The sequence below is a fragment of the Ostrinia nubilalis genome, chromosome 22 (genome assembly GCF_963855985.1).
Source record: "Ostrinia nubilalis chromosome 22, ilOstNubi1.1, whole genome shotgun sequence".
NCBI lineage: Eukaryota > Metazoa > Arthropoda > Insecta > Lepidoptera > Crambidae > Ostrinia > Ostrinia nubilalis.
Window position 1 is genome coordinate 2,939,056 of NC_087109.1, and position 1,101,458 is coordinate 4,040,513.

The window sequence follows — 1,101,458 nt, forward strand, 5'->3', positions numbered from 1 at the left end:
CCTAAGGCATAAAATTCAACAATTAAAACAAACTTACGAGAAATATCAGTGGCCATCATAGATGCAGCAAAGTCATTTGTATAGTCGATGGTCTTGTAAAACTCATCGCAGGAATAGCAAAGTATTGTCAAACTGATCAGATTCTTCAATAACATGATGGTCAGCAATAGACCTAACCACTGCAATAGATAAAGTAATTAAATGATACTAAAAGTTCAAAGTACAGGTTAAGAAAATCCTTAGGAAAAAAGGATACTATAAAGTATAAAGAAAACGACTATTTAAATGACAAGAGTGCGTGGATTTTACCTGCCTAGCTCGCACTTATTGCGTGTCATGTAAGCAATTTATAATTACTGTATTTTATTTAAAAAGAGGCTGTCAAAGGTGACTGAGTTTCTTCCGCCACTTCTTCTCAGCACCAGCCCATATGTTGTCCCGAAGTGGTGGTAGGGCAAGCTATACATATTTGGGACGTGTATAAGTTCCCTACAAAGGGCCTATGTACTGAATAAACTATTTGAATTTGAATAATGTTTAGCCTATGCGCAGACCTTTTAGGATCAAATAACGTTTTACGAAATAATAATATTCAGCTTTTCAATTAATTAGTGCCGCTGTTTTGATCGGCTTGGCGAGGGCACTGCCAAGCCACCAGATATAATAATACGTACTTGAGACATTAGCGCAGCGTACAGCCTAAAATATTGGCTTTAGAACATTTAAATTTCTATGAAACTTCCCTTTAAATCTTTACGAATTCTCTAAATTTCAACGGGATGCAAAGCTTTTACGAATATGGTGTAAGTATCTTGACAGTGACAGACCGCAAACCACGAACGTGTAAATCTAATTTTATTGTGAATAAACACAGTTCACGAGGAAAATTAATTAAATGCCTGCAGTAACATGACTCTCTCCAATTTACCGGAGCCAAATGGAGGATTACGTATTCAGAATAATTCTTACTTACTTACCGAAACTGTATATTCTACAGGTAATTTACTAAATTCTATGAAAACCTCGACGTAAATCAACGCGTGCGCGAACACTTCCAGTACTTGATAGAGAATCTGAAAATTATAATTTACGTTTACAATGTATTCATATACAAGATAATTATCACAAATGTCCCAAAAATGGCACTCCACACTAACTTCAAAAATATTTTAGCTTTAGAAACTGTTCTGTAGCTAAACTATCTCCAGTGCCAGTCTGACATGCAATTTTGGGAATTATTTTGGCTTTTTCTTACCTGTATCTGATAAACTCTTATGTAAATATCAAACGCTTCTAATACATTCGTATATATTTCTAACAATTCTTTCCATTTCGTGCTTTCCACTTCTGCCAATTCACACGTCGTATTAGTTTCATAAATCCACGTTCGTATTTGAATCTTCAAGAACTTCATCATTCGTATAGCATTTACTAAGTCAATGTCAAAATACATCATCGAGAGAAGCAGAAAGAAGTGGGATGTATCCCATAACACCAAAAATGTATAATGACCCAGGAAAATCATAGAGTTCACAAGAATGATAATAATAAAATGCAACCAATTGTGAAAGGCGGTGACAGTGAAATTGATTCTTTCATAGCTGAACAATCTTATCGTCTCTTGGAATTTTGATACGAGATCAATGAAATAATCTCTTTGAAAGATATTAATAAGAAAATGGGCTGTGAAGCGAATGGTTACTAAAACGAAATTGAGAATAAGAACTATATGTATGGCACTGAATGTATGGATTGCCTTTCGCAAAGGAGAATTTGTGACGTAGAAAAATTGAGCGACCACTAAAAAAGCGGTTACAAAACATGATAAATTTGATAAATGAGCTTTGGTTTAATTAAATTCCCGCTAATTGAAAATTTGGTCAAGCAAAACAATTTTTGGGAGAAAATTATCGGAAGAATGATCTTCAAAAGGTCATTTCCTACATAAACGTGTTTCGTACTCATGGTTGTTCGTTGTAACTGTGAAACTTTAATTAAAATTCCTAGAATCGACGGTGTCAATTTATTTGAAAGCACAGGAAAAATTTATTGAATGAATAAAATTATACCTACACCTACTGCCGTCCGTAAACATTTGTAGCAATGGAAGTAATAAAGTAAACTAATTACGTTTTTTAATCCATTTTATGCATACAAATTAAAAAGAGCTTATAATTTAACTTGAAAGTCAATTACTTTCAAATTACCTACTTTCGTGATGAACATTATTTGTAGGTTATTATTCTACATATTGAAACAATAAAACTTGTAATGGCTCGCTGATGTAATTCGAGAAAATCGAGAGAATCGAGTGACATTTGAGATGAAAAACATTGACATAAGAAAAACGAAAAAATAAAAATATTCTTGCTGGCCAGTGCGCGTAGCCAAGGAGGCGGCCGTTGCGGCCGCAACATGCCCCCCGCGTTGAAGGGAAGGCTAAGTCGTTGCCGAGTCTTCAAATGGAATTCAGGAAAGATGATGCCTCTTGTGATGTTATTCGTCGTTTGGTAGAGGACATTATTATCTTGCAAGCAGCTCGTCGAACGATTCCTTCGGCAGTTCTGACGTCGGCCACTCGACTGATCCCATCGGGTCCTGGGTAGAGTTTCGTGACGCGACCCAGTTTCCATTTGAGTGGCGGGAGATTTTCTTCCTTCAGAAGAACGAGTTTATTTAGGTCCAACGTTGTTTTGTTCGTGGTCCATTTGTGGCGTTGTTGTAGATCTCGCAGGTATTCGTGGTGCCAACGCCTCCAGAAGTGTTGACGGAGGGCCTCAATACGTGCGTAACGGGTCAGTCGGTCCAAATTGTCCTGATGATACGTGTGAGATGGAATCGTTGTGAATGATCGAATGATATTGGTCTCGAGTTTAATAATGCTTCGATTTGCGATAACAAAGTACTTAGCTCTTCGAATGTCAGATGGGAACGGAACACAATTCGATTCAAGTGATGTTTCGCGGATTTGACAACGGCTTCGTACAGACCGAAATGGAACGCGATACCCTCAGATGCCATAGCGTCAGAGACACTGTCAGTGGTATGTTGCTGCTTAAGAAATCGTTTCAGATCGTTACATGCTCCTACAAAGTTAAGCCCATTATCCGAGTAGATGTTAACAGGTTAACCCCGGCGTGACATAAAACGTCTTAAGGCCATGAGGAATGACTCCGTGGTATGATCGGTGACTGCTTCTAAGTGGATTGATATATTCGATTGATCGTGCTAAGTTTCAGCCACAGATTGGTTAATTAAAACGTACGTATTGAAGCTAATAAATGTTGTGGTCGTGAGATAATATTCGTGTTGAAATAGAAGTTTTGTGAACGAGTGAGTGGACTGTATAATAATTATCGGATGTTTTTAGCTATATTCGAGATACGAGTTTTCGAGTCTACCGTCGACAAGTAAAATTCGGTTGTCATCGAGAAACGGTAATAATTTTACGTGAGCTTTTTGATGAAAGCTTTTAAATTATTCTATAACATAGTAATATCGAGTATACGAGAGACGATTAAACTTGACTTAGTCGAACTAATGAATGTAAAGATTGTTCAAGTTTGATTACTGGCAAAGGCCCTGTGAGTTTTGATACGAGTGTTTTTACGATTTTAATATGAAACGGGATTGTTCGATTCAGTTTCGTGTATTCGATTCGAGTCGTCGTTCGAGTTGTTGCAAATTATTTAGAGCCGTGTCGTTCGAGTTCTTGCGAAGCTTAAGAATTTTAACAACACCCCTGCCTAGATTATCACGTGATGATTGAGTCACATGATTGAGTTCTGTAAATGATGGTGTGGTAGTTAGAAAAGTGCACGTAAAGTTGTTCGTTTTAACATTCAAGATAGATCCGGATACCAGCCAGCCTAATTTTGTCTCAATTAATTGGAGATTAGAACCGGGGGCGACTGGGATTCGGTTAGATTGAATTAAGGTCCAGAAGAGATCCGCACCTATGAGTATATCTATCTCTGACGGCTGTGTAAAGCTTGGATCTGCTAGAACTACTCCTGAAGGCAAGTTCATATTGAAACGGATGGGTTGACTTGGTATTGAACCCACGATACGGGGAATGACGAGACACGATAATGTGGAACTAAATTCTGTTACCTGTGATTGAACTGTGACTGTACATTGTCGATTAATAACTTGCGCGTTACCGCTGATGCCTTGTATCGTGTTTGAGATTTGACGTGGTTGAATACCTAACTTCTCGCACAAGCTTTCCGTGATAAGCGAGCACTGACTTCCTGAGTCTAAGAGCGCCTTAACGAGTACGCTTTTATTGTTATGCATTATACGCACTGATGCTGTTGACAATAAAACTTGATCAAGGGTCGTGTTTTCAATTTTCATTACAGCCTGAGAATTGGTCGTAGTTTCTGGTTCCACGTGAAGATGCGAATTATGTTTTTCGTTACAATATTTGCAGCCTCGTGAGCGACACGTAGAAACAGTATGTCCTGGTCTGAGGCAATTTTTGCAAAGACTCAAATTTTCTACAAACTTGACGCGTTCATGAACAGATGAATCTAAAAACGTTTTGCAAAAATATATCGGGTGTGCATCTTGACAGACAGGGCATTTGAAGTGAGGACGATTGAAAGTATTATATTTGGTTGTCGTTACCGAAAGCACTTGCTTAGGCTGAAAATTGCGAATAGGTTTTAACGATTGCGATTGTTTAGAGGACATAGTTTCGAGTAAGTCAGCTCTATCACGCAAGAAATTGGTAAATTGTTCGAGAGAAGGAACTGTGTTACTAGACCGATGCTCTTCCCACTGACGCGATGTGGTAGAGTCAAGTTTCGATGACACTAGATAAATTATCACTGTATCCCAACTATCAACTGGTTCGCCTAACGATTTTAACGCTGCGAGATTTTTCGTCATACAATCGAGTAATTGTCTGATACTACAATACGATTCATTTGCAATATTATCAATTGAGAAAAGGGACTTCACGTGATTATGTATTAGTAATCTTTTATTATGGTATCGATCGTTCAAGAGCTGCCAAGCTACAGCATAGTTTTGAGCCGAAAACTCAAGACTTTGCAGCAAAATGGCAGCGCTACCTTGCAATGAGTTTCGCAAATAATGGTACTTCGTTATCAATGGTAAATTGTGGTTGTCATGCACCAACGAGGCAAAAGTATCTCGGTATTCTATCCACTTATCGTAGCTACCATCAAAACACGGCAGCGATATTGTTGGCAGCTTAAGACCCTGTATGTGAACACCATTATGACCGTTACTAGACTGTGCCTCCTCGAACGCGCTATCAGCAAACAAACGCTTACCAATTGACAGTGCCTCTGCGTACGTACCCTCGAAGGCGTCGCGCTCGTCCAAATGTTTCTCCAACTGATCTACGTCTGTGAATTCGATTTGACATTGAATTTCATTGAAAGATTCGTAAAGGTCTTTTAGAGAATCAAATTGAAATTGAATTGTTTTCACATCTGACTCGACGATGCAAGATTCGTCCTTTATTTTGTTATAGAATCGTGTGAGTTTGGCTTTAATTACGCCGCGCTTACTCACGAGTTCGCTTAATTTCGCGGGCATGATAATATTATAAAAAATATGAGAAAAATAATACGATTATGATAATGAAAAATGAATGATAGGCGGTACGTTACGTGTACGAGGCCCGTCCGTCGCGTTTCGTTGCTGCGAAGGCCGGGTTTCTGAAGACACGACGAGAAGTCTTCAGAAATTACGTGTATCGAGGTCGCTGGGTATCGCTTCTTCTCCAGTTCGAAAGTATTGGCATCCGTGTCCAATTATGTGTTCCCGAACAGGCGAAGTGTATCCGGCTCGTGTAGGCCAAAAAACATGTAGGTTATTATTCTACATATTGAAACAATAAAACTTGTAATGGCTCGCTGATGTAATTCGAGAAATTCGAGAGAATCGAGTGACATTTGAGATGAAAAACATTGACATAAGAAAAACGAAAAAATAAAAATATTCTTGCTGGCCAGTGCGCGTAGCCAAGGAGGCGGCCGTTGCGGCCGCAACATTATTAATTACTAGCGGCCGCCTGCGACTTTGTACCTACCTACGCGTGGATCCCGTTTTACCCCCTTCATCTATCTTACGCGGTTTAGATTTTTTTAATATTCTGTTGTAACTAAGCTTTAAGTTTACTAAGGTACCTGCATGCCAAATTTCAACCGTCTTACTTAAGCGGTTTAGATTTTTCATACAAAAGGATTTTCCCACTAATTCCCGTTCCCGTGGGAATTTCGGGAATTCCTTGTTTTAACTAAGCTTTAAGTTTACTAAGGTATCTGCATGCCAAATTTCAACCGTCTTACTTAAGCGGTTTAGATTTTTCATACAAAAGGATTTTTCCGCTAATTCCTGTTCCCGTGGGAATTCCTAAGTATACTATAACCTGCCCAGGAGTATGTAGAATAATTGTACCAAGTTTCGTTAAAATCCGTCGAGTAGTTTTTGTTTCTATAAGGAACATACAGACAGACAAAAATTTTACTGATTGCATTTTTGGCATCAGTATCGATCACTAATCACCCCCTGATATTTATTTTGAAAATATATTTCATGTACAGAATTCACCTCTCTACAGATTTATTATAAGTATAGATTATTTTGTTGTAAGTATGTTACATATTTATTTGTGCATCCGTAAAATAAATTGATAGTCTATTTTCGAACTGTTTTATGTATTATTTTAAAGATCTACATAGGTAGATACGAATACACCATAATACTGATACTCTTGCTTTTAAATTTTCATCAATCATTATTAAAATGTTTATCTTCAAAATTCATAGTTAAATTAAATTACTCAAGTTGATTACACTTTGTGGGTACTACAAACAAAACTAGCAATAACACATCAAGCACATTTAATTGACATTGAGAATATTTTAGTAAGCTTGATAAAATCGAAAACTGATTATTCGTAACTATTATATGTATTATCAAATGAGTTTTGTCGAGTTATCGAATAGTAACATAAAGAATCATGATAGACGAAGACTTCTACGAAATGTACAAACCGATGTACATATTTCAAATACTAACATGTGCTCAAAAATATATTATTGATAAGAATTCTGTCAAACTTATACATTATAAACATATAGTTATAAGTCTACTTGCAACTATAGTACTTCTTTTTATCTTAGAGGAAACTCTCCGTATTTTCAAGTCTTTTTTAAGCTTGGTTTTGTTGGTCATCTACTGTGTTAACTATAGTTCTTATGCTTTAAATTTTATCGTCACCTGTGTCTTAAACTACATCTACAGAAATGTTAATAGCAACCTCATTTCCTACATGTCTTATTTGAATTCCAATTTGTACGATGCGAAGCAGTCGAAACATTTAAAAATTCTATCATGGACGCTATGTTCCACAACAGTGTTTATGTATGTTTTACTTATATTTGTGAAATGTTTTGTTGATCCTCACTGGTTTCTTCTGAGGGGCTTGTATTTGTTGACAACTATAAGTTTTGAAATGGATATGGTTTATGCAATATTCATTACTTGTTTCTTGGCTTCTAAGCTCAATTTATGGGTCAAAGAAGTGAATTTCAAAAGCGGTCTTCTGGAAATGGACGAAGATGTAGTTATAGATGAATGTGACCGTTTGCGTCGCCTGTTTCTAAGTCATCTGGAGTGCATGGTGTTGATGGAAAAAACTTCACGATTCGTTGTAATTACAATCATATTTTTTTGTTTATTTCTGGCTTTTGCTCACAATTCCATCTGATTGTTTGAACTTTTTTTAATCTTGATCATTTTTTCTCAGACAACATTTTTAATTTTGTTGATGCGTCATAATTCTGTTTCACAATACGATATTAACAGTATTTTTGCAAGTTAGATTTACTCACTCCTAAATTTTATCTCTTTTCAGATCCTCATACATTTTGTGTCAACATTTTTCCAAACTATAAATTACGTTATGATTCTTCTAATACGGAATGAAGTAAGTATAATGTATGAAATTGTACCGCAACTCTACAAAAGAATGTCTAGGTAAATAATATTTTCATTAATAATGATGATGAACGGCCTAGACTGTAGGTTTTTAATATTTTATCGCAAGGTAAAAAGCGCTCATCTTTGAATGTTTTTTCATTGAATATTCTATTAGATGTTTGATATTATTCAGATCTTTGAATTATTATAAAAAAAGTTTTGGTTTGAAATTTCAAATAACAGATATTATATTATGGCGTATAACACCCGTATTCACAAACAGACAATCGAACGCACAGCGTTGAATAGAGCTCTGAGATTCTTTCGTGTGTGCCCGTGCATCCACGCGCACTGTGAGATCTCATAGTAATGTTTGTGAATACGGGCGTAAATCTAGTTCCATTTCAGCCCTATTCTCAAACAGTGAGCCACAGTTTCGGACTAGCAACATGGATCCTGAGGTTATTCTCGATACAAACAGTTCTATGTGTGACTTGTGAATTGCTATACCTGCGTATTAAATTGGCCAGGACGACTGCTTTGCGGTTGCTCAACCTGAATAGATCTCGTAAGTGATCACTTTATTTGGACAGATCCTTCCAATTCTTTCCAGCATTTTTCGAGCGTCAGCATGCTGGTAGATCTGGTCTTAAATAAGTCGTTTTAATCAAAAGACATCCACTGCTGAACTAAGCCTTCACAACATCATCATCATCATCATCATTTCAGCCATAGGACGTCCACTGCTGAACATAGGCCTCCCCCAATGCTTTCCATGTTACCCGGTTGGTAGCGGCCTGCGTCCAGCGCTTTCCTGCTACCTTTATGATGTCGTCGGTCCACCTTGTGGGTGGACACAACATACACAACATACACTTCCTGTATCTATTTCTAGCAACCTTCATGAGATCGTCAATCTACCTAGAAAGAAGCTTGCGTACCACCTAGACGTAGTGTAATACCTCTTCTGGTCCGTGTTTGCCACTCAAGAACTTTTCGCCTTCAACGACCATCAGTTCTTTGAGCTATTTATTTATAAACATGATGAAAACATTATTTATTGATTGACTTCATCAAACTCAGAGTAAAATAAATCCTCGTGCTCATAATTATTCTCACTTCTTTCTTTAGTTTTATTGCAATCTACAACAGTAGGTAATCCAGTAATTCCCTGATAATTCTATTACTTTGATACCTCTCAAAACTGAGTTTTCTCTTGATTTACATTTATTTGCATCATTATTTCTGCCAAAATTGATATAACGTTAACTCTTTTTTACATTTCAGCCATCTGGCGGAGATTTGCGAAAAACATACTGAGGTCCAGTGAAATCAAGAAAATCAATGCATGCGGCTTGTTTTCTTTAGATGCAGCCTTGCCTCTGCGAATGGGCAGCTTGCTTGGAACCTACGTCATTGTTTTATTACAATTCAAATATTTGTAGTTTAAGCATACTTATTATTATTCTGTGGTTTAAGTTTTATTTTTATGGCATGGACTGTTATGTTATTTGAGTAGTAATCTCTATCAAATAAATTGTGAACTTCGAACATTATTATCACATTTTTCAAACCTGCGTTTAAGCAAAAAAACAGTAATTATACACCAAGTACCTACATACAATCTTAAGTGGGCATTCAACAAGAACTATGCATGAAAATGTAGCATAAAAAGAAAAATTGTAAAAGGACATCATCCATTTTGGTCCAAATTCAAAAGTGCCGGCCAAAAAATAAAAATGCTGTATTCTGATAGAACACGTCCCACGGTGGGCTGATATTAGAGCTTCATAGACTTAGCGTCGCTCAAAAATCAAGTGCCTAATTTTGAAAAAATAAATATGCCAATGTGTTCCTTTACCAAAAAGGAATATTTTATGTTATGTAACGTTTCTTGATAAAGTTATTATTTAATAAGTTATTGACAATTTCCTTTTTTTTGTATGGAGCTCAACATTTATTTTTATTTTATTCGTTATTCTTAAGCTTTCTTAAGAAATTGACTTTTGTATTATGTAATGCAACATATAAGCTATGTTATCACCAAGTGTCGCATTTCGGAAATCTTCGGAACATTGTCATTTTGGACTTTAAAATAAAAAAAATAAAAAATTGAAATAACTGCCAAATTTTGTAAAAATAACTACGCCAATGTGTTCCTTTGCCAAAAAGAAATATTTTTTGTTATGTAACTTTTCTTGATAAAGTTATTATTTAATAAGTTATTGACAATAATTACTTTTTTTTGTATGGAGCTCAACATTTTTATTTATTTTATTCGTTATTCTTAAGCTTTCTTAAGAAATTGCTTTTTTTATTATGTAATGCATCATATAAGCTATATTATCACCAAGGGACGAATCCCGGAAACCCTCGGAACACTGTCATTTTCGACTTTAAAATAAAAAAAAAACAAAAAAGAAAACTGCAATGTTATGTACTTTCTTCCGTACTACCCTAACGAGGTGAAGAACTAAGCGCGTTTTTTATAGTGGTGTTCCCAGGAGGCCTAATCCACATGATTACTAAGGTTACAAAAATATAATATTTGTTTTATGGAAATTAAGCCAGTTTGAAGTTAAGTTTATTGGTTAGACTCAAGAGACACTTTCAAAATCTACACAAGGAAAGCTTTCTTTCTCGGTATCAGCCTAGACATCAAATTGATCATTTATAGTGGACTTTTTGGTGGTTTTGAAAACCTTTCTTGATGGCAATTACGTCTAAATTATTCGTTTCTTTTGATATGGCTTTACAAATATCACATCGCTGCTTGTGCAGAGCTGCCATTTATCAACGATATTATTTTTCTATCTATCAAGTGAGAATCAGTAATTACGAGATTGTTTTGCTTCCAGAATTACGATCTATTAAATTTTCAATTTCCGCGTCCGTTATGTTTTTTTCATTGATAATATTAAAATAGGTCGACAATAATTAAATTCAGCTTATTTTGAATAAAAATAATTGGGTTTTCTTCATAAATTTGAAAAAGAAATGAGTCGATAGTAAAAAGTGGAGCTAGAAACTTTATTTTCCCTTATCCATTTTATCTGGAGACATCAAACCGAACGTTCATTTGGGCACTTACAAGTTGCCCTAAAACGCTAGAATCATCACGTAGTATAGAAAATCAGTACGTAGTATAGAAAACACAAAGTTTTATCAACAGCAGCAAAAAGTTAATTAATAAATGATCAATTTGATGATGAGGATGATACTGATACTGAAAGAAAGCTTTACTTTTGTAGATATTAGCCTATTTCACGGTTCAGAAACTGACTCTGAATAACCAATAAACTTAACTTCACACTGACTTAATTTTCATAAAACATATTTTAATAATCTTACAAGTGGATTAGGCCTCCTGGGAACACCACTATAAAAAACGTGCTTAGTTCTTCACCTCGTTAGGGTAGTACGGAAGAAAGTACATAACATAGCAGTTATTTTTTTTTCTTTTTATTTTTACTTTAAATTCGAAAATGACAATGTTCCGAGGGTTTCCGGGATTCGTCCCTTGGTGATAATATAGCTTATATGATGCATTACATAATAAAAAAAGCAATTTCTTAAGAAAGCTTAAGAATAACGAATAAAATAAAAAAAAATGTTGAGCTCCATACAAAAAAAAAGTAATTATTGTCAATAACTTATTAAATAATAACTTTATCAAGAAAAGTTACATAACAAAAAATATTTCTTTTTGGCAAAGGAACACATTGGCGTAGTTATTTTTACAAAATTTGGCAGTTATTTCAATTTTTTATTTTTTTTATTTTAAATTCCAAAATGACAATGTTCCGAAGATTTCCGAAGTGCGACACTTGGTGATAACATAGCTTATATGTTGCATTACATAATACAAAAGTCAATTTCTTAAGAAAGCTTAAGAATAACGAATAAAATAAAAATAAATGTTGAGCTCCATACAAAAAAAAAGGAAATTGTCAATAACTTATTAAATAATAACTTTATCAAGAAACGTTACATAACATAAAATATTCCTTTTTGGTACAGGAACACATTGGCATATTTATTTTTTCAAAATTAGGCACTTGATTTTTGAGCGACGCTAAGTCTATGAAGCTCTAATATCAGCCCACCGTGCGTCCGCCTTAGCATTTGTTACTATGGCACCAAAGCTGTAGCACCACTGTGCATCGTAGTATTTGAGTTTTAAAAGTCTGTCTTTTTAACATTTACGATTAAACTATTTACTAAAACAAATGAAGTATCTTGCCGAAAAATGGCGTGTTTAATATGTTTTGGTTAACACGATGTACTTATTGTCGTTCACATACACTGCATACCCAAAAAAATGCACCATGAGTACCTACAAAAAAAAAGGAATGTTAAAACTAGACGCGGCTTATCACTTCTAGGAATTAAACCAAGTGCCAAAGCGTGCTAGTCGGTGACCTGCCGTCAGTTTCGAGCCTGTGGCAGACCTTTTTGGAGTCAAATTCTATTGCTCATATCTTAGACGAACTGTCCACTCGCTAATTACAGCTATCCTACGAACATTTCTGAGCTCTTGCTGGACGTCGATATCAGTCAAATAACGATTTCATAGAGAGTTTGACATGAAAAAACGGTCATCCCTCTGCGATGTGCACCGGCGCTGTTCAGAACTTGGTCTCGGGATAAAGCCACCAGTCTCCCGAAAGCGTCTTAAAACTTTAGAAACCCAGGACTGGCTTATGTGGAGCTGACGTGCGACAGCCCGCTGGCTGAGCCCTTCTTGCAATAGTGCAACGATTTGTGCTGCTTCTGAAGGTGTAGAATCCCAGGAAAAGTTTCAAAAGAAGCGGAGATGTGTAAGGATCAACGTGTGAAAGCAAAAATCCGAAAACACGTGCTTTTATAGGGGGTAAATAGGCCGCGACTCGCGACGTATCAAACAGTTGATACATGTCTTTTTCCTTACTTCTTTACATCAGCCGGGATATCTTTTTAAATACTGGTGTAATTTAATTGAATTTGGTATCAATTTAAAGTTAAAAGTTTAATCTTTAAAATGGTGCCACTTTTTTTGTTACTAACAAGTTCGTTAGTTCAGAAGATCGCGTGGAAACAACTTCATGTAAGTGATTCCATACTTTTGCTCGCAAGTGTATAATAAACACTTTTATTATTTACATAATTATTCTATTCATAAATTGCTTACAAACTGATTTACAGTGATTTTAAATTGGCTTACCAGAGTAGGCCGCGCGTGTATTCGTGTAATAAAGGGGCGCGTGTACTGCAGTGTTAACCCATTGAGACCGATTATTATTTTTGTAAGTAAAGATTGATTTTTCAGCAATAACTTACAAAGGGAAGCATAAAAATGGAGAAAAAAATATTTTAAAAAATAATCCATAAAAAGGGGGCCGTGGGGAGCCCGTACCATATATTAGGGTACAGTAGGTCTATATGCATGCAAAACATACTAGTTGTTCAAAGAAGGTTTTTGTTTATTTTGTACGATACGATACGATAGTGCCGACCCAGCCAGGACGAGGCCTGTCCCGGTCAAACCGGTATACCAGGGGGCACGATTTTAAGGAAAGACACGCTCTGGGATGGGAGAGGACGGCCGACTAGCCGCTGCGACTTTTAAACCGCAACCGGTCGACCACAACCAAGTAGATATGCATCCTGATCCTGGTCTAGGAAAAAAGGTAAAGATGGGTTAACGTTGATAGGACTGAGCGTTGATGCGATGAGATGGGCGGTCTGGCCTTTGATGAGATGGCTTTGGTTGTTCTTGGTTCATATACTGCTGCTATACTAGCCTCGTTGTTCTCTTGATGTCTGCGGTACTACGTTTTTGTCGTCTCTGTATCTTCCAGATTAATTATTTCGTCTTCTTCTTTTCTTAGTGTCGTTGGAAGGACTAAACGCATGGTGCGATGAGATGGGCGGTCTAGCCTTTGGTGTGGGAGGTGGCTTGTTTATTCTTTGTTCTCGTACTACTGCTGGACTAGCTTCATTGTTCTCCCGATTGTATCGTCTTATTTTCTGCCTATATATTCCTCCAGGTAAAATATTTCTTGTATTTCTTTTCTTTAGCTTAATCTGGCTTTTAGTGAGGCGGCTTGGTTATTCTTAGTTCTTGTACTGCTACAAGACTAGCTTCATTGTTCTTCCGATTTTATGCTTCTTTTCTTGATATCGGTGATCGGACTGAGCGTTGATGCAATGCGATGGGCGGTCTGGCTTTTGGTAAGGCGGCTTGGTTTTTCTTAGTTCTACTGCTACAAGAAGCTCTTATTCTTAGTTCTCCTGAAGCTATCAAACAAATTGTCATCTTTCTTATATGCCCTGGGTCGACTAAAACGGATTACCAACTTGGAAACTGCTCTCTCCGCCTATCATGCATATGCCCATTCGCGACTCTCTTACGGCATCATATTGTGTGGAAATAGCAGTGCAATTAGGGATTGCAATCCGGTATCATTTTCCATCCGGCCGGATTTTACCGGATTGACGCTAATCCGGCCGGATCCGGACGGATCCGGCCGGATTGCAAAGTTACTTGATCTAGTATTTAGTGATTTTTAGTTTTGATAATAGCACATAAAAAGAAAAATAAAATACGTATTTATGGAAAATAAAGTCACTTTTATTTATATTTTTCGGTATTAATTGTATTTTTTGGTAAGTAATTAACTACTATTTGTTTGTACTAATAAAATTATGAAAATTCTAAATAATAAAGTTAGTAATCAGTCTGACTCTCACTTATTGCTGTATGTAAGTATCAGAAAGTACTTAAGTAATAATACTATTAAACTCTTATTAAATAATCTACACAGACTTAAATCAACAAAAGTCTTTTAAATTTGTACGTATAAATTCAACTTCAGTTATTTTTAAGAAACAATCTGACTCCTAAGAAACAATAAAACAAGAAGCATTTATTTTTTGCAAAGGAAAATGCAATGTTGTGTCGCGGCACGTCTAGCGATCTAGCAAATGCGCGCGCGCTCACGTTCGCGTATTTTTTGCTTTACCGGATCCGCCACCGGATCCGGTAGGTCCAAAAACACACCGGATCCGCCGGATTACCGGATCCGCCGGACCGGATTGCAATCCCTAAGTGCAATCCAATAAATTTTTATACTTAAAAAAAAATGTATCAGAATTTTATCTAATATAGAACAAACTGACACCTGCAAGCCCCATTTTATAAAATTTAATATACTCACTTTACCTAGCCTATACATTTTTGAAGCTTGTAAGTTCGTAAGAAGACACCCTGAATTTTACTCCCTTGTTAAATTAATCAGACGCAATAATCGTTATCAAAACAAACTGAAGGTACCAACTACTAAACTCGAATTATACTCTTCCGCGCCACACTCAATGTTAATAAAAATATATAACCACATCCCAAATAAATAAATAAATAAATAAATAATAAATAAATAAATCTTTGGACAATTTCACACAGCGCCAGCTAGCCCCAAAGTAAGCAACTTAATGCTTGTGTTATGGGTGCTAGCTTAACGGATATACTACTTATATACTTTTTTTTTTTAAATACATAAATATTATACATAGTCACACCCAAATGAAATTAAAAATAAAGATAAAATATCATCATATGAAAAACAATTAAAGAAGTTTCTCACTCTCAAAAGCTATTATTCCATCTCTGAATTTTTTAATGAAAATATTATGTAATGGTCTGTTTTTGTTTATACAATAATAATAATAATGTAATTGTATAATTTTATAGTTTTAATGTTTATTTAATTTTATAATTTTAATGTTTATTTAATTTTATTTTAGTTTGACAAATAATTCTCTATTTTAATGTTATTTTTAAGTTTTTGCAACGCCTTCACTGGGCGTCACATGTACAATATTATGTTCTTGTCAACCCTTACCCATGTGACATGCAATAAATAATTTGAATTTGAATTTGAATTTGACTTGCTTTATTGTTTTTCCAATTGTATGCTACTTTTCTTCATATCGTTGGTAGGACTAAGCGTTTCTGTGATGAGACGGGCGGTCTGGCCTTTGGTGAGATGTCTTGGTTCTTGTACTGCTGCTAGGCTATCTTCATTTTTCTCCTGAGGTCTGTGTTAGGTAGGTACCTACTGAGTTTTTGACGTCTTCTTTATTTACATGTTCCGGGTCAGATATTTCTTATGCTTAATTTATTTGTGTCATAATTGAGTTCACTCTTTTCTATTTCTTGGATAGTAGATGTTTAAATTTTAGTTCCATTTATCCACAACCTCTGAAAAACTTGACTCTTTTGGTTTTTTTTTTAATAATTACTACGGCTATAACTGTGGTTTTGGGTTTTTGTCGTCTTCTTTGTTGTCTGTTTTCCCTGAGTCGAATATTTCTTATTATTTTTTTTTGTCTTGGGCTAAATAAATCTTCTCTCTTCGATTATTTGATTTGTTTGCACTTTTGACTATTCCGTCGATATATGCGGTTCGGGGTTTTTGTCGTCTTTTTCGCTGTCTTTTGACATAATTTTTCCATAATCTAGTGTTTCTTGTGCTGCTTTTCTTATTTATTTTTATGGTGGGTTAATTCTACCCATATGTATTTATAGGTCTTCTCTCTTTCGTTTCTTGGATTGTGCTTGATGCGGTAAGCGGACGGCGGGTCACTAAAAACGGCATTTTTAGGAGCGCGTTCATATTTTCCTAACATTAAACGGTTCGCCTTGGTGTAATCTAATATGATTTCTTTTTAGTTCAATGATCTTTATGCAGGGTGATTGTTACATTGGGTTTCTTCCATCGTTTCCATTAGGTTTTTTTTTCTTCACTGTTTCGTGGATTTTTTTCGGTGGATATTTTTAATTTCTTTTAGTACTTAAATTATTTTTCGATGTCTTCAAGATATCCATGATATTGTCCTCTCGAGGCAAAAGACAATGCTAACTGCCTCGTTGGATTAGGTTTTTATGCTCTTGGTGAAAGTATGTATTCTCATTGAAAAAAATCAAATTAGATTCAAATTTTCTGGTTGAAATCCGTTTTCCGACAAGGTTGCAGCAGAGCTTGTGGAGCTGTGTGTACACTGTAGGTTAAATTGCTTGCGATCTGAAGTTTCTTATTGAAATACGTAGTTTCTGCAATCGATTTGAATATTTTGTGGTTCCTATAGGATTTCGTTATTAATTGGTCAATGGCATGGTTTTGGTTCCAGTTTTTGAGTTTTCTTGCTATTAAATGAGTTTTTAGGCGGAGTATCTCTCTTCTGTTTATGATGAAGACCCTTTGCAATATTCCTAGACTTCTCAGTGCATTTAAGTCTCTTAAAACTGTAGTATGTTCGATTACTCTTTCAATTTTCCGATTCCGGTAAGCTTATGTTCTATCTGATAGTATTTATCTACGCATGTGTAAATATGCCAGTAAATCCTGATTCTTTAAGGCTCAAGATTTCTTAGATGATTTTCCAGGTACCTGGTCTGCTCTTTGATTGGTGATTCACTTGTTTCATCCACTAGGTATATTTCTCTCGTTAAAATGTACAAGATCTTGTCTGGCCGCTTTTTGATCAAGTCTGGGATACCCAAGTAGCATTTTACTCTATTTAAGAGTACACATTTAGTTTCAATGTGTACTTAAAGCATTAGTATAGTTCACTCGTGATGTATAAGCTGTATTATTGCAATTAATTACACCTATACCTGTCTAAGGGACTTATAGGAGTGTAGAGTTATACTTTTATACGATTGTTGGTGTTATAATACTCTAACAACTATCCTTTAGTCAGCCGTCTGACTAAGAGCATTATAGGAGGGTAGAGATACGGCAACCGCTGTTTAACGGCCTACTTGTACGATGTTATAGAGCTAGCATTTTAATAGAACACACGTGGTCATTTATAAAGCCAAAGGCTGTTATGTTTACTTGTTTTAGTCTGTTATACAGCTAGTAGCTGTAGTAGGACTTGTTTGTGATAATTAAAATAACCTTTTTTTACTATCTGTACAAAAGTGTTTCAATGGTTCGCATGTGCACTGTAGGCTGTTAAAAGGACTATATGTGTTGTCCATTAACATCAATAGCAGTTTATTTGTCCACAAGTACTACTCTTATTTGCTTTAAGCTGAACATGAATGTGAATGTGATATTCTATTACACTTTTCCCCAAGCCTGTTTTTAGTTGTTCATGGTGGTTCTGTACATGATGCAGAGGAAAATATTATGCCTGAACCTGAAAGTTCCCTTCAAAATATACAGATATCAGAGTGTGATGATTGCAGTTCTAGTGATAGTGAATACAATTTTGATTTGGACAATTATTTAACCTTTCGCAAAAAAATAAGAACATGGGCTATTGAAAATCGTATTCCAAATTTCGGCTTTGAATAAATTGTCAGGCATAATAAACGAATTTAAACCGGGAACACTACCGTCTGATGCTTTAGGTATTCATACTTGACTATTAGTTTGGGACTAGAAGCGCAGTGTAAAATGTCCAAGGATATTTATTTATTTATTTATTTATTTATTTATTTATTAGTACCTGGGCTAGGCGATTTAACGGACATTAATAATTTTTATTGCGGATCTCTAAAATTGACCTGAACTAGGTACATCTTAAAGCTGTACATAAGTTCACATTAGAATAAATTTATAGACATTAGCGCTGTAGTGGTACAAATGTGGAACTTCATATAGATAACAGCATTCTAACAGAACACATGTGAAACTAATATACGCTTACCGCATTAAATTGGAGTTATAACAGTTCACATAGCCGTATTTCATTTCCACCATTTTGTTCTACATAACCTAAAATATTTACCAAATAAATCTCCAAAATTAATGCAGATTTATCACAAAATTCGCAGATAGAGCGATTGAGTTTTGGTTTCATGTTATAATTAATTACCGTAGTATAATTATAATGCCAATACAGTATCAAAAACTGAAAATTGTAGATTTCCTCTCAGCCAGTTTTAAATATTTTAAAATGAATATCGCGTTTTTACAGAGGCGCGTAAATATTTTAGCTGTAAATATGTATACATTTCACGATAAAGTTGCATTCCCAATGGCATTAACATTATTAAGTATTTAAAACCCGTGTTATTATTTGCATAAATGATTATCCGCCCGAGTTGTTTCCCTCTTGGCACTCACGTACAAATACCAAACATTAAAATGTGGAAATAATTTAGGACACACGTGAACTTTAGGTAGCATTGGAGTACTTTTGTCGGACTTTATAACTTTCAAAGCTGTGCATTTAGCCACTTGTTACTCTTTATTACACTCACGTACGTTGTATGGTTCACAGTGCGTCCCATATAGTGCCGTAAGTCAGCCTTAAGTCCGATGTTACTACTTAAACTGCTGTTATAATGCTATTATACTGCTAATGTACAGCCATAGTGAACTTAAGGCTGTCTAATTTGTACCCAAACTGGTTCTATAAAAGCATTACACACAGCTTGTGGAGTACATGTGAACGACTAGACATACTATATAGAACCCCGAATGCTACTTGGGTAGGTTCATTGATTTGGTAAGTCCCGAACATGTTTTCAAAAACCATTTTACCAACTGACAGAACCCATGGAATTTTTTCACTTTTATAATTTTCACCGAATGAACTGTAGACCAATGCACGTTTGACTAACGCATCGTTTGAGTTTTCAGCAGTTCACCGAATGAACATTCGACCGCAAAACCATTGACATTATGTACAATTTCTTACTCCGCTCATGACCGCAGAAATCATTGATCTTGGAATATAACAAAAAGGCAAGTCTACTACACAAATAATTATGTATATCTATCTATACCTACTTATAATAAATCTGTAGAGAGGTCAATTCTGTACATGAAATATATTTTCAAAATAACTATCAGGGGGTGATTAGTGATCGATACTGATGCCAAAAATGCAATCAGTAAAATTTTTGTCTGTCTGTCTGTCTGTATGTTCCTTATAGAAACAAAAACTACTCGACGTATTTTAACGAAACCTGGTACAATTATTCTTCATACTCCTGGGCAGGTTATAGTATACTTAGGAATTCCCACGGGAACAGGAATAAGCGGAAAAATCCTTTTGTATAAAAAATCTAAACCGCTTAAGTTAGACGGTTGAAATTTGGCATGTAGGTACCTTAGTAAACTTAAAGCTTAGTGACAACAAGTAATTCCCGAAATTCCCACGGGAACGGGAATTCACGGGAAAATCCTTTTGTATAAAAAACCTAAACCGCTTAAGTTAGACGCTTAAAATTTGGCGTGCAGGTACCTTGGTAAACTTAAAGCTTAGTTACAACAAGGAATTCCCGAAATTTCCACGGGAACGGGAGTTAGCGGGAAAAAACATGTAAAAATCTAAACCGCGTAAGATAGATGAACTGGGGTAAAACGGAAACGGAAGTCGCTGGCGGCCGCTAGTTTTTTTAATATTTATGTTGATTTTTAATGAAAATAAGTAGTTTTAACTTAAAAAATAGCAAATACTTTATTTAGTTTCTTTACAATCGTGTCTGCTAGTAATGTTCACAGAGTAGAGTGAAAAACAAAAAAAATAAACTTGACATATGAGACAGCTCCTGTTATTTTTTTTTGAATATTACAACACTCCTCCTAAATTTAAGCCTTAAAAAACTTTAGTCTTATTACATAGGCAAAACGAAATATGTGACTGAAACAATAGCTAACTAACCGCTAATAATTACATTGTTAGATTTAATTCCAATTTTGTCTCTTAACTATCAAAACTTTACTTTGCACAGAGGTTTAGTAAAAATATCAGCATATTGTTCATCACTACATACATAATTTAACCCTATAATTTTATCATAGTACTTTTCTTTAATGAAATGGAACCTAATGTCTATATGTTTGCATCTTTTGTGAAAATTATTGTTTTTGATTACACTGATAGCACTTTGAGTGTCTAAATTGAAGCACACAGACTTTTGGTTAAATTCACCAATATCACATAACAACTGTTTAATCCACAAGACCTCTTTGGTTGCAGCACAGGCTGCCATAAATTCTGCCTCAGTGGTTGATAGAGCCACTGTCTGTTGTCTCTGGCAAGCCCATGTTAATGCTCCTCCATTTTTAATGAAAACATATCCAGTTACTGAACGTCTTGTGATAGGGTCATTAGCGTAATCTGCATCACTATACCCTATTACAGCATTAGGCTCAGAGGATGGTGTATAGTACAGACCATACTCTTTAGTTTCCTTTAGATACTTGAAAATTTTCTTCACTGCATTCCAATGAGTTTCATCATAAGAATTCAAAAATCGACTCACCAAGCTTACAGCGAAAGAAATGTCAGGTCGGCTTACTGTGGCAAGGTGCATCAATGATCCAACAGCTTCCCGATATGGAATGTTCTTTTCTGTTTCACCTTCTCCTTTTTCCAATATTGTGTGTGGATCAACTGGAATACTGTTAGGTTTAGAATTATTCAAACTGAATTTATTCAATAGTTTTTCAATATAGCTTGATTGATGTATGAAGATATAATTGTCAAATTTCATTATTTCCATACCAACAAAATTCCTGAGTGGAAATGTTTTTATTTCAAATATTGACTGTAAATCATTAATTAACTCATTTAAGGTTGACTTGTCTTTAGAGAATATCAGCCCGTCATCGACATATAAACACAGATAACATTTTGCTCCATTAATGGTGCCCACATAAACACACTGATCAGCTTTACTATTAACTAGCCCAAATTTCTTTAACACTGAATCGAATTTAGAATTCCAGCATCTGGGAGATTGTTTTAGGCCATATAATGATTTATTGAGCTTACATACCTTGTTAGTCTTGCAGGTTAAGCCTTCAGGTACAGTCACTCTTCGAGCTCACCGTACAGAAAAGCCGTTTTGACGTCTAATTGTATTATTTGAAGGTTATGTTGGGCAGCTTCTGAGAGTAAAAGGCGGATTGAATCGGGTCCATATTCGGTTGCATAAAAAATATTATCATAATTTAACAGTGCATAAAGTTTTTTGGCATACTCATCATTTCGCATAACGTTCATACAGAATAAATGATAAGGCATATTTTTTTTTGCCATAACCACTTTTATGATAATAATATTTTAGTATATATTTTTTCTGTATTCTCGTTTTTTTAATAACGATTTCTAGGCATAACATTTATTGGCATCTAAACCAATGCCATAAATATTACCATTCATAATATACAAGACAAGACAAGCATGCATGCAAACAAGCATGCAAGCAAGCAGCAAGCATGCATGCAAACAAGCATGCAAGCAAGCAGCAAGCATGCAAGCAAGCAGCAAGCATGCAATCAAGCAGCAAGCATGCAAGCAAGGATGCAAGCAAGCAAGCATGCAAGCAAGCAGCAAGGAAGCATGCATGCAAGCAAGGATGCAAGCAAGCAAGCAAGTTACAGCGAGCGAGGACCGCACTCCCTACGCGCCTCCGGCTTTTAAATTACACTCTAGTATAGGGCAGACTAGTACCACGTGGAAGAGACTACGGCCAGTCGGGATCTACATAATTCCAGATCAAGCAAGCTTATTGTTGTAAAAGAAATGTGGACTGTATAATATGTGCGTTATAATAGATAAGAGGGATTTGAGATCAAACAGAATGTATTTTCACGAGCTTAAGTTTTCTAAGAGACAGGTCAAAAATTAAGAACAACAAGACAATGACACAGTGAATTTAGTTTTTACAAATCTACAGGCCGAAAGAGTATAAAGGTGGAAGGAGGATCGTTCGCAACATCACAAATACATAATAATTTACTCTTCAATGTTGGTTGCTCTTATAGACAATATTTATGACTTTAAATTTTATAAATAATTCCATTATGTTTATCGTATTTTATTAAAAACAAACTTTAGGAATATAAAAATTATGTTCTTTACATTTATGATTATTTAAATTATGGTATTGAAAATTAGTATATTGGGTAAATTAGTATATAGTAATTGGGCGGGGCACATAGCTCGAAGAGCTGATGGCCGCTGGGGCAGGAAAGTTCTTGAGTGGCGACCACGAGCTGGAAGACGTAGCGTGGGCAGGCCTCCCACTAGGTGGACCGACGATCTGGTAAAGGTCGCGGGAAGTACCTGGATGCAAGCGGCGCAGGACCGGTCTTTGTGGAAATCCTTGGGGGAGGCCTTTGTCCAGCAGTGGACGTCTTTCGGCTGAAACGAACGAACGAACGATTGAAAATTAGAGAAAGTTATTATTATGCCTAAGAAATGATTATGCATTTAGAAAACTATGCATATCAAAGAATATGCGAAAAAACTTTATGCAAATACTGTTATGCCAAACTAAATTATGATGAAAAATGTTATGCGTCTGAGAGGGCACCCGATTGAATCATACCTGACAGTGGGTGCAAATGTTTCTTGATAGTCGATACCTTTGGTTTGCGAGTACCCCTTCGCACAAAGCCGGGACTTGTAGCGTGGTCCAGAAGATTCTTCTTTAATTCTAAATACCCATCTACATCCGATTACTCGCATATCAGGAGTTTTGTCAACCAATGTCCATGTTCCATTTTGTCGATGAGCTTCGAGTTCTTCTTTTATTGATTTTATCCATTTTGTAGCATCAACAGACTTCATTGCTTTTTCATAGTTATCGGGAACTTCATGATCTAATAATTGTTCATCAAAACACAGGTAAGAACTTTCTTCTTGTTTCTGTGAATTTAAATACTGTCTTCGTGTTCTGACTGTAACATTTCTTTCTGGTGAAGATTCTATGCTTTCATCGGGGATGTACTCACTGTCTGACTGTGACTTACTTTCTGTAACAGTATCAAATGAGTCATCACTTGAAATTTCTTCACCTTTGTTCTGGATACTGCATTCATTTGAAGTTAACTCAATGGGCACAAAATCTCTTTTAACAGTTGACTCTAGAAATACTGCATCTCTACTTTTTATTGCTTTTCTTGAGTTAGGTAACAAAAATCGATACCCTTTTGTGTTTTCACAGTATCCAATAAAAATCATTTTTTGTGATTTTGAATCCAATTTCTTTCTTTTCTCTTTCGGTAAATGAACCATCGCCTCACATCCAAATGTTCTCATATGGCTGACATTGGGTTTTCGTCCAGTCCACATCTCTTCTGGTGTTTTGTTGCACAGAGATTTAGTTGGAGAGCGGTTTATAATATAAGCAGCTGTGTGAATTGCTTCAGCCCAGTAGGCTTTAGGTAGATTGGCATTCAACATCATACATTTTGCTTTTTCTATCAAAGTTCTATTCATTCGTTCTGCTGTGCCATTTTGTTCTGGTGTGTAAGGTGTGGTTGTCTGATGTATTATTCCAGCATTTTTGAGAAAGTTTGAAAAATTTCTGTTTACATATTCTAGTCCATTGTCGGATCTGAGAATTTTAACTGTGCGGTTTAACTGATTCTCAACCAACTTTTTAAATTCAATAAATTTTTCTAGGACTTCTGATTTGTTATGCATTACATATACAAATATCTTCTTCGAGTAATCATCGAGAAAAGTCACGAAGTATCTAGCCTTTCCGAATGACTGAGTGTCCATTGGACCGCAGATGTCTGAGTGTATTAATTCAAGCAGGTCTTTACTCTGAGATCCTTGACTTTTGAATGGCAGACGTGTTTGTTTTCCTTCCTGACACGTTATACACTTCACATTTCCTGCTTGTACACGAAGCTTTAAGTCAGCAGTGTTTTCAGACAATTTGCTCAAGCTTTGAAAATTCAGATGAGCCATTCTTTGGTGCCACAGAAAATAATCTTGCTCGATAACATCTGATATGCAAGCTTGGACTGTGGGCATGTTCAAGCGGTACATATTATTTATCAAGCTTGCTGTTGCTACTATAACACTGTTTTTGTTTAGTGTTGCGGCCCTACTCGCGCCTCGTCATATTCTAATAGCAAAATCTACTTCTAATGTAAATGCCACATAACTTTTGTCAGTCAATACTTTATATTGAGAACCATTGTATAAAATCACTTCTCTTTTGGATTCCGATCGAACAACATCAAAATTGTAACGTCTCAAGAATACAACGAAATAAGCAGTTTCCGAGTTTTATTTATAAAATTCCATCGCGTCTGCAAGGCGCGAACATTGGCGACCGTGACAGGACTGCAATTTCGGACAATCTGGAAGATTAAGCCAAGGACACCTGGAGTCAGCCGAGCAGTGACGCAGCAAAAGCTTCACCTCGCAGCCTGGATTTCAGATAAGTGCCCTGATTATTCCTTCCTTACATCATCCCAACACCATTAAACCACACCTAAACCTTTTTTATTCCCGAAATCCTATCCAATTTAGTAAAAACTTTCACTTGTGCAAATTGTGTCTACCCCATAATTTTTATTCATTGTTCAAAATATCATCAAATCATTGCAATTTCTCTTATTTTCAAGTAATTAAAGCCAAATCCTAATTGTAATAACGTATCGCGCCAGTAGTTTCCCGGTTTTTAGTATTTTTGCCGAATATTTCAGTTGTGCCAGCGGCCGACCTCAACGAGCCGGCTAACGGGACATCAGCTGATTCAACGCGTCAACACCGGCTTCCTAGCTGCCGTCGGGGCTGAGGGCGTGAGATACGTATTCTTTTTATTATAAATTTGTGTCTTTCTGAGGCGCGGCTTTGTAATTTCGATTTGAACTACCTCGCATTTTTTTTATCGTATAAATTCATTAAACTTTCATAATTTATTAATTAAACGCATTCCAATAGTACAATTTACATTTTAAAACAATATTTTATTAGTAATTTGACATTTTAATAAGAAATAATGACTGATCCAGCCACTTTATCACCGCATTTGGTATCGAGGCATTCGATGTCGAAAGATTTATTAGTGAAACGTAGTTCAATCAAAGGGCAAATTACTAGATTTAAAAACTACTTAAATAAAATTACAAAGCAGCCCTCGCTGACGACCATTGAGATTGCTGAGTTGTCACTTAAACTCAGCAAGTTCGAGGGTCAGTTAGCCAAATACGACGAGCTGCAAACTCAGATCGAATTAATAAATTCTGAGAATTTGGATTTTGAGATGGACGAGCGTGAACGCATTGAGCAAGACTTCATTTTGTGCATAGCTATGGCAAAGAGTTTCTTAGATGAACAAAATGAATCGAAGTTAATAAGTCAAGACAAAAAACGCCGCGAATCTTTATTTTTAGAGGCTCAATCTTTTGACGCAGATTCTAGTGTTCGCCTACCTCAAATCCAAATAGCCAAATTTGACGGATCATATTTCCGCTGGTTAGAGTTCCGCGACACTTTCACTAATTTAATTAACAACAATGAACGCTTGTCATCTATTCAAAAGTTTCACTATTTGATTTCCTATTTAGAGGGAGATGCAGCTCGTGTTATTTCAAATATTGAGGTGTCTTCTGCCAATTATAATGATGCTTGGCAATTAATTTACCAGCGTTATAATGACAAAAGACTACTCATTAATCATCATCTTAAATCATTGTATAATTTGCAACAGTCGACACGCGAAACTGAAAGTTCCCTACGATTTGTAGTAGATCATGTCACCAAAAACTTGCGTGCCCTAGCCAACCTAGGTCAGCCCACAGAGCACTGGGACACATTAATTATATTTTTCATTTGCTCTAAACTTCATAACCATACTCTCATAAAGTGGGAAGAACAACGTAGCAATTTAGGAGATGTTCCCACCTTAGAACAATTTAAGCAGTTTTTAATTGACCGGGCACACATATTAGAATCTACTAGTCGTAATCAATATAATAATAATTCTAACAACACTAATAATTACGTAAAATCAAATCAATATTCAAATTTTAATAGCAATAAATCATCATTTCAAACAAATTCACATAGTGCAACTTTAAATTCCAACAATAATAATTCACACGTCTGTATTATTTGCAACAAAAACCATAAAATATTCGACTGTTCAATTTTTAAATCAAAATCAATACAGGATAGGTTAGTAGACGTTTCTAAATATAAATTATGTTCCAACTGTTTACGTCAAGGACACCCGGCCCGCGAGTGTCGTATGGGTCCATGTAGGCAGTGTAACGAGCGACATAATACACTACTGCATTCAGTTGATGCCACTAAAGCCAACAATGCTCAAATACAACCATCGGAATCCATTGTCAACTTCTCTAAAGAAGAAAATACACATGTCATTCTGACTACTGCCCTAATAGAAGTCGTGAATCCAGTAACTAAAAAGGCAACTTTATTTCGAGCCTTATTGGATTCAGGCAGTCAGTCATCTTTCATTACAAAATCATTGCAACAAAAACTATCATTAAATTCTAATCCAACTTCCATCAATGTCATTGGAATTGGAAACAACTCAAGCTCAGTCAATGAAAGCTGTGTTGTTCAACTAAAATCCACTCGTCACAATTACCAAACAAATCTAAATTGTTTTGTTCTTGACAAGCTCACAGGAGTTCTTCCAAAGTCTCCAATTTATTTAAATCAATTAAAATTACTCAAAAATATTAAATTAGCAGACCCTGATTTTAATCAGCCAGGCCCTATAGATCTTTTAATAGGCGCAGATCTATTTTGGGATGTTCTAATATGTCAACAAAAATCATTAGGAAAAAATAAACCGAAACTTCAAAACTCTAAGTTTGGCTGGTTAATTGGCGGTTCTATTAATTTAAGTATAAGTAATCAACTGCATTGCAATCAATCTTTAATCTATAAAAATAACTCTATTATTAATTTATCATGTTGCTTATCAAAATTCAATTAAATTTATTAACTTAATTAATTAATCACATTATTTATCTAATTTTACATTTGAGAGCATTCGTGATATTATGCATGCTAGCTCGCACATTCTCCTAGTGGCAGTGAGATAACGATCTGGCCAACAAAAGGCAGACTTGTCTCCCGGAGCCCTGTGCGCCAGTGCGTTCGGTGCCGACGCGTGCAAGGTACAACATTCATATCTAAAGTGAGTGTTGCAAATCGTAGGGGACGCGGTGCTCGCTTGTCGAAATGTTACTTTTGTTTATTCATATTTATTTTAGATACAAGTGTATTCATTTGGCAGCTATAATTGATTTAACTTACATAGATTTTATTCCCCACTGACAGTATTTTTCTATGCCGCTGAGGTCAGCCAGCGGAAATATTTCTACTTAAATTACAAAAACTACTTATTATCTACATTTTATTATTATTTAATTTAAATTATTTTTTGTCTCTGATTTTGCTGCTCAGGAAAGCACCAAATTTTTATTTACCTACATACATCTCACGCCCCTCACTTTGGTGGCATCTGGGAAGCTGGTGTCAAATCGGCCAAATATCATTTAAGACGTGTAATAGACACGTCTCATTTAACTTTTTAGAAAATTTCAATCAACACTTTGCACAAGTGGAAGCTATACTAAATGGCCTTCCCTTGTGTCCTTTAACTTCATCCCTTGACAATTCCCTTTTCCTTTCCCCAGGGCACTTCTTAACCAGAAAGACCACTGAATGCGCTGCCGTCACCATCTCTGGAGGCTGATGATGAAAAACGACTCCAGCGCTACGCTCTGTTGGAGAAACTACAACATTTTTGGAGAAGAAGTTAGAAATTTTAACCAAATTGCAAGTCAGAACAAAATGGAGACAAAGCAAGAGCAAGATAAAGATAGGAGACTCTACACGAGATTCTACTTCACGAGGAATCTCTCCCAACTCTCTGTTGACGTGCTGGGCGAGTAACAAAATTGTATCCTGGCCCTGATGATATTGTCCGTGTTGCTGACGTGAAGACCACCTCCGGCAGCTACCGACGACCCTTAATGCGGCTCTGCCCGCTGCTCAGCGATGAAGACTTCGAGAGTTGAAGAGCTGGAGCCTTCAACCGGGGGGAGTATGTTGCGGCCCTACTCGCGCCTCGTCATATTCTAATAGCAAAATCTACTTCTAATGTAAATGCCACATAACTTTTGTCAGTCAATACTTTATATTGAGAACCATTGTATAAAATCACTTCTCTTTTGGATTCCGATCGAACAACATCAAAATTGTAATGTTAGGGTCCTAACGAATATTAGTGTAAATAAATGAAATAGCGGACTGTATAAAAATAGGTGCTGTATTCTCGCCAGCCTAATTTACAATTGATTATCTAGGATACGCGGTAATCGTGCGTCGACGGTGGTGTCCAAAGGCGAGTGTGTGAGCCGAGCGCAGCCGATGATGACGCTGTCGGCCCGAGGTGACGTTAGTCATTGTACGCCGCCCGCACGTCTCCTCCCGCGCGTTGTTGGGTTCCCAACAGTAACGTCTCAAGAATACAACGAAATAAGCAGTTTCCGAGTTTTATTTATAAAATTCCATCGCGTCTGCAAGGCGCGAACATTTAGTATAATACAGCCATTCTTATTAAACTTCACTTGACCACCATTCTTTATTATTTGACTTACTGAGAGCAGGTTTGTAGCTAGTTCAGGCACATACAGCACATTTGTAAACAATATCTCATTTTGTTGGCCTCTTTCATTATGAACACTTAAGCTTATTTTTCCAGAGCTTTGAACAGGTAATGATTTGTTATTTGCAACTTTAATAGTCTTTATTTCTGGGATTGTTTCTTCTGTAAACAAATTCCTGTTTTTGGTCATATGTGCTGAGGCACCGGAATCAACATACCAGTCATCGGAGTATTCAGAAGAAGCAATAAATACAGCTGCATAAGATGATTGATTCTGTTTATTTTCCTTATTCTTCTGATACTTATTAGGTTTTGATTTACACTCTGGACTTTTATGATCATATTTGTTGCATGAATAACAGCGGGGGCCTTTTGAAAAGCTTTTGTTTTTATTATGAAACTTCTGGCTTGAAGCGAAAGCAGTAGAATCACTGTCAGTTTGTTTAACATCTTGTAGAATTTTAGATTTAACTGAATCAGAGCTAATCTTCATTCCTGAGCTTTCAATCGCTATAATCATTGGCTTGTAACTCTCTGGAAGGCCGGACAATAGAAGTGTACCGAGCCATTCATCGTCTACGTGAAAGCCAATGTTTCTCAATTTATGTGCTGTTGTCATGATCTTACTAACATATTCCTCCACATTTGAACATCCTGCTAGCGTAGTATTGCATAGGGTCTCGCAGTAGACCAACCCGGCGTGTTAGTCCTGAGTCATCAAAAGCACGGGATAAGTTATCCCAAACCTCTTTAGAAGTCCTTGATTCTTGAATATGAATGTAATTCACAGGATCCACTAGAAGAATTATCTTCGATCTGGCCTTGGTGTCACGTCTCTTGTCAATATCCGTGCTTGGATTAGTGGGTTCAATGCAGTCCCATAGTTCTTCGTGCTCCAAGTAGGTTTTGACTGCGAATCGCCAAGTTGCGTAATTTTCACGGCCTGTTAGTTTTTCTATTAATGCCAGTGAGTTATTTGACGATGACATGTTAGTTGTTTATCGGAAAACTTGAAATTTTCTTCATAAGGCTGAGCACGTTTCGGTTGAGGTTATGTGTTTTTGAATACTTGTAGAACACTGAGTTTAATAACTTTTGTTCACTGATTTTAACTAATCGGACACTCTGGGCCCATAACCTGTTGATTTTTAATGAAAATAAGTAGTTTTAACTTGAAAAATAGCAAATACTTTATTTATAGCCTGACCAGGAACATAAAAACCCTCGCCATGTTGCGGAAAACTAATGGTACTAATTTCTTTTAATGGCAACAGTAACTGAAAACTTCATTGACATGTCACCTTGCATGTCAGTCTATTGCTGTCAAAGTGTAAACAAACTTTATTTTAAATGTGTGCAATTGATTTTGTGAATTAAATTGCTAAAATATTTTTATAGTCGTGAAAGAAAAGTGGTTCACAATGTGTTAATGTATTTGTCGAAGAGAAATACTAAGGGTTCGGACAATATTTTCATTGAATAATGTTTCCGACAAAGGTTGTCAAATTGACTGACATGTTTATCGTATAGTACAGTCCACTATGAAAATTAGCTGTAGTTTGTTTCAACTACCTATTTTAAAGTTTTTTGTCACTTTCTAAGTTTTGAATTTTATGGAATTGGGAAAGAAGTACCGAGTTTGAAGCGTTCATGAGCAGACATTGCAGTTGAATATTCACGTTCTGAATTTGATTATTGATGAATAATAAAATAAATACTACTATCTCGATAGATGGTTTCATTTAATTTATTTAAACCAGGTTACCTTTAATAATATTTTTTCGTTAATTTATGAAAATATCAAATTAGCCCGTAATCCTGAATCCTGGTACATAAATTTAGCCTATTAATTTAACACAGGTACGACTGTACTCAGTGTTGCACTATCAAAATGCAATTGAGGCGCCTCTATGCCAGGGTTTTTATGTTCCTGGTGGGGCTATAGTTTCTTTACAATCGTGTCTGCTAGTAATGTTCACAGAGTAGAGTGAAAAACAAAAAAATAAACTTGACATATGAGACAGCTCCTGTCATTTTAGCAGAAGGCGCGAAATTTGAATATTACAACAATTTATAAAGTAACAACATACATTAACAAGACTTTTTTAATGTATTTTTAAATCATAATTATAATAATATTTCATAATATTATGATGATATCTAATTTTTTTTACAAAAAAAAGTCAATACTCTTCGGCTGAACCATTTAAGAACCTAGTAAGAGCAGCGGAGTAAATTTTACAGGAGCGCGAAAAAACACATTTTCGTTTACCATACTGGTATAGGTACTCAAACTTTTGAAAACTTTATTGATATTTATTTTAAAGCTTAATAATTTAACTATATATTTTACAATAAATTAATAAATAGCAAGTTTTATGGCCCTTACTAACACTCAAATGGTTTTCTTTTTTTTTACTTCGTAAAAACCAGAATCCAAACCTAGTATGAGCGCACTTCCTAGGTTTTAAAATGGTTATTGGGATCAGGGTCCATTTCAATCTTACCATAGGTCGGTCAGAACAGGAAGTGATCACCGAATGGTAAGAGGCACATTTTATTTATTTATTTATAATCTGCTTGAAGGCTTACAGAAAGTCCAACGCGCCAACAAGTTATACAATACAGATAATTTATAATATCAATTTCAATATGTAAAATTGTCAAATAATTAAAACGATAAATTAAATAATAGTCAAATAACATTAAAATTAAATACATAAAATAATTAAGTCCAAAATAGAATGTCATACCTAAGACTACTAATAAGAATAAGAGATAAATACATTTATGTCCAGAGATCAATGTCAAAGTTATTCAAAGTTATTACTTACACAAAAATCTATGAATTAATACCATTATTGTACCTAAGCGGTCGGCAAATATGTCGATATCGTGCTGAGCAACTAAGTCCCCGATTAAACGTAATGCGCGGGTAGAAGGCGCGCTCGCTGCGCGAGTGGTGCGCGTGACCGGCCGGTGTAGCAGCCTAGGGCGGCGACGCGGTTCAACCATCCCGGTAACATCCCGTGGTATGCGCGTGGGCACTGATAAGCCTACTTTCGCTAATATTTGTGGACTATCAATTTTGCCATGTATGTATAATCGACAAATAGTATATTATACTTGACATTATCCTCCTAAACTTAAGGGTTTCCAAATCAACCATGCCGGAGACAAACAAGGACGGGTACAAATAGGGGTAATATCCGTATCTCTTTTTATACAGCCAGCGAGTAAACTTGCGTTGAATTTTTTCTATCATTAAGGCATATTTATCCTCGTAGGGATCCCAAATGACAGCACCATACTCAAGCTTGCTACGGACGTATGCGCTATACAATATCTTAGCTACCCTAATATCGTCAAATTGAGCAGACGTCCTTATAACAAACCCTAATAACTTACTAGCCAATTTACAAATTTTTGTCACATGTTTGTGAAAGTCCAACTTAGAATCTAGCATTAAACCTAGGTCTCGTATGTCAGCAACTCTTTCCAGTGGAGTGTCATATAAATAATAATTAATATTCAATGGAGAACGTTTACGTGTAAAAGTAATTACTTTACACTTGTCAGTATTAAATGCTAGGCGATTGACGAAACTCCATTCTAATACCGCATCAATGTCGCTTTGCAATGCTATAGCGTCTGGAACACTGGAGACACCCAAACAAAGTTTGAGATCATCCGCAAACAGTAGGCATTCAGAAAATTTAACACATGTAGGTAGGTAGTTTAGTAATAAACTCGAGTTCAAAGCGATCGGTGTGTTTCATTTATATCATTGGCGAACGAGGATTTTTTTTACCCAACCAAAAACAAAATGGCTTTCATCGGAAATCTGTCGACATTTGACCACAAAACCAGTGAATGGACGATATTTTACGGCAAGTTAACGCAATATCTGAAGATAAATGTGGTGAAAGAAGAAAATAAAAGTGGAATTCTTATAACACACATAAGTGACGAGACTTACCGCTTATTGCGTAATTTGGCGTACCCTACCGAGTTGGAATCGCTGAGCTTTGATAACTTGATACAGTTACTCAATAGCCATTTCAAGCCGAAAAAGTGCTCATTTGTGGACAAGGCGAATTTTTACGGAGCGAGTAGAAGTCCAGGGGAATCGTTAAGCGATTGGGCGGCGCGATTGAGAGGTCTTGCAAGTTATTGCGAATTCGGCAGTGCCTTGGAGACGAACTTGGTCGATCGCTTCGTCTTGGGCCTGGGCTCCGGCCCCGAACGCGACAAGCTCTTCGAGCAAAACCCGTCCAAGCTAACGTTGACACGGGCGATTGAACTGGCGGAGCAGGCAGCGTGTGCTAAGGAGGCAAAAATCATGTGCACTAGCGAAGCCAGCATCATTAAAGAAGAACCAGTGTATCGCGCGAGATTCCAGAATCAATCAGGACGCGGGTACGGCGCCGCCGGCAGCGGCGGGGCCGGCTCCTCGCGGCGTGGTGCGGCACAGCGGGACGACGCCCGCTGCTCGGTATGCGGCTTGAAGAATCATACTAGTGAAATGTGCCGGTACAAAAATTATAAGTGCCAAAAGTGTGGTGTTAAAGGCCATTTGAAGAAAGTGTGCGGTTCTAGTGGTAAAGGTTCGTGTGTGTATCACGTTGACGCGGGCTCGGAATGTGACGAGAATAAGGTCAAGGACACGGCATGTCAGGAATGTCAGAACTTTAATATAAGGTACGTGGCTGATAAGCCAATTCAAATCGATTTACACTTAGGAGATCAATATCTCACTATGGAATTAGATTCGGGATCAGGTAGTTGTGTTATTTCCGATAAATTATACAAAGAAAAGTTTTATAACCATAAACTTCAAAAATGTAACATCAAAATGTGTATGTACAACGGTCACAAAATCTCTCCCTCTGGTTATTTTACAATTGAGGCTTATTTCAATAATAAAATTAAAAAAAATAATATTTATGTAATAGAAAATGGTGGGCCACCACTTCTAGGCAGAGATTTTATGAACGCTTTTAATTTAATTATTACTACAAAAATAAATTCTATAAGTTCATCTTATGATTCAAACATACAAACATTGTTAAAAAGGTTTCCTGATCTATGGAGTGACGATTTGGGTACATTTAATAAATTTAAAGTACATTTACGAGTAAAAGAAAATTCGATTCCTAAATATTACAAGCCCCGACCGGTACCCTTTGCCCTTAAAAATAAAATTGAGGAAGAACTAGACCGTTTAGTAAGTTTAGGTATTTTAGTTCCTATCGACCACTCGGAATACGCCACCCCCATAGTGCCCGTCTTGAAAGATAACGGTCAAGTAAAAATTGCAGGCGATTTTTCAGTTACTTTAAATAAAGACCTTATATTTGAAAAATATCCTATGCCTAGAATAGAAGATGTATTTGCTCAAATTGGTGGGGGTGAACATTATAGTAAAATTGATTTAAAAAATGCATATAATCAATTTATCTTAGAAGAATCGTGTCAAAAACTTACAGCGATTAATACACATAGGGGACTGTTCAAATATACTAGGTTAGTGTACGGCTTAGCTAATGCACCGGCAATATTCCAAAAATCAATGGAAACACTTCTATCTGGCATAGAGGGCATAAGTATATGGCTCGACGATATATGTATCACTGGCCCTGATAGGATTAGCCACATGGCCAGATTAGCCGAAGTTTTGAGCAGGTTAAATAACGCCGGCCTACGGCTACATAAAGAAAAGTGTGTTTTCTTTCAAGAGAGCGTTACTTATCTAGGGTACGTTATAAGTAAAGAGGGACTAAAAACTTGCCCTAGCAAGGTTCAGGCAATACTGAACGCACCGGAGCCAACAAATGTTACACAGTTAAAAAGATTTTTAGGGGTCGTAAATTACTACAGGAATTTTATTCCTAACGCTTCATCAATATTAGGCCCGGTCCACGAACTATTACGTAAGGGCGCTGCATGGGAGTGGGGCGAACGGCAGAAACGCAGCGTGGCCTCGGTGCGGCGCTCGCTGGCGTCGGAGCGCGTGCTGGCGCACTTCGAGCCCGCGGCGCCGCTGGTGCTGGCGGTGGACGCGGGGCCCGCCGGCCTGGGCGCGGTGCTCGCGCAGCGCGGCGCCGACGGCCAGGAGCGCCCGCTGGCGTTCGCGTCGCGCTCGCTTTCCGTGAGCGAACGTAACTACAGCCAAATACAAAAGGAAGCCACGGCTATTATCTTCGGTGTTACCTGGTGTTACTCATTTCCACCAATATTTGTACGGCCGTAGTGAACCTTTTGTATTAAAGACCGATCATAGGCCCTTAGTATCGATTTTCAATAAAAATACAGGCATTCCAGTTACGGCGCCAGTGAGTGAGGGCGCCACCGCGCAGTGTAAAGTTCGTCTCGCGTAAATAAATTCTTAAAAATAGTTTAAGTGAACTCTTTAACCATTTTATAAAGTAAAACTGTTCTATAATGTGATATGACCCTGGACAAGTGTTATCTTTAAAATATACAGTAAATCTATGAAGAAAAAGTGCAAAATAACAAAGTGTTAATACTCAAGTGATTTCAATATAAACAGCAATTAAAACTATGTACTCTATGTTTAAACAATTGAAATAAAGTGTGAACGTTGTAAACCCTATGTGCTTTTGAGGTATTTATAAATTACTGCTAAACATAAAAAAATAAAAATCGAGAATATTCTGGAAATATTTTTTAATATGATACAAAATACAACGACATCTGTTGTCCAGTAGCGAAACTAACTAGGACCAACATAAGCACTAGATAAAGAAACAATCATCCGTAAGCAAATCATACCTCTACTCTCCAAAAGATGGCGCTATGTGAAGGTTGTAGACAAAATATCCCAGATAGACGATTCCTCAAATGTTCTTATTGCGATAAATTCTACGAGTTGGAATGTGCAAATGTCTCCGAGGCGCGATTTTACAATACTATGTCACCTAATAGAAAAAAGAATTGGAAATGCCAAACGTGTATTTGTAATGCTCCTAAAAAAGACAACTCAAACACTCCTATTAGACCAAAATCTCCTGATTCATTTATTACAATGAGAAAGAAAAAAGACCAAATCGAAATAGCTTCCATCGCATGCTTAAATCAGACAATAGATATAGACCAGTCTGTTACTGAAATATGTGACGACACACAGATGAGTACCTCTGACATAAACGAACCACAGACTGTTACTATAGATATGATAAGCAAACTACTGGATGTGAAACTGGAACAGATCAGGACGAGTCTATTGCAAGATATTAAGAATACTATCCAGGCAGAATTTAATGCTGCATTACTAAACCTTCAGCAAGACGTCGAACACAAAACAAATGAGCTAAAAAACGAACAATCCACCATTAAGGAAGAAATAAGAGTAATAGACAAGAAGATTCAAAACATAGAAGAGCGACTACATTCACTGACTAACTCGAAGAAAATAGTTCTGTTTGGATTAAGGGAACAAAATAATGAAACAGATTATGATCTATATGAAAGCACTTCAAGAGTGTTTCATGATATTTTGGACATAAATATTAACCCATTCATCGAGGAAATAAAACGCATTGGGAATAGAGGAAATAACCGACCATTACTGATTGAGGTGACGAATAAAAGAATGGCAAAATATATAATTCAAAATGCTAAATGCTTTAAAAACACTGGATTGGCGGTTGATATATTTATGGAAGGAAAGGAACTAAAAGACCGAAACTTGCTACGACAAAATTTAAAATCAGCGCGAAAAAATGGACACCACGCTATCATAAGAAATAACAAATTAATTATTAATGGCATAGAAACATCTGCAATGGAAACACCCATCACGAAAACACAAGAGAAGAACAATGAAACAAAGAAAGCGAATGTCCAGCCGTCCCAGGTCCAGTCGTCCCGGGTCCAGCCGTCCCAGGCCCAGTCGTCCCAGGCCCAGGCGTCCCAGGCCCAGTCATCCCAGACCCAGCCGTCCCAGGTCCTGTCGTCCCAGGTTCAGCCGTCCCAGGCCCAGTCGTCCCGGGCCCAGCCGTCCCGGGCCCAGCCGTCCCAGGCCCAGTCGTCCCGGGCCCAGCCGTCCCAGGCCCAGTCGTCCCGGGCCCAGCCGTCCCAGGCCCAGTCGTCCCGGGCCCAGTCGTCCCAGCCACCGCAGTCCCACCCCACCCCGGCGCCCCAGCAGCGCCATGCCCACAACAGTAAGAAGACAACAACAACTACGCACAACCAGACATTTCGATAGTGGATTACTTATAACATTCCAAAACATCCAAAGTATAGGAAATAAATTACATTTAATTGAGCACTTATTGACAGATTCTAATATTGATATTATGTTACTATCAGAAATATGGAAAAACACAAATTATTGTAACTCTATTAATTTACCAGGCTACAAACTGGGATCATTGTACTGCAGAGAAAATTATGAGGGAGGAGGTGTCTGTTTAATGATAAAAGATAGCATAGATTTCATTGAGAGAACTGATATAGTTAACTATTCTGTAGAATTTATTATAGAATTTTGTGCCATAGAAATACCTAAACTAAATACTATTGTAATAGGACTTTACAGAGCAGACCGCCATACTGATACTTTCTACGAACAAATCAATAAACTGCTAAAAAAACTAAACACGAAAGACAAAAACAAATACATAGTGATAGGTGGAGATTTTAATATAAATATGCATGTAAACAATAAACAATCCCAAGAGCTTATAAATACAATGAACTCATTTAATTTAAAACAACTTATCCGCGAACCAACGAGGGTAACTAAAACAACTTCATCCTGTATTGACTTAGTATTCACAAATTACACTAGCCTAGTAAAAAAATCTTACGTTGAGGACTATAGCCTATCTGACCACAAAGCTGTTCATATTAAACTAAATTCTGATTGGCATTACGAAAACAACAATACTATTTACAAACAAAAAAGAATATTTACAAAAAACAACATAAATATGTTTAAAGATTCGCTAAAAGAGCAGAATTGGAATAATATCATAGATCAAAATAAAAGTGTAGACTATAACTATAATTCATTCATAACAGTAATAAAGAATAATCTAAATAAACATATTCCGATGAATAATATAAAAATTAAGAATACTACAAAAAAAACATGGTTAACAACAGGAATAAAAAAATCATGCATTCATAAAAGAGCGTTAGGTAAACTTGCAAAGGAAACAAATAGTGAAATCATTAAACATTATTACAAATCATATACGAAAACATTAAAACGTTGTGTCAAAACTTCAAAGAAGTTAATGTATATTAAACAAATGAAAAACTCCGATAACAAAATAAAAACTATGTGGAATATAATAAATAGCAAAACGGGAAAAAATAAACAGAAAAAATATAAAAACATGCAACTAGTAATCAATAATAAAATCATAGACTGTCCAAAAGAGATAACAGAAACCTTCAACAACTACTTTGTTACTGTCGGCCAAAACAATAACAAAAATATCAATATAGGACAACCTGTAATTGACCCCCCAGTAAATTCACTATACCTAAACCCCGTTACAAACAAAGAAATAATGAAAATTATAAATAATTTAAAAACCAAACATAGCTATGGTGTAGATGGTATTCCACCAAAACTACTAAAGCATTGTGCAGAAGAACTATCTCAACCTCTCACCTCTATAATTAATCAGAGTTTCCGCGATGGTGAATTTCCAAACCTACTAAAGATGTCGCTAGTTAAACCAGTTCATAAAAAGGCGATAAGAGCAATCCCAAACATTATAGACCAATAGCAATCTTACCATCATTTTCTAAAGTAATTGAAAAAGCCATGTGCAATAGGTTATACACGTTTTTAGAAAAATTTAATATCTTAGATGATTGTCAGAATGGGTTCCGGAAATCTAGGTCAACCACCTTGGCAGTGTATAAATACATCCAAGCCGCTCTTCAACACATAAATGATAAAAAATATGCCTTAAGCATATTAATAGATATGACAAAGGCATATGATAAAGTGTCACATAGCATCCTTTTGTCCAAATTATATGGCTCAGGTATACGAGGTACTGCATACAACTGGTTCAAATCATACCTAACAAACAGAAAACAAATAGTCCAAATAGAATACCACAACACTTCAACGAACAAAATAGAAATAATCACATCAGAAGAAAGAGACATGACCTGTTCCATCCCCCAGGGAAGTGTACTAGGTTGTGTACTCTTTTTAATTTATATTAACGATCTTCCGAAAATCTTAAATAGAGAAATATCATTTCCCATACTTTTTGCAGACGACGTGTCTATTTTAATCAAGTGCGAAAAAAACTCAAATCCTAACACCCTTATCAATGATACATTATCAAATATTACACATTGGCTTAAACTACACAACCTAGAAATAAATCTTAATAAAACAAAAATAATGCAATTCCGACCATATACAATAGCTCCCCTAAACATGAATATAATACTGGACAAAACACAATTAGAAACAGTAGATACTTTTAAATTGCTAGGACTACATATAGATACAAACATCAATTGGAAAACACATATCGATCAAATAAAAACTAAATTATCAAAGTTCACATACGCCCTTTTCGAAATCAAACACAGCACCAACACAGAAACAGCATTAACGACATACTACGCGTACGCATATTCCTGGCTGAAATATGGCATAATGCTATGGGGCAACAGCGTAAATGCCAATGACTTGTTTCTACTACAGAAAAAATGTGTAAGAATTATAGCCCAAATAGATAATACACAAAGCTGTAAACCATATTTCAAAAAATACAAATTAATGACTCTAACATCAATATACATACACGATTTATGTTCATTTGTTTATAAAAACATAAATTCATTCCAAAAAATGCAAGACACCCATAACGTAAACACTCGTCATAAAGAAAAATTATGCCTACCATACTCGAGAATTAAAATGCTGAATAGCAGCCCATACTATATGGCCATCAAGCTATACAATAAATTACCACTGGAAATAAAAAACGAACAAAAGTACACAATTTTTAACAACAAGCTAAAACAATTCTTAATAAATAACTGCTACTACAAACTAGACGAATATTTAAATAACAAACCCTATAAAACAACATATAAATAATACAACAAACTAACTTTTTATACTTTTTAATTTTTTATTAAAATACCTCATTATGGCGCTCTGAGTATTTAGCAAATATATTATATATAACATAATATATTATATTCAATAGAATATTTGATTTAATATTAATGTAACACTCATACTTACTTACTTATTTATAAAAATAAATAATGTAGCCCTCCCATCAAACCTTTGCAATGCCTTAACTAGGTAACTAAGTAATAAGCACTCATGTATTAATGATAAGACCTTTAATGTACACTTAGTAGGCAAATAAACAATTTGAATTTGAATTTGACAGCGTTAAGATTGCAAAGGTACGCCATAATATTGTCGGCGTATAATTATATAGTTCAATATGTGTCGAGCGATCAAAACCTAGTTGCAGATTATTTTTCACGCGCACCTGTTACGAGTGATAATAATAGTGATAACAAATCGAGTTGTTACCAACATGTAGACACTCATTATGCACTTAAATTTTTAGATGAAGTTTCTCCGGCTATTACAAATCATGATATTGCGCTGGCAACGGAACAAGATAGGGAATTAACTATAGTAAAAAAATACATGCAATTTGGTTGGCCGCGAAAAATAAGCTGTAAATCTATTTTGCCATATTTTTTATGTAGGTCTGACCTACAATACGAAACGGGGTGTCTATTTCGGGGCCACAAGGTCATACCTACGATTTTAAAGCGCGCTCTACACTCGCGGCGCGAAAGGCCGCGAAAGCCGCGAAACGCGTGTGTAGATGGTTTCGCGGACTTTCGCGCGTTCACGTTCACGCTTCGCGCCGTTCCCCGTTCGTTGTCGGTTTTTTGTCCCGCGACAAAGGTTCACGCTTGGTTCACGGCGCGCGATCGCGAACGCAACTACACTCGCAGTTTTTCGCAGTAGCTGAGAAGACGCCGTCGCAAGTGGTTGTGCATTATTGCGTACTTACTAACGTTCTTTTTTTTAAAATGAGTACTACATGGAATAATGAACTTGAGTTGAAATTTATCGAGCGTTTCCAATCCGAACCAATACTTTGGCAGTCCAAACACAAGGACCATATGATAAAAATAAAAATAAGACCCACGATGCCTGGATGGACCCGCGATGGATTTGAGTCATCCACCATCGTCTTTTTATCCATCTCTTTTTTATTTGTGTCTTATTTTTAATACATAGGTAATTGTAATACGATATAGCACAAGCGTCACCGCAGCAGCGATAATCACGTCGTCATCCATTGAGGCCGCGAACGAGACTGCGAGGCTTCGCGAGTGTGGAGAGACACATATAAACGCGAAGGGCACAGCGCGAATCGCGGCGTGAATTCACAGCAAGAATCGCGAGCGAGTGTAGAGCGCGCTTTAGAGAGAAAATATTACACGAATTACATGATTCTCACTTAGGTATTTCAAAAACTAAAAGTAACGCACGTAGCAGAATGTGGTGGCCGGGCATCGATCGCGACATCGAGCGCTGGATCGGGTCCTGCGCCGCCCCGCCCCGCGACCCGCCCGCGCCCTGGCCCGCCGCCACCGCGCCGTGGCAGCGCGTGCACATAGACTACATGACTGTCGGGCAAAGGGTATACCTGGTGGTGGTTGATTCGTTCAGTAAATGGTTGGAGTGCCTGCACATGAGTAGCGGAACTTCGACGAGGGCTCTGATATCTAAATTAAAGTATATTTTTTCTATTTTCGGTATACCGCTCGTAATTGTATCTGATAATGATGTAAAAATTAATTCAAATGAATTTAAAACCTTCTGTGCGAGTAATGGAATTAAATATATGACTTCACCCATATATCATCCTCCTAGTAACGGCCAAGCAGAAAATTCAGTAAGAACATGTAAAAAAATGTTAAAATGTATTATTCAAGATAATTTGCCATCCAATAAAATTGATGAGGTATTATTAGGTTATTTGTTTAATTATAGAAACACCGTGCATTGTACTACCGAGGAGACACCCGCCAAACTTATGTTTGGAAGATGTTTACGTTCCCGTCTAGATCTGATATTACCAACAAAATTAACAGACACGTTAGAACCAGTCCCAGTTAAAAGACATTTTGAATTAGGTGATATTGTTTGGACTCGTTGGTATAATGCACGTAAAGAGACTTGGCAACTAGGTTTAATTAAGGAAAAGGTAGGAAACAAAATGTATAAAATTTATTTGAGTCATTTTGATGTTTATTGTATTAGACACGTGGATCAGATAATTAAATACACTGGTAACAGCTGGTCTGAGACAAACATACGTAATAATAATAATTCGTCGCAATCGCAAACAAATTTACCGCCACCTTTGAGTCTTGCGGTCCGTAACACAGTAGCGTCACCCACTTGTACCCCAGAACAGCCCGTGCCATTAATTACAGAGCATCAATGTTCTGCTGGGCCCTCTGAACAAGTGCAATCTAGCATAACTCATAACTCAGACCGGGTGGTGCTCAGCGATGATGAGTATGGCGATTGTGAGGATGACGAATGCGCAAGGGAGAGTAGTACAGTAGCAGGTGACGAGCCGCCCGAGCCGGCCAGCACGGCGGCCCCCGCCGCCGGGACGCCCCCGCGGGAGCCCGACCCGGGTGAAGCGCCGTCTTTGCCCTCGCAAGCACCCACACACCCATACTTATTACGTCCTAGGAAACACGTAGATTATAAGAAATATCTTTAACTTGCTTATGTTTAGTTTACTCTAAGTTTAACTAGTTTATATAATCGTAGTTAATTAACATTGGCTATGTTTTGTCACCAGGTTCCAAAAATTAAGTGTGGAGGAATGATGTGTATGCGCGTCTACGCGCATAATATATAGAACCTACCTACATTGTACTCGTAGTAACAAAAGTTGATGTCTGTGTCGCTGTCATCGTTTAGTAATAAACTCGAGTTCAAAGCGATCGGTGTGTTTCATTTATATCAAGTTTACGCTCCACCCAGCGCCCATCCAACTCCAAAACCCCGAAACCTTTCAGCTCGAGTTGCAAAATCGTTTCGAATGCCTAGGAGACTGAAAATGTGGACGAATACAATGACAGGTTCGTGGAAATTGTCCAAACGACTGGGTCTAATTTCTTTAAAACCGTCGTTCAAAAGGAACCAAAAAGATCTCTGACCTCACCAATAAACTTATGCAAGAGAGACGGAACTTGGTTCTGCAGTCCTCTGAAGATGCTGCTCAGTATCGGCATCTTAACAGACAGATCTCCAAGTCTTTGACTCACGACCTACGCCAATTTAATACAGATCGTATTAAAGAGGCGATTGAGCGTACCAAAGGCTCTAGTGTTCGCAAGGGATCTGTCTGTTGGCCAAAGCCAACTGACCAAGCTGAAGACCGAGGATGACAGAGACATCTCGTTGGGGCCTGAGTTATTGGAAGAGATTGAGAAGTTCTACGGACAACTATAAACGAGTGCATGTACACCTGTCACAAATCTAGCCGGAGAGCCAAGAGCTAGATTGACCCGACACTACACCGAAGATATCCCGGACGTCAGTCTGTACGAGATTAGAATGGCTCTCAAACAGCTGAAAAACAACAAGGCACCGGGTGATGATGGAATCACTGCTGAGCTTCTAAAAGCAGGCGGAACGCCGGTAAAAGGATCTTCAGGGGCTGTTCGATTCCGTCATACTCGAGGGAAAAACGCCTACGGCATGGCACAGAAGTGTGGTGATACTCTTCTTCAAAAAAGACGACAAAATCTTGTTAAAAACTATAGACCCATCTCACTTCTGAGCCATGTCTACGTCCGAAACTATTCACCATCTCCCTGGAAGCTCAAGCTTCTGGACTGGAGCGGATTCGGCATAAATATCAACGGCGAGTATATCACCCACCTTCGTTTCGCGGACGATATCGTAGTCATGGCTGAGACCGTGGAGGATATAAGCACAATGCTCGATGGCCTCAGTAGAGCCTCTCAACAAGTGGGTCAAAAATCATGTCAAATACCCATGTTGTACCCACTCCTCTGAAGGTTGGAGACACTACACTCGAAGTTGTTGACAATTATGTATAGGTACCTAGCACAAACAGTGCAGTTAGGTAGGTCCAACTTCGAGAAAGAGGTCAATCGTCGAATCCAACTCGGCTGGGTAGCGTTCGGGAAGCTTCGCAATATTTTCACGTCCGAAATACCGCAGTGTCTCAAGACAAAAGTCTTTGATCAGTGTGTGTTGCCAGTGATGCTCGGTTTTTTATGGTCGGGAGGTGGGTGGACACGAATTTTCATTTCCCAGTAAGGCACATTGACCATTATAAAACCTAGTATGTTCATGCACTTACTAGGTTTCGAAATGGTTTATGTTACTTACTGGTTTTTTAAAATGGTCAAATTGGGTTTGTGGTGTAGTTACTAGGTTTGGAGTCCCTTGCCTTTTAGGCTTCTAGTTGTTTGATCGCAATTTCTGTCTTTGTATTCTTCTGCGGTCAAAAGCGGAGTAAGAAATTGTACATAATATCAATGGTTTCACGGTCGAATATTCATTCGGTTCGGTGAACTGCTAAAAACTCAAACGATGTGTTGGTCAAACGTGCATTGGTCTACATTTCATTCGGTGAAAATTATAAAAGTGAAAAAATTCCATGGGATCTGTCAGTTGATAAAATGATTTTCGAAAACATGTTCGGGACTCCTTTCTCCAAGTCGATATTTTCTATCGCCAGGTAGTTAAAAAGTGTATGCCTTCATTTTTTAGCTGTAAAAAGGGGCTTATAACTAGAGGGTTAGTGAATTATGACTACGGTGTTAATTGTATTTTGTATTTTCAAAGCGTCAAGTCTTTTGTTTTTGACCTGCTTTCAACAAAATGTTAAAACACGAAAAAAGTGCATTTGGAAATAATTTTAATATACTTCAGATGAACATTACAAAATTTTAAATTTTGAAAATAGGTATCTATGTCATAAATCACTCAGAAGTATGGGAGCTCCCTTTTGAAGCGATTTCAAGATATTGTTCTTCCTGGCTTGCAAAATGGATGGTTTTCTACTTTGGAGGTGGAAGAACATGCAATTTGGTTTGGTAGTTTGTATTTTATGCGCATTTTTTGCAATTTTTATAATATTTTAAATAGTTTTTTAGCGATAACTTCAGAAATTTTAGAGATATCTTGATGAAACTTGTATCAAGCTGTAGAGGATAAAATTACGCATCTGTGTAATTTATTAAAATATTGTAAAACTAATTGCCACTTTGAAAAAAATTGTAAACATCGCGATTTACCTGAAGAAAGAGATGACTGGGAAAAGGGCAGAGAAGTAGCCTGGCCCTATAATAAATATGAAACGAGTTTCTCAAGTCGGCAAGTTTAGTTCAGTTCCGAGTTTAGTTCAGATTATAGGTAGACACTAAAGTAAAAAATAATATAAACTACTTTTAAAAAATTTTTGGATTAAAAAATAAATTGACTCCTAAAAAGTACACTAAAAAGTAGAAAAATTGTTACAATATTTATAAAATTTTTGGTCAGTAGTACTAAGTAAAAACATTGTTCTGATTATTGATAAATTCAAATTTAAATAATTATCGTCCTTATTGTACATCAAGGAGCGTTTACTTTTGTGCTACAAACTGTGCGAGTGCAGCGGTATCTCACATTTTGCGAATTAATTTCGCCTAATTTTACTAAGCGCAAGAGCCGTAAGTAAATATACGGCCATTGTGATTAAAAATAATGAGATACCTCTCAGCCTCTTAGTAATATCGTATAAATTTGAGATATGCAAAATTTTCTTAGTAGTTTTAAGGTAGTTTCTGGGTAAGATAGAGTCACAAAATATAACAGAAGACAAACTTCATACTAAACGCGCTCGAGCCACGCACACATAGACACCGCTCTAGCAAGACTGTCTTGGACGAATGCGAGCGCGACGTGGCGCGACAGACGTTCGCCACACGTTCGCTGTGGTTCGCTTGAGTCACGCGCCGGTCAACCGCCTGTGATATTATTTTGTTTTGCGAAATTCACGAAAATGAGTGAACAGAAAAAGTCGTATTATAATTGTTCTGTATTTGGTTGCTTTAATCTCATCATTAAATACCGAATTTTCATTTTTTAAATTACCAGTTGATTCGGGGAGGTAAGTAAGTTATTTATTAGAATTTCAATTGAAATTGAAAGCCAACTCAATTATTAGGCATATCGAATTGTTTTAGAGAGGTTTTAGGAATTATTGGATAACTAGCTTTTGCCCGCGGCTTCACCCGCGTGAAATTTAGTTTGTCACAGATCGTCATAAATTATAGCCTATATGTTATTCAGGGTTATAAACAATAATACTGTAAAGTTACATCAAAATCCGTTCAGTAGTTTTTGCGTGAAAGAGCAACAAACATCCAGACATCCAAACTTTCGCATTTATAATACCTATTAGTTGGATAATAGTGTCAACCACTCAACTAAATACTACTTCCTTCTCGTGTATTTGTTTGCAAACTATTACTATAATAACGTACTAAATATAAATAAGTATACGTGGATATCTGTTATTGTCTTTCTTGCATAGTATTAAGAGTAACATTTTTCTATCATAACGAAATAAACGCAACACATGACAAGACAACCCTAGCGCGACGGCCGAGCGTGCGAGCGAGAGAGGTATGCAAAGCGAGGTACATACATGAGTTTACCTTCTGTTATATTTTGTGATAGAGTTATGTAGCTTCATAATAACCTGTAGGCAATTTGATAAGCTATCAGATGCAGCAAAAATCAGAAAATTGACTTTTTTTGAGATACCGCTTTTTGGCTTATGAGGGCAAATATACCTACTGTCGTCCATAAACATTTGTAGCAATGGAAGTAATAAAGTAAACTAATTACGTTTTTTAATCCATTTTATGCATACAAATTAAAAAGAGCTTATAATTTACCCTGACAGTCAATTACTTTCAAATTACCTACTTTCGTGATGAACATTATTAATACTAGCGGCCGCCCGCGACTTCGTACGCGTGGATCCCGTTTTACCCCCTTCATCTATCTTACGTGGTTTAGATTTTTTCATACAAATGTTTTTTCCCGCTAACTCCCGTTCCCGTGGGAATTTTGCAATATCTTGTGGTAACTAAGCTTTAAGTTTACTAAGGTACCTGCATGCAAAATTTCAAGCGTATAACTTAAGCGGTTTAGATTTTTCATACAAAAGGTTTTTCCCACTAATTCCCGTTGCCGTTGGAATTTCGGGAATTCCTTGTTGTAACTAAGCTTTAAGTTTACTAACCCTTTCGGACCCGCGCTTAAACTAGAAAGACATATTTTGTAATTTTGGACATGAATTTTAGGTAATTTGGGGCCGCAGATTACGAATCTGCAATAATTTTCCAGATTTTCCGCCGCCATCTTGGAAAATTCAATTGTGTCAGTAAAGTTCGCTAAGCTGTTACGCCAAAGCCTTTGCTTACAAGTAGTCACTGTTATCACAAAAAGATGATATTATTTTTAACTATTTGTCTAATCACTTACTTGTATATTACTACAACTAGCGGCCGCCCGCGACTTCGAACGCGTGGATCCCGTTTTACCCCCTTCATCTATCTTACGAGGTTTAGATTTTTTCATACAATTTTTTTTCCCGTTAACTCCCGTTCCCGTGGGAATTTTGCAATATCCTATTGTAACTAAGCTTAAAGTTTACTAAGGTACCTGCATGCCAAATTTCAAGCGTCTAACTTTTAAGTGGTTTAGATTTTTCATACAAAAGGATTTTCCCGCTAATTCCCGTTCCCGTGGGAATTTCGGGAATTCCTTGTTGTAACTAAGCTTTAAGTTTACTAAGGTACCTCATCAACAGCCGTTTACAGTCCACTGCTGGACTATGAGCCTCCTCCACTAGTGGAGGGTTTTGCCATAATCTCCACGCTTGGCACTAAGGTACCTACATGCCAAATTTCAAGCGTCTAACTTAAGCGGTTTAGATTTTTCATACAAAAGCATTTTCCCGCTAATTCAAGTGGGAATTCCTAAGTATACTATAACCTGCCCAGGAGTATGAAGAATAATTGTACCAAGTTTCGTTAAAATCCGTCAAGTAGTTTTTGTTTCTATAAGGAACATACAGACAGACAGACAGACAAAAATTTTACTGATTGCATTTTTGGCATCAGTATCGATCACTAATTACCCCCTGATAGTTAGTTTGAAAATATATTTCATGTACAGAATTGACCTCTCTACAGATTTATTATAAGTATAGATTATTTGTTGTAAGTATGTTACATATTTGTGCATCCGTAAAATAAATTGATAGTCTATTTTCGAACTATTTTATGTATTATTTTAAAGATCTACATACTAACGAATACACCACAGTACTGGTTCTCTTGCTTTTAAATTTTCATCAATCATTATTAAAATATTTATCGTCAAATTTTATCGTAGAACATGTTTTTCTTTTTCGTTAAATTACTCAAGCTGATTACATTTTGTGGGTTACTACAAATAAAACTAGCAATAACACATCAAGCACATTTAATTGACATTGAGAATATTTTAGTAAGCTTGATAAGATCGAAAACTATTTATTCGTAACTATTATCAAATGAGTTTTGTCGAGTTATCGAATAGTAACATAAAGAATCATGATAGACGAAGACTTCTACGAAATGTACAAACCGATGTACATATTTCAAATACTAACATGTGCTCAAAAATATATTATTGATAAGAATTCTGTCAAACTTATAGATTATAAACATATAGTTATAAGCCTACTTGCAACTATAGTACTTCTTTTCATCTTAGAGGAAACTCTCCGTATTTTCAAGTCTTTTTTAAGCTTGGTTCTGTTGGTCATCTACTGTGTTAACTATAGTGCTTATGCTTTAAATTTTATCGTCACCTGTGTCTTAAACTACATCTACAGAAATGTTAATAGAAAACTGATTTCCTACATGTCTTATTTGAATTCCAATTTGTACGATGCGAAGCAGTCGAAACTTTTGAAAATTCTATCATGGACGCTATGTTCCATAACAGTGTTTATGTATGTTTTACTTATATTTGTAAAATGTTTTGTTGATCCTCAATGGTTTCTTCTGAGGGGCTTGTATTTGTTGACAACTATAAGTTTTGAAATGGATATGGTTTATGCAATATTCATTACTTGTTTCTTGGCTTCTAAGCTCAATTTATGGGTCAAAGAAGTGAATTTCAAAAGCGGTCTTCTAGAAATGGACGAAGATGTATTAATAGATGAATGTGACCGTTTGCGTCGCCTGTTTCTAAGTCATCTGGAGTGCATGGTGTTGATGGAAAAAACTTCACGATTCGTAGTAATTATAATCATATTTTTTTGTTTATTTCTGGCTTTTGCTCACAATTCCATCTGATTGTTTGAACTTTTTTTAATCTTGATCATTTTTTCTCAGACAACATTTAATTTTGTTGATGTGTCATCTGTTTCACAATGCGATGTTAACAGTATTTTTGCAAGTTACATTTACTCACTCATAAATTGTATCTCTTTTCAGATCCTCATACATTTTGTGTCAACATTTTTCCAAACTATAAGTTACGTTATGATTCTTCTAATATGGAATGAAGTAAGTATAAGTATGAAATTGTACCGCAACTCTACAAAAGAATGTGTAGGTAAATAATATTTTCATTATTAATGATGATGAACGGCCTAGACTGGAGGTTTTTAATATTTTATCGCAAGGTAAAAAGCACTCATCTTTGAATGTTTTTTCATTGAATATTCTATTAGATGTTTGATATTCAGATCTTTGAATGATTACAAAAAAAGTTTTGGTTTGAATTTTCAAATAACAGATATTATATTATGGTAGAATAAAGCTTTGAGATTGTTTCGTGTGTGCCTGTGCGTCCACGCGCACTGTGAGATCTCATAGTAATGTTTGTGAATACGGGCGTAAATTTAGTTCCATTTCAGCCCCATTCTCAAACAGTGAGCCACAGTTTCGGAGTAGCAACATGGATCCTGAGGTTATTCTCGATACAAACAGTTCTATGTGTGACTTGTGAATTGCTATACGTGCGTATCAAATTGGCCAGGACGACTGCTTTGCGGATGCTCAACCTGAATAGATCTCGTAAGTGATCACTTTATTTGGACAGATTCATCCAATTCTTTCCAGCATTTTTCGAGCGTCAGCATGCTGGTAGATCTGGTCTTAAATAAGTCGTTTTAATCAAAAGACATCCACTGCTGAACTAAGCCTTCACAACATCATCATCATCATCATCATTTCAGCCATAGGACGTCCACTGCTGAACATAGGCCTCCCCCAATGCTTTCCATGTTACCCGGTTGGTAGCGGCCTGCGTCCAGCGCTTTCCTGCTACCTTTATGATGTCGTCGGTCCACCTTGTGGGTGGACACAACATACACTTCCTGTATCTATTTCTAGCAACCTTCATGAGATCGTCGGTCCACCTAGAAAGAAACTTGCGTACCACCTAGACGTAGTGTACTACGTCTTCTGGTCCGTGCTTGCCACTCAAGAACTTTTCGCCTTCAACGACCATCAGTTCTTTGAGCTATTTATTTATAAACATGATGAAAACATTATTTATTGATTGACTTCATCAAACTCAGAGTAAAATAAATCCTCGTGCTCATATTCTCACGTCTTTTTTTAGTTTCAATCCAGTAATTCCCTGATAATTCTATTACTTTGATACCTCTCAAAACTCCCATGAGTTTTCTCTTGATTTACATTTATTTGCATCATTAATTCTGCCAAAATTGATATAACGTTAACCCTTTTTTACATTTCAGCCATCTGGCGGAGATTTGCGAAAACCATACTGAGGTCCAGTGAAATCAACAAAATCAGTGCATGCGGCTTATTTTTTTTAGATGCAGCCTTGCCTCTGCGAATGGGCAGCTTGCTTGGAACCTACGTCATTGTTTTATTACAATTCAAATATTTGTAGTTTAAGTTTTATTTTTATGGCATGGAATGTTATGTTAATCACATTTTTCAAACCGGCAATTCAGTAAAAAAAACAGTAATTATACACCAAGTACCTACATACAATCCTAAGTAGGCATTCAACAAGTACTATGCATGAAAATGTAGCAAGAAAAGAATAAATTGTAAAATTTTATTACTTTCATTGGTTATTTCTATTTCGATTACCTTTAATTCTTTATTAACTGTACTATGTCGAAATTGATGTGAGTTCTTTTAAAAAAATATATTATCTTTCAAAAATCCAATCGAATTCTCTCTTTTGTAAAATTCCAAAGTAATGTTAGTACCTAATGCATGTCCAAACAGAAATATTTCCAGTAAATACTTTATATTAATTGTTCTGTTTACTTATTTCGAATGAAACTGAATTACTTGATAGAGCCATAAAAATTTAATGAAATTTTAATGAGGCAGTCGCTGAATATTATTATTGTAGCCTTGAATCATAATCTTCAACAAAATTAGGCAATATTGAATTCACAATCACAATAGACGCAGAAAATCTCAGACGATTGCTTCAAAGATTTAATAAAACCATTAATGTTTCTTCCAGAATAAGTATATTGATGTTATCTTGTTATCTATCTATCTATATAAATAAAAATGAATTGATGTTCGTTAGTCTGATTAAAACTCGAAAACGGCTGGGCCGATTGAGCTGATTTTGGTTTTAAAATGATTGTCGTAGTCCAGGGTAGGTCTAAACGGTGAGCAAATACGCGCGCGATATTGTTTTTCTGTGACAGACAAAATTCCACGCGGGCGAAGCCGCGGGCGGAAAGCTAGTCTTATCATAATTATGAATATGAATATTGAAGTAAGAGTTCTATTTAAGCTCTGGTCCTGAGCTAAGTAATAATTACTTTGTGTATCCGAAGCTAAAGAAATTTGTTGTCTTCGTAGTCTATTTGAACTGTTATCATACAAACAAGTGGTAGGTACACCGTCCACAATATGCTTTAAATGTTCATCAATCACCGTCAAAATTATCATCGTAGAACATTTTAACTTTTACTTTTTCATTAAGCTGCTTAATTAATCATTTGTAGGTTACTTCAAACAAAACTAACAATAGCATTTTGAACAAATTAATTTGACATTAACAGTATTGAAGTAAACATGATTAGATCGAAAACTACTTCCGGTGTATTATCAAATGAGTTTAGTTAAGTGTATCGAACAGTAACGTAAAGAATCATGATAGACGAAGACTTCTACGAAATTTGTAAACCAATTCACATATTTCAAATACTTATATGTGCTCAAAAATATGTTTTCGATAAGAATTCTGTCAAACTTATATATTATAAACATATAGTCATAAGCCTACTTGCAACTATATTACTTCTTTTTATCTTAGAGCAAACTATCAGTACTTTTAAGTCTTTATTCGACTTACCTTTGTTGGTCATCTACATTGTTAACTACTGTGCTTACGGCTTAAATTTTATCGTCACCTGTGTCTTAAACTACATCTACAGGAGTGTTAATTGCCATCTCATTTCCAACATGTCCTATTTGAATTCCAATTTGTACAATGCAAAGCAATCGAAGTTTTTGAATATACTGTCGTGGACGTTGTGTTTCACGATTGTGTTTATGTATGTTTTACATGTATTTATGAAGTGTTATAGTGATCCCTTCTGGTTTCCTCTGAGGGGCTTGTATTTATTGTGCACTATAAATTTTGAAGAGGAAATGATTTATTTCACATTCATAACATGTTTCTTGGCTTGCAAGCTTGATATATGGGTCAAAGAAGTGAATTTTAAAAGTAGCCTTCTAGTTGATGAGGATGTGGCAATAGACGAAAGTGACCGTTTGCGTCAGCTATTTTTAAGTCATCTGCAGTGCATAGTGTTGATGGAAAAAACTTCTCGATTCATTGTAAATATAAATCAATTATCTGTTTTTAAACTTTGTCTTTTTAAATCCAAATTTTGTTTCTCAAGCTATATTTGTTGAAGCATTAACATCTTATTTTTTCCAATCCAATATTAAAAGTATTATTGCATTTTATATAGGTACTTATCTCTTTTCAGATCCTCATACATTTTGTGTCATCATTTTTCCAAACTTTGAGTTATGTTACAGCTATTATTTTATGGAATCAAGTGAGTTTAATGTATTAACCTTTTACAAGGCTCTAGGAAATATTAATGAGCTCCTTTCTTTAGAGAGAAATTGTTATGGTATAAATTAATATGAAGTTCCATTTCAGGCAGATTCTCTATTCGCGGGCCATAGACTTGGTATAGTAATGTGGATCCTGAGATTGTTCTTCATACAAACAATTCTATGTATGACTTGTGAATTGCTATACTTGCGTATTAAATTGGCCAGGACGACTGCTTTGCGGATGCTCAACCTGAACAGATCTCGTAAGTGATCACTTTATTTGGCTTGGTGTTAATAAGAGTCCTTTCAAAAATCTTAAACAAATTCCATCCACCACTCTTGAATAAAGGGTCTTTTCAAAGGATTTTCAAAACGAACGGTCTTGCACTGCCCGCATGTGTTTTCCGCGATCTTCATCACTGAGAAAGAAACCTATTACAATACGTGACACGTCTTTCGGTTTGTGGTCGTCACTCAAGAACTTATTGGCCCCAACGGCCATCAGTTCAACGAGCTATCTCACCACCACGTTATTTTAAAACTTTATTTACTGCCTTGTAGGTATTTGGGTTTACAAAAATTTCAAATTGGAGGGACTTTGAGTAAAATCCGTATTAGCAGAACTCTAATTAATTATCCTCCTCGTGCTCACGTTCTTACGTCTGCCCACAGCGACATTGCCATCTGCAACAGCTATGCTAATCTTTACTTTTGTACCTCACCGTAATTCCTTGATTTGCTATTTAAATGCCAAAAAACATTATTTACACCCTTTTTCACGTTTCAGCAATATGGCGGAGATTTGCGAAAAACATACTGAGGTCCAGTGAAATCAACAAAATCAATGCATGCGGCTTGTTTTCTTTAGATGCAGCCTTGCCTCTGCGAATGGGCAGTTTACTTGGAACCTACGTCATTGTTTTATTACAATTCAAATATTTGTAGTTTAAGTTTTATTTTTATGGCATTGAATGTTATGTTATTTGAGTAGCAATCTCTTTAAAATAAATGTTGAACTTCGAACATTATTACCACATTTTTCAAACCTGCCTTTAAGTAAAAAAAACAGTATACACGAAGTACCTGCATACAATCTTAAGTAGGCATTCAACAAGTAGGTACTATGCATGAAAATGTAGCAAAAAAAGAAAAAATTGTAAAATTTTATTACTCTCATTGGTTATTTCTATTTCGATTACCTTTAATTCATTAATAACTGTACTATGTCGAAATTGATATTATGAGTTCTTTTAAAAAAATATATTGTCTTTCAAAAATCCAATCGAATTCTCTCTTTCATTTACAATTCCAAAGTAATGTTAGTACCTAATGTATGTCCAAACAGAACTATTTCCAGTAAATACTTTATATTAATCGTTTTGTTTACTTATTTCGAATGAAACTGAATTACTTGATAGAGCCATAAAAATTTCAATGAAATGAGGCAGTCGCTGAATATTATTATTGTAGCCTTGAATCGTATTATTATCTTCAACAAAATTAGGCAATCTTGTTTTCTTATCATATTGAAGTAAGAGTTCTATTTAAGCTCAGAGTCCTGAGCTAAGTAACAAATTTTTATGTATCATTTGTTATAATGTTACATCATATTTGTGTATCCGAAGCTAAAGTAATTGGTTATCTTCGTAGTCCATTTTAACTGTTATAAATATTATTTTTAACTTCCACATACAAACAAGTGGTAGTAACACCGTCCACAATATGCTTAAATGTTCATCAATCACCGTCAAAATAATCATCGTAGAACATACTTTTATTTTTTCATGAATTACACAAGCTGCTCATTATAATTTGTAGGTTACTTCGAACAAAACTAATAACAAATTTGACATTAACAATAATTGAAGTGATTAGATCAAAAACTACTTCCCGAGTTTAGTTAGGTTTATCGAACAGTAACGTAAAGAATCATGATAGACGAAGACTTCTACGAAATTTGTAAACTAATTCACATATTTCAAATAATTATATGTGCTCAAAAATATGTTTTCGATAAGAATTCTGTCAAACTTATATATTATAAACATATAGTCATAAGCCTACTTGCAACTATATTACTTCTTTTTGTCTTGGAGCAAACAATTAGTATTTTTAAGTCTTTATACGACTTACCTTTTTTTGTCATCTACACTGTTAACTTCTGTGGTTATGGCTTTAATTTTATCGTCATCAGTATCTTAAACTACATCTACAGGAGTGTTAATTGCCATCTAATTTCCAACCTGTCCTATTTGAATTCCAATTTGTACAATGCAAAGCAATCGAAATTTTTGAAAATTCTGTCGTGGACGTTGTGTTTCACAATAGTGTTTATGTATATTTCACATGTATTTATGAAGTGTTATAGTGATCCCTTCTGGTTTCCTCTGAGAAGCTTGTATTTATTGTGCACTTTAAATTTTGAAGAGGAAATGATTTATTTCACATTCTTAACATGTTTCTAGGCTTGCAAGCTTGATATATGGGTCAAAGAAGTGAATTTTAAAAGTAGTATTCTAGTCGATGAGGATGTGGCAATAGACGAAAGTTACCGTTTGCGTCAGCTATTTTTAAGTCATCTGCAGTGCATGGTGTTGATGGAAAAATCTTCTCGATTTATTGTAAATATAAATTTTAATCAACTAGCGACCGCCCGCGACTTCGTACGCGTGGATCCCGTTTTACCCCCTTAGGGGTAGAGTTTCGTAAAACCCTTTTTTAGCGGATGCCTACGTCATAACATCTACCTGCATGCCAAATTTCAGCCATATTTGTTGAAGCATTAACATCTTATTTTTCCCAATCCAATATTAAAAGTATTATTGCATTTATATAGGTACTTACCTATCTCTTTTCAGATCCTTATGCATTTTGTGTCATCATTTTTCCAAACTTTGAGTTATGTTACAGTTATTCTTTTATGATATCCAGTTAGTTTAATGTATTAACCTTTTACAAGCCTCTAGAACAGTGTTTTTCAACCTGTGGGTCGTGACCCCCTGGGGGGTCGCGAGAGGTCTAAAAATTACCTCAGTAAAAAAACAGTAAAGTTTTAAGATAGATTTGTCCGAAATCTAATTATGCAAATGCGTAAATGTTGTACGGATTCGGTCCCTACAACATCTTTGTAACATTATAAAATGCATGAAAAAAAGCGAAAGGTCAGAGTTGTTGTCGGGGGGTCGCCAAATATTTTTTCATACTACGGTCGTGTCATGAAAAAGGTTGAAAAACACTGCTGTGTAAATATGAAGTTCCATTTCAGCCAGATTCTCTATCCACGAGCCACAAACTTAGTATGGTAATGTGGATCGTGAGATTGTTCTTCATACAAACAATTCTAATGTATGACTTGTGAATTGCTATACGTGCGTATTAAATTGGCCAGGACGACTGCTTTGCGGATGCTCAACCTGAACAGATCTTGTAAGTGATCACTTTATTTGGCTTGTTGTTAATAAGAGTCATTCTAAAAAATTTTGAAATAGTTTCAATCAGAAGACGTCCACCACTCTTGAACAAAGGTCTTCTCAAATGATTTCCAACAAGAATGGTCTTGCATATTTTTCCACGGACCTTCATCAGATCGTAGGTATATCGAGAAGCCTGCCAACACTACGTACACTACTTCAGTTCTGTTTTTTTTTGCAAACTGTAACAGCTAACGCGAGCCCAAAAAAAATAAAATTAAAAAAAATGTATGAACCCTTAGTTTCGTTTAATATTTTAGATAATTAATAATATTTAATCTACACTTAAAAAAACTTATTCACATTTCAGCCATCTGGAGGAGATTTGCGAAAAACATACTGAGGTCCAGTGAAATCAACAAAATCAATGCATACGGCTTGTTTACTTTAGATGCACGCTTGCCTCTGCGAATGGGCAGTTTACTTGGAACTTACACCATTGTTTTATTACAATTCAAATATTTGTAGAACTTTAAGTAGGTAATAATGACTGCCATATACTCATCCGTAGGAATTTTACAATTTTGTGTGCATGAAATTTAACAAACGAATAAGTGTTGTAATTATTGACTTCATACCTCTTCATACTCATACGTACTGCATTTCTATTCCACGTTATTTCTATTTTGATTGAACTTGACCACCTTGAAATTATTGAAACGTAGGTTTTAGTATTAGATATTTCGTCTATGAGGAATATAAGTAATAGGTATTTATTTACCTGGTAATCATTTTTATTCTTTTAACCATTTTCGTGTGAACTGTGTGCCTACCATGAGTTTACGTTAGGTGAGCTCGCTAGCGAATACGTCAAAAAATTATATGAAGATTTTATTTCTTGAAAGTAGCCGCTAGGGGCGCTGCACAATATGTCATACATTTAAATGTCATTTTTTTACGCAGTCGCTAGCGAACACACCTAACGTAAACTCATGGTAGGCACACAGTAGTGTAGTAATAAAATGTTGATAAAACGGTTGTTTTTTGTTCTCCATATCTTTATCTGTTAGCTACTCTACATTTGGGAGGCATCTTTTGTTTATTTCATAGTAGAACTACAACATTTATTATAAGGAATGTGGCGTAGTTTCAAAATAAATAATAGCAAAACTTTAGCAAACATGTAGTTTTCTTCTCTTGATGTAGTCACCTTGGATCCACTTAAATAGTCTCTATATTAATCTAATCTAAATATTTAGAAAGCCTCAATTGGCTCAAAAAATTAATTCTATCGCAAAATCACGTCTTTATATTTTACTTTAACCAAAGTAAGAAAAATTATATGTTATTAGATTTTTTGTAAACAGAGTTTATCATTAGCACTAGATTAATTTGACATCCGAACAAAATTATGCAAACTGCTAAGTAAAATGGACAGTGCACGTGTAAAATTTATATGTATTCTACTAATCACTTAGTTCCATCAGCGAATTGCTTTTAAGTTTGATCACTTTTATGCACTTTAGGATACTCGTGTGGTGTACGAAACGGTCTTGCAGAATATTCAAAGATGAAGTAGCTAATATTAATTAACAAACAAAAACTTTCCGTCTATCTAATTGACGAAGTTCAGCTACACAAGCCTCGACAGTCTACATCACTCAAAAGGCAAGGAAAACAAAATTCAATAACGAAACTTTAACTGGGGCTTGCTCATCTTTTCTTCTTGACTCAACTCAGTAAACAATTAAACTCAAATTAAAAATGACTGACATTTAGTCAAAACCCTTTGGTAATTATCGCCGTTATTGCTCTATCATGCGCCCTGCCAAGCTTTCAAAGTTTTGCTTGAAGAACACTCGTGTAGAAGTTCTGTTAAGAAACTATTTGGAAAAGGATTTCAGTCTGTTTTGTGGCCTCTAAATCTGATGCAGCACTTCTGTTTATCCTCCAGATGTATCATAAAAGATTATTTCATCACGCCCAAGGACACGAAGTCTAATTTCCTTAGCTTGTGTGTCACAATCATCATTTCCATCATCTTCATCTTAAAACTGGAGCCTTTCAGCTTTAGCAGTGACTTCGAATTCAATTTGTTTTTAATGTACATATCCTATTTTGACATCTTCTTCTTCATAACTGGCCTCGTTGTCAATCTTTTTGCTACCATAAATTACAGCCAGCACTTCGTGGCCATGATTTTGAAAATTCGAGATGTGCACGACATTTTGAATGATAAAAAGGATTTTAGACATCTTAAAATTAAGAACTGGGTGATGTTCAGTAGTTTGGCTTACATGTATCTTTCAAATCTTGTGTTTTTCTGCTATAACGATGGATTTAATATCGTCTACACCCTCTGTCTTATGGTGTCTTGGTGTTTTGATGCAAATGTAATGTATGCCAAAGGAGCGATCTCACTGCTTAAAAACAAACTTGAATTATGGACGAAAGAAATAAAGAAATATGCTGAAGATGACATAGTAATGAATGAAGTAGATGAAGCAGAAAGAAGATTGAAAGTTTTTAATTCTTATTTTGATATGTTGGAAGCTTTTAGTTTTTTAAAAAAGGTTTTTCAATTAACAGTAAGTAGCTAGCTAGTAAGGCCCGATTTGACCAAACATGTATCCGAGAATAACTTCTGGTATCTGGCACATTGACAGTTTCAGTATGGGAAATATGTCAAAACTGACGATTTATTCTGAGAATATTTACTCTTCTTTGGTCGAATCCACCCTAAATTGTTTAATTTGTTTGTTATCTTTGGAATAGTTACATTATTACTTTGTTTATTTGCAGATTCTTTTTCATACGGTGGAGTCATTTCTACACAATCTTATTAATATGGAAATTACCATACAAGTATCTAAGCGTTACATAACGGATGCAGCATTTGTAAGTGATGTTAATTTAGTAGTGTGTAGTGATGAATGATGATGTTCATCATCATCATCATTTCAGCCATAGGACGTCCACTTTACCTCCCCCAATGATTTCCATATTGCCCGGTTGGTAGCAGCCTGCGTCCTATGCCTTCCTGCTATCTTTTTGAGGTCGACGGCCCACCTTGTGGGTGGGTGTCCCACGCTGCTCTTCCAGTTGATAATGATAATGATGTTGATTTGTGGTGCATGTCTTTTCATAAAGGTTACTAAACCTTTGTTTGTCACTTGTCATCCGCTTTGCAACGGAGGGAAGTCGAACCTTAACTTCGAACTCCTCCTATGTTCTTCTAATTAATTTCGTTGCGAGTCCAATGACAGTTTAACTTTCGCCCGGGACAGACTTGACCTTCATTGGTTGGGTTTTTATTGACGGTCAAGCTGTAGATCCTGGCTACACAGGAGTTGCAGCGGTGGGTAAGAGAGGTGGGAATAGTCCCGATAATGATGATGATGTTGTTGGGTTCTAATATAAGTTTTTAATTTCAGGTGTACGACAACTCATCATCATTGAAACCTCTTACGGGCTGGATGATTAAGAATTTTATTTTATTAGCTGTTTTCTGCGTGCAATGTGACAAATACTACTATGCTGTCAACAACGCGCAGACTGCTTGTGTTTTGTTGATAAAGTCTGGAAGATTGTCAGGTACGATTTTCTTATCATTTGTATTGCTCTAGCCTAATTTGTTAGTAGTTAAATGTGATTCTTTACTATCACACTTGGTGAAGAGCCGAGTGTAATTTTGCTCTCTCATTTCCTTTTCGTGTGAGCTAAAATCTTGTCATTTTATTTTGGTTTTATTACATTAATCTTCAATTTATCTCATTACAGCACAGGAAAGGAAGATCTGCAAAAACATCGTTCGGGCACACGCTGCAGAGTATTACCCTCTTTACGCCTGCTCACTGTACCTCGTGGACGCTCGCTTACCTCTTAAAATGTTTGGCCTCATGGCCACTTACACCGTTGTCTTGCTACAATTTGCTTTCATATCCTAGTAATAAGGAATTAATTGCTATAAAAGATAAAATTTAATTGAGAACTTTTTCTTTTTAATTATTTTTTTCCTTTAAAACAAGTAGATCCTCAGAGAGAATCTGTACCTTATAGATGCTCGCTTACCTCTCAATCTGTTTGGCCTTAAAGGTAAGGATAGTAAGGTATTATGAATATTCATACAAAGCATATTTATTATTGCTGCATAATTTTAAAATGATAACTATCATATATAAAGCAAATCTTTTGCATCAACTCACAAGAAATAGGATTGTAATATCACAAATAGATACTGAAAGTACAATGAAATCAACTGCAAGGGCGTTGTTGCATCTATATCGAACCAGCCGCACGCGCTGAACTTTCTGAACTCTCGTTTGTTAATATGTTGCACTTTTTTGTTTACAATCTTCTCATTTTCTGCCAAAGAAACAATAATAAAGCTGAGTTGACTAAATGACGTGACGAAGTTTATGATTATGAATTTAAGACTTGAAATACGTACTTGAAAGTCCCTTAACTGTTTTCATTGCAGAAACCACTTGGATATTTTCTATTGCAATGTACAATTTCTCACATTCCACACTAAATAATATTATTAACATTGTGTTTTTTAATGTCCATAATGATGATAAAACAATAAACGAAACTGTGGCGGCACCTGGTGGTAGCTGTAAAGATTATTTATTGTACTTAGTTTAAAATTAAATTACATAATTAAATAATACTTATTTAACGACTAATATGAAATTTTGAAGATGGTTGGATGGATGGAAGTTTGTAACATATAATTAACACAAAACTTTATACGGATTTGTTGAAACTTTGCAGTATTATCGTTTATAATCAGAATCACAATTATAGGAACTAAATAATTTGTAATATTGAGGCTGAGTTGCACCACCTAACTTGGACCGTAACTATAACGATAACCGGCGGTTTTGTATCTCCGTACAAACTCCTTTGACATATTTTTAACGTTTCACAAAGTTAAAGTAAGATGGTGTAACCCAGCCTAAGTGTCAAGCAAGTTGATCTCTGTGTGAATAGTTTAAAAGCTTGAACCGAAAGCTTTCTATAAGCTTGCGGTACATTTGTTTACACAGCATAAATAAAGGGCATAGAAAAACTCAAAGATGTAATTGGTGATTAATGAATGTTTTAGTAAATCAAGATAGCTCACATAGTCCGATGTAGATATTTTCATTTTGTAAATGACAACTCCCAGATTCATGAGGACCAATGATTGTAGTAAATCCGATACAAAATACAACAGGATCTAAAAAGAAACGAGTAGTTAAACACTGTTACACAATTTATTAGGGCTTGTTCCCTCAGAGAGATCCCGTTGGTAGCGTTCACACCAACATCCCATTCGTAGTGTTCCGCAAAAATTCGATCCGGTCGAATTTGTAAAGCTCATAGCAGACATCAACTCGGAAAGGGATTAACACCGTATCGTCTTTCGCGAGCTGTCATCGTCTTTCGCGAGTTGTCATCGTCTTTCGCGAGCTGTCATCGTCTATCGCGAGCTGTCATCGTCTTTCCCGAGCTGTCATCGTCTTTCGCGAGCTGTCATCGTCTTTCGTGAACTGTCATCGTCTTTCGCGAGTTGTCATCGTCTTTCGCGAGCTGTCAATCGCGAGGTGAGGCGTTTACGGTACGGTGTGTGTGCGTTGCAGTATGGAGTTTCACACAAAGAATACTAACCGCCTCAAGTTGATACGGTTACGATCCCTTTCCTGGTTGATAAATGTGCGACGTTTTTATTCCAAACACACATTATGTGATGTGTGCCACATGACAGTTCAGTTTTGCTTCTCTTCTGGGTTACCGTGATCACCGTCATTATTGTCATCACCATCATCAGCAACAACATTATCAACAACAGTATTAAAATGTATCGTTCGTTCGTCGAGTTCGTTTCAGTCACATGACTCTAGTCACTGCTAGACAAAGACCTCCCCCAAGGATTTCCTCAACGACGGTTCTGTGCTGCCCACTGCCTAGGAACTTCTTGCGATTTTTACCACATCGTCGGTCCACCTAGTGAGAGGCCTGCCCACACTACATCTTCTTGGTCGTAGTTGCCGCTCTATTAAAACTAGTATCTTGGCATTACTCGTAATGTTTAAAAACTTACCTGTTTTTTGAATCTTTCTTGTACCAATTCAAAGGCTTTCATCATTTCCAAGTACCTTTGAAGCCTATTCGTCCAGTAAACTCGCGGTCCATATATCGATACTGATTTAGACGATGACCATGACTCCAAATTGTGCCTTATTGTCTCTATAATAACAGTCGGATACAGTATATTTAAATCCAACGAGTTCATGATGACTACGCTAATCGTCCCGAGTACATCATCAAAATTAATTTGGACATGGATAATAATTATCACTTGAAGTAATGCCACGAAAGACGTATAAATCCAGCTGAAAATTTGTGCTTTTTTCAAACGACAATTATCTGAAATTCTGCAAATTTGAACCATCAATTGCACATTTTTAGATGAGTTCAAGATATTTTCTTTGAAACCGATGATTATACCAGTTACGGTTAATGTGCAATCTAGTATCTGTCCCAATAATGTTATACCAGCATTTTGGATAGAAAACTCTCTTACAACTTCATATAGGTACACTAAAGTGATTATAAAATCATACAAAGAGTTATAATAATTTTCGCAAATCTACTATTGGGAGTCACAAAATTGTCACTGATTCTGAATTTTAGTGACAAATATAAGTTTTGCAATAAGTGAAGAGGTTTAAATATTTTTAAAACTTCTTCGTCGATATAGTTTACAGGTTTTTTTTTCATATATGACCTCATCGTTGAAATACACGTTTTTATTACAAAGCAGACAGTGAACGATTGCCTATATAAAACATAAGTATCGATCGATTTTACAAGCTTTTACTAAAATTAATTTATAGTATAGTTTTAGTGATTTCGTATAAATAAGGAACTTAATTATTATTTACTGTTTCAGTAGCACTTAATGTCATCTTTTTATTATTATTATATTTATTGTCAATAGTGAAGGTAATTCAACACTATAACGTCACTATATTGCTTACATTAAAGTGTATGGAATATGGATATTATTGTGTGTATTATTTTAGAATAAATTTGAGTATAATAAACAATGACAAAGGCTTTCAATTTTTGGCTTAGCAAACATAGTTATTGCTAAATAATTTTAAAATTGTTACTATTATAGATAAAGCAAATGATATAGGCATATATTTTTAAATTATTTATTGCTCACAAGAAACGAAACTGAAATATCACTAACAGATAATGAAAGTACAGTGAAATCAACTGCAAGGGCGTTGTTGCATCTATATCGAACCAGCCACACGCGCTGAACTTCTTGAACTCTCGTTTGTTGAAATGCTGTACTTGTTTGTTCACGATCTTCTCATAGGCTGTCGCAGAAATAAAAAGAAGATACATCACTACATCTTATAAAACTAAAGGACGTAGCACATTTATCAACCCGGAAAGGGAACGTAACCGTATCAACTCGAGGCGGTCAGTATCCTTTGTATGAAACTCCATACTGTAACGCATACTTATCGCCTCGCGGGTGACAGCGCGCGAAAGGCGATGACAGCTCGCAAAAGGCGATACGGTGTTGATCCCTTTCCAAGTTGATAAGTCTGCTATGTTCTTAGCGTTTTCACCCGCGCCCGCGGCGGTTGTGGAATTGCGGTTTTATTTCAAAACTCACGGGACCTGTTATTTGCGCGGTTACGTAGCCGCCGATCATCGTCCGCAAACGTGGTGGGCGATAATCGCAAGACGGGCGGTTGCAAGACGGGCAGTTAAGTCACTGGTACAAAATGGTCGCCCGCCAATCGATCGCAGAGCGTGCGGGCGCAAACCGCAGAGGCTGCGGTTTCCCACGCGATTCTACTAGTTGCCCGCCAGTGCAGCGGGACCCGCATACAACCGCGCACACTGCGGGCGCAAACCGCGTCGTTAGTTGTGCATTAATAAGTATCTGCATTCAACTGAAGCTGCGGGCCCGCAAACGCCGCGGGCGCGGGTGAAAGTCACGCCGTGAGTTCTGAATGATTTTTTATGCGGTTGTTACCAATAGATAGAGTGATTCATGAGGAATGTTTAAGCAGTAGGTATTTATGTATTTTGTCAGGGAGAAGAACACAATGATAGGTTTTATCCTCCTTTTTGGCCTAATTATACATTAGGTAGGTACAACTATAAATTAAGGCCATAGGACGTCCACCACTGCTGAACATAGGCCTCCCCCAATGATTTCCTGCATCCAGCGTCTTCCTGCTCACTTTATGAGGTCGTTGGTGCACCTTGTGGGTGGACGTACTACATTGATTTGCGCCTTTCGGTCGGGCCGTCAGTTCTGCGTACATTGCGCCCTGCCCATTGCCACTTCAGCTTGCTAATCCTTCGTGCTATTTCAGCAAGATAATAAAAAAAATAAGTATATTTTATGTTCAAGTGTTCTGGAAAATTTTAGAGGGTCGTCTTCCTGCAGTGGTAACTAAATGACCCGATGATGATGATGATGATTATGAAGTTAATTAATACGTACTTGAAACTCCTGAAACCGTTTTCATTGCTGAAACCACATGGAGTTTTTCTATTGCTATATACAGATTCTCGCATTCTATACAAAACACTGTTATTATTGTTATATTTTTTAGTATCCATATTGATGATAAAAAAAATAACAAAACTGTGTCGAGATCTGACGGTAGCTGTAAAGATTAAAAGTAAATAAAGATGTTTTGTAGATAGTAATAAAAGTAATAATAAAAATAATTAATAGATTTATAGACCAATCTGGATAGAGCTTAAATGCACATTAATGTTAACACAGAGATAATTTGCAAAGGTTTTGACAAACAAGGATGGCGATTGCGATCAATGCGTTTATGTCTAATCGCCATCGCCATCGCCATCGCCATCGCCATCGCCATCGTGCACGCCGACTGCACGCGTTGGTTTGGTCTAACTTTTCTAGATAAACGGGACTCTCGTTCCCACCACTGCAACTCCTGTGTAGCCAGGATCTACAGCATGATCGCCAATGAAACCCAACCGGTGGAAGCCAAGTTTGTCCAATGTCGTGGAATTCAACTGTCATTGACCCATACCGAAATTAATCAGAAGAACATAGGAGGAGTTTGAAGTTAAGATTCAACTTCACTCCAGTGCAAAGCGGATGGCAGATGACAAACGAAGGTATGAATAACCTTTGAGAAAAGTGTTTACATCACGGACAGTAACGGGGATCTAAACTAAAGTAATGATAATTATTTTTTCAACTTAATTAAGATTACGACTTACGTCGTCCTTATTAGCCATTCTCATTTTATAAAGGGCAGCTCCCAAGTTGGCGTAGTATAATGATTGCAAAAAAGCCGAAACAACATACACCAGGACCTAAAAAAAAAGATACAAAATGAATGATAGTGCTTCATCATCATTTTCACTTTCATCATCATCATCATCGTTATAATCGTCATCATCAATATAACGGCCAATACAACCACCAACGCTCAACGATTCGCGATGTAGGTAATGGTAACCCATCGCCGCAGGACAGTTTGTGATGAACCCACCACAAGGAGTAGGTATTTAAATAAGTAGTTTCACCTGCTTCTTGAATCCTTCTTTAATCATTTCGAAGGTTTCCATAATATCCATGTATCTTTTAAGCCTATATTTTGCCCAGTAAGGTCGCAGTCCAGTTACTGACATTGTTTTGAAATACGACTCCAAATTGTGTGCAATTGTATTTAAAATTATAGTTGGATACAGTACATTTAAATCAAATGAATTCATTATAAATAAGCCAAATATTCCGATCTTGTCAGCGAAAACAATTTCTGCATGGATTATTATAATCACATGAAGTAACGCCACGATAGATGTATAAATCCAGCTAAACATTTTTACTTTTTTCAAACCGCCACAATAATGTGATTGCCAATTAGCGGAAATTCTGTAAGTTTTGACCATCAACTGAACATTTTTAGATGAGTTTAAGACATTTTCTTTGAAACTGACGAATAAACCAATAATGGTTAATATTGCATCTAGTATTTGTCCGAAACTTGTTATAATATCCGACTTGAAGTTAGAAATATTTTTTCGAACTGAAGATAAGTACAATGAAATGGTTATGATCGAACAAGCAGCGAACAGTACTTTAGCAGTTTTACTATTTGGAGTCACAAAATTGTCATTGATTCTAAATTTTGGTAACAAATATAAGTTTTGCAACGCATGAAGAGGCTGAAATATTTTTAAAACGTCCTCGTCAATATAGTTTAGAGGTATTCTTTTTATGTATGGCCTCATCGTTAGAATACACGTCTTTACTATACAGTAAGAAGTTAATGATTGATTGCATTGAACCATTTTGTAAGCTTTTACGAAAATTATGGTACTTCCATAACTCACATTCCATAACTCATATCTACCATAATAATTATTATGAATTCACATAATAATTATTATGGTCCATAGTTATTATTTAAACTACTCAAAACAAAATAATGCCTACCATTACTTTGTCTCTTATTTTATTTATAAGTTACTTGTAAAGTAATTATTGGTAAAATGGAGTACTGCTACTTATTGTAGACTAGCGGCCGCCCGCGACTTCGTACGCGTGGATCCCGTTTTACCCCCTTCATCTATCTTACGCGGTTAAGATTTTTTCATACCAATGTTTTTTCCCGCTTACTCCCGTTCCCGTAGGAATTTTGCAATATTCTGTTGTAACTAAGCTTTAAGTTTACTAAGGTACCTGCTTGCCAAATTTCAAGCGTCTAACTTAAGCGGTTTAGATTTTTCATACAAAAGGATTTTCCCGCTTATTCCCGTTCCCGTGGGAATTTCGCAATATCCTGTTGTATTATAATAAATCTGTAGAGAGGTCAATTCTGTACATGAAATATATTTTCAAAATAAGTATCAGGGGGTGAATTAAATAGTGATCGATACTGATGCCAAAAATGCAATCAGTAAAATTTTAACGAAACTTGGTATTATTATTCTTCATACTCCTGGGCAGGTTATAGGATACTTAGGAATTCCCACGGAAACTGGATTTAGCGGGAAAATTCTTTTATATGAAAAATCTAAACAGCTTAAGTTAGACGCTTGAAATTTGGCATGCAGGTACCTTAGTAAACTTAAAGCTTAGCTACAACAGGATTAACAAAATTCCCACGGGAACGGGAGTTAGCGGGAAAAAACATTTGTATGAAAAAATCTTAACCGCGTAAGATAGATGAAGGGGGTAAAACGGGATCCACGCGTACGAAGTCGCGGGCGGCCGCTAGTTTTAAATAAAATATCGTCACCATCGTGGCAGAATTAAATAACTGACAAAACCAAAGTTGCGAGATATTCACGTTTTTGTGTTTTTTTTCGTTAAAAATGGCGATAACTTTTAAGGGTTAAAATATTTTATTGTCGGTCTTTTGATATTTTATACAGCAAATTTACCTTTATTAATTCAATAGTATTCGATGATGTTACTTTGTATTATTTTAAATAAAAAAATAAAAATGTAATTATTTAGTTTTGCCACAACCGTATTTTACAACTAAGTTGCAGTTATTTAGTTTTTGTATGTCACTTATTTAGTTTTGCCTCAACCAAGGTATTACAAAAACGAATATTTCCATTGAATAAGTACACTTGTTTAATTTTGCCACACTTTTATTGACCTAAATGTTGATTTATTCATTTTATTTTATTTGTTTTGTCAATGCAATTTTAGTCAAAATCTGTAAAATTGTTAAATAATACTAGAATATACCTACTTATTTAATACTTATAAATTTTTAACAAATTGGTATGGTAACCATCAACATCAGATTCCTATAACATTGAAATACAATTGAAAGAACCAACATCGAAATGAATATCAAAATTAAAATAATCCAAAAACAATAAATCTGTAATAGGGATCTCTCCCTAGGGATCCATAGGGATTCCTTACCCTCAACGTCATAGCAAAACGACTTTCAATGTCTCTGCAGATCTCCGTTGACGCTAAGGCACATCGGCAGCTCAATAGACAGATATGGAAGTCCTTGCAACATGATGTTTGCAACTTTAATAAAAATCGTATTAAAGAGGCGATAAAGCGGAACCAAGGCTCGAAAGTGTTCGCAAGAGACTGCTCTATTGGGCGAAGCTAGCTTACGAAGCTGAAGAATGCGGAAGGTAGTGTAACGTCAACAAAAGCCGAGGTTCTGGGTGAGATTGAAAAGTTTTATGGACAGCTGTATACCTCGACGAAGATGTTGTGGATATCAGCATTATCAGCTCTCAAACACCTAAAGAACAACAAGGTACCGGGTGATGACGGAATAACCTCGGAGCTTCTGAACGCGGGTGGAACATCGATATTAAAGTCAAGTCCTTCAGAGACTATTTAACTTCGTCTTACTCCAGGGAACAACGCCAGAGGCATGGAACAGAAGCGTGGTGGTACTTTTCTTCAAGAAAGGGGATAAAACCTTGCTGAAGAATTACTGACTAATCTCACTTCTGAGTCATGTCTACAAGCTGTTTTCTAAAGTTATCACGAATGATCTCGCACGTAGGTTCGATGACTACCAGCCTCCCGAACAAGCCGGTTTCTGAAAAGTATCGGTACATATCGAGGTGCTGAAGTGCTTATACACGCCACCATGTTGGTCCGAGTACAGGAGTGGAGTACGAGGGCGATTCCTCTGCAGCGAGGCAAGAGGGAGATGTTATATCTCCGGATCTCCGAAACTAATCACCGCTGCATTGGAAGACGCTTTCAAACTCCTCGAATAGAAAGGATTCGGCATAAACATCAACGACGAGTACATCACTCACCTTCGGTTTGCCGACGATATTGTGTGGTCAGTGCAAAATCACTGGAAGACCTCGGCACAATGCTCGAAGACCTTAATCTCCCAAAAGGTAGGCCTTCGGGTGAACAACATGGAAAAACGAAGCTTTTGTCAGTTTTGTCGAATGTCTATGTTGCGCCCTCCTACCCAGTTTCGGTTAGGAGCTCGAATCTCGAGATTGTTGACAAGTATGTCTACCTCGGACAAACGTTAACTAGGTAGAGAAAGAGGTCGAATCCAACTCGGCTGGGTAGCGTTCGGGAAACTACACAACATCCTTTCATCCAAAATATTTCAGTACCTAAAGACGAAAATCTACGATCTGTATGTGTTACCACTGATGATGTATGGCTCGGGAACGCGGCCTCTTACTATAGGCCTTATAAATAAGCTCAAAGTTGCACAGCGTGCTTTGAAGAGGGCTATGCTCGGTTTTTCTGTACAAGAGACAAGGCACATAGTACGCAAAACTGACAGACGATGGGGCAGGAAGGTTCTGGAGTAGGGATGTTCCGATACCACCTAAGTATCGATACCTACTCATTTCGATAATACTCAAATCTTTTTTCGATACTACTTAAATAAGTACTCCTAAAGTATCGATAGTTACTGATATCGATACTTTTTGGAACTTTTATTTTGTTTTATTGTTTTGAGGGTGCTATCAGTGAACGTTGAAGGACAATAATTTAAACAAAATTGAGAAGAAAACAACTATTTATGTATTATAAATTACTTGTAAACAATCACTTAACACTTTCACAATGGCTGAATGGCGAGATGATTTGCGGGCGGGTGCGGGTGTCTCCTTCTCTCGCTTTCGGCTCGGGCTCGGCTGAAGTCGGACGAATTCGGCTGGCCCAGCGCGAGACAACGCGTCACTCACGCCGCCACGCGACGAATACCGGTAACTCGGTAACCGATTAAAGCTGATTAGCTGACTGTTTTTGCTCTCTCAATTCTGTATGATGCGTTCTCGGTTTTTTTTATTGTTTTTGGTTGTTTTGCTGATTCGATTCGATACCAAGTATTTTTGTTTCGATGCCGATTATGTATCGCAAAATTGATTCGATACAATAAATACTTGGTATCGAATCAAAAGTATCGAGTACCTACTCGTATTTATTAGTATCGGAATATCCCTATTCTGGAGTGGAGGGCACGTACCGGAAAGCACAACGTGGACTTCATAAAGGTAGCAAGAAAGCACTGGATGCAGACCGCTACCAGCCGGTCATATTGAAAATCATTGGGGGAGACCTATGTTCGGCAGTAGACGTCTTATATGGCTGAAATGATGATAATGATGAAGGTAACTATCCAGATTCAACATCTGAGTAATGAACATTGAAATTAAAAGTATCATTTAAAGTAATGTTACAAAAATGAAATAAATCAAAAACACAATTGTACGAGTATTTTGAAGCAATGTTTCGGATTGAGTTGTGGCAGAATTAAATAAAGTTACTTGTTGACTTTCTTAGTACAAGTATTTTGAAGCAACGTTCGCAGTGAGTTGTGGCAGAATTAAATAAAGTCACTTATTCAGTTTTGCCACGTAAATTCTACAACAAACAGAGTTGTAATTTATGGTCAATAGTTTCACTAAACTGAAGATATCTTTGGAAATATCATAGATATTGCCACGAGAGTAAGATCAAAATATAGGTAACACTTTCTACTATACAAAAAGTGGAAAAAGTGGTTTTTGCCAAAAGTGTCAGTTATTTAATTCTGCCACGACGGTGACGATATGTGGAAACGGTTCTAGATTGCGCGCCTGGGCAGGCCTGGCTCACTCCGCGCGGTACATCCGATAATTACCTACAGCGAAGCGCCCCGCCGGCGGGTATTATATCAGTCGAGTGTCACGCGCGCGCCCGTCAGGACGCTGGCGTGCGTTGTAGTAACTAATTCTATGATCGAAGTATTATTTAAAAATGGACATAAAGAGAAAGAAATATTATTGTGCGGCGTTCGGGTGTTTAAATTCGAAAAGAAATCTACCGGATTTATCTTTTTTTTCGCTTCCCAAAGATGCTGAAAGGTATGTTGACCATGTAGGTAATCAATAATTCTTAGGATAGTATAGGAACCTAACCTACCATGACTACTGCTCAGAATGCGTTCGATCGTTTCAGCCAAAATAAATGACGTCCACTGCTGGGCAAAGGCCTCTCCCAAGGTTTTCCATAATGAATGCGTACTTACCTACATACATACCTCATAACAAATAAGTAGATTAATTATTTTTTTACTAGACACTACTAGACAGCAACCCTAACAGCGTAAGAAGAGTTCAGAGGCACGCGATAGAAAGAGACAAAACTTGTAGGTGAATAAAATTATAGGTACGTAGTGCTGTGCGAGCTGAATTCCACTGTATCGCGTCGTAGCAAGACTCGCATTTATTTAAATCGTCTTGCGGAGTAATCCTTCTGTACCTGTACTATTACTTATTCTGTGGCCTGGGCCACAGAGCGACCGCCCGGACCATACAAACCGTCTAAGGCCCGGTTTTTTGATTCGTAGTTAAAATAACCAATGGTCAAATTTGACAGATGACAAGTGGTTAAATATCAGAAAAAAATGTTTTTCGAACAATGGTTAACTTGACTTTTAGTACATTTTTTAACTATTTGTTTACATTTTGTTAATATTTAACCATAGCTGGGCATTAACTCGTTAATCCGTTAATCGTTAATTAACGAAGTTAACATTAAATTATCCTAAGTCCGTTAATCGTTAATCCAGTACCTACTATTTGCCAAAAAGATACAGCAGGCACGCTGAAAAACACTAGAAAAACGCGTTCTGACAAGTACGTTCGGGCTTCCAGAACTTCCAAAACCCAAAACAACAGTTTTTGTAACAGAAAGAAACGATATAAAAAATGCTATTATTTTTTTATTTACAAGCTTATATCACAGAACAACAATAAGTACTACCAGGCCTGTTCATCTCCGCGAGTTTACATCGAAAACAAAACAAGCACGATGGCACCCTACAGGATTACTATTCGACAAGGCCTCACATACGAGCGAGCATTGACTCACGCACGCGTATTCTTGTGTAGGTATGATGGAAAAAAAATAAAGAAAATGGTGTACTAAATACTGTGCAGTATTTATCTGCCTAAATAATAATAAAAACATGTACTTTTTTAAGTTGCCTGAAGACACTGAGAGGTAAATAAGTGGTTAATATTATTCATGATAATCGTGTATTTACTCCGCCATTTTTTGCAGTTTGGCACCTCACGTCACACATCATTTTACCGAAGTCAGCCCTATAGCTTCGGCGCAGTACCGACTAACATAAGTATACTTATGTAAGTACGACATTGATAAAATGCAATGTTGTGGTACCATTGAGCTGGTCTAATGATGGAATTGGAGTCAGGAGGCGGCCATAGGAACTCCTAAATAAAACGGCGGAATCACGTCGAATTTGGGTTCGTTGGATTTGTCTTTTCGAGCACTTTAGTACTAGATGATGTCCATATATACTATAGACCAAGAGCTGGTGAACGCCAGACCGGCGTCATTTTATAAAAGCTGAAAGTTTGTCAGCGTATGCTCTCAATATAGGTTAGAATGTTGGTGGATTATGAAGTTTGGGTCATCGTGGCTTTGGCAGCTATCCTAAAAAACTATCTGGCAAGGAGTTGGAACTGTCAAAACTGTCTGGCTAAAAAGAGGAATAAATTCCATGCGCGATACAAGCTTTCGAAATTATTTGAACCTTGCATACAATTATTTTTTTTTTCTTTATATTATAATGTGTTAACGGATTAACGTTAACTTGCGTTAAATCTTGCTAAATGTAACGTTTTAACGTTTAACGAAGTTAATTTTTTTATTAACGGTTTAACGATTAACGAAGTTAACTATTTGATTAACGGTGCCCAGCTATGTATTTAACCATTAGTAGCAAAATTTAACTATTAGTTATTTTAACTACGAATCAAAAAACCGGGCCTAAGACAATCCACTAGCGTGTGCATCAATGTGTGCTGGTGATCAAACCTTTTGGAATCGATTCCATGGAGATGAGAAAAATTTCTAAATGCGTCACCAGTTATTTATGGGAACAAAGTAAAATTATGAACAAGTATTTAAATAAATTTCTTTACTTTATGGGATGCCTATAACAATTGCTGTTATTTAAAAATGTGAGATCTTAAAGTAGGTTAGATTTGACTGCGAGCTATGTGCCCCGCCCACTGCCACTTGATTTCAGCGACTCTGATGGCCGGTGGGGCAGAACTATAGACTTAACGAATCTAAATATGTATGTAACTCAAAGGTGGGTGACTGACTGACTGACTGACTGACATAGTGATCTATCAACGCACAGCCCAAACCACTGGACGGATCGGGCTGAAATTTGGCATGCAGGTAGATGTTATGACGTAGGCATCCGCTAAGAAAGGATTTTACGAAACTCCACCCCTAAGGGGGTAAAACGGGATCCACCCACGCGTAAGAAGTCGCGGGCGGTATTAATAATGTAAATATTTTTTTTCTTTTCCAGATAAAAATCTATTTAAGATTGTCCAGCGCCAAAACAGATCTGTGACTAAATTCAGCTCAAATGTGTTATTATGACTTACATCTTAGTAATATTGCAGTTCATTATTTTAAAATAAACTTTTTATATGATTACAAATTATTTACTTATTACTGATTCTCATAACTGGTAGCTACCCTTCATAAACTTCACATAAGTACATTCAATCATTTAATCAATATTAAATGAGTCTGTGACTGTAAAAACTAATGACACTTAAGCAATATTGTTGATTAGGTACAACTACAATTTCAGGAAGTATCCAGAAATTGCTGCCTACAAACTTTACCTCTTTATCTGGGGGCACGGCAGTGCCCCCACCAAGTCGAGCAAAAAAGCGGCACGGCCGTACCATCCTTTTCTCGAAGCAATTCAGGCCATTTTCGACCGCCTGTAACTTCGTTGTGGATAAAACTAGAAGTCTGAATTTTCATTAGCTATGCAGGCATTGTAAAGACACGGTATATTTCAAATTTCATTCAATTTGAACCAGTAGTTTAAGAATTATAACGGGTCAAAGTTACTTAATTTTGTCACTCACTGACTCACTGACTCACCGATCATCAAAATTCTAAGGCACTTCTAGCAGACCTAGAAGCTTCAAATTTGGAATATAAGTAGTGTTTGGTGTATGAATCAAGGAAAAACTAAAATATTTGGGGGCACGGTAGTGCAACCGCCAAGTCAAGTAAAATTTTTCAATTTCGGTCCAGTTTTCTAGATACATAACTGCTGTCTACAAAATACAAAAAGAAATGAGATCGCATCAAAAACAATACTTGTCAAAAAAACCAAGTCTCGCAACTCAGTTGTTCTACGGTAAAAAGTTGTGAGATCCATGTAATACCAAGTCCAGGCCAGGAAATCTTTAACGTTTTACATAAATATATTGACTTGGCCATCGCATGAAAACACGTGTAAATTAAATTATTTAGTGCGATGGCCAAGTCAATAATTTATGTAAAACGTTAAACGTTAACGGGATTATTATTACGGGACTATTCCCAACTCTCGCTCCCACCGCTGCAACTCCTGTGTGGCCAGGATCTGCAGCTTGACCGCCGATAAAAACCCAACTAGTGAAGGTCAAGTTTGTCCCGAAGAAAATTAAACTGTCATTGGACCCGCATGGAAATTAATCAGAAGAACAGAGTTCCAAGTTAAGGTTCTACTTCCCCTCCAGTGCTAGGCGAATGATAGTGACAAAACAAGGGCTTACTCGTAAGTAACCAATAATGTGAGCTAGTTCCGTGGAGGGTAGTTGAACGGGAAGCATGGTCGATCTGTTTTAATGGTTTTAATTTATTATTTGATGGACTTTAGTGTACAAATTTGGTGTTATTTTGTGTTCTAAAGTGCAGTGAAGTGATAAATTATAAAAAACATTGAAATACTTCGAATTTGAGCGCGCATCGAGTGTCGAGTGGGTTGTCGTAATGAACAACCCGCTTTGGACCCGGTGGCGTCTCGAAACCTGCTTACGGGCATACTTAACTCCACGGAATCCATGAAAAATCAATAGAACTGAAACACCCACGTTCTATTGATAACTATGTCATTTTTTTTCACTCGACATTGGCAGAAATAAACCTCCCAGAGAGGTTTGGTTGCCACTAAAAAAAAAAAAAAATATGAGCTACTAGGTACTACTACCTTCCAATAATATTTTTACCCGACTGCGCCAGAAGGAGGGTTATGTTTTTCGAGTGTATGTATGTAAGTATGTGGGTATGTGGCTATGTATGTATTATTTCTTTGGCACGGCCTACAGCCTAAACGGCTTGATCGATTTTAGCGTGAGAGGTGTCGTTAGATTCGTCTTAATCATGAGTGACACTGGCTACATTAAAATTGGAAAAAATCAAAATGGCGGATTTAAGGCGCCATAATGTATTAAAATTTTTTTTTCCCCAAAACCTATCGACTGGGGTGTCAAAGTATAAAGCTTTTTAAGTAATTTACAAAAAATGTACGTTCGTTCGTTCGTTTCAGCCGAAAGACGTCCACTGCTGGACAAAGGATTTCCACGAAGTACGTTATTTAAATAAAAAAACCGGCCAAGTGCGAGTCGGGCTCGCACACCGAGGGTTCCGCCGTACAAACGTAGCGGTTTACAATTTATGACGTATTAAATCAAATTACTTACTTGATTCCGTTGCGAGTAGTGGCGAATTTCAAAATATGCGGTATGATTATTTTTTATTTATTTATTTTTCCTATATTTGCATTATAGGTAGGTACCTACCTCAGCGTTTTGAATTAAAATATGTGCTCGCGATTCGTTGAAGGAATCAATTTGAAAACTGACGAACCTTTTCATTCCGTAACTGTACCTTGTAGGTTTTGATTCCCTAGCGTATGACGGAAATTCGTCTAAGGTGTCGGTATAAACTGCTGTATCTTTTGATCGCGTTAACTTAGAAGTTTGATTTTTTTACTTCTTAAAGGGACAATAGATCTAGGTATTTGGTATAAATTTCAATTTGATACCTTTATTCGTTCGTGAGAAATAAGGTAGTAAGTTTCATTTTATTAAAATATTTTTATTATATTATATAACTAAAAAAATGCAATTTTCGCAATTTTTCCTATATTTGCATTATATGACAATGCTTTATGCCAAATTTCAAGATTCTGAGTTTACGGGAAGTATCCTGTAGGTTTTGATTCCTTTGCGAGTGTCGAAAATTTGTTGAAAATATCGACATAATCGGCTGTATCTTTTGATTGGCTTGGCTTAGAAGTTTGATATTTTCACAGCTTAAAGGGACAATAGACCTGAGTATTTCATGTGAATTTCAGCTTGATACGTTCACGCGTTCTTGAGATAAAGGGTCTTGACAGACGGACGGACGGACAACAAAGTGATCCTTTAAGGGTTCCGTTTTTTCCTTTTGAGGTACGGAACCCTAAAAACATTAAAATAAAATTTATTGAATAAACAATAAACTCAACTGCGTAAAAATGAACTAAAAACATAATTACAAGACTTCTTAGCGTCCACAAATGCAGTCGGAGGCATCAATAACTAATTCTAGTTATTGATGCCTCCGACTGCATTAGTTGTCTTTTTATTATCTTATTAGTTCATTTTTACGCAGTTGTTTTTTTTTCATATCTAACTAGCTTTTCTTTGTAAGTGCGAAAGCTCACAATTTTCTAGAATATTTATCGTACGTTCTACCATCCTATCTTATTCACTTAGGTATATTTTATTTTCAATTTTCAAGCTTTTTGACGGACACCCAATTTATTTTTCTCATTATACAAAGGTTTTTCAGGTACACAAATACAGCCTGCTTTGTTTCCCACACCATCATTGAAAGCTATCCATCCATAGAGTTACTGAGAAAATTGTCTGTCGCTAAAATGGATTTTTATCTGAAATGGATACCGCTATTCAAAATGTAGGAATCCCTAAAACTAGTATTGTGGCAAACCGAACCTCTTTGTTTTTGATATTTTTCATTTTTCTTTATAGTCTAGTCAATGAATGCTTTAACGACGGTGTAGAGAGAAATCCGTGAAACACAATTTTTGACCTCGGGACTTTATTAAGACTAGTTAGGAGGTGAACATAGCAAAAGTTTGCCATTGTATATGCGAAGAGACTTAAACGACATCGCATTCCTACTAAAAATATTTCAAAATCATGTGGACTCCTCAGAGCTTTTAAGTCGTTTTGAAATTAATACCCCCAAAAAAGTTACACGACACTTTAAAATACTGCAGGCACCCTTGACTCGAACCAACTATCGCAAAAATTCGTTTGTAATTAGAGTTCCTGATCGATTTAATTCTGTTTGTGATGACATGGAACTAGACTTGTTCAATACCCCTATCAACCAGTTTAAAACAAAATTTAATAATCTTTTCTTTGTTAAATAGTAGTTTGAACTTCATAAATTAACATCGTTTTCTGTCCGCAATAAAATTAATTAATTGTATAACCATAGGTGGGAACTTTTAATTGGCCTTACTTTAATTATAAACATTACTTAATGTAAGTAACACTTAGCTGTAAGTTTTCCAAAAAATTGTAAAATAAAATATAATAAAGTCCCCGCCCTTAGCCCTTGAGCCGGCGGGGAGAGGGGGGTTTAAAGGTACTACTTTTCGGTTTTTCGCTTAATCCTCGGAAACTATGCGTCCTAGTGACATAACTTCTATTTGCTATGTTCACCTCCTAACTAGTCTAAATAAAGTCCCGAAGTCAGAAATTGTGTTCCACGGATTTCCATCCAAAATGCTTTATTGACTGGACTATTAAGAATTCTGTTTTTGACTGCTGCTGTCTTGTTGGTAGTGTCTTAGCAACGGTACGAAATAAACGCGAAGTAAAATTTGGATATTTTTCACTCTTTTGCACGGCCAAACCTCTGATCCCTCACTGTCCTCAACAAGTATTGTTCTGTAAAACTCTCAATTTTCTGTACCTAAGCCTTCAAACCTAAGTAACAGACAAAATAAATTGTATTTTGCAAGATATTTTCACTTGACTTCATAGGCAAAGTAATCTTGTCACAAAGTTGAATCTGACGATTCAACTTTGTGATAAGGATAGTGCCAGGGTCTGGACCAAGTGTTGCCCAGAATCAACCCATAGTGCATTTTGTTCCTCAGGCCTATACTAATGTGTAAACCGAAGCGCACTGAAATCTATCCCTGGAGTTAACAGAAAAAAAGAGTTTTGTTTTGAATTATTTACATACAAAATATCATCGATGTATACGTGCGTACTACGCATAAGATTTCACGATTGTGGCATTAAAAAATAAGACTCGCTATGTTGAACTTAACCATACTGCATCCGTATACTGTCACCGCAAAGTAATCTTGTCTGATTTAACTTTGTGATTTTGCTACGTTTCTGCGATCACCACAATTTAAATATCACGAGTTTTACTCTGTCTGCCTGTGTATAAGTATGTATACCTTGATTTTTAAGAATCCAGCAGAGATGTAAACAAACACTTTCATCCACAATTACACCATAATCACTTACGTGTTCATAATATCATACACATTATTTAACAAGCCCATGAAACCAACTTTATTTTCACGTTTAAACAAGTTTGAAATCAATCTTTGAAACAAATTATTTTAGCAAAATACGTGGACGATGAAAATTTGTGAGACTTGTCAAATTGACTTGACGTTTAAAATCATGTGTTATCTCCATATTGTCTATGACTTGTCTCTGACACATTAGTGCTGTAACCTGTGAGTCATAGACAATAATCTGTAAATTTAATCGATATTATTTTAAGTATTCACTTATTCCGATTACTGATTAATTTTAAATAAAAAATATAGGTACGATACGTTTAGTTTTCCAGCGATAACTTCGACAATATTGGAGATAACGTAAAATTATTTTTCTACTTTTAGTGTATACTTTTTCGGAGTCAGTTTAATTTTTAGTCGGTTTTATTTAAACGAAATTATTTTCCTTTTTTATGCAATTATGCTTACGTATTGTGCTTACTGCTTATTTTCCTATACATATAAGTAAATAAAATAAAATAAAATAAACATCTTCTTTCAATTGATAGCATCTTAAATTACCTCCATAGCGGAATAGAGCAACAAAGAACTGAGCGAGCGAGATGTCACTAGTAGCAACATGACAGTGTTGCATAACAGAAGTTTTTGCAACTATTTGAAGTTTTATAACTTTACGGATATCATTGATTGTTTTACTGTCCAGTGTGTTTTTTATTACATCTGTGCATACAGTTTGTTTCCTATTCTCGAAAATTTCATAATCAGTTCACATTCAATGTTGCGACTTTGCGTTTTATTTTTATTTATTCAGAAAATGTGTTGCATATTTTTAGTATTTTGACGATCACCCGGCGATGATACGCAAGTACTACAATAATTTCACTTCGCGATTAACGAGAGGTTTTGTCGCATCTCTAGTTCACAGACTAAAAATATTTTTATGTCAGTTGGCCATTTTTGATGACATTTCTGCTGATTTCTAAAAAATTAGACTGTATAATGGTTACTACTATTAGGTATACTTAATTATGTACAGTCACGGAATGAAAAGGTTCGTCAGTTTTCAAATTGATTCCTTCAACGAATCGCGAGCACATATTACCTTTTGAAACTATGTTACAGAATAATCTCGAGTTAGAGAAAATAATCTTTAACTGTTCGTCAGTAAAGTTCAAAATTATTCAGATCAAAATTGTTTGACGATTTATCTTGTCAAGAAGATTATGATTGATAAACTAAAACCTTCTTGTTGGTTCAACCTGCCATTATTATTTCTATTAAATAAAAAAAACTATTGTCAATTGGTCAATGTCATCATTGCATTGCACTGATGGGATAGAAAAATAAACAAGCAAAACCTTATTTGTTAGCAAACGTCATATTTATTTAAATGTTAGCAGCACTGTTTCTTGCACTGTTATGTTGGCAGGTTTGACTCTTACAGTACCTAGTGCAAGCGAAAACCGACACTAAGGTGACGAACCTTTTCATTCTGCGACTGTACCTATAGTAAGTACTTATTACTATTTTGTGCCGATACTTTGTATTAGGTATTATTGTCATTATTAGAGTGGTATTGGTACTTGCAAGGGCGCAAGAGTCAGCGAACTATTAAGCGATCAAGACCAAATAAAATATTAATAAGTCGTTTACCTTTATTGTCATCATTAGTCAAAAACATCTAGAACTTTGAACGAAATTTTATGAGTATTTAATGTTATTAATTTATTATTTTAACAGTCACTCATCATAAATTAGTTGAATAAGACACGTGTGTACTAGAAAGTCAACCAGTATCATGTTTTCGGAAAATATTTATACTTCAAACAATTATGTTACTATAGAAATAGTAGAAATTTTTAGACCCTTAAATATAATTCAAAATATTTACTTTGCGTCCAAATTTCGGATTAAACACAATCACATATTTCCTAATGGTGTTTTTAGTAAATTAATAGGCACCATTTATACGATGATTTTTATTATATTATCTGGTTTCAGTGTGTTTGTTCGTTTGAGGAATTCCGGAGGTTTTATACTCGGTGCCTTTTACAGTGTCATGTGTGATTTTTTGCTAAACTTCTGTTTATCTATCACAAACTTTAAAGTGAATATTTTGGACTCGGCTACTAATATTGATTTAATGATCACTCTAAAAAGAACTATCATCAATTTCAAGCCAAGAGACATTCATTACATCACCATATTTAATTGGTTTATCTCTCTCACTTTAATTTGTTATCAATTAGGTATAATTTTGTATGTGTCTTACGGTGCAAGACATATCCCCCTTAGTATTTTGACGTTTTGTCTCCAATCATCTGATGTAAATATTATTTATGTTTCTTGCACAATGAGATGTTTAAGAATCAACTTAGAATCATGGATTGCCAATATTATGAAGTTATCAGCGTCGCCCAGAACAAATTTTAATGATAGTTATATATTACGAAATTGCTTTCAAATAATAAATGCCTTTGAATTAATTAAGAAATGTTTTGAAAGACTGGTAAGTATCTGATTAAAGGTTATAGCAGACTTATCAACTCGGAAAAGCATCAACACTGTATCGTCTTTCGCGCGCTAGTGTTTACGTTACGGTTTACGGTGCAGATAAGTGTGCGTTGCAGTTGGAGTTTCATACAAAGAATACTGACCGCCTCGAGTTAATACGGTTACGATCTCCTTCCAGGGTGAAAAGTGTGCTAAGTCCTTTACTCCTTTGATTTGTCTAGGCATGTCTCTCTATACCTACATACATTTATAAACCCATTTCCACTTTTAAATCATATAATGGTAACGACATGACTTACTTGACTTAAAAAGATCCCAGTAACCATTAACCATTATCATCGTCATCTTCATAATTGAAAAAATATTATAATTTTAGGTTCTACTATACATCTTAGAATCATTCATACATGCTATACATTATTTGAATTTGAGCATTGGACTGGCAAAGCAGATGATGTACAACAAAGAGGTTAGTTTATTAGTTTTTGAAAATTGGTTGTAGTGCCAACCTTAAATGGCATAATCCTGACGATGTTGGGGCAGGCGTAAGCAGGCTTCCCATTCGGTGAACCGATGATTTTGTGAAGATCATAGGAAGCTCCTGGATACGGACAGATCAGAACCGGTCATTGGGGAGATCTTTGGGAAGGCATTGGCATAGCAATATTTTAAAGATTATTAGTAATTGTTTTAGCACTAAGTACTAAATTTAATAGTCCGCTTAGCCCCGCCTCGTACTACGTTATACTTGCATGTATCACGAGTGGTCTCACCACAATAGTCGAGCGGCGGCGGGGGCAAACCCGCGTTCCTCAGATGGCGAGACGGCCAGTCCGACCGCTTCACCGTTCGGCTATCGGGGCTTAGGTAAGTTAAGTTGCCAATGGACGTATTTTGGTTGACATGGCAAAGTATTCTTCATCATTCTCCTAGGAGAATACGACAATAGACTAGTCTGTAGTCTAACTAGGTCTAACTAGTCTATTGTCGCCTCTAGCTTGATCTGAGGTGAAATAGTGTAAAGCAATCGTTATCATTTGACAGTTCATAACGTACGATTATTCTGTCAAACGCTTTGTCTGACTTTATCGTACGTTAGGAACTGTCAAATGATTACGATTGCTTATTACGATTGTTTTACACAATTTCACCTCAGATGCTTTATAATTATTGTCAAATTCACAGATACCTACACGCAACGCTACCTCGGGGGCTATATTAACGGGAGTATGGTCGTCTAAGAATTTACTTATAATAACTTTCTTCTGCATTGAATGTGAGAAAATGTATGCAGCGTTAAATGAAATCCAAGTCGTATGTAATATGAAGCTTTTTTCTTCATGCTCAAGTCAAAGTAAGTACAGAAAATTAAATAAATTGTCCTATCTATCATAACTGTAAGCCTTATAATGAAGCTCAAAGTTGCACAGCGTGCTATGGAGAGGGCTATATGCTCAGTGTTTCTTTACGAGATCGAATCAGAAATGAGGAGATCCTTAAGCGAACTAAAGTCGCTGACATAGCCCGAAGGATTAGCAAGCTGAAGTGGCAATGGGCAAGACACATAGTACGCAGAACTGACGGCCGATGGAGCAGCAAGGTTCTGGAGAGGAGGCCACGTACCGGAATGCCCATTACTATAATCTGGTGGAAATATTTTTAAAACAAACTTTTGTTTTCTTGCAGATAAGAAAATCTTTAAGAACATACAGCGTCGAAATAGGATAGTCACCAAATTCAGCGCATGCGGCTGGTTCGACATTGATGTGTTTTTCCCCTTTGCTTTGTTTGAGTGCATGTCGACTTTCATCTTCGTGATATTACAAGTCCATTTTTTAAATTGATTTGTGTATTTTTACGCTACTTTGATGTAGACCTTAAATAGTTGTAAAAGGTAATTTAATGCAATGAAAAAGGTAAACAGCGTTGTACTCTTGATTTTTGCACTTTGACTTAATAAACATGAAAGCTTTAAGGTCAAAGCAGACTTATCAACTCGGAAAGGGATTAACTTCAACACCGTATTGCCGTTCGCCGCGCTGTCAACCGCGAGGCGAGGCATTTACTTATATTTTGTGCATTTACGTTACGGCGCGCATTAACGAACTATAACGCACACTGCGTTATAGTTCGCACTCATACAATAATGACCGCCTCGAGTTGATACGGTTACGATCTGTTTCCGGGTTGATAAGTGTGCTTCGTCCTTTTAATCTTCCTCGAAGTTAAATTCACAAAGTTATTTTGAAAATATTGGGAAAAAGCTCATAGCTCACAATATCCGTGACGTTTCTGATTTCCATACAAATCAACAGCAACAGCAGTAATTACCTACTTAAGGTCAGCGTCAAATTCTTGTTATACCTACTAGGCCCTCAGTGCTGCAGTGGTGCTAAACTTTAAGCACAACTTTGGGTCCCACGAACTATATGCTTAAACGCAATACACACTGAGACCGGCCGGGCCGCCGACGTGTTGGCGGCTTGGGTACGCCTGCGGCTGCGCTCAGTTGCCCGGTGACGCTCGACCTGTAGTGACGTGCTTGTATGCTGACTGCCAAATAGAGCGGACTCAATGTGTATTGCGCTTTACGTTGACTGGTTACATTTATTTGAAAATAGCGGCCGCCCGCGACTTCGTACGCGTGGATCCCGTTTAACCCCCTTCATCTATCTTACGCGGTTTAGATTTTTTCATACAAATGTTTTTCCAGCTAACTCCCGTTCCCGTGGGAATTTTGCAATATCCTGTTGTAACTAAGCTTTAAGTTTACTAAGGTACTTACATACCAAATTTCAAGCGTCTAACTTAAGCGGTTTAGATTTTTCATACAAAAGGATTTTCCCGCTAATTCATGTTCCCGTGGGAATTCCTAAGTATACTATAACCTGCCCAGGAGTATGAATAATAATTGTACCAAGTTTCGTTAAAATCCGTCGAGTAGTTTTTGTTTCTATAAGGAACATACAGACAGACAGACAAAAATTTTACTGATTGCATTTTTGGCATCAGTATCGATCACTAATCACCCCCTGATAGTTATTTTGAAAATATATTTCATGTACAGAATTGACCTCTCTACAGATTTATTATAAGTATACAGGGTGTTAGGTAAATGGGTATATGAGCCGACACTAGCCCATGTTAACATGGTCATATAAATGGTATGGTGAAGTCAGAAAATTGATATCTTAATTTTAATTATTTTAATTTTCATACAAATCGGATTTTATAAAAAATATTTTGTATGAAAATGATAATATGAAATTTTTGACTTCACCATACCATTTATATGCCCATGTTAACATGGGCTAGTGTCGGCTCATATACCCATTTACCTAACACCCTGTAGATATTGAATATCAGATAATTTTGTTTATCTTAGACGCTTCGATCAATCTGACGCTGACTGTAAATGTTGCGAACTTTTTTGCTATTTTGGGTGTCACGAACCATTTGACGCTGACAAAAAATGTAGGTACTTACGTTAGAGTCACATTACAATAAGAGTAGGCGCACACCGTTGATTTTTCGTCGGCCGATAGTTTAGTCAGGCAGTTGATCAGTATGGGCATGTACGGGAGTGCGCACACTACCCCGATTCGATTTGGCCGATTCTTCATAAATTAAAATCGGGCACAACTATCGGCCAACTAAAAATCAACGGTGTGCGCCTACTCTAAAACAAACCAGCTGTGTGCCGAAAACCCAATATTGTCAACTAACTTCACAAAATCTTGTAATTCCTAACTTGTATGTTACTAAAAATTATAGATTTTAATATTGTCTGTTTGTCAAAAGGTTTTTATTTCATTAAATGGTTTTTCAAGTATGCAACCTGTATGCTTTTTTCAGGGTTCCGTACCTCAAAAGAAAAAAAACGGAATCCTTATAGGATCACTTTGTTGTTCATCTGTCTGTCTGTCACTTTATCTCAGGATCGCATGGAGGAATTAATATTACTAGGAACATAAAATATCAGAATTAAAAGAAAAGCATTAAAATGCAAGTGAGCTTACAGATGGATCCAAAGCACTCACATAATAATTTATATACCTACTTACAATGCAATATACTTAAGTTATTTTATCGATGTAACCTTCACTATCAGCAGTGAACTATCGTTAGGCAATATTATTAAGTCCTACTCTAATAAATAAAATAACTATGGACCTTAATAATTAAGTATAATTCACATGAAATAAAACGTAAGTTAAGTAAGTACCATTATTTTCGTAACAGCTTTCAAAATAGATCAATGCAATCAATCATTGACTTCTTACTGTATAATAAAGACGTGTATTTTAACGATGAGGCCATACATAAAAAGAACCTCTAAACTATATTGAGGAAGAAGTTTTAAAAATATTTCAACCTCTTCATGCGTTGCAAAACTTATATTTGTTACCAAAATTTAGAATCAATGACAATTTTGCGACTCCAAATAGTAAAATTGCAAAAGTACTGTTAGCTGCTTGTTCGATCATAACAATTTCTTTGTACATATCTGCAGTTGTACAAAAAGTTTCTATCTACAATTTCCATGTAACAACTTTTGGACATATACTAGATTTAATATAAACCGTTATTGGTTTATCCATCAGTTTCAAAGAAAATGTCTTGAACTCATCAAAAAATGTACAGTTGATGGTCAACACTTACAGAATTTCAGCTAATTGGCAATCACATTATTATGGTGGTTTGAAAAAAGTCAAAATATTCAGCAGGATTTATACATCTATCGTAGCGTTACTTCACGTAATTATAATAATCCATGTACAAATTTGTTACCATGACAAAATCGGGACATTCGGCATATTATTTATAATGAATTCATTGGATTTAAACATAATGTATCCAACTATAATTTTAAATACAATAAGACACAATTTGGAGTTGTATTTTAAAACAATGTCAGTAACTGGACTGCGACCTTACTGGGCAAAATATAGCCTTAAGAGATACATGGATATTATGGAAACCTTCGAAATGATTAAAGAAGGATTCAAGAAGCAGGTGAAACTACTTACTAATTTAAATACTTCTTCCTTATGGTGGGTTCATTACAAAGTGTCCTGCGGCGATGGGTTACCATTACCTACATCGTTGAGCGTTGATGGTTGTATTGGCCGTTATATTGATGATGACGATTATAACGATGATGATGATGATAGTGAAAACATGATGAAGCAATATCATTCAATTTGTAACTTTATTTTTTAGGTCCTGGTGTATGTTGTTTCGGCCTTATTGCAATCATTGTACTACGTCAACTTGGGAGCTGCCTTTTATAAAATGAGAATGGCTAATAAGGACGACGTAAGTCGTAATCTTAATTAAGTTGGAAAAAATCATTATCATTACTTTAATTTAGGTCCCCATCATAAAGTCCCCATAGTTAATGCTTACTGTGCGTGATGTAACACTTTTCTCAAAGGTTATTCATACCTTCGTTTGTCATCTGCCATCAGAGGTGGAATTGTGTAATAAAGCAATCGTTATCATTTGACAGTTCATAACGTACGATTATTCAAACGCTTTGTTTAACTGACTTTATCGTACGTTATGAACTGTCAAATAATAACGATTGCTTTACACAATTCCACCTCTGCTTTGCACTGGAGGGAAGTTGAATCTTAACTTTAAACTTTTCTTATGTTCTTCCGATTAATTTCGGCACGGGTCAATGACAGTTGACCTTTCACGGGACAAACTTGGCTTTCACTGGTTGGGTTTCATTAGCGATCAAGCTGTAGATCCTGGCTACACATGAGTTGCAGTGGTGGGAACGAGAGGTGGGAATAGTCCCGTTTATCTATAAAGGTTCGAGCCAACCAACGCGTGCAGCCGGCGTGCACGATAGCGATGGCGATTAGACATAAACCTAAAATCCTTTATGTTTATCAAATTCAAAACCTTTGCAAATAACAAACAAAGAACAAAAATACCTGTTTGTATTATTATTATAAACAGCTGTGGTTTTCTGAATAAAGAAAAATAAAATTAAATAAAAATTATCTCTGTGTTAACATTAAGTGCATTTAAGCTCTATTCAGATCGATCTATCAAGCTATTAATTATTTTTATTATTACTTTTATTATTATCTACTAAACATCTTTATTAACTTTAAATCTTTACAGCTACCGTCAGATGTCGATACAGTTTTGTTGTTTTCTTTATCATCACTAAGGATACTAAAAAATACAACAATAATAACTGTGTTTTGTATAGAATGCGAGAATCTGTACATAGCAATAGAAAAAGTCCAGGTGGTTTCAGCAATAAAAACGATTTCAGGAGTTTCAAGTACGTATTTAACTTCATAATCATCATCAGGTCATTTAGTTTCCACTGCAGAAGGTATGTCGCTGACATATGCCGACGGATTAGCAAGCTGAAGTGGCAATGGGCAGGGGCCCAGGGCACAATGTACGCAGAACTGACGGCCTGACCGAAAAGCGCAGTGTAGTACGTCCACCCACAAGGTGCACCAACGACCTCATAAAGGTAGCAGAAAGACGCTGGATGCAGGAAATCATTGGGGAGGCCTATGTTCAGCAGTGGACGTCCTATGGCCTTAATTTATAGTTGTAATGTATAAGTGGGATGAAACCTATCATTATGTTCTTCTCCCTGACATAATACATAAACACCTACTACTTAAACATTCCTCATGAATCACTTTTGCCCGTTTTCACGATCAATCCCCAATTTTTAAGAGGTCCACATAACAGGAATTTTGTTTTCATAGGGGTCACTTAAAAATATTAGGGATTGATGATTAAAACGGGCAACTATCTATTGGTAAAAACTGCATAAAAATTCGTTGAACTTTTTGAGTTTATCACAGCACAGACTGACTGACACGACGGAAGACTTAGGCTGAGTTGCACCACCTAACTTTAACGGTAACTATGACGATAATCGGTGCATTTTATATGGAGTTTGACAGATTTTTGACGTTTGTCCAAGTCAAAGTAAGATGGTGCAACCCAGCCTTAGGATCATAGCAGGCTTATCAACTCGGAAAGGGATCAACACCGTATCGCCTTTCGCGAGCTGTCAATCGCGAAACGAGCCGTTTATGTTACGGTGCGGATAAGTTTGCGTTGCAGTATGGAGTTTCATACAAAGGTACTGACCGCCTCGAGTTGATACGGTTACGTTCCCTTTCCAAGTTGATAAATGTGCTACGTCCTTTAGTTTTATAAGATGTAGTGATGTATCTTCTTTTTATTTCTTCGACAGCCTATTATGAGAAGATCGTGAACAAACAAGTACAGCATTTCAACAAACGAGGGTTCAAGAAGTTCAGCGCGTGCGGCTGGTTCGATATAGATGCAACAACGCCCTTGCAGTTGATTTCACTGTACTTTCATTATCTGTTAGTGATATTTCAGTTTCATTTCTTGTGAGCAATAAATAATTGAAAAAAACTATGCCTATATTTACTTTAATTAATTGAAAACCTTTGTCATTGCTTATTAATTTCAAAATTCTGAATTAATGCATTATTATTTTGCGAAGGTGATTTAATAATAGCGCACACATAATATCAATACACTCTAGTCTAGAGCATTGGTTCCCAAACTTATTTGAGACGCGTCCCCTTTCGACCATACAACAATTTTTTTATTGGTCGTATCAAGCAGTCTGTTCCGTATTCCTGGCAAGGAATCCTTATAGTTTCGATATGTCTGTCTGTCTGTCTGTCTTTCCGAGGTTTTGCTTGGAATTTATTGGCACAGGAGAGCCGTAATTTTGTGGAGGTATGTATATTAATCGCGCCGACAAAACGGTAAAATAAAATTTTAAAAAAAATTTTTTTTGGGTAGCTCCCCTACATGTAAAGTGGGGATGAATTTTTTTTATCTTCTACCCCATCGTGAGGGGTATCATTGGATAGGTCTTTTAAAATGGCTTAGGGGTTTTAAGACTATTTTTCCATTTAGGGATCGGTTTGCAAATTATTAAAGTTTAAAGTGCCAATTTTCAAAACTAAACCGATGGTGGAAGTATCAATTAATGTAAGGGACATTTTGGCCAAAATGAGTTATATATGTCACCGGAAAATAACAAGACTCGTAAGTTGATCAATTTTCTAGGTAGTTGATCAACTCTCGGAAAATAATAAACGGCATTTGAAATGTACTATAATTTAACGTATGTATTTTAGTAAGTTGATTAATTTACGGCGTCTTGCCGTTAAATCATCCGACAAAGGCAAGGTGCACGTTGATTGGTTAAAATACTCCCGTGCTTTTATACCGCTCCCCGCCACCCGGCCGCCGCCATTACCGGTTTAAACGTAAACAAATCTATCTATTTTCTTTATTTACAGTAGTAAAATTAGCAATTGTTGTTTTGTGTGGTAATAATTCTCATTATAACGCGTCATTTTATTTATGATGAGTGAAATGGAGTCAGTAATGGTAGAAATAAACAAACTTACTTATTATTAATATAACTTATAATAATAAAACTTTGAGCTCCAATATATTTTTTTAGACATTTTTCATTTATTTAACTATAAAGCATAGACGAACTTTAATATCCCTATCTCTAAAATGTAAATATTAAAACAACATAATCTAAGTGTCTGTCGACCAATCAGAGAAAAGTGTATTAAGTGACGGATAATAGTGTACCGTCAAATAGTACACTGGGCAACGATTGGCCCATTTGTAGATGATTTTACTTGTAGAAATATAGTTAATTATTAAATTACGGCTAGGTACCGTAAGTTGACCAATTAGCTAAAATTCGATGCGTTAAATAGTACATTTCAACTGCCGTTTGTTATTTTCCGAGAGTTGATCAACTTCCTAGAAAATTGATCAACTTACGAGTCTTGTTATTTTCCGGTGACATATATACCAACGGATTCAGAATTTTCGGCTCTATCGATTGGTATACTTGAAATGTTGATATCTTTAAAAAAATGTCCCTTACCTTAAACATTTTTAGTCGTCTGAATACGACTTTTGGGGAAATAAATGATTTCAAGGACGTAAATTCCTTTTAATAATACAATTCAGCCCTTACCCTAAACTGTTGGTTTTAACTTTTGAACTCATTGAACCTTACTTCATTTTAAACTTTTTGATTTATCATAATTAGGCCCTTACGTTAATATGCTTATAGGATATCAATTACTTTTTTTGGTGGTGATATGCATTTAATGCCTCCCACTCCTACTACACTTATGAACACTAAGTTGTCTTGTCTCTATCTTTTTTCTGTTCATTTTTACGCAGTTGGGTTTTTGACCGAGGGGCTGAAGGCTCTTCAGAAGCTGTTCAATTCCGTCTTCCTCGAAGGAAAAACGCCTACGGTATGGCACAGAAGTGTGGTGATACTCTTCTTCAAAAAGGCGACAAAACCTTGTTGAAGAATTATAGACCCATCTCACTTCTGAGCCATGTCTACAAGCTGTTTTCGAGAGTCATTACGAATCGTCTCGCTCGTAAGCTCGATGACTTCCAGCCTCTCAAACAAGCCGGTTTCCGAAAAGGCTTTAGTACACCACATACATACGCCACGGCAGATTATACAGAAGACCGAGGAGTATAGTCAGTCACTTTGCCTAGCGTTTGTGGACTATGAGAAAGCTTCGATCGAGACCTGGGCAGTACCTACTACAGTTTCTCCAACGGTGTCAAATTGACTATATCGATACATCGAAGTGTTGAAAGGCTGGTACGAAAACGCCACAATGTCGTTCCGTCTTCAGGATCAAGACTCGAAACCAGTTGCAGCAGCAGACAGGGGGAACTGAAAACTCCGAAACTGTTCACCACCTGGAGAACTGCTTCTGGACTGGAACGGATTCGGCATAAATATCAACGGTGAGTAAATAACCCACCTTCGATTCGCACTCTAAAGGTTGGATACTCTACACTCGGCAGTTGTTGACAATTATATATACCTAGTACAAACAGTCCAGTTAGGCTGGTTATAGTGTCACGCGGACCGTCCAGTGCGAATCCGCTCCACACAGCCGATCTGTAAACTTCGAGGAAGCGTTTTAGAGTAATGCGGTCCGCAGGAATCGCTCGCTCCCTAGCAGTTCGTACAGATTGGCTGTGCGGAGCGATCCGCACTGACGATCCGCGTGACACTAAAACCAGCCTTAGGTAGGTCCAACTTCGAGGAAGAGGTCAATCGTCGAATCCAACTCGGCTGGCAACGTTCAGGAAGCTTCGCGATATTCTAACGTCTGAAATATCGCACTGTCTCAAGACAAAAGTCTTTGATAACTTATGGATCTGAGACGTGGTCGCTTACTGTGGGCCTCATAAGAAGACTCAAGGTCAAAGGCGATGGAGCGTGCTATGCTCGTAGTGATTGAACCAGAAATGACGTGATCCGCAGGAGAACCAAAGTGACTGACATAGTCCGCAGAATCGCTAAAATCAAGTGGCAGTGAGTGGAGCTCGTAGCTTGCAAAGCTGATGGCCGCTAGGGCAGAAAAATTCTTGAGTGGCGACCACGAGCTGGAAGACGTAATGTGCTGCAGACCTCCACTAGGTCGACCGACGATCTGGTGAAGGTTGTAGGAGGTGCCTGGATGCGGGCGGCGCAGGACCGGTTGTTGTGGAAATCCTTGGGGGAAGACCTTTGTCCAGCAGTGGACGTCATTCCGCTAAAACGAACGAACGATGATTGAAAAAAAAAACCTAATTGCGTAAAAATGAACAGAAAAAGATAGAAACAAGACAACTTGTTCACAAAATATGCAGACGTACGCATCATCAGTGACTAAATGTTTTGTTGGTGATGTGTATTTGATGCCTCCAACTGCATTTGTGAACACTAAGTTGTCTTGTTTCTATCTCTTCTCTTCGTTTTGCTAATGAAAACTCGAATGCAACCTCTACTTACATCAGGTTTCAATGTTAAAATTGTCAAGTTACAATAATATTACTGTCGTATTTATTCTTAAATGTACCTTACAACATACATGACATTCCATACTGTGAAATTTCAACATTGTAAGGTACAGTCAAGCTCGTTTCTTTAATGTAAGGGACATGCTATCTTTTAAACTACCCGTTTTTCGAAAATTTGGCGTTTATATTATGAAAGAACAGAAAATTCTAAGAAACTTTGCCATAGAAACTATTTAAATCGTAACATCACATAAAAAGATATTGAGGTATAAAGAAAAAAAAAATCGTTTTTTGGCTCTCCTGAAAAGTCGTGTTTTGTCCCTTACAGTAATTGATATTTCCACCATCGAAACTGTTGACTTGAAAAATCTGTAAAAATTCGTAATAATACTGCTTTTCATGAACTTTCAAGGAAAACTATAACGGTTAAGATACATCAGTTAGTTTAAGAGTAATAGTCATATGACTCATGTAGGTATTATAAAATTTCTTAATCAGTAAAAATTCCTTGGAAGAAAATATAAAAAGTTACTTTAGATAAAGTAATTGCTTGCTTCTGAAATATATTGTGGTAACGACGGACAACTACGGAACCCTACACTGCGCGTGGCACGACACGCACTTGGACAATTTTTATACTTAAGTAGGTACTCAGATGGCCCGCACCCCCCTTTAAAGGTCTTTGCGCCTCCCCTGGGGGTCGCGCCCACCACTTTGGGAACCAATGCTCTAGAGCAAGCAATATTGAGGTTATGTTGTTGAATTACCTTCACTTTTGACAATACTCGTAAATGTAATAAAAAGATGAGTACTAAGATACCCAAATAATTAATCAGTAAGCACCATAATGTAAAGAATTCACTAAAACTGTACCATAATTTTAGTAAAAGCTTTCAAAATCGATCGTTTAAAAGACAATCGTTCACTGTCTGCTTTGTAATAAAAATGTGTAGAGTCATTCGGGGTAACAGCACGCGGTGGGTAAAAGTACGCGGTGGTCCGATCTCCGACAGGGGTGGGGGAGCCGAGGTCTGTGTTTGTAAAACAGAGTGGCGCTACTGTCGCCGTTTAGGAGCCACGCGCCGCGCCGACGCAATCTAAGTACTGGTCGCGACACGTCGCCGAATACTTGTAGCACGCTTATTTCGTTTAATTTTTATGCCACGGAAAAGTGTGCTATAGTTAAATGGATAGCTCTGTGCCAGTAAGTATACTATATTTCTATTGTTCATTTAATGTAGTTTTGATCTAAGTTTATCATATTCGTAAAAAGTATTTAACGTGTGTGTTGTGACTGATTATTTGGTATAATTGCCGATTGGGGTAAGAGTACGAGATTAATAGTACGCACGCGTACGTTTACCCCCGTTGCGTACTTATACCACAAATGAAATAAAAATATCAAAAATTGTTCAATCTTTCAGAATACCTACACCAAAATGCCGAGAAATTACATAAGGAAGGCCCCTCAGCGAAACCTCATCTCATCTCAGATGACCAAATAATGAAGGCCAATTATTTTGATCTCAAAGTGTGACTATTGCCAATATAAATAATTTAAGACAAGATTCACATTATAATAGATACAGGGTGGAATTTTGTAATGCCACCTGGAGGGAAAGTACTCTTAGTAATGTAGAGGAATCGAACCAACTAAAATTTGTTAAAAATTACACCCTGTATTTTTATTGCATCGATCGTTAGGGTTAAGTTTATGGATGAAATCTCTCTAACAAACTTGTTTAAATTAAATGAAAGGAAAACCATGAAATCTTAAATTATTTTAATTATTTACAAAAAATTGTATGGTATGATAGTGAGTTTTCGTAAAATTTTCAAAAATCTTTAAATGGAGTTCTCTTTGTTTTCAAAAATTAAGGAAAGTTTTATTTGAGTAAAATTTTCTATCTACAATATTAAGAGTACTTTCCCTCCAGGTGGCATTACAAAATTCCATCCTGTATAATACAAAGAGTTCTTATTTTTTTTAATGTTAAAGTTCTTAAAATGTTATTTACAAGATTAAATAAATATTGATTATTGCCAATCTTAATTGTATTCTCTTAGAAATCTGAATGCGTACGTTTACCCCGCGTGCGTAACTTTACCCTAAGACTTGCGTAATTTTACCCACACATCGGGTCAAGAGTACGCATCGGAAAAGTTTTCAGTTAAGCCTATGTAGGGCTAACACTAATTAATCTTGATGGAAATTTTTCTTAAATAGTGAAAATTTATTAAATATTCAACAGATTTAATATCATAACATGCCAATTATACAATTCTTTATAGGTCTGGGAGGCCATCAAAAAAAAAGTGCGTGCTCTTGACCCGAATGACTCTACTTATTTTAACGATGAGGTCATACATGAATTCATTATATGAATTTATATAACATTTTAGTACCTAAGTTCCATAATTTTCGTAACAGCTTTCAAAATAGATCAATACAGTCAATCATTGACTTCTTACTGTATAATAAAGACGTGTATTTTAACGATGAGGCCATACATAAAAAGAATACCTCTTAATTATATCGACGAAGAAGTTTTAAAAATATTTAAACCTCTTCATTTGTTGCAAAACTTATATTTGTCACCGAAATTCAGAATCAGTGACAATTTTGTGACTCCCAATAGCAGATTTGCGAAAATTATTATAACTATTTGTACGGTTATAATCACTTTAGAGTACCTATATGAAGTTGTAAGAGAGTTTTCTATCCAAAATTCTGCTATAACATTATTGGGACAGATATTAGATTGCACATTAACCGTAACTGCTATAATCATCGGTTTCAACGAAAATATCTTGAAATCATCTAAAAATGTGCAATTGATGGTCAAAATTTGCAGAATTTCCGCAAATTTTCAAGAATGTGGTAGTTCGAAAAAAGCACAAATTTTCAGTTGGATTTATACGTCTGTCGTGGCATTACTTCATGTAATAATTATAATCCATGTCCAAATTAGTTTTTGTGATGTACTCGGGACAATTAGCATAGTCATCATGAACTCGTTGGATTTAAATATAGTGTATCCAACTGTTATTATAAAGACAATAAGGCACAATTTGGATTCGTGGTCTTGTTCCAAATCAGTATCGGTAAATCGACTGCGAGTGTACTGGGCGAATAGGCTTAAAAGGTACTTGAAAATGATGGAAGCCTTTAAAATGGTACAAGAAAGGTTCAAAAAACAGGTAAGCTTTGTAAACTACGAGTGATTCCAGGATATAAGTTTTAATAGAGCGGCAACCACGACCAAGAAGATGTAGTGTGCAGGCCTCCCACTAGGTGGACCGACGATGTGGTAAAAGTGGCAGGAAGTACCTGGGCAGCACAGAACCGTCTTTATGTAAACCGAGGTCTTTGTCTAACAGATAATGTTATTTGACTGAAACGAACGAACGATACATTTTAATACTGTTGTTGTTATTGTAACTATAACTGTCGGTAATCCAGAACAGAAGCAAAACTGAACTGTCGTGTGGACACACTGACTAAGAGCTAGTGAACGCCAGACCTACGTCATTTTATAAAAGCTGAAAGTTTGTCAGCGTGTGCTCCCAATATAGGATATTGTTGGTGAATTATGAAGTTTGGATCATGGTGGCTTTGGGAGTTACCCTGAAAAAACTGTGTGGCAAGGAGTTAGGAGTATTGGGAGCATACGCTGACAAACTTTCAGCTTTTATAAAATGACGTAGGTCTGGCGTTCACTAGCTCTTAGTCTATAATGTGTGTTTGAAAAATTACAAATTCGACCGGATCGGTTTTTTGCGGAACACTGCGAACGGGATGTTCGTGTGAACGCGAACGCTACCAACGCTACGTTAATATTAAAACAAGTCTTAACGAGATCCTAAAAAAACAGTTCCTGAAAGAAACGGGATGTATCCGAGGGAACAAGCCTTACTTGACACTATGTACAACATCATCATCATCATCATCATTTCAGCCACAGGACGTCCACTGCTGAACATAGGCCTCCCCCAATGACTTCCACATTGCACGGTTGGTACCGGAAAACGCAGCGTGGGACGTCCACCCACAAGGTGGACCGACGACCTGATAAAGGTAGCAAGAAGGCGCTGGATGCAGGCCGCTACCAATCGTGCGATGTATGCACATTAACTTGTTTCTTTTTAGATCCTATTGTATGTTGTATCGGCTTTACTACAATCATTGGCCCTCATGAACCTGGGAGTTGTCATTTACAAAATGAGAATAACTACGTCGGACTATGTGAGCAATCTTGATTTACTTTGAAAGATTCATTAATCACCAATATCTTTAAGTTTTTCTATGGCCTTCATTTTTCTGTGTAATCAAAACCGAAAGCTTGTAGAAAACTTTCGGTTCAAGCTTTTAAGCTGTTCATACAGAGATCAACTTGTTTCAACTTATTGTTCTTAAAAGTTCAATTCACTTGATGGGTACAGGGGCAAAACAAGAAATGTCACAAAAACAAAAAGTTATGCAATGAACATTTAAATTTTTTACAGTTTAAAATATTCTTATGTGTCACTTAAAATTATAAACTACTAATAGGAATACATATGTCTATTACTTGTTTTTAAGCTTTTTGTATAATTTCAAATAAAAATTCGCGGAAAATCGAAAATATTGCCATCAAAAATATACTTTTGAATTTTAGGGACATTCCTTGTTTTGCCCCTGTACCCTTCACTTTAACTTTAACAAACGTCAAAGATCTGTCATACTCCATACAAAACCGCCGGTAATCGTTACGGTCCAAGTTAGGTGGTGAAACTCAGCCTCAATATTACAAATTAATGTGTTACAAACTTCCATCCATACAACCATCCTTAAAATTTCACATTAGTCAAATAATAACAGTAGGATAAGATTACTTAATTTAATTTAAACTAAATACAATCTTTACAGCTACCACCAGCTGTCGCCTCAGTTTCGTTTATTGTTTTATCATCATTATGGACACTAAAAAACACATTATTAATAATAGTATTTAGTGTGGAATGTGAGAATTTGTACATTGCAATAGAAAATATCCAAGTGGTTTCTGCAATGAAAACAGTTAAGGGACTTTCAAGTACGTATTTCAAGTCTTAACTTCATAATCATAATCATCATCATTTTAGTCTTTTCTGCAGGAATATGCCTCCCACTCCCAACTCCCACTAGGTCATTGGTTCCCAAACTTATTTGAGACGCGCCCCCTTTCGACCATACAAATATTCCGCGCCCCCCCTCCTCCAGTCAATATTATTTTTGGTCGTATCGAGCAGTCTAGAATGCATTCTCTCAGCGGTCGCAGGTTTTTTATACATTTAAGCACACAGATGGCCCGCGCCCCCCTTTAAAGGTCTTTGGGCCTCCCCTGGGGGGCGCGCCCCCACTTTGGAAACCAATGCACTAGGTGGACCGACGATCTGGTAAAGGTCGTGGGAAGAGCCTGAATGCGGGCAGCGCAGGACCGTTCATTGCGGAAAACCTTGGGGGAGGCCTTTGTCCAGCAGTGGACGTCATTTGGCTGAAACGAATGACCGAACGATAATAAGATATGCCATAACATAAATTAATAAGTTTATGGGCCCTTTCCTACGGAAAACCCAGTTTTAGTTTTCGAATTGAAAGTGTACAGCGCCTCTAGCGAAGTCACGAACTAAAATCGGCATTTTTGCGTTGACAGCTAGGTCTTTAGGTAAAAACACAAATCTAGCTAAGTTGAAACATTGCTTTTAATACTTATTTCTATTTCTTTGACAGCAAATGAGAAGATTGTAAACAAACAAGTGCAACATATCAACAAACGAGAGTTCAAGAAGTTCAGCGCGTGCGGCTGGTTCGATATAGATGCAACAACGCCCTTACAGTTGATTTCGTTGTACCTTCACTATCTTTTTGTGATATTACAGTTTTATTTCTTGTGAGCAATAAATCATTAAAAAAAACTATGTCTATATCAATTACTTTATCTACTGTGTGTCTGGGAATTTTTATCAATAAAAATACTTTAAAGGCACTTGACTCATTTCTCACAAAATTACAAGATTTTAAGTTTTTAATTTTTTGTATTCACCTCTTTCTTCAAAAACAAGTGATAGCGTGGGCTCCTTAACACTAATAAGCAAATATTTTATATCATGCGATATAGCTAATAAAAATATCTATTGGTATAGTCTGGTCCGTGAGTACGTAGAATTTTGTCCAATGACCCCAAGCTACCCATCCTTATTGCTCGCGCGTAATTATGTTGCTATCGCGCTCGCACACTCACTGCGGGTGCCAGTCGCACAGTCGCGACAGCAATATAATTACGCGCGAGCGATAAGGATGGGTAGCTAGGGGTCATTGGACAAAATTCTACGTGCTCACGGACCAGGCTTTAGAAGTAAAAAACAGACACAAGTAAGAATGGATTTAAGTAGAAAAAAACATGTTTTTTTTACTTCTTGTGCAGTTATTTTTCAACACAAGTCAAGCCAGGTCGATAAAGTATGCTTTGTTTGCATTGTAAGTATTATAGTATTTATACTATTGTACAAAACGAATGTAAATTTATTAGTCTAAGTACGTCTATTAGTTCCGACGTTTTTGTTGAACAAAGATGGAAGGAATACCTAGGATGTGGGATTCTTTCAGGCAGTGCATTTTCGCATCTTCTTTCTCGTTCTTAGTGCAAAGGCTTACAGAATATTTAGGTTGAGTTGCACCATCTTACTTTAACTTAAACAAACGCCAAAAATCTGTCAAACTCCATACAAAATACACGGGTTATTGTTATAAATACGGTTAAAGGAAGTTGGTGCAACTCAGCCTTAGAGTTTTACATAGAGTTACAAGAAACTCGAGTCTTTTAGTCTTGATTTCGAGACTTGAGTCTATTTTCAAGACTAGGACTATTTAGACACGTGAATCCGCATCTTTAGAGTCTTCTGAGTCTTATTTGAGCTAGACTGAGTCACGAACTTGAGTTGGTGTACTATAATAGGTAATACTGGGTGATTTTATATCGTCATCCATAATGTTATGTAGGTATTTACTGATTGAAAATGTAATAATTTTATATACTTCAAACTAAAGCTATGGATTTAGAGGACTCAAACATTAGTTTTATTAAAAAGACTCAGACTTTGAGTTCTTTTTGACAAGACAAGACTTGAGCTCTAAGTTTTATTTATAAGACTCGAGTTTCTTACAACATTTTTACACAACAAGACTAGTTTTTGGGATTGAAATTTGATTAAGGTATCCATCCAATTTTAGATCAAAATCTATTCTAGTGACAGACAACTTTCTCAGAAACTCAAATTGATGGTGTACAAGTGTTTACAAGAACAAAGTTCGTAAAACTACCAATAGATGGCGCTGTGCTTACTTAGCTCTCGCAAGCGAAGTATTCGGAGGGCCCTTTATATAGTAAAATCTGTTTGTATGAAATCAACTATCTTTGGAACAATATACCGTTGTTTGCGAAGTTGGCTTTTATTTAGCCTAGCATTCCCTCGACTGGACCTGGGGTGTGTACATGGTCCTTCGAGCTCCGGTAAGGTGTGCCAGACCTCATCCGGATGGGAAAGCCGTTCTGACGGTGACGCGAATTTTGGAGCATTAAGGCGGTGTGTGGTGCACTGGAGGTGCCTATCTGGTAGTGCCTGTCTGGAGGAGCAGCACCCTGAGGAGTTGGAGCTGCTGCAGCAGGGGTCCGAGCTTGGTGGCGAATCCGGCTTTGGACTTCGGGACGGTGCTGATGCTGGTGAGGAAGTGCCGTCAGGAGCCAGTTCAGGTGCCAGAAAAGGACAACTGACCAGTGACGTCACGCGCGAGTGAGTGACAAGGACAAAAACTGTGAGTGTTGAATTATTTTCTTGTTGGTCGAGTCAAGCAAAATTGAACTCTATAGCTTCGCGGTAAATAACTTTAAAACTTGGAAGTGATATTAAAATACGATACGTAGTGAAGTGAATCGGAAACGCGAATTTGAACCTTATTTGTTTGGAAGAATAAACTTTGAAGATTTAGTTATAATTTGAAGATCATTGGGACTTTGAAAATTTGTGTGCATGTTTAGTATTAACTTAGTCTAATTTTAAGAAAAATTTGTTCCGACGGGGAACCTATGCCCGATTTTGGTTAGATTTTTATTGAAAAAACACTTAGAAATATTTTAGTAATTTTTAACATAGTAAAGTTTTAATGTGTTTTAGACTTAGAAAATTGTACACTTGTCTTTGATAGAAGTTATAGTTTGATTGTGTAAGTTTAAGTTTCTGGAGTTCCAAACCCCGTTATTTTAAAGGTTTATTAATTGCATTTGTTTATAATATTAATTATTAAATATGGATTCGGAAATTAATTTGCAAGTGGATACTTATGATAAAATTTATAAAGCTAAAAATAATTATAATAAATCTCCTAAAGAGCGAATAACAGAGGCTTATTGTAAAACAAGACTGGAGTCATTAGAGGAATTATAGGCTGAGTTTGCGAAAAATCATAGGTCACTTATTAGAAAATATGGTGCCGCATTAAAATCTCATGAATATTCACAGAAAGATGTTTATGATTTAGCAGAGGAGATATACACTGATTATAAAACCGAACTTAGGTCTACTATAGAGTCATTTTCGAAATCAAAATCTGCTAGAGCTGAAGTTAGTGAGAAACATCATGATTCTAAAGCTGAATCATTTAAGTTACCTAAAATAGTTATTCCTAATTTTTCTGGGCAATACACGGAATGGATCACATTCCGAGATTTGTTTATCTCGTTCATTCATAATAACTCGAAATTAGATAACGTACAAAAGATGCACTATTTGAAAAGTTCACTCACTGGCGAAGCTGAGCAGTTACTCAGGCAGATTCCGATATCTGAAGCTAATTACGATCGTTGTTGGGCTCAGTTGAAATCGAGGTACGATAATAAGCGCTATCTATATCATTAGCTATCACATCAATTAATTGATACCACCAACGATTGCTTGAGCGGGTTAGCTAATTTGGGTATAGACATTAGGAATTGGGACATAATTATTATACATATTTTATGTTTGAAACTGGATGCAGAATCTAGAAAACAGTGGGAGTTTAATATTACACAAAGTACTCCATCTGAGGAATTACCTAAGTACGAACAATTTACTGAGTTTTTTGACGAACAGATACAGAGCACTAGAGTTTTTAGACAACAAAGTAGTTTCAAATAGATATCAGTCACATAACAATTTCAATGCAAATAATAATATTGTAAAATTTAAAGCTATGCATACTTCTACTGGAATTCAATGTGTATTTTGTTCAGAGGCTCACAAGTTGAGTGCTTGTAGAAGATTTTCGAATGAAACTGTGGACCATCGTCGTAATTTCATTCAATCAAACAGTTTGTGTTACAATTGTTTAGGTTCAAATCATGGTGCGAAGACTTGTCTCGTTAGTCAAAAGTGTAAAATATGCCATCGTAAACATCACACACTACTACATCCAAAGAATGCAGGGAACGCGCAGTCTAATGTTGTTAAGGTTGAGTCAGAGGGAAAAGATAGTCCACCAAAGGGGCCTTATGAGGCAGGTAAATCAAATAAAACATCAACTGTGGTTTCATGTAACGTCTCGACAGGTAATGTAAAACAAGTATTGTTAGCGACGGCGCTAATCAATACTGAGTCGAGAAATGGGAACAACTACATGTTGAGAGCCTTATTAGATCAAGGCTCTCAAGGAAACTTCGTTACAGAATCGGCTGTAAATGATTTGAAATTGAGAAAAACACCAATTCATGGTAAGATTTTGGGAGTGGGTGGAGATAAAGGATTAGTCTCAAAAGCGAAAGTGACCATAAAGATTAAATCTAGGTTAGACCCTAATTGGAGTGTCACAGTGAATGCGTACGTTCTGAAATCTATTACTTCTTTCCTCCCTAGTAGGAAAATAGATCAATTAGATTACTCAGAATTCCAAGGCATAGAACTCGCTGACCCCGAATACAACCGACCCAATAAAATAGACATATTATTGGGTGCGGAAGTATTTAGTCAGATAATCCAAGAAGGTATACGAAAGGGATCAAACGGAACGCTCCTTGCTCAATCCACGAGCTTGGGTTGGATTTTATCGGGAACAGTGAAACTACCAAATTATCAAAACGCAGAAACATTATCGTTGCATTGCCAGTTACAAGAAAGCGATGAACTGTTGAAAAAGTTTTGGGAGTTGGAAAACGGCATGAGTCTCACAAAGGAACAAAAGTACACAGAAGAAGAAAGAAAATGTGAAGAATTTTATGTTAAAACAACTACTAGAGATAAAGAAGGAAGGTACATCGTGAAATTGCCTTTTAAGACAGAAAACCCAGAGTGCAAAAGAGGAGAGACGAGAAGTATAGCTGTGCAAAGATTAAAAGGGCTGGAAAAAAGATTCGAAAAAGATAACAAATTCAAAGAAAGTTATAAGGCTGTAATAAATGAGTATTTGGAAATGGGACACATGATCGAAGTACTGGAACCAGACTTGGAAAGAGAAGAATCAGTATATTTACCACACCACGCAGTTGTTCGAGAGGACAAGGATACTACTAAGCTCAGAGTAGTATTTAATGCCTCTCAGGTAGGAAAAAATGGGGTATCACTGAATGAAAACCTCATGGTGGGACCAACCATACAGCCAGACTTGAGACATTTAGTGATGAAGTGGAGACTGTCGTACATTTGTCTTACAGCAGATATTGTTAAAATGTATCGACAAATAAAGGTACACGAAGATGACACTAACTTTCAAAGATTGGTATGGAGAAATAACCCTAATGAGGCAATAAGAGATTTCAAACTTGTTAGAGTGACTTTCGGTACTGCTTCAGCTCCATTTTTAGCAGTTCGAACGCTTCAACAAGTGGCAAAGGATGAAGGTCTTAATTATCCTTTAGCTGTGGATAAAGTTAAAGAAAACTTCTACATGGATGACATGATGAGCGGTTGTGAATCTGTAACAGAAGGAATAGAATTATATACACAAATGAAAAGTTTACTAAATAAAGCGGGATTCAGATTACAGAAGTGGGCGAGTAATGACGAAGAATTGTTAAAAATGATTAAGAGCAGGGAAAATGAACAGGAAAACGGGAAGGAAAAAGAGGAATGTAAGGATGGGATAACAATAAAAATGGATGAAGTAATAAAAATTTTGGGACTTACCTGGGAACGACACAGTGATCATTTCCGATATAAAGTTGATCTTCCAGAACTGCTACCACCTATTACTAAAAGAAAAATAATAGCAGATATATCACGCCTATTCGATCCCTTAGGCTGGGTTACACCATGTATAATCATAGCAAAGGTGTTGATACAAAAGCTGTGGATAGCGGGGATTGATTGGGATGATGAAGCACCTAGTAAAATACTGCAGGAATGGTGTACTTACCGGGAAGACCTGAAAAGCATAAGCGAAGTGAAGATTCCTAGATGGCTTGGAACGAGATTAAATGACGTCAAGAGGGAACTCCATGGGTTCTGCGACGCCTCGAAGGTAGCATACGCCGCTGTGGTATACCTCCGAACTATTGATGCGGAAGGGAATATCCATGTGTCGTTGGTAACAGCAAAATCTAAAGTGGCACCTATCAAACAAGTGTCTATACCAAGGCTGGAATTATGCGGAGCTGTAGAGCTTACACGATTAATGCTGGAGACGTCTAAGGTTCTAAATATTGAACATACAAACCTGCATGCATGGACAGATTCCACAATAGTTTTAGCCTGGTTAAACAGCTTGCCCAGCCGATGGAAGGTATTTGTAGCCAATCGCGTCTCTGAAATACTTACAAACTTAAATCCTAATCAGTGGTCACACGTAAGTACTCAGGAAAATCCAGCAGACTACGCATCCAGGGGAGTTACACCTTCAGAGCTGAAAAATAAATCACTGTGGTTAAATGGTCCGGAGTTTTTGATGACTAAAAATATAAATTACAAAAACCTACAGAATTAACAACCGAAATAGAAGCCATCAAAGTTCACAACATAACAACTGAAGAAGATTTCTTCGAAAGATTTTCGAAACTGAGAAGATTAATAAGAGTAACAGCATACTGTCGAAGATTTTTACAAATGAAGAAGCCGAAATCTGAAAGAAAAGACAATGAGTATTTAACTACAAAGGAAATGGAAAAGGCGTTAGAAGTTTGCATAATAAGAGATCAAAAAATTAAAGGACAATGGGCAAAATGGTACCCGGCTCCAATAGATATGTGTCTAGTATCATTTGAAAGGTCTTACCAAGATGAACAACTTTTACTATGACCACCAGCCTCAGATCTGGTTGTGTACGAAGATATACATACTTTTAGCAGAATGGTACCCGGCTCCAATAGTTATGTTTGTAGTGTCATTTGAAAGGTCTTACCAAGACGAACAACATTTACTATGGCCATCAGCCTCAGATCTGGTTGCGTTCGAAGATAAAGATACTTTTTGTGTAACCTAAGTACCATACAATATGGAAGGCAGACGCGCTCGGGGCAGGGCACCGATGAGATGGTCGGACGCGGTGAGGCAAACGGTGGGCGGGAGTTTGTATCGTGCGGTCCATACAGCTTATGACCGCAGTCTGTGGAGGAACACTATCTGTGGTCGCGATCCTCATCAGTGAGGGACCGAGGAAGAAGAAGAAGAAGTATCATACGTGTCCATCGTATGGTACTTAGGTTATGCCAGGCAGGAAGGGTTTACTGATCCAGCATGCTTCCTTAACTCTATAATTATTGATGGGGATAATAATTGTGAAATAAATATTTTTATTTAAAGTAGTACTACCCCCTTATTAATAAAAAGTTACACCTAGGAAGAACCTTGGATTAAAATGACATTTCCATACCAAATGACAATTTAAGCCAGAGTTCAACTAGAGTGTAACTTTTATTAATAAAGGGGTTAAAGTTTTATTACTTGTTAAGGGTTTTATTATGGGTTGCTAAAGCGAATAAACCCACAAGACCCAATAAGTCCACCCACAAGATGGACCGACGACCTCATAAAGGTAGCGGGAAGGCGCTAGATGCAGGCCGCCACCAACCGGCCATTGTGGAAATCATTGGGGGAGGCCTATGTTCAACTGGACGTCCTATGGCTAAAATGATCATGATGATGATGATGAAAGCGAATAAAGGGCTAATAGCTTGGGTAGTTCATCGTAGGTATAATCCTTTCCTTTTCAATGCTTCTTTTAGTTATATTAATAGATTGTAGTCATAATACATACTCGTATACATGGATGATTGTGTTATACTTTCATTATAATACTTAGTGGAATTACTGCTTTCAAAACGTGAATTAGAACTGGCCCCATAGCAGACATTTTCCTACATCTAAAGGCCTTTTAAAATATATATTGGTTATGGCTATTGGAGCGGGTACCACTTTCCATACATTTGTGCCCATCATCCTTTGAAGAAGAAATTGAAGCTATAAAAAAGAATATTCCAATTAAAAACAATTCATTAAAATCTCTAAATCCATTTATAGATGAAACAAATTTACTAAGAGTCGGTGGGAGATTAGAAAAATCTCATATGGCATCAAGTCGTAAGCATCCAATTGTCATGGCAAAGAGCTCTAAACTCACGGCCTTGCTGATTGCAGACGCTCATCATCAGACGTTACATGGCGGACCGCAGTTAACATTGAATTACTTACAGAACAAGTACTACATTATTGGAGCTAAACAATTAGTTAAAACCCATGTGAGAAAATGTGTTGATTGCGTGAAGAATAAAGGTAAGTCTGACCAACAATTGATGGGACAGCTACCTGCAGTGAGGGTCACACCAGCTCGTCCTTTTTTACGAAGTGGAGTGGACTTTGCAGGTCCGATCCAAATCCGCACTACAAGGGGTCGGGGTTATAAGTCCTATAAAGGATACATATGTTTGTTCGTATGTATGGCGACCAAAGCCGTACATGTGGAGGCGGTCAGCGAACTTACATCACATGGCTTTCTTCAAGCTTTTAAAAGATTCGTCGCCCGTAGAGGTCCTTGCTCAGATATTTGGAGTGACAATGGCACGAACTTTGTGGGAGCAGCAACAGAAATACAAAAGCTCTTCTCCAATGAGAAAGACAGTATCCTTCCAGAAATAGCTGAACAATTGGCCAATAACAACACAACCTGGCATTTTATCCCACCTCACGCGCCCAACTTCGGTGGACTATGGGAGGCTGGAATTAAATCCGTTAAGTTCCACCTCAAACGAGTCATTGGCAATTCCACCTTGACATACGAAGAAATGTCGACAGTGTTAGTACAGGTCGAAGCTTGCCTAAATTCGAGGCCTTTATCTAAGCTGGACGGAGATCAGGAAAATGAAGTGTTAACTCCAGGACATTTTCTTGTGGGTGAACCTCTAGTCACAGCACCAGATCGAAATTACGAGAACTCAAATATAGGCTCACTTAGACGATGGCAGTACACTCAACGTATGACTCAAGAATTCTGGCGTAAGTGGTCTAAGGAATATTTGAACCAATTCTTCCACAGATATAAATGGGCCACACAAGCCCCACAACCTAAAGTAGGAGACATAGTGTTGATTAAAGAGGATGGTCTTCCGCCATGCAGATGGTTTTATGGTAAAATTGTGGATGAACATCCAGGTCAAGATGGAATTACGAGGGTGGTCACAGTAAAGAGCAAAAACTCTTTGATAAAACGCCCTACAAATAAAATATGTGTTTTACCTGTAAGTGATTGAACTTACATTTATTATTTAAGTTTTCTGTTTATATTTTAAACTTGTTTTTTAGTTTTTCGGTTTATATTACTTTGTAATTGTTTAATTTTGTAAGCCCAGCAAAGATAAATTCTATTTTAGCGCGACATTTTGACAACGTATTTTTTTAATTTCTTTTATAAGGACAATTATATCAATTTGTCCTTGGCGGGCAGTTAATGTACAAGTGTTTACAAGAACAAAGTTCGTAAAACTACCAATAGATGGCGCTGTGCTTACTTAGCTCTCGCAAGCGAAGTATTCGGAGGGCCCTTTATATAGTAAAATCTGTTTGTATGAAATCAACTATCTTTGGAACAATATACCGTTGTTTGCGAAGTTGGCTTTTATTTAGCCTAGCATTCCCTCGACTGGACCTGGGGTGTGTACAGATGGATAGCCAGGCCTGTTCATCTGAGTTTACATCGAAAACAAAACAAGCACGATGGCACCCTATAGGATTACTATTCGACAAGGCCTCACATACGAGCGAACATTGACTCACGCACGCGTATACTTGTGTATGATGGAAAAGAATAAAGAAAATGGTGTACTAAATACTGTGCAGTATTTAACTGCCTAAATAATAATAAAAACACAGAATGTATTTTTTGTTATGCATAAAAAAAAAAAAAAAAAAAAAAAAGTTGCCTGAAGACACTAAGAGGTAAATAAGGGGTTAATATTATTTATGATAATTTCGTCGCCATTATTAATCGTATTTCCTCCGCCATTTTCTGCAGTTTGGCACATCATGTCACACATCATTTTACCGAAGTCAACCCTATGGCTTCGGCGCAGTACCGCCCCCCTAGACAAAACGCACTTTTTGATCGAATCGAAAATCGAATACGTCAAAACTCCATACAAAAAAGGGGCTTTTCGACCACTTTGCGACTGGTTTGCGATTATAATTTGCACTTTGTCTAGACCCACTGATCACTGACGTTTGTCAACAAAATGGTGCTTGACTCTTAAGACAAGCTAAATTGCACCATATTGTTAATGACATTGAGCACACATTTTCAACCGACTTCAAAAAAGGAGGAGGTTCTCAATTCGACCCGTATGTTTTTTTTTTTTTCTATGTTTGTTACGCGATAACTCCGCCAATTATGAACCGATTTGAACAAATCTTTTTTCGGCGTATAGGTAATACCTCAAGGGTGGTCCCATTTAAATTTAATAATAGAAAAAACAACCCCCAAGGGTGGAAAATTGGGGATGAACTTTTTTATACGCAATATCTCCGCCGATTATAAATCAATTTGACTGATTATTTTTTTGTTGAATAGGTATTATCAAAAGGGTGGTTTCATGCGAATTTGAAGAAAATATTTCACCCCCAAGGGTGGAAAATTGGGGATGAACTTTTTTATACGCAATATTTTTAATTTTTAGTTTTTTTTTGTGTTCACGCATTTGAAGTCGGTTTTATTTTTTTTAAAAGTTAATTATCATAAATACCTTCGCGAAGTAAACCTTCTGTACGTAGTACTTATTATTATTCTGTGGTATAGCTTTCAATGATGTAGTGTGGTAAACAAAACAGGCCGATTTGTGTACCTGAAAAACCTTTGTACTTAATGAGAAAAATAAATTGGGTGTCCGTCAAAAATCTGGAAAATTGAAAGAAAAATGTAAAATAAAAGGAATGAATAAGATGAAAAGAAAAACGTACTAAAATATTCTAGAAAATTGTGAGCTTTCGCACTTACAAACAAAAACTAGTTAGATATTCGTAATCATACTTTTAATAAATATTGTGAAAAATATTATTGGCAGGTAGGTAATAGACTAGGTCACATGATAGATCTCCATTACTCCATACCTACTTAAACCCTTGTTTTGTCACTATCATTCGCCTAGCACTGGAGGGGAAGTCGAATCTTAAGTCTTAACTTCGAACTCAGTTCTTCTGCTAAATTTCCTTGCGGGTCTAATGACTGTTTAATTTTCCCTCGGGACAAACTTCACCTTCACTGGTTGGGTTTTTATTGGCGGTCAAGCTGTAGATCCTGGCCACACAGGAGTTGTAGCGGTGGGAACGAGAGGTGGGAATAGTCCCGTAATATTAATAAAGAGGTAAAGTTTTTAGGTAGCAATTTCTGGAAGTAGGTAGTTACAACAATATTCCTGAGTGTTATTAGCTAAAACAATAGTACTTAAGTACCTAATATTTTACAGTCACATACTCATTTTATATTGATTAGATGATTGAATGTATGTGAAGTTTATGAAGGGTAGCGATCAGAATATAAGAGAATGAGTAATAAATTTTGTAATCATATAACAAGTTTATTTTAAAATAATAAACTGCAATATCACAAGGATGTAAGTCATAATACATTTAAGAAAATTCAATGGGAAAGCCGCATCAATATCGAACCAGCCGCATGCGCTGAATTTGGTCACAGATCTGTTTTGGCGCTGGACAATCTTAAATAGATTTTTACCTGGGAAAGAAAAAAAAAATAAACGTACACGGCAACAGTGTTAACTATCCATTGCCCGTCATGTCGTCTCGTTCTATCGCAAAGAATCACCATTTGATGAGAGCGAGAGCAAAAACGGAAATGGATAGTTAACACTGTGGCCGATAGTACATCAAATAATTTCGTTAAGTCTATTGTCACAACGTAGAAAATCTTCTTCTATTAAATGATTTGTAACAACCAAGCTTGGTGTCAGAATTTAAGAAAACAATCAAACTCTTCAGCTTTATTACTCTATCAAGGTGATTAGCTTTCAACTTACTTGAACATGTTTGAGCTGCCCTCATGGCACAAAATACTTGTATCTCTTCTAAAGCTATATAAATTTTTTACATTCCAGACTGAGGCCCAGTAAAATGGCCATGTTTTTTATCGACCACGCGAAAGTTGTGATTTCCCCGCGGATAGCTTCATATGTGTCTTTCTGTGAAATTGAGAACATTTTTAACGAGTGAATAACAATATAATTATTTGATACAATTTCAGTGATATATTATGTATAGGAATTTTGTTTTCTTTACTTGTATTGTGTGGTGCATAATAAAGTGTTATCTATCTTTAAGTAGTTATTATTCTAGTTTGAAAAATATAAATAACTTGAAAAAAACCATAATTATTACGTTAAACAATGTTTTTTTTCGAAAAAAAAACTACCCTTCTCACTTTTTGACTTCTCCGAGTTTCGAGTTTAAAATTTTGAAGATTTACCTAAGCATTTTAAAGTGTTGACTATTAGTCATTTTTTATAGAATTTTGTTTCGAAATATATTATTCTATAACAATTAAGTATTGTGTTTACAATGTAAAACAATTTCAAATACTTCAATCAATGTTTTTACTGAATGTAGACTCTACAACTAGAGAAAATTGTAATTGAATATAATAAAAAAAATACATATTCTTACCTCAGCCTCCAACATCAGTGTATTAGCCATTCCAATGTACAAATTCAAGTAATACAACGTATGCAAAAACGTATCCAAGATATAAATAAGTACCTACAAAACATAGTACATTACAAAGCTAACCACTTATTAGTGGACATCGTTAGTGAAATAGTAGAATTTAGACCCAAAAACGGATTTATAATTTGGGATTTTAATTAGACTGGTTTGAAACAAACAATTTTACCCCGGCTTAAACTGATAACTTCTCTTCACGACTGGTCAGAGTGGTCAGTACGAAACTTTTTGTTCAACCAATATCGATTGATGCCATTAAAAGTTTCTTTCTATGGCTACATACGAGTTGAAGAGGCAAAGTAGACAAAAGCTCGAAAATAAACAATTGTTCGCGAAAGAACTGAAGAGCAAACAAATACTTGAAATAAACGAGGTTGTGGTAACATTAGCGTCTTATCTTTCCCGATAAACTCTTACATAACAATCGACAATGTTTAAGCAAAAACCTTACATGAAAAAGTAGTATTTGCACAAGTGTTTCGTTTGATACCGTAAAAGTGCGCTCAAGATGAAAAGGGAAAAAGATTGAACAAACATCCAAAAGGAAACCTTAAAAAATCAGTTGCGCTGTTATTAAAGATTTTATATCAAGTTATCTTCACCAAAATAAGCTCTACCAAGAGACACTAACTTATGAAAACGAATATCTTACCAATCCTTTGAAACACTTCTTTGTCAATTCAAAAGCGTATATTATTTGCAAATACATTGCTATCATATAATTAGGTCGTATTTCAGATGGTCTGGATAATTTTAATATTGAGAACCATGATTCTAAATTAATTCTTACAAACCTCATAGTAGCGTAAGCATTAGTGCCGTTAATATCGTTTGATTGTTGAATGTATATAAAAAGTGTTACAGGAACACGTCTCACTATTAACGACATACAAATCAAAACATTTGCGTGAAAAATCGTCAAGGCAAGACTGATCACCCAGTTGAATAAAGTGATGTATTGGATATCTCTACGCTTGAAATTGCTTAAAATATTTTCCAGGGTGATCATTAAATCAATACCTATTATTAGAAGTGTCGAGCACATTCACTTTGACATTCATACAAGCTATGCTGAGGTTTAAAAGCAAGTCGCTAATGATAGTATATAGGTCACCGTAAACAAAATTTTCGACACTAACGAAACGCACGTAAACGTTTATTAAAGACAGTATCATAAAAAATACAGCATTGGAGCAACCGAGTATTTTGCTAGTAACACTGTTGCAAAATATGAGGTTATTTTTAATTCGAAATTTCGGAACGAGGAAAATATTTTGAAGAATATTTAGGGGTCTAAAAATAGACACTAAATCTTCGTTAATGGAATTTGATGCAAAATTATCTCTCAAAATCATTATGCTGTGTTTACTGCGGAGTTGACAAAACGTAGCTAACTACATTTAGAAATACATTAGTTACTTTGTTGATTGTGATAGTTTGTAATACGATTGAGTGCTGATAAAAACAAAATAGACCATAACTTGAACACTAATATTTTGTTGCCTACCTTTGAAATATACAGCAGGCTCCTGAATAATGATTGGATGTATTCATTTCATTCATTCAATTTAATAAAATATTTTTTACCTACGACGTTTTGGTTACAGTAATTTAAATGTACAGTAGAATCCCGATTATCCGGATCAATTATAACCAGGGGCAGGGGTGTTCCGGATAATCGAAAATCCGGATAATCGATTTCAAAGTAATATCAAACAATAATTACGATAGAAAGAGTTTTCAATACATCATTTAGAGTCTAGAAATCTAAATTTTAGACCATTTGATGAATCCATTTCTTTTAACAATGAACTAAGACGAAGTCCATACCGTGTTACGGTGGCGGCGCCTTCCGTTTTTATGTGTCCAGACCCTAAATCGGTAATTAGGAACTGTGAAGAATGAGTTCGGATAATCGGATATCCGGATAATTGAAGTCCGGATAATCGAGATTCTACTGTAATTTTTAGTAAGTATTGTTAGTTTTCGCGATTTTGCACGTTCAGAATTTAAGTTCGTCAAAATGTAGGTTAGATCAATTATGTATTTCCTAAAAGGTCTAAAGGCTCAGTTCGTTTGTTTCAGCCAATCCACGTCCACTGCTGGACAAAGACCTCCCCCAAGAATTTCCGCAAGGACCGGTTAAGGTAGATGGACGGACGATCTGGTGAAAGGCTCGGTACTTAAAGCTTTATAATTTACACCAGTAATAGTGATGATGATGATAATAATGATCCCACTGATGAAAATGATGCAGATAGTCTTCCAGACATATTAATAAAAAGGAACTTTCTTATTTAAACAAGTTCTAACAATAACGCAAGTACTAGTCTGGCTCTTTTTAGGGTTCCGTAGTCCTGACAAGGAACCCTTATAGTTTCGTCATGTGTGTCTGTCCGTCCGAGGTTTTGCTTGGAAACTATTGGCAATAGAGTCCGTCCCCCCCCCCCCCCCCCTCTTAAAACTAAACTGTTAGCTTGAAAAATCTGAAAAAAATCACAATAATAGTACTTTTTATGAACTTTCCAGGAAAACTATAACAGTTACGATAGAACAGTTACTTTGAGTTCGTTCGTTTCAGCCAAATGACGTCCACTGCTGGACAAAGGTTAATTTTCCACACTTTGAGTAATAGTAGTTAAATTACGTATTATAAAATTTCATACCTAATAAAAATTCCTTAGAAGAAAATATTAAAAGTGACTTTAGATGAAGTAATTGCTTGCTTCTGAAATATATTGTGTTAACACGGACTACTACGGAACCCTGCACTGCGCGTGGCCCGAAACGCACTTGGCCAATTTTTTGTCTTGTCTTCGGCAATCTTCAATCATAATATAAATAAATAAGATTATTATATTGACAAAGAACTAATAACTAATAATAAAAAAGGCTCTCATAATTTCAGCAATATTGTGTCTGATATCAAAGGACCCAATGTTGATATAATTGAAATAATTCAATATTTGTGTTAATAGGATTTCTATGAAATGGTAAACTTAAGAAGTACCTAAATGTCTAGACAATATTTAGAATTATACTTCGTCGCTGCATCCTCGAGATTTTCATATTTACCAGGTAGTCCACTTCTCATTGTACTAGGCATCGAACATTTTAGAGCATACAATACAAAAAAGTACTTGTTATGACTCGATATCCGGCGGTAGTGGGGCACGCTTACGTCACACCCCTCCAACCGTCGAGTCGTCATTCGCTTCGATAGTGCGGGCATCGTAACATCGAAATTTCTCGTTCGTGCCGCAAAAATTAAATTAAATTAAATTGGAAAAAGTGTGTGCTTCGTGTGTGTTTAAATGTGAAATGACCATAAAAGTAAACATTTCGATAAAATACACAGTTATTACGTCGTCTAGAGCGACGCGACATTTGGAGGATAATAATGGCTACCTGTTGGGGAATCAGGAGACCGGATCAAGGCCGCAAGTAAGTGCTCCGCCAACGAAAGTGCCTGCCAAGCTGCAGTCTGCGAGGAATCGCGCCGTATTGCAAAAAACATCACTCATCGTGAATCACAATGATGACTACGACCACTCTGGCAAGAGTGTACCGACCGAGAGGCAGATGAGTTTGGGGAATATTTAAAACAATTATTTTGTTTTTACCCAACTGTAAAAGGAATGGCAAAATGTTTTCGACTATGTTCAATCTGTGCTCGTACATAGGTACGTAATATATTGGATCCTAATTTAACACTGAGTTGTGCTGTGATGTGAGTTGTGCTGTGATGAAGTTCATACCGTGTTCATGGAATCTTACCTTAATGCTATTAAGGTAATCTATGTATTTCCTAAGAGTAGTGATGCGATTACTACCGAAATACCAAAATCGTAATAAAGAACCTCGATGCGATTGAGGTCAAATACGAATCTCTTAGAGTAGTGATGCGATTACTACCGAAATACCAAAATCTTAATAAAGAACCTCGATGCGATTGAGGTCAAATACGAGTTTCTTAGAGTAGTGATGCGATTACTACCGACATACAGTTCACAAGAACAAAAACTCGCTGCGTGCCTCCGCACGGCGCGCCTGCCGTGACCACTGGCCCCGCCACCCCGTCGTCTTCCCGTGCGCCCAGGTGGGACCCCGCCGTGGTTCAGCTGCTCTGCAACTGCCCTTCGCGACCTATGTCGCCCCGTCCGAAAAACGGTGTCGTAAGGTGAGTGCGTCCATTGCTATCATAATTGCTATTGAACGTAACTAAATTTACTTGGCTGGTGTATTTACATACAGGACCTACCTATCAGATTTTTTGTTAAAACTATTTAAATAAAATAAGAAACTATATTCAATTGTACTAAAACAATGATTTCGAATAATCAACCTGTAAACCATCAGCGAGACCTTATATACACTACTACTTTTTTATCACCGGAAAATTTTTAACAGGTTATGTAGAAATGTGTGAAAATTATAAAGTAAAAAAAAAATTAAATTTTTATAAAGTTAATTTTTTTATTAAATTTTCTTTAGTCCCTATTTTACGCGTCACAGCTGGGCCACTCCGCTGCTCGTTCATTCAGTAGAGTAGTCGTACGCGCTCGCACATTGATCTGTCTGTCTCGCTCACGCCTTGACCACGCTTCCAGTGTTATTATTACTCATTTAGACCATTACAATGCAACATTTCAACTAATTTCAAGTAATTTTGAGTTGTAATAAGTGTTTCATTACACTTACGTACTTCTTTACGTGGTATTCTGACTGTTAACACTAATTGTAAGTTAATAATACAATGAAATACCTACCTACTGTGAATACGTTACGAATACACACCAATGTGTCGTTACGAGGCTACTACGACTTTAAAAGAAATAAGATCTGCCAAAACAGCGGCTTTCAGTGTTATCATCACAGAATAATAATAATGTATTACTTAACTACCTATCTTAGGCTATTTTTATTGCAACATTTCAAGTAGGTAATTAGAATTGTAATTGAACGCAGGGCAAAGGACGAAAACAGTAATTTAGTAATTACGTAATACGTCACGTTGTATTTCTGTGAGTTTTTAACACTAGTTAATAATAATACCTACTGTGTAACTCCAATTGAGATCGCGCGTCGTTCGTAGTTCGTGAATTTAAGATCCGCCATAATAACAGCTGAGTGGTGCGAACAGTTTTAGATGGTGGTTTTAGTAGGCGCTTAGGTAAAATAATAAAAATAATTCAACTTTCCCTTCATACTTACCCGGGCTTAGGATCGGCCTTAGGACCGGCAAAATTCAATGCTTTGATAAGCACCCTGCATCGTGCTGAAGTGTGGCTGTCCCGGTACAGTCGCAAAACTGCACTACACAATTTCTCCGGATAAGAATAATAATGCACGTATCATTAACACGTATTCACGTGAGGTGAATTGGTAAGACAACGTAATAATTGCACGACACTATTGACTTGATCGATACAATGTTAACAAGACACTTCACCACGACCACAGAATAAGTAATAGTACAGGTACAGAAGGATTACTCCGCAAGACGATTTTAATAAATGCGAGTCTTGCTACGACGCGATACAGTGGAATTCAGCTCGCACAGCACTACGTACCTACAATTTTATTCACCTACAAGTTTTGTCTCTTTCTATCGCGTGCGTCTGAACTCTTCTTACGCTGTTAGGGTTGCTGTCTAGTGAAAAAATAATTAATCTACTTATATGTAATGAGGTACGTATGTAGGTAAGTACGCATTCATTATGGAAAACCTTGGGAAAGGCCTTTGTCCAGTAGTGGACGTCATTTGGCTGAAACGAACGAACGCATTCTGAGCAGTAGTCATGGTAGGTTAGGTTCATATACTATCCTAAGAATTATTGATTACCTACATGGCAAACATACCTTTCAGCATCTTTGGGAAGCGAAAAAAAAAGATAAATCCGGTAGATTTCTTTTCGAATTTAAACACCCGAACGCCGCACAATATTTCTTTCTCTTTATGTCCATTTTTAAATAATACTTCGATCATAGAATTAGGTACCTACTACAACGCACGCCAGCGTCCTGACGAGCGCGCGCGTGACACTCGACTGATATAATACCCGCCGGCGGGGCGCTTCGCTGTAGGTAATTATCGGATGTACCGCGCGGAGTGAGCCAGGCCTGCCACGACCGATAAAGAGCTCGCGCGCGCGCAACTGACCGACCGCGGCCGGCGGCCGGAAGAGCGAGAGGGTGGCGCGGGCCGCGGCCCCGCGCCGCCCTCTCGCTCGTGGCTCGCGGGTGATAATGGCCGCACAAAAAACGTACACCGCCGCCTTTAGGAAGCGTCGGGCCGGGGTAAATCCGCGAAACAGTAAAAAACTTATGTTCCGATCGATAAAAAAAAAACTGTTGTAGTTCTGGTAAATTAAACTTCTGAATAACGATTCATACAAGTTTCCACATAAGGCGCCATGATCCATATTGATTAAATACTTCAAGTTATTTCGATAATCAAGAAAACACGCACTAAACGTCATTACCATCACAGTAAAAATACTGACCTTTGCCGTTGTCTTTTAATTTTTTTTACTTTACCTATACACAGACCAGATTTTGATTATAAATTTAAAATGTACATATTTACCGTGACAAAATAACAAAATTATATTGAAATCGTATTAGCCAATAAAATGGAATCATGAATTGAAATATTGTCACGAGAAATCGTCATAGCCATCGCGGCAGCATCAAAGGTTCTTTAATGTGGCCGCGACGCGACTTATCCCCGCTTGTGTCCGCGCGTCCCACTCTTCAATTCGTTGCTCGTAACAGAACAGAATGCACGTAAAATTTACGCAGCTCCGAGACTTTTTAAACTCCGAAAACGAGAGACACTCGCAGTTTGTCATCGGCTCGCGTCATTCCCATTTTGTGCGATTTGGTAAGTTTTATATATCGATATTTTTCTAATAATTAGCACTTTGTAGCATGTGATTACAATAAAAAAATGGCGATATTGAGGTGTCCCAATAGTGGTGACAATTATTTTTATATAATTTTAAAATCGTTTTCGTCATTACCATTAACATCATTACCATATCATTTAGGCTTATGGTGATGACACTTTGTATATGGTAATGATGACTATGAATGGTTTCCTAAAAGAACAATGGGACAAAACGTCCCCAGAACTGTAGCACTTTAATACCTACCTTATAATATGATAGTACATGATAATACTATAATTTTATTATAATATGACAGCTCAAGTGTGACATGCATGTCTCAGAAAAAAGTTATATCTAAAATAAGAATCCATAAGCAACCCTGAAAAAATACATACAAAATCACTTTTGACCGACTTCAATGGGTATCACGACAGCTTGACCCCGGGACAATTCGACTCCTGTGACAACTCGACCCCTGCGACAACTCAAACCCTGCGACAACTTGATTTTTTTCAACACTCAACACTTTTGACTTACTTCAAATGGTTTCACGACTGCTGGACCATACGACAGCTGAACCCTACGACCACTCGAACCCTCCGACAACTTGACCCCTGCGACAACTCGATTAAATTACTTTTGACCTACTTCAAACGGTATCACGACTGCTTGAGCGTTAAGAAAACTCGACCTGGACACCTCGATCCTTGCGACAAGTCGATCTCTATTACAACTCGACCCCTGTGACAAGTCGAACACTGCGACACGTCAACCCCTGCGACTACTCTGAGCATTTATTCTAGATTCTGTTCAGGCATTGATTGATGGAGCTAAATGGTTTACAATAAGTATCATAGTTGTCATCGGGGTCGAACTGTCGTAGGTTCCCTACGACAGTTCGACAACTGGACCCCTGTGACAACTCGACCCCTGCGATAACAAGATTAAATTAAACGAAGCTCGACCCTACAAAAACTTGACCCGGACAACTCGACCCCTACGACAAGTCCAAAATATTCAACTATGATACTTATTGTAAACCATTTAGCTCCATCAATCAATGCCTGAACTGTATCTACAATAAATGCTCAGAGTAGTCGCAGGGGTTGACGTGTCACAGTGTTCGACTTGTCACAGGGTCACAAATACAAGTTGTCGGAGGCGAACCCTCCGACAACTTGTACTAGTGGTCGTAGGGTTAAGCAGTCGTAGGGTCCAGCCACTAGCGGCGTAAGGGGGGGGCGGTCCGCCCCGGGTGCCACTCATCAGGGGGTGACAAAAGTCACGCAGATTAGTACTCACTGGCGCTAGTATAACGAGGATATGCCATGATTGGGGGGGGGGGGGGGGTGTTGCGATTAGTATCATATAGCTCATTCGAACTAACACCTTTCATTCATTCAATCGGTAACCCAAAAGAGGGGGTGCACCAGACCATTTTGGGGTGTCTTACCTCCCCACTATATGTATACCCAACTTACTTACATTAAGGACTTATGACGGGGGATGCTGTGCTGTGCTATGCCCCGGGTGCCAACCCATGCTACGCCGCCACTGTCCAGCAGTCGTGAAACCATTATTTTGAAGTAAGTTAAAAGTGTTGAGTGTTCAAAAAAATCAAGTTGTCGCAGGGTTTGAGTTGTAGCAGGGGTCGAGTTGTCACAGGGGTCGAATTGTCCCGGGGTCAAGCTGTCGTGCCCTTTGAAGTTGGTCAAAAGTGATTTTGTATGTATTTTTTCAGGGTTGCTTATGAATTTTTATTTTTGATATAACTTTTCTGAGACATGTCACACTTGAGCTGTCATATAATAAAATTATAGTATTCAATTCAATTTATTCATTTAAAGATAACAATGATCCACATGGTTAGTAAATGGGTGCCTTATACAACTATGTTAGTAATTTACTTATTATAACATACCACTAATTATCCAACCCGTTCGGTAAGAAGTAGCCGAAGGAAATGTCGGATAATAGGAGAGTCGTACCTCTCCGCCACGGTCTTCAGGATACTGTTGGGGCTCGCCCGTATCCTACTGAGCAACGAGGCAGTCTTCTTGCATAGGACAGCAAAGAAGCCGTCAGTATGCGACTGAGCAAACATTTCCGAAGCACTGCAGAAGCGAGGCAAGCCCAACAGCACCCTGAAACCGTTGTTATATTGGACCCGAAGGACGCCAAGCGATTTCTGCGAGTACGTGGTCCATAGGTTTCCCGTGATAGACTCTGACAGTATGCTTTAAACAGAGTGATCTTGACATGGTCATTACATCGGGCAAACCTGCGAGCCAACATATTACACCTTACTGCCAGCGCCCTTCGTTCCCTCTCGATATCAACATGATCTTTAAGGTCATCAGTAACGTAGTGTCCGAGATATTTAAATTTAGTGACTCTGTTTAACTTTACCCCATTCAGCAAGAGGTCGGGTACCACGTTTGGACATTTACTGGCGGCCTTAAATACCATGTATTCGCTCTTCTTCACATTATACAAATAAGCCATGGCATTTAGCATACGCTTCACACACACCCACCATCTTTCTGAGAGCCCTCATTGTTGGCGCCAGCAGTACCATATCATCAGCGTAGCTTATGTTGTTGATACAAACACCATCTACCCAGCATCCGATACGCATACTGCTAAGGGCAACAATGAGGTCATTTACGTATAGGTTGAAAAGCCTGGGAGACGTCAGCCCACCCTGTCTCACCCCGCACTGCAACCCATACTCCTCAGAAAAAACGTTAGCCCATCTTACGCTGTTAATCTGGTTAGCATACTAATAATGGAATATTTGTGATACTTCTGACGGGACGCCCTGCCTCCTCATCTTATCCCAAAGGATGTCATAAGACACAAGATCGAACGCCTTGGAGAGGTCGAGGAAGCATGCGTAAATGGAAGTCCCCTGATCCGTGTAGTACCTGACAGTGTGCTTAAGACTAAGGATGGCGCTCTCGGTCGACAGTCCAGGCTTAAACCCGAATTGAGCATTATGTGATTTTAAATATTTATCTAGTAGAGAGTCAAGCACACTGTCAAGGACCTTTGCCGTGATTGTAGCTAGAGAGATCGGTCGGGTATTAGCATGGTCTATCATACAAGGTAGGTAATTAGGTATTAAAGTGCTACAGTTCTGGGGACGTTTTGTCCCATTGTTCTTTAAGCTTTGTTTTTAAATGAGAAGGTTTTTTATTAGTTTACGAAAAGACGTTTTTTTTATTCATTTCTTGTATGTTGACTATTGTGTAAGTCTAAGTAAGAGTACCTAGGCATATTTTTCAATCAAAATCCTCATTGGTGTAAATATATATTTTTTCTGATTCTGAATAATATTAGGAACGTAAAAAAAATTTAACTAATGTCCGTATTGTTCCAAATTCAATAAATTCATTAAAATATTGAATACATTTATTTTTATTTCCAACCCATTCTTTAATAGGTACGTGCTTAGCTAGGAAAATAACATAGATAAAATTGGTGTTTAGCTAAACAATTATATTTAAATTTTAGTTTTTGAGTAATTTTAATTTAATGTATTACTATAAAATATATTTCGTCATCACCATTAACATAAGATCATTACCATTTTAATAAAATCATTACCATTAGGAAAACGTCATTACCATTTTGTGAAAAAATATTTGGACGCTTGTTACTTCTAAAATCACGATTGAATCTAAGGGCCTCACACTGATCTAAAAAGCTTATTGCTTAACCTTTCAGTTTAAGCTAGTTTGCACGCATCCCTGTTAAGTTTTTCAAAAAACGTAAAATAAATCCCGCGGAATAAAATCGGCGGATCTACCCGCCGGCAACGTCGCATCTCTCTCCATAGTAACGGGCGGCATTGCGTTGAGCGTAAATAGTGCTAGCGACGCGTGTGTCCAAATATTACCAATTTTGGGATGAAATTTTGAGTAGCTTTATTTAACTTTTTTTTTTGCATAAATAGGATCAGTATCAATAACTCATTACCCAGATTTTTTTTTTCCGGTGATAAAAATGTAGTGGTGTATATTATGTATTTCCTTGAGTAGTAATGCGATTACTACCGAAATACCATAATCGTTATGAAGAACCTCGATGCGATTGAGGTCATATATGACCTCAATCGCATCGAGGTAATAGTGATAGTTATAACTATTACCTAGAGTAGTGATTCGAAATATCAAAAGAATCGGATGATTCAACACAGGAGGAAATATCAGTCTGTTAAACCAGCAAAACCGGATATAGAGGTTACATAGGTAAATAGTTTTAACTTCAGACACGGAAAAGTTATCCCGTTAGCCAATAATATTTTGGAAGGCTTAGGTCAGCCTAAAAAGTAAAACTGAGGTGTACGCACTCCAATTTGGAGATGAGATAATATTCTGAACGCTTGGGCGAATCTTGGCTAATTGACTGAGGGACGAGTCAATCCAGAAGTTGACTAAAAATACTTGCACATGTTGTCACGTGTCTCTTACGCAAATAAATCAAAACGGGGGGCTTATCCCTCAAGGTAACTGCTCGAGGAAGCGCAGAAATAGTAATAAAAAAGAAAAATACACAAAATGATAAAATGTATTTATTTAAAACTTTTATACAAGTCCATAAATTAAATTAAAATTACAATAGGAATAAGGACTTTAATCTAAATCAAGAAGACGTTATTTAAATGTTCAATTATTATTTTCGAATATTTGCCTCTGTGTGGGGTAACCGGTTCACGCATTTCTTTTCCTCAACACCATTCGGTTACTGTATGTGTGTGCGCGTGCGCAAACATCACCAACACCCTACAGTAGTAGTGCAACTATCGCAATTTTTTGAGCAGCAGCTTTATTGAACGGTGGCATGATAAACACCAAAATTATTAAGATTATATATCAGATATTTAATAGCAGTAATCCTACCTTTAGGTTTTGAGTGCCAAAACACATCAGCAGTTTCAGTTTCGGTCATCCTTATGAACAGCAGCGACGACCAGCGATTGCTACAGCAATTTCGTCCAAAACAAACAATAGCGAATTATTTCCGCTTTCTACGCTTTATTCTGGTCTCGTGATAAGGTTTAATTTAAACCAGTATACCAGCTTCATTCCATAGTTACAAAACAGAAGCTTATGCCAACAACTTATAAACATTTTCACTTTGGTCTACCTAAGAACTGCAATGTTTTTTCAATACATAGTTATACATATTATACATAAATATTTGATTTGTATATCAAATCCAGTTTAACTGAGAAGAGTAATTCTACGATAATCGTAAACCATTTACGTTCATATCTTTTACTCGAGTAAAGAATTTAGTTCAGTCGCCTAAATTAATGACTTTATGTAAAGAGTCTTATCCCACAAGCAAGATACCTACTTAAGATACCCATTACTTAATATACCTATCATCATCATCTTTTTACTTTTAGCAAAGTTAACAAAAAACTGGTAAATTGCCATAAATATTATCGACATAACAACGAATCCAAACGTTAACAATACCTAATAAACTATCATTCTATAGGAATGACGAATCGAATATTTATTCCTAAATATGTAGTGTGGGAAATGGCCCCAACTTCACGTTAGTACATTATCTCGTGACTTGGTGTGTCGGCTCTCGGTTGTGGTTTCTTTCTATCGCAAAAAATGATAAGCAATAAAAACAGTTAATCGGCTACAGACAGCTGTGCGATGTATGAATATTTCTGCTACCGTAAGGTTACCTTTGTAACATCTTCAAGCTTACTGAAATAAAAGATTTGAGTGTTATTTTTTGGTGGGTCTCACACAACACAATTGGTTTGACAAACAATAAGACAAAACAAGGAAATATATTATTTTTTGAAGTACTATTTACTTACTTAGTAAAAGTAAGGTAATAAATAAATTAATTTATTTATTCTATTGGTTTACCAAGAACATACGTTCTTGTGTAAGTGTAAGTAAGTAAGAGCATAAGCTCTATTAAAACACTAAGTATAACATCTATAACGTACACAGTCAATTAGAGGTAAACTCTGCATGCAATGAAGTGTTAATTTCAGAAAAATGACATCAAAGTACAATTTTAGATAACGCTCTCTGCTCTAAGCGTATACTTATATACGATACATGAAATCGGTCTTGACATGATGTATTAATATTGCTTATTTTAACTATTTTTTTATTAAGACCGCGTTTAAAAGTAAATAAATAATTCAATTTGTGCTACTGACAGATAAACTCAGTAAATATACAAAGGAAAAGTGGTAATATATCAAAGTCTATATATTTTATTTTTCATGTTTATTGCACCGCCTTAGTCTCTCTACTAGACCTGTGGTTGACTGGCAGAGAATGCCACTTGGCATTAAGTCCGCCACTGTACAGTTTTATGTGCAAAAATATAAATAAATAAATGTTATCCTATCTTATATACACACACACTTATCTGCAAAAACGTTTAATAAAACGTTTCATTACCTGAACGTAGTTAGAATAAGCCACCTCTTTTGTGTGCCGACGTTCTGTCGGACTGAGCACGCTGACTGGCGATACTCACGGATTGCGCGCAAATTTTTGCGAAGTACCCACTTATTTAGTTAATCTTTAATTTTATATTCTGTTCATATAAAGTTATCGTTCTCAGTTTGGTTATTATGTTTCCAATCCAAAGCTAGTGTTACTAAAAATTATGCTTCTCTCACGTTAGTGAATTGTTTTAATTCTTGGGGAAATAAAAATCTTAAACTAGATATAAATTCAATTATCATAGCTCAATATACAAAATCTGACCCCAGAAAACAGTTATTGTGTAAACTTAAAAGCGAAGGCAAAATTTCAAACAACAGCTACATTTTATTTGAAGCAGAAAATTACCATCAGAATACTATTAAGTATTTATTACATAAAAAAGAAGTAGTAAAAATATTAATTCGCAGAAGAATGGGACACCTGGCCTATTATATTTACCGGTGATTTTACTAATACTTTAGCACCCGGGCGATCTCAGTTGCACTTTAAAGTATTGTTTTCAATATCAGAGTTATTATTCCAGCAAATACAATTATTTCTTACAAGTTTACAGAAATAACAAGTTATATTCGTACCCTTACTAATACTAAAAAACTAATCTCAAACTACGAAGAAATTTTACCACAATGCAAGAACCTCTAGGATAGATTAAACATATTTGAATATTTTTTCATTACGTGAGAGTTATATTGATATATACCTAAAATTATATTCCGCATAAAGTGTCCGTCATGCAACAACTAATCGTTGAAAAGTTATCATAGAATCGATTAAAAGAAAAGCAGCAGGCTAATCTAGAAAATTACCTTGAATTATATTCTTAAATTTTGAAGCAAGACCTTCTGCTTCGCATTTTGATAATACTTTACTTAACGATAATACCTATTATGTATAAATATTCTTTATAAAGGTCTAATTTATTTAAATAACGTATTTATCATAGTTTTGATTTCACTAAAGCTCTCTAAACATCTACCTGGTAAATATGAAAATCTCGAGGATGCAGCGACGAAGTATAATTTATGGTTAAACAAACTTACCTTAAGTGAAGTTTGACCGTAATTATACGAGTCGCTGCATCCGAAGAGATTTTCATTCCCGCCCTACCCCTAAGTTTACACTTAACTCACCCTTACTTAACTTTAGCGAAATCATACTCTGAAATGAATGACGACTCGACGGTTGGAGGGGTGTGACGTAAGCGTGCCCCACTACCGCCGGATATCGAGTCATAACAAGTACTTTTTTGTATTGTATGCTCTAAAATGTTCGATGCCTAGTACAATGAGAAGTGGACTACCTGGTAAATATGAAAATCTCTTCGGATGCAGCGACTCGTATAATTACGGTCAAACTTCACTTAAGGTAAGTTTGTTTAACCATAAATAATATTAGTAAATTATCCAATATGCCACATCTGAAGCTTTTAATGGAACTTTCGAGTTGGTACCCACTTACATGTATTTAAATACTAGCGACCGCCCGCGACTTCGTACGCGTGGATCCCGTTTTACCCCCTTCATCTATCTTACGCGGTTTAGATTTTTTCATACAAATGTTTTTTCCCGCTAACTCCCGTTCCCGTGGGAATTTTGCAATATCCTGTTGTAACTATGCTTTAAGTTTACTAAGGTACCTGCATGCCAAATTTCAAGCGTCTAACTTAAGCGGTTTAGATGTTTCATACAAAGGGATTTTCCCGCTAATTCCCGTTCCCGTGGGAATTCCTAAGTATCCTATAACCTGCCTAAAAGTATGAAGAATAATTGTACCAAGTTTCGTTAAAATCTGTCGAGTAGTTTTTGTTTCTATAAGGAACATACAGACGGACAGACAGACAGACAGACAGACAAAAATTTTACTGATTGCATTTTTGGCATCAGTATCGATCACTAATCACCCCCTGATAGTTATTTTGAAAATATATTTCATGTACAGAATTGACCTCTCTACAGATTTATTATAAGTATAGAATAGATTATCCAATATGCCACATCTGAAGCTTTAAATGGAACTTTCGAGTTGGTACCTATTTATATTTAAATATTATCTAAGCACTACCTTCAACAACTACAATCTGTCCCATTTCATAGTCGCAAAAGCAAATAAGTCTTTCTGCATGGAACTGGCCTTACACCAATTATGGGGTGATTCAGATTCCGCCACGCAAGCACATTAAAGAGGTTGAGAGTGGGTATCCTTCTTTTGAAGAAAAAGAAGGATACCCAAGAATTTGTATCGAACATAACCTATAACAAAGTTCAACTAACGGCTAAAAATAAAAGGACATAACGTAAAGATAAATATAATTTATTATTTAACTAAAGCAAACTGCAACAATACTATGGTATACGTAGCGATTAGTGACAAAAGTTTCCGAGGGGTAGTAGCATCAAAAGTGAACAAGTTACAAGGCGCCATCTTCAAAGTAATTTTGGATAAACGGATGATATTTTTGTGCATTCGCTTTTCTTGTACTGAAAATAAAGAAGAATTTATATTATTGACATTATGTTCGTTCGTTTCAGCCAAATTACCTCTACTGCTGGACAAAGGCCTCCCCCAAGGCTTGATTGATTGTCATTGTGACTCAAGGATTTTGTGTGCTGCAGTGTGTTATAGTCATCATGATCAGCTGGTCATTACATCTCCATATCAGGAACATGACTCTCTAATTTACCAGAAACAAATGGCCAAGATTGGGGAGGTCTGATGTTCGTAATTTCTGCCTTATGCTTCAACCACACCAACGCATGCAGGTCGCCATCGCCGCGCGATCATAGAAAAATGACAGGTAGCGCGGACTGTCATGAGTCGCGCGACCTGTCATTGGCCTTTGATCGCGCCGGCGATGGCAATCTGCACGCGTTGGTGTGGTTGAAGCTTTATTTCTTTTAGCTTAATGTGCTATTGTCCGTATATTGTCTCACCTGAACACTGCTTGCGTGCCACCTGCATCAAACTATTGACCATCACTTCGTTCAGAACATCATAAAGTCTTTGTAACTGAATGCACAATATTGTGTCCATTATAAAATTCTTCATTATCCATACAATGGTAGATAAGGAACTGAATATAACTAATTCCTGGGGGAATAAAAAAGATAATGTAAAACGTCATTATTTGGAAAAAAAAATCGCAAAATAGACTACGTATACTTTCTAAATGCTAAACTTTTAAACAAGAAGAACCGTAGCATATCAGGTTAAAAATATTTATTCAATTTAGACCACAAGTGGCCCTTATGAACGTCAAAATATAGTAAGTAAATAAATAATTTTGATCTAGATATACACAAAAAATACTTACGGGGCTCACGACAGTTCGTTTCATAATGGAGATAAGGGCTTGATTGTAATAAATACCGCTCATAAAGGTTCCAACGCAGTGATATAAAACCTAAAATTCAAATAAAATAAATTACATGGTTCGGTAATTTTACAGATATTTCAATATTATTAAATTTTATCAATTTTTACCATCAACTGAAACACTTTTTTTGAAATATTATAAGCCTCTAAGACATGAGCGTAAAGTGCCAGTTTATTATTCCAATGGTAACATTTTTCTTGGTAATTTAACGATGTCGTATTAGCCCTAAAGTGTTTCACGTCACTCAGCCACTGTTTCCATGCAATTCTTAAAGCCACGATGATTTGGGTAGTATAAATGACATTGTTATCAAATGTAATTAAACTCAACATAAATATAATCATTGGTATCTGTCCTCCGAAGAGATATAGGTACGCAAAAGCATTGGTCAAGTAGATGGAAATACAGACGATGACGTAGGCCCAACTGCACTTGATGACAATGTTGCTTTCCACCAACATTTTATACTTATACATGTCTCTAAATTTCAAGACAAGGTTAATATTGTCATCTCTATTAGCGATACATACGTATAGGTTTATTGTAACCCCAATACTGTAGAAAAACAAGTCAAACATTTTGATTATATTTGCCAATGATGCGACTATTCCATGTTCGTTTATTTCTAAGCGATTGAATAATAAAACAACAAACACGAGCATACTTGTAATGCATATTATTAAAGATGATAAGCTTTTGTGAGTTATAAAGTTATCGCGAATGGTGTACTTTGTAAAGAGGAAAACAGACTGCAGAAAATTCAAAGGTCTGAAGAATTTCTTAGTTTCTTCATCAACAGTATTGAAAAGTAAATATTCACTTTTACCAATATCTAACTTGCGAGACATTGTGTTTTGGTTATTATTGTAACTTTTCTGGCTTCAAAGATAACTAAAACTAGTCCATATAATTAATTAATTGTACTTCTAAAAATTGGTCCTGAAATTAATCAAATTATTTATTGTCTTAAGGCCAAGCTATTCAAATTAACGAAATGTAAAAATAGATTGTGCTTTTTATATCAAGAACAAATTACAACAAGAAAAATGACCATTTTAAAAAGGAAATTAGAGTTGCCATTTCGTAGCTCTGGACCAGGGTTGGACTCTACGGGAGAGACGGAAAATGTGATCTGATTGTAGAAAAAAAAAACAATTTAGACCCCTGTAGGAATCAATAGCTTGGGCTGTTAATTAATTCTTAAGCCCTCATAACTTTATTCTCGCTCTACATCCTAGAGAATTGGGCATGGCTGAAAACCAGTGTTGCAAGGATCTCTCCTTACAACGTAGACTGAGCCAAGTCCAATTGCCTTCGGTGTACTTCATATTATTATACCTAGTTGTAAGTCTAACTACCTGTACCTGTCTAATGGTTCGAAGGCAATAAATACATTTTTTATTTTATTTATTTATTTAATCAATAGGAACAGATATGGAAGACCACCAGATCCTTATTGGTGGAACATTACACCAGTTAGGAATCGGCTCATTTCTTCTACAAATTGGAAGACTATCGGTCGACTAAACGTCTGTAGTTTGCGGGGAGTCTAACGTTAATAAAATCTGACGACGATATGAAAATCGCTTCTTTTAAAAAAATTGTTAGACAAACTTATGGTACGTGCTGGTCATGTGGTATGTGCATAGTTGTCCTTTAGTAAAAAAAAATATTTGTTATTCCTTAATTTACTTCTTAACTGTGTTAGAAATTTTCTATTTAGCTTGCCCTTAAGAAATTAATAAAGCGTTGTAATACATTGTGATTAATGGTTCACAATTAGGTTTCCTAATATTGTTAATAGTAGTGCCACCAACGTAATTTAATTTCGTTTCTCAAATTAACTTAATTTTTTCCACTCAGCCTTTGTGAACTTTTGGTTAGAGAATTCGACTTTTTTAGGGTTCTGTTAGTCCTGACAAGTATATTAAGTCCTTTTTTAAAAGTAACTAATAATTATGCGTCACATTTCAAAACTCATCAAACTTTTCTATGGAAATGAATTAATATAATTGGTCAATACAATTGACATAATATTAAACTTGTCTAAACTCAGCTACCTCCAGTGCTAATTTTGGGACACCCTGTATAGATTATAATGAATGAATAGAAGTGTTTTAAAAAAGGTCTACTGTAAAATTATGAAATATATAATGACGATGATGGTGCTACTAACGAAAATTATGCTGATGGTCTTTAAGACATTATTGAATTAAAAGGGAAAGAATGGAAATTTCTTAAACTGTCAACTATACCTATAATATTAGGTGCACTAGACTTTAGCAATCTTCAATACATATTAGTAAACTAGCGGCCGCCCGCGACTTCGTACGCGTGGATCCCGTTTTACCCCCTTCATCTATCTTACGCGGTTTAGATTTTTTCATACAAATGTTTTTTCCCGCTATCTCCCGTTTCCGTGGGAATTTTGCAATATCCTGTTGTAACTAAGCTTTAAGTTTACAAAGGTACATACATACCAAATTTCAAGCGTCTATCTTAAGCGATTTAGATTTTTCATACAAAAGGATTATCCCGCTAATTCCTGTTCCCGTGGGAATTCCTAAGTATACTTTAACCTGCCCAGGAGTATGAAGAATAATTGTACCAAGTTTCGTTAAAATCCGTTGAGTAGTTTTTGTTTCTATAAGGAACATAAGCCTTGATCACACGTACTGAGTAATCGGGCGAGACAATGCTCTCGGCCGAGTACTCGGTGCGTATGAACATAGCGCCGAGTGATCGGCCGAGTGCTCGGCCGAGAAAAGCGACGAGACAGTAGCTCGACTCCCGTTCAACTTACTAGGCCGAGTATCCACCCTCCCGCTGCCCCGCACCAGGCCTGGCTCACTCCGCGCGGTACATCCGATAATTACCTACAGCGAAGCGCCCCGCCGGCGGGTATTATATCAGTCGAGTGTCACGCGCGCGCCCGTCAGGACGCTGGCGTGCGTTGTAGTATGATTATAATTCTATGATCGAAGTATTATTTAAAAATGGACATAAAAAGAAAGATATATTGTGCGGCGTTCGGGTGTTTAAATTCGAAAAGAAATCTACCGGTTTTATCTTTTTTTTTCGCTTCCCAAAGATGCTGAAAGGTATGTTGGCCATGTAGGTAATCAATAATTCTTAGGATAGTATAGGAACCTAACCTACCATGACGACTACTGCTCAGAATTCGTTCGTTCGTTTCAGCCAAATGACGTCCACTGCTGGAAAAAGGCCTCTCCCAAGGTTTTCCATAATGAATGCATACTTACCTACATACGTACCTCATTACAAATAAGTAGATTAATTATTTTTTCACTAGACAGCAACCCTAACAGCGTAAGAAGAGTTCAGAGGCACGCGATAGAAAGAGACAAAACTTGTAGGTGAATAAAATTGTAGGTACGTAGTGCTGTGCGAGCTGAATTCCACTGTATCGCGTCGTAACAAGACTCGCATTTATTTAAATCGTTTTGCGGAGTAATCCTTCTGTACCTGTACTATTACTTATTCTGTGCCCGCACTGTCTCGCTCGGCAGGTCTGAACGTGCACTGTCTCGCCACTCGCCACTCGGCCAAATGATTGACGTCACGTCCACAGATTAGAGATAAAGAAAAGTCTCAATAGAACTGAACTGACTGTGCTAATTTCAGAACACGTGTGAACAGCTACTCGTTTACATCATTGTCTCGACCAAGTAAACATTTTACTGTCTCGCCCGTTTACTCGGTACGTGTGATCAAGGCTATACAGACGGACAGACAGACAGACAAAAATTTTACTGATTGCATTTTTGGCATCAGTATCGATCACTAATCACCCCCTGATAGTTATTTTGAAAATAAATTTCATGTATGACCTCTCTTATTATCTCTTATTATAAGTATATAGCTCTAGCTCTAGACTTTAGCAATATTCAATCTTAGTAAATAATAAGGCAGACTAATATTGACAAAGGATAAAGCCTTCCGTAATTTCAGCGATCCTATCTTTGATCGGAAATCGATGTTGATATAAAGTCTAAGTCAACGTATTTATTTGCTACTAGCTTTTGCCCGCGGCTTCACCCGCGTGAAATTTCGTTTGTCACAGGTCGTCATAAATTATAGCCTATAAGTTATTCTGGGTTATAAAGAATAATACTGTAAAGTTTCATCAAAATCAGGTCAGTAGTTTTTGCGTGAAAGAGTAACAAGCATCATATTTATTTATTTTATCCAGACATCCAAACTTTCGCATTTATAATATTTGTAGGATCACCGAGACAATATTGTCTTTATTGTAGTGGATTTCCATCAAATGGGAAAAATAAACAAAAGTATTTATTACTTTTGCCTAGTCAAGACTATTAAGTAAATATACTTTCTTATCTAACTGTAATATCAAATATTATTATGCCGAACCTAACGACTTATTCCCAAGGAAACATTCCGTTTTTTGCAGGATCCCATTTAGTTACACGTGTTTAAAATAAACATTCATAAGAACATCCCAAGCATAGCCCTCTCCATAGCACGCTGTGCAACTTTGAGCTTCTGTATAAGGCCTATAGTGAGAGGCCACGTTTCCGAGCCATAAGTTATCACTGGTAACACACATTGACTTTCGTCTTCGGGCACAGTACGCAGAACTGACGGCCAATGGGCAGCAAGGTTCTGGAATGGAGGCCGCGCATCGGAAAACGCAGCACTGCAAGGTGGAGCGACGACATCGTAAAGGTAGCAGGGAAGCGCTGGACGCAGGCCGCTACCAATCGATCAACGTGGAAAGCATTGGGGGAGCCCTATGTTCAGCAGTGGACGTCCTATGGCTGAAATGATGATGATGAAGAACATCCCGTTTACAGCAAAAACCGATCCGTTGGAATTTGTTCTTCAAATTTCGCACACACTCATAATAATGTGTGTTTACATGACAGTCCCAAAAGTGGATCGCCATGAGGCGTCTTTCCGTTCTATACATGGCCAGAACGCACCCATAGGAAACTGCTCGTGTATATTTTGGAGTGTCTCTTTGTAAGTCGGTCACTACAAACTATACACGAATTTTGCGTACTGATCGTGTATAGTTTGTATCGTGGATGGATTCCGTCTTCGCTCCAAACTATACTACACCACTTACAGTTGACTAGAGTGTGTTTAGTTTATTAATTTTGATTTAATAAAATATGGAATTATATTTAAAATTATTACATTTATTAGATATTATGCTCGTGCTTTGTCCTCGAGATTAGAAATAAGAACTACCTATGTAGATCACGTACGGTGATGCCATTTTTAAATTCATTAATTTTTACATAAAATATTATTATTTTACTGAATCTACATATTATTATAATAAATCGAGATTTATAACACTAATGTAAGTGGTTTTTGAAATGAAATTGATTAGGTAGATTTCAAATTAAATAACAATTATTTATTAGTGAGAGTGAATGAAGAAAGTTAAACGTGCATTATTAACTAAAATTGTCGACCGTTCGGTGTAGTGGTTCGAAACGGATAACTGTTCCGGAGGTAGCGGGTTCGATTCCCGCACAGTACAAACATTAATTTGTGTGCATGAACATATTTTGATATTTGTTTGTATTGGACTGGGTGTCTTCTATGTATAATAAGTATGTATTTACAAAAAAAGTATTTAAGTATGTTTATATCCGTTATCTAGTACCCATAGTACAATGGGACTAGAAGCGCAGTGTAAAATGTCCAGGGATATTCATTTTTATTTATAAGCTTTTATCTCAAGAACAAAAATCATTTTCACATACATAATTCTTAATTTCAGAGTTATTCAGCCCCAAAACAAATATCTTTTCTATGGCAGAATATGAAACACTAAAAAGCTCTTTATCAAAACAATGGCACGTGTCGAAATTGATTCAATGTTTAAAGTAGACACGCAGTTATGAATTAATATGTAATAGAAAGAGAGGTAAATAAGTCAAAATGACGAGCATGTAACTAAGTACTCGCGTATACATTGTAATCGCGAACTTATTACAATACATACATGATTAGTCCGTATGCGTACTGACGATGTATATAAGATTGGAGTAAGATAATTGACCTAAGTCACTACAAAGTATACGCGAGCAGTACGCAGCGTATGCGTACTGGTCGTGTATAGTTTGGAGGAGCTTAGTAAAAAAAGTCACATCCAAACTATACTCGATTAGTTTCACACCCTTGCGTTCTGGCTATGTATAGAATGGAAAGACGCCGCCATGAGGGCCTATTGAACTATTCCTTACCTTTGAATACCTTGGAGTTGGTACCAATGTTTAATGTTTAAATATTAGCTATAGTCTGGTCTGTGAGCACGTAGAATTTTGTCCAATGACCGGAAGCTACCCATCCTTATCGCTCGCGCGTAATTATGATGCTGTCGCGCTCGCACACTTAGTGCGGGCACCCGTCGCACAGTCGCGACAGCAATATAATTACGCGCGAGCGATAAGGATGGGTAGCTTGGGGTCATTGGACAAAATTCTACGCGCTCACAGACCGGGCTTGAAACACTATGAGAAGCCCCATTTGAGGCCTGCAGAAGCAAAGTAACGCCCGTATTCACAAACGATGCTTACGTGAAGCAGCAAATCAAACGTACAGCGTTGAATAGAGCTCTGTGATTGGTTCATGTGTCACCCTGTGCGTCCCACGCGCACTGTGAGACCTCACAGTAATGTTTGTGAATACGGGCGTAAGTCTCTTTGCATGGCACCTGACCTGGCCTCCATCATCCAAACCCAGTAGAGAAGCGAAGAGTTTGTCGCCTTTTTTGGTGATGTGATTATACATGACCCATAAGACCAAGCAACAGCCGAAAATAAAAGAACATTCTGAATATATAAACATTTATTTAAGCAGAGCAAACTGCAACAAAACTATGGTATACGTAGCGATCAGCGACAAAAGTCTCCGAGGCGTGGTAGCATCAATAGCGAACAAGTTGCAAGGCGCCATTTTTAATGTAGTTTTAGATAAACGAATTATATTTTTGTGCATTCGCTTTTCTTGCTCTGGAATTAAAAAAGAAATTAAACTATTGAAATTATGACTCTAGGATTTCTCATAGTGCTGTGTTATGTCATCATCATCGTCGGTCATTAAAACTCCACAGCAGGAACATGACTCTACAATTACCAGAGGAAAATGTAGGATTTGGCCTGCACCCTCCACACTGGAAATGATCTAGTGTAGTCTAGTATCCGCCTATCTTTTTTCTTAAACGTGCTATCGGCCAGTCAAGTTATCAGCCTAGAGTTGTCTTTTGCTTGCGATAAATCGATGAACAGTGCCATCATTGAACATTTCTATCAGTCAATTTGGAGTTCTGGGAACGAGCTAGACCGCTGGGTATTTTGTCATACCTGAACACTGCGTGTGTGCCATCTTCATCAAACTATTCATCGTCACTTCGTTCAAAACATTATAAAGTCTTTGCAACTGAACGCACAATATTGTGTCCATGAGAAAATTCTTCGAGATCCATACAATAGTAGTTATGAAACCGTATAAAGCATATACCTGGGGAAATAAAAAAGAAAATATGACGTAATCCTCAGATTTATCAAAAGAAATATTAAACCTTTTCAAATGCTATTCTACATTATTTACTAAAGAAGAAGAAGACCTGTCGATAATTACTACAGTAAACGGGTTCTCTAATGGAGACCACGTCTTGCCAGATGAAGAGAAAGATGAACCTGCTCGATGGATCGACGACATTCACAACATAAAGAAGAACTAATGATCTGCCATAGACGAAACAAAAAAAGACTTACGGGGTTCCGTCCGGAAGTCATAATCTCAATAAGCCCTTGAATGTAATATAAACCGCTTGTAAAGGTCTCAACGAAGTGATATAAAACCTTAAATTCAAATAAAATTAATTAGTATAACACGGATCGGTAACTTTACCATAATTTAAAAAAATAATGAGCAAATTTTACCATCAACTGAAACACTTTTTTCGAAATATCGTAAGCCTCCAAAACATGAACATAATGTGCCAGTTTATTATTCCAAAGGTAACATTTTTCTTGGTCATCTAACAAAACTATGTTAGTCCTGAAGTATTTGACGTCACTAAGCCACTGTTTAAACGCAATTCTTAAAGCCCAAATAATTTGGATAGTGTAAATGACATTGTTATCAAATGTCATTAAACACAAGCTATAAATGATCATTCTTATCGATACTTCGAATAGGTAGAAATGCACAATAGCATTGCTTACGTAGAAGGAAATACAGAAGATGACGAAAGACCAACTGCACTTGAGGATAACATTACTATTGATAAGCATTTTATACTTATACATGTCTCTAAATTTCAAAACAAGGTTAATATTGTCATGTCGGTAAGCAATACAAGCGTATAAGTTTATTAATAACCCAGTACTGTAAATAATAGATTCAGATATATTGACTACACTCACTGATAAGGCTATACCAGGGTCGTTTACTTTTATGCGATAGATTAACATTATAACAAAAGCAAAAATACTTGCAATACATAATGTTATGAAGGTTAAACTTTTGTGAGTTATAAAGTTGTCACGAATGGTGTACTTTGAAAAGAAGAAGATAGTCTGGAGCAAATCCAAAGGTCTGAAGAATTTCTTTGCTTCTTCATCAACAGTATTGAATAGTAAATATTCACTTTTACCAATATCTAACTTGTGAGACATCGTCTTTTGGTTATTAGAAGAACTTTTCTGGCTTTTCTTTTCTTTAAGTTAAGTGTAAAGGCACTCCTAAAAATTGGTCCTGAATTAATTCATCAAATTATTTAGTGTCTTAAGGGCAAGCTATTCAAATACCTTTCTGCTTGAATGCAATTTCTTCAATTACTTCATTACAATACTATCAGCCATAGGACGTCGACTTCAATTACTTACCTTTTAAAAATAGAAATCGGGGTTGAATATTGTGATAAAGGCCAGGATGACCATCATAACTTTCATCACAATCACAATAACCCTAAATACAGAAATTATGAGAGAGTTGGAACAAAATACAGCAAAATACACACATTAATATTAAATACATTATTATAAATATACATATTATTGTAAACACACAACAAAAGTAAATAAAACGAGATCCACGCGTACGAAGTCGCGGGCGGCCGCTAGTATCAATTATTTTTCAAATTAATATTGTGTTTGGCTTGGCCTTAAGAAAATAATGTAATACCATAAGAATCGTAATACATTTTCATGATTAATAGTTCACAGCTATGTTTCTTGTATTGTCAATAGTGGTTTGTTTAATAGTACAAAAACTTAATTATAGGCAATATAATTTCGTTTCTCAAACTTTTTTTTCCACTGACTCCTATTTTTTGGTAATTTACCCATAAGTACGTAACCATAATGGTCAAGTAACAGTCGAAAATAAAGGAAAATTCTAAAGACATAAACATTTATTATAAAAGAGCAAACTGCAACAAAACTATGGAATACGTTGCGATCAGTGACAAAAGTCTTCGAGGAGTAGTAGCATCAAAAATAAGCATGTTGCAAGGCTCCATCTTTAGAGTAATTTTGGATAAATGGATGATATTTTTGTGCGTTCGCTTTTCTTGCTCTGAAATCAAAGAAAATAATTAATTATTACAATATTAACATTTCAGATAGTAATGCACTCTGTTAAGTCATCATCATCCATAGCAGGAACATGACTCTCCAATATGTCTCCGTGGGAACAAACCCTTAATAGTTAAATACTTGAACGTTCTTCATATTTGGTAATTAATAAGTGAAATAGCCGACTTTTGTGCATATTTTTTTTTCTCATCTTTACGAGTGTTATAATAATGAAGTGGATAACTCTCTAATATCGTTCGTTCGTTCGTTCGTTTCAACCGAAAACAAACTGGACAAAGGCCTCCCCCAAGGATTTCCACAAAGACCGGTCCTGCGCTGCACGCATACAGGCACCCCCCGCGACCCTCACCAGATCGTCGGTCCACCTAGTGGGAGGCCTGCCCACGCTACTTCTTACGGCTCGTGGTCACCACTCAAGAACTTTCCTGCCCCAGCGGCCATCAGCTCTACGAGCTATGTGCCCCGCCTACTGCCACTTGATTTTAGCGATTCTGTGGGCTATGTCAGTCACTCTGGTTCTCCTACGGATCTCCTCATTTCTGATTCGATCACGCATGGAAAATGCCCGTGTTGTACCCACTCTTCTGAAGGTTGGAGACACTACACTCGAAGTTGTTGACAATTTTATGTATACCTGGGACAAACAGTCCAGTTAGGTAGGTTCAACTTCGAGAAAGAGGTCAATCGTCGAATCCAACTCGGCCGGGCAGCGTTCGGGAAGCTTCGGGATATTCTCTCGTCCGAAATACTGCAGTGTCTCAAGACAAAAGTCTTTGACCAGTGTGGATCTGAGACGTGGTCGCTTACTACGGGCCTCATAAGAAGGCTCAAAGTCACCCAAAGGGCGATGTAGCGTGCTATGCTCGGAGTTTCACTGCGTTATCGAATCTCTCTAATATACCAGAGACAAATGGAGGATTTGACCTACACTTTTATTACTATCACTGACGGGACTGATGTTGATTATGTTGGTGACCATGACAAGTTTAAAACAATACACTTTTTTTCACGATAGATAGAACATGTTAAATCAAAACTATCCAAATTTACTTACGCTCTTTATGAAATAGCTCACAGTACACACATAGAAGCAGCATTAGCAGCCTAATACGCCTACGCCTATTCTCAATTAAAATATGGAATTATACTCTGGGGAAACAGTACAGATTTCATTGATCTCTTTATCATGCAAAAAAAATGCATCAGAATAATAGCTCAAATAGACAATACGCAATCATGTAAACCCTACTTCATTAAATACAACCTACTTACCTTACCATCGATATATGTATATTTATGATACATGTATATTTACTTATAAGAATATTAATAATTTTACAAAAATCAAGGACACGCATAATAGAAATACCAGGCATAAGGATAAACTTTACTTACCTCAATCAACAATAAAAATGTTAAATACCAGCCCCTACTACATGTCAGTGAAACTATACAACAAACTTCCTGAACACATAAAAACCGAACCTAACATTAAACGCTTTTCTAAAGCTCTTTTAATACCTAAATGTTTCTACTCAATTAACGAATATCTAACAACTGACCACCGAAAATGTCTCTAGATACTTTAATTTGTAATCTGCTTGTTTTGTTATTTTTTAGCATCGAAGTATGCAATTATGTTACATCTCATTTATGTATAATGTATATAGCCACCTACTCTGTTGCAATACCTCCTAGGTCACTCAGTCTTAAGCCCATGTGTATGTAATTTCCACCATTACAATAATTGTCACTTAGTACGCAATAAAGATTTGAATTTGAATTTGAATTTGAATTATTCATAATAATGTTCTTAATGGTACTTTGTCTTACCTGAACACTGATTGCATGCTACCTGCATCAAACTATCCACCGTCACTTCATTCAGAACATTATAGAGTCTTTGCAACTGAATGCACAGTATAGTGTCCAAAAAAAAATTCTTCATTATCCATATAATTGTAGCTAGAAAACTGAATATAGCCCATTCCTGGGGAAATGAAATAGAACATTTTTATAAAACTTTTTTTAGGATTATTAGTAATTTGTTGTAACACAAATTACTAATAGTCCCGTTAGCCCCTCGTACTAAGCTAAAAAATATGCTTGTATCACGAGTGAGCTCACCACAATAGTCGAGCGGTGGCGAGGACCGAACCGGCGTTCCCTACATTACGAGTCGGCCGGTCCGACCCCTTCACCGTTCGGCTATCGTGGCTTTTTATTATACAGTGTGAGTCACGTTAAAGTGTACATATGAAAATAGATGAAACTAGACCTATTTTTATCGACAAAAAAGAGGTCAAAATTTATTTGAGATTTTTTTTTTAATTTTATAGAATTTTTTTTCTTCCAATTACTTATTGTAAACAAAACGTAATAACTTTTAAACTAAGCGGCATATCCTGATAAAATAAAAACAGTAATAATGCTAAATAACAGGCGATACTAAAAAAATACATAAAATACACAAAAAATGCCAACAAATAATAAAAAATGATACTTTTTGAAAAAAATCTGCTTTTAAATTCGTGTTTTTTTGGTTATTTGGTAAATTTCTCCAAAAAATGCCCTTATAACAGGTGGTTTTTATTACTTTGTATTATTCGGCTGAACCATTTAAGAACCTAGTAAGGGACACTTTTTCAGATTTTCGTTTTTTGTCATAAATCACCTTAGAATTAAGGTCTCCACAGGATGTGAAGACAGAAATCGCTCTATTACACTTAACACCGGAGAAACGCGTTGCTAAAAACCTAGTAAGTGCAATTCAAATCTGCAAAAACCATTATCAAAACCTAGCAAGTTACAATGACCATTTAAAACCTAGTAAGTGCATGGACTTACTAGGTTTCAAAATGGTCAATGTGATTTACTATAGGTAAAATGCTACTGCAATTGAAATATTATTTCGAGTTCTGTTGGCTGACACTCGATAACCATATCAAAATCTGGGGACTACATGAGTACTGATTCATATTCGATTTTTATTTTGATTTTTACGAGGCACTTTTGTCAAAAAAATAATTTTTAGTGTTAGTAAAGAGCATAAAACTTGCAATTTTTAACTAAATATATTATTTTATTCCATAAAGTATACTTTAGTAACTAATCTTTAATATAAACATCGGAAGTTATCCAAATCTTTAAGCATCTTAGCAGGGCAAATGAAAATGCGTTTTTTCGCTCTCCTGTAAAATTTGCTCCGCTGCACTTACTAGGTTCTTAAATGGTTCAGCCGTATTCTCTATCGTACTATCTTTGTAAAACCAAAAATCGCATGTCTCTATCCCTATCACAACGTTTGCTATGAGAAGAGAGTCTCTTTTTTGTCGACAAAAATAGGTCTAGTTTCATCTATTTTCATATGTACACTTTAAAGTGACTCACACTGTATAAGGATAAAGCAAAATTGATATTTATCTCACAGAATAACAACAAGATTATTGTACATGACAGTCATAGTTTATCATCATCATTCAACCTACAGCGAACGCCTCTCAAGGAACGTTACTTGATCTTCCCTTTTGTATTGAGCTGCTGCCCTCTTGACATTGTGGATCCATCGAGTAGGGGTTTTTAGAATTACAACAACTTTTCTTATGCTATTTTAAGTATTGAAGAACAAACTTGTCCTTTACTTTGAAAATAATTATCTTATTATCCTAGTGACTATCGAAGAGCCGTCGGTAATATGAAATATAGGGATTATCAAATGAAGGCCACGTCTCGGCAAACAAAGCGTAGATATGGGCCTGCTCGATAGACAGATGACTGACATAATGATAAGTTAATGACCTGCTACAAAAACAACAAAGACTTACGGGGCTCAAGACGATTCGATTCACAATCTCGATAAGACCTTGAACGTAATACATACTGCTTAAAAAAGTCCCAATGCAGTGATAGAAAGGGTCCGTGGCCGAGTCCCCCAGTTTTCGACGCACCCGTGGTCGACGCCCCCGGTCACTTAAATTCGATTTGAAGTAATTTTAAATCAAATGTACAGTCAGGCACAAAAATGTTTATAAACGAATAAATATTTATTAGGCCAGTAGAATTAAACACAAAAATGAATCTAATGAAATGAAAATAATTCCTACAAAAGTTTTTTGTTTCTTACTACTGCTGGTTTTGGGTTAAAATTTTGCTCCCAGATTGCATAAATAGCGTTAAACATGCATAGTTTAGTATAATAATTAGCTTGTGAAACTTTTTTCGTTGACTGTACTTAGTGCAAAAGCCGAAAAAAATATGATATTAAATTTATTTAAATCGGGGGCGTCCACCACGGGTGCGTCAAATACTGGGGGACTCGGCCACGGACCCGATAGAAAACCTAAAATTCAAATAAAATCAGTAGGTACTCGTATAACATGGTTCGGTAACTTCGCCATTTAAAAAAAAAATATGAAGCTATTTTTACCGGCAACTGAAACACTTTTTTCAAAATATCGTAAGCCTCAAAAACATGAGCATAATGTGTCAGTTTATTATCATACAGGTAAAATTCTTGATCATCTAACAAAGCTGTATTAGCTCTTAAGTGTTTGACGTCACTTAGCCATTGTTTCAACGCAATCCTCAAAGCCCCGATGATTTGGGTAGTGTAAATGACATTGGTATCAAATAATATTACACACAACATAAATACAACCGTTTTTGTCGGTCCAAAGAAGTACAGGAACGCATAAGTATTGGTTAAGAAGACGAAAATACAGAAGATGATATAATACCAACTGCACTTGACGATAATTTTACTATTGATCAACATTTTATACTTAAACATGTCTCTAAATTTCATGACAAGGTTAATATTGTCGTGCTTATAAGCGATAAATGCGTATAGGTTTATTAATAACCCGATACTGTAGTATAAAAAGTCAAATATTTGGATTACATTTGCAACTGATACGACTAAACCATGGTCGCTTACTTCTATGCGACTGAAAAATATTAGAGTAAATACGAAAACACATATAAAACATGTTGTTAAAGAGGTTAAACTTTTGTGAGTAATAAAGTTATCGCGAATGGTGTACTTTGAAAAGAAGAAAAGAGACTGGAGTAAATTTAAAGGTCTGAAGAATTTCTTAGTTTCTTCGTCAACAGTATTGAAAAGTAAATATTCACTTTTACCAATATCTAACTTGCGAGACATTGTATTGTGGTTACGATAAGAACTTTTCTGGCTAAAAATATTAGTAAAATAAATAATATTAAATAAATATTGATTTGATTGATTTATTGATGATATTGATTCTAATAAATTCAACAAATTGATTCTCGTCTTAAGGTCAAGCTATCCAAAATAGGCAACGACGACCATTGTGACTTTCATCACAATGACAATAATCTTAAATATAGAAATGATGAGAGAGCTGGACTCTTGGAAACCCGAAAATGTAACCTGGTTGTCCAAAAATTAATTTAGTGTAGAGCCCTGTCATAAAGAATGATATCAGGCTTATGTGTTAGTTAAGATTTTTTTTTTATTGATAAATACATGGAAAAATGTGTCATCATACATTAGTCTCATGACACAGCTAGGTACGAGTAGGTACGATTATAGTTTCACTTATTTCAAAAATACTTGTTGTTATTAATTTGACTACTTAACGCTGCAGAAATTCTGCTCAGCTTGCCCTTAAGAAAAAAATTAATACAACGAACCATTGTAAATTGTAATACATTTTCATGATTAATGTTAATAGTATAGTAGTATTACTTATTTAAGTGATACTACTATCTATACAGTGTGTCCGGGCATGTAGTGATCAAACTTTAAAGGCGTAATCTATGAACAATTTTATCGATGAAAATACTTCAAATTTGGGGCTTGACCCATTTCTCGAAAAATTACATCGATTTAAGTTTTTAATTTTTAGTTTACACCTCTTCTTTAAAAAACAAGTGAAAGCGTGGGTAGCTTAACATTAATAGGCAAATGTTTTATATCATGCGATAGCCAATAAAATTATCTATTAGTAAAAGAAGAAAAGAGACACAAATTTCATACATTTTATGGGAGTAAGAATGGATTGAATTAGAAAAATACATTACTTTTTTCACTTCTTTTTCAGTTATTTTCCAACACAAGAAAAACCGGGTCGTCAAGGTATGTTTTATTTGCATTGTATTATTAGTATTTGAGCTATTCTACAAAACGAATGTAAATTTATTAGTCTACGTCTATTAGTTTCGACGTAATTGTTGAACAAAGATACCCCTTCCCAGCGGTTTCCATAGCGCACGCGACATGCGAAAATGCACTGCCTTAAAGAAGCACACAACCTATTCCGATTACTATGGAAACCGCTGGGAAGGGGTATCTTTGTTCAACAATTACGTCGAAACTAATAGACGCAGACTAATAAATTTACATTCGTTTTGTAGAATAGCTCAAATACTAAAAATACAATGCAAATAAAACATACCTTAACGACCTGGTTTTCCTTGTGTTGGAAAATAACTGAAAAAGAAGTGAAAAAAGTAATGTATTTTTCTAATTCAATCCATTCTTACTCCTATAAAATGTATGAAACTTGTGTCTGCTTTCTTCTTCAACTAATAGATAATTTTATTGGCTATCGCATGATATAAAATATTTGCCTATTAATGTTAAGCTACCCACGCTTTCACTAGTTTTTTAAAGAAGAGGTGTAAACTAAAAATTAAAAACTTAAATCGATGTAATTTTTCGAGAAATGGGTCAGGCCCCAAATTTGAAGTATTTTTATCGATAAAATTGTCCCTAGATTTTGCCCTTAAAGTTTGATCACTACAAGCCCGGACACACTGTATACTCATAATAAATCTGTAGAGAGGTCAATTCTGTACATGAAATATATTTTCAAAATAACTATCAGGGGGTGATTAGTGATCGATACTGATGCCAAAAATGCAATCAGTAAAATTTTTGTCTGTCTGTCTGTCTGTCTGTCTGTCTGTATGTTCCTTATAGAAACAAAAACTACTCGACGGATTTTAACGAAACTTGGTACAATTATTCTTCATACTCCTGGGCAGGTTATAGGATACTTAGGAATTCCCACAGGAACAGGAATTACCGGGAAAATCCTTTTGTATGAAAAATCTAAACCGCTTAAGTTAGACGCTTGAAATTTGGCAAGCAGGTACCTTAGCAAACTTAAAGCTTAGTTACAACAGGATATTGCGAAATTCCAACGGGAACGGGAGTTAGCGGGAAAAAACATTTGTATGAAAAAATCTAAACCGCGTAAGATAGATGAAGGTGGTAAAACGGGATCCACGCGTACGAAGTCGCGGGCGGCCGCTAGTTTTTAATATTAATTTCGAATCTAAAGTAATCTCATTTTTTTCCACTGAGCCTTCGTAATCCATTGGTTGGAGAATTGAACTCTCAGATCATAGAAGGGAATAGATGTGAAACGGGGGCGTGGCGCGTGTCTCCGCGATATGCCCAGAAACGAACATCGGCCGCGTAGCTAGGTTAGTCGCGAATGGTCGCGATTCAGTCGTACTAAGGAAATGTTCTCCGATATTTTGGATAATGCGTCGTTACGTGCAATAAAACAAGTGAAACGAAGAACTACAGGAACAATGGAGTCATTTACTACATGTAAGTAGTTATTGCAAATCCATTGGTATTTTGCTTATAAATAAAAAAAACTAAACATTTTTACGAACGAATTCAGTGCCGTAACAGTTACTGCGATATCGAAGTCAGTGGTGATAAAAATTCTAACACACTTGTACATTGACGATTTAGTTAGCAACCACTTTATGTCATGCTCAACTACTGCGCAATTTAAATTATAAATAAATGACTAAATAATTTAATTTACACGTGTTTTCATGCGATGGCCGAATATTGATATGCGTCACTATAAGATGCTGTTAATTATTACGTAACAACTTAATGCTTCGAGTACGGAGATTCCAGACACAATTGATTTTCAATTGTTGTGGACCACGATCGTGGTCTTAGGGACTGGACGTATTAAGACAGAAAGTCGCTTAAGTAGAGACTGAATAAATTAATAACCGACTTGGTATTACATGGATCTCACAACTTTTTACCGTAGAACAACTGAGTTGCGAGACTTGGTTTTTTTGACAAGTATTGTTTTTGATGGGACTAATGTTACGTAAGCAACCCGTCCGTCAAGTTGCAAATCCTATCCTACTAAATATTATATGCGAAAGTTTGTGTGGATGTCTGGATATTTGTTACTCTTTCACGCAAAAACTACTGGTGAAGCCGCGGGCAAAAGCTAGTGATTTTATATTTTGAGCTAAATTTTATACTGATGGTTGAATTTACCCAGATTAACTGTATACTAATATGAAGATGTTACTATAATACACATAAAAGGATAATAAAATAAAAAAAATAAAGATCATAAGTACATATTTTAATTAATCAAATTAGCGATAGCAAACTGTAGTAACACGACAGCATACGTAGTGATGAGTGAAAGAAAAGTCAGAGGCATTCTGGCATCCAAAGAGAACATATTAAATATTTTCATTTTTGAAGTAATTCTGATTAGATTGATGACATTGTTGTGAAATTCCTTCTCTTTTGCTGAAAAGAAAATAAAATCGTTGAACAGTCAGTTGGTCATAATTGATTTTTTATTATAACTTGTAAATGGACTTAACTTAATAAATTACTAAACTAAACTAGCCCATCTTTCATTGTCTACCTTACCTTAACACCGATCTAAAACACTGAAGATTTTTTTAATTTAAAAACTACGGGGATATTGTTCTATGAGTAAGTTGACCTACTGATCTTTATTGATTTTGTTATAGGTACTGTTACTAACCTGAACATTGACCACGTATCATCCCTATCAAACTGTTAACCTTCGCCTCATTCAGAACAATATAAAATCTTTGTAACTGTACACACAATATTGTTATTATGAGAAAATTCCTGAATATCCATAAAGCGGTGAATAAAGTGCTGAAGGGAGTCACCCGCTGGAAAAAAAATGCTTGTATTAGAATGAGATTGGAGAGTCCAAACCAGGGATGTTATGGATATCCGTAACCATAACCAAAACTTTCGGATATCCGAAATAAAAAAAATATATCCGAAACCATAACCGATTCAAAAGTTTCGGATAGTTTCGGATGTAGACAATTTAATTAGATTTCTGTATAGCATTATATTTAAGGGCATAACAGCCTGATTTACCTTTTTTTTTGAAGGGACGCGCGCTGGTAGCTTGAGAAGCTTTTCTAGCTTCACCGGGCAGAGTGGCGAGTACAGATACCTTTAGGTATAAATGCCATTTATAGCCCGGTCTGTGAGCACGTAGAATTTTGTCCAATGACTACCAATGACCCCAAACTACCCATCCTTATCGCTCGCGCGTAATTATATTGCTGTCGCGATTGTGCGACGGGCACCCGCAGTGAGTGTGCGAGCGCGACAGCAACATTATTACGTTTAATTTTTTATTTTTTTATTACTTTTTATTCTATGTAAAGTGTGCGGCCATGAATGAACCATGTTGGACAACTATTGGAACTTGCATTCTAAAGCACAGATTTCCGTAACCGTAACTAAACTACATATCCATAACATCCCTAGTCCAAACACCACAATAAATAAACAATTAAATTAGTAACTTACTACTGTGGAGAATTTCAGAATATCTATAGCACCTTGTATATAAAAGAGAGAGTGAATAAAACTCTCTATGTAGTAGACAAAAATCTGGAAAATGCATAAAAATACAATTTTACAGATATAATTATGTTGGCAGTTGCCTTTATTCTAAATCTAAAAGAAAAGGAAAAGTACCACCAATCTATAGTATCATTACCGAATGAAGGAATGATAGAATAGAAAGAATAAAATAGAATAGAAAAATATTTATTTGACTCAATAATATTGATATCATTATAGTACCTACTGATAGTGTCCGCTTATGTTTGATGAAAAATGTTGTAATGAATTCTATATTATAAACTTATCTATACAAATTCTTACCATCAACTGAAATACTCTTTTTGAAGTATCATACACTTCTAAAATTTGACTAAGAGATGCCAATTTATGCTTCGAAAAAAGATCTCTATCTTGATCATTTGCAGTACTTTTGAAATCTAAAATCCATTGGTCTAATGCAATTTTGAGAAGTGAGATTATTTGAGTGATATAAATGATATTGGTATCAAATACGATAAGAATTACCATAGTACATACTGTTGTTGTCAAACTTTTTCCATATAAAATAATGTATATGACAACATTAAATAAGTACATAGAGGCAATGAGAAATATGTATATCCAACTATACCTTAAGACAACTTTGCCGTGAATCAAAATTTGGGAATTGTAAAATTTTTGGAACGTCAAGACGAGTCTAATATTGTCTTGCCTAAACTTCATGCAAGCGTAAAAGTTTAGAATTAAGCCAGAAGTGTAGAATACAAAATTGAAAACGTCAATGATGTAGAAGAACGAGATTATTTTTGAGTAATTGTCCAATAAGATGTGAAGGTAAATAACAATGCTGGTTGCAGTGATACACAAGACACATAATATTGTGGAATATAAACTTTTGGGGGTGATAAAGTTGTCGCGAATGGTGTACTTTGAAAAGAAATGAATGGACTGCAGCAAATCCAAAGGCCTGAAGAACGCCTTTGTATCTTCGTTGACAATATTGTAAATTAAATATTCACTTTGTCCAATGTCTATCCTGCGAGACATGTTCGAGTCAAGTGTCAAAATAATTGATCAAAGGACATTTTTAATTTGTTAATGTCGCTGACTGAAAATAAAAGCTAGTGGTGAGCCTCGGTGGTTCCTTGTAATCGTAGATTTTCTATCGATAGTAAAAGCTAAATCAATAAAAAGCCCCTGACTATTGTAGGAATAAAGGTATCAGTTTGTAGCCGACTAGGCCGCAGCAGCAGACGACATGTCGCCGCGACACGTCACTTTCTATGTATTTCTGTGAAATATTTTTAGGCGACGTGTCTATAATAAAAACACAGAATGTACTTTTTTAAGTTGCCTGAAGACACTGAGAGGTAAATAAGTGGTTAATATTATTCATGCTTAATCATGTATTTTCTCCGCCATTTTCTGCAGTTTGGCACCTCACGTCACACATCATTTTACCGAAGTCAGCCATAAAATATGGCTTCGGCGCAGTACCGATCACTGACGTTTGTTAACAAAATGGTGCTTGACTCTTAAGACAAGCTAAATTACACCATATTGTTAATGACATTGAGCATACATTTTTTTAAATACCTTCGAAGTAAACCTTCTGCACGTAGTACTTATTATTATTCTGTGATAATACTAAAAGCTACTCATTTCGATGAAATGTTTTCGTATTGTGAATCAAGAAAGCCATCACGGTAAAAAATGCTAGTGCCTCATTATTTAGAAGTGCGCAATTAAATAAATGAAGGTTTTATTTATTGTGAACATTAATGTAATGAATGGAATTCTGCACTTATCGGCTCGATCGGTGTTATTTTCTTTGAGTGTGTCACAACGTATGTTGTTTGAAACTTTTTTGTTCACATTATTTAACTCAAAAAATAAAACAACAAAAGTTTAAAGGGGCTTTTGAAACAACTATTTTCTAAAAGACTGTGCACCAGGACGTTAAGGATAGAAACAAGATTTAATTTTGGACTAAAGATATAAAGGATCTACGTAAATCCTGATGAATACTTGCAAAGTGATATTTCTGAAATCTCGTGCAAAACATTCCAATAACTACCTGGATAAAGATGTGCAACAATTCTTACTGCCTTTGCGCATACCATTCATTATCACGTTCCAATCAAAATATTGGATTCACGACAACTTCATCACACGTCATAGTTACATTTACAATATCATTGCCTTTTTCCTCGAAGTAGCGTTTTTAATTTTAAAGTATTACATCCCGCCGTCTGATCAACTTTACGGTGTTGATGCTTTTGATTTAATTCTTATATTCGATATGATTGATTTTATTACTTTAATTTTCACTTCGATGTTATCTTTCGTTGATAACTTATTAAAATTCTCCTTCAATATACAACTTGTGGTTAAAATACAGGCTGTAAGGCGGTCTTTTATATACTGCAATCATAGTATTAGAAAACTTACAATACTCAATTGGCTTATTCTTAGTTTCCATACATTATTTTTCGCTGTCAGTGAGTTATGTTTCGTGGGTAAAGAATATGACGTAAAATATTTAATTCTGGATACTGTATCTATATTTTACGACTAGCGGCCGCCCGCGACTTCGTACGCGTGGACCTCGTTTTACTCCATTAGGGGTGGAGTTTCGTAAAATCCGCTCTTAGCATCTATAGCGCATACATTTTAAATTTCAACTCTCTTACTTTAAACACATAGGACTTTCATAATATAAACTTCCAACCCTCCTTTTATCTCCTTAGCCCCCGTAGTTGATTTATAATGATACATTTTCAGTATATGTACCACCACCACCACCACCATTTCAGCCATAGGACGTCCACTGCTGAACATAGGCCTCCCCCAATGCTTTCCATGTTGATCGATTGGAAGCGGCCTGCGTCCAGCGCTTCCCTGCTACCTTTACGATGTCGTCGGTCCACCTTGTAGGTGGAAGTCCCACGCTACGTTTTCCGGTACGCGGCCTCCATTCCAGAACCATTCTGCCCCATCGGCCATCAGTTCTGCGTACTATGTGCCCTGCCCATTGCCACTTCAGCTTGCTAATCCGTCGGGCTATGTCAGCGACTTTGGTTCGTTTACGGATCTCCTCATTTCTGATTCGATCTCGCAAAGAAACACCAAGCATAGCCCTCTCCATAGCACGCTGTGCAACTGAGCTTCTGTATAAGGATAAGGCCTATAGTGAGAGGCCACGTTTCCGAGCCATAAGTTATCACTGGTAACACACATTGGTTATACACTCTAGTCTTCAGGCATTGAGGTATTTTGGACGAAAAGATGTTGCATAGTTTCCCGAACGCTGCCCAGCCGAGTTGGATTCGACGATTGACCTCCTTCTCGAAATTGGACCTACCTAGCTGGATCGTTTGTCCAAGGTAGACATACCTACTTGTCGACAATCTCGAGAATTGAGCTCCCAACTGAAACTGGGTAGGGCGCAACATGGACATTCGACATAAGCTTCATTTAGTCCATGTTCATCCTCAGGCCTACCTGTTGGGAAAATCGATTAAGGTCTTCGAGCATTGTGCCAAGATCTTCCAACGATTCTGCCATGACCACAATATCGTCGGCAAACCGATGTGTACACAATACCACAGTGTACCGAACAGTATATGTACACCTCCACAATATCTAGAGATCATAGTGAGCATACATTATAACTTTCAAGTCTCTTACTTTAAAAACCGAGGACTGCAATACAAACTTCTAACCCCCTTTTTAACTCCCATAAGGGTTGAATTTTGCAAAATTTCGTCTTAGTGACTACCTACGTTCTAAAAGGAGGTGTATACTTACAGCGACAATTTAGTGTCCTTTGAATTAATTCTGTGCCTTTGATCACCCACGGATACGATGTCCTGGGTGAGCCAAGTGGACTCTAGTTAAATTATTATTTTAATGTCCTTTGATCATCTACAAACAAAATATCACACCTCCTCTGAATAGTCACATGTCCAATTGTTGTACTACATATTTTGTTTTGTAACATTTTTGATATTTTCTAAAAACCGCAATAAACAAATTGGACATGTATGTGACAATTCAGAGGTATGATTTATTTATAGGTGATCAAAGAACACTAAAAAATAATTTAACTGGAGTCCACTTTGATCATCTTGGTGATCAAAGCCAGGTGGAATAGACCATTAACCCCTGAGAACTCTTTTGAGACTTGTAGTTTCTGAGACTTCGTGATGAGTGAGTGAGTCACTTACTCATTCAATGACCTTTCTTTCTACTAAAATTATACGTACCTATAGTAATTATCATTAAAATCAAATAAGTAAGTACCTACCAACCTAAGTAATTAAAATAAAGACCCTACCAAAAAAATAACAAATTACATACAGAAAATAAAAACGAAGTAATTCTTATCCTATTTAACTACAATCGCCCACGCGCCCATCCCATTTGTCCGCCACTGAACCGTACCCTAATATTCATCTCGGTAGATGGCGGCACATAGTAAGAATTTGCAAGGAAGTTTGTAAAAAGTCACTAATTAACACTTTGATTTGCTCGTTTAAACACAGTGAATGATTCAAATAGGTACATACAGTGAATGGTTCAATTACATAAAATATCTTTATTTATTAAATTTACAATATTATTTACGAACAGCGTTATTCATGTAATATTTAGTTACTAATTTACTAATGATGTCGATAGATGGCGTTTGACAGCTTTGCCTTCATGAATATTTACGTACCTCAAAAATTTTTGTCAGGCGCAAGAAGATTTTAACCAATTACGATAGATGGCGCTTTTCCACGTCTTATGAAAATCCCAAATATTTTACGGGACCCTATTTTTTTCCAAAATAAAATTTAGCCTATGTTACTCGTGAGTTATGTAGCTTTCGAATGGTGAAAGAATTTTTAAAATCGGTCCAGTAGTTTTTGAGCCTATCCATTACAACTAAACAAACAAACAAACAAACAAACAAACAAACAAACAAACAAAGTTTTCCTCTTTATAATATTAGTGTAGATTTTACAATTATCTATGAGTTCAGAATATTGGCGTTATTAAGAAACACTTTAAATCTGTGGGTAGAGGAGTCAAAAGCGTGCAAATTACTGGAAACCATTGATGAAGGTGACGTCATTGTGTATTCAAGTGACTGGGATGAAATGTATAAAGCTTATTGTTGCTTGGCTGATGCAATATTTGCTTACAAAAAAGTAATGTCTATTCCGGTGAGTTTATTCTCAGACAGAGCACAAGGAAGAAATAAAATCGCTGACATAGCCCAACGAATTAGCAAGCTGAAGTGGCAATGGACAGGGCACATAGTACGCAGAACTGACGGCCGATGGGGCGACTAGGTTCAGGAATGGAAGCACGTAATGGCAAGCGCAGTGTGGGACGTCCACCCACAAAGTGGTTCTTATAAAATTGCAGGAAGGCGCAGGATGCAGGCCTAGAGGCCTGTTGGTAGACCAACTGGACAGGAAAATACTGGGGGAGGTCTTTCAGCAATGGACGTTTTAATTGGCTGAAAGAATGGTGGTGATGATTGTCGTAATTTAACTACTTCCGGCATCAAATACTAATGTGTAATGTACATAAGTATGTCTATAAATCACTAATTAAATGTATTTTTAGTTTATTCATGATCATTATAATTAATATTGTATTTAGTTCATTCAAAGTAACGTTGTGTCATAATTTTACTACTTCCGCTATCAAATACAAATATTTAATGTGTATAAATAGTACCATAAATCATTAATTAAATTTATATCAGTCTATCCATAATTATTATAATTAATATTATTATAGTATAGTATTTAGTTAATATTAAGTAGTGTTGCTGACTTCCCATTGGCCAAGGCGGGAACATCTTGGTCAATGCGACGTCCGCCGCATTGCGGTAGGGGAAGTTTCGTTATGGGTAACGGTGTCGAGGAGCGCAGTCTTGCTGCAGAATCGAAACCGTTAACATTATCCTAACCACTGTGTCGGATATCTTGTTACCTACTTATTATTGCAATAATTACTGTGCCTAAGTTATAAGAAGAAGTTACAATAAAACAAGAGTGAAGTATTTTCGTGTTCGTATTTCAACAACCCGCTGTCCTTCTGAATTTATGATAGCTATATCATATCTCAGAAGTGGGATCTGAAAAAAACGCCTGCAAAACGAAGTGTAAGTACCAACATTTTTTTTTTGTCTTTTCTATCCTGATTATTTCATATTTTACAAAAAGGAGTTTTGATGAACTGTTGTAAGACCGTGATAATGCAAGTTACTTGATGTACTGGTAGATTTTTTTTTTATATTCGTGCATACCACCACAATTGGTATTGAAAATTAACACGAAGAAAATTTTGTTTTCTTCTTTCCTTTCTATTATTTTTATACAAGTGTTATACACAAATAATGTATATGTACCTACCCAATGAGTATAATAACCAAAATATCACTGGGTTACAATGGTTTCAAGGCTTCCAATATTTTACATTCCTAATGAGTCTAGACATTTAATTAAGCTATCTGATTTAATTAAGCTATCGCATAATTACATGCTGCATGTCTAGTGATAGTAACTATAAGTATTCGGAGTGAAATATTACGTAGGTACGCAGAGTTAATATTAAAACAATTTGTTTTAGTGTTTACTAGAATATGATAATTTCGATTATTTCTAATGTACCCTAGTGTTTTAAGTCGTTACACATAAACATAACATAACGTTTTCTGCCCATAATATTGAGTGGTCCAATCGACTTTGCATTTTCAATACGAAGCATAGCTACGTACGTAGTAAGGATGAATACGGTATTAATATAATATTTCTGTTCCGAGGTGAACCATGGGCAAGGATAAAGCCCACCGACGTCGTCGGTCCAAGTCTCGGAAGACGAGGGAACCCTGCCACCATGCAGCGGTTTCTGATGAAGACCGGAGCCGCAGCCAGTCCAGAGGTCGCTCTCCAACCCGGTCCCCGTTCATCCGGCGTTCAAGACGGAGGAGGTCGCGCTCGAGGTGCTCACGGCGCTCAAGATCTACTTCAAGGCGGCCAGATTCACGTGAGCATATCAGATTTAATAATTCCAAGGATAGAAGGTTATCACCTAAATCAAGATCAAGGTCGAGGTCTAGACTAAACGTGCCGCAATCGCCTGTATCTAATGTAGCTAATACGAATAATAGCAATGATGTCCAGAATATGTTTTTTCAGAAATTTCTTGATGTAATGAGTAATTTAAAAACTAGTAGCGACAGTGACAAGTTCCCGGTCTTAAATGTTGTACCCGAATTTGACCCTTTAAATAAGGAACAGACTGTAGATGCATGGATTCATAAGGTAGATGAATGCGCTCAAATATACGGATGGAGTGATAGGCAGATAGTTCATTACGCGATGTCTAAGCTTCAGGGTATAGCAAAAACGTGGTATCAGGGGTTACCTTCTCTACTTCATTCGTGGTCCGAATGGAAAATAAAGCTGCGTGAATCTTTCCCAACGAGGGAAAATTACGCAGAATTATTATCGGAAATGCTAGCCAAACGTGTTCGTTACGGAGAATCTTTGGATCTATATTACTATTCAAAAATGAACCTCTTGAATCGTTGCGAAATCACAGGTAGACGCGCAGTAGACTGCTTGTTAGCTGGTATTGATGATCGGAATGTACGGGTAGGCGGACAAAGTGCCGAGTTTAATGAACCTGAACAAGTTCTCAAGTTTTTGAAATCCATTAAGGTAGGACATGATAGAACCAATAACGACGTCGCGAGGAATAGGGACAGGGAAAAACGGAATAATAACCCAACTCATTCTAATGATAGAACTGCTAATATCTATCTAAAGTCCAATAATAATAATTTACTATGCTATAACTGCAATGAGAAGGGTCATCCATTTTTCCGCTGCCCAAAGCCCAGGCTACAATGCACAAATTGCAAACTATTAGGTCACTTAGTCGCGGACTGCCCTAAATCGAAAAATAGTATTGCCACAGACGATAAGAGTAAAAGCGTGTTAAATGTTGATTACGGGGTCAATACTAGCCTTAAATATAAGATGCCTGCCAAAATCAATAATCAGTTGTTGCATTGTTTAGTTGATTTAGGTAGCGAAGGTACTTTGATACGAGTTAGCGAAGCCAAACGGCTACAATTGAAATGGCAGGAAGTAAGTGGCCCATTGCTAAAAGGTATTGCTGATGCTGCATGCCTCCCTATTGGTTCGTTATATGCAACTGTTGAGATACAGGGGATTACCGAACATAATGTAAACATTCTTGTAGTCGATGACCATATCATACCATGTCCCCTCTTATTAGGTCACACGTTTACAGAACGCCCTACCATTAAAATCATAAAAACGGGCACAGATGTGATATTCCAAAAATCTGACCTTTATAGAACCGTAAAATGCACACTTGTTAGCTCTAGTGATGTTTTTTTGGGGTCTCACGAAATTAAATCAGTACCAGTAAAAAGTCCAAATGGATATACCGGTACTATTTACGTTCATGGTAGTCTAAGGTACGTTCCAAATAGAGAACATTACCTATTACCTGGTGAATACCGGTTAAAAGATGGCGTAGGAAGCGTCCTGATTCAAAACTTGGGTAATAGTGAATTTAGGTTCAAGTCTGGCGAATTAGTTACAAGAAGTTATTCTATAAACGCCATTAATATTAATTACTTAGATTCTTGCCAGGATGATTTTGATACTAGTATTAAAAGTGGCGATACATTGACTCAAGGTCAAGAAGCTAAGCTAAAAAAGTTGCTCAACGACTACAAGAACTGTTTTTCGTCTGGGTTAAAGGATTTGGGATTTACTACAGCCACTGAAATGACTATAGAGTTAACGGACACGGAACCAGTAGTATATCGTCCGTATCGACTACCGTATAACGAACGTCAGCAGGTTAAGGATATGGTTCAAGATATGTTAGACTGCGACATCATTAGAGAGTCTAGTTCTCCTTATGCTAGCCCAATAGTATTAGTTAACAAGAAATCGGGAGAAAAGAGGCTATGCGTAGACTACCGTGCACTAAATCGAAAAACAAAACGTGAACATTACCCCCTGCCAAGAATTGAGGATCAACTCGATAGACTCTCTGGTAGTAAGCTATACATTACACTCGATTTAGCGTCAGGGTACTATCAGATACCTATTGCGGAACAGTCTCGTGAAAAAACTGCGTTCGTGACCCCGGACGGTCAGTATGAATACAAAAGGATGCCTTTTGGGCTTGTTAACGCACCTTCTGTATTTCAACGTACAATGAATAAAATAGTCCAAAACTCACCTGTTCGTGCGTACACAATTGTATATATGGATGATATCCTTATCCCGGCTAGCTCGTTCGAGGAAGGTTTGTTTCGTCTAGAGGAAGTTTTAAAACTACTTATGCAAAATGGATTAACGCTCAAACTGGCGAAATGCAACTTCTTCTTTGACGAGATCGATTATTTGGGTTATGAAGTAAGTGCAAATGGAGTAAGACCTGGTACAACAAAAACTAAAGCGATATCTGACTTCGCTCCACCAACAAACGTTCATGAGGTAAGACGATTTTTAGGGCTCGCCAGCTTCTTTAGAAGGTTTGTCAGAGGATTCGCGGCTATCGCACAACCATTGACGTCCCTTCTAAAGAAAGATGCTTCGTGGCGCTGGGGCAGTGACGAGTTGGACGCCTTCAATAAATTAAAACAGGTACTTGTAGATAGACCAGTGCTAGCGATCTATAATCCAGAATCTGAAACTCAACTTCACACGGATGCGAGCAAGATCGGCGTTGCAGGAATTCTAATGCAGAAAGACTCTACAGGTATGATACGCCCAGTTGCATATTATAGTAGACAAACTACCCCTGATGAGCAAAAATTACATTCGTACGAGCTAGAAACCCTGGCCGTCATATCATCCCTAAGCAAGTTTAGAGTCTACCTATTAGGTATTAGGTTTAAGATCATTACAGACTGCAACGCACTTCGTACAACGCTCACTAAACGCGACCTCATACCAAGGATAGCTCGTTGGTGGTTACAGTTTCTTGAATATGATTGCGATATAGAGTATAGATCAGGTGAAAGGATGGCACATGTAGATGCGTTGAGTAGGTGTCCGGTAGATGAACAGGATTCTATGCATTTGTTAGATATACTCGCGATTGATACTGATGATTGGTTAACCACTTATCAGCAATCCGATGATGACATAAAGCGCATTGCTGATATACTTAACGACCCAAAGACTAGGGAAACTACTGAAATTTTCAAAAATTACAAATTGGTTAATGGTCGTGTTTATCGCATTCTTGATGATTCGAGTATACGCTGGTTAGTTCCTCGGGGAGCAAGGTGGCAACTGTTAAAAGTTAACCACGATGATATAGGTCACTTTGGCTATGATAAGACGTTAGGGCGTATAAAGGCAAATTACTGGTTTCCCAAAATGAGACGATTCATTAAGAAGTATGTGGCTGCATGTGTGGAATGCGCCCATCACAAATTACCAAGTGGAAAGAAAGCTGGTGAACTGCATCCTATCCCAAAAGTAGATATTCCTTTTGACACAATTCATGCGGACCACTTGGGGCCATTCATTAAAACCAAAAGGGGAAACTCTTATATATTAGTAATTGTTGATGCATTCACAAAATTTATAAATTTATCAGCTGTTCGAAACACAAAATCTGCTACAAGTATTAAGGTATTTCGTGAGCATTTTAGTTATTTTGGCACGCCAAATCGTCTTATCACTGACCAGGGGACCAGCTTTACTAGTGGTGCTTTCAAGAGTTTTGTTAAATCTACGGGGATAAAGCACGTGCTCAATGCCGTTGCAACGCCAAGAGCAAATGGTCAGGTAGAGCGGTACAACCGTACTATTTTGGCTGCTCTTGGTGCTATGAATCATGATAAACCAAATGGTATATGGGATGAGCATTTGCCCGATATTCAGTTGGGCATAAATACGACTATTCATTCAACAACAAAAAAGACTCCAACCGAGCTATTATTCGGGAGAACGGTTACGAACCCAACTCAGGGAAAATTCAATGAAATTATTTCTGAAACTGCTCCCACTACTCAATCGTCACTGTCAGAAATAAGAGCGGAAGCTTGCGACTTAATAGAAAAACAGCAGGGCAAAGATAAGGAATCGTTCGATGCACATAGAAAAAAAAGGCGTAGAGTTTAAAGTAGGTGACCTAGTTAGGATCATACGTGCGACAACTGGAATCGAGGGACAGTCTAAGAAACTTGAACCTAAATGTAGAGGTCCATACCGTATCAAGAAAATACTTCCGAATGACCGATACGTAGTAGAAGACACCCCGATCACACGAAAGGGTAAACGATACGAGGCTATCATCGCGGTAGATAAAATATTTCCCTGGCTTTCCATCACACAGTCTGTTTCTTCTGATGAGATGTCATCTGATAATGAGAGTCGTAATGAGTCTGATACTTCTTGAATACCTATATTTTTAGGCTTGTTACTGTCACTACTAATTAGGCATCCACAACAATTAAGGGTCAAAATTAAGTTTGTTGTGCTGGTTAAGGTCATGAACCGGCACAGCAGTCATTATTGCCGGTAACGGTCAACGTCATGGACCGGGCAACTAACTTAAACACTCTAGTTAAGGTCATGAACTAGATGATCGATAAGCACCCTAGTTAAGGTCATGAACTAGATGGTCATTATGTAAGGTTATGATTATGAATGAATGTATATATTATGTCTAAGGATGTGAGGATGAAATATCTGCACTCTAGTTAAGGTTATGAACTAAATATTCGTTAAGTAAGGTCATGATTATGAATGTATATAATTGTCTAAGGATGTATAATAACTTGTATAATATGAAATGTAAGTTTGTATGGACATCATTCGGTAACTAAATCTATGGCTTAATGTACTGGCGTAGGTATTTAGGGAGTATAGAGTATGTATTTAGGAGGGAAAATGAGCATTATTCTAAAATCATTATAGAATACATTATGTAATAAACCTAGTATACATCTAAATGTAATCCAATTTCATGTTTTAAATTAACGAGAGGACTCGTTTAAAGATGGATGGCCGAGTTGTCGTAATTTAACTACTTCCGGCATCAAATACTAATGTGTAATGTACATAAGTATGTCTATAAATCACTAATTAAATGTATTTTTAGTTTATTCATGATCATTATAATTAATATTGTATTTAGTTCATTCAAAGTAACGTTGTGTCATAATTTTACTACTTCCGCTATCAAATACAAATATTTAATGTGTATAAATAGTACCATAAATCATTAATTAAATTTATATCAGTCTATCCATAATTATTATAATTAATATTATTATAGTATAGTATTTAGTTAATATTAAGTAGTGTTGCTGACTTCCCATTGGCCAAGGCGGGAACATCTTGGTCAATGCGACGTCCGCCGCATTGCGGTAGGGGAAGTTTCGTTATGGGTAACGGTGTCGAGGAGCGCAGTCTTGCTGCAGAATCGAAACCGTTAACATTATCCTAACCACTGTGTCGGATATCTTGTTACCTACTTATTATTGCAATAATTACTGTGCCTAAGTTATAAGAAGAAGTTACAATAAAACAAGAGTGAAGTATTTTCGTGTTCGTATTTCAACAACCCGCTGTCCTTCTGAGTTTATGATAGCTATATCATATGATGATGATGAAGATGTTATACTGCTGTTTACTAATAATATTGTTTTCTTTTCAGATCGTGATTTATATATTTTTTTCCTTCATGCAGACATTACAACTCTTTAAAGTCGCACTTATTTTTGCTGATAATAGAGAAACATATCTAGTAAGTAATGCCCGTATTCACAAACATTACCATGAGGTCTCACAGTGCGCGTGGACATACTGGGTGTCACATGTACCACTCACAGAGCTCTATTAAACGCTGTGCGTTCTATTTGCTGATTCACTTAAGCAAGCATCGTTTGTGAATACGGGCGTAGGTGACAACAATATTATTGAGATGGTTGGTTTCTGATTGAATAGATTTCTTAACAAATTATTTGTCTTTTTTCAGGTGGAATCAATTTCCTTTGTTTTATGGTCTTTTAAATATCTGATTTGTATAGGATTTTTGGGACTCGAGAGTGAGAAATTCAACATACTAATCACTGAGATTAAGGAGATGTGTTTGGGTGTTATTAGTAATAGCACTTGTTCAGGTTTGATTAATTTATTATTTTAAGTTTATTTAATTACTTACATTTTGTTTTGAGTATGTCTGATTGTTCAATCACAAGGAACAGAGAACATGGTTTAGTCATTATTCGAGTCAATTTGGAGCCAGTAATTATCCGGTACCTAACCATTTACGCAGCCAACGCAGCGTGGGACGTCCACCCACAAGGTGGACCGACGACATCGTAAAGGTAGCAGGAAGGTGCTGGACGCAGGCCGCTACCAAACGATCAACATGGAAATCATTGGGGGAGGCCTATGTTCAGCAGTGGACGTCCTATGGCTGAAATGATTAAAGTCTGGATGCAAGTGGCCAGGGACAGAAGTCGGTGGAATGTTGAAGAGGAGGCCTATGTTCGAAGGCGAACCCTAAAGGCTGATATAGATTGATAGATAAATTGATTCAGTGCCCTGGAAAGGACTTACTAATTAAGAATTTGAATTTTACAGAACACCAAAGGAAGCTGTGCAAGAACATCGTCAGGAAGATGAGGACCTCCTTCACGAAGTTCTCAGCATACACCATGTTTGATGTGGGACCTGGCCTATTCCTTACCTATTGCTACCTTCTGGCCACTTACATGATTGTGGTGTTGCAATTCCATGTTCTATAGTATTATGTTCTGTAATACATCTACCTTTTCAAATTATTAGTGTTTGTTTCATTCCAAAGCATTTTAGGACTTTTTATGAAATAACCTTAATAATGTCATCAAATAGTGTGTCCATCAATTTTTTTTATAAAAAGCGAAAGGTCTGACTGACTCACTCACCCATCACGAAATCTCAGAAACTACAAGTGCTAGGAGTCTCAAATTTTGCATGGGGGTTCCTTTTAGAACGTAGGTGATCACTAAGAAGGGATTTTACGAAACTCCACCCCTAAGGGGGTAAAACGGGACCCACGCGTACAAAGTGTGATAACGTTCTTACGAATGGTACAACAATACAGGTAAATTGTGCGACGTTTGGTTCGTGAAAAGGTGAACACTAGAATATTATCATAGAGCGGCTCGTTGTTCTGTTACAAGTTTTTTTTTTATCCACAACGAGGAATCTCTTGGCCTGTATCTCACCTGATGGTAAGTGATGATCAGGCCGAAGATAGAAGCGAGCTTCACCCGGAAATTGGCTATTTGCATGCCAGTTGTGGTGATTTGTTATTTTACAACGTAGGTGCTCACTAAGACGGGATTTTCCAAAATTCAACCACTAAGGGGTTAAAACGGCGTCCACGCGTACGAAGTTACGGGCGGCCGCTAGTATCATAATAATAATATAATCTATTTGAGTGCCTAATGAATGAAAAATCTACGATAATAAATTATTTGTGCTGCTAAAAAAATACACATCATCATAACTGCGCAAACTTTCTTAGTTATATTGTTGTATTTACTCTGATTATACTTACGCTATCAAAGACTGTTGCATGTCAGAAGAAAAAAGTAGAGAAACAGCTAAGGAACGGTGATTTTGTTCTAATCTACTTACTAATTTCTGTTTTTATTGATTTTTGACTCATTTCAGTTTTTATTGATTACTAGCTTTTGCCCGCGACTTCACCCGCGTGAAATTTAGTTTGTTCTGGGTTACACGTGTTTTCATGCGATGGCCGAGTCTCAATATATTTATATAAAACGTTGTGTAAAAATAAGATGCTGTTAATTATTACGTAACAACTTAATGCTTCGAGTACGGAGATTTCCAGATACAATTGATTTTCAATTGTTATGGACCACGATCGTGTTCTTAGGGACTGGACGTATTAAGACAGAAAGTCGCTTAAGTAGAGACTGAATAAATTAATAACCGACTTGGTATTACATGGATCTCACAACTTTTTACCGTAGAACAACTGAGTTGCGACTTGCGAGACTTGGTTTTTTTGACAAGTATTGTTTTTGATGGGACTAATGTTACGTAAGCAACCCGTCCGTCAAGTTGCAAATCCTATCCTACTAAATATTATATGCGAAAGTTTGTGTGGATGTCTGGATATTTGTTACTCTTTCACGCAAAAACTACTGGTGAAGCCGCGGGCAAAAGCTAGTGATTTTATATTTTGAGCTAAATTTTATACTGATGGTTGAATTTACCCAGATTAACTGTATACTATATGAAGATGTTACTATAATACACATAAAAGGAAAATAAAATAAAAAAATAAAGATCATAAGTACATATTTTAATTAATCAAATTAGCGATAGCAAACTGTAGTAAAACGACAGCATACGTAGTGATGAGTGAAAGAAAAGTCAGAGGCATTCTGGCATCCAAAGAGAACATATTAAATATTTTCATTTTTGAAGTAATTCTGATTAGATTGATGACATTGTTGTGAAATTCCTTCTCTTTTGCTGAAAAGAAAATAAAATCGTTGAACAGTCAGTTGGTCATAATTGATTTTTTATTATAACTAGTAAATGGACTTAACTTAATAAATTACTAAACTAAACTAGCCCATCTTTCATTGTCTACCTACCTTAACACCGATCTAAAACACTGAAGATTTTTTTAATTTAAAAACTACGGGGATATTGTTCTATGAGTAAGTTGACCTACTGATCTTTATTGATTTTGTTATAGGTACTGTTACTAACCTGAACACTGACCACGTGTCATCCCCATCAAACTATTAACCTTCGCCTCATTCAGAACAATATAAAATCTTTGTAACTGTACACACAATATTGCTAGTATGAGAAAATTCCTGAATATCCATAAAGCGGTGAATAAAAAGCTGAAGGGAGTCACCCGCTGGAAAAAAAATGCTTGTATTAGAATGAGATTGGAGAGTCCAAACCAGGGATGTTATGGATATCCGTAACCATAACCGAAACTTTCTGATATCCGAAATAAAAAAAAAATATCCGAAACCGTAACCGATTCACAATTTTCGGATAGTTTCGGATGTAGACAATTTAATTAGATTTCTCTATAGCATTATATAATTTAAGGGCATAACAGCCTGAATTACCTTTATAAATGCCATTTATAGCCCGGTCTGTGAGCACGTAGAATTTTGTCCAATGACCCCAAACTACCCATCCTTATCGCTCGCGCGTAATTATATTGCTATCGCGACTGTGCGACGGGCGCCCGCAGTGAGTGTGCGAGCGCGACAGCAACATAATTACGTATAAATTTTAATTTTTTTATTACTTTTGATTCGATGTAAAGTGTGCGGCCATGAATGAACCATGTTGGACAACTATTGCAACTTGCATTCTAAAGCACAGATTTTCGTAACAGTAACTAAACTACATAAAATATTTATAACATCCCTAGTCCAAACACCACAATAAATAAACAATTAAATTAGTAACTTACTACTGTGGAGAATTTCAGAATATCTATAGCACCTTGTATATAAAAGAGAGAGTGAATAAAACTCTCTATGTAGTAGACAAAAATCTGGAAAATACATAAAAATACAATTTTACAGATATAATTATGTTGGCAGTTGCCTTTATTCTAAATCTAGAAGAAAAGGAAAAGTACCACCAATCTACAGTATCATTACCGAATGAAGGAATGATAGAATAGAAAGAATAAAACAGAATAGAAAAATATTTATTTGACTCAATAATATTGATATCATTATAGTACCTACTGATAGTGTCCGCTTATGTTTGATGAAAAATGTTGTAATGAATTCTATATTATAAACTTATCTATACAAATTCTTACCATCAACTGAAATACTTTTTTTGAAGTATCATACACTTCTAAAATTTGACTAAGAGATGCCAATTTATGCTTCGAAAAAAGATCTCTATCTTGATCATTTGCAGTACTTTTGAAATCTAAAATCCATTGGTCTAATGCAATTTTGAGAAGTGAGATTATTTGAGTGATATAAATGATATTGGTATCAAATACGATAAGAATTACCATAGTATATACTGTTGTTGTCAAATTTTTTCCATATAAAATAATGTATATGACAACATTAAATAAGTACATAGAGGCAATGAGAAATATGTATATCCAACTATATCTTATGACAACTTTACCGTGAATCAAAATTTGGGAATTGTAAAATTTTTGGAACGTCAAGACGAGTCTAATATTGTCTTGCCTAAACTTCATGCAAGCGTAAAAGTTTAGAATTAAGCCAGAAGTGTAGAATACAAAATTGAAAACGTCAATGATGTAGAAGAACGAGATTATTTTTGAGTAGTTGTCCAATAAGATGTGAAGGTAAATAACAATGCTGGTTGCAGTGATACACAAGACACATAATATTGTGGAATATAAACTTTTGGGGGTGATAAAGTTGTCGCGAATGGTGTACTTTGAAAAGAAATGAATGGACTGCAGCAAATCCAAAGGCCTGAAGAACGCCTTTGTATCTTCGTTGACAATATTGTAAATTAAATATTCACTTTGTCCAATGTCTATCCTGCGAGACATGTTCGAGTCAAGTGTCAAAATAATTGATCAAATGACATTTTTAATTTGTTAATGTCGCTGACTGAAAATAAAAGCTAGTGGTGAGCCTCGGTGGTTCCTTATAATCGTAGATTTTCTATCGATAGTAAAGGCTAAATCAATAAAAAGCCCCTGCCTATTGTAGGAATAAAGGTATCAGTTTGTAGCCGACTAGGCCGCAGCAGCAGACGACATGTCGCCGGGACACGTCACTTTCTATGTATTTCTGTGAAATATTTTCAGGCGACGTGTCTATAATAAAAACACAGAATGTACTTTTTTAAGTTGCCTGAAGACACTGAGAGGTAAATAAGTGGTTAATGTTATTCATGCTTAATCATGTATTTACTCCGCCATTTTCTGCAGTTTGGCACCTCACGTCACACATCATTTTACCGAAGTCAGCCCTATGGCTTCGGCGCAGTACCGATCACTGACGTTTGTCAACAAAATGGTGCTTGACCCTTGAGACAAGCTAAATTACACCATATTGTGAATGACATTGAGCATACATTTTTTTAAATACCTTCGAAGTAAACCTTCTGCACGTAGTACTTATTATTATTCTGTGATAATACTAAAAGCTACTCATTTCGATGAAATGTTTTCGTATTGTGAATCAAGAAAGCCATCACGTGCCATCACTATAAAAAATGCTAGTGCCTCATTATTTAGAAGTACGCATTTAAATAAATGAAGGTTTTATTTATTGTGAACATTAATGTAATTAATGGAATTTTGTATACTTATGGGATCGATCGGTGTTATTTTCTTTGAGTGTGTCACAACGTATGTTGTTTGAAACTTTTTTGGTCACATTATTTAACTCAAAAAATAAAACAACAAAAGTTTAAAGGGGCTTTTAAAACAACTATTTTCTAAAAGACTGTGCACCAGTACGTTAAGGATAGAAACAAGATTTAATTTTGGACTAAAGATTTAAAGAATCTACGTAAATCCTGATGAATACTTGCAAAGTGATATTTCTGAATTCTCGTGCAAAATATTCCAATAACTACCTGGATAAAGATGTGCAACAATTCTTACTGCCTCTGCGCATACCATTCATTATCACGTTCCAATCAAAATATTGGATTCACGACAACTTCATCACACGTCATAGGTAGTTACATTTACATTATCATTGCCTTTTTCCTCGAAGTAGGGTTTTTAATTTTAAAGTGTTACATCCCGCCGTCTGATCAACTTTACGGTGTTGATGCTTTTGATTTAATTCTTATATTCGATATGATTGATTTTATTACTTTAATTTTCACTTCGATGTTATCTTTCGTTGATAACTTATTAAACTTCTCCTTCAATATACAACTTGTGGTTAAAATACAGGCTGTAAGGCGGTCTTTTATATACTGCAATCATAGTATTAGAAAACTTACAATACTCAATTGGCTTATTCTTAGTTTCTATACATTATTATTCGCTGTCTGTGAGTTATGTTTCGTGGATAAAGAATTTGACGTACGATATTTATTTCTGGATACTGTATCTATATTTTACGATTTTACAATTATCTATGAGTTCAGAATATTGGCGTTATTAAGAAACACTTTAAATCTGTGGGTAGAGGAGTCAAAATCGTGCAAATTACTGGAAACCATTGATGAAGGTGACGTCATTGGGTATTCAAGTGACTGGGATGAAATGTATAAAGCTTATTGTTGCTTGGCTGATGCAATATTTGCTTACAAAAAAGTAATATCTATTCCGGTAAGTTTATTGTCAGAGCACAAGGAAGAAATAAAATCGCTGACATAGCCCAACGAATTAGCAAGCTGAAGTGGCAATGGACAGGGCACATAGTACGCAGAACTGACGGCCGATGGGGCGACTAGGTTCAGGAATGGCAAGCGCAGTGTGGGACGTCCACCCACAAAGTGGTCCTTATAAAATTGCCGGAAGGCGCAGGATGCAGGCCTCTACCAACTGGACAGGAAAATACTGGGGGAGGTCTTTCAGCAATGGATGTTTTAATTGGCTGAAAGAATGGTGGTGATGATGATGATGATGATGATGATGAAGAAGATCTTATACTGCTGTTTACTAATAATATTGTTTTCTTTTCAGATCCTGATTTATATATTTTATTCCTAAGTGCAGACATTAGAACTCTTTAAAGTCGCACTTATTTTTGCTGATAATCAAGAAACATATCTAGTAAGTAATGCACGTATTCATTCACAAACATTACCATGAGGTCTCACAGAGCTCTATTAAACGCTGTGCATTCTATTTGCTGATTCACTTAAGCAAGCATCATTTGTGAATACGGGCGTAGGTGACAACAATATTGAGATGGTTGGTTTCTGATTGAATAGATTTCTTAACAAATTATTTTTCTTTTTTCAGGTGGAATCAATTTCCTTTGTTTTATGGTCGTTTAAATATCTGATTTGTATAGGATTTTTGGGATACGAGTGTGAGAAATTCAACATACTAATCACTGAGATTAAGGAGATGTGTTTGGGTGTTATCAGTAATAGCACTTGTTCAGGTTTGATTAATTTATTATTTTAGGTTTATTTAATTACTTTCAATTTGTTTTGAGTATGTCTGATTGTTCAATCACAAGGAACAGAGAACATGGTTTAGTCATTATTCGAGTCCATTTGGAGCCAGTAATTATCCGGTACCTAACCATTATTTACGCAGCCAACGCAGCGTGGGACGTCCACCCACAAGGTGGACCGACGACATCGTAAAGGTAGCAGGAAGGTGCTGGACGCAGGCCGCTACCAAACGATCAACATGGAAATCATTGGGGGAGGCCTATGTTCAGCAGTGGATCCTATGGCTGAAATTATTAAAGTCTGGATGCAAGTGGCCAGGGACAAAAGTCGGTGGAGTGTTGAAGAGGAGGCCTATGTTCGAAGGCGAACCCCCTAAAGGCTGATATTAGATAGATAGATTGATTCAGTGCCCTGGAAAGGACTTACTATTAAGAATTTGAATTTTACAGAACACCAAAGGAAGCTGTGCAAGAACATCGTCAGGAAGATGAGGACCTCCTTCACGAAGTTCTCAGCATACACCATGTTTGATGTGGGACCTGGCCTATTTCTTACCTATTGCTACCTTCTGGCCACTTACATGATTGTGGTGTTGCAATTCCATGTTCTATAGTATTATGTTCTGGGAGCACAAGTAAACCATAGTTAATAAATCTACCTTTTCAAATCATTAGTGTTTGTTTAATTCCGAAGTATTTTAGGACTTTTTATGAAATAAAATTAATAATATCATCAAATAGTGTGTCCATCAATTTTTTTTATAGCAAGCGAAAGGTCTAACTGACTCACTCACTCATCACGAAATCTCAGAAACTACAAGTGCTAGGAGTCTCAAATTTTGCATGGAGGTTATGTTATTATGATGATGATGATGGCGATGATGATAATGATGATGTCAATGATGTTGTAATAGGTGCCCAAAAATCCCGAGGTCCCGGGTTCGATTCCACCAGGGGCAACATTTTCCACTCGAATTGGTTGGGCTTTTTCTAAATCCACCCGGCCAGCTGCCACTATCTATCTAAATCTGCTTATCTTATTCTTATTCTCATCTTATTTTAAAAATCCCCTACAGACTTTTAGTCGGCTGATAGTAGCACAGAATAATAATAAGTACTACGTACAGAAGTTTTACTTCGCGAAGGTATTTAAAAAAAATGTATGCTCAATGTCATTAACAATATGGTGTAATTTAGCCTGTCTCAAGAGTCAAGCACCATTTTGTTGACAAACGTCAGTGATCGGCACTGCGCCGAAGCTATAGGGCTGACTTCGGTAAAATGATGTGACGTGAGGTGCCAAACTGCGGAAAATGGCGGAGGAAATACATGATTTAGCATGAATTATCATGAATAATATTAACTACTTATTTACCTCTCAGTGTCTTGAGGCAACTTAAAAAAGTACATTCTGTGTTTTAATTATTATTTAGGCAGTTAAATACTGCACAGTATTTAGTACACAATTTTCTTTATTTTCTTCCATCATACACAAGAATACGCGTGCTTGAGTCAATGTTCGCTCGTATGTGAGGCCTTGTCGAATAGTATCATGTAGGTGGGCCATCGTGCATGTTTTGTTTTCGATGTAAACTCGCGGAGATGAACTCAGGCCTGATAGTAGCCAGTTTTCAATTTTTATAAGGAATCGGCTGATACCAATTAGAGGTGGGCGCCGATATAAAATTGGTCGGCGGCGGCGCGCCGACTTTTTGACCTCGGCGGCGGCGGCGTCGGCGGCGTGACCTTGTTTGACCTTTGTTCATTAGGTTTTTTTTTTTAAATTTGCATTTTTAGTATCTGACGTCAAGACTAATCAGGTGATTTGCAGTTGGTTGGGGTTTGAGCCACTAGAGCAGTGGTTTACCTTAGTAAATTAGCTCTCTTGATCATAGATACTTTGATATTTGGATAGCGGGTTTGGCTGAGATCAGGTTCTCGTGTATTTCCTAAAACATGTATTTTTGAGCTCTTTGGAGGCACATAGTTAATGTTGGATTAGCTGACTGTCGGTGGAATATTATATTCAGTTTTGTTTTATTTATATTGATGGTCTTTCCATATCATCCTACGGTCCAGGATTTTAATGCAGGTTGATTGCAGCAATGTGTCGAGGTCTAGATTGGCCGGAGGATAAGTTTCACGTCTTAAATGATAATATGGTGAGACTTCGGGGCTTAATTACATGCGCCACTTGGTCAACCAAGCAGCTGACTTTGCAACAGTGTAGTCACTTTAAGATCACAGTTACATTTGAGGAAGGCCGCAGCTTTCTGGTGTCTGGGCTACTTTACTAGTAGAAGTTATAGAGTATCGGACCAAGTTCAGACTCCTGGGGTACTCTAGCTCTGCAGCTAAAAAGAGTAGATTTTGTCACCGAGTTTGATTTAAAACTGTCTGTCACTGAGATAAGAATCCATCTGCAGATAGTAGAAGTGTGCTAGAAGGTACTTTTTAATTTCATAGAGTAGTCCTTTAAGATAAACCCAGCTGAAGCCGCAGCGAAAGCAGACGTACAGGATTCTTTCTTTTCCAAACATTGTACTGATTATGGTTGGTATGGTTTCTGCCAAAATTTATGTTCGGGTATACTATATTACATTGGTCATACTTAGGCAAGGGAATAAACGAGCAAGAATGATCCTTTTCCATAATTTTAACAATACAAATGTCAGATTAATTGAGCGATAAGAGGATTCGTTAGGCGACTTGCCAGCCTTATGGATCATTTCCAAAGTTAAGAGACTTGCTAGATTCTCACTCAGTGTGGTCATCGTCAAGACCATGGACTTCATGGTGATCAGATCAAATGCAAGTGCTTTACGAGGGTCCATTTTGGCTATTTCTTTAGCTTAGCCATCTCTCTTAGCGTTAGTTCTTTCGTTTCAGCCGAAAGACGTCCTGCGCCGCTCGCATCCAGGCACTTCCTGCGACCTTCCCCAAATCGTCGGTCCACCTAGTGGGAGGCCTGCCCACGCTACGTCTTCCGGCTCGTGGTCGCCACTCAAGAACTTTACTACCGCAGCGGCCATCAGCTCTACGAGATATGTGCCCCGCCCACTGCCACTTGATTTTAGCGATTCTGTGGGCTATGTCAGTCACTTTGTCCTCCTGCGTCTTTCGTCCTCAATTAGCGTAGTAGGGATCAATCTTCTACTTTGAACTTGAGGAGGGTAAGCGGAAACATGGCGGTCAACTCCTCAGATAGTCAAGTACAAAGATGTCCAGAAGCAGCATATGAAAAGATACTAAATGAGCCCTCTCAAATCACAATGGGAAGGTTTGGCAGCACAGCACCTAGAATGGTGGGAGATTGTGTTGTGTAGAGGCGAGTCCGCGAATTCAACGAGCAGCGCACAACTGAATTCGACGCAAAACGCGATGATGTAAATCCCGTCCATCTGCCGCCATTCACTATAATTATGTTGGCGGCGGGTAATTACTCTCAATGTGCGAGGAGTTTGCCGCGAAGATCGGCTATGTAAGCCATCTTCGGGCGCACCAGCGCCGCTAAGACAGCTAAATCGAAGTGGTCACCATGACCGAAATCGGTCGGATGAATCATCATCATCAGTAGGAATCAAAGGCAGGCATTGTTGCAAGTCTCAGATCAAGTCCAATGCTTGATCTTCTTTTTTTGATTGAATTATTGAATGTGCGGAAGCTAACCTGCGAAAAAATTATGCCAACCACATAATTTACATTAACTCAGACAGTAAGGCCGCGCTGATGGCCTTAAACTCCAACTTAATCACCTCAAAGTTGGTAGAAAACTGCATGAGTCGACTGAATACCCTAGGAAAACGTAACAGAGTAACGCTGAGATGGGTTCCAGTTCACGCGGGAATTGTGGACAATGAAAATGGCAACGAACTGGCCAGAGCGGGAGCGGAGGGAACACAATATGGTCCAGAACCCTTTTGTGGCATTCCCAAAAGTCTCACTCGAATGACCTTGGAGAACATTTATTTCAACAAATCCTTTAAGGCATGGTCAGACACGCCAGGATTAACTTATTCCAAAGCTCTCATAAAAGCCTATGACCGAAAATGCTCTAAGCAGATCATAGGACTGAGTAGGATCTTTGTTGCGCAAGCGGAGCTGACACCTGGGCAAACACATCCTAAGCCCACAAGATGTAAAACATATCGCCCCCCAAAAGATACTGCAATTCCTAATGGACGCAGGACTCGGAGGCGAACTGTAAGGAAAATAGCGGCGATCACAATAGATCGGTCCGGTCGCAGTGATACTAGGACTTTATTGAACTAGAATACCCGCTCAACTCAATAAAAAAATAGTTCTTCTGCGTTCGAAACACAAATTAGTACAGTAAGGAGAGAAAAAAAATTCAAATAGTTTGTACAGTATCAGTATCGGCGCGCCGACAGCTGGTCGTCGGCGGCGGCGGCGTGAAAAAATTCGCGGCGGCGGCGGCGCGCCGGCGTGGCGCCCACCTCTAATACCAATATACAGGGTGTTAGGTAAATGGGTATATGAGCCGATACTAGCCCATGTTAACAATAAATGCATATAAATGGTATGGTAAAGTCAGTTTGATATAATAATTTGATTTTTTTAAATGTTCATACAAAATAAAATTTATAACTTCAGATTTGCATGAAAATTAAAATAATTAAAATGATGATAAATATCAATTTTCTGACTTCACCATAATATGTATATGCATATTATATTAACATAGGCTAGTGTCGGCTCATATACCAATTTACCTAACAGCCTGTAGAGAGATGCCAACTAATGCGCTGAGTTCGAAACTCAGTGTCGCAAGAAATTCACACACACAAAGTAATCAGAATATGTGCTCATTATCAGTACTCAACGTTCGAATAATCTTTAGTACTACTCAAGCAATGTAACATGTTTATAATATGACGTCGCTGCTGTCATCATTGCTGTCACGAGGAATGTCTTCTGTTTTTGGGCGTATCGCTGCGACACCACTCACACATTTTACTACAGGGTGTTAGGTAAATGGGTATATGAGCCGACACTAGCCCATGTTAACATGGTCATATAAATGGTATGGTGAAGTCAGAAAATTGATATCTTCATTTTAATTATTTTATTTTTCATACAAATCGGATTTAATCAAATTTATTTTGTATGAAAATTAAAAAAAATAAAATGATGATATCAAATTTCTGACTTCACCATACCATTTATATGCCCATGTTAACATGGGCTAGTGTCGGCTCATATACCCATTTACCTAACACCCTGTATAGTTTCTGTGATCTGTGGCTGTACCAAATCAGTGTAATGACGGCACTTACTTACATGATCATTTTAATCTACCGGGTGACTAAATTCCCATAAAATTAAGTATGTATTTACAAAATTGAATGACTTGACTCAACATTTTCTGATACCATAGAAAAGAAAAAACCAGAAGAAAAGGTAAAAACTATAAATGTAATTTAATATAATTAGTTTTCCTGCTTTACTATTTATCGCGAAATTAATGTCATGAAAAGGAAACTATTCAATTAACTAGCGGCCGCCCGCGACTTCACCCGCGTGCAATTTATTTTATCACAGATCGTCATAAATTATAGCCTATAAGTTATTCTGGGTTATAAACAATAATACTGTAAAGTTTCATCAAAATCCATTCAGTAGTTTTTGCGTGAAAGAGTAACAAATATCCATCCAGACATCCAAACTTTCGCATTTATAATATTAGAAGTAAGAAGTCGTAGAAATAAGCTTTTCTCAGGACCGTTTATTACAGCCACTTCCATTAAACGAAGCACGTCATTAGAAGGTTCTGTTGTATTTCGTCAAAATACATCTAAGAAGCTCTTACTCGCTAAGTACTTCATAAGCATTCATTAAATTTGGATTTACTAAAAACGGAAAATTGGAAGCTGGCTCTCTCCTTGCACAAAGGTTTAGTATTGCTATCCTAGCCTTGTTGAAGCGTCGTTCCAGGAACTTGACCACCGCCGTAGCTTCTCTAACGGTTTTCTACAGGCTACACGTCGGAGAAAGTGCGAAGGAATTATACGACCTAATACCACCAGCGGGGAACCAGACGCAGGTTAGCGTACCATCCCTACATTGTCGACATTCCACCAGCTTGCATTAAGCGTTTCGATGACTGGAACTTTTCAAGGCGAGAGTGAATAGGCACTCACAGGGCAATATGTACCATCTTAGACTTCATCTCTACTCACATAACACCAGGGGGGATTGCAAATCCTGCCTTGTCAAAAAAAAAATACAGCCAGCGTCCTCGCCTCTTAGCCTCGTGGACATGCTTTTATTTCTGAGTTAATAAGTTTTAATTTTCTTTTTTTCTTTTTGAGTTAAGTTTGCGTTTGTTGAAAAATGTCTGTTTACTTTAAAGTAAACAAAATGTAAAAGTCTTACTGATTTGATTTTGATTATTGACTTTTGTCCCTTTAAATATGTGAAATCGGGTATCCCTAATCTATATGTAGTGGGTGCAGCCCAAATTATCCATTTACCTCTGGTAAATTAGAGAGGGTTGTACTCCTGCAGTGGAGTCAAAATAACTTGATGATGATGATGATGATGATTGACAATTTCTTTTTGCTGGACATAGGCACGACCGGTCAGTTAATAACATAAAGGCCTATTCAAACCTGAGCGATATTCGCTGCCGCTGTGGGTAGAGGTACATACCGCGCGGGTTTCGCTCAGGTATACGATGATAAATAAAATTAATATTGTGATATTGTACCTATCACTATATTGCTTTCAAGTAGTAAGTTGGTGAAAATAAATAAATAAACAATTATTGTAATACATACATTTAAAGTGCTTTTACTGACACCATAACGAGTACTAGAAATTCCATGGAAATTAAAATAACTTAGTGATTGTAAAACTTATTTCGTCATCAAAGATCGGTGTTTTCTAGAACAAAAAAACCGGCCAAGTGCGAGTCGGACTCGCACACCAAGGGTTCCGCCGTACAAACGTAGTGGTTTACAATTTATGACGTATTAAATCAAATTACTTACTAGATATCGTAGTAGTCTTTAAGTTTTGATTCCGTTGCGAGTAGTGGCGAATTTAAAAATATGCGGTATGATTATAGGTACATAGGTACCTACCTCAGCGTTTTGAATTTTTGAGTTGATTTAGAATTTTTCACAGTTTAGAGGAAATCAGATTTAAGAAGTGTTTGATATTAATTTCAACTTTAATATCTTTACGCGTTCATGTGAAAAAGGGTAGGTAGTAAGTTTATAATTATTAAAAAAATATTTTATGTCATGTAAGCAAAAACAATATTTTAATATATTATGTAACTTCAAATTTATCATTTTGTCAATTTTTCCTTTATCTGTACCTACTATTATAACGTTGCTTCGTGCCGAATTTCAAGATTCTGAGTTGACGGGAATTACCTTGTAGGTTTTAATTCCCTAGCGTGTGACGGAAATTCGTCTAAGGTGTATTGTATTCGCATAAACTGCTGTATCTTTTGATCGCATTAACTTAGAAGTTTGATTTTTTCACTGCTTAAAGGGACAATAGACCTACTAGGTATTTGGTATAAATTTCAATTTGATACCTTTGTTCGTTCGTGAGAAATAAGGTAGTAAGTTTCATTTTATTAAAATATTTTTATTATATTATACAGGGCGTCCCGTAATGTAATGTCAAGCCGGAACTGGGTGTTGAGGCAAGTTATGCTGGTTATCAGAAAAATATAAAAAAAATCTATGTGGCATTTTGTCAAAATAATAGGCATTTAAAAAAAACAAAAAATTCTACTCCCGGTGACGGTCTTTTTACTCGTGTTGCCACAAATCTTCACATCTTTACATTTTTTTTTGTTATGTAACTAACCCTCAATAATGCTTCTCTAAATTGTTATCAAAATTACAAAACCAGCTGCTCCGGCTTGAATGAAAAAAATACATAATTCCCAAAAAAAATTTCAAAATAAAATTTTTGCCTAGTTTAAACTGACTGTACTGAAAAAAAATTGTACTACGCGAGTGTGGCAAGTGACGTCATAATTTGGCGCATTTAGTAAGGATTCCAAAGTGGTATAACACTTGGTAAATTCTTCTCTTGGTAATTCTCTAGTGTCGAAAATTTGTTGAAAATATCGACATAATCGGCTGCATCTTTTGATTGGCTTGGCTTAGAAGTTTGATAATTTCACAGCTTAAAGGGACAATAGACCTGAGTATTTCATGTGAATTTCAGCTTGATACGTTCACGCGTTCTTGAGATAAAGGGTCTTGACAGACAGACAGACGGACAACAAAGTGATCCTATAAGGGTTCCGTTTTTTCCTTTTGAGGTACGGAACCCTAAAAAGCAAATAGGTACTACCATCACATTTATGACGATTATTATGAATAATATATATGTGATAAGCAATTACTCTTAGGTCATTAGACAATAACTAAGTGGCTTTTTAGTAACTATTTTATTGTAATTCTATTTTTTTTATTTATTTTTATCTTCTTGTTCTTGGTACAAAGCCACATCGATAAGATCTCAGAGAGAGATACATAAAAGTTGTTTCAAGAACCTGTTCTGTGTGACATTTCTTCTTTACTAATTTGGACTCTTATATTTTAAAAAGAATTCTGAGTATTTTTTCATCATTTTTCTTTAGTGATACCAGCTTAACTTTAACCTTAAAAGTAGGTTTTACGTCTTTGAATTCAATGATCTCACCGAAAGTGTTATTTCAAAACTTTCCACGCCCAAAATACTCCAGTAACTACCTGGACAAAGATGTCCAAGCGTTTCTACTGCCCTTTCGCATCCCTTTCATCTTCACTTTCCAATCTAAGTATTGGATCAGTAACAACTTCATCAATCCCCACAGGATCTTCTACAAATTCACCTCTCTTTCGTACTGTTTACTTATCTTTATTAGCAAATTTTTCTATCAATATGATTATGAACACCATTTCTCGATTACCTTCAATTATTTGGATACCCTATTATTGGCATCAAGTCTGATTTTCTTATTTATTGGTAACGTCTTACACTCTAGATTAGAAATTAAATATATTACCAACATCCAAGCTGTACGGCGTTATTTGTACTGCAAAAGAAAATTGACTTATTTTGTGTTTATCAATTGGATTTATTTGCTAGCTGAGTTAATTTATATCTTCTATCTTGAGTATTCTTTATTGCCCAGTGACTTCGAATACATCACGTTAATATACGACGTCATATCGATATATTTCGATATTGCAATCGTGTATGAGTTTAGAAAAATTACGTTATTACGCGAGCATCTTAATTTATGGGTGGAAGAGTCGAAATTGTACAAGCTGCTGGAAAAAGTTGAATTGGAAGATGTGAATGCAGTGTCAGCTGATTGGGAGGAAATGTACAAAGCATACTGTTTGTTGGCCGAAGCAGTGTGTGCTTACAAAAAAGTGTTGCCTATTCCCGTAAGTTTCAATTTCTATTTGTATTGCTCTATCTATTTCTAGGTTCCTTATTATTCTGGATTATGATCATCTAATCAATAACCTTCTGCCAAGCCCTTTTAAAGCAATCTATACACCAAACCCGTCGACTTGTCGACATGAATCATGGTGATAGTCATGTTGTCAAAGTCCTAGAAAGTACAAGTCGATGACATGATTATAAAATAATATGTAGATCTTGTCATCCACGAAGACGCGCCCCACCAATTTTTGGACCCGAGCAATCCGAGCGTCATTATTGTACTCATGGATTAGCGGATTCAAACATTAGCGGAAGAATAGTGGAGCGCGTCTTCGTGGATAAAACGATCTTATATCTATAGTATAGTCGCTAGGGGTCATTGGACAAAATTCTACGTGCTCATCGACCAGACTTTACACAAATATTATAAAGAGGAAATATTTGATTGATTGTTTCTATTCTCTCAGGCTCCAAAAGAACTGGACTGATTTGAAAAAAATCGACATTATTTCTGTCTGATGAACATAGGAGTACAAAGTTTTCCGGAACAGCTAGTTTTGAAATAAAGCCGCCGACACCAAGACGCCGGGCTGTCGAATGTGTACTTCAAAAGGATAACTTTGTTGTCTGTCTGTCAAGTTCTGATGAAGGAATAAAGTTGTTATGATTTTTAACTACTTGAAGTAACTAGTAATCTCTTAAGGCTATTGGGTCGAAGTTAATCGAATATTAAGTACCTAGTAACAATTTATCTAAAAAAATATTATTGAAGATTTTAAACAAGTCAGTCAATTCCATTTCAGATTTTGGTGTACTCAGTTTTCGGTTTCTTCGACATATTATTGCAGTTCAAGACTGCCATTTTGCTTGCAGAAAATAATTTGTCTTCACACTACGTAAGTATCAAATTATTACACCACTATTAATAATTGCCAAATAATTCTCTGAAAGTGTGAGTACATCAATAACGTCGTCACTAGCGAGTGCGTTATAAAAATATAATGAACATTTTAATTCTTGAAAGTTTCCGCTAGGGGCTGTAGTGTACAATCAGCTGAGAAGTGCCCAAATACCTATATCTTGCTCTACCATCACTTCGGAACAACATATGAAAGAAAGAAAGAAAGAAAGAAATAAATATTCATTACAATGTAAGTGATGTTACTTAGATAACAAAGAAAGTATACGGAAAAAAGACGGAAATAGCACATAAATATTACAAGGAAATAAAAAGTGAACTGAGCAGTGCCACCATGTTGCAACAGCGATGCCCATCGCAATGGGACTCCATTCAGCATATGCCGTGACCCACGGTGGGGAAGGCCACGACGCTGGTTTTCAGTCGGCCCCATGCCATGACATATCGACTGGAGCTGAGAAGAAGTGCTGGAAGAGAAGAAACTCAGTCAGATTTTAGTCATTAAATCGTCAATTGACTGAAAATAGGCCTCCCCAATGATTTCCAGCTGCTTCCTACAACCTTCATAGGACAAAAATCATCATCATCATCACTTCAGCCACAGGACGTCCACTGCTGAACATAGACCTCCCCCAATAATTCCACGTCACCCGGTTGGTAACTGCCTGCATCCAGCGCCTTCCTGCTACCTTTATGAGGTCGTCGGGCTACCTTTTGGGTGAACGTTTCAGTCCCGTAATTCACACATATGAAGCTCTCTTTTATTTCCTGCTACTGTACCTAGCTCGCACTTATTACGTGAAATGTAAGTTATAAATTACTGTAATGGAGAGAAATATTATTGTCTTGTAACTATCTGTTCATATAATTGTTACTTTTGGGCACTCGTTGTCTTTTTTCTTAGTTACTATTTTTGTTTAGAAGTGAATTTGTAATGACTGTTTTTGTGCCAATTATATAGAAAAAAAAAGAGGCTGACAAAGGTGACTGGGTTTCTTCCGCCACTTCTTGTCAGCACCAGCCCACATGTTGTCCCGAAGTGGTGGTAGGGTCAGCTATATTTGGGACGTGTATAAGAGTCCTGGAAAGGGGCTATGTACAGAATAAACTATGTCTATTTCATATATTTCAGCCGGACGTTTGTTTTATCGTCACATGGATAGCAAAGTATGTGATGCTAATTTCTATATTGGGACTAGAATGTGAAAGATTTAATATTGCAATCAGTGAAGTCAATGATGAATGCCTGATGGTGCTAAAAAGACCACTTGCAGGTTTGTTTTTATGTTATAAAAGATAATTCTAAAATGCACGGGCATCTATCATTTTGCTTTTCTTCTTTTACCATGTTAATTTCACATTTAATTTTGATACATTTGTGTATCTATTTGTTGTATCATGCCGTAGTAATGTTACATCAAAATCCTACCTAATGTTAGCTGTTTCATCCGTAATTTTCTCGTAATTCATCAAAAACAACACTGTCTTTTTTATTATTCAGTACTTTTATATTTCAAAGTGCTATTTTCTTTCTGATTTTTTTATTATTCAGTAGGTACTCTATTATACGAGATCAAATTACTTTACTTTTTGAAGATGAGTTATTTTTCAAATTAAGCGATTCAAAATCATTTAATATTCCAAATGTGCACTCTTTGGTTCTCAAATAAAAAGTTCAGTAATTGAATAAAGTGACGAATTCGTTATAACTATTTTCGGTCATAAAAATGTTGAACGGTTTGTTATTTCCAAAATTTTGCTTGAATCAAGAAGTAAGTAAACTCAAGACGTTATAAGACTGAATAACAAATGAGAAAATTTCACATTTTGTGCCACATCAAACTAAGCACTATAGCAGTTATAATAAGTGCTATATTGCCACAAAAAACGCGTAGTCTGTTGGACATACGAGTAATAGGATTTTTTTTTCTTTTCAATTAATTTACGAACAAAGGGACTTTTAGTGTCAGCTCGTCCTTCATATTGAAGGAAATCCATTATTTTAATGTTTTATTTAATGTGGCATTTAAGTAATTCAGTTCCAATGATCATCATTATCATTATCATCATTATCATTATCATCATTATCATCATTATCATTATCATCATTATCATTATCATCATTATCATTATCAAGTCACACAGCTCGACCCTCTCTAATTTGCCAGAGGTAAAAGGGATTTGGTCTTCATTCCACACGCTGGCCAGATGGGTTGGGGAGGCCTGATGTTTGCATAATATACCTGATATTTGCACCTTTTACTACATCCATCCAACAGTGGGCTGTTTAACTTTCCCCGGGACAAACTTGGCCTTCACTGGTTGGGTTTTATTGGCGGTCAAGCTGTAGATCCTACACAGGAGTTGCAGCGGTGGGAACTAGAGGTGGGAATAATCCCGTACTAAATCCACTGCAATAATAGCTACAAATATTGAATAGTCTAGTAGGTTGAAGATTTTAAATGGACTTTTTTCTTTCAGAGCGACAAAAGCAACTATGCACGAACATCTTAAGGACAAACCACACCCTGCTCACAGGATTCTCAGCATATTCTATGTTCAACATCGACGCTACCTTTATTCTGGCGTACGGGAATCTCCTCGCTACATACTTGATCATTATATTGCAATTTCATTTCATAAGCTAGGCCCAATAAAGTTTGGTTAAATCCGGTCGCCGAGCAGATAAGGATGAGTAGCTTGGGGTCATTGGACGAAATTCTATCTGCTCGGTGACCGGAATTTATTACATTTTATATAGGTATAGACAGCGTCAAATAGTTCATGATACCCAAAGTGGCCAAAGATTTGACAACACAACCTTATTCCAGGTGCTTTGGGTGTCACAAACTATTTAACGCTGTACTTGCATAATAAATCTGATGCACCCCGTTCTGTTGCCTCAATTTCTCTATTCAATAATTATTATTTTGAGAAGAGTTTGGTCATATCTAAATATTATTGGGAAATGTAATGAAAAGCGATTTGTTTATTACTGAATGTTCCGCTTATAATATTTTTTGAATAAATTACTTTTTATTTCCACCATATTCTATTTCTTAGAAAAGACTGGTAAAAATAAAAATTAACCACCCAATTTTTCTAAGAATTCATCTTCTCTGGAAGATTTTCTATTTATCTTTCTGATTGTTATCAGAAACAATTTGCTATGTTGAAATTGTCAGTGACATTTGACATTTCCCTTATAATTTTCAATCCATGAAACAAACTCATTAATATTATGGAGCACTTAGCAGCCAAGTTTGTGGAATTCCACTGTAATCTTCACGAAAGTATTTTTTATTATAATTCTGTATCGAGCCACAGTCAAAAAAAGTAGTAAAACATCTTTATTGACTTACGCCCGTTTCCTTTGTTAAATCCTTATAGAAATCCGTCCGTCAACTATCAATTTCGTCAAGCTGTCAATTTAAACATTTAGAAAGTGTCAAAGTATTGAAAATTGTGGATATTTAATCGAAAACAGAAATTTGACAGTTAAAAGACAGATATGGATTAGGCTTGATTATAGGGAACCGGCATTCGTAGAATTGAGAATGTTACTAGGTATGCAAAATCACTTGAAACCTAATATGTTACAGTTAAGCTTTTACATTTACAAATACATTTGTTTTTATTTCATTCAAAAATACCCAGTAGTTATGATTTTATAGGCATTCAAAGTTCGCTTAAATATTGAGTCCCGCCGACGGTCACGTGACCCCGCGTGACGTACATTCACAGCGTCCGCTCACTAGAAAACGGATATAAACATACTTAAATATATTTTTTTTTGTAAATACAAACTTATTAGGTATACATATTAACATCCAGACCCATCACAGAAATTAAAATTGAACCAAACCCAAACTTGATGCGATTGTGTCGTTTTATTGCGAATTACCTTCCAGCTCCATCATTAGACCCCGATTACTGTATAGAATTAAAATACTCATCAATACAAAACGAACGAGCCCAAACTCGATGCATTTAAGTCGTTTTATTATAGAGTTCCTATGGTCACCTTCCAGCTCCATCATCAGATCAGCTCCATGTCATCATAATATTGAATGGTCATCCAAATCACATGTAAACACACGAAATTTCCGATCTATCTCATAAGATCCATTCACTAGATCCATTATGGATCTACTGAGATTTTATTTTCCAACTAGATCCACCGTGGATCTAATGTGAAGTTATTTATCATTTGATACACCATTACTCCTAGTCGCTACAAATGGATCTGATGAGAATATTTTTCTCATTAGATACAACTTTATGTAATGGATCTAGTGAGAAGAAATTTAAACTACATAAAAAATAGTTGCTCAACTTCATACGAATATTTGTAAAAAAAAATGTTATCTAACTTTTTCAATAACGTCACTCATTGAGGGTTCGGGGTTTAAATGTTATAATTATTATTCAAAAGATAGCATGATTTTAATTATATTTATTGCAATTCATATAAAAACAAAACAAAAAATACAGGCTAACCAACGACTTTTTCTTTTTCAAGGCAGTTCTAAAAACAATGGATATTTTTGTAATTTATTATCGATAGGATTCATTATGGCTGTGATTTCGATGTGAGAAAACGGAATTATTTTTTCTTTTTTTCTTCCCGAAAATTAAGGATGTATGGATAATTTTTGTATTATTATTTCCATAAACTTTGATTTTTTTCTAATTACTACATGTGATATATCATTGGAAAGAAGAGAAGCTAGAGATGTTTTTAAGAACATTGGCTATTCATTATTATAACCATTTTTTTTTTAAATCGAATTCTAAGTTGATTTTTTTATCGTTGTTTTTATTTTTGTTTAACTTTGGCGGCTCGTAACTAGGTATCGAATCATTATCTGGATCTGATATTAATTTTATTTTACCAAAAATATATTCGATATCAATTCCAAATAAAAAAAAATTGGTTGAAAATACGCGAGAAAAAAAAATTAAGCAGTTTTTAGATCAAATTTCGGAAAAAAATAGTACAAGAACACCAATTAAAAAAAAGCTCACTTAGCTTAGGGTCAAATGGGCGAACTTGTATTCTAAAAATGTTACCTATACAACACTCACCTTCCACCAAACACCCTGTAATGCCCTGTATACACATACACTCGAAAAACATAACCCTCCTTTTGGCGCAGTCGGGTAAAAAGTACCGAATGACGGACATTTAATTACTACTTATCCTACTAATACTATAAGAGTAGGCGCACACCGTTGATTTTTCGTCGGCCGATAGTTTAGTCGGGCTGTTGATCAGTTTGGGCATGTATGGGAGTGCGCACACTACGCCGATTCGATTTGGCCGATTCTTCATACAATTTGAAATCGGGCAACTATCGGCCAACTAAAAATCAACGGTGCGCGCCTATTCTAAATGCGAAAGTTTGTATGGATGTCAACATGTTTGTTACTCTTACACGCAAAAACGACTCCTTTTGACGTTCGTAATTCGTATTGAAAACAAATATATTTTATGTATTTGAATCACAGTGTACCATTAATTAGTAAAACGGGGTACATGCGTACAAAGTCGTGGGCGGCCGCTAGTGTGTAATAAAATTGACATTGATGTTGTAGTCTATCCAATAAAGTTTATCTAGCAGAAAAACTGGATCTAGTAGTGCTAAAATCTCTGTAGATCCATGGATCTGAGTTAATGTATCCAGTGGGATAAAAAGTGTCACTAAATCCATCGTTATGGAAATCAATGGATCCAGTGAGAAAAAATCTACATAGATCCATGCTCGAGCATATCAATAGATCTAATGAGAAAAATATTCTCCTCAGATCCATTTGTAGCGACTAGGAGTAATGGTGTATCAAATGATAAATAACTTCTCATTAGATCCACGGTGGATCTAGTTGGAAAATAAAATCTCAGTAGATCCATAATGGATCTAGTGAATGGATCTTATGAGATATATCCGAAATTTCAGCTTAATCGGTTGCCTGGAAGTGGGTCTTAATTCAGCTTGCAAGATTCCACCCATACAAATATGAGCCAGTCATTGTAATATGACGTCACGCGCATAAAATGGCGGGCAGGCCGCCGCCCGCACTTTTAAAATTCAATATCTTGGAAACTAATTGACGTATCGAAATAATTCTTTCAAGTGTATTTTTTATTTTTAACAGAGAATACAGAAAGCTAAAAATGAAAATTAGTGAACATTCTTCATTACTATAGCTGAGTTGCACCACCTATCTTTAACCGTAACTATAAGATTTTTGGTTGGCCGATAGTTGTGCCCGATTTTAAAATTGTATGAAGAATCGGCCAAATTGAATCGGCGTAGTGTGCGCACTCACATACATGCCCATACTGATCAACTGCCCGACTAAACTAACGGCTGACGAAAAATCAACGGTGTGCGCCTACTCTAACGATAACTGGTGTTTTTTGTATGGAGTTCCAATCCAATTTACTGTGGTGTAAGCTCCCACCTCGTTCGAGAGCTTAATGAGTCCGACCGAGCAGTTTTGAGACTCGTCAACAATCCCTCCATCGGCGTTTGATCGTACTTTTAATATAAGATGTAATAACGGTATTTTTTTTAATTGAGTTTCGTGAAGAAAATAAAATCAAGATTGTTTATTTTTTACATGCATGCATGCATGCATTTTTACATTGCTTGGAAACGTGCTTGCGCTTTTATATGCAAAGGTCTCAGAAAGATACGCCCGTATTCACAAACATTACTATGAGGTCTCACAGTGCGTATGGATGCACAGGGTGACATATAAACCAATCACAGAACTCTATTCAACGCTGTGCGTTTGATGTGCTGCTTCACTTAAGCAAGCATCGTATGTGAATACAGGTGATAGTCTTTTTGTTAATCTAGTAGAACCAATTTTGATAAAATTTGGTATCAAGATGAATTTGAAACCTAAGGAAATAAATTAATTTAAATATCTGGGTTTTTGAACAGGAGACGGGCGAGATATTTCCTGTGACAGACAATAAAATAGAGTTTATACTACTGCTAAAGTAGCTCGTCTATATCTTTCTATTCAAATACGAAAGGTCACTGACTGACTGACTCAATCACTAATCACGAAATCTCAGAAACTACAAGTGCTAGGAGTCTCTAATCTAGCATGGGGGTTCCTTTTAGAACGTACTCGTAGGTGAGCACCTACGAGTACGAGTACGATTAATGAGCATTAAAGGCCGATTCACACAACATATCAGTGAAGTCACAGTTCAGGCTCAGTACCGGCACAGTGCGAAATATTATTTCATACAGTTATGAACTCATCCCCACTTGTCAGTGTCAGTGACGACACAGTGCTCTCAGTGTCAGTGCCGACACCGGCAATCACGGAGGTATTCGTTGACGACGATATTTTTTGTCGGATCACGGACGCCGCTGCGGCATCAAAAACAAAATAACTTAATTGAAACAGCTCTCTGACATTTCCCCTACGAGGTTAAAATGGGATCCACGCGTACGAAGTCGCGGGCGGCTGCTATAAAAAAGTCACAGGAAAAACCCAGCTTATTATAAGCTTTATTGCTAACATTATAATGGATTAATTGTTACTACCACCAACTCTAAGTAAATGGGTTTGCTCCACTTTGCTCTATGTAAATATCTAACTTACCTAATGTATTCTAGTTAATATTAGGGCTGGAAAGTTAGTAGTAAGCAGTATTAAATGTATATTAATTAAATTATACTTTGAAAGTAATAATAATAATAAATAAATGTTTATTTTCTCTTCACAAAGGTAACAAATAATTATTTATGGATACTACAATATTGTGAATGTTACAATAACAGAACCTTTGCGAGAGACTGGTGTCTAAACTAGGGTAATCCCTGTGTGATAGATCACCAGGCCCTCAACTTGCTCCTTGAACTAAACAATCTGACCAGATAAACACGCGCAAAGTGCGAAGAGAGATCACAAGTACTAGCACATCCCCTTTTTTTCGTCGGGAAATGCTTTGCGCATACCCACTGGTCTATGGGGACGGCCAGTGGGTTATGTGGGACTCTCCCCGCCTACCCACTAAAGGCGGGGCCTACCCACTAAAACCCGAAGGTTTCCACCAGAGCCCTCAGAAACGGAGTCGCGAGTTATTGTCCTGGTTGGACATTCGTCCGCAGCTCCGCCTCAGGCTAGAGGCTCGCTCACGAGCGTCTTCCTCTTTGGCAAAGATTCAAAGATTCAAAGATTCAAAGATTCAAAGATTCAAAGATTCAAAGATTCAAAGATTCAAAGATTCAAAGATTCAAAGATTCAAAGATTCAAAGATTCAAAGATTCAAAGATTCAAAGATTCAAAGATTCAAAGATTCAAAGATTCAAAGATTCAAAGATTCAAAGATTCAAAGATTCAAAGATTCAAAGATTCAAAGATTCAAAGATTCAAAGATTCAAAGATTCAAAGATTCAAAGATTCAAAGATTCAAAGATTCAAAGATTCAAAGATTCAAAGATTCAAAGATTCAAAGATTCAAAGATTCAAAGATTCAAAGATTCAAAGATTCAAAGATTCAAAGATTCAAAGATTCAAAGATTCAAAGATTCAAAGATTCAAAGATTCAAAGATTCAAAGATTCAAAGATTCAAAGATTCAAAGATTCAAAGATTCAAAGATTCAAAGATTCAAAGATTCAAAGATTCAAAGATTCAAAGATTCAAAGATTCAAAGATTCAAAGATTCAAAGATTCAAAGATTCAAAGATTCAAAGATTCAAAGATTCAAAGATTCAAAGATTCAAAGATTCAAAGATTCAAAGATTCAAAGATTCAAAGATTCAAAGATTCAAAGATTCAAAGATTCAAAGATTCAAAGATTCAAAGATTCAAAGATTCAAAGATTCAAAGATTCAAAGATTCAAAGATTCAAAGATTCAAAGATTCAAAGATTCAAAGATTCAAAGATTCAAAGATTCAAAGATTCAAAGATTCAAAGATTCAAAGATTCAAAGATTCAAAGATTCAAAGATTCAAAGATTCAAAGATTCAAAGATTCAAAGATTCAAAGATTCAAAGATTCAAAGATTCAAAGATTCAAAGATTCAAAGATTCAAAGATTCAAAGATTCAAAGATTCAAAGATTCAAAGATTCAAAGATTCAAAGATTCAAAGATTCAAAGATTCAAAGATTCAAAGATTCAAAGATTCAAAGATTCAAAGATTCAAAGATTCAAAGATTCAAAGATTCAAAGATTCAAAGATTCAAAGATTCAAAGATTCAAAGATTTTTTATTCACCGAGATAATGTGGTACAATAAAATATGTGGTCTTAAATTAAAAAGAGGTGCAGCTTATCTCACCAGCGTAGCTGGCATGTGAATTTGTGCATAAAAAAATCATTATTATAAATTACAATTACAATTATAATTATTATATAGCTATGTCAATAAATTCAATTAGTTATTCAATAATATTAATTATAATAATCTTACTTCAATAAATTAAAGTAGATGTCAAATTGTTTATTGTAATTTACTTGTCAAATCCTTAACTGAATAAAAACATTTTTCACATAACAAATTATACAGTTTCTTATTAAACAGATTTCCATTAAGGTCTTTTATTGGCTTCGAGGGAACCCCAATCCCCTCCTCCAATTGTTTTTTATAGAGGTATCTTCTCGCGGCCCTGGTACAACATAATTCAACGCTGTACGTTGGATTTGCTGCTTCACATATAAGCAAGCATCGATTACGGGCGTTATCAACTCGGAAAGGGATCAACACCGTATCGCCTTTCGCGAGCTGTCATCGCCTTTCGCGAGCTGTCATCGCCTTACGCGCACTGTCAACCGCGATAAGTGTGCGTTGCAGTATGGAGTTTCATACAAAGAATACTGACCGCCTCGAGTTGATACGGTTACGATCCCTTTCCGGGTTGATAAGTGTGCTACGTCCTTTACTCGTAAATGTCAACTTTAAGCCCCAAGGTTTTAATTAAATTTAGGTGTAATTGCGCAAGTACACTATTAGGGAAATTGATAGAGACGTAATGCCTTGATCACACGTACCGAGCAAATGGGCGAGACAGTGCTCTCGGCCGAGTACTCGGTGTGTATGAATGAACATTACGCCGAGTGCTCGGCCGAGCGCTCGAGTATGTGACTCGCTCACCCAACTGTGTCAACCGAGTAAACATTTTACTGTCTCGCCCGTTTACTCGGTACGTGTGATCAATGCTTAATAGTGTAAACACTATCTCGGTTACTTTCACCCATACTTCCGTGTGCGGACTCGCGCTTCGTCTCGGTCAATATCCCGCGTGTACTTGCGCCATAAGGTTCAATTAAAGGTAGATTTGTCTCGGTTTACACGCTGTTGCCAACGTGTTAGTAATTAAAAGGTTCAGACCGAGAGCTTAAATGCTAGATTAGAAATGCCTATTCAGTAATGAGAATTAGTGAGAGACAAAGACTATTGTTACAGTAGACGACCTGATAAATTTAATTGAATGAATAATTTCAAAATAAATTATTAAAATAATTATCATCATCATCATCATCATCATGTCAGCCATAGGACGTCCACTGCTGAACATAGGCCTCCCCTAATGCTTTCCACGTTGATCGATTGGTAGCGGCCTGCGTCCAGCGTTTCCCTGCTACCTTTACGATGTCGTCGGTCCACCTTGTAGGTGGACGTCCCACGTTGCTAAAATAATTATAATGGATTAAAATAGAAAGACACGGGTCTTAACGCGACGTTTATTAATGAGTTACATTACATAATGTAAATTAAATTAAATTTAAGATTTTAAACTTTCGCGTTCCATTTGAACTAAAATAGAAAGTAACTCACGGCTTGACGTGAGTACATACTCACGGCTTGACGTTTCGGCTGCGATGCTGCAGCCGTGGTCACAAGCAGACTACATAATGTAACTCATTAATAAACGTCGCGTTAAGACCCGTGTCTTTCTATTTTAGTTCAAATGGAACGCGAAAGTTTAAAATCTTAAATTTTAATGGATGCAGGTCGCTACCAACCTTTTAATCTGAAAATCATTAGGGGAGGCCTATGTTCAGCAGTGGACGTCCTGTTGCTGAAATGATGAAATTAATATTATGAATTTGAATAACTTCTAATAAACAACAAAAATAATTAACTTTAAAAAAAAATAAAACCGACTTCAAATGCGTGAACACAAAAAAAAACTAAAAATTAAAAATATTGCGTATAAAAAAGTTCATCCCCAATTTTCCACCCTTGGGGGTGAAATATTTTCTTCAAATTCGCATGAAACCACCCTTTTGATAATACCTATTCAACAAAAAAATAATCAGTCAAATTGATTTATAATCGGCGGAGATATCGCGTATAAAAAAGTTCATCCCCAATTTTCCACCCTTGGGGGTTGTTTTTTCTATTATTAAATTTAAATGGGACCACCCTTGAGGTATTACCTATACGCCGAAAAAAGATTTGTTCAAATCGGTTCATAATTGGCGGAGTTATCGCGTAACAAACATAGAAAAAAAAAAAAAAAAAACATACGGGTCGAATTGAGAACCTCCTCCTTTTTTGAAGTCGGTTGAAAAATAACGAATATTAAAACCATTTTTTCGTCACCTCCTTTTAGTATCTCTACCGTACTTATTTTTAAACAAACGTAAGATAATTTTGTTTCTTTTTCAGTCTCTTTTCACGGAAAACAATTTCACATTTTTATATTTAATGGATACTTAATGCTGGCATCTTTTTGGAAAAAAAAAAGACAAAAAAAGTTTATTCAGTGAAAAAATTATACATTTTCTTTTCCTTCTATTAAGGGAGATTCTATTTTCATTTTTAGGGTTCCGTAGACCTGACATGGAACCCTTATAGTTTCGATATGTCTGTCCGAGGTTTTGCTTGGAAATTATTGGCACTAGAGATCTGTAATTTTGTGGAGGTATGCATATTAACCACGCCGACAAAATTTTGAAAACAAAATTTTTTTAGGGTAGCTCCCCTACATGTAAAGTGGGGATGATTTTTTTTTTCATCTTCTACCCCATCGGGTTGGGTATCGTTGGATAGGTCTATTTAAGTCATGTATTATAAAATTTCATACCTAATAAAAAATCCTTAGAAGAAAATATTAAAAGTGACTTTAGATTAAGAAATATATTGTGTTAACACGGACTACTACGGAACCCTCTACTGCGCGTGTCACGACACGCACTTGGCCAATTTTTATTTTTATTGTTACAAAAATGTTTTCTTAAAAATTATCTGAAAAAGATCACGTTCACGGTTAAATAAATAATTCCAACCGTATTACGTAAGGGACAAAGCGATAAAATGTATTGTATACTTAATGAAAATTTTTCCGGGACGCTTCGGATTTTTCCCATGTCAACTTTAATTATGTGGAGCTTTACATACATGTTTTTTTGTCCCAGATAATCAAGTTATTCAGCTAAAATATGTGGCAGGAAAATTCTTTACCGAAATAGAAACGGGATCTGTATCAGTGATTAAATTAACGAGAATTTCGTTCCCTGCTTATTTAATTTTATGAACGCGTGAAAATCCTTTTGATAATTTTCCCTTTTTCGCAACATTTTTCATTGATGCTGTTAATATTTTAGTTCATAGTTGGCTAGAATATAGTCTCGGTCTGTCCATGATGCCTTTCTATGAAAATTGACATACTTACAGGTTGTGAAACACCTTTAAAACTAAGCTTTTTAAGTACTACTTCCCTTCTAAGATTTAATCTATAACTATAAGAGCGAAAGGTCGCTGACTGATTGACTGACTGACTCACTCACTCATCATGAAATCTCAGAAACTGCAAGTGCTAGGAGTCTCAAATTTGGGGGTTTCTTTTAGAACGTAGGTGCACACTAAGACGGGATTTTGCAAAATTCAACCCCTAAGGGGGTAAAACGGGATCCACGCGTACGAAGTTGCGGGCGGCCGCTAGTCCCTAATAACCATAAAACTGCTTGCCAAAGTTAATGGATAACCTGAAGAATACGGTGAATAATGGAGACATAACTCGACTCCAAACCCTTAATATGGCACGTACTTTTTTACACACCATTATTGCTTGATGGTCCTTTTATTCAGTGCAAAGCGGAGCACATCATTTTACGTGTGTGGCGTCTAGTGTGCGCCATAAAATCTTTATTTCCTTGTTACCTGAGCCGTTGATATCGCACCATAAAAGTAATGCGTGAACTCAAAGAATAAAGTAAGACAGTTTGCTTTGTGAGTTTTGTGACCATAGATAAAGCCTAGCTAGATAGACAGTAAGCACGCGAAAAGTGAGGCAACTATTACTACAGAATAATAATAAGTACTACGTAAAGAAGTTTTACTTCGCGAAGGTATTTAAAAAAATGTATGCGCAATGTCATTAACAATATGGTGTAATTTAGCTTGTCTCAAGAGTCAAGCAGCATTTTGTTGACAAACGTCAGTGATCGGTACTGCGCCGAAGCTATAGAGCTGACCTCGGTAAAATGATGTGACGTGAGGTGCCAAACTGCGGAAAATGGCGGAGGAAATACATGATTTGGCATGAATTATCATGAATAATATTAACTACTTATTTACCTCTCAGTGTCTTGAGGCAACTTAAAAAAGTACATTCTGTGTTTTTATTATTATTTAGGCAGTTAAATACTGCACAGTATTTAGTACACCATTTTCTTTATTTTTTTCCATCATACACAAGAATACGCGTGCGTGAGTCAATGTTCGCTCGTATGTGAGGCCTTGTCGAATAGTATCCTGTAGGGGGCCATTCGTGCGTGTTTTGTTTTCGATGTAAACTCGCGGAGATAAACAGGCCTGCTATTACTTAGTAAGTAGACCATAATGGTCCAGTTTTTTTTTAGCTTTTACGTAAAGGCACAGTTACAGCTTCGTTTCAACTAGCTGTCAAAACAACCCCGCGATACGGATTTATCAAAACAGCTGATTTTCGTTCGTCGTCCAGTCGGTTGCAGTTGAAAATCTTTAGCGCAATCGGGGCCCTGAGTGTGACGATTCAGGTCGCGTCAGTTATTTGAACTTAGGTACAGTTTTCGACGTGCGTTCGACCGATTCTTCATACAAATTCGAATCGGGCCCAACTATTGACCAACTGAAAATCGGCGGTCTGCGCCTAGGCTAAAGGAACGATCTCCTCTCTCAGTTTCTTTTTACTCTGTCGCGACGTGAACTGCTACCTTTACGCATCAATACACTGTACTTCTAAGGTCAATGAGCGTTGTCACTCATGTGGTAACTACTTCAAAGGTCAATGAGTCTATCACTAATTACAGAAGGGAATTGGCTCGAGACGAAGGTTTAATGAACGGGCCTGTATTTGGAATGTTATTTTAATTTGGGCCGCTCATCGAAATAATCAGAGTTCCATTTCAATTTGTAAATAATTTAAATACTTCAGTTCATAATTAGAGAAGGTGACCAAAATTACTGATGTTAATGAACGCAATATGGCTAAGATAAAACTTAATAGGATTTTATTCATCATTAAAGTCAGAATTAGTTTAATTTTGTTAAAAATCATGCGAAAATTTTATTTTCTTCAGGCAGAAAAATTAAGATTGTTAACTTTATTTTGTTTATATATATATTTTTATTTTTTCAAATTAATATTAAAAAACTGCCAGAAATAGAATTTAAGCAGAATCGTTTAACAACACTTGACAAGGGTATCCTGTTTCATTTTTCAAACGAGTTAATTGTTTATTTAAAACTTTCTACAAAAAATAAGGTACAATGAAGGTAATATATTACATTGACACAGTTAATCTAGAGCAGGGTGTCCGAACCAATGAGGGCTATCGTTTTTATACTTAACAGTTGGCACCCCTGGCGATTGACAGGACCTTACTCTACAGTGACACCATCTTGATGAGAGCAAATGCGATAGTCTTCCTACCACTTTCGCGCTCACCAGTCGGCGCCACTGTCTTCGCTACTAGCAAGTGACAGGACCTTACTCTACAGTTCGTTTGGCGTTGCGCACCAGTTGGCGTCACGCCAACTGGTGAGCGTCAAAACGATAGCCCTCATTGCTCAAACAGAGCGAGCCACAGTCTGGGGCGGAGCCACAAAAGAATGTCTGTCTAAGCCGTCTAGCTCTAGTCTAGAAATGTGTTTCTTATTTTTGTTGAAACTTAACTAAGCGGGGCATGAAAAAAACATTTTTTTGGTTCGTGGAGGCTCTGCGATATAAAGGTTGGGAAACCCTGACCTAGAGATGACCGAGCCAAAGCTAGAGTTCAAGTTAGGGTCAATTTTAGGAATACTACGAACTATTTATTATTTATTTATTTAGTCTAGTAAAACAGCATAGCCAACGATAAATTCCAGAAAATTTTTTGGTGAAAGGAAAGGTCATGAAGGCAAACAATTTGCTATTTTAGTGTTTTCATTGTAGCTGTTATTTATTTTATGCTTTCAGGTTTATAATTAATGTTATAATTACCACTTCTGTTAAAGGCTTTAATTTTAATTAACTTTTGTGGAGATATATTTTGAAACATAATAAAAAACTTTCCACGATTTTCGGCAACTTTAATGTTAATTTGTTGAATGTTCTCCGCTCGTTCTACCATGACTTAGCAAAACGTAACTTGTTTTTACAAAAAGCTTATGAAAGCACAAAAATATCCGCTGCTCCGTAACAATGTTACTAAAAATGGTTTATTATTCGTAAGTCTTGAGCAAAGTTGGTTAACAGGTAAACAGTTTTAGGAAACGTTAGTAAATGTAAACCATCCAATATTTTTTAACGATTATTGCCAACTAACTTTTCCAAAAGATTCTTCCGAAAAAGTTTCAATCAATTAGTTCAAAAATCAAATGAGTTTTCAAATAGAGACCACGTCTCTACTAACGTAGCAGACGCATTATTTCTTGATGGACTGACGACCATGCGATAGTTCGTATTTTGTGGCGGTAGAGACTACTTTCGACTGAAATTATGTAGATACTTAGATATTAACATTTTTAAATTTCAGGAATATGAGAGAAAAATACCTTTAACTCGGTGAACTGACGATCTAGTGAAGGTTGCGGGAAACACCTCGATGCGGGCAGCGCAGTCCAAAAATGGCCGCCCTTTGGCTGAAACGAATTTCAATAATGATCATCACCATTTCAGCCATAGGACGTCCACTGTTGAACATAGGCCTCCCCCAATGATTTCCACAATGGCCGGTTGGTGGCGGCCTGCATCCAGAGCCTTTCTGCTTGTTACCTTTATGAGGTCGTCGGCTCACCTTATGGGTGGACGTCCTACGGTGCGCTTTCCGGTACGAGGCCTCCACTCCAGAACCTTGCTGCCCCATCGGCCGTCAGTTCTGCGTACTATGTGCCCTGCCAATTGCCACTTAAGTTTGCTAATCCGTCGGGCTATGTCAGCGACTTTAGTTCGTTTACGGATCTCCTCGTTTCTGATTCGATCTCATAAAAAAACACCGAGCATAACCCAATTTCAATATAACAGCAATATTTTTCATTAATAAGGTTGTAAATGTTTGATCTAATTGAAAACATGCTTTTTCGCTGGTTCCACAAGTGGGTCGTTAGGGAAACAACTCAACGTGGCTGGTGGTAGCTGGCGTGACGTCATTTGATTAATCATGTTATTGAGCCAGAAAATTGGATGAGCGGTCCACTTGGAGCTGTTTATTTTTAAACGGTTTTGTCGATTTTTGTGACTTGAATGAAACTCAAGCAAAAAGGCAGTACAGGCTTCACCCATGGCGATTTCAGTCTGGCTGAGGAATCTATATGTATAAATAAAAATGAATTGATGTTCGTTAGTCTGATTAAAACTCGAGATCGGCTGGGCCGATTGAGCTGATTTTGGTTTTAAAATGTTTGTCGTGGTCCAGGGTAGGTCTAAACGGTGAGCAAATACGCGCGCGATATTGTTTTTCTGTGACAGACAAAATTCCACGCGGGCGAAGCCGCGGGCGGAAAGCTAGTAAGTAATAATAATTTAAGATTTTACAAAAATAAAACATCGTCAATTATTATTCTGATACACCGGCTTTGAAATTAAAACTCACGACACGGCGTTTATTGGAGCAGGGCCTTGATTTTAATTAAAAATGAAAGACTAGCGGCCGCCCGCGACTTCGTACGCGTGGATCTCGTTCGACCCCCTTAGGGATGGAGTTTCGTAAAATCCTTTCTTAGCGGATGCCTACGTCATAACATTTACCTCCATGCCAAATTTCAGCCCGATCCGTCCAGTAGTTTGGGCTGTGCGTTCATAGATCACTATGTCAGTCAGTCACCTTTTAGTTATGTATATTAGAGATTTTACATTCCCTATTCCCTGGTCGCTTCTTAATCTTCTCTCGAATTTATTTAGTTAAAATGTTGCCAGTTACGGGCTAGCAGAGGAGCAGTCAGCAAATTAACTAACACCAACAGGATAGCAAGAGGGCGACCTCCCTCTTGCTATCCTATTTAAAAAACTTTCACTTACTTTTAACGTTTGATAGGGCTATTGGACTGGTCAAAGGCTACTGATGTATTTTTTATACGAGTTTAATGCCCGTTTTCACTATCAATCCCTAATTTTTAAGGGACCCCTATGAAAACAAAATTCCTGTTTTATGTTACCATAGGGGTCACTTAAAAATTAGGGATTGATGGTAAAAACGGGCATAAGAGTCTTTAGTTAGGGCATAAGAGTCCTTAGCGATTTTATCTTTGCAGCGGTAGATACCTGGGACGACCAACCCTTAAAATATTTGACACAAACTTATAAAGCTACATAATGTATCTGCCTAACTTCTAATGGAATACAAGCCTAACCCTAATTGATACCAATTCAGAATTCGTTTACATCGATTACGCGATTATAGCACTTAATACAGCGTAGGAGGTTGTATCGATTACGAACTTTGGAGGAAAGTTCGCGTTCTATTGGGACGATCGGTTTACAAAACTTTAAGCCGCAAATGTCAAGCTTTCACGCGAATTGAATAATTATTTATTTAGAGGCTTTTCTAGGAAAAACAACAGTGTTTTTCTAAACATAGCTAAAACATGTCCAAAATCATGGCAAATAATAGATTTTCCTTCCTTAATAAATAGAGTAACTGTGTTGTTGGAAAAACAAGCTAAAAATAAACAAAGTCAAACATAAGCCGTCGTTAGATTGAATAACACTCTAAGGCTAAGAACTCACGGCGCGATTTTCACCCGCGTCCGGTTGTGGAGTTGCGGTTTTATTTCAAAACTCACGGGAGCGGTATTTGTGCGGTTATTCTAAGAACTCACGGCGCGATTTTAAATCCGCCGAGCGGGACCCGATTACAACCGCGCCCCCTGCGGGCGGAAACCGCGTCGTAAGTTGTGCATTAGTTTTTACATAAGTTTTTGCATTCTACAGAAGCTGCGGGCTCGCAACCGCCGTGGGCGCGTGAAAATCGCGCCATGAGTTCTTAGCTTTAAGGCTAAGACTATGCCTACTTTCCATCCCTTATAATCATGATTGTTGAATAAATATTTCGTTCGTTTCAGCCAAATGACGTCAACTGCTGGACAACGGCCTCCCCTAAGGATTTCCACAGCGACCGGTCCTGTGCCCGCATCCAGGTCTTTCCGCGACCTTCACCAGATCGTGAGTCCTCCTAGGCTTGCACACTATCAACCGTGGTCACCGGTTGAATAAATGCTTAATTAACTTTAAACAAAAAAAAGGATGAAAGGTACAAAAATAATAATGATGTAATAGCAAAGGCCGCCCCTAGGGATTTTTGTATATTTATTAGAACAAAAAATATCATGATTGCCGATTGGTCCGATTTCAGAGTCAGTGTTGGAAAATTGTATAATAATGTTCGTTGATGAAGGCCAAGTGTGTCCCAGGGGAAAGTTGAACTGTCGATTGAAATAAATGGACTGACTTCCTTATAGTGCACAGCTATACACGAGTGATTCAGTCTTTCAAACAGAAATAACGAAGGATTCTAATGATGAAAAAAGTTTTCAAATTCATCCAGGGTTTTGGAGCCTATTCAGTCTTGCCTTTACAAGATACTAGCTGTTTTCCGCGGTTTCGCCCGCGTGTAATTTTGTCTGTCACAAAACTTTATCGCGCCCGTCCCTGTTTCAAAAACTATTATAATAATAATGTCCTTTCACGGAACACAAACTATCTACCCATCAAAATCAGTTCAGTGGTAAAGGCGTGAAACAGACAAGAGTTACTTTCGCATTTATCATATGAGCAGGGATTAGTGTATGACGTATCTTAAAATAAATGAACTTTTGACTATGTTAAACTTAAGACTCACGTTTAGGTACCCGCGTAAATTTCTTTGTCACAAATTTTGGTCACTACTTTTTGTGTTTTTCCAAGACATAAGTTGATATGACATATTACATACATTGTACTTAATGCAATTCCTTTATATCGAGGCATGCAATAGTCTGGATTGGAATCCCCAAGGAAAACGCAAACGTGGTCGCCCTAAGCAAACTTGGCGGCGCGCGGCGCACTGTGGCAGAAGAAAATCGGCAAGACTTGGAGCGAGATCAAACGCGAAGCTCAAGGCCGAACGGGATGGAGGACTGTTGTGGACGCCCTCTGCCCCATCTAGGGGACATAGGACCTTAAGTTAAGTCAATTAGGTCAATAGTTTGTCACTGACAGGTCAATCACTGACCGTCGTCAGTGAGACCATCAGTAGGTACACTTGATTCTATCTCCGGGGACAACAAAAAAATTGGTCACGTGACTTGAATTTGAAAATACATCCCTTGAAAAGGACACATAAGGAAAAAGAAATTATTTAAACAACCTTAATGGAATGCTGCAATTTATTACACAATCTTGTCGCGACAAGGAAACATTTCGGTGCTTTTAAGCGATTTTGTGAAAAATATTAAAATTAAGATCCTCTCAAGAACTCATTTACCCCGGCGATTATTGGTTCTAAACAATTTTAATCTGGGTTATAAACAATAATATTGTAAAGTTTCAACAAAATCCGTTCAGTAGATTTTGCGTGAAAGAGTAACAAACATCCAGACATCCTTTCATCCAACTTTCGCCTTTATAATTAGTAGGATACTAGGATTCATGAGCAATAAATTTGAGAGGTCGGCAACAAAGCTAGAAATCGCTGAATTGTCGCCCGTTCATCCTAAGACATTAAATGAAATTTTGTCCCAAAGGTAGGTTGTCAACATAAAATAATCACCTACCATTGAATAAAGGTCTATGAACCGTTGATGATAACAAAGACAATAAAACCAAAAGTATCCCGACGTGGGATGACTAATGACCTCATTAAGCCTTTATCTGGGAAATATTTTCCCACCATAATTTGAACCTTATTCACTCATCATACGGTCAATAATGATTTTTAACTAAAGGGTTAAATTATAGATAAGATAGCGGCATTTCTAAACCGTATATTTATCTAATAAACGGAAAATTGTTAGCGTTTCTAATCTCCGATAAAAATATCATAGATATTAGGAAAGCTTATCATGAATGGGAAAACTATACCGCTTATTTTGCTGATGGAGTTTTTTTTATTAGGTTTATGGAAAAGTTAAATAAAATTTATAGAGTGTGGAAAAAAAGAGATTAAGACCATTGGCTAAAATGACGATGATGAATGAATGTTCTTTTTGCAATTTTTTTAATAATATTGTTTTAGAGACAAGATTCCCAAAACCTTCCTCCCAAAATTAATACTTTAAAATATAAACCTATTAAAATAAACCGCGGGCCACGGCATAAAATATGCTGAGTGGGGTCCCGTTGCAGTGGGCATCTTGTTGGTGAATGGGTGGCACTGCTCAGTTTACTCTTGTTTTTATTTTTTCTTCCATTATTATTATTATGTGCCACTGTCATCTGCATGGCCTGTATTTGTGTGATGTCCATTGTCATATGTATCTTTCTTTCTAATTATGTGCACCGCACGCCCAAAGTGTAGTCACACGTTCATACTTACCCAAATCAGTCGCCATGTTTACCGCAGCGAACAAACAGTCAAACATACATGTGGTTTTAGCGGGAAGTGGTTTGAGACAACATTTGCTTTGATCTGAAGTCAATCAAGATTATATTGTGGCAACGGCGTGTTCACGCTGTGCGCTTCTTCAAAAATTTATTTTGGTAAGTTTTTATCTCACGCTACGTCTTCCAGCCCGTAGAGACGATGGCCGTTGGGGCAGAAAGGTTCTCGACTGGCGACCACGGGCTGGAAGACGTAGCGTGAGATAAAAACTTAGCCCGCACATCTCCCCGTTCGCTCCGTTCGTACCAGAGCGTCGATGTGACGTCACGACCGCCAGGTGCGCAGTTAACCGACCGGGTTGTACACAATGTCTGCCGGTCAGTTCATTTCTGCCCCAATAACCGTCAGTTCTGCCACTTAAGTTTGGTAACTCGAGGGGTATGTTGGTTACTTAGGTTCTCCTACGGATCTCCTAATTTCTGATTCGATCACATAGGGAAACGCCATCGTCTTTAAAAGCGAGATTTTTCATTATAAAGCGAAAAATATTTATGTTTAGAATCCCCAATCAGGAAAAGTTGAAATTTATTAATATTATTCACTAGCGGCCGCCCGCGACTTCGTACGCGTGGTTCTCATTTTACCCCCGTTAGATATCATGTTAGATAGATGGCGTTTCACGGCATGAATATTTACGAACGTCAAAAACAGTAGTTTGTCCAGCGCCATAGATTTTAACCAATGACGATAGATGGCGCTTTTTAGACACGTCTTATTGATTTATTGAAATTTATTTGTCACATATCGTCCTAAATTATAGCCTATTATGTTAATATGGGTTATAAAAAATATTACTGTAAAATTTCAACAAAATCCGTCCAGTAAGTAGTTTTTGCGTGAAAGAGTAGGTACCTAAAAAACATCCAGACATCCAAACTTTCGCCTTTATGATATTAAGTAGCTGGATGTTTTAGGATGGAGGCTTGAAACTTTATAATTTATGAGTGCTTTAATGTCGTTTCATAGGTAGGTAAACATTTAATATGCCTAATTTGGTAGGTGGTTTTATAAATAACGGAACACGTGTTCGCAGCTTTAGCTCCCGTATTCGCAAGCGATGCTTGCTTAAGTGAAGCAGCACATCGAACGCACAGCGTTGAATAGAGCTCTGTGATTGGTTCGCTTGTCACCCTGTGCGTCCACGCGCACTGTGAGACCTCATAGTAATGTTTGTGAATACGGGCGTAAGATATACCTTATACCTTTTTTTTGTATGTAAGTAAGTGCTATTTGAATGCACTTGCAATTGGAGCTAGTGGAGTAGATACTCCAATTGCAAGGCAGTGATTGAGATTATGGCTGGATAGGTATACCTTAGACTAGAGCAATTACTTGTAACAGAAAAAGGAGCCGTTTTATGATATACTAGCGGCCGCCCGCGACTTCGTACGCGTGAATCCCGTTTTACCCCCTTAGGTGTGGAATTTCGTAAAATCCTTTCTTAGCAGATGCCTACGTCATAACACCTACCTGCATGCCAAATTTCAGCCCGACCCGTCCAATGGTTTGGGCTGTGCGTTGATAGATCACTATATCAGTCAGTCAGTCACCTTTGAGTTATATTCATATTTATATTCTAGTGTTCACCTTTTCACGAACCAAACGTCGTATATTTTACCTATATTGTACTATTCGTAAGAACGTTATAAGTTATATTACATTAGCGGCCGCCCGCGAGTTCGTACGCGTGGGTCCCGTCTTACCCTTAGGGGTAAAATCCCTTCTTAGTGATCACCTACGTTCTAAAAGGAACCCCCATGCAAAATTTGAGACTTCTAGACTTGTAGTTTCCAAGATTTCGTGATGAGTGAGTGAGTCAGTGAACTTTCACTTTTATTTAAAGATAGAGAATCTCTAGTGTATATTCACCTTTAGGCCTAAACCACAATCAATATGAGACGACATACCTACGTAAGGTGCTTAGATTTACGGTAATTTGATTACTCATGTTAGAACAGAACAAAACAAACCAATTTACTCTACATTTGAGTTAAGTAAAGAACAATTTGTTTTGACGTGACTAATCCCATTTAATATTACATTTTCTTAGCTATTAAAGTCGCTTCTTAAACAAATATGAATAAACAACTTGAAAAAATCGTCTTACACCTGAAAATTTCGACGGGTTCATTCAGTAGGTACTCAACGTTCGAATAATCTTTAGTACTACGCAAGCAATGTAATCTGCGGGTCTAGTCAAAACGCACTTTAAAATCGCAAACCCATCGCAAACCAGTCGCAAACAAATAAACAAATCGCAAAAGAGGTCGATAACAAAAAAGGCTTAGTCAAACGGCAAAAAATCGAATCGCAAAGCCCTACCTATCGATAATCGAAAGACTGGATTGAAATTTCCTATACAAAGGCTTAGCCAACATGCATTTAAGACTCAATCAAAATCGAATCGAATCGCAACACCCGCCATTTTCATTGCGATTACTAAAACCCCGGTGATAAGCTTCGATTCGATCGAAAACCAATAGGGTGAGTTGCACCACCTAACTTTGACCGTAACTATGACGTTAACCGGAGTTTTTTGTATGGAGTTTGACAGATTTTAGACGTTTGTCAATGTTAAACTAAGATGGTGCAACCCACCCTAAGACTGTGTTGACAAATCCGTATCGCCATGTCGTTTTGACAGTTAGTTTGACGGCGAAGCATAGACGTAAACAGAGAGCAGAAAGAAGGAAGAAACAAATTAAAAAAAAAAGCTAAAAAAAGTAAAAACAATCGCAAAGTCATAGACATTTTTTAACTTTTATTCGATTTTGAATGAACGTTTATATCGCCGCGTCGTTGGTGGTTCAATGTGCATTTTGGCTGCCATTTTCCGATCGAATCGAATTACTGGTGACGCGGCGACTGACATTAGTGAAATCTTCCTATTGGTTTGCGATGGCATTTTGACTAGACCCACTGTTTACATTATGACGTCGCTGCTGTCATCATTGCTTTCACGAGCAATGTGTTCTGTTTTTGGGCATATTGCTGCGACACCGGCCCCGCCCCCTTGTAGAATAGAATAGAATATTATTTATTTGGCACAATACACAATACATGATACAGGCACAATACAAGATTAAAACATAGAAAAAACAAAAAAGAAAAATAAAATAGATTTTAAGTGCCCTGTGCCAAAAAGGTCCCTGACTCAGCATTAGTCGTGACAAAGATGCCACGACACTGATTTTCAGCAAGGACCTTTGGGGCACTTGTCACATCTACCTTTAGTTTCTGTGATCTGTGAATGCGCAGAATCGATCGCTGATCTACGTGCCATTTTCTAGAAGGAGAAGCTATATTTAGAATGTGGCACCTTTTCTACGCGACAACACATTAGTGCGGGCGAAACGTATGGCGCGTCATACATTTTAGATGAACTTCTAACGTTGTCGCGAGTAACCACATAGCTCAGCAACTGTCACTGTTGACATGACATCTTGACGTGACTCCGTTTGCTCATTCGTAGACTTGTTGGTAGACTTATTAGCATAGATTGTAGTTTGTTTATGGCACGATATCACAATATGGATAAGGTCTTTATCACCATAAACTATTTGGGCCTTAACAAAAAGTTAAACGCTCGTATTCACAAACGATGCTTGCTTAAGTGAAGCAGCAAATCTTTTCTCAGAAAATGTGGCGCCTCTACATAATGACTTAATGAAAGTATCAAATGTTGTTCCACGAAGAAAACAATAATATTTATAATTTTATAGCTAAGTGAGATGTTCCGGAAAAGTCTTGGTGTTATTTTTTGGGAAATTAATTTCTACTCCAAACAACCGCTTGCCTTAGGCCTCAGCCTCGAATTTAGCGGGCAGCGGCGCGGGAGCGGGGCGGGCAACGCAGACCCGTTCTCGAAACAAGCGGGCAGCTCGCGCTGCGCTTTAGTGGCGAAGTGTTGTGTTCGGGGTTGTGTTGTCGAGATATTTGTTTTTATTCGCAAACGAAATGTCTGAACAACGGCGACAATTTTATTTCGATTCAAATTTATTCCTAACGCTCGATTTATTGTGGGCAAAAGAAGGAGTGCGCTGCCCGCTCGTTGCCCGCTCCCGCGCCGCTGCCCGCTCGTTGCCCGCTCCCTTTTTCGTTTTCGAGAACCGGTCTATTTGATTTTACGCATAAGATCCTGCCGCTCCCGCGCCGTGACCGCCGCCGCCCCGCTGCCCGCTAAATTCGAGGCTGAGGCCTTAGGCGGGATTCGAACTCACGATGAAGCTTGTGAACTGCTCGATAAACAGGTCAGCCCGGTAACCAATTATTACAAGTTGATTACAAAATGAATGATTGGTTTAAATTTAACCTGAGGCAGTAATTTTTTGATTTGAAGTTGTTTTATTAAAATAATATTAATTTACAAACTCTTGCCTTCGTGCTACCTTTATGAGGTCGTCAGTCCACCTTGTGGGTAGACCGACGACCTAATAAAGGTAGCAGGAAGATGCTGGAGGCAGGCCGCTACCAACCGGCCTTTCTGGAAATCATTGGGGGAGGTACAGCAGTGGCAGGACGTACTATGGCTGAAATGATGATGACAAACCCTTGCTTCTTCTCGTGAAGGAGGGGGGCGTGGGCCAAACCCTCCATTTTAAATTGGAGAGCAGCAGGACTAGATAATAATAAATGACCTAAAGATAACAATAGTCTTATCATACATCTATTTCCGCAATTTTTTCGACCGTTTAGTGGTTCGAAACGGACTATTATTATTCTGGAGGTAGCGGGTTCGATTCCCGCACAGTACAAACATTTGTGTGCATGAACATATTTGTTTGTATTGGACTGGGTGTTTTCTATGTATAATAAGTATGTATTTACAAAAAAAAAGTATTTAAGTATGTTTATATCCGTCGTCTAGTACAAGTTTTGCTTAATTTGGGACTAGAAGCGCAGTGTAAATGTCCAAGGATATTTATTTGTTTATTTAATTTATCTATTACACCGATCTTGTCGCGACGAGGAAAAATTACCTTGCTTTTAAGCGATTTTGTGAAAAATATTTTTAGCTGGTAGCTAATACTTATCTCACAAGATAGATCCTCTTATTTGATGTTTACTGTCCGTGGTGTTTACTTTTCTTAAAGGTTATTAAACCTTTGTTTTGTCACCTGTCATCCGCTTTGCACTAGAGGGAATTCGAACCTTAACTTCGAACTCCTACTTATGTTCTGATTAATTTCGTTGGGGATCCAATGACTTTAACTTTCCCCCGGGACAAACTTGACCTTCACTGGTTGGGTTATTGGCGGTCAAGCTGTAGATCCTGGCTACACAGGAGTTGCAGCGGTGGGAACGAGAGGTGGGAATAGTTACGTTCTAAATAGGCTTATCCACGTGTGATTTCGTTTAGATTATGAATGATTAATGACAATATTATTCTAATTTTCATACAAATCTTAGAATAGTATGCAAATCCTTTATATAATTTTTTCGCATTTGTGTGCGAATTGTATTCGTAATGTCCTAAAAATTGGCCTTCATGGTCAAGTTTTAATCCACGAGAGGAATGCCCTTTAAAATATCGAAGAATAAAATAGTTAATGTATAGCTAGCATAGATAATTGTCAAACTATAACGTGATATTTCTTCTTTTATTTTATTTAAAATCTTTATTGCACGCTAAAAATGCGCTAAAAAGGCGAAATTAATGCCGTGCTAAAACTTTTTCCTATCCACACTAATTTAACTCTCTTAGTTTTTATATTTGATAATACAGGTATAAATATTATGTACTACGTGTAGTACCTACACTGAAACCAATTTATTAAAAAAGTGTTAACTGACATTATAATGAAATTAAGTATGCCTAATGTTTACCGTGTGCATTAAACTAAAAGGGCATAATATTATAATCGCGAAAATAAATCTTAAAGTATAAGACCAAACTTTCTCAAGTAAAATATGCGATCAGAAAATACATAAAGCTTATGGCAAGAAATAAAGTAGGAAAATATTTTTTCCGCGCGAATGAAAGCTGTGATCAAATGTTAGAATTAATACTTTCTTTACCTTTATAAAGTCGAAATCTTTCACGAAGCTTACAAAGATTTAAAGTCCCTATCTACGATCGCGTTAAGAATAAACACATCCCAATATTGCTCAGTTCGCGGGACCAAATACAGCTTTTGCGGTTCTCCCACTCAGTTGATGTTGAACAGTCGTCCCGGACGCACCGAGGCGAAGGAAAAGCAGTCAGTCTGCCTTTAAGCGCGCGGAAGTTAGTGATTTAATCTGTGCAAACTGGAAAACTTTTTTATTGTGAATCAAGGAACTTTTCGGTAAGTTTTTGATGGTGTTTTCATCCTCTTTTATTCAGTTACTTTTGAACACAAGGAGTTTCTTATAAGATTTTTAACTTTTGCGTTCCATTTCAATTCAAATAGGAGTTTCTTGTAAGTTTAATCGAGCGAATTTTCTGTTTAAAGTCAATTTATTCCCAATTTTCACTAAAATACGTATAAATAGAGGCGAAATATTCGTATTTGATTAATTGGATCTTATTATTCATAATTTTTTATGGACTAGTTAAATATTGTAAGTTGTATGGACTAGTTAAGGTAGGTAGTGGAAATTCAGTAACTTCTAAAAAGTTTTACTCGCCGCGCACTACGCGAATAACTGCGAAAGTTTAGAACATTGTTAACTTTATCCCAAAATCATTAACTTACGTTTTTTGAACAATAAAAAAGACAAACTAAATAATAACAAATAAATTGACGTAGAAATCTTAATGGATGATGGATAAAAAAATACATACAAATTATACATGGGCAAAAGACTAGGTCATTGGTTCCCAAACTTATTTGAGACGCGCCCCCTTTCGACCATACAAAAAATCCTCCTCCAGTCAAGATTATTTATTGGTCGTATCGAGCCGTCTGGAATGCATTCTCTCAGCGGTGGTAGGTTTTTTATACCTAATTAAGTACACAGATGGCCCTCGCCCCCCTTTTAAGGTATTTGCGCTTCCCCTGGGGGGCGCACCCCCCACTTTGGGAACCAATGGTCTAGGTTATTTTTTACAAAATACTTACGTTATGTTGGAAAACAATTACACAAAATTCAATTTCAAAATTATTATCGTAGTCCTCTACACTGTTAAATTATTTTCCAATAAGCCCTCAATCTGTTTTTGATTAAAGGTCATGTAAAAGAGCTTTGTAAAAGAGCTTTTTAAAAGCGTACATATTTGGACAAAATAAATAACTGTTAAACAACCTTTTTTAAGATTGTAGAAAATATTATAATAAAATGTTCTTGGAAAATACAGCGCTGTCCAGTCCCAAACTAAACAAAGCTTGTATTATGGGTATAAACATACTTAAATTGTATTTTTCTTTTGTAAATATAAACCCTATAGAAAACACCCAGACCACAAACAGACGTAGGTAGGTACATTATTAGTTAATAGAAAAACACTTGGTCTGTTTTTGAATACCTATATTTGCTCGTGTAAAAGCTTTTTAAAAGGCTACATATTTGTTTTTTTAGTTTATTAAAAACAGTTGGAGTATCAGTCGAACTTTTAAGGGCTTGTTCCAACCGAGACATTCCGTTTTTTATAGGATCCTGTTTAGTAGTAGTAGGGATAGTTGTTGCAATTCACGAAGGCGAGTGAGCATTAAAGTATCGATTTTTTGTCGGCCGATAGTTTAGTCGGGCAGTTTATCAGTATGGGCATGTATGGAAGTGCGTTCGATTTGGCCGATTCTTCATACAATTTAAATTAGGCACAACTATCGGCCAACTAAAAATCGATGGTCTGCGCCTAGTCTTACATGTGTGGTGGCTCGCTACTGTTCGTTTTTTTTCAAAAGTTTTGACAGACATTACACTATCGTTATGATCGTTATGTCCATGTACTTGTACACGTACACACACAAGTAAAGCTCACTCCCCTTCGTGAATTGCAAGAACTATAATTATGTGTTTTAATATTAACGTTCACACGAACATCCCGTTTGCAGTGTCCCGCATAAAACCGGTACGTTTGTAATTAGAATTCGAACTATGTAGCGGACAGCCGCTCGGGCGCGTGCGGAAATAAGAAAAACCTTCGGTTCAAAATAAAGGTGTATTTCTGCAATATATGCCCACAACGGCTATCAAAAACAATAGTTCCAAACTACAAAACAAAAGGTATCATAAATAATAAAAAATGTACCTATAAAAACATAGACAATAACAAAAGGAGATTGGTCCACCTACCGGTTCCCAACATCCTACACACATAAGTGTGTTCACGTAAGAGTCCAGTTTTGCAGGATCCTACATTACTGGGAACAAGCCCTAAGATCAAACTAACAGCCTTATGGCTGATTTACACGTATTAGGTACATAAGTATAGGTAACTAAATTTTAACTTAATTTTTCGGGTAAAGGTCATACCTAGCAGACATCATCATCATCATCATCATTTCAGCCATAGGACGTCCACTGCTGAACATAGGCCTCCCCCAATGACTTCCACATCGCACGGTTGGTAGCGGCCTGCATCCAGCGCCTCCCTGCTACCTTTATCAGGTCGTCGGTCATAGCAGACATATCAACTCGGAAAGGGATCCACACCGTATCGCAAGCTGTCATCGCCTTTCGTGCGCTGTCAATCGCGAAGCGAGGCGTTTACGTTACGGTGCGGATAAGTGTGCGTTGAAGTATGGAGTTTCATACAAAGAATACGAACCGCCTCGACTTGATAGGTACTATTACGATCCCTTTTCTGGTTGATAAAGTGCTACGGCCTTAAATTGTTTGGTGGGGCTTGTCACTTGACACGTTATGACAAGCGGTTTAATATGTATTAAGGCTGATTTACACGTAAGTAGATAAGTAGGTAGGTAACTAAATTTTAACTTGATTTTTCTGTCAAGTTGGTGGGCGGGGCTTGTCACTTGACACGTTTTGACAAGCAGTTACATAGTACGGGACTATTCCCACCTCTCGTTCCCACCACTGTAACTCCTGTGTAGCCAGGATCTACAGCTTGACCGCCACAAAAACCCAACCAATGAAGGTCAATTTTGTCCCGGGGAAAAGGTAAACTGTCATTGGACCCGCAACGAAATTAATCAGAAGAACATAGGAGGAAATCGAATCGGGGGACGCCCTACTCGAACGAAAATTGTCACTTTAAACTTTAATAATTTGCAAACAGATCCCTAAATGGAAAAATAGCCTAAGAAACCCCTAAGCCATTTTAAAAGACCTATCCAACGATACCCCACTCGATGGGGTAGAAGATGAAATAAAATTCATCCCCACTTTAAATGTAGGGGAGCTACCCTAAAAAAAATTTTTATTTTTATTTTATTTTACCGTTATTTCGGCGTGATTAATATACATACCTCCACAAAATTACAGCTCTCTAGTGCCAATAGATTCCAAGCAAAACCTCGGACAGATAGACAGACATATCGAAACTATAAGGGTTCCTTGTCAGGACTACGGAACCCAGAAGATGAGCTTTTTATGTGAAAAAGTGTGGTAATAAAGCTTACATAAAGTGAGTGTCCGCCGAACTACAGGTCAAATTGATTCGCCACTTCACCGCTGTTCCATTACCCGCAGACGAGGGTAAAAGAAATTACACTTATGAACCATTGTGGTTCGACATTTTTGGCCGATTTTATTATTTCATCTTCATCCCTTTTCAATCCATTTTCAAAAACATTAATGAAGATGTACGAGTCATGTTAAATGTACGTAAGATAAACATTATAACCAAGTAACTTCAATAACAATCTGCCAATCATAGCCATGATAGCCGAACGGTGAAGGGGTCGGAGTGGCCGACTCGAATCCCACCGCCGCTCGACTATTGTGGTGAGCCCACTCGTAACACAAGCTTATTTAGCTTACCACGAGGGGCTAACGGGACTATTAGTAATTTGTGCAATACAAATTGCTAATAATCTTTAAAAAATTACATAGGTACTATATGTCTAGCCTTTAACTCAGTCAATGTCTGAGGTATGGGAGCGGCACGGGAGGGTGATTTTCAGACGTCAAACGTCAGCGAGACTTCAGATTATGCTTCAGATTTGTATGTTCTGTCAGGCCCCCCAAAGGCCAAAAGGGAATTTCCCCAAAGGGAATCGAACCCGGAACCTCTAGGCACAAAATATACCAATTGATTCCGGGAGGTAAGTAAGGTATTTATTTGTATTTCAATAGTTCGTTTAACGTTGACAAATTTAAAGCCAACTCAATTATTAGGAATATCGAAGTGTTTTAAAGAGGTTTTAGGAATTATTGGATAATAGTCATAATTACTACGTCATACTACTTCCTTCTCGTGTATTTGTTTGCAAACTATTACTATAATAATAACGTACTAAACATAACTACATAATTATACGTGGATAATGTTTATATCTGTTATTGTCTTTCTTCCATAGTATTAAAAGTTTTATTTTTCTATCATAACGAAATAAACGCAACACGTGACAAGACAACCATAGCGCGACGGCCGAGCGCAGGTATGCGAAGCGAAGTACATACATGAGTTTACCTTCTGTTATATTTTGTGCTCTAGGAATGAGTCAGGTGGTCATACCACTAGATCACAGAGGCGGTTATAATACAGTGTGAGTCACGTTAAAGTGTACATATGAAAATAGATGAAACTAGACCATTTTTATCGACAAAAAAGAGGACAAAAAAATTTTGAGATTTTTTTTTAATTTATTTTTAATAGAATTTTTTTTCTTCCAATTACTTATTGTAAAGAAAAATACACAAAAAATGCCAATAAATAATAAAAAATTATACTTTTTGAAAAAAATCTGCTTTTAAATTCGTGTTTTTTTGGTTATTTCATAAATTTCTCCAAAAAATGCCCCTATAACAGGTGGTTTTTATTACTTTGTATTATTCTCTATCGTATTATCTTTGTAAAACCAAAAATCGCATGTCTCTATCCCTATCACAACATTTGCTATGATCGTTTGAACAAAGGCCTGCCACAACATTATTCTCCGCTACAGGTAGAGACATTTTTAATTTTAACTAAAATGCTTATTTTACTTCGAAATCTTTTGTTTTTATTTGAAATCTAACTTGTCTTTATCAAAATTACAAATCTAAAGCCATTTTTAGTTTCGTTGTTAACATAGCTTTGAATGGCGCGCCCGGAAAGGCTTAGTTCAAACGATCATTGCAAACGTTGTGATAGGGATAGAGATATGCGATTTTTGGTTTTACGAAGGTAATAATAGAGAGTAATACAAAGTAATAAAAACCACCGGTTATAGGGGCATTTTTTGGAGAAATTTATCAAATAACCAAAAAAACACGAATTTAAACGCACATTTTTTTCAAAAAGTATCAATTTTTATTATTTGTTGGCCTTTTTGTATATTTTATGTATTTTTTTAGTATCGCCTGTTATTTAGCATTATTACTGTTTTTATTTTATCAGGATATACCGCTTAGTTTAAAAGTTATTACGTTTTCTTTACAATAAGTAATTGGAAGAAAAAAAAATCTATAAAAAATTTAAAAAAAATCTCAAAAAAAATTTAACCTCTTTTTTGTCGATAAAAATAGGTCTAGTTTCATCTATTTTCATAATATGTACACTTTAACGTGACTCACACTGTATACTAGCTATTGAAAGAAAGAAAGAAAGAAAGAAAAACATTTATTTGGTTCCAACTTAAAAAATGTAACACACAGAATCAGCTAACCAAAAACAAGTATAAGTTAGAACCAAAATTGGCCACCGCTCAGCATGTGTCATGCTCTGGAGTGGTAAATAAAACCAGAACACGACGCTGTTATTCTGCGGTGACCATTTTTGGAGAGAGCTGGAAACAAACATGAGATGAGACAATACACAAAAAACAAACAAAAGAGAAAAAACAAAATAAAAAAAAAACAATATTAAAAGAAAAAAAAAAGTAAATAGAGGGCGCCACCATGACATACGGGTTTTAGCAAAATTGGCGAAAATGCACAAGTTCACCGCCATCAATAAAGAAGAAGTTGTTTTGTTTATGACATTTGCAAGAGGCTTTTGCCCGCGGCTTCACCCGCGTGATATTTGGTTTGTCACATATCGTCATAAGTTGTATCCTTTATGTTATTTTGGGTTATAAACAATAATACTGCAAAGTTTCATCAAAATCCGTTCAGTAGTTTTTGCGTGAAAGAGTAACAAACATCCAGACATCCATACAAACTTTCGCATTTTTAATATTAGTAGGACTAACAAGCATACCCTAAGGCTGGATTGCACTTTGTGTTTAACAAACGTCAAAAAATCTGTTAAAGTTCATACAAAAACACAGATTATCTTAATAGTTACGGTCAAAGTTTAGTGGTACAACTCAGCCTAAATGTCTAAGATCTAAGTAATCATCATCATCTCAGAAATAGGACGTCCACTGCTGAACATAGGCCTCCCCCAATGCTTTCCATGTTGCCCGGTTGGTAGCTGCCTGCGTCCAGCGCCTTCCTGCTACCTTTATGATGTCGTCGGCCCACCTTGTGGGTGGACGTCTCACGCTGCGTTTTCCGGTACGCGGCCTCCACTACAGAACCTTGCTACCCCATCGGCCGTCAGTTCTGCGTACTATGTGCCCTGCTCGCTCATTGCCACTTCAGTTTGCTTATCCATCGGGCTATGTCAGCGACTTTAGTTCGTTTACGGATCTCCTCATTTCTGATTCGATCTCGTAAAGAAACACCCCAAGCATAGCCCTCTCCATAGTACGCTGTAACTCACAGATTGTTATTGAAGTTACTTGGTTATAATGTTTATCTTACGTACTCGTACATCTTCATTAAGTAACTTGATTGTAGTTTTTTCCTACCACTGCTTTTGTGAACTGGCAATAGGTACTGAGTTTTTCAAATAACAAAAAATAATAATGAACCTTTTAAAAATCAAGGTGAAGTATTAAAATAATACGGAGAAAGATCTAAAAGTGATCACGATAATTGAAAAACGGAATCTGGGACACAATCTGGGGAAAAAGGGGTAAGAAAATTAATGAAGGGCTTAAATCACTGAGGAATTTAGGTATTCAAAGGAATTTTTATTTCAGGCGGCGTCTGAGAGTTAGTAATAACAATATGATATTTAATTATAAGAAGCTAAAGATACCTAATAATAAACAGTTACGTTGTGAAGGTTATTGTTAACTTGGATACTTAATGATTAAACGAACTTAAAAAGTGAAGTTCTATCATAATTATGCGAGGGCTTTGTCCGAAGAGATTAGAAATAAGAACTATGTAGTATCACGTACGGTGATGCCAGTTTACGCACTGTTAGTTGAGGATATATATATATATATATTTTTTTTGTGGGTATCTCACTTTACATCTTATTTGACATTGGTATCCGTCGTCAGTTAGTTTGGAGTAGTAATTTGTATTTTTTATCATTTCACTAATATGGGGGTTTGTGTTATATGATTGTTAAAGACGGGTGGGAGGGTTTCTAATCTCTTCGGACAAAGCCCTCGCATAATTAGGTATGATAGAACTTCACTTTTTAAGTTCGTTTAATCATTAATTATGCTCGTGCTTTGTCCTCGAGATTAGAAATAAGAACTATGTAGATTTTGAGAGAACTGATGTGAAATGATAATAAAAACAAAGCTGTTTATTACTTTGCAAAAATAATAAATCATTAGTAAGAATACAATGCTTGTTTTATAATTACTATTAAGTGTGACATAACTGTCGTAGTTACCCGAGTGAATACTTTCGTATAATTGATAATAATTATTAAGGGTAAGTAATTAAAGGCAAGTATAATTAGCTGTTATATTAGCCATAATGTAAGTGGGAAAGTTAATTATTGTTTCCCAAATCAATTGTCAGTATTAGGTTCTTCTGGCAATTAAATGTTGATTGTTATTTCTGGACGCAATAGGCATTCTATTAAAGAATTTGCCCAAAGTAGCTATTTGAAATAACGCTCCAACCGGGGGTAATTCTGATAATCAAGATTAATTCCTAATGTATGTGCTCTAGACGAGGCAGCATGCCTCGTGCTGTGAGTGGTGAATATCAAGGTGTCAATATCACAAGCCTGCAATGTTAATTGAACTAAACTTGTGACTAAACTAAGTGCTCGGTGTTAGAGCGGTAAACAATTTCGTAAGCAACACTTTGCACAAAATGCTTGTACATGACATAAATTGTCAAAACAATACCAAGATTGATTGTTGTGAACTTGGGCGCGATGTCGTGATTAAATTGAATATTTGTATGCATAATATTTGAATGCTTATAAGGAAGGTTTGAACAATGTGTGTAATAATTACACTAACAAATGACAGTAAAATGGCTAATTTCTCAATATTTTAAATTTTTTGGAAACCATAATATCTGATTATGTTTCCAATATGACAGCCAAATTAAAAGACAAGCTTATTACAGCTATCGAAATTCACAATTTTTTATTAAAATAGTGGAATCTAATACCTCAATGAATGATAGTTATGGTAAAAGTAAAACAATTTCCTTGAACAATTATTGTACTGCTTGATCATCAGACAATGATGAAGATATAATATCCATAGATAGATGAAGATGTAATCTTCGTTTTATATGAGACATTTAGACACATGTAGCGTTTTTATTTTTATCCAATTAAAGAAACAAAGCTAGACTACATTATAAGGGTAGATACTGCTAGTATACCCGTCGCTTGATCACATGTGATTTTTGCAATGTATGTGTAATACAAAAAAGGAAGGAAACCGCAGAAATAAGCTTGACCTTGTTGTCTTAAAATTTTAATTGCGTATGCATCAGGGTACCTATCTAATTTAGGGTATATAACGATAACGAATTTAGCAAAATAACGATGCCACGTTCTCCAAATGCAAAAATAATAAAATGGTGAATTTGGTAATGTCGAGTCCATACTAATATTGAATGGACTCTTCAAGATTCGGTATCTACCATGCTATTATCTAGATAAGATAGATCATTAGATAGGACACATCATTGTGTATTGATGATTATAATGATTTTTCTAGTTTCGCATCATTGCCACAATTATTTTTATTTGTGTTAAGTGGGGGGAAACTGCACGCCACCTATGCGGTGTACAAAACTGAATTTCATTCTGAGAAACTGAAAATTTCGAAGATCCTTAGTAAATACTTTTAGGCCAAGAAAGGTCAATGTTTGGAATCTTTGCAGATTAATTCTTATATTATGTTTTTAATATTAGATAATATTACTAAAATAAAATAGATGTTGGACCATGGGTCCCCAGAAGTTTCCCCGTAACACGCCGCCCCCCATCCCGTAGTTGAGACATCGGAGTACTATATTTCATGACACTTAATATAAGTTTATGAATAGCCTGATATAATTGCAATTTTTCTATGTCCGAATATAATCATGTATTATGTGATTTATACTGACATTTATTATTGGTTGTGAGATTGAAATCACATAACTCTATCCTAGTACAACAGAGTTACTTATTACTAGTGACCACTGATGGTAAAAATTTAAAAGCCAACCGACATATTTTACGAGATTCAACTGTTGCGGTTCTGAGCTGGATGCGGCTGGTGCGCTCACGAGCATGACACGTGATGACTGTTTTGAAAGTCAGGAGGTCAAGTCCTCTGTTTTCATCGGTTGTCTGCCTTTCGGGGAAGTCCCTTCAAGGTTAAATTCGTATAGGAAAGGACTTTTTGGTGGCTGCTGATTTGATTTTGGGATTCAATTCCAGATCAGCCCCAAACTTTTTCCAACGTTTTTCGTGTTTTGGAAAGTTTTTATCAAAAGACATGGCGTCAATCTTCGGTGTTTGTAATAAATAAATAAATAGATGAGTCTTTTAACAATTTCACACAGCGCCAGCTGGCCCTAAAGTAGGTAATAATTGATCTTATCTTTAATGAGTCTAAGTAGAATTACGTTTTTTCTGATAAGGAATTCTTAGTAGACAGTCGAGAAAATGCGATTGGCATCGATAAGAAATTCATATTAAGGTAATTGTGTTGAGGCTTGTCCTACACAGGATCATCACCAATATTACAATCTCATCATGAAGGGGCGCAGCTGTTTCAGACCAACAGCGTTGCAGGTGTCGAATCTAATTGATTTCTAGTTTCAGCAGCAGCGGAAGCGGCGCAGATGGCAACGAGAGCAGCAGCGTCGGCGGCGGCAGGGTTCGAGGCTAAGGGTTCTGAGTCCAATGTTTCGATAGCCACTAATGGTTTTTCACCTGCTAACGATTTGGCGTGTATCATATCACCACCCGGTAGTGTGGATATAAACCCATCAAATTATGTCTTATTAAGACAACTCCCAATTTTTAAACAAGTAGGTATGCATTATTGCATTTTTTTTTTAATGTGATATGTACTTTTACCAGTATGGAACAGCCCTTTTGACTGCCTGCTAAAATATGTAGCGGGTAGGTAACAACTTAACACGAATTATCTGCATGCCTAGTAATATTAACGTTCATATCAATTTAAAATTAAATATCGCCAAATTGTTATCACCGAAAAACTTAGACTTGAACTTACTTGACTTGAAGAATTAAGTAGGTAAGACAGTAAAATTACAACCCGTTGTAGTTGCCCGCAATACCGTAAGTATCGTAATATTTTTAGGATTCTGCGTCTGATTTAGAGGGTAGGTATTGTTGATAATACCGCAAACCATCATATTATAAAAATCACACAGCTCCGCAGTATGGTAGTATGGGTAATTATTATTTAAAAAAATAATTAACTTCGAACATCTGATTTAGAAGTAGGTTATTAATGCAAAGTTTTTAGTGCCGCAAACCCTTAGATATAGATAAATCATTACATTACGAACGTCTGATTTGGAGGCAAGTATATATTAATATCGCAAACTGTCAGACAAAAATAACCACACAAATTAAGGCCGGGTAGCAGAGAAAATGGCGAAAATGAGGTTTTCATTTTTCATTTTTGAGGTACTAAACAGTAAAATTAAAGGCTAAGATTTTTATTGGGCATAGTTGAGGATATTTTCTAGGGCTATTAACGGATGGAAACACGATTTGATGAAGTTGACTCGATATAATATATTCCCAAAGTTACCTCTATTCGTTTTCTATTTATGGTTTTATTTTTAAAATAAGCGATTTGAGATTCTAAATCTTTTACTAAACTAAAGTTCAGAAATAACTTGAGGGCTTTTAACGGATGAAATTTTTATATTGCGTCTTATTTAGTTACTATGTTAAAAAATGTGGAAAAAATCGTCCATAACGGCTTGGACAATCTCAATCAGTCGCGCGGTGGCGCTTACGGAGGACGGACGCGTGTCAGTTTTTTGGCCGTGACAGTTCGCGATTTGTCAATATTTTTGACAATGATGACTTTGATGAGTCACAGTATAATAATATCAGTGTTACTGGAGAAAGCTTAAATTTTTGATAATTAAGAATTATCAATTTTGTCTACCTATTGAAATTTAAATCGTTCGCATCCTTTTAAACGAAGACTCTACTCATGATACATAGTACATTCCTCAAATATGAGACAAAACCAATGAGTTAAAATTACATTTTAATAGTACCTACATACAATCGTCTTACACTCTTTAGAAGAGCACACTGACACAAATAAATAAAAAATACTGTCTAAGGTCTGTAGCTAAAGGTCTAAGCTGCAAGATGGAAGAATCTTCTACCCAAAAAGATGGCAGATGCAGCAGATGTCAACGGATTTAAAACTGGAGTTCATATGACTCCTTGTAGACTTGAGTGTCTAGAGCGTCCCTTCCTCCACCATGCGTAAGAATTTTCAAAAAAATACTGTCTAAGGTCTGTAGCTAAAGGTCTACGCTGCAAGATGGAAGAATCTTCTACCCAAAAAGATGGCAGATGCAGCAGATGTCAACGGATTTAAAACTGGAGTTGATGTGACTCCTTGTAGACTTGAGTGTCTAGAGCGTCCCTTCCTCCACCATGCGTAAGAATTTTCGCAAAAATACTGTCTAAGGTCTGTAGCTAAAGGTCTAAGCCGTAAGATAGAAGAATCTTATAGCCAAAAACATGGCAGATGCAGCAGATATCAACGGATTTAAAACTGGAGTTCATGTGTATCCTTGTAGTTTTGAGTCTCTAGAGCAGTGGTTCTTAACCTTTAAGTCATGAGGGACCATTTTACCAAATTTCTGTCTTGTCAGGGACCACCTCATAATCGGTCAAAACCAGTTTGACTGCAAAAATCAGTTAAAAGTGATTTTGACCAAGGTGTGCAAGTGCACATCGTGGACCACTTGGAATGCCTCCAGGGACCACCAGTGGTCCGCGGACCACCGGTTAAGAACCACTGCTCTAGAGCGTCCCTTCCTCCACCATGCGTAAGAATGTTTCAAAAATACTGTCTAAGGTCTGTAGCTAAAGATCTAAGCTGCAAGATAAAAGAATCTTCTAGCCAATAACTTTAAAACTATAATTTGAACGAATTTTGCTATTAGTGGACAAATTTCTGCTCACGATGGACTAATTATCTGCTATACTCTCGACTCTCTAAAGCACAACATTTATAAAAATTTTGCTGCGGTAATGCACTCCAGGTAACAGTGTGTGATGCTCATTGCTCATAGTGATTTTCGATACAGAGCCCCGTACATACGTTATACATAAATTATGGAAAGAAAACACCCAGACCAATACAAACAAATATGTATGCAATTTTAGTATGATATTTTTATTTATTAATAAACAAAAAGACTAAAAAAAATGATGCGTGTACTGATTAATGTAATTAACCACATGCAAAGCTTTGTGAATTGCAACAACTATAATTGATTAACCAAGCTCTAAATAATCGCTACTACGAGTCACTGATCATAAAATGTTTTTCCAATCGCTCAAGCTCCCGAGGATCTACCGATAGGTCGGGTGACGTAATCTTGAAATTCTTTAAGCCGGCGCGGAACTTCCGGAAGGTCGGGTGACGCCACGCCTCTTTGAACCGTGTTTACTTTGGCAGTTATATTCTATATTTATTCGATTCTAAAATATATTCCCAAAAATTTTGAAAGTTGTTTTAATTTGTATCACTGGGATATGATTTGTATTAGAAAGTGCTGTGAGTGTGACGCTTCAACGGAAGGAAGTCAACCTAACCTAACCAACTGCGTATTTCTAAACTGCGTATTTCTATACTGTGTAGCCACGAGAGCTCTTTGGCGCGCTGTCTTCGGCGAAGTATTGCGCGCGCAGATTTTGACAGCGCGAAATACCTACTTTAGCAGAAATACCAAGCCTTAAATAACGTGACAACCCGTGTACGGTTGCCCGCAATATGGTAGTATGTGTAATGATAATATTGTATTAAGTAAATATAATTTACTGTATTCGTCTGAATTAGAGGTAGGTAATAACTCAAACGTTAAAACGCAAATCGTCAGACAAAAACCACAACTAGCATAACGTGACAACCTGATATGGTTGCCCGCAATATGGTAGTATGTGTAATGATAATATTGTATTAAGTAAATAGAATTTACTGTATTCGTCTGAATTAGAGGTAGGTAATAACTCAAACGTTAAAACGCAAATCGTCAGACAAAAAACCACAACTAGCATAACGTGACAACCTGGTATGGTTGCCCGCAATATGGTAGTATGTGTAATGATAATATTATAATAAAAATAATTTACCGTATTCGTCTGAATTAGAGGTAGGAGTAGAACTCAAACGTTAAACCGCAAACCCTCAGACAAAAAACACAACTAGCATAAGAAGACAACCCGGTATGGTTGCCCGCACCATGGTAGTATGTGTAATAATGGATAGAACTTACTGCATCTGTCTTCTTCTTCGTTTGGTTGAAGGCGATGAACTTGCGTTTTTTCTAATTGTCTGAATTAGAGGTAGGAGTAGAACTCAAACGTTAAACCGCAACCCCTCAGACAAAAAACACAACTGGCATAAGGAGACAACCCGGGATGGTTGCCCGCACTATGGTAGTATGTGTAATGATGATGTTCTTCTTCTTCTTCTTTTGGTTGAAGGCGATGAACTTGCGATTTTTCCAATTGTCTGAATTAGGGGTAGGAGTAGAACTCAAACGTTAAACCGCAAACCCTCAGACAAAAAACACAACTGGCATAAAGAGACAACCCGGGATGGTTGTTCGCATTATGGTAATGTGTAATGATGATGTTCTTCTTCTTCTTCTTTTGGTTGAAGGCGATGAACTTGCGATTTTTCCCAATTGTCTGAATTAGGGGTAGGAGTAGAACTCAAACGTTAAACCGCAAACCCTCAGACAAAAAACACAACTGGCATAAAGAGACAACCCGGGATGGTTGTTCGCATTATGGTAATGTGTAATGATGATGTTCTTCTTCTTCTTCTTTTGGTTGAAGGCGATGAACTTGCGATTTTTCCAATTGTCTGAATTAGGGGTAGGAGTAGAACTCAAACGTTAAACCGCAAACCCTCAGACAAAAAACACAACTGGCATAAAGAGACAACCCGGGATGGTTGTTCGCATTATGGTAATGTGTAACGATGATCTTCTGTTGAACCGCTTGAACGACGTTCAGCACCCCATATCTTCTGCTCCAATTTATTTATTTTCTTCAGCAAATGTTCCTTATCCTCATTTGACGTTTTTCGTTCGGCATTTTGACGACACAAAAACACTATTTTTAACACTGGGTACGTATTTAAGTAGAAGAAGTGCGAACTGGCAGAGCACTGAATCGTGACTGACGACGGATACCAATGTCAAATAAGATGTAAAGTGAGATACCCACAAAAAAAAAATATATATATATATATATATCCTCAACTAACAGTGCGTAAACTGGCATCACCGTACGTGATACTACATAGTTCTTATTTCTAATCTCGAGGACAAAGCACGAGCATAATTTTCTTTAATACCTATCAAAGTTAACAAAATTTATGTTAATTATTTAGGGCCAGTTTAGTGACTTGCTAATAAAACACCTGATAGCTTATCAGAAACTTATCTGTCAGATAATTTACTATCTATTAAATAATGTGTTTATAGACATTATTGTCTGACAGAAAAGTCACCGGTAATCAGCAACCTTTATGTGTTAGATTGTGTTATTTTAAAACTTTATCAGGCACTATAGTACGTTTGCTATATAAACTGTTAGGCCTGTAGCCTTTGCAAATATAGCACGTTTATTTTCAGAAAAAAATCTATTGTTACTCTATTGTTCTGTAAAGGTTCAGAGGTGGACAATAGTTTTTGTTTCAGCTAACAAACGTTCAGTCAACAAACCGTTTCTGAATGCTTGTACAGCGCTGAAATCTAAAAAAACACTCTTCATACAATATTCTCGTTCTTCCAACCTGTTCTATCGTGTTGGTATATAGATTCAATGTAGGACACATTGATCCACCGTGACATTAGGGGGCGCCACCGTCAATACCGGATCGCTGGTTCCGATTTTTGCCACGTTGGAAAACACTGAAATGTCATTTGCAGGAGGGCGCTGCCATCAATTCCGGGTTTCTATTTCCCATCGCGTTTCAAAATCGTTCAACTATACGAGTTAGCATTGAACTAGGTAGTTAGCGTAGCTTGCGAGTGCGTCAAAAAACCCTATAAAGATTTTAGTTCTTAAAAGTATTCGCCAGGGACGCTGTATAATGTGTCATATATTTAAATGTAATTTTTTTACGCAGTCGCTAGCGATGACGTTTGGTCGAGTAGCACCAAGCCCTCAGTCTAGCTACTGAACCTCAAAAGAAGTCATCACATCCATATAAAATATGTCCTTCTATTCTTTTATTCGTTCATTGAACCATTTACCGATATTTACACACACCTATGGAATACTTACCATAAAATGGTTTATTCACGTGTCACGTCCAATGCTAGCACGCTTTTCTGCTCTCTCTTCCTATTTTTCCTCTAATATTTATGTCAGTTAGGCTTAGGGGTCAATATCCCTTGTACAAAATATTTTTCTATTTTTCCCAACATATTTGTTGCCTGCTATTGCCGTTTTTTAAGGAGAATTTGAGAAAATAAAAATAGTGGGAATGAAAATAATTTTCCGTATAATCCTGTAGGTAATTCTATTGGAATGTGTGTGGTTCAATCAACTTCGACTACCCCTAAATAATGGTCACACTCATTGAGTCAAGCATTATCATATTCATCATCATCATCATCATTTCAGCCACAGGACGTCCACTGCTGAACATAGGCCTCCCCCAGTGATTTGACAGGGCCGGTTGATAGCGGCCTGCATCCAGCGCCATTCTGCTATATTTATGAGGTCGTCGGTCCACCTTATGGACATCCCACGCTGCGTTTTCCATTAACATGTTACCACGTGATGAATATAATTTTCTCGTTTCCATACAAAAAGCACGCATTTCTATATTCTCATTCAGTCTCATTGCGAAAGAATCCAGCAACATTGGATTTAGTACACAAAATAAACAAACCACTGGAAGATTTACTCCTATTTTGATAACAACGTTGTTTGAAAGTTTAAGTGTAATGGAGATTCATTACGTTGAATCACTAATGACTGTATCTGTTCACGAATTGATAAATAAAATAAATCTATACAATATTATAAATGCGAAAGTAACTCTGTCTGTCTGTCTGAATGTCTTGCTTTCACGCCTAAACTACTAAACCGATTTTGTTAAAATTTGGCATAGAGATAGTTTGAGTCCCGGGAAAGGACAAATAATAGTCTTTGAAACAGGGACGCGCGCGATATAGTTTTTCTGTGTCAGACAAAATTCCACGCGGGCGAAGCCGCGGGCGGAGAGCTAGTCAATAATAAATTCCTTTATACCACCAAAAAACATTAAATTATACTAGGCGCCGCCCGCGACTTCGTAGGTGTGGATCCCGTTTTACCCCCATAGGGGTTGAATTTTGCAAAATCCCGTCTTAGTGAGCACCTATGCTCTAAATAGAACCCTCATTCAAAATTTGAGACTCCTAGCACGTGTAGTTTCAGAGATTTCGTGATGAGTGAGAGAGTCAGTGACCTTTCGCTTATTCGATTTCGAAAGAAATTAATACCTCCACGTCCGTGCCTCCATGCTATTCTTTATAATAAGTACAATAAAGAAGTTATTCAAACAGTTAATCGTTTTTAAAAGGTTGTTTATTTTATTCTATATTAAGTTGGTTTGTTTTACCGACGTATTAATAACACCTGAGTACACTTAATTTTATGTTTAATTGTGTTATGGACCACTTTATGCAAGACTACTTCTATGAAAAAAATGCAAAAAAAAAGTAATGCCATTCACCATCACATAAATCGATTAATGGTGAAGTCTGTAGTCTTCGGGAAATTTTACTTGAATGAACTCTTTGGCCGCACAACACTGGCCACCAAGAAAACTATTTTTTCCCCGATGAGTAATATCGTTACTCTTTTGTTTTTTATTTCCCTTCGAAGCTTGGTTGCACCATCTTACTTTGACTTTAACAAACATCAAAAATCTGTCACACTCCATACAAAAACACCGGTTAACGTTATAGTTACGGTCATCGTTAGGTGGTGCAACTCAGTCTTATGCCCGTTTTCACCATCAATCCCTAATTTTTAAGTGACCCCTATGGTGACACATAACAGGCATTTTGTTGTCATAGGGGTCACTTAAAAATTAGGGATAGATGGTGAAAACGGGCATTAGAGTCCTGACAATTTTTTATACTTTTTTATACTCTGCCTTAGTTTTTCCTATTACATTTTTACAGCATAAATAACCTATTACCAGGCCTGTTCATCTCCGCGAGTTTGCATCGAAAACAAAACACGCGCGACTACCCCTCCTGCGGTACCTATTAGACAGGACAATCACGAGCGAGTATTGACGCATGCACGTGTATTCTTCACCCATTTGCATTGTAAAGATAATAATAAACTATATGTAAAAACGATGGTGTAATTAATACTGTGCAGTATTTTTTAACTGCCTGAATAATAATAGAAACACAAAATATAATTCATGCTTATTCATTTCCTCCGCCATTTTCCGCAGTTTGGCACCTCACGTCACACATAATTTTACCGAAGTCAGCCCTATAGCTTCGGCGCAGTCCGATCACTGACGTTTGTCAACAAAATGGTGCTCGACTCTTGAGACAAGCTAAATTACACCATATTGTTAATGACATTGAGCATACATTTTATTAAATACCTTCGCGAAGAAAATCTTCTGTACGTAGTACTTATTATTATTCTGTGCTATTACTTCAATTTAACGAAACTACAAAGCACTCAAAATACCAATAAAATATATCACTGTAGGTCTAGCACTAAACTCAGTGCCTGAGGTATGGGAGCGGTACAGGAGGGTGTTTTGTAACGTCCAGTGAGACTTCAGATCTTCTTCAGATTTATATGCGTCATAATATTATGTCAATGTCACCACAGAATAATAATAAGTACCTACTACGTACAGAAGTTTTACTTAGCGAAGGTATTTAAAAAAATTTATGCATGTCATTAACAATATGGTGTAATTTAGCCTGTCTCAAGAGTCAAGCACCATTTTGTTGACAAACGTCAGTGATCGGCACTGCGCCGAAGCTATAGGGCTGACTTCGGTAAAATGATGTGACGTGAGGTGCCAAACTGCAGAAAATGGCGGAGGAAATACATGATTTAGCATGAATTATCATGAATAATATTAACTACTTATTTACCTCTCAGTGTCTTGAGGCAACTTAAAAAAGTACATTCTGTGTTTTTATTATTATTTAGGCAGTTAAATACTGCACAGTATTTAGTACACCATTTTCTTTATTTTCTTCCATCATACACAAGAATACGCGTGCGTGAGTCAATGTTCGCTCGTATGTGAGGCCTTGTCGAATAGTATCCTGTAGGTGGGCCATCGTGCGTGTTTTGTTTTCGATGTAAACTCGCGGAGATGAACAGGCCTGATGTCACCCTCTTACACTCCAGGCACTGACATAGGAAAGCGACCTATGAATAAATATAAAAATGTGTCATAAAATATTCACTCACAGCAATTAATTTTATGCTGTTACATAAATACGTCCATTTATATTTCAGTAAGTATAAAAGCATAGTTATTTTAGACATCGTATTAATTCTTTAAAAGGCTCTCCGCAGTCAACATGAATTTTTTATTTGGTAAGTAAGTATTCTTTGTTTTTCCCTGTAGGACTTTGTACCTTTATATCTTTGTACAGATAAGCACTTCATGATTTAAACTGTAGCTTCTTATAACTGTATTTTAAATGTTATTTTGTAGCATTATACATTTTATTTACATGTCGAGCTACAATGCTAACTAATCAATTTTACTAAGCGCCCTGGTACTAAGTCATATCACTCATATTTCAAAACTCATCAAATTTTTCTATGGACATTAATAACTAAAATAGGTCATTATTAGGCTTGTTTAATGCGTCTTAGGTCCAACTACCTCCAGGTCAGTGGGACGTGCTTACTTTGGGATACCCAGTATATAGACGACTCGTTTATAATGCGAACAGCTAGGGACTGGAATTCGCTGTCTGCTGCTGTATTTCCTGAACACTATTTCGTTGTGGGCTTTTTCTAGGCGAGAGTGAATAGGCACTTACAGGGCAGATATGTACCATCCTAGACTGCATCTCACTTAACACCAGGTGCGATTGCGGTCAAATACCTGCCTTGTCTAGCATAAAAAAAATCTATTTTGCAAATTCGATTGACTATTACTGATCTTCATGAAATAACTTTTTTTTCTTTGCAATTGTTTGCTATTTGTATCAAATTGCTATGTTTATTGACTCTCCTTTTTAACCGACTTCAACAAAAAGAAGGAGGTTCTCAATTCGGTTGGTACCTATACAATTTTTTAAAATTTATTTAACCTAAATTTATTTACCTCTAACTTTCAGGCCTACTATGTGTCCTAGCTCTACTCTCTTTGAGCATTGCATCAACATTTGGCCAGTTGTGTCCGAGTGGGAACTGCATTTGCTCTGACCTTCACGCACCTGTATGCTCCACCTCAAACTGCACTTATGACAACCTTTGTAGGTGAGGAACTATCCAATACTATAGGATAGGTCTAGTGTTTAATTCTTTTCAAGGCGTGAGTGAAAAGGGCAGATATGTACCATCCTAGACTGCATCCCACTTAACATCAGGTGCGATTGTGGTCAAATACCGGCCTTGTTATGCATAAAAAAAAAGTCAGTGCCTGAGGTATGAGAGCGGCATGGGAGGGTATTTTAGTGATGTGAAACGTCAGCGAGACTGCAGTTAAGGTTCAGATTTGTATGCTCTGTCACGTCATAATAATAATAATAAATACACTTTATTGCACACCAAAGATAAGAACAGAAAGAAAAGGTACACACAAGGTACAACTAGGCGGTCTTATCGCTATGAAGCGATCTCTTCCAGACAACCTATTTTGAGGACAGTTAACTACTTAAAAGAAAAATATTAAGGGGAAGGCGGTGTCGACACTAAAGAAATAAATGAAAACAAAAGGCATAAAATTTAAACCAAAATAATACCTACATGCAAATAATACACAAAATATATTAATATATACATAATTATATAAAATATAATATATCATATATAGTCATAATAATATGTCAATACCCCTCCCGTGCCGCTCCCATGCCTCGGGCACTGAGTTAAGCACCGAAGCTATGACTTTTGTTTGCCTACAACGTCATCCCAGTAAATTTAGCTCTGCCATATTTTACTCGTATAGGTACAGATATTAGCGCGCTTGTCCTTCTTCAAAAAACCGGGATAAAACTATCTTATAATTTATCCTTGAATCTCCAACTATATCTAAATCAATTTAGCAATTTAATCATGAGAAGGCAACAGACAGAGTTGTATTTATAATACAATTCTGTCCTTCGATCTTTTCAGCCAAGTGACATCCACTGTTAGACAAACGCCTCCCTCAAGGGTTTCCATAAATATTGTTTACTAGCTTTTGCCCGCGGCTTCACCCGCGTGAAATTTAGTTTACTGTAAAGTTTCAACAAAATCCGTTCAGTAGTTTTTGCGTGAAAGAGTAAGGCTGAGTTGCACCACTTAACTTTGACCGTAACTATAACGATAACCGGTGCTTTTTGTATGGAGTTTGACAGATTTTTGACGTTTGTCAAAGTTAATGTAAGATGGTGCAACCTAGCCTAACAAACATCCAGACATTCAGACATCCAAACTTTCGCATTTATAATATTAGCAGGACAAACAAACAATCAATAAATAAATTAATTACTTTTTCTTCTCTTTATAATTATTACTAGCGGCCGCCCGCGACTTCGTACGCGTGGACCTCGTTTTACTCCATTAGGGGTGGAGTTTCATAAAATCCGCTCTTAGCATCTATAGCATTTTAAATTTCAACTAAGAGAGTTTAAACACATAGGACTTTCATAATATAAACTTCCAACCTTCCTTTTATCTCCTTAGCCCCCGTAGTTGATTTCTTATGATACATTTTCAGTATATGTACCACCACCACCACCACCACCATTTCAGCCATAGGACGTCCACTGCTGAACATAGGCCTCCCCCAATGCTTTCCATGTTGATCAATTGGAAGCGGCCTGCGTCCAGCTCTTCCCTGCTACCTTTACGATGTCGTCGGTCCACCTTGTAGGTGGAGGTCCCACGCTACGTTTTCCGGTACGCGGCCTCCATTCCAGAACCATTCTGCCCCATCGGCCATCATAACATATAAAAAAAAAAAAAAAACAGTTCTGCGTACTATGTGCCCTGCCCATTGCCACTTCAGCTTGCTAATTAATCCGTAATCCGTCGGGCTATGTCAGCGACTTTGGTTCGTTTACGGATCTCCTCATTTCTGATTCGATCTCGTAAAGAAACACCAAGCATAGCCCTCTTCATAGCACGCTGTGCAACTGAGCTTCTGTATAAGGCCTATAGTGAGAGGCCACGTTTCCGAGCCATAAGTTATCCCTGGTAACACACATTGGTTATACACTCTAGTCTTCAGGCATTGAGGTATTTTGGACGAAAAGATGTTGCGTAGTTTCCCGAACGCTGCCCAGCCGAGTTGGATTCGACGATTGACCTCCTTCTCGAAATTGGACCTACCTAGCTGGATCGTTTGTCCGAGGTAGACATACCTACTTGTCGACAATCTCGAGAATTGAGCTCCCAACTGAAACTGGACATTCGACATAAGCTTCGTTTTGTCCATGTTCATCCTCAGGTCTACCTGTTGGGAAAATCGATTAAGGTCTTCGAGCATTGTGCCAAGATCTTCCAACGATTCTCCCATGACCACAATATCGTCGGCAAACCGATGTGTACACAGTACCACAGTGTACCGAACAGTATATGTACACCTCGACAATATCTAGAGATCATAGTGAGCATACATTTTAACTTTCAAGTCTCTTACTTTAAAAACCGAGGACTGCAATACAAACTTCCAACCCCCTTTTTAACTCCCATTAAGGGTTGAATTTTGCAAAATTTCGTCATAGTGACTACCTACTCTCTAAAAGGAGGTGTATTCCACCTTCTGGCTGATCAAAGCCAGGTGATCAAAGTGGACTTACAGCGACAATTTAGTGTCCTTTGAATTTATTCTGTGCCTTTGATCACCCACGGATACGATGTCCTGGGTGAGCCAAGTGGACTCTAGTTAAATTATTATTTTAGTGTCCTTTGATCATCTTCAAACAAATCACACCTCCTCTGAATAGTCACGTCATGTCCAATTGTTGTACTACATAATAATATTTTGTTTTGTAACATTTTTGATATTTTCTAAAAACCGCAATAAACAAATTGGACATGTATGTGACAATTCAGAGGTATGATTTATTTATAGGTGATCAAAGAACACTAAAAAAAAAAAATTAACTGGAGTCCACTTTGATCATCTTGGTGATCAAAGCCAGGTGGAATAGACCATTAACCCCTATGAGAACTCTTTTGAGACTTGTAGTTTCTGAGACTTCGTGATGAGTGAGTGAGTCACTTAGTCATTCAATGACCTTTCTTTCTACTAAAATTATACGTACCTATAGTAATTATCATTAAAATCAAATAAGTAAGTACCTACCAACCTAAGTAATTAAAATAAAGACCCTACCAAAAAATTAACAAATTACATACAGAAAACAAAAACGAAGTAATTCTTATCCTATTTAACTACAATCGCCCACGCGCCCATCCCATTTGTCCGCCGCTGAACCGTACCCTAATATTCATCTCGGTAGATGGCGGCACTTAATAAGAATTTGCAAGGAAGTTTGTAAAAAGTCACTAATTAAATTAACACTATGATTTGCTCGTTTAAACACAGTGAATGATTCAAATAGGTACATACAGTGAATAGTTCAATTACATAAAATATCTTTATTTATTTTTTCAATATTATTTACGAACAGCGTTATTCATAGTACATGTAATATTTAGTTACTAATTTACTAATGATGTCGATAGATGGCGTTTGACAGCTTTGCCTTCATGAATATTTACGTACCTCAAAAATTTTTGTCAGGCGCAAGAAGATTTTAACCAATGACGATAGATGGCGCTTTTCCACGTCTTATGAAAATCCCAAATATTTTACGGGACCCTATTTTTTTCCAAAATAAAATTTAGCCTATGTTACTCGTGAGTTATGTAGCTTTCGAATGGTGAAAGAATTTTTAAAATCGGTCCAGTAGTTTTTGAGCCTATCCATTACAACTAAACAAACAAACAAACAAACAAAGTTTTCCTCTTTATAATATTAGTGTAGATTTCCATTTACATTTTAATTGCCTGGATGCGAGCGGCGCAGGACCGGTCTTTGTGGAAATCCTTGGGGGAGGCCTTTGTCCAGCAGTGGACGTCTTTCAGCTGAAATGAACGAACATTATAATTAAATGATAACTAACTTGCTTGGATGGATGGGATGGATTTGAGTCTATCATTCTTTTCACAATTGAGTTTTTGAGACTTTTTACTGTAGCCTTACTTATCACACGTAGTTTGGTCTCTACTAAAAGAGCATGACCCTCTATCTAAATAATATAAAAGGAGAAACTGACTGATTTAGTGACAGATCAACGCACAGGAACGGGAGTGAGCGGGAAAACACATTTTGCATGAAAAAATCTAAACCACGTAAGATAGACGCTTGAAATTTGGCATGCAGGTACCTTAGTAAACTTAAAGCTTAGTCACAACAGGATATTGCAAAATTCTCACGGGGACGGGAGTAAGCGGGAAAAAACATTTGTATGAAAAAATCTAAACCACGTAAGATAGACGCTTGAAATTTGGCATGCAGGTACCTTAGTAAACTTAAAGCTTAGTTACAACAGGATATTGCAAAATTCCCACGGGAACGGGAGTTAGCGGGAAAACACATTTGTATGAAAAAATCTAAACCACGTAAGATAGACGCTTGAAATTTGGCATGCAGGTACCTTAGTAAACTCTAAGCTTAGTTACAACAGGATATTGCAAAATTCCCCCGGGAACCGGAGTTGGCGGGAAAAAACATTTGTATTTAAAAATCTAAACCGCGTAAGATAGATGAAGGGGGTAAAACGGGATCCACGCGTACGAAGTCGCGGGCGGCCGCTAGTCTAGTCTATTTACAAGAGGCAAATGGTGGGTTTGGCCTACACTCCAACCAAACCGTACAACCAAACTGTGGAATGGACTGTCGTCTGCGGTGTTTCCGGACGGATACGACCTGCAAGCTTTCAAGAGGAGAGCGTATCTTTATCTTAAAGGCCGGCAACGCACCTGTAACGCCCCTGGGTCTGCGGGTGTCTATGGGCGACGGTAATCACTTACCATCAGGTGATCCGTCTGCTCGTTTTCCTATCACATAAAAAAAAAAAAAAAAAAACACTCCCTACGCTGGCCAGATGGGCTGTCCTGATGTTCAGATGTTTGTCACTTAGTTGCCTTTTACGACACTTACGTAAAAAGTGGTCCTATTCTATGTATGTATATTACTACTAGCGGCCGCCCGCGACTTCGTACGCGTGGATCCCGTTTTACCCCCTTGGGTGGAGTTTCGAAAAATTCTTTCTTAGCGGATGCCTACGTTATAACATCTACCTGCATGCCAAATTTCAGCCCGATCCGTCTAGTAGTTTAGGCTGTGCGTTGATAGATCACTATGTCAGTCAGTCAGTCATTCAGTCACCTTTGAGTTATTTAGATACCGGAACTAAACGGCACCTTATAACCCTCATATCAAGAATGTTCTTCCTACATATTTCGTAGAATCCCATTTTATGATGTCGAGATTGTAGGAAGAAACATTTTTCTGAGGAAAATCGTACCTATTATACGCAATTTTCTACGAAATGCAATTTGATATGATAAATGACAAAATACAATTTTATTGGAGCCGTTTAACGTTGCCCGTTACTGAAGATTTTACCACATAAAAGGATATAGATAAAGTGTATCAATTTATGTAATATATTCGTCCTTGTCAGGTTATGGCAAGTAAGGTGTTCTCGGAAACACGTAAGCTGGGCCACAAAATATAACAGAAGGTAAACTCATGTATGTACTTCGCTTTGCATACCTACGCTCGGCCGTCGCGCTAGGGTTGTCTTGTTATGTGTTGCTTTTATTTCTTTATGATAGAACAATATTAATATTATGGAAGAAAGACAATTACAGATATCTACGTATAATTATGTACTTATGTTTAGTACGTTATTATAGTAATAGTTTACAAACAAATACACGAGAAGTAGTATGTAGTTGGGTGGTTGACACAATTATCCAATAATTCCTAAAACCTCTTTAAAACACTTCGATATACCTAATAATTGAGTTGGCTTCAATTTGTCAACGTTAAACGAACTATTGAAATACAAATAAATACCTTACTTACCTCCCGAAATCAGCTGTTAGTTTAAAAAAACGTAAATTCAGTATTTAATGTTGAGTGTAAGCAACCGTCTACTTAACAAATGTTATCATGCCCCTTTTTGTTGTTCACTCACTTTCGCACAAACAAAATAATTTCACAAAGGCGTGAGCAGCGTCACTCAAGCATTCGTATTCGCCCAAGACAGCCTTGATAACGCGTACGTAAGCGGTGTCTATGTGTGCGTGGCTCGAGCGCGCTTAGTATGGACTTTACCTTCTGTTATATTTTGTGATCACCACATCTGACTGTACATTTTCGTTGCAAAATAGCTTCTATTACAACGACATAAGCGTTTAGTTTTATAGACCGTCGTCTGTAGTAATATTTGCCCAATCCTATCACCTAATCCATATCAACGTATCATCATTTATATCGTATAAAATTCCTTGTCTAGTTACGGACACATTTAGGGCTATATTTCACAGGGACACCAAGGCGGCGCAACCAGTCGCCGCTACCAACAAAATGTATACAGATCTATAAAGAGTTACTCACCTGGTGTCCGTTTGGTTGCGCAAAGCTAGCCCTTACTCCATTGATCGCTTATCAAACTGCCAACTGAATCGACATGGGTCGGCGTTAGTTGTACTAAGTATTTGAGCGTACCTGAAAATGCCTGAAAGTACCTGAAAATACCTTGAAAGTGTCTGAAAGTGCCTAAAATGGCATTGAAGTGCCAGAAAGTACTTGAAAGTTGTAATTTAGTTGCGTTTCATTAATTGCACTTGAAAAATGGTGCACTTCGACGAATAAATACCTCGTAGTGGAAATCCTTGGAGGATGCCTTTGTCCAGCAGTGGACATCCTTTGGTTGAAATGACTTATCGTAGTGGTCAATTGATCAATTCTATAAAGTAGCAGCAAAACTGTAAAATGTCAATTTTTTTCCAGACTAGAATGCGCTGGTCAAACCTATGCCTATGATGGAGAATGTGGGTCAGGTAACAATATATGAAGTTAGTGACTCAATGAAGAATTACCTATATACCTATTAGCCACCTTTTATATCAACTGTTCTTTAAACAGGCTATGATCATACATATTTAAGGCTATTAAAGAATATAAAATACATTTTCTCTTGTTTATTTTATTTATTTTAACTCTACGACCCCCATGACGTCACGACCTTATTTCCGGGACACGTTAACATAATTTAGTTTTGACAATTGTAGTAAAACACACTTTTACCATAACACCATTTATTGGTCTCCAACAGAGTTACACCTTTTCTTGAAATATGCACCAATTTGACTGCCCGACACTCTAGGTAGACAATGTTCACAGTTCGGCCGCTCGATCAAGACTGACTCTACCCGACTCCGGCTCGATCGACCGCCCGGCCCTCCCCACTATTCTCTGCCTAAATGTTGCCAGTAAATCGTTTACAATTTGTACACTTAAAATAAAATATTGCCATATTAAAAATATAATAATATTCCTGATAATTTATACTGTATATTGATCTATAAATAGTTATTTTAAAATAATAATATCTGTAATAATTTACATTAATCCTTACATTCGCCCATCCTGACATATTGCTTTGACGCTCGCTAATCCATGAATATCAGAGACACTCTCCGCTACAATTTTGACTGGGATTTTCATCGCTTATATCGGTGCCTGCAAATGGCATCTCACTACCAACGTTCAAGAAAGTAAGGTTTTCGGCATTTTTGTACACAGCCACATGTGATTGTTCTGTGAACGATTGGCCTATGAGCATAGGTAATTCTAAATACTGGTCATCTACTACTTGGCACACGACATTAGCGGCTACCCCATCTACAGACAGATCTACAGTAACGCTACCAAGGGTTCGAACGATTTCGTTCCCGAAACCCTTTAATGCAGTCGGCTCATCGCTGCACGATAACCCTAAACTGGACGCCTGTGATTTCTTTATAAGTGATACCTCGCTCCCAAAATCTACAAACCCTTTTACTGGGACATTATCTACAAAAACCTCTTTGAAAAACTTTGAACTCGGGTTTTCACACGATATACGCATAGTTTTCTGGACATTATCACCCTTATTAATGCTATCTTTATTATTTAAATAACAGTTTTCTATTTTATGTCCCATTCTATTGCATTTGCCACATTTGGTAATGGGCTTTGGGCATTTTAAAAACGGATGCCCCTTTTCGTGACAATTATAGCAGAATATGTTATTATTATTCTGAGCTGGATTGACTTTATTGCCTACTCTATTCCCATTATTGACGTTATTTGAATTTGCATCGTTTCCTAATCTATATTTATTTTGGGATCTGTCAAAAGGTTGTGAAGATTCCTTGCTACTCATTAGAAATTGTAACAGTTGTTCTGGACGCTCACATCTCAATGTATTAGCACTAGACTTCATTGTCCTATCTGTTAGACCGTGTATAATGCATTCGACAGCGCGTTTCCCTTCAATGTTGCATTGGTTCAATAAAGCCAGTTTTTCATAAAAATACACTTCAATCGGTTCATTATAACGACACCTACGTTTAAGCATATCCTCCAGAGTTTGGCCATAATTTTGCTCACATGGAAATGCGGTCATTAACTTATTTTGCCATTCGGCCCAAGAAAATAAAATTGAAGGCAGGCTTTCATACCAAATTTTGGCCAAACCCTGGAGCTTTTGCAATGCAAAATGAACAGTTGTCTTGTCGTCCCAACCATAGACTGTAGCGCACTCATTCACTTACTTTAACCAGGTGTCCATTCGTTGGTTTTTTGAAGATGGATCAAAGTCAGGTAGAATATTTTTATGATTGTTGGAAGAATTACTAGGAAGTGCAGCTGACGTCGACCGTTGAGACGGCAAATTTTTAAGAGAATTAAGAATGTTGACAACATCTTTTGTGGAAAAGGTAGGACTAGCGGGGCTCTTTGATCGCCTATCATGTTGCTCAACACGTCTTCTCTGTCTCTCAGGGCCATCATCAAAATCTGTTAGACTCCGCTCTCGTCGTCGAGAGGGTATTTCATGAGATTGAGGGTTCGAATAATTAATTTCTCGATGTTTACTCACAGTTCGTTGAATTCTGCTGCGCTCCCTGTACAGGTCGTCTTGCAGATCACGCAGACGTTCCCGCTCTCGTTCCACCTTGCGTTCCATTTCTTGTAGTCTGTCGTAGTCGCGTGGACTGCGACGCCGGCTTTGGCGATGCACGTTGTCATCGTCACGACGGATGCGGCTCCGGCTCTGGCGATGCACGGTGTCATCGTCACGACGGGTGCAGCTCCTGCTCCGGCGATGCACGGTGTCGTCGTCACGACGGCTGCGGCCACGGCTCCGGCGATGCACGGTGTCGTCGTCACGACGGCTGCGGCCACGGCTCCGGCGATGCACGGTGTCGTCGTCACGACGGCTGCGGCCACGGCTCCGGCGATGCACGGTGTCGTCGTCACGACGGCTGCGGCCACGGCTCTGGCGATGCACGGTGTCATCGTTGCGGCTCCGGCTCCGCCTCGTCCTGCCGCTCGTCTGACGTACTCGCGACTCCGCGCGATCAGGTGTCTTCAAGCGGCGAGACTGGGACCTTTCCATTTTCCCTGAAACTCGGAAACAAAAACAACTATGTAAACGCTCAAAAAAAATAAAAATACTATAAATAAAGAAATTAATAATAGCAATATAAAAGGAACATAAAAATTTAAAATAAATTGATGATAGGTAAGCTTATATTGTATCAATATCGATAAACCAGTACTTAGATTGTTTTAAATAACATTTGCATTGTGATTTCATAGTTTAATTTAAATTTTACTTTAAATGACATGCAATCACCCATTTTGAAACCCTAAAAAAAAACTTACGTACACATTTTCTACATCAAAAATTCCCGAAGTACCTTTGCTTATCATTTATTACCCATAATATAATCCCAAAATTATATTTAATTATTACGCTTGCTAAACCTTGTACGTAGCCACGTAATAAAGTGATTTTATAGCAATAAATTAATTGCCATTAAAGTATTTTTAAAAAAAAATTAATTTAGGCAACTCCAAGTAAGACTATTTTGACTAAATATGAAAACAAAATACGTGCAATACATTTAAAACACGATTAATAACTATTCGTATAATTGAAAAGAAAGGAAAATAAAAATGGGACTTACCACTTCTGACTTGTAGTAAAACACACTTTTACCATAACACCATTTATTGGTCTCCAACAGAGTTACACCTTTTCTTGAAATATGCACCAATTTGACTGCCCGATACTCTAGGTAGACAATGTTCACAGTTCGGCCGCTCGATCAAGACTGACTCTACCCGACTCCGGCTCGATCGAGCGCCCGGCCCTCCCCACTATTCTCTGCCTGAATGTTGCCAGTAAATCGTTTACAATTTGTACACTTAAAATAAAATATTGCCATATTAAAAATATAATAATATTCCTGATAATTTATACTGTATATTGATCTATAAATAGTTATTTTAAAATAATAATATCTGTAATAATTTACATTAATCCTTACACAAGATGCAAACATGTTTTTATCCGATTGCGACAAAAGGAGGGTTATTTTAGGAAATAATAACCTAAAGGGAATACAATGAGTTCAAAATATTGTTTATTTCTAGATTATAATCCAATGTAAGGTGTTTTTTTTAAACTACAACGAGGAAGCTCTTGCTATTTATTACTGGCTGACCCAGCGAACTTGGTACCGCCTATTTTCATCAAAAATAATGTAGGGTTCTAATGATTAAAGAATTTTTCAAATTGGTCCAGTAGTTTCGGAGCATATTCAATACTAGCTTTTGCCCGCGGCTTCACCCGCGTGAAATTTAGTTTACTGTAAAGTTTCAACAAAATCCGTTCAGTAGTTTTTGCGTGAAAGAGTAAGGCTGAGTTGCACCACTTAACTTTGACCGTAACTATAACGATAACCGGTGCTTTTTGTATGGAGTTTGACAGATTTTTGACGTTTGTCAAAGTTAATGTAAGATGGTGCAACCTAGCCTAACAAACATCCAGACATTCAGACATCCAAACTTTCGCATTTATAATATTAGCAGGACAAACAAACAATCAATAAATAAATTAATTACTTTTTCTTCTCTTTATAATTATTACTAGCGGCCGCCCGCGACTTCGTACGCGTGGACCTCGTTTTACTCCATTAGGGGTGGAGTTTCATAAAATCCGCTCTTAGCATCTATAGCATTTTAAATTTCAACTAAGAGAGTTTAAACACATAGGACTTTCATAATATAAACTTCCAACCTTCCTTTTATCTCCTTAGCCCCCGTAGTTGATTTCTTATGATACATTTTCAGTATATGTACCACCACCACCACCACCACCATTTCAGCCATAGGACGTCCACTGCTGAACATAGGCCTCCCCCAATGCTTTCCATGTTGATCAATTGGAAGCGGCCTGCGTCCAGCTCTTCCCTGCTACCTTTACGATGTCGTCGGTCCACCTTGTAGGTGGAGGTCCCACGCTACGTTTTCCGGTACGCGGCCTCCATTCCAGAACCATTCTGCCCCATCGGCCATCATAACATATAAAAAAAAAAAAAAACAGTTCTGCGTACTATGTGCCCTGCCCATTGCCACTTCAGCTTGCTAATTAATCCGTAATCCGTCGGGCTATGTCAGCGACTTTGGTTCGTTTACGGATCTCCTCATTTCTGATTCGATCTCGTAAAGAAACACCAAGCATAGCCCTCTTCATAGCACGCTGTGCAACTGAGCTTCTGTATAAGGCCTATAGTGAGAGGCCACGTTTCCGAGCCATAAGTTATCCCTGGTAACACACATTGGTTATACACTCTAGTCTTCAGGCATTGAGGTATTTTGGACGAAAAGATGTTGCGTAGTTTCCCGAACGCTGCCCAGCCGAGTTGGATTCGACGATTGACCTCCTTCTCGAAATTGGACCTACCTAGCTGGATCGTTTGTCCGAGGTAGACATACCTACTTGTCGACAATCTCGAGAATTGAGCTCCCAACTGAAACTGGACATTCGACATAAGCTTCGTTTTGTCCATGTTCATCCTCAGGTCTACCTGTTGGGAAAATCGATTAAGGTCTTCGAGCATTGTGCCAAGATCTTCCAACGATTCTCCCATGACCACAATATCGTCGGCAAACCGATGTGTACACAGTACCACAGTGTACCGAACAGTATATGTACACCTCGACAATATCTAGAGATCATAGTGAGCATACATTTTAACTTTCAAGTCTCTTACTTTAAAAACCGAGGACTGCAATACAAACTTCCAACCCCCTTTTTAACTCCCATTAAGGGTTGAATTTTGCAAAATTTCGTCATAGTGACTACCTACTCTCTAAAAGGAGGTGTATTCCACCTTCTGGCTGATCAAAGCCAGGTGATCAAAGTGGACTTACAGCGACAATTTAGTGTCCTTTGAATTTATTCTGTGCCTTTGATCACCCACGGATACGATGTCCTGGGTGAGCCAAGTGGACTCTAGTTAAATTATTATTTTAGTGTCCTTTGATCATCTTCAAACAAATCACACCTCCTCTGAATAGTCACGTCATGTCCAATTGTTGTACTACATAATAATATTTTGTTTTGTAACATTTTTGATATTTTCTAAAAACCGCAATAAACAAATTGGACATGTATGTGACAATTCAGAGGTATGATTTATTTATAGGTGATCAAAGAACACTAAAAAAAAAAATTTAACTGGAGTCCACTTTGATCATCTTGGTGATCAAAGCCAGGTGGAATAGACCATTAACCCCTATGAGAACTCTTTTGAGACTTGTAGTTTCTGAGACTTCGTGATGAGTGAGTGAGTCACTTAGTCATTCAATGACCTTTCTTTCTACTAAAATTATACGTACCTATAGTAATTATCATTAAAATCAAATAAGTAAGTACCTACCAACCTAAGTAATTAAAATAAAGACCCTACCAAAAAATTAACAAATTACATACAGAAAACAAAAACGAAGTAATTCTTATCCTATTTAACTACAATCGCCCACGCGCCCATCCCATTTGTCCGCCGCTGAACCGTACCCTAATATTCATCTCGGTAGATGGCGGCACTTAATAAGAATTTGCAAGGAAGTTTGTAAAAAGTCACTAATTAAATTAACACTTTGATTTGCTCGTTTAAACACAGTGAATGATTCAAATAGGTACATACAGTGAATAGTTCAATTACATAAAATATCTTTATTTATTTTTTCAATATTATTTACGAACAGCGTTATTCATAGTACATGTAATATTTAGTTACTAATTTACTAATGATGTCGATAGATGGCGTTTGACAGCTTTGCCTTCATGAATATTTACGTACCTCAAAAATTTTTGTCAGGCGCAAGAAGATTTTAACCAATGACGATAGATGGCGCTTTTCCACGTCTTATGAAAATCCCAAATATTTTACGGGACCCTATTTTTTTTCCAAAATAAAATTTAGCCTATGTTACTCGTGAGTTATGTAGCTTTCGAATGGTGAAAGAATTTTTAAAATCGGTCCAGTAGTTTTTGAGCCTATCCATTACAACTAAACAAACAAACAAACAAACAAAGTTTTCCTCTTTATAATATTAGTGTAGATTAGTATAGAACTATAGACAAATTGTTCTATGTGGGATTTTTTTTATCCACAACGAGGAAGCTCTTGGACCTGTATCTCACCTGATGGTAAGTGACGATCAGGCCGCGAAGGTGAAAAAACATCCATCGATCTAACCATGAATCAATACTCACTTAGTTCAAGTTCCAGGCATATATCCACCCATTCATCCTTCCTATCCATTCATCGGTCCATCCATCCTTCAATTCATCAATATTTATCAACTTTTACATTTATAATATTAGTGGGAAGGTGGCTTCTAGACATAAGCCAGTTCATAAATTGTATGATTTGATACATTTTTAAAATGTGTGACTTATAAATTTTTGAAGATTAAACGTACATACTTTCATTGTAATTGGTAAAAAACTTCGTTGTTTGTGTACAGATAACAGAAAAATAACCATATCTATAGAAATTTCTAAACACATAGTACACCAGAGAGACAAAAGACCATACAAAAAAACTTTGTGCAAAATGTGCACTATAATTTGTAAGATATTTATTTTTTCTTTAAAAATAATAATGACTAGTTAAAGTAGTAATTTCATTATTTTAATACAGTATAACACCACGTAATATGTGACTATTTTTAAATGAAACCAAAAATATCTGACTTTTGATAATTTAAAATTAAAATTGAATACATTTATATTTTTAAAGAAATAAGTACATATTGATTTAGCTACATAGATAAACCTTTTTTTAAGGATACTACAAATAGTTTTAACCATAATATTCATGCCTGAAACGAAAAAATGTTACAAAATACATGCTGGGACAAAATTGACCCAGCGGCGCTTTGAGGGAGGTCGTAATCTTCGGCACTTCTAGTGTTAACTGGAGTTCACTTTGATCAACCAGGGCATAGATACGTGGGTGATCAAAGGACACTAAATTGTCGCTGGAAGTGGACTTTGATCACCTGGGTCATCAAAGCCAGGTGATCAAAGTGGAATAGACCTAGATTCGCGGAGCTTGAAGGATTAAAGGTTTTGTTCAGTGTGTGACACCTAGCTTGTTTTCAGTCTAATTTATTGTCTTGTGATGTTATTGAAGCAGACTACAATCATACTTCTACATAAAACTAAAAATGTATTGTGAAGTTCCACTAAAATGTCAACAATGGACTGTTAATGCCAACATAATTTTCAATTCAAATTACTTCACAGAATAGGCTGTTTGCCAACATTAAAGGTTCAGCCAAACCAACGCGATCACACGCGATCAGCCGGCGTGCAGCAATGGCGACCAGACTTAAGTGCATTGTGCACGCGAGGACCAAATGCTGCGTGATTGGTGGATTTTGACAAATCTGTCAATGTCATGTCAAAAATAACCAATCATGCAGCATTTGGACCTCGCGTCTACGTATTGCCATCTGGCGGATTTTTCAATCGCGATAACCCTCATTAGGACCTGGCAACCCTAATTGTAAGTAAATATCTGTAAGCCCTCGTGAGTCATAATGAGTCATCATGACGTTATTCTCGCACCATGAGAGAATTTGGCATGGCTGAATATGTATTTGTGTCGTAGGGATTCCTCTTCATAACAATGGTTGAGTCACTTGCAATTGCCTTCTAAAAATAGTTGGTAATTACGTCACATTTTATTTAGTGACGATAAATTGTTACAAGAATAATACGTATAGGTATTCGGTGATCTTTGCTTGGCGGTCCGAATATTCTCTTACGCCCGTATTCACAAACATTACTATGAGGTCTCACAGTGCGTGTGGATGCACAAGGTGACACACGAACCAATCACAGAGCTCTATTCAACGCTGTGCGTTCGATTTGCTGCTTCACTTAAGCAAGCATCCTTTTTGAATACGGGCCTTATACAATACACGGAACCGTTCGAACAGCTATGGGTGGTTGGCAGCAATAGCAGCACAGTGAAATTTAATCGTATTCACAAACGATACACGGAACCGTTTGAACAGCTATGGGTGGTTGGCAGCAATGGCAGCACAGTGAAATTTCATCGTATTCACAAACGATGCTTGCTTAATTATATTGGTTGTCCCATATATGGGACTGAATGCAGTGTAGGGTTAAGTGAAGCAGCAAATTGAACGCACAGCGTTGAATGGAGCTCTGTGACTGGTTCGTGTGTCACCCTGTGCGTCCACGCGCACTGTGAGACCTCATAGTAATGTTTGTGAATACGGGCGTATGAATGCTAAAGCGGTCCGGGCCTAAGGGACTTTTTTCAAACTTCAAAAAGAAATCACAATAATTTAATTTGCATCCAAGCGCCTCAAACAAAATCAATGACCTAAGTATAGCCTGACCAGCCCCCCTAGACAAAACGTACTTTTTGATCGAATCGAAAATCGAATCCGTCAAAACTCCATACAAAAAAGGGGCTTTTCGACCACTTTTCGACTGGTTTGCGATTATAATTTGCACTTTGTCTAGACCCACAGGAACATAAAAACCCTCGCCATGTTGCGGAAAACTAATGGTACTAATTTCTTTTAATGGCAACAGTAACTGAAAACTTCATTGACATGTCACCTTGCATGTCAGTCTATTGCTGTCAAAGTGTAAACAAACTTTATTTTAAATGTGCGCAATTGATTTTATGAATTAAATTGCTAAAATATTTTTATAGTCGTGAAAGAAAAGTGGTTCACAATGTGTTAAAGTATTTGTCGAAGAGAAATACTAAGGGTTCGGACAATATTTTCATTGAATAATGTTTCCGACAAAGGTTGTCAAATTGACTGACATGTTTATCGTATAGTACAGTCCACTATGAAAATTAGCTGTGGTTTGTTTCAACTACCTATTTTAAAGTTTTTTGTCACTTTCTAAGTGTTGAATTTTATGGAATTGGGAAAGAAGTACCGAGTTTGAAGCGTTCATGAGCAGACATTGCAGTTGAATATTCAAGTTCTGAATTTGATTATTGACGAATAATAAAATAAATCCTACTAACTCGATTGATGGTTTCATTTAATTTATTTAAACCAGGTTACCTATAATAATATTTTTTCGTTAATTTATGAAAATATCAAATTAGCCCGTAATCCAGAATCCTGATACATAAAGTTAGCCTATTAATTTAACACAGGTACGACTGTACTCAGTGTTGCACTATCAAATGCAATTGACGCGCCACTATGCCAGGGTTTTTATGTTCCTGGTCAGGCTATACATAACATAATATTGAAAACCATACGGATTTCCTAAAGCTATTATGACATCACTCATGTCAGTAGCATTGCCAACACCCGCCAACTCACGAAATTGGCGTGTGACGTCAATATTGACATAATTGAACTTCGAAATACAAAATATTGATGTTGCTGCCGTGCTCTGAAAGTTTGTAAATTCGGTTTACTTGGGTTAGAATGTACGAAATTAGGAATAACTTTATTTAGAATGTTTGTTGTTGTGATTTTCAAGACTCAAACATTGACTGACGAAAGAAAATCTATATATATAAAAATGAAACCCGTTTTCCGTTGTCACGACATAACATGAAAACGGCTTGACCGATTTGGCTGACTTTTTTTTTGTAGTTTTCTAATACTCTGTACAAGGTTTTTACGGAAAAAAATATAAAGAAAATCTCTACGCTAAGGCGGTACGAAGTTCGCCGGGTCAGCTAGTAGGTTTATAAAAATAGAAACGTCTGAAATGTTATAACTTTAGTCCAAAATAGGTACTTCTAGCTAACACGTATTCACAAACGATAGTTGCATAAGTGAAACAGCAAATCGAACGCACAGCGTTGAATAGAGCTCTGTGATTGGTTCATGTGTCACCCTGTGCGTCCACACTCACTGTGAGACCTCTTAGTACCTAATGTTTGTGAATACGGGCGTTAATCAGTCAAATGGTTTAGCTCACGTATCTATTTCTCTACATAAATGTAGGGACGGGGCTTCGCAAGGAAATGCACTTTCTTCAATGATACGTATATTTTCGTGAATTTAATACAGAGCTACAACTTTGTCCGTAACCGTCGTGCCGCCATGTCCCTTTCTTCCTTCCCTCTCACTCACTCCTACCGCTCTCTCATTCACTCAGTGTTGCAATCCTACATAAATTATTTTATTTATTAGGACAACAAACAAGACAAACACGCATACATGGAATTACTATAACTAAAAGTGCTTAGAACTAAGTGTTGTCTGAATTAATAAAGGCTGCCACGGCATGCAATGTGGACGGTTGCAAACTTGCAAATATAAAAATGGTCACTGTAATAAACAGTTTCTAGGGCGGGTCAGCGCGGAAAACAAAGCTTTGGTCAAATCAAGGAGCTTTATTTGGCCCAAAAACAGTTATAAAAACATATTAATAACATAAACTAAATAAAAGGTATAAAAACATAGACAAATATAATAAAAGAAGGATGGTCTACGTAGCGGTCACCAACTGTCATATTGGGACAACACATCCTACCTGTAGGTATTTTTCAAGTCCTGAAAGATCAGTATTTCAAGAGGTCTTTACACATAATTATTTATGTATTTACTTATTAATTATACTTACTCATAAACTATACACGTTTTCATTTCATTGTCTTTAGGCGTGACCTATAAACCGAACGATTCACTCATAAAAATATAACCTTGACTATTTTCCATGTGGCATCAGTTTTGTTCCAAAATAACACTTATTTTCAACTCCATAAGATGTACTTTGAAGTGACTGGATGGGCCCCATTAAAAAAAAAATTCATGAACGGACGACAGAACATCAAGTCTTATTTCGTTGTTCGTTCGTTTCGTTTCATCCAAATGACGTCCACAGCTGGACAAATGCCTCCCCCAAGGATTTCCACAACGATCGGTTTTGCGCTGCCCTCATCACATATTCACCAGATCGTCAGTCCACATAGTGGGAGGCCTGCCCACGCTACGTCTTCCGGCTTGCAGTCGCCATTCGAGAACTTTTCTGCCCCAACGGCCATCAGCTCTACGAGCTATGTGCCCAGCTACATATTTTGCACCAAAAATGTATGGCTTGATAAACTGTTGTCTGTAAAAATTCAAATAATATTCATAATCATGTACGGAATAGCAGCAAATTCATATTTTATTTAGGGCATTAACGCCCTTCTGGGAATAACATAAGTGGGACCAAATGAAATTCAATAAAACGTCCAACTTTGCATATTAGTGGAGTCACTCCGGGACTTCCCCTCCGGTGTGTTTTATAATAAGGAAAACGTACAAAAATAACGACAAAAAAGCAATACTAGACTAAGAGCTAGTGAACGCCAGACCTACGTTATTTTATAAAGGCTGAAAGTTTGTCAGCGCATGCTCCCAACATAGCTAAGAACCATGGCCAAACATGAAGTTTGGGTCATGGTGGCTTTGGCAGACAGACGGTACTAAAGGTGTGTAAAATACCAACTTAATTACGTCAAAGTATAAAGGCTGATTTTTTTATATTTCCTTCAAAATGTTATTAGAAATGACGTCATTAATTGACAGACACCTACCAAGGTGGCAGCCCTTAGCCAGACACCTTAAAGTTCATGAAAATGTAGTCCTACTTACGTCATACTATAAAAGCTGATATTTACATAAAATATTTGAACTATCATTTGATGAAGTTTCCTCATCAGCCAGACACTTCTGATGGTTCCTTCGCCTTGCCAGACAGCTTTTAGGGTGGCTGAAAGTGCGAACGCGAGGCACTATAATTATTGTTTTTTGTACTTTTTCTTATGTTACTCAAGTATTTGAGTCTGTAAATCATCATCTCATGTTGATGAGCTGATGATGGAAGGTAAGTACAACTCCGTAAGGCTTAGGTAATCCCTAATTTTAAAGTGATTACCTCTGAAAGTTGCCTAGATTAAAGTTCTTAGCAACGTTATCATTACCTATGTTAATGCTAATGTTGCTAAGAACTTTACTCTAGGCGTTTAGCAACTATTTTGAAGATAAAATTTGTGGCACCACATTTTCCGCGTGTATAAATTCTAGTGAGGATTTGGGGGTCCTAATTCAATATAGAATTGTTATAGTATTATTTGATACTATAAATTTGATTATACTATGCATAGTAATAGATATATCGTGATGGTTTCGCTGGAAGGATACTCTGCAACGCAACCACTTTCAATAACAAAATACGGCGAAACCTGTGACATATTTTTTTTTTAAATAGGACTAGAATTTTATAGACATTTCAAAGATTTATTTTAGAAACACACTAGACTAGTTAAATCAAAAGTAGTTCCGCCGGGGAGCATGACGTGAATTATCCTACAACTCCTAAGCGTTAAGGAATTGTACCTTCCATCAACATGGGATGATGACTAGCTGATGCAAACACCCAAATAACTTTAGAAACTATACTTATATATACTGGTTAAGGAATTGTCCTCCAACTCCTAAGCCTTAAGGAGTTGTACTTACCTTCCATCATCAGCTCATCAACATGAGATGATGATTTACAGACTCAAATACTTGAGTAACTTAAGAAAAAGTACAAAAAACAATATTTATAGTGCCTCGCGTTCGCACTTTCAGCCACCCTAAAAGCTGTCTGGCAAGGCGAAGGAACCATCAGAAGTGTCTGGCTGATGAGGAAACTTCATCAAAATATGATAGTTCAAATATTTTATGTAAATATCAGCTTTTATAGTATGACGTAAGTAGGAATACATTTTCATGAACTTTAAGGTGTCTGGCTAAGGACTGCCACCATGGTAGGTGTCTGTCAATTAATGACGTCATTTCTAATAACATTTTGAAGGAAATATAAAAAAATCAGCCTTTATACTTTGACGTAATTAAGTTGGTATTTTACACACCTTTAGTACCGTCTGTCTTCCAAAGCCACCATGACCCAAACTTCATGTTTGGCCATGGTTCTTAGCTATGTTGGGAGCATGCGCTGACAAACTTTCAGCCTTTATAAAATAACGTAGGTCTGGCGTTCAGTAGCTCTTAGTCTATTGGACATGTAAATGAAAATAAAAAGAAATGTCATCCACACTAGACTTGTAAAGAGGAAAGATTTTGTATTTTTGGATGTTTGGATTGAATTAACTCCTAAACTTAGATTAATAAAACCTAGATGGATAGTCTTCATACAAACGCTTCGTCAAGAGTGAGGCAAAAATCTTATGTCATTAGTGTCAATTTTGTTGGGGAGTGTAGACAGTGAAGGCGATTTTCCCGAAAGTAGGGAAATTTTTAATACGTTTTTAATTATTTTATAACTAACAAAAACAAAACGCATCATGTACTTACTTATTTATTGAATTCAAAGTACCTACCTAATTACAATAAGATAAATCGACTTAAAAGTCTCGATTTCATAAAAAAGGAAGTGTATTTGTACGGCGAACAATTGGGAAATAAATTTTCTTGTTACTGGTATCATTCCCGTATTTAATTTTTGAAAGCCAAATTCAAGCAAAATACGCGTCGAATCGTAGTACTTACTTATGAAATGTAACACTGGTCACTTTCTTTAGTTTTTCTGATGTATTTAGACACCCTTTCACAGCACAAACCGTCTTAATTAATTAAAAGTCGTCGGACGTGTTTACCAATTTTTCACTTTGACAGTTCATGTGACGTTTACGAGTAAGCCATTCTGGCTCACTAAAATCTGCCTCACCTTTCGTGCACTGACTATCTATCTAGGTTTTATTAATCTAAGCTCCTAAACTACTGGACCGATTTTTTTGACAAAAACTCATAAAAACTCATAAAACTCATTTATTTTTGCAAATAGGCTTTTAAAAAGCACTTTTACACGTTCCAATATTAACCCTACCACTGCTTCGGGACAATAAATGGGCCAATTACAAATTTCAATATCTAATTACTAAATGTGATCATTGGAAAGAAGAAAAGTTAGAGATGTTTTGAAAATCATTGGCAATCCATTATCGCCATTCATTTTTTTTAAATCGAATTCTAAGTTGAATTTTTTGTCGTGGTTTTTACTTTTGTTAAACTTTGGCGGCTCGTAACTAGTTATCCAGTCATTATCTGGATGTAAAATGTATTTTATTTGACTAAACACATTATTCGATATTAATACCAAATAAAAAAATTGGTTGAAAACATGCGAGAAAAATATTTTAAGCATTTTAGGTTAAATTTTGGAAAAAAAATTATAAAAACAAAAATATCAATTAAAAAAAAAGTAGCTCACTTAGGGTCAAATGGGCGAACTTGTATTCTTAAAATGACCTTACTTGATCTCCCCCTAAATGTTCCGCACCCAATGTATTTATTTGCCGATGATTCTACCATAGTTATTAAAAGTAATGATCATGACACATACGAGCAGTCCATAAACGATGCTCTTGCAAATGTAATTAACTGGATGAATGTAAATAATTTAGTAGTTAATCTTGATAAAACACAATATATGCAATTCTATTTAAATAAAAAACGCAAAAAAAACATTACGGTGAGTTATGATAATCATTTAATTGAAGAAGCTAATGAAATATGTTTTCTGGGTGTAAAAATTGATAGTAACGCGAGTTGGAAACCACATACTTTACAATTAACGAATAAAATTAGTAAATTTGTTTTTCCTTTTAAAAAAATTGCAAGATCTGTGTCTAAGAAAGCTGCTCTTATTGCCTACTATGGATATGTGGCTTCTAACTTACGCTACGGAATAATCCATTGGGGAAATACGGCAAATGTTAATTTATTACCCATATTTCGTGCTCAAAAAAAATGCATCAGAGCCATCTTCGGCGTCAGTCAAATGGTTAGTTGCAGGCAACTATTTCCTAAACTGCAGTTACTCAATCTTCCCTCATTGTATATTCTTGAAGTTTGTCTATTTGTAAAAAATATGATTATTATTTTAAATCTAGGATAACCAGACTACATCGCAAAACTCGCAATAAAATAGATATATTACCCCATCATACATCGCGCACTAGTTATTTTTCAAATAGTTTCTTTGTTGTAGCACCTAAAATTTTTAACCATTTACCTGACAGCCTAAAAGAGTTAAATTATAAAAACTTCAAGACAGCACTGTGTGATATTTTAGTCAAAAAATGTTATTACTCTTTAAATGAATATTTACAAGATAAAATTAGTTATTGATGTTATTTATTTAATTAGTCTAACTAGCCTACCTTAAGCTACAAGATTTTAAAATGTAAGATTGTTACTAATTGTTCTAAAGTTTGTTATGTGTTTATTGTTTTGTTATGTAGTTATAATATGTTGCAACTACGTAGTCTGTATTCATACGAATAAAATATTGTACGCCCAATCGGCAGGTTATAGCGGACTTATGTATACATTTAAGATCTGTGTTATTGTAATACCTATAACTAAGACAATAAATGATTTATTGATTGATTGATTAAACACCCACGAAGTTTGTCTAACCTTCCGCCAAACACCCTGTATTATTATAGTAATAAACCCATGAAAAGGAGGCTGACAATTTTAGTGACTGAGTTTCTTGCGCTGCTGCTTCTCAGCACTGGCCCATTTATTGTCCCAAAGCAGTGGTAGGGTTAATATTGGGACGTGTAAAAGTGCTTTTTAAAAGCCTATTTGCAAAATGAAATGAGTTTTACGTTAACATTTTTAATTAATATTAATTAACACACTCATTTGATAAATGGGCAGGTTTATTTAGGTCTCAGTATGTAGAGGGGCTTTCGGACTTCAGTGTTGACTTTAATACCGCTTTTGAGTGTTTAAAGCTTAATTATAAGCTTTGAAAATAAGCTCTGTGATGTATTACTTTGTTTTTAATTTTATTTTTTTAAGCTTTAGATATTTTGTTACAGAGTAATTAAGTCAAGTTAACAATATTTTATATATATATAAGGGTCACGGAATCATTTTTTTTTGTTTTTTTTTTTATTTGTATGTGTCATTAAGTAGTTACAGTTTCACTGGTCACAACCAGGGAGCGTAGTGTGAGTTTACGTCAAACGCATCGACAGTGAAAAGTGACATTAAATGTATGACGGATTGTACAGCGCCCCTAGCGGAAACTTCAAGAACTAAAATCTTCATATATTTTTTTAACGCACTCGCTAGTGACGAAGTTTGATGTAAACTCACACTAAACCCTCAGAATGGTGGTTCTTACTGACTTACTTACTTACAATGACTGGTGTTAATTTCTTATTTAAAAAACGTAATCCTCCTTCTGGTGTAGTTGGGTAAAAATATACAACCTAACTTTTAAAAATCCCAAATCTGAAACTAATACAAAAAGGCGCTACTGAATCCCTACCCAAATGCCCTGAAAAAACTAATCCAAATATACAAAGATGATTTGGCTCAACAATATATTCGCCAAGGGCCATAAACAAAATTGCTTCAGACAGTAAATAACTCTACATTCTAATATACAGGGTGTTTCTTGTAAGGTGTCAAGCCGAAGGCAGGTGATAGGTGAGGACCAGACCTATCGATTTCACCCCCATGTATGTTCTACGATTTTTCGTAGTTTAGAAGTTATCGTTAATTTTGTGATTTTTTCAAAGAAGAACGGTCACGCCCCATACAAAAAAAACCCAGACCCGACAGAAACGAGACATACCTCAATTTTTTTGTCATGTCTTAATTAGCTAAATTATATATTTTTTATATTCGTAATCTATGTATAACACCAAAATAATACCCTTTGTTTTTGTTCAGGCGTTATACAAAAATTAATACAAAATGCCTATTTATCACCAAAATTGGTAAATGTATGTACCTAAATGTTTATTACAGCTGCTATGGAATGTATCTAGGTGACCTGGAGATACAGCTGGATTATACAGGGTGGAAACGAGAAGTTACAAAATCCAAAAATTCAATGTTACCAACTTCCATAATCTGTAACCTATTATTGGTACCATTTGAAAGAGCTCGTGAAGCACTTTCAGAATCAGTAACTAGTTTTTCGATATCTTGTATAGTTTAGAAATAATCGAGTTATATTACTTATCGTTTCCACCCTGTATAATCCGGCTGTATCTCCAGGTCACCTAGATACATTCCATAGCAGCTGTAATAGACATTTAGGTACATACATTTACCAATTTTGGTGATAAATAGGCATTTTGTATTAATTTTTGTATAACGCCTGAACAAAAACAAAGGGTAATATTTTGGTGTTATACATTGATTTCGAATATAAAAAATATATAATTTACCTAATTAAGACATGACAAAAAAACTGAGGTATGTCTCGTTTCTGTCGGGCCTGGGTCACAGATGACCGTTCTTCTTTCATGACCTAGTGGCTTAATTTTTTTTTAATCTTTTTTTTGGGTCGATTTTTCTCAGATTTCTTTTTTTTTACAGATTTCCTATTAGTTGCAGATATTTGAAAAAAATAATCACCTTCCTATCTTTGATGCAAGATACAAAATTTTTGCTAGAAACATAAAAAATATGCTTTTAGCAGAACATTCTAAAATTTTCAACTGAAATGTATGAGAAAAAAAAAAGAATTTCCATAGGTCCAAAATAATTTTAAAAACTGCGCAGTTTTCTAAACTTTCATAATAACACAAAAAAACATGTACTTAATAGGCCATTATTTTCTGTAATCGCTCTACTAAAGTAGTAAGTCGGAGATTCCGTTACATGTTTTTGACTTTCTTAGGACTAACTGTTTGCAATCCACTAAGTGTACGTTACGTAGAACACGTTTAGAGACAATAACTGAACAGAACATTTTTTATCCACAACGAGGAAGCTCTTGCCCTTCATCTGACCTGATGGAAAGTTGGAAACTGCTGGATGATCAGCGAGCTTCACCCGGAATCCTAAACCACAGAGGAATTGGCTGTCCTAAATAGGTAGTCTTACCACTAGACCACAGTGGTGATTGTTACTTTACGATTAAATTTGATATACGGTAGGTATAGTGTTAGAGTGTGAAAGGAAAGAGAAAGTGTGTGTGTGTGTGTGTGTGTGTGTGTGTGTGTGTGTGTGTGTGTGTGTGTGTGTGCGCGCGCGCGCGCGTGTGTTTGCGTGTGTGTGTGTGTGTGTCTGTGTGAGAGAGAGAGAGAGAGAGCAAAAAAGGGTGTAATGATTTAATTTAAAGTAAATGTTCAAAATGTCCGTCGCTGACCTGAATGCACATTCGACAACGACGCAAAACAATTATTCGTAAATTTACAAAAGCTTCTTGCATTCTAATGTGGTTTATCATCAAAATTTTCATATTCCCTTTTGTATACCACATGAAGAGCAAGAGCTTCCACGTTGTGGATAAAAAAAATCTTTTCAGTTACTGTCTCTAAATGTGTTCTACATAACGTAAACTTAAGGGATTGCAAATATTACTTAGTCCTAAGAAAGTCAAAAACATGTAACGGAATCTCCGACTTACCACTTTAGTGGAGCGATTACAGAAAATAATGGCCTATTAAGTACATGTTTTTTTGTGTTATTATGAAAGTTTAGAAAACTGCGCAGTTTTTAAAATTATTTTGGACCTATGGAAATTCGTTTTTTTTCTCATACATTTCAATTGAAAATTTTAGAATGTTCTGCTAAAAGCATATTTTTTATGTTTCTAGCAAAAATTTTGTATCTTGCATCAAAGATAGGAAGGTGATTATTTTTTTCAAATATCTGCACTTAATAGGGAATCTGTCAAAAAAAAGAAATCTGAGAAAAGTCAACCCAAAAAAAAGATAAAAAAAAAATTAAGCCACTAGGTCCTGAAATTTGAAAAAATCACAAAATTAACGATAACTTCTAAACTACGAAAAATCGTAGAACATATATGGGGGTAAAATCGATAGGTCTAGTCCTCACCTATAACCTGCCTTCGGCTTGACACCTTACAAGAAACACCCTGTATAAAAATATTAATAGATCCGTACCACGATTTATTAAAAACAAATTAAGGCACTGTTTACGCTAGTTCGCTTAACGTCGACTACGTTATTAATGTTACCTATAAGGCTGGGTGTACAGTGGAGGAGGTTTGCGAAAAATATAATCCTACTAATAATAAAAATGCGAAAGATTGGATGTCTGGATGTTTGTTACTCTTTCACGTAAAAACTATTGAACGGATTTTGTTGAAACTTTACAGTATTATTGTTTATAATCCAGAATAACATATAGGCTATAAAGGATATAATTTATGATGATATGTGACAAACTAAATTTCACGCGGGTGAAGCCGCGGGCAAAAGCTAGTTATAGATAAAAGATGTAATTCCAATCGGTCAATCTGGAATTCAGGTAAAGACTGTTATTGTCAATATTGACATAATAATAACATAAATATTTACTTTTCTTTATTCAGTACTGGCCCATTTATTGTCCCGAAGCAGTGGTAGGATCAACACTGGGACGTGTAAAAGTACTTTTTAAAAGCCCACTTGCAAAATAAAATGAGTTTTATTAAATGTAAATGTAAACTGTGCTGAAATGAGTATATTTTCCATTTTCATTTTTAATTATGGGAGGCCTATGTTCAACAGTGAACGTCTAGTTGCTGAAATGATGTAGATGATGATGATTTTATCAGAAAATTTTAGTATTAAGTGGACATTAATTTTAGCAGGTACCCTATTAATAACGACTCAGGATTTCTTGGATGAATTAATATATTTTTTTGTTTATGTTCACATTTGATCGGGAAACGGAAGTAAAATTAAATGAAAACATTCTTGTAATAATAACAAAGAGAAATAAGTCCACCTGAAATGTAAGATGTTCTGAATTAAACAAAAACATTATTTTTTTGATTCCATGTTTTTTTCCTTAGCGACGTGTAAAGGCGGATTTATATTTTTTCTGTCGCGCGTTTCGCTCGTTAGTCGCATTTGCAACGCACTACAGAAGCGATGCCATCGCGCTACAGCTGCGCGACTGTATCGATGCAAGCGCACGACCGCGTCACGAACGGAGGGAGGGTTACTGAATCGTGTGTGCTTCGCGACAGAAGCGCGACAGTATTGCGTTTGCATCGCGACAGAAGCGAGTTTATATGGGCGAGGGCACACAGCTAGCGACCGCATTGCGACAGAATTGCTACTGCATCGCTACAAAAAGTCACTGTGGACGAGAGGCCTAAAACGACGCAGCGACACCGCTCCGGCATCGCACCACCGCCGCAACGCATCGTGTGCTTTGGCTCTAAGGCTACATGTAGAGACGCGGGTTAGCATGTGTACTCCGATAACAAAATAAATATAGTTGTAAACACGCGTTAGGAAAACGCGCGTTGGGCGCTCATCGTCTGAACGTCGCCTTATGGACAGCACTCCTAATTTCCAGGGCTATTTCTGATTCCCCGGCCGACTCAGACGCACTAAATCATCTTTGTTTGACATTGTTTATGTTACCATTTGTTTGTTTAGCTAATGAATGGCACCGTTTTTTCTTGTTTTGTTTATCGGTGTTCTTTGTTCTTGACCAAGTAGGTAAGAATACCTACAGTTCGGTTACCTGTAGAGGTTAACAAGTGTTGGTTATACTTAATTATTGTAATTTCACAGCAATTTGAATGTCTTTTCGAACAAGATTAAGGCCCAGAACACACGGTGAAACGCAATTGCAACGAAACTGCAACTTCTAGTTACTTTTGAATTGCATCTAAGTTTCTGTCATAGATTACGTTGAGAGACCAAACATGACGTGACCATTTCAAACCGGTTTCAAACTGGTCGCGTCAACTCAAAAGTAACTAGAAGTTGCAGTTTCGTTGCAATTGCGTTTCACCGTGTGTTCTGGGCCTTAGTGTGATGAGTTCGAGTATTTACCCATATCCAATGTCATAATGACTCATGCATGCAATTTACGCCCGTATTCACAAACGATGCTTGAAGCTTGCTTGCAGCGTTGAATAGAGCTTTGTGACGTATGCCACCCTGTGCGTCCAAGCGTACTGTGAGACCTGTGCGTTTGTGAATACGGGCGTTAGATACCTATAAAATATATAAATTCGCGTTTAACCCGGCGTCAATGACGCTGGGTCATATTGACCCGAGGCATTTTCAAACGTTCATATTTTTTTTTTGCGTCCATTTTGTGGTTCGAGCGTTCGTATAGCTGAAGATAGAACCTCCCTAAATCCATTCCGTTAGTTAACGTATTGTGACTCCGCTTGCGTAGCGAGATACACAGGCTTCAAATTAAAACGGGTCATTATGACCCGGCGTCATCGGTGGCGCGGTGATTTTGTGACTTACTTTTATTCGCTTATTTTGTGTTTAGTGCTAGCTTATGTTGTTCTTTTTTAAGTTTTAGTCAAAATGTCTTTGTTAAATGACCCAGCAAGAATGTAGCGTTGCTGGAAGAGTCGGATTCCGAGATTGAAGAATTTCAGGCTGTAATAGCCAGAACTTAGAAATGGCAACGAATGTGAAAAAGACGCAAATAATGGGGACTCAGTGTTCGGATAATCTCGAACTTGCATTAGTACGACGCCGGCAAGTGCGTCATGCCACATTTACATGCCCAGACCATTTGATTACATACTGCACCAGTTGCAGCAGTTCCATGGCTCTGAATGATGAAGTAGAAGACTGATCTCATTGTATCTGCATATAAAAAGTTCATTTTATCTCTTTTTCACTATATAACATTGTTGATTCCTATTAATACTAAAAATCTTTACCGAAAACAAAAAATGTAGACTCAAATGTGTTTCTATACATGATTTTTTCATGTATTGTTTAAAAATTCATAAAAAAATATTTATTTCATGCATTCGTTTTATTTTTGTTTTATTAGCTCAGTAAAGAACCCTATATACAGAGACAGTAATTAAAATTAAGCTTACTTGTACAATTTCCTGAAAAATGATCGATGAAATGTGGGTCAATATGACCCGGGGTCATCGTCTTTGCAATTATTTTCACGTCATTGGCGCCGGGTTAATATTAGATCAGAAAGTAGCCCTGTATGTTTGTCACGTCTTCACTGGGAAACTACGGAAATGGTTATTAAATATTGGTAAAGAGAGGTGGGTATGGGACCAAGGAAAAGGCCATAAAGTATCATTACTGGCAAAAATAAATCATAAAGAGCGAGACAGAAGATGTTTGGGATCCATTTTATATCTCAAGGGATTCGGATATTCATGTAGGGGAAAGTATGGTATATTGGTCCGGCAGCTACATTGGGCCAACCTCATATTTCGTATAATATTCTATAAAGGTTCGGCCAAACCAACGCGATCAACCGGCGTGCAGCGATGGCGATCAATGCATTTAGGTCTGGTCGCCATCGCTGCACGCCGGCTGATCGCGCTGTGATCGCGTTGGTTTGTCCGAACCCTTAGGTCTGGTCGCCATCGCTGCACGCCGGCTGATCGCGGTGTGATCGCGTTGGTTTGTCCGAACCCTAACGAAATTGTAATCCGATGATGGTCCGTTGGACCCGAATTGGACTATGAATTTTAATGAGGGTCCAATATACCATACCATATTATGTCCAATATACCATACTCTTTCTCTATGTCTTTAGTAATTCAATGAGTCAAGTTTTCGACCGTGTTTTTAATGTTACCTACATTTTTAAAATTACTTTAACAAATCAAACTGCCTTAGGTGGGGATCGAACCCACGAAGCTTCTCCCCTGCTCTTCTAGATGGAATGAACTTGAATGAATTAACTACTTAGACACTGAATGAACTGGATGAATTTTCAAGCAGCGTTGTTAACACAGCTGTTTCGGCCAGCGTTTGTTTCATCAATCTTGAGTAGTTAACTCTTAAACAAGTTCTTTTCAAGATTTTCGAGAGGCGACTCTTAACGCCAGAAAATTTTAATAATGTTACCTACAGCACCCTACAGTCTGTAACAAGTGGGCGAAGCCACGGGCAAAAACCTATATTTTGTCATATTTTTGCGGTGAAGGGCGTTATTTTGCCTACAATACAAAACCAGGAAGGAAATAATGAAACTAACATAAGATAAGATAAAGATAAATTTATTGAATAAAAACTTAGCCTAAATACAAGAAACTTAAATGGCTATGAAATTATTTGGTTAGTAACAATATTTTAATTAAGGTAGTATACCTAAACTAAGCAAAAATGTTTGCCTGTGTTTTAGGTATCCAACATGTGAATGGGACATGCCGTGACATATTTCTTTACAAAGAAACGACTACGAGAGCACAATAACGTTGTGTGATTTTTCTCGGGAAATATTATATTAAGCACGCTTCGTGCCTACAATATCCTTTGTTATTATTGTTCCCATAAGGCACAACAATTTTGTGGAACAGTCAGCGTCAAATAGCACGTGAAGTATAAAAACCGGCCAAAAGCGTGTCGGACTCACGTACAAAGGGTTCCGTACCATTGATTTATGATTTTTTTTTTATTTAAGTTACTTGTATGAAAGATTACGCGGTAATAAGCGGTTTACGATTTACGAGGTATTAAAAAAAAACGATCTCGTTCAAAACAATTGTCGTTGGTAGTTTTTTATAGTAATGTAGGTACATCATATTTTTTTAGATTTTTCATTTTCTTATTTTAGAAGTTTGAGGGGGAGACCAACTTTTCCACTTTGGAAGCGTCTGTCACGCAAATTATTCAGTTTAGAAAAAATATATTTTAGAAACCTCGATATCATTTTTAAAGACCTATCCATAAATACCCCAAACGTATGTGTTTGATGAAAAAAAAAATTGAGTTTCAATTCTAAGTATGAGGAGCCCCCAATATTTATTATTATTATTTTATTTTTGCATCAAAATCTTAATGCGGTTCACAGAATACATCTACCTACCAAGTTCCAACAGTATAGCTCTTATAGTTTCTGAAAAAATGGCTGTGACAATCGGACGGACAGATGGACAGACAGACATGACGAATCTATAAAGGTTCCGTTTTTTGCCATTTGGCTACGGAACCCTAAAAAAGTGACCAAAAACTTTATAACACAAACTCACAATTTTTAACAAAGACGTGTTGCGAACTTTTTGGCTACATTTGGTGTCACGAACTGTTTGGGCAATAGGCATATTGTCAACACGGGTTGAAGGACATAAAAAAGAAAGGTAATTAATAACGCTGAAAGTTAATATACGTAGATTGATTAATCAAAGCTTAATGTAACATTAATTGTGATTAATTCACGATCCGTTCCACGAAATCTAGCAGCGAGTCAAAATCAACAAGTCATTAAGTTAGATTTTCATTACGTGAAACGAAACGGTCGATGGTTTTCAGAATTCGTAGAAATTAATTTTGCATTTATGATTTGTTTTACGAATTTAATATTTTCATTCATTATCCTAACCAAAGTGGAAAGAAACCTACTTGTATTTTAATTAATTATAATAAATTAAAGCTGAGTTTATTATAGATTCTACGAGTCTAGGAAGAGACTAGGGGTTCTATGAGTCTAGTCTCGTAATGCCCTAACTACCCTTCATTTAGTATTCGAAATGAAATGAAATACATAGTTTATTCTATACATAGGCCCTTTCTAGGGCACTAATACACGTCCCTTTAGCTTACTACTACCAAAGCCACGATAGCCGAACGGTGAATGAGTCGAACTGGCCGAATCGTCATCCAAGCAGGCGGGTTTGAATCACGCTAACCCGTCTATAATTGTGGTGAGCCCACTCGTGACACAAGCATTATTAACTTAGTACGAGGGGCTAACGGGACTACTCGTATTAGTAATTTCCGCAGGTAAATTATAGGGCGCGCAACGAAAGTTGAGGCCATCAACACAAGCAAAGATTTGTATCTGTATCTATCTGCGCTACGTCTTGCGTAGTCGGACTGAGAAGTGCTTTCTGTATCGCTTGCAGACATTTTAACAAGAGCGAGGTAGCTAGTGTATTTGATCCGCTTTGCACTGAAAGAAGGTCGAACTCCTCCTATGTTCTTCTGAGGGCCTAGTACATACTACATCAAAGGCGCTCACTAGTGAGCGCGTCAAAAAATGACATTAAATGTATGACGGATTGTACAGCGCCCCTAGCGGGAAACGTTCAAAACCAAAAATATTCATTGAGCGCGTTTGACGTAAACTCACACTCAGCCCACTGATTAATTTCGTTGCGGGTACATTGACAGTTTAACTTTCCCTTAAAAACCTTGACCTTCACTGGTTGGGTTTTTATTGGCAGTCACACTGTAGACCCTGGCTACACAGGAGTAGCAGCGGTGGGAACGAGAGGTGGGAATAGTCCCGTATAATAATGTTGTTTAAGAGCCATTTTACATTTTCGTGCGAAATTCTAAGATTTTGGAAGCATGAATTACTATCTTAAGCAACACCCAGAGATTATTTAATAACTGCGAAAGATAGGTCAATCCTTGGTGTTGACCATTAATGAAACGGATTTACTAAAATTCTTTTGCTTAATTCACAGTGCCCCATCTCCCACAACCATTTTACGGAAAAATTGCCGCAGACTCATTTTCAAAGTCCTGTATCTATTATTTATGCTCATATAATAAGCTTAAAAATATATAGTAATCATCGGACATATATTCTTGTAGTCCATTAATGAAATAGATTCTTGAATTTCATTACCATTATTGAGTAAAATCTAAAAATAATTTGGCAAATTTGAAGATTAACGTCACATTTTGATCGTGGTTTTTGGTTTAAAAACACAGCAATAACTGCAATAAAAGTATCCCAAAATAAAGAATATTCATTGTAGAATTGATTTCTACAGTTATTGTTTAAATATTAGTAACCACTTTGTCAAAATATTGATGTGAATATCAGTATAAATTACAATGCGCAAGCCGACATCGATTAGTATGGCGCGAGCGCCCGTCAAGGCAGGACCTGTGTCATTTTTCCCGCCGTGACGTTTACGTGCGTTCGTGTCGTAAAGCGGTGATTTGTACGGCGACTAAATACATTTGATACTATGCCGAGAGACTGTTTCGAGTCGGCCGGCCGAGCAGAAATTGAAATGATGAATTTTAATTTCTTTGACGGATCTGGGTATAACTATGTATAATATGTAGGTACCATGTATTTAATTTAATAAATAAATTATAAAAAAGTATATCCATTATGCTAGCACCCTTAACACAAGCATATTGGTTGCCTACTTTTGGGACTAGATGGCGGTGTGAAATTGTTCAAAGATTTGTTTATTTATTTATCCGCTTTGAGTTTTGTTTCGTGAAGAAAAAAAAGAAGCGTTTTGTTTCGAGAGGGAAGCTTTGTTGTTAAATGTATAGTAATAAAAGAGGAAAGATTAGATTGTTTGTTTGTTTGGAGGCAATAGCTCCGAAAAAAAATTCTTTCACGATTTAGAATCCTAATTCTTTTTCTATGTAGGCTATAAAATATTTTCAAAAACTTTAGTACAAAATCTTTGATAAAATTCGACGTTTAATAAATAAATTAGATAACATATTAATACTTTTTTTTCAATACGATTTTAGTACTTGTTTTTCAGAAATTCTACGATTTAACTAAACTTCTAGTGTTCATATTTTATGCATAATTTATTAACTTCTAAAATATACATATATCCTACTGATAGATGACGTGCTTCGTATTTTATTAAAATTATTACCTGACTATGTTAAAAAGGTGTGGAATGTTATTTTGGAGATAACTTGGTTCCATAGAAATATAGAGAGATGCTAAGTAATGCGCTGAGTTCGAAACTCAGTGTCGTATTAGAAATTCACACACACAAAGAAATCAAATTATGTGCTCATTATCCACTGCGGTATCAGTATTCAACGTTCGAATAATCTTTAGTACTATGCAAGCAATATAAACTGTTTACATAATGACGTCGCTACTGTCATCATTGCTTTCACAAGCAATATGTTCCAATTTGTCCCTTGTCACATTTCCCTTTAGTTTCTGTGATCTGTGCTTGTTTCTAAGTTGATATCAATGAAATATTCCTTAGTACTTTTGATTTAATTTTTTTTTGACACGTGTTTGAAAAATCAAGGTCAGATTACAATAAAATAACAAGTTAAAACGTAACATTGCATTGCAACTCGCAATTTCGCAATATTGATGAGGAGATTCCATTGGAAAGTCTGTATTCATTCCTAGGATTCCCCTAACACCATCAAATTCAAGAGAATTCAAGAGAGTGCAGTTTCCCATCTCATGCTTAGGGACCACGGTTTAAAATAGTGTGGTTGCATAGAGCCTGCAACGGGCAACCGCGTGCGCAGCTGCTCATACTAATTTCACGATAAAAAGCAAGTGTTGGCGCCCTCACGAGTTTTAGCGGAGTTCCATATGGTAGCGGGAGTAGACTTAATGGAAATCTATGCTTCTCCGACGACCAGTTGTATGTGGCATACTCCAGAGTATGCGCACACAATAGCCTGTTGATTTTAGCACCTGAAGGAAAAACAAAAAAACATTGTTTACAAAGAAATCTGCGGCAGGTGTAGTGTTTTAATTTTGTTTTAGAAAGATCTCATAATTTTGTAAGTATTCAAATATTTAAACATAATAATTTGTAGATTTTATATCAAAAAATATAATCATTTATTTTAACAAAATTAATTTTCTTAGAATATTTTAATTCTATTAGAACCATTTTCCACTTCATCGTAGAAGAAGTCGCGGGCAAAAAGCTAGTATGAAATATGTAGTATTGCCCGCGGCTTCACCCGCTTGAAATTTAGTTTGTCACAGATCGTCATAAATTATAGCCTAACATTGTTATTCTGGTCGACGCCAGGGATGGATGAGCGTCGCTGTCGCTGGCGACAGGGTCTTCTGGTTCAGGGTTCATGGCGTAGGTCTCAGGCAAAATGAAATCCACTCGTAGAAATTAATAAATTCAGTGTATTCACGAAAATAATTACACACAGCACTAGAGTCGTATCGGAACTGAGTGAACCAAAGGTCTTGCGATAGGAACTTCCGACCCGAGTGATAGTTGAACACAGACTGCCTAGTACTGCTGTACTGTACTGTAAAGTTTCATCAAAATCTGTTCAGTAGTTTTTGCGTGAAAGTGTAACAAACATCCAGACATCCACACAAACTTTCGTATTTATAATATTAGTAAGACTAGTAAGAAGTAAGATAGTAAGATGAATTATTTTAGTTATTTGTTTACTTATAATAATATTTATTTATTTATTTCTTAGCTCTGTCTGATAATGGTTCTGGAGGAGATGCAATGGCCACCTCCGTAACAAAACAATAGAACCCTATGGAGTTTGGGCTTGTGTGATTCGCCTTGACGAATATTTCGTATCCAGGGCCCGATGATGGAGCTGTAAAGGGGCAGATTTTTTTTTCACTATTTCACTGTCTTTATTTTGTACTTAATATATATTTTACATCTTATACCTATTCGTGTTTCATTATGAATCGAAATATAAAAGACTTATTAAACTCTATTAATTTATCAAGTTTGAATACCTCATTCTACCTTAAAATTAATAACTTAAATCAAGTCTTAATACGGTCACGGCTCAAGATTTTTTTGTCCATTTCAGCGTTCTTTTTACTCTTTTGACGTTGCGTTGACAGCTTTTACCTAAATTCGCGCGGAATATTTTTGTGAAATGGCTCTTAAGTATTCAAATATTAATTACATCAGTGTTTGCGTCAAGTTTCGTTGAGCGAGCTATACTTAAATAATGTTAGAGTTCTGCTTATCAGTAAGTATGCATTTTGGGTGGACAGCACTGATAAGTATACTGTTATGGTATTATGTTACGTAAGGCTCGAGTGCTGATAGTAGTGACAGTGACACTATCAGGGAAGGCTTTATTAATTAGCAGAGTTGTGTAAGCACTAATTAGGTGAGCTACATAATTTCAAATGAAAACAAAATTCCTGTAAACACACCATAGGGATCACTTAAAAATTAGGGTTTGATGGTGAAAACGGGCATTAGTCTCAGATAATTTAGTATGTAGTTATTTCAACAGTTACTTATAAAGAAGAGCTTAATGAATTCTTAATTACCTACCTTTAAGTTACAATAGGATATTTGTTACATTTACTTATAAGGAAGGAAGGAAGTAAGGACGTCCACTGCTGAAAATAGGCCTCCTCCACTGCTTTCCATCTTGCCCGGTTGGTAGCTGCCTGCGTCCAGCGCCTTCCTGCTACCTTTTAATATCAATTCAATGTAACTGAAGAACCTAAACAAATAAATTGACGATAAAACTTTTTCTAAATGTTAAGTGACTGGAATGCTCTTTTCCTTCCTAAATACCTATTATGTACGTAAAACGAGTGTGTGATAGAGCCTATACAACAATATAACAATATGGCAAAAGCAACAGAATATTGTATTGTATTGTATTTATTTAGCAAAATACCGCTTCCGATCCTTCAGTATTCCAGAGGAAATCATGACAACGTTTCAAGCATGGCTGAGCGATAAGCATTGCCTAATAGTGTTGTAAGGAACTCGAGACTTGGAGTCTTATTTAATAGGCTTGAGCTATTTTTTAAGACTCGAGTCTTATAAATAAAACTTCTAAGTTCTGATGGACTTGAGCTAGAGCTTTTTAGCTTGAATTTTTAGTCTATTGTAAAAATACTTGAGTCCTGCCAAAAAGAACTCAAAGACGGCGTCTTTTTAAAAGAACTCATGACTGAATCCTCTAATAAATAGCTGTAGTTTGAAGTTTAACATATGGATGACGATATAAAATCACCCAGTTACCTATTATGATACACCAACTCGAGTTCATGGCTCAGTCTAGCTCAAAGAACTTAAAAGAGTCTAAAGGACTCAGAGTGGCTAGTGTGAGTTTACATCAAACGCGCTCACTAGTGAGCGCGTAAAAAATGACATAAATGTATGACGGATTGTACAGCGCCCCTAACAGAAACGTTTGAGAACTAAAATTTTCATACATTTTTAACGTGTTTACTAGTGAGGACGTTTAATGTAAACTCACACTGAGCCTACAGAAGACAAAGGACTCGAACTCATATGACTACCAAGTCAAAGTCTTGAAAATAGACTCAAGTCTCGAATGAAGATTAAAGACTCGAGTTTCTCACAACACTACCTGTACCGCCATTTTGTCTGACAAGATTTTGGTTCCACGTCTTATTACAGTTACCGTTTCGTAGAGATTCGCCTTTTATTTTGATAGACCGGTTTTTGTTTTTCTTATAAAGCCTGGTCCGTGAGCACGTAGAATCCCGTCCAATGACCCCAAGCTACCCATCCTTATCGCTCGCGCGTAATTATATTGCTGTCGCGCGCGACTGTGCGACGCGCGCCCGCAGTGAGTGTGCGAGCGCGACAGCAACATAATTACGTGCGAGTGACAAGGATGGGCAGCTTGAGGTCATTGGACGGGATTCTACGTGCTCACGGACCAGGCTTTAGCATAATAATATTTCCGTTGTTCCTTTTTTCGGCTTTTTGTTTCGCTACCTTCTTTAATCAAATAAATTCTCCACTTTAGGAACACGATCGTCTCTAACGCCCGTATTCACTAAGGCTGGGTTGCACCATCTTACTATAACTTTGACAAACGTCAAAAATCTGTCAAACTCCATATAAAAAGCACCGGTTATCGTCATAGTTACCGTCAAAGTTAGGTAGTGCAACGCAGCCTAACAATGCTTGCTTAAGTGAAGCAGCAAATCGAACGCGCAGCGTTGAATAGAGTTCTGTAATTGATTCGCATGTCACCCTGTGTGTCCACGCGCACTATGAGACCTCATAGTAATCTTTGTGAATACGAGCGTAATTTACCTATAGGTTCTGCGACCAGATAGGTTCTGCTAAAACAGCTAGAATCGCTAGTGGGTGTACAATTTGGTAATTGAAACTATAAAAAGCCGCTGATAATTAAATAGTCAATGAGTTTTTCGGGCTGCTTCTTCTCAGCACTGCCCTTCGTTATTGTCACAATGAGGGCTCACCAGTTAGCGCCACTGTAGAGTAAGGTCCTGTCACTTGCTAGTAGCGAAGACAGTGGCGCCAACTTGTGAGCGCTAAAGTGGTAGGAGGACTATCGCATTTGCACTCATCAAGATGGCGCCACTGTAGAGTAAGGTCCTGTCAATCGCCAGGGGTGCCAACTGTTAAGTATAAAAACGATAGCCCTCATTCTATGGTAGGTGCAGGACTTAAAACGCTTTTACAAAGTCATGACTTTCAATGGATAGAGTCGTTAAACTCCTTCAACTCCGAGGTTTTGATTTCGACTCTCATAGGAATCGAGATAGTCTCTCTTTTTCTCTCACTATAAACCAAGAAAATGGTTATACTAGGTAACTATATTATTGATTGAATGTAATTTCATCATCACGGATAGTGCCGATCCGATTTCTGTCCCTTTCACCCTATAAATAGTTCTATTAAGATTTCAACTACACTCGTACTCGTATGTAGGTGTACTCTCAATAGAGGGCAATTCCATATTGAAATATCAAAACAATCATTCTATTTTAGGTATCGGTAGTAGTGACGTACATCGCGATTTTTATCGATAGCAACGATTGTGGTCGAGTGCAATATTATATTTTCATTCTTGAGTCTATTTTGGACTAGTACGGTCTGCACCAAATGTTTTACTTCATATTTGTAGAGTTTTGTAATATTATGAAGTAAATACATTTTTTTTTTTATTTGATTTGATTATGTTGAATTGAACTATACTACTATTCTTTTAAAATGTATTGGAACACTAACTTAAGGGTCTCGTTCACATTCTCCGAGTAAAATGTCAAGTAGGCTATTCGTTGACGCCCGTATTCACAAACATTACTATGAGGTCTCACAGTGCACGTGGACGCACATGGTGACACACGAGCCAATCACAGAGCTATTTCGATTTGATGCTTCACTTAAGCAAGCATCGTTTATGAATACGGGCGTAAAAGTCACGAGTAGCAATTTAACGAATTTCGCCATCTCTGAATAACGCTAAAACACTTCTTATTTTACTTGGCTTGACAGAGATTCTTAATCTAAGAATGTTCTATACAGGGTTGTCCCGTAATGTAACGTCAAGCCGGAACTGGGTGTTGAGGCAAGTTGTGCTGGTTATCAGAAAAATATAAAAAAAAATCTATGTGGCATATTTTAAAAATAATAGGCATTTAAAAAAAATCAAAAAATTCTACTCCAGGTGACGGTCCTTTTACTCGTGTTGCCACAAATCTTGACTTTTTCCAAATTTTTTTTTTGTTATGTAACCCTGGATAATGCTTCTCTAAATTGTTATCAAAATTACAAAACCAGCTGCTCCAACTTGGATGAAAAAAATACATTATTCCCAAAAAAAATATCAAAATAAAAATTTTGCCTAGTTTAAACTGACTGTACTGAAAAAAAATTGTACTACGCGAGTATGGCAAGTGACGTCATAATTTGGCGCATTTAGTAAGGATTCCAAAATGGTATAACACTTTGTAAAATCTTGCTGTAATTGTCGACAATTTTTGTTTATTGGAAATAATCCCGTTTTTAACTTTATCTACCTTGGTTAAAAATATTATTCTAATGTGCCCAAAATTTAAGTTTCTGGCTTAAGTGAGGTGGAGAAGCCATTTTAAAAGGTATGAGCGGGACGGAGAGGGCCATCTTACCAAGCAGGGATGTTATGGATATCCGTAACCGTAACCGAAACTATCGGATATCCGAAATAAAAAAATGTCCATAACCGTAACAGAAACTGATTCAAAAGTTACGGATAGTTTCGGATAAAGGCCAAACTGCAAAACTCTATGTTTGCAGTATACACGCCGCAGCTGCAATGCCGCGCTGCCGATTTCATAGTTTTGCAGTTTGCGGTTGCAAATTGCGGTCTGCGGCCCGTCTTGGAATTGTACCTTAAATCTTAATATTTGTTACCAACTTGTCTGGCATTCGCTGGCACCATCTAATATGCCAGCCTGTTTTACCTTTATCATACATAGGTGTCGTCTTAGTTGGTACATAAAGTAGCTATGTGGGTCACGCTCACGCAGCATCTTGCTATTTGTATTATACCTACATTTTTGAAATTCTAATAATTCCGTAACCGAAATTATCCGAGACTTTCGGATAATCTGAAATGATTTCATATCCGTGACCGTAACCGAAACCGGTATAATATTATTCTAATATCCATAACCGAAACTTCATATCCTTATTATCCCTGTTACCAAGTACAAGTGCAGGCAGAGCAGGTAGTAAAGGCGCGCGCGCACGTGTGACTTTTGTTACAGTATGTCAACTACTAATTACTGTCATGGTGACAAAAGTTTCTGTGACTGACTGTACGGTAGTCAGTCACAGAAACTTGAATTTTGGGCACATTAGAATAATAATTTTTAACCAAGGTAAATAAAGTTAAAAACGGGACTATTTCCAAAAAACCAAAAATTGTCGACAATTACAGCAAAAATTTACCAAGTGTTATACCATTTTGGAATCCTTACTAAATGCGCCAAATTATGACGTCACATGCCACAATCGCGTAGTACATTTTTTTTTTTCAGTACAGTCAGTTTAAACTAGGCAAAATTTTTATTTTGATTTTTTTTTTGAGAATAATGTATTTTTTTCATCCAAGCTGGAGCAGCTGGTTTTGTAATTTTGATAACAATTTAGAGAAGCATTATTCAGGGTTACATAACAAAAAAAATTTTTGGAAAAAGTGAAAATTTGTGGCAACACGAGCAAAAGGACCGTCACCTGGAGTAGAATTTTTTGATTTTTTTTAAATGCCTATTATTTTTAAAATATGCCACATAGATTTTTTTTTATATTTTTCTGATAACCAGCACAACTTGCCTCAACACCCAGTTCCGGCTTGACGTTACATTACGGGACACCCTGTATATAGATTTAATTAGACATTTTCGTTCACTCCCTAAACAATTTGCTAATAACAAAAATGTCTAAGAGTAATAAGAAAATAATACCTAGTTTTCATCATATTCGTAAATGCTCTTTCTCGTAAAATTTCTAAAATAGATACTCTATTGTTAGAAAATTCCGAATAGAGTACTACTATTGTTTTTTTTTATATATATTAAGATAGTTTATTTATTTATTTATTTAGGTACAGTAACAGAATACAAATTAGTTCTTAGAAATAATATAGAGTTATTGAACAAGTAATAGCAGGAATGCTAATAATTTTGAGATATTAATAATAGTCATTAATACTGGTATAAGCTATATTATGTAATTGTTTGTTGTTCTGAATAAAATAAAATAAAAATAAAATAAAATAATAGTAAATATTGTCTATGAAAATCATATTTTATCGTCACTTACCATCAGGTGAGATACAGGCCAAGAGCTTCCTCGTTGTGGATAAAAAAAATCTGTGATATAAAGAGAATAATAAATAAACTCACAGTTTTCGAGTATAGCAACATAATATTGAAGAGAGTTTTTGGTGAACAAAAATATTGAAAAGACAATTTTATTGTATTAGCAAAAAATGTAGAAAGAATGAAAATTTATTCTGCCACACGAAATTCATTATGAAATCCAAACAAATTATGAAACATACAGATTTATTTATTTTACTCTTGGAAAACAACTTGAATAATATGTGTATACCCATGTATGACATTAAAAATACATTTATTTCTATTTGTAAAAAGCCTTATAAAGGATTGGGCCACTTTTGACCCGTGAGCTCCGAAGCTTACAAATATTGGAATGGGTATTTTTATATTACCGACTTCAAAAAAGGAGGTTTTCAATATGTTGTTTTTTATGTATGTAATGTAAACCGATTACGCCGCGGTTTCTGATCCGATTTCCGAGATTTTTTTTTGAAGACAAATAAATTATAGGAAGTCTTATTTTCTATACAAGCTCAATTTCATTATACCCTTGTTTGAATGCAGTAATTTAATGAGTGTCACTCAGAATAAGTACCTACTCAATATGGAGTCGGTGCCGGTAAATTAAGTTACATTTCTTGAGCTTGGCATTTAGCAGACTGGCACCGAATCAGAAAATATAATTATGGTCATTATATTAATTGTCCATATAAATAAATACGTAATTATTTTTCTACTTTTTAGTGTTCTTTTTGGAGTAGATTTAGTTTTAAAAGTAGTTTTTTTAACGGAGTTTTTTTGCTGGCTGTACAAACAGCGGCATGCGAAAACATTAGATTTTTCAATAATTACTCACTGAAAGTATTTTGGGGTATTTGCTATTTTTCTCTCGTTCCACATAATTTTGCAATCTTCAGTATTTCGATGGTTTAAGCTTATGTAGAGTTTTACCTATAACTGTTTTGTTAATAAGTGCTCGTTTCTACGGCAATCCAGTTTTACGGGGTCCAGTTATGCAGCATCCCGCAAAACTGGACTGTTATGTAACACACATAATGTGTTTGAAATTTGAATTACAAACTCGAACGGATCGGTTTTTTGCAGGACACTGCAAATTAACGGAATGTTCGTGTGGACGTTGTTAGTAAAACACTTATGCCCGTTTTCAGCATCAATCCCTAATTTTTAAGTGAAACGGGCATTAGACTACTAAACGGGATTCAGCAAAAACAGTTCCTGCAAAAAACGTGGTGAGAACAAGGCCTAAGAATTTTCAGCACTGGAATTTTAGAAAAAATTCTACGTGTATACAAAGATTTTGTTCTCCTAGTTAACAAAAAAAGTCTTTCCTATGTGAAAAAACCTTTCTAGGCCCAATAATTTAGGCTATACGTTGAGGCATAGCATGGCAAGTATACAAAATTTGTGAATAATATTATGTAAGTACCTATACAAAACTCGTGAAACACACAAGTATGTTTTCTGCGGGAAACATAGCAACGTCTTTCTTTTTTCCCCGATCTAGCTCTATGGTTTCAGCTACTGGAGGTCAAACCAAGGTGAAATACGCACATAAAAGTAGTAAAGGTAACGCTATAAACAGTAATGGTCGTCATTAAAGACATTGTAATAATATTACTCTAAAAGCTTCCCTACCTAAATCCGTAAATGTGAACGGACCGACGAAATAAAAACACTTCTTTTATAAAGAGGGTCTTATTGTCACTATAAAACGATAATAATTGTTTCGAAAAAGCCAATTCTTTTTCTCACGTCGAAGGGACGATATATTCGAAAAAAGTTTATTTTTTCGCATGAAAAAAGGCCTTTTGCCTTTACCTTGCAAAAATACGGTAAAACCTAAATATTACCTGTTTCTAGTTCTTCTCAGACTCTGTCCTGAACTAAGCGAACTTAGAACACTAAAAGATTCGAAAAAAGCTTCTATTATTTCACCCGAAAAATGGCCCTTTGCCTTGCAAAAATACGGTAAAGCCTAAAAACCAACTATTTCTGGTTTTTCTCAGAATTTTGTCTTGAATTGAGCGAACTAGAACTCTAAAAGTTTAACAAAAGGGTGTTTAAATTTGGAAATTTCTTTGCGATTACTAATGTAAGTCAACGCGAACTTTATTACTGCGAGGTAATAGTGTACAACGCCATCTAGTGATGGGGTGGTAAACTATTTGCGTACCTATACCTCATCATCATCATCTCAGCCATAGGACGTCCACTGCTGAACATAGGCCTCCCCCAATGCTTTCCATTTTGATCGATTGGTAGCGGCCTGCGTCCAGCGCTTCCCTGCTACCTTTATGATGTCTTCGGTCCACCTTGTGGGTGGACGTCCCACGCTGCGTACCTATATACCTATTCCTTTTGACTTTAGTTTAAAGTTAAGTTAAATTCCAAATACTCGTAGATGTTCGAGACTCAAAATAGATTAAAGCCCTTGTATTAATTTGATTAAATACTGAACATTTTGAGACTAAACTATTTTAGTTTATTGAATGGAATTTCAAGTGTCCTTACAGAATCCAAGTGGTTCTGTAATTAAACCTTAAAAGGCTAGATAATAATTATATTACACTAGCTTTTGCCCGCGGCTTCACCCGCGTAAAATTTAATTTCTCTCATATCGTCATAAATTATAGCCTATATGTTATTCTGGGTTATAAACAATAATACTGTTAAGTTTTATTAAAATCAGTTCAGTAGTTTTTGCGTGAAAGAGTAACAAACATCCAGACATCCAAACTTTCGCATTTATAATATTAGTAGGAGTAGGATCATCATCAAGTCATTTAGTCACCACTATAGGACCCTCTGAGTCACTAATTAATTAAAATAACTAAAAGGAACCAGACTTATTTTATTCCAATTAATTGAGAAGTAAATCAAAGCAGTCAGTGCCATTTAGATTTATTTGCCCATCAAACTGTTTTACAGCCCATAAACTGGACAGATGAATCCGCTTCCACTCGAAACTGTTTTAATGGGAAATACAAAGTTAACAACCCATTTTATGGTGGTTAATGGAATATCAAATGTCTGGCGTTGAAGGTCTTTTGGGGTCAATACACTATTGTTATACATTTATGAGTTAAAGACCGAGGAGAGTTGTAACCAAGACCAAGTTGTAACAAGCAGGATTTTTGCTGAATCTGTGACAATTTATCGAAATTTAGTGAATTCGTTGCTCTTTCGACATTCCACAATTTGCATAAAATTGTCAGGACTCTAATCGAAAACTCTAATCTAGTCATCGCAGCCGGAAACTCTACGTCGAAGATTTTTTATATATGACCACAATAGAGTAATCTCTATTTTAACAACAATAAATAAAGTAATATTTTACGACACGAAAGTTTCATGACTCAGAAATTCGAGCGAATCGCCTACGTGCTAAAAACATAATGTTTTACAGCTGTGTCTTGTCGTTAATTTCCGAATGTCTGTCTATAACTAGACACACTAGATATTAGTATAATGTCCGTTTTCACCATCAATTTCTTATTTTTAAGTGACCCCTATGGACATAACAGGAATTTTGTTTTCAAAGAGGTCACTTAAAAATTTGGGATTCGAATTTTAGCACGCGTGCGGATCATCAGTGGGGTAGTATGAGTTTACATCAAACGTCATCACTGTGAGCTCGTTTTTTTGGGAGTTTTGGGCTGACACTGTGTAGGTTTGTTGTCAACACGAAAAGAAGAAGAAGTGAGCTCGTAAAAAAAATACATAAAATGTATGACGGATTGTACAGCGCCCCTAGCGGAAACTTTATCGTGGTGCACCTATATCTTTTTCATAAAGGTTACTAAACCTTTGTTTATTGTCACCTGTCCGCTTTGCAACGGAGGGAAGTCGAACCTTATCTTCGAACTCTTCCTATGTTCTTCTGATTAATTTCGTTGTGGGTCCTATGACAGTTTTAACTTTCCCCCGGGACAAACTTGACCTTCACTGGTTGGGTTTTTATATGCGGTCAAGCTGTAGATCCTGGCTACACAGGAGTTGCAGTGGTGGGAAAGAGAGGTGGGAATAGTCCCGTAGCGGAAACTTTGAAGAACTAAAATTTTCATTTATTTTTTTAACGCGCTCACCAGTGAGGACGTTTGATGTAAACTTACACTAAGCCCTCTGGAACCCCACGAGAGCGGCTACATGCACACAACCAGCAGCGTCCCGCGACTTCGTACGCGTGGATCCCGTTTTTTTATCCCCTTAGGCCTCAGCCTCGAGTTTAGCGGGCAGCGGCGCGGGAGCGGCGGCGGCGCGGGAGCGGGGCGGGCAACGCAGACCCGTTCTCGAAACAAGCGGGCAGCTCGCGCGGCGCTTTAGCGGCGAAGTGTTGTGTTCGGGGTTGTGTTGTCGAGATATTTGTTTTTATTCGCAAACGAAATGTCTGAACAACGGCGACAATTTTATTTCGATTCAAATTTATTCCTAACGCTCGATTTATTGTGGGCAAAAGAAGGAGTGCGCTGCCCGCTCGTTGCCCGCTCCCGCGCCGCTGTTTTCGAGAACCGGTCTATTTGATTTTACGCTCCCGCCCCGCTGCCCGCTAAACTCGAGGCTGAGGCCTTAGGGGTGGAGTTTCGTAAAATCATTTCTTAGCGGATGCCTACGTCATAATATCTACCTGCATACCAAACAGCCCGATCCGTCCAGTGGTTTGGGCTGTGCGTTGATTGATCACTATGTCGGTCAGTCAGTCACCTTTGAGTCCAGTGGTTTGGGCTGTGCGTTGAGAGATCACTATGTCAGTCAGTCAGTCACCTTTGAGTTATATTTATATACGCACGCCACAGATTAGAGAGACTATAATATCCAACGCGTGCTGAAATCCGCATCACAGGAAAAAGGAACTTACTGAAAAAAACAATTGAAAACAACTTAAAGGCGGAAGCCTTTGTTTTTCTCGACAAGAAAACCCACTCATGGCATATTTATTATTCAGTGTGCTTACCATGAGTTTACGTTAGTAGGTGTGCTAGCGAGTACATAAAAAAAATCTATCAAGATTTTATTTCTTGAAAGTAGCCGCTAGGGGCGCTGCACAATATGCACACATAACGTAAACTCATGGTAAGCACAAGTTTAGAGTTTCACTTTAGAATTTCCGTCAGATAAGGGATTCGGGCCTACAGATAAGTCAATTTACAGTATAGTTTCAAGGGGATGTGGGCTTATAGAAAGTGTCTGATTAACAAGATAGGATAATAATGGGTTTTCCAAGTTGCCAGGACACCGCAGCCAGGGTTTATACGGATACTAAACTAATTTAGGAGTTAAATCCTCTAAAAGTGATAGGCCAATGGTTTCGGTATTGGACTGCCGATTTCTGAAGACCTTTCGTCACTAGTTTGATCCTCTTTGACCGCTGGCCTTATTTTGGTGAACTTTAGCTTTGTTAGATGAGTTAACTGGAAATATGTATTAGCAATTTGTTCACTACACCAATTTTTGGTGCCCCCCACCCCGAAAATGGATTTTGGGCTATCAGACACCAAATCATAGCATGTCATAGTGAATAGGCACTTTGGTACAGATATTTACCATCCTAGACTGCATCCCACTTAACATCAGGTGCGATTGTGGTCAAATACCTGCCTTGTTATCCATAAAAAAAATGTCAGGGCCTTCCTGAAACATGACCCCAGATATTAAGTCAAGTAACATTATACGAGGAAAACCTCACTTCCTCATACAATGTTCCTAAAGATAAAAAGGACCTTCAAAGTTTCAGAACATCTCACAACATTTTTATAGCAACTTAGCAATGAATAAAGCATATCCCTTAAAAGTAAAATCGAGTCGCCTATTAAACTTATTAATAAACTTTGTGAACTCGTGCAAAGTCGTTAGAAGTAAAAAATCCAATTGGATATGACATTTATATTTTTGACGAATTTTTCCCTTGTGAATTAGTCAAAAAATTTAGCGAGCCAAATGGCTTACATTAATATTATAAATGTGAAACTGTCTGTTACCTTGAAAGATTACTGTTTTCTTTGTAAAATTTGGGAAATAGAGATTAGAGGACCTTGAAAAAGGACTAGGGACTAATAGGTACATTAATCAATTGTGGTAAGGGCTAAGGGATCAAACCGCCATTGAGTTATAATGTACTATCGCCAACAGTGAAAGTCATGTCATCTCGTTCTATCGCAAAAAATCGCCATTTGATTAGAGCGAGAGCAAAAACGGAAATGGATAGTTAACAGTGTGGGCGTGTGTACTACGTAGTAATATTACTTCAATGCAAACCGCAAAACTCGAGATTCGCAATTAATTAGACAATATTACGGAGAAAACACACACGACAAAATGTCACAATTCAAATTCAAATAATTTATTTTGTAAGACGTATGCCCGTTCTCACCATCACTCCCTAACTTTTAAGTGACACCTATAGTTTATACACCACCTTTATTTAACAGGAAATTTGTTTTCAAAGGGGTCCTGTTGATGGTGAAAACGGGCAGTAGACTCTCAAACAGCACTTTTACACTTCTCAACCCTACCACTGCTTCGGGACAATATGGGCCAGTGCTGAGAAGAAGCAGCGCAAGAAACTCAGTCATAGTTACTGAATACTGAGTATAGTTCTTGCAACTCACGAAAGCATGTGAGCTTTACTTGTGTGTGTACGTGTACAATGTACATGCACATAACGATAGTGTAAAACTTTCGAAAACTGAACAGTAGCAAGCCACCACACATGTAAAGCTCACTCGCCTTAATTATGTTAGTGACTGAGTTTCTTGCGCTGCTTATTCTCATCACTGGCCCATTTATGTCCCGGAGCAGTGGTAGGGTTAATATTGGAATGTCAAGTGTAAAAGTGCTTCTTAAAAGCCTGCTTGCAAAAATAAAAATTTTTTTATGAGTTTTTTATTAACGCCTCTTTTCAAAGATTTTACCAAATTAAAAGAGCAAAACAAGTCACTTTGATGTTGCCAGAATATTTTCCTTAATTATTTACCAGTGCCAAATGTCGCGGAAATAATTTTACAAAAATCAATAATTAATTGAGAAGAGGCGCGCGTGATTTACAAATTCCGAGAAAGACACAAAATTCACTAATGGCGGAAATGCGAAATATAAATGAGTACCTACTTAATAAAACACTCAACCGAAGTAAACTGAATTTAACTGTCGAAAGTCGGTTTCTTGAAAGCCTTCCTCAACATCAAACTTTTAACGAACCTTTAAGGTCTAAATTATTACTAACTAGCGGCCGCCCGCGACTTCGTACGCGTGTACCTCGTTTTACTCCCTAAGGCTGGGTTGCACCATCTTACTTTAACTTTGACAAACGTCAAAAATCTGTCAACTCCCATACAAAAATCACCGGTTATCGTCATAGTTACTGTCAAAAATAGGTGGTGCAACTCAGCCTTAGTTCATAAAATCTGTTGTTAGATATCATGTTGATAGATGGCGTTTCACGGCTTCCCCCGCATGAATTTACAAACGTCAAAAACAGGAGTTTGTCCAGCGCTGTAGATTTTAACCAATGAAGATAGATGGCGATTTTAGACACGTCTTATTTATTTATTGAAATTTATTTGTCACATATCGTCATAAATTATGGCCTATAATATGTTAATCTGGGTTATAAACAACAATACTGTAAAGTTTCAACAAAATCCGTTCAGAAGTTTTTGCGTGAAAGAGTAACAAACATCCAGACATCCACACAAACTTTCGCATTTATAATGTTTGTACGCTTTGGAGCTCACGGGTCAAAAGTGGCCCGGTCCTTTATAAGGCTTGCGTGGGGATACAGATCCAACACGTAGAGGCCGTTTTAAGCGCAAAATAATCGACAAAAGTGAAAGTGGTGCACATGCTGGATCTAGTCTCTGACTATATCATAGGATGTAGCCAGTGACCATCCCCAGCCTGTGCACAGGAGCTATTGCAGTTATTGAAGAATGGACTAGGGTTATGGATGAAGGATGGAGGGACTGGTTACTGGGCTATGGATGGAGACTACGGGACACCTGCCTGGTTCATAGTCTCTGACTGAAAAAATGGCAGGCGGTGACTAGCCAGCGACTAAATGGGCCCCCCCTGGCGTCATGGGTCGTATAGACCGGACTGAGGGGCAACATTGGCGTCTGACAGCTCAGGGGTGTAGAGAGGTGTGCTGCGCTTTCTCCGAGGTTACTCGCGGCGTTATGCCCTTTAACACTTCCACCCCTGGAGCATATAGCTCTAGCGAATCCACTCTGGCCGGCCGGTTAAGGCAAGCCAGAGGTGAAAGTCCTGCAGACCCTCTCGGTTTCCACTTCGGCAAGCCGAAGACGAGGGTCTTGACCGACTCTCGGGAGCACTCGGATTAACAACTGGCCCCGTGGTGTCGCTACTCACCAACAGCTCGCCACAAAGCTGCCCTGCGGGGCTCACCAACAGCTCGCCACAAAGCTGCCCTGCGGGGGCATTTATAATATTATTATTATATTATTATTAAGTAGGATTGCCTAGATATTAGGTACTTAACATGTATTGTTACGAAATTCTCAGTGGAAGATTTTAAAAAATATGTTGAGGTTGACTTGATTTCGTCAAAAAACTTTTGATACCTTTTCAAGAAAAGCAGGTCATTGTTGAATAAAATAATTAGGAAGTTCCGTTAACGTGTAAAAGTGCTTTTTAAAAGCCCATTTTTTTAAATGCTGGACAAGGCAGGTATTTGACCGCAATCGCACCTGGTGTTAAGTGAGATGCAGTCTAGGATGGTACATATCTGCCCTGTATGCAAAAATAAATGAGTTTTTTACGATGTAATTAGGAAGTTAATAGAATCATTACAGAAAATATCAAGAATATCAATGTAGTGTAATTCTAAAAAACAAGTTTGTTTACGTTTCCGCCCAAACCGCTTGTCCTCTGTCTATTAACGCGCTGTAATGTAAACATATTACTGTAAACATAATTTTTCGCTTTCCATCAGCATTCCAAACGTTTGCTCCAACGTTGGAAACGGGGTGCCAAGGAACTTTTGAATGACCTCTGATGAAACTTTGTACAAGGTCACAAACCTCTTGTCCTATTTTGTGAGACATCATAGGCATATACGTCTGAGTTAGTATAATTAATAAGTACTACGTACAGAAGGTTTTCTTCGCGAAGGTATTTAAAAAAATATAATATGCTCAATGTCGTTAACAATATGCTAATGTAATTTAGCTTGTCTCAGGAGTCGAGCACCATTTTGTTGACAAACGTCAGTGATCGGTACTGCGCCGAAGCCATAGGGCTGACTGACTTCGGTAAAATAATGTGTGACGTGAGGTGCCAAACTGCGGAAAACGGCGGAGGAAATACATGAATAAGCATGAATTATATTTTGTGTTTCTATTATTATTCAGGCAGTTAAAATACTGCACAGTATTAATTACACCACTGTTTTCACACACATAGTTTATATTGCCTTTACAATGCAGATGGGTGAAAAATACACGTGCGTGCGTCAATGCTCACTCTTGAGTACACCGTCAAATAGTTCGTGACACCCAAAGTGGCCAAAAAGTTGACATCACAACCTTATCCAATTGGAGCAAAGAAGTACGAACTTTATGGCTAGTTTGGGTGTCACGAATTATTTGACGCTGACTGTACCTTAACGTGTCTTCTTATACATTGAACCATTAGACTAAGAGCTAGGGAACGCCAGACCTACGTCATTTTATAAAAGCTGAAAGTTTGTCAGCGTATGCTCCCAATATAGAATACAATGTTGGTGAATTATGAAGTTTGGGTCATCGTGGCTTTGGCAGCTAACTTTTACGGTGGCTTTTTCTGTATATTCAATAGACTGTAATTCTACTAACGTTATACCATAAAATCTGATTTTTATTTATAACTAGCTGACCCGGCGAACTTTGTTTCGCCTTAATGGCAATAAATAAGCAGACTTTTTTTTTATTTCGAACGGGATAAAAAGTATCCTATGTCCTTCTCCTGGCTCTAAACTACCTCCCTGACAATTTTCAGCTAAATCGGTTCAGCCGTTCTTGAGTTATAAGTGGAGTAACTAACACGACTTTCTTTTATATATATAGATATTTGGGCAATAACTAGAAGTAGTTTCCTCATCAGAAAGACAGTTTTGACTTTTTTTTAGGATAGCTGCCAAAGCCACGATGGACCAAACTTCATAATTCACCAACATTATATCCTACATTGGGAGCATACGCTGACAAACTTTCAGCTTTTATAAAATGACGTAGGTCTGGCGTTCACTAGCTCTTAGTCTACATCCTTTGGGACATCAAATTTTTTTTAGAATAATCGATAAAAAGATATTAGCGGTAATGTCCCGCCAAGCTGAGCAAATATGTCTTATTGTCACTGTATAATTGCTATCCGGCTATATGTATGCTATAATACAACATACATCTTGTGTGAAATGTCACATAGACATTATTTACATAACAAACATTTACCCAACATCTAATAAAAATTCTTTCCTTGTTTCAGATGTACAATGCGGTAGAAAAACAAGTCGCCAACCCAACGGAAAAGCATTTATAAAAACAGAAAAATGTTTACGAACGCAATTGTAGTCATTGGTCTATTTTTAACCGTAACCCACGGTGTTGATGTTAACTCTAATGAAGAATCCAATGAAACGAGAATGAAAACAAACAATGAATTAGACCCCAATTATGTTAATGAAGCTAATGATATAGACGATAATGAATTAAAAGTAGAAGATATAAGTAAATATGAACAGAGTGAGCTAAAACAGTTGAATGTTGAAGTTAATAAAACAGAAGAATGTGTGGGTTCTGAAGAGTACTGTAATATGACCAAAGAAGAATACATGACCATGTTAAATGATTACATCTACCCGCAAACTTACGAATGGGTTTTGATTGGGACGCACACAGTTGTATTTATAATTGGACTTATGGGCAATGCGTTAGTGTGCATAGCTGTTTATAGAAACCACACCATGAGGACTGTCACAAATTACTTCATAGTGAATTTGGCGGTAGCAGACTTCATGGTGATCCTATTCTGCCTTCCACCTACAGTCCTATGGGACGTGACAGAGACATGGTTTTTGGGGAACGTGTTGTGCAAATTGCTACTCTATTTCCAGGTAAGAGACTTGACTTTTATTTGCAAGGAATTTTTAATATGTGGCAAAATATTTCAATATCGTGAGATACTTTGGTACTTACGCGTGTAAAAACATAAACAGAGTCTTAGGGAATGTTACGAAATGAAATTCCTTGATATGGTTTTTGAGGTTGCTTTCCTTATTTTCACATAATTCTAAGAAAGCCAATAAGACTTATTATAAGTACCTACCTAATCATCTTTCGATAATATTCTGTATACATTCTTGGGATAAATTATTTTTACCAAATTATTGGAGTGGAGTCCATGTACCGAAAAATGCAGCGTGGGACGTCCACCCACAAGGTGGACCGACCTCATAAAGGTAACAGGAAGGCGCTGGATGCAGGCCGCTACCAACCGGGCGATGTGGAAGTCATTGGGGGAGGCCTATGTTCAGCAGTGGACGTCCTGTGGCTGAAATGATGATGATGATGATGATGAATCACCTTTATGTTACCTATTTTTATGAGTGACAAAAATAATAAGATACCTGGCTGAGCCCGAAGTCGTTAAAATGGTGTATCGTGCACTGTGTCAGTCGGTTCTGTCATACTGTATCCCAATTTGGGGTGGAGCTGGGGGAACTGTTATGCTAAACTTGGAAAGAGCGCAGAGAGCCATCTTAAAAATAATGACCAAGAAGCACATTCAATACCCCACTAACCAATTATATTCAGAGTGTCAGATACTGTCTGTACGGCAATTATATGTTCTTCGGTGCATTTTGCGAAAGCACGCTACTCTTCCATTTGATGCAAACATTCTCTCACAGAGATGCGCTACTGCCAAAGTATGTAGCCTAAAAATTTGTAGAACGACTTTTGCAAAACGCCAGTACGATGCCCTTTCCTGTAAACTGTACAATACACTGCATAAATTCACATCCATATACAACTTAAATAGATATGAAGTGGTTAAGAATGTCACAACATAATTATCTCCAGAACCTATCCTATGCAGACACCGAAAATCTTCTAAAATAAATAAATAAAAGAACGTAGTATTCATCACACACATATACACACACACACCACACACACATACACACACCACCCACATACACACACCACACACATACAAACACAACACAAAAACATTCACACTATTTATCCTCTCATGTATACTTGGGCTTGGTTGCGCCACCTTATTTTGACCGTAACAGTTACAATAACCGGTGCTTTTTGTATGGAGTTTGACAGATTTTTGACGTTCGTCAAAGTCAGGGTAAGATGGTGCAGCTCAGCCTTGGTAATTAATGATTTGTTTTTATTTTTATCTTTTCCCTCTTTGTATACCTATCTTAATAATTTTTATGTAACTCAGTAATCCACTTCCTGGTTGCTTAAACACTGTCCTGTGATTTTATTTTTGTTAAATCCGTTTGAGGAATCACTGATCCTGATAATACAGTTTTTTACTAGTTTCCGGGTCAGAATCCAAGTTTTTGTGACACTAAAAATTAAAACTAACCCGAGTAGTAAGAGTAACGTAGTTTTACTAATTACTTACTATTGTAAATTACTGGGTTGTTTAAGTGAATAAATATTTATTATTATTTATTACTAGCGGCCGGCCGCGACTTCGTACGCGTGGATCCCGTTTTACCCCTTTCATCTTACGCGGTTTAGATTTTTTCATACACATGTTTTTTCCCGCTAACTCCCGTTGCCGTGGGAATTTTGCAATATCCTGTTGTAACTAAGCTTTAAGTTTACTAAGGTACCTGCATGCTTTTCAAGTGTCTAACTTAAGCGGTTTAGATTTTTCATACAAAAGGATTTTCCCGCTAATTCCTGTTCCCGTGTGAATTCCTAAGTATACTATAACCTGCCCAGGAGTATGAAGAATAATTGTACCAAGTTTCGTTAAAATCCGTCGAGTAGTTTTTGTTTCTATATGGAACATACAGACGGACAGACAGATAGACAGACAAAAATTTTACTGATTGCATTTTTGGCATCAGTATCGATCACTAATCACCCCCTGATAGTTATTTTGAAAATATATTTCATGTACAGAATTGACCTCTTTACAGATTTATTATAAGTATAGATTATTATTATAAACGGTGCGGGGGTAATTTCAGTGTTCGCAATAGCAGTTCTCTTTCAATTCCAAGATGTTTACATAACAATAGGCAATCGACTGTGATTTCAATATTATTCAGCCTTCAGTTCAACAATATTTTATTGTTGAAAGACTGTTCAATTTCATACATCAATCAGAGTTACAATCAGAGTGCTCTTTGAGCTTACTTACAGAAAATAAATGAGCTTTGTGATTTTTTTATACTTACCTATGTCATAACCACGAGAATAGCTCGTCTGTGTTTTTAAATTGGCGTTAGAGAATAGTTACTTCTTTTTTTCTTTTTTGGTAAGGAAAGCAATAAATTAAACTTTAGGAAGGAGGCTTTTTGCACAGGGACAAATTACGGATAAAAATTTGTATGGGAAAGCCATCATTTCTAAATAAACTTCCATGTTTTATCTGATTTGTACAGGAAAAGCTTGGAAGGAAGTGTAAAAAGCACTTCAATATAAATATTCAAAATTATAAATAAATAAATAAAATCTTTTATTCAGTACATAGGCCCTTTTCAGGGCACTCATACACGTCACGTCATAAAATGTCAATGCAGAAGCGTAGCGTACCTTGGCGGAAAATTTGTTTGGGGGCCCTTAGAAAGGGTTAAGATTTCTCAAAAAAGAAAAAAATGATTGCATAAAATTAAAAGAAATATACGGGAAAAAAGAAATTGCTTTTTTTTTTACTTTTCTCATTTCTGAAATTGAAAAAATTTGGGAAGTTTTTATTAATTTTTTCTTACGCACCTTGGGGGCCCCCGTAGGCCGCCCGTATAATTGATACGGCAGATACGGCGGTAGCTACGCCCCTGTGTCAATGTCACCCGTCCCGTGCCACTCCTATACCTCAGGCTCTGACTGAGTTAGACCTATAACAATCATATCGATACCTTCAGGTTCAATTAAGAATCAAACGAACTTACCTGTGATGTTTGATATCTAATTATACGAGTGTCTTGACCGAAGATGATTACGTTTTACATGCAGCAGTACCTGGGATGATGCCGTCCTTATCACACTTTTAGAGAATATTTATTTAAAAATATAAGTTTTAAATATAATAAAGTACGTGTTTTGACTCCTCAGCACCGTAGTACATTCCGCGGTCCGCCATATTTCTTGTCATTATTTTAGAGCAAATTTTTTCGATCGGTTAAGGGTAATTATTCTCGGGTGAGGTGGGACTGTAATCATCTTCGGTCAAGACACTCGTATAATTAGATATCAAACATCACAGGTAAGTTCGTTTGATTCTTAATTATACTTCGTATCTCTCCCGAAGATGATTACGTTTTACATGCAGATGTTTAGAGCATCGAAAAAATTACAACCGTAGAAACTATTAACTTGTTCAAGGTATTTTAGTATATAAACAAAACATTGTTTACTTTCGTAATAATTAATGATGGTTTTGAAACGAACAGTTAACAAAATCACAATCACACAAAAAGTTAAATTAAGTAAGTTTCTAGTCTAATATTTCAGAAATGCCTACTTGACAAGATTAGGTCCACTAGCTTGCAAGCCTTACGAATGACTTACAAATTTGAAATTATTTATTATTATTATTAAATTAACGCCAGTCCAGTGGACGCAGACGAAGCCCGAATGGCGGGTATTATGAGTGCTATAAAAATCGATATTATCAATTTTGAAGTTCCACTGAGTTACCACTTTTTAAGTGGTTTTTGGTAACTGACAAAAAGATTATCATCTGTGCGTATACCAATCCAATAGTCCTGTCAATGTAAGATTTAAGTGTTGAGGCTGGGCAATACTGGGCATAGTACAAGGTTTTCCATAATGTACGGTAATAATATATAGGTACAATAATAAATGGTTGTTAAAATTAATCGAGTCCGGTTTTAATATTTTCATCAATTTCATCTACCTACTTTAATTTATATTTAGCCTGGATACAATAAAATATTATTACTAATATTATTAGATAAACTCGGAGTATTCATTATCTGTGCAGAAACCAGAACTAGAAGAGGTATACACTTAATTAGGGAAATGATAATTTAATACCAAGTAGTGTCATATTTAGGCGGTCTGAGACGAAACACGCTTTTGAGAAAACTTTTGATACAGTCATTAGTAGTAATATCCTGATATAACAGTATAGATAAAGTCAAACGGTAACCATTGAGAGTACTGTACTGTAACTAACACCAGAATAATTGAATTTGTCCGTTGAGTATTCCAATAAATGAGCTGAATTTGAATTACAACCATGATTTTAGACTTTAAGTATATTGTATAATATTAGTATGTACTATGTGAGAAAGATGTCATTAACATATTCAGAGAATTAGTAGGTGCGTCCCGCCTCAACAGCGATTGCCTGATAAGTTGCCGACCATCAGGGTTAAATCCGCATGGAGAGGATCATCAACTCTGAAGGGCGAACACAACAGAATTTTGTTAGGTTCTAAACGTATGACTTTTGAAACGAGGAGCTTTGACCACAATAGGTACCACGGTAGTAGGTCAGAATGGAAATACTTTTTTTTTTTTTTTTTTTTTTTTTTTTGTATAGAACTTTAGAGAGTTACATTAAATGTGAAAGTATCAATAACTTCGGAAATAGGGTCTAACTCCTAAGATGCATTCGTAGAACATTGGTGATTTTGAATAGTAAATGTACTTGCAAATAAGACGAATTCTGGAATATCAAAAGGTAATGTAATTTCTGTAAATCCGTAGTCTGCTAAATTCATAGTACGTGTCTATATTTGATTGACGAGATTCGAAATCTGTGACCACGTTTTCACACCCAACCACACCAATTCCATACTCGTAACTCTCGAGCAATATTATTTAAATTTGTGTGCTGTATGCAATAACCGTTGCATTGTCTATTCTTAATAAGTAGGTGTGATGCAAATGTTTCAAGATCATAGAGTGCAGCGAGCAATTCCAGGGTATTTAAATGTAAAAGGAACTGTAACTGGGACCAATTTCCAATGGCTGTTACACGTTGCGCGATTGCGGTTGAGGTTGAACAGTGGTTGAGGCATCGAAACAAATCATTTAATTGCACGGTACATGATGTGCTGTGTCAATGTAATCTCTCCAGTCTCCACTATGCTAAATTATGTTTTAAATACTTGGCAGATGCATTATAATGTTTATTGTAGTTATTTGAGTAATTGAGTGCCAAGATGTTTTTCCCGGTAACTTCGTGTACATCCAGCCGTAATTTTAACGGCGGGGCACGCTGAGGTCAATAACCCCAAGAATGAAGCAAATTACTCGAATGGTATTTTTTGTAGTTTTTAGCATTACTAGTGTCTTGCACTTTTGTTAAGTTAAATTCATTTCTATCGTATTAAAAATGTAAATTTTATAAATGTAGGTAACATTATTATTTTGATTGGATAAAAATTCTTTTGTCCTCCTACCCTAGTTGCTCTTATAAATCTCCCGTTGTTTGAATATTATTCCAGCATTCTGACCGTTCCAATACATAAAAATTGGTACAGGTATTGGTACAGATAGATGGCCGAGTGATTGCAAAAAGTGTAAAACTGGTTTTAATAATTTTATAAAGACAAAAGGCACCGTGCGGATGTAAGACAAAAACGATCGATCACGAAGAAATTCAAACAACTGAATATTAAAGTGCTTGGAGGTCCATGACAAACGAAGTCAAATTCATCCATTTTCAGCAATTGGTAATAAAAGATAGGAGTCTTTCAAATCTAAGGTTTTCACATAATAAAATATATTGTTATCTAATTAATAATGTAAAGTCAGTGGTAGTATTGTATTTTAAAATAGTTAATATTAATTAATTTATTTAATTCCTTTAAATTTAGAATAAATCTATGTCTACAATTTGGCTTTTGTACAGTTGTCGAATATACCTACTACTCCCCTCAGGTGTAATATGTGACCTACATTGGGGTACTCCAACTTGGCATGATTAAGTATAAAATCGAAATTTATAACCCTAATCCAGGACAAAATAGTAGTATCATTTAATTTTGTTATGTTAGGTAAGCCATTTATTTTAGTAGTATTTAAGTCTACCAGCTACTAGCATCTTGGTGCCTATCTGCTGAAGAAAATTATCATCTCCGATTCGGTTGATGATAGTTGGGTCTCGGGTTAACCGGAGTCGGCCCCGCGGCGCAGGTGGCGGCGGCGGAGCCGGCGGCTGCTGGGCTGGCCGGGGTTCACTCGCTGCTCAGCGGCTGCCGCTCGCTCACAATGCCCCCCTTGCGTTTAAAGTCTGATGAGTTGTAGACGTCCTGGGCTGGTATTACTGAATTATATTAGTCATAGATGATTTCGAGTGGTCTGATAAATCTGACCCAAACAAGAGATTCGTTTTGATTTCTTTCATGATATCTCTTGAGTGTCACAAAGTAACCGCCAGCATCGCTCAAGGTTTTCATAATTCCTTACTGAATATTATTCCATTTGTGACATAGCTCATCAAATCATATTGAAGGCTCGGTGAAATCAGTTGCAATAAGGATGCGTACAGCAAACAGAAGCAGAATCAGATGTTCAGTTGTATTGCTGCCTTTGTTGAAGTAATTATTATGCGCAATTTTTAGCAAATAAATAATGTTTCATCAAGTCTTTTTTATTTGTAGGTAGGAAATCCATTAATCAATATTTTTCAACCTGTTGCTAGATCCTTGTGAAAGTCTTTGAAAGGCTTTGACTTGAAAAATACCCGGTATTTTCGTCTGATGTAGGTAATTATTGTATGCTCTATTAGTGATACTTCACAATAAAGATTTTTGTATTTGATAGGGTAACAAATTATAAATACCCCATGTATATTGTATATTATTATATTTATAATTATGTTATACTATTTTACGACGTGTTGATACGTCTACCCACGTTATAAGATAATACGTTAGGAAAATAATCAAAGCAAAATGCAATCAGTTTAAAAATGTCTTATCCACACACGATATACGTCGGGATGTTTATGTATTTTGTATAACACGATTTTTGTGCGTGTAGTTTAGTATCCACAAGATTTACGTCGGGATGTTTATGTATTTTGTATAACACGATTTTTGTACGTGTAGTTTAGTATCCACACACGATTTACGTCGGGATGTTTATGTATTTTGTATAACACGATTTTTGTACGTGTAGTTTAGTATCCACACACGATATACGCCGGGATAAGCAATAAATCATCCACACACGATTTACGTCGGGATGTTTATGTATTTTTTAAAAACACGATTTTTGTACGTGTAGTTTAGTATCCACACACGATATACGCCGGGATAAGCAATAAATCATCCACACACGATTTACGTCGGGATGTTTATCTATTTTGTATAACACGATATTTGTACGTGTAGTTTAGTATCCATACACGATATACGCCGGGATAAGCAATAAAGCATCCACACACGATTTACGTCGGGATGTTTATGTATTTTATATAACACGATTTTTGTACGTGTAGTATAGTATCCACACACGATTAAGTCGGGACACAAAGTATTACCACGGAGGGTAGTTAAAAATATTCATTTTTAATACAAAAAATAGAAATTATTCACATTATTTCATAACAATTTCAAAATACATGATTCACAACTTACCAGAATGTTTTAAATATGTATGTATGTATGTCTGCAAATCTGCAGTGACTGCACGATGGAGACAACGATGTTTTTTTCTGATTCATCATCATCAGATAAAACTATAATTTGTCGCTGTCTATGTACATACGAGGTTTCTTAACAAACTTTACACCATATCACTATTATCACCATTACTTGATCGTTTCCTTTTACCCATTTTCACGCTAAGTTATTTTTCTTGAAAAAGTACGTGTGAGTCGGACGAACACTAACACAAGTAATGACAAGAAATATGGCGGACCGCGGAATGTACTACGGTGCTGAGGAGTCAAAACACGTACTTTATTATATTTAAAACTTATATTTTTAAATAAATATTCTCTAAAAGTGTGATAAGGACGGCATCATCCCAGGTACTGCTGCATGTAAAACGTAATCATCTTCGGGAGAGATACGAAGTATAATTGTCGTATAAACCAAAACCCTACTTTTCAGGAGAGCCAAAAAACGTTTTTTTTTTTAATAAAAAAATCGTAACTTTTTTATTTGAGACGTTATAAAAAAATGTCCAAGAGAAAACATTTTTCAATTTTTGCGATGAAAAAGTCTAAATATTTAAAAAATGGGCATCTTCAGTAGTTTTAAAGTTAGCTTGGAGTTACGTCGTTGAAAAAGGCACTCGGTGGTTTATACGACCCATTATATTTGACCTAAAAATAACTCTTTACGTCGTATTTGAATTTTTTGTAAAGACGAGACTGAAATTGATGGCTTAAAAACCATTAGATGTATTTTTTTTGGTTTATATACCCATTGATAAAGTGATTTATTCAAATGTATTATTAAAACTATGTATGTAAATAATGTATTGTTTACTATTTCTAGGCTTTTGTTGTTTAGAGAATTTGCACAAAGATATTTAACAGTATAAAAACTATATTTGGTTGAGGTAGAAATAATTAATTTGCTTGCATACGAAAAATAACATTTTTTTTTACAATTTTGCAAGAAAATTATGGCAAAACAAATAATATTTCTAATAATTGTAAACAAAACTAATCACCATAAATTTTGAACAAAAAAATACCTTTACAGCAAAACATTAAGACAGCTTTCCTGGTTCTCTGCTGACGCATATTGATTTCGTTTGGTTATGATAAATTTTGCATAAAGAGAAGAGCCCCAGTATGCTCAGGCGAAGGATTTGTAATTTTTTGATAATTTCTCTAAGGAATTTATATCTTTACAAGAAACCCAAATTTAAATTACAGCTAAAAGTAACCACTACTGGCAACAATTAAAAGTTGGAGTACTGGTAAAGTAATAAACTATTAAAGAGCATCTCAAAAGGGTACAAATAGCCTTCATGAGCACACTATGGCTTGTTTTCTTTGTTTAAGTCTTGAATTCATCACATTTAGTCAAGATCAATAGGCTAGATGACAAAATTTCAATTATTTGTCCTTCAAACAGATAATTGGAAAATATGAGACTCATATTTTTTTATTTTCTTTCATAATTTAATGATAACAGTGCTACATCGAGTTGAAATGCCGCGATACGTCACGCTTGAGTAGAATTTTTACTCAAAAGTGACGTCACGCGACATTTCAACTCAATATAATACTGTAATTCTTCGATTATGGGAAATATGGGGTCTAAATTTTCTAATTCTCTGTCTGACGGACTAAATAGAATTTCGATTTCATGACCCAGTCATCATCCCTATTCACGGATGTACTGGACCTGGAAAGCAACCTTATATATCGAGTTATTATCTTTAAAAATAGAAACAATCAACTTTCTTTAACTTTATAATAAGAAAAACTTACTAACTGTACATACATACATATGTGATGCAATAAATAAATGAATATGAATATGAAACAGATAATTACCATATTTAATACGTGGACTTACGACGTTGAATCTGGACATAAAACGCCATGTCTTTAGGCGTAAAAGCCATTTTCAATTACGAAAGTATTTTACGTCCTGGCTTAAAAAAATGTATGGTTGATACATCTTAGCAAAAATACCAAAAACAAGCGTTCGGTTTGTACACTGTTTATAAGGTATTTATTTGTCTTTTAGGCTATAGTTTTTTGGGGCGTATAAACATTTTTTTAGCGAATTTCAATATTTCGAATATACAGCTCGATAGAGAAAAAAATTCTGATTAAAATGGTATATATAACTCGATTTGGCCAAAATGGTTTATACGACAATTGAACCTGAAGGTGTCGATATAAATTGGTGCAAATTCAGACTTATTACAACTACATAAGATACCATTTTGTAGCTAAATGTAAATTCACTTAAAGAAGAACGGTCACGCCCCATACAAAAAAAACCCCAGACCCGACAGAAACGAGACATACCTCAGTTTTTTTGTCATGTCTTAATTAGTTAAATTATATATTTTTTATATTCTAAATCTATGTATAACACCAAAATATTACCCTTTGTTTTTGTTCAGGCGTTATACAAAAACTAATACAAAATGCCTATTTATCACCAAAATTGGTAAATGTATGTACCTAAATGTCTATTACTGCTGCTATGGAATGTATCTAGGTGACCTGGAGATACAGTCGGATTATACAGGGTGGTGTTATACATAGATTTCGAATATAAAAAATATATAATTTAACTAATTAAGACATGACAAAAAAACTGAGGTATGTCTCGTTTCTGTCGGGCCTGGGTCACAGATGACCGTTCTTCTTTAACTTCTATAAATATAGCTAAAGTTATTATTCCGTTTAACTGACCATAATTACTCAAACAGGAAGTTAAACTTTACTTTGATGTAGGCTTAATAAGGCAGAATTTAAGCGAGAGGTTAAAATTATTACAAAAATAACTTCCCAAAGTCGATTCAATTTGAGACAGTCTTAAATACATAAAATATAAAAACCAATCCACGGCCTCAATCCTGTTTTGAGCTTTTAAGCTCCTTAAAGCCCGAAACGATGTTCAAAGCTTTTCTAAATATTGTCTCGAATCTATATTTAAAGTAGCACCTTAAGATTAAAACAAGAAGGGAACATAAAAACAAAATTTCAGTTATGTGTTACCATCGGGGTCGCTTAAAAATTAGGGATTAATAGTGAAAACGGACATCACTCAATTATAAGTTCCATTTCAGATCAAATTCGATCTTAAAATAACAGTTTGTGGTTTGTTGAAATTCAACCAATAGGTATAATTTAATAATATTTGTTTGAACTAACCGAATAACTTTTTTACTTTAACATCCCATCCCAACTATATATATATATATATATATAATATTATAAATGCGAAAGTAACTCTGTCTGTCTGTCTGTCTGTTACGCTTTCCCGCTTAAACCTCGCAACCGATTTTGATGAAATTTGGCATAGAGATAGTTTGAGTCCCGGGAAAGAACATAGGATAGTTTTTATCCCGGTTTTTGAAACAGGGACGCGCGCGATAAAGTTTTTCTGTGACAGACAAAATTCCACGCGGGCGAAGCCGCGGGCGGAAAGCTAGTCCAAGTATAATTCACAACTGAATTTGACTTGCTAATATATTATACTAAAAAATATTTACCCACTCTTGGAATATGGTAATATTCTTTGATAAAAGTACGCACGATTGAAAACAATCACAAGTAAAAAAAAATGTTTCTTTAGCAATAGCAAAAGGGTATAAATGCAAAAGGAATAAAAAACGCCAGAATATTTTGTTTTTTGTACAAAACAAGTACAAAGAATTTACCATAACAACCGCACTTCCTACCCTTTTAATTCGTAACCATATTCGCAAGGCAAGGCAAAAATATAAAAAGCATTAAAAAAACATTTAGGTAAATTCTTTTTGTTGGTTGGCAGTGTCAGTGTTGGCAATTTGACGGATAGCGATATGTGTATTTTATTATTCATCGATGTGCGTTTTATTGTGAAAAGAAGAGAAAGGTCAAAATATTAATGCTGTATCATGATTAAGTAAGCTGACGTCAATAAACTTGATAAAACCTAACCATTTTAGATAACAGTGCCCTGCCCTGGGGCAAATAATAAAATGGGGTCCCCATTTTGCCCCAGGGCTCTGGTTTACCCGCTGGATAGACGCCGTCACGAAGGCCACTGAGTCCACCATGGTCCAGTGTACTCGCGACGCCTCTAACCGTCAGAAATGGAAGCACATCGCCAGGAGAGCTAGCTTCGGAGATGACATCACCCCACCATGTACCGTCAGCGCAACCACGACCACTCTGACAAGAGTGCCCGATTAAGAAGAGAGACTGTTACCAGAGTAAATACAAATTAGTAGGTCATCTTCATAGCAGCGTGGATTAGCGGTGAGGTGCGGTAGGATCCACGCTAAATTTTGTCAGTGTGTGCGTGCGCGCCGCATACGTATTGGCGCGCGCTCACATACAAACCGCGCTCGGGCGTTTCTAAGAAGATGACCTACTTATTTGTATTTACTCTGCTGTTACCTAGCACTGAATAGTGGTGGACTTTCATTGGCTAATGATGATGATGAAGTAGAATAAGGCTACTATCAATCTTCCCGTGAGAGTTGTAGGCGACTAAGTAAGGGATAAACATGCGAACATCAGGCTTTCCCAAGTATAGGCTAAATCCTCCTTTCTCTCGCTAAGTTGAACATAATTATACGCTCAAGTTTACTTTAAAGGCCTTCTTGAGAGACTGACTTAAATATTAAAAAAAAAATACTTAAGATTTCCGCTTAGTGACGCCGGCACAACTACCCAACCACACTACCCGCGCCCGACTATGTTATGGTACAAGCAAATGCAAGAAGCACCGCCCGCCCTCCCCCAAATCACATGCGACACAGATGCAATAGTTAAAGTTCGACCATTAACCAAGATTAATATTAAATTATGGATTCCCGCAAAGTATTAACAGAGTAAATGCAAATGAGTAGGTCATCTTCATACGAGTAGAAACGCCCGAGCGCGGTTTGTATGTGAGCGCGCCAATTCGTATGCGGCGCGCACGCACACTCTGACGAAATTTAGCGTAGATTAGCGGTGAGGTGCGCTGAATTTTGTCAGTGTGTGCGTGCGCGCCGCATACGTATTGGCGCGCGCTCACATACAAACCGCGCTCGGTGCGTTTCTATGAAGATGACCTACTCATTTATATTTACTCTGGTATTAATTAAACTATGACTTGATGTTTTGTCTGCAGTCGGTGTCGGTGACGGTGTCGGTGCTGACGCTGACGTTCATCAGCGTGGACCGCTGGTACGCCATCTGCTTCCCGCTCAAGTTCAAGTCCACCACCGGCCGCGCCAAGACCGCCATACTCATCATCTGGACCATCGCGCTGACCTTCAGTAAGTATCTAAAGCCTTGATCACACGTATCGAGTAAACGGGCGAGACAGTAAAATGTTTGCTCGGTCGAGACAATGATGTAAGCGAGTAGCTGTTCACGCGTTTTTTGAAATTAGCACAGTCAGTTCAGTAGGTACTTTTGAGACTTTTCTTTTTCTCTAATCTGTGGACGTGACGTCAATTATTTGGCCGAGTGGCGAGTGGCGAGACAGTGCACGTTCAGACCTGCCGAGTGAGCGAGCGAGACAGTGCGGGAAGCGGGAGGGTGGACACTCGACCTAGTAAGTAGAACGGGAGTCGAGCTACTGTCTCGCCGCTTTGCTCGGCCGAGCACTCGGCCGATCACTCGGTATGTGTGATCAAGGCTTAAGCCACACATTCTACTTTAGCATCGGTAATCAGCGACTAAGTCGCTTTTCCGAAGCTCAATGCAGCGATTCCAATACACCGTCCGAATGCATGAAGTCGCGAAATCACGATGCTGCATCAATACAGTCGCAAAATTGTCGATCGCTGATGCTGAAGTAGTATGTCTGCTGTGGCTCTAAATTACTTTTATCTTAAAACACATCATTTGCAAATGTTTGTTATCCCAAACAAATATAAAATAAAAATCATCTTTAATATTTTCATCGTAGTTTCAAACGCTGACATCCAGTAAGTAAATAACTAATTAGCTTAGTATCTTAAAGACAATCCTTGATAATCTTAGTTTAAATAAAGGAAAGTTTTCTCCAAAAATTTCCACAACGACCGGTCCTGCACTACCAGTATCTAGGTGCCTCCTGCGATCTTCACTAAAGCCTGGTCCGTGAGCACGTAGAATTTTGTCCAATGACCCCAAGCTACCCACCCTTATCGCTCGCGCGTAATTATAATTGCTGTCGCGACTGTGCGACGCGCGCCCGCAGTGAGTGTGCGAGCGCGACAGCAACATAATTACGCGCGACAGCAACATAATTGCTGTCGCGACTGTGCGACGGGCGCCCGCAGTGAGTGTGCGAGCGCGACAGCAACATAATTACGCGCGAGCGATAAGGATGGGTAGCTTGGGATCATTGGACAAAATTCTACGTGCTCACGGACCAGGCTTTAGACTGTTGAACCACCGAGTGGATGACCATAAATTGACCATCCCACACTGCATCTTTCGATTCATGGTTGCAGCTCAAGAACTTTTCCGCCCTAACAACCATCAACGGCGTACACCAAAGTTACATAGACGTAAATATCTGTCAGCCTCACGGGCATTTACATAGCGAAGTAACTAAGCACTTACAAGAAAAGGCAGCAACTCCTGAAATGAAACGGTAGTAAACGCTACTTGAAGGGATCACGAAATGTAATATCACAATGTGTATAATGTTCATATTTTGTCAAAGGGCTTCTATTTCCTCATCCCTGAGTAGAGGACTACGCATGATTCTCCTATATTGCGTCTTTGTACGATACTCTACATCAGCGGTTCCCGAATGGTGGTCCGCGGAACCCTGGAATTCCGTCGAAAGGCCGCAAGGGTTCCGTAAAAAATATTATCCCACGTTTCGTGACCGACGTTGTTCGCTCGCACCGACTTGTTTACGCACAAGGGAGGGGCAGGGTAGTACGGAGTGTGGGCGGAGTAGTACGGGGGTTCCACTAGGAAAAGTATAATCAATTAAGGTTCCTCGGCAAAAACAAAAATTGGGAAACCCTGCTCTACATAATACATTATTCCAATCTAGAGTTCTAAAAACACATTTATTACTTTTTGCGCTAGGCGAGATTATAATAAGCCCCTGATGTTAATATACCCACCATATTTTCATATTTTCTCGTCTAGTATATTTTATGGTGTTATCTACATTTATAAAAGCGAAAGGTCACTGATTGACTGACTGACTGATTCACTCACTCATCACGAAATCTCAGAAACTGCAAGTGCTAGGAGTCTCAAAGTTTGCATGGGGGTTCCTTTTAGAACTTAAGTGCTCACTAAGACGGGATTTTGCAAAATTCAACCCCTAAGGTGGTAAAACGGGATCCACGCGTACAAAGTCGCGGGCGGCCGCTAGTAAAATATTGAAGGTACCTAACTCAATAAGATTTATTTTACGATAAACTAATTCGCAAAATAATGGCGAACAATTTCATACGGTCAATAACAAAATCAAAAAGTTCTTGAATAGGCAGATCGTTAGCCTTTAGAAAGAAAGTTTTGGCTCTCATACAGGTTTACCTTTGCTAGTTAGCAAGTTAGTTCGCTGGTTGTTCTCTTAGCAAAAGTTCGTACAAATCTGCTTTTGCGTTCGCAATTTGGTTGGTATTTTCACTAATAATCTTGGAGCCAGTACACCAATGAGTGTTTTGGTCTTGACCAGACCTCGAACAAAGATTTAATCCAATCAAACATCCAATTTAGATTTAGGGTTCCAAATCCTTAAGCATTAGATAGAACAATATACTATTTGACGCCATTCCCCAATAATCCTACGCAATAACAACTTTTTTTTAAAAAGACACTTCAGTCTTGTTTTAAAAACTTAATTAATTTTAAATTAACCTCTAAATTAAGATTTTTTAAAAATTAGTTTCATTTAGTTGACAAAACGTCCCTCGCATGACTCAAGTCCTAACGGACTACAATTTTTTTCCTGCTTCCATTGTTTACGATTTTCTCTAACTCACGTATCAGTCTATACCTATTTTTCCTCCCACGAGGTCCGTAAAGTATAAACAGAAACTAAATTTGAAATGACCTAACTGAAAACCCGTGGTTTTGAGAAAGTGGCAAAACTGAGATAGGATAGTTAGTCATGCGAGGGACGAAAATAGTGACATCACTTCACGTCTCGTCACTTTTGTATGTGAAAATTGATGTTCTCTCGGTCGTCTATCTTTCAAAATCTCACATTTTTATCTAAATCTGTTATTGGATGATATAAATACACACAAAAACCATTAAGTAGTTTCGAAGTCATCAGTAAAACTGAAATAGGTTCATAAATTGAATACGATATTTTTGGATTCTATTGGTCTTATAAAACTCTGCCACTATTCTAGAGTTAGAATATACGAGCTAGCTTTTGACCACGGCTTCTCTCGCAATTATTTCCTTAATAGCATGTCACTTAGTTGTCTTTCTATGGGTAAAATAATTTTCATATTAATTTTAGTAGTTCCAGACATTAATTGTTTACTATAATAAAGGCAGAAATAGAAGATTGTTCAAAGGACTTCAATTAAAAATTTACACTGGAATCAGATAGGTATTGTTCTCTAACTAAACTACGTTTTGCTTTGAAGTCCTATCTTATCAGGTTCCACCTCTGAAAGATATTAATTTAACTAACTAATGAACTAGCTCAAGGTTTAACAATTCCTTGAAACTAAATGTTAATTGCTAGCTTAATTAACATGCTTGTAGGTCGTCGTGTATGTAACTAACTACGAGTACCTATGTAATGGAATCTAAGACCCTGAATTACACGCACTTCTAATTCTTGTATCATCATGAAACTTGGCAATTATATGTAGATTAGATGACAATACAATATTATGGTACCATCGAGCTGGTCTGATGATGGAGTTGGGAGGTGGCCATAGGAACTCCTAAACGAAACGGTAACCGTTTCAGGTTAATTAGGTTAAGATGAAAGTTTTTTCTTTGTTTGCTTAAACGCACTAATTTCAGGAACTACTGACTGGTCTGATTTGTAAAATATTTCTGTGTTGGATAGCCCATTTATCGAGAAAGACTTTAGGCTATATAACATCACCCTACAACTAATAGGGGCGAAGCAGTAAAGAAAAACGTTGCAAAAACGAAACATATTATTCAAACTATTTTCACGCGTACCGCGTGCCGAAGCCGCGGGCACAGCTACTATTATAAAACAAAATTATATTTCTTATTGAAAGAGACTACGGTAAGTAAACCTTAATAAAATCTCAAACGAAAACAACTAATAATGGAAATAAGTAGTGTATTATTGGGCATTCTGTCCCCCAGTCGTCCGCTTCGCTTCCGACCGTTCGCTGCGCTCACTCTGGTTTGACAGAATGCCCAATAATACACTACGAACGGAGTGTTGAATACATTTAAATAAGTATCTTGATCAAAACATTCGGTTGAAGCCCCGTGGTAAGTAACTTCAGAGAGACCCGTGGTAAGATTCTCTCACCGAACGTTCTGCCTAATATGATACAGACAACTCAGGACCCATGGTAAGATTCCTTTGCTGAATGTATCGCCTAACACATTCAGCTTAATACCCATGGTCAGATTATCTTACTGAATGTCCTTCCTAACACAAACGGCTGAAGACCCGAGGTAAGTATCTTCAGAGAGACCCGTGGTAAGATTCTCTCACCGAACGTTCTGCCTAATATGACACAGACAACTCAGGACCCATGGTAAGATTCCTTTGTTGAATGTATCGCCTAACACATTCAGCTTAATACCCATGGTAAGATTATCTTACTGAATGTCCTTCCTAACACAAACGGCTGAAGACCCGAGGTAAGTATCTTCAGAGAGACCCGTGGTAAGATTCTCTCACCGAACGTTCTGCCTAATATGACACAGACAACTCAGGACCCATGGTAAGATTCCTTTGTTGAATGTATCGCCTAACACATTCAGCTTAATACCCATGGTAAGATTATCTTACTGAATGTCCTTCCTAACACAAACGGCTGAAGACCCGAGGTAAGTATCTTCAGAGAGACCCGTGGTAAGATTCTCTCACCGAACGTCCTGCCTAATATGACACAGACAACTCAGGACCCATGGTAAGATTCCTTTGTTGAATGTATCGCCTAACACATTCAGCTTAATACCCATGGTAAGATTATCTTACTGAATGTCCTTCCTAACACAAACGGTTGAAGACACGAGGTAAGTATCTTCAGAGACCCATGGTAAGATTCTCTTACCGTTTGTTCTGCCTAACACATTCAGCTCAAGACCCATGGTAAGATTCTCTCACTGAATGTCCTCCTACCTAACATACACAGCTGAAGAGCTATGTCAAGATTCTATCTCTGAATGTTCTTTCTTAGGTACCTGATTACTATTACCTTTTATTACCGTTTACCATTACTTACCCTTTTACCTTTACCGTTTTTAGCACAACCATACCATCACCTTTATGTAACACCATACCTTGAGATTTTTTATTCAAATAAAACAACCACAACCATAATTTATTATAAATTGAAATAAATTAAGACCTTTTTTACTACGATTATTGATGATATAAATCAATTCTTCTTCTCGTCGAAGTTTCTTATCCACGATTTAATTAGTTTATTAATTAAATCATGTCACTGGGGATCTGAAAAAATAAATAATGCTTTAAATAAATTGTGAACAGTTTAAATACAGAACCGAAACTTCTAACAATATTGCAACGTTATTAATAAATAAAAAGGTTACCTGTTTTAACCAAGATCTATAACGACGTTTTCTGCTTATTATTGTAGATATTTAATTGTCTTGCTGAGCAGTAGGTACTCCTGAAATAAAGAGAACTTTTTTTAATCGTCAATAAAATCTGTAATAAATATTAGCAAACAATTATCTATTGATTTTAGTATTTAAAGATTTTTATTTGTGATATATATTAAATATTTTGAGTAACACTATAATCAAAGCGAAGAAAGTTTTCTTTATAAATCAATGAAAAAATGGTTTATTTATTCATAATTTAACCACGTATAGAAAAGAAAAAATACTGCACTGACCCCAGATAGCTTGGGAACAGCAAGCGAGTGATGATCTTAAAGAGGTATCAAAAAAATGGTAATCTCTCTCGCAAGTTAAACGAAAATCATGATCCGAAAGTTATCCTATAAACTTAAAAGTATATGAAATATATAATTACACTTACATTTTAGGAAATACTGCACTGGTTTCACAGAGTTTTTAAAATGTGCACTTATACTTTTTAATTATTACGTACATGACGAACTTGCACTCGATGAAATCTAATGTCACACTGTACGTTGCATCGCGTGGATCGTGGGAATGTACGAGCTGCAATTTATAGTCCAAGAGTAAGAGTTTTATATATTTATCTGTAAACCTGTTCATTTTAAAATGGTTTTAAAGTTTTGTTTCGAATTTTTGACATTTTGCATTATTGTACATTTATGACTATTAGACATTTATTTATTGTACATTTACTACTATACTACTATAAGTACTTACTCTTTCTAATATTGCAAAAATAAAATAATCTTTTAAATCATTTATTTCATATTTAATGAAAATGTATATCAATATTTAACCAATCTGAAAATAAAATACATTTTATTCAAATGTTCAATAAAACATCGATTTAAACATCTCAGCTCCTGGTCTCACACAGCTTACTTGCAGATTCAGCATTAAATGCTTTAAATGTGTGTGCACGACATGTAACTTTAGATTTTTATTGTTTACTTCGTGTTGCATTGCAAGTTGAAACTAATAATTATTTTTATCTTTCTATGTGACTCAATGGTGACTGATACATTATGCTTCTACCGTTAAATCTACCTTTATAAAGTAAGTCAATTTTTTTCTAAATGACAATGCATTGTAAAAAAGATGTAAACATTGTGAGGAAAAATAAAATCGAATAAAATCGTGAGTAAAATTAGTTGGTTTATTAGTTTTCTGTTGGAAGCAGACTCAAATCAATGTAGCTTATTACAATTTAACTTTACAAATAGAATGATGGAAATTCGGTACTTGGAATACTACATAATTAGTATTTGACTAGCCATTTAAGAAATTAACCTACATACTTTAGATTCTGATTTCACTTTTACTGCAACATAGTGTAACACAATCATATTTCCTTTAAACGTAACATCAAAGTATGGGTAATATTTTAATTCAAAAGGTAATACCTACTTGCTAGTGATTTTTTTTTCTGTGCTTATCGAACATAAAAATACGGTCCAAATTTGTATATCATTTTATTGTTACTTTAGTTTTAACTAATTAGCTTAATTTTTGCTGACAATTTATTATTGATCACATAAATACAGAATTTCACCGCAAAAAATTAATTACTTTGTGAGATTCTTTGTGAATAGCAAGAAACAAGCTCCCGATTGTGCAAAATGTGAGTAAGTACTGTTATACATTTATTTTATACTTAGTTTGTTCTGACAAATAATTTTCAAGTAATGTTTTCTTTACTGAGTATTTCTTTACATGTTTTCTTTACTTTAGTATTTGTGTAGAGAACCGCGATGTGTTTTGTTAAGCTAATTGGTCGCGGGTTCGAATCCCGCAACCATCAATATATCTAGCTAGCATAGTATGTATCTTTGTATTTGGTAGTGTACTTAAATGTGTCATTACCGTAATTAGACAGTGGTCATGATTATTAGGAAGATAGACTAATGATGATTAATATTTTATAGGTCGGATTCTGAGTACGCATCCAGCATTGAAGACGTGGCCCCATTAGAGGTGGTGCCACCACCGCGCTCGAGCAAGAGCAAGTCCAAAACCAGCGCGTCGACCTCAACCGCTTCTACGCCTGCGCCTAAGCCGAGGAAGCGAAAGCCTGCCGCCCATTCCGTTGCGAACGTTGAAGCCCTAACTAGGTAAATTTCCACCTTTATAATCTAACTAGCTTTTGGCTGCGGCTTCACCCGCGTAAAATTTAGTATATCACAGATCGCCATAAATTATAGCCTATATGTTATTCTGGGTTATAAACAATAATACTGTAAAGTTTCATCAAAATCTGTTCAGTGGTTTTGCATGAAAGAGTAACAAACATCCTCACAGCCAGACATCCACACAAACTTTGCATTAATAATATTAGTAATAGTAAGATTTTAGTAATAATATTACCAAACTCCCTCATAATTATTCTACAAGCACTTAATTTTAATATTCCCTAAAAGGTAAATTTTTAATTTACAATGAGTTTTTTACGAGTACTTACATAAAAATCTAAGCGAATTAAAGTAAAATAGTACCTAATTGTTTAAAGTACAACAGCTGATCTTTTGACAACTTTTTTGTACAGAGCATTCTTATGTGTTTGTGTGTGTGCAATAAAACCTTTAAATAAATAAAACTAACAAAAAATATATTCTATTGAATAAAATAATCATTACTTAAATAAATGTCTATTGTTCACAGACCAAAGAAAACGAAGAGTTTGTTTTCAATCATTAATAAGGACGAGCGGGCAAGTGCGAAGGAGACAACTCGTAGCATCGCATCGAGCTTTACATCGCGGGTGTCTTCGGGCCAGTGTCGTCGGACTGCAGTCACCAGCGGCGAGTTCTACATAGATTTGAAAGTCTACAACACCGACGATGTTAAGAACGTTCCACCCGAGGAGCGTTACAAGAAAGCGCTTGCAGCGGTAAAACTCCAATGCGGTGAACAATCCCAGGAGTGGGAGGCTCTACAAAGGTTTATAAGTAGCGCTTACGTAATTTTTGAAGAGTGCGAACCGACTTATTACAGTAATAAAATAAACATTAAATAATTTTTACTTGTAAATAAACATACTTATTACACAGTTTTAATATTATTTTTTACATTCGAATTATTCAACATTATTTCTAGTAGGTAGGTATAGAGACTTTATTGTTTATTAACTAATTCTTGGTTCTAAAATGCCTTTCTGTACTATTTGTAACGTGTCCATAGGTTCAACCTCTTGGGTAGGACACTTGCGGAGTCGCTTGCACAAACAAAAGAACTCCACCCAACCACACAGTGATGGTGTGGAAATCGTAGGTTCTGCATTTCGCTCTCGAATCATTTCTTACCGATTAGTTGCAAGTGAACTTGACCAAACTTCTATAGATATTTTCTTTAATTCTATTCATAACAAAATAAAATCACTTTTAGATGATGCTTTAAGAGTACATACTTGCATCAAAGTGAATTTTGAATTATTTAGCATTTTCCTGTTATTCAAAAATAATATGCAGGAAATGAAATCTTTTGTTACAAAGAATTTTATACTTTACCACAACTATGATTTTGATAGTTTATTTTCTAAACTAGTGAGTATATTGAAAAAGAAAATGGAAGAGTTTGAGGAAAGCGATAGTGGTTGGGCTTTTTTAAGTAATTCACATTTAGAAATAAATGTCAATAAGTACCAACCATTAGGTGGGTCATCTTATTTAAAATTACCTAAATTTATTCAAAATAAGAAAGCATGTATAAATATTCAAAATAAAGACCAGTGTTGCTTTTTATGGAGCGTAACAGCAGCTCTTTACCCTGCTCGAAATCATCCTGAACGAGTCTCGTCTTATCCCAATTTTAAAGATGTTCTAAATATCAATGGGATATCTTATCCCGTCACATTCTCAGATATTAGGATTTTTGAGAAAAACAATCCTAAGTTAAGTTTTATCATTTATGGTCTAAAAAATTCTAAAACCATTATTGGCCCCGTATATAAATCTGAAAATACCAAAAACAAAAAAACTATTCATTTGCTAATGTTAGAAAATGACGCGATGTCACATTATTGTCTTATCAAGGACTTGTCGCGGCTTGTCAGAAATCAAATAACAGCTCATCATGGTAAAATTTATTTCTGTGATACATGCTTAGTGTTTTTTACTACTTTTGATGAACTAGAAAATCATTTATGTAGCGGGATCGTCACTGTATTACCTGAAAAGGGGACCGTCATAAAATTTAATAATTATGACCGTAAACAAAATGTTCCATTCGTCATTTATGCAGATTTTGAGACAATTTTAGAAGTGCACAAAGACAAATCTGATACGCAAAATACAAAAACGCTGCAGCACCATATACCCTCAGCGTTTGCGTACAATATAGTCTGTACTGTAAACAGTAGCTATAATCGGTATGTATCATATCTCGGTTCTGACTGTGTTTCAAAATTTATAGAATCTCTTTACCGTGATGTTCGTGAAATTCATGCAATCTTATCTAAAAATTTGCCTATGATTTTTACCGAAAAAGATGCATCCGAATTTTTGCAAGCCACTCGCTGTCATATATGTGATAACTTTTTATTTTCAGACAAAGTGCGCGATCACTGCCACATAACAGGATTATATCGTGGTGCAGCCCACAGATATTGTAATTTACAATACAAAATACCTAAGTTTATTCCTGTATTTTTCCACAACTTGGCAGGTTATGACTGTCATTTGTTCATAAAACAATTAGGTGAAATGCCTGGAAATATTAAGATTATACCTAAAACTAAAGAAAATTATGTGTCATTTACGAAATTTGTTCCGATTTCTGATCAAGAATTTATGCAATTGCGCTTCGTAGATTCATTTAAATTTCTTGGCACTAGCTTAGATAAATTAGCAAAAACTATTAAAAAGAAGAGTTTGATCATTTACGCACGCATTTTCCAATACCTACCCAATTTAATTTACTTACTCGCAAAGGTATATATCCCTACGAATACATGGATAACTGGGATCGGTTTAAAGAGCGATGTTTACCAGAAAAAAAAGAGTTTTACAGCTCCCTTACAAATGAGCATATTACGGATGAAGATTATGAACATGCTCAATCATTTTGGTCACAATTTAACATCAAAAATCTGGGTCAATACACTAAATTGTATTTGAAAACAGACGTTCTCTTGTTAACTGATATTTTTGAAAAGTTTAGAAAAACTTGCAAATTTCATTATCAATTAGATCCTGCTTTCTATGTAACCGCTCCTAGTTTATCATTCGATGCAATGCTTTACAAAACTGGAGTCGAGTTGGAGCTCATAGATGACCTTGCCATAGTGCGTATGATTCAATCAGGCATCAGAGGAGGAGTATGCATGTGTTCGCACAGGCATGCCAACGCCAATAACAAATACATGAACGAATACGATCCCTTAAAACCAGATACCTTTGTAGTTTACATAGATTGCAATAACTTATACGGATTCAGTATGTGTCAATCTCTACCGCTGTCGAATTTTAGATTTTTAAACCAGACAGAAATTGAATGTCTCGATATTGTTAATGTTCCTGCTGATGCAGAGTATGGTTTCATTCTTGAGGTTGACTTAAGCTATCCGAAAGAGTTACATGACAGGCACAATGATTTACCATTTTGTCCTGAGAAATGCATTCCACCGGGGGGTAAGACTTTTAAGCTCGTGCCTAATCTTTACGACAAGTACTTCTACGTCATCCACTATGTTCACTTGAAAACATGTTTGAAACATGGGCTGATATTAAAAAAAATACATCGAGTCATAACGTTTCAACAAAGTCCTTACTTAAAACAATATATCGATCTAAATACGAGTTTAAGACAACAGGCTCAATCTACATTTGAACAAGACTTTTTTAAGTTGCTCAATAACAGCATTTTTGGTAAAACCTTAGAAAACAGCGAAAAAAGAGTTAATGTACATTTAGTTAACGAATGGAGTGACCACAATAATGTAACAAAAAAGAAAATAACTGCCAATAAATTAATTGCAAGCTCTAGTTTTCACAGTGTTTCAATTTTCACTGAAAATTTAGTCGCAATACAAACAAAACCTGAACGGGTGATTTTGGATAAGCCAATATACATAGGGTTTACGGTGTTAGAGTTATCTAAAAGCCACATGTATGACTTTCATTATTCAGTTTTTGAACCATCGTATAAAAACAAATTACAAATGTGTTACACGGATACGGATAGTTTCGTTTACCAAATTGAAACCGAAAACTTTTACAAAGATTTAAAAGAAACCTTCTTACATTATTTCGACACAAGCAATTTTTTCAAAGAAAATGTATATGGCTTACCGCTTCTAAATAAAAAGATTCCTGGACTTTTCAAAGACGAAATGGGAGGAAACATTATAACAGAGTTTGTTGGATTACGTTCAAAGTTGTATTGTGTAAAGACCATTAATACTACAATTAAAAAAGCAAAGGGAGTAAAGAAGAGTGTTGTTCGCGATATACAAATATCAGACTATAAAAAAACTTTGTATCACGGCAATATAGTGCGGAAAACAAATATTTTATTTAAGTCAATCAAACACAACATTTTTACTCGCAGTCTCAACAAAGTAGCGCTATCCAGTAATGATGATAAACGTTTTGTTTCGGCTGACAAGGTGTCAACAAGAGCTTGGGGGCATACATCCATTCTAAACATTTAACTAAGCATAACATTGAACCAAGAATTAGGTAATTAAAATTAAATTATAATACTTTCCTTAGTTGTACGATTTTCTTTATTATAATAGATAACCTAAGCTAATTAAGATAATATTAAGTTTCAAATAAATGTAATTAATTAATAAGGTACCTACCTATAAATAAATGATGACAAATTATTTACTTGGGTTTTATTTCTTATACGTAAAGACATTGGTTCACGTTAACTCAATAAGATCATGTTTAGACATGTTTTAAAGTGTGATATTAATCATCGCATAGAAACGGTGAGATCGTAATATGACATCGATCACACGTTAGGAATCAATTTACTACATTTATTTTGCAACGCTGAGGAAACTTTTACAGGTTTGGACATGAAGTTAATTAATAGCACGTGGCATAGCCGGTGCGTCTCATGTTACCTATTTGATATAAGCAACCAATAGATTTTATTTAGTTATCAATTCGACTTTGTTGCGTTCAAACTTGTTTGGGTTAAAAGTTAAAATGGCTCAACGTAGTCACAGTCATCTTACCTCACCACAAGCCAGCTACGTTCTTTCAATCGATAGTAGAGTCCCCAAGCACGTAATTAAAATTGAAATTATGGAAGCAGTGGAAGTGTCAAACGATGAAGTGGACATTCAAAGTCGTGCAAAAACTCAATACATTGTGTACGAAAATTGTGATGATGTATATTTTAGCGCGCTGCAACTGATGTCACACATCAGTTCCAAACTGCGAGACCGCAACGAAAGACCTACCTTGTGAGTGGGAAATAATTAATTATCAATCAGGTATGTAGTATTTTAGTATTTTTAAGTGTTTTATTGTGTGGTTAACTATTTACCTAATTATTAGTTAAAGCAACTTTATTACAATTTATTCTCTTTATTCTTTACAGAAAATGACTGACGTATATGATGATTTTCCTCAATACGCTCAAGACCCGTTACAACAGTTCACTCAGCAATACAAAGATTTATTTGGGGTGGAATCGACGCAAATTGATCAAAAACGTAAAAAACGAGTTTCTCCAAAAAATAATAAGCGGATAACTCCAAAATCTTTTGTGGTGTGTAACGAACAGAAAGGCTTCAAAATGATCCAGATAAAGGTGGTGGACCTGGTCTGCGAGCGTGACCGAGCAAATTCGAACTCATCATCATCTACGTCAGATGCTGACAGCGAGTGCGTGTTACTTAGTGCCCAATACGTAGTCCATGACGCAGTGGACGAAATAATGGATATGACAGAATGTGTAATTAAGAAGATATCAAAAAAGTTAACTGGTTCTAACTTTTAATTGATTATGTTTTTTAATATAGTTGTAAATGTAATGAAATAAATTATTATGCAAAAACGATGTTTTTACTCAGTTCCCTAGGAATACATATTTAGGTATAAAAATAAACACAAAGTTTAATTCCATATTTCAATTATTTATTACAGTAAAGTGAATATTTATTAATTAAACACATTGTTATCTACACACCATTTCTTTAAACTTAAAACATTTCGTAACGCACAATACTTGTCATGATAAAAACAATTAAATAAAATTTTATCTTTACAATATAGTTCATTAAGACTATTCAAATTAGGAGTACCCTTACGAGTTATATCAATAACACTATTATTATTATTACACAACTCTTGCATCCATTTTACTTTTTCTTCCCCTTTGACTATAATTTTTTTATTTTTCAAAAAACCAGTCATCATTCTATGAAATTCTCTGTAGTCTATGTAGCCCTCACTCCATAAATAGCCTCTATTTCTTTCGATCCAACGAACACATTTCTTTTCTTCATCAGTCAGTGCAGAAAACGGATACGGGGGCTTTATTAAAAACACATAGGTATACTCTACATTAGCTACTGCCATTTCTTTAACCAAGAATTTATTATTGCTGTCCTTAAACCCTTGCAAATCAACGATTACTGTATTATAATTATTCATGATAGTTTCTTTACAATGTTACTCAAAGGCTTATATTCGTATAAACAATCGTTTAAAATCAGGCAGTATGCAGCTGTCTTATCTGGAATTTCTTGGTCTGTCTCAATTTCGACTCTCACATCAATAGATCCTTTCAGTGTTTCGTGTTGTCGTGAACAGTCAATAACGAATAAAGGGGCAACGTCTCTAAATTCTTTTAAACTCAGCAACGGCTCTGAACGACGTCCGTGATACGACTGCTGAAATCTTGTATATTGTTCGTATAATAAAGTGAACTTGTCATCTGAGAAACTGATGTTCAACCCTTCATAGGGATAATACGACGAATTTAAAAAGACTCTTACATCACGTACATGACAATGATCAAACTCTGCCATTGACAATTGACTGTTGTGTTTGCGGTTGGTTTGTAAGGCTATTACAACAAATCGCGGTTTCTCTGTTTGGGATGCAGTTTTGATAGACCAAGTATGCTTACGTGTTTGAGGAAGTAATGGGTATTCATACAGATCCCAATTACGAAATGCTAGAGGAATAGCACGATCTTTCTCTAAATGCTTTAATAAATTTATTCTTTCTCGATCTGACACTTTGATATGTGGCACTCTCCAAATAATTTTACTAATTATAATGTCATCTACAACTTCTCCTGTATTTAATTTGATAGAATTAAGATTCGTATTGCTTCTAAGTAACACTAACTCGTGTTTACAGTTCATGATTATTTTTTCATAGTCTTCTGCGAATCCTAATATCTTGTTTAGCGGAATGGATAAGGAAAACGCCCCACCTCCAGTATTATTGGTTCCCATAGTTGACCAACCCCAAACTCGTGCATATTTTGATTCATTTTCATTTAGCGATAGATAAGATTTTATTGTTGTAGTTATACCTGCATTTTTTATTTTATCTATTTCTACTCCATTCAATTCATACCGAATATCTTGAAATAGGAACAATGCCGGATTATTAATGAAATGTACCTCAGATATTTTTGCTTTAGTTGTGGTGTTATAAACATTCACTTTCCCCTCGATATACAAACTACTAAGTGAAGGCAATACGTATAGATCTTGTTGATTAATAGGAATTCTTATTTCATCATTCTTGTTGAAACTTGTCACGTACGGTTTGTATGAATGATATTCGAAACTTTCAATGCTGTTGTCGTATGATGTTTGTTGAGATATATTTAGAATATTCATTTTATCAACCCGATTAGCCTTAGAAATTCTTTATTGGTCTTGGTAAGCTTCTTTTTTAGTTGAAACGGTGTGCTTTTGCGAGATGATCTTCGAGGAATGGCTTGGGTATACGACTGAGGGGGGTTTTTATTGAAATTTATCATTTTTTTCTGAAATGTAAATACAGCTGGACTTCTTCACCTCGTAAATTTATCTCTTTATTGTCAGCGTCCAACAACCGTATATTGATAGCACTTATAGAATTTTGATTAACAGGAAAATAAATTAAGTTTTTAGGTAGGTATCTCAATTATTCGATAACCAGGTGGAACATTAGGCACAAATTCATAAATAATGTGACTGGCTTTCCCGTTTACAAAGGAACCACTAACTACGTCGCATTCGATTCTCACAATGGTTGTTGATAGAATGCTAACAGGGTACTGTGAATCAGTACTTATATTAGCATGTATTGTCTCCATTCCAAAACCTAGTATTTTACCAATTGATTCACTTTTATTAAAATGAACATCTTTGGAGCAAAAAAGGTTTGTCTTCAATGTATTGTTATTGCAAGTTAGTTTTAATACAGTGTTCTTCATATTGTCTTTTAAATAATCACAAATATCCTGAAGCTCATAAGATCCTTCAGGAATCTCGATGATTTCATTTTCACCATAATGAAACTTATTGTTTCGTTTATCGATATTAGGAATAGAGTTAAAAGTTGAGAAATACAAAAGACCTCATTCATATTCTCCTCGAAGTTCCAAACTTGGTGAATAATTTGTTGTTAAAGAGGCTCCACTTCCAGTTAAAGATACAGTGAAAGACATTTTTATACTAACACATTTATTTATTTCGTTTGCTATTTAAATGCTTTTTCCAATAATTTCTTAAAAATTTTAGACACAAATGACCACAATTAGTAGTGCCGTAAGCTTGATGTCTTACATAATTGTAGTTTATAGGCAAGGCATACATATATTTCATTAATTCTAACGGTGGTTTTAAATTACCAAAACTATCATAATATTCTACGTAATTGTTTTGCTTTACAAAGGCCACCCAATGCGTACCTGGATTTATGTTGCTATCCAAATTTAATATTCCACATTCTATTTTTCTAGGTTTCAAAGGTAACGTATCTCTCATGTAAACACCGCGAAAGTAAGGAATGTCGCTAGCATGTTCCAAAATATCGAGGTTAGTGAGCGCACGTCTAGGTAGCCGCTTAATCAGTTTTTTGATGGGTTAAGATATAACCCTGCTCCTTTTTTATGAGGTTTAATATATAATCCTTTTCCAAGAGCCACCGCTTCCATCATTCTGTTATGTCTTTCAGATTCCTGAAGACTCTTCTGTGCAGCTTTAGAATCATTCACAGCTTTTGCTATACCTGCTGCTCCTCCAGCTAGTGAACCTAAAGCTGACAATCCCGCAAATATGGGAATAAGTGGTAAAAGTCCTCCACACTTTGGAAGAGGAATGATACGTGGCAAACGTATTCCTTTCTTTTTACTAAACAGTTTCTTTGCAACTGCATAAGCATATTTTATAACAGAGTTTTGATCCTTGGATTTCATTTTTTTCAATAGGGACTGTATTTTTTTCACACCTTTCTTAAATGATTTCATGCCACTGCCTGTTCTGATTTTTGCCTTCATAGCATTTTTTACTATCCATGATGCAATTTTTTCTCCTTTTCCAGCATCTTTCGATTTCAATCTCCTTTGAGCCATATTCAAAAGTTCCAAGTCGGCTTTGCGTCGAGCTCCAGGATCTTTATTATTGTAAGAAATATCGTGGTGCATGCAAGCGTTATCTAATTTGTTAACCCCTCGATCGCCTTTTAGAATCCGTTTTTGAAGTTTCGTACCGGGACCACAAAATTGATACCCAGGTATATGTAACTCGAACGGCAAATGATCTACCAAGCTATTGATTACACCACTGCCTTCCTTCATCGGTAATCATCTAGTGTCCCAAAGAGAGATCCTGTGTTATTTATATACTTATCTAAATCACTAATTCACGTTTGTCTACCCAACTGTTCTCTTTATCACTTAGTCCTAACCATTTTACAAAAAGTTTGTTTTCTTTTTTCTTTATAACTTTTTCAATAAGGTAGATGTCTGGAAATTTAGTTTTTTGTAACTCGTATCCATAAAAAGAGCCTAGAATATTTTGGTTGTATTTGTCTTTTATTTGATACGTTTGAGGATAGGTATCATTAATTTTTACGATTTGAAATATTTCCGTAGACCAATTAGGGGTATAACCTTTATAGAAATCTCCTTTGTATTTACTTATACGAACAAAATCGTTAACTTTAAAAGTGGATCCTTGACGTACTGTCTTTGGCTTTCGGGTTTTAATGATATTAGATTTAACTAAAGCCTGATTCGCATGATTAACATCAATCGGTTTGAACTTTGTAATGCGGTGCAAAGTGTTGTTATAGCGATGCACCACGGAATCTAAATTACATTGAAACCATTGATATCGTCCGCACAGACTGAATGTTTTGTAAAGATGTGATTTTATAGTTCTTATAACTCGTTCTACTATAGAGGCTTTTTTAACAGAATATGTGGAATAATGGTTTATGTTGTAATTTTTCATTAACTTTTCAAAAGAATTATTATAAAACTCTGTACCCAGATCTGTTTGTAAATTGTTTGGCTTCCGTGTTGATTCAGATAATATACTTTGCATTGCATTTGTAACATATTGTTTAGATTTTGCTTTCAACGGTCTTACCCATACAAATTTTGATAAAGTATCAATTACTACTAGTACATATTTATATCCTTTATTATACGATGAATATTTTTGAAAATCCATAAGATCCGCTTGCCATAAATCATCTATTCCTTTAATGTTAGTATGACGGCGACAGAAATTTCTTCTTGCTGGCTTGTGGAGCTCGTTAACTATGTCTTGTTTACTCATTCTTATCAAGTTTTGAAGGTAACATAAGATCGATTTCTTTTTTTGTGTAATACAATTTACTGAAATTGACACTAGTTAATTTTTCTAAATTATTTAAATATTTTTTAATGTTGGTTTGAATTGATTTCATTTCATTTTTTAGATCTTGAACATATTTATCGACATACTCTTTATTTACAGCCTCGTCATCCTTTTCAGGAGTTGGTAGTCCTTTTAATCTCGATGATTTTAAATCAAAGTCGCCTGCATCTGACTTTACTAATGTGTTGGTAGGAATGTTATTAGAAAATTCAGATAGTCGTAAACGCTTATGAACGTGATGACCAAATTTATCTATATTCATTGCCGTCTGCTCGGCTTCTGTAGTTTAATGGTACTGTTGAATCCTCCAGATGGTAGCTTTATATATTTTATGTCTTTTATAATACCAGCTTCATGCAGTTCTTCTATTATTGCATAAATTTCATTATTAACTCCAGTGTTACCAGCTGCCCATGACCCGAGTAGTAATTTTAGCCTTTCTACTAATTCATTCGGATCATCCCAATAAACTAAATCAGTATCCTTCTTAACTTCTTTCAATATATCGATGCCTTCACCTCGCGGGAGACTTTCTACACTACTTGCGTGACTTCTAGAGAACTTAAATAAAGGTTTAATCACGTTCATATATTTAAATCCTTTATTACTGTTTATTGGTTTAAATGGATCGAAGTTACGTTTGTGTGCATTGGTATCTATAAGTACTAATTTATAATTTTGTAAATCCTCGTTTGTAATTATTTTTAAATTTGGTGCCTTTTGGTATAATAATTCTTTCAAGCCTGGAGTTTTTTTTAGGCTACGGCTTCCAATTTTCAAAATGCGTCCATCGTCATAAACACGTGTATTACCGAGCATCAATTTTCCATTAACATTTCTAACACCAAAAGGAATATTTTGCATTACTTCAGATGACACAGACCATGATAAAGAATCATTAGCAATACTTGGTGATGACTGAATAGATTTAAATGAGTTGTCATGGACATCGTGTTCATGAGTGGGTGATGTGGTGAGGGTTTTGTTAGGTGTTTTACAATCATCATTTTCTAAAATATCTTCATAATCATTTAAATTTTCCTCGTTGTCAACATCCGTTTTGTAGTAATCAAAGTCTTCATCTGAATTATTGGATGACTGGCTTTCGATATGTTTAGTTCTTTTAACTGACTGGATTGGTTCTGTTTCTTCTTCGTTGTAGCGTTTGCCATCAGGTCTACTACTTAATAGTTTAAGAGGGTTCACAATAGGTTTAAATATTGTTTCCAGTGTCATATCATTTTTCATTTTTGAATCTTTTAACATTTCTACTTTTCTTTTCACAGCTGACGCTGACTTTAAAATTTGTTCCTTAAGGTTCCGCTCCATTGTTACGAGTTCCACTCTGTTTGACTTCTCAATTCAAACTAGTTTGTTGGAACGTAAGTAACAGTTACTTATATAAGAAATAAATAGTTTAATCTACTTTAATGAATGTATCAAACTTCATTCTATAACAACCGTTGTTTCGTTCACAATCCTTATTTATGACCACATAACTGTATGGCTTACCCCACACGGTTGAACACATTTCACGGAACTGAGTCCAGGTCATGTCAGACCCTACATGCTCATCGTAAATATGCCTTAGATTAATGTTGTCTTGTTTAAATAATATGATAAGGTTAGCATTATCTCTTACTAATTGCTTAGGTATTCTTGAGTAGGTTTGATTAATATAAAAACAGTCAATGTTTTTATGTCGTCCCATAGCAAAATAATCACGTATATTGTTTTGATTTTCACATGCAACATCATCAAATACGAAAATGGATTCAGACAAAGCGTCATGTGGACTTAAAATGTCTTTATTATCACTATATTTGAAGTAAGATATGTCTGCAACTTTTTCCAATACTTTTTCCAAAAACTGGTACTTAGGTTGATACAAGGACTTTGAATAAACATATAAGTTGCGAAAACGTGGTCCATCACGGTGTAGCAACAGACTAATTACAAAATTGGTCTTTCCACAATTTGATGGGCCACAAACAATGCTGCGAATAGTATTTGGTAATAAATTACCATGACGTTTAAACTCTTTCGAGGATACTGGACAAATACATTGTAATTTAAGAGATTCTTTTTGTTTCAGAAATCTCATTACAGTTTTTGGTTTAAACTCAACCGTTCTGATTGATAGGTTTTAATGGAATGATAAAAACTTTGTTGAGTTTATAATTTTTATAGGAATTTTGGAAGATAAAACTACTTTCAACACTCCGTTCGTAGTGTATTATTGGGCATTCTGTCAAACCAGAGTGAGCGCAGCGAACGGTCGGAAGCGAAGCGGACGACTGGGGGACAGAATGCCCAATAATACACTACTGAAATAGCTATTGAATTACTCGTATTGGATATCACAATATCAACAATCATATAGATAAAGAAAATAAGTTTATGAAGTCCCAAAGCAGAGAATAAAGCCTACGTAAAGTAAGTTACTAGGAAGGAAAACTGTCTTCGATATTCTTTGATAGATTGCGATTGGCGCGCCCTGCTGTGTCAACCATTATAAACAAATTCGACCGTTTTGCCCTACTTTTTGACGAATCTGGGTTTATAGTGTACTAGTTTTCGCCCGCAGCTTTGCCCGCCTGAATTCCAGTCGGTCACAGTATACATTTTAGTAAATAGTCCAATCAATATTGACATCGAACATCGCAAACGCGTAACTAACGTAAATGCGCCTATTACCGCCAGTTTAAGCTGACTTCGGATAAACGTTAGAAAATTAGATATAAGACGTGGTGATAGAAAAAACACTTTAATTTATTTATAACAATGATGAAGTAATCTTTGAATTCAAGTAGTAACAATGAGTATTTAATCACACAATAATTAATAAATAGCAATTTAATCTGAAAAAGCAGTTGTTTCTATTACCGACCTATAGACGAGGTGTGTTTCTATTAACGTTTTTTCTGTTTCTATTACCGACCGCTAAGAATATTGCTCTTCAATTGGGTATATTCCAAGAGGCACGGGTTCGATTCCCGCTCACAGGCTCGGGAACCACTTGATTTTTTCAAGTTAAATTTGTTTTGCTTTTAGTTTTAGTTAAATTTGTTTTCTTTTTTCAAGTTTTTTTTTTATTATTAAAAGAGAAAAGGCACGCTTCTCGAAAATAAATAAATAATCAAGCAGAAATAGTAGAATAATTAATTCCTCAATTATACTTGATTACGCGATACCCGGTCTTCTAGTGAGTAGTGGGGGTCATTATTTAAACTATGTATATTTGAGTTTTAATAAAAAATAATTTTCATTTAAATAAATAAATAAATTTAATATTTTATTTTTCATTTGACTATAATTTTTAATTCGTTTTTGACTGATGTTTTTGATTTTAATTTGTATGTAATTGTGTATTTTAATTTAAACTATGGACAATTGGACACTGTCTATATAATTATTTTAATTTTTTTTTATTAATCCAAAAGATCTTAAAAAGTTACATAGTAGTTGTGATAACGCATGATTGGTTTGGTGTCATGTCATAAATGTTAGTTATATACAAAATACAGGCTTATAAGTCTTCGCAGGTGGCGTTATAGTTATGAGGCGGTAATAGAATTAAGTATGAATATTACTTTATTCTATTACCGACCGTAAAAAAAACAGTAACCAGCTAAAATATCTACTTTAATGAAGACGTGATCAGTGAAGTATCATTTCTATTAGGTTTTATTTTATATCAAATAAGTACTAAATAGAATTTAACAGGTTTTTATAAAATCTATTGTCATACATTATTAGAGATATTCTTTAATGTTCATTGCAGTTTTATGCCAAACCTATGACAATTAATATATGGCGTTAATTGATTTAATTATGTGAAATATTCTTATGAATCTATCAGGACAACAAAGTGGAGGTTAAATGCGTAATTAAAGATATAAATACTAAAATAAGAAACTTAATCAAAATTCTAACAACGCCATGGGTCGGTATTAGAAATCAAATTATGAAAAGTGTTTCTATTACCGCCCTTATTTAAAATTGTATTTAATCCACAAAAATACAGCAAGAGGGCTATATTGAGGGTTTATTAAGGAAACTAAAGTACGAATTAATATTGTTATGCAAAAACATGTTGGTATACTCATTTTAAATGTGTTAAAATCGCTAATTAATAACAAGGTGCACCTTAAGTAGCTGGGAGCGCGTCAGTATGAAAAGTGCGTCCGTTGCGGGCGCGTCCCATTTAATGTGAAATAACTCCGTTTACTGGTTATTTACGAACACAAACTTTAATCGTTTTGATAGTCAATAAACATATCTAGATATTTTTTAAGTAACGTGTTTTCTGGAACCTGTTATTATGTCTTTTATGAAAGAAAGAAAAATAGGGCGGTAATAGAATACAAATTTAGGGGGGTCGTTAATAGGCGCACTTACGTTATATATCTACGATTTGTTTATGTGTTGTTAGGTTGCTTGAGAGAATTATATCAATTATACTTACAATGAAGTTTGCAACCCCGAAAACCATGTGCCTTGTTCACATAATTTTCGTTTTATTACAATAAAATTATCACTGTAACTCTGCTCTTCATTCGGTCGTAACGTAATGTTGTACTCGTATAGCCTGTTGTCTTCTTTCTTCCTAATTGGCGCATTCAACCAAATAAACTTTTTAGTTATAATTGTTATGTACTGAAGACGTAGCGTGGGCAGGCCTCCCACTAGGTGGACCGACGATCTGGTGAAGGTCGCGGGAGGTACCTGGATGCGAGCGGCGCAGGACCGGTCTTTGTGGAAATCCTTGGGGGAGGCCTTTGTCCAGCAGTGGACGTCTTTCGGCTGAAACGAACGAACGAACAGAAGTATACTAGATTTTTCTATGTGCAAATAAATTATTCTTGTGTTAGGATTCCTATCTGTTATTCACACAATAGTCCAGCGATAGATTGGAATTGGATTTAGTTGGGATAGGAAATGAACTAGCGACTATTGAATCGGTAGACCGATTTTGCTAACAGTTGGGCTATTAATACGACAAAATAGAGCTTTGTCACCTAGATACCGCAATATTTGCCTCCCTCTAACCAGAGTAAATACAAATGAGTAGGTCATCTTCATAGGAACGAACGGGCGCGGTTTGTATGTGAGCGCGCCAACACGTATGCGGCGCGCACGCACTGACAAAATTTAGCGGTGATTAGCGGGGAGGTGCGCCGAATTTGACAGTGTGTACGTGCGCGCCGCATACGTATATTGGCGCGTTTACATACAAACCGCGCTTGGTGCGTTTCTATGAAGATGACCTACTCATTTGTATTTACTCTGCTCTAACTAAGTAGACGGACGATAATGACGAAGGTCGCAGGAAGCGCGTGGATAGGGGCAGCGCCCGCTCGCTGTGGAAATCTTTGAAGGCGGCCTTTGTACCTCTCTGTTGTCGTTCAACCAATTGCGAATCGAAAGAACTCTATTTTCTTTTTTTATACATCAAAAGACAGGTATTTGACCGCAATTACAATTGATGTTAGGTAAAGAGAGAGAAAAAGAGGCCCGGATTATAATGTTTGGGAAAGATGTCAGTAGGCAACGAATTCCAGTCCCTAACTGTTCGCATTTTAAGAGTTAGCGAATCGCTCATAGCTCATAGAACCGATGGTCGCTGGAGCGGGCTGGAAGTCGTAGTGTGAGTTCCACTAAGACGACCGACTGTATGTACGAGTACTAACTGTATGTGGGCAACGTAGGACCGGGCATAATGGAAACCTTTGGGTGAGGCCTTTGTCCCACACATTCCATGTTCTGTTAAACCACAGAGAAAGTCGTACAACCCCCAACGACAGAGGTGGTGGCATGTTAAATAGAGGCAACAGCATCATTTATTGAGAATTAAGTAAGCTCATACTTTTGAACCTGATGGATACAAAAAGTATAGGTACATAAAGCCGGAAAAAATTGTCAGCGCGAACTACCAAAAATATAAATAGGTTTTACTTACTTTTGTCGTTTGGTGGGTTTGCTTTTGCACTCAAACTTATACACAAGGTGGATTTAATATCATTTTATCCCACAGATTCTCCAGACCTGGTGGTGCTGGAGACAGTGAAGTCAGTGCCTCTTCGGTTTGACATGGAGTACCTCGTGCAGTGCATGGCTAACTGGTCGCCCCAGAACGAGCTGATTTGGCATGTGCTGAAGGTGCTGTTTATTTACACGTAAGTCTTCATTATTAAATTCTTTTTTTTTAATTATAATTTTTTTCCTTGGTTTCTACTATCGAGTGAAAGTATCTTCAATTTTTCTAGATTGAGATTTTTTTTAAACTGAATGAAGAACAGATTGTGTGGTGGAATAAATTATAGCTTACTAGCTTTTGCCCGCGACTTCGTTCGCTTGAATTTCTATCACAGAACAGAAATTGTGTTGTACCCTTAAAACCTAAATTAAAACTTCCCTTTTTTTCCTGGATCTCACTATTTTTGTACCTTTCATCTTATTCAGTCTAGTGGGCTAGGTAATGGTGAAAAGGTTACAGACAGAAAGAATTACATTCGGATTTACGACTATAATATTAGTGCGGATGGATTTGGTGATAGAAATGAAGAGGAATAGTTCATTTCATTTTCATTTGGGTCTCAATGGCAGAATTTATTGGCCATAAAAGAAAATTATTGTGATTGTGTGGTGGAATAGTTACAATAATGTTGGCTTGGTTGCAGATTCGTTTAAATAAAAACATTTGAGGTATTTTTGTTTGTATTGAATTTTGCACTAAATAAAAACAATCTCAATAAATATTTAAGTTTGTTTCCTTCCTTTTTGAGAGAGGCAAAGTAATTTTATACAAGGAAATTTATTGTGTCCAATTTACAATATTATGTGGCTACAGAATAACTTATGGGTTCACTACACGTGTGTTCAAGTTCGTCCAAAGTGGATTTTACGCTCGAAATCATTAATTTGTTTTGAACTCAAATGTACATGCCTTACCCATTTCTGTTTGATTAACTAAATGAATGAGGCTAAGGTCGGCTCCATACGTTGGCCCCAATTTTGGACCCACATCTAGAAATATTGGCCCCAATGTTGGGATAATATCAGGAGGCTACCAAAACTGTGCGGCATACCCCAGGGGCGTCGTGACGCAATCGAAATAAATGTAGAGAAAGAGATGACAGTTGTATTTCTAAACTTGAGAAGCTATAATAGAGAAACACGGGTCACAACGTGACATTTTGATTTGTGTTACTGTACTAACGGCTTGACCACTGTCTGCTTGTGACCACGGCTGCAACAAGCAGCCGAGAAGTCAAGCAGTCAGTACCTACATAAAATGTCGCGTTGAAACCCGTGTTTCTCTATTTTTGTTGAATTGGAACGCGAAAGATTAAAATCTTATTAGAAGCTATGTTAAAAAATCAAGTATATCATTCTCATTGGTAGCTAGGCAAAGTCCTAGTAGAGCGTCACAGTAAAAAAAGTTCAAGCATCCTTATTCTAGATTTTAAACTTTCGCGTTCCATTTCAATTAAAATAGCCCGCCCGAACGGACGCGACGCCGCGAACCGCCAATCTGCTTGTGACCACGGCTGCAGCATCGCAGCCGAAACGTCAAGCCGTGAGTACATAATGTAACTCATTAATAAACGTCGCGTTCAGACCCGTGTCTTACTATTTTAATCCTTATTCTAGATCCACACGTTGGACGAGTTGGACCAATTTTGGGGCCAAAGTGTGGAACTGGCCTAAATATGAGTAGGAAGTCATTAGACGCAGCCGAAAACGATCATTATCGCCCAACAAGGCACTTCCTTGTGAAATCAAATCGCTATTCCTTATACAGTCAGCGTTAATAACAACTCATTATAATTTGGGCCTTTCTGTCCTGGATATGTCTTATGAAACGTAACAGGTAGACAGATGGAATTCACAGAAATCAGAATCCCTACTAATGATTATAAATGCGGAAGTCACTCGTGTCTGTTTTTGACGCTTTCATGCCCAAACTACTGAACCTATTTTGATGAAATTTGGCATAAAGAGAGTTTGAGTCCCGAGAAAGATCATTTTTTCCTAGTTCAAGTTGCCCTGAATTATATTTTATAACTAGCCTATCCTAAATTACTTACTAACTTCTGTTCGAAAAATCAATTAATACCAGCATTGCCAATAACTTCCTTACACATACGAAAATCGTTTTATACATAGTATTCTGAGTTTCTTAGTTTTCTTTAAAGGTCTACGAATCAAATCTTTTGTTAATGAAAAATGAAAAATGTACATTGGATAGGATCAATCTTTACATTGAGAGTCCTTGAAGATACATAGGTATAACCGATATTAATCGGAAATTTTATTTTAAAATCTTTCATTTTTGTAATACTTTTGTGATAAACAAAGCTCTCAAGTCAATATGTGTAGGTGCACCAGCTCTGTGATTGGTTCGTGTGTCACGCTATGCGTCCTCGCGCACTGTGAGACCTCATAGTAATGTTTGTGAATACGGGCGAAAGTCGCCAAGCTGTCGCAGTCGCGTGTCGCTTAATGTGCGCCTACGCACAGTGTTAGCTTTTACCTGAAGCTTCAACCGCCTGAAATTAAGTTTGTCATATAACGGCCGACATGACACTTGTCGTTGTAATCACTCAATATCGATATATTATGTTATTTTGATTTGTACACAAAAATACTATTACGTTTCATCAAAATCCAGTTAGTATTTTTGCGTGAAAGATTTAAAAGGTCATAGCAGACTTATCAACTTGTAAAGGGATCAACACCGTATCACCTTTCGCGAGCTGTCATCACCGTTCGCGCGCTGTCATCAACATGAGCATGTTTATGTTTCGCAGGTGAGTCAACTGCGAGGCGAAGCGTTTAGTAAAAGTAAAAGCGTAGGACAGCATCCGCAAGGTCCTAAGTGTCATAACCGGACACTGTATGCTAAACAAGCACCTACACAACATAGGTGTTACAGACAGCCCACTGTGCAGGGGGTGCATGGAGGCAGAGGAAACACCGCAGCATGTGCTCATGGAGTGCAGTAGCGTGGAAGAACAACGGGCTCAATTTCTTCGATCACCATCGTCGCTACAGGAGGCCTGCAGCAGCCTAGACGGGCTGCTCGCCTTCTGGGGGGATCTGGGGTGGTTGGAGTAGGAAGATAAACCACAAATCGCGCACAATGGCCCAATCATGGGGCTAAGTGCGGTATTCGATTGCCCTACAAAACTAACTAACTAACTAAGTAAAAGCGTCGCAACTAAACAATTACGGATAAATGTGCGTTGCAGTATGGAGTTTCATACAAAGAATACTGACCGCCTTGAGTTGATACGGTGACGATCCCTTCCCGGGTTAATAAATGTGTTTCGTCCTTTAATCATGGATTGTACGTAAACAAATTAGTGGAGAACAATGTAATGGCGTATAATTCCACTCATTAACAGTCCACAAAAGCTTTTGATTAAAAATAGATTTGTGTTTAGAGCAAACGTATACTTCAAAATCTTTACATTGCAGTGAATCTGTGCGAGAGAATGTTAAATATTTGTATTAGGTTTAAAACTTCGCCAGTGTATAGGTACTAATAATAAATCTGAAGAGTTCGTTTGTTTGAACGCGTTAATCTCAGGAACAACTGGTCCGATTTGTAAAATTATCTTTGTGAGATAGCCTAGTCATTGAGGAAGGCTTTGCTATAATATAACATCATCCTATAGCCAATATAGGCGGAGCAGTAAAGAAAAATGATGCAAAACCGACAAATATTATTCGAACTATTTTCACGGGTACGAAGTCGGGAACACAGCTAATGTCAAATATTTGTATTAGGTTAAAACTATCTAAATAAATTATGTATTCTGAATGAAAACATCTCGTTAGTAAAATAAACGGATTGCCGAAAATACAGCGGACTGTACAACACTTTTCCTTGATGAAAATGTAAATATTTGCGGCAGGGTTCGGCTGGTCCCTTCATTTGGGGTAAAACTCGCAGGTAGTTGTTGTAATTCAAACAATGGACACGAGTGACCACAGAAAACAACAAAAACGTTTATTGCACAAATAATTCTTTGTTTGTTTGACCTATCTTAAAGGACGTCACATTTATCAACCTAGAAAGGGATCGTTACCATATCAACTCGAGCCGGTCAGTACCTATTCTTTGTATGAAACTTCATACTGCAACGCACACTTATCCGCACCGTAACATAAACGCCTCGCCTCGCGGTTGACAGCGCGCGGAAGACGATGACAGCTCGCGCAAGGCGATGACAGCTCGCGAAAGACGATGACAGCTCGCGAAAGACGATGACAGCTCGCGAAAGACGATGACAGCTCGCGAAAGGCGATACGGTGTTGATCCCTTTCCGAGTTGATCAGTCTGCTGTGAGCTTTAATTTAGAAATAGACCCGGCGCGGAGGCAATGCTATATTTTTTTTTATTTACTACGGGGAAGAAAGTTTCGACTGGAATCCTCAACCACAGAGGAAATGGCTATCTTACCTCCCACTGTCAAAACACATCATCATCATCATCATCTAAGCCACAGGACATCTACTGCTGAACATAGGCCTCCCCCAATGCTTTCTATGTTGCCCGGTTGGTAGCGGCCTGCGTCCAGCGCGTTCCTGCTTTAAACCTTTATGATGTCGTCGGTCCACCTTGTGGGTGGACGTCCCTCGCTGCGTTTTCCGGTACGCGGCCTCCACTCCAGAACCTTGCTGTCCCATCGGCAGTCAGTCCTGCGTATTATGAAAATGAAAATGAAAATGATATTTATTTAGTCCAAAAATATTACAGTACATGATCTGGTTACTGTTACATTCAGAATAAAAACGGATTACAATTTGAATTTATACAGTAAGTATGTACTAACAGCATCACTGGACTCCACACTAGTACATTATAACTCAATGTCCACACTAGGATTCCCTGTGTCGTGGAGACCAGTCTTCCCATTGAAGTTTCGAGATAAAGTGCGTGCATGACTTTGTATATATTTGTCGGAGAACGGTCAGAAGGGGCAGGACATTATGTTTCACCAGGAAGTTAAATAAAACGATGTATAGTTTTTACACTATATATAGATTGTTGTATTTCGGTAAGAATACAATAATAACAATAATAATATTCGAGCAGTCTCACACAGGACCGAGACAACAATACCGAGCGGCGGGTAAGGCCAGAATGCCACGACTGCGGTCGTGCTCGTTCTTTTATACAGCCATCCCCACCCAAACCGGCTAGCAGGTAGCGCCCGACCTGTCTCGGTACGGTCAATACAACTCCTTTTACTTATTGCAAACTATTTTATAACATAACTAGACATTTACAATAAATCAAATTATAATTTATTACATTTAAAATTAATGTTGTTATTATTATTCGGTTTTATTAAAATGATTACTAAGTAATTACATGACAATCAATATTCTACGACATATTATTTTGAAAATTTTAACTAACTTGAAAAAAAAAATCGAATGTGTGTGTGTGTGTGTGTGTGTGTGTGTGTGTGTGTGTGTGTGTGAGTGAGTGTGTGTGTGAGTGAGTGAGTGAGTTGATTTGGAGTAAGGTTTCCGTATCATTATAACTTTGGCATTGTAGCCATTTAAATACCATCGTTTTGCAACCTGTTCTGGTCATATTTATAATACTTTTATCTATCTTGTATACCTGAGTGTAAAGATATGGACCCATAAAGCTAAAAGATCTGCGAGCAAAAGCAGTTTTTATACTGGGTAGTTCCCACTTAAGTGATCTGTACGAGGTGCGTGCCGCATTGCCAGCTTGCCTGTGAAAGAATACAATCGTAGCAGATATGTACAGTTGATGAACGCTATGTGCCCTGCCCATTGCCACTGCAACTTGCTAATCCTTGGGACTGTCAAAACACAACAATGCTTTTACCATGGTTGTTATTGCGACAGAATTAGGTTTATTTAACTTCTTGAATAATTGAGATCGCTTCATAGCGATAGGCCCGCCTAAATCCTACCGTCTCTTGTGTATATACCCTACAAAAGAGGCAATTTAGGCGGGCGAGATGCTATAATCTTTCATTTCCTGTTCTATGTGGTGCACAATACAGTGTTTTATCTATCACTTTCTACCACCAGCGACTTCGTACGCATGGACCCTGTTTTACCCCCCATAGAGGTTGAATTTTGCAAAGCCCCGTCTTAGTGAGCACCTACATTCTAAAAGGAACCCCCATGCAAAATTTGAGAATCCTAGCACTTGTAGTTTCTGAGATTTCGTGATGAATCAGTCAATCAGTGACCTTTCGCTTGTGTAAATATAGATTCAATTATGATTGTTGTTGCAGGATCCCATTAACTCTGATGACAGTGGCGTACTACCAGATCGTCCTGGTCCTCTGGAAGAATAAGAAGATACCTGGGCAAGCTGAAACCATCAAGTTAGCACCTGCAGAGCAAAGTAAGTGTGACCTTCCAAAGAAACATCAAAGATCGTAGTATTATTTATATGGAAACTCATATAAGTGCGTCCACCTCTCCGCAGCGTACGCATCGCACATCCGATAGGATGCGTCCGTTGCGTACGATACCGAATATAGGATTCAAATCGGACATATTACTTATCCAGACACTGAATGGAGGACGTGTGTCTTCTTGGTGAGTCAGCGTCTAATAGTTCGTGACCCAAAGTTGCCAAAGCCCGTACAAAGAAGACACACATCCTTTTCATAAGCCTACCAACTTTAATCTCAAGTAACTGTCTCAATTTATAAATAGGGTTGGAATCCAAAATCTTCTCTTCTCTCTCCGTTCGAGTCTAGTTAGAGTAGGCGCACACCGTTGATTTTTAGTTGGCCGATAGTTGTGCCCGATTTTAATTTGTATTGCTGCGTTTACACTGCGCGGAAATTAGCCAACTCAAGTAAAAAAACAGTGGGTTGGGATGAAAAATGAATGAATTTCATCCCCACTCCTCTGTTTTTTGACTTGACTGACTCGGCTAATTTCCGCATAGTGTAAATCCGCCATATGAAGAATCGGCCAAATCGAATCGGCGTAGTGTGCGCACTCCCATACATGCTCATACTAATCAACTGCCCGATTAAACTATCGGCCGACGAAAAATCAACGGTGTGCGCCTACTCTTAAGGTTACAATAACTAAAACAGACAATAATTGTTTCAAAGTCGAAGCAAGAACATTTCTAAGAAAGGGTTTATTAACACCTTTTAAAAGGTTTATTTATTTCAAAGAGAAACACTTAATTAATTTAAAAAGAGGCTTTCCAGAATTCCAATCAAATAGCTTGTCTAAATTCCAGTAATTTAACTTTTGGAATGGAATGTAAATTTCCAAACCTAATTTTCTGAATAGTAAACTGGAGATCGCCTTAAGGCGTCTATAATAATAACTTTGTACATTTTAAAGCCTGTAAACCTTTGAAAAAGAGGCTGACAATAGTGACTGAGTTTCTTGCGCTGCTTCTTCTCAGCACTGGCCCATTTATTGTCCTGAAGCAGTGGTAGGGTTAATACTGGGACGTGTAAAAGTGCTTTTTTAAAGCCTATATACAGAAATAAATGAGTTTTATTTTGGTAAATTCAAAACTATTTTCAAGTACCTACATAGAAGATAGATTCATATGGGATTAGTGAGCTGACCACGCAAAATCGATTAAACCACATAGTTCAATCCCCTTCGACTGTCGAAATTGAAGGGGTGAGTGGACAAAGGTGTTATCTGACAAAACTGAAGAATCGACTTTTTTGCATTAACATAGGTTTTAAGTGATGATAAAATCGACTAATGAGCTCAAAACACGCAATTTTGTTACGTTTCAAACCTTAACAAAGGTGTTATCTGACAAGCATTCATACATTTCAGGATTCAAATGTGGTATGAGCAGATTAACACTTTCAAACACTCATAACTCATTTTGTTAGTTAAAACCTTTGTCCACTCACCCCTTCAATTGGCACACGTGGATAATTTACTTCGTTCATGGAAAAATACGCACACATAAGTAACTGCAAAGCTTAATAAACATAATGGTGCGCGAAAATAAGCCTTAAACTTTTAAACTTAAGATATGGGCACCCGCGAATTAGATGTTCAATATTTTTTTGCGCAAAATACTACGATTAAAAATAATTTAGATATTGTTAGATTGTTCCATAGATCTTATTAAACAATTTTGGATACTGTTTACAATATCACCCTGTATAAAAGTATTGTAGTGAACTCACTCCCAAAGTCCCAACACAAGTCAAGCATACATAGCATAGCTACAGGGGTAGGGACATCGCAAATTACTTGTAATACAAACAAAGAACTTTACTCGTAGTCAATAGACTGTCGTCTGCGGTATATCCGGACCGTTATGACCTACTACCACAGAATAAGTAATAGTACAGGTAGGTACAGAAGGATTACTCCGCAAGACGATTTAAATAAATGCGAGTCTTGCTACGACGCGATACAGTGGAATTCAGCTCGCACAGCACTACGTACCTACAATTTTATTCACCTACAAGTTTTGTCTCTTTCTATCGCGTGCCTCTGAACTCTTCTTACGCTGTTAGGGTTGCTGTCTAGTGAAAAAATAATTAATCTACTTATTTATAATGAGGTACGTACCTATGTAGGTAAGTACGCATTCATTATGGAAAACCTTGGGAGAGGCCTTTGTCCAGCAGTGATGTGGACGTCATTTGGCTGAAACGAACGAACGCATTCTGAGCAGTAGTCATGGTAGGTTAGGTTCCTATACTATCCTAACAATTATTGATTACCTACATGGCCATGTCATACCTTTCAGCATCTTTGGGAAGCGAAAAAAAAGATAAATCCGGTAGATTTCTTTTCGAATTTAAACACCTGAATGCCGCACAATAATATTTCTTTCTCTTTATATCAATTTTTAAATAATACTTCGATCATAGAATTAGGTACTACAACGCACGCCAGCGTCCTGACGGGCGCGCGCGTGACACTCGACTGATATAATACCCGCCGGCGGGGCGCTTCGCTGTTAGGTAATTATCGGACGTACCGCGCGGAGTGAGCCAGGCCTGCTACTACTCACTCTGGTTCCCTGGGAACGGGGACGGGCTTTAGTTTGGGACGCTACATGTGTCGATACTTTAGCCCCTTCCCACCTCAGGGAATCAGTTGCTAAAGCTGGGGCTGCAGCGGAGTCGGCTGAGTTAGCCAAACGGCGCAAATATGAGTCACTTTCTAATGATTACATATTTGCGCCTTTTGGTGTCGAGACCTTCGGACCTTGGGGACCGAATGCAAAATTATTGTTTCGGACCATTTCCCCTAAATTAATTAAAATTTCGGAAAATCTAAATGCTGGCTCTTTCCTTGCACAAAGGCTTAGTATTGCCATTCAGCGAGGAAATGCAGCCATCATCCTCGCCTCTTTGCCTCACGGACACACTTTTATTTTTGAGTAAAATAAGTTTATATTTTTATTTTGTTTAGAGTTAAGTTTGCCTAAGTTTAAAAAAAAATTCTGTTTATTGTAAATAAAGATGAAACCTACTACAATATTTCAAGAAGATTCGTATTACTTAAGGCTTCCACAGACCAAACGCGGCTCAGAAGCAGTGCGGGTCAGTTGCAGCGCGGCAGTAGGCACACTGAAGGCAGCGGCAGTTTCAAAGCAGTTGCAACGCGGGCGGTTGTAAAAAAATACAATATTTGTAAACCGATTTCAACGCGCTGCGCTGCACTGCTACCGCCCTGCCGGAGTCATGCTAATATGGCCGCCATAGTAATACAACAGCGCGGGCCCGCGTTCGCGCCGCTTCTGTTCCGCTCCCGCGCCGCCTGGTTTGTCGTTCGGCAGTTGCAGTGCGGCGCGGCGCGTAGCGGTTGGAGCGCGGGCCCGCGTTCAAATTTGGTGTGACACACTTCAAAGAGTTTCTTGTATTACAACTTGCGCGGGCCCGCATTCAAACTGCGCTATAAAACAAGGAAAAATTTTCGTGCTTTTAAGCGATTTTGTGAAAAATATTATTGGCAGGTAGTTGCTAATTGCTCATAAGACAGGCCCCCTTAATTTAATTTATTGTCCGTGGTGCATAATCTTTTCTTAAAGGTTTAAACCTTTGTTTGTCACCTGTCATCCGCTTTGCAATGGAGGGAAGTTGAACCTTAATTTCGAACTCCTCCTATGTTCTTCTGATTAATTTCGTTGCGGGTCTAATGACAGTTTAACTTTCCCTCGGGACAAACTTGACCTTCATTGGTTGGGTTTTTGTGGCGGTCACGCTGTAGATCCTGGCTACACAGGAGTTGCAGTGGTGGGAACGAGAGGTGGGAATAGTCCCGTAGATTCAAACTGCGCTGCTACTGCCCCGCGTTTGGTCTGCCGAAGCCTTTATACCTTAAAGGCCGACAACTCCCCCGGGGCTGCGAGTGTCTGTGGGCGGTGGTAATTACCCAGGTGATCCGTCTGCTCGATTGCCTCCTGTCCCTAGATTAACGCCCGTATTCACAAACATTACTATGAGGTCTCACAGTGCGCGTGGACGCACAGGGTGACACACGAAGCAATCACAGAGCTCTATAACGCTGTGCGTTCGATTCACAAACGTACAGCGTTTTGCTGTTTGTTTGTTCGTTCGAATATGGGCGTAATACTTATTACATAATATTTAGGTTGCAAAATAACACAAACATCCGTTGATGTTTGTTGACATACCTAATATTAAGATGCCACAGTGTTAGTTTACTCATCCATACATTGTTTAAGTAGGGTTACCTACACCATATCGAATTACAAAAGATCTAAATCAAAATATCGAACACGTTTCATCGTACGATCAGAATATCGAATGATCAAAATATCGAATGCTCAAAATATCTATACCTCTCATACGTCATATTCATTGTAGATTATAACGAAATAATTCTGCCGTAGGCGTTGTTTTCGCCCGTGTGCTTAGATTAATAAAACCCCTGTGTGTAAAAACGTAACAGTTTCAGTAAAATATGACCGTAAAACTAATATTATTAGAAAAACAGTGATTGCATACAATATCCGCTCGGCTTTCTTTGCCTAGATTAAATATGTTTTTGAGAACTACTTATTCATACATTTTAACCTATGGTCCAAGAAGAATTTGATAATGATTAAATGTGTAAGTTAATAATTATTTACCTACACATTTAATCATTATCGTAAGACTTTTTGTTTATGTTTCATAAATGGTATTGAAAAGCTTAATTATTAGACTACATAAATTGAAAGAATGGTTGTTGCAGAAATGTTTTTATAACCTAGATGAATATTTTAATAACTTTTGACATAATAATATTTATTGACATTTGTTTTTTATTATTATTTTAAAGAAGAACGGTCACGCCCCATACAAAAAAAACCCAGGCCCGACAGAAACGAGACATACCTCAGTTTTTTTGTCATGTCTTAATTAGTTAAATTATATATTTTTTATATTCGAAATCTATGTATAACACCAAAATATTACCCTTTGTTTTTGTTCAGGCGTTATACAAAAACTAATACAAAATGCCTATTTATCACCAAAATTGGTAAATGTATGTACCTAAATGTCTATTACAGCTGCTATGGAATGTATTTAGGTGACCTGGAGATACAGCCGGATTATACAGGGTGGAATACGAGAGAATTTCACGCGGATGAAGCCGCGGGCAAAAGCTAGTTTATTATAATGAAATCAGATATTTACAGTAAATTAATAAAACAAGAGAAGTAGGATGATCAAATAACTGTTGAAGTTCGTGGAAATAAACTGAGCCCATTTCTATTTTAACTTATCTTAAATATCTTTTTTATCATTTTCTCGGATTTTGGTCATTGAAAGAACTTAAGATATCTTTTGAGCAAACGATTTTAGGTTTTATCGTTCTGATTGTAGATTACTTAGCTTTTAGTCTATTCGTATAGTCACGAATACTTTTTTACAAAAGCGAAAGGTCACTGACTCACTCACTCATCACGAAATCTCAGCAACTACAAGTGCTAGGAGCCTTAAATTTTGCATGGGGGTTCCATTTAGAACGTAGGTGCTCACTAAGACGGGATTTTGCAAAATGCAACCCCTAAGGGGGCAAACGGAATCCAAAGTCACGGGCGGTCGCTAGTTATGTTATACAATAAAAATAACCTGAGTTATTTATTCTAACATCAGCTAAGTAACAACAAACAGAAAATTAAATGTTAGTGCTTTAATGGTTTAATGGTTTTTTGACTGATTTACTCGTATGTTACTACTAACCTAGATTTTAAGTATAATATTGTCACTAACACAACTCTGTTCTGATATCATATCATAATGGTCTGAAATAAACGTATTACTATTATTATTATTATTTAATAAAAGTAACTTAACAGTAACATTTTTATTATTTTTTTGACCGGTTATAGAAATCCCTGGGGGAGGCCTTTGTCCAGCAGTGGACGTCATTTGGCTGGGAACGAAAAAGCAGACAGTATGTCATAATTATAACCAGACAGTTCTTTTAGTGTTACTTTCGACTATAGGTCTAATCAGTCAGTGCCTGAGGTATGCGAGTGGCACTGGAAGATGTCTTTGAGATGTCAAACGTCAGCGAGACTTCAGATGTTTCAAATTTGTATAATAATTATGTCAATGTCGCCCCTTGCGTACCTTAAACTGGATTGGCCACACTCTCCGAAGGGATCCCGATCACATCCCCAAGCAGGCTCTGGATTGGAACCCCCAAGGAAAGGAAGAAAACGCAAACGTGGTCGCCCCAAGCAAACTTGGCGGCGCACTGTGGCAGACGAGGCGAAGAAGATCGGCAATACTTGGAGCGAGATCAAACGCGAAGCTCAAGACCGAACGCGATGGAGGACCGTTGTGGACGCCCTCTGCCTCATCTAGGGGACATAGGACCGTAAGTCACCCCTTGCGTGCCCCTCCCATACCTCAGGTACTGACTTAGTTAAGAGCTCCTTATAGTAGGTACGTAGATTTTCTAACTTGGGACACAGGCAGGTAAATATGTAATCCATCAATGTTTTACGCCCGCTCTACAATTCTAGACTGATTTAGAGCCGTCTATTTTTCAGTGTTTCACTTTGTACCGCATGATGGATTCGCCACTTAGCAAATGCAGGTTATTTCTAAACAAACGTCTGTTTTTACATTGTTTAGCACTATTCTCGTTCGTTCGTTTCAGCCGAAAGATGTCCACTGCTGGACCAACACTATACACTTTAACATTATTTCCACTTTTAGTTCCCACGCTGCAACTCTTGTTTCCCACTTCTAGTTCCTACACTGAGACTTATTCTCGTATTTACAAACGATACTTGCTTTTAAGTGAAGCAGCAAATCGAACGCACAACGTTGAATAGAGCTCTGTGATTGGTTCGTGTGACACCCTGTGCGTCCACGCGCACTGTGAGACCTCATAGTAATGTTTGTGAATACGGGAGTTATACCTATAGCTAGGATCTAGTTTGGCTGAAAAATTAACCTAAAGGTAGAGTTTCGTTCGCCGCTTTTTCTCTATTAGCCTATTATTATTATAGCCTATTATTATGTTGTATGTCTATTTTAATTATTTGTATTATTATGTTATTTATTTTATGTAATCTTATGTAAGTAGGTATATTATCCAAAATTTTAATTTTTTGCACCGCCTTACTCTTTCTGCATGACCCGTGGTTGACTGGCAGAGAATGCCATCCGACATTAAGTCCGCCACAGTGCATTGTTTAGATGTGTGCTAAAGTTTAAATAAATATTATTTGACCTTAAGGTCAAAGCACAGTCAATGACCCCAATGAAAGGGATCATCACCTCATAATATCGCCTTATGCCGCGAGGCGAGGCATTTACGTTACGGTGCGGATAAGTTACGGAGTTTCATACAAAGATTACTGACCGCCTCGAGTTGATACGGTTACGATCCGTTTCCGGGTTGGAAGTATTTAGTGTGCTTCGTCCTATCAGGTTTCGAGCTACGTATCTGGCCTTTATTTGTACCTATATAGGTTATGAAATATTAATAGCGCACTGTATTAAGTTTCCTTCCAAATTCCCGAGAATCCAACCCAGGAAACTTCTGGCACTCAACTGGCTTCAGGTATTTATACCAGGTATATACATTACATGACTATAAAATTAGATATACAAATAAAGTAAGTTACACGAGATGCTATGAAGTTTGGGTTCTACAATACTTATTATTATTATGTGGTTCTACTTAGATGCGTTTACCTTAGTATAGACTAGCGGCCGCCCGCGACTTCGTACGCGTGGATCCCGTTTTACCCCCTTCATCTATCTTACGCGTTTAAGATTTTTTCATACAAATGTTTTTTCCCGCTAACTCCCGTTCCCGTGGGAATTTTGCGATATCCTGTTGTAACTAAGCTTTAAGTTTACTAAGGTTCCTGCATGCCAAATTTCAAGCGTCTAACTTAAGCGGTTTAGATTTTTTATACAAAAGGATTTTCCCGCTAATTTCCGTTCCCGTGGGAATTCCTAAGTATACTATAACCTGCCCAGGAGTATGAAAAATAATTGTACCAAGTTTCGTTAAAATCCGTGGAGTAGTTTTTGTTTCTATAAGGAACATACAGACAGACAGACAGACAGACAAAAATTTTACTGATTGCATTTTTGGCATGAGTATCGATCACTAATCACCCCCTGATAGTTATTTTGAAAATATATTTCATGTACAGAATTGACCTTTCTACAGATTTATTATAAGTATAGACAGATCGTTTCATACACGAAGACGCCCCACCATTTCTCCGCTAATGTTTGAGTGTTATCGGTAAACGCTAAATTATCCATGAGTACACACGCACACTATAATAATGACGCTCGGGTTGCTCGGATCAAACTCCCCGCGGCACGCGCTTCCCTCGAAGAAAAATTGGTGGGGCGCGTCTTCGTGGATGAAACTATCTATAATTCGAGGAAGTGTCTTATGATCATTCAGCTTCCCCTGGAGAAGCAGGATTTTTCTAATCTACTCAAGGCAAATGGATGATTTTGTCTATACACACCACGTTATCTTGACGGGTTAAGGCCTGACATTCACATACTTTTTACAATATCCCGGAGAAAGAAAGGAAGAAGAATAAGGTTGTTTCCTGGAAAAATAAAACAAGAGTTTAAACTCTACACGACACGCGCCAAAGTTCAAAAGAAGAAGTCAAGGAGTCCTTAAAAGTGTAAAACTTTGTAACGTCCTGCGGAACTTAAACGCGCCAAAACTTCTTAATTACTTGTTTGATTGACAAATAAAAATATACCTATCTAATATTTTTTGACAATAGGTTATTGACGGACTAAAAGTTTTTTTTTTAGGAAACTAACCTATTATTCCAGGAAGAAACCACAGTCTTCCGAAAAAAAAAGCCGAAAAACATTGACTGTTGCGGCGTTCAACCTCCTTAGACTGATCTATGTGGCGTTTTCGTTTTAATTATAATAAAGAAAGAAAGAAAGAAAAAATATTTATTTAGTACTAAATGATACACATTGACATTACAAAGCAAAGGGCTTCTTTTGTTTTTCACTATTGTATTGAGCTGTCATGATTGTAATATTCGCTAAAACCGTAAAAAGTGTTATCATTTAATGGCACCATTCTGTTCTACGAAACATTGACACCGAGCTGTCTATTACTTGCTTTGATTATAATGTGGAGGATAATAAATAACTGAGCTGTGTTCTATTTTTATCATACTAATTAGATTGTCAGTTTCTATTAAGAGCGTTTACGCGTAGCGCGGCGTTTCAAGGGGCATCATTGGAAATGATTCGCGCGCGGCGTTTTTTAATAGTTTTCAAATGTTTATAGAAAAACAATAACAACGAATTATATATCGTTTCAAAGTAAATATTTTAATGAAGATGTTATTTTATTATATTAAGCTATTTTTATGTTGAATTAAATAAGAATAATTGTGTAAAAATCAATTTGATTTTTGGGTATTTCAAGTTCTTTGAATTTGTGATTTCTTATTGTAAAATGCTTTAATCTAAAAATTTTCTCAACTAACTATTTGCCTAAGGACCTATGCTATAGGATATAAATGTTTGTTATATCGTTTTCACAGAATTTTTATAAAAATTTCAGCTTGTAAACTGACGTTAAAGTGAAATTTAGAAAACCTGTGTGGACTTATGTTGATAGAATTCTTAAATACTATATTAATAGAAATATTTTCTCAACTAACTATTTAGACGACGAAATTACCTAATTATTTATGCCTATAACATATTTGTAATGTAACTGGTTAATGATTGTATCGAGTTGAAAAAGTACTGTTTTTGCGCCAAACGGCGTAAACGCTCTTAACGTGGATTTAAAGTTATTCTTGTTACAGCTCAGCTCAGATCTCGAAGGAAAGCCGCCAAGATGCTGGTGGCTGTGGTGGTGATGTTCGCAGTCTGCTACTTCCCAATCCACCTGCTTTGTATACTCCGGTAAGTCATCATTATTAAACCACATACGAGTATCATCATCATCGCTTTATGGTCCTATGTCCCCTAGATGGGGCAGAGGGCGTCCACAACAGTCCTCCATCTCGTTCGGTCTTGAGCTTCTCGCTTGATCTCGCTCCAGGTCTTGCCGATCTTCTTCGCCTCGTCCGCTACAGTGCGCCGCCAAGTTTGCCTGGGGCGACCACGTTTGCGTTTTCCTTGGGGATTCCAATCCAGAGCCTGCTTAGGGATGTGGTCGGGGTCCCTTCGGAGAGTGTGGCCAATCCAGTTCCACTTGCGGCGCTTGATCTGCTGGTCGATCGGAATTTCGTGGCAGCGTTCCAATAGCTCGACGTTGGAGATTTTCTCGGGCCAGTATATGCCGAGATCATCATCATCATCATTTCAGCTATCATCATCATCACGTCCATTGCTTGGTCGGCCGTTTGGTGTAGTGGTTCAGAACTGACTACTATGCCGAGAGGTCACGGTTTCGATTCCCGGCCGGGCAGAAATTGAAATGATTAATTTTAATTTCTGTGACGGGTCTGGGTGTTTTCTATTTATAATGTATTTACAAAAAAACGTATTTAAGTATGTTTATATCCGTCATCTAGTACCCATAGTACAAGCTTTGCTTAGTTTGGGACTAGAGGCGCAGTGTAAAATGTTCAAGGATATAATTATTATTATTTATTGCTGAACATAGGCCTCCCTCAATGATTTCCATAATGACCGGTTGGTAGCGGCCTGCATCTAGCGCCTTCTTGCTAATTTTATGACTTCGTCGGTCCACCTTGTATTTAAAAGGCATAGGAGACTAAGCTTTGTCAAGTAATTGTTTTGTGCTGGAACTTAGCCTGCAGAAAAACGAGCTCGGAGATTATATTTCTTGTTATGGCAGTAAATAATAAGGTATGAAAAATATTCTTCTTGAAATAAATAAATATGAAAGGGAATATTAATTGGGACGAAAAGATTACTGGCAAATAGCTTACTGACCGTCTATTTGGTGTAAATATTTACCTTAGAAGTAGTTAACCCTCTTCTAACAAGCATATAGAGTTAATGTAAGTACCTATATCAGTATTTTTCGCTATTCGCAAACCACATTCAATTTTCACGACTTTTTCAGACTTCAATAACTAAACATTGATACTAGATTCACACCATTTTCATTAACAGTTAAGTTTCTATTTTCTAACACAATCTAAACTTCACCCGAATCCAACTGCGGGTAGGAAAAGGGTCTATTTCGATTTAAATTTGATTACACAAACATTTGAAAAGGTGATCCGTTTTTCTTCATCGTAAATTTATCACGTTCGACTAGGTATACAGGGAAATCCACTAACCAAAGGACTCACTGAAAGCATTTATAGCGAACCTTCTTATGTGTAAGTATTTTTAGTTAGATGTTACTTTTTATTACTTTTTTATGTTACATTTAGGCTTTTACAACCAATTTTGTATTGAATTACATTCCCTTTAAGATATTGGCCTGTTTAAACGTAGGTAATATTAATCTAGAAATGGGATTTTAACTCTGTTTGCGGTTATTATATCCAACGTAAATTGTGAATAACCCGACGGATTAGCAAGCGAAGTGGCAATGGGCAGGGCACATAATACGCAGAACTGACGGTCGATGGGGCAGCAAGGTTCTGGAGTGGAGGGCACGTGCCGTATAACGCGGCATGGGACGTCCACAGACAAGGTGGACTGCTGACCTCATAAAGTTTGCAGGAAGGTGCTGAATGCAGGCCGCTATCAACCGGGCGATGTGGGAATCATTGGGGGAAGCCTATGTTCAGCAGTGGACGTCCTGTGGCTGAAATGATGATGATGAAATTGTGTACATTGATAAATCTAACCTCGTGTATATTGTAAACAACACTCCTCCGAGACGGCCTGACTGATTTTTATGAAATTCTTTGTGTGTATATTCAGTAGAACGTAAACTATTTTTCATGTCCGATCAAAACAACGTTTGGTGGGTCAAATAGTTGAAAGAAGAGAGAGAATTACTATTACTACTTTTATCGAAAGAAACTTGAGTGATTGCTTTTCGCACATTTTCGTACCTATGTCTACGTCAATAGCTACGTTTATTTAGTAGAGTTTAACAATGTCAAGCAGTAGGTGAATTCCGCTATCTATAATTCACCGGAAAACGTAGCCTTAATATTATATCTCAATCTAAAATCCTCCATTTATCCGGGAGCTTACGAGACCTTCCGAAAAAAGCTCCTTGTCGACATAATAGCCGAGAACGGAACTATTTTTCTTTAAGTATTATCTTTGTTAATTTGTTAATACATTTAATATCTGTGTTATTGTAATACCTATAACTAAGACAATAAATGATTTATTGATTGATTGATTGTAAATGTATTTACAAAGACGTAACTATAATAGTAAAATAAAAGTACATTCAGTAAAAAAAAACTTAAACATTCTCCTGGCGATAAAAGACTTTGTAAAACTAACTTTAATATTATCCGAAAGATAAAAAGTCCTTGTAAAAGTTAGAAAACGATTAACTACATGGTATGGATGATGTGTTATTGTTATAATCACACAGTGAGAATAGTGTGTTATAGTTAAGGACTGTACACACCAAGGCCGGCATTTTGGTGTCGGCGGTTTTATTTCAAAAGAATCATTTCGACGACTTGTTCTTTCTATGACTTTTCACAACATGTCACAAGTCAAGGGCTTAAATCGGCGGATTTTGCGTATAGAGTGCATTACAGTTACACGTTGTGAGTAGTTTGTTACAGTTACACAGTAGACATGGAGCATTAACGCAGAGCGACGTAGTCACGTTCCTAGCCCTCGTGTTACACGTTTTCTTTTGTGTGTTATTGTTAATGTTATACGATGCGAATGGTGTGTTATTGTTACAATAACGCGGTGGACATGGAGCAGAACAACGTTGTCACGTTCCTGGCCCTCCTTGTAACACACACTCTTGTATGCATTGTGTGTTATTGTTAATGTTACGATGTGAATGGTGTGTTATTGTTACAGTTACACAGTAGACATGGAGCAGAGCGATGCGGTCACGTTCTTGGCGCTTGTATCACATGTACTTTGCTACGCCAACTCCGCAATTAATCCGCTCATATACAACTTCATGAGTGGTGAGTTTTTAAAGTATTTTTAGTAGTACAAAAATTACCAGTGAAAATACCCTCCTAACTTGTATTTCAAAAGCCAAACAGCATCTGTAGTTAGGTAATTTGTCCCTAGATTATCTTCAGTAATTTGATTCAAAAGAATTATCTTTAGTAAATTGGATATTTTAGTTAAAAATAATTTGAAGTCACAACCACTTAAAACATTTCCATCTTCTGAAAACCGGGCCAGTTTTAAATTTCTAACTAAAATTAAATTTTCAGTAGCTCTGAAAATTCCGAAATTAGTTTACCATTCAATTTGCCTTCAAAACCTATGGACATTGCGTTTTGATAACTCATAAAAGCATTCAATAATTATCGCTTTGATAATTCAGGAGTTTACTGACAAAAGTAGAAAGGACGCATCATCATCATTATTTCAGCCACAGGATGTCCGATAGGCCTCCCCCAATGAATTTTCATAATGACCGGTTGGTAGCGACCTCCATCTAGCGACTTTCTGCTACCTTTATGAGGTCGTTGGTCCACCTTGTAGGACGTCCTCTGCGCTTTCCGGCACGTGGCCTCCACTCTGAAGATGCATGTGTTAGTTTATTGGTCTCCAAATTTTCTGTAGTAATTAGCTTGAAAATCCTCTCATCTGCCTCTTTATTTATCCAGGTAAATTCCGTCGGGAGTTCAGACGATCCTTCTGCTGCTCCGTGCCAGTTCCAGACAAGTTCACGACCTTAACCAGGGTCACCACCTCCAAGGTCAGGCGGCCTTGCATGATGGACTTCCAGGGTCACAGGACGCCTGAGAACTACGTCTGCAGCACCACGTTTATTGAGAACGGGTATAGGAAGGGGTACTTGAGATAAGTGTGAAGTGAAGTGAAGTGACAGCTTTGAAGTGAAGTGACAGTAAAAATTTAAGAGTAAAACTCATGACATTGGATGCCATGCCATGGAGGTGACCAGTAAATTGTAAGTGTGAAGTGAAGTGACAGCATTGGTGTGAAGTGAAATGACAGTTAAAAATAGACTTAAAAATAGACTTAAAAATTGATGGAAATGATTCTTCCATGGCTAGTGATCTCGTCATGTTTCGGTAGTCATCAAATGATGGTGATTGTAGACTTTCATTTACAGCTACAGAACATATTTGTAAAGTTATCCTTTTTAAATTATTTACATACGTGATTTAATTAAATCTATGTGAATTCATACATTGTATCCGAAGACTTTTATGTACTCGTTTGCTTAGCCTAGGCGCAGACTGTAGACTTTTAGTCGGCCGATAGTTGGGCCCGATTCTAATAATATGAAAAATCGGCCGATTCAATGTGCGCACTTTCATACATCTCCATACTGATTAACAGCCCGACTAATCTGAAATTCAAATTCAAATTCAAATAGTTTATTAAAAAAATAATTTCATTCAATTTAAACCACCAGTGGCACTTAAAATGAACGTCAAAATACAGTAAAAAAAGGTAGCCATTATGGGGCACTTTACATGTCTCCTTATCTTTTGGGCCATAATCAGTACATAGGCCCAGGGCACTTATACACGTCCCAAATATTAGCTTGCCCTACTTCCACTTCGGGACAAACAATCGGCTAACTGAAAGTGGTCTGCACCTACTCTTATGAACAGTTAAATCTATAATTACAACATGGGTGTGTTTGCCTAAAATCAACCCACGTAAACATAAATTACATGATACACAAAATGACATCGTTTTATCAGTGACACAACACTTGGGGCATATCAAAATCTTCCTCTATCCGCTTCGCTCGTAATCGACTAAGGCTGATTGCACCATCCAACTTTAACCGTAACTATAACGATAACCGGTGTTTTTTGTATGGGGTTCAACAGAATTTTGGTGTTTGTTAAGTTAAAGTAAGATGGTGCAACGCAGTCTGAATGAGTTAAACTGAATTTACGTCACTTAGCAGTTATCGAACAGCTTATCAATATAAAGTAGTAATTACTAGCGGCCGCCCGCGACTTCGTACGCGTGGATCCCGTTTTACCCCCTTCATCTATCTTACACGGTTTAGATTTTTTCATACAAAAGTTTTTTCCCGCTAACTCCCGTTCCCGTGGGAATTTTGCAATATCCTGTTGTAACTAAGCTTTAAGTTTACTAAGGTACCTGCATGCCAAATTTCAAGCGTCTAACTTAAGCGGTTTAGATTTTTCTTACAAAAGGATTTTCCCGCTAATTCCCTCTCCCGTGGGAATTCCTAAGTATACTATAACCTGCCCAGGAGTATGAAGAATAATTGTACCAAGTTTCGTTAAAATCCGTCAAGTAGTTTTTGTTTCTATAAGGAACATACAGACGGACAGACAGAGAGACAGACAAAAATTTTACTGTTTGCATTTTTGGCATCAGTATCGATCACTAATCACGCCCTGATAGTTATTTTGAAAATATATTTCATGTACAGAATTGACCTCTCTACAGATTTATTATAAGTATAGATTGCAGTATTGCTACATCAGTCTTTGGATGTCTTTTGATAGATTACTTATATTAGTGGTATAAATAATTGATCTACCTTTTTTCTAAATGTACCGATGAATATTATCTATTGGTTTAATTGTTAATGACCATGTAATACCTAACAACTTAGTCAACTGAGCTTTAAATTGACCAATTGGGTTAATTTTGTATAATTAATGTGGGTACGTACACCGTATTTTGAAATGACCTTTAAAACTCGATTTAAACTGATATAATAAATCATAGTTAAATAAACGAAACCATGCAATTGAATCATCAATGAAGTTTATAATGCTAGTTTGAATTGAGTTTTGACAATGTTTATAAATTAATGTTCCTAAAAATTTTCATATGTAGCATGATAAGTAAGTAGTATAATAATACTAAAGATAGGTACTAAATAAGTACAAAAATACATGTTATTACTGTGTACAAAACATAATATGGTAATTTTATTAATGTAAATAGTATCTAGTCATTATTTTATTTGGATATAAATATGATGTTATTAAATGTATTTTTATACCTGAATAGTTGTAGCTAAGTACTACTTGTAAATAGTTTTAAAGAAAAGAAAACCTCTCTTTTACACAGTCGAAAATGTTAGCAAAATATAAGTTTGTTCGGTGTTCAGAGCTAAGTTTTTCACTTTGGCGAACTAAGGTTTGTCTACAACTTTAAGTAACTAATACATGATTCTACTATCAAACATACGATAGTCTTTCAAAGGCTTAATGCATAGATACTTGCCTACAATATAGATAGGGGAGACCAAGGACCAACTTATTTAACTACTAGCGAGCTCGTGACAGTGTGCATTTAGTTCAAGTCTCGTTGATTTAATTTGATTTGAGGTACCAATAATGCGCGCTGTTGCTAGCTCGTTGATAGTTATTAGTTCCAAAAAAATGTCACAATTCTCCTTTGATACAACTCTCCTCGGTCTCCCCTATGCTAATACAGGGTGTTCTATATAAATGACTAACGCTACACGACGCTACGTGAATCATCAAGAATGATAAGTGTGATGTAAAGTCTGGCACTCGCACACTCACTGCTGCCGCCCGTCGCACAGTCGCGACAGCAACATAATTACGCGCGAGCGATAAGGATAGGTAGCTTGGGGTCATTAGACAAAATTCTACGTGCTCAGCGACCAGACTATAGCAACAGCACTCCGTAGCGGCGTAGACGCCAATCGACTACGAGAATAACGTAGCGTGTAGTAGCATCGTGTAGCATCGGCTACCTAAGTAAACTCCGACAAACGTTAGGTACTTCAACATTACGTTACTCCGACACTTCTGAATATGGACATGACTTTACTTCGACACTACACTACTCCGACAAAGGATATTCTTGTCGGAGTCCAGTTTTAGAGCCTGTAGCATCTCGCAGCGTGGAATGCTAAGAACGTGTAAATGTAGCATTATGTAAAGCTCATATTTAATTATAATAAAACAAAAAAATCTTTAGGTGGTACATTACATCAAAAGTTTATAGTTTACAATGTGCGGGATTTAATTCGGTACAGCATTCAGGTTCACAAACCACTAGGCCATGCTCTAAGTCAGTGTCTTTCAACCTGTGGGTCGCGTAAAGAAAAGCCTCCATAGGCTTCCGGGGGGTCGCGAGAGGTCGAAAAAAGTACCTCAATAAAAAAAACTTATAAAGACAGATAAATCCGAAAACTAAATATGAAAATGTTGTATGGATTGAAGTATTCGGTCCCTAAAAACGTCTTTGCAACATTATAAAATGCATGAAAAAAAAAGCGAACAGTCGGGGGGTCGCCAATTTTTTTTTCATACTAGGGGGGTCGTGTCTTGAAAAAGGTTGAAAAACACTGCTCTAAGTAACACTTTGGTTAAATAACGCTACAGTCCTAGCACAGAAGATCTCTTTTTCTCCATAACTGTATATTTATCTTTATCTATTCTATGTTGACAAGTTTGAAGCAACGAATTAAATAATATTAAGCATGTAAATACAATATTATGTAAATATTGTTGTATGTGAACTGTGTAAGTAATGCTTGTAAAATAAACATAATATGGTGTTATTTTAGATTTTAATTTGTTGACATTCGCTAGCTACATTTAGACATGTTTCTTCTTAATAATATCGAAAATTATATTGGAAACGTTTGGTACAACAATTTCAAAAACAAAAGTTAAGCGGAACAAAATTTTACCTTTATTTTCGTCAAGAAACACATGTATAATAATTCCAGGATTCGGTACGGTTTACTTCGAAGTAATTAAAAGTACTTAACAACAAGTTAAAACAAACTTCACTCACAAATCATTGTTTCACCTGGATAATGCGCATGTTTCATCTGGAGGTTCCCAAGAAATGTAGAAGAATAATAAATATACAAAACGCTTCCATGTTTCATATGAAGATTCCCAAGAAATATAGAAGAATATACTTAATTAATATACAAGGCTCCCAAACTTAAGGAGAAGATAGATTAATGGATGAAAATCTAAACAAAAAAAACACCTTCTTTACTTTTAATAGGTATGATTCTTTTTTATAGTATGGGACATACTGTAATACTGTAACAGCAATACGTAAGTGCAATAACTAAGCTACTTATAAGGAATCTTTAATCCTTAAAAGACCAAGAAATTCATTTCAAGTTAGTTACAATGTGTATTGCAGAATAAAAAATCTAAGCGCCTGTAAATTTATTACCGGCAAAATGTGTAGCGCTGTCGTTTCGGCATCCAATATAGTTGTAGGCTTTTCGTAAGAAATTCTTCAGATAAAATTCGTGTAGGCAAGGCCAAAGCTTTCAAAACGTTGTAATAGGTTTTTGTCACTTATCAACAGTGATAAAGGCAGCGCTCACAATTTATTATAACAACACTTAACATAATGGACATCAAGTCCAGCTGAGAGTCGCTCCTGTTGCCTAAATCCCTGCTGCCTTTCCAGCTCTTAATCCCTAGAAATAAGGTTCTGAAACTCAGAAAACCATAATAATATGCTTCAAATAAAGGGGGAGACGGTGAAACGTAATAATAGAGCTGCCAAGCTCAATTTAGAATAGAACTGCTTCATGTTTTCGCATTTTATTAAGGCTGGATGGATCTAAATGGGCCGTCTTTTGAATGGAAGGATGTCACCGTCCGTCGCTGTCCCTTTTTCAATTATTTAGAAATGAGGAAAATAACATGTAGAGACACTTCCCTTAAAAGTATTAGGCTGGGTTACACCATCTTACTTTAACTTTGACAAACCTGCCAAACTCCATATAGATGATCCAAACTGAACTGTCCCACCAAACTCATTGACGGATGGGCGCCACCATCGTTCATCATCATCATTTCAGCCATAGGACGTCCACTGCTGAACATAGGCCTCTCCCAATGACTTCCACATCGCACGGTTGGTAGCGGCCTGCATCCAGCGCCTTCCTGCTACCTTTATCAGGGCGTGGGTCCACCTTGTGGGTGGACGTCCCACCATCCACCAACCCACCATCGTTCAACTTTATAGTTTTCAACATGACAAAAAATCGGAACCGGCGATTTGGTATTAACGGTGGCGCCCCGCTGTCAATGTCACGGATAGGACAGTTCAGTATATTGGATCTATACTAAAAACACCGGTTATCTGTTACCGGTTAATAAAGGCTGAGTTGCACCACCCAAAAATGACCGTAACCTTAACGATAACCGGTGTTTTAGTATGGAGTTTGACAGATTTGTGGCGTTTGTCAAAGTTAAAGTTCGGTGGTGCGACCCAGCCTTAATGTTTATATTGAGAAATGTTCCCTTATCTTATTACAAAAGAGAAATAAATATGATGGCTATTAACTTGTGCGTTTAATCAGAGGCGTACACCTGAGCCTGGCTTACCTAATTGGTACTTATGAAAAATCGCATTTGTCTTGTAACAAATAAAATAATGTTTATCTTACTTTATTTCGTTCATTCGTTTCAGCCAAATGACGTCCACTGCTGGACAAAGGCCTCCCCCAGGGATTTCCTTAACGACTGGTCCTGTGCTGCCCGCATCTAGGCTCTTCCCGCGACCTTCACCAGATCGTCGGTCCACTTTATTTACAGTTTTTATTTTGCTGTCGATACGTACGTAGTTCTTTCGAAGAATTTGTTTTGTTAGAATAAAATAGGTTAGGTACGTCAAATGAATCAGTAACTCATGCTCTACGATGTACTGACGAAATTGTGAAAGATGTGTTTAGGTAGAGTCGACAGCACATTAGAATAAGTAAGTAAGTATAACACGAAATTGTGAAAAGCTGCAAGGTTCTGGAGTGGAGGCCGCGTACCGGAAAACGCAGCGTGGGACCCACAAGGTAGCCCGACGACATCGTAAAGGTAGCGGTCGCAGGCCGCTACCAACCGGGCAACATGGAAAGCCTATGTTCAGTAGTGAACGTCCTGTGACTGAAATGATGATGATGATGATGAATCCTGAGAATTAATGTTCTAAAGTTGTTGACATACCAGGAAAATTCACAAACGGGTGGAAATTGAATGTTTTCATCACTTTGGTCTCGTTAGTTTCAGATATACCTACTACGAGTATACAACTATACATTAGGGTGGTCCTTATTCCTACGAAAAAAATTTTTTTCTTATATTTTGCGGGGCACCACGTAATTTGAATATATACCATATGAAAGTCTTTCATTATTATTTTTTTTAATTTGTAAAAGACATTTAGGGGTCGCTACCAAGGTTTGAATTTTAAGTAAAAACACAAAATTTGTATTTGTTAGATTCATTTATTTTTAAAGCCAAAGCCAAATAAAAATATTACAAAATTATTGTTGTTGCTATGAACTAAGATATTATGTACAATGTGCATTATTTGAATCAATTATTTTTAAGATATAAGAGTTTACTTGTTAGTATCTCGACGCGTCGGTACCATGGTCGGTACAGAAGAGGGGTTGAGGGGAGAAGGGGACAAGAAGCGATTGTCTATTCTATCTATGCGATGTTCATTTGCACGTAAAATGTGATATAAACACTTAAATAAAACATTTATGAAACCATGATTTAAGATCTTCAAAGCTTTTGTAAATATTTTGACAGCTGGTAGCGACCTCTAAATCTTAACCAAAAAAAAAAACACAAAAAAAGCTAATTTCATATTTAGAGGTATATAATCGAATGAGAAAGTGCCCCGGGGATTAATTATATAATAATATAATTAATAATTACTAATAATAATATATAATTCAAAATTCGAAATAAGGACCACCCTACTATACATGTTACGGTTAATGTGATAAATTGAAAATTATTAATAATAACCGGTTATTATGAATAATTCCCGACAGTCGCGGTGAAAGTGATAAATTAATCACATTTAACAGTGATTATTTAATAATTCAACCTTAGTACTAACAAATTTCATAAAACAGAACAACATCTTGTGTACGTGCTCGTGTACAGCCAAACTTTTGAACGTTTTGATATCATATATTAGTATAATTTGGCATAATGAGTTTGGAATGTTTTTTGCATAATATTACTTTTCCATGATGCCTATAACATAATGTTTTGATTTAAAGTGAAAAATAGGTTAAGGTGCGGCGGGGGTGGCCCTTGGGCCACCCCTAAGCCGCCTATTTAGTTTTATACACATATAAATGACCTCATATTAATCACATTTACCAAATCATGCGGTAATTATTCATAATAACCGGCGATTATTCATAATTTTCACATTTATCACTTTGACCGTAACATACATACTACTTACTATGTACTCGTATGTCCCTATAAATGCGAACATCCTAACAAATATTAATGATCTTCCTGTTCCTTGTTTCTCTTGTTTGTTTACAACAAAAAATGGGGTCCATTTTCTTAGAGACTCCTAAAATGTGTCAACATTAATGTGAGGCATCCCGACCCGCCGACCCACCGGAATTAATTATTCAATCTTAAATGAAATTATTCCATGAATATAATACACTAACGGCCGCCCGCGACTTCATAAGCTTAGATCCTGTTTTACCCCCTTAGGGGTGGAATTTTGCAAAATCTCGTCTTAGTGAGGACCTACGTTGAAAATTTGAGACTCCTAGCACTTGTAGTTACTGAGATTTCGTGATGAGTGAGTGAGTCAATGACCTATCGCTTTTATGAATATTGATAAAATATATGAAAGGCCCTCTGTTTGTGCCAGACACGTGATTTGAAATAAACACGCAATTTTACTTAATTAGGTCAACAATAATTGACTGTAAAAGTCAACAGGGGGTCTGATAATAATGAAAGAGCTATTGATTTGTAATGATTTGAGTTACTTCATTGATGAGTCACGTTTTAATGCGAAGTTGATCTGCGAATGAAAGTTATCTGCCCAGAGTATGGTCGCCAGAACCAAAACAATAAAGCATCTCTATCGGTTTTCTACAGGCTACAATTCGAGAATGTGTGAAGGAATTACACGACCTAATTCCACCAGCCCCCTTCCATCACCGAGGAATCAGACGCCTGTTAGCGTACATTCCATCCCTATATTGTCGACATTCCACCAGCTCGCACTAAGCGTTTCGATAACTCTTATAATGCGAACAGCTAGGGACTGGAATGCGCTGCCTGCTGCCCTCTTTCCCGAACACTTTAATCCGGGCCTTCTCAAGGCGAGAGTGAATAGGCACTTACAGGGCAGATATGTATGTATGTACAGTCACGGAATGAAAAGGTTCGTCAGTTTTCAAATTGATTCCTTCAACGAATCGCGAGCACATATTACCTTTTGAAACTATGTTACAGAATAATCTCGAGTTAGAGAAAATAATCTTTAACTGTTGCTTAGTAAAGTTCAAAATGATTCAGATCGAAGTTGTTTGACGATTTATCTTGTCAAGAAGATTATTATGATTGATAAACTAAAATCTTCTTGTTGGTTCAACCTGCCATTATTATTTCTATAAAAAAAAACTACATTTTGTAACATTGCACTGATGGGATAGAAAAATAAACAAGCAATACCTTATTCGTTAGCAAACGTCATATTTATTTAAATGTTAGCAGCACTGTTTCTTGCACTGTAATGTTGGCAGGTTTGACTCTTACAGTACCTAAAAGTGCAAGCGAAAACCGACACTAAGGTGACGAACCTTTTCATTCCGCGACTGTACCATCCTAGCCTGCATCTCACTTAACACCAAGTGCGATTGCGGTCAAATACCTGCTTTAAAAAATGTCAGTACCTGAGGCACGGCACGGGAGGGTGTTTTTGAGACTTCAAACTTCAGATTATGCTTCAGAAGTTCAGCCCCCCTAGACAAAACGCACTTTTTGATCGAATCGAAAATCGAATCCGTCAAATTCCATACAAAAAAGGGGCTTTTCGACCACTTTTCGACTGGTTTGCGATTATAATGGCACTTTGTCTAGACCCACAGTGGGTCTAGTCAAAACGCACTTTAAAATCGCAAACCCATCGCAAACCAGTCGCAAACAAACAAACAAATCGCAAAAGAGGTCGATAACAAAAAAGGCTTAGTCAAACGGCAAAAAATCGAATCGCAAAGCCCTACCTATCGATAATCGAAAGACTGGATTGAAATTTCCCATACAAAGGCTTAGCCAACATGCATTTAAGACTCAATCAAAATCGAATCGAATCGCAAAACCCGCCATTTTCATTGCGATTACTAAAACCCCGGTGATAAGCTTCGATTCGATCGAAAAACAATAGGGTGAGTTGCACCACCTAACTTTGACCGTAACTATGACGTTAACCGGTGTTTTTTGTATGGAGTTTGACAGATTTTAGACGTTTGTCAAAGTTAAACTAAGATGGTGCAACCCACCCTAAGGCTGTTTTGACAAATCCGTATCGCGATGTCGTTTTGACAGCTAATTTGACAGCGAAGCATAGACGTAAACAGAGAGCAGAAAGAAGGAAGAAACTAATTTAAAAAAAAAAAAGCTCAAAAAAGTAAAAACAATCGCAAAGTCATAGACATTTTTTAACTTTTATTCGATTTTGAATGAACTTTTATGTCGCCGCGTCGTTGGTGGTTCAATGTGCATTTTGGCTGCCATTTTCCGATCGAATCGAATTACTGGTGACGCGGCGACTGACATTAGTGAAAACTTCCTATTGGTTTGCGATGGCATTTTGACTAGACCCACAGATTTATATTCTCTTGTCACGTCATAATTTATGTCAAAGTCACTCCTCCCGTCCCAGCATTTTTACCTAATGAAGTGACGATAGGCCCTACATGAAAATGAGCTTTGCCCGGAATTACCAGAGCTTTTTGCCCTTTATCATCCGTCTTACAAATTGAACCATCCTTTTGTCATTGTTAGAAACACAATACGGTCTACAAAAAACATGGTACTTTTAGGATTACTGATGTATCGATACGCGATTTCGAGATTTCATGCATTCCTTCCTACTTATACGACTTGTCCCAAAATTCAATGCTAAGCTCGAACTGTAGGGTGGAAAATCATGGTCATGACACTTATCTTATTTTTTTTATCATACCTACAATACCTAAGTAGATAGGTAAGTACCTAAATTATGAATTTCTTCGACAATTGAGACCCTGATCTCCCCAAAAAAATTTGTTTTACCAAGTTACCATGCCTACTATTTAGGGTCTCATTTGCATGGGTCACGACAGGATACAGCTCTGCAAAGTGAATCCTTCTGGGAAAGGACCCGAACAAATATCCTGTCAATCAATTGAGGGTAGATATTAGTTGACTAAAGCACATTTCGGTGTGTGACTTTGTCGAACATAGCGCATTATTAGCGCGTGGAAGAACGCTACTTGTAAAGCCTAATATTTAAGAGTATACCCGCTTTATATCAAATAGTCAAACAACGCTACTTATCAATATGAACTTCGTTTACAGGACTATTCCCACTTCTCGTTCCCACCGCTGCAACTCCTGTGTAGCCAGGATCTACAGCTTGACCGCCAATAAAACCCAACCGGTGAAGGTCAAGTTGGTCCCGGAGGAAAATTAAACTGTGATTGGACCCGCAACGAACTTAATCAGAAGAACGAGGAGTTCGAAGTTAAGGTTCGACTTCTCTCCAGTGCAAAGCGGATGACAGGTGACAAAACAAAGGAACTTCTTTTGACATACAAAAGTTTAGTGCATCTTGCACCATACCTACTATTGTTTTTTTTTAATCCAAAACGTGGAAGCTTGGCCTGCATCTCACCTGATGGAAAAACTTGAATTTCATGCAAATACAATTTACTAAACTTTTGATTAAAATAGCAATATGAACCCAATTTGCATTTAACCAGAATATTCCCATGAGAGTAACACAATCCGACCCTTGGTGTAGTGGTGCGGTGAATCGCTTATAGTTCAAGGTATCCGGTCGGGGAAATTTGGAAAATCAGGAACCGGGATTGTCAGGAATTCCACGAAGACTTACCTGCCTACTTAAATGTTCTTAATCGTTTATGGCTTTCATGGACTTATGGTAAGTCGTATTAAGTAAGGCGAGTGTGTACTGTGTGTAGTTCGTTCAGCCAAATGACGTTCACAGTAATTGAACTTGAAGGCCTGTTCATTTTAATTTTTTCATTTTAGATTTTCACAACAACCGATCCTGGGCTTCTCGCAAGTACTTCCCAGACTTATAGTATAACTAGCTTTTGCACGCGGCTACACTCGCGTGAAATTTAGTTTGTCACAGATCGTGACAAACTAAATTTGAACAAAACCATAATCTAAAAAACCGGCCAAGTGCGTGTCGGACACACGCACAAAGGGTTCCGTACCATTGTTTTTTTTTTTTTTAATTTATTTATTTGTATGAATGATTACGCGGTAATAAGCGGTTTACGATTTACTTACGAGGAATTAAAAAAAACTACTTACTAGATCTCGTTCAAAATAATTTTCGTTGGTAGTTTTTATAGTAATGTACATCATATGTTTTCTTAGATTTTTCATTTTCTTGTTTAAGAAGTTAGAGGGGGGGGGGGGGGACCAACTTTTTTCCACTTTGGAAGCGTCTGTCACGCAAACTATTCGGTTTAGAAAAAAATATTTTAGAAACCTCGATATCATTTTTGAAGACCTATCCACACGTATGTGTTTGATGAAAAAAAATTTTTGAGTTTCAGTTCTAAGTATGGGGAGCCCCCAATTTTTTTTTTTATTTTTGCATCAAAATATTAATGCGGTTCACAGAATACATCTACCTACCAAGTTTCAACAGTATAGCTCTTATAGTTCCGGAAAAAATGGCTGTGACATACGGACGGACAGACGGACATACAGACATGACGAATCTATAAGGGTTCCGTTTTTCGCCATTTGGCTACGGAACACTAAAAACACAAAAGGTTTGACCTTAAGAACGATCATAGGAAAGATTTACAATTGGAACCCAATAGATTCATCCTTTCTATGCCGATCCTATCAGAAAATAAATAACAACATAAACCCGTGTTAATAACGTTCTTTGAAATGTAATATTTACTGGATTATCCTGTTAATAGGAAAAATCCTTTTATAGAGGTCCCTTACACTGCCAGGTTATCGGCCTGGTATGAAATATTATTAATAATAAAAATGTGAAAGTTTGTGAGGATGGATTTATCACGCTTAAACCACTGATTCGATTTTGAATTACTTTCTACTGAAAAACTATTAACTGACAAAATGAATTTCACACAGTCGAAGACGAAGGATGAAGAAAAGCAAAAGCGAGTTTGGTATAGAAATATGAGTCATGAGACCCAGGGAAAATATTCGATATAGATTTTAGGAAGGGGGACATGTACACAATAAAAGCTCTTCTTATGTTTGGGCACTCAAGTGGGTGAAGCCGCCGGCAAAAATAATCTTCTAAGAGTATTAAATATCTCCCAATGTTTAATTCATATTGGATTCGGTGGATCCAAGTATTGCCGGAATCGTCGAATTTATTAAGATCCAAAGATTTAGAGAGATCTCAAAAGATTTAATTTTGTTGTTTTTGAAATGAAAACCATTTTACGGGGAACTGGATGATTGACTGGATGATGATGTTATATTGGTAGCATTTATCGTTTAAATTCAAGTTAACACGTGACAGTGTACGTTCTTTCAAATATTATTATGAGGGTTAAAAAAAGCAACTTCTAGAAAAGGTATAGTGCTCTAGCATTTTACCAGCTCATCTTGGCGGGGGCACTCCCGTTCCCCCAGATATTGATCAATAAATTGTTACTATCGAACGACAATTACTTGGTGCTCATCAGACACGCGTCAGGGAGAAGGTTATCTTGGTAATAAACTACATCTTGGTATCTAATTACACTCAGCAGCTATTAAATGCTCTCTATCTGCTGTCAAGCGCTGTTGTCAGTCTTTTGTTTAATAAATTTCAACAAATAACACAACAACATTCTTCCGCTAATGACGCTAATGTTTGAGTGTTATCGGTACACGCTAAATCATCCATAAGTGCACACGCACACTACAATAATGACGCTCGGATTGCTCGGATCAAACTCCTCGCATCCCGCGCTGCCTTCGACCAAAAATTGGTGGGGCGCGTCTTCGTGGATGAAACGATCTATAACACAACGACTAAAGTACGGCCAACTAGCAGCGATACAAAAGGTCGATACGACTGTCGAGTTGACAATATATTCTGTCGCTTCCCATCTTGTGTATTTGTAGTAATCTCTCGTTCTCCCGCCAAAATATGTCAAAGTCAGACGGGTTCACCCATGACATTGGGTTTGTTTACATTTGGTATCGCTTCTCGTTGGCCGTACTTTAGTCCCAAACTATACTTATGTAGTATTTGGACAGGGTAATATGAGGAACATACCATTATTCATAAAGTTTGATGCAGCTTAACATAGCAAGGGGAGCAGATGTGTCACGACGAGGGTTGTAGATGATTAATGACTCATCGTTTAATGAAACCGTTAAAACATTGACATTATTAATTTTGTTCCTCGGATTTGTCTGTTTGTTTATCGTTTAATGAGACCGATAAAATTTTGACAATTAATAATTTACGAGAGCTTCATAAGTCTGTTATTTGAAGTTTATTTTAGATATTCTAGCTAGCCTGTGTAAAATTGATTGAATATCAATCAATCTCTGACTGATTACAAAATGATTTTTAATCGTTCGTTCGTTCGTTTCAGCCAAATGACGTCCACTGCTGGACAAAGGCCTCCCCCAAGGTTTTCCACAATGAACGGTCCTGCGCTGCCCGCATCCAGGCTCTTCCCGCGACCTTTAGATACCAGATCGTCGGTCCACCTAGGAGGTCTGCCCACGCTACGTCTTCCAGCCCGTGGTCGCCACTCGAGAACTTTCCTGCCCCAACGGCCATCGTCTCTACGAGCTATGTGCCCCGCCCACTGCCACTTGATTTTAGCAATTCTGCGAGCTATGTCGGTTACATTGGTTCTCCTGCGGATCTCCTCATTTCTGATTCGATCACGCAGGGAAACTCCGAGCATAGCCCGCTCCATTTTTAATAATTAAAAACAAAAACAACAATAGGGATGTTTCCTGGGTCAAAAAGCAAGAGTTTTAATTAGTCCGTCAGTTAACTTAACAAAAAATACTCTTCACGTATTTTTCACTTTTTCAAACTAATGAAAATTTAAAGTGATAAAGCGCGCCAAAGTTCATAAGAAGAGGCCCGTGACGTCGATGCTTGCATAAAAGTGCCGCACGTTGTGACGTCGTGCGGAACTTCAACGCACCATAACTATGTAATTATTTGTTAGATTGACAAATAAAAATATATGTGTCCAATATTTTTTGATATTAAACATGACGGACTAAAAAAATTTTTTTAGGAAACTAGCCTATTAAAAAACATACTCGTAACATAGACAATAAATAAATAAAGGCAAAATGCAAACTGAATAGGACAACAACAAATGATGTTCTTGGTGCTCTTCCTAGATCTATCAATAAGGTAGGTACCTATCTAGCTCATAAAAGTATGTCAATCGATTTAATGGTGTCAACCAGTCGGCCATATTTGCAAGCTTGCAAATGGAAGCTGGCTACTTTCGAACTCCTCTTATGTTCTTCTGATTAATTTCGTTGCGGGTTCAATGACAGATTAACTTTCCCCCGGGACAAACTTGACCTTCACTGACTTTGTTTCTAGCAGTCAGGCTGTAGATCCTGGCCACACAGGAGGTGCAGCGGTGGGAACGAAAGATGGGAATAGCCCTGTAAGCTTTGCAAATGGCCTCTATCTGTCTCCCCAGACGCTTAACATTTAACCCCAGTTTATCAGCTGTTCCAGACCTTAGTAACGATCTCCGTAAACAATCAATATCAATGTCATCGATCGTTGAACTGCGCGTGCGCACTTGACACGTGCCGAGACGATGATAACGGAACTTGGACTCAATAAATTGAGTGATTTCTGTTTAAGATAATGTATTCTGCAGCTCTCGTAGCGAAAGTAACATACCTACTGACTGTTTTGGAACAAACATCTTTTTTCTTTTTCGCACCTAGCTTCAAAACCACCATTGGTCCATCATAACATTATTTGATTCTTCTGTTTTACAATTTTATAGGAAAATCTGAAAAAAAAGCACCGCATCCAGGCACCTCTCACGACCTTCACCAGAGGGTCTAGTGTGAATTTACATCAAACGCGCTCACTAGAAAAATGTCATTAAATGTATGACGGATTGTACAGCGCCCCTAGCGGGAAACGTTCAAAAACTAAAACTTTCATACATCACACCCAACCCTCAGATCGTCGGTCTTCCTTGTGGTCATGTCAAAAACTCATGTCTGTTACATAATAAAACGATGCCCGATAACCAAACCAATAATGAACTCATAAATTATTACAATCACACAATCGATAGAGTAAATCCCCTCGGACTTCCTCAAGGAAAATTATAGTCGATGTAAATCAGTTAATAAATAATAACAATGTCGAAAATAGAGTTCATGGAACGAAGAAATCGTGATTGTATGACGCATATTAGGTATACAGGGTGTTAGGTAAATGGGTATATGAGCCGACACTAGCCCATGTTAACATGGTCATATAAATGGCATGGTGAAGTCAGAAAATTGATATCTTCATTTTAATTATTTTAATTTTCATACAAATCGGATTTTATAAAATTTATTTTGTATGAAAATTAAAAAAATTAAAATGATGATATCAAATTTCTGACTTCACCATACCATTTATATGCCCATGTTAACATGGGCTAGTGTCGGCTCATATACCCATTTACCTAACACCCTGTATAGTACGAGTAAGGCCCGGTTTTTTGATTCGTGGTTAAAATAACCAATGGTCAAATTTGACAGATGTCAAATGACAAGTGGTTAAATTTCAGAAAAAAATGTTTTTCGAACAATGGTTAGCTCGACTTTTAGTACATTTTTAAACTATTTGTTTACATTTTGTTAATATTTAACCATTAGTAGCAAAATTTAACAATTAGTTATTTTAACTAAGAATCAAAAAACTGGGCCTAACTGAGATGTAATAGAATCTAAGAATAGAACAATTTGCATATGCAAAAAGTTGCAGAACTTCTTTAGTACAGTCAGCGTCAAATAGTTCGTGACACCCAAGTAGTCAACGTAACACGTCTTTGTTACAATGGACAAGTTTCCAATTTCTTTCTTTTAATAAAACTTGAAAATATAAGTATAACTAATAATATTTGTGAAAAAATCATAAAAATTTCTCTACAAATACAAAAGTTACAGGGCCGTAAAGTTGTGCTAAAGAAAATTCGCGCCGTTTTGATTCGAAACAGTCACGGCAGTGATTCGAAGTACAAACAGTAAATCACCCCTGCCCCCCTAGACAAAACGCACTTTTTGATCGAATCGAAAATCGAATCCGTCAAAACTCCATACAAAAAAGGGGCTTTTCGACCACTTTTCGACTGGTTTGCGATTATAATTTGCACTTTGTCTAGACCCACTGGTCCAGTGCTGTTGACAGATCCAATTTTTTTTAACTCACTTTTTTTTAGGTCACTCAAGATTATTTCTTAGTAAAATTGTGTAACCTTTTTTGACATATCCAAGACCTGAACAAGAACATATTTAAAAAGAAAAAGAAGACTGACATTATAGTGTAATTCTCGACAATGCGTTAGGGGTGGTAAGCATTGTGATTGAAACTTGAAAATATGGAGGTAATTTAAATAATTAATTTTTCAGCCATTTCTTGATGGATTTCAAAAATAACTTCACCAGCTTTTTAGTTTTAGTCTATATTTTAATCCCATTCAGTGAAATCTAACATCACGAAACTTGCCCATTGGAATAAGGTTGTTTTGTCAACTTTCTGGCAACTTTGTGTGTCACGAACTATGTATTTGACGCTGACTGTACTTATTATAACTACAGGTTCTCTAACTAAACTAAATTTCCAAACCAAGTCTTCAATCAAATGCCATTTATTCTGCCAATTTCAAGTTAATTGATAAAATTAATTAAGAGTAACAAACACGGTGTTTCATTTCCGTTTTCTGTGAAGTCTTCGTATTTTAAGCAAGATTCTAGACGCCGTTTTGAAGTAAAGTAATCAATTAACAATATTTTTATCAGGTTGCATATTTAAAAGGTTGCGTAACTTCTTAGTATTATCTAATTACAGATCCTCTAAACTACATAAATGCTATTTATGCTGCACTAGCGGCCGCCCGCGACTTCGTACGCGTGGATCCCGTTTTACCCCCTTCATCTATCTTACGCGGTTTAGATTTTTTCAGACAAATGTTTTTTCCCGCTAACTCCCGTTCCCGTGGGAATTTTGCAATATCCTGTTGTAACTAAGCTTTAAGTTTACTTAGGTACCATTTTTGGCATCAGTATCGATCACTAATCACCCCCTGATAGTTATTTTGAAAATATATTTCATGTACCTACAGAATCGACCTCACTACAGATTTATTATAAGTATAGATTTATTTGAAAATTTCAAGTTTAGCCTTAATGAAGTTTACCCTAACATTACATAAACACGATTGTCTGTTCCGTTTTCTGTGGAGATTATGTTTTCATGTTTTATGCAGGATTCTAGAAGTAAACTTGAAGTAAAAATAAGAATCTTGGCGCTCATTTCACTTTCAAATTGGATAATGTTATGCTACTTAAGTAACTAACTTTACAACGCCAAAAAAACACGCCTTGTAACTATGTCAAACTCTAGATACTAAGGCTGGCTTGCACCATCTTACTTTAACTTAACAAGCGTCAAAAATATGTCAAACTCCATACAAAACACACCGGTTACCGTTATACTTACGGTTAAAGTTAGGTGGTGCAACTCAGCCTTAGTAATAAAAAAGCATTACCATTCCACAGAATATTTTGGCTCAATCAATTAATTCACGAACACTATCTGTTTAATTTATAAACTATGTAGGTGTGTCTTTCTTTCATCTATCGAAGGTAACTGACTGACTGACTGACTGATATAGTAATCTATCAACGCACAGCCCAAACCACTGGACAGATCGGGCTGAAATTTGGCATGCAGGTAGATGTTATGACGTAAGCATCCGCTAAGAAAGAATTTTACGAAACTCCACCCCTAAGGGGGTAAAACGGGATCAACTCGTACGAAGTCGCGGGCGGCCGCTAGTTCATTTTAATATAGTTTTACCCCGGATCATAGTCTGCTTTGACAACTTTTGAAATGGAAATGAGATGATTCTACCCAATAGTTCTGATAACCTTTCTGGTAGAGAGGATCGAATAATTGATTGCTGAAACTTTGCTATATTATTATTAATTAAATGGCATAATAATTGTTGAATCAGTTGGAAATTCCTCTTGAATTGACCTTTACAGTTCTCTCTTGTGATTGATCAACTAAGAATCATTGATATTTTTAAAAAAATGTGACTTGTCTTTGATTGTAATCGCCGCGCAATTTTGTAAATAAATTCACCGTTTCAGTCAATGACAGTCCATTTCCGGACGAATGCCTTTCTCAAGACGTTCAATAAGTTTAACACGATTTCCCGTATTTTTCATCCCCACAAAACAGGATCGTCTGAGCATTCAGCTCCAAAGAAACTCTCTACTATTTTTCATCAAACTACAGTCTTCGATTGGGTAGGTGAGCGTTCTACACTATACAGGGTGGAATTTTGTAATGCCATCAGGAGGGAAAGTACTCTTATACTGTAGATAGAAAATTTTACTCAAAGAACATTCCTTTATTTTTGAAAAGAAATAGAACTGAATTCAGAGATTTCCAAAAATGTGCTTGCAAAACCCGGGAATCGAACCTGCTAAAATCTGTTAAAAATTACACCCTGTATTTTTATTGCATTGATCGTTAGGTTTAAGTATAAGGATGAAATCTCTCTAAAAAACTTTATAAATCAAATGAAAGGAAAATCATGAAATCCTAAATTATTTTAATTATTTACAGAAAATTGTATGGTATGGTAGTGAATTTTCGAAAAAAAATCGGAAATATTTGAATGCAGAGTTATCATTCTTTTCAAAAATAAAGGAATGTTTTCTTTGAGTAAAATTTCAAAATTCCATCCTGTATTTGCAGATACATGGGCTACATTACAGATTCAGACCTGTAGTATTTTTCTTCTATTCCCCAATGGGTTCAACCCAGGCCCCTCTTTCCCACTGGGCAATTCGGGCACGTGCCCAGGCCCAGCGACCGAGGGGGCCTCCGTTTACTTAAAAGACCTTTTTCAGATGATAAGGGCCCCCTTGATACTTAAGTGCCCAGGGCCCCTAGTAGGTTAAATAACGGCTCTAGTCTTCGATTCGATCTTTAATTCGTACTTCGCAAGCTCACATCTTACTACGAGTATAATATTATAAATGCGAAAGTTTGGATGTCTGGATGTTTGTTACTCTTTCACGCAAAAACTACTGAACGGATTTTGATGAAACTTTACAGTATTAACCCAGAATAACATATATGTAGGCTATAGTTTATTACGATCTGTGACAGACTAAATTTCACGCGGTTGAAGCCGCGGGCAAAAGCTAGTGTCATAATAATTACCTACATCTTACGCAAGTATGTAAGAGTAATGCAATTGTTTGTCATTACTTATCTACTTAATTGCACAAAGTGAAGTGTGCAAATTGTAATAATTAATAATAATTGATAATAAAACCAATATAATAAGTAAATTACCTAATTGTTTTTTATTGTAATTTTAATAGGGAATAAATAGGTAAAAAGGGATTAATCACCAGACCATTCTTGTGGGGGGTAGGAAACATTGAATTTTTGGATAGATCCAGTTTATTCTGAAACTTATTATTGATACCGTTTGATAGAGCTCATTTATTTATTTATTTAATTAAAATGCAAGTGAGTTTACAGATCCAAAGCGCCCACATTGCCAATTCGAAATTACATTTAAAATTAGTAAGTACTTATATCTAGAAGTACTTTCAGGATCAGTTAATAGTTTTTTGATATCTTGTATAGTTTAGAAATAATCGAGTGAGATCACTTGATCACTCGAGTGACGATCTGGTGAGGGTCGCGGGAGGTGCCTGGATGCGAGCGGCGCAGGACCGGTCTTTGTGGAAATCCTTGGGGGAGGCCTTTGTCCAGCAGTGGACGTCTTTCGGCTGAAACGAACGAACGAACGAACGAGATCACTTATCGTTTCCACCCTGTATACGCATGAGTTGCATAGATAACTAGACAAAAAAAATTGTCCATTGGTTATGGAGGCGGACCTTTTCTCAGAAAACATAACCCTCCTAGCGCAGTCGGGTAGTAAGAGGATGATTATACTTTACTTTCCAAACTAGGGCAAAACATTTCCCTGCGATGTTAACATCAATTACCGCCCGAGACTCGCGTAAATTGGACGACATCCGCCATTAAGGCTGGTTTTAGTGTCACGCGGACTGTCAGTGCGGATCGCTCCGCACAGCCGATCTGTATGAACTGCTAGGGAGCGGAGCGGTTCCTCCGGACCGCATTACTCTAAAACGCTCCCTAGAAGTTCATACAGATTGGCCGTGCGGAGCGGGTCCGCACCGGACGGTCCGCGTGACACTAAAACCAGCCTAATTCTTATATTGATGAGTGCTAATTAATCATAATTAAGATGTCGAAAATATTTTCTGGTTTCGTTTTTCTGAACGAATATTAACGATTTCCTGGTCAGTGAATTTGGAAAAAAAATACGTAATACAGAATGTAGTATCTTCCTTACAAAATTAAAAGTCAATCAGTTTATTTCTGGAACCTCACTGGAATAGTGCTACAGGTCGCGGGTTCGATCCCCGAATAATCAAAACACAAACCACGCCAAGTTTCTAATTCTATTTGCCCTAACTTTACTAACTCTTAAGCCTTGATCACACGTACCGAGCAAACGGGCGTGACAGTGCTCTCGGCCGAGTACCTACTCGGTGTGTATGAACATTACGCCGAGTGCTCGGCCGAGCGCTCGAGTATCCTCTCAAGCGATCTGCGGCGGGAGCAGACGCACGTCACTTAGCTCTAAAGTGCTCTGCGGCGGGAGCAGACGCAAATCACTTGTCCAAGTTCGGGACCTTGTCATTTAAAAAATATAGTTCTGTTTCTTTCGCTCGAAAGTAATAATGCTTAAGTATGAATGTGATAGCTATATTTTCTAGGCACTATGGTTGCTTTTCAACGAAATTTTTCTCAGTCTGTGTTTGAAGATGACGCGATCCGCGGTGCCCGTCTGGGTAGTGAAAAAGATGGATGTTTTTTATCGTTTAGATGCTTTGGAAGTGTGTTTTTCTTTATAAAAAACGTGTATAATGTGATTAACTTTGGAAATAAGTGTTAATATATAACATTGCTTCTAATTTTGAAGGTGAATCAAGTGCAATCACAAAAAGTGACAAAAATGACGAATCTTTTTTTTCAAGTAAGTGTTGTACCTAAAATATATATTTGTTAGCCTTAAAAGTTACACCAAAAGACGGGTAATTTTATCCAGATTCCAAAAATGTGACTCGATAGTATGTAACGGTAATAATGATAAGCTATTTTAGGGAAAATGCGCAACGGGATTTTTTTTTTTTTTTCCCGCGGGAAGTGGGGGGCACTTCACGCAGTAGCGCCTTCCCGCGGCAGATCGCTTGAGGGGGTATGTGACTCGCTCACCCAACTGTCTCGACCGAGTAAACATTTTACTGTCACGCCCGTTTACTCGGTACGTGTGATCAAGGCTTAACACCTATGATATTTTATAGCAAAACGGCCACGCCATAAATGATTAAAGTGTAGAATTTGTGAAGTTAGGGCGAGTAGAGTTAAACCCGTATTCACAAACATTACTATGAGGTCTCACAGTGCGCGTGGTCGCACAGGGTGACACACGAATCAATCACAGAGCTCTATTCTATTCAACGCTGTGCGTTCGATTTTCTGCTTCACTTAAGCAAGCATCGTTTATGAATACGGGCGTTAGAAGCTTCTGATAACTTTTTCACGGTGTGAACCTTATGACTATTTTCACCATCAATCCCCAATTTTTAAGTGATCCCTATGTCAACAAAATTCCTGTTATTTTTCACTACCGGGGTCACTTAAAAATTGGGAATTGATGGTGAAAACGAGCATTAGTCTCGTTTTGGTAACGTTTTATATTAAAATTTTAAAGCTGAGTTGCACCACCTAACTTTAACGGTAACTATGACAATAACCGGTGTTTTTTGTATGGAATTTGACAGATTTTTGACGTTTGTCAAAGTTAAAATAAGATGGTGCAACCCAGCCTAAGAGTTGTTCCTTTTTCATTAAAAAAAATCTTCTAAGTATTGTAAACACAACGAGTCACGAACGATATAACTTACCAAATTCTTATTTAAAACCTCTTTCTTACCTAACCTCTTTCTTCATGGAGGAAAACTTATCTCTATTTTTAGATGATTTCAGAAAAGTTATTTCGGGAAGTCCCCTTGGTAGCAACTTACTACAAAAAATACGTCTTGTCGTGTGTTCAATACTCAGAATTTAAGTATTGTTGAGACGGTGTTTACCTACTCATTATAAAGATCACCTTCAAGGAAGAGTACCTATATGAATCGACAAGGAAATTTTGTCAGCTAAAAAAGCAAGATAGGATAGTTTTTCTCCTGGTTTTTGAAATTTAGAGTAGGCGCACACCGTTGATTTTTCGTCGGCCGATAGTTTAGTCGGGCAGTTGATCAGTATGGGCATGTATGGGAGTGCGCACACTACGCCGATTCGATTTGGCCGATTCTTCATACAAATTAAAATCGGGCACAACTATCGGCCAACTAAAAATCAACGGTGTGCGCCTATACTCTTAATGTGAACGTAGGGATAATTCTAAAACAAACTGAAATTCACGCGCTAACTGGATAAGTGATAACTAAGTACACAGTAGATAAATCAAACAGTACGTAAACTTCATACAAATGCTCGAAATCTATTTGTGAAGTTAGAGCGAGTAGAGTTAAACCCGTATTCACAAACATTACTATGAGGACTCACAATGCGCGTAGACGCACAGGGTGACACACGAACCAATCACAGAGCTCTATTCAACGCTGTGCGTTCGATTTGCTGCTTCACTAAGCAAGCATCGTTGGTGAATACGGGCGTTATTCACGTGTTTTGTTGTGATTCATAACATGTCGTCTACTTGTGGTTGCAATGAAAAGTAGCGTTGCTGAACTTTCGATAGCTTCACGATCGATAGTTGACCTCGAAAAATATTCAGGATATTGATAGTATCGCAAGTACAATTTATATTACGCGTGAATCCCGTTTTACCCCCTTAAGGGTGGAGTTTCGTAAAATCCTAAATCTTAGCGGATGCCTAAGTCATAACATCTACCTGCCTGCATGCCAAATTTCAGCCCGATCCGTCCAGCAGTGGTTTGGGCTGTGCGTTGATTGATAGATCACTATGTCAGTCAGTCAGTCTCTGTTAAGAATCGGGATAGAAGAGGAGTAAAAATGATACTCAGGCTCAAGGAAGGGAAAGCGATATAATAAAAAGAAGATAAAAGGAAGATACAGGATTACAGGGATAAAGAAGAGCGAGAAAGATGACAAGTGACATATAGAAAAATATAAAAGCATAAACTATAAACGCTATCAAAAGAGGCCGTTCGTAACATCTCTCCCTCTCTCTCAACAATGATAGAATACGAATATCAAGAAAAAAGAGAGAGAGCGGGAGAGATTGATACGACCGGCCTTAAGGTGGGCTACCAAAAGAGTTAAATCATCGTACGAAGATAGCAGACCTGGACCAGAAAATGGAGGATAATTAAGACTGGAAGGAGCACAAGGAACGTCGACTGCGCGTAATTTTTCACGATGTCGATGTCGATGTCTGTATTTGCAACCGGAGACTTGACATAAAGTATTTGGATTACACGACTTACAAGTGTGTAAACCTCTTTTCAAACACCGAGTGCAAACTTTTTGGTCACGGACCCAATTCAATTTTGACATAATGTCTAGATGACGAAATTTATGACAGTTGTCAATCAAATGTTGTTGTTGACATTGTTGACAATAATTACAATTCGGTTTAATAATTACAGATTGTGATGGATGATTATTTACAGATGGCGAAGAACCGATGGCTGTGGTGCACAACGATTTGTTTATGGGCCGTTCAGATAAAGTGCGGACAGGTAACAGGTGTTCCTGCGGGACACTGGGACCGGCGAGCAGGAGGGTTGAGTCAAGGGGCGCGGCAACCATAGAAATGGAACGGCCGGGATGCGCAGAGGTAGGCGCATCCCCGGTGGCAGCTCCAGGTTGTCCTAAAATAGGCACGTTAGCAAGGGCAGATTTACCTGGGCACGCAGAGATAGGCGCGCCCGGAGAGGCAAACCTGCTGGTAGACGATGCCTGATTTGAAGGCGCCGTATCCTCCAACCACTCCGTAAGATTGCGGCTGCTGTGACGACTGGAGCGAGATCGGCTGAAGCTGGCTTCTATATGGGCAAGTTCCGCTTGCAGCTCAAGCTCACTCGCCACGGCTTCGGCAGCTTCTAACCGCGCTCTTTCTTCAGCGGCACGCACGCGTTCCGCTTCCACGCGCGCTCGCTCTGCGTCGGCAGCTCTGCGAGCGAACTTAGCTTGCACGGCGAGGATGCGTGCTCGAACGGTGGCCGATGAACAAGATGACGATCCTGTAACAGATGCCGCGTCGGCGGCCGCCGCGGAGGCGGTCGCGACTGGTGCGGGGTCGGGTGCGGCAGCGTGAGGGGAGCCCCGTATGGGCTGCCTAGCCTCGGCCATTCCCGATTTAATATCTTACGCTTTTCTTTGAGCCCGAGTGATCATGGCTGGTAAGCGAAAAAATTAAGGGAAAAAATTTTGCCGGAAGAAGGACCAAAAATGTTAAGAATCGGGATAGAAGAGGAGTAAAAATGATACTCAGGCTCAAGGAAGGGAAAGCGATATAATAAAAAGAAGATAAAAGGAAGATACAGGATTACAGGGATAAAGAAGAGCGAGAAAGATGACAAGTGACATATAGAAAAATATAAAAGCATAAACTATAAACGCTATCAAAAGAGGCCGTTCGTAACAGTCTCCTTCTAAATATATATATATATATATATATGTACAATATATATATAACTCAAAGGTGACTGACTGACTGACTAACTGACTGACTGACTGACTGACATAGCGGTCTATCAACGCACAGCCCAAACCACTGGACGGATCGGGCTGAAATTTGGCATGCAGGTAGATGTTAAGATGCTAAGAAAGGATTTTACGAAACTCCACCCCTAAGGGGGTAAAACGGGATCCACGCGTACGAAGTCGCGTGCGGTCGCTAGTTGAGTTATATATTTTTAGATTTCCCTGCCATGACAGGAGGTCCCAATGCGACAGTGAAGTAGAGGTGGGCGCCACGCCGGCGCGCCGCCGCCGCCGCGAATTTTTTCACGCCGCCGCCGCCGACGACCAGCTGTCGGCGCGCCGATTCTGATACTGTACCGACTATTTGCAATTTATTCCTCTCCTATCCTGTACTAATTTGTGTTTCAAACGCAGAAGAACTATTTTTTTATTGAGTTGAGCGGCTATTCTAGTTCAATAAAGTCCTAGTATCACTGCGACTGGTACCGATCTATTGTGATCGCCGCTATTTTCCTTACAGTTCGTCTCCGAGTCCTGCATCCATTAGGAATTGCAGTATCTTTTGGGGGGCGATATGTTTTACATCTTGTGGGCTTAGGATGTGTCATTTTGATCCTACTCAGTCCTATGATCTGCTTATAGCATTTTCGGTCATAGGCTTTTATGAGAGCTTTGGAATGAGTTAATCCTGGCGTGTCTGACCATGCCTTAAAGGATTTGTTTAAATAGATGTTCTCCAGGGTCGAGACTTTTGGGAATGCCACAAAAGGGTTCTGGACCATATTGTGTTCCCTCCGCTCCCGCTCTGGCCAGTTCATCGGCATTTTCATTGCCACGATTCCCACGTGATCTGGAACCCATCTCAGCGTTACTCTGTTACGTTCTCCTAGGGTATTCAGTCGACTCATGCAGTTTTCTACCAACTTTGAGGTGATTAAGTTGGAGTTTAAGGCCATCAGCGCGGCCTGACTGTCTGAATTAATGTAAATTATGTGGTTGGCATATTTTTTTCGCAGGTTAGCTTCCGCACATTCAATAATGGCGTAGACTTCTGCCTCAAAGATAGAGGCAAATTTACCCAGGCTTTGAGATATAGGCTATCTCGGCTTAGCTTCGGCTGCTCTCCATACACGCCAAAGCCTACGTTAGGGCCCATTTTTGACCCATCAGTAAACCATATAACAGAAGAACTAACTATAATATTTATTCTTTAATGCCATATAAATTGGTACACAAGGCGAACTTAATGCCGTTGATATACTAATATATTGATTGAATAACTTAATACTAACTATATTAACAGTTAATCAAGTATTTATTCAAGTTGCTGCTTGGTCTAGTAAATAATTGATCGCGAGAGGCACTGGTTCCTCTTGCTGCCAAGAAAAAAATCCCCGCCTTCGTCTGGCAGACAACCCAAACTATTGGACTATACTTTAAGCGAATCACTCACACAGAGATTGGCAAATATGTCTCGGAATGCAAATGGGAACCACAACCTCTGGAAGGCAACAAAGTACCTCCCTCAAAGTGTTCTCTGCTTATTAGGTCCGATAATACATGAGTGCGAACTCACAAGAAAAATCTCAGACCTTTGATGCATGACAAGCCGGTTTATTTAAACCCATTGACACGGATAATCCAAAAAATCCACAGTTCAATCAAAAAAATAAGATCAAGCATTGGACTTGATCCGAGACTTGCAGCTATGCCTGCCTTTGATTCCTACTCATGATGATTATTTATCCGACCGATTTCGGTCGTGGTGACTGACCACTTCGACTTAGCTCTCTTAGCGGCGCTGGTGCGCCCGAAGATGGCTTACCTAGCCAATCTTCGCGGCAAACTCCTCGCACATTGAGAGTAATTACCCGCCGCCAACATAATTATAGTGAATGGCGGCAGATGGACAGGATTTACATCATCGCGTTTTGCGACGAGTTTAGTTGTGCGCTGCTCCTTGAATTCGCGGACTCGCCTCTACACAACACAATCTCCCGCCATTCTAGGTGCTGTGCTGCCAAACCTTCCCATTGTGATTTGAGAGGGCCCATTTTGCATTTTTTCGTATGCTGCTTCTGGACATCTTTGTACTTGACTATCTTAGGAGTTGACCGCCATGTTTCCGCTTACCCTCCTCAAGTTCAAAGTAGAAGATTGATTCCTACTACGCTAATTGAGGTCGTCCTCAAAGACGCAGGAGGACAAAGTGACTGACATAGCCCACAGAATCGCTAAAATCAAGTGGCAGTGGGCGGGGCACATATCTCGTAGAGCTGATGGCCGCTGGGGCAGTAAAGTTCTTGAGTGGCTACCACGAGCCGGAAGACGTAGCGTGGGCAGGCCTCCCACTAGGTGGACCGACGATTTGGGGAAGGTCGCAGGAAGTGCCTGGATGCCAGCGGCGCAGGACGTCTTTCGGCTGAAACGAAAGAACTAACGCTAAGAGATATGGCTAAACTAAAGAAATAGCAAAAATGGACCCTCGTAAAGCACTTGCATTTGATCTGATCACTATGAAGTCCATGGTCTTGACAATGACCACACTGAGTGAGAACCTCGCAAGTCTCTTAACTTTGGAAATGATCCATAAGGCTGGCGAGTCGCCTAACAAATTCTCTTATCACTCAATTAATCTGACATTTGTATTGTTAAAATTATGGAAAAGGATCATTCTTGCTCGTTTATTCCCTTGCCTAAGTATGACCCATGTAATATAGTATATCCGACCACAAATTTTAGCAGAAACCATACCAATCATAATCAGTACAATGTTTGGAAAAGAAAGAATCCTGTACGTCTGCTTTCGCTGCGGCTTCAGCTGGGTTTATCATAAAGGACTACTCTATGAAATTCAAAAGTAGTACCTTCTATCTAGCACACTTCTACTACCTGCTGATGGATTCTTATCTCAGTGACAGACAGTTTAAATCTCTCGGTGACAAAATCTTCTCTTTTTAGCTGCAGAGCTGGAGTACCTGCATTAAAACCCTGGGCCGTAGGATAACATGGAAAGACCATAAATATAAATAAAACAGAACTGAATATAATATTCCACCGACAGTCAGCTAATCCAACATTAACTATGTGCCTCCAAAGAGCTCAAAAATACATGTTAAGGGTACTTTTATCGGCACATTGGTACGCTCGCCTTTAGGAAATACACGAGAACCTGATCTCAGCCAAATCCGCTATCCAAATTAATATTAAAGTATCTATGATCAAGAGAGCTAATTTACTAGGGTAAACCACTGCTCTAGTGGCTCAAACCCTAACCAACTGCAAATCATCTGATTAGTCTTGACGACATATACTAAAAAAGCAGATTTAAAAAAAAAAACCTAATGAACAAAGGTCAAACAAGGTCACGCCGCCGACGCCGCCGCCGCCGAGGTCAAAAAGTCGGCGCGCCGCCGCCGGCCAATTATATATCGGCGCCCACCTCTACAGTGAAGGAAAAGTACCACTTATTTTTAACGAAAAACTAAAGTTTTTACGTCGGATATTATCGATAGTATTGTGATATTTAATAGCACGAAATAGAAATATCTTTATGGATGAAATTGAAATCTTGGCTCCTAACTAGCGAAAACTGAGATGAGAGATGGCGCCACCGCCAGTGTAAACATCGGCTCCGTATATTTCTTTAAAAATAAAAACACCAAGGATCTTTTGATGCTCACAAATAAACTCAAATTGTTAAACAACAGTGCGGACATATGTACAAGTGTTTGTGACGATAAATATTGCGGGACAGTGACAATATCTGCAACGAAATGAATGTGAAATTATGTGAACTAAAAGTAAATTAGTGACTTGCCTAAGAACTAATTGGTGAAAAAAACATAGTTAAAAAACATTCTTCGAACAGTGCAGTGTTGTTTACCAAAATAAACTATAAACAAGCTTATTTCAAACATAAAATGACTAACTATTTTGTGTGAAGGTGTAATTATAAAACTTGTAAAAAGCACTACCCGAACCCAGTAAACAATCAACTGCTACAATACATCGCATACGGTGCTTATTTACATCAGTCTTCATCAAGACGGATTGGCGCGTTGGAAACTTAAGCAGACTGGCCGAGTTGAACAAATCGGAGAGCACCAAGTTCCGATCCCACTGACATCAATAAAATTTGTTTTTCCTTTTTACTTTTTGTTTGTTTTATTTTTATTATTTTTTATTTTTGTTTTTTTTTTTTTTTGTTTGCTTTATTTTCTCATTTATTGAAAAATGGAGAATATAACAATTCGCAACAAAATGCCCAGATCGAGATCGGACTTCGATTTATCTCGAGTAACACAGGATCTTTTAAACTCGACGATTATGGACACGACAATGTTAAGCATACAGAACGAATCTCAACTTATTGACACTTCAAACACTTCAAACAGTGACGAATACATGAAAGAAATAGCTACATTGAGGTACACATTGGAGAGAGCGCATGATGAAATTGATAACCTAAACTTAGAAAATAGCGAATTAAAAAAGACTATTACAAAACGGGAACAACAAATAATATTACTCAAAACTATCGGCAGCGACTTTAAACGTAAAAATTTGACAATGACTCCAGTACGACATAAAATTATGCATATAAATAAAAACATATCAAGGACATCACCTATACATATGGACAAGTCTGTTATATATAATAGTACATCGACAAATATACCCGTTAGCCATAACATATCATCGCATACAGCTGAGAACTCCCACTTATCTTCCAATGATAAGAATAACTCATCGTTTAGAAACGCTAACAGTAATGCGGATGAAGACATTATTGCAAAATCTCAGATCTTCATTCTCGGCGACGAGCAAATCAAGGGCCTTTCAAGAAAACTTCATAGCAGTCGCAATCATGTAGTAAACGATCCTTACACAATCACTACCATGATGAAGACAGGAGCAACGTCGACCCAGGTTCTGAATTCATGTGACAGCATTCAAGAAACTCTTAGAAAAGACGATGTTGTGATCTTAGCAATAGGTTCAAACGATAAAAATCCCTACATCCTTCTCTCGGAATTAGGGGCAGCGTTGTATAAACTAAGAAACTTTAATGTGTTTATAGTAAATGTATTAAATAGTACACATCTTAACATAGGCTTATTGAACTATAATATTAAATTATTAGTAAGGAATTATGAAAAATGTAAATTTATAGATACTAAAAATAATAAGATGTATTTACAGGAATTATGCTTCAAATTAAATATTGAAATAGACTATTTACATTATAAACATGAGTATCTCGCACCGCAGAAAGTAAAAAATCGACTATACCAAAATAACATTACACACACAAAATTAAATATTCCTAATGATATGACTATGAGAGATAATATTAATAAGACACAAACATTGATAACAAATTATTTTCCTAAAATAGTGAAAAAGAATAACCAAAATAATGACATTGAGTTTTTTCGTTCCGGTGACAAAACTAACACTATTTCACCAAAATATAGCCAGCATCCTTAGCAAACAAGACCTATTTATGGTAACATTGGATGAACTAAACAATGAACTGAATGGTGTTGATTTTATTTGCCTATCAGAGACATTTATCAAAAAAGGCTCTGAGAAAAATCTCAACATTAGTAACTTTAAAATGGTCGCTTCTTTTTGCAGAGGGGAACGACGTGGTGGCACTTGTATTTTAGTAAAAAATAATTTAGAGTACAAGACCTTAGACATAACTCAGGCATTACCATACACATTTGAATGTTGTGCAGTAGAGATTATACAATATAATCTTATAATTGTCTGCATATACAGAACTCCAAATTCTTCCAACTTCCAACTTCCAAACTTCCAACAGCTTCAGGCTCTTCTTAGCATGTTATCAAAAAAACGCAATAAGAAAATAATACTTTGCGGAGATTGGAATGTAGATATGTTGCAAAATAATAAACACAGCAAAGATTTAAAAAGTCTGTTGAGTAATTATAATATAAATAATCATATTAATTCTCCTACCCGTAAAAACGCTTGCTTAGACCTGATCACAAGTAATTTAAATGTTAACGTGACCTCAAAAATACATTGTTTATGTTTGTCGGATCATGAAACGGGGCAAAGTATAACCTTTGAACTTGACACAGACCCTAAATATAAAAAAAAGATAAAGTTTTGGTTTGAATATAGGCGTGATATGTGCAAGGAGAACGTAAAAAAATTTATCGACTGTATATCTGCACTATCATTTATGGAAGTTATTCAGGAAAGTGATATTAACAAAGCATTTAAGTACTTCCATGATATCATCATCCTATTTTTTAATCTATGCTTTCCAATCATAAAAGTAAAGGTAAAAAATAAACCTTTGAAAAATAATTGGCTTACTAAAGGTTTGAAGCGTTGCTGTATTCATAAAAGACAGCTATACCTCAAATATCGATTATCCAAAGGAAATAAAAATATAACAAAAAAAAGATACTTAAACTACACTAGAATACTGAAAAAATGTATACATCAAGCACAAAAAAATACAAATACACATTATATTGCTAATTCAAAAAACGTTTGCAAAACATCATGGGATGTCCTAAAAAAATACACACAAAATACAGACTTTAGAAAAGACATTCAAAATATAAAACTTGACAATAATAAATTAATTGACAATCCTAAAGATATATGTGACGAATTTAATAAATATTATATAGAATTGACGAAAAATAATAAAAATGACAGGGAAACGCAACTCAAACAAGCATTAAACAATATACCATTTCACCCTAATACCATATTTTTAACTCCTGTTAATGAAAATGATATATTTAAGATAATAAAAGGTCTAAGAAACACTAATTCTGCAGGTTACGACAACATCAACACAGAAATCATAAAAAAATGTGCTGAATTTGTATCGATCCCCTTAGCCTATTTAGTAAATCTTTCTCTCGAACAGGGTCGGTTTCCGGTAGAACTAAAACGATCCATTGTGAAACCCCTTTACAAGAATGGTGCTGATGATGAGCTAGGTAATTACCGACCCATTACCTTGATACCTATATTGTCTAAAATATTTGAAAAGGTTATGCATAATAAGATAACAACATTCATTTCATCTGAAAAGCTATTAAAGGATGAACAGTTTGGGTTCCGTAAGAATAGCTCAACGACGCTTGCTTGTTTTCATTTGATAAGGGAAGTAACACAAAATCTAAATGACGCAATGCACACATTAGCCATATTTTTAGACATGAGCAAAGCTTTTGATTTTGTCTCTCATAAGCTGCTACTTAACAAACTGGATAGATATGGTATAAGGGGAAACGCTCTATCCTGGATAGAAAGCTATCTAACGGACCGTCAACAGTGCGTAGAAATCACAAGAATATCTGAGAATGTTAAGAAAACATACTCATCTTCATACTGCTATAATAGATGCGGTGTTCCCCAGGGTAGCGTATTAGGACCGTTGTTATTTCTTTTGTACATTAATGACTTGCCAAATGTCACTAACCAACGATGTTTACTTTTTGCCGACGATACCACTCTTACCGTTAAATGTAAAAATAAAGAAGAGTTAGATCGTATTGCAAGTACTGAATTATGTAAAATAATAAAATGGCTTGAATGTAATAATTTGAATCTTAATGTTAATAAAACCAAATATATTAAATTTGAAGCAAAATTCAACAATGACATAAAACTACTTGACATATATTGTGACAATCGTAAAATAGAACATATAAATTCGACAAAGTTTTTAGGATTAAAAATAGATCAATTTTGTAATTGGAAAGACCATATTGACTATATAGTTAGCAAAATTGACAGATTTGTTTACGCCCTCCGCAGAGTTAGACAAGTAGCATCTAAAGATGCAGCAGTCATGGCTTATCATGGATATGTGGGATCTGTGCTACGATATGGTCTCATATTATGGGGAAACTCTGTGGATATGCCAAGAGCTTTTAAAGTGCAAAAGAAATGTATTCGATCAATCTGTGGGGTACATTATTTGGATAGTTGTAAACCTCTATTCAAGGCTCTAAACATTTTGCCACTTCCCTGCCTATATATATTGGAAATTTCGATTTTTGTTAAAAGATACATTCATCTCTTCGATAAAAACAAAGACTTTGATAGGTACAGAGGCAGGAAAACTGAAAATTTGAGAATTCCTCCACAAAGATTGACCCTCTACTCAAGGAATGTGTATTGTATGGCAATAAAAATATTTAATAAATTACCCGAAGATATTAAAACATTGACATTTACTAAATTTAGAAATAATTTATTAGAATTCTTAAAACAAAAGATGTATTACACAGTCAATGAATTCCTGACAGAAAAATCTTTTTGACATTTTGTACTTGACATCTAAAAATTTCTTAAAATATGACATTGTGTATCATTGACATTGTATGAATCTAATGTAATAATATGTTTGTGCTATTTCAATAATTCATAATCATTTTCTGACATTTGCATGACATTCAATTAATAATGATACTACTTTTTAATATTAAAAACATAATCGTATTTTTTGTAATATTTGCACATCGTATGTACGATAGAATATGTTGGAAACTTCTCTTTTTAAAACCATTTGTAACCGTATTCTGGCAAATAAATGATTTATTATTTATTATTATTTATTATTAAACTGTTTTTTTTTTCGTCAGTCAATACTTCGATCGTTCGTTCGTGCGTTTCAGCCAAATGACGACCACAACAACCGGTCCTGCGCCGCCCACTCAATACTTACCGATTCTATTATTTTTGCCTTTATTGATAGCCTATATTGAATTATCAATTAGCAACTCTAATGAGCAGCCAATAAACGCTGACCCCTTGATCCGAGTGTACCTACGTCAATTGGCCAGTCAGCGCTGGACAAGGCTTGACTGTAGAGGTTTTTGATTAATTATTTATCTGCAATTAAGTATGATGCGCGTAAAACTGATGAAATTTATATCTTTTTTCGTCATTATTTACGAGAAAAGGTGTAAAATGGTGACGCTTTTACAACATTAATTTGTTTGTGCACTCATACCTAGATACAGTCAGCGAAAGCGAGCCAAAGTAGCCATTAAGTTCGCAACACGTCATTTATCAACATTTTGGCCACTTTGGGTGTCACGAACTATTGACGCTGACTATACTAAGTATTAGCAAAAAAACATAATAAGGCTAAGAACTCACGGCGCGATTTTCACCGGCGCCCGCGGCGGTTGCGCGCGTGAATAACCGCGCAAATAACCACTCCCGTGAATTTTGAAACAAAATTTTGTATGAAACCGCGCCCGTGCCCGCTTAACGCAGTTTCTGCCCTTAAAGGTAAACTTTTTTTAAATGGCCAGGTATAAACTTGGCTGTCTACAATACTCTGGAAAAAAAGGAACCGAAAACTCTTAGGCTGAGTTGCACCAGCTAACTTTGACCATAACTATACCTAACGTTAACCGATGCTTTTAGTATGGAATTTGACAGATTTTTGACGTTTGTCAAAGTTAAAGTAAGATGGTGCAACCCAGCCTAAGTATGTATTGCACTACTAACTAATGTAGGGTCAATTCAAGTTTACTAATGGCAGCATTTATAACAATTCGTAATAAACATAACATGCTATCTTTAAAATACGTTTAACGAACGTACTCCTACCAGCGTTGTATAATATACCTGTACTACGATGATGAACGCTCCATAATTTAAAACTTTTTCAATGTTGCCAATTTAATATTCCCTTTGGATTAGGGACTAATCCAGCCCTCCTCCCCGTTTCCCACCATTGCAACTTTTGTATAAGTAGTACCTATCTACAGTTCGCCCTCCAACGAAACCCGAACTGTGAAAGTTGAGAAGTCCCAAGTGCCAAGGGATAGCTTAAGTACTACTTCGAATCCGAAAATGTAATCAGAAGAATATAGAGGGATCGGTCTTAATAGGTAACTAGAAAAATATTTTCTCACTAACTACTAGCTGTGCGATGCCCGCGACTTCGTACGCGTGAAAATACTCGTAGTTTGAATAATATTATACGTTTTTGCAACATTTTTCTTGTACTGCGCCGCTTCTATTGGATGTGCACATCTATATTTATAAAAGCGAAAGGTCACTGATTGACTGACTCACTCACTCATCACAAAATCTCAGAAACTACAAATGGAGTCTCAAATTGTGCGTGGGGGTTCATTTTAGAACGTAGGTGCTTACTAAGACGGGATTTTGCAAAATTCAACCCCTAAGGGGGTAAAACGGGGGTTGGAAGTTTCTATGAAAGTGCTGTTTTCACGCGTACGAAGTCGCGGTTGGCCACTAGTAAAACGAACAAACTTTCACATTTATTATATTCTTAGTAGTATTGAAAAGACTGCCCCAAATGCGACTCGAACCATTGACCTCCCTTTGCCAGGTGACTGCATTTTCCTGGTCCCGCCTGAGGCGATAAAACTATTCGAATGGAAACAGACTCCCGGGTTTTTGTGTTTTTGTGAGTAAATCTTACTCATAAACAAACCAATTTTTATTATGCTCTTAAATAGACGCTATTCGTTGCAAAATATATTTTAGCTAAAAATAAACAATGCTCTTAGAACATTAACCAAAAACATTTTCAATAATATTTTTTCTTATTGAAAGAAAATTTTTGATTGCCTATTTCAATTTTACATGAAACATAATGCTGAAACATAACTAAACTAAGCTTTTTCAATAATATTTTTGTTAAAAATACATATTATGTTAATTTCATGCGTGAAATTACTTTTACTTTGACTGTGTGTAAAAAAATTGCATGAAACTAAAAAAAATCATTCCGTTATTTTTAATATGCATTATTTAAAATACTTACAGGCATGTGTATCACCACCTTTATTCAAATAACTACAATAATACCCCGTCCTTGTCGCAAACATAACAATGAAACGCTGCGTTAAGAATATTCCTTAGGTCACATAAAGCATTCTTACATCGTATCTTCAGGTAGGAATCCCCTAGTACATTGGGTTTTCCGTGTACAAGATACACTATTGACCCACAGTCTGGTACATTACCTTTTAGATAATAAGTAATTTGTATATCTAAAGCCATGTATTCATTAGGCAACATTTGTTGATAAACTGTTTTTGACTAGTGTGAAACAAGTTTACCTATACCATAAACACAGGTTTCTGAAACTTGGCCGTCTACACTACAGGCTGGCGTACCATCCCTACATTGTCGACATTCCACCAGCTCGCACTAAGCGTTTCGACGACTCCTTTATAATGCGAACAGCTAGGGACTGGAATTCGCTGCCTGCTGCTGTATTTCCTGAACACTATAATCCGGGCGTTTTCAAGGCGAGAGTGAATAGGCACTTACAGGGCAGATATGTACCATCCTAGACTGCATCTCACTTAACACCAGGTGCGATTGCGGTCAAATACCTGCCTTGTCTAGCATAAAAAAAAAAAAAAAAAAAAAACACTTGCTCTCTACTCATAGCGGGGAGCACGGCAACATGTATCATAAACAATGTTTCATCACCTATGTTTATGGACTGTTTATAAACTGTTTACAGAGATGATGAAACATTATGAAACATTGTTGTGAGTTTATAAACAGTGTTTATCAACAAATGTTGCCTAATGAATACATGGCTTAAGAATGGTACTCCCCGAAAGATAGTACAAAGTTTTTGCTTAAAAGCCAACTAAGATGCACTCAATTTTCCCGATTGGTAGTATATACCTACAAAAGTACAGGGTTTTTTTTTATCATCAACAAAAACAACTTTTTCCTAAAGGATCGAAATGTGAATATGTTAAAAAAATACCTTAGAAATTATCATCAGTATTGGTCACTTAGTGATGAAGATGTCAATTTTTTTAGAATTGTATACTGCACTTGTAGATAAAGTTGTTGTTTTGAGTAGGTACATAGTACTTCTGTAACATTATGGATGCAATACAAAATTGAGTATTGAGTTAGTAGAGACAACAACAACAGTGTATTTAGAAAGGTACCTTTCTAAATAAATAAATAAAACCCTTATTGTAAAGGTTTGATCTACTATAAAAGCATCCTTTAACCTACTAAATCTAAGTGCATTTTTATCCAGTGGTATTTGAATGAACACTATGGTTTACAAAAGCTATGGTTCAGCACGACTCTCCATGGACTGTATGAAAAGAAGCCAGTTTATTTTTAACTTGCCAAATGTTTGTCTCGAAGCTCTAGGGCAAAAACAGAATGTACAAAGGCTGAAATACTAATTTAATTTGTGATTTTTAACAAGAACTGAGTAAGCTCTCTTAATAGAAAGCGCTATATAAAGAAAGGTACTAAATCATATTTATAAGGCAGCTTTGTTTTAGGACATAATAATTCATGTAATTAATACGAATTAGGACTCTACAGAAAGTTAAATTTAGTACATAAAGAAAAACAGTTATCTTTGATCAATGTTTCTATGGGAGCTTATAAAAGCGCTTTACAAAGGCCTGTTTATAGAAAATTGGACTAAACATTGTTTGATTATTTATAATTCCCTGACTTATGGGGTACATTTTAAGTTCAAAAGTCACGTAGATCCCAAGTTGGAGCTTGGTCCCCCATTGCAAGAAGTTTGGTACAAGAAACGGGTCTTGTTTGACTGGTTATTTCAGAGGAAAATGATTTCCACGCAGACAGTCGGAAAATGCGAACCACACTACGCCGCGACCTCTGAAAGTCCTAAGTACTAGTCACTAGATGGCACTGTGCTGCATTATATCGCGGTTTGTTTTGATTTTTTTCTGGTGGGCTTTTTCCAAAAGAAATGCGTCATTTTTTAAGGGTCACTACTTGTATAAAGTAGACCATAAATTTTTTTTATTCAATTAGGTACTATTAAATTATTGATACCGTTTGTTAGATCTTGTGAAGCACTTTCAGCATCAGTAACCAGTTTTACGATATCTTGTATAGTTTTTAACATTGTGTGGCTTTACTAAATGTATGGAAGCTGTAAACATTGAATTTTCGAATAGATCCAGTTTATTCTGTATTATTGATACCGTTTGATAGAGCTCGTGAAGCACTTTCACGATCAGTAACTAGTTTTTCGATAGTTTAGGAATAATTGAGAGAGATAGGTACTTTTTACTAGTAAGTACACCTAGCATTATAAATACAAATACATTATGTTATTGTAAACCGAAGATGCAAATCAATAAAAGTTCAATCGTTATTAATAAAAAAAATACGGAAGACATCCCAGGTTCATCCCTAATAATATTGGCGACAATCGCTCATATAAAAGATGCGCAACACGCAAACGGTCAGTGCGCATACACACGCTATCAAAGCCGCAGTGATAACGCGCATAGAATATAAAACGAATATTATAAAACCTCTTTCGATTAAAAAATTGTCAAAACTTTTCGGTCGCGCCAGTTTATACGGACTCCGCGAAAAGTTTTTGATCTGTGCGCATTTTGGCGGGAAAATTTTGACGTTTAATTTGACTTAAAAATTAAAAGTAATTTAATTTAAAGACTGTAAAAAAGTTCCTATTTAATTATAAGTTTGTGTTATTGTGAATTAGTAAAAATGGTGAACAAAGTGTACAAAGTCAATTCGACTAAAGGAGAAAAGATGGGGAGCAAACATAATCAAGTTTTGATGTCTATAGTTGGTAAGTACATAATAATAATAAGTAAAATTATGTTAATTAAGTAATTTTCTTAGGTTTATTTAGCATTATGTTAGATCATTGCTTTAATTTAATTATTATTAAAATTATTAATCCAAAATACCTGTAGGTAGCAAAGAGAAAACACTAGAATAAAAATATTTTTAATAAATGAAGAAGCAATATTAGGTAAACATATAAAAAATAAATCACAGGGTTTTCATAATATACACTCGGTAAAAACCGCAATCACGAGTAGAAGCCAGTTTATCATAATAATAATAATATTACGCTTTACGAATAATTTTGTATGTTCAAAATGTATTTATTTATTTCACTGCAATAATAAATAATAACAGCATCTTAAAATAACTTTAATAAATAATAGTAAATCGGCTAATTAAAATACAAAATAAGAAAATAAATTATTTAGTACAATAAATAATTTCAGTTTTTTAAATCATAATTAATTAATTACATCAATGTAAACACCTGCATTTCCCTATAGTAAAAATAGACGCGGCAAGAACTATAAATATCATAGCACAATGAGAACAATCGGTTGGATAGGGCATTTAATTAACTATTCTCCCATCATTCATGACATGGCAGATAACATTTTTTAAACATTGACATGTCATACAATACCAGTCAGGCCTAAGAATTTTTTTCCTACTTATTTAATATTGTAGAAATTATTTAAATAATTGTAATAAATATTTGTATTTGACAAAAAAACGACAATTAATAATAATTTACTTTATTTTATTTTATTTTTATTTAAAATTACTACAAAATTAAGGGAAAATGGTATACCGGTTGACTTGAATTCCCCATCAAACGACGTGATAACTAAGTAAAAATATTTAAGAAGTAAAATGGTAATTTGAAATACTGTTTAATAAATTCATAGCGTGTTAGGAAAATAATAAGCTTTTGAAGATAAATAAATTAATATCTTTAATAAATTTAAAATTAAATAATAAGTAATAGTTTAAAAATTACTATCAATTTGTTCCCAAAAATGAAGATCAATCTCAATTTTTACTAACTCCACGGTGCATCGTATCAAAGTGCAGTGCTCGCTGCCAAATAATTCACCCACACGTGTTACTTACATAATAACTGCAATAAATTACGAATAACTTGTTCCTAAACATTGATGCACTTTTATTCTTGTTTGCTCTATCATCATCATCATCATCATCTCTTGTAGCCAATTCCACTGCTGAAACTACCAGTGGTCACCCTCATCATCATCATCAACAGCCCTTTACAGTTCACTGCTGGACTATGAGTCTCCTCCACTATAGTGGAGGGTTCTGCCATAATCCCCACACTTGGCAGGCGGGTTGGAGATCGCAGTTTAAAAGATTGATGTTTTTCAGAGAGCGCTGCTCTGTTACCCGTTCTTTGTTTTATATGTAGACCCTAAGGCGCCTATTACGACACCCGCGGGAAGAGTAGGGGTTGGTGACAAAATTTATTCTACTCTGCCGTCACCACACGGCTTACCCTACCTACCCTGGCTACCTTACAGAGGTTGCACTATTGATGCTTAATTTTTTAAGATAGGCAGTTCTTGGCGGAAAATAGAAACATCATAGCTAGGTCTATGGCATAATGCCCGTATTCCCAAACATTACTATGAGGTCTCACAGTGCGCGTGGACGCACAGGGTGACACACGAAAAAATCGCAGAGCTCTATTCAACGCTGTGCGTTGATTTGCTGCTTCAGTTAAGCAAGCATCGTTTGTGAATACGGGCGTAATTTCTTTAAAATCAATAAGTATTTACAGTCAATGAGTTTGCGACGACATAGACACGTATGGGAGAGAGTTTCGTAGCTCTTAAAAAGTATGTCAATTGACTATGGTGTCAAATAACCAATTGTCTTTGCCCCAACGATGTGCATAGCTCTACATAACTATCTTTGATTGCAGAGACATTCTTTGGGCTCTATCAAATAAATCGTTTTGCTGGACGTTAGTTGTGCGTTTTCAGGACCGCACGCGGAATTATGTGATAACTATGTTGGAATAAAAATTATAATTACCTGCAGCTAGTTATGCAAAGACACGAAAACTTCAAAAACGTCTAAAGGCTGATTTACACGTATTGAATAGTTATGTAGGTAACTAAATTTTAACTTAATTTTAAGTGATTATTGCTAGTAGAGCCCGAAAAAACACAGGGCCTTATTACAAAAAGTTAAACTGGTGTTGAACAGTTGTTTAAATTGAAATGTAATTTTAAACACGTGTTTAAGTTTTTTAACAAGCCCCATGTTGTTTACCTCTTGTCTTACCAACGTTTTTATCATCATAAAATTAATTAATACGATTAATTACGTTTTTCTTTTAAAGTCGCTAAATGAAGTTGCTAGCAATTTCCCGCCGCGTCTCAAAAATTAAGGAAACTTATTCAATTAGAGGTAGTTAATTAAAAAGCTTTCTGATTTAATTGGAAATGTAATAAAATATGAAAATACAGAATTTTTATCTCGTTTGAAGGAAATTGTGAAAATTAATCTCGTTGTTAATCGTGGCATATGATTATAATGACACGTTTTTGAGCGAAGTTGAAGCAGTCGCCCGGCAAGCGAAATTCGTGGGTTCGATTCCCACCTTAGGCAGTTCGATTTTATCAAGTTACTTAAAATTTTACTTTAAGATGCGACTATATGCTAAAAAAATGATGAATGTGTGAAATTGAATCGACCTTTAAATTTCGTGAGCTTCTTCTTGTCGTGTCGACAAACCTACTCAGCCCAAAACTCCGCCACAAGAGTGGCGTTGTCAGTAGCCTTCATTAAATCTTCCTACGTGCAGTTGTTTGGGCACGCAGGGTACGACATCATGTGCTTCGTCGGCTGGGGAACAAAACCACACTTGCACTCTAAGTTTGAGCCATTGAACAGATGATGATGAGCTAATGTTTGACAATCACTATATGTAAAACTCTCTTGTTCCAGTATGCATGCCGATCCTGGCCTACGGAACAGCCATGGGCTGGATCTCGCCCAACAAGGCGCTTCTCATGGGCGACTACTCGCCCTCCACGTCGCCCTTGTCAGAAGAAGACGTATCCTGGATGGCGTCCATCATGTTTATTTTCGCGCCCGTAGCTGTGTTTGTCTATGGCGTGGCAGCTGACAAGTTTGGGAGGAAGAACGCGCTGCTGTGTGCTTCTGTTCCTATAGCGGTAAGTTTTATTTTGTCTTGGTATAGTCAGGGTCAAGCTTCACTTTCCAAATGCTTCAAATCAGGGAGCTTCATAAATTTAGGAGTTCATAAAAAAAAGTTGACTGTCCCTCCACCATCAACTTCGTCACCTGTCATCCACTTGCACTAGAGAGAAGTGGATCCTCCTATGTTCTTCTGATTAATTTAGTTGCGGGTCCAATGACATTTTAATTTTCCCCCGCGACAAACTTGACCTTCACTGGTTGGGTTTTTATTGGCGGTCAAGCTGTAGATCCTGGCTACACAGGAGTTGCAGCGGAGGGAACGAGATGTGACAATAGTCCCGAATCCCTGCCCTAGGTTACCGAACCCTAGGGCGTTCCGATGTACAGTTTGGGAAACTTTGCTCTTAATCCAATGCTTCCTGCTTCCCGACTTAGTTTTCGAAACATTGCTTCAGTAATATACCCAGAGCTTTATGTACTAAAGTAGCCTTTTTACTACAGCTCGGCTGGGCAGTCAAGTTGATAAGCGCGCACCCTATCGCGCTAATCGGCGCACGTGCACTCATCGGCTTCGGCTCGGGCGGCGGTTTCGTGGTGTGCCCTCTCTACGTGAAGGAAATCAGCGAGGACAGCATACGAGGCATGACCGGCACCTTCGTTATATTCTCTCAGGTCAGTATCATAATTATCATTTCAGCACGTCCACTGCTGAACATAGGCCTCCCCCAATGATTTCCAGATTAATTGGTTGATAGCTTTCTGCATCCAGCGCCTACCTTTTTGTCCCACACTGCACTTTCCGGTACGTGGTCCCCACTCCAGAACCTTGGTACCACATCAGCCGTCAGTTCTGTGTACCTACATACTATGTGCCCGTATAGCGTATGCCAGTGTAGTAATGATTAATTATTTAATTTTATTAATGATTTGAAAAAATATTTTTGTGTTGGATAGCCCATTTTATCGAGCTTAGGTCACATAACATCACCCTACAGCCAATAGGTAATTACTGCTCCGCCGTTAAGAAAAATGTTTCAAAAACGGGAAATATTATTCAAACTTTCTATAAATTTCACGAATACGAAGTCGCGGGCACAGCAACAGTCTATTTATATTTTGGCCTACAAATTAAAAACAAACCTTTTCATCCGTTTAGGGTAACCTTTCCGTGACTAAACCAATACAGTTCGTTCTCAAAGAAACCGTTTAAAATAACCTCTCCCGTTAATTTACCAGAAGCGGAGGGATCGTGATCCTTAACGTAATTATTCGGATGTAATCCGATTAATCGCGATTGCTATTCGTGTCGTGACGATTTTAGCACGCGTTAAAATTTCTATGTAAAGTTGACCGTACTCCTTGACTATTTCTAAACATATTTCTGTTGCTAACTCGCCTCTATTACCTACTATACGTCTAGCACTTAACTAAGCCAATGCTTGGGGATGGGAGCGGCACGGGAGGGTGTCGTTGTGACGTCAAAAGTTAACGAGACTTCAGATGTGTCACATCTTACTATGTCAATGTCACCCCTCCTGTCATGTGTCCCACCTCTCCCAGGCTAGTACAGTGATTCGTCCCACAACACGTTCGTCCCACTGGGACGAAACACTGAATTCAAAAAAATATATATTTTTCGTTCTGGATTAGTCCTATTTAATTAATTCTAAAACATAATGAGATTTATTATTATTATTCCTTTATTCATTTTTCTTTCTTATTTTTAATTTTTTCTTTTATTATTATTTAGTACCGTCAGAAAGTCAATGAAATAAATGAAAACATGAATTTGTTAACAATATCTGTATTTAAAAGAAACTCAACACGTGAATAAATTAATACTCGTAGATCAGCAAAAAATTTTAATAAATAAAATTTAAAATCATTGATTTATTTGATTCAATTCATTTTTTCTTTTTTGACTTTCTGACGGTACTAAATCTCATTATGTTAAATATTAAATTAAATGGGACGAATCCAGAACGAAAAAGAATTTTTTTTTGAATTCAGTGTTTCGTCCCAGTGGGACGAACCTATTGTGGGACGAATCACTGTACTAGCCCTCTCCCATACCTCAGGCACCTATAGGTAGGTACTTAAGATGCCACAGTGTGTAGGTTGACGTGCCGTCGTCTAACTAAGCGATAAAACCTAAACTTTTAAACATAGCATAAAACGATGTGATGTTGTGTCACCATTTTGAGCCTATACGAGGTTTTGATTCTAAATATTACTATAGTAGTTAGGTACAGTCAGCGTCAAATAGTTCGTGATACCCAAAAGTGGCCAAAAACATGGACCTATAAAAAAAGGCGGACGGAACTCGCGCCACAACAAAACTGTGACGCAAAATTTTGGCGTCTGTCTATTGTGTGAGTGAATTTAGGGATGCCATGTTAGCCAAAACATTTTACCCATTTATTTTAAGAAAAACGTAGATCGGCAGATGTTACCTGGAAATGTAGACAGAATTTGAAAAGGATGAAAGGTGAATGCGTTGAGGCAGGCGCGAAATTTTCAATGTTCAAATTTTCTTACATTGTTTGCAAGTCAGTGTCAGGGTATGTACATAATGTTGATCAAAAATGATTCACGCAGTTACAAATTACGAATCTTGTGTACATTATAATCATAATCATAAGCATCATCAATATAATTATTATTATCTCTGATAGATTTTAACATACAACCTGACACTGACTTGCAATCAATGTTAGAAAATTTGAATTTCGCAGTTCCACATTTTTGGGAAGGATCAAACCTGCCTATAGGCCAGTAGAATTAAACACAAAAATGAATTAAATCGGAAATAATTCCTACTAAAGATTTTAGTGCTTTAATGGCTTCATTAGTTGCCCATAAAGACTCTCCTAGGATTTCGACTTCGACGGAGTTGTGCTTAAGTGGTGGGGGCCCCCTAAAGGGGCGCTTTTTCGGTTTTCCGGTTATACCGCGTAAAGGACTCACCCTATCGAAAAGTGGTCTTCCTGACGGTTAGAGGGCATTTAATCTTGCATTAAATAAGACCAAATTCATATGTTTTGAACAAACCGTTTTCGTGCAAATGTTCGGCAAAGTAGAAAATATGTGTATAATTAATGACCCTCTCCACGTCCAATGGCTCGTTACCCGCAGGCTTCCAAGTCTTGAAAAGGAGTGCCTCAATCAGTGTAACCCTATCAAGGCTGACGAGCTGGATGCGCCTATCCTTGTTCGTCCCAGCCGTTCCTTAACTGCGGTGCTGCACCTCTTCCTGGCACTCACCTGAACGACTCTGTGTTACCTACTGTGGCTGCCCCACTTCCTTGTATCCTCCTGCACGACTATGTTGCCTAGCCGTATGCCTGGTCTAAGGTTCGACGCCAAAAATCAACAACAACAAGTTCATATTAAAACGCTGAAGAGTTTTTTGTTTGTTTGTTTGAACGCGCTAATCTCAAGAATTACTAGTTTGATTGAAATAATTATTTTTGTGTTGAATAGCTCATAAATTGAGAAAGGCTATAGGATATATATAATCACTCTACGACTAATAAAGGCAAAGCAACAAAGAAAAATGTTGCAAGCACGGAAAATAGTATTTAAACTATTTTCACGCGTACGAAGTTGATTTTGTGGCGTCGAACCTTGGACCAGGCATATGGCTAAGCAATGCAATCGTACAGGAGGGTACAAGGAAGAGGGGCAGCCACATTAGGTAACACAGAGTCGTTCAGGAGAGTGCCAGGAAGAGGTGCAGCAACCACAGTTAAGGAACGGCTGGGACGAACAAGGATAAGCGAATCCAACTCGTGAGCCTTGACAGGGATACGCTAGTTAAGGCGACCCTTTACAAGGCTTGGGAGCCTACGGGTGACGAGCTATTGGACGTGGAGAGGTTCATTAATTATACACATATTTTCTACTTTGCCGAACATTTGCACGAGAACGGTTTGTTCAAAACATATGAATTTGGTCTTATTTAATGCAGGATTAAATGCCCTTCAACCGTCAGGAAGACCACTTTTCGATAGGGTAAGTCCTTTACGCGGTATAACCGGAAAACCGAAAAGGCGCCCCTTTCGGGGGCCCCCACCACTTAAGCACAACTCCGTCGAAGTCGAAAACCTAGGAGAGTCTTAATGGACAAGCAATGAAGCCATTAAAGCAATAAAATCTTTTGTAGGAATTATTTCCGATTTAAAATCTAATTCTACTGGCCTACTATAAAAATATATCCCATTAAAACACAATTATTATGATAAATTATTTTATTTCCATAGTATGCGTAATAAATAACTAAAAAGTCCTAAAATTATTATTTATTTCCCATATTTCGGGTAATTTTCCCACGTAAATAACTGAGAACACTGGTCTTTGACGTATTATTTTTTCGAGTGAATGACGTTTGATTTCAATTAATTTCAATATTTTAATGTCGGGTAATAAGTGATTGGATTATTATTTTACCTGTGAAATGTGATTCCTTAATTTTTGTTTGTTCGAACAGAATGGTTTTTACACAATTTCATCACACAAGACATGTCATATTCGTGTTGTTTTTTCGCCGCCTAAATGTGTCAACTGTGTGAAGTTTGCACTCGAAGTGGTGCGTCAGGGTGTGAATGTGTGCGTGCCGGCCTGTACGTACAGGCAAGCTGGTGTATCCTAATGTCACAGTATTTTGTTGATGAGAATCCGTCCGACTTTTTTTATAGGTCCATGGCCAAAAAGTTGACAACACAAGACATATTGCGAACTTATTGGCTACTCTGGCCCAGAGTACCAAAAGTCAAAAAGCCAGACGCCAACTGTACCTACCTTTTAGGGAGAAAGTTCTCTTTTCTATATTAGTACCACAGATAGGTAATTAATAATACTAGTTAGTACTTACTTAACTAGGCAAATCTTTTATCTAATTATCGCAGAGCTCTAATTTTAAACTAGAGATATAGGCTGAGTTGCACCACCTAACTTTAACCGTAACTATAACGATAACCGGTGTTTTTTTATGGAGTTTGACAGATTTTTGACGTTTGTCAAAGTTAAAGAAAGATGGTGCGACCCAGCCTTAAGAGTTCACCCTTTGATTATTACTACAAAACTGATTGCTTTTACAAATTAATTATGCTTGGGACATTCTGGTCTACGTCTAGAGAACTATCTTCAAACGCCTGGAATTTGGGAATTTGAAGGACATAATCCTATTTAAACTTTCTAATCTTGATTATTTTACCTCTAATTTCATTTTCTAAGAAGTTTAGGTAAAATTACGATTAGGATGCCGATAATTCCTAAGAACTTTAATAAGGAGCGATTATTATACAGGTTTCTTAGCCTCTACAAACTTTTTGGAGGAAATTATTTGGTATTATGTCCGCTTTTGAATAGACCAGAATTCTTGCGGCCTAATTCACGTATTTTGTAATAATCAAAATGCCGTTAACGTTTAGAAGTCGTCCTATTGAAAAACAGTCTAAAATGCGTGTTTACGTGTCATTTCGATTAAAGTAAGGCCAACGAGAAGCGATACCAAATGTAAACAAACCCAATGTCATTGTCATTTGAAATAGTAGGGGTGGGTTGCACCACCTATCTTTAACGGTAACTATGACGATAACCGGTGCTTTTTGTATGGAATTTGACAGATTTTTTACGTTTGTCAAAGTTAAAGTAAGATGGTGCAACCCAGCCTAAGGGTTTGACTTTGACATATTTTGGCGGGAGAACGAGACATTACGACAAATACACAAGATGGGAAGAGACAGAATAGATTGTCAATTCGAAAGTCGAATCGACCTTTTGTATCGCTTCTCGTTGGCCGTAGGTACTTTACTCGATAGAATCGCAACTCGGCTATTTGTCGTTTAATCACACATCCGATAAAACCGAACTTCAAAATAGGTAACAGGTGAATTACCGCGGAGGCAACGATCGAATACCTACGCATAAAAACGAAATCGAAACAATATCGGGCTATTATTATGTGACTACGAAAAGTGACTCCAGCGATCAAATCGATAATTACTTACTATCCATAATATTTATCTACTTTTTGCATAAAAACACAGCCTTTTCTACGAACGTGGGGACTCCCGCTACTAAATTACGTAATTCTCAGTATTCAAATTGAGGAACTTTTCTTTCGTTATTACCTACTTTTCAGAACCAAATGAGGTAGATGCGCTAAAATCTAATGAAGTCGTACAGTTAGCGTCAAATAGTTAGTTCGTTACACCCAAAGTGACCAAAAGTTGACATCACACGTCGTTCGTTCGTTTCAGCCAAATGACGTTCACTGCTGGACAAAGGCCTCCCCCAGGGATTTCCATAACGACCGGTCCTGCGCCGCCCGCATCCAGGCTCTTCCCACGACCTTCACCTGATCGTCGATCTACCTAGTGGGAGGCCTGCCCACGCTACGTCTTCCGGCCTACACTCGACACAACAAATACAACCCCCTCCTCTACGCAGATAGAATTGGCACGGTTGAATTTGTGAACAAGCGCGAGCGCAGCAAACCACTTGACAAGCGAAAGGTCCCACCCGCCCAGGCCTACTAGGGTCCTGCATTCACACCACCACGCCTGACACGTAAATGCTCGCTTACGGAATGTGCGAACACATTGTCCTCATTGCCCCTAATAGGGGAACTGAAACTGCGCAATCTGCGAGAAAAATATCACAGAAACAGTTCCACCAACCAAATGATCCCTCTCCCAAGGACCGGTACTCGGATATGAACTATACCCCTAGTGTAATTACTTGCAAACTGTAATAATTTATAAGTAGCTTGTAAGTACACACTCATGAACATGTACCATTAATTAGACGAATAAAAATAATTCTATTCTATTCTATTCTATTCTATTCTATTCTATTCTATTCTATTCTATTCTATTCTATTCTATTCTATTCTATTCTATTCTATTCTATTCTATTCTATTCTATTCTATTCTATTCTATTCTATTCTATTCTATTCTATTCTATTCTATTCTATTCTATTCTATTCTATTCTATTCTATTCTATTCTATTCTATTCTATTCTATTCTATTCTATTCTATTCTATTCTATTCTATTCTATTCTATTCTATTCTATTCTATTCTATTCTATTCTATTCTATTCTATTCTATTCTATTCTATTCTATTCTATTCTATTCTATTCTATTCTATTCTATTCTATTCTATTCTATTCTATTCTATTCTATTCTATTCTATTCTATTCTATTCTATTCTATTCTATTCTTCCGGCCTGTGGTCGCAACTCGGGAACTTTTCTGCCCTAACGGCCATCGTCTCTACAAGCTATGTGCCCCGCCCACTGCCACTTTACATTTTAGCAATTCTGCGAGCTAAGTATGTCGATCAATTTGGTTCTCCTGCGCGACATCACACTTATTAAATGGCAATGCCAGATTTTGTATGGAAGGTGGCGTCTTTTTTTTTTCGCGCGGCCATCGACCAAACTTTGTTTTTTGATTACAAAATAGTGTAATAAACCAAACTTACTATGGCATGTATACCTCTAAACTCAGTCTGAACTGAGTTACGAGCATTAGAAGTTTGATAATTTTCATACTAGATTTGCTTTTTGCGCACAAGTTTTGTAAGAAATTGCAACATCCATTGGTTTGGTCGATGGCCGCGCGAAAAAAAAAAGACGCCAATTTCCGGCATTGTCTTTTGTAACAAAGACGCGTTGCGAACTTTTTGGCTACTTTGAGTTAGTGTCACGAACAATTTGACGCTGACTGTAGGTATTTACTTAGTTAAAATAATGATAATGAAAATCCATATTTATCTATTGCATAAAAACAGCCTTTTCTACGAACGTGGGGACTCCCGCTACTATATTACGTGCAATACTTCTCAGTATTGAAATTGAGGAACTGTGTACCTACTTACGAATGCATACAAAAAATGTATGCATTACCAATAGTAGTACAAAGAGGAAAACTCTTTTGCATTTTTAATATCTTAATAACTTGCATGGTAAACAAATTAGTTCTTTGTAAAAGTCTCTATGGACTAGTGGTTGAAATTGGATTCTTTCAATCAGAAGGTCTTGGTTTCAATCTCCTGGTTTGACACCCAAACAGAGAAATCGTTTAAAAATACCTATCAGTTTCCACTTACAATCGACGCACACTATCATTCATTCATTTAATGAGACCAATAAAACTTGTTTTTAATTTACGTGAGCATATTTACGTACTTTGAACTGTATATTATGTCATACTATACAATATTATGGAGACACGCTGGATTATAATATTGTTAAGCGACTTCCAAAAAGGAGAAGATTCTCAATTCGACTAAATAAATTCTAGTTACATAATTAAATTAATAATTTAATTTTATCTTTGGCAACTTTAATTGACAGAAGTCGTTTAAAAATTAGCATTTTCGCCCTTGTTAAATTTTGTCACAGATTAATCGCGCGCGTCCCTGTTGCAAAAACCGGATAAAATCTATACTTTGTTCTTTCTCGGGGGCTCAAACTGTCTCTATACTACAAAAGTGATTTAGACTAAGCGCAGACCATCGATTTTTCGTCGGCCGATAGTTTAGTCGGGCAGTTGATCAGTATGGGCATGTATGGAAGTGCGCACATTACACCGATTGATTGACACCGTGAAAGCTAAACAGAAAGACTAGAGTTACTTTCGCAGAATATAATATTCATCATCATCATCATCATCTCAGCCATAAGACGTCCACTGCTGAACACTAGGCCTCCCCCAATGCTTGCAGGAAGGCGCTGGACGCAGGTCGCTACCAACCGGGCAACATGAAATATAATATTAATAGAGATTAAATAAAAGCAAACAATAATAAATAATAAATCTCATTTTGTTACAGACGATGGGAAACCTGCTGGTGTTCATACTGGGAGACCTGCTTCCCTTCCACACGGTGCTATGGATCTTGCTGGCGATCCCTCTGATCCACTTCTGCATCCTCCTGCGGCTGCCAGAGACTCCTTCCTACCTTATCAAGTCTGGAAAGAATGAGGTAAGCGACTATTCCCACCTCTCGTTCCCACCGCTGCAACTCCTGTGTCGCCAGGATCTACAGCTTGACCGCCAATAAAAACCCAACCAGTGAAGGTCAAGTTTATTGTGAAAGTTAAACTGTCATTGGACCCGCAACGAAATGAATTAGAAGAACATACAATAGGAGTTCGAAGTTAGGGATTGATTTCCCTCCAGTGCTAAGTGGATGACAGGTGACAAAACAACTTAAGGAACGTTAAGGAAAGCTACGTTATCCTATGGATTAACTATGTAGCTAACGGATAAAATTCAAATTCAAATTCAAATTCAAATATTTATTTGCACAATTTTGGGTAAACATAGTGGTCTTAAAACTAGTATAAGTAGTATAATTATAATTAATTTTTGTGAATGTCATTTTTAACATAAGAAAACACCCAGACCAATACAATTCTTCTATATTCATGCACAAAAATGAAAAAATAAACCCATGAAAGCAGGTAAACAGAGATAAGTAGTACTTATCTTAGGTACTTATTAAGTACCTAATAAAATACTGTAAAATAACGCCTCCAAAAACGGTCCGTGCCAACTTCTTAGTAATTAATTAATTATTAAGATACGCCCAAGCAACTTAAGTCATTAAAGTTTTAAGTTCCAGTCTAAAGGTGTCGCAATTAATTATTTAGACACCTTGTTCATTTAAAACCTGATAAATTTCCTGAAATAATGACTGCTAAATCTCCTAATAATAAAGCTGAAGAGTTTTTTCGTTTTTTTGAAGGCGCTAATCTCAATATTACAAGACCGATATGAAAAAATCTTTTTGTGTTGGATAACCCATTTATCGAGGAAAGCTTTAAATTATAACTTCCTTCACCCTACAGCCAATAGGGGCGGAGCAGTAAAAGAAAAATGTTGCAAAAGGGGAAATATTATTCAAACTATTTTCACGGATTACTAATGTTTGGCCAAAAAACGTTTCCCAAATTATCACATCGCAAACAACGTTTCCCAAATTTTCATTTGGCAAATTCTCATTTGGCAAAAACAACTTATTGCAAACTTTTAATTCGCAAATGTCGTTTTTGGCATATTATTGTTTAGCAAATTATTGTTTGGCAAAGTATGTTTTGCCAAATGTTTCATTTGGCAAAAATATTTCTTTACGTAACAATTTGATTGGTGCATAGAATGAAATACAAATTAGCTTGTGATTATTATTTTGTTTAGTGGGTAGTTAATATAAAATTTGTTCTAAATTAATTTTCATATTTTTGTTATTTTTATAGAAATTTCCAAATCATTAATTAACAATAGAGGTGATTTTAAAGGGTCACTGTTCTAACCTAACCTAACCTACTATTTTCTGCAATACCTACCTACTTTTTGCAACCACTATTTTCTGCTATCTCTTTGTTTTACATAAAATTCTTGTGAAAACCACGATCATGTGCCATATGATTTGATTTGTGGGTAACGGGTAAGTATGTGAAGTGTCAATTTGACCAAACAAATTATTTGGGATATAATATTTGGCAAAATAAAACATTTGCTATATAAACATTTTCGTTTCAGCCAACTGACGTCCACTGCTGGACAAAGGCCTCCCCCAAGGTTTTCCACAATGAACGGTCCTGCGCTGCCCGCATCCAGGCTCTTCCCGCGACCCTTACCAGATCGTCGGTCCACCTAGTAGGAGGCCTGCCCACGCTACGTTTTCCAGCCCGTGGTCGCCACTCGAGAACTTTCCTGCCCCAACGGCCATCGTCTCTACGAGCTATGTGCCCCGCCCACTGCCACTTGATTTTAGCAATTCTGCGAGCTATGTCGGTTACTTTGGTTCTCCTACGGATCTCCTCATTTCTGATTCGATCACGCAGGGAAACTCCGAGCATAGCCCGCTCCATCGCCCTTTGGGTGACCTTGAGCCTTCTTATGAGGCCCATAGTAAGCGACCACGTTTCGGATCCATATGTCAACACTGGCAACACACACTGCCCGAAGACTTTCGTCTTGAGACACTGCGGTATTTCGGACATGAGTATATGGCGAAGCTTCCCGAACGCTGCCCATCCGAGTTGGATTCGACGATTGACCTCTTTCTCGAAGTTGGGCCTACCTAACTGGACTGTTTGTCCCAGGTATACATAATTGTCGACAACTTCGAGTGTAGAGTCTCCAACCTTCAGAGGAGTGGGTGCAACACGGACATTAGACATGATTTTTGTCTTGTCCATGTTCATTCTGAGGCCCACTTGTTGAGAGGCTCTACTGAGGCCATCGAGCATTGTGCCTAGATCCTCCAAGGTCTCAGCCATGACTACGATATCGTATATAAACATTTGCCAAGTAAAATTTTGCCAAATGATAATTTGACCAAATGAATTAGTTGCGAAAAGTACAGTTGCTAAAAGTTCATTTGGGAAATGAAACTTTGGCGATAAGTTGTTTGCGAAGTGAAATTTGGCGAAAAGTAATTTGGCCAAACGGAAGGATACCTATTTTCACGCATACGAAGTCAGGGGCTAAGCTAGTTAATTATAATTGGATTGGAGACTTAGAACTTGTTATCAAGTAGTAATACAATATTCATGTACCTAGGTAGAGTATTTCTTTTCTTTTTTCTTTTTTCAGCCAAATGACGTCCACTGCTGGATAAAGGCCTCCCCCAAGGTTTTCCACAATGAACGGTCCTGCGCTGCCCGCATCCAGGCTCTTCCCGCGACCTTTACCAGATCGTCGGTCCACCTAGTAGGAGGCCTGCCCACGCTACGTCTTCCAGCCCGTGGTCGCCACTCGAGAACTTTCCTGCCCCAACGGCCATCGTCTCTACGAGCTATGTGCCCCGCCCACTGCCACTTGATTTTAGCAATTCTGCGAGCTATGTCGGTTACTTTGGTTCTCCTGCGGATCTCCTCATTTCTGATTCGATCACGCAGGGAAACTCCGAGCATAGCCCGCTCCATCGCCCTTTGGGTGACCTTGAGCCTTCTTATGAGGCCCATAGTAAGCGATTTAGAGTATACGTTCCTAGAACTGGGTTTACTTAGCTATACTAACACCCGTATTCACAAACATTACTATGAGGTCTCACAGTGCTCGTGAGCGCACAGGGTGACACACGAACCAATCACAGAGCTCTTTTTAACGCTGTACATTCGATTTGCTGCTTTACTTAAGCAAGCATCGTTTGTGAATACGGGCGGAAAACTATTAGTAGCAACGTGCATCAATTCTCATACTGAACAGTCGACGGCATATCAATCTAATACATTTATTAAAAATAATACCTAATATAACTAGCATAAGATGCGGCAATGTGTAACTCTATGTGCCGTCTTTCATACAAAGTGTGAAGCAATCTCAGCACAATGAGAAAAGGCAGATGAACAATTATATCTGCCATTGTATAATTAAAAACAATCACACACATTTACTCCGTTCGTGTGCAATTTACATTGATTGAAATCTTGATGACTTGGCGGGGAAGAAAATTATGCTGTTAGACGTTTTAGAGTGGAAAATCTGGAAGAAGTGCACATAAATAATTTACGACAGTGTATCTTTATCTACCGTCCGAGGACCCCTGGGGTCCCCCAGGTTTATCTAAGGACCATTTAAGAATAATAAGTAAATTCCTCAAAAAGGTAGCAGGAAGGCGCTGGATACAGGCCGCTACCAACCGGCCATTGTGGAAATCATTGGGGGATGATTATGAAGTAAATGCCACCAAAAGTCTCGTAATCGAATTTTATCGTTGCTTTTTTATTAAGGGGGTCCTTAAAATTGTGCTTGATTTCCTAAGGGGTCCGTGGACAAAAAAGGTTAAGAAACGCTGATTTACGAGATAATCTGCTGTTGAATCCCGAAATTGTGAAGATTATTATGTTTGTAACGGTCGATTTAACCGTAAGCAGAGTTGATGGAGCAACATAAACGATTTGAAAGAGAAATTTTTTTTTACTGCAGTAAACTTTTTGACATTAAGGCTGAGTTGCACCACCTAAATTTAACCGTAACTAAAACGATAACCGGTGTTTTTTGTATGGAGATTGACAGATTTTTGACGTTTGTTAATGTTTGTTAACAATATGAATCGAAAACTCCTTACCTAGTTAGTTAAATTTCTGTAACTATCCAACCCTTAAACAACAAAGTAGAGCTCCTGTATTTTCTCATTTACAAGTCTAATTATAGGAAGCCCTAATAGCAGGTAACTTAATATGATTTAAGGATATCCCTTTTCAATTTTCATCATTCCAATACCTATTAAAGATGAATTTCAAGAGAAATTCTAGTTCCAAAACTTTCAATATCTTCATTGGAATGGAACTAGATCCCTCCACCCCCCCCCCCCCCCCCCCCCTCCCCCTCCTCCACTTCTAAAAACTGGTTGGCTAAATTAAAGAATCTGGAAAAATTCATAATAATTTATGAACTTTCAAGGAAAACTATGATGGTTGATAGATCAGTTAGTTTAAAGAGTAATAATAGTCGTTTAACTCATGTATTATAAAATAACTTACTTACCTAATAAAAAATCCTTAGAAAAAAATATTGAATGAAGTAATTGCTTGCTTCTGAAATATATTGTGTTAACGACGGACAACTACGGAACCCTACACTGCGCGTAGCACGACACGCACTTGGACAATTTTATTCTAAGAATTCTAGCCCTTACCACCACCTAATAAGTTCCAATTTTTCAGGAAACTGTCAAGGTCCTGTGCTGGCTGCGGTCTCTTCCAGAAGACGACAAGTCGATCAGCGAGGAGGTGGACAGGCTCATCATAGAACAGACCACCAGCGAGCTGAAGTTCTCGCCAAGATTATTGTGTAAGTTATAAAGTCTTAATTCTCACTACTGAAACGTCCAAGGAAACGTGGCCTCTCACTATAGGCCTTATACAGAAGCTCAAAGTTGTACAGCGTGTTATGGAGAGGGCTATGCTCGGTGTTTCTTTACGAGATCGGATCAGATATGCCCGACGGATTAGCAAGCTGAAGTGGCAGGGCAGATGGTACGCAAAACTGACGGCCGATGGGGCAGCAAGGTTCTGGAATGGAGGCCGCGTACCGGAAAACGCAGCGTAGGACGTCCACCCACAAGGTGGACCGACGACATCATAAAGGTAACAGGGAAGCGCTGGACGCAGGCCGCTACCAATCGATCAACATGGAAAGTATTGGGGTAAGTAGGCCTATGTTCAGCAGTGGACATCCTATGGCTGAAATGATAATGATGATGAATTCACACTACTATAGGATTTGGCAACATACAAACACTTTTAAAAAGGTAAAAACGTATCAATTGACGTTTCGAATCGGCACGAGTCTTGGTATACTAAAGTCTTTTTCAGCGTTCTTAAAGGCAACTTTTTGCCCGTGAAAACTGTATCAGGCAGACTTTAAGTTACTTCGAAATATCTCTAAAATCAGTCTCCTTTCGAAAACCTTTGAAATTTCAAAATTTTGCCTCGCGTACACGCTTAGAATATCAAAAGTACCCGTCTGCGCCAAAAGAATGGATGAAGGGTATGTTTTTTAAGTTTAGTTATTCATAAACTTACGTTCAACGTGCTAATGCCAACAACAAAGTTATTCAAGTCCTGAAACTTTTATTTCAATTCACCCTCTTTCTTTGAATTTGGGTAAGTACAGAGCAAAAGAATAAGCCCAAAATTCCTTGTTGAACTTTCTGTACCATTACCATCCATTATGAACCAAATAACAAGATGTATTGTAAATCATACGTAGCTTTCTAGAAAACCAATTTGAATTCAATTGTGTTCAATAACAGCGACAATAACAGCCCAAACGATAAAAATGGCAAACAAATTTATTGTAACAATTGCTTAATTTCCACGTCGTGTCCTTGGAACTGGGTCTCAATTATTTTCAATTGTAATTCGTTTGTTGGGTGTCATATGGCACCCGGGGATCAATTGACGGGGGTTCAAATAGTAGATCAAGCCTGCCAATTGACCCGTGTGTTTTTGTTTTCTCATTGCACGTGAATGAGTTTTAAGTAGCACAATAGACTAGTCATCGATGTAGGAACTTGTTATGTCTGATCAAAGTCCGATGTAAGAAATGTGGTGACTATTTCTATTTTACTTTTTTGCTAGGACTTTGTTCGCCGTGAGTTCCAAAGTCCAAGCTAAAAACTCTTCCAGGCGTGAGAAATCACATTTCATAATGAGACAGAACATTCCTACGAGTATAACACGTATAATAGAAATTTTCTCATACTGAGCCTCGTGTTCATGAAGTTAGATGAAAGTAATTTAAATATTCCTTCTGGCGCAGTTGGGTAATAATTGGAAATCGAGTAATTGGTTTTAACTCAGCAATTTAATTTGTTTCATTAATAATAATAATATACGTAGTTACTTCCGTAATTGTTTCAAAGTAATTTAATACAAGATCCCAATATCTCAATTAATGATAACAGAATGAACGTAATATTATTATGTAAGGTAACAAATCAAGGTCAAGCATACATCCTTGCAAATTTATTGTGTACTAGGGCCAATCCAATGTTACTCTTTTAGCAATTTGGAAGATTTCGGGCGCTGATTGAAGATGCTCAGAAAAGAAGCATAATATTTGCTACAGCCACAGAACAATTTTATCTTGAAGATGCTTTATTTACACTGCCAAGTTCACGTTTCTTCATGACTAAGCTTATGAGAGTTAATAAGATTGTCTTTTCATCAAAATCTCATATATCCATTTCCACAACCTTTTGTTTATAATATTACACGACGTGTAGTTTCTCTAATAAACCCTTTCTCTTACAGTCTCTGACAAAACCACAGTCAAAGCCTTCTGGGTGGCGCTGATAGTGAACCTTACTCGAGAGTTCTGCGGCTGCATCGCTGTCTTAGTCTACGCCAGCCACATCTTCGCTGAAGCTGGAAAAGATCCTAACACCAGCATCGCCCTGTCGCCCAACAAGCAGTCGATTCTGCTCGCTGCTGTCCAGATCTTTGGGTCGTTTTTGGCGTGCCAGCTTGTGGACAGAGCTGGAAGGAAGGTAAATATCATTTTTTGTTTGAATTACTCGCTGCTGTCTTGATCTTAAGGTTGATTTTGGCGTGCTAGCTCGATTCGAGCTGGAAGGAAGGTGAATGTCTTTAATTTTTATAAGAAACAGTCCTAGCTCCTGCTGCCCAGATCTTTAGGTCCTTTTTAGAATGCCAGTTAATGCATTGATAAGTACCTATTGGTCTACGCCATTCACATCTTCACTGAAGCTGGCAAGGTTCCTAACAGCTCCAGCATCGCATTGTCGCGCAACAAGCAGTCAATCCTGCTCGCTGCTGTCCAGATCTTGGAGTATTTTTCGCGTGGTAGTTCTTAATTTTTTTTAATGCATGACAAGGCAGGTATATGATCGCAATCGCACCTGGTGTTAAGTGAGATACAGTCTATCGGTAGAGAGCCGAGCCCTGAATGTCACGAGTGCGGCGCTGCGGAAGATACGGCTCAGCACACCCTTGAGGTGTGCCCAGCATGGGTCCAGCAGCGCCGGGCTCTGACTGCGGTGACTGGTCCGGACCTCGCGCTCCCCAGCGTCGTGGTTGCGATGCTCCTGGGCGAGAGCGCGTGGGACGCCATGGTCTCCTTCTGCGAAGAGGTGATGCTGCAGAAGGAGACCGCGGAACGGGCTAGGGAAGTAGATCCCGAAGCCCACGCGCTCCGGCGCAGACGGCCGGGGGGAAGAAGGAGGAGATTCGCTCGCCTCCTTCCGCCTCCCTAGGTGAGACCAGTGGGTGTTAGGCCGGGGGGCCCATCACCCACATTGCACGGTCCCACCCTGTCTGGGGGGTCTGCCAGTGTACCGGCAGACCCCCTCTTTAGCGCGGGAGGCCCGGCAAAGGCTGGGCCATGCGTCGGCACGGCGTGGTCTGAATCTGTAGGACCCCACGTCGTGCCAGTAAAACGCAGAGGGTGCACCGCAGGTTTTTAGTGGGTATACTTGTCGGGTGACAGCCGCTATTGCTGCCACCCGACAAGGGAGTCCCACATAACCCGTCGCTTCCCCCGAGGCGGCGGGTATACGCAAAGTATTTTCCTGCGCAAAAAAAAAAAAAAAAAAAAAAGGATGATACACATCTACCCTGTCTGTAAGTTCCTATTCACTCTCGCCTTGAAAAGACCCGGATTATTACCGTGTTATAGTGTTCAGGAAATACAGCAGCAGGCAGCGAATACCACCCTAGTTGTTCGCATTATAAAAGAGTTATCGAAACGCGTGCTGGTGGAATGTCCAATTTCACTCACTTACCACATGAGTAATAAATGTGCTCGAGATTTACCTAGTTAAACAAGTCAAATGATACAAATAGGGGATTAAACACTCCTTGATCTATGTAACTTAATTCTTAATGAAAACCCCGACTTATTCGGATTAATTAATTACTTGGTTAGTTCATTAAAGTTTCATGCCCACGTAATTCTGAAATTGGGAATAGGTACTACTTAAATTAGACTTCAAAGCAACGCACTATGGAGCGAAATTGCGATTTATGGACATAGCGATTTTTTTCACAATTTCTATTTGAAAAAAATACCTATCGATAGCTTACGTTATTCTGATGAATAAATGCTGCACAAGTTTTTCTCTAAAACCAATAGTTTGACTGGAAAAAAATATTTTCCATTTTCGTTGTATGGAATGAAACATAAAGTGGTCGATTTCGACTAAGCTTTGACAGATCTTGCTTTGAAACTACTTGAGCCTTGTTCTATGGCTTGTTGACTGTAATCCTACGCTATCAGCGCGCATCCAAAGTTGCCCGTTCACAAGTTATGAGGTTCTGAAAAATAAAAAAAAAAGTAAGTAAAAGTGACTTTTTTTTGGAATATCTTTAAAGATTTAACAAAAATATAAAGAATTTATACGTTAATAATGTAAATTAACCTTAAATTACTGCCAAAAACACATTTTAATAAACTTAAAAGGAATTAAATCAGCGATTTTTTTTTTCACAATTTCTGTTTAAAAAAATACCTATCGATAGGGTATGTTATTCTGATGAATAAATATTATGAACGTTTTTCTCTAAAACCAATAGTTTGGCTGGAAAAAAATATTTTCCATTTTCGTTGTATGGAATGAAACAAAAAGTGGTCGATTTCGACTAAGCCTTGACAGATTTTGCTTTGAAACTACTTGAGCCTTGTTCTATGGCTTGTTGACTATAATCCTAGACTAACAGCGCGCGCACAAAGTTGCCCGTTCAGAAGTTATGAGGTTCCGAAAAATGAAAATTAAAGTAAGTAAAAGTATCTTTTTTTGGGTATAAATCTTTAAAGATTCAACTAAAACATGAAAATTATATACTTTAGTAATGTAATTAACCTTTCTCTTGTCGTCTTATCTAAAGAAAAGTCAATTTTACTTACTTTAATTTTCATTTTTATTGCTGTTAGTGCAGGATTATAGTCAACAAGCCATAGAACAAGGCTCAAGTAGTTTCAAAGCAAAATCTGTCAAGGCTTAGTCGAAATCGACCACTTTATGTTTCATTCCATACAACGAAAATGGAAAATATTTTTTTCCAGCCAAACTATTGGTTTTAGAGAAAAACGTTCATAATATTTATTCATCAGAATAACATACCCTATCGATAGGTATTTTTTTTAAACAGAAATTGTGAAAAAAAATCGCTGATTTAATTCCTTTTAAGTTTATTAAAATGTGTTTTTAGCAGTAATTTAAGGTTAATTTACATTATTAACGTATAAAATCTTTATATTTTTGTTAAATCTTTAAAGATATTCCAAAAAAAAGTCACTTTTACTTACTTTTTTTTAATTTTTCAAAACCTCATAACTTGTGAACGGGCAACTTTGGATGCGCGCTGATAGCGTAGGATTACAGTCAACAAGCCATAGAACAAGGCTCAAGTAGTTTCAAAGCAAGATCTGTCAAGGCTTAGTCGAAATCGACCACTTTATGTTTCATTCCATACAACGAAAATGGAAAATATTTTTTTCCAGTCAAACTATTGGTTTTAGAGAAAAACTTATGCAGCATTTATTCATCAGAATAACGTAACCTATCGATAGGTATTTTTTTCTAATAGAAATTGTGAAAGAAATCGCTATGTCCATAAATCGCAATTTGTTGTCACGAAAGTTTAATTAATAAGTAGTCATATGTAGACAGCCTGTAATATAAAACGAGTGACAATTACAGGTCTATGTTTAATTATATGGTGCCAGGCAGTAGTCTTGTCACTGTTATTAGTAGTTTGGATGGCCTTCTAGAAACTCTAATTTCTAACTCTAAGCTCTAATTTTTTTTTGCTATCTATCAACCATATTGCGGTCTAGAAAAGTTCTTGTTGGTAAAGAAACGATGCTGTTTCTGCTTCGATATTACCTATCGGTTTTCATAGTCATTAATTTACACCTATTGTTTGATAAAACAATATAAGAGTAATCTTTTATTGGTAATCTGAATTACTGAAAGAAAAAGTCGACAATTTCATAGTTTTTTCTGTGGTGTTTAAGAACTCTTATTTTCCCGTCAGTATTTACAAAAACGATACAAATTCGAGTTTCTACACGAGCATAAGTAGTTTCTATCTTCGGAAAACAAAATCGGGAATAATAATGAAAAGCCATAAAAAAGAATGCTAAGAAACTAAAATACTTCAATTGCAACCTCTACTAGCAGTAACAGGCCAAGGTAGTAAGAAGCCAGTTTCGGAAAGTGAAACAATGAGGGTTTTCGCGAATGAAAAATCCGCCAGATACGTAGACGCGAGGTCCAAATGCTGCATGATTGGTTATTTTTGACATGACATTGACAGATATGTCAAAATCCACCAATCACGCAGCAGTCAAACCCCACATCCACGTCCCGCTATCTAGCGGATCTTTCATCCGCGAAAACCCTCATTGCAACCTATACCTACTAGCAGTGACAGGCCAAGGTAGTAAGAAGCCAGCTTCGTAAAGTGAAAAAAAAAAAGACAATTTTAATTAATAAAATGCCGTCAAAGTGCTCTTAGAATGAACTTAAAAGAACTTTTAAGGTTCGAAGGCAAGAAATACATTATATTTTGTTAATATAAATATAAATAAATCTTTGGACAATTTCACACAGCGCCAGCTAGCCCCAAAGTAAGCAACTTAATGCTTGTGTTATGGGTGCTAGCTTAACGGATATACTACTTATATACTTTTTTTTTTTTAAATACATAAATATTATACATAGTCACACCCAGACCCGTCACAGAAATTAAAATTCATCATTTCAATTTCTGCCCGGCCGGGAATCGAACCCGGGACCTCTCGGCATAGTAGTCCGTTCTGAACCACTACACCAAACGGCTGACAACTGATTTTGCTTCCTATTTTTGCAGCCTCTGCTAGCAGTTACAAGCGTAGTGGCCGGCTTCAGCATGTGCCTCCTGGGCGCGTGGTTCTACCTGCAGAGCGTGGGCGTAGCCATGCCAGGTTGGGTGCCCATCGTGGCGTTATGCGTGTGCATTTTCGCTGATGCGTCAGGCCTGCAGCCTCTGCCGTTCGTAATCATGACAGAGATGTTCAATTTCCAGGTAAGGAACTTGGTGTTAGAAACTTTTTAGTATTTTTAAGATTTTTAGCGCAATTTTGTTGCTGTCGCGCTCGCACTCACTGCGAGCGCCCGTCGCACAGTCGCGAAAGCAATATAATTACACGCGAACGATAAGGATGGGTAGCTTGGGGTCATTGGACGAAATTCTACGTGCTCGGAGACCGGGCTTTAGCGGCCTGCGTCCAGCGCCTTCCTGCCTTTATGATGTTGTCGGTCCACCTTGTGGATGAACGTCCCACGCTGCGTTTTCCGGTACGCGGAATCCACTCCAGAACCTTGCTGCCCCATCGGCCATTGGGGGAGGCCTATGTTCAGCAGTGGACGTCCTATGGCTGAGATGATGATGATGATGATAATAGTGCCGTTAGCCCCTCGTACTAAGCTAAATTATGATTGTATCAAGAGTGAGCTTACCACAATAATCGAGCGGCGGCGGAGACCGAACTCGCGTTCCCCTGATCACGAGTCGGCTAGTCCGACCCCTTCACCGTTCGGCTGTCGTGGTTCTTTGGTCCACTTCCCATTTAGTTGAGCATACCTGCCTCCACAACCCGTTTGGCTAGCGTGGGTTGTGTAGACAGTCCATGGCCGTGCATATTCCGTGCAACTGGTATTAGAGAGGGAGGGACGTTCACGTACCTATACCTGCAGTGGAGGCAAAATGATGATCGTGGGTTCAATTCCCGCCTTAGGCAGTTCGATTTTTTCAAGTTATTTATAATTTTCAAAAAGATGGTCATCTAATGATGTGATGAAATGGAGAATTTGATTAAATTGCGTAGTTTGACTTAGCTGATACATGGGTGTACTTCAGCTGGAAAGTAGCTGTATGTTTTACTTATCCTATTCTTCTTTTCCAGCTCCGAGGAACGGTAGCCACACTGATCATGGCCATATCTCTTGGCACAGACTTCGCTCTGCTCAAACTCTTCGCACCCCTCAACTCTTGGATTGGATACCATTCCACCTTCTGGATGTTCAGTGTCATATGCCTTTCGAACGTCTTCTACCTTATTTTCTGCGTGCCAGAAACTAAGATGAGGAGTCTAGAGGATATTTATGCAGACTTGGAGGGAAAGAAGAGAGAAAAGAAAGGGGAGGATGTGGTGGAAATCAATCATGTGTGAATAGGACTTTGGAAGTCTAATGGACTTAATTGAGGGTTACTAAAGACGAATGTCCTGTGAAGAATACATTCTGTGAATTATAATCGTGGCTGATAAAAGACAATAATGTTAAGATTGTGAATGCTAAAATATTAAGGGCTATGAAGTACTAAATACTATAAAGACCAATGTCGCCAATATTCGGTATGTCCTAAATTTTAGCCACAGGGACACAGCATTACTTGGCATCGACGTTTGAATATTTTTTACTGTATTGTCACATCGGTCATAAATGAGTCGTCTAGTTTCAAAACCCGCTAAAACGCTCCTGCAACGAATTTCTGTTTATATCTCTAAATGACGTTACTGCAATTTTCTCATCATACTGTTCAATCATTTTCGATCAAAATTCGCTAAAAGACTACTAAACTAGCACTTAAAATTTGGTTTGTGTTACAAACTCCGCTAAAACGCCGTCCGTTTCTTTCAACAAAACCCTCTAAAAGTTGATTGACCAATGGCAGCACGGTATTTTGGTCACGTGACTGCGAAATCAGTATGGAGATTTTTTCATAACATGCTTAAGGTTGCTGCGGTTTTTTATTGTTTTTGATCCAAAATAATGGAAGATTTATCTCAGTTCGTGGAAAAATGTAACCCTAAAGACGCAAGAAAGAAACCACGTAATGAAATAGCCTGGAAACGCACCAAGGAGCGCCAGAAACGGAAAGAGAAATTTGTTAAAAAACTACTTTTGAAGCAGCTTTGATGGTGTTATGCAAAATTAACCATTTAGCCGTCGTTGGTTATTGTTACTATTAAGTGTTGGTGATCACTACTGGGATTATAGAAACTTCACTAGCTCAATGCCTTTAGACGAATTTAATTATAAAGGTATGTTACTTTTTACCCGAGTGCAGGAGGGTAATGTGTTTCAAGAGTAGGTATGTATGTGTGTATGTTTATATCCCTGTACAGTCAGTCAGTGAAGTAAATAAATAAATATCGTGGGATGTTTTTTTTTATGTGACAGGAGGCAAACGAGCAGATGGATCACCTGATGTCCAGATGTCTAGGAAAAAATATTATGTTATAAAAAGGCAAAGACGAGATTGAGAAAATAATTTATAAAAGTTTCTTATTTACATGCTATAATTTAATTGTTTTTTTTTTAATAACCCGATAAAACTTGATTAATCTAATAACCTAACCAATAAGTGCAATCGCTTTGAATATTATAGAATGGACAAATTATACGGACAATTATTTTTTTTTTTTTTTGGGTTATTTAATATTAGACTTTATTGTAGAACGCCATTCATTTATTACAATTTGTTCTTATCAAATCCCGCTAAAATACAACATGTCCGTTTCAAATCCCATTAAAACGGAATGTTCGTAACAAAGTACGCCAAAATGAAAATAGTTTTCATTATAATTCAAATTATATTTAATTTAAAGGTGAATAGGAATTACTGTTAGTACTGCCAGATGACAATAATAATTCGTATCATATATTTTTTTGCCTAAGGCCAAACCTATATGGATAAGCGGTTATTTTCAATTTCTCGAAATCTTAGCAAAATCGTTTTAGCGGGATTTGAAACTAGACGCCTCAAATCTGAATTTCATCTCAAAATATACACAAACTGAAGACTAATTTAAAAAGACATTTCAACACTAAACGAAACTTAAAAATAAGTGCCACGTGTAAGTGTAAATAAATAGGTGACTAAAAAACGTTTATTATACGTTTAATTATGAATTATCAATTCAATGTGTATAAAGTAGTAACTAGGCAGCTTACTATTCATAATAATAAAATTGCAGAATAGAAAAGTATGAAATCATTTGTAGGAAATGCAAATATTTAGCTGGTATGAATAGAAGTTACATTCCACGATGCCATGTTATTTAATGAATATAAAAATGTTTTTGGATATTTTCTTCATCTAGTCACCACACGTGCAATGTTACTTACACACAAATCTCACATTTTGGAAATATCCAAGAACATTTACTATACTTACGAGCCAAAGTATGCAATCAGCTGTTGTTTTGTTCTATGTATCTATGGTAGGTACCTATAAAGTTAAAGTTGATAATATAACCTTTTAACTGGTACCAACTTTCATTTAATCTTCAGTCATACTTAGTTCTAAAGATCACTCAATAGGGTGATTCTATACTTTTGCTCGCGAGTGTATTTTAGTAGCTTAGTTTTAGAAAATTTCATACCATAAATTGTGGATACGCTTCATAAGGCCCAATTGCAAAAATCTTACTACTTCAAAACTTAAAAAGTAATAGGCTTAGCATAATACAAATTATGAATATTTTCTTATTACATTACCCAAAATAGGTACTCAGGAACTTTTCCAACTTGGAACAACGACAGTTCCAAACAAAAAATCTCTTGCCCAAAACTTATTTAGGGGCACAGATAAACTAGAAGTTTTTTCCGTCAAATTTTTTCAATAGAAAAAGTTGTATTTTGAAAACCCTTAAGAGCGTTTACGTCTAGCGTGGCATGTCAAGTTTAGGTAATTTCGATGCTAGTTTTATTCACACTAAAATAATTATGACTGTGTGCGTGTTCTCACGCTCTATAGTCAAACCAAAATACTTTGATCCACCATCGTAAAAGTGTGCCAGGCTGTCAAGTGACAGCTCAAGGAAACTATAAAATCTTCAAATCTTCCAACACCGACTCCATAATTATAAATAATGGTATACATTAGTCCTAATCAATAATAAATACGTAAATTCTTTATCAAATAGTAAATTATCAAAGGTTTTTTACTATTTTGAGAATATTTTATACAGCCTATGTTCAGCAGAAAAAATTTTGAATTTTAATGGTGAGAGATTTTTTCAAATCGGTTCTATTCAAAACAAACTTTTCCTGTTTACTATTCTTTTTTTATCCGGAAAATGCATAACATTTCATACCCACCAGCTGCGGGGGCAGCTAGTGAGTTATGTGGGGTTCTTCCTACCAGAAGGTGGGTAGCCCCTACACCCACTAAAACCTGACTGTTTCTGCCATGATCCATATGAGTGATATGAGGGAACGCGGGACATCGCCATTGGCTGTTGCCTGTAGCATTCGTCCTTAGCCGCCACCAGACACCTCCATGTCTAGCGACCGAGGCCTGTTAGGAAGGGACAGTTGGAGACCATAAGCTGTCCTCTTGCGCCCAGGGTGTCGGCGGCGGATAACCGGAGTGTCGGCTGAGGCCTCTCGCTCCCCCTTTAAACTGCTTCTTTCTGTGAAAGAACACTTTCACAGAAAGTAAGCACACTATACCATAAGATTATTTATCTCATCATATATTTTATACTAATGTAGATATTGTTTCCGAAAGCGAGCGGGTTCATTCCGTACCTGTACGCTTCATGCGTTCTCTAGCAAAAGCTGAAAATCAGTGTTCTGCCCTTTTGAGGGTAGTGTTTATACTGAGCTCTTTGCTTTTTGCATCGCTGCGGCACACATCACTCTGATGCAGGGAACTATTTGAAACGCTAGTCATCTTTATCTTATGTTGTTTTGTCACTTTTGTTATGTTGCAACTGTTGAAATTATTACTAACCTGTGTAACAAAATACCAGTGGTGTCACCTAGTGTGTTTCTTGACTAACTTTATTTCGATATTGAATTGAATTTCAATAGCAACTATATTATAATGTGTGTGTTAAAAGCATTAAAAAAAGTGTGTTACAACAAATAAACAATTTATCTATCTATCTCACGCCTCTTCCCGATTGGTAGAGAAAGGTCATTTCCAACCGCCGCTCGTTCGCTTAGGCTGGGCACTGTTGGAGCGTGTCAGTCTGCTGCGGTGACTCACGTGCCAAGACTGCAGTGTTAACTGACAACCATCTACAGGCTCTCGGCCTATACGGTGGAGGAATGGCCCGAAGCACCCATGGCCCGGTAGAACCTGGGTCGCCCTTTGTGTGATGCGATCATGCTGTCGCACCCACTCCTCTAATACAGGCAGAACTGCCTCTATGGTGCGACGTAAAATTTGGCTGACGGCCAGGCGTACCCTTCAGCACTCTAGGGCCTAGATCCTCAAGCCTCTACCTTTTGGTTTCCACCTCTCGTGGTGCACGTACACGTACATTTCCCCTTGGGACCTATGGTCACCTCGCAACTGGCGTCTATTCTCGGTTGTCGACACTAGCTTTGTCGCCACTGAGGATAAATGGCATAAATAATATCGATTCCACCAGTGGTGACACATACTTTCCCTGTTGTAGCTACAGGCTTTCTCACAACTTATGACAAATTAGAAAAATACATCCCAATTATGCCTGGTGAGGACGTACACAAATATTGACGCAAATGTCATCGTGCATGACATACGTAAAGTAAAAGTCAAGTAAGACCAGATGAATACAAATATTATTAATTTTGTTAATAATTCGTACGCGTGGATCTCGTTTTACTCCTTAGTTCGTAAAATCTGTTGTTTGATATCATGTTGATAGATGGCGTTTCACGGCTTCCCCCGCATGAATATTTACGAACGTCAAAAACAGTAGTTTGTCCAGCGCTGTAGATTTTAACCAATGACGATAGATTGCGCTTTTTAGACACGTCTTATTTATATGAAATTTATTTGTCACATATCGTCATAAATTATAGCCTATAATTATGTTAATCTGGTTTATAAACAATAATACTGTAAAGTTTCAACAAAATCCGTTCAGTAGTTTTTGAGTGAAAGAGTAACAAACATCCAAACTTTCGAATTTATAATATTAGTAGGATTGTTATACGTCGCCACTAATGACAATATTTTTTTTCCCATTTATCCTCAGTAGGGACATAGTCAGTGTCCACAACCGGGAATAGACGGACTGCGGATACTATGCGGTATCCACGAATTACCTCAGCCTGTGCCTCAGTGATATCATGCGTTGCGCTTTTTTGAACAGTTGGATGCTCCACGACTACACAGCACTGTGCCATACTCGAGCCCCATATAGGACCATATAACGCGCGACGCAAAAGTATAGTTAGCGACTCAGTGCGGCCGGGCCTCCGAGATAGGCATCAACCGGCTTAGTGCGCCGGCGGTAGCCAAAAGCTTAGGGGTGAGACGATTCAAGTGGCCGTCAAATGACCACTGTCCAACTAACTACAATCCGAGGTACCTACCGCAAAGATTTTCCGACTGTAATATGTTGTGTATGTTCCCCCTACAATTACTAGGTGGGACCCTGCTGGCAGAGCATTCCTATTAACTAGTCTGTAACCACCTATTTATGGCAAATAAATTATTAGTATTATTCCTCTTTATAATATTAGTAGGTATACATACATACATAACTTGCTGTTCCAAATTTTCGTCATTCGTTTTCGTTTCATCGCTAAAAATAACTTAATTTTATTTTTCATTACGTCTGAAATAGAATTTGTTGTAAAAATAGACTGTAATGAAAAATAACAATAAAATATTTTAATTACCACGTGATCGCAAAATCGACCACCAAGATTTTGCGGATACACTATAAAAGTCCAGCTACCTGTCAAAGATCAACGTACGCGTGACACATGTCAGCAGAGCACCGAGCGACGTGACCTCACTCTGGAACGCCTCGAGGCGGACTGAATTTGAACGTTTCGTGCGCGGCGTTTTATAGTACTTTTCAAATACTCATAGAAAAAAAATTACAATGAATTATTTTAAATTTCAAAGTAAATATTTTAGATAAGATATTCTTCTATTATATTAAGCTATTTTTGTGTTGAATAAAGGAAGAATATTAATGAAAAAATCACTTTGATTTTTGGGTATTTCACGTTCTTTTAATTTGTGATTTCTTATTGTAAAATGCTTAAATCTAAAAATTTTCTCAGATAACTATTTGCCCAAGGATCTATGCTATAGGATATAAATGTTTGTTAAATCGTTTTCACAGTATTTTTATAAAAATTTCAGCTTGTAAACTGACACTAAAGTGGAAATTTACAAAACCTGTGTGGACTTATCTTGATAGAATTCTTAAATGCTAAACTAATCGCAATATTTTCTCAATTAACTATTTAGACGACGAAATTGCCTAACTATTTATGCCTATAACATATTTGTAGTATTACTGGTTAATGATTGTAACGAGTTGAAAAAGTACTGTTTTTGCGCCAAACGGCGTAAACGCTCTTAATAATGAAATGTATGTTTATAAAACTTGAATTATAAAAATATTCAAAAATCCTTAGCTTAATTTTACTTTCTATACATTAACAGTTGATAATAATATATTTTTATCATTGAAGTTTTCATAATTTTTCACGTTTTTTATTTTCATAATATGTATGTAATTTATGTGTGTGAAAACAATCATTTTAATTCGTAATTATAACAATTTTTACTTTTGTATGTAATGTGTTTTAGAATAAAACTATAAAGTAGTTTTTAACGTGTACATAGTAAAATAAGGTAGTTATCAGGGAAGCTTTTTGTGATAAATAAATATTTAAATGTGTAAATATGTTTTTTTATTTATTTACCAAAGGGTTAAGAAAAAATAAAACAAGCAAATGACTTTTCGAAGATTTACTTATTTTAATAAATAACCAGCTTAGTTTACAAAAGCATTTTTTTTTTCGTTTTTCGTCATTTTATTAGAAAATATCATTTGAAACTAACTCACGAGTGATATTATAACATTATTGCCAATAGTTTATCATTTGAGTGTTTTTTTCAACAATGATTTTTACTCTTGGTAAAAAATATGTTCCCTTAGGGGTGACTCCACGATACTTATATAAAAAGACTAGGTACAGACAACAATGGTTTATATTTATACATTAAAATCTGGAAGATTGGTGATACGTCCAAATGCCAACGTTCATAATTATTTATATTATTAACTCAAATTACTAAGACCCCGCCTACAAAACTATGAATCTCGTTAAAAGTCAGCATTTGAACCAGAGTTCAGTCAATCGCAGAACCAAATAATTTTCAATATACCTCTAAAACAGTACTTTAACTGACAACATGTAAAGGCATTTTCAAATTGGCAACTAAGTGCTACATTCGCTCTGCAGCGTTATGAAAATACCTTAAGTACAATCTTAAAATTATTCTTGACTGATAAGAACTTTTAACCTAGTGGTGCAGTATCCTATATGAATATCCCAAGTGGGATGAAATAGAACCCCGAATTGGGACGAAAAAGGATCCTTACCGGGTTGAAAAGGGAGGAAAGTACATTATATCGTTAATTGCCTATTATTTCTAAATATTATTTTAGTGATAAAAACACTGTGATTTTCTCCATATAATATTTGGTTACATGTATTACAAAGTATAAAAATAAATATGTATAAAATTGCATGATATAACATTATAATGTATCTTTTCCAGCAATAAACAATTTGTATTACCCATCTTGCTTACACACTTCAGCTATAAGTATCGAGTAAGCGAGAGACAAATAATTATATAGCTTCCGGACGGTCTATTGTATATCCTACACATATCCAAGTACATAATTATTTAATTATTGTTCATAATATACTCTATTTTAAATCGAATCAGAAAATTGACATCTCACCATTTTAAATTGGTCAAAACATGATTATAGTTCCAAAATACTGAACTGTCCTATCCATGACATTGACAGCGGGGCGCCACCGTCAATACCGGATCGCTGATTCCGGTTTTTGCCATGTTGGAAACCACAGGAAACCATATAGTTGAACGATGGTAGCGCCCCCCTGTCATTGAGTTTGGTTGGACAGTTCAGCGTGGGTCATCTATATGTCGATCACCAGTGAATTTGGTTGTTGTCTATGGATGACAAGACAGTTTTCAACTCGAATCTAAGTATTGTCGAGACCGATTTGGTTCTACGATTGGCGTATAGCCCTCAATTCGACCAGCGATCGGGCGAGTCTCATATAAAATAACTAGCAATTACGATGCAAAATATATAAATTATACCAAATTGACATTACAAAAGTCAATTGAAGAATCTGTTAGGATAATTTTGAGAGGTGATTGAATGTTTACGAAATATACACCAAATAAATGTACTTAAACTGTACTAAATGGTACCTAATCATACTATTAGGTACAGTTTTCGTACAATTAATTGTTATACATTTCATAACCACTTTAGGTTATCCTAAAAGAGTCTACTTGACTACTTGAGTCGACTGTACGCACTGATCACTAGTCATTGTCTGTGCACGGGCTACTAGTCTAAAGGTACGACTTTGCCCATTTCAACGTATTAGTGCCTTTTTCCTGTGGTGCGGATTTCGGCACGCGTGCGGATCTGGTACGTATGGGGCTGCCCACATTTCATTATTTCATAAATTTTTCCTATTACGCGAGCTAACACGCACGCAATTAGCAGCGTGATTATAAATCGTGTCCCAAAATTCAACGAAAAGACGGCGCTTATTTTTTGCTACTTTAGGAAAAATAAGAAAAAAAATATATCTTAATTTTTTTCAATACTTTTCCTACAGTTTAGGAAAACTTACTAAGTTAAACTTTAGGAAAAGTAAGAAAATAATCTATCTTACATTTTTTTCTCTCCCTAAAGTAGTCATGACCATGTCCACCCTTTGGCACAACGATAAGTTGAATTTCGGGACACGATGTATACGCACGCCACAGATTAGAAATACCAAATCCGCATCACAGAAAAAAAGGCACTTATTGTGACCGAATCCGATTCTGTTCGAAAGATAAATAAAATGAGCGACAGAATCGGGTCCTATAGCGCTAAAACAAGCAAAGCCATAAAACTATGGTGCATTATGTTTAATCAATAAAAAGCCTACGAGATTATCGTAATGTCCACTATAACTACGTTTTTGTATAATTGTGGCCAATAAAACTCATACAGACACGAGATATTAAAATATAATATAGCAGCACACCGATCGTACATATTTTCACTTTGTAGTGTCGTCTCTGTCTTACACTATGAGGATGACAAAGACAAAACTACAAAACGAAAGATTCGTCCAACAAGCCATGTGTTTAAATTGTCGAGGAATATTAGGAAGTGGCATAAAATAATGTCGCCTAACTTAAAAATAGCCTTTTCATAAGTCCATAAAAATATTTTTTAAGATGTGTTCACATTGTAACGTTGAGTGTGAGTGATGTCACGTACTAATGTGAATCTATCTTTAGAGAGGTTTTTCAAAAGTTGATAGTTTCACTTTGAATCGATTTTTTTAAACTGTAACTTAATAAATGTTGAATATGCAGCTGAAATAAAAACTGCACATAATCATATTTTCTCGAGAGGGAAAATTAATAAGAAATACTTATTTTTAAATTTTCATAAAAAGTGGAGTTACCAACTTTCGAAAAGCGCCTCCTTAATACATATTTTGTTGCCATAAAGTGTCTAATTTACGTATAATGATCAAGTTCAGTGTTGCTAGTTACCATTTACACAAACATCATATTTAAAAACAAGATTCGATGTGGAAATTGAGTTAGAAAACTCGTTAAAAATCGTCAGTATGACAACATTCAGACATAATACACTTTTTTTGTTATTTTTGTTAATTTTATCATTTTTATACGTATCCGATAACAAAGATCACATCACACAATTTCATACGTAAACATTTACTAAGGAAATTTTAAAAATAATAACAAATTAAAACATCACCCTCACTTAGAGCGGTCGGCTAAGTATCGACACACTAAGCACTGAGATCCGATACTACAGACGGAAGGCAATTTAAACTATACTATTTTTTGTATAAAAAATTTACACAACATTTTCTATCATACCAAATATTAGTTTAATAGAAAATACACATTTCCTAAATATGCTAACCAAATTCGATACAAACCGTTTACCCACAATATGTGATTTGATTGACATAGCAATTAAAATTGGTGTTGCTACCTATGTTTATTTACAAGTATTTGTTAAAAAATTAATGTAGGGACGTAATTTTATGTATTTTTTTTTTTAATTTAAAGGGTGCTTATAGAGAATTTCAAGTCTAAATGCGTAAAAATTCTTATAGAAAATCCATATGGAGCGTATTTATTATTATGATTTTAGGCAGCTGTTATTTGGTCTGGAGCCTAACATAGTCATATTCATATTCATTTATTTATTGCATCACATATGTATGTATGTACAGTAAGGTCTTATAAAATATGTAAGGTAAACATATGGGCCCTAAAGTATGGGAACGGCACGGGAGAGGTGATATTGACATATTATGACAGAGCATACAAATCGGAAGATCTGAAGTCTCGCTCGGATCTGAGACCTGGTCGCTTACTATGGGCCTCATAAGAAGGCTCAAGGTCACCCAAAGGGCGATGGAGCGTGCTATGCTCGGAGTTTCCCTGCGTGATCGAATCAGAAATGAGGAGATCCGTAGGAGAACCAGAGTGACTGACATAGCCCGCAGAATCGCTAAAATCAAGTGGCAGTGGGCGGGGCACATAGCTCGTAGAGCTGACGGCCGCTGGCGCAGGAAAGTTCTTGAGTGGCGACCACGAGCCGGAAGACGTAGCGTGGGCAGGCCTCCCACTAGGTGGACTGACGATCTGGTGATGATCGCGGGAATTGCCTGGATGCGAGCGGCGCAGGACCGGTCTTTGTGGAAATCCGTGGGGGAGGCCTTTGTCCAGCAGTGGACGTCTTTCGGCTGAAACGAACGAACGAACGAAGTCTCGCTAACGTTTAACGTCACAAAAACACCCTCCCGTGCCGCTGCTATTCCTCAGGCACTGATTGTTAAGTGCTAGCCCTATAGTATAAATTGATTGTTTTTGTAATTAATTCAGAACGACTGATAAAAATTACTAGTTTTTTGTTCATATTAAAACCAAGTTCTTCACAATAATAAAGCATTTGTGTAGGCCATGTTATTATTTATTTTGATATACGCCCATTATAAGACCACTTTTAGTAAATTCTTCAATATTAACATAATTACTGTAATGAGGGTTTTCGCGAATGAAAGAGCCGCTAGATGGCGGGACGTGGATGTGGGGTCTGACTGCTGCGTGATTGGTGGATTTTGACATATCTGTCAATGTCATGTCAAAAATAACCTATCATGCAGCATTTGGATCTCGCGTCTACGTATTGCCATCTGGCGGATTTTTCATTCGCGAAAACCCTCATTATTTTAATTCGCGGTCAAAGTATACAACGATGAGTTTTAAATAATTGAGAAATAAAACTTCATAAAGATTTTGGATTCTAACTAATTAACTACCTTATTATTTAGGGATAAAAATATAGAAAGAGGAGCTAAGGATAACAATTTATATTATACGACAGATATTTATATTTTTATACATTACATTATTTTATTTAGATTAGAATCAATTTGATCCTTACAATTTAGAAATATAACCGATGGGCCGATGTTTTTTCTATCTATTGATTGTTAAAATTTAATTTAGTAATTATTGAATTTTGGAAAACTATTTTTACTTATGGCAACACACATCGACAGTACTCTATGGTTAGTTCATAATATATTGTCACAGATTATATTCAGCCCATCATATAGAACACAGCCCTAAGTGATTATGAACAGTGATTAAAAATCTAGTTTAGTGCGACGGTCACACTTCAAAACAATAAAGCTTCGACCGAACCAACACGTGCAAATCGCCATCGCCGACGCAATCATAGGCCAATGACAGGACACGCGATTAATGACAGGACGCGCGACTAATGACAGGACACGTGATTAATGACAGGACGCGCGACCAATGACAGGACAAGCGACCAATGACAGGACGCGCGACTGAGGAAAGGACGCGCGACCAATGACAGGACGCGCGACTGAGGAAAGGACGCGCGATCAATGACAGGACGCGTGACCAATAACAGGACGCGCGACCAATGACAGGACGCGCGACCTGTCATTGGCCTATGATCGCGTCGCGATGGCGATCTGCACGCGTTGGTTTGGTTGAAGCATAACATAACACTTAAGACTCAAGTAAAATTTTCAAGTGGAGAATACCATAGACAAACGCCTTTTTGACAACCCTGTCTTTTATGATTAAACTAATGAAACTAAGGATTTAAATAAACAAAACACGATTTTGTTAAAGAGTATCAAGCAGGAAGTATTTATATGAAAAATAAATCAATTTTTTTTTAAATCTAAGTTCCATAAATCAACTAGTATTTTAAATAAGCAGTTCCATAGACAATCCCTAGATCTACTTGGTGAAGCTTTGAATCAAAAGCTGTACCGGTCTAGATCTCATAGACGCTTCGCGGTGAATCCACGAGCGTTTTCCTTGCTTTCAGCAGTAATTCAATCAAAATGGAACCTTTGTATTGCTACAAATATAAATCAATAGTATTTTATGAGTTAAGCCTTGTCAAATATGTAATTTGAGAGAGATGTGACTTGTGCATACTTAGAAATAGTATGTAGAAAAATGTAAACAGTTTGGGGTCATTTTTTTGCTTGTTCTCTAAAGAACAATAGAAAAAGTGTAATCTGTTGTCCAGCAGATAAAAATGTGTTAGCAGATTCGTGTCATACATAAATTCATGAATGTTACAAAGATGGCGCCCTTAAACGGTGGCCAGTCAAGTAAATACAATGATGACACTTGATTATTGTCACAGAAAAGTGACATCTATGTTCAGAAATATGTCAAACGTGTTCACAAATATGTCAAACGTGTTCACAAATATGTCAAACATGTTCACAAATATTTCACACATGTGTTCACAAATATGTCACACATGTTCACAAATATTTCACACGTGTTCACAAATATGTCACACATGTTCACAAATACTTCACACATGTGTTCACAAATATGTCACACATGTATTCACAAATATGTCACAATATGTGTTCACAAATATGTCGCACTTTTAATTTAAATACACAGATGGCGCTTCTAGTACAGTGGCTAGTCAAATAAATACGAAACTTCAGAAAATTTATTAAAAATCATCCGTAAAACAAACATTAGCAACGTAACCGAAAATCAAATCAAATCGTCAATATCTAGAAAAGTGTGACCGTCCTAGTAATAAATTACCTTCCGCTATAGTATTTAGCCTTGTAGCACTCGAGGTACTTTATCCTTACCAGTCAGGCATCCGTCGATATGCTCTCCTGCTCAGCCTCCTGGCTTTCTCTTTCCTGTTTCCTCTCTTCCGGTTCTTCTGTCCTCTCCTCTTTCTGTTCTGAGGGTCTGGAGTCGGTGGATATGGAGCTGGAAGTTAGGCTGTTGGGTTGGGATGACTCTTTGCTTTGGGGCTCTTGTGAGCTGCGGTTCTCTGTGCTTTTTTCTTTTGAATCTGTGGATGTGGGATTTTTTGAGATTAATAAAGTCTATTGTAGTTATTTAATTTTTAGCGTTAAGAGTCGCATCTCAAACTAATTTGAAAATTACAAATAACTTGAAAAAATCGAACTGCCTAATAACCCACGACCTTAGGCCGTTTGATTTTTTCAAGTTATTTATAAAGTCTATTGTAGTTGATAGTCAGCATGAAGTAGTTCGTGACACCCAAAGTGGCCAAAAAGTTCGCAACACGTCTTTGTTACAATTAAAATGAGGTTGTGTGTCAACTTTTTGGCCACTTTGTGTGTCACGAACTATTTAACGCTGACACCACTGGCGAGTAAGATGTGACAGTAGTGAACGATAAATCTTAATCTATTTTACCATACCCATCGACTTCATACCCCATAACTAAAAAAATCCTTTCAACTAAATTATATTCTAAGCTATTTCTAAACATGCACTTGCATTTGCGTCAATGTGGAAACCGTAACGCTTTGATATAAAGCTCATAATCGTATGTTCCAAATGAATGATCTACCATCTTAAAATGGAAACTGAAATCACAGCTTAAGGCGAAAACGAAAATCAAAGTATAAACCATACACATGCGACTAAATGAAAATAAATGGATGATTCCTACAAATGACATTCTATAGTCTGGTCGCTGAGCACGTAGAATTTTGTCCAATGACCCCAAGCTACCTATCCTTATCGCTCGCGCGTAATTATATTGCTATTTATTATAATTACGCGCGAGCGATAAGGATGGGTAGCTTGGGGTCATTGGACAAAATTCTACGTGCTCAACGACCAGACTTTAAATGAACTCAACAAGAAAGTACTAACATAAAACAAAATAATGGTCAAACTTAAAGTGGGAAACTCCTTCCCATTGTTCTTATAACATAGTCTTCGACAGTCTTCTCTATTTTCTAATTGTTGTTAATGCGGGAATTGAGCCACGCGTGCAGAGAAAGCTTCGCCCAGAGAAGATCTTTGGGAACAGAGGTGGTGTTAGGTAGGGTTAACAGAAAGAGGTATATGGGCAGGTATACATTAAAATCGATATAACAAGTCAGTCAAAACATTTAAAACTCAAGAACGGCTGAGTTGATTTTGAGCTGTAGGCTTTGCTCTATTCGTTTCCAGCCCAAATAGCAGAATTTTAAAATATCAGACTAATTCAAATTCATATTTTAAAAAATACAGCTTCATAGGAGTAGACTTTGTCTATCTGAAATAATGTAGCCCTCACATAATCAGATATTGTTTTAAATAGGCAACATTTCAGAGATTAGTCTTTTCTTATGTACAAACTTATAAAATCAACGTTTTAACTGTGGAATAAAATTACAGTATGAAACTTTTATTACTTAGTCATCTATCTATCGTCTTGCAGTGGAAGGAAGCTTTTGAGTTGGGAAAAAACAATAAAAGGGGAAGTATAGGTATATTACTTGTAAGGATAAAATATGATGTAGGTACTTACCAGCGCCGTGTGTCGCGGGCCAAGGCTTTCTGACAAACATGTTTTCTACGATCCTGTCTATGTTGTCCTTTTCTGACGAGTTTACTGGCCTGCAAAACAAATTAGGTATGTATAAATATTCAAGAAACAATTGGGTAAAAATACTTATAAGTGACAGTGACGAACTACCGTTATTATAATTGCTTTTCTTAGTGGTCCTTAATGATATATTAATCGGACTAATCTATACTTATAATAAATCTGTAGAGAGGTCAATTCTGTACATTAAATATATTTTCAAAATAACTATCAGGGGGTGATTAGTGATCGATACTGATGCCAAAAATGCAATCAGTAAAATTTTTGTCTGTCTGTCTGTCTGTCTGTATGTTCCTTATAAAAACAAAAACTACTCGACGGATTTTAACGAAACTTGGTAATTATTCTTCATACTCCTGGGCAGGTTATAGGATACTTAGGAATTCCCACGGGAATGGGAATTAGCGGGAAAATCGTTTTGTATGAAAAATCTGAACCGCTTAAGTTAGACGCTTGAAATTCGGCATGCAGGTACCTTAGTAAACTTAAAGCTTAGTTACAACAGGATATTGCAAAATTCCCACGGGAACGGGAGTTAGCGGGAAAAAACATTTGTATGAAAAATCTAAACCGCGTAAGATAGATGAAGGGGGTAAAACGGGATCCACGCGTACGAAGTCGCGGGCGGCCGCTAGTTGGCAAATAAGAGTCAACAACCTGACTCTTATTCGCCTTGCATCTTGTTGTTAACAATCTTTGGAGTAGTCACATTTTGAAAGCTCATTAAAAGTATGTCTATGGGTCAATGTTGGCTACCGTATTACTATCTAATTTATTCCTATCACTTGCTAGTAGCTAAGACAATGGCACCAACTGGTGAGGACTTTCTCTCACGAGCACGTATTGGCGCCTTTGTGACTAAGGTCCCGTCACTCGCCAACAGTAACGCTAATTAGTGAGCGCAAATACGGCAGCTTGTATTGGTGTAAACTATCCAATACAAATTAATACTTCATGTTAGTTATGAAATATACCTGCCCCCGTTGGTACACCGCGTTAAGAATACACAACTATCGCTCTCCGGTCGGGTGCATGCTAGGAATAAGCAGTAGCAATGCTTCGCTCCCGTTCGTACATTACGTTGAGTATGCAGTCATTGCTCGTCATTCGGGCGCGTATTGTGACTATGTATGAGTGCAGGTAAAGCCTGGTCCGTGAGCACGTAGAATTGTCCAATGACCCCAAGCTACAAATCCTTATCGCTCGCGCGTAATTATATTGCTGTCGCGACTGTGCGACGGGCGCCCGCAGTGGGTAGCTTGGGGTCTTTGGACAAAATTCTACGTGCTCACGGACCAGGCTTTAGTCCTTATTCTGCTCTGTCAGGTCTCCCGTTGGTACATAGCGTTAAGAATACACAGTCATCGCTCACCGGTCGGGCGCGTGCGGGCGCACGATGGGTATGCCCCAGCTAGGAATAAGCAGTAGCAGTGCTTCGCTCCCGTTCGTACATTACGTTGAGTATACATGTATGAGTGCAGGTAGTCCTTATTCTGCTCTGTCAAGTTTCCCGTTGGTACATAGCGTTAAGAATACACATTCATCGCTCACCGGTCGGGCGCGTGCGGGCGCGCACGATGGGTATGCCCCAGCTAGGAATAAGCAGTAGCAGTGCTTCGCTCCCGTTCGTACATTACGTTGAGTATACATGTATGAGTGCAGGTAGTCCTTATTCTGCTCTGTCAAGTTTCCCGTTGGTACATAGCGTTAAGAATACACATTCATCGCTCACCGGTCGGGCGCGTGCGGGCGCGCACGATGGGTATGCCCCAGCTAGGAATAAGCAGTAGCAGTGCTTCGCTCCCGTTCGTACATTACGTTGAGTATACATGTATGAGTGCAGGTAGTCCTTATTCTGCTCTGTCAGGTCTCCCGTTGGTACATCGCGTTAAGAATACACAGTTATCGCTCACCGGTCGGGCGCGTGCGGGTGCACGATGGGTATGGCGGCGGTGGGGCATCGCTGCAGCTAGGAATAAGCAGTAGCAATGCTTCGCTCCCGTTCGTACATTACGTTGAGTTGCTCATCATTCGGGCGCGGTTTATGACTATGTATGAGTGCAATCATTCGGGCGCGGTTTATGACTATGTATGAGTGCAGGTAGTCCTTATTCCCGTTGGTACATAGCGTTAAGAATACACAGTCACCGCTCACCGGTCGGGCGCGTGCGGGCGCACGATGGGTATGGCGGCGGTGGGGCGGCGCTGCGCGCGCGGCTGCGGCGCGGGCGGCTCCTGCTCCGCGCAGTTGTAGTACGTCACGCCCCCCGCTTGTGTGGCCTGAGGGAAAGACAATAATAAGTTTTCAACAATTTCCTTTTTAGGGTTCCGTAGCCAAATGGCAAAAAACGGAACCCTTATAGATTCGTCATGTCTGTCTATCCGTCCGTCCGTCTGTCCGTCCTTATGTCACAGCCATTTTTTTCCGAAACTATAAGAGCTATACTGTTGGAAACTTGGTAGGTAGATGTATTCTATAAACCGCATTAAGATTTTGATGCAAAAATAAAAAAATAATAATAAATATTGGGGGCTCCCCATACTTAGAACTGAAACCCAAAAAAATTTTTTTTCATCAAACACATACGTGTGGGTTATCTATGGATAGGTCTTCAAAAATGATATCGAGGTTTCTAAAATATTTTTTTTTCTAAACCGAATACTTTGCGTGACAGACGCTTCCAAAGTGGAAAAAAGTTGGTCCCCCCCCCCCCCTCTAACTTCTAAAATAAGAAAATGAAAAATCTAAAAAACACTTGGCCGGTTTTTTAACATTGCTTTACTTGAGTAATTCATAAGTAGAGGGAGCTTTTATACTGTAGTTAAAGAGTATATTTTCTTCAAGTGGCATCTACAGGGTGGAATTTTGTAATGCCAGTTTAACTACAGTATTAAGTTAACTATAGTAAAAAAAATACTAAAAGAAAACATTCCTTTATTCCATTTCATACGTAATTTCCCATCACCCAAGAATCCTTTTCGAGAAATCAACTACTATTTGCGAAAATTTTTGGCCCACCCTGTATATTGACAGTTGTATGTCACCTCTCCCATACCTGACTCAGGCTAAGCACTCACGGCGCGATATTCACCCGCGCCCGCGGCGGTCGTGGAATTGCTGTTTTATTTCAAAACTCACGGGAGCGGTTATTGTAAGAACAGCGATTTAAAATCGCGCCGCGTGCTAAGTCACTGGTACAAAACGGGCGCGGGTGAAAATCGCGACATGAGTGCTTAGCCTCAGTTAAACGCTAGACCTATAGATTTGATCAAACAGCGCTTTCTAAACAATATTTCTCTAGTAGTTTACTTAGAAGTGTGTGTTTGTGTACTCACGTAGTTGTGGTGCTGGTGCGGGTAGAGCGGGTAGGGCGCGGGCGGCGGGAACATGGCCGCGCCGCCGAACACGCCGCTGTTGGCGCCGCCCACCGCGGGTTGCTGTTACAAAGAGGAAACTGATAAATACAAGCTTAAACATCCTACTAATATTATAAATGCGAAAGTTTGGATGTCTGGATGTCAGGATGTCTGGATGTTTGTTACTCTTTCTCGCAAAAACCACTGAACGGATTTTGATAAAACTTTACAGTATTATTGTTTATAACCCAGAATAACATATAGGCTCTAATTTATGACGATCTGTGAAGTTCAAGCGGGTGAAGCCGCGCGCGCAAAAGCTAGTTATAAATAAAAACCGGTCGCCGAGCACATAGAATTTCGTCCCATGACCTCAAGCTACCCATCCTTATCGCTCGCGACGGGCGGCCGCAGTGTGTTTTTCCTATTACGCATGCGTATATCCCGAACTCCACATCACAGGAAAAAGGCACTCCATTAAACTCTAGTATCAGGCTGACGTCACGGTTTCGTAATAAGAGTAGGCGCACACCGTTGATTTTTCGTCGGCCGATAGTTTAGTCGGGCAGTTGATCAGTATGGGCATAGTATGGGAGTGCGCACACTACGCCGATTCGATTTGGCAGACAAATTAAAATCGGGCACAACTATCGGCCAACTAAAAATCAACGGTGTGCGCCTACTCTAAGGGTTTTACTGTACATGCAAAACAAGGGGACAGGGTGCCGGTAAGATGAGCTGACTGACCCCCCCATAAAAATCGTATGCTCCTGTATCTTATACTGTTTTCAAAGGGTGACCTAAAAACCTTTAAGCAAGAATACTGACTTGCAGACCCCTAGGACAGAAACGGTACGTCTATGCTACCGTATTTGTACTCACTAATTGGTACCACTGGCCAGTGACAAGATACAGTTTAACAGTAAGTAACACACTATCCATTATTATTTCATTTCCGGCGTAACAGCAAATAGTTGCGAACCCTGTCGTTATTTCTAAAATAATATGTAATAGAAATCGAACCATTGCAGTGCTGTTAACGTATTCGATTAAAACTCCTAGATATTGTAAAGATTTAAGCACTGATATTTACCTGCATATACTGTGCGGGCATCATTGCTGGCGGTGCGTAGGCTTGTGTTGGTTGGAGTTGTCCTGCAATTACAACATTTTCACATCATTATACATACAAGCAAACCAACCACCAACTTTTGTGGCGGTCAAGCTGTAGATCCTGGCTACACAGGAGTTGCAGTGGTGGAAACGAGAGGTGGGAATAGTCCCGTATACAAGCAAACCAAGCTCAGTTCTACCAGAGTAAATACAAAAGAGTAGGTCATCTTTATAGAAACGCACCGAGCGCGGTTTGTATGTGAGCGCGCGCCAATACGTATGCGGCGCGCACGCACACACTGACAAAATTCGGCCTATTCATTTGTATTTACTCTGGTTCTACAGTGTATTCGATGAGCAGAATAACGTTTAGCGTAACCCATCCAAAGCGTGATTTTGCCGATATAAAATTGCTAGTGATCGAGAGAGACTAATATTTTTTGTGCTGATTCCAAAGCTCTCCATGTTTACTCCAGTGTCTTAATTAAATACACTCACTAAAATAACTTAGTATAAGATTGATATTTGCATGACTAATGAGGTTAAACGTGAGGTCAACCTGTTATGTTACCACCTTTCACACCATGGTAAAAAGCAAATAAATAATAGACTATTTGGCACCACTCCCCACTAATTCGAAATCACAACTTTCTTTTTTTAAAAGACACTAATTTCCAATTACATTTAAATTAAGATTTTTGGTTGCATTGTAATTGAAAAAAGTAGTATAATTGAGTTGACAAAACAGTGACGTGACGTGCCTTGCTTGCCTTGCAAAATCTGTGGGAGAGTCTCGTTTTGACAGTTTTAAAAAGTGCGTCAATGAGGGTTTTCGCGAATGAAAAATCCGCCAGATGGCAATACGTAGACGCGAGGTCCAAATGCTGCATGATTGGTTATTTTTGACATGACATTGACAGATATGTCAAAATCCACCAATCACGCAGCAGTCAGACCCAACATCCACGTCCCGCCATCTAGCGGATCTTTCATTCGCGAAAACCCTCATTGATTGGTGGTTTCAAATACCGTATAGCTGAATTTCAATCACCGAATAACTTTTAGCTGAAGAATATAATTGGCACATTTTTACGCCCGTATTCACAAACGATGCTTGCTAAGTGGCGCAGGAAATCGAAAGAGCTCTGTGATTGGTTCGTGTCACCCTGTGCGTCCACGCGCACTGTGAGACCTCATAGTAAACCTTGTGAATACGGGTGTTATACCCACTAAAGCTTCAACCACACAAACGGCGCGATCATAGGCCAATGACAGGTCACGCGGCCTGTCATTTTTCGCTTTTTTTTTTAACGGACGCGCGCTTGTAGCTTGAAGAGCTTTTCCAGCTTCACCGGGCAGAGTGGCGAGTACAGAAGGTACTCTAGCCGTTTGGCGATCGTCGGTGCGCGTGCCGACGAGGCCGAGTGTGGGCTCGAGCCCAGGCAGACCGACGTTCGCGATCGGGCCGTATCGAGCGCATAAGGCGCCCGATCACTTTTCACTCTTTCTGTTCCTTATAGTAATAGCAATTACAGGAAGAACTGATTTTTTTTTCGAGCTGCTAATGTCTTTAACCTTATGGCTGGCGATTCCGATATTGATTTATTCAATTCCAGCATAAATAGTGTTAAACGAAATCTCTTCAAAGACTGGTTTGATGTGCATTCTTGAAAGGAGCTTTTTTTTGTATTAAGCTTTAATTTAATTAGTAGTAGGTAACTTTGGCTTGGTAACTTCTTTTCTATTTTTGTTTATTGATAAACAAGCATTACTCAGGCTCTAAATGTGAAAACATGTTGATGGTTATAAGTTTTCTAAAATATTAGTCTACATAGTTTTTACACTGTATTGTTTTCCTTGTAAAATAAAAATAAATAAATAAATCAGTGGCTAACCCAACTAGAGGGTTGCCCACCGCGGTGTTGGACCAAAGCCCAGCCTACGGCGGGCTCACTCTAAGTGGGCCCGATCGAGGGGACTACGGACGCGGCCTGAGGGCGCCACGGTAGGCTCGGACCTCGGCTCAGGCCGTGTCCGGGGGACGGATTGGGATGTTTCCTGGGTAATAAAGCAAGAGTTTCAATTAGTCCGTCAGTTAGCCTATCAAAAACTACTCGACACGTATTTTTCACTATTTAAAACTAATGAAAATGTAAAGAGATAAAGCGTGCCAAAGTTCTAATGAAAAGGCCCGTGACGTCAGTGAGTGCGTAAAAGTGCAGCACTTTGTGACGTCGCGCGGAACTTCAACGCACTATAACTTTGTAATTATTTGTTTGATTCACAATTCAAAATATACGTGTCCAACACACTGAAAACCAGCGTCGTGGCCTCCCTCACCGGGGGCCACGGCATATGCTGAGTGGGGTCCCATTGCGATGGGCATCGCTGTGCGACAGGGTGGCACTGCTTAGTTTACTTGCTCTTTCATTGTATGTTTTATGTCACCTCCGTCTTATTTGCTTTTTTTTTATTTTACCTCTTTTGTCTTTTGTGATGTCCATAGAAATAAATGTTTCTTTCTTTCAATGTTTTTTATATTAAAATTGACGGACTAAAAAATTTTTTTTAAGCCTATTGGGTCATTTTTCGCGCGAGCTGTCATTGGCCTATGATCGCGTCGGCGATCTGCACGCGTTGGTGTGGTTGAAGCTCAAATAGCTGGAGTATTGCAACCAAGCGTATTTACCCATAGCGTGCGGTTGCGGCAAGTTGTGTAGATGCGGCGCGTGCACCAGCTGCTGTTGCTCCAGCAGACCCAGCCGCACCTGCTGTGGGAAAGGGACACATATAGCGCGTGCGAGCTTACTGCCTGAGCAGTTAAAATAATTTGCAAACATATCCCTAAATGGAAAAATAGGAAAAACCCTTAAGCCATTTTAAAACACCTATCTAACGATACTCCACACGATGGTGTAGAAAATGAAAAAAAAATCAACCCCACTTTACATGTAGGAGAGCTACCCTAAAAAAATGACGTCTTTATTAGTAATGCAGGATGAACAAACGTGTAGCTAAGAAGTGTGGTAGCTCAATGAGGGCTATCGTTTTAGCGCTCACCAGTTAGCGCCACTGTAGAGTAAGGTCCTGTCACTTGTCAGTAGCGAAGACAGTGGCACCAACTGGTGAGCGCGAAAGTGGTAGGAGGACTATCGTATTTGCACTCATCAAGATGGCGCCACTGTAGAGTAAGGTCCTGTCAGTCGCCAGGGGTGCCAACTGTTAAGTATAAAAACGATAGCCCTCATTGATGCGCACTGAAGGACACTGTCAGTACTACCATTGAATTTTATTTCTAACTAGCTTTCCGCCCGCGGCTTCGCCCGCGTGGAATTTTGTCTGTCACAGAAAAACTTTATCGCGCGCGTCCCTGTTTCAAAAACCGGGATAAAAACTATCCTATGTTCTTTCCCGGGACTCAAACTATCTCTATGCCAAATGGCAATGCCAGATTTTGTATGGAAAGTGGCGTCTTTTTTTTTTCGCGCGGCCATCCATCAAACTTTGTTTTTTGATTACAAAATAGTGTAATAAACCAAACTTACTATGACATGTATATGTGTAACTCTTTTCATCAAAATCGGTTGCGAGGTTTAAGCGGGAAAGCGTAACAGACAGACAGACAGACAGAGTTACTTTCGCATTTATAATATTAGTTGGAATGGAGCGGGGGACATTAGAAATTATGCTGCCAATGCATTGGGCAGTTGACGGCTAACTAATAATGATAGTGCTCACTTGACATTTTATGCAATTTGACAGTGCTCTCTATATGCCGTCTGTCTTTTTTCACCGTTTAATAAACGGCGTTTATAGCAGTCAGTGTTTTCTATGTATAATAAGTATGTATTTACAAAAAAAAAAGTATTTAAGTATGTTTATATCCGTTGTCTAGTACCCATAGTACAAGCTTTGCTTAGTTTGGGACTAGAAGCGCAGTGTAAATGTCCAAGGATATTTATATTTATTTATTTATTTATATTATTAAAAGCAATCTTTGAGGCAGCTTATTGGGAGTTTAATAATTGGGAGAGAAATTTCCGCGAAATGATCGAATGACTTAAGAGTAAAAGCTCCCACAGGGTACCACACTGAGTTCTCTTCTTCATAACATCACATTACTGTCACAGCTCCCACACGGTACCACACTGAGCCCTCTTCTTCATAACATCACATTACTGTCACAGCTCCCACACGGTACCACACTGAGTTCTCTTCTTCATAACATCACATTACTGTCACAGCTCCCACACGGTACCATACTGAGCCCTCTTCTTCATAACATCACATTACTGTCACAGCTCCCACACGGTACCACACTGAGCCCTCTTCTTCATAACATCACATTACTGTCACAGCTCCCACAGGGTACCACACTGAGTCCTCTTCTTCATAACATCACATTACTGTCACAGCTCCCACAGGGTACCACACTGAGCCCTCTTCTTCATAACATCACATTACTGTCACAGCTCCCACACGGTACCACACTGAGCCCTCCTTTTCATAACATCATGATATTACTGTCACAGCTCCCACAGGGTAGCATACTGAGCCCTCTTCTTCATAACATCACATTACTGTGACAGCTCCCACAGGGTACCATACTGAGCCCTCCTCTTCAAAACACATTTTTTCACTGGCAACACTAAATATTTACCTGTTGCGGGTGCTGCGGCTGCGGTAAGGGCTGGTGAGGAGGCGAGGGCCCGTGCGCCGGCGGCTGTACCGGCGCCGAGCGGTGTACCTACAATGTTTATGACTCAAGTTAGTTGTCATTTTATATCCCGGCAGCAAGGTTCTGGAATGGAAGCCGCGCACCGGAAAACGCAGCGTGGGACGTCCATCTACAAGGTGGACCAACGACATCGTGAAGGTAGCAGGCTGCTACCAATCGATCAACGTGGAAAGCATTGGGGGAGGCCTATGTTCAGCAGTGGACGTCCTATGGCTGAAATGATGATAATCCCACCAAAAACATAAATATAAAAAGGAGAGCCAAGTTTAAAACATTATGCTTGGCTGTAGGCTTCGCCGCAAAAAGAGTGGAGATCTTATAAATGATAAATGAGTGCCAAGTTCGATGCATGATGTGAGATCTTAAAGTAGGTTAGATTTGACTTGGCCAGTTTCATTACATCAGTTACTTTATAAAGTTATTAACATACATTTTTTTTAATTCTGATAAAATCTGGCCAATTCAAGTCTAGATCATAAAAAAATATTATTGAAAAAACAAAAAACCCAACTGAAATTTTTGTTCATATAGGGCTTTCCCCCGACGACGGAACCCTACACTGCGCGTGTCACGACACGCACTTGGCCATTTTTTAAAGCGTTTAGGCATGAGTACCAAATGTCAGTGTTACCTGGTGCATAATCTGTTGTGGGTGCGGCAGAGGCGCCGCGGCGGGCTGATGAGAACTCGGCGCCGCGCCCGCAGCGCCGCCCGCCGGGTATTCTAGAACAAGATAGAACGTCTGTTACACTTGAAGTCTACACCAGTGGTTCCCAAAGTTGTCTGGGCTACGACTCATCTAAAGTCTGTTCGCCGAGAGTTGATAAAAAAATTTAAATATCAGAGGTTCTAAACTCATTATAAATTGCGGCCCGCTAATTATTTTTGTCGATATAATGAAAAAGTTGGTAGATTATCATTATTATCTCTTTTAAATTTACGGGAATTATTCCGGTTAGGGCATACGTGGGGATACGGATCAAACACGTGGCGTCCATGTGTTGGATTAAAAGTATTTCATTATTATCAAGTGGCTTATAGTGTATCCCAATGTTGGGCAAAGCCCTACCCACTGTCATACCATTCATTACGGTGTTATGTAAAATAAATCTATTCCGTTTCACACATTGCGGCCCGCCGGCCGCGGCGCTTGACGTCAGCTGCGTGGCTCGTACCATGGTACTCAGTGCGCGTTGTGACAAACGACGCCCGCCATACAGAATGCGATAATTAAGCGACAGTCGCTATTGCAAGACATTTCATAATATTTATCAACTCTCGGCGAACAGACTTTAATACAATTTCCCAAACTCTATAGAAATTTTTCCCACTGCCGAGCGGTTGGATCGGTAGGGTGGTGTCGTTCTACAGGCAGGGCCCACTCAATGTTCGCTCGCGATCCACCACTGGGTCGCGACCCATAGTTTGGGAAACCCTGGTCTACACATCTGAACCAGAGTGACTGACATAGCCCGCAGAATCACTAAAATCAAGTGGCAGTGGGCGGGGCACATGGCTCGTAAAGCTGATGGCCGCTGAGGCAGGAAAGTTCTTGAGTGGCGACCACGAGCCGGAAGACGTAGCGTGGGCAGGCCTCCCACTAGGTGGACCGTCGATTTGGTGAAGGTCGCGGAAGGTCCTGGATGCGAGCGGTCTTTGTGGAAATCCTTGGGGAAGGCCTTTGTCTAGCAGTGGACGTCTTTCGGCTGAAACGAAACGAGAGAATCTACACATCTGACAGGTAAACTACAAACACAGATATACAGGATGAAATTTTGTAATGCCACCTGGAGGGAAAGTACTCTTAATACTGTAGATAGAAAACTTTACTAAAAGTAAACATTCCTTTATTTTTGAAAAGAAAGAGAACTGCATTCATAGATTTTCGATTTTTTTTTTTCAAAAATTCACTACCATACCATACAATTTTCTGTACATACCTAATTGAAATAATTTAAGATTTCATGGTTTTCCTTTCATTTGATTTATCAAGTTAGTTAGAGAGATTTCATCCTTATACTTAACCCTAACGATAGATGTAATAAAAATACAGGGTGTAATTTTTAACAGATTTAAGTTGGTTCGATTTCCGGGTGTGGCAAGCAAATTTTTGGAAATCTTTGAATGCAGTTCTATTTCTTATCAAAAATAAAGAATTGTTTTCTTTGAGAAAAAAATTCTATCTACAATATTAAGAGTACTTTCCCTCCAGGTGGCATTACAAAATTCCACCCTGTACATTGTTTCATCCACGAAGACGCGCCCCGCCACTTTTTTCCGGGAGTTTGATCCGAGCAATCCGAGCGTCATAATTGTAGTGTGCGTGTGCACTCATGGATAATTTAGCGTGTACCAATAACACTCAAACATTAGCGGAAGAATGGTGGGATGCGTATTCGTAGATTAAAAGATCTATACTACAACTTTGGTTACATGTATCTCGGATACGGGAATATTCCCACCTCTCGTTCCCACCGCTGCAACTCTGTGTCGCCAGGATCTATAGCTTGACCGCCAACAAAAACCCAACCAATGAAGGTCAAGTTTGTCCCGGGGGAAAGTTTAACTGTCATTGGACCCGCAACGAAATGCATCTTGGTATAATACACTCACGGCGTTGGCGCAGACTGCTGTATCTCTGCTTCTATAGTTACTAATGGACTCACCAGCATATCTGATCTGCTGCTGCTGCTGCTGCGGCGTCTGAGACTGCCGTCGAAGACTGCAGCGTCTGGAGAAGACTGCAGTATCTGGAGAAGACTGCAGTATCTGGAGAAGACTGCAGCGTCTGGAGAAGACTGCAGCGTCTGGAGAAGACTGCAGCGTCTGGAGAAGACTGCAGCGTCTGGAGAAGACTGCAGCGTCTGGAGAAGACTGCAGCGTCTGGAGAAGACTGCAGTATCTGGAGAAGACTGCAACGTCTGGAGAAGACTGCAGTATCTGGAGAAGACTGCAGTATCTGGAGAAGACTGCAGCGTCTGGAGAAGACTGCAGCGTCTGGAGAAGACTGCAGTATCTGGAGAAGACTGCAGCGTCTGGAGAAGACTGCAGCGTCTGGAGAAGACTGCAGTATCTGGAGAAGACTGCAGCGTCTGGAGAAGACTGCAGCGTCTGGAGAAGACTGCAGTATCTGGAGAAGACTGCAGCGTCTGGAGAAGACTGCAGCGTCTGGAGAAGACTGCAGTATCTGGAGAAGACTGCAACGTCTGGAGAAGACTGCAGTATCTGGAGAAGACTGCAGCGTCTGGAGAAGACTGCAGTATCTGGAGAAGACTGCAGCGTCTGGAGAAGACTGCAGCGTCTGGAGAAGACTGCAGTATCTGGAGAAGACTGCAGCGTCTGGAGAAGACTGCAGCGTCTAGAGAAGACTGCAGTATCTGGAGAAGACTGCAGCGTCTGGAGAAGACTGCAGTATCTGGAGAAGACTGCAGCGTCTGGAGAAGACTGCAGTATCTGGAGAAGACTGCAGCGTCTGGAGAAGACTGCAGCGTCTAGAGAAGACTGCAGTATCTGGAGAAGACTGCAGCGTCTGGAGAAGACTGCAGTATCTGGAGAAGACTGCAGCGTCTGGAGAAGACTGCAGTATCTGGAGAAGACTGCAGCGTCTGGAGAAGACTGCAGCGTCTGGAGAAGACTGCAGCATCTGGAGAAGACTGCAGCATCTAGAGAAGACTGCAGCGTCTGGAGAAGACTGCAGTATCTGGAGAAGACTGCAGCGTCTGGAGAAGACTGCAGCGTCTGGAGAAGACTGCAGTATCTGGAGAAAACTGCAGTATCTTTGCCAATAAGCTCACCAGCATATCTGATCTGCTGCTGCGGCTGCGGTTGCTGCGGCTGCTGCGGCTGCTGCGGTTGCTGCGGCTGCTGCGGTTGCGGCGTGTAGTTCTCAGCGAGCGGGCGTTGGCGCAAACTGCTGTATCTTTTGCTTCCGCCTCTTGCTTCCGCACCTGAGAAGTTTACGAAAAATAAATGGGGGTTTCAAGTTAAATTAATCATAGATTTAGCACTTAACACATATTGCCTGAGGTATGGGAGCGGCACGGGAGGCGATTTTGACATATTATGACGTGACAGAGCATACAAATGGCAATGCCAGATTTTGTATGGAAGGTGGCGTCTATTTTTTTCGCGCGGCCATCGACCAAACTTTGTTTTTTGATTACAAAATAGTGTAATAAACCAAACTTACTATGGCATGTATACCTCTAAACTCAGTCTGAACTGAGTTACGAGCATTAGAAGTTTAATGATTTTCATACTAGATTTGCTTTTTGCGCGCAAGTTTTGCAAGAAATTGCAACAAAATATTGCGCTATTTTTTTATTGCGCTGATTCTGCTGCATACTGATGTCTGGAGCCTTTAATGGATGGTATTGTTTGTTTACACATACAATGTCATTATTTTGTTGCAATTTCTTACAAAACTTGCGCCCAAACAGCAAATCTAGTATGAAAATCATCAAACTTCTGATGCTCGTAACTCAGTTCAGACTGAGTTTAGAGGTATACATGTTATACTAAGTTTGGTTTATTACACTATTTTGTAATCAAAAAACAAGGTTTGGTCGATGGCCGCGCGAAAAAAAAAGACGCCAATTTCCGGCATTGTCTTTTGTCTTACTGACATTTGACGTTTCCCGTGACGCTCCCATACATCAGGAACTGACATAAGCGCTAGAATTACATTATTTAACTACAGCTATAGTTAATTATAAAGTAAAAGATTTATTGTTTTGAAATAGTAAATGCTCTTCTTCAAGCGCGTGGAATAGCAATAAGACAAGCGAAACGGCGTGGGTTTGACTCTCACCTCAATTATTTATTTTAAGTTAATGTTCCGTCAGTATTCTTTTTTTTTTCAAATACTCAATGGTGTTGTTGTAATTAGTTGTTACTTACCAGCGGCCGGCTGCTGTTGGTTCTGCTGTGGCGGCTGTGGCTTCTGAGGCGGCTGCGGCTGCTGCGGCGGCGACTTATTCGGAGCTACGTTGTTCTGTTGTGGAGGTTGCTGGTAAAACAACAAATACAAATATTATCAGTAGGCGCATTAGTTATACTTATTCTATGCAATATTTGAACACATTTTATCGATTTTACGCGATATATATTTGTCGTCTAAAGTCATCTATAAGATTTTATCACGGCACGCATCCTAGTTCGGCAGGATCACTTTTTTCAGAGGTGCGATTGTGTAAAGTTGTTCATGGATGGACAATGAATACAATTGATCATCGATCGTATAACTAAATTCGAATTGTGTAATTTTGTCCATTCCATGAAGACCGAAAAGTGACCGGTCGTATAAAAACGTTTCATGGATTTGCGTTTTATTATTGAAAAACATACGCTAAAACTCATTTTTTTTTAACAAATAATAAATCAAATTCATGTTTAAATGCAGCTTTTTTAATAAAATTTTATGATTGCACCTTAATAACATACTTTTATTCATAAAAACATTGAATTTGAACTAAAAATTTACCTCTTCAAATCAATAACCAAACGCATAAAACGAATGAAATTCGAGTTTCCACTACCCGTTCCCAGATGGCAGGCTAAGTTGACTACTACTCTACAATAGGTGGCGTTAATGGACTACGTAAAACGACGTAAAATGTTTATTTATTTTTATTTATTTATACTTTAATGCCAAAATTTTAACATAAAGCGAACTTAATGTCATATTAAATAAGTTATACATTATTATGTGTTTTGAGAAGTGGTATTATAATCTATGTTCTGTGAATGACAAGTGTTATCTGTCAAGTGTCAAAAAACTTGAGAAACTTTTAAGAAGTTTGAATTTGTAAAATTTGTTTGTAAACACAAGTAAGTATAGATTAATACACTAAATTAAGGCATTCTATCAAAAATTATAACAACCCAAGCTTCAATAACAGTCGTATTATTCCTGTTACCTAATGGATACTACAATCAAAAAATAAATTTTTGTTTTCAGTGCCAAAGGCAAGAATAATTTCCCACGCCAGGTGGAGACCCTGCTAAATAATGCAGTAACAGCGCGTGGTCGTGTGATGAGGGTGCCTTGGCCAGCTAGCGCCTCGATGAGCTCTGGCGCAACACGGCCCGGACACTAAACAGCATGGGGGTGGGACGACTTAGGAGGCACAAGCTTGGAAAACGGTAAGGCCTATTTTTTATTGACATTAACTTGAACATACTAACACAACATATAATCAAGACTCTTTTAAAATGCGAACAGCTAGGGACTGGAATTTGTTGCCTGCTGCTGTCTTTCCCGAAGACTATAATCCGGGCCTTTTCAAGGCGAGAGTGAATAGGCAATTACAGCGCAGATATGTACCTTCCTAGACTGCATCTCACTTAAAATTAGGTGGGATTGTGGTCAAATACCTGCCTCGTTATGCATAAAAAAAAACAGAGACTAAGATTTATCACAGTAAAAAACTCAGTAAAACTCATTTATTTCTGTAAGTAGGCTTTAAAAAAGCACTTTTACACGTCCCAGTATTAACCCTACCACTGCTTCAGGACAATAAATGGGCCAGTGCTGAGAAGAAGCAGCGCAAGAAACTCAGACACTATTGTCAGCCACAATTTTTCAGCCACAACCTAGCTAGCAGCTAACATGTTTTTTTGTTTGTCATTGCAGCTCTCATCTTGTTCTACAGCAGCGCCTGCACCTGTCCCACCATCTACCAGTGTTGGAACTCTTCCAAGTGCATGAGAGTTTAAAACAATATATTTTATTGCATAATTATTTGTTTGTAAAAACGATAAGTACAAATGAGTAGGGAGGCTGTTGATTTTTTCATGGTCATTTTAATATATTATATTGTTAATTGTTCGAATGCTGTGATTATATTAAAATTACAGTAGAATCCCGATTATCCGGATCAATTAAAACCAGGGGTGTTCCGGATAATCGAAAATCCGGATAATCGATTTCAAAGTAAAATCAATAAATAATTAACTTTTTACAATAGAAATGGTTTTCAATACATCATTAAGAGTCTAAAAATCTAAATTTTAGACCATAGGATGAATCCATTCCTTTTAACAATGAACTAAGACGAAATCCGTACCGTGTAACGGTGGCGGCGCCTTCGGTTTTTATGGCCAGACCCTAAATCGGTAATTAGAAACCGTGAAGAATGAGTCCGGATAATCGGATATCCGGATAATCGAAGTCCGGATAATCGAGATTCTACTGTATATTTTAAATAAAAACTTAGTTTGTAAAGAGATGAAGGCTGACCACATAAGAAGTAGGTTCGTTTGTTCCTCCGAAGTAGGTATGTACTTATAAATGTCTAAAGAATTTTAATAAAAAGATAACAGTTTTATTTATTTCATAAGTCATTTATTTCTGTAAATAGGCCAACAGGGGGCACTTTTACACGTCCCAAATTAACTTTACCCTACCACTGCTACGGGACTATTGTGGGTTACGGCTGATTTACATGTGTTAAGGAGATAAGTAGGTACCTAACCAAATTATTAACTTAATTTTAAGTAATTAATAGCGTGTAAACACATAATTTAGTAGTAAATTGCAAGTTAAAATTTAGGATGTGCTTGTGTTTTAAGTACTGTTTACATGCAATTTAATCGCATAATATTAAGTTAATAATTTAGTTATACCTACTTATCTAACATGTGTAACTTAGCCTTTAGTAGTTGTTGATGAAAAATAACTCTTGTGTCTCACTAAAGCACTCATCGCTTACCACACTTTATCTTTCAAATAAATAAATATCCTTAGACAATTTACACTGCGCTTCTAGTCCCAAACTAAGCGAAGCTTGTACTATGGGTACTAGACAACGGATATAAAGATACTTAAATACTTTTTTTTTGTAAATACACAAGTATACATAGAAAACACCCAGTTCAATACAAACAAATATTTTCATGCACACAAATGTTTGTACTATGCGGGAATCGAACCCGCTACCTACGGAATAGTAGTCCGTTTCGAACCACTACACCAAACGGCCGACAAAAAGAAAATAATAAAGAATTTGTGTACGAAGACGAGGATAGAATTACACCTCCATGAGAATTTAAACGATTGTCATGAGTTACGAGTCACCGCAATCATTTGACATTAGCAATGAGCTCATAAACCTTAGACAATTCGAATTTGCTGTCAAAATCATATTCATCATTCACTCATCGTATAAATTAACGATCAAATCGTTATCGTTTTATGAACTCCGTACACAATTAGAATTAGCCGTTTGACACATCATAACGTACGTTATGAACTGTCAAATGAATACGATTGCCTTACACAATCGCACCACAGATCAGAAAGGGTCGTGTCGCCATTATACTATAAAATAACAGCTATAGATTGTTTCATCCACGAAGACGTGCCCCACCACTTTCTGGTTGGAGGAAGCACGGGGTGTGCACTTCGCGGTGAATGGCAGAAAAATCGCGCGCGAAATATATCTGCTAGTCTAAAATGAGCCCTAAATCAGATTTGATAGAGCCCATTTCTTATGACCACTGAAGCGGTAATTTGCAGGCGAAACATGCGCCGAAATATTTGCTAATCAAAAATGAGCTTTGATACTATTTATCTATGGCTATAGCTCACAGGCGAATCAGTTAAGCAAAAAACGATCTTAATCAAAAGAACACAGGGCTAGTAGAATCGGTTAAGCTAAAATCGACCTTATTCAAAAGAACACAGGGTATCCTACCGGCTGCTGCGGCGGCTTCTACTTGCCCTTTCCCTATTAACCACTTAAGCGGTGAATCGTTAAGCTAAAAACAACCTTATTCAAAAGAACACAGGGTATCTTACCGGCTGCTGCGGCGGCTTCTTCTTGCCCCTTCCCTATTAACCACTTAAGCGGTGAATCGTTAAGCTAAAAACAACCTTATTCAAAAGAACACAGGGTATCCTACCGGCTGCTGCGGCGGCTTCTACTTGCCCCTTCCCTATTAACCACTGAAGCGATGAATCGTTAAGCTAAAAACAACCTTATTCAAAAGAACACAGGGTATCTTACCGGCTGCTGCGGCGGCTTTTACTTGCCCCTTCCCTATTAACCACTTAAGCGATGAATCGTTAAGCTAAAAACAACCTTATTCAAAAGAACACAGGGTATCTTACCGGCTGCTGCGGCGGCTTCTACTTGCCCTTTCCCTATTAACCACTTAAGCGATGAATCGTTAAGCTAAAAACAACCTTATTCAAAAGAACACAGGGTATCTTACCGGCTGCTGCGGCGGCTTCTTCTTGCCCCTAGCCTATTAACCACTTAAGCGATGAATCGTTAAGCTAAAAACAACCTTATTCAAAAGAACACAGGGTATCTTACCGGCTGCTGCGGCGGCTTCTTCTTGCCCCTAGCCTATTAACCACTTAAGCGATGAATCGTTAAGCTAAAAACAACCTTATTCAAAAGAACACAGGGTATCTTACCGGCTGCTGCGGCGGCTTCTTCTTGCCCCTAGCCTATTAACCACTTAAGCGATGAATCGTTAAGCTAAAAACAACCTTATTCAAAAGAACACAGGGTATCTTACCGGCTGCTGCGGCGGCTTCTTCTTGCCCCTAGCCTATTAACCACTTAAGCGATGAATCGTTAAGCTAAAAACCACCTTATTCAAAAGAACACAGGGTATCTTACCGGCTGCTGCGGCGGCTTCTTCTTGCCCTGGTCGGTGGGCACCGGCCTCTGCTGCGCCACCGCGCTCACCTTCCGGGAACCTTGGCTGCCCAACAAAAGCCACGCTGATCAATGCATTCATGTTGTATCACATTAAAATAAGTTTAAAATTCAATAATTCCCACATTATGGCATTAAAATTATATTAGGAAGACATTAACCTTCAATTGGTGACGTGACGTCAAATTGACGTCGCACAGGAGAAAACGTTACATATTATTCAAACGGCTTGTTCCCTGCCCCCGCACGCCTCAGTAGCTGATTCTTTCTTAGTTTGGCGTCTGCCGTGACTGAAATCGGATGTTGCACGCGCTTAATTAGTGAGATAGAGGGTACCAAACGTCAATTTGACGTCACGTCACCATTAGTGTCAGTGATTTATTTCATGATTTGTTTTATTTTGTGGTTGAAAATGAATCCAAATGACGAGGATTTCAAACGTGTTGTATCGGTATTATTAAAAGAAAATGTGAGTGACATCAGCGATACGGAAGATCGATTTTTACACGACAATCACTGCTTAGAATCGGATCACAATACTGCGAGTGAACTATGCGACACAGAAAATCAAGATCCAGCACTATTTATGTCCAGCTAAGAAGATGAAAAGAACATCATACCTCTGCAAAAAGTGCAAGAAATCCGCATGTTTTGATTGCCTAGAAAAAAATTGTGTTGTTTGTTACCATAAGGACATCATCCACGTTTCATACATTTTTGGTCCAAAATCAAAAGTGCCGGCCAACAAAAAAAAGTGCTGTATTCTGACAGAATACGTCTGCCTTAGCATTTGTTACTATGGCACCAAAGCCGTAGCTCCACTGTGCGTCGAGTATTTGAGATCTAAAAGTCATCGACTATTCATACATTTTTTGTTCAAAATCAAAAGTGTCGGCCAATAAAAAAAAAGTGCTGTATTCTGACAGAATACGTCCGCCTTAGCATTTGTTACTATGGCACCAAAGCTGTAGCACCACTGTGCGTCGAGTATTTGAGATCTAAAATTCATCGACGATTCATACATTTTTTGTTCAAAATCAAAAATGTCGGCCAATAAAAAAAAAAGTACTGTATTCTGACAGAATATGTCCGCCTTAGCATTTGTTACTATGACACCAAAGCTGTAGCACCACTGTGCGTCGTAGTATTTGAGATCAAAGTCAGTCGTTTCATATATTTTTAGAACTCAAATACCACGATGCACAGTGGTGCTACAGCTTTGGTGCCATAGTAATAAATGCTAAGGCGGACGTATTCTATCAGAATACAGCACTTTTATTTTTTGGCCGGCACTTTTGATTTTGGACCAAAATGGATGATGTCCTTAATCTTATTTATTTTTTCTATGGGACAAAATACTGAAAATGATTGATTCTTATTTTTTACTTATTGTTTTTTATGAAGAAAGTAATTTTTGTTAAATTCCTTTGTTTTTTTAAAAATTCTATTATGATTGATCTCATGTCTACAAAAACAGACCATAAATGACTGCCATGTTTTTTAGCGTTATTTAATTAAAATTTTCAATATTTATTGCGACCAGTGTGTTTTATTTACGAAAACAAACTCATATTCTTATAAATAATGTAATTTATTACATTGCTTATGCTGTAAGTCTCCTGAATTTTGGCTTTTTAGTATTACGTCAAAATGACGTCACCTCACCAATACTGTGACCCATATTCACGTCACCAGTTGAAGGACTCTTTTACAAAAGGGACTTTCAAAAAGCATTTTTTTAGATCGAATGTTTTTTTTATGCATAACAAGGCAGGTATTTGGCCACAATCGCACCTGGTGTTAAGTGGGATGAAGACTGAAGTCTAGGATTATTTTAAATGAAGGGTTCATACTACATCTTCAGAATAATCATATGGGCCAATGCCCAGAGAACGCAGCACAAGGAACTTTAATGTCTCTTAAACATATTCAATTCTCAAAGCTACTGCCATCACCATCTATTAGGTAATACATTTTTGGTTCCACATGTCTCGGGCAACGATATCTGGCTAGTTAATGGAAGTACATTATTTGTATGAATAACAAATAACCATTAACCAGATATCGCTGAATAAAATCGCTGAATGTGAGAAATATATCTAAAACTTATCAGGAACGCAGAAAATGTTGAAACTGGCCCTGATTATCGTATTTTCGTCTTTTTCAAGCACACGAGTTTTTTGAGAAACGTGAGAAATACGTATAAATTGGAAACATAATGCGATATATTAATAAATCACATCTCTATATCAAATTAATATGAACAATACTACAGGTATAGCGCTAACTGATTAAGTTCCTGCGGCAGTATGAAGGTACAGGAGATGTGACACATTATGACGTAGCAAAAACACTCTCGCATCGCTATACTTCTACTTAGGAAAGCTTCAACCAATCCGTCGCGTCTGCACGCGTTGGTTTTGTTGAAGCTTTAGGAATTATGTCTGTAAGTAGATATCACACTCTTATTGAAACTAAACTCACTTATTGTTGACCAAAGACGTGGTTATGGTGAGATTCTCTAGCGGCGGCATTTTCTCCTTGGGCTGCGGCTTGGGCGTCACCGGCTCCCGTTTCACGGGGTTCTTGCTGAGATTCTGCTTCGGCGGACGGTCCGGTTTACCTGAAAAAAATATATTAATTTAGAATTTTACACTTTTGTAGGGTAGAATGTAGGTAGAATCTGTAAAATAAGTCGACTTTCTACTTTTTATAGCCACGGCTGCATTTGTCTTTAAAACCGAAAGAAGCAATTCCTTTAAAATAAAATAAATAAATATCCTTGGACATTTTACACTGCGCTTCTAATCCCAAACTAAGCAAATCTTGTACTATGTGTACTAGACAACGGATATAAACATACTTAAATACTTTTTTTTGTAAATACATACTTATTATACATAGAAAACACCCAGTCCAATACAAACAAATATGTTCATGCACACAAATGTTCGTACTGTGCGGGAATCGAACCCGCTACCTTCGGAAAGTAGTCCGTTTCGAACCACTACACGAAACGGCCGACAAAAACACTTTACATTTATTTATTTAAGTTTGTTTCCAGGTTTAGACTCGTACAGACAAGGCACATCGAGGTATACACTATGGCATCTTTGTGTAATGGTAATAGAGGAGATATTGCGACAAAAATGTATAATCTGATATGCTGTCGACCGACTATACCTAATCTAAAACAGTGCTGAAAAGTTCTTCTAAACTAGAGCTTAGATTGAAAATTGTGATTGATTGAATTTCAATATTCAGATCAATCAAATGATCGATTGATTGATAGTGTTTCATAAACGATTCGAAAACCAGTTGCATTTCTCGCCGGAACATTCTCACATATCGTTTATCTCATTTTCAATTATTGTTTATAAACGTAATGTAATCTAACTGAACAGTTTTTTCAGCTAAAAAAATATTAAACCAATAAACTAAGCACAATAAATCACACACAACGGAAACAAGAGTGAAAAAAGAAACTAATTTAGTGTGTTCATCGCTCGTCTTACATTTCCGTGAAATTATGAATTACTAGCTTTCCACCCGCGACTTCGCCCGCGTGGAATTTTTTCTGTCACAGAAAAACTTTATCGCGCGCGTCCCTGTTTCAAAAACCGGGATAAAAACTATCCTATGTCCTTTCCCGGGACTCAAACTATCTCTATACCAAATTTCATAAAAATCGGTTCAGTGGTTTAAGCGTGAAAGCGAGACAGACAGACAGAGTTACTTTCGCATTTATAATATTAGTATAGATACAGTTTCCGAGGCGGCGATCAGAATTCACTTAGTATATTCTTATTTGTTCTTTCGAGGTTTTGTTGTCTTCTACACTCGAGAGCAAAAATATGAAATCGCCGTATTTATTCTAAGCGATCGTAGGAACTAAATGACTTAAATAAAATGGTAATGAAGAAAATAAAATGGTACCATTTTAAAGGTAATAACTACATAATTTTAATGATACCATAGATACATACTTTATTTATTTTATTTTATTTTAAATCTATAAAGATTTTAGTTCTTGAAAGTATCCGCTAGGGGCGCTGTACAATCCGTCATACAATAATAGGTTTATAACTATCTATGTTGATTAACGCCCACTACTAGACGGAAGGAAGTTACTCGTTCGAAAACTTCGAATATGTATAGTTCGTTTTCACGAATGCATTTGTTTGTTATTATCAACCGATAATTATCTATCTGTTGTTATCACGATAATTATCCTTTCGAACCCTGGCGACTTTGCAACAAAAATGTCGTCTAAACATATTGTTTAAGGCGATTATCACTCTGCGCCGCGCTCCGCCGCGGAGCGCGTGATTTCATATAAAAAATCCCGCGCGCAGACGCGTTGTCAGTGTGTTGTGCCGCGCGTGTTTTCTATACAAACTGAGGTACTTGCATACAATGATTAAATCTGTCGTCCCGCGTACCGCGGCGGATCGCGGCGCAGTGTGATAATCGCGTTAGTGCTCACCTTTAGGCGACTTGATAGAAGCGTTCCTTCGCAGCTGCGTGCCGTTGTCGAGCGACTCGTTAGACGCCGGCTGCGACTTGGACCGGGGCCGGGGACCGCGGCCCTTTCTGCTGCAAAATCAGAAAAACAAACTTAAGTCAACTTGTTAAAATCTAAAATATACTGGCAAGAATTCAGCTACCATAAGTGAAAGAGCTTAAAAGATTTTGGATATTATGTTCAGAGGAGCCACTCGTCTTCCCAGGTGCAAGAAAGTCTACTTTAGCGCCTGTGTGTCGACGTTAGCTGAGCTTGCCAGCGGTAACTGTGCTCGGCAATGTTACCTGTGCCTGCCAGTGTTACCTGTGCTTGCCAGTATTACCTGTGATTGCCAGTATTACCTGTGCTCGCCAGTGTTACCTGTGCTCGCCAGCGTTACCTGTGCTCGCCAGTGTTACCTGTGCTTGCCATTATTACCTGTGCTTGTTGCCAGCCTCGAGCTCGGGGAAGTCTTCCGGGTTAGGCGGACGACGCGGCGGCGCCTGCGCTTGTTGACGCTTGTACGCCTCTTCGTCTTCCCAGGTGCAAGAAAGTCTACTTTAGCGCCTGTGTGTCGACGTTAGCTGAGCTTGCCAGCGTTAACTGTGCTCGCCAGTGTTACCTGTGCTCGCCAGCGTTACCTGTGCTCGCCAGTGTTACCTGTGCCTGCCAGTGTTACCTGTGATTGCCAGTATTACCTGTGCTCGCCAGTGTTACCTGTGCTCGCCAGTGTTACCTGTGCTCGCCAGTATTACCTGTGCCTGCCAGTGTTACCTGTGCCTGCCAGTGTTACCTGTGCTCGCCAGTATTACCTGTACCTGCCAGTGTTACCTGTGCTTTCCATTATTACCTGTGCTTGTTGCCAGCCTCGAGCTCGGGGAAGTCTTCCGGGTTAGGCGGGCGACGCGGCGGCGCCTGCGCTTGTTGACGCTTGTACGCCTCCTCGTCTTCCCAAGTGCGAGTGTACTTGTTAGGGCCGCGACTGTGTGGATATCAATTTATTAATTCACACATATTTTATTGTATTTGACAATAGAGGATCGGACGCAGAGTTAATGAGAGCTACCAGTTAGCGACAATGGCAAGTGACAGAACATAAAATAATTAATTTTCTGCAAATATGCTTTTAAAAAGCGCTTTTTCAGGGCAGTGGCGCCATCTTGGCGAGTGCAAATGTGATAGTTCTCCTACTTTGTATGTCTGTTAATATGCTGTTTCTCGATAAAGCTTGTTGAAAAATAACCAAGTGTGAGGTCACTTGTGGGTTCTGTTTAAAATAAACTGACGGAATGATTATAAGTTTCAAAGAAAATACTTAATTAAAATATGACTTGAAAAATGTTATTTGTGAATGGTGTCCGATCCCCTATTTTGATAGACGCACAAATATCGGAGTTAATGCCAAAGCATTTTGCCACTGTTTTTTTTTTCAAACAGAGAATATAAGGCGATGCATGCATAAAGCATTAATTATAAATAAATAAATAAACAATCAAATACCAGAACGTAATATTAAGTTACAAACGATGACAAAATTAAAAAGGTTGTAAGATTAACCAGAGCAACCTTATGTATAAAAAAAACTAATTGTCGAAGCGCAAAACACAGAAAAATAATAAGAGTCATGTAATTTGAAGGAATTTCCTTTATTAACAAGAAATGTTTATTTAAATATTAAAAAATATTTTAAAATAAGTGCTGAAATCGAACTTATTATTTGTCTATGTCAATATACGCTAATTGACCAATATTTCAACGCCAACTCAAAACGGACAATAAAATATAACACTTAATCTCTATGTGCATAATAACAATAAAAACTAATTAAAAAAAATACACAAACGAAAGTCAACGACTTACTGAAAGTGACAACATGCATACACTGAACAAACAACATTAATCACGCGAGTGTAAAATCATTAGTGAAAAAAATCCTTTGGCAACAAAATTTTAACATAAATAGGTAATTAAGACGGCATTAAAATAACTAGAAAGCAAATTCAGACAAAGGCCATGCAACGGTGAACGCTGAAAATTCGGTGGCGATTCTGTTGCACAAATTCTTTGAAACATTTTTGAAACCTCTCTCTTTTTTCGATGGAGAGTGAAAGAGTCAGACCCGAAACGAATTTAGGCTGATTCCAGACTGATTGGTCTAAATATTTAAAATTCTATTACAAATGCAAATAAGCAAATGGAGGCCTCTCTCTTTTTGTTGGAGAATGAAAGGGACGAACTTAACGCGAATTTAGGACTGTAGAGTCAACTTTGTATGAACATATGGAACCACAGAAAGATGAAAGTACTGGTAATACAGGCTCCTCGCCTAGCTCAGACACCAGTCTCTCACAATCTATTTTTAAACACGATGTACATTTTTTTGTAATACTTATGTATCAGTTAGATTGTGGAGAAAAATAAAGACTTTTATTATTTTTTATTTTGTTCTTTTTCAATCAATTATTCAAGATTGCGATTGATCTTTTATTCAATCAATTAAGAGCGTTTACGCCGTTTGGCGCAAAAACAGTACTTTTTCAACTCGTTACAATCATTAACCAGTAATACTACAAATATGTTATAGGCATAAATAGTTAGGCAATTTCGTCGTCTAAATAGTTAATTGAGAAAATATTGCGATTAGTTTAGCATTTAAGAATTCTATCAAGATAAGTCCACACAGGTTTTGTAAATTTCCACTTTAGCGTCAGTTCACAAGCTGAAATTTTTATAAAAATACTGTGAAAACGATTTAACAAACATTTATATCCTATAGCATAGATCCTTGGGCAAATAGTTATCTGAGAAAATTTTTAGATTTAAGCATTTTACAATAAGAAATCACAAATTAAAAGAACGTGAAATACCCAAAAATCAAAGTGATTTTTTCACCAATATTCTTCCTTTATTCAACACAAAAATAGCTTAATATAATAGAAGAATATCTTATCTAAAATATTTACTTTGAAATTTAAAATAATTCATTGTAATTTTTTTTCTATGAGTATTTGAAAACTACTATAAATCGCCGCGCACGAATCGTTCAAATTCAGTCCGCCTCGAGGCGTTCCAGAGTGAGGTCACGTCGCTCGGTGCTCTGCTGACATGTGTCACGCGTACGTTGATCTTTGACAGGTAGCTGGACTTTTATAGTGTATCCGCAAAATCTTGGTGGTAGATTTTGCGATCACGTGGTAATTAAAATATTTTATTGTTATTTTTCATTACAGTCTATTTTTACTAAAAATTCTATTTCAGACGTAATGAAAAATAAAATTAAGTTATTTTTAGCGATGAAACGAAAACGAATGACGAAAATTTGGAACAGCAAGTTATGTATGTATACCTACTAATATTATAAAGAGGAATAATACTAATAATTTATTTGCCATAAATAGGTGGTTACAGAATAGTTAATAGGAATGCTCTCCCAGCAGGGTCCCACCTATAGTAGGGAATTTAGTGCAAGAACCCCTCCACTTTGGTATAGAAGGCTCATTTTTGCAACAGTGTTTCTTTGGGTGCTCCTGAGTGGATTTCCGTCGGTAGACATCGGGAGCCCCCCCTGTGGTAGCAGGGGGAGGGGGGGCAAGTTTCCTTCCGCCGCGCTTCACTTTAAGGCCCATATCTTCAAAACTATGGGTATTAGGGCAAGTGTGGTATCATTTTCGGATAATTAAAGGATGGCGAATTCATTTCTAGAACAAACTTTTTGCCTTTTCATACAAAAAAATTGAAATATTGAGTAAAATTCACAAAAATCAAAAAGTATTTTTTTAAATAAACGTCGTTTACTTTTAAACAACTGGAGATAATCTAATAAAAAAATATGACCTGAAAGCTACATTTATCAGGATTATAAAAATATAAGATTGTATGGTACTTTTTTCGCAAAAAGTAGGTGAAAAAAATTTTTTCTACAGGACACAGCGGGTGAATTTTATTGCGCATCGGAAAAAAATATTTATTTTATCCATGAATTCATACTATTTGGTTCATAAGCAAGCAAGAATTATTATTTTAGAATTTATTTAGAGTTGCTGGCACATCAATCTACCATGATTTGTATTTTTTCGTCAATTGATTTTGAACTCTATGTGTGAGACATAAGGTTGAAAATAATTTAAATACATTTTAATATTGAAAATATCATAAGAAGAAAGCACTAAATAAAGAACTTTAATTTGTCTAAACGTCTTAATGATTATTATTATTTTAATTAACACTTTTATTTGTACATACTATTGTACCAGTGATTTAACGGAAAGGTAAGTGTGAGGAAAATGAGGTTTCACAATCATAGTACGGGAGATATTTTTAGCACAAAGGTTACGGCTGTGACCTTTTTAGCTGTTTTTTTCAGACAGCACCAGCTTCTGCACTACTTCTTGCACTTACATCTCACCATTTCCAGGCAAGCCTCGGCAGCTACGGGCAAACCGGTCCATGTAGGCTCCATCTTGCTATCGGCTCTGGTCCATCCCCAACCAGTCGGGTAAAGGGAAGACTGAGTCGGTTGCTTGCAACTAATCCTATACGCGAACCCCTTGGATTGATCTAATTAGTAAGTGGATAGATCGTGAACAAGGGACGACTAGAAAAGATGACCAAAATCCCAACAGAACAGCCTAATCTGGTTTACTGATAGCTCAAAGATGCAGTAGCGGCGTAGGGGGGGGGGGGGGGGAGGGGGGGTGCCAAGCATCAGAGGGTGACACATGTCGCACAGATAAGTACTCACTGGCGCATCTGCATAGCAAGTCTGCGGTCTATGTCATTGTCTTTCAATCTTGGAATCGGTAGGTAACCCCAAAATCGTGGGGGTGCCTTAGGACTTACGCCGCCACTGTAAAGATGGCCTTGGAAACGGGAACGGGCGCCTACTGTAAACACTTCGAACATAGTGAACGCTTAAGGAGGTTTGCTACAGTGTTTCAAGCTGAATTCTACGCTATAATATGTGTGCACTAAAGAACAGGGGTGTAAAAAACGCAATATTTACATCCTGATCCACAGCCAGGCAGCACTCAAACAAAAAGCCATCGCCTCAGTGAAGGTTGAGTCTAGAATTATTCTAGATGCAATCTTAAGGATGAACAAACTCGGAAGGCATGAAAGTGTCCCTGATGTGGGATACCTGGACATACACGGATCAAATGCAATGGGAGAGCCGACAGTCTAGCGAAACTAGGGTCAGAGGCGATACCTATTGGGTCAGAACTGATACTTACCTTTATCTAACGGCATACCTCATGGCCATAATATGGCCATATCCAAGAAGCACAGTGCTGAATGGGAAAGCTCCAACGAAATAAGATAAGCCTCTCCAAATCATTCCTAAAGGGAAACACAGGGTCATGGAGAAAACTCATTAAGCATTAACGTATCTAAGCCCAAGCAATTACTGGTACGCAAACTGGGCATTATGGAACGAACCACATGTCCCACAAAATGGGCCTAACAACAGAAGACAGCTCTCCATCAGAAGACTTAGAAGGCTTTCACTCAGACGCTTAATTCACCTAATGGATAGGATTTTTTTGGATGATAGGGAATAAAAAATGGAGCATAAAGATCCTAATGGGTCGCTGTGGACTACGCTTAGACCTAGCTTAGCTTAGGCCCTACATAAGATAACCCAGACAGCAGCAGCAGCTTTGTATCAGCCTTGGTTACTGGCAGTATATCAAGGGATTCGCGTATAGGATCAGGTGCAAGCAACCGACTCGAGTCTTCCCTTTACCCGACTGGTTGGGGGTGGACCAGAGTCGATAACAAGATGGAGCCTACATGGACCGGTTTGCCCGTAGCTGCCGAGGCTTGCCTGGAAATGGTGAGTTGTAAGTGCAAGAAGTAGTGCAGAAGCTGGTGCTGTCTGAAAAAAACAACTAAAAAGGTCACAGCCGTAACCTTTGTGCTAAAAATATCTCCCGTACTATGATTGTGAAACCTCATTTTCCTCACACTTACCTTTCCGTTAAATCACTGGTACAATAGTATGTACAAATAAAAGTGTTAATTAAAATAATAATAATCATCAAGATGTTAAGACAAATTAAAGTTCTTTATTTAGTGCTTTCTTCTTATGATATTTTCAATATTAAAATGTATTTAAATTATTTTCAACCTTATGTCTCACGCATAGAGTTCAAAATCAATTGACGAAAAAATACAAATCATGGTAGATTGATGTGCCAGCAACTCTAAATAAATTCTAAAATAATAATTCTTGCTTGCTTATGAACCAAATAGTATGAATTCATGGATAAAATAAATATTTTTTTCCGATGCGCAATAAAATTCACCCGCTGTGTCCTGAAGAAAAAATTTTTTTCACCTACTTTTTGCGAAAAAAGTACCATACAATGTTATATTTTTATAATTCTGATAAATGTAGCTTTCAGGTCATATTTTTTTTATTAGATTATCTCCAGTGGTTTAAAAGTAAACGACGTTTATTTAAAAAAATACTTTTTGATTTTTGTGAATTTTACTCAATATTTCAATTTTTTTGTATGAAAAGCCAAAAAGTTTGTTCTAGAAATGAATTCGCCATCCTTTAATTATCCGAAAATGATACCACACTTGCCCTAATACCCATAGTTTTGAAGATATGGGCCTTAAAGTGAAGCGCGGCGGAAGGAAACTTGCCCCCCCTCCCCCTGCTACCACAGGGGGGGCTCCCGATGTCTACCGACGGAAATCCACTCAGGAGCACCCAAAGAAACACTGTTGCAAAAATGAGCCTTCTATACCAAAGTGGAGGGGTCTCCATACAAATCATTGCACTAAATTCCCTACTACTAGTTGTAGGGGGAACATACACAACATATTACAGTCGAAAAATCTTTGCGGTAGGTACCTCGGATTGTAGTTAGTTGGACAGTGGTCATTTGACGGCCACTTGAATCGTCTCACCCCTAAGCTTTTGGCTACCGCCGGCGCACTAAGCCGGTTGATGCCTAATCTCGGATGCCCGGCTGCACTGAGTCGCTGACTATACTTTTGCGTCACGCGTTATGGTCCTATATGGGGCTCGAGTATGGCACAGTGCTGTGTAGTCGTGGAGCATCCTACTGTTCAAAAAAGCGCAACGCATGATATCACTGAGGCACAGGCTGAGGTAATTCGTGGATACCGCATAGTATCCGCAGTCCGTCTATTCCCGGTTGTGGACACTGACTATGTCCCTACTGAGGATAAATGGGAAAAAAAATATTGTCCTTAGTGGCGACGTATAACAATCCTACTAATATTATAAATGCGAAAGTTTGGATGTCTGGATGTTTGTTACTCTTTCACTCAAAAACTACTGAACGGATTTTGTTGAAACTTTACAGTATTATTGTTTATAAACCAGATTAACATAATTATAGGCTATAATTTATGACGATATGTGACAAATAAATTTCAAAAAATAAATAAGACGTGTCTAAAAAGCGCAATCTATCGTCATTGGTTAAAATCTACAGCGCTGGACAAACTACTGTTTTTGACGTTCGTAAATATTCATGCGGGGGAAGCCGTGAAACGCCATCTATCAACATGATATCAAACAACAGATTTTACGAACTAAGGAGTAAAACGAGGTCCACGCGTACGAATTATTAATAAAATTAACAATATTTGTATTCATCTGGTCTTACTTGACTTTTACTTTACGTGTGTCATGCACGATGACATTTGTGTCAATATTTGTGTACGTGCGTCCCCACTAGGCATAATTGGGATGTATTTTTCTAATTTGTCATAAGTTGTGAGAAAGCCTGTAGCTACAACTGGGAAAGTATGTGTCACCACTGGTGACAATCGATATTATTTATGCCATTTATCCTCAGTGGCGACAAAGCTAGTGTCGACAAACGAGAATAGACGCCAGTCTGTTGCGAGGTGACCATAGGTCCCAAGGGGAAATGTACGTGTACGTGCACCACGAGAGGTGGAAACCAAAAGGTAGAGGCTTGAGGATCTAGGCCCTAGAGTGCTGAAGGGTACACCTGGCCGTCAGCCAAATTTTACGTCGCACCATGGAGGCAGTTCTGCCTGTATTAGAGGAGTGGGTGCGACGGCATGATCGCCTCACACAAAGGGCGACCCAGGTTCTACCGGGCCATGGGTGCTTCGGGCCATTCCTCCACCGTATAGGCCGAGAGCCTGTAGATGAATGTCAGTTAACTCTGCAGTCTTGGCACGTGAGTCACCGCAGCAGACTGACACGCTCCAACAGTGCCCAGCCTAAGCGAACGAGCGGCGGTTGGAAATGACCTCTCCCTACCAATCGGGAAGAGGCGTGAGATAGATAGATAAATTGTTTGTTTGTTGTAACACACTTTTTTTAATGCTTTTAACACACACATTATGTATAGTTGCTATTGAAATTCAATTCAATATTGAAATAAAGTTAGTTAGTCAAGAAACACACTAGGTGACACCACTGGTATTTTGTTACACAGGTTAGTACTTAATAATTTCAAAAGTTGCAACATAACAAAAGTGACAAAACAATATAAGATAAAGATGACTAGCGTTTCAAATAGTTCCCTGCGTCAGAGTGATGTGTGCCGCAGCGATGCAAAAAGCAAAGAGCTCAGTATAAACACTACCCTCAAAAGGGCAGAACACTGATTTTCAGCTTTTGCTAGAGAACGCTCGCTTTCGGAAACAATATCTACATTAGTATGAAATATATGATGAGACAAATAATCTTATGGTATAGTGTGCTTACTTTCTGTGTAAGTGTTCTTTCACAGAAAGAAGCAGTGAAAAGGTGGAGCGAGAGGCCTCAGCCGACACTCCGGTTATCCGCCGCCGACACCCTGGGCGTAAGAGGACAGCTTATGGTCTCCAACTGTCCCTTCCTAACAGGCCTCGGTCGCTAGACATGGAGGTGTCTGGTGGCGGCTAAGGACGAATGCTACAGGCAACAGCCAATGGCGATGTCCCGCGTTCCCTCATATCACTCATATGGATCATGGCAGAAACAGTCAGGTTTTTGGTGGGTGTAGGGGCTACCCACCTTCTGGTAGGAAGAACCCCACATAACCCACTAGCTGCCCCCGCAGCTGGTGGGTATGAAATGTTATGCATTTTCCGGATAAAAAAAGAATAGTAAACAGGAAAAGTTAAAATTCAATTTTTTTTCTGCTGAACATAGGCTGTATAAAATATTCTCAAAATAGTAAAAAACCTTTGATAATTTACTATTTGATAAAGAATTTACGTATTTATTATTGATTAGGACTAATGTATACCATTATTTATAATTATGGAGTCGGTGTTGGAAGATTTGAAGATTTTATAGTTTCCTTGAGCTGTCACTTGACAGCCTGGCACACTTTTACGATGGTGGATCAAAGTATTTTGGTTTGACTATAGAGCGTGAGAACACGCACACAGTCATAATTATTTTAGTGTGAATAAAACTAGCATCGAAATTACCTAAACTTGACATGCCACGCTAGACGTAAACGCTCTTAAAGGCTCAAATAAAGGTTCTAATTTGATTAAGGTTTTAAGAATCATTTTATATTTCCATTTGATTTTTCAAACCCATGGGTCTGAAGCAGTAACGTCAAAAAATGCGCACTTTTCTATACAAATGTAAAGACTGAAGAGTTTGTTTGTATAATATTAGTATGGAAAAGTGCGCACTTCGCGAAATGCACATTCTGCGTCAGACCCAAACCCATGTGTAGATTATAAATCAGTGCAACAAAATAACCACCATCGTAAGTTATTTTTGAAACTAACCGCCAATGTCGATACCTCCAGTTAGTAATGCATACAGAAAACACCAAACTGGTTCAAATTATTTGTCATTTGTTCATGTCACTTTGGGAAGATGTTCATTTTATAAATTAGTATACATGATGCTCCTATTTGATGGACCGATGACCTAGTTAGGGTAAACCAGTGTTAGTAGTTCAGATGGACCGATGACTTAAGTTGCAAGTCACAGGATGCAAACGGCCAAGAACCGTTCATTAGTGGCTAGGCCTCCCACTCGGTGGACCGATGACCTATGTGAATGTTGTGAGAAGCCGCTAGATTTAAACGGCCTTTAGGTGTTCGCTGTGGTGTTCTATGTAGGAGGCATAATTGTCCAGCAGTGGACTTTATATGCTAATGATGATAGGTGTGCTAATATAACATAATATGAAATCATTTATTCAGTACTAAGTCCCTTTTCAGGGTATTTTTTCCAATACATTTCGTTAAGAGTTGCTGAAGATGAAAGTAGACTTTTCTCAGTCTATTTCAGTTTAATATGGATTAAGAAAGATATTAATTCAGCATGTATTTGAAAGGTACCGTGGGAAAATAGTTCCCACTTTATTATGAAGCTCATTCCCTTGACACAAAGTCCACTATGAAAAACTTTCATCTTGTTATGTCTATGTAAGTATACATGACAGTCTAATTTAAAGTTTATTGCCTTGACATAAAGTCCACAATGGAAAATTCAATCTTTGTCCATTTAAGTATAAATTTGAGGCATAAGTTAAACCTTATTGCCTTGACTTAAAGTTCATAATCAAAAGTGTCAGTATTAGAGCCTATTCACACTTACCCATATCTCCTGTTGCGGCGAGCGTGCGGCGGCGCATCCTCGTTCCGTATGTCGTATCCATATATGGCCACCAACTCTTCACGCGATTTGGGCATCTAAAACAAGGTGATAGATTTCAATATCGCATGGTTTATGTCATTGGTTCCCAAAGTGGGGGACGCGCCCCTCAAGGAAGGCGCAAAGACCTTTAAAGGGGGGCGTGGCCATGTGTGTGTGTACTTAAGTATAAAAAACCTGCGACCGCTGAGAGAATGCATTCCAGACTGCTCGATACGACCAATAAATAATCTTGACTGGAGGAGGGGGGGGCGCGGAATTTTTTGTATTGTCGAAAGGGGGCGCGTCTCAAATAAGTTTGGGAACCAATGGTCTATGTAAACATTGTAGTGTGCGACTTTCATGAAAATAAAAATATAATGAGGAGGAATAATAATAAAATGTTAAATTTTTTGTCATAGTAGTAGAGGTTGCAATCGAATATTCGAATATTCGAATATTCGAATTTAGATTCCAAATTTAATATTCGAATAGTAAATTAACATGTATTCGAATATTCGAATATTACAAAAATAAACAGAAAAGATAGAACGAAGACAACTTAGTGTTTGCAAATGTGGTCGGAGGCATCAAATACATATCACCAACTAAAAGAACTAGTCATTGATGCTTCCGACTTCATTGGTGAACAATAAGTTGTCTTGCGAAACCAAGGTTCCAAATTACCTGAAAGAGACAACTTTATTGAGCAAAGTCAGCTAACGATGCTAAAGACGGCGGACGGTAATGTCAACAAAAGCCGAGGTTCTGGGTGAGATCGAAAAGATTTATGGACAGCTACATACCTCCAAACCTGTTAATAACTCAGCAACAGATGAAAGTGCTAGGTTAACGCGACACTATACCAAAGACATCCTGTATATCAGCCTATACGAGATTAGGAAGGCTCTCAAACAGCTAAAGAACAACAAGGCACCGGGTGATGACGGAATAACCTGGGAACTTCTGAACGCGGGTGTAACACCGAAACTCTTCCCGTCTTACTCTAAAGAACAACGCCAGAGGCATGGGATAGAAGCGTGGTGATTCTTTTCTTGCACTATGAGAAGGCCTTTGATTCGATCGATACTTATGCAGTGCTGCAGTCTCTTCAGCGGTGCCGTATTGACTATCGGTATATCGAGATGCTGAAATGCCTGTACAAAAACGCTACCATGTCGAGCCGAGTACAGGAGCAGAGCACGAGAGCGATTCCTCTGCAGCGAGGCGTGAGGCAGAGAGATGTTATATCTCCGAAACCGTTGACCGCTGCATTGGAAGACGCTTTCAAGCTCCTTGAATGGAAAGGATTAGGCATAATTACCTTTCAATAGCGAATACATCACTCAGCTTCGGTTTGCTGACGATATTGTGATCATGGCAGAATCGCTTGAAGACCTCGGCACAATGCTCGAAGACCTTAATCGAGTCTCTCAACAGGCAGGCCTTCGGATGTACGTGGACAAAACGAAGCTTAGGTCCAACGTCCATGTTTCGGTTAGAGCTCGATTCTCGAGACTGTTGACAAGTATGTCTTCCTCTGACAAACGATTCGGCTAGGTAGATTAAATTTCGAGAAAAGGGTACATCGTCCAATCCAACTCGGCTAGGCAGCGTTCGGGAAACTATACAATATCTTTTCGTCCAAAATACCTCAGTGCCTAAAGACGAAATTCTTCAATCAGTGTGTTACCTCTACCAGTGATGGCACACGGCTCGGAAACGTGACCTCTTACAATAGGTCTTATAAATAAATTCAAAATTGCACAGCGTGCTATGGGGAGGGCTATTCTCAGGGTTTTTTTTACGAGACAGAATCAGAAATGAGGAGATCCGTAAACGAACTAAAGTCGCTGACATAGCCCGACGGATTAGCAAGCTGAAATGGCAATGGGCAGATCACATAATACGCTGAAATGATGGCCGATGGGGCAGCAATGTTCTGGAGTGGAGGCCACGTACCAAAAAGCGCAGCGTGAGAAGTCCACCCACAAAGGTGGACCGAATACCTCATATAGGTAGCGGGAAGGCGCTGGATACAGGCCGCTGCCAAGCATTGTGGAAGTCATTGGGAGAGGCCTATATTCAGCAGTGGGCGTTCTATGGCTGAAATTATGATGATGATGAGAATTTTATAACTGTTTTAAAAACTATATTGTTAAATAGTGTTCCTAAAGCAATAAAACCAGCAATAAAACATTGATAATTTAAGTACTTTTTATTTTTTTTTAAAGTATTCGAATATTCGAATAATATTCGAATATCACTGAAAAAATATTCGAATATTCGAAATAGAAATCTATCGAATATTTGCAATCCCTACATAGTAGTTGAAGCAAGGTTTCTACAACAGTTTTGATAATTGGTATTTTATTATTACGATTATTATATTATTGAATTGTGTGATTTCATTCGATGTAACAATAAATATTACCCAAAAAACATTTAACATTGTAAAATTATCTCAGAAGAGATTTCTAACTTTAAAAGACTGCTTTTCTATTGAGCATTGAACATATCTGTTCAGATATTTAATCGCCTCTGTGGTCTATGGTATGGTAAGACCATCTGCTTCAGACGCAGAGGTCCCGGGTTCGATTCCCAGAGGGGGCAGATTTTTCTGTACGGTTTGGTTGGTGGTAGGGCTTGTCTAAGTCCGCCTGGCTAGCTACCACCATCTTACCTAAGTCTGTCGCCATGACAACAATGTTAACAGCATTGTTGTGTTCCGGCAGTTAGAGGTAAGATAGCCAGTTCCTCCGTGGTTGAGGATTCCGGGTGAAGCTCGCTTCCACCTTCGGCCTGATCATCACTTACCATCAGGTGAGATACAGGCCAAGAGCTTCCTTGTTGTGGATAAAAAGATGGGGATTCTTGGATGGCTCAAACTTGGAGTGCAAGTGTGGTTTAGTTCCCTAGTCGATGAAGCACATGATGTCGTGCCCTGCGTGCCCAAACAACTGCACACAAGAAGATTTAATTAATGCTACTGACAACGCCACTCTTGTAGCGGAGTTTTGGGCTGACACTGAATAGGTTTGTTCCAAGAAGAAGATTGAACTAACGTTCGGACTTACTTTATTTCTACTCCTGTCCACACTTTTCTACTCCTGTCCACACTTTTCTACTCCTGTCCACACTTGTCTACTCCTGTCCACACTTGTCCACGCCTGTCAACACCTGTCCACGCCTGTCCTCACCTGTTCATTCTCGTTGTCCACGCTTATCCACGCCTGTCCACACTTGTCCACGCCTGTCCACACTTGTCCTCACCTGTCCACACCTGTCCACGCCTGTACACACTTGTCCACGCCTGTCCACACTTGTCCTCACCTGTCCACACCTGTCCACGCCTGTCCACACTTGTCCACGCCTGTCCACACTTGTTTGAACCTGTCCTCACCTGTTCATTCTCGTTGTACTTGTCGTGGGACCACTTGTTGATGATCTCCGACTTCCGCGGCGGACGACGGCGCTCGGCGGGCGTCTCACTGCCTTCCTTCTTCTCAGAGGCAGCTTCTGATGTCGTATTGGTAGATTCTTCTCCGCTGCAAACGAGATTGATTGCTTGAGACATGATCACATGATACACTACTATTTGTAGAGATAGCAGTTTCGAAAATACTGTATTCGATATTTTTCTACATTCGATATTATTCTATTGGCAACCCTACATAAAATATACAGGCTGTCCCAAAATTAGCACGTCACACTGACACCGGATATAGATGGGCCCGAGACGTATAGAACATGTTTAATAATAAATAAATAAATATCCTTGGAAATTTTACACTGCGCTTCTAGTCCCAAACTAAGCAAAGCTTGTACTATGGGTACTACCAGGCCTGTTCATCTCCGCGAGTTTACATCGAAAACAAAACACGCACGATTGCCCCCTACAAGAGTACTATTCGACAAGGCCTCACATACGAGCGAACATTGACTCACGCACGCGTATTCTTGTGTATGATGGAAAAAAATAAAGAAAATGGTGTACTAAATACTGTGCAGTATTTAACTGCCTAAATAATAATAAAAACACAGAATGTACTTTTTTAAGTTGCCTCAAGACACTGAGAGGTAAATAAGTAGTTAATATTATTCATGATAATTCATACTAAATCATGTATTTCCTCCGCCATTTTCTGCAGATTGGCACCTCACGTCACATCATTTTACCGAAGTCAGCCCTATAGCTTCGGCGCAGTACCGATCACTGACGTTTGTCAACAAAACTTCTGACAAACTTGCTTGACTCTTGAGACAAGCTAAATTACACCATATTGTTAATGACATTGAGCATACATTTTTTTAAATACCTTCGCGAAGTAAAACTTCTGTACGTAGTACTTATTATTATTCTGTGGTACTACTAGACAACGGATACAAACATACTTAAAAACTTTTTTTTTGTAAATACCTATGATTTGCAGTACAGTTTTGTATGCTCTTTGAGCGGAACATAGTGATACTACTGTAACATATCACTATTTCACCTATGATTCACAATAAAGATTTTTGTATTTTGAGTATTTAAAAACATACCTTAAAACTCATGATTTTTTCTGCGGACATAATTAGGTTTGAATACAATACCAGAGTTTATACCTTAGTTCTTTAGAAATTTCCCTAAATGTAAACAAATATGGCCAACTGACATTGACGAATTTTTAGTCTATGTCAGTTGATCTACTAGTGATGCGACAAATGTCATTTATACGGACTGCAACAGACGATTATTAGATTTTTAAAGATCGTTTGTACAAATATTAAGATCAATCCCTCTTCTGATTGATATTGAGATCAGTAATGTGATCGTCAAAATAGGATCTTCTTAGTCAAAGAAAATTTAATTTTCCCTTTTTTATTTGTTTAAGAAATATAATTTAAATTATACTAATGTATGTATTTAAAAAAAAAAGTATATAAGTAGTATATCCGTTAAGCTAGCACCCATAACACAAGCATATTAATTGCTTACTTTGGGGCTAGATGGCGCTGTGTGAGATTGTCCAAAGATATTTATTTATTTATTTATACTGGTGGGTCTAGACAAAGTGCACAATAAAATCGTAAACCAGTCGAAAAGTGGTCGAAAGGCCTTTTTTTCGTCTGTATAATAAAGCTGAATTCAAAGACTTCTTCGCAAAGTGTGTTGTTGCATTCAATGAAGAAAAGATACATTGTTGAATATAACCTCGTCTATATTTTATTTTAAATTAATATTATCAAAGTAATTGGTAATTGAAATAATTGAATACTTAAAATAAAATCGATAAAATTTACAGATTATTATCTATGAATATTGTCTATGACTGACAGATTTTCCAGAGATAGGACCTAAATTTAAACGTCAAATGTCGATTTGACATTTTAACATGAAGCACAAATTTTCACCATCCAAATATTTTGTTAAAATATTTTGTTTCCAATGTTAGATTTCATATTTGTTTCATCATGAGAATAAAGTTGGTTTCATGAGCTTGTGAAATAATGTGTATGATATTAAGAAAACGTGAGTATTATAGTGTAATTGTGTGCACAAGTGTTTGTTTACATCGATGGAAATTTCTAAAGAATTTAGGATTACGAGTTCGATTTTCGAAGTCTAAGTCTCATAAGTTCGGTTAGACGTCATAACCGTACTAATGAGACTTCATTAGTATCAGTAGTCCGGGACCGGACAAAACAACCGTACTACTGAGACTAGAGGATGGTGTGACTGGTGTGACAATAACGAAACTTGATTGGTTATTCAACACATCTCTTCTCTCTGCTTTGGTGGAATTCGTATTTACTAACGATGGTTGTTTATGAAGCAGCAACGCTACGCGAAGTCGAACGCACAGCGACGAACAGATCTCTGTGATTGGCTCGTGTGTGTCACTCCGTCATGTATTGTCTAACACCCGTATTCACAAACGATACTTGCTTAAGTGAAGCAGAAAATCGAACGAACAGCGTTGAATAGAGCTCTGTGGTTGGTTCGAGTGTCACCCTGTGCGTCCACGCGCACTGTGAGACCTCATAGTAATGTTTGTGAATACTGGCGTATGAATAGGTTTTGGGACCCTGTGCGTCCAAGCGCACTGAGAGACCTCATTAATGTTTGAATACGGGTGTAAGATTCGTATTTAATTTGACCGATAACGCGTTCACATAATTATTGTTTATATGATTAGAAGTTATTGTTATAACACACGAATGCACTATGTCTGTGATGCAACATTATGAACAGCTTGTCGGGTACCTATGTACGTACTCGATACAAACAGGACTTTGACTTGCACACGTAACGTGATTGGTAGTTAAGTACCAGCGAAACCGGCCTAAGAAGGAATAGAAAGAAAGAAAGAAACATTTATTGCTATGGACATCACACAAAGACAAAAAAGGTAAGTAAAAAAAGATAGAGGTAACGCTTAAAACATAACAATTCAAAAGAAAAAGAGCTGCTCAGTGCCACCCTGTCGTAACAGCTATGCCCATCGCAATGGGCTGGCCCACGGTGAGGAAGGCCACGACCCTGAAGTGCAAAAAAAAAAGTTTTCTGTAATTGAATTATTTATTTATTGTTAATCCTAAGACATTTTACAATTTATACATCTACTATAGGAAGCTTGTACCTTTTGTATTACTTTCAGTTTTATTTATGTCAGTAAAACTATTTTTTCTTTATTTCTTAACAGCATTTATTTAGGTATTTACTGTTTTTTCTTCTATTTGTTTTAATCTCTCAGAATATTTATAAAATTCTCCTGTCTCACTGTTTGTACAAAAACTCCTCAGAAAGTACTTGAGCGATTCATATGCAATATTTTGTGTATCTCAGTAGATCTGATAAATCATCATCATCATCATCTCAGCCATAGGACGTCCACTGCTGAACATAGGTTTCCCCTAATGCTTTCCATGCTGCCCGGTTGGTAGCGGCCTGCGTCCAGCGCCTTCCGTCTGATAAATAAGGACCTAAACAATTTTTCATACCCTTGTTTGATAAGGGTTTCTAATGCGTACTAACGCCCGTATTTACAAACGATGCTTGCTTATGTGAAGCAGCAAATCGAACGCACAGCGTTGAAGAGCTCTGCGATTGGTTCGTGTGTGACCCTGTGCGTCCACGCGCACTGTGAGACCTCATAGTGATGTTTGTGAATACGGGCGTAAGTCGCGGGCACAGCTATAATCCTTCCTACTATCCTACTAATATTATAAATGCGAAAGTTTGTGTGGATATCTGGATGTTTGTTACTTTTTCACGCAAAAACTACTGAACGGATTTTGTTGAAACTTTACAGTATTATTGTTTAAAAACCAGATTAACATATAGGCTATAATTTATGACGATATGTGCCAAACTAATTTTCAATAAAATAAGACGTGGGTAAAAAGCGCCATCTATCGTCATTGGTTAAAATCTACAGCCAAAAAATTTTGACGTTCGTAAATATTCATGCGGAGCCGTTAAACGCCATCTATCAACATCATTAGTAATTAAACGAGGTCCACGCGAACGAAGTCGCGGGCGGCCGCTAGTAATACATATTCTACCTACGCAACTAATATATGCGTCGAAGCGAAATCCAGCAACAACCGTTTAATCCTGCAATTATACAACGAGCCTGTATCCGCACGCCGCACGCGCAGCGATTACTGAACGTCAATGACCAAACTGCGCAGTCGAGCGCGAACATTGTAATACTGGATAGAAAGTCGGACGAGTTTTGAGAACCGCATAAGACGGGTCAGTTTGATGTTTAATCTATGATAAGTAGCCCAAACCTCTGATATAGGGTCACACATTTCCAGTTGCCTAAATATAAATGGGCCATGCCTAAGGGCTTGCACACATAACTGCGAATCGGCGCGCTGCGAATTCGCAACGCAAAAAACAGAGTCACCATTTTTTCACCAGGTCTTTCTCTCTAACAACAAGAAGCATTGAAAAGTACCCTCATATCGTTGATACCGTTATTCTCATCAAATATAGGTCATTTACAATGAACTGACTGACAATGAGTATAATTCCCTTCGGATGTTCGCGACTCTATACAATAAAGCGGCCTTCAAGGTAACGGTACACATTAATGGACAATTACTGGTCCATAATAGAACAGATCTGCACCCCTTTGGGCCAAGGGCAAGGGCAAGCTTATAAATTGGAAAAGGGGATTAGATACCAGTTGAGATGTTTTTATGAGCTATCAAAACAATGTCTTTCTTTAGTTATATCTCTAGGTCTATTTTTAACCGACTTCAACAAAAGGAGGGGTTTCTTTATTCAGTTGGTATGTTTTTATTTTTCAAAGTCAAAACATACTGATCTTTTGAATCAAATAAAAATCTAATATACCAAAGTAAATATTAAGTGTACTTGTAGAAATGATTAATGTGCCCTTGAACATCTAACAAAGCGTACACTAGAGTAATACGATAAAGTTCAATTTAAAACAGTGACTAAGATTCTTGCGCTGCTTCTTCTCAGCACTGGACCATTTATTGTCCCAAAGCAGTGGTAGGGTTAATAATGGGACGTGTAAATTTTTAATGTCTAAAGTCTGATCGCGTAATTATATTGCTGTCGCGCTCGCACACTCACTGGCCGCCCGTCGCACAGTCGCGACAGCAATATAATTACACGCGAGCGATAAGGATAGGTAGCTTGGGGTCATTGGACAAAATTCTACGTGCTCGGGGACCAGACTATACTTGCAAAATAAGTTTTATGGGTTTTACCTTGCAGCGGTACGGTCATCGTGCTCATAGAAGGTGCCTCTCTTAGGGATGTACTGAGGGTTGCTTCGGTCCTCATCGTCGTCTACACGGCGCTCCGTTTCCTGTAAAAATAAATGAATAAATTATACACTGTCTTGTGCTTGTATGTAAATAAGTTTTACGAGGTAACCCTGAAAGACTGCATAAAACGATATTTCTAATGTCACAGACGACTTTTTAACACAGTTCTTGAGTGGCGGCTACGAGCCGAAAGACGTAGCGTGGGCAGGCCTCCCACCAGGTGGACCGACGATCTGGTGAAGGTCGCGGGAGGTGCCTGGATGCGAGCGGCGCAAGACCGGTCTTTGTGGAAATCCTTGGGGGAGGCCTTTGTCCAGCAGTGGACGTCTTTCGGCTGAAATGAATGAACTTTTTAAGTTTTTAACACAAGTATACTCTCATGTTGATGGTGAATTAATCATTTTACTGACAAATCAAAGACCAGTGTGAAGTGATGAACTTATATCTATTGTATAATGTTTATAATCAAATGAGGATATGGGAAAATGTCTGATAGATTGCTGGTGACACATTAGTCACATTCGACTACAGATATCATTAATAGCTGTCTAGTCATCGGTTTAATGAAAAAGGTCAAGGAAATATTATTATTTTATGTAATTTTCTATCCTCAAATAGATTGTTATTATTATAAGGCCAGTTTTGTTGCATTCCTAAGTTTTCCTACTTGTTCTATTGTGCTAATGGTATGCTAAAGAGAATGTACTAATTAATATATTTTATAGTCAAGGTGATTACTAGAATAAATTAGATTATCCACAGTCACCGTGTAAGTGCGTCTTAAATAGCGCACACAAGACAGCTATGTTTACACACCATAACATGATAATATAGTACAATGAATGTACCATAAGATACATGGATAAGGATATGGTTACAAAAATAATAAAAACACAAAAAATACCTAATAACAGATTTTTTCTGTGATTTACACAGAAAAAATCTGTTCATGGTCTTCGACTGATGATAGAGTATTTAAAAAAAAATGCACTAATCTGTTTTTAATTGTAATAAAGTACTACTACTCATTGTGATAATTTTATAAATATTGCCTCTTTTTGTTCAAATAAGAACATCAAACTGATCATTTTTTATTTATAAAACTGAGCTAACAAAAAATAAACAAAAACAGATGATCTGTATTCCGAATCAATCGGCCAAGGCTGACTTTATCATTATTAATTATTTTAAAAACATTTCATAATACTTGTTTAGGTTTCAAACCAGTGTCAGAGGTTTTTTACCACCTTAAATACAGTTACATACAGGTATTATTACAATTATATCTAAATAGCAGACTTTTATCTAAATAAATCAACAGGAAAGACTGTAGAAAGTGAAATCAACATAAAAATAAAAGAAATGGTTACACAGACAATAGAAAGTCTGAAGTGATTTTAATGATTTGCAAATTCATGAACTTTAATGGAATAGTATAGCAAGATTTTAAAGTTATTCATTTAATAAAAATAATACCCTTAATTTTGAATATTTACTACATAAAAACAAAATATTATCGTTCTAGTCTCAAGAACCTGCTGAATTTACAGCAAGTTCCGTTATCATCCAACTTCCAATTAATTTTTAATTGGACCAACTGAGGGTTCACCCACTTGTAACACTTGCAAATACTGTTGAGGGTATGCAAAAATAAACAAGGTACCCACCTGGCTCTCCGGATCCCTGTCCGATCGCTCGGAGTCACTACCCTGGGAGTCATAATCCGACTCCGGTTGTCCCCCATCCTGTAAACATTCACCAACTTTCAGCAATTGCATTTTCACAAAACTTCCTTAAGTATCGCTTCCTACTGATGTGGCGGCTCAAATTATAAGGTCTAAACACAACGGCGGCGTTTTAGTGAGTGGTGCCCAAACCGTGACCTCAATATTACGAAAAGAAATGGGCAAACCGTCACGCGAGAACGCGGGAGAAAGTGGCCACGGCCACATCGCTCTGAGCGCCAAAACGAAAGTAATCCCAACAATGCGCTATCATCGGAGACACCTTGAACTACCAACTCACATTCCCAGAGTGATTATGCTCGATATCCTGTGATGCGTCCGAGAATTCACCGGAATCGTCGTGGTCTCGTCTTCGCACTACGGACGTCATATCGGCGTCCTCACGGGTCACTTGTAAGACTTCCAGATTGACTGATTTTCGTCACAAATTTAAACAGCAAACAATATTGTCAGCTTTCGCACTTGATTCAAATGCAAAACGAAAAAATCTCCACACGAACTATGGAAAATGAAGGAACGTCAAAACAAGGGAATCCGCGGCCATAAAAAATCGTTCCGTTTCACGTAGCTGTATTTTTCATAATAGAATTTTATTCATTACTATTTTAAAATAGTCATATTAATAGATTAATTAATTATTCTTGTAATAGTAATTATATACGTTTTTAGTTATAACTTATTATTATCAAGTGGTTAATAGATAATGCAATGCTTATGAACCGCCAACAACGGCCGACAGGCAACATGACCTTGAAGAAAGCTTTCTTCGTAATATAGTTCATAGATGATGAATAAAAGCACGGTAATACAAAAGTGTTAACTTTATTGCAGATTCTAAAAAATATTTTGTAAGCAACTATGAAAAACATTCTTCTGTACACAATTTTGTTGAATTTTGAGATGTTTTTGTTGATTGTATAGGGCCAAAACACGCACTGGAGACCCAAAATTAATTCATTATTCATCCAACGAATATATTACTTCTATTTACACCTACAAGGTGGACTGACGACATCGTAAAGGTAGCAGGGAAGCGCTGGATGCAGGCTGCTACCAATCGATCAACGTGGAAAGCATTAGGGGAGGCCTATGTTCAGCAGTGGACGTCCTATGGCTGAAATGATGATGATGATGATGATTTAGTCTGCAGGCGTGAATTACAATACAACAAGGTGACCTTGCATTTGTACGCTGCCCGCCCACGCACAGTGGTCCCGATTTAATAAAACATGGACATTGATGCTAGAGGCACGAAAATTTTTTTGATGGTTACTGCTATGATAACTAATAAGGCAAAAAAATATTACAATCCTACGACGTCTATTTCGTAGTAAAAAAAATATATAGATATTTTTTGTATGGAAGAAATTACGTTTCTGTCAATTTTTCGAAATTCTTAAACGATGTCAAGATGCCGATCACACATGTTATAAAACAAGTGATTCTGAGTATTTCATGCGAAGATACTTGTCACTTATCTCTGCGTACTTTTGAGTTATCGAGGGTTGAAAAATCGATTTTTTTATATTAAATATTTCCACGAAAAATTGCCAAAATTACAATATGGTGTATAAGGGACACCTTTGATGACACATAACAACGACTCGCTCTCGCGCGCGCTCGTATGCATCAGCTTTTAATAAAATAAAATAAAAAATTAAGGGAAATACTTAATACAACGTTGTATGTATAGGTCCGCTGGCCGTCAAAAAGTAGCTTATACGAGAGGTTGCCCAATTTACAATATGTACATCATTGATAACTCACACAAATATCATCTCTCTGTGAAGGATAACAAGTTTTTTTTGTTTCCAGAAGCTTTTGATAGGATGGAAGCTCATAAATACTCTCTGAAGTAAGAATGAATCTCAAATTGCGATATTGCCATTTTGACAAATTACATGATGTAACTAGCGCTAACGTTTATCTTCAGGTAGACACAGTTAAAAGTTAAAAGATTGTCTACTATTTCACACTGTTCTTCGTTTTGGAACAGTTCTTTGATTATAGGTAGTCGCTAATTTCGTTTTGTTAGACTCTTTCAGTTTAGCACATAAAGCGTAAACTAATTCCTCCTCAGAATGATCTAAAAGTGTTAGAGAGCGCCTCTTCTTCTGCAGAAGAAGAATTTTGCATAAATCTTCAAAAGGTTTTTTATTTATACTAAAAGTCGATGGTTGCACATCTACTTCCGCAGTCTCATCAACTGGAGCGTCTTCCTCAGTATTAACGTTGTCTATGCGTTGTGTTAACTCGGTAAAAAACATTGTTTAAATCTATATTTTTACAATTCGGCCAGAAAATTTCAGAGTCCAGCCAATGCGAATTCTGGTGCAAAAATGTCTTTTGGGCTCTGCTGGAAGCAGACCATATCTTCTTTGATATATTTCTTGTAAAATTACGACTTAATGATTTGATAATTACTCAAATCTTCGGAAGACAATTCAATGCCAATACGTTCGTCATTTTAGTCTGAAATGGTCTGGCCGAAATGTAAAAATATAGATTTAAAAAATGTTTTTTTACCGAGTTAACACAACGCATAGACAACGTTAACACCGAGGAAGACGCTCCAGTTGATGAGACTGCGGAAGTAGATGTGCAACCATCGACTTATGGTATAAATAAAAAACCTTTTGAAGATTTATGCAAAATTCTTCTTCTGCAGAAGAAGAGGCGCTCTCTAACACTTTTAGATCATTCTGAGGAGGAATTAGTTTACGCTTAATGTGCTAAACCGAAAGAGTCTAACAAAACGAAATTAGCGACTACCTATAATCAAAGAACTGTTCCAAAACGAAAAACAGTGTGAAATAGTAGACAATCTTTTAACTTTTAACTGTGTCTACCTGAAGATAAACGTTAGCGCTAGTTACATCATGTAATTTGTCAAAATGGCAATATCGCAATTTGAGATTCATTCTTACTTCAGAGAGTATTTATGAGCTTCCATCCTATCAAAAGCTTCTGGAAACAAAAAAAACTTGTTATCCTTCACAGAGAGATGATATTTGTGTGAGTTATCAATGATGTACATATTGTAAATTGGGCAACCTCTCGTATAAGCTACTTTTTGACGGCCAGCGGACCTATACATACAACGTTGTATTAAGTATTTCCCTTAATTTTTTATTTTATTTTATTAAAAGCTGATGCATACGAGCGCGCGCGAGAGCGAGTCGTTGTTATGTGTCATCAAAGGTGTCCCTTATACACCATATTGTAATTTTGGCAATTTTTCGTGGAAATATTTAATATAAAAAAATCGATTTTTCAACCCTCGATAACTCAAAAGTACGCAGAGATAAGTGACAAGTATCTTCGCATGAAATACTCAGAATCACTTGTTTTATAACATGTGTGATCGGCATCTTGACATCGTTTAAGAATTTCGAAAAATTGACAGAAACGTAATTTCTTCCATACAAAAAATATCTATATATTTTTTTTACTACGAAATAGACGTCGTAGGATTGTAATATTTTTTTGCCTTATTAGTTATCATAGCAGTAACCATCAAAAAAAATTTCGTGCTTCTAGCATCAATGTCCATGTTTTATTAAATCGGGACCACCGTGCCACGGGCCGATGTACTTTGAATTTATTTATTCAGATTTCTGAACGTAATCCAGTTGACGACGTCAACTTGACGTTTACAAATCTGCCATTACTGTCAAACTTGTCTTGCTTGACGTTTGTTTACAAGTTTTTGGTTTTCGTCTTTTTGTAATTTTCCATTAAAAAATTGGTGAAAGGCAAAATTATTTCAGCAAAAATCAAATACAATACAATTTAACTAACATGGAAAGGTGAATAACGGTTTCATAATACTCAAATACCTTCAATTACGATAGGATTATCAATGATGTCTAAAACTTTGAAAACTTTCTTATTAGTTCCAGTTCAGCGAGTCCAGAAGACACAAATACTGTTAGACTTCTCGCTAAAGGTGTTCTAGAACTATACGAACCCCCGTTAGCTACAATCAACACGCATCTCAAAGAATTAACGTAAGTGACCTACTTTACCTACATTGAACTTTTTATCGCGTCTTCTAACCTTTGGTTTCTTACCGTAATTATTACAATAAAGTAACATACATTTATAACATCAGGGGTTACTTCTATCATCAATTTAAATCTCAATGAACTGAGATTATTACACAGAAAAATCAGTTGTGAACTTGTTTTACTTGATTTAATTTAACCCACTGGTTTAAAGCTGCATACAGATGATTTTTGTAGAAAGAATATCAATGATTGTTTTTGTATTGATTTTTAGAGAAAAACAAGAAACAGTCCAACTGATGCTGACCTCCGAGAGAAGGAAGCTCGAAGACCTTCAGAATGATGCCTCATTGGATGCTTTGGTAAGAAACCTGTATTTATTTTACATACAATATGATAGAAATACATAACAGATCAATTTACTTTTACCCAAAAAAAATAAGTGTATTTAAAAAAAAAATAAGATTGAAAATAAATTGTATCCAGTAAAAAAATAAGAAAGGTAAGATGTGTTCATATTTATTTTTCAGTTGGCAGATATAGCAACAAACAGGGAAAAGTTAACATCCATTTCCAGTACAATGATGAACTTGCATAAAAGAGTACAATCCTTGCAGGTATTTTTTTTAAAAACTAATTAATAATTACCATTGTTCTCATTACTTAAAAATGTCCTTTATTTTTTTTTTTACGTAAAATTATGTAAGATCTGGTAGAAAATTACTTTTTTTTCTCACAGCAGACTAAATTTTTTTTTATAATCTTAATTTTTCACTTCCAGACTCGTGCAGCAAATATAGAAAAGGCAGCAAAATCTCGTGCTACTGGTGTAGGCCGGCCAACTAGTAGTTAGTAGTTTTAGTTTATTTATTAAGTACTTTAAGCTCTAAAATATAAGATGCAATTTAATCAAATAGTCCATAGTTGTCGGCGAAAAAGGTTAGGCGACATCTTTTCAGTAAATGTCGACATTAAGCCCAGTGTCGGCATTATAACTTACAACAAGATTGTCGGTGTAAATAGTTATGCAACATCGATATAGTAAACTCCGATAGTAAGTCTATTGGCAGCATTGGTAAGTAATCGTAAATACAAATGAGTAGGTTATCTTCATAGAAACGCACCAAGCGCGGTTTGTATGTGAGCGCGCCACAATATGTATGCGGCGCGCACGCACACACTGACAAAATTCGAAGCAACCACGACTGACTCCCCGATAATCCACGTAAAATTTTGTCAGTGTGTGCGTACCCGCCGCATACGTATTGGCGCGCTCACATACAAACCGCGCTCGGTGCGTTTCTATGAAGATAATCTACTCATTTGTATTTACTCTGGTATCGGTAGGTATTGCCTTGATCACACGTACCGAGCAAACGGGCGAGACAGTGCTCTCGGTGTGTATGAACAATACGCTGAGTACTCGGCCGAGCGCTTGAGTATGTGACTCGCTCACCCAACTGTCTCGACCATAAAACATTTTACTGTCTTGCCCGTTTACTCGGTACGTGTGATCAAGGCTTCTTTGCCAGCCACGGTGAATAGGGAGGGATCATCACACTTATCAAATTGTGCAACTTAATTAAGTAGATTAGTAGAACTTGGTTATCAAAAGTACATACATTTATTATAAGTTAGCAATTTTTTTTATTGGTATACTGTTTAATTGTTGATTTAGGCTTATAAGTACACCTGAGATTTATTTTTAACCAACTTCCAAAGAAGAGGAAATGCTATGTTAGTTTGTGTACATGTTACGGTCAAAGTGATAAATGTGAAAATTATGAATAATCGCCGGTTATTATGAATAATTACCGCATGATTTGGTAAATGTGATTAATATGAAGTCATTTATGTGTGTATAAAACTAAATAGGCGGCTTAGGGGTGGCCCAAGGCGCAGTGGCGTAGCTTGGGGGGGGCAGGGGGGGCCATGGCCCCGGGCGGCATATGAAAGGGGGCGGCGGATAAGAAAAAAAACATTGCATGAACAAGAAAAAAAAATCGACTATGTCTACGTTGAGACTAACAAATCCAGCTATTGGCTCTGTGCACGATTACAGCGCCAACTAGCGTCCACAACTTTGTGGGCTCTGTCACATTGACATTTAGGTCGTATATTTGTGAAAAAATATCGAAATGAAAACAACAAATATTTTCAACTAATAAATTGTTGTGATACCACGATTTGGGTGGAAAAAAGGTTTTGAAATCATTTTGGTCATTCAAATCAAATGAGGTAAGTCCAAAAAGTGTGTTTAATTTTGATTGTGTCAGGGTTTGTTTACTTCATTTATAATTGTAGTTTTACAGTAAAACGAAAAGAAAAAGCTATTTAACGGTTTTATTTTATAACAGTAAATGTTAAAAAGTCGCACTTCTGGCTGATCTAATTTGCACTTAGCACTAATACTATAGGTGTGTAAATAAAACCACCGTAGTACTTGGGCTATTGAACTATATTGATCTATAGATTGATCTACATACATAATACACGGGTTAGACCTTATAGGAACAGTAAAATACTTTAATACCGCGTTCTAAAGTACTACAACGCCATCTATTGAGAATCTTAATAACTACATTATAAACGTATGCGTCCTTGTAGACTCAGAAAAATACTTCATCATCGCGATGTAAAGTAGTACAGCGCCATCTAGTGACGTTGTTTTGAACTTAATATTATCAATGCATCATAATAAAGTATAAACGTTAACATTTCCGCCCACCAAGGACATTTAGTGAGAAATGTACTTCAAAAAACAATGAAATTTAGATAATCCGCCCACCGTGACCTACAGTTTGGTTCACGGTGACAAAACTTAACAATAAAATATTAACCAACTAAACTTAACAATGAACTTAACATTAATAACCATCAGTGGGTAATACACACAACTTAGAAGTAGGTCTTTTTATTGTAGATGACTTAACTTTAATAGTGACTACACGGGCTAAATTATCATTACCCTTGTGCTTTTCCACTATTCTACCCATTAACCAACGACTCGGTGGCAAATCATCCTCCTTGATAAGGACAACATCTCCTATATTAGGCTCCGGAATCATGTTGTTCCATTTATATCTATTTATCAAGTTTGATAAATACTCTTTTGACCAACGACTCCAAAAGCATTGTAGCATTCTTTGAACAACTTGCCAACGGGTTAATGAATTAACATTTGACTCTACAAAATTAGTTGCATCGGGTACCGCTAGCAATGGTCCCCCAACCAGAAAGTGACCCGGGGTTAAAGGTCTTGGATCATTTGGATCTGAACTATCTACAGTAAGTGGTCGCGAGTTCAGGCAAGCTTCCACTTGTGTTAAGAAGGTACACATTTCCTCAAATGTGAGGGTTGTGTCTCCCACTACGCGTCTCAAGTGGTATTTAGTGGATTTAACACCACTCTCCCATAACCCTCCGAAGTTAGGTGCGTGGGGCGGTATGAATTTCCACTCTGTCCCATGGCCTTCTAAGTATTCCACAATTTCCCCTTGAATACTATTCAATTCCGCTAACTCTTTTGAAGCCCCAACAAATGTAGTGCCATTATCGCTCCATAATTGAGCACAGTGTCCACGCCGAGACACAAACCGTCTAAACGCGGCTATAAAGGCTTGCGTACTCATGTCACTCACGACTTCTAAATGTATGGCTCGAGTGGCCATACAAATAAATAAACATATATAGCCTTTATAGGAGCGATTGCCCCGTCCCTTGGTTGTTCTAACCTTTATAGGGCCAGCATAATCCACTCCGCTATGTAGGAATGCTCTGGCTGGTGTACATCGCACTGTTGGGAGAGACCCCATGAATTGGGTTTGAACTCTAGCATTCTGTCGAACACATGTAACACATTTACGGATGTGTTGTTTAACGAGGCTCTTAACACCTATTATCCAATATGCCTCCCTTAAGTAGCTTATCATCAACTGGGCTCCTCCATGCAGGGTATTTCTATGTGCTTCAGCTATTAGGAGTTTTGTGAAATGTGAAGTGTGCGGTAATATAATAGGGTGTTTGGTGTTTTCTGGTAACAGCGACTTCTGTAGTCTACCGCTCACTCTCATTATTCCGTTTTCGTCGAGATATGGACATAAAGATTTGAGTTTTGAACTTTTCGAATGTAAACATCCTTTGGCCTGCAAAGTTAAGTACTCCTCATTAAATTCTTCCTTTTGCACTTTTTTAATACAGCAAACTAATGCATTTTCGATTTCTTTCTTAGACAAGTAATTGTTACGTGTCTCTCCGCGGTTATAAAACCGTCTACAATAAGCGATTACTCTAAGCAATCTGTTTAAAGTAGAGAAGCGTTGTAATAATGTATCGTCAGTCATCGTGTTCAAATGTACTTTCACAGCTTCTTCCAGAGTTGGTTTCAAATTCTTTGGTCTATTATAATATGGTATGTTGCGTTCATGAAGAAACTTTGGACCGGAAAACCATAGTTCATTACTTGCCAGGGCGTCGGGCGAAACACCTCTGGAGGCGCAATCGGCAGGGTTTTCTTTTGTCGGCACGTGATACCATTGTGATGAATCCAAAGTCGTCAAAATGTCAGACACTCTATTCGCTACAAAAGTCTTCCATTTACTTGGGTGGCTATTTAGCCATGCCAATACCACTGTTGAATCCGTCCAGGCCTTAATGTTGCTCTTAGGAATGTTGATAACCTCGCTGATTTCAGACAAAAGTCGTGCTAAAAGTGTAGAACCACACAACTCTAATCGCGGGATGCTTACTTGCTTTATGGGAGAGACTCTAGTCTTAGCTGCCAACAAAGAGACGTGTACATTGCCTTTGGCGTCTACAACCCGCAAGTAAACAACTGCTGCGTAAGCTAACTTGGATGCGTCAGAAAATCCGTGCAGCTCACGCATGTCTTCTCTACCGGAAGTGCCCAGCCACCGAGGAACTCGAACAGATGTGAGTTTAATCAACAAATCCCGGTAAGTATACCATTCACGTTTCATATCATCGCTGATTGGTTCGTCCCAAGTTATGCCAGCTAGCCATAATTTTTGGATGAACATCTTTGCTATAATTATGCTAGGGGCTAACCAACCTAGCGGATCATATAATCGTGCTATTTCTGATAATATTGATCTTTTTGTTTCAGGTCCAGGCGACGCCGTAGGGAGACTCACCGAGTACCGGAAATGATCTTCGCTTCTATCCCAGGTAATACCTAGAATCTTAGTTATATTATCAGCTTTCATATCAATCTCTTTGTTCTTTTCATTTTTTGTATTATCTTGTTCTAACTTTGTTTTTGTGTCCTGTTGTTCTGTTTTATTTGTACTTTGATTTTCAGTTTTAAATATTTCTGAAAGTAGTTGTTTATTGTTGCTATTCCATTTTTGTAATTGAAAACCACCTCGTAACAATAGCTCTCTCATTTCTTGGTACAATGCTACTCCTTCCGTAACATCACTGCACCCTGTCATTAAATCATCCATATAAAATGATTTAACTACCCTTGGTGCTGCCAGAGGGAAACTTTTGGCCTCATCAAAACTGACTTGATGTAATGCTCGTACTGCTAAATATGGAGCAGAAGCAGTTCCAAAAGTAACAGTCATTAACTCGAAGTCTTGTATTTCAGATTCAGAGTTGTCACGCCACACAATACGCTGAAAAATAGCGTCTTCTTCTGCTATCCTGACCTGCCGATACATCTTAACGACATCAGCCACGAGTACAATAGGGTGCTCTCTCCAGCGCAACACTAAATGACGTAGATCTGCCTGAAGCTTGGGTCCCACCATCAATGTGTCGTTTAGCGATATTCCGAAACTGTTTTTACTAGACGCATTAAAAACTACTCTCACTTTTGTTGTAGTTTTATCATTTCTAACTACAGCGTGGTGCGGTAAGTAGACAGCTTCCTCCTTTTCTGAGTCATTCTTTTTTACAGGTCTCATGTGTCCTAGCTGCAAGTACTCGTTTATCACTTCGATATAACTCTTTTTCAAATCTGAATCTTTCGATAGCCTCTTCTCTAGTGATTTGAATTTTCTTACAGCGATATCGCGTGAATTACCACCCTTACAGCCAGGTTGAGTCTCACGAAAAGGTAACTTCACGATATAGCGTCCTTCAGGTGTTCTACTAGTTGTACTAGCGAAATTTTCTTCGCATTTTTGCTCTTCCTCTGTCCACATATTCTTAGTAGAATGTGGTTGCTCTTCTATTTCCCAGAATCGTTTCAATGCATCGTCTTCATTAATTTGCGCATGCATTACTGATATTTTGGGATTTTCATGACCTATACTTGATGATTTCCTATACTCTTTAACTATCCCCGACACGATCCATCCCAATGACGTATTTTGCGCGATAAGCAAACCATCTGGACTTTTTTGCACTCCCTCTTTTAGTATTTGACTAAAAGCATTAGCCCCTAACAATAAATCTATTTTATTGGGCATATTGAACTGTGGGTCTGCTAGTTGTAAGTTGCCTAAACCCACCCAACTTAGTGACTCTATTTGTTGCTCTGGTAAATGTGAAATTATGAGATTTCTCATGACGTAAGCTCTAATTTTGACCTGAAACTGTTTATCAATCCTAGACCGGAGAGTTATTGTGACTACATGTTTGAATGTCGTCGATCCTTTGTCTCCTAATCCAGTCACTGTTCCCCTTATTGACTCCTTTTTGAGTTTAAGTAGTTGAACAGCAGCTTCTGTAATGAAACAAGCTTGCGCGCCTTGATCTATTAAAGCTCTTACTGCTTGCTGTCCACAAACTTCAGACTCTATGTTGACTAAAGCAGTGGCCAGCAAAACTTGCTCGTATTTAGGTGCCTTATGAGTTGACGTACACGAAACTATTGGGGAAGGGCCAGCCTCAGAGTTGTTACTCTCTGATACGTCCCTCACCACAGCTCTGGCGGCTTCTGGATGTAGCAGTGAATGGTGACGCTTTTTACAAAGTCTACAAGTCGTCATTTTCTTGCATTCATAGCTACAGTGGTTGCTACCTAAACAATTGAAGCAGATCTTATTTTTCAACACAAAATTACGTCTCTGATCAGTGTCTAGCCTTGCAAATTGTTTGCAAAAACACAGTTTATGCCCTTCAGAACAAAATTCGCATCTCATACAATTAGTGTTTGTAGATAATAAGACCTTTGGTTTGGCATGAGGACCACTGCTATGGTGATGCATGGGTCTTTTTTGATCTACAAATTCCAAAGCTCGGAAACGATTTTCCATGTAAGTTTTAAATTGATTTAACGTTGGCAATTCATTCGAAATTGTTTCAGAATTATGCAACTCCCAATGCTTACGTGTTTCAGGATCTAATTTAAACGCGACGATATGGATAATGATAACGTCCCATGTACTCACGTCGATATCAATATTTTTTAACGCATTCATACAATCCATGGTGGTGTCTAATAGCTCTTTTAAACCTGTAGCTGACTCGTTTTGTACTCTTTTTTGTGCGAAAAAACGCTTTAAAATAGAATTAGCTAGAAACTTTTTATTATTGTAACGTTTTTCAAGAAGAGACCAACATTGACTGTAATTTGCGTCTGATATAGGAGTATACCTAATCAGTTGCTCTGCTTCACCAGACAAATGTGTTTTCAAATAATGTAACTTTTGAACATTATCTAAAGATTCATTTTTATGCACTAAAGATACAAATAAATCACGAAAAGAGGTCCATTCAGAGTAAGCACCCGAAAATGTAGGAATAGTAATTTTCGGTAGCCTTAAAATTTGATTTGACGCGTCACCACAACCTTTATTTTGTACTTGTGGTTCGCGCATTGCTAATTTATTGAGAACTGATTTCATTAAAGATTTGTAAATAAAATATTCTTCTTCTGTGTTTTCATAACAATTATTTGACACATAAATTGATTTAGCTAATCGGTCTGGGTCTGATATCTCACATAATTTACTATTATTGGACCTAAATGATGACCAATCCTTTTCTAAATTTTCAAGTCTGGCCTCCACATACTCTTTAGATATCCTATCTTTAGGACTTTTCTTAAAATTAGACAAACCCTTTTGGATTGAACTTTGTAAATCAGCTTGAACTTTAAGTAATTGTTCCATTGTAAAATCTTTCAACTAAAAGAAACTTAGAAAATTTCTAACTTCAAACTACTGCTAACAAATTTTTTGTGTAAATTTTTCTAAGTGTTTGACACTTCTATACAAAATTGGGCATAGGTTCCCCGTTCCCCCGTTTTTTGAGATCTTATTCTAAGTCCTTAACTAACATGCAAATTATTCTAAGTTAATGTCCAAATCACGAAAATATTACAAGTCCAAATTATTTCTTCCAAACTATCTTGAATGTCTTCGTATTCACTAAGTTTTTAAACGCGATGAAATAGAGTTCAAAATCTCTTGGCAAAGTTTTAATAAAAGTTTACTCACTTGAACACTTCACTGAACTGAACCTGATTTCCTGGTGTGACGTATTGTCCTTTCCGGCTTGAGTGCGCACACGTCACTCACTGCGCCGGCTGCTACTCCGCCTCCAAGATGGCCTCAGTCCGCCTCCAAGATGGCCGCAAAGCCGCCTCCCAGCGCCTCCTCCAACTTCAGCAGCTTCAGCAAGCGCCTTACAGCAAAACGCTTTCCGCTTGCCGCTTGTGGCTGGGACCGCACCTTATCCGCAGTAATCCACTGCGAGCGCGGGGTTGTGGTCTCAATGACCACTGCTCAAAAATGACCTCTATGTAATCCGGCTCGAAGGAACTTGTTAAAAAGTCGCACTTCTGGCTGATCTAATTTGCACTTAGCACTAATACTATAGGTGTGTAAATAAAACCACCGTAGTACTTGGGCTATTGAACTATATTGATCTATAGATTGATCTACATACATAATACACGGGTTAGACCTTATAGGAACAGTAAAATACTTTAATACCGCGTTCTAAAGTACTACAACGCCATCTATTGAGAATCTTAATAACTACATTATAAACGTATGCGTCCTTGTAGACTCAGAAAAATACTTCATCATCGCGATGTAAAGTAGTACAGCGCCATCTAGTGACGTTGTTTTGAACTTAATATTATCAATGCATCATAATAAAGTATAAACGTTAACAGTAAATATATTTAAATGTTCCTGTATCGCTAGTAATAAATTAAATATCGTTTTCAGATCGAAATGAGTATTGTTTTGAAGACCGGGTTTGTGAGTTTTACAATATCAAATTCCAACCACAAATCGTATTTAAAGAAAAGTTGTTGGTATTGGCTGGACAAGTTCGAGATGTAGAAGAATTAAGAACAAAACAAGGGCAGAGTTCAGTAATTCACGCTCTCATCATAAGGCAAACATCTGTGCACAACAACTACAGTGACTCATTTTTGTACTACCACGTTGTATAGTCTAGTTATTTCCAAATTGTAAACGGCTATTAAACCAGCCCTATCGAAATACAGTCCACTCTTTTATTTAAGTTCCCAGTAGGACCCTTTTCATGCGATTAGTTAATGATATTAAAATGTATTATGTAGAATCGCTTTGCCATTGACAGATAAATCTGATGACAGAGCTTACATTATTTCTACTTTTGACCACCATGAGCGCTGCGATCGATTATGTTACCCCCACCTAGTACTTCGCACCCAGCGAATACTGGCAATTGAAAATGAGATACAATTTGATATCGACGATTGTGTAAAAGATTTTGCATTGAAAAAAGCACGAAGAGTACATTTTTAATCTATTTTTTTAAGTAATAGTAACAAAAATATTTAAGGAGCTTACTTATCCCTCTAAAACTTGCGCCACAGATAATCTTTCGTGATTTCTCTTGTTACAAACCGAAATAAAAAAGTGATTTGTAGGTATAGATGACCCACGCTGAACTGTCCCGCCAAACTCAATGACAGGGGGGCGCTACCATCGTTCAACTTTATGGTTTCCAACATGGCAAAAATCGGAACCAGCGATTCGGTATTGACGGTGGCGCCCCGCTGTCAATGTCATCGATAGGACAGTTCAGTATTTTGGAACTATAAATAGTTAAAGCCATATCTAAGCTATAGCCTGACCAGGAACATAAAAACCCTCGCCATGTTGCGGAAAACTAATGGTACTAATTTCTTTTAATGGCAACAGTAACTGAAAACTTCATTGTCATGTCACCTTGCATGTCAGTCTATTGCTGTCAAAGTGTAAACAAACATTATTATTTAAATGTGCGCAATTGATTTTGTGAATTAAATTGCTAAAATCTTTTTATAGTCGTGAAAGAAAAGTGGTTTACAATGTGTTAAAGTGTTTGTCGAAGAGAAATACTAAGGGTTCGTACAATATTTTCATTGAATAATGTTTCCGACAAAGGTTGTCAAATTGACTGACATGTTTATCGCAGAGTACAGTCCACTATAAAAATTAGCTGTGGTTTGTTTCAACTACCTATTTTAAAAATTTTTGTCACTTTCTAAGTGTTGAATTTTATGGAATTGGGAAAGAAGTACCGAGTTTGAAGCGTTCATGAGCAAACATTGCAGTTGAATATTCAAGTTCTGAATTTGATTATTGATGAATAATAAATTAAATCCTACTAGCTCGATTGATGGTTTCATTTAATTTATTTAAACCAGGTTACCTATAATAATATTTTTTCGTTAATTTATGAAAATATCAAATTAGCCCGTAATCCTGATACATAAAGTTAGCTTATTAATTAACACAGGTACGACTGTACTCAGTGTTGCACTATCAAATGCAATTGACGCGCCTCTATGCCAGGGTTTTTATGTTCCTGGTCAGGCTATACTTTTAAAACCGTGTATTTATTATATTTTGCAAGTTCGAAATTCAAAATTAGCTAAAATGGTAACTTTTAGCAGTAATTAAATCTGTAACTTGCTGCAAATATCTAATGAATTCAAACAAATTATTTAAAAAAATAGCTTCGATACATACTATACATTTTTCAAACCACTTTTTTAATTAAGGTCTATAACAAAAGTAATCAAGAAAAAATATGGTGGCGCTGGTTAGCTAGGGTACAACCCTTAATAATATTAAGCACATACAGTGTCACGTTAAAGTGTACATATGATAATAGATGAAACTAGACCTATTTTTATCGACAAAAAAGAGGTCAAAAATTTTTTGAGATTTTTTTAAATTTTTTATAGAATTTTTTTTCCTTCCTATTACTTATTGTGAAGAAAACGTAATAACTTTTAAACTAAGCGGTATATCCTGATAAAATAAAAACAGTAATAATGCTAAGTAACAGGCAATACTAAAAAAATACATAAAATACATAAAAAAGGCCAACAAATAATAAAAAATGATACTTTTTGAAAAAAATCTGCTTTTAAATTCTTGTTTTTTTGGTTATTTGATAAATTTCTCCAAAAAATGCCCCTATAACCGGTGGTTTTTATTACTTTGTATTATTATCTATCGTATTACTTTCGTAAAACCAAAAATCGCATGTCCCTATCCCTATCACAACGTTTGCAATGATCGTTTGAACTAAGCCTCTCCGGGCGCGCCATTCAACGCTTCGTTAACAACGAAACTGAAAATGGCTCTAGATTTGTTATTTTGATAAAGAAAAGTTAGATTTCAAATAAAAACAAAAGATTTCGAAGTAAAATAAGCATTTTAGTTAAAATTAAAATGGTCTCTAACTGTAGCAGAGAATAATGTTGTGGCAGGCCTTTGTTCAAACGATCATAGCAAATGTTGTGATAGGGACAGAGACATGCGATTTTTGGTTTTACAAAGATAATACGATAGAGAATAATACAAAGTAATAAAAACCACCTATTATAGGGGCATTTTTTGGAGAAATTTATCAAATAACCAAAAAAAACACGAATTTTTTATTATTTGTTGGCCTTTTTTGTGTATTTTATGTATTTTTTTAGTATTGCCTGTTATTAAGCATTATTACTGTTTTTATTTTATCAGGATATACCGCTTAGTTTAAAAGTTATTACGTTTTCTTTACAATAAGTAATTGGAAGAAAAAAAATTCCATAAAAAATTTTAAAAAAATCTCAAAATTTTTTTGACCTCTTTTTTGTCGATAAAAATAGGTCTAGTTTCATCTATTTTCATATGTACACTTTAACGTGACTCACACTGTATGTTATTCCTTCTAAGTTCAATGAGCACTATATACCTACTATAATTTAAGATAATATTTACTCTCAATTGACAAATAAATACTTTAATACTTGTTATTATTGTTTATTGTTATACACCTAGTGTTACATAATAAAGCTGAGCTATTTAAGAAAATCAATCTTTCTGTGGGTTTCAAGCAATTGCTTCTCTTTAATGTATTTTCCTTCTGAAGCAGTGCGTGCTAGTTTATTTTGACTTTCAACAAATAAGGTGAATAGTGTACCTGAAGTCCATTCAATATAATATTTAAACTTTAAAATATTTATAATTAAAATATAGGGCGGCGGATTTCCGGACGGCCCCGGGCGGCGAAAAGCCACGCTACGCCACTGCAAGGGCCACCCCCGCCGCACCTTAACCTATTTTTCACTTTAAATCAAAACATTATGTTATAGGCATCATGGAAAAGTAATATTATGCAAGAAACATTCCAAACCCATTATGCCAAATTATATTAATATATGATATCAAAACGTTCAAAAGTTTGGCTATACACGAACACGTACACAAGATGTTGTTCTCTTTTATGAAATTTGTTAGTACTAAGGTTGAATTATTAAATAATCACTGTTAAATGTGATTAATTTATCACTTTTACCGCGACTGTCGGTAATTATTCATAATAACCGGTTATTATTAATAATTTTCAATTTATCACATTAACCGTAACATACATACCTCTTTTAAGTATGTTTGTGACAGCAATTTTAAAAAAATTTTATCATTATTTTAAAAATATGTTGTGTTTTGTTTTTTATCTGCTAAGTGATTTCATTATTACAAAATGGTAGAATCATCATCATCATTTCAGCCATAGGAAGTCCACTGCTGAACATAGACCTCTCCCAATGCTTTCCATGTTGATCGATTGGTAGTGGCCTGCGTCCAGCGCTTCCCTGCTACCTTTATGATGTCGTCGGCCCACCTTGTGGGTGGACGTCCCACGCTGCGTTTTCCGGTAATGGAAGAATAACAAACAAAAAATAATATAATTTGGTTGTAATGGACATAATCAATTTTACAGTTTGTTTTAAATTACAAAATAATATTGTTATACAAATTCGCATTTTAAGTAATCGTTAAATAAAATTTTATTTATTGGTATTTTTTCTTCTTATTACTTATAATTAAGTTAAAAGCATCATGAAATAAAAGAATCAATTAAAATGGTCTTGATATCACTTTCGGTGCTATTTCGCTACTTTGAAGTGTGGCGTGCTGTCGATTGACAAAGGACATCATCCATTTTGGTCCAAAATCAAAAGTGCCGGCCAAAAAATAATAGTGCTGTATTCTGATAGAATACGTCCGCCTTAGCATTTATTACTATGGCACCAAAGCTGTAGCACCACTGTGCATCGTAGTATTTGAGTTCTAAAAATATATGAAACGACTGACTTTGATCTCAAATACTACGACGTACAGTGGTGCTACAGCTTTGGTGTCATAGTAACAAATGCTAAGGCGGACGTATTCTGTCAGAATACAGCACTTTTTTTTTATTGGCCGACATTTTTGATTTTGAACAAAAAATGTATGAATCGTCGATGAATTTTAGATCTCAAATACTCGACACACAGTGGTGCTACAGCTTTGGTGCCATAGTAACAAATGCTAAGGCGGACGTATTCTGTCAGAAGACAGCACTTTTTTTTATTGGCCGACACTTTTGATTTTGAACAAAAAATGTATGAATCGTCGATGAATTTTAGATCTCAAATACTCGACGCATAGTGGTGCTACAGCTTTGGTGCCATAGTAACAAATGCTAAGGCGGACGTATTCTGTCAGAATACAGCACTTTTTATTTTATTGGCCGACACTTTTGATTTTGAACAAAAAATGTATGAATAGTCGATGACTTTTAGATCTCAAATACTCGACGCACAGTGGAGCTACGGCTTTGGTGCCATAGTAACAAATGCTAAGGCAGACGTATTCTGTCAGAATACAGCACTTTTTTTTGTTGGCCGGCACTTTTTATTTTGGACCAAAAATATATGAAACGTGGATGATGTCCTTTATACTTCGTAAATTCGTTTGTTTCAACCAACTGCTGGACTGGTGGAACTCCTTCCCAAAGGATTTCCACAACGCTGCGATTGCACATCCTGCGCTGCCCGCAATCATCTTCATAATTTCTGCTAATAACCGCCCACTGCTGGAAAGAAGTCGAGTGCCACAAGATCTCCCACTTTCCAGCCACATTACCAAATGTCGAACTTGATCAATCAAGAATTTGACGACTGCCTGTGAAATCGCTCCATCGAACATCGAGAAGGGCGTGTAGGACGCTACATTTTGGCGAGAAGTGGTCTTTATTTACATCACCTTTCAATGGTGCCCTGTGTTTCTTTGGACTTCTGCCTTTCCAGATAATTTACTCCTTATAAACATTAGGTATTTTAGCACTCTCTTACTCCGTACTCTTCGTCTATGACTTCTGTTTTTAGAACTACAACTTCGAGTTCAGTATTACCATCAGATCTTTTACATTTCTGCAACTGACTGACTTCCAGAGGAGCTATCAACTTTGTAGACGGTTTTACAGGATTGCTGGGTGCAGGTGATGAACTGCCTAACCGGTCCTTAATTGCTGTTGGCACTTCTGTTTGGTTGTTAGATTTAATTTTTCTTTGCAGCACTTCGATCTCAGCTTGGTTGACAACTTCAAATATCTCCCCTTTGACTCGGATTTGCACGTCTTCGGGGAACGAGTGAGCCATACGACCTAAACTTGTGAAGAACTCTATGACACTCAGAGCGTCTTTAAAGCTGGAATTTTGATATTTGTTCTTCCCTGTTTTACCAAGGCCTTCTTCATTTCTTTTTCTAACGCTGCTCTCTGATCCGGGGAGGTTGAGCGTTGGAAACGCGTTTTCAGTTAAACATTTCTTGTTGCCGGACAACTTTATGAACTTGCTCTCGAAGTGGTCTTCGCAGATTTTGTAATTAATTCTCTGCGTTTTTCGTTTCAAGTATTCCAATCTATCAAGCAGGTCCTTACGGTCACAGACTTCCAGCCATTCTCGTGCTCTGAAAAATGAATAATAATACAAATGCTTATTAGGTAATAAATCACATCTTATCTTATAATGCTTAGTACATGCAGGTAATAAATCCACATCTTAGTAACCTAGGTCTTGTCTTATTTAGCAAAACTGGTGTGAAATAGACAGGTAAGTTTGATGGAAAATCGACCTATTGACAGCTTCCCCTGGGGGTATGCGAGTTGGAAACTCACAAGGGGTAAAAGTCCGCGTCTCTTATTTAACTTGCTAAGATTTTAATATCTAGGTACCTAGAGATATTTAAGGTTTAGGCAATCTCAATATTATTAGATAGGGATATAGGTACCCATACCACCTAACACATTTGGTGAAATTACCAAAATTACTAAAAACTATACCAAAAAAACTCTTTTTAGCATTAATGTTACTGTTTTATTATATAAATTGAAACTGAAAATGCTCTAAATATTGCTGTAAAAATAAAATACAATTTATTGTAGGTTTATTATGTTGATACTAACTTGTCCAAATCCCTCGGATATAAAAAATAAGACACCTCGCTGTTTTGTATTGAGTTGTTCCTACACACAGTGCAATAATTAGGCATTTTATGGATTTTATGACCTCACACAGAGCACAAATAAACAAAAAGAGTCAGAAAACTTCAGAAAAGTCGATCAACCTTGTCAGTCAATAACATTCCGATATGTCCAAATGGACCCAGGATATACATGGTCGAGTGATGTAGACGCTGTTATTTTAAAATCGATTTGCTCAATCGTTACACTGGATCGTAAAGAAAACGGGTCGATACGAAATCTTTTTATCTTCAAAAGTACCTGACCTAGCTTTATGAATCAAAAGATATTAGCTAAACTACGCATTTTTATTCATTTTATATTTTTAAATAATAATAAGCTTGAATTTGAAAGCTTAATTTAATTTCTTTATAATAATGAAATAAGGTTTGTTTTGATAGATTCGAAAATTGAATCCGTCAAAACTCCATAAAAAAGGCATTTCGACCATTTTTCGTCTGGTTTGCGATTTTGATGTGCATTTTGTCTAGACTAGACCCACGGATACTTTTGAAGATATTGAGGATTTTATAAACGACCCTTTTCCTTTGCGACCCTTTATAAAATAAATTTTATAAAATCCGATTTGTATGAAAATTAAAATAATTAAAATGAAAATATCAATTTTCTGACTTCACCATACCATTTATATGACCATGTTAACATGGGCTAGTGCCGGCTCATATACCCATTTACCTAACACCCTGTATATAATTATGTTATTTAAAAATGTGGAATTATGAATTTACTTTAATATAGGTACTTAAGCACAGTAAAAATATTATTATCAAATTAATATTATAGACTAGCTGACCCGGCGAACTCTGTTCCGCCTTAAAGGCAATAAATAAGCCATCGCAATTTTTCCTTTTTGCTTACCGTTTAGACCTGGACCTGGACAACGACAAACATTTTAAAACCAAAATCAGCTCAATCGGCCCAGCCGTTCTCGAGTTTTAATCAGACTAACGAACAGCAATTCATTTTTATTTATATAGAAGATTAACGCTTATTACGTTTCGCTAACAAAATTATTTTAATTCACAGTAACATTTATATCGGAATTAATAGAATCGAGACGCACACGTTACCTCTCGATGACTATGCGATTGCAATACGATGATACGATTACTTTTACGTTCCGGAGGCAATCACTAAAATTCACTAAAATGACACTAATGACGTTTAAAAAGTGGCACGCTCGTTTTTTTTTTCATAGAAGTTTTACGACTTTGGATATAGGTACATAGATCCATTCAGCCAATTCTTTCCTATTTTGCAATGTTTGGTTCTATGTTCTGTTGTGTGCGTCTGTGTCTATTTTGTTCTAAGTCTTTTGTGGTCTTCGTCTTCATATTTTTTTTTAACATGCTGCATCACAAAGTACTTTTTATGTGCTGCATCTATCTATCCATATCGGGTTCACTACTCCATTTCGATTCGAAACACTTCTCGTCGAATTACGATTCATCGATGACACCTCGGCGATTGTTTGTTTGAACCCATATTTGAACCCGAAAGTTGTTACGACGTCGGTGGTTCCGATTTTTCGTCGGGCGATAGTTTATAGTCGGGCAGTTGATCAGTATGGGCAATATGGGCATGTATGAAAGTGCGCACATTACACCGATTGATTTTTCATACAAATTAGAATCGGGCCTAACTATCGGCCGACTAAAAATCGCTGGTCTGCGCCTAGGCTTAGTCCACAGTTTAAATGATCGAAATACAGTAGGTCGACAGTTTATTTCATCTAATTAATTTTGATCAATAAGTCAAATGATCGAATTATTTTAATTCGATATCCCATTTCGATACCTCTGGGCACAAAGGTCGTAAAGGACAAAGTACGACTTTTAAGGAGAAGCAAAAAACGTTTTTTTATTCCGGCCTAGCAGCTCACCGGATATCCGGTATCCGGCCAAACCGGTGATACGGAAGCTCGTACTTTGCCTCCTGTCACATAAAAAAAAACAACTATCCGTTTCATCTCTAATAAAATTTTAACTGCTCCTAACAGACAAACATCAAACTTGACTTTCACTGGTTGGGTTTTTATTGGCGGTCAAGCTGTAGATCCTGGCTACACAGGAGTTGCAGTGATGGGAAAGAGAGGTGGGAAAGGGAATAGTCCCGTGCTCCTAACAGAAAGTCGCTTTTGCAAACTAAAAGTTTAAAAGCAAAATAATACTGACACTGCTATGGCCTATGGTCATGGACTCTTTATTGGGGTAAATTTCTCACGCCTTACGGCCTTAGCCTTTATCTAAATAAACTTTGAAAAGCAGGCAAAAAAGGGGATGAAGAAAGTCTTTAAAGAGATTTTCGGATTGAAGCTTTTCTTTCCTAAGTTTTCTAACCAATTTAGTCACTTGAACCAGATATTGAACCTCGGGTCAAGGCATTTCACTGCGCAACTCCGTTGATTAAAAAGCAATAAGTAAAACAAATTGATTTCTTATAAAAATATTATTTATTTCAACCTACTTCACAATTTAATCACAATTAAGACTGCTCTTCAAGTTTCATAATTATTATGTAATTTTCAAATTACCCTACATAGTTACTTATTTATTTCACTAGTTTATTGCCCATTGCAACGAAGTAGAGAGGCACATAACATGTAAATAACAACTCATGAAAATTATCTTTCTGCTATAGACATTTTTAGCGCAATCTTTTAGCACATAATTTCTTTTCTCCATAAGTAATTAAGTATTTAGGTAGATATTAATAGGTATCACATTAACAGTGCAAAACAAATGTGTAAAGTAAATCCCACTGCATGGGGTAGGTAAATGCTGATATCATAAGTAGCACCAGTTCTTAGTCACTTTCTGTGAAATATTGGTTTCACTACATGAAAAGAGATTTTAAACAGTCTTCACGTGAAAACAACATAAAACACAACGTTTGGCTTAACGCAAAAAGTCCAGGAATGTTCTCCATTTAAAAATAACCTACTTATTATGTAATAATACCGATAAAATTAATTAAAACTTCCTAATCACGAGGATTCATCACAGTTTTCATCCGTCAATATTTCCGTTTTCGGTTCCACTGTTATTTCCACTTCTGGTGAGTAGCAGTTCTCGTTCTGGGTACCCTCGTGGTTAGGAGATTGATTGGGGATCATCATCACAGGGAAATTTGACGGCTGTTCAAAGTTGCCAGATTCCACCTTCCTTTGAAGCACTTCACCCTCCGCGTGGTTTATTATCTTAAATACTTCTGATTTAATTCTGATCTGGACATCTTCGGGGAACGTGTTGACTGTTCTACCTAGGTTTGTGAAGAAGTCTACGACAGTCGGCTCGCCGGTTCTGCTGTTGTGGAAGTACGAATGGAGGAGAGTACGCATTGAGGACTGGCCGTTGCTCATTCTTCTTTTTTTATAGGCTGTGTTACTTCTGGTTTCGGAGCCAGGGGATGGCGGCGACAGGGTCTGGTCTCCGTCGTCTTCCATCATCAGCCCCAGCGGTGTCCTGGGTCTACCTCTCACAGTGTCTTCTCCTAGCAACGGATTGAGGAACGCCAGCTCTTCCTCATATTTGACCGGCTTATTTTTCGTGCTGCCCTGCGCCATTTTGGTTTTCCTGAGAGTTTTCGCGCGTCTGAAGTTGTCGCGTATCCTTTTCCATCTCGCTCTGCATGTGTCAGCTGAAAATACAGTTTATTTTAATAATTAAATAAAACATCTACTTAGCTTTTGCCCGCGCCTACGTAAATTTTGACCTGTCACAGAAATCCCCCCCCTTTCATTTTCTCAAGTAAAAGTATGTATGAAAATATGTATTCTATACGTTGCCTAGGTACCTATTGTTTGGAATGCCGGATTATACAGACTGCGGGTAAACATAACAATGAAAACATCCAGACGTAAGTACAACAACATTTTCATGCACAATAATGTTTGTAGGTAGGTAGAAGCGGGAATCGAACCCGCAAAGTTTAGCATGGCGATCCACACGGAAAAGTACCTAAGTACTTTGTGGATACTGGAGATCGAGAGACGCGTGTTTAGAACTTTAAAACTGTCTTATTCACTCGAGAAAACATTTTAGCAAACACTACTGTTTCTTATTTTAAAGGGATCGATAAACAACGATGATGTAAGTAAATTATTTTCAATTAAAAAAATCACCATGATTGACTCTAATACGTAAAAAAAAACACCTTTACGTGAAATATAATTAAGAATGATGATTAAACTTCACTTATCAATGAAAATTATATTAGGCGTACAGCGTACTTAATTAATAAATTAAACAGTGGTGTTAAATTTTGTAATTGATTATGTACACCTATAATTTAGGAAAGTTAGAAAAACATTTCGGTGGCTTGTTATTTAAAAGTTCAAGTTACAGTTTTATTTTACAACTCTTCGTAGTTTTCGGCTTCAATAATTTAGGCGGCAAAACCGTTTCAAAAGGGAAAAATAACAAAAAGCGATCGTATTTTCATCGTTATAAGACATTAAATTGAGAGAACCCAGCATTTGACGTAATCCGTATAAGGTACAGGAGCGTCTACTTCGCAAAACGATCGAATTCGGTTTGCGAACTCGACTTTGTCACTCAACTGGGTATTTCAATAGGAGTGAAAGAGATGGACGTATCTTATTTAAGGGTTCGTTTTACAGAGTGGGACGACAGAATTAGAGAAAGACATCATGGCCGCGGCGACGCGACACGGCGAGGCGACGCGTTCACGGTGCGTGAAACAAAAAAATCGAAAAATACTTACGATTCTCTTCCATAATATGCGCTATTTCACACCATATTGAATTTCTCCATAATTCGTCGTGGTACTTTTTGTCAAATGGGTCGAATAGCCCGGGGTATTGGCGGACTAGACCTATCAAAAGTTCTTCGTTCATTTTGACATGAACGTCCGCCTTGCTTTAGAACTACGTGTTCACTGAGGAGCGGAGTCGGTGCGGGGCGGGCCGCGTCGCAGAATCGAGCGAAGAACCGCGCCGCGGCGACTCGGCCACCAACTCGGAAATGCTATGCCCGTTGCTTGCGATTTTTTTCTGGCGGCCATTGTTATTTTGCCGCGCTTTTGGCGACGTAGAAGTACAGCGAAACATCATGTTAAACACTGCGGCTTAATTTAATTGTAATAGGAGTTAGTTTGGAACAACAATGTAAATTCGTGCGGTCGTCAGTACTTACTAACCTAGATGCAATGGCAAAAACTTGGGGAATCACGTATTCACGTTGCATCGCGCTATGTGCATAACTAAAATACGACTCCTATGCCCGTTTTCACCATCAATCCCTAATTTTTAAGTGACCCCTATGGTAACACATAACATGAATTTTGTATATTAAGGGGTCACTTAAAAATTAGGGATTGATGGTGAAAACGGGCACTACCTACTTACTCAATGCAGCTTGTTGTCTACCTTTAAGTACTTACTATAGGGTGCTAAATAAATAGGATGGAAAAAAGTAGTTTTATTCATTAACATAATCAACATTGATTCAAGATTTCATTTCATTCGTATATGCCAATTGCCAAGCTCTTGGCCTACCTACATCTAACCTGTGAAAGTGTGATGAACAGGCCTAAGGTGGATGCGAACTTCACCAAGAAATCCAAGAATTGAACTGGCTACTTTACTCGTACTTCCACCAAAGATATTTACTGACTGCTGAAACAACAGTGCTGTTAAACATTGTTGTTATGGCGATAGACTTAGGTAAGATATATCAAACAACAAACCGAGCAAAAAAATGCTGTCCCCACTAGGAATCGAACTCGGGACCTCTGGTGTGATCTAACCACTAGACCACGGAGACAATAACACGAATCACATAATAACGTTTAAATGTCATGTAACTTTTAAAATAAGCGCTGTGGAGTAGTGGTTGAAGAGTTAGACTCTCTTGTTTCGGAGGTCCTGGGTTCGACTAACCAGAATTAAATGTTGTAGAGTAAAATAGTACTTAACACGAAGTATAGATATTGCTTGGAATTAGAACAAGCCCTACCACCAACCAAACCGAACAGAAAAATCTGCGCCCACTGGGAATCGAACCCGGGACCTCTGCGTCTGAAGCAGGTGGTCACCACTAGACCACAGAGGCGGATAAAGGTGGATAAGTTATTCGATGATTGAAAAATCAGTCCTTCGTCATCGTCTATTTTTAACCGAAGGAGGAGGTTCTATGTTAAGTTATTTAGGAATTAATTAGGCAGGTATAAATAATTTTACTCGTATTTATTTAAATGTTTAATCAACTTAGCACTAATGAACAAAGTTATAAATACAAATAAGTACCTCTAAAACCTTAATAAATATGGTATAACAGTAACAATTTTACATAAATACTTACAGAAGTCAAAAATTAAAAATGGATAAGTTTAAACGTTATAAGTAGTACATTATTTATTTAACTCATCAAAACATGTTTTAGGTTTTTGTTTTATTTTATTTTTAATTCAATTTCGAATTTAAAATGTATTTAAAATAATAAAAGATAATACTAGGCACTTGATAAATATTTTGTTAAAATGTTACCTAAATTATGTACTATGCTATGTAATATTTGAACCTAAGACTAGTTTAACTTTTTTTATTAAGTATTAATTTTAAGTAGCGTACTTAAGTATATTCATATAAGTCACTATGTTACTACGTCTTTGCTTATGATGCACAATATTGAAATATTGGCACATTATTACAATCATTAGAGACGTTAACGTTTTTAAAAAAATGTATCGATAATTAGATATTTCAAACATTCGTGATTCTAGAATAACACTACATTATTATTCTGTTGAGCCTAGAAGCCTAGAAGGGCCCAAGACCGAGTCATTGATAAACACAAATTATAAAAACAAATACATTTCAATTAACTTTAAAAAAAAAAAAATAGGTAAGCTTTTTATTGGTATTATTTTCTCAGATCTTTTTTTTTAATAAGCAAAGACATTTACCTACTTCTTTAAATGGCAGTTAAAGATTCACAAATTAATAATACAGTGTAAAATACTGTACAGACATAAATAACTTTAAATGTGAAAGAAAAGCGTTTTACAACTCCTTACATACAATCGATATACTTGTCATTACAATTAAAATGACTGTCATTAGTATTAATACGTAAAAAAATATATTTTTACTTACACAGCTAATCTGTGGGAGATCGTAACTATCTAGACTAAGATAATACCAAGGCCGCATATTCGATTTAGATTTAGAACATTGGCTGGACCAACCGAGAACTATGTAAGTATCGATATCGACAAGTTTTAGTTCTCTGTGTGGTCCCATCACTAATAATGACTTTTAATAGACTCTTCAGTTTTAATCGAATCTTACAAAGTTATCATTATTTTTATCAAAAGTATTATAATATTAATGTAATGCTGCCTCTGAAAAGTATTAACAATATTAACGTTAGTCGACTCTATGGTAATCGATTGACTTATTTCATAATTCTAAGCTCGTTCTTCTATATAGTTTTGGATGTAACGTTATTAATCTAAAATATTTATTAATTCAATTGAATTATACTGAAACTTTTTCTTGCAAAATAACTAGCAGCATTGCAACTCCATCGTCATCCATCGTCTATAGGTATTCACCCTGATTATTACCACCAAACCAATTATTCATAATTGATTTAAATACTTCTAGGTGTGATTTCATCTGTCTACACTACGGGCATCTTGCATTCTTATAGCCAGCTATAAGTACTAGCTGGTGCTAGACCTGTGCATTTCATGTTTGTAAGTTCTTTGGTCAACACTATTAAAAATACAAACAAATGTAGGTGCACTCGTCACAAAACAAAACTAGAAAAGTTTATCCACTTTTGACCTTAGTTTTAGACTTAGAGGTTTAACGCTCATAACGCAATATAGCAATTTATTTATTTATTGATGCAAAACACTTGTAAGTTTACAGAGCAGGTCCAAAGCGCTTACAAGCCTAAAAATAAAAATTTGGCATTATAAGCGACTGCATCATAACGTTACATCCAAAACTACCCGAAATCTCTGGTCACATTCAACAGAACTGGTCCCCATTTGGTGTGTATAACCTTAGTGTACACACACAGCGGGGTGATGAGATGGCCATCGGCTCTATGTTATTTCTTGTAGGACTCCGTGACCTCACTCAGCACGCTGATGACGAAGGTCTCTATGTCTGCTGTGTTGACGCCGCGAGCGATTTTGAAGTAGCCGTTCTCACCCCACCACGGTCCCCAGCTGTTGGCCACGATCTGGAAAAAGGTTTGGTTACATTTTTCTCCAAATAAACATTGCACTAAAAGACTGCGTAAGAGTCTATCCTCTGTAGATAAACTATAGAGCATTGGTTCCCAAACTTATTTGAGCCGCGCCCCCTTTCGACCATACAAAAAATCCGGGCAAGCCTGGAGGCTTGACTGGAGTCAAGATTATTTATTGGTCGTATCGAGCAGTCTGGAATGCATTCTCTCAGCGGTCGCAGGATTTTACTTAAGTACACAGATGGCCCGCGCCCCTCTTTAAAGGTCTTTGCGCCTCCCAATTTGGGAACCAAATTGAACCAATTTTATAGAGGATCGTCAGTCGTGACTAAATGATCAAAGGTGCAGAGTTTAATTATAAAGGTTGCTGAAAGCCGCTAGAGCAGGCCACTTCCAACTGGGCAATCTAGAAATTGTTGGGTAGGCCAATGTATAGGTAGACATCCTGTTTACTGATGATGGTGATGAAGAGTAGGTAGGTATAATTAGACGACTCCCTCTTACCAAGCGTCAAAAGGCGACTAAAGCACAAACATGCGAATATGTCGGGAGTGTAAGGCTAAATCTTCGTGCCTTTTGGTAAGGCTAGTCGCTGACATAGCCCGACGGATTAGCAAGCTGAAGTGGCATTGGGCAGGACATGTAATACGCAGAACTGACGGCTGATGCGACAGCTAGGTTCTGGAGTGGAAGCCACGTATTTGAAGGCGCAGCGTAGGATGTCCACCTACAAGGTGGACTCATAAAGTTAGCAGAAAGGCGCTGGATACAGGCCGCTACCAACCGGTCAATGTGAAAATCATTGGGGGAGGCCCATGTTCAGCAGTGGACGTCTTATATCTGAAATGATAATGATGAGACATAGAATCTTCCAGAAAGAATTCAGAAGACACTCACCCAGTACTTCTCTCCGCGGTTCTCACCCCATCCCACGATCCTGACGCTGTGAAGACCCTTCAGCTGGTTGTTGCCGTGCATCGACCGACGGTAGATGCCATCCTGGTAGTGGAAGAAGTCTTGGTAGACCGACATGATCGCTGAAAGAAAATAATTACTTTGGTCAATTTGAAACTTAAAGGAAGGCGCTGGATGCAGGTCGCTACCAACCGGGCGATGTGGAAAATGATTGGGGGAGGACTATGTTCAGAGTGGACGTCCTGTGGCTGAAATGATGATGACGAATTTGAAATAATGCTTGTATACGTTATTTGTAAAACAACGAATTGAGGCGTTTTTGGTAACAAGCTGTACCTACCTAGTTCTTTTTGAAGCTGTTAGCTTTTTTACGTACTTTCTCAATTTCAACTGTCGGGATGTCTAAGAAAAAGAGATCACTTAAGTAGCGACAATATATCGTAAACTGTAAGTAGACCAAAAAATCAAAGCATGTATAAAAAGTAGAGTTCAAGAAAAAAATATCTTCGACAAGGTACAACACTAGTAGAATTTCTCATTATGAAAACAAAACAACAAAAAGTTCTTCAAAATGTTAAGAGATGGCGTTGCCTGTAGCCGTAGGCACAACCCGAGTACGATACCGTTCAAAAAAACATTTTTGAAATGTTACACGCGTACCTTTTATCAACGAAATCGCAACAATTTCTAAATGACCGATATGTACAAATGCGACACCAAGGGCATCGAATGCAGTCAATTTGTTTACTTGATAACGAATCAGAACATACCAAAATCGATAAACAACGTTAAGAGATATCGATTGACGACAGCACTTAGCCACACACATTGCAAATATTTAGAATATTTTCAAAATTCGGTTCTTCCCTAGTAAAACAATGACGTAACTCTGACCGTGAAAACTCTGAGCGCTAAAGTGGTAGGAAGACTATCGCATTTGCACTCATCAAGATGGCGCCACTGTAGAGTAAGGTCCTGTCAATCGCCAGGGGTGCCAACTGTTAAGTATAAAAACGATAGCCCTCATTAGTAACGCTGGTTGCAGGGCGATGTGGAAATCATTGGGGGAAGCCTATGTTCAGCTGTGAACGTCCTGTGCTGAAATGATGATGATGATAATGATGAAAAAGATAGTGTTCTTACAGTTGAGATTAAGAGTAGGCGCACACCGTTGATTTTTCTTCGGCCGATAGTTTAGTCGGGCAGTTGATCAGTATGGGCATGTATGGGAGTGCACACACTACGCCGATTCGATTTGGCCGATTCTTCAAACAATGTAAAATCGGGCACAACTATCGGCCAACTAAAAATCAACGGTGTGCGCCTACTCTAAATGACCAGCGGGCTATACAAGTGGCACTTTTTGATCACTCCGGAAATAGAATCTTCACCGAACAAAGTACTGCAAAAAAGGCCGGAGCAACATTATTTCGAAAACAAAAACTGTCTCGTTTCGCTACTTGGCTAGAGGGATGATGATTGTCGCGGAAGTCTAAAGGTTACGGTCGCATACTCTTGACACCTCCACTAGGGTGATGACGGAACGCCGCGGAGGTTTTAATGGGTATATCTCGTCCTTTTCAGATCGGAGCAGCGCCCTACTCAGGGCTCCGGGAGTCCCACACACCCCAGTCCCAGTGGTGACGGTGCGCAAAGCATTTCCTCCGCGTCAAAACAAGGGGGAATAATGATGACGCACTCACCATGCAAGTGGCAGTGGGCGGGCGGGGCACATAGCTCTAAGAGCTGATGGCCGCTGGATCAGGAAAGTTCTTGAGTGGCGACCACGAGCCGGAAGACGTAGCGTGGGCAGGTCTCCCACTAGGTGGACCGACGATCTGGTGAAGTTCGCGGGAGGTGCCTGGATGCGAGCGGCGCAGGACCGATCTTTGTGGAAATCCTTGGGGGGGGCCTTTGTCCAGGAGTGGACGTCTTTCGGCTGAAACGAACGAACGAACGAACTCACCATGCACAGGCCCGGACTGCATGATGTCCAGCATGATGTCTTTCTCCTTCTGCAGACGGCCGGGGGGCCCGACCTTGTAGCGCTGAGTGCGCCGGGGCACCGCCGGCCTGCAGCCCTCCTCCTGAAGGGTCCTGTGTTTCCGAAGCTTGCAGGCGGACGCTGTGGCCTCGTACGGGTAGCAGTCTTCGTCTACCAATCTGTTGAAAGAAATAAAGAATGAAAAATTGGTTATTTAGTCCAAAATCCTCATAAGTAAGACAACAAACATGTGGTCGTTGAATTAGTCACGTGATAAAAATCCTACAGTGTCACAAATAAACATAGTTATTCATCATCATCTCATAGGACGTCCACAGCTGAACATAGGCCGGGAGGGACCAATGCTTTCCATGTTGTCCGGTTGGTAGCGGCCTGCGTCCAGCGCCTTCCTGCTACTTTTACGATGTTGCCATAGTTAATAAAACGAGGCAATTTTAACTAACATAGATATGATACTTAAAAGGTCGCGGGAAGCAGCTGAAACGAATAATGCTTGCTGACATTCCACCAGTTCGCACTAAGCGTTTCGCTGCTATCTTATAATGCGAAATGCTAGGGACTGGAATTCGCTGCCGCTTACTCCTGTACACGTCTATCCCGAAAATTATTTATCCGGGCCTTTATATGGCAACTAGCTTCGTAAGCGTGGATCCCGTTTTACCTCCTTAGGGGTGTAGATTCGTAAAATCCTTTCTTGGCGGATGCCTACGTCAAAATTTCAGCCCGATCCGTCCAGTGGTTTGGGCTGTGCGTTGATAAATCACTATGTAAGTCAGTCAGTCAGTCACCTTTGAGTCAAATATTTACCTGTTCTGCATAAGAAACACTTGGGGCCTTACCCAAAGTTCTTGGCGAAGTTCCACGCTATGTCGATATGTCCTCCATCACATCCGCGCTGGTTCTTCCGGCTGCAGGACAGGAGCGACTGAGGGGAGAGCACCAGGACTTCGGCTCCTGTCGACTGGATGGCATATCTGAAAGAAAGAAAGAATAATTTATTTGGCACAGAAAAAGATGAAAGTGCGCACGCGCACACTAAGGCGGTTATCACACTGCGCCGCGCTCCGCCGCGGAGCGCGTGATTTTCATATATAAAATCACGCGCGGAGACGTGATGTCAATGTGAAGTGCCGCGCGTGTTTTCTATACAAACTGAGGTACTTGCATACAATGATTAAATCTGTCGTCCCGCGCTCCGCGACGGAGCGCGGCGCAGTGTGATAACCGCCTAAACCGATTCGATATCAGCCGATTCCATATACAAATTAGAATCGGGCCCAACTATCGGCTAAAAGTTGGTGGTGTGCGAATAAATGCAGTCGGAGGCATCAATGACTAGTTCTTTTGGCTAATCTTGGTCAACTGGTGAGCGATGAAAGGATAGAAAAACTATCATAATTTTGCAATAACTGGAGTAGCGCCTCTGTATAGTAAGGGTGTAGTTACTCGCCAGTAGCGCCTCTAGTACGATACCCCTTATTGATTTAACTAGTGCTAAGTTGATGGCTGCAATGGTCTATTTCAATCATCAAACATGTTTTTAGAAAAGTGGCACGTACTTGATATAAAGGTTCGCCATCCCTGCATATGCAGCTTCAAATTAGCTTAACTTACACACCAACCGTTCATTATACTAAGAGCTACTAACCTTGGTTTAAGAGCCCTCGAGATTTCACTGAGCCGGGTTTATTTTTAGACTAACAAGGCAAGAAAGGCATTCCTTAAGCTGGAGTATTCTCAAGTTACGCTTCTGAAGTTGTACAGTGTTTGCGGGTTTATAGTGTCTCGTGTTACGTTTCTTGAAATGTTTTGTGTTAGGATATCCCCTGTTTCCCGTAATTCTTAACCAGCAAGTTATTTTTAACTTGTAAGTAAAGAGGTTAATAAAAAGACTTTAATATTGAAATTGAAGCCTACGTGGATAGTTTTCATACTTACAAGCGCTTGCAAGCGCTTCGCGCTTCTTCGCAAAGTGAGGTAAAAAACTTATTCACTGTCATGACATTGTGAAAAAACATTATAGACGATTAAATATTAAAGATTTATTATTTACTTATTCCCACCTCTCGTTCCCAGCGCTGCAACTCCTGTGTAGCCAGGATCTACAGCTTGGCCGCCAATAACCCAACCAGTGAAGGTCAAGTTTGTCCCGGGACTCACGTGGGAAAGTTAAAGTGTCATTGGACCCACAACGAAATTAATCAGAAGAACATACGAGGAATTCGAAGTTATGATTCGACTCTCCCTCCAGTGCAGAAAGTTTTAATAGCCACAAAATAAAAGAAGTTTAGTAAGGTTGGTTGGTAAGGATGACATTACCTGTCAGAGGTGACAGTGGCAACTACCACAGCCCAGTCGGATCCGCACCAGCCCTGGTCAACCACGGGAGAGATGAATCCTCGCCATTTCTCTCTGGCGTCGAAGTTCCGTGGGATTAGCGTACCATTGTCGATGGGCCTGATGGGGTTCAGGCGGAGAGTCTCGCGGGATAGGGGGAGGGTACCTGGAAGAGAAACAAGTGACAGTTAGAAAAACAATGAAAATAGAGTCACCACTGCATTTTCTGCCCTCATGATAAAGTTTGACGTCTTACGTCATCATGAAGTTTGACGGTAAGCTAAATATGCTTGTGTTACGAGTGGGTTCACCACAATACCACAGGACCCGCGTTCCTCGATACGGTGTTGATACCTTCCCGGGTTGATAAGTGTGCTATGATCTTTAAATATGCGCGGACATCCGGACATACTTTTTTAGCTATCTATTGCTAAAATATTTTGTAGAGATCCAGCCCGTAATTTCTAAAGACCCAAAGAGAGGCATAGCTTTTTTAACTGGTTTCTAACACACCTAGTATACGCCTCTATTTTTGGGCTATTACTAAGTCCGCACCTACCCATATCATGATGTACCTAAATAAAATATGATTTTGTTTGTTGACTTATCTGCAAATATTGTTTAGCGAAAGTCGATTAGATAGTGCATGTCAACAAAGTGAAAGTCAAGGGTTGAACTTAGTTTCACCTTTCTAACTGAACGATAAGGTTGCAAATCCATTGTAGCGTGTCGAATGACGTTAATCTGATCTAGATTGTGGGAATACTACAGATTAGATGCGCGGGCGCATGATGAATTTATATGAGATGTTTTGTTATTGTGTGCATTTGTTGATATCGTTATTAGGCAATTTTTAATTTCTGTGACGGGTCTGGGTGTTACTATGTATAATAATTATGTAAGTGTATTTACAAAAAAAAAAAGTATTTAAGTATGTTTATATCCGTTGTCTTGTCTAGTACCCATAGTACAAGCTTTGCTTAGTTTGGGACTAGCTAGAGGCGCAGTGTAAAATGTCCAAGGATATTTAATTTAGAAGGAGCTTGGTCCAAAATTGGATCTTACATGAAATTATAATGTTCATGTTTTTATTTTATTCATGCACTTGTAAAGTTTTCTTTCTGTTTTAAAAATTTATATAAAAAATAGGTAGCCAATCAAAATTATTTTTTAAAACCTTCACAGTTACAAAGGATGTTTTAAAGATGTTGGTGCTATCTCACAGGCAGGAGGAGGAAAGGTCACACTAAAAAGTGGATCATGGACCATTTCAAACAAACACCTGGCATGCATACAGCGATCATATCAGCATTGTCATTTTACTTCTTAGCCGTGTTCACAACACAATAACATGGTGAATAAGGGATTTACACGAGACGACTTTGTGGTATAATAAAAAGTTCAGAAGTAGTTTTTGCATAGCCTGGTCCTCAGATCATAGAGGCCTGGTCCCATCAAACTCTAAGTGGTCGCATGAGACCGCGGTAACAAGTGATTTCTATTGTCTCGATTCGCGGGCACTTGAAGTTGAATAATGTAGAGACCCACCAAAAAAAAAAATGTATAATGTTGCCAATACGAAACCGATGACTTGCACTGAAAAAGTTATCAGACCTCATGAAGAGCCAAGCTTCTAACTCTACGGGCTCCAACTCTACACCCAAGTTAAATTATGTAGGACGCGTAGTGTGATTTTTTTTTAATTCACAGTTCTTTTATTTTTGTAAGTAGGCTTTTAAAAAGCACTTTTACACGTCCCAGTATAACCATACCACTACTTCGGGACAATAAATTGGCCAGTCCTTGTCTGCTTTTGTTAGTTAAAATCGTCACACATAAAACCCCATATCACTGCCTCGTGATTTCTGTCACATTGCCTGCCCGACACGACTTCGACCTTTACATTCGTTACAAAACACCAAATTCGTACTAAATTCTAATCTGAACCAATTCCAGTCACGAATGTCAATTATTTTATTTAAATCAGAACGCGTATGTCATTTGAATTCATTATGACTACAATGTTATAATAACATGTTATGTTATTGTTGTCGGCAGGCTTGTAACATTTGATTTAGATGTAGATAGAAAAGCTGGTGACGAATTAAGTAAACTGAACAGAGGTGGAATTGTGTAAAGCAATCGTAATCATTTGACAGTTCATAACGACGATAGACGAGATAAAGAGTAGAGACGTACGATAAAGCAGTTAAGCAAAGCGTTTGACAGAATAATCGTACGTTATGAACTGTCAAATGATAATGATTGCTTTACACAATTCCACCTCATAGGTACCTAAATCAAGTAGGACTTACATCCTTCATAAAATGTAGACTAATGTAGAGAGGATAAGAAGGATATTGAGATAGAGGTTGACATTGTATTTTTACTTTGTCCAGGGGACACAAGGTCACCATCACCAGGGTCTCCTTCATCTAAAACGACGAAAAGCAACCCGTCTAGGCCGCTACAAACTTCCAGCAGTTTTGGTTTGTGAAGAATTACTTAAATTGCATAACATAATAATTGACATACTCACTAAAAATACCCTCTGCCCTGCCTGTTATATCCTGGCCGGTTGAGGGTCCAGATGACCTACTCGCTGATGAGGCCCTATCCGTATGACTCTAGTCCAGTTAGCCTTCTGATTGGGCCAGTGCGTGATTTGCGGATCTCTTTCTTTTGGTGAAAAGTAGCTAATGTATTTTTTCAGAAGGCCTTCAGCGCCAAGCGGATGACAACTGACAAATCAGGTATGGCAGTGACGCTGTAATGCTGGTTGAAGAACTGGCTGTATCGAGCACCTTCTTGCTAACTTTACGAGGTCGTCTGTTAACCCAACTCACCTAGCTTATAAACCAGCGCGTCCTTCAGCTTGTACTGGCGGAACTGGCTATAGTTGGCGGATCGCCAGCTGTATCCCGGCCGGTTGAGGATCCGGATGACCTCCTCGTTGAGGACGCACTCGTCGGTCTCGCAATCCCACTCCGCCTTGTTCGGCTCTCGGAGGATGCATTTGCTGCGAAAAAGAGGAACGTTGTTGTTAAAAGATCCTCTACAATTTTTCAGAATTTGGGGCAGAATAGGTAAGAAGTTCCCGAGTGGTGAACTATATATAAACCTGTCTATAAATAAATACCTAGAATAATCTCTATGCACTTCGGAGGAAGCTGCAATAACTTGCAAATCTATAACATGACATGTAGGCCTAAGATGCGCGCCGTGATAACTTTTATCGACGTCAAAATGTGTGGGCAAAATCGATAAAATATCGTGATAACCGCTGTTTAATCATCTTAACAATAGCATTACGTTTATTTAATATTTATGATCGTTAATTTGTGACTAGGCCTAATAAATAACACATAAAAGTGTCCACCGCACATCATTCTTTCAAGTTATCCATATAATTGTCGTCATCCATAAAATATTAACATTTGCCTTGAAACGCATCAAAGTGCCGACGCATGACAAATTATTCCTATTGTTTATAATTTATAATAATGTCATATGTATTTATGTCTGATGAGGTCGCAGCTGATTGACATCTCAAAGGGCTGGGCGAGGCCCTATGGGTGTTCTTAAGTCAAGGAGTTAAGGTACAAAATCGGACAGCTTTAAAATTGTGCTTCTGTGGGCTCAAAGGTAGTGCAGGGTGTCTGTAAGTCGATGAATTAATGTAGGCAGACGACAGCACATTGGGCTATACATTTTTATTGTAAATTCGCCCATAATACAAATACAGGAAGGCGCTGGATGCAGGCCGCTACCAACCGGTCATTATGGAAATCATTGGGGGAGACCTACTTATGTTCAGCAGGGAACGTCCTGTGGCTGAAATGGAAATGATGATGATGATTGATGACAAAAGAGACCCCCAGTGTTTAGCTTATTGTGCTGTCGCCTGTACAGTCAGCGTCAAATAGTTCGTGATCGTGACACCCAAAGTGAAGTACGTACTTGATATCTATACTATATATACTAATATTATAAATGCGAAAGTAACTCTGTCTGTCTGTCCTGCTTTCACGCCTAAACCACTGAAGCGATTTTTATGAAATTTGGCATAGAGATAGTTTGAGTCCCGGGAAAGGACATAGGATAGTTTTTATCCCGGTTTTTGAAACAGGGACGGGCGCGATAAAGTTTTTCTTCTGTGACAGACAAAATTCCACGCGGGCGGAAAGTTAGTACCTACCTACAATAATAAATTGGAAACTTTAATTGCCAAAGTCACTTGCAGCTGTCTGTATGTATGCTTACGAGTATATCTTTAAAACTACACAACAGATTTTGATGTAGTTTTGTTTACCTATTAGATAGTGATTCAAGAGGAAGGTTTTTAAGTAAGTATAATACATTGTACCTGTGCGAAGCAGGGCGGGTCGCTAGTATAAAATAATAAATCTTAATTCGGAATAAGGATTAATTAGCTAAAATACCTATCTAAAGGTCATTTATTAACACGGAAACAAATAAACTGTTTTTCAATGTAAATCAAAATGCATAATATTAAAATTAAAACGCGGAACGTAATCTTGGTAATTTAATTTTATTACAGACCGTTAAAATGCATCAGTCTATGACTAATTTTGTTTTTTATTTTTGTCTGGAAGTTACTAAAATCACGATTGACTAGTTTTTGTTCAACTTTTTTCATTTTTAATTTAATTTATAATTTTAATTTTTTTTATTTCAGAAAAAAATATTTTCCATAGTGGGTTAGTAGTTACAGATGTACTTATAAGCTAGTGTTAGTAATTAAAACAAAGAGAGTGGAAAAAGAAAATTTAACCTACTTTACATTTACCCGAGCAGGTCTCGAGCCGATATGGACGCTGTTCCAGTGTCTCAATATAGGACAGCAATAGCGACTCCCTATCGCCGCCAGGAGGCTGTTGGAGCTGTCTCGGACGCGGCGCCACGCGGAGGCAACCCGCTTGCGCATGACGACTGGGAAACTGTCTTATGCGAGCCTCAGTGAACATAGCTGACGCGCTACAGTACCGAGGCAGCCCCATCAGCATCCTGAACCCATTATTATATTGGACGCGCAGGGCTGACAACGTCCTCTGTGTGTACTCAACCCATAGACTGCAGGTTATTGTTAGTAAACTTTATTGAAAAAAGTAAAAATAATATTTCCCGTATTTGCAACATTTTTCTTTACTGCTCCGCTCCTATTGGTTGTAAGATGATTTTATGCCTTCCTCGCTAAATGGGCTATCCAGCACAACAATAATTCAGTTCAGGGCTCATCAGCCTCTGAAAAAGAAGCCTAGATACGCCAATGATAGTAAAGTTTTCAGATTGTTTCAGATGAAGCGAAAGCTAACTTCCATGGTCTACGGTACTATTCCCACCTCTCGTTCCCACTACTGCAACTCCTGTGTAGCCAGGATCTATAGCTTGACCGCTATAAAAACCAAACCATTGAAGCTCAAGTTTGTCCCGGGGAAAAGTTAAGCTGTCATTGGACCCGCAACGAAATTAATCAGAAGAACATAGGAGGAGTTCGAAATTAAGATTCGACTTCCCTCCATTGCAAAACGGATGACAGCTGACAAACAAAGGTTTAAAACCTATAAGAAAAGATTATGCACCACGGACAATAAAATATCAATTAAGGGTAGGGGGCCTATCTTATGAGCAATTAGCAACTAACTTCCATGGTCTGACTATCACTTCCAGGCCAAAAGCTTCCAGCTCCAGTTGTGGTTAAAAGCGAATAAATGCATAGCAATGTTGGTGGGAATAATTCCCACCTGAGGGTAAATAAACATGATTATTAATAGGCTATCAAACAGATCTGTAAACGGTGCGCACGCGTCATTAATATTCGATACGCGCGCACGTAATGATTGAGCAATTATAGTAAACGCGCTACTTATTTTAATTTGTAGGCAGAATACATTTTGATGTATGAGTTATTCTAATAGGCTGTGACAGAATGGATTAATTGATGGTGTTGTGATTATACAAAGATAAAGTGCATTTAGTGTATAAAATGTAGAGTAAAGGAAATTAGTAGAGACTATCCACCTCTCTTGCCCATCACTGCAACTCCTGTTTAGCCAGGATCTACAGCTTGATTAGCTCGCCAATAAAAACCCAACCAGTGGAGGTCAAGTTTGTCCCGGGGCGGGAAAGTTAAACTGTCATTGGACCCGCAACGAAATTTATCAGAAGAACATAGGAGGATTTCGAAGTTAAGGTTCGACTTCCCTCCGTTGCAAAGCGGATGACAGGTGACAAACAAAGGTTTAGTAACCTTTATGGGAAAAATATGCACCACGGACAATAAACATTAATTAATGGGGCCTATCTTATGAGCTATTAGCTACCTGCCAATAATGTTTTTCACAAAATTACTTAAAAGCACGGAAATTTAACCTTGTTGCGACAAGATCGGTTTAATAAATTGCAGAAACAGAAGTATGTTGTATTGAGTTAAGCATATCTACTTATAGTGTAGAATGCCATACCTATCTAATATAATACCTCATAGTATTACCTATGTCTTAGCTACTCTGAACGTACTTATACTACTAGTGTGTTTAAATGAGGATTAGCCGTCACACTTACTTATGTATATTTATAAATTGTAACCGACTTGGCAGCTCTCTTTTTTTAAGGTAAGTATAAATCCAAGGTAAAAGTCGACATATTGGATGATATTAAACATTTGGCCCCAGCAGCACTCGAACCTAAACCTTTGGACAATCCACTAAGTCACGCGACCATCATTGAGTCACTGTTTCCGATGCAAATTAAATCAGACAATAAGAACAGTCTTCGAGTTCCTTTATGTTATGGCCATGTTATGGTCCTGCTTTATTATCATGTGGGCAGATCCTTCATCAATGACAACCGTCAGTCACGGCATGTCATCGCCACAATGACTCTTGATGGGTCAATTTGCTTCCGTACATTGCAAGCAATAATCATTAATCTGATCATGGATATAAGTCGTTCACACCTACACGTATGCAAATATTGTCTAGTGTTTATTACATTCAAGGAGATTCCTGTGGTATGATGATGATGATGATTCATCCGACCGATTTCGGTCATGGCGACCACTTCGATTGTCATTTAAAACACCCTTAGTTCAGACGAATCAATCAAGTAGGATAGGTGCGATTTAGTAACAAAATTGTACTTTGTCTGATGTGCAATAAAAAAGAAAAATTCACAGTAAGTATTTCCATCGCAGAGTGATTTTTGGCCCAAAGTTCATAATATCACGCGAGTTTTGGCCTGTCACTTTTTTATCGCAAGTTTGATCAGAAACATTTTATTTGCCTCTCTAACTGTGCCATAAAACCTTCTTCGATAAATGGGCTATCCAACAAAAAAATAATTTTTCAAATTGGACCAGTTCAAACAAACTCTTCAGCTTTATAAATACAGCAACAAATTGGTCTAGTTACATAGATCAAAGTCTAATTTCCATTGGGAAAACCTTTGATCTCGTTAAATAACTAAACGTTTGGCATTCCGTTGAAATAAAAACCGATGGCATTAACTTTATCAGCAGACGGCTCGTGTTTCAAACAATTAGTGAAATGGCGGTCTAAAGTCCGCGTTTTTATTACCTTGGTACAGTCCACTTCGATTATGATTCAGACTTTCCATTTTAGAGGTTAAAGCGCTGAGGAATAAGAGTTTTCCTTATCCTAAATACTTGACTTGACGTGCTACGTATACGTTCATCATCATCATTAGGACGTCCACTGCTGAACATAGACCTCCCCAATGATTTCCATAATGACCGGTTGGTAGCGGTCTGTATCCAGCGTCTTCCTGCTACCTTTACGAGGTGCTGCTGGACAAAGGCGTCTCTCAAGGAATTTCATAACGACCGAACTCATCCAGGCACCTCCCGCGATCCTCACTGGATCGTCGGTCCACCTAGTAGGGGGCCTGCCCACACTACGTCTTCCAGCCCGTGTTTGCCACTCGAGAACTTTTCTCCCCCTACGGTCATCAGCACTAAGAGTTCAAATAAGTAATGATATGAAATTCTGGTGGACCATATGGTTTCTGAAACTAACGTGGTGGTTCAACATGTCGAAAAGAAAAGAAAAACAAAACACTACCGAAAAGAGAGCATTCACAGCAATTTTACGACTAGCGACTTAAAGACGATGCATGAGCAATAATGAGCATGCAATTATCCAGCAGACTGTACCACTGGCGACAAGCCACTACCTAAATATTTTGCACAAAAAACACCGCATTTAAGACTACTGTACCATACAGTTAGCAGGCCAATAAAAAAGTTACGACGAAGACAATGTAACGGCACTTTTTGGACAAAAGCGGAGATAATTTTCTGCTTTGTTAGAAGAGGTTTTCAGTTGATTTTGTTTTTTGAAATTTTACAGCAGAGCAGTGTAGGGTAAAGCATCGCATCAGAGTTTTAAATAACACCTCATCATCATCATCTCAGCCATAGGACGTCCACTGCTGAACATAGGCTTCCCCCAATGCTTTCCATGTTGCCCGGTTGGTAGCGGCCTGCGTCCAGCGCCTTCCTCCGTCCACCTTGTGGGTGGACGTCCCACGCTGCGTTTTCCGGTACGCGGCCTCCACTCCAGAACCTTGCTGCCCCACTTGAGGCACGGGAGGGGTGACATTGATATTAATTGTGACGTGACAAATCACACTATGGTACTAAATCCCACGCTACTACTTACTCTACGTATTAAGTAAAATTGTAATCCTTTTGCAGAATAATTCCTAAGAATATTTAGAAGTTAACTTGCTAGTTGCCGTGGACTGTGGACACTAAGGGTGGGTTGCACCATCTTACTTTAACTTTGACAAACGTCAAATATCTGTCAAACTCCATACAAAAAGCACCGGCTATCGTCATAGTTACCGTTAAAGTTAATGGTGCAACTCAGTCTAAATCTCATTATCAGCAGCGAGTTAAACTGGTTGATAAGTGATAAGCGGGCAGCATCTGCATATCCCATGTTTAAATTAAGATTTCAAGGCGATTCCAAGTAAGAATGCGTCTTGTAATGTTTACAGTCAGCTTAAACTGTTAACTGCAAAGTTGCGACTCTAGTTTTATGAAACTAGCTGTGCCCGCGACTTCGCACGCGTGAAAATCTCCCGTGTTTGCAACATTTTTCTTTACTGCTCCGCCCCTATTGGCCGTAGGGTGATGTTATAGCCTAAAGCCTTCCTCGATAAATGGGCTATCCAACACTTTTTTTTAAATCGGATCTGTAGTTCTTGAGATTAGCACGTTCGAGCAAACAAACTCTTCAGTTTTATAATACATAGTAGTTAGTACCTAATAGACTAGAATATGCGACAATCCTTAGACGACCGACCTCTCTTAGATGTAAAGATTTTAAATACCAAGTTTGTAGTTAAAATCATAGGCCCGGTTTCTAAAATGAGAATTCTGAAGCTCTAGCTGAGCAAGCTCATCTTCTACGGATGAATTTAATATTTATTTGTTGAACAAGTTGTACCTTACTTGATTAAAACAATAGAAGATAAACCCGCTCAAACCAAAACTCTCAATTCAGAAACCGGGCCATAGACAATAAATGAAAAGAAATCAGGTTTTGACCCAGTCGGTATTTGAATTTATGTATTGTTCTTTAACTTTAAAGCCATACAAACAATGTTTTACACCATCAACAAAAACATGTCAACATTCAACATTTTTTTAAATAGTGACCTGGCGTTAGTTAGTCACTGTTGCTGGGGTAAGTGATTTCTGGGTCTGAGGCTAAAAAACTAAAATATAACTTTTAATAATAAAAATTGTCACAATTTAGGCTTGATCTTCGAATATTTCCTGAGCCGTGTCTTACGACATCCACGGGAAGAATGGGACTTACATGGGAATGTAGAGATACGTATCTTAATCAGAACTCAATAGGTATTCCCAAATTACTATAGCAGTATTCTTACAATGCGACCTTCGAGTTAGACTCAACAAAATACTTCCAAGAATCTTTGACATCGTGATACCACCATAATGACGTCGTCTGTTTACTAAAGTACAGTCAAGTTCATTGTCTATCTTTTTAGGGTTCCGTAGTCCTGACAAGGAACCCTTATAGTTTTGATATGTCTGTCTGTCCGAGGTTTTGCTTGGAAACTATTGGCACTAGAGAGATGTAATTTTGTGGAGGTATGTATATTAATCACGCCGACAAAACGGTAAAATAAAATTATGAAAAAAAATTTTTTTTAGGGTGCTTGCTTCTGAAATCTATTGTGCTAACGACGGATATCTACGGAGCCCTACACTGCGCGTGACATTTTAATAGTTGTAATAGGTATAAATAACGTTTTAATTAGTTGTGATTTGTGAAAATGAGGCTGACAATAGTGACTGAGTTTCTTGAGCTGCTTCTTCTCAGCACTGGCTCATCTATTGTCCCGAAGCAGTGGTAGGGTTAATACTGGGACGTATAAAAGTGCCTTTTAAAAGCCTACTTGCTTACTTTAGAGTTTTTAAGAGCTATTTTGGAGCTACAATAAATTTTTTAATGTGCATTCCCAACTCTCGTTCTCATCGCTGCAACTCCTGTGTAGCCAGGATCTACAGCTTGACCGCCTAAAACCCAATCAGTGAAGGTCAAGTTTGTCCCGGGGAAAGTTAAACTGTCATTGGACCCGCAATGAAATGTCTAGTGATGTCCACTTTACTCGTATTATGAGCATCGATGAAAAATTTTGCCATAACGGAAAAACATAAACTAGTAAGTCGCGGACACAATAAGGTAATAAGTCTAGTAAGTATGCCGGCAGGGTAAGGTGATTTTGAGACGGTCAAAGGTCAGTGAAACTTCAGACATATAATATGTCAATCTCACCCCTCCCGTGCCGGTGCCATATTTCAGGCGCTGACTGAGTTATTTATTTATTTATTTATTAGGTATATACTACAGTTGACAATCGAGTTTTGTTAGTAGATAGCGCTAGACTTATAATTAATTTGTTGATAACAATCTTATTCTTATCCATCAATGATATTGATACTTCAATAGTAATAACTTCCGATTAAATTGTAGTTAAAGTATCTGTTTATTTAATTATACAGTTCATCGAAGCTTACCTCAAGATAACTTATCAATTAATAAATTATATTTATACAATTATGTCACCCAACACTCAGACTGGTCTTAAGTGATAAATTGAAGCCACTATGTAATATTATTATGATTTATTATGTATTGACAACACGTGCTATGTCGCTGGTATATGGTTAGAGTTGGATCCTCTTAACTGGAAGATCCGGGTTCAATTCGCAGGCTAGACACGCAAATTAGAAAATCAGGCCACGCAAATAAAAAAATCAATTTGTGTCATTTCAATTACCAGTTAGTTTTATATCTAGATATTATGACGAAAAACCATATTTTTTATCGATAATGAGGAAGCTCTTGGCCTGCATCTCATCTGCATCATTGTAGGTCAAATAGAGGTTTCAAATTCAAATGTTCTTTATAGCTATACAGGGTGGAAATAATAAGTGATCTCACTCGATTATTTCTAAACAGTTTTTACTATTGTGTGGCTGTACTAAATGTATGGAATCTGGAAACATTGAATTTTCGGATAGATCAAGTTTATTCTGTAATCTATTTTGGATACCGTTTGATAGAGCTCGTGAAGCACTTAAAGGATCATTAACCAGTTTATAAATAAGTTATGTTGTATAGTTTATAAATAATCGAGTGAGACCACTTATCGTTTCTACCCTGTATAGGTTACCGCTCAATACTCTACTATCCGATGAAAAAACCGACATTTCAACCTCCAAAGAATGCCAATATCGCTAATGGCGCTCATTGCCGTATTTCATTACCGTTGATTGGAGCAGTTTGTATGAGATCATCTTTGGTCCACAATTCATGCAATTGACGATAATCTGTGACCGGCGATCAGCTGATCGGATGACCGAAGGCGCACAAATAGTTGGCTGAATTGACTCAATGTCATGGCCAGCAATTAAAAACTACAAAGGAGTCATTATGCTTTTATTTGAAAAAAAAAATGGTACTGGCAGTAAAGAATTTGTACTAAGCTAAAACACGATGCGGGTTTTTTTTCAGGCGGCCAGTATTTTAAACAGGTTTTATTCCTCATTGTCAATTAATTTTGATTATTAGAAGAGACAAAAGAACTATTCAATTTTAAATGAAAAATAACCGCGAAAGCCAAAAAAAAAAAAAAGGAATTCTTAAAAAAGTGAAAAATAAATAATAAAGTAAAATAAATAAATAAATAAAGGAAAACCTTGGAGGAGGCCTTTGTCCAGCAGTGGACGTCATTTGGCTGAAACGAACGAACGAAATAATAAAGTAGAGCTGGTGCAAGCCTTAACTTTTTTTTGGCTTATGCGTTGCCATTTGTCGAGTAAAAACGGGGAAACGTTTTAGGTATGTAAGGAAAGAAAGAAAACAGTTGGAAGGATCGGACGGAGAGAAGAAAGTGCAGATCGGAGAGTGGGGTAAGGTAAAGCCTAAATTTATTTTGAAGGCACTAAATACGAATGGCACAGGCAAAAATAATATTGTGGCATCTACATTTTAAGCTTTTTGCAACAAAAAAGTGTAGTGCTATCAACTTTACCTACTTAGGGGGTCATCATAATCGCTCAGATTTTCCTCATTAATGATTAACAACCGTTTATCAAGAATGTAATTAAAAACTTGAACTTAATTACATATTTCAACTCCAATGAATGCGATAGTAAAACCAATGTTTACGCATAATATTATTAAGTATAGTGAGGATATTATTAATAGCTTGTAAAATTATGTCATCGGCTCGTGTCGTGGCCTTCACATTGCGGTTTCACTGTTAAGGCGCCGATAGGAGTCATGTCATTTAAGTATTTTCATTGTTTTGTTTTGGTTTATTAATACGAATTATGTTATTTATTTATTTTGTTAAAGCCTCAATTATAGCACACACAAAACAATAGAATTCGAGATTCGAGATATTTTTACAAAACCGTAACAAAGAAAAAAATAAAACCTTGTTTACTTAAAAATAAAAGCGTGTCCGCGAGGCAAAAAGGTATCTCTCTCACATTCTCGATTCGGGGTTCCGGCTTCGATTCCCAGATGGGGCAGACGATAGTGTAAATTCACTTTGTGAATTTGTTCCCACTTTTACGCTTGGATCAATCAGCTTATTTATTTTTGATTGCTAGTATTCTTTACTTCCCATTCTTGGGTTTATTATGTATTCACTATTTATTTATAAATAAAAACGATTCTCCTCTTAAGCTTCAATAAAAATTACCATAAAGCCGATGATCTAAAACTTTACGATCGCGTAATTTATGTGTCCTTGAACATTATTATGTGACGTTGTGACGCCTAATATTATGTCATGATGTCACTGTGACTGTGACATGACAAACGACGCTCTAATGAGCACTTGTAAATGCCAACACTGGTATAACAAATCGTTACAAATCTCCAATTGGAAACGAAGTGGTTTGTTTACTGGTTTAATTTGTCGTTAACTGACTTGTCATTTGGAGAAAAATTTATTATCTGTTTGTCTTTTTTTGTATTGTACAAAAAAGTGATGTCATACTTTTATTTCTTTGTTTTGTACACCTGGCCTGCTATTATTTTTATTAATGTTACGTTATTACTGATTTTATGATAGTTTTCATTTTAAAAACAAGAAATGGAACATCTAGCTAAATGCTTACGTCAGTAAAAATACAGAAAATAAAAGTGTCTAAAAAAAATTATATGGTCGGCCATTAGCCTTAAAAACAGCTGTTTATTCCTAATTCAATTTCTACGACTGAAAATTCAGAAGAGCAACCAAAAACAAGCGCAAACGTACTTTGAAGTCCGATGACCCTTTTTAAATTCTAATCTGTGGTCCCTTCAGTCACCATTTAGGTATTTGTTTGCCAAATAAGCTATTGTTTATAGCAGATGGGGCTCTGGCGACAAAAGGCAATGCTTTAAGAATAAACAAGTACCTTCCTACCTAATGTTCGGTTTTGCGGAGAACGAAGTTAACTCAAATTGGAGAGAAAAGTACCTTCGAATTTTGGACTTTGTTTAAAAAAGAGAGAACATACAAACTGTTCGTATTATTTATTATTTAAAACAATCGAAAAAAGTCCCGCAAAATGCCGAAACGGTATAAAGAAATGCTCGCAAAACAAAGTTTATTTAATATACTACATGAGTTAACCTTAATTTACAAAGACTTTATTGCTATTTAAATTGCAGCAAGTAGAGTAAATAAATACCACTTAAATACATTTAAATCTCGTGTTTTTAGTATAAAAATAAATGAGATGGCTTTAGGCACTGGTCCAAAGCCGTAAACTCGTTGAAAAGTTTATCCACAGATTTATAAAACGCAAATTCGCGCCAATGAGGACATTGACTCACTGAATGAAAATAAAAAATAATTTATTTTGCGCATGAAGTGAAATAAATTAATTGTCATATTGTTGACTCACTGAATGAATATAAAAAATAATTAGGTAGATACCTACTTTGAGCGTAAGATAAATAAATTGTTACATGCGGGACGGTAACAACATTGTAGTATTTTGAGAACAACCAAAATAAATATGCTATTTTGGTGCATGGAATCCTCAATTGAAATCTATTTTCGTGTGTTGACGGAATTCTCTACTTGCATTAGTTGCATCACGCACAGTCATTTCGTATGTTTTCTTGCGAAGTTTTTTTGTAGAGTCACGTTATTATGATGCCATAAGGACTTTACTTGCATTATCTTTTATTTATTTAAGGAAATTTTTACCGCTGCTCCAATTAAAGGCTTAACTACTGTGATAATTAAAACACATGCGCTGCTTGCAACTCAAACAAAACACGCTATGTATACAATTCTGAGAATAAAATAATTTATTTTATGAAAATAGCTTCCTAATCACCACTTCTTCTTGACTTCTTGTGGTTTCTAACCTTCTGAAAATATCAAAAATATCATTTTGTTTAATACTTATTTAAGTAGAAGTTAGGTACTCGTAAATGCAGACGTGTTGGACTGGCTGACTCGTGATCCGAGGAACGAGGGTTCGATCCCCGCAGCTACGCTACGTAGTGAACCCACTCGTAATACTAGCATGTTTAGCTTATCACGATGGGTTAACAGGAATGTTATTAATTTTAAAATAAATATCCGCACAGACAGTAAGGTACGTGACTATAGGTGGCGCTACAATCATTCATTTATGTGATCTCAGTACGTTTATGGGATTATTTGCTCATACAATTTCGCACCTCGTGTATTTAAAGATACGCGGTTGTACAGGATACCTGCTAATTGGATGCTCAAGTTGAATGTAAACTGACTGAATCAGCTACCGATTTGTATGAAGTTTAAGTACAGTCAGCGTCAAATAGTTCGTGACACTCAGAGTGACCAAAAACACAGAATAAGTAATAGTACAGCCAAAAATGTACAACCTTATTTTCAATAGGCTAGTTTCCTTAAAAAAATTTTTTAGTCCGTCAATTTTAATATAAAAAAATATTGGACACGTATATTTTTAATTGTCAATCAGTTATAGTGCGTTGAAGTTTCGCGCGACGCCACAAAGTACTGCCAGGCCTGGCTCACTCCGCGCGGTACATCCGATAATTACCTACAGCGAAGCGCCCCGCCGGCGGGTATTATATCAGTCGAGTGTCACGCGCGCGCCCGTCAGGACGCTGGCGTGCGTTGTAGTACCTAATTCTATGATCGAAGTATTATTTAAAAATGGACATAAAGAGAAATAAATATTATTGTGCGGCGTTCGGGTGTTTAAATTCGAAAAGAAATCTACCGGATTTATCTTTTTTTTCGCTTCCCAAAGATGCTGAAAGGTATGTTGGCCATGTAGGTAATCAATAATTCTTAGGATAGTATAGGAACCTAACCTACCATGACTACTGCTCAGAATGCGTTCGTTCGTTTCAGCCAATTAATGACGTCCACTGCTGGACAAAGGCCTCTCCCAAGGTTTTCCATAATGAATGCGTACTTACCTACATACGTACCTCATTACAAATAAGTAGATTAATTATTTTTTTACTAGAAACTACTAGACAGCAACCCTAACAGCGTAAGAAGAGTTCAGAGGCACGCGATAGAAAGAGACAAAACTTGTAGGTGAATAAAATTGTAGGTACGTAGTGCTGTGCGAGCTGAATTCCACTGTATCGCGTCGTAGCAAGACTCGCATTTATTTAAATCGTCTTGCGGAGTAATCCTTCTGTACCTGTACTATTACTTATTCTGTGGTACTGCACTTTTACGCACTGACGTCACGGGCCTTTTCTTTAGAACTTTGGCACGCTTTATCTCTTTACATTTTCATTAGTTTTAAAAACTGAAAAATACGTGTCGAGTAGTTTTTGATAAGCTAAATGACGGATTAATTAAAGCTCTTGCTTTTTTACCCAGGAAACATCCCTATTGTGACAAAGACGTGTGGCGAACTTTTTGGCTACTTTGGATGTCATGAATTATTGACGCTGACTGTACCTACCTAATTCGTGGACATTCAAAATGCAATGTTTGAGAAGTAATTCGGGATTTTTGGAGTTTGTTTATTATTGCCAATAAGGTTATTTAAGGTTTTAATTTCCTAAAAATACATTACAGATTACGGACTTTGAGGATAATGTCGTATTTGCTTGGGTTTGCCTCTTTTTGGTCATTGTAGACATCCAAAATACTTAACAAACTTAACTTTAAAAGAGTAACTGTCAACAAACTGACGGTCAGAATCGGCTACCGATTTTTTGTTTGCGGTGCGGTTTAATGAACAATTGTGCACATATTATTATTAGGGACTTAAAATGCACTACATCACTCTTTGAGAATTATCTCCTTAAAGTAAATTATCTTCTAAATACTTAGAATTTCCCAGTATTTCTGGACGGTTGCTGTTTGTTTAAAAATTAAAAAAAAATCAAAATCAAATTGATTTATTTGCACTTACTTGATTACTCATTGTGCAAGCCAAATAAGTATTAATGTTCGCAAAATTAGTCATAGTCTTTTCGCGTAGGATGTAGGAGTAGGTACCTACAATGACATTTGCCATTCGTAATCAAAATTTAAAAAAAACCTCTAAACTAATTCGTATCTTCTATATTCTATTTTCTTTTTACTCGACTACGGAGAAGCGAAAAGGAAAGTTTAAGATTATTACAGTCCGTGACACTCAAGTAGCCAAAAAGTTCGCAACACGTTTTGTTATAATGAGGGCTATCGTTTTTGTACTTAACAGTTGGCACCCCTGGCAATTGACAGGACCTTACTCTACAGTGGCGCCATCTTGATGAGTGCAAATGCGATAGTCCTCCTACCACTTTAGCGCTCACAAGTTGGTGCCAATGTCTTCGCTACTAGCAAGTGACAGGACCTTACTCTACAGTGGCGCTAACTGGTGAGCGCTAAAACGATAGCCCTCAATGTGTCATGAACTATTTGAAGCTGACTGTACCTATGTCATGGAATATCAGGTTGATTCAAGCCTGCAATCAAGCTTAGCGACATTTAAGTAAATTAATAACATCTTTTTTCAAGGCAACCACATTATCATCGCGGGTGTCGGATTCTCTCCAGGAATCAGTTCCCGTGGGAAGAAAATAAACCGCACTCATGCGCAGTTCAAACTGCATTCCGTAATATTAACAGGTAAGTCATACAAATTAATTTAAAGTTTAATAATTATTAAGATAACAGCTTCGCGCTTATTTCTGTTCGTTGCCCACAAATTGATGTAAAAACTATTCATTTCTCATACATTATTTCAGTCATAGATATGCCCATCGCTGAAAATGGGCCTCCCCCAATGATTTCCTCTCTACCAGTTTAGTTCAGTTTAGTTTAAGTACCTACCAGTATTCACTGTATTGAAAATTTAATGCATGTCAATATCATCTCGTAGTAAGTTTAACTGCTTGAATTTATATTAGCTCTATGGAATGGACTTAGCCCGATGGCCGTGAAAAACATATTACGTATTTAAAAATATGTAAACACTTTGTAGTTATGAAAAAAACCCTTAAAAAAAGTAAAAGAAACTTACACCACGATGAATGAATGAATAAATAAATGTAGAAAGATTCTAAAATTATACGATACGTTCATTTTCATGATTCCGGAAATAGCTCGAACTCATTATCACTGTAACATCGGCCTTCTACGGGATTCGAACCCGAAACTACAGCTCTGTTACTTCACACGGTAGTCGTTTTGTATCTCCAGAAGTGCGCAAGCAAAACGCCATGAATTTATTAAGTTAGTAGGTATTTTAATAATGTATTGACAGATTTGTGAATCATATAATATCAAATCAATTAAATAGCAAATCTAAACCTTTGGATCTATTTTGATAAAATCTTAACACAATCTAACTGCGGCGTTAAATATTATTATGTTAACCAAACTTAATAACATTACTGTTTTATTACACCGCATTCTACTGTTAGAATGTCAGATGCCAGCGTCAGAACGTCATTCTGACGTCACTCGCGTCATACCAGCCAGCAACATAATGGTGCTCATACACTGGGTGCTTTAGCGTGAATAATGTGCTTAATTAAGCGAGCATTACAGATGTTACAGTACATACATACATAACGATACAAATAGTCCACTAATGAACGTTAGCCTCCTCTTCCTTCCAAGCTACGGGTATCCATCTCCACCAAAAATTTAAGACTACCCAATCTGGTGAAAATGAGTAGTAACTGGAGTGAATCGCACTCTATGCTGTCCAATCCAGTCCGCCTTATAAATAAATAAACATTGATGTGGTAGTGGTAGCTAACCACCACCTTACTTAGGTCTGTTGACATAACAGCAATGTTTATTTATTTATTGAGAATTCATACAGCGATACAAAGTGCTACCATAGAAGTGTTAACAACATTGTTGTGTTCCAGCAGTTAGAGGTAAGATAGCTAGTTCCTCTGTAGTTGAGGATGAAGGTGAAGGTGAAGCTCGCTTACACCTTATGGCTGATCATCCTTTTCCATCAGGTGAAATGCAGGCCAAGAGCTTCCTCGTTGTGGATAAAACAATCCAACAGTGGCAACATTAAATCTAGCCTTGCATTGTTACGTTACAGGCGAACGCTAAAGGTAGGTAAGCACCTTTAAAGGTGGTCATGCCTTAATATTATGCGCGCCGTGAGCTTTTGTCGTTTGGCAGTGGTCATTAGGGGACACTTTTCGCGTGAGATCATTCGGAATAAGGGCTTGTTCACTGAGACATCCCGTTTATTGCAGGAACTATTATTCGCAGGATTCCATTTGGAAGTAGGTATTACGTGTTAAATATTCACTTTCACATGAACATCTGGTTTGTCACAGTGTCCCGCAAAATACCGATTCAATAGACCGATCACCGATTCAACTGGAATTTTTAAAAAATGTGTGTTCACATGACAGTTATGCGGCATCCTGCAGTACTGAATCCAGCTAAACAGGATTTCTGTGGGAACAAGCCTTTATCTTACAATCAAACAAATACGACTGAATAACTTTGAGTTGGAGTCTTTGTGAAGAAGCCTTTTGATTGCAAAAACGTTAATGTTAAATATTACTGAGACAGTTTGACCTTTGACTCAGACGATTTTAACGTTGGTTTTGTATCTTAACTCATCTCATTCTTATACAAATTATTCTACAGTTTTATTCATAAAAAAGTTAGATACTATTGCTACTAAATCAGCAGACCCCCCACTAGATGGACCGACGATCTGGTGAAGGTCGCGGGAAGAACATCTGGATGCAGGCAGCGCAGGACCGGTGGTTGTGGAAATCCTTGGGGGAGGCTTTTGTCCAGCAGTGGACGTCATTTGGCTGAAAAGAACCAACGATTTTTCCTTAGCTACGCCCACATCCAAAATGGCCACAAGTGGAATCACATAATCAAACCAATATTTGATCAACTCGAGCGCCTGATGTATCGTACTACTTGACATTGATTGACTTAAAAGCCTATTTTTAGACGTTGCTATGGATGTAACAGATTTTTTTGTGTTAGAAATTGTGTAATATTTCCTAAGATATTTTTTGTCAGTTGGCTTTTGTAGAGCCTTTTTACACTCTGCTTAGCTCCAATAACAGGACTATCACTGTGTGTGCTATGAAGATCCGTCGCTTAGTTTTAAAATCAGAGTTTGGTTTCCGTGGCCATAAATCTGTGGCTAAGGCCCAGAACAGACGGTGAAACGCAACTGCAACGAAACGGCAACTTTCTGACGATTCTGATGAATGAAAATGAAACTGAAAGTTACAAACTGGTCGCGTCATGTGTGGTTTCTCAACGGACGCTATGGCAGAAACTTAGATGCAACTCAAAAGTAATTACTAGCAGTTGCAGTTTCGTTGCAGTTGCGTTTCACCGTCTGTTCTGGGCTTTATTAGTCAAGTCCCTTTTATTATTTTCGTGGTCATTTGACAATTTAGATAAACCACAGTACCTACTATAAACTACATATAACAACTATGTAGATGTGTGTATCTTTTCTTCGATTTAATAAGGTCTAAAAGGTAGTATCTAGTATAGGCTGACCATCGAAAAAGCTGTGAATATTCAACAGAAAATAATATTTACAATGAAAACAGGTGCGAGATAATTATTAGGTACGTGAAGCCATAAATATTTAAAAAAAATACACATTGTTTCAGAATACAGGTCTAGTGTCGGTTTCCACTAATTATACACAGATAAAAATAAGATTGTAATATGAATTAATAGTCACTTGTGCGAAGCCTCCTCCGGACGTTACAGATAGCTATAATTTTAGTAAATTACGAGATATTTATAGCGCCATATTTTACTAAAAATTATGGCTCACAGTGACTGTTTACAACTGATATTATTGAATAGGTTCTATAAAAAGGAAAAAAGAATGTGTAGTTTCTGTATGTTCGAATTTAAGGATACTGTGTAGTTCTCCTTGCAAAATTAACCCAAAAAATCGTACATTCCAGAAAAAGTCCAGACATTTTAGGAACACAATGAAATAATAAATTCCACCGCAGAACTCATTTGAATACGAAAATAAACTATTTCTTTTGAAGTTCAAATCTTTTTTAGCCAGCTTTTGTTCTCTCTAACCAAACCAAAGCGAACGAAGTCGCAGGCAAAAGCTATATTTCCCATACATAAACCTACTCGTAGATAATAACATGCTTAAAAAACTGCAGAAAAAAGCTTTCATAAGGATATTCAATTCTGCAAAAGTATTTCGTCCCGGTACAGTGTGTTTACCATTAGCTTACGTTAGGGCTTACGCACTATTCCAGTTACACAACAAAAAACATAACCCTCCTTCCGACAGTCGGTTAAAAACAAGCGCGTGCGCACCTACAGGCTAGCATTATAGCGGCTGCAGCCTTCTGATGTATGATGAATGATCGGTAAGTAATATCGATCGACGTACTGAATCACGGTTATTGTCGTCAGCCGTCACTAATAAAACAGCCTCGTGCTACATTTGTATTGTTTTCATGATATTTAATTAAAACATTTGATAAAATATGTAATATTTAAAATAAGTCGGTTGTGTATTTATAATTAGCTTTGCTCTCGAATTCTTCCGCTTAGATGTATCATAAAAATATGTTTAATTTTATTCTATTAGCATATTAAGTAAGTTAGTAAAGTTTCATCAAAATCCGTCCAATAGATTTTGCGTAAAAATAACAACAGATTTTCTTGTTTATAATGATGATAACTTTTAGTTTAGATTTATTAAGCAATTTCTTTCCATCAAATTATTGAAGTAGACAGCGTTTAAAAAGCGTAAATTCAAATTCAAAACGTTTATTTGCTAAAAACACTGTAATACAGGGTGACGTATTTCGTAGTAGTACCTACCTACTACGAAACACGATTTTTAAAACGCCTACTACGAAATACGGTTTTTAAAAACCTGTAAAATCTCTTTTTAAAAGCCTATTTGCAGAAATAAATGACTAACTAAAATCTTCGTAAGCTATCCATAATATGAGAAAATAACGTCAGTAAAAATGCGCGATTCCAAATGAGCGAACAGCAAAATAAAAATCAATGCGATTGTATTGTTTTGATAATATACGAGTCTGATGTCACGTCGTAAGTTCGACACGTTGCAGGTTACTTGTGAAATCGGACTCCTTGTAAAATTAGCTGAGTTATATAATATTAATAATGGTAACCATGGTCAGTGATAGTAAAGATTATTGTGTTACTCTACATTGTACCTAGTTATTAATTTGCAAGATCAAATCTGAGATCATCGTGTGGATTCTTTTGGTTGTTGAAGGAAGATATATTATTTTAGTATAACAAGTGTGATTTAGCTCTTTTTATTTTATTCAATTTAGTTATGTAGAGTAAATTAATTAAATCACACCAAGCGAGAACTGGTATCACGTTGTGATCGCTTAGCCTCGACTTTTAGTTGGCCGATAGTTGGGCCAGATTCTAATTTGTATGAAGAATCGGAAGATACCAAATCGGTGTAATGTGCGCACTTTCATATCATCTCCATACTGATCAACAGACCGACTCAACTATCGGCCAACTAAAAGTCGGTGGTCTACGCCTAGGCAGGCTGAGCTGTACCAACTAACTTTGACCATAACTATGTATAACGATAGCCGGTATTTTTTGTATGGAGTTTGACAGATTTTTGACGATCTTAGAGCTTTTTAAACAATACCTAGCCCTACTATTATTGTAGTGCTAAGAAATCCATGGTATGCGTCGTAAGAATCCATGGTATGAATCTTCACTAAACTATGTATTAAAGGTGTTGTATTGCTGATGGAAATCCTTCAAAGGTCTTACAATCTGTCTCTACTCGTAATTCTCCCAATGTTCGACTTTCTTAGAGCAATGGTAATAAAGAAGTATGAGTCACTCAGTGCCTTATTACCCTCAATAAGCAGGTGCAACAGTAAAACTTATATTTAGACACACAAACAAATGCCTGAGTCAATACATCAGCTGCGACACAATAAATTACTTCAAATGCGTCGTTTTGTTCGAAACTGGTTTATTGTGAATCTTTTGTTTTTTTATGCCAACGGCCGATTGCTTTTAGCATTCTTTAAATATCTAATGCTGATTCTCGTTTAGAATGGTAAAAATCTTTTCTAGACATTCGGTCGTCTAGAAAAATGTTTAAACATCTTATTATGTAAGTTGGTATCTCTCACATAGATACAGATTGAACTGGTAGAGAACTCAGTTACGATACATAGCGCAAGGTCGCGGGTTCGACCCCCGCATTACGAGTACGAGTATACCTACAAAATATTTGTGTGCTTAAAATATCTCTGTTTGTAAAGTATTGTTTTGGGTGTTTTTATAGAAGGTAGGTAAGTGGTTAAACAATTAAATCAAGTACATACCACTGTGGCTTCAAGTTAAATGACAAAAAGGCTAAAATAACTGAAAAAGGCTTTCAAAATTTGTTGGTAAAGAGTAGTATGGATAGATAGATGTAGTCCGTTAAATACCTACCAATCATTCTAATCTATTAATAGGTATTAAGAAAAGAAGTACAACGCAAAGAAGACTAATGCCCGTTTTCACCATCAATCCCTAATTTTTAAGTGACCCCTATGGTAACACATAACAGATTTTTTTTTCATAGGCGTCACTCAAAAATTAGGGATTGATGGTGAAAACGGGCATAAATCTACAAGATTTTAAAAGAGGAATAAAATCTACTGAATTTGAAAAACATCAAATTGAAAATGTTGACTGTGTCTTGTCCATCATATCAAAATGTCACGAGTGCCTTCGAAGCTAAGTTTATGATTATATCATGACTATTATGAGCACTTCATGAAACTTTGTACGTTTTTGTGAAAAATAAACAATAATTTTGAAACACTGAATATATAAATACCACAACAAACTTGAACTTTGAACTCTGAATTCATATTTATAAACAACTTGACGGAAAAATATTTGCTTACATAAAAATTTTAACAGAAAATACATAATTTCAATACTACCTTGAATTGTACACGAGTCAAGTGACACAAGTCATCACTCCAGTATTTTAGTGATTCACTTGCAATCAAATCGAGGTTTTGCTTGATATTATGATAATGATGATGATGTAATGATAAAATAATGCCAAAGTATATTGTGGACTAGCTTTTGCTCGCGGCTTCACCCGCGTGAAATTAAGTTACACATAAATCGTCATAAATTATAGCCTATATGTTATTCTGGGTTTTAAACAATAATACTGTGAAGTTTCAACAAAACCCGTTCAGTAGTTTTTGCGTGAAAGAGTAACAAACATCCAGACATCCAAACTTTCGCATTTATAAATTAGTAGGATGATTACCTAAGTATGAAATAAGTAAGTATCGTCATGGAAGTCCTTGGGGAAGGCCTTTGTCCAGCAGTGGACGTCATTTGGCTGAAACGAACGAAGTATGAAATACGTGAAGGAAGTTTACTACGTTCATATCGTGTGGGTCGTAAAATCTGAGGTCAACCCTGGTGATAAACATAATGACACCATTAGTGAAAAGACGTAAAGGACCGATTGTTTAAAATCTTGAAAATGCTCTTCAAACTGAGGATTGATTTTCCATTGCTTCAGAGGAACTGGATCAGTCCAGTTGGGAGTAAGTTCTATCAGACTTCGAACTGAGAGAGTCCAACTCACTAGGTACTCATTGATTGGCCGTTCGTTCGTTCGTTTCAAATGACGCCCACTGCTGGACATAGGCCTCCCTCAAGGACTGCCACAACGACCGGTCTTACACAGCCCGCATCCAGGCACCTCCCGCGACCCTCACCAGACCGTCGGTCTACCTGTCCACATTACGTCATGTCCGTATTCGGTCCGGCATGGATTGGTCATTGAAGAACATTATCTACTACGCACATCGCACATCTAAATAAAATTTTGTTTTTCAGTAATAAAATTATGACTACGGCATAGAATTCTGAAATCCATATAAATATCTGAACACGTGGACAAAACACCAGAAACAACATAAAATGGATCGTCGTGTCCCAAAATAACAAACAATAAATCCGACACTAAAGGTGCCAAATATGTTACGCGGTCGCTACGACTATGTACAGTCAGCGCCAAATAGTTCGTGACACCCAAAGTGGCCAAAAAGTGGACAACACAACCTTATTCCACTGAGGGCTATCGTTTTAGCGCTCACCAGTTAGCGCCACTGTAGAGTAAGGTTCTGTCACTTGCTAGCAGCGAAGACAGTGGCACCAACTGGTGAGCGCGAAAGTGGTAGGAGGACTATCGCATTTGCACTCATCAAGATGGCGCCACTGTAGAGTAAGGTCCTGTCAATCGCCAGGGGTGCCAACTGTTAAGTATAAAAACGATAGCCCTCATTGTAACAAAGACGTGCTGCGAACTTATTGGCCACTTTGGGTGTCCCGAACTATTTGACGCCGACCGTACGTCGTTTTAGACTATCACTCGTGCATAAATATTTATGGGTTAACTCATAATTTTGCAGTTAACACACTGAAATAATATTTTAACTCCTAACGGGGTTTAGACTCTACACATGAGAACCGGCGACTTGGCGACTCCTGTCAATTTTATCGGTAGGTAAACATGTAAAAGCGCTTTTTAAAAGCTTATTTGCAGAAAATAAATAACTTTTATTCACATCAAAATAAGAATCAATTAGATAAAGTAACATTTGTGGCAGTTTTGTTTCCGAAATCGTTTCGCACTTGCTTTTTGTAGCTTTTCACAGAGCGAAGTGGTAAACTTCGCTCCATTTTCCAAAAGAAAACTACGCGGCCTGCGCAACAGAGCTTATAGTCCAGTCAAATTAGACATGAACCCTGCAATAATTCGCATACAGCTGAAAATTGGTACGAATATTCGGAGCACCATTATGAATTAACTGTGAAAAGTCCCCATCGATCCGACATGTGCTAAAAAAAAATTCTATGTCAAAGTTAAAAAAAATACGGGTTTTTGCGATTTTCAGCCAAACAGTAAGTTTTATCACAAAAATATGTATGACAAGGTTTAAGACCATACAATTATCTATCAAAATTGTCTATACACTTTCAGAAAATCCAGGTTATAATAATTCGCATATAGCTGAAAATTTGTGTGAATGTTGAGAACACCATCCTTAATGAAATGTCAAAAGTCCCCGGCGATCCGTCATTTGAAAAAAAAAAATTACGAAGTCCAAGTTTTTTGCATTTTTCCGCCAAACAGTAAACTTATCATAAGAAATGATAAGAAATAGTAGTAGATCATAAAATTATCTATTAAAAGTGTCTTTGCCCCTTTTTCCTAAGAGTCACCGTTTATGTGGTAACGATGCAAAAAGTTGAAGAATTCGCATTCTGTTAACTACTCCACAAGTCCACAACTTCAACTCTATTAAAATAGTTTTGAATTGAACAGAATAACAAATACATCTTAAAAAAGGCCTACTGGGGAAACCTGGTAAAAAAAATGCGCCAAATAACCATCATAGGTGTTGTGGAAACATGTTCATATAACGAGAACATCTTAACTAACTTTTTGATTCGTTCTATCTCATATAATCGGTGACTCTTAGGAAAAAGGGGTAAAAATATTTTTTATGGATAATTTTATGATCTACTATTATTTTTTATCTATTTTTATGATAAGTTTACTACTTGGCCAAAAAATGCAAAAAACTTGGGAATTCGAAAACTTTTTTTTTTCAATGACAGATCGTCGCGTCGGGGACTTCTGACATTTCATTTAGGATGGTGTTCTCAACATTCACACAAATTTTCAGCTCTATGCGAATTATTATAACCTGGACTGTCTTACTTGGTCGGGCTAAAAGAGTGACCATAGAGTTACAAGTAGAGTAGTGACGTGTGCATATAAGAGCTCTTAAATATAATAAACACGAAAACTTCGTATCTTAGAACCTCACGGTGCAGTCCTTCGTCAAAGTTGCACCCATTTTTCGATAATTAAAGATGACAGACGACATTGAGGTTGATCATTTTATATTCGACGTCGACAACACATCATGATACAATGCTGAGTCGAGGCACGAGGCGAAATCACATTGGATTTATGTGTAAGACCGTTATGAAGAAAACACTTTTTTGACTCTTCGGATCATCGAATCTCAGAAACGCTGACTCTTAGGAGAAAGTGTATAGACAATTTTGATAGATAATTGTATGGTCTTAAACCTTGTCACACATATTTTTGTGATAAAACTTACCGTTTAGCTGAAAATCTCAAAAACCCGTATTTTTTAAGTTTGACCTTGAATTTTTTTTTTAGCACATGTCGGATCGATGGGGACTTTTCACAGTTAATTCATAATGGTGCTCCGAACATTCGTACCAATTTTCAGCTGTATGCGAATTAATGCAGGGTTCATGTCTAATTTGACTGGACTATTAGTGGAGAAGAAAGGTACTGAAACCTGAAAACCTCAGGACTAAGCTAAATATGCTTGTGTTACGAGTGGGCTAACCATAGTCGAGTATATCCTCACCACAAATAGTCGATTAGCCTCACCACAATAATTGAGTGGCATCGGGGTTACAACCCGCGTTCCTCGGATGTTGAGTCGGTTATTCCACACCATTCACCGTTCGGCTCATCATCATCATCGTTTCAGCCACAGGACGTCCACTGCTGAACATAGGCCTCCCCCAATGACTTCCACATCGCACGGTTGGTAGCGGCCCGGTAGATGCAGGCCGTTATCGTTCGGCTAATAGTAGCTTAAATTGCTAAAGCAATGTAACGATTATATACAAATTGTGTAACAACATCTACAAATGTTACAATAATTTATTAATCGCTATTCGAACATCCACTAGTTATTCCACGGTATGGCGTCGCGCCAGCGGAATGGGCGATAGTTGATAGGGCTGTGCTCTACCAAAAAATGTATTTTAGCCCGTGAAATCACTTGACATTTGAGATAAAGTTTCACAAAAGTCAAACTAATAATAGAGTGATTACAGTGGGCATTTTGGCTAATGACCTGCCCTGATCTGTAATTACAATTTTCGGATTGTGGTTCGAATGATAAAGCGGCAATACAAATACTGGTCATTAATACACTTAGGTGATGTTTTAAATAAACAACTTGAAAAAATCGAACTGCCTAAGGCGGGACTCGAACCCCTTGCCGACCTTCCGCTTGCTGGGAAACTGCTCTTCCAACTGAGCTACTTAGACACTGGATTTTATATTTTTTCAAGTTGTTTATTTAAAATTTAGTTTGAGAAACGACTCTATTCGCTAAGCATTTTAATTACTTAGGGGATGGTTATTATAGGCTAATCTCACACCAGGATACGGAATTTTATAAATTCTTAATTCAAAGAATCCATCTATCATTGAATCTTTGAATAAAGGCTATAAAGTCTTGTAAGTAAAAAAACATACAAATGACACATCACAACATATAAAAAAATACATGCAAAATGCACAAAATTGCAGACAAGGACGCACATTTTTATTATAAACGTCATTCGTGCCCGTTAGAAAAGGTCTCCAGTCAGGCCACTCAATCATCAGGCTATTCATAGAGCCACAGAAAAGAATTTTGATGATTCATAGCTGCATCATCTAGTATTTAGGTAAATAAAAACTGAGCTATTGGCAGCCCTCGTGCGCACCTGGGTTCGAAAATAAACACTGCATCATTGTACAAGATCACGCCCTCTAAAATGGTGGGTTACAATACAATTCTACTGCAATGCATTGTAATGAACAGTAAACAAACAATATCAATCAGTTTCATTGATTTATTGCGATTTTCAACTGCTTGCTACAATCATGGATTTTCATTATCATCATCATCATCATCATCATCATCATCATCATCTCAGCCATAGGAGGTCCACTGCTGAACATAGGCCTCCCCCAATGACTTCCACATCGCATGGTTGGTAGCGGCCTGCATCCAGCGCCTTCCTGCTACCTTTATCAGGTCGTCGGTCCACCTTGTGGGCGGACGTCCCACGCTGCGTTTTCCGGTACGTGGCCTCCACTCCAGAACCTTGCTGCCCCATCGGCCGTCAGTTCTGCGTACTATGTGCCCTGCCCATTGCCACTTCAGCTTGCTAATCCGTCAGGCTATGTCAGTGACTTTAGTTCGTTTACGGATCTCATCATTTCTGATTTGATCTCGTAAAGAAACACCGAGCAATGAGCATAGCCCTTTCCATAGCACGCTGTGCAACTTTGAGCTTCTTTATGAGGCCTATTAGTGAGAAGCCACGTTTCGGAGCCGTATGTCATCACATATGGTAGGTAACACACAGTACACACTGATTATAGACTTTCGGCTTGAGGCATGGCATTGAGTTATTTTGGACGAAAAGATGCTATGCAAAAAAAAACATGGCGCGCTAACATCCCGCCATGAAGTCCAATAAAGAAAAGTTTAAATTCTTTTTTTATTTTCATGAAACAATTGTATGACTGCTGCTGTGGCAAACCAAACTCGTTACTTTTTTCTTGTTTTTAAATGTGACGTAGGAATATTATCTTTTTTATGTAATGTGTCAATGTACATAACTACTTGCAAATTTTTATTACCTAAATTACCTACTGCAGACTCATGTAGCTACACCAATAAATTAACAAAATGTCTAGACAAGAGATCGCCTAACAAATCTGGCCTAAATTAAAGAAAGTGATAGATAACACGAATAAATCAACCCCGTATTCGGTGATCGATCAAAAATGAACGCAACTGTGTCACAGTAATAAAAGTAAACAAAATATTTTAATAGATCCAAGGCTGAATCCATTGGGTTCGAAGAATTGGTTATCATGCGACAGAGTTTTGTAATAGACTTACTCGCTCTGTAGGCCTAGACTGCGAGCCGCGAAAATTTTTATCGGTGTTACGCGATAAGCCCATACATTTGTCGTCTAAAATCATCGATAAGATTTTATGACCTCATATATACTTTATGACCTCGCTCACATATTTTAAACTAAACTAAACTACAACGAACTAAAGTCGCTGACATAGCCCGACGGATTAGCAAGCTGAAGTGGCAATGGGCAGGGCACATAGTACGCAGAACTGACGGCCGATGGGGCAGCAAGGTTCTGGAGTGGAGGCCGCGTACCGGAAAACGCAGCGTGGGACGTCCACCCACAAGGTGGACCGACGACATCATAAAGGTAGCAGGAAGGCGCTGGACGCAGGCCGCTACCAACCGGGTAACATGGAAAGCATTGGGGGAGGCCTATGTTCAGCAGTGGACGTCCTATGGCTGAGATGATGATGATGATGATGATGACATATTTTATGCATCCTAGCCCGGCTGGAAGAGCGTTAGACAGAGCAGCTGTAGACAAAGATGCAAGCTTTATCGATCAAAATAAGTAGCTGAGACAAAACGATTGCTGATAATGGAATCTTTCTTAATTATGTTACTTTGCTCTAAGCATTGGCGAGAACAAAAGAAGTGTTTTTTATTCTATAAAGACGACGAAACGCTACAAGTCGTTTGTTAACTCACATATTTACAATAGGAAATACAGGTGAAGTTTTCGTGTAACTTTTTAGAGTATTTAAATGAAAGATACAGCAGAGGGCTTAATGTGAGTTTACATTATAGTGAGCGCGTAAAAAAATGTCATTAAATGTATGACGGATTGTACAGCGCTCCTAGCGGAAAGATTCAAGAACTAAAATTTTCATACATTTTTTTTAAAGCGCTCACTAGTGAGGACGTTAAGATTCAAACTCACACTCAGCCCTCTGAAGTCTAACTTTTTTTAAGACAGGCTGTAAATGTAGTCTATCTTTGGAAAAATATTATGTACTCAAGTGAATCATGATGCTCCTTTTTCTGACCCTTCAGGACCATGGCACACTTATACCTTTAACTCGAATCATAAATATGTCAACCTGAAAACTGGGTCGAAAACAAAATTTCAATGTAAACGTAAAACGAAACGACGCTATTTATAATTATCATTATTTATCGTACATTCTTACGTGACATGTCTTTGCTAGTGAATTATTGTCGCGTTGCCGAAAACACATACAAATTCAGGTCAAACCATTCCATTGACCTTGCTCTAAAGAAATACATGAGATGAATCGTAAATATTGTGTTTTTTTTCTCTTGAAAGTGTATCAATGATGCTGCTATAATCATTGTAATGCCAAATATGCGTTTAAGACTATGGGCAGCTAATAACCAATTACAGTCCATTTATAGTCGATATCTACTTAAATCAATCACATCACACAGTTCAACGCCATCTATTGCCCAACACGTGCAACTAACGCCCAAAATACCGAAACAGCGCCATCTATTATCATATGTCTTAACTACTTTCTACTCACCAGGTGTTGCAGTCTTTCATCGTGGTATCGGCGCCTTCCAGTGGGAAGTAGGTCTTCCCATTCATCTTGCAAGACTCTTGGAGCGGTTGCGGTGGTGGTGTGGGCTTGATCCCAAGACACACTTCCTCGTAGTCCGGACAGCAATCGTCGGGCGACGAGGTCCTGTTGCAGAACTGGTCGCAGTAGCAGAGAGTGTCTGTAAAGAAGTATTCACTATAGTTAATGGTTCTATTAAAAAATTAGAAAATACACATAATAGACAAAGATGAGTACTAGGAAATTCTGTACCGACCGGGACCTGGGCTCAGCATTTATCGTAACTTGCTCGCAAAGGGACTGAAAGGGATATGTCAAGACGCTGGTCTTCTGTTGTTGATCGTCCCTTGTTGGTTGACACCGCCATACATTTAAGTAAATACATTTAATGCGACACACTAAGTAACTTTGAATACAGCAAACATTAATTTTGTGCCCCATCTGTGACTCAAACCCAGGTCTACCGAATTAACAGAGTCCATTGTCACCACTCACACAGACATTATTTACCTCGTATCAGCAGGTTACGAAACTGGCTCAGACGGCTTACGCATTCGTTTGCTTTAGGATCGAGCAAGGTCACCTCAGCTGAACTAGAAAACAGCTGATAATGTGCTCGTTTCCGAGATTCTAGATAATAATGTTGCCTTCCTTTAAGCACCACTATGAGTTAACTGCGTACCTGGCACTGTGACGTCACATCGACGCTCTGGTATGGAACGGGACGAATTCGGGGAGGTGCGGGTGAGTGCAAGGGAGAGTCGCATTCCAGCTAGGTGCGCAGTAACTTGACCGGGTCGTATTACGAGTAATAATAAGTTTTACCAAGAAAATAAAAAAAATAAAGTTCTCTTTCTTCGACGAAAAATTGGTGGGGCGCGTCTTCGTGGATAAAACGATATTATCTGTGGCGGGCACACGAGCGGTGCGGCCCCCAAACCCGTCCCCCGGACACGGCCTGAGCCGAGGTCCGAGCCTACCGTGGCGCCCTCAGACCGCATCCGTAGTCCCCTCGATCGGGCCCAATAGAGTGAGCCCGCCGTAGGCTGGACTTTGATCCAACAGCATCGTGGGCAATCACCTAGTTGGGTTCGCCACTGATCGGTGAAGCTGGAAAAGCTCTTACAGGACCAGCTCGCGTCCCTTAAAAAAACAGGTGCTATGAAATCTTTGCGGTACGGCGCCGCAACGCATCGTGTGCTTTGGCTCTAAGGATCCATCCTACTTTTCCCACAGCTGGACTCACCAAGTATCCTGTGAGAGCAGGCATCCTGCCGGTTGTCGCAGCACTGCTGCCTTCCCGGAGTCCCGCAGTACGGTCCCGGGGGAAGGTCGTTTCCCCGATACGCCACCACTGCGCCCAGCGCCACGCATAGCATCAAGAAGTATATACTGGAACAAGGATAAATAAATAAATTAATAAACATATCACAAAAAAAATTGCAAGTGGTAATCATTGGGGGAGGCCTATGTTCAGCAGTTGACGTCCTGTGGCTGAAATGATGATGATGTCAGCAAAAACAAAAATAGTTAAGAGCTCTTTTTAGGACATCCCGTTCGCAGGATCCCGTTTTTAGTGTACATTTTAATAAAAACATTCACACGAACATCTTTTTTGCAGTAACCCGCAAAATACCGATCCGTTCGAATTTGATTCGGTTTTGTCATTAACTGGACTCATACTTCAATAGAATTTTATTGAAACTGGCTCTACCTAGATTCTTTTCGTCTCTCCCAGCCAGAACACGCGTCTGGCTATTAAATTACAAACTGTTCAAGATAACGTTTTAAAACCTATTTGCGACTTTTATTGTAACCTTATCATCATACAATTTATTTGAAATTTTTCAAACAAAAAGCTAAAACCGACGGCCGACGACATCATAAAGGTAGCAGGAACGCGCTTGGTGCAGGCCGCTACCAACCGGGCAATATGGAAATCGTTGAGGGAGGCCTATGTTCAGCAGTGGACGTCCTATGGCTGAAATGATGATGATGAAGTTAAAATCTTTTAACTTACACAATTTCCACAAAGAACCCACTAAACACTGTGGCATTTTATAGTTGTTATAGGAGCTAAGTTACCGGCTGTTCCTACGACCATAAACTAGTATTAGAGCAGAGCCTATTAAGAAATGCATAACTTAAAATAATAGGCAGTTCGATAACAAACCTCGGTACAGGAGGGCGACTTTCACAAAACAATTATTGGCTAGTGAGAACACTTTGTGTTATCTAGCAGTGGTTTATGTTGTCGTTAAACTTGGATCAAAGATTAAGCACGTCAGAATCAGAAGGGCAAGTGCTTACACCTTTATCTTTGACGCATATACTCGTAACTACTGAATAATGCCTATGCAATTAAAATAGGGAACTCAAATCTCAACGCGATATTTTATATGAGTTACATATTTTTATGTTGTATGTTAGTTTTATATGGGTCAAGCCGTGAGTAGGTACGTGTAACTAATAAAAAAAAATCTCTTATTTTAGTTGAAATGAAACGCGAAAGTTTAAAATCTTATAGCCTACGCAAGTGCTCTATAGTGCTATGTCAATTGAATAAAGAGGCGCATAGAAACGTTTTTGTTATTTTTAAAATAATCACGTCATTTCACAAACTTAGCAAATGCGTAAATATTATAGTAGAATTGTAGGTAAAGGTCGTTTCTTTGCAGATGTTATCAACTTTAAATTGTTTTGTGAACTTGATAAAAAGTAGGTTAAACACACGCAACTTGCAAGGTAGGCGAATGATAAGATAAAAAACAACTAATTGTTTCGTTACTCGTGTGCAGAGATTTTCGTGTATTTCCTTGTACAGCAGGGTTTATGAATAGTAAGTGAAAATGTGGGCAGCGCAGGACCAATCGTTGTGGAAAGCTTTGAAGGAGGCATTTTTTCAGCTGTGGACATCATTTGGCTGAAACGAACTAACGAAAGAAGTGAAAAATCAAGTAAATGTCTGGTGACATTCCTCAATTTCTTAAAGTATTATTTACTCTGTCAATTTCGCAAAAGTTTCGACAAAAAAGGGACAAAAACTCTACATGTTTCCAAATAAAATAAAAATTAAACATACACTTAGCATGAAACCAAATGTTATTGATGTTCAGTTCATATCTAACTAGTTTAGTGTAAACTTAAAAATAAAATTAGGAAAACACCTATAAATAAAATAGGCTTACGTCCAAAAACTAGGTGAAATGATCATTAAAGCAAATTCGCGTGCGAATTGGATTGTGATGATTCGATATTACGCGTTCAGATGTATTTATACGGCGATTTCGCATCGAATGCGAATAAAGTGATTTAAATAAAAACAAACCGAGTGACGCGTCTGGCGATACCTACTCTCTGCGTACATTGACCCACTTGGCTTCGCGCCGATAAGAAGTTTTGATTACATTTCGCAGATTTACGGCAGATTACAAACTCTTTGCGAATATTTATTGGTGCGTTCACTTTCTTTTATTTTTAACGATCTATTTTACGATTGAGAACATCGCGGTGTTCATTCATTTGTTTCATCTGTTGATTCACTAACAGCTGGCAGTATTGTTTCATTGCATTACTTACTTATGTTGTAAATAAGATGGACTTCTCAACCCGTCTGGCTAGCGTGGGAAGTGTAGACCATAGGCAGGTATTAGTAGGACTTATAATTTAGTAGAGAAGATCGTTCTCTTGCAGTCATCATCATCATCATTTCAGCCATAGGACGTCCACTGCTGAACATAGATCTCCCCCAACGATTTCCATGTTGACCGGTTGGTAGCGGCCTGCGTCCAGCGCCTTCCTGCTACCTTTATGATGTCGTCAGTCCACCTTTGTAGGTGGATCTCTTGCAGTAGAGTTTAAAAATAATGATCTGATGATTATTATAATCCAGTTTTCCCTTTGTTTTTACTTTACAGTTAAAGAAAAAGCGATCAAAAACTAAATAGGTTACTCGCCATTTTCTTTTTTCAAATAAACTGTAATGTACGCGTAGGTAATGTAATATTTAAACACAATATGCGTATTTATAATAATATCTGGGAATTGTAACAGATGTTAATTTCTAGCACTGTCAAGTAGGTCAGATATGACAGAATTATTAAGTTTTGCGAAGGACATTAGTGGAAGTGGGCCGCGAAGTATTTTAATTGAAAATACAAAAATACCTATGAGAAGCAAAAATAACATTTTCTTAGGTAGGTACCTAATTATTTTTAAGATTAGCTTCGCTCGCGTAAAATGTTGACAGAAAAACTTTGTTGCGTGCGTTTCTGATTCAAAAACGGGGCTAAAATTATCCCATGATCTTTCCCGAAACTATTATTATTATTTGTATGTATATTTTATGCAGTATAGGTTAGTGTTCGTGACTCCCACCACTCGGCATGGGGCACACTGAAAACCAGCGTCGTGGTCTCCCTCACCGGGGGCCACGGCATATGCTGAGTGGGGTTATTCCGTATTCGACCCACGACAACTCAACCCACTCATTATTTTTTCCTTACTCAACCCAATTTTGTTCCTTACTCTACCCACAACCAATTTTTAATTTTATGTTCCTTATTCACCCCAAAAACATTCCTAGCTCAACCCATTTTAAAACCACTTAAAAAATATAAGATTTTTATGTACGGTCAGAATAAAAATATATTTTTTAGAAATTTAAGCTCAGTTAACTTTTGTGTTAAGATCATTCTATTAAATAAAACTGCAGGAGTTCTGATACAATAATATATTTGAAAAACGTTTTTCACAAAAGGACACAAATCAAATAATGACTAATTAGAATCTACTATAAATCCACTATAAATCTACTATAAATCAAACGACTGTGATTTTTTATTAAATCAGTATAACCAAGCTATGGCGTATAATTTTTTCCCCAGACACTTGTTCATGAATGTACAAATATTTCAAATAATACAATGTATTTTTTTTCAAGCGGTATGAGATGACATAATAAAAATAATAAAGTATTCATGTGGACAGCTAATCCCGCAGTATAAGTTTTGAGCCTCTTAATTTGTTTATGAATTTACCTTAAAATAAAATTAAATCTTTGATATATTTTAGTTAATCAACATACTCATATCTATCATTTTTTCATGTAGGTGATGTTTTTTTTTTTATTTAATTATAAATAAATGTACATACTAGTATGTATTTATCATTATTAAATTTCTGAAAATACAGTAAAAGTTGTTTTGCTATCCATACTTATTTTTGGTATATTTACTTTGGGTTTAGTAAGGAATGCATTTGGGTAGAATAACGAAATTATGTAATGGGTTGAGCTAGGAATACTAATTTGGGATGAGTGAAGAAATGGGTTGAGTTGTCATGGGTCGAATACGGAAGGAATAACCCGCTGAGTGGTCCCATTGCGATAGGCATCGCTGTGCGACCAGGGTGGCACTGCTCAGTTTACTTTCTCTTCCATTGTATGTTTTATGTCACCTCTGTGTTATTTGCTTTTTTTTTATTTACCTCTTTTGTCTTTTGTGATGTCCATGGCAATAAATGTTTCTTTCTTTCTTTCAAACTCACTAGGTAGCTATACTACCTCTATGCCTTAAATCAAAATTGGTTTAGGTTGTTTAGACGTGAAGGCGTTACAGACAGACAGAGTCTGTAACTCTACATAACTTCGCATTTTTTATTAGTAGGGATCATCAGACGGTCTTGTTACCTACACAGATAAACTTTTTTAATTGATTTTTTTTTATGTCAGAGAGGTCAAACGAAATTGATAATTATTGTGATAAAAATTGTTTAGGTACGTTTAACTCGTTGATGAATGTAATCTGTGAAGGAATTTCAAGTAAATTACTTCATTTTCTTTATCGTTTGTTTCTTTTAGCCACTGGTCTTGTGCCCACATTCAGGCGGTTTCCACAACCTTTATCAGGTCGTCAGTCCAGCTCATCTGGCTAGACAACTTTTCGGTCCGTCTTCAAAGTTAGACCCTCACAACGTTCTAGGTTCGATTCCTAAATGACTAGTTTACATAATTAGGCTGAGTTGCATCACCTTAACTTTAACCGTAACTATAACCTGTCATTTTGTATGGAGTTTGACAGACTTTTGACGTTTGTTAATATACCTAAGATAAGCCTTAGAACGTCACCTAACCGCGCAAATAATGGTCACATCCAACTTGCATCAAGCTTCATAAGCCCTCATTCTTTGAACAATGCAAAGCATGATAAATCACTTGATTCACACTGCACGTTTGACTGATTTACGGTCCACTTTGATGTTCGATGTTAGCCTTCGACTAAAATACGTTTGGGGAACGGAAAGCATAGAATTAGCCACAGAAATCAGTTCACTTTACAATTACATACTTAAATCCATTCGTTGCACATGATAGGTCTGTTAACTAATGCCAGACGGTAAAATTATTTAGGCCGTGCCAAAGTGTATGTTTACGTTACAGTCAAAACTCATAATCGGTCAAATCGGTGACTGATGCCCTTGGTCAAAAGTGGTTTTGACCAATTATGAGTTTTGACTGTAACATATTGTACATGAAAAAACATCTATAATTTTTAATTAATGTACAACAAACAGCTACTACATTAATAAGCCTACTAACTACTTTAATGTTTTTTAAATATCCAGTAGTACAAAATAAAAATCTGTTGCCAATTCGCCACACTTTAAAATGTCTCAATAAAAATCCCTATTAAAAAAAATACCGATCTTAAAATAAATAAACATTGAAACAAGATAATCGACTCGGCAATCATTATCAAACATTTCAATAAATTCCACAGCACTATTCAATAAATTCATTGACAGCTTTACCTGAAATCTGAAAATAAATCGATTTTCGGGGGAAACTATGATCTGAATCTTAGATCTTATTTTCGAAAAATAATCCTGGCGACCACGATCACTCTGTCAACAAGACCGTAACTACTGAGAAAAAGAAGTGCCTCGAACAAGTTCTTCTTCTTCTATAGTTCCGTCGTTCGCCGGCCCAAAATGTAAAATCTTTGGATCACCTTTATCCCTTTGAATTCGAAGTGAATCGAAATTCAAGAACCGTTCCAGATTTCATCAGTCATTTAAATATTTATGTTTACAACAAAGCCGCCATTGTTTTTAAGAAACGCCATAAAGTTTGGTTGTAAAAATATAAGGATTTGTGTATCGGAATTAGCTTTAAATGTGACGGAGATCTTTTGTGCCACTACTCGTAAAATGCCAGTATTGAATCATTATGTTATGAACTCTTTAATCTTCGTTTAGAAGTACAGTCGCTAAAATAAAAAAATCTACTCGTACATTTCCTACCAGTGCTATCAGGAACTTTCGCCTGAAAACTTAATTTAGAAAACAAAGCACATGGACAATTTAATTCATTTTTCCGTAAGCTCGTTTGCCTCCTCTCCCATAAAAAAACTAACCTTTAAACTTTAAATCCTTTATTAGCGTTCTTTAAATAGTGAAAATTACACAAAATCTTTTCTACTTTTACTAATATAGACCCAGAAACCAAAATAGTATGAGGACTTTATTCTGAATTATTCAGTATTTTTTCAAAAGCATGGAAATTAATTTGTAAAATCCTCAGAATACAGAACAAACCAGAAGGAGTGTTCGATAACATTTCTACGCGGCAACTTGTGTCCAAAATACTTCCCCTCCCGCGCCCCTCTATTTTTTTTAATATAGTTTTTCACGGCTCTGGGTGCATGCCCTTTTAAGCCAGTCTTTGAAGTCCGTTGAACTTTCTCTACCCCCTTTAGTGTTACTAGCGCCGTGTGACACCCCCATTTTTGGGGTAAAATTATGTAATTTTTTAAAGAGATGTTAAACAAGTAAAAAATAAGTAAGTGAAATAAGTACACACGGCCACAGTGTTAACTATCCATTTCCGTTTTTGCTCTCGCTCTTATCAAATGGTGATTCTTTGCGATAGAACGAGACGACATGACTGGCCATAGGCATAGATAGTACCTACCTACCTATGAATTTAATTTTTACTCCGAAGTAACTAAGTGTAGATGATTATTTATTTCTATTAAATAGTGTAATATACTATATGTAGGTATAATATGTTATTTAAAAGTCAATTACAAAAGTCGAATATAAATTTTAGAATGCCAAGTAAAACAAAAAAGAAACTTAAGGTTCTTTATTATGTAAACATATCGACAACAAAACATTTGTTTACGGCGCAGTAGTGCTTTTAGTTTAACTTTTCTTGGAGTCAAAAACAGAATCCAAATCAAAAACATCACCAATACTTGAATTTGATTGCGAGGCAACTCTGGCTGTGTATCCTGAAAGAAAATCAGAGTAAGTATGTAAGCAATAATTAATTACTTAAAATTATTATTAAATATACAAATATTGCTGCTGCTGATCTGTTGATACCAATGCCTTACTTTTGAATAAATGGGAAAGTATGAAATTCACGATAGTAATTTATTATCTCCTCATTATTAGGGAGTAATATTATAAATTAATTCAATATATTGAAATCAAATCAAAATCAAAAATATTTATTCAGTTTAGACCACAAGTGGCACTTATAATTTAATTAATCAGGTTGTCATGTCATGGATGAAATTACACTAAAAACTAATTAAAACAAAAAGGATGGGGAAAATATTCCATTATTCTGTTGTAACGCTAACAAAATTAACGCGTGAATTTTTTATAGACAAATGTAATTCAATATAAAAAAGTAGGGTAAAATATTCCGTTGACCTGTGGCAACACTTACAAAATACAACCGTGATTTTTTTTGAAAATTATTATTTAATTAAAATGAATTGGAAATGTGCTACTTACGGATAAAACATGATCCCATGCACTTTCTTCGTAATTCCAGTAGCATTCTTACATGTTGGAACGGCACAAGACGGCATAATTTAATTATAAAGTGTCAATCTGACGGATATGTAAACAATGCGCGCGCCGGCCATTGACTAATTGCTCTAAAGTCAAATTAGTGCGATTTGGAGTAATTTACCTATATGAATACACATTTACGCCCGTTGACGGTTTCTGGTTTGTTCCGTATTCTGAGGTAAAATCAGACGATTACAATTAGTAGCTTAAGCTTCCTTGAGTTTAATCACCACAACTTAAAAACATGACTCCCATTTCTGCACACGGGTAACAATAACCTCCGTCTGGTAACAAACCAGACATTGTGTCAGGTAACGAACGGAAACGTCTCAGCCGTTATATGGCTGACTTGGTCGATCTCGATGCGACGGATTTGCCTTTCACACAATACTGATGTGACCACGTTGAGTCATTTATTACGGACATATCCGTTACTTTGATTAAATATCAAATGTTTTTATTTGTTTTAATTACAGCTTTTACAAGGTGGACCGACGACATCATAAAGGTAGCAGGGAAATGCTGGACGCAGGCCGCTACCAATCGATCAACGTGGAAAGCATTGGGGGAGGCCTATGTTCTGCAGTGGACGTCTTAAGGCTGAAATGATGATGATGATGATGATAGCTTTTTCAGCCACAAATAATTTTCATCGCACGCGCGTACAATTTTTCCACCAAATAAATATTAATGACGAGTCCTTTTATATCTTTTACGAACTCTTATATTTTCCATTATTTTGGTTTATCTAATTATTTAGTATCAGACTTTTACCGTAGACATTTATTTATCGTTTGTAGTAGACGTCCTAATAAACGTAGGAATAAAAAAACAACCAATATAAAACTTTTTTTTATCCACAACGAGGAAGCTCTTGGCCTGTATCTCACCTGATGGTAAGTGATGATCAGGCCGAAAGTGGAAGCGAGCTTCACCCGGAATCCTCAACCACGGAGGAACTGGCTATCTTACCTCTAACTGCCGGAACACAACAATGCTGTTAACATTGTTGTTATGGCGACACACTTAGGTAAGATGGTGGTAGCTAGCCAGGCGGACTTAGAACAAGCCCTACCACCAACCAAACCGAACAGAAAAATCTGTCCCCACTGGGAATCGAACCCGGGACCTCTGAGTCTGAAGCAGGTGGTCTTACCACTAGACCACAGAGGCGGTTATTATTAGTAACTTATTAGTAACATTAGGCCTCCCCCAATGATTTCCAGATTACAGACACTGGATGTATCTATCTTACTTCATTACTCGACCATAGTTCGAACTCATATGCTCTTCTGATTAATTTCGTTGCTGGCCCAATGACAGTTTAACTTTCCCCCGGGACAAACTTGACCTTCAGTGTAGGTTCTTATTGGAGGTCAAGCTGTAGGTCCTGGTTACACGGGAGTTGCAGTGGTGGGAACGAGAGGTGGGAATAGTTATTACTCGACTATAGTCACCCTACACCACTGAACCGCATGCATTGACATTTCACGATATCCTGACCAGTGAAAGTACGAAAGGAAACGCTTTCTGATCGTGTCAATGCAGATAAACAAATAAATGAACTTTTTACGCCTTTAGCGGTCGCGGATTCGATTCTCGGCAGCACTTTGGTATGGCTCAATCGGATTAAGTTGTAAAACAACAAGTTTTTCAGTCGGGATAATTAGTCTAATTAAAGCCTATTTTTAAATGAAATTGAACACTAATAGGCACGGATGACAGAACCAGCTAAAAACTACGGTATCTTATGTCTTATTTTGCAACGAAAATTAACCTTTTCAGCGCCACGTCAAATACAAAAGCCATCACTCTGGACGCCACGCTTGACATTATAATATCAATATTGTATTCATTTTTACAGGACCGGTCTTTGTGGAAATCCTTGGGGGAGGCCTTTGTCCAGCAGTGGACGTCTTTCGGCTGAAACGAACGAACGAACGATTCATTTTTATTGAATTTACATAATACTCAATTAGCCTATTACTGACATGATTTTTAAGGCGGATTAATCCGTCGTTGGCGGTCAACTGATGTACGCATATTATGTATCGGTCATTGGCGTTGAAAAGGTTAATAAGTACTTAGTCTGATGTGTTATTGACTGTATCTATCCACTCAGAGTGATTTTACCATCTGTAGATCCCTGGGAGTGGAACCCATGACCTGCAGGTCGACAGAGTCCTACTTTCTAACAAAAGAGAACTGCGCGGTGCTTCTTACTGCTCTTACTAAGCTTAGAGATCAATTTTATGTTTAAAAAACGACGAATGTAAATAAATAAATAAATAAATAGAATGAAGCCGAACGCTGAAGGTGTCGGACTGACCGACTCGAGATCCGAGGAGCGCTGGTTCGATCCCTGTCGGTAGACTATCACTCATACTTAACACAAGTTTATTTAGCTTAGTATGTACATTCTTTAAAAAAAATATAGCTCATACTTTGTATAGTTGTAATAACTGATAAGTCTGAAAACGTATCCCTTTCTTACCTCCAAGGTCAGAAAGGGACATCATTCTTTACCGTGACCATGATCTGCATGAGTTCGTGGAAGACACTGGCCATAACCATAACTTTGAACCCAATTTAACATGATCCCTTGTGTGTACGGTCATCAATTTGTTGTCAGGGTCGTATTGCTTTGGTTTCTTAGAATGGAAGTTGTTAGGAACTTCGCGATAAGTTTAAATTAAGAATAAATCATAACAAAACGGTTGCTCTATAAATGAAAAGAAAGAACAAAATGCACAAAACATGCTATACCTACAGCCTAGGTGTCCCTAAAAGTATTTTCAAACCGAAGCCCAAAGGTAGAACATCAGTAGGGCTACCCGAATCACCCGTATGTATGTTTTACGATTTTTCGTAGTTTAGAAGTTATCATTAATTTTGTAACTTTTTATTTCACGCTTTATTTTTTCCAGATTGACTTTTCTCATATCTTTTTTTTTTAACAGTATCGCTATTAGTGTCTGCCGTTTGCTTTTGTATTAAATAGAGGAAATTATTTGTATTTCGATTATTTTATTAATGGATTTGTCATAGCTACTCAACATCATCACCATGCGTAACTCGGAAACATATGAGATCATAGTTAGGTATCACTACTATCTAATTAGTTAAGTATTTACAAGCTTGCTAAGGTGCCGCTAAGTACGCGGAAATAATTTATGTACAGTTAGCAATCTTCTGTTAAAGATACAAAAAACTATACATAAGTAAGTACTTATTATCTACTTCCAAATATGAAAGAAATAAAAATATTTGGCAAAGCTGTAAGTACCTATAGATACTTTATGGCTGTTAAACTATTTTTGAGCAAGAGAATAAAAAAAAGGCTGAATAATAAAAAAAAAACTTAAAACGAGTACTTGTTATAATCATAAAACAGGTTGTTTGTAAAAATTCAATCTCCAACCATGCAACTTTTTACTGTCGAAATAAATCTGTAATTAAATTAAAATACAGCCTCTTTAATAAACCTTTATCACTTTCATTTTTTCTGGCGCCAATTGCGAATGTTGGCGCCAAACAACTGGTTTGTGCAGATTAAAAATAACTGAGACATAAAAAATGAAAACACCAGTTTCAATTAAGTAATGGAGTTAAACGCAGTAACCTTACAGCAAGTTTAATGAATAGAAATATGAGTCCGTGTTTTAATGGTGACTTATATAGAATTGGACTCTCTCATAGAGAACAAATCAGTAAAGTAATACTGAAACATGTAAAAACGCTTTTTATAAGCTTATTTGCAAAAAAAAATCTTTTGATTGTTGCTGGCTAGGGCCAAACTGGGAATGTCCTAACATTGCAGGCTTCAAACTTAATGTCTGAAAAAGAAAAACTTGAGTATTTCTAGCCTAGAAAAGCTAAAGGCTCAAAAGATGACACCAGGACTGTAACTAAGACTAGAAAGGATTTTACGAAACTTCACCCCTAAGGGGTTAAATTTACGGGATCCATGCGTACGAAGTCGCGGGCGGCCGCTAGTCCTTTATAGACCTACTGTATTCGCTACTTCATATTATCCCAACTAATATTATAAATGCGAAAGTAACTCTGTCTGTCTGTCTGTCTGTCTGTCTGTCTGTCTGTCTGTCTGTCTGTTACGCTTTCCCGCTTAAACCTCGCAACCGATTTTGATGAAATTTGGCATAGAGATAGTTTGAGTCCCGGGAAAGAACATAGGATAGTTTTTATCCCGGTTTTTGAAACAGGGACGCGCGCGATAAAGTTTTTCTGTGACAGACAAAATTCCACGCGGGCGAAGCCGCGGGCGGAAAGCTATAAGATTATAAGATTTAGTACGTGAGTGGATTAATTTTGTTCTTTCAATGTCTCATGGCTTTCCTTGACCGGCCTTTTGGCGATGTCAAGCGGATTAAAAAGATTTTATCAACAAAATTACGTAAGTTTATTAAATTAAGTTTTGGGACGGATCTTGAGTCACTTGCACTGTTGTTCGAAAAAAAATATGTTTTGATTATTTGAGTATTTTTAATACATAATTATTGTGGATATAAGATTTTTATATAACAACGTCAGTCAGTAAAATAATCTCAAAATCGAAGTTCAATTTAACTTAATGAATCATTTTTTTTCGTTGTATGTATTAAAAACCTAAAGCTCTTAGAGAGGGTTACTTACAAAGTAAAAGCTCTATGTACAATAGGCAAGTTATATTAAGGAAAAATAGTAACTTTTTGCTTATAGGCTTGTGTATAGTAACTTATACTTATTACATTAATATTAAAATCTCTAAATAACAAATCTAGCAATTCACATTAACAATCAAACTCTAGGTACTTCTATTATTTTTGACAGTGTTGATTATTATCATAATCTTATTACTATTATTATGACGTAAGTATATTATTAACAATTAAGTAGCTACTTAAATATACCATAGCTTATGATACGGTATCGCAAATCGGCTAGACATAAATTATGTTATAATTATTATTACTTTTATCGTACCTATTATGTAATAAATTATGAATTATGACAGTATTTTATAAAGTTGATAGAGTTCTAGTATGGACATTGTTTTTTTATTTCTTTCGTTAAAAAATAATATGAGTAGTTCACAAATTACTTATTCTGTTAACCTCTCGTGATATGCTAAATAAATAATAAAAGCGAAGAAAAATTTATCTTTTTTTCAGTTTAAAAAAAACAAAACACCGTTGTTTTTTATTATTTGTTTTTTTTAAGCCAAATAAGATCACGAAGTCAAATATTAAGTCAGCTATTTTTTTTCTGCAATATTTCAGTAAGTGTCAGTTGACTGACAGCCACAAATTCATTAACTAAATATAAATAAATGCACTTTTAATGCAACCCATACATCGGCTTCCATTCAACCATAATGCGTTTAAGTGGCGATAATCAATCACTTTAAAACCCATGATTACGTCATTACTTTATAGTTATGAGCTTCTCAATCAATTTAGAACTTTATTGTCTTGAGTTAAAATTGTAAATCAATCAGCCGTTGGTTGAAGACCGCTTACTGCTATGGAAGTCGCATTATTTCGCATTATTACATTTTGAATCGCTGACGAACTGGAGGTAGCAGGAAGGCGCTGGACGCAGGCCGCTACCAACTGTTCAATGTGGAAATCATTCGGGGAGGCCTATATGTTCAGCAGTGGACGTCCTGTGGCTGATTATGATGATGATGAATAGAGCCATTATTTACCTATGAGAGATGTAGGCCAAGAGCTCCCGATTGTGGGTAAATTCAAATTCAAATTATTTACTGCATGTCATTTATGACAGAAAACATGTGTGTGGCACCGCGTGAAGGCGTTGCAATGCAAAGAATGGGATAAAAATAGTAAGAAAAATATAGATACAGTTTTTGAAAGTGGTGTCTATTTGGTAAAATGGTCTATGTTAAGTTAAATTTAGCCATCTGTGATTTATGTAGGCATTTCAAACCGATATAAAGACATTATTGGATTATTTAAATTCATCTTTGATGTGTCTGATAATGAAAATGCGCCGTTGCCATTATTGTTGGATTTGGACATTAACCTTTGCAATATAGGATTAAGGTATAGTTGGCAGATCAAGCTAATTTTTTTGTTGCAAAATGACACCCTATTACAAATAGGTAGGTACTTAAGATGTGTTTAGCTTTGTTTGACTTATAATGAAAAGCATAAGTACCTATCTGCTAATGTGATTAATTTTATATAAAACTTATTTACAAAAGGCGATTTTAATGCCATACTATGACATTCTCCCCCAGTTATATTTAGGGCCATACTGAAATTACAGTTGCGGTACATAAAGATAAAAGTTAAACTAATAAAAAAACAACATTAGGGTTCCAATTCTAATAATTCCCTTAAAATAAAAATAAAAATAAATTCCCTTCGGAAGCGAAAGATGGGGGATGGTGACACAAAGGGGGGAAGAGGAAGACTTCAAACCACCTGGATCACGAATGTCCAAAAGGACATGAAAGTATTATGACTTTTCGAACAAGACTTTCAAGATACTTTAGAATGAAATGGCGGCGCATGATTGGGAAAGCCGACCCCGCGTAGCAGAAAAAGGAAGCGAAAGGTCTTGGGTTTGATTCCCAACTGAAGTAATCTATACTAATATAATATTATAAATGCGAAAGTAACTCTGTCTGTCTGTCTGTCTTGCTTTCACGCTTAAACCACTGAACCGATTTTGATGAAATTTGGTATAGAGATAGTTTGAGTCCCGGGAAAGGACATAGGATAGTTTTTATCCCGGTATTTGAAACAGGGACGCGCGCGATAAAGTTTTTCTGTGACAGATAAAAATCCAGGCAGGCGAAGCCGCGGGCGAAAAGCTAGTATTCTAATAATTGTGAAAATAGAAATAGTAGAGTCTTACACACGTATTTATAAACGATGCTTGCTTAAGTGAAGCAGCAAATTGAACGCACAGCGTTGAGAGCTCTGTGATTGGTTCGTGTGTCACTGTGCATCCACGCGCACTGTAGTACTGCACCTTAAAGTAATGTTTGTGAATACGGGCGTAAGTGAATAATATATTTAAATGGTAGGTCATAGATACAGTACCGTTTCATATTTATTGGGTATTATCAGTAGAATATTCCCATAACATCATGTCGTTGTCACCTGAACAAACAGAAAAGTTTTGTAGCGTCAACAAAACTGCCGAGGCGTTGTAGGGTTGCCACTTACAGGAACATGGCCTTGGTGTGTTCTTAATATCGTGTGGATCATCATAGACGCGGGATTGGTCGTGTCCCCACACCCTCCACGTGCGTATTTCACGCATTACAATAGGTAGTTTTTATGAAAAGGTCACTTGCGGGTGTCACGCATGCGGGTCATTCCCGCGTGCGTGATGAAATCCGCACGATATTAAAAACGTACTTAGACCTGGGCTTTTCGTCATTTAGGCTACATTGCAGGAGAGATATGGGCACGACTATACAGTGTGAGTCACGTTAAAGTGTACATATGAAAATAGATGAAACTAGACCTATTTTTATCGACAAAAAAGAGGTCAAAAATTTTTTGAGTTTTTTTTTAAATTTTTTATAGATTTTTTTTTCTTCCAATTACTTATTGTAAAGAAAACGTAATAACTTTTAAACTAAGTGGTATATCCTGATAAAATAAAAACAGTAATAATAAATAATAGGCAATACTAAAAAAATACATAAAATACACAAAAAAGGCCAACAAATAATAAAAAATGATATTTTTTAAAAAAAATCTGCTTAAAAATTCGTATTTTTTTCGTTATTTGATAAATTTCTCCAAAAAATGCCCCTATAACAGATGGTTTTTATTACTTTTTATTATTCTCTATCGTATTACTTTTGTAAAACCAAAAATCGCATGTCTCTATCCCTATTCATCTATTTTCATATGTACACTTTAACGTGACTCACACTGTATTTAATCTACCAGAGGCAAATGGAGGATTTGGTTTACAATCCTCGCGGTGCCCAGATGACTAGGGATGGATTTAGAAACCTCACAAGAATAACTTGTATTCAGCAGAATTGCATTTTTAAGAAAGGTAGAGCCGTGGACAAAATCTATTTAGTAAATACTACGCGATTTTGATCCACCGTTTAACTGATCTCATCATTTGCCAATATGTTAATGCGCTGGTAAGATAAAAAGACATAGAATAAAGAGCATTTATCGTTCAATGTCGAATCTTGGTGTAATTTCAACAAACCGATTTCATTTCTTAAAATTAAGGTTCTGATATTCTTTGTGTGCCTAAATAATTATCGCCAGCCCTACTGCCGACACATTATTGTCTCCGTCATGCTACGAGTAGGTACCTCCCCGTGACCAATCAGCCAATGGCAGCGTGTAATACGGCGAAAAATTCTTTAAAACGTGCGGAGAAAATATTTGGGTGGTGTGTCAACGTCTGCTGGCCCTGTAGGCTGAATTTTCCCCTTTTGAGCCATGGCAGTCCATTTTTGGACATCCCCCAGGGTTTTTTACAGTCAGGGGCGTCTACCGCCGCATCAGCCGTATCAATGATACGGGATCCTCGGGCTACAGAGGCCTCCAGGACAGTACTACTGCCTGTCTGCCTTTTTTAGAAAAAGGCCCCTTGCTCTAGTCACCTTTTTTAGACGGGGCCCCCACCAAATGTTGACACAGGGTCCGTCTAAGCACGCTACGCCACTGAATATAATTCAGGGATTCCCAAACTTAGTTTTGCGGGATCTAGTATTGCATCCCGCAAAACATCTTCAGTCATAATTAAAATAATTATGTCTCCTGCTTTGCATTGTACAGATCCTTACTCGTATGTTTATAAAACTTCTTTCACTTGATTCTTTCATTGAATTTCATTACTAGGTATTTCTTATGTAAATATTTTTTGTAAGTACCTACATAATTAAAGTTTACACTACTAGTCACCATAATCTACACATAACGACAACGTAGTTAAAGAATGTGACTAAAAATATTCACACATTATGATAGTAACGTAATGCAGAAGGAATCTAAGACTGATAGCAGTGTTGATTCCCCGCGGTCACAATAGACATAGGGCACAGTAGGTATGGTTTTTGCAACTCACGAAGGCGAGTGAGATTTACTTGTGTGTGTATATGTGTTTAATGTCTATCAAAACTTTTGAAAAACGAACAGTAGCGAGCCACCACACATGTAAAGCTCACTCGCCTTCGTGAATTGCAAAAACTATGTATAATGCAGCAGATAATATTTTTCGTGCAGTCGTATCAGCCGTATCCATGATACGGGGCCCGGCTACAAAGGTCCCGGGATAAAATGGGGTCCCGTCTGCTCAAACATTTTGCAATTACCTTTTTTAAATGACATATTTTTGGATGAAAAGCCCCTTCCTCGACAGCCCTTTTGTAGTTGAATGAGCCCCTAACAAATTTTGTCCAATCAACACATATTTTTCTTTTTACTATGTAAACAAGCAGTTAAAAATGAAGACACGGGTATACTTGTGATTGTCAAGGATAGGGAGGACATGGGGTATCCATCTATGGTTAAAATTTACTACAACTAATACATTCAGCATATCAGACTACATCATCATCATCATTTCAGCCACAGAACGTCTACTGCTAAACAAAGGTCTGCCCCGATGATTTCCATATTGATCGGTTGGTAGCAGCCTGCATCCAGCGCCTTCCTGCTACCTTTATAAGCGCAGCGTAGGACGTCCACCCACAAGGTGGACCGACGGCCTCAAACTCTACAATTTATTGCAAAACCGCATCTATTAGGACTACATACGATAGGACCTACTGCATCCAATTCCACTGTCCCATTGTTGACTCCTCAGGAGTTTGTGCTAATCACCGCGACCTTGGCATAGCTTCGAAAAATGTTAGCAGCCATACATTGGGCTCTGTCATGAGAGGACCAAATCAAAGGCAAATATTTTGAGGAGAACGAAATGTAGAGCAAGATACGATATAAAGAATGCGGGGTAAATTCAGAGAATTGCTCCTGAATCAATAATGTACCTACTAACTACTGCTATTTCTTTTTATTTATTTCAACCGGCAGACAGTGAGTGGTGAAGGTGACTGAGTTTCAAGTTATTTATAATTTGCAAATCTTTTTTTTATTAGTCTATTATTTTGACGATTTGTAAGCAAGCACTAGGTATATAAATTAATTTGCAACTAAAGAAATTTTGACTTTGACAAGTTGGTGTATAAAAATGTGATTTTTTTTTTCGTCTTCCATTGCTAGAAAAAGGCCGCCCCGAAGATTTTGGCGCCAGAGGCCTGTCTACCCTACATTTTCCTTTCGTATTAATTGTACTGAGTTAAATAAACCAATACATAAAAATTAACAGAAATGAGTTTATTTTTATTAATTACCTAAATGTAGTAATTTAATACAAGTGTAGGTATCATATTCCAATTAGGTATGTGACCTAAAAAAATACAAGCCTATTAAATAAAAAACAAAAGATGCCTGCTCGTGTTCGGAATTTGAGACTATAATAAAATATAAAGTTTTATTTGCGCCATAAATAATACTGTCGTCTAATAATCTGTTTGTAACTTTAACAGTGAGAACCTGGAATATTTTGTTTTGTAGGACTATTTGGCGGAAAATTGTAGCGCCATATTTATCAATTTTGTTTTTTCGGCAAATTCAAAATGGCCTCCTCTCTTCTAATTGCCTTTCTCTACATTTAACCTTTAATGTTCTACATACTTTACTTAGTTTATAAGTTCGTAATAGAATCAATTAAAATAAATGATTGAGTAGGTGTTGAAATACCATGTTAAATGTCGATAAAAATTAGAGCTAACATTTTAGACTTATCTTGGTAGATAGGCCCAGTTTGTGGCGTAAAAACTTTTTTTCAGTGTCTGATTTAAAATTTATACACTGGCCTCTTTTAAAGACTGATTAATTTAAAATTCGAACGTTTATAAAAAAACGCACAGCTAAAAAGACAAAACGGAACTGGCACAAAAACTTTCACATGAAGTTTTTTTTCGTTCTTTTTACGCATGCTAAGTTACTGGCTCGTTGGCGCCGGCGCCGGGATGTCAGTTGTCACTGTCCACAGATAATGTCCAATTAGGGATGCCCTTTACTCTTAATATCATATTATTAATATCGATAAACTAATAAGATTAGAACTAATAAGGGTCTATTTTTAAAACGTAAATCAACTTTTATATTATTCTGCGGACAAAGTTATCCGATGATTAATAGAAATATTAATATAAATTCATGGTTATTCAAAAACCTCAAGGATAAGGATTGGATTGATTTTATAAATGGCAATGATGAACATTTAAATAAAAATAAAACTATTGATCATTGAAAATCAACCAATCTCTTTTGAATGTGGGATAGTATTGCCAATAATTAAACTTCGAAGTGCCATCCCTACTAAGCCTCATCTCATTATGTAAATTGTAACATAAATACAGCCATTTCTCATAAACTATTGGCTCTGACAGTTTCCTTGGCATCTGAATGACAATGCGCATGTTTTGACTTAATAACTCTGTCCAGTTTACCGTAAGATTCACAAAAAACAGACAAATGTGAGTCTTACTTAACCACAAAAGGAGCATTAACTAGAAAAATTACATCATTCGTGTATAAATGGAAAAACTAACGGCTAACCATTGCAGTAAAACTGTCAAATATTAATGTAAGATGAAACCGACTTAAATAACTTCATCGTGATATCATACTGCAGTATTTAAATAAAATTATACTTTTAACCGGCTTAATGGCTCATTTAGAACATTTTCCTCTAAAATCCATTAACAAACTATCGACCATTTAAACACGAAGCGTAACATCGTAATCGTCTTTTAGCCTACGTCACAGCTTCCGAGTAGTTACATAAAAAATCTAGACTAGACCAATAATAATATAAATCGGTCTGGAAGCGATAATAGATATTAAAAACAAAATAAATATCCATGCCAAGGCGAATGCTGGCCGAAAATATTTTGATGCCACTTGACCGATTAAAATCGTTTTAACAATCGCATTCGAAATTTAAATCGTGAAATATTAATAGCCGTTTGACGTTCGGGATTCGAATTTATGAACGGTGTGTTCTCGATTGTTCCAGTTTAAAAAAAATATAAGGATTTGATAAAATGTGGTGGAGCGCGGCGTGGAGGTAGAGATGTACACCGGTATTATGTTTATTTACGAGCACCAAGGCATTCTTGTGTTATTTTTATAAAGTATGTTTGTTACAGCGGTCTTTTTGTTATGCTCATACTTATTTCAATCTAAAAACTGTATAAATTTCATATTTAATCCAATGGTTAATCCAAATTATAAACTACACGTAACTAAATTATTATATTTCAGGCGGCATGCTTTGATAATTACACGGTTAAGTCACCAATTAATACCATTTATAAAACAATGAAATTGACCTTATGAAATTTTATAAACAACATGTTCGTTCATAGCATATTTTTAACATCCATAGATGACACTAATGAACCGTTTTCAACCTGTAATTTTTTGTTAAGAGAGTCACACAAAAACATTTTTTTCACGGAAAATGGAATCGAAAAATCGTACAATAATAATCAAAGTTTTTCAGGTAAGATTTCAAAGTTTATAAATCTCTACCATAACATTCGAAGTATCGAGTAATCATTCATCGATTATTTTGGACATACCCACATCACTAATCAAATCAAATTAATTAAATGGTGATTAGGTTGCTAATGCAATGCGAAGTGTGAATCCTGATCCTGCGCAGCAATAACCCATAACTCATAAATGTAAAAAAAAAACCGGCCAAGTGCGTGTCGTGCCCAGTGCAGTGTAGTGGATTCCGTCAACTGGGACCGCAATTAACTGGGACCGCGGTCCCAGTCGCCGGATGCGTAAAAATTAAATAATTTTCTTCCGGCGACTGGGACCACTCATGGATTTTAGTACTGTACCGATTTTGGATTGAATAATATTTTCTTTAAAGTTATCTATGAGTGGTCCCAGTCGCCGGAAGAAAATTATTTAATTTTTACGCATCCGGCGACTGGGACCGCGGTCCCAGTTAATTGCGGTCCCAGTCGCCGGAAGCCTCCAGAGTAGGGTTCCGTAGTTGTCCGTCGTTACCACAATATATTTCAGAAGCAAGCAATTACTTCATCTAAAGTCACTTTTCATATTTTCTTTTAAGCAATTTTTATGAGGTATGAAATTTTATAATACATGAGTTAAACGACTATTACTCTTAAACTAACTGATCTATCTTAACCGATATAGTTTTCCTTGAAAGTTCATGAAAAGCAGTATTATTATGAATTTTTCCACATTTTTCAAGCCAATAGTTTAGTTTTTGGAGGGAGGGACGCCCTACTCGAACAACAAAAGTTTTCAAGCAAAACCTCGGACAGACAGACATGACGAAACTATAGGGGTTCCTTGTCAGGTCTACGGAACCCTAAAAAACGGAAAATGATTTGTTTTATTTGTTTCATTGCCAAATATCGAGTTGACATTATATTTGCATAATTGCTGGGTTTAGAGCTCTAATGTCTAGGGTCTAATGTTAGGAGTCTGTAATGTTTAGGGTTCCGTAGTCAACAAGGAGAACTTATAGTTTTTGAAAAGAAGTATCCATCTCGGGCGACACATCATGCACCCGGATGAGATAGCAGATATCACGCTCCAAAGAATCTGGAAATTTATAGACTCAACAGGACTAAGTAAGCAGTGAACTCTAAAGACAGGGGCTGCCACAAAAGATCAAACCTGGTCGAGCTGGCGCAAATGAAGGCCCAAAAACCAATAATAATAATAAATATAGTTTTGTTGTATGGTATGGCAAAGCTGTGAGTTTTTGGTAGGGAAGCTGTTAGTTTTCATAGTCGGCCAGTGTTGAGAAAACTTTTTAACGGTATCTACCATCTAACTCCCCTTCACATAAAGTGGGGCTGATGTCTTTTTCAGGTTTTTCCACTCTCTATCTACTATAACGTTGAAAAATGCTCAGTAAATAAGGTTAACTGAATTATTTACGAGTGTATAAAAAAAAATCTAGGTATTTGTTTGCAAACTTTTTTCGCTAACAAAGAAATTGATTTAGTGCCGGATATACATAGAATCACGATAAAATCTTTTTATAAATAATAATTTATCTGATGCAATGATTTGTTACAGTTACTCATGTTATGACTATCTTCGTTTTAGCTATCGTTTGTCAGCCTTTCGCTGAACAGCTAAACAGTATAATCTGGCAATATCGCGAATCCCCGACACCACTTCTTCATTATCAGCGCCTCGGCGGCTATCTGATACCGTATCTCTTCCTGCGAATACCGATCGAGATTTCAAACGGCAAATGTTTATTTTGGAGTACAGTCGCCGGCACAACAGTAAAGGACATCATTCACGATTCATACATCTTTAGTCCAAAATCAAAAGTGCTGGCCAACAAAAAAATGTGCTGTATTCTGATAGAACACGTCCGCCTTAGCATTTGTCACTAAGTATGGCACCAAAGCTGTAGCACTACACTGTGTCTCGTAGTATTTGAGATCACGTTCCATATACATATTTTTGGTCCAAAATCATAAGTGCCGGCCAACAGAAAAAAAGTGCTGTATTTTGGACCAAAATGGATGATGTCCTTTGTAATAGTATGTTGTTGAAAAATCACACATATTAAGATGTTCCATATTTAGCTTGTTTGCGCTGATTTTTCATTCATCATCATCATCATGATTTCAGCCACAGGACGTACACTGCTGAATATAGGCCTCCCCCAATGACTTCCACATCACACACAATTTTTCAATCGTTGGTTGTCTTTTAACTGAATAATAAGTCTGGCACATTAATAGCTTCAGTGAGGAAAATATATAAAAAAAATGGCAAGTTTATCCTTCAGTTAAAAGTTATCCAACGATTGAAAGATCAGCTCTTTTAACGCCGTCTGTATTAGATAAAAACAATTGAAAACTACTTATCTCGAAATAAAATGAGAGAAATATTAAGGGAGGTGAATTGAGGTGATGAATTTAAAAACTATTTTAGTAAAAAATAGAATATTATGGCCAGTACTAGTTTCAAACTTAGGAAAGCCTGTACCATTTGTGAGCAAAACGGATTTTTGTAAATAAGTATTAAGTTTATCTTACCTCATAATTATAATAAACTACTTTGTTGTTGTGTCTAGTTTTCGTCTCTACTTATTCATATCTTTATGTAAGTTACCTAGTCTTACGTTTTAAGTATTTTCGACGATATTATTATAAGTATTACCAAGGTGGATAAATAAGTTTGACGTGACCTTTCGAAGATAATGTATAAAAAGTCGAGAGACGAATATATTAGTATTTTGAATAAGATTTATGTCACATTTGATAGTATTGCAGCTTATTTTAGTGCACTGAAAAAAATGCCATGAAAAAATTAAACATTGTCACTGTAAATGACGTATTTTATGAATAAACCAAATACAGGAATCTAGTATTTGTATAGTTTGAACCATTTTGCGTAAAGTCATGTAAAGTAAACATAACAATCACGACTACGAAAATTCAGAGCAGCTTCACGTAACAGTGACGCACACGCTTTGAATACGTCCTTAAAGTTATGTAAAATACTATTTTACTCACTTGTTCGCCATGACGGCCTTTGTCACCACTAACACAGCCTGAAGATACCAAAATGTCAGAAAATGCAAATAAACCGAAAACGTAAATCAGTTTTTCTCACTAAAATATTTTCGAAATCAACTGGCCATTGTTGGCGAAAAAAAATACTGGCTGTATAAATCAAACTTTTTGCTAACTTTTTTTTCTATTTAAAAAGTTTCAAACTGTCACTTTCGGCGCGCGCGGGAAACTAAACGTCAAACGGCTCGGCGTCAGCGAGGTTTGACGGTCGCGAACTAACTGCGCTTGGCGCCGCTCACACCTGATTTTAATATGCCACGAAAACATAATAATATAGAGCGCTAGATTGTTTATTCGCTAAACACTTTAAACGCGTTATTCAGGGTGCGTATTTTTGTGAATGAGATCGCGTGCAGTGACTAAAGGACCGAAATAAAAGCAATTGAATGAGCAGAACTAATTGAGATTTGAGGAAAACTCTTGTTATTTGCATCATAGAGTTTTCTTCAGAGCTGCAAAATTGTTTCATCGAACTGATTGCAGATTTGGCTACAGTCAATCTACGAAAACCGGGAAAATCTTGGGGAATCCCAATAATTGCCGTTCATAGAATGCATAGAATCATTGCATTTCTACCTTATCTGATAAGGTAGAAACCTTATCTATGCATTCTATGAAAAGGCTTACCTATGCTAATGCAGGCAAGGAAATGCAGAGGAAAACAGTTTTGTATTTCATTCATTTTTCAGTATTGTGTATTGTGCATCATAGAGTTGTTTTTTAGTTTATGAGTATTTATTGAGGAGAGTAGTTATGTTAAATTAAACTTAATTGTAATTTGTAATAATATCAGCGTTTGCTTCAAGCATCTTTAACGAAGTGCATATCGTAACACGGACATCTTAATACAGAAATAATTTGAACTGCTGAAAATTGTTGAAACTTAAAACGCATTATATGACTAGTTATGCACTCAAGTCAGTCTGAGTTTGTAATAAACGTCAGCAAGACTTCAGATTTCTTCGCAACAAGAAACAACGCTCAAAACTAGAGTCAAACTAGTATACCTACCTATTTGTTATCTGTGGTCAAACTAAGCAGATTCAAGCCTTTCTAGTTTCAAAGGCTGGGTTGCACATCTTACTTTATCAAAAGTCAAAAATCTGTCAAACTCCATACAAAAAACACCGGTTATGGACCATAACCTACCTACTACCCACCTAACATTAACCGTAACCATGACCATAACTTATGGTCATGGTTACGGTTAATGTTAGGTGGTGCAACTCAGTCCGAGATACCTGCGTGGTTTGTAACCACCCTAAATATAAACTCTAACTTTACAAAGCTCTACATTTGACACCAATACGTAAAAATACACTCAGCTCCCGCTTAGCAATCTTAAATTAATTACTTTCCAGCAATAATATATTCTTATTTATTTATTAAAATAATTGTATTGATCTTGCAATACTAGAATTGCAGAGGTTATGAAACATGCAATGCAACTCTGACATTATTTTCTCTAATTACCTACGAGTACCTACCCTCAAACATTAAAATAAAATACTGTGAAAGTGCAATAAACAATGTGTTTGATGTGATATTAATTGATTTATGAAGAAGGGCCTAAATTTACGTTAATAAATCCTTATTTAACTCCCGTCGGCTTGCGACATGGCGTGACACAACCACAGTGTAACTGAAGACAGTATATCTGTTCCAAGCAATATAAAATTGTGACCAAACGCCCGTATTGCTATGCTTGCTTAAGTGAAGCAGCAAATCGAACGAACCGCGTTCAGTAGAGCTCTGTGATTGGTTCGTGTATCACCCTGTGCGTCCACGCGCACTGTGAGACCTCATAGTAATGTTTGGGAATACGCGCGTGAGTTGCGTCGCTTCTTTGTCTCGAAGCGCTGACAAACTAACAAACTATTATTTCTAGCTCTAACAACAGAGTTAGGATCGATATCTTTAATATTAAGTGTCGAAATATTACTAAAGTTAACTTATTTACTGTTCTGTTAGCGATTTTGCTATACCTATAATGTTAAGGAGGTTGTAATATAATAATCTGTTCTAAGATTCGCTTCCACCGTCACGTCTGTGGCGCGATGGCGCCTCTATCGGCAAGATCATGATCCAATAAACGTTTTACTGAATAATATAGGGAGTTTTTATTACTTCTATTTAATTTTCCTACCGTCAAACTTTCTATTCAACGTCCATAAACATTATTAAGAGGAGTCGTTGATCATCATTAATTATTTATTATATGTATTTTGGGCCTTTATTGTTGTTGTACCAAATATAAAATTATCACAATACAAGTGGTATTACTTCATACATCTACACTGTGGCTGAACGTCCGTCCTCCGTGACCTGAGACGTCTCGTTTTAATCTTAGTCCAGTCATTTCGTCCGAAAAAAAGGCAAATAAAAGAAAATGAATTTGCGCTTCTAATTTTTTAATATGTTGTAGGGGATACCTAGAAAAGCTTAACTTGAGATTGTCGACCAAGCTTTCCTAGGAGCTTTCGCCGCCATCTTGGAAAACGCTTAAAATTTGTTTTTCGGCAATAACTCGGCTATCCGATGAGATTCGAAAATTTTTGTAGGACACTTTTTGTAGCTTTCTTTGTGCTTTACAATAACGCCCGAACCATTTTTAGCGTATCATGCATCGTTATCGAGATATCGATCGATAAAGTCAAAAATTTTGGACACAATTTTTGTTTTTTGCTTTTTTTTTCTTTGGGTCTTAATAAATATGAAAAATTCCGAAATAATTAAATAATTAATTAAAAAGTAAAAAGTAAAATTTAATTACTTTTAATTACTTTTTTTTAAGTAACGGCAAAGCATTTGTATTAGTTGGTTCTTGTTTTGATCCCTTGTGAGAAACTTCTCCTGGCTAACTTTTGGAGTAGTTGTCTCATCGAATGTGAACTCCGGCGATTGGTTTTTTCTCGAACGTCGTACTCTTTCCGAAGTTTTCGTTCCAGCGAGTGTCATATCAGTCGGATAACCGTCGAATATGATTGCAACCTTTCCTTCGAAGTTATGTTGTACGTATCTGACGTTAATTATTTAATTATTCCGAAATAATTTGTGTCCAAAATTTTTGACTTTATCGATCGATATCTCGATAACGATGCATGATACGCTAAAAATGGTTCGGGCGTTATTGTAGAGCACAAAGAAAGCTACAAAAAGTGTCCTACAAAAATTTTCGAGTCTCATCGGATAGCCGAGTTATTGCCGAAAAACAAATTTTACCCCTTTTTTCAACATGGCGGCGAAAGCTCCTAGGAAAGCTTGGTCGACAATCTCAAGTTAAGCTTTTCTAGGTATCCCCTACAACATATTAAAAAATTAGAAGCGCAAATTCATTTTCTTTTTTGAATGTACGTAATGACTGGACTATCTACCCTGTCCGTTTTAATTGTATGAAAGCGGTCAATGTTGACACAAATTAAGACTAAAAATAAAAACATACACATTATAAGGTTTATTGGAGAAGCCAGCTTCGTGCCAAATCAATGGGGACAATAATAAAAAATAATACTACTAAAAATAATATTAAAATACTTACATTGTTTTAACTAAATTTTTTACCTTAGATATTATCAGCCAATGGCCGTCCACTGCTAGACGTAATGGCACAGATTACATAATTAATTACGGTACTTAAAACTTTCAAAGAACAGCTAGAGAGAACGATCACCCGCTTTTTCTTTCAGCCACTGCCAGCTACATTCTTGAGTTCGTCGGTCCATCGAGCGTCAGTCAGTCAGCATCAGTTAAGATAACATCGTCCGTGAATTTTGGTTTACTCCTTTAACTTTCCCACGAAACTTCTCCTTTCAGTTGACAGCAAAATTGTTGCCAAATATTGAAGTACCATCATCGTCCGCATCGTCGCTTCAGCCAAATGACGTCCACAGCTGGACAAAGGCCTCCACAAGGATTTCCATCCAAGTACTTCTTGCGACCTTCACCAAATCATCAGTCCATCTAATGGGGGGCCACACTACGTCTTTCGGCTCTTCGTCTGCAACAAATATAAAATCGCACCTCTCCAACCGATTACTGATTGAAATAAACAAAAGTTTATTTTTACGTGTTCCAGTGCTCCAGAAATAATTTATTTAGGGCAAGGGCCTTGGACCTGAATTCAGACAAAGAGGTGATACTCAACTTTTATTGGTGTTTAATTTTGTGCCGATGCGAAAGCCGAATAGGGTCATCAAATACAAGAGTATTGGAACAACTCCACACTTAAGGACTCGCTAATGGGTCTAACGGACCCAGTTCTTCAATATTTGTGTAATAACTTTTAAAGTTTGACGTTTGCGATGTTGTCGCTCTTAGTACCTTTCCACGATATTGTAGCACAGCCAATAGCGGTCATAATCATCAAATAGCCCACTGCATGTGATTGCTACAGACGAAAAACGTGTTTTTGAGTCCACTGGACCCGGTAAACAAAGTGAATTTTTTAATGTTCTATACAAATTTCTCATTAATTGTTAATTGGTATAAGTAGGCAAATTATAATAGTTTACGAAAATAAACAAGGTGTTTTTTTAAATAATTAATTACAAAAATTTTCAAAAATTACCTTCAATTTGCCAAAAAACCTTATTTTTTTTAAATAAGTTGTTATTTTAGAAAAAGGCAATAAATATGACTATTTGGTTTATTATTTTGTCTTTGTTTATATCATATTATCCTTCTAATAAAGTAGTTTTCACTTTTATTAAGAGTTTTTGAAAAATACATAGTATTTTATATACTGGGTCCAGCGCACCCGGTAGCGAGTATGAATGTTACAAATTAAGGCGCGAGTCCTCAAGTGTTAAACATTTCTGTGCGAATCCCAAATCACACAATAGCAACTTCATAGGTATAAAATCCGTACCAAATTGTGCTAAAACAGGACCTCTGTCTGTTACATATTCACGCTTTTAACCACTGAAAAAATTTTGCAGCACAAAGCAAGTATTATTAAGTATAATTGATGAATTTTGGTACAATAGGTAGATTGACCCAGGGAAAAACATACCTACATAGGTTTAAATCCACGTTGTGTAGGATTTTCCTTATCTTTCTGTCTTTAACAACATGGTACGCCCAAGTATAATTATTGAAATTCCACTATTAACCGACTTATATCTGTGGTTATATCAGCACGAGCTTTAGGCCCAATTTCACCAATAAACGATTTTAACAAACATAAATTCAGAGCCGTAATTTATTGTCATGGCAACTGGTATTTTTCTATGGAGTTTGATAGATTTTTGACCTTTGATATAGTTAAAGTAAGACCCAGCCTTGAATTACCCAATTTTCCTGTCAGTTCTTCATTCTCATTTCTCGGCATCCCTGTCGAGGCCTAATTTAGGCAGTCGTAAACTAAAAAGACTTGTGGTTGAATAAGGTCGCCGTTTTCACCTTCGTTTTATGGACACACGTTAAAAGTAAAGTGGTGATTAAATCAGACGAAGAATAAAGAGATCTTTGTCGAAATAGGTAGGTACAGTCAGCGTCAAATAGTTCGTGTGTGTTCGTTTAAATAATCCAAAGTGGCCAAAAAGTTCGCAACACGTCTTTGTTACAATTTTTGAATAAGGTTGTGTTTTTATAGAGCTCTGGAAATGTTTTCTGGTTCAAATCCATCAAGGAATGCTCGTAGAATAAGTAGACACAACTGCTTTTACTATCGGCTACCATGGGTGTACAGCATAATTTTGTAGAAGGTCAGGTTTAGTATTTTTGGTGGGCCACATTGTGGTCCTGGGCCGTATTTTCAAATACCCGCCTGCTGCCTTTTGAAGCATAAATGGAACAGCCGCGTAGCCGTGTTCATTTAAGACAAATGACGTCCACTGCTGGACTAAGGTATCCCCCAGGGAATTCCACAACGACCGGTCCTGCGCTACGCGCATCTAGGTACCGGCCTCAGATCATATACAGGGTGGAAACGTTAAGTGATCTCACTCGATTATTTCTAAACTATACAAGATATCAATCAACTAGTTACCGATCCTGAAAGTGCTTCATGAGCTCTATCAAACGGTATTAATAATAGGTTACAGAATACACTGGATCTATCCGAAAATTCAATGTTTCCAGCTTCCATACATTTGGTAAAGTCACATTGTTTAAAAAACTACACATGATATCGTAAAACTGATTACTGATTCTAAAAGTGCTTCACGAGCTCTATCTAATGGTATCAATAATACAGAATAAACTGGATCTATACAAAAATTCAATGTTTACTTCTTCCATACATTTAGTACCTTACTACTACGACAGTGATGACACTCATCTCTTGACAATATTATAGCAAGTAAAGCCTAAAACCAATGCTTTCCATAAATCATTTTAAATAAGAATACAATTTACGAATTTATTTTAAGAGTTTATTATTAAATAAAAAAAATACACTTCTAATATTGTGTGTCTGGCATACATTTAGTATGGAAGCTGGAAACATTGAATTTTCAGATAGATCCAATTTATCTGTAACCTATTATTGGTACCGTTTGAAAGAGCTTATGAAGCACTTTCAGGATCAGTAACCAGTTTTTCAATATCTTGTATAGTTTAGAAATAATCGAGTGAGATCACTTAACGTTTCCACCCTGTATGATCTGAGGTACCGGCCCATCGTTCCACCTTGTGGGAGGTCTGCCCACAAAGTCTTCCAGCAGTGGTCGTCACTCGAAATCTACTTAGTCTAGGTAACCACAATACATTCTGACAACTCGGGCGCATTCCATCACATTCTAAATACGTCCGACAGTTGGCAGCAGTGTGTCGTAAACTTCAGGTGAGTGGGTTATTGTTGGCACTAAATCTAGATCTCAACACCGATAAATGGTCTAAACAGCTTAGCTATGTTTCTACCTGAAACTTTTTAGAAACCGTCCTCCCTAGAAAAAGTAAAAAATATGACAAAGTTATTAAAAAGTTTTTGGCGATAAGAGTCGCCTCTCGATCTACATTTTTTAAAATAACTTAAAAAAATCGAACTGCCTAAGATGGTAATCGAACCCACAACCTTTCGCTTGCGTGGCGACTGCTCTTCCATCTGAGCTACTGAGGTACTGGATGAACCCAAAGATAAAGATATTTTTATTTATCAGAACATGTGTGGACAATATTGCAATACAGAAATATATTTTTGGTGTTAGTAGGTTTTGTTAGTATCAACATGACGTCTTACCGATATACCTACTGAATGAACTGGTTTCGAGTGCCTTAAAAACCTCTTTTGAAAGAAGTTATCGATATTTATGCTTAAAGCATGAGATATAGCGGACACATAAACGGCCCCTGCTCAAAGCATGAGATACACCCTTCTGACAGGTAGACAGCGGACACATAAACGACCCCGTGAGTTCGGAACCCCCTCACCGATGACACCCTTTCGGTACGGAACCCTATTACATTCAATATATTTCAATAATCAGAGTTCGAGCTATATTAGAGGGGACCTAAATTAAATAAAACAGTTGTTTCAGTCCTGATCACCAGGTTACTTGCTGAGGACAAATCAATTGTATTAGACTGGACGGCAATCACATAAATTGCCGAATTGACATATCAATTTTTGTACACTCCGCCGTGTAAAAACCTGTTTTTTAAGTAACCAGAACTGGCTGTACATACATTCTATGTTTTGATAGCTATATTTGAATGTGACTTTTATACTGTTTGTTTATATCTGTCACTTCACTTCTCTCTCTGAAAATACACGGTCTATCTCTCATCACTCTCTTCTTTTTCTTTAAATCTTAATTCTATCAGCAGTCTCCACTTCTACTAGTGTTTCTAGTTCCTAGACGCCGCAATAGTGTTCAGCGTTTAGCAAACTAGTAAGGCCCAACTCTATATGGCTCTTTTCCTTAATTAATAAATAAATGTGAGTTATTCAATGGTCAAAAAGTGAATGTAAAATTTAACTACACTGGCCTGCAAAACAAACTTTTGCATTTTTTTAAACTATTATTTAAGTTAAAGATATAGCAATTTTATCAGCTTGTTTTGAAACTAATAACTCTTTTTCAAGTTCTTTTTATTTCGAAAGTATTTTTATTATCTTGTGTACAAAAGTTATTGCAATTTTATAAGTGTGATACCTACTTAGTTTTGCAGGCCAGTGCAGTTTGTATAAGTGTTCTCATTGTTGACAAACCAAAAAAAAATGTCCACGGCATCAGGAACATGACCCTCTCTTTACCGGAAGGAAATGAACGACAAAAGAACTCTGAAGTAGTACCTACCTCTGGACCACGGAAACGTCAAAATCAAAATTTTAAATAAACAACTTGAAAAAATCGAACTGTCTGTCCCTTTAGTTATTTAAAATTTAGTTTGAGAAGCGAATCCATTCGCTAAGAAAAATTTTAATAACGTCGCTTCGCAACGGAGAGAATAGGTATTTTTAATTCCTTACACTCTTTTGTTCTCTTCTGGGGCAGAAAAGTTCTCGAGTGGCGACCACAGGCCGGAAGACGTAGCGTGGGCAGGCCCCCACTTGGTGGACCGTCGATCTGGTGAAGGTCGCGGGAAGAACCTGGATGCGGGCAGCGTAGGACCGGTCGTTTTGGAAATCCTTGGGGAAGGCCTTTGTCCAGCTGTGGACGTCATTTGACTGAAACAATGAACACTCTTCTGATAAATTTATTGCGGATTCCAGTACATTAGCTATCCCCAGGGCTACACAACCTTCACTGGTTGGGTTTCATTGAGGCTATGCCGTAGATCCTGGCTATAAAAGAGTTGCAGTGGTGAGCTAGTGAGGAAAAAACCTCTACCTTTGAAATGGATAGTTAATTTTACTGCGTTACTAAGTTACCAGTCCATTGGCAGGTTGTTTATTAATCGCCTGAAATCGATATCACTCGAAACGCCGGCATTTCGAAATACTTACGATCGAGACCCTCCTACGTTCGCGCCAGAAATACGCCATTGATTCGATACCATTCAGCTTGCGTACGCGCACACTTAAGACTTTAGGTCGAAGCACACTTTTCTCTAACTAAAGTCGCTGACATAGCCCGACGGATTAGCAAGCTGTGGCAATGGGCAGGGCACATAGTACGTAGAATTGACGGCCGATGGGGCAGCAAGCTTCTGGAGTGGAGGCCACTTACCGAAAAACGCAGCTTAGACGTCCAACAAAAAGGTATATCGACAACATCACAAAGGTATCAGGAAGGCGCTGGACGCAGGCCGCTACCAATAAGTAGATCAACATGGAAATCATTGGGGGAGGCCTATGTTCAGCAGTGGGCGTCCTATGGCTGAAATGATGATGATGATGATGATGACACTTTTCTCTGGAAGAGATCGACACCGTATCAACTCGAGCCGTTAAGTATTCTTTAAAAACTCCCTTTTACAACGCAAACTAATCGGAACGTAATAGCCTCTGACACGTTATTCATACATGACGTGGGCTGCGTTCACTTTGGCCTGCTGCCCGCAGATCGCATCTAGCATAACCTTAAGCTTCAAATAGGTCAATTTATTGTGATGAGTGTTCCTTCTGAGGAAATGAGGAGATCCGCTGGAGAACTTAAGTGACCGACATACGCCCGATTCCCATATTCAATCCTTGTCCAAATCCGGATTACAACTGTCAAATTGAATTCAGTTTTAGATTATATTTCCAAAATTTTCGATGCATTTACACTTTAATAGTCTTATAAACAATATAAAAATGTAAAAACATCAAAAACCGCAGTTATTTTGGCCAAAAACATATTAAAATTTGACAGTTGACAATCCAAATCCGTATAATTTGGATTAGGATTGAATATAGAAATCCAGCAATAGTCAAGTGGCAGTTGGCGGGGCACATAGCTCGCAGAGCTGATGGCCCCTGGGGCAGAAAAGTTCTCAAATGGCGAACACGGGCCGGAAGATGTAGTGTGCGCAGTCGCAGGCCCCCCACTAAGTGGACCGATGATCTGGGAAAGGTCGCAGGAGGTGCCTGGACGCACCAGAGGCGCCAACAAAAATAAGCACTTTCCACTCCGTCGCTTGTAACTTTATTTAGTTCCATGACAGAAATGCGTCGACATGCTTCATGTAGCAATGGTTACAAAACGCATTTTTAGAAACTTTGCACAGGTAACTGTTCCCTTTTGTCGTCGGTGTGCTCTACAAAACTCACCGGCCTGCACAGTCCTCCTTGCTTTATTGGAATGCCGTGAGCTAAGGGATATATTTAGCACAATCGCACATTGGCATTTTAATCGTTCGGAAAAATGATTTAACTCCTTTAAATAGACGTGAAAGTTTGTTATTAAGCTGCAGAGTTTGTTTGGTTGAACGCGCTAATCTAAGGGAAGAAATCCTTTTGTATGAAAAATCTAAACCGCTTAAGTTAGACGCTTGAAATTTGGCATGCAGGTACCTTAGTAAACTTAAAGCTTAGTTACAATAGGATATTGCAAAATTCCAACGAGAACGGGAGTTAGCGGGAAAAAACATTTGTATGAAAAAATCTAAACCGCGTAAGATAGATGAAGAGGGTAAAACGGGATCCACGCGTACGAAATCGCGGGCGGCCGCTAGTTAATAATAAATTATCAGTATTCGATGAGTAATGTTCACAAGACTGTATTATTTACTGTTGAGAACCAACAAAAGAGTTTTTAATGTTTTTTTACTTTTTCTTCTAAACAAAATAAAATCAACTTCTTCACTTTGACAGCTAAAAGAAAGTCGTTTCATTTATACATTTTATCTACATTTTAATACATTATTCAGTAATTCATACATTTTATATTTAATTTATGTCATAAGCAACATAAATTTGGTGCCGAAACCCGTACATAATTCACATTGGTTTTTTTGTGTGCTGCTGGAAAATTATCCCGAGGGCCAACGCCGGCATAGTTGCCGATTGCAGTAGATAATTATGGCTACCCAGGTTTGTGGTGACACCAACCAAAAAACCAAGCTGTTACAAGGGCAGTGCAAGGCCGCTATAACACGATGTGTTACCTTTTTGAACAAGAAGACGGACCCGAGTGCTTTCGAGTTGACGAACAGAAGGAAAGCAGTAGAAGAAGCGTTCGCGCGCTACAACCAGCTGGCGGACGAGGCCATTCTGCAAGGCCAGGAGGTGTTGGACGGTGACGAGGAGTTCGAGGACCGCTATTACGATGTCCTCTCCCGGATCGACGCTCTTCTGGACCGCCGCAGCAGTGCTTCGCCGCTGGGGTTTGCGAGTGCCGTGGACGCTTCGACGCCGCTGTTCGAGACTACGAGGCTGCCTCCGATAGAGATCCAATCGTTTGATGGTAACAACGTCTGTGCATACAAGCCATTCATGGAGCTTTTCATGGAATTAATAGGCAAAAACTGTAAGTTATCCAATGTACAAAAATTATATTATTTAAAGGGCTATTTAAAGGGCGAGGCTTTGAATCTTGTAAATAATTTGCCTCTCATAAACCAGTCGTATGATGATGCTATTGCTTTGTTGAATAGGAGATACGACACTAAGGGACTAATGATTAAAACGCATATTAGTGCTATTTTAGATCTGCCTAGCATTACGCGTGGCACTGCCCAGGCCATCCGTTCCTTAGTGTCACAGATTTCGCAGCAAATGAGCGCGCTACGTAGTTATGATGAACCTGTAGAAAGCTGGGACTCCATATTGGTTTGCGTTATAATGAAAAAATTAGATTCACTGACTGTAAGATTGTTTAGTGCAGAGCAGGACTTTCGTAGCATGCCCAGTATGGAGTCGCTGTTGAGTTTTCTAGAGAGACGTGCTATCTCGCTCGAGGCTAGCTCGGCTTGTGACACGAGCCGTACAGAAAGGGCTTCAATGTCTTTTCATATTCAAACATGTAATACAAAACCTAATCCAAATTGTAATAATGCAAAATCAACAATGATTCCTTGTTTATTGTGTAAAAATAGTTATCACAAATTGTACAAATGCCCTACGTTTTTATCAATGACGCTTTCAGAAAGGCTTTCACATGTAAATAATTACAATTTATGTAAAATATGTTTAAATAGGCATGCACAAAAATGTAGATACAATTTTAGATGTTCCGTATGCAAAGAGAATTCGCATAATTCTTTAATACATTGTAATTCATTTCAACATTCAATACCTGTACATAATATTAATTCATTGCATGCATCCAACAATGTAAATAATTCATGTCAATCTGAAACTGTACATACCTATACAAATAGTAATTCAAAAATTTTGTTTCCCACTAAATATACACGCAGGCAAAGTATGTCAAAAATGCCTCATGTCTTCAAAACTGTAGACTCAGGGAGTCAAACTTATTTTTGTAATCAGGCCTTGGTCGTCATACCAGGTCTTCATACATATAATACAAGGGCTTTACATACATTGGGTCAAACTGGATGGGGGTCTTAGTGCTTCTGATACATCCATAAATGTCTAAGTTGGATTTCTTCATTGCTTTTACATTATAATTCTTTTATGCAAGTGAGGAAACTTGAACCAAGTTTTGTTTTCGAAAATTTAATGTTACATAGACCGATACATTTTCAGAGATTGTTATGATCTAGGTTTCATGAATATCTTGATTTTTATTGTAATGTTACCTTTCTTATTTCATTTAAACAATTTGTTGCAAGAAGGTATTATCATCAATATAATGTTAGTTTAATTGTAATGCGTGTCGCATTCCGCGCGCGGACTATGTTGAGAACCAACAAAAGAGTTTTTAATGTTTTTTTACTTTTTCTTCTAAACAAAATAAAATCAACTTCTTCACTTTGACAGCTAAAAGAAAGTCGTTTCATTTATACATTTTATCTACATTTTAATACATTATTCAGTAATTCATACATTTTATATTTAATTTATGTCATAAGCAAGCATGAAAATGCAACTTCAATTTTATTAAAAAAAAACTAATTATATTAGTTATGTCATTGCCTTTCATAATAATAATTGTTAATTGTGGTGAGAATTATAATATACGTAAATAGTCTATTATACTCTATAGATAAAATAATGAATAATGCGGTGAAACAATATACAAAGTTTAATGCGGTAATCTATCACTGATTCTGATTCATTGAACTAATTATATAATTATTACTTTATTAATTTATTCACTGACTAAGTAAGTAAGATTATGAAAAAAAAACCGGCCAAGTGCGAGTCGGACTCGCACACCGAGGGTTCCGCCGTACAAACGTAGCGGTTTACAATTTATGACGTATTAAGGGGGTCCTGCACGGAATCCTTAAAATTGTCATATTTTTAAATCACGAGTGCTCTGCGATTAGTGACTTAAATACATCAAAGGAACTTGTGTAGGGTAGCCCAATCCTTGATCTAGGTCGCCGCCTTTTCGAAATTTTGAATAAATACGTAAAAAATTGATAAACAACATTTAAAATGCAGATATATGGAAAATTTATTTCTTCGAGAACTTTGTTAATTTAACGTATGAAGCAATAATTTTTATATGGAAATGTTTAAATTAATATTTTGAAGGTCGCCCCCATTTTCGTTTTTGGTATTAATGCATTAATATTGAGAATTTTTGATTTCCCAAAAAAAACTTTGCCGTGAAGAAATCATCAGGAGTTTTGCTTTATCGTAGCTGTCAAGTGTCAAATGTGTGTTTGTCAATCCTTTACAGAGTAGTGTAGAGCGCAGAGCATGCAAATAGTATCTCTTTTGTTATGACTTCGATTGTTACGAAAAAATATTTTACTTATTTTATAGTTAATATGGCTAGAAAACCCTTGGAACCTTTCTATGCCGTTCGTTCGTTTCAGCCGAAAGACGTCCACTGCTGGACAAAGGCCTCCCCCAAGGATTTCCACAAAGACCGGTACCGCGCCGCTCGCATCTAGGTACCACCCGCGACCTTCACCAGATTGTCGGTCCACTTAGTAAGAGGCCTGCCCACGCTACGTCTTCCGGCTCGTGGTCGCCGCTCAAGAACATTCCTGCGCCAGCGGCCATCAGCTGTACGAGCTATGTGCCACGCCCGCTTTGGTTCTCCTACGGATCTCCTCATTTCTCCTCAAACGATCATAGCAAATGTTGTAATAGGGATAGAGACATGCGATTTTTGGTTTTACAAAGGTAATACGATAGAAAATAACATAAAGTAATAAAAACTATCTGTTATAGGCGCATTTATTGGAGAAATTTATCAAATAACCAAAAGTACATGAATTTAAAAGCAGATTTTTTTCAAAAAGTATCATTTTTTAATTATTTGTTGTCTTTTCCTGAGTATTTTATGTTCTTTTTTTAGTATTGCCTGTTATTTAGCATTATTACTGTTTTTATTTTATCAGGATATACCTCTTAGTGTAAAAGTTTTTACGTTTTCTTTACAATAAGTAATCGGAAGGAAAAAAATTCTATAAAAAATATAAAAAAAACCCTCTAAAAATTTTTGACCTCTTTTTTGTCTATAAAAATAGGTTTAGTTTCACCTATTTTCATATGTGTACTTTATCGTGACTCACACTGTATAAAGAAAGTATGCTAAATGAGTAACGCAAAACAATAAGCGAAGTGAGAAAAGAAAAGAGAAGTTTAATATTACTGTGACAAACTGAATTTATATGGTTAAAACCACGAGAAAAAGCAAGTATGTACGTAATAATAATGAATTACCAATTTTAAAAATAAAGCAGTTACTTTAACCCCTTTTTCCATTCTTCAGGGTGTGGTTTTGTAAAACAACGCTCATCTCAGAGGTGGTAGTATACACGACACTGATGCCAAAAAAAATCATGAAAAAATCAAACCAGGAAAATGGTAGATATTATTTTGCGGACGAGCTATCGGTCAGTCCCCCCGCTCTCTCGGGGTGGCGGCCGCATGTGCTCGATGGTGTAGCGGGGTACGCGGGGGTGGTGCGGGCGGTAGGAAGCGCCGTCTCGAAAGTTTAAACAGACTTTTGAACGAGGTTCTTTAGTAATAAAGTAATAAGTTAAAATTTTATTTATATTTTTCTTGCAATAAACTTTCATGTGTACTATCACTCCAGAGATGGGCGTTGTTTTACAAAACCACACCCTGTATACATGGGTAGAACGCAGCCGTAGGAAACTGCTCGTGTATATTTTGTAATACTCTTCGTAAATCTGCGACTACAGTACAAAGTATACACGAATTTTGCGTACTGAATACAGTCGTGTTTAATTTGTATTGTGGATGCTCGCTTCTCCGTTTCAAACTATACTACACCACTTACACTTGACAAGAGTGTTAAAAAGTTAGTTTGATACTTATTCAGTAAAATATGGAATCACATTTAAGAGTATTTTTATTTCTTATTACTATATATTTTATCGAATCAACATAAAACTAGATTTTTAACACTCTTGCGGGTAAGTAGTTTTTCAAAATAAACTGATTAGGTAGGATTAAATAAATAAATTGATAACATTTTTATTTAGAGTAGTAGGTACGCGGTATTTGCGTAACCGCTCATACAGTTTAGAAGAGTTTAGTAAAAAAAAGTTATTTCCAAACTATACTCGATTAGTTTCACACCCTTGCGTTCTGGCCATGTATAGAATGGAAAGACGCTACGTTAACAGCCTATTTGAATTGAACGTCTAGGAAAAATACTCTTTTACGAAACTTTTTTAACGCCTTTGTTCATCAGAAGAATCAATATTAGTTAGGATTTTTATTGTGTAAGAATTTTCGCAGCAATACCAACAAAAAATCAAATCTTTCCTTTTTCCTAATTAAAGTATTATAAACTCACGTTTTGTTTAGCAAAATTAGTGAAATACGTGTTTTTACTCTGTATTGAGTCTCTTTTGTCTCTACTCTGTAAAGTAGTTTGTGTGCGATCGTGTTAGTTCGTTGCGCCACCGCTATCTCGGCTAGCAAATCGTAATTTTTCGTCGGCGCTGCACCCCCTTAAATCAAATTACTTAGTCTTTAAGTTTTGATTCCGTTGCGAGTAGTGGCGAATTTCAAAATATGCGGTATAATTATAGGTAGGTACCATAGGTACCTACCTACCTCAGCGTTTTGAATTTTTGCGTTGATTTAGAATTTTTCACAGTTTAGAGGCAATTAGATTTAAGAAGTGTTTGATATGAATTTCAACTTTAATATCTAGCTCTACGCGTTCATGTGAAAAAGGGTAGGTAGTAAGTTTATAATTATTAAAAAAATATTTTATGTCATGTAAACAAAAATAATATTATAATATTTTATGTAACTTCAAATTTATCATTTTCGCAATTTTTCCTTTATCTGTACTATAATTATTATAACGTTGCTTTGTGCCGAATTTCAAGATTCTGAGTTCACGGGAAGTACCTTGTAGGTTTTGATTCCCTAGCGTGTGACGGAAATTCGTCTAAGGTGTCGGTATAAACTGCTGTATCTTTTGATCGCGTTAACTTAGAAGTTTGATTTTTTTACTGCTTAAAAGGACAATAGACCTAGGTATTTTTGGTATAAATTTCAATTTGATACCTTTATTCGTTCGTGAGAAATAAGGTAGTAAGTTTCATTTTATTAAAATATTTCTAAAAAAATGTGATTTTCGCATTTTTTCCTATATTTGCATTATATGACAATGCTTAATGCCAAATTTCAAGATTCTGAGTTTACGAGAAGTATCCTGTAGGTTTTGATTCCTTTGCGAGTGTCGAAAATTTGTTGAAAATATCGACATAATCGGCTGTATCTTTTGATTGGCTTGGCTTAGAAGTTTGATATTTTCACAGCTTAAAGGGACAATAGACCTGAATATTTCATGTGAATTTCAGCTTGATACGTCCACGCGTTCTTGAGATAAAGGGTCTTGACAGACAGACAGACGGACAACAAAGTGATCCTATAAGGGTTCCGTTTTTTACTTTTGAGGTACGCCCGCGGTTGCCCGCGGTTTCACCCGCATGAAATTTAATTTGTCACAGATCATCATAAATTATAGCCTATATGTTATTCTGGGGTATAAACAATAATATTATAAAGTTTCATCAAAATCCGTTCAGGAGTTTTTGCGTGAAAGAGTAACAAATATCCAAACATCAAGACATCCAAACTAACGCATTTATATAGTAGGACATTTATAATAAGTATTAGTAGAATGTTCCATCATAATTTTTTGCTCTATGATCGATGCACGTGTCGTTAGGCCCGGTTTCCACCAAGAAATTAGGCGAAAATGTCCAACCAATCAAACTCCCTAGTTGCCTGATCAGCTAGACGAAGTGCATATTATAGTCGCAAACCAGTCGAAATTAAAAGTGGTCGATAGGCCTTTTTTGTATGGAGTTTTGACGAATTCGATTATCGATTCATCAAAAAGTGCAACTTGTTTAGGGGGGCTGATTACTCCAGAACCTTGCTGCCCCATCGGCTGTCAATTCTGTTGCCTATATGCACTGTCCACACAGATATAACGGGACTATTCCCACCTCTCGTTCCCACCACTGCAACTCCTGTGTAGCCAGGATCTACAGCTTGACCGCCATAAAAACCCAACCAATGAAGGTCAAGTTTGTCCACACAGATATAGAGAGATGCCAACTAATGCGCTGAGTTCGAAATGCAAACAATGTAAGTTGTTTACATGATGACGTCGCTGCTGTTATCATTGCTGTCACGAGCAATGTGTCTGTTTTTGGGCATATTGCTGCGACACCGGCCCCGCCCCCTTGTCACATCTCCCTTTAGTTTCTGTGATCTGTGGTACTGTCCGATGCCACTTCAGCTATCAGCGACTTCGTTTACGGATCCTCATTTCTGATCACTTCTAATCAAAAGTATCCTAAGCTAACTGTCTTGTTTATGAAGGTTATTCTGTGTGTATGGTGGCATTATTTCGTCTGGCCAAAATCTTCGAGTCTGATGTCATACAAATGCTCCGGTTTGACCTTACTTAGTATTGCTAACCTGCATTAATTAGTGTTGCTAATTGGGTGGCTACCTCAGATCATCTATGATCTGAAGTGGCTACATTTTTGTGTGGTAGACACTAAACAATCAGAAAAGCTGTCTGAAACATTGCTATTACCTACATTGCCTTTTTTCTGTGATGCTGATTTTGAGACGCATGCGGATCTGTAGGCTTATTCACGTAACAAAACTTGAACGTCAACAAAACACTATGCGAAAGTTTGTATGGATGTTTGTTACTCTTTCACGCAAAAACTGCTGAAAGGATTTTGACGAAACTTTACAGTATTATCTGTGTATTATTATTGTTTATATTATAACCCAAAATACTTAACATATAGGCTATAATTTATGACGATATTTTATGTGACAAACTAAATTTCGGGTGAAGCCGCGGGCAAAAGCTAGTTTCATACATATTTTTCTTCAGAAAAAGGCTTCCTCGTTGATAAAGAGTATTCATTAAAACACAAAAAAAACTCATTAAACTCATTTATTTTTATAAATAGGCTTTTAAAAAGTAGGTACCTTTACACATCCCAGTATCAACCCTACCACTGCTTCGGGACAATAAATGGACCAGTGCTGAGAAGAAGCAACGCAAGAAACTCAGTAGTTTCTTCGTTAGTTACTTCTATGATCGTTACGTAGATAGTTTTAAAATCAGTTCCCTAAATAAATGTCTTTGGTAACATTATATTTTAATGAAGGGCACGTAAACGGAATTTTAAACCTTGTTGTTACAAAATAAATCATCGAATGTTCAATGATAAACGGTTTAAATGTGGCAGTAACAATTAATAATAATAATAATAAATAAAAAAAAATAACAACACCTTGTGTGATGCAAAAATGGGGTACTTTATTGGAAAGTACGGCAGCAGGTACAAAAATAGCGGGTGCGGGCGTCTCCCGTCCGTAGACCAATTCCCGCAAGGACGTTGGACACAGACGCGGGAGAATCGCTGGCAATTTGTAATTAGGCGTTCGGAAGTCCCATACTGTGATTCCCCGAAAGAACGTCACAGTCGGATGCAACCTTGGCTTATTACTTACGCCTTACAAAACTTCCAATATTCAACATAATCGTCGGAAGGTCTTTAAGGGAAAAAAAATCTGGACACCGCGGTGTAGAAATCGACTTTCAATGTGCTAGTGTCATCTAGCGGCGAGCGGCGCAAACATTTCCTAGACTGGATAGATCTTGCAATAAGCACGGTGATCCGCGGAGGCTTGGTAATGCAGGCGAACACCACGAGATGGCGCTAGTAGTATTGATTGATAAATGTGACGTTGTTACAGTTACTATTTTATCAAAAAAACTAGCGGCCGCTACTATAGTAATTTAAGTACATCATATGTTTTTTTTAGATTTTTCATTTTCTTATTTTAGAAGTTAGAGGGGGGGGACCATCTTTTATCCACTTTGGAAGCGTCTGTCACGCAAACTATTCGGTTTAGAAAAAAATATTTTAGAATATATCATTTTTGAAGACCTATCCATAGATACCCCACACGTACTATGTGTTTGATAAAAAAAAAATTTTTGAGTTTCAGTTCTAAGTATGGGGAGCCCCCAATATTATTATTTTTTTATTTTTGCATCAAAATCTTAATGCGGTTCACAGAATACATCTACTTACCAAGTTTCAACAGTATAGCTCTTATAGTTTCGGAAAAAAATGGCTGTGACATACGGACGGACAGACGGACGGACGGACAGACAGACATGACGAATCCGTTTGAGGGTTCCGTTTTTTGCCATTTGGCTACGGAACCCTAAAAATCAGATTTAATGGTATAACGTTAGTAGAATTACAGTCTAGTAGAATAATACTGGGCGCAACACCCCGCTAATCCACGCTAAATTGTGTCAGTGTGTGCGTGCGTGCCGCATACGTATTGGCGCGCTCACATACAAACCGCACTCGGTGCGTTTCTATGAAGATGACCTACTCATTTGTATTTACTCTGGTTTCATCCACGAAGACGCGTCCCATTCTTCCCCTAATATTTGAGTATTATCAGTACACACTAAATCATCCATGAGTGCACACGCACACTACAATAATGACGCTCGGATTGCTCGGATCAAACTCCACGCGCCCCGCGGTTCCCTCGACCAAAAATTGGTGGGGTGCGTCTTCGTGGATGAAACTTTAACGACCTATAGATACCATTTTAAACCCTAGTTCAAAATAAAAAAATAGGAATTTATCAAACTGTAGTTTAATGCTTATAGAAGTACAAAAACTTGAAATAAGGAATTATGTTAACTTGACTTTTTAAGTAAGCACAGACCGCTTTCGCTAGCTTCTCTTTCGAACTGTTGAAGTTTGCACTATCCTCGAAGGTGTCTGCCATTTCCAGAAAAGATTGTGCCAATACGTCATCAGGGTTGTCATTCAGGAAATGTCTGGAAATACATTTCGTATTTTAAACACAGAATGCTATAACTGCTCATACACGGGTCAGTTACTGATCAGTTAAGTTGACGTACCTCCTAAAACTGACAGTGTCTAATTCAAATTCAAATAGTTTATTCAGTACATAGGCCCTTTCCAGGACACTTATACACGTCCCAAATATAGCTTGCCCTACCACCAAATCGGGACTGAAATCTTAAGTTGAAATACAAAATTTATTTATTTGTAATAGGTATAACAAACAGTTTACAGTCTAGGCTTCATCGTAAAGAAAAAGTGTTAATTACATACTGGACCGTAAGCCAATTACTATAGTCCGATCGCCGAGCACGTAGAATTTTGTCCAATGACCCCAAGCTACCCATCCTTATCGCTCGCGCGTAATTACGTTGCTGTCGCTACTCGACGACCAGGCTTTAATACATATTCTTTAAAATAAACACCTTCAGTTGTTGGTTGTCTCCGAATATGAGTACGTCAGTGCGTTAAAAAATCTAGTATGAAGATTTTATTTCTTGAAAATAGCCGCTAGGGTCATCCATCCATTCATCCATTCACATTGCTATTATTTACTACAACTCGGTCAAGTTAACTGCGTACCTGGAGGCCTGTGACGTCACATCAACGCTCTGGTACTAGAGTGTATTCCAGCGAGGTGCGCAGTTAACTCTACCAGGTTGTAACAGATATTAACTTAACAATGAATAGTTACTAACCTTAAACAATCAATGATATAATTGAAATGCTCTAAGAAGCAGGAGCACGGCCCAAACTGCACTAGCAAGGGCGTGTTTGGTACGGAATTGTCCAGAAAGGGCCTTGGAGGCTGGTCAGAGTCCGTAGTTAAAGTTGAAGAAGGCCCAGGGGAATCCCCTACAGGGTTCTTCAAATAAAGTTTCCTTATCAACGTGGAAGTCGCCACTGGCATTTGTTTGATGACATCCATTTCATCAGTGCGCCTGTTTAGCTCTTCATGGACTCTGTTAAACATTTTATTGAGCTGAAAAATCTGAATAAAGGGTCTGACTTACATAAGCGGTACCCCGACGCGACATTATAGCGCCATTATTATTTGTTACTTTTTAGTTTTTTTTTATGTAGGGGGTTTTTATATTTTTTAATTTATTTTTTTTAACAATATTTGTCATTTTTGTCGCGTACTTTACCTGTCTATTGCCACCTCTCTCCTGACTTCGGTCATGATGGACTCGAGATCGTGAGTTGAGGCCAGCTCATTGATTTTCTTACACAGAGATTGGATGAACCAGGACCCTTCGAGTTCGTCCCTGCAATTGCATTTGACAATAAAAAATTATTAAAAACAATGTTTCATTTTTTTTATCCACAACGAGGAAGCTCTTGGCCTGTATCTCACCTGATGGTAAGTGATGATCAGGCCGAAGGTGGAAGTGAGCTTCACCCGGAATCCTCAACCACGGAGGAACTGGCTATCTTACCTCTAACTGCCGGAACACAACAATGCTGTTAACATTGTTGTTATGGCGACAGACTTAGGTAAGATGGTGGTAGCTAGCCAAGTGGACTTCGAACAAGCCCTACCACCGACCAAACCAAACAGAATCATCATCATCAGAACAGAAAAATCTGCCCACACTGGGAATCGAGCCCGGGACCTCTGCGTCTGAAGCAGATGGTCTTACACGGAATAATAATAACTAGACCACAGAGGCGGTAATGTTTCATAGTTCTAAGAATTAATTTCGGAGAGGTATTTTCAGTTCAGAGGAGGTGCGCTTCATTTTTCTGATCTAAAATTCACTGGGGCAGAAAAGTTCTCGAGTGGCAACCACGGGCTGGAAGACGTAGCGTGGGCAGGCCTACTAGGTGGACCGAAGATCTGGTGAAGGTCGCAGAGAGTACCTGGATACGGGCAGTGCAGGACCGGTCGTCAGTAGCGGCGTAAGGGGGTGGCGGTGGGGGCAGTCCGCCCCGGGTGCCAAGGGGGGTGACACAAGTCACGCAGATTAGTACTCACTGACACATCTGCACGGAAAATCTGCGGTCTATGTCATGATACGATTGACTTTCAATCTTCGAATCGGTAGGTAACCTCAAAATCCTGGGGGGTACCAGGGGGTGCCTTAGGACTTGGGGGGGGGGGGGGGGGTGATCGCCCCGGGTGCCAACCCATGCTACGCCGCCACTGCCGGTCGTTATGGATCCTTTGGGGGGCTTTGCAGTAGACGTCATTCGGCTGAAACGAACTTACCTGACAGAAGGTTTCCCAATGTAAGAGCTGTGAAGTACCAGCATGTCAGATTCCACTGGCAACGTGTAGGGCTCCTCCTCATCCAAGTCCTTCATGATTTGACCCTGGGCTCTGCGGACAGTGGTACCCTGCATACTTCCATAGCCCCGACAGGCCTGCAAAATGGCGGATTCCTAATTAAATAATTATTAAACCTTTGTTAATTTTGTTATTAACATTTAATCATATTAACAACAAAGATCCTTACTAATTATTACGTTCCGATTCTTGTATTTAGTAACCGTTTTTTTATGGTGAGCAATGTCTATTGCTAGCGCACTCGCTAGACTCGCTACACAAGCTTAAATTTTTGGTGGTTTGGCATCAGCTGCTATAGAATAGATATGCTGCCACCTCAAAATACAAGTTATAACATTACAGAATCTATTATGTATATTATGTAACTCAAAGGTGACTGACTGACTGACATAGTGATCTAGCCATAGCGGCAATTTTAATTGTTAAATAAGTACTAAATAATCTACTCTATCGCATTGGGGTATAAACCTAGGCTGTAATGTTAGAGCTAAGATTGTTATTAAATAAATAAATCAACGCACAGCCCAAACCACCGGACGGATCGGGCTGAAATTTGGCATGCAGGTAGATGTTATGACGTAGGCATCCGCTAAGAAAGGATTTTACGAAACTCCTCCCCTAAGGGGGTAAAACGGGATCCACGCGTACGAAGTCGCGGGCGGCCGCTAGTTACTCATAAACAGATATTTAAATGTACCTAACTACAAGCCGATCGAGTTAACTGTGCACCTCGTTGGAATGTGACTCTCCCTCGTACACCTCCGCGTTCGCCCCGTGCGTACCAGAGCGTCGATGTGACGTCACAGCTGCCAGGTGCGCAGTTAGCTCGACCGGGTACAGCCGAACGTCCACCGCCGGCTAAACTAAATGAAAACTAAACTCAGTGAACTAAGCTAAGCTAAACTAGAACTACGTTGTCCGTCCACCAATAAATAAGCTAAAACTACGCTAGTGATGGTCAGTCAGTGTGTGCTAGAACGTCGAGTTAACCGAGTTAAGTTAGTTCCACTTAGCTGGGGCATTTCACGTAGCTTAGCCGGCATAGTTTACGGTGGACGCACATGTATGAAAAACTGGCTCAACTATGTGAGCTAAGCTAAACTAACTTAGTTTAACTGGCGGTGGACGTTCGGCTAGTCGTTGCACTAACCTGGATGATGACCAATTTAGGTTTCGTGACCAACGTTGGTTTGTCGTGGACCTGCAGTTGGTTGATGATTGTCAACTCACTGTAATCAGTATCTTTGGCTCTCAGAAGGCCATTCCTACTGCCGTGCGTCAATACTGCTACAGCCACGCAACCGTAGTCTGTGAAATCTCGCGAGCTGACTGAAAAAAGAAAGAAAGAGTATTTATTCAATGCAAGTACAGTCAGCTAAAATCAAGTGGCAGTGGGCGGGGCACATAGCTCGAAGAGCTGATGGCCGCTGGGGCAGGAAAGTTCTTGAGTGGCGACCACGAGCCGGAAGACGTAGCGTGGGTAGGCCTCCCACTAGGTGGACCGACGATCTGGTGAAGGTCGTGGGAGGTGCCTGGATGCGAGCGGCGCAGGACCGGTCTTTGTGGAAATCCCTGGGGCAGGCCTTTGTCCAGCAGTGGACATCTTTCGGCTAAACCGAACGAACGAACGAACAGCCAGCGTCAAATGGTTCGTGACACCCAATGTAGCCAAAAGGTTCGCAACACGTCTTTGTTACAAATGGAATAAGGTTGTGTTGACAACTTTTTGGTCACTTTAGGTGTCACGAATAACTAGTTCGTAGACGCTGTCTGTACATAAAAATGGCTTATTCCCAAAGGTCCACAGCTCTACTACTTAAGATCCCCAACGGTCCACGACATCAAAAATAAAAAATCATTTTCTATGAAAATGTTATTATTTCATGGAACCGGTGGGAAATAAGAACAATAGAGTCGTGGACTTGAAACCCAAATAAAATTATAACAACTAATGTATTTAATAAAACTAAACAGCGGGGTACAAAGTTACAAACACCAAAATAGCATCAGAGGGCTGAATGTGAAACGTCCTCACTACGAGTAGTGAGCGCGTAAAAAATGACAATAAATGTATGACGGATTGTAAAAAATTTTTAGTGAGGACGTTTGATATAATCTCACATTCAGCCCTATGCTCAGTAGGTAGTATAAGCCATGACAGCAAAGAGTGCGTCACACGCAGGCCCCTCTTTCCCACTGGGCACTTTGGGCACGTGCCCAGGGCACCGCGACCGAGGGGGCCCCCGTCTGCTCGAAAGACCTTTCTCCAGATGATAAGGGGCCACCATTGATAACAACACCACAAAAAATAATTTTCTGGAGTGAGATCAGGGCTTCCTGGTGGCCAGGAGATGTCACCCCTGCCTGAAATTATTTTTTTGTGGGAACATGTCTCTTACCATCTAAATGCTCTCATTTGAAGTGTGACACGTAGCCCCATCTTGATGAAACGAAGTGCTCCGGTCATAGCCTTGCGAATTTTGTAGCTTTGAAATCAAAAAGCTTTTCAACCTACCAGTATAGCGCTCTCAAAAATTAATCATCCTTTCAATGCAACAAGCAGGGATAAAATCCCACTGCTTCTAAGAAGCGCTAATCTCATTCTAGCAGATTTCTATTTGTGGGGTTACTTTACGAGCAGAGTATACTCTAATAATCCAAAAACTCTGCAGCATTCATCCTGAATCCATTTCGAAGTAACTCTAACGAAAGTTTTCCAAAATTTTTATGTATGTTGACCGAATGTTGTAAACGTTAAGGGAATCACATGTACGACAACATTTATAAAAGAAAGTAAATTTTAAAATAAATGTCACTAAATTTCCTTTAAATTGCAATAGTTAACGTACAAAAATGTACAGTTTTCATTTCCTTGAATTTTCAAAAGTGAATTTTCTTCTGGGCCACCCTGTATAACATTACACGAACATCCCATTGGTAGTGTCCTGAATAAAACCGATCCTCTCGAATTTGGATCCTGCCAAACTGCATTATGACCTGAATGTCTTTTTGTCAGCCGATACTTCGATCAGAATGTTAATCGGTACTATAAATATCTTTCATAGCACATTACACCGATTTGATACTTATCGGCCGAATCCAAACTACTTATCTATCGATAAAGTCTGCCGTTTACGGGAACTCTTGGAGTTTGTATGAAAAAACAGAGAAATCCCTGTTTACTTATGACGTCATTTGTGGATACGGTTTTACCAAGGTAATATATGACCAAATCAGTTTAAATATTGATTGCTACTAACCCTTAAAAACAAAAATAAAATAAAAGCAAATAAACAAAAGGATAAAGCGCAGCGTAGGACGTCCACCCACAAGGTGGACAGACAACTTCATAAAGGTAGGACAGCGCTGGATGCAGGCCGCTACCAACAAGTCATTATGGAAATCATTGGGGGAAGCCAGATGAAAATGAAGAAAAACACTATTGTTGAGACCATCAAATTTACAAAAAGGTGTATCAATTTTATTTGAAAAAGCAACACAGTTGGATTGGCCATTGCTTAGGTAGGTACTCGTACTTACATTCTTTTAACTTCGTTCTTATTTCTTCTTTAGTCAAATCCGGTACTGTTTCCACTTCAAACCCAAAAGATTTGAATGTTTTTTCAAGTTCTTCGACGTCTCTTTCAGTGCCTAATCTTGGTCTAACATATCCTTCTATATTGCACTGATTGAATATTAATAAAGCATGTTTTCCGAATTTTTCCAATTCGTACGTAGGTGCTTCCTTTGATAAGGCTCTTTTGTTATATACTATTTCATGTGTTTCCTCGTGTTCTTTTAAACTCTCTTCACGAACGTATTCAATGTAATCGATATCTTCTTTTTTATCTTCAAGAGGCAAAACGGGGGGTTTCTTCATTTGAGCATCCAAAACAAGTGTGCTAGAAGACGCTAATACACCATCAGTGTCTAACAAACTCTCTTCATCACTATTGTTTATTGGAACACCATAAATTATATTAACACGTTCATTCCCTTCATTTTCACTATCTCCTGCATTTGAGCAGCCATCATTTGGAGTGTTATCACCATCGACTGGTTTTCCACTTCCTCGTCTTTTCTTCTTTCTTTTACCTTTTCCGAGCATTTTTGCAAAATTTATTTTGTTACTTGTACACGTATGTTCGCAATCGCTGTTGGCTACTGATAAGTCGCTTTCTGTTATTTTTATCTTATCCAGTGGCGTATCGTGAGGGTTAGTTATCTTCGTTCGGAGCCGACCAGAACTTAGCCAATTTAATTATATTTTTTTCATTTTTATTAATTGGTATGATTTATTTTACTTTTGAAGAACATAAATACCTACCTACTACCGAGAGGCACCCTACAGATGTTCACTTTTGAAAACATGCCTATTATAGTACTTAGACCTAATAGACCGGGAGTAACTAGTCGAATTAGGCTCAAATTGTAGGTTTACAAAAGCACCTGTAACTATTTTTTATTTCTGAAAGTGTACACACAACCCGTCGAGTTTACTGCGCACCTGGCGGCCGTGACGTCACATCGACGATCTCTGGTTACAATTACACAGGGAGGGGTGAGTGCGAGGGAGAGTCGCATTTCAGAGAGGTACGCAGTAAGATCGGGTTGTAGTGTTTAATCTTGTGCGGTGTAGGGTGTACAAATCTTTCCCTTCGTCGCACGAACGTATTAGGCCGGCTTTTCGGTGCCCTCTGTTGTGCCCCCTGAGACGTGGTAAGCCTTAGGGCCTTAGGCCTTAAGCTTTAAGGACTATTTTTAGTTGTCAATTAATGTATGATCGCTTGGCGCGTAGTAGGTGATGTTACGGGCGGGATCCGGATTTTTATTTCTATATTAGAAAAAATCGTCGCGTGCCTCCAGGGGTCATGCCTCTCAGGGGCCATGCCCCCCAGGGGCTAAGCTACACCTCTGGAATCTTATCGATATTGTTATTATTGCATTTAAATCCTTTAATATCGTTGACATCAGCGTTACATACTTAGATGATAGATAATTGATGCTCGAAGGACACCCATTGATTATTATGAATCATAAAAATCTAATGATAAAAAAACAAAGACACTTGAAATAAATATCCGGTTTCAATATGTCTGTCTGTAAATCTGTAGTATTACAAACAAGAGCCTAAGTATATATTATTTTACCGATTATTTGTACCTGATTAAGTACCTACTTATCTATTAAGGTACCTAGCTTTAGTTGATGACGTAAACTACTTACCTACAATAAAATTAGGCAAGGGAATCCCCTGCGACTGCTTATAAAGAAGATAGTCACTAATTTATTGCAAATTCTGCCCAAGCGCTGCAGATCTCGTCAACTCGGCCTGTTGGACAACCCGTAACCACCCGTGCCCGTGACTCACAATGAGTGGGCTAGGGGCCGTCGAGACCTTTGCCCGGGCTACGAAATAGGAGAAATCTTTAATAAATCCCCATAGATGGGGGCTGAAACCGGCCAAGTGCGTGTCGGACTCACGCACAAAGGGTTCCGTACCATTGATTTATGAAAAAACATTTTTTTTTAATTTAAGTTATTTGTAAGAAAGATTACGCGGTAATAAGCGGTTTACAATTTACGAGGTATTAAAAAAAACTACTTACTAGATCTCGTTCAAAACAATTTTCGTTTGTAGTTTTCATAGTAATGTACATCATATGTTTTTTTTAGATTTTTCGTTTTCTTATTTTAGAAGTTAGAGGGGGGGGACCAACTTTTTTCCACTTTGGAAGCGTCAGTCAAGCAAACTATTCGGTTTAGAAAAAAAAATTTAAGAAACCTCGATATCATTTTTGAAGACCTATCCCCCCCAACCCCTATAACGTTTGTCGCACTCACGTAGGTAACCCGATACCCCACACGTATGTGTTTGATGAAAAAAAAATTTTTGAGTTTCAGTTCTAAATATGGGGAGGCCCAATATTTTTATTTTTTATTTTTGCATCAAAATCTTAATGCGGTTCACAGAATACATCTACTTACCAAGTTTCAACAGTATAGCTCTTAGTTTCGGAAAAAAATGGCTGTAAAAAATGGCTGTGACATACGGACGGACAGACGGACGGAAGGACGGACGGACAGACAGACATGACGAATCTATAAGGGTTCCGTTTTTTGCCATTTGGCTACGGAAACCTAAAAATATCTTATTAAGCAATGATATTATATAAAAACAAAAGCAGATATGTTATAAGCGCTCGCGCTGTGAATACTCAAATACGTCCCAATTGGGACGTCTTGTGTTTAGTCTTCGTGTGGCCTGCGTCGTGCGCAATCTCGTGCGTACCACGGTTAGGGCATGCAATTCGGATATCCGGATATCCATATTATTCGGATATTCGCCACATTTATTATTCGAATAGCATCTATATAATTATTCGGTCTTTTCGAACAATACGAATACGCCTTTCCTATTAAAAAATTGTAAAAATATCTGGCCGCAAACTTATTAATAAAACTTAAAACTATTAAAACTGCAGGCAAGAAGTTAGCGGTAAGGGTAGATGAATGGACAAGTGCCCGCAATCGCAGATATCCCTTCAAGTGACAACCAATATTCGCGAAAAAGGTTAAAGTGCCAGGCATATGGTTTCCAATGGTGCTAGTGTTATGGTATAGTTATCTCCTGTGGTACTGAGATTTCTTGTTTGTAGTAAATCAGCACGAGTCCAGTGACTCAGTTGCCCTCAGTGGGCATCCGGTTTCTCAACTGTCCTAAAATCTACTAAGGATACTCCTGCCTGACACTAACTCTTTGCAGTCTGCTGAATAGGAAGCCTTCAATGGTCATGAGTTGTTGGACTGATGAGTTTGGATGATTTGAAAGTTTATCCTTGTAGCGGAGTGTGTGGCTCTTTATTTCCTCACTGACTGTGGGCAATGGCAAGTCCTGATAGATGAGCCTGTTGCTGATATACCACGGCATTTGGTAAATCAAACGTACGGCTTTTGTCTAAAAGTGCTCGATTATGTCGAGATTGGAGTTGGCAGCTGTTCCCCACAGCTGTATCCCGTAGGTCCAGATAGGTTTAAGGATTGTTTTTGTTATATACGCGAATAGGGACGTGTTTAGTGAAAGGCCGGTTAGAGCGCACTCAGGTTTATTGGTATAAGCACATAATAAATATGCCGGTGATCGTAGTCACGCGGCGAATACTCAACAGTTTTGTAGACCATCATTTTACTACTGGTGTTCAGCTGTGACTGGACTCCGACAAGCCACATCATGTTTTTTAGTTTGGCATCTAGTTGCTTCCTCTTTGTCCATATTATATGCTTTCTCCAGGTTAGCCTGCGGTCCAAGTGCAAGCCCAGATACCTAACGTCCTCAGCGGCTTAGCCTGAGGTATTTGGATACCATTAAGTTTAACCGGTGGGCAGGAGTTTTTTCTGAGAGTGAAGGTTACATGAATATGCACAGATTTGAGTGAGAGTGAGGCCGTCACTGGATCTGGATCGTCATGTGTTGCCATTGTTACATTGTCGTCAGCAAAGGTTCCTGTGAATGTATTTGCAGTTGTTGGCAGGTCTGCGGTAAACAATAGGTATAGCACGGGCCCCAAGACACTACCCTGGGGTATACCGGACGTTATGTTGCATAGGGCAGAACCAGAGTCTCCAGATCTGACTTCAAAGCATATGTCTTTCAAATACGACCTAAGTATTTCGTAGAACGGACATGGGAGGTTCTGTTTAAGTTTGTACAAGAGCCCTTTATGCCAGACCTTGTCGAAGGCTTGACTTATGTCCAAGAACGCAGCTGAGCAGTATCGTTTCTTTTCTAGTTCTTCAGAGACGATGTTTATGTTTCTGTGGACCTGTTCAGTTGTGGAGTGTCTTTCCCGGAAACCAAATTGATGTTCAGGTATCAGATCACCGATGTGGGGCTTCATTCGTTTGAACAGTATTTTTTCGAATACCTTCGATAGCAGCCTTTTTTTTAAGTAGTTATTGAAGTTAGATGATAGTATTAAGCAAATTGATCCTTATTAAAATGATTATAGACAAAAAAGTGTTTTTTTTTTAATTTACATTATATTGAAAATAGCAGTACCTATTCGAAAAATTCGTTTTATTCGAAGTATTCGAATACCATAAATTTTAGTATTCGAAATATTCGAATACCAATATCGAACGAATAATGCATGCCCTAACCACGGTACCACACCGTAAGTTCCTGTGTTCTTACCAAAATAAATAAAAAATGCCATCGTGTGTGTTTCGAAAGTGTACCAATTATGACTCTAAAGTAAACAAAATACAAGGGATCTCTTACCACATGTGATTATGCAAAATTATTTAGTATTTATATTTTCAATTATTTATGCAAACAATCAAGACGCCATGCGCCATGTCAGGCCTGGCTCACTCCGCGCGGTACATCCGATAATTACCTACAGCGAAGCACCCCGCCGGCGGGCAGTGGTGCCAGATTAGGCGAATTATCGCCATTTAGGCTACCTCTGGGGGTCAAATGGCGACCAAAAAATGCAAACGGCTACAGGTAGCCATTTAGGCTACCTAGAAAAAAAGACAGGCTATTTATGCTACTTCAGGATTACCTTGGAAAAAGAAATTTTGTATGTAACGAAAGCAATGAAACGTAATAAATGCACATCCACCTAACACATAATCTGAGACATCCACAGTTTCTATTCGCTCACTCTTTGTAAGAGTGAGATAGAGCTATTGCGTACACTGACGTACCTATATCTCATGGACTTGGCGTAACCACAGTATATTATCTACTGTGGCGTAACTTTAAAATAAACGTACTCAGTACATACATTAAGCACACACTTACACGCATTATAAATACACGACAGCTAACAGGTTTGTTTGTGTGTGTGTGTGTGTGTGTGTGTGTGTGTGTGTGTGTGTGTGTGTGTGTGTGTGTGTAGTTGTCAGCTGATTGCCTTTATTGCGGCCATGTTGTTTTCTTAAATCTTGTACTCGGCACAAGTCAGGTAATTAGTGACGTCACATGAAAATGTTGCCAGAATGAGTACTGACCAAACATTATCTATCTCTTTTTTCATACGTCACCATGGGTAAGTTAGAAAGAGATAAACAGCTGTTTGTCATGAATGTGTCTATTTGATATGTATTTGTGTAAGCAATTTTTGTATACTTAGCTCAAAATGTTAGGCGAATTAGGCTACTTGAAGAAAAAAAATATATTAGGCGATTTAGGCTACTCGGTAGGAAAAATTAGGCGAATTGAGTTAGCTGATATCTGGCAACCCTGCCGGCGGGTATTATATCACTCGAGTGTCACGCGCGCGCCCGTCAGGACGCTGCTGGCGTGCGTTGTAGTAGCTAATTCTATGATCGAAGTATTATTTAAAAATGGACATAAAGAGAAAGAAATATTGTGCGGCGTTCGGGTGTTTAAATTCGAAAAGAAATCTACCGGATTTATCTTTTTTTTTCGCTTCCCAAAGATGCTGAAAGGTATGTTGGCCATGTAGGTAATCAATAATTCTTAGGATAGTATAGGAACCTAACCTACCATGACTAGAATGCGTTTGTTCGTTTCAGCCAAATGACGCCTGGATGCTGGACAAAGGCCTCTCCCAAGGTTTTCCATAATGAATGCGTACTTACCTACATACGTACCTCATTACAAATAAGTAGATTAATTATTTTTTCACTAGACAGCAACCCTAACAGCGTAAGAAGAGTTCAGAGGCACGCGATAGAAAGAGACAAAACTTGTAGGTGAATAAAATTGTAGGTACGTAGTGCTGTGCGAGCTGAATTCCACTGTATCGCGTCGTAGCAAGACTCGCATTTATTTAAATCGTCTTGCGGAGTAATCCTTCTGTACCTGTACTATCTGGGGGCACGGCAGTGCCCCCACCAAGTCGAGCAAAAAAGCGGCACGGCCGTACCATCCTTTTCTCGAAGCAATTCAGGCCATTTTCGACCGCCTGTAACTTCGTTGTGGATAAAACTAGAAGGCTGAATTTTCATTAGCTATGCAGGCATTGTAAAGACACGGTATATTTAAAATTTCATTCAATTTGAACCAGTAGTTTAAGAATTATAACGGGTCAAAGTTACTTAATTTTGTCACTCACTGACTGACTCACTGACTGACTCACCGATCATCAAAATTCTAAGGCACTTCTAGCACACCTAGAAGCTTCAAATTTGGAATATAAGTAGTGTTTGGTGTATGAATCAAGGAAAAACTAAAATATTTGGGGGCACGGTAGTGCAACCGCCAAGTCGAGTAAAATTTTTCAATTTCGGTCCAGTTTTCTAGATACATAACTGCTGTCTACAAAATACAAAAAGAAATGAGATCCCATCAAAAACAATACTTGTCAAAAAAACCAAGTCTCGCAACTCAGTTGTTCTACGGTAAAAAGTTGTGAGATCCATGTAATACCAAGTCCAGGCCAGGAAATCTTTAACGTTTTACATAAATATATTGACTTGGCCATCGCATGAAAACACGTGTACCCAATGATATTATATAAAAACAAAAGCAGATATGTTATATAAGCGCTCGCGCTGTGAATACTCAAATACGTCCCAATTGGGACGTCTTGTGTTTAGTCTTCGTGTGGCCTGCGTCGTGCGCAATCGCGTGTACCACACCGTAAGTTCCTGTGTTCTTACCAAAATAAATAAAAAATGCCATCGTGTGTGTTTCGAAAGTGTACCAATTATGACTCTAAAGTAAACAAAATACAAGGGATCTCTTACCACATGTGATTATGCAAAATTATTTAGTATTTATATTTTCAATTATTTATGCAAACAATCAAGACGCCATACGCCATGTTCAAGTTAAGAAAGAGAAAGCGATCTTGTTTTGACGTTAGAGCGATAAGGATGCGTGCGCTGCGGACATAGATTAGTTAGTGCAGAATCGTTAAAACTATAGCTATCTCTTTCATTTGCGTGCTATTTCGTATCTTTTGTTTCACTTATCGGTTACATTTGTCAATGTGTGCAATTTGGAAAAGCTCGGCACGGATTAAAATCGTAATTTCTATGAACGTAACATATCTATAGTTCTATAATATCATTGCGTGTACCTAAATTAAATAATTTAGTGCGATGGCCAAGTCAATAATTTATGTAAAACGTTAAAGATTTCCTGGCCTGGACTTGGTATTACATGGATCTCACAACTTTTTACCGTAGAACAACTGAGTTGCGAGACTTGGTTTTTTTGACAAGTATTGTTTTTGATGGGATTACTTATTCTGTGGCCATGTTCAAGTTAAGAAAGAGAAAGCGATCTTGTTTTGACGTTAGAGCGATAAGGATGCGTGCGCTGCGGACATAGATTAGTTAGTGCAGAATCGTTAAAACTATAGCTATCTCTTTCATTTGCGTGCTATTTCGTATCTTTTGTTTCACTTATCAGTTACATTTGTCAATGTGTGCAATTTGGAATAGCTCGGCACGGATTAAAATCGTAATTTCTATGAACGTAACATATCTATAGTTCTATAATATCATTATGTTGTTATTAAGCGTTAAAACGTTAAACGCCTTTCGTGACATTAATAGCAAAGTATCTTTCCGTAAAATTTATATGAAATGTTTGTCTAGGTTTTTTACAATAATTTTGATTTAACTGGGCGCAACCGCAGCCATTTTAAAGGAATAGATATTATTTTTCGTACCTATACCTATTTCGGACGTAACGAGTGCGACTAACATCAACACAAAATACTTACAACTTTATTTTAGTGACCCGAAGAATCTCATTTTAGCAGAGAGCAGAAATAACAGGAGTAGCAGCGCGCGTTTATTTCCATACAAAAAAATTTCGCCATTTCCTGAGGGGGACGAGGTAATGACATTTGTGTAACAGCTGATGGCGCTGAGACACTATCGATATTTTTGTCGATGAGAATCATTGCTCTATGGTTCATAGTCTATGGCTCGTTTAAAAAAATGATATGAATTAATTTATTATCCTATGGGAGATTCAACATTTCAGATCTCTATTTAAAAGAAAATACGCAAAAGTTTGGCATTTCTTCCCTAGCACGAATACGAATTGTGAAAGTTAAGAGTTATATGAAAAAAACTAAAAAGTCATTTATATAGGCTCTTAAAAAGCACTTTTACACGTCCCAGTATTAACCCTACCACCATTACCCTACACTACCCATGAAATAGGTACCTAATATTCTTATATACCAAACATGACCCACGGCCATACTCCCTTGGCAAAGGGGATCGACTATCAGCCTTAGGCCCGGTTTCCACCAAAGCAGAGCGGTACGGAGACGAGAGATGTACGACGAAGCTGGCAGGCTATTTCCACCAAAGCGGAGCGGAGAAGAGCGCAGCGGTGCTGAGACGAGAGGAGATGCGTGAGCTGTGCGTAGCTGTTAGCTGTCAGTCTATTGCTATCTATGAAATACCGCACCGCTCCGCACAACTCCACACCGCTCCGCTCTTCTCCGCACCGCAAGGCAGCGTCAAATTCTATAGAAAATCAAGTGCACCTGATTCTTCTCCTCTTGATTCATTTCCATCGAAGCGGAGGGGAGTGAAGATGTGCAAATAAGGGAATCTGATTGGATTCAAAAAACTTCTCTGCTCCACTCCGCCTTAGTGTAAACCGGGCCTTAGAGGATGAACAAGAGGTGGCATTTTGAGCATTCATGCTCTTTCAATATTCTTTATTACTTTAGCGTATGTGAAGGTACATAGAAGGTTAGTTCAATGTCGAAATTCAACTTTCAAAGATGGTACGGAACTCTGTTTTAATTTTCTTTTGTTCGGTTTATACGTAAAATTATTTACAGGAGAGAAGTAAATCTTTCTAACAATACAATCACCAAGTCGATGTCGATATCGATATTTCATATTGTGCTGTACCACACTAAAATTTCCGCTGGGTGGCCAGCGTATTGAAATAAAAATGTACACACTTTTGACTGACCATAATATGTAAAATAATGAAACAGGCAAATTCCACGAACATAATTAATTGTATTATTACAAACGTTTGGATATAGGATTTATTTACATTAATTAATTAATATATTGGCCAAAGCTGTTATTGGCATTCATACACACTAAACTTCTTTAAGTAAGATTTTCATATAATTACTTTGTATGTAATGTTGTTGGTATGCCTCATTAGATAAATAAATAAATAAAATTTCCAGACTGGCAAAAAAGGAAAGTGAGAAAAACTGAAAAACTTAATTTCAATTTTTATTTACAGAGCAAGAAACTATTAAAAGCCTTGTTTCGAAGGTTAACAAAAATATTCCTACACATTTTTATTATAATAAGTACTTACATTATACACATGACTTGAACAGATAGAGAAAAATGGTGAAAAATACAAATATTATTTATTATTATAGTATATAATAAGATCTTATTGATTTTTAAAGTGTATTAATTTCGTGTATATATGTCTAATGCATTTCTTCGGTTCAGTCTTCTTGGACAAATAGTTTACTCTAATAATGAAATACTTTTGTATCACCATTTTTGCAAGTTCAATATTATGGACAATAAAATCACTATCAAAATAATGACTTTCGATGTTTGGAAACAATTGTCGACCAACAAAATGTTTTAACACTCTAATGGTAACCCATTGTGGCGAACAAGAGGGCTTAACTTTTTTATCGTCGCTTATATGTTTTCGGATTTCCACTTCACAAAGACGACATAATTCAATAACTTCTTTCGATGCGTACTTTAAGCCACCTCGACTTTTTTGGTGTATTAAACTTTTGTCATTTGGCTCCCCACATAAACCTTTTATGCATGTACTGCATTTGATTTTTTTAATAAGAGAAAAAACTACATAGCCCGCTATATATTCCACTACCTTTTCTCCAAAAGGCGATAAGAACGTTTCGATCTCTATTTCTGAAATCATATCACCTTCATCTGAAGATTCACCCGTTGAAAATGTCGTTGTTTCTATTTGTCGGGAGGTGGAATTAATTCTTTCAATTGCTGATCCACAGCTAAGTATCGTGATTTTTTCCAGTGGGATACAGTTCGTGCCTCTTTCATTTCTGTTTAACTCAGTGTGGATTAATATTTTTTTATATATGGATTCAAACTGACGAGCAGTTGGATTATCGGAATGACCACCATGGCACAAACCATGGCTTCGAACAACCGAAAAAAAAATCTCCAAATGATCCTGGCTTATTTTATGTAATGGTAAATAAGTTAGCTGTGTATTTGACGCCAACACCAAATTTTCAAACAGCCGTTTTGTACTTTCGATACATACCAAAAATCCGAGGAAACCAGTGTATCGAGGCGATTTTAAAAGATTTACTCTATTGAAATCATTTTTGCGATTTGGAACGTCGGTCTCCAAATTCAATAGAATTGTTTTGGCTTCATTTAATTTAGAAAAAGCCTTCTCATAGTTTTTTAAATTTAAAGCTTGCTTAAACCCACTACCCCAAGTTTTACAGTCAAGAATGTCGAACAAATCGTTGATTAACTTTAAAAAATCTGCTGTCGCGTCAGCATTTTTGAAAGTGGCTAGTTCCAAAATATTACTACAAAATAGTAATGCATCGGCTACACTCGTGCTGAAGAGCTGAGCTGCAAGGCGAACATTCATGATTTTGGTTTTAAAAAAAATATGATTAGCCTTCAATTTGTTAGCCATGTAAAAAAGTTCCTGATCCTGTAATTCATGTAAATTCTGAATATATGACCAGACAATTTTTTCACCAGAGTTAGTTTTGACTAAAAAGTTAAATTGCTCGAATGCATTACGAACTAATTTTAACATATGGCAGGGGTCTAAAAAGAAAAAAATGTTTTGGCCAGTTTGCGGGTCTAAAATTGTGGTCTGTAAATTATTTTCATCCAAGCAGCAGCCCAGCTCTTCAGCCATAGCAAGATTCGCTTTGGTTCCGTCGCAGGTCAGTGCTTTGATTTCGACACCTGTTTCGTGAACTAAATGAAATGCTTGAGTCACAAGCCGCGCTTTTAGTTCACCATTTACGCCCTTTACTAAAAAGTATGCAATGGGGAGTTTCCAGGTGGTATTTATACCTACTAATAAAAATACCAACACGTCAGTTGCTTCATCCGAGTTATCGGTTAAAAAATCAAACCCAAAATCGACGTAACCGTAATATCTTTGATTGCTTGCTACATATTCCGTTGTCTGTTTAATTTTCATTTCGTCGATTATCAAAGTACAAAAAATTTTCTTCTCAGAGTTACTTTCGGCTCTTAACTTTAATGCTACAAGCGCTTCCTTCGTGAACCCTGGCTTCCCGTCTATTGAGCTATACCACTTTGTTATAGTTCTCGGAGTAGGCAAGCATGTCCCAAAAGTTTTCCGCACATATCTGTAAGCTTTTGGTGAGTAAAAATGTAATGTCAAAGCGAAAGACCTCAGAGCAGGCGAATATTGGGTGGTAGGTGTTTTTCCTGTTTTGCTTTTGATTAGTCGTCTGTTCAATAGTTCTTTTTCCTCGATACTAATTTTGTCCAAGGCTTGTCTTTGGTCTCTTTGAATTAGAGATTTTTTTGTCAAGTCATCCAGTATTTCTTTTAGTCCTGTAACTTTTTTATTCAAATATCTTCTTTGTGATTGTAGTCGTTTTATTTGTTTATTTTTCAATTGTAGACACTTCTTTAATTTAATTTTTCTTGGTGAATCTTCTAATTGCACTTTGGGGGTTAAATCAGGCGAGTTACTCGATTCAAGGGTATTCGATTGCGACATTTGGGGTTTGCAATCCTCGACGCTTGGGACAATTTCAAGGGTTTGAGGTGGATGGGGGTGTCCAGATGTTTCAAACTTTTTCTTTTTGTTCATAGACGTTTCGAATTCAGCAGGTTCTTCGCATGGGTCAACCTAAATATAATATTTTTTATAACTCGATAAAATCAAATTGCTTAAAGTGGAAATTGAACTTTAATGTATTACCTACTAACTAAAATCAGTCATACTCTATAAAAAAACACCAGTTATCGTTAAAGTTACGTTGAACGTTAGGTGGTGCAACTCAGACTAAGAAGGTCAGTTCAACGTTTACAAAGTAACGAGAAAAAGCAATAATAAAATTAATCTTTTTCTGTTATAAAAAAAAACTGTTCATAGTCTTCTGACTGATCGCATGATGGAATAAAGGAAAAAAAAACAAAAAAAATAAAAAAAAACCTTTTTCAACTTCAAAGTTGGCACGGAATTCGGTTTCAATTTCCTCTTGTCATGTGATTTAAAAATGAAACAGGTAGTATCAAAATGCATTGAGCAAACTGCGCTCCAACGTTTTGGAGTCCAGGATACATGATTGTTACAAGCCTGGATCCAGATATTGCGAGTAGTTGGATCTTTTGGAAATCTGTAAAATAGCGGGAACTTACTTAACAAGTTTATTATGTCAGGGTAAATGTGATAAATTGAAAATTATTAATAATCGCCGGTTATTATGAATAATTCCCGACAGTCGAGGTAAAAGTAATAAATGAATTTACATTTATCAGTGATTATTAATAATGTATTAATACTAACAAATATCATAAAAGAGAACACCTATTGGCAGTATCAAATTGTTTGCATAGAATTTCGATTATATTGTTATAAGTACACTATCCTTAAAATATTACACAATTAGGAATTTTTGCTTTCCAGTCATTCCAGTGGCAACACTTCTAGAAATTTAGTTTTTTGCAAATTTAGTGTATTAATTAATGTGAAATAAATAAAATAATATTTACCGATGGAATGTAATGTTGTCCTTTTCAAGATTTGATGTTTCAGATCTCTTCTTACAATTAAAAACACTGCAATTCACCATTTTTATCGCAGCACGTTACTCTTCAATAGTGACATTTGGAATATGTCATTGGTGGCGCTGCAACTAGTTTTTATAAACTGAGTGAACCACTGGTCTACTTACATTGCTAGAGGGGATTGCCTGTCAGTTCCACTCCTGTTATTTCTGCTCTCTGCATTTTAGTGAACCGTAATCAACCACATCTGACAGAAGTTAAAATAAGCGACAAGCTTGCCATTTGCCATTGTCAAATCAGGAAGCTGTCATTCTTGTCATTTTAAATTAGCGCATTCTTTTCTACTTTACGAACGTGATTTAAACACAAACCAAGCATTAATTAAAACAAAATAATGCACCTAAAAATAAAGTAGTGTTCATCCAAGTTAAATTATATGGTTCGTGACTGTGTTTATCATATTTGTCAAAAATGTTTAACTACAAATACCTTAGTCGGGAGCATCTCGAAGGATTCGATAACTACAAGGTATTTTAAACGATTAATTACACTTAATTCTGCTCATTATTTATGTAGAGATCTTGCCACAGCTACTATTTTACGTCGTAATTATGTATTTGATGACATAACCTATACATTATCGATCGGATAGCGCATGTAAAGTTATAACAAATACGCCAGTCGCCACAATGTAATAAACGGATAAAATTGTAACACCACGTATTACCGGTTGGCGTACTAATTCTATTTTTAAGATAATAAGGTTATCATTAACAATGTTATACCTAATTGAATTAAAAAACTGCTGTTTATGCCAAAATGCAATGAAAATGTATTAATCACAAGCACGCAAAAGTTTAAGAAAAGAATGTTATGTTGTTTCATATTTACTAATAAAATTCATCAAGAAATCAGAACACGTCATCTATTAGGATTAATATTTTGTAAAATCTTTCATATTAATGAAATTAATGCAAAAACCTGGAGACACATTTACTGACAATTTCATAGAAATATGTTTAATGTAATAACATACACAATGTAACATTTACAGACCACAAAATGACCAAATTAGCAAACGGATTGTGAACTTTATATGTGCAGTTTAAGGTTCGAGTTCAGTTATCTCTTTAGTCCCATTGAATCATTCGTAACTCACCAAACAATAGTTTTTCTGTTGTCTGGTTTTGTGACACGTGAGACGTTATCAGAATTCGTCTTTGCATAGTTTGACTTGCTCCGTCTAAATGAAATGTATTCTATGTATTTGTACCTGTACCCTTCGTTTGTTCATTCATTTTAGCTGAATGACTTCCACTGCTGGACAAAGACCTCCAAGGATTTCCACAAAGACTGGTCCTGCCCCCGCCCCCTGCCCTGCGGCCGCCGCCCGCATCCAGGCACCTCCCGCGACCTTCACCAGATCGTCGGTCCACCTAGTGGGTACTTAATGGCAAATAAAATATGTATTTAAATTTGTTTTACAGTACATGGCGATCGACACAAGCCCTCTTAGTGTGTATGTCATGCACCCTTTCTGGGATAGAGTTGTTAAGGTAAGTTTACTTTGAAATAATAATCTATTTATTAATCAAAACACATGTCTAGACACATTAGATATGTGAAATTAATAAGTCTGTTATTTCTAAAACTTCCTCACTAATTAGCTGTCTAAAAGGTAAAATCCTACTAATATTATAAATGTGAAAGTTTGGATGTCTGGATGTTTGTTACTCTTTCACGCAAAAACTACTGAACGGATTTTGTTTAAACTTTACAGTATTATTGTTTATAACCCAGATTAACATATAGGCTATAATTTATGAGGAAATGTGACAAATAAATTTCAATAAATAAATAAGACGTGTCTAAAAAGCGCCAACTATCGTCATTGGTTAAAATCTACAGCGCTGGACAAACTACTGTTTTTGACGTTCGTTAATATTCATACGGAGGAAGCCGTGAAACGCCATCTATCAACAAGATATCTAACGGGGGTAAACCGAGGTCTACGCGTACAAACAAAGTCGCGGGCGGCCGCTAGTAGTCAATATTTTACTTTAAACCAATAAGACTTTAAACCAAGAAAACGCAGCGTGGGACGTCCACCCACAAGGTGGACCGACGACCTGATAAAGGTAGCAGGAAGGCGCTGGATGCAGGCCGCTACCAACCGTGCGATGTGGAAGTCATTGGGGGAGGCCTATGTTCAGCAGTGGACGTCCTGTGGCTGAAATGATGATGATGATGAATAAGACTTAAACCAATTTTTTTATTAACACTTTCCCGGACCTTTAACTGCTATAGTATTCATAACAATTAAACTTCTATTGTGTCTGGGTTACTGTCCATGAGCATTAACTTAAGTTATTGTTAAAGTGATAACTTTAAAGGTTTTTTACCATGTCAAAAGTTATCATTAATTGATTATAAATAACAAATTAATTTAATAATTGCTATTATCATGCCTAATTAAATAATTATTGACTCTGTGAAATCTGTGTCACACGACCCACTTCAACGATAAATAGATAAAGAAAGAGTTATCAATTTGACGGACATGTAGCCAAATATATGAATTAGGACAGTAAAAAAATCGTCGAGGTTTTGTTATTTTTTAGTTGGAAATAGAGGCAAGAACGCAAATCACATGCCATATCAACATTCCAGCATGTGGAAAAATGTGGAGTTCATGAAGCTATGAAGTAGGATGGGTCTCCTGGGGTCGACTATAGGTCCCTCTCACCCAAGCACTTGATTCGCCTTATGAATAGGATTTTTGCGGATGAGAGGGAAAGATAGGGAAGCACAAAAGATCCCAATGGGTCGAAGTTCACTGCGCTCATGCGTGACCCTGAACAAGATAAAATAAGAATCTTATTGCTCCAGCTACTTGCACTTTCTTATTCATAATCTTACTAGCTTTCCGCCCGCAGCTTCGCCCGCGTGGAATTTTGTCTGTCACAGAAAAACTTGATCGCGCGCGTCCCTGTTTCAAAAACCGGGATAAAAACTATCCTATGTCCTTTCCCGGGACTCAAACTATCTCAATGCCAAATTACATCAAAATCGGTTCAGTGGTTTAGGCATGAAAGCAAGGCAGACAGACAGACAGAGTAACTTTCGCATTTATAATAGAAGTATAGATATAGGTAGGTTCTTATTCACATACAAGTTACTGTTCTTCAAGCTACTATTGGCATTTCAATAGCCGCTTTTGACTATACATAGGTAGGTGTATCATGTGATTTATGGGTTATCTAACAAAATGCTTGCAAGATTACAAGCAAAAGCGAATCGTACGATATCGGTCAAGATAAGGCAATTGTTATACAAAAACAATGCGGAATACAAACACAACGCATAATAATACGCGTAACATCGTGACTAGTAATTAAGGTGTTCTTACAATGGATGCGTCCAGCGCCTTCCTGCTATATTTATGACTAGCTTTCCGCCCGCGGCTTCGCCCGCGTGGAATTTTGTCTGTCACAGAAAAACTTTATCGCGCGCGTCCCTGTTTCAAAAACCGGGATAAAAACTATCCTATGTTCTTTCCCGGGACTCAAACTATCTCTATGCCAAATTACATCAAAATCGGTTCAGTGGTTTAGGCGTGAACAGAGTTACTTTCGCATTTATAATATTAGTATAGAAGTACAGATATAGATTCTTAATCACATACAAGTTACTGTTCTTCAAGCTACTATTGGCATGTCAATAACCGCTTTTGACTATAAATACATGTATCATGTGATTTATGGGTTATCTAACAAAATGCTTGCAAGATTACAAGCAAAAGCGAATCGTACGATATCGGTAAGATAAGGCAATTGTTATACAAAAACAATGCGGAATACAAACACAACGCATAATAACACGCGTAACATGGATGCGTCCAGCGCCTTCCTGCTACCTTTATGATGTCGTCGGTTCACCTTGTGGGTGGACGTCTCACGCTGCGTTTTCCGGTACGCGGCCTCCACTCCAGAACCTTGCTGCCCCATCGACCGTCAGTTCTGCGTACTATGTGCCCTGCCCATTGCCACTTCAGCTTGTTAATCCGTCGGGCTATGTCAGCGACTTTAGTTCGTTTACGGATCTCCTCATTTCTGATTTGATCTCGTAAAGATACACCGAGCATAGCCCTCTCCATAGCACGCTGTGCAACTTTGAGCTTCTGTATAATTCCTATAGTGAGAGGCCACGTTTCCGAACCATAAACCAGGCACTTTTCAGCATGCCACAATAAAATTAATTAGTTATGTATGCACCTAAATGTTACTCGCTGAATAAAGTAATTTCTATTCTGTTTTTGCAGTTATTTCCTCGTTGGGTGGCTCCAAACGTGCTCACTTTCGCTGGCTTCCTACTAACAGTACTGGACTTCTTTTTGCTCTCGTACTATGATTACTCGTACTACGCGGCCAGCTCTCTCGCCCGTAATGAAACAAGCGTGGAGCCTCTGGCGGCGCCCCTACTACACGAAGAGGTCATACCGCGCCCGCTGTGGTTCGCATTGGCCGTGTTTCTGTTCTTGGCGTACACGCTAGGTGAGTTTGGACCTTATTTGACAGCAGTAAAGCCGAGAATCCGTTAGCTACTTCACACTACGCGGCCAGCTCGCTCGTAACGAGTCAAGCGTGGAGCCCCTGGCAGCGCCCCTTCAACACGAAGAGGTCATACCGCGCCCGCTGTGGTTCGCATTGGCCGTGTTTCTGTTCCTGGCATACACGCTAGGTGAGTCTGGACCTTATTTGATAGCACTAAGGTTGAGATTCCTTTAGCTACTTCACACTACGCGACCAGCTAGCTCGCTCGCAACGAGTCAAGCTTGGAGCCCCTGGCGGCGCCCCTACAACACGAAGAGGTTATACCGCGCCCGCTGTGGTTCGCATTGGCCGTGTTTCTGTTCTCGGCATACACGCTGGGTGAGTTTGGACCTTATTTGATAGCAGTAAAGCCGAGAATCCGTTAGTTACCTCACTCTACGCGGCCAGCTCGCTCGCTCGCAACGAGTCAAGCGTAGAGCCTCTGGCGGCGCCCCTACAACATGAAGAGGTCATACCGCGCCCGCTGTGGTTCGCATTGGCCGTGTTTCTGTTCTTGGCATACACGCTAGGTGAGTCTGGACATTATTTGACAGTACTAAGGTTGAGATTCCTTTAGCTACCTCACTCTACGCGGCCAGCTCGCTCGCCCGTAACGAGTCAAGCATAGAGCCTCTGGCCGCGCCCCTACAACACGAAGAGGTTATACCGCGCCCTCTGTGGTTCGCATTGGCCGTGTTTCTGTTCTTGGCATACACGCTGGGTGAGTTTGGACCTTATTTGACAGCAGTAAAGCCGAGAATCCGTTAGCTACCTCACACTACGCGGCCAGCTCGCTCGCTCGCAATGAGTCAAGCGTGGAGCCCTTGGCAGTGCCCCTACAACACGAAGAGGTTATACCGCGCCCGCTGTGGTTCGCATTGGCCGTGTTTCTGTTCTTGGCATACACGCTAGGTGAGTTTGGACCTTATTTGACAGCAGTAAAGCCGAGAGTCCTTTAGTTGTCCGCATTCTCCTCTCTAGTGAAAAATAGTAATGCAAATCTTTGACATAAAAAAAGAAAAATAATGCCTACGGTAACACGAAACAAAAATTAGTGAATATTGATTACTTGCTACTAACAGTCTGATTACTTGTCACTGAGAATCTGATTACTTGTCACTGAGAGTCTGATTGCTTGTCACTAAGAGTCGAATTACTTGCCACTGAGAGTCTGATTACTTGTCACTGAGAGTCTGATTACTTGCCACTGAGATTCTGATTACTAGCCACTAAGAGTCGGATCACTTGTCACTGAGAGTCTGATTACTTGCCACTGAGAGTCTGATTACTTGTCACTAAGAGTCTGATTACTTGCAACTGAGATTCTGATTACTAGCCACTAAGAGTCGGATCACTTGTCACTGAGAGTCTGATTACTTGCCACTGAGATTCAGATCACTTGCTACTGCAATATAGACAATATGCCATTATGTTACAGACGGCATCGACGGCAAGCAAGCTAGGCGGACGCAGACCTCTGGCCCTCTGGGAGAGCTATTCGACCACGGACTGGACTCGTACTCAGTATTCTTCATCCCAGCCTGTCTGTACTCCATATTTGGACGTCTGGACTTCTCCATTCCGCCTATAAGGTCAGTCATAGATACTTTACAATAGGGATGTTATGGATATGTAGTTTCGGTTATGGATACGGTTACGGATATAAGAATAATATTACACCGGTTACGGTTATGGATATTTTTTTATTTCGGATATCCGAAAGTTTCGGTTACGGCAATCTGTGTTTTAGAATGCAATTTGCAATAGTTGTCCAACACGGTACATTCATGGCCGCACACTTCACATCGAATAAAAAGTAATAAACAAATAAAAATTCATACTAGATGGCATTCTAAAGGTAAATCAGGTTGTTATGCCTTTACATATAATGCTATACAAAAAATAATTTAAACTGCCTACATCCGAAACTATAAGAAACTTTTGAATCGGTTACGGTTACGGTTTCGGATATTTTTTTATTTCGGATATCCGAAAGTTTCGGTTACGGTTACGGATATCCATAACATCCCTGCTTTACAATGTATGTAATACCACCAAATCACCGATCACCAGTTGGCGCTACTGTCTTCGGCCTCTAGAAAATGACAGTGACCTTCCTCTACAGTGGCGCCTACTGGGTCCCCGAAAGCGCTAATTTGTAATGTCTCCAATCCTTTCGCGTTTCATCTCTAGTCCACACTCCAGTCACGCTCCATATTCATTCCAGCTGAGGTGAATTCGGTAGCGTGGTAAAGTTCACGCAAAAACAAAGACGAAACAACAGATTTAAGCACTTTCCATTATAAGTCCGAACATCTTATTTTTTCACTAAAACACAGGAAATGTTTGTGAAGCGTTTGACTTGCGTTTGAGATAAAGTAACTTTTTGTCAGCTTTTACACAAAGACGCAGTTGCATTCCGTTTACATTACAACTTCGTTTGAACTAGCTGTCAAAGCGACACCGCGATACGAATTTGTGCAAACAGCTGATTTTTGTTCGTCGTCCAGTCGCGTTGCAGTTGAAAATATTTAGCGCAATCGAGACGCTGGTGACCCTAATTCAAAGACGTCAGAGGCTTTAGTGAAATATAAATAACTTTTGTCTTTCCAGAATGTACTATGTGATGTGGAATCTTCTTTTGAATTTCTACATCAGCCACTGGGAGAAATACAACACCGGTGTCCTGTTTCTACCTTGGGGGTATGACTTCAGTATGTGGGTAAGTAGGACAATCTAAGCCCACAGGATGTAAAACATATCGCCCCCCAAAAGATACTACTCTACTTAATAGATGCAGGACTCGGACTGTAAGGAAAACATCAGGTTTTAAACCTTTGTTTGTCACCTGTCAAAGGAATTTGTCATCTGGAATGGAGGGAAGTCGAACCTTAATTTCGAACTCCTCCTATGTTCTTCTGATTAATTTCGTTGCGGGTCCAATGACAGTTTAACTTTCCCCCGGGACAAACTTGACCTTCATTGGCTGGGTTTTTGTGGCGGTCAAGCTGTAGATCCTGACTACACAGGAGTTGCAGTGGTGGGAACGAGAGGTGGGAATAGTCCCGTCTAAGGAAAACATTGGCGATCACAATAGATCGATAGCGGTCGCAGTGATACTAGGACTTGATAGAACTAGAATAGCCGCTCACGACAAAAAAAAGGGATTTTTTAAACATTCATGCATCTCATTTGATGCAAAATGATGATCAGGCCGAAGGTGGAAGCGAGCTTCACCTGGAGTCCCGTTAAACCTTCTTCCGGCAAAAGGTCATAGCACACTTATCAACTCGGAAAGGGATCAACACCTTTAGCCTTTAGCCGCGCTGTCAACCGAGGCGAGGCGTTTACATTACGGTGCGAATAAGTGTGCGTTGCAGTACGAAGTTTTATACGAATAAAGCCATGTATTCATTTGGCAACATTTGTTGATAAACACTTTATAAACTATTCATAAACAATGTTTCATTATCTCTGTAAACAGTTTATAAACAGTCCCTAAACATAGGTGATGAAACATTGTTTATGATACATGTTGCCGTGCTCCCCGCTATGAGTGGAGAGCAAGTCAGTGTGCACGGCCAAGTTTCAGAAACCTGTGTTTATGGTCAACTTGTTTCATACTAGTCATAAACAGTTTATCAACAAATGTTGCCTAATGAATACATGGCTTAATACTGACCGTCTCGAGTTGATTACGATACGGTTACGATCCGTTTCGTGGTTGATATGTGTGCTTCGGCCTTACGCGAAATTGCATTCGCAATAATAGTGACTGAGTTTCTTGCGCTGCTTCTTCTCAGCACTGGCCCATTGATTGTCCCGAAGCAGTGGTAGGGTTAATACTGGGACGTGTAAAAGTGCTTTTTAAAAGCCCATTTGCAAAAATAAATGAGTTTTTATGAAGATATAATTCTATAATAGGGTGTGTTTACCTACAGGCGTCCACGCTATGCTTCCTATGGACGGGCTTGCGCGGCACGGCGTTCTACAAGCGATACGCATTCGGCTCGTACACGCTCGCGAACGTATTCGAGATCGCAATCTACGCCACGGGAGTGTGTACAAACCTGCCTGTCTCTGTCTACAATGTGTACAAGTAAGTCAAATTCAAAATGTATTTATTTGCATAGACTTTTAAATAGACTTACATAGCAGTCATGCCGAGAGTACATATGTAACTCATATAAAAAAATGTCGCGTTGAGACCCGTGTTTCTCTATTTTACTTACTGAAAACATTGAATTTTCGGATAGATCCAGTGATTCTGTAACCTATTACTGATACCGTTAGAAAGAGCTCGTGAAGCAGTTTTAGGATCAGTAACCAGTTTTTCCTTAACTTGTGTAGTTTAGAAATAATCGAGTGAGATCACTTATCGTTTCCACCCTGTATGTAATTGCCTGTGTGTGTCCATTGTATCTTTCTTTCATTTCAGATCGTACAAACTGCGCACGGGCAAGATGCGTTCCGTTTCCGAGGCGCTGCGGCCGCTGTGGTCCTTCCTAACGGTGTTCGCGGTCTGTTCTCTGTGGGTGCACCGCTCGGCGCGGCTGCCCGGAACTGATCTCAGGGTGTTGTTCCTGCTCATCGGAACTGTGTTCAGCAACGTGGCCGTAAGTGGGGACGTTTACCCTATTTGACCCAAACAACAACGTGGCTATCAATGGGAGCCTTTACCCTATTACACTCAACATGGCTGTAAATGGGAGATTTTACCCTATTTTACTCAACCTGGCTGTAAGTTTGATCATTTATCCTATTTTACTCAGCCACGTTACTGTAAATAGGAACATTCACCCTATTTTACTCCACATGGTGTATGTAAATGGGAGCCGTGACCCTATTTATTCGACGTGGCTGTAAGTGGGAGCCTTTACCCTATTTTATTCATCTTGGCTGTAACATTTACCCTATTTTACTCAACAAGGTGTCTGTAAAGGGGAGCCTTTACCCTATTTTGCTCAATAACATGACTACAAGATGGCGACGTCCTTAGCAAAATGAGTGTTAAAAATACCTAAAAAAACCCCGTGCCGCTCCAATACCTCAGGCACTAACTGAAATGGTTTAGATAAGTTACTCAAAATAAACTTGTATAGTGTACGTTAATATACCTGATGTACGTAATTATATCAATGTACGTTTTAAGTATATGTTCAGGTATATTATTGTTGTTGTCCACTTTATAAGTTCAAGTCCACAAAACGCACGTCAGAAGGTTGGAACAGTAAAACATGTGAATTCTTTAAAGGTGTATTTGCGACTAAAATAAAACTGGCGGGCTCAGCCAAGTAACAGTATAACTATTGTTTTCTATTGTTGATTGTATTGGGCAATGATGTGGGAACGCAGGACGCTACTCAATACGCTCTGTTCATTCATAAAGTTAATTTATTACTCTGATTAATGTGTACCTATACAGGGTGTTAGGTAAATGGGTATATGAGCCGACACTAGCCCATGTTAACATGGGCATATAAATGGTATGGTGAAGTCAGAAAATTGATATCTTCATTTTAATTATTTTAATTTTCATACAAATCGGATTTTATAAAATTTATTTTGTATGAAAATTAAAAAGAAATAAATGATGATCTCAAATTTCTAACTTCACCATACCATTTATATGCCCATGTTAACATGGGCTAGTGTCGGCTCATATACCCATTTACCTAACACCCTGTATATAGGAATTTTAAATTTCTGCTTCAGTGTAGGCTGATAGTCAGCCAGATGAGCAACCAGCGCTGCGAGTTCGTCAACTGGCTGCTATGGCCGCTCCTGCTGGCAGCAGCGGCGTCGGCGATGGCGCCGCAGCACGAGATGACCGCCTTCTACGCGGTCACTGCGCTAGCAGTGGCGGCGCATGTGCACTACGGCGCTTGCGTGGTAAGTACAGCTTTACAAACCCTATAAATACAGGGTGTTAGGTAAATGGGTATATGAGCCGACACTAGCCCATGTTAACATAGGCATTTAAATGGTATGGTGAAGTCAGAAATTTGATATCATCATTTTAAAAATTTTAATTTTCATACAAATCGGATTTTATAAAATTTATTATGTATGAAAATTTAAAAAAATAAAATGATGCTATCAAATTTCTGACTTCACCATACCATTTATATGCCCATGTTAACATGAGCTAGTGTCGGCTCATATACCCATTTACCTAACACCCTGTATAAATGTATAAAAACGGAACAAAGACAGTACGTTATGCCGACAATCGATAGCGCGACTGCACATTAGCTCGACCAACGTTAGCGCGACAGAACGATGGGGCGACAAACGAAAGCACGACAGGACTTTGGAGCGACAAACCCTAGCGCCACTACGTTTGTAGCACCTTTGTTTCTCGCAACTATGATATACACTCAATAATGAGTGATAATTTTAGAGAAAGGAAATTTTTGAAAACAAAAACATGCAAAAACACAACTTAACATAAAAATTATCATTTTTACGGTCACCACCATAATTTCATATTTTCCGAAAGTCACACACTTATTTATAGTGATATGATAATGTGAAATGATAAATAACTGTGTACTGAACCCATACGAGAAAAAATCATAAAGTAACAATTCAATAATTAATTAATTATAAATAAACTAGCTTTCCGCCCGCGGCTTCGCCCGCGTGGAATTTTGTCTGTCACAGAAAAACTTTATCGCGCGCGTCCCTGTTTCAAAAACCGGGATAAAAACTATCCTATGTCCTTTCCCGGGACTCAAACTTACTCTATGCCAAATTTCATTAAAATCGGTTCAGTGGTTTAGGCGTGAAAGCAAGACAGACAGAGTTACTTTCGCATTTATGATATTAGTATAGATTAAATTATAATTTTATCAAAATTTAATACACTCGATGTAATCTTACAGAACGGCATTTCAAGCTAAACATTGTGACATCTTTTTTACGTAGTTGAAATGTACGCGATTTTGCAACAAAAATGTGTAGTCTAACTAATGTGCTGTCGACTGTACCAATCACCCTATCGATTATGGCTTACGAGCGCCTCTTAAAGCGAGTCTTAAATTGGCCGGTCAACGCAACGACTCCGTGGCGCAACGGTAGCGCGTCTGACTCCAGATCAGAAGGTTGCGTGTTCAAATCACGTCGGGGTCAATGCTTACTTTTTGTTTATTTTTTATACTTTCTTTACTAGCATTTTTTTATTTTTTGTTAATCTTCTCTTCTATATATATATAAAAATGAAACCCGTTTTCCGTTGTCACGACATAACATGAAAACGGCTTGACCGATTTGGCTGATTTTTTTTTTGTAGTTTTCTAATACTCTGTACAAGGTTTTTACGGAAAAAAATATAAAGAAAATCTCTACGCTAAGGCGGTACGAAGTTCGCCGGGTCAGCTAGTTATTAATAAGTTAAATTCTTTAAGTACTGAACAAAATAAATGAACTACTAAAAGCGATCTACAATACCTACCTACCTACTTATTGATAATGAAAATAATTATGTTTTTTTTTATTAAATTATTTTATAAAAATAAGTAGGTACGTAACTTAAAACTACATTAATTAAAAATGCTAGTTTATACAGTCAATGTTGATAAGGAGACAGATTGGACATTTTTTTTTTAACTAATTCATAATTTTTGAATGAAATAAGTTTTGGTATTTTAGATTTTTTCATCGTCTCTACCTGTTAATTTAAATGGAATTTCATATTTTATACATATTTTTTCACGTTTAAATTTTTTTTTTCGTTTCACAGGTACGTCAAATGTGCGACCACTTCAGGATAAGCTGCTTCCACATAAAGCAGCGGACAGATTGACTCTTAGCCGACGATGCGTGCTAGCGTAACACAGGCGACATATCCATTCACGCGTACATACAAACACACAGAGGCTATTCATTGACGTTTTAAGTTTACAGTGCGTACGAGTCGACTGATAATTTTGAATTTGGAATGTCAGTCGCGTTTAAAAATAAGTTGTTTATTTTCTTTTTTTAAAAAGGATATTGGGTCTTTTTGATGGAGCGCCAGTAACACCAGTGTGCAATCCAGTGTAAAAATACTCTTTCAGAACTTTTTTTTTATTATAGTACTGTTTTTTATAAAAATAAGTGCACACATTTAGTACAATTTAAATACAGAAAAATGCGTTAGAAAAAGGTGCTCCCAAGAGCCACTCGGATATTATTTATTTATTTGGTACATATGTATTTATGTACCTACACTGTTAAATATACAAAATATAGCTCAATGAATAGTCTCTAAACAATAAAAAAATCGTAGATATAAATTATACATTGACTTGGCATTATTGTGCTGCTGTTAAATTAATTTCCTTCGAAAAACTTAAAATGTGGGAAAAAAGCAACGCAATAGTTACGTTCAGGTTAAACCACACAGTCTAGTGCACTTAAAGCTTTACATTTGCATATAGAACTTGACAATTCTGTAAGGCTTTTAAAACTGAATATAATAATAATAATAATAATAATAAATAGTTTATTTCCAAACCATAACACTAATACAGCTTAAAATCTTAATCACGTTAATTAACAACTTCGTGTTTAAGCAAATTTGTTGTTCCCCTGACCTTCAAAATAGGAAAAACCTGAGCTTTGAAGGGTCAGTGGTTCGGTTCGGAATATAACATGTTCATTACATAATGCCCAGTGCAAGATTCCAAATAATTAGATAGTGACTTTGTAAGTATAAATGAATGAAGGGTATGGTCGAAAAGGGGTCAAACTACCTGAAAATGACTTCCTTAATTGATTTTGAACTCTACACTGAAGGGAATAAAATTCAACATCCATTAGAGCCATAATTTGGGGAAGCTTGACTTACTGCCGATCATATCTACACGCCTACTCGAAAATATATAATATAAATGTTACGTTATAAAGATTGTACCAGTGAGCAAAAGAGTAACAGTAAAAAGAATGCTGAAAAACGCCCTTATTTTTATAGCTTTCCATTTACCAATAGAAATATACATAATAATATACCTGTTGTTTGTCTATAGAAGCATAGTTAATTCTTAAAATTATGTATTACAATATCCAATAAAAATGCATAATAAAAAAAATATTGAACTTCCAAAATTGATCATTTTCGAAGCATAGATTAAAGATTATAAAGCGCGCGAAACTAGGTCACCAAATTATAATCTATAGTCGCGAACTTAAAAAGAATTTTGTTGTAGTTAAATGTGACGCCATACTTTTTTAGTGTTTTTTTTTCTGGATATTGTAATATAGATTTTATTTAAAAAAAAATTACACTGGACCAGCATTCTGTTTTTCATGTCAGTATTTTTTTTTTCTTTTCGTTACTCTTTTTTGTGTACATTCTTTAGTCCTTAAATGTTATAGCGCGCATTGTCAATTGTTTTAACTTATTATTATAATAAGTTTATTATTTCCATTAGGTATAAGTTTTTAATTAATACCAATAGTTTCTCGAATATTTAACTATTGATCCGTAATAAAAAAATAATTTCTTTCTTAATTAATTACTTTCATGAACTGGTTTTACAAGAATCGCTGTATATTTTGTTAAAATCTTCATAAAGCACTAATTAATTACCAAAATTATGTGTTTTTAACGAATTCTCGGTAAATTTGATAATAATTCGAGAAATTAATGGTTCTTTTTAAATATTTTGATTCCTCTAAGATGGAGTCGTACGATTGCTATTAAATTGACCTATCACAGCTAATCGATTTTAAACCGTATGCCTTTACTGTAAGCTTCAAAATCGAAGGAGGCTTACCATTAACCATATTACCATATTAGACAGGCCAATCAAGTTAAATAAAAAAACTTTTCTGAACCTTAACCCAAAGCAATAAGGTTTAATATTCTCACTGTTTATCGGTTGAAGGTGAGCATTTTGACATCTGTCAGAATACGATTCGAAACGTTTTAAATATGGCGACACATAGTCGTCATAGATTGTGTTGTAATCAATATTGCACCCTATATCTATTGTTTGTAAGGGTGATTTTATTTATGTTCTCTGACTTTTTTTCAGTGTTTTAAGAGGACCTTTGTATTATTATAAGAATAAAATACTGAACACTGAATATGTTTATATTAGAATCAAGCAGTACAAATAATTATTTATTTGTTTGTTTTACAGCGTTGTTTATTTCTAGATCTCTTTTAAAACATATTAGAAGTACACGTATTTGTATTTTATTTTGTACGGCGCCAGCGCATCCTAATAATATTTATAGCAAAATAGCACCTATTGAAACTTGCATAAGGTGCAACGTTTATTGTTCTGACGGCTGTAGTCAGCGTCAAATAATTCATGACACCCAAAGTGACCAAAAAATTGACAACACATCCATAATCTATAGATCTTTTCATCCACGAAGACACGCCCACCAATTTTGGTCTCGGTCGCGCGGGGTGCGGGGAGTTTGATCCGAGCAATCCGAGCAGCATTATTGTAGTGTGCGTGTGCACTCATGGATAATTAAGCGTGTACCGATAACACTCAAACATTCGCGGAAGAAGGATGGGGCGCGTCTTCGTAGATGGCACTATCTACAGGATGTTAGGTAAATGGGTATATGAGCCGACACTAGCCCATGTTAATATATGCATGTTACGGTTAATGTGATAAATTGAAAATTATTAATAACAACCGGTTATTATGTACCGACAGTCGCGGTAAAAGTGATAAATTAATCACATTTAACAGTGATTATTTAATAATTCAACCTTAGTACTAACAAATTTCATAAAAGAGAACAACATCTTGTGTACGTGCTCGTGTACAGCCAAACTTTTGAACGTTTTGATATCATATATTAATATAATTTGGCTTAATGAGTTTGGAATGTTTCTTGCATAATATTATTATTACATTTCCATGATGCCTATAACATAATGTTTTGATTTAAAGTGAAAAATAGGTTAAGGTGCGGCGGGGGTGGCCCTTGGGCCACCCCTAAGCCGCCTATTTAGTTTTATACACACATAAATGACCTCATATTAATCACATTTACCTAATCATGCGGTAATTATTCATAATAACCGGCGATTATTCATAATTTTCACATTTATCACTTTGACCGTAACATGCATATAAATGGTATAGTGAAGTCAGAAATTTGATATCATCATTTTATTTTTTTAAATGTTTATTATACAAAATAAAATTTATAAAATCAGATTTGTATAAAATTAAAATAATGATATCAAATTTCTGACTTCACCATACCATTTATATGCCCATGTTAACATGGGCTAGTGTCGGCTCATATACCCATTTACCTAACACCCTGTATAATTGTAACAAAGACGTGTTGCGAACTTATTAGCTATTTTTGTGTCACGAACTATTTGAAGCTGACTGTACCAACACCATTTTAGTACATATTAATTTACATAATGTACTTACATTATATTTCACGTTGTTCATAATCATGTTGTATTTTTGTGCACTCGATAATTTTAGATAATGGTATTATTATAAGTATAATTATTTCTAGTTTTAACAGTTATTTTAATAAGCTTAAGTATTACTTGTTAATTTATTAACATAAAGCACAAAGGTTATAAGTATAATCTGTGTCATTTTCTGTAAAGAAAGAGAGAAAAAATATTTACTTGAGACAGGTACAGTCAGCGTCAAAAAGTGGCTAACTAGCTAAAAAGTTGACAACACAACCTTATTCTGCGTACTTTTTGGCTACTTTGAGTGTCACGAACTAGAGCAAAACTGACTGTACCAAAAATAAAAACAAATGTAGCTAGAAAATGTACTAGATTATGTTTTGGCCTGTATTCAGACTAATATACTCAACATCAAATAAATTGCACCTTCCGCGACGCGAACTTTAAAGATTTTCTTCTGACACAATCATGGTGCCCCAACAATATTGGTGTTATTTGAAAGCCCAATAAATAAACTTAAAGAAAAACACATTTATTTTTTTTACAAACAATTAACTGGTACCATAAATGTGACTTGAAAAAAGGTTTCACTTGGGGCTCACCTCTGGGAACAATAAGACCAATTTTTGTGGTTATAAAACCAAATAATGATCACACGTGTCCTCTTTAACAGATGGATAGCGATTAATCCCAATTTATCAGTTTTATAGCCATAAAATTGGCTCAAGCGCAACTACCTATCTTTTGAAGAAGTCACTCTGGATCCTTCTAAAGACACATTTTTGGGGTAAAAACCTTTCCTTTAATGAAATGAAGCTTAGAACTAGGCTTTCAAAAGGTACCAATGTTGGTGGGAAGTGGGGATTCATACGTTTGAAAAGTGCTTGTTGCGGGAGATGCGATTTATTTGAAGCCGAGTGTATTATAACAACTACCACCGGCTTAGTCTATATTAACTTTCCAGTATGTTTACTGTGAGATTTATTGAGATTATTTAAGTGTAATGTTATGCCAACTTTTTCATCTGGAACTACATTTTATTTTCATATTTGAAAAAACTAATATTAATTACCTTTTCTTTTACACTCTACATGAAATTGTAAGGTAAATTGACATGAGAATAAGACAAGAACAGCTAGGGACTGGAATTCGTTGCCTGCTGTCTTTCCCGAACACTATAATCCGGGCCTTTTCAAGGCGAGAGTGAATAGGCACTTACAGGGCAGATATGTACCATCCTAGACTGCATCTCACTCCCTTCTATGATCTGAGATCTCACTTAACATCAGGTGCGATTGCGGTCAAATACCTGCCTGTTTTGCATAAAAAAAGTTTTCTAAGCTATCACTCTATCTTGTCTTTTAATTGTTTAATTTCTTAGTTAAAATAGCTAATTCGAACTTCAGATATTTATATGGAATTAGCAATGAATTAACTCTTATTTCTTTTCATTGTATGCATAAGATAAGCAAAAATGCAAAGTATGTAAAAGTAAATCATGGAATACCGTATTTATTATTTTATAATTGGTCTTCAATCAATATTGGCATTTAATATTTTATAAGTCGATACAGTTTCCTAATAGTCGGGACATATTATAGGTACATAATATATTTAACAAAATAATTGGTTAATTTAGTAAAAAAAAGTGTTTTGTGTGCATTTGTCAATGTTTTCATTCCATGTGTACCAACTATTAAGAAACTGTAGTTAATTTAAGTAACATAAATTGTAAATATTTATTAACATTCGGCAAAATCATTGGAACTCGTTTACAATCAACTTGTCGAATCTCAAGGTATTTCCTGATCGAAGAGAGGCCTAAATATTGTATAATGTATTTTGTAGTGTAACTGTTTAAGTAGTTAATATCATGAAGGCTTTGCCACACTGAATACGTTCTGCGGGCAGCGGTCAAGTCATTTTTTAAATGTTCATACAAAATAAAAATTATAAAATCAGATTTGTATGAAAATTAAAATAATGATATCAATTTTCTGACTTCACAATCACCATACCATTTATATGCATATGTTAACATGGGCTAGTGTCGGCTCATTTATATCCATTTACCTAACACCCTGTATACGCGCCGTACGTCCACATGAGTAAAGAAATACGTCTCTATACATTTTGTATTGATGCGATCTGACCGTGCGGGCACGAGCAAAGAACGCAAACCGCTGATAAATTGCATTGCAGATTGTATTGACCTGACCGAAAATGTTATTCATAAAATGATGCGGGCTGCGTTCACTTTGACCAGACCGCTGCCCGCAGATCGCATACAGTGTGGCAAATCCTTAATTCATACAAAATCAAGTGCCTCGTTTGTTAGTGAAGCTTTCTAGCGCATGTCGATTTTATGACACAATTCTCTACACTTCTATAATAACTTCACGATCGCTAAATGACTAGCAGCTTGATTTACGAGAACTCAAATTAAATTAGTCCCAATACTGGGACCGATACTGTAATATGTCAAAAAACCGGTGGGTGCATACCGATTTTTTTGGTACCTATTAACTTCAAACTAGGTACATTTTCGTTTCAAAAATAGCACTTAATACGATTGCAAAAGATGTCACAGTATTTAAATTGACATGCCGATGTATGTACGAATTAAAGATGTCCCATATGTGGGACACTAGACGAGTGTGCTAAGAACACCTAGCTTTATCTAAAATATTTTTTATTGTATCCTAGTGAAATATTTCTGTCCTTTTCTCAACCATATCATAATGAAAAGGACAAATATACGAGAGTAGTGTCAACAAATCGACTTAATAACAATATAATATACCTAGACATAGTTTTGGAAATGCTATAATGTGTATTACTATTTTTCTGAATTTCTAAACGATATCATGGCCATGGTTAGTGTTGATTTTAACGCTTCAATTGCGATGGACTATTACACATTTGTACTACAGTGGGTGGCAAATCAAACTATATTTTTTTTGTTGAAAATTAGCACTTATTATAATGGTTTAAGATGCCACAGTATTTAGCTTGACGTGCCATCCTTAGTACAGTCAGCGTCAAATAGTTCGTGACGTCCAAAGTGACCAAAAGTTGACGACACAACCTTATTCCTATGTAACTTTTTTTTTAATGGACGCGCGCTGGTAGCTTGAGGAGCTTTTCCAGCTTCACCGGGCAGAGTGGCGAGTACAGAAGGTACTCTAGCCGTTTGGCGATCGTCGGCGCGCGTGCCGACGAGGCCGAGTCTAGGCTTCGCGAAGCGAAGCCCAGGCTCGTCCGCGTCGGTCGCAGACAGACCGACGTTCGCGATCGGGCCGTATCGAGCGCATAAGGCGCCCGATCAGTTGCGAACCCAACTAGAGGGTTGCCCACCGCGGTGTTGGACCAAAGTCCAGCCTACGGCGGGCTCACTCTAGTGGGCCCGATCGAGGGGACTCCTATGTAACAAAGACGTTGCGAACTTTTTGGCTAATTTGTTGTCACGAACTATTTGACGCTGACTGTAGGAGGCCCAAATTCAAGCATCGTTTCCAAGCTTTCTGACATCAGTATTGTTAGATCGTACCATAAACCATAATTAATATGTTCAAGTCCCACCGAACAGTTCAACAGTTATGTTTAATACAAAATCGCAGTTGAAGTGTTAAATTGTTACTCAAATGGTTCCTTAAGCCCACTGTTAAAAACCGTTTCTTTCACTCGACCTGGTAACCTGGTATGAGTGAGTGAGATAGTGAAGATAATGTCGAAATAAGACTCACTGCAGACTACGCATCACTCCAAAACCTATTGAATTTTACAGAATTTGCGAAAAACAGATCTAATACATAAAAAATGTTTTGTTGAAGGTGTGAGATTACGTTAGTTATACAGGGTGTCCCTGTAAGTATGAATCAAACAAAAAGTAATCATGATGACCAATATTTTGGAGTCCTGGGCTTCTTATAATATTCACAGCTGATGCATAGTCTGTAGAAAATAGAAGGAACCCTAATATAAGGCAGAAACATGTTCTTCCCGAATTTGCCTTCATGTGATAGTATAGGTCTAAATTAGGGGGAATTATAAAACGAGCGACTAAAAAAAAACTTTGCGACTGATGATGGCATACTGTTTTAATACCTTGAGCGGTATGAATTTGACTAAGCGAAAAATTTACCAAACTAACGACGAATATTGATTAATAATAAAATCCAGAACGAGCTTACAAAATGTGGGTTTTGATTATTACATTTCAGACATAAAAATACTAAGGGAGAGTCCGCTAATTTGGACCAGTTTTTTTCAATCCCATTTTACACATAGTTTTCTTTTGTTTTTGCTAATGTCCATGGTATATAATAAAAGATACATTATTCAACTTACTATTTCATAAGTATTAATTAACATGATTGTTGTATATTTAGCACAAATCAACAAAGTACGAGTTCAGAGCTTCGGTCCAATTTAGCCAACCGGTTCGATAATTTGTACCACAGGGTTACTAAATTGGATTTCAATAAATTTCAAGCCTATAATAAAACTATGGCAAAATTTTATACAATACATTCTAAACAAATTAGGAAACGAAAAGGAACAGTAGGTAATAACATAGACAATCGATATTGTTTTCCACGTTATCACGATTATGAGTACAAGTTTTGTAATTCCAATTATCGTAACGCACACTTGTACCTAATCTACTTTGCCAGTCTTTTGCTTTCATTTATTGTTAGTCAAACATAACTACGCTATTATAACTTCAAAATATTTTTTTCCAAAAAATAAATTCAACATCCTTTGGTAAAGTTCCATACAACTTGATGTGGTACAATTTAGCCGACTAGGTGATAGTGCTTTTAAAAAATCGGTAAAAAATATAGCTTATAAATACCGAAAAATGTTTCAAATAATTGTAATCCTCACTAATTTACGCTTCTAAATAATATATTAGAAACACCCTGTGATTAAATTTAACAAAATTACAAACTAAACATGTATTGTCAAAAGTTACTTGAGAACAATGAAAAAATACTTTTCAAAATAAAACACACGTGTTTGTTGTCACGGCAATAACCACATGGCCGATATTAATTGATTTTAGTTGTGTACCGCTGATAGTTGCAATTACAAACATTCAATAAATACTTTACGAAATATGAGGGTGGTACAATTTACCCGGCGGTACAATATACCGAACTCTCCCCTATATATAATACTAAGTGAGCGACTAGAAATACAGAGAGGGCAACTTTAATATGAAGATACATTAGATTTTTCTAATTGAGGTTTTACTGAACGAACTACAAAAAAGTTAATTCTAAGCAAAGTTTTGTGAGCTGCTTTATTAATGATTATTGGTTACTGATATTATATTTGAGGTCTCATATTTTTTATTTTGATACGCTTTATTAATGAAAACTACAGATTGTTACAGCGCGCGAATTCGAATGGGGGCGGGGCGACTGTCCCGAATTTTTAACAAAATATGTATGCAAACACGTTTTGAGTCTAGCAATTCGGCTCAAACTAACAACACCGCCACTGGAAGCAAAACTGATACCTATTGGACAAACAAGAAAACGAGGCCGGCCCGCTAAGTCCAAGCCAGCACTTATCATACAGTGACGATGAGTAGGTAGAGCTCCTCAATCCTCATAGGTACCAATTAATGAACCTTATTAATAAGATTACTTTTTTTTGGGTTGACAGAAGCGACTTATTTTATTTTGTTTTTTGTTGATTCGATTTAAGAAAATACAAATTTATTTCATTTTTCGTAATACATTGTTTCATTTGATTAACTACCCTTAAAGGACAATGACCAAAAGTGGTCCAAATGTCCACCACCAATGAGACCTATATTGGCTTATAGTCCATTAAATAGAGATTAACTTTCAGTATGGGACGAAAAAAAAATAAGCTGTCAGTAAAAAGTTATGACTGTTCATTGAGTTATAATGTACTACGTACTAGAGAAGACATGTCAACTAGACTGTTTCTGGCACGCAAATAGGTCCATGGACCGAAATTCAATTAGTATGTGCTCAGCGGTTGCTGTGACAACACGCTTGAGTGCAGTTTTGTTTTTTGAAATATGCCATCCTATAGACGAAAATACTGTTCAAATAACTTCAGATACATATTAAGTAAAAATCAAGGAATGACTTTTTACCATTAAGTTGTACATTTATGCACTTTAAAACACTACTTTAATTTTAATTTGTTAATTACAAGGCGTCACCGCGGCGGCAGCCATTTTACGAAAATTTCAAAGAATAAAAATCGCAGACTTGACACTGACGCATAAATTAGTATACGAAAGGAAGGTTACATACAGCAATAAAAAGATTTTTTTAAAGATTATAAGCACTTTGTATTGCACAAATTACTAATAGTCCCGTCCAGCCCCTTGTGTTAAGCTAAATAAGCTTGGGTTACGGGTGGGCTCACACAATAGTCGTGCGGCATCATGGATCAAACTTGTTTGAATCTTACTGCTGTTGTTCGTATGCGACTGGTTAGTTAGTAAATATAGAGAGAGAGGCTAGAGATAGGCTAAAATTATAATAATTGTACAGTGTGTCTGGACACCAGTGTCCGACCCGTTAGGGCGCAGTAATATGATCAATTTAATCGACAAATCCAGTATTAAAAAATTACAGCTATTTTAATTTTTTTAGTTTCTGAGTCCGGATGGATTCATTTATTTACCAAATCTACCGATGTACAGGACCTATGAGTATAAAAGTGATTCGTTCGACAGCTGAAAAAATAAGCAATACGTTGTCATCAAAAGCTTCCATTTAAATTTCTTAGAAACACCTGAACGTAAAAAAATGATGCTTCTTTTTAGATTTTTCAATGTTACAAAAAACTAGAAAGTTTTACATGTTTAGATGCACTAAGTCATTACCTAAAAACTGATATACCTTGGCTTTAAATCAACTAGTCTAGGTGCAGCGGTGAAAAGGAGAGGTGGGAATAGTCCCGTAACTTCTACCTCACTGCTATTATACGTGTACTCAACCACTTTTTTTTTTTTTTTTTTTTTTTTTTTTTTTTTTATGGCTCGCGCGGTTTGCGCATTTGCCAATGTCAAGGTAGGGAAACGGATGTCAATAAAAAAGCGGAATTTCGGAATTTAGGGCTAGGATCAGTATAGGTAGGAACTGGTAGGAAGTGTTAATAGGAAATTAGGGAAACTAAACCTTTAAATTATTATTAGATAAATAAATAGAGATACATTTATATATAGAGAGGTCGTTCGTATATAAAAGAGAATTAATGCAAGTAGGAAAAGGGACACGGAGGGTCAGTAAGGAAGATATAAAAGAGGAGCGGTCATATTTAGGGCATGAAAATAGACAATGGTTTAGGTCACCCACTTCATTTGCGTCTCCACAGTCGCATTTGTCGCTGTTTACAATCTTTAATCTAGCCAAATGAAAGGGGAGGCAAACATGACCCAGTCGCATACGAATGAGGCTACTAGTCCCTGCCTTATCCAGCTTCAGTTTGAAAAACCACGGTTTGAGAGGAACATGTGGTTGAATATTCCTGTAGTGTTTCGCTTTAGTTTGACTGCTGTCAGTCCATTGACTTTCCCAAGATTCCCTAAGGGAGAGTTTGGGAAGTGAAAGTAAGTCATGACTGTAATTTTTATATGGAAACAGGTCACCACAGGAAATTGCATCATTAGCTAAGCGATCGGCCCTTTCATTCCCGGGAATATTACTGTGACCAGGAATCCAACCAAATACAACTTTCAAATCTTTTAAGAAGCAATTGTATAGTAGCCGCCTGCAATCCATGATTACAGGGTAGAAAGTATTTGACTTAAAAGGGAATTTAACAAGAGCTTGAAGAGCACTTTTTGAATCAGTGAAAATAATAGTTTGTTGCAATTTCATAATTAAGATGTATTCAAGAGATTTGAAAAGGCCGAAACATTCAGCTGTAAATACAGATGTTTCTGGGGGAAATTTGATTTTTTGAACTATTTTTAATTGCTCATGATAGACTCCAACGCCTACTTGGCTATTGGTAGAATGCTTTGATGCATCACAATACATGTGTTGCCAGTTAGACCAATCCCTGTCAATCATAAAATTAAAGTTTGTGAGGGCATTTCGATCATCTTTGTAAACACCCAAATCAAAATAAATCTCTGGGGAGAACATTAACTCTTCATATTTACTACAAAAAATTGGCAGATAAGAGGAACTATGGGTAGGAGCTTGCAGAGATATGTATTTACGATAACTGATTACTAGACACGGAGGAGATTTGTGATACCAGTATGAGGAAGATTCTACATATTCTAAAAGAGCTGTAAGTTTTGAATGGAGAGGGTGATTCGAAAACTGTAATGTTCGGAATAAAAATCTATCACTTAAGTATTGACGACGTAGCTTAAGAGGTGGATCGACACACTCGACTTGAAGAGCAATAATAGGGCTCGACTTCATGGCACCAGTTACTAATCGAAGAGCTTTATTTTGGATCAAATCCAATTTACGAAGCCCCACTATACTGCAGGGTTCAAGAAAGAAAGTTCCGTAATCGAGGATACTCCTGATAAGGGCATTATATAAAAGCTTTAAACAGAACGGATGAGCGCCCCACCAGACACCAGTTAGACATCTGAGAATATTTAATAGTCGCTCACATTTAGAACTGATGTAATAGAAATGCGGAAGACCTGTCATTTTGGAATCTAAAATGATTCCTAGAAATTTGGCTTCATTTTTAACCGGGATTGGTTGATTATCAAAATAAACACTAATTGGGGGTGGGAAACGGATTCTAGAAAACAAAACTATTGAGCTTTTAGGAGGGGAAAGGCTAAGGCCATTTTTGTCTAACCATGATTTTAATAGGGAGAGAGAATATGTAAGAGACTCACACATTAACTGTATATTATTACCACTAACATAGAGGAGCAGATCATCAGCATATTGTAAAATATGTGCACTGTTATTCATAGAAGGTTCTAAATCATAGCTATAGATGTTAAATAATAAAGGACTCAAGACGGAACCTTGAGGAAGGCCCTTACTTAATAACCTGGATGAGATTTTGTTATCATGAATAACATTTATAGTTCGCATAGATAAGATATTTAGGATGAAATTTACGAGCAAACCGGGAACTTGTAGTTGTAAAAGTTTACTTCTAAGAACAGTTAACAACACATTATCATATGCTGCTGTTATATCAAGAAAAGCCGAAAGAACTGAAGCGCCACATGAAAACGCCAATCTAATATCAGTGCAAAAAATGCCAATACTATCTGCACAACTCTTCCCTTTTCTGAAACCGTATTGACTCTTGCTGAGCAAGCCTTTACTCTCCATAAACCATTCCAACCGGTTTTTAATTAAGTGCTCAGCTACTTTCATAAGAATGGATGAGAGTGCAATTGGTCTGTAAGAGTTGGAGTCTTCTCGTGGCTTATGGGGTTTCAAAATTGGAATTACTTCCTGAGATTTCCATGAAGGTGGAACGCAACCAGAATTGAAAATAGAATTTACAAGAGTTAGATAATATAACAAGCTAGAATTACTAAGGTTACACAGAAATGAGTAGGGGATCCCATCGCCACCCGGCGCAGAGTCCTTAACATAAGTTAAAATTCCTTTAAGCTCAGAAAGTGAAAAAGGGTCGCTAAGAACTGTATGTTCAATGTTTGTAAATAAAAAAGCATCATTGGGTATAGAAAGATTCTCAGCAACAGAAGGTGGAGCAAGTTTATCTAAAAATTCTTCAATTAAAGTATTATTAAGAGACGGCGGCTGGGATTCTTTAAAAGCAGATCTAAATTTTCTTATGTTAGTCCAAACAAAAGAAGGGGAAACATCTGGCGAGATGGATAAGCAAAAGTTTCTCCAGCCTTCCCACTTTTTGCGTTTTAATAATTTTTTGGTATTTGACATTATTTCAACTAATAAGTTAAAATTAGCTTCTGTTGAAATAGCACAGTAATTCTTTTCCGCTTCCTTTCTTTTCCTAACAGCATCTGAGCACTCGCTATCCCACCAAGGTGGTGAGGGGATTTTATTAGTATGACGACCGTTTTTAATAGGAAATACCTGATTAGCAGATTCGATTAATAAAGAGGCTAAAGCTTCAGCACATGCTGATTGATTGTTTTCACTAACAACCGGTAGAGATGAAAGACCTTGTTCCACCTTGTCCTTAAATAGGCTCCAATCAGCTCGGTCCAGTCTGTATTTCATTCGAGGTTCGCGATTATTCACATTCCTATTAATATCTGGGAATTCAATGACAACTGGGAAATGGTCGCTGCCATACGATGAAGGTAATGTTGACCATGATAATGACGAGGCTAAATTAGTAGAACAAAGAGATAAGTCAGGAGCGCTCACTCCTTCATGAGGCGCAGTCCTGCGGGTTGCAACGCCAGAGTTTAAGATACATAAATGATTGTTATCTAAAATTTCTAAAATCCTATTACCGTAATAATTAGAACTACTACTTCCCCAAGTTTCATGTTGAGCGTTAAAATCACCCATAATAATAATAGGATAAGGAAGGTTGCCAATAATGTTATCTATTTCATCATAAATGTGGGAAGTAGGATGAGGAATATAAATTGAGACAAAAGTTATATGATTTACTGAAACTGCAATAATAGAAAAATCACTACTGTGCTGAGGAATTGGGACATGGGAAAACGGAGTAGAGTGACTAATAAGAATAGCCACGCCTCCATACCCATCACTACGATCTTCTCTAACACAGGAAAACTTAGGCACTTTAAAAATGGAAACAGGCTTAAGCCATGTTTCCTGTAGAGCAATAATAAATGGATTTTCTTTATTTATTAAATATAAAAGGTCACTTTTTTTAGTTAAAATGCTGCGGCAATTCCATTGAATTGCTGAAGCTTTGTTCGTTATGTGAAATTTTGTCTAATAATCTATCTTTGATTGAGGCAGCGTTGGACGGTAGGGATGACAAATTAGTTTGCAGGGAATTAATCAGGGCTACAATTAATTCTTTTAATGATAAATTACTTAAAGAGTTTGAGTATTTCTCATCGCTGTTAATTAAAATACTTTTACTTGGAGAGATTTCAGAGTTATATCCTTGAATGATTTCATCATGAGCAGATTTATCATAACCTTTAGAGAACCTAGGAGGAGATCTAGGCTTTAAGAAAACAGTTTTTTTGTATGAGGTCTTATTAGAGTAATTTGATGACACATGATTGTATGAATTCTGAGGTGTAGGAGATACTAAAACATCTGCATAAGATTTAGAACAAGGAGGGTGTAATTTAAGTGCCTCAGCATATGTAATGCAGTCTTTTGCCATAGATTCCTTTATGTTCTTTTGCCTATTATATTCAGGACATACTTTGCTAGTAGCCATATGAAGACCTGAACATAAACAACACCTTATTTCATCTTCCTCCACTGAACAGGTATGTCCTGAGTGGCCTAGACCACACTTAAAGCATCTAGGAGTTGAACGGCATTGACTTTTCACGTGGCCATACCGACAGCAGCTAAAACATTGAATGGTGGGATAGATATACAGGTCAACGGGCAGTGAGTTAAAACATAAAAACACTCTCTTAGGGAGGACCTGACCGTCAAAAGTTAACACCACTGTTTCTATAGGTACAAACTGAGCCTCACCATTAACTATATTTTTCCTTTTAAGACGCCTAGCTTTCAGAATTTTCCCACAACCTATTGGTACTGAAATATTGCTCACAATCTCTTCTTCAGTCCAGTCTGTCGGCACACCTCTCACCACACCCATACGTGTCACATTAAAAGAAGGTATGAATGCTTTATATTTATTGAACTTCAAACTCCCGTTATCTAGAAATGAGTTAGCATCTTCAAATTTGGAGAAAGATATTGATAATCGGTTCCTTCCAATTCTTTTTAAACTACCATCAATGATGTTTCTAATCCCATTCTTTTTTAAGAAAAAGCCAAATGATATAGGATGAATGGTGCAGTTTTCATTAGGATCAGATGGAACTCTTTGTATGTGAACAACATATGGTGCCAAATCTGAAGCTACATAAGAAGGTCTAGCAACTGGGGCACTTGGGGAGTTGGTTAAGTTTTCATTGGCCGACAAATTCGCAGTGGATGGAGATGGATCTAATGAAGAAACTATGGGCGCATCCTGTAATTCATTAGTACTGCTACTAAGAATACACTGACATTCAAAAACGTTTGTTGAATCGAACACATTAGATTTATTATGACGGCTCCTCCTTTTTTTGTTACAATGTTTGCAAACTTTTCTAGATAAAGTTCGTTTGCGTTTTGCATGCGAAACATTTGACTCACAGTTATTATTATCAGTTACCGATCCTTCAGTGTCCAGACATGAACTATTACGTGAAATAGTAACGTAATTAGATACCGGGGGGGCTGTCCCACCCGGGTCATGAGGATCGTCGTCCATTGGACGAAATGGAAAGTTAAAAAGTTAAAACTTACCCAATATGTGATGAGATATGATACACTAATATGATATATAAATAAAAATTAAGTTAACAAACTACACTGCACTACTTATCTGATCCTATAAATAGAAAATTAATGAAAAAATAATTTCTCCAAAAAAAGACGTCCACCGAAACCGACGTTTCCCGCGCTTTTTTCACTCAACCACTTAGATAGTTAACAATAGAGACAATAAAATAACTGAAAGTTTCTGACTTTCAGTTATTTTATTGGTTCTGGAGTGAAGGGGTGGGTCATCCCTAGCTTTGTTCCTACCGTGACGAGTGGGAATTTTTCTAAAATCTCAAGATGGACTGACTGAAGATAGCAGGAAGACGCTGGGTGCAGGCCACTATCAACTGGGCGATGTGGAAATCATTAGAGGAGGCCTTTGTTCAGCAGTGGACGTCCAGTAGCTAAAATGATGATGACGATATTTCCTTACAGTATCCAATTCAATAGGCAGAAACTAAACGTAAACGAAGTGTCGCCTCTGTAATGGTATCATTATCTATAACTCATAATATTTCGTGCGCTGTTGGATGACAGTTTTAAACTAGAGATGGGTAATTTTTTTATCGAATTAGAAAATACCAGTTAACGATTCTCAAGGCGATTATCGATTACATTAGATTTTAATCGGGAAGAAAAATAATTGATGGCTTAAGCATCAGTATGAAGCCCATACGCACTTGTAGCACAAGTAACATGATTAGCCTCAGTCCCCTTAGTTGTGAATTCGGAATCGCCAGTTGTAATTTTAAAATCGCATCACAGAGTGAAGTAACTAACACCAAAAAACGGCAGAGCGAAGTGATTTCGAATGTTTCAACTGCTACGTTTTATCACTTGTCTAGGAGGGATAATTTTAGTCTAAGGGAGGGGAGCTTAGATTACATTACAGGAAACGCACAATATAATAAAAGAAAATAATGTAAGTAGCTGAACCTTTTTGCTATTGAGCACCATGAAAATTTAACACAATTTAGCCGATTTGTTTATTTTCACAATCGATTCACAATGTCTATGATGAGGCGACCGCAGGAACGTCACTATTCGTGCAATCCTATCAATGAAGTAGGTACGACATTTTCTGGTGCAGATTTTATCGCCATAAATTATGAAACTTGATAGTCATGGATTTGACTGACAGCTGTCCGTCAAATTCCCGCCCCGCACCCCGCTCTGTACATATTTTGTTCGCGATGTCTGTTCCTACGTAGTAATATTACTTCAATGTGACTGTTAGAAAAATTATAGTAGTTTACGCGCTAATCTCTGGAACTACTAGTCCGATTTGAAAAATTATTTTTGTTATGGATGGATAGCCCATTTATCAAGGATAGTTTTAAGCTAAATAACATCACCCTACAACCAATAGGGGCGGAGCAGTAAAGACAAATGTTGTAAAAATGGGAAATATTATTCAAACAATTTTCACGCATACAAAGTCGTAGGCACAGCTAGTTTAATATTTAATAATTTTCATCTATTACCCCGCGCCACATGCGACATGACATAACATGCGTAGATTAGTCCAAAATGTGCAATGGATAGAATGATATCAAGAACATTTTTCGGATGAAAAGTTAAAAAACAGACTTTTCATTCAGTCATAACTTTTTACTGACAGCAAATTTTTGATTGCGATTTGGCTATAATGAATCAGTATTTAGTAGACTATTTTACTACATAGGTCTCGTTAGTGGTGGACATTTGGACCACACTCCATACATATTTGGTCATTGTCCTTTTAATGATTTATTTTTTTCGCTACTAGAATAGTGTTCCGTCAAATATTTATTTCATAAGATCATTTTTTATTTAAATGCGGGTTCATAATACGCTGCTCATGATAGTATTTTTCAAAGTAGTTTTTGCATTCGAAACACTTCATTAAAGTTAAAAATACCGCTCAGTATAAAAAAAGCATTTGCCAAATATTGAAAAAAATGCAGGACCTAACGTTGACACTCAATCAAATATTAGGTCGCTCAAATATTATGAAGCTTTTCATTTTGTATTTTAAGGAACTCAATTTTTTTTTGTAAGTTGCTGTTCTTTTGATTTTTCGTCACTCGCACTCAGTCGCTCACTTAGTAATTCTTTAGCCCACATTAATTATTTTTGACACTTACAACATAAATTTACAGTCACTCGTTTAAATACTACCCCTAAATTAGTAGCTAGGATCGGCTTTTACACAATGACACCAGTCATCGCTTTCACAGTAAATGTATTGAGTACATGAGAAATAAAATAATGCATAATAATACTTTGGTTTTATTTCATCTTCTGTGTGTGTAGGTATGATTAACCACAAAAATATACACTTTATTTTCACTAAATGATTTGGAAAAAGTTGGTCCAAAAATGGTGAATAATATACCTACATGATGAACAGAAATTGCAGAAATACAGATTGATGGGCCATAAATTAAAACCAAAATTCTGTATAAATTAGTGTATTCAGTTAAAAATACTTAAAACTATTGCAAATGCCCCCAAAGTTTAAACTGACTATAATAATAAAATATTTCTTAGTTGGCTTGGTAGAGATTAAACATTGAATAGTATTTTTATTCAATATTAAATCGGTCTTTATTTACATGTTCCAAAGTAGGTATACAAATGTATCTTGTCTGGAATTCAATTAAGTAAATCTTACAGATTTCTTGTACTCTTCTTTGATTCTCTCTCTATCATCTATGTCGGGTATGTATGGTAGTAATCCTTTGGATTTTCTGTCTTGGTACACTTTGCCCTGAAAGTAAAACAAAAGAAAGTTATTTTACTGCCAATATCTAGGCACAGAGATAATTTTCTTAAAAATCTGTGAAACTATAGTACCTAATCTTTATGGCAAATTATTTTGAAAATTATAAATAACTAGCTTTCCGGCCGCGGCTTCGCCCGCGTGGAATTTTGTCTGTCACAGAAAAACTTTATCGCGCGCGTCCCTGTTTCAAAAACCGGGATAAAAACTATCCTATGTTCTTTCCCGGGACTCAAACTATCTCTATGCCAAATTTCATCAAAATCGGTTGCGAGGTTTAGGCGGGAAAGCGTAACAGACAGACAGACAGACAGAGTTACTTTCGCATTTATAATATTAGTTGGGATTTGAAAAAATCCAACTGCCTAAGGCGGGAATTGAACCAATGATAAAATTAACCTAGAATTTAGTTACTTAGGTATGTAGTTGTTATGTTAATGTTCGAGTTATTAAATAAAAGCTATTTGAACAAAGAATTTATTAGAATACAAGCAACAGGATTCACGGCTAGGTTAGGTCAGATCGTACAGTTTTTATGTTGCTTCTTACCCAGAACTTTTTGCAGATATTGTAGTTATCGAAGTAGACCTCGCATTTAGCCTGATCAAATCCATTTTTGTTCAGGCACTGATACGACTGCTCTTGCTCCTAAAATGAGTTATATAATTATAAATTTGGTTATTAGAAAACGACTGCGACCATTTCTTTAGGCGTACATTTTTACGATTTTTTGTACCTTTAAGCATGGATTTAACCTCGCGGCATCTTTGTTTACTAATTTAGTCATATCTGTGTCTGAACAATGTCCTTTTTACATTAATTTTATTGATTTTATATGGTTTTGGGGTATTGGATGGAAATCCTGTTTTTTTGTTTTGTTGACTGATTTTGACACTTTTGACAGGTATTTGACAGAAAACATCTGACTGGCGATCGTAGTCCGAAATCATGTTTCACATCAATTATTTCTAAATAACTACAGAATCTTTGTTTCTACACAACTTCATTCAAAAATACTAATTTGGTAATAGCTAGGTACATAGAAATAATTAAAAATTAAAAGATCCATTTTGATTATTATTATTTGCACACAGTTTCTCTTTCTAATCATCATATGCATAGAAAGGAACGCAGATAATACGTTCTCATCGCAACAAAATATTAACCAATCAGCGCCGGCTATAATGAGGAATCACCTCCATTCATTGGTCATCGATTACTAATGCGTGAAAAATGTCGTCATAGAAAACCAACTGTTCAAAAATTACGACGCGAGTTGAACGTTCATATCTGTAATCGTTTTTAATTTAATATTTTTAGATAATTTACAATGCTGTGTTGGAAATAAGTGCCTAAATATTTTACAGGTAGTTTTCTAGTGTAAGTGTTTATAGAATAAATGCTTTCGAGATGTCGAAGAATAAGATAGCGGCTCGAATTGATAGTCAAAGTGTTGAAGTCAAAAGTAAGGTAAGTCCACTAATTTCTAATTTCCTTACATTATTACCGGAGACACGCAAGCTTGTTAGCCTAGTTTATAATCTTAGTGTTAATAACATTTACCTGTTTATGCTAATGGTCAGTGAGTAAAGAAATTCTTAGCGAGACAATGCCGAATTTAGAAAACAATGAAGATATTACACATAGCTTACAGTAATTCACAGAAACGTATAACATTAGTGTCTTTATTAATTAGTGGAATGTTTTGAATGAAAAATGTATGATCTAGAAAAAAAAACCGAGAATATTTTTAATTTGGTCATGTGTAAGTAAGAACTTGATACAAAGTTTCATTTTGCTTATGAAACAAGTATGTTTTTAATTGAAAACTTGGCAGGTCCTTAAGGTTTAATCATTGCACTAAACTCAGACTATCAGGTTTGGTCACTAGCTGACCGATGTTCCAGCACTGGCCTCGAAATAATTAAATAAGGAAAAAGGACTCTCATTAAGTTTATAATGATCTTGTGTCTCTGCCAGTGCTTTAAGCATTAACTTGTAGATATCTGTGACTGTTACTACATAAAACTTGACAACAAACTTTTCAACAAGTCTACTTTTGATTGCTCAATAATAGTTATTTCAGATGACTCTAGCCCAGTTTCTGAATTGAGTTCTTTTGCTTGAGTGTGCTCATCTTCTAATCAAATTTGAACTTTTCATATTAAATTCATCCTTGAGAAGAAGATGATGACGCTCGAGCTGGAAATCTCAATTTTGAACCTTAACCTAATACTTAAAATCTTTTAAAATGTGAGTTCGTACTCAAGAAGTGCTAGGCAATAAAAATTCTCATTATTTAAACAATGTGATATTGTCCGTAAACTTTGGTGGATAAGAGGATATCTTCAAGGTAAATGGGAACAGGTAAACTGAAGGTTGTGGTACCTAATTACAAATATTGTGCTGATTTTGTTTAAAAGTAGGTATGATTTTTGTAAAGTAATTAGCATTACAATTTTTAGAATTTTTTTGAGGAACTTTATTTGTAACATTTTCTAGACGGTGCAAAACATGTACAACACTAGAAAGGCCGCCGTCCCATTTTTGTCCCACTCGCGAGTTTGATCATCTCTAACTTTTTATTTTTCAACAAAATTCCATGAAACTTTTTGACTTTTCTTGATTTATTGAATTTTATCATTTTTTAATGTTTTTGATAATATAACATTATTAGAATTTTTTTTTAAATCGGTTTTTCCTAGAAGCGCCACTGGGTCATTTTTGTCCCACCCTGGTATTTGCAACAATAATTCGATGAAGAGTCCTTGTTTCGAGGAGATACGAGAATGTAGAGGTGAAGAACGTTTAGGTGACTCGTCACAATGCAGAAATGTAAATATATTGTACTAGTTTTTGCCTGTGACTTCACCTAGTGAGAAATTAAGTTTATCATAGAAAGACCTAATTTTTTGACACTTATCGTTGTTATTTCACCAAATAACTGAATATTATTGTAAATTATGTACAATATTATGTTATTCTGAAGTATTGACAATAAAACTGCAAAGTTTTATTAAGATCGGCTTAGTAATTTTTCCGTAAAAGAGTGAAAAAACAACAATCGATCTAACCATGAATCCACACTCACTTAGTTCAAGTTCAAGGCTTATATCCACCCATTCATCCTTCCTATCCGTTCATCGGTTCATCCATCCATCAATTCATCAATCTTTATTAACTTTTACATTTATAATATTAATAGGAAGGTGACTTCTAGACATGGGCCAGTTCATACATTGTATGATTTGATACATTTTTAAAATGTGTGACTTTAAAATTTTTTTTAAATTAAACGAACATACTTTTCATTTTAACTGGTAAAAAACTTCACTGTGTGTGTACGGATAACAGAAAAATAACCATACCCATAGAAATTCCTAAACACAGTAGACCAGAGAGACAAAAAAAACCATACAAAAAACTTTGTGCAAAATGTGCACTATTATTTGTAAGATATTTATTATTCCTTCAAAAATAATAATGAATAGTTAAAGTAGTAATTTCATAATTTTAATACAGTATAACACCATGTAATATGTGACTATTTTTATATGAAACCAAAATTATCTCTCTTTTAATAATTCAAAATTAAAATTGAATACATTTATATTTTAAAAAGAAATAAGTACATATTGATTTATCTATAAAGATAAACCATTTTTTAAGGATACTACAAATAGTTTTAACCATAATGTTCATGCCTGAAATTAAAAATTGTTACAAAATATATGCTGGGACAAAATTGACCCAGCGGCGCTTTTAGGGGGGTCGTAATCTTCGGCACTTCTAGTGTTAAAATAAGTACATACTAGGTATTTTACATTATTTACACTCAGGGTGTGGTAATAACTATGAGAAAAACAGCCAAGGAGGCAGAAGGAATAGAGGATTCCTTACTGGTATTAATCTACAGAAAACTGATCAATCTGAAAAATATTAGATTTCAGTATGCCTGTAAAGTTAATTTAAGTCTTTCATGTGCCTGAAAGTTTTCACTACAAATGCCTTGATCACACGTACCGAGTAAACGGGCGAGACAGTAAAATGTTTACTCGGTCGAGACAGTTGGGTGAGCGAGTCACATAGTCGAGCGCTCGGCCGAGCACTGTTCATACACACCAAGGCAAAAGTAAGATATTAAATAAAAATATTAACAAAATCAATCATTCATGTTAAAAGTGTAAATGTGGTTCTGTGAGACAAACCACTTGTTCTGACTGTACAATAGCAGTTGACCTCATAAAATTAACAATTAATTGATTGTGGTCATTATGACTGGGTGAAGTAGGTATAAACAATCAATAGCAGTTGTAGGAAAACAAAGGTTTAAATCACTAGTAGTTCCTTGTTAAATACTACAGAGAATCTATTTTTGAAAAGTGTTTGTATCGTGAACCATCTTGTTATGAGTAAAAATACAGACAGCACAATAATATACTCAACATCAAATAAACCGCACCTTCCGTGACGAGAACTTTAACGATTTTCTTCTGACACAATCATGGTGCCCCAAAAATATTGGTGTTATTTGAATTCCCAATAAATATCCTTAAAGAAAAACACATTGAATTTCCTAATAAATGGTTAACATAAACCATAAATGTAACTTGAAAAAATACCTCACTTTGGGCCCACCTACGGGATCAATTAGACCAATTTTTATGGTTATAAAACCAAATAATGATCTTACGTGTCCTTTTTAACAGATGGATAGCGATTAATCCCAATTTAACAGTTTTATAGCCATAAAAATTGGCTCAAGCGTAACTACCTATTTTTTTAAGAAGTGACTCTGGATCCTTCTAAAAACACATTTTTGGGATAAAAACCTTTCCTTTAATGAAATGAAGTTTAGAACTAGGCTTTCAAATGGAACCAATGTTGGTGGGAAGTGGGGATGCATACGTTTGAGAAGTGCATGTTGCGGGAGGTGCGATTTATTTGATGCCGAGTGTATTTTAATAATATTTATGCATGCTGCAATTTTTTGGTATCTGTAAAAAAATACTAATTTGTATTGTAACATGATAATTACAAATTATTAATATTTTTAAACCATAGTACCCAAATATTCCCATTAGACTACCCTAAAAAAATATTTCTAATGCCTCATTTTACTGCCACTTCATGGGAAACTAAAGCCTGGTCTGCGAGCACGTAGAATTCTGTCCAATGACCCCAAGCTACCCATCCTTATCGCTCGCACGTAATTATATTGCTGTCGCGACTGTGCGACGGGTGACCGCAGTGACTAATAAAAAACATTCCCATTTCCAGTTCGACGCAGAATTCCGTCGGTTCTCGCTAAGTCGAACGGAGAAGCTAAAGTATGAAGACTTCATGGGTCTCATCGAGAAGCTTCACAGGCTTCACGACGTGGCCTTCCTGATATCGTACACAGACCCTCGCGATGGAGACCTGCTGCCCATCAACAATGATGATAACCTGGCGAGGGCGCTGCTTACCGCACGGCCGCTGCTCAGGGTCATTATACAGAGGAAAGGTGAGTCCTACAGATCGTCTTACGTAAAAAAACGAATGCGCGCCGTGATAAAATCTTATCGACGATTTAAGACGACAAACGTATGAGTTTATCGCGTAAAATCGATAAAATTGCATCCTACCTACATCCTAGGGCTGGATTAAAATGATGATAACCTGGCAAGGGCGCTGCTTACCGCACGGCCGCTGCTCAGGATCATTATACAGAGGAAAGGTAAGTGTGCACCCTGGACCTAAGCGTGTTACGTAAAAAAAAGGTGAGTTTACACTCGCGAGGAGAAAACCTCTATAAAAATTAAAATCAATTGGCATAGGGGAATGGGGGACCGCTCGAACCCAGAGAGGCTCGCTAGAGAGCGAGACTAGCCTGAGACGGAGCTGCGGTCGAATGTCCAAGTTAGGATAATAATTCGCGACTCCGTTTCATTGGGCTCCGGTGGACGCCATCGGGTTTTAGTGGGTAGGCCCCGCCTTTAAGCCTGGGTGAGCAGGCGCGGAGAGTCCCACATAACCCACTGGCCGTCCCTATCGACCAGTATATGCGCAAGGATTTCCCGTCATTTTATCGACTTCACACGATAAGCCCATACATTAAAATTAGTCGTCCAAAAACGTCGATAAGATTTTATCATGGCGCACATCCACATCCTAGCCCAGCTGTATCACAGTGGCTAAAGGTTTTTTTCGCTTGGACACAGTCGCAATTTCGATAACAGCTAAATTAAACTTAAATAATTTACTATTATTCTAGTAATATTTCGTAGTAATAGTTATTTTGTGGTTATACTACTAAGTCATGTTACGTAGGTACTATTTATATTTTTCAGTATTTATTACTATCAAAAGTAACAGTCGAAAGCTTATCAAACTATACATTCTTGTTGCAAATTCGCACTTATCACTTCTGCATAAGGTACAGCTTGATAATAATATGCTATTGTCTGTACATCTCCATAACTTTATCGCCTCTTCATTACCACACCTTCGGCAGTGGGTGGACGTCACAACAATGCATTCAATGTACTGGGTACATCGAATCCAATTATCGCCCTTATACTGTTGTGATAATGACTACAATCGCATATTTTTTCTCCCACCTGATACACAATACGCCAACAAAGTGCGGACACAGCCTCGTCCATTAAAGGAAGCTGATTAACATAGAATGCTGTGACGAATGTAATTTAAATAGGGATAGTAGTGCCGCTTTATGATATTACTAGCTATCCGCCCGCGTGGAATTTTGTCTGTCACAAAAAAACTTTATCGCGCGCGTCCCTGTTTCAAAAACCGGGATAAAAACTATCCTATGTCCTTTCCCGGGACTCAAAGTATCTCTATGCCAAATTTCATCAAAATCGGTTCAGTGGTTTAGACGTGAAAGCTAGATAGACAGACAGAGTTACTTTCGCATTTATAATATTAGTATAGATTATATGGGCGTCTTATGCTCGTTTTCACCATCAATCCCTAATTTTAAGTGACCCTTATGAAAACAAAACTCCTGTAATGTGTTACCATAGGGGTCACTTACAAATTAGGGAAAAGTACTTAATTTAACCGCCTCTGTGGTCTAGTGTAAGACCACCTGATTCAGACGCAGAGGTTCCGGGTTCGATTCCCAGTGGGGGCAGATTTTTCTGTTCGGTTTGGTTGGTGGCTAGGGCTTGTTCTAAGTCCGCCTGGCTAGCTACCACCATCTTACCTAAGTCTGTCGCCATTACAACAATGTTAACAGCATTGTTGTGTTCTGGCAGTTAGAGGTAAGATAGCCGGTTCTTCCGTGGTTGAAGATTCCGGGTGAAGCTCGCTTCCACCTTCGGCCTGATCATCACTTACCATCAGGTGAGATACAGGCCAAGAGCTTCCTCATTATGCATAAAAAAAAATAAAGGTCTTCCCCAAGTGGCAAAATCCTTCAGTTGTAAGCTGTTGTAAGTTATTGTTAGTGTAAACTTCAAACTTTTAAGTTGCATGTCTATAACCAATAAACAGTAAATGTTACTAATGCTATTAAAAACCATAAAATGTAGATTTTTACTATTCAGAAGTGGGAAGTAATTTACCACGAATTTTATTACCTATTTCCTTTATAAATTGCATTCCATAGCTGGTATTGGAATTTTAACCCGACTACGGCAAAGCAAAAGGAGGGTTATGATTTTGACAGGCTATGTATGTATGTATGTTCATGTGTACCCTCGTAACTTCTAAACTACTTATCAGAATTCGACAAATGACATATCATTAGAAGCATCTTAATTGTCCGCTAGTTATAGGCTATATGGGGTTTCACAAAATCTAATGTGGCGTCCTCTAGCGGACAAAACATACAGAGTAAAAAAATAAAGTTAAGATAAATATGCCGTGTTTGGTATCATTTGATAGCGCTTTACTTGTACATTTTGAATATATATATGTTACGGTTAATGTGATAAATTGAAAATTATTAATAATAACCGGTTATTATGAATAATTACCGACAGTCGCGGTAAAAGTGATAAATTAATCACATTTAACAGTGATTATTTAATAATTCAACCTTAGTACTAACAAATTTCATAAAAGAGAACAACATCTTGTGTACGTGCTCGTGTACAGCCAAACTTTTGAACGTTTTGATATCTTAAATTAATATAATTTCGCATAATGAGTTTTTAATGTTTCTTGCATAATGTTACTTTTCCATGATGCCTATAACATAATGTTTTGATTTAAAGTGAAAAATAGGTTAAGGTGCGGCGGGGGTGGCCCTTGGGCCACCCCTAAGCCGCCTATTTAGTTTTATACACACATAAATGACCTCATATTAATCACATTTACCAAATCATGCGGTGATTATTCATAATAACCGGCGATTATTCATAATTTTCACATTTATCACTTTGACCGTAACATATATATTACTAGCATTTGCTTGTGACTTTACCTGTATTCATGGGATAATTGCATATAATTCACATCTTTTCGTTCATAGCGTCTTTACTACTTATTACTTCATCAATTTAACTTTTGTTAATATTATGCGCCACAAATACACTTTATCACCAAAATAGTACAAATAATAAAAAGTAAAAAAACTAAAACACAACTACGACAAAAAACGACGCTGAAAAAGTATAAAACAAGATTTTCAGAATACTAAACTGAACAAAGTTGCTAATGTAGTTGCATAGTAATTTTCATGTTTGGAAAGGCGTAGTCACACGTTACATATACCTACCTACCGTAGCACTTTGACAACGTGTGACTGCGGTTTTCCAACCATGAAAATTACTATGCAACTACATTAGCAACTTTGTTCAGTTTAGTATTCTGAAAATCTTGTTTTATACTTTTTCAGCGTCGTTTTTTGTCGTAGTTGTGTTTTAGTTTTTTAACAATAATGAATATTTTGCTATCCAAGGTCGAATGCCAAAATAAAAATAACTTTTTCACCGACAAAATCTCCGTACAATCCCCGGTAGAACATAATCGGAACTGACTCAGATACTGTATACCTGTATTATCATGACATTTTGTTCTGCAAATAAACTTATTTGATTTGATTTGAAAAGTAACGGTCTCCCTTTAAAATAATAACAATACCAAAATAATACACTTTTACATACATACAACAAAAGCGGGATGAAAACCTATTGACAATGACAACAATAACTTTCTTATGGCTTTCATAATAAGGTTGAATTTTCTAAAGCGTCAGTGAACTCAGTTGAGCGTATACTGGTCAAAGATCGTTCTACCGTGACGATGTGCAGGCGCATACGGTTTTTTACTATTAATTAGTTAGTAACATTTTGTCCGCTAGTAGGTTAGTATAATGGGAACTGACATTAATTTTTTTTGGGTCAATAAAAGCTTTTAATGCCAGCTGAGACCTCAGAATGAGTTTAAAAGCAACTACCTTTTCGCAAGCGGCTTCGCCCGTGCTAATTTCTGTCTGCCACAGACTCTCACACGTGTGTCCTCCTTTCATAATAACTTTTTGTCATTTTCTCTGGTTTAGAGTTTATACAATCAAGCTATCATCATTGAAAACAGCCTTTTACAGTCCACTGCTGGACTATGAGCCTCCTACACTTTAGTGAAGGGTTTTTCCATAATCTCCACGTTTGGCAGCAGGCCCCTCTTTCCCACTGGGCACTTTGGGCACGTGCCCAGGGCCCTGCAACCGAAGGGGCCCCTGTCTACTCAAAAGACCTTTCTCCAGATGATATAGGCCCCCCTTGATCCTTAAGTGCCCAGGGCCCCTAGTAGGTTAAAGACGGCCCTGTTTGGCAGGCTGGTTGGAAATCGCAGTTGAAAAGATTGTTTATCAGAGAGCGCTGCTGCTCGTTCTCTGTTTAATGGGTAGTAACTAAGTCGCCTCTTACGACACCCGCGGGAAGAGTAGGGGTTGGTGACAAACGTATTCTACTCTGCCGTCACCACACAGCTATGAATGACTATGACTTTGCACGCAGGCTATGACCAGAGTAAATACAAATGAGTAGGTCATCTTCATAGAAACGCACCGAGCGCGGTTTGTATGTGAGCGCGCCAATACGTATGCGGCGCGCACGCACACACTGACAAAATTTAGCGTGGATTAGCGGGGTGTTGCGCCGACTATGCTATGACTCTACTATTCTATAGCAAACATTAAATGGTTTAAGCGCAAAAAGGTATAGGTAGTATTTGTATGGATAGTCTAATGAACTGTCGACTGCATGAAGGGTATTTATTGTAACCTTGATACTTATCCATGGCCGTGGCCCGAGACTAGTGCAAATAGAATCGCACATGCATCCAAGGTGAGGTCGCAGGTCGGGTGCAAGGCTCAACATCGAGTCTAGATTATAGACAGATCTGTCTCTGAATGAAGATATAAACCTCTGCTATAGATCGTTTCATCCACGAAGACGCGCCCCACCATTCTTCCGCTTTGAGTGTTATCGGTATACATACGCTAAATCATACATGAGTGCACACGCATACTACAATAATGATGCTCGGATCGAACTCCCCGCACCCCGCGTTTCCCTCGACCAAAAATTGGTGGGGGGGCGCGTCTTCGTGGATGAAAAGATCTAAAGCCTGGTCCGTGAGCACGTAGAATTTTGTCCAATGACCCCAAGCTACCCATCCTTATCGCTCGCGCGTAATTATGTTGCTATCGCGCTCGCACACTCACTGCGGGCGCCCGTCGCACAGTCGCGACAGCAATATAATTACGCGCGAGCGATAAGGATGGGTAGCTTGGGGTCATTGGACAAAATTCTACGTGCTCACGGACCAGGCTTTATACCAGCTATCATATAAATACGTGTTTTACAGATAAATGTTTCTGATTTGTGTGTGCTTAGTGCGAGTTTGCATTGAACGTCAGCGACTCGACACTAGCGAATGCGTCAAAAAATCTATGAAGATTTTAGTAGTATCCGCTAGGGACCAGTGATGGGTTTATTTAGAACTGTAATCCGTATAGGACGAATTTTGTAAATCGGAATAAAAACTTAGAACTAAATCTGCCGCCCCTTAAAATTTGCCGCCCTAGGCAGCCTACTCAGCCTTCTGGTAAATCCGCCACTGCTGGGGACGCTGTACATTCTATCAGACATTTCATGTCATTTTTTACGCAATCGCTAGCGATGACGTTTGGTGTAAACTCGCACTAAGCACACTACTGGTATATTTTCATTTGAACCAATGTCATCGAAAATCAACCCAAAAAAAATCGTCAGTATAAGACTATTTATTTCATTCAATAACTTTTATTTGAACATACCTATTGGTCATATTTGAGTAATAAAATACTTCCTTATTTTACTACAAACGAGTAAACTGCTCAGTAGGTCACATAGTTCTGTCGGCTGCATATTTGGAAACTAGACCGATTGTAGCCCATAAACCGAAGGATTCGTCATTAACTGTTGCAATCCATTCAAACGCCATAATCGTACAGGAAATGACTACGCAACAGTTTGAGCTGTTGTATATTTTATAGACTAACTAATGATCACTTTTGATTATAATAAAGTCAATCATATATTTTATAATACTACGATTGATTCTGTTTTGAAAAAAAAAATAGCTGCAATTTCCTACTTTATTAAAATCTTCTTTCTTACCGATAATGGACGAAAATAAAATCACTTCATTTCAGTGAACTCCTGCAAATAATCCACCTGTCCAAAAGAAATATGTATATTTTTAGTCTATAGACCGGCTTTCACCACAGCGGAGTGAAGAGGTGTGTGAATAACCAATCAGATTTCGTTATTTTCATAACCTCTTTACCTAGCTGGGGTTCGGAAAACGCAACTGGTGGAAACCGGGCCTTAAGCCCTCCATACACGGGCAGCTTGTATAGTATCGGCAGCTTCAAGATGCGACTGCATAGCAAACTACGGAAGCAGTTGTGACTGCTCGAGCAGTTCCGTGTATGTGTGTACGTAGGATACCGTAGTTTTCTATGTAGTCGCGGCTTGAAGCTGTCGAATACTAGTTTTTTCAAGCTAACGGATCCGCTTTGCACTGGAGGGAAGTCGAACCTTAACTTCGAACTCCTCCTATGTTCTTCTGATTAACTTTATTGCGGGTCCAATGACAGTTTAGTTTGACAAACTTGACATTCACTGGTTGGGATTTTATTGGCGCTCAAGCTGTATATCCTGGCTACACAGGAGTTGCAGCGGTGGGAACGAGGTGGGAATAGTTAGCTGCTTCAAACTCTCCGTGTATGGTGGGCTTTGTTCTAATGGTCCTTCTCAAACTACAATGTTTTGTTCACCAGGCGACAGCCTCGAGGAACTCAATGGATACGGCACGATGCGGCGGCGCAACATCATCTCTTCCATCCTGAGCGGGACGCCCGCCAAGAACAAAGGATTGGCCATATCCAACCCGCACGACTTCAGGATGGTAAGCATTGGCGCTTCTAGGGTTACTTTTGAGGGGGGAGGGGCGGACGATGCGACGGGATATCATCTCGTCGATCCTGAGACAAGGGGCTGGCCATATCCAACCCGCACGACTTCAGGATGGTAAGCATTGGCGTATCTAGGGTTACTTTTGAGGGGGGGAGGGGCGGACGATGCGACGGGATATCATCTCGTCGATCCTGAGACAAGGGGCTGGCCATATCCAACCTTCAAGATGGTAAGTACCTACTATTGTTCTGTTTCTAGTTATTAATTCGGCGAGATGTCAGCATGCTAGGATCCTGCATGGAGTAAGCATTCACCCCATTCTCGCTGCCCCCAATGTCTAAGGCATGCCAATGCAAATGGCAAACATGATAAAAGAGAAATTAATGTGGGACAAGGACCACAGCGTAACATCCCTAGTCCCTACATTGTAAACATTCCTCCACCAGTAGGCCTAAGATGCGCGCCGTGATAACTTTTATCGACGTCAAAATGTATGGAGAAAATCGATAAAATGACGTTATAACCGCTTATCGCGGCGCGCATCTTAGGCCTACAGCTCGCACTAAGCGTTTCGATGACTCTTTCATAATGCGAACAGCTAGGGACTGGAATTCGCCGCCTGCTGCTTTCTTTCCCGAACACTATAATGCGGGCCTTTTCAAGGCGAGAGTGAGTGAATAAGCACTTACAGGGTGATTTAACACCAGGTGCGATTGTGGTCAAATACCTGCCTTGTTATGCATAAAAATAAAAAATATATTTCTTTTCAACCGACTTCAAAAAAAGGAGGAGGTTCTCAATTCGACCCGTATGTTTTTTTTTTTTTCTATGTTTGTTACGCGATAACTCCGCCAATTATGAACCGATTTGAACAAATCTTTTTTCAGCGTATAGGTAATACCTCAAGGGTGGTCCCATTTAAATTTAATAATAAAAAAACAACCCCCAAGGGTGGAAAATTGGGGATGAACTTTTTTATACGCAATATCTCCGCCGATTATGAACCAATTTGAACGATTATTTTTTTGTTGAATAGGTATTATCAAAAGGGTGGTTTCATGCGAATTTGAAGAAAATATTTCACCCCCAAGGGTGGAAAATTGGGGATGAACTTTTTTATAATATACATTAAGAATATGGTCTCAATGTACTGCCTACCTTCAGTGGTAACATCAAGGTAATAATTAGTTAACTAAAAAGCAAGAAATAAGTTAAATTTTATAAAAAAAAATAAAACCGACTCCAAAAAACCTACACTAAAAAGTAGAATAATAATTACTAATTACCTACTTATTTATTAGGACGAATTATTAATATTTATGTAGGTATACCATGATTGATACTTTTGGAGTCGGTGCAGGCAAACTTTACATGTTTCATAATCTTGGCACCGACTCCAGAAGTATCAATCATGGTATACCTACATAAATATTAATAATTCGTCCTAATAAATAAGTAGGTAATTAGTAATTATTATTCTACTTTTTAGTGTAGGTTTTTTGGAGTCGGTTTTATTTTTTTTTATAAAATTTAACTTATTATCTATACTGCTAATTTCAGGTTGGCAACACTTTCCCTTTCGCCATCTTCTGTAACTGTCAAGATTATCATAATTAATGAAATACGTTACTGCACAGTTATAATGATTTCACCACGAAATATCAACATTCAACACTACTTATGTATTCGTATAAAACTATGCATTATTTGTTGTTTATTCGTTGCGTTTTATATTTCAGGTATCAGCGATCATAGACGTGGACATAGTTCCGGAGACGTGTAGAAGGGTGAAGCTTTTGAAGCACGGCTCAGACAGACCTTTAGGATTTTTTATTAGGTAAGTCAATCATATTCAACAGTTTTTGTTTGGGTTAAGTAGGGGGAGGGTAGGAATCAACTGGACCTACAACAGTTATTAGGGGGTGCCAAAATCAATAACGCCCGTATTTACAGAGGAACTGGCTATCTTACCCTCTAACTGCCGGAACACAACAATGCTGTTAACATGTTTTTATGGCGACAGACTTAGGTAAGATGGTGGTAGCTAGCCAGGCGGACCACCAACCAAACCGAACAGAAAAATCTGCCCCCACTAGGAATCGAACCCGGGACCCCTGCGTTTTAAGCAGGTGGTCTTACCACTAGACCACAGAGGCAGTTGAATTACTCGCCATTCGACTCTCGACAAGTGCGAGCAAGGATTTAGTCTCCTTCGAACTCCTACCTTTCCTTTCAAATTTTAACAGATAACTTATAGCCACGATAGCCGAACGGAAGGGGTCGGAGTTGCCGACTCTAGATCCGAGGAACGCGGGTTCGAATCCCACCGCCGCTCGACTATTGTGGTGAGCCCACTAGTAACACAAGCTTATTTAGCCTAACACGAGGGGAAAAAATAACTTTGTTAACCCTTTCAGAGACGGCACCTCAGTCCGCGTGACCCCGGGCGGGGTGGAGCGTTCCCCGGGCATCTTCATCTCGCGACTGGTGCCGGGCGGGCTGGCCGAGTCCACCGGCCTGCTGGGCGTCAACGACGAGGTGCTCGAGGTCAACGGCATCGACGTCTCCAACAAGACGCTGGACCAGGTGCGCCAGGCCGGAGCAAGCCGGAGCGGAGCGGAGACAAGGACTGTGTCTCCTCTCCGCTCCCCGCTCCGCTAGACACTCGAGGCACTGGGTCTCCTCTCCGCTCCCCGCTCCGCTAGACACTCCCCGGGCATCTTCATCTCGCGGCTGGTGCCGGGCGGGCTGGCCGAGTCCACCGGCCTGCTGGGCGTCAACGACGAGGTGCTCGAGGTCAACGGCATCGACGTCTCCAACAAGACGCTGGACCAGGTCGGTGCAAGCTAAGCGGCGGTCTGTCCATAGCCAAAGGGCCCTAGCTCCGCTATCGATTGTGTAAAACAAGAGAGTTTGTAGAACGAAGTAGCAGATTGTGTTTTGGTAGTGCTGCAGCATAATCCATAGTTCAAAAGAGTCCCAAAATAACAAGTTCATATTGCTAGGCTGCCATTGATTTTTTGTAAAATAAAGGGGCTGTACTGCACTGCGGCCTCTGAGTAAAAATATTATTTTATGCATTTTACATGGTGCGTCTCGTTGAAGCAGCATAGTTGCACAACAAGTGACGTGCCGGTCACATGCTTTCCAAACCTTTTGGTGTTAGCACACAAGGGTTATTTAAATAATGTTGACGTGTTACGCGCGTTCTTTCGTCCTTAGGCTATAGCTGAAAATCAGTGGTTTGCTTTTAAGTAAACCAATTACTGAGCTATTGCCGTTTTGCGTTGCTGCGACACATTTCTGTATAAAGTGTGTACCTATATGTCATAATGTTTTTTTTTTCTTTCTGTTTTACCATAGCATGTCATATTGTCATTGAGTACTATTTTATCCTACTTTTGGTACTTTCCGTTTGTAATGTGTGTTTCTGTTATGCAAATAAAAGTTTTATCCATCTATCTAATGCAGTGGTTCTTAACCGGTGGTCCCTGGAGGCATTCCAAGTAGTCCACGAACATCACACATCGTAATAAACAAGTGACGTGACGTGATGAGTAGAGTCAACACAATGCAAACGGCGCACAGTGGGCGAGAAATCGACCTCCTCTTTCATAGGATTTTGAAAAAAAAAAGTGGTCCCTGACAAGACAGAAATTTTTAAAACGGTCCCTCGTGACTTAACCTATTGAGTCCCAGGATGGCATTAATTAATGTCATAACAATTGATTATCTATTGTGTCTAGATTCGCGGACCTTGAAGGATTAAAGGTTAAAACCCACTGATGTAATGTATCGCTGTTTTGTCCCGCCAGGTGACGGACATGATGGTGGCGAACTCGTCGAACCTGATCATCACGGTGCGGCCCGCCAACCAGCGCGCGCCCGCGCCCGACGCCGGCCGCCACTCGCAGCCCTGCAGCGAGCCAGATGAAGACAGGTGAGCACAGTCCCGTCATAAGTCCTAAGGCACCTCCTGGTACATACCCCCAGGATTTTGCCTCCCTTCAGCCAAATGACGTCCACTGCAGGACAAGTGCCTCCTCCAAGGAGTGCAGGAACGCTGCCTATATCACCTGGATATTGAGGTATTTTCTCACTCACGAACTACAAATGTAATCATTTGCTAAGCCCTATGTTATAACAAGTTCGACGGCCGCTACTCGCAGCCCTGCAGCTAGCCCGACGAGGACAGGTGAGCATCTCTCTCGCTCAGCCAAATGACGTCCACTGCAGGATAAAGGCCATAGATTTCCTGCCATGCCCGCATTCAGGTGCTTTCAGGTTTCTCAAACTCGCATACTACAAATATGCTCATATGCCGAGCCCTATGTTACAACAAGTTCGACGGCCGCTACTCGCAGCCCTGCAGCGAGCCAGATGAAGACAGGTGAACGTCTCTCTCAATCATTCGTCTCAGCCAAATGCAATGGACATCATTGCAGGACAAAGGCCTCCTCCAAGGAGTGCTGGAACGCTGTCTTTATCACCTGGATATAGAGGTATTTTCTCACTCACGAACTACAAATGTAATCATTTGCCAAGCCCTCTGTTACAACAAACTCGACGGCTGCCACTCGCAGCCCTGCAGCGAGCCAGATGAAGACAGGTGAGCGTCTCTCTCGCTCATTCGTTTCAGCCTAATGACGTCCACTACAGGACTACCAGGACTGCCTATATAACCTGGACATGGAGGTATTTTCTCACTCACGAACTACAAATGTAATCATTTGCTAAGCCCTCTGTTACAACAAACTCGACGGCCGCCACTCGCAGCCCTGCAGCGAGCTCGATGAAGACAGGTGAGCGTCTCTCTCGCTCATTCGTTTTAGCCAAATGACGTCCACTGCAGGACAAGTGCCTCCTCCAAGGAGTGCAGGAACGCTGCCTCCGACGCCGGCCGCCACTCGCAGCCCTGCAGCGAGCCCGACGAGGACAGGTAAAATAGACTGAAAGGGAGGGCAGCTACCCTCTAAACGGATCTCACTCTACCCTCAAAGGGGAGGAGTGTGATCAGGGGGGGCGGGGGCTCCTTTGCCAAATTCTTGAGGTTAAAATACCTTCAGGGTGTGGTTTTGTAAAACAACGCCCCTCTCAGGAGTGGTAGCCCCCGCCCCCCCCTGATCACACTCCTCCCCTTTGATTAGACTCCTCCCCTTTGGATCAAACTCCTTCTCCCCTCTGCGCTATAAGCAAGTAAGTACCTACCTTCACCTATGTAAAAGTCAAACTTAATACAGGTCTCTCTTTCAAAATTTTACCATACAATCCATTGATGCGAACTAGGCATTTACTTTCGACTGCTCTCTAATTTTACTGTGGCAAATAGACGATTTGGCGATTTGGATTTACAAATGCTCGCACTGACAGGTTAGGGAAGCCTGATGTTTGCATAATATTTCTTCTTTGAACACTTTTACGACTTCCACAAGAATGTGATGTGGGAATAATCCAGTTTAATACATTGTATTGTATTGATTTTGAACAGTGCTCTCAATTTTCCACGACTTCTTGTAGAATTTTAAGGCATTAATTTTAAATATCTCTCTCTTTCAGATTCGACCAAGACGAGCAGGACGAGATAGTCGACCTCACAGCCGTAACGCTGGAAGACCGGCCCGAACCAGCTCTTCCGGCCAAAGACGACGGCCACGTGCTACATCTCTAGCACAAGATCCTTGTGCTGAAGTGATAACGGTTCTAGTGATGTGCCAGTGATTCCGAAGTGATTAGTGAAGTGATAGTGAGCAAAGTGAAACAAGCCTATTTGAAGCTTTATCAAGTCCATTCATCTATAAGGCTTAGTAAAGAAAGAAAGAAAGTATTTATTTGATGCGAGTATTAAAAGCATTACAAATAATTAACAACTTAACACTAAAAAACAGAGTACACGCACCAAAATGGCATCTGCTCAGTATAAGCCGTGACGGCAGAGAGCACGTCACGACCACTGGTACCTAATTGAACTGTTATTCTACTGGTATTTATTATGCCTTTGAAGAAACAAAGGAACAGATTTCTTGAGCCAATCAAGTGTATTGACATAGCAAGACTTCAAAATGAGAGTAGCAAAAGATATTTCTAAAAAATTAATCAAATGAGATTGTCAGTTGAACTGCCACACAGCTATTAGAAAACTACTAACTGGGTCCTGCTGTTAGTATATTAAGATATATTTTTTTATGAAAGACAATGACCGCAATCGCACTTGGTGTTAATTTCCCTCCATACGCGCATAGTACCATGCTTTAAAGGCATTTACTATTGTGGTTTTGCAAGCAATACCAACTATAGCTTAAAAACTCCAATCAAAAAGAAATTCTATGCCCAGTATAAGAGATCTAAAATTTATATCTCTTCTATTTGCGATATGAGGCAAAGGCAACCTATACATGGCATATTAAACATCTTAAACTTCCGCTCACTACGTCACGTCAAAACTCTTTGGAATCAAACGGTTTCATCACAGAATCACGTCACAAGTGAAATTTGGCTTAGTGATACTGTCTAACCCAGCGGCAGACATTCCACAGTGATCAACGGTGCAAAACAAACCTTGTTACGAGGACAATAAGTATTAGATCAGCTCGAAACATTCCATGCATGCCTTATTACTTGAGTGTCAAAGTAGGTAAAATATATGTAAATATACAAGCAATAAATTCGTTGTTAGCGTTAATTTTATGCATACAATTGACAAGACACTGTTTATGTCTGTGCTATAGATATGACTAGCTTTCTCGATCATTACGGTAGCCAATTATTTTAATTATGATATGTATGTGTGGCCTAAATCTTATTTATCTCGGTTAAAGTGTTCGGTGGTCTCCGTCCTAAAACCATTAGAGAAATAAGTTTCTAAAGCCCGATCTGTGAGCACGTAGAATTTTGTCCAATGACCCCAAGCTACCTATCCTTATCGCTCGCGCGTAATTATGTTGCTGTCGCGCTCGCACACTCACTGCGGGCGCGCGTCGCACAGTCGCGACAGCAATATAATTACGCGCGAGCAATAAGGATAGATAGCTTGGGGTCATTGGACAAAATTCTACGTGCTCAGAGACCAGACTATAGCAATCAAAATGTAGTGCTATTAACACTATAGTTAACTGGCATATCTATAGCACGGATGTTTCTTATAGCCTACCACCTATAAAGGTTGAAATTTATAAAGAATCTCGGGCAACTATGAGTTTTATAATATTATGTCCCTTCTTTATAAATCTCTATGTTTATTATTGTAATGGCTATTAAAGTTAAGTTTTATTATCGATTCACATTACTTATGGGATGATTATTATAATAATGATCAGTTATATCATGGATAAGTAAATATTATGTTATAGTAATTTGTAATTATAGATCTAACACTTAACTTACTCAGTGCTTGAGGCATGGGAGCGGCACGGGGTGACACCACAGAATAATAATAAGTACTACGTACAGAAGGTTAACTTCGCGAAGGTATTTAAAAAAGTGTATGCTCAATGTCATTAACAATATGGTGTAATTTAGCCTGTCTCAAGAGTCAAGCACCATTTTGTTGAAAAACGTCAGTGATCGGCACTGCGCCGAAGCTATAGGGCTGACTTCAGTAAAATGATGTGTGACGTGAGGTGCCAAACTGCAGAAAATGGCGGAGGAAATACATGATTAAGCATTAATTATCATGAATAATATTAACCACTTATTTACCTCTCAGTGTCTTCAGGCAACTTAAAAAAGTAGGTACATTCTATGTTTTTATTATTTTTAGGCAGTTAAATACTACACAGTATTTAGTACACCATTTTCTTTATTTTTTTCTATTATACACAAGAATACGCGTGCGTGAGTCAATGCTCGCTCGTATGTGAGGCCTTGTCGAATAGTAATCCTGTAGGGGGCCATCGCGCTTGTTTTGTTTTCGATGTAAACTCGCGGAGATGAACAGGCCTGGTGACACTGACATATTATGACGTGACAGAGCATACAAATCTAAAACACATTTGAAGTAGTGATGCAACGAATACTACTTTTACGAATACGAATATTAAATCTACCATTCGGCGAATACGAATATCTCTACATAGTCATGAAATACTCATAAATTTAACTCTTTTTATTATGATTAATGTTTTATTAAAATTTACAAATGGCATTTTTTTTTGTTATTGTATCACTTTACTTTGTAACTAATCACAAAACAAAATAATACTTGTACAATCGACCTGCTATTGACTGTCAAATTCCGGAAGAGAACTTGCTTACTACTTTGTTACATAATGACCGGGGATTTCCCGTCGTTTCGTTGTGGCTATAGTGTTCGGAGACACTTACGTGTGGGACAAATTTTTAAATAAATAAGTATTCGTTCGTATTCGTAATTATTTTTTGACCGAATACGAATATTCGGTAAATGTCTACTATTCGGCGAATACGAATATTCGTATTCGTTGCATCACTAATTTGAAGTCTCGCTGACGTTTAACATCCCAAAAACACCCTCACTTGCCGCTTCCATGCCTCAAGCACTTACTTAGTTAAGCACTAGACAACTCTGTTACTAAAAGACGTTAGTTAAGTGCAGAATGAAATTCCAAAATCGTTGCTCAGAAATATCAAATGAACTCTATTAAATCGCTCAAAATTACCATTCCGTGATCTATCAATTTCATTCTAGATCAACAATAGCAAAATTCATAATATAGTATGCCTCATATACCTAAATAATTTACATAGGATAAAATGTATTATAAATCACATAAATAGTTAATTAGAGTGAAAAGTATCTAAAATAAGTATTTCATTGCGGCCTTTGTGGTTATTTTGACCATTAGAAATGTATGAAAAACCTTAAATTTATATCCTATTATTAAAATAACGCATATCAATAAAAACACCATTATATCATTAATGTATTAAAATCAAAATTATTTTTATAATCTTAACTCATTTATTGTTAGGAAATTATTATTTAGTATTCTCTTAAACATTCAAAACACTTTTAGTTATTTTTACACTACATGTGCCGTTGTACCATGGTATCAATTTTCGTTATAATCAGTACTTAAATCAATTATTATCATATTAGGCTATATTGAATTAAAATCTATTATTCAAAAACAATCGATATCTATTAAAAGCCACGTTGCGTGCCTTCATTACAATAATAATATGCAGATTCTTAATTATCTTATCAATTTAAAAACAGTAAAAAAATTGGCTGTTTTCATAAAACAAAACCTGTTTGAGTTAACTGCGCACCAGGCGGCCGTGACGTCACATCGCCGCTCTGGTACGGACTGCGGGTGAGTGCGAGGGAGAGTCGCATTCCAGCGAGGTACGCAGTTAGCTCAATAGGATTGTACACACGGCCTCACTGTTAACTATCCATTTCCGTTTTTGCTCTCGCTCTCATCAAATGGTGATTCTTTGCGATAGAACGAGACGACATGACAGGCAATGGATAGTTAACACTGTTGCCGATGGTACTTACTATTAATCACATCTCTTTATTAAGTGTACCTGTATTTATTTGATTTTATAAATACTTACTATTTGTACTTAGAATTTTAATTATTTCTTACGTTTCATAGTTGTTTTATAGGCAAAATTATTTTTTAAATTAGGACATGCAAACATTCTAATCTATGCCTAATATCTATTTACGTTTTCCTTCTAACACTTGTTTTTAAGTAAAGAAAAACAATCAAGAAACCAAAACTAGAGCGAATACATAGTTATCATAAGATCGAATTTATAAAGAAAAATCAATCATCATAAAAACGTTTATTGAACCGTGTGATCTTCTGTCACATAAATATTTTTTTTTAATAAATTTTATTCATTACATTCGCAACTCTGTGGCGCTTCATCAGGGGTTATTTTAGGTTAAATGTTAAAACATGCATTTTTTTGGTATTTTCATAAAATAACAGTATTAAAGTATGTACTTAAATAAATTCTTCCTTTGCTAGGTGCTAATATTAAAGTATTTTTAGATTTTCCATTCCGTGTCTCGATTTTTATTAAATTACATTATTAGATGTGAAGATTGAAATGGTTTAATACTGGTTCATGGTTTGACACCAGTATATCCTCTTTTTAACCGACTTCAAAAAGGAGGAGGTTCTATGTTTGGCTGTATGAATTTTTTTTTTCTATGTATGTTCACTGATTACTCCGTCAATTGTGGACCTATTTTTAAATTTTTTTTTAGTTCAGACACACACACACATTTAAACATCATTCCACTAAAAAGACTAGTTCGGCTAAGAATCTCTTAGGCAAGTACTTAACATTTTCCAACAATTTTGAAAATGAATACATTTTGCCACAGAGATGCTACATCGTGCCGTTAATAGAACAAAATATAACTTGCTAAACTAATATTATTTTAGCTTACGCTATGTTATTTATTTAAGTATGTTTATGTAATGTTTTTAAACCAAAAACGATTATTCGTATTGGTATCGGAGTTATTTCTTATCGATTTGACTTATGAAAAGTCTATTTATTTAGGCAAAAAAATCTCACAAGTCCTAGCAATAAGTTGTTAGGATCAATATGATGTTTTAATGTTACTTTATGCGTTTTTACGCAGTTTTGTGGCTCGCGGAGCGTATAAGGTGATATGTGCTTTTGTATCATTATAATAACTACAGAATTGCTATGAGTTTTACCATCCTATTAACTTGTAGTGTGTAAAAAGGACAGTTATTTGAATGTGTCAATATCTAAACTTCTAAAATAATCGCCGTGTGTACTCGTATTATAATGATACAAAAATATGTAAATACACCTTTAGATTTTATAAAATATACATTATACAATATGTGGCCTATTACTGTGCCTTGCAGTATCCATCATTGTAAGTATTCGTTTTATAGTATTTTTATTGTTTAATCATGCTAGATGTATTAGGTTTTGTAAAATCACATTGTATCTACAATACTTGTCAATGGATGATATACATCGACTTTTTTTATTCGTTCTCTAAATTGTTTTACTTTTTTTTTCATGTAGATATTAACGTGACTAGCAGGATTCATTGGAGAGGTCACTCTGTGGACCTTATCCCAGACCTGGCCATAAACAAAATAAGAAAAAGAAAGAATTTTATTTTTCTAACGGCATTAACTTTGATTTAGAGCCATTCAAATGCTGAACGACTTTAATAAACGCGTCACATAGACATGGGCGTATCTAGATTTTAGGCCTAAGGAGGCAGTCTGGCCTAGAGGGGGGTAATATGGCCTAGGGAGGGGCAAATCAAAGGTTTTTAAGTAAAGGGGTGGGGATAGCTGCCCTCCCCTGCCCCCTTCATTCTTCTATCAGTAGAAGATTCATGTATCTTAAATTCGAAGTCGAGTGTATTGTCCCTTGACGTTTGTTTCAAGTGTAGATGAGCTTAGTGAGTGTTATTTATAATGAATTTATTGTTTGGAGCCGATTTTAATCAGTTAATTAACAACCAATGGTCTTGCGAAAACGTAATTATATTATGTTAATATTGAAAATAAATATCAGTTTTCTTGAGGAAATTAATCTGAATTATGTTATTTGATATTTTATTCCTAATTTTGATTATGGATCAATTAGAAATATAAAATCGTGTTACTATGAGCTTTTATATTGTTTACCATTATTTTAAAGACTAAGAAATGTTTTATCTTGTTCATATTTGTTATACATTCAAAGTAACATTGTATAAACTTGAATTGTTGTTACTAAATTCATTGATCTGTGGGCTGAGTGTGAGTTTAAATCAATTTTAGTTTTTGAACGTTTCCCGCTAGGGGCGCTGTACAATCCGTCATACATTTAATGTCAATTGTTGACGCGCTCACTAGTGAGTGCGTTTGATATAAACTCACATTGGTCCCTCTGCTAAATCACATCTTGCAAAATGTCAGAAATAAGGCTACTCATACCGATTCGGACGTAATGTGAAACCGCTCGTAGTCGTTACGTTTCAAAAAAGAATAACATACATACAATCATCACGTAAAGCGTGTTGTACCGTGATTTGTTAACTTTTGCTTGAATTTAAATTACTTAAAAAAAAACATAAATTAGTACTGGAAATGAATATAAATAAATGATCATTAAAGTATGAAATCGGCTCAATATGTGATGGTCCAAATATTATGAAACTGCGGTCAGACGACTAACATAGTGTAGGAGATACGTTATTTACACTGTAAGCTAGATTAGACCTTGTGCTGTATGAAATAAAATATATTCTTATTTAATTTACAGTGTTTACTTTTTAATTTGTTATTGTTTTTTTTTTCGTAAGTTCTGGATACTGTACCTCTAGCATGAACAACTTTCGACATTTGTTTGCGTATTCGACAAAACTCGATACTCAACCTTCGAATTAAACGATAACGTGACAATTTTGATTCAAAATAAGTTTCGTGCATCTATTTCTCATACTAAGTTCACTTTTCGACACGTTCACAAAGGCGCAGTTGTAGTTTTCGTACTAAATCTTTTGATGGCGATTCGAACTCGAAAGTTTTTCGTGCTAGCCGTACTGTACCTACTTAATAAGATTAACGATTGACTTAACCCCTTTTTGCACAACACATACAAAAATCTTTAATAAAAAGGTCATAAATAAATATTAATATTTTGTTTCGAAGCTGATTTACAGATTTGGTTTCGAATTCCAGTTTCAATTTAAAACCTAAATAACAGAGATTTCCATGTTGTTTTTATTTTTATAATTTAAATCTATCAAATTTTTTAAAATTATTCATAATTGATGTCATCAAATTGTCATTACTAAAAATATTTTTTTATTAATTTCGTTAGCATTATCATAACATTCTTCAGCGGTTATTTCAAACGTTGACAGATTTATCTTCACCCAATTTCTCGGCCCAAGTTCACGTTCTAATATTATGCGTTTGCGCAACTCGGCCCGCGACGTGTAAAAATAGGCCCGTGACATTTATTATGTTGGGGATAGGGTTGGTTTTAGAATGGCTGTTAGTGATGTGAGTAATAATATCGAAGGAAAATTATCAAAGATTATTTTTGAATTCTATTTTTAACTTTATTTAGAAGTGCAGTCAAATTATGCTAATTTTGTATGTACAAATCTACTTAGATTCTTACTAACCCATTGGCCTCAACCATTGGTCTATTCTTACCTTATTTTGAGATTACTAGTAATTTGTGCAAAACAAATAGTCCCCGTTAATCCCGAGGGATTATACGAGTATTAAGCTAAATATGCTTGTCTTACGAGTGAGTGCACAAAATTATGTATTTAATCTATCTAATGGAACATTCAATATTTTCATTTGTATGATTGGATCAATTTTTATACTCGTAAATCACAGCATTTTAACCATTTACCCTAAATATCATAATCGCTATAAAGCCAAATCATCGACAAGCCAATAAAAAACAATAACAAAGCACATCCCTAAATATTATAATCAGACAATTAATTGTCTAATGCTCATCACTCTTATCGATGACAGAGCTCGAGGCTTTTCCAATTTGGACCTTATTGCTCTTGAATTAAGGAGTTGCAGAACGCATTTAACAGTATTGGTGGCATATCAGCTGTCCATATGTGGTTTGGGACTAGATTAGTGTTACTTTTGGTTTCGATAAGGGCAGGTGCAGCATTTAAATAAAATAAAATAAAATAAATAAAATGTCTGGTAAGTGGATTTAATAAGTGTTTTTTTTTAGAATTTGAATAGTGATACTTTGGTGCCATCCCGTCTGGCCAGCGTGGGGAGTGTAGACCAAATCCTCCATTTGCCTCTGGTAAATAAGAGAGGGTCTTGCTCTTGTAGTGGAGACTAAATGACTTGTTGATGATGATTTTGATGATCAAACAATAGTAAATAGTGACAAACCTGTCGATACCTTATAGTGAAAACCTCTTAAGTGTAAAAGAAGTAATGTTTCAGGAGGAAGATAAAACTACGTGCTGTACCGAAATGCATAAATATGATAAAAATGCATTCCCGAGGTTTTCACTCTTAAGGCGACGCTGTGGAAATTTTGTGGGCTCAATATTTTTATTATTTGTAAAATTTAATTTAAAAGATTTTCATTGAATAATTATTTTATTTATTATTTATTTTATTTTGTTTGGAAAACATACAGTGAAACAATAATAATAGTATTTGCGAAGAAAGAAAATTTTGTCAGCACTGCTGCATCTATCTTTCTCTAGTAGATTCTAAACTTATTGTAACGTACATTTTTAAACGGACGAACTTGCCTTTTCTAGTTAGTGAGGTTTAATTGGTTAAGAACTAGCCCTAGTCTACCTAGGCGATCTTAAAATCACTTCAACGAATAAAGAAAATTGGTAACTTAATACGCTCTTTAAAAAATTTCCACGCGGAAATCATAAAGATGAAAATACGCGCTATTTATCATGCATCCATGCAACGTCTTTGTGGCCCATTAACAATTATACTGCGATGCGAAAATAATCTTCCTACTGAATGTTTACAAAACACCATCCTATGACGTCAGCGATCCATTGAGAATCAATGACGTCACTGTCCAAATTTCAAACAATATCCCGCCGAAGCATTATTTTTATTGTACACGCGCTAATTTTCATTACAATCTGTCAACTTCTTTGGCATAATATGGACCCAAAACACAAATATAATTCATGTTGAAGAAATGAAACACCAAAACATCACTTCTTATTTACCACAAAATAAGACTCAAATCTGTACGACTTTTCCTTGGCATTGGCATTAATATCGTTGTCAAGGTGGGTCTGTAAACTCCAGAAATAAATGTTACACTCCAGAGAGAGGATGTGCCAAATCTTTCCCGCCCTTTCGGCAGTCAACCTACATAAATCGTGCCAGATGGTCCGCTCTCTAACCTGCCAGTGCGAGAAGTGTTTGTGTTCGTATTTCGAAATTTAAAAATAAAACAAAAAACAAACGTCCCTAACTTTTTTTCATTTTTGTGGCAGTGAAAACAGAAGACACAGAAATGGGTGAAGAAACGTACACAGTTTACACCAGAATGGAAGAAATAACCGAACAGGAGGACAGGCACCTTGCTGGAGCGAAGAAAGAGATCAGAAATGACTTGACTGTGATCATACCAGAGAATCCGTTTCCAGAGATCGAAGTAGATGCGTACCCTCCACTAAAATTCTCGTGGGTCATTCCAAAGAAATTGGCAGCGATGGCTTTCCCCAGAAACGTTGAGAATTTAAAGTTTCTTACCAACCAGGGTATCACGCACCTGGTAACACTGACAGCCGGCAAGAAGCCGCCAGTGGACGATATTGCCAGGTTGCGGTGGACGGAAGTGCCGGTTGAGGAGTTCGAAGTACCCACAGTTGATGACGTCAAAAAGTTTATTGATGTCTGTAAACGGGCCGACAAAAATGGCGAGGTAAGTTAAAACCTGGTCATTATCATGATCTAATTTAAAGTTATTTTTCTAAGGCTGAGTTACACCACCTAACTTTGACCGTTATAACGATAACCGGCGTAATTTTGCTTGTTTTATACAACTGTCCTCCTAGGTCGTCCTGGAGTATATCGCTTCATAGCGATAGGACCGCCTAAATTGTGCCGTCTCTTTTTTACTTGTTTTGTATGGTGAACAGTATTTCTCCATCCGCCTAATATGCCATCATTTCAAAATGTTCCTATATTTTCTAGTCGCATCCCCGAATTAAATTATATGTAACCTTCTTTGAAAATGTTAAAAAAAAAGTTAATGCTTGGTTCCAATAAACGGCTTTCTAACTAAATTACAGTTTTGTTTGGGTCTTAACAAGCCTCGTGTCAAAAAATAAAAAACAAAGTAAAACAATAGGTCAACGTGAAACTTAATGGTTAAATGACCAGTCTTAACTGTTTAACAGACCATGTACTACATTTAGTACACACCCTAGCTAGGCTATTGTTTTTGTTTTTTTAAGTTAAGGACTTGTTATATCAGTGACACGCGTAGCACTTTCTTTTAGGTTGTCTTTATATTTTACTAGCTTTTGCCCGCGGCTTCACCCGCGTAAAATTTCGTTTGTCACAGATCGTCATAAATTATAACCTATATTTTATTCTGGATTATAAACAATAATACTGTAAAGTTACATCAAAATCCGTTCAGTAGTTTTTGCGTGAAAGAGTAACAAACATCCAGACATCCAAACTTTCGCATTTATAATATTAGTAGGATAACTACCGATTGCTAAATGTTACAGTTTCTTTTTATCCAGTTTTTTATATTCACGCATTTAATCGACCTTGTCCTGTTTGCGTGGTACGATTTTGTTGTTTCTGACACTTTTTATAAGATTGAGAATTATTGTAACATTTTCAAACACTTCCTTCTTTAATTTAGTTTCAGTTTCAAATAGCAGTAACGTTTCAATTCAATAGACAGACTGATTTATAGACGGATGTGTAGATGGACCGACCTTGTTGTGAAGTTCTTATTAGTTTGTTTGATTTATGACTTGACTCCTACACAAAATAATTTAAAATTATTATTATTTGATACTTTGATTTCAATCTAGTAAATTATGTACTACATAGTTCTATCTTTATACTCGGCCTGTTATTATGACAGAACACCTACTCAAAAATAAAAATTAACTGCTAAAATCGACTTTTGTCTATCAGGCAATTTAGTTGACACATCATTTCAGCAGTGTGATATAAATTAAAACCAACCGATGCCTGTGTAATTTAGTAGTTAGAGTTACTTTCTGGTCAAATGGGACTATTCCCATCGTTGCAACTCCTGTGCAGCCAGGATCTACAGCTTGACCGCTAATAAAACCCAACCAGTGACTTTACTTTCTGGTCCTGGAAAGTCTTGGGTTCAACTCACAGCTGATTTGTTACAGCCCACATGGTGGAATTTTTAAAATAAACTTTTTTTAAATCTATCCTTTTTATCAAGAAATGTTACAGTAATCTCTTACTAGCATTTAAACAAACAAACAGATGTAGCGATCGATAGACTCAATTAATATTCTCACCCATTCATGTTACTGTAGACAGCACGGCTGTCGAGTTCTTTTAAAAATATTTATTTGGCAAAACAACAAAAAACTTGCAACGCCGAGCAACCGGTGAATGTACTGAAGTGTTATTATTTTCGTAAATGATCTGTCATCTATCGCGTCTTTTTAGATTCACATGGTTAGTGCTATTCATAAAGATACTTACCTACTTATTTTATATCGGGAGACTCATGACGTATTTTCGGAGCTCTCTTCACAAAGTAAACTACTACCCGTTCGCGCTAAGTTTGCCGGTCCGTGGAATGCGCATCCCCTCCTCCAACCGCGATTTAATGCAAATAATTAGTGATTAAACGCAATTGAGTGTTTTATTTTACGCAAATACACAATTTTTATCAATATTAATAAATATAAAATATTTTCAATATAGTTTGCTAAAGTTATAGACGCTTTCCTTCGAGTGACGTCATATCTTAACTTATCGCGAACGGATAGTAGGTACTAAAATATTATAATTTACTTAACCGAGGCTTCACCCGCGTGTAATTCAGTTTGTCATAAATACCTACTTACTTGACACTGTTGTAACTTGGCCAAGTAATTTGCTTTAAATTACAGCCAGCCAATAAGGTGTTTATATTACTTTGATGTACTTACTTATCTGTAAACGAAAACCTAAGGTTGATTTGCGGACAATGCTTTTAGCCGTCCACCCTTTGCACGATATTTGTGAAACAAATAAAACTTTTAACAAAATATGTAAGATTTAAGGGTCTCTTAAAATTGTCGTCGTTCCATCAGGTCATAGGCATCCACTGCCGGCAAGGCCGCAGCCGCTCCGGCGTGATGCTGGCTTGCTACCTGGTGCACTTCCACCGGTTCCTGCCCGACCAGGCCATGAACGTCATCCGGATGATCCGACCAGGTTAGCTAGCACCATCCATGGTAACATTAAAAATCAAAAATCGCCCCATTATACACGTAATTTTAAAATTATGTCCAGTGATTTTGGATTCATGATAAGCACTACAAAACTAGCTTGCAAGAATACACATTGTGAATCTGTTTGTGGTCCAAATTAATAAATTTAAAAAATATCTCCCAACGACCAATAGGCCTGATTTCAGGCTAGGATCGTTACTTACATTAAAAAACATAATAAATACCTACTCGGCTAGAATAATGCAAATCAATAACAGTTGAACATGGTCTGTTGTTTTACTTCAAAAATAAAAAAATCTAAATCATAAACAAATCGTCAAATGCTCTTAAGTCTAATTTTTTTTCCTTACCAGCTTCCTTAAAATACGCGATAGTTTAATAAAAGAAAACATAAATAAAAATAAATACTCTTAGACATTAAACACTGCGCCACCCAGTCCCTAACCAAACAAAGTTGTACTAGCATGGGCACAAACATTTAATTTTTACTATTTATGGTTGTAAATACATTCATTATTATGCATAGAAAACACCCAGACCAATACAAACATAAATTAAGTTTTAATGCTCATACATGTTTGTATTGTGCGGAAATCGAACCCACGACCTCTGGTATAATGAAGTAGTAATTCAGTACGCAAACCGACCGTCATAATACAATTTCATACTTTGATTTCTCCATCCCCAGGGTCCTTAGACGCCGAGGAGCACGAAGAGGCCGTGGGCAACTACTTCATGTACTTGACAGAGGACAACCCTCTGAAGTTCGGAGTGAGCGTCGAAGTGATGGAGGAATTCATGCAAGCCGCCAAGGACGCCACCAAAAAGGTGCTGGATTGAATTGTGATGATTGTGATGTGTGATGATGTACCTGAGATTAAATGTTGACTGTTTTGTTTATGTCGTTGTTTTACTTTTTTCAAACTGGCCCAAAAAATAAAAATATTTTTTAAAATAATGTGCCAAATAGTGTACCTAATAAGCTCCAAATTATTTGTCCAGTTATTTAGAAGTGTCTTTCTAAAAATAAAATCATGGTAGGCTCAGTTCATATGATTTTGACGGTAAGTCAATTTATCTATCGGTTGACCAATCCAACATACCTACCCGCATTTAAAAAAAAATGCCGCCATTTTAGCTCGGCCTTTACTTCTTCATTTTGGTTCGGTGCTCCAGTAAATTATAGAAGTAGCAAAATATAACTTGGATAGATTTTTAATAAGATAAGATCTTGTGCTATACTTATCTAGTTAAAGCTGTTTTGGACGATCAAGATAGTGTTGTGCCAGATTCTGTAGTTATATCGATGGTTTATGGTGCCCAAGTACCCCGTTACGAATAGAGTGAGTCTTTTGTAGTGTAAGTAGTGATTTAAAGTTGAAATATTTTCGGAATAAGAAACATTAAGTAGCAGGTTCTTGGCTATTTCTTTTTTGTTGACGTGTAGGTCCTTAAATATTAGTAAATAATAGGTAGTAATAACTTTAAATTGCAACTTAAACGTACCCCCTAATTTTCTACTTACTACAAAAACGTTACCTTACCTACCTATCAGTTCGCGATAAGTTTGCCGCTGGCAATATGACGTCACTTGAAGGGAAGCGTCTATAACTATAGCAAACTACTTATATTGAAAATATTTTTTATTTACTAATATTGATAAAAATTGTGTATTTGCGTAAAATAAGACACATTAATTGCGTTTAATCACTAAGTAATTGCGTTTAATCGCGGTTGGGGGAGAGGACGTGCATTCCACCGACCGGCAAACTTAGCGGAAACGGTATTTAGTAACATTGACCGCTCTCTAAGACTCGAACCTGCGACTCCAATATCCACAATGCAACCTATCTTATTAGTGACGACTTAGTACCATTGCAGTTCAAAGTTCTCTAGTGCATGACGTATTCCAATTAATATAAATTGGCAAACCCAACCCTGGTAAATGTCAGTATTGTATCTTGCCAAAGCGTTGGCCAATACGCTCAATTGGCACCTCACCAACTACGAACAAACTATAGAGAGCATCCTAAAATAACCAACACTAGTCTCTTTACCTATCACATGTTAGGGAAGTGATAAGTGATTTTGTGGTGAAAGTGATAAGACGGTAAGTGAAGTGTTAAATTGGTGACGTTGCAGCGTTGCAAGTGAAGTTTTGGGACAAGTTTATCTCTAAATCTAGAGTAGATTAGAAGCTGTGATAACTGCATTTGTGATTCGAAAGCAATTCAATAGCCGCACTTAGATTTCTTAGTGAACCTAAATGTATTTTTAACTAGATACGGTTAATTATACTTAGGAAAAGTTTTTCGCCACGTAAATTTCCGAGATACCTTCTAGGTACCTTTATATGTATTATTATTTAATTTTATTCTGGTCCAATCAAAAACAAAGTGTTTTACTGCATTACTTACCTGGAGCAGTTAGTAGTTAACTAATTAAAGTAGTTTTCTTAACTTTAATGAATTTTTTAAACTATTGTTTTATAATTTTACTGTAAATTTTAAATTCATGTCCTAATTTTTCAGAAACTGATCGTGTCAATTTACGTTTTAAATCCTCAAATAGAAGCACAAAATACATAAAAATGATTACAAACAAAATGAGAACCAACGTGAAACTTGCAAAATTATTCTACAAATATCTGGACGAGCCCAAAGACAACAAAGAGGAAGCTGCGTCCGCGCCGGAACCAGAGACAACCGCGAAACCGGAAGTCAAAGATTACGAATCCTACCCGCCGTACAACTTCTCATGGTTCATAGAGAATAAAGTGGCTGCCATGGGGTGGCCGCAAACGGTTGAAAATTTGAATTATTTGGCTGATGTTGGAGTAGACCACCTAATTACGCTGTCACCTGAGCGAAGACCACCGATCCTGGAATGCAAGAAGAAATTGAAATGGTCTGAGATTAGAATAAAGGAGTTCGGGACGCCAAATCTGAAGCAGATACTGAAGTTCATCGAGATATGCGAGAGAGCAGAAATTAGAGGGGAGGTAAGAATATAAAATACTTTCTTTTATTATTGTAGTAGGTACCTACCTACCTACGCAATGTGCCAGTCATACCAGAAGTTATTCTCGGAATAAAATAAAATAAAAGTTTGGTCGAATCGGTCCTTAGTGGTAGTAGTGAAATGGTTTAACAACAGCTACTTAATTTAGTAATAGAAGTGAAGTGGTTTAACCTCCGCTGCTTAATTTGGTGATAGAAGTGAAGTGGTTTAACCACAGCTGCTTAATTTAGTAATAGAAGTGATGTGGTTTAACCACAGCTGCTTAATTTAGTGATAGAAGTGAAGTGGTTTAACCACAGCTGCTTAATCTAGGGGTAGAAGTGAAGAGGTTTTACCACAACTGCTTATTTCAGTGGTAGAAGTGAAGTTGTTTATCCACAGCTGCTTAATCTAGGGGTAAAAGGGAAGTGGTTGAACCACAGCTGCTTAATTTAGATATAGAAGTGAAGTGGTATTACCACAACTGCTTATTTTAGTGATAGAAGTGAAGTGGTTTAACCACAGTTATTGAATTAGGGGTAGAGGTCAAGTGCTCAGCCGCTTTATTCTTAGTTGCAGAAGTGAAATGGTTTTACCACATCTGCTTATTTTAGTGGTAGAAATGAGGCGGTTTCACTACCGCTGCTTAATAATAATTTAGTGATAGAAGTAAAAGTGGATTTATTTGAGTTACTTAACTACAGCTGCTTAATTTAGTATTAGAATTTAAATGGGTTTAATCACGGTCGCTTAATTTAGAAGTAGAAGCAGTAGAAGTGAAGTGGTTTAACCAAAGCTGCTTAATCTACTGGTAGAAATGAATTGTTAAAACCAGGTTAGAAGTAGAAGTGAAGTGGTTTAACCAAAACTGCTTTATCTAGTGGTAGAAATGAACTTTTTTTTCTATAGGTGATCGGCGTGCACTGCCGGCACGGGCGCGGTCGCACGGGCACGATGCTGGCGTGCTACCTCGTGCACTTTCGCGACATGGCGCCTGAGCGCGCCGTGCTCACTGTGCGCGTGCAGAGGCCTGGTGAGACTTACTTAAAGTACTTACTAGCTTAGCTTTTGCCCGCGGTTTCTCCCGCTTGTACTCGAATGTTGGTAGATCTATCCCAGATTCCCAGACTGGGATGGTATGGTCGACTGGGACACTGAAAATTTCACTGTGGGTGGCATAATTATGCTGTGTGGTCCTACTTTTACAATTGAAAAAAAAATCTGCCCACGTTACAGAAAAAAAATCTTTTTTATTATTATCCCTAAAATTATTTTACTTATCGCCCTCATGAGACATACTAAGTTCTCAACTTAAAACTTTAGTAAGAACGACATGGATAGGTATTATACAGACTACGTACCTAATTACACAGACATTTATAAATATTTAAGAATATTGTACGGGCATCGAACCCGCGAACTCGTGTGCGTAGGTTTCCAAACACCTCGCCAAATTCGCTATCATCTTTCTTTAAAAATTTCAGGTTCCTGCGAAACGTACGAGCAAGAAAAAATTGTCTGCCATTACCACGATTGCATGCGCGGCACGATATCCAAACCGGACTATCGATTGGTCGAAGACAAACTATACTTCGACTATTCCATGAAGTATAACTACAGCGATGACGAAGAATCGACCAAAAGTGACGACGAAAACCTGAAGGAGTTGGCAGATTTAAAAATAGAAGAAAAACAAGTGGTCGAGACTCTGCAGTTGAAGAAAAGGAAAAAATCAAAGGCCATGGTTATAAATCATCACATTTATTTTTAAGTTTATGGTTAGTAACAATTATTATTTGGTTATAATTACATACAAGATACACGTGCACTGAGTTCGTTATTATTTAAGTTTTTCTAGCATGTGCTAAGTTTTTTTCAAACTTTACAGCACACAACTATACATAGTTACAAATCATGAAAATATAGGTAGCTAATAACAAATTAAAAAGTATAATATTATTAATAAAATAAACGTAAGTTTTGAAACGGACTATCTATTACATTTACAAGATTCAACTTTTGTCCATCAAGATATTTTTAAACAATTTAACCTATTTTATTAGATTTAAGAATTTAATACCTAATAATTAATTTAATAGTACCTTACCTAGTTGTTTATTAAATGAACATCTTATAACAAATATGCCACAATTTTTGTACCTACCTACTTGAATAACAGTGGTTTAGTTAACGCAAGTCTATGCAAGTTAAATATTTTAATTTTAGTCTCTGAAATTTTATTACTTTTACATTAAGTTTGACGACAATAGGTAGCCTAACGGTTTCAGTATCGGACTGCAGATCCGAGGAATGCTTTTTTTTTTTCGACCCCTCCGACCAACTATTGTGGAATACCACCCACCGCTCCCAAAAAAACAAAAGAAACGTCTCTAAAGAGCAGGTAATAGGTACGAAAAAGTAACCCGAACGAAAAACCTGAAGAACGATTTAAAAGAAACACCTGAGAAACTAATTTAGCAGAAGTTAAATCCAAAATGTGAAGCAAATTACCGACCTAGAAAACAAAGCAAAGTATTCACATGCATCTCATGTGAAAAGTAAGTAGGTATAAGATCATCACGAAAAGATGCATCTTAAATTACCTACTTAGGCTGAGTGCTTTTTGTGTGGAGTTCGAAATTTTTTTTACTTTTGTTGAAGTTGTAAGACGGTGCAATCCAGCCTTTTAAGACAATAACAATAATCAACAATGTATAATGTAATGTAATATGTAATAAAAAATGTATGGGGATTACAGAAAACTATTTTATTACTTAACAAACTTGAATAAACAGCCAAACAAGAATTCTACTGGAAAAAACTTAATTATTGAAGAAAACCCCTTGAACAGGAATGCTTAAAAAACACCAAAGAAAAGAATTCAGTAAGAAATAAATCCGAATAAAACATGGCCGATGACAAAAAAGAAATCAAAAACAAAGTCCAGAAAAGAACGATATGAACAGAAATGCTTCAAAAAATAAACGTCTAAAAAAATAATACGTGCTACAAAATGGCCGACGTAAAATAGAAAAGCCAAACATAGAATAGTAGAAACAAGGTAAAAATACAAAGGCATATTAGGACTTCACCAAGAGAACCATAATCCTAAGCGATACCTTCTGATTTTTAAATGTAAAAGAGATATTGCGTGAAAAAAACCGTCTGAAAAATAACGCGTGCTACAAAATGGCCAATGTGACGCAGAAAGCCGAACTAAATTTTTCATATTAGAATAGGTAGTAGACACCGGGTAAAAATACCAAGACCAAAAAGAGAACCATATTCTTAAGCGAGAACTTCATGTTTTAAATGCAAAAGAAATATTGCGTGAAAAAACGAAAAGAATCCCTTGAACAGGAATGCTTCAGTAAAACCTCTAAAAATGAAAAAAAAAAAACTTTGCCAAGAAAAATATTATATTTGTGACCGAAAAGTTCTGGTTTTTAACCATAAAAGCGGAGGTTGACATTATGGTTTAAAATACGTTTTATTACCTCAAGAGAAAACAATGACTGTTCCATTATGTAGGTATCTACATAAAATAAGTAAGAAACTTGAACAAACCGCCGAACAAGAAATACTAAGGGAAAAAAAGAAAGCTGAACTTACTTAAATATTGAAGAAAACCCCTTGAACAGGAATGCGTAAAAAACACCTAAGAAAAGCATTCAGTAGAAGTATCGTTTCAGCCAAATGCCAAATGACGTCCACTGCTGGACAAAGGCCTCCTCCAAGGTTTTCCACAATGCACGGTCCTGCGCTGCCCGCATCCAGGCTCTTCCCGCGACCTTTACGAGATCGTCGGTCCACCTAGTAGGAGGCCTGCCCACGCTACGTCTTCCAGCCCGTGGTCGCCACTCGAGAACTTTTCTGCCCTTCATTTGCCCTGCATTTCTGCCAAACAGTCCAGTTAGGTAGGGCCAACTTCGAGAAAGAGGTCAATCGTCGAATCCAACTCGGCTGGGCAGCGTTCGGGAAGCTACGCAATATACTCACGTCCGAAATACCGCAGTGTCTCAAGACAAAAGTCTTCGAGCAGTGTGTGCTGCCAGTGTTGATTTATGGATCTGAAACGTGGTCGCTTACTATGGGCCTCATAAGAAGGCTCAAGGTCACCCAAAGGGCGATGGAGCGGGCCATGCTTGGAGTTTCCCTGCGTGATCGAATCAAAAGTTCTCAGTAGAAGTAAATCCGAATGAAACATGGCCGACGACAAAAAGAAATCAAAAACGAAGTCCAGAAAAAAACGACATGAACAGAAATGCTTCAAAAGAAACGTCTAAAAAAATAATACGTGCTACAAAATGTCCGACGTAAAATAGAAAAGCCAAACATAGAATAGTAGAAACAGGGTAAAAATACAAAGGCATATTAGGACTTCACCAAGAGAACCATAATCCTAAGCGATACCTTCTGATTTTTAAATGTAAAAGAGATATTGCGTGAAAAAAACGTCTGAAAAATAACGCGTGCTACAAAATGGCCAATGTGACGCAGAAAGCCGAACTAAATTTTTCATATTAGAATAGTAGACCCAGGGTAAAAATACCAAGACCAAAAAGAGAACCATATTCTTAAGCGAGAACTTCAGATTTTTAAATGCAAAAGAAATATTGCCTGAAAAAACGAAAAGAATCCTCTGAACAGGAATTCGTTCGTTCGTTTCAGCCAAATGACGTCCATTGCTGGACAAAGGCTTTCCACAATGAACGGTCCTGCGCTGCCCGCATCCAGGCTCTTCCCGCGACCTTTACCAGATCGTCGGTCCACCTAGTAGGAGGCCTGCCCACGCTACGTCTTCCAGCCCATGGTCGCCACTTGAGAACTTTCCTGCCCCAACGGCCATCGTCTCTACGAGCTACGTGCCCCGCCCACTGCCAACTTGATTTCAATTCTGCGAGCTATGTCGGTTACTGAACAAGAATGCTTTGGGGAAAAAAATGGGATTTTGCCTAGAAAAATATAGGTTTATTTTGTGACCGAAAAATTCTGGTTTTTAACCATAAAAGCGGAGGTAGACATTATGGTTTAAAAATGAGTTTTATTACCTCAGAGAAAACAATGACTATTCCATTAAGTACATAAAATATAATATTATATAAATATAGAAGAAAACCCCCTGAACAGGAATGCTTAAAAAAACACCTAAGAAAAGAATTCAGTAGAAGTAAATCCGAATGAAACATGGCCGATGTCAAAAAGAAATCAAAAACAAAGTCCAGAAGAGAATCCTCTGAACAGGAATGCTTCAAAAGAAACGTCTAAAAAAATAATGCGTGCTACAAAATTACCGACGTAAAATAGAAAGCAGGGTAAAAATACAAAGGCATTTAGATATTAAAAGAAATTTGGACTTCATCAAGAGAACCATATCCTAAGCGATAAATTCAGATTTTTATATGAACAATAATAAATATTGCTTGACAAAAAGAAGAGAATCCTCTGAACAGGAATGCTTCAGAGAAACGTCTGAATTTTTTTTTTTAATTTGGAGTGCCAAAAAACATTTTTGAGACCGAGAAATTCTGGTTTTTACCGATAAAAAGCGGTATATGGTTTCAAAATGAGTATAAAGAAAACAATGACTGTTCCAAAGGTACTGCCTGTACTACAAGAAATACCTACTATGGGAAAAAAAGCCGAACGAAAATATAGAAGAAAACCCCATGAACAGGAATGCTTAAAAAAACACCTAAGAAAAGAATTCAGTAGAAGTAAATCCGAATAAAACGAAATCCGAATAAATCAAAAACGAAACGAAAAAGTCCAGAAAAACCATGAACAGGAATGCTTCAAAAGAAACGTCTGAAAAATAACGCGTGCTAAAAAATTGTCAATGTAAAATAGAAATCCAAACAGAATAGTAAACACAGGGTAAAAAAATACAAAGTAATCTTAGTAAATATTAATAAAAGAAATTTGGACTTCACCAAGAGAACCATATCCTAAACGATAACTTCCGATTTTTAAATGAACAATAAATATTGCTTGATAAAAAGAAGAGAATCCTCTGAACAGGAATGCTTCAGAGAAACGTCTGAATTTTTTTTTTATTTGGACTGCCAAAAAACATTTTTGAGACCGAGAAATTCTGGTTTTTACCGATAAAAAGCGGTATATGGTTTCAAAATGAGTATAAAGAAAACAATGACTGTTCCAAAGGTACTGCCGAACAAGAAATACTATGGGAAAAAAAAGCCGAACGAAAATATAGAAGAAAACCCCCTGAACAGGAATGCTTCAAAAGAAACACCTACAAAAAAAATTCAGTATACGTAAATCAGAATAAAAAATAGCCGATGACAAAAAGAAATCAAAAACGAAGTCCAGAAAAAAACGCCATGAACAGAAATGCTTCAAAAGAAACGTCTGAAAAATAAGGCGTGCTACAAAATGGCCGACGTGACGCAGAAAGCCGAACTAAATTTTTCATAATACCAAGACCAAAAAGAGAACCATATTCTTAAGCGAAAACTTCGTTTTAAATGCAAAAGAAATATTGCGTGAAAAAACGTTAACGAAAAAACGTGAACGAAAATAATAGAAGAAAACCCCCTGAACAGGAATGCTTAAAAAACACCTAAGAAAAGAATTCAGTAGAAGTAAATCTGAATAAACATGGCTGATGACAAAAAACAAAGTCATAACTTCAGATTTTTAAATGAAAAATAAATATTGCTTTAAATAAAGAAGATAATCCTCAGAACAGGAACGTCTGCAAAAAAAATTGACTTTGCAAAGAAAAACATTTTTGAGACCGAAAAATTCTAGTTTTTAACTATAAAAAAATAAACGAAAATAAAAAAAAAACATCCGTTTGGGAGCTAAGTACTACGCCATAGTACCAAAATGGCCGACGACGTGAAAATGAAAATCACACAAACAGCGAAACGAGAATACCACGTGAAAAAGAAAACTGAACTTAAATATTGAAGAAAATCCCCTGAACAGGAATGCTTCAAAAGAAACATCTGAGAAACGAATTTAGCAAAAGTAACTCAGAAGATATGAAACAAAGTGAAAAAATATAGATAGGTAGGTATAATACATTACATTCCTTCATCCGGCATTGCAAGCTCTCGAACGCAGAATCGATACCGGATTGTCTGCGCAAAATACCAAGAACGGGGTAACGGGTACCACATTATTTATTATTATTATTTTGAGTTGTTTTAAATTCTCAGCATTTTATGCTGGTATTAATGTTATCCACGGGGCGAGACCAAGTGGATAGCATTGATATTATTATTATTAATATCATGGCAAGTACTTACTATTATTACTTATAAATGACGTACGCAAAGATACAGGATTGCCTACGCAAAATAAGTACACCTGAAAGTTGTACCTTAGAGAAAACAAGGGATGTTCCATTAGGTACATAAAGTAAGTAATAAATATGAACAAACTACCGATATCGAACAAGATTGTGCATGTATCATTGTACGGCTGCTCATTCGTTCGCTTGCTTCGCTCAGAGAATCTTGTGTGCGCGCGCGCGTTACCTTTTATTTTAGCATATTTTCGGGAGTTACAGTGACAACCTCTAGTTTTGTGTAAGGATGCCGGGCACAAAAAAGTTACGTTTTCGTTACCAGTTTTGATATTAAGGGAAAAAGAAAGCCGAACTAGAATACTGAAGAAAACCCCCTGAACAGGACATGCTTCAAAAGAAACTTTTAAGAAACAAATTTAGTAAAAGCACTTAAATCCAAAAATGAATGAAACATGGCCGACGGCAATCAAAAATAAAAGTCCAGAAGAGAACCCTCTGAACAGGAATGCTTCAAAAGAAATGCCTAAAAAACAACGCGTGCTACAAAATGGCCGACGTGACGCAGAAAGCCGAACTAAATTTTTCATATACATAGAATAGTAGAAACAGGGTAAAAATACCAAGACAAAAAAGAGAACCATATTCTTAAGCGAAAACTTCATGTTTTAAATGCAAAAGAAATATTGCGTGAAAAAACGACATCAGACTTCAGAAAAACGTCTAAAAAAATTAAATAAAAAAAATTGGACTGCCAAGAAAAATATATTAGTGACCAAAAAATTCTGGTTTTTAACCATAAAAGCGGAGGTAGACATTATGGTTTAAAAATGAGTTTTATAACCTCAGAGAAAACAATGACTGTTCCATTAAGTATCTACATAAAATAAGTAAGAAATTTGAACAAACCGCCGAATAGGAAATACTAAGGGAAAAAGAAAGCCGAACGAAAATATAGAAGAAAACCCCCTGAACAGGAATGCTTCAAAAGAAACACCTACAAAAAAAATTCAGTATACGTAAATCCGAATAAAAAATAGCCGATGACAAAAAGAAATCAAAAACGAAGTCCAGAAAAAAACGCCATGAACAGAAATGCTTCAAAAGAAACGTCTGAAAAATAAGGCGTGCTACAAAATGGCCGACGTGACGCAGAAAGCCGAACTAAATTTTTCATAATACCAAGACCAAAAAGAGAACCATATTCTTAAGCGAAAACTTCGTTTTAAATGCAAAAGAAATATTGCGTGAAAAAACGTTAACGAAAAAACGTGAACGAAAATATAGAAGAAAACCCCCTGAACAGGAATGCTTAAAAAAACACCTAAGAAAAGAATTCAGTAGAAGTAAATCTGAATAAACATGGCTGATGACAAAAAACAAAGTCATAACTTCAGATTTTTAAATGAAAAATAAATATTGCTTTAAATAAAGAAGATAATCCTCTGAACAGGAACGTCTGCAAAAAAAATTGACTTTGCAAAGAAAAATATTTTTGAGACCGAAAAATTCTAGTTTTTAACTATAAAAAAATAAACGAAAATAAAAAAACATCCGTTTGGGAGCTAAGTACTAGGTACGCCATAGTACCAAAATGGCCGACGATGTGAAAATGAAAATCACACAAACAGCGAAACGAGAATACCACGTGAAAAAGAAAACTGAACTTAAATATTGAAGAAAATCCCCTGAACAGGAATGCTTCAACAGAAACATCTGAGAAACGAATTTAGCAAAAGTAACTCAGAAGATATAAAACAAAGTGAAAAAATATAGATAGGTAGGTATAATACATTACATTCCTTCATCCGGCATTGCAAGCTCTCGAACGCAGAATCGATACCGGATTGTCTGCGCAAAATACCAAGAACGGGGTAACGGGTACCACATTATTTATTATTATTATTATTAATATTATGGCAAGTACTTACATAAATGACGTACGCAAAGATACAGGATTGCCTACGCAAAATAAGTACACCTGAAAGTTGTACCTTAGAGAAAACAAGGGATGTTCTATTAGGTACATAATATTAAAGTAAGTAAGAAACATGAACAAACTGCCGAACAAGAATTGTGCATGTATCATTGTACGGCTGCTCATTCGTTCGCTTGCTTCGCTCAGAGAATCTTGTGTGCGCGCGCGCGTTACCTATTATTTTAGCATATTTCCGGGAGTTACAGTGACAAAATATAGTTTTGTGTAAAGATGCCGGGCACAAAAAAAGTTACAAAAAAAAAGAAATCAAAAATAACGTCCAGAAGAGAACCCTCTGAACAGGAATGCTTCAAAAGAAATGCCTAAAAAACAACGCGTGCTACAAAATGGCCGACGTGACGCAGAAAGCCGAACTAAATTTTTCATATACATAGAATAGTAGAAACAGGGTAAAAATACCAAGACCAAAAAGAGAACCATATTCTTAAGCGAAAACTTCATGTTTTAAATGCAAAAGAAATATTGCGTGAAAAAACGAAAAGAATCCCTTGAACAGGAATGCTTCAGTAAAACGTCTAAAAATGAAAAAAAAAAATAACTTTGCCAAGAAAAATATTATATTTGTGACCGAAAAATTCTGGTTTTTAACCATAAAAGCGGAGGTTGACATTATGGTTTAAAATGCGTTTTATCAGAGAAAACAATGACTGTTCCATTATGTAGGTATCTACATAAAATAAGTAAGAAACTTGAACAAACCGCCGAACAAGAAATACTAAGGGAAAAAAAGAAAGCTGAACTTACTTCAATATTGAAGAAAACCCCCTGAACAGGAATGCTTAAAAAAACACCTAAGAAAAGAATTCAGTAGAAGTAAATCCGAATAAAATATGGCCGATGACAAAAAGAAATCAAAAACAAAGTCCAGAAAAGAACGCCATGAACAGGAATGCTTCAAAAGAAACGTCTAAAAAAAATAATACGTGCTACAAAATGGCCGATGTCAAATAGAAAGCCAAACAGAATAGTAAACATAGGGTAAAAAAATACAAAGTAATCTTAGTAAATATTAAAGAAATTTGGACTTCACCAAGAGAACCATAATATCCTAAACGATAACTTCCGATTTTTAAATGAACAATAAATATTGCTTGATAAAAAGAAGAGAATCCTCTGAACAGGAATGCTTCAGAGAAACGTCTGATTTTTTTTTTAATTTGGACTGCCAAAAAATCATTTTTGAGACCGAGAAATTCTGGTTTTTACCGATAAAAAGCGGTATATGATTTCAAAATGAGTATAAAGAAAACAATGACTGTTACAAAGGTACTGCCGAACAAGAAATACTATGGGAAAAAAAAGCCGAACGAAAATATAGAAGAAAACCCCTTGAACAGGAATGCTTCAAAAGAAACATCTGAGAAACGAATTTAGCAAAAGTAGGTAACTCAGAAGATATGAAACAAAGTGAAAAAAATATAGATAGGTATTACCTACCTACGTTACATTCCTTCATCCGACATTGCAAGCTCTGGAACGCAGAATCGATACCGGATTGTCTGCGCAAAATACAAAGAACGGGGTAAAGGGGTTAATAAAAATAAATGTGGTTTATTTCATTTTTGGATTTAAGTACTTTTACTAAATTCGTTTCTTAAGAGTTTTTTTTTTAAGCATTCCTGTTCAGGGGGTTTTCTTCAGTATTTTAGTTCGGCTTTCTTTTTTCCTTAACCTATCAAAACTGGTAACGAAAAAGTTACTCTTTTCGACCAAAACATATACCAAATACTACTTGAAGAAAAAAAAACAACGCAACTAATACTTAAAACTAAAATACTAAAAATATAAATAAAAAGAAAATAAAAAATAACAAATTGACTCACACCTGCCGCAACAGGTTTATGGCAGCAAAACCTACTGTGTCTGCGAGGGTAGAGGGCGTCGAAGAACCTCACTAACTGTTGTCCCTATCACTAACGCAATCATCTTCATAAGAATAATAAAAAAATAGTCATAAAAATAAAAAATAAAAAAAAACAACTAAAATACCTACCTAATTACTACTTAATACAAAAAAAACTAAGAACTACTAATAATAAGAAAAAAAAAAGAAAAAAAAACATAAATAAATAGATTAAATAAAACTACATTTTAATGTAAAACTTTTGCGTAGGCAATCCAATTAAGAATATGGTTCTCTTGGTGAAGTTTAAATTCTTTTAATAACTAATATGCATTAGTAAAAAAAACAAAACCTTATTACTACTTCATAAGAAACTAAAAACAAAACCTTATTACTACATAATAAAAAAACTAAGGACTGCTAATAATAGAAAAAAGATAAAGTAAATAAAACTTAATCTACTCCTCATGTGTTCCATGCTTCCAAGAGTAAGTAACGCCTAGGCCTAGGTAATTACTACTTAATGAAAAAACTAAGAACTACTAATAATATAAAAAAAAAAGAAATAAAACATGTGTAATTAAAATAAAATAATAATTGGGTAGGCCATCCTGTATCTCCACGTGTATAATCATCGTCAGTCACGTTTTTTCCACGCATTCGAGAATTGAAGTTTAATATTGAAATCACCATTCGGGATACGTCAATAAAACATAAAAAAAGTTTACATAAAAAAAAAACAAAAGAAAATAAAAAATAACATATTGACTCACAACTGCCGCAACAGGTTTATGGCAGCAAAACCTACTGTCTGCGACGGTAGAAGGCATCGAGGAACCTCACTAACTGTTGCCCCTATCACTAACGCAATCATCTTCAAAAGAATAATAAAAAAATAGTTATAAAAAAAAAAAATTAAAAAAATACAACTAAAATAACCTAACCTACCTAATTACTACTTAATAAAAAAAAAACTAAGAATAACTAATAACAAAATTCCAGCTCAATAGGAAACCGGGAAGTGGGTCAATTTTAAGTTGCAAGATTTGACGACAGACACCAGACATGTGAAAGTAAATAAAAGCTTGTAATAAGAAAAAAAGAAAATAAAACATAAATTAAATAAATAAAACTAAGTAGGTATAACTTTTGCGTAGGCAATCCAATTAAGAATATGGTTCTCTTGGTGAAGTTTAAATTCTTTTAATAACTAATATGCCTTAGTAAAAAAAACTAATTACTACTTCTTATTACTACATAATAAAACAACTAAGGACTGCTAACAATAAAAAATAAAAAAGTAAATAGGTAAAACTTAACCTACTCCTCATGTGTTCCATGCTTCCAAGAGAAAGTTACGCCTTGGTCTAGGGTGTCGAGAAGCCTCATCCCTATAATGTAGGTCTTCTTATTATTAAAATAGTGAAGGTAATTTAAGATTTAAAATGTATCTGTCACTTCAATATTTTGTTCTGCGCTGTCTGCGATTAAACGATTGAATTGTAAGACGTGCGTTTGCTTTCTACACCGCTCCGTAGTAGATACCTACATACATATTTCTCAATCCCTTTGTCTCCTAGTCCTGACTGAGACAAACAGTTCTGTCTGAGCTGTCTACTCCCAACTATATTCTGTGCATCCAAGGGGTTTTTTTTTATTAGTCCCATGAGGCTGCTTGCGTTAGTAATAGGGACTGGACTAGAGAAAGAAAACCGAACCAAAGTACTGAAGAGTACCCACTGAAAAGGAATGCTTCTAAAAAAATCGAAGAAGAATTCGTCGAACAGTGCAAGCATTGATTGCACCCATCGATATTTGAAAGGGGATTTCAAGAGAAACTGCTTAGAACCATGGAATACCGGAGGAGTAGACAGACCAGTCTCAGGAGACAAAGGGCAAAGCTTGTTGATGACTATGGTGGGTTCTACTACCAAAACCACGGGGCGGATCGCGTTAGTTATAGGGACCACAGCGACAACAGTGAGATTCGTTAATCTTGGTGGGCTCAAGGTTTATGGTGAGCTATTAGATTCACAGCAGCCCAGTTTGCTGAAAAACCATGGGACGGATCGCGTTAGTGATAGGGGACCACAGTGGGACTGGTTAAACTTGGTGGGCTCATTTTATGGTGAGCTATTAGACTATCACGGCAGCTCAGTTTGCTGAAATACCATGTGGCTTATTGCAATAGTGATAGGGACCCCAGTGACAACAGTGAGATTCGTTAATCGTGGTGGGCTCAATTTTTATGGTGAGCTATTAGATTCACAGCTGCTCGGTATACTGAATCACCATGGAGCGGATCGCGATAGTTATAGGGACCAAAACTGTGCTGGTTTAGAAAACCAAACCAAAGTACTGAAGAGAACCCTCTGAACAGGAATGCTTCTAAAGAAAAATCGAACAAGAGTTCCTCGAACAGTACAAGCATTAATTGCATCCATCGATATTTGAAAGGGGATTTCAAGAGAAACTGCTTGGAGCCATGGAATACCGAAGGAGTAGACAGACCAGTCTCAGGAGACAGGGATGAGGTTCCTCCATGCCTTCTACCCTCGGAGACAGGGATGAGGTTCCTCGATGCCCTCTATTTTCGGAGATGATTTGTTGCCTGCCATAAGTCTGTCGCGGCAGACTTGCCTCTCGGAAGCACGGAACACAGGAGAAGTAGACGGAAAAGTCTCAGGAGACAAAGGGAAAAGCTTGTCGATGCCCTCTACCCTCTGAACTATGGTGGGTTCTACAAGAGTTCCTCGAAAAGTGCAGGCAATGATTGCATCCATCGATAGTTGAAAGGAGATTTCAAGAGAAACTGCTTAGAACCATGGAATACCGGAGGAGTAGACAGACCAGTCTCAGGAGACAAAGGGAAAAGCTTGTTGATGACTATGGTGGGTTCTACTACCAAAACCACGGGGCGGATCGCGTTAGTTATAGGGACCACAGCGACAACAGTGAGATTCGTTAATCTTGGTGGGCTCAAGGTTTATGGTGAGCTATTAGATTCACAGCAGCCCAGTTTGCTGAAAAACCATGGGGCGGATCGCGTTAGTGATAGGGGACCACAGTGGGACTGGTTAAACTTGGTGGGCTCATTTTATGGTGAGCTATTAGACTATCACGGCAGCTCAGTTTGCTGAAATACCATGTGGCTTATTGCAATAGTGATAGGGACCCCAGTGACAACAGTGAGATTCGTTAATCGTGGTGGGCTCAATTTTTATGGTGAGCTATTAGATTCACAGCTGCTCGGTATACTGAATCACCATGGAGCGGATCGCGATAGTTATAGGGACCAAAACTGTGCTGGTTTAGAAAACCAAACCAAAGTACTGAAGAGAACCCTCTGAACAGGAATGCTTCTAAAGAAAAATCGAACAAGAGTTCCTCGAACAGTACAAGCATTAATTGCATCCATCGATATTTGAAAGGGGATTTCAAGAGAAACTGCTTGGAGCCATGGAATACCGAAGGAGTAGACAGACCAGTCTCAGGAGACAGGGATGAGGTTCCTCCATGCCTTCTACCCTCGGAGACAGGGATGAGGTTCCTCGATGCCCTCTATCTTCGGAGATGATTTGTTGCCTGCCATAAGTCTGTCGCGGCAGACTTGCCTCTCGGAAGCACGGAACACAGGAGAAGTAGACGGAAAAGTCTCAGGAGACAAAGGGAAAAGCTTGTCGATGCCCTCTACCCTCTGAACTATGGTGGGTTCTACAAGAGTTCCTCGAAAAGTGCAGGCAATGATTGCATCCATCGATAGTTGAAAGGAGATTTCAAGAGAAACTGCTTAGAACCATGGAATACCGGAGGAGTAGACAGACCAGTCTCAGGAGACAAAGGGAAAAGCTTGTTGATGACTATGGTGGGTTCTACTACCAAAACCACGGGGCGGATCGCGTTAGTTATAGGGACCACAGCGACAACAGTGAGATTCGTTAATCTTGGTGGGCTCAAGCTTTATGGTGAGCTATTAGATTCACAGCAGCCCAGTTTGCTGAAAAACCATGGGGCGGATCGCGTTAGTGATAGGGGACCACAGTGGGACTGGTTAAAATTGGTGGGCTTATTTTATGGTGAGCTATTAGACTATCACGGCAGCTCAGTTTGCTGAAATACCATGTGGCTTATTGCAATAGTGATAGGGACCCCAGTGACAACAGTGAGATTCGTTAATCGTGGTGGGCTCAATTTTTATGGTGAGCTATTAGATTCACAGCTGCTCGGTATACTGAATCACCATGGAGCGGATCGCGATAGTTATAGGGACCAAAACTGTGCTGGTTTAGAAAACCAAACCAAAGTACTGAAGAGAACCCTCTGAACAGGAATGCTTCTAAAAAATCGAAGAAGAATTCGTCGAACAGTGCAAGCATTGATTGCATCCATGGATATTTGAAAGGAGATTTCAAGAGAAACTGCTTAGAACCATGGAATACAAGAGGAATAGACATAGGGATGAGTTTGTCGATGCCCTCTACCCTCAGAGACACCGTAGGTTTTACTGCTATAAAAAATTTGCAGCAGGTCTATCTATTTATTTTTATTTTCTTTGTTATTTTTTTTAACTGACTATTTAAGTATTTTAGCTTTAAGTAGTAATTGAGTAGTTTTTTTTCATTAAGAGAACTCTCCGAACAGGAATGTTTCTAAAGAAAAATCGAACAAGAGTTCCTCGAACAGTGCAGGCATTGATTGCATCCATCTTTAAAAGGGGATTTCAAGAAAAACTGCTTGGAGCCATGGAATACCGGAGGAGTAGACAGACCAGTCTCAGGAGACATAAGAATGAGGTTCCTCGATGCCCTCTATCTTCGGAGATGATTTGTTGCCTGCCATAAGTCTGTCGCGGCAGACTTGCCTCTCGGAAGCACGGAACACAGGAGAAGTAGACGGAAAAGTCTCAGGAGACAAAGGGAAAAGCTTGTCGACGCCCTCTACCCTCTGAACTACGGTGGGTTCTACTACCATAAGCCTGTCGCGGCAGGAGAGCCAAAAAGCAAAAGGCGTCTGCCTTAAACTGTGTTACCATCAGGTTGGCCGCGAAGAGCCCTGTACTTGGACGACAAACAAGGGGGTATCTGCCTAGAAAATCAGAGCAATGAATTGGCAATAATATGAGTGAGACTGGTCTAGATACTTGGGCTCAAGCATTATGGTGAGCTATTAGACTATCACGGCAGCTCAGTTTACTGAAAAACCATGGGGCGGATCGCGATAGTTATAGGGATCCCAGTGACAACAGTGAGATTCGTTAATCTTGGTGGGCTCAAGGTTTATGGTAAACTTCTATCACAGCAGCTCAGTTTGCTGAACAACCATGGGGCGGATTGGTATAGTTATAGGGACCCAGTGACAACAGTGAGATTCGTTAATCTTGGTGGTCTCAAGGTTTATGGTGAGCTATTAGATTTACAGCAGCTCAGTTTGCTGAAAAACCATGGGGCTGATCGCGATAGTGATAGGGAACCACAGTGAGACTGATTTAACATTTGGTGGGCTATTGACGTATCCCGAATGGTGGTTTCAAACTTCAATTCAATTCTTGAATGTGTCTGAAAGACACGTCCCAATGACAAGGCACAGTATCATGGATACTACACGTAGCGATAATACACTTGGAGATACAGGATTGCCTACGCAAAAGATGCAGTTTTAATTTATTTTTATCTATTTTTTTATTTATTATTTAGTTCTTATTTTTTATGTAGTAATTAAGTTTATGATAGTTGTTTTGTTTTTGTTTTTATTTATTTTGAGTTATATTAGTAATAAAACTTATGCAAAGCGAAAAGCAAAAATACAGAATAGTTTAAGCAAATGTTCGTTTGGAATTCCTCGCTCCTTCCTTAATATTTTGTGTTCGGTTAAATAATGTCAGAGTTCACTAAAATGCGTCTACGCAACTTTTTGACGTAAAATGTACATAATTATTATCAAGATGTAAACTGACAAGGATGGACAGGACGGAACCAAGAGTGAATCGTCGGAAAAACAAAACACAGGAGGAGCAGGCTAAGACACAGCCAACCTTCCCGATTGTCACAAGCTATAAGTATAGCTTGTGACAGAAGCATCTGTCAGGGTCATCCTAGTTAAACAGGAGTTGCAGTAAAGAGATTGTTGCAGTGAAAGTTGACGCCTCGTCAGTAGAATTGCTTCCCAGTCAGGATTAATTACTTAACGGGACTATTCCCACCTCTCGTTCCCACCACTGCAACTCCTGTGTAGCCAGGATCTACAGCTTGACCGCCACAAAAAACCCAACCAATGAAGGTCAAGTTTGTCCCGGGGAGGATTAATTACTTACTTGCACCTAGTACAAAATAGAATGGCCTAGACCCACGTAGTACTAGGTACTAGGACTAGGACCTTCAAACAAAGTCAATATTGAGACTGACACCAGTTGTCCATTCTGGCTGCAATACAAGTTGCAACGGTGCGACAGAAAATTGACGCCTACGACAGAAAAACCGTGCCGTACCATAAAATAATAGCATAGCCCCGCGAAGTACTAGGACCACCAAACAGAGTCATTAATATTGAGACTGACACCAGCTGCTGTCTATTGTGGCCTTCTTTCGCCATATCTAGACCCATCAAACATCAAAGACGATTAAAGACTTACCAAAAATTTGTGTAACTATAATAGTGGAAGAAAATTCATTGTGTTACGAGTGGGTTCACAACAATAGACCAGCGGCGGCGGTGTTCGAACCAGCGTTCCTCGGATCTTAAGTCGGCCAATAAGATACTTTAACCGTTAATCCTAAACTTCCTGATCATTTGACTGGATAGCTCGGCTTCAAGTTTGCCTACACAAAGATACTCGATCAATTGCCTGCGCAAAACGATGTGTTGGTTAAATTATTACCTGAGAGGAGTAAAGACAACAGAGGGTGGGTATCGAACCCCTAAACGCATTGTTTAAATTGCTGTTTTCGATATCGGTCGAATTAATTAAACAAGGCAGCTTACTTAGTTATAAGTAAGAATATAGTATAAATCAATTACTGTTGAAATGTAAAGAACGACTAAATAACATTGATCATTTCAAATTCGGACCACTGTGCACTGTGAATGTGACTGATAGGTGAATGCTGTATTATGTTTTAGCTAACCCACACCTTATAAAGTAAAAGAAAAAATATAAAAATTGTGGCATATTATGTATTGTATTAGTGTGTAAGTTACAGTTAGGTATATTATTTAAAATGTAATTATTAATTAGGATAAGTATAAAACATTAGGTTAGAATAGAAATAAGTTATAATAAAATATTCTATCTACTCCCAAGTTTTCAAATTTTATAGTCGCGAGAAAGACTGTAATTTTAGTAATTTATAACTAGTAATTTAATTACATACAAAATACTTTGTAATTTTGTAGTTTAAGTTTAAATATGAATAAAAATAACTTAATAAACGAGTTTTGATACAAATGGCAAAGTTGTTTCATTCCAAATAGGTAATTGAGATGTAATACTAAGAAAAATTAATTATAAGTGTTTAACTCAATTTCTATACTTTATATGATAGCTTTCAATCTGGGTACTATTAGAGTAGGCGCACACCGTTGATTTTTAGTTGATCGATAGTTGTGCCCGATTTCAAATTGTATGAAGAATCGGCCAAATCGTATCGGCGTAGTGTGCGCACTCCCATACATGCCCATACTGATCAACTTGCCCGACTAAACTATCGGCCAACGAAAAATCAACGGTGTGCGCCTACTCTTATAAAGATAGACGGAAGCACAACAAGCCCTGTGGCGTCATAGATACTTGTAATAGTTTATAGATACTGAATTAAACAGTAGGGTAGCTGACACCAATCAATTAACGCATTTTAATGAGCTACTTAATCGCGATTCTACCGTAGGTTATGTATGCAAAGACGAAGAAAGTCTTTTTTGTTACTTCAAAGATACAAAATAATTTATAATTGGGTTTCAGAGTTGAAATTGTGTTATTTTAGAAAAGTTGTGCCTTGAAATTATAAATGAATGGTGCCAACTATCCAATTAGAAGTTTAGTTATATGTTTTAATAATTATTATTTTATTACAGCATTATCACTAACACCAAAAGGTACTTATGATTAAAAAAATTGAGTACACTTTTCCCCACTAAAGTAGTATTAGTTTGTAATTAATAAAACAGTTAACAATACCTTAATTAGTCAAGCACGTCATGTGCTTTTGTGAGTACCTACATACCAGTACACTGGACTAAACATCAGTCTCTCTCTTTCCTTTATTATTAAACGGAAAGAGAACTACTTAATTAGTCACGAACTTGTTGAAATTCCTTAGAAATATTTAACTAATTTAAACGGTAATTTATTATGAACGAAGAAGCTCTACTTTAATTACTGTAATATTGAAAATGTTAGCTATAAAGTTTCGTAGGCATATATCATTGAAGCTAAAGATATTGTTAGTTTAGAGATACTTGAATTCTGCGTCCACTCTTTGGATTGAGATTAGCTAAGAAGTTTAAAAATTTTTGATTACTGAGTAAAAAAGTGCACAACACGCATTGGACTCAATATTTCAATTCAATATTGAGATGAATCACAAAATTGCTACAATATCTTGATGCTAATATAACCAATGTGTGGACACAGTTATACAATCGAGTCTGTTATTTAAAATTAAATTAAATCCCTTACAATAAAAGTTGACAACCTTCTAGCGCTTAAGTGTTACGCCTGCGTATATGGCAGCCGAGCAGTCCTGGCCTGGACCACTGTCTCGGGACAAGATCTATGTCTAGTATCTGCTGTCCCCGCCGGATCTGCACGTGTATATTCTGTCCCACGGAATGGGTGACCAGGTGGGACACTTGAAGTATGTCAGCATAGTTGTCACTGTTGATCGAACCGAATTGCAGTATCTCATCGTGTTCACAGAGACCCTGAAAAAATTTGTTTGTCACTTGGAAATCTACACTCATAGGTACCATCGAAGTCGTACCCTCCTATTTCAGCAACAAAATAACACATAGATGGGGAATGAAAATCCTCTGTTTGGTCCTAAGGTTAACTGGAGGAGAATGCTGAATGGCATTAAGTTCGACTGTGATTTATGTGCATTAAGTTTTAAAGAAATAAATTCTCAAAACTACCCACATTATTTAATATCAAATTAAGTAGGTAGAATCTTTAAACTTGTGATACGAACATTAATTTGTGCTTATTGAATTCACTTTAACAATATTGACATTGTGAATGAATAAACTATTAAATAAACAACAAAACTTACCGCTACATAAGCAGGTGAACCGTCTTGTACTTCACCCACGACCGCGAAGCAAGCGTCATCCAAATTACTATCGCCATTCCTGTGGCCGTTGCCATGACCGTTGGTATAGCCATTACTGTGCCCATTGGAGTGACCGTTGGTGTACGGAGCGCTCGATGATGGTGCGACCACGGATGGACCTTCTCCGTTGGGACCGACATAGTCGGAATGCACCTCCGCTAAGCCTTGCTCAATTCTCCTCATTATGGATTTGTGGTCATTTTGCAAGCCTGAAAGTTTAAGAAATATTATTTATTTATTTATTATTAACCATTACTGTGCACCAAATAATTGCTGATATTGGGCGGAACAAAAGTAACTATTGCAAAAGTTAATTGACCTAAAATTTATTTACCCTCTATTCTTAATAGTAACAAAAATCTTGCAAATTCTTCTAAATAAATCAAGTAAGGAAATAATAAAGTCATTGATTGAAATTGATATACACTAAAGAATGATAAAATTAGAAAAATACGCATTTCATAAAGTTTTTGAACAAGTAAAATATTGTTCAATAACCCTGCCACAGTCTGCTAAAAATAAATAAAATTAATATTTTGATTAATAATCCAAAATTGAGGAAAGCATATGGATAGGCTGTTGAATCGTGATCAGCAATAAAATAATTGAAAAGTTTTAAAAAATGCTTACAGATGATCCGATGTCTTGCGTGTCGGACTTTGTAGACGTCTACGTCCGCTCTGGGGAAGCCGTCTGCGTCCACTAAAGGATCCGACATACCCACATTATTGCTTGCTAGGACCGCCGTCTGTTCTCGAATCTCAGTCTCTATTCGATCCTTATCTTCCATAAGTTTTATAACGCGATCCCTTGCCGGACCATTCATTGAGTATCCAACCATTGTGAACGCTTTTCAAATAATCCACAAAACTTCAATTTATCAGCCTATTTTTAATTATTTTTAACGGTTTTTATAGCTTTTTAAAACTCCCTTTTTTAATTATAAGGTAAATTAATAAATTTTGAACAACAAAACAATTACACGCACTTTTTTTGTGCGTTGCGTTCCGAAATTAGTCAAAATTGATTTTTCCGGTGGCCGATTGCGAGATCAACGTGAGCGCGAAAACGTACGTGAGCACACGACAACGTGAGTCTGTGCCCGTGACCGGTGACTTCACTTCTGCACTTTTATGGCGATCTACTCTGCAAGCTGCAAGACTTGTAATATCTAGGGATATTCCGATACTAATAAATACGAGTAGGTACTCGATACTTTTGATTCGATACCAAGTATTTATTGTATCGAATCAATTTTGCGATACATAATCGGTATCGAAACAAAAATACTTGGTATCGAATCGAATCAGCAAAACAACCGAAAACAATAAAAAAAACCGAGAACGCATCATACAGAACTGAGAGAGCAAAAACAGTCAGCTATAGTTGACCCACGCTGAACTGTCCCACCAAACTCAATGACAGGGGGGCGCTACCATCGTTCAACTATATGGTTTCCAACATGGCAAAAATCTGAACAGCGATCCGGTATTGACGGTGGCGCCCCACTGTCAATGTCATCGACAGGACAGTCCAGTATTTTGGAACTATAATCAGCTTTAATCGGTTACCGAGTTACCGGCATTCGTCGCGTGGCGGCGTGAGTGACGCGTTGTCTCGCCCTGGGCCAGCCGAATTCGTCCGACTTCAGCCGAGCCCGAGCCGAAAGCGAGAGAAGGAGACCCCGCACCCGACCGCAAATCATCTCGCCATTCCGCCATTGTGAAAGTGTTAAGTGATTGTTTACAAGTAATTTTATTAATTGTAATCATCAAATTCATCGGTTTATTCCAATGTTATCATGGCACCACCAAAATTACCCTCAAAATAATAAAACAAAATAAAAGTTCCAAAAAGTATCGATATCAGTAAGTATCGATACTTTAGGAGTACTTATTTAAGTAGTATCGAAAAAAGATTTGAGTATTATCGAAATGAGTAGGTATCGATACTTAGGTGGTATCGGAACATCCCTAGTAATATCTAAATAAAATAGCTGTCCTCTTGCCAATTTCCATTGAAGTGAATGAGACGGGCAGAGCTGAAACGTTTTCGTCCAATGTATGAAGTAGCCCCCCCATTGCCATCTCGAATCTTGTTTTGTGTAGTTGCATTGCACACGAGGATATTGATCCCGTTTTCCTGCAGTATAGCTTCAGTGTGTGTCTGTGTAAATAAATACCAATTATTATTTTTATCAATGTAGATGAAAGTTTAGTTTGTACAGGAAGCTATATTTTGAATAATTTAGCAACAGAGGCTATAGTGATCTAAAATAATGAAACATACAATAAAAATATTTCAAAACGCGCGCCGTAACATTATTGTTAAAATGTATGTCGGTGTAGTTTCATCGACACACAGCAGACAGAGCACGTTTCGGAACAAAGCGTCTGCAGGTAAAAAAAAAAAAGCAATCTCGTTTGACACCATGAAGCTAAAGATAAAAATGGAGGGCAGAGTTGGAACAAAAACTTGAGTCAAATACCTACTTATATCTATCTCGCTCTCTGCGGCCCTACCTCTCTTTTTAGTGTGAACTGTAGTATTGCTATCTTCTGATTTAAATCTCCTTGTAAATTCTCCGAAATAGCCAATTCACTAACCAAATCAGAAGTTAAACAAATAAATAATTAATATTTGAAACTAAGATTACCTAATTAAATAAAAAATCACAAAATTGTCGGCCATTTAGGCTTAATGTGTTGGCGAATCAGGGAATTACAATCCCAATTCCTGGGTAATCGGTACCATGTGGCAACATCGGCCCAATCCGGCCCATCATGGCGGTTGTTTACTATTTTGTTTAATAAGCAGTTAATTTCGTTTGAGATTGTTTACAGGAAATAATCATTGTTTTATCACAAGAATTGGTGCAAAAATTTGTAGTGCGTGGTTGCGGTAGTACGTGGTGTCCTGGAAGTGACATAAGATTCCACGCGTAAGTGTTTATTTCGTGATTTCCGACATTGGATCATTGTAAACATTTTTCACATTTTTTACAGTAATTTCTTCCTAAAACGTTTTACCAGTAATTACACTTATCATTTTTAATGATACCCATGTCAAGAAATAAAGATTTTACATTGGTTTCATTGAATTTGAGCAATTTTATATTTTTTGTTTATTTAGAAAGAGCGAGTCTGCCCACAGAGAGCGAGATAGTGATACTTAGTTTGTGCTTCAAGTAGGTATTCGGAGTGTGGCCTCCATTTTTATCTGTAGCTTCATGTTTGACACACAGATATGGATTAGAGCGTTTGACAGCACAGATAAGGATTTGACAAGTCAGAAATTATTTGACGTTTTACCAGAGTTGCCATGTTATAAAAATAATGCGACCATCGCGTTATTTTACAGAAATAACGTTATTTTAAGTTGATTTATTTTGCAACGAAAATGTATAGTTTGATGTGCTTTTCATTCAATACTATGTATATTGTTAATAACTATGGTTAATAATGATGATTTTTCTAAATTGTTTTCGTTTCAATTTGAATGTTTCGGCTTATTTAAAAAAAACAATAATTTTATTTTATATCTGAAAATCTAAGACTGTTTGTAAATAATTAAAGCTGAGGTAGAAAATAAATAAAATTAATCAGTCTGAAAGAGAGTTTCAATCGGAAATGTTTTAATGTTTTATTCAGACTAAGCAGAAAGAATACCAGTTGCCTAACGTAATAATAATATGCAAAATTATGTAGAAACCATAAGCAATACCTATAAAAGGATGGGAAATATTTCATTATAATGAAACAAGAAATTATTTGTTATTGTTTATTTTATATTTTGAAATCAATAATGAGATTTTAAAACTGTAGGTCTCAGAATCATTATTTTATACAAAAATTGCAAGCTTTTATTAAATCTGCCTCGATTTTATATAATATAACAAATACAACAATGATTTAAATAAAAATGACCAGATTAATAGTTTTATATCTCTAATAATAAGCTTAAGAGTCAGATTTATAATAAAAATTAACAAATAAGTGTGAGTGTTGGTTAACATTTTTATACGAAGGTTACATTTTAAAGCATTTTATTTCATATCAAAAGTATTCCTAGAAAAATTAAGTAAATGTCTTTTGCGACAAAGTGTACTTTGTTAAATTACTAAAACCAACGTCGTATGTAGAATTTAAACTGAGCAGATATTATCTGGTGAAAGGCGAACACATCTAGCAACTCTGGCGACAGTCGCAGACATGAAACTCCAAACACCACCCAAAACATTTGTATCACCATCATCATAACAAAGATATTGTGCAATTATCAACATATAAATAAATCACATACATAAATGTACAGAGTGGATGATAACTATCAATATACCATTCCAAAAAAATAATATTGAACACCGAAGAATCGATAATGATAGAGACATGATTGTGCATTACGAAAGAAAACATTTAAATAATTCTATTATCACCTTATTTAGATTCCGAGTAACAGCTTTCTGCCTTCCTACCAAATGCACAATCTGGCGTTATTACACATTGGCTTCGGATAGCGAAAAGCGGTGACACGCAATCACCTACTTTCAAATAGTTCGATAACAAAATGGTCCCTAAAGGAAAAATAATTACAAAAAAGATTACAAAATCACACTTTTCATTTGTCTCTGTAGAGAGACATAATACGTATATTATCATACAAAACATACGCTAACAATTATGGCAACGTTGACAATAAATAAGAAAAATGAATAACATTCACATTGACACACTGGATCCTTAATCCACCCATGGTTCTGAACGTAAAGGGGAAATACTGACAGCACAAAATAAATAAAATAAGTCCAACGTGCACAAAATTGCACGGATCATAGAAAAAAATAAGTATACAAGGCAACAAGTGCAGACTTTATGTTTTACTACTACCATCTATTGTTTCCCTTAACTAAAAAGCCACATTCGCAAATTCGTTTTTTTTTTAAGCTTGGCTTAATTCGCGAATTGGTTAATTCAGGTTAGTAATATATTATAATATGGTCACTTGCCTCTATGGTTATGCGAGCCGCATTGATGGAAAACTTTGAATAATTCAGTAAAAGGTGGGTAGGCATTTACAAAGATTATTAAGATTACAAAGCAAAAGAAATTTTGATTAAGTATTTATAAGAACTCAAAGGTATCAAGACGACTCGCATTACATAGTCATGATTAATTGATATCTCAGATCGAAATGTTAGATTTTTGTCATATTTCGGATCTGTGACGGCATTATATTCGTTTATAGTCGGAATGGTTCGCGTTTCTCCGTGGTTCGTGTAGTTGAGGGAGTGCCGCGTCGTGAGCCGGGCGTCGAGGGCGCTCCGTTGTCAGACGCATCGGATGGTTTCCGCAGCAGCCGCGACACTGCCGTCTGCTGACCAGACCGCACTGGCGTCGTGCTGCCTGATGGCGTCCTTTGCCTGTTACACAATAACACATTAATAACCCTTCTAGACGGTACTCGATCATGCATCAAGCATTACAAAACAAAACAACTCCAAATCCCACTCAACTGCTTAATGTATTCATTTTAAAACAACAGTACAAGTAAACTAAATAAAGCCAACGATAAACGTAACGCACAAAAAGTATTAAAATTTGCAGTCTACAAAACGAAAGATGCACATCAAATAACTACTTAAACTGAACAATGCAGAACAAAATACGAAAACTAAAAAGAAGCGAACACTACGAAGTTTAGTATTATTACCTATTCGTGTTACTGTTAGTATGGTGGTCCTTAAGAACGGGAATCCGACTCCTGCCGGGCGTTTGTCCCTCGGTGGAGGCAAACGACCCGCTTCTACGATGAGTTAGCGAGCACACAAGACAACAGACACAAATTAGTAAACAGATAGAAGAAGTATGTTAGATTGTAATGTTACTGCACATGCTAGGTGACTAATTGTAGAATAACTAATCGTCTCTAGTTTCTCAAATGGTAACCAAATTGATCGCGGGATATTTCTCGTGACAATCTCTAAGTTCGACACAGCAACTGACACAAGATTAACAGTCCCAAAAAATGATCAACATTGAGAAAACTGTAAGTAGTAAGGTTCTCAAAATATAAAATAATTACTTACTAAATATCTAGGTATTATTTAGAGTGCTTTTAGGAGTGCAAGAATAAAAATTTATGTGCATGTGCATTAACATAACAATAGAAACAGAAACGAAGAATAGAAGCATAATATACAGTTCTTAATAAGATTTATATAATGTAAATATTACAAAAATATAGAAAACAAGAATGATTTCAGTAATTAAAATTTGATGAGTTCAGGAATTAAAATTAATAAATTTGACTTATAAAATGTATTAAAGTTACTTAAATATTAGTATTTTACAAGCAATGATGCATGTACTTTTTAAGTTCGCATGGTGGGTGAAATGCGCGATGAAAATATTATGTTAGTTTTAAGCATTATAAGCCGATTCCAATTTTTACACTCTGCCGAAGCGTTACGCAATTTAACATGATGCATTAAATGCATTATAATATGTATATTATTTACTTTATAGCCGTCTCGACAATGCTTGCATGTGATGATGATTTAACAATGAATAAAGAGTTTGTAACAGTGATGATAACAAACAAGATGATGTTGGGAGGGAATGAATTTGATGACTGATGTAACTGTATTCTAAGAGTGGATGAGTAGTAACTACCTATAACAGTCAAACAAATTAAAAAATTCAAGGAGCATCAATCAAAATAATCGAAGCTAGCATTCTACAAGCTTGTACCCTTTGGCATCTCGCTGGGTCGGCTTAGACGCTTCACCGCTTGACTCGCTTATATTACTCTCATATTCATTGTCGCTCGTCATTCCCGATATGCTGAACAGAGAAGAGTCGTCTTCTGGACTTCTTTGCTCGGATTTCCTTGAAGGATCTAAGGACGTGGGACTTGGTTCTTGGGAAGTTTCCCTGGAATGGGACTTCCGGGACTTTTTCATACGTCTCTCGACGGAAGGAGTTCTCTGGGAATGTCCAATGTATACAGGAATCTTTGTGGAACCTTGAGTTTGGAATGCAGGATGGGTGTGTGATAATGACTTGGGATGTTCAGATGCCACAGAAGATGGCTGGGAATGTGTCGAGCTATTGTATGTATCCGTTCGTAACCGATGCATGCGGGGGAAGGAGAAAAAAATAATATATTTAGTTATAAAATATTTTTTCTTGTATAATGTTAGTAAATTCACACTTGATAAGCTATGTATTAGTCCTAACTACATTTGACATGCTGTCGATCTATATCCTCAGTACCCTGTCAAGATAAGTTTTCCACCACCTCATGGTTGACGTCGTAATGCATACTGACAAACGTGTATCCACAAACGGTGCGAGACTGAAATGCGTACCCAGACGTCACTACGTAAACCCTATATTCCCCAACGAAGAAGCGACGTGACGTGCTTTTCCCATATTGTTTTTCTTAGACAAACACAGCTTGAACTTTTTTAGATCGTCAATTCCAGTAACAGTGCTTAAATTATTGTCAAATCAGGAACAAAATGTATAAGTTTTTAAGTGAACAAGTTTTTCAGTTATGGTTCTAAAGAAGTTCCAGTTGTGTAAAGGGCATGGCAAACCACTCATGTTCAAACTGTCAGCTTGTGTACCTCACTAACGCCGGCACCGGGGACAGTGTCGGTATACTGGATGTGCGGTACATCGCGCCGCTAGGATACCTGTCCGTGTGCATCAGTGGACCAGTTTTAGATACATCATTATTACAAAACATAGCTCATAGATTTCTTCAGCATTAAACTTATCTAATTGATCATCAACTGTTATTTCAATAATTTTAGTTTCACAACTTTTTTCCAAGTTTGATCCCAGTTGCCATTAATAATAGCTTGGTGAACTGAGTTAATATTGTCAATAATTGATAATAAAGCTTAGAGAATAGATGCTGATTTTATATCCGCAACCTATTTTCTGTCACCAGTTGTATATTTTGTTAAGTTAAAGAAACGTTAATTTACCTTCCACTGGCTGGTGTCAAGAAGCCTGTCGGTGTTCGTGGCCGTGACCCGCCGTTGGGCGTGGCCACTCCGAGCTTGCTTGCCGTCGCAGCCGCGCGAGCTACAGACGCTCGGGTATTCGTCACCTTTCTCATAGGTATACGCGACGGTGTGGAGACATCATCTATTTATCAAAAATAATTGATGTTATAAGTTTATTCATTTATACACTATGTTATGCCGTTTCTGTGTTTTCTGGGGGTTAAAATTATACAGATAAGTATAAGTCCTTACCTGTACTATCCAATGAGAGGTTCGATCCATGCCTTGACGGCGGTTTTGAACCTGCTCTTGAACCCGGTCGTGATCCGGGTCTCGATCCACCTGGCGTGAGAGTCGACCTAAACAAAGCAAGAAATTAAGTAACTTTATTTTATTTTACCCACTTTTAAGCTTGTTTTGTTATTATTATGCATCTTACCGAGGTACACTTGGTTTCCTATATCTAGTACCGAGTCCGCTAGCCGCTTCGTTGTCGCTGAGAGAGTCTGGCGTCCCAGCGCTGAGGGACGACCTGGATGCTCGTCCCGGAGCTCCTCCAGCGGACATCGGCACCGACCGAGCTGTGCGTTCTCTCACCTGCACGTATATTGTGTGGTTAAAGAAACTAATAGACATAACCTTATCATGATCAAAACATATACAAAACATAGCACTCGTCAAACTGTACGTATAATAATAATATTTCATAGTGTATAATAAAGCATGCTATACTAAATTATGGACTTGACATTTCGATAGCTAATTTACTCAAACATTAACAAATGGACTAACACAATGGACAAACAAAATGAGCTGCTGACAACTGACTCAGATCAAATGGTGCAATCAACCGCGACACTATCACTCATAGCCTAATTAGCAGTTACCCAGTGATATCCAGGAGACGGCTGGTATCCGTGGTGATGCGTATAATGATGGGCCCCCGGCGTCGTCGAACCTTGAGATCTTGAGTGGCCATATATGAACGCCTGCTTAGTGCCATGTGTCGAACCGACGTGGAGAGGGTACGAGCACGGGAGCTCTTCTCGTTGCCTTAGAGCCTCAAATATAGGCTTCAGCTGCGCCATAAACTCCTCGGCTAAACGTACCAATACAAAACCAGGGAACTCATTAAGGGGAAGGTACACCGTTACAAAAAAGGTTTTTGCCTTCATAGTGCCAATCTTTTTGCCGGAACGCGTACGCTTTACACTGTTACTGACGGTTTACGATTAGTCCACACGTTTAGTCGACGGCCGCGCGGTTTGCGAAATGCGGGTATGATGGGATTCTAGCGGGAAGGATAAACGAAATACTTTACCAACAAAATTCCAATGCGCTGACGTGCCACCTCTCCAATGCAGTGGATCCAATGAGTAGGTACACTAACAAACAACACCAATGCACTACAACGAGCCTGTGCATCAATGCATAGCTTGAACACACTAATGCAATACGACCAAATGCTACGAGCTCAACACATGCTGTACTCACGACAAGCACCTTGCATATGGATAACCAGATCCATGTGCAGGATGCAAGAGAAAAAGCGGAAAAAAAAATGGTTCCCAAACCGATTGCTCCCTCCAACAACTACTGTGCGCTTTATGTGGTACTGTGCGAAATTATAAGTAAGTTCTAAAACCTGTAGAGAGAAACGTATTAAGTAAACACTTTGGCAGCTTGTAGCTCCTTACCTTTGTGATTGGTCCAGTAGACGGAGGCGTGTTTGTATTAGAGCGGGGCGTACGCGGTCTGAACGCTGCCATACTCTGTGACACTCCATCGGCCAGTATGAATTGTTCTCGCAGTTCGATGTTGGTGCGTCCCTTGGCTGCATGCGGCGTCCAATTTGCGGTCCACAAACGGAATGGAATAGGGAGGGAGAAAAGAAAACCGTATGGTAACGGGACGGATGGAAAATAACACCAAAGTGTTAAATAAAAGGGACAGCGTGCAGTGGTAGTGAGGAAAAGAAAAAAAACAACAAACAAAATCAGAACATGTCAAACATAAAACAAACAAACGCATCATAAAAATAAAAGTCGGATGTTTTGTATTGTGTGCAGTTAGGAGTAGGAATTATAAAATATCATTAGATTAACTCTCACCAAATTACTAAATGGCAATCAATATAAATCAAGAGCAAGATAAGACTTTCAACATTATTAATAAAAAAAAAATCATGAGTAGTTAATAATTGTTTGTATAAAGTAGTAATATTGTAATAAAGTTATTGTAATAACGACTAGATCACATTTTATTTAGTATTTCTAATTCATGGATCCTATTAATCACGTATTTGTAATTAATAGTAACATTGGATAATGATTTGAATATTTACACTGAAGTTATGAAATATCAATAATATCTTGCACTTGCTCTATATTTAAGTATTAGTAAATATCTACCAAATAAAAATAAACGTTATAAAATATGTATGTAGGTACAATAAATGCAAATAAATTTTAAATAATCAACATGCTATATCTAAAGCAACTTATTTTATAACGTATAATTTAATATTTATATACCCCAGGCAAGTTGCCAGTTAATTCTATTTAGTAATAAACGAAACTACAAAAGCATTTTACACATTTGATGGTTGAACTTAGTGAAGCTACTAACTACTATAAAGCACCAAACGTCTAAAACGAATAGTTAAAAGAGCAAATTATTTTTAACATTGCAGAAAACAAAAATTAAGCCACACCATCTAATTGAGTCCTGAATTGGAACCAAATTTGGAATAAATTTTGTGATTATAAGGCTTTTGTAATAATGTGAAAAAAGTATGTTGCATAATAAAAAAGTTGGTTCCAAAATCAGGATTAAAAGTCTTACCGAGCGGGCAACAAGCTTCATGCTGCTCCGGCTTGCTCGGATCAGGCAGCGGTAGCACTAATGATACTACTTTTATAAAGGGGATTGTATAGGGATTCAACGCAATAAAAATAAAAAACCAAAAGTCATGACATTTGTTGTAAGGGACCACAGGAATTTGGAATGGGCAAAGCGAATACGAATTAGTAAAAATTAGTAGCTATAATCATTCAATGTGGACAAAGTCGATGCTTACTTTAGCTATACGATACTAGCATTCTTGACAAATACGGTAATTTAATACACTAAGTTATGAATAAGGAATGTTTATGAATTGATTCGCGATATTTTGTAGTTATAGTTTATTATTTAAAAGTTTATAAAATGTTTGCATCTAAAATCTAATAACGAAAATTATTAACGCGACGTTAAAATAACGTTATTCTTACGCTGGCAACACAGTTTACTGCGCATGTCAAATCGGAGCGCGTCTGAAAAACAAAGAACAATGGACTCGTAATTTTACCGATTTTGTGCGTGCTAATTTATTTCAATTCAAATGTAAACTTCAAGTTAATGCGGCTACAAAATGACTGGAACAATAATTGAAAACTTGAGTGGGCGTAAACTCGCCGTACTAGTTACATTTTTGCTACTGTGTCAACTAACATGTTTTCTCATCGGCGGATTGGTCGCACCCTTGCCTGCGAACGCTCAAAATATCCTCGGCACCGTATGCAAGGACACGGCGACTATGAAAAACGATACGACAAAGTGGTTCTACAACCGTGGCAAGGGCGCTTGCAAAACGGTTGACCTTGGGGATTTGCACCAAGATCTGTCCGAGACGGACATAGTTTTCGCGTTCCAAATGCCGGTTCCGCGTGAAAACAAGATCCTGGATTATTCGAGGTGGCAGCAAAACCTCATTGGTGTTCTTCAAGTGGATATTAGGTACCATTCTCAGATGGAAGTGCAGCCGCGAAGCGTCGTGACGATTGACGCGCGTCTAGCCTATCGTAACAAAGGCGACCCGGACGACGGGTGGAAACTGTACACTCAGTCGGTCGAAAAGCGACACATGGACTGCGACATTGATAACAAAGCTGAAGAATATTTGTACAACTGTTCTGCAATTCCACTGTTTGAATTAGGCTCACTGTTCCATGACTTCTATCTTTTGAACATCAGGCTCCCAGTGGATACGCCTGACATGAATGCACACATTGGCCACATTCAAGACATGTGGCTGACTGTGATCAACCAAAACGGAGGTTTTACTAAAGTTTGGCTATCATTGAAAACGGTTTTCTTCCCATGTATCATAGCCATTCTAGTTTGGTTCTGGCGGCGCATACATATGTTGGAACGCAAACCTGTTTTGTTGGAAAAGATGCTTCTGAGTTTAGGAATATCATTGTGTCTTCTCAACATGCCTTTAGAATATTTCACATTGCATTTTGATTTGCCATTTATGTTGTTACTGGGAGATATAAGACAGGGCATATTCTACGCTACACTGTTTTCGTTTTGGCTTGTTTTTGCTGGAGAGCACATGCTGATCCAAGACGCCTCAGCGCAGAGTTCATTGAAGCAGTACTGGCGTCATTTGAGTGCAGTTGCAATGGGTTGCATCTCTCTTTTCATATTTGACATGTGCGAGAGAGGTGTGCAACTACGAAACCCGTTTTATTCCATCTGGGTCACTGATATTGGCACTAATTTGGCTTTGACATTTATAATATTGGCTGGTATATCCACCGGGATCTACTTTCTGTTCTTGTGTTACATGATTTGGCAGGTTTTCATTAATATATCTCAAAAACGTCAGTCACTGCCTACAATGTCTTCTGTGAGGCGTTTACATTATGAGGGAATAATCTACCGTTTTCAATTCCTGATGCTGGCTACTCTGTTATGCGCTGCCCTGACTGTTATTGGCTTCATACTGGGACAAGTTGCTGAAGGCCAATGGAAATGGGACGAGAATATTGAACTGGAATACACCTCAGCATTTTTCACTGGAGTATATGGAATGTGGAATATTTACATTTTTGCTTTGCTTGTGCTGTATGCACCAAGTCACAAACGCTGGCCAGTGGCTGAGAATACTGCTGACACACAGAATTTGAGCGAAGAAATTGAATTTAGCCATACATCTGGCGAAAGAGCTAGCAGTGAGATATCTTCGTTGACATCTTTCATTAGGAAAACTACTGTGGATTAATTTTTAAGCTTTTTTGCCTTTATCACTGTAATCAGTCAATAAATGTAACCTTTTGCGATTAACTTATTTACAATAATTTATTGCTTAGAATGTGTAAGGAAAACATGACAGTATTAATGTAAGCGAACAAACTTTGTATTCAAATATTAGTATGGAAGTGTATCCATGTTAGAATCTTATCTATTTAAGCCTAATGTAGAAAGTAAATAACCATAGATAATAGTTTTTCCTGTGTATTCTTAAAGAATGAGCCAAATTGGTGTAGAAATATTTACAAAACTTGTGCCATGAGTTCAACAACTTTATAATTTCCAGATGGTATGGTGGGAGGTAAAGGAAATTATTAAAATACCTGTCTGACTAATACTCATAACTGGTTTCGCGACCTTGCTCTCCAGTTGATCTGTGCTTCCATCAAATTGTTTTTCGTATAATTTTAGACTGCCTCGATTTTGACTTACTTAAAATTTTCTGTGATAGTTTTTAAAATTGCATTTATTTCAGTATTTTTAGCCTATTGTATTGCCAGCACAACTTTTAGGTGCGTCTATTTAATGCTAAGTTCTATTTTACTAATTGTAGTTTTGTAACTTGTAGCCATATTAAATTTGTACGCGATTAGCTGAATAATGAATAAATTGATTAATTTTAATAATGTTATTTTGTTATTTCATCACACATGTTATAATATCCTTTATAAATATTTATGTTTTTAGTTACAAAGTTAAGGGACGTCACATATTACTATTAATTAAATAGGAATTAGTTCCCTTGTTAAATGTTAACACACAGTTAATTTATTTGTTTCCCGATATGTTTTTGATTGACACTTTGAATATCACCATAAATATCTTAAAATTAAAGGGACTCCCGGCATTTGTTAAAAAATACGAACAAATGTCCGAAAGTCGTAAAAATACATTTTTGACATGATCCCAAGTATTTAAAGCTTTACCTAAATTAATTATTAGTTAGTATAAAAACATTAAACTTTATGGAAATCAAAGCTCTGAAAACTTGGAATCATTGTTATAAAAATAACATTCACATAATAAGAATTGGCAAAATTAAAATAGGTAAGTTGCAAAATTGTACAGGATTGAATTGTGAATGATATTTTTATACACCAAGTTATAATATTTTGACGAGGAGAATAATATGATAAAAAACTAGTGATGCAACGAATAGATACCTACTACTTTTACGAATACGAATATTAAATCTACTATTCGGCGAATACGAATATCATATTCGTCTACATATTCGTAATTATTATTTCACCGAATACGAATATTCGGTAAATGTCTACTATTCGGCGAATACGAATATTCGTATTCGTTGCATCACTTTAAAAAACCTATTAAATATTGATAGACTAGATAGATACTCGTTTCACAGAAAAACAAGCCCATATATTTTTTAACTCAATTTTGTTGTGTTTTGTTTTCTATTTATTAGTTGCATACATAATTTATTCTCCTCGTCTTTTGTTTCTTGATTCTGATTTGAGATACATATTTAGTAAATCATGGAGTAGATGTAGCTAATTATTTTTTTGATTTCTGGTTCTAAGCTTTAAATATTAGCTTCATCTACTGTGTACCTATAGTTTCCATATTTTATTCTCAAGTATTGGGAATTTTTAATCCTCTTATTTAAAAAAATAAAGCAATGTTATTACACCACTTCAACTAGTCAATGCTCTGTCACTTTTCATGAAATGTTCATTTCAATGAAATGAAAAGGGACAAAATATTGTTTTATAAAATGATGCAAACAAGACTATTTTTTTTAAATAAGATTGATATTCCGAATATTTTTTTGTGTAGGAAAAGTGTGCCAAGATGTCTTCTTGTGAGACAGGTACCTACGTATTATAAATAACTAACAAGGAATAAGTAAGTAAATGAAAGAATAATATAGCTTCTTGACTGTAGGTGGGTATTTTGTGCTTTTTTCGCTAACCGTATTAATGTCTGGTAGATTTACATTATAACAAAACCTAAGTACCTACTCATCTATCACATAAATCATAAATTATTAGCCATATAATGATTCTAGTAGGACCATGGGCATCGCATGATCAGGCTTTACACAGCCTTTTTTTTTTTTTTTTTTTTTTTTTTATGTGATAGGAGGCAAACGAGCAGACGGATCACCTGATGGTAAGCAATTGCCGTCGCCCATGTACACCCGCAACATCAGTGAAGTCACAAGTGCGCTGCCAACCTTTTAAATCCCATTCCCCCCCAATTGGGCCTCCGGTATCCTCACTCACTCGGCGAAACGCAGCCTATTTTTAACCGACTTTAACAAAAGGAGGAGGTTCTCAATTCGGTTGGTTTATTTATTTATATTATGTGATCTTGTTATGTATTATTTTCATTAAACTTTTTTTCAATTATACTTAAATCCTATCATCCATCACAATTTTTAAAAAGGGACATCTTGGCACACAGTTCAATAAAGGTACATTCACATTGTTACGAGGCGTGCGTGGGGCATAGGACTTGATGTGTGAGACACTGTGGTGGTTCTTATCGGGGCTTCTGCCACAGATAAAAATCCCATAGTGAAATTAATTGTCAAGTCTACTACGTTGATGGGGATCTGAACACGGAGTCTATTAATTCGTATCGCTTCTAAGGCTTTTGTGGTAAAAGTGTGATACCAGCAGAAGTAAAAAGTTAAAGACAATAATTTAACCATAGAAAAAACAAAGAAGAATATTGCACTATAGTTACTTCTGTACCCAAAAGGGTACGGTTACGGATCTCTTTACGTTCTTATTATATCACCCATGGCCATGTAACAAATACTAGATTAAATCAATCAAAATCAAAAATATTTATTCAGTTTAGACCACAAGTGGCACTTACTGCAATAACTAAAAGAAGTGGATTACAATAATCAAATTATTTCAACAGAATTATTCTGCTCACAATCCGCGCGCTTGCCTCGTATCAATACGAACAAACCGAGTGTGTATGTTTCTGTGTGTGTAGATATAGTTATAGACAAGTGACATACCTCGGCACGGGTCGTTCTTGACCAGGAACTCGTCGAGCGCCACCCAACCGCCTCCGACTCGCACCATGACGGTGGAGCGAAGGATCCTGACCAGTCGCAGCTTTTGGGAGTCTCCGAACTGTTGGGAACGAGATCAGGTCACGGGACTGGTAGTTGTACCCTTGGTCTATTCCACGGGACTAGTGGCTGTACCCTGGGTCTATTCCACGGGACTAGTGGCTGTACCCTGGGTCTATTCCACGGGACTGGTAGCTGTACCGTGGGTCTATTCCACGGGACTGGTAGCTGTACCGTGGGTCTATTCCACGGAAGTGGTAGCTGTACCCTTAGTCTATTCCACGGGACTGGTAGTTGTACCCTGGGTCTATTGTAACTACAGTAGTTTTGTGAATATAGACATTTTGCGTTTTGATATTACGCGCTTAAATCGTCGGGTCAAATACTTAAAATACGTAGTTAATGCTATTGAAATTTTATAATCGATTATTTATTTACTTAGCCAGAATTGAATTAAAAAACACTTTTACATTATTTGCACGCACAATACATTGTATTTCAAAACAGAATACAATAGCAATAGATCAAAAAGGACTGCCATTAGGTAAGTGGGTAAGTTTTCTACGGTTTTCTACTTTCCAGTAAGAACACTTGAGCTTTTAACTTTTCAGCTCCCAGTCCCAGACTTTGTCCATTTTGAAAAAAAAAAAGAATTTTCGAGCTCCCAGTCCCAAACTGGCCATTTCGCCAGAAAAAAAAAGATTGTCTATGGTGTACTTACCCGGTACTTCCCCTCGCCGACCTGGAAGACCCTGAACTTCTGTCTGCAGGTACACAGCATGACCAGACGCTTCACCTCATCGTGGATCTTATCGGCGTCGGTCGGCGGGCCTCGGCGTTCCACCTGGTAAATCAGGGTGAATTGAAATACACTTAAATACATATCACTAATAAAAAGTTACACACTCGTTCAACAGTAGTTTAAAATGACATTTACATAGTAAACTTCACTTTAAACAAGTGTTCAACACGCGTGTATCTTTAGTAAGGGGGCTACGAACTACTTCGAAATTATGCTAAAATTTATTGTGCTAAGGTTCTAGTAAAATTCAAACAATTCCATCTCTTTGGTTGTTATGATAAATTGCTAGTAAGTAGGTATAACAAAATTGCTGAGACTTGAGGAAATCAGTTGTTTGCTAAAGAAATTAAAATAAGACGCTTGATATTGACTGTAAAACACCTATATTTTTATATCAATAAGAACGTAGTGGTTAGATAGCACGTTTAATATTGATATTTCATTAAAATACTACTCTATGTATACAGAAATTGCAAAAAATAATACATACCGCCTGTGTCCGCGCGAAAAATGAGTGTTGCAAAGAAGAAAAACATAATATTGGTTACAAGTGTGTGATAAATCGTCAGATTAGATTATTGTGGAGAAAATTGCAATGGTTCAGATAACGCGAAACCATGTAATGTAGGGCACCATGGGAATTGATAAAAAAAAACAGTAAGTAGAAGTAGGCAGTAGTTACATCTCATTAAATAACATTTTTATTTTACTTTTTTTTATTTATATTTAATTTGACCGATCAAAAAATAGATCCTACTTCTACAAAGAAGGTAATTTTCCCGTTAACTTTTTTGCTGCTCCTACACAGACTAGGTAACAGTTTTGATAGTTTTTATGCATAAAAACATTGTTTTGACCGACACTCCCCACGCCACTCTAGCCAGACGGATTGAGGAGGCCAGAGGGCCTAGTGTGAGTTTTTATTAAACGCTGTCACTAGTGAGCGCGTTTGATGTAAACTCACACTAAGCCCACTGTTGTTCGTTCTCCCTCAGTCGCTTCTTACGACATCCACGGGAAGAGTTGGGACTTGGGATCCTATTTTAGTCTAGTAGAGCAGGGGTACTCTAATTTATTTTAAATACCCCACCTGTAGCGTCTCTACTGGATAATTTTGAAATAATCTCTACTTAATGCAACTGTCTGTTAAAATTTCTTAGCGTTTAGTGTCGCATCTCAATCTAAATGGCAATGCCAGATTTTGTATGGAAAGTGGCGTCTTTTTTTTCGCGCGGCCATCGACCAAGCTTTGTTTTTTGATTACAAAATAGTGTAATAAACCAAACTTACTACGGCATGTATACGTCTAAACTCAGTCTGAACTGAGTTACGAGCATTAGAAGTTTGATGATTTTCATACTAGATTTGCTTTTAGTGCGCAAGTTTTGTAAGAAATTGAATAAGTAGTTGAAAGGTCGTGGGTTCTATTCTGTGTCTGTTAAATCCTAAATAAAAGTTATTCTATTCTACTTACCCAGTCAGGTCGGAGCGCCGCTATGAACTCCTCCCAGTCGATGAGGCCGCCTCCGTTCCTGTCAAACAGGTCAGCCACTGCGCCCATCTCTAGTCGAGAGGTGTCGAACTCTGTGGAAATGTTTCGGGTGAGTTTTCTTCTTATTTTGTTTACTTATGGCCAGGTCTGGAATATTATGCCGCAAGTACACTATGCGAGAAATTGGTCTTGGCTATCTATTACGTACTTGGCTATTTATGTATTACTTAAAGTAACCAATAGGTTACTTTCTCCTTCCCCCACTTTTCCGCATAGTGATGTACTTGGCAAGTACATAATAAGCCATAATGGCGCAAGTACTACTTGCGCCATTATGGCTCATAGTGACCTCGAGTTGAGTTTTTTCAAGGCACCATGCGTTTTGCGCATGACATCTGTCATTTGTATGATAGAGTAGGATAACAGCACTTTGAGCCAAAGCTTGTGGCGTTTTCATTATCATCATCATCATTTTAAACGATTCCGAACCTTTTCTCCCATACCGTTGTGGCTAACGCAAACCGCGAAAGCCAAGAAAAAAAAAAAATTATTTCAGCCACAGGACGTTCACTGCTTAACATAGGCCTCCCCTAATGACTTCTACATCGCACCGCACGGTTGGTAGCGGCCTGCATTCAGCGCCTTCTTGTTACCTTTATGTGGCGTCTTAAGTAGTCGTAATTAGTGTTTTTTTTTTAAATAAAATTAAATCATTGAGAAATGAAGATGTGTGGAAATACTCACTGGTGTTAATAATGCCGTCAATAAACTCGTTCCTCGGTATCAGGCCGTTGTTGTCCTTATCCATTTTCCTGAACAAATCCGTCAGCCTGGACTTCTTGTGGTTCATGAACTTGAGGAACCGCTTCCTCCAGTCGTCCCAGCTGAAGTTGGACACCCTCTGGAGTTCCTTGAGGTGTGCCAGGCGAGCGTGGAGCCGTCTCTGGCGTTCCCAGGCCAGGAGCCAGACGGTCCTCCATTTGTCCCACAGTTGACGGACGCGTGGCGACCTGAACTCCGGTTCGGCGCCTTTGCTGTAGGACAGACGGTTTTGTTAGAGGTTTAAGTAGTTTTTGCTTAACAGTTGACAGCGTATTAAGCATACTTACCCCCTTTCTAATAAAAAAGTTTAACATTTCCATACTACGTACTTTATAACACTGTTCAACGAGCATGTAATTTTTATTATAAAGGGGCAAGGAGGTCAGACTTGAAGTAGTTGTGATTGTGATATTACAGTAGATTCTATAGACTTCAGTAAAAAAAAGCCGATGGGCTTTACTACATTTTTGTTGAATTTAACTGTTATCACAATTACTTAAGACAGTATTTAACTTGATATGCCGTCATCTGTATAAAGTGCGCACACAAGTTGAGAGTGCAAAATATTTCAATATTCATTTTTAGTGTGAAAAAAAAATCGATTGTTTTTTTTGACGACTCTAAGCCGTTTATAAAATCTATTTATCATCAAATAATAAATATCTATTTTTCAACTAAATACTTATTACATAAAAATATCTAAGTTACCTCTACTATTTATAATTTAACTTGGCTAATTCTAAAATACTTTCATGCTTCAACAATAACTCTGTCTAGCAAAATGATGCAAGAAAAATACTTAAAATTAGGATTGTCACGCACAAAAATTGGGCATCAGTTGAAAAACGATGCGTTTGCGATCACACCAAGCTTTTAAGCTCCCTTGTTTTTAAAATGATGATTTAAGACATTTACAAAACACAGGATTTAAGCGTAGGTAGTCCATTTTGAATAAGTGTATGTTCGGAATAACATAGGAATTTAGGGTTGTGGTGAAGTGCCATTGAATATACAGGATGTCCCAAAATTATCACATCACACTGACCGTGGTGGATGTAGATTGAGATGGAGGTAGATTGGCCTAAGACACATCGAACATGAGTATTAAATCCATTTTAAAAAAATAACTAAAATATATTAAGGTCATTTAAAAAAATAACTAAAATTGATAATTTTCAAATCTCATCAAACTTTTCTATGGTCATTAATAACAACTAAAATTGGCCATAATTATATCAACACTCATGAAAGTAAGATTCTGTCTAGGGTGGCATATACCTGCCCAGTAAATGCCTATTTTCCCTCGCTTCGATACCTTTAGTTTTTCTACTAGTTACTTACATTTTGAATCAAAAATATTTGAATTTAAATCTTTTGACAATGACATTTCACAGAACAATTCCGTATATCCCGAACATAGTCTATGGTATCTTACCTTCCCTTAGGCGGGAACCGGGGCCCGTAGTGCGGTAGATTCCTGTCCGGCGTCTCCCGTCCCGGACTCACGCGACTAAAGCACACTCATCATAAGTCACAACTCACAACTAACACACACCGACACCGGTTAGTTAATTTGTTTTTAGTTTTAGTGTTTGTGAAGTGTAATTACACGCACACCGACATGTATGTTCAATTGTTATTATAATAAAGTCTGTGATGGGTGTAATTAGGAATTAGTTATTGTGATAGGTTTAATTTTAGTTATGGTAGAAAGTTTGCTAAGTACACGGGTGTAAATACATAGAAATTAGTCATTGCGATAGGTTTAATTTAGTTTTAGTGAAAAGTTCGCTAAGTTATGCTTATGGGTAGGTACACGACGTGTGTAATTAGAAATTAGTTGGTTTGATAGGTTTTATTTTAGTTATATGTAGTGGAAAGTTTACTAAGTTATGCTGATAAGTACACGGGTGTAATTAGGAATTAGTCGTTGTTATAGGTTTAATTTAGTTTTAGTGAAAAGTTCGGTGAATTCTACTGTGATAGGTTCACTGTTAGTACTGATTGTTTTTTTGCAAAAAGTAGGTTTAATTTACTTTTAGACTTAGTGGTATGTTTGTGAGAGAATTTTACCCGTTGGTTAATGTTTTAATATGTTAGAAAGACATTTAGATAGTATTGATGGTTTTGTATTTTGGTCGAATGACAATGGGCTTTTGATTATTGTGTCTGACAACCTCAAACCATCATGAGCATGCATATGCATAATGCCATCATGATTTCAAACATGCAAGCATTCAATGAGAGCTTTTATTTCATAACAGTTTTGCATGGTTAAAAAACATTGAATCATTTTAGTACAGTAGGCAACATTATAAATATTTAAAACCTTATCTTTCTATTTGTTTTCATTATCATTTATGTTAGCGGGAATATTAGAAGTAATCTTAAGAAAAAAATGTTGTCAACTGTACCAATCGTTCCATGATACCGCATGCAAATTTAAACTTAATGAATATCGCAGTAGAGATGAATTTACTTTATCAAAACTTGTGCTGATGTGGATAGTCAGCTAGGTAGGTAAAGAATTCTAGCTTAAGTTAGTGCAATTTTTATTCCAGTAATATTTACCTATGATGATAATAGAATCCAAAATGACTGCATTCAAAACAAAGAAAGAAAAATAGAATTTAATCTAGCTACTTTTATTTAAATTCTACAGTACGAAACAGATTTATAATAGAAAATTGAATAGATTCTAACGACTAACGAAAAAAACTAATATCGTATTTATCCACAGTTAACTCCAACGACGAAAAACTATTTACTCAACTAGAAATATTTTAAAAAATAACTAAACAAACTACTGATATCCCTGTTTTCGGATATTGTTATTTCGTGGATAAACAAGATTGAATATTGATTGTAAAAATATAGAAAAACATGCTTTTTATACATATTTTTGAAGCACACACTATCTACAACAAAACTACACACAAAAATCAGTTGCAAGACTCGATTATTTCTCTTTTTAAGGTATTGAGATTTTTTAAGTATAATTTTTAAAATTATTATTTGCACAGTCAGCGTCAAATAGTTTGACGCTCAGAGTGGCCAAAAAAGTTGACAACACAACTATTCCAATGAGGGCTATCGTTTTAGCGCTCACCAGTTAGCGCCACTGTAGAGTAAGGTCCTGTCACTTGCTAGTAGCGAAGACAGTGGCACCATCTGGTGAGTGCTAAAGTGGTAGGAGGACTATCGCATTTGCACTCATCAAGATGGCGCCACTGTAGAGTAAGGTCCTGTCAATCGCCAGGGGTGCCAACTGTTAAGTATAAAAACGATAGCCCTCATTGTAACAAAGACGTGTTGTGAACTTTTTGGCTACTTTGAGTGTCACGAACTATTCGACACTGACTGTAGGTACCAATAATAATTTTATGTATTTATTTTTAGTCCAAATTATGCTAAGGAAATACCTTATGGGTAAAGGTAAGGCCAAAGTACCGATTCTATTCAAGTGAAAATTTATTAAATAAAAGAAGAGGCTGTGACAAAATTAACTTGAGTTTTTAACACTGCTTCTACTCAGTATTGGCCCACTTGTTTTACCTAACAGTTGTAGGGTTAAAGTAATACCGGGACATGTAAAAGCGCTTTTTAAAATAAGAATCTTGCAACCGACTACCAAAACTACAAAACTACTACATTTATACACAATCCTTATAAAACATGTCGTCAAACCTTCCACGTCTACTGCGACTGTGAATCCGCGACCTGCCGTGAAGCGTGGCGCGTGGACGAGACAGAAAGCAACATTTACACGTGTTAGAGCGAGACGAAGCTACGTCACGTGAGGCGCCGTCAAATGATGTTTTAACAAAAGTATAATAACCTTAATAAAAAAAGTTATTAAATAAGTTATTTTTTTCTTTTTTTCATCATGCCAGAATCAAACTTTGACAGAAAATTAAAATAACGTATTATTTTTTCAGTATTTTCTTAATTACTTTTTATGAAACGTTCTGAAATCGGAATAGACAATGGGATGTGCTTTGATTAGATAAGTACACGAGAAGTTAAAGAATGACTCCATTATTTATAACCCTCTCATAAATTTTCCGATATTGTGCAAGTGAGAAGGCAATATTGAGTAATAACAACTATTTATAAATAAGCGTTAAAACATCATCTGACGGCGAAAAAGTCACATTAACATTGAAAAGCAAATGAATGTTAAAACATGATTTAGAAGAATGACATTTAAAATCGGGTATATCTTTAAAAAAAAAGTAATTAAAGAAAAAAGTTCGTTAAAAAAATTGAAAAATTAATGAATTTGTTTTTCTAATTTAATATACCCACAAAAAAGAACAAAAAAACAAGGGAAAATTATAAAAAATCGAAATCATAACACACCTGTACCGCCTAGTGCCGTAATAATCTGGTGACACCGATCTCTCTCTACTCAAGTCGTGCTGGGAACCCCGGCTAAATCACACCATGCAATGACGTCACAGCGACACCACACGAGTGAGGGAGACAGACAAACACAATGAGTGACGGAACGCCAAAATGAATGACAGAACAAATGATTGTGGACCATTGATTTAAGTTTTAAGCTGAGACTAGGTGGCGCTGTGTAAAATGACAAATGATATTTTTATTTTACCTAGAAGACAATAGATTTATATCTTTTTCAACCATAAAGAGAAAGCCACCACACTGACATAACCACTCCTTACACTGGAAAACTCGCTTTTTTATCTCACTTGTATAAAAATAAGGTTGTCAAGTCGTTGATTTCAAACTTATATCAATGGTTTTAAAGCAAACACATAACAGAGAAACAGATTTAAACTTAAAGGTGAGGAAAAATAAAGTCTGGTATTCGGATTTTCGAGTTTTTACATACCCAGGAGCTCCTTTAGTGGCGGTCTTGGCGGACACCTTTCGCGGGGTCGATTCCCGGCCCTGGCTTTGACTCTTAACCTGGTGACAATAAGGCTTGTTATCGTAAAACAAAAAGGAAAGAATACGGCGCTTGCAATAATCAAAACTTGGCCCTGCTGCACTATACACTAGGTCGATCCGGTGAGCGAGACAGAGCGAAGTGCAAGAGAGATATTAGTTTTTGGAAAATGACAACAGATGCGCGGCCTGAAGACGTTGTGTGAGGCCTCTTTCTAGGTGGACCGACGATCTGGTGAAGGTCGCGGGATGTGTTTGGATGCGAGTGGCGCAGGACCGGTCGTTGTGAAAATCCTTGGGGGAGGCTTTTGTCCAGCAGTGGACGAACGAATTAATTTAACAAACATATTACGCAGAAATGACGGCCGATGGGGCAGCAAAGTTCTGGAATGGAGGCCACGTACCGGAAAGCGCAGCGTAGGTCGTCCACCCACAAGGTGGACCGACGACCTCATAAAGGTAGCGGGAAGGCGCTGGATGCAGGCCGCCACCAACCGGCCATTGTGGAAATCATTGAGGGAGGTCTATGTTCAGCAGTGGACGTTCTATGGCTGAAATGATGATGATGATGATGATGATGATGATGATTTGCATTTTACCTGGTAAGCCTTGCAGACTCGGTCCACTTCGTTTTGTCTCTTCTGCGTGTGTTCCATCAGTTCTTTGTGGTCCTCAATAAGGCCTTCCAACAGCTCTATCGACTCCGGCAGAGGCTCTGATTCCAACGCTGTAAGGTAAGATACATTTTTTATTTTGTAATGTCAATGTGTATCATTTAGTACCAAATAAATATTTTTTATTTCTTTCTTTCTTTCTTTCATTAGTAAGGGTAAATATAGGCCGAGTTCAAACCCCATTTGAGGCAGTTAACTTTTCAAGGTTTAAAATAGATGTTGATTAACATATTTTTACTCGAATTTGTAATATCCTACTTTAATAATAGGGTATTTGATACAAACAATCAATTGACGTACTTTTTAGGAACTGTCAAAATGAGACTCTCTCATAAATGTTGTAGGGCAATATAAGCCGATGACGTCAATATTTTACCAATTCATTCAATCATTTATCATTTTACTAACTTTTTATCAATTAAAAAGAAACCAATAATCTTTATTTACGATTGATTTAAAATTCGAGTTTTTAAGACCAAAATGTGTCTTAAAAGGTTGTTTTTTAGGATTATTGGTGAATGATGTCAAATACCCAATGAGGGTTTTCGCGTATGAAAAATCCGCCAGATGGCAATACGTAGACGCGAGGTCCAAATGCTGCACGATTGGTTATTTTTGACATGACATTGACAGCTATGTCAAAATCCACCAATCACGCAGCAGTCAGACCCCACATCCACGTCCCATTGGTTGATAACGGATACTTACATAGCAGGGTGTTCTCCAGGCCCATGAGCCATTGGAGGAGCTCCTCCAGCACCAGATCCAAGTCTCGAAGGCTTTGCATGTGCGCCTCTAACTTGCCTCCGCGTTGCATCGCCCATTGCCACACCTAAAGGATAACATTATGGTTTATATCACAGATACTAAAAGGAGATGTGATAAAGGGGCGGGGCTGGTGTCGCAGTAATATGCCCAAAAACAGAACACATTGCTCGTGACATCAATGATGACAGCAGCGACGTCGTCATGTAAACAGCTTATAGATGACCCACGCTGAACTGTCCCACCAAACTCAATGACAGGGGGGCGCTACCATCGTTCAACTACATGGCAAAAATCGGAACCAGCGATCCGGTATTGACGGTGGCGCCCCACTGTCAATGTCATGCATAGGACAGTTCAGTATTTTGGAACTATACAATGCTTGCGTAATACTAAAGATTATTCGAACGTTGAATACTGATACCGCAGTGGATAATGAGCATCTAATTTGATGAATTTCTAATGCGACACTGACGCCCGTATTCACAAACGATGCTTGCTTAAGTGAAGCAGCAAATCGAACGCACAGCGTTGAATAGAGCTCTGTGATTGGTTCGTACGTCACCCTGTGCGTTCATGCGCACTGTGAGAGCTCATAGTAATGTTTGTGAATACGGGCGTGAGTTTCGAACTCGGCGCATTAGGGCCTTAAATTATGAAGTTACCTGTCCCGGTGTAACTTTACTGAATATTCTTATGACTGGCGATACAGACACCATGAGCTTTCTGGATTTGTGTGCTTCGCCCATTTTTAATGGTAATAATAAATCACATCACCCAAAATCTTTATTTTTATGACTGTTACGTAAATCAATCACAACAGAATCAATACTAAATAACATTGAAGTACAGTGCATTATTTGATAAAGTTGATTAAAAATTATCAATCGGAAGATATTGTGATTTACGAAGGTTGAAAACATTTTGCGCGATGCAAATACTAATCTACGTTCCATGTTTTAAATGCGCTTGTTTAATGTAATGTAGCACACTTATCTAAGTTCTTTAGATAAGTAGAAATGTTTTCATTGATTGTACAATACGAAATTGATAATCAGAATAGAAACAATAAATTGAAGTACAATTTAGGCGGTCTTATCGCTAGGAAGCGCTTTCTTCCAAACAGCGTGGGAAGAGGACCGGCAATTTACTGTCTGCGGCTCTATTTCAAAAGAATCAGGTTGGCGACTTGTTACAACATGTCGGCGGTATGTCTGTGACTTACGTAAGCACTTACGTTCGTATTCACAAACGATGCTTGCTTAAGTGAAGCAGCAAATAGAACGCACAGCGTTGAATAGAGCTCTGTGATTGGTTCTTGTGTAACCCATTTTGAGATGATGAGATCTCATAGTAATTTATTTATTTATTTATTTATTTATACTTCAGCACATAAAGTAACAAATGCACTGTGGCGGACTTAATGCCGGATGGCATTCTCTGCCAGTCAACCACGGGTCATGCAGAAAGAGTAAGGCGGTGCAAAAAATTAACATTTTTGATAATAAACCTACTTACATAAGATTACATAAAATAAATAACATAATACAAATAAATATAATAGACATACACATAAATACATAAACATAATAATATTATAGATGTACACATCACTCATGTCTGAGATAGCGAGAAAATTGAGAAAAAAAGGTCATTCCTTGAAATGTTTGCGCAGTGCCTTTTTGAAAGTAAATTTGGAAGAAGGTTTGCGTAATTTGGCCGGAAGGCCGTTCCAGAGCCGTACAGCGGAGACTAAGAAAGAGTTGGACATGAAGCCAGTGCTGTGATGAGGGGTGGCAAGCTGAAGAGACTGACTAGAGCAAAGATTTCTATTGTGAGTGGAGTGGAGGTACTGAAATTTATCTTTTAAATAAGATGGAGAGTCAGGATTGAAAAGAATTGAATGAAGCATACAAAGTGAACGAAGATATCTACGCTGTCTGATGGGAAGCCAACCAAGCTGCGAGCGAAAAGGTGAGATGTGATCAAACTTGCGGAGACCGAAGATAAATCTGATGCAGTTGTTCAAGAGGCGGTCCAGCTTGTAATGTTTGTGATACGGGCGTTATTTTCGATTATAGATTAAATAGAGATAAACGGTATTTTTTAAAAGTTATTTTGGGGTCGACCATCCAATTATCGCCTCAGATAATTAAAGTCATAAATTTCTTTATATGTATAATTAAACTATTAAAATAGCATTTAAAACAGTATTGTTCTGTTGTTTAAGATAGCCAGTTCCTGTGTGGTTGAGGATTTCGAGTGAAGCTCGCTTCTACCTTCGGCCTGATCATCACTTTCCATCAGGTGAGATGCAGGACAAAAGTTTTTTGGTCGTGGATAAATTAAATCGTACAAAAGATAATATATAAAAGACTCACCTCATCCCATCGGCTTTGGATGATGGTGATCCAGTGCTTGATCACCGTGACCGCGTCCGGGTGCGCCTTGCTTAGTATCGACTGTGCGAGCGTGATAGTTTCGTCCTAGAAAGAGAAGGCAATGTTATTGTTAATTCATTTAAAAAATGACAAAACACTGTCACAAAATGTAAAGGCGTTTTCTCAATGGGAGCAATCTTGTGTAATGTTACAAATGAAACATTTGCTCTCGTCTCGTTTCCGCTTTGGTGGAAACCGGGCCTGAGAGTGGGAGAATGGGAGTGGAAGTTTCCTTGTTGATTTTCTTCTCGTTGAGTTCGCGAAAGAAGCGCTCGTGGTCCGATAACACTCTAGTAGCGAGTGACATTGAGAGCGAGTGAGACAGATCGAGTGTGAGAGTGAGAGCGAGTGTGAGAGTGAGAGCGAGTGTGAGAGTGAGAGCGAGTGTAAGAGTGAGAGCGAGTGTGAGAGTGAGAGCGAGTGAGACAGAGCGAGTGTGAGAGTGAAAGCGAGTGAGACAGAGCGAGTGTGAGAGTGAGAGCGAGTGTGAGAGTGAGAGCGAGTGTGAGAGTGAGAGCGAGTGAGACAGAGCGAGTGTGAGAGTGAAAGCGAGTGAGACAGAGCGAGTGTGAGAGTGAGAGCGAGTGTGAGAGTGAGAGCGAGTGTGAGAGTGAGAGCGAGTGAGACAGAGCGAGTGTGAGAGTGAAAGCGAGTGAGACAGAGCGAGTGTGAGAGTGAGAGCGAGTGTGAGAGTGAGAGCGAGTGTGAGAGTGAGAGCGAGTGTGAGAGTGAGAGCGAGTGTAAGAGTGAGAGCGAGTGTGAGAGTGAGAACAGTGTGAGAGTGAGAGCGAGTGTGAGAGTGAGAGCGAGTGAGACAGAGCGAGTGTGAGAGTGAAAGCGAGTGAGACAGAGCGAGTGTGAGAGTGAGAGCGAGTGTGAGAGTGAGAGCGAGTGTGAGAGTGAGAGCGAGTGTGAGAGTGAGAGCGAGTGTGAGAGTGAGAGCGAGTGTAAGAGTGAGAGCGAGTGTGAGAGTGAGAACAGTGTGAGAGTGAGAGCGAGTGTGAGAGTGAGAGCTAGTGTGAGAGCGAGTGCGAGTGAGACAGAGCGAGTGTGAGAGTGAGAGCGAGTGTGAGAGCGAGAGTGAGAGCGAGTGCGAGTGAGACAGAGCGAGTGTGTGAGTGAGAGCAGTCACCTTGTCGATCTTCTTCTCGTTGAGCTCGCGCACGAAGCGCTCGTGGTCGCGCAGTTGCGCGCTCGCCTCGTGCTCGGCGTCGGGCGGCGCGCCGGCGAAGCGAAGCCGCGTTTCGGCGTCCGACAGCCATTCTAGCAGCATGTTGACAGAGCGGTGGAGGCGCTCCGCCTATGAAAACACATAAGTTTAGTCTCAAGTTAATGTTGTGAGAAACAGGAAAAGTATGACAGATTTTTTGCAATAATTATTAATTTGCAATAGGGCATAGAACCGGTTTTTAGTGAAAAAAAAAACAGTTTTTCGTTGGAACCGGTTCGTTGTGACCCCACAGAATCGGTTCTATGCCTAATTTCTAAAAACTTAATATAATAATAATAAAAAACATGTTCAAAAACAAGCTTTCGTCTTAGTAGAGTGCAATGTAATGAACTTTATTGTTTAAGAAAAAATGTGTAATCCGCCATCTTGGAGTTTACAATATATATTGCTGCAAATTAGTTATGCTATCACTAGAACTAAAGTTGTATCCAAAATTTCAGCTCAATCGCAACAAATTATCGAAAAAGTTTGCGGATTTTGACGAACAACAGAATACGACAAAGTAAATAAATATAATATTACCTCCTTCAGCGCCAGTTCTAATTTCTGCGCCTTCTTGTCGCTAAGCGAATGGACGCTTTCCCACAGTTGCTTCAATTCTCCACACTGTTGTCGGATGCTCACTGCGTCTTCGCGGGGCACCTAAAATGCAACTTATGGTTAGCATATTAAGATACACTTTCACTTGCAGAAGTTCGATACTCGCTGCCACCAACTAGAGACGGATAAAACACCTTATATTTAAGGATATAGAATACGTTTTGGACTACACTTCTTTATAAAGGTCAGGTTCAGTACAAGTATGCGAGTTGCTAATTCGTTAAGGTAGATTTTTATGTTTGGTGTGAAAGTATTTTCAACCTTATTAGTAGTAGAATTAAAGTATAACTTACAGTAGCTTCCAGATCTTTTCCAGTCTTCATGACAGACTGCATTTGCTGTTCTCGGGAGTGGAGGTCTTCTTCGAATTGCTGTAAGAAGGATATCATTAGAAATTAGTACCATATTGAAAATTATTGAAGTCGGTTCCAGCCTCTGTTCGACCAAATTGCATTGCAAGCAGAAGATAATTTGCAGAATAGAGTTCAATTAACCTTGCACTGGCCTTTAAGCATAGTATCAATCTCTTAGTCTATAAGCAACCTAAAACTGCCAATAACATGCTTAACATTTGAGACACTGACCTCAATTTACCTTGTGCTGTCTTTACAAGTATAATACTAGTCTATATTATTTCTAGAAACATGTATGACCATTCCAAACTACTTAACAGGTTCAGTAATGGAGTTGGTCGGATGTTCGGGTGAGTCCGCAGACAGATTTAACTGCTGCCTCTTCTATTAAAACTATTTACTACCTTACAGCACAGAATAATAATAAGTACTACGTACAGAAATTTACTTCGCGAAGGTATTTAAAAAAATGTATGCTCAATGTCATTAACAATATGGTGTAATTTAGCCTGTCTCAAGAGTCAAGCACCATTTTGTTGTCAAACGTCAGTGATCGGCACTGCGCCGGAGCTATAGGGCTGACTTCGGTAAAATGATGTGACGTGAGGTGCCAAACTGCGGAAAATGGCGGAGGAAATACATGATTTAGCATGAATTATCATGAATAATATTAACTACTTATTTACCTCTCAGTGTCTTGAGGCAACTTAAAAAAGTACATTCTGTGTTTTTATTATTATTTAGGCAGTTAAATACTGCACAGTATTTAGTACACCCTTTTTTTCTTTTCTTCCATCATACACAAGAATACGCGTGCGTGAGTCAATGTTCGCTCGTATGTGAGGCCTTGTCGAATAGTGTCCTGTAGGTGGGCCATCGTGCGTGTTTTGTTTTCGATGTAAACTCGCGGAGATGAACAGGCCTGCTTACAGGTTCAGTAATAAAGTCCAACTCACCTTGTGCTGTTCTATCAAAGCCATGACTGTGTCCAGGTCTCCGTGCACAGGCGAGTCCGCAGACAGACTGAGTTGCTGCTTCTTCAGCCAGTCCAGGAGAGCCGACATGGCGTCCTTGAACTGTCCCGAGTATAACAGAGCCTCCTCGAGTTTGCGTTGCCTGTTACAATACAAATTAATTGGTTAATTCGTCGATAAAAAAGTACTACAGGCTACTAACGATTTGACGAAATAAGCCAATACTTTGAAATTAGTTGCTAAAATAAAATACGTTTGTCGTCTAAAATCGTCGATAAGATTTTATCACAGCGCGCAACCTAACTGCCGGGCTGCTGCAGATGTGAATAAGCCTTGCTCTAACCCCTAAGCCATACATATGGCTAAAACATTCGAATGACAGCGGAGTGAAGTCCTTCCGACTATGCTATAGAAGCTCCAAATTATACGCGAATACTTCTGGATAGCGCGAATCTTCTGGTTTTTGCGATGTGTGGTTTAAGGGACAAAATGATTAGATTGCTTGTAATTTTTGTGAAGTAAATATTCTTATAAATAACATAACTTAATTTTTACTTTGAATTTAATACTAAACTAAATTGAAAGAATACCACTTGATATTGGAAATCAAGGCAGGGAGCGTAACTTTTTTGTTTAAATTCCTTTGAAATAAGTACTTAAATATATTTAAAAGTTCCTAATCTTTAATACTACTCACTTCCAGCTTTTTCAAGAAGAAGAAGTATAGGTAGGTACAAACCTGTCAACGGCCTTAGAGCAGACGGTGGTCCACTTGCTCTTGAGGTCGCTTAACATGTCTCGCAGCGCGGGTTCGTCCGCTTTGGGCGCCTTGTCCTTCAGTTGTTTACCGCCCTTCATGGTTTGATCGTAGACGGGCTGTTTCGCTCCCAATGCCTTTTGGAACTCGCGATGTTTATGCAATCTGAAATTATACAATAATGATGATACGTTAAATAGTAGAATAAGGCTGAGTCCGCACTACGGTAAAACCGCGAGACCGCCCTAAACGTATACTCGGGAAAAAGCAGTTGCATTCGTTTTACTGGGTTATAAAATCACTGTAGTGCGGACTCGGCCTAAAAGGACGTAGCACACATATCAACCCGGAAAGGGATCGTAACCGTATCAACTCGAGGCGGTCAGTATTCTATGTATGAAACTCCTAAGTGCAACGCACACTTATCGGCACTGTAATGTAAACGCCTCGCCTCGCGGATGACTGCGCGAGAGGCGATGACAGCTCGCGAAAGGCGATACGGTGTTGATCGCTTTCCAAGTTGATTAGTCTGCTATGACCTCAATACTATGTAGTGTTTTCGTGGATGTCGTAAGAGACAACTAAAGGATAATTATTAACTGTAATGTGAGCAGCTAGGGACTGTAATTCAATTATAGTTTTGAACACAACAAAATATTCGTTTCAGCCAAATGACGTCCACTGCTGGACAAAGGTCTCCCACAAGGATTCTCCTTGATTTAATCTAATATTGACTCTAATATCCGATTGACTGCCCTGCATTAATTTATTTAAATCTTACAAAATTTATTTAACTGACATTTATGATTTTGACATTTAATTTGCTCATTATTACTTTTCTTTTAACATAATCACGCTTTAACATTTGTATGCCGACAAGGCTGATCACGGCTTGAACACATCTTTTGTTTGTACATCATACTCCTTACCTGTGTTTCACAAATAAATTATATTTATTTGTGAAATAAATTATATTTATATGAATTTGAATTTGAAGGATTTCCATAACGATCGGTCCTACGCTGCCCGCATCCAGGTGCTTCTCGCGACCTTCACCAGATCGTCGGTCCACCTAGTGGTGAAATAAATGAACTTTTTAAACTTACCTCTGCTTGATCTTCTCAGGATCGTTGACGGTCGCCTCTTGGTTGAGTTCGTCCAGTTGTTTCTCGGTATCGTTCAGCCAGTTCATCAAGTTGTTCCTATCGAAGATATTTCATTCAGTTAAGGGCATTTTATGACAATTCAATTGAAAACATTTGATTTGTATTTTTTTAAAGGCGGTTATAATTTCCAGGGTAGTCCAACAATCCAATAATTTGCAGAATAGCAAGCAAGAAAATTTTATATTTAACTAAAATAATTTTTCATCCGTATTTCACTTTAGACCTTATGAAAAAGTGACAAATTTAAAAAAAATAGGACCGTAGCTAATTGTCGTGGTTTTGTAAAAGGTATAAACACCTTTTCAGCAGTCAAAGAAACTGTTAACAGTTTGCCAGTCCATGTACTAAATATAGTACACATCCTATTGTTTGACTATTACGTATTTTATGAACACTGAAAGGGTTAAATAATAATAGGAATTACAAACATTGCAAGTCAAAAAAAAGCTTATTAAAATAATCTTCACACATTGCAAGTTAAATAAAAGCTTATAAAAATAATCTTCACTCACCACATGTCGCTGAATTCCTTGGCCTCTTTGAAGCCGTGGTCCAGCGCCCTGGTTCTCTCGGCGGCCTTAGATACCACACGCTCCCAGCGGTGCTGAACCGATACCAGCAAGTTCTTGATGAGGATAACGTCTTGTTTCTGGCTGAAGTATTTGAGGTGGGTGCCCTTCTTGTCCAGATGTAGCATGGTCTCGCGGTGCGTGGCCACTTCCTTCTGGAAGGCCTTGTGCTCTTCGATTTGGGCTGTGGGAAGTACAAAGTGAAAATGAATTGGATAATGTTAGATGAACTTAGATATTACCTTTGCATCAATGTGAAATAAGGACTACTGAAAGTCACATGATATGAAATAGCGATCAACTAATGTATGTTTCACCGTAAAATTGTGAATTCAGTCAGACATAGTTAGATTACAATCTAACATGACATAGTTAGATTACAATCTAAACTTTACCTAACCTAAACCACTGTTAGTTCACAATCTCACGCATTATATTATAAACTGAATTCACAATTTCACGTTGACATAATATTATTATGCATCTCCTTTATTGAGACAGTTAAAATACGACGTGTAAAAGGAAGAAAGAAAGAAAAATCATTTATTTGGTACTAAAAATAGAATGATAAAAAAGCGCTTTTTAGGCTGGGTGTTACCATCTTACTTTAACTTTGACAAACGTAAAAAATCTGCCAACTTCCGTTATAGTTACGGTTAAAGTTAGGTGGTGCAACTCAGCCTTAGAAGCCTTTTTGCAGAAAACAAGTGACTTCTAACCCCCTTACTAATAAAAAGTTACACAGTTGTTGAACACTGTTTTAAAATGACATTTCCATACTAAACGTCACTTTAAAACACTGTTCAACGAGCGTGTAAGTTTTATTAGTAAGGGGGTAAGTCTTTAAAAAGAAAAGATAGGGTATGTACTTACTGAGCAGAGTTTCCATGACTCGCGAGACGGGTTTAGCAGAAGTAAGAGTCTTCTCGGCGCCCGTCAGCCAGTCCACGAAGGCTTGGAGAGCGTCGTGGAACTCCGTAGCTTCTTTGAGTGCGATCTCCAGCTTGATCTTCTTGTCTGAGGCTCTGTAAAAATCAAATAGATTAATAAATATGCACCAGTAATTTAAAATGTACCAATAACACATCATATTCTACGTTTTTATTGTAAAATAGACCCTATTACATCTGCACAAGATGCCACAGAGTTTAGCATGACATGCTGTCATCTGCATAAATAACAAGGTACTCCAAGTGTTATTGGCTTCAAAACAATAGTCCAGCGATTGAAGCCGGTAGGCTATTGTGCAACTAAAGGACATATTATATCCGAACATTAATGCCCGTTTTCACCATCAATACCTAATTTTTAAGTGACCCCTACGGTAACACGTAACAGGAATTTTGCTTTCATAGGAGTCACTTTAAAATTAGGGATTGATGGTGAAAACGGGCATAAGTCTCCCCAACCCGTCTGGTAAGCGTGGGGAGTGAACATTTTGATTTTGAACGACAATAATCGTTTGTTTTTCCCCGGGCAAACTTGGTTTTCACTGTCTAAGTTTCTGGCGGTAAAGCTGTTGGTCCTGGCTACACAGGAGTTGCAGCGGCAACGAGATTAGTCCCGTGTCCCGTTTCGATGATGTGGAGTTACGAAAGGGGTTGAGATTAGTCCCATGTCCCGTTGTGGTACGTACTAGTGTCCGACCGAATGTTCGGTTTCGGTTTCGTTTTCGGTTGAGTTTCGGTAAAAACACGAGTTTCGGTTTAGTTTCGTTTTCGGCGGCAAACTTGCCGAAACTACGACCGAAACCGAATGTGCATTCGGGAGTTTCCGCGCTGTTATCGGTCATGTTCGGCGCGTTGAATGAGTGAATGAATCCAATCAGAGCCAATGTCGTGATTCGCTCGCTTGTTTGTTTGCTGTTAGTTTTTTTGTTTTGTTGTGGTGGCGAGTTTTCGAGTGATTTATTTTGAATTTGGTAAGTTTTATCTCGTTATAACATAAGAGCGGGTAGTAAACATAAAAAAAATCAAGTTTAATCTAACCTATAATTTTTTTTTTGTTTCGCAAATTCTATTCGTAAACAAATATTAGTTAGGTAGTTAGTATTGAAATAACTAACTATAGTGCATTTGTGCAGAGTTTCAAAGTTCATTTTAGTATTTATCACCAAGGTATCCAAGTGGCAAGTACAGTAGATACTAACTTACGTACTACCAATTTTGTTTTGAGAAATTATTAAGGTAAAAGACCCGACCATGAGTAATTAAAAAAAATCTAGACTATAAATCCTTCTTTTTCTTTTTAATACATAATTTGATACCTTTTAGAGTGAAAAGGCGCTTTATACGTTCAATTTTAATGCCATTTAAAGAGAAAACAATAAAGACTGACTGATTATAATAACGTTTTCTTTATTTTCCCTCAAAATATGAGCCTTGTAAGGAAGTTTCGGTTTCGGTTTCGGCCGAAATAGACACCGTTGCCGAAATTCGTTTTCGGTTTCGGTTTCGGTCGTAAAACTAGTTTCGGTCGGACACTAGTACGTACCTAGCAGTGACGTTGTCCCATCTGGACTTGAGCGTCTTGAGGTTGTGGTGTAGCTGCGAGGTGGGGTTGGGCTTGTCCTGCCGCTTGAGGTACTCCTGGCCCTGTTACAGGACCGCCTCCAGTTTCGATGATGTGGAGTTACGAAAGGGAGGTGATAAAGAAGAATCTTGTGTTTTTGATGATACGTACCTAGCAGTGACGTTGTCCCATCTGGACTTGAGCGCCTTGAGGTTGTGGTGTAATTGCGAGGTGGGGTTGGGCTTGTCCTGTCGCTTGAGGTACTCCTGGCCCTGTTGCAGGACCGCCTCCAGTTTCGATGATGTGGAGTTACGAAAAGGGGTGAGATTAGTCCCGTGTTTTTGATGATACGTACCTAGCAGTGACGTTGTCCCATCTGGACTTGAGCGTCTTGAGGTTGTGGTGCAACTGCGAGGTGGGGTTGGGCTTGTCCTGCCGCTTGAGGTACTCCTGGCCCTGTTGCAGCACTGCCTCCACCTTCGGCCGGTTGGCTTCTATCTCGTTGTATATTTCCTGTTAGAAAGTAAGTACTAGTAATTAAACAGGCTAAGAAAAATACGCGTTTGTTGGACCTCAAGAAAACGAAATAAGGTTTAGAGTAGGCGCACACCGTTGATTTTTAGTTGGCCGATAGTTGTGCCCGATTTTAATTGTATGAAGAATCGGCCAAATCGAATCGGCGTAGTGTGCGCACTCCCATACATGCCCATACTGATCAACTGCCCGACTAAACTATCTGCCGACGAAAAATCAACGGTGTGCGCCTACTCTTAAATTGATGAGGTACATAAGTAGATATTTCTGCTGCTTAGTAAGGTATAATTACAAATTCCAGTCGTAATTCAAGAAATATTAAGTATTGTGGAAACAATGTTTTATATCGCTCTGTATACAATTCTTAATTTTGCTTCTTTTTTTTTTAAGAAATTATTTTGCGAAAAAGCACGAACCCTCGGTGCGCGAGTCCAACTCGCACTTGGCCGGTTTTTTCTCATTATTATACCTATTGGAACTATGTGCATGTTCAATATTAAATATTGTAACTTTGACAAAAATGTTGTGTAAGTGATAGTGTTGTGTAGTAAATAAAATATTTAAACTAAAACCCCAATATGTGTTGTATACTGTGAATGTCTTAAATGTGTATTGCTGTTGGTGTACCTTTATCAATAAATAAAAAAATAAATAAATAAATATTTACTTTACTTTAAAAAACGTTACACAACACCTTCATATTTTTAATATCAGTAAGTAGTCCGTAGGAGAACCAGAGTGACTGACATAGCCCGCAGAATCGCTAAAATCAAGTGGCAGTGGGCGGGGCACATAGCTCGTAGTGCTGATGGCCGCTGGGGCAGGAAAGATCTTGAGTGGCGACCACGGGCTGGAAGACGTAGCGTGGGCAGGCCCCCCACTAGGTGGACCGACGATCTGGTGAAGGTCGCGGGAGGTACCTGGATGCAAGCGGCGCAGGACCGGTCTTTGTGGAAATCCTTGGGGGAGGCCTTTGTCCCTCAGTGGACGTCTTTCGGCTGAAACGAACGAAGTAGTTACTTACCATGAATCTCTCCAGTTGTTCTGAGGCGGTCTCGGGTAGACCACCGACGGGTTTGGAGGCTGCAATGACGCTGTCCACTTCGGACAACCACGAGAGCAGATCGCCGATTTCGGCATTGAAGCTGCAAACAAAATTGAGTTTTAACACACATATCATAAAGATCTTTTAATATAAGGGGCCGACTTAACCTTGGCTCAATACTCAATAAACTTTTTGCTGGTTAGGTTTATAAACGGTTAAGCAGTAGTTCTTGGCTACAGAGCAGAGTTTCTGTGAGTGCAGTTATTTTACTCCGTGAAGCGATTTTGAAACAATGTTTTGCCTAGCTCTTTCAAATCAGACCGCACACGGTAAATTGTAGGACAACAGAACTGCGCCGGAATAAAGTAAAATTGACAAACCAATAGTTAGTGTGCGGTCTTGCAAACGCACAAGACATCCTGCTGAAAACGTCTAATTTGAAAGAGCCCAAATCCAGGGGCCCAGGCATCTTCTCTTTTTATTAGGATGCAAAAGGCCCCGTGATACTTAAATACCTAGGGTTTCTAGAAGTTAATGCAAAGAGTGCCCTGAGTGCAAATACCCTTGGTGTTCACTGGTTGACTTTTTATTGGCGATCAAGCTGTAGGTTCTAGATACACAGTAGTTGCTGCGGGGAACGAGAGGTGGGAATAGTCCCGTAGCCGTTGATGTGTTATTCCTTACCTCTGGGCTTCCCTAAGGGCGTCTTCGAGCTCCGACTGCCTGTCGCGAGCCTTTTGCTGCAGTTCGCGCCACTTCTTGTTCATGGTCGACAGCTTTTCGGCTGTTTCGCCGGCCTCTGCGGTTCCTGTTACAGAATAAACATATTATCTCATTAGATATTTTGATTTAATAGGATTTTCTAGTTAGATATCTAGACCAGGGTTTCCCAATTTTTTTTGCCAAGGAACCCTAATTGATTATACTTTTCCTAGCGGAACCCCCGTACTACTCCGCCCGCACGCCCTGCCCCTCCCTTGTGCGTAAACAAGTCGGCGCGAGCGAACAACGTCGGTCACGAAACGTGGGATAATATTTTTTACGGAACCCTTGCGGCCTTTCCACGGAACCCCAGGGTTCCGCGGACCACCATTCGGGAACCGCTGATCTAGACGATGCATTACACTGACTTAGGGAGAGAACGAGAGATGAGAAAGTAGGCTGTTTGATTTTTGTTTTTTATCTATGTCTGTTGTTTAGAGCGCATTCACATTTAGGCGACTTTAGCAGCGCGACAAACGCGCGATATCCGCGTTGCCGATAATTTCATACTATACATTATTATGATAGCCGATGCCTGCCTTTTATAAAAACGCTGCTGTCGCCCTATGTGAAAGCGGTCTTATGGCGTGTGATCTATGCCCTGTGCTCAGCAACCTGTGCTCCTATGCTCTGAAACCTGTGCTGCTGAGCTCAGTAACCTGTGCTCTGAAACCTATGCTCCTGAGCTCAGCTACCTGTACTCTGACACCTATGCTTCTGTGTCCAACAATCTGTGATCTGAAACCTGTGCATCTGTGCTCTTCAACTTACCGTGCTGCTGTATCTGTGCGCCGGCGTCGTTGAGGGTATCAACACTGGCCTGGTGCGCCGCGATGTCGTTCACCAGCACCTTTAACTTGGCCAGCTCCACCTCCAAGATCTGAGGGTCGCCTGCCACCTGAAGAAGAAGAATATGTTTAAATATACATATGCATAGTTCCAAAATACTGAACTGTCCTATCCATGACATTGACAGTGGGGCGCCACCGTTAATACCGGATCGCTGGTTCCGATTTTTGCCATGTTGGAAACCATATAGTTGAACGATGGTAGCGCCCCCCTGTCATTGGTTTGGTGGGACAGTTCAGCGTGGGTCATCTATACATGACAAATTAGACACTTGACAGCACCAGTCAATAAATTGAGACACATTTAGCTGTATCGTTTTCCAATACGGCACGTGCGCAACGCAACCATACGAGGTCGCAAAGTTGAAATTCGGAGACATTTCAAAACTCCCGGAAAACTTTCCAGGTTTAGGAAACCCCATTATTTGGATTCAAATGACTGGACTAATAGACAATATCGCCGGAATATAAAAACGAGAGATAAAAACAGATTATATTTTTTAAGATAGACAATTTCTCTGTGGTTGAGGATTTTGTGCGAAGTTTGTTTCCACATTCCGCCTGATCATCACTGTCCTCAGGTAAGTAAGGTGCAGGTAACTTTCGTTAAAATTTTCTGTGTTTTTTTAAGCAACTTACAGGTTTGAGCGTGTTCAAAGTGTCCTGGATCCATGTCAGCAGCTCTTGCAAGGCGTTCCAACTGTTGCTGCCTCTCCACCATGCCTCTAAGGACGGCCAACTACCAGAGTTGACCCAGATATTATTACTGTCGCAACTTACCGGTTTGAGCGTGTCCAAAGTGTCCATAGTGTTCTGGATCCAAGTCAGCAGCTCTTGCAAGGCATGTTGCAGCTGTCCCAGCCTTAACAAAGCTCTCTCCAACTGCTGCTGCCTCTCCACCATGCCTCAAAGGACAAACGGCCGACTACCGAGTGTTTACATCTGATAATATTACTGTCGCAACTTACAGGTTTGAGCGTGTCCAAAGTGTCCATAGTGTTCTGGATCCAAGTCAGCAGCTCTTGCAAGGCGTGTTGTAGCTGACCCAGCCTCAGCAGTGCCCTTTCCAACTGTTGCTGCCTTTCGACCATGCCTCTAAGGAGGGCTGGCTATCGAGAGTTAATTTTGATGATATTACTGTCGCAACTTACCGGTTTGAGCGTGTCCAAAGTGTCCATAGTGTTCTGGATCCATGTCAGCAGCTCTTGTAACGCGTGCTGCAGCTGTCCCAGCCTTAACAAAGCTCTCTCCAACTGCTGCTGCCTCTCCACCATGCCTCTAAGGAGGGCCGACCACCGAGAGTTGACTTCTGTGAGAGGCTGTTTTATGGCAGCCGCTTGCTCGGAGGATGTGCGTTCGGTCAGCTCTTGGGCTTGTCTGGAGAAGATTTGGAGGTTATTGGGAGGTAAGGAGGTATGGTGTATATGTGACTTGTAATTGCGACTAACATCAAAATGTTAAAGATTACATTACAGTTTTCAGGATATTATGTTTTAGACTATAGTTTGTGCGCTGTCATGTTTTGTTTATTCGGAAATTCAGCAGCATTGTTTAGAATTAACATGTTATGTGAATACTGAATATTTGAAGTCAACTAATCACAAGAATACTATTGATAAAAAATTTACCTTGATTCGTTGACACTATAAGCTTATTTCGTTTGTGAAATTCCTCAACAGTTCATTTATTTGTACTTCTTTTGATAAAAGTATCGATTACAAGTCACATAAATCAAAGCGAATCATTCAAGGCACTATAAATACAAAACAAAACACACAACCAAGAGGACAAAAAGCAAAAAAAAAAAAAGGACAGACGAAAGCGAACAGGCTGAGACGGGCACAGATAGAAGATGCACTTAGGCAGGGTTGCACCATCTTACTTTAACTTTGACAAACGTCAAAAATCTGTCAAACTCCATACAAAAAACACCGGTTATCGTTATAATTACGTGGTGCAACTCAGCCTTAGAATTGAGAACATGACACACAATTTCTACTTTTCTACTAACACATTGTATCTCGTAATGTTTTTGTATTATTACGGTCATATTTTTAACCACACTTCTTTGAATTTAAAAAAAATATTTATGAATGTTATTAGAAGTACCTTCCATGGCACATCAACATTGCAAAAGTCGCGCTTATATAATAAGTCACAGGAGCAGTTTTAAGGTCTGTTATGTGAAATATATTATCCAAACTTGGTATGAGTAGAAAGAAATGTGGTTAAAATCGATTTCTGCAATCTCGATATCTATTACTTTTATGTGAGAGCTGGGACATATTGTTCACTTGTTACTCAAATATAGTGACGAGAATACAGAAATCTTTTTACAATTTACGTAACATTTACAGGTTGTCTCAAAAAGACCGAGCCAAACTTAAGCATAAGATAGATTAATGGATGACAATAGTCTATCTTCTCCTTAAGTTTGGCACGGTCTTATGGAACACCCTGTATTTCTAAGGGACAACTACAGAAGCGGCACACTCAAATAAAGAAATCCTTGCCTCATTAAACTCCTGCGGGCACCGGGTGGGGCAGAGAAAAATACAAGATTAGTACACAGTTAGGGGACGCGTGGTAGGCGACTGCTGATAGTATTTGACCAAATAAAAGCCAAAATTCAGTAGAAAAATTACACGTTGTTTAAAGACTGTCTCAAGACTTGTATTCGAGAACTTAATTCTGCAATGACGCTTAAGTATGAATCTCAAGAATAGATTCAAGCCTAATAATTGGTCTATAACAAAATAATCCTTTTTTTATTCAACTAAATACAGGCTTGTATCTGTACTCAAAGAGACGAGTCCTAAGCGCCTTTTAAAAGTTTCTATAAGTTTAAGTATTTTTTGATTGTGTAATTTCTTTTTATTTCTATGGAAACTTAATTTATTTATGTTTAAGCTGATTTTAAGACACAGTTGCCTATCACCACACTATTTAACTAGAGTATTAGGTCATTTGTGTGATTACGGGGTAGTTATAATACTGATGAAACAACTCAATATTAAAGGGGAAAATAAACCATCACCAAATATTTCAATGTCTTACTTCTACTCAATAAAATTAATTTCAAATGTTTCTAACGTGAGACAAAATACAATTTACTATCATATCCTATCTATCTCACCATTAAATCAAACGATTTCCATACTAAAAATTTTGCCCAAAAATTCCAAAAAACACCCCAAAACCATTCAAAGAAAAGGTGGAACTCCTCATTCAATAAAACCCCCACCATAACAATATTTTATCAAGTCACGTGAAATGGGCGGGGCGTACTCTGTATGGCCGTATATTTATGTTAACGAGGCCACAAAGATATTAGTAAGGTCTGGTCTCATACAAATGTATGAGACAGACATTGCAGTTAAGTGCGAATAGTACTCTGATATGACGGGTTCCGTACCATCGTATAAGGATAACCTATTGCCATTTAAAATGGAACAAAACAAAATGAAATCCTGATTATTTGTTGTTATTGTGATAATAGTTTTAATCGTTTTAGGTACTACTGCTACAACCGTGATTGGTAAAAAATGCCATGATGTACAGGGTGTTAGGTAAATGGGTATATGAGCCGACACTAGCCCATGTTAACATGGTCATATAAATGGTATGGTGAAGTCAGAAATTTGATATCATCATTTTATTTTTTTAAATTTTCATACAATATAAATTTTATAAAATCCGATTTGTATGAAAATTAAAATAATTAAAATGAAGATATCAATTTTCTGACTTCACCATACCATTTATATGACCATGTTAACATGGGCTAGTGTCAGCTCATATACCCATTTACTTAACACCCTGTAGATACCATGTTTTAAGTAAGATTTTAAAAATTATATCTTACATTATACATTTTTATTCATAATAGTGGCAATAGAAATTGATACACATGCTAGGTGTATTATAACCAAATAGCGAGCAACTGCACTCAGGAGGATTTAATGAATGCTGCTGACAACGCCACTCTTGTAGCGGAGTTTTGGGCTGTCACTGTGTAGATTTGTTGTCGACACGATAAGAAGAAGGAGACCAAATAGCTGAGGCTTAGTAAAAGAACCCAATTGGTAACCTTTGGCAACAGAACCCTAAAACGTTGCACAAACAGAGTACGCCCCGCATTCAAACATGTCCATGTAACATGTCCCAAGTCCATACCTGTTCAACGCTTCCACCTTCACCATATGCGGGTCGACCTCTTGCTTGAAGGAGGCCAGTTGCGCGATCTGTCGCTTGACGGCGTCGATGTCCGACCCTAGCGCCCCCATACGGGAGAATTTGTCTTCGGCGGAGTCGAGGAACTCTTGGAGGTTCTAGCAGAGATAAATATAAGTATTAATAATGAACTCTTGGAGATTCTAGCAGAGATAAATATAAGTATTAATAATGAACTCTTGGAGGTTCTAAAGTCCGGTCGCCGAGCACGTAGAATTTCGTCCAATGACCCCGAGCTACCCATCCTTAACGCTTGCGCGTAATTATATTGCTGTCAGCAGCTGACAGCAATATAATTGCAAGCGATAAGGATGGGTAGTTTGGGGTCATTGGACGAAATTCTACGTGCCCGGCGACTGGACTTTAGCAGAGATAAATATAAGTATTAATAATGAACTCTTGGAGATTCTAGAAAGATAAAGATAAGTATTAATAATGATAATAATGATACATGGAAGATGAAGTAAAGAAGTATTGATAATGGTACATCGAACATCAGGCGTCCCTAACCTGTCTTGATAGCGTGGGGAGTATAGGCAAAATCCTCCATTTGCCAATAGAAAAATAGATTCTCCAGTGGATAAATCTGATGTTGATGATTCATAATGATAAACTTTTGCCAATTTCTAGTAGGTTAAAGAAATCAAATGTTTTAATGAAAAAAAAAGACATTTTATTTATTAACTTCTGATATAAAACAGTTTTTAAATTAAGCAAAACCTAGATTAGGTCAAATAAATGTTGTAAAGATCGTTTCAGTGTAGTGTGGTGATTTTTCTCTACTTCTTCTACTTTGAAATTATAAAAATATGTTATTAACAGGTATACTTATTCTTACATAAGGGAATAGGGTAGTTTCCTAAAAATTTTTTTTTAGTCCGTCATGCTTATAATCGAAAATATTGGACACGTATATTTTTATTTGTCAATCAAAGAAATAATTACAAAGTTATGGTGCGTTGAAGTTCCGCGCGACGTCACAAAGTGCTGCACTTTTAAGCACTCATTGACGTCACGGGCCTCTTCTTTTGGACTTTGGCGCGCTTTATCTCTTTAAATTTTCAATAGTTTGAAAAAGTGAAAAATACGTATAGAGTATTTTTTGATAAGTTAACTTACGGACTAATTAAAACTCTTGCTTTTATACCCAGGAAACATCCCTATTGCATAAGGCGAACATTATGTCATAGCATCAATCATCATAATTCCGCACCAACCTGCAAAGTGTCATGGAACTCCATCGCCTTCTCCATGGCATCAATTAGATTCTCCTCCCGTCTGGCGTAGAGCGCGGTGATGTTATCCCAGGCGCTATCCAGGTCCTCCATGTGCTTCTTAACCTCTGGCTTGTCTGGCTCGCCGCATAGCGACATGAGAGTGGAACCGGTCTTGCGGACTTTCTCCACCTGGGCATAGAGTAGTTTTAGTGTTTTCGCAGAGTAAATACTCTGTATTTATTCCGGTTTTAGTGAGTGGAGAAAAAAGGTTTTCATGCATTCAATATTTGATTAAAGATGCTTATTATCTGCGGACTTTCTCCACCTGGGGGTATTGAGAAGTTATAGTAGTGGAGGAAAAAGGTTTGATGCGTTCAATATTGGTTTAAAGATGCTTAATATCTCTGAAAGATGTAGAAATTGTTAAATTAAATGTACCCACTATGGGCACATGCATCCCACTGAGTCTATAAGTGTCCCTTTATGTCTAAAAAGTCCCACTCTATTACTATGTCGATATGGTTTCTCGCAAAGTCTATACCTGTTCTACTGTGTCTATAAAATGTCCCTTTATAATTATATTCATGCATCCCATTGTGTCTATAAGAGTTCCACTATGTCTATGTGATGTCTATATGTCCCATTGCGTCTAAAAGTGTCCCGCTGTGACTATTAGTGCCCTGTTGTGTCTATAATATTCCTCACTGTGTCTTTTAAGTGTCCCGCTAGGTTTATAAGTATCCCGTGTGTCCCATTGTGTCTATAAGTGTCCCGCTGTGTCTATAAGTGCCTCGTTGTGTGTATAAGTGGCCTGTGTTTAAAAGTGTCCCGTTACGTTTATAAATGTCCCCCTTGTGTCTATAAATGTCCCACTGGGTCTATAAGTATCCCGCTGTGTCTATGAGCGTCTTAATGTGTCCTGTTGTGTCTAAATCTGTCCCACTATGTCTATGTGTATCCTCCTTTATCTATTAATGACCTGCTAGTTCAACAAGTGTCCCACTGTGTCTATAAATGTCCCACTGGGTCTATAAGTATCTCGCTGTGTCTACGAGCGTCTAAATGTGTCCTGTTGTGTCTAAATCTGTCCCACTATGTCTATGTGTATCTTGCTTTGTTTATTAATGACCTACTGGTTCCACAAGTGTCCCACTGTGTCTATAAATGTCCCACTGTGTCTATAAATGTCCCACTGTGTCTATAAATGTCGCACTAGTTCTATAAATGTCCGACTGTATCTATAAATGTCCGACTGTGTCTATAAATGTCCTGCTATGTCCATATATGTCCCTACATGTCCAAAGTATCCCCAAACATATCCTACAGTGTCCTCTCAACTTACCTCAGGCTTGGTATGGTCAATTTCGTGCCTTATCTCCTGCAACGCGACCTGTTGCGCTTGAATGGCGCGCGGTTGCGCTGCCGGCGGTGGCTGCGCTGCTAACGTGTCCTGTAGTTCGGCTAGAGTCGCCATGACAGCGTCTAGTTGCTGCCAGAAGCGGCGGGCCACTTCCAAAGCGCTTTCCAGCGATTGGCTGCGGTCGTTCGTCGCCTTTTGCACTTCGTCCCATAGTCTGTGGATGGTTGGATGGTTAGGGATCATTTTGAAACAGCTGCAGACTACTGGATGTGCAAGAAAGAGCACAATCCAATACGTCATCGTTGGGATTATACAGGGTGTCCCATAATGGGTGAATCAAACTGCTAGGGGAGGTAGCTCTACTAATGTACTATCCTTAAAAAATATAAAAAAAAAAACAAAGCGCATAAGGACACAAAAAAATTTGTTGAAAATGTGAAAATAAATCAGCTTTGCCTAAGTATCTGGCTATAATTGCTGCGTTTGGAGTTTATTTGTACTTTTTTCTTACTAATATTAATTGTACATGATCGCTTTGTTTATCTGTAAACAAAATTTGGAAATAATGACTAGATTGCGACTTAATTAAAAAAAAAATCCGAACTCAAAATTTTTTTTTCATATTTTTTAGGGATAGTACATTAGTAGAGCTACCTCCCCTATCAGTTTAATTCACCCATTCAGGGACACCCTGTAGACAAAAATACGTGTACTTGTCATGAGAACGATTGAGTGATTCGGTACATATAAAACGTATACAAAAATCTCTTAAAGAGTGTTTATGCTACGCTAAATAGCATCTTTGCCCCTTTAGGGTATTTTTTTCTTTCAAAAAAACATTTTTTGCTTAGATTTAATCTAAAGTCCGGTCGCCGAGCACATAGAATTTCGTCCAATGACCCCAAGTTACCCATCCTGATCGCTGGAGCGTAATTATATTGCTGTCGCGACTGTGCGATGGGCAGCCGCAGTGAGTGTGCGAGGGAATTCTATCTGCTCGGTGACCGGACTTTACTTAGAATAACTGGAATAACCTGTAAATATATCTTTCCACTCACTTGTTAAGTTTCTCCAGCTTGTTCCTGATGTCCCGGACGGCCGGGTCGCTCTTATTGGCCTTGCTGATGACGTCAGAGGCGGCGCGTTGTACCGCGTTGTAAGCCTCCTTGCGTTTGTCCAGATCTTCTACCAACGCGTTGTTCTCTTCGATTTGGTCTCTGTTGAAAGAGTGAAAGGTTACAAAATAATTTTACTAAGAAATAATCTTGAGTGTCGCTGGCTGAAAAATTAAAAACTTCTCGATTTTTTAAAAAGTATCTGTCAAAAGCTTTGGTCCAGAGGTGATTCACTGTTTGTACTACAAATGAGTGCCGTGACGTCACCGATCAAATGGCGCGAAATATAATATGCGCTACTTTGGGACCCTGCAACTTCTTTATTTCTAGAGGTATTTTTATGATTCTTTCACAATTATTATTGGTTTTACTTATATTTTCAAGTTCTATTAAACTGGAAAAGAAATGGAAACTTCTCCATTGGAGGAGGTATAAATACACCGAACATAAGTAAAATCAAAACAAAAGACGGGAAATCAACAGGCTACAATTATTATTTGTATCTCTCCTGTGGATAAGCACGGCGCGGAGGGCGATCTTTTGGAAGGCGTTCATCATACAGATCCAATTCGAATAAGCCCCTTTGAAATGCATCTAGCGGATACCTGTACCATTGAGGAGATACAGCCAAAGACAGCACCCGCTAAGTGCAAGTACTATTGCTGAGGCGGGATAATGATTATTATTATCTAAATATACAGGGTGTTAGGTAAATGGGTATATGAGCCGACACTAGCCCATGTTAATATGGTCATATAAATGGTATGGTGAAGTCAGAAAATTGATATCTTCATTTTAATTATTTTAATTTTCACACAAATCGGATTTTATAAAATTTATTTTGTATGAAAATATAAAAAATTGAAATGATGATATCAAATTTCTGACTTCACCATACCATTTATGTGACCATGTTAACATGGGCTAGTGTCGGCTCATATACCCATTTACTTACACCCTGTATATAACTCAAAGGTGACTGACTGACTGACATAGTGATCTATCAACGCACAGCCCAAACCACTGGACGGATCGGGCTGAAATTAGGCATGCAGGTAGATGTTATGACGTAGGCATCCGCTAAGAAAGGATTTTACGAAACTCCACCCCTAAGGAGGTAAAACGGGATCCGCGCGTACGAAGTCGCGGGCGGCCGCTAGTTTAATATAAGCAACTTACAATAAATACGAATAATGCAAGTTAAATAAAAGCTTGTAAAAGCTTTTCTACCAGTGCTATCGCAAGTTTTCTAAAAATCTAGATTTCCGTAAAAAAGCTAACTAGGTCGTTACAGAGACAACACAGACAGACGGAACGAGTTACGGGTAAAACCCTGATAAATTGGTCTCCATTCTGGAGCGTATTTACAAAGTATACTTCCACCAAAGCAGTTTGAAAGCGCTACAAAATATACAGTACCTACAAATGCTACGAACGCTATGAGCACCATGAAGGTACGAAATATACTCTCTATAAACGCGGTACTATTGTAACAGTATTTAGTATTAATAAAATATACTTCAATTGAAGCATTTTGAAAGGGCTACAAAATATGTATACAAGAGATACAAGTGCTACAAATGCTACGAACATTGATAACGCTGACTGTTTAGTATACTTTCTATAAACGCGGTACTATTGTAGGATTTTGCGAAACTCCACCCCTAAGGGGTAAAACGGGATCCACGCGTACGAAGTCGCGGGCGGCCGCTAGTCGTTGTATACGTACTCGATCTTGGGCGGGTGCGCGGAGACGGGCTCGGCGCGGGAGATCTGGTCGCGGGCGCCGCCCAGCGCGCGAAGCATGCCTTCCAGCTTGTCCGAAAACTGAGAGGACTCTTGCAGCGCCTGGAACAATTATAATGTTTAGCATATCCAAGATAAGGTAGTAGTTTACTCGTTATTAGGTCCATGGAACTTTCACAATAGGATCTAGGGTCAATGCTATTCGTCTTGTTGTCGTGTCGACAACAAACCTACACATTGTCAGCCCAAAACTCCGCCACAAGAGTGGCAGCAACGCTATTGATCAATTTATTGATTTTATGCGCTGTGAACACGTCTGATAGATTATCGGGGACTTATGAAGTAACTTAATTAACTGCCCATGTTGATTTCGAAATAAGTAAAAATCGAAATCTAGCTCTTTAGAGGAGTTGTGCCTAGAGATTAGGATGTCTATTGACATTATCAGTCAATCCATGTACTTTTTATGAGCTGTTAAAACGCGACTGAATGTAGGTAGGATAATACAAGCTGATGACACAATTTACCAATTAAATTAGCAATTTTTTTTAATTACAACCACTGCCCTACTCTGCTCTCGGAAGTTGAATCTCTTTTAACTCCTCCTATGTTCTTCTGATTAATTTCGTTGCGGGTTCAATGACAGTTTAACTTTCCCCCGGGACAAACTTGACCTTCACTGGTTGAGTTTTTATTGTTGGTCAAGCTGTAGATCCTGGCTACACAGGAGTTGCAGCGGTGGGAACGAGAGGTGGGAATAGTAACATTCATCAGCTTGTCACAACTCCTACCTGTTCCAACTCCTACTGTCTCTGTCTGAGCTCGGTCCTGAGCACGTCGTCTTCCTCGCAAAGAGGCGCTAGGGCTTCGCCCCTCATTAGCTTGTCACAACTCCTACCTGTTCCAACTCCTGCTGCCGCTGTCTGAGCTCGGCCCGGAGCGCGTTATAGAGCATTGGACATTCTTTCACGGCTCCACCCCAGACTGTGGCTCGCTCCGTTTGAGCAAGCGACGACTGGCTTCAGGGGAGTACTACCTCCCCTGTTCTTTGCTAACGGTCAAAACTCCTACCTGTTCCATTTCCTGCTGCCTGAACTCTGCCCTGAGCACGTCGTCTTCCCCGCAGAGACGCGCTAGGGCTTCGACCTTTCATCAGCTGGTCACAATTCTTATCCATCTTATTCCAATTTATGTATGCGAGTCTTTTCTACTAGTATTTAAGTAATCTGTAAGTCTAGATATCAGCACGTCACTACCTTGTTTAATATACCAAGCAATTTTGTATACCCATTCTTATAAGATACACTATACAAGAATGCATGGCAAATTCAGTGAACTGCTCCTGAATCGAATGTACCTACTACTGCTATTTCTATTTATTTATATTAACCGGCAGACAGTGGTGACTGAGTTTGTTGCGGCGCTTCTTCTCAGCACTTGCCAAATGTTGGTCTCGAAGCGCTGGTAGGGTAAAAAGATTATGAGACATGTAGAGGCTCCTTAAGAGCAAAATGACGATTTGTAAGAACTATTTATTAGTCTAAACAAATAAAGAAATTTTGACTTTGACTTTGACTTATCTGTTACAACTCCTACCTGTTCTAACTCCTGCTGCCGCTGCCTGAGCTCGGCCCTGAGCGCGTTGTACCGCTCGCAGTCGGCCTCCACGGTGTCCTGCACCTTGGCGGCGTCGTCTTCTCCGCAGAGACGCGCTAGGGCTTCGCCCGTCTTCATCAGCTTGTCTACCAGCGGCTTGTGCCCCGCGATCGATTGTTGCAACATCTGGAGAAAAATCAGAGCGTGAGTCAAGCTCGTAAGCGGAGGTTTTAAAAGAACACCATGCACTTTTCAACAGAAACGAACACGCAAAAAAGCCATCTTACGTCTTTCATACTCGTACTCGTAGTTTAATTATTTATTTAGTGTAATTAAAGCGGCGACAAATATTCACAATTTGTTAAATTTTAACTGTCTGCTTTCATAGGCAATATCATCCATCCATGAACTTGCCATCCGCAGAGGCATATGAATTATAGTCCCATTAGTACTCCTTTGGTTAAGGAACCCCAAAAGAAGAACTTAAGCATTAATATCAACACTTTAACCGCCGGAATATGCGTATAATCATAATATAATCACGGATTGAGTACGTGAACGGCTGTTAAAGGGTTAATCATAATAAACAATACGTGTAATATGTGAAAACTGCTATTCTACATATTTTGCTGCTTTTAAGTTGGATTGCAACTATTTTTTCATTAGGTTACATAAGACACTTCACTTGTTTCACACTAGAATTGTACAGCTTAAAATTTGGTCACATTAGCAAAATTTTCATAAAAAGTCATATGAATGTACTCACTTCGTTTTTGTCTTGCTGCTGCACGATCTGGTCGGGGCGCAGCGCCGGCATGGCCAGCATCTGAATCTGCTTCTCCATGTCGTCCATCCACGAGGACAGCCTGCGACAAACAATTGACAATTAGTTTGAATACACATGTACCCTAGACAATAATAACTTACATGATGCCCAAAAGTAAGTAGATTATTTTTGTAAACGAGCATTAATTTGCAGTGCTAAAATAGCTAATATTCAATCGCTTCGCCTACCGCCTATACGCCTGTGTTTAAGAGTGGGTTTACTATAATAATCAAGCGATAAATGGGGATTGAGCCAGCGTCAATTCGAAATTATTAAATCTGCACCCTTAACCGCTAGTCAATTGGATAGCTAAACAGTGGGCGGGGCGCGTAACTGGTAGAATTGATGCCCGTTAAGGCAGAAAAGTTCTTGAGTGGTCACCAAGGTGTAGGCAGGCCTCCCACTCGGTGGACCGATGATTTGGTGAAGGTATCGGGAAGCACCAGTGCAGGCAGCGCAGGCTCGTTGTGGAAATCCTTTATCCAGCAGTGAACGTCATCATCAGATTTGAGTGAGGAATGAAACCGAAGTAACCGACGTAGCTTGCAGAATTTTATTACCAAACTTAAGTGGCAGTGGGCGGGCGCGTAGCTCGCAAAATCGATGGCCGTTGCAGCTGTCATTTGTCTGAAACGGTTTTGACACTTTGACTTACCCGTGATGTGTATCGGCGAAGTGTTCGGCCAATGGCAGGGCCTGTTCAAGGGCAGCGAGTCGCTCGGCGCTGAGCTGGCCCACTTCCTCCATTAGTTCCTTTAGCTCCTCGCTGCGTTCGCGGATGACGGCTGTCTCGTCGGACGACTGGCACTCACGAAGAACCTGGAGGAAGATTGAGTTTAGAAGTGTTTTATAAAGCTTATTTTAAAACTTGATAAAAAGACTACCTCCAGACCACTCTTTACGTGGATATCGTAAGCAAGAAATGTGCAAATATCTAGCTTCCACCCGCCTTGTCAGGGTGGGCAAATCCATTTGCCTCAAGCATATTAGAGAGGAGCTATTCCTCCAGTGGAATCTACATGACCTGATGATGATGTAAAAGACTGCCTCAGGTAGAACTTCCGTTTGCCGAACGACTGCTCTGATCACTAAAATTCGGGGACATAAGCTAGACAGCAAATAGATTCTGTCATTAAATACACATTTTTTCTGTTTTCAAACGCAAGGCTCCATTGAATTTGCCGGGTGGCTAGGCCTCTAACACACTTCTACTGAATGCAGCCATTCCAAGCCTCTTACCTTCTTAGCCTGAGCGAGCAGGTCCCTCACTCGGACCCTCTGTGCGGCCACGTCGTCGCTCAGGGGCCGCTGCTGTTTTAGCTGGGCCCTCACAAGTGCCGCCTCGCACGCGGGAGGCTCGGCCTCTCGCAAAGCGCCTTCGACTGAGCGCAGCCATTCGACGGCCTCTTCCATATCACCGACGACCTCTAGTGACCTCTGTTGGGGGAATGTATGGTTTTAGTACATCTGACAACACTGCTTATAATACACATAACACAATGAAAACTAAGCGACGAGATAATGAAAGTCGAAAGACTAACATAGCACAACAAAAACGATCTCGTACAAATAATGATACTGAAATTATTACTGTTTTCATTACTCTCTAAGAATATACTCAAAATATTTAAGTGACATCAGATATTTATCTATCTTAGCTACACGGAAGTTGCAGCAGTAGAAACAAAAGTTGTTCTCCCGTATCTATCTGTCAAGTTAATGAGAACTGCCATAATAATAATATGACAAGCGTGGGAGTGTACTGACTGTATAGTTCCAAAATACTGAACTGTCCTATGCATGACATTGACAGTGGGACGCCACCGTCAATACCGGATCGCTGGTTCCGATTTTTACCATGTTGGAAACCATATAGTTGAACGATGGTAGCGCCCTCCTGTCATTGAGTTTGGTGGGACAGTTCAGCGTGGGTCATCTATACGAAAAATTACTCCTTCTTTGCCTCTGGTAAATTATAGAAAAATCTCCTTTAGTGGACACCAAGTGGCCTGTTGATCATCAGATGATGATGTAAGTATCATAAATAATGGCTAACCTTCTTGCTAAGCAGCAGGCGTTCGGCCTTGCGCTGTATCTGTTCTGCGATGGCGTCGAATCGACGGTTGTCGCGGGTCACGATGCCTTCCACGTGCGTAGCGCCCTCTCCAGGGGAAATCTGTAAAGGATGGACAGGTTAGAAGATAAGGAATGAGTTGTTTTCCTCTTGTGATCATGGCCATGAGCTTGTGTTTTACCAATGCAACTATAGAAAAATGATTTGCAGACAACAAACAAATCCGTTCTTCTAAAGCCCGGTCCGTGAGCACGTAGAATTTTGTCCAATGACCCCTAGCTACCCATCCTTATCGCTCGCGCGTAATTATATTGCTGTCGCGACTGTGCGACGGGCGCCCGCAGTGAGTGTGCGAGCGCGATAGCAACATAATTGCGCGCGAGCGATAAGGATGGGTAGCTAGGGGTCATTAGACAAAATTCTACGTGCTCACGGACCAGACTATACAATACTATACGAATCACGTTCTCATTGTCCTCTCTGATTTTTTTATGCAGAAAAAGGCAGGTTTTTGACTGCAATCGCACCTGATGTTAAGTAGGATGCAGTAGACTGCAATTCTCCTAATCCTAGAGGATTTATTTACTTATTTACAATAAGGATGGTTACATATTATCTGTTATAAGCCTAATTTATCCAAATAGTTATAGGGGATTAGGAGTTATCTAGATCCTCAAACCGTGAAGGATCATTATCTGACAAAAAGCTGATATAATGAAGAGAGTAAGTAATTTAAATATTTTTTACACAACAAACATATTAGAAAAACTGTACCAAATAAAATTCATGCGTCTAAACTTCAATCAAGTCTTCTGAAGCAAGACTTGAAGCTTCTGGCTCGTCACTACCAGTGCTCAGCATGGCCTTTATAACACATAGACTTGTAACAGTATTCCTGCATCTTACCTGGCATAACTGCGGTCCGATCAGGTTGATATTATCCAGCACAGGTTTGAACTCCTGCAGGTCAGCTTCTAGCCTCAAGATGTCTTCCTCGCGAGGTTCCACCGACTGCAGGCACGCTTCCGCGCTCGACATCCATTCGTTGAGTCTGCGAAGTTTGAAGAATTGTATTGTTGAATAAATGTGAGGCTACTAGGCATTCAAATGCGATAGTGATGCCAAGTCTCCAAGCGAGATGTAAGCAACTAGTAATACTCTAATAAGGACACGGCTTAAGATGCTATTCCGAAGATGCTATTCCGAAGATGCTATTCCGAAGCAACTGCCGACATATGCTGTTGTTTGAACAATGCTTTAAAAAAAGAAAATAAAACGATGACTACGAAAGTCTAAAGTGGTAAATATGTTATGACTCAAACCCTAAATTGTAATTAGGATGCAATCTTAAAGCTTGAAATTTATGAGATAAAAAATAAAAAGCACGCGATCCTAATCTAACACATCATCAAAAGAGCTACAATATTTTATAACGAACTTTCTGAAAACATTATTTATTTTATTATAATCGTAATAAAACCCTATTCACTCAGTCCCATTTCTTATAAGTGCTATAAGTTTTCAACAGAAATAGCTGACGGTATATTATTTTTATTAAATAAGATTGTAGATTCTCATTACGACACGTATATAAATAAAAACTCACTTGTTATGGCTGTTATACAGCTGCTGCACCAGCGGCAGCGTTTCAGACGCGATCCTCAGCAAGTCGGCGCCCTTGGACGTGAGATCGTTGTATCGTCTCTGCAGAGCGTCCAGCTTGTCTTTGAGCTGGAGAGCCTCGTCTCCGGAGATGTGCTTCATCAGCTCGAGGCCTGACTCCACCGTGCTGTCTACCGCTTCTTGCTTGGAGGCGATCTCTTCGGTCTTTTCCTGTTGAGGATATAAAAAAGATTGATCAGAAGAGATTTGATCAGAAGAATGATTTTGTTCACGGGCTTTAGCCCGCTTAGGCCCAGAACAGACAGTGAAACGCAACTGCAACGAATCTGTAGTAGTTACTTTTGAGTTGCATCTAAGTTTCGAGTGCCCTCTCAGACGCATAACATTTTTCATCATAATTTAGTTTGGCATAACAGTATTTGCATAAAGTTTTTTCGCATAAACTTTGATATGCATAGTTTTCTAAATGCATAATGGTTTCTTAGGCATAATAATAACTTTCTCTAATTTTCAATACCATAATTTAAATAATCATAAATGTAAAGAACATAATTTTCATATACATAAAGTTTGTTTTTAATAAAATACTACAAACATAATTTAATTATTTATAATATTTAAAGTCATAAAATATTGTCTATAAGAGCAACCAACATTGAAGAGTAAATAATTATGTATTTGTGATGTATGATACTCTTTCGGCCTACAGATTTGCAAAAACTAAAATTCTCTGTATCATTGTCATTTTTGTTCTTAATTTTTAACCTGTCTCTTAGAAAACTTAAGCTCGTGAAAATACATTCTGTTTGATATCGAATCCCTCTTATCTATTATAACGCACATATTATACAGTCCACATTTCTTTTACAACATTAAGCTTGCCTGGTCTGAAATTATGTTGATCCCGACTGGCCGTGGTCTCTTCCACGTGGTACTAGTCTGCCCTATACTAGAGTGTAATTTAAAAGCCGGAGGCGCGGAGGGAGTGCGGTCCTCGCTCGCTGTAACATATATCCGGCAGCCGGCATCCGGCAGCCGGCATGCCATGCCGGCCGGCATGGCATGCCGGGTATATGTTACGCCAGAGCGGAAGGACCGCACTTCCCGCAGCGCCGGAGATAAGGCAATCCTAATGCTTGCTTGCATGCATGCTTCCTTGCTGCTTGCTTGCATGCTTGCTTGCTGCTTGCTTGCATGCTTGCGTGCTTGCTGCTTGATTGCATGCATGCTTCCTTGCCACTTGCTTGCTGCTTGCTTGCTGCTTGCTGCTTGCTTGCATGCTTGCTTGCTGCTTGCTTGCATGCTTGCTGCTTGCTTGCTTGTTTGCAACCTTGCTTGCATGCATGCTTACATGCTTCCTTGCAGCTTGCTTGCATGCTTGTGTGCTTGCTGTTTGATTGCATGCTTGCTGCTTGCTTGCATGCTTGTTTGCATGCTTGCTTGTCTATTTATATTTGTTAACTTATATTTTATATGTATAACATTTTTATATTTCATATTTGTTAACATTATGGTATTTTGTATATTATGAATAGTAATATTTATGGAATTGGTTTAGATGCCAATAAATGTTATGCCTAGAAATCGTTATTAAAAAAACAAGAATACAGAAAAAATATATACTAAAATATTATTATAATAAAAGTGGTTATGGCAAAAAAATTTATGCCTTATCATTTATTCTGTATGAACGTTATGCGAAATGATGAGTATGCCAAAAAACTTTATGCACTCTTAAATTATGACAATATTTTTTATGCAACCGAATATGGACCCCTAAGTTTCTGCCATAACGTCCGTTGAGAGACCACACATGACGCGACCAGTTTGAAACTTTCAGTTTCAGTTTCATTCATCAAAATCATCACAAAGTTGCAGTTGCGTTTCACCGTCTGTTCTGGGCCTTAGGATACGCGCCACGATATAATCTTATCGAGGATAAGTTATCGTCGTCATTAACGACAAATGTTTGGGCTTTTGTAGAAAAGCTTCGATAAGGCGATATAATGGCGCGCATTTTAGGTTAAAAAAGAGTTAAAACAGAAGAACCTGCTCGATTTTGAACCTATTCCGACTCGAATTGCAGCTTGTCCATCTTCGACGGCTCACTCAAGTTAGAATCTAGCCTCTCTGTCTATTAGTCCTAAGGTACTCGTATACTCACAACAAGCTCATCAATAGTCCGAAGCAGCTTGTCCATCTACAACGACTTACTCAATTTAGCGTGGTCTAATTGCAGCTTGTCCATCTTCGACGGATCACTAAAGTTGCAATCTAGCAATCTAGTCCTTCTGTCTATAGCCTTAAAGTCTACTTACAGCAAGCTCATCCATAGTCCGCATCAGCTTGTCCATCTGCAGTGACCCACTTAATTTAGAATGTAGTCTAATTTCAGCTTGTCCATCTTTAACGGCTCACTCAAGTTGCAATATACACTGGTCATCACAAAAATCGACCCACCTACGTTTTACAGAAAAACTCGTTTCTACTGACACAATCATGGTGCCCCAACAATATTGGTGTTATTTGAAAGCCCAATAAGTATCCTTAAAGAAAAACACATTTAATTTCCTAAAAAACGATTAACATATACAATAAATGTGACTTGAAAAACTTGAAAAAAGACCTCACTTTGGGCTCACCTCTGGGATCAATTAGACCAATTTTTATGGTTATAAAACCAAATAATGATCTCACGTGTCCTCTTTAACAGATGGATAGCGATTAATCCCAACTTAACAATTTTATAGCCATAAAAGTTGGCTCAAGCGTAACTACCTATTTTTTGAAGAAGTGACTCTGGATTCTTCTACAGACACATTTTTGGGGTAAAAACCTTTCCTTTAATGAAATGAAGTTAAGAACTAGGCTTTTTTAATGGTAATATAGTATATTAATATTGGTGGGAAGTGGGGATGCATACGTTTGAAAGTGCTTGTCGCGGGTGGGTCGATTTTTATGATGACCAGTGTAGTATTTATATCTATAGCCTTAAATTCTACTTACGGCTAGCTCATCCATAGTCCTCAGCAGCTTGTCCATCTGCAGCGGCAGCAGGCGTCTCCTGGCCAGTGCCTGTTCTACGGCGTCCATCCAGGCTGCTAACTCCTGGTACGTGAGCACCAGGTGTCTAAGTCCAGCTCGAGAGCGCTCTAACAACGCTCCGGTGTCTAAGCTGTTGTCTACTAGGGTCTGATATCTGTAAAAGTAAGGGGGCATTAATACATTTCTATATTACATGAACACTCTTCAACATCACTTGGCAGTCTCATAAAATACTGTACCTCTAAAGCCTGGTCCGTGAGCACGTAGAATCCCGTCCAATGACCCCAAGCTACCCATCCCTATCGCTCGCGCGTAATTATGTTGCTGTCGCGACTGTGCGACGGGCGCCCGCAGTGAGTGTGCGAGCGCGACAGCAACATAATTACGGTCATTGGACGGGATTCTACGTGCTCACGGACCAGGTTTTAGCATGAACAAGTTTCGTCTTCGAATCGTTTGCGTATTCGACAAAATTCGATACTCAACCTTCGAATTAAACGATAAAGTGACAATTTTGATTCTCAAAATAAGTTTCGTGCAACCATTTCTCATACTAAGTTCACTTTACGACACGTTCACAAGGGCGCTGTTGTAGTTTTCGTATTAAATCTTTTGATGGTGATTCGAATACGCAAACGATTCGAACTCGAAAGTTTTTCGTGCTAGCCGTACTGTTCACTCCATGGAGTCTATGGAAATAGCTAAGAAGATTTAAAGTTTCTTAGAGTATGCGTTAACTAAAATGTAAAAATGTCTAAACACTTCTTCAGAACATTATTTGCTTGATGTTGTTTAGCTCTGCAATCTACTCGTATACCTAAATTGGGTCTATTTATTATACCCAGGTGATCAAAGTGGACTTCAGGCGATACTTTGGTGTCCTTTGATCACCCATGGATAAAATCACCTAGGTGATTTTTAATGGACTTCTTTATAAAGTTCATGCGTAGAGTTGCGTCATTACATCGATATTCATATATGATTGCAATAAAACGTGTGATTGTACAGCTCTAGATATCCTGTTGCCTATAAACGTAAGAATTGTGATTGACAAGGCGGCACTGCCCAGTCTACTATTTCCTCTTTTATGTTTTTAATAGGTCCCATTGCAGTATTTTAATTATGTTTCCTTCCAATCAGTCATTCCTTACCTGTCCGTAGCGGCTTGCAGCCTGTCAGCCAGTGCGGTGGCCTCGTCGTCGCCGACGAGCCCCATGAGCGTGGACGCGGTTTCGGTCAGCTGCTTGAACGCGGGCTGCTTCGACAGGATGTCTTCGTGGAGGTTCTGTTGGTGAAGAATGGAGGGGTCATTATTAGAATAATGAAATTAAATAGTTTATTCAGGGCACTTATACACGTCCCAATTATAACTTGCCCTACCAACACTTCGGGACAATATATGGGTTTGTGCTGAGAAGAAGTGGCGGAAGAAACTCAGTCACCATTGTCAGATAATTGTCAGATGTCATAACATTGGAGATAGCGAAATTTCTGCACGTTAATTCACCGTTGTATTTTTTAAGCATGATAGGATAAATGAATATTGCCATTCTTACTTTTTTACTTAAAAGCCTATACCTTACTAAGACGTAATGGTATATGGTTTAAGACCACGCCTTAGTGAAGTTTAATCCGTCGGTATATGTTAGTTATATCTAGTATTGAAAAATTGCTGATGCTTTACAAATAACCATGTGTATCAATGATTGATATTTATTTAAAGGATAGTGAGGGTTTCCTTGCTCGTGCTAACCAGTTGGCACCACTGTCAATTAAGTTCTCGGCAAACTGGTTAAGCGCCAACTGGTGAGCGCTGAAGCGGTAAGAGGACTTTCGCATTTAGGTTGGCACCATTCTGGAGTAATGTTCTTTCACTCGCTAGTGGCGCTTACTGGTTTGCGAAATTAAGGGAACCCTTATTGGTATAGTAATTACAGCAGCTAGACCGAGTATATCGCATAATGACGATTGTAAAAGTAAAGAACATATAACTTATCGTACCTTGTGCTCCCTGATCTTTTGCTGTATCTTCTCCTCATCCGTGGGCACCAGTTGTAAAGCCTTGACCTTGCGTTCGGACACTCCAAGCCATTCCACCAGCGGTTGCAGTTGCTCTTGGAACAGCTTCGCCACCTGCAATATTGAGATTGATTAGTGTTGTTTAAATAATATGGAGTTCTGGTGGGAGTTGGTGACATGTTAATGACGTCACAGCCAAGACTTAACCCACTTACCTTCATAGCCTGGTTTAGATTCAGCATACAGTCACCTTGTCGCCTCATAAACGCCTGATCGGACCACGTCACACCTTTTGACACAGTTGCTGACGTCACAGCTTACTGACCTTCATAGCTTGCTCCAGATACATTCCGCAGCCACCTCATTTCGAATAGTGAGGATATAATATAGTTCTGGCGTGAGTTGCTCACAGTTGATGACGTCACAGACAAGACCCAGACACACCAACCTTGATAGTTTGCTTCAGACGTAACATCCAGCCACCTTGTCGCCTCTTATACGCCTGATCGGACCACGTCACACTTTTGGTCACAGTTTCTGACCTTCATAGCCTGCTCCAAATCCATCCCGTAGTAACCTCATTTGCCATAGCGAATAGTGAGGATATACTAAGGAGTTTTTGTACGAGTTGCTCACACGTTGATGACGTCACAGTCCACTGACCTTCATAGCCTGCTCCAAATCCAGCATCCGTTGCTGTGCGGCCTCGGTCAGCGCATCGAACCGCTGCATGAGCTTCTTGAGCTGTCCCTCCACCGCCTTCCGCTCGGCCGGCTCGCAGCCCGCCGCCACTTCGTTGCCCAACGCGAATTGAGAGGATATAATATGGAGTTCTGGTGGGAGTTGCTCACTATTGATGACGTCACAGACAAGACGCAGATCCACCTACCTTCGTATTAGGTTGCTTCAGTTGCCACGTAATTGCCCCTTACACCTCAGACATCACGTCACACCTTTTGATAACAGTTGCTGACGTCACAGCTTAATGACCTTCATAGCTTGCTCCAAATCCACCCTGCAGTTACCTCATTGAGTTCTGACGGGAGTTGCTCACAGTGGCTGACGTCACAGCGAACCCTGCCTCACCTTCATAGCCTGCTCGAGGTCCAGCATCCGTTGCTGCGCCGCCTCGGTCAGCGCATCGAACCGCTGCATGAGCTTCTTGAGCTGACCCTCCACCGCCTTCCGCTCGGCCGGCTCGCAGCCCGCCGCCACTTCGTTTCCCATCGCGAATAGAGAGCACATGGAGTCCAGACGGGAGTTGGTCACGCGTTGATGACGTCACAGACAAGACCCTTGATATACCAACCTTGAAAGCTTGCTTCAGATATAGCATCTGGTCACTTTGTCGCATCTTATGCGCCTGATCACACCTTTTGATCACAGTTGCTGACGTCACAGCTTACTGACCTTCATAGCTTGCTCTAGATCCAGCTCGAAGCCACCTCATTGCCTATCGCGAATAGAGAGGACAGAGTTCTGGCGGGAGTTACTCATATGTTAATGACGTCACAGCCAACACCCAGACACACCAACCTTGATAGCTTGCTTCAGACGTAACATCCAGCCACCTTGTATACGCCTGATCGGACCACGTCACACTTTTGGTCACAGTTTCTGACCTTCATAGCCTGCTCCAAATCCATCCTGTAGTAACCTCATTTGCCATAGCGAATAGTGAGGATATACTAAGGAGTTTTTGTGCGAGTTGCTCACACGTTGATGACGTCACAGTCCACTGACCTTCATAGCCTGCTCCAAATCCAGCATCCGTTGCTGTGCGGCCTCTGTCAAAGCATCGAACCGCTGCATGAGCTTCTTGAGCTGTCCCTCCACCGCCTTCCGCTCGGCCGGCTCGCAGCCCGCCGCCACTTCGTTGCCCATCGCGAATAGAGAGCACATGGAGTTCTGCCGGGAGTTGGTCACACGTTGATGACGTCACAGACAAGACCCTTTCTATACCAACCTTGAAAGCTTGCTTCAGATATAGCTTCTGGTCACTTTGTCGCATCTTATACGCCTGATCACACCTTTTGGTCACAGTTGCTGACGTCACAGCTTAATGACCTTCATAGCTTGCTCTAGATCCAGCTCGAAGCCACCTCATTGCCCAACGCGAATTGAGAGGATATATTATGGAGTTCTGGTGGGAGTTGCTCACTATTGATGACGTCACAGACAAGACCCAGACACACCAACCTTGATAGTTTGCTTCAGATCTAACATCCAGCCACCTTGTTCCCTTCTATACGCCTGATCAGACCACACGTTGATGACGTCACAGACAAGACCCTTGATATACCAACCTTGAAAGCTTGCTTCAGATATAGCATCTGGTCACTTTGTCGCATCTTATACGCCTGATCACACCTTTTGGTCACAGTTGCTGACGTCACAGCTAAATGACCTTCATAGCTTGCTCTAGATCCAGCTCGAAGCCACCTCATTGCCTATCGCGAATAGTGAGGATATAATAAGGAGTTCTGGTGGGAGTTGGTGACATGTTAATGACGTCACAGCCAAGACTTAACCCACTTACCTTCATAGCCTGGTTTAGATTCAGCATACAGTCACCTTGTCGCTTCATAAACGCCTGATCGGACCACGTCACACCTTTTGATAACAATTGCTGACGTCACAGCTTACTGACCTTAATAGCTTGCTCTAGATCCAGCTCGAAGCCACCTCATTGCCCAACGCGAATTGAGAGGATATAATATCGTCCATTTGCGACGACAGTGTGACATCTTCAATTAGATTAACACAGAAGATGTCACGTTGTCGTCGCAAATGGACGATATGGTGTTTTGATGGGAGTTGGTCACACGTTGATGACGTCACAGACAAGACGCAGACACACCAACCTTGATAGCTTGCTTCAGACGTAACATCCAGCCACCTTGTTCCCTTCTATACGTCTGATCAGACCACACCACACCTTTTGGTCACAGTTGCTGACGTCACAGCTTACTGACCTTCATAGCTTGCTATAAATCCATCCTACAGTCACCTCATTTCGAATAGTGAGGATATAATAAGGAGTTCTGATGGGAGTTGGTCACATGTTAATGTCGTCACAGCCAAGACTTAACCCACTTACCTTCATAGCCTGGACTAGATACAGCATCCAGTCAACTTGTTGCCTCTTATACGCCTGATCAGACCACGTCACACCTTTTGACCACAGTTGCTGACGTCACAGCTTACTGACCTTCATAGCTTGCTCCAAATCCATTCTGTAGTAAGGTTACTACAGGATGGATTTGGTGGCCAAATGAGGTCATTTCCCATAGCTAATAGTGAGGATATACTAAGGAGTTTTTGTGCGAGTTGCTCACACGTTGATGACGTCACAGTCCACTGACCTTCATAGCCTGCTCCAAATCCAGCATCCGTTGCTGTGCGGCCTCGGTCAGCGCATCGAACCGCTGCATGAGCTTCTTGAGCTGTCCCTCCACCGCCTTTCGCTCAGCCGGCTCGCAGCCCGCCGCCACTTCGTTTCCCATCGCGAATAGAGACGACATGGAGTTCTGACGGTCCATTAGCATCTTCTTGAGGAACTGTTGAGGTAAAAAGGTTATGAGGTAAAGAACTATGATCGGTATATTGAACATGATTTTTGACGCTAATGTGTACGATGTTAACCCACATTTTCAGAGTAAAATGCGGTTGAAGACTCGCAAGAACTGTTTATTTACTTTGTTGAAATAATAAAAAAGTATTATATTGCTAGAATAACCATAAAAAGGACATTGTCAGAAACGGCCTTAGATTCCTGGGCACAGCAGTAAAGTATCAAAATTAATCTCTTACTTTTTGATTACATAAATATTAATTAGATTGTAACGGACACTTGAGGATTAGAAAATGAAATAATAAAAGTCTTTTATATGTATTCCATAATACTATGACGACATCCGGACATTTTAGGGCGTGGCCTGCTCCATATCCTATGAAGTTCCATAATTTGTGTCAATAAAATCTATGTATAGTTCCAAAATACTGGACTGTCCTGTCGATGACATTGACAGTGGGGCGCCACCGTCAATACCGGATCGCTGGTTCAGATTTTTGCCATGTTGGAAACCATATAGTTGAACGATGGTAGCGCCCCCCTGTCATTGAGTTTGGCGGGACAGTTCAGCGTGGGTCATCTATAAAATCGGCACAAGGCAATGCCGTACTTCATTGTTAGGAATCCACGTAATAGTGATGTTGACTGCGGTCATCATAGACAATAAGATACCGATCTTGTAAATAAAATAAATCGTTCAAATTGCTACAGTATGACTAGATTTTAATTTAGAGTTAAAAATATATTGCACGATACTACAAGAAGCTATCTAATGTGTCCAACTGGTCGAAGGTCATGAATAAAATAAAAAGAATTGTGATCATAACACTGATATTGACAATGACAACAATATGGGATCATCTTTAATATATCTGTAACAGTTTCAATATCCGATGAAAAATCCAATGCCGCTTAAAGTGAGAGAAATGTCTTAAGTTCTAATAGAATTGAAAGTTTTATTCGCTCAAAATGCTTATAACAATAATTGGTAATACATTTCAAATATTAAGTACCTTTATAATGTATCGATAGAACCAAAATGATGTCCTCTCAGCTTGGAAAGGGAAAACCCAGGATTGGGGGAGCGCTCCAGGCAATTTTCAGAACATTTCATAGGTGGTAGTAAATAATATTTATTTTATTATTAAAATTGAATATACCTTTCGATTTTTGAATCGAATATTTTTCAATCGATAATAATTATCAAGAATAGTTAATATTCAATTAAAAGTTGTTCAATCCCTAGTCATGCATAGACTAAGACGGTAACCATGGAGATAGGTAGTTTGGTAAGTCACGTGTTAAATGTCAAGAGTGGAAAGTAAACATAGGATTCATGTTATTTATTTACGTGCAAAATGTAAGTAAGTAAATCATAAAAGTGGAACGCTGAGCTATTTCCAAAACCCGTCCAATATTATAATACAATTTGGCTGCGACAACTACAATACAGAATATCTCCCAAATCGATGTGCATACAATAATATAATACAATACTAGTAAGTAAGAGGTTATGATAACAATATTGCTATTAATAAGTTTATAGAATTGGTCCGCCAGGAATAATTGTTCTTACATAAAGATTTGTGTCATTTAGAACCTAGAAAGTATTTTTTCGGCACTGTTGCTCTAACGGCGAACAATGTATGGAGAACGAACATTGTCCTTTAATCTAAGAATCACGGCTAAATCTACAACACAACAATACGAACTGTTATTGAAAAGATGATTATGTTGATTTATAGTAGGTATATAAAACTTATTTAAACCCATAATATTATGACCAGCCCCCAGACGGCTTTCCTTGGTCAATTCTTTTTTTGTTGTGTTTGTTATTGTCAGGAGAAGATTCTTATGTAAAAAAACGAGTTAATAAGTGAGTGCCCGAGCAACTGCACTCAGGAGGATTTAATGAATGCAGCTGACAACGCCACTCTTGTAGCGGAGTTTTGGGCTGACACTGTGTAAGTTTGTTGTCGACACGATAAGAAGAAGAAAAAACACCTGTCTTCAAAACATACCTTCTGCTCCTGTAGCTGTGCCTTCACGACCTTGTAGTCAGCAGACGGCGGCTTCTGGTTGCGCACCATATCCTCGGTGTCGGCCAGCCACTTGTCCAGCCCGGCTAATGCTTCGGCGAACTTGCCGGACTGGAGTAATCCTACGTCTAGGCGGCGCTCGCGCTCGTTCATCTGAATAAATTAATGGACGATGAAATATTTTTATTAAATTTTAACAAATATGTGGCACGTAATATATGTCAGGGAACATTTTAAAAGTGACCCTTAAGGAGTTATTTGATTTTTTTTTGGGCTCTATCTTTGAGAAAAATTATGATGCTGTAAACATTATACATATTAGTGAAGAAGTTTGTATGTGTTCTGTATTCAGAATGTAGCAAGACGAAATTGATTTACGGCCAGATTCGTTTCGAATAGATTTAGATTTGTCTCGAAGCGCTGGTAGTGCCCAAAAGATAAGGAGACATGTAAAATGCCCCATAAGGGCTACCTTTTTTTTCTTTTACCTATCTACTGTATTTTAACGTTCAGTTGTCTAAATTGATTTTTTTTATTCGGTTTTGACAATAAGCCATTTTCTGCGCCAATTCATAAGTATTCAAATCGAACCGAAGGTTCCAAAACTATGCAGAAGCGTATAAGAGCGTCCACCCATATGGAGGAGGTCCAACGACCTCATAAAGGTAGCAGGAAGGCGCTGGATGCAGACCGCTACCAACCGGGCGATGTGGAAATCATTGAGGAGGTCTTTATTGAGCAGTGGACGTCATCCAGTACCTAAATCACAAGTTCCTTTATGCGCAAATTGTCAAATTCGCAAATTGTCAAGCGGTCGCAATGTGCCAAATTCGGAAATTGCCAAATTTTCGCGTGAATTTGACAATTTGCGTATAAAGGCACACAACACAAGTTCTCTAAATGTTACCTTCTCCTTAAGAGCATTCCATTTGTCATTCATCTTCTCCAGATCTTTCTCCAATTGTTGCGTGCTAACTCCTTGTAGCGCTGATCGCACCAGGCCCTGTCCAATCTTGTTGCAATGAGCCACGTTCTGGCCGAGCGGTTCAAGCGTACGTCGGCGCAGCTCGCCGAAGTCTTTCTGCTGGGCTCTGATCTGTTCTACTTCGGAAGAGACCGGCTTGAGACTGCGGACTTGTTCGGAGGCCTGGGAAAAGGGATTTTATGTCAGTAAAGGTTAATAATGATGTTCATACATCTCATCTCTCATCTCATAGAGCAACACTTGTATAGAATGGTAATTTAACACTCGCTAACCCATGGTGGGACACTTGATAACTTTAACAGATCGATTACAGAGAACAATACATTAAATAGTTAACAAGAGTACAGTGAGGATGGGTTTTATGTCAACTAGGGAATGTAGAAGAATTTATATTTATTCATTTCATACAAAATACGAAAAGCTAAAGTTATATAAAGACAGCAGGACACAAGTTCGGAGTCCTTGTCTAAAAGTATATATCTTGGATTTTTACTGTTGTTCTTCCTGCAGTTTTTCCAACTTATCTGCGCTAAATCACAGTCTAAACTGCCAATTAAATTGTCGTTCATACATCTGTCATTTAAGTAAACGTCATCTTACCTCCTGCACGTCGTCCATGACGGAGTCGTAAGCCTTGTAGAAGGCTTCCAACTTGCTCAGGGTGTCATCCAGCTCTTGTTCCTTGGAGCGCGCGCGCTCGTCAAGCTTGCCTAGTTGTTTGCGCAGGCCTTCCACCTAAGAGAAATAAATGAAGTTATGGTACAGTTTGTCTATGTTAAATACAACATAATAAAGGTCATGTACTGTTTTGTTTATGAAACAATCGTCAGATACGAAATTTTTGTTATGCAACATAAAAAAGGGTCATATTCACTAGGAACAGTGTGGCGGTTAAAAAATATTTTTGAACAGTCAACTATTGGTCAAATAGGCAAAGTAAGACCGCCGTCTACTTTAACTCATTTACAGACAAAAACAATATTAATGAGGATTTATCGTAAGCTATTTCAGTAAAAAAATGATCGTAATTAGGTACGACTGAGTGTTATATGACTGAGACTTATTTTTGCTTAGCTAAGTAAATACTCTCGAACAAAGAATAGCTTCCAATATATCAAATCTTTAAAAGATTGACATTGATTCAATTAAAACACTTCCAACTCCTTTCAAATGCACTATGTGTCTTATATCCTAACCATTAAAGAAAGAACCGGTCAAAATGGAAGTCATTGGGGGAGGCCTATGTTCAGCAGTGGACGTCCTATAGCTGAAAAACTTAAAAAAACTCTTAAAACTCATATATTTTTGCAAATAGGCTTTTAAAAATCACTTTTACACGTCCCAATATTAACCCTAGCACTGCTTCGGGACAATAAATGGGCCAGTGCTGAGAAGAAGCAGCGCAAGAAACTCAGTCACTATTGTCAGAAATGATGATGATTAAAGAATACATACCTGGTCTCTAGTCTTCGACGAGTCCACAGCGTATCCGCTGTCCACCAGACTCTCTGCAGCCCTTTCAGTGTCACCAATAAGGTCGTCAGCTTTCTCCAGCCTCTTGTAGAAACGGCCGATGTCATCCAGCTGCTGCTTGACAGTCTTGACGTCACGGCCCGGAGGTTTCATGGAGTCTAGCTCCTTTTCTAAGTCGGTTAAGTCGTGGGACAGGTTCTTGACTTTGTCCTGTGGGGTAGAATAGGGTGTTATTGTTTTAGTTGATGGATGAAGAAATTAACTCCAGGAAATGAAGTAGAAAAAACAATAAAATTATCACTGTCACGGGATTTTTTGCAATAAAAACACTTTTATAACGGTAACCTTTTAAAATATTTAAAGAAAAAAACAACAAACTTAGACAATGGTCCTTCGAGCCGGATCAATGGTTGAGCCTTAGGTCTTGAGTAAAATAAAAGTGGACCGTATTATAAGTATTATGATGTGCTCGTAAACATCGAAGAAATAAACCACAACAATAAAAAATGAAAACGACACTCCGCGTTGAATGGTCAAGTGTGGGATCACGCGCCGCTATATCGTCGCTCCCAGCACTTTTCACCGTACCACCCGCTCTAAGGCCAGTTGCTGCATTCCAGCGCTATCAAGCGGCTAAATAGCTTGCCCTGTTAAGCCGTAAACTTACTTGGAACTGCGTGACAGCGGCTGCAGCGCCTGCCAATCTTCCCTTAGCCTCATCAGCTCTCTGCTCGAGGTCATTGAGCCGGTCGTGCAGCGCCGCCGCGTGTTCTTGCAACACGTCACGTGCGCGCGCCGCCGCGTCGGGCCCATTGCATTCCAGAGCGAGACGCACGATGTCGTCCGCTGCTACTTCCACGCTCTGGAAGGAGATAGAGGGGTTAAAATTGACTATGGCGAGGTGCTCACAGGTCAATACCTTGTGGAAGTGGTGAAGAATTTAGCTAACAAAGCCAAAGTGTACTCAAAGAAATGTCTAAAATTGGACGATGACACATGATTGATTTGGACACATCACGGCCACTGGATGATGTTTCATGTACCGTAAAATAGTTTTCTGATAATGACATACTTCATTAATTGATAAACGGCACGCATAAGCAAACAATTCTCCAGCTGGAAATTGACGGTTTAATATGAGTAAGCGAACTGGGTATTTAGCATTAACCGTGAGTAAATCGCAATGAATTCAAGTCGCAATAGGGCGCCGCTACAGCTAGTCTCGCTGCAAGTAAGTGACGTACAGCGCAGCACTCCACTACTCAAATGCCTCCCGACTAAACTCATATCTCAAAGATTGTATGTTTTTAGTGGCTTATCAGCACTAGAATTCCAAAAATGAGTGTAATAATACCTTATACCACAGAATAATAATAAGTACTACCAGAAGGTAAAATGATGTGTGACGTGAGGTGCCAAACTGCGGAAAATGGCGGAGGAAATACATTATTAAGCATGAATTATATTTTGTGTTTCTATTATTATTCAGGCAGTTAAAATACTGCACAGTACTAATTACACCACCGTTTTTCATACATAGTTTATTGTCTTTACAATGCAAATGGGTGTAGAATACACGTGCGTACGTCAATGTTCGCTCGTGATTGTCCTGTCGATTAGATATCTCAGGAGGTGTAGTCGCGCGTGTTTTGTTTCCGATGCAAACTCGCGGAGATGAACAGGCCTGCTTATACGAAGTGCTTACCTGTAGTGGTGCCTTGAGAGCATGTATCTGATCAGACAAACGCGCCACAGCCTCGGCAGCGACAGCGGGCGGGGCGGCCAAGGCGTCTCCCAGGCGCTCCTCGCATCGTTGTAGAGGAGTCTCCACCGCGCGAACTTTCTCGCCGAATTCGCCGAGCTTGCGAGCGGTGGTCTCGAGGAATTCCACTTGTTGGAGAACCTCTGTTGAATTTGTTTGGCGTTAGAAAAGGTTTATGGTGAAATACCAAGTGAGGTGTATTCTGAAACGTATAAGTAGCAGGAAATTGTAAGGAAAATCGGATTGGGTGTCTGAGAGTGGTGGTGAAATCACATGTAGTGAAAATTATGTAAGAAAAGCCTCACGCCCGTATTCACAAACATTACTATGAGGTCTCACAGTGCGCGTGGACGCACAGGGTCACACACGAACCAATCACAGAGCTCTATTCAACGCTGTGCGTTCGATTTGCTCCTTCACAAAAGCAAGCATCGTTTATGAATACGGGTGTAAGGTGTTCAGACGGCATCGTACTCGTATGTACGGCATCCGGCTTCTCATTGCAAAAAATATACAACACAATATTATAGTTTTTCACTCTACCATCTCCATCGGGCTTGCATGACAACAGTGCAGTTTGGATGAGGTTTTTTCCCAGCAATAGGATATAAGATCCTTTTAAGCTTCAATTTACTCCCGTGACTGTAGAAGTGTAGATAATCAAGAGCTCTTGTAACAACATACTTCCTGAAAACATTCATTTAAAGTCTAAAAGCAATATAGTGACAACCAACCGTTGTTGAGGCGGTCCCAGCGGTCCTTCATGGAGTCAAGCTGCTTGCGCACGACCTCCTGGTCAACATCGCACGATGAGATGAACGTCTCGCCGAGTGTCTTGTTGTTCTCGTATTCGCCGGACCTGGACAGAACAATTAAATAAACTTTTATGGTCACCAAATAGAAAATAAGGTAAAAATACATATCATAGTGTTAAAAACAAGGTGACAAGGACATCCGGCTCAGCTCCTTGTTCATAACAACACACGATATTGTTGAAAGTATCAAATCCTGTGGCTTCGAAGGATAGGAATAAGGAAAGTTTTCGTTTGTAAATTAAGTAGAAACTCGAGATCCGAGGTACGCTGGTTCGAGTTACGTTCCGATCGATTCTACTATTATCATGAACTCACTCGTAATACAAGCATATTTAGCTTATTACGAGGGGTAACGGGACTTTTAGTAATTTGTGCAATTCAAATTACTAATATTCATCTTTAAAAAAAAGCTAGGTGACATTCGGATCAGCTGGTGCGCACTTTGCTGTTTATGATGTCCTTGTGAGTTAAAACATAACGACGAAGGACTCCTGCGCCTTGCTGTATCAATACGAGACTATTCCCACCGCTGCGCGCTGCAATGTGTATAGTCCGGTCTCCGAGCACGTAGAATGTCGTCCAATGACCCCAAGCTACCCCATCTTTATCGCTCGCACGTAATTATATCGACTGTGCGACGGGCGGCCGCAGTGAGTGTGCGCGATAGCAACATAATTACGGGCGAGCGATAAGGATGGGTCATTGGACGAAATTCTACGTGCTCGGCGACCGGGCTTTAGACAGGATTGCAGCTTGACCACCAATAAAGACCCAACCAGTGAAGTTCAAGTTTATTCCGGGGGAAAGTTAACTGTCAAATTACTTTGCTGTATCAACTGACCTCTTCCAGATGTCGTTCCTGATCTGCTGTAGGTCTCGGAGCTGTCTTTCGGCCTCTTTCCTTGTAAAGGCGACGGGCGGCAGCTTGGCCAGGCGCTCCTCGGCGTCAGACAGCCAGGGTATGAAGGACTCTTGCGCCTTGCTGTACTTGCGGCAATGTTCCTGGTGGGAGAGTAAAAAAATTAAATTGTAGTTGGCTAGTTAACACAGCGCTATCTAGTCCAAGTGAAGCTTGATGGGCCTTGGAAATAGTCCAGTTGAAATTGACATTAAAAGTACGACATATTTTTGAATTTTCAATGTTGTGTGAAACAGTTAGTTGAATCCAATTTTGCAACTTCGAAAAACATGTCAAATCGTGCTTTTTGCGTAACACCTTAAAAATTTGTTAATTACTAGGCTTTTTTCACATTTTAACAATGCTTTTCCGAAAGACAAATCTGATGTTGCATTAATTTAAACCCAACCCCAGCTCTACAAACCCTTTAGGACTCAAGCTGTGTCTCAGAAGGTGGTATTTTTTTTCAGAAAATTGTTTTCCTTAATTCGGTATTGCAGTACAGCACAGGGTCTGCATAGCAGCTAAGACTCCATCCAAGTATTACAAATAATGTATTTATAGACACTTCTTAAAATATTTATATGTATACCTAACTATACATACCATAGCGGTTTGCAGCCTGGTGTAGCGGTCGACGATCTCCCGCTTGAGTTTGTCCCACTGTGCTTGGACTCTATCAAGGTCTTTGCGCAGGCCTTGGTAGGCTGGCTTCTTCTCCATTTCGCGACCTAAACAAAATATAAATAGAATTTGAAAATAAGGTAATACCTGAATGCAACATTTTTTTTGTTTGTGATAAACAATATTAGTAATTTTGTAATAACCCTGTCGCTAGCAAAAGCTGGAAGTGAAGGGTGAAACGATCCATAATAGACAAGATTTATGTCCAGTAGTGGACTGTTGTGGGCTGATAATGGGGAGTCGGTGGATTGACGATTTAGTGGAGACTCCTGGATGAGAGCAGCGTAGAACCGATCTATGTGAAAAGCCTTGGGGAGTCCTTTGTTCAGAAGTGGACATCCTATGGCTGAAATGATGATGAGGACTACAATATCGGCAGATTAACTTTACCTTTGTCAAGAAGCATGATGAGCTCATGCTCCCTCTGATTGAGGTCTCTATACAGCGGCGTGTGCGTGTCCAGTTGTTGCTGCAAGCGCACTGCGTCGGCTGACACGTGTAAACGAGCGGGTAGCGCGCCCAGCTCAGCTTGCAGCCAGCCGAGGGTCTTGGCGACATTCTCCTCGAGGTTGCGACCTTCCCTGAAAGCGGATAGGTTCGTGAGTGATTTGTTTTAACGCAATCAGAGTACGCTAACGGGAAAATAGTGAGAGGTAAATTGAACTGCTGAAAGTCAATCTGCTATGGCCTTAATGAAATTTAAACTAATCTAATTTCAAGCAGAATCTAGTGGATACCCTATTCAATTGACATACTTTTTATGAACCCAATGTGAAATGGGATCAATAACATGCTTGATATTTTGACTAAATATTTATACTTGAGTTTTTTCATGATAAAAGTCTATTTTTTATTCTAAGAGCATGTTCAAAGGCATATTACTCATGAGTCTGCCGGGGCTATAGTCTCAGTTGCTATAGACTTTTCTGTGCATGATACAAAATACGGAAAGGGGAAGCATAAAAGATCCTAATGGGTCGAGAACACAACGCTAAGGTGTAGCCTCATACCCATACGACAAGATAATTTTCATTTGTTACAAACCTATAAGACACACATTTAACCGCCTCTGTGGTCTAGTGGTAAGACCACCTACTTCAGACACAGAGGTCCCGGGTTCGATTTCCAGTGGGGGCAGATTTTTCTGCTCGGTTTGGTTGGTGGTAGGGCTTATTCTAAGTCCGCCTGGCTAGCTACCACCATCTTACCTAAGTCTGTCGCCATAACAACAATGTTAACAGCACTATTGTGTTTCGGCAGTTAGAGGTAAGATAGCCAGTTCCTCCGTGGTTGAGGATTCCGGGTGAAGCTCGCTTCCACCTTCGGCCTGATCGTCACTTACTATCAGGTGAGATACAGACCAAGAGCTCCTTCGTTGTGGATTAAAAAAAAAGAAGCATTGTCAATGTACTCACTTCAAAGCGCCCTCGATCTCCGCCTTCCTATGGTCGAGTTTCCTCTGCAGGTTGTCGTATTGCCTAGCCACGGCGGCCAGTTTGGCCTGTATGTCCTGGCGAGCGGCCGCGTCGGCCAACACCGCGCCTAACGCGGCGCCGGCCGCTTCCAAGTCCGCTAGCAATGGCCGCTGGCCTTCTAGTTGGCGCTCCAGGTTCTGGATAAATAAATACAATATTTTATGAGTTAGTGAACTACCTACGTAGGGAGAAGCATCTGCTTGCATTTTAATATGGTAAAAAAGTCAGAATCCTAAAAAATAAGACGAATATAAAAAATATCTGATGTATAGTAATGTATAGTGCTAGACTAGGTGTATGTTTCGGATTAGGCATAAGGTCTAACTCTTAAAAAGGCAAAAATGCATAAGGGTAAAATATGCATGAGATCAAACTCAAATTCAACGTTTAAAAAAAATGACCTCATGCTAAAAATCTAAAGTTACTGAAAAATTACTCGTTAGCACACGATCAAGTCTTTGTATTAAATCGAGAGGCACATCATGTATGTGCAAGCGGGTTGTAGACGCCCACACTGTGACTTGTCCAAAAGCAGATATCTTGTTTAATAGTATAAGTTGAAGTCATTAGCGTTAAATAAGTTAAATAAATGTTTACTTCGCGTAAAATAGGTTAATAACTGTTTACTTCAACGTAGTCTACATAAAAGTTTTTGCTTATTCACTTAATTGACACTGGCTAAATGTGCAAGCTGCACGAAGCCACAATTTAAACAACCTTGAATTAAATGATATCAGGTCACATTTTACCTATCACTGGCTGAATGTGCAAACCGCATGAAGTCATCGTAAAAAAAACTGTGGCATTCAAAGTCAAAGTCAAAGTCAAAATTTCTTTATTTGTTTAGACTAATAAATAGTTCTTACAAATCGTCATTTTGCTCTTAAGGAGCCTCTACATGTCTCATAATCTTTTTACCCTACCAGCGCTTCGAGACCAACAATTGGCAAGTGCTGAGAAGAAGCGCCGCAACAAACTCAGTCACCACTGTCTGCCGGTTAATATAAATATTTACATACATACATTAACACAACAGAATATTAAAGCTTACCTCGATCTTCCTCAACTGCTCCTCCGGCTCGTTGTCCAGCGACAGCCTGTCCAAGTTGTCGGCGATGGTGTGTAAAGCGTCCCTGAGGCGAGCAAGCCCGGCGTCGAACTCGCGAGACGTGTCCGCCGCCGCTCCTAAGCTCTCGCCGCGGGCTTCCAATCTGAACGAAAAATTTGGATTAATATACCTACATACATTGCAAAATATACATCTCTTATTGGCTTTCCATAGTGTTAAGTGTTTAATGTTACATCTGTAAGCTGTTGATATCCCTAATAAATAAATAAAATACGCGTGAAAAAGGGTCAGGCTGGATCAATCGAAGGCGGAAGTTTTTATCAAACAAACAATGTCGTTAGGTAACAGTTTCTACAGATAGACGATGACATCATGGAAGTCATGCAAGGAAATTAGTTGTGTGATAGATAATTCGTATCACAACTCGTGACGAGTTAAGTCATATGAGACAGTATCACCCAACTACAAGCAACTAAGCGCCTAGTCGTGTGTCGAGTTAAGTCAAACCGGTAAAACCCGATCCAGCTAACTGCGCACCTAGTTAGAATGTGACTCTACCTCGTAAACCTCTCCGCGTTCGCCCCGTGCGTATCAGAGCGTCGATATGACGTCACAGCTGCCAGGTGCGCAATTAACTCGATCAGGTTGTACGAGTACAATCCCCGGTAGATCGGTATTAAATACTTGTTAGTGGCTATGACAGTGACGCCAACTGATGAACGCTGAAGCATTAGGACCTATGGCATTTGAACTCTTCAGGATGGCGCTATTTAGAGCAAGGTCCTGCCATTTGTCTAGTGTTATGTATACAGGGTGTTAGCTAAATGGGTATATGAGCCGACACTAGCCCATGTTAACATGGGCATATAAATGGTATGGTGAAGTCAGAAAATTGATATCTTCATTTTAATAATTTAAATTTTCATACAAATCGGATTTTATAACATTTATTTTTTATGAAAATTAAAAAAAAAATGTTGATATTAAATTTCTGACTTCGCCATACCATTTATATGCCCATGTTAACATGGGCTAGTGTCGGCTCATATACCCATTTACCTAACACCCTGTATAACATATAGTTTTTTCAACTATTTCTGTCCAGCAGTAAAAGAGGAGTAGGCTTTACAAAATGCCCATTTGACGCGGAAGAGGACTCTAATCGCCTTAATATACTTGGATTTACAGTGTTTCAATTTCTTAAAATAAAGAGAGCTTGGCTGTTATGCTGAGAATTAGTAAAAGATTAAACGCTCTGTTCCCCATGTGCATCTTTATAACTTTCACCTTCAGCCCTTCAGCCTAATCATCAGTTTCCATCAAGTAAGAGCAGGCCAAGAGTTTCTTCTTTGTGGATTGTAGAGCGCATATTTTTCCGAGAACAGAATTAAATTCATGCGGTGAGATAAATCGATTGACCAGTTACTTCAAGAGACATATTATGTAAGTACCTACATAGTTTAATCAGGTTCAATGAAGTGACCAGATAACTCAATCGTCTCATAAAAATAACATCAAAAAAGAAGGTCTGTTTGTGACGATATAGGTCATAGCCCAGTCTAAATATATGTCATATGACGAGTGTTATCTCGTGACAAATTGAGCCATGAGATAGGACCGTATAGCGTAGGACCGTTCATTATGGAAATCCTTGCGGGAGGAATAGGTCCAGTAGTGGACGTCATTTGGCTGAAATGAGATAACAATATGACGAGTAAAATTACGTTACGTATAAACTTGTGACGAGATAAGTTTTCTGTCAAGTTAAATCTTGTGACGAGTTTAGTCAATTTAGGTTAGTCTCGCTTACCTTCCAAGCAGGTCGTCCCATCTGTCGTGGATCTCCTGCCGTTTTTGGGCCGTCTTGTTGGCGTCAGCCGATCGCGGCTCCAGACGTTGTAATACTGCTGCCGCCACGTCACCCAGGTGGGACAGTTGGTTGCACCAAATAGTCTCTAAGTTGACCTACTAAGTGGCATCCTCTCTCTTACCTGCCTAGCAAATCGACCCCATCTTTTGTGTCCCTGCTTCGTCCTGGTCTATTATGTGACGAGTTCAGTTGTTAGTCGTGTGTCGAGTTAAGTCGAACTACTAAAGAATGTTTTTTTGCTCACCTTCCAAGCAAGTCATCCCATCTGTTGTGGATCTCCTATCGCTTCTGGTTGGTCTATTACGTGACCAATTAAGTCGTAATAAGTAGTACTCTCTCTCTCTCTCTCTTACCTTCCGAGCAGGTCATCCCATCTGTCGTGGATCTCCTGCCGTTTCTGGGCCGTCTTGTTGGCGTCAGCTGATCGCGGCTCCAAGCGCTGTAATACAGCGGCCGCCACGTCATCCAGGTGGGACAGCTGAGGCTGTTGGACGCGGAATTCTTCGCGGAGGACTTGCACCTGTAGGAGAGATTGTTAATTAGTTTCTTGAAGTGAGATCCTTCAGAATTGAGCAACAACTACAAGCTGTCAAATGATACCGATTTTAGGACGTCACTGGGTGTCATTTATGTGTCAATGTCAGGATTATTTCACTGTTTCGTACAATAAATCAATCACTGAACTAGTCACCACGTTTCTGAAGCATTATTTCTCATAAACATCCACGATTTCATTCACGTAAAGTCTGAAAAAATCTACTTTATGGGTTCAAATACTTTATTCTGCAGGCTATGTCGGTCACTTTAGTTTTTCTGCGGATCTCCTCATTTCTGATTCGATCACGCAATAAAAGATTTGAATTTGAATTAAGTGACCTTGAGGCATTTTTTTATGCATAACAAGGCAGGTATTTGACCACAATCGCACCTGGTGTTAAGTGCGATGCAGTCTAGGATGGTACATATCTGCCCTGTAAGTGCCTAGTCACTCTCGTTCATTCATTATCATGCCCATACTGCCTTTTTATTTAGTATTTACCTGTTGTACTTGAGTCTGAACCATCCGAGAGTCAGATGAGATGGGCCCGAGGGCAGCCATCATGCGGTCCTTAGCGCCTAACCATTGGGTCAAGTTGCTGTGAGTGTCGTGGAAGTCCTTTACTTCCTCCATTAGGCGGATCCTGGACAGAATACAGAGTATTAATAAAAAGGGTAATGATTGGTAAAGAAATTGTTGAAGGATTTAAGACCATGTAATGTACAAATCATGTCGATGTATTGGTTATTATACTATTGTTTATGGTTGCATATTTGCAGCGTTATTGACAATCTATGGTCACTTCCATTTTAACCATTGTCGATGATATCTTTTTTTCTGATATTTTTTTCAAATGAAATCCAATTATTTTTAATTTACAATGTTTCAATGGATAGACGTTTGTAAAGGCCAAAGTTTCGTAAAAGATAACACTGAAAAAAGTAACTGCACACGACAACGCTTCAAACTAAACATTACCTCGGCTCGGTAAATGAAGTGATACTATTGGTTCTTTACAGATCCATCGCTACGCATCCTCGCACATCTCTGGTGGAAACGTAGCCTTAATGTGGTTAAAATACGTTCGATTAAAGCGATTCAGATACCCAAACCCAGCGCTCAAATAATAATGATACTATAACTTATGAACTCACAAAGGACCACGTTAGTATAAACCAAACTGCGAAATCACTGAAGTTCCTGTATGCAAATATTAGAAGTATTGTCAAACCAGGTAAACTAGACGAATTGAGATGCCTTATAAGCTCAACAAAGCATCAAATTCATGTGATTGTATTGGTTGAAACCTGGATAAAAACAGAAGCAGAAGGACAGAGTATACAACTTCCAAATTATGCACATTATTATAATTACCGAAGTGGAATGAGGGGAGGTGGAGTTTCGATATTTGTGCACAAGAACTTAAAACACAATTACATCCACGATCTTTGTGAAGACGACAATCATTTTCTATGGGTACACCTGGATAGATTTTCTGTGGACATAGGCGCCGTATACAAACCAGAGAGAACCAATAACCCTAAATTTCTCGAAACGTACTCCGAGCAATTATTACAACGAAAAAGAGCACTGGTATTTGGAGACGTTAACTACAATCTACTTAAAAGAAATCGACCGTCCACAGCCTATAAGCAGATGTTAAAAGAGACTGGATTCTTGATATTAAACAAAGTAGATTCCGAGTATTGCACACGTGAGTCTGAAAGCTCGAAAACAATACTTGATCATGTCTGCTCTAATATAAAGAATAACACTTTCCACTTAGCCATTGTGGAATCAGTAATATCAGACCATAAACAGATTTACTTAGAGATTCACCAACTTCAACCAGAAAAGAATTTGAAAATTGAATATCAAAGTATCAACTATAATAAACTACCCGGAGAACTGAACACGATGAAGCTCGATGACTGCAATGGTGATTATGATAAGCTGGAAAAAATGCTACTTGAAGCCATTACCAAATGCAAGATAACAAAAACTAAGGTACTCAACCCTCTTAATAAAGACTGGATAAATAAAGATGTTATAAAAGCAATAAGCACAAGAGACAAACTAGGATACAATCACATTAGAAGACCGAATGATGAAATAGCTAAAGAAGAATACTTTGCAGAGAAGAGAAGAGTGCGAAGATACATACAGAAGACAAAATCTAACTATTACCTGAAACTATTTGAACACTGTGTAAACAAACCGCTTAAAATGTGGCAACTTATTAACAACCTAAACAATAGGAAAGTTAAAACCCACGCTGCCCCTGCTAAACTTGTAACCTGTTCAGGTGAGATTACCGAAGTTGCAGATATATGTAACCATTTTAATTCGTTTTTTGCTAGCATAGGTTCTACATTGGCTAATCAGATACCTACTTTAAATAATATACCAGTGTATCATAGGCAGAATTCCCAATGTGAGTTTTCCATTTTTGACCCCGTTGCATCTGACGAAATCGGAAAAATAATTGATAATTTAAATCCAAATACCAGCAGCGGTTTAGACGGCATAACATGTAAAGTTGTTAAGAGTATTAAGCCATATATCTTGGTTGAATTAACTAAATGTATTAACCAATGCCTAGTGAGAGGTTGTTTCCCTGATTCACTGAAAATAGCCAAGGTTAGTCCAATTTTTAAGTCGGGTAATAGAACTGATGCAGGCAACTACAGGCCCATATCTGTATTGCCTGTTATATCTAAAGTGTTTGAGAAGGTTATTTATACACAACTGGAACGATACCTAAATTCCATTAATTTTCTCTTTAGTAAGCAATACGGTTTTCGTACAAAATCCAATACCCTGTCCGCATGTATAGATCTTACAACTAGAATTAAAACGGAAATCGACCACAAAAAGATTGCCCTTGGTATATTCATCGATCTTAAGAAGGCGTTCGATACGATAAGTCACAAATTACTATTACAAAAATTGGAATCGATCGGCGTTAAGGGAATGGTACATAAAATGCTCCAGTCCTATCTCACAAATAGATACCAGATTGTTAGGATCAATAATATGCAGAGTTCAGCAGAATCAATCATATATGGTGTTCCGCAGGGATATATTCTGGGGCCACTATTGTTCCTTATTTATGTAAACGGTATTGGCGATCTGGGTCTATGCGGTGATGTTTCTCTGTATGCCGATGACACTTGTTTGTTTTACTTTGGAGATGATATTGTTTCTACGGCGCAAGTAGCACAAAAAGACTTAGACGCTTTGTTTGGTTGGTTTCAGTGTAACTTATTAACTCTAAATATTGCCAAGACCAATTACATAATATTTAGCGCCAAAAATAAGCAAATCTCCCATTTTGATCCGTTAACCATCAACAACGAACCATTAAACCAAGTAAAATCTGAGAAATATCTGGGTCTCACGCTTGACAACCGCCTCACCTGGAAACCTCACATCGAAAAGACTCGTTCTAAATTAACATCCCTTATGTCTATTCTCCGTGGCAACGTTCGCTGCTTCCCCATGTCTGTTCGGTACACTATATACAACTCCTTAGTGAAACCCCACCTGGATTATTTGATCGAAGTTTACGGTAGCGCTCCCAAAACGAACTTGAAAAAACTACAAACATCGCAAAACAAAATTATAAAACTACTGTTCCAATTTCCCTACTTAACACCAACAACAGAAGTCTATAGGAAAACCGGCTTAATGTCAATAGCTCAAATGCATAAATTTAATACATGTTTACTTGTACATAAAATATTAAGAAAAACTATTCACACACAACTATCATTTATAACAAAATCACAATCACAAAAGCGTTCCTTAAGAAGACCTTACGATATTCAATTACCGTCACCCAGAACCAATTATGGCAAGAAAAATATAATGTACGAGGGGGCACAACTATTTAACGGGCTGCCAAATGATATAAAAAATACGCAATCTTTTTTCTCGTTTAAAAAGAAATTAAAGCACTACATTACAAAACACTTTTTAGAATTCTCGTGAAAATAAAAAAAAAAAAAAAAACAATCTGGTTCATTGTAAAAAAAAACCGGTCACATAGCAACTGTGATAGCAACTGTTGAGCGTTACGTAATGGAAGCCAAGCAGGTTGCTGGTTTTGTAGTTGCAGTGTGGGTAGGTTAAGAATAAAACTACACTTGAATTTGAAAAAATATAGCATTTGAGCGGTTTGTTATTATTTTATTTTATTTTAATTTCATTATTTTCTGTACCTAGTTTCATTTAATACATAAATGAAACGAGCTTGTCTGTTGCGTGCACTTGCTGCTTATTTATTTATTATAAAGTGTATTCTGTATTTTTCTTATAAGTGAATATAATTGTATTCTTTTAGAAAAATAAATATCTAAAACCATTTTGCAACAGTCTCCTCTGTTGTTTGATTGTAGTTTTTTTTTAAAGATTATTAGCAATTTGTATTGCACAAATTACTAATAGTCCCGTTAGCCCCGCGTGGTAAGCTAAATAAGCTTGTGTTACGAGTGGGCTCACCACAATAGTCGAGCGGCGGTGGGATTCGAACCCGCGTTCCTCGGATCTCGAGTCGGCCAGTCCGACCCCTTTACCGTTCGGCTATCGTAGCTATAGAGATATAAATTAGGTCCCAAATTGAATAAAAAGGTTTTTTATCCACATACTCCCATAGAATAACCCAAAATAACTCACTTGTCCTTGAAGGCGTCGTGAAGAGCCTTCCACCTGGACGACACGTCTTCCATCTCGTCGTGGAGGCGGTCGGCGCCCTGCACGCCCTGCTTGCGCTTCAGGAGTTCGCGGACCTGAAGGAAATAGGAAACGGTAAGGAAAATTGATACTTATTTACGTAGTTACTGATACTTTTAGAAGAGAACGGAGCTTACTGCAGCTGTAGCGCATAAATGGATCCATCCATGAATGGAAATAGGTTTCTGTGGTAATCGAATGGTGCAGGGTAGGTGACATTCGTGCAACGTAACAGTGCTGTCATGTATTTGAAGTTTGCGGCATTTGACGTAATAAAAACACACCTCTCCCGCTAAATCCATTAACAAATAATAATAAGGGTTTTGAACTTTAATTTAAGCCTGGTAAAGGTGCGTTGACCATAATAGTGACTGTCAAACACTTAATTTTCACTTTGTGCCCCCACGGTTGTATCTGAATATAGGGATATAGCCTGGTTCAAACCTTTCCAAACCTCCTTGGGAATTTGCCATTTTTTGCGACTCTTATCACTTTCTCTACATTTATTTTCGTTCGTTTCACGAGTCACTCGCAACGCCCTTAGCGCCGCGACGCTCAATTTGGAAAGCCTTATGCCCGTTTTCACCATCAATCCCTAATTTTTAAGTAATCCCTATGGTTACACATAATAGGCATTTTATAGGGGTCATTTAAAAGGGATTGATGGTGAAAACGGGCATTAGTCTTCTTTCTTAAGTCTAGTCTAGTCTTAAACTAGATTGAGTAGGTAATACATACGTGTGTCTTGGTGGAGTCGAGGATGCTCTGTTTCTCATACATCTCCTCGAGCACGGCGCGTGCTTGCTTGATGGTCTTGTCGGCTTCCTCCTTCGTGTTGGGCACGGATTCCTTGGGCAGCTGCCTTTGGACCTGTGGAAATATCATTTACTTAAAAATGTATCTTTAGGGATAGGTTTAACCTTGTTGTAATGGACAAGTGAAATGTCAAGAGCACCAAAGGGATATAAAAACTGATATTTCACAACTGGTTCCATTACCAGATCAGTTAGGCCTGGATCACACACGCGCGTGTTAGCGATACACTGAGGCGGTAACCGTGCGATTTGATGTAAAATGTACGAGAACTGTCCAGCCACTGCACGATTATCGCTATATCTGAAAAAGGCCTTTCTTTCTAATCACTTTACTGTAGAAACAACGTCTGGTTTACACTGCTTAAACTGTCCAGATTGGTTGGGGAGGCTTGATATTAGATATTTTTTCTTTTTTGAGAGAAAAAGGGCTTGATCCTATGGTACTCCCTACTGGAACCATGCGGCTAGCTTTAGGCTCGGAATTCATCCAATGTGTTTTCAGTTAGGTCGTGCTCAGCTGACCATTAATCTAATGGTGACTTCGAACTCCTCCTGAGTTCTTCTGATTAATTTCGTTGCGGGTCCGATGACAGTTTAAGTTGTTACCGGACAAACTGGACCTTCACTGGTTGTGTTTTTATAGGCGGTCCAGCTGTAGATCCTGGCTACACAGGAGTTGCAGCGGTAGGAACGAACGAGAGGTGGGAATAGTCCCGTCCTGCTGCTGCCAACTATTGTACCTTGTCGAGGAAGGTGTTGAGTGCCCGCAAGCTGTCCAGTTGCTTGCGCAGCTCGTCTCGCAGCGCGTCGAGCTCCGAAGCGCGGTCGGCCAGTCGGCCTAGCAGGCTCTAACGGGACTATTCCCACCTCTCGTTCCCACCACTGCAACTCCTGTGTAGCCAGGATCTACAGCTTGACCGCCATAAAAACCCAACCAATGAAGGTCAAGTTTGTCCCGGGGGAAAGTTAAACTGTCATTGGACTCGCAACGAAATTAATCAGAAGAACATAGGAGTTCGAAATTAAGGTTCGACTTCCCTCCATTGCAAAGTGGATGACAGGCCTAGCAAGCTCTAATGATCTCCTGCTGTTGCTGCGTGACGTCACCTGCTGTGTAGTGTCGTACCTTGTCCAAGAAGGTGTTGAGAGCCCGCAAGCTGTCGAGTTGCTTGCGCAGCTCGTCCCGCAGCGCGTCGAGCTCCGAAGCGCGGTCGGCCAGTCTGCCTACCAGGCTGTAGCGATCTCCTGCTATTGCTCTGTGACGTCACCTGCTGTGCATTGTCGTACCTTGTCCAGGAATGTGTTGAGAGCCCGCAAGCTGTCGAGTTGCTTGCGCAGCTCGTCTCGCAGCGCGTCGAGCTCGGAAGCGCGGTCGGCCAGGCGGCTGCCTAGCAGGCTGTAGCGGTTGTTGATCTCGCCCAGCTGTTGCTGTACTGGCGATAGCTCTGTAGGAGAAATTAACAGTTTGAATACGGACTTTATAGACACAGGTCTGAATATGTAACTCAATAGAAACGGTGACAGCACTAATCGACTTAAGTGCTCACTAGGAAACACATTAGTTTTCTTTCCGATATACCAGTACATCTCTAAATGTTTTCCATTTCGGTCTTGTACGCTAATAATTTAAATAGTTTAAAGAATTGTTAGCGTCAAAAATCGGCATGTTTGTGATCTAGAGTCGCTATCCAGTGCAGTAGGCCTAAGATGCGCGCCGTGATAACTTTTATCGACGTCAAAATGTATGGGCAAAATCGATAAAATGGCGTGATAACCGCTTGTCGCGGCGAGTATTTTAGGCCTACAAGTTTAGGAATAAAAGATGATGATTGGGAAACATGTTTTAGTTTGGAACATGGAACAACTTTTATTTGGCAAAAAAACTGATCAAACTATCTAACGCATTCATTATCCTGCAAGACATGGTCTGGTCAATCTATTGGTACAGGAACACGGTATTATTTACAGATACATAAGTAAACACTGATTATATGATTTAGGTTATCTGTGTGCAAAAAAATTTGATGTCCACATTTTACCCACATTCGAAGCAAGAGCTAATTACTCGTACGTTGAAGGGCGTTAACATAATACAGTACATACCTTCAAGATGGAATCCTTCCTGGCTAGACCGGCGTGATGAGAACCCGCTGGAGGTGGAGTGAGTGGACCCAGGGCTGACCAGCCCGTGGCCCTTGGTGGGCGACGGCGAGCGGCCGTCCAGCGTGCGGCCTGCGACACGAAATTGAACTTTAAGTCTATGCTGTTAGGGTTGCTTTTCAGATTCTACTCTTTTGAAGTACGAGTCAATTCTCTTAAACGCCTAATTCTCTAAAACCGTGTTGTTACACGTGGCAGGGCCAAGCTAAAATGGGACGTATTTAAGTGCCCTGAAAGGGAGCCAATACATACTGGAAAGCAATAGTTCCTACGGTAGTAGACAAGTACGAGAGGGGTGTGTTTTTGCTACGTCAACTGACGTAAGACTTCAATGTCGTGTCAGATCTGTCTCTCACTCCTAAATCTACTCGGCTATGTGTCTGTAATTATCATCATCATAATTCCAGCCACAGGACATTTACTACTGAGGGCTGAGTGTGAGTTTTCATCAAACAAATTGACATTAAATGTATGACGGATTGTACAGCGCCCCTAGCGGGAATCGTTCAAAAGCTAAAATTTTCATACATTTTATAACTAGTGAGGTGAGCGCGTTTGATGAAAACTCACACTCAGCCCTCAACATGGCGGAACCCAATGATGTCCAAATAGGCCTCTTGAAATCTGCAACCTGTATGAGATCATCTGTCCACCTTGTGGGTGGATGCCTGTAATAAAGAATTGTTTGAAATAAACTGTCACTTACTAGGCGTATGTCTCGTGTGCTTGGTGGGGCTGTAGAGCCTTCGGCGAGGGCTGTCAGCGCGCTCGCCTCGGGTCAGCGCTTCGTACGCCGCACCCGCTTCGTTCACCTGGGAAAGATGGCGGTAGATTAGCGTATGATTTGATAGTGGGAATTATTTGCGGGTAGATGACACTATTAAGCATTTGCCACTGCATGATATCTGAGGTCAGATCAAAGTGAACGCAATCCGCATAATGTATAACAACTTTGTCGATCAGGGCAATGAGGGCTATCGTTTTAGCGCTCACCAGTTAGCGCCACTGTAGAGTAAGGTCCTGTCACTTGCTAGTAGCGAAGACAGTGGCACTAATTGGTGAGCGCTAAAGTGGTAGGAGGACTATCGCATTTGCACTCATCAAGATGGCGCCACTGTAGAGTAAGGTCCTGTCAATCGCCAGGGGTGCCAACTTTTAAGTATAAAAACGATAGCCCTCATTAGCCAGCGGTCCGGACAAAACGATAGTAGACCGCAGTATCAATAAAAATCCAATCCATTGGCTTCAAATTAAATGGAAGTGATGTCACATAATTTTATTTCCATACCAATTCTTCTTTTTTTATTGCAGACTAGGATAATTAAACGCGCTAATACCGTAGAGAAACATCGATAAGACAGATAATAAAGAGCATCATGACTGGTGGTATCATCAAACAATGAGGGTTTTCGCGTATGAAAAATCCGCCAGATGGCAATACGTAGACGCGAGGTCCAAATGCTGCATGATTGGTTATTTTTGACATGACATTGACAGATATGTCAAAATCCACCAATCACGCAGCAGTCAGACCCCACATCCACGTCCCGCCATCTAGCGGATCTTTCATACGCGAAAACCCTCATTGATGAGTTTCCCCATAAGCTTACCTTGTCAATAGTGCTGCTATAGTCCCTGTACTCCTTGGCTAAAGGCCGGAGCTCGTCCTGTTGCAGCTTGATGACGTCCAGCTCGACGGCCACCGGCTGCAGGCGCCCGACGCGGCCTTCCATGCCCTGCAGCCATTCTAGCACCTAGAGGAAAGATAATGTCATCATCGAATCATTTACTTTGAATCATCGGGTAGATCAAGATAGGACTGCAGTTTAACCAAACTGAGAACAAATACATGAGTGTTTTCATGTGTTAATCGAGTCTGATCACGGCGGTGTCGGAAATTAGTGATTTTAAGGAAGTACAAAGCATGTAATGTCTTCCAACCGTCGTAGGCTATTTCAGCTCCGCCATCCTTTTTGGATAAATATCTTAAATCAATTAAGTTTACATTATTATTGTTTTAAACTTTTCTCATACAACATTTGGCCCAGCCTCAGCCGGTAAATCTGCCACTGCGTCTATCCAATGTAGACAAAGTAATTTTATAAAAGATTTCTCCATAAAACACCACAAAGAATAGCTCTGGTCAGATTGTTTTTAACAGCTCCCCGTTTTTACATTAAAAAAAAACATTTATTTGCTAAGGGAATTTGTCTTAATTTTTAACACGTTACCTGCAGCCTGAGGGTCTCATATTGGTTGAGCTGGTCAGCGCGTTGCTTCGACAGCTTTTGTTTCTCTTCCAGCGCAGTGTTGAAATCGCGCCATTGGTTCTCCAAAGCCTGATGGAAATAGGAAATAGAAAATTGATGCCCTGTCATTAACTAAAAGGGTAGGTACATTAATTGGGTTCTTTATGAGCCTAGGAATAGAATATAATGATTTTTGAGAAGTTTACTTACTTAAGATTCAAAATTAAGCAAATAACAGTTTTTCTAAAATCAAACTACCTTTTAGATATAGTTCTGGCTTGTGAAAAAGGTAATACCAAGATTAATCGTCAATTATTTGAACTATTCCACTTTTATCACCTGGATTATGTCACCCAGGTAATCAACTTTGATCCTCTAAGGATAAGATCGGAGGTGATCAAAGTGAAATAGACCAATTATTTTTCTATCAAGTGTCTTTGAGATCTTTTGTAAAGTTACAGAACTTAATTATTACAAGCTTTCCAGCCCCCCTAGACAAAACGCACTTTTTGATCGAATCGAAAATCGAATCCGTCAAAACTCCATACAAAAAAGGGGCTTTTCGACTACTTTTCGACTGGTTTGCGATTATAATATGCACTTTGTCTAGACCCTCAGTATTATTTCATACCTTCATCCTGTCGCGGACGACGTGTGTGTCAGTGACGTCCTTCTTAGCGATCAGTTGCTTGCCGTTGCGCAGGCATTCTTCAAGCAGCGGCATTTGTTTGTCTCTGCAATAAAAGTCCACGATTAGTATTAAAAATATATGATTTAAAAAACTGCAGTGTGAGTAGAGTCTATTTTTTTTCTACAGATATCTGCAAACGATACATAAGTGTCATGTTGTGCATATTATCACAGAATAATAATAAGTACTACGTACAGAAGTTTTACTTGGCGAAGGCATTTAAAAAAATGTATGCTCAATGTCATTAACAATATGGTATAATTTAGCCTGTCTCAAGAGTCAAGCACCATTTTGTTGACAAACGTCAGTGATCGGCACTGCGCCGAAGCTATAGGGCTGACTTCGGTAAAATGATGTGACGTGAGGTGCCTAACTGCGGAAAATGGCGGAGGAAATACATGATTTAGCATGAATTATCATGAATAATATTAACTACTTATTTACCTCTCAGTGTCTTGAGGCAACTTAAAAAAGTACATTCTGTGTTTTTATTATTATTTAGGCAGTTAAATACTGCACAGTATTTAGTACACCATTTTCTTTATTTTCTTCCATCATACACTAGAATACGCGTGCGTGAGTCAATGTTCGCTCGTATTTGAGGCCTTGTCGAATCGTATCCTGTAGGTGGGCCATCGTGCGTGTTTTGTTTTCGATGTAAACTCGCGGAGATGAACAGGCCTGATATTATTTACAAACATCTTGACACTATATGTGACAGGTATGGTGTTACGACAGATGTAACGCCCCCCACACCGCTTGACTATCCATATCTGTAGTTAGAATCTTTCACATGGTCACTTAGCTTATTCTTTACGCCCGTATTCACAAACATTACTATGAGGTCTCACAGTGCTCGTGGACGCACAGGGTCACACACGAACCAATCGCAGAGCTCAACACTGTGCGTTCGATTTGCTTCACTTAAGCAAGCATCGTTTGTGAATACGGGCGTTAGTCGACACCAAACCCAATCTCACCTGTAACTACTGACTGTGCGACGGGCGGCCGCAGTGAGTGTGCGAGCGCGACAGCAATATAATTACGCGCGAGCGATAAGGATGGGTAGCTTGGGGTCGTTGGACGAAATTCTACGTGCTCGGCGACCGGACTTTAACAAACCCAATGCCTTACCTGTAATGAGCCAAGTCCGTGAGCCTGGCCCTCAACTCTTCAGCGTTCATCCTGGCCAACTCCCTGCTATCGGCTTGTTCTTGTAATTGCGTGTGCGCCGCGTCTAATGTAGCGGCCTGCTGCGTGAAGTGAGCCAGTTCGCTCGACACTTCGTCTAACGCCCGTATTCACAAACATTACTATGAGGTCTCACAGTGCGCGTGGACGCACAGGGTCACGAACCAATAACAGAGCTCTAATCAACGCTGTGCGTCCGATTTGCTTCACTTAAGCAAGCATCGTTTGTGAATACGGGCGTTAGTCGACACCAAACCCAATCTCGCCTGTAACTACTGATTGTGCGACGGGCGGCCGCAGTGCGAGCGCGACAGCAATATAATTACGCGCGAGCGATAAAGATGGGTAGCTTGGGGTCATTGGACGATTCTACGTGCTCGGCGACCGGACTTTAACAAACCCAATGCCTCACCTGTAATGAGCCAAGTCCGTGAGCCTGGCCCTCAACTCTTCAGCATTCATCCTGGCCAGCTCCCTGCTATCGGCTTGTTCTTGTAATTGCGTGTGCGCCGCGTCTAATGTAGCGGCCTGCTGCGTGAAGTGAGCCAGTTCGCTCGACACTTCGTCTAAGAACTGGCCGCGTTTGATGGACCGCTCTAGGAGGGTTTCGTATCTGTGGAGAGAAAAAATGGTTAGCAATGTAGATGTAATAAATACGTAGTCAGATTGTAAAAAATCTATTCAATTACTCTATTTATCTGCCCCCCCCCCCCCTCTCCTACTCAATAACATTCTGTAGAAATGCAGCTTTAGCTTCTGCAAGTTCTGTGTAAGTGCTTAGAGTGTAAATCTTCAGCTTTTTTACCGCACAGAAAAACTACATGTACTATTTATATTTCGCAGAGTAATGCATGCTTAATTGCCTACAAAAATCAAATTAAATTATTTATTTATTTACTTTCAGACCGAAAAACAAATAAATTAACATGTTTCGCCATGGTATGGCATGTAACTAAAATTAAAAAAAAGTTAAGTAGTACATCAGGTGCGATTGTGGTCAAATACCTGCCTTGTTATGCATAAAAAAAAGTAGGTTAATTACATAATATTATTATGCTATAGAAAAAAAGAGAAAAGAAAAAAACTAATTCAATTAGGACTACGCTTCCTCAGCTGTACGAGAGTCTCAGCCAGATCACCTGCTTTTTAGAGCCCTGATGACGTGCTTATTTACCTGGCATAGATCTCTTCGGCTCTCTGCTGCAGCTTCCTAGCAATACGGGCGTTGGAAGGCGCTCTTGCAGCGTCAGCAGCGGCAGCCTGTAGCTGAGCGAGCGTAGGCCTTCGGGCTTCAAGCTCGTGGTGTGCTCGGCGTTGCTCGCGGGTTTGCTCGTCGAGGCGCTCGCGGACTAGCGATGCGGGCTTCATCTGGTTCCTGAGATAAAAGTACACGCGTTAAAATTAGAGTTCTTTTAAAAACGTAATCCGAAGTTTTGAATGCTTCCGACTGCTAACGACGTCAGCATGAGTGGCAGAGATCAGACTATGTAAAAGACGACACGGTGTAGTCACAACGTCAATAGTACAACGTGAAAGTCGTGTGATGTCGGCAAAGTAGAATAGGACCACCCTCGGTCATCGGAGAAATCGAAGTAAGTAAAGAATAAAAACTGAACATTTGGCCAGTTCACAACACAAATCACTTTTTGTAGTACTCACTTCAATATGTTCTCAACTTGCCCTAACCAAAGGGCGCATCCTTTAGCCCCTGGCATTGCAATAAAGCCGCTTCAAGCTCGCTGCATCTCGTGCCCAGCGCTCCGTGACCTAGCTGACCTAGCGCACCTATATCAAAACTAGCCCCAACACTCACTTGAAAACGTTCTCGACTTGTCCCAACCAAAGGGCCTGGGTCTCAGCCGCATCCTGTAGTCCCTGGCATTGCAATAAAGCCGCTTCAAGCTCTCCGCATCGTCCACCTAGTACCTCGTGACCTAGCTCACGTTTATATCAAAACTAGCCCCAATACTCACTTGAATACGTTCTTAACTTGTCCCAGCCAAAGGGCCTGGGTCTCAGCCGCATCCTGTAGTCCTTGGCATTCCAATAAAGCCGCTTCAAGCTCGCCGCATCTCGCGCCCAATGCTCCATCTACGTCCATCAATAAAGCCTTGCGCTTTGCGCCAGCGCTTAGTGACTTAGCTCATGTTTATATCAAAACTAGCTCCAATACTCACTTGAATACATTCTCGGCTTGCCCCAGCCAAAGGGCCTGGGTCTCAGCCGCATCCTGTAGTCCTTGGCATTGCAATAAAGCCGCTTCAAGCTCGCCGCATCGTCCACCTAGCACCTCGTGACTTAGCTCACGTTTATATTAAAACTAGCCCCAATACTCACTTGAATACGTTCTCAACTTGTCCCAGCCAAAGGGCCTGGGTCTCAGCCGCATCCTGTAGTCCCTGGCATTGCAATAAAGCCGCTTCAAGCTCTCCGCATCGTCCACCTAGTACCTCGTGACCTAGCTCACGTTTATATCAAAACTAGCCCCAATACTCACTTGAATACGTTCTCAACTTGTCCCAGCCAAAGGGCCTGGGTCTCAGCCGCATCCTGTAGTCCTTGGCATTCCAATAAAGCCGCTTCAAGCTCGCCGCATCTCGCGCCCAATGCTCCATCTACGTCCATCAATAAAGCCTTGCGCTTTGCGCCAGCGCTTAGTGACTTAGCTCATGTTTATATCAAAACTAGCTCCAATACTCACTTGAATACATTCTCGACTTGCCCCAGCCAAAGGGCCTGGGTCTCAGCCGCATCCTGTAGTCCTTGGCATTGCAATAAAGCCGCTTCAAGCTCGCCGCATCGTCCACCTAGCACCTTGTGACTTAGCTCACGTTTATATCAAAACTAGCCCCAATACTCACTTGAATACGTTCTCAACTTGTCCCAGCCAAAGGGCCTGGGTTTCAGCCGCATCCTGTAGTCCTTGGCATTGCAATAAAGCCGCTTCAAGCTCGCCGCATCTCGCGCCCAATGCTCCGTCCACGTCTCTGTAGCGGGCTTCCAGCTCTATGACTGGGACTTCTAGCTGACGAATCTCGGATGGGGTGAGATTGCCTTCGAGCGACTTGACTAGCTGGTCGCATGCCTGGGGGAGAAATAAGGTGTTTAGTATTCGCAATCATTCTCATGGGATAACTTCAGTGTTACTAATGGCACAGATTAATATAAGTTATTCTGAGTAGACAAATTCTACTGAGTGAGCTGAATTGTCTTGTTTTTACACAATGTAAAAAGAGAATTAATTTTGGTAGATAGTAATTGATACTGAAAAGAATCTTTTGATAAAATGCAAGGGTAGTGGACGCACTAGTCAATTGACAATATTTACTGAGCTGTCAAAACGCGGTTCTCCCATAGATTTACTATGGTAAAGACAAGCTATGTCGTCACTATTTCTAATAATATTTGCTGTTTTCAAAGGTACCAATAATCATATTTTACAGTCATTTGAGTTGAAATGAATTGAGTTTATGTGTTACAAAAATTGTGCCTTTAAATGATTAGTTTAAGGTATCACTCACATCCTTGGCGTTGTCGATGAGCCGGGCCTGCGCCAAGACCTCGTTATGCAGCGTCTTGGCCTTGGCCAGCTGGGACTCGACCGCGCGCGGCTCGCCGCCCACCGGCTCCGACAGAACTGACTTGATCTGCGGCTCGATCTGGAAGGAAGTCCTGGATTAATGCTGGAGTTTTTACAAGGGATTGATGTCTGAATGAGATAGGGAGAGGCATGAGTTAGATAGGGTAAAAGGGGGCGTCAGTGTTTTTCATGTAGGGTGATTAAAAGGATTACAATAATTGGTCCATTTTTAAATTTCGGAAGGAATCTGAAGCTTGAGGCACAGCTTGAGGGTACAATAGCACGACGTGCTAACCTCTCTAATCTCTTCAATACATCATGTTTCAAATTCAAATAGTTTATTCAGTACATAGGCCCTTTCCAGGGCACTACTGCTAGCCACCTATTGATTGAATTCCAAGGCTTCAAGGCGGCATAATTTCGGCGCGCTCTATGGTGGTACTGTGTTAAAAGTAACGCGGGATCCTTATAACGGGAGAGGATGTAAGATTAGTACTTACATCATGCCAGCTTTCCTATTGCCAGCTTGCCTTACTGCATAGAGATCCTGAAAGTACTGCTTGAATAGCAGCACAAGTGTTTTGCAGAAATGAAGAGAGCAGCATTTTGCAGTGAGGCCACCTGTTTAGGGTCGTGGGGGAACCAAGCTCGCAACAACTACAGTACTTACATCGTGCATCCATTTCCCAGCCCTCTCTACGGCTAGATGGTACTGTTTAGCCAGTAGGGCTGCGCCTCGCAGTCTCTCTTGTAATCTCTGCGCGCGCGCTGCCAAGTCGGCGTGTCTGCGGCGCGCTAGGGCCGCGCCCTCACGCACTGCGCTTTCGCTAGGTGGCGCCACGTGCGATAGACGGGAGGGAAGGGTAGTGCGGTATTCGTTGAGGATTGAGAGGAATTCCTGGAAGAAAGTAAGTTGTTTAGTCTTTGGCTTTATGAAATTCTTGTTTGTGATAGAAGATAATTTTTTTTGTCTTTCAAGCAAACCCTACGGGACTGACCTTGGTAAAATATCAGCAATAATATATACTAACACATAAACTGTACATACTAGTGACACAACTTTCAGTCAAAATTATGCGGGCATAGCCATATAAATATCATGTATGTATTGATGACATTATAAAACGTTCATTCACCTTCCCGATGTCTGACTAACTTTACGTGCAATGTGAAGTTGTTAAGACACCCCGCACTCAGACTTTTGTTGATGAATCGACCTATACCATATCGGTGTAGTGTGTGCACTACTATACTGATCAACAGCCCGACTAAACCTATGTAGTCTGCCAGTTTTAAAGTTCAAACATTCAAAAGTGAACTCTATATCATAACCAGTCACAACTAACCTTGCTCTCATCGATGAACTTCTGCGCTGCCATGGTGATGAACCGCAGGTCAGCTTGATGAGCTATGACGTCAGACACGAACTCCCTGATGTCCTCGCCCTGGTTGGGCAGCTTGTCCAGTTTGGATAGCGCTGCTTCCTTCTCTTCTAGGTTGCGGTAGGCATTCTCCATCCAGGAGTTGAAGGCGTTGAGTTCATTGCTGTTGGGATGAAAATTAGTTTTAGGCCCAGAACAGACGGTGAAACGCAACTGCAACTGCAGTTTGAAACCAGTTTGAAACTTTCAAACTGGTCGCGTCATGTGTGGTCTCTCAACGGACGCTATGGTAGAAACTTAGATGCAACTCAAAAGTAACTAGCAGTTGCAGTTTCGTTGCAGTTGCGTTTCACCGTCTGTTCTGGGCCTAAGTGATTGAACAAGTATTGATAAATCGTTTAATCGATTTTAGTTTGAAACTAGGGTGCTACTACCAAAAATGAGAATTAATGGACGCAGGCCGCTACCAATCGATCAACATGGAAAGCATTGGGGGAGGCCTGCCTATGTTCAGCAGTGGACGTCCTATGGCTGAAATAATGATGATGATGACTATCAAAAATAAAACAGCCTGTAGCGCACCTAGCAACTTTGCCGTATGAGTTGATCGTCATTTGTTGACTTGTAGACGTTAGACAAACATTTAAAACTAAATTGATTGCGATTGAGGTCAAATACCTGCCTTGTCATGCACAATAAAATATTAAAATGTACTAGTAACCGACCCTACAGAATTTTTATTTAACAGTTGGATGGGAATAAGAAAAAGTTTACACTTTTTAGGTCTAATGACCAAAAAGTGTATTTAAAAACTTTTACGGGCAATGTTTTCAAGTTTTTCACTTCATACGAGCCATTTTTCGGAGAATTTTCTAAAATTTTATCATCAATACTCAATTTTATTGCATCCATAATGTTACAAAAGATAAAAATGCACGTTTTTGAAGTTCGAGAAAGACTAATGTCCGTTTTCACCATTAATCCCCAATTTTTAAGTGACCCTATGAAAATAAAATTCCTACCATAAGAGTCACTTAAAAATTAAGGATTGATGGTGAAAACGGGCAATTAGTCTTTCTCGAACTTCAAAAACACATGCATTTTTATCATAAAAAGGAATTAAAATAGCAATTTACCTGAACTTCCCAAGCTCGTCTCTCGCCGCGGCCAAGCGTCGCAGCATCTTGTCGCACTTGTCGGTGCACTTGTCGCAGCGTTGCTTCAGTTGGCGCACGCCGCGCTCCAGTGCTGCCACCTGTCACGATTGTTATTATGATTTCAACCTTGAGTAGAGGCAGAGTAAATACAAATGAAAAATTCGGCGTAACCACGACTGGCTCGCCGCTAATCCCCGCTAAATTTTGTCAGTGTGTGCGTGCGCGCCGCATACGTATATTGGCGCGCTCACATACAAACCGCGCTCGGCGCGTTTATATGAAGATGACCTACTCATTTGTATTTACTCTGGTAGAGGGCAGGTGGGTTCGATTGGCATCAATGGCTTCTAAATATTGTTATGGCTACTAAACATGACTGTTCCCGATTTGTTATTTATGTTACAGTCAAAACTCATAATCGGTCAAAACCACTTTTGACTGCAAAAATCAGTTAAAAGTGGTTTTGACTGATAACCCTTAGTCAATATCACTTTTGACTGATTTTTCCAGTTAAAAGTGGTTTTGACTGCAAAAAATCAGTCAAAAGTGCTTTTGCCTGATTTAAAATTTTACCAATCAGTCCAAACTTCATACAAAGTAATGATTTTACTTATATTTTGTCTGAAAAATAACTAGATTTCTTAAAAATATGATAAGAAATACAAAACAGCATTACTGTGGTACCTAAGGTGGGTGTGATCAGGTTGTATGCACAAATCATATCAAAGTTAGACTTTAAAATGGTTTTATAACGTATTGTTGATGATTTCCAAGTAATTTTCACTAATCTTATCACTTTGTATAAAAGACTGATTTTTGCAGTCAAAAGTGGTTTTGACTGATTAAAAAAGGTATACACAACTCCCTCACCTTCAAACCGCGAAAGGAAAAAGGAGAGCCCATTAAAAAAATCTGAATATTTAAGTCAAATTATGGCACTGGAAGTAAATGTATCCAAACTTCAGAATGAACTACTAAGAGCTCAAGAGGAAATCGCAAAGCTGAACGATATCATCACTGAATATCAAAACAATACACATGAACAGAAAAAAATTGCAAAGGAAAGCTCATTAGGAAATGCTTCGGATCAAATAAGAACACGTTATACTAGTGAAACCTCTAATAAGAAGAGAAAGCTGTGTATTATATCTACTACAAACAAACTAAAAATAACTAAAATGATACATTCAGATGATCTGTATAGCGGATTTGATATTTGTCACTATATAAAGACCAATAGTACGATAGATACCCTAACTAAAGACATCCAATCAAAAACTGGATCTCTAACATTGGATGACTATTGCATTGTTTTGATAGGTGAGTCTGATTTTTATCGATCCCAAGACCATGAGGAGCTGGTACAGCTGCTGAAAGACAGAATAAAGGGAATCGCAAACACAAATATAATCATAGCTGTTCCAAATTACATATGTGGAAGGCTATTGTTCAATAATAGAATTGAAATCTTCAATAATGAAATCTATCGCTGCTTGTCAGAACAGAATAATGATAATATACATGTATTTGATACTAATAAGAGACTTACATTGGATATGTTTTCACCGTATAGCGGTAAACTTAACAACAAGGGCATGAGATGCATCCTGAAAAGCTTGGTAGATTTCATTTCATATCAACGGATTGACTGCAGAAATATTATTGATAACAACGAAAACATTACATATACTGAAGAACAAGACAAAAATGAAAAATCGCAGTTTTTTCTTTTATAATAAAATAAACATATTACATCAGAATATATCAGGACTCATAAATAAAAGCGAAGAACTAGCCGTAAATTTAATAGAACTGCAAAAATCCAAACCTATCGACGTGATATGCATAACTGAACACAATATGACAGAAGAGAATAAAAATTATGTCACTATTCCAAACTTTCTTTTGAAAACAAGTTTCTGCAGAGATAAAAGAAGAGGAGGAGCGTGCATTCTGGTTAGAACTGGACTTTCATGCAGAGAACTAGAAGACATAAAAAATATATCTGTAAAATGTGTGATTGAATGTTGTGCTCTAGAACTATTAGACCACAATATAATTATAATTTGTGTATATAGAATCCCTGGATCGAATCTAGATATTTTTTATGAAAAACTCGAATTGATTTTACAAAAGACGTGTATAAATAAAAATAAAAAAATATTACTATGCGGAGACTTCAATATAGATATCCTTAAAAAGTCATCAATGAGTAGAGATTTTGAATGTCACTTGGTTAGCTACAATTTAAAACTACAATTTCGTGAACCAACTAGACTTTCGAGTGGAACATGCTTAGATAACATTGCCACAAATTTCAAGGGATCCAAAGGTGAAGTGATTGAGCTCGCCCTATCGGATCACACTGCTCAAATATTGAGCTGTCCAGTAAAAAAAACTTGTTCCTTGCCCTTTTGGTTTATTAAACGTCGGGATTATTCATTGGAACACCTCGAAAAATTTAAGGAATCTTTGAGTTCTCTAAGTTTCTATGACACGTTTAACTCTGTCGAGGTGAATGAGGCATTTGATTTTTTTCATGATGATTTTAAATGTTTTTATGACTTATGTTTCCCTTATAAAACAATAAAAAGATCTATAAAAAATAAGCCGAAATGGATTTCCCAAGGAATAAGACTATGTTGCAAAAATAAAAGAAAACTTTTGTGGTTATCTAGAATTAATAAAAGGAATAAATGTTACCAAACAAAATTCAAAAACTACTCCAAAATATTGAAAAATATCATAAAATTAACTCAAAGAAAACAAAATGATAGAACAATTGCAATGTCAAAAAATAAAACTAAAGCCACCTGGCGCATAATTAACCAGTCGAAGACAATAATGCCTGTCGAGCCCATAACTAAAATTAAAATAAATGGGGAGAATATTGTTGACCCGTTAAAAATAGCTACTTCATTTAATAATTATTACATTGATCAAATAAAAATCAACAATAAATCTTTAGACAAAAAAAATAATGTCCCAAATCATACTAATTCCATATATTTAGCTCCAGTAACAGCATACGACATTATAAAAGTAATAAAAAATTTAAAAAATACAAGTAGTGTGGGTATCGACGGAGTCTCAACTCTGGCTGTGAAATATGTTGGAGAAATAATTGCGTTACCGCTTAGCCACATAATAAACTTAATTTTTAATACAGGAATTTACCCAGATAGATTAAAGTCAGTTATTGTAACACCTCTATATAAAAAGGTGACAAAATGGATATATCCAACTACAGACCAGTAGCATTACTACCAATATTTTCAAAAGTAATAGAAAAAATTATTTACAATATATTATATAAATTTCTTGAAAAAAATCGAATATTGGTAGAAGAACAAAAAGGTTTTCGCAAGGGCATGACTATTAATTCTGCAATTTATGACTTGGTAAAACGTGTAACATTAAATTTAGACAAAACTAAACCAACTTGTGCTGTCTTTATGGACATGTCAAAAGCTTTTGACCACGTAGACCATACTATACTTTTAAAAAAACTATATCGCTATGGTATTAGAGGAAATGCTTTGAATCTAATAAGATCATACTTAGACAAAAGAATCCAATACACAGAAATAACTCGCATATCATCTTCTAACAGTAATAAATATAGATCTGAAGGTAGAGTGATTAAATTTGGAGTCCCCCAGGGTAGTGTGTTGGGTCCTTTATTGTTCTTGGTGTATATTAACGACATGCCTAAGTCTATTAACTACCCTATGGTCTTGTTTGCTGATGATAGCACAGTGATTATTGAAACCAATCAACCTGATCAATATGAAATCACTATAAACGACACCATAAAAGACATAATTGCCTGGATGGATCATAACAACTTGAATATTAATTTAGATAAAACAAAGATAATGCAATTCACTCAGAGAAAACCGAAATTTAATTTAAACATAAATTATAACTCTATTCCAATCGAAAATGTACATTCGATCAAGTTTCTTGGTGTTCTCATAGATAGCAATATGTCATGGGAATCGCATTCTATAGAAGTATGCAAAAGACTTTATAGATTCTCTTTTGCACTGACTAAACTCGCAAAAATAGCTGATCAACCTACTGTTCTGGCTGCATATCATGGCTTTGTAATGTCGACTCTACGATATGGGGTGATTTTTTGGGGCAATTCCTCTTACAGGGAAATTATTTTCAGAGCACAAAAAAGATGTGTTCGTGCAATCTATGGGTTGAAATCAACAGACAGTTGTAAGCCTATATTTAAAAAGCTAAAACTGTTAACCTTCCCGTGTCTGTATATTTTAGAAGCCTGCCTTTTTGTCAAATATCATCCAGATGAATTTAAAAGAGTGGAGTCGACAATAGCTCATCGTCTTCGACCTAGGAAACCTATGGTAGAAAGAAATATGTGTAAGACTGCATTAATGAAAAAGAGTTTCTTAGATATGGCACCAAAACTGTTTAACAAGCTTCCTAAGGCCTTGCTAGAGTGTGATGACAAAATGTTTAAAAAGGAACTGATCTTACTACTATTAAATAAAATGTATTATACCATTGATGAATTCTGTAATGATTCTTTAGGTTAAGTTTTGACATAATTTGAAATTGTATACTTTATGACATTAGCTATTATTTTGTTGTATTTAATAATTAGAAAGATTGACTGACTGCATTGACATAGATAATTTTGTAATACCAATTGATTTAGATTATATAATTATTCAAATTTATTAAGAATTCGTATGCCTATACGGCAGATCATAGTGGAACCTACTAACCCCTAACAACTTTGTACCTATGATAATGACGAATAAATTTCATTTTCATTTTCATTTTTCATTTTTTTATGAGTTTTGACTGCAACATTTACAAGTACAAGCGGATATAAACCTTGACTGAGAGCAAATGGGTTCATTTTGCATCAGTGGATTCTAAATATTCGTGTTCCCGACTTGTGATGCTGTGTTATGAGAGGATATCAACCTTAATTGGAACCTCGATTTGCAACAATGGCTTCCAAATATTGTTATGCACTGGTTGGTAGACTTGGTGGTGTTGGTACAAAAAGATTATCAACTCTAAGTAGAGCGCAGGAAGGTTTATTTTACAGTGGTTATTATTAGGAGGATGTGGTTGTGGGTATACTGTTCAGGTTCAACGGATATCGACCCTAATTACAGAGCAGGTGGGTTTGTTTTGCATCAGTGACTTCTAAAATAATAGGATATTATTCTATTCAGGTTCAATTGGATTTTGGAGGGCAGGTGATTGACAAAAACTGCTGCCCACCGCTGCAACTCCTGTGTAGCCAGGATCTACAGCTTGGCCGCCAATAAAAACCCAACCAGTGAAGGTCAAGTTTGTCCCGGGGGAAAGTTATGCCCGTTTTCACCGTCAAACCCCAATTTACAGGTGACCCCTTTGAAAACAAAATTCCTGTTATGTGTTACCATAGGGGTCACTTAAAAATTAGGGATTGATGGTGAAAACGGGCATTAAACTGTCATTGGACCCGCAACGGTAGTAGGGGTTCGAAGTTTTTTATTGACTGTCATGTCATGCATATTGTTATGATGGAATAGGGTTTATTCTTGTCTCTTACCTCATGAGGAGCAAGCACGTCTCCGCCGGAGACCAGGAGTTGCTTGGCCTGGTCCGCGCAAGCTGATACCTGCCGCTGGTGGCTCTCCAGGTCATCCTTGATGAGCTGGAAGTGAATGAGAGAGAATTAGCACAAAACCTTTACATGTAGGAGCTGTAGTTGAGAGAAAGACGAATATTTAGAGTATTTAGAGCATAGGAATGTTTGTAACTGTTATGGGAAAAACGTGGCGATGGGCAAAATATGTACCTAAGTTAAAGAGATGTGGCGATGATCTTTATTCATACTGTTTACACCTGTAGAATATAGGTACGGTGCCTTCAAATAAGTGGCGTGAGGAAGCGCTGCAGTGGCTATGAATAAACTATTTATTTTTTTTATTTATTAATACTATTTACTTATTTGTGACGCCACTTGAGCAATTTGTCACGCTAATTACTAGAGACTCAATTAGGCATTATAAATCCCTATTACCATTTAGTTAGCCCGTTTTCCAATATAGACAGACATTCTAAAATGAGAAAATGTAGGTATAACCCGATTGATTTAACTGCGCACCTGGCAGCCGTGACGTCACATCTACGCTCTGATACAGACGGGGCGAACGCAGTGAGTGCGGTGCGCAGTATTCTATCGGGTTGTACAATATATTCGTAGTTATAATTACCTTAAGAATGTTAATCTGGTTGCGCAGCTCATCCATGTCTTCCTTAACTGCCTCTTGGTTAGCCAATCTCTCTTCGACCACCGCGATCCATTCCAATAGCTTAGAGAGCGTCTCATCGCAAAGTCTGTACTTCTCTTCGACTGCTTGCTACACGTTTGAAAAATAAACATTAGTATTTACCCTCCAAAATCAAACAAAACATTCAGGAACTTCTCACAATTCAAGTTCAGTGCTTTCTCTATATCTACCGAGCATATCTTACAATGCATCTATAATCTACATTCAGTGCATTAAATTTAATAAAAAACTAGATCAAAAGTGCTTTTTTTGTGAAATATTTACGTTGCAATTTATGTATATGTACACACGTCAAAAAGTATTTACAATCAAACGTAGACTTAAACTTAGCACCATGCAAGAGAGCTAAGTCATCCTGAAAGGGAAGCGACGTCGACTACGCACAGAAGCATAGACAAACCTAGATAAAAAGACATAGACAAAGGCAACAAACAACAGACAGCTTATGTACAGCATGATGACAACACAACCAGTCAACAACGTTGCGTAGAGCATTCAAGTAACAAGTAACAGAGACAACATGCAAGAAGCGTGGCATGCAAGCAGTGATAATTGTATTTACAAATACCAAAAACTTGTGATGTTATTGAGTAAAGTTTTTGACATTTGTATGAACCGAGTAACATGGTAACCATCTTCAATAACCATTATATTAATAGTAACGTTGATTAGAGTTAATTGTTAAAAGTATAAAAGTAAAGAGTACCTCTTGAAAAATCTGAAACTTTGAAATTTATTTTTGTACAGTATTAAAGTAAAGTAAGAGTAATATTTCCAAAGTAAATTAAAATGTACACGTAGATATAAACTGGGAATTTACATTTAATTTAATCAATGATGAGACTTTTTCTCAGCTTACGAATGTGTTTTAAATGATGGACAAAGAAAAAGTGTATCAAGTAACGGCCTCAATTAACGATGTTTTAATATACATAGACAAAATCTAAGATGAGATAAAGTCTCTCATTGTCGATAAAGTAAAATAAGACGAAAATGAATCATAAATACTACCTTCCATGTTTGTGTTTGAAGTAAATGTTTTACCATTTCATGAGAATGTGAATGTTTGCATCGCGAGTGGCTCTCTAGCCCACATCACAATAGCATGGCGCTGACATGCATCTATGTGAGCACTGTCCAAGGAATGAGTATGTCATACTTTTGGGGACTTAAAATTGGACTTAGAATAAGCCAGCTGTCATAAGTCGCTGGTTGTAGAATGAGGAAGCAAACACATTTAAGCAAACAGGTCAGCGCTAGGGACACACGCCCCTTGACCACATTCGTAAAATCTTAGCACAGTGTGAATATGGGAGGTTAGATTTTGACGAAACGGTGATAGTTGATCGTCGTTATTATGATCCCTCACAGGCAAGCATTCACGATTTAGCTCAAAAGGGTTCTTTAGCATCGCAGGCAACGGCTGGAATAAAAACAACATACATCGAGCCTTAGTACATGTGAATAAGCACACTCATCAATTGGTAGTTTTCCCGATTTGATTCAATGGAAAAACTGACAATTGTGTAGCGCTATAACCTAAACTTAAGCATCTAAAATGACACAAGGCATTTAAAAAAAAATACTATTCAGTCTGTACAAACTATAAAAGCAGCTTTCTGCCTAAAAAATGTGTTGGACTAACGATACGGCAATCAAAAAAGTTACTGTGTACTATGTGCCTTTACTACAGAATAAAAAATCTAAATTGTATGTACGGATGTCTTAAGTTCTAGGAAATATGACTGTTGTTATAATGGTATTCAATAATTAGTGTTTGCCACACAACAAACTGTGACGGCACCAAGAAAAACAGCTAACCCTGAACTCGACACGGTAAGTTTGTGGGTGTCGTGCCATGCCAATGTTTAAAGCCAAACGCTTTAGATAGATAGATCACCGTCTAAGAATGGAAATAGGAAGATGTAAAGCAACACCTTTGCTTGATAAAAGCACAAAATACGCGTAAAAAACAAAACAACTTACCCTAGTTTCTGCTGGCAGTAAGTACCCCTTCTTTAGAGCTTTGACTAAATCGAGACTGATTCCTTTGGTTGGATCAATCGTCAGTCTGCCTTCAACGGGATCGACTAGCTTCTGTTCTATCGCTTGAACCAATGGCCAAATCTTTCCTGTTTCGGGTTCTTTGACTACTGTACTTGATGGATCTACGATGCCTTGTTTGATGGCTTCGCCTAAATTCAACCTCTTTCGATCCATTACACTGGTGGTTATGAACGGATCGTTTAGCGCTCCGGTGGTCGGATTATAAATGCCGAAGTTTAGAGTCTCTATTAACGTGAAACTCTTTTTCGGTGTCATCAAGAGCCCACTCTCTATTGCCGCTGAGAGCGTGTTCAGCTTAGATGTTTCAGTGTCCAGTATGTTGCCTTTCTCAGCATCCATGAGGCCTTTGCGGAATGCCTCGGGGAGTTTTACTAACCTCTTTTTGAGATTATCTTTTATGAGAGCCGTGTCGGAATCTATGTATCCCAAAGTGGTCGCGTCTTTAATAGTTAGTACTTCATTGGAATGTGGATCAGTAAATCGAGCGGCGGCCACGTTGAGATGCCCGTTCTCAATCGCTTGCTCAAACGTCATTGGTTCTCTAACGTACACAATTAAACTGTTTTCAAAGACGAAGCATAACGAACGAGTCCTTTTCTGCGTGTCGAAAGAACCCTTTGCGTTCTTGTCAATAATGCCCTCAGTGATACCTAATCTTAATGGAATGTATTTGTTTTTACGAGGGTCTTTTATTAACGCTGTTTCGGGGTCTATAAATTCGTACCTGATAGCTTCATCTAAAGTGAACTCCCTAAGAACCGGTTCTTTGGAAGCAGAACTTTCTGGCACGTACCGTTTAGTAATCGTCTGAGACGTGATTGGTTGGACGACTGTAACTAATAGACCTTTATCGAACGCGATGTCTAAGCTATACGTTTTCTTTGCCTTTGTATCTAGAACTCTACCTTTAGTGACGTCAACGTCACCTTGTTGTATCGCAATTGGTAGAGGCTTGAATTTGCCTGTAACGTTATCTTTAACGACAGTCGAGTCGGGGTTTAATAAATTGGTTTCAATTGCTTTGTTGATATCGACGTATTCATTAGTGCTGGGATCTACGATCTTGCCGTTATCCGCCCTAAAGAAGCCGTTCCTAATAATCTCTTCAAGGCTAAGGTTTTTCTTCGCAGTCACGATTAGTCCGCGGTGTTTAGCATCTAGCAAGTTAATTTGATTGCCGTTAGGCAAGACGTATATGCTGTTGTTGTCGTCAATGACACCTGTCTTAATAGCTTCATCTAATTTGATGTATTTACTTGTTGGAATATGTTTAACTAGTGACGTTTCAGGGTTAATAAGTTCTTCGACTATAGCAGTCTTGAGCGACATGGGTCTATCAGTGACGGGATGAATAAAGACAAGTTCAGTTATATCGTACATGTTCATTGATAATGTTTCATGTAAAGTGAATCCAGCGCTTTCAATGTCGACTATTAGACCGAGGCTCATGGCTTCGGATAACGAAACCTGGACATCGGATCCAGGCTCATGGAATTTACCATTGCGTCTATCAACGATTTCGCTACGACAGCACTCGGCTAAGGTCAAAGGCTTCTCCGATTTCTTGTCGAAGTAGCAAAGATATTTCGGGCTAATCACTGACCGCCTGAGCGCCTCGTGAAGAGTGATTTTACGGTTTGTTGTTGGATCAATGATTTTACCTGAAGCATCATCATAGAGACCTTGGTGCAATGCTCTTTGCAAACTGATTGGTGCTTTGCTATCAACGAGTAAACCTATTTCGAACGCCTTGCGAAGGCTGATTTCTTCATTGTCGTTATTGATGTTCTTTATTTTACCTGTATTATCATCGATTACGCCGATTTGAATGGAATCAGGCAATGTAATCTTGTCCCATTTACCTAACCTGTTGTCTTGAATGTGAACTGAATGTGGGTCGATCAAGTTAAGCTTGATCGCTTCAGCGAGTGTGTATTTCTTGCCAGTTTGTGGATCCATAAACATACCCGTGATTTCGTTGTAGACTCCCTTTTCAAGAGCTTCAACTAGAGACATGGGTTTACGAACCTCGACTAATATACCTCTTTCGAAAGCTTCACGGAAATCTATTTTTTCTTCTCCTAGCACTATAGTTCCCGTTCGGCCGTCAACGATGCCTTTCTCTACTGCAAATTCGAATGGAATTACTTTACCACCAGCGTGTACTAAAGTGGACTGTGGGTCAATCATACGCTTCTTGATTGCCCTATCTGTTTGAATTTTGTCTCTAATTTCAGGATGCGAGAATTTCCCTGATTTAGGGTCGTAAAAGCCTTTGAATACAGCTTCGGGCAAGCTAAGTTTACGTTTAGCAGGAACGATGAGTCCACGTTCTGAAGCATCAGTGAGTGAAATTTTATCACCACGAATAGGATCTTTGACTTTGCCTTCTTTAGAATCAATAATGCCTAGTTTGATAGCATCAGCTAGGGATATAATGTCTCCGGTAACGGAGTTCCTAACAGTCATAGCTTCAGGATTGATATTTCCAATTTTGATTGCGTCATCGAGTGTCATAGTGACATCGTTTATAGTCAAAAGGCCTGTCTCAGGATTGTAAAATCCTTGAACAAGACCTTCTTGTAACGTCCATGGCTTTTTGTCGCTCAGTACATAGCCCTTGTCACAAGCGTCTTTTAAGTTACAAACAGGAGATGTAATAACACCTTTTTCTAAATCAACCAGACCTGCCTTTACAGCTTGATCGAAAGGTACAACAGCCTCAGACTTGTCGTCTTTGATTTTGATGTCTGAAACATTAACAAGCTTATCTTGGATAGCTTTACCGAGGGTAACAGTATTTCCAGTTTTGGGATCTAAAATCTGACAAGTGTCCGGAGAGTAGTATCCTAATTCAATAATATCAAATAATGAGAACGTTACTGATTTCGTGGCCAGTAAGCCTCGTTTCAGTGCATCATCTAATGGAATGTCTTTGCCAGTCTTTTTATCTCTAATTTTACCTGTTTCTGGATGAATAAGCTTCGAGTCGAGAGCTTCAGACAGAGGGACGAATTTTTCTAAAGATGTGTCTTTAATTTCAGATATTGTAGGGTGAATGATATTTCTATCTACCGCGTTGCCTACTGTAACAAGTTGGTCAGTCACCTTATCTTTGATTTTACCTGTATTCGGTTCTAGCATGTCCTGAATTATAACTGCTTCAATTGAAATCGGTCTGCGCGTAAGAATGATTAAGCCACGTTGAATAGCTACCGACATTTCTATAATTTGATGAGTCTCGACAATAGTTATGACACCTTCGTGGATTTCAATAATACCGCGTTCGACTGCATCTGCTAATGGAATGTTTTCGTTAGAGTTAGGAACTCTTATGAGCAGCGACTCCTGATCTACGAGGCCAGATTCAATGGCCTGTCCGATTGGAACTAACTTCCCTGTGTTAACGTCTTTGATGTCTCCGGTTTTAGGATTGTAGAGACCTTGATCGAAAGCCGTTTCAAACGATACTTGTTCAGAAATTGTCACGTCTTCAGGCTTTTCAACGATCCACCCTACTTGAACGCATTCTAGGAATGGCACCCGTTTTCCGGTTTTGGGGTTAACCATGTGGCCGGTAGTTTTGTCAATAATGGGCCTAGCTATTGCCTCGTCAAACGAGATATACTCATCGGATTTGGAACCTAAGTCTTTAACGAGAATATTTTCTGGGTCAAATACATGCAGCCCATAGACGAGCTCTTCGAACGATATTTTGGCACCCGTTTCTGGGTTCAAGAAAACTTGTTTTTCAATATCGTAGACTCCCATTTCTGAGAGTTCTTCTGGCGTTAACTTTTGCGATATTGCGACAAAGTATTTCGGTTCAGTTTCTTTGACAACAACTAAGTTTTTAGACATTACGTCTACTGGGGTAAACCTACTAATTTGTTCCTGCTCTAAAGAGTCTTGTACAGTTAAAGGTGATTCGACACCATTTACAATGATCCTACATACTTTAGGTTCAATTTTGCCTTGAGAGATAGCATCAATTAGTTGGATATTTTCGTGAAGGGGTTTCACCTCTTCCTGCTTCTCTTTTGTAACATTTTGTTCAGTTATTTCATCAATTACTCGCAATGGCTGCCTTTCAGCATCCAAAAGCATAGCTGAACCAGTTTTAGCATCTGTTGTTGTGCTGACGCTTTGGGTCACTTCAAAGCCCACTAATGTGTTTTCGACTGTCGTAGTAGTAGAGCTTTCAGAGACAATAGGCGTGTGTTCAGTAGTGTGTGTAATTATTACTTCCTTAGGACCAGCAATGGTTGTAGTGGAGACCTGCTTAATAATTTGAGATAATTCTGTTAAAGGCTTTCCTTGTTCATCAACTACGCTGCTAGGCAAAATCTCAGTTGTTGATTTTTCGATTTGCCTATACGTTTCTGGGTCAATAAGACCACGATTACGAGCTTCCTCGATGGGCAATTTTTCTCCGGTTTTTGGGTCAACCACGACAGCATTCTTTACTACTTCAATCACTTTAGACGCAGCTAGGATGGGAGCACCAACAATGGCAATAAGGCCGAATTTAGCAGCATCAGCGAAACTAATCTTGTTACCGGATTTGTCTTTGACTTCACCAGACTTTTTGTCAACGATACCTTTGTCGACTGCTTCTTTTAATGTGATTTCTTTGCCAGTCTTTGGATCCTTTACGTGTACAGTTTCAGCTGGCACAATGCCTCTGTCGACGGCTTCTAGGACATTGTCAGAGACCCCGGATGCCGCTGAGATCACAACAGACGTATTTGGATCATAAATAACTCCAGGAGCTACTTCAACAAGAACATTCGTTTCTGTCTTTTCTTGTACACTTGTCGTTGGCGACGTCGAGTCTCCAACAAGTGTATCTTTTTCCGGGATGTAAGAAACTTCTCGAGTTACGGTTTCTACAACTTGTTGAATTGGCTGCTTGGGTATTATTGTTTCGATTTTTGCTATATTTTGGGTGCCCTGAACAGGCGCCGTTATGTCACCATCCTTGCTTGGTCTGTCATCAAATCTGTCAGGTTGATCTACGTCAATTTCGTGTTGTGTAATAGTAGTCTCAGTAACACCGTGTGGTCCAACAATCTCCTCAGTGACGACGTGGTATGAGGTAGATTCATTCTGTGTTATCTCCACTGTCGTTACTGAAGATGCTTTAGTAGTAATTACAGTACTAGAGTGTTCTGTAACATACTCAGATGGTTCTGACTGCGTTACGATGGTTTTGACGATAGTCGTCACTTCACGACCATCTGGAGTAGTTTCACGGTACTCTTGAATAAGAGGCTGTCCATCAAATTGCTTTTGCTCATCAAAGGTTGGCTCGTCAATTAAAGGTTCTTGTGGTGACACGTCTTTGACTGATGATGGTTTTGGTTCAGGAGTAGTTTTACCTTCTTTCTGTGATGGTAATTGTGCTTTGTGATCAGCAGGGCCAGTTGTAGTGTCCGTGCTACGTTTCTCTGGCTGAACTTCTGATTCCGATACCTTTGAAGGAATTGGCTTGGCCTTGGTTATTGGTTCTATAGGTGCTTTTGGTTCGTGTACAGAAGGTTGAGTTTCTTTTAAGGGACTTTCTTTAACTCTGTCTTTTGGTTTGACCACTTTAGGGGCCGCTTCATCATATTCTGTCTCTAACTGAGTAACAATAGTTTTAACAGTAGTATGCACATCTGGTTTTACTTCTTCGGTCTCTAAGACAGATTTTGGCAATTCTTTTAGTTTCTCTTTAGTTAACTGGTATTTCTCAGGAGTAGTTACTTTAGAATCCTTTGTCAAGATAGTCTTAACAACAGTAGTTTGTTCTTCTCGCACCGGCGAATCGCTATCTTTTTTGCCTTTCTTCGTTTTGCTTTCGTCTTTTTTACTCGATGTTGGAACATCTTTGGGAGCCATTTTGTCTTTTTGTGTGGGAAATTCATGCGTTGCCTCTGAGACAATAGTCTCCTTTTGCAGGAATGTAGCTGTTACATCTGAAGGTTTAGGCGTTTTTTCTACAGTACCAGTTTGAACCGGAGATTCTTTTTGAAGGAGTTTATCATCTTTTTTAACAGGTTTTAGCATTGCTTTTGGATCAAACACAGTTTTTGTGGACTCTTCAATGCTAGTGTTTCGATCTTTTTGCGGAAGTTTATCATCTTTTTTAACAGGCTTTAGGATTGCTTTTGGATCAATCACAATTTTTGACGATTCTTCGACACTAGTGATTCGACTAGGTTTTTCAGGCTTTGTGGGAACTTCTTCTTTAGACTTTATGATTTTGCTAGTCACTGCTTTCGCTCCTTGAACGACAGCCATACCAGCTAGTACTGGAGCAGCTACTACCGCAATTAATCCCATTTTAGCGGCGTTCTTGATGTCAACAGATTTTCCTGTTTTGGGTTCCTTTATTTTACCTGTTTTCTTATCAATCAAACCAGAATCAACAGCTTCCTGGAGCGTTACAGGTTTGCCAGCTTCAACATTGTATATTACAGAATCTGGGTTGATGATTTTCTTATCTAATGCCTCCTTCAATGTAACCGTTTTGTTAGGAGACTTAGGATCTTTGAACTTTTGAGTCTTTTCATCAAAGAGAAGTTCAAACGCATCATTCAAGTCTAGCATTTCTGAACTTTTCTTTGGTGAAGCAACTTTAGCAGTCTCAGATGGAACAACTTCTGTGTTTAATACACCAGTAGTTACCGCTTCTGAGATTGATAATACTTCTCCTGTGTTAGGGTGAGTGAATGTACCTTCCTCAATGTTTATGTATCCGAGATTCAAGGCTTCTTCGAAGCTAATGTTAGTGTCACTGGTGATGAACTGTTCCTTACTTGTTTGCTCATCCCGCACAATACCTTTTTGACGGGCATCGTCCATAGAAATTATTTCCCCTGTTTTAGTATTTTTAACTTCATTGGCGCTAACTAACACGTAGTCAGCAAGAAGTTCAATCATTTTGGTTGTTATTGTGTGCTGAGAAGTAAACGTCTCGGTGATCGTTGTGACCACACCTGTGGTTTGCATAGCATCGGTGTTCGGCTTTACGGCCAGTAGACCCTGCTCCATAGCTTTGTCTATTGGTAAAGTTTCTAATGTGTTAGGATCAGTAAATGTACCTGCTTTTAGATCGACTAAGTCCTTTTCAATAGCGTCTTCTAATGTCACAGTGTCCTTTGATTGTGGGTAAGGGATAGACATAATCATATCTCGTTTTACAGCATCCTTGACTTGCATCACTTCTCCAGTGAGAGGATGTTTCATCTCTCCAGTATTTGGGTTGATAACGCCTCGCTTAATAGCTACTGATAAGGTCATAGAAGCAGGCGGGATTTCTTCTACGGACGAAATTGGTTTTGTTTCCGGGAATATCTGGGCATTAACGGCTGTGATTAAATCTACATTTCCGTTACTAGTTTGAACTTGGTTTTTATCATTGTCAATGATGTTTCTTTCTATCGCTTCTGCGAGTGTTATATTTCTGCCAGGGGAAACAGTAACGGTCGATAGCGGGTCAACTATCTCGCAAATAATAGCTTCTCGTAATGTCAAGAGGCTGCCAGTCTCGGGATGGATTATTTTTCCAGTGGACGGGTCTAACAAACCTTGTTCTAATACTTCTGCAATAGATAAGCTCTTTGCCAATGGAATCAATACTTCATCTTGACCCTCACCATCTAAAATGCCCCTTTTTAGGGCTTCTTTGATAGTAACAATGTCCCCGTGAACTGGGTCTTTTATTTCTCCACCATTTTCATCTACTAAGCCTTTTTCTATGGCCTTATCAAGTGTTATAGGCATACCATTTTCATCTTTATAAACTTTGACGGCATCTAAAATCAAAGCTGTTTCCTTACTCAATAAACCCTTCTCGACCGCTTCCAAGGGTGTCACCACGCGCTTCCTAAGTTTTTGTAGCACAACCGGTTTAGTTTCCAGAACTTGACTTTGTAGAACACTTTCCTTTGGAATATTAACCTTGTATTTCGGTTTTTCCAAAGTTTGTGTTTTTGTAATTTGGATAATGTCAGATGTCCTAACTGTCTGTGGTTTCGCGGATGGACCTACTTCTATTACTTTCCTATTGTCCGCAGACAAACTATTTTGAATTGACTCTACAGTTATAAAACCTTCAGAAACAGCGGCACCAACAGATACTGGTTTGTTGACCTGAGTAACTGTTACTGTGCTCTTCCCAGTAGGCGTGGACCTAGCAGATTCTATTATTTTCGCATGTAAAGTTTGTTTATAGTTTTCGTAAGTGTTTGTATCAATTAATCCTTTCTCATATGCCTCATCAATTGGCATTTGTTCGCCTGTCTGAGGGTTTACTACTGTAGCTACAGTTGTTACTGAAGGTTGACTAATAACTTTTTCAAATGTTACTGTACTTGTGCTTTGGGGAATTTTATCTCCAAGGACTGCAAAGTCAGGCGAAGAGTAGTTTTTGTAAGTCTCAACGTCAATTAAACCTTTCTGAAGGGCGACTTCCAAGGGCAATTTCTCGTTTGTGTCAGGATCAATGATAACTACCGTACTAGTAGTCGTGGGTTCGCTTGTAACTTTGGAATAGGTTACTTTACTCGTGGTTGTTGTGTGGTGTACAGTATCTTCGTGTACTGAAGTGTCACTCTCAGGTGACCGATCTCTAATTGATTCCTCGTACTTCTGATAAGTAAGAGGATCAACTAGACCCCGCTCATAAGCTACTTCCATAGGCACTTTTTCTCCTGTTTTAGGATCTACTACCATAGTACTTTTAACTACCTGTATAATTTTCGATGCTCCAACTAACGGAGCCCCTACCACTGCTACAAGACCTATCTTAGCCGCGTCTGCAAGGCTTAGTTTTTTACCTGATTTATCTTTGTATTCACCTGTTTTTTTATCGACTATACCTTTGTCGACTGCCTGTTTTAATGTTATTTGTTTACCAGTTTGTGGTTCAGTAACTTTGACAGTATTAGAGGGCACTAGGCCACGTTCAACTGCGTCTACAATATTTTCGGACACACCTGACGTAGTTGATATGACTAATGCTGTAGCAGGGTCATAGATAACTCCAGGCCTAATTTGAAGCGGCTCCAAAACAGTTTGTTCTTCACTCACTATATCGCCAACTTCAGACAGTTCAACTTTATCAGGCATACCGGCCACAGACGTAATCGTTATAACTTTTTGTGATGACACAGTCGTAGAAAGTTTTACAAAAATAATATAGCTACGATCGATTGCTTCTCTCATAGTAACAGAGCCCGTTGGATGTTTGTAATGACCTGTGCTGTTAATAATGCGCGATTCTAAGGCTTCTAACAACGAAAGCTCTTTCTTGGTTTTAGGGTGGATTACTTTAGCAGAATCTGAGTTGATAATGTTAAGTTTTAATGCTTCGTCAAGCTCCATAACACGGTCAGTACCAGGAATAGTGAATACACCTGTGTTTGGATCAAAAAGATTTTGGAATATAGCTTCCCTTAGTGTCCAACCACCACGAGGAAGCTCGATTGTATTCTTTTTGATAGTCAATGATGTGACTGAGGGTTCTGTTACAATAGATTTTGACGTTACTGTCCTTATTTCCTTCATCAGCCCTTCACGTGGCTGAATGATTTCGCGAGTGGCAAACTCGGGGCTTTTGATTGTCTCGGGTTTGTTGTCCCGCTGAACCTTGCCCTCTGGACTTGTAGGCCAGTCCGGGATAAACGATTTTTTAGTAATTTTAAGTTCAACTACCTGACCGGGCACTAGATCTTTCTTGGCAATTTCAGGGATGCGAACGACCCGAGGTTCGTTCTTTTCTACGCCAAGCAAGCCTTCGTCGAGAGCTTGTTGAATGGGGAAAACGGTACCTGTCGTTGGGTCAGTGAAAGTTTGAGTTGTTTCATCAATGAGACCACGTCTGATTGCCTCAGCAAATGTGAGGATTGCTTCGGACCTTTGAGTCGCAGTGGTGTTAGTTACTGTGACATACCGTTTCACTGTTTTTGTTACAGTCTGTAAAGTCAGAGTAATATTAAGAAGCGAATTCAACAATGCGGCTCCTTCGGGAGTTATCATATTAATTTCGACAGCTTTATTGAATGGAATAGGTTTCTTTGTCGATGCTTCAAGTAAATTACCGGTTTTAGGATCGAGAATATTTTTAAAGACTGCATCTAATACAGTCAGCTCTTTGCCGTTTTCATAAATTCCTATCCTACGGTTAAACATTTCTAAAACTTCGGGACGGACTATAGCAACCTTAGTGCAGTCTTCCAAGAAAACGAAATCACCGCTTTCGGATTTTAGGAAAGTTTCGCCGTTGGCGTATTTTAAATAGCCCTTCTTAAGAGCGGAATTAAACGAAATGAATTCCCCAGTTTTTGGGTCTCTGAATCCATCAATATCGAAGATTGATCTTTGGGAAACAGACGTGATTAGTCCCCGATCGACTGCTTCAGGGATGGTGCAAATTTCACCTGTCAAGTTATCGCGGAATTTATTATCGTGTAGAATAATTTTAGCTGCCAACGCCTCAGACAGCGTCAGAAGTTGACCGGTTGTTGTATCAGTGATACACTTTACATTGTCGCTATCTAATACTCCGGCAGAAATTGCCTCTAAAATGTTCAAAGGTGTTCTATTTGTAGGAGAAAGTATTTTTCCGTCATTAGTCATAAGATTATTATCACAGACGTCTTTGAGCGTCATAGGTTTGCAAATAAACCGTTTGTTTGCTGCGTCCTTGAAAGAAAGCTTCTCTTTTGTGATATTGTGTACGTATTTAGAATGTTTAGTATTTATGATGTTCTTTTCTATGGCTTCAGCAAGCGTAACTTTAGTGTCGTTTTTAGGATCAACGACTTCTCTGTAATGTGGGTTTATTAATTCGTTTTTAATCGCAACGTCTAATTGGAACCTATCGCCCGAATTCCTGTCCAATATCCAACCGTTATTGTCTACAAGATCTTGGCTTATGGCGTCGGATAACGACAGAGCGCTCGATTTGATTTTGATAATCTCGTTGTAGATGAGGTATCCCCTTTGGTATGCTTCGGCAATAGAGATGTATGTTCCGTTGGGTAGTCTATAGAGACCTCTCTGGAGGTCGACTTGTCCACAGTTAAGGGCGTCTGAGATACTCATTCCTTGCGTGCTTGGCTTGTCACCTTCAACTGTTACCTTAATTCTCTTCTCTGCTGGGTCTGTGAGTCCTTGTTCTGCGTCGTACAGCTCTCTCTGTATCGCTTCTAGTAGCGTGACTTCGTTTCCGTCTTCTGTCATACCGCAGGGTCCTGTTAGCCTGGCTGCTAGTTTGGGGTCTATGAGACCCTCTTTAGCTGCCTGCTCAATAGTCATGGTTTGTCTTGTCTCTGGGGAGGACAGTAGCCTTCCCGTTCGTACATCAAGTATCCTCATACTGATTGCTTGACCTACAGTCAAGATTTCCCTCGTTTCGGGGTGAACTATACCTCGTGATTCAATAATGTTCGGGCCTTCGTACATTTTGTGGACCCGTTTGAGATTCCTTAAGTCAGGTCGGTCATCATCGCCGATGATGGTCTTCGTGGTGTATTTAGGCGAGCTCAGTTTGCCATTGGCCATTGATTTAATGGGAGATCCGTCAAGTTCTGTCGAATGTGACGTCCTGACATATCTGTTGCGATTAGGGGAAAAAATATTAATAACACTCTTAGCACATACTTTAAGAATAAAATTCAATTCAATTGGTAATTTTGTATATCAAGTAGTACTATCTCATCTGAAACTACCTACTGTACTAAGCGTCATCAAGAAGAAGAATAATAACCAAATAAAACCCCACCAGTGAAGGTTCGGTAATCTCAAAATAAGTATCTCCAAGTCCCAAGAGTTAAATAAAAATTTAAATGCAGAATTTCTGTCCCTCAATGACCAAAGATTTTTTCTTAAATATTTTTTTCTTATTAAGGCAGTCTTTTTATACCGGCCAGTAATGTTTTCGAATATTATGTTCGAAAAAAAATGGGCACAGTGTCGACAGCACAACCACTGTCAATTTCGTTGCAAACTAATCCCTATTACAACCACATAAGCTATCCACTTACTTCTCCGAGGTATAGTGCGTCGTATACGTGTGCTCGGTGCTGGTGGCCAGGTCCTGCATGTTGAACTCTTGGCGGAAGGACCGCGCCGACCGCGGCGCCATGGACTCAACCAGCCGCTGGAAACAATAGAGAAGGACGGTCAGAATTGGACCCAATTGCACCTGTGTTAGGGTCTATTATTGTTATTGTTATGAGTGTATACTAGTATACCAAAATGTCGAAAATACATAGAGAATAGCGGTCAAAATTGGACCTAACTGCAATTTCATTAAAGTCTACATCACGGTATTAAGGCACCCCACTTTTTGATAAAACAGAACAAAAACGTTTATTTAATTTGCCGACCAGTTTACGTAATATACTGTACATATGTACTAAACTAAATTTTACTCGGTTAAATAATTATTTTATTTTATTACGTTAGACCATAAAATAGCGCGAGTATTCTAATGTTTTGTTCATTTATGTCATAATTATGCGAATCGAGGGAAGACTAATTATTCTAAATTCGCTGTAGTCTATTTCTTATTATCAGATTGATCAATTGTAACATATCCAATCCCTAAAGTTTCTATCAACTTGAATTGTTCAAAAGAAAAGTCAACTTTCATATTATTATTACATGCTTATAATTTTATAGCGTAAAACAATATAATTTTCACCTCGCAATAAAATAACATAGAAAACTATGTAAATCGCGATTCATCCAACACGGTCGGTGAGAAAATGTGATAAATCGCGCGTACTCATAACACGGAACGCTTTCCACGTCCGTTCGTCTAGCGATGCGTTAAATTAAGAAATCGGATTTTATTGTTAATGCTTTGACAATGCTCGGTTAAGCCTCATTAAATATAATAATCACCTTCCAAAAATCAAGTTACGATTTTCTCTCAAGATAAGTAGATTAGAAATCATTTGAACACGAGAGAGTTAACGAATTACAACACTTCGATTTATCAATTTGGTTTGGTAATTATTGTAATTAATTAAATAAGTTTGAATATTTTTCTGGTAGGCGTGTAGGATTTCAGCAACGAACATTTGAAACAATCTGAATCTGAAATATTGTCAAATCTTTTCTTTACAAGGAAGTTATTTGACTACAATCGCACCTGATGTTAAGTGGGATGCAGTCTAGGATGGTACATATCTGCCCTGTAAGTGCCTATTCACTCTCGCCTTGAAAAGGCCCGGATTGTAGTCTTCGGGAAAGAAAGCAGCAGGCAGCGAATTCCAGTCCCTAGCTGTTCGCATTATAATAGAGTCATCGAAACGTTTAGTGCGAGCTGGTGGAAATCTTTACCTTTAAAAAATCTTTACCAAGGAAGATCAAGATGCTATTTCGTTTTATTTTAATTTAAAACGTATGTAATGTATGTTACATAGAGTTGATATTCAAAACGTCTATACTTCGATTTCTCGATTCAGTTAGATAAATCATTGAATGCCTAAGTAGTTTCAATTTTCCTTGTAGACGAATTTAAAGTATTGAGAAAATTCTCAATCGCTGGAATAACATCAAATCTTTACTTCAAAAAATACCTTGATGATATTTCGTTGCGCATTTTTTTAAACAATCAAACACCGGTAGTTTATTTTTTTACGCCATATTTGTTAATGGAACGCGCATGGCATATTTAACCGTTTTGCAACCGGCAACCGGTCAATCACAGACCGGTGACATTTTGTTTTTTCCAAAAAGGCAAGGACCACGACTGGTTCGGCATAGCAACAACGTTATGTAACTTTTTGAAAGAAAACCGGTGCGTGGATAGTATTATTACTTGGGAACACGTTTGTCAAATACGGGACTTACATTCGTACGTCTTCTTTCGATGCAGTTTTTGCACAGTGAAATAAATTTAAATTCACGGGAAGTTTATATTATTTTTTTACAGCAGTATTTATTTACGATTAGAAATCAAATAATTATATCATCAACATGCATGTAATACTAGATATAAAGTACGCAATATACCAACCCGGCACTCGTACGCGAAATCATACTCGTACTCCTCCATGTTAACACTAGTCTTTACACAAAAACACAAAAATATTCATTTGTATCGTTCACTACACACTGTCATGTTCACAATATCTGCTCAGAAACGGTTTAGTAAAAAATCACTGATAGTACCATTTCACAACTAACGTATTGAACGTAACCTATAAAACAAAAATACGCGAACTATTTAACACTGGCTTAAAAACACAATAATAAATTACAGAAAAAAGAAAAATAATGAAATCGAGAAAATAGTACGGCTAGCAGCTTACAGCACTGGCCGAAAACTGAATGAAAGCCAAGAAAACCGTAAACCGATAAAAAAATAAAGCAGTTTCTAAATTTAAATAGTTTCGTAATGGCTTCCGACGCGTCTAGACGGTGCGTTCGATTGTTCGGCCCTAATGCCGATAATTACGTTAGTTATTTAACATTCGGAACAGCTGTTTGGGCGGTGTTTGAAGTTTGAGGTTAGGAAAAGTGACTGGCTGATTCGATACCAGAGGAAAATTGGATGGTGCGCGCGCATCGGGTTGCGCATCGCCGCATCTTGACACTTGACACGGCTCCTTAATGGCCACTTACATTGGGCATAATAAAAGTTTTCCTTTGCTGGAACTTTAGTTCTTTACAAAGAACGGTGAAATAGTTGTGTATAGAAATGAAGATAGTAAAGAAAACAGTATAGTATCTATACTCACAAGTTTCATAATTATTTATGAATAAGATAGAAACACGTGTACAATACCGGTGTAAGGATCAATAAAGTAATAAAATGTATGAATGGGGATTGAGGGCACACGCAAAACGTGATCAATCAAATTTCAATAATAATTGATAATACAGTTTTAAGTAATTTTACTGCAGGTAATACGGGGTACAGAGTAGGATATTTGCCATTAAAGAAGTAAACAAAGTAGGCCCCAAATTGCTTTTCAATTGAAATCTTCATTGAATTATTTACGAAAATCAGGAAGAAAGGGAATAATAAAAATATCTAGATGAACTCTGCGACCTCAGTCGTAAATATTATAGATCGTCAATATTCCTTTCGGCAAACCATTATTTTTAGTAGCAATCTTCAAAGATGTGCTTAGAATAACCGTTTATATTTATGATCTCATAGTTACCACATACATGGCATGGGGAAATGAGTAATGTCTAAATATTGATAATGTCTAACGAGTGCGTGCTCAAATATTTGTGCAAAGAATAATATTAATAAAAAATATGATGACAAACACCAATATTTATTGATTGAACTAAACCAAGCTCGTCGATCAAGTAGAGAACTATCTATTAATATTAGAATGAAATTTTGCTAATTTAGGCTGGGTTGCACTATCTTATTTTAACTTTAACGATCGTCAAAAAACTGTCAATCTCCATACAAAAAACATCGGTTATCATTATAGTTAAGTACTGCTAAAATTTGGTGGTGCAACTCCTCAACCTTAATTCACACAGATTCTATAAAATTCCGTACCTTTGAAAAATATGATTTTGAGTGTATACATTTTCTTTCTAGTTGAATAAACTCTATTCTGTAGTAACTATCGCCAGTTTACAGTTTTCTAACCATGTAGCTCTAAAATTGTTTACAAAATATCTCGTCCTAAGTCAGAAGTATCATTTTTGGAATCTTCAACTCCCAATACTCCCAAAACATAATAAACACTCGTCATAAACGCGTTAACGATGGAACCATCCATCTGAGTGAACGAGCGGTTTATTTCTGTTTGGGAATATGACAGAAGGGAAACATCGATTCTATCGTTCGTTCTGTAACAGTAATGTTACGATGTCAGACGTCAGAGACGGCTTTAAACAGCTCAAGTTATAGGAGGACTCTCATTGGGATTTCACTCCTTACAGCTTGCTGTCGTTTGTTTATGTAACTGATAAATGTAACGATGTCAGATATCAGAGGCGGCTTTAAAAGTCAAAGACTAGGGTGCTTACAGTGCATGTTAAAGAAGGGCACTTTGGGATTTACTCGTTGCTACATTGGGGAAGATATGTTCTAAACTTATAAAGCTAGCAGAAGCGGCACAGAAGCGTATTCAACAAGACGAATTGAACATTGAAGAAAATTTTAATCTAAACTAACATGTGACATTTACACCAAACTAAAAGTTTTGTATAACGAGGAATAAAATAAGTCTTAACATTCCTCCTTGCAGAACACCACTTTGTGATCAAATACAAAATACAAATAAACATTTATAGAGACAAGACGAGGAGCTACGTTCAGTATTTGCAAACAACCAAGTACGTCCATTAAGTGGGCAAACACAAATAATAATATACTTGCTAAAACATTGTTATGAGAATATTTTTATCGTAAGTCTATAAATAATGTCTTATAGTTTGCTTTAGACGATTCAGAAAACTTAACCGTGATTTAGAATCTACTACAGCGTTGGTCAGAGTAGTACCTATGAAAATATTGTCTTTATTATCACCTACATGTTATTTATTATTACGTAATGCCTTAAATTCTTGTACAAATTAGCACGTTTCGTTTTTGGCCAAGAAATCGTAAATGTTCTTCATTTGGTACGTTTTATTTTTACCCAAAATAAAAACAACATCGCATTAGTACGATAAATAACTGCAGTAAACGTGTTATACTTTGCTACATAAATCAAATGACGTAACGTAAAGCCCTTGCTATAAAAAGTTTTTAGGGCGACCCGTCTCGGATTCGAGCCGCGACCTAAAATTCGTGGACCGCAATGTTGTCAATTAAAATCTATTTGATTTTCAATTCTTTTTAACTTTTTTGATTTTTTTATGGCTTCTTGCGGTTGCTTACATGGCCAGTGTAAAGTGTTTTTTATTATTTCTTTTAAGTTATTCGAAATGAGCATTATTAATTGAATCTATTTCTAAAATTACCTTGGGATTTTCATTCAGTCTTTCTGTAGATATATAGGGACCCTTGAGACCAGTGTTACACGATCTAATATTTCTTCAAAGGAAGCTTCAACCTTAATTTTGATTAAATACATGGTAAGAGTATTAAAATTTGTTTTTGTAAACACATCATTTAGCAAGTTTTAAACGATTTGCAAAAGGTGTAGTTTTGTGTTTGGCTCAATGATAAACGAGTTTTTCTACTTGTTCGTGTAAACAGTGTCGTATTTGGTCGTTTATAGCAAAAACCGGCCCCATAAATTATTCTGAATACATTTTATGAGTCCACGGTGACCTTGAATCGAGGAAAACATAAAACATAAAGCCAAGAGAGGGCAATAGAAATGCTCTACGTGACATTGAAAACAAAATTTGAACCTTGGCTGTAAATGAGTTGTAATTCGTTGATTTAAAGACCAGTTAATTACTTGTGTGGCCTTAAATTGTGACCTCACCCGCGGTTAGTGAATCACAACATGATCAACATGCATTAAATTTTAAATTGTGAGCCGGAAATTTTTCAAATATGGTTCAAAACATTTATAATGTACATTCTGAGCACGAGTGCAATGAGGACTAAATAAATCGTAAACATTAAAACCTTTTGAAGATACTTTAATAGGTATTTGATAAATCATTACATACGGTCTTAAGCTAGTTTGATGAGATGACTCTCAAGAAACTAAAAATCTACACTTAGATCTATTTGTATAAAAATAAGAATTTATTTAGTACGTTTCAAGGTTATTATGATAGTAGTAATAGTAAATAGAAATGACTTCAATATATGCTTGCGTTCATCAATCAAGTTTGAGCGTCGTTTCCAAAGCCAAAGACACCAAACCAGCACCACAAACTACATAACCGAAACATAAAACACTTACAAAGTCGTACAGAAAACAGAAGTAGTCCATTTCGAATCTGCAGTGCCAGTAAGGGTCCCGAAGGATGGCATAGCTGATGCACAGCTTCTGTATCGATCGCGGCTAATGTCATATGTGGGGTAGAAATAGAACTGGCATTAATAGTGAACCCATTCTGCGGTTACACTGCCAAATGGCATTATGAATGGCACTTCTGTTCCGATGAAAGTCTTTTGTCTGCTTTGTGGCGTTTACTATTTCCACTCTATCACTGATTTTGTATTTATAGATTCCATTCTCAAGGACGCTGGGGTTTTTTTTAACACTTTCTTTAAGGGTGAACAGATTCAGACCTTTTCAATAGCTATATTTTCAAATCTATCGAAGATATCTAAAACACATAGCAAGAGATTTATTGCTTAAAGTTATTGCTTAAATTTTCTGAACATTGTAAACTAATTCTGGTTTAATACTAAGAATAATATTGTATTGACTTATCTATCGTTGTCTCTACTTTCATATCAAATGTGTTTTTAACTATCAGATACAAGGCCTTTATCATGGTTAGATTTGCGAAACGTTCTACTAAAACAGATTTAAATTCTGTAACCGATTATAACTGAAACGGTCTACTAAACAGAAGTTTTAAATTCTAACTCCGTGCCGTATTCGTTGGAGTCGACACGATAACACGTAAGCTGTTGAATTAATCAAGGTGACTGGTTAGTCACATAAGGGGGACGCGCTGAAATAGTGTTGGCCTATATAAACACAATGCGACAATGTAAAAGGAATTTTAAAGCGAATCTCCAACAACAAAAGGGGAACGAAATCACATACTTGAAGATTAACGAAAGATTATTAAGAATAGAGACACTAGTTATTATTTATGAGGCACTAAGGTCAATTGAAACGGAAACTACTAAGGAAAATGAAGATTCGCTACATTTGTTGCCGATAATGTAATGGGAACCCATCATTTCTGATATACAAACATTTCATTTGTAGGTTTTCTCGAAATATTTTTGGTATGAAATAAAGAATGCTAGAAAAAGAAGTGAAATAGATTCTAATATAATATTTTACAGATGTGCGTAGTTTGATTGCGGACAAACTGAAGTACCTAACCTTCATGAATATTTAATTGTTTGGAAATGTAGTTGCAGCGGAACACACAAAAACTGAACAAAATAATTAACCACATAAGTTTCCTCAAGCGCAGAGAATTTCCGTAAACGGATATTCAAAATGTTATGATCTCACGACTTAGATATTTGTTTTAGGCAAAAAACTAAACAAAACATTTAGAAAATGAGGCAGAGCCAAACTTTAACCACAGAATCAAGAAACAGAAGAAAAAGAAAGAAATCAAATCAATTAAACAAGAAACAAAAATATTTAACAAGACAAGCAAAACACGACTTTCCAGATTTAAACAATCCTAAAAAAGGATGGATTATCTTTTTGTAGTCACTTTATAGTAATGTAACGGATTTCCTAGCTTCTAACTTCTTTCCTTTTCCTCCTTTGGAAAGAAAAAAAAACTTGAAATAAAAACCTTTACTAGGTGCCAATGGACTACTAGCACTCATGAAACGAACCCTAAAGGGAAAATGAACATCGAATTAAGAAAACTTAGTATCAGGTTCAGTTCGATAACTGAAGAAACTTCAGATATTGTCGTGCATGTCATATTACCCAAGCAAGGAGTTAATTTCATAAATCTCAAGTGAAGGTCATATGCCTAGGTCCATTCATTTGTCAGTTACATCGTTAAATTCATACAAGTAGGTGTCAGTCTGCCAGTTTGTTTACATTTTTGTTCTTGAGTATCGACCTTGAAAATTTCCAACGTGATTTCATGTTTATATTCTCAAATGAACTAGAAATTCTGAAATTTCACGCTACAGCCGTAAAAAATGTGAAATCATAATAATTTTTCACCTAGACTAGTAACAACAACTTATCGAGTGTTCAAAGTGTACTAAATATTGCAGTTATCAATAGATTATAGTGCATTCATAAGTCCTAATGATAATAAAGATAAAATAAACAGCGGCCGATTAGCAAGAGGTTCTAAAAGATTACCAGCAAAGAAAACAAATGCTAACTTGGCTTCCACTCAAATAAACATGCGATTTGATTGTAAAGATTTCCCTTTTGAATATCGCGAATCTTTTAACGAAGATACTGATAATGTTAATATTTGTATTCCTATCGGTTAAGGTCGCCTACTTTGCAATGTCAAGGATCAATTAGAGCATTTAAGCTGTAATAACGATTATCTAAATCCTGAAGAAAGATAATTTCAAGATATTGATAAATTCGATGCCACTTTAAAAGTTTCACCACAGATATAAAACCTTTTTCAAAATACACACTACAACACTTATTTGCACTTCGAACTCGTATTCCAAATAAAAATCGCTCGCGCTACGCGGCGCAAGCGTCGGTCGCCGGACGTCGTTCGCGCGGTACTAAATAAAGTACGCGAAAATTCGCTTCGTATCAAATTGTCCCTATCTATCCGACATGCCAATGATGTAATTCTTTAACTCCAATGTATTTTAATTCAACTGTTTTCGATAAGAATTAGGTATTCTTTAATTAAATGAGATCAAAGCTATTTTAGTACACCTGTATTATTTTCACCGGTGGATGCAGTGACGCTTGGCTGCACTGCAATGTCACGCAGAACATATTATTCACGGCTAGCTGTATTATTATTGTTATTGCAGTTTCAGTAGCAAAAACTGTCTACATTCAGAGAGTTCTTTGACTGGGACACTACAATAGGAGATGTTTGGATGATACACTAATATTATTCTAGTTATCTTTTCACTCAATTTTATTTATACGTGAAAGAGTAGTTTTCAGGGTTACTTGACCATCATCAGAGTCCATTGATTTCGGTAGTCAAAAAGCTAACAAACATTCGGAATTTCGCTAATATTATTATGATTTAGGGGATTTATAGTGAGGTTTGAAACTAAAACAAGCATTATAACTTTGTTAATTGTGCCAAGCTACTCGTATATTTCAGGTCTACTTCGGCATTTATCAAAGATTGCTATCGCGGCTCTCGTGTACATTTTTCTTCAAGCCAAACACTGTTATCGCGTAGCAAATATTGTTTCAAAACATTAGTATTATTTTTAGCTCTAATCGCTTTTCAAGTTAATGGCCTGTTCTTGACATTTGTGGGTCAGGTGCAATGCGGCTAGACCAAGCCCTAAAGGGGAACTAATCAATGTAGGTTATCCAATGGCAAGGTCAGGTAGACATAATAGAATAAACTTTATGACAAATTCCTGACATTTTGGGAACATGTACGTACAACATTGAAGTGTCCCAGATATGACATTGACAGGAGGGCGCTACTATCAATACTCGGTTAGTAGTTCCGATTTTTAAATAAATAAATAATAAATAAATAAATTATTTCCAATTTTTGACATAATATGATGTTTCGTTTGACTTTAATCATTATTTTGTGACAGGCGTAGGGTTATTTTTTTGTCATTTTCGTAGTCTGCAACATTTATGACAAATCCCAGAAAATGTCTGATGTCCGTTAACCCTAGATGGCGTAGATGGGTACATAAAAGTAATACAACTCTCTAAAACACCTTAAGGTGTTAAACGTATAAATTAGTCTTCCAGCTAAAATGCTACTAATAACTTAATAGCTCTTATAGACCATGACAGGCATATTTTAGTAACTAAAAGTCTCTTAATTTTCCTTTCTTGGTCATCATGACACATTATATGACCTAAACTGTTACAAAAAACAAAACAAAACCTAATAACTAATCAATTAAAGTCCAATTTCCAATTAAATAAATTGGCGCCCAACACAGACTATACTTTGGCATCGAGTCACGTTAACCTTGACATGGTGACCATACGGGTGACGTTACGTCATTTAGTTATTAATAATTATTGTTGTTTCCGCTACTACAACTAATGGTGCTATCGGTTATTCGAAGTATGGAAGAGGCAAACTTAATAATAGAATTAAATGTATCAGTGTACAGGAAAACATTGGTAAACAATAAGAGGGTTAGAGATAGGGATGTTATGGATATGTAGTTTCGGTTATGGATACGGTGACGGATATTTATTTATTTCGGATATCTGAAAGTTTCGGTTACGGTTACGGATATCCATAACATACCTGGTTAGAAAGATTACCTACTACCAAAGTTAACCTAAAGTAAGAATCTCACAAATCTATACCTACTAATTTATACACGAGTGAGTACCGAAATTTATTTGTTTGATACGATTTCTCACTCAAACCACTGAACTAATTTTGACGTATTTTGGTAGAGATGGATTGGGCTTAAAAGAAAGATTTCTGTTATCTTTTGTACACAAATCGTGCAATATTTAGGAATTTTAAACTATATTTAGGATTTTGAGATGTGTACTAAGTGCGTTGAGAAGGGCCACACAAAAAATAATTTGAAAATGAGGTAAAATTTAAGATTGGAAGACCTCACAGAGATCTGAAATATCAAGTTACAGAATACAAAATTCCATAACAACAACTATCCAAACTACAGAATAAATAGATAGCCATGGCCATTACTATTCAGATTTCTTGGATGGCTCCAATTTAGGCTGGCAATAAACCCAAGATTAGCATAGGTCGACAACCTGGCATAGACTAACGGCGGGAAAAAAGATGGCTACTTCAACACATTGCACGATAAAATTGATATTACGTTTGAACATAATTATTTACACTATAGCAAATCTTAGCGACTCTAATATTTTAAACAGGAAAGATTTTATTGTTAGTATTTAATGTGCTCCGTAACTATACTTACGAGCAAAAGTATGGAATCACGCCGTTGTGTTTGGTTCCGAGCCATCTTCAGAACTGAATGATTATGTATGTATTTTTAGTATCAATTTAAAGTGTAAAACATTACCTTTAAAATGTTTACCATTTTTAATTATCTTCTATTAGTCATTAAGTTCTTACGATCGCTTGGAAAAGTATGGTGATTCCATACTTTTGCTCGCGAGTGTAGGTACTAGACTTGGAAAAAATCCTACATTATTTCTGATAGCTATACGAAGTTCACCGGGTCAGCTAGATGAAACTAAAATGTAAAGTGACAATTTATAAAATGTGTCGAAACAAGAATACCTATGTCCAATCAGGAATAAGTAGGTACGACGAAAAAGGAATCAATCATTTTATTCAAATTGTAGTCGCATTTTAACCGAAGTCTAGCCTTGAGATGACTCTACTTTTTGGAGATCATAAATATTAAATTAAGCTGACATCTGAAGTACTTCTACAGAATGATTCCTAACGATGTTAAAAGTAAAATATTACGTAATCGTACTGAGCAATTATTCGTTAAACGAACAAATGTGCGTAAGCGCCGAAAAACGGTTATCTGTCAGACTTGTGAGATATAGGATCTATTTATTGCCCTTAGTTCTTCTATTCGTTAGTTCTATTCGTCGCCCAATCCAATTTCTTCTATTCGTTAATGCATTAAACAACAAACAACTAAACATTCACACTCACAAATAATGTGTCTTTCTATAGGTAAAATAATTTTCAAAATCGGTTCAGCAGATCCGGAATTCCAGACTCACAAACTTTACCTCTACATAATTATATTAGTGTACCTACCTATACTCGTAGATAAAGCACCATAATCGTTATACCACCATATTATATAACCTCTACAAAACATCTAAACAATCTAAAGCTATTGAGAACAGTTAAAAGTCGACATATTTTTGTAGCAAAATAGCCACCACAGTGGTAAGCTTGAAGTGCCAGTCTGTACAATCAAAATACCTAATTGAATCAGTTGCACGTGGAGCGCCGGCCAGACGACCTATTCAAAGAATAGCCACAGTTTTTTAGCTTTCTTGAATCATCGCATCATCGTGACGTCACTGCTTTAGCAAGCAGGAACGCAATCGTGAGTCGAGAAATTACTGCTGAATGTATTTTCAGTGTTTTAATTGAGTTTTTACCACCGAAAAAAAGGACGCATAAATTGAAAAATCGTTAAACCGATCATACCTATGTAGGATGCAACATTAAAAGTAATATTAGTTAGGATATTACAACTTATAAGCCATAAAAAGTAATTTATTTTCTGCAAATAGGCTTTAAAAATGCTTTTACATGTCTCAGTATTATTTTAACCCTGAGAAGAAGCAGCGCAAGAAACTCCTTACAGGCTAAAAAAAACAATTGTCTGAAAAAATATTGTTTTTGAAGGATCTGACACCAGTCGCCAATAGGAGGTAGTACCTATTTTCATTAGACGTTTATTAAATTGGATTGTCCATTAATTCCGAATAGGATAATATAAAAGTAATATTTAAATCCCAAGTAAGGTAGAGTGAAGCAAATTTTGGACTCGCAGATCGCATCTTAATTCCACAACGCGATTTATGATTTTATTATAATCATGAATTATCTTGCATATCTATCAATAATGTATTTAAGTTTAGAATATTAATTATTTTATATTGCCTGAACTGCTTTAGACTCTACCATTATTATATTATTTTTCTGTCTGCTTTAGACTACGTAGGATTTCCGTGACTATTGTCAAATGACTAACTATTAAATACATTTGTCAGGTATCTACCTACGCTTAAAACACTGTTTATTGTTATTAATGCTTGTGAGATAGCATATGTATTGAGCAGTGCATTAAGTAATGTCTATAAATAAAAGACCTTAATATGTATTTACTTATAAAACATATCAATGTTTATACTTTATGTAACGGTTTATAGATATAAAATCGGGTCATTGATGACACAGTGGATGCATTTGCCTTGAACTCCAAGCGTCTAAGGTTCAATTACTATTCCAGATAAATCGGCAAATACCCTATTTTATTTATTACATTTAATGGAATGAACATGAAATAATGTTTTATTCAGCGACACAAAAAAAACATCAAGAAGATAACAGAAAAATAAAACTATTAATTTCATTTCAACAAAGAGGAACAATTAAAATAAATAAATATCTCTGGACAACTTCACGATTTCACACGGCGCCAGCTGTCCCCAAAATAAGCAACTACTCGTAATTTGCACAATAATTCATAAAAAAACTAAAGATATTTCAAAATTAAATGATATTTTGCAAAAAGGGTTTAAAAAAGCTCCCAAAAAATTATAAATCGATTCAATATCGTATATTCATTTTATATCCTTAATATGTGTTTTTATGAACGCAATGTTTGTACAAAGCACGATTATTTCTCATTTTTTCTTAACCATCAACTGTTAAACAACCAACATACCTAAGCGATGTTTATTCAGTTTTTGTTGAAGTCAACGACTTGTATCGCGCTACGAGACATAAAACGTTTAAGTTTTTGCCCAAAACACTGCTCCAATGCAGAACGAGTAGGTATTTGCATTCAAACACCGAGATTTGTGTCCAGTTTTTGATGTAAAATGACGAAATAATTAATATAAAAAGAAACCATTTCAACCGAATTGAGAAATTCTTCCTTTTTGAAGTCGGATATGTGGACTTTTCAAGAATAATTCTCGAAATATTTACTCTTATATCTTATTTAATGGAATGAAACATACAAAAATTAAACAATCATCATCGTCATTTCAGCGAAAGAATGCTGCTGAAGATAGGCTTTCACCAATGATTTCTAGATTGCCCGGTTGGAAACATAAGATCAGATTTGTTTCGATATCTCGCAATAAATCAGTAATGTTCAGGGAGATACAAAAAATACAATGCAATTAATAAGTTCTTGAAACACTCGTCGTTATTTATATCGTAAACAAGTTAATATGTCCTAACCTAAATACAATTAGCGAGCCGTCGCAAAAAAACTGGTCGCATTGCCTTGACATTTATTTGCATGTTATAAACCATAAAATGTATAACCTCTAACTGATTGATGTCATATTTGGTGTGTGGTTAAGTTGTTGTTATTTGGACACACCTATTTTTAACTGAACATTAACTTTCCAGGATTCCGATATCTCAACGTCCTTCAATAAATGACTCCTAACCATCGAACTTTAAGTAATCCCGGGGACAGTTTGTAGTGAATATGGGTAATTTGCAATCAAAATAACATAGTAAGTAAATAAATCTTCTAAACAGTTTGACTTCCTCATGACTACCACAAGTATAGGCAATTTGATATTAATATCATTTATCCATATCAATTACAAAATGTTAAATTCTTTCAATCAAAACTCGAAGCTAAATCGGTCCCCTTCACAATAACAATTATAAACATCAATCTATACCGGAATCCACTTCATGTTTCATTTGTCTAATCTCAAGTCTTAAGATGTTCGACTCAGACTGGCATTTGAGAGCACTTCTGATAAACTGTACCATTACACTATACAGACGCCAATACTCTACAATACTTTAACGAAGATATATTTAAATGAATGAATTTCATCATCTACACTAATATTATAAAGAGGAAAGATTTCATTGTTTGTATTGAATAGGCTCGGGTACTAATGGACCGATTTGAATCCTACATTATTTCTAACTAGCTGTGCCCGCGACTTCGTACGCGTGAAAACCCGTTTTCGCAACATTTTTCATTATTGCTCTGCTCCTATTAATCGTAGCGTGATGTTGTATAGCCTATAGCCTTACTCGATAAATGGGCTATCTAACACTGAAAGAATTTTTTAAATCGGACCTGTAGTTCCGGTGATTAGCGCTTTCAAGTAAACAAACAAACAAACTCTTCAGCTTTATAATATTAGTATAGATGAAAATAAGCGGTACGAAGTTTGCCGAGTCAGCTAGTCATGAATAAAAAGGAAGCCTGTAATTTTCTGAGAGAAACAAGTGAAACTTGACGAAGTGACTCTCTCTACTAAATTCATAAAGCGAGGTTTAGGCTAGCAATAAAACTTGCAGAAGTTGACTTCCGCAAGCTGTCACCACTGTGTAAATCATGGAGAAGTTGGCTTGCCATAGCTATTTACACAGTGGTAAAGTTTTATTGCTAGTCTAAACCTCGCTTAAAGTGATCAAGTTTAAAGTCATAAAGAGGTAAATAATAAAGGTAAGACACAATTTGGATGAACTTCCTACTCTACTTGGGTACCATTATATTAAATAAGAAAAATAAATAATGGAACAAAAATCGCAATGTCCGTGAACAACCCACCCACATTACATCACGACAATCCATAAACATAGAGTTTACCTACAAAAAACGTAATCACTACATCACGAAGTACGCACAAGCATATACACCTAAACACTGCGCCTTATGTACTTGTCAAAAGTGCTATTTTTCAATAAAAAAATACAGTCTACTATGACCATGATTGTACAATGTGTAGGTATAATTTTTATGCTATTAGTGTCACTAGCCAATGTTTCAGAAATTGGGTAATTGTCATTTAACAAATAATAACAAGGAACACTTCCTTAATAAACACTTTACTCTGGCCCTGAAAACCCAATCAGTTTTCAATTTACAGCTTATTTCACTTGTTTTGAAACTAGTGACGTCATGGATTCCTATTTCTATGAAAATCTTATGGAAAGAAGCATTTTGACAGCTCACAAAAGCTTCATGGCTGTGGACAGTGAAAAAGTACGTCATTTGACTCGTAGTGTGAAATATTTTAATATTGGGAACAAGAAAAACTGTATTAGCAGCTTTTTATTCAGTTAGTAACCCATAACATTAGCTTAATAAATGCTTACTTTGGCTAGATGGCGCTGTGTGAAATTGTCTAAAGATATTTAATTAATTGTCCTTCTAGCCAATTTATTTTGAAGTATTATTAACTGCACAAAATACTAACTTGTGAACCTAAACCGATCAAGGCATGAAATCATTGCTACACCTAAATCAGCATATACAAATACGGTGAGACCTCAAGCCTACGCAGCGCGTGGGCAGCAATGGATCCTGATTACACTATAATGAGAATAAATAGCATTCAAACGTGAATTTTTACGCGTTTTTGTGGTACATTTTATTGTTTTACTGACTTCCTACAGTTTGAAGTTTTAGTATCTGTGCCTAGAAAAGTCTTAAAATGATCTTCTACCAGCTAATCGATCGTTGCTCCTTAAGTTTACCTGCGTCAACCTTTATTTCAGATTGCTAATACAATCTATGGTAGAGGCTTTTACGGCCATATTAATACCCGGATAGAATACAGCTTGTTTAATGGTTAAACATTAAACAACTAAAGTTAACTAAATTAACATATATAATGCTTTTTGTTACCAAATAACAGTAAGTTTAGAAAAAAGGAAGATTTGATTATAACGCCCGTTTGTCCAACTATAACTATAGTTCGAGATGTCACACTGTCATTACTCATGTCATTTGCAAAAGGACGAAATATTACAGATTTTTCTGTGACCATAATAAAACAAATAACCTTAAATCTCAACCTCTCTAGAGAACTTTCAGTTCCTTCACCGGTTTTCCTCAGAACTATTTATGGCCATACAACCTTACACGCTCTAGTATTCTCTACAATTCAACATGTTCATTCAAGTTTTCCTCTGAGGAATGTTTGACCATAACCGTCACTCGCAAGCAAGGTCCTCATGACGTGAGGGTGACATCACTCCCGCGTTTAGTCGCGCAAACAGTGTCAAGACTGTGAGAACTGGTTAAGAAAATTGACTTAGATAATGCGATTCAAATGACACCAATCTAGCAGCTCGATATGCAACTTTGTTTACTTAGCCCTTAGTTGGAAATTTAACTTAGACCCAAACTAAGCTGAACTTGTACTATGGGTACTAGACAACGGATAAAACATAGCAATACTATTTTTTACATATGGAAACTGTAATAAAATTTGAGCAATGTTGTAAAATTTTGGATTGTTAAAGCGTCAATTAAAACTAATACACATACGAGTATGTTGGCTAAAATTCTTAATAGAGCTATTATTAGCCTTATAAAAGGTAATTACCTAGTCTCAGGAAAACTTTGTCGTGTGTGGAGAGCCGTATAAAGATCATACTGTAAAATCAACGAATTCATAGTCTAGTGGTATGAGATTTGCCTCTCTAGATGTAAAGGTTCAGGTTCAAATACTAGGTAGGACCCAAAATTAAAAATCACTTTGTGTAAGTAATTGTTACCAGCTTGTTTAGGGTACGATTGAATCAATCATATTGTTCTAAAACAAAATATGGTTCCATGCTTTAAAACTAAGTATCACTTTGAAAATAAGATCACATTTATCATAATCTACTTATAATAGGACAATAAATTCTCAAAGAATTATCACTTTTCTCAGAAATTCAAGATCAAGTTAATCCTAAAAATAGCACACAAATAACTATGTCATATATTTCTAGTGAAATAATCAAACGTAGGTATTATGACGTATGCCATGCTAAGTCTGACCGTGAGCAGATATTGTGGTATAAAAACCATAATCCGTGACTAAAGAACATAAACATTGGAAGGTCAACGCTACTGAAGATTTTGAGTTTATGTTGTAATCATTTAGTTGATTGCCGGAAAGGTAAATACTAAAACTACACTGAAAACGTTAAGGCTTAGTTGCACCACCTAACTTTGACCGTAACTATGACGATAACCGGTGTTTTTGTACTCAGTTTGACAGGTTTTTGACGTTTGTCAAATTTTAAGTACGATGGTGCAACCCAGCCTAAGTAGTACAGTCGACAGCATATCAGATTCATTTCTGTTGCAAAAACATCGCTCTTAAACAACTTTATTAAGGCTTAGAATGTGTAGCATGATGTGCCGTCGTCGGTACATTCGTAAAACCATTAGAAAAATTCAGGAAAAGGTTTTTTAACGATATAAAGACAGAATCGTACCAAATGTATGCATTAATCACTCAATTTCAATGTACCTACTTCAGATGTTATTTTTCTAACGTCAGTATTCGCCAGTAATAAGTTTGAATCACTGATAATACATACATTTTCTACTCAAAATCATTCATGTTATTTTTCTGATAAAAGTCGAGAGCAATGTTTCAAAATAAGTGTCAATAAAAAATTAGGTTACAAAAAAGCAATAAACAGCTCAATTGACTTCGATACTTTTAAATGCATAGAGGTGGCGCTAGTGTCGTTACATCGCTAGACAATAAAAAACAAAACACTCACCAATGTAACAATGTCTCCCGGATTGGCGGCCGCGATCCTCCTCAGTCTTTCATACAACAAGTCCAGTAACTTCTGGTGATTGGAGTTCAGTTCATCCAGCTCCCTCGCAACCGATTCGGAACCGACCGGAACGCGTTCCGGGTCGACGATCCGGCCTCTGTTCCGTAGACGTTCCGCCATGTCTATGTCCGCTTGACGTTTCAGGTGTTTCATGTCCAGTGATGGGTGTACCTCGTCGCAGAGCCACTCAGAATACCGCTGGCATCGCGACGAATGTATCTAGTTTGGGTTAGGTCGAAGCGGGTTAGGTTATGTAAGGTTAGTTGAACAGACTGCTTTTGACTGAATTAAAGGCAGAAAAACAATCTGTTAAGCTTGTATTAGATTTTAACGCTATCATCCTTCTTTCATTCCATCCACAGATTTGATAGAGTAGAAACACATTCGAAAATACCTCCCAAAAAAACTTTCAAAAATCTCTCTCAATGGTAGTTTTTATTGTAGGAGGGCAACACTGAATTCTCGAGTCCAGTTTGAAGGTGTCGCAGTAAAGAAACCATGCTGGAAGAGGCCTGTATAATACAGGTTTAAGCGTGCAACACCCAAGGCTTTTGTGTTGAAAAACCAATTTTCGTGCACGCACCCAAAGCACAACTCACAAAAGTATAATTTGAAATGATATTTCTAATATTTTTTTCAAAATGGTGTATTTTTATGACGATGGCAACACTGATAGCCCAAAAACGATGCATGCGAAGCTTTTTATTTGGTACAACAATTTGGTTCTTTTTAAATCTTAGAGCTTCAAAATAAGTCAGTAATAACATGAACAAGAATTTTATTTTTATTAAAATGCATTTCATTTTGCGTCGGCAAAATTATTTACAAATATCTTAGTAACAATGCGAACAGCAGTAATAAATTGCCGTTTGTATCCGTAATTTCGTTCACACAGACATCCCATTCAAAGACAGTTAGTATTAGTATAGTTGCGAAGCTTCGTTAGTTAACACACAGTTAGATCAATCCGCAAAGCGTTAAAAATACGGTAGTTACCGCAGTAATGGCGTTAGCAGAAGCATAAAACTCAAGAGACAAGAAACTCCGACAAGACAATTGAAGCGACATCGAAAACCCAGAAGAAACGACAAGAACGAAGCGGAAAGTGACCAAACGCTGGACTGTACTTTCTTTCAACCTTTCACAAAAACAAATGACAACCTGACTGCGCGGCATTTCGAGAAAACATTGACAGTCGAGATTCAAGAACAAATTGTGTTTTTGAAGACGATAATTAATTTATGGGTGAGTTTTCATTAATTCAGAGATGAGTAGAAGCATTTTTGCATAAAAATACACTGAAAGTTTCGAATCAGTGAAACTTCACCCGTAATTTGACAGCAAAAACTGTTTCGTGCTTTTAGATGTTTATTAATAATCGTCTCGACTCTCTCTTGTCAATTAATGACTCTCTCAATATGCCTTAACGCTTTAACAATAAACGTTGTGCCTAAAATGAATAGTTTTACACTATTTTTAGGCAAATAATGACAGTATAGTGCCACTTCATTTTGAGCCTTAATACCTACAGTTACCTTAAGTGTTAAGCTCCAAAAAATATCTCAGATTATTTTCTCGATTTAGGCCCGACTCGACCAAACTTTTATCCGAGAATAACTCCTTATAACTGGCACTTCAGAATGGGATAAAATGTCAAAGTGTCGAATAACTGACGATTTATTCCGAGATTAATATACAGGGTGTTAGGTAAATGGGTATATGAGCCGACACTAGCCCATGTTAACATATGCATATAAATGGTATGGTGAAGTCAGAAAATTGATATCATCATTTTAATTTCTTAAATGTTCATAATAAAATAAAATTTACAAAATCAGATTTGTATGAAAATTAAAATAATTAAAATGATGATATCAATTTTCTGACTTCACCATACCATTTATATGCATATGTTAACAAGGGCTAGTGTCGGCTCATATACCCATTTACCTAACACCCTGTATTTACTGTTGTTTGGTCGAATCCACCCTAAAAGATTTAACCCTGTCTATTTTGTCATTCAAAACAAAGACACACAGTCTTGTAAAACTATTCATATGTTGCACAACGTTCACCAACAGATAGATACATAATCCAGTTAGAAACATATTTACCTTCGCCTCCCGAATGAACCTTCCACCATCCACGTTAACTTTTTCGATCTTAGGCGTTCTCTCCACAACGCTTGTGAGTAGTACCTGTAAATTGGCCACAAGACACCCAGTTGATTAATAAATTAGTCTGTGCAATTGATATTGACCTCGCATGCGGTCGAATGTGCGTAATTATGGTTTATTTTCGTGTGACTGTTGTTTATTTTAGGTAAAATAATGTAGAGTCGCCAACACATCAACCTACTCAAAACTGACATAGGTAATTGGTTTTCAATCAACCTTATACAAATAAAACCAAGATTCAAAATCCTGTCGTTTTAGAGTAAGTTGTTATGCTGACGATCACACACATTATCAAGTTATGTATTTAGGTAATTATTGAATTACATAATATTGTCGCGAACTGTAGATATAGTATTTAAAAAAATAGTGTAGTTTCATTCATGCATAATGTTAGAAAAGTCTTGTATAAAATATAGTTAATTAATTTGTAATATCTTTAAGGATCAATTACGTTAGTACTTATATTCCAGTTTCCATTGAAGTTTAACAATAATAAGTTCAGTTATATCGTGCATGTTTGATTATCATACACCGATATTAAGTATACAACATGTAAACATAGTTTTTAGTATAGTATGTCTTACTTAAAATTTCACGTGCTCATTTATTAGATACGTGCAACTCTTAAAACCGTTACATGCAAATTTAAATCTTAGCTATTCCAAAATACGACTCACATCAGTAATAATAACAACTAACATAAACGTAGATGTTCAAACAAAAGAGAAACCCTATCTGATCGAATTAAATTGACCCTAAAATTCTCGACTGAAATCACAAGGAAACTACCCCTATCTCATCAACCTATGGTTCATTTTCCACCGATCATATCTCACCCGGGTAGGCTCAAACTGCTCCTTAGGCCGGATCTCAATGGGCGGCTGCGCCTGCAACTTGGCGAATGTGTCGTCGATCCATTCCGCCTCCTTCTCTAGCCCGGCGTTATAGTTGCGCAGGAGTTGGTACGCCGCTTCGCAGCTTCGGAGTCTATGGACAAGAATTACAAGTCAATGACAGTTTTTACCCATGGGACAAAGGACTTCGCCCTCACTTGTTGGATTTTAATGGTGGTAGATCGTGTCTTCACAGGAGTTGCAGTGATGAGAACGGGAGGTGGGAAAAAAGTCCCAGTAGTAGATTTATATGAGAGATTTACCTATGCCAATTTTCACCATCAATCCCTAAATTTTAAGTGACCCCCTTATGGTAACACATAACAGGAATTTTGTTTACATAGGGATCACTTAAAAATTAGGGATTGATAGTGAAAACGGGCATTAGAGACTTTACATAGCCCGCAGAACTGCTAAACTTGTCGCAGTGGGCTTAGAAGATTTATCTGTCACTAAAAATAAATACTAGTGTTATAACTAACAGTTGCCTAACGTCAACAAGCTTCACGGTCTTTGGATCATGATGAATTAGAAGTCCTATGTAACTCATACTAAATAGGCTACAGGTTTGTCGCCTTTGCGCTTACGCATTGAAAAAAAACTATTATTTTTGGACGCATCTGGATGGTTGCAGCGCAAGACCTTTGTCCAGCAGTGGACGTCATTTGGCTGAAACAATCGAAAAGTTTGCCCATTTGGATGCGGGCAGAATAGGACCGGTCGTTGTGCAAATCCTTAGTGGAGGCCTTTGTCCAGCAGTGCACGTCATTTGACTGAAACGAACGAACAAATACTTTTTCTTTTTCTGTATCTTACCTCTCAGCCAGCTGGCTGCACACATTATTCCACCTGCTGTTCAGCTGGGACACCTCCTTATCCAACCTCTCCAGGTCGATATGTTTCCCAGCTCTGGGCAGAGAGGAGTGGGGTAGCGCGGCGCGGGAGGTCTCTACCAGTCGTCTGCAGTTCTCTGCATCGTCATTCATTTGGTCTACTTGGATCTGCTGCTTGCTGACAGCTACTTGCATGCGGAGGAGGTCTTCGTGCATCTGTGAAAGGAATAGGCTAATTACTTAGAGTACGCAGGGTGGTAATGTTACTATCTAAATATATATGTATAACTCAAAAGTGACTGACTGACTGACTGACATAGTGATCTATCAACGCACAGCCCAAACCACTAGACGGATCGGGCTGTTTGGCATGCAGGTAGATGTTATGACGTAGGCAACCGCTAAGAAAGGATTTTACGAAACTCCACCCTTAAGGGGGTAAAACGGGATCCACGCGTACGAAGTCGCGGACAGCCGCTAGTTTTATTATGGTCTGGTGATGCGGACAGCGCAGGAACGGATATTGTGGAAATTCTTGGTGAAGTGGCGGATTTACACACTTATCGCAAATACTGTGCCACCCCTTTGCCTTGTACGATTTGGCAGGTATCCTAGTTTAATAAAGGCATTTAAAATATGCCTCCATGGGTTGTTTAGCTTACTGATAAGTCCGCCACTATGGAGGCATATTCTTCTTCTTCCTCGGTCCCTCACTGATGAGGATCGCGACCACAGATAGTGTTCCTCCACAGACTGCGGTCATAAGCTGTGTGGACCGCTATGTATGTATGGAAGCATATAGGCTATAGGCGTCCAATTTTACATTGGGTCCTTTGCTTGAAACTAATATTTTGGACCTTATCGTCCTGGCTTAAAGTACACACAATTTAATCTTGCTGCCTGGCCTTAGTCAGGTTTAGATTTGTGATTAAATTGAATCTCACGTAAGTTCAAGGTTCGGTATCAACAAAAAGTTCAACTCACGTCTTTCAAGAGCTCGACGTCGTTGGGCAAGTCGTTGAACTGCGCGAGCTTGATCTCGAACTCGGAGATGGTTTGGTGGTTCTCTTCCATGCTGTTCACTACTATCTCCACGAACTTCAACCTGTTGAAGGGATAGCCAAATTAGTAATACACTAGCTTTTGCCCATGTTCACAATCTATACCCTATGTTCATGACATTTTAACTTTCCCTCGACAAACTTGACTTCACTAGTTGGGTTTTTATTGGCGTCCAGCTGTAGATCCTGGCTACACAGGAGTTGCAGCGGTGGGAACGAGAGGTAATAGACCATAATTATGTTCATCAGGGATAATGACGTAGAGTCTTAATAGTAAACGGATAATAAAGATGAAAGATTTGATCGATTGTATTGCAAACTACGGGACCGTTTTAAAAAAAATATTGGTATTGGATAACCCATTTATCGAGGGAGGCTCTACAGTCAATAGAGGCAGAGCAGTAAAGATAAATGTTGCAAAAATGAGACATATTATTTAAAATATTTTCACGCGTACGAAGTTGCGGGCACAGCTAAGTACAATATAAGCATATAATTATAGAGACTTTAGATCAAGGCTCGCCAAACCCAGGCACTTTGCCCGCCAGCGAGTTAACCGATACGCGGTGGTATAAGTGGCTAAATTTAGTATAGTTTTGCGATGATTTTCAAAGAGCTGTGGCCCGGCGTAGCTATAGTCTAAGAAATTTTACTCATCTGGAAAATCTATTGAGCCAGGCTTGCTTTATATGAGCATACTACAAAATAAAGTATGCCTACCTTTCAACGAAGAGCTGGCTCTTGGACTGCATGTCGTTCCACTTGCCCATCACTTTGTCGAGATTCTTCTTCATGGCCGGGGTCTTGAGGGCGATGCCTGAAAGAAAACGTATGCCGTCACTTAAAAATGTTTCTTTTTATATCAATATTGTTTTGAAAACCCATTATGTTGCTTGTAACTCCTATTAGATTAGACTTAAGAACTCACGGTAAATGTAACGAATGAAGAGCATGTCTGAAGAAGCTTTTAAAACACTAGATTTGTAGTACAAGTTGAGCTCTCTACCTCAGGGTTTCCCAAACTATGGGTCGCGACCCAGTGGTGGGTCGTGAGCGAACATTGAATGGGCCCTGCCTGTAGATCCTTTATTTAGGTATATTGGTAACGGTTAAATTTCCTAGAGGTGGGTCCCAAGTTCACAACCCAGACGTCAATAACCCAGACAACTTTGGGAACCACTGCTCTACCTAAATACTGACACCAGCCGGGCTACGATTCCTACCGTGATAAAATCTTTACGACTATTTTAGATGACAAATGTATGGGCTTGTCGCGTAAAATCGATAAAATGGCGCCATAAAAGCTTATCGTGGCGCGTATCCCAGTCCTTTAGGGTAGTTAAATAGACAAGATTTGACCCAATACCTCTGAAAATTTTCAAGCCCGCCCGAACGGACGACGCCGCGAGCCGCCAGTCTGCTTGTGACCACGGCTGCAGCATAGCAGCCGAAACGTCAAGCCGTGAGTACACAACAGTGTTGCCAGTTTTTTTTTTCGCCAAGTCGGGACTTTGGTACTTTTTGAGTGAAAATAGCGGGATTGTTCCGTCAGAAGCGGGACATAGTAAAAAACGTATATAATCAAAGGTTTTCAAATATTTATCTTTTTATTTGACTTAAAATTACGTTTACGTGACAATAGATAGCAAAAGTAGCCATAGAAAATGTATTTTAACAAAAAAAACATATTTTAAATCAGATTTAGTCTATCGTTAAATTCATCTTTAGAATAAAAAAAGAAAAAAAAAACAAAAATCGAAATTAAAAAAGTTTTATTCTTTAGAATAATGTGGCATTTCAAACAATAGTCTGGTGAAGTGAGTGTCTCTCTCCGAAAAGCGGGACCGAGCCTGTCCCGCGCGGGACATTTAAATTTGATTTAAAAATCGGGACGTCCCGCCAAAATCGGGACGTCTGGCAACGCTGGTACACAAACTCATTAATAAACGTGGCGTTTAGACCCGTGTCTTTCTATTTTACCTCTGAAAGTGGCCTGGACCTCTTCCACATCGCTCGACAGCGAATGCAGTCCTTATGCTGGAGCACCAGGTGTTCCAGCGTGTCCAGATCCCGAAGGATATGTCTGGCGATCCTCTGGCAACTTTGAGCTGTCTACCTAAATACTTACACCAGCCGGGCTACGATTCCCACCGTGATAAAATCTTTACGACTATTTTAGATGACATATGTATGGGCTTGTCGCGTAAAATCGATAAAATGGCGCCATAAAAACTTATCCTAGCCCTGCAGGGTAGTTAAAACGATAGAAGATTTGACCCAATACCTCTGAAAATTTTCAAGCCCGCCCGAACGGACGACGCCGCGAGCCGCCAGTCTGCTTCTGACCACGGCTGCAGCATCGCAGCCGAAACGTCAAGCCGTGAGTACACAAACTCATTAATAAACGTCGCGTTTAGACTCGTGTCTTTCTATTTTACCTCTGAAAGTAGCCTGGACCTCCTCCACATCGCTCGACAGGGAATGCAGGCTGCTCTCCCAGTCCTTATGCTGGAGCACCAGGTGTTCCAGCGTGTCGAGGTCGCGCGGTATATGGCTGGCGATTCTCTCGTGCAGCTGCCTCTCCAGAACGTCCAGACGTTCCAGCAGGTTCGAGGACTGCTCCGTGAAGATGCGCGCGGCATTCTTGGATTCCTCTGCGAAAGGGAACTGGTTTAAGTACAGGGTAATTGAAAATGCTTATGTTATTTCTTGTAACTATTATGCAATAAAGTTTTTCAGGGATTTTTGAAGAGTTACAGCTTTTTTTGCTGTCCGATCCAAATACGTGAAAATTACGTGCTCTAAGTGGAATTGGCCAGGTGCTATTCGTGCAGGTGCTATTTGGGCAGGTGCTCTAAATGGAATACGTCGGAAAATACGGCCTGGAGTAGTCGTAGAACTATATGGTAGCCTCAGATAAAGCCTCATAAAGGTAGCAGGAAGGCGCTGGATGCAGGCCGCTACCAACCGGCCATTGTGGAAATCATTGGGGGAGGCCTATGTTCAGCAGTGGACGTCCTGTGGCTGAAATGATGTTGATGACGCATCAGTTTGGATTTCCATCATATTCCTGCAGAGTTTTGTTAATCCCTATTTTGACGGATTTTAATTGGACGTAGTGCGAAGCTGCTCTTTAACCTTAATCTCTCTTAATTCTTAAAAAAAAACCTTAATCTAAACGCTAAAGGGGGGCATTCGTGCTTAATTTGCATTTCATAAACAATTTGTGTCAGTAATACGAAGTTAGTTCACTTGAAATAATTTAATACCTAAACATAACTCGCACTTATGTCAAGGGCAATGCCTTTTCGTTGCCAATAATGTCCACGAATACGTTTTTACCTTCAATTTTATGACTACATTTAACCGACTTCAATTACTTAATCTATGTTCTTAAAAGCCGAATTACACATTCAATAAAAATCATAACAAAAGTCTCATCACAAAACTTGTAAACAAACATTGAACCTGTAATTACAATCACCTGATAACCGCCATTCTATAGTGGTCCTTTCTCTGATTCGCCTCCGAAAAACCAGTCTAACTTTGCTGTACATTTAAACTACCAAAATATACTAAGCTAATACCAAATACTAGCATCCCGGCTGACTGAGAATGATATAACTGAATTGGGTCCTACATTCTGGAGACACAGACTGTTCGTAAACAGTTGACCAAATCATAATTTAAATTTTTAAAACAAATAACAGAACACTGGCTGAAAAGACTCACAAGTAGCACCATTGAAAAATAGAAATAACAAAAACTTTTTCGTAAAATCTCTACATCGTATCTTATAACCTCAAAGCACGGATTCAGTTTGTACACAGGCTGACTTTCATCTAGGTTCACGCCGCCTTACGTCAGTCTAAAGGCGATCAATAAGCGTAGACTGTCCCGCCAAAAGTTTTAGCCCATAAAATAAGATCTAACTGCGCTGTTACAGTTATAAGAAACGAATTACACAATGAACTTTATGAAGAGAGATCGTTGCACAGTAGATAAATCAAACAGTACGGAAGCTTCATACAAACGGTCGAAATCAGACTCACGCACACAGACGCACGCTTTACACGAGCTCTAAGCGAACCTCGCAGTCCATCCGTCGCGAGTGTCGCGCGCGGTGTGTTTTTAATAATAATTTTATTGCATGCACTGTCCGCTGTATTTTTAAAAACATGCCACGAGTGTATTGCGTAGTATAATACGGCTGCTTGAACTCGGCATCTTCAAAACCAGAACTTTCATTTTTTAAACTTCGTAATAATTCTGAATTGTAAAAATTTTTTTATTAAATATTACTTTTTAAATAAAGTGCTTACATCTGATTTAGTAATAGTTCTTTTTAAATTACGTAATTACGCTTTTTAACAATTTATGTGTTCTATTTGATAAAGTAATTTGCTCCGCGCGCTTTTGTACTAAGTGATGAACTGTATTTAAAATGAGGCCATAGCTATGTGAAAGTAAGTATCCGGTATTTTATTTATGAGAATAGAATATCTTCTACCGGCCTCTAATAGTACTTAATCAATTTATTCGATTATGTATTCGATTTTTATAGAACCTAATTAACGTTTTATTTTTTTGTTAACTACTTAGTCAATTAATTTATTCCATTAGGTATTTGATAATTAAAAAACCTAAATAAACGTTTTAACAAATAAGTAAGTCAGAACCTTATTAATTTTATAAAGATTAAGAGTGCCAACCCTAACACTCAGTTGAAGTGTAGGTATTTAACTCGCCGAAAGGGCTAAGTTTCCGTACTGCTTTAGCTCATATATCTACTGTGATCGTTGCGCTGATTTTAACTGTAGTTATGTGATTTATTAACGTTAAGTTGATAATTATTTTCAATTAAGTATACTTTCAATTTCAGTGGATTCGATTAACGGAAAATAATAGGTTTTCGTTATTTCCGGATTAGATTTTATTTAAGATATAGGTACTCGGCAACGTAAAGGCCTAAAGAACACCTATGAAAATTATGCACGAATATGCTAGACGTATCAACAGGTGTCAACAGCAGATCTCATTTTATAGGAAACATAACTGCAAAATCATGTTACTGACAGCAAATCCACGAATAGGAAACTAAGTGATACCTAAATAATTAATATGAATGTTGTACAAGGTATCGTATTATTACGAATTTCAATCCCTATCATGGAAAGTTTAATTTTACATTGTTTCAGCCCTTTACCATGCATTAAAGTTGATAATTCCATGGAGTTCTCATGATGACTACAGCCTTAAGTTTTTTTTTTTTTGTGTGACAGGAGGCAAACGAGCAGACGGATCACCTGATGGTAAGTGATTACCGTCGCCCATAGACACCCGCAGACCCAGGGGCGTTACAGGTGCGTTGCCGGCCTTTAAGGTAAAGATATGCTCTCCTCTTGAAAGCTTGCAGGTCGTATCCGTCCGGAAACACTGCAGACGACAGTCCATTCCACAGTTTGGAAGTTAGGAAGGTTTGAAAACGGTACTTTAGTACGTAGTATTACCTAGTATTTATTCTGTAGTTTAGTGTACCTACTGGTTAACTCTAGCATATGACACCACCCACACGTCAAGGCATTGCAATGTAATCTGTCAATCTGGGCGAAAAGAACCAAGGTCAATAAAATTTAGGATGTTTTCTGAAACTGGCATGAGATCATAATGTGGGACATAAATTTCGCACAATTAAAGGCGAGATTGGCACAATTATTAGTGCAAACAATTATTGGGTTATTAATTTGACTTTGTCATTAACAGCTCGTGGGTGAATTTAGTTGCATAATAAAATTAATAACCTACCTAGTTTTAAAATTTAGGTAGGTACGCCTACGCAGTTACAAGTCATTTATTGGCTTGTTATTTTAATCAGGAAGAGTACGTATGGCGTGTTGGCGTAAGTTCTGTTTCTTGTATCCAAATCTTTACGAAAGACTACACGAACTCCATAAAAGAAAATAAAGGCCTAAGCCAATTTTTGATGCAATGATTGAAAAATGATTATTTTAGTATAATTTTTTAGTTTTCCGCTTGCCTGGCGTAATAAACTAGACTTGTATACCTTGATCCTTGATTGATTGATTGTAAATAATACGGGACTATTCCCACCTCTCTTTCCCATCACTGCAACTCCTGTGTAGCCAGGATCTACAGCTTGACCGCCAATAAAAATCCAACCAGTGGAGGTCAAGTTTGTCCCGGGGGAAAGTTAAACTGTCATTGGACCCGCAACGAAATTAATCAGAAGAACATAGGAGGAGTTCGAAGTTAAGGTTCGACTTCCCTAAAATAATAGTAAATCGTAAAATAAAGGTAAATCGTGGATAAGAAATGGTCTCGCTCTATTTCAATGCTATTTTGTTTTTCTGAACCAAATCTGTGGTGGCGTCATAGTCAAAAATGCGATAGTAGGCGTCTTCCTACGTCCTTAAATTTAATGGCTACCACCGAATGAGGGTCAATACCTAAAAATTGCCCTTGTAATTGAACAGTGACATCACGCGTAGGCGCACTACATAATACGTGCGTGCGCGCAGCCATTATGGCAGTAGGGCTGATTGACATAACAAGATAGTTTTGAAGAGTTTAGTTGACCAAGTAAAGGTTAAATATTCGTCAAATACTTTGAAATAGTTTTGGAGTCAACAGACAAGACACAATTTCTCAATGGGACGGTTTTCAGAGGGAAAATAAGTATAATTTGCATAATGAACACAATCGAAGTTAACTCTCTTTGTAACAAATGATCAGTTTATGCAAATAAATAGATTCAATCTCAAACTGGGAAAGGAGATAAGTATTTATTACTGTCACAAAAGAACAGAGGATGAAAGTTATTAGTTTTTGATCGAGGGAACCGCGTTGAAGACTTTCTGTGATAAAGAGATAAAATCCACGCTATAAAAGTCAAATAAAAAAATACCTAAATGCCTGGCTGTAAAAAATGGTTACAGCTTACTTAGTTTTTATCTGGCAGCCCTAGAGTCATAATAGCTCTGATATGACCAGGAGATTCAATGATGACACATTGGAAGAATCTAAGATGTCGTTAGTGGTTCCATCACAGGTCAAGTGTACTTGGAATCAGTTGTAATGTATTGTTTATTGCATGTCTTATGTCAAGGGCAATTATGGTAGCATTGACTAATAAGATTTTTGTTAAAGACTAATCAATGTCTTCACTTGAAACTCACAATTTCGTATATTTTGGGTTCTAAAGGATTGACTTTGAGACGAACCTTATATTTTATAGGACTAAGTAGGTATAGAGCGTCTTTCCGCATTATCATTCTTATTTGTAACTATTAATAATTACCTATTGTAACACCAACCAACATCAGGTATACGAGTAGTTATGCATATTTTAGGTACTTAGTACTTTGTTTAGGTTTGTATTATTTATATTTTGCCGAAGGGAAATAGGAAATGGCTTAAACTCAAATATCTCAGCATTTTAGCATAAAAAATGGGATTTACAACGTCTCTTAAAACTTTAATATGTAATTACTTTACCGTTAAATTTATAAAATAAATGGCGTTAAAAATTACCTGATCCACCTTTCCCAAAAGAAAATATCCTTTTAATTTTCTTCATGATTGCTGTACCAAATAGCACTTTATCACTTCCCAATAAAGTCCACTAGCACAATACACTATTTATAATTAACAAATTCGTAAGAAACTTCTTCGAAAACGTTTTCTCCACGGAGTTAGTCATTTCACTGTATATTTCATACAAGCGACGAAATGTATCCTTTTGAACTAAAATTACACGCCTTTGCTCATCGAGTGGGCAAAAAAAGTGAACAAATTGACCAGAGAAAAACAAATGACTGTAGCCATATCTCTTAAGTATTAAGCCAGACAGCAATAAAATAAAAGTACTTAAGTTAATAAGACAACAATAAGGTTATTCTAACAATAAAAAATAATCTGTCCGTGGTCAACTAGCGTCTACTTGACTTGTAACACAAATCAAATCAAAAATATTTATTCCATTTTGAGCAGTATTTTGGCACTCATGGAAGTCAAAAATAATTTAATAAAAGGTAGCCGTTAAGGTTGATGATTTAAAACAACACAGTTTACAAATTACAACAATGAGGAAGCCAAAAACATACTACAACACTCTACGTTGATAAAAAAACAAGCCTCAATAGAATAGCAAAAACAACTTTCGATTTCTGAATTAAAAACAATTCATTATATTTCAGGCGATTTTATAGAGTCCTATCTTTTCAAATGCCAGTAATATTGGCCGTTTAATTCAAAACTTTAAAAATGACCACCGAATAATCCAAATAGTTCGTCTCACTACTACGAATGTGTAGTAAGTGTAGAGCACGCGGATCTAATTGTAACTGACAGCTCTCCCGTAGGACGTCGATAGGCATACTAGCGTCCTTTGTCACCAAAGAAGATACAGCGACCATGACCGCTTGATACTTGCAAGAATGAGATGGAAATCATTGGGCATCATGTAGTTGGCTGGAACTATCAATGCTATCAATCAAATGACATTCGAATTTTTAAATTTAAATATCGATTTCCCATAAGTTTTGTGAAGCTATGTGCCTGTGTGTCAATGATAAAGTAATTATGAATTAGAAATAACCTTCATTTAATTTCGCAATTACTGACCATTATTTATCGAGTTGACATTGCTGACAAGGGTTCATTTATAATGCAACATATTATTATTTCGAAATTCTGGCCTATTAAAAATAATCATATTCTTATAATTTGACCAAGATTATGTCATCCTAGTATAAATAGCCAAGGTGCAACGTACACCCACACTATAAATTGCGCTATCGCTCCAGCACTGACCATTAAAATGGCAGCGTATCTTCAGCTGCCAACTGTACAATTGACCCATAACTCGGCCAATAATGGACTCTACTTACATGCAATAAAGGCTGTTCAGAGATAGTAAACAAGACCACGAGTTATTTTAAACGCTCGCGTCACATATATCAAAACAACAGTCGTTATTCTGTTCAAATGTGTAACTAACTTTCTCACTAAGATTTTCAGTTACATCCAAGAAAGTTGGGATTAAGGGAGTCTAAATTATAAGGTCTCACATGCCCTGGTGGTTAGTTTATTAAATCAAACCACAATTTTAGCTGTTGGAGGTTCGACTCTTATCAAACTTTTCGTATAGGTACGATTTGGATTTTGATCTATGATCATATCGAAGATTCAGACATACAGGGTGGAAACGATAAGTGATCTCACTCGATTATTTCTAAACTATACAAGATATCAATAAACTAGTTATTGATCCTGAAAGTGCTTCATGAGCTCTATCAAACGGTATTAATAATAGGTTACAGAATAAACTGGATCTATCCGAAACTTCAATGTTTCCAGCTTCCATACATTTGGTAAAGTCACATTATTTTAAAAACTACATATGATATCGTAAAACTGATTACTGATTCTAAAAGTGCTTCACAAGCTCTATCCAATGGTATCAATAATAGGTTACAGAATAAACTGGATCTAACCAAAAATTCAATGTTTCCTTCTTCCATACATTTAGTACTACCACAGTCATGACACTCATCTCTTGACAATATTATAGCAAGTAAAGCCTAAAACCAATGTTTTTCATTAATAATTTAAAATAAGAATACAATTTACGAGTTTATTTTAAGTATTTATTATTAAATTAAAAAAATTACACTTCTAATATTGTGTGTCTGGCATACATTTAGTATGGAAGCTGGAAACATTGAATTTTCAGATAGATCCAGTTTATTCTGTAACTTAGTATTGGTACCGTTTGAAAGAGCTCATTAAGCACTTTCAGGATCAGTAACCAGTTTTTTAATATCTTGTATAGTTAAGAAATAATCGAGTGAGATCACTTAACGTTTCCACCCTGTATAGATGCTATTTTTTCTGGATACTAGGCGTCCAAATAAATAATTCACTAGACATAAATCGTTGTTAAAATTGGGATAGACACAAGCAATTGGCAATAAGGCCGCATGCAACAGATACCCTAATAAACCGGCATGTGTTCCAAAAACACTGGCACACTGCAATCTTCCAATTAATCCAATAGAAAAAACTATTGTCCAATAATGGACACGAAATGGAACTCTTTGGAACTGACGCTTAAATTATTTCCTTAAATATTAGCCTATTTTAGGTAGGTACCTATTTTAACAAGCCGACGTCCGTTAGTAGATTGACCTTTTTGATTTGATGCCTGTATTGCTACTAGGAAATAGGAATGATACCTAATCCTTTGATTATTATTGGATGTTAGATAAGATTACGACATACGATCTATAACAGTCTTTATTTGAAATCATAACTCCAATTACGATTTAACGCATTTGAAAATGACATATTTATGTATGCTCTTGGTACATTTACGCTAAAATAAAGATCTGCTTAGATTTCAGGTACTGTCTATGTATCTAAATTACCCCCAGCTCCAGCCCATCTCTACACCTCATCAAATAAGCGGTTGACGTCATAGTTCTCTTTGCCTACACGTCACAGCGATATAGTGACGATATCACCTATAAATCTCATTTTTTCTTCTGTCTCACGTTCCGTAGCCATCTCTTGTGAATTTTAAATAAACAACTTGAAAAAATAGAATTGCCTAAGGCGGGAATCGAACCTACGACCTTTCGTTTGCCGGGCGACTCCCGCCTTAGGCAGTTCAATTTTTTCAAGTTGTTTATTTAAAATTTAGATTGTGAAGCCACTCTAATCGCTAAGGAATTTTAATAATCTCTTGTGAACAATCTCCATCAGATCTACGAAGTAATATGTCAGTATCTTGAGAACTTACCCTCAGCTCTAGCTCGCCTCTCGAACTCGTCGAACAGGCGGTTGACGTCATCGATCTCTCTGCGCAGACGACGCAGCTGTGGGTCGGCGGGGTCGCCTTCTGCTAACAACTTCTCCGCATCTTCGTTGAGAGCGCGGCGGATGGCCTGACGCTGTTCCGAACCCATTGCTACGAACTGTGGAAGACAAAAATGTTTTAGAATAACCCATCAGAAAACTACTATGTTCTTCTGGTTAATTTCGTTGCGGGTCCAGGGACAATAGGCTAGTTTCCTAAAAAAATTTTTTAGTCCGTCAAATTTTAATAAAAAAAAAATTGGACACGTATATTTTTAATTGTCAATCAAACAAATAATAACAAAATTATAGTCCGTTCAAGTTCCGCGCGACGTCACAAAGTGCTGCACTTTTACGCACTCACTGACGTCACGGGCCTTTTCTTTAGAACTTTGGCACGCTTTATCTCTTTACATTTTCATTAGTTTTAAAAAGTGAAAAATAAGTGTCGAGTATTTTTTGATAAGCTAACTGACGGACTAATTAAAACTCATGTTTTTTTACCCAGGAAACATCCCTATTTGTCTCAGAAGAAAAAACTAGGAACAAAAAATAAAAAACTTTCTCCCGGACAAACTTGACCTTCGTCTGGTTTTTATCGGTGGTCATGTTCTAGATCCTAACCAGGATCTACAGCAGTGTTGCAGTCGTGAGAACGAAAGGTGAGAATAGTCCCGTTTAACTCATCAGAGAAATCGTGCCCGAAGTATTGCATGGCCCTATGAAGAGTTTTAATTTAAAAGTTACATAGGACCGACAGATCTAATCGGATTAAAAAAAATACAGGTAGAACCATAATGCTCTCGGAAAATCTTCAATAAAAAAGAAATGTACCTATTTAAAAAAACTTGCCGAAATTAAGCTAGTTGGTTTTTTGTTCGAGAGCATAAAATGGGTGACTCGCTTACCTGCGGGAAGTCCCATCCTTTCACCACCTTGATGGTGGCAAAGATCATATTCTGGCGCATCCTCAGCTGTTTGCGTTGCCAGAGCTGGATCACCTGCAAAAATAACATAATATGAGCCAAAATATATACACAAAGAAATCCCGAGGATTATAAACAAAGCTGGCAATATTCCCTTGCTTAAAATCTAGATATTTATTTAAGACAGCCAGTTCTCTGTGGTTGAAGATTCCGGGTAAAGCTCGTTACCGCCTTTGGTCAGATAAATACTTTCTATCAGGTGAGATGTAGACCAAGAGAAGATAGATAATAAAAATGTCAGTGTCTCTTTACACTATTTTGTCTTTTACTTGATTAACGGGACAAGAATGTTCAAACCTATAACCACTAATCGTGAGATTTTTTAGATTTTTATAGATTAGGGTTATAAAAATCGTATGAAGAAATGTTACCTTATAAAATAACAACAGTATGAGTCCACCTAAACACACGAATATCACATCCACAAACCATCTTAGGAAACCGAATATAATATTAAGATTATTATTCATATTAAAGTCCACTATTAGTCCACAAAACAATTTAAAAAAATTTAAACACTTCAAAACATTTTAAAATTATAAACAAACTATTTATATTACAATAAACATTTTAATATATAAATTTAACTAAAGTGCACCCCACTAAAGCTGTTACGAAACTAAGTATAAGTATGTCAGTATTATGTAAAGCGTTTAATCAGTAGGTACTAATAGGTCATCGGTAAACATAATTAACAATAAATAAATTGATACGATTGTTTTCCCTATTCAAATATGCATCAGTCAATAAGTGGTTTTATTTTGGTATCACTAATGGGAAAGTTATAAATGCGGTAACATTTAAATTTTGAAAGGAATAATTTGAGCATTTAATTTTGTCCTTATTCTATGGCCGAATTCGGCCGTTTCGAATGTTGCTATCCCTCTCATGCAAGCGAGATCCTAACATGAGCGACGGTGACAGGTAGACCCAAAACTACGTAAGCAGCGTTTCGGAGTAGCTCTGCAGTTCTTACCCTATCATAGGTGTTGCGTAGTCAAGCGGCAGTATCGCGGTAGTTTACAATATTGCTATCCCTCTCACGCAAAGAGTGACGCTAGTATGAGCGACGGTGTCCATCAGATAGTTCTCATTTCTCCTTACCCTATCATAAGCGTTGCGCAGACGCGTAGCAGTGTCGCGACAGTTTCGAATGTTGCTATCCCTCTCACATAAAGCAAGATGTCAGCATGAGCGACTGTGACAGGCAGCTGCAGTTCAGACGTTCGAAAGACGCTAGTGTGAGAGTGACCTAACATTATTACAGTTACTGACCCTATCGTAAGCGTTGCGTAGCCGCGCCGCAGCGTCGACGGCCTCCTGGCAAGGCGGCGGTAGCGCCAGCACCGCGCCCGGCAACTTTAGCTCTGCCAGTTTTTATCCTAATATTAACCCGGATACTTACCTTTACGTGAAGGTCGCGGGAGGCACCTGGATGCGGGCAGGACCGGTGGTTGTGGAAATCCTTGGGGGAGGTCTTTATCTAAAGCCCGGTCTGTGAGCACGTAGAATTTTGTCCAATGACCCCAAGCTACCCATCCTTATCACTCGCGCGTAATTATATTGCTGTCGCGACTGTGCGACGGGCGCCCGCAGTGAGTGTGCGAGCGCGACAGCAACATAATTACGCGCGAGCGATAAGGATGGGTAGCTTGGGGTCATTGGACAAAATTCTACGTGCTCACAGACCAGACTATAGCAGTGACGTCATTTGACTGAAACTAACTTACTCTATCGTAAGCGTTACGTAGCCGAGCAGCAGCGTCGACGGCCTCCTGACAAAGCGGCGGCAGCACTAGCACCGCGCCCCGTATGTATAAACCCACTAACACCTTTCGAGCGTTGTCGTCTTGCCAGCGCCCGCGCAACGCCGAAATGCTAATGCTGAATGTGCTGGCGTTGCGTTATTTCATATGAGAGTTGGTGGCGAGGCGACGACGTTCGAAAGACGCTATTATGAGAGTGACCCAACATTAGCAGCTACTTACTCTATCGTAAGCGTTACGCAGCCGAGCAGCAGCGTCGACGGCCTCCTGACAAGGCGGCGGCAGCGCCAGCACCGCATAATTATATTGCTGTCGCGACTGTGCGACGGGCGCCCGCAGTGAGTGTGCGAGCGCGACAGCAACAGAATTACGCGCGAGCGATAAGGATGAGTAGCTTGGGGTCATTGGACAAAATTCTACGTGCTCACAGACCAGACTATAGCAGTGACGTCATTTGGCTGAAACGAACTTACTCTATCGTAAGCGTTACGTAGCCGCGCCGCAGCGTCGACGGCCTCCTGGCAAGGCGGCGGCAGCACTAGCACCGCAACCCGTTTGTATAATCCCACTAACATCTTTCGAGCGTTATCGTCTTGCCAGCGCCCGCGCAACGCCGATATGCAAATACTGAATGCTGGCGTCGCGTTATTTAGTATGAAGAGAGTTGGTAGCAGCGGTGACGTTCGAAAGACGCTATTATGAGAGTGACCTAACATTAGTAGCTACTTACTCTATCGTAAGCGTTGCGTAGCCGAGCAGCAGCGTCGACGGCCTCCTGGCAAGGCGGCGGCAGCGCCAGCACCGCATAATTATATTGCTATCGCGACTGTGCGACGGGCGCCCGCAGTGAGTGTGCGAGCGCGACAGCAACAGAATTACGCGCGAGCGATGGATGGGTAGCTTGGGGTCATTGGACAAAATTCTACGTGCTCACAGACCATACTATAGCAGTGACGTCATTTGGCTGAAACGAACTTACCCTATCGTAAGCGTTGCGCAGCCGAGCAGCAGCGTCGACGGCCTCCTGGCAAGGCGGCGGCAGCACTAGCACCGCGCCCCGTATGTATAAACCCACCAACATCTTTCGAGCGTTATCGTCTTGCCAGCGCCCGCGCAATGCCGATATGATAATGCTGAATGTGCTGGCGTCGCGTTATTTAGTATGAAGAGAGTTGGTAGCAGCGGTGACGTTCGTAAGACGCTACTGTGAGAGTGACCTAACATTATTAAAGGTGTGACGTCGTTGTGTTGTGTGTGTGTGTGTGTGTGTGTGTGTGTGTGTGTGTGTGTGTGTGTGTGTGTGTGTGTGTGTGTGTGTTGTGAACTTGTGACGTCTTTTGGCTGCAATCAACGAACGTACGAACTTACCCTATCGTAAGCGTTGCGCAGCCGAGCAGCAGCGTCGACGGCCTCCTGGCAAGGCGGCGGCAGCGCCAGCACCGCGCCCGGCAGCTGGAGCTCCGTGCCGGCGCCGCCGAGGCGCACGCGCCAGCGCACGCGGCCCGAGTTGTCCGTCACGGTGACTGACGAGCCTTTCCCTACGGCTACAGGACTGGTCGTGGTAGAAAACCTTGAAGGAGGCCTTTGTCTAACAGTGGATGTACTTTGGCAGCAGCATTTTTCTTTAAACGTTACGCAGGCGCGCGGCAGTTTCAAATGTTGCTATCCCTCTCACGCAAAACGAGATGCCAGCGTGAGCGACGGTGACAGGTAGACCCGAAACTCGTAAACAGCGTTTCGGAGTAGCCCTATAATCCTTACCCAATCGTAAGATTTGCGCAGGCGCGCGGCAGTGTCGCAACAGTTTCGAATGTTGCTATCGCTCTCACACAGAACAAGGTGTCAGCATGAGCGACGGTGACAGGTAGACTTAACTACGTAAATAGCATTTCGGAGTAGCCCAGTAGTTCTTACCGAACCGTAAGATTTGCGCAGGCGCGCGGCAGTTTCGTATGTTGCTATCCCTCTCACGCAAATTCAATGCTATCTCTCTCGCGCAAAGATAGAAGCCAGTTCTCATTTCTCCTTACCCTATCGTAAGCGTTGCGTAGCCGAGCAGCAGCGTCGACGGCCTCCTGGCAAGGCGGCGGCAGCGCCAGCACCGCGCCCGGCAGCTGGAGCTCCGTGCCGGCGCCGCCGAGGCGCACGCGCCAGCGCACGCGGCCCGAGTTGTCCGTCACGGTGACTGACGAGCCTTTCTCTACGGCCACAGGACTGGTCGTGGTAGAAAACCTTGGAGGAGGCCTTTATCCAGAAGTAGACTCCTTTGGCTTAGTATTTATCCTTACCCTATCATAAGCATTGCGCAGGCGTGCGGCAGTTTCAAATGTTGCTATCCCTCTCACGCAAAACAAGATGCCAGCGTGAGTGAAGGTGACAGGTAGACCCAAAACTACGTAAGCAGCGTTTCGGAGTAGCCCAGCAGTTCTTACCCTATTGTAAGATTTGCGCAGACGCGCAGCAGTGTCGCGACAGTTTCGAATGTTGCTATCCCTCTCACGCAATGCAAGATTACAGCATGAGCGACGGTGACAGGTAGACTTAACTACGTAAATAGCATTTCGGAGTAGCCCAGTAGTTCTTACCGAACCGTAAGATTTGCGCAGGCGCGCGGCAGTTTCGTATGTTGCTATCCCTCTTACGCAAACTCAATGCTATCTCTCTCGCGCAAAGATAGAAGCCAGTTCTCATTTCTCCTTACCCTATCGTAAGCGTTACGTAGCCGAGCCGCAGCGTCGACGGCCTCCTGGCAAGGCGGCGGCAGCGCCAGCACCGCGCCCGGCAGCTGGAGCTCCGTGCCGGCGCCGCCGAGGCGCACGCGCCAGCGCACGCGGCCCGAGTTGTCCGTCACGGTGACTGACGAGCCTTTCTCTATGGCCACCTGTTAAGAAATAAACAGTTAGAGGGATATTCGTGAAGAAACGTTAGATGGCTTTTCTTTATGGCCATCTGTAGAGTACATTATTAAAAGTCTTATAGCAACTGCTAGATAATCGAGTTATCGCTGTTTCTCTAGAAGTACCGACATAACAATATAATGGAATACGAAAAGGACCTTATTCAAAGCCCTGATGAAACACACAGTGGAAGAAACAGTAACTTATATTTAAAAAATAGTTAAATAACAGCTTTTCTCTAGGGCCGTCTAGGGGCAAAATTCACAGTATGTCCCTGAAACAGTGTCTGTCAAACATCCCTACAATCGGTATCGATTAGAGACATTCAGCAACAGCGCCATCTATTACCAAAAACCGTAACTACACACTCACATTGGAATGCTTATAAGCGCACACGGTCTCGGCTCTCAGCGGCCTGATCACCGGCGAGCACCGTTGCTTCACCGGCCTGATCTCTTGGGCTTCTTTTACTCAGCCACGAGACTTCACCGCAGAAACTCGGATTAAATAGCGCCATCTATCGTCCAAATTCGTAACTGCATACTTACATTGGCATGCTTATAAGCGCACACGGTCTCAGCTCTCAGTGGTCGGGTGACCGGCGAGCGCCGTTGCTTCACGGGCCTGATTTCTTGAGCTTCTTCTACCAGCCGCGAGACGGCGCTGCCATGAGCGTTTAGTTCTTCGCGAAGGTCCTGCATTCCTTTGAGGAGGCGTTCTCCTTGGTCCAGCGTGAATTCGGATTGGGAGAAGGTGGTGTTGAGGGCTTCTTCGCGCCTAAAAGAAAATTTGAGATTAGCGTTTGTATTTTGTTGTAAAAAGAAATGCTTTAAAGGGTGGGGAAAGAACCTAATGGATTTATTTTTACGGATGATTTGATGTTTGAAAGAATATTTTTCAAACTATTTTGTTATCTGTGAATTCAAAATTAATTTTCTGACTGGATAAAAGAGTAGTTAGTAGAGTGAACAGTTTGTTAACAAACAAACATAAATACGAATAGATGTATTTTAAGATAATACACTTATCTAAATGAGAACTGAAAGTTAAATAAAACGGAGATCAGTCATAAAAGTTATTTACTACTTTTGCAAATTAGGCGTTCAAAGAGTAAATTAATTTGTTCCATAATTTGAGCCAAAGCTTCGAAGGAACTCAGTGACTTTTTCTACTTCATACTTACTTCTGTATCCATTTCTCTGCCTCCTTCACTCCCTCGAAGAAGTTGTGGTACTGCGTGGTGTGTTTGAGGTGGGTTTCGAGGCATAGCGTCAGCTGGAGAACCCACGCCCATTGCGACTGCATCACCTGTAGAAAACATTGTTTAAACCGATCAGAAATATTGACTCTGACATTTACGCCCGTATTCACAAACGATGCTTGCTAAGTGAAGCAGCAAATCGAACGCACAGCTTTGAATACAGCTCTGTGATTGGTTCGTGTGTCAGTCACCATGTGCGTTCACGCGCACTATGAGACCTCATATAAATGAATACAGGCGTTAGTCTTTAAACTTTAATAAGGCTCTGGCGAATATATCTCCACCATTTCTTTTTAAACCAGGAAAATGGCTTACTTATCATAAGGCATATAGAGGGCTATGAAGGAGCAAGACCTTTTCTTATTTACAAATGCAAATGAAGGGTTTAAGGCCGTCGGGCCTCGCCAACGGCGACTTTTTGTTGCGCGTTTCGTAAACGAGCGACAGCATCGCTACACGTGCGTTAGTCGCATTTGCAATGATTTGCAAAAGTCGCCTTGGGCGAGGGTCTTTAGATGTGTGGTTTTGGTCAACCCCAATCTGTGGAGGTCATCTATCGATTAAGATCCCTCTCCCCCGTCCTCCAAAAATCGACTGACACATAGCAAGCACGTTCGACGATCGTTTGAGTTTCAAATAACCATTTGAACTATCGATTAATAAATCAATACACTATATGGCAACACTACCGTGATCAGCATGTCGTTATAGTTTTCCACAAGAAAAATGGTTATTCACAGCTATGTTTTTACCTGCAAGTGTGACTCAATCGTCTTCGTAGCCGGGTGGTGCTGAGCGATCAGGGCCTCTCCTCTGTCGATTACGTTGCTGAACTGGAGCTCGCGTTTCTCCAGCGATGACATCAGTTGCTGTGGGAGAAGCGACCTTATTGGTGAAGATATAAAGTGTATAGGAGAAATTGAAATCGACATGCTAGGATACTCATGAGAATATGACCAACTTTTGCAGTAAACTTTAATTTGAAAGGTTATTGATATAATTAACTTTTAAAAAAAATAAAACCGACTTCAAATGCGTGAACACAAAAAACAAACTAAAAATTAAAAATATTGCGTATAAAAAAGTTCATCGCCAATTTTCCACCCTTGGGGGTGAAATATTTTCTTCAAATTCGCATGAAACCACCCTTTTGATAATACCTATTCAACAAAAAAATAATCGTTCAAATTGATTTATAATCGGCGGAGATATTGCGTATAAAAAAGTTCATCCCCAATTTTCTACCCTTGGGGGTTGTTTTTTCTATTATTAAATTTAAATGGGACCACCCTTGAGGTATTACCTATAAGCCGAAAAAAGATTTGTTCAAATCGGTTCATAATTGGCGGAGTTATCGCGTAACAAACATAGAAAAAAAAAAAAAACATACGGGTCGAATTGAGAACCTCCTCCTTTTTTGAAGTCGGTTGAAAATAAAGAGCCATGCGAGTAATTTGTAGCTCTCATTTGTTTAGTTAGAGGACCCAAAAGGAAGTAAACACACAAAGTTTTAAAAATTATCTTTCTGAAGACGTATTAAAACACATTATCGCTAGACTAGTAGTTTTGTGTTTAGTGTATTTTACAAACACAAAAGATTTACTGCAAAAGTTATTCATATTCATAAAGAAAACATCCTGTAATTTTCAGTACGTTTTCAATTTCATCCGTTCCAAGCGACATCTACAAAACAATGAAGCAACATCGAGAAATAAATACGCAAAACAAATGAATAACAAAATATAGTGTAAAACAAACCTCGCTATCGTCCCCAAATGAATGCTTGCACAGATAACAAAATTTTAAAACAATTGCAAACGCTACAACATCTGGTTAGGAAGAGTATTTGTAGGCGACGTTTGGCAACACTGACGTGTGACGTCATAGAGTGGTAAGTATCGAATTGTCAAATTAGTAAGATTGGCAACACCAATGCTAACTTTACGTTAGCTTATTGTGTCCCTCTGCTGGGCAAAGGACTCTTCCATGATTTTCGCTATTTGATAGGAACCCATCTTTATACACAAATTGAATGCATTTATTTAGGTTCTTTTTTGCATAATTTTATATCAAATGTTTCTTAAAAATATGCGAAGGTTTGTGAGAATGACTTAATTAAAAAGCATTGATGGGAGAATGATTCAACTGATGATGATGAAATGCATCATAAAACTATACACATTACAGTTCTTAGTATCGTTTATAAACAATATTTATTTGTCATATAAAATAAATTTTCAGTGCAGCCAGGCTCGCCCCTTAGCATAAACTGTACACCGTGTATTAGGTAGGTCAGTAAAGATCGTTTGATCCACGAAGACGCGCCCCACCATTTTTCCGCTAATGTTTGAGTGTTATCAGTACACGCTAAATCATCCATGAGTGCACACGCACACTACAATAATGACACTCGGATTGCTCGGATCAAACTCCCCGCACCCCGTGACCCTCGATCAAACATTGGTGGGCGCGTCTTCGTGGATGAAACTATCTATACTACAATACTCGATTAAACCAGTTACAGACTTTATACTGTGGTTGGTTAAAATGTCCTGGTTTCCATCAAAGCGGAGCGAAGAAGTGTCAGGCTGTAATTTTTTTCTATAGAATTTGACAGCCGAGGCGGCGCGGCGTGGAACGGAACTGTGCGGAGCGGAGACAAGAAGTGGAAATAATGAAATCTGATTGGTTATTCCACACACTTATCTGCTCCGCTCCGCTTTGGTGGAAACCGCGCCTAAGGCGTGCCTTAAGGTTCAGCCAAACCAACGCGATCAGCCGGCGTACAGCGACGGCGATCAATGCTTTTAAGTCTGATCGCCATCGCTGCACACCGGCTGATCGCGTGTGATCGCGTCGGTTTGGCTGAACCTGAAAGAATTCCTCTGTTGAGGAAGGAAGCTTAATTCAACTTTCACGTTCGATGACGTATGCTTTAGTGATGTATTCTCACCTCATAATAGTGTTGTACTGCGGGCAGGTTGATGTGTGGGTCGGCCCAGTCTCGGGACAACTCAACTTGTTCTTTTTCGTTGAGCCAGTTCAGTTCGGCTGTGGCGGACTGAAGGAAATCTTGGAGAGCGTCTAGGTCGGACATGCTGTGGAAACAAATTACACGTCAATATGTGAAATAACTTGACTAAAGCCCGGTCTGTGAGCACGTAGAATTTTGTCCAATGACCCCAAGCTACCCATCCTTATCGCTCGCGCGTAATTATGTTGCTGTCGCGCTCGCACACTCACTGCGGGCGCCCGTCGCACAGTCGCGCAGACCAGACTATAATCAATATAGGTCGCGCAAAGAAACTTGAGGCGAACAAGGTAATCACACTGACGTAATATTTGCATGTAAAGAAACACGCAAACCAAATTACAAAATCGAATACGCTAGCTACCTGGCTCTTGCTAAACGTAACGAAGCGAGACAGATAGCGATTGTCAGTAAGACCACGCACGACGAGCGTATACTGAGATATAAACACAAACAAATCTTTGCTTGTATTGATCGTATCAACTCCTCCTGCGCGATCTATACTTATGACTTTCTTTTCTTTCTTTCAACAACTCGATCAAATAAATAAATAATAAATAAATATCCTTAGACATTTTACACTGCGCTTCTAGTCCCAAACTAAGCAAAGCTTGTACTATGGGTACTACACAGATATAAACATACTTCAATACTTTTTTTTTGTAAATACATACTTATTATACATAGAAAACACCCAGTCAAATACAAACAAATATGTTCATGCACACAAATGTTCCGAAATCCGATCAATAGTAATGGATCTTTCATTTTCTTCCTATAAGTAGGTAGCTTCTTACAGTTTTATCTTTGGCTATTTACTATCACTTGCAATGTCATCCTAAACAGAGGTGTAATAATTCCATAAGGTTCAGAATTGTGTAGCAATTATCTGACAAATGTAAAGTTGTTTACCGTTTAGTACTAGTAGACAGCAGTTCAGCATACAGCTTCTGCAGCTGACTAAGATGCTGGTTGTACAGCGCGAGCTCCTCGCCGCTGAAACTGGATCTTGCGTGGACGCACTGCTCGACCTGGAGGACAAACGGTTGTATACCTTATGTAGCTGTGATAGGTACTATAGTTCTTGGGTCTAAATCTGTCAGTGCCTGGGGTATGAGAGCGGCACGGAAGGGGTGACATTGACATATTGTGAAGTGACAGAGCATACATCTGAAGTCTCGCTGACGTATGACCGTCACAAAACTACCTTCCCTTCTCGCTTCCATACCTCAGGTAATGACTGAGGTAAGCGCTTGCTAGACCTATATAAGGTCACCTCCAAAAGACAGACGAGATTTAAGGGACAAATAAAACATCTTAAATTAATTCGTTTTAGATAATACAACCATATTTTTAGAATGCTAGTTTTCGAGATTTTTTGATGTTATGTCGAGTGAAACCAAAGTGCTAAGTGCGGTCCGGAGGCATGGCATCGATCGTGCCAGACAGTGCATCCGTGTACAAGGACGTCACGTCCAGCAGCTTATGTAAATAATGTGAAAAAGACAGAATGACAGAGGGCCGATAAACCAAATTAATTAACTCTTAAAAATATTACATTTAGTTTGTTAGGAAAAGTAAAAACAGAAACTAGCCTTTTTTTTTGTTTTAATGCTAGGGTCCAATTTTTCTAATATAATTAGATGCCCTATTAAAATTTCGTCTGTCTTTTGGAGGTGACCTTATAGATTGCAGTAAAAATGTTTAGTCTTATGTAATGTTATCTATTGTATGGGCTTATAGACTAATTTACAGGTGTACTTTGGGATTCAAGACAAGTCTATTTGTTTACTTGGCAGGGAAAAAGATGAAGTAAAAAACTACCTATTAAGCAAAGAAGATTAAGTTGTAGTTTAATCTAAAGGACAAGGCACACTTATTAACCCGAAAACGAATCGTAATTGTATCAACTAGAGGCTGTCAGTATTTTTTGTATGAAACTGCGTACCTACTGCAACGCACACGTCTTATCCGCACCGTAACTTAAACGCCTCGCCTCGCGGCGAAAGGCGATACGGTGTTGATCCCTTTTCTAGTTGATAAGTGTGCTATGTCCTTTATATGAACAATTATTGTCTTTTATATTTTGCATATCTTATGTCTCTACAAACTCAAAAAAGCACAAAAAAGGACAAAACAAATGTCATAAAAATATTCACGCATAGATAAATATTTAACCGGATCGTTAACTCATTGTTTGCAGGAAATGTCCGGTTAAAATAAATAAACCCAAGCCAAGTATTTCCCGCCGAATATTGTACATTATTTCCTACCAAATATTATAAATCTTTAGCTTGTACATACCTTGGAATGGAACTGGTCAATTTGTTTATGTTCTCTCTGGTGTTTGTCCAACTCGTGTTGCACTGATGGCAGATCGGAGCCGTAGTCCGCTTCGTGTAGTTTTTTCTGTAAATTAAAAATAGTTAGGTACTAGTAGTTTTATTATATTGATGAATGTTGTGATAGGAGCTAAAGAGTCTAATTAGTAGCCAAATTCATCAAATGGACACACAAGACTAAATCTACATAAAACGTTACCGAGTGTAGCTTAATTTGGAAGAAAGTTTTAACCGCGTTAGTTTATTCTATCTCATAACTACTCTCTCTTACTACATATGAAATAAGGTCTACATTGGCAACTATGTTGGCGATTGAGGCAGATTCAACGACTTTATTATAATAACTTAACTGAGTTAAATTAGGCTTCTCATCATAGATATTAAAAATTCGTGGTAGCGTCTCTATCGTCTGATAACTTAAAACTCAATTTACTACCTTAACATTAAGTAAGAAAAGTCCAAATTCACTTACCAGTCGTTCTTTGCACCACCTAGCGGCTTCATGAAGCTGGTGGAAGCTAGGGTCGGCATCTAAGACCCTGGTCTCCAGTACAGTCCTGGTCTCTCTGCGGACGGTGGTCTGCTGCACGGGCAGGCGACCTAATAGCTACCTAATCATTAAGTGAGAAAAGTCCAAATTCGCTTACCAGTCGTTCTTTGCACCACCTAGCGGCTTCATGAAGCTGGTGGAAGCTAGGGTCGGCATCCAGAACCCTGGTCTCCAGTACAGTCCTTGTCTCTCTGCGGACTGTAGTCTGCTGTACTGGCAGGCGGACTGATGACAGTCTTGGGACCAGACGCCCGGTGAAGGCTTGACGGGCGTTTAGCCAGCGGTCGTGGACTTGCTGCACTCTGGAATGAAGATAATATGGTCGATATATTGTATTATAGTAGGTATGTAAACGAACTAAAGTCGCTGACATAGCCCGACGGATTAGCAAGCTAAAGTGGCAGTGGGCAGGGCACATAGTACGCAGACGGCCGATGGGGCAGCAAGGTTCTGGAATGGAGGCCGCGTACCGGAAAACGCAGCGTGGGACGTCCACCCACAAGGTGGATCGACGACCTGATAAAGGTCTGGATCGCTGGATGCAGGCCGCTACGGTGGAAGTCATTGGGGGAGGCCTTTATTCAGCAGGGAACGTCCTATGGCTGAAATGATGATGATGAGGTATGTCCACCGCACTGTGGTATGATAGCGTAAGGTATCAGATATGGGTCAAACAAATATACTGTGTACTTTTATTTACTTATTTATTACACTGGCAGTCCTGAATTGTATTTTAAGTTAGAGACATTTATATCATCAATAACAAATAACGCATTCAATCGATTTTGAGAGAAGAGGAGATTAAAGACTTATATGCTGCGAGCGTGAAGGTATTTTTTTCATGTCCTCTTGCCTCTAGCAAAGAAGAGAGAATCAGCAAAATAAGAGCGGTTAGTTCCCTGCAGTAGAGATTAAATTACCTGATGATAAATTAAGTTATTAATACACTTTACTGATCAGCCAGTATGGCTGGCAGATCGAAGCTTACCTCCTGTGCAACTCGCTGGCCTGCGGGTATCTCCCTTCCTTCAGCGCTTGCGCATCCTGGAACATTTCCTGGAGCGTGTGCTCCATAGCGCGTAGGTCGTGCTCGATCTGCTCGGCGGCCATCTTGGCTTCCGCCGGGTGCACCCCGCGCTCCACGCGGTGTATCTCGGCTTCGATATGACGTTCTACGTTGTCTAGACCGCTCTCGGTTTGCTTGATGTCTCTGCGAAGAGTGGTTTATGTTAGTGGTGAATACAATAGTAAAGATGAAGCGTGCTATATTCGGAGTTTCCTAAGTGATCTAATCAGAAATGAAGATCCGAAGGAGAACCAAATTAAGCCACATAAAAATTGTTAAATTTAAATGGCAGTGAGTGAGTGAGTCACATAGCTCGTAGGACTCACGTCGTAATGTGAACGGGCCTCGCGGTGGACCGATGATATAGTGAAGGTTAATGGGAAGCATCAGAACGTGGGTAGCGCAGAAGCAGTTGTGGAAATTCTTTGAAAAGGTCTTTGTCCAGCGGTTTTACTTTTGACTAAATTGATGATAATACAATAAAAGAGGAGAAAATCATGGTTCCACATTCCACTATAGTCCAGCAGCTTCCCAGCTTAACTTTCCCCTGGGACAAACATACCCTTCACTGGTTGGGTTTTTATTGGCGGTTAAGCTGTAGATCCTGGCTACACAGAAGTTGCAGCGGTGGGAACGAGAGGTGAGAAGTCCCGTATACTCCAGCTCAATTGTGCAGCTTTTCAGCCAGGCGCTGCAAGCTTTCCAGGCGACGCGTCTCATTGTCCAGGTCGCGTTCGCGCTCCTACTAGTGCTGCTAGTGCTACAGCGTCAACACAGCTAGTGTACTGTGCTCCAGCGTCAGCACAGTTGTGTCCTGTGCTCCTCACCTGTGCAGCTTCTCAGCCAGACGCTGCAGGCGCTCCAGGCGGCGGATCTTGTCGGCCAGGTCGCGCTCGCGCTCCTGCTGCGCCATTAGCAGTCGCGCCCACGCCTGTTCTAACGTCAGCACAGCTAGTGTTCTATGCTCTAGTGTCAGCTCAGCTAGTATACTGTGCTAGCAGGTCGCAGGTCACTATCAACAGCTGAGTCTATGCTCTAGCTTCAGCTATGGCTGATAACCCGAATAGAGTGCGGTAGACCGTCTGGTGTGAATCCAGCTATTGTACTGTATCTATGCTCCAGCTCACCTGTGCAGTTTCTCAGCCAGGCGCTCCTGCTGCTACTGCTAGTGCTAGTGTCCTGTGCTCCAGCGTCAGCACAGCTGTGTCCTGTGCTCCTCACCTGTGCAGCTTCTCAGCCAGACGCTGCAGGCGCTCCAGGCGACGGATCTCGTCGGCCAGGTCGCGCTCGCGCTCCTGCTGCGCCATCAGCAGTCGCGCCCAGGCCAGTTCCTCCTGTAGTGCTACTAGTGCTAGTGTCCAAGCCTAGTAGGTAGTCCTAGTGCAACTAGGGTAGACGGTCTGGTGTGGATGCAGCTATTGTGCTGTATCTATACTCCAGCTCACCTGTGCAGCTTCTCAGCCAGACGCTGCAGGCGCTCCAGGCGACAGATCTCGTCAGCCAGGTCGCGCTCGCGCTCCTGCTGCGCCATCAGCAGTCGCGCCCACGCCTGTTCTAACGTCAGCACAGCTAGTGTCCTATGCTCTAGTGTCAGCTCAGCTAGTATACTGTGCAAGCAGGTCGCAGGTCACTATCAACAGCTGAGCCTATGCTCTAGCTTCAGCTATGGCTGATAACCCGAATAGAGTGCGGTAGACCGTCTGGTGTGGATCCAGCTAATGTACTGTATCTATGCTCCAGCTCACCTGTGCAGTTTCTCAGCCAGGCGCTCCTGCTGCTGCTACTAGTACTGCTAGTGCTAGTGTGCCATGCTCCAACGTCAGCACAGCTGTGTGCTGTGCTCCTCACCTGTGCAGCTTCTCAGCCAGACGCTGCAGGCGCTCCAGGCGGCGAATCTCGTCGGCCAGGTCGCGCTCGCGCTCCTGCTGCGCCATCAGCAGTCGCGCCCACGCCTGTTCCAACGCGTCCGGTCGCAGCGTCGGCTCGATGTCGCATTCGCCCACCGACTCGAAGTATTTCTGGGGAGATAACGAGATATTGTTACACATCACACAAGAAACTTTATAACTATACTTATAAGTAGTAAAATAAAGTCGGGAACTACATAACTGGACTTTGCGGTATGATATGGAAAGCCATTGCATAGATGCTGCAATGCAATCTAAACTAACATTATTAAGCTGAAGAGTTTGTTTGTTTACTTGAACTAGCGCGTTACTCTCAGGAACTACTGGACCGATTTGAAAAATTCTTTCAGTGTTAGCCCATTTATCGAGGAAGGCTATAAAAATGTTGCGAAAACGGGTTTTCACGCGTACGAAGTCGCGGGCACAGCTAGTGACTTCATATGACACAAATGACGAAAGAACCGCGCTCCGGTAATAAGCAAACAGCGCTCCAGTAGCAACTGAATAGAACGCAGGTGAATCAGCGATGAATGAATAGCGAAATTGACGAGTGAACAGCGCTCCATAGATAAGTGGTGAACAGTGCGGCGCCTCGTAGACAAGTGACTAATGAATAGTGCTCCAATAACAAGTAAATATGTGATGCGCGAAGTGCTTCAGCAAGGAGAGAACAGTGCATTCAGCGCACGGAAGCTAGATGAAAGCGAATAATGAATTGATTTGTTTCAGAGAAAAATGAATGACTTCTGCTTCCCTCCAGTTCCCTGTAGTGGTGGAACACCTTTTGCTTCTCCCGCTGTCGCAGCGGCACCTCCTCGTTGCTTGTTCACATGCAGCATCGTTCGTTCGTTTCAGCCAAATGACGTCCACTGTTGGACAAAGGCCTCCTCCAAGGTTTTCCACAATGCACGGTCCTGCGCTGCCCGCATCCAGGCTCTTCCCGCGACCTTTACCAGATCTTCGGTCCACCTAGTAGGAGGCCTGCCCACGCTACGTCTTCCAGCCCGTGGTAGCCACTCGAGAACTTTTCTGCCCCAACGGCCATCGTCTCTACCAGCTATGTGCAGCATAGTTCAGCGAAATGATGGTGACTCTTGACTCTTACCTCCAGTTCCCTGTAGTGGTGGAACAGCTTCTGCTTCTCCCGCTGTCGCAGCGGCACCTCCTCGTTGCGGAAACGCGTGCTCTCGCTGAGCAGCTTCTTCATCTCGATCAAAGTTGACGGGAAAGCACGGTCCTGGAACAGATACGGTATGTATTAGTTAGTATCGATGAAGAGGTGATAAGTCGATGGGGTTCTTGGGAACTGGACTCCCTGGTGTTTTTAACTGCCTGCCTTACGCCTGTTTACTTTTCGCAAATACACAGGGACACAGAGGGGCTACGCCGAAAAACGTTATCCGAAGTTTCGAATGCTACCATCCCACTCACGCAAAGCGAGATGACAGCATGAGCGACGGTGACCGATAGACTCGAAACTGATAGCGTTACGGAGAAGCTCTGCTGTTGTGTATGTCCACCTGGACATACAGGTGCTTAGTTGTTCGAGCAACTTTAGTCCTAACTGTCCCAAAAACTTCAGGCAACTCTAGCCTCTATTCCCACCTGCATAAGCGCGCACTTCTCGTGGAGCCAGGCACGGTGTACGGCCGCCTGCTCCGTGTAGGCGGCGGCGCGGCGTTGCGACTCGCCACTCGATTTTTTCAAGCAACTTCAGTCCTAAATGTCCTAAAAACTTCACGCAACTCTAGACTCTATTCCCACCTGCATAAGCGCGCACTTCTCGTGGAGCCAGGCACGGTGTACGGCCGCCTGCTCCGTATAGGCGGCGGCGCGGCGCTGCGACTCGGCGTCGAACAGCGGGTGCACGGGCGGAGGCTCCGGGAACGTCTCGTACAGAGACGAGATGTAGGTGATGAGGGACTTCTCGTCGGGTTCGTGGGTGTCCACATCTGGAAGGAAGATTGTATTTTAGCCGACTTCAAAAAAGAGGTGATCATTAGGATGTGAGATGTGACCTAGGTGACGTGAGTGTCTATATCTGGGAAGGAAGATTATATTTTTAAACCGACTTCAAAAAGGAGGAGGTGTTCTGTCTGATTTTATTTAAAAAAGAAGCTACAATTGAAAGACAGTCGAAACTTTATCAAAAATAGGTCAATTAGTTTCTAACTCAAAATTGCTAGAAAAATTAAACATATCATCTAGGTAAACGAAACGATTATGGATTTCTGTGATTTTTCAGAAGGGTTTAAGGTCACTTCAATGAAATGATCATTAGATAATTAGCCACAGTTAACTTAAAAGTTACTAAAAGTACAAAAATAGTGGGAAAATAATGTTTATTTTACTTTTTGATGAAATGTTTTGATGTTGGTTTTATATTTTAAAGTTTATTATTTTTACTCGACTTTAAGTACTTATGACATGACAAGTCTTCCGCGCGTGTTGATAGCGACACGCATTCATAGGAAAGCGCATTGAATTGTATAATTAATTCTGTGTATAATAAGTAAAGTCTCTACTCAAGAAGTAAAAATATAGACACGGTTAGTAAGGCGAAATTCCTACAAGTCAATTTGACAAAAAATAATAAATTAATAATGGTTGTAAAAATAGTAGCGTTCTATTTTAAAATAGACAATGCAACATTTTACTATTACATAGCAAACACACTGCCTCCAATTTAGTAATATAAAAATGTGCACTTAAAACAAATTAATTCCAAAACGCGCTGAAGTCGAACATTCAACTTTGTTTTATGTCTGGTGCTTTCCTAGCGTGGATAATCGCCTCAACCTCGCCAGGAGATTTTATCGTCGGCGACAGCGTTTATGGTGATTATAGTCATTCAGAGTGCACATAAGTGAAACAGGCCCTCGACCTCACGTGTGAACGCGAACTCTATGCACAATGCTGGCCGGTGTGACGCATCGCGAAAAAATGTGCTCAAATAACGCTACCCCCAAGCTGTGAGGTCCGCGAGAGCCATAAAGAAGAAAAAAACTGTGAAGTTTTAAAAATAAGTATGACAGGTATTTTGGCGGGAAAGTCGAGAAAAATTTAAGATGTTTTGACAGTTTGACATTCAAGAAAATTGTGTAAAATGGTTATCTACTTTTCGAAATAATTTGATCAAGTTTCATAAAGGTCGGTATGATAACGCATCGCGAAAAAATGTGCTCAAATAACGCTACCCCGAGCTGTGACGTTTTAAACATAAGTTTGACATGTATTTTGGGGGGAAAATCGCTTAAATGTTTTTTTTTTTAATTTGGGAAGTTTGACAGGTTTTCGAAAAAAAAATTGTAAAAAGTTGTGTAGTGTAGTTCTTTAGCGAAATATTTTGATCAAGGTGATAAATATCTACGATGCTATAGATGGCCTATTATTTGAATTCACCTGCCATAGTCAAGTAGGATGACGTCAACTCATAGCGTCTCATGGGTACACTATAGCTTGTAACACCCAATACACTTTAGACAATGGCTCGTAACTTCTTCGATTTGAATGGAACCTGCTGGGTCTCGGTTGAGTAATTCTAATTGAAATGTAGCCAAATGTATGGAGGTCTTTAGCATTTACGACGTCGTAATACGTACGTTATAAAATACATAACAATTCAAAGTATGTAGTATGACGTATGGTCAAATACACACATATTCAGCAAAATTGGCAAAGCATGAAATAATTTTACTTGATGATGGACATTCGACAGAACTCAGGTTAGACAAACTTTGCAGTCATATTTTGATTTAACATTTCGTTTAATTTACAATAAGGAAGAATAAAGCATGAAATGTACACAATATAATTTGTGCCAGCTGGCAATGATAAAAGATAGTTTAGAGAGATGTGTAGGACCAGACGGCCGATTTATTAATGAGACTGTGATTTTTGTATGAAAATTTGATTTTCTTGCCATTGAGTGTATTTCCAAATTGGGCGGTGTCCATCTGGAGATTTTTAATAAGTCAGTGATCACCGCAAGCCGCTAGTGCAATAGATATAACAAATGTACTAAGTTACTTTCTAACGTAACATGTGCTCGAAAAACCAGTAAGACAGGCCTATCCCATATCGGTGTTTTCCGGGAAAACTTGTTATTGAAAGCCTAGGTTATTTTTTAGGATAGGAATTTAGTAGTTTTCCATTAACACTGATAAAAAGTAGTCTTGTATTAATCAATCGATTTAATTAATCGTTTTTACACCTACGGAAACTCATAAATTCTTGCACCACAGCCTACACTATGAGAAAGACTAACTGTGCCCACTATTTTGTTTGTGTAAATCGAATGGATTAATCATTGACTAAGCCCTCCTTTAAAAGATGACATTAATGACAACGAAAAGAAAAAGCACACTTTAGGCAGATACTTAAATAGACATTGTCTCCAGCTAATATTTAATAGTTTTTAGGTCCCAAAGATCTTATACTAAGTCATCATCATCATCATCTCAGCCATAGGACGTCCACTGCTGAACATAGGCCTCCCCCAATGCTTTCCATGTTGCCCGGTTGGTAGCGGCTTATACTAAGTAACAAACACGAAAGTCCCAGCTCTCCATTTAGCTTGCGCGTGATACAATTAACTTGTCAAATGTCAGGATTGTCCATTAAACTGTCACCCGAGGGAGCACGTCACACTGTCCAGCTGTCAATGTGTCAATGACCGACACGGACCGGAGCAATCGTGAGAGAGAAGCTTTTTAGCGAGATATGACGTCATTATCGTCATTACAGCTTTGCGGTCTAGAACTTAGGTTCTGGGTGATCTAAAAATTCGAAGATCCTGGATTCGATTCTAAGATTGGACATAAAAATTTAAGAATTATTTTGTGTTAATACGTGAATCCGTGCTTCGCCAGACTTTATCTGAAGACCTCTTGTAGAAAGAAGATCATGATAAAAAATATACTAACAAATATCTTAACCTTAATATTTAGGTTATAAGAAATTGCTGCTTTTAAACCAGAAAATACTTCAGTCGGCATTTCACACTTTAATGGCATGCTAATTTTAAAAACATGTCACGATCAAAGTTGCAAAATATAACGTGGATTTTCAGAGCTATAAACTCTGTCAGAGAGCAAGAGTCATGCAGCCGAAATGGGGTCACAATCCTTGTGAATGCGTTAAAATTGAAATAAAAACCGGCCAAGTGCGAGTCGGACTCGTGGACGAAGGGTTCCGTGCTACAATTTTGTTGTTGTATGAGAGCCCCCTTAAATGTTTAATTTATTTTATTTTTAGTATTTGTTGTTATAGCGGCAATAGAATACATTATCTGTGAAAATTTTCACTGTCTAGCTATCACAGTTCATGAAATACAGCCTGTTGAGTAATTTCGAGCAAAAAAGGCAAAAAATCGCGTTTTTTGTATGGGAGCCCCCCTTAAGTGTTTATTTTGTTTTATTTTTAGTATTTGTTGTTATAGCGACAAGAGAAATACATCATCTGTGAAAATTTGAACTGCCTAGCTATCACGGTTCGTGAGATACAACAAACAAGCAAACAGTGAAGTCTTAGTAACAGGGTCCCGTTTTTACCCCTTTGGGTACGGTACCCTAAAAACGAATAAAAATGCCTGGGAAAAGCGAAAATACTGAATAAGAGCTCTGAATTGAAACGAGTGTAAAAGTTTTCGCGAAAATGATAATTGGAAAGTCGCTGCTTCTTTCATAGAAAGCGAACGCATTTTTAGATGATTGCATAACTGGATCGGTTTTCTTTATAAATATTAAGGAAGTATTATAACAGAGTTATACTAATCCACACAGTACTTGAACTACATATTTAAGTCACTGAGCAAATAAGTAGGTAATATAGGTTGATACTGATGACTGAAAAACTTTAAAAACGCTAACTTTATTTAGTCTAGTCCCAGTATAGAGGGCCAGTTGACTTCTAGAACATGCTATGGATCTTTGGGAATGAGCCTTCCCAAGGAATAAGAATTTCGATATGCTAAAAGAATAGGTACTTAAGATAAAATCACAAATTCAACTTACCTTCAGGATCTAACAGTCTGGTAACTCCGTACTCTTTTTCTACTACATGGAATGCTGTCTCCAAGCGCTCACGAACTTGTCTTGACCTGAAAATAAACATGACATTTCAGAAAATATAGTTTTTTGTCTCTAAAATAAGTTATAGCTACTTTTTCTTAACCATACACAGTCTAGAAGTGCCTCTATTGCACTTAATATCTTCATTTTGGGATAAAGATTGGAGTCAGCGTCGTCAAAAGATACTTATTACTATTTACATTATGCTAAACGGGAATATTCCCACCTCTCGTTCCCACCGCTGCAACACCTGTGTAGCCAGGATCTACAGCTTGACCGCCAATAAAAACCCAACCAGTGAAATTCAAAGCTCATATGCTATAAAACGGATATACCTAAAATAAACCTTTCAAATCCAAGTTCATCCACTTGAAATACCTTCCACATCCATCTCACTTCAACAACGAAGTTTTTATCAGACTTCAGAATAGTTGCTAAAACATTCTTTGAATTCCGACATGGGACATTCCAAAGAATGCCGCAACTATTAGTATGCTTATAAGGAAATTGTTCCTTGTAGTGCTTAAAACAAACAAAGCACGTAATCAAGTCAAGGTTCAGATAAGCATTTGCGAATTAATTACCATTCTTTAAGAGTAGGTATTTCAAAGATAAACTGGAGTTTGTAGAAAGTATTTGTCTTAAAATGGAGCAGAATTCTTCCCAGTATAAAAGACAGCTAAGATATGTATGAGATAAAAAGTATATGAGATCGTAACAGAAAAGCAAGCAACGGAACGTGCGACTGTATATCTTCAGTTTAAGTTAAGTAAACTACCTTTGGATTAAACTAAATTGTCAAATCCGGAAGAACTAAAGTTAAATAGATCATTGAGTTAGCTTTTAAAGTAGGAATACTTCAAAAAGAACAAATTTCGACGCAGGAAAATATATCCAGACAGGGACTTTTGAATTCAATTGCCAGTTACGACACATACTTTCTAACAAATGGATCAACGTGTCCAAATAACCTGATACACCATGACAGCCATGTCAAACACCTATGATACACGTAACCCTAGTAGTAGAGCTATTACAGCCCACAAAAAAATGGGATACACGGAGATTGGATTCATCTCTTACCTGATATTACGCCAGTCTATCAGGTCAGGGCGGTTCCTGTGTATGAGCGCGTTAAAGGCAAGCCCGTCTCGCCATGACGAGGTGAAGTCCGTCACTCTGACGCCAGGGTACTTGGCGGTGGATCGCCGGGCCCAGCTCAGGAGCGCCTCTCGGGCCGTCACGTTGGGCTCTTGGCCCACGACTATGTCTGATATCTGGAAAGAAAGGCACTTGTTAGTATGGTAGAAAGATACAGTGTATTAGGAACTAGAAGGAAGAGCTGGATGAATTAGTGCTGCTGTCCAGAGCATTAATATAACTATGCTATTCCTTGAAGAATTAAGTGTAGAATGCGATGGGGCTGATGTCAGTAGATACCAAAAAACATTTGCACAACAGTGATTGGTATGAAAAAAAAGTAAGAGCAACTTCAAAAAAGTAGCCTCATAAATTACGTATACGTATGTAGATGTTTTACCTAGACCTACACATACAATTAGTAACTAAAAGTAATAAAGTGTTTTTCTTGAGTTCTACAATATAAATGGTAGAACTCAAGAAAAACACTTTAGTTATCTTAGTTTTTGGTTTGAGTAGACTAAAATCTGTTACTAACATTCAGAACGTATTATAATTAAAATTGTGTAAAGTTAACTAGAATAACAAACTGTGGTCATAAAAATCGGAATAGGTAAGTACATCATACAGGTAATAATTTATAATAAGATCATCAACGTTTCACTTAAATTCCATCATGACGTTGGAAGTGTAATCATTACTGATCACGGCATATACCAAGACGATGTTATCAAAATTACGAGCGATGTGAAAAAAACTAATTAAGTTGTTACTGACAATGGGTAATTACATGCTATGGACAGTGAGATACCATCAGTTAATAGGGGCGAGGTGGTAGAAGTAAGTATAATTGGAGTGTTCGAAGTGGTAAGACATATTCAAATGATTAACCGCCATACAAGGCATAGCTAGCAGCGTATGTTACAGTTTATTTTGTGTGGAAACCTATCTAGTCCGACTGAGAAAGCAATCAGGAATTCTAGAAGAAATAGATATACTCCAAACCATCGAGCAGGTCTATTCACTAAAATACCACCGTACCTCATGTGCCTTTACATGAGTCGATACAAATTGGACCTGGATCGATTTGTGATAAAATCGTGGGTACTCTAAAATTGCTTGGGGTCTCTATTAGTCTTTCTCTCTAGACAGTCTGAGGGATTTATTATTACGAGTGCGAATGAGGCTAGACTTTATGAAAAAAGTTTATTAGTAAGCCAAAAACAACTTAATAACACCATAAGTAGAGCTAACCATTCCATTGGGGGCGTTAAATAATAACGCTATCTTAGATCCGAGAGATGAATCAAATTGGAATTTAAAAACAAATTTGTACAGGCCTAGTAAAAAGAATGAAACGAGCACTTGCAATTTCGTTTACAAATAGATCGATCATAGTTAATCAAAATTCAGAGAAAGTGTATCGTCAGGTCATCGTACAGCGGCTGGCTGCGATCCAGGATCAATATAGTTATGCTATGAGGAAACGTGGCCAATGGTACTTACGATACAGCAAGAATAGAGCAGCCATACCACTTTATACAAACAAGCCATGTTGGTATTGTTTGCGATTATCATATACGGTCATATTCATCTATTCAGTCCATCACAATAATACTGTGGCAGAGGCTGGGTGAAAAAAGTAGAAGATCGTACTTTGTAGCGATCCTCATGGGAGGCTCACGTCTAGCAGTTGACTAAAATGATGATGCTAAGCTAAAGACAGCAATTCGCCTATAATTGAGTTGTAAACATCATAATATCTGCAGAATGATCCTGCTTCCTAGATAACGATTACCGCAATAACCAATTGAACCTAATATTCTAGTAAAATATGGTTGCGAAAAAGTATTAACTCTACATTGGGTTAGCTGCTTCATCTTAGCTATGGCTGTGGTTTAATTCGACTTAGATGCAATTCCGACATTCCTGCTTGACGAACTAAGCAATCTCGAGAAATCCTCAACTAATCTAGCAAGACCAGTACAAGTACCAGTAGATGTAGATTAGAGGCTGGTGCTAAATAATCACCAACCTCTGACTAGACGGTGATTGAAGGAATTCATAATCTTAAAACCTAGAAATCTAGAATATAAGTAATCATGATCAAGCCAGAGTTTTAAACTTTCAACATCACATCATCAGGTGATTTTAGTTTCCACTGCAGGAGCATGACCCTTTCGAATCTATCTAAAGTAAATGGAGCTACTTTACCGGAGGACAATGATTTGGGCTACACTCCCCACGCTGGCAAGACGGGTTAAAAAAGCCAGATTTTCGCATATTTCTCCCAAGATCGCTTTCTACAACATCCACGGGACGAGCGAGGGCTATGGCTATGGCACGGTTTCTGAATTGAGATTTTTAGCTTGGTTGTCTTCATCTTATACCTGACCTGACCTGACCTGATAAAGGCAGCAGGAAGGCGCTGGACGCAGGCCGCTACCAACCGTGCGATGTGGAAGTCATTGGGGGAGGCCTATCTATGTTCAGCAGTGGACGTCCTATGGCTGAAATGATGATGATTATGTCTTCATCTTTTACTTCAATATGAGCATTTCTAAATCCAATCGAAGTGTGGAGGTAGTGGAGATTCTACTCTGCTATAATATTTGGCCCTTATTCTTCGTAAACTTTCGAGTAACCTTTAACATGAAAAGTTCCGAACAATATCCCTATCCACCATAGTTCTCTTGGCAAACATAGTTGACCTTGTTCACATTTGACATTCAGATGCGCCGGCGCCGTTTAGCGATGCACAACGTGATAGGTCCTCGGAACCGTGTCAGACCTTTGGAAACAAGCTAGCAACAATCGTCAGATTGAGCAATTTCAGTCAGTATTTCTTTCTATTACTTTTACTAATTCAATTGTGAATTGTGATTGTGTGATGTCATGTTAATACCTTTATCTAATTACTTTTATCCTGGCTGTCTCCTTCGTACCTGAATAGATGCAAAAACTTATAACTGCTTTCTAAGAAAACGCGGTCTTAACTTGTGCATAATTTATCATTTCCAGCTAATCAAAGTGTTGCTTAAAACAACAAAACACTAAATAGATCATAAAATTTGGAAAAAATATAAGTTTCTAATCGTATTGGAAAACTGCTTCAAAATTAAGTACGTATTCGGTAATGCAGACTAATGCTGACTGTCCGTGCTATTGAAAAGAAACACTAAATATAAAACACTACTCTTTTAAATTTGATTAGCTATTAGATATACATTTTCTCCCGCGACCTTTGAATAAAACCGACATGATATCGCAATATTCCAACTAACTTCCTAATAAAAAGATACTTAGAATAAATTGCCATTATAATCCCAAGTTGTAGCCAGTAGCAGTATTATGCTACGTATATCAAAATTATCTATGGGTAGATGTCATTATTATTCATAGAGTAAAATTGACGGATCATTTACTAGTTTTTTTAACAGGCCAATCCGAGGGAATTGATAAATAATTACCTATTTAATGTTGATTGTAATTTGCCATGTGGATTGAAAAATGACGTGGGAGAATCCATGGTTTGGCTCTACTATAATTTTGTAGTATGATGTTCTATAAATCTACGCTATGTTGCTTATTTAAAACTTCATTGCTCATAGTACTGGCACGAATAGGGTACAAAAGGTGAACCAAATGCCATATGGTATTCTCCTTCGGGCCTAGCAGAAACAAGAGTAGGCGGTGCATAAAGGTTTTAACACATGAATGTACAATGTTTTAAGCCCCAAAGCATAAATAATGTATCCAACCACTAAATATCACAATTGTATGAATATCAAAATCCTTTTAAATTTTGAGAATCTTTAGATACCTAAATGCACCGACCTGAACGAAAACCTAATTTCAGACCAACATAAATCGCAATTTGCACTGCCGAGGAACTGAAGTTGGACCAAAATAAACGCAAACACAACTTATACACTCCGTTACTTCCAAGAATCTGCGAAATTAACAGCGGATATTAAACCTTACTGCTTTGGAACAAGAACGTCGATCTTTCGGGGTTGACAATACCTTGACAGAAACCAGAGCAGTATGAAGACGTAGAATTGTGAGGTTAATGACTTGAACGATGTCAAATCGATTCGATCAGCTGACGATGACATCCGTATTCGGAATGGACTTATGAATGCGATTAATGATAATCGTGATAGTATCGACGATAGTGATACTTCAGGAAGCTATCAAGTAATAGCTGCTAACACAAACGAGGTTGCTTCGGTTGTTAATTTGTAATTCGCTACACGCTCGTGAAACTAAATACACGCAAATATGGCGGAATGAGAGCATCTTAGATCGCACAAGCAATGTCCAAACACAAGAAATTGATACCGATGAGAATATGAATCGTGACCGTAACACATGTATTGTCAGATAGCAAACAGACTATAAAAACGTCATTCATTCATCATGTAAAACAGATCAATAGCCAAAGCAAACACGTTAACAAAAGAGTTTTTGCCGATGCTGGGCAACAATAACATTATTTAGGATGACGTGACTGCCTTTACTGATAGTTTTACGTTTTAAGAAAATTACAACGGCTCATACAATGAAAGTTAAATGGGAACTAGCATTGCTGATGTGAAGTTAACGGTTTGTCTGGATGAAAATGAATGCGGTACAATTGATTGTATAGACGTTTCGGATGGTTCGGCTCCAGTGAAAAGGTAAGGGTATTGATCCCTGAATTTATAGTGGTGATCAAACGGCGGAAATTTGCCCCTTTCAACGTCCAATAATTGTCGATGTCCGATAAATTTCAACAATTTCCGGCACATTTATGAAAGTTTATATCAAAATGGAGCATCAATAATCCAAGTGGATAAAAATAGAAATAAATCATATTTTTCTTTTATGGCATTAAACTTGTCTCCTGTATATTTTTTCTCATAAATATTTTTTCAATAAATAATATGACTATATTCAATCTGCGCCTATTATTTCTCATTGAAGTGTAAAATATTAACCAAGAAATAATTATTATCGACAATAATATTTTATTGATTAATAAGAAAATAATGGACTGGGCAAATAAGACTGTGGACGATGAAAGAAACTTCGGTCGTATTTACAGGCTCGTTAAACATAATGTAGCTTCTCCAATTAAAACGTGCATAGAAAACGTTTCCATATCACTAGGCCCAAACGAAAGTCCAGATGTCATGGACTCATGGTCCCGCCGACCACAGAACAATCAGGGCATGAAAGCCTACATGCATAATCAGCTATCACTTTCCCTGATTATGCACATATTTTATGTGGATTAGTGCTGGATGCTTGGGAAATCATGATGTTTTTCTTGAAGGTAAAGACAGCACATCAAGTAACGCTATGGCATTTTACGTTGGTACAATAGGTGCTATTTTTCAATAAATATTTAATACAGTTGTAAACACTATCATCTAAGCAAAGGAAGAATAAAGGTGAGCAGAAAACTAACTTGAGAAACCTGGAAATTTTTTAAACACTAGGTATAGTAATACCGTTCTCCCTGGTGACTCCAAAAATCGGTCACTCACTACCGATGTACATTTGAGACACACTATAACAAGTACCGAGGTAAGAATCAAACTCAAAAATGATTGGAGTGGTCGTGATCAACAAATCTACCGTAAAAAGATAGGATTGAGGTAACATTAAACGGACTATCTTCCATTCAGTCACCACAGTCTGCCCAGTTCAATGCACTCATTTAATCTATTATTTAGGTAAATTAAATATGTAATAGGGAAAGGATCTTAAAGATCATAAAATTATCCTAAATCCAATACAAAAGATACTACTAGTTCGAGCGCCTAAAAAGATTTCTTCGATTTTAAACTTTACTGGGCTCGTTACAAGAGATTCATTACTTAATAGTAGGCCTGCGTAGGCGTTGGCCGAGGCTGGTATGATGTCATACGGTGTCAGGGTCTCCACTTAGTCCACACTTATACTTTACAGCCCATTTCGATGTTTCACGAATCTCTTTTAACACAAACACACAAACACTTGTTTGTTTTCAATTAGTGGGATATTCAGTGAATAAAGAGTCAACAAGCGTAACAATAGAAAGTAAATAACAGCTGTTTTATTTGTCTAATAAAGAAAAAAATCAATAAATTGAAGGACAAAACTGTCTAAAACTCTCAATATTTTTTTGTAATTGTGAAAAATATTTTGACGTATTTTTGGATTCAATAAAAATGAGTTTAGGCTAAGAAAATATATTATTACTTGTATAAAAGTTTAAAGTAACAAAAAAAAATCATTGAGATGGTGAAAATAACTAGACCAGAATGAAAGAGCATCATGGAGAAACGCAGGTTATTAATATATTGAAAGTAAAATCTTTGGAATTAAACCTACTAAGAGAAAACTTCTGGGAACCATCATTAAAAGCTCTATTAAGAAGCAATTAAAATTTTATCCGTATTTCTTCATTAATTTTATTAATAAGTTAAGCGGGTGTCTTAACATTTAATGATATTTTATAATCCTTTTTAGCAGTTTACCTGAATGCAAACTTTCTTCTTGACCACACTGGCATATTTTACTCGGAATAACTTAATTTTAAAACTACAGTTAGTTTAACAGTTCCTTTGGCATTAACCAATTTAAGACGGTCAAAATAATCATATTTATTGCGTCTTTCTCAATGTCCATTTGCATACCCGAATGGCGCTATCAAAATAAATCGATCCTTTCAATTCTGCTTCGCCGCTTCCTTTCTGGTGAGTGTCGTCATGCATCATGTTCAACGGACTCGCATTTATCTTTAGGATTATCTTGGCATTGTTTTAACATAGAATACAAAGCTCTTTTGTAGTTGTAATCTTGGTTATATCATTTGCAATGTGCCCGTTTTCTTTGTTTAAATACTTTAAACTTTAAAGCAATTTTTATGTTAAAATCGTATGTCTCGAATTAGCGACGTGTGAAGATGTCTATCAGGTCATTTGCAGTTCTTAGTACTAAAACGGGAAGGCCAGTTATTCTTAACTACATAGTTAGTTAAAATTATTTAAAATTAATTTATGAAAATGTAGATACATATTTTTTAACTTTAAAATAATTCAGCAAATGACCAACTGGAATTATGATTTAAAACAATGCTCTTAGCAGATGCAAAGTAAGAAGAAAATATCAACAAAATCAATGACTAAATAACAATACTGACTTCAAAACCGCCCGCTTATTGACCACCTCATGTCATGCTCTACGTACCAACATATTTGGTGTTGCCACTTCTGAAATACCAATTGGAGCATTAGCAAACCAATAAGAACCAGTTTTCTCTGGCCAAAGAGCAAAATTAAAATTGGATTGCGGCTTGCGGTTGCTAGCATAAAAATAATACAATAGTCAGACGTCTGTGAAATATGGTCCGAGTTTTCTATAAAGATTTTGTTGAACTTTTTAGGTACAAATTGCTGGCCTTAATGTACCATTGTGATGATACACGCCCACAGATTAAAACAGAATGTACATTGAGAGTATTGAGACGAACTTTAATAAAATTGGATTTAAAAACTTCGCTCTTTTCAAAAAGCACTTTCCTCGCTTCGTTGCTTATAGAACAAGCTAATGATTGACTTAGTTCGTTACATAAATTAATTATTAATATATCCTCCATGTAAACACAAAAGGAGGAAACAGTTAACTTATACGATGAAATATTGATGTAGTTTAATTTTTTATATTTTATTAGGAAACGTAGTACTGAACGAAAAAAGTGTAACACTCTTCGGTGAAAAGTACATACATGTGCAAAATGTGCATTCTTTTGCAATATAAATGAGGGTCAGTGTACCGCAAGGAGCAATTTCAGGGCCACTTTTTTAAATTAATCATTTTTGACTTAAATCCTAAGTAAATAACGTGTAATAAAAGTACGTAAGGACATTATTTTATAATATACATGAGTGTCAGTGTACCTCAAGGGCCAATTTTAGGGCCTATCTTTCAAATCATGTGTAACTCAAATTCTAAGTAGGTAAATGTGTAATGATTGTAATCGAAATGTAAGTTATAGATAGATACTTGGCTAGATACAAATCAAGAGCAATTGTCACACCAGACACAATGTTACTGAATAGTCGCATTTAGGTTGTCAAGCCGATCGTGACCGGCGCGGGCGCTCCGCTGTAAAAGGCTGCACGTTCCGATACGAAGTACGATTGGATTACATTTTAAATATGGTTTAATTCGTTCGCCTATCTGTTAGTTTGTGTTGGTCAAGACTTATATTAGCAAAGGCAATGTTAATGTCCGTTAAACTTACACCCGTAATATAAGCATTTTATTTGCTTACTTTGGAGGTAGATAGCGCTGTGAGAAATTGACAAAAAAATGTTTTGTAGTCTTCATCCTTTATTCTCATCACTACTAACTCTATTAGTACAAGAATCCAATAAGACTCCAGTAAATGACACAGAAGGTAATATTCTTATTTATTACTAGCGGCCGCCCGCGACTCTGTAGGTCTTAGTGGTTGAATTTTGCAAAATCCCGTTAGTGAGCACCTACGTTCTAAAAGGAGCCCATTCAAAATTTGAGTTTCCTAGCTCTTGTAGTTTCTGAGATTTCGTGATGAGTGAGTCAGTCAATCAGTGACCTTTCGCTTTTATAGATAATTAAGTTGTCATGCCATTACTTTACATAGAAAGTATGCGTGTTATTATTGATGTATGTAGTTTATGCACTTACGAGGATATACATAAAGATTCGAGTATAATTAGTATAATACCTACGAAGATTAAAGTTCATCAAAATCAAATTTTAATTGCCACTAAAAATAATGCAAGTTCATTCGCCTTCCCACTTGAACTTCAATCCGAATATATCGGTCTGTAATCAATCAACTCGATTATGTCTATTTTAGAACCACCAGAGCAAATTTAATCGAATGTTGAGATGGATGGTCATGACTATGAAACACGTCGGTGTTTTTATACTTCCTTTTAATGTCTTTTTTTTTGTTTGGCATTTTGTCATTTGTTTCCTGACTAACCTTGATTAAGTTCGGCTTTTTATCCTCTCTTAGGTGTTTAAAGTATAATAAAGTTTTCATTAAATAAATAATAACTTTTGCTAGTCTACGTCACTTTCGTCTGAGCAAATTAGTGTAGGAAATTCGAAAATTAATAAATCTTAATCAAATTGTAAGACAGACAGCTGCTGCAATTGTATTATTATAGTTATGATTACACACTTGGTACAGAAAGAGGCACATGTCACAAGCTGAAGTTATTGATGCAAAACTTTCTATCAGTCATGACTTTCATCATCATCATCATCAACAGCCCTTTACAGTCCACTGCTGGACTATGAGCCTCCTCCACTATAGTGGAGGGTTTTGCCATAATCTCCACGCTTGGCAGGCGGGTTGGAGACAGCAGTTTAAAAGATTGATGTTTTTCAGAGAGCGCTGCTGCCCGTTCTGTTTGATGTGTAGTCCCTAAGTCGCCTACGTCATGACTTTACCACCAACCAAATAAGGATCCATGGGTCTTCTTAAACCCTCCCAAATAAGGACGGCTTTACTGATTTTAAGGATGAGTAACTTTATTACTCATGCGTTAGTAAACAAAGTAACGAAACCGGTTGCAAAAACAGAATCTTTTTTAAAAATGGGTCCAAAGACCGTTGGAAGACCATCAATAAATGTACGGATAAGCAATATTAATGGTAGAGACCGTGAGAATAGGCGCTCTAAGTCTGTGTCGATGGCTATCTACAAAGTTAAGATCTAAAAGCCTATCTGTAGATAGCTGAGGCAGTTTTTACAACGTCTAATAAGATTTAAGATTAGCATATTACCGTCAAGGGTTACAAAACTAATATACTCGTAATTCTAGCGAATAACTCAGTCACGAAGTATGGGAACGACACGGGAGGGGTAATTTTGACATTTATAACGTGAGTCAGGTCACGTGACATGACAGCATACAAATCTGAAGTCTCGCTGACATTTGGCGTAACAAAAACACCCTTCCGTGCCGCTTCCATACCCCAGGCATTGAATAATGTAGTTATATTGCATTCAAATCACCTGCCCTCACAAAGCTTGAAATGCCAACATTTAATCGCAATCTCAGATCGAATCAACTTTCTTGCGTCTCACTCGTCTGCCTCACATTAGAACAGGATAAGGATACAGTATCCAAGAAACAAAAGATCGAAAGTGTCTGTTTCGCGCGGCTGCGCCGGCGCCGGGGAAAGGGCCGCTCTAATTGGAAAAGTGAGAAGGCGATAATTGATATCCGATAGCCATACAGCAGGAAAGGGATGGAGAGATAAGCCGACGCAAGATAACTTAAATGAATGAATTAGCTGTGTATCATTTCATTAACACGTATACTCGTATATTTTCAATTTTGCAATGAAGTGAATATTATAAATATATGAACAAGTAATGGATTATTACAAATAAAGATTTATTAAAGACCGAAACAACAATATTATGATTGGCTCTTTTAACTGATATGGAATTTGAATTGTGATTTCCAAACAGAATCAATTTAAGCGATGACAATGTGCCTCAAATTATGAATCTCAGTTTAATTTCAGAAGCCACACTACGGAACTATTCCCACCTCTCGTTCCCACCACTGCGACTCCTGTGCAGCCAGGCTCTACAGCTTGACCGCCAATATAAACCCGACACTAGTCGTAATTCTCTACTAGGCAATAAAATGGCGTGGCTGTTCATCATATGCTGTGGTTGAAGCTGGTCGTGAGATTAACTAACGAATCCATTTCAGTAATGCATGGCCCATTGTTTAGGTCACTAATAAACTTCACGCCTGCCTGGGCAGAACCGTTTAAAGCTGGTCTATTTAGTCTAAATACATCACAACTTTGCCCATGTTCGTTCGTTAGTTCGTTTCAGCCGAAAGACGTAAACTGCTGGACAAAGACCTTCCCCAAGGTTTTCCGCAAAGACCGGTCCTGCGCCGCCCGCATCCAGACACCTCCCGCGATATTCACCAGATCGTCGGTCCACCTAGTGCGAGGCCTGCCCACACGACGTCTTCCGGCTCGTGGTCGCCAATCGAGAACTTTTCTGCCCCAGCGGCCATCAGCTCTACGAACTATGTGCCCCGCCCACTGCCCCTTGATTTTAGCGATTCTGCGGGCTATGTCAGTCACATTGGTTCTCCTGCGGATCTCCTCATTTCTGATTCGATCACGGAGGGAATGTTGCTCTGTAAGTCAACCTTATTCAAGGTGATTTTCTTTTTAAAAAAGCTCTTGGCCTACATCTCACCTGATGGAGAGGGATGATCAGGCCAAAGGTGTAAGTTTTTTCTTGTACCAAATATCAACAGATATAAAGGAGGTTAGCCTTCAGCTAGAGACTAGTTTTAACGCTCGTTTCAAACGCAGGATGTGACAGCATAGTTAATCAGAAATCAGATCGCCTCCAGCGCCAATTGATTAATAAATATGTTATAGATCTTAACGACATAAAAGAAATGGCGCAACACAGCCAACTATCTGTATGTAGGTAGACATGTATTTGACACCAGAAAATTATGTGCAGATATAATTATGAATAGCAAATTCTTATAAAAGAAGATGGGTGATATTTCGATAAATATTACAGTAACCTATCAGTTTGTAGTTACCTACTCAAAGTAGAAAAATCGTCAATCATCCATGTTCGCTTGCGAACAGGCTTTGCTAGCGTTCGTTCGCAGATATTCGCCGCACATTTGCAAACATCTCGCCTTCAACACAGTTCAATGTCCGTGCGTGGACAAAAATTTAATTTAGGTCTTAAAAGATAAAAAGGAAATACCGTAAAGCGGCCATATTTGAATGCAGGTTAATGGTATAATCCAAACATGCATACAGGCGATATGTCGTCGCCCACGCCGCGACCGTTACCTCAATATCTAGAAAACCAGACTGCGCCTGACCTTATAAGGACTGGCAAAGATTTTATAAGGACTGAAGTATACTCCACTAAATAATGGATATCCCCAATGATTTTGGACTTTGGGTCTTTAATATACGGTTCAAAAAAACTTATGTCGCAGTTTGATATGTTGATAATAATTTATGCTTTTTACTCAGAATCAGAAAAAAGTGGTGAAATCACACTAGACTTTCATTGAGACTTATAAGATGAAGTATGAATACTGAATATGCTTAATTGTTACGAACAAACTGAGTCCGTTACTTAAATGAAGAAGAATTTGTTATTATTATTTGTATCTCTCCTGTGGATAAGCACGGCGATGATCTTATAAAATATTAAAGTTTCGTCATTTTTTGATAGAATTGTATTCTTTGAAAATCCATCAAAAAGTTAATCCCAGTACTATAAAGTGAGTTATTTATTAAAGCTTTTTACCAACCAACCCATCAAAGTTCGACAACAGTACACGATGTTTTAAAAATATTGGTTCCAACACTTCCAAATGATGTTATCACAACAGTAAAACAAATAGTTATTAGTTTGCTATCAAGCACTTTCACGGTTACACAACTTGAATTTGATTTAGATATTCCATCCCAATTTACTTTTTATCATCAGAGATCTCAAAGAAGTAAAAAGTCCATAGATTAAGCAAGGGAGCATCTCGGAAACGCTATGTACCGAAAATATAGCCAATCTGGGATTTTGTTCAAATGTTTTCGAGGAGTTCATAGCCACAGGACGTCCAATGCCGAACATAGGCCTCCCCCAATGACTTCCACATCGCCCGATTGGTAGCGGCCTGCATCCAGCACCTTCCTACCTTCATGAGGGTCGTTAGTTCACCTTGTGGATGGACTTCCCACGCTTTCGTTTCGAGGACTTAAATCTATCTATTCACACTATACCTCATCATGTAATCAAGAATGCATGTGTAGATAAATCAACGATCCTAACCGCCTCCATAATAAAGGGTAGGTATTTTTCGTTCTTTTGTTTTTTTTTTAAGATCTTCGGATGATCCAATTTGTATTTAATGTTATTGACGGCCATATCGGTGAGTGATGTCAACATTTTTCGATGCATGATCTCATACAGTGTTAGCTTCTAATTTAAATGCTTGTAAATATGTTAAGGTAAACTAATTAATGAATAGAACGTTGTTTGATGTTACTACGGAATTAAATAATTGCTTGTTGATATTACAAATGAAGGGTTTACTTTAGAGTGAACTAAGAAGATAAATATCAGTTTAAAATAAAAATATTAGTAAGTTGTATTGCACAAATAACTAATAGTCCTGTTAACCCCTCGTACTGAGCTATGATATGCTTGTGTTATGGATGGATTCACCACAATAATCTAGCGTTGCTCGGATATCAAGTCTTCCAGCTCGAATCCGAACCCTACATCTTTCGGCTATCGCGGTTAAGTTAAAAGTTTAAATTTAACTTTGGTGTACCGCTTTGAACTTAGAAGCTTCAAATGAAAACAATAAATTAAAACAGCGCTAAACTTGTAGTCAGATTAATTTAGATAACGAAACAATTAGACAATAAGTCAGCCCGACAATAGATCCAACTTCCCAGGCTGGCACACAATCCGTCGCTTCTCATATTGCTGTAATTAGTCTTTCAGTTTTGGAAGATAGCACCTATCATTAATGGGAACCATTTGAAAATATCTTTCACGCTTCTAGATGTTTGCATACAATCACATTGAATACTGGCTGAGTTGCACCACCTAACTTTGACGATAACCGATGTTTTTGTATGGAGTTTGAAAGATTTTTGACGTTTGTTAAATTAAGATGCAACCCAGCCTAAAAATCTGAAATACTTTTACAAAATAGCAGGTTTAGTTTACCCAAATACCATTATGCTGTTGTAGAAAACGATTGTCGACTAATTTAGAGAAAGAAAGTCAAATATGATTCTGTCAATTAAATATTTTTGACTACTACTGCAAGATTTCGAAGCCTTCAGGACTATTTACACTTTTCGTTCCCACTAACAAAGTGAAGGTTGAACTTAAAAGTGATGGCATTTATAAATTGAAGTATACAATCATTGTTACACTAACAATAAATCCAGAGCTTATATCTGTCCCAAACAAATTGCCCTTCAATCGTAACGGTCCCGTGCCACAAAGCTGTCAAGGCGGCCATTTTTATGCCTCCCAAAAGCAAACATTCGTTCCAAATCTGCCACAATTTATCAAGCTCGTGCTTGCGCAGGCGCCGTTATTCCCACAAAGGGTGATCTCGAACTGACTGGCGCTCATTAGATAGAGTTCGTATCAGCTGATCACGCTCTCAGCTCACGAATGTTCAACACGATTCTAATATTTTAACTAGGGTCTGCCCTATTTCGAGAAGTATGGGAAGATTTGATAATGGCTTCATTTTGAAGATTTTCACATGACGGCTGCCTGGTCTAGATTTCTCTATTCGAAGCTAGTTAATTATTTGAAGTTTAAAACCATTTATTTATTCTTTTAACCGCTTCAAAGTCATTCAATCATTCAATTAACTCATCGAAATGAGTCATTATAGTCATTTCATTTCTACAAATAGGTTTACTGTTGACAAAATTTAAAATGTAATAAATGACATCGCAAACTTTAATTACAAGTCAACGATCATAGCGAATTGCTAACTTGACAAAATGATAGATGAAGATGTCTAATCAAGAATTCGCCAAAACAAAAATCAATGCAAGCCAGTCTATAATTGATCATTCAAATTCGACATACTAAGATTGTATTAATGCAATACAAAAACCGATCTCACGTCATCCACTCATAATCATAAATATTCATACTCAAAACAGGTTTGAATGTTGTAGCTGTTAAAAACAAACAAACATAAAAAGATGTTTTGCCAACGACTAATAAAGATACTGACAATAATGATGCTAACAATCACAGTAATGAAGAAGTTAGGTCAAAAGATTATACAGTTACCGTTGATTTAAGCAAAAAACCGAAACAAGTGGCTGGATGGACAAAACGTTGATACCCCGTGACTGATCATTGTACAGATAAACGAAACTGGCGTGAAATTTTAAATGAATCTCAACTGTATTTACAGATTTAAACACCAGGAGGAATGCGGAGGCATTTTTGAGGAGATGTTGACTCCAACATCTTTCTTTGAAGTTACTTATAGTAACTTATAATAATATAATATACAACAAAGTTTAGTAAATATTGCACTAAGAACTAAACAAGAACCAGAAAAGGAAAATTTGGTGTTAAATATGCAAATTGGTTGAAATCCAATTAAGATGCACTCAAAACAATACTAATTATAGCAGACAGACAGGATATTATAATCGTCTAACTAAATAAATTGTTTTAACCATCACACAATTACCTAGCTCTTAATTAGGGAGTATAGATTTCAGATAAACTAACTTACATATTTTACGAGCAAGTTCAACTCATAAACTATTATATGCCTGCTCATCACACTTACATTTTGTCCCGAACAGGATTTTAATGCCAAGCATTGCAAGCAGCTGACGTTGTAATCCAGTACGTGGACCACTGCCGAGCAGCTGTCAGATAGAAAAAACGGAGGCCCTGTGAGTAAAATGTTGGACTAACAAGGGGTATAATGACGTCATCGCAAATTCAGGTTTACTCCCCTGACGTCACGGATCACGTCCCGAAGGCACGTGACGTCACGGCGCGCGCGCTTAATGCTCGGCTGCGCACGCGCCGTGTCATGTGCGCCGCACCTGTATGCGCTTCCTGTCCGCCATCTTGCGCGGTATGGCTTGAGCTTCGTATAATTTTGAGCCTTTGTTACTATGTTGCAAAAGATCATAAAAGCTAATCTTGACTCTTGAGTTGGAAGACACTTTTAAAGGAAGTTGTCCAAATATGGATAGAATTATTTGCGCGAAAGAGCTATTGTATTGTAAGGTTTCGTCCTGTAGGTTTTGCATTGTCAATATTTATTAAGTAGAGTCTATAAAGTTATCCCCTTTAAAAAAGTATTATGTTGTCTGTTGCTTTGCCTCCACTTTCCTCCTACTCTCTGAATGCACCCTTATATAATAGGCATTATTAATGACATTATTGTCAATTATGTGATTCTTATTATGTAGTTCAGAAATATGTATTTCTGACGAAGTGTTTCAACCACGAGCAAATCCATCTGTCAGACTTGGAATTAGATACCATTTTGTATTTGAGCTAAATTGCCGTGGTCAGATAACCATTACAAATTGTCGAGAATTTATAGCTCAATTTCGCCTTTATTTTCAGGGGCTTAAGCAGCATCAAGGCGAATTTCATTACTCATTGAACAAGAAAACAAACACTCAGTCCGGACCATATCTCGCAGGTGATGTCGACAGAGGCAGCGATGCGAATCTCCGCCGTCTGTGATTCATGTACATCAACTACTGTATCTAATTCAGTCGTAATAAGTGCTATATTGCAACAAAAATGTGTAATCTGATGTGCAGTCAACTGTACATCAACGTACACACTTGTTTCATCTTGTGCTGTTGTGATAAGCGCTATTTTGCGTCGTTTCGATCTGAGGCTAGTGGAAGAAATTTTAACACACTCTTGAGGACGCATATTGGAGAACTAAAATGAAGACCTAAAGTAAACGAAAGAGGTACCAAAAGATGAAATAAGAAGGGCTGATATTAAGTAGAGACGAACACAAAAAGATACTAATAAATTACAATGAAAACGTGCAAGGATAACGTACTGAACTGCAACTCTACGGGTTCTAATCCCGCCGGGATCATGTTAAAAAAAATTCATAAAACTCATTTATTAATTCAAATAGACTTTTAAAAAGCACTTTTACACGTCCCAATATTAACCCTACCACTGCTTCGGGACAATCGGGACAATAAATGGGCCAGTGCTGAGAAGAAGCAGCGCAAGAAACTCAGTCACTATTGTTTTGGTCTAAGCAAGTATCTAGGTATACTTTGACCCGGTCATATCACGGATTTTGATTTCAGTTGCTTTGCTACCCTACTTTCAAGTTATCTAATACAATAAAAGTTTATTCTTCGAGGGTTGGTTACATGAGATTGATCGAATCAATTATAATTATGAATGCAATTTAATCGGTAAACTATCAGACAGAAACCGGATGTTGATTACGTATACACTTTATTGGGAAATATTCAGTAATTTATTGAAAATTTCAGGCGATTGAATGATTTACCAGAAATCGAGTTTACTGTGAAACGGTACAAATAATTACTTAATTTCTTTTTATAAAACGCAATAATTTAGATATTTCGTAATCAGAAATTCATCGATAAAATGAAATAATTAAAAAGCTATGTTCTATACTTTGTTTGATAGTTTAAATATAATTATTAATGTTTTCCGCTTGATAAAAAGTAGTGCACTTTCATATTTACTTACTGTTTCTGATTTATTACGTATAACTGGAAAGGCTTCAATTGCATCACTGAATAGTAATTGATCGAGTCAGTCAATAATCGATTAAATTAATCTTAAATTTATTTTACTGCGCAGGGATAAAATTAAATTGACAGGAACTGGTTATTTATGATGACGCAAAAAACTGTTGAAAATCCGCTTCACTAGCTACAGAGGGGAGGAAGTCGACAAAAAACGAGTTAACATACCAGTAAACAGCATAAGAAAGTACTTATCGAAGAAGAAAAAAACAATACTATACAATAATGGACTAAGGTATGAGCCTTGAGGTACGCCGGTGTTAAACAAAAAACCAAACTACTCTTGTGAGTGCGAATCAAGAATGAATAGATTAATAATTAATTCGATTCCTATAATTATGTTTCAAATACAAACTTAAAAAAAGATGGATTGGATTTTTATAAATAAGAAAGTATTTATAGAGTGTGAGATAAAAAAACTAAAACAGTAGATACGCAATGATCTATCTTTTTTTCTCAGGAATGGTGAAACTAAGAATGCATCTAGCCGTGCGATCTTTGGCACACTGAAAGTCTGCTACTATCTCTACTAGTCACTATTTGAATAACATTAAAGAATTTAACGAAGCATTTGATAGAGTAACGTTTACCTGCAATTATAGTTTTTTGGTAGGAACTTGCACAACGTCATGCCTGATAGATTAATGTCTTATCTATCAAATTATTCAAATGCCGATCGTTTTACATATTTAAGTGTAATTGTACATAACATAATTGCAACATTACTCGACATAATAAGTAGTTGCGTAAAATGTTCAATATACTTGTTAAAGCTTGAGAATTACAATTATAGAAAAAAAAAAGTAAACTGTGTCATATCATTACGTGAACAAAATCACAACTACCTACTATATTCTGAAATACTACTTTCTCCTCTTATTTATATGAGATATCACGTCCCTTTTTAGGCACCTTGTTTTTTGCAATAAAATAATTACTAAATAAAAAATAAGAGAAAGTAACTAATGTTGATCAAATATGTAGCTTAAGCTATCGGATTTTCTTATCAAAGTCAACGAGAAGAAGAATAATTCTTAGATAAAAATAAAAATAGGAAGAAAGAAAAAAACAGAAGGAAACTAATTTTTTAACACCACAAAAAGTACTAACCGTTGAAATTTCCCTAAAGCGAGTAACAAAGTAAGTAACCATTTGCATAGTCCACAAAAACGGCGCATGCGCATATCTCACGGACAATTAAACAATCACGACTCGATCTGATTGGTATCCCACCTCTTCCTGCTGCCATTAGAAAAGACATTCGTGAGGCTATGTACTTATTATATACTTGGAATGTACTATTATTAATTAACTTTCCTTCTTGTGGTCAAGGCATCAATCAGGCAGATAATACAGTTTTAGAAACAGGGTATTGTCTTATCATAACGCTTAGCAAATTAAAAACGAAGAGATCAAGTAACTTTTATCAACGATTTCAGTAGTATGACTAAAATATGTGCCTTGCGACAGTCTTCCGTCGACTTGGCCCACTTTTGACTTGGTCCACAGTCTCAGATTGACTTTTTAAATATTTTTCTGAACCACTACACATGATGCGACCATTTTGAAAAGCGTGAATTAATCTACTTCATCTGAATTAACATATTTTATGTATGTTTTTGTCGTGCACTTGTATGTAGGTAAAACAAAACAGAGAGTGTTTTCGTAAGAGATTATAAAAGAAAGCGTAGAAGCAAACGAGTATTTAATTTACACACAAACAATTATATTATGAATTCCGTTATTATTCATACGCAGCCTAATTAAAGATATATCAGTGGCAAATAGAAGTAGAATAGACGAATTATATTGTTTTATACATTCATGGTCACTAACAATTGAATTAATTACATCTAATCAATTAAATTTTGAAATATTTCCTAAATGAATGTGCCTTATTAGACGTTGCAGCTCCATCATATTTATTTTCAGACAAATTGCAATTAAATCAAAAGATAACATTAATAGAAAATCGACAGCTATACATACATAAGGCTAACAGAAAATTTGTCAAACAATTTTGAGCCTTAATTTGAAATCAAACAATTCATAATCCGTTGGGCTCATTTGAAATTTTCTTGAAGATTGATCTGCTGGTGATCACAATCTCAATTACACCATTGCAACAGAAACACCAAAATACAAATAACGGGACTGTAATAAATAAAAAGTATTTTGGCACATAACAACGCAGTTAAAATGTCCCACCATGAATAATGATCCAAAATAGATAAACCAACGGTTATAGATCTTGGACATGCTTTCTTAAAGGTTAACTCTAGGAATATCCAGAAATAATCTCGCTAAAGGTCAAACTGTCTCGTAGCTTTAAAATTAATTATTGTCTGACAGACTACAGTAAAATTTAATTATACACTTTGATTTTAGATTAAAATCATACTTGTAGTTTCACTTAAACAATAATAGTCTAGGTTACCGAATTAATTAAAAAATATGTATGGATATTACATAAAATTGCGTGTGTACTAATTGTAACTTTATTGCTTGACTTATTAGACTTACTACCTATATCCAGCCAGGATATTTCCAGTGTTTATATCATACAAGATGATCCAATTAAGTAGAGATGTACTACGGGACTATTCCCACCTCTCTTTCCCATTATAGCAACTCCTGTAGTCAGGATCTATAGCTTGACGGCATAGCCAGCAAAGGGCAAGTTTTTCCCAGTAGAGAATTAAGCTGTCATTGGACCCACAACGAAATTCATCAGAAGAAAATAGGAGTTACAATTCATAGTTCAACTTCGACAGAAGTAGTAAATGACTTTAAAATTGATTTATCAAAGAAAACGGAAACTGTACAAAAAATACATATTTATTTAGGAAGGAAGTACATAACAGCCAATCAATATTTCAATGTCCAAAATCTAAATGAAAGGAATATTTTACGTCAATATCCGCAAAACACTAAATCATCGATCGTGACCTCTCTACCAGTGGTGATTTAAACTATGTAACAATCCAAAACAGTGAGGTAATACGGCCAATAGAAGCGGTGACGTCATGAAGGCTCCTAAGCCAAACTCACGCGCACTTCGTTAGAGATATATTTGCATTGAAATATAGATGGATTAGCTACATTCGTTTCAATTGAAACCGATCAATATGCTGATAATTTGCAAAGCTTCATAAAAGGTCACGATGGAGATGTGAAAGTAAGGATTATCGTAAGAATACCTTTCATGGTATTACAGATACGATCACGTTACGTCAAAAAATGACGGCACAATAAAATACATTATATCACAATGACGTGGAGTAAACGGCAATAAAAATACGACTATTATCATAAGGCTTGTAAGGATTTGTCTATATTATGTAAACAAATTAGAATTACATAAAATCCGAGTAAGTTTATATCTCCATCTAGATAAATGTGCAAAAATAAAAATGGTTTAGATTCGAAGCCGGTGATCACAACAAATATGTAGTTTTAAAAGGCTTAATGATAGTTCCTTAACTCTTAATCGACAAGTTTTAAGATTACACAACGAAGAGCGTCACTAATTACTAATTAATATTACCAAAAATGGACTGAATTACATGGAACTCGACACATAACATGATGACATGCCTTGAAATGACTTTACTAGGTGCAATAAAATCCAAAGATGCAACACGAACACATTTAGGGCAGGACCTAAAATGGGCCCTTGCGTAGTGTATTCCACATTTGGGACTGATTCTACTGCAGGAGCACATGGCCTGTTTTTGAATTCACCAGAGACAAGAAAAAGATTTGCGTTATTCTTTGCTCACTTCTGCTGGCTAGACGGGTTGAGTTTTTTAGATGCGTGTTCCAGTATTTTTAAATAATAGCGTGAGATTTCACAAAACAATATTTGTAGAGCCATAAAAAGCAAAAAAGGCGGACAATCAAATTGCTCATAAAATGTTAAATCCAAACCCCGAGATAATTACAAGTCAAGAATTTACAGCTGAGATCATTACATGGATATAGACATTATTGTAACGGTTTTAAAGAATTGGTTACTACCGTTCAAACACAGTAATAAAATGGTTAAATATTAGCATTGGTCGTAAAAATTTCAATGCCAATTTCATTGAGCACGTACAGCCTTAAAGGAACTGGTGTGTTAATGATTCTTAAATTAATAGTCAGGTTTTATGACCCTACAAATCCTTCGCATTTAAATGTTCAATGTCTTGTGAAGTTCGTAAGTATAGGTAGGTACAACTGACTCTCTCCGAGCAACAAAGATAAATCAGTTGTCATAACCATATAAAGGTTTCCTTTCGCTCAGAGACACTAAAAGGTGTGTCGTATCATCTTACACAAGTTACACACCATTGTCCAATCAGAAACCATTTACTATTGCAGATTACGTCATACTCAAAACCATTAAAGGTTTGTACTGGCAAAGGATTCATTTCTATAACCTTAACTGCTAACCTAAGTAAAAGTACAACAATAAGCTTTGCAAATGTAACATGTCTAGACATTATGAAATCACTGCAGTGTCCATTAGACGGACAAAAGTTAACAAGAGATTTAGGCGAACCCCATCAACTAAATGTCTAGAGCAATTATTATAGCACAGATCATGATACGTGGTAATTTCATCATTACTTACAAACTGTAATTTAAGCTGACAGCATGTCATTAGTTAAAATTCCCTGTGGAAATTAAATTCGAAATGATCATACATCACGCGTGTCTAGTTAAAAGAACGATGTTTATTGGCGAACTAACTATACATACAATGATGAGAACTTAGTATTGTTAGTGTAAGAAAGGGTACCTTTACTTTTCTGGGAAGCGATCCCTCCATTTCCACGTGTCTGTAGTGCTCCGCCGATCTGTGCACTTCCCTGCCACCCCTGGCCAGATCCTCAGCCGACGCCTTCTCCTCGCCACGCGTCAACGTGGTCACTTTCCTAACTATCCTGGTCGTGATTCGTCGTTGTCCGCTGTCATCTTTCTTCGAGATCTTCGTCGACTCTAGTGAAGAGCCGAGGACCTCGGTCGACATCCTCTTGTTCGTGTGAATCGCCTGCAGCTCTGATATTCCTCTCCCGCCGGCTGAAGTCGGCACAGCCAAAGCGCTTTCGCCGTCATACTCAAAATGCGTTTGATTCCCGTCGTGGACTATCCTTCCGTTGTAGCTCTCCTCCCGGTACGACCCAGACCGGTAGCTGGAAGTCCTCTCCATACCGGGATAGTTCCCATCATATACCGTTTCGTGTCTCGTCAAACCTTCTCTCAAGCTTCTGGGCACAGAAGCTAGGTTTAAACTCGTTGTGATGGGAGATCCGACGGGAGACTGCGAAGACTTCTTCAAACTGGACTTCCTCGGCTTAGATTCCTCGCCCTCCAGCGTGCCTTGGACGAAGAGGCGCTTGCTGCTGCCTTCTTTCACGAATCTATACATCGACATGGTAGATTCGCTTCAAGCCTACAAAGGCATAATATCCTCTTGATTCACGCACTAGAACATTACCGAGATATTTCTATTACAGATTCGCTACACGCGCTGTAACGGTACCGGTGACAAAACACGGAGGCAAACATGAAAGAAAGTGTCGAATAAACGAAATAATAAACAATGAGTGGGAAACTATCTCAACGGGCGAGAATTTGGAAAGTGAATTATTTTTAGCTGAAATTAAAAGTGGTAGGTATGCAAAGCGTGACGGATTAGGTATGTTCTTGAGTCTTTATATGGCGCGTATGGGCGTCGAATATGGTCGGACCCTTCCGGCAGACGTCAACGACCACCGTATGTGAGTAAAATGATAAAACAACAATGCCTAGAGCCCAGTAGCTGTAAAGGAAACGATTAAATAAAGAATACGGTTTGAAAAATTGCATTTTCATGATAAGAAAAAGGCAAAGAATATGGAATTAAAGAGTTATTTAACCATATTGAAACAACGTGTCGTTAACCTTGACCGGAATACCTGAGTAAACATAAGTTTACATAATTGAAGATCAAGTTCGCGGCGTAGGAGCGACACTGCGACTGCGCGCGAATAACTATTTCGTAGAAGATCACTAACTTCTGATGCACGCGCTGATTACACCGTTAGCCTTTTTTAGATCCTAAGCACATATTTATTAGCATAAAGAACTTTTCTATAAAAACGATAATGATATTCATGCATTCTTGCATGTCAATGAGTATAATGTTGGTGCCAAGATGCAAATTTATAAGATTTTTTATAGAAAACATGGCATAGATTGCAAAATCTTGTAGCTGTTGCCACAACCTATTATTACGGAGGAGTTAAAGGCTCGTACCGTAGTGTTAATTGTGTTTTATTTCGCTTCTACTGACTTGAAGCCAAACAAATTGCGCAACATATGCGCAGACTGAAATAAGGCAAGTTTAGATAACTTCCAAAGATACTGACACAAGAATACATTTACACTATACCTGACGAACGCCCAAAATGATCTTTATTTATCATAACGATCTTGAATTGTTTAAAATCATGAACTGAGATCTCTTCACAATTGATGCCTCGCAGAATTTTACTCTCTTATTTTTGAATTATTACAAGTTAATGTATTTTTTTGCTGAGTTAGCTTATTTCATCTAAGACATCATAGTGACATAAGTACCTATCATCAGGCTCTCATAACAAAAAATACTACCGCAATCGTTTCCTAGTCCATCATAAAGAACACATTCCTTTCAACAATTAACATATCAATTACATTCAACATTAAATCACATACGACCCATACACACCGAATTTGGTATCATGGTATTTTCAATACCAATGTAATAGATCATTAAAATTATACCTCAGGACGTGTGGGTGACAACAGGAGTTGCCGACATATTTTTTTGCGTTGGAGTCTCGCTCAATGATCACTCCTACGTGGAGCCTTGCAGCCTTTATATGGTGAAGTTGTTATGTAGTTAGATCAGTTTTAATGGGCGTTGGAATTTTATTTGATATTGTCACCTGTTGTGCAGGTTCCGAGTCCTTCAATGGCAAATGTACTACTTAAGAAGCTGTTTAAACTAAATTTTGTACAGATATAGCATTTTATAATGTGAATATTCCAAATACTAATCATGAATTCAAAACTTATGCGTGAGGAGTAATTGTATGAATAGTTGATGATGATTGACTGATGAGAAATAATTGATGAAAATTGGTTTAATTTAAATAATGTTGTTTTCGTTTTTAAAGAAAATGTAGAGAAAGATAAAGAAAATTAACATGAAAAGTATTAGATAATAAGAATAAGAATAAATTTATTACTTAATAAAACTTAGCCTAGATACATTTGATTTCATAATGTATTAATAGAATCAGGAGAACTTAAGTAAGGCCTTGAAGAGAGCGATAACAAGGCAAAATTCATACACGACACTTATCCGCAATACAAGTAAATAAATTCGACACGACTCTGATTAAAAGTTATAATTTGACATCTAGCGTGAACATTAGGATAGACGTCATATTCAAAGAAAGTAAACTACAGACCAAGTTTAAAAATAAGTTCATTTCGCGATATGGACCAGACAATGCAAACAATGAAGACAAATAGAATAATTACAGAGATAATACTTTACTACTCAAACAATATGATGATGATCGTGAAGAATGTACGGCGGAAAAAAAATATATGGATTCTATGGTGGTCTGGGATAGTATTGAAATTACCTATTGTGAAGAAGAACGAGAATCGTTCCTTGTTCAGAATGGATGCGTGTTACAAACGCAATCCGTGGGATGGTATTCTTTCTACAATTAGCAATTAACAGAACTAATCATACTTCAAAGTTGCATTTGCGGAAGATGGAAAAATGAATTTGACAAGTGGGACCAGTAAAATTAATTCCAATAACGACTGCGCTGCGCTGCCCGCATCCTGGTACGTTATGGTAATTCTTGGGGAAGGCTGTTGTCCAGCATTGGACGTCATTTGGCTGAAACGGTATGGAGGGTAAATTCATTGAAAGGTATCGAGTAGATTCATTTAGGGCATACATCTGCCCTATCATTATCAGGTCATTTGGTGTACTTTGCAAGGACAAAATGCTCTGTAAATTTAGCAAAGGCAAATGAAGGATTAAACCCTTTATGCGAAACAAACACACTGAGAGCAATAATTAATTGCAAAAATGCACCCTCTCTCGTGACGGACAGAAGCATCATAAATGTTAACGTGTATCTACGTTCATGTGTGAATAATTAATTAACTATCTGATGCTTTACTTGCATACCAAAACAGTTTGTTTTCTGCATAACCAGTTCACAAAACAAAATGGTTTAAAATGACAAGCAATTACCTATTTGTGTTTGGATGCAGAAATGAAGGCCAAACATAAGTGTTAGCAAATTTAGACTAAGCCGAGCGCAAATATATGACAAAAACGTTTTATATTGTTGTCTTTACATTAATTGTGTTCTTAGTGCGCAGAATCATGATGATGCTTAATGAAAAACTTTTGGTCTTATTCATGTTTTGTCCCTCAGTGTCTGGATTCTGGTTTCAAAGGATTCTGATTCTGATGTATGGAATCCGCAAAATAGGATCAATTTTCAGTATCGCACTTTCACCGTTACATATTACTTTTCACTCTGCTGCAACAACTCACAAGTACTATGTGTTATGTATTCATGAACCTCATCGGATTTGTTTACTTCATCAATAAAAGATTTATTTACCAAATCATTGTCACTCAGAACATTTGGGTAAATTCTTATTGGAAATTAACCCTTCAGATTCATTAAGATCATCTTAGATCTTATAGGACTTTAAATTAGATCTTGGTTTGAATTCCAACGGAAATGGAGTTGGTGAAATGGATTTCTTCGCACATTTTTATTCCCTTTTCCAGATGAAAGCCCGATAAAGCCTAAACGAACAGAAAGAGAGGAATCCCAAAGCACTAAAAAGGTTTGACGGACAGAAAGAAAGGAAGAACCATCATGCAGGTTTCATCATAGCACGTTCGTTTGTTTACTATCGTTTTTAGTTGAAATGCATTTGACTTCAAACAATACGCTGTTGTTACGCGTTGAGTAACCAATTAGCCGCATATGTAAGTCAATGAAACACTAGCTGGTATGTAGCAAAAAGTGTTTTATATTTTCTGAAGAATAATTTTACTCTTCGTCTGATTGATGAGAGAAGAAATTTAGAAAACGTGCGTTTAACCTTAGTTCCAAAGAATCGATAAAAACTGTCTCAAATTTTTTGTTTAAAGCCTTTTCAAAATTATAAAAATTGAACCGATAAATATTTATACGGTTTCCCACTCCAACAATAGTTCCAACCGTTATTGTCACCGGTATCGATATCGGTAAGCGCATAAAAAAACAAATGGCACCGCACTAAACACAGACCACAAGTTCTATTTTCAAAAACACTGTTAGTGTATTAGTCGTTAGTTCGTTCGTTGTCGTAATTTTGAAATGGAACTCGGTGCGGCGCGCGCGCGTCTTCGCCGGCTGTAAACAGGTGACTGGCGCGCGCGCTGTCAAACGGAAACGGTAAGCTACCGTGGCTAGGGTTGCCTAGCGGAACGTTGTAACAGTGTTTTTAACTAACATTATTTGTTGAGTAAATAGGTTTCTATCTTATGTTTTATACAGTTTTGCAGGTTTTTGTCTAGATGAAAGCGAAGTTATGTTGAGGAAAGGCTATTAGGAATAGCGTTTAATACAAGATCTGACGGAAAGAGACTGGAATTAGTTTCATAACTTAAAATTTACTAAAAAAAATTAAATCAGGTAAAAAGTCTTCTAAAATGTCTTTCTCTATAAAATTAACGAACAATTAATAACGTCACGGGTTTCCAGTGCATACTGCACTAAAAAAACCTATAAAGTAATAACATTATTGTTGTTTTTTAGTCCTTGTCCATAACAATGTCGATAACCCTATGTATGTATAATGGGTGTTTAAAAAGAGTATGTGGGTATTTTTGCCATCAATTAATGTTTCTATAATAAATTGCGACTAGGCCTTGCAATTTTTTTCTAATAAATCTATCCCAATTTGGCAGACTGTGGTAGTCAGGGAGCCACTTCCACAAAGTTATCATTTAAATTGTCAGTTAAACCCAAAGGAAAACCTAACAGAAAATTACTATTATTTTTTAACTTAGGGACGTCGCTACGCTAACCTTTTATAAGTTCATATTTTTTAATCTGGATCACTTAATTAAAAACAAATGTGATTCAAAATTTTTGTAAGATTTTTTTTTAATAAAAGAACCAGGTATCTATAGGGACTATCATTGGGATTGTTGTAGACTGATATTATAAATCCTGGTTATACAAAAATTGCAGTGACGGGAACAAGAGGTGGGAATAAAAAATATAGCCATTAAATCTTGCTAATATTACAAATGCGAAAGTTTGTATGGATGTTTGTTACTCTTTCACGCAAAAACTACGGAACGGATTTTGATGAAACTTTACAGTATTATTGTTTATAACCCAGAACAACATATAGGCTATAAATTATGAAGATCAGTGAAAAAATAAATTTCAGGCGGGTGAAGCCGCGGGTAAAAGCTAGTATTTATTATCTTATTAACCAGATGTTTATCACAGTATCTGCCTACATATTCAAAGTAAAAAATAGAGCATTATAATTAAAAGGTCGTGCCCACTCAATAACAAAACATAAATTATGTTTCTGAGTTTATTAATGCAGTGGAACTAGATCTGAGTTGTATGTAGGTGTTGGTATGTAATAGTAACACCTAAGCACTTGTATATTTGTTCCTTTTTCCTATAAGAATGCAAAATACATGCAAATTTTAATTCATGTATCTTGTCTTTAAGGACGTAGGTAATTTTTATTAGAAATGCCAACCCTGTAAAAAAGCCATATTCATTAAATATTAAATTGAATTATGTTTTTAACTACTAAAATAGTTGACGAACTAAAAACTTATTAAAACTGTCATATTATTATCGATTATTTAGCACCGTCCATCGATAAGTGCATCAGTAAAAGTATTTTTTAATAGTTACGCGCTGCACTAGTTTAATGAGTAGTAAGTAATTAATCTACAAAATAATTTTATGTATGCTCAACGAAAGCGTGTCACGTAATAATTTTAATAGAATACTTATTTTCATACGGAATGTAAGTAAACTTGCTTGATTTCAAGACTACTAGCGCTATCTGTGGAAGGACGCCGTAAAGCGTTGCTAAGCAACGGACGCAAATACGAACCAGTTTACCGCGTTCAGCGCCATCTGTGTAACAGCGCAAGCATTAAGCAGTCAAGCGCAGGTTATAGTTTTGGCGCCAAATACAAAAAACTTTTTTTTCTCTGACAACTTACCAATCTGATCGTCTGCCAGAGGTGTGCATGGACAGAAAAGTGCGTGAATATGTAACAAAACAACTTATTTCTAAGTAATAGAGCAGATAATTACTTTTCTATGCGCCTCTTTATTTTTTACCAGTTTCCTTATTTAAGTTACTTTATCTAACAGCCTGTAATAGGTTTTTTCTTAGTCTTTATAATATTACAAGTTCTCATTAAATCAAACATCTATATTCTAGATTAAATTGCAAATTAATGTAATAAACCTGTCTCTCTCGTTGTCATTATTATAATATCCTTTACTGTGTTCATTAAACCAATGAAGTCTTAACTAGAGTAAACTATTTTTAACGAATATAACTTAGCAAGAGAATTACATAATGAAATTATTCTTAAACTATCGTTAAGTCAATCAACTAAAACAAAATTTATTATGCCTCTTAAAATTACACGAGATACTATTTTTGAAAAATCACATCTTTGGTTCGATCCACAAACTATTTTGAATAATAACATCGTATTTCCCTATGGTATAATATCCCAGATAGCAAGCGAACTTGCTGCAAACATGATTTTTATTTGAAATTAGATTGTCACGTCAAATATGACAAATCAAGTTTGTGGCAATATTGCTGTAAGCTTTTTGATTTAGGTATGATGTTTCAAGGCTTTTTTAATTTTGAAGCAAGTTTGCATTTTGCGCTATGTTTCAAAGATGAAGTATCAAGTTTGTTTTTTGTTTGTTACAAACTTGCGTTAAACTGTCATACGCATGGAGCAAATAATCAGTGTTGCCAGAAGGTTACTTTTGTAACCTTTTAGGTTACTTTTGAACTGCATTGGTTACACTAATGAAAAGGTTACTTTTAGGTGATTTTTCAGAAATTGTAGAATTAACTTTTACAGGTTATTCAGTAAAAATATTAATAGTGACAATTTAAAAATTATGTCATAAACTGCATTTAAACATGAATTTGATTTATTATTTGTTAAAGACAATGAGTTTTAGCAAATGTTTTTTTGATAATAAAACGCAAATCCATGAAACGGTTTTATACGACCGGTCACTTTTCGGTCTTCATGGAATGGTCAAAATTTCGAATTTAGGTAAACATGAACCATCCATGAACAACCTTACACAATCGCTCGCTTACGGTTACTTTTTATTCAAAAAGGTTACATTTTTTTATATTTCTGGTAATTTCTGACAAGACCCGACTGGCAACACTGCAAATAATCACTAGTGGTCATACGCCAACGTCACTCGCCCGAAGCCATAAAAAAGAAAACAAAAACTTCCGGTTCCGGAAGAAAAAACAGCCAAGTGTTTTGCACTTTTGCAGCATTAGCAGCATACTCTCTTCTAATCTGTGTTTTGCAGTGCACAAAATCAGTGGTAGAACGTAGAACCTACAAGTTTTTTTGTTTTGCACGGTGTTTTATTTAATAAACGCTTCTGTTGTGCGAATTGGACGCGTGACGTGCTGAAGATTAAAGGTTAGTTCATTTATTTTTACTTTTACAAACAGAATTAATGATAATATGTAGTTCATATCTATCCCTTAAACCTTATTTACCTACTTTCAAACCCAGGCAACGTGTTCCAAGTGTTCCTAACCCTAAATAGTTCCTGCATGTTCGATCCTGTTTAGTTATGCATATTACTCAATATCTATTTCTAATTATCTATGTGTAACAGAAAGGTGTTATTGTAAGTTGTAAATGTACATCGTGGACCCTGTCTTGCACTGCAATTGGAAAATAATACATAAATAGAACGTCTAAAATTAACAAATATCCTCAAATAAAATAAATTAATTGCTGTACAGTGACTGACATTGATGGAAAAGTCATAGTTTTTCCTTTCAATAATTATCATGTTGCTATGAAAATGCTACACTCATAGCACTTCAAAATTGTAAATGTAAATATAAAATACCCCCTAAACATCCTATCCACCTTATCATGTACTTTTATCCTACCTCGTTTAATTCTTAAAATTGTTAGTTATGTCTTAGCAAAGGTAACATAAATTTCCTCCTACATACCTATCTATTATTATATAATATAATTATAATTAATAGTGTTATTTGGTTTCAGACTTTGCATAATGGAATCAAAAAAAATTTTTTTGGTTACATTTTTAGATGAAGATGATGCTCCTGGCATAGTTTCATCAAAGTGGTTAAGATACCAACACTTGTTATTACCCTAATGTATGCACTGAAGAAATCAAAAACAAACTTGAAGAAGATGCCTGCACCTGAAGCAACATGGTCACAATATCAAATAAAAATACTTAAAAGTTATGGTAAAATAATTTTCTTTATTTTTGTATTGCTAAGTTATAACTAGATTCTACTATTGTGAGACTTTTTTATTTATTTCAGAAACTTATGGCGAAGCACGATTACATTTTAAAAAAGCGGAAGAAACCTGAAATTTGGACTCAGACGAAGCAGAAAATGATGTTACAAATGAAGTGACAGTGGACATAATGTCTGCTGTAAATTACCCAGTCACCTCCGGTTCTAAAGAGGCCAAGCAAACACAACTCAAAGCTGTTAACTGCCAATCAGGTAACAGGTTTTTATAACATGCAATGAGCTTCTCTCGTCAAAGATGCAATGCGACAAAATTTCATATTTTCACTTGTTTTAGTTATGACTTTTCCATGTTTTTTTATTTGTTACAGAGTGCATTACAAACAAGCAATATGCTATACAGCAGAGTCATATGATTCAGATTGTGTCAGACCTAGCTAACCAAATGGCTGAAATCAATAGAAAATTGGATTTACCGTTAGCTAGGTCCGAAGAAACATTTTCACCAACAGATGACAATGCAGGTCTTTCAGAACTTTTGGCAAGTCTACCAGTAAAGATATTGCAAGTTTTAATAATTCTGATGACCATTTAAAAATAAACAAGAATACAGGCAATAGTATGTATAAATTAAATACTTAAACACAGGGCAAATTTTATTATTCTATGAAAACATTCTAATGCTACTTTAATTAAATTTCAGATGTCATTTTTGTCTGGTATTGGCGGCAGAAATGTAAGAAGCCTTACGACTAATATGTTGAGACGAATAATTCTAGATGATGTAGCCGAGTTGTATTCGTTAACTGGGAAACAGATGAAAAATTCGAATAAAAAGTCATTTATGAGTACAGAAACCTATAAATTAATCTTTCGTAAGTACCTTTATTTTATTACAAACTTATACAGGGTGTAAATGAATTCATAGGCAACCTTGCAGGGGGTGGCTCAGACCATCATTATGAACTTTTCCTATGACCAATTTTTCCTGTTTTCATACAAAAACTGATCACGAAAATAAAGTTGTTCATAATGATGGTCTGAGCTTCCCCCTGCAAGGTTGCCAATGAATTCATTAAGATACACCTGTATATCTCTCAATATACCTACTACTATTATTTTCTGAATCATTCGTGTTTGTTAGTGTTAATTATTTCTATTTTATTTTTCAGAAATATGTAGAAAAATCAACGAAGATGTAACTGAAGACAGTCTAAAAGAAATTATAAGTGATTGGCTAAATCAAGCTATAGTTAGACTTTCAAGAAGGTAAGATTTAATTTATTTACATTAGATGTATTTTATTTTACACTAGCGACCCGCCCCGGCTTCACACGGGTACATGTATTATACATATGTATAAAACAAAGTTGCTGTCGCTGTCTGTTCCTATATACATATGCTTAAATCTTTAAAACTATGCAACGGATTTTGATGCGGTTTTCAACAATAGTTAGAGGGATTTATGAGAAAGGTTATACAGAGCGTTAGGTAAATGGGTATATGAGCCGACACTAGCCCATGTTAACATGGTCATATAAATGGTATGGTGAAGTCAGAAAATTGATATCATCATTTCATTTTTTTAAATTTTCATACAAAATAAATTTTATAAAATCCGATTTGTATGAAAATTAAAATAATTAAAATGAAGATATCAATTTTCTGACTTCATCATACCATTTATATGACCATGTTAACATGGTCTAGTGTCGGCTCATATACCCATTTACCTAACACCCTGTATAATAGAACCCCATACGAATCCGGGGCGGGTCGCTAGTTATACATATATTACATTATTATTACACAAGGGACAGACAGACAGCGACTTTCTTTTATACTATGTACCTAGTGATTTACAAATTTTAGATGTGCTCCTTTCAGAATTTTAACTAATAACCCCTTACGCTTATAGTAGTTTTTAAGGATTACTATAAATATATTTATTTCAGACATAGTTCATAATTTTGTTAGTAGTACAGAAACTTATACAATTAAATGTAAAATAATGTCTTAACCTGTGGTAAATATACTTGTTTCTTTTTGTTTCAGAGCAGAAACACAAAATAAAGAAAAAAACCAATAGCGGCGACCATGAAACCGATTTTTTCTCATTTAAAGTAAGATAAGATAAAAGTATAAATAATAAAAAAATATATGTTATGTTTGTTGTTTTATTTAATGTCAAACATGCATATTCATTGCAAGTTTGTTAAGGCAAACTTACATATTATTTATACAGGGTGTTAGGTAAATGGGTATATGAGCCGACACTAGCCCATGTTAACATGGGCATATAAATGGTATGGTGAAGTCAGAAATTTGATGTCATCATTTTATTTTTTTACATTTTCATACAAAATAAATTTTATAAAATCCGATTTGTATGAAAATTAAAATAATTAAAATGAAGATATCAATTTTCTGACTTCACCATACCATTTATATGCTCATGTTAACATGGGCTAGTGTCGGCTCATATACCCATTTACCTAACACCCTGTAGAAGCAGACATAATGCAAGTTTGTTAAGGCAAACTTACATATAATTTATAGAAGCAGACATAATGCAAGTTTGTTAAGGCAAACTTACATATAATTTATAGAAGCAGACATAATGCAAGTTTGTTAAGGCAAACTTGCATATACTTTATAGAAACACATTAATGCAAGTTTGTCGCTCGGAAACTAGAAAGTTTGATTTAAACTTGCCTCAAGTTTATATACTTGCCATGGCAAATTTGAAACAAAGCTTCATTTTTGATACATCAAACTTACTGCAAGTCAGATTCAAGTTTAAATTGTTATCTGGGATGGTATGATGATTATTACGAGTATGATCATCATTTCAGTCAATAGCATTAAACACTATGGCCGCCCGTTTTCCCGCCTTTTTCATCTGTCAAACAGCTTAAACTGCGAATTATTTTAAAACAATTGAAAAGCAATAACACCATTGCTCCGACCTTGACAGTTCAAACATTAAAATGTGCTTGTTGTATTCTTATCACGTTGAGGATAAATTTTAGGACACGTTTGGTATGCGTCATACCTACTGCCGAACAGCGACATGATGACGAAATAGGGATTTCCTAGGACTATTGAGTAAGGCAATATTCCTGTAACTCAAGCATAATTCCTGTAACTGTTTTTACTTTCTTTTAAAGGTTAGTTTTTTTAAATTTTACTTCAATTTAGCCATTTTCGAATGATTATTTACTTATAAATAACTGAAAACTAAACACATGAAAGTCGTTTATGGGGCCGTACCTTAAGTTTTAGAACATTAAAACTTTCACAACTGCTATCAAAACTCTCATAAAATCTTTCAGTTCTTAATTAGTATCACTTCTAAAGTTTGCATCATTGTAAACATGTTTTGTAGAACAACAAGTTTGATTTTATTTACAAAAACTGAAAGGCATTAGAAACGAAATACGCTGCCATGTAGGTTAGGTATTACATTTAAAGCAAGAAATACCCTCTTTGAAATTCATGTATTCTTTTGCATACCTATATGAGATCACGATGAAAGTAGTCATGATGGGTGATGTCACTGCATCATGACTACATTCCTTTCTTCATCATCAAACATCATGACTACCTATTATACTGTTAGGTACCTATGCTACTGCTGCTGGTGCGTAAGAGGCGACTAAGCCTAGGCGCAGACCAACGATTTTTAGTCGGCCGATAGTTGGGTCGGGCTGTTAATTAGTATGGAGATGTGTGAGTGCGCAAATTACACCGATTTGGTATCGGGCGATTCTTCATACAAATTAAAATCGGGTCCAATTATCGGCCAACTAAAACACGGTGGTCTGCGCCTAGGCTAATGGAGAAAAATGCAAGCATCAGGCCTCCTTAGCCCGCTGGCTAGCGTAGTGGTGAGTGTAGGCCAAATCCTCTATTTGCCTCTGGTAAATTGGAGAGAGACAAGTTCCTGCAGTCATATAGACAATAATCTGTGCTGCAGTGGAGACTATAATGACCCATCATCAGCACCTATCAAGGTAGGTCTGCATTTTCAACCGACTTCAAAAAAGGAGGAGGTTCTCAATTCGACCCGTATGTTTTTTTTTCTATGTTTGTTACGCGATAACTCCGCCAATTATGAACCGATTTGAACAAATCTTTTTTCGGCGTATAGGTAATACCTCAAGGGTGGTCCCATTTAAATTTAATAATAGAAAAAACAACCCCCAAGGGTGGAAAATTGGGGATGAACTTTTTTATACGCAATATCTCCGCCGATTATAAATCAATTTGAACGATTATTTTTTTGTTGAATAGGTATTATCAAAAGGGTGGTTTCATGCGAATTTGAAGAAAATATTTCACCCCCAAGGGTGGAAAATTGGGGATGAACTTTTTCACGCATTTGAAGTCGGTTTTATTTTTTTTTAAAGTTAATTATACAATGTGGGTATTACCGTGGCATTACGATGTGGTGCGTCAACACGTCATGTGACATGATTTCACACTAAAATCTGTGTTAATATACTGGCACCATAGTGTCATGACTAGAGATTGCAAATATTCGATAGTTTTCTATTTCGAATATTCGAATATTTTTTCTGTGATATTCGAATATTATTCGAATATTCGAATACTTTAAAAAAAAATAAAAAGTACTTAAATTGTCAATGTTTTATTGCTGGTTTTATTGCTTTAGGAACTATATTTTAACTATTTAACAATATAGTTTTTAAAACAGTTATAAAATTCTAATCATCATCATCATTTCAGCCATAGGAAGTCCACTGCTGAACATAGGCCTCTCCCAATGACTTCCACAATGACTGGTTGGCAGCGGCCTGTATCCAGCGCCTTCCCGTTACCTATATGAGGTCTTCGGTCCACCTTTGTGGGTGGACGTCCCACGCTGCGCTTTTTGGTACGTGGCCTCCACTTCAGAACCTTGCTGCCCCATCGGCCATCATTTCAGCGTACTATGTGATCTGCCTATTGCCACTTCAGCTTGCTAATCCGTCGGGCTATGTCAGCGACTTTAGTTCGTTTACGTATCTCCTCATTTCTGATTCAATCTCGTAAAGAAACACTGAGCATAGCCCTCCCCATAGCACGCTGTGCAATTTTGAGCTTATTTATAAAGCCTTTTATAAGAGGCCACGTGTCCGAGCCGTGTGCCATCACTGGTAGAGCTAACACACTGATTGAAGAATTTCGTCTTTAGGCACTGAGGTGTTTGGACGAAAAGATATTGTATAGTTCCCCAAACGCTGCCCAGCCGAGTTGGATTCGACGATTTACCTTTTTCTCGAAATTTAATCTACCTAGCCGAATCGTTTGTCAGAGGAAGACATACTTGTCAACACAGCACAACAGTCTCGAGAATCGAGCTCCAACCGAAACATGGACGTTGGACCTAAGCTTCGTTTTGTCCATGTTCATCCGAAGGCCTGCCTGTTGAGAGACTCGATTAAGGTCTTCGAGTATTGTGCCGAGGTCTTCAAACGATTCTGCCATGACCACAATATCGTCAGCAAACCGAAGCTGAGTGATGTATTCGCTATTGAAAGGTAATTATGCCTAATCCTTTCCATTCAAAGAGCTTGAAAGCGTCTTCCAATGCAGCGGTCAATGGTTTCGGAGATATAACATCTCTCTGCCTCACGCCTCGCTGCAGAGGAATCGCCCTCGTGCTCTGCTCCTGTACTCGGCTCGACATGGTAGCGTTTCTGTACAGGCATTTCAGCATCTCGATATACCGATCGTCAATACGGCACCGCTGAAGAGACTGCAGCACTGCCTAAGTATCGATCGAATCAAAGGCCTTCTCATAGTCTAAGAAAAGCATCACCACGCTTCTATCCCATGCCTCTGGCGTTGTTCCTTAGAGTAAGACGGAACGAGTTTCGGTGTTCCATCCGCGTTCAGAAGCTCCCAGGTTATTCCGTCATCACTCGGTGCCTTGCTGTTCTTTAGCTGTTTGAGAGCCTTCCTAATCAATCTCGTATAGGCTGATATACCTACGGGATGTCTTTGGTATAGTGTCGCGTTAACCTAGCTCTTGCATCTGTTGCGGAGTTATTAACAGGTTTGGAGGTATGTAGCTATCCATAAATCTTTTCGATCTCACCCAGAACCTCGGCAGCATCGTTAGCTGACTTTGCTCAGTAGTTGTCTCTTTCAGGTAATTTGGAACCTTGGTTTCGCAAGACAACTTAGTGTTCACCAATGAAGTCGGAAGCATCAATGACTAGTTCTTTTAGTTGGTGATATGTATTTGATGCCTCCGATCACATTTGCAAACACTAAGTTGTCTTCGTTCTATCTTTTCTGTTTATTTTTTTAATATTCGAATATTCGAATACATGTTAATTTACTATTCGAATATTAAATTTGGAATCTAAATTCGAATATTCGAATATTCGAATATTCGATTGCAACCCCTAGTCATGACCTTAAAAAAACGAAAATCATTTTGACGTTACGTTCGAAACAAAAGACGGACTTTTTTGTCTTAAATTATATGGCTTCACGAAAGACGGACTTTATACAAATCTTTTAGATTTATCGCTCATTGCCCAACTTTCGCGTAGGTCTGCGGTAGGCAGAAAAATGTAAGATACTGTCGAAATAGGGCGCAGGCGGTGCGTGGGCGCAGCCTGGTGGCCTTCGCGTCCTACATGCGGGGGCTGGTGACGTCACGGAGTGGAAGAGCCTTCAATGTAAGGGAAAGTGAGAAACAGATGGTCAAGATAATAAATTAATAAGTAATAAGTAACTGAGTATTTGTCCGACCACACACTGATTAAGTATGACTACTTAACTGATAATTAACTTTTTTTTAAAAATAAAACCGACTTCAAATGCGTGAACACAAAAAAAAAATTTTTCTTTAAATTCGCATGAAACCACCCTTTTGATAATACCTATTCAACAAAAAAATAATCGTTCGAATTGGTTCATAATCGGCGGAGATATTGCGTATAAAAAAGTTCATCCCCAATTTTCCACCCTTGGGGGTGAAATATTTTCTTCAAATTCGCATGAAACCACCCTTTTGATAATACCTATTCAACAAAAAAATAATCGTTCAAATTGATTTATAATCGGCGGAGATATTGCGTATAAAAAAGTTCATCCCCAATTTTCCACCCTTGGGGGTTGTTTTTTCTATTATTCAATTTAAATGGGACCACCCTTGAGGTATTACCTATACGCCGAAAAAAGATTTGTTCAAATCGGTTCATAATTGGCGGAGTTATCGCGTAACAAACAAAGAAAAAAAAAACATACGGGTCGAATTGAGAACCTCCTCCTTTTTTGAAGTCGGTTGAAAATGACGAGTAAAAAAATCCACAATCCTGAGGGCTGAGTGTGAGTTTACATCAAACGTCTGACGACTTTTTGGCGAGGGTTAAAATTATAAAGATCTTTTGTAAGGAATTCCAAGATCAATTTAACAACAACTAAATACACACATAAGTATTGTGCCTAAACACATGAATGTTTGTATTATGCTGCTCTAGAACCCGGTAATAGAATTCAGGCCATTTCAGGCACGCGAGCCACTAGGATAGTCGGCGTTCTTTTAAGTCTAATTAAAAATTATAATATTACACAGAACAAGAACAATTTGTAAAGGAAGCCTTTTAACGATTCGAAGAAACATCTCCCATGGCAAAAACATCGTATAATAGTCATAATTTACATTATTTTACATCAACAAATCGAACTGTTTGTATAAATGGGAAAAAACATCGATTCATAGAAGTAAATCCATACAAATTAACTACACTAACATATACGTATAATATAGTGTACAATATTGCCTTAATAATGTGTACGATGAGTATAATAAGCAATATCGCCTTATTTGAAATAAACAACGACCTCTAACCTAGAAGTTTACTGAGACGTTTATAGTCCGCACCTGTATTTAAACTATTCATTAAAACCAATATGGCGGCCGTCAACAGTTTAAACCGAAGATGGCAATAGATGTAAACACCCATGTGTGGACAGTCGAGCGCAAAATCTTTATAGAATTTGTACCAATCATTGAGAACAAGTGACAACTATGACAAGCCAGCAGCGCGTCAAAAATACGGAAATATTACTTCTCGTGACATCTGCGTGTTAATAAAGACACTAAATTTAATATTTTATTAGGAGTTTGAACATTAAATTGATAAATTAATTGAAGATGGCACAGAATAAGTAATTTCGTTCACATTCTAAAAGGACTCAAAATAAAATTCTGACTTGGGTATTGAATTTTTTTTTTTATGTGACACGAGGAATATAGATTCTATACCGAAAATTGCATTTTATTTTAACTATTAATGAATTGGACATGATTGACATTAACTGACACTCTACATTTATCCCGATTTATCCCGAAAATTGCATTTTATTTTAACTATTGAATATTGATGAATTGGACTTGATTGACATAACTGACACCTACATTTATTTAGAATAGAATAAGTATTTTTGAACACGACTGTACCTTCAAGGTTGTTCTTATTATTGAATACTTATTTAATAGTGTTGGATTCCAAGCTAAAAAAAGGTCAGGTTCATATTACGAACTTGGTTTTTGCTACAAATTGTTTTTCTATAACTTAGTTTTTGCGAAAGTATTAGATAATCCTATTGTTTAACTGTTTTAGTTTATATTTCTAATCGTTATACTTCGTATCTAAATATTAGACCATGTTTCATTTATAAATAAAATATAAATTCAAAGATATTCAAAGGAAATAAGTAAGAATAAATGGACCTACAAACGCAAAAAGGAATCAACTCACAAATTTTTAAAATCAGGAATAGCTAAGGGGAACTTGAGATACTATCCTCAGGAAAACGTAAACTTAAGACTTTTCGATTGCTAACTGTTTCAATAAGCCATTATAATCAATTATTAACATTAGCGACAAATATAAAAGATTTAGCAATAAAATTACTGTCGTAGACCCAAAACGTCAAAAACTAAGCAATTGCCGTTAGTTCTGTGGTCCATTTATTAATATTTCGCGACGCTAGCGCCACGCGACTGAGGGCGTTGACCCCCGACCTGCGCAGTGCCTCCAACGGGTTCCGGGGTATGATGTTTAGTTAGGTTCATTCATGATCGTTAGCAGTATTCCAAAAAGTGCTGGTTTTGTTTACACATAGCTAAAATACTGTACTGTATTCTATGGAAAATAAGTTTTACCAATATTCCTAAGATGTATAGGTTGAGCTAAAAGTTTTATAGAGTTAAACATAGTTTAATGTTTTATTCCTAATTTAAAACTAGACGATCTTGTTCAATGTGTCTTAAATTGAGTAGAGTTTAAAGTTACAGTTATAAAACTGTCATTCTGAAAATTTGGCCAGCATAAGGGAAATGAAGAAAAATTTGAAAATCTCAACGCTACTTATAAAAAAAACAATTATGTCTTGAAAAGCTGTGAAAACTATTCATCAAATATGTATATTTCTACAAGTTGGTATCTTTAGGATCTTAGTATAAGCAACTAAGACAGTTTAACCCTTTAAAACCTAATGGATGCCAATGGGATCCTAAGTACTAAGATTTTGTACAACACTGTAACAAACAAGCAATATGAAGCAACGCATAATGACAGTAGTTGTTTTAAAAAGCTTCATGAATATGGACGAAGGAATCCGTGTCAAGAGCCTAAGGGTTTTTGAGGGCCGCATGTCATAAGCAGAACTTTCTCTATGGTTTTTAATCTGTTTTCAAAATTACTGTGGTGCTATTTTGATGTACATAAATGTATAGTTTGAGATGCTATCGACAGTACATAGTGATTTAAGTAGGTAATACAAAAAAAAATTGAAATTTTATACATACTATAATCGAACTACAGACAGACTACCACAGAGAATTACAAAAAAGCAAATATTTTTATCATATAATTTAAAGGAAACAAATAATTTAAACGCGCTCTACAAATGTCGGCTATCAACACCATTTTTAATTAATTAAAAAATAATATTGTATTCGGTAACATACCAGTTTAATAATATGAATCAAGACAAAACCAATCCAGTAATTGTAATGTACACGAACATAATTATGCTTACAAGCTTTTGTTTAGTTTCACCGGTCTTATTTAATTGAAAACTAATTTTTCCTTTATTATATAAAACAATTAAAAACGAGTATATTATTTACATTATAAGCGATGAGACTTTTAAGCCGCCAATTTACTAAAAACCCATTTGGGTTTTAGTGATTTAGGAATCATAGCTTTCACATAACTTTTCCATAATTTAAAATGAATTCCTCTCACAAATTAATGAGGGACAAGGCTAAAAGGCTAAAGGCAAGGGGATAGATTAAAAACTTAAAAACCCCCGACAGAAAAAATAAACTCTAAAAAATAGATAAGTAATATGGTACTACAAAATTGACAAATAAAGGAAATACAAGTTTGAAAGCGCTTTCTTCCAGACAATCCGAAGAGAGGAAAATTATTTCAAATAACAGGGTTTTGCAGTATTTTGTAGCATTTCTTGTACATTTATCTTTGTTTATTTAATCTAAAATTATGCAGTATCTTTTGTGTTATTTCTTTCTCTTCTTGTCTTGTGCTGTGTCACAAGTATTATGTTATCTATCTCTAGACTTAGAGATAAATAAATAGATCCGCAAAAGTGATTGATTGAGCAATAGTTGACCTTTCGCGGCGCTCGCGTTAAGTCCGTCACGACTGCCAAGTTTTGCAATTGGGCCGGGGCTTGACTATGAGCGGGAGAAAGACCTAACTTTATTACTGATAAGTCTTTTTATGTACTAAATCATTGAAGGTTTTAAACATATCCTAATATTGTATTAATTTCCTTTGTAACAAACCTAACCTTTCTTTACGCAAATAAAGACATTTGATTTGATTTGTAACCCATCACTTGTTAAACTCTACTTACTAAAGTCAATTCAGTTAAGAAGAGGAAATTAAAACAATAGATTTCGACTTAAACAAATGAGTGTCTTCAAATGTTTTGCTGACAACCGTAATTAATCACTATTTACGGATAAATATAATATTTTATTATCTTTTAATGATTTCGGGAAGTGGTTACAGTACCCACGAGTACCTACAATCAAATTACGAACATAAAATGTTAAGATGAATAAGGACCATTTACAGTCCTTTATTGTTGAACAAATTGATTACACTCGGTCATGATCTGTGGGCGTCGTCGTCCTTCACAAACGTTGTTATGCCCGCATTTATTCCATAAAATAAACCTTTATCCTTTTCAAATGAAAAACTCTATTTAACCGTCCGTTTTGGTTTGAATTCGTTAAACCATTCACCGTACCTGGTGTACGGCAACAATTTTCAGTTCATTGATTTTCTATCGCAATCAGCTGAAATCTGTGTCTATCTACGATTATAATGTGAATATTTAACCTCATGTTCTGTTTGGCTAATCCCTAACACCGTTTCCGGATTTCAGTAATTATGATATTTTGAAAAAATAAAAGTCAAAACTAGATTTAAACTCAAGGTGAAGCCTGCGATTGGTCAAACAATTAATGCTAGCCTTTTAATTGTATAATAACCCCGTTCCCAGATCCTCGCTCTCAGTCAAGCTATAACCGCAGGGCGCGGCAGACACTTTCAATGCGACCGCTCGTAACTCGTAACCGTCATGTCCTATGTAAGTGTTACAGAAGAAAGTTTCTAAAACAATGACTTGTATGGTAAATACTCATGAAACAATGCAGGTATTTTTCCATAATGAAAAGGAGTGGCATTCTTTTTCATCGTCTTTCTTTCCGCGAGCAAAATGGGTAGCTTTAAATCTGTATTTACAGAGAGCAAGTTAGTCATGTATAGATTTTTTTACCTGTATTTACTTACACAAAACCTACGAATTAATACTGACAATATTACTCCGGAAAAAGTATACAGTTGTATTTTAAAGTAATGTTCATGAAATGTCAAAAAGTTGTTCCTAGCAAATAAAAACCTAAACATCTATAATCATCAAAACCTCCTCCCTTTAAAACGACATTAATTATTATAAATCAATCTACAAACAAAAAATTCAAATAAGTAGGTAATGAATAGTCGAGTACTTACAGAACCTAAGTAAGTCAGCGAATCACATACATTTTTGACGCAAAACCACAACTAAGTAATTAAGATGCTAAAGGGAATAGCTTGATAAGCCATCGTCCTTGCATAGATTAGTACTTACTGCGACAAGCAAAATACAATTACAATATTGCATAATGAATAAAATGGAAAGAGAACGCATGAATAAACAACTGATCATTAAAATGACATCACTATCTACATATACAGGATGTATACACTGAAATAACACAATTTTATATTCAGTGAATATGCCGGGCATTTTGGAACACATACATGACATTACATTCCTTTATTAACAAACTGAAATCTTCTTGCATTGAGATCTGAGAACTGTTCTTCATAAAGAGATTATGACAAATAAAATAATTTGCTAGAGATGGGTAAAATAATACGTATAATGTGCGATAACGGTTTTACTGGTTGTTTGTTTATTTTAATAATAATTATGTAGAAATTAAACATACGACTATTACTGCTATGTTAACGGAGTGTAAAAGTGATTGGTAAAAGGCACTAGAAAATAAATAAATTTTTATCTGATTTTTTTGGCACAGAACGTGCACAATGGCCTAACCCAAAATTATGAATTTTAGTGGTTATAATTATTAACTCTATTTTAATTAGCTGGTAAAAAGAGCAGCCTGTACAAGCGCCATACCGTACAAGGGTACCTGAAGTGTGCCAAGCTGCGCCCACGCATAGCTCGCGCCACCTACTGGCGATTTTAATATTTTTTGCCAATTATATCACAACGACCTCAGTGAAATCGAATTGCGAAAGTGAAAATGGTGAACTACCAATTTTTAGAGATTGCCATTTCTCTGAAATATGGGCATTAATTTTCCCATTAGACCCCATAACCCTGACAAGGAGATGGTAGAAATTATTCAAGATTCGCAACTGAACTGAGAACTGAATCATAAACTAGTCTGCAAGTTTTAAATAGTCTTCTTTTAGATTCAAGTCTCAAGAGTATTAATGTTTGGACCTGGATTATACCTGATTATTTATTAAATATCGTTTTACAATAGGGATCTAAATTAAAATCTCGTATGCAAGTTGGAATTTGAATGATTCAATAATGTGGCACAAACACCAGCCGACCATCAACTTTCAATTGCATCAATTAAAAGTTTAAACACATAAATGCAAACTCCAGGCACCAGGCTGCGCAGGAGCATACAAGCGAAAGTGATGATTGTGTCGCGCAGAATGTCATCCCGAACAATACATTGCATCATGGCTGACTCACGATCGCCTACGGATCGGTTCAGGTGACTTTACAATTAGTTTGGCAGACTGGATAATGTGACACACCTACTTGCACAATTAACTACTACTGCTTTATTTAGATAGGTGTAAATTATACCTAGCAAATACTACTTGTATAATACAAGTGGAATCGCGCAAATATACTAAAAGGATTTTGATGAAACTTTAAAATTTTCATCATTGTATTCAATGGAAAAATCTTATTATCTAACTGTTGCATTTTCACGCCCAAAACGCAGTAGGTATAAAATTTTCTGAATTTAATGTCTTTTATAATGCGAACAGCTAGGGACCGAACATTATAATCCGGGCCTTTTCAAGGCGAGAGTGAATAGAACTTACAGGGCAGATAAATGTACCATCCTAGACTGCATCTCACTTAACACCAGGTGCGATTACGGTCAAATACCTGCCTTGTTACATAATATAAAAAAATCCATATACGGAGTATAAATATCACAAAACATTATGAACTCGCCATAAACGCTACAGTCGCTTTGAAAGAGCTAAGTCTAAAACCTCTGACTTCCCACTGATTGGCGGCAATTCATAAAAGTCCAATAAGCAAAATAAACGAGCTCACTTTCAAAATACAAAACGAATTTCACTTTAAACAATAAATAACAAGATTACACATAATCGGCACAATAATCACACCGCAACAAAACCGGTGAAAATAATTGCAACAAAAAACAACTTTCGATCCGACATCTTTCAAAATCACTTCCCTTTCATTGCGTCCACGCATCCTTACAGAGAGGGACAACGAATCTTGCCCAATCGATAGGGTTGCCAAAAGCAATTCGAAATTTTTTGGCAAAAAATTCGGGTTACCAAAACTCCATCTAGCGATGATTTAAGATAAACGTCTTATTTTTTTAGAAAAATTAAGTTAGCTTTATGTTTCATCTTCTAAAAAAATGGCCGATTAATTTGAGAGGCCTACAGTAAACTAACAAAAAAAAACTCGAATTGTATGTAATGTAACGTCTTATCGAACCGCAAATCAAACAGATTCCTATTTTAGTTAAAAATCTTACTTCCTCTAGGGGGTAGCTAACCCAAGGCAGAAGAATTTTTGAATTTATAGATATAGATGGTAAGGTAACCCTAGCAACAAGTGAGAGAGAAAGCGAATGAGCTCAGCTTTTGATTTGGGAGCTTGAGCAATCTGGTTGACATTTTTATTCTGTGCAATGATACCGCTATCTCGAGGCATAGATCAAGTTTGCGAAATGCAAACATTCATGTTTAGAATTGAAACAGCGGAATTAGTTTGTGGACTTAAAGGACCAAGTCATTGCGACATACTGGATTTTAGCATGAAATTATGCCGTTTTAACGAATATGAGGACAACTCAATTTATGCTACAATTAATTTGTACATATTTAGACTTGATAAACTGGCGTATCTCAAAATTTTATTTTGTTTAGATTTTTTTTTCCTTTGTCATTTTTCATAAGATTAACAAAATCTTGTGGCTTGTAATCTTTATGATGCCATGCGAAAATATACAAATGGTTACAAATGTTATGGATACACCTACATCGCATTATCACAACATTTGAAACGTTTATCTGGCTAAAAGCCATAACTAATTGAATAAAGCCTCCACTGTCAATAGTAAGGCCACAGGCCTCGATACTACAAGAGCGGGTGACATCAGCATTATGTACAGCAGTACACACGTAGACCAGGGAAAACAGTCCACTCAGTACATCACAACATTGCGTAATGGGACATCTATCAAAAGAAAAAACTGAATAAGCAATTTGTCATCAATTTACTTTTGTTTTTATATGAGGAAAAAACAATAAATCACGCCAAGCAAATGGTTGCTTAATCTGCTAAATAAATTCCAATCTTTACTAGAATTCGGGAATAAAGTTTATAACACAATCATGTAACAAAATAGCATTTTGAAACTAACATGTGGGTTGGAACTGCAATAAACTAGGGTTTAGTGGATAAGATCCAATGTTTTAAATAAGTAACTATTGAAAAGATACAGAAAGGAACTTCCATTGGTGGGAAACCAGGAGTATTTGAAGACTTGTCAGATACCTTAAGATAAGAGTTTATTCCATAAATTGAAGGTATAATTTGGGCTGAAACTGCAGTGAAATGGAACTAGGTCCAAAGGGTTACAATGAAATGGGTATGTTTATAGAGAATATAAAAAATAAGGATTAAAAACCACAGGAAAGACAGATTCTTGCTGAAAACTCTACTTATTAGATACCTCAATTAAGCAGTACCTAAAAGTAACTTAAAACATCCTATATTAATTTGATAGCAAAGGCACAGAATTACTTTTAAGCTTTTGATGCTACCTGGGTAAGCTGTACTGTACATGCTATTACAAACGAATACACCGATCTGAATACGTTATATCGGTGTCATGGCGACTAGTATGGGCATTTAGCTTTCTATGTGACAAACAAACTGACGAACATGGTATGAAAGGCGCCGGCAAGGTTTTGATGAAATATTTACGTACGCGAAGATCTTACAGATATCTTAGTTACTAAATAAGATTTAAAAGATACGAGTGTATTTCAAAATCACGAATGAAACTGTATTCTTTAAAAATATTATTCTGTAAATGAATCCCACAGATTAAAAAACTTCCTTAATTAAACCAAATTAACTGTCATTCATCAAAAGAGTACAACCCAAAATGACCGCGAAACAAACGATTATACAATTACTTAATGATAACGTTCACACACAAATATGATTTAAGCTCGCCTAATACCAAATTAAGAACGCAAACAGACGTAGATCAATCATAATAATACATAATTCTAGGTTTATGTCAATGAGGCAATCAAACTAAAGGTCAAGACTGATTTGCATTCTAAAACATGTTTTTATACCGCTCTGGATAAATATTATTAGCGAATTTTATGTTTGATGACAAAAACAAATTTGTTTTTTAAATTAATGCTGTTTTTAAGTTGTGACAAAATCGATTGGTGCCGATTGAAAGGAGCAATTAAAAAAGTTTCGCAAAAACGGAGCATTTGCATTAAGAGATAATCAAATCCTATCAGGCTTTAAGTGTGTTATTGTCAATCGAGTTCATTAATCTTGGCTAGTTTGAAATAATTCTAAAAGTAAAGAATAGATGTTTATTTTTTCTTGAGTTCACCATAAAGATGACAAAAAGAATAATAGCGCCGTTTCAAAAAGGCTACTTTTTGAGGCTTTTCTGTAAGCTGTTCTTTATGTAGGAAGCTAGCTAGCTAGACCTACGATAATGACACGTCGAATTACAAGACCTACTTAGTTTTGAATTTGAAAGCTTGCAGTCGCTGAAAAACAAACATAATTAAAAAGCACATTGCCTCATCTATCAGGCCATCTGCTACTATCTCACTGACCTGGAAATGCAGAATGATGGTCCATATCAGCCCGAGGGTCAGCTTGGGGTTGCCGTCCACGATGTCCTCAGCCCTGATGTTGACCAGCTTAATCTTCTTGTACCGGAGGAAGTCCAGTGCCATCTGCACATTTTGGAGCATGTGGAAACGCATGCGGCCTCGCTCGCGCGGCTGGAATTGGAGAGAGATAAACGATCAGTGAAAGAAGTATGGTGATCAATGAAAGAAAGAATGAGATGTTATAGCGCAAATACAATAATATCATCACCAGGTCATTTAGCCTCCGCTGCAGGAGGAAGAGATCTTATCTTATTAATCAATAACAAATGTAGGATTTGGCCTACAATCCCCATGACGGCAGACGAGTTGGTCTGGCCAGCGTTAAAGCACAAACAACACGTTAAAATTAAAAAATTCTGCCGTTACACTTCTTTTTAAGTTATTTTAAAAACACGTTAAAATAATAAGCAGTGCACTGAGCAGTGTCAATTTGTCGCAATTTGGTTCGAGGTAGGTTACTTAGATGGGCAAGGTTTGTACCCATTGCCATTATAAGATGATACCTAGATAAAGGGATGCTATTTGGTTAGTTTTTTTTAAACTCAACGAGAAGAATTAACCCTTCTCAAAAAGAAAAAACATGACTTGGACCAATATGGTCTTCGTTTATAAAAATACATTTTCATGGAATTTTAAATAAATTGCGTTCTGGTATATATTATTAAGCTAGTGATCTGCTATGAAGGTTAAAGTAATTTCATCAACACTAAAAAAATACAATTTACTATAAAAACTGTCATTTAGCACGCATAATGCCAAAAATATAGTTTTTGCTATTACACTACGGCGTGCGTGAAAATAATACGTGTAAACGAGTGTGACCTAATTATTATAAATGGATTATAATAAGCCTTATGTATGCTTGTCACACGAACGTAAATGTCGTAGTAAATAACTAACAGGTGTGGATATGGTCTGTATATTATCTTTTATTATTATTATCCTCACAAAAAGTAAAAAACACATAACCCTCCTTCTGGTGCAGTCGGGTAAATATTTGTGAATACAAAGATTACATTGATTATCCCATAGCAGGTACTTGATAAATGCTATGACTTCTTTATTACATAATATGTTTCTAATGATCAATTATCATTTTTATCATAAAAACCTCCCTTTCATATTTCATATCTATTAAGAATGGAAGCTCATACTTTTTGGAAATTATTTCTGCACTAAGAACTCTTTTATAAAGTAGTTGTTTTTTCTTTATATTCAGTCCTTTTCGCTTCACCAGGATGCGCGTATTTCTTTCACCATCCAGGTACACCCACAGTATAGAACTGGTTAAAACTTCTCTTTACAACGCACCTCAACCCACCCTTATGCCCGTATTCACAAACATTACTATGAGGTCTCACAGTGCGCGTGGACGCACAGGGTGTCCACACGAACCAATCACAGAACTCTATTCAACGCTATGCGTTCGATTTGCTGCTTCACTTAAGCAAGCATCGTTTGTGAATACGGGCGTTAAATTAGAAACATAACCCTCCTTCTGCAGCCGGGTAAAAACATCATCAACCGTTGCATACAGATGGTAATCTTAATTGCCAAAGCATCGCCGCAGTATGCCACTAGTTAATGGCCTAGCAGGTGCGGCACGGAAGCGAACCCGGGACCGCGCCCCGTGTGGGGTCAATAGCTCGATGGGAGATAGGGGTCGGGGCTCGATGGGAGATAGGGGTAGGTTTTGAAACTGGGGAAATAAGGCGTTTTTGCCGGTCATCACTGAACTATTATCTACTAATATTTATTTACAGTAATAGTGTAAGTAGAAGTGGTTACTTTGGCACAGAGAGCTGCGTCGTCTCATTGAGTTAACTCAAAATTGAGCGACTCCCAAATTGAATTTGCTAAGCAATAAAAACCTCTGACGTCATTTGTTCACCAACTACATACTAGGTAAGTACATTAATTATTAATCGCCAATCATGAAAACTGGGAACAAATACAGAAAGTTAGTTTACACCCGACTGGGAAATAGAATCCAGTAGGTACTTACGCATTCGTCTTGCAAGAAACTAGGAAAACTCGTACTAACTACTATTTACTACAACGTAGTAGTGTAAACATTTAACTAAGCACTGTCATAAACAACCGTGAAATATAGAACTAAACGTTTAATCTATGCAAAGATCTGACCAGTTTAATCGAGCCTGCGAGGGCATAATGAAAGTTTTCCCCAGTTTTCACTCGGTTAAGGCAAAGTCACGCGATTCCAAATATACGTTTTGTTATATAACGGGACTATTCCCACCTCTCTTTCCCACCGCTGCAACTCCTGTGTAGCCAGGATCTACAGCTTGACCACCAATAACCCAACCAGTGAAGGTCAGTTTGTCACGGGGCAAGTTTAACTGTCATTTGACCCGCAAGGAAATTTGAAGTAGATAATGAAGAGTTCAAATAAATCATCATCAACAGCCCTTTACAGTCCACTACTGGACTATGAGCCTCCAAATAAATATTACTATTTAATAGCCATGTGGATCCGGCAGAGTAGAATAGAACAACCCCTATGTTTGTGAAGTTGTAAAAGGCAACTAAGGGACAGATTATGAACTAAGGGACAAATATGTGAACATCAGGCCTCTCCAACCCGTCTGGCCAGCGTGGGGAGTGTAGGCCAAATTCTCCATTTGCCTCTGGTAAATTAGACGGGGCATGCTCTTGCTGTGGAGAGAAAATGATTGAATCTACCTTAATTTTAAGAAAAAAACGCAAAAAAATAATATTGCAAAATGAACACAAAACGAAGGAATTTTATAGCAATCTAATTCTAAATAACACACGAATCTGCCACTATCTATTGAAATAATTATCTCAAACATATATGCACGCGTTAAAATGTAAAAGCAAGATTATCTATCACGAAAAAGTATAACAGCATATTTACGAGATGTTTTCGTAATTAATGCATTTCTCTTAAGGGGCCGACGTATAATTGAGGGGCAGGTTCGTTAAGGGGCAGTCACGCGATGCTATCGCCATAGCAATCTAGACCTAATCAACCATGAGATAGAAATTAATCGAGTTAATGTTCTTTGTAAATCGGAATCTCTCTTAATCGCATTTGTGGTCTAGTGATACCGGTCTTAAACCCCAGAAGTCGCAGGTTCGATTCCCAGCGAGGGCTTTATTTTCTGCTTAAAAAAAAAGGTCGGGTCTTTCTGACAAATCGAACGAAAGCTAGTCTTCCGACCTAAGCTAATAAAACAACTTTAACAGCCTTGCAACAACAAACAACTTTATGATGTGATATTGCTATTAAGCTGAAAAGACATATTTTGTGCCATGTTTACATCCAAAGGATATAAAACAATTAAAAATGAAATCCTTGACTTAACAGTAATAAATAAATATGATATCACACATACCTACTTTACCACCTATAGAGCGAAAATTGCTGTCAAAGGAGATCGGAATTCCGAGAATAAACATATACAATTTTAATTAATGGTAATTCAATATTCGGAAATCGGAATATGTTATTCGTGAGAAAAAAGGATTCATAAACAAGTTTAAATTCCATCAATCCTACAAGTTTTTATAATTTATGCTTGTGGCTTATGTCCTCCTATGTTCTTCTGGTTAATTTAGTTGCGGGTCCAATGACAGCTTAACTTTCCCCCGGGACAAACTTGACCTTCACTGGTTGGGTTTTTATTGGCGGTCAAGCTGTAGATCCTGGCTACACAGGAGTTGCAGCGTTGGGAAAGAGAGGTGGGAATAGTTTTTTTTATTAATCGCTATTTTATTCATAGTTATAATAATATTAGGGTTAAACCTATAAAATCTCTGTAATTAGTGTATTCTCCTTCTGACACATCAGAATTGGTTTTTAAATGCTCCAAGCTTCAGACACTTCAATTTAAATTATTTGTCATAGATATAGATAACAGACTGACAGAATTTCGTAACATCAATTAAAACTTGACCTTGAGTTCGACTAATTGACTAAAAACGAAGATTTACCTCCATAATTAATTTTACGGAATTTAGGAAAAAACAATCTGTATAAAGAATTTATAAGGTCGATTACTTTATTGACGGACATTTTAATTAAGCTATCAGTTATTTGATTTGACAATTTGCGCATAAAGAGTTATTTGGCTTTGGAGTCGAATAAACCAAGGACTTATTTATTTACGACTAGCTGACCCCGCAAACTCTGTTCCGCCTCTTTGGCAATAAATAAGCCATCGCAAACTCTTTGGCAATAAATAAGCCATCGCAATTTTTCCTTATTTGCTCACCGTTTAGACCTACCCTGGACTACGACAAACATTTTAAAACCAAAATCAGCTCAATCGGCCCAGCCGTTCTCGAGTTTTAATCAGACTAACGAACAACAATTCATTTTTATTTATATAGATTTATAACAAAAATACAAAATTAGGGCCTAAGTCCTAACACCTAGAAGTAAGTAGGATTCGTGAGCTGCGGACAACCGTCACGCACGTACGCACCCGTTCGCTCCGTATCTTTCGCGCCTTGAATACTTAGGTTCTTTTCTAGTATGAGGGGCGAAACGTATGTACGGGGCGAACAGGTGGCTCCATTAGGAACTCGTGGCTCCGTTTTATTGGCTCCAGAGGACACCGTCGGGTTATAGGTTAATAGAACGTAGGCTCAGCCCTTCCAGTGGGAAGTCTCACATAACCCACTTCCCGTCTCCATTTTTCAGCGAAGTATCCCGACGCGATGTATTGCTTCACGCGGTGTCACGGGAGAGAGAAGGGACGGATATAAGGGACATGTCCGACTTTTGATGTGGCTGCCGCGCTAGTCGAAACTCGAGCCACAGAATAATGTTCATTCAATGATAGTACCCACTCATGAGCTATGACGCTTATTGCCGCTAAATGTCCGGCCAAATGAAGCACAGAGTCCGGCTTTTGTGTTTTTGGACCTGGCAACCCTAGACGGATAAGAGAAAATTTGTAGGGAGCGAAGTATAACGGAAAGGGAGAGATATGCGCTCTCCTGATTCGGTGCGTACGCCGTGAGGCAGGTTAGATAAACGTGTTGGAGGTATAAGAGGTATTGTCCGTCCCCATTAGCTAGTGGTATACACGATACATTTCTCAATAAAAAATAAAGGATAAGTTAAGTAATATTTTCAGTTTAGAAATAAAGGGTATACTCACGAGGTGTTCGCCAGAAAGCACCTCCAGCAGCGAGATGAGGTTGAGTCCATCGCGCAGGTCCTCGAACAGATCGCCGACGTGCCGGTTCACCTGCGCACACGCAGCATGGTTAGATGTTTACAACTAACAGCCTTAGGCTGGTTTTAGAGTCACGCTGACCGTCAGCGCTGACAGCCGAAATGTATGAAGCGTCAGCGCCGACGATCAGCGAGCGATCAGCGCGATTCTAAAACCCGCCTTACCAAGGGCCATATTATGTCAAAAAATCAACGAAAATACTAAAATTATTTAGGCTGGATTGCACCATCTTACTTTAACTTTGACAAACGTCAAAAATCTGTAAAACTCCATACAAAAAGCACCGGTTATCGTTATCGTTCAAAGTTAGGTGGTGCAACTCAGCCTTAATGTGTCGTACACATTATTATTATTATGTTCACGTCCTCATATTAATTGCAATCAAGTAAAACAGAATACTCTACTTTGAATACTGCTGAAATATCAGAACGTTTTACATAAACACACATGCAAAAATAAAAACTCACTAATTAACTAAATTAAGCTCTATCAAAAATATGTATAACTGTTTAAAAATCTATATGCTGACTCGATTATCATCTCGACAGGTAGACAATCTTGTCACAGTAAATAAATCAAATACATAAAATAAACATCTTAATTTATTCTTAATCGATATGATATAGTATTGAACACTAGTGTCCAACATAGTCCCAAATCATTAATCATCAGTAATATGAACAAAAACAAAATAAAAACTGAGCTTACGACTAGAGATGAAACGGATAGTTTTTTGGCCGGATACCGGATACCGGATATCCGGCCAGCTGCTAGGCCGGATAGCCGGATATCCGGCGGCCGGATAGTTGGCCCATTGTCTCGTTGCATGTCGTGACGAGTTTAGCGCCGCACAGGTGCTTCGAACGCGATTAGTGGGTGTATTAGTAGACTAGAATAGTCACACTTTTCGAAAATCGAATCAGTCCGAATAGAATGTCAGATTTTGCAACTTGTCTAGGGGGCAAATCAATTCGGGCGATTTCGGTTGCCATCGTGAATGTGATTGAATAGCGAAAATTAAATTAAGTTACTTGCTGCGTAATCTGACGGAACTGCATCATGACATCAGACCATCAGTGAAAAAAAGATCGCCTATTTTATTTGGCAATATTTCGACATAACAGATATTTACTATAATTATGATCGTCATTAGAGTGAATAGCCCAGAAAAAGAAAGGTTTTTTAAAGGCCTTAATATGGCTTTTTGTAACTTTTGGACTTTCAATAAAAGCCGTCATTATTATAAGCCATTTTATTGATGTTTACCTCAAAGATTAATGTATTTCATTTTATTAATAGGAAATTATCGTAGTTTTTTAATATCCGGTATCCGGCCGGATAGTGAGTTACTATCCGGTATCCGGCCGGATAGTAAATTTAGGCCGGATATCCGGCCTACCGGATAGTTACCGGATATCCGTTTCATCTCTACTTACGACATCTGGAAACGATTATGAAGCCGTGTTAAAGGCGAAAAACAACTAAAAAACATGAAGAAAAAACCATTAGCGAGAAGAAAAAAATCACACGAGACATCCAAAAAAGTAAAACAACATGTCAGTAAAAAGCTACGTATTTGATTAAAAATCGAAATTATTTTTAAACTCTTCATAAATTAACAAGGTTGCAAAAAGAAACAAAGGTTAAGTTCAGAAAAGCCAAACAAAAGAAAAATAATAATATCTTATGGAAAATCAAAAACCATCTGAAATCCATAGTCTAACAACTAGAGGCGCTCTATCTACTACTTACTATAAGTTGCTAACTACAGCTAAAAAAATAAGCTGTTTTAAAAATATACTTTTATGTTACTAATGTCTGTTCTTTTATTCCAAAAATCAATAATAATAGTTCGACAATTCCAAAATCTGTGTTTCTCTTCTGTTAGTTCGGGAGTTTTTACTCCATAAAACATCGTATAGCGAAGAACTTACTAATTTACTATAGAAACGATCCTATGAAGTAGGTTTTTATGACTCACTCTACTGCAACATCTTAAGAGCCTCATAATTTTAAAAATCTTTAAAAATAAGACTTGTAAACAGTGAGAAAGCACAACTTCACAAAAGTTAATAAATCAGTAAAAGTAAGTAATCCATTAAGTTGAAGACAAAAACAAATAAATTAACTTTTTAAAAAAATAAAACCGACTTCAAATGCGTGAACACAAAAAAAAACTAAAAATTAAAAATATTGCGTATTAAAAAGTTCATCCCTAATTTTCCACCCTTGGGGGTGAAATATTTTCTTCAAATTCGCATGAAACCACCCTTTTGATAATACCTATTCAACAAAAAAATAATCTTTCAAATTAATTTATAATCGGCGGAGATATTGCGTATAAAAAAGTTCACCCCCAATTTTCCACCCTTGGGGGTTGTTTTTTCTATTATTAAATTTAAATGGGACCACCCTTGAGGTATTACCTATACGCCGAAAAAAGATTTGTTCAAATCGGTTCATAATTGGCGGAGTTATCGCGTAACAAACATAGAAAAAAAAAAAAAACATACGGGTCGAATTGAGAACCTCCTCCTTTTTTGAAGTCGGTTGAAAAGTCAGTCCAAGCTTTGACTGGCACAGCTAAGCAGTGTATCCTAGAATCTAGCACAGAGAACAACAGCCAAACAACATCAAGCTACCGACTTACTTGCTGAGGTGGACAGCAGGGTTGGTTGTTCACCACCTCACACACGTGAAGCCGTGTGTAGGTCTGTCCGAGCAGCGTGGGCAGAAATAGTTTTAGCACCTGGATCCGTAAGAGCTATCAAACTACTGTCACAACTACACATCAACGACAATGATCGACAATTTCTATGTAACGATTTTTTAACTGTATGACGAACATCAAAATCATATGCAAGTGATGGTATTTTCTACACTTAGGTCCGAATTATGAGTCAAACTAGCTTTCCGCCCGCGGCTTCGCCCGCGTGGAATTTTGTCTGTCACAGAAAAACTTTATCGCGCGCGTCCCTGTTTCAAAAACCGGGATAAAAACTATCCTATGTTCTTTCCCGGGACTCAAACTATCTCTATGCCAAATTTCATCAAAATCGGTTGCGAGGTTTAAGCGGGAAAGCGTAACAGACAGACAGACAGACAGAGTTACTTTCGCATTTATAATATTAGTTGGGATTATGTGGCAGTTCCGTTACTACAAGAACTATTTTATGATCTTCATCATGATTTTTTTAAACTATTATGTTGCATTTTCACTATATAAATCCCGTAACAGTGATAATTTATCATCATGATTATTGCAGCCATAAGACGTCTACTGCTGAACATAGGCATCCCCCAATGACTTCCATGATGACCGGTTAGCAGCGGCCTGCATCCAGCGCCTTCCTGCCACCATTATGAGGTAGACGGTCCACTTTAAGATTTTTTATACCACTAATTTTATACTAGGAAAGTAATGAACAGTGAATGTATTTTTCACTTTAAGTTCATGTGATGATAGTGAAATAGACGTGCCACATATTTTGACCAAGGTTTAGACTTAGAAGCTTGACTCTACATGAGTTCAGAGAACTTTTTCACATTGCCATTATGGTCTCATCTTGACAATATTTTAAATGAAAATGTCTTTGGTGGGGTGATTATTAAAATTTTTTTTTTTGTACTACAGTAATCTATGAACTTACAGTATACATAATTATTATACTCCTGAAGAAATAAGTCATACAATAAAATAAATGCTTTCAAAACTGGATGAAGATTGCAGGCAAACTAAATGATGATCCACTGAGCCGACTGAGCATATTATGTTGAAGAATAGTGATATGAACTAATACCACAACATCAATAAAATACAAAATAAAAAAGATATCAAATGATCTTTTAGTACTGTTGATCGTAAAAAAAGAATAACGAATGAATACAAAACTCGACGTATTTATTAAACCAAACTGAAAAATAAATTCAAGTTTTGTTGATACTGACACATACTCGTATACCGTTGAATAGATTTTACTGACAAAGAAAGATGATAAGTTTGGGAGTAGCAAAAGTAAGATTGTTATTCTACTACCACTATTGATATTAAAATCGTCGGAAATGTTGTATTGTAGGGGACGCAAAGTCAATTTATCTGAACCTAAGACTTTATATAGCTAACATGATTCAATGAATGATGTCAATAAATCATAATTATAGGCATTTGGTATCCACTTTCATATTTTGTATTCTTGTGTATAAATCTGTTACTCAAAACTATTGGTAGATAGAAATGTGTCAGTATAAACATAAACTTTATAAATCAACTAGAACACAACATCAAGCAGTGTATGTTACAGACCTTCAGATATTTCCAGTGCTGCTCCGAATCCAATGACAAGCGATGGAAAATTAACATAAGAAAAATCCGTTAAATTAACAAATAAGTGACGCGTACGCAAGATAAAGTGGACAATTGAAAGAAAAATCCTTTGGTAAAGCCTTTTTAAATCCTTGATCATAAAGCATTCCACTTAATCATAATGGATTATGTATAAACATCTTTTTATTCTTATTCTTTTCTTTCTTTTGGTTATACTTTCGCTTCCAACTTCTTAACATGATCAAAGGTTTAAAAAGGCTTTAAAGATTAACGTTAACTTGATTCCCTCAAGTAGATTTTTGTTAATGCTTATATCGGTTACGCTGTCACAAAGTTTTTTTTTATATAAAACCTTATCCCTAGATAGAAGACGGCACAAGCACTGTAGGATCGTAGTTATAATACATACAAGTATGTGTTATTTTTGAACTAAAATATACAGTACAGCATTATTTGCTATTCAGGCAATCAAATATGAAGGCAGATCGAAATTGTGGACAAAACTGTAAACAATAGGTAATCCAGCCTTCTCATAAGGGATAATTAATAATGGGTACTTTTAATAATGCATAGAGATAATATATTTAGCAAACATTTTAGACCCGGTTTCCACTAAAGCGGAAAGGAGAAGAGAAGTGTTAGAATAACCAATCAGATTTCGTAATTTCCACACCATCTCTCCGCTAAGCTGATTGATTTTCCAATCACCTCTCCTCTCCGCTTTAGTAAAAACCAGACCTTACTATTACTTAAAAAGCCAACATAATTCTTGGAACAGGACACCATTTGAAAGTAATTTTAATTGGGAACGAATCGGATAGCGATACTATGAATTTTAATGAGAATTCAAATTAGCAATTTGCCATCGAGTCGTAAACGGCTCTAATGGAGTCAATAGAACATAAGATACCATACCTACTGCTTGCTGGAAAGGTTGAAATTCCTTGAAGGTTTTATGTTAATAACCTAAAATATGCTAATTTCTGTTTTTACTGTTCTATTTCAGGTTTTTAAGGATTACGTATTAATTTAAGCTTTTAGAGTACGTAGGTAAGCGTACCTATATTTGTCTTTTTGTAGATAACTCAACAAGCAACATTTGAAATAACAATATTAAATACACTTGTAGGTACATCACAAAACAAGAAATACAAAAAGACATAAGCGTAAAAGAAAAGTGTAAAATTCAGATTAAAATAAGTGTGTGCAAATCTTAAATTATACATAAACAATATTAAAAAGAAAGACAGTGCTGAATAATAATTAGTAATTTGTCACCAATGTATTTCAACGTAATTCAATAAGAATTTCTTACAAGTATTACAAATTGAATCGACGAATAATGCCATGTTCGCAAATTATTTACATTCATTATGATTCGTCAACTGTTGTGTTACTTAAGAAATATTGCTGTATATGGATAATATTTATTAGTTCAATTAACAATCTTTTAAGTTAACAGAGCTAGTAGTGTGGCAAATAAATAAGTATAAGAAATCATAACCATATGGAAGTCGTAAATTATATTTTACCAAGGCGTCCACTAAAAATAAGTACCTATCCAGCCATGTATTTAGCTGGCTGTTCTAGCTGTTTTCATATAAAGAGTTATCGAAACACTCAGTGCGAGCTAGTGGAATGTCTATTAGTATACTTAGAAGTCTATGAATCACTCACACAAATCTGTGTCAGTTTTGTCTTCTCAGCTATATTATTATTTTAAAATGGCATACATCTTTCACTAAGTGCATATGCAATCTTCCAAATAACTTCTCGCGAAATTCATCTTCTGATCCAGATGTTAATCATTAATATTGATTGTTTTAACTAAGACATATCCCATAACGAGTCCAGCTGATTGGACATAAACCAAATGCACCGTAAAAGGAATTTGGGTTCTGAGTCATTTGATTTATAATCCACATTAAGATGGCCTGCTTTGCTTGGACATGATGCGTTGATGATTAATCGATTCTTGGAATAATCGAGGCGAAAGGAAGCTTCAATCGATTTCTCAATCGGATGCTTGAAGCATGATATAAAGCTAGGCCTTGTTTTGGTATAGAAGTTATTGTTGGAAGTACGTAACTTATTATGGTTTTGTTGATTCATTGTTTTAATTACATTGCAGGTATCAGTTACAAAACTTTTTATAGGACCTACTACACCGTGGTTACAAAAAGAATGGAGTTCTTTTTCCTTTTTTCTACTTTCCTTGTGACTTTTTCGTTGGTGACTTGTAAATTGGTTTAGAAAATTGGCATCAAAGCTAACAAATTACTTAGTTTTAATTCACCAGGTTTTTAACCTCAGTTTGTACCACCCATACGATTGAACAAGACATTTTGAATACAGCTAGATTGGACACTATAAGAATGAAATGAGATAGTTATGGAAATTATAATTATGATAAAATGACAAAATCCTCCACAAATGGACCGCCGAAAACTTTAAAAGATAACAGAACAGCTAATAAGTTTTACAACACAATGACTTCCCAAAATCGGATTTTAACAAGAGTGTGGGCAAACTGTGGGCGAGATATGATACATGAATGACACATTCACTATCAAAAATAGACTTTGTGCCTCAAAAAATAAGAGCAGGGGTAACAAATACATTTGGTAACCAGAACCACATAAGGTTTTTATAAAGTACACGAATAAATTTGAATTTTTACACCCACTGGTTATGTCATTGTATTGGTTTTTGGATTTTTCTGGAATTCTTATGTGGGTCGATGATGTGACAGATAGATGTCTCACTTTGGACGAAATAATGTTTTTATTGCTTTTCTGAACTTGACTTCTCTGAGGTCATGAGTTAAGCCGTTGATCTTAAAATATGACGTCATTTAAGTAGCTTAGGAAAGGCTTTAAGTTTTGATATTTGAGAATTGCAACGAAAATCGTGCTCGGTGAAAAATAGGTAACGATATTCTTTTGCGATTTGACTTGAAACGTCAGCTGTCAAAATCAAAATAATTTGACAGAAGCTGCCACAGACAACTAACTCTTAGCAGAATGTTCCAAAGGGCGAAAATCAAGTCAATAAGTGTAAAATATAAGTATGTACCTACATTTTGAAACGTAACTGAAGGAGTAATCGTTTATATTATATTCAGCATGAATAAATGTTTATTAAATTCAGAATAAATAGACTTAGTCACTGCCTTATCGTGTGTAAGGCCTAGCTTACCTAAGCTCACGAAACTTAAACACAAACTGAGCACAAAGGATGTTATCGAAGCAGTGACGCATGCGCAGCCATGTTGTAACCGGTGCCGGTGACTGCTTGCTTACTCATCGGTATCTTAGTGGGTCTAGAGGATTCCGGTATTGGAATTAAGCCTTAGACCTTCATCTTCCTGATTATCATCATCATCATTTCAGTCACAGGACAATATAGGCCTTTTCCACCAATGATTGGTATTAAGTCTTAACCCTTCATCATCACTTCAGCCACAGGACGTCCACTGCTGAACATAGGCCTGCCCTAATGATTTCTTGATTGATCCGTTGGTAAAAGCCTTAAGGGCTTGTATTAAAAATAAACAACATAAATATCATTTTTCAATACCCGTCGTACAGACTATTAAAGCCTTCATCATCATCCTCATTTCAGCCACAGGACGTCCACTGCTGAACATAGGCCTGCTATAATGATTTCCAGATTGACCAGTTGGTAGCGGTCTTAAGGACTTGCAATAAAAATAAAGTAAGGGTAATTTTAACTACAATTCCTCTTATTGTAACTGTATAAGATGTCACAGTGTTTAGCTTGATGTCCCCTTGTCAGTACAAAGTAAGCTCGCCATAAAAAAAAGGGTAACAAAACTGCGCCGTTAAAAAGAGGTTAACCACTCCCACTCTTCCCGTGGATGTCGTAAAAAGTGACTAAGGGGCATGCGAACATCACTTTCCCAAATCTTCAGGCCAGAATAGGAAGTGTTGGTTAAACCCTCAAATATAGAGGGTCTTTATAAGAAAGGTAGAGGACGCCCACTGGCCTCCTAGCTGTCAACAGTGGCTAAGGACTTCGAGCGTGCCCAGACTAATATTTCGACAACCCAGGACAGACTGTCCTGGAACAGAACAAGGAGAGCCGATCCCAAGTAATGGGAAAAAGGGCTAAGGAAAAGAAGAAGAAAATTGTAGAGGGTTTTGCTTCGGCAGTGGAGACTAAATGACCTGATGATTGCTCATAAAATAGGCCCCCTTAATTGATATTTATTGTCCGTGGTGCATATCTTTTCATAAAGGTTATTAAAACCTTTTTTTGTCACCTGTCATCCGCTTTGCAATGGAAAGAAGTCGAACCTTAATTTCGAACTCTTCCTATGTTCTTCTGATTAATTTCGTTTCGGGTCCAATGATAGTTTAACTTCCCCCCGGGACAAACTTGACCTTCATTGGTTGGGTCTTTATGGCGGTCAAGCTGTAGATCCTGGCTACACAGGAGTTGCAGTGGTGGGAACGAGAGGTGGGAATAGTTTTATAAATGACCTGATGATGACATAGAACTCATATCATTTCTCTGTTTGATTGTATGTACTGTGTTATCTGCCAGATGACGTAATTTCAGTTGCATGAATGCAAAATTGTGCACACAAGAAGCCTTTATAGTCTTCTCATACAACATTGAGTTGAATACGCATCATTTACCAGATGACGTCATTAAACAAATGAAGACTCAACTCACAGACCCCCCATTCTCGAGAAAGTGTTACGGAAATGTGCAAAAAGGATACTGTTATCGATATGTACATCTCTTTTATCGATATATCTTATGCCGATGTAAATAAAGATCGAAATAAAAGTAAAAGTGGTCCAGTAATGAGTGATCATTGATTCCGTTCTGACAATCAGGCTCTGTTTTTGGCAATGAGAAATTTAGAGATCCGCAGTTAAGGTTAACAAGTTTTTTTCTCCAAGTAAAAATAATTCATTCATTGTTATTTTTAATGCCTTTTTAACCAAGTAAAGAATTTATCGTTTATTTACCTTATTTTCGAAATGAAAATTTAAACAATTACTCCTTATACAGTGTGAGTCACGTTAAAGTGTACATATGAAAATAGATGAAACTAGACCTATTTTTATCGACAAAAAAGAGGTCAAAAAATTTTTGAGATTTTTTTTTTTAATTTTTTATAGAATTTTTTTTCTTCCAATTACTTATTGTAAAGAAAACGTAATAACTTTTAAACTAAGCGGTATTATCCTAATAAAATAAAAACAAGAATAATGCTAAATAACAGGCAATACTAAAAAATACATAAAATACACAAAAAATGCCAACAAATAATAAAAAATGACACTTTTTGAAAAAATTTTGCTTTTAAATTCGTGATTTTTTGGTTATTTGATAAATTTCTCCAAAAAATGCCCCTATAACCGGTGGTTTTTATTACTTTGTATTATTCTCTATCGTATTGCCTTCGTAAAACCAAAAATCGCATGTCTCTATCTATACCTATCACAACATTTGCAATGATCGTTTGAACTAAGCCTCTCTGGGCGCGCCATTCAACGCTTCGTTAACAACGAAACTGAAAATGGCTCTAGATTTTTAATTTTGATAAAGACCAGTTAGATTTCAAATAAAAACTAAAGATTTCGAAGTAAAATAAGCATTTTAGTTAAAATTAAAATTGTCTTTACCTGTAGCGGAGAATAATGTTGTGGCAGGCCTTTGTTCAAACGATCATAGCAAATGTTGTGATAGGGATAGAGACATGCGATTTTTGGTTTTACAAAGATAATACGATAGAGAATAATACAAAGTAACAAAAACCACCTGTTATAGGGGCATTTTTTGGAGAAAGGATGATGGGCATATTGGGCGTTAAACCAACAGAAACAAAAAGTATACTAAATTAAAGCTTAATACTAGTACTTCATTTCATAGTATGACAACAATCCTGAAATACGCGGGGATACGGAGATAGAAGTCGTTGAATATGCAAAGTTTCCATAGTATTTCACATCACATTAGGGTAATAAAAATAGTATTGGGTCAATTAGATTGCTTTTATTGATCATATTGAGAGTATTGTATCATATCTTACTATCGATTCTATCGATTTAGTAAGTATGTATACCGAATAAATCATAATCGATTATTCGATTGCAATAATCGATTATATTGCTGAAAATAAGGAATTTAATTAACAATCAAATGATAGTAATGATGGTAATCAATAAAATCGATTAATCGAATTGTTAATCGATAAATCGTTATTTGGCAATATCGATTAATAATCGATCCGTGATCGATTATGCGACAACACTACAACTTAACTGGTAGAAATCCCATTGAAACATGACTGTGTTCATGTTTCAATGGGATTCATCTATGGTCCTACGCTTATAATGTAGAACATGGTTTAAATATACCATTTGTTTGCCCCACTCCTGAACTGTTGGGCATAATAATGGATAAATAACTTAATGTATTTAAAATGTAAGTAGATAAGTATATTAATTAATAATATTTTTTGTTTGCGCAATAAAGCACCTATTACTATTACACATTATGTCAATTTCCAAGCAAACCCGGGAGCTTTTGGTAGTTATTTAAATGAAAATATATTTCTGATATTAAGTCCTAACAAATAATAGTAGTTACATTTCTGTTGGTTTTACGCCCAGATTCCATAGAAAAGTGCCCATCACCCTTTATCAAATAACCAAAAAAACACGAATTTAAAAGCAGATTTTTTTCAAAAAGTATTATTTTTTATTATTTGTTGGCCTTTTTTGTGTATTTTATGTATTTTTTTAGTATCGCCTGTTATTTAGCATTATTACTGTTTTTATTTTATCAGGATATACCGCTTAGTTTAAAAGTTATTACGTTTTCTTTACAATAAGTAACTGGAAGAAAAAAAATTGTATAAAATTTTTTAAAAAAATCTCAAAAAATTTTTGACCTCTTTTTTGTCGATAAAAATAGGTCTAGTTTCATTTATTTTCATATGTACACTTTAACGTGACTCACACTGTATAAAAGGTACTAAATTCATAGCAAATCAGATCGCATATTATGGCGGTGCATAGAGACTTATCTGGCTTAGAAGAATATACTCTTGTACATTCTATGATACAGTGCGCGTGGACGCACAGGGTGACACACGAACCAACCACAGATCTCTCTATTCAACGCTGTGCGTTCGATTTACATACAGGCATAAGGTATTATATGAGAACACACAAGCCAAAACACCAGTGGACATATTTTTACGAAATCGCCTATACATATACGGAACTGTGAAATAATCGTATATTTTTATGAATAAAGCCTACTTTCTTCCACTTCGTTGAACCGAACAAAAACTTTGATGATGCCGTTCTCAAGGAACTCATTATTTTATTATTTTGTACAATGCGTTGTTATTATGCTTCCACGCATGAAAGAAAATATTTTAGTAGCAATATAATAATATTGCTACTAATATAGTTTATTACATTGCATTAGAATACTAACTGGTTTCAGTTTCATATACTGAAGGAAATCAATCTAATAAATAAAACGTATTAATTTAATTTTAACATGATCAAATAAAGCTATTATCACAAATCACAACCGTATTTGAATACTACTTATGCGAAGTATAATAGAGCAATTTGTACCGATGATGCCTATTCATTTATAACCTGAAGGCCTTGCACAAATAGATAAATAGACTTTATTGGCAAAAAACAACAAGTTAAAGTAATAAAAATTGTCGAAAGGGACAATAGTAATACGAAATTGAAGGAGAAACCAACTCAGGTCTTTGATCTTTGGTCCGCAATGAAATTAATCAGAAGAACATAGGAGAGTTCGAAGTTAGGGATCGATTTCCCTCCAGTGCAAAGCGGATGACAGGTGACAAAACAAAGGTATAATAACCGTTATAATAACACGAGTGCAATTTAAATCAAATACGTAAGTCATCAAGAATGTCCATATTGTTTTAACATGAAACCTTCCTTTCATAACGCAAACGATTCAAATGATGTGTAAAGTAAACAAGCACCAAAGGATATGGCTGGTATGTGTAAATACTGCTTTGTAAATGAGACGAGACAGCCTGGAGGATCCTTTGTCTGGTGCAGAAATATCTGAAGGTAAATCTGGATTAAGAGGTGAAATGTTTACGAAAACTCTGGAGGCATTACAAAGAACGAATTCAAAATTGTTTACGGAAATGTTTTAGAAGAAATTAAAATTGCGGAAACCCAAACTGAAATGACGAAAACAAGATTTATTGATAACATGAACTGGACATTGCATAGATTGATTCCTTTATGACTAAGAAAGATACAAGAACATTGATAACTGAGATTGCGTCAGAGAGAGCATGGGGAGAAGGCTTTTCCTTTGGGAATTTCGAAGTTGGCAGTTTTAGAAATTAGCGAGTCAAATCGTACGTGAATATGGAGAATGGAGCCTTATAACACATCAGTGAACCGACTCACGAATTTTAGAATTGTAGATGGTGGTACATCAAGTAACACTACGGTATTATAAAAAAATATAGTTTGACTAGCGGCAGCTCGCGACTTCGTACGCGTAGATCCCTATTAGTTTTTACCCCCTTTAAGGTTGAATTTTGAAAAATCCCGTCTTGCATAACTGCATGCAGTTAAATATAGCGACCGCGCGCGGTAGCTGCGATGCAGTCCGTGTGATGTCAACCTTAGTGAGCACCTACGTCCTAAAAGGCAAAATTTGAGACTCCTAGCACTTGTAGTTTCTGAGATTTCGTAATGAGTCAGTGAGTCAGTGACCTTTTGCTTTTATAGATACAGATGAGCTGTTGAAAATACTGAGGAAGAAGTCGTTTTCAGTCTGTACAATATTCTGCAGCTGTCTTTACCGAACACTATACCGGGCCTTTTCAAGGCGAGAGTATAGGCACTTACAGGGCAGGTAATTAATTATGTACCATCCTAGACTGCATCTCACTTATTATGAGTTGCGATTGCGGTCAAATACCTGCGTTCTTCTGCATAAAAAATAATGATTCTTCTCGTAATCAAAAAGCATCTGCAATACTAAAGTTCAGTGCAAAATGCAACTAAATCAATTCACTAAACTTGTCATCGCCTGTCATTCGCTGCTGGTGACACACGAGTGTGATTTTATTAATTTATTCGCTCGATCACTATGCGCCGGCGCACGCGCATGATCCAGCGCCAGTCGTGCTTCGTTTGTTTTCATAATTACCCGACTGCACCAAAAGGGGTTATGTTTTAATTATTGATCCTGGCCTGGACCTTATACATATTGTTATAGGTAATCAAATATTAGGATTTCCTTTAGATGGTGATGAAATTTTTGTGATTATGTGCTAAAGGAAAATCTATATTTTATGATAATAAAGGATACGAGTGTCTTGTAATAATAATAGACTTGAAAAAAATACATATAACTATGCAAGAATTTATATCGGAGTAATAAATTAATATATTGCCCAGCCTAAAACATTACATCAACAATACAAATTCAACAAAACCATTAATGAGTCTCAATCCCAACTAATCCCAACTTAATATTATAAATGCGAAAGTAACTCTGTCTGTCTGACTGTCTGTTACGCTTTCCCGCTTAAACCTCGCAACCGATTTTGATGAAATTTGGCATAGAGATAGTTTGAGTCCCGGGAAAGAACATAGGATAGTTTTTATCCCGGTTTTTGAAACAGGGACGCGCGCGATAAAGTTTTTCTGTGACAGACAAAATTCCACGCGGGCGAAGCCGCGGGCGGAAAGCTAGTTAGGTTAATAAATGTGCTTTAATAAACAGTAAGTAATGAATCAAAAATTAAAAGGAGATGCAAATATCAATGATTGTGACGAGAAAATTCCCAGAATCATTCACCTTGACCTGAACTGCGTGCAGTCATCAGAATTATGCAATCAATTTCAAACCTTAGTGTCTGGACATAAATACTATATTTATACCGCCTACAGACGGCCTTGATATTCCGAATCCCTTCAATGTAATTAAATAATTGATGTAATTAACAGTTAACAGCTTATTATCGGATCTTGCCGAAAGAGTTCGGCGAAATGTCCAAAATTAGCAAGGGTTTATAATATGGAAACGAGGTTGAAACCAATATAATTGTGGGTCAAGGTTAGTTACCAAGAAACAGTTAAAAACATAACCCTTCTTCTGGTGCAGTCGGGTAAAAAGCACATAAACATAACCCTCTTTTTGGCATAGGTAGTCGGGTAAAAGCATCTATTCTGTTTTTAGCTGTGTTACTCATTTTGCTACGGGACTATTCCCACCTCTCGTTCCCACTACTGCAACTCCTTTGTAGCCAGGATCTACAGGAGCTTGACCGCCATAAAAACCCAACCAATGAAGGTCAAGTTTGTCCCAGTTGTTACTCATTTTGCTAGTAAGAATAAAGCCTGGTTTCCACCAAAGCGGAGAAGAAAGATGTGTTTGATTAAGCAATCAGAATTCGTTATTTCCTCAACTCTCCGCTCAGATTCGGTTCAGAAATCTGATTGGTAATTTAAACACATCTCTCCGCTTTGTTGGAAACCAGGCATAAGGCCCGATTTCCACCAATGCGGAGCGGAGAGAGAAGAAGAGAAATGTTTAAATAACCAATCAGATTTCATTCAGATTGAATTTGATTGGTTAATCAAAACATTTCTTTTCTCCGCTCCACTTTGGTAGAAACTGGCCGGTATAAGAAAAAAGTTTAAACAAAGAAAAAAAAAAGAAACGCATCATTGGCCCCAATCCTTTGCCCAAACATTGGCCGTCCACTTCCTTAATTGGTCATTGGCTTTAAATTGGCGATAAAACTTTATGTTTTCATTGTGACAGCGCAACTTTTTGTTAATAAAGATATTAATTAAACACATTAATTACCTTTTTCAAGTGTTTGTTGACCCACTTGGTGAACGTCTTCTTCTGTATTGCATCACGTTCGTCTGAAAAAAAAAACAATTAAAGTTATTGTTTTGAAATAATACACAATACAAACAAAATAAATGTATCAGTTAAAGAGAAAAAACTGGATTTTTATTGGATTTAAAAAAGTTGATTGTTTGATACCACTTGGTACTGGAAATACCAACACAACATACAAAAAATGTTATATTATTTTATTTATACTTAACTTTTTCTTGAACACTCTAATTTGTATCATTAAATTGATTTTTTAAGTAAATAATACTAAGATATTATTATTTCAATCAAAATAACAACAATCAATTGCAATAGTAAACAAAAAAATACAGTATTTTTTAATAAAAAAAACTAACACTTTACAAAGTATAATATTATTGTTATAATTAGTTACTATTAGCTAACCAGTTCACTTACCTGTAAAACAGTAAAGAAAATATTAGTTCGTAAACGTACACCAATAAAATGTAAGTTAATAAAATTAATTGTACTAAATGTTAAAAAAATAAATACTATCTGCTTCCTTTGAAACGCCGGTGCTAGGAGAGATTGAGTTTTCTAGTATTATAAGATAAATAGAAAAAGCGCGGGAAACGTCGGTTTCGGTGGACGTCATTTTTTTGGAGAAATTATTTTTTCATTATTTTGCTATTTATAGGATCAGTTAAGTAGTGCAGTGTAGTTTGTTAACTTAATTTTTATTTATATATCATTTAAGTGTATCATATCTCATCACATATTGGGTAAGTTTTAACTTTTTAACTTTCCATCTCGTCCAATGGACGACGATCCTCATGACCCGGGTGGGACAGCCCCCCCGGTTTCTAATTACATTACTATTTCACGTAATAGTTCATGTCTGGACACTGAAGGATCGGTAACCGATAATAATAACAGTGAGTCAAATGTTTCGCATGCAAAACGCAAACGAACTTTAGCTAGAAAAGTTTGCAAACATTGTAACAAAAAAAGGAGGAGTCGTCATAATAAGTCTAATGTGTTCGATTCAACAAACGTTTTTGAATGTCAGTGTGTTCCTAGTAGCAGTACTAGTGAATTACAGGATGCGCCCATAGTTTCTTCATTAGATCCATCCCCATCCACTGCGAATTTGTCGGCCAATGAAAACGTATCCAATTCTCCAAGTGCCCCGGTTGCTAGACCTTCTTATGTAGCTTCAGATTTGGCACCATATGTTGTTCACATTCAAAGAGTTCCATCTGACCCCAATGAAAATTGCACCATCCATCCTATTTCATTTGGATTTTTCTTAAAAAAGAATGGCATTAGAAACATCATTGATGGTAGTTTGAAAAGAATTGGACGGAACCGAATATCAATATCTTTTTCCAAATTTGAAGATGCTAATTCATTTCTAGACAACGGGAGCTTAAAGTTTAATAAATATAAAGCGTTCATTCCTTCTTTTAATGTGACACGTATGGGTGTGGTGAGAGGTGTGCCAACAGACTGGACTGAAGAGGAAATTGTAAACAATATTTCAGTACCAATAGGTTGTGGGAAAATTTTAAAAGCTCGGCGACTTAAAAGGAAAAACATAGTTAATGGAGAGGCTCAGTTTGTTCCTATAGAAACGGTGGTGTTAACTTTTGACGGTCAAGTCCTCCCTAAGAGAGTGTTTTTATGTTTTAACTCCCTACCCGTTGACCTGTATATCTACCCGACTATTCAATGTTTTAATTGCTGTCGATATGGGCACGTAAAAAGCCAATGCCGCTCAACTCCCAGGTGTTTCAAGTGCGGTCTAGGCCACTCAGGTCATTCATGCTCAGTGGAGGAAGATGATATAAGGTGTTGTTTGTGTTCAGGGCTTCATATGGCCACTAGCAAGATATGTCCTGAATATAATAGGCAAAAGAACATAAAAGAAACTATGGCTAAGGACTGCATTACATATGCTGAGGCACTTAAATTACACCCTCCCTGTTCTAAATCCTATGCAGATGTTTTAGCATCTCCCACCCCTCAGACTCTTTACAATCTTGATTCATCAAATTACTCTAATAAGACTTCATACAAAAAAACTGTTTTCTTAAAGCCAAGATCTCCTCCTAGGTTCTCTAAAGGGTATGACAAATCAGCTCATGATGAAATTACTAAAGGATATAACTCTCCAATATTTCCAAGTAAAAGTATTTTAATTAATAGTGATGAGAAAAACTCAAACTCTTTAAGTAATTTATCATTAAAAGAATTAATTGTAGCTCTGATCAATTCTCTGCAAACTAATTTGTCATCCCTACCGTCCAACGTTGCCCCAATCAAAGATAGAATATTAGAAAAAGTTTCACATACTGAAGAAAGCATCAGCAATTCAGTGGAATTGCCGCAGCATTTTAACTAAAAAAAGTGACCTTTTACATTTAATAAATAAAGAAGATCCTTTTATTATTGCTCTACAGGAAACATGGCTTAAGCCTGTTTCCATTTTCAAAGTACCTAAGTTTTCCTGTGTTAGAGAAGACCGTAGTGATGGGTATGGAGGCGTGGCTATTCTCATTAGTCACTCTACCCCATTTTCCCATGTCCCAATTCCTCAGCACAGTAGTGATTTTTCTATTATTGCAGTTTCAGTAAGCCATACAACTTTTGTCTCAGTTTATATCCCGCATCCCTCTTCTCAGATTTATGATGAAATAGATAACATTATTAGCAACCTTCCTTATCCTATTATTATTATGGGTGATTTTAACGCTCAACATGAAGCTTGGGGAAGTAGTAGTTCTAATTATTACGGTAATAGGATTTTAGAAATTTTAGATAACAATCAATTATGTATCTTAAACTCTGGTGTTGCAACTCGCAGGACTGCGCCTCATGAGGGAGTGAGCGCTCCTGACTTATCTCTTTGTTCTACTAATTTAGCTTCGTCATTATCATGGTCAACATTAACTTCATCGTATGGCAGCGACCATTTCCCAGTTGTCATTGAATTTCCAGATATTAATAGGAATGTAAATAATCGCGATCCTCGAATGAAATACAGACTTGACCGAGCTGATTGGAGCCTATTTAAGGACAAGGTAGAACAGGGTCTTTCATCTCTACCGGTTGTTAGTGAAAACAATCAATCAGCATGTGCTGATGCTTTAGCCTCTTTATTAATCGAATCTGCTAATCAGGTATTTCCTATTAAAAACGGTCGGCATACTAATAAAATCCCCTCACCACCTTGGTGGGATAGCGAATGCTCAGATGCTGTTAGGAGAAGAAAGGAAGCGGAAAGGAATTACTGCGCTTTTTCAACAGAAGCTAATTTTAATTTATTAGTTGAAATAATGTCAAACACCAAAAAATTATTAAAACGTAAGAAGTGGGAAGGTTGGAAAAACTTTTGCTTATCTATCTCGCCAGATGTTTCCCCTTCCTTTGTTTGGACTAACATAAGAAAATTTAGATCTGCCTTTAAAGAATCTCAGCCGCCGTCTCTTAATGATACTTTAATCGAAGAATTTTTAGATAAACTTGCTCCTCCTTCTGTTGCTGAGAATCTTTTTATCCCCAATGATGCCTTATTATTTACTAATATTGAACATTCAGTTCTTAGCGATCCTTTTTCACTTTCTGAGCTTAAAGGAATTTTAACTTATGTTAAAGACTCCGCGCCGGGTGGCGATGGGATCCCCTACTCATTTCTCTGTAACCTTAGTAATTCTAGCTTATTATATTATCTAACTCTTGTAAATTCTATTTTTAATTCTGGTTGCGTTCCACCGTCATGGAAATCTCAGGAAGTAATTCCAATTTTGAAACCCCAAAAGCCTCGAGAAGACCCCAATTCTTACAGACCAATTGCACTCTCATCCATTCTTATGAAAGTAGCTGAGCACTTAATTAAAAATCGGTTGGAATGGTTTATGGAAAGTAAAGGCCTGCTTAGTAAGAGTCAATACGGTTTCAGAAAAGGGAAGAGTTGCGCAGATAGTATAGGCATTTTTTGTACTGATATTAGATTGGCATTTTCATGTGGCACTTCAGTTCTTTCGGCTTTTCTTGATATAACAGCAGCATATGATAATGTGTTGTTAACTGTTCTCAAAAGTAAACTTTTACAACTACAAGTTCCCGGTTTGCTCGTAAATTTCATCCTAGATATCTTATCTATGCGCACTATAAATGTTATTCATGACAACAAAATCGCATCCAGGTTATTAAGCAAGGGCCTTCCTCAAGGATCCGTCTTGAGTCCTTTGTTATTTAACATCTATAGCTATGATTTAGAAGCTTCTATGAATAACAGTGCTCATATTTTACAATATGCTGATGATCTGCTCCTATATGTTAGTGGAAATAATATACAGTTAATGTGTGAGTCTCTTACATATTCTCTCACCCTGTTAAAATCATGGTTAGATCAAAATGGCCTTAGCCTTTCTCCTTCTAAAAGCTCAATAGTTCTGTTTTCTAGAATCCGTTTTCCACCCCCAATTAGTGTTTATTTTGATAATCAACCAATCCCGGTTAAAAATGAAGCCAAATTTCTAGGAATCATTTTAGATTCCAAAATGACAGGTCTTCCACATTTCTATTACATCAGTTCTAAATGTGAGCGACTATTAAATATCCTCAGATGTCTAACTGGTGTCTGGTGGGGCGCTCATCCGTTTTGTTTAAAGCTCTTATATAATGCCCTTATCAGGAGTATACTCGATTACGGAACTTTCTTTCTTGAACCCTGCAGTATAGTTGGACTTCGTAAATTGGATTTAATCCAAAGTAAAGGTCTTCGGTTAGTAACTGGTGCCATGAAGTCGAGCCCTATCATTGCTCTTCAAGTCGAGTGTGTCGATCCACCTCTTAAGCTACGTCGTCAATACTTAAGTGATAGATTTTTATTCCGAGCATTACAGTTTTCGAATCATCCTCTCCATTCAAAACTTCAAAATCTTTTAGAATATGTAGAATCTTCTTCATACTGGTATCACAAATCTCCTCCGTGTCTAGTAATCAGTTATCGTAAATACATATCTCTGCAAGCTCCTACCCATAGTTCCTCTTATCTGCCAATTTTTAGTAGTAAATATGAAGAGTTAATGTTCTCTCCAGAGATTTATTTTGATTTAGGTGTTTACAAAGATGATCGAAATGCCCTCACAAACTTTAATTTTATGATTGACAGAGATTGGTCTAACTGGCATCATATGTATTGTGATGCATCTAAGCATTCTAATAGCCAAGTAGGCGTTGGAGTCTATCATGAACAATTAAAAATAGTTCAAAAAATCAAATTCCCCCCAGAAACATCTGTATTTACAGCTGAATGTTTCGGCCTTTTCAAATCCCTTGAATACATCTTAATTATGAAATTGCAACAAACTATTATCTTCACTGATTCAAAAAGTGCTCTTCAAGCTCTTGTTAAATTCCCTTTTAAGTCAAATACTTTCTATCCTGTAATCATGGATTGTAGACGGCTACTATTCAATTGCTTCTTAAAAGATTTAAAAGTCGTATTTGGTTGGATTCCTGGTCACAGTAATATTCCTGGGAATGAAAAGGCAGATCGCTTAGCTAATGATGCAATTTCTTGTGGTGACATGTTTCCTTACAAAAATTACAGTCATGACTTACTTTCACTTCCCAAACTCTCTCTTATGGAATCCTGGGAAAGTCAATGGACTGACAGCAGTCAAACTAAAGCAAAACACTATAGGAATATTCAACCACATGTTCCTCTCAAACCGTGGTTTTTCAAACTGAAGCTGGATAAGGCAGGGACTAGTAGCCTCATTCGTATGCGACTGGGTCATGTTTGCCTTCCCTTCCATTTGGCTAGATTAAATATTGTAAACAGCGACAAATGCGACTGTGGAGACGGAAGTGAAGTGGGTGACATAAACCATTGTTTATTTTCCTGTCCTAAATATGACCGCTCCTCTTTTATATCTTCCTTACTTTCCCTCCGTGTCCCTTTTCCTTCTTGCATTAATTCTCTTTTATACACGAACGACCTAACTATACAGGGTGTTTCAAAAAAACCCCTAATAACTGAAGGGTGTTTAATAAACGTCTATAAAGAGTCCCTTGTTAATTTCTTACAATCATAGCGACATATTCTAATTTCGGGTAAATTTATGTAAAATAAAAATATCGATTATAAAAATTCCCATCACTAATTTGGGTTCATTGTCCTACCAGGAGTGACCAGGGGTGACCAGGAGCAACTTTCTATGTTCACGCCCCCGGCCACGCCTCATAAAGCATTCTGTGCGCCTAGTATTTACTAGGTATTATTAAATACCTACGGAGAAAAAAATTACACGCACGTCGTTAACAAAACAACAAGCATTCAAAATTATGGTTCACGGATGATGATGACGTGACCGTCATCCCATCACCCGTCATCACCCGTGACGACACGGACGGGCGTCCACTAGAACCCGATCGATGAAGAGCCCGTAAAATGGAGACGTGTCACCATATCAAGGAAACACTGATACGACGGAAGCCGTCGCTGGTCAGCCGCCGGTCTACCTTCGATAAACTGTTCCCGATAAAGTTCACGGGCTTGAACTAAATTTCCATCAGCTCGACCCACACACAACATCATCTCATAATATTCGAAATTAGAAAGCATTGCTATTGTAGCAAAACAACACAAAACACAAAGCTTTCGAAAGTAGTTAAACGATAGGAAAACACACCGATCACGCACGAAGCATATGAACGACTAAATCAAAGAAGAGCCGACGGCCGGTGTCGCGATCTTTCGGCGCTTCCGCACAGTGGAAAGTGGTACGAACGGGATCGTGCCACATGCCAAATTTTTGCAACTTCTTATTATGACAATGCAACATTTCGAATGATTTTAGTACGCTAATTTTTATTTCCCAGGTAAAGGAATGTCGCAATGTCGTTTATGTACCTACTTTGTCTACCAAGTTGCGTCTCATTTTAAAATAGAAGAAATGTTATTGAATTCTCAGATTTATTTTCATATCAACATTCTAAAACGTCCCTTAATAATTTTCACTTTTGCAAAAGCAGCCTAAGACTGATTTACACGTACTAAGTAGTTAAAGTAGGTAACTAAATTTTAACTTAATTTTAAGTCTATGTCCAAATGTCTCATAATTAGTATGAAACTGCTTGTCAAAAGGTGTCAAGTGACAAGCCCCACCCACCAACATACCCGAAAAAATATTGTAAAATTTAGTTACCTACTTAACATAACAATCCTAAACGTGTTTACACGGGAACATTAATTGCATCTCTGTAAATAAACAGTCCTCTTAACTTACTGCAACATCAGAAACATGACTGTTCTACAAATAATGTAAAACCAGAATCAGCTATCTTTTTAAATCTATGATCTGCATTCCGAAAACAGATGAGTATGCAATTCAAATAGTTGTGCTTTTTTGTGCTATTTTTGATTTATTTTGTTTGACAAAGAGATAATTAATAAATTTAACAAAACATTGAGTGACTGTGTTCAAACACGCAAAGTAAATAATAGGCTCGGCGAGTTAAGGAACAAAGGTCACCTTCTCATTGACTGAGCGTCAATGTTTAGGCGTTCTGATATCAGTGTCAATAACGCGCACCTACATAGTATTTCTCCCATACCTTTATTCAGCCGCCTTGTTTAGTTTAAGCATATTAAAGTAATATCATCCCGTGATTATGTTCTAGCATTACCTTTGTAATAAGTTTACGTTTACAGCAAGAGTTTGCTGAGTTAGAATTACATACACAATCTTAAGAGTATTTGTACCACCAAAAGTTTAACATACAAAAGGCATGTTTAAAATTATTTGTGAATAAAAAAATATTGTTGGTCCGGAATAAGTACGCAATGCATATTTCGGCCCATTGTGTACCAGGCGCCACCAGGCGCGCAGCGCTGCGCACGAGTTAGCCGTTAGATGGGGCGGGGGGTGGTGTTCCCGAGCGTCTGCCCACTAATGAGGTTGCCAACATTTTCTTTGGGTATTATTTTAATTTTTCATTGATTTTTAAGATTTTAAGTTTAAAAGTACGAGGCGATTTTGAAATTTATTAAAGAAAGGTTTATGAGTAAATAAAAACATATTTTTTAAATGAATAGTTAAACATTTGGCCGCGATCTCACCTGATGGTAAGTTAGTATTACCATTGACTAGGTATTTATGTGTTTTGAAATAATGATTATGGATGTGAGTAGTTAATGTTTTTTGATTTTTCTGTTACGACAAATTTTATCGAATGGAGGGAAAAACTTACACGGAGTTGTACGATACGATGCTACAGTATGACGTCATGTTCTTCATACCAACTTAAAATTTCACTTTTGGGATAATTGAAAAATGTAATAAGGCGCCCCACTCGCCCCCGCGAACGCGCGGGTTTAAAAGGTGCCAACCGTTACTATGCAAATGTGCAAACTCAAAACAAGCCACCAAAAAAAATTCTAAGTAAAAATGTTTACAATCACTGTCTATTAGGGTTTCGTAAAAGAAACTGAAAACCCAAAATGCTTAAGCTCAAGCACTGATGTTTCCCTAGTACTTTTGCTTCCGCGTTGGCCTTTCTTTGAGCGCTTGCCTTACTAAATAAAATGTTTGTCAAAATGTACGTTTTTTGTTGTTGTTGTTGTTATTGTTGTTATTATTATTATTTTAGAATTGTTTTAAATTCTCAGCATTTTAAATAGGAGCCATTTTGCAAGGATTTTGTAAAATATGATGTGAACGCCTCTGTATCCAATGACTACTCAACAAATTGTTTAAATAAAAAAATGAAATAAAACTAAGGCCTCATTTACGGAGACGCCGGGCATCGTACGTTGTGCGACGTACTGAGTTCAAACATTGGCATTGTGTGTGCATGAGTGCTTTTACGGAAAAGCGATTTAAGACGCGTATTCTTGAAATGGAACGTTATTTGCAGCCGAATCCTGCGGATGGCTTCGATGCGTCTCACACGGCGTTTATTGTTGCGGGATTCACCGCGGGAAGAGATGCAGCTGGCACCACCACTTCACCCGTCTCGCATCAATATTTTTTGTGTTTATGCGTGCGATAATAAGTACCGCATCACGCGCTGCGGCTCCGTAATTATGAGGCCTTATTGGTGCTTATGGTGAACTTACAAACTGGTTACTAAATGCTTATTTTTATACGGAACACAATTCAATCTTACTCCTGGTGGTACCAGGAAAGGTACTAGGAGTAAGCTAAAGATGGGCGGAAATGCAATTTCAAAGATTAAATAATAACAGAATTCGACTGAAGGTACGGTAACGTAACCTACCTGGAATTTCACGGATTTTTTTATTTTTTTTCTGTTGTCTAAGAATGTTTGAAAACTATCATTAGTAGTGATGTTACTATCGGAAAAAGTTATTTACTTACGATTTTTTTTCCATCAAGTGGCCTGATTTCGATAGATGAAGTTTTCACAAAATTTTTCAAATGTACGTACACATGTAAAGTGTTAGTGAGTACCTATTTAAAATGTTTATTTAACGAACAAACATGCTTTTAACACATCGATAAAGGAAGTAGGCAAAAAATGCGGCTAATTGACATTCTGAAAAATACAAAGTCTATGATTTGCGTTCGATGAACCCCGCTGCAGCTGATCAAAGGGAGGGAATTCATATCGATATTTTTGGAAACTTTCGATGTACGTTATTTCCAAAACCGTTCAAGATATGACAATAGGAACAACGGCTTCTATTTCAGATTGTTTCAGTTTCTGTGCCCTTTCAGGCTTTAGGGGGTATTTTGAAACACCCTGTATATAAATGTATCTCTATTTATTTATCTAATAATAATATGAAGATTTAGTTTTTATACATTTGATTGTTTATTGCTGAAGTAATATTTACATTTCAATTTCCTATTTTCCTATAACTACTGCCTGTTCCTACCTATACTGATCCTAGCCCTAAATTCCGAAATTCCGTTTTTTACTGATCCGTTTCCCTACCTTGACATTGGCAAATGCGCAAGCCGCGCGAGCCATTAAAAAAAAAAAAAAAAAAAAAAATAAGATAAATAGTGGTAGAAAGAAAATTACATTACAATATTATAAAAAATGCGAAAGTAACTCAGCCCGTTTGTTGGTTACGAGTTCTTGTCTATGTAGCTGAACCAATTTTGAAGAAATTAAAAATAACATTTAGCCTCAGAATACAGAACAAACCAGAAGGAGTGTTCGATAACATTTCTACGCGGCAACTTGTGTCCAAAATACTTCCCCTCCCGCGCCCCTCTACCCCCTTTAGTGTTACTAGCGCCGTGTGACACCCCCATTTTTGGGGTAAAATTATGTAATTTTTTAAAGAGATGTTAAACAAGTAAAAAATAAGTAAGTGAAATAAGTACACACGGCCAGTGTTAACTATCCATTTCCGTTTTTGCTCTCGCTCTTATCAAATGGTGATTCTTTGCGATAGAACGAGACGACATGACTGGCCATAGGCATAGATAGTACCTACCTACCTATGAATTTAATTTTTACTCCGAAGTAACTAAGTGTAAGATGATTATTTATTTCTATTAAATAGTGTAATATATGTACTATATTTTATGTAGGTATAATATGTTATTTAAAAGTCAATTACAAAAGTCGAATATAAATTTTAGAATGCCAAGTAAAACAAAAAAGAAACTTAAGGTTCTTTATTATGTAAACATATCGACAACAAAACATTTGTTTACGGCGCAGTAGTGCTTTTAGTTTAACTTTTCTTGGAGTCAAAAACAGAATCCAAATCAAAAACATCACCAATACTTAAATTTGATTGCGAGGCAACTCTGGCTGTGTATCCTGAAAAAAAATCAGAGTAAGTATGTAAGCAATAATTAATTACTTAAAATTATTATTAAATATACAAATATTGCTGCTGCTGATCTGTTGATACCAATGCCTTACTTTTGAATAAATGGGAAAGTATGAAATTCACGATAGTAATTTATTATCTCCTCATTATTAGGGAGTAATATTATAAATTAATTCAATATATTGAAATCAAATCAAAATCAAAAATATTTATTCAGTTTAGACCACAAGTGGCACTTATAATTTAATTAATCAGGTTGTCATGTCATGGATGAAATTACACTAAAAACTAATTAAAACAAAAAGGATGGGGAAAATATTCCATTATTCTGTGGTAACGCTAACAAAATTAACGCGTGAATTTTTTATAAGTAGACAAATGTAATTCAATATAAAAAAGTAGGGTAAAATATTCCGTTGACCTGTGGCAACACTTACAAAATACAACCGTGATTTTTTTTGAAAATTATTATTTAATTAAAATGAATTGGAAATGTGCTACTTACGGATAAAACATGATCCCATGCACTTTCTTCGTAATTCCAGTAGCATTCTTACATGTTGGAACGGCACAAGACGGCATAATTTAATTATAAAGTGTCAATCTGACGGATATGTAAACAATGCGCGCGCCGGCCATTGACTGATTGCTCTAAAGTCAAAGTAGTGCGATTTGGAGTACTTTATATGAATACACATTTACGCCCGTTGACGGTTTCTGGTTTGTTCCGTATTCTGAGCATTTAGCATAGTCCTTCGAAAAGAACGCATAATTATGACGACCTTTTGTCTCAAATAAACCTTGAATAAGGGAATAGGATATGAAAATTGCAAGTTATCTTTAAGTTTCTTATTTTTTGTGCAATTTCCTAAACTTAACTTTAATTTCTAATCGAACTAACACTGCGTAGAAAGGAACGTTAATAAATCTCCAAAAGGCCATCTTCTTTTCAGACAATAAAAAAAAAATTGTCACATTCCAACTTAAATATTCAAATCACTTCAAAAATACTATCAATGATAACCCGGCCAATGTTAGGAGTCGTACAGGTGAACGAACTTGAATCTTGATCGATGCCATTCAGATCTATGCTATTAATATCGTTCTAATTTCAAACTGTATACCTTGCCAAATTGTCGCTGCAGTCGGAAGTGCGTAGTGCAAATCTAAACATGCGTATTTCTTTTGTTTTACTCAATGAATGAAGTTAAAGAAATCAATGTTAATAAGGCGGACATTAAAATATGAAAATAAAAAAAAACGTGTCTATAAAAACTAGTTATCAGCTGATTGCTGATGATATGAATGTAGTTGCATTTGAGCAGTAAAATCAACACTTTCTTTGCTCAAGTATAAAAAAATCACTCTGTATAGGAAAGAATTATCATAAAACAGCTTTACTTAAGAGGGGTTTATTATTACAAGGTCGGAGATTATGTACCATTTTGATCAATATGTATATTACTATGTATGTATAGTATGTCATTTAATAACACGTATGCCATAACAAAAAGAATATGGCATAGCAAAATAAATTTAAAAGGAAGTGGGAATATAGTTCCCACCATATTTTGTACCTTATTCGCTTGTCTTAAGGTCCAAAAACAATAAAAAATTTGATTATATTATAACTGTTAAAGGGTTAAGAACCTAAATACCACTAAAGTAAACTTAGCCAGACTGAAACCTAGCACTATCTTCTGTCCCTCTCAAAACGCATCCGTTAGATAAGGACATTTGCTTGTGCAATACGTCTTAATTAACCGTAGAGATGGATCATTAAAATACTTAGAATGCCACGTCATCTAGCCGTTATTTCCGACCAGATTGTGGGACCTATGCCATATGGTTTAAAATTTAAAATTGTTCAATCACAAAATTGGCTTAGCCGCTAAATAATATAAATAAAGATACATCAGTGTGACATATTATATTAGACAGATAAAAAATAGTTTTTCATATGAAAATACGTGAAAATGGATACTTACTAACTGCGAGGGCAGCTAAAGGGTTATACGGGGTTTTTCCTGCCAGAAGGGCAAAGCCTACCCACTAAATAAGGGTCTGAAGGTGACAATAGATTACTATTCCATTAATATAATTAGTGTAAATAAACCTTTTGATAAAAAAAACCGGCCAAGTGCGAGTCGGGCTCGCACACCGAGGGTTCCGCCGTACAAACGTAGCGGTTTACAATTTATGACGTATTAAATCAAATTACTTACTTGATTCCGTTGCGAGTAGTGGCGAATTTCAAAATATGCGGTATGATTATTCTTTATTTATTTATTTTTCCTATATTTGCATTATAGGTAGGTACCTACCTCAGCGTTTTGAATTTTTGCGTTGATTTAGAATTTCTCACAGTTTAGAGGCAATTAGATTTAAGAAGTGTTTGATATGAATTTCAACTTTAATATCTCTACGCGTTCATGTGAAAAAGGGTAGGTAGTAAGTTTATAATTATTAAAAAAATATTTTATGTCATGTAAGCAAAAATAATATTTTAAATTTTATATAACTTCAAATTTAACATTTTCGCAATTTTTCCTTTATCTGTACTATATAACGTTGCTTCGTGCCGAATTTCAAGATTCTGAGTTCACAGGAAGTACCTTGTAGGTTTTGATTCCCTAGCGTGTGACGGAAATTCGTCTAAGGTGTCGGTATAAACTGCTGTATCTTTTGATCGCGTTAACTTAGAAGTTTGATTTTTTTACTTCTTAAAGGGACAATAGATCTAGGTATTTGGTATAAATTTCAATTTGATACCTTTATTCGTTCGTGAGAAATAAGGTAGTAAGTTTCATTTTATTAAAATATTTTTATTATATTATATAACTAAAAAAATGAAATTTTCGCAATTTTTCCTATATTTGCATTATATGACAATGCTTTATGCCAAATTTCAAGATTCTGAGTTTACGGGAAGTATCCTGTAGGTTTTGATTCCTTTGCGAGTGTCGAAAATTTGTTGAAAATATCGACATAATCGGCTGTATCTTTTGATTGGCTTGGCTTAGAAGTTTGATATTTTCACAGCTTAAAGGGACAATAGACCTGAGTATTTCATGTGAATTTCAGCTTGATACGTTCACGCGTTCTTGAGATAAAGGGTCTTGACAGACGGACGGACGGACAACAAAGTGATCCTATAAGGGTTCCGTTTTTTCCTTATGAGGTACGGAACCCTAAAAAAGTATATTTTTAACCTGCATCTCACATAATGGAAAGTGGTGATAGGCCGAAGGTGGAAGGAAGGTGAAGAATATTAACAGCATTGTGGTTATGGCGTCAGACTTAGGTAAGAGAAGGTTACTAGCCAGGCGGACTAAGAAAATGTTGCCCCCGCTGGGAATCGAACCCGGGACCTCTGGGTCTAAGTCAGGTAGTCGTACCACTAGACCACAGAGGTAGTTAAGATCTTATAAAAAGACCTCTAAGAAAACTATAAACTAACTTCACTGACGTAGGTCAAGTGAAATTGGCTGCGCACGCGCATCATGCGGCAATCGGAAAGCAAATAAGAGGCATTCTAGGCGTGCCATCACGATGCCTGGAATGCTAATGCTAAGTATACTTTGTAGGGACGACTCAGGAAATGATCTTGCCAAGATTTGCTGCGTGTATAAACACATAAAACTAGAAGGGTATATTTGCATACTGGTAGAACGTAGAAGACGTAGTTAAGTAGTTGATTATTTTTACTAGACTTTTAAGTTGCCATATATTATATTTAGTTTTTTTCTATAGTCATTTATTTTTGGCAAAAAAAGATTTAAAAATGCCCTGTTATAAGTCCTAGTATTACTTTTCTATCACTACCAATTTTACATCCGAATAGCAATTTACATCTTTTGTTATTACGAGTATGTCAATGATATTATATAAAAACAAAAGCAGATATGTTATAAGCGCTCGCGCTGTGAATACTCAAATACGTCCCAATTGGGACGTCTTGTGTTTAGTTTGCGTGTGGCCTGTGTCGTGCGCAATCGCGTGCGTACCACACCGTAAGTTCCTGTGTTCTTAACAAAATAAATAAAAAATGCCATCGTGTGTGTTTCGAAAGTGTACCAATTATGACTCTAAAGTAAACAAAATACAAGGGATCTCTTACCACATGTGATTATGCAAAATTATTTAGTATTTATATTCAATTATTTATGCAAACAATCAAGACGCCATGCGCCATGTTCAAGTTAAGAAAGAGAAAGCGATCTTGTTTTGACGTTAGAGCGATAAGGATGCGTGCGCTACGGACATAGATTAGTTAGTGCAGAATCGTTAAAACTATAGCTATCTCTTTCATTTGCGTGCTATTTCGTATCTTTTGTTTCACTTATCAGTTACATTTGTCAATGTGTGCAATTTGGAATAGCTCGGCACGGATTAAAATCGTAATTTCTATGAACGTAACATATCTATAGTTCTATAATATCATTGGAGTATGTACTCTGTTTACAAAGTTTAGCTTGACTTGACCTCCAATAAAACCCACATAAAATGAAGATCCAGCCAGTTTTTTTGTTAATACATACATCATACTTGACCGGTTTTATAACTTGTCAATGAAACGCAATTCGCAATCAAATACGCAGATCCTCCGATAACATATCTTACTACCGGCTTAATAATAATAAATCCAGAAGATAAAACAAGATCCTTGTTAAACCAAGTGCAACACTCAGATGAAGGATCCATCGATCTTATCTTGTTTTCATACAGCTGTCGATGAGATGCGCAAGCGTTTAAAGTCATGGAAGTCTGCCAAATGATTTGGAAGCCGATATTTAAATCTTTAAATACGAAAGATCTTAATGATTTTTGGGAGTAGATACTTCTATACTTGTTTTTTATCCACGACGTGGAAGCTCTTGACCTGCATCTCACCTGATGGAAAGTAATGATCAGGCTGAAAGTGGCAGCGAGCTTCATCCGGAATCCTCAACTACAGATCATTGATCCGAAACAAGAGCGATTTTCCACTGATTATTTAACTAGTTTATGACCGCGGCTTAGCTCGTGTTAAACTAAACTTTGCACCTTAGTTTCACCCCTTTAAGAGGTGAATTTTGAAAAATCCTTTCGTAGCGGATTCCTACAATAACTGCGTGCCAAACAGCGTAATCCGTTCAATGTTTTAAGCTGTGTATTTATTTATAGCTCAATCAGTAACTGTTGCCTTATTAAGTTACAAACATCTACTAATAGGAATCAGAATCTTGGCATACTGGCAATAATTAACCATAGACCTCCTCATACAACATGTTTTTATCTCAAAGAATTATCATTAAACAACCTTATCAAGCAATAGCAATGCCATTAACTAATAAATCCTAGATACATAATCATAGTGAAGACAATGTGTATTATACTGCTAGGCCATCATAAAACAATAAACACTCATAGACTCTATTTCTAGTCTACTTGGTATATTGCCATACATTTTCACCTAACACAGTTGAAAACGCATACAGTTCATTAAATAGCGATTCAGGCAATCATTCCGCATGCCTTCTTATAAATACTTGTAGCAATGATAGTCTGTAGGTGTAGGTACTCTATGTAGAGCTAAATAATAGCGTTTATTTTGTTGCACATATCTTGAAAATAAACTACATAAACTACAGAAAACTTAATTAACCTCTCTAAAAATCTACTTTGTAAAAATATTACCAAAGAGCGAGACACGTCCCTCTTTAAATACCTTAATAGACTCCTTTTTACAGACATTTTGAAACGTAATGTCTCATCAGCACATTTTTACAAATTTAAAGGTCCCTTTCCAATACGATTAAAAGTAATTTAATAGACCTAATGTAATGCAAGACGACAAGAGAAAAGTCTATGGCAGCTCATTCACAAGCTCCAAAATATGTTAGACTCAAAACCCCTAATAATATACTCGTACATACTGGAATTGGCCAGTTTGCCAGGTCCCTCATATAAGTCACAAGAAGTAAGAAGTTTATGTGTACATAAACATGAGCCAGTCCAACACAATAACGCTAAATTAATTTAGAATACGTTCGCGATGCGCCGGCGCCGCCAACAAATGGTACTAAACGGGCACTAGGCCCCATAAAACAAAGAGCACTCATCTGAGGCGCAGACACACTAGCAACTAAAATCTAGTTTGGTTTTCAAGTCTAAATTGGAATTTTATTGCTCGACTACACCAATTCAGCTAGCCTAAATGACATTTTATTTTGTTCTCTCAAATGAGTAACAAATAAACAAGATAGGATTTTTGAAAGCACTAGGTATTAGATAATTATTAGAGCACTAAGCCAATTGCTCTAAGTTTCTAAGGAAATGTCAGGACTCCAGCTTATTGTTTCATTCATGTAAATCATAGCTCATCTATAAAACAAAACGATTATTATTCTCTAACTTAATCAATATTACTCAACATTCGCCACGTTTTATTGGAGGTCAAAACTGTATACTCTGGCTATCCAGAGTTGAGTGAGAGTGGAGATGGGATTAGTAGTCCCTTTATGTCAACAAAAATCTACTTCTATCATAGGTCAAGAATTAAGAAACACTTTCGAGTCATCGTAGTACCTAAGTACGAATCGGTGAACAAAACATAGGCCTATCAATTCCAATTTGACAATCCTTTGTCCTGTATGCAGATCGCTATGCAAAGAGGATCAAGTGTGCGGCCACACAATGCATTCGTTGCAAGTGCAACGGTCGTGTTGATTGGATTCGCAACTGCATATTAGCGCTCGAACACTTGCAGCATTCATGTTCCCACGAATCTGTCTGTACATGCATCGATTGCATGCTATCTCAAGAGCCTCGAGATTTTTTGCTGTCGTGTACTCAAATCCCACAAAATTATGATCCGACATCTTAATGGTTTTGCAGTTATGATTAACAACGTGCAGATTAAGAAAGAAGAAAGTCCCAATTAGGTTTCGAAAGAACCAAGTGAAGCTTTTGGGTTATTCTACCTGATAGACAAAATTTCTTGAAAGAGGGATGCAGAATGAGGAAAACAGTACACCAATAGTCGATTGACATACTTTTTATTTCCCAAAACACGATTTCTACTATTAATTTTGGGAAAGGTGATCTATTACTCAATTGACTAACTATTAATTGGTTTCAAAGCTAGATATTAAAAGTCTAATTTTACAGCAAATTGAAAACTAATTCTGTTTTCATGCCTAGAATTCAGTAATTGTACCACCATCTTAACTAAGTCTGTCGCCATAACATCAATGTTAACAGCATTGTTAGGTTCTGCAGTTAGAGGTAAGATAGCCAGTTCCTCTGTGGTTGAGGATTCCGGGTGAAGCTGCCTGATTATCAGTTTCCATCAGGTAAAATATTAAAGATTGTACTCGTATCTTGGAATTATCAATTATTGGTATCAATTACCTAATTGGAAATAATAATGTTGAATACAAAACGGCGTTCCTTGAACAGTCCAAGTAAACCCGATAGATTCCATAAACCAATCAATTGGACATTCGTCAACCAATTCCATCAATCATTGAGAATTGGATAATTGTGTTCAGAAGGCGTCGGCCTACTTCAATAATGGCTGCCTTTGCAACAGAAATAGACCAAGAAGGCTTGTTAGGTCTTTCCAACGGGTGTCAGATTTCATCACCTATATCATCATCATTATCATCAGATCATCCAGTCTCCAGTACAGGAACAGGATCCTCTTCAATTTAACAAAGGCAAATTGAGGATTTCGTCTACTCTTCCTACGCTGGCTAGACGGGTTGGAGGCCTGATGTTTGCATTCTCCCTTAGTTGCTTCGTCCAACATCTATGGTTTCAGAGACGCTACAGGCAACAAACATAGTTCTATCAGACTGACAAGTTTTTAAATAATTAATTTATTTAATATCCTATGGAAAATTTGTATCAAGCTGATTGTCCAAAAAAATGGCTGTAGAAAACCATGAAAATTTTTGAGACTACTTTTTTCGTACAGAGTTATTTTACTGAATGTATTTCTATTACATTGCCTCTGGTTAGTAAGATCAAGTGGCATCTAGATGCAACAATTATTAGCACAGAATGTGTCTGGACTAGTTAATAGAATACAGACTAATATTCTCAATATTTGTCCTCCTTATGAATTTGAAATTCTATACCAGCGTTGGGAGCGTCCTCATATTTTGTTTTGTTAAAAATATCATAAAACATACTACAACAGCATTAATTACCAATTTGGTAGCAAGATCGTTAACTTTATCAATACCTCTTTCAATACACAAAGAGAATGAAGGAACTACTATGTTTCTTCATTCTGCTAGGTTTTTTTTATTGAAATCAACCCCAATGTAAAGGACATTGTCAGAAACGGCCTCAGATTCCTGGGCACAGCAGTAAAGTATCAAAATTGATCTCTTACTTTTTGAATACATAAATATTAATTAGATTGTAATGGACACTTGAGGATTAGAAAATGAAATAATAAAAGTCTTTTATATGTATTCCATAATACTATGACGACATCCGGACATTTTAGGGCGTGGCCTGCTCCATATCCTATGAAGTTCCATAATTTGTGTCGATAAAATCTATGTAAAATCGGCACAAGGCAATGCCGTACTTCATTGTTAGGAATCCACGTAATAGTGATGTTGATTGCGGTCATCATAGACAATAAGATACCGATCTTGTAAATAAAATAAATCGTCCAAATTGCTACAGTATGACTAGATTTTAATTAAAAGTTAAAAATATATTGCACGATACTACAAGAAGCTATCTAATGTGTCCAACTGGTCTAAAAGGTCATGAATAAAATAAAAAGAATTGTGATCATAATACTGATATTGACAATGAAATAAATATGGGATCATCTTTAATATATCTGTAACAGTTTCAAAATCCGATGAAAAATCCAATGCCGCTTAAAGTGAGAGAAATGTCTAAAGTTCTAATAGAATTGAAAGTTTTATTCACTCAAAATGCTTATAACAATAATTGGTAATACATTTCAAATATTAAGTACCTACCTTTATAATGTATCGATAGAACCAAAATGATGTCCTCTCAGTTTGGAAAGGGAAAACCCAGGATTGGGGGAGCGCTCCAGGCAATTTTCAGAACATTTCATAGGTGGTAGTAAATAATATTTATTTTATTATTAAAATTGAATATTTTGATATTGATAAAATTGAATATACCTTTCGATTTAAATACCGAATATTTTTCAATCGATAAAAATTATCGAGAATTGTTAATAATATTCAATTAAAAGTTGTTCAATCCCTAGTCATGCATAGACTAAGACGGTAACCATGGAGATAGTTAGTTTGGTAAGTCACGTGTTAAATGTCAAGAGTGGAAAGTAAACATAGGATTCATGTTATTTATTTACGTGCAAAATGTAAGTAAGTAAATGATAAAAGTGGAACGCCGAGCTATTTCCAAAACCCGTCCAATATTATAATACAATTTGGCTGCGACAACTACAATACAGAACATCTCCCAAATCGATGTGCATACAATATTATAATACAATACTAGTAAGTAAGAGGTTATGATAACAATATTGCTATCAATAAGTTTATAGAATTGGTCCGCCAGGAATAATTGTTCTTACATAAAGATTTGTGTCATTTAGAACCTAGAAAGTATTTTTTCGGCACTGTTGATCTAACGGCGAACAATGTACGGAGAACGAACATTGTCCTTTAAATAAAATTGTACAGTGCCCAAATTAATATCAAGAATATCTTTAAACTTTTTTAAATAATGACTGTAACGTGTGAACCTAAATTATAATGGAATAAATTATGAATCTTTTATTTCATTCAATAACCTCACCTCCATTGCTCACTTTGTCTTATTTTAAATTCCAAGATGGTATTGCCAGTTTCGGCAGCTTTCACGGCCCTTTAACCACAGATAAAAACAGAAACAGTCAGATTGCAACTGCAGTCACCTTGACAGTTCTGCATTGACCTACTTGGATATCTGTGCATACTTCTACAGTGACTTGTTTATCGCTCGCTTCCTTATATGGCGCGGTTTGTATGCAAATGCAGGATTTACATAACAGTGGGAGTGAATGAGGATTTTCTTTTGAAGGGTAATGAAAATGAGTAGGTAATATTATTTAGTATTTTATGTATGTCGTTTGTCATTTATTACGATATTAACTGGACTATTCATCACTGTGCACCTATCGCTCCACTGCAACTTCTTTCTCCCATCATTTCGGTTGTAAACAAAGAGTTTTAGCTTAGACTACATGAGTCACTAGGTACAATGGTATTCTATTGATATGGCGAAATATAATAATTATCAAACCAAACTAAGGAAACGTTATACATAGCGACTAAATAAAAGATAAACTACTTAAATAGATATTAATAATATACTCCGGATACATACTGAACGTCACTTTAAAATAGGTATCGTAAGTATATCTACGATCTTAATCGCATTATCCATAACAAAGTCGATATCCACATTAAAGGAGTGAGTGTTTGCCATGAGGCGGCCATGCTGGCTAATCCCTCAGAGAAACCTTACGAGGTTCGTTACGCCGCACATTTTCACCAAGTATTTCTGAAACTTCTGTAGAAGTTGCTAGAATGTTTGATATTATTATATGTAGGTATAGTGATTGTGTTTTTGATGAGAAATAAATCTATATTATTATATGTAGGTATAGTGATTGTGTTTTTGATGAGAAATAAATCTTCATTAACTCATATTATTGCCTATTGAAGGTATGAAAACTCTGCTTTCACGTTTTTCTTTTGCTACGAATACCTACATAGTGTGTTATTTTTTTCTATGTAATACCTACTTCATTGCAGTATTATCTTCTTTGTTTTTTCCCTTTTTTTGTTCCTTGTGTTGAAATGAAGAAATTTTGATTTGTCGAAATTAATTAGAAGTATCGGAGCGTCCAAATCCAATGGCACTAATTGAAGCAGTATTTTCTTTACGATATCTTCTAGTGCAGTACTTTTTTTTTCTTTTCTTTTTTTGCCTACTTTTTTTGTTCCTTGTCGAAATAGTGAAACATAGCAACAATTAGAAGTATCGGAGCGTCCAAATCCAATGGTTCTAATTGGAGCAGTGCCCTCAAAGGGGCCGCCTGCGTGACCCTGGACGGAACCAATCGGCTGATTACAATCAGCTGTCCGCAGATTGGTGTAATTAGAACTCTTTTGACAACTGTACAGTCGACAGCATCAGGTTATAGATTTTTGGTGTAAAGTGGAACTTATTATAGCTACACTGGACCGCAAACAAAATGGGTCGGTTAGAAAATCTTTTATACCTTCAAAAGTACCTGACCTAGCTTTCTGAAATAAAAAATACTGGAAAAACTATCAAAACTCTTTTTAGACATATTCTTATATCATTAAACAATTACGTTACTTATGTTGCGATAAATTTCATTAGATAGTGGCATAATAAACGGAAAATTCCCTACTTTATTATTCTGAAGTTAGTCTATTATCGGGAAATCACAAACGCGAGTCTTGTTGAATAAAAAAAAATGAACCTTAGTTATTAGTTGATTCGTAATTTTGTTCGTAATCCTATGTAAAATATCAATATACCTACACCTACAGATTGAATACGTAATAATACGTACCTATATTACAGTAAACAAGTAAAAAATGTAAGCACAAGAATTATTTCTAAATACGAGTATGACGGGAGAGCAATACCCGTAGTAAAACTAGCATAACATTTTTAATTTCATGTAAATCGTTAATATTATTACCAAACAACAAAGTACACATAGCATGCAACATGATACAATATCTATGTTATCAAGCTTATCTTATCTCTTATCTATAAAACAATGATAACGGAATAATACTTAGGTCTGAACGTCTATGAAAGATTGTCTACGAGAAGAAATAGGTTATGCCGTTCCGTTATAGACTTTGTTTTTTATTTTATTTTTATCAATAGACAAAAAACATTTTACGTGGTTCTACGTTCTAACAATATGTGAAGAGCTCTTATGTATTTACAGAAGACAATGAAAAAACCATATGAATATAACATCGAAATACTGGTGATATCAATGGAAATCACTTGATATTCAACTCTTTTTTTATTTACGTGAGCTATGTAAAGAAACAGGTAATTTTTACGTTGATCCTTATAAATAGAGTGCCATTTGTTATTTTTTTGTTTTAAGGAAGGATAATCGTGTTTATAAAATAAGTAGGTACAAACGAAACACACAAAATAGTGTCAACCAAGGTCAAATACGAAACCGTGTTATAAAACGAGCCGAAAACATTAAAACTCTAAAAGAAATAAAAAAACTTTACGTTATTATTACTGAACAGGTTTTGCAAACTCGATTAGTCGTAAAATTTAAGTTAGTTACATTATTTGTATTTAAAACATAATGAATGATACTGTTGATTTATGTGATTAGAACAAAATTACTTTTCAAAGTTGCACTGGTCGCAGTAATGCCAACCTAGCAACATTAAAAAACAAAACGGCGCAAGGAATGTTAGCGCGCAAGTGTGGCATCGCATCAAAACAAACGATTGTTTAAAAACATCGACTCGACACACACTCGCATTCTCTATATCCCATCACCACGAACCTGATTGATGTATAAAGAACTCCCAACAAGTTGTACCTTTGAATTTGGTCAAATTCTCCTCGTACACGTGGTCGTGTGTTTCGGGGCCTCCGTGCTCCCCTCGGTGTCTTTTAGGCTGGTGGGGCCCATCGTAGTATCCCCCGTTGACTCCGTCCTGGATCGCCTCTTGGGGATCAAACCCCAGGCGCTCCTTGTAGTACGCTTGCGTCGACATCTTTCACGCACACACACTTAACATAATTTGATTCGAACACTGCTTTAAACCAAGGGGTAACGCAAATTCCTTGATACTAAGAGTACGTTCCGATTCACGCAAAACAATCACGAAAGGATCCGCCAAAATCCTTCCACGACGTCCGGCGACGGTCACTTTTAAACGATTCACCACAATTTTATCACGACCATCCAGTCTTGGTCCACAAAAGGAAAGCCGTGTACCCCTTGACACACACTTATTGATCTTGACACGATTTTTTATGCACTTAATTTATCGACTACTCACTTAAATGTCTGGCGCCTCATCGAGTATTTTAAAAAGCTTGTTAATGTTAATATGGCAACTTTGTTAGTTTGAATTTGGAATGCTTGGGTTACTTTAGTTTTTAGTTTTTAAATTCGATTCGTTTCTCGTTGGATTGTCTGGGTTTTCACGTAAGGTTTCGTTGTCATCTGTGTAAATAACGAAACGTTGGAAACACGACCTGTGAAGACAAAGGGGAACGATGATTTACATGTTGCCGAGGTCTGAGTTGCCTCAGTAAATAATGAGTAGAGATTGCAAAATCCGGATTTTTCTTAAATCCGGTTTTCCGGATTTGTGTTACGTACAAATCCGGATTATCCGGATTTTTCGAATATTGGGTAAATTTTTTAAACCATCAATTTAATTTAAATAAAACGTAGTTTTTTTCAAAAAGATGTAAGTATTTGAAGAAAAGCGTTTTATTTTATTATCGCGCATGGAATTTATTCCTCTTTTTTTCGGTTTGCGCTACAAGCTTTCGAAATTATTTGAACCTTGCCTTATTTTTTTCGTTTTAGTACAAATGCATTTCAGAATAAAAACTTGCTTGTACCTATAAAATATTTTTTTTATTCTTCTTCTTGTCGTGTCGACAACAAACCTACACAGCGTCAGCCCAAAACTCCGCCACAAGAGTGGCGTTGTCAGTAGCCTTCATTAAATCTTCCTGCTTGCAGTTGTTTGGGCACGCAGGGCACGACATCATGTGCTTCGTCGACTGGGGAACAAAACCACACTTGCACTCCAAGTTTGATCCATCTAAGAATCCCTACCTGACACCTGAACAGATTGTCCTTACTACGGCAGACCTGTCTGAAGTCTATAAAGATTTCCAGGTAGGCCAGGGGAGCTCATTTTTTATTATAATTTTATTTTACACTTTTAAGTTGTATTTCAATCTCAGGGCCCTGGTCATTATTTAAGGCCAAAGTGCTCGGGAAGACGAATCCAACGAACTCAAACTCTATAAGTTTCTGCCGTTTCGGTTAGGAGTTCCTATGGCCACCTCCTGATTCATCATCAGAACCCTGAACATCATCTAGCACTTAAGTGCTTGAAAAGACAAATCCAAAAAACCCAAATTCGATGAGTTTCCACCCTTTCGTTTAGGAGTTCCTATGGCCACCTTCCGAATCCATCATCAGGACCCTGGGCATCATCTAGCACTAAAGTGCTCGAAAAGACAAATATAACGAACCCAAGTTCGATGCGATTCCGCAGTTTCGTTTAAGAGTTCCTATGGTCACCTCTTGACTCCATCATCAACCCAGCTAAATGGTTGGCGGTATATCCAACAACCTGTTTAGAACTCTTTTAAGGACTTCTCCACAATCACTCCCATTCTCATACAATAACATTTCGAGATGAATTAATGTAAGCAAATCGAATCCGGTGGGTGAACTTGATGGGCGAGGTTGAAGATCTCTACTTACACTTGGCCTGCGGATGAATATGGAGAAAACAAAGCTTATGTCCAATGTCCATGTTGCGCCCTACCCAGTTTCGGTTGGAAGCTCAATTCTCGAGGTTGTTGACAAGTATGTCTACCTCGGACAAACGATTCAGCTGGGAAGGTCTAATTTCGAGAAAGAGGCCAATCGTCGAATCCAACTCGGCTGGGCAGCGTGTGGTAAACGACGCAACATCTTTTCGTCCAAAATACCTCAGTGCCTGAAGACTAAGGTCTACAGCCAATGTGTGTTACCAGTGATGACTTATGGTTCGGAAACGTGGCCTCGCGTGCTATGGAGAGGGCTATGCTCGGTGTTTCTTTTGTTTCTTTACGAGATCGAATCAGAAATGAGGAGATCCGTAAACGAACTAAAGTCGCTGACATACTAGCCCGACGGATACAAGCTGAAGTGGCAATGGGCAGGGCACATAGTACGCAGAACTGACGGAAGATGGGGCAGCAAGGTTCTGGAGTGACATGCAATAAATAATTTGAATTCGGAGTGGAGGCCGCGTACCGGAAAACGCAGCGTGGGACGTCCACCCACAAGGTGGACCGATAACATCATAAAGGTAGCAGGAAGGCCCTGGACGCAGGTCGCTACCAACCAGGCAACATGGAAAGCATTGGGCAAGGGGCCTATGTTCAGCAGTGGACGTCCTATGGCTGAGATGATGATGATGATAATGACTTACACTTTAAAACTCAGCGATATGGTGTTTCAGAATCAGCGTCTCGTATAAAACTCACTGGCCGACTAGCGAATTCACTTACGCATGCGGCATGACGCGTCATTGTGCAGGCACAGTGCAGGTGTGAGTGTTGTGCGACGAAGTGCGGGTTCGTTCAATCAAAACTTCGCTTGTTTTGCATCCATGTTGCATTCAATAGATATTTTGGTTTATGATTTTATGATAAAATTTTTGGGGTAAAAATATTCGAAAAAACCGGATTTCAAAGTAAAAATCCGGATTTTTTTAAAGCCTCAAAATCCGGATTTTTCAGATATTTTCGAATTTCGAATAATCCGAATTGCAATCTCTAATAATGAGTCATGTGTCCAGTTCTTTTGGAGGGAGTAATGGCGGCGAGCGGTCACGAGAGCGAGGATTTCGGTGATTTGGCCAATGACCTTGGGCGAAAAAAGGTAATTTTGTCTATGCCGCGATACGACCTTTTATTGTCTGGGTATACAGCCTGCGGTGCTTCTGAGATTTGAACCCAGTTTTTTGTCACTGTGAATTACTTTTTATCGGTTAGTTGACTGTAATTTTCATTTCTTAGTTTATTTTTTGTTCTCATCATCTCAATGCTGCTCTTTCGGATCATGTAGAAGTATTTCCAAGTAATAAGAGTAGGTACTGACGTGTTTACGAAAACAAAACGTTATATTTAGCATAATAATGAGCTAAGTAAGAGCCTGACAAATTCCATGTGCGAATAAGTGAATAACAAGGCGATTTAAAAGTGAAAATATAGGTATTCCATTCCATTCTATTTTCAAATTCTGTGAAACTTTTCGTCAAAAAACAAAACACGACAGTTACTTTTGGTAATTGGTGGCATAAAAAAATAATTTTGAATTAAGAAAACTATAATATCCCGAGCATATCTGGCTGGCTGACTGGTTCTTCAGTGACTTAAAAAACATATGATTTATTATGAACAGACACAGTCGTACAGATAAATCTAAGACCAGTTTAACATCTTCTAAACAAAGATTTTTTTTTTCTTTTTTGCAACAAAACGAAAAAATTGGTATGTTGACAATGTTATGGATGAAGTTAGAATAAAAAAGTTTTTTGCGTAAGTAACCTACTTAATTCTCAAGTTCTTTGTAATTATTTTTTCTCTACACGAAATGCTTTCTAAAATGCATTTAAGTAATTACGTTATTAATTAATGTACTTTAAGTAATTGACTTATCAATTATAATGATTAAGTGCTTTACTGATAAATGTTTGCACAATACATAGTCAGGTTTAGGCATGTTTAAAACAACAATAGTTCGCTAACAAAATTGACTAACATTTATAGATTTAAAAGGTAACAAAAATCTTATTTACAGTAAATTGAAAACAAACCCGATTTTTAGGGCTAGAAGGCTAGCTGTAAGGTTTTTTTTTTCAGTAGTGATTTGAAATTATGGCGTCAACTATCTAATAAGTAACACTTATGAAACATACGAGTAAAATGTAGCTATGATCGATTTTCGATGTCGCCAAAACGACCCTCATGAGGTATTTTTATTGTTACAATAACATATTTCACAATAAATTTTGAACAGGTGGATATGTCCAATGTCAGCCTCTTTCATTTCATATTTACTGTCATACATTATTGAAACACAATGTCTTCGAAGTGTGAAGAATATTGTTTATTGGGAACAAACATACATTATTGACCTATTTAGTAGATGATGTCATCATTTTGCTGACGAATTGCATATTCAGTTATGAGACAGCTATGTTTATTTACATTAATTATTATGCACTCGCATGTCCGTGGATTGGACATACGAAGTATGAGATAAGTCCTACAAATAAATACAGGAAAAGACCGTTGTGGAAAAGTAGAGGTGCCTCCATGTTTAGCCAGATTTAGCATTTTTTTCGAGCCCTGCACTAAGGTTTTTTGAGCACCAGTAAGTTAAAATCGTCTATTAATAATTTTGGATCTCAAGACAAGGTAATATTATACCTATAATATCACCACTACCAATTTAGTAGTCTTATCAGTATGGTATGACGCTGACTTGCTGTTGCGAAACCTTAGTTAGACCAGAGACAGACCGCTTCACATTCATCTTAGATATCAGGGACAGTTTGCTTAGTGAAATAAAGTCCACCACTCACATTATGTAGTATCAGATTTAATAGGACATCTACCGATTTACGAGCAAAGCCAAAACCATCGATATTATTACCATCTTCACTAATAAGCCAGGGGTATCGTACTTTTTGACAAACAGGTTTTGCTTCAAAATGTTGAACACACGTTTGTCCTAATGGGTCAGCCGAGAAGGTCAAAATCGTCCAGTCACCGTCACAGCATCTTCACCAAATTACAAGGGTTCAGTATCACAGTATTTTTACACGGACAGGTTTTGTTTCAAAACGTTAAACACGCATTTGTCCTACCAGTAGGTCGACCTCAGCTGAGGCGGTCAAAACCCTCAGTCACATCTACATTATTGCCATCTTCAACAAGAACCTTAGGTTATCGTATTTTTACACAAACAGGTTTTGCCTCATGCTGAGCACACGTTTGTCCTACCAGTGGGTCAAACCATCCAAGGTCAACCTTCGTAAAATTCGGTTGGTCGTGGGAAAGAGGAAACAATGAAAGGGTGGAGTCCCTGTGTCAGCGAGCAAACCGGATCTTTAGGAAGGGTGCCTGGAATGACATAAAAGAACTTGTAGACTAGTGACGGTAGATTATAAGAAGGGTGTCTGGAAGACATAATAGGGCTTGTTAGATTGTGTGTGATCTCTGCAGATGTTTTTGCAAGACATTAAAAAGGGCAGTAATAATAATGTTTATTGAAATGTACACATTTTTGCGTCCCAATTCTGAGTTGCTATGTATCAAAGATCAGAAGATGGCACACGTTTTTAAAGTGCCTAGATAAATGGAAATTGCTAAATCCAGACACCAGTGATTCATTTATGCTTGATCCTTATAATTGACTTTTAATTGGAAAAAAATGTCCCTAGATCTTCACCATGATGGGGTATAAATTAAGGCTTTTAAAACCCATACTTGGGAGGGCGACTTGTACCAGCTTACTTGGAGTGAGAATTAAAATTGGACTTAAACATCGATTTGGCGGCGGTGGTGGTGTTTGTTGCTCTAGTTTGTAACTGAACTGATTATCAGCTGACAAATATCGCTTCCGCTTATAAAATCGCTACAACTGAACACCTACAGGCACCTAAGGTCGCCCAATGACACAGCCCCAGATCGCATTGTTAGTTTTGACAACGAATTAGGACCGTGTGAGGCTGCAACATGTTTCATAAGAGTATTTAGCTAATTGTAGGTTGTTTCGGACCCTTTGTGAATCAGTAATGAGTGCAATAGTTAAACGTAGGTTTTCTTAAATACACAATTGAGATCATGGCCCTTTAAAATTGAGTTTTTACTACTTGAATTGTCAGTTACTTTATGTTTTAGGTAACTAATTTAACTTTATGTGATACTTTGAGAATTATGCTAGATACGCTGTTCGTTGTAGTTTTATAAGAATGAAGAACTGTGCACTAATAGTCAGAATCGAAGAGTACTAACTTGTAGATGGTAGAAGATTTATCTCTTGATCCCTAAATAAATAATAAACCTATTTCTTGGACGTATTTTCCCCAACTTACTATTCATACGACCCTTAGGCCTTTAAGACACGAGGGAAAAATATTATTCTGGATCAAACTCGCATCTGTCTTTCTCGGGCGAGATTCTTATAAAAACATCATAATAATACACTACCATTTATTGCCATCTTTCAGCTACAAGTACCTCTTTAACCATTAATGAACCGTTCAAAACCACCTCTTCCTATAAAATTAACTGAAGCCCATTACGAAATATCCCCATAGGTAACATTATCTATGCGTTACAACCTGATAACAATCTCGCCACGCCATGTCGCAAACTGGTACACGTTAATATTCATAAAACTGTTGATAAAACTGGTTGTTTCAATTTTGTACTCTCTTGCTAGCTCGTTAGAATAACGCGAACGGCCAATTGAGTTTAAAAAGGTGCAAACATTTTTTTATGCTACTTTTCTCGGAGCTTGGCTCACTGTCAAGATGCTACCATAATCGGCTGTATCAGCTGTATAACATTATGCCTTTGCCTTTTCCTGCAAAAGGAAATAAATAAACAGAATTTTTGTCGTGTCACATGCACAAGCAGTGCAATGAAAAAAGTAAACAATAAAGTTTTTGCAACAGATTATTATTTCGCGCCAATAGAAGACAAAGGTAATTGAAATCTCCATTAATTTGTTTTCCACATCTCTGGTCATGGATTCAGTGGCATTAAAACATATTTTTTGCGAAACGTGTATGTTTTCAGTTTCAGCATAAAGGTACCAACTTGAATTTCTATTAAATATTAGACGTAATTTTTAGAACCAATGGCAAATGCTTGTGAACTAATGGCGCCAAATCTATAGGTTAGTCAGATTTTGACAAGGGTCATTCCATCGTTTCGGGTGTTACGTTCGTACACACATATTCAACAATTTCATGTATTTTGAAATAGTATTTTAATAATGTTAGTGCCTTAATCTGTCCGTTTTTAGTTGTTTTATCTAAATAATAAAGTTTGTACAGCTTAGAATGTAGGATAACGAAAATATGAGTCGAAAAGTGTGCGTTTCGGGCGTTACGAGATTTTGCCTCTATGTTCTGACTGTTGCTGCATTTACTCGAAATTTAGCGAATTTTCTTAAGGAATCATACCTAAAACTTACAGGACTTCTAAAGTATGACATTTACAAACCATGTAACATACAATCACTGTTAAATAAAACGTTTTACTATTTTTTTATAAATTTTTTCTTTGTTTCGGGTGTTACACTGGTTCTGTTTCGGGTGTTACGAGTACGAAAATACAACGAGTTTTATCGATAAAATCGGTGTTTTATTAGTCTCTAGGTACTACAAAATAAGGAGTACAACAAATAAACACAAATAGAGCGAATTCTGGTTTGAAATTACGAAGCAGCTTTTTTTTTTTAATATACAAAGTTCAAGTTTAATTTTTCCTCAGAATATAGCTTTTTCTATTGTTTTTGGCTTGAAATAGCATTACTTTAATTTCTAATTACGATATTTATTGGAAATGTCAAACATCGACACTTTTTAGCAATACCTTAATTTTAGTGTTAAGTCGACATTTCAAAAAAGTCTTAAATTGAGAAATATGACTCCTTTTCCGTTGCCAGCGCTAGTGGGAGGTCAAAGGACTCTCACAGTAATACTTTTTCACTTCTCCAAGCAATATACACACATTATCGACATATAAATAAAAATGTAATACCCGAAACGTTTCGGGTGTTACAGTTTTTAATCAAGAAAGAAACATACTAAATTAGTATCATGCTCAGATATTAGTTAGTATTTGAAATCATTACTACCATGACCTTACTTTTACCAAATATTGTTACCCTAATCCATGTGTAAGGTACAATAATAAAATAAATACCTGTTTTTCTGTTTCGGGTGTTACATCGCCGAAGTAACAAGAAAACACACTTAAAACTTGATAATTATCCATTTTTTTGGGACTATGACGCTATCTACCAATACTATGATAAATACCCTCGAATAATATAGTGGCAAAACGTTTCACAGATTGACAGTTTTTTTTTAAATCGTATTACCAATAATTAGAGAGAAAATGATCATTCAAACAGTTGACTTAAGTATAGACTTTGAAGACTAATAACTTAAAAATTACTTATTTCTTTCAGATTTTTTTTGTTGCACATTATAATTTGGAATGTTTACTTTCAAAATTCATCAGATTTAATGCGAAAAGAACATATTTAGTTTTTCACCCTCGGTAACATTTGTCATGGAATGACCCACAACTCATAAAAATAAATAAATTTATTGGTGGTCTGTGACAAACAGTACAAAAGAATCTTTTGTACAAATAATATGTCTTTGTTATTTGACGGACATTGATTGCTACAAATATCTTGATAAATGGTAAAACAAATAGAGCGCATGCAATTGATTCATGTAACTGTTCCTCTGTTACCCAATTTGTTATTGTAACATGATGAACGTTAAAATTACACGTGTTCATATTAGCAGAAAATATAATGTTTAAATAAACGGTAGTTTTTTTAATAGATATATTTATTGACTAGATGTTCTGGGAGATTGTACGCAACAGTTGAAGGGTGTTAATTGGAATACAATTTTGATGTTTCCGTATTTGATTGAATAATCAAGTCATTAAATTATTCCGAAAAACTTGATTAAACGTTTCCTAAAGTGTTCTTTTAGTTATTTCAATACAAAAAAATAGCAACTACCTGTTTGATATTTAATAAATAATAAAGATGTTTTATTTCATTTCGTTTGGTTTTTAAATATCAATGAAGCAATATTAAAGTTTAAATATCATTTTAATTAACTGCGTAAGGTGCCACAGTATTATACCAGGCAAATGAAAACAGGCTAGTAAAAGCAAAAAAATCTATCTAATATTATAAAGCTGAAGTTTGTTTCTTTGTTAGCTTGATTGTGCTAATCTCAGGAACAATTTGAATTTTGTCCGATTTGAAAAAATATTGTTGTGTTGGATAACCCATTTAACGAGGAAGGTTTTTAGGCTATACACTACCCTATAGCCAATAGGGGCGGAGCAGTAAAGAAAATTGTTACAGAAACGGGAAATAAATTATTAAAACTATTTTCACGCGTACGAAGTCGCGGGCACAGCTAGTCTTACTAGTCTTACCTATATAAAAACGGTGCGTTTGTCAAATCGTGTGCATTCTTCCTACACGATTAATAAACAATATCTAAACAAAAGGTAGTTAGTGAAGACACCATTGACAGGAAGGATGTTGAAACTGCCGTCGACTCACAAACAGATAACGGTTGTATGACCGTCACATCACTGACAAACTCACTCAAGTTTCACTCTTTATTATTTCAAAATGTATGGCTAATGACAAATAATATCAGAGTTAGTCTGAAGCACGGAATTACAATTATTAAATACTTTTTTTTTATCCACAACGAGGAAGCTCTTAGCTTGTATCTCACCTGACTTAGCTGAGCCCGTGATTTCGTAAGCGCGAAAATACTTAGTTCGATAATATTTCCCGTTTGCGGAACATTTCTCTTTACTGCATCGCCCGCCCTTATTGACTAGGGTGATGTTATACAAAAATAATTTATCAAATCGGAACAGGTAGTTCTTGAGATTAGCGCGTTGAAGCAAATAAACTAACACTTCAGCTTTATAATACAGTGTGAGTCACGTTAAAGTGTACATATGAAAATAGATGAAACTAGACCTATTTTTATCGACAAAAAAGTGGTCAAAAATTTTTTGAGATTTTTTTTTATTTATTTATAGATTTTTCTTTCTTTCAAGTACTTATTGTAAAGAAAACGTAATAACTTTTAAACCAAGAGGTATATCCTGATAAAATAAAAACAGTAATAATGCTAAATAACAGACGATACTAAAAAAATACATAAAATACTCAGAAAATGCCAACAAATAATAAAAAATAATACATTTTGAAAAAAATTTGCTTAAAAATTCGTGTTTTTTTGGTTATTTGATAAATTTCTCCAAAAAATGCCCCTATAAAAGGTAGTTTTTATTACTTTGAATTATTCTCTATCGTATTACCTTTGTAAAACCAAAAATCGCATGTCTCTATCCCTATCACAACATTTGCTATGATCGTTTGAACTAAGCCTTTCCGGGCGCGCCATTCAACGCTTCGCTAACAACGAAACTGAAAATGGCTCTAGATTTGTAATTTTGATAAAGACTAGTTAGATTTCAAGTAAAAACAAAAGATTTCGAAGTAAAATAAGCATTTTAGTTAATATTAAAATTGTCCCTACAAGTAGAGGAGAATAATGTGGTGGTAGGCCTTTGTTCAAACTGTCATAGCAAATGTTGTGATAGGGATAGAGACATGCAATTTTTGGTTTTACAAAGGTAATACGATAGAGAATAATACAAAACAATAAAAACCACCTGTTATATGGGCATTTTTTGGAGAAATTTATCAAATAACCAAAAAAACACGAATTTTTAAGCAGATTTTTTTCAAAAAGTATCACTTTTTATTATTTTTTGGCATTTTTTGTGTATTTTATGTATTTTTTTAGTATCGCCTGTTATTTAGCATTATTACTGTTTTTATTTTATCAGGATATACCGCTTAGTTTAAAAGTTATTACGTTTTCTTTACAATACGTAACTGGAAGAAAAAAAAATCCATAAAAAATTAAAAAAAAATCTCAAAAAATTTTTGACCTCTTTTTTGTCAATAAAAATAGGTCTAGTTTCATCTATTTTCATATGTACACTTTAACGTGACTCACACTGTATTAGTAAGTATAGATTCGGAAGATGCTCCGACGACCGACGATCTGCGGATCTGGTGAAGGTCGCGGGAAGTACCTGGATGTTTAATTACAAGCGCAGAACCGGTCGTGGAAATCCTTGGGGGAGGCCTTTGTCCAGCAGTGGACGTCATTTGGCAGAAACGAACGAACAGAAGAAGCCACTTTATCCTTGATCAACCTTCAAATGCCTTCATAACCTTGGCTGGGCAGTTCGATCACCATAAACCATATTTTATTACACCGCGAAAAGCTTCAATAACTTTACGATGCCCCACTAATACCCATTGAATTTATTTATGTGATGTACACTAATCCTCAATTTTTAATCAAGCTACCATCATTAATCAGCTCAATTTCTTAACAAGACGCAATAAAACAAAGCAACACGAATAAAAACCTGATTGCGAATTAGACGAATAAAAAATGGCGGTTCTCATAGGAATTTCGGAGCTCGGATGATATAAAACTAAATGTACGTTAATGAGAGCTATCTGGATAGATCTTGAAAAAATATTTGCGAGATGAACAGATAATCTTTGATAAAATATGGTTCCGCAGTTTGTTAATTTCTTCCTCGATTTTGTAAAGCTAGCTTATTTTTTTGGCTAATTTACTTTGACAGGTTGCAAAAGTAAATACTTATCAGTCGAATGGTTAGATTTATCTTAGATAGTATAGTTATCTGTCAAAATATATTTCGCTATATTGTTTCAAGGTTTTTGTACTTATGTTAAAAATGTCAATACAAAAGTCACATTTTTCGTGCTTTGACCCAGGACCTGGAAATAATGGAAGTTTGAAGAGACAGTTTTTTTATCTTTGATTGGACCGTTACAGCTTTAAAATCTGACGTTTTATTTTAATTATCTTACACTTTAACCTTTCTTTGTGGCATTTACATGTAATAAATCAAAATTTAACCCAAAGTTACCCGAAAACAATGGAGTGGAGTCGTGTGAAACGTTAATTTTCACAGCGAATAACCCATTGTGCAGAACGTAGCGAGCATACGGCGCCTGACCGTTGACCGTTAGAACCATGAAATTATTAATACTGGGCCATAGCGAGGGCAACTCTTCAGGGTTGCTGCACCAGAAATTGCTAAGAACATCAAATCGCTAGCATACATATCAGGCAAAAGAACTTTGGAAATCCATCTTCATGAAAAAGGATGACTTTAGACACTATAATAAAAGATTATTGGAAAGAAAAACATAAGAGCTATGAAAGGAAAGGATCTCGTGAAGATTGCGCGAAGCGAGAAGCAGGCAACGTATGACCATTCGTTGGAAATCCTTGCAGAGGCCTTTGTCCAGCAGTGGAAATCTTTTGGTTGAATTGTACGCAAGAAGGACTTTATTCAATAAGGTAGAAAATTTTATCCGAGAATGCTTTCGCCTTGTTAAAGTCCAGCATGTATACGAAGGATATAAGCAGGCACTACGTGCTCTAATGCCTTGCGAATCGTACAGTTTGTCGACTGACATCGACGTCGTTCGTTGGACGTAAGAGTTTAAAATACTAATCTATCATTAACACTAAACATCTGGACATAAACCGGAAATAAGATGATAAGTACTCGCTTATTATCAACTTATGAAAATCAATCAAACCGCAGTAAAAATTGGGTGCGAACAGCTCATTAAGTTATTAAGTCGTAAACATTTACTGCACATATTGATTGGTTGTGTGAAAGTGCCGGTCTGTTTGGAAATATTACTTTCTTTTAGAACTGCAATTGAATGCGGCCTCAAAGACAAGTGAAGCGCTGCTCTATCACACAGATGACCGCAAGTTTGGTAGGACAATCAATGCGAGAACCTTTGCTGACAGTAAAATGAGTTTAAACCCTTCCTAAAAGTATTTTTTTTGGAATAGGAGGCAAACGTCCAGAAGGATCAACAGATGGTAAGTGATTACCGCCGCCTATAGATACCCGCAGCCTCGGGGGACAGGTGCTTTGTCGGTCTTTTAGGTATGAGTACTCTTTCTTCTTGAAAGATTGTAGGTCGTATCGGTCCAGAAATACCGCAGACTACAGTCCACTTATTGCAATGTGTATTTGTTGAGATCATTGGGACAATGCAGTCGCTGTTTATGTCTCTATTTAATTAATAAGCTACACAACGAACTTACGATATCAAAATTGTCTGACTTCTCGTAAAATTTTCGACAACCCTAAATCAAAGTTTAAATTGAAATATCGTGAGAGATTCGCATTCATTCAATTGGCAGTTTGATCGGCTAGTTAGATTCGGATGATTTCGCGATGCCATGACGTATACGTCACGATGACTGTGACATAGTCATATCTATTTTGAGTATCGGTACACGCATGTTTACATTCGCGGAAACGATATTCTTAACCGGTTCTGCTAACGGTCTTTGATTGCAACAATTAAAAACTAAATTCCTACATTTTTTGGAATTTGCGTCATCATTTCAACGAAAACCAGTGCTGGAGCTGGAATGATCCAATCCTAGTAATATTATTATTTATTTGGAAAATTTTAAGGAACGTCACATAGAAGTGCCAGCCTAAGGAGTGTAGACCAAATTCTTTATTTAGTGAATTAGAGGGTCGTGCTCCTGCAGTGAAGACTAAATGACATGATGATGATGATTGATGATACATCTATACTATCTAATCACTGTATTTTTAGTTTAAAGTAAGTACCTACCTACCCGCTGGCGATTCGTGCCTACGAGTATGACGCCCGTATTCACAAACGATGCTTGCGAAGTGAAGCAGAAAATCAAACGCACAGCGTTGAATAGAGCTCTGTGATTGGTTCATGTGTCACCCTGTGCGTCCACGCGCACTGTGAGACCTCAAAGTAATGTTTGTGAATACGGGCGTAATACTTTAATGCACAAAAAATAAGCCAACATCGGATTAGGAAGCTATCAAAATATTTTGATTTCACCACAATCAAATCAAAAACCTAATCATCTCAAATGTTAATCTGATAGTGCTGGTAAATGTACAGTTAAACAACAACTTGCAAACCGATTTCGCAGTAAATATGACACTCATTTTAACACAAGTTGACAGCTCAGCCCTACAAGAAGAGAAAACATCGAAAGTAGACTTTCAAAACGAAATTCGATTGAATTTACAAGACATAAAGTCTAGACGGGGCGATAAATTCTGGCTGCACTAGTTAAGGGCATAGACAATTTCTATTAATAGTGCAAATGCCTCAAAATGGAATGTACAGTAAATTGACTGTGGCTCAGCAAACTCTGTTAAAACTTTTTGTGTATTCTTTCTATTTAGTCTACTGGCCATCATTTTGTTTAAAACTAATTTATAAAGAATCCAGTCTAGGCTTAACTTAATTTTAATAAAGCTCAAGATAGGTAATATTTATGTTACCACACTGGCCGTATTTCTGCCTTTAACTTTGCCATTTATTTTTTAAATCGAAATTCAAACATTCAAACGTTCGAAAAAAGCAAGATTTTTTGTCTCAACAAAACCTTCGGAATTTTTCATTGACTATTCAGCAACTGCTAAAGGATCCCGCCAAAAATTGACGTTTTATCTCACAGACAACAAATCGCACAGATAAGTAAAAACAGTAAACATAGGTAATCGATCAACTAAACAATGTGTGGCACGCGGCTCTCGACCGGTCGCTAACGGGACAGCGGCTGTACTTTAAGTACGAAACGGGTAACGATTTGACGCGGTAAAATTTGGACACGCTCAGTGAAATAGCAATTAAGTCTAAAAAATTAAAGCTTTACCTAATGTTACGACATAACATTTTGTTGTTGTCGAAAAAAAATCTTTGAAAAAAAGACGACCCTCAAGTATGTATATCCAAGTCTGTAGAAGACAAAATATTGAAATTCCACCAATTTCAGCTTGAATTTGCGTCTTTTTGTAAAAAAGAAACCCTAAAAGTGGGTCAAAATCAACAGCAATATTTAGGAATAGCGATCTAAGATCGATTACTTATTCGTAGAATCGATGTTCCGGTTCGATTCTTAATTGATTAATCATCGGATTTTGTAATAGTAGAATTATATTCGAAATGAATGAAATTAAAGCTTTTATGGCCGTCATTTTAAAACTACAAAGTTTCATCAATGTTAACTGATGCTGAGAGATTTTTAATTGATGGTAAACGAAATGGAAATTCATTTCAAATAAATCATGTTTCCATTCAATTTGCGCCTTATTCACTTAAGCTACTTTTAATTACGAATGTTGTAAGTGTTTATTGTACCTATACATTCACTTTTGTAAGTCAGTGTTCCACAAACGTACTATTACTTTTAGAATCACGAAACATAATATTAATTATTAATTCTGACTAAACATCGAAGCTTTAATTTCGATGTTTTAGATTGAGTTATTATATCTTTTGCTAAAGATGATGTTTTGTCAAACCACCAAGAATTTGTATCAATTACTTTAAAATGTTTCATGTTTGACGCATTTGTAACATTTTATCATCATCACCAGGACTTTAGTCTCCACTGCAGGAGCACGTATCATCATTATCATCACCATCATCATCAAGTCTCCACGAGCACGTCCATCTCTTATTTACCAAGGAAGTGGTTGGTTTGGTCTACCCTCCCCACGCTATTTAGCTTCAATACCTAGTTAATGTAACTTAACCACATGTTTTAACTTTCCCCAACACTTCTCAAAGGTGTCGTCTCAATAATTACTAACCTTCAACTCTTACGAGGGTATTATTTACTAGGAAACGCTCGTCGGCAACTGACAGCGTACTGAGACGTACATTTTTCATTTCCGCGTCCATTCCACCCAGTTGCATGTACACCTTTCACCTTTACCACTGTTTAGATGAACAGACGACCGCACAGTACTATGGCATCTTAAGAATTTGTAATAGGGTCGATATTGCAACAAAATGTTGTACAAACTACAGCACGTCAAGCGAAAAACTCAGGGTTCTTATGTAGTGGCAATAAAGGCGATTTAGCAACGAAAATGCTAGGCTGGTATTGTACAGATTCCAGCTCGGACCGTAGCTTGAGGCTAGGAAAGTCAAAAGTAAACACTCATCTGTCTGGAGTCTCTCGATACCATCTATAGCAGTAATCGGTACAATTTCGAATCGATGCGAATAATCGGTCTCAGACCGGTCACCAGTCAATTGAGATACTTTTATAAACTGTCAAAACTCCTTTAATCTTCTGATTAATTTCGTTGCGGGTCCAATGACAGTTTAACTTTCCCCCGGACAAACTTGAGCTTCACTGGTTGTTTTTATTGGCAGTCAAGCTTTAGATTCTGGCTATACAGGATTGCAGCGGTAGGAACGAGAGGTGGGAATAGTCCCGGACTGTAAAATCTATACTTTTCCATTTTAATTGTAAGAAAAGGTCCATGTTTCACGCCACTGGAAGGTTCTGTTTTTAGTCTGACTGATTTTTGACTGAAACAGATATCGAATATACGAAATTGAGCTAACTTTTCGCACATAATTAAAATCCACGTTTTTGTGTCTCAATTCAAGGAATTATTTGAGAATATCATCTGATCCTTTGTTCCACAACTCAGAAGAAAAAGAACAAGGGTCTGACGGTTGTGATTGGGTGACCTCATCGTCTGGCAGTGCATTAAGAATCGGGTTGGATTTCATGTGCAACCTTTTTGTGGATCAACAAATATAATAATGAACAGCTGACGTCACTAACAAAGCAATGTCGCTGGAGGTAAGGTTAGAGGACTTGGCAAGTCAAAGCAGATAGGTCATCATGGGTCATCATCACCAAGAGAAGAGACAGTGTAAAGGCCCTATAGACAGAATAGGTCATCATCGGGCTCGTGATGAAAAGAATTGACGGATCAGCGATGGTCAAAAAAAGAGACCATGTGAATGCCCCATGGACAGTTCTTGCAGATGATGCTAGAATCCATTGTATAAATTTTTATTTTTATTTTCTTTATTAGGAAAACATGCAAGCATGCAATAAATAATGCAAGCTAAGAAGGGCTTTGGGACATTGTCCTATATGTGGTACTGACTTTAAGAATAAATTGTTTCTAATAAGAGAAATATGATGATGTGAAGACATTATTTTGTAAATCGTATTTCTTGTAATAATTAAGAGGCTAACAAAGATGACAGAATTTCATCCTCCACTTCTCAGCATCAGCCGATATGTTATCCCGAAGAGGTGATAGGACAAGCTACATTTAGGTCGTATATGCCCTAACAAAAAGTTTGAATTAAAATTATGGCCAGACTTTTTGTTCAAATCGATTATTGGACATCACTATCGAATCGATAAACTGTTGAATGTTGATACGGTATCAACATTCAACAGTTTATCGATTCGATGTTAGACCACAACGTTACATTCACTAACTGTCAGTTAATAGTATCAAATTGAGCACACAGTTTGATTGGAGAATGCAGACGATTGTTATGTTTTTGTCCACTCTGTTGTGGGTTCCTCCAAATTGTCGACAGGTTGTAAATAATTGTCTGTTTATACACTCATTACTGTCGTAAAAATAGTTGATGACTTTATTAAGCTCATCGCTTTCTATCTTTCATTAAGAGTTACCTATTTTGTTGTAACTTTGTCGATAACTGGTGTTTTTGTGTGGAATTTGACATATTTTTGACGTTTGTTAAAGTTAAAGATGGTGCAACCCAGCCTAATATTATAAAGTGGAAAGACTTGAATAAGCTCAGAAACTACGGGACCTATTTGATAAATTATTTCTCTATTAGAATCTTACATTTTCTGATGAACATAGTACGAAGTTCGCCGATATTAGTACCTATCTAATTTAAAAGTTCCAGCTAAGCTTAATTTATATTTTGTACCTACTATGTATTAGTTGCGGTCATATGCTGAGTAAGTTTTATGTATTATTCGATTGACCGTTATATTGTTATGTGTAATGTAAACAATAACAAACTGATAGTAAATGAAGGAAGTTTATTAATATTGTGTGCATGTTTTTAACAATCAGAAACGTTCTGTTGAAGTTGCATATATCGCGTTTTAATTCGAGTGCAAGTGCAAATATTTAGTAGGTATATTTTGACAACATTGTTTTATTGCTACAAAAGGATGACTGCTCATAAAAGAAGACTTCGAGTCTAACATACATTAGGATTTGTCATAACCAAGTATTGAGCCAAGCCAGACACACGTACTAAACTTGTACCTGGCGAGATTCGAATCCGAAACCACAAGTCTCTACCACCAGGCCAGGAGGTCTTTTAAACACGAGGAAGCTCTTGGCCTGCAACTCACCTGATGGAAGTGTTGATCAATCCGAAGGTGGAAGCGAGCTTCACCCTGAATCCTCAATCACGGAGGAACTGGCTATCTTACCTCTAACTGCCGGAATACAACAATGTTATGGCGACAGAATTAGGTAAGATGGTGGTGACTAGCCAGAGATCAAGCCCAAACCGAACAGAAAAATCTGCCTCCATTGGGAATCGAACCCGGGACCTCTGGGTCTGAAGCAGGTGGTTTTACCACTAGATAAGAGGTCTAATCATCTCTCAATGAGATCATACGCGGTATTTCACACTGAACTAAACTCTCCGTTTTTATTCTTAAACTTAATATCGTGGGAAACTTTCTTGTGTTAACTTTCTTGCGAGTACACAAAACTTCTGGCTCGTATTACTTTGAGAATAAGGTTGCAAATTGTTTGAAAGGTCGTGTGATTGTTTAAACGCTGAGTAGTGAAGAATTTTATCGAGAACTTAAGAATACAATGAAAGTCAGTTAAATTGACTTCTTAATACGTAAAAAGCTCGGTTTTTAAATAAATATTAATTTTGATTCTTATAAGGCTTTGGATCTTATTAGCATAAAAATAAATTACTGCGCTAATAATTGCGAGAATTATGGGTAAAATAATTTATTGGTCGTTATTATGTGTGAGTTTTCCTCAAAGTACTTATCGGCTTCTTCTATCGCAATTGCAACTCCCTGCAACAATTGAGGTCATAGGTAATTCTGGTGTCAAACTTCATGAGCAGTCACAAGTTTTTGACATCATTTCAAATTATGGAATTATAAATCTTTTGAGACGATCAAGTCAATGTTGCAGGCATTATCCCAAATTTTAAAGTTATTTTTAATTTTTCTTTGTATCCCAAATGGGAATCGAACGCAGGACCCAAATCGAGAGATTCGAATTCTGACCACTGGACCACCAAGGTGTTTGTTAATGAGAATTTTACATAATTTTTATTAGAACAAGTACAAAATCACAAAACGCCGTATCTTTTGCAGTAACTTACTTCTTATTTTGTATCAAAAAAGAAGTAAAGAACTACTACCTAACTCACTAAAAAAAGTCCTTTACACATATTACTTTGAATGTTAGTTTCGTTGTTCTACTTGTATTATTACTGAGCTAATAAACGTCAAATTGTTATACAAAGTCATACGCGCCATTTTGTACAGGACAGGTGTTAATTTTCTGACAATTGAATAAATTTATAAACATGCCTGCATGTGTATTTCATTGACAAGACTTTACTTCAAAATAGCTATGACTAATATGGCCTTTACATAAGTTAAGACTCTTATTTCTTACAAAAATCATCGCAATTAAATTTCTGATTAATAGCTTTCAACCACGTCATATTACTAGTTACATCTAATAAAGAACATTTATAGATGACGTAATACGTCAGCAAACGATTTATACATTATTTTCCTTTTTGACCTACACCAGAAACAATTTTCGACGGTTCTTTCTGAGATCATCGTGGCTCACGGTCACACTGAATATTTTTAATATCTTATCGTTTATCTATCAATTCGATATTACGTCAGTGTACGTTATTTCGTTTGATTAAATTCAGAGATTTTTTATGCACGAAAAAAACAAAAGCACCTTACTCATTTTAGTCTCAAAAAATGCTGAGGAATATTGCGACTTTTTACTAAACACATTTTTTTTAATAATGCCTATCGTGTCCGGCGTTTAAGACCTTGAAAAAAATGCTATTTAAAATGCAGTAAGTAACATTTTTAAGTGTTTAATTTTTGTTATCAATGCAATATCTTTACAACTTAACATTGACCTCTGTTAAAAATAGTTCCCACTCTTATTTTTAGAATTCGCAGATAATTTCCTAACGAATTTAAAAGCGATCAGGTAATGAAAAAAGCGTGACGTCATCAACTGAGTCAGACAGCAAAAAGTGGACTTTATTTGATAATGACTCGAATAGTTTTTTGTTTACATCACAGACGCGAAAATGTAGCATATTTAAACGGTGCACTTAAGTTGATAGAAAATAATATCGTGAATCTTAAACTTGTCTAATTTTTTACCCAATGTACGAAGGTCATTAGTAAGCAAAAGAAATACTAAAGTACTGAAGTAAACAAGTAAGTAACGTAGATATGTCATTTTTCTTAAATGATGACTTAAGAATTGAGTGGTCATGATTAAATTTTACGTAAACAAATATTGTTTGTTATTGTGAGATAAATAAATTGTTTGATCTTTTTATAAGGAAGATTACACAAATTTGTTAGCGTACTATTAGCTGGATATTTATATTTAGGTAAAGCTTATGATGTCAACCTATGGATTTATTTTTGGATAATAATAGCGTCAAAACGCCGTAACTCCACGACAACAATATACGGACGTTTTTCATGTTTGAAAAATCAATATTGGCAATTGATTTGCCTTAACAGTGAGTTACCAGGTAGGTAATATTATTTTGTTTGGTGATTCAAAAGTTATTGTTGCAATAAAAGGTGACATCATTTATTATTAACAACATTTAGATATTTCAGTCACCGAACATAGTTGAGCAGCGTTGAATGTTTCTTACATTATAGTGTCTTTTTTATTAGGTTTACGTTATGTTTGTCTTCTCTGGGAGTCTTTTGGCCACCGGCGCTAAGTCTAACCCAATTCCTTTGCGTGCGTTAACCGTAACCCACATAACTGGACTATTTCAACAAATAACTCCGCAGAATATCCCATTGCCTTGGAGACACATTAGCGCCGATATCCGATAATTATTTTGCAATTTACATCACCGGCACGACGTCACGGCGCTGGCGCGTCAAAAAACACCTCGATAAAGACCGCGAATACGTTTCATAACCTCAAAACATTCAGAAAACCGTTTGAAAACACCGAAATCCTCGCTCTTGTCTCGGAGAATGCACGTAGCGTCTTGCATTCCAATTCGAAAATTCAAACCTCCGAAAGAACATTCACACACTGATCACTTGGACACTTACGGTTTATTTTTAATAAACTGTTTGATAGACGAAAGTATTATAATGGCGGCGAGGAGCGATCGTTCGTACCGCGGCGCCGTGCACCGGCCAACTGACTCGAGTAGCGATCTGTCAAACTGGCTTGAGGTTGCCGTTGTGTGCGGGCGCTTAATACAGGTGTGTGCGTGGTGAGCGGAGATCGAAGCTGCGAAGGCAAGGAGGCTTGTTGAATGAGCAAACGTGGTGGCAATCCACTGTATGCACACTGACTCAGTACTGAGTAGGTAGGAAAAATGTCGCTCTAACCCGAGCTAATACTAGTTTTGGTATTCGTTATAAATTCTTATCTCCTTTCAAGGTCTGTATTCTTTTGCTTCCTTTGCGTAACAACTTACAGGTTTTTGTATACTTATTTCATACTTATTTGTTGTTTTTAACGTGTTTGTATTGATGCATTAGGTCAATCACGTTCTTGCACCAACTCAGCTGGGTGTTATCAATGAAAATAATACATTTTTTAAAGATTAGATAGTAATTGGCATTCGGTTATTTTTGAAAGGTGATACGACAATGATAACAAAGTCTTATTGGATAAAACAAAAACATAAAGATATTGAGAATAAAAAAAAAACAAAATAAGTAAATAAAGATATAAAGTCATTAAAAGTCATTTAAAGCTAAGAGGTATGTAAGCCTTTAGGGCCGCAAGTAGAAGATAAATAAGGTTTCTAGACAACGACACATTATGCATGTGATTCCAATTGGAATCCTTTACTCATTCATCTTTGGACTTAATTTGTTTACCATTATAGTATAGAAAGAACTAAGGAGTTTTGGGGTCTTAAAAAATAATATTAATTAATTATTACAATTGTATTTATTATATTTAAAATTCATATAAAAAAAAAACATTTTTTTGTAATTTTTGACTGACGTTTTTTTAAGTTGATATATGACGTAAGTGACGTAACAGTGTACATGGACCCTAAAAAAATAAGTTAAGTGATAGAACTGCGTATTCTCCATAACATAGCAAAAATGACGTAAGTGACTGTCAATGTGTGTGGTCCTTTATTTCGGTAAAACGACCGGTCAAAGTAATATTTCGTGTACATTTTTAATGGACTACTTAATGACTGTTTTTGATTAACATGGCCATGTCTGGTTTTTATTTAAAAAACCAGCAAAAAATACCTAGAATTTCGATATTGCCGTAACTGTGATGTGAAGGACCTAGTTAAAATGACGTAAGTTAATAAGCTTTAAAATTCTATTATATTCTGATAATTTCCAACTACTAATAAGAAAAGTTCTGTTGTGCTTTGGGTTAATAAACATTACTAATAACTTGCAGTCCACCCACAAGATGGACCGACGACATCATAAAGATAGCAGAAAGGCGCTGGACGCAGGCCGCTACCAACTGGGCAGCATGGAAAGCATTGGGGGAGGCCTATGTTCAGCAGGTGACGTCCTATGGCTGAGATGATGATGATGATGAATAACTTGTAGTGTACACATTGTATTTATTCTGTAGTACAGAAAAGATGACTAATAGATAACCCCCATTAACCTCACAAAGTAAGCTTTATTTGGTTCGGAATCCCAAACGTAAAATAAAATTATGTTTCTCAGTCTTACACCAAAATAAAACTGTATTGCTTCACCGCATCTATGAAACAAAGCAACCATTTTGCTCTCCTTAATGTCTATGGATATCCTATTTACTAGCCCTGAAGTTATTATGAATACTAGCTCAGTTTATCAAGGGACTTTCAGCTTTGTTATCAAGTGAGTAGATTTGAAATTGTTTATTGGTTTGCAAGGAAGGAAACTGTGCAAACGCTGGATAACTGCATGGATCATAGCTGCAGGATTAATCTTTCCTCGTTTTCCAAAATGGCGGATTTATTGAGTTAAAGTTTTGATTGCAATATAGTTAAATCACTGCTAAGTTCTTAGAGTTTCTTGAGAACAGACACTTTATTTCTTAAAGTACCTAATTAAAAAAAAATACATAAAAATTCTCAGTCTAAACAGAAAATCATTTGTAAAAATTTCATTTAATCAAAATTGGTTCAGCAGTTTAACCGTCAAAAAGTAACATTATAAGTCTCTATCTAGACCTACGTGTCCTTAACACTAATTAGCTAAAGAAATAATTATTACAGTAATTTTTTATGCACTGCACCTGTAAAATGTTACAGCTGTAGGTGTAAAAATAGAGTAACTACTCCTACCTGTATAAGTCATAATTATTAATTTTTAAAAATAATGTTTCACTTGACGCATAATATCATTGCTTGACGCAGATTTTTTTTCTTGTAGTGAGATCTTACCACAGAGGAGATGATGCTGCAGTATCTAAAAGATTGTAGAAACTGAAGATGTGTAGGTAGGTACCCCATGATCGTTACCTGTAACAAAACAAAAAAAAATACTTATTTGGAAAACAACTTTCATAAAGTGGAAATATTAAGGAATATTATTGTTTAACTCCCTTCAAAGGCGATAAAAGTTTAATGAAATTCACAAGAACTTCAACTATAAATTACTAAGTTGTTGATTGACCTATTTTAATGCAGGTCAAGACCGAAATAACTTTTTCCCTTTAAGTTTAATCTGTTGTGATGTCATCATTCTCCGAAGCACAGATGTCGCTAGTGCTGACTCAGAAGAGAGTCAGCAATGTTGAGAATATCATTTGGATTTGGTTACACTAGTTAAAGGTAGAGGTGGACAACATTTTACATAAAAGTCCCTTTTTATCCTTAAAGTTGTTTTTTCTCTTTTCATCACAGCGAATTATATTTCTGCCAGAAAGTGACAAATTATTTGATGATATTTCTGCCAGAAATAAATAAAAATTAGTGAAAAAGTGACGTTATAAGTTTTCATTGCTACATAGTCTGTGGGAGGATCGCGTTTTGACACCTTTCATTGACTCTACCCAGAGCCGTGAAACATCTTAATAATAAAATTTGATTGGTAGTAACAACAACTTAATTGAGTTATTATTGTAAAACAAACTGCAGTAACCACATTACTGGATACAGGAAAAGTCGCTAATTATCATAAAAAATCCAATAAACACCGGACATCTAAAAACGGTAGTAATACGAACATTTCCATAGATCTTTCCTTGAAGACGCCGACAGCACCAAATAAGTATAGCGTAATGAAGTGATCAGACTTGAGCTGGATATGGCTGCGATATGTGACCCAGATGGAGCCCACGGATATGGTAATAGGGCCAGAGCAAGACTTATTGCTATATCTGTCGGCTGATTAGGGTTTTAATGTGTGAATTATGGGTTTATTGTTCGAAAAGATAGGGTTACCTTAATTCTTAAACTAAACATTCCTCTGCCTCTCCAAAACTAAACTTTGGTCATCGGCTGTTTGCTAATATCTTAACAACAAGTCTAGTCGTAGAATTAAATAAACTCGGTTAAAGTATTAAAAATGCTTCAGTACAGAACTAGTCCCACCTCTAGTACTGCTGTAACTCTTGTGTAGGATCTACAGTTTCACCGTCAATGAAACCCAACCTATGAAGGCTAAGTTAGTCCCGGGGAAAGTAAACTGTCACTAAACCCGCTATGAAAATAATTAAAAAAAAATAGAAGTTTGCAGCTATTTAGTTGGCTTTAAAAATAGTACCTATAATAGCTATTATAACTATATAGAATCAATCTGTTTCTTATCAAAAATTAATCAAAATAGTTTTATTCAAATACATCTCCGTCCCAGCCCCATCCCTATCCAATAGTCTTGCTAGGACATCCATCAATCTGTCTATTTTGTTAGTCAAATGTCATGTTTAGTAACTCCTTATTACCATGCCCTATACATTACGGATTCAGAAAAAATGTTGACAGCAAAGTTGCCCATTTGATGACCCGGTCGGCCTCAGTAGGACCTTAAGCATTGACGATCTGTGATAAGATTAAGGTCAATTGATTTAAAGGTTTTTTTTCCTTTTAGGCTTAATACGAAAACACACAGGTAACTAAGTATGTCACTTGAACTACAAATATGTTTTTTATGTATTTTAACTTTATTATTTCTATCTGTAGGGGCCTCGACCGGGAATTGATGAATTGAAGAACGTAGTGGACTGTATTACAGGTTTATTGAGACTACGTTAAACACAGTTTGGTTGGCTATAAGCAAGGGAGCGCGCGCGGTGTCTGCGGTGGCGTGAGGTGAAGTGGGCGGCCGATCGCCGCGGGTGCCGCGCGCCCGCGCCTCTGGGCCGAGAGCAGCCGAGGGCAGCCGAAGGTGCTCGAACACTATCTTTAAAACTTAAATAAAAGGAGAAGGTTCCACTGTATGTAGGTACTTTTTTTTCTTATAATGAAAACAGCGTCTAAAAAAGAATTTCAAAACTCTATACCATTCAGGTAAAACCGCGGGCAATATTTAATCACAAAAATGTTTGCGACCCCTTCCAATAACAAGTATTCCATGCAAAATATTTTGCTGCAGATGAGTGACGCGACGTGTCATAATTATGTGTAATATGATTAATTAAAAATGTAATAAGTTGGCGCCGTTCAAATTAATTACTCGACACGCCAAGAAGAAGGGTTATGGTGCCTAGTGTAGGTATGTGGTAACATATCTTTCGCACGCTAACTTGAGAGTGTTGATAGATTCGTTTATGTGGGTACTACTCCAATATCAACTTTAGTTTTGGGTACCTAAATTTCAGCCAAATGACGTCCACTGCTGGACAAAGGCCTCCCCCAAGGATTTCCATAAAGACCGGTCCTACGCTGGCCGCATCCAGGCTCTTCCCTAAAATATATATTTTTTAAATAATTTATCATTAGCTTTGCGCACTTATAGGCCTTATAACTTGTAGGTACCTAATCTTTTTTCTATTTCATACTCAAGTTAGCTCACACCCAAAGTTACATTATTTTCACCTTACGCCAACTCCAAGATTTCTGCCTAATAACCATTTACAACCCCAACAACCTACTCAAATCCGTCCACCCACCAACAGCTGCAAATCTAGCGATAAATCGGCATTAGCATACCGGGCATCGAACCTGTACTGCACTTTCGCCACACTCCACTTTCGCAACTCTAGGAATGGGGGCAGTGTTGTTCTCCACTAATAATCCTGTCCAAAATGAAGTTGAGCTTTTAGTATGTCTTCTAATAACGGTTTAACATAGGTATTTATTTAAGTAAGTAGTAACTTTTCAATGAATTACCACAACTGTTGTAGAATTGCCCATTCATACATTTAAAGCACATATTAAAAGTACCTTAATGAAAAAGGGCTCCTATAAAGTTGATGATTAAAAGATAAAATGTTTGGAATGTTCAACTGCCTAGCTCGCATCAATATGACTAACTATGTATATTTTATAGTCTGTAAACTATTGAAAAAGAGGCTGACAATGGTGACTGAGTTTCTTGCGCTGCTTCTTCTCAGCACTGGCCTATTTATTGTCCCGAAGCAGTGGCAGGTTTAATACTGGGACGTGTAAAAGTGCTTTTTAAAAGCCTTATTTGCAAATGAAAAAAATGAGTTTTATCAGTTTTTTTTTAATAAATGTTCCGGCGACTGGGACCAACTCATGAATTTTAGTACTGTACCGATTTTGGCTTGAATAATATTTTCTTAAGTTATCTTTGAGTGGTCCCAATCGCCGGAAGAAAATTATTTAATTTTTACGGATCCGGCGACTGGGACCGCGTTCCTAGTTAATTGCGGTCCCAGTCGACGGAATCCTCAAAAAAACTTTCAAAGAAGAACGGTCATCTGTGACCCAGGCCCGACAGAAACGAGACATACCTCAGTTTTCTTGTCATGTCTTAATTAGTTAAATTATATATTTTTTATTTTCGAAATCTATGTATAACACCAAAATATTACCCTTTGTTGTTTAGGCGTTATACAAAATGCCTATTTATCACCAAAATTGATAAATGTATGTACCTTAATGTCTATTACAGCTGCTATGGAATGTATCTAGGTGACCTGGAGATACAGCCGGATTATACAGGGTGGAAAAAATAATAAGTTACAAAATCCAAAAATTCAATGTTACCAGCTTCCATAATCTGTACCCTATTAATGGTACCATTTGAAAGAGCTCGTGAAGCACTTTCAGAATCAGTAACTAGTTTTTCGATATTTTGTATAGTTTAGAAATAATCGAGTGAGATCACTTATCGTTCCGTATGTATAACCACCCTGTATAATCCGGTTGTATCTCCAGGTTACCTAGATACATTCCATAGCAGCTGTAATAGACATTTAGGTACATACATTTACCAATTTTGGTGATAAATAAGCATTTTGTATTAGTTTTTGTATAACGCCTAAACAAAAGCAAAGGGTAATATTTTGGTGTTATACATAGATTTCGAAAATAAAAAATATATAATTTAACTAATTAAGACATGACAAAAAAACTGAGGTATGTCTCGTTTCTGTCGGGTCTGGGTTTTTTTTGTATGGGGCGTGACCGTTCTTCTTTCTCGCGTCCCCGCTAGATGAGTAAGCTGCGCCCACGCACGCTAATTGCCGCCTTAATCATCGGTTTAGTCAGCCATGTAGTAATTGTTAACGTTTACCCAATCAATGAAATTTTGACTGATTGGTTTTGCATTCACGCGGCCCATTGGAAACTTTTTACAGGACTAAAAGAAATAGGCTTTATTTTTGACACAAAACACCTTTATACTGCCTATGTTATTAAGTTTCTGCCTGGCCCATAATGTTGATTGGGAGAAAATGTCATTGTTCTTCTTTAGTAAAATTTTACGTGAAAAAAAATTGCAAAATACATACACTTAGTGAAATTAAAGTAAAAAGAGTCAAAAAACTTCAATCCCCTGTTGGACCATACCGTAAAAAAAATATTCCATGTCCTTGCCCATTAGCCCATTAACTGAAGAAGTCTTTCACAAGTCTGCCAAATCTTTGAAGACTCATTCTAGTCTGGTTTCTAGTCCACCAAAAAGAACTAATTGTATTTTATTTTTTTAAATTTGATTTTCTTCTTTTTGCCGAAAGTATTTTTTTCTTAATCGTACCCAATGTGTCGCTCAAACCAGCCAGTGCTAAATGACAGTTAAAAAAAAAACAGATTATAACTATACGACCTTAAAAAGCGAGCCGTCTGCTTTATTAACTGTTGCAATAAAAAAAAAAACATACGGGTCGAATTGAGAACCTCCTCCTTTTTTGAAGTCGGTTGAAAACAAAAGTAGGTAGGTACATTGATTTGTTTTTTTTGTGATTTGAAAACTTGAAAGACTGCCTTGATAGTCGTACAATAGATTAAAACGTAGCCTCATTAAGTTTTTTTGAACTATTGCCTCAATCTGGACTGTACTGGCAGTAAAGTAAAATAATCAAAATGTGTGTATATTTTGGATAATGTATGAAAATCAAAAGGTCTAACACATTTTTTATATGTAGCTCTCTCTCTCTCTTTCTAATAGTTGTATGTATAGTAGCTATGGGTTTGTATTTATCGTATGTAATCTACAATCCCGGAGAAAATACATTTAAATATTGCAACGTCTGCTCTGTTATAAAGGTAGTCCATATGGAAATCATTTAGGGAGGAGGCCTATGTTGTAGTGGACGTCCTATGGCTGAAATGATCATGACGCTATGTGATAGGTTTCCAATACAATCTAAAAAGTAGCAACAAAGTAACAGACTACTCTTATATTACTGATTTTAGTCACAAAACTATTTTTGTGTTTCGGCCAAGTTCTTGGACTATTGGCTATTCCAGTACCGGAACCAACATACAGGTTCATTCACACCTTCTATTTGCATTTTGCAGTTATTTTACGACGTATGTGGTTCCTACCCCATACACGCTTCAGCCATTTATGTTGACCTCTGTGCATTGCTATATCAACCTTATTAGAAACGACTAGGAACCAAAACAAGTGTCAGAGTTTAATTGTCGATGTTTACGTGCACCATAAGAAAAGAAGACGTGGTAGAGACCCATATCCTACAAAGTATGAAATACCGGTCGAATGGAGAACCATCTCCTTTTTGAAGTCGGTTAAGAAGAAACGTCGATGCTTGTGTAAGTAATGCATTGACTGAATCAATATTGAATAATCATCATCATCATCAATAATGCCAAAATGCAATAGAGTCCACTGATTTTTTTAAATAAACAACTTGAAAAAATCGAACTGCCTAAGGCGGGACTTGAACCCACTGATTTACTGAACTACTTATTTCCAGCTATTTTCATTCAGCCATTGCTAGCTATCTTTTTTAGGTCGTCAGTCTATCGAGTAGACAAAGATCCTTCGACTATGAGAGTACTAACTGTGATGCTGACGGCATGATGGATTCAACTGAGTCACATTGCTCGTGATTCGCAAATAAAATAACTACCAAGTTAAGACCATGCCGTTGTTAAGGCGATTAGAGTCCTCAATCCGCGTCAAATGGGCATTTTGTAAAGCAGTAATTTATGAAGAAAGAGCTTCTATTCTGTATCTACCTATGCCTGTGTATTTTTGATCGGTGTCAAATCGGAGTTTTTGGTGCGGGGTACGCGGGTGTTGCGTGAAGGTCAAACGCCCAAGGTCATCGAGGACTCTAATCGCCTTAAGATTTAAGGTTCTTAGTACATGTAGGGCATCTAAGATGAAATGGAGCATCACTTCTGGCAAGCACTTAGTAGTGAACACACTGCTATAGTTCTCAATTGCGAACAGTTAATGAACAAGGAAGTCTAGCTTTTAGGAAACAATAACTGCAAGTTAGGTACACTAGAACCAAGTGAGCCGAAATCCGGCGAATAACCGTGAATTTGAACCGTAGTTCCGCACTCTTAACTGAGACGGTAACCTTCAGATCTAGCCTCCATTAGATAACATCTTATTTGAAGAATAGTTAGTACTATTTTACATGTGTAGATATTGATTTAAAAATATCTGAAGCTGAAGCTACTAAGCTGAAGGTCATACAGGTATACGCACCGACCACGGAACACCCCGACGACGAAGTGGAGACTATGTATGAGGATATTTCCAGAGCCATACATAGCTCCCGGTCCCATTTTACCGTTGTGATGGGGGACTTCAACGCGAAGCTGGGAATACGAAGCGATAATGAGCTGAAAGTGGGGCAATTTGGGTACGGAGAGAGGAACGCACGTGGCCAACTGCTGGCTGGCTTTATGGAGAAGGGGGGCCTCTTTATGATGAACTCCTTCTTCAGGAAGCCAAAACAGCGAAAGTGGACATGGCTGCATCCCAATGGCGCTACAAAAAATGAGATCGACTTCATCTTGTCGACGAAGAAGCATATATTCAATGATGTCTCTGTGATCAACTCGGTCAAAACAGGAAGCGATCACCGAATGGTAAGAGGCACATTGAATATCAGACCCAAGCTCGAGAGATGTCGACTGTTGAAGTCTACACTCCGCCCAGCGCCCATCCAACTCCAAAACCCCGAAAGCTTTCAGCTCGAACTGCAAAATCGTTTCGAATGCCTAGGAGACTGCGGAAATGTGGACGAATACAATGACAGGTTCGTGGAAATTGTCCAAACGACTGGGTCTAAGTTCTTTAAAACCCGTCGTTCAAAAAGAACCAAAAAGATCTCTGACCTCACCAATCAACTCATGGAAGAGAGACGGAACTTGGTTCTGCAGTCCTCTGAAGATGCTGCTCAGTATCGGCGTCTTAACAGACAGATCTCCAAGTCTTTGACTCGCGACTTACGCCAATTTAATACAGACCGTATTAAAGAGGCGATCGAGCGAAACAAGGGCTCTAAAGTGTTCGCAAGAGATCTGTCTGTTGGCCAAAGCCAACTGACCAAGCTGAAAACCGAGGATGGCAGAGCCATTTCGTCGGGGCCGGAGATATTGGAAGAGGTTGAGAAGTTCTACGGACAATTATACAAGAGTGTACGCACACCTGTCACAAATCTAGCCGAAGACCCAAGAGCTAGATTGATCCGACACTATACCGAAGATATCCCGGACGTCAGTCTGTACGAGATTAGAATGGCTCTCAAACAGCTAAAGAACAACAAGGCACCGGGTGATGATGGAATCACGGCTGAGCTTTTGAAGGCAGGTGGAACGCCGATACTGAAGGCTCTTCAGAAGCTGTTCAATTCCGTCATCCTCGAAGGAAAAACGCCTACGACATGGCACAGAAGTGTGGTGATACTCTTCTTCAAAAAAGGTGACAAAACCTTGTTGAAGAATTATAGACCCATCTCACTTCTGAGCCATATCTACAAGCTATTTTCGAGAGTCATTACGAATCGTCTCGCTCGCAGGCTCGACGACTTCCAGCCTCCCGAACAAGCCGGTTTCCGAAAAGGCTTTGGTACCATAGACCACATACATACGCTGCGGCAGATTATACAGAAGACCGAGGAGTATAATCAGCCACTTTGCCTGGCGTTTGTGGATTATGAGAAAGCCTTCGATTCGGTCGAGACCTGGGCAGTGCTACAGTCTCTCCAAAGGTGCCAAATTGACTATCGTTATATCGAAGTGTTAAAAAGTTTATACAAAAACGCCACAATGTCAGTCCGCCTCCAGGATCGGGACTCGAAACCTATCCAGTTGCAGCGAGGGGTAAGACAGGGAGACGTCATATCTCCAAAACTGTTTACCACCGCCCTGGAAGATGTCTTCAAGCTCTTGGACTGGAGCGGATTTGGCATAAATATCAACGGTGAGTACATCACCCACCTTCGATTCGCGGACGATATCGTAGTCATGGCTGAAACCTTGGAAGATCTAGGCACAATGCTCGATGGCCTCAGTAGAGCCTCTCAACAAGTGGGTCTCAAAATGAACATGGACAAGACAAAAATCATGTCTAATGTCCGTGTCGCACCCACTCCTTTGAAGGTTGGAGACTCTACACTCGAAGTTGTTGACAATTATGTATACCTGGGACAAACAGTCCAGTTAGGTAGGGCCAACTTCGAGAAAGAGGTCAATCGTCGAATCAAACTCGGCTGGGCAGCGTTCGGGAAGCTACGCAATATACTCACGTCCGAAATACCGCAGTGTCTCAAGACAAAAGTGTTCGAGCAGTGTGTGCTGCCAGTGTTGATTTATGGATCTGAAACGTGGTCGCTTACTATGGGCCTCATAAGAAGGCTCAAGGTCACCCAAAGGGCGATGGAGCGGGCCATGCTTGGAGTTTCCCTGCGTGATCGAATCAGAAATGAGGAGATCCGCAGGAGAACCAAAGTGACAGACATGGCTCGCAGAATTGCTAAAACCAAGTGGCAGTGGGCGGGGCACATAGCTCGTAGAGACGATGGCCGTTGGGGCAGAAAAGTTCTCGAGTGGCGACCACGGGCTGGAAAACGTAGCGTGGGCAGGCCTCCTACTAGGTGGACCGACGATCTCGTAAAGGTCGCGGGAAGAGCCTGGATGCGGGCAGCGCAGGACCGTGCATTGTGGAAAACCTTGGAGGAGGCCTTTGTCCAGCAGTGGACGTCATTTGGCTGAAACGAACGAACGAACGAAGATATTGATTTAAAAATATACATTGTGAGTCACGTTAAAGTGTACATATGAAAATAGATGAAACTAGACCTATTTTTATTGACAAAAAAGAGGTCAAAAAATTTTTGAGTTTTTTTTTTTAATTTTTTATAGATTTTTTTTTCTTCCAATTACTTATTGTAAAGAAAACGTAATAACTTTTAAAGTAAGCGGTATATCCTGATAAAATAAAAACAGTAATAATGCTAAATAACAGGCAATACTAAAAAAATACATAAAATACACAAAAAAGGCCAACAAATAATAAAAAATGATACTTTTTGAAAAAAATCTGCTTTTAAATTCGTGTTTTTTTGGTTATTTGATAAATTTCTCCAAAAAATGCCCCTATAACCGGTGGTTTTTATTGCTTTGTATTATTCCCTATCGTATTAACTTCGTAAAACCAAAAATCGCATGTCTCTATCCCTATCACAACGTTTGCAATGATCTGCCAGGTGTCCAGCTATAGCCAAACATGTTTGGCTTTTACGGTCTTGTCCGGCCTGTCCGGCTTTTCATGTGGCTGCCGCGCCAGGCAAAAGGAGGCGGATTAATAAGATGAAATAGTAATTCCGTGGCAAATATCACTACTTCATTTGCCACAGAGTGACTGAGCCGATTTCCTTAGTCCAGCAATGGAGTCTGAAGATCTGATGAAGACCCATTTTTGCCCACGGCCGGAACAGATCTCAATAAGATGTACCTCGCGAATCAATATGAATTGTGTCACCGTAGCGCTAAATACAGCGCGCGTGGGCACTCGTGGGCGGCGCTCGGGACGCTGCCTAACATGGCCTTTTCTTGCCTAATAGCTCATAGCAGGGCTGTACAAACCCGATACAATCCCGAGCCAGTCATCATCATCATCATTTCAGCCGCAGGACGTTCACTGCTGAACAAAGGCCTCCCTCATTGATCATCACTCCCCATTTCCAGTTTTGCCAGGTTGGTAGCGGCATGCATCCTACAGCTCATAGCAGGGCTGTGCGATACGAACCTTGGTCTATCATCACTATTTCAGCCACAGAACGTCCACTGCTGAACATAGGCCACCCTCATTGATTTCCAGATTGGCCGATTGGCCTGCATCCTGCGCCTTCTTGCAACCTGTATAAGTTCGTCTAGCCACTTTGAGAGTTGGCATCTCACGTTGCGCTAACATTCCAGTATCTTGCTGACCCATGTGCCATCAGTTGCATGCTATGTGCCCTACCCATTGCCACTCCAGCTGTGCTAATTCTTAGGGCTATGTGAGCAAATTGCGGCGGCGGGGATCGAACCCTCGTTCCTCGGATCACGAGTCGGCCAGTCCGACCCCTTCAACGTTCGACTCGCTGTTTAAGCTACGATAGCCGAACAGTTTGTACAGCCCTAGCTTATAGGCTTTGCTATTATGGTGCGCATGAGTTGCTGAGAGAATAAGATTGGTATTAGTGGGTGATTAGGTATAATGAACATGGCGTCATTGCTATAGAATGGGAAATGAATGGTTTGAATGATTGTGGCGCCGCCGTGGTTATAGGGCTGGATCGTCTCCGTCAAGCGGAGAGATGGATTCCGATTCCCAGAAGGGACATAAAACGTGAAAATGTAAATGCATTTAACATATCTTTGTTTAGAACTTTAAAGATGGATTCTGGATCAATCTGATTTTCATAATATAAAATACTAGCGGCCGCCCGCGATTTCGTACGCGTGGATCCCGTTTTACCCCCTTCATCTATGTTAGGCGGTTTAGATTTTTTCATACAAATGTTTTTTCCCGCTAACTCCCGTTCCTACTAAGCTTTGAGTTTACTAAGGTACCTGCATGCCAAATTTCAAGCGACTATCTTACGCGGTTTAGATTTTTTCATACAAAACCTTGGGGGAGACCTTTGTCCAGCAGTGAACGTCATTTGGCTAAAACGAACGAATGAAAATATGTTTAGCCCTGGCGCAGACCACCGATTTTTAGTCGGCCGATATTAATTTGTATGAAGAATCAATCGGTGTAATGTGCGCACTTCCATACATGCCCATACTGATTAACTGCCCGACTAAACTATCGGCCGACGAAAAATCGATGGTCTGCGCCTAGGCTTAGTATGATAGATGAATAGCAAAACAACTTATAGCAATGCTAAAAGTGGTAGTTTAAAAGCTTTATCTTTTGAGTATGTTTCTGTGTTTTCAAGTTTCAACCATTAATAAATCATCATTAACGTACATCATAAATCATATCGACAAATATAGCAAATGTAAAATTAAATATCTGCTATTAAAATCCTAAAATAGAGACGTTTATCGCTAATGTCGTAAATTTTCTATAAATCAATACGAATTCAAGTTAGATATCTTAAGGACGAAAGGCAAATCCATTTGCCTCTGTGAATTGGGGTCTTGCTCCTGCAGTGGAGTGGAGACTAAAATGACCTGATGGGAACATTAAGAGCATGGCCTTCAAAAACAGTATACGTATTTTTATCACACAGGTAATTGTGCCTATCATAATTATTACTATATCTTATTCATTATGGATACAATCAATTGAGTATTGAGTAGTACATATTTTTTATCCAGGAACATGCACACTTGACTCTTAAAAATGCTCTTTGAAAGCCTATTTACAAAAAATTAAATGAAAAGTTTTTGTTAAGCGTTTAGTAAAAACGCTTTTTAAAAGCCTATTTGCAGAAAATGACTTTTACTTTTAGGTCAGCCACTTGCGATTCCGGTATCGATCAATCAAGCGAAGGCTGCGCCCACGCAGCGCCTACTGCATCGCAAGGCGACACTTGCAGATCAGACGCGGTTGGATTTAATCGGTACACTTGGAAATAAATATAAGCTTATGGATAAGATCTATCCGGCCTCTAATAATATAAAAACAAAAGTTTAAAAGAGTCCATGGACGTAAGGCAACAGTAGTCCGAGGAACGCGCGAGGAATAACACAAGCATATTTTTATTAGCTTACAAAAAGGGATTGACGGCACTATTAGCCTTACTTCTGGAAATTGTATGCTCCTACATGCTAAACTATCTTATGTTTCGTCCTTGTATTTTAAGACCAGGGCGAGGATCATAATTATTATGTTATTATGTTTTTATTTACTTGCCAAAGGACGAATCACCATGTGTGCTATTTGACTGTCGTTAAGTATCCTTCAATGAGCACTCATTTCCCGCTTTTCCCATGCATCTCCTGCGACCTTGGGTTTCTACGTATCTTCTTGAGGTCGTCGGTCACACTACTTTTGCCTAGATATGGCCTTCCTTAAAAAACCCATACACTCCACTTTCATCGGATTTTGAACACATATGGAATTAGGCTAGTAGATAAATAATTTTGGCCTGACTGTACCGGTCGTAATTATTGAGATGGCATGTGCATTCTTAACCAAGGCGTCAAGTCGTTTGCACTGGATGTATGTTATGAATTAGAATAACAGGTAACTGCAGCTAACAATGCATAGCATTAGTTGCATTATACAAAGTAGTTCAATTAAATAATGAATAATTATATTTCATGGACCTACTAATCGTAAATCGCCTTCGTTGATGGTAATAGCGAATTTTAATATCCATACCTACCAGTATTAAACACGTGAAACAAACCAGTTGCCTTTTAAAACCTAAAAAGCTGAACCAATTTTGATTAATTTTTGTACAGATATAGATAACCTTGGAGAAGGACATATGCCTGTTTTCACCATCAATCCCTAATTTTAAGTGACCCCTATGGTAAAACATAACAGGAATTTTATTTTCAAAGGGGTCACTTAAAAATTAGGGATTGATGGTGAAAACGGGCAATAGACTACTTTTTTCGGGGAAAAACTTGAAAGGAGAGAAATAGAAGATCAATAACCTCCTCTTTTTTTGAAGTCGGTTAAAAAGGATATATATAGGCTTGTGGGATATGATGCTCAACCACAATAAGGAAGCTAGGTGTTAGCGCTTCCTTCCGAGCGGGTGTTATGCTCGGGGACCAAGGTCCAATTTACACCATCTTGGTTTGTCTATACATGGCAGGATATAAAACTCCGTCACCGCGATGCAGGTTTGTATGAGCGACGGAGTGTGCCATAGTGTAGTAGTGACAGCGCCATCTGTTGGTACACAGTTTGTAGTGGCGTATCGTCGATGTCGCCACAGGCTACTTTCTGTTGTAGAAATAGTACTTGAAATAGGAGAAATAAGGGATAAAATATTTATGAAAGCTACTTATTTAGCATCAGGCATCGGCCTAGGAATGGGATATCACACCAACAAGAAAAGTCAAATTAATCTTAACGGAAGTATCCGTTATGCTAAACAAAAAACTAGTTGTGCCAACCACTCCTACCAGCTAATCCTCAGGCTCACACCCATTCATATGCTTCCGAATGACGTGTCTGATCGACCCACATATTGTTTGACAGGCCACCTTAAATAGTCTGTCAGGTCGCCAGCAAAAAACTGTGTACTACTATTAAAGGTAACGGTGTTCAGGATTAAAATTGAACTGGATTGATAAGTGATTGCGAATGTTTAATTAAATGTAGTCTATTGGTAAAACCACCTGTCTCGGCTTAGAAGTTTTGGGTTCGATTCCCAGTGGGGGCAATTCACTGGCTAGCTACTACCATCTGCTAGTTATTTATTTTTTTATTTATCTTAGTGAGCGACAGGCTTTGCATAGGAACTGGCAGGTTAACAATAGCTATAATAATGGTAACAGTATTGTCATTTTTCAGCAATAGGAAGCAAAAAAGTTGGTTCCTCCTCCTTCCTCCGTGGGTGGCTAAGGATGCTGGGTGAAACTTGGTTCCACCTTCGGCCTGATCAGCACTGTCCATGAGGTGAGATGAAAATTTAGCTTACCCGTTTTGGTTTTTAAAAAATAATGAAGACTGTGCTAAGTGTAAACAACCATTGACATACATTACGTTGCACAGTGAGTTCTTCTTCATTTTTAATAGTAAAACTTTTGCTTGGGAAAAATCACAGTCTCCTAAGTGCTAGATACAAACGCTATAGTAACTACAGTTATTTTTAAATCCCATTAAAAACCAGGCGCCACTTATCCATACATGCGACATGCCATGCTGCATTATTCTCTATGCATCACGCATCGCAATTTGCAAAGCATGCATACTGCAGATGTGGTACCAGAGGTCAGACGTCATCTGTCAGAGAAGTAGGACATCCCATAGATTGAGACACGTATGATGTTGTAGACATACTAATCATTAGAGGTGACATTGGCGAAATCGTCGTAACAAATAGAAAAGTCTTTAGGAAGAAGCGTTTCAATTGCGAAAAATCATGTGTCTCTTTAACTGTTTTATTCCCCCTATCCCGTACTATAAAACGGCACTCAAAACTCGACACAAACTCAGAGATTTAAGCCTGTGATTGTGCCTGTGATTTGAATATTTAGGTCAGCCCTTTGAAGCTATTCCTTGAGAGTTATTACATTCAAACTTGAGTGATGTTCTAGAATGCGAGCGTTGAAGTCTGCACCAAGAAAAACCATTCAGAATAAAATTAGGATTGTGATCGAAGAAGAAGAAGTACAAAGTATGTTATGGAATGGTTCTCCTAACCTCATAGAGGATTGTTCGTATAATAAGTTTGAACTCAGAAGCCACTTATTGTCTCCCAGAAATTAGAATAATTTCTGGAGAATTCTAAATCTTTTTCTGTGCTGATTATGGTGCAGCGAATCATTTTTCTTTTAAGGCAAACTGGAAAAGTTTCCTTTATGACATGAATGACGATAAATCATGAGCTAAATTTATAATCTTAATCATTTATTGAACCAGATGACAATATGTTTTTAATCATACCCATATACGGAGCGTCTTATTTACTGCGTTACATAACGATGGTGTAATCACCCATACGAGACAATATTTGTCGCGTTCGGGCTCGAACCGGTGACATCATGGTGGTGTATTTGGCAATAGGCTTCGCCCCCGCTGAGCCTACGGCATGACGACATAAGGGCTTGAGTATTTATGACTTGCTAGCTTTTGCTTGCGGCTTTACTGGAACTTTGGAATGTCAGTGTTTTTTAAATAAATTCTAGGCCTTCCAGACTTCTTTGAAATAAATATTACTATTTTATTAAGCTGTCTGTCAGAGACTCAGAGTCAAACACTCTTTAAAATCTTCGAATCAATTTTTACGGTACTTTCATAGGCCCTACGCCCATGATGACATAAGAACCTGAGTATTTATGACTTGCTAGCTTTTGCTTGCGGCTTTACTTGGCTTTTGGAATGTAACAGATGTATTTTAAAGTACACAAATGTTTTTTTTTTATTGGCTTCTAGGCTTTCACGGGCCCGAAGACGTAGTGTAGGATCTCGACTAGGTGGACCTACGATCTGGTGAAGGCCATGGGAAGTACCTAGATGCGGCAACGCAGGATCGGTCGTTATGCAAATCCTTGAGGGAGGCCTTTGTCCAGCAGTGGAAGTTATTTGGCTGAAACGAACGAACAAAGCTTCTAGGCTTTCATTTTTGTAATTTTTTTATGAGGACTTTCATAGTAAGTTAATGGAGAGGTACCGAACCCTAAAAATTATAATTAAAATCATGAACAGATCCCCTCACGAGCAAAACTGCGGGAGAAAGCTCATTATCTATGTAAAAGTTAGTGTTTGTAATATTCTAAAAGTTAGTGTTCTTATTATTCTAGCCACAGAAATACTTGAAACTGGTTTGATACAATTCAAACCTGTTAAATTACACTCCAAAGAGTTGAATTTGCATACATTCCATGATTCCTAATAAAATCGCTCGAACTTGGCTCTTGCGCATCGACCTTGAACCAGGTTGAACTCTACGGTAGCGAAGAAATTATGGCCGAACTGGACAAAGTCAAGGTGTTAGAGATCTTGGTGTTGTTAGAGTATCGATGGTATATTTGTCGATAAAGATATCAAAAATTAATCAGTTGTAAAAGTAAAAGCGCTATTTAAAAGCTATTTGCAGGAAATAAATGACTTTTATTTTTAAGCAATCGTTGGATTTATTTGACCAATGTGGTCTAATGGAGAGTTGAACTCTCTCAAGTCAGAGGTTTTTGGTTTTATTGCCTGAAAGACTGGTGACATTTTTTGGGACAAACATTTTTTTTTTGTTAGAACATTGTCGGCTGCAGATAGCAAATAGAATTGCTTTAGTTGGGAGGACACGTTAATTTTTAGATCCGATTAAGGAATAACAGACGGTTAAGCCAACTCATAAAGTCCCAATGGAGAATGGATGGAGATGGAATCTTCCAAATAACAAATTCCCGTGTGGATGTTATGAAATTCAGTTGAATTAGTTATTAACGTTACTTACTTAGACGAGTTCACAAACACAACGACGCATAGACGATGGAAACACTGAATTATCGATAGAATTTAGAACGTGTTCGCTTCACTAATCTCATGTCCACTTTATATTCACACTTGGCTGGTGTGAACACCACACTTGTGAAGTTCTAGCTCTCAAGTATCCAGCATTAAATATCATAGAGCCAGATTGAGTTTAACGACCGAATTCTATTGTCTTTAAAAAGTCTAAAAATAGACGTAAAGAGAGCATTATCAAGATAAACATGGTTGCATCTTGTGTAGTTGTTATAGAGGCGAATTTGCAATAAAATTGTATAGAATCATGTGCTGTCTTAAGTACATTCATTTGACTAAGTAACAATGTAAAGCAGAAAGCAATATTATGTAGGTACACACAACGAGAAATTGGCAATCTCGCCAACAAATAAGCCAACTAACTTTGCCACGGAATTGTCTATGTCCCTAGTAACATGATCTTATATTGAAACTTTAGTGTAGAACCCACATGATGAAGATCATAAAAATGTCATGCTATTCAAATCAAAGACCTAGGTGATACGCAAAGAAGTACGCCAGACACTACGAGTATTTTAGAAGATGATTCTACTAGCCATAACAATCGTTACACCAACAGAATAATACAAGTAGATTTGACATAACATGTTCAGAAATAATTAGCCCCAATTAAAACGCATTCGTCAAAATTTACTCTTCGCTGTTAACAGATAACACGGAAGCGAATAAATCACAACCATTGACTATTATCCTCAATTGCCATGTTGATTTGGACTAAAAAAAATGCGCACTAACAAGTTGGAAATGAAGTCCTCCGAGTCAATAAAATAAAATTAGCACTCATTGATAAAAACAAACCAATAAGAAAGATGCTTAGATCATAGATTGTTTACTGTTTTTCATATGGAAAAATGATGCGGGAAGAAGCTTTTGAGCTTTAAATGACTAGAATCGATTGATGTTACGTTAAATGGGGGACTATTCCATCATCGTCATCATTATTTCAGCCACAGGACGTCTACTGCTGAACATAGACCTCCTCAATGATTTCCACATCGCCCGGTTGGTATCGCGGCGTGCATCCAGCGCCTTCCTGCTACCTTAATGAGGTTCTTGGATGGCTCAAACATGCGAGTGCAAGTGTGGATTTGTTCCTCAGTCGACGAAGCACATGATGTCGTGCCCTGCGTGCCCAAACAACTGCACGCAGAAAGATTTAATGAAGGCTACTGACAACGCCACTCTTGTGGTGGAGTTTTGGGTTGGCACTGTATAGGTTTGTTGTCGACACGACAAGAAGAATGTCCTCGGAGCGGCGGACCTCTATAGAACTTGAATGACGGTGATATAAATCTATAAAAAAATACAAAATATCCGCCAACAGCTCGCCCAAAATTAGATCATTATCCAAATCGGACTTACAAAATCGGAAATACCACTTCTAATGTCTTAATTTATACGCATGTCAAAAACAAAACTCCAAAACACGTCAATAAATTAAAATAGTCGTAACTACCATATAAACTAATTTTTTAGAGATAGGATAGTCCAAAGGTGCTATTGACCCCTCCAACGCAAGTTCAAAATGGCGGAACGGCACGCTCTTTTTGGCCCGAATTGGTTTAGAGATATGCCGTAAAGTATAGATAGGTACTTTGCATGCGAAGTCTGTTGCCAACGGGGTATTGGAACAAATGAGGCAAACGAGTCTGTTCTTGCCTAGAAAAATGCGTAAGAAAACAGAATAAATCCAATCGACAGCCGCATTGAAATAGCTATTAGCTGAACATAAACACATGTACATTATTGTACATACTCGTAGATAGATGAAGGAAGTTACTGTCGTGACTCTAATTGTATCTAAGACCGCATGTAAATTCTTAGCTAGTGTTCAACATTTGTCCCCTTGGAGATTCGTACCCAATACCACAGCTGGTGTTGTAGTTATTACCCCCTAACCACATCAAATGTACAGCATTGACGTAACATTATCCTTAATTTGAGAAAACAACCTTAAGAAAGAACATGACAAATCTAGAAAAAAAGTTTCAATCATATAAGATCCGTCGAAAAAATATTGATTTAGTTAGAAGAATCTAACAAATATCCCCAAAAACTGTTTTACTGTGTAAGCTTTATTTGATAGCAGTTTCTGAGCAAATATTTGGAAAGCTATAAAATTGTAATCCCAGGTCATTCACACAACACATCATTGTTTACCTAACTGCGCCAAAGAGGATTGTTTATCGTTTCTTTGCACAGCGGGAATCGGTATTTTGTTCTATGGTATTTTAATGAGAAAGGTATAGTAGATGACCTAAACTGAACTGTACCACCAAACTCATTGACAGAGGGACGCCACCATCGTTCTACTAATGTATAATATTACAATATAAAATAATATACAACATGGCAAAAATCGGAATGAGCGATCCGGTATTGACGGTGGCGCCCAGCTGTCAACCTAGGAACGGATAGGATAGGACAGTTCAGTATGTATAATATTGGGTCTATAGATAGAGTGCTTGATAAAATATATGTCCATTTCAGGATAACAAAACAACCCTCTCTTATTTTATAGCAGAGGTAAATAAATAATTTGGACTACATTTTTCGTCCTTCCTTCCTTCTCTTACGACATCTACGAGAAAAATGGGGGTCCTATTCTACTCTGCCTAAATTCTATAATTTTCTGAACATAACCTTTGGCTACTTATATTTATAGTTCCTACACTTTCTCTATTCAGTTGACCTTAAGAAAGAAATCTAAAGTCCAAGCTTTATATTATGGCTTATAACAACAATAGACAGAACCTTTAATTTATCAATACTTTCTGCAAATATTAATCATGCTGATAAAAATATCAAATTCGGCACGACTTATTGAGACCTGAATGGAGCCATATCAAGACCACCTAGTACGGACAATCTAACCTTTTAACCGACAGATAAGCTTATGCAGAAGTATGAACAATGTCTCGATGTATTAATCTTATCTATCAGTTATATTATAAGTCTAACGTTCAGCTAGTAATTGATAGCCTTCGTTCAATAAAGCTTCATTGTTGGTACTAATTAGTCGGATCAAAGGAAGCATTTCTATTATCGAAGCATTTGGATCTGTGTAGTTATGCCTACATAACAAATTGTGTAGTAAAAGCTGATTTTGTTTCGAGTCACTTAATTTATTTAACTGCTTCTTTTATTATAGCTATATATATAACTGCGCAATAATTTCCACATTAACTACAAATGTGTGATGAGACACAGTATCAAACGCCTTGCTCAAATCCTTTTGATATACAAACCGCTGCAAATCCACTCGGATTAAAATCAAATGTAATGCAATAAAACAGTATTCTATTAAACATGTGTTTACATCTTTTATCATGCATATTTCAACCAGGATGCTGTGCATAAAATTAATTTAGAAGGATATTAGTGTCGCCATACGTTTGCGTACGCGCGCAAATAAAGGAGTATGGTCGTCTTAGTGAAATACTGGTTGTGGAGTGATAATTTGTGGATAGCAGACCAGGATATGGCCATTTTAGTTCGGGTGTAAAGCATTTCTAATTTCAGAATAATTACAGAATGACGGCGAGATAACAACTTAAACTTCAAAAGAACAGTATTATTTAATGATTTAAATAATATAGCTGCCCTGGCGAACGTCGTACCCCCCCTATGTTCATAAGAAATAATGTAGGATTCTAATGATGAAAGAATTTCAAATCGAACCAGTAGTTTCGGAGCCTATTCGAAACAAAGTAATAATCAAATCTTTCCTCTTTATAAAATATTGTAGAAGTGTAGATGTAGTAATATCATCCTAATTGAATTCTACCAAATTTTTATGACTAATCAACGACAAGCCATGTTTATCAATTACCTAGCTGGTGAATGCAAAGTTTTAACTTATTTATATTAAATACAAACTAATGGAAAACGTGACCCGCGTGCAGCAATAAAAATGGTCTACAAGCACATCATCCTGTACATTTTTGTGGCAAAATAGCACTTACCACAACGACATAAGATGCCAATGTCAAGCTTGATGTGCTCTCGTCTGGGCGTGGGCGGTGTGGTCCAAAACAAATACTTACTCACAATATTGGTTGACAAGATACTGTGCAAATATGCATATTGGAATCATGATAGCATACTTATTTACGGTAGAACTCCTCTGCCGCCGATTTTACTACTGTTAGTTATGAAAATAAGAGTGAATTATATTTTTTTATGATTTTTAGGTTGCATGGAAGCTGAAAGTACAGATAAAACTTAGGTGTTCCCAAACCCCAAAATGATATGTGAGGGCTATGGGTGATCAAACTTCGAAAAAAGTGGAGAGGCACAAAAAAAATTACAACCAAAAAGAATAATCTGCGAAACAGATAATGTCAAAATCTGTTGATGATTGATGACGTCAATTTGACAGAAAATCACTCTAATTTATTTTTACACAGTTCTTTCATTTTTGCTTTATTTTTTAATTTTATTTGCTAAGCACGTTGTGTATTTATTTACTATACCCAAAGGATTCATGTGTTTCGTGCTGCTATTGAAATATCTAAATACATCTTTCTAAGCCCAAAAAAGCCTTATGGCAAATTACGACAGAGCCATCACGGTCTTCTCGCCTGATGGCCAACTCCTCCAGGTCCAATACGCCCAAGAGGCAGTTAGGCGAGGGTCAGCAGCCGTGGGAGTTAGAGGACCAGAGGTCATAGTGCTGGGAGTAGAGAAGAGAACAGTGGCACAGCTGCAGGACGAAAGAACGGAGAAGAAGATAGTTCCGCTGGATGAGCACGTCACTCTGGCTTTTGCTGGACTGAGGGCTGACGCTCGAGTCCTGATTTCTAGGTGAAAAATAAATTTTACTTTAAGCCAAATAGGTTACTAAACCTTTGTTTGTCACCTGTCATCCGCTTTGCAATGGAGGGAAATCGAACCTTAACTTCGAACTCCTACTGTGTTCTTTTTTTAGGTGGTAAAAAGCTCATTGAAGAATTAATTAAATTATCACCGGGCAACTTTCAAATTCCACTGTCCACCGTGTCTCTCTAAACACTCGACATTGGCAAAACCAGTGTGCTGTAAATTCGCACCATTGAAGCCATTAGACAGAATAATAATAATAATACTGTGTTCTTCTGATTAATTTCCCCTGGGACAAACTTGACCTTCACTATTTGGGTTTTTATTGGCGGTCAAGCTGTGGATCCTGGCTACAAACGAGTTGTAACGGTGGGAACGAGAGAATAGTCCCGTGTATAAGCCAAGTAGAGTAAATATTTGAGAATAATTTAGGCGGTGTCTCAGAATACGGAACAAACCAGAAACCGTCAACGGGCGTAAATGTGTATTCATATAAAGTACTCCAAATCGCACTACTTTGACTTTAGAGCAATCAGTCAATGGCCGGCGCGCGCATTGTTTACATATCCGTCAGATTGACACTTTATAATTAAATTATGCCGTCTTGTGCCGTTCCAACATGTAAGAATGCTACTGGAATTACGAAGAAAGTGCATGGGATCATGTTTTATCCGTAAGTAGCACATTTCCAATTCATTTTAATTAAATAATAATTTTCAAAAAAAATCACGGTTGTATTTTGTAAGTGTTGCCACAGGTCAACGGAATATTTTACCCTACTTTTTTATATTGAATTACATTTGTCTACTTATAAAAAATTCACGCGTTAATTTTGTTAGCGTTACCACAGAATAATGGAATATTTTCCCCATCCTTTTTGTTTTAATTAGTTTTTAGTGTAATTTCATCCATGACATGACAACCTGATTAATTAAATTATAAGTGCCACTTGTGGTCTAAACTGAATAAATATTTTTGATTTTGATTTGATTTCAATATATTGAATTAATTTATAATATTACTCCCTAATAATGAGGAGATAATAAATTACTATCGTGAATTTCATACTTTCCCATTTATTCAAAAGTAAGGCATTGGTATCAACAGATCAGCAGCAGCAATATTTGTATATTTAATAATAATTTTAAGTAATTAATTATTGCTTACATACTTACTCTGATTTTTTTTCAGGATACACAGCCAGAGTTGCCTCGCAATCAAATTTAAGTATTGGTGATGTTTTTGATTTGGATTCTGTTTTTGACTCCAAGAAAAGTTAAACTAAAAGCACTACTGCGCCGTAAACAAATGTTTTGTTGTCGATATGTTTACATAATAAAGAACCTTAAGTTTCTTTTTTGTTTTACTTGGCATTCTAAAATTTATATTCGACTTTTGTAATTGACTTTTAAATAACATATTATACCTACATAAAATATAGTACATATATTACACTATTTAATAGAAATAAATAATCATCTTACACTTAGTTACTTCGGAGTAAAAATTAAATTCATAGGTAGGTAGGTACTATCTATGCCTATGGCCAGTCATGTCGTCTCGTTCTATCGCAAAGAATCACCATTTGATAAGAGCGAGAGCAAAAACGGAAATGGATAGTTAACACTGGCCGTGTGTACTTATTTCACTTACTTATTTTTTACTTGTTTAACATCTCTTTAAAAAATTACATAATTTTACCCCAAAAATGGGGGTGTCACACGGCGCTAGTAACACTAAAGGGGGTAGAGGGGCGCGGGAGGGGAAGTATTTTGGACACAAGTTGCCGCGTAGAAATGTTATCGAACACTCCTTCTGGTTTGTTCTGTATTCTGAGGGCGGTGTCAGAACTTGATCTCATTGAGTTAAACACTCTTTTCAAGATTTCAGGTGAAGTAGTAAGGCGCGACTTTTTCTAACTGCTGATTTGACTTTTGAAACGCCTGGCAAAGCATTAAAGAGTAAAACCTAATAAATAGACTGGCATATAACATTCCAATATCGTACGATATTATCGAAAACAACATTTACTTATTTCAATGATCATATTTTTAAAGAAATATCATCCTTGAATTATGAAAGATACATTTTTAAAGATCAGATCTGACCTACTTGTTCTTAATAAAGTCATTCTTATAACAATCAAAGGCTCCTTTTAAAGTTATTTTTATGACTCAGACTCGTAAAAAGCATGATACATTTAATACAACACATAATAATGTCATTGTCGGTTACATAAAGATTACATTTTATATGAATGGAAAACAATTTTTAACTTACGCATTTCGGAGTTTATTTTTGCGGTGTAACCTTGATCCATCTCATGCATATGCACCTTAAAATAAGGTTACACCTTATTGAGTAGCTAGAAAAACATTTTTTACAAGATTTGTGAGTACCTAACTACTTTTACCCCCGGTTTCTGAATTAGATTTTTAACCTGAGTATGCTAATTTTGTCCAAACTCTAAATCTCAATTTTAAGAACTTATCGAGTTTTGAGATATTTATTAATCACGAATAGCAATGTCTATTACAAGTTTCTTGCTACTTTGCTAAAATTGTGACTTGTGGTATTCCTCAAATCATCGACATAAAACCTACCCAGAGCAAAACCTTACAGAGCCTTTTATTATTAACTTTTTTTTACTTTCAGAGCCCAAATTGAATGCCAGTCCCATCGTCTGACAGTCGAAGCCCCAGTAACCACAGACTATATCAAAGTAAAAGACTTTGATATAGTCTGTGGTTACTGGGGCTTCGACTGTATTCACATTTTTTTGACCCAAAGGGCGATGGAGCGGGCTATGCTTGGAGTTTCCCTGCGTGATCGAATCAGAAATGAGGAGATCCGAAGGAGAACCAAAGTGACTGGCATAGCTCGCAGAATTGCTAAAATCAAGAGGCAGTGGGCGGGGCACATAGCTCGTAGAGACGATGGCCGTTGGGGCAGAAAAGTTCTCGAGTGGCGACCACGGGCTGGAAGACGTAACGTGGGCAGGCCTCCTACTAGGTGGTGGACCGACGATCTGGTAAAGGTCGCGGGAAGAGCCTGGATACGGGCAGCGCAGGACCGTGCATTGTGGAAAAACTTGGAGGAGGCCTTTGTCCAGCAGTGGACGTTATTTGGCTGAAACGAACGATTTTTTTATTTCAGAGCCCAAATAGAATGCCAGTCTCATCGTCTGACAGTGGAAGACCCGGTCACCACAGAGTACATAGCGAGATACATAGCTGAGATGAAGCAGAGGTACACACAGAGCAACGGGCGGAGGCCTTTTGGGATCTCCTGCCTGGTGGGGGGGTTTGACTTCGACGGCAACCCGCATCTGTTCCAGACTGAGCCTTCGGGGATCTACTATGAGTGGAAGGTATGATTGAAGTTTCTTAAAGACAGCAGGGTCATTTTATTTAATTTATCCTGGTAGTAAAAATGCACCTTAAATAAAATCCTTGCACTTCTAATAAAATGTTTCTAATTTCCCAAAAGATTAACAGAACTATTGGAACATCATTAACTGTCAGATTTGCCCTAAGCTCTATTTATTTTTTGCCCGACTGCGCCAGAAGGAGGGTTATGTTTTTAACTTTAACTAGGTTGATCGCTATAGTAATTAGCCAATACATACCTAGTTATTGGCCAACTTGCCTAAAATGAAAAGAAACAAGGCTAATGGAAGTTATTAAGAGAGGAAAAGAGACAAATATTTTTTCTGAGCAATACGCAGTCCAATGTAGTAAATATTTTTGTCTCTTACTTATTAACAATCCAATATACCAATAACTACGTATAGGCTTATTACTATAACAATCACCCTATGCAATAATTAAATTTTGGATGAAATGTTCAGATGAATTGGCTTCACGGATTCTTTCATATCTATCGTTTACATTGTCAATAAAAATTCTTTGACATTTTACACTGCGCCATTTATTCCAAATCTAAGCAAAGCTTGTACCATAAAATTGGGTAGAAAAAGCTCCACCGACTCTGCAAAATACTGTTGTACTGTACTATGATTGATCATTTTGCCCACAGGCAGGGTCCATAGGCCGATGCGACAAGACAGTAAGGGAGTTCTTAGAACAGAACTATAAGCCGGAGCTGGTGACGACCGACCAAGGAACTGTGAAGCTGGCCATAAAGGCCCTGCTGCAAGTCCAGTCGCGAGGAGCGAGGAATCTTGATGTAAGATGTATTTTTATTGATATTTTTATAAATAAAACTAGCGGCCGCCCGCGACTTCGTACGCGTGGATCCTGTTTTACCCCCTTTTCCCGAATTTTCTTTGCTATAAACCTCACGGAGCCCGAGACCTTTCCAACGAATGCAAAACCGTGGAAATCGGTTCGTGCGTTCTGGAGTTATAGCGTCAGGGAGGAAAACCCGACTTATTTTTATATAGTAGATTTCATCATCGTCATCAGCGGGCTGAGTGTGAGTTTACATCAAAACGTCCTCACTAGTGAGCGCGTTAAAAAAATTTATGAAAATGTTAGTTCTTGAATGTTTCCGCTAGGGGCGCTGAACAATCCGTCATACATTTAATGTCATTTTTCTAGTGAGCGCGTTTGATGTAAATTGTAAACTCACACTCAGCCCTCAGGTCATTCCAGATGGGGCCTTGGAAACATTACACTGACTGGACTGCATCTCACTAAACATCAGGTGTGGTTGCGGTCAAATAAATGTTCTTCATTAAAAAATCATCATCATCATGATTTTAAGTCTCCATTGCAGGAGCAAGACCTTCTCCAATTTACCAGAGACAAAAATAGAGGATTTGGCATATAATACATTCCCCATGCTGGCCAGACAGGTTGAGAAAACTTGATCCCACCAAAAACATTCTGTAAAAAACTAGCCAAGTCTCGATGGAGCTGCTTGTTTATCTCTAAAAAGTAATGAAATCTAGACAAAGTCGCGCCAAGTCTATGGTTCCTTACTGCGATTTCTTTATTATTATAGTTAATGTTGTGTGACTTGGCCGTTGAACAATCTTTATTAAGATAATCATACAATAAGTATTATTGAAATACGCAGCTTTATTAAGCCAACAATTGACTGGTTATTGAATCAACTTTTTCCAAGTGGCAATTTTCCATCGCCAATGGGTAGCGGTTCTGGCGACAGATTGGTGCAATGGTGTCATGGATTACCTGGTTTTGTACCCTTCGACGGCCAAGTCACACAACATTAACTATAATAATAAAGAAATCGCAGTAAGGAACCATAGACTTGGCGCGACTTTGTCTAGATTTCATTACTTTTTAGAGATAAACAAGCAGCTCCATCGAGACTTGGCTAGTTTTTTACAGAATGTTTTTGGTGGGATTTCACTTCTTTTTGTAGAAAGTGGCAAAATTATTTAACGTCGTCGTTTTATCGAAATTTTTTACGATATTAAACACAAATAAACTCAACGACCTTTAAAATGGACAACGAATCAGAATTTTTTTAATAACATAACCTTAGCGAACCTTACAATATAATAAACGAAATGCAAATTACACAACATTCAACTTAATCGACGGGGGGCTCTAGAAAGGAAAAAAATCTGGACACCGCTTGCTAGTGCTAGCGCCATCTCTAGCGGTGAGCGATACAGGCGAATACCACGGTGCCGGAGTAGTATTTATTATGAATGTGGTGTTACTCCAGATCTTCGATTTTCCTAGTTTTTATAGTTTTCCCTTTATGTGGCCATTAAACCCTAACTCTGTACCAAATTTCAGCTCTCTGAGTTTATGGGAAGTACTAGTTCTATTTTGATGATTATCAGTGAGTGAGTGTCGTAAATGCGAAACTTTGCTTTCGCTTAACTTCGGAACTAAATGACCAAAAGACTTGAAATTTTGGATTTTAAGTACGTGATTATAGCTTACTAGATGACGAAAATTTCTGCGTTCTGGTCTTATCCAGAGGTTCTCAAATAGGGGCCTGAAAATGCGGCGAAATGGTTCCAGTAAAGGATGGTACGGCAGTGTTTGCTTCGCGCTCGACTTGGCGGGGGCACTGCCGTGCCCCCAGATGTTCGTATATTTCGCCCATTAGTCACCTCTTACGACATCCATAGGAAGAGTAGGTAGTCCCATTCCACCCTTCAGAATTACACAGCTAAAATAACATGTACTTTTACATAAATCACAGAATATATCCCTGAAAATCTTCATCAAAAATACTTTTGAGCCGGGTGCTTATCAAAAGCTAAGTTAGTTTAAGCTAAATTCTTGGTCTAGCAACCGGCATTTCTTATTTGTTTTTTAGATAGCCGTCATCAAAAGACGCCAGCCAGTAAAGATGTTGAACGAAGAAGAAATCAACACTGTGATACAAGAAATAACGAGAGAGAAAGAAGAGGCTGAGAAAGAAAAAAAGAGGCAGTTGTAGCAATGTTCTAATTTTTTAGAGCGTTTTTTAAGATTTTTATTTTATTTTTAATTTATTTTTATAGTTAAAACATATTTACAAGAATACATAGCATTTTCATTTAAACTCAAACAAGAAAGAGTTCATTCATTAGTTAATACATTTTGTCTAAATGACTTGCTAGGATTTCTGTTTGGATTAGTGGTCTTAGCCTTGCCCTTGTGATGAAACACAAAACAATAAATAATTTTGAGTCACTAACCAGTATAGTGGCGTACCATTTTTAGAAGAATAAATAAATACTTATAAACACAGAATAATATTATTATTATGCCGTTCTCCACGTGCGTTTTCTGTGAGAAAAAAAAAGCCAAAATAATTAATATTTGCTAGTAGAGTAAAGTGAATCATTATCATCTATTTTTACAACAAATGAACTTGAATGTGTGAAAATCTAGGTAAGGAGTATTTATTAGGTACGATATTCTAATCTTTTATATCTTTATTATTGCATTTATTAAATGCAAGATACGATTACAAACTAAGTACAATCTCATTGATAGATCGTGTGTAGGTAGGTAATTAAAAAATTCACGGACCTCAGTCCTCAGTGTCTACGTGACAAATCCAAGCTGAGTGAATTTTTGTATGGATGATAAGATATTTAGCCGATAATGTTATCCTTTATAATAATAGGATACCTACTGAAAATCTACAGTTTTAGGATGAAGTAATATTTGTATGGCGAGGCAGGAGTAACTAAAGTATAGCCTGACCAGGAACATAAAAACCCTGGCATAGAGGCGCGTCAATTGCATTTTATAGTGCAACACTCAGTACAGTCGTACCTGTGTTAAATTAATAGGCTAACTTTATGTATCAGGATTCAGGATTACGGGCTAATTTGATATTTTCATAAATTAACAAAAAAATATTATTATAGGTAACCTGGTTTAAATAAATTAAATGAAACCATCAATCGAGCTAGTAGGATTTATTTTATTATTCATCAATAATCAAATTTAGAACTTGAATATTCAACTGCAATGTCTGCTCATGAACGCTTCAAACTCGGTACTTCTTTCCCAATTGTGTAACATTACTATGTTTGAACCAAATAAACAATTTTTCTTTCTTTCTTTCTTTCAATTCCATAAAATTCAACACTTAGAGTCACAAAAAAATTTAAAATAGGTAGTTGAAACAAACCACAGCTAATTTTCATAGTGGACTGTACTATACGATAAACATGTCAGTCAATTTGACAAACTTTGTCGGAAACATTATTCAATGAAAATATTGTCCGAACCCTTAGTATTTCTCTTCGACAAATACTTTAACACATTGTGAACCACTAGAGATTGCAATCTGGATTTTTCGAAATTCGAAAATATCTGAAAAATCCGGATTTTGAGGCTATAAAAAAATCCGGATTTTGACATTGAAATCCGGTTTTTTCGAATATTTTACCCCAAAAATTTTATCATAAAATCATAAACCAAAATATCTATTGAATGCAACATGGATGCAAAACAAGCGAAGTTTTGATTGAACTTCGTCGCACAGTTTTATACGAGACGCTGATTCTGAAACACCATATCGCTGAGTTTTAAAGAGCAGCTAAATCGGCAAATATCCCTTGCAAGTGTAAGTCATCATCATCATCATCATCTCAGCCATAGGACGCCCACTGCTGAACATAGGCCCCCCCAATGCTTTTCATGTTGCCTGGTTGGTAGCGACCTGCGTCCAGCGCCTTCCTGCTACCTTTATGATGTTATCGGTCCACCTTGTGGGTGGACGTCCCACGCTGCGTTTTCCGGTACGCGGCCTCCACTCCAAATTCAAATTGTTTATTGCATGTCACTCCAGAACCTTGCTGCCCCATCGGCCGTCAGTTCTGCGTACTATGTGCCCTGCCCATTGCCACTTCAGCTTGTATCCGTCGGGCTAGTATGTCAGCGACTTTAGTTCGTTTACGGATCTCCTCATTTCTGATTCGATCTCGTAAAGAAACACCGAGCATAGCCCTCTCCATAGCACGCTGTGCAATTTGAGCTTCTGTATAAGGCCTATAGTTTCCGTTCACGTTTCCGAACCATAAGTCATCACTGGTAACACACATTGGTTGTAGACCTTAGTCTTCAGGCACTGAGGTATTTTGGACTAAAAGATGTTGCGTCGTTTCCCAAACGCTGCCCAGCCGAGTTGGATTCGACGATTGACCACTTTCTCGAAATTGGACCTACCCAGCTGAATTGTTTGTCCGAGGTAGACATACCTGTCAACAATCTCTAGAATTGAGCTCCCAACCGAAACTGGGTAGGGCGCAACATGGACATTGGACATAAGCTTTGTTTTCTCCATATTCATCCGCAGGCCAAGTGTAAGTAGAGATCTTCAACCTCCCCCATCTAGTTCACCCAGCGGATTCGATTTGCTTACATTAATTCATCTCGAAATGTGAATATGAGAATGGGGGTGATTGTGGAGAAATCCTTAAAAGAGTTCTAAACAGGTTGTTGGCTATACCGCCGACCGTTTAGCTGGGTTGATGATGGAGTCAAGAGGTGACCATAGGAACTCTTAAACGAAACGGCGGAATCGCATCGAACTTGGGTTCGTTGGATTTGTCTTTTGGAGCAATTTAGTGCTAAATGATGCCCAGGGTCCTGATGATGGATTCGGGAGGTGGCCATAGGAACTCCTAAACGAAACGGTGGAAACTCATCGAATTTGGGTTTGTTGGATTTGTCTTTTCAAGCACTTAAGTGCTAGATGATGAAGTCAGGAGGTGGCCATAGGAACTCTTAACCGAAACGGCAGAAACTTATAGAGTTTGAGTTCGTTGGATTCGTCTTCCCGAGCACTTTGGTCGTAAATAATGACCAGGGCCCTGAGATTGAAATACAACTTAAAAGTGTAAAATAAAATTATAATAAAAAAATTAGCTCCCCTGGCCTACCTGGAAATCTTTATAGACTTCGGACAGGTCTGCCGTAGTAAGGACAATCTGTTCAGGTGTCAGGTGGGGATTCTTGGATGGATCAAACTTGGAGTGCAAGTGTGGTTTTGTTCCCCAGTCGACGAAGCACATGATGTCGTGCCCTGCGTGCCCAAACAACTGCAAGCAGGAAGATTTAATGAAGGCTACTGACAACGCCACTCTTGTGGCGGAGTTTTGGGCTGACGCTGTGTAGGTTTGTTGTCGACACGACAAGAAGAAGAATAAAAAAATATTTTATAGGTACAAGCAAGTTTTTATTCTGAAATGCAGTTGTACTAAAACGAAAAAAATAATGCAAAGTTCAAATAATTTCGAAAGCTTGTAGCGCAAACCGAAAAAAAGAGGAATAAATTCCATGCGCGATAATAAAATAAAACGCTTTTTTTTTCAATACTTACATCTTTTTGAAAAAAAACTACGTTTTATTTAAATTAAATTGATGGTTTAAAAAAATTACCCAATATTCGAAAAATCCGGATAATCCGGATTTGTACGTAACACAAATCCGGAAAACCGGATTTAAGAAAAATCCGGATTTTGCAATCTCTATGAACCACTTTTCTTTCACGACTATAAAAAGATTTTAGCAATTTAATTCACAAAATCAATTGCGCACATTTAAAATAAAGTTTGTTTACACTTTGACAGCAACAGACTGACATGCAAGGTGACATGTCAATGAAGTTTTCAGTTACTGTTGCCATTAAAAGAAATTAGTACCATTAGTTTTCCGCAACATGGCGAGGGTTTTTATGTTCCTGGTCGGGCTATACAACGATTACGCAAACTAAACATAACCAAAACACTTTGTACTTACAAAAAAGTACTTATTTGTGTAGATCCCGGTTTCACAATATATTAAATTACCTGAAAATAAAGAACAACAATCGATTAGTTTTTTCATTTAACCCAAAATGAGAAGAGTGTTGTTTAACGCCATCTATGAGTTACAGCACGAACCACGTTCTCACCTACTTAGTATGCGCACAATACACAGTGTGCCGTTGAACCGTTTTCAGCCGCTGACAATAGAGTGCGGTACACGCAATGAAACTTGTTTTGCGACTTCGAATTTTTCTCCTTAAGTTATTTAAACAAATATAAGCGAAATTATTATCAGCGAGGTAAATATTTAATTCTCTACAAAAAACCTAAGATAGAAGACCAAAAGAAAGTTGTAAGCAAGGACTACTATTCGTTGTAGAAACAATAAAAAATCTTTAAGTAGTTTGTTACAATAAATTATGCCCTAGCAAAGCTCGTGAATAACAACATTTAACGTTTTAATTTATTAGTTTTTGCCAACTCAAACACCCTGTATGCAATAAAAACTAATAAATCCTTATCACCGGTTGGCATTAGCAAAAAATGCAGCACCCTGACCTACAAACAAAATAGGGTAATTTATATTCAAAGCGCAATTCGCCCGTGTGAAGTGCAGCGGAGTGCGGGTCGGACGGAACTCTTCTGTGACGCGAAGCACGTAATGAGAGGCTAGAAGATGAGCGATTTGTATTTGTATTTATATTTACTGAATGTTCTTTTTTCTTATTTTTTTTATACATGACAAGGAGGATATTTGACCGCAATCGTACCTGGTGTTAAGTGAAGTGCAGTCTAGGATGGGTACATAATATTATTATCTGCCCTATAAGTACCTATTCACTTTCGCCTTGAAAATGCGAGACTTAATACTTTTTTAATATCAACTTACTATAACTCCCCTCAGTTCCCGCTACTGGGCAAAAGTCTCCCCCACTCTTCCACTAGTCCACTGATCCCTATACATCGCCAATGAATCAGTCTGGCTTGCCTGCGTTCTGAGCAATTCCATGGCGATAGACATCTGTACTGTATGTACCTACCTGATTGATACACCACCACCATCGTCAGCCTCCACAAAAGCGCCACAGAGCAAGATCTCCCACTTTTGTCATCCAGCTACCAGTATCTTCTTGATATCTATGTCACCGATCCATGGTCTTCCTTCGAGAGCCTGTTTACACCAACGTTTTTTCGGTTCTAACTTCTGGCCAAAACACAAGTATAGTCGGCCCACTGCTACGCTACTTTAAAGACTGTACTTTTTTAGCTTTATTGACTTTTTGATGCACCACATCATAGAGAAGGTTGAATAGTTAACTTTTGCTGGCTGTATGTCATTACAACGTCGAAAAAGAAATAAACAATATTCGCCTCTTTCATGGCCACACCCGCAATCTTGTATTCTACAAGCCGTTTGCGATTTTCACAGAGCATTGCGGTATTTTTCTTTCTTTATTTTTACCTTTTTCCTTAATTTGGATTTGTTCACTTTCTTCACAAATACTGGGCAAAATAATTTTGTAAATATGGAGTAATTAATGTAATTATTATTCATTCTGAACCATACTTTTACAAATTCATTTTACATAATGTTGTGTAATACTAGTAAATATTTCCCAATGTCGCTTTTCCAACGGGAAAAATCAAGTAGGTATCAAACGAGCATTCCTGATCCTGATCGATGAATTTTGTTTATGACTACAAAAAAGTTAAGAAACCCTATCATATTTTATTTTAAATAAGCTTGTAGGGAACATTAGTAGGGAACCTGTCGAACATCCTATAATTTTAGAGCTTATCTATAATGAATAATGCATGAATAATCCCACACTAAGTATTAGTTGTTATCTGCATTCTGCATCCTTCATTCATCCTGCCTGTAAACGGTTTTCATTGCATTTTATATTTTTAACATCCCACTCGATATATAATAATAATAATAAATAATAATAAATTCCTTTATTGAAGTTACAAGTTTTATCATTACAGGGTTTGGTACAACTTCTTTTAAGTTTATAAAAACCTGTATTAGAAGTGTACCCTCTTCTCTGTGGTAATAATTACATAAAAAAAAACTTGTACATAACCAAAGAAATCACTTAATAATACTAACTAAACTAATAGTACTAATATAAAAAACTGTAGTTTAGTACGTACTCTAGATATAAAAAGTAAAAAACATAAGACGTAGGTAGATACTTTAGTAATGGAACGCGTTGATAACTTTATGATTCAAAATATTTGTTTACATTTTTACTAAAAGCAAATATGGCTTAAATTCTGCCCGGTTACTTTTAGTTACCGGGATTAAAATTGGTCCTGGAAGAAACGGCTAATAGCCTTAGTTAGATATTAATCTTATTAATTAGCCGTAATTGCAAGCAATACACCTTATTCTGTAATAGTAGGTTAAGTATTTAAGTGATATCAAAAATTATTTCAACTGCACTCAAAACGCTTCCTTTCCCTCACTCAAGTGAATATTAAAGTTAAAATCTCTCAAGTTTTGCAGGAAATTCAAAAACCATTTAGGTTTTCGTTAAAATGGAGACCACCAGTTGATTTTCACATCCATTATAATACGTTTTGTTTCTCCTTGGAATATTAATTGGAGAAATATCCACGTTTGACGTCACCTTACTTAATTTTTTAAACAAATTGGTTAATTTATTAACCCTTTACCTACGGGCCCTTGGAAACCAAAGTCGCCTCTCAGTACGGGGTATTTTAACCTATAAAATTGTTTGCTCCACTTCAAATCAAGATATTTTAAAAAGTATCGAAACTTAAGTTTTTGAAATTTGGAATATTACATTCTGCAACTAATGTAGTTTCATAATTACAAGCGCATTTTACACTTAATTTGCAATTTTATTGTTTTTTGTCGTAAACCGTGATTTAGTATTAGCTTTGCCAAAACAACAATAGATGCCACCCGTATTGAGAAGGGACTTTTGACTTGGCAACAATAGGTGCCTCCCGTAGGTAAGAGGTTAAAGAAATACTAGAAATTATTGCATGATAATAAGCCAGCTATGCAAACATTGAGAGTACTACCTGCTCTTTTTAGGGAGGGTCATGTTTTTTCATTAACTAATTTAAGGAATTGATTGCTTACGATTTATGAATTTGTGTGATTTCGCACGCGAAGACTCCTTTAGTCAAAGTTTAGTCCTCTTCATTCTTTTATTCGATTAACTTTCCTCAGGACGTCCTGTAGTCCTTTAATAATTCAATCAGACATAAAGTTCCAAAACGGCCATCGTGCCATCAGGTGGGTTAATAGAATGATGAGCAAGTTTTAGGAAGGACCAATTTTCCGAGGGTCGGCTGTCCACGCTTCCTGCTTCATTGAGATGAATGGGAGTTTTTATGGCCTTTGTTTAACCTGATCCGGTAAGACGAAGGTACAATTACCCATTACAACTGGAACGTTTAGATGGGTTTTATTATCTGATAGGAATCTTCATCTTTATGATTATGATTAAGTTTTAGGAACTACGAATATAACACTAGTTTTACCTGCGGCTTCGCCCGCGTGAAATTCATTTGTCTCAGTCATAAATTATGTATAAGTTTCATCTATTGAATGTAACCAAAACTATAATGATATCTAGCGTTATTCTAGTACTAGTAATACGTACTTGTGAGTTTTTGTGGCTTGTTTAAAATAATTATGTATCTTTGTAACTTTAAGAAAGAGCGGGGCCTCCTAACACAGGTATTATACTTAAAAGGAGACCCCAGCCACTTGCAACAATTATGTTAACTTTAAAGATACTGAATAAATGTTTTTTCATTTTTTTTTCATCAAAAAATTTTATTAGTCAAATCGTTGTAAAATTAGTTTAATAAATGAAAATCCAATGCGGATGATTCATTGAAATGAGTGGTTTAAGCCTTATAAGGAGTTTCAGTTTCATGCGATCCATTCATTTTCTAGTGATCGTTTGAAATTATCGTTTATGGAATTGTAAACCTAAATGTAAGGCCCGTATTATTAAATGACTCTCAAGTTTGCATCTTGTATCTATTATACTCAAAGATGCGGCTGGAAGACGTAGCGTGGGCAGGCTTCCTACTAGGCGGACCGACGATCTGGTAAGGTCGCGGGAAGAGCCTGGATGCGGGCAGCGCAGGACCGTTCATTGTGGAAAACCTTGGGGGAGGCCTTTGTCCAGCAGTAGACGTCATTTGGCTGAAACGAACGAACTCAAATACATATTTTATAATAGATTCAAGTCTGTTTAGTGATGTAAGTTTTAATTGTATGACGCCTTTTATCACCAATCTTTATAAGAGCTGTTATAAGATTTTTATATGGACCTTGAACGAACTTTTTCAAAATCTCAAAACATTATGAATTGAAAAAAATGAAATATCAATCAATTTGAACCTTTTCACATGTAGTACTTACGTCCTACACACATCAACGTTCGAACGTTAATTATATCTAACATCAACACATTTTAATCCTTTTTGCGAAGTCGGATGATCAAAAATAGCCAAAAATCAAGATTAAGAATTGGATTGACAAAATAACACCTTATTACGAATAAAAAAAAAATACCTTGGAACTATTAAATCGTTGTACCAATCCTTAACTTCGAATTAGTTTTGAGCTCGGTTTCTTAATACGGGCCTTAATTACGAGTACAAGAGCTTACAGGCCATAAAAGGTTTTATAGTTAACGTTATCTTCCAGATAAAAGCACTCGCTTACAGATAGTGGACCGCAGGCTCTTGATAATAAAGTGTTAACCGCCTTTTATCTAGCCATAAAAACGTCTGTAAGGAGCTTTTGAAGTTTATTCTGTAAAGTTTAGTGTAAGCCTTTCCTGCGAGAAAAATGGAAGGCAAAGCCGGTGTAAAAATTTGTATTTCTGGTATAATTATTTATATTTTCAGATAAAAATTCAAACTGTTCGTTAAAATACTTAAAATGAAATAATATAAAAACTTTGTTGAATTCAATATGTAAAAGTAGATTTCGTAATAATGAAACGAACTTTATCTGCTTAGCAGAATGCTTTTATAGCATTAAGTTCGTCTTAAGAAAAAAATAAAATAAGTGTGTTAGAACTATTTTAGTTTTTCTAATAACATAATCTTGTCTCTGTCAGTGGCGTAATAGTATAGGACCGAAATAGAAATAGAATTAATTGTGTTGCTAATCGTTCTTATTTAGTTGTTGTGCAACCTCTTACAAAAAAAAATGACGTCTATTAAAAACAGAACTGCTGCCTCGGAGCTAAAAGAAGAGCAAACGCTGCATATACTTATTAAAATTTTTCCAGCCAGTATTCGAATTTCCTCGAGCAATTCTTTCAAACGTTTGAATTCAGAACGTTACAAAGAGGTCGTTAAGTAAGATAAGTGCTCTCCGCAACTACTACAATAAAACTACTCGCGGGATCAGACCAAAATAGCTCGCTTCCCGGTTTGATGAACTTGACATCAACTGACTTACAGCCTATACGCGGCTAAATTTATTTTACTGCGTGTTACGGGACGGTACGCACGCGTATGTTGTATTTAAGAGACATTTTTATACAATTTATTAGATAAATTGCTAGACTTGAATTATTTTAGGATCAAAGGTGATGCAGATAAAAGTTAACTTATTTTGGTAATTTTAACTTAATAGTTGGAAAAAATAGTTGAGAGTTTTTGACTGGAATTAACGCCCGTATTGACAAACATTACTATGAGGTCTCACAGTGAGCGTGGACGCACAGGGTGACACACAAACCAAAGCACTATTTTGATTTGCTGCTTCACAAGCAAGCATCGTTTGTGAATACGGGCGTAAGTGACTGAAATTAAGATTAGGAAACAGCCACAGAATAATAATGATATTCTTACTTTAGGCACGTGTTACAATGGAAAGAAAGATGTCAAGCAAATGGCCACATGCTGTTCTTAACAAATCAATCATCTTAACAATTATTTTTACTGAGTAGCAAATCAATCATCTATTTTTATGATGAAGTGTAATGTTAAAACAGCAAAAAATATTGTTGAAATTAAAACATTGAAATTAATTTAACGTTAAAAAGTTTTGGATCTGCTCAATTTTTTACTACATCTAGTAATGTATTGTATTCCTATTATTTGTTTTTTTTTATTTTGTATCAGAGGTTATTGTTTTTGAATGTGATAAAGGCCTAAATCTTCATATTTTTTCAGATCTTGAAATAAAATCCTGACGTTTTGTGCCTAGGTCATTGACATTATCATATTTTTTAATTTGAACTAATAAGTAACAATCGCTATTATTTACTTTAAAACAATATTTTTTCTTTTGCTTCAATGATTTCCGTCAATGTGTTAACAAGATCAATCATCTTTCAATCATCATCATCACAATTCAATCAATTCAATGATCAAATAGATGTTGAAACAGCAAAAACATCTATATTAATTAATGGCATCATTAACTATTACAATAATCGAGTAGCGAGGTTAATAATGTAATTAATGACTCGGATAACAGATTTAATGAACCGTTTGCGTCATGATAATCATGATTTGTTGACGGGAAAATTAGACGGATTCCTAAAAAACTAGCATTTGATAAAATAGGAAAAACTGCTCTTTGCAAAGATTCTAGTTTTATTCAATTTTTTGTACGCCAATTCTGGGCATTTTTTAATGTTGTTGTAAGTTATTATTTTATTTTTTTCTTTTACCAGCCTAAATATTTCAGTCTGGTCTGGACACAAGAATAAAAAAAAATCCTAACCAAATATTTTCACTTTTTTTTAGTGTAAACAATATTTTAAGAGTTACCTAAATTATACTATACCTACTAACGGTCTTATTCATAATCATTTTTCACATTTTATCAAATGCTTATTAGAGGTTTATAAAACGTTTGATAAAAATTGTTATTCATAATCGTCATTTAGCGCTAAAATCCTCTTATAACTGTGTGATAAGTTATCGAGAGCTCGGGCCTTGTTTAAAGCTCTAATAAACCTATTTTAACCTAACTTTTATAAATGTCATTTCATATGAATGTCACTTCGTTGGTTTATTTATTCAAAATATCCTTGCTGTGATCCTTGCTTGTGAAAATGAATGCTATAAATGCAATTGTGCATTTAGCCAATAATGCCGACCCAGCGCGACGTAGAAAGCTCTACCGCCAACGAAGCAACCCATTCGATTTGCGGGACCTAAATTTTAAAATAAAATATAGGTTCAATAAGGACACAGTGCGCACCATCATAGATTTGGTGGAAGATGATCTGGTTCAGAGCGCTAGAGGTGGTGGCACGTGTCCTGAACTGCAAGTTTTAGTGGCCATAAGATGTTGGGGACGTCGTGAGGTAAGCACAAAAAAGTGTTTTATTTTATCCCTTTGTCGTGGCTGCTATAATTATTTTCATACATTTTCAGGTACAAGATGATGCTGGTGACCTCCATGGCCTAAGTCAGCCGACAGTGAGCCGGATATGCGCCAGAGTCGCGCATGCAATCGCGAATAAGGCAAATTCCTTCATCAAAATGCCTATCACTATAGGAGAGCAGGAAAGAATTAGTGCCAAATTTAGAGCAATTAAAAATTTTCCTGGGGTGATAGGAGCCATAGATTGCACCCACATTAAAATTAAAAAAACCGGAGGTGACATGGCCCAGTACTATATTAATAGAAAAGGCTATTATTCCCTGAATGTTCAGGTAAAATATATTTTGATTTTATACAGTTTACAACAGAGAAAGATTTGTTTTAATAATGTCTATAATTTTTACTTTGTATGATCTAAATTTTAGCAACATTCAACACTATATTATTGGATGGATTACCTACAGGATACTGTTTTTTTTATTTTAGGTTGTCTGTGATGCTGACCTCAAAATAATGGATATAGTGGCTAGATGGCGAGGCAGTACACATGACAGTCGAATTTTTATGGAGAGCAATATAAAACAACGATTTGAGGATAGGCAGTTTAGAGGACGCCTTATTGGCGATTCGGGCTACCCTCTTCTGCCATATCTATTTACACCTATTTTAAGGCCTAGTCGTCCAGAAGAAGAAGCATACAATAATGCTCACATCTCAACTAGGAACACTGTTGAAAGGTGTTTTGGGGTGTGGAAGCAGCGGTTCCAATGCCTACTCCATGGCTTACCAGTAAGCCTCCAAAATGGAAAAGCTGTGATCATAGCATTGGCTGTATTACATAATATAGCCATTGATATGAATGACACATTGTTAGGTAAATGTTATCAATTTGACTGTACATAAGGAATACAAATCTTTATGACAAAATGTTGACAAATTCATAATATTTTTCAGAACAACATATGGAGCAGGTCCCTGTAACTCCGCAACTTTCGACGGAGAACAGTGTTCACGACAACCGACCTTCATTGTTGAGGCGTAGGTCGCAGTTGATACTACAAAATTTTATAAATCAACATTTTTGAATGGTACTAAAATACATTTTGATAAATTCCAACGATTTACTTTTATGTAATGTCATTTGAGTTCATGAAAATGTTGTATTTTAATTTTTCAGATACTGTTCCTGGCATCTTAATGAAAATAAAAAGAATATTTGATTGAAAAATACCTGTATTTCAATTTTCAGTCCAATTTGTTACTATCACAAAAACAAAACCTGTAGTTCTCTTTAAAAAAGCAATTATTCTGCAAAAATTCAAAACAAATTACTTTATATCACTAATTTAAGTACAATTAGTTTCAACAAACTTACTTATTAAAAATCACAGTTCAATTCTTTAAAACAAAGAAATTGCTTAAGTATAAACGTTTCTATTCGGAGGTTATCAACCTTCTACATTTAAAACAAAATAACCATAATTTACACTATTATTATAAAGGCGAATGTTTGTGACTAGGCATATGTGTATTTACTTTATATCACTAATTTAAGTACAATTATTAAACTTACTTACTAAAAATCACAGTTCAATTCTTATAAACAAATAAATTGCTAAAACAGATAGATTATATAGTCTCGAATAACATATAGGCTTCTTTTTATCCTGGAAAAATGCACAGATCCTGTAGGTTACAGAAATAGTAGTCTACGCAGGCGGAGTCGTGGGCAACAGCTAGTTAATAGTAATCTCAAACTCTTATTAAGTTATGACTAGTAAACATATTCATAGCCGTCTAAATATATTGCAGAAACACAATCAAAATGCGGATTGGAACTGCATAAAATACAAATTAAAAACAAACAGAAGTAAGGGAGGAACTAACTTATTATTTAGAATCTGTTAGTACTTGAAAAACTTTAACATCAAAAGACTTATTATTCTTTATTAATGTGAGTGTAATATTTAAGTTTTTCCTGTAATAATTGATGCTCAAGATCCAAGTTTCTCCCTTTCTTCCGTTCGTTTTCCATTTGAACTTCATGCAGTTCAATCCGGCATTTTGATTCTGTTTCTGCAATTTCGGAAATCCTAACTTTGCTTAAATCAATTAAGCCTTCTTTGTTTAACAGTTTCCTTTTTTTTTTTGATTGCTGGTGCTTTAAAATTAGGTTTTGCTTTATTTTCTTTTGCCTCTACTTTTTTATTTTCTTTATCTTCCAATATGCCTCTAGTAGTACAAGCATGTGTATCTTCTATTTCTTCATCAAGTACCACCAATTCATATTGGATTTCTTCATTATTTATCAATTCCTGATCTTGCGTATTTTGAGTTGATTCCTCCTCTTGAATGTTAATTAATTCACTTTTATTTGAGTCCGAGTCAAATCTGTTAACATCGACTACAAATTCATTGGGCAACCAAGATGCTATATCATCAGCCCTATCGTCAGGCACTGATAATGGTGGACCACCGCCAGTTTTAATTTGAGCCTGCCTAGCAATGGTCTTGTCTTTCTTCGCACTGATTTTTATGAGGCTCCATTGCGATTTTAACTGGGTAATGGAGCGGTTCATACCAGCGCACATTGAATTAAACCTGAAAAAGAAATGACAGGATTTTGAATTACAGGTAAAGGCAAAATTTTATATTGAAGGCAGAAATCAAAAGATGTACCAACGTTGTTTGTAAATCAGCCCAAGCCGCAACCTTCCGTTTATTCGTGTTAGTGTCTGTATTTTTATTTTCGATTGCATTTACTCTTTCTTTCACCAACTCTTTCAGCAAATACTGAAAAGCAAACACTAGGCGTCAAACATAAATAAAACCATGCTACAAAAATTAATAGGCACTTTATCAGGCTAAAAATAAGTACTACCTTATCTTCCTCCAACCAGTTTTCTGATCGTTGCCTTTTAGGCGGTCTGTTCTCCTTCGTCATGGACATAATTAGTATCCGATGTAACTAGCCGGGTCGTCGTAAGAGCTTATTGCAGAGTACAGGGTAAGAGGTACAGAATCCAGAACATACAATCCCAAGTTTTATAAAAGTTTGATAAAACTTGGGAGTTGATCGAAAAAACCGAAAACTTTATTAAATTTTCGTGCCAAATGTCAATGTCAGTAAGTAAAACGTCACAGCTGCCAATTTTTTGTTTTTTTTTTTCTGCGATTTGTCTATGATTTTACATGGTCCATCAAGTTAAATCACCAAAAAAGCTGTTTTCGTTCATTCTTTTTGTATAGTCTGTGGAAAGAAAATATTAAACTCTGTTTTAGTTATCAAAGGTTTATAAACGATTATGAATAACGTTTTTTATCAGAGGTTTATAAGAGTGTTTTAAGCCTATCAAACGTTTTAGCTAATGTAGGTTTTAAACCTATATTAGCATTTTATTATGAATAAGACCGTAAAACAATAACGGTCTTATTCATAATCATTTTTCACATTTTATCAAATGCTTATTAGAGGTTTATAAAACGTTTGATAAAAATTGTTATTCATAATCGTCATTTAGCGCTAAAATCCTCTTTTATCTGTGTGATAAGTTATCGAGAGCTCGGGCCTTGTTTAAAGCTCTAATAAACCTATTTTAACCTAACTTTTATAAATGTCATTTCATATGAATGTCACTTCGTTGGTTTATTTATTCAAAATATCCTTGCTGTGATCCTTGCTTGTGAAAATGAATGCTATAAATGCAATTGTGCATTTAGCCAATAATGCCGACCCAGCGCGACGTAGAAAGCTCTACCGCCAACGAAGCAACCCATTCGATTTGCGGGACCTAAATTTTAAAATAAAATATAGGTTCAATAAGGACACAGTGCTCACCATCATAGATTTGGTGGAAGATGATCTGGTTCAGAGCGCTAGAGGTGGTGGCACGTGTCCTGAACTGCAAGTTTTAGTGGCCATAAGATGTTGGGGACGTCGTGAGGTAAGCACAAAAAAGTGTTTTATTTTATCCCTTTGTCGTGGCTGCTATAATTATTTTCATACATTTTCAGGTACAAGATGATGCTGGTGACCTCCATGGCCTAAGTCAGCCGACAGTGAGCCGGATATGCGCCAGAGTCGCGCATGCAATCGCGAATAAGGCAAATTCCTTCATCAAAATGCCTATCACTATAGGAGAGCAGGAAAGAATTAGTGCCAAATTTAGAGCAATTAAAAATTTTCCTGGGGTGATAGGAGCCATAGATTGCACCCACATTAAAATTAAAAAAACCGGAGGTGACATGGCCCAGTACTATATTAATAGAAAAGGCTATTATTCCCTGAATGTTCAGGTAAAATATATTTTGATTTTATACAGTTTACAACAGAGAAAGATTTGTTTTAATAATGTCTATAATTTTTACTTTGTATGATCTAAATTTTAGCAACATTCAACACTATATTATTGGATGGATTACCTACAGGATACTGTTTTTTTTATTTTAGGTTGTCTGTGATGCTGACCTCAAAATAATGGATATAGTGGCTAGATGGCGAGGCAGTACACATGACAGTCGAATTTTTATGGAGAGCAATATAAAACAACGATTTGAGGATAGGCAGTTTAGAGGACGCCTTATTGGCGATTCGGGCTACCCTCTTCTGCCATATCTATTTACACCTATTTTAAGGCCTAGTCGTCCAGAAGAAGAAGCATACAATAATGCTCACATCTCAACTAGGAACACTGTTGAAAGGTGTTTTGGGGTGTGGAAGCAGCGGTTCCAATGCCTACTCCATGGCTTACCAGTAAGCCTCCAAAATGGAAAAGCTGTGATCATAGCATTGGCTGTATTACATAATATAGCCATTGATATGAATGACACATTGTTAGGTAAATGTTATCAATTTGACTGTACATAAGGAATACAAATCTTTATGACAAAATGTTGACAAATTCATAATATTTTTCAGAACAACATATGGAGCAGGTCCCTGTAACTCCGCAACTTTCGACGGAGAACAGTGTTCACGACAACCGACCTTCATTGTTGAGGCGTAGGTCGCAGTTGATACTACAAAATTTTATAAATCAACATTTTTGAATGGTACTAAAATACATTTTGATAAATTCCAACGATTTACTTTTATGTAATGTCATTTGAGTTCATGAAAATGTTGTATTTTAATTTTTCAGATACTGTTCCTGGCATCTTAATGAAAATAAAAAGAATATTTGATTGAAAAATACCTGTATTTCAATTTTCAGTCCAATTTGTTACTATCACAAAAACAAAACCTGTAGTTCTCTTTAAAAAAGCAATTATTCTGCAAAAATTCAAAACAAATTACTTTATATCACTAATTTAAGTACAATTAGTTTCAACAAACTTACTTATTAAAAATCACAGTTCAATTCTTTAAAACAAAGAAATTGCTTAAGTATAAACGTTTCTATTCGGAGGTTATCAACCTTCTACATTTAAAACAAAATAACCATAATTTACACTATTATTATAAAGGCGAATGTTTGTGACTAGGCATATGTGTATTTACTTTATATCACTAATTTAAGTACAATTATTAAACTTACTTACTAAAAATCACAGTTCAATTCTTATAAACAAATAAATTGCTAAAACAGATAGATTATATAGTCTCGAATAACATATAGGCTTCTTTTTATCCTGGAAAAATGCACAGATCCTGTAGGTTACAGAAATAGTAGTCTACGCAGGCGGAGTCGTGGGCAACAGCTAGTTAATAGTAATCTCAAACTCTTATTAAGTTATGACTAGTAAACATATTCATAGCCGTCTAAATATATTGCAGAAACACAATCAAAATGCGGATTGGAACTGCATAAAATACAAATTAAAAACAAACAGAAGTAAGGGAGGAACTAACTTATTATTTAGAATCTGTTAGTACTTGAAAAACTTTAACATCAAAAGACTTATTATTCTTTATTAATGTGAGTGTAATATTTAAGTTTTTCCTGTAATAATTGATGCTCAAGATCCAAGTTTCTCCCTTTCTTCCGTTCGTTTTCCATTTGAACTTCATGCAGTTCAATCCGGCATTTTGATTCTGTTTCTGCAATTTCGGAAATCCTAACTTTGCTTAAATCAATTAAGCCTTCTTTGTTTAACAGTTTCCTTTTTTTTTTGATTGCTGGTGCTTTAAAATTAGGTTTTGCTTTATTTTCTTTTGCCTCTACTTTTTTATTTTCTTTATCTTCCAATATGCCTCTAGTAGTACAAGCATGTGTATCTTCTATTTCTTCATCAAGTACCACCAATTCATATTGGATTTCTTCATTATTTATCAATTCCTGATCTTGCGTATTTTGAGTTGATTCCTCCTCTTGAATGTTAATTAATTCACTTTTATTTGAGTCCGAGTCAAATCTGTTAACATCGACTACAAATTCATTGGGCAACCAAGATGCTATATCATCAGCCCTATCGTCAGGCACTGATAATGGTGGACCACCGCCAGTTTTAATTTGAGCCTGCCTAGCAATGGTCTTGTCTTTCTTCGCACTGATTTTTATGAGGCTCCATTGCGATTTTAACTGGGTAATGGAGCGGTTCATACCAGCGCACATTGAATTAAACCTGAAAAAGAAATGACAGGATTTTGAATTACAGGTAAAGGCAAAATTTTATATTGAAGGCAGAAATCAAAAGATGTACCAACGTTGTTTGTAAATCAGCCCAAGCCGCAACCTTCCGTTTATTCGTGTTAGTGTCTGTATTTTTATTTTCGATTGCATTTACTCTTTCTTTCACCAACTCTTTCAGCAAATACTGAAAAGCAAACACTAGGCGTCAAACATAAATAAAACCATGCTACAAAAATTAGTAGGCACTTTATCAGGCTAAAAATAAGTACTACCTTATCTTCCTCCAACCAGTTTTCTGATCGTTGCCTTTTAGGCGGTCTGTTCTCCTTCGTCATGGACATAATTAGTATCCGATGTAACTAGCCGGGTCGTCGTAAGAGCTTATTGCAGAGTACAGGGTAAGAGGTACAGAATCCAGAACATACAATCCCAAGTTTTATAAAAGTTTGATAAAACTTGGGAGTTGATCGAAAAAACCGAAAACTTTATTAAATTTTCGTGCCAAATGTCAATGTCAGTAAGTAAAACGTCACAGCTGCCAATTTTTTGTTTTTTTTTTCTGCGATTTGTCTATGATTTTACATGGTCCATCAAGTTAAATCACCAAAAAAGCTGTTTTCGTTCATTCTTTTTGTATAGTCTGTGGAAAGAAAATATTAAACTCTGTTTTAGCTATCAAAGGTTTATAAACGATTATGAATAACGTTTTTTATCAGAGGTTTATAAGAGTGTTTTAAGCCTATCAAACGTTTTAGCTAATGTAGGTTTTAAACCTATATTAGCATTTTATTATGAATAAGACCGTAAATATTTAACACAGCGGTAAAGAACAAAGACCAAAATACAAGTTTATTAACCCATAAACAAATAGTTCTAAAGGAAATTGCTATCTGAGATCTAATCTTATCGAACTAGTTTATTTGCTCTATGAAAGCGATATGATAATACCCTAAATGGTGATCTAAATAGGTATTTCACCGAACTGATTTTAACAATTTTAGTATATTTAACGCATAAAAGAAAACTTATTTTTTGCAACTGGTACTTGCAGATCCAAAAATAACATTTAATTTTTTTTCTTAACAGTCTGTCACTGTCATAAAAAATACTTCCCATTTGGCGCCAAAATAGTGCCGTTTGAACTTTTAGGTTTCTTGTAATAGGGATGTTTCCTGGGTAAAAAAGCAAGAGTTTTAATTAGTCCGTCAGTTAGCTTATCAAAAACTACTCGACACGTATTTTTCACTTTTTAAAACTAATGAAAATGTAAAGAGATAAAGCGTGCCAAAGTTCTAAAGAAAAGGCCCGTGACGTCAGTGAGTGCGTAAAAGTGCAGCACTTTGTGACGTCGCGCGGAACTTCAACGCACTTTGTAATGATTTGTTTGATTGACAATTAAAAATAATGTGACAAATATTTTTTTATATTAAAATTGACGGACTAAAAAAATTTTTTTAGGAAACTAGCCTATTGCACAATTGTCACTTTTTTGAGGGCTGTGCAAAAGAATATCCATTCTAAGTTTGGCCCTAAGGTTAACTGGAGGAGAATGCTACATGGAATTAAGTTTGCCTTATTTTGAAACGGCATTCATAAGTCGTTAAACTTGAATATCAAGTCTGTGAGTTGTTGAATTTCATACAGTCCATCCCAATAAAAAAAAATAGACCTCATGACAGAAACTATGATCATTGAGATGTTATGTACTGACTGTTCTAGAGATTTTTATGAAGTTTTACTGCGTTGTTTGATTCGTGATAAGGGTACCTAACTGAAAAACTTACAAAAATAGAGAAACATGGGTCTCAACGCGTCATTTTTTTAAGAGTTACTTAATAATAATTTAATAATGTAGAGGCTTGAGACCCGTGTTTGTATTTTAGTTGAAATGGAACGCGAAAGTTTAAATCTTATGAAAAACTTACGCTGTCCAACCAACCGTGTCGAATGAAAGTGAACTAATTAATTTACTTATCTCGTGACCCGGTCTTGTAATCGAAGGAAGCATGCAACAAATTACTGCAATTATAACTGATTTTCTTTTCAGATTTTACGTAACGCATAGAAAACTCGAGAAATTCACTTGCCGTTAAATTGCTCATGAATATGTATGGACATGTCTGGTCTGCTACATTGTCTAGTGATAGTAATTACTTTGAGTGTTTGTATGAGTACAATAACACCTACGTGACCGTTCGTCTAGTAGGAATTTGGATTATTTCGACTTGGTTCTCCAGTTGTATTCTCAGAAAGAACACGCAGTTTCTTTTTAGTATTGAAAACTTATTGCAAATTAGTCTGTCATATTATAAGTATTAAAAAATCATTATTTTATTAAATTAGTGTTGCTTGGTGTTGGCAACTAACCTAGTGCTTTTGAATGAATAAATTACCGTTTTGACTACATAATATCTGCAGAATATAAATCTCTCCTCTATGTAAGCGATACGCTAGTTTTTGTCGCTACAGCCACTAAAAAATAGCTTTGTTGTTGAACGTGTTTTTTTATAAATTCTCAGGTTTCGAATTTTGAAACTAGTCCTTTTAACTAATTTAAACTAGACTGGTTGAATCTATTTTTACAAATGTTAGGGGTCATCGACTCTGCGATAGTCGTGCCTTTGGAGACCTCAATATAATAATAGCAGTATCTTCGTCTAATTAAGCAGTTTTGTCTGTGTCAAGGGATAAACTGATAGCGAAAGATTATTTAAGTTTTATTTATTTAAGGCACAGCTACAGAGAACAAACAATAACAATACAATTTAACAACACAATTTTGTTTTTCTGTTAACGAAACTCCTCATTTTTTACACGAGACGGTTTTCCACAGTTTTTCGGTTCACTGTAGAGATGAAACTGAATTGAGCTGAATTTAATGGTTTCCATGATATCCTAGGTCAGGGGTCTCCAAACTTTAAAGCCTAGGGGCCATAATATTTTTTTCGGACGGTTCATAAATAAATACTCGTATTCAAAGGTAGCAGGAAGGCGCTGGATGCAGGCTGCTACCAACTGGGCGATGTGGAAATCATTGAGGCCTATAATGATAATGATGATTTAGATTCAAAACAACGTCAACTTTGGAGAAATATTCGAGAGAAAAAAAAATTTGACAGTTTGTTTTTATTTTTTTATCTCCGCCGCTTGTGGCTTGAGCGTTTGGCCATTCGTTTAATAAGTCGCGTGGGCGGGCACCGGTTATTGGCCATTTGCATCTCTTTATTGACACTGCGACACTGCATCTGTTTCGAACGACTGCGTATAGCAATTAAAAGTAAAATATGTAGACGCATAGCCATTAAAAAAAAACGTAGACAATAAGTATTTTTTTAAAGCAGAGCAAAGGAGTTTAAAATGAATTCATCGGTAAATTAATTATTTGACTAATTCATCTGGATCGTACACCTCCAGTCTAATAAGGCTGGGTTGCACCATCTTAATTTAACTTTGACAAACGTCTAAAATCTGTCAAACTCCATACAAAAAACACCGGTGAACGTTATAGTTACGGTCAAAGTTAGGTGGTGCAACTCAGACTTAACAGTGACGATGATGATAATGAATCAACTATTGGGATATTGTTGAAATTCTATGCTATTGACGCCTAATTCATATTTATGTAATTTTGCAACCAAATATGCGAAATTGACATTCATTTATCCAATCATTCTCAATTGATGATACTGAATCCGAGTACACTGACGACTTGGATTGGATGGGTCAATTAAACTTGACATTATGACCTCACAATGAATCGCCAATAATAAAAAGTTCAATGAACTTTTCAGAAGTTACATTTTAAAGTAGCATGAAAATTACCTTAATAACGTAAAATAACAAGTAGGTAGTTTGAGAGACGTAGTTTTTTATCTCGATCACATTACATAGATACATTTTTGTTCCTGTGATTTGTTTGAATTGTGTTTACATAATATCTCACAATGTTTAGCTGAAATGCCTAGAAGTCTTAGGCAGTGTTGCACCATCGAACCTTAAGTTTAACAAACATCGAAAATCTGTCTAACTCCATACAAAAAGCACCGGTTATCGTCCTAGTTACCGTTAAAGTTAAGTGGTGCAAATTCAGCCTTAGAAGCTCTACCACCAACCAACCAAAGAATTTTGCCTCCACTGTGAATCGAACTTGGGACCTCTGAGTTTGATTAAGGTGGTGTTACCATCGCTTGAGGCATACTGGCTCTGGCCTGGCACTAGCTAGATCACAGACTCGCATAATACTTAAAGGGACTATTCCCACCTCTCGTTCCCACCGCTGCAACGCCTGTGTAGCCAGGATCTACAGCTTGACCGCTAATAAAACCTAACCAGTGAAGGTCAGGTTTGTCCCGGGGGAAAGTTAAACTGTCATTGGGTCGCAACGAAATTAATCAGAAGAACATAGGAGGAGTTCGAAGTTAAGGTTTTTCCTTGTCGTACAATACTTAGGTAAGTATTTCCTTGTAACCTCATGGTTTGTCACGTTTTTTGGATTACATCACTCATGTTTACTCAAGTGCCCTCAGCATACTCAAACTTAAATCAAGGTTTTTTAACATAAACATGTGAAGGATATGTTGTCAGACTCAAAAATGTCCGTGGCTCACCTTGATCTATTATTAAAACGCATTTATTTCATCAAAGTTATTTAAAAGCTTTGTGAAGCATAGATAACATTTATCAAGCTTTATACGACCAGTCATGGTATAAATCTTATTTAGATAATCTTTTGCAACATTTGCATACAATACTAATCTCTGTACATACAGATTAAATTAATTTTTATAAGTTAGTAATCTTACCGGTAATAATTTTTTGTCATTAAAATGAGGTCATCTACCTAGGTGCGAGTGGTGCGACTTTATGCCAGTGCTACTACTGCTACGCAATGGGAAAGAACGAAAAAATTGCTCACAAGATGTATCTGTGTGTGTGCTTTATAGATTAAAATAAGTATTTTTGTAAAATTTGATTTAAATTTTAATTCGCACAAGAATTTGCTGCTCCCATCGTAACTATTGGATTTATTAAATATTTTACTTTTAGAAAATAGGGCTGTAGAGCTTCATAATCTACAGTTTGTGATAATAGTTTTCAACGAGATGTCGCATGATTGTTGAAAAAAAAAGTTATCAAAGGGTTGCTTCGGTTGGATACAGTCATACAGTTCAATTTTTTTTTTACTTTTTGACAGATGACTAATTGAAGCCTACTTTCATCCTATTGTTGATATTTAAATGATGGACAAAGAGTTAAAACGATCACAAAGGCATGGCCGTCAAACTCGATTTTTAAAGTTAACCGATTATCATGATCGATTCGAAGCGTCCGAGTGACAAATCGCGGCGATTCGATTATGTAAATGCGAATATTGTTTGTGCGTCTAGTTTTTATCGGAAATGGAACGTACAGCTGCTAAGGGAAGAAATACTTCGGAGAAAATGTTAGGGCTACCAGTTGTACAGTAGACAGCACAACAGACTACTTTTGTATTACAAAGTCATCTTATTATCGCTACATAAGATGCTATGTACAGTACTTACATTATGTATGACAGTAAATTAATGTTGTTATTTTTATTCGTTCTTACTGAGACAAGCTAAGATCGAAGACCATGCTCCTAATCATCATTATTAAAGAGGACATAATATTGCTAAGGGGTAAGAGCAGTCACCTGGCAAGCGAAGGATTTTGGATTCGATTCTCACCTTAAGCATTTCGATTTTTAAAGTTATTATAGTTTGTAGTTATTGTTAGTTGATAGTAAATGTGACTTTTATGCAATGGTATAAACTAAACATTGGGGGGCATTCGTTTTATTTCGTTACTGTTATTACTTACAGTGCTGTCTGAGGGTTACATATAAATAAATCAGTTTGTGCCTTGTTTTGTTAAAAAATAAAAAACACACGAAAGCCAACCCTAACACGCATGTTATTACTTCTGAGTACAGTCATCTCAAGAAGTGAATGCAAAAACTGAAGAATCAGCGCTCGTCGATCGATACTTTGAATCGGCTGTACGATGAGATGAGAGAAAAACACAGAATTTATGCTAGACCAACACGCGAGTGTTTCTTTCTCTACTTATGGTATAGAAAAGAAAGAGACGGTAAATCAAAATATGTAATCAGACACTTTTTTGCTTTAATGAAAAGTAACGTAATAGAGGCAAAAAATCGATTTTCTTTGTCCGTGGACTGAGTTTTGCAAAAAAAAGCACTAATGAGTTGGTTTCTAGATTATAGCGCCTTTAGTGACTTTCCAATTAAAATTAATTCTAAGAGCGGCGTCATCATTTTAGTAAAATAAAAAGTTTACATTATTATAACCTTAAAAAACTTATTTGTTGATGCTGTAGTAAAGACAGACTTACTCATAAATTTACAGGGGTCGTTGCCTTTGTAAAAATTAAATCGTGGTTGCGCTACTATTTACAAAGAACTTAACGCAATCTGTGAGATTATTTAAATTGAATTTCGCAGCGACCGTTATCAGTTTATAAAAACTTCTGTAAAAGTGAAATTTCATGAATAACGCATTAACAATGATTATGAGTAATTAGTGCATTTCACTGTTCAGAGATCAATGTTCTTGTAATTTGAACGATGAAATTACGAAATTATTAACGCATGCTTTTGTTTTGTAAACAAAAGGCGGGAATGGAAAAATGGCGGGAAAATTGGCGCACGAAAAGAAATTAAAAAATTCACCAGGGGCAACTAACTGGCACCACCATAGATTAAGGCTGAGTTGCACCACCTAATTTTGACCGTAACTTTGACGATAACCGGTGCTATTTGTATGGAATTTGACACATTTTTGACGTTTGTCAAAGTTAAAGTAAGATGGTGCAACCCAGGCTTGGTACCCTACTTAATAATTATTACTGTATGTTAATGTTGTTAATACCCGTAACCTTTACATGTTAAATTATTGTTTTTCCGCACCAACGCCTCGTTTTCTCCACAAACATTCGGCAAATGCTAAAAAGAAGTGCCGCAACAAACATGACCATTGCATTACCAGTCGCAATTAAATCCACGTAATAAAAGTATGATTAGATCAAAATTAACATATTATAGCGCTTCATGTTCGTTAAATGAGACAAAAACCGCGTCACGCCTCATTTACTCGTCCCATAGCGAAAGCGAATGTATCACGCGTGTCACATTGTCTAGCCGGCGTCTGAGATAACGGCCAACCTTGTATTCATTAGTGTTATCGAATTCAATAGAATCTATTGGTGATTAGCTTTTTTGTAATGGCACGACATTTATATGGTTGGGGCCTAAGCTGTGAGGCAGTAGCGGAGTAAGTCAAGCAGGATTTTGCAGTTGACTTTTAAAAAGCGCTTTTACACGTCTTATTTTTTAAACCCTACCAAATGCTGCAGGATAATAATGTGGGCTAGTGCTGAGAAGAAGCAGCAGCAGCACACGAAACTCAGTAGCTAGCGTGTTCTTCTTGAGGAAGGAAATTTTTTATGCAGCGAGTTTTTCTTGGTAACAATCCCATCCGAGGGGTCCAGATGCGATATATGGTGAAGCGAGCCTACCCAGAAGATGCCTTGAGAACTCGTGACTTGAAGACAAGAAGGTCTGTGTACATAATTTGACAATCTTCTCTGTGATAGACAACCAAAGAAATATCTCAAATAGAGAATTTTCTATTCGATTTCAGCGGTGTTGTACCTACGCGTTGCGGAATCCTTCAATTCTCAGAAGGCTACAGAGCAAGCCGCTGAGCTGATGTTCTTGTAAATATGACAGAAAATTTATATTCTCTAACTGCTTGCAACACCCCTCATTCAGCTTTACATAAAAACGATGATGTTCAAACACCGTGACAGGTACTTTCCCGTGCTCGTGGTAGGTACGAGTAAATGGCCTCTACGTTAGAATATTAGATGCAGACCATGCAGACGCTTTGACTGATATCAATATCATTTATCATCTCATATCACTTGTCTATTCTTTCACGTTTTCTTGACATCGACTGCCTCAAGAGGCGGTCACGATAATTCGTTTCCAAGATGATTTAACAAAGATGTAACTTAGCTAGCGATCGCCGATCATCATCATTAAGCACAAGAAAAGCATTCTGGCATGGCACACTGATGAATTGATCATACCCCTGTGCTTCACCAGTTAGACAAGTCTTGAGAGTTTAAGTATCAAAATCTTAATCTCAACAGACTTTCAGATCCTAAAAACAAATAATACGTAGGTAAGTATACCACATAAAATATGTTTAATGCTATACCAGCTACACTAAACAGTGTCAATGAACTCGAAGCTAACAAACGATTTCTCCCACTATATTTTTTCTATCTAGAGAAGGTACTTATACAGTATACTGCACCTTTACCATGTACGTACAGCACATTACACGTACAATTACAAGAAATCATAAATGACAGGGGAATGCATAAAATTAACGTCCCGTATCAATCAAATGGATTATTTTTAGCGCCGAGTCGACCTACGACAACGTGCGCGCGCGCTTGCTTGTCAAAGATTAGTGAAAAGCAGAAGGTACATTTGCATTTACTTTTTGCCTACCTACTTATTTACTTGCCTAATGTAGGCATTGTCCAAAAATTTAGGGTACATTTAGTAGAATCGAGGCAGTAGTTTAAGAAAAAATCTAATCAAGTGTTACAATGAGAAAAATACGAGTAATTTCACCACTATCTTAGTGAAGTTGATGAACGAGTTGATGTTTAAATAAAGCTATTTTCTGCTCATTGTTTTGTCTTTGTAAAGAGGCAAGTTTATCCGTGCAGAAATAACGGTTGATCCATGACCGGGCCTAATCTCTTTCGACGCAGATGACATAACATTGAAATGATTTCTTACTCTCATTTCACTTTCGTTTACGGGCATTTCTCCACTAAATGGAAAATCGCTGTCCCAAGCTAAATTTATGTAGTAAACCTTAAAATTTCTCAGGTTTTTGTATCAATACCGACATAGAATTAGGTATTCTTGGCATGACATAGCATATTTAGTAATTTAATCATGGAATATTCGAATAAATAACCTCAAACGTCTCAAATCACAGTCCCCTGGTACGTCCCTTTTCCAGAATTACACATATTGTTACAAATGTTTATTATATTGCTGTTGATATTTGAATAAAAAATATCCAAATACATTAACAATAACAGTTAGCATCTTAATAAATCACAAACAATGTTTACAATATAATTTTAATCAAAATATCCTTCTGAGAATGCTGTCCTCAAATTATTAAAACATTCCCCTGTTAAAATTTTAAAACCGGTTTAAAGTCATATTTAGTTTTGGCGCAAAGCACTTAGATCGCGAAACGGAACGCAATAGGTGTTAAGGTTGTTCAGTTGTGTAGCTAGTGGGCAGCCGCTATTTTGTTTAATGCTACTACTGCGTCATCTGGTGAACCACGCGTCTCGGCCGTCAGTGAAAACATTCCCCTGGTGAGCCTTTTTTTTTACTATTTTAAGAGTTTTAATAACGACAATTTGTTTAAATTAATTGATCTTCTAGTATGTAGCCACAGAAGTTGCGTTTATTTTAATGTTTTTAAATGATATTGTTTTATGAAGTATTCACGTAAAAATAACATTCCCCTGGCGAACATTCCCCTGTCATTTCATAGCACAGGGTACTGTTCATACCACAGGGGACTGTTCATACTACTGTTTTCCTAGGTTTTGACCACTAAAATAACGTCTTTTTAGTAGGTATTATCTCAAAATTTCACCGAAAAAGAAGCTACGCGAAACATGAGAAGAATTTCTAGAACAAAAACGTATAGCTGTGCAATTATGATATCATCGACTTGAAACATTACCCTAAAAGAAAAATTGAAAAAAAGAAGAAAAAAGAAAAACTTTAATTAAAATCAGTTAAAGATATGAGTTGTCGTGAGCATAAGGCTGTAAAAAAGGTTTGGAGGGAGCACTGTGCTAAGTTTCGTGCAAAAAAGAAAGTCATAACAAATAATTTGTGTTTCTTTACGAGATCGAATCAGAAATGAGGAGATCCGTAAACGAACTAAAGTCGGTGACATAGCCCGACGGATTAGCAAGCTGAAGTGGCAATAGGAAGGCACATAGTACGCAGAACTGATGGCCCATCGGCAGCAAGGTTCTGTAGTGGAGGCCGCGTGGACGTCCCACGCTGCGTTTTACGGTACACAAGGTGGACCGACGACATTATAAAGGTAGTAGGAAGGCGCTGGACGCAGGCCGCTACGAATCGATCAACATGGAAGTCTTTAAGGGAGGCCTATGTTCAGCAGTGGACGTCCTATGGCTGAAATGATGATGATGATAATGAACAAATAATTTCGGAAGAGAAAATACCTACATCTGATTCAGAAGATTTCGCAGAAGAACATCAGGCGCCTTTAAGATCATCTGACCCAACACGAAATAACAAGAATAGCGTTTCAATATTACATTCACCAGAAACGGGGTCAAAAAACAAAAATTAGCAGTAATAATGTTTTTTGTTTATTGCTTTTTGTATTTTTTTGGTTCTGTTTTAAAAGGCAGGATACTACATTTTTGATTATTATAAAGACTGACTTTAGTGTCATACAATTTAAGTCTTAAAACTTAATTGTTCGTTAAGTTTAATGCTACTGTTATTAGGCTTAAGAAAAGTCATTATAAATTAGTAATATTTGTTTTAATAATAATATTTTTTGTTTCAAAAACTTACATATTTTTATAATGGCAAAGAAAAATAAAGAGTTTGTTTACTTAAAGAAAAATACTAATTGTTTTTGTCCATAAAACATTCCCCTGGGTGGTTGCAACAGTCCCCTGTCGCAGTTTTGCGAAAAATCGCCAATAACTCAAAAACTAAAGGGAAAATGTGTGGGCTTGTTTAGATATGTATTTAAATTACTATTGCCCTGAATTTCATTAGCAAAATTTCTCAACAAATAATAAAATTACTTCAGGACAGTCTTGTATGGACGATTTTCCAAATAGCAGAGAAACACCCTTACAATTCAATGTTATTTCGTAATTTCTTTTTCTTCTTATTAAAGCACCAAACCAAACCGGGGAGGTATGAGTAAGATTAATAACCAGATAATTTTACAAAATGTCAGGTTTCGAGAAATTACATTTGCTAACTATTAACAACAACCTTGTCTAGCGATAAATGTCTACTACGAAAGAGGTAAAGCAAATGCTTTAATCTAGAAATCTAGATTTATGTACCACACTCCTCTAAACTAAAGCTGTTTAAATGTGTGGATACATTTTTTATTTTGTTTTGGTATGTACTTTGGAATAACCACTAAAATACTCGTAGGTAGGGTTGCCATTTGTCCGGGCTTCCCTGGATTCGTCCTAGTTTAGAGGGCGTCCGGATTTCATTTGTAGTAGGGTTTAAAATTTAAATTTTAGGCCGATACTGGGCGATGCGACTAAGTTTAAAAAAACCTGTTGACATGTCCGGCTCCGAAATCCGTGGTTTTTAAGCGTCTTATCCTGTTGTAGGCCTAGGATGCGCGCCGCGATAAGCGGTTATCACACCATTTTATCGATTTTGCCCAAACATTTGACGTCGATAAAGTTATCACGGCGCGATTAGAGAGAACCTTACTCGTAGGTAAATAAACACATCTGATTTGATACGCTCAGCCGCATCTGCGCTTACCTCATCACATTGCGTCAGGTCAGTCACACACGCTACATGTAGGCGAGCGGACGGCTCTTTTTGCTCGAGTTAGCATTATTTATGCTTGTCTATGACCGATAAACAGTCTAAAGACATTGTCTATTGAATGGTTAAAGCAGTTACTCGATACGTTATCTGTTTCATAACTAAGGAAAATATGTTTTCTGAAGAATTATATTTTGCAATAATTGTACCTATTTTTCAGACACGTAGTTCATGAAATGTATAGAGCTCGATATAGCAACTAATGTTTATGAATCTACTCGTACCTATACATACATATTATGATTTTAAAGAATATCTCCTCCTAACCTACTTGTAATTATAAATTGTTGTGTATAATAAATGACTATGTACAATACTAAGTTCTTGTCAACCCTTACCCATGTGACATGCAATAAATAATTTGAATTTGACTAACTTTCCAGTAATATTGGTCATCATAACTGAAGGGGTCCTTCACTATGCCAAGTACCTACTTATGATTGGCTATACCACAAGCAAAGGACCAGCGGTCTTAGCGCTTAGGGTACTATATCGGCCTAAATCCTATGCCTGTGGCTGATTGTAGCGCTATTTACCACTAATCCTGTTAACGTACTCTACCCTCGACTTAAAACTGAATCTACCACATAGCCATACGATACTATTCTTTTTATACTACCCGCTGCGAATGTTCGCCGAACCTTCGTTACAAGCGCGAATGCTCGCTCATTCGCACGTACCACTACCCAGCATTCCAATCCGCGACAGCTGCAATTGATCACTGCTCGTTGCTATTCAGCGGATCACTTAACGTACCTGCAACGAGACAAAAAAGAGTTAATGCGGAATCGTGATGCGGGACGCGTGCGCATTCCCGCTAGATCTATGGTTGGCGGGAAGTGGGGATCGTTTTTTGGTGCAGTAGGAGATTCTAGAAGATTCTTTTAGGGATATAAAATATCGTAAGTTTTTCAGGTATATTATTTTTGGTACTTGGTGAAGATTCTAGAAGGTTAATTTCGATATGACGTAGAATTTTCAGGCGTAATTTACTTAATCTATACTTCTATACTAATATTATAAATGCGACAGTAACTGTCTGTCTTGCTTTCACGCCTAAACCACTGAACCGATTTTGATGAAATTTGGCATAGTTTGAGTCCCGGGAAAGGACATAGGATTGTTTTTATCCCGGTTTTTGAAACAGGGACGCGAGCGATAAAGTTTTTCTGTGACAGACAAAATTCCACGCGGGCGGAAAGCTAGTAACACACATATTTATTTATTTTATTATCATTCTTACGGACAATAAACTTTATGATGTGATTGTGTAAGAGAGCTTATTTCAAAGCCCGCTAATTCAGTTTTTTTTTATGAATGATCTGTAATCTGGATACTGACAGTTGGGTAGAAGTTAAGCTTAGCAAGGATCCATACAATAGATGCACAAGTAAGAATAAATTCCTAGGATTTGTGTCTGGTACGGTGAGGAGAAATTAGATTTTTTTTCTTGATGCTAAATGCTGGCTCTGTCCTTGCACAAAGGCTTAGTATTGCTATTCAGCGAGGAAATGCAGCCAGCGTCCTCGCCTCTTTGCCTCACGGACACACTTTTATTTTTGAGTAATAATAAATAGGTTTATTTTTTTTTGTTTAGATTTAAGTTTGCGTTAGTTTTAAAATTTTCTGATTATTGCAAATAAATATAAACATCAAGGAGAAAAATAATCATCAAAAACAATACTTGTCAAAAAAACCAAGTCTCGGAACTCAGTTGTTCTACGGTAAAAAGTTGTGAGATCCATGTAATACCAAGTCCAGGCCAGGAAATCTTTAACGTTTTACATAAATATATTGACTTGGCCATCGCATGAAAACACGTGTAAATTAAATTATTTATTGCTTATAAATTCAGCCTTCTAGTTTTATCCACAACGAAGTTACAGGCGGTCGAAAATGGCCTGAATGGCTTCGAGAAAAGGATGGTAAGGCCGTGCCGCTTTTTTGCTCGACTTGATGGGGGCACTACCGTGCCCCCAGATAGTTATAGATAATATTCAGTGTGTGTTTCAGCAAGTATCCTTGTTCTCTAGCCTATTCACAGCAGGTAGGAAAGTCCTTTCAAAAGCCTATCAGGTCGATAAACCACGTGAATCCGTAAGTGCACAGTGCGCACCTCAAAGGGAAAGGGATTCCATTATAGGACTGTCCGCGTCAGGTCGAACCAGCAGTAAATTAAACCGAGCGGTTAACGGTTAACCTTTGTTTAACAAACAGTTGGCAATGAAGCAATGATAGAACTTTGATCAACGGTTTTAACAGACTTCCTTAACGGTTTCATAAGTGCCACTTGTGGTCTAAACGGAATAAATATTTTTGATTTTGATTTTGATTTTTGATTTTTGATAGGACACTAGTTTGATTCCCGTCGATATGTAATATGTATTCTATTAGACTACGAACTCCTTCTACCTATCAGAAACAAGCCTATCGTCCCTTATACTTCAACACCGCAAAACTGCATTTTCGTAACTTTACAGGAGAGAAGAAAAACGATATATTTTCATAAAAAGTCATAAAAGAAGTCAAGATTCTTGTTGTTATAAAATTAGTTTTTCTTCTCGAAAATGCAGTTTCGCGGTGTTGAAGTATAAGGGACGATAGGCTTGTTTCTGATAGATAGAAGAAGTTCGTAGTCTCCGTAGTCAAGAGGGAGTTAGCCGCTAACGCTAACTGTTAGCGGGAATATCAGTGATTTGTGCACAACAAATGAGTAATTTTCCTAATAAAGAAACTTGTTTTTATTACAGTGTTATAAAATGGATGTTAATAACATAATTCCATCAATTTATCATCTTGTCTATCGCTCCAGTAAGCTCATACAAACGCTCATGGTCCACCGCGCATAGACAATCAATCGAGACAAGTCGCAGGTCCCATTAGAGGTGTGTGACACTTGCTGTGACGTTCCACCTGCTTTGCACAGACGATAGCACATCAAGGTAAGCACTGGCATCTTAATGTAATTGTAACAGGGACGATTTTACAGCAAATTGCACGCAGAGCAAACATCAGTAAAAAAAAAAAAAAACCTTTGACTGATCACCGATGACTATCTGCCAGAGAACTCTACCATCAGCAACAGGAAAAGCCCTAAACGTTTAAAATACTACGTACTATTACTTGTCACTTTTATTTATTATTTATTTATTTATTTAGAAGACAAGGGAGGTTTTTGACCGCATATCTGCCCTATTCACTCTCGCCTTGAAAAGGCCCGCATAATAGTGTTCAGGAAAGAGCAGCAGACAGCTAGGCAGCAGATTAATATTGCTAATATTGTTAATATTGGGACGTGTAAAAGCGCTTTTTTAAAGCCTATTTGCAAAAATAAATGAATTTTATGAATTTTTATTTTTTATTTTTTAATATGGTCATAAAGTCTGCCACCATTTCTATTTCCATTAACATGGAAATACTATTAAGATCTCTATCTTAATATGAATCATTACCTTTTTTATTCCTATCTTTTCTTTTCCTTTTTCTTGTACCTATTGCGTGGTGTACATGAAAGAATAATGTACCTAGGTACTTATCTATCTACAATAGCATAACTTACAAGGATATCTCCGTTACTTTGCGTAATTAGATCAACAATTGCATTTATAAATCATCATCTTTTAATTGCATTTGCCTCTTACAGCCCCTATTAAAGCAATGACCGTAACTAGGGTTGCCAGGCATAAAGCAGGACATATTTGTTTGAGTGTCCGGCCAAAATAAACGGAGTCCGGCTTGTCCGGATTGCGAAATGTAAAAAGGCTTTTCTTAGCCTTTTTACATTTCGCAAACGAGTGAGCGCAGGCGAGTCGACTGGTCGGTCGCTCCCGGCAGTGCCGCCCAACCCTCTCGCGCCCGCCGCCAGATATACGACTAGGATTGCCAGGTGTCTAGTGACATGTCCGGTTTTTAGGGTAAAATTTCCGGCCAAATGAAGCAGAGTCCGGCTTTTGTGTTTTTTGACCTGGCAACCCTAAGCGTAACTCAGTCCTCAGCAGTTGCGTAGGCGCATTGGATGACCAAGAAAGTAGAAATCATACAATCGCACCTGCATTACTTTTACCTATCGGATAGCATCGCCTACTTATCGAGTATCTTACGACATTAATCATTAATATTTTATTTTTTGCGGTGAATGGTGACAGATTTTGGTCAGATTGTAGTTGATCTAAAAATCTACTTTTGATCAAATAATATTATCCTACTATGCAATAAATGTGAAAGTTAGTGAGGATGGATGTTTGTTACACTTTTATGCCTAAACCACTGAACTGATTTAGATGAAATTAGGTACAGACAGACCTATATCTATGACTGGTGGGTTTCCTGAAAAAAAATTTTTTGTAGACTTCATTGTTTTGAATGAAAAGTTTTAATATGATTTGAGCGACGACTCTGATTGAGTCTTATTACGGTCCGGTACGATTCTTCAGTTAAAAGTTATCCGACGATGGTAAAATCAGCCCTTAGGGTGTATTCGACCAAACAAAAGTATCTAAGTAAATCTCAGAAACCACCTGAAACTGTCAATGTGCCAGTTATACCAGGAGTTATTCTCGGATAAAAGTTTGGTCGAATCGGGCCTTGGTAAATGGTAAAATTAAATGATAATAAGATTAATAAGTCAAAACATATAGGTATGGAGTACTGTGTCTCTACACGTAATTAAGATACAATAATAACACGTTTGGCAGTCCTTTAAAGGCAACTATAGTTATGTATGATATATGATTCCAGTCTGATACAAACTTATTTCATTTAGGTCCATGCAGCTGCGTTGTTCGTGCTTGAATGAAAAACAATGTTAGGCAACCATTTTGGAGAACTGACCAACTATACGAAGTTATTGTTTTAAAATGGAGAATTGTTTTGTTTTATTTCTACTTGGCAGTTGGCAGACACATAATACAAATAATGATTCAAATATTAAAACTCCTTCAAGGAAAACTACTGAAAGAAATTAAGAAAACAATGTTATGGCTTATCTTTACATCATAAATCTAAGTGGAGGGTGTCACGTCATAGTCTGGAGGTATACTTTACCACTCTTTAACAAAAAATTAGTTTTGAGATTGCCCCGGTTTTTATCTTTTCGTATTAAGTTCATACTTTGTAGAAGATGAGCACGTATTTAAGAAAAATAAATCTCAATTCAAACACACCATTGTAAAAGTCCTGCTGCTCTTCATAAAATAAATCAATCTTGTAATTGATTACAACAGGTTGCTGAAGTAACCCATGATTACAAGTCTAATTATATGATCAGTCTAGTTCGCTGTAATCTTGTAATACTCGTAATGTAGACAGGCAATTACCCATTAATTGCTAAACGATGGGAGGAGAGCTGTAATTTAGAGGTTTTATAGTGCCATAGTAATAATGTTTAAAAGATACTAAAGCTTGAATAAAGCGCACTAAATAGAGTGTTGCGTATATTTGTAGCCCCCTACTAATAAAAAGTTACACAGTTGTTGAACACTGTTTTAAAATTACATTTCCATACTAAACGTCACTTTGAAACACTGTTCAACGAGCATTAAGTTTTATTAGTAAAGGGATTTAGTAAAGAGGTTAATTATCAGTTATTATCCTACTAATATTATAAATGCGAAAGTTTGGATGTCTGCATGTTTGTTACTCTTTCACGCAAAAACTACTGCACGGATTTTGATGACAGTATTATTGTTTATAACCCAGAACAACATATAGGCTATAAATTATAATTTATGACGATCTGTGACAAACGAAAATTCACGCGGGTGAATGTTAATTTTGTAATAAAATAAATACTTAATAAGTTAAAATAAAACTCTGAGAATTTATGCGTGTGTGTGATGAAGCTTTTACACCAGTGTTAACGGTATTTAAAAAAAAACTTTGTAGACTTATCTCTAAAAATGTCTGTCTTTAGTAAAACTAAAAATCATTATTTTTATGACAAAAGCGAAATGTTTCCCGCTTTCTTTTCTTACAAATATGATTTTTGATTAGTCAATAAGCCCATTTTCTTCTCTTAGGGCCAAAATTCTTCAAAAATTGCCAGACATTAAAAGATAGCAAGAAGGTAAAGAGTACATGAACCAAACAGACATGTTTATTTATAAGATACAAAAACATGTTATTTGGTAGAGTTCTTTTTTATTAATAACAATAACAAGCCTAATCATATTAACAGTGCCATGTGCCATGTTAAACCGTACTAATTATTTTGTGTTAACTAGACCGGCGTTTATCTTTACCCCAGTTTTGAGTTTAATTGCATGTCTTAATTGATAAGGCATGTTTTTTGTTTTATCTGATGTTACGTCATGACCTACTTTAGATCGCATTTATTCAATGATTTAATTATAATTGTAATTAATTTTTATTACGTTTGCGTTACACAGTTTATGTAATGTGGTAAAATATTATTTTTATTAGTGTCTTACAATGTGTTTAAATGAGTGCTTTTGTGATTTTTTATTCCAAAAACAATGTTTTTTAATGTCCAACTAATTTTTGACGACAAAGTGATTTTGTTCCAATTTTAGTAATTTATCCCAAGTATTAGCGGACTGTAGATTTTTCACGTCACTATTGGGTTTATTTGATTCCATTGCCTGTCATGAAAAAGAAAATGTAGTAAGTCGCAATTTAATCTATGAACTGGCAAGAGGAAATAGCAAATCAATAAAAAAACTTGTTCAAACAGTAGCCCTCCCTTCTTATAGATCTTGCTCTATCCTTCTAATTTTAAAAGTTTATCATCAGTCCATATTATTGATATTATCAATTTGAGAAGGAGTTTTGGGCTGACGCTGTGTAGGTTTGTTGTCGATACGAAAAGAAGAAGAAGAATATTGATATTATGCTCTACAAAGTTGTTAAGTAGACAGATTATAAGTGAACAGATAATAGGAAAGTCTGCAGTCTACTTAGTCCTGCCTAGCCTATAATGAAATGACAGGTGGCCGCTAACATGCCGCGCCCGGTGACATCATTATATAGGAGTCAACACTAACTCAACAGTAAAGGATTTGCCACAGTGGATACGTTCTGCGGGCAGGTCAAACTGAACGCAACATGAACAGCATTATCTCATATTACATTCATCATCATCATCATCATTTCAGCCACAGGACATCCACTGCTGAACATAGGCCTCCCGCAATGACATATTACATTGGTCTCTATAAATTTTGTATTAATGCGATCTGACCTTGCCTTGCTATGGAAAGGGCTATGCTCGGTGTTTCTTTACGAGATCGAATCAGAAATGAGGAGATCCGTAAACGAACTAAAGTCGCTGACATAGCCCGACGGATTAGCAAGCTGAAGTGAAGCTGTAGTGGGCAGGGCATATAGTACGTAAAACTGACGGCCGATGGGGCAGCAAGGTTCTGGAGTGGAGGCCGCATACCGGAAAACGCAGCGTGGGACGTCCACCCACAAGGTAGACCGACGACCTAATAAAGGTAGATAAATAAAGGTAAATAAAGGACGCAGGCCGCTACCAACCGGGCGATATGGAATTCATTGGGGGAGGCCTATGTTCAGCAGTGGACGTCCTGTGGCTGAAATTATGATAATGATCATCTGGCCGTGCGGGCACAGGCAAGGAACACAAACCGCACCGCTGACAGATGCCTTGTCACAACCGATGACAGATCCTGACTGCTGACTGTTGCCCTGACTGATAACTATTGTTGTTCATAATGTGTAATAAAATTGTAATTTTAATCTATGTTCGAACCAAAATTAATTTCTTTCTTCCTTTCTTTTCATTAAATCATGCGGGCTGCGTTCACTTTGACCTGACCGCAGCCCGCAGAACACATCCAGTGTGGCAGATCCTTAATAGTAGTTGTAATGAACTACCACGGTTGGGCGGACACTATACAAACTAACGATGAAGACTTTAATTGAAATAGTATCAACTCGATACGGTAGATTACATCGCAGTTAATTCATAGAGATCTAACTTCACTCTTTGATTTAAAAATGGAAATAGATGTTTTTATTGTTATTTCATTTTAAAAGGGAACTTGATCAATGGCTGCTCTAACGACAGTCGTTTTTCTTTTGGCGGATTTGCGTGTAACGCTTGGCGGGAAAAACACTACTGTCATTGCTTTCTACTACGCCATTGTAGTCCCAAAAAAAAGAAATGGATGTTTTTTTTTCTATTAACTTTTTTGCTGAACCACCATTTTTTTTTTAATATAGTTTTTCACGGCTCTGGGTGCATGCCCTTTTAAGCCAGTCTTTGAAGTCCGTTGAACGCTGAACCACCACGACGTTATGTATTGCCAGTATTTGCCAGGCTTTATGCATTTATCAGGAAAGACGCTGCTTGAAGCCTTATTTGATAATTTTAATTTGTGACATTATGAAAATTTTGTCATGAAAACCGGGAATAATTTTCTTGGTCCTATAAAAGTTTTTACTTGACAGCGTATGCTACAGCTAGCACGTCACAACCATGATTTATCAGAACTATTTTAAATTCTGTAAAGATTCCAAGACACGGAGAGCAGAATAGTGGGATAATTTTACCATAATCGTGCTCGTTTTATGATAATGGCCACCGCAAGGCCAGAGATGTGTGAGCTCGATGCAGTACCACAGATAAGAATTAGGCTGTATGTCACTTGGCCTTGGTCTAAGTTAAATTATATTTATTCATAGTTTCACGCGTACGTGATACCGGTGATACGGTGTTGTCATCAAATTAAGGCAAGGTTACACGAAGTCGTTAAACTGGGGAATTTATTATAATTAAGTCAAATGGTCCAAAATGCTTTTAATTTATTTTTAAAATTATGTATAGTGTTCAGGAAAGAGCAGCAAGCAGCGAATTCCAGTCCCTAGCTGTTCGCCTATTTCAAACGATATAAAAAATAATCAAACGTTTTGAAAAACCTATGTCGTACCTATACTCATCATCATCATCTCAGCCATAGGACGTCTACTGCTGAACAGTGAACATAGGCTTCCTCTCAAATGTAAAAGCATGTTGAAAAGTACGACACCCCTAAGGGGGTAAAACGAGGTCCACGCGTACGAAGTCGCGGGCGGCCGCTAAGTGTGTAAATATACTTACACATTGCCCTGTGCCCACACTCAATTTGCAGCTGCCTCGCATTCCGCAGGGCAAGCACATTGCTTATATCATTTAGATTGTGTACCCGTTAACTTTATCACTATCGGTCCATCTCAGGCAGGTGGGTTTCAGTAAAAGTGGTTTAAAATTGCACGTGGAGTAGTTAATTGTGAGTGTAAATAACTTTTTGGGTAAATAACGTATAGTCGAAGTCGAAGCAAGATAGTACTGCGGTTGAAAAAAAAGTATTACTATGTACGTATAAGTATGTTTGCTTTGGTTTGGTACCCATAGTACAAGCTTTGCTTAGTTTGGGACTAGAAGCGCCGCAGTGTGAAATGATATTTATTATTATTTATTCATGTTGAAGGACTGAGGAGTCTTTACCTACTTAAAGAAAAATAAACTAAGAAAACTGTTCGAGAGACGGATTTAGAGGAGCCTTAAAAGTATTTCGAACCAGTTTTTCGTTAACGGCTATATGCTACGTAAAATATGAGATAATAAAATTAAATATACGAGTTCAACAAGTCAGATAATTATAAAAAAGTTTGTAAAAAACAACAATGTATGGGAACTTGGGAAGAAATCAAAATAAAACTTAAACGTTTTTTTGGCAGACATGCCATTTTAGATTTAGAGCATTTAGGGAAGTATTCTATAAAAATTTTAAAGGTCAAAACAACTATTTTGTTTACTTGGTGACCTTTTAATAATACTCGTACATACTATCAGCTCGTAAATTATGTATTCCGTTCATTTTACGACGCCATATTTTGTCATACTAATCAAAATATTTCGTTCGTTAGCGAATCAATTTATATTCAAAAGCTCTGGAAACTAATTGTAGAGCAACAGATGACATTGACCAAAGGTCCCATATTTTTTATTTTTGTTGATGAAATTATAGCCGAAAAACATCCAGATGTTCAATGTTTTACACAGGAATTATCCTTTGTAAAATATTGAATTTTCGAATAGATCCAGTTTATTCTGTAACCTATTATTGATATCGTTTGAAAGAGCTCGTGAAGCGCTTTCAGGATCAGTAATTAGTTTTTCGATATCTTGTATAGTTTAGAAATAATTGAATGAGATCACTTATCGTTTCCACCCTGATAACATCACCTTTAAAGAAAAGTGTTGCAAAAACGGGAAATATTATTCTAACTATTTTCACGCGTACGACGAAGTCGCGAGCACAGCTAATAAATAAAGTCCCTTCAACTGGCTTCACATTGTACAGTGTGTGTGTGTAACCCGTATTACTATAACAATCAAACTGGCTGCATGGCGCCACTCGCCCATAAAAAAATAATACAGGACTAATCCCGTAGCTAGTTCCGCTACAACGTCACGTTCGAAATTCAAATTCCTCTCGCGCTTTCCCGGGTGATTCAGCGCATGCGCGTAATGTAATCCACCAATCTTGAAGCAGTAATTGCGGGTCATTGACCGCAGCGGCCCAACTGACCAATGTCCGGTCAGGGTCCCGGTCCTGACATTGCGTTTTATGAAATGTCAAACAGGTAGGGTATTTTCTTTTAAAATCGATTGGTAATTGTTATTCAAGTTCATGCAGCCTACAACACTTTCGCATGTTATGGGGTGAATCGATTTAAGTTTGCGCGGGGAAATCCTTTTTAATTTTTTGCTCGGTCTAGGTATTTTTTTTTAAGTTTAAAAACATGTTGTTATTTTAGGTATTTATTTTTGCTCAGTAAAAGAAGTTGACTTTGTAGAACAATGATGTCATCCAAATCTTATCATTTGTGTAAAAACATATTTACAACGTGCTAAAATATTTATTGAGTTGTAGTAGGTATGTACCTATAGAATTACGTGGTAAAGCAAATAGGAAACCGTGTCTGATAGGTAACCTAAAATTATATGCCAAAATGATAAGTTAAGCTACAATGAACGATAATAATAATAATAATAATAATAATAATAAATAAATTTATTCAGTTAAACATTTGGATCTAACAAGGGGTGAACCCTGACACCGAAAGGAAGGACGAAATCAGTCTATACTATCTATACTTCTACATATAAAGTAACTCTGCCTGTCTCGCTTTCACGCCTAAACCACTGAACCGATTTTGATGAAATTTGGCAGGGAGATAGTTTGAATCCCGGGAAAGGACATAGGATAGTTTATCCCGGTTTTTGAAACAGGGACGGGCGCGGTATAGTTTTTCTGTGACAGACAAAATTCCACGCGGGCGAAGCCGCGGGCGGAAAGCTAGTATTAAATAGACAGCACAAACAGTGAAACAGTAACAAACACTAAACATAGTTTGTTGCAAAACAACTCTTATGACAACTGCATAAACGACAAGGTGTACTGTAGTTTAGCTATAGCTTGACATGCTGTCGATAGTTTTTGGAGTTAGTACGTCTACTCAACTTATCATTTTTGTCATGCATGATCTGTGATTACATATACATAGTTCATTCACTCAAACACTAACTTCAGGCGAACTAGTTGATTTTATCCGTAGGTGATTAAAGGACACCAAAGTGTCGCCTGGAGTCCACTTTGATCACCTAGGTGATCTAATCCAGGTGATCAAAGTGGAATAGACCTTTGAGAAGCAATGAATTGCCAAATTATTCTAAATTAAAACTTGAGATTATCACTTCGTTAATTCCTGACGTTAGTTGTGATGTGGTGCCTTTATTTTTACACTAAGAGTAGGCGCACACCGTTGATTTTTCGTCGGCCGATAGTTTGGTCGGGCAGTTGAATGTTGATAAGTATGGGCATGTATGGGAGTGCGCAAACTACGCCGATTCGATTTGGCCGATTCTTCATACAAATTAAAATCGGGCACAACTATCGGCCAACTAAAAATCAACGGTGTGCGCCTACTCTAATGCTTTTCATAATGACTGCAAACTGAAAGCAAAAACAACGTATCGTATTTACATTGCACTTAGTGGTATAGGTATTATCAAGAAGCAATATGTTTTTTAATCTGTCTATTCTTCCGTTAATATCGATGACGCGCGTTCTGATGATGATAATGGAGACACCAACAGTCTGAAGTTCCACTGAAGATGAGCTAAATAGAAGCGATGTCCAAGCTAGTCTACTTTACCTATAATGTATGACACATTCAGTACTCTACCTATCTACATGATTCTCATGCCCTGGTAACACAGAACAGGGATTTCGTTTTCATAGGGGTCACTTAAAAATTAGGGATTGATGATGAAAACGAGATAAGACTCCCCGCAGAGTACAGAATTACTGGTGATAGTTTGGTCGTCTTCTGTGAGGATACGGCAGATGCTACTTGTTCATACTGATGAACAGTCCGATATAACTATTGGGTGAAAGTCTTATAGTCTCTGGGGACAATCCAGCTGAAACTTTAGACTTGAATAAATAACATTATTTATTACAAATTCCAATTCTAATCTAAATCGCTTCGCTTTTGTTTTTTTTTAGAGGACATTTTATAGCATAAGCATGTGGTATAAGTAAGTAAAAATCTTGGCAAATACTTTAGTGGAACCGATTCCTAACAACGTTGACGCCATTGCACGCGGATTTCATGTATGGGATAATTGTTAAGACTAATTTTGTAACATTATCTACACAGATAAAGACATCAGTTTTGCCATATAAGGGAGACTGTTATTGTACAATTTGTACAAAATCTTTAATAATTTGATAAAATCAAATTGCCTAAGCTGGGAATAGAAGCCTGGCATGAAGAGTCGTGGGACTTCGTGGATTCTATAAACAATTTCTTCATGTTTGTACAAATTGGTGAGATCCTGTAAATCCTGAAATAGATGTATCATTTCATACATAATTTACTTTAAAATAAAGAATACTTAGTTCAGTTTCCTATTGCACCATGAAAGCGTGGCATGGTAGCATGAGAATCATAGATTGTGATGACACGAAAAATAACTATTTAAAATAAAGTTAGCTCTTCTTGGGCATATTATTATGATTTATCATTCTCTCTCCATCGCACAGCTACTGAATATTCGAGATGATTGCTGGAAAGTAATATGCGTCTCGCTCGTGTGTTACGATTGGGACCGATTGTTGTGGGTAAGTTAGCAGGGTTGCCAGTAATAAAAATTACGCGGATAAAAAGGTAGAACGTGTTAAAACTGCTCGCGATTAGGTACTTTAGAATATCTACTATGAACAGGGAATTACAATTTCATAGCGATGGCAGCGAATAGAAACTAAGATGATTTTTAGTAAGGTTCGTTTGTTTCAGCCAAATGACGGCCATTGCTGGACTAAAGCCTTCCCCAAGGATTTTCCATGCGCTGCCCGCATCCATTAGTGGTTATAGTTTTATTTTTCTTTTTAGTATTGTAAGTTTTTGTCCGGTGCACAAGTCCACCATCATATTCTTATTGTAGCGTCATTTATCACCCCTACTTATTATTCGCACTCTTCCAAGTCCTGTTTATCTGGTTTATCAAGTCCTACTTTTTTATTCTTATTTGGAACAGAAAAAGTCCATTTACATTCCATTACTGCAACCCTGACCTAGCCGGCAGCCATCGCGGTATGTAATTTGTTAATTTTTGTTTACCACCGTTTTTTTCTTGGAACTCTTAACCAGTAGAAAGTGCTCTAGTTCACTGGTCACGGCTGGTTCGTTCTCACGTGCTTTACCACTGTTTTCTATTCTCATTATGCAGTGCTAAACCAACATGTTATGCATGAAAGCATGTTCCAAGTTTCATTCAACCCCGATCACCATTATTCTAGCATGTGACAGTAATTGCTACTTGACTGCATCGCATCATCGATTAAATTTGTCTCACTCGATTGTCTCCGATGCAAATTAGTCGATTAAATAACTCGTTACACTGTTGAATATTATTTTCTTGTCTTTGGAACATCTAACTAAAGTATGGCAAAATCACTAGCCTCAGTTACTGAAAACGTTGCGAAAATGGCTGCTTGCAGCCTATTGCGCAAAGTCGACGGCTAGTTTTGCATAAAATTGATAAAACTAGTCAAGCAAATAACTAGATAATTGGCAAGCACCTTATTTCCTCTGTTGTCAGAAATAATCTAAATTAATACTTAACTACTACTCGTATATCTCTCGTAAGCTTAATCTTTGCGATCTTAACTGGATCTTGCGAACATGCGAAGTAAGTAATGAGATATTTTATTAAATAGCTAAAAGGAGCCCAAATGTTTAGACACATAGACAACTTCCTATGGTTTTTTTTTCGGTTATGTGTTGACCTCTTGGGTTCAGGATTGATTTAGTTCCTGAGGATGATTTAGCACATCATTTTAACTCATTCATGAGAGTTTTAGAAAAGGAACCCGCATTCCATCCCAAGGATTCTTTACTTATTTTTTCACTTTGCTTATGATGGACCTTTGGATATCTGATTTCGGGGCTGAAATATCTATAGTTTCAACGTTCGATGAACTACGTTTGCCCCTTTTTAGCATTCCCAAGTCTTCAACTTCTACTTTATTGATACCCATAAAAATCTATCCTGGAACTATATGGCGCTTTTTTAGCTCTTCTACAGAAGTTGGAACGTTATTGATACCCATAATAACACGTTAAAATCAATCCTGGAACGTAGCTGTGACATAACCGTCTGGTCTCAGGCGCCGGGCTGCCGCATCCTCGAAGTAGGACGTTATTTGCTGCACGTAGCGGAGATAGCGCCACAATTGGCGAACCACCAAAACCTTGATCGAATAACTGGATAAAAGATAGCCGTTGTTTTAAAATTTGGCAGCGAATACTTGAAACGCAGCTAGTTATTGGTTGGTATCTCAGATCATAGAAAGAGAATAGATATGAAGTCGCGCGTAACTACAACGAGAACCAGTGTCCCCACATTTCCCCCACCACAGCTCCCACACACACATTCAACTGTGTAAAAACAAAGCGACTGAGAGTCTACGACAACATGTGCAACCGGCTTAAAAGTGCTATGATTGGCCAGAAGGCATGCCTTATGGCCAATCAATGGCCGAGTGACGTGACGCACACTTTGAAAAAAGCAATTAGAGAGAAGAAAGATAAAATGGAGTCGATAAGATATCGATACTTTAAATCCTGGGGGCAAGGCTCGAAATTGGTTTAAAAAATGCTTGTATGAAAACCTTTTTATTATTATACGTTATTATTATGTTCTTTAACGATTTTTGCATAAAGGAGTCAGTTCCATTTTGTATGGACGAAAAACTCAGAATCAATTATTGGGACTAAATGAAGTTACCTTAAATTAATTTACCCCAACCAAAGCTCAATGTCGTTATCGATGGAGTATAGAAGTTATAGACTGACAAAGTTTGAATGAAAAGTCATGGGTTAAGTAGGTACTTGCGATTTTTACCAGTATTTACAATATTGGTAATATATTATTATTTACTTTAATAATAATAACAGGATCACTGTAATTATTATTAACTACTATCGCGCATTAACTTTTTAATTATGGCGAAATTCGTACCGCCTATGTTTATCAAAAATAATGCCTATATTAGGCTTTCAACTAGCTCTTATAGTAATTACATAGTTGACAGTTACTAATCCCTTCTAGTATTGTTATTGTTTTTGTAAAAACTTAAAAATCGCAAGCAACTCATGATTTTTTCATTCAAAATTAGAAAATAGAAAATAATAATTTACTTCTATTTATCGATAATAGGAAACCGTATTAGAACACGAGCCCTGCACTATGTTACGACCGGCACATGCGGCCGTACTGTGTATTTTCACGCGTCAGTGGATATCGGAAGAAATAAAATACATTGCGCAGTAGTTACGCATGACATAAAGTGGTTGCTAACTAAATCGTCAATGTACAACGTGTTTGAATTTTTATCACCACTAATTTCGATATCGCAGTAAATGTCACGGCACTGAATTCGTTCGTAAAAATGTTTAGTTTTTTTTATTTATAAGCAAAATACCAATGGATTTGCAATACTTACATGTGGTAAATTACTTCATTGTTTCTGTAGTTCTTCGTTTCACTTATGTTATTGCCCGTTACGACGCATTATCCAACAATATCGGAGAACATTTCCTCAGTACGACTGAATCGCGACTAACCTGGCGTCGCGGGCGATGTTCGTTTCTGGGCATATCGCGGAGACACGCGCCACGCCCCCGTTTCACATCTATTCCCTTCTATGATCTGAGGTTGGTATGCAATTCAGGTTTGAATATTTAGGCTTCTGCAACAGTAGGTTAGTCTATTGGATGGGGTTACTTTATGTCACAGAATAAGTAAACAATCAGTACCTAAGTACATACCTAGGTACATATTAAGTAGGTAATGTTGGCACCATTTCAAGAAATGTGACTTATGTGACAGTCGCCAAAATGGAACTCCCATATGGATTATGGAGTAAGTACAAACTAATGCTATTGAGAATGTTCGATAAATACGTACTTACTAAGTACTTGTATCGTAAGGAACTAACGTTGTTTTATTTATCTCTTTTACCGAAGTACCTAATGAAAATTTCCAATAGCAATATTGTTGTTTATTACATAAATAATTGCCAAGTGACATGGAAAATCCTTGTATCAATATGCAATACCCAGGAATCTAGGTGACAGCTGACGGGTCAAGGTTTCCGGATCGAAGCCCGTTAGCGACGTGAGGTGACGTCAGCAGAATAGCCCATTGCAAGGGAAATTATCCGATGATATCACGTCATATAATTTGAAGACGTTGACCATTAATTATCCAGAAAAGAACGTAAACCGTTAAGATAATTTATTTTCTGTAAGTAGGCTCTCAAAGAGCACTTTTACACATTTTTTTATCCACAACGAGGAAGCTCTTCGCCTGTATCTCACCTGATGGTAAGTGATGATCAGGCCGAAGGTGGAAGCGAGCTTCACCCGGAATTCTCAACCACGGAGGAACTGGCTATCTTACCTCTAAGTGCCGGAACACAACAATGCTGTTAACATTGTTGTTATGGCAAAAGACTTAGGTAAGATGGTGGTAGCTAGCCAGGCGGACTTAGAACAAGCCCTACCACGTCCCAACCCTATCACTGCTTCGGGACAGTAATATGAGCCAGTGTTGAGAAGAAACTCAGTCACTATTGTCAGCATTATGAAGGGCAAAGAGACCAAACTAATGACGTGGTGTGACCTGAAGTGATCCGTAGTGACCTTGTGAATAAAAGGCCTAAGTGGATATAAATTAGTGCACGTATCTAGGTGACATTAGTAGACCACAACACTTTAGGTCATGTACTAAAGGTTATTGGAGACGGTTAATGTTGGCCTGTTGAGTCATTCATTAGTCTAACGTCTAACTAATCTATAGAAAAAATGGTGAAACGTAAATATAAATATTCTGAGAGACAGAAAATTTGTTGTATAGTTTTTTCTTAGTTTAACACATCCTGTTAGTAGTATACCTACCTAGGTACATAGAAGTTAGAGGACTGCTCGGGTTTTGGAGTGATCTGGGTTGGTTGGAGTTAGAAATCGTACCTATATTGGCCCAATCAGAAGACTTAATGCTCGTTTCACCGTCAATCCCTAATTTTTAAGTGACCCCTTTGAAATCTAAATTCTTATTATCATGTGTTACCATTAGGTAGGGGTCACTTAAAAATTAGGTATTGATGGTGAAAACGGGCATAAGTGCGGAACTGCGGATAAAGCCCATTATAACTAACTAGTCCCCCAGTGTATTCAGGGCATAGCTCCGTCTGCGGCAAAATAAAGTTATTACCAATGTCTAAATCGAGTCGGGTCAAATCGAGGCTGTATCGGATCGAAGCAGATGACGTAGGCGATGCCGCTTGTCTGACACTGGAAACCTTTTAATCCTTTATCGTTGAAGGTTGCTAAATAAGAGCGACGTTTCGTCGAACGCAAATAGACTTTTTGTAACAAAAAAATTACAGCAACATTTCTTTTTTGGTGTATAAATAAGTCCTTATAACTTTTATACACAGAGATTTATCTTTATGGTTGATAGGCTAGCACGCTGGTTTTTTTTCGACTGACGAACTATGGCTTGTAGGCGGATTTTTTAGCTTCAACTGGTTAAAAAAACGGTTAGCAGAGGACTCTTAGTTATACTCATGTAGATATCCATAATAAAGCCCAAAAAAAAGTTTTTCATACAATCACAATACCACCCTAAACGTTTAGAAACCGTAACTTGATTGCCTTTAAAGTGAAGCGCATTGACTAAATAGGATATCTTTTCAAACTGGTTACAAAAATGTTTAATTTAACTCTGGGCTCATTGAATTTCAAGCATTGTCTCCGTCTCGGTGCCGACTCAGTGACAGCTCTGAATAGTTTTTCTATTTGAGTGTTACCCGATACTGCCCGAACGGCGGGCTATTATATTACTTCTTTGAACTTTCATTAATAGCACGCCGGATTTCGGATGTCCAACTAAATATTTATCTCAAGTCACGACCGCTCACTGTGTCATTTGGACTACTTTAGGGGCATTGAATTACCAAAACTCATTTTAATGGAGATGGAATTCGGTTTTTGCTAAGATAAGATTTCTTTGTCGGAACCGAAAGGAAGCGGCAATGTAAGTAATGTTAATTGATTACAGATAAATACATCCATGATATACCGACCTAAAAAGATCTTTAAACAGATCCTCAGGGGTTGTCGACCCTTGGTCAAGCTTGAAGAGGTAATTTTATACTAACAGGGTGTCCACTGCAAATGTTCGAAAAAATTCCCTGACTTTTCCCTGACTTTCCCTGACAATTTTTTCAAAATTCCCTGACCAACTATATATACAACGTGTCCCAAAATTCAAGGATAAGCCGACGCCACAGGATGGACATAGTCATGACTACTTTAGGAAAAATAAGGAAAAAAATCTATCTCAATTATTTTTTAACTTACACAATAAATTATGAAATTCAACGAAAATTGACACCCCTTATGATATTTTACATTACCACGACCACAATTTTTCAATTATTCCTGGTTTTCTGTTTATATCGGCAACTTAAGTAGGTAGTGCTGCTGTTCACCCCAACTCTTAAAACCCCCAGAATCCTTGCAGTTTTTACACAAAAGTTAATCAAAATATTTTATTTCCTTAAAATTTTGAACGATTTTTACTTTCACTCCACTTTGACTCATCGTTTTGTAAAAAAAAAGTATGAACACTACTGCGGCAAGTTTTTTTTAAAGTTGACGCATCTATCCAAGATTCCAAAATGGTACTCTAAGAAACCTAGTCGCAAAAAAGATATGCGTACCATTTTTACAAGCACTTCGCTTGTTAGTTAGTATGGGATATATCTTACAACTGAATTTAAAACCAGAGCCCCGATTACGGTAATTTTTAACGTCTCCAATCCAGACACGCTTCTCGATTCTGCGATACGATTGGTCGTTCAACAGCGTACGTCAGCTGTTTTGACCAATCGTATCGCAGAATCGATGAAGCGCGTCTGGATTGTAGACGTTAAAAGTTACCGTAATCGGGGCTCAGTTCTCCTTAATCAATTGAGCTGAAATTTGGTATACTTGTGTAAGTACGATGACAATGCAATATTATGGTACCATTGAGCTGGATGGAGTCAGAGTCAGAGAGACATTGAGATAGGAACTCTTAACGAAACGGCGGAATTGCATCTAGTTTGGGTTCGTTGGACTTGTCTTTAAATAAATAAATAAATAAATAAATATCCTTGGACATTTTACACTGCGCCTCTAGTCCCAAACTAAGCAAAGCTTGTACTATGGGTACTAGACGACGGGATAAACATACTTAAATACTTTTTTTTTTGTAAATACATACATATTATACATAGAAAACACCCAGACCCGTCACAGAAATTAAAATTCATCATTTCAATTTCTGCCCGGCCGGGAATCGAACCCGGGACCTCTCGGCATAGTAGTCCGTTCTGAACAACTACACCAAACGGCCGACACGGACACAACGGTCTTTTCGAGCACTTTAGTGCTAGATGATGTCCAGGGTCCTGATGATCATAGCTGGGCATTAACGCGTTAATCCGTTAATCGTTAATTAACGAAGTTAACATTTCTATTAACGGATTAACTTTTAAGTTAACTTTAAAAAATGTTAACGGACTCGTTAACTTCCGTTAAATTATCCTAAGTCCGTTAATCGTTAATCCAGTACCTACTATTTACCAAAAAGATACAGCAAGCACGCTGAAAAACACTAGAAAAACGCGTTCTGACAAGTACGTTCGGGCTTCCAGAACTTCCAGAACCCAAAACAACAGTTTTTGTAACCAGAAAGAAACGATATAAAAAATGATTTTTTTTTATTTATTTACAAGCTTATACAGGGTGGTTTTGTAATGCCACCTGGAGGGAAAGTACTCATAATACTGCAGATAGAAAATTTTACTGAAAGAAAACATTCCTTTATTTTTGAAAAGAAAGAGAACTGCATTCATAGATTTTCGAAAATTCACTACCAAACCATACAGCTTCTGTACATAATTAAAATAATTTAAGATTTTATGGATTTCCTTTCATTTCATTTATCAAGTTTGTTAGAGAGATTTCATCCTTATACTTGACCCTAATGATCGATGCAATAAAAATACAGGGTGTATTTTTTTACAGATTTTAGTTGGTTCGATTCCCGGGTGTGGCAAATATTTTTTGGAAATCTTTGAATGTAGTTCTATTTGTTTTCAAAAGTAAAGGAATGTTTTCTTTGAGATTTTTTTTTCTATCTACAATATTAAGAGTACTTTCCCTCCAGGTGGCATTACAAAATTCCACCCTGTATATTGACTTCACTTGTTAGTATGTGTGGGACAAATCTTGCAACTGAATTTAAGACCAGTTCTCCTCAACGGATTGAGCTGCAAGTTGGTATACCTACTTATGTAAATACGATGAAAATGCAATGTTGTGGTACCATTGAGCTGGTCTAATGAAGGATGAATGAATGTGGAAAACCTTGGAGGAGGCCTTTGTCCAACAGTGGACGTCATTTGGCTGAAACGATCGAACGAGTGATGGAGTCAGGAGGCGGCCATAGGAACTCCTAAATGAAACGGCGGAATCGCATCGAATTAGGGTTTGTTGGATTTGTCTTTTTTGAGCACATTGGTACTAAATTGTATTGTAATTGAACCAAGGCTCTGAGATTGAGATACTAAGATGATGATGACTAAGAGCTAGTGAACGCCAGACCAACGTCATTTTATAAAAGCTGAAAGTTTGTCAGCGTATGCTCCCAATATAGGTTAGAATGTTTGTGGATTATGAAGTTTGGGTCATCGTGGCTTTGGCAGCTATCCTAAAAAAACTGTCTGGCAAGGAGTGGGAACTTTCAAAACTGTCTGGCTAAAAAGAGGAATAAATTCCATGCGCGATACAAGCTTTCGGAATTATTTGGACCTTGCATACAATTATTTTTTTCGTTTTATTATGATGTGTTAACGGATTAACGATTAACGTTAACTTGCGTTAAATCTTGTTAAATGTAACGTTTTAACGTTTAACGAAGTTAATTTTTTTATTAACGGTTTAACGATTAACGAAGTTAACTATTTGATTAACGGTGCCCAGCTATGCTGATGATGAAGTCAAGAGGTGGCAGGAGCTGGCCATAGGAAGTCCTAAACGAAACGGCGGAAGCTTATCGAGTTTGGGTTCGTTGGATTTGTCTTCCCGAGCACTTAGGCCATGAGATTGAGAAACAACTAAAAAGTTTAAAATAAAGTTGTAATAAAAAAAAAACTTTTTTAAAAACAAGCTTGACTTCGTTTGAAAATTATAATTGACTTCATCATCAGGACCCTGGACATCATCTAGCACTAAAGTGCTCTAAAAGACAAATCCAACGAACCCAAACTAGATGCAATTCCGCCGTTTCGTTTAGAAGTTCCTGTGGCCACCTCCAGTTTCAGCTCAATGGTACCATAATATTGCATTTTCATCGTACTTACATAAGAATACCAAATTTCAGCTCAATCGATTGAGGAGAACTGGTTTTAAATTCAGTTGCAAGATTTATCCCATACTAACTAACAAGCGAAGTGCTTGTAAAAATGGTACGCATATCTTTTTTGCGACTAGACTTCTTACGGTCTTATTCATAATAAAATGCTAATATAGGTTTAAAACCTACATTAGCTAAAACGTTTGATAGGCTTAAAACACTCTTATAAACCTCTGATAAAAAACGTTATTCATAATCGTTTATAAACCTTTGATAGCTAAAACAGAGTTTAATATTTTCTTTCCACAGACTATACAAAAAGAATGAACGAAAACAGCTTTTTTGGTGATTTAACTTGATGGACCATGTAAAATCATAGACAAATCGCAGAAAAAAAAAACAAAAAATTGGCAGCTGTGACGTTTTACTTACTGACATTGACATTTGGCACGAAAATTTAATAAAGTTTTCGGTTTTTTCGATCAACTCCCAAGTTTTATCAAACTTTTATAAAACTTGGGATTGTATGTTCTGGATTCTGTACCTCTTACCCTGTACTCTGCAATAAGCTCTTACGACGACCCGGCTAGTTACATCGGATACTAATTATGTCCATGACGAAGGAGAACAGACCGCCTAAAAGGCAACGATCAGAAAACTGGTTGGAGGAAGATAAGGTAGTACTTATTTTTAGCCTGATAAAGTGCCTACTAATTTTTGTAGCATGGTTTTATTTATGTTTGACGCCTAGTGTTTGCTTTTCAGTATTTGCTGAAAGAGTTGGTGAAAGAAAGAGTAAATGCAATCGAAAATAAAAATACAGACACTAACACGAATAAACGGAAGGTTGCGGCTTGGGCTGATTTACAAACAACGTTGGTACATCTTTTGATTTCTGCCTTCAATATAAAATTTTGCCTTTACCTGTAATTCAAAATCCTGTCATTTCTTTTTCAGGTTTAATTCAATGTGCGCTGGTATGAACCGCTCCATTACCCAGTTAAAATCGCAATGGAGCCTCATAAAAATCAGTGCGAAGAAAGACAAGACCATTGCTAGGCAGGCTCAAATTAAAACTGGCGGTGGTCCACCATTATCAGTGCCTGACGATAGGGCTGATGATATAGCATCTTGGTTGCCCAATGAATTTGTAGTCGATGTTAACAGATTTGACTCGGACTCAAATAAAAGTGAATTAATTAACATTCAAGAGGAGGAATCAACTCAAAATACGCAAGATCAGGAATTGATAAATAATGAAGAAATCCAATATGAATTGGTGGTACTTGATGAAGAAATAGAAGATACACATGCTTGTACTACTAGAGGCATATTGGAAGATAAAGAAAATAAAAAAGTAGAGGCAAAAGAAAATAAAGCAAAACCTAATTTTAAAGCACCAGCAATCAAAAAAAAAAGGAAACTGTTAAACAAAGAAGGCTTAATTGATTTAAGCAAAGTTAGGATTTCCGAAATTGCAGAAACAGAATCAAAATGCCGGATTGAACTGCATGAAGTTCAAATGGAAAACGAACGGAAGAAAGGGAGAAACTTGGATCTTGAGCATCAATTATTACAGGAAAAACTTAAATATTACACTCACATTAATAAAGAATAATAAGTCTTTTGATGTTAAAGTTTTTCAAGTACTAACAGATTCTAAATAATAAGTTAGTTCCTCCCTTACTTCTGTTTGTTTTTAATTTGTATTTTATGCAGTTCCAATCCGCATTTTGATTGTGTTTCTGCAATATATTTAGACGGCTATGAATATGTTTACTAGTCATAACTTAATAAGAGTTTGAGATTACTATTAACTAGCTGTTGCCCACGACTCCGCCTGCGTAGACTACTATTTCTGTAACCTACAGGATCTGTGCATTTTTCCAGGATAAAAAGAAGCCTATATGTTATTCGAGACTATATAATCTATCTGTTTTAGCAATTTATTTGTTTATAAGAATTGAACTGTGATTTTTAGTAAGTAAGTTTAATAATTGTACTTAAATTAGTGATATAAAGTAAATACACATATGCCTAGTCACAAACATTCGCCTTTATAATAATAGTGTAAATTATGGTTATTTTGTTTTAAATGTAGAAGGTTGATAACCTCCGAATAGAAACGTTTATACTTAAGCAATTTCTTTGTTTTAAAGAATTGAACTGTGATTTTTAATAAGTAAGTTTGTTGAAACTAATTGTACTTAAATTAGTGATATAAAGTAATTTGTTTTGAATTTTTGCAGAATAATTGCTTTTTTAAAGAGAACTACAGGTTTTGTTTTTGTGATAGTAACAAATTGGACTGAAAATTGAAATACAGGTATTTTTCAATCAAATATTCTTTTTATTTTCATTAAGATGCCAGGAACAGTATCTGAAAAATTAAAATACAACATTTTCATGAACTCAAATGACATTACATAAAAGTAAATCGTTGGAATTTATCAAAATGTATTTTAGTACCATTCAAAAATGTTGATTTATAAAATTTTGTAGTATCAACTGCGACCTACGCCTCAACAATGAAGGTCGGTTGTCGTGAACACTGTTCTCCGTCGAAAGTTGCGGAGTTACAGGGACCTGCTCCATATGTTGTTCTGAAAAATATTATGAATTTGTCAACATTTTGTCATAAAGATTTGTATTCCTTATGTACAGTCAAATTGATAACATTTACCTAACAATGTGTCATTCATATCAATGGCTATATTATGTAATACAGCCAATGCTATGATCACAGCTTTTCCATTTTGGAGGCTTACTGGTAAGCCATGGAGTAGGCATTGGAACCGCTGCTTCCACACCCCAAAACACCTTTCAACAGTGTTCCTAGTTGAGATGTGAGCATTATTGTATGCTTCTTCTTCTGGACGACTAGGCCTTAAAATAGGTGTAAATAGATATGGCAGAAGAGGGTAGCCCGAATCGCCAATAAGGCGTCCTCTAAACTGCCTATCCTCAAATCGTTGTTTTATATTGCTCTCCATAAAAATTCGACTGTCATGTGTACTGCCTCGCCATCTAGCCACTATATCCATTATTTTGAGGTCAGCATCACAGACAACCTAAAATAAAAAAAACAGTATCCTGTAGGTAATCCATCCAATAATATAGTGTTGAATGTTGCTAAAATTTAGATCATACAAAGTAAAAATTATAGACATTATTAAAACAAATCTTTCTCTGTTGTAAACTGTATAAAATCAAAATATATTTTACCTGAACATTCAGGGAATAATAGCCTTTTCTATTAATATAGTACTGGGCCATGTCACCTCCGGTTTTTTTAATTTTAATGTGGGTGCAATCTATGGCTCCTATCACCCCAGGAAAATTTTTAATTGCTCTAAATTTGGCACTAATTCTTTCCTGCTCTCCTATAGTGATAGGCATTTTGATGAAGGAATTTGCCTTATTCGCGATTGCATGCGCGACTCTGGCGCATATCCGGCTCACTGTCGGCTGACTTAGGCCATGGAGGTCACCAGCATCATCTTGTACCTGAAAATGTATGAAAATAATTATAGCAGCCACGACAAAGGGATAAAATAAAACACTTTTTTGTGCTTACCTCACGACGTCCCCAACATCTTATGGCCACTAAAACTTGCAGTTCAGGACACGTGCCACCACCTCTAGCGCTCTGAACCAGATCATCTTCCACCAAATCTATGATGGTGCGCACTGTGTCCTTATTGAACCTATATTTTATTTTAAAATTTAGGTCCCGCAAATCGAATGGGTTGCTTCGTTGGCGGTAGAGCTTTCTACGTCGCGCTGGGTCGGCATTATTGGCTAAATGCACAATTGCATTTATAGCATTCATTTTCACAAGCAAGGATCACAGCAAGGATATTTTGAATAAATAAACCAACGAAGTGACATTCATATGAAATGACATTTATAAAAGTTAGGTTAAAATAGGTTTATTAGAGCTTTAAACAAGGCCCGAGCTCTCGATAACTTATCACACAGTTATAAGAGGATTTTAGCGCTAAATGACGATTATGAATAACAATTTTTATCAAACGTTTTATAAACCTCTAATAAGCATTTGATAAAATGTGAAAAATGATTATGAATAAGACCGTTAGAGTATTATACCATTTTGGAATCAATCTTGGATAGTTGCGTCAACTTTATAAAAAACTTGCCGCAGTAGTGTTCATACTTTATTTTTAAAAAACGATGAGTCAAAGTGGAGTGAAAGTAAAAATCGTTCAAAATTTTAAGGAAATAAAATATTTTGATTAACTTTTGTGTAAAAACTGCAAGGATTCTGGGGGTTTTAAGAGTTGGGGTGGACAGCAACACTACTTAAGTTGCCGATACAAACAAAAAAACAGAAATATTTGAAAAATGGTGGTCGTGGTAATGTAAAATATCATAAGGGGTGTCAATATTCGAAGAATTTCGTAATTTATTGTGTAACTTAAAAAATAATTGAGATAGATTATTTTCCTTATTTTTCCTAAAGTAGTCATGACTATGTCCATCGTGCGGCGCCGGCTTATCCTTGAATTTTGGGACACGTTGACTTTTCGGATAGATCCAGTTAATTCTGTAACCTATTACTGATATCGTTTGAAAGAGCTCGTGAAGCACTTTCAAGATCAGTAAGCAGTTTTTCGATATCTTGTGTAGTTTAGAAATAATCGAATGAGATCACTTAACGTTTCCACCCTGTATTAATAGCACTCACAGTGAACTGCTCACTAGTCTGCACTCAATAATCAAATCAATAAATAATTATAAAAAAAAATATAAATAAACATAAGTTATAAGTTGCACTTTCACATCGACAATAGAAAATATATCATTTTACTGAAACAAAAAAGTACAACTATTAAAACAAAAAGGAGTAATCTAGTTATGACAAAAAAAATCATAACATAGATCACTCTAATTCTGAAAAAAAAACTTTATGAAAGTAATCTAATTATGAACAAAATTATGTCCTAATTTAGATCAATCCACTTCATTAGATAAAAAATTAAAAAGGAGTAATATAATTATGACTAAAAACAAAGTCATAATGTAGATCACTCCGAACCTGAAAAAAAAATGCTTCGATAGTCAAGATCAGCATAAATTAATTAAATCCCTCATTTTACAATCACTGGGAAATTTCGGGAGACAAACAGTGTTTTGGTAGACAAAATCTCAATGTTTCCCTGACTTTCCAGGTGACCCCTCTATTTCACTGACTTTCCCTGACTGCTATGAGCTTCCCTGACTTTTCCCTGACTTTCCCTGACTTTCCAGAATGTGGACACCCTGACTAAAAAAAATCTTAGGCAATACGACACGGTTACACGATCTCTCAGATTCTTCAGCTTCAGCCGAATGAGTTGTCAATGGCAAATTGTGTCTGCACATTATACTGCATTTTTTCTTTTGTAATAAATAAGATTATGTAAATATAGTTATTTCACATAGGTGTGATCTGGTGTGATAATTCAATACCAAAGAACCTGCCGAAATACAAACTAAACTTAACTAAAAACTGCAAACTCCCACTGATTCTATTTCTGACTCGAATCAATAGCTTCTGCAGCATACTGAATTACTGAAACACGTCGTGTTCATTTCAATAACAATAGATGGTGTACAAAAGGAGATTCGCTTCCAAGGCCCCCCATAATGGCTTCTAGTCGTGTCCGTGTGAGCTACGCCTTTTGTGAAGTTAATTTATTTGCTAAAGGGATCTATAGCCTAGGGAGTAAATTGACTGAAATATTCTTGGCAGATTATCACAGATTGAGAATTCATGAACAACAAATATTGGAAAAGTAAAAATCTGCCCTAAGACGAGGGCGAAGCGCCAAGCGGCTCTATCTTTTCGTGCGCGTCGTCGTGTTTTTGAACCCTCATAACTTGCGTTTCAAATTATACCAAATCGTTTTGTTACCAAACGATATGAAAACTTAGTCGGGTTTTTATATTGTCACTTATCTACAAATACTTAGCTGTTATTATAGTTGATGATCATTTATCTCATCTTGTCGCGTTTTCCTTATTCAATGACAACAGAAGTTAAAACATTATACCAAATTAGCAGATATTATCTACGAATCTCACATACAACAACAGTACATTTTTTGTTGGAAAATCGCTCTTATAACAGCTACATAAGATGTCAGTATTATTTCGAATTGCTGTCATCTGTACAATGAATGGCGACAAAAAATATTCGCTGACTGATACTCCACGACCTTGAACCCGCGACCCCGGTGCCCGTGACTCAGAAGATGCTCGTATGTGTTAATTCACTCAGGAATTTCAGTACTCATCACTATCCTACGCTTAAATTGAAAGAAATGGATGTAGTTGAGATCTATCAGTCAAATGGCTTATGGGGAGTTTAAACAAACGAATGTCCAAAAATAACAATTCCAATTAGGTTTACGATTTTGTGATATTTGAATACCTATGTGTTTTCATGATCTTGAAATAAAAATGAAAGTTGCTTAAATCTTTTTAGAAAGTACATGTAGAAGTTTGTATAATAGGTAAATTGAAACGAAAAAAATGATAAGACCACAAAAATCTATAGGTAGTGTTGCTGGCAGTTTGGCCAGCAATCCTCTTTTGATATTGTTTATGGTTTTTGTAGTCGCGCTTTTTTTACTGTCTCTTGTGCGGTCTAGTTTTATGTCTTGAGCTAATATACTGTTTTGGCCCTATTTTGGATTTTTTTCTTGAATTGCTTCTTGCATACTAATCACCACTAACAGGTAGGTTCTAAAATATACTAAAGGATTAAAATTCTAAAGCTAAACGAACCTTAATCCGGTAATTATTTATCTATCTTACTTGTTATTTTGAATATTTTGACAGTACGTAGTAATCTTGTGAATCATTGAAGAATTACAACAACAACAACCTTAACTTACCGTTGATAGTATGACACTGTGTACACTATCAATCTAATGCGATAACCAACCTTCAAAGGAGATAACCAGTGATAAATTATTACGTGTAAAGTAATTTATGAAATATGTAAGCAGTATAAACCCAACGTAGTGTAGCATGCACATATTTTTACCTACTCAAAAAAATTGGACGCATCGACTGAAAAAATGATTGTTATCGTCCACCGTTAGTCTTTGCTTTCATTTACTTGATGTCTTATGACAAAATCTAGCCCTAATATACTGCTACTGTAGGCTAATAAAATAACAGTTTTTAATTTTAAAAATATTCTTTAGAAGTTGTTCCATACAAACCTAATCATCCTTCGTCAATTAGGTAAAAATTAATTGAGATAACAAAGTTATTTTTAAATACTCGATACCTGGCTACCTGGCAAGTTAACACACAGTCTCAAGAAAAAAAAATGTTTGAATGTCTTTGGATTTTGTTATGACTTGCCAGTAACATGTAGTCATTCCCACGCAAAATACTGCAGTCTGGTAATATCTTTTTTATTTCCACAAAAAAGTTTTTAATGTTCCGAGCTCAACTTGTTTTTTCGTCAAGCAAACAAAATAAGACATTCAATAATACGAAGCAGGTTTTTTGTTTTTTGGAGATTTTTCTTCATCATTACGTAGGTCAATTGCTTGCGGTGGGAATCAGATCAGACCTTCGTGGTCGGATTTTAAGGGATGTGAAGGTCCTGTCAAGATTTCCTCAACTGATTTTGTGCCTTCCATCCCAAACGTAAAGTATAAATCTGCGCAAATCCGTGGAAGGTTGACCTCCTGGCAACTGTGCGTATTTAGTTGACCCCGAACTGTCTGACGTACGTAGGATACCTACTCCTCCTCCTCAAGCCATCGATCCTCCTCCTACGTTGTCTGGAGCCGTAAATATTTGATGTTACAATCTAGATCTTAGTTCCATTAGCTAGAGGCCATTGTTAATAATTCAGATACTAAATAAGAAATGTTCTGCTAAGAATGAATATTACTCAAGATGTAACTTCATTAACTAGATTTAACATATCGCTAAAATTCTGAGAGGATACCATACTTACTCAAATGATCTTTAGGTAGGGTTTTTATGGATTTCAATTATTGTCTTGAAGCAGTTGTTGTAACTTGTAGGGTTTAAGTGGGACGTGTAAAAGTGTTTTTATTAATACCCTAGGTAATTGCAAAAAATAAATTACTTTACATGACTTTTAAACATGGCTATTCGAAATACATGCGAGAGAAGCCGCAATAGGAAGCTTAATATGTCATGTTTAATTAAAATTAGTAACATTACTTACCTATGGCAACATGAATACTACCGGTGAGATTAAAGATATTAAATTATCATTCATCATTTAAATATCTAAATTGGTCATTAATTAAAACATGATGAGTTATTTATGTCTGTTTATGGATTAGTTAAGACCAGTGGCCGTTGTTTATAATTGAACCAGTTCAGTTATCTAAGTCGTGATGGGCGTTAAACTGCGTAAACAAGCTACAATGTATGTTATTGAATTAATAACAACTTATTCTAAAGGTTAATCTATCTTATCTATTAAATTGAAAACACTTTTATGTAAATATTCGTGACATTCAAGTTCAGGTCAAATTCCCTTCAAGAGAATAACTAAATGTTCATCATCATCAGATTATTTTTCTCCACTGTAGAGTGATGACCCACTCTAATTTACCAGAGGCTTGATGATGACTTACCTTTTACTTGTATTCCCTTTGTCATCCATGTAAACCAAGCTTTAGTTCCATTTCACCTATTCCTATTGTAACAGAATGTGACCTAAACCTAAATACCGCACCTTTAGACGAAACAAAAGCATAACTTCTTTTTTTCAAAAACTTTCACAGTATAAATAACTCGTGTGCCATTCTTCAAAAATTCCGCATTTTACTCGCAAGTGGAGGATCGCTTTGTGTTCTCTGTGAGTCAAGTGTGTAAACCTTGAACAATGGTAGCGTTTACTCATTTGTTTGACATGGCCCCTGTTTCTTGCCAGACTCAGGTTTCGTTCACCTCATTAGTAATACAACCTTTTGGTAAATGTTGATTATAATTTGAATTTTGTACTTAGGTTTAGGAATTAGGCTTTTGTCCAGCAGTAAAAAAAATCCCACCTCTCGTTTGCACCGCTGCAACTCCTGTGTGCCAGGATCTACAGCTTGACCACCAATAAAAACCCAACCAGTGAAGGCTAAGTTCGTCCCGGGGGAAAGTTAACTGTCATTTGACCCGCAAAGAAATTAATCAGAAGAGCGGAGGAGAAGTTCAAAGTTGTCCAGCAGTAGATGGTATTAGGTTGGATGGAACGACTTAGGGCGATTGAAAAAGCGATACGGTACTTACAGTGTATCTCGAAGTACGATTACAAAGGACAATGTCCCAATCAGTGCAACGTAATCAGAAATAACTTTATTATTCTCTCTTACCATACAAAGCAAAGACAAACAATGCTGACACGTTCATTTGTGTGTGAAGTTGCTCTTAAACAGATTACAGAGGCATGGAGAAAAATAAACAGGCTAAGTTCAGTAAAATCGCAATAAAAAGTTATATTTAACTTTTGAAGATTATGATTTACCACGATAAAGACTTTCAGACGCTTGCAAGTTATAATCACAAAAAATGTTATGAAATATTTGAATTTGTATCTCTCTTCTTCGCCTAACTCCCTTGCGTCTAGTAGACAATGAAGGAGCATCACATGCTTCAACTCTTATTACCAAGGAATTAAAAATAAAAGAAAGGTCTATGGTCTTGTCTCTGGCAGAACAATGGCGCGCGTCATAGTAGTCACAAGGTCGGGTGAGATGGCGGCCGATGACTTCTTATTAGCTACGAAGGATTTTAGTGCATTGTAACAGTGACTTCTATATAACACAATTTCCAATCTATGGTGAAAGATCAAACAAGATTTTTCTAGAAGAAATAAAAAATAAAATGACGAGCAACACAGTTCGTTCCAGTAACTAGAGCACATAATGGGACAGATGTGTCAACAGAAATATTAATCATTGTATGAAACATCCTCCACTTACTGTTTCAGTCTATTCAAATTAAAAATACGTTTTTTGTTGGCCTACATTTTTAAGTCCATTCTTGTAACCTTCTGAACCAAGACAAGTTTAATGATGGAGAAACGTTAGCACAAACACTTACCCAGAGTGTATTATGGCCTTTTTCATACAAATAAGACAATTATTATTAACTCAGCATTTCTTGTGTCTACTCACTCGGTAACTTGGCACAACTCCCTGCCTATCCTTGTCTATTATTTAGCTACTTTTTCTAGCCTTTATTTAAAATTTGTTGCTCAGTCAGAATAAGGTGAAAAATTATGAACAAAAAATATTATGCTACAAGTTTTCCTATAACACTGCGAAACATCGTTGACCTTTATCTTTTTGGCACTTCAATCAAATACCTACAAATAGCTGTCGATGATGCATCCACTTTTAGCGTGTGTCACCACTCCAATCGATTACAATTTCCGCGATTGTGGACCAGTGCAGAATGGTGCTTATCTCTTGACCTTAATAATAGACGCATGTTATCAGCAGGCATAATTCTGAAGTGTTATAGATTCTAATTTCGCATACAAATCTGAACCAATCGTATAGGATTTGTTAGATGAGTATGCGAATTTAAAAATTACTTCAAAAATACATCTACAGGACCGATAGAGATGACTGACGAAGAATTACATTTTTATTAGGTAATCCGTATGTTTCGTAAAACTCGTAGCCAAATATTATGCTGTTTTCTTTTCCGATTGTTCAGTTTTACCGAGCTATTAAGGGTTCTTAACCTCAAAACAAAAATATTTGCGAAAGAAAACGGCATATACAAGTATACAAATGAGTGTTAACGGAATATCCATTTAGGTTATTATTATTCTTCTGGACTTCTGGATAGGAATAAGGACACTCAGGATGCAGGATTCTGGGTTGGGATTCGGGATATCTGAAACATTAAAGTATGAAGGTTAGTATAATGTGTAATCATACTTCGAAAACATTTTTTTAAATACAGGCAGCACATCAAGCTAAATACTGTGGCACATTGTAGTAGGTAATTTAGGTTAATTATTCTTCTGGATTTCAGGACAGGGATAAAGGACACTGGATGCAAGTCTTGGGATTCGGGATATCTGAAACATTAAAGGATGAAGGTCAGTATAATGTGTAATCACACTTCGAAGGTATTTTCAAGCTTAATACTGTGGCACATTGTATTTGGAACAAAAAGTATTGTCTGTTGTGCTGTTCCCTGTATCTTAATATTAAGAACTCTTTCTATTCTTCATGAAGAGTATAACGTTGTTTTGTATGAGTAATAAGTGTGAAGTTTCATACGTATATGGCTATTTTTAAACTTCAAAGTTCAAAGGGTTCTCCCCTATCTTTGCACGCGGAAGAAAGTCACAATAGGCCCGTGAGAACTCAGAATTACTATTATTATGGAAATCTTTAACAATGATGCGTTTAGTATTGAATTCAACAGATGTTATTACACTTCATTTCTTGTGATAATATTTATAATCTTGTGATAGGTTTATAATCTACGTAGTCTATTTTCATAACTAGAAAAGACGAAGATTTATAGGTATTATTTTCTCTAATCTCTATTATTAATTAAAGATAATTGGCTTTCAGAGAATTTATCAATAGTTTAACTGGTCCTACAATTATGCCCTAAAGTGACTTTGCCTTTCTATGCTTCTAAATCAAAGTCACCAGCAAATTAAAATGCCTACATTTAATTTTCCATTTTACGGCTGGTACCACTGGGTACATTGCGTGCACCGACTTAATGAGTATTGAAAATCACTATGTTTTAGTTTGTAAAGCGCCAAAGTAGTTGTTTAATTTGATGTTGAATATTTAAGCGGATTTAGTATTCGCGTCACGTATTCAGTTCGTGTGAGGCACCTTCTTTCAGTGAATGTCTGCGGACAATAACATTCTAATGAGATTCTTTCAAGTATTGCAATACATATTTAAGCAGTACATTATCCTGTTATTATATGTACTTCTTTTTAACTACTATTCTCTCTACATTATAAAACGCCTCAATAGTTTTAGCAATTTGAAAATAAGTACTACATCCATTTAAGGCTTCCCATTAGGTGGACTGACGATCTGGTGAAGGTCACGGTAAGCATCTGAATGCGAGCGACGCAGGACTGGTGGTGTTGGAAATCCTTGGGAAAGCCATTTATCCAGCAGCAGACAACATTTGGCTAAAACGAACTGAAATCTATTTGAATAGTCTAAGATATGATTTTTTTTCAGCTTGACGAAGCTAAAACATCTAGCCTCAAATCCTAATGGTACGTTTACACGCTTGCCAAGCCTTGGCAAGCCCCGACAATCACAAGCGTGTAAAGAAGGCGTTTGGCTTGGCTTGCGTGAGCTTGTGGGCGCTTGCTTCCGATCCAGTCGAGTGTCGGTTTTTTGACGCAGATCAAAGGGCGTTTGCGGCAAGCGCTTGGGACGCATTTACACGTTGGTCCACGTTCAGTGGGCATTGTGATCTCGCGGCGAGTACACGCTTGTACGGACAAAATAAAAAATGAGTAGCTGGTCAAATGACGAGTGTCTTTCCTTCCTCGAGCATTACCAGATGGAATCCTGCATCTGGAATCCGAAAGATGCAAATCACAAAGATAAGAAGAAACAAGCAGATGCATGGATTCGTCTCGCTCAACTTACCGGAAGGCCAGTGAAGGAAGTAAAAAATAAAAAAGAGATATTGATGACTACTTTTCGCAAGCACTTAAAAAAGAAACAGGAATCTATGCGTTCTGGCGCAGGTATGTTCCTATGATGTACCTTTATAATTATTTTGATAGTCTGCTTAGCAAGGTGTAACTTTAATTAAAGTTAGTTTCTCTATTATTCCGCAACTGTCTCGCTCTAATTTTCGACGTTTTCAAAGGTTTGAGAAAATAATTGTGATACTAAAAAAACTCTCTGTTAGTCACTAGATTACCTATTCCCGTAACATTTCCCATATTTTAATCATATTTTCTTTTTGGTCACTTCCGTATTAATTTATGAAGATACGTTTTGAATTTTTTTTTAAATTTAAATGAGCTATTAATGGGTCATTCCATGACAAATGTTACCGAGGGTTAAAAACTAAATATGTTCTTTTCGCATTAAATCTGATGAATTTTGAAAGTAAACATTCCAAATTATAATGTGCAACAAAAAAAATCTGCAAGAAACAAGTAATTTTTAAGTTATTAGTCTTCAAAGTCTATACTTAAGTCAACTGTCTGAATGACCATTTTCTCTCTAATTATTGGTAATACGATTAAAAAAAAACTATCAATCTGTGTAACGTTTTGCTACTATAAGATTTGAGGGTATTTATCATAGTATTGGTAGATAGCGCCATAGTCCCAAAAAAAATGATAATTATCAAGTTTTATGTGTGTTTTCTTGTTACTTCGGCGATGTAACACCCGAAACAAAAAAACAGGTATTTGTTTTATTATTGTACCTTACACATGGATTAGGATAACAATATTTGGTAAAAGTAAGGTCATAGTAGTAATGATTTCAAATACTAACTAATATCTGAGCATGATCCTAATTTAGTATGTTTCTTTCTTGATTAAAAACTGTAACACCCGAAACGTTTCGGGTATTACATTTTTATTTATATGTCGATAATGTGTGTATATTGCTTGGAGAAGTCAAAAAGTATTACTGTGAGTGTCCTTCGACCTCCTACTAGCGCTGGCGTCGGAAAAGGAGTCATATTTCTCTATTTAAGATATTTTTGAAATGTCGACTTAACACTAAAATTAAGGTATTGCTAAAAAGTCTCGATGTTTGACATTTCCATTAAATATCGTAATTAGAAATTAAAGTAATGCTATTTCAAGCCAAAAACAATAGAAAAAGCTATATTCTGAGGAAAAATTAAACTTGAACTTTGTATATTATTTAAGAAAAGCTGCTTTGTAATTTCAAACCAGAATTCGCTCTATTTGTGTTTATTTGTTGTACTCCTTATTTTGTAGTACCTAGAGACTAATAAAACACCGATTTTATCGATAAAACGCGTTGCATTTTCGTACTCGTAACACCCGAAACAGAACCATTGTAACACCCGAAACAAAGAAAAAAATTATAAAAAAATAGTACAACGTTTTATGTAACAGTGATTGTATGTTACATGGTTTGCAAATTTCATACTTTAGAAGTCCTGTAAGTTTTAGGTATGATTCCTTAAGAAAAATCGCTAAATTTCGAGTAAATGCAGCAACAGTCAGAACATAGAGGCAAAATCTCGTAACGCCCGAAACGCACACTTTTCGACTCATATTTTCGTTATCCTACATTCTAAGTTGCACAAACTTTATTATTTAGATAAAACAACTAAAAACGGACAGATTAAGGCACTAATATTATTAAAATACTATTTCAAAATACAAGAAATTGTTGAATATGTGTGTACGAACGTAACACCCGAAACGATGGAATGACCCTAATGTAAGTGATCAAAAAAGATATATGTTTAAAAGTGTTTCCACGCATTTTAAATAATAAAAATTATATTCCTATAATTCCATTATTTACATTACATTATATATCTTTTATTTTAGGTGCCGATGAAATATACAATCCCACTTGGTATGCCTACGAAATCATGGAGTCATTCTTACTGCAAGTATATACTTGTAATGAAGGGTTAAACACCGAAACTGTAAGTCAAAAGTCATTTATTCTAAATAAAAAAAATCCGTTACTTATTATAAATTTATTTATACATTTTTATCAACTTATCCAATCCTATTAAAATATGAAGTAAATTCTTCTCTGACTTCTTTGGCATTCAGCGGAGATCTTCGTGGTATTTGTGGTAATGTTTGCAATGCATTATATCCGTCGTTATCTCTGCGCCATGAACCAGGTGTAACCATATTTCCACTACTGTCATATACGTCTAACGAACCCTGAGGAATATATCGATTTGAAGAACTTTTACTTGTTCTCAAAAAGTTATGTAGTAATACACAAGTCATCGTAAATTCTGTCACAGTTTGTGGTTCTAAATCGATAGGACGTCTGAATATTCTAAAAACCGAGGTTAAAATTCCAAACGTATTTTCAACTACAACTCGGGATTTAGATAAGTTTTGGTTAAATAGCCTTTTTGGTGAGCCTACTTCATGGTTTCCAGGGTAGGGCTTCATTACGTGTTGACTCAATGCAAAAGCACCGTCAGCTAAAAACACGTATGGAATATTAATATTCGATCCTGGAAGTGGACATGGCGGTGGAAAATCTATCTCGTTCCTACATATTCTTTTCCATAGTAAACAATTATTAAACACGCCACCGTCACTTATTCTTCCTTGACTCCCGATGTCTGCAAATACAAATTTGTATTTGCTATCCACTAACGCCAAAAGGACAATGCTAAAAGTTTTTTTATAATTGAAATATTCTGTTCCACTATGAGTTGGGCTTTCAATGACTACATGCTTGCCATCCAATGACCCTATGCAATGTGGAAATTTGGTCCTGAATCCTTCTTCAATATTAAGCCATCCTTCTGCTGTGGTGGGCATCTGTAAAAAAAGAAACTAAATGAAGTGTGAGTAACAATACAGGGTGTTAGGTAAATGGGTATATGAGCCGACACTAGCCCATGTTAACATATGCATATAAATGGTATGGTGAAATCAGAAATTTCATATCATCATTTTAATTTTTTAAATGTTCATACAAAATAAAATTTAAAAATTCAGATTTGTATGAAAATTAAAATAATTAAAATGATGAAATCTATTTTCTGACTTCACCATACCATTTATATGTATATGTTAACATGGGCTAGTGTCGGCTCATATACCCATTTACCTAACACCCTGTATATTATTCTTTGCAGCAATCACAACAAATAGAAGAAATTACAGATCAGACAGAGGATGATCCTCTGATAAGAGACCGCACCAGTACGGCTACCACACCATCCAGACCACCATCTAGATCACCATCCATACAGGCAGTTAATAAACGTCGCCGCCTTGCTTCTGATTCTGAAACGGCTGAAAAGCAAATGGCCGTGGCTTTTGGTCAATTAACGAATGTTTTAAGTCAAAAACAGAATGAAAATAGACCTCCTTACAAAGAAGATGATTGCGATCTATATGCTAAATTATTGGCTATAAAGCTACGTGAACTGCCAAATGATGAACGAAAAATTATGATGTACCAAATAGATGGGTTGTTTATAAACAGAATCAGTCAAAAATCAAATGAGCGTCATACACCATACCCTCAATATTATTCTCGACCTTCCTCAATTGCTGGTTCATATTCACGCCATACACCATCTCCTCAAGTCATTCAGAGTCGGCCAACATCAGTTAATAGCGTTTATTCTGAACCTATACATAACACTCAAAGTTTTTTTCCCTCTCCATACACAGAAACCTCTCATTCAGTGCCAAACACAACAGAACATATACCAACTCCAATACCTCCAGCTCCATCTACATATTCTACATCAACAGCACCCCTGTCATCTATTCGTATAATATCGGACCAAATCCTCAACCCACCCCCGCGAGACACCAACATTATAAACTTAGCTTTATTGAATGCTTTCGAAGATTTTGAGTCGTCAAAATAATTCTTATTTAAGGTTAAATATAAAGTTAAATAATTAAGCTGTAAAAAAGTTTCCTATGAATCAATTAAAACCTAAACAAATGTATAACAATTTTTTCTTTTATTCTTACCTTAACTAGATCCTTTAGAATTTCATTAAGAGATCGGCAAACTTCACGAATGGTTATTGATATCATAGAGACAGATACTTTAAACATGTAGTGAAGGCTTTTGTAAGAATCACCAGATGCTAAAAATCGTAGCGTAATGGCAAGACGAAATTTGGCCGGTATAGCATCTCTGAAGTCTGTATCTTGCTTGGATATCATTGGTGAAATTTTCTGCAGTAAAAATTCAAAATCGGTATAGCTCATTCGGCAGAAGTTATCAAACTCGCCAGAAGGTTCATATAAAAGTTCATTAAATTTCTCTTCTATAAATTGTCTGTAACAAATAAAATATAGGTACAGTAAATATTGTGGAATAACGTAACTACAACAGATAATGGTTACACCAAAATAGTAGTTACCTGGTACGATTTCGATGAATCTTTTTCATCCACCATCTTCGTTGTCGTCGAGTTTTTCTTTTTTTTGTTTCACTTTGCTTGCATTTTAAATAAAAGTACGATAAACCAAATGCAAACGTAATAATAATAAACTTAGAGTCAGTGAAACTAGAATAAGTGAAACCATTGTGGAACCTGAATTATAAGTGCCATTGTGTTATTGATTGTGCGTTTCCTTGGTCGAATATCCCTGTAGGCATCCTGGATAGGTACACATCCCTCATCGCAGAAGGCGAACTGGGACTTAGTACTAAACAGCGGGGTGTCAGACTGAGCTAGCTAAGACGCCCCGTTGCAATGGCGCCCAACGTGGGGCGTCTTAGCTAGCTCAGTCAGTCCGCGTACCGGGCCGGCACACTGAATCGCACATGTCGAAACAGCTCCGCGTTATGCACCCTCCCCCTCAACATTTTGTGGATATAACACACCAACGCGAAGTCTCTCCTGACCCTCAGCTCGCTATACCCAACCATTCCCAGAACAAATAAATTAGGGTATTTCAGCGGATAAAATGGATAGACCCCATACAGCTTCAAGTACAGATACCTAACGAACTTGTTCTGAACCCGTTCCAACATGAGCTTATATTTCGTTTCGTGAGGTGCCCAGATAACCGCATTACACTCCAGCTGACTTCTGACTAAGGCGTTATATAAAGCACAAATTATTAACATTAATCAGATGCCTATTCTGAGTATGCTAATTTAAATAATTAAACTAGTAAACTAGAAATATTAATAACAAGTGCCATGAATACGATTATTGTATTGAAGAAATATTTCAAGAAATACTCGTAATAACAAATTAATAATAGTAATATTTAATTAGCTCATTAGTTAATTGTAAACAAAAGGTCAAAGGTATCTTAATAACATTGTTTCAAAACTAAGTTAGCTAAAATTAGCGTTTAATTAGTTCATTGTAAGCAAAAAAATTAGAGGTATCTTAATAACATTGTTTCAAAACTAAGTCAGCTGAAATTAGCGTTTAACGAGTTAATTGTAAACAAAAGGTCAAAAGTACCTATCTTAACAACATTGTTTCAAAACTAAGTTAGCTTATATTAGCGATTAATTAGTTCATTGTAAGCAAAAAAGTTAAGAGTACTTTAACAACATTGTTTCAAGACCAAGTTAGCTAATATTGTTATAAATAAATAAATGTACTGTCATGTTTTAAATAAAGAGTTATTATTGGGCTAATGATTAAATACAAATTCAGTCATGTTTTACATTGTTGTTTTACACTCGTTATGAAGTTACCCAGGAATAACTTATTATTGACATGACTTTTAGTTGTTCTTGAAGAACCTTTATGTACCAGACTTGTGATTTTTCCAGGTAAAAATCTCCAAAACAAGGGAGGATGTGACGCGCCCCGCGACGCATCGACAGCCCTAGCACCGAGCACGGAGATTTTGACAACCCTACGGCTGCGCGGCCGCACGCCGCACGGACCGAGCTAATATAAGAGACGGCGGCGACCGCGGGCGCCTAGCATTCGCTCGGGAGCCATTGCAACAGCCAGACGTTCGCGCGCGCGTCTATCGTTCCCTCGGCTGCATTGCACAGAGTCCCTAGCGAATAGCTATCCACATTGTTCCCACTAACCTTGACTGTTCGACTCTGGCTTGATTCGGTACCTCGATAACTCGGTCGGTGATCTAATTGTCGATTCGAGACGTTTTACCGCTGATAGCCTACCGGTTCTAATCCCTACCGAGTAGTGCATGAGATACTCATTCCCGACCTGCGGTAGCAATCCTGCTGCCACCCTTCCTGAACTTCACACCCCCTCGCCACGTAGGTCCAACGCCTTTCCTCTGTGGTCGCGCTCACCTGAGGGCTTCGGCCTCTGGCTCGAGCTAATTGGGCCACATCCTACCCCCCTAGTTATAAGTATCCAGACTAACACTCGCTAAACCTCGCACAGGGCGCCGCCCCTCTCGCGGATACGTAAACTAGTCTCGGGACGCGGATCGGGCGCGTCGCTACTCTTTTCATTGCCATTAATTAGTAATTGTGATATAACCTGTAAAGTAATTACTCGTAATAATAATAAACTTAGAGTCAGTGAAACTAGAATAAGTGAAACCATTGTGGAACCTGAATTATAAGTGCCATTGTGTTATTGATTGTGCGTTTCCTTGGTCGAATATCCCTGTAGGCATCCTGGATAGGTACACATCCCTCATCGCAGAAGGCGAACTGGGACTTAGTACTAAACAGCGGGGTGTCAGACTGAGCTAGCTAAGACGCCCCGTTGCACCGTTACAAGTTCGGTGTCCGCCATGCTTGGATCTATCTTGCAGACTGACGCGTTCCCAAGCGTGTAAACTCCTTTCAAACGCCAAACGAGATTTGTGGAGGCTTGGAGCTGTTTGCCGCTTGCGAAGGCTTGGCAAGCGTGTAAACGTACCATAATGATTTGATTGATTTACACTCGCAATCTGTAAGTCTAGATATTAGCATGTCACTACCTTGTTTAATATACCACGCAATTTTGTATATCCATTCTTATAAGATACACCATACAAGAATGCATGATAAATTCAGTGAACTGTTCCTGAATCGAATGTACCTACTACTGCTATTTCTATTTACATATTTATATTAACCGGCAGACAGTGGTGGTGGCTGAGTTTGTTGCGGCGCTACTTCTCAGCACTTGCCAAATGTTGGTCTCGAAGCGCTGGTAGGGTAAAAAGATTATGAGACATGTAGAGGCTCCTTAAGTAAGGGGGCGTCCATAAATTACGTGAGACAATTTTGGCCATTTTTCAACCCCCCCGCCCCCCTTGGTGAGATTTGGTGAGATTTTGCCTGACCCCCTCCCCCACCCCCCTAATCTCACGTGATATTTAATAAAATGCCTATTTTGTAATGTCTATGCTTCGAGTCTATTAGATTTATATGATAAAATCAGTAACCCAGTGTCGTGCCACGCGCAGTGCAGGGTTCCGTAGCTTCCCGTCGTTTAGTAAGACAAGCAATTGCTTCAACCTAGGAACAGTTTTTTGATTCATAGTTAAAATAACTAATGGTTATGCTACTAATGGTTAAATATTAATAAAATGTAAACTAATAGTTAAAAAATGTACAAAAGTCAAGTTAAACATTGTTATAAAAACATTTTTTTCTGTTATTTAACCACTTGTCATTTGACATCTGTCAAATTTGACTATTGGTTACTTTAACTACGAATACATAATATTTTCATACGTATGTAATGTCATTTTTTAGGGTTCCGTAGACCTGACAAGGAACCCTTATAGTTTCGATATGTCTGTCTGTCTGTCCGAGGTTTCGCTTGGAAACTATTGGCACTGGGAGGCTGTAATTTTGTGAAGGTATGTATTTAATCACGCCGACAAAACGGTAAAATAGAATTTTGAAAAAAAAAAAATTTTCTAGGGTAGCTCCCTTGCATGTAAAGTGGGGATGAATTTTTTCAAGGAAAACTATAACGATTAAGATACATTACTTAGTTTAAGAGTAATAGTCATTTGACTCGTGTATTATACAATTTCTTAACCAGTAACAAGGAATTTTTTCCTTAGAAGAAAATATGAAAAGTGACTTTAGATGAAGTAATTGCTTGCTTCTGAAATATATTGTGGTAACGACAGACAACTACGGAACCTTACACTGCGCGTGGCACGACACGCACTTGGCCAATTTTTTACGCAATAGCGATGCCGATGAAGTTTTTTTTTAATTTCGACATTTATTCTGCATCTTTAGTGTTCACAAATGCAGATGGAGGCATTTTTGTTTAATTTGATTAGACGGTTTAGAATATTAATTGTCATTATCATCATAAAAAAAATCATTTTTTTTACTTCAATAACCCAGTTTTCTGGCAATTTTACTCTATTTCTTGCGGGAAAAATTACGTGATATTTTCCGAAACCCCCCCTCTCCCCCACGTGAGATTTAGTGAGGTTTTCGTTGACCCCCTCCCCCCCCTAAAAGTCTCACGTAATTTATGGACGCCCCCTAAGAGCAAAATGACGATTTGTAAGAACTATTTATTAGTCTAAACAAATAAAGAAATTTTGACTTTTTGAATGGCGTAATTATGCTAACAGCTAGTATTATTAGATTTATTAGTATTTAGTATTAGATTGTAAGTAGGTGCGCAAACGCAGTGCAGGGGCACTGAACTGCTGAATTAGTGGCATCCTGGTACATACGTCGTTAAATTTTAGTTCACTGCATCACTGATTTAGATAAATCTAGAATAGACACTCAAGCAAAAAGAAAACAAAGGTCCTTCTAGAGAAGTATCGCATTGCATAATACATATAGTCATCTTTATGCAGATTATGCAGTTTTCTTGTTGTCTTTTTTATTTTAGATTGTTTTTTTGCTGTTTGTGTTTAACTTGCTGTGGTAGGTATTTTGATAAAACACATTTTCTTTGTTTTTGTTTGTTTGATGCTGCTGGCTGATAAGCAGTTGGGAAGTTATGGTTACAAGATATCTATCAGGTTAGTTTCGGTGAATAATAGATTTTAGAGTTGCTAGTTGGTTTACCTTCCACGTTTAAAATTTAATACTGCAAAAATGTTGTCCATACCGACCTGCATGACGTCACCTATCAACTTAAATACTCTTAACGAACAAACGATGTTTGTATTCGAATAGCAATATGACGTAATGCCTGCTTTTGGTATTATTTTTCAGTGTTAACATTTCAGCTACAAAATCAAGCGGCTACGATGTACTACCTAAATGAAATACAATTGGAAGAGTACGGTATGCAAGACGGCAGTCGTAAAATAGAGTTAGAAGAATTAGAAACATCCTTGTTGGGTCATAAAGTTAATTGTAGCTCGGAATCCAAAGGGGTGATAGGTGTATTACACACTACTCACTTTTCACTGAGAGGTTTTAAGCATTACAGTAAGTATTTGTCGGCCGTTTGGTGTAGTGGTTCAAAACGGACTACTATGCCGAAAGGTCCCGGGTTCGATTCCCGGCCGGGCAGAAATTGAAATGATGAATTTTAAGTATAATAATAGTGTTACTATGATATTGTGTATGAATTGACAAAAAAATAAACATTTAAGTATGTTTATTTATATCCGTTGTCTAGTACCCATAGTACAAGCTTTGCTTATTTGGGACTAAAAGCGTAGTGTAAAATGTCCAAGGATATTTATTATTATCTTTTTACTTTCATCAGGTAAGCTACTAAGAATAGCGAGCCGTGCTGTCTACTTTCATTAAAAGATTTTATTATAAGAAATGCTGTATTTTTTTTTAACCACAACAGTAGTTAAGAGCTGGTTGTTACATGTCTTTAATTAATAAGTACCAACTTAAAGTGTAGAATCAGAGTGAAACACGCACGTAAAATAAATACATACATCTGCAGCATTGTGCAAGTATGTGATTACTTCGTTTCTAATAAACAACTGTTCTATTGGATAATTAATTATACAGTTTTTTTAGAACAATTCTTTTAACCTAGAAGTTTGTGAAATGAAAAGTAATTCGAAATGTTTCAGTCCACTTAGCGAATTTGATTTATAAGATAATTAATAAGTCAACCAAAGTCGTCTAGAAAATTAAATAAACGTATAGTTTGCGATAACAGTGGCAAATAATACTGAAACAAAACGCATTCGTTGCTTCTACAACAGAATAATTGTCCGTCAAAAGTTGCGACAGAACGCATTTAACTCCGTGTTAATTATGACAAATGTGCCGTTCATTTCAAAATAATGTCATAATTTAAAAGTTATTACTTCACAACAATTACAGCCCGCATGTTACCCTGACAAGAAGTGTGGGAACAGTGCGCTATAAAAACACGTCTAGCTGATAACAGAGCAAAAACATAATGCAGGTAGATGTATGCAGTGAGCCCACAACTCGTTAGATTACACGTCACTGAACATCACCTTGTCTGCAACATCAGCTTGCACAGACTTGCCCTAATCGATTGCGAGTTTCATGATGACGCCATCCATAGATGTGCCTTCTTATGGTAGGGTTGCCAATTTGGCATCTATCCGGGTTTCCCCGGATTTCTCCTAGTTTAGGGGGGCGTTCGGGCGGGGTTTCATTTGTAGTCTGGGCTTATTTTTTTAAATTAAATTAAATTTTTAGACGACGCGACTAAGTTTTTAAAAAAACCTGTTGACATGTGGATCTGGGCTCCAAAATCCGGTGATTTCACGCGTCTTGTTCATTCTTTTATTTTAGAGATTGAAACCCTAGGTAGCCTTCTGGAATAGTAACATTTACGAGTGCCTATAGGACTCTGGCCTTTAAAAATATGGACAGAGTAAATAAAATCTATTTACGCGACAGAACAGGGCATAATATCGGTTTTAGGTATTCTTAGGATATTATGTGAAGCCCTATTCAAATGCTCACAGTTCTTAATATCTTAGCTGTGCTTGCTTACTGTCTTGAGTCTATGAGAACCAGTTCGTGTTACAGCCCAGCCCATTACTTCAGATTTATGACAGGCGTCAGCACCTGTCACTGGCAACATGCGCAAAAGCAAACGTTAAACTTTAACATGCTTTAGAACGTCATTTTAGATCACGCAACAAATCGTGCGTCATTTTGGTAGGTAGCCTACAAAAATCCGTCACGTGACGCATGCGCCTTTGTTGCCAGGTTTTTGTGAGTCAGATGATACAGTAATCGCATCTAAGCCCTGTATCCCGGGTTATTACCGGGTTCAATAAGAACAAGGCCGCGCTAAGAGCTTTTCCCGCTCGATGAGGGACCTTTTTTACCGTGTAAGCCAGTCCCTGGTTGGATAGTCTTTATAACTATCAAAAGATTCTGAAGTACAGAAGCATCTTTTGTTTCAGGCCTCGAAATTCTACTCTGCAACTCCCTAATGGATGGACCATTTGGCAAAGCGATTTGACACGTTATACGTCCCACCTGGTGGTGTGGAAACGTCCTATTTCCATGCCGTCAGTTGGTGCCCTGTATTTAGTGATGGTAGGTCAGTCTTCCCTTGGTTGGATAGTCTTTATAATCACAAAAGCGTCTGAAGTACAGCACTGGCATCTTTTGTTTTGGGTCTCGAAATTCTACTCTGCAATTCCCTAATGGATGGACCATTGGAAAAGCAATTTGAGACGTTATACGTCCCACCTGCTGGTGGCAACGTCGTATACTCCTATTTAAATGCCGTCAGTTGGTGAAGGCCTGTATTTAGTGATGTGACAAGCCCACCGCACGGTATCCCACTGTGATAACAGAATACCAGTAAATGAACATGCTAAACCAATTTAGCCTTAGTTTAGGTAACCGGTTCCAGCCAGGTGGGTGTTTTTGCGCTCGTTATTTTGCGCAAATTAAATACTTTCTCACAATTAATTGAGGAACTGCTCCTCGTTGGCAAACATCGTTCTATTTGTGAAATTGTGAAAAAAGTATACTTTTTGCACATGAAGAAGTAAGCTTCAAAATTGAACAAATTTTTGTATATTCTCTTAATTATTTTTTGTTTTCTCAAACTACTCCTTCAGTTTCATCAAGTTAAAAATACATGAAATATAATGGTAGCTAGAATAGATGGCAAGACGAAGAAGATAATATTATGATCCTGAGGCCTGACCTTACAAGAAGTATCAAGAATTAGGAAAAACTAATATTTAAAGTTACCACCGCGTACTGTTTTTCAATTTCCACAGCCCTTATCAGTGGCCCACCCGTTTCAAGGTTTTAACCAGCTCCATCCATAATTATCGCCTAATTTGCGTTACCAATTACTTATCAACTCGCTATTCCATAGACAATACACGTAGCACGAAAAGGAACGCCACATCCGCCCGTATGGCAGTTTTAACGCTCTAATAGTTACAACTGTTAAGTTGTATAGGCACCTGTCTTCTCCACTTGACTGACCAAGTTCTCAATAGAGCCATCCATCCATCTTTTTCTGGCAGTTTTTTCATTATTAAGCCATAAGCGTGTTGGAGATTAGTGTGAAAGCATACGGTTTAGATGAGCTGTATTGTTTATGAATTATTAAGCGTCAGCCTTTTCCAATCTATCTTAATCTACTACTTAATTGAGGTATCAACTCTTAATTAAAGTTTTTTACAATTCAGCACCTCAGTAAGAGCGATCGAGACGGATATATTTTATGCTTCTTTTCTACAAAGCCTCAATGCCTTGTTGATATCAGACTTCATGAGCCAACATAGTCTTCCAATCAAATTCTGCAGCAGCAAAATTATTTAATAGAAAAAATTAAACCCTTTCAGGTTTCAGGAATGTCTTATGCGTTTTGCTGTTGGTGTACCTTTATCAATAAGTACCTAATAAGAGCTTAGTTGGTTCATCAAGGATTTAAAATTGAAAAATAAGGGACACTTTTTGTATTCCATATTTTCAGGTGTAGTACCAGTCGATGCTTTATGGTTTTGCCTGATGTAAGAATATCTCCTCTGTAGTAGGTATTTTTGCAGCAATCTTCATAATCATTCTAATAAAATAGTCTCAACTACGTAGATTCTAAATTCTTGAATCACAACGTAGCGTTGCGTGGCTTCACGGTGAATGATTCGCACCAGTTCAGTAACTTGTGTGTAACGTTACCGAAAGTGAGACGTGTGTTTGAGCGTGCATTCCACACATTTCGGAATTATATTAAGGCGTTCATTCAGTTTGTAATGCTGGGTTGAGGCACAGAATACATAATAGTAGCAACAGAAATTGCACTCCTTTGTGTAGGATCAGATGCCGACATTTTAACGGTAATAATAATAATGCAAAACATCCAACGCACATGGTGCATTCGAAATCGCACCTTACTACTACGCTCACAAGAGCGAATTTTTTTTGTGTTTAGAATTGATCTACGTCACCGCTCAAGCGTCAGGGTTGTATGAGCAAAGTAAAATAAATAAAAACTTAATTTTAAGAAGCATTTATTGTATTTACGATTAGAAAACTTTAATCTAGTGGAGTTTGTATAATCGTACCATCTCTAAAGTACCTATTAATAAACTTCAGTGTTGCGATAATTCGAAATTAAACAAACAGTTTTAAAAGGTGTAGTGTCGGAAAATAGACACGGTGAAGTAAAGTTAATGTTTTTATTAGCTAAAATAGTTTTTTTGCTATAGTTTTTTGTCATAAGTATTTCAAAATAATTTATTATTTAAAAAGTGTAGTTTTTTTTAATTATTTAAATCACTACAGTTAATTATTATTCGTAAATATTACAATTTTTCATTAAAGAAGAATAACAGTGCTGTTGGAACAATAAACCTTGATTGCGACTATGATCGACCGAGCGTGTATAGATACGCGTGTGCAAACAGGCGCGTGGCGGCCCGGACTGATTTGCAACTTGAAGTTGTCGCGCGCTGTAGGTAATTATCTCAGCCGGCATAGGCGAGTGACGGAGGCCTGGTTGAGGCCCGATTGAATTGCAGTTAATTCACTTTATAAGGCTCATACACAAATACAACTGATTTTAGCTGGTTTATAAATGTGTAGGCAGTATAATGTCAGGATTTCGATTCCATTGAGACCTTACTATAAAAACGTAGCGAAGCGATTACGAAATCGAATTTGTCATAAAAGTTACATTGTCTTGAAGCACTGGCTAGGTAACTAGTTTCTAAAAGGGCATACGAAATTCCACTTTTGGACATAACAAGTAGGTATTACTTTTATTGAATTACCGGTGAGCCGGTGACCTACGACATAAATCCTGATCTCTATTGGATAATGACCGTTAAACCTTCTAAGCTTTAGTACCATGACCTTTAGAAGGTGCCCGAGCAACTCTGCATAATGTGGGATAGGTCAGTTTATGCCAAGATTTCATGTACTTTCTCTGGTTCGATCTGCAGGCTAGATCTTCATAATATACCCCTAAGTATCCGGAAAGTAAACTTTAGTATGATACCTATACTAACGGGAATAAACAATCCCATAGGCCCGGATCTATACTATAGTTTGGCCGCCAATGAAACCCAACCAGTCATAGTTATAAAAATAAGAATCTATTGCCCAAATCGAAATGAAACTAGTTACTGCCACTGCAAAGTTACACATCAATTTATTAATCTAATAAGATTGGTATTCAGCCCTATGCAGACAAGATCAGTTCTGTTTCCATCTAGAATTCCTTCACTCATTTTCTGAATATATTCTTGCCTGTTACAAGAACATCGACATCCATCTCCCATGCTTGATGACGTAACATTTTGTTTGATGCATTATATTGGCATGGGAGACAAACGTTTACCAGGGGAATCGCGACCGGGCATCGTTCTCATTTATGCGAATGTTTATGAAACGACGCGGGGTCAATGTACTCGTGGGAGTTGACATTTTTGCAAGTTTCAGCATTTCGTAAAGTCTTCACTATTCATAATTCTTCAAGAAACGACAAGTTATTTTCGACTAGTTTAAAGGACTGTATAGAATGAGCAATCATGTAGGTACCCACTAGGTGCAGTCTTAAAGAGGTTTTGCTTGGATGTTGGTTAATTGAAGAAATCATCGTAAATACTATTAAATAATAAGGCAAAAAGATGACCCCACACGAATCCTCCTTGGGCACAACTAGTGGCACTAGTGCTGACTTGAATCTTTATGAGTAACTTAACAGGTTCCTAAATGTCATGGTACAGTAAATTATTGAGTGTACTCAATATTGATGCCTTTTCGTGACTAAAAACCCACCAATATTTAAGTCGGAACGCAATATTGCCAACTATAGGGAACCTACATGTAGCAGAGAAGTTAAAAAACATTGGTGATTGCAATTTACACCTATCCGCAATGCGAAAAGGGGATATAATGCTTTTACATTTAGTCCGACCGTGCCGCATTTTCTTTCTCTACAGGAAAAGCACATTCGTTCGTTAACAAAGCGGCTCACTTGGACCAAAGCCCAAATAGGGGCTACCCATAAATTACGCTGCGCACTTAGTTTGAGGTCAGTGTGACAGTAATAAAACTAAAATACATAAACCATGTCAAAAAGGGACAATAAGAATACGGACCATTAGGAACGCGTTTTGAAAGTATGTAATTTGAGTCTTAGGCTGAGTTGCACCACCTAACTTTGACCGTAACTATAACCGGTGATTTTTGTATGGAGTTTGACAGATTTTTGACTTACGTTACAGTCAAAGTAAGATGGTGCAACCCAGCCTTAGTTATTTTCTGCATTTAAATCATTTCTTGTTTTGTTTTATCACATAATCAGTGCTTTATTTTTTTAAATCGGGTCATTACAAGTTTTTCATGCGCCCTATCTCTACGCCTCCAGTTATGAATCATGTTTAGGGGATTCCCCAGGAATTTTTGTTCAAATTGTTACGTTTTTTCCATCAGGGATGTTCCTACAAGGAAGGCCGTAATTTTTATGAATTTGTTATTAAAACATGTAACTCAATCTTTCGTATCACTCATAGAGTAAGTAAGGGAGCTGGAATATGAAAAATACGATGAATTTCATATAAAAATGACCCTTTACTCCCAATTTTCGTGCGCTCAGAACTTTCTCGTACCGACGAAGTTTCAAGCCAATCCAAGTATGACTTTCCACGGTTTCAGGCTTCCAACACTTAATAATAGAATCATTGGATTGCGAACTATCGTAAGGAACCGTCTCGATCATTGGACCTTGGTGGAATTGATTGTCTCCATTCTAATGAAACTCACAATGGTGAAAGCAAGACACGGCTGTTGCAGAAAAACCCGCCGTAAACAAGACGCAATGGGTAATGAAGTTTTTGATTAGACAGTGTTTTGTTTTTATTTTTTAATTTGGCAACTATTACTAATGATGGCGCCCACGCCCGAACGCAGGCTGCCGAATCTTTAAAAATTGATTTTTTAATTTTGGGGTTCTTGAGTAGGCGCACACCGTTGATTTTTCGTCGGCCGATAGTTTAGTCGGGCAATTGATCAGTATGGGCATGTATTGGAGTGCGCACACTACGCCGATTCAATTTGGCCGATTCTTCATACAAATTAAAATCGAGCACAACTATCGGCCAACTAAAAATCAACGGTGTGCGCCTACTCTTAGTCTACTTCTATGATTTCATATTGCCGTAAGCTGTCTGTGTAGCGTAATATCCTTGGTGATAGCAGACTGCAAGTGTGACCTACTGCATGTAGGTATACTATTTGATCTACTTTGCTTCTGAGATTTGATCAATTTTGAACAAGTTGACCACTTAACATGGGTCAAAAGGGCATTTGTCTAGACGCAATTTTCGTTCAACTTACGTTTGAGGTCGTCAAAAAGACAAACAAGTGCAATGTCCTTATACATTCGTAATTGACAAGATCGATTACTGAAATACTCGTACATAATACGAATAAATAAATACATAAATAATTAAATCAAACTTGGGTGATAGGTCAATAATGCGTCAATCGCGGGGAAAACCTTATCAAATTCGGTGCATGTTTTTTGAGTTGTTTACAAAATAAACTATCAGCTTCTTTTTGCAGATCACTGCTGAATAATCTAATTATATTTTATGAATTAAGGAAATATTTTGTTTATTTCTTTAGTTATTAGAGCCTACCTTTTGTCAAAAGGTTCAAACGGCTTTTGATAATCGTAATTTTCTCATTATCCATAAGTTGTGTAAATCTAACTAGACACCATTGGAATGGGTTCTATTCTACTAGGTTTTTAATAATTATTTCGAAATATCTAATTTAATAGGTAGGTACCTACCTAGTAGATTAGTAGGAAGTTTCCGTGTGTACCTAGGTACCTACCTACCTACCTACAATGGATATTGGTACAATCAACATTACTCAGAAACTCATCATAATAACTAATGAGATGTAGATAAGTTGGGATTAAACCTACAGGCATAATAATTGTAAAAACGTAAGTAGTGCTGTTTAGCATTCGCCATAAAAATACCTACCTACCTTGCTTAGTTACCTACTTCATAAAATTATTCTCCATTGAACATGAAAGGTAGCTAAATAATTATTTTCATAAAATATTATTTACTAGAAATTACTGTTCGTTAATTAAGTAGGATTGTTAGATTTCACAAACTTCTGTATTAAAATGATAATTGGATGAAACATAGGTTTAATTAACTAGATGTTTAATGATTTTCATTCCCATGTTAATGTAAGTCTTTGATCGTAAATTAAATATTTACTTTCTTAGCTGCTAATGAGTAAAAATAACTCTGCTTCCCTAGGAAAGTCCCTACATGAAAGTAATAGGTGTAGGAAGTAGGAACAAGTAAAATTATTTAAAAACAATGTTGTGTGGGCTTCGTCGTATCGGAAAAAGTGCAGGTTGGTTAATATTACGTTATTTACCGACGAAAAACAAAACACTCGCGGAAACCTCGCTTCGATTTTTGTATTTATTACACACAACACAACAAACGAAAGCGAAAACGAGGCCGCGATCACGCGAAAAAACTAACACAGACCTACTCGCGATGCTAGTAAATAAAAATTGTTAACATTTTATCAGCTTTACAGTTTTTATATCGCTACGTAATGCATGATTTTGTGACGTGCTATGTAGGTATGTAAAATGTGCGTTGGGAATTTCGTAATTTCAGCGTCACCGTGAACAGATTCAGTGTCGTTTTTGTCATATCTACGGATAAAAACAAGACAAAATACTAACCTGCTATCCTTAGGACTGCACGGTCTGCCGGGTCCAGTTGCAGAATGGACAAAGGTTTGTCCTTCGCCCATTCTTTCAAGCTGAAATCGTTCTCAAATTCCATGTTTCTGTCATCCAAAACGCGAAGTCTCACGCGAACTTTCGCACATAATTGAATCAATCTCACACCACACCACTAACTTTGAAGACGGCACATTGAAAACATTTTTTCGACAGCGTTACACGTAAATAAAAAGTAAACAAAACGTAACACTCATTGTAAAATAAAAATCGATAAACTTGCACGGAGTACACGGCAGTGAGCGCGTATCCGGAGGGACAGTAAAACACTGAATATTAACACTTCACATAAAATAACAACTGAGCAGTTAGTAAAACAAATGCAAAATCAATAAATATGAACCTCAAGTTTAAGAGGACGCACGGAGTCACAACAAAGTGTTTTAGGTTATTTTAATTGCCGAGCGTCATACACCGAACCGGCGGGCAGACATGATGCGACTGTCTAGTTCGCAAAGAAGCCGCAACATGCCGCTTTCATCGCTCAGCTGTTTCAGCGCATGCTCATGTTGACGCTAACCGACTAAATTGAAAAGCTTTAATTTCTCCACGATTGAAAGTTAAATTAGGGTGTTTTTAAATTTTTGGTTATTGTTATTTATTGAATTTTAGTGCCATCTATTGATGAAATACAAGAATGTATTTAAATGATGATTTTGACGCCGGGTGCTGTTATCAAATTGTTGTTGATAAAAGGTCACATGAATACATTATTCTATACTACAATTGAAAAGCACATTATTATGTGCTATATTTATTAAATAGACAGTTCTTTCTTTTTTATTATTATTTTATTTTATTTTCTCAAAATAATTAATTAACTAAATAATGTAGGTACTCGTTTTGCGCAAGATTGTAATTTTGCTTGGATTGTTAGGAAGGCGCCATTAGCTTTTTACCGTTTTATTAATCTAAGTTTTTACCCTACTGCGTCAGAAAGAGGGTTATGTTTTTTAATCCAATTTAAATTTTTAATTTGACATAATTGTATAGAAAAACCACTAGAAATTGAAACAAACGACTACTGAAGCCTAATATTTTTTTATTTTTTTAACAACAAGCTAAACAAGCTACCTACCAACATTTAACTACCTAAAATAATGTCTCTAATGTTTTTCTGTTTATCAAAACAGGGAGGCCCTAGAAAAATATCTCTTCCCTCTTATGGGAATCGAACCCACTGGCCTCCGGTTAGAGTTAAGTTATGTTACGGAAAGGTGGACCTTTATCCCAAGGAATTAGTAGGATAAAAGACACAAATAATTAAACTTTCTGGGAGTGAAACCCGTTTTCCACCGCCAAAGAGAATGAATATATTACTGGTCTTCGTGTTCATAAAATAGGATTGCTTTTGCATGGAGAAAGATTTCGGGAGTAGGTACTTACAGAGTGAACTAAATTTTATTGATTTTACTCTTTGTCATTTTCGTCGACTCAGTTGGTGGAGGGAGAGGGAGACTACTGGAGACAGATGCGATGTATCCATTTTTGTATTGCGAGGTAAACTGAGTCAAAAACGGGCTCGCTCCGTTCGTGGTGGAAAACTCGCTTTACCCCACCTACTCTCTTGATTAAAGTATTTGAACTTCATTCTCTCTTTCCTTTCCATGCATACTTACTTAACAGAATGTTAGTTATCGAGCTTGGGATGAATAAAATAAAATAAATAAATATCCTTAGACATTTTACACTGCGCTTCTAGTCCCAAACTAAGCAAAGCTTGTACTATGGGTACTAGACAACGGATATAAACATATTTAAATACTTTTTTTTTTGTAAATACATACTTATTATACATAGAAAACACCCAGTCCAATACAAACAAATATGTTCGTGCACACAAATGTTTGTACTGTGCGGGAATCGAACCCGCTACCTCCGGAATAGTAGTCCGTTTCGAACCACTACACCAAACGGCCGACTATAAATGAATCAATCATTGATTTCAGTAGGTATACTTACATGATTAGGTGTAATATTTTGTTCTATCAGAATCAAAATACACCGACTATTCAAGAAAAAAAAATTTTTTGTAGGATATTATTTAGTATGGCAGCATTTTGTAAAACTCGACATAAAGTGGTATCCCAGTTTCCATGGCAACCAAGTGTCAAACCGGCAATGTTTATATTTTTTGACTGACTTTTCGTGTGTCGTTCTCTTCGTGATTCGTGTTGAATTTGGTGTAATAATCAATAATTTTACTGATGGTAGTTCTACCGTTTTGATACTTTACAGGCTAAAAGAGATAATTACTTTTTAAATGTGAAATAAATGCAGTTGTTAATAACCTTACCAACTTCGCAAAGTTTTGTCAATAGGATTCCAAAGTGATTAAAGTTTGTTTTATTGGGCTGTTCACAATATTGACCTACTTAATTCGTACGTTTTGTGACCCAGAACACGCTATCTATCCGTGACAGGCCGAACATATTTGGTTGCATTTCTTGTAAGTAAAAATACAGCGCGAGCCTCAAAATGTTACGTTCTACTTCTGGTAGCTGACAATGGATAGTGGAAATCTTACAAAACACAACATAAAGGTAATAGTATCATTTGATGTTAGATATTAATCTATTTATAACAAAGGATCTGAGCTGATATACTTGCAAGCAATGACCTATTGTCTATAATATGTATATTTCAGCATGTTGACTATGGAAAAGTGTTCAAAAAATGCTCAAATATTCAAAGTCCTGAGAAGTTAACATTCTCCGGAAACTTCTCTAAAGACCACAAAATATTTGACATAAATTCACCAGAGAGACGTGCGAGCATGCGTAAAGACATCATGAATACAGTTCTGAAGAGGACCGAGTCGGTGATGGAGCACCTCGATGATCAGCCGGAGTTTGACGATAACCCTATGTATGAGGACCCGAGAGATGTTATTGGTAAGTAATGTGTGGGTTACTAATCAATTAAAAAATACTACATGCTCAATTGCTCATACATAACACCAATATATCTATGGTTTTCTAATGAAAGCCGATCAGTTCAGTTTTTAATTGCATGAAAGCCTATTATGTATTTTATTTATTGATTTATCAATGAGCAACTTAATAAGCTTACAGAAAAACCAAAGCGCTTACATGTTTAGTCATATTAATTACAATAAAAGTAATCTCTGGATCTGCTTAATTTTGGGCTAGGTTAATGGTGTAGCAGTTTTTTAAACATATGTGATCAGTCTATCAACCACAAGTCAATATTTACTGTTACGTTCTTTCTGTAGTTGTGGAAATATTCATACCAGGTTCTACTAGACTAGCTAGATCAATAAAACATTTCCTTTTTTATCATTTCCAGGTCAGAAACCAGCCAAGCCGCCTCGAAAGCGCAATCTGCAAGGTATTGCTGTTACCTCCCCCAGATTGAGCAAAGAAGGGAAGTATCTTCTGCGAGAACAGAAGAAGAAACTCACTAAGAAGTATGAGAGCCTCATCGTAACGCTGATGGACAGGTGTGAGGAGAACGTTGTTATGGTAATTTATTTACTGAGTATTCATATACAATCGACTATATATCAGACAGTATTTTGTTGCAAAATAGCTCCTATTACACTACATAAGAGCCTACAGTGTTTAGCTTGAAGTACGGTCGTCCAAACTCGTCCAAACATTACTATGAATGAGGTCTCGTAGTGCGCGTGAACACACAGGATGATACACAATCACAGATCTGTATTGAACTCTGTGCGTTCGATTTGCTGCTTCACTTAAGCAAGCATTGTTTGTGAATACTTTAATATCTTAAGTTTTGAGGTGAAATGCACAGCCGTTTTTTCAATTCAGTTAAGACGTCCAAAGCATAAATTAATCTGAATGAATGTTAAAGATTTTTAAATTGTAGACATATTATTATCATGTACCATGATGTTGGTATATTTTGTATAAAGAAGAATGTCAAAGTTCTCCTATTTCTTGTCTTCAGATATCAGAAAAGGACTCCGCTATATCAAAACTGAAAGAGAAGCTGAAAACTGTACTTGAATACAACAAACTCTTTGCGGAAGAGAACGATCAATTAAAGACCCAGTACACCACATTGGTCAACTACGTTGACGAGTGCAAGCAGGCTCTCAAAGATGAAAGGGAAAAGAATAAGGAGTTAGAAAGCAATTGTAAAGAGTTGGAAGAGAAGGTGAAGCGGTTTGAAGTTCCTGATAGAGGTAAGAATTTATTTCGGTAGGTACTTAATTGAATAATTGTGGTACAGCAGCGTCAAATATAATGACACCCAAAGTGACCAAAAAGGATAGTGCCAGGGTCTGGACCAAGTGTTGCCCAGAATCAACCCATAGTGCATTTTGTTCCTCAGGCCTATACTAATGTGTAAACCGAAGCGCACTCAAGTCTATCCCTGCAGTTAAGAGAAAAAAAGAGTTTTGTTTTGAATTATTTACATACAAAATATCATCGATGTATACGTACTACGCATAAGATTTCGCGATTATGGCATTAAATAACACTCGCTATGTTGAACTTAACCATACTGCATCCGTACACCTTACTTTAGTACGACTTCGACATTCTTTATAAGCGATCAAGCGCTGTTGCAGTAGTTTGGTTACTTGACAGAAATTAATTATTTCCAAAATGGAGCAAGTAGTTTTAGCTTACAATAACTTCAATAATCGATTGTAATACACCAATAAATTGATTTTTTGCAAGGATAGATAACTAAAACTTCTTGCTTCATTTTGGAAATAATGAAATTCTGTCAAGTTACTAAACAATTAAAACAGCGCTAGATCGCTTATAAGGGTCATTCCATAAAAATCTGTATATTTTCGACGTCATTTTGTCCGTGACTTTTTTAAGATGCTTTTGAATACTTTATTAGTGTAAATTATAGATTATTAATTAATTATGTTATGTCTAAAAGGGCCAGTCACTTTATGCTTTATTTTAGGAGAAATTATAATTTTCAATTTTTTCATAGTACATTACTCCTATATGACTTCTAATAAAGTATAAAACTTATAACCTTAACATTTACAGATAAGTTAATATACATAATGTAGTTGTTTTGTTATTATCACTATATGTATAAAAAACATCATTCCCTTACTAGTAATTTAGTCCCAAGTGCCGTTTAAAGCTAGGGCCTGACGCTCTAGGGACTGACGATTTGGAGTAAAACTTAACACAAATGCAGATTAACTTTATATTATAAGATGCTTAATACGATGTGCCGAAAATAGCCAAAAAACCACACGTAAATACTATTAAATTATATACAATTTCCTATTGTAATCAATAAAGCTACTCAACTAGGGACTGACGAAGTGACTGGATTAACACATGTTTCCCCAACAACTGGCACGTTTGCACTAATTCAAAAAACGGCTACCGCAAAGCCAGTATGGTCTGAGGATAACTTCGTATCGTACTTTAAACTCAACTAAATGTCATTCACTCTAAATACATATTAAAGCGCAAAATTATAAAATCAGTGCGTGGCGAGGGAATGACGCTAAAAGCTGTAGACCATTTTTCAACTAAAGAAAATCAAATTATTGTTTATTGAAACCGCAAAATATTAATAGAATTTGATGTAATATACATTTAAATACATTATTCGTGAATTAAAACAAAGGATAAAGTTGATGTTTTTATAAATGTGGATCCCAAAACACAAACTTTTGGAGTACGGACATGCCTAGGGAATGACGTTTTGGGTCGTTCAAAAGTAATTTAAGACGTTTTAAAAATAGTTTCAAAAAATATAAATGGGTGATGAATAAAGCACATTGCGAGCTGTTATTTAACAATTTTGGAATAAAATATTAACAAATATTTCATGTGAAATGTGGCGCGGACAATGATATTATATAAAAACAAAAGTATATTATAGTTCTGTAATATCATTGGGCGCGGACTAAGAATTGACATATCTTTGTGGAATGACCCATAAAGAATGTCGAAGTCGTACTAAAGCATTGAGTTATAATGTACCTACTACGTACTAGAGAAGACATGTCAACTAGACTGTTTCTGGCACGCAAACAGGTCCATGGACCGAAATTCAATTAGTATGTGCTCAGCGGTTGCTGTGACAACACGCTTGAGTGCAGTTTTGTTTTTTGAAATATGCCATCCTATAGACGAAAATACTGTTCAAATAACTCCAGATACATATTAAGTAAAAATCAAGGAATGACTTTTTACCATTAAGTTGTACATTTATGCACTTTAAAACACTAATTTAATTTTAATTTGTTAATTACAAGGCGTCACCGCGGCGGCAGCCATTTTACGAAAATTTCAAAGAATAAAAATCGCAGACATGACACTGACGCATAAATCAGTATACGAAAGGAAGGTTAAATACAGCAATAAAAAGATTTTTTTAAAGATTATAAGCACTTTGTATTGTACAAATTACTAATAGTCCCGTCCAGCCCCTTGTGTTAAGCTAAATAAGCTTGGGTTACGGGTGGGCTCACACAATAGTCGTGCGGCATCATGGATCAAACTTGTTTGAATCTCACTGCTGTTGTTCGTATGCGACTGGTTAGTTAGTAAATCACCCTAATTATTGACACCTAGCTCACGAGATAGATAGGCTAAAATTATAATAATTGTACAGTGTGTCTGGTCACCAGTGTCCGACCCGTTAGGGCGCAATAATATGATCAATTTAATCGACAAATCCAGTATTAAAAAATTACAGCTATTTTAAATTTTTTAGTTTCTGAGTCCGGATGGATACATTTATTTACCAAATCTCCCGATGTACAGGACCTATGAGTATAAAAGTGATTCGTTCGACAGCTGAAAAAGTAAGCAATACGTTGTCATCAAAAGCTTCCATTTAAATTTCTTAGAAACACTTGAACGTAAAAAAAATGATGCTTCTTTTTAGATTTTTCAATGTTACAAAAAACTAGAAAGTTTTACATTTTTAGATGCACTAAGTCAGTACCTAAAAACTGATATAACTTGGCTTTAAATCAACTAGTCTAGGTGCTAGCTACACAGGAGATGCAGCGATGAAAAGGAGAGGTGGGAATAGTCCCGTAACTTCTACCTCACAGCTATTATACGTGTACTCAACCACTGAGATAGTTAACAATAGAGACAATAAAATAACTGAAAGTTTTGGACTTTTAGTTATTTTATTGGTTCTGGAATGAAGGCGTGGGTCATCCCTAGCTTTGTTCCTACCGTGACGAGTGGGAATTTTTCTAAAATCTCAAGATGGACTGACTGAAGATAGCAGGAAGACGCTGGGTGCAGGCCACTATCAACTGGGCGATGTGGAAATCATTAGAGGAGGCCTTTGTTCAGCAGTGGACGTCCAGTAGCTAAAATGATGATGACGATGTTTCCTTACAGTATTCAATTCCATAGGCAGAAACTAAACGTAAACGAAGTGTCGCCTCTGTAATGGTATCGTTATCTATAACTCATAATATTTCGTGCGCTGTTGGATGACAGTTTTAAACTAGAGATGGGTAATTTTTTTATCGAATTAGAAAATACCAGTTAACGATTCTCAAGGCGATTATCGATTACATTAGATTTTAATCGGGAAGAAAAATAATTAATGGCTTAAGCATCAGTATGAAGCCCATACGCACTTGTAGCACAAGTAACACGATTAGCCTCAGTCCCCTCAGTTGTGAATTCGGAATCGCCAGTTGTAATTTTAAAATCGCATCACAGAGTGAAGTAACTAACACCAAAAAACGGCAGAGCGAAGTGATTTCGAATGTTTCAACTGCTACGTTTTGTCACTTGTCTAGGAGGGCTAATTTTAGTCTAAGGGAGGGGAGCTTAGATTACATTACAGGAAACGCACAATATAATAAAATAAAATAATGTAAGTAGCTGAACCTTTTTGCTATTGAGCACCATGAAAATTTAACACAATTTAGCCGATTTGTTTATTTTCACAACCGATTCACAATGTCTATGATGAGGCGACCGCAGGAACGTCACTATTCGTGCAATCCTATCAATGAAGTACGACATTTTCTGGTGCAGATTTTATCGCCATAATTATGAAACTTGATACTCATGGATTTGACTGACAGCTGTCCGTCAAATTCCCGCCCCGCACCCCGCACTGTACATATTTTGTTCGCGATGTCTGTTCTATACGTAGTAATATTACTTCAATGTACTAAAGTAAGGTGTACGGATGCAGTATGGTTAAGTTCAACATAGCAAGTGTTTTTTAATGCCACAATCACGAAATCTTTTGCGTAGTACGTATACATCGATGATATTTTGTATGTAAATAATTCAAAACAAAACTCTTTTTTTCTCTTAACTCCAGGGATAGATTTCAGTGCGCTTCGGTTTACAAATTAGTATTGACCTGAGGAACAAAATGCACTATGGTTTCATTCTGGGCAGCACTTGGTTGGTCCAACTTCCATACAAAGATTGGCACTGTCCGATACTTAACACAACCTTATTCCAATAGTTACATATACGTGTTGCAAACTTTTTGACTACTTTGGGCGTCACAGACTATTTGACGCTGACTGTATTGTTACTTGAAGCCTGATGTTTAAAATTACACTACTAGCACAGAATAATAATAAGTACTACGTACAGAAGTTTTACTTCGCGAAGGTATTTAAAAAAATGTATGCTCAATGTCATTAACAATATGGTGTAATTTAGCCTGTCTCAAGAGTCAAGCACCATTTTGTTGACAAACGTCAGTGATCGGCACTGCGCCGAAGCTATAGGGCTGACTTCGGTAAAATGATGTGACGTGAGGTGCCAAACTGCGGAAAATGGCGGAGGAAATACATGATTTAGCATGAATTATCATGAATAATATTAACTACTTATTTACCTCTCAGTGTCTTGAGGCAACTTAAAAAAGTACATTCTGTGTTTTTATTATTATTTAGTTAGGCAGATAAATACTGCACAGTATTTATTACACCATTTTCTTATTTTCTTCCATCATACACAAGAATACGCGTGCGTGAGTCAATGTTCGCTCGTATGTGAGGCCTTGTCGAATAGTATCCTGTAGGTGGGCCATCGTGCGTGTTTTGTTTTCGATGTAAACTCGCGGAGATGAACAGGCCTGCTACTAGTAACAATAAAGTATAATTGCTTTTACAGTTTGTGCAGGAGTTACGACATTTTTCGTTTTAAACTTTTTAAGAAACTTAGTACTTATAAAATTATCACTTCACGGGATTTATTGCAACAATATAATTTTATAGTAAAAAATGCAACATAATAGTTTAAAACTTAGTACTTAGTCCGTAATGTTCTTTCCATGTGAATGCTTTCAAAAACACGTTTGTTTCAACCACATGTTTGGACAAAAGTATAAATAAATCACATGTTTGGATAAATTATTTGATTTGATTTGAAGTATCTTCCAAGGATTTTCACAAAGACCGGCGCGCATCCTAGGCATACAGTTATAGACTGACTGGTCGTTGTGGAAAGACTAATTATCTTTTGGGCCCTACCAGCGCTTCGAGACAAACACATGGCAAGTGCTGAGAAGAAACGCCGGAACAAACTCAGTCACCACTATTTGCCAGTAATTATTGTCAAGCCAAATGCAAATAGGAACGTCAAATACGAGTATGTGCAGACTAAACTGATCACGCATCCTTGTTATTAATAATACAGTCTTGAACCTTGTAGTACCTTTGGACATAAGGGTATTTTATTATAGGCGCAGGTTCGGCCTCATATGGAATACTGTTCTCATCTTTGGGCAGGTGGGCCCAGTACCAGCTTCTCCCTCTGGACCGCATTGAACGGAGAGCAGCTCGAATCGTTGACTGCCAGAACATTTCGGATCGGCTTGATCGCTGCGTAGAGATGTATCCTCACTGTGCATCTTCTATCGCATGTATCACGGGGAGTGCTCCGAAGAATTATCCGGACTTATTCCTGCCGCCACTTTTCGCCACCGATCTACCCGACAGCACTTCCACTCCCATCACTTAGATGGTTGGCAGTCCACAACAGTACGTTTCTCTAGAAACTTCCTGCCCCGTACAACCAAACTGTGGAATGGACTGTCGTCTGCGGTGTTTCCGGACGGATACGACCTGCAAGCTTTCAAGAGGAGAGCGTATCTTCACCTTAAAGGCCGGCAACGCACCTGTAACTCCCCTGGGTCAGCGGGTGTCTATGGGCGACGGTAATCACTTACCATCAGGTGATCCGTCTGCTCGTTTGCCTCCTGTCACATAAAAAAAAAATGTATTTCGTGATGATGATGATTACGATATATTCCCAGACTTCCCTCAGCAGTCCGCAGCCATCCCACTGGTTGAAGTTTGCATGAGTTGCAGCAGCCGGCAGATAGTGCTACAACAGGCGCGCGAGCAGAACCACAGGCTACAAGCGGACATGCGCGCCATGAAGGACGTGCTCTACAGGTCGGTTGTGAACTCTATTGTCATAGGAATAAGACACATATTGCCACAGGAATAGAGCAAATGCAGCTGGCGCGCGAGCAAATCCTCAGGACGTGCTCTACAGGTTGGTTGTGAACTCTATTGTCATAGGAATAAGGCACACAATACAGCAGCAGCCGGCAGATAGTACTACTACAGGCGCGAGAGCAGAACCACAGGTTGCAAGCGGACATGCGCGCTATGAAGGATGTTTTGTACAGGTCGGTTGTAGACTCTATTGCCGTAGAAATAAGACACATATTGCCACAGCACGAAATGCAGCTGGCGCGCCAGAAGACCTTCAGGCTGCAATGAAGGACGTGCTCTACAGGTCAATGGGAACTCTATTGCAGTAGGAATAAGGCACAGAATGCAGCAGGCGCGAGAGCAGAACCACAGGCTGCAAGCGGATATGCGCGCTGTGAAGGATGTCTTGTACAGGTATGTTGTAGACTCTATTGCCATAGGAATAAGACACACATTGCTACAGGATTAAAGCACCAAATGCAGCTGGCGCGCGAGCAAATCCTCAGGACGTGCTCTACAGGTCGCTTGTGAACTTTATCGTCATAGGAATAAAGCACACAATACAGCAGCAGCCGGCAGATAGTGCTGCAACAGGCGCGAGAGCAGAACCACAGGCTGCAAGCGGATATGCGCGCCATGAAGGATGTCTTGTACAGGTCAGTTGTAGACTCTATTGTCATAGGAATAAGATACATATTGCCACAGGAATAAAGCACATGCAGCTGGTGCGCCAGAAGACCCTCAGGCTGTAATGAAGGACGTGCTCTACAGGTCAATGTGAACTCTATTGTCATAGGAATAAGACACATATTGCTACAAGAATTAAGCACCAAATGCAGCTGGCACACGAGAAGACCCTCAGGCTGCAATGAAGGACGTGCTCTACAGGTCAATGTGAACTCTATTGCCATAGAAATAAGGCACAGAATGCAGCAGGTGCGAAAGAAGAACCACAGGCTACAAGCAAACATGCGCGCTATGAAGGATGTCTTGTACAGGTCAGTAGTAGACTCTATTGTAATAGGAATAAGACACATATTGCCACAGGAATAAAGCACGAAGAGCAGATCCTCAGGCTGCAATGAAGGACGTGCTCTACAGGTCAATGTGAACTCTATTGCCATAGGAATAAGGCACACAATACAGCAGCAGCCGACAGATAGTGCTACAACAGGCGCGAGAGCAGAACCACAGGCTGCAAGCAGATATGCGCGCTATGAAGGACGTGCTCTACAGGTGAATGTGAACTCTATTGCCATAGGTATAAGCACATATTGCCACAGGAATAAAGCACGAAATACAGCTGGCGCGCGAGCAGATCCTCAGGACGTGCTCTACAGGTCAATGTGAATTCTATTGCCATAGGAGTAAGGCACACAATACAGCAGGAGCGAGAGCAGTCTGCAAGCTCTTTTTTTAAGTGATCCCTAATTATTTTTCATCTTTCAGGAAAGTATCAATTTAATGTTTGTTTACAGTGAAGTAGTTTATTCATAATTACTTTTGGTAACAAGTCAGAAATTTCTAAAAAATCCAATATCTTAGTAACCATCCAGTTTGACCCCTGGTTCACTGGACTTAATTTGTTTCTAATGTCCTCTAGTACGATCCCTTTCAAGGAGTTCGAGTTTCCCTGTCACCCTGTATAATTAATTTTCCAGATTGAACGTGCAACTGTCGAGGTATCAAGAGAAGATTCGCAGCAACGTACAAAACATGACGGAGGGCAAAGGAGACTTTATTCACAAGCCAGGGGAGAAATATGATAACCTGGACTCACTGATCAACGCCAGTCTTGGTTTCAAAGGTACATAAGGTGGATTCACATAAGTAAAATGGTTTTTGTATTTTTGGTAAAAAGGTATCCCTAAAAAAATAATGTAAAATGTTGCTAGGACGAAACCATAATCTGTCAATTTTTTTTTATTATTTAAATAATTAATTTCTCAGCCATTTCTTGATGGATTTCAAAAATAACTTCACATGCTTTTTAGTTTTGGTCTATATTTTGATCCCATTCAGTGAAATCGAATGTTTTCAACATCACGAAACTTCTCCATTTGGGACAACTCATGTAGAACCATTAAGCTTCTAACTCTACGAGCCCTAAGTTCACAAACCTTACTTTCTTTCTTTCTTTTCAGCCAAATGACGTCCACTGCTGGACAAAGGCCTCCCCCAAGGTTTTCCACAATGAACGGTCCTGCGCTGCCCGCATCCAGGCTCTTCCCGCGACCTTTACCAGATCGTCGGTCCACCTAGTAGGAGGCCTGCCCACGCTACGTCTTCCAGCCCGTGGTCGCCACTCGAGAACTTTCCTGCCCCAACGGCCATCGTCTCTACGAGCTATGTGCCCCGCCCACTGCCACTTGATTTTAGCAATTCTGCGGGCTATGTCGGTTACTTTGGTTCTCCTGCGGATCTCCTCATTTCTGATTCGATCACGCAGGGAAACTCCGAGCATAGCCCGCTCCATCGCCCTTTGGCCTTCGTGACCTTGAGCCTTCTTATGAGGCCCATAGTAAGCGACCACGTCTCAGATCCGTATACCATCACTGGCAACACGCATTGGTCAAATACTTTCGACTTAAGACACTGCGGTATTTCGGACGTGAGTTTGTTAATCAAAACATTATGTAGTTTGACTGTCTCGCTTATAGCTTGGCTCTTCATGGCGATAGTAGCGATTCTAGGTATAGTCTGGTCTCTGAGCACGTAGAATTTTGTCCAATGACCCCAAGCAATGACAGTCGCGACAGCAATATAATTACGCGCGAGCGATAAGGATGGGTAGCTTGGGGTCATTGGACAAAATTCTACGTGCTCACAGACCGGGCTTTAGTAACTTGTAGCGCAAAAGCACAGAATAAGTAATAGTACAGGTACAGAAGGATTACTCCGCAAGACGATTTAAATAAATGCGAGTCTTGCTACGACGCGATACAGTGGAATTCAGCTCGCACAGCACTACGTACCTACAATTTTATTCACCTACAAGTTTTGTCTCTTTCTATCGCGTGCCTCTGAACTCTTCTTACGCTGTTAGGGTTGCTGTCTAGTGAAAAAGTAATTAATCTACTTATTTGTAATGAAGTACGTATGTAGGTAAGTATGCATTCATTATGGAAAACCTTGGGAGAGGCCTTTGTCCAGCAGTGGACGTCATTTGGCTGAAACAAACGAACGCATTCTGAGCAGTAGTAATAGTAGGTTAGGTTCCTATACTATCCTAAGAATTATTGATTACCTATATGGCCAACATACCTTTCAGCGTCTTTGTGAAGCGAAAAAAAAAGATAAATCCGGTAGATTTCTTTTCGAATTTAAACACCCGAACGCCGCACAATATTTCTTTCTCTTTATGTCCATTTTTAAATAATACTTCGATCATAGAATTATAATCATACTACAACGCACGCCAGCGTCCTGACGGGCGCGCGCGTGACACTCGACTGATATAATACCCGCCGGCGGGGCGCTTCGCTGTAGGTAATTATCGGATGTACCGCGCGGAGTGAGCCAGGCCTGGCAAAAGTTAGTAATTAAAAGATTTCGAAGTGAGTTAAAATTTTTGTAATTTGAAGTTACAAATTAACTTTCACAGAACCACAGGCAGATGATACATACACCAAAAGCGCTGCCGAAGACCAAACCCACACTCGATTGGTGGACCTCTCTGGACTGTTGAGTGCTCAAGCACTAGGTAAGAGGTTTTTTATCTTGAAAATCATCACCATAATTTGAAGGGTACAGGGGCAAAACAAGGAATGTCCCTAAAATTCAAAAGTATATTTTTGATGGCAATATTTTCGATTTCCCGCGTATTTTTATTTGAAATTATACAAAAAGCGTAAAAACAAGTAATAGTCATATGTATTTATATTAGTAGTTTATAATTTTAAGTGACATAAGAATATTTTAAACTATAAAAAATTTAAATGTTCATTACGTAACTTTTTGTTTTTGTGACATTTCTTGTTTTGCCCCTGTACCCTTGATTTCAGGCACCGGACGTCGATTGCTGAAGATAGCCCTCCCCTAATGATTTCTAGATTAGCCGGTTGGTAGTGGCCTGCATCCAGCACTGTCCTTCTACCTTTATGAGGTCGTCTGAAAATCATAGTAATATAATAAATGCGAAAGTTTGGATGTCTGGATGTTTGTTACTCTTTCACGCAAAAACTGCAGAACGGATTATGATAAAACTTTACAGTATTATTGTTTATAACCGAGAATAACATATAGGCTATATTTATGACGATATGTGACAAACGAAATTTCACGCGGGTGAAGCCGCGGGCAAAAGCTAGTATCAGATATTTTTAGTATAGTTACCACATTTTTCCAAAACCTGTCGTGCCAGTGTAAGCATTAAAAAGTTATCACTCAGGACCACAGATAAAGATTTTGTAGACGAGCAACATTATTATTACAGTGTGGCAATGAATTCAAAAAATATAATGTTGCTCATTTACAAAAAAGAAATGTTGCCTGTTATTTAAATATTTCGAAGTTAGTAACTTCTAAAATTGTCAAATAATATTACTTATTTTAACTCGTATAATAAAACAAGAAAGAGAAAAAGTTGCATTCATATTTTTTTTCACAGCTCCATTATTCGACGCCTACCAAGAAAACCTGCAGGAAAAGGACAGCCTGATAATAGACTACGAGAAACAATTCGAGGCCATAAACAAAAAGTCCAAACAGATCGTAGAAGAAAACAAGACTTTGGCGGAAAAAGTGGGGGTATTGGAAGAAGAGTTGGCGCAAGCGAGACAGGGATACAAGAAGATGGCGGTGGAGAGAGAGACGGCTGATATTGAGAAAGCTACGCTGGTGGAAAGGGCGGTGAAAGCTGAGAATAAGTTGAAAGAGGTGTATGAAATGTATGAAGATAAGAGTGAGTGTTATGAGTAATTATATCTATAACTATTTAATATTGTAATATAATTTTTGCTGTCATTTAAAGCTGTGTTTAATCCTACTAATATTATAAATGCGTAAGTTTGGATGTCTGGATGGATGTATGTTTGTTACTCTTTCACGCAGAAACTACTGAATGGATTTTGATAAAACTTGACATTATTATTGTGTATAACCCAGAATAACATAATAGGCTATAATTTATGACGATCTGTGATAGGCTAAATTTCACGCGGGTGAAGCTGCGGGCAAAAGCTACTAGTATTGTAATTGTAATATATTTTTTGCTCTCATTTAAAGCTGTGTTTAATATAATCAGTTAATAACAGATTTAGAGCATACAGAGTCAGTCTGTATGCTCTATATCTGTTAGGTATAGAAGCGGCACGGAAGGGTTGACATAAATGTAGGAATTGAAATGCAATTCTAATTCCCACGTATTTATTTGGCCAAGATAGAAAATAATAAAACAGTAATTTATAACACTCGTCGACCGTCCACACGTCGTCGTACGTCACACTCACACACTCTTCCTTCTCTTTCACACATGTTTACGTTCCGTTTCTCACTCACATCCTACATAAATGATAAATGACGTGATAAATATACAAGTCTGAAGGACATCTGAAGTCTCGCTGACGTTTGACGTCACAAGAACACCCTCCCGTGCCGCTTCCATACCTCAGGCACTCAGTTAACCGCTATACCTATTATAATGGTGTGTTAATGTTATCTAAAGCCCGGTCTCTGAGCACGTAGAATTTTGTCCAATGACCCTAAGCTACCCATCCTTATCGCTCGCGCGTAATTATGTTGCTGTCGCGCTCGCACACACACTGCGGCCGCCCGTCGCACAGTCGCGACAGCAATATAAATTACGCGCGAGCGATAAGGATGGGTAGCTTGGGGTCATTGGACAAAATTCTACATGCTCAGAGACCAGACTATACCTAATTTTTTCCAGTGTCAGCAATGATGCGCGACTACGAGACAGTCCATCGCGAGTATTTCACAGTTCGGAGCACGTTAGAAGCGACAGAAGGGAAGTTGCAGCAACTTGATGTATTAAGGGCGAGGACTGTACCCGCTGACTTGCATGAGAGAAGATTGGACCACTGCAAACGGTAAGTTATTTGGCCTATTGGCCTATAAATTAGGCAGAATTAGACCACTTCACAGTTCGAAACACGTTAGAAGCCACAGAAGCGAAGCTGCAGCAACTAGATGTACTGAGGGCAAGGACTGTACCCGCTGACTTACATGACAGAAAATGGGACCACGGCAAACGGTAAGTTGAAACCATTTAGACTTAGCAAATAGAAAAGACAGTCCACCGCGAGTATTTCACAGTTCGGAACACGTTAGAAGCGACAGAAGGGAAGCTACAGCAACTAGACGTACTGATGGCAAGGACTGTACCCGCTGACTTGCATGAGAGAAGATTGGACCACTGCAAACGGTAAGCTTATTGGGTTTTAGACCTAACAATTGTAAAAGGTAAATAACTGAGAGTAACTTCACAGTTAGGAACACCTTAGAAGCGACAGAAGGGAAGTTGCTGCAAGCAGATGTATTGAGGGCAAAAGCCGTACCCTCTGACTTGCATGAGAGAAGATTGGACCACTGCAAAAGGTAGTTCTACTGTCTTATAGAACCGATAGATCAGAAAATAATACCGCGAGTGCTAACTTCGCAGTTCGAAGTACGTTAGAAGTGGCAGAAGAAAAGTTGCAGCAACTTCACTACTGTAAAAAGTGCGTTATTTCCTTTGATACTTAGCAAATAAAAAAGATAAACCACGTAGACCACCGCGAGAAAAAGGTAAGTTATTTAGCCCATTAGACGTATCAAATATAAAATATAGATCAAATTCAAATATTTTAATCAGTACATAGGCCCTTTCCAGGGCACTTATACACGTCCCAAATATACATAGTTTGCTCTACCACCACTTAGGGACAACGTATGGACTGGTGCTGAGAAGAAGTGGCGGAAGAAACTCAGTCACCTTTGTCACTGGAAGTACCACTGTTTAGGACACGTTAGAAGCGACAGAAGTGAAGCTGCAGCAAGTAGATATTTTGAAATAGAATCTATCACGTATTTTATACTTCTAAAGCCCCACAAGGGAGTAGAGTTTTCTAGAAGTGAAGAGTACATTATGTAGTTGAATCATTTATCTAAAGCAATTATTTAAATGAATCTACTTATAGGTTAACATACATTAAGAGCATCAAAACAAATGCAATGTAACCTTCAATGTTGCTTTTACTTAACTACCTTTTCAGTTAAATTACAATAATTAAACAATTTATTCATTATTTACTTACATTTTATGTGAAATTAGTATGTAAAATAAGAAAGTGAAAATAATTGGATGTAACTTTCCGTTAATTGTGTTAACAGCGGAAATAACCTTATGGTGTTGTTTATTGACATGAATTTGTGTCAAGCGTGAAACGCATTGATTCCGGGGTTCGATTCTCGACAGGGATAGTTGGTTGTGGTAAACACAGTCATAGTCATAAGTCTTAAATTCTATTGCGTCGCTTTATGAGGCCATAGTAGAGCCTGAATTCAAGCCGGCTGTGTGCCAAAGACTTTATAAGACAGCAGCACTGTATATTGGTTTTATTGCCTTGCCTCATGGTCGAAAAGCAATGAAAAATTGTCCCTAAAAAGTTAAAAAGCGATTACTTCGATTACTTTTTCTTGATCGAAAGTGTGACTGGGAGTGAATGCCATATAGTATTAAGTTCGTCTTTTGTACCCTATCACCCTATGTTATGTGCAATAAAGTTTAAAATAATTAAATTCCAGATTGCTAGAAGAACTCAAGCACCAATACTCGATGGAAGCTGAACGCAAGACCGAACAAGTTACAAAACTACAAGAACAGTTGAAGATAACTGATGAGAAGTACAATAAAATCTGCCAAGAACACGAGGCTGTGAAGGAGGAACTCAAAACTGCACTAAAAAATGTTAAGTAAGAGTTTTTGTTTTAATTCGTTTAATAAATTAATATTTTAGTCTATGGTAGTCCACTGCGGGATGTAAGATTAACTTCCGTATTCACAAACGATGCTTGCTTAAGTGGAGCAGCAACGCTATGCGGAGTTGAACGCACAACGTTGAAAAGAGCTCTGTGATTTCTCGTCTGTGCCAATCCGCCACTCAAGTATTGTCTATGAATAGGTTTTTGGGACCCTGTGCGTCCACGCGTGACTGTGAGACGTCATAGTAATGTTGGTAAATACGGGTGTATAAGTCAGTCTTAAAAGTTATTTATTTTCAGTAAATATGCTTTTAAAAAGCTCTTGCTTGACTTATACAAGGTGTCCCAGAATGGGGAAATCAAACTGCTATGGGAGTTAGCTTGACCTCTGACCTGACCCCTGAAAATTTTCTGGGAGATCCTGTATAGAGGTTCTCAAGATTTGACTTGGCTAGTTTTACACATGATACAGTAGCTTCTTTTACATGATCGAACCTAAAGTCCCGAGTTGAAAGAGACTTTTTCATTCCTGATGCCTTTGGATTTATTGCATCTTTATTACTCTTTCTTAATTTATTGCATCTTTATACTTCTGCTTAGCCGCATTAATACTACCTGAAAATCGTGATTCCTTCCTCCACTGGACAGGCAATACCTAGTGTGGAAGTCTGTCTTTTGTTTTGTACTAGTTGATCTGGCAATAAATAATATGTTCATTTTCATTTCATTTTCTCACTCTACTACCTATTACAGAAGGATTGTGTCGAGAAAGTTCGACTCGTCAATTTCAAAATATCTCACCATCTTATCTAAAACCATAGCAATTTCCAAATTGCGCTTTTCAGACAAGTTTCCTTAGGTCCATTTTCAATTACCTTGCCAGACTGTACCGCAAAGCAGCCGTGATATTCCGGCAGCGCGTCAAGATGGCGGCCGCGCGCGCGACCAAAGTGCGCAGGAGTGCACGCAACGCGCGCAGCGCTAACGAACCGCTGCGTCAAGCGTTGGAAGCGCTGGAAAAGATTAAAAGGGAGATCAAGGTGAGAATAACAATATACCTTAAGGTAGCCTTTCGAACTAAGCGTCACAGACGCAGCGTCTTTAGCTTTGGTCTTGTGCCACCATCGCCGCGTCACTAACTAGCTTCGAAAGGCTACCTTTAAGACCAAAGCTAAAGACGCTGCGACTGTGACGCTTAGTTCGAAAGGCTACCTGTAGCTACACTACTTCGACGAAGTACTGAAGTTGCCCGAGTAGTGTAGTTAGACACTTCCGTGGACATACTTTGGAAGCCTTGGCCGCTTTGATTCGGGCGTAAAATCAACAACTTTCAGAAATCGGGTGATGATAGGCGAGGTTGCTCGAAGCGAAGCAAAGTGCGTGTCTACACTATCCTACTGCGAACAATATAGTATCCTACGCGACTAGTGTAGCTTTGGTACTGTACCTTCTTAGCACCTTCAATCTAGTAAGTGGTTGACACTAGCGCGTCAAGATGGCGGCCGCGCGCGCGACCAAAGTGCGCAGGAGTGCCCGCAACGCGCGCAGCGCTAACGAACCGCTGCGTCAAGCGTTGGAAGCGCTGGAGAGGATTAAAAGGGAGATCAAGGTGAGAATAACAATATACCTTAAGGTAGCCTTTCGAACTAAACGTCACAGACGCAGCGTCTTTAGTTTTGGTCTTGTGCCACCATCGCCGCGTCACTAACTCGCTTCGAAAGGCTACCTTTAAGACCAAAGCTAAAGACGCTGCTTGGGGGAGGCCTTTGTCCAGCAGTGCACGTCTTTGGGCTGAAACGAACGAAAGACTCCCTGTAGCTACACTACTTCGACGAAGTACTGAAGTTGCCCGAGTAGTGTAGTTAGACACTTCCGTGGACATACTTTGGAACCCTAGGGCGCTTTGATTCGGGCGTAAAATCGACAAATTACAGAAATCGGGCGATGATAGGCGAGGTTGCTCGAAGCGAAGCAAAGTGCGTGTCTACACTATCCTACTGCGAACAATTATAATATCCTACGCGACTAGTGTAGCTTTGGTACTGTACCTTCTTAGCACCTTCAATCTAGTAAGTGGTTGACACTAGCGCGTCAAGATGGCGGCTGCTCATGCGACCAAAGTGCGCAGGAGTGCCCGCAACGCGCGCAGCGCTAACGAACGCTGGATCTAGTCATATTGGCACCAACGTTGGGTCTACGTCACATTGTCTCTAACGAGACAAGACTGGAATAATAGCCAGCGTGTGAACGCCTCACAAAATAGCCGATTAAGATTGGTGGCGCCGGTGGTATACCTTCGTTGACACCACCAATCTAGTGGGTAGTTGACACTAGCGCGTTAAAATGGCGACCGCGCGCGCGACCAAAGTGCGCAGGAGTGCACGCAACGCGCGCAGCGCTAACGAACCGCTGCGTCAAGCGTTGGAAGCGCTGGAGAGGATTAAAAGGGAAATTAAGGTGAGAATAAAGATAATTATAGTACCTCTCTTTACTGTCTGTTGTCGGATTTAATGATCAACCACAAAGAGGATGCTTCCTTCCGAGCGGGTGCTGTGCTCGTGGACCAAGGTCCAGTGGTAAAACGCTATCTGTTAGGTGATGACTGTAGTGGCGTGTCGATAGATGTCGCCACACAGTCACAGTTCTCGAGTGGCCACCACCGACCGGAAGACAAAACATGGGCAGGCCTCGCACTAGGTGGACCGATGATGCGGGCAGTGTAAGACCGGTCGTTGCGGACCTTGGAGGAGGCCTTTGTCCAGCAGTGGACGTCATTTGTAACCAAAGTAACCGACATAGCTCGCAGAATTGCTAAAATCAAGTGGCAGTGGGCGGGGCACATAGCTCGTAGAGACGATGGCCGTTGGGGCAGGAAAGTTCTCGAGTGGCGACCACGGGCTGGAAGACGTAGCGTGGGCAGGCCTCCTACTAGGTGGACCGACGATCTGGTAAAGGTCGCGGGAAGAGCCTGGATGCGGGCAGCGCAGGACCGTTCATTGTGGAATACCTTGGGGGAGGCCTTTGTCCAGCAGTGGACGTCATTTGGCTGAAACTGGACGTCATTTGGCAGAAACGAACGAACGAATTAACATATTCGGCGGGTTGTCAGTGTCAATTTTTTTTATTGCGACAAAAATCTTATTAAACTTTGGGTATTATTATGCCCGTTTTCACCATCAATCCCTAATTTTTAAGTGACCCCTATGAAAACAAAATTCCTCTTTGTGTTACCATAGGGGTCACTTAAAAATTAAGGATTGATGGTGAAAACGGGCGTTAATCAACCTTTCGTCTCACTCAGAATTACTTAATAAGTATTATATTTTTTCTACCCCTAGGTAGTGAAATCACGCGCATACACATCGCTAGAGGAGCTAGAGCGTCGAATAGTCGAACAGGAGAGGCGCGCGGCCGACGCACAAGCGGAGTACAGGAGAGAGCTCGAGAGGGCTTCGCTTGCTTTGGAGCATAAGGAGGGAATCATCAGGAGCTTGATCGATAAAGTTGCTGATGTGGAAGAAGTCAGGTGAGGACTATTCTTCTAAACATATGAGTATATTCGTAGTAGGAGAGTTTTAACCAAAGGGGAATACAGGAGAGAATAAGAGAGGGCTTCGCTTGCTTTGGAGCATAAAGAGGAAATCATCAGGAGCTTGATTGATAAGGTCGCGGATGTGGAAGAAGTTAGGTAAGAATTTTAGGAATGTTAATAGAATTATGACGCTTTAGCCAAAGGGGAATACAGGAGAGAATAAGAGAGAATTTAGCTTGCTTTAGAACATAAGGAGGGAATCATCAGGAGCTTGATCGATAAGGTCGCGGATGTGGAAGAAGTTAGGTGGGGACTATTCTTCTAAACATATGGGTGGAGAGTTTTAACCAAAGGGGAATACAGGAGAGAATATAAGAGAGCTTCGCTTGCTTTAGAATATAAGGAGGGAATCATCAGGAGCTTGATCGATAAAGTCGCGGATGTGGAAGAAGTTAGGTGAGGACTATTCTTCTAAACATATGGGTGGAGAGTTTTAACCAAAGGGGAATACAGGAGAGAATATAAGAGAGCTTCGCTTGCTTTAGAACATAAGGAGGGAATCATCAGGAGCTTGATCGATAAGGTCGCGGATGTGGAAGAAGTCAGGTGAGATTTTAGTATTGTTTAGAAGAAACTAAAGAAAAATTGATGCGTTGCTTTAACCGAAGGGGAAAATAGGAGAGAACTGGAGAGGGCTTCGCTTGCTTTGGAGCATAAAGAGGGAATCATCAGGAGCTTGATCGATAAAGTGGCTGACGTGGAAGAAGTCAGGTAAGAATTGATTTTTTAAACGTATAAGTAGGATAGCGACGCTTTGACCGAAGGGGAATACAAGAGAGCTAGAGAGGGCTTCGCTTGTCTTGGAGCATAAGGAGGGAATCATCAGGAGCTTGATCGATAAAGTGGCTGACGTGGAAGAAGTCAGGTGAGGACTATTCTTCTAAACATATGGGTGGAGAGTTTTAACCAAAGGGGAATACAGGAGAGAATAAGAGAGAGCTTCGCATGCTTTAGAGCATAAAGAGGAAATCATCAGGAGCTTGATCGATAAAGTGGCTGACGTGGAAGAAGTTAGGTAAGAATTTTAGGAATGTTAATAGAATTATGACGCTTTAGCCGAAGGGGAATACAGGAGAGAATAAGAGAGAATTTAGCTTGCTTTAGAACATAAGGAGGGAATCATCAGGAGCTTGATCGATAAAGTGGCTGACGTGGAAGAAGTCAGGTAAGAATGTTAGGTATAGTAATAGAATTATGATGCTTTAGCCGAAGGGGATTACAGGAGAAGATAAGAGAGAGCTTCGCTTGCTTTGGAGCATAAAGAGGGAATCATCAGAAGCTTGATCTATAAAGTTGCTGACGTGAAAGAAGTCAGGTAAAATTCTTTGTCTAAACATATTAGTATAGTAGGAGAATTACAATGCTTTAGCCAAGGGGAATACAGGAGAAGATAAGAGAGAGCTTCGCTTGCTTTAGAGCATAAAGAAGGAATCATCAGGAGCTTGATCGATAAGGTCGCGGATGTGGAAGAAGTCAGGTGAGGACTATTCTTCTAAACATATGGGTATATTCGTATTAGGAGATATTTAACCAAAGGGGAATACAAGAGAGCTAGAGAGAGCTTCGCTTGCTTTGGAGCATAAGGAGGGAATCATCAGGAGCTTGATCGATAAAGTGGCTGACGTGGAAGAAGTCAGGTAAGAATTAATTTTTTAAACGTATAAGTAGGATAGCGACGCTTCGACCGAAGGGGAATACAAGAGAGCTGGGAGGGGTATTGTTAGGAGCTTGATCGATAAGGTCGCGGATGTGGAAGAAGTTAGGTAAGAATTTTAGGAATATTAATAGAAATATGACGCTTTAGCCGAAGGGGAATACAGGAGAGAATAAGAGAGGGCTTCGCTTGCTTTGGAGCATAAGGAGGTAATCATCAGGAGTGTCGCGGATGTGGAAGAAGTCAGGTAAAAATTGATCTTCTAAATATTAAGTCTATGTAATAAATGATGTTAAGTATAGGTAGGGTTTGAGAAATGCAGTGCTTTCACTAAAGGAGAAAATAGGAGAGAACTGGAGAGGACTTCGTTTGCTGTAGAGCATAATGAGGGAATCATCAGAAGCTTGATGAAAAAAGTCGTTGGTATGGAAGAAGTCAGGTGTAGAAGAAAAAAAAATTGACGCGCTGGAGGGGAATATAGGAGAGAACTAGATAGGACTTTGCTTGCTTTTAGAGCACAAAGATATTATGGAAAAGAAGTTAGGAATATTGGTCAATTTGTAAGATTTTATAAGTTCCAATTACAACTATGTTAATAACACTGTATGTTTTTGTTGCAGACTCAGTCAAATCAACACTCAAAGGCTGCAAGGCATAGTGACCGACTCGGAGAAGTCCGCCTCTCCTAAAGAGAGGAGAGAAAGACCGCCAGTCAAACTCGTCCCGGGACCCGGCGGCTACTTCCAGGAGAGAGACGGCAAGAAAAGGAACAAGTAGGCTTCATTCCACAATATATCCTGAAGTAGTAACAGTTGAAGTAAAGAATATGTAACGTTACATAAGTTATATGCAGAAAGTAATGGTAACGTTACATATGCGGAGGTAACGTTAAAAGTGATGGTAACGTTACTATCATGGCTTTATAGCGGTAAAAAGTAATGAATAGTTGATGATAGCTTTGATACTGCCCAAAATACTACAAGATATAAGTACACCAATAAGTAACGTTAAACATACATAAATGTATCAGTTTGAGGGATCGCATGAATTTATATTAAACTAGCTTTCCGCCCGCGGCTTCGCCCGCTTGGAATTTTGTCTGTCACAGAAAAACAATATCGCGCGCGTATTTGCTCACCGTTTAGACCTACCCTGGACTAAGTACGACAAACATTTTAAAACCAAAATCAGCTCAATCGGCCCAGCCGTTCTCGAGTTTTAATCAGACTAACGAACATCAATTCATTTTTATTTATACAGGGTGTTAGGTAAATGGGTATATGAGCCGACACTAGCCCATGTTAACATGGTCATATAAATGGTATGGTGAAGTCAGAAAATTGATATCTTCATTTTAATTATTTTAATTTTCATACAAATCGGATTTTATAAAATTTATTTTGTATGAAAATTAAAAAAATAAAAATGTTGATATCAAATTTCTGACTTCACCATACCATTTATATGACTATGTTAACATGGGCTAGAGTCGGCTCATATACCCATTTACCTAACACCCTGTATAGATTATGCATTTTAGCATTTTAATGTTTAAAATATATTTATTTAAATAAATAATGTTGGAAATTATTGAATTGTGTTGCAATTGTTGGAAGCTAGTAATAGTGTTCACGTCTTTTGATTATTTCTATAGTTGGCTTGTAGATATAGTATGATGTAGTATATTAAACGTCTCGAGGAAATGTATAGAAAGTCTGTGTTCAAACTAAAATGCCAAAACCAAACAACTGTTGCAAAAATAGAAAATATGTACCATTTATTATGTTTTTAAAAACGAAAAATAAAATACTGAAAATGTCTGCTTCCATATAAAACTGACGAATTTTGTTACTTTTATAGTTGTGTCAGCATCCACAATCCATTTTATTTAAATAAATTAAGTAGATATAGATTATATTGTAGATATTTTATATTTAACTAGCTGACCCGGCGAACTTTGTTCCGCCTTAATGGCAATAAATAACGGGATAAAAAGTATCCTATGTCCTTCTCCTGGCTCTAAACTACCTCCCTGACAATTTTCAGCTAAATCGGTTCAGCCGTTCTTGAGTTATAAGCGAAGTAACTAACACGACTTTCTTTTATATATATAGATAACGATTCCGTCCACACAACAAAGTGTATTTATAATAAGGGGTGCCATTATGACAACGATCATCCTATGTTTTTAGTAACTAACTCCAATAGTTCATTTATATCTCTGTCTCTTTCACTCTGCTAGGAAAGGGATCAAGAGCTAGATAGCTGCATAGAAGTGAAATTTATTTAATAAAAGACATCAAATGTTCCGGTAGATGCCGAATAACTTCCGAATGTTCGTGGCATCTCCCCTCTTTAGTTGAATTGTAAGATATTGATAGAGATCTCCGATAGCTAGTCATAACTAGTCCTTATGTAAAATTTACCACAATGTTTATAATATTAGTTGATTCAATAAACGTTAATTGTTTAATGAAATATTTGTATTGTTTAACCTTATTTACCACTTAACAAATCAGCTTACCTAAATTACCCAAAAATAACTTACAGCGCCTCTAGCGGTTACTTCGAGAATTATAATCTTACGCCCGTATTCACAAACGGTGAAGCAGCAAATCGAACGCACAGCGTTGAATAGAACTTTGTGATTGGTTCGTGTGTCACCCTGCGTGTTCACGCGCACTGGGAGACCTCATTGTAATGTTTGTGAATACGGGTGTCAGTATATTATTTTTGTTTGGGGTTAACATTTGGTAAATCTGAACTTGTCTTCAGGAATGTTTTTCTTTGTCTTCATGGTCGCGGGAAGAGCCTGGATGCGGGCAGCGCAGGACCGTTCATTGTGGAAAACCTTGGGGGAGGCCTTTGTCCAGCAGTGGACGTCATTTGGCTGAAACGATCGAACGAACATGTCTTCGAAAAAGTGGAGTCTGGTCGCAGTCGCTCATACCAGCATCTTTCTGTGAAAGAAAGGGACAGATGATGACACCAGCCACCGGACCACGTATTATCGTTATCTCTTATCACCAAACCTTCAGACCTTATTACATTTTCCTAACAAGTTGATTTGAAAGAAAAACTTAAAACAAGAGGAAGGTCGCCATATCAATTCTGAAAACAGTGCACATAGTGTTGTAAAATTATCGATGATCAAACTATCGATAATTGACCATTGGACATTATAAACTATTCATGAAAGGTAACGTTATGGTATCTATTATAATATCGCCATTCGGGTAAGAAGCAGTTCATATTAAGCTGTCGATAGTTCTTTATATAAATAGAGTAGGTACCAATAGTATCGATTAATATAAATGATATTGATTAAACTATTGGCTATCTATAGCATCGACGCAATTAAGTATCGATCGATATTTGTTACTGTTTTTCAAGACTCAATAGTATCGATAGACTATCGATAATATTTATACTATGCTGGCTGCAACGCTTTTGCGGCCCACATATTTAAATTCTACGTTTTATCTCTGACGCTTTTGTATGGATGGAGGTGAGTATGATAAATGCAGTATTCTCTTGGTAATATTTGTAGAACATAGAATAATAATTGGGAAAATTACCGTGACATTTTGTTCCTCGCAGATTCGTGATCATTCGTGTGAATTTCGGCATGCCACTGAAAGACAGCCCCTACGGGGCCCATAATGTTCTAATGAGGGTTTTCGCGATTGAAAAATCCGCCAGATGGCAATACGTAGAGGCGAGGTCCAAATGCTGCATGATTGGTTAGTTTTGACATGACATTGACAGATATTATGTCAAAATCCACCAATCACGCAGCATTTGGACCTCGCGTCTACGTATTGCCATCTGGCGGATTTTTCTATCGCGTAAACCCTCATTTTAAGTACATAACGGATGCAATAAAATATTGAGTATTGAGACACGCGCTTGAAAGAATCGCGGGTTTGAATCGTGTCTCGCCGCGGCCGCTTTTGTGGTGAACCCATTTGTAACACTTGAAGGATATTATATTTATCTTACCCCGAGGGGTTAACTTGACTTGTGGGGATTAAATGACTTGATGAATTGATTTATTGGTAAATGGTTTTATCACGGAAGAAGTTGCCATTCCGTATGGTGACGGCAAAGTAGAATACATTTGTCACCAACCTCTACTCTTCCCACGGGTGTCGTAAGAGGCGACTTAGGGACTACACATCAAACAGAGAACGGGCAGCAGCGCTCTCTGAAAAACATCAATCTTTTAAACTGCGATCTCCAACCCGCCTGCCAAGCGTGGAGATTATGGCAAAACCCTCCACTATAGTGGAGGAGGCTCATAGTCCAGCAGTGGACTGTAAAGGGCTGTTGATGATGATATTGAAGTTGTTATTTAATTTTTAGCGTTAAGAGTCGCATCTCAAGTCAATTTTTCAAGTTATTTATGATATTGAAGTTGCCATTTAGGCAAGTACTCAATTTTTAAACGAATTTAACAGATTAGGTACAATTAATTAAGAAATGCTTTGCTGGTGATCAATAACCTGAGAATCGTGCTTAATTATCCATCCGATTAAGGCCACAAGGGCAATGGATTAGCATGTTATTTAAATTATAGTTAATCTTTCGCTCTAATGGACGAGTATAAAATGCTATTAATTTTATAACAAATCTCAATTCTCAATGAACGCCAGCTCATCGTCTTGATCTAAGGATTTTTTTCTGTCTTCTATTTCCATCATCTTTCGGTGGACCCTGAATACTTAAGTCCTTAGGATCGTATCATACCAGAAAAGTTCTGGAGTGGCGACCAGAGGCCAGAAGACGTAGTGTGGGCAGGTCCATTAGGTGGATCGACGTGGTGAAGGTCGCAGGTAGCATCTGGATGCGGGCAGCGCTGGACCGGCCGTTGTGGAGATTCTTGGGGGAGGTCTTTGTCTAAGGCCCGGTTTCCACCAAGCTCCCAAGGCGGAGAAGTGACGGGCCGTAAATTTTTTCTATAGAATTTGACAGCAGCCGCGCGGCGCGGAACGAAGCAGTGCAGAGCGGAGAGAAGTGTAAATAAGTAATGAAATCTGATTGGTTAAGTATTCAAAACACTTCTCCGCTCCGCTCTGTTCTATTCCGCCTTGGTGGAAACCAGTGGGTCTAGACAAAGTGCAAATTATAATCGCAAACCAGTCGAAAAGTGGTCGAAAAGCCCCTTTTTTGTATGGAGTTTTGACGGATTCGATTTTCGATTCGATCAAAAAGTGCGTTTTGTCTAGGGGGGCTAGCCTAAAACCTTAACTTTGTCTTTATTTTTTAGCAGTGGACGTCATCTGACTGAAACGAACGAACTTTTCATGTTTTTGTAAGGTGTCAAAATACCTATATTATTCACATGGAGATTAACATCAACTGAACAAACTAAATACCTAATTATTATTTGTTAAAACAGATGGTTTAAATAAAATTTTTGGTACTATAAAATACATTGTAAAATAAACATGTTTTCGTCGAAAGCTTAGGTATTTTCTTTAGGGTTGCCATCCTGGCAATCACGGGACACTGCAGAAAATGTATAAACTAGGTACCTATTGATCATCTGCCTGTTCATCACTTTCCAACAGGTGAGATGCAAGCCAAGAGCATCCTCGTTGTAAATAAAAACAATCGCTAAGTAGAAGTCTGGGCCAAGAGGGACGGAAGGCAGCCTTTTCTAAGCTCTACATTGTCGACATTCCACCAGTTTGCACTAAACGTTTCGTTAATATAACTCTTTTATAATGCGAACAGCTAGGGACTGGAATTCGCTGCCTGCTGCTGTATTTCCCGAAGACTACAATCCGGGCCTTTTCAAGGCGAGAGTGAATAGGCACTTACCTACAGGGCAGATATGTACCATCCTAGACTGCATCTCCCTTAACACCAGGAGCGATTGCGGTCAAATACCTGCCTTGTTATCAATAAAAAAAAGCTAATGTTTTTATGATACATGGACGAACGATTTACAAAGAAAACTAAGTTCCACGACCTTTTAATTTTTCAGTCAATGCAAATTTTGTCATGTCGACTTAATGTTTAGGTGTGTTTACCTACTTTCTGTTTTAGTTTCTCCCAGTATATAAACAAGTACTACGATTTTTAAAATATCAACTTTACAAGGAAGAAAGAAGCAATGAACATTTCACTTTACAAAGTCTAACTATCTGGTAAGTAGGTACCTGTGTAATAATTTATTTGTTTTTCGTGATATGTTGGCCCTTAATATGTAGTAATAAGTAACAATCCACTTCAGCTTGCTAATCCGTCAGGCTATGTCAGCGACTTTAGTTCGTTTACGGATCTCCTCATTTCTGATTCGATCTCTGGTGGGCAGGGCACATAGTACACAGAACTGACGGCCGGGCAGCAAGGTTCTGGAGTGGAGGCCACGTACCGGAAAACGTCCACCCACAAGGTGGACTGTTCGTTCGTTCGTTTCAGCCAAATGACGTCCACTGCTGGACAAAGGCCTCCCCCAAGGTTTTCCACAATGAACGGTCCTGCGCTGCCCGCATCCAGGCTCTTCCCGCGACCTTTACCAGATCGTCGGTCCACCTAGTAGGAGGCCTGCCCACGCCACGTCTTCCAGCCCGTGGTCGCCACTCGAGAACTTTCCTGCCCCAACGGCCGGCTGCTCGGCTCGTAGAGATACGAGCTATGTGCCTCGCCCACTGCCACTTGATTTTAGCAATTCTGCGAGCTATGTCGGTTACTTTGGTTATCCTGCGGATCTCCTCATTTCTGATTCGATCACGCAGGGAAACTCCGAGCATAGCCCGCTCCATCGCCCTTGTGACCTTGAGCCTTCTTATGAGGCCCATAGTAAGCGACCACGTCTCAGATCCGTATACCATCACTGGCGTGGCGTGGCGTAAGGTGGACTGACGACCTCATAAAGGTAGCACGAAGGCGCTGGATGCAGGCCGCTACCAACCGGCCATCGTGGAAATCATTGGGGGAGGCCTATGATCAGCAGTGGAACGTCCTATGGCTGAAATTATGATGATGATGAAGTAACAGTTTGACTCTACCCTGCAATGTTCTAACGAAACTAGGAACAACGTGGTGTGTCTGATGTCTCACCTGGGAATCAAAGGTAGAATCTCAGAATCGAGTTAGTCCAGCAACCACTGCAACTGGGCCTCAGAGACTTGTAATAAGTTATACGAAGATCCAAAGTTTATTTAGCAGAATTCATTTAATTACGTGTGTATTTACGTCCAAATGTCTTTAAATTTTCACTCTCTTTAATGTAAAACGAACTGTTGTTAATTTACTAAGTATATCTTAACTAAGTAGGTATCGATTCAAATGTGTTGTAGAACTTTTTCTTTTAAAATGGGATTGGCGTATAAGATGATGTTAAAATGGTAATTGAAACTTGATGAGAGAGAGAGATTACTGTGAAGAATATGCATAGAAAATGTATTTAAACTATCACCATTAAAAAGAAGTCAAGGAATTTCGTAGATAATGTTTGTTTTAACCATAGATAAATTTATCTATAAAGTAGTTAAACGAACATTGAAGGTAACTGGGACATGATTAGATACATAAAATAACATAGAGAAATTCCCCATTTCAAATGTGTAGGTACCATAATGTGGCACTCTACTCTGACTTTTTAAAATAACTTCTCATCTTAGAACAGTCAAGCAACGTTTAATTTATTCAGAAACTAGCTTTCCGCCCGCGGCTTCGCCCGCGTGGAATTTTGTTTGTCACAGAAAATCTTTATCGCGCGCGTCCCTGTTTCAAAAACCGGGATAAAAACTATCCTATGTCCTTTCCCGGTTTTTATGGCGGTCAAGCTATAGATCCTGGCTACACAGGAGTTGCAGTGGTGGGAACGAGAGGTGGAAATAGTCCCGTCCTTTCCCGGGACTCAAACTATCTCTATGCCTTTCATCAAAATCGGTTCAGTGGTTTAGGCGTGAATGCAAGACAGAC

The 1,101,458-nt window shown here is 37.4% G+C and overlaps 27 protein-coding genes, 6 long non-coding RNA genes and 1 other non-coding gene across 38 annotated transcripts; 19 read left to right on the plus strand and 15 right to left on the minus strand.

Moving 5' to 3' along the window:
• The first annotated feature begins 33,850 nt into the window (after nt 1-33,850).
• LOC135082882 (uncharacterized) lies at nt 33,851-43,393 on the plus strand. Its single transcript, XR_010259511.1, has 2 exons — nt 33,851-34,075; nt 43,249-43,393. It is a non-coding gene; the product is annotated as an uncharacterized LOC135082882 (long non-coding RNA).
• A 9,653-nt stretch (nt 43,394-53,046) lies between these two features.
• Nucleotides 53,047-60,920, plus strand: LOC135082981 (uncharacterized). The gene is made up of 7 exons (XM_063977744.1): nt 53,047-53,332; nt 53,488-53,559; nt 53,667-53,826; nt 54,351-54,504; nt 59,153-59,246; nt 60,408-60,567; nt 60,754-60,920. The coding sequence occupies exons 1-7, from the start codon at nt 53,066-53,068 to the stop codon at nt 60,918-60,920; spliced, it is 1,074 nt and encodes a 357-aa protein (XP_063833814.1). The 5' UTR covers nt 53,047-53,065.
• Nucleotides 60,921-93,857: 32,937 nt separating this feature from the next.
• On the plus strand, nt 93,858-94,477 carry LOC135082883 (uncharacterized). The gene is made up of 2 exons (XR_010259512.1): nt 93,858-94,008; nt 94,229-94,477. It is a non-coding gene; the product is annotated as an uncharacterized LOC135082883 (long non-coding RNA).
• Nucleotides 94,478-126,717: 32,240 nt separating this feature from the next.
• Nucleotides 126,718-128,625, minus strand: LOC135082983 (uncharacterized). The gene is made up of 2 exons (XM_063977745.1): nt 128,442-128,625; nt 126,718-126,881 (listed from the first exon to the last, which is right to left on the minus strand). Exons 1-2 carry the CDS (start codon nt 128,623-128,625, stop codon nt 126,718-126,720), a joined length of 348 nt encoding a protein of 115 aa, XP_063833815.1.
• Nucleotides 128,626-134,626: 6,001 nt separating this feature from the next.
• On the minus strand, nt 134,627-136,461 carry LOC135082984 (uncharacterized). The gene is made up of 2 exons (XM_063977746.1): nt 136,278-136,461; nt 134,627-134,790 (listed from the first exon to the last, which is right to left on the minus strand). The coding sequence occupies exons 1-2, from the start codon at nt 136,459-136,461 to the stop codon at nt 134,627-134,629; spliced, it is 348 nt and encodes a 115-aa protein (XP_063833816.1).
• Nucleotides 136,462-147,152: 10,691 nt separating this feature from the next.
• On the minus strand, nt 147,153-148,099 carry LOC135083022 (uncharacterized). The gene is made up of 3 exons (XM_063977786.1): nt 147,946-148,099; nt 147,481-147,588; nt 147,153-147,163 (listed from the first exon to the last, which is right to left on the minus strand). The coding sequence occupies exons 1-3, from the start codon at nt 148,097-148,099 to the stop codon at nt 147,153-147,155; spliced, it is 273 nt and encodes a 90-aa protein (XP_063833856.1).
• Nucleotides 148,100-204,764: 56,665 nt separating this feature from the next.
• LOC135082863 (orexin/Hypocretin receptor type 1-like) lies at nt 204,765-335,205 on the plus strand. Its single transcript, XM_063977622.1, has 8 exons — nt 204,765-204,881; nt 276,723-277,350; nt 290,224-290,371; nt 314,714-314,855; nt 320,976-321,088; nt 331,004-331,103; nt 334,134-334,246; nt 334,904-335,205. Exons 2-8 carry the CDS (start codon nt 276,787-276,789, stop codon nt 335,101-335,103), a joined length of 1,380 nt encoding a protein of 459 aa, XP_063833692.1. The 5' UTR covers nt 204,765-204,881; nt 276,723-276,786; the 3' UTR covers nt 335,104-335,205.
• Nucleotides 335,206-373,599: 38,394 nt separating this feature from the next.
• Nucleotides 373,600-399,111, plus strand: LOC135082874 (facilitated trehalose transporter Tret1-like). Its single transcript, XM_063977638.1, has 8 exons — nt 373,600-373,950; nt 376,923-377,152; nt 377,640-377,810; nt 385,983-386,135; nt 390,829-390,955; nt 392,923-393,158; nt 397,504-397,698; nt 398,579-399,111. Exons 1-8 carry the CDS (start codon nt 373,866-373,868, stop codon nt 398,843-398,845), a joined length of 1,464 nt encoding a protein of 487 aa, XP_063833708.1. The 5' UTR covers nt 373,600-373,865; the 3' UTR covers nt 398,846-399,111.
• Nucleotides 399,112-409,905: 10,794 nt separating this feature from the next.
• Nucleotides 409,906-649,226, plus strand: LOC135082867 (dual specificity protein phosphatase 23-like). 2 transcript variants are annotated; one of them, XM_063977628.1, is made up of 5 exons: nt 409,906-409,915; nt 644,049-644,076; nt 645,369-645,799; nt 648,186-648,309; nt 649,015-649,226. In XM_063977628.1, the coding sequence occupies exons 2-5, from the start codon at nt 644,070-644,072 to the stop codon at nt 649,164-649,166; spliced, it is 714 nt and encodes a 237-aa protein (XP_063833698.1). In that variant the 5' UTR covers nt 409,906-409,915; nt 644,049-644,069; the 3' UTR covers nt 649,167-649,226. The 2 variants fall into 2 exon arrangements, with proteins under 2 accessions (XP_063833698.1, XP_063833697.1); XM_063977627.1 differs by lacking the exons at nt 409,906-409,915; nt 644,049-644,076 and adding an exon at nt 645,186-645,298.
• LOC135083023 (uncharacterized) lies at nt 410,656-458,766 on the minus strand. The gene is made up of 19 exons (XM_063977787.1): nt 458,503-458,766; nt 458,145-458,222; nt 456,418-456,518; nt 451,085-451,229; nt 447,646-447,740; nt 437,926-438,057; nt 437,058-437,167; nt 435,056-435,194; nt 432,533-432,617; nt 427,800-427,908; nt 425,567-426,847; nt 423,532-423,623; nt 422,823-422,909; nt 420,852-420,933; nt 418,143-418,204; nt 417,029-417,130; nt 415,848-415,972; nt 413,615-413,703; nt 410,656-412,135 (listed from the first exon to the last, which is right to left on the minus strand). Exons 1-19 carry the CDS (start codon nt 458,590-458,592, stop codon nt 411,927-411,929), a joined length of 3,213 nt encoding a protein of 1,070 aa, XP_063833857.1. The 5' UTR covers nt 458,593-458,766; the 3' UTR covers nt 410,656-411,926.
• On the plus strand, nt 461,901-463,656 carry LOC135082596 (uncharacterized). The gene is made up of 5 exons (XM_063977376.1): nt 461,901-462,031; nt 462,119-462,232; nt 462,504-462,591; nt 462,760-462,846; nt 463,011-463,656. Exons 1-5 carry the CDS (start codon nt 462,024-462,026, stop codon nt 463,080-463,082), a joined length of 369 nt encoding a protein of 122 aa, XP_063833446.1. The 5' UTR covers nt 461,901-462,023; the 3' UTR covers nt 463,083-463,656.
• LOC135083024 (uncharacterized) lies at nt 465,966-469,188 on the minus strand. The gene is made up of 2 exons (XM_063977788.1): nt 466,696-469,188; nt 465,966-466,025 (listed from the first exon to the last, which is right to left on the minus strand). Exons 1-2 carry the CDS (start codon nt 469,186-469,188, stop codon nt 465,966-465,968), a joined length of 2,553 nt encoding a protein of 850 aa, XP_063833858.1.
• LOC135082914 (uncharacterized) lies at nt 476,408-478,000 on the minus strand. The gene is made up of 2 exons (XM_063977679.1): nt 477,914-478,000; nt 476,408-477,417 (listed from the first exon to the last, which is right to left on the minus strand). The coding sequence occupies exons 1-2, from the start codon at nt 477,997-477,999 to the stop codon at nt 476,787-476,789; spliced, it is 717 nt and encodes a 238-aa protein (XP_063833749.1). The 5' UTR covers nt 478,000; the 3' UTR covers nt 476,408-476,786.
• On the minus strand, nt 480,431-482,898 carry LOC135083106 (uncharacterized). The gene is made up of 2 exons (XM_063977873.1): nt 482,717-482,898; nt 480,431-481,630 (listed from the first exon to the last, which is right to left on the minus strand). The coding sequence occupies exons 1-2, from the start codon at nt 482,847-482,849 to the stop codon at nt 480,978-480,980; spliced, it is 786 nt and encodes a 261-aa protein (XP_063833943.1). The 5' UTR covers nt 482,850-482,898; the 3' UTR covers nt 480,431-480,977.
• Nucleotides 485,576-547,659, minus strand: LOC135082755 (tubulointerstitial nephritis antigen-like). The gene is made up of 9 exons (XM_063977521.1): nt 547,358-547,659; nt 524,117-524,262; nt 522,835-523,030; nt 494,323-494,495; nt 491,459-491,642; nt 489,979-490,113; nt 489,101-489,297; nt 487,117-487,256; nt 485,576-486,210 (listed from the first exon to the last, which is right to left on the minus strand). Exons 1-9 carry the CDS (start codon nt 547,366-547,368, stop codon nt 486,076-486,078), a joined length of 1,317 nt encoding a protein of 438 aa, XP_063833591.1. The 5' UTR covers nt 547,369-547,659; the 3' UTR covers nt 485,576-486,075.
• Nucleotides 567,512-574,213, minus strand: LOC135082912 (caspase-1-like). The gene is made up of 6 exons (XM_063977678.1): nt 573,573-574,213; nt 571,183-571,361; nt 569,955-570,109; nt 568,891-569,010; nt 568,441-568,704; nt 567,512-567,714 (listed from the first exon to the last, which is right to left on the minus strand). The coding sequence occupies exons 1-6, from the start codon at nt 574,138-574,140 to the stop codon at nt 567,528-567,530; spliced, it is 1,473 nt and encodes a 490-aa protein (XP_063833748.1). The 5' UTR covers nt 574,141-574,213; the 3' UTR covers nt 567,512-567,527.
• On the plus strand, nt 587,054-599,884 carry LOC135082864 (ethanolaminephosphotransferase 1-like). Its single transcript, XM_063977624.1, has 9 exons — nt 587,054-587,291; nt 588,251-588,319; nt 591,085-591,316; nt 592,794-592,947; nt 593,969-594,077; nt 595,297-595,454; nt 595,794-595,971; nt 597,071-597,247; nt 599,100-599,884. Exons 1-9 carry the CDS (start codon nt 587,235-587,237, stop codon nt 599,160-599,162), a joined length of 1,197 nt encoding a protein of 398 aa, XP_063833694.1. The 5' UTR covers nt 587,054-587,234; the 3' UTR covers nt 599,163-599,884.
• Trnaw-cca (transfer RNA tryptophan (anticodon CCA)) lies at nt 598,418-598,489 on the plus strand. The gene has a single exon. It is a non-coding gene; the product is annotated as a tRNA-Trp (tRNA).
• Nucleotides 617,667-618,897, minus strand: LOC135082934 (coiled-coil-helix-coiled-coil-helix domain-containing protein 7). The gene is made up of 3 exons (XM_063977703.1): nt 618,730-618,897; nt 618,543-618,641; nt 617,667-617,981 (listed from the first exon to the last, which is right to left on the minus strand). Exons 1-3 carry the CDS (start codon nt 618,778-618,780, stop codon nt 617,871-617,873), a joined length of 261 nt encoding a protein of 86 aa, XP_063833773.1. The 5' UTR covers nt 618,781-618,897; the 3' UTR covers nt 617,667-617,870.
• Nucleotides 619,262-639,552, plus strand: LOC135082750 (partitioning defective 6 homolog beta). Its single transcript, XM_063977516.1, has 7 exons — nt 619,262-619,463; nt 623,274-623,499; nt 630,274-630,401; nt 632,149-632,246; nt 632,827-632,995; nt 634,225-634,349; nt 635,966-639,552. Exons 1-7 carry the CDS (start codon nt 619,404-619,406, stop codon nt 636,075-636,077), a joined length of 918 nt encoding a protein of 305 aa, XP_063833586.1. The 5' UTR covers nt 619,262-619,403; the 3' UTR covers nt 636,078-639,552.
• Nucleotides 649,227-650,285: 1,059 nt separating the features above from the next.
• LOC135082603 (dual specificity protein phosphatase 23-like) lies at nt 650,286-653,154 on the plus strand. 2 transcript variants are annotated; one of them, XM_063977383.1, is made up of 4 exons: nt 650,286-650,436; nt 650,858-651,327; nt 652,236-652,359; nt 652,811-653,154. In XM_063977383.1, the coding sequence occupies exons 2-4, from the start codon at nt 650,917-650,919 to the stop codon at nt 653,095-653,097; spliced, it is 822 nt and encodes a 273-aa protein (XP_063833453.1). In that variant the 5' UTR covers nt 650,286-650,436; nt 650,858-650,916; the 3' UTR covers nt 653,098-653,154. The 2 variants fall into 2 exon arrangements, with proteins under 2 accessions (XP_063833453.1, XP_063833454.1); XM_063977384.1 differs by lacking the exon at nt 650,286-650,436 and adding an exon at nt 650,518-650,669.
• Nucleotides 653,155-669,598: 16,444 nt separating this feature from the next.
• On the minus strand, nt 669,599-672,859 carry LOC135082977 (26S proteasome non-ATPase regulatory subunit 9). The gene is made up of 3 exons (XM_063977741.1): nt 672,398-672,859; nt 671,708-671,976; nt 669,599-671,360 (listed from the first exon to the last, which is right to left on the minus strand). Exons 1-3 carry the CDS (start codon nt 672,606-672,608, stop codon nt 671,142-671,144), a joined length of 699 nt encoding a protein of 232 aa, XP_063833811.1. The 5' UTR covers nt 672,609-672,859; the 3' UTR covers nt 669,599-671,141.
• A 2,674-nt stretch (nt 672,860-675,533) lies between these two features.
• LOC135083026 (dystonin) lies at nt 675,534-957,571 on the minus strand. Its single transcript, XM_063977789.1, has 112 exons — nt 957,483-957,571; nt 936,176-936,840; nt 912,726-912,787; nt 897,440-897,529; nt 892,227-892,397; nt 844,399-844,592; nt 843,259-843,344; nt 839,009-839,196; nt 838,350-838,481; nt 837,186-837,355; nt 835,260-835,481; nt 834,369-834,573; nt 833,684-833,788; nt 832,292-832,410; nt 831,302-831,446; nt 829,101-829,217; nt 828,271-828,395; nt 827,636-827,864; nt 826,892-827,071; nt 822,347-822,439; nt 821,383-821,557; nt 813,018-813,214; nt 812,541-812,559; nt 811,281-811,377; nt 810,484-810,604; nt 809,483-809,715; nt 808,610-808,760; nt 807,711-807,794; nt 805,537-805,815; nt 787,608-787,723; nt 786,703-787,177; nt 773,428-773,574; nt 772,761-772,865; nt 767,156-767,274; nt 765,984-766,182; nt 765,308-765,535; nt 764,579-764,716; nt 763,919-764,142; nt 763,563-763,710; nt 762,871-762,983; nt 762,232-762,432; nt 761,470-761,670; nt 759,807-759,909; nt 759,158-759,265; nt 758,537-758,680; nt 757,633-757,738; nt 756,870-756,998; nt 756,054-756,211; nt 754,690-754,821; nt 753,895-754,007; nt 749,719-749,860; nt 749,033-749,199; nt 746,792-746,951; nt 745,681-745,877; nt 744,656-744,846; nt 744,188-744,312; nt 743,525-743,685; nt 742,603-742,727; nt 741,812-742,011; nt 740,774-740,968; nt 740,089-740,316; nt 739,234-739,368; nt 738,556-738,795; nt 737,631-737,801; nt 735,401-735,595; nt 732,018-732,149; nt 731,168-731,301; nt 729,978-730,170; nt 726,955-727,181; nt 726,255-726,399; nt 725,331-725,450; nt 724,514-724,711; nt 723,930-724,093; nt 723,215-723,314; nt 722,449-722,634; nt 720,836-720,954; nt 719,050-719,208; nt 717,974-718,205; nt 716,632-716,820; nt 715,358-715,512; nt 712,333-712,558; nt 711,105-711,231; nt 710,256-710,379; nt 709,551-709,671; nt 708,348-708,505; nt 706,355-706,506; nt 705,425-705,665; nt 704,853-704,948; nt 703,729-703,911; nt 702,972-703,131; nt 701,956-702,033; nt 701,585-701,704; nt 700,964-701,131; nt 699,772-699,876; nt 697,334-697,457; nt 696,551-696,678; nt 695,896-695,972; nt 695,400-695,471; nt 694,725-694,757; nt 692,473-692,547; nt 690,960-691,249; nt 690,198-690,307; nt 688,643-688,765; nt 687,865-687,982; nt 680,672-680,883; nt 680,224-680,381; nt 680,037-680,143; nt 679,764-679,926; nt 679,398-679,466; nt 678,517-678,873; nt 677,477-677,569; nt 675,534-677,186 (listed from the first exon to the last, which is right to left on the minus strand). The coding sequence occupies exons 2-112, from the start codon at nt 936,351-936,353 to the stop codon at nt 677,006-677,008; spliced, it is 17,208 nt and encodes a 5,735-aa protein (XP_063833859.1). The 5' UTR covers nt 936,354-936,840; nt 957,483-957,571; the 3' UTR covers nt 675,534-677,005.
• Nucleotides 681,992-685,489, plus strand: LOC135082861 (protein wntless). Its single transcript, XM_063977621.1, has one exon. The coding sequence runs from the start codon at nt 683,197-683,199 to the stop codon at nt 684,832-684,834; it is 1,638 nt and encodes a 545-aa protein (XP_063833691.1). The 5' UTR covers nt 681,992-683,196; the 3' UTR covers nt 684,835-685,489.
• On the plus strand, nt 874,332-877,635 carry LOC135082870 (uncharacterized). 3 transcript variants are annotated; one of them, XR_010259505.1, is made up of 7 exons: nt 874,332-874,642; nt 875,246-875,456; nt 875,536-875,724; nt 875,841-876,088; nt 876,173-876,344; nt 876,642-876,738; nt 877,525-877,635. XR_010259505.1 is itself a non-coding variant. In XM_063977633.1 (7 exons), exons 3-7 carry the CDS (start codon nt 875,643-875,645, stop codon nt 877,556-877,558), a joined length of 555 nt encoding a protein of 184 aa, XP_063833703.1. In that variant the 5' UTR covers nt 874,337-874,642; nt 875,246-875,456; nt 875,536-875,642; the 3' UTR covers nt 877,559-877,635. The 3 variants fall into 3 exon arrangements, 2 of the variants coding, with proteins under 2 accessions (XP_063833703.1, XP_063833704.1); XM_063977633.1 differs by having other exon boundaries at nt 874,337-874,642; nt 875,841-876,010; XM_063977634.1 differs by having other exon boundaries at nt 874,337-874,642; nt 875,293-875,456; nt 875,841-876,010.
• On the minus strand, nt 923,381-924,300 carry LOC135082740 (uncharacterized). Its single transcript, XR_010259470.1, has 2 exons — nt 924,062-924,300; nt 923,381-923,543 (listed from the first exon to the last, which is right to left on the minus strand). It is a non-coding gene; the product is annotated as an uncharacterized LOC135082740 (long non-coding RNA).
• A 23,251-nt stretch (nt 957,572-980,822) lies between the features above and the next one.
• LOC135082623 (proteasome subunit alpha type-7-like) lies at nt 980,823-987,645 on the plus strand. The gene is made up of 4 exons (XM_063977403.1): nt 980,823-981,203; nt 984,375-984,588; nt 985,257-985,406; nt 987,486-987,645. The coding sequence occupies exons 1-4, from the start codon at nt 980,944-980,946 to the stop codon at nt 987,606-987,608; spliced, it is 747 nt and encodes a 248-aa protein (XP_063833473.1). The 5' UTR covers nt 980,823-980,943; the 3' UTR covers nt 987,609-987,645.
• On the plus strand, nt 981,658-982,572 carry LOC135082749 (uncharacterized). Its single transcript, XR_010259474.1, has 2 exons — nt 981,658-981,891; nt 982,410-982,572. It is a non-coding gene; the product is annotated as an uncharacterized LOC135082749 (long non-coding RNA).
• A 10,591-nt stretch (nt 987,646-998,236) lies between the features above and the next one.
• Nucleotides 998,237-999,992, plus strand: LOC135082844 (putative nuclease HARBI1). Its single transcript, XM_063977607.1, has 5 exons — nt 998,237-998,753; nt 998,824-999,105; nt 999,260-999,647; nt 999,728-999,861; nt 999,951-999,992. Exons 1-4 carry the CDS (start codon nt 998,499-998,501, stop codon nt 999,856-999,858), a joined length of 1,056 nt encoding a protein of 351 aa, XP_063833677.1. The 5' UTR covers nt 998,237-998,498; the 3' UTR covers nt 999,859-999,861; nt 999,951-999,992.
• Nucleotides 999,993-1,002,192: 2,200 nt separating this feature from the next.
• Nucleotides 1,002,193-1,003,956, plus strand: LOC135082659 (putative nuclease HARBI1). The gene is made up of 5 exons (XM_063977450.1): nt 1,002,193-1,002,717; nt 1,002,788-1,003,069; nt 1,003,224-1,003,611; nt 1,003,692-1,003,825; nt 1,003,915-1,003,956. Exons 1-4 carry the CDS (start codon nt 1,002,463-1,002,465, stop codon nt 1,003,820-1,003,822), a joined length of 1,056 nt encoding a protein of 351 aa, XP_063833520.1. The 5' UTR covers nt 1,002,193-1,002,462; the 3' UTR covers nt 1,003,823-1,003,825; nt 1,003,915-1,003,956.
• A 37,491-nt stretch (nt 1,003,957-1,041,447) lies between these two features.
• On the minus strand, nt 1,041,448-1,043,181 carry LOC135082670 (putative nuclease HARBI1). The gene is made up of 5 exons (XM_063977459.1): nt 1,042,660-1,043,181; nt 1,042,308-1,042,589; nt 1,041,766-1,042,153; nt 1,041,552-1,041,685; nt 1,041,448-1,041,462 (listed from the first exon to the last, which is right to left on the minus strand). Exons 1-4 carry the CDS (start codon nt 1,042,912-1,042,914, stop codon nt 1,041,555-1,041,557), a joined length of 1,056 nt encoding a protein of 351 aa, XP_063833529.1. The 5' UTR covers nt 1,042,915-1,043,181; the 3' UTR covers nt 1,041,448-1,041,462; nt 1,041,552-1,041,554.
• Nucleotides 1,043,182-1,053,556: 10,375 nt separating this feature from the next.
• LOC135082880 (uncharacterized) lies at nt 1,053,557-1,055,771 on the plus strand. Its single transcript, XR_010259509.1, has 2 exons — nt 1,053,557-1,053,746; nt 1,054,935-1,055,771. It is a non-coding gene; the product is annotated as an uncharacterized LOC135082880 (long non-coding RNA).
• LOC135082877 (uncharacterized) lies at nt 1,053,786-1,056,297 on the minus strand. Its single transcript, XR_010259506.1, has 3 exons — nt 1,056,189-1,056,297; nt 1,055,791-1,056,103; nt 1,053,786-1,054,614 (listed from the first exon to the last, which is right to left on the minus strand). It is a non-coding gene; the product is annotated as an uncharacterized LOC135082877 (long non-coding RNA).
• Nucleotides 1,056,298-1,072,052: 15,755 nt separating this feature from the next.
• LOC135083117 (protein Cep89 homolog) lies at nt 1,072,053-1,091,845 on the plus strand. The gene is made up of 12 exons (XM_063977883.1): nt 1,072,053-1,072,465; nt 1,072,570-1,072,816; nt 1,073,232-1,073,407; nt 1,073,856-1,074,093; nt 1,080,165-1,080,306; nt 1,082,013-1,082,158; nt 1,083,956-1,084,054; nt 1,084,961-1,085,254; nt 1,086,242-1,086,401; nt 1,088,098-1,088,265; nt 1,089,158-1,089,314; nt 1,091,613-1,091,845. The coding sequence occupies exons 1-12, from the start codon at nt 1,072,430-1,072,432 to the stop codon at nt 1,091,802-1,091,804; spliced, it is 2,055 nt and encodes a 684-aa protein (XP_063833953.1). The 5' UTR covers nt 1,072,053-1,072,429; the 3' UTR covers nt 1,091,805-1,091,845.
• Nucleotides 1,091,846-1,101,458: the final 9,613 nt, after the last annotated feature.

Coding starts and splice junctions, on each gene's coding strand:
- LOC135082981 (XM_063977744.1), top strand. CDS start 53,066: ATGAAGTGTTATAGTGATCCCTTCTGGTTTCCTCTGAGGGGCTTGTAT. Junction 53,827..54,350: donor GCTCAACCTGAACAGATCTC/GTAAGTGATCAC, acceptor TTCACGTTTCAG/CAATATGGCGGAGATTTGCG. Junction 54,505..59,152: donor TTATTACAATTCAAATATTT/GTAGTTTAAGTT, acceptor CATAAATTACAG/CCAGCACTTCGTGGCCATGA.
- LOC135082983 (XM_063977745.1), bottom strand. CDS start 128,625: ATGTCTCGCAAGTTAGATATTGGTAAAAGTGAATATTTACTTTTCAAT. Junction 126,882..128,441: donor TTTAATAATATGCATTACAA/GTATGCTCGTGT, acceptor CTTTATTTTCAG/TACAAGAAAAGCGAATGCAC.
- LOC135082984 (XM_063977746.1), bottom strand. CDS start 136,461: ATGTCTCACAAGTTAGATATTGGTAAAAGTGAATATTTACTATTCAAT. Junction 134,791..136,277: donor CATAACATTATGTATTGCAA/GTATTTTTGCTT, acceptor TTTTAATTCCAG/AGCAAGAAAAGCGAATGCAC.
- LOC135083022 (XM_063977786.1), bottom strand. CDS start 148,099: ATGTCTCGCAGGATAGACATTGGACAAAGTGAATATTTAATTTACAAT. Junction 147,589..147,945: donor CAACTTTATCACCCCCAAAA/GTTTATATTCCA, acceptor TGACAACAACAG/TATGTACTATGGTAATTCTT.
- LOC135082863 (XM_063977622.1), top strand. CDS start 276,787: ATGTTTACGAACGCAATTGTAGTCATTGGTCTATTTTTAACCGTAACC. Junction 290,372..314,713: donor GACCATCGCGCTGACCTTCA/GTAAGTATCTAA, acceptor TTTATCCCACAG/ATTCTCCAGACCTGGTGGTG. Junction 331,104..334,133: donor CACCTGCTTTGTATACTCCG/GTAAGTCATCAT, acceptor TTATTGTTACAG/TTACACAGTAGACATGGAGC.
- LOC135082874 (XM_063977638.1), top strand. CDS start 373,866: ATGGTGAACAAAGTGTACAAAGTCAATTCGACTAAAGGAGAAAAGATG. Junction 373,951..376,922: donor AGTTTTGATGTCTATAGTTG/GTAAGTACATAA, acceptor CTCTTGTTCCAG/TATGCATGCCGATCCTGGCC. Junction 397,699..398,578: donor CAGAGATGTTCAATTTCCAG/GTAAGGAACTTG, acceptor CTTCTTTTCCAG/CTCCGAGGAACGGTAGCCAC.
- LOC135083023 (XM_063977787.1), bottom strand. CDS start 458,592: ATGACGTCCGTAGTGCGAAGACGAGACCACGACGATTCCGGTGAATTC. Junction 456,519..458,144: donor ACAGGGATCCGGAGAGCCAG/GTGGGTACCTTG, acceptor TTATTTTTACAG/GAAACGGAGCGCCGTGTAGA. Junction 426,848..427,799: donor CCAACAGCAGCCGGCCGCTG/GTAAGTAACAAC, acceptor TAAACTTCTCAG/GTGCGGAAGCAAGAGGCGGA.
- LOC135082596 (XM_063977376.1), top strand. Junction 462,233..462,503: donor ACGCATCTCAAAGAATTAAC/GTAAGTGACCTA, acceptor ATTGATTTTTAG/AGAAAAACAAGAAACAGTCC. Junction 462,847..463,010: donor AAAGAGTACAATCCTTGCAG/GTATTTTTTTTA, acceptor TTTCACTTCCAG/ACTCGTGCAGCAAATATAGA.
- LOC135083024 (XM_063977788.1), bottom strand. CDS start 469,188: ATGACGACTTGTAGACTTTGTAAAAAGCGTCACCATTCACTGCTACAT. Junction 466,026..466,695: donor GTGTTTCGCCCGACGCCCTG/GCAAGTAATGAA, acceptor CTCTCCCAACAG/TGCGATGTACACCAGCCAGA.
- LOC135082914 (XM_063977679.1), bottom strand. CDS start 477,999: ATGCCTAATTATTGCACTGTGTGTAGGAACAACTCAATACAAAACAGC. Junction 477,418..477,913: donor TATCCGAGGGATTTGGACAA/GTTAGTATCAAC, acceptor TTCATTTTTCAG/AGCACGAGAATGGCTGGAAG.
- LOC135083106 (XM_063977873.1), bottom strand. CDS start 482,849: ATGAACGAAGAACTTTTGATAGGTCTAGTCCGCCAATACCCCGGGCTA. Junction 481,631..482,716: donor GCATATTATGGAAGAGAATC/GTAAGTATTTTT, acceptor CTGTATTTTCAG/CTGACACATGCAGAGCGAGA.
- LOC135082755 (XM_063977521.1), bottom strand. Junction 523,031..524,116: donor CTGCTCTCACAGGATACTTG/GTGAGTCCAGCT, acceptor ACTTCTTTACAG/ACACTCTCTGCTACTGCGAC. Junction 491,643..494,322: donor CGCGCTGGTTTATAAGCTAG/GTGAGTTGGGTT, acceptor TTTCTCTTCCAG/GTACCCTCCCCCTATCCCGC.
- LOC135082912 (XM_063977678.1), bottom strand. CDS start 574,140: ATGCTCGGAAAAGGTAAAAGAAAGAAGAAAAGACGAGGAAGTGGAAAA. Junction 569,011..569,954: donor ATTGGGAAACCTTCTGTCAG/GTAAGTTCGTTT, acceptor ATGCAATTGCAG/GGACGAACTCGAAGGGTCCT. Junction 568,705..568,890: donor AGAGAGGTGGCAATAGACAG/GTAAAGTACGCG, acceptor AATGTTTAACAG/AGTCCATGAAGAGCTAAACA.
- LOC135082864 (XM_063977624.1), top strand. CDS start 587,235: ATGTTTAACTACAAATACCTTAGTCGGGAGCATCTCGAAGGATTCGAT. Junction 587,292..588,250: donor AAGGATTCGATAACTACAAG/GTATTTTAAACG, acceptor TTTGTTTTACAG/TACATGGCGATCGACACAAG. Junction 594,078..595,296: donor GGTATGACTTCAGTATGTGG/GTAAGTAGGACA, acceptor GTTTACCTACAG/GCGTCCACGCTATGCTTCCT.
- LOC135082934 (XM_063977703.1), bottom strand. CDS start 618,780: ATGACTAAATTAGTAAACAAAGATGCCGCGAGGTTAAATCCATGCTTA. Junction 618,642..618,729: donor GGTTAAATCCATGCTTAAAG/GTACAAAAAATC, acceptor AACTCATTTTAG/GAGCAAGAGCAGTCGTATCA. Junction 617,982..618,542: donor ATATCTGCAAAAAGTTCTGG/GTAAGAAGCAAC, acceptor TTTTACTTTCAG/GGCAAAGTGTACCAAGACAG.
- LOC135082750 (XM_063977516.1), top strand. CDS start 619,404: ATGTCGAAGAATAAGATAGCGGCTCGAATTGATAGTCAAAGTGTTGAA. Junction 619,464..623,273: donor GTGTTGAAGTCAAAAGTAAG/GTAAGTCCACTA, acceptor TCCCATTTCCAG/TTCGACGCAGAATTCCGTCG. Junction 630,402..632,148: donor ACCCGCACGACTTCAGGATG/GTAAGCATTGGC, acceptor TTTATATTTCAG/GTATCAGCGATCATAGACGT.
- LOC135082867 (XM_063977627.1), top strand. CDS start 645,205: ATGTGCCAAATCTTTCCCGCCCTTTCGGCAGTCAACCTACATAAATCG. Junction 645,800..648,185: donor GGGCCGACAAAAATGGCGAG/GTAAGTTAAAAC, acceptor TCGTTCCATCAG/GTCATAGGCATCCACTGCCG. Junction 648,310..649,014: donor CATCCGGATGATCCGACCAG/GTTAGCTAGCAC, acceptor CTCCATCCCCAG/GGTCCTTAGACGCCGAGGAG.
- LOC135082603 (XM_063977383.1), top strand. CDS start 650,917: ATGATTACAAACAAAATGAGAACCAACGTGAAACTTGCAAAATTATTC. Junction 651,328..652,235: donor GAGCAGAAATTAGAGGGGAG/GTAAGAATATAA, acceptor TTTTTTCTATAG/GTGATCGGCGTGCACTGCCG. Junction 652,360..652,810: donor TGTGCGCGTGCAGAGGCCTG/GTGAGACTTACT, acceptor TAAAAATTTCAG/GTTCCTGCGAAACGTACGAG.
- LOC135082977 (XM_063977741.1), bottom strand. CDS start 672,608: ATGGTTGGATACTCAATGAATGGTCCGGCAAGGGATCGCGTTATAAAA. Junction 671,977..672,397: donor CGCAAGACATCGGATCATCT/GTAAGCATTTTT, acceptor TTAAACTTTCAG/GCTTGCAAAATGACCACAAA. Junction 671,361..671,707: donor GTTCACCTGCTTATGTAGCG/GTAAGTTTTGTT, acceptor AAATTTTTTCAG/GGTCTCTGTGAACACGATGA.
- LOC135082861 (XM_063977621.1), top strand. CDS start 683,197: ATGACTGGAACAATAATTGAAAACTTGAGTGGGCGTAAACTCGCCGTA.
- LOC135082870 (XM_063977633.1), top strand. CDS start 875,643: ATGTCTGCTGTAAATTACCCAGTCACCTCCGGTTCTAAAGAGGCCAAG. Junction 876,011..876,172: donor CAGGTCTTTCAGAACTTTTG/GCAAGTCTACCA, acceptor ATTAAATTTCAG/ATGTCATTTTTGTCTGGTAT. Junction 876,739..877,524: donor ATAGTTAGACTTTCAAGAAG/GTAAGATTTAAT, acceptor TTTTTGTTTCAG/AGCAGAAACACAAAATAAAG.
- LOC135083026 (XM_063977789.1), bottom strand. CDS start 936,353: ATGTCGACGCAAGCGTACTACAAGGAGCGCCTGGGGTTTGATCCCCAA. Junction 740,317..740,773: donor CCGCTGTCACGCAGTTCCAA/GTAAGTTTACGG, acceptor TCTACCCCACAG/GACAAAGTCAAGAACCTGTC. Junction 691,250..692,472: donor CGGTTCCCGCCTAAGGGAAG/GTAAGATACCAT, acceptor TCTGTCCTACAG/CAAAGGCGCCGAACCGGAGT.
- LOC135082623 (XM_063977403.1), top strand. CDS start 980,944: ATGGCAAATTACGACAGAGCCATCACGGTCTTCTCGCCTGATGGCCAA. Junction 984,589..985,256: donor GGATCTACTATGAGTGGAAG/GTATGATTGAAG, acceptor TTTTGCCCACAG/GCAGGGTCCATAGGCCGATG. Junction 985,407..987,485: donor GAGGAGCGAGGAATCTTGAT/GTAAGATGTATT, acceptor TTTGTTTTTTAG/ATAGCCGTCATCAAAAGACG.
- LOC135082844 (XM_063977607.1), top strand. CDS start 998,499: ATGAATGCTATAAATGCAATTGTGCATTTAGCCAATAATGCCGACCCA. Junction 998,754..998,823: donor GATGTTGGGGACGTCGTGAG/GTAAGCACAAAA, acceptor ATACATTTTCAG/GTACAAGATGATGCTGGTGA. Junction 999,106..999,259: donor ATTATTCCCTGAATGTTCAG/GTAAAATATATT, acceptor TTTTTATTTTAG/GTTGTCTGTGATGCTGACCT.
- LOC135082659 (XM_063977450.1), top strand. CDS start 1,002,463: ATGAATGCTATAAATGCAATTGTGCATTTAGCCAATAATGCCGACCCA. Junction 1,002,718..1,002,787: donor GATGTTGGGGACGTCGTGAG/GTAAGCACAAAA, acceptor ATACATTTTCAG/GTACAAGATGATGCTGGTGA. Junction 1,003,612..1,003,691: donor TATGAATGACACATTGTTAG/GTAAATGTTATC, acceptor AATATTTTTCAG/AACAACATATGGAGCAGGTC.
- LOC135082670 (XM_063977459.1), bottom strand. CDS start 1,042,914: ATGAATGCTATAAATGCAATTGTGCATTTAGCCAATAATGCCGACCCA. Junction 1,042,590..1,042,659: donor GATGTTGGGGACGTCGTGAG/GTAAGCACAAAA, acceptor ATACATTTTCAG/GTACAAGATGATGCTGGTGA. Junction 1,042,154..1,042,307: donor ATTATTCCCTGAATGTTCAG/GTAAAATATATT, acceptor TTTTTATTTTAG/GTTGTCTGTGATGCTGACCT.
- LOC135083117 (XM_063977883.1), top strand. CDS start 1,072,430: ATGGATAGTGGAAATCTTACAAAACACAACATAAAG. Junction 1,074,094..1,080,164: donor GTTTGAAGTTCCTGATAGAG/GTAAGAATTTAT, acceptor ATATATTCCCAG/ACTTCCCTCAGCAGTCCGCA. Junction 1,082,159..1,083,955: donor CGCCAGTCTTGGTTTCAAAG/GTACATAAGGTG, acceptor TAACTTTCACAG/AACCACAGGCAGATGATACA.